Raw genomic sequence first — 1,153,433 nt, forward strand, 5'->3', positions numbered from 1 at the left:
GGGGAAAAGAGACCCCACTGGGGTCACAGCGGGTACGCTCGAGATCTCCCAGCGTCTTTGCCTACGTTTGTTTCATTTGGGCGCTTTTTTGCTCCCGATTTCAGTGTCTTCATCTCCAAAGTAAGTACTGAATTACATTAGGGCTGACCTGAGTATCAAGTGTCCATTTCCCATTCCCATGTCCTTCCTCAGCTCTGCAGGACCGAGTATTTGCTCACTTCCGCTCCCCCATTGCTCCTCATTCTCTCCTTTCCGTGGGAACAGTCATTAAGGATTTGGATGAATTTAATGGATTCGTTTGTTTAGATTAGAAAATGAATGAGAGCTTATTGAGGTTCCTCTGTCTGCTGCCTTAGATTCCTTTTAATACTCAGCCCCAAGCCAAGTGAGCAGCACTTTTGTTCCTTTAGCTTATTTTAACCTTCATACATTTATTTAGTGACTATTACATGCCAAGTGAAGTATTGTCTTTCACCCACTGCCCGACTAATAATCTGGAGGAAATACCCACTTGCATTTTAGTAACTGTAATACAGAATTATATCTTTGCTATATTGCATCTTTGCAAAATTAACGATGTATAAAAACAAGAATTGGAGAGAAATGGAAAATTGTTAAAAAATTAGACAACCATTGATTTGATAGGGTGTTGGGAAGGTGGGAATGGGCAGCTTTTATTGCTATAATGTTGCTTATGTAAACATACATGTGGACTTGCTATGACAAGAATGTATAGCCAGAGTGAACATAACAGACTAGGGCAGGGACCAGAAGACCGGAGGCAGCAAGGAGTCACTTTCATGCCGGCGTTTAGCAAGTCTTGGTACAGGTGTCATTTCAATATCAACATTAAAGGAGGAAGTTCACACACCCTGTGAAGCAGGCCAAGGAATGAAAGAAAGAAAGAAATAGATCCATCCATTCAGTCAGTCAGTCATTCACGGCTGAAAATACACAGATAATTAATACACAGCCCATGCCCTGGAGGAAAACACAGGGAGAACAAACATGAAAGAATCAAGAAATGTTCTTTATCAGGAAAATACAAACCCAAGAGAAGCGTTTTTCTAACTAGCAATTAATGATACCTTCCCATTTTCATAGCTCACTGTTTATAAGCGACCTGTCAGTTGTAAGTATTGTTACTATTGTTAACATTATTATTTGCTCTGTGTCTGTGGGGCTTTCTGGGAGAAGTGGGAGGGAGAAAAGAAAGTGAGAACATCAAAGGAAAGAGTGCATTTCAAATGGAGGTCTGCACTGGAATTATACCAATTAGAAAACACAGCTTTAAAACAGACTTTGTGAAAACTTGAAAAAAAAAATCCTTAACATATGAGTTAATTCTGAAGACACTGATACCTGCAGCCTCCCTCCCTTCTCTCAAACTGACGGTTGTCTAAATAGGATGGTACGTTTTTGTTTGACTGGCCTTCCTTCATCCTAGCAGCATAACTGGATGCTGGTCTTCTCTGCACCTGCAGCTGTGCTGACACCAGGCAGGTACCCAGCAGGCCGGAAATCTCTTCACCTGCCATGTACACTCCCTGTTTGCTTCACAGAAATGAGGCCAACACTGGGAAAGGAGCCGGTTACATGGAGAGCTGGGGACTCCGGCAGTGCTCTCTCCTTGCCAGTTGGTTAAACGTTAGGACAACCCAAGGTGAGACAGATCCCAGCCATTGCCTGCATTACCTACCCTTGACACCAAGGGAAGTTCACGGAAGGAGAGGACCCCAGTGGAGGGAGATCTGCTGACCCAGCAAGTGGCAGCTACATTCAGCCTCGCAGGCAGGTGTTCACGGATGGGGCCACTGACGAGATGAGCTCTGGAGTTGTTGGCCTGCTCCATTCTTGCCTTTCTATTGGCTGACAGAACAAACCCAAATTTGACCCCATCAGCCCCATTCCCAGCCATATTTTTAATCTACAAAGAATTCTAGGCTTAAGTTCATGTAAATAAAATAATCCCTTTGCCCTTACCTTTTCACCCTACTTCGTATAACATTAATCATTCCTATGAAAAAATTATGCCTTTAAAAAACACCATAGAAAGTCCATGGGTTTTGTTTGTTTGTTTATGTGGGTTCTTCAAAAACAAGCTGCCATCTTTAATATTCTTTTTCTTTTTTTTTTAGCTCAATGCAAAGGCAAAGTTTCTGTAATTAAGATGAATTATAATATTTAGTACAGAATATTTGACAAAAAAAAGAAAATACAACCAGACTTTTTCTACTTAAAGAATGTATTAAGGCTAAAAAAGCCTCTGAAGGAGAGTGTACATCGGAAAAGACTCTGCATGTTTCTCCCCATTTTATTTTTTAAACAGTTGTATCTCCCCATGAACATTGAGAATGGGGACGTGGTTGTGGGGCAGACACTTGGCCATGAAGGGTTAAACACTTTTTTCTTCTTCAACAGTGTGCTCTGGGGATGTGAGAACTCTGGTCAATAGACAGATATATTGACTTGTTATTATTTAAAGTTGTTTAACCAGGTAGAGATAAACGAAAGCTTTCAGCAGCTGAACTATCACACAAATCACAATTAAGGTGGCATATGTGTTTGGAAGACGTAAAATCAATTCCCGCGAAGATAATGTTTTAGTCTCTATTTGAACTTGAATACAGAAGTAAATTTTCAACAGCAACAGCTGGGCTTGTTCCATCCAGGAGGCTCTCTATTAACTGTACAAGAAAGCCCTTTATTACCTCTTCTAATGGTTTTCCTCTATGGTTTTGTCTTCATCAAAAAAGCCAAATTGATTGCTGTGGTGCTGTTTACTGATGTGGCTGCTGAGGACAGTGGCAGCTGGGCGCTCACCCAGCCCAGGGATTGGACCTCCCTCTCTTCTCTGAGTGCTGTTTGTAGTCTGTGAGGAGAGAACAATGGACCCCTTGGGGCTCCTGGTTGTACTGGGTCTGGGAGGGAGGGGCATTTGGCCTCTTTCTCAGCTTCACTCCCTCGGGTAGCCTTGCCCGAGCTTGCCTGGGTGGGAGAGCCTGTGTATACATCAGGGAGGCATCTGTGGGCCTAAAGTCACCTCTGTGATTTAGTCACCCTCCCAAGTGTCTGCTAATGGGATGTGACATCTAAGGAGCGCACCTCACCATCTAACATTTTAATCATATAAATATGTGTGTGTGTGTGTGTGTCCTGCACTCCCAGGAGGCAGGGGCCATATTTAATGTCACTCGACTCTTTCTTGGACTTAGTATGGTGCTGGCCCACAGGGGAAGCTCTTACATAGAGGACCATGGGTGCTGGGGATCCACTAGTGCAAAGGCCCAGATCTAATTCAACTCCTCATCGCATCCCGTATCTTCATTCACAATAGTGCCCGGGAAATGAGGCTTGTGTAATGTTTTACCCCTGATAATTCCCCCTGCCCTTCAGTTAAGAGACTAAGGTGTAGGGTAAGCGGGATGAAAAATGAAGGTGGGACAGACATTGCCCTTTCTGAGGTCACTGGGCCTGCCTGTGACAGAAAAAATATTTTGAACACATGGAAGTTTGACTTCCCTAGAGCAGAAGGTGGGGTGCAAGGCCACAGTGGTCCCAGAGTGAGAACAGAAGCAGGTCAGGAAGGAAAGATTACCAGCAAAGGACTAGCAGCCAGGGGCCTGGAGGACATCTGGGTGCTAACTAGTTAGGTGCCGACTAGGCAAAGCCTCTGTTCTGGAGATGCTTTGTCTGAGCTGTAGAGCCCAAGCTTCTTAAAGCATGAACACATAGAAACAAAAGACTAGTATCGCTATCAAAGAAAAGCAAATACACAAATAAAACACGCAAACAAAACATGATTAAAAGAGAATGTCTATTCTATTCAGACCCATTTTGTTTCAGACAAAGAAGGAAGCAAATACCATGGATTCCCTGCTCTCCGTATCTTCCATATCTGTATGACCCTTCCCATGACCATCTCCTACATCAGACATTCATGATCACAAATGTGGACCAACAAAGATCCCTACCTCCCCCTTCCCTGCCTGCTGGTGTTGACATTTCCTTTTCACGCTGTCCAGCTTATCTCTACAAAGCCTCTGCTCAAAAGATGGCCTTAGTCATGTTCTTCAGCTCAAAAGCCATGGATTCGTTCATTTAATAGATACAGTGGTTCGCCATCTGTCAGGCGCCTTGTAGATGTTTAGGAAACAACAAACATCAACTATCTGCTCTCAATGAGTTAGGGTTGTGGCCTATGACAGAGGAAAAATGATAAATGGGTTGGTAAGTAAGCAGGTAGGTACTGAGATAGATTTACATAGACATAAGTTTATATTTATTTAAAGTCAGTAGTTTCCATTTGCCTGAAAAAAAATAAAGTTGTATTTGACTGAATAGTGTCTATATTTCACTGTCCAAATTATCTTCTTAGGCTGCGATTTTTGTTAATCTTTCTTGTTTTGTCCAAACCAGAAAGCAAAGAAAGCTATTTCCTCTTACTCATAAGACACTCTACTGTGTATTCAGAGCCTCAAATTCAAGTATCTCCTCTCCTCACTTCTTTGTAGGATTTGCTCTGCCTTCCTCTCTATTGCTTTCCTGAGGCTCTCAGACTCATGCAGTTTAGGGTCAGATGCAAAAAAACCAATGGTACCAGGGCTTGTTCTTCAAAGGGAGGGTGGAAAGTGTAAGTGCTGAAGAGCCAGCCACTTTCTAGGCCTGATCTTGGAGCCAGATCTCTGGTGCCATTTTCTCCCAAGAGATGGAACTCCCACCCCCACCCCACTGCCTTCCTTTCTGAAAACTCACAAAGACAGACTTACAAAAGACTTACAGGACCTGCTCCTGTGTTCTGCAAGCAGAATCCAGTGTGTTTTGGAACACGGGATCAACCCTGAGGATGGCAGGCGATTTGGTACGGAACTGGACGAAGCATGCAGTATAGAATCAGACCAACTCGTATGTGATTCCCAACCCTGCCAATCTTCTGAGCTCCAGTGAGGATAATCCATCACTTCTGAGGTTATTTTGAATGTTATATGAATTAATACACTTGAATGTTGTTCATGACATGTGTAATTTCAGTAAACATAAGCATGCTAGCTGCCTTGGGCCCTTGTTCAGTTCCCACCCACACTTGCCTCCTCCCCAGCACACATCGCTGTTGCCAGATCCTATTGTGCAAGGACTGGGTCTGCTAAAATGTGTTAGCACGTGGGCTGCACTGTCCTAAAACAAAGAGAATAGTCACAAGACAGTAACTTTATACCTCCCCGCACCACCCAGGACGGCCCCTTCCGCTTCTTGCACTACTCTCTTCCTCAGCAGTTTCAAGATCCTGACGATAAGAATTAAGAGGAGGGAGGGGTGCAGGTTGAAAGGTGCTGACACTGCCCACAGAACAGACATCTGTACAGCGGGAGCAAGACAATAGGGGATTCTGCAAGTAACTCAGTGATGAATGGACATCAAAGGGGACACATTCAAACAAGCACACGGGCTCAGGTTCGGGAGCTACCGTCACACAAGGTGAAAAAGTGAGACAGGACATGGGGTTGTCCATGCTGCCTGTGTAGCATTGAGACGGAGACTCGGGGTTCATCCAAAAAAGATCCGGTGCCTTTGTAGCTGAGGACTGCCAAGGAATCTCTTTACCATCCTAGCTGGGTCAACTGCGCGGTTACTATGTCTCTAATAAGCTCATCTCCCTGAGACCTTTAATGATGGAGAGAGAGAAACTGACTTTGTCTTGTAACCAGAGCAACACTCCCTGCAAATCCACCATGCATGGAATATGAGCAGGAGCAAAAGATGCAGGCTCCATGGGCAGAGCCCAGCTTGCCCTCTTCCTCAGGGATGGCCGACCTCGAAAGCACCTACACACCCTGCAGGGTCTCAGCATTAGGAATTTCGTGGACAGCCACTATGCATTTGTAGTTGGTTTCTTATACTCTAATGACTGCACCGAGAGATAGGGGGAAAGGGAGAAGGACGTGGCTATTATAAAACATTTAAACGCTCGATACTTTGCTGGGCTTTCTACACATTTTTATTTCATGGGATTCCAACAACAAATTTGAGCGAATAGAGCCATCTCTTACATGATGTCTTCTAGATGATCATGTGTGGTAGGTATGGGGTTGGTTTGCAAAAGGGGGAAGACAGAGCAGAGGGTGATGAAAAGGAATTAACTAGTTGGCTGCCTGTGCCGAGCATCTATATTCCAGGAGCTTGCCAGGTACTTTTGTAGTGCACCTTTTATTATACGCCTCACGGCAGCGTCACAGTATAGTTGCTCACACTACTTCGCAAGTGAGTAAGCTGAGGCTGTAAGAGGTTACACTATGGACTCCCAGGCACACCACTAGTATGACAGAATCAGGATTTATGTGCAGTTCTTCTTCACTTGCAGATCCCGCTGCCTCACCTCTGACCAGTGTGCACACATGGGCTCAAATTACACAGCTCTGTGTTGACATACACTGATAGGGCCACCTGGAAAACTGTGTTGCCGTGAGAGGCAGCCACACACCATGGCTTCCTGCTAAGATTCAGGCTTTCCTGGCTTTAGGACAGCTTCTCTGGGATTATTGGAGGAAAAAAATTTGAACAAAGCTAGATGTGGTATGGAAGCTTAGGAAGTTTTCAAAAATTTGTTCACAAGCGAGCATCAAATTATAGGGTTAAGAACACAAAGAGGACTTGCCTTACCGTAACGAAGCAGATGCATTGTAAGAAAGCACAGTCAAATGTTCTTAGAGCCCAGCTATTCTCTCATCACACAGTGAACAGTGGCTTGTCCTTAGTGTTAGACACGAGCAGTGCCAAATTCCGTCTGGCGGTGGGAGAACTGCGCTAATTTCCCCTTCCCCACTCCGGTTATCTGTCACTTCCTGACTGCCCACTGCAGGGACTGCTCTCTACCATCCCATCGCCACAAGCCATAAAAACAGGACCTTTGTAGGACAAGATACAGAGGAAATGGAGGATGAGAAATGAATTGCAAATAACTCAAGGAGCTAGACTTTCTATGGAACTAAAGTGGGAAGTGGAGGAAGGAAATCAGGCACCCCTTGTTGGCGATGATGGATATAATTACATGACTCAGGAAAATGCTGATGGTGTTTACACCCCTCCACCTGGAGGTTCTAAGGATGCTTGAAAAGATGTGTCAGAAACTGATGAAACTTATCATCTTCCTCAGTTTTCAGAATCACAGAATGATACCATCTTTCACCCAGTTGGTGAAACTGGAAACCTGGAATATTTCCCACATCTCCGTCATCCCATACATCTATGCCTTCCCATTTGCTCTACCTTCTAAAAATCATTTCAACTTCCCTGCTGTTTCTTATTACTCTTAATCATTTTTTAACCAAAGTTATTTCAATTTCCTTTAACCTGCTTCTCTCTTGCCAGTTTGACCAATGCTCATTAATCGACCCTCCTGCCACAGTGAGTTTTCACAGTTGCGAACTCCACCTAGCCATTCTTCTGATTAAATCCTTTTGGAGTCTGCTCTATTTTAGGAGAAATCTCAACCTCTCAGTGATCTTGCTCTTGTCTACCCTTTTCCACCTTCTTTCCTGCTACGTGCCTCTGTCCTCGCCCTTCTTGGGATAATCTGTACTTTCAGTTTCTTGACCTTGCTATGCTTCTGCTGTTATTCACTTGATCCTCTTCCCTTCCTTTTCCTGGCTAACTCCTTTGGCTCCTTCAAGATGCAGCTCAGGCATCTCATCTTCTGCAAGCATGCCTTGACCGCTGGTTATGTGCCCTCTCCTGGTTCTTCTAGCCCTTGAACAATATCTACCATGTTCTGCTGTCATTTTATATCCTCCACTGGACTGGGACTTTCTTGAAGTTAGACACTCTTTTGTACTTATTCTCAGTACTGGTCATATATTAGCTACCACATACATGTCTATTAGCTTGAAAGTTCTACTGTATTTTTCATCATTTCTGTGGCGGTCTACCAAAAATCTTTCCAGCTTTTTAAACTTGCTTCTTTGTATAATCCAGAACTCAGAAATGTGTTTCTTCTTTTAAACTTCGATAAAAAAAGAACACATACAAAATAATTTTTGAAAGAGGTAACATCTTTATATCTTAAAGATGCTCGGGAACGTGAGGACTTTGACAGAAGGCTGAGGAAAGAATAGAAAAAAAGGATAATGCCTATTTTGTAACTTATATGTACCAGGCACTATTTTAACTATCCTTAACTCTTTACACCTAATAATTCTCAAACCAGTCTTCTATGGTGCATATTATTACCATTGTACTAACAGAGGTAAGGCTGAACCTCAGAGAGGGTAAGAAATTGGTTGAAGACAACATAGTTTGTAACTTGTTAGATCAGAATTTAGAAATAAATTTCCCCAAGCTACATCATACCATGTCTCTGTAGATAAAATACTTGCTTTGAGGACTTTAGCTAAATAAAATGAAATATATCTTATAGAACATAGCAAATGACAGAGAGCTCAAAACTATAAATATTCTTATTTTTGACATAGGAAATGCTGTTAAACACTTAAATCCAAATAAATCCGAGAATTGTATTCAAATCTTATCTGGGGAGACTCATTTTGGGTGTATGTATTCAGCAAGTACACAATTAACTTCTGCTTCTTCCCCTTTAAATCTCTGCTAAGCCCATGACCTCAATCACCTTTTTCTTTTTTTCCCTCATTAGAAAGGCTCATGGGGCTTTGAGATCCAAGGAATGATAATATGCTCAGTAATCCTGTAAACAATTAACCGTAATAGTCTGACCAGATTTGACTTTCTAAAAGTCATATCTCTCTTTCTCCAGGAGTTCTTGCGTCAGCTTCATCTTCAGTTGCATATCGTGGCCTTCGGATGTCTATACTTGTAACTCCTTTTATGGTACTCATCTATCCAACGTATTTATTCACTACATCAGTAAGTGCTTAGTCCTGGGGCCACAGTTGTTTTTGCAGTAATATATCCGTTCACAATAGCTGTTTCCTGTGTCAGCTGTCTACACCCCAGCTTTTCTTCCCTGGGGGAAAAGTAGAGAAAATAAAGAAGCTTCTAGTGGTTTCCCAACATTTGCTCCCTCCGTGGCCATTTTCTCATAGCTTTACCTCAATACTTGCGATATTGTACTGTAGCGTTTCCTTTTACAGAGCTGTTTTCACATCTTGGATGTGAGCTTCTTAAGGGATATTCCTTGCTAAATATGAAACATAAATAAATGAACAAATGGAAAAATATAAGAAAAAAAATTCCTAATGACCAGATGAACATTGTAAAAGAAAGCAGTATTACTTATAGCACTGGGATTTTAGTTTCCAATAGTGAATTTAGGGTTTGATACCACTTAGTTAATATTCCCTAATTTTCATCAAAATAAACAACTTATTTAACAGAAAATCAAATGGAAAAAAAGAGGTAGTTTCCAGTGACATCTCTCCTGTCTGTCTCTTCAGTCATTTATGTTCATTGCATTCCCGGTATAAGAAGTTGAACATGAACATGTGCTCATTCTCCATCTTCTTCCATCCTCTTCCAACTGTGATACATCTTGAGAGCAACAAGAATGCCTTGAATACATCCACTAAGGAACCCCTTTATGTATATGTTTTTAATAGGGTGTATTTGGGGTAAAAATAACAAAAAACAAATAAACACATTTGAATCAATCCAATTGTTTAGCTGCCATGCTTAAGAATAACTGGATAAAGCCTCCCTTGCAGAATTGAAAGATAACAGCAAAGATTTTTTATTACCTTGAAGTGTCTTGTTAAATAGGTATCGCTGACAAAGGCTGGTTGGAGGATGATTGGTAGATGGATTGACAGGTGAGGAATGGACAGATGGTTTAAATAAATAGATGGGAACAGTCACGTTAGGGTGGTGCATGAGTGTATAGATGGAATAAGGGTTAGACAAATGGGGGACATTAATATGTGAATGAGTAGGTGAGTGGTTAGCTGATGGAGAAATAAATTGGTACATTGATGATGGATGGAGCTGAGTGGTCAGATGGAGTGAAAGACCGATAAACGTCTTTGCCAGCCAGAGAGCAAATGGATGGGTGTGTCAGCCTGCAGGAGCAGGAGCAGGACAGGGTCAAGTATGGATGGGAAGAGGATGGCTAAAAGGATTAATAAAGAGGAGAAGGGGGAATGAGCACTAACGGTATTAAGATGGTTAAAGGACCTGGAAATCTGTTTCCTTGACAAGTCATGATTTTACAATGAGCCTGAGGAAACTGGAAACTCAATCATTGGTACCTACTATTTCCTTCGTATTTTAATTTTCAAAGAACATGATCTAGCTTATCAAGTTATGAATCTGTGTTGTTCCACTCCCTATGAAATAGATGGAATCATAAAAAGTCAGGGATTGGCTCTTGTCTACCTAGAAAGCCAAGAAGAAACAAGCCTCATAAATTGAACTCAGGGTCTGGGCCAGAATATTAACCTGGGAATCTTAACCCCCTTTCTGCCAAATTCCCAAACCATAACCAGCCATGGGTTTTAAACTTTATTTGGGGGAAGTCTTGAGAAACGCAGTGATTGAAAGAGAAACAGAAATTGCCAAGGTAATTGTGAACCGAAACACATTGAGAAGTGCAAATTCACAGATGGTACAGATGAGAAACAAACACCAGAAAGATCCAATGCCCAGACCAAGATCATGTATCTAGTTAATTGCAGAACTAGGAAGGGCTAGTTGATATATAAATGGCTGATGAGAATTTGAGTGTAAAAAGAGGTTAATATCCATTCCTTCAGAAAAACAGAGAAATGCATGAGAAGGGTAGAGGAATCGGGGTCTTAGTTAAAGAGAAAGGCATTTTGAAAACCATAATTATAGAAACGGAGCTTCTTCTCCAGGTCTCTTTTTCATGCTGGTACCCGTAAGTATACTATTGTCAAACCTAAGATGGAGACTATTTTAAAATGGCATATACATCTATGACTAAATGTACATCATAGTCATTATATCTCCTCATACTTACTCTTGTCACGGCCGTGCTTAATTCAGTGGAATCAAGCTGCAGAAATTATTAAGGAACAGAGTTTCAAACTGAGAAGTATCTGGTTCTTATTTTTCTGAAACTGCTCTTCTGAGTCCATTGAGCCTAGGCCAATACATACGTTTTTTAGGCTTTGAGGCTGCAGGTACATTTTATATTATTTGTAAATGGCATAGACATTTGATATACAAATGTAATATAGAAAGTGCTTAAGACTGCCTTCTATGCTGTGTGTATATAAGAGAGATGCACAGGGAGAGATGGAGGGAGAGAGAGAGAGAGAGAGGAAGAGAGAGAGAGAGAGAGGAAGAGAGAGAGAGAGAGAGACTAGCATATATGATTGCATCTACTCCCTAAAGCCTAAAACACACATATCGGAGAAGCATAGTCTGCTTCACTTTTCTCCATTCCTGAATACTCAGGGATATATCCTAATAAAAATTCCCCCCCAAATTACAAATTTATTCAAACTTTATTGATACACTGCACAATCACAACCATCTCGTATTCATCCTGAATTAGAAAAGGTTACAACTACAATGTAACATGCACAAAATTCAGGTAGTATATTCACTCTTAATACAATTATTGACAGAAATCAAGTTTCATTGATTTTTCAGGAAAAAAAATTGGAAAAAATAAAGAAAAAAGAACTCTAGGAGACTGACCAAGTTATACTCTTGTATTGTGTGATAAATTTTTAAAGCATTTGAACATAGATTTGTCTTATGGATAATTGTGAGAATGGCATATACTTCTATGACACCCATTGTCTGACACAGCTATAACGGCACCATTGATAAGTCATTTTTTGTTTGTTTTAATCCAGAGGACTCTGAACTTGACAGATACATTTTCATACACGCACACATTCCTCACAACTGCACTTCACATGTCACAAAAATTTGTGTATGATTTAAAACGCTCCCTCTAACTAATGCAAGGCAGCTATTATTACTTATCACTGATATTATTGATATCCTTATAAATCTGCCAATAGCAGAGAATGTGGTCAAGAAAGAATAGTACAAGGTTCACAATCTTTCTTTCTGTATGCAGTGGTGTGGAACACCTTCAGTAACTCCGTGCCTTTAAAAGGGCACCATTGAAAAAAACAAAAAGGAATCTCTCAAAATTCTGGAAATTAGTTTTAGCTGGCTACCTACTTTCAAGATGAAGACAATTGTGTCTAATTAAGTCCACTCCACATTCCTTTGGACTCCCATCATTCTGCACCTGAAGGCTAAATTGCACTCATTCAGCTCTTTTTGCCACATATTTTAATTGCAAATCTATTACTTCTTCCTTCCATTTACTTCTTTTCCATTAAATAAGAAATGAGGGAAATGAGACTGGCATTTTTATCTGTTTACTTTCAGTGATCATTAGGAATTCTCGTCATATGGTATCTTTTTGAAAATGATGCCTTCCTAGTTACACACCTGTGAACTGTTACTGCAACTGCTCAAACTTATTTGTCTTAAAAGAAAAAAGACAGGGGAACGCTGCATAGTAGGCGAGGAGGCAATTAAGTATAAGCATTTCTTGACATAGATCTTGTGCAAAATTTAAAAAAAGATTCTCTTTGTTGGAGAAAAATATTAAAAAATGGATTTTTCTTAGAAGAAGAATTTTATGTTGCTTCCCCTAATTACAAGGAGATTAAACTTTGCTTTGAGAAAAAAATTAAAATGCGTGGATTGTTTAGGCGTGGGGGTTGGACGGGAGGTATGGAGGGCCGTTGGCAGGTACTGCAAAGCCAGTTTTTCTCTGGTGAAGACACAGTGAAATGGGGAGAGGTAGCCCCACCCCATACCTCTCCTTACCTGGAGCCATGGCTCCCACCCCCCTGCTGATAGGGCTGATGGCATTCACGTACAACTGCAGAGGAGACGACAACCTCAGGGGCACTGGAAGCACTGACCAAAACTAGGTGATTCAATTTATAGCAACTCCTGGTACAGTGACAGTGATAAGCTCTCTTTGGGACCCACTGCCCACCTTGAGGTTCTCTACACTTTCCACGTAAGAGTTCGTTTGACATCGGTGGAACTTATTAATTCCTCCATGTTGAGTGCAAGGTAACTGGATTGATGCAGAAACAGATCCTTAAACTCATCCTTGGCTGTGGAGTTCTGAGAGTCCCAAAGCACACCTTCCACCCAGGTATCATCTAGTATGAGGCACTGGTTTCAGAGGCAAGAGGCCCCAGGCCTCTTTTTGATGCAAAGCCTTCGTTTTTCCTCTAGTCAATTGAGCACAATTGCAGCAGAACAACCTTGCGCAATGCTCTCTGCATAAAATACGTGCATGTTTTCACCCCATTCTCTTGTACCTCCCCTCTCCCCCAGTTAAACCAAGAATGAGGAAGACTACACACACTTGCTTAGACTTTCAGAAGACTATATCAGGCACTTGACATTTCATTTCTGAAAAACGAGCTTAGCCACAGTCTTAACACTAGCACTTGACTTTGCTTTGGGAAGGAGAAGGGTTTTTCAGAGTAACTGCATTGCTGAATTCCTCTCTCCTGATAAGCACTGTTTGGTTTTCCTCCCATGGAAAACCCAGAAAGAGCTATGGGTTGCTCAGGGCCTTGTTTATTTTTTCCTCCTTTATCCTTACCCCCAAGCCTACTATTGACATCTTGAAAAAAATCTATCCATCGGGCCTCACCCACCTACCCTCCATATGCAAAGTCGAAAGAGCATGTGTAAGAGTGGATGTTGTCTTTAGTGAGCACTTACTGTTCTGCATGCTTCAAAACGTTGGGGAGGAGCTATTGTCATTTAGAGCCATCCCCACCAAAGTAACCCAAACAACATAGGAGCTGGGGTACATCTGTTGTGAGGAAGAGCAAGTTTCTTTCCCAGTGCCCAGTTTCCTTGGCTCTTATTTACTTGGTGTTCTTTATCACAGACAGGTAAGGATGAGCTGTAGGTTTTTCCCCCTCTGAAATGTGGCTGGAGTAGGCAGCTCCCATAGGTGCTTCATGATATCCAGTAAAAGAGGGAAGTGCAGAGTTTTGCAGTGACTCTGAGACACAGCCTTGCTGTGTTCAAAAGGTTCTGGTGATCTTCTTGCCAAAGGAGGATGGACCTCTTCCTCCAGAACAAGTCTCAAAGTGAAAGACATGCACAGCTTGTCCATTTCAAGAATGCTATTCTCCAGAAACACCAACACTGCACAGCCTCCACATTTACTTGACTCCAAAGTAATGCGCTTGTTCTCAGTAGAACACTCCAGTGATGCATTTAATTCTCGTACAACGTCTGACACCAACCCGACTGCAGGTGCTTAATGTGGTGACAGATCTGAAACACTGATGTCCGACTTTTAATTATGACTTGATGCCTGCTCATAATTGCCCCTGGAACTTGGAATCAATACACTGCTTTTGGCACATCATTTATGATCCCAGGATCTGGCTCCTGGCAGCTCACTAGGAAATGCAGATGTCTGTTTACAGCTGGCAAATGTAATATTAATTTCACTTGCACCAGCGCTAAATCCTATGAAAGTGTAGCTTTTTGTATGCCAAGACAACATGTCTGTGTGTATGTGTGTGTGTGTACCTATATACACACACACATATATATGTATGTGTGCATATATACATATATATCATCTCTACACACATATTTATTAGTTATGACTTTCCTGAAAGGGTTTTCCAAGGTGGGGGGGTAGGTCTATGAGATAGTCATTGTTGATGCTTCTTTCTTGTCTTCTCAGTAGGTCAGTCCCTGCAGCACAGGGAAGGAGGAGCACAGCCTTGTGTGATTTTCAATGACATTCTACTGGATCCCAGGCATCCTGCTGGTTGAGTCCTTCTTGTCCCAGGAGATAAAGCACAAAGGTCATGTGCTGGGTCTGTTTTGAATGTGGAGAGCTGAAGACATTGTTCCCAGAGCCCGTGGAGAAGAAGCCTGTATCAGAGGAAAGTGTGTGTGTCACTTACGTGTCCCCCCTTCTCTTTGCAGTGTTGTGTTAGTCACGTGCTTGGAAATTAAGTCAGTTGCTCAGGTGCCCTTCTCAGCTCAGAAGAGCTTCCTGAAACAAATACCAGGGTTGTCAACACACCCACTATGTAATTGGCTTCATCAGCCTTTTACTGGATAGTTTTCAGACTGAGTAAATTAAAAGTGAAGCAGAGAGGAGATAATAGCTGAGGTCATCACGCTCAAACAGGTGGACTGCTCTCTTCACATTCCACAGAGTGTGTTTTTTTCCTTTATGTTCTTGCTATAAAGAAAAGCAAGCCATGGGGTAAATCCCGTAGGTTCCTGACATACACTTTCTTGAAAGGCCAAAAGAAGCTTTGGTCCTTCAAGAGTGGAAAAAGGAAAAAACAATACCTATCAAGGTTTCTCCAGGGTCAACCTGCTTCTTGAGAAGATGTTTTTGGAAACACAGTCTCTTCTGGGAATAGCGAGTGACTGATCACTGGAATTCCACTTTGGTCCATCTGTTAACAGCATCTACTTAGAGTGGATGGGGCACCACATTCCAAAGAGTCCATGACATATTGTTTTTCTATGTTGTTAGCCTGTGAGATCATTGGCTTTTGCATGGGAAGTTGACAGATAATTTTGAAGATGCCAATGTCTGTTGAAGGTAGAGGAGAAATGAATACAGTTGAATAGACACAATATGATTATACATTAATATGGTGATGAATTGATAATTGAGTAGTGGGGAAAGAAATAGAAGTGTTAGATAATTACATTGATAGATTGATAAAGAGGGTAAATAGATTGCTGGAGAGGAAGATGAGTGGGTAGATAATTAAATAGAGAGATAAATCAGACAATTGAGTAGAGGGATAATTGTATGATTTCTTTGATAGATAGCTTGATGAAACCTAAATAATCAGCCATCTATGAATCATTTTTTTATAAGTTGGGCAGGGCAGCATTTTTTAGAAGAGATGTGCTGTCCTCAAAGTGCCTTCCCCATTGCTGGTCATTTGACTTCTAATTTTTTAGTGTTGGCTTGAGTGAATAGCCCCAAAACTGTAATAATTCCTGTAGCTGGTGATAAATGCAAATAGGGCAAGATTACTTCCCAGAAAGAAAGGATGTGAACCCTAATGTAATTAGATAATCATAAACATGGATAGAGGGATATATGTACATTATAATCAGGAAAACGGTCCAAAGCTTAAAAGACACAGATAATAATAGGACAGTTGGATATAACTCTTACTGTGCACTACATTATAAGTCAAGTTGTGTCTTCAGGGTGTTTATCATGAGGCACATTTTTTTGCCCAAATGGAGCTCATGTTTTGGTGTCTGGGAGAGGAGAGGTTGGTGGTGATGATGATGATGAGGAAAGCAGGGAAGAAGGAAGGACCAAGCTAGCAGGAACATATTCCACTTTGGGACACACCAATGAATGATTATCCTACACATGGTCGAACCCTACCCACCCCTCCCCCAACCCTACTCATTTAAACTCAAAAAAATCAAATAAACAAAAAAAACCCCCCCCAAAAAAAAAAAACTTTAAAAATCAAGAAGAATATCAGAAACAAAGAAACAAAAAGAAGCCCAAACTGGTTTGCCCTCCGCAGTGTAGATTAAAGTCTGTGACATGGAGAAGCAGGCGTTGCTCAGAGAACCTATGGTTTCTTATCAAAACTTGATGAAGAAGTGGGCAAAGAGGGTCCCTGATAGCCAGAAACAAGCCAGCGCTCTAGAGGCCGAGTTTACACCATCAATGACTGCTCCAGGCCCTGTGTAGGGGAGAGAGAGACAGAGCCATTAGCAAGCACCTGAAGGTACCACACGTATTGATGAGTAAATATATAGACATGCTTCTCTGTAAGCATTCCCCCACTTTTCGCTCCCACCACTGACCCTTCTGAATCTAGACAAATCGAAAGTGCCGTGGGGAGTATTCAGAAACTCAAAGGGGCAAATCAATGGGATGCCTTGATTTGCTATAGTCTGCTCTGAATGATGGAAGTTTAAAAAAAAACATGGGGGTGGGGAAGGTAATGATAGCCCTATGGGCTGCAGGCAGGGCAAAGTGTTACAGCAGAACCAGGTGGCCATTCCGTAAGCAGTGCCTCTAACTGGGTTCTGTCTTTGGAGCTAGCGTCCCGGACAGATGAGAGTGGAAGGAATGGCTGTGGGGGGCAGGATAAGATTCAGAGTGGAGAGCAGCAGGCAAGCCGGGGGAGTAACAGTTTGTGAGCAACAGGAATAGGGACCTTTTGTGAGCAGCAGGAGTGTAGATGTGGATATAAAGACTTGTCATCCTGCGTAGCCTAGGGATCGTGCATGTTCCTCCTGAAGTGGTTGAGGAAGAAAACTCAGGAGTTTTAAAGGTGGTCATTGGGTTTATCCCATCAGTCAGTGCTGCATCTTCAAAAGGAACAAAAAAGACTCAGCCTTTCAAGCCCCAACTGCCATCTAATGATTTGACCTGAAGAAGTTCTTCCTGTATCTCTTTCTTTCTTCTTCCCTCCTTCTGGCCCTTTCCACAGCCCTAGTCAATCATTCACACTCCATTGAATAAGGCCATAGAATCACAAGAGCTATCCCTGTCCTTTCGTCTGCTCTCCTTGAGAGGACAGACCATGTGAAGTCGGATTGTCCAGGGCAGGTGTGTCTGTGTCTAACTCTGCCTCTGTGCTCCTCCATCACCCTTATTTGCAAGCAATAAGAATTTAGGGTCATAGTAAGATCAGTAGCTAGCAAGCAGAGAGTACTCCCGGGAAAGTAAAAGCAACTGCAACCCAAGGGATTAGAAGCCATCAATAGGCAATCCAATAGGGCCTGTGACAAAGGGAAAGAGGAGGAAAGGCAAGTATCTGTCTTCTACCTCTTCACAACTACAACTGCCTTTTTAGAAGTAAATTGCCTTATTGGAAATGAATATGCCTACTTTTGAAAAGCAGACATGGTGCGGGGTCTTCCCAGGCAGTACCCAAACATTTGGCTTGTTTGTCAACCTAATGGTGTGGATCTGTGTCCAGCCTATGAAGAGACTAATGCTAACCTTTGCCTGATAAAGTATAGATCTCTCACTTCAGCAGCAAGATTCAACTGTTCCAACTTCAGGGGTTTCAGAGTGGATAACTTTTCTTCCTTTGATTTATAACGTACATAATTCCTTATTGACAAATAATTCATTTTTACATGGTAGCTTGAGAGTCTGGCTCATGTTTCTCTGCATTTTTTAATAGAGTATTTATAGACGAGGGCAGGATAAAGGCCCTTGCTCAATGCTACAATCCCCATGGAGGCTCCATAAATATTTATGGAAAGTAGCCTGACTCCGGGACTTCCATCAATCCAAACAGATACCCCGAGGAACCACAGAGGCCTACAGAATCGACTGAGTTGGAAAATGCCCAAGTTGAAGTTCAAGGTAATTTTCAATATTACCTTCTGAAAACAATGAGTAATTTATATTTTTAACTAACTTTATAAGAAAATGAGCAATGTAGATTTGTAAAACTCATGTTTCTTTAAATGTTTAACCACTATGCCGTACACCTGAAATGAACATAAAATAATATTGAATGTCAACTAATTAAAAAGAAAACTGCAACACAAAGCCACAATGAGTAACAACCTCATAGCCATTAGGATGGCTACTATTAAACAAACAAACAAAAATAAGATGATAAGTGTTGATGAGGATGTGAAGAAATATGAACCCTTGTACATGACTGGCAGGAATGTAAAATGACACAGCCTGTATAGAAAGCACCATGATGAGTTCTCAAAAGTTTAAAAATAGAATTACCATATGACGCAGCAACCTCACTTCTGGGAATATATCCAAAAGAATTTGGAGCAGGATATCAAAGAGACATTTGCATACTCGTGTTCACATTGGCGTTATTCACAATAGTCAAAAGGTAGGTGGAGAGCAAACCAGATGCCCGTTGACAGATGAGTACATTTTTAAAATGCGGTGCATATATGCCATGAAATATTAAAGAAGGAGGAAATCCTGTCACATGCTACAACATGGACATACCTTGAGGACATTATGCTAAGTAAAATAAGGAGTCACGAAGATGTGGCAGTTGCCATAGCTGGTCACTGCTGATCAGGCAGGGGGTTTACAGTCATAGTGCAGCTTCAGTTGAATGTTCCAAAAAGTGGAAACCATGAAGGTGACTTAGTGAATATAGAGGCTGCTCAGTTTGCTTAGGAGGATAATAACAACGTATATTCATACTGTGCACTTTATGTGAGAAGCATGATTCTAAATGCTAAACATATATTAGCTCATGTCATCTTTACAAAAATGACTGAGCTATGTGCCATTGACATTCCCATATATTAATGGGAAAACTGAAGAACGCAGTGGTTAAGAACTTTGACTAAAGCTATACAACTTATATACCCAGAGTCAGATTAGAATTGAGTCACTCTGTCTAGAGAGTCTGTGCTCTTGATTATTACAACTCTGATTTTCCTCTATGAAAAATAATGCTTTGTGCATGTTTTCCAGGGACCAGAGTGACATGTGGTGAGAAAAACAATGGACCAGGAATCTGGAGATCCAATCTCTCTATGTGACTCTGCTCCTCCAAAGCTGAGTGACATCCTCTCTCTGGTCTCGGTTCTCCCATCTACAAAATGAAACGAGGTTGGGACTGCTGACCTCTTGGACTCTTCTATTTGCATTCTGGGTTATTGTTTAAGTGGAAACCCCACATCTGGTACTGGAAGGGACAGCTGGTGAACAGCCAGATGGCCTTTTCCAGTTGATACAAAAACATCACCACTCTGGCTTTTTGCACCTCTGCATATCACAGTGTCTTGAGATAGCAACAGAGCACCAAACATTCCTAGACCCCAAGGTTCCCTTTCCTGTGGCCTCATTTTCTACACAGCTTTATAGGATGATATAATATGGTGATTTACGGCCAAAGTGCCTTTGGTCAATGAGATATGGCTGAGCTATCCTGGCCAAGGAGTTGATCTCATCCAGTATGATGGAGATTAACTTGAGCATTGCTTTCCTCGTACAGCTCCTGGGCACATTTGAGATTTGGCAGCTGAGCCAAATACCAGTGCAGTGGGGGCTCTTGGGCTCTGTTGAGAGCAAGAAGAGAGTGGTTCACATCTGTGTTCCACTCTCTAGGTTGGATGAGCATGAGACTGAAGCCATCAGCCATGAACTGATTCTTCCATTGCATATTTACAGGAAGTCTGTTGCTACTGGAATTGGAAGAAAGCGTCTGGGTTGTGTCTCTACTATTGGGCTCCTGTGTGCTCCGGCCAGTCACCTGATTAGGCAAATGCTCCCTTGGGCTTTGACAGAGAAGTAATGGGTTGCTGCTGTCTAACTATTTTGTGTGGCCCCACGGCAAGCAGGCTCACTTTTGGTTCCTTAGGCTGGAAGGAGGCTTTTGCAAACATTAGCTCACAGGACATGTTTTAGGGGAGGACGTGGTAATGAAGGAACTCTTCACCCAAACTGGACGCATGTCCTCAGACGTCTTGTTGAGTATTGTTTTCCTATAACATAATTTGTTTAGATACCAGATGCACAAACTTCTTCACGTAGTTGGTAAGCAAGATAGTACTAGTTTTAATTTCAATAAACTGGGTAAGGCATTCAAATGGCATTTTTGTTCTTGTTACTTTATTTATTTATTTTAAATGGAAGTAGGGAGAAAGGTAAAGAAAGGTAGTTCTTATCACAAAACCTAGAATCGGGATTTGAATGTGTGAGGCAGATGCTCAATTTCTGTGTTCTACTAAAGGATGCCAATCCTGAAATACACCTGGATAAAGGACGAAGGCTTGAAGAAAAGGAGAGACTGAGATAAAGACTTCGGAGCAGCGTCCATGGAGGCACAGGTGGGACAGACACCTTCCAGGGCCCCTGAGAAAGGTTTCCTGGGCGTCCGCCCCATCCCCCGCCCTGACCACACGGCCTTGACTTTGTGGCCCTAAAGGTCCTTTGGGATAGTCACTGACCACTGCAAACATGCAACTAGGTCCTGGCAACATTAGAGTCAGAGCAATTTGGGTTTAAAGGCTGATTCTGTGGGTTGCCAGTTACGTGAGCTTAAAGTACTTTTGATTTTGTCGTTGAGAATGTGGGTAAAATACTGAGTTTGCAGGACACATAAAGGATTCGAGGGATTTGTATAGCGCCTGGTACAAAGTCGTCATGTGATCCTGACACCTTCAACCTTCCACTTCTCACTTGAGGCTAACATTGGCTTAGTTTGCTATTTTCCAAATACATTACACCTGAGGTGAGTTTTTGGCAGGTCAGAGAGTGAGGGGGGACTGGCACTGAGAGAGGTCATTATCCATGAGGCCCTAGAAGGGTGTGGGGCACTGAGCAGGGCCAAACCCAAACTCTGGCAGGGACCAAGGATGAATGATCAGTCTGCAAAGGAAATAGAAAGTCACAGCTATTCCCTCAACATGTATTTTCTGAGAGCCTGCCATGTGCCAGGCCCTGTTTTCAGAGAAAGGTAAACACAATCTCTGCCTTCACAAAACTTGTACACCAGTTGGACCTTCACTATTCTCTGTTCTAGTCTAAATCAACACTAAAAACACACACACACACACACACACACAAAAAAAAAAAAAAAAAAAAAAAAACCTAAGTAAACCCATATATATTTAAACCTTCACAGATTCTGAGAAGAAAACATTTGGAACAAATAACCTAATGTCTCTTTTATCTCAGGAATATCCTTCCTAATGGATAATCTTTAAAAGACTGGATCAAGATTTGAGAGAACTGAATTTGAATTCTGATTCTACTAGTCACTACCCAGGTGACTTTGGACAAGACAGTAGACCTCCCTGAAACAGTTATTATTTTTTTAATATATAAAATGGGAAGGGGATAGTTTTTTTCTATCCTTGCAGGTTTACTCTAAGAATTAGTTCAGATAATATATAAGGTCACTGAATGTAAATGAGGAATGGATAAACATTAAGTGTATTAGAACCAGAAGAATAATAATTTCTGATTCCTAAAATAATATATTTTGTGGTGATCATGCCTTCAGTAAAGAGACCCTGTGTGAATACAGGCACCGCTATGTTCATAGCAGCATTATTTACAATCACCAAAAGCTGAAAACAACCCAAGTGCCCAACAGTAGGTGAGTGGACATCAAAGCTGTGGTACATTTATACAACGGAATACTGAGAAGGTATAAAAAAGAAACTTCTACCCAATGCAACAGCATGAATGGACCTGGAGATTATTATTATGCTAAATGAAATAAGCCAGTCAGAGCAAAACGAATACCATATGATCTCACTAATATGTGGAATCTAACAAACAAAGTAAACGGATGAACGAAATAGAACCTGGGACATGGATACATGGAACAGGCCAACAGATCTCAGAAGGGCGGGGTGTGAGGGGGATGGGCAAAAACAGGTGAAGAGATTAGCCAAAGAACATCCATGCATCGCCCATGGACACAGACAATAGTGTGGCGAAGGCCAGGGGAGGAGGGCAGGGGCTGGGTGGAGGTGATCAAAGATGGTAGGGAGCAGAGGACATCCGTAATACTATCAACAATTTGTAAAAAGAGACCCTGTGGAATACTAAGTCCTCAAAGCTAATATCAAACACCAGATGAATGCAAACTTGGCCATGGTCAGCAACAAGTGACCTGGCCTCTCCTGGAAAGACTCACGGTGACAGCCAACCAGAGATAAAATCTTCCCAAGGAAAACCACTTGTCTAGAGGATGTGTATTCAGACGCCCGACTCTGGGCAAATGCCACATGTAAGAAATCTTTATTTATGGTTAACAATGTTTCAATTCAGTCAGAATGGCTATTACATATAGCAGATTTCATTAAATATTTTTCAGGAATAAGTTGAAAGTGAAGACATGTAGTTATGTCCCTTCCCCATATTAGCCCCTCCATCTTTACTCATTTCAATGCTAAATATGAAGTTTCCTTCATGCCTGCAGTTGATCATCTTTGAAAATAAAAGCTTAAATGATGTTGCAAAGCCACAAAACAAACTGTGAATGACAGTAACAAAATACCTCGGGGACAGATATGTGGAGAAAAATAAGTTAGTCTTCAGCATACAGGAAGAAGAGATAGAGAACCTTAGAAGTGATCATGAGATAAGTTTCAGAAGTTGTAAATGATGTAAAAGGCAGCTTGTGCACACGGCCTGGGCCAGAGCGCAGATGTTAGGGCCACAAGGGAAACTCTGCAAAGGTAAGGCAAGTATATTAAGAAATAGTCAAACAAACAAATAAATGAAATGAAGTCCACCTTGAAGAGGCTACTTATTTTGTTAAATTCCATCTGCGGAACATTAGATTTTTAAAAAGCAAATTTGACTGAAGGCTTCACATAGAATTAACCTGCAGGTCTGACAATCTTGAGACTAAAAGTTTGCCGCTATATTCAGGGGGTGGCTGAGCACCCTCTGGAGGAGCAGGTGTTGAAAATCAAAGTACTCCAACTCAGCACAAAGCTCCCAGAAAATTACATAAGCTTTTGATGAGATCCGGCCTTGAGAGAGATTCCGAAGCTTAAAATGTGGTACATTACAAGCGATATAGTTACTGAAATGTGTTACCATTTTTCCTTTCCACGATTGTGATGAAAATATGACATGGTTCTTTAGCAACGGCAGACTGTATAGCTGTGATTCTACTAAAATAGCAGGTGGTAGGGTGATCACATTAAGAAAGAAAATAAAAAAAAATCCCACAGGCAAGTTGAACTTGGTGGTAGCACAGGGAGATCAATGAAGCGTCTGAAGTCTAAGAAGATACAGTTTGGTTTTGAAATTTGGATAGGTTTTACAAGTACGAATATTGAACCATGTGACCTTCCTAATGAGAAACCAAAAGGATAATGATGTTCTTGGTGATTAAAAGAGGAGCAAGGAAATCTAATTAGAGGATGTGAGTGTTACACTTGTTGATGAAACATAAACCTATTTTCAGCAGCGCTGCTGATGAAGGCGCATCTTTCCCCCTCAAAGGGCACTTTCCCTCCATTGTCTGTAATTACAGTGCAGAACACGGCGCTGTGTTGTTCCACAAGGAAGATTAACAGGGCTTTGCCGAGCAAAGGAGACCAGGGCATAACGCAGCACACAAAGGCAGCCATCTTTGTTTTGTTCTCTTCAGCACTCCCCGTTCTGTGCTAACCGCAAAGACAAAAGTTTAACTTAACATCAGTCGTTAATTCAAACCTGTCAGCTCATCACGAACCTGAAAGAGACGAGACTTCAGTCTGTGCCGAACCGTAAGCGCTTGCGCGTGTGCTGACATAGCGCACCCTGCACGCTCCGTGTTAAATTCTAAATGCTCAGGCTAAGAGCCAGATGTCAATGATTCAGACAGAGGAGGGGGCGGGCGGTGAGGGAAGGACAAGGAGCCTCATCAGAAATGAAATGTGAAATGTCTGCATATTTCTGCTAATATGTTGACATTTTGCAGGTTTGGGAAAATACAAATGATTACGCTGCTGTCATCAGCCAAAAGCAATGGTATTTCTCTCTGATTCATCCCCTCCCACCTGGACTTAAATTGTGGATTTGGAAAATAAATATCACATACATTATCAGCAGGAAATGGATAAAATATGTGCAGCTTTTGATGTCTCTGCAAGAAGAAATCATTTGATGACATCTTTTTAAACAGTGAATTGGAATGTCTGATATAGTCTCACTCACAAGAAAGACCCATGGTGGGGAACCCTAAATTTTAAATTGGAACTGGGAGGCAGGAATGCAGGGGCAAGTGTCAGAGAAACAATGATTTGGCTTCCCTGAGGGGAGAAGACTACAAATCCTTTGAGTATTTGGCTTTTCTCTGGTTAGTGAAGAGTTTCATACAGTAGAGAAGCTGTAACTGATGCCCCATTGACTGGAAGATATATTTATTAATTCAGCAAATGTTTACTGGGTAATAACCATTGCAAGATACAGTGCTATATCCTTGAAGTGCAGAGACAAAATACAAACAAAATGTCAGCCTAAGGGTAAGTGAACAGGAGAGATGAGACCAAGAAGTGGGTGAATAATGCTTCAGTGGGGTTCAGAAATATGTTATAAACAGAATAACACTAAGTAGGACCTTAAAAGATAAGTATGAGTTTATTAGGTAGCAAAGAGGGCAAAAGCCTCCCATCTGTGACCCCACAACACACTGAAAAAATAGTACATATGTGGGTTAGAAAGAAACATGGGCTTGAGACCAGACAGACCTGGTATGGCCACTTCCTCTTGTGGTAGAAATCCTATTTGTGGGAATTCAGTCACTTAAATTCTCTAAGCTCCAGACACTTCTGTGACGTGCACATGATAAGGGTACCTACCTCTAAGGGTTGGTCTCAGCTGTCTAAAGCTGTATCTGGCTGGCACTTAATAGCTAGTAGCTTTTTCATGCTTCTGGCACAGGGCTTGTAATATTCTATTACACTATCTGGTTGTCTATTTATTGGTTTGTTTCTCTTTGCACCTCCATCTGAATGGACAGATGGATGAGAAGAGGCCCAGCAGCACGGACAAAGGCATACATGTGCCACAGGATCTGGCGTTTTGAGGCACAGCAGGGGAACTGGAAGCTGTGAGCTTCATTCTGAGTTTTGAAAACTTCACTTGTCCCTGCAGCAGCAGATGGGAGAGGATAACCAAAGATGTGGGACCCAGGAAGAGAAACCACAGTCTTTCAGGGCAGGAACGTGCCACTGTGGGTAGGAACGGATTGGAGGACAGGCCGTCCAGAGAAAGGCTGTGGCTTGCTGCTGGCACTCACTGGCTAACCGGTATCCAGGGTGATGGAGAGGAAGTCACAGCATCTGTTGAGATTCTCGTAAGAGTGCACAGGTAAGAAAACAAAGTGTCCATTCAAGGGAGAGCAGTGCCTAGAAGAGAAAGCTTGAGATTGAGGCCCCCATGGGATGCCTGGTGTGCAGCTCAGACTTAAGCAGAGCACTAGAGACACAGATTTGGGAGGGATCCAACTACTGCACAGAGGCTATCGATCTGCAGTCTGCAAAAGACCCCTTCGGGGAGCTTGCTTAAAGAGCACTTGCTCACAACCTTCCCTGGGGATTTTGGTTAACTAGGTCTTGGCAAGGCCCATGAATCTGCATTTTAAAGCACCCGAAGAGAGTGTAATGCAGGCGAAGATGCAGCTCCGTAAGGTGCTTGAGGACGTGGAAACCCCTTCTCCTCTCACTGTAACGCTAAGCCTGGGCTGACCTGCGGGGCAGGTGGCGAAGGGGCCAGAACCAGACTAAGAGAACGGTAAGAAGCAAGTCAACATCTGGTCATGTCCCGGAAGCCAGAAGTGGGATGCTGGGAGCCAAAGGGAGGTCCGAAGCTGAGGTGGGGCTGGGGGTTCAGAGGGAGCAGAGCATGGTAGGCTGAGGTGTGAAAGCACGGAAACGAAGTAGGGGCTGCCAACTCTGACCCCTGCCCTCTTTTGGAGGCTTGGAGGTAAAGGGAGAAGGCGACAGAGGACGGTTCACAGACAGCGCGCTCAAGAGGACCCTCAGGCTCCTTGGGGCCACTCCTTGGGTATCACCGGAACCCACGCAGGGGGACCTTAATAAAGGAGGGAGGCAGGAGCGCGTCGGGGTGGAGGTGGGAGGTATAAAGGCAGGGGCTTTAAGCGCTTTGACACAAGTACCAGTGGGGTGCACTGGGTGGAGTGGGGGAGAACTCAGCCAAGGGTGGGAGATGAGAGAAGCTGGTTAGGGCTGCTTCTAGTTGAAGAAGATCCGGTTTGAAGAGCCAGACTGACACGGACATTTTTTCTGGAGGAATGGCCATGAGCAAAAGAAAACACAGATTCTATCCTCTCAGTTTCCAGGGACTGCTGAGGTAGGCTGTAGTTTTTCTGCTCGGAGGGGCTGAGGCTTTGCCTGAGGAAAGTGTTCAGAGCCCAGCTGTTGCCTTAAGTAGAGTATTTTGCCATTTTCATTTGCAATGACAAGATTGCTACGAGTTGTTCCTATTCCTGATACTTAACTCTTAATGTAACTAATTTGTATCACTATGATTTCATAGATAAAATGTGAGCAATTCCTTTTTCTCTCTGAAGCATCTCCCTCCTTTCTGGCTGTGTTTATGTCCCCTGTCCCTCTCCCTGCCAGTTCCAGTAATCCAAGCATTTATATGGCTTATTAAGCTCATCACATGCTTCATGGTGCCGGATGGAATCGGTTTATAATCTTCCCTCTTTGCACTCTGAGGATAAGGGTGGGAGTCTCTTGCTCAAGACCCAGTGGAGGCAACATGAGTTGGCCACGTGAGGAAAACTGAATGGCTTGTGAGTGGGGCAGAGCCGTGGCCAGCAACCTGAGCCTGGCCATGCCCCTGCTGCCTGCCCGCTGGCAGACCTCACGGTGCCAAGGCTCCCAGCGGGCCTTCAAATGGCTGCACTCACTCCATAAAACTTACATATACTTAGAGAAAGCCTCTGATAACACCAGGGGCTTACTACCATTTCTAAGGTGAGGGATGATAGGTTTGGAAACCTGTTGCTTACCCAACAGTGCTACTTTTTTTCAATTCCGAACAGAACCTTAGAAAGCTGAAAGTAAGCTGGGAGTCCAATTTGTTCTGTTCTTATGTATATACTTTTTTGTTCTTGATTTTCAGTTGAATTTATTGCTGGGCATTGACCAATATAATTATATAGGTTTCAGGTATACAATTCTACATCATTTGCATATTGCATTGTGTGTTCATCACTCCAAGTCTCCTTCCATCAACATTCATAGAGAAAACCATGAACAGAGGGAGTCATAGTTTGATTATAGCAGAGTGGGGACTAGAACACAGTTTTCCTTACTCCTAGTGCTGGTCTCTTCTCTATATTCTTCGGCCTTTCAAGTTCTTGCAGTTGCCCAGGGTTAAAGAAAGGACACATGCTAAAATGCCACTTTGAGTTGGCACATTGCCTGTGTGACCTATCTGGTCTGAGTGGCTTTTGAAGGGGCGGTAACTGGTGTTCAGGAGACAAATCTTTCATATTGATGCGGAACACTGATTCATCGTGGAGTATCTCCCACCTACCTGTGTTGTTGCTCACAGTTTACCTAATCACGTCCCCGTTTCAACCCACTCACCAGCTCATTGTTTCCATTGTCTTTGTCCCCTTTGTGTTTGAAATTGCTTTTATTCCTTGTTGTTGTTCTTTGCAGGTAGGTAGGAAATATAGGAAAGATATGTTTGTGTAAGTGGTCTATCATGAATGTGGGCTGTTATGGAGTCACAGTGCGGAACAAAAGGGTCTCCAAAAGAGAATCTTACAGTTTTTGAGGGCAAACACCAATGCATGCCTAGGAATGTGTGTGTGTGTGTGTGTGTGAGAGAGAGAGAGAGAGAGAGAGAGAGAGAGAGAGAGAGAGAGAGAGAGGTATGTGTATATGGGTTGCAAATGTAAACATTGTCCTTTAAAATAATGGGTTTAGGTTTGGGAAAAGGAGGAAAGATGGTGTGGGAAAGGGCTCAAGAAAGCTAATTGTTGACATAGGGTTCCATCTGGAAGGTCATTCACCAAGGTCAGGGATGGACTGCCAAGTATTGTGAATTGTAATTCAATAGTAGAATCATCTGAGACCCTGGAACCAGAATGTATTGCCTTAATTCGATTTCAAGCACTTTTAAGGCAGTATGAGTTGAATAATCTGCCTAACTTCTCAAATTAATTCTTCCTCTGTAAAATTGGGATAAATACAGTACTTACTTCCTAGAGTCATTACTTGAGATAAAACATGGAGAACACTTAGTCTAGTGGCCCTGTGGGTAGTAAGGGTTAGTACCATTTAGCCATGCTTATGGGGACATTGTGGACTAGAGAGGACATGCATGGAACTTCGGAAAGTATCATTTTAATCTTGTATTGGAGCTATTGCCACTCAAGCATATACCAGGGAATTAGTCTTTGTGGACCATGGAGAACATCTGATGCAATGCTTTCGCTGACGAAAAACCCAGTGCACACTGAGACTGGCTTTCCCAGAGCCACTCAGTGAGCAGCAGAACCTGGCTTCAAAGAGGCCCCGAGACTCATAGCCCCTACTCCATTCCAGCACATTTTTATTCCTGACAGCTGTATCGCCAATACAACCCCAATCTCTGCATATATTTATTTATTCATCCAAATCTCCTGACCAACTCCTGTGTTAGGTGTTAAGGATCAAACCAGACGTGGTCCCAGGGTTTGTGGAGCACATAAGCTGAAGGGGAAATGGTCTCTGATAAAACAAACTAAATAAATGAAACAAAAATAGCAATGCAACTAGAAAGTGAAGTCTAGAGGCCAGTCATCTACCTGTTGCGTCACTGTTTTATCTTCGTCCCTTGGAATAGCCCCCTCATCACTGGTCCTGATGCACATTTGTTGAATGAATTTGTTGAGTGCAGCATTTGGAAGTGCTGTATGAGAGGGTGTACAGTGGAGGAACTGACCTTTTCTTAGAGGCCAGGGAAGGTTTCCTTCAGGAAGGGATGCTGAACGGTGAGTGGACCCTAAGTAGATGAAGCCAGGTAGGGTGCATTATAGGGATGGAGGGCGCTGTAGTGGAAGTGGACAGGGACTCTGAGGAAAGGCGAGCACAAGTCCAGCTGAGTGACAATTCTGGAAGCCATGGGAGAAACAGTGACAAAAACAAGCTGCTTCACAGAAAGCACTGATGAGTACCAGTGTTAACTACAGTGCCTTCTACGTATTTATGTCTTCAGTCTGTCATACTTCTTTGATGAATACGTATTTATGTCTTCAGTCTGTCATACCTCTTTGATGAATATATTATTGGTAATTCACAATGACAGTTGGCAGGCCAGGAAATAGTATCCGAACTTTCTGAGTAAACTGAGGTCTCTAGTCTTTTTGTGTTGTCAAAGTCACACATCTAAACAGAGCATTTATGGGAGTGGGACTCTCTCCATATATATATGACCTTATTCAGTGTTTAAAGGCAGGTATTAATATCCCAATAGCATACACGGGGAAAGTAAAGCTCACAAGGTTAACTAGTTGGCATATGGCAGCCAAAGTGGAAAACAAAGCTTCGTCTTTCCTATGGACTGAATTGTACTCTCCCACAATTTGTGCATTGAGACCCTAACTCCCCAATGTTCATTTGAAGATGGAGACTAAAGAAAATTATTAGTTAAATGAGGTTATAGGTGTAGGGCCTTGATTCAATGGGACGAGTGTCCTAATAAGACACACCAGAGTAATCACTCTCTTCCTCTCCTCCTTTTACCCTCTCTCTTATTTTCTCTCCCTCTCCCCCTTTCTTCATCTCTTCCTCTGTCTCTCCCTCTCTCCCCATATCCATCTCTAACTTCCTATCTCTCTCTCTCCACAGATGCTCCGAGGAAAGTCACGTGAGAACAAAGTAGCCATCTATAAGCCAGAAAGAGAGCCCTCATCAAAAACAGGTAATAGATCTTCCTGACTTGATCTTGGACTTCTGGACCCCAGAACTCTGAGAAAATAAATTTCTGTTGTTTAAGGCACCAGCCTATGATATTCTGTTATGGCAGCCTTAGCAGACTAATATAGTCTTAACATACGTATCTGCTCAGACACATGTCTTTCTCTTAGTTAATGGTAAAGAGAGACAAGACCCTGGGCCATCAGGTTGTCAGTCTTAGGTTTCTTCAACTGGCCATTTTTCCTGCCACTGACAATCCCACTAACCAACGCCGTGATAGCAGGGTCAGTGGCTGACCCACCCTTTCCTCTTGGGCAGAACTAGTGGCCTGTGATTGTCCTAGATCTGGAGTTGTGAAAAGAGATACTTGCAGAGCTGCTCCTGGGTCTAGGAAATTCAAGAGTTATCACTTTTTGTGTGACGGAAAGTGATCATGAAAAACTAGGGCTGCGAGACTTCTACCGCTGGGAGCAGGGCTGAGCACTGCCTGCTGCCTCCTCTCAGTGTGGGAGTGTGTGCATATGTCTCCCTCTGGTTACCCTCTGGGTAAGCGCTATGACAGCTGTTGAAGGGCCCAGTTCTGAGGGTCATCTAGCACCTGCTTATTAGCCACATGTACTTCAATGTTACTCAACCTCTTTGGTCCCCTTTTATACTCATCTTTAAAATGGGGTTAATAACCTGTCTTGCACCAAAATAACATGATGTCTAGGAATCAATATATATGATTATTACTATTAATGACGCCAAGTGCTTCTACATTAAAATGAAGATTTCAGAATTAAGTCTTTAGCCCTCGTTTCCTTGGGCTGCAAGTATAGAACATTCATACTAAGGTGACTTCCCCATGGAGACAATAATGGGCTCTGGGCTGTGTTCCTCTTGGTGCTACCATGTGCAGAAATAGCAAAATAATCACCCCTTTTAAAGGCCACCAAGTAGAAGTGTATTGTTTTGGGAGGAGAAAAACCCTTCCTCTGAAGCATATAATGGACTTTCATATGTGTGCATGTAAAAGCCATCATATTCTACATGCTCACTACTTAAACTGCACAAACCAAATCCCTGAAGTCTATCTACTAAGGAGAAATCAATCAGGGAGGTGAAGCAGGCAAGCCTATCCTTGAAGTAGGCTTACATTCAAAAGCATAGGCATTCAGGCAGGCAGAGGAAGGAAGGAACATGCTGTACCCACCTGCCACTGCTGATGAGGGGCTTATTTCTAAGACACACACAGCACAATGCACACACAATGCAGAGAGAAAACAAAAGACATAGATCACACATTTCAGATGGTTGGTGGACATAGTTTAGTTCATGTCAATGCCGAAAGCTTGTTCAGAGTCTGATGTGCGTAAGAGAAAATGAATACCTTTTCATTCTACTCACCAGGTGCTTCCCTCTAACCAAATCTCAGCAAATAAACAAATCCATACACACAAAATATCTCACAACAAGCTGGCCCCGGTCCATGGCATAAAATGTCACACAAGGAGATGGACACAGCAGTGTGGGAAGTTTTAGTGAGAGAAGGATAAGGGCTTCCAAGGGAGGGTGCCATGACTCTGGAGACCTCTCCACCCACGTAAGAGAGAAAGACCTCCAGCTGTTGCACCAGCTGTGGACAGAACAGTCCTCTTGGTGGTGACTCAGAGGACTGCTCCAGTCCTTCCAATGAATGAGCATGTGATATGGCATCAACATGAGACTCAGGATGGCAGCAGTTCACTTGGTTTAAAACTAAAAGTACAACCCTCCAGAATCATAGACTCTTACTGTAGAAATGATCTGAAAAGTATGTCTATTTTACCAACCAGATGTTTACATAGCATTATAATTGAACTGTTCCATGATTCTATTTCCTCTTGGCAACCAGCCTTCAATTTGGTTCAGATTTTGGTTTATCCCTTTTGCAAGGTGCAAACCTTCTTTTCAGTAGACCAGGAGATATCAGTTACCTTGTAAACACCACGGTATAACATGCTAGCAGGATGACAGAGAGAAGCATTTTGTGTCAAGGGTGGTGGGCTGAGCAGTATGGATGGACACAGGCCAAGCAGATCATGCCTTCTTCCCTCATGAGTCCCTCGAGCCCCTCACGTGGGTGAGCCCAGTGCATCCAGGCCTCCTGCACTCACCATACAGTGTGATGCTGGCATTGGTGTTCCCAAGCTTGTTTGTGGCCACACAAGTATAGTTCCCATAATCCTTTTCTGAAACATTGAAGAAAGTCAGAGTGGATATGCGCCCTTTATTCTCAATCCTCACGCCATCCAGGCCGGTCGCTAGCCTGCAACAGAGAAAGCAGCGCTGGTCTGGTTCTCCAAACAGAGCAAAAGTGCAGACAGGAGGTGCCGGGAGAACTCCAAGATACCATAGCTTAATATGACAAGGAGGCTTTCCTCCTCACAAAAACCCTATCCTCTCATCAACCCGGTTCCTGTAATTCAAAGCATAAGCACTATAGCTTCCATCAGGAGAGAAAATGGAAGGATATCATGTTCCAAAGGCTAAATTCACTGGCTTCTGCCATGTGTACAACTAATCCCCAATTCTGAAACAAGGTTAATTCAATTTGCCTATTTCCCAGCTTCTTCCATTTTTTTTTTTTTTTTTTTTTTTTTTTTTTTGTTCCTGTTTCTGGTTCTAAGAGACTTCAGTTACAAAGAAGGCTGCAATGCACGTTGGTTCTGCCATATTTTTCTCCTTTGCTTTATCATTCATGTGGGAAATGATCCAGTAATTCTGCTTCAGACATGCCCCATTTTTGTTTTCAAGGTACCTGGTATCTTCCTTGAACCACTGGAATTCAGCTGTAGGCACAGCAGAGGCTTCACAGCTCAAGATGCCCTTCTGGCCAACTGAGACACCGGTGTTCTTGGCTTTTGAGATATAGGGAGGGTCTGGGGGGGAAAGGTAAAATGATTCCATGAAAAGGATGAAGGCACATTCAGTCACCTGCTGTGCAAATGGATTTCTATGACACCCTACTTTCCCAGTAACATAACCATCTATTTTAGAAAAAAAAATTTTTGTTGGAAGATATTGCATTTACCCCAGCATCTTCTTCAAACCAATTCAAAGCTAGCAATCCTCCCCATCAGGTAAAGGGTGTGACAGTCACAGGGACATTCCAGGGCAAACGGCAGTGGAGGTAGTGATGGGGCACAGCCATCTGCTAGTGTCTTCTTATTGGAAACACCTTGGGTCCATCAGAAAATGGCGTTGCCGTGACCAGCTTGCTCCCTTGGTCCCTAGTCTGTGTCTCCCCCAGAACTCCCTGACAATGGGTCAACTCACAGTTTACAGTGATTTTAACTTTCCGCACATCAGGTGCAGCAACATCGTTCAAGGCGCTGCATTCGTACTCCCCAGACTGGTCACGTTTGATGTTGGAGATTTCCAGGTATTCATCCTCGCTCACAAAGCCCTGGCCTTCTGGGAGAAAAGAAACAGACAGAAAACAGCCATGAACCTGAGAAACCAAGGACAAAGCTATGTTCACATCTAGAGTTTGTAGGAGAAGGGGTGTAAAAAGCTGTAGAAATGGGATTTGGACATCAAGATTATAAAACACCATGTTGGCTCAAAAGGCTAGTATTTGAAAAAAAAATTTTTTTGCTTGAATCAGTGTGTTTTTGTCCAACTCATTTTAACTTTTTAGAACATTTTAAAAGAAGATATTATTTTTCTTATATGCTAATTATCAGGACAAACTAAGAGAGTGCATGTGAAATACCACAGCACATTACTAAACTTTGATATTTTAGAGATAACTGTCATGATCAGTAACATAACAAAAACTATAGAAATAACTTTAGGATATGTTAACATGACCATCTTAATTTTCACTATGTAGAAATGCTTTTGAATGCAGAATACAAACTGCTACTAGATATAAAACAAATAACTGACCACTTGGTATTTTAACATAAATAGATGCCAAACAGTTTGGTTTCAAACTGTGCAGGAGACGATAAAGGGAAGAATGAATGAATAAGAAAGGCCTTTTTTACTGCTATGTAGTAAGTGCTCAATAAACTTGCCATCATGATAGCCCCAAAGGATGGATCCATGGTTACTAGAGCAGCCTTACAGATTTAATACCTGACTTTGTGGAGCATTCTGGATGTTTTATTCTTAGGTATTTGTGAAGCTTGCAATTCATGATTCAAAATATTCTGGGACTGCAGAATTTGCATTGCTTGCAGTCTCCATTGCCTGCTCTTTTTACAACCTGGCCCATCTGCCTTATTCCTTGTCCCAAGGCCTGTGTCTTGAAATACAAATGTTCTAAGTTCTGTCAAAGGACCAGGCTCCAGTGAAAACCCAGCTAATGCAAAGGCCAAACAGGAAGTACAGCCATTTGCATGTCTTATAGGCATGCTGCCTGATTTCTTTCCGTGCTCCAGGAGTTAAGAGTAAAATTAGTTTTCAGGACTACTGGAACTCATCATAACTTTCCTCACACCTCTGTAGAAGCATATTCTTACCTGATGGGTGCTCGCTCAGTCAGCTGAGTCTGGGTCCACCATGGGTACAGAACATGATAGGGTATTGCCCAGGGGTGGGCTGATCGGTGGAGGAGGGAAGCAGGTGCTTTGCATCCTGACTTTGCTCCAAGTCTGAGCCTGGTGCAGTTTCCACCCGTGCTTCCCATTTCCCTAGGCTTGTTTGTGAGCCCTCGCTGGCTTCCTTGCCTCCATCCCCCACCCGGGTCATGCCCACCCAGGCTCTGCCATCAGTGTCTGGATGCTGGTTACCAAGGCAATTTGTCGATGGTATGGAGTCCCTCTTGATATAATCATCTGACTCACCTAAAATTAGTACCATTCTGGTACCTCAATCACTAAAGAAATCTTGCATTGGCCAGCAGAAGCCATCCTTTTACCAGTCCACCCTCCTGGAACTTGAACCTGTTGACAGGACCCCAGGACCAGCCCACAGGTGTGAGTTCTGTCACCCTAGGGAATCGGGCTGGATGTGTGTGAGGAGTGGCCGAGGGCGGAAGTTGGAAAGGTGCTCTGAAGGGGAGGATTGGGGTCTGGGGCAGGTCCAAACTCCTAGTCTTGACTGTGAGTGTCTCTCCTGAATGTTGTTGCTGGCCTAGGCTGGTCTCAGGCACAGAGAGAAACTTAGAAAAATTTAAGAAACACACCCCAGAGCATGACGCCTCCTAGGGCTTGGAGATAAGGCCTTTTTGCTGGGATCTCAGAGTGATGGTGCTGGGTACAGCCCTCTACCCAACAGACACTTAATCATCCAGGTTAGTCCACATCACACTTCCTCAAGCTTCTGACATCACGTGTTTCAGGAAATCTAATAAAAATAAATATTTCCTCCCCCGTTGAAGTGATGCTGGTCGGCCAATCTAAGTATTTATAAGAGTTAAACAATGATGAACTCAAGCACACTGAAATGGCTTTCCAGATTTGTTGCACTGACCCTTTTCTGCAATGAATAAATATGGCAGGATAGACAGTCTGGCTTTTTCCTTCAATGACTCCATTATTCTTTCAAAATGCACTACAGTGTCTTTGCCACAGGTAGTTAAACCCCACGGCATTTAACCAGGAAAACAGGCAATGTTCAGTAGGACTGGCAGGTGCTTTGGGCAGGGCCACTGACCCGTTCCCTTGGATAGACTGGGATAGACCATATTGTGCTGTGTGGTGTAGACCAGACAGACATCTCAAAGCCCCTGGTAAAGGTCGATGAATGCTAATCAATGTAGGAGTATTGGCTGAATAAAGGGAAGAGATCACTTCAAAGAAAAGAGAAGCCAGTATGCTGGGACTGTGAGTGATTCTCTGCATTTGCATGAGTAGGACGGTTCCTAGGTCCTTCATGGACGAATTATAGGACAAAACGACCACCATCTGGAATGTGGAAATTTATTTTCACTATCAGTAGTGCTGCTTTTATGGGACAGATATGTGGCAGCAAAAAAGGAAAGAAGGAAGAGAGTGTTTCATGTAAAATGGGGATCATTACAATAGATAATACTACCTCATTAAGGGAGAAAATGGATTTGTCAAGTTTGTCCATAAAGTGTGTGCTTCTCAGATTTTAATTTGCATATAAATTTTTCTAGGAATATATATATATATATATATATATATATATATATGTGTGTGTATGTGTAAATTCAGCAGGCCAAGAGTGAGTCCCATAATTCTGTATCCCTAACAAATGCTGAAGTATTTCCATGCTGTAGGTCTGAAACCCACACTTCAAGCAGCTAAGCTGAAAGGCAACCCCAAGTGCTGCTCTTGGCTCCCTCTCACTCACACATTTATAACTGTCTGGGCCTGTGAAGTGGCCAGTAGGTCAACAAAGGCCACTGAGTGCCTCTCATGCTAAGGTCTCTGTGGAGCAGCGTCTCAAAGGACTCCCTCCCTGCCTTTGGAGTACAGGGCTCTGTAGGGTCCATGAGGGCTGGGCGTCTGGACCCTTACAGCTAACTTTTCCATCAAATCTTTATCCTCCTTCAAAACGCATGTCCTGTCAACACAGTTCCTTTGTTAAAAAACAGGAAGTGGATGTTGACACTCCTCCTCATCTCAAGCCCACTGAAGTTGCTGAGATGTTATTTTCTTAACCACTTGGAATTCCGGGTGAGATCTGTAAACCAGAGCAAGTCTAGGTTGCTAAATGCCTGGCGATCCAGAAACACGCCGGGTTTAATGCTTCCCCTGCCCTCTCCGGTTCTGGTTGCAATATAAAACTCTGCTTCCACGCTGCAGAGAAGGGGGCAGAAGGCAGTGAATGTGTCAGTCCTCTTTTGTAGCTGCCAGGAAGTCAGACTGCTGACTGTGGAGGATGGAGGGGAACAGGAGTATGAGGGAGGAACCGGGAAGGGAGAAGTAGGAGGAAGGGCAGACTGATGTGAGGAAGGAAAGAAAGGCAGGTGCAGGCAAGACGGCCTGCGTGCTGTTGGAAACATTCTGAAGACACATTCAAAGGGGATTTTAGAAGAGATAGGCTATGAGACTACACTGCTTTCCCTGACAAACTATAAGAAACAGGAGCTCCCAGTCAGCCCCATAGATTTGCTTAATGGTGAGACGTCCTATAAGCCAGTAACACAGAGGCATTAGCAACCTGCTTTGTGCATTCTGATGGCCCAATATACTGTGAAAACAAGCAAGGGGAAGGGGATTCTGAAGCAGTGGCAGAAATATATTAAACACACACACACACACACACACACACACACACACACACACACACCGGTTATTTCATTCCATGGAGGAGCTCTTCGAAGAAGATAAGTTCAATTCACTATATTAGTGAGATTAAGATCTGCAAGGATACAAACAAAACCATTTATCAGGGATGTGGGAGGGCCCTGGGCCAGGACCCCTCCAATACAGGACACAGGGCTGGGGATGGAGTAACTAAGCCCCAGGATTCTGTGGGCACCGGGGGGCTTCTTCTTCTGCAGAGACTGTGTTCTGACTTAACACAGTAACACAATGCAAAAAACAAGCTGTGGGTAAGTAGGATCTGCTCCATCTTGGAAATGAAAGAGCAGAGAGTGTGTCTCGGGGGAAGGATCCTGGGGTGGCCGCTGTCCCTGACATCACTTGCGGTATTTACTCATAACGACCAGGACAGAAGAGGTGAGTTAGACGATGCGTGGGGGGTGGAGATGATGCAGAAGACAAGGTCCTGGAGCCTGGACAGTCCACAGTTTCTTGAGCCCCAAACTGGAGCACTTTACATTTTTCTGTCCCAGACCTCAATGTTTTAAATAATTGTTTTTAGCTCCCTCAAGCAAGGTGTGGGGGATCAGAAAGATTATTAGAGCTGAATGGAAGCTAAGCATCTGGGGATGAAGAGATCAATGAAAAATCTAGAGTAAATTCTGGAAGCTTCCTGACCCAGTTCTTTCCCCCTTCCTATCCTGTTCTTCCACATCAGCCATGTCTCAGCCATCACTCTTATGTCTAACTTTTTTCTTCTTTGGTCTTAGCCAATTCCTTAGAATTACAGAGTTGAAAGTGTGATGAGGGTCAAACACTTCCGCCTTCCACTTTTTCAGATTATTGTCCCTCTGTGTGAATATCCCTAGGGATGAATTCGGGGGTGGCCTATTCCTTTGCTAGATTATTCACATAGTTCAAAAAATCATCCTCTTATTGAGGCAAACCTTGCCTGCAAACCATTTGAAGTGATTAAAAGTTGCCTTCTAGAGGCCCCCAGATCACTGTCCCTTCTCATGAGCCATGGACAGCTGCTACTCTACCTACAGAAATCATTTTGTGAGGTTAAATATCAGCACCTGTCACAGATTTAGCCATGAGACCTGTCAGGAGAGGACCACAGTGGCATGTGCCTGGAGGCAGGTTCCACAGAGGGAAGAAGCAGGAGGAGGATGGGAGCAGGGAAAAGAGGCCGAGAGCTCCCAGAGGCATCTACACAGAAAAGCAGGGGTCTGGGGAAGAAAGGTCAGAGGAGGGAGGACCCAGATGAACAAGAAGCCAGAGGAGAAAGCCAGCAGCCAGAAGGAAGCCAGAGGACGTGGGGAGAGGTGGGGACCCAGGAGTCCGTCTGGCTCAAATGGTGGGACTTATGGAAAAGCAAGGAAAGGAGTTTCCCTACTGCCCAGCAAGAGGGCGCTATTATAGATGATCACAGTTAGCACTGAACTTGGAAAGTTGGAGTCAAATGACCAGAAGATCAGGTGCAAGCTAGGCTTTTTGAAAATAGCTTCTTGCCCACTCACCAAAGCTACATAGTTCTTTCAAGCAACAAGGGACTGAGATTTTAGTCCTGCAAGGAGAGTACCATGCTTAGAAAAAGGATGGGTTGGCTGGCCTGTTGTGTATTTGCTGGACACCATGACCTCTAAGATAAGGGCAAGGAAAGGAACTGCCTGAAGCAGTCCCCTCCCCACTGCTTCTGTGCCCTTAAGGTATGGAAGACAAGGTAGATACTGTGAGAAGTTCATGTGAGGAGGTGTGCCAAAATCTTGCTGCTCACTCATCTCTCTCTCTAGGATTCTGGTCAATAGAACATAATCACATAAAATGAGCCACGAAGATCAAGATACCAGCTTTTTTGCTGTCAAGCTGGCCGACAGCTGGCTTGCTTGGTACCTAAGGCAGACACGAGTTCTTGCCTTTCCCCCCATAAACTGAAGATGTCTAGACTTGTGGAGTACGTGTATTTGACTTGGGTGCTCAGTCACAGGCCAAAGGTTGGACCTGAGAGTAAGGCCTGTATTGCCATGGAGAGCTCGGGGTACGGAGGACCTCTCAGCCCCAAGCAGAGGAGGAAGGACCAGGAGGGTGATGGAAACCAGGAGTGCCATCTTCACGTCTAGAAGATGGTCATCCCCCTGCTTACCTGGATCCAAGGGATGCCTGAGAAAATCTTTCCACTTATACCAGTTACCCAGCATGCATGAGACAGACAAAGAGGGGCCTTTTCCTCCGAGGCAGTGCAGGGGAAGCTGCCATCTATAAGGTGCTGTCGTGGGCTGGGGTCTGGTCTCTCCCTCCTCCCGAGGGATCCTCTGGCACTTTCTCAATCACACACCTCCTGACACAGGAGCCTCCTTCTTTTGAAGAAGAGAAACCTCAGAAACATCCCTGAGTTGGATCGGGGGTAAGGTTTCAGCCCTTGGGACGATGTGGCTCCCACGAGCTCAGTCTTGTACCATTGGGGCTTGCTTCCTGTGTGGTGGCCACCCTGGTGCCTGAAGTTCAAGCGCCCTGGGAAGGGATTACGTTCTCCTTCTCTGAGCTCCTTGTGCATCTAGTGTAAACTAAACACACAGCACGCACTCATGCTACCAATGGCTGGACGCTTGGAAACTCTGGACCCCCCCGCCCCGCGGAAACTTTCCCTTTCCACCTATGTACTCTTTCCTCTATCGGCCAGTCTCTGCCCTCCCCCACCCCTTGACCTGCCTTAGAACCCTGCTGGTAGTAAGCAACCCTGGCTCCCCCTCCTTAATTAAACCAGGGGGCCTGGACAGCAGTACATTCCTTCCTTGCCGGCTCCCAGCTCCCCGACGCATCCCTCCACCGCATGGAAGTTAATGAAAAGTGTGATAAACCCACTGTTTCATTTTCCCTTAATTAATGCAAGCAATCGAATTGTGCTGAAGTCGTTCTGGTTTGGCTACCGAGCCTCTGGGTCAACGTCTCATTTGCTGGCGGTGACAGAAGCTCTTTGTCTTGGTCTCTGATAACCTTTCTCAGGCAGAGACCACAAGGACCTTCCCCATGAAAGGGGTGGCTTATCCTTATTCAGGCTGCTTTGCTGGCTTCCTTCCCTGGGGCTGACAGCTAGTTGGCTAATGACAAAATCAATGTGTTACCGTGAAAGTTAACTGAGCTTCTAGCGTGGGGAAGAGTATATTAATGACGCTCCTGGTAGCTGGGGGCTTGGTGAGTTTGCTGTCACTCCCATATTCTGATGGCACTGCTGAGGATGTCCCAAGAAGAGGAAGGCTCCAGTGACTCATCCAGTAGGACTGTCTGGGAAGATCAATTCTGATACATTGGGCTCTTTTCACCAGGAGGAGCAAAGCCGATGATGAAAGGATGTGAAGGGTTCTGTCAGGCAGATGGGAGCAGTGGAAGAGACTGTCAAGGAGCCTGTCCATAGGGGGGGGCTGGGAGAGAGGGCCTGGAGGTCTCTTCCCAGGGGGCACATCAGAATCCCCCAAAGAGCACTTTAAAAATAGACGTTTGTGCCCAGGCTTGGAGATGGATAGAATTGGCCTGGGGTGAAGCCCCAGTATCAGCATTCTCTAAAACCTTCCCAGGGGACACTGCTGTACAAGGATGACTGAACTGACCCCTCCTTTGGCCTTCCCTTTCCAAGTGCCAGCTCCACCTGTAGACTCTCAGGCTTCCTCTGCTGGGAAGGTATGTGGGGCCCCGTGCTACCCAACCTCAGAGTGTGCTCAGGCTCTCTGTCTTCTGTCCATTGGTGAGGGTCATACCATCATGATGTCGGCAGGTGAGACCCAGAAAGGGACCCTGCAGTGTGTAAGGTAAAGGCAGCCAGGGCTGGGCCAGACAGCGTCTACAGCTCTGGTGGGCCCACGGTGGCTAGGAGTGCCCGATCTGCAAGCACAGAGCATGAGGGCCAGGGTTGCTGCTCCTAAAGCACAGTGACAACCAGTGCTTAGGTTGGTTTTGCTGAGGTTTTTCTTTTTTTCTCCCTGAGATGGGCTCACTGCGTGTGGGAAGATTCAGGACGAGAGATTTTTAGAATATAGATGCTGCTGTTAACCCAAAGGGAGTGCTTCTGAGTGAGTGGTCCAGAAGGACCCAGGGGTCCTGCAAGGATGTGCCACAAACCCTTTCAGTGACAGTTTGGAGTACCTGCCAGAGAAAGAACAGAGAGCTTGGACAAAGAGATATGGATGGAAAGACAGAGGGACCCAGATAAGAGATGGGTAGACAGAAACAGAGATAGAGAGACAAAGAGAAACAGAGAAATTCAGGATGCAGAAAAGTGGGGCTTCATATACAGGCAAAAGAATGGCTGAGGATAGAAGCTGAGATCCATTTGAGAAGAGAGTAGCCTGCTTGGATTAAAAAGGTAGCTAATATTTATATTCTAAAAACTGCCTAAATATAAACAGAAACAAATAATCCAGGCCTAAAAGGACATAAATAAAAGTTGGAGGAAAAAAGCATTACTTTTGAAAAGCAGAGAGTTTAAATAGCTAAGTTATTGACAAAACCTTAACGACAGTTGAAAAATTTTTATTTACTATGTATTTTCCTCTTTATTTGCTACTATTTGCCATCTGAACCAAAGGGTTATATTACTATTAAAAACTAAAATGCAAAATGGACTCTAAATGAAGTACTGCTTAAAAAACCCAGCAACTTTTAAAAAAAGTCTTGATCAAGGCATTGAAAGGGATGCTGCTTCTTTCACTTACACGTGCCCCTAGAAAGCCGGACTTGACCTTGTCTGTGTTACTGTAGGCAGGCACGACAGTCATCCAGGCCTGTTTCTCAAGGAAAGGAAAAAGGAGCACTTTGGAGAAATGGAAATGTCCGGTGCCACAGTGTGGTCGGTCCCTGAGTACCCAACACTGGAGTTACCTGAGGGTGCTTTGTAAAATCGGCTTCTTGAGGCCATAGCAAATCTGTAGGGTCAGACTCAGTTAGGAGTAGGTGGTCTCCCAAATCTTCAGATTCCTTTGAATAACAGAGCATTATGCAGTACACCTTGCTTGCTTTAGAGACAATGAAAACTTTCCTTCCAATCGCAACTGCAGCTGGCTCATTTTCCCTGGGGATTCACGTTTTTGTTTTCATAGAGCAATACCAAGTGTGTCCTTGCTGCCTTTACTGATAGAGTGGCCTTGTAGTGAGGTTTGTCTGAGACAATCCCAGTTGACACCTGTTTTCCCAGCATGATTATTAACAGTCCCAACATCCACCCTTTTGAATCTAATGAGAGACAGTGGTTTGGTCCCCACATAAATGGTGGATTCTAGGATTCAGATTCTGCTGGAACAAGGTCAAGAGGACCCTGTGTGCTCTGTTCTCCTGGAAATGAAGCCCATCAGATACACTCTGCTCTGGGAGTGCAGCCTGGCGCAGCTGCGTGGGGCCTAAGGCTCCTGGAACCATGACCGGCACTGCAGCCTCCAGGGTGGAAGCCCAGCCGGGCTTCTCAGACCCAGGCAGGTGAGACAGCAGAATGGCCCCTTGTCATGTGGCTTGGATGGCCCAGAGTGCTCAGCAGCTGCCTTAGGGCCTTCCAGGGTATTGGGGGAATGCTTAGTTTCTGCAGATGGGGCTCTGATGCAGACTGACTCCTCTTGCTTTCTCTCTTTCATTCCTCTTCTTTTCTTCTCTCCCTTTTATCCTCTCCCCATAGTAGTTCCCAACAGCACAGCCATATGACAATGATGCTAATTATTAACACTTGTTAATATTTTTGCAATATGTGTATTAGCTACCAGGCAAAATACCCATTGAGTCCACCAGTGCTGTTGCAAGCGGGCCACAGCCAGAGACACCTGTGCATTTAGCAGAGTGTGCGGGCCTGAGCTCTGATGCCTCAAAGGGAGGTAGCTTGGCTCACACCCTCAGCTGTAGCAGGAACTGAGGGGAAAGGTCTAGGAGCCCTTGGTGTGGTGTTGGGTCCCCTTGGAAACTTTATTGTCAAGGGGTCTCTCTGCACTGCTGCTTCTGCTCCTCTACGCAAGTCTGCCTCCCTCTCACCATCCAACTTAGACTCTTAGTCTGCTGACCTCTCAGCAAAGGCATCTATCTTCCTGGCCCCCCTTCTTAGCCTAGTCACCACAGAAGTCACATTACACATTACCTTCTTGGACTCTGTGCCAACAGCAGGAATAAAGGGAGAAAACCACTGACTGGAGGTCAGAACAGCTGGAATCTAACCTGTTTTGCCACTAGTATGGCAAGTGGTTTTGGGTAAGTGTTTTAGCAATCCAAGCCTCAATTATTTTCTTTCCTACCAAACAAAACATTGTACTAGATGATTTCTAAGGTCATGTGACATTTCATAACTTAGCACCATGATCTATGTTCAGGAATTCTAAATAATTCCTTAGGTTCTGGAACTCTGATGCCCATGGTGCTGATGGGCAGAGTTCCAACCCGTGAGCTCAGGATCACTGAACTATAAAGAAATATTGCAAGGTCCCTGCACTCAGGCCAGCATACTGCTGAACTGACTGAGGCCGCCCAACCTCTCTGTACCTGGGGTCTTGACAATGCAGGCTCAAGAATAGAGGCACCGTGTGGTTTCAAGGTAGCTGTCATTTGTCACGGATCTGTAGCTGCTTGGAGATGGGGGGGAGAGAGGCTTGACAAATATGAAGGAGTGTGTGTGTCTGAGGGTAATGTCTTGCATTAATGGGGGGAATTAATTATTTCCTTCCCCTTCTGAGACTCCTATTCATGCAGATTTTGACAAGGAGCTGCTTTTCCCTCCCCTGGATGGGTGGAGTGGAATGATGTCCTAGAGGTACAACTAATCGTCCACTTAGATGATTTGAGGCCCATTTCCATGGGTCTCAGCGTACACTCCAAATGCAGGAACATGATGCTTCTTTCTGCTTTCTGTCACCCCCTTGCTTTCTCTAAAAGCATCCCTTCTTAGTTGTCTGGCTTACCTCGCTAATCCCCCCAACCAGAGAACAGATGCTAAGGGATGAGGAGAGGGAAGGCGCAGTGCTCCATACTGCCCCCGACCCCTCCCCTGCACCCCCATGGCCAGAACTGATCTGTGGCTTCACCAGAACAAACAACAAGATATGAGGGGCCATGGGATGGCTTAGTGTATGGTCCCTTTGACTAGGCTAAGGGGCAGCTGGTAAGTGTTAATTCCAGGTGTGTCTGTGATGGCGTTTCCAGAAGACATGAGCATTTGAACCTGTAGGCTGAGTAAAGCAAACTGTCCTCCCCAGTAGGGGTGGGCATCATCCAGTCCACGGAGGGCCTGGATAGAACAAAACGTTGGCGGAAGGGCAGATTCCCTTTCTTTTTGAGTTGGGACACCCACCTTCCCCTGCCTTTGGACATCAGAGCTCCTAGTTCCTGGGCCTTCAAACTCTAGGACTTACACAAGTGCTCACACCTCCTCTGAGGCCTTGACTTCAGGACCGAGAGTTACACCATCCACCCCCGTAGCTCTCAGACCTTCAGACTCAGACCAAATTACGCCACTGGCTTTCCTGAGTCTTTTGCTGGCAGATGGCAGATCATGGGACTTCTTAGCCCTCATAACAGCATAAGCCAATCCCTGTAATACATCTTGTCTTATCTGTCTCACTCTTCCCATTGCTCCTGTTTCTCTGGAGAACTCTGATGAATACAGGCTCAGTGGAAGCCTAGGAGGCCCAAGTCCTGGTCTTCCCCCTGCCACTAACTAGCCAATCCTCTTCAGCTCACGCTCAGTTTCCTAATCTGAAAAATGGGTGAATCGGGCCAGCACAGTTCATAGGTTCTCAGCCACTGTTCTTTACCCACCTCAATCCTTGACAGTTTTCCTGGCTCGGTGCATAGTGATCCTGTGCTCTTACCATCAGTCAATGGACAGCACCCAGCCTTTGCCAAGGCCTGAGGTGCGAATCCTGTTGCTTCCCTTGAAGCCTGGGGTTGGTGCAGGTTCCAGAAGATGCGATTGCTCAGCACACTGGGATGGATGTGAGGACCCAGGCAAAGGCTTTCTAGACTCTAAAGCTTCTTCCCCAGGCCCTGCTGGGCCACCATCCCTGCCTGCCTGTGCTGGGTTTCCTAAACTTAGCCATCACGTATACGCCAGCAGGTCTCTATCAAAATTAACACAGCTTACCTGTAAAGGAAAGTCCTGCAATTTTCTAGATTTCTTTTCTCCTACTGGCTCACACTCGTTGGTCAGTTTTGTTTTTGTTACCTTAGGAGGCATGGAACCGCTGCCTTCTTGGCAAACAATGTCATTCTTGGGGAGAAAAGCAAGGATTGTAATGGGGCCTGATTTCCAAACGGGAAAGCCTGGAGTGAAGGATCCTGGATAAGAATGTGGAGGTCGGAGGGGCTATTGTACACTACGCCATACAGGGCAGGTACTGGGACACCGGTCTGCAGACAGGTGGTGCCTGTGGATTTCTGGGACCCACAGAGGGAGCATCCGAAGAAAGTAGCTCAGGATGGAGAGTGTCAGCCGCTTCATAATGTGGACCTGAGCTCACTCTACTTACATGCGACTCTGGAGTTGGGTTTTGTTTTTTAGTTATAAGATATCATACCCTGATAGTAACTCATGAAATTAATGTAAGTAATGGTGCTATTTATTTTGTTCTGCATCATAGACACAGCTACACCTATGATATACAAGCATTACAGTAGAGAAGTAAAATATAGAGCCATTTTTTCAATGTGTGGGCCCCCTCCCCCCAACACACACACAATAAGAAATTTAAGACTGGCTGGAGAGCCAACAATTTAACTCAGTTCTGATGCTTTCTAGCTGCAGAGGGTGTCGGGTCCCACAGGTTAAAGGCTCAGTCCTACGAGACTGCCCCTGCACCCCACCTCAGATGCCAGCGGCAAGTCCAGGCTATTCCCAGTGCTTCTGACCAACTGGTTACAGAGCAGAGGTTCCCAGGATCCCTCCTTGGGTTTCATGAATATGCAAGAGTGGCTCACCAAACTCAGGAAAACATTTCACTTACTAGGTTACTGGTTTATTATAAAAGGATATAAGTCATGAACAACCAGATAGAAAAGAGCCATAGAGTGAGGTGCAGGGAAAGGGCAGGGAGCTGCCATGCCCTCTCCAGGTGCAAGATTCTCCCCAAATAACCATGTCTCCCAAGTCGGAAGTTCTCCTTTTGGGTTTTGTACTACATAGGCCTAATTGATGAAGTCCTTGGCTATTGGAGATTGAACTCAATCATCAGCCCCTCCCCCTCCCCCCAGAAGACAGAAAGTCTCAAGATCTCTAATTACATCATTGGTTCCCCTGGCAACCAGCCTCCAGCCTTAGGTGCTTTCCAAAAGTCACACCATTAACATCAGAAAAGATACCTTTCCCCCCATCACAGGAAATTCCAAGGGTTTTAAGAGCTCTGTGCCAGAAACTGGGTGAAGACCAAACAGCCAGTTCTTACTATAAATCATGATATCACACATTCTTTTCAAACTTAGCTTTTCACAGAAAATAGCCCTCTTCTAGGTTGATGAGCAACGACTAACTATGTACATTCGAGTAAGTTGCTTAACCGCTCTGAGCCTCCTGTTTCAGCACAGGTAAAAATAAATGGATTAGATTAGATTATTTCTAAAATGTGTTAGCTTTAACACTTGATAATCAGGAGCTGGATAAAAATAAAAACTAACATGTCCCTTTCAACCATCGATTCTAAGTGTTCAAAGTGTGTGTGTGCTGTGCATGTACTTAAAGAAAAAATATAGCAAAAAAAAAGAATGCATCTCACATGTGATCTCATGAGAAGAGACAAATATATAAGAAAGCCTGACGATTCTTGAGTTTAAAATCTGAAGGCAACTCATCTTGAGAAGAAAAACAAGTGATATTTACATTATTAAATCAAAATTACAAGACCAATCAGCTGCAGAAAAGAAGAGACCATTTCTATCAGTTATTACTGAACTGAGCGTAATTTTTCAATCACCAGCAGATTATAGATGGGGGACACAGCTCATCCAGGAACTATTCCATCATAGGAGTTATTAATCAGGTATTAACTTTGTCAAATTAGCAAGGACACCACACCGATGAGATGGGGGGCGGGGTGGAGCAGGACTCGGGGAGCACAGGAGGAGGCAGCCAGGTCAATTCCTGAGGGAGGGGCAGAGACCGAAGGAGACCCTCCCAGGCCTATGTACCCAGCACTCCTGCCGAGGAGGAGAAACACTCGGCACTGCTTTCATCCCAAAGAGTAAACAGATACATAGGAAAATAATGCCGCCCTTACTGCCTATTTATTTTCTGCTGCATCAGGGCCTGGCTGTGCGGGAGTTCGGGGTTTGGGTTGCATCTCTGACTGCTGACTTGGTGGGACTCCCCACCTACACCTCTGAACATCTGGATGCTTCAGTCTTTGTGGGAAGAATGCACTGCCTGTCTCATCAGAAGCTCATGTAAGTCTGTGTAGAATGAAAAAGCACAAACAAAAGATACTCTGTGCGCCCCTTTGACAGGCTGGGGTTACAGTATGGATCTCGGTAAAATGTTCTGTCAGTTGAGTGGTGTGCCGAGGTTCTCTGGCCCTCCGTTCTTTATCTTTCTCTGTCGTACAACTGAAAATTTTCTTTTTCAAACACAGTTGTCATACAAAATTCATATTAGTTTCAGATGTACAACAGAGTGATTAGACATGTAACCTACAAAGTGACCACTGACAAGTACAGTCCCCACCTGGAACCATACATACTTATTACAATATTATTGGCAACACTCCCCATGCTGTATTTCATACCTCCATGCCTGTTTTTATAACTCCGCCCCACTGAATTTCTATGCCATAGAGGATACACGTCAAATCCCCCAAACTGTCACAGGTTCAACCCACTGGCCCCTTTGTAACATGGTGGCTAGTCTACTGAGGAACTACGTAAGGTATGTTTTGTTCTCCAAGCTGTAGAAGACAGGGCAGAATGAGAAGGATTCTCTTTTCTCCATTCCCAAAAGGCACAAGGTTTTGTGAATTCTCAGTTCTGAGCTTCTTACCTCCAGTTGTAAATGACTTCTGTGTCATGGGGCCTATAGCAGTTGCTAGGCACCCAGAACAAGATTATCACGGAGGCTTTTGTTTTAAAGAAGCAGGAAAACAAAGAGTTGAGTTTAAACCCCTCCTCGGGACTTACAGGGACTATTAAATACTATTTAGTGTGGGAGAGCAGTCAAGAGACGGACTTGGGATGTGCAGCAGGCGGTGTCTGAAGCGGCTTTGAGGTGGTTTCATTTCAACAGCAGAACGGGGACAGCGTGGAAAGCAGGGGAATAGCATGAATGGGGTGGGGAGGCAGGAACATTCTGGAAAGTACATTGTAAGTTATTTTATCACTCTTACTGCTTTTCTGAGGAAAATTACTTTTGGCTCTTGGTTAGTGGATTCTGGCTCCAGGGGAAAGTTCTGCCCTGTTAATGACCTCAGGGAGGTTGTAACCACTGTAACCGGGAGCCCACAGTTATTCACATGTTTTGCCTTCTCCTCACACTTCCCCACTCTCACATGATTAACAAGAAAAGATGACGACTCTGTGGGAAGCATGTGATAGGCAGCATAGGTTTTTGTTTGTTTGTTCATAGCGGGGGAAGGGGGGGTTAGTTTAAACCACCAGGACTAACAAACAGCAGCGACGCAATGAATATTGAATTGAACCCTCCAAAGTACATTGTTTCATACAATTGTATGGCCTCTAATTTTAGACTCCAAATGACTGGAGAATCATCTTTCACTTCTGCTTCCAGCTTTACAGACACAGCTTCCTCCAGGCCATAGCCTGCTCTTGCAAACTAAGGTCTGAGTGGATCAGCATTTGTGCCCAAGTCCTTAGAGAGGTCAGCAACAGAAGAACTCGTCAAAAAAGTTCAGTCCTGGAAATCTGATTTGGAGGGGTGAGGCCCAGTGCTCAGTGAGCCAGAGGCCACCTTTTCAAGGTCATGCTTCAGTGGCCTAATATCTGACCAGGAACCACCAAGCACCACATAATCCTGCTGAGCGGTCCCTCTATAGCGGGGACGCGCTGCTGCCTCTTTCACTGGCTCTCAGTGACAACCCCTCAGAGGGGCCCTGGAATGGAGACAGAGCACAGACAGGAAGGAGCCAGCACCCAGGGCCTTTGGGGATGTAGTGAGAGTCCCCTCCCTGCTCCCCAAATGAAATGGGGTCTGCAGCTTTATGAAACCAACTGCATGGGGCCTGCTGCAGAGAGGAGAGCGGGCCCGCTTCACATCCAGTCCAGCCTCTGTGGGAAGCCCCACGGACCGACTTGTGGGAAATCCACAGCAGCAAGTAAATTGCTTCATGACTTAAAGAAACATGTGAGGTCCACACACTGTGAATATGCGCACCACCTAGAAACAATGACTTTCAGTCCATTTTTTTTCCCCAGTGGGGTATAATGATCACATTCTGACCGGGGACAGAATAAACATGTCGGGGCAATGCCAGCAAATCCCATCTGATTCATCCTCTTCCTGTGAGATTTATAATTTTTTGAACAGAGAGTAACACCATTATCAAAGAATATATCCCATAAACCTGGATATATTGCAGGTCAGACCCGTCTCCTAAAACATAACAGCGAGCTCTTAAATGGCCTGATTTAAATCCTACACTCCAAACACCAGCACGAGAAGGAGTTTCACCGGGAGCGCTCATCTAATTTCTACTTTAGTGTTAACTCTTTAAACTCAGCACAGGACCACAACACCCCGTTACTCTGCAGATGACCGCATGCTCTGTCATACACTCACCAGGCGGGAGCCTTGCACGTGCTGAGAAGCGAGCCTGCAGTGCCCAGTGCACTGAGACAACTTACATCCTGTGGCTGGCCATGTTCTAACTGAGTCACCGCGTCCCCAGAGGAGTGTCCCCATTAGTCAGTGACGGTTGTCCCCCTACTCTGTGCTTCTCAGTTCTGGCACGGCCCTTAGAATAACAGATATCACCATCATGGGCGGTCCTCCATGGAGGGTTTGGGAGGGGAATAGTAGCAAGAGTGGGATACGAGAGTTATTCTGTCTGCTAGAGGGAAAGCCCATTTCTTCTGCATTCTTCAGGGTCAGAGGGCCAGGAACCCCGTGCCATTGACAGGATATTCCATTGAGGCCTCTAAGGAACCTGATCTTCAGACAACCAGACACTGAGATGTGAGTATTCTGCAACAAGACCAACACTGAATTGTTCTCTGCAAGTGGTGACCACTTTTAACAGAACAAAAGTAAATAAAGCCTAATATGCCCTCTGCCAAGGGGAACAGTTCGCATTGGCCCGCATGAGGGATCCCTGAGAGAAAACACAGGTCCTTCTGTCAGAGGCAGTCATTGTGTACGTCTGTTGAAGAATGTCACACTTCTCCTTTTCCAAAGTGCCTCAGTGCCCACAGTACATCATATGGCCACTCTGCATTTAAGTCACCCCAAAGTCAAAAGGACTTCTCTTGTGTTCACATGCCTTAAGCCTATCAGAGATTAATGAAAACTGTCTTTGTATAACTCCCTCTTTGTCAAATTAATTAATTTATATATCCCATATTTGAAAAATCACCTACTCTTCTCATTATAATCCCTGTCTTCATGAAGCTTACATTTCAGTAAGGAAAGAACCAACGCTAGATGATATAACAGATCAGGTAAGTTAGTGGTTAGTGGCTATCAAACTTATTTTTTTAACTCTGCCAATAAAATTCTATATTGAAAAATTTGCAAGTTATAAAAACTGAGCTGCTCTTTTGGGGTTGGAGTGGGAGAGTGTAGGAACGCAGAGTTCGAGCTCATTTGGATAGCCAGTCATTTTCTCTCCTTCCCTAGCTTCCTCCTTCCTTTCTCTACACTCACAGAGGTACCTGGAGGTTTATAGAAACTCCTGTGCTCTTTATGATTTTTTTAGTTAGAAATAAACAGGTTCCCATTGTTAAGCAGAACACAGTGCAATAAAGAAAACAATACATAAACACACATATTAAATAACAATGAAAGATTTAGGTAGCTTATCAGAACAAAAGAAAAGATGTCCAAGGTTATATGAATTAAACAGCTAAGAATTCTAATAATTGTTAAAGAAATGTTAAGGCAGGGGAGGTCACACTAGGCTGCAAATTTTTAATTTATTTTTAGTCAATTATTTTAGGGTTTATGTACTTTAATTTTTTAAAAATTCCATGTGTCTAGTCTCATAACCTCATGGTGCATCCTGCTTATTTTTAAGGGCATTGTTGTCAGTAGCAATACAAAATAGCTGAAAGGATTCTTGTCTTCCCAGTTACCTCATAACCACAACTGCATTATTCATTCATGTATTCAACAAATGATAAATTATTCTACCCATATTACACATAGAGGGTGGTGAGGTGGAGGCCCAACTTACTTCCATAAAACATAATTCATGTAAGTCATCAAGTGTGGAGGACAGAACAATTGTGAGTACGCAAAGGGCTTTGAACTTGTCAGGGGGAAGTTACCAAGTAAATTTGTGGTATTGTTATTGTACTGTTCAACACAGTCCAGTTAAAGATTTAAGCAATATTTTCCATTTTTTTAAATCCTCACCGAAGGATATGTTTTAGCGAGAGGAGTGGGCAGAGGGGGGAGAGAAAGAGAGAGAGAGAGAGAGACATTGATCAGTTGGCTCCCATACATACCCTGACTGAGAATCAAACTACAACCCAGGCATGTGTCCTGACCAGGATTTGAACCTGCAAACTTTTGGTGTATGGGGTGACCATCCAACCACCTGAACCACCTGGTCAGTGCAGCAGTACTTCTCATAATACTCCTTTTATTTATTTATTTTTCCTCTTTCTTTTATTGATTCCAGAGAGAGAGAAAAGGAGGGAGAAAGAGAAGGAGAGAAACATCGATGTTTGAGAGAGTCATTGATGGGTTGTCTCTTGCACATGCCCCCTAGGGGGACTGAACCTGCAACCTAGGAATGTGCCCTAAACAGGATTTGAACCTGCGACCTTCCAGTTTGTGGGACAACACCCAATCAACTGAGCTACTCCTGCCAGGGATCCTTCAGCAGATATTTATTGAGTGCCCACTATGTTCCAGGGACTGGTTAATTACTGACAATACTGCAGCAAATGATATAAAATTCCTGTCTTCTAATGAAGAACAGTTAGCAAATAGATAACCAATAAATAACAATTATAACACCAGACAGTAATAATGACTGTGAAGAAATGTCAGAACAACAACAATAATAACAATTAAATGTATCAAGTAATTACTGTGTGAAAGGCAACACCTTTAGATTCCATTTCACTTTCTGTGGCGCAGGCTGTGGCATGCCCACCCAGACTCCCTCCTCTGGACTGGCACGCTCATCCCTCCAGCTGTCTGCAGTGCCGTCCGACCGCTGCCCTGCCCAACGGTGTGCCCCGTCCCAGGACAGCACGCATCCAATGACTGGCTGTTGTTCAGTTAAACTTCTCCAGCTATCTGACCTCCTGGTTCGTGCCCTTACACGGTGTTGTTTCTGAAAAAACTCCCAATAGACTTCGCATCTCATGCTCTGACTGGGGTGGCTCAGTGTGATGGGTTTTAGTTCACTAAGTGAAAAGTCGCTAGTTCAATTCTTGGTCGAGGTACATGCCCAGTTGCTCATTGGGCCCCCAATTGAGGTGGTTACGAGAGGCAACCAACTGATGTTTCTCTCTCACATGGATGTTTCTCTCCCTCTTTTATCCCTCTCCCTTTTTTTCTCAAAAAAGAAAAAGAAAGAAAGAAAGAAAGAAAGAAAGAAAGAAAGAAAGAAAGAAAGAAAGAAAGAAAGAAAGAAAGGAAGGAAGAAAGAAAGAAAAGAAAGAAAGAAAGAAAGAAAAGAAAGAGAAAAAGAAAGAAAAAGAAAAAAGAAACCACGTTCTCTCTCCATCTCAGAGACTGCTTCCTACGGAAAGCAGCCAAACAGACTTGCAATAGTTCGAGAACCAGTGCTTGAGAGGGTCACACAGTTAGAAAGCAGTGCAGCTCTGAACCCCACATTCTCCTTGATCCAGAGCCGTAGGGACAATCACTGCTTTGTGGCTTGGAGGAGTATAGTGACACATGCCTAACAGACAATACAGTGTTGTCCAGAATTTCTCTTGAAGGGTACTGATCTGTTAATAACACAGACTCCAAAAAGTATCATAAACATCTCAAGATACCCATCCCTTCATTCCACCGCTATCCTTCATGTCAAGCTCAGCTTTATGCATGTAAGCGGACAAGGAATGGGGCAGATACTTAGGAGTTGAGATTCCACTGAGGAGAACTGGTCAATAAACCAATGAAGCCTAACGGGAGCCAGAAAATGAGACTTGAGGATGTGAGGGTGGTTGTATTGAATAGAAAAAGGTATTTAGGGGGAAAAAGATAGATGACATACAATCTGTACCTCCAAGAGCATGCAAGACTCAGAAAGACTCAGAAAGGACCCCCTCAGCCTGGACATACACTCAGATCAGACCAAAGTTCCCTAGATCTGGTTATAGGCCCCTTCTCAGGGCCAACTCTAGGGTAACACAACCTGACCTAGGGCTAGAACCTGTGGGTTCTAACTGAGATGGACAATAAAATGAGGCCTCAACTTTCCCTGCAGCCAGATGAGGACAGTAATTCCGCATCAGCTTTTCTTGTGTGGTTGTGGTACAGTTCTGAGGCATCAAGGAATGTTACACAGTGAGATGCCCCTTCGCCGTGGGGGTGTTCTGAGAATCGCGATCACAGGCAACCTCATCTTTGCATGAACATCATGGAGTGCACTTATGCAAACCTAGGCAGTTTAACCTACTGTCCACCTAGACTGTATGGTCTAGCTTCTTGCCCCTGGGCTACAGCCTGGACATCATCAGGTCACTGTACAGAATAGCACGAGATTGAATCACGCACAAGAGAACATAATATAATCAAGAGACACAGTCAACACGAGATGATTGGGGCTACTGTCAGCATAACACAACATCCCATTTCACAGCAAACTTTTCTATAAGTAGAAAGAGTATATTCTAAATTTTTTAAAAACTATAGTATAGTAAATGCATAAACCAGTAACATAATCATGTATTTTCATTATCAAGTATTATGTACTCTACAGAATTGAATGGGCTATTCATCTATGTGACTGGCCACAGAGTAGGTTTGTTTACATCAGCATCAACACCATCATGTTAGCAATGCATTGTGCTAAGACATTACCATAACTCTGACATCACTAGGGGATAGGAATGTTCAGCTTCTGATAACCGTATGGTACCACCATCATATATGTAGTGTGTCCTTGACTAAAATGTTGTTAAGGTGTGCATGGCTGTGTGAGGAGAAAGAGTTAATCAATTCCCATAATACAGCACTGTTCAAGTTTTTTGGTTTCAGGATCCACTGACACTGAAAAATATTATTGAAGACCCCAAAGAATTTACTTTTCTATAGTATATGTATTGACATTTACCATGTAGGAAAATAAACAAAATTGTTTTACTATTTAATTATTTATTTTAAAATAATTATAAACTCATTGCATTTTAACGTAAGTAACATATTTCTATGGAAAATAAATATTTCCCCAAAGATAAATTACTGAGAAGAGTTTTTATATTTTGGCAAACATTATCAATGTCTGCCTTAAGAAAAGACAGATTTCCATAGCTGTTTTTGTATTCAATCTGCCGTGATAGTTTGTTGGGATTGAAGCATGTAAAGAATATGTAGCTTCACACAGAGATGCAGCTAGAAAAGAAAATATTTTAGTAGCCTTTTCGGATAATTGCAGATACTCTTATTTGATGTACACCAAAATGTGTTAAGTGGTAGTTTCTTAAGGCTTAATTTCAATGTGGAATCTGAAATCACATTGATAATTGAACATTTGTACTTTAAAATCCACTGCCCTATCTTCCCCTTGGAATGTCTCTTCTATCCATGCATAATTTTGGAAATCATTTTTTATTGAGAAAATTTACATTCACTGATAGATGCAGCTCTTTCAAATGTTGACCTACTTTATTATACAAAATAAATAAAGATACATCTTTTAATATTACCACTCATTTCATCAGAAAAGTCTTCAAGTAATAGGAACCTATCAAACTCATGATAGCAAATACAAGTTCTCCAAAATTCTAATCTCAGTTTGGGAGTTCAAATTCATTTTTCGGTGACAGATTCTGTTAGTTGTTTTTCTCCAAGTGACTGACTCACATTATTCATTTTTAAGAAGATACCTGCTCCTTAACTAAGTGTGAATCATCATAGTTTATCTGCCAACTGTTCTTTCAAGTAAAAGTGGTATTCTCTGGAAAAAAGATGTGGAGCTACACCAGCTCACAACTCAAACAATGTAACAAGCATTGAAAAGTCATGTATGCAAGTGTTGAAATGTAATAAAATTAATGTTTGCTGCCTCAACAAGAACATTCTTAAGGCTCTTGATTCTTGATTAGTTAATGAGTTTGTTTGCATATTAGTTTTTATGGTGAGTGTGTGGTGCTGAAGACTACAGTGAAGATTAGCAGAGTTTGAGGACGGTCACTTGATCAGTAGTAAGATTACAGCATGTATACCCACCTTTGCCTCTGCGCTATTAGAACAAATGGCAGTGTATTGGGAAAAGCAAATAATGCCTTACTATTACTATGAAAATAGTTTTGACCTTACAGCCCCCAGGAAAGGGTCTTGGGGATCAATGTTTCACAGGATCAATAGATCACACTTTGAGGACCATTGCCAAGATAGAAACATGTGCTGAGGTAAAAAGGGCAGAGACTTTGGGAGGAAGGCATTTGTTGACTAAAGATAAATAAAATTTCAGCAGCAAAAAATTGATGACCGGTATCCTGACAGCAAGGAAAAATAACAAAAAACTATACAAAGTAGACACATCAACTCAAAAGCATAGCAACTGGGGGCTATATTTCACAGAAGCAAATAGCCAAGCACTTCAATAATCTCAGAAAATATCATTGAAACTCAGCGCTGTTCCATAAGCACTGTTTACAATAATGACCTTGAGTCATCAAAATGAAGTTAAAAATATGAAATATACCATGCCTAAGAAGCCAAGAAAAGAACAGTTTCCTCTTAGAAAGAATCCTTGAGAAATATCTCCATAACAATAACTGAAACACTAAGAATTGCTTTGGGGCTTTAGTTAGATGTCTATTTGGAGTGGACTAGCTCATTTCAAAAGATGGATAAACAAAGCACCTGAGCAATTGAATGAAAAGCCATGAAATCAGGCAGGCTTACTTGTCGGACTTGGTGGATGGGCAGGCAGTAGGGCTGAGTGAGGTTAATGACAGACAGGGGGACTCTGAGTGGACCAGCGGAGAAGCAAAGGGAGTCACGTCTCTAGCCCACTGACTGTGCTACTCCCACGCCCCCTCTCTTAAGGCTGCCCAGTGGACTGCCCTGAACCACCTGTGCAATAACAAACCGCAGGCTATCTGAGAATTAGAGCCCTACCAGGAGAACCTAGGAAGCAGGGTATTCAGGGACGTTTATGATGATCTTTGCTCCTCAGTCATCCTGAGCTGGCAGCTAGCAGCCCTGGCAGAGAGATGACAATTGATGACATTTAAATAATGCAGTCGTTTTTGCTTCCTGGACACAGCCTCCTTGTTAAGGGCCCTGAGGGCAGGTCCCTCTGCCGTGAGGCCCAGGAGAACACAATTTCAATGACAATGTAGCCTTACCTCTCTGGGAGGGAAGAAAGACTGGGCATCCCACAATCCAGACAATGCATCTTCGTCCACCTGACCCATCTCTTAGGCCAGCCGATGTTTAAGTCATGGCAGTGAAGGGAATTTCCACAGGGAGAGGGAGGTCAGTGACCAGGTCTGGACAAGGACATTCTGCTGGAAAGTAGTGCTCAAATTTGCCACTAGAAATTGTCCCTGAAGGTGGCATAGAGGGAGGGACTGGGGTAGCAATGTTGGTAAAATGCCCAGAACTCTGGAAAGAAGGGCTCAGTTTCAGCAAGACCATAGACACTCTCTGCACCTGCTGAAGCAGTCTGTCCAGTGGGACTAGTGCAGGAGGCAATTGAAGAACTTCCCCCAAAGCAATTATCTGGATTAATCAAGTTAGAAAAATGCCCACTTATCTAGATCAGTGAAGCAAAAACTTTGTGACATTTTCCTTGAGTTACCACCTGTATGGTTGCCTCCAATTTCTCCTCACCATTTCTGTGTAAAATAAAAACCTAGGAGTTGACTTTGGGGATCACATAACATCCGCACCCCACATGAGTTCATCTCCTTCTCTTCCCATTTTCTCTCCTTCACCACCATCTCTTTCTCCAACACAATCACTCTCTCGCACAAACGCTATTTCTATCACTAGGGTTGAGGCCCAGGCAGTTCTAACAAACTCTTAAGGAAACTAGGTTGTTGCTCCGTGAAGTATGGTCCCTGGGCAGCAGCAGTGGCATCCTTACGAAGCTGACGGAAATGCAGAATCACAGGTGTACGGAGCAACCTGTGTAGTTTAACAAGACCCCAGATGATTCTCAGGCACATGGCCCTACTGCACTTCAGAGTCTTAGCAACACCGACGGTCAGGAGATCTGGACGGTGAGCCCTACTCCGCTGCACTGTGGAGTAGCTCCTGAGGATGTCTGTTTGCTCAAGCAAGCTTAGAGCAGCCCCTCAATTTGGATGATCAATCATCTATATAATTTAGGTACACTTTTCAAATACAGGTTATGGGTCTCTGTCCTGCAAACTCTGATTCCACAGTTACTGAAAGGCAGACAGGCCTAGGGGCTACAGTTCTAGATCTGGGTCTACTGCCCAAATGCAAATATAGCTTGACCACTAAAAGCCATGCAGCCTTGGGCAAATAGCTGCTTCGAGATTCCGTTCTTCATCCTGAATGTGGAAATATTATTATCAGCTCCCTGGAGTTTGGAAGATTAAATAATGTATGTAATTAATGTAAATCACTTGGCACATAAACAAAATGCATTTCATTATTCTCTCAATCTCCTCCTCATTTCCCTGAACTCCTCTCCCTCTTTCCTACTTTGCATTCCCACACAAGAAGAAGATGCCCCTTTCAAGGCCTCTGGTATTCCCTATCTGGAAAGTTCCTCTTCTGGAAGGTGCCTGCTTTCTCTGTCAGCTGTCAGTTCTCTATTGAGAAGTGTGGCCTTTGCTCACTCACCACATGAAAGCACAAATCTCTCCCATCATACACTCAGCCTCCTTACCTTACGCATGTTTTGATCAGAGGGTTTCACATCATTTGACATTATTCATGGGTTTGTTTGTTTATTGTCTGATCGACCCTCTGCTCCCCTGCCAACCCCTGGCCATTAGAACTTAAGCTCAATGAGGGCGAGAATGTGGCTTTGCACATTGCTGCATCTCTAGTGCTCACAAAGTTGTCCTGCGCTTATTTGTTGAATTAATAAATTAGTAAATAGCTTTTCCTATCAATCACATATCTGTATTTTCATTAGTTATTTCTTGTTTTGATGGCTCTTGCCTTACCTAACTTTTTGTTTCTGGGAAAATAAACAAATCCCTGATGTTTCCTCAGACTTTCCAAATTAACTTCATAAAGTATACATTCCTCTATACATTAATAATAAGTTAATCTATGACAGGCATTTATATTTTTTCTTTCTTTCCTTTTATACTGTTAATAGATAAGTTGATTTATTAATAAAATATTCAAATAATGAAGAAGTATGTTGTGTAAGGTGTAAAAGGAGACCCTATTCAGGACTACTCTCTCCACATTCCCCTCCCCAGAGGCAAGCAGGGTTCACAATTTCTAGGGCATTCTAACATTACATTTCCGTGCAGTTACACATGTAGAAGCATGCATATACACACACTGGTATTTTTGTTTTATCTTAATGGGATAACAATATGCTTGTTAACTTGCAATTTTTTCATAACATACCTTTCCATGTCTGAATGGCTATTCTTTATTCTTTAACAGTTTTTTTGTTGTTGTTATTCTATTACAGTGTCCCAGTTTTTGCCCCTTTGCCCTCCTCTGCCCATCCCATCCACCACTCCCACAGTCAGTTCCCACACTGTTGTTCGTGTCTGTGGGTCATTCATCCATGTTCTCTGTCTAGGCCCTTCCCTTCTTTCCACTGTTATCCTTCTCCCCGCTCCCTCTGGGCACTTTCAGTCTGATCTGTGTTTCCATATTCTTTTTATTGGCTGTATAAAATATATATACCATAATCTATAAACATTCCCCTCTTAATAAACATTTAGGTTGTTTCCAATTTTTCTAAATTAACTATGTTTCCACACACAGCCTTTTACAACTCTATTTGATCATATTATAAAATTTTCTTTAGAAAAGATTCTTAGAAATGCTCAAAATTTTATCAATGCTGCCAAGTTGGCCTACACTGGGATTATAACTTTTGCTCTCATCTGTGGTTCATGAGGACACCTGTCTCCTTAATCTTTATCACAATCAAATGTCATTTATCACCTTAAATGTGCTAGTCTCATTGTTTTAAAAATATTTCCTTGTCATAATTTGTAATGATTTAATTTTAGTAAAATAAATTACCCTTTATATTTATTATCCATTTACATTGTTTATCATATACTTTCTAATTATTTACCCTTTTTTCTATTGGAATATTTTTTTGTAATATTGGAGTTAGGAGATTTCTGTATATATCCTGTGTATGGTTCATCTTTTTCCTTCTACATATTGAGAATACTTTCTTCTAGATGGCTGTGTATGTTTTGATTTTACTTATGAGTCAGCCTTTCATTGTAATACATTTTAACATTGCCAAGTCTAAGACAAGTGCAAGACGGTTAAGTCGGTGAAATCTGCATTGCCTTTCTCTCCCATGACCACATTAACATTAAAACTACGTTATAGAGCAATCAGCTTGGATAACCATCTCAATGCTAGCCAAATAGCAGTCTTATAATTAAGGATATACAGAAGAAGCAATGTTGGGACTGGTAGGAGGGGCAGAGACCCAAAATGGGCTGACCCTACACCCACATGTGGCATTTGAGTATCTGGAGGAGTATCCCAGCTGCAGAGGTCCCCCCTGAGGAGCAAGAGGTCTCACCCCCCCCCTCACCTCCTGCTGGGCTCCTGAGCCTGGAGCACCCCTGGCTGTGGAAACCCACCATTGATATGGAAAGCTGCTGGGAAACCAGGTACCCTCTTAATGGGCCTACACACAAACTCCACGCACAGACACCCAGGACTCTGGTAGGGGGACAGTGGCTCAGAAAGTGCCAGAGTTAAGTAGGGAGAGACTGAGTTGTGTGGCTTTGGGGAAGGGCCTAGAGAGACAGCTGCCAATGTCCCTGTGCTGAGTCCCTCTCCAACACTGCTCATGACACCATCTTTCCTGGGTCGGGCATTCCCCCAACTTGGCATTCAGCTCTGCAGCTACCCTATCTCCACCCTGATGACTCTCTGAGGCCCCTTCCTACCCAGCTGCACAAGGCTGTAGACCCTGCCAGCAGTAACCAATCTGGGCCCCCATTGCAGTTTTTCTTAAAAAACAAAACAAAACAAAACAAAACAAACAAAAACCTCCTGAGAAATTCTAAGCAAGCTTATGGGAAGCCAGAAACACAGAGATAAACTGAGTTGTATGTCTATAGATTGAGAGTCAACTTCTGACACGCCTGACAGGTACCACTTTCCCGTGTTAATCCCTCCCTTTATACAGTCAAATCTTTATCTGTTTTAGCCCCCTGAGCTCTAATAGCTCTACCCTGATGACTCCCTGCGACTCAGCCCCACACAAAGTTCTCAGTCTCTGGGTGGGTACCCTGAAGCTTTTGCCGAGTGGCCTCACACCTCGCACTGGAGCCAAGTTTGAGTCTATTAATATGGTGAACACCACTCCCTTTTACCTGGTGACTCACTGAGAACCTGCCTCATATAACTCACCGTACCCTCTGAGGCTCTTTCCCTGTCTGAGCCTAAGGGTAAGTTGACAGGTGGCAGTTGGTCTTGAGGTGCCTTGGGCCTTTTGCTGACCTGCCTCAGGCCTGGTACCGGTGGTAGCCAGCCTCAGCACCCAGCTCAGCCCTTCCCACACACACCCATGTTCAGCACAGGCAACTATGAAGCATGGATCACTTTGAAGCTTCTAACAGGTAGCCCAGGGCCAGTCACAGGCAGCATCTGACATTAAACTGCACTAAAGTCCCTCACCAGAAGCCCCAGAAGCAGCTCATTTGGTGGCCAGCTTCAGACCACGACAGAGCATAACCTGATTAGTTCCACAAGTGGCATGCCGAAAGAAAAGTCTTGGTGCGCACCAATCACTGCAGGGGTGAATTATGCTTCATGGGGTCAGCCCCTGCACAGTAGGTGTACATTGCGGTGGTAGTCTATCATATCCAGCCAGCCTGGGAGTCAAACCCACCCATAGATATGTCAACAGTAATCAAGGCTCAACTCTAACAGGAGGGTGCATATAAACCCCCAAAGGGACTATCCTAGAGCTCCTGGCTCAGGGGATCAGAGAGCCTGCTCCACTGGGCCTCAGAGGACACCAAATACATAAGGCCACCCTACTAAGATGGAGAGACTTAGCAGACCTACTAATACACAGAAACAAACAGCATGGCAGCCAAAATAAAGAGATAAACATACTTGTCCCAAGTGGAAGAAAAGGACAAATCTCCAGAAACAGATCTAAAGGAAATGTGGGCAATCAAAGGATCAAACACAGAGTTTAAAACTATGATTACAAGGATGTTTGAGGAACTTAGCGAGAAATTCAACAGCATTAAAAAGGACATCTAAACCAAAAAAATAGCCATAAATTTTTTAAAAATGCAATAACTGAAATAACGACTACACTAAAAGAAACCAACATTAGATTAGATAAAGCAGAAGATCAAAGCAGCAATTTGGAAGACAAGGGGGCAGAACACAAAACCAGAGCAGAAAAAAAATGAGGATCATTTAAGAGAACTCTGGAACAACATCACATATAACAATATCCACATCCTAGGGGTATTGAAAGAAAAAAGAGAGAGAGAGAGAGTGAAGGATTAAGAATTTATTTGAAAAAATAATGACTAAAACTTTTCTAACTTGATGAAGTAAAAGACACAGAAATGCAGTCCCATACAAGATGGACCCATAAAGGCCCACACCAAGACTTATCATCGTAAAAATGGCAAAGTTTACAGAGGAGAGAATTTTAAAAGCAGCAAGAGGACAACAGTTACAAGGGGTCTCCCATAAGACTTCCAGTTAGAGTCTTCATAGAAACATTTCAAGCCAGATATGTTCAGCACAAAATATTCAAAGTGATGAAAAGCAAGGACTTACAACCAAGCTTACTCTATCAAGGCTATCATTTAAATTGAAGGAGAAATAAAGAGCTTCCAAGAAAGCAAAAAATTTAAGAGGTTCATTACTATCAAATCAGTGTTACAAAAAATGTTAAAGGGTCTTCTTTAAAAAAGAAATAAAAGTTGAACGTTGTTATGAAAAATAAAATGGCAATAAATACATGCCTACAAATAATCACTTTAAATGTAAATGGTTTAAATATGTCAATCAAAACACATAGGGTAGCTGAATGAATAAGGAAACAAGACCCTTATATAGGCTATCAACAAGAGACTTACTTCAGACCTAAAGACACACACAAACTGAAAGTAAAGGGGCAGGAAAAGATATTTTATGCAAATGGAAATAAAAATAGCTGGGGTAGCAATACTTACATCAGACAAGATAGACTTTAAAACAAAGGTTATACTAAGAAAAGGGTAATGATAAAGGAATCAATCCAACAGGAGAATATAACCCTTGTAAACATTTATGCACCTACCATAGGAGCATCTAGATATATAAAGCAAATCTTAATGGACATGAAGAGAGAGATCAACAGTAACACAGTCATAGTGGGGAAATTTAACACCCACTGACATCAATGGATAGATATTCCAGGCAGAAAATAAACAAGGAAACAGCAGCCTTAATTGGCCCATGGGACCAGGTAAAATTAATTGTTGTTTTTTGAGTATGTCACCTCAAAGCATCAGAATATATATTATTTTCAAGTGTAAATGATTTCAAGAAAATTGAAACCATATCAAACATCTTCTTGAATGACAATGATATGTAACTAGAAATCAATTACAAGAGAAAAACTGAAAAATGCATAATTACATAGAGGCTTTATAACATTATTAAATCATGAATAAGTCAACAATGAAATAAAAGAAGAAATCAAAAGATACCCTGAGACAAATAAAAATGAACACACAACAACCAAAAATCTGTGGGACACTCTGAAAGCAGCCCTAAAAGAGAGGTACACATAGCAATATAGGCCTACTTCAAAAAACAAAACAAAACAAAAAATCACAATTAAACAATCTAACCTTACACATAAAAGAACTAGAAAACAAACAAATAAACAAGGCAGAAAATGAGTAGAAGGATGGAAATAATAAATACCAGAGAAAAAATAAACAAAATAGACTGTATAAAAATAATACAAAAGATCAATGAAATCTAGAGCTGGTTCCTTGAAAACATAAACAAGATTGATAAAACTTTAACTGGATTCATCAAGCGAAAAAGAGAGAGGACCTTAATAAATGAAATCAACAATGGAAGAGAAGTAACAAATTATACCACAGAAATAAAAATAATTATAAAAATACTATGAATAATTAAATAACAAAAAATTGAACAATCTGCAAGAAATGGATGAATTCCTAGAAACATACAATTTTCCAAGACTGAATCAAAAGGAAACAGAATATCTAAACAGACCGATTACAGCTAACAAAATTGAAGCAGTAATTTAAAAAAAAAAATCCCAACAAATGAAAGTTATGGAGCAGATGTCTTTGGAGGAAAATTTCACCAAACATTCAAAGAAGAATAAAAACAAATCCTTCTCAAACTTTTCCAAAAAATTCAGGTAGAAGAAAGAGTCCCAAGCTCATTTTATGAGGCCTGCAATATCCTAATTCCAAAACCAGATAAAGACACTACGAAGAAAGAAAATTATAGGTTAATATCTCTGATGAACATAGATGCAAAAATCCTCAACAAAATATCAGCAAACTGAATTAAGCAACATATTAAAAAAGTTATATGCAATGATCTAGTGGTGTTTATTCCTGGGATTCAAGTTTGGTTCAATATCCACAAATAAATAAACGTGATACAACACATAAACAAATAAAGAGTAAAAATCATATGATCATATCAATATATACAGAAAAGCATTTGACAAAAATCCAGCACCCATTTATTGTGATTAAAAACAAACAACCAACCAAACTCTCAGCAAAGTGGGAATGGAGGGAACATACCTCAACATAATAAAGGTCATACATGACACACTATCAGTTAAGATCATACTGAAAAGAAAGACTAAAAGTGTTTTCTTTAAGATCAGGAACAAGACAGACATGTCTGCTTTCTCCACTCCTATTCAACATAGTACTGAAAGTTCTAACCACAACAATCAGACAAGAAGAAATAAAGACATCCAAATTAGAAAGGAAGTAAAACAGTCATTATTTACAGATGACATGATAGTGTATATAGAGAACCCTAAAGACTCCATCAAAAAACTACTTGAACTGGTAAGTGAATTCAGTAAAGTAGAAACAAATAAATATCAGAAATTGGTTGCATTTGTATACACCAATAATGAACTATCAGAAATAGAAACTAAGAAAACCATCCCAATTATAATTGCAAAAAATATATACCTAAGAATATATTTAATGAAGGAAGTAAAAGACTCAAGCTCCAAAAATTATAAGGCACTGAAGAAAGAACTTTCAGAAAATACAAACAAATGGATGCATAAACCATTGCCATGGAGAGGGATAATTAACATCATTAAAATGTTCAGCCCTCAGGGCAATCTACAGATTTAATGCAATCCTGTGATCCTTAATAAAACACCATTGACATTTTTTCACAGAACAAGAAAAAATAACCCAAAAATTTATATGGAAGCATAAAAGATCTTGACTAGCCACAATAATTTTGAAAGAGAAGAATAAACTTGGTTTTATCATGTTACCTGATGTCAAACTATACTATAAGGCTATAGTAATCAGAACACTGTAGTACAGGCATAAAAACAGACACAGATCAATGGAACAGAGCAGAGAGCACAAAAATATGACGAAGGAGCCAAGAACATACAATAGAGTAAAGACAGTCTATTTAATAAATGTTAAAAACATTGAAAAGATACATGCAAAAAAAAAAAAAATGAAACTAGACCACCACCTTCTTACACTACATACAAGAATAAAGTCAAAATGGATTAAATACTTAAATGTATGACCAGAAACCATAAAATTCCTGAAATAAAACAGGCATTTCTTTAACATTTGTTTTAGCAAATTTTTTTCCTGATTTATCTCCTTGGGCAAAGAAAACAAAAGAAAAGCTGAACAGATGGGACTACATCAAACTAAAAAGGTTTTGTACAGCAAGGAAATCATCAACAAAATGAAAAGATGACCTCCTGAATGGGAGAAAATAGTCACCAGTGATACATCTGATAGAGGATTGATATCTAAAATATATAAAGAACTCATACAACTCAACAACAAAAGAGAAAACAATCCAGTTAAAAAGCAGGCAGGCAACTTGAACAGACACTTCTCCTAAAAGGACATACAGATGGCCAATAGACATGTGAAAAGATGCTCGAGGTCATCAATCATCAGAGAGATGCAAATTAAAACCACCGTAAAGTATCAGCTCACACCTGTCAGAATGGCCATCAACAATAAGTTAATAAACAACAAGGACTGGGCAGCATGTGGAGAAAAGGGAACCCTTGTACACTACTGGTGGGAATGCAGACTGGTGCAGCCAGTAGGAAAAACAGTGTAGAATTTTCTCACAAATTTAAGAAATGAAATGCCTCATAACTTGGCATTTCCACTTCTGGGTATACATGTGAAAACAGCCAGAACACTAATTTGCAAAGACGCCTGCACCCCGATGCTCACTGCAGCGTTATTTCCTATAGACAAGCGACGGAAGAGCCCGAGTGCCCATCAGTGGATGAGCGGTTAGCAAAAGCAGCGGTGCCCACATACAACGCAAGGTTACTTCAGCATGAAAAAGAATAAAATCTACCATTTATGACGGCATGGCTGGATCTAGAGGGTATTACGCTAAGTGAAATAAGTCGGACAGAGAAAGACAAATATCATATAATTTCACTTCATTTGGGAAATCTTAAAAACATAATAAACAAACAACCAAAACTGAAACAGACTGACAGATACAGAGCATCATGTTTGCCAGAGGGGAAGGAGGTTAGAAGGCTGGGTGACAGGGTGAAGGGATTGAGAAGTAGAGATGGGGAGTCATAAAAGAGTCCCAGGGATTGAGATACAGCATGGGGAAGACAGTCAATAATGTCATCATAACTATGTACGGTGCCAGGAGGGTACTTGAAATATTGGGTGAATCACTTTGCAAATTTTGTAATTTTCTAACCACTAGACTGTAAACCTGAAACTAATATAAAATAATATTGAATGTCAACTGTAATTGAAAAAAAGATTGCCAAATCTATCAACCTTTTTTTTTTGTAACTTCTGCATTTTGAGCCTTGCTTAAGAAGTTACTTCAAAACAGAAGGTTATGAAAGTATCCCATATGATTTAAATTTTTATTTTTATGCTTGGCTCTTTTTGGAATTCATCTTGAACTTTTCTAGACCCTTTTTTAATAAAACAAATTTTTTGGTTTGTCACCACTAACCTATTGATGTCTTTAAAAATAAAAATATAAGGTTGATTGTAGAATAATTTCACATATTCAGGTCACTGTTTCACATTCCTTTTTCTTTGTTGTGAATTAGGAATTTGACTTGACCTCTACCCAAAGCCCACACATCTGATTATCTCAAGTGCATCGCCTTCCCTTTCCATTCGGACCTTCTTTGCTTTCAGACTCATGGACAATGTTTCATAGGATACAACAGCAGAGGGAGATGTCATAGGAGGAAGTCTGAGTAACTCTATGAAAAATAAAACTTTGATTAAGCCTCATTAACTCCTGTTGGAATAAGAAATGGCTTTTAAATGGAATAAACTGAAAGGACTAATCAATTTTTTGAACTGAATCAGCAATGTGAAAACAGTTGGCTTTGGCCAGGGATCTCGTTTTGTACTAGGTGTCTCTGAGCATGTGTCAAAGCCGGTGTAGGAAGTTCCCAGAAGAGAAGCCCTCTGGGGCTTGCCTAGATGTAGATGAATCCCTTTTCTGTGCAAAAGCACCCAGGGCTGGCACCCGGAGTCTGTGTCATTAATATGCAACAGTTATGCATTTGGCAATTTTGGATCAGATATTAAATAAAAGTAACTGAGGCAGGTAATTTTAATTATGCATGCACACATGTGTATTTTTATAGAGGCTTATTATAATGCCATGGCTTCAAATTTGAAAAAGGAAGGAAAGGAGGAAAGGTCACCTAATCTCTTTTCCTTCATGGAGAGAGAGGGGGCTCCCCAGAACAACAAAAAGAGGAAAAGATAAGACTATTCTAGACTGAGAAGTGTAAAACTAGAGGATAACAAAGTCACGTTGATGCAGTTTAAAGACTACTCATTACCTGGCCTGAGATGCTGCGCGCATTGTCGCTAGTGGTTGGAGATTACTGCTCAGCCTGCGGAGGGCTGATAACAGACCCTCCCGTGGCCCGAGGCTCACTGTTCTGCCAGCACGGATGGAGCCTCAGACAGAAGCAATGCTGTCCTCAGCCACAGACGCGGTGCTGCGGCCTTTTCTCTCCCTTCAGTGGGATTACAAAGAAAATCAAGAATTTGTATCACCTGAGACGTGCTCGGGGACTTTTCCAATCCTCCTCCCTACATTCCCGTGACCTAATTTGGAGCAGGGTAATTCTGAAGATAAAATGCTGAAGTTTTCTTTTCCTTGAGCACAGTGTCACATTAGTCAACTTACAAAGATTTGCTCACAGCACAGATTGTCTGTACAATTTATTTTGCCCCTTCATTGTTTCCCACCTTGTTTTATTATTTAAAGGCATCATACAAGTTAAGTGTTTACAGACATATAGGAGGTTGGCATTGGAAGTGACTTGGGAGGTGTAGCTGAACACTCTCATTTAATAGCCTGGCACACCAGAGCCCAGAAAGCCACAGAGAGGATGCTCATCACAGGATATTGAGGGGGGAAATGAACGTTCCCCTTCCTCTCCCAGGGCAACACCATGAGATAGGGGTTTCTGGGTCAGGTAGAAAGGGAGCCAAGTACTACAGACATTGTGGATCACAGTCCTTCTCAAGTCTTATTAATGATGTTCTCTGCAACTAAATGTGAATTAAGGATTCTAAACTCAAAGGTCAGACTCTTCCATTCATTGTTCAACCTGCTTCTAAAGGCAGTGGTGCTGACAACCTCAGGACAAGGTACTTGGCTTCAAGGTGCTTGCCAAGGTTGAGCAATACATTTCAGGGGCCAGGTGACATTTCTGTGTCTGGACAAACTAATCTCCCCATCTGGCCTCTCATTCTTGTCTCCCACTGTCTCAGCTTGTGCCTTGGTCATTCAGTACCTAAACTGATCACTTTTTTCTGGCTCTTTTTATTTAATCTATATAGAGGCCCAAATGCTTTCCGCTCATTAAAACCAACGCCTTAAATGATAACTCTCTCTTTCACCAAAGTACATGCTCTCCTTCCCTCTACGGTCAAACTAATTATAAAGATAAGACATGTTTTCTATCTATACTCCTCTCCCTTCTATTCTTCACATTTTTGCAACAGGCTTCGGGCCTTATCTCTCCATTGAAACTGCCTTTACCAAGGTGGCCAATAGCCTACTACATAAATTCAACGGATTCTTGTCAGCCTTGTCTTCCCTAGGTCTCTCTATGAAAAAGTACAGGACCTCATGGACCACTCCATCAGCATCGGCATCATCATCATCATCATCATCATCTTAAATCCCTTATTTTTGACATGGTCTTTTCTCTTGGGTTCAACATCATTATACTTTCTGAAATTCTTTATACAGACTCCTTTCCCTTTGCCTATCTTTTAGTGTCAGTATCTCCTAAGGTTCTGCCCTCAGCCCTTTTGTTTTCTTCCCCTATAAAATTCTCTTGATCTATTACCGTACACTACAGATCAGATTACAGATAAGTCAACCCTAACTCTAAGACAAGCCTATGTTTTCAAATAGTGAGAATCAAAACAGACTTTCGACACTTTTTAGAAATGTAGATGAAATAATTAAAAGTGTATATACTCATATTTAATTACTTTATTTATGTGCACATACACATTTAAAATAACATAATATATAAACCAATATACTAATTTAGAAATGTTGCTTCCCCTCCACCCCCATGGTCAGTTCACCTCTTCCTATGGATTGCGATACCAGGGTCTTAGATGTCTCTGGAGGTAGTACTGTGTCACCCAACACAGATTTCTAAAGCACAGCATCTTCATTCTGGTGTTTCAGCCAGAGTACATGTTAACCTTTTGAGCCTTCTTCTTCTTCTTCTTCTTTTTTAAATATTTTATTTATTTATTTTTATGTTATTTTATTTTATTTATCTGTTTTTAGAGAGAGGGGTAGGAGAAAGAGAGGGAGAGAAACATCAATGTGTTTTTGCCTCTCATGCACCCCCAACTGGGGACCTGGCGTACAACCTAGTCACGTGCCCCGACTGGGAATCGAACCAGCGACACTTGGTTCACAGGCTGACGCTCAATCCTCTGAGCCACACCAGCCAGGGTCTTGAGCCTTCTTATGATTCCATAAGTAGAAGTTAAACACTGAACCACTGGTACCTGTTTGCAAAAAATGTGGGTTGTTTTGTTATACATAGAGTTGTGTGTATTGTGATTGCCATTTACCATGTTGCTTTTCAGAAACAATTTCTAAAAATCTCTACAATAACATTCAGCATTTGTAATTGTTAGGCCACAGCCACAAAAATAAAAAGCATTTAAATCAGCATTAAGAATCTTTAACTTCTTTTTAAAACTGATTCTATTTGACAACCTCCTAAGTAGCATTGACTGAAGCAGCTTCATGTTACTGTGTCTGCCCAAACATCACTTCACTGTTCTAAATAAGTAATTAAGAGGGTACTTTGGATTAAGGAATGTTCTATACGGACCTTAAGGCAAAGCAACTATCCCTTTTCCTGGGACTAATTTTAGGGAAAATTCTCACACTGAAATAAGTCATTTATGGTAAATACAGATGAATCTCAAAATTTTATATCCCTCCAAGAAATATCCTGCCTTTCAGATCCATAGCACGCTGAACCAGTAATATCAGGTGTCCCAACCTCAAGATGTCTAGAATTATACTTATTACTCTTACTCCAATTAACTTATCTTCTATACCTTATTGAATATAACTACTACCCAAACCTGCTAGCAAGTTAGAATTCTGGAATCATTCCAAGACTACTGCATCTGTCTTATTGAAATTTATTTAGTTTATAAACTTATATTGAGCAACTACTCTATTCTGAACTCTGTTTTGAGCCCTAAGGATACATCAGTTAGACACATAAGTATATATTCCATGTTATTTTGGAATATATAGTCTAGTACGAGGTGTTAGAAACAAAAAAAAAAACAAAACAGAAAATTCCAAGGGGAAAATGTAAGAAAATAAAAATAAATTATATGATGATGAAAATAAAACAAAATGATATATTAGAGAATGATTGAGTGCTATTTCAGATTTTAAAAAATCAGAAAAGTTGAACCCAAATCCCAAGAAAATGTTAAATATGTGCAGTTGCAGGGGACAAACATTGCAGGCTGAGACAACTGATTTGCAAGGGCCCCAGTATGGGCCTGAGTATAACAGACAAAGACCAGGAAGAAGGATGGTGAGACTGGAGCAGAGCAAATAAAAGGCAGGTGCGTGTGTCTGTGTGTGTGCGCGCATGTGTGATGGGGTAGTGGTTACGAGGTGAGGCCAGATGGGTAGTTAAGGCACAACTATAGAGATGTTCGAATTTTATGCTAATTGCTCTTGAATGGCATTTTAGGAGTTTAAACAGGTGGGTGATTTGATGTGATTTATCTTTTTAAAAAGGTAATTCTGCTGAGTGGAGGTTGTATTATGGAGAAAGGGATCTCACAGTGGAAGCATGCGGACCAGGGCAGAGAATGCGACTGGCTAGGATGAAGGTGACAGTGTGACAGATGGAGAGATGGACAGACTAAGGATGTAATCTGGAGGTGGGGGAATGCCAGGGCATCCTGTTAGATTGGGTATTTGAGATGAAGAAAGGGGAAGACTCCTGATTTTCATATGTGTTGACTAGATGGAGAGTTGTGCCATTCACCAAGACAGGGCACACTAGGAGAGATGCTGTTTGGGATCCACGGGAAACAAAGCATTCTGTTAGATGGCCAGTGGAGTGCTCAGTAGTAAAAGCAGTAGCAATAGTAGCAGTAGGAACAGCTCATGTTTGCGTGCTTCCTCAGTGTGATAATAGATACTATAGTTATCTTTACTAAAGAAGTTAAACACTGAGAATAAGTAATTTGCCCATGGTCACCTAGTTACCAAGTGGCAAACTTAGAATTAAAACCCAGGTTGTCTGGTTTCCAAGTTGACGATTTTACCATTTTATACTAAACTCCCTCTGTGAATGTTGAAATCATCATCATATTGTTGGTCTTTATTTATTTAAAGGTATAGAAAGAGAAGAAAAGTTGTCTCAGGACCTAGATCTCCAATAAAACACTTAGCAATGGATCAGAAAAAGAACCTCTCACAGAACTGCAAAAGAGCTTCTGGGAAGCTAGGGAGGAAGCTAAGAGAATTTGGGAATTCTAAAAGTCAAAAGAAAAAAAGAGTGATTCAAAAAAGAAGGTCATGGTCAACAATTTCAAGTAAAATGGGAACTAGAAAGTGATCAATAGAATTGTTAACACGTTCATCAATACTGACTTTGACTCTGAAACACAGCAGAGTGATAACTGACTTGAGGAAATAAAGGAGGAGATGGCCCAGAAACATGAGTTGGGGAAGGTGGCTTTGATAACAGGCATATCACTGCATCTACGTAGCAGGGAAGGCAGTGTGTCTGGGTAGAGGCTAGCTGGATGGTGTGGCCAGCCCTCCTAGCTGTCTGCTCATTAGCTAGTGTTTCTGTTCTCAATATTTGTTTATTTATTGTTGCATAACCCCCAACTCAGTGGCTTAAAAAAACATTTTATTGTGTTTCATCATTTCTGTGGGTCAGGAATTTGAGAGCGTGTTGGCTGAGTGGGGATCTTTCATAGCGTTGTTGGCAAATATTAACCACGGCTGCTGCCAATCCAAAAGTGTGACTGTGGCTGGAAGGTCTATTTCGAAGTGGCTCACCCACATGACGGTAAATTGGTTACTACTCTCTGCATGGGTCTCTCCAAAAGGCTGCTTAAAAGGTCAAGGTAGAAGATGCAGCCTTGAAAGGCATACACCATCCCCCCCACTGTATTGTATTGGTCACATGCTTCATCCTTATTCAGAGTGGGAAAAGATTACACAAGGTCATAAATGGTAGGATTTGAAGATTGTAGGAGCTGTCTTGGTAGCTGTCTGATTACTGTGCCTTGCTAACCAAACCTCAATTTCTTTTAAAATATTCTATTTATTTATTTATAGAGAGAGGAAAAAGGAGGGAGAATGAGAGGGAGAGAAACATGATGTGTGAGGAAAAGAGATTGGTTGCCTGCCTCCCTCACACCCCCAACTGGGGACCTGGCCCACAACCCAGGCATGTGCCCTGACTGGGAATCGAACCAGCAACCCTTTGGTCCATAGGCAGCTCTCAATCCACTGAGCCACACCAGCTGGGTCCAAACCTCAATTTTATTCAGAATATTCATGTACTCAGCTGAAAATATGGAACAATCCAGGCCGTTTCACATATAGTTAGGGATGTCATATCATTGATCTGAAATTCCAGCAAAGCTTGAGAATGGGCTGAGCTGACATATGCTTCTGGCTTTTGCCTTCATCTTTCACCTTTTGCCTGTCTGGGAAATAGACATAAAGTTTGGAGGATCATTAGCTGTATACCACAAGGGCAAAAATGATGTGCCAAAGATGCCTTTGGAATGTCTCCCCCTTTCTGGGGAACAAACATACCACTTTTGAGACTCAGTTTGAGGGTTGCCTCTTCCAGGGTGTCCTCCTAAGAAATTCCCCAGCAAATACGTGTATTTCCACTCCCTTGTTTAGGCCTTGTGGCACTTGGCACAGGACTTTATTGCAAGACATGTTATTTATTTATTTATTTTACATTTATTTGTTCAAAGTTATATCTTCATTTACTAGAATATAAGATCTTTGCAGGTAGAAAAGTATCTTATTTGTCTGTATCCCTAGGGCTTTGCACACAGGAAGCACTACAAAAATCTGTTGAATGTATAAGTAGTTCTAGTCGATCTCTGTCTAGGAGATAGCGGAATCTTAACATAACCCATTCTTGGCAAGTGTATCCATGTCTGTAAAAGTCTACCAAGGGCTCATTATAAAGGACAATGCTCTATCATGAAATCTCCATGCATATCTTTGGTAATAATCATCATAGAGAGAGAAAATGAACATATCTCTGTAATATTTATATTTCCTAGCAGCAAAGACATTCTCTTCTCTAATTTTGCCTGTAAGAGCAGCAAGGAAGCCGAGAATATACATATTCTCCATGGCAACTGGGTCACAGCAGCATGCAGCCTGGGCCAGGGTTTCAGATAAGTGGAGTATGTGCAGGTGAGCTTCCAGCTGTGGGAGCTGTGTCTTGAGGTGGGGCTTGCACCGGTGTCTTTCCTCACTGAGACCCACAGCCCACAGCACCAGGGCTCCCTGAGCCAACACAGCTTGGAAGAGGGGAGGCCTGGCCCCACGGCATCCTTCCCACTACCCGAAAGTGGGGCATTGAGAGCTCAGTCTCAGCAAATCAATAAGCCATGAAGTCAATCAACTGTTTGTTCCCACACCTATTTTTAAAAATGCCTCTATGCTCTGAAAGTTTAACTCAAGAAGGAGATTCTACTACAAGTCACCAGGGAGTTCTTTCCATGTACCCTTAGGTTCTCATATCATTTCTGTCAGCTGTGGGCTAGAGAGCCCCTCCCTTCACTGGCTTGGAAGGGGAACCAGATTAAGCATCTGGTTAGAGGGAGCAGCTGTTTAATGCAGGGCGATGAAAAGCTCCCATTCAAATCAGTCAAAACCTCTCCATCAAGAAAAAGAGGTGCCAAACAGTAGCAGCAAAGCAAGTGACCTTCGGCAAAGCCAGTTTCAGGGACAGGGGCCCCAGCCAAAGCAAGGTATTAGAGAAAATTCACATGGGGTGGGGGGTATCGACTGAAGGATGGAAAAGAGCCCTGGGGCAAGTCTAGACAGAGCCCCGCCCTTCAGGGCCCTCCCTGTAGGAAAGCCCACTGCGTAAGGGAGGTGCCCGCTCAGATTACAGAGCTGTTGCTAACAGACACTAACTGCGTCAACGAGTCAAGTCCCTTCCTATCGGTGTTGCTGGGGAAGACTTGACTTTGGACTCCTGTGTTCAGCACAGAACTATGCTGCTGACACGGAGATTGCATTGACAGGGAGGAGGTTCCCAACGGAAGGTAAGTGCTTCTCTACCATCACTGAAGTCAAGATTCATAATCTATAACTACATTACTGAACAACTTTGCAAGGGGTCCCAAGAGCATGAAAGAGGTGAAAATTCTAACTAGACCCTCTGTTTGGAACAGCACTCTGCAAGCTAAGGCTGATTAATTGGCAGGAGCCATTAACGCGTGTACCAGGCCTTGTACATGCACCGGCTGACTCCTCTCTAGAGTGAGCGGCAGGAAGGATGGGAATGATAGATGACTTAGGAGAGGGAGGGGAACCTGCCTGTGCTGGGAGGTGGGGGGTGATTGAGGTAGCAACTGGCAGACATTTTCCAGCAGGCAGACCAAATGTTTGGCAGCAATCATATTCATAGAATCATAATCACAGAGTCAGAAACATCAACAATGAAAACAGACCAATTGGGTCAGGTAGCCCGCCTTCTGCCTTTGCAGCTTTGATCCCCAGAGTAAATTCTTTGGCCCAGATTTTATCCTGTTTATAATTTGCTGTGAGAAGGCATGAGAATAGAATGCATTCTGGAACTTACGGTCAAGGACAGATCAAAGTAAGAGGAACTGGACCTCTTCACGGAGTAGAGGGACAAACCCAGGGGAATATAGGTAAGCAGCAAGATCAAACACCAACCAAATATCAGTGTCCCTGTGGCCTGCTTTTATCAGTTCTTGCTTGCCCCAGAGGTGCTTCGTAGAAAAAACCTGCACCCTCTGACTTGGCCCACCCTGGCCTCACCCTGTCCCTGGTCAACCATGGCCACGTACTCTAAATCTCAGCCCCTACTAGTGGGCAGAACCAGAAAGTCTTTTGCATTGCCTACAAAATGGCCGACAACATCTATCCTCCATTTCTAAGCTCACTAGTGGTATATTCCGTTTATATGATTAGTCTTCTGTCTCAGTCCTCCAATGATACTCATCTCCTCACCAGGGTTGAGCTCCATTCTGAACGTTAGAAGATTTTATCAGAACCAGGATGCCTACCTCACACCTATGGGTCTCTCCTCCAAAGTCCTCACTCTAGTTACCGTGGGTCAAATGAATGGCTGTGCCTGGCACCCCAACTTTGCATTCCACTAGATTAAGAGGAACATGCCCTTAGGTCCAAGCATGGGTCTGTCTTAGAGCACAGTGTATCAGCATGGTTGGAGGCAGTGTTCTTGCTTGTGGTGCTGCTGGTGTATATGTATTTCACCAGCTCTGGAACATTGGAGCTTTCTTATTCCCTTCTCTCCACATAGCCGTGGGGTCCCTGCTTGAGTCACAGAGAATCCATGGGATAAGAACACAGAGTGGACTTGGAGAGTCTGTGAGAAGGCTCAGAAGATCCTGAGGCTGGCCTAAATTCCAGAGCTGTGAAAGGTTTCTGCTATTTCTCCAGCTGCATTTTTGCTAAGTGGGTCACTAAGTTTATAGAAACAAAGCTGTTACTTGAAGGAATTTTGGTATTTGTTTTATATAGGAAGCTCTAAAGAGTAAATTAGAGACATTTATTATGGGCTCAATTGTAACCTTCTTCTCCCCTTCATATTTTGAAAACCTAACTCCACCAGTGCCTCAGAATGTGACTGTATTCAGATATACATCACTTTAGGTCCCTAAAGGGGACCCTAATCTAATCTAATCTGACTGGTTCCCTTGTAAAAGGAAATTAGGACATACGGACACCTGGAAGGCGGGCAAACACAGAAGACACCAAGCAAAGAGTCAACAAAAGAGTATCCATTCACAAGTAAAGGAAAGAGACCCCAAAGGAAACCAACCCTCACTGAACCTTGATCTTGGACTTCCAGCCTCCAGAACTGTAAGAAAATAAGTTTCTGTTGTTTAAGCCACCCAATCCGTGGCATTTTGTCATAGTAGCCTAAGCACCTCCATTTTGGCACAGAAATTTGGCACCATGCAGCATTTTCCATACATTGCACCGTGTGGATGTTAAACTCATGTAAAACTCTGTTATCTCACATACAGATACCTACGCTAATTCAAATATACATTAGGTAGTTTTATATATATAAAAGGTCTGTCTGGAAAAAAGTCCAGCCACTGTTAATATAACAAGAACAGTTTGTGACATCGATGTAACCTGGCTGCCAAGGAGAGTGGACTGGAATGCACATGCGTGAACAATGACAACTTTACCGTACTAGTCATTGGGGGGCAGTAGACACAGTTGAGTGAGCATGTGTACTGTGTGGCCATCACATTTAAAATGACTGAGCGGCTGTCACATTCAAAATGACTGAGCGAGTAGAGCAATGGATATGTATCAAATTTTGTGTTAAGCTTGAACACTCCTCCACAGAACTATTTGTGTGATTCAGAAGGCCACAGCTATGGGCAACTGATGATTGGCAGCTTCATCACGACAATGTTTCTGCTCATGTATCATGTCTCATGCAGAGATTTTTGGTGAAACATCAAATCACCCAGGTGACTCAGCCACTCTACAGCCCAGATTTGGTGCCCTGAGTTTTCTGGCTTTTCCCATAACTACAATCACCTTTGAAAGGGAAGAGATTTCAGACCATCAATGAGATTCAGGAAAATATGACAAGGCAGCTGACAGTAATCCAAAAAAGGATTTTGCAGTGTTTTGAACGGTGAAAGAGATGCTGGGAGAACTGTGTGCTGTCCCAAGGTGCCTACTTTGAAGGGGACTGAGGCATCATTGTCCTATGTACAATGTTTCTTGTATCTTCTTCAATTAATGTATTTTTCATATATTATTTGGCTGGATACTTTCTGTTCTCATCTATGTAAATTCATGATAGACAGACACATAGAAAAACAGGTCTATACTACTCTGGGCCAGTGTCTTAACCTCTCTCAGCCTACATGTGTCATTTATAAAATGAGTATAATAAGAACGTCTACTTCTACTAAAGATTATAGGACCCTTAGAAGTCTGTGAACCTATGAGCATAATACTAATATAAATAATACATACACTAACACTGATACTTCTACCACATATATTTACATGTGAAATTCAAATCACAGAACCCCATTCTTGATGAAACCTTAGAAATTAAATAGCTTTTCTCTATTTTCTCAGCTCCTTATCCCCTCACCCCCACACATACGCTACTGACTACATACAGTCTTTCTCAGAATGCCTGCACTCCTCAGGGCAGGAATTACAGCCAAAGAGGATCCATTCCTCTGGACAAAGCAATGGCAGACACCCCTTTCCTCTCAGCCTCACTGAGACTTTGTTCCAAAAAGGAATGAGATCATCAGCTTAGCTGAGCTAGAAACTGAAGGCCGGTTTTAGGGAAGGCCTTTTGGGGGCAAAAATGACGTCTGTGTTAGTCTCAGTTTTGATTCTGGAAATCAAAAAGGACCGAGGTGTGTCTTAGGGAAGAGGTCAAGGATGTTCTGTGGTGTTCTAAGTGCAGGTGTAATATTGAGTTGACCAAAAAGTTTGTTTGATTTTTTTCCATAAGATGGCTCTATTAGCATTTAGTTGTCTTTAACTTAATGTGAAACAATGTTATTAGATTGTATTGTGACAGCTGTCATATCAGTGTGCAGTATAAAGGACTTATCAAAATTGGTGGATTTTTGTGTAGCCATTTTAATGTTGAAGATAGAAGAATATATGCAACATTTTTGGCATATTATGCTTTATTATTTCAAGGAAGGTAAAAATGCAACTGAAAAGCAAAAAAATAAAAATAAAAAGAGAGAGAAATAAAGATTCGTGCAGTGTATGGAGAAGGTGCTGTGAATGAGCAAACGTGTCAAAAGTGGTTTGCAAAGTGTCATACTGGATATTTCTCGGTGGATGATGTTCCATGGTCAGGTAGACCAGCTGAAGTTGATAACGATCAAATTTCAGACATTAATTAAGAGCAATCAACATTATACCTTGTGAGAGACAGCCGACATACTCAAAATATCCAAATCAATAAAGTTATTGGTGAAAATAAAAAATGTGTCTTCTATTTAATGGATAAAGCCACATGGACTTTTTGGCCAACCCAATAGAGGGGAGTGCTCTTAACCTCCCACAGGAAACAGGGCAGGGCATTGAGGCCACAGCCAAGCCTGTCTGGGACAGGAAGCACGCATTTACCTGCAGTGTGTTTGTTCTTTCCGCCCAGGGGCTGGGTGCAGTGGGTGGCATGCAGAAGGACAGGCAGCGTGGATTGCTGGATTCAAGCAATCACTAGCTTTAGGAAAGAGGATTCTATTTTTTTCTTTTAATTATGAACTGACTTAGGATAAATAATATAATTCAATTAAAATTTTTAATTAAAAAATGAGGACTCCCCCAAAACATTTTTAAAATGTAAATAATGTATTAAATGGGGACTTCCGGCCAAGATGGAGGCTTAGACGGACACGCTAGGTCTCCCTCTACAACCAGAGAGGAATACAACTACTTCAAAACAAAGGATAACTAGAAATTCCAGAAAATAAAGCTACACGGAAGCCCAACATATGAAGTTATAAACCAGCGGTGCCATTTGGGCAGGTAAGAGTTAAAGAAGGCAAAGCTGTTTGCGGAGCGGCGGGGCGGGGCGGCGAAAAAGCCCGGAGGCAATCAAGCCCCTGGCGCGACTCCAATCAAGCCCCTGGCGTGCGCGACTCCGGGCGCTGGGGAGCAGCCGAAGCATCGCCTTGAACAGTGAGGCCCAGGGGGGCGGGAGGACGGATCCCGGTCTCCTAGCTGAATAACTGTGTGAATCCATCTTGGACCCCCGCCCCCACAGAAAGCACCACAGGGCTGCGAAATAGGTCGCGGACAGGCAGGCTCCGGCAGGTTGCTGATTTGTGACGCTTACACAGGCACCGCCCCCGACAGCCAGCCCAGGAAAACAAAACGCATCTGTCAAAATGTGGCAGACAAATATAGAGATCCCGGTGGTGCAGCTCACCAGGCAGCAGATAGAGAACCTGACAGATGAACAGATAAGAAACCTGTCAGAGGCTCAGTTCTGGGCCATTGTTATCAGGTGGCTTACAGAATTCACAAAAGATCTGGAAAAACATATGAAAGAAGCGAAAAACTTTCATAACGAAAGGAACAAAACCACGTACGAGACAGATGGTGAGGAATCCAGAGTTCATTTCAACAAACTGGAATATGGAGAAGGAACAAGCAGTCAACCAATGCAGCGAGAGGAAATAGGAAGCAACAATGAGAGGATCAGAAACCTCTGGGACAGCTATAAAAGGCCCAACATAAGAATCATTGGTTTGCCAGAGAATGAGGAAGATGAACTAGAACTTGAAAAATTGAGTGAAAATATAATAAAGGAGAACTTCCCAGACTTGGGGAAGGAAATAGACTTACAGATCCAGGAAGCACAGAGAGTTCCAAAAAACTGGACCCAGGGAGAACCACTCCAAGACACATTATAATCAAAATGTCAAAAATTAAAGATAAAGAGAGAATCTTAAAAGCAGCAAGAGAGAAGAAAAGAATTATGTACAAAGGGGTCCCAATTAGACTATCAGCTGACTTCTCAAGGGAAACCCTACAAGCAAGAAGGGACTGGCAAGAAATATTCAAAGTAATGAAAATCCAAAACCTACAACCACGAATACTCTATCCAGCGAAATTGTCATTCAGAATAGAAGGACAGAGAAAGTGTTTCCAGGACAAAATAAAACTGAAAGAGTTCATTAGATCCAAACCACTGTTATATGAGAAGTTAAAGGGACTGGTTTAAAAAACAGAAGCTAGGGAGATGAAACAAAGGCAAACGAAACAGGCAACGAGAGTGGAAAAGGAACTGTGGGTAAGGGAAGCATAGTGGGGGGAGGTCAACAGGGAGGGGGAGTGGGGAGAGGGAGGGAGATGATATAGGAATTGGGGATCATGGTAGGAGGGAATGGAATAGACGGAGAGAGGTTGGGAGGAACTGTATGCACAACTAATGGACATAATCTAAAAGGGGGGGACAACTGGAAGGAGGGGGCCACCGGGTGGAGGGGAGCAGAGGGAAGGGAAAGTGGCACAAATGTAATATTTTAATCAATAAAACACATTAAATCTGGAAAAAAAAATAATGTATTAAATGAAGTACATATTTGTATCTGAAGTGACATCAAATAACATTATTTGCTAAGACATTGTTTTATTCATTTTTATATGTATGGAGAACTTTTAAGTAAAAATAAAACAATAATGACCAAAAAAGGTCATAATGGCAGTTATCTAAAGTTGAGGAATGCTAGCCATCTTAGAATCCAGCAGGTACACAGAGTACACTAACAAAGACAAGCAATACTACCTACACTAAAATGAAGGTCAAGGCATGTAAAGTGATTCATTCTAGTATGTAAGAACTTCAGCTGGAATCAAACTGACCTAGGGGCAAACAATGATCTTCAAGGTCTGTTTTCTTTCATAAGATACATGAATTTTCTAATCCTTAACTTTTCAACTTGTAAAATGGGTAAGTAATAACCTTTGTAATTATAAGTTAAAAAAATAAACGAAATAATACAAATGAAAGTGCCAAGCACCGAGTATCTAGTACACACTAAGTTCTCAGTAAGTGCAGAGCATGATGATAGTGAGAAGGATACGGAAAATAAGCAGAGGAAATATGAACAGGAGGAGAACAAGTGAAGAGACAGGAAAGGGGGACATACAAGCTCTTCATAACATGTGTTCCTCAGAGTCATTTGGATCAAGGATTTTGTTGGTCCAAAAAGGAACCTAAGAGCCACATTGAGGGAATAAAGTTATTTTAAAAAGAAGATATGTAATATTCATCAATCTTGAATGTATTAGTAGACTATCATTGTGCTGATCCTTCTATTTTCAGTTTAATGACTTATTAAATAATGATTGATGACTGTTTTCTTTATCACAAACATGATCCTGGTAGAGCCTAGTAAAGCTATTGATTTTGCTTATGTTCACTTCTTAGTTTTTAACTTAATTGGTACTTCTCTTAAGCATCTAAAGACAGCATCTGCTAGTGAATAAACAAAATGCCATACTGAGATAAAAATATATAATTTGTGCTATGCATAAGAGTCAATGATGATCTTAATTAAAATATAAAGCTGAGCATGCATCAGAAATGTTTTCTTTTACATGGAGACATGTGGGAGCACATGGAGCAATGTACATGGAATTGGTTCTTAATATCACTCCTCAGGAGAGCTGTCCAAGGGATCCAAGTAAGTATTTGGAATTAACCGTTTTTATTCCAAAAGACTAGAATGAACACTGTCCTCTGAATCATGACAAACGGGGCACATTACACTTTATTTTATTTTCATTGGCCAGTATTCATGACAATTCACGACTGTCATGTGCTAACAGATTATCTCACGCAAAGATGCCGTGGGAAGAAAGGATTCCAGTTATTTTACTTTCTTCATTTTTATTGAGGTTTAGTTTACATACAATAAAATCCATGGATTTAAGTATTGTTTTTCATGAGTTTTGACCATTGCAAACACTCACATAAGAAAATAGAGAATTTTCTTTCCAATGTGTGATCTTTTGTACCTGGTTTCTTTGATTCACTTAATATTTTTTGAGATTTAGCTTATGCCATTGCATAGAAAAGTGGATCATGTCCCTTTATTGCTGACTAGTATTCCATATAGTATAATTTGTATGTCAATTGTCTTAGTAATAAACATTTACACTGTTTCCATGTATGGTTACTATAAATAAAATATTCTTGTGTAAGATTTTTTGTGAACTTATCTACTTATATTTGTCTTGAATTAATACCTAAAAGTGGAATTGCTCTATCATAGTACAGGCATGTGCTTAACCTCTTAATAAATGGCAAATCTATTTTGAAAAGCTCTCACCCTGTTTCACAGCCCCCAGCAGTGACCTTTGTAAAAAATTTTATTGTATTTTTTCTCATTATCATTTAGTCCCCTTATGCCCCCAACCCCCCCTCAATTACCACACTGTTGACCTGTCCATGAATCTGTTTTCCTTTTTGCTCAATCCCTCCACCCCCTAACCCCCCACCACCACAGCTGTCATCCCGCTCTCTATGAGTCTATTCCAATTTTCCTTGTTTGTTCAGTTCGTTCATTAGATTCTACATATGAGTGAAATCATATGGCGTTTGTCTTTCTCTCACTGGCTTATTTCACTTAGCATAATGCTCTCCAGGTCCCTCCATACTGTTGTAAAGGGTAAGTTTTCTTTTTTATGGCCAAGTAGTATTCCATTGTGTAAACGTCCCATAGTTGTTGCACCCCTGTGTTTATTTAAGCCTTGTTTATAACCTCTGAGATATGCAAACAGCCCCAGTGTCCATCAGCAGGTGAGTGGATAAAACCAGCAATGACTCAATGGAAGAGGGTGCAAGTCACTCTGCATCCTCACCAACACTGTGTATTGTCAGTCTGGTTTACTTTAGCCAGTGTAGTAGGTGTGTCAAGGACTCATAAAAGCCTGGTCCTTAAATCTTTATATTAAAGTAAGAAAAAAAAAACTGTCATCATTTATCAGACAATTGTCTGGGTGGCTCCAATGCAGTGGGGACCCTGGGAAGGGCTCCTTGGATCAACCACTGAACCACAATGGTTCCTTGACAGCAATAAGAATGTTACCAAGACAGCAAAGGGGCCCTAGAAATGAAAATTTTTGTTGTTAAAAAAAGAAAAGTATTTTGCATTTTAGTACAGATTTTTAAAGTCTCATTTTTATAGTCTTTCAGAGAATGAGTCCATGTTCAAACAGGTTTAGAAAATGCTATGTATTATTTCCCCTTCTTGGTGCTTACAAGGCACATTAGCCCATTTTTATCTCAGCAAAATCCTGCAATAGTAAGCATATTTACTTCGATTCAAGCCATTGTCTTCCAAATCTGTGTGTCTGGACATTTTTTTAAAATAATCTATCAATATCCTTTCTACAAGACATATTTCAAAAAATGTTGATATAAAACATTAGTGGCAATCTTAAAGTCAGCTTTCTTGGTTTCAGTCAGTTTAGCAAAGAGTAACCAAGGAGAGCTTGTAAAAACAAATATGTTTTGAAGAGATTAAAATTTGGACAAAACTTGTCTGTTTTTTCTTATTTACCACAAGCCAACTGGACAGAGGCCAAGTCTAATTCAATGCCCATTGAATCCCATTGCATATTATTGGTACTCAGTAAACATTAATTATTAGTGGTAGTTGAATAAATGATAATGGTAATAATGATCATGATAATGCTGTATATTCAATTTTGCCATCAACCAAAACATCTGAGAGAAATCTTGAGACAGTCTGTAAAACCCAAACACAGCTGGGCTCTCTTGTCTCCAATGAGAGTTTTTCATCCTGCAACAAACAGCAGTTGCTACATAGAGAAGAGCAGGTTGTCTTGGGTCACTGAGAGATTATTGCTCAGGCATCATGTACCCAGAGATGAATCCAGCTGCCAGGATTTTCTAAAGTCACTTGTGATGGTCAGTACCAGGGCTGGGTCTTTAGCAGTGCCCACCCTATGGGTCCTTTACTGATGTCCAGGTCCTCCATCATGAGGTGCTGCCAGGCAGGCAGGCATCATCTGCCTGAGCGTCAAACATTCCCCAGGGCCAACCCCTTTAGTCCTTTCATCCATTCCCATAGCAATTCCACAAGCATGTGCCAGAAACAGTTGTTTATCAGGCCTTGGACTAAGAAGGTGCCCAGCAACTATGAACAAATGGTAAAAGGACTCCTGTCTCCATAGAGCTTACTGTTTTCTGATAGGCCATCCCACAGTAGCTCACCAGAGAGAGCCTCAGAAATGGTTCTGAGTTGGAAAAGATCTCAGAACTTGTCCAGCCTTGGAACTAAGAACACTGAGGGTTAGAGCCAATAAAGGGATGGGCCCGCACATATCACTCATGAATGGTGGTTGTTCTTATCTTAATAGACAGCATCATGCATTACTGTTTTCTAATATGCATTTTAGTTCAGGTTTCTCAATGAGACTACTTTGTTCTTCAAACACTTCTATCATGTCGATGTGTTTATCTTGCTCTGTTCTCTCCTCATTGCTATCCGGATAAAATCCAAGCTTCTCAGTTTGTGCAGGGGCTGACCAAACCGGCTCTCGTCTACTACTCAAGTTTTACCTCCTGTTACATGGCTCTTCACATTTGATGTCTCGGCCACCCTGGACCTTTCCAAACGCTTTCCTTTGTATGCATGCACATTTTTTTCTCTACCCAGAAAAATGTCTGCCCTTCCTGAGAGGGCTTACTAAAATATTACATCTTGTGCAAAACATTCTTGGGCCACTTTCTACCGAATAGACAAAGTTAACCAAAGAACTGACAGGCCACAGTACTTTCTTCTCACCTTGTAGAATTTCTCCAGCTGGACTGTCACCCTTTTGCTAAGTCTGAGGGCATCTTGAGAACAGGAACGGTATCTATTTATCATCACTTCTCTTTCAAATAATTTGTTTCTCATGCCCTGAGAAAAGTTCTCTCTTGGTTTTCCTCTTAACTCACTGGAGCTGCCATGAAGGTGTTTTTGTTTGTTTGTTTGTCTTTGTTTTTCTGATTTACCTACATTCCCAGCTTTGAGATGAATTTCTCTAGGGCTTGGCCATCTTCTCTCTCTGCACACACTGTTTAGGTGACATTAGCAGGTGTCATGGCTTTAAATACACTTCATATACAAATGACTTCCATGCCTGTATCTTCAGCCCTGACTTTTCCCCGGAAGCATAGATTTATATATTCAATCTCTAACTCTACTCCAATCTCCAATAGGTGTCTCATATTGTTTTTGTCCCACCGACCACCTTCTCATAGTTTTCTCCATTTCAGCCAAAGTCACTGAGTAACTCAAGTCAAAAACTTCAGACCCATTCTTATTTCTCTTTCCCTCACTCCCCACATCTACCCACATACAGTCTGTCCTTAACTCTGACTCTCCCAATGTCTCCACGTGCCCCAGTCCATCCCGTGTGCCCCTGAGTACTACGGCATTTCCTTACCAGGGCCCTCGTTCCATTTTGTACCCCTCAGTCTGTCTATTATAGATGCTGTAATCTAGGCCTTTAAAAGGGTAAGTCAGATTATGTCCTTCTGCTCAAAACCCATTGTTACGTATGACGCTTAGATGAAAATCAAATTCCTTACAAGGAGTATAGTCTTACATGATCTCATTCCTCTGTTTCCCTACTGTGGCCTCATTCACTGTCTCTTAGGCATAACAGCCCCCTGCCGTCTGTCAGGCACACTCCTTGCTCAAACATTGCACGGTATGCCCTTTGCTGGGCTCCTCTGCCTTCGGACACCCCCCTGGTGCACCGTCTCAGCCCATTCTGCTCTCTGCTCCAGTATCACTTTCTCACAGAGGCTTTCCCTGAGCACAGTGTCTGAACTGGAACCCCATCTGCTCACTCTAAGGAATGGGCTGCCCCTTCCTAATCTGGACCAGATTTAAGTACAAAAAGCTACAAATATCATGTTTTTGTCTCTATTTTCTTCTTTGAGGCTATGGTGAGTCTGGCGACAGAACCTCTGTGTGAAACTGGGGAGACAAGGAACTGGATGCTGCTGGTCATTACAGCGCTGCTGTAGAACCATGTGAGTTAGGAAAGATGCCACAGCCGGCCCTTGGGGAGGGTGGGCACACAGACAGAGCTGAGACGAGGGAGGGCTCTAAAAAGAAGCAAGTCCCTCTTCCCACGCAGACAACTGCAGAGATGCTCTTCCCTTATGGTCAGACAAGGACGGAACATGCAAATGCGTCCCCAAAGGTAATGCAGTATCTACACTCGTTCCCCAGGGTGCAGGACAAATCTTCTGGAAGCATATCAATATCTTGTCCTATTATCTTTCCCTTCGCCCTAAGTTTTAATGCAACCGCTTCCAAATTCTGCTTCCTTGCCCATGTCCTTTTGCAGCATTCAGGTTTTTCTTCCCTCTCTCTCCTTTCTTGCTGCTTCCTTTTTTCTCTCCTTCCGGGATTCTCACTTCTTTGTTCAAAAAGCTCCCAAAGAAGTAAACGAGGAGAAAAGATGCGTGTAGCGTCCCACTGAGAGAGAACTGAAGAAAAAGAATTGCCAGTTTTGAAGAGCTTTTCCCTTTCTATGGCAATGTTTTGTGCCTGCCCGAATCAAATCTTTAAAAGAAACGCTACCATTAATAATACATAGTTTGCTCTGTTCAATTCAATTTTACCCTGATCCAAAGGGCCTGGACCGCAAGGCACTGGAGCTTGTTTATCCCATGCTTCACAAATAAAAGGATGATTGCTCCTACCCTGTCCCTAGAAGCCTCTTTTCTTATATGTTTTGTTTTCTGGGTGCAAAACAATTTCAGCTGCTTGTGCGAGCACTGGCTGCCTCAGCTTGAGCTTCCTGAAAGCACTGTTCCAGCTGTTGCCAGCTGTGCTCCCTGCTGGGGCGCCCGCCCCACCTAGCAAGGCCTCGGGCTGCCTGCCAGGCGCTCTGACTTGCCAATGCACTTGAACTTCCCCTGCTATGGCCACTTTGGTCCCAAGGAAGTGGCGGCGCCTGTTGCCAGCTTTCTTCCAAATGCAAGAAGTTGCTCTCCATAGTGTTTGTGTAGAAGCAAGAAGGAAATGCCAGTCGATGTGTGTTGGGTTTGCCTTCCCAGGAGCCACGCATCCTGCACACTCCCAGGGGCTGCTGCTTAGAGCAACGCTGTCACAGTGATCTCTCTAAGAAATATATTGCTCCCCTGTCTTCAGTAGTGCTCATGGTATCGGGCGGGGACTTTGCAAAAGTAGGGCATAAACTTTGCTTCTTCACACGGAGTTCAAGTAAAAATTGATCTCGGTGTATTTATTTTTCTTCTATTTTGATAGCAGAAGAAAAACAGGGATCCTCCCTGCCCCCTGCCATCCTATTCCTGTCTCCTTCCAGATCGATGTCAGCAAAACCCTAACGATTCTCTAAGAAGCTGGCTCCGCATGAGGATGGGAGACAAAAAAGCTCAACACCTCTCACATCTTGAGTCAGCAGAAGGTAAGAACGAGAGTCCAGCATTTTCATTTTGGAAGATTTCCACACTTTTCTGACAAGTAATTTAAATCTACTATTGAGGACATGGTTGTTGTATGAGAGAATCCCAACCAAAGTCAAAATAATCTTGTTTCTTGTTTGTTTTTTTTTTTAACAGTGGTTGCACATACATCTCTTCCTCTCCCTCTAGACAAACACCAGACCAGGAGGCATCCCGTCAGAGCAGAGCAAGACGCCTGTGGCTTTCTGAGAGCCTTGGGTAGTTTCCTTCAGGAGAAGCAAGAGGAAGCTCTTAATTGGCTTACGCTCAGTTTTAATCAACATGTGCTTTGAGAATAAAACTCAAACGCTCTCTCAGAAATTGTTGGCTGTTTTTAAAAAATGTATCTAAAGTGCTAGTGTCCCCTCTTTCCAGTTTTCTTTACAGCTTCTCTGGATATTCAATTGCATTTCGGTTATTCTAATCCGCTCCAATTCTTCCATTTTATCCCGTTCTGTCCCATTCTCTGAACAAACGTGTACTGAGTAAGCACTGCTGACGGTGCTCCCAATTAAGGGGGAGTGACAAGGGCAATAACATTGATATGGGTAACTGTCACAAGGCTGCAACGATGTCAAATAGAATATTAATATTTTAAAAGATGTGCACAACAGACTCTGGGGATTAAGAGGAGGAAGTTGAAACCACCGTGGACAGACTGTGCAAGGACCTTAGAACACAGGCTTTTGCTCGCAAGTCAAACCTACCAAGGCAGAGCTTTAATCCAGGAGTTCATCAAATTAGAGTATGTTGATCAAGTCCCTTCAAGGTAGCTCCGGGTGATTTTAGCCTCACACACTCACATTTCACAAGAACACACTCACACCTGATTTTGAAATGATTTGTGGCTCATGTCAGATGGATATTATACAGAGTGGTTTGAAATAAATGTGCTAAGAGACCACGTAAGCCAAGTGGCTCAGTCCATGTCTTCTTTTATTGATTCGTTTCACAGAATTTTACTGATCCCTGATTTTGTGCCAGGTACTGTGACAGACACTGGAGGCAACGTCACAAAGACATGAGGACAGTTCTTGCTCTTAAGGAAGAAATGTCTTTTTCATCAAGACTTATCTGAACACTTCCAAAACCCTGACCCCAGGATAGGGCCCCTTGCTCCCATCAGGGCCCCAGCGGAGCACAAGAGGAGCTGGGCTCCCCTCCCTCACCAGGTTGTGCGAAGGCAGGAACTAATAGAAGCCAAGGTGCCCAAAGGGTGCAAGTTTATTGTAATTAATTCTGGAAGCATTCAGAGCATGTTGGCAATATGCATCACGTATAAAATGTGTGTGTGTATTTTTTTTAGAGTAATATTCTGAGAACAGAGAAGGAAAACTCTGACTCCAAAAAACCTCCGCTGCCTTGCGGCATACCTCTTCAGGGGAAAGGCTAAGGGAGTAAACCCCGACAGAAAATCCGGAGCCGGAGTCCCTAAGGCGGTTCGACGTTGTAGTCAACACCGGCAACTCCTGTGGCGCACCTGAAGCCAAGCTGTATTGACTCCGTCTTTCCCTTGGATCCTTCAGCTGCGAAGAGAGGGGGGGTCTGCTGCATGGGCAACAGCAGACCCTCCATATCACCCTGCCCAGGCTCTGTAGCTTCAGCTTCACTGGAGAGGACACTCCAGCGTCATCACAAGATGTCGATTCAACACGGGAGGAGACAGATACCGTGTCACTCCCGAGTCGGACTGCACAGCCATTCTCGGCGGTGCAGATAGACTCTTAAGAAGCTACACCATCGTCTCTCAAGACGGACGGCTGCCGACGACGAATATTCTGAGAAGTGTCAGAATTATGCTAGATACATATTTTACAGCTTTTTTTTTTTTTTGGAAAGTCTTTCTAATGCTTCTTGGTTCTTATTCTTGGGGAAATAACTGTGCTCTCTTGCAACCTCTGTCTTTTCCTCTTGAGCTTTGAAAAGAGTAAGTTGAGATACAACAGGTTGGCTTAGGAAAACTGTGAATCTGACCAATCAGATATGCTCTCTTTTCAATACAGGCAAAATAGTTCTAATATCAGATTCTAACAGAGCTTCAAATCACATAATGAGTTCAGACTCATAAAAACAAAATCAAGGCAAGAGTTATGAGCTTTTATATACTCAGAATTTGTTAATATATAAAATCAAGTAAAATGAAAATTATAGTTTAAAGCTCTACAATTCTAAGGCTGAGTTTCAGTATAATAACATAAAATGTTACCTTGGTACTCTCAGATAGATATAAAAAATTAAAGTATGTACTATAGGAAAAATCAAAAGGGAGATATGAATAGATTCGATGGTGCCCTACTGAAAGTTCCATAATAATGTTATCATTCCATCAGTGATTACTTTGTACTGGTATCTCATACACCCTGGTTCATTTAAGCCTAACAATGACACTGTATGTGGACTTACTCAATATGCTAATCTTAAATCCCTTCTCATACACTGTCTTCCAAACAAGCTTCCAGCTTTTCTTGCCACTGGGCATGGCCATGTGTGTAGGGAAGTCTTCCCTTCTTGAACAAAACGACATGGTTCCTAGGGAGAAACAGCCTTTCCCTTTTTCCCTCTTGTCTCTTTTTCTTATCTTGAAAGTGGGCATGATGGCTTCAAGGATGTGTAGCAAGCTGCCACCCCATTCCTGGGACTCTCCACTTTTCTTATATGAAGCAAATAATCTCTCTTTTTAAGCCACTGTCTGGTTATCTTTTCCTTGCAGCCAAACACATCCAGGTGCTCATTTATGCATATGGAAAGTATTGACTTTCTACTAGTCGCCTGGTACTATTTCAGATACTAGAGATAGAGCACAGCAAGCAAAACAGACTCTGCTCAATGACTTACATCCTATTGTGGAGTAAACAGACAATATAAAGAAAATGCTCAGAGTGTGTGTGAGTGTGATGGAGAGAATAAAGTAGGGTAAGGGAACAGGGAGTTCTTGGGAGGTGATGGGGGGCTTGCTATTTTATGGATGGCAGACAGAGAAAGTCTCTATTTCAGACTGGAAAGAAGTGTGGGATTGAGCCATGTGGGTTTTGGAGGACACATTTCCTAAGCGAAGGAAAGCCCCAGTACCCATACCCTGTAGAGGTGGCACACTTGGCATGCTTAGGAAACAGAAAGGAGCCCTTTTTTGCTCCAGTGAAATGAGGGAAATAATGATAAAAGATGAGGTCAGGGAACTAACCACCCCAGATGACCCAGGGTGTTTCAGGCCATTGTGAAGCCTATAACTGTTAGCCTGTCTTTCCTTGAAACAACTATGAATATAGGAGAAAATTATAATATTATTCCAAAATGGAAGGTCAAACATTTTGTTGTTTTCTTTTCTTTCTTTCTCTCTTTGTTTCTTTTTTCAAACACCTATGTGTGGTAGTTAAATATCCTTGTTTTTAGTCCACACATATGAATAGATCCCTCTGAAAACTTTGAAAACATATTGACTAGGACTTCTCTAATCAAATGGAAGCTGAAAGTCTGAACAGAAGTTCATGGTTTTAGGGAATATGAGGTATTTTTTTCTAAATATACTATCTGCTTTTTATAGATTTTCCTTTAACCTTCTACCCTAAATAGTTATAAAAGAGATGTAAAAATATTTTTATTTTAATAATTTCATTTCAAATAACAATAAAAATATTGGTAGCATTATTTAAACGGTGCCTTAAAAAATGAATTTACACTCCTTAGTAGTCAAGGAGAGATATGCTAGAAGATCTTTGTACACAGAGTTAACTGTAAAATTCTTGACATCAAGATCAAAGGTCACCCGATCAGCCTGTACTTACTCTCCTGAACCTCACAGCCTAGAATATATCCATACATGTCCATATTTCCCATCGCATTTTAAATGGATACTAACCATGCATTCATTTTATTCAAAGAGTCAGGAATCATAACACAAAATTTTTGTCACATAGCTTCAGGTTCTCCATTTGTCTATTCATTTGAAAACAAAAGAATTTGATGGTTTTTACCTGAGGAAGTACTTAACAATAATGTCTAAGGATGCTGGCACCTATCTGGATCACCTGGCTGTATTTATACTCTACAAAGGAGGTTTGGATTTTCATTCTTAGTACTTTGGAAAGGAATCTGAAGAGGGCCTTGATGTTTTAAAAATTATATGTACCCAGATGCAGTGAATTGCTTTATTGGTAATGGGACTCCCTGCAGATTTGAAGAGGAATGAAAATTCACATTTTGAGATGTGGTTCTTCCAAATCTTAGGGAAAAAAACGAAAGCCAGAAGAAGTGGGTATGTGCTGTGCAAATGGATTTGAATTCAAATATGGTTACAATCCCTATGGAGATACTATTTTGGTCCTTCTGGGGTCTTAAGCAAAAGCCATGCTTTCAGAATTCTGTGAGTCTGTTTCCCTGGTGAGTTGTAAGCACATCTTGACATTCAGCCAGGGACCTAGTGTAGAGCACGTCAAGGAAAGGCAGTACAAGAACCAGACAGAGACAGGCTAAAGGTGGAGAAGGGATGTCCCCAGGTGTAAGGAAATGAGAAAAAGATTCCTCTGCCAGGCATGATGTGGTGCAGGAGTAGAAGCAGCACCCAAGCAGAGAGCAAATAAGCAACCTGCAGAAGCAGTTAAAGTTCCGTTGACAGACTGGATCAACAGTTGGCCAGGACTAGGCATGGCTGCTCATGATGGTCACTGTGGCTCCCCCAGGAAAGTGGACACTGATGGCTTTTCAGGGGCCAGGGTATCCTGCTTCCGTACTATGTCATACTTACCCTTGCTAAGCCTGGCACAATACAGTGATCCGCAAGTATAAAAGCCTACCAGTTGTCTATGGAGGAATTCACCAGCCCAGACTGGAAAGCCATTCTTCCCACACAGGGGGGATGAGCACAGTGAGGAGACATTTCAGGTGAGATACATTCATAAGGGCTCAGACGCTGGAGCGTAAAGGCTTGGGTTTGAATACTGCGTTGCCACGGACTGCCTGGATGCTCTTGGACACCTGGTCTAACTTCCCAGTGAAAGCACAGGGATACCAGCGGTTCCTGCACTCTAAGGTTATCCTGAGGACGAAGTGGGTTCTTGTTCTCAAGGGCATGCTGGCGTGCAGCACTAGCTCAATTCACGTCGGCTTCTATTTTAACTGCCAGCAGTTAGCATCCAGGCAGGTGCTGTCAAGAAGTATCACAATTCAAAGATTAAACCAATATTCGAGGACAGTTTTTTTTTAATTCCTGGGACACCGAATGGACATAAGAAGGCAGGGTCTTAGTGTCAGGAGATGAGGAGAACGACAGCATGTGTCTCCTCCTCCCTTCTTGGGCGTAAAGTCATGTTTGGAGGAGCAGTGTAAATTAAGGTGGTAAGTTGTGAAAGGTAGATCTAGAGTTGCTTAATTACCTCATATACCAAATTAATATGAGTCAGGACACTGATGTGAAAGTAAAGTCTAAACATGGGATAACCAACTGGTTGGGAGTTCAGGGAAATTAAGTTTCCTTATTCAGTGGTACTTTAAAGGTGGCATCCTGTCTTGGTCTTATTATACCTTAACTCTCCCTCACTTGAGATTGTTCAACTCCTGTAAAAACTGGTATTTACCAATCTTGCCTGGTTGTTTACTAAGTATTTCGTCATCAGGGCTCTCTTCAGGAAAATTTCTTTTGATAGGTCTAGAGTGGGGCCTGGCATGTATAATTTTACAAAAACCTGAGAAATCCCTATAATCAGGCAGTTGTGGAAATACTATACAAGGATAGGTAATCCCTGGACTTCCTCATGGCTGTAGGGAATTGCCTCCCAAACCAAACCCCACCAGCGACCAAAAGGTCTTGAAGAAGTTAACCAAGCTTTTCTTTGGTCCTGTTGCCTAGTCCCTTTGCTAACTGTAGAGTCACATGGTTTTCCATATCTAACTGATTCCAGGTCCCTGGTCCCATGGTGCTAAGGCCTGTGCTTCAATGGCTTAGTTTCTTCCTTATCTCTCCCGTTGGGGTCTATTATTTGCCAAATGGTCTTGATTCAGTCAACTCTGGGTTATTCTAATCCGTATCTGCCCAAGAAGCTGGAAAAAGACAGTGGACCGTGGTGCATTTCAAGAAGCATGGCTGTCATGACTAACTCTGGCAGAAATGACCGGCATGGTATAGCTTGCCCTAACTCCTAACATGAGCCAGGCTGCTCACCATGAACCATTATTATGATGAATTTTCTCCATAAACATAATTTTGGAAATAGGTACTCTTGTGTACATGAACAAAGTGGGCAAAGGAAGATATTGGGCAGATTCTTTTAACTAATTTCTGGTTAATTATATCATTATAATTAACCAGAAGGAAAACTCTGACTCCAAAAAACCTCCGCTGCCTTGCGGCATACCTCTTCAGGGGAAAGGCTAAGGGAGTAAACCCCGACAGAAAATCCGGAGCCGGAGTCCCTAAGGCGGTTTGACGTTGTAGTCAACACCGGCAACTCCTGCGGCGCACCTGAACCCAAGCTGTATCGACTCCGTCTTTCCCTTGGACCCTTCAGCTGCGAAGAGAGGGGGGGTCTGCTGCATGGGCAACAGCAGACCCTCCATATCACCCTGCCCAGGCTCTGTAGCTTCAGCTTCACTGGAGAGGACACTCCAGCGTCATCGCAAGATGTCGATTCAACACGGGAAGAGACAGATACCGTGTCACTCCCGAGTCGGACTGCACAGCCATTCTCGGCGGTGCAGATAGACTCTTAAGAAGCTACACCATCGTCTCTCGAGACGGACGGCTGCCGACGACGACGACGATTAAATGATACCACAGAAGTTTATGCAGATGAAAAGACAAATATTCAAATAACACTAACAGACTACCGTCCTATTACAGTCTTTCCATGGTAATGTGTGAGGAACACGCGTCATAGAACGCTACAAGCAATTCCACACCTACCTTTTACCTACTGCTCTTTGCTGGGCAAAACCCAAGTCTTTCTAACCCCCTTAAACTACTTCTCCTTAATAACAATCTCTCCTTCTCATTGAGCTTCGCAGGTTCCTCTCCACTCACCCCACCCCTTTTTTTCTTTCCAGTACGTTTCCATTTTTCAGGCTCTCTCTTTCTCACACTGCCCTCTTGTAAAAAATCAATGGCCTCACCCAGCCACAACCAACGTGCCTTGCCTTCTGCCTGATCTTTCTGCCACAGACCCTTCAGGGTGCCACCGTCTCCTTGGCTGCCACTTCCCGTTTCCTTCCTGCCCTCCTCTTGCTTCTCTCCTGCTCCTGCTCTCCCTGGTCCCCTTCGTGGTTGCTTTCCTCGGAGCACATAAGCCTGACAGAATGGGGGCACTGAATACAGTTAAATAATGTCAGCAGCCCAGGGGAGGTAAATGAAAGGGGGACAATAAAAAATAAAAAAGAGTTTGAATTAGATATCCCTGCCACTGACTCACACTTAATATGCAAATTTTTAGCCCTTTCATTGTTAAGTAAAATGAGGGTTTTATTTAAATGTAAAAACGGCTAGGAGATGAAGAAGGGTAATTAAGTAGCACTGAAATGTAAACCCATGTTTCACAGTGCTTGCCATAACATATGGGAGCAAACGGATCCTGCTACATGTAGGCAGTTGGGAACCTTGGCTTAATGCCACTCTTGGATGATGATGATGATGATGATGATGATGATGATATGATTTTTTATGTGTGTGTGTGGTTCAAAAATACTTCACTCCCCCTATCCTATTAGATGCTCATAGTAATATTCCAAGCAACGCAGGGCCGATTGACTAGCTCGTAGGGATGAGACCTAGAGGCTCAGAAATTGTAGTGGCATGTTCAAGGTCTCTCAGCTGTGAACACAGAATCACCTGCAGCTCTTTCTCCTCTTTCACACAGCCTGCATTAGCATCTCGGCAGCAATGAAAAAGATTTGATTACAGAGGCAATGTGAAGACCCTGAGCTTTGAAAAGTAAGTTTTGTACTTCCATTTGCTGGTGACATTTAATTGTAACTTTGGGAGATAAGCCCGGTGGCAGAAAAATTGCTACCCTACCTCAAAGGTTCTCCTTTGTACCATTATTAGTGCTTTGAACCAATGCAGTACTTGAAAAAACTATAATTCACTGCATTCACTGCAGTAGTAATTACCATTACTGTTACTGGGATGTATCGATCATCTGTGTTTTGTCAGGGAATGTGTATTTTCCTGCCTTCACTACTGCATATAGTGTTTAATTATAAGAATACGATTCTATTAACAAATAGAATCTAACAATGCAATAGACAAATAAAACGTGTTGAAAATAATTCCAAGAATATAAAGATGTGCCACTATTATAAGTGTGAAGTTATAGAAATCCTAAAAATAAATGGAATGAAAATTAAACATTTATTATCCTTCAATAAGTGAGATCTCTTTGAAAACAGAAGCTAGCATCATACTTAATAGCAAAGCTACTAGAGGCAAAATATGAAAGCAGAAATTAGACAAAGAATGTCAGTTATAATTATCACTATTCAACAACATGTTTTAGAAAATTCTAACCAATGCAATGTAATAGAAAAAAAAAGAGGAACACATAGAGAAGACAAAAATCATCTTTTTAAAAAATTCCTATAACTTTCTACCTCAAAATGCAAATATTGTACATATTTTACCTTATTTAGAATAATAAAGGTTGTATAGATGTGCTGGATATCTTTTAAAATAGCCTAGCATATTAAAAATATAAAGGTATATTTTATGTATCCTTGTTAAGAGCAAAGAGAGAGATATGCTTCAAAACAGTATCAATGTTTTAAAAAATTGGAAGGGTCTATAAAGTAGAAGACCCCAATGCATCTTCCCTATCTTCTTATTTAAGTACCTTACAAAAAGCTAAAAAATATAGAGTACTCATAGTTTTAGAAAAGCTACGATTGAGGAATAATATATTTTCTGAAATTAACTGGAAATTATACTACTTACAAGGGAAATGGAGTTGGACTGAGTAGAGACGTTTTAAAATCATGGCTAACGTAGCTCCATGAAACAAAGATTACCAAGGAGGCAAGAAGGACGTGTACAGCCCCTTAGCGTCTTTCTCCTCCCTCAGATAATGTCTTCAACCACAAGAAGACTGAGCAGCCATCAGTCACAAGAGTTAACTCAAGAAATGGGTGTGTTAGCTAGTCATCTATTACTCAATAACAAGTTACCTTAAAAGTTGGTGGCTTATAACAATCAACATGTTGGGTTGGCTAAAAAGTTCATTAAGACTTTTCTGTATGGTGGCTCTAGTAGCACTTAGTTGTCTCTTACTTCAGTCAAAATTAAATTATTTCATTAGACTGTATTGTGACAGCTGTCATATCAGAGTGTCCTTAAAAACAACTTATCAAAATTTGTCAATTTTTGTGCAACCATTTTAATAGTGAAGATGGAAGAAAATAGGCAACATTTTTGGTGTATTATGCTTTGTTATTTCACGAAAGATAAAAATGCAATCGAAACACATACACAAAAAATGATTTGTGCCATGTATGGAGGTGCTGTGTCTGATTAAACATGTCAAAGGTGGTTTGTGAAGTGTCTAGGTACTATTGACATTTTGGCCAAATAATTCTTTGCTGTGGGGCTGTCTTATGCACTGGAAGGTGTTTAGCAGCACCCCTGGCCTCTACCCACTAGAAGCCAATAGCAGAAGATAGCTGACATACTCAAACTATACAAATCAATTAAGTTATTGGTGAAAATGAAAAATGTGTCTTTTATTTTATGGAAAAAAAAATAAACGGAGTTTTTGGCCAACCCAATATATTATCACGCACTGTTTCTGTAAGTCAGGAACTTAAGAAACTGCTTAGCTGGGTGGTTCTAGCTCAAGATTTTTCATGAGGGTACAGCCAAAACATCATTTTGGGCTACAATCTTGTAAGGCTTGACTGGGGCTGGAGGAGTCATTGACCTCCAACTTAGATTCACAATTGTTTATTTTCTGCTAGAGGTGATATTATCGATATTACTGTCCTTTCCACAAACCAGACTATTTGTTGAACTACGAAATTAGTATTAGCCTAGCACACTTTTAAAAATGATGCAAGTTTATCCTAAATTTATTTCTCCATTCTAAACAGCACAAGCACACTTGAATTTGTAATCACAACCATCAGCCAACCCTAAACATGGGTAGTCTTTTCTCTCAGCAAACAAGACCCTATGCAAATCTTATAAGACAAAAATAAAACACGATGCAGGAAGTGTTAATTATATGAGTGCTACTAAGTTTTATTAAACTGTTCATGGAGTCTGAATCCCTCATTTGAAAAATAATGATATTATCTACTTTGCATGTGTGTGGTATAGATTAAAATAAAATAGTAACATACATTTAACTAGCACGGTACGTGACACAGAGGGATACTCAATACATGTTTGCCTTTCCTTTTTGTCACACAGAACTCGTTTAGGTTTGTGAGTATTAAGGAAAATACAGGATTCCGGAAGTTTATTCTGTAAGACAGCCCCCGTTGGAACTGGTTCTGACTCCCATGCAGACCTGAGCTGAGAGACAGGGGCTGGGGCTTTTCTGTCCGTGTGTCTCCTGCCCCACAGAGGCACAGGCCTCTGCACAGTGGAAGCACTCAATCGATATTTATTAGATTCGTGATTTTGGTAATAACGTAGGCGACACTTATGCTAATGACCCAAGAACCAGTCTCTAACTTTTAAGTCTTGTGTCCGATAGAAACAAGAGGGACAAAGAGTGTTCTCTGGATGTGCTAGGCTAGGTTTCCTTCACGTCACCTTCCTTCCTGCATGTTGAAGAAAACACCCACATGGACTCCATGGATTAACTTCATAGATAAATAAAGTGTTATTTTCCATGAGTTTTTAGTAAAGAAAAAACATGCATTTGAGCAAAGATAAGATGAAATATTGTTTCAAGAAAATGCCTAAGATGAGAGCTTGGATGTATATAGTACAGCCCCCCCTTAACCCAGTTTCGCTTGCCATCATTTTAGTTATCTGTAGTTAACTGAGGTCTGAAAATATTAAATGGGAAATTTTCAGAAATCAGCAATTCATAGCTTTAAAGCACATGTTGTTCTGCGTACAGTGATAAAATCTTGTGCTCTCCTACGTTGTCCTGCCCGGGACACGAGCCACCCCTTTGCCCAGGGCACCCACACTGTGTGCATTCCTGCCCGGACATCTCTCAACAGGCATCTCAGGGATGAGATGCACTGTACGTGGAATCACAGTGCTTCTTCATGAGTAATGGTCCCAAAGCACAAGAGTGGAGGTGCTGCCAATTCCAATATGCCAATGAGAAGCCGTAAGTGCTTCCTTTAAGTGAAAAGGAGAATGTTCTGGATTTAATAAGGTGTTGTGTCACTTCATATTATTACCGGGAGAAAGTTCAGAGAGAGAGAGACAGAGACAGAGACAACATTCCCATTACTTTTATTACTGCTGATTGTTATAACTGTTATATTCTATTCTTGTTATTGTTCAACTCTGTGCGTAAATGAAACTTTACCATAGGTATGTATATACAGAAAAAACATAGAATATATAGAGTTCAGTACTGTCCACAGTTTCAAGTGTCCATTGGGGGTCTTGGAATGTATCCCCCATGAATAAGGGGACTACTGTACACAGAAAAAGACAAGTTGAAACATTTGTGAGACAGAGAGAGAAAGAGAGATGACTGATACGAAAGAGCGAGCATGGAAAGCCAACATGCGTATAATTAAGAACAAATTAGACAGAACCAATAATCAAATATTAATAGATACTTCCTTGTGCTGAAGAAAAGCTTGTGTGTGCATAATAATAGGATCACCACACATTGGAACTCAGGTATTAGAGACACTTCCACACACTGGAAAGAGTTGTAAGCAGAAAGATAAAGAAAAGAATTTTTTCATACCTTTAAGAGGTAAAGAATTACTCATAAAGTTATAAATATCAGAAAATAAAGCCCTTGAGTGCTCTGCTTTTCCACTAAATGCCAAATATAAAGGAGTAGTAACTACAGGCATTTAGATGATAAAAATTGTGACCTTTGTATTTTATACTCGGGAAAGATGCCAATTGCATTTGATGGCAACAAAAAGATGTCTCTAGATACACAGTCCTGGAGCAATGCTGCTGTGTTGTTTATTATTATATTTCCAGCACCTTCCACAGCTATTGTTGCAAAACAGGTTTTCGATAAATATTTATCACATGAAAGAAGAAATATCCCAAGAATCAGAAAATATAGCACTCACACATCTCTTTGGTAAATTCTTCAAATGTATTCCAAACAACTTAGAGATGAAACAAAGGGAAAAGCTAATGAATGGCACTTTTACAGAATTCATGAAAGGCCTGGTGGGGAACCGATTCAAAGAGATGAGGCAAAGGCATTGTTATAAATCTGACAATTAAGCTAAATGACTGTACAAATGTATCACTATATAATTTTGGATTGCGAATTCAAATGTGATTTTGATAGGAAACGGGAGTGTTAAGGTAGGAGTGAGGAGGAAGGGAGGCCATTGCAATCCTTGTCTCAAATAAGAGCACATGCCAGCACGTTTTACTCGGCTTGAATAACTAGATCCACATCAGTTAAAAATACTTCTGGGAAACTTAAGTATAAGTGCCAGTATGAATAAAAACTTCATACATTCATTTCAAAAACTATACAGGATGAAAGCAAAGAAAATGAGCTTCAAATAGCACAAGGTATAAAACATGAAGGCTACTAGACAGAACAAAAGCAGAAAACAAAAAGATGACAAGGAACAAACGCATCAGTTTGAATAATACCTTCCAGTGGGTTTAATGCCCCATAAAATAAATAAATAAATAAATAAATAAATAAATAAATAAATAAAAAGCAGCTCAAATCATATTAAAAATAAAAAAATATTTCTGTTCTGCTTACATAAGATACACCTAAATTAGAATAACGCAAGTGTTTTTTAACGTTAGACAAATGCATTTTTTCATTTTTTATTTAATCTGTATTCTATTTTTTTCATCACCATTACATCATTAATCATCAGAGAAATGCAACTTAAAACCACAATGAGATACCACCTCACACCTGTCAGAATGGCCGTCATCAACAAATCAACAAACAAGTGCAGGCGAGGATGTGGAGAAAGGGGAAACCTTTTGTGCTGTTGGTGGGAATGCAGACTGGTGCAGCCACTGTGAAAAGCGGGATGGAGATACCTCAAAATATTAAAAATTGATCTGCCTTTCAACCCAGCAATCTCACTTAAGGAAATATATCCAAAAGAACCCAAACACTAATTCAAAAGAACATAAGCACCCCTTTGTTCACTTCAGCATTATTTACAGTCACCAAGATATGAAAGCAGCCGAGGTGCCCATCAATAGATGAATGGATAACATAGCTGTGGTGCATTTACACAATGGAATACTACGTGGTCATAAAAAAGAAGAAAATTTTACCTTTTGTGGCAGTATGGATGGACCTGGAGAACATTATGATAAGTGAAATAAGTCAGTCAGAGAAAGACAAATAGCATATGATTTCACTCATATGTGGAATCTAATGAACAGACTGAACTAACAAGGAAAATGGGGACAGACCCATAGATGGAGAGCAGGCTGAGGTTACGGGGTGGAGGGATTGAGCAAAAAGGAAAAAGTACTCGTGAACACGGACAACAGTGTGGTGATTTCTGGGGGGAGGGAGGTATAAGGGGGCAAATGCATTTTTAGCATTAACAAAATCCAAGCAAGAAATATAATACTCATGTGAGATAAAGTTAAATACAAGACAAAAAACATTAAATTGTAAAAAAGGAGTAATTTACACTGACAAAGGAAATAATTCATAGTGAAGCTTTATTTTTAAACTTTATGCATGAAATATATAAAACAAAATATATTAGAAATGCATCAAAACACTATAGTAAAAGTGATTATTTTTTACCTTTGGTTTCATAAAGTTTGAGGAAACAAATGATATAAAAATGGCATCACACAGTTTGAATAACATAATTATCTATCTGTGTGGTTATATATGTATACCATTTAACCTATACCATATGTAGTATTTATGAAGTATTTTTACTATGTGTGTGTGTATATATATATATACCAATTATATATGTTGTATATATTTTATATAGTACTTACTATTGTGTCCTCATACATTAACATAAATATTTATAAACTTGACTGCCATGAAATATTTATCAAAATTGATCATATAAATTTCCAAGATTAATTCAAGATGTAAAACTTCTGAATCAACAATAATATGTTAGACAAACTTGCGAAATAACTACTCACAAACTATGCTTGGACCTGAATGAGTTAAAATTCAATATTTTTCAAACTCTTAAGGAACATCAATTTCCTATTTTATTTAAAATAATTGAGATTATAACAGATAGAACTTCTACCAGTTTATTTAGTTATGGTATTATAAACAATACTTAACAATACTTTTTCTTAAAAATGTGATAACCTACATATATTCCTACTTTACTATTAATACTAACAACAATAAAAAGAATAATAACAAATGGAATATTTCAAGATTACAAAGTGTAATATTGTTCACATACACACTGATCAAAGAAAAATATATATAACCATTTCTATAATTTGTCAAAAAAATAATTTGATAAAACCTGTCCTTGTGTGAACTAAACATTTTATTAAAATAGAAAGAATGGCATTCTTTAATGTTCTGAGGGGCTCTCTCAAGCCAACATCATACTTAGTAGGCACTAGAAATATCTCTATTATAAAGATTGTTTAGACCATTTTTTATTATTAAATATTCCTTTGAAATGAGTCAGACTCTTTCTGAAAATAATTTTTGGAGAAACATTTTCCCACTAATTTTATAAGGACAAGATTATCCCGAATACTAAAACCAGACAATACCATTACAGACAATAGTCCTCGTGAACACAGATGCAAAATCCTTAATAAAATATTGCCAAAAATAATCCAGTAATATAAAAAAATATAGTATGTTATGATCCCATGAGATTTATCTTAAGAATGCAATTTCGGCATTACAAATAATTTAGTATAATTCATTAAATGATCATCACAGTGATGCCAAACAAAACATCTGAAAAACTGCAACATCCTCTCACATAGGATAACCAAAAGAAAAAAGAAAAAGAAAAGAAAAGAAACTAAGAAAAGAAGTTCCTCAATCTGATAAAGGCCATCTGTGAAACACCTATAGATACAAATATATATAATGCAGAAAGAGTAAAATGTTCTCCTTATAACCAAGAACAAGACAAAGATGCCAGCTATCATTATTTATATTCAACATTGTATTTGGTGGAGAACTCAGCTAGGACAATAAGGTAGGGGAAAGACATTTGGTGTACTGATTGGTAAAAACAATTAATTAAATTGCTTTGTTCACAGATGATCAATTATGTAAAATCGTAACTAATCAAAAAAATACTAGAATAAATAAATTTAGCACTACAAGGATACAAGGCCAATGTACAGAAATCATTTTATTTCTATATGTTTTCAATGAGCCATTAAAATTTTAAGAATATCCTTAACAATAGCTTCCAAAACAATGAAGGAGTTTGAAACTATACAGTGAACGCTATAAAACATTGTTGAAAAATTAAACAAGATCCAAATAAATGGAAAATTTTATTTTGTGTTAGAAAATCAATACTGTTAAGAAAGATATTGTTCCCAAATTGATATATAATTTCAATGTATTTTCCATCAAAATCCCATTAAGTTTGTTTGTTTGTTTGTTTGTTTGTAGATGTCATCTAACTGATTCTAAAATTATGTAAAAATACAAAGAGCATTGGTCAACATCTTGAAAAAGACAAATTTGGTGACTTACACTGTCTGATTTGAAAACTTATTATGAAGCTACCATGATAAAAATAGTACAGTACGGCATAAAGGTAGACATATAAATTAACAGAAAAATTAGTGAGTCTAGAAAGGGATCCAGTTAATGGCCAATTGATTTTGACAAAGAAACCAATTTATTAGGAAAATAACAATATTTTCAACAGATGGTGTTGGATTAACTGAATAGTCAAATAGAAAAGAAATAAATCTTATTTTTTAAGACTTAACCTCCCACCATGTATATAAATTAAATCATGTGTCTCTTATACCTAAATGAAAAAACTAAAGTTCTAAAACTTCTATAATAAAACATAAGAGACACAATTTGTAACCTTGAGTTACATCGTTTTATTTGAGAAGATCTAAAAAACTGGAACTATAAAATATTAATACATCACACTTTATCAAAAATAAAAACTTTGGCTTTTTGAGAACCCCATTAAGAAAATGAGGACGCAAGACTAGGCTGAGAGAATGCATTCTCAATGCATATACATGACTTAGGATTTGTATCTAGAATATATTAATAACTATTACAGCACAATAATTAGAAGATAACTCAATAGTCAAAAATTGCAACTGACACTTAACAAAAATATATATAAGTGGCCAAACAGCACATGAAAAGATTCTCAATAAAAATGCAATTTAAAATTGGGATGTGTTTTACCCAATATACTGATTAGAGGAGTTGACATTTAAAAGACAGAATCTCATATGTTAGCAAGCATATAACGCTTGCATGATCTATAGGAATGTAATATGTTACAATCACTTTGAAAAACAGCAGTTTCTTATAAAGTTAAGTATAAACTTACTCCATCCTTGTGCATTTACCTGAGAGAAAACTATATGCGCCTGAGAAAATCTGTACATAATTGTTCACAGCAGCTTTATTTATAATAATCAAAATGAAGAAACTGTCAAATGTTCATCTGGCAAATGAGGAAACAAATATTAGTATGTTCCTGTAATGAAATACCACCCAGCAATAAAAGGAAAGAACTATATGCAACAAAATGAATGAAACTCAAAAGCTGAGTGAAAGAAGCCAGAGGAAAAAGAGCACCTATTCTAAGATTACATACATTTTATATTTTTTTCTAGAGTATAATTATGTTATATATATGTGTATATAAAAAGAGTTTAATATATAATAGCAGAAAACAGAGCAGTGTTTCACTCAAATTGGGAGTTAGGATAAGGACTGGATATGTAAACAAGGACAACTTGTTTAATTGATGGTGATGTGCTAATGCACCCTAATTAGGGCGGTGGATTTAGAGATATATAATTTTGTCAAAACTCACCAATAATGAATGGGCCTTGAGGGCATTGTGCTAAGTTGCATTACTCAGAAAGAGAAAGACAAATATTGTGTGATCTCACTTATATTTGGAATCTAAAAAAAAAAAAAAAAAATCAGATTTTTGTTTGCGGGAGACGGAAGGATAAGAGGTGGGGAAATTGAGCAAGGGTACAGGAAGGTGCAAACGTCCAGTTCTGAGGTAAATGGGCACTAGGAATATAATGCACAGCATGATGACTACAGTCAACACTGCTGTAGAGTACATTTGAAAGTTGCTAAGAGAGTAGATACCAAAAGTTTTTATTTCAAGAAAAACGTATTTTTGTAACAATATGAGGTGATGAATGTAACTAAACTTATTGGGGCAATCAGTTCACAACATATGTGTGTCAGGTCATTTTGCTGTACACCTTAAACTTACACCATGCTGTATGTTAATCATATCTTAATAAAACCAGAAGAAAGAAACTCAACAGATTATACTTAAAATGGTATATTTTATATTATATAAATTATGACACAAAAATTGATTTTATAAAAGGCCTCTGTTCTTACCTTCTATTCATTATTTACAGTTCATGATTTGTTTCCCATTTACTACTTCAACCTCATCTCACATCAGTTTCATGGGGATAAAAATATGTATAACAGAGTAGAGATGTTTTTAGGCTTTCTGTTGATCAAGATAACGCATAGAGATGTAGACAGAGATGTTAAGAAGCTAAATTGATTTACTTGGAAAATTAAGAAAGTTACTGCTGAAAGAGACCAGATAGATAGTTAGGTGAGAAAGTAGAGATTCTGGATCACCTGGAGTTTTCATGGAGTGAAATATAGAGAAAAATTGGGTAAAAAGCATCATTCAACTATTTTACTATCTGTTGTGTAATACACGATGGGGCCATTTTAAAAGATTTTGGTAAAGAGTTAGCCTTTGTTAAAATACTTAGGTTTTCTTGATGTGGTCAAACCTGCCCCTCTGGATTACCATGTTAGAGTTGGACCAGCTACAAGTGGTGCAACAGTTCTATGTAGGTTACAACTTCACGCGGCATGTTCCAACAACACTAAACTGCTCACATGGGCCAGTTACACTGTGCTGTTCTTCGTTTCCTTGCCTTTCATCTTCCTCTCTCAGCTGCCTGGGATATTTCTCTTCTCCTCCACCTCACTCATATGGTGGGTGGTTCTTGCTTCTCTAACTTTCAAGAGCTGTATTCATCTCTTTCAGGAAGCCAACTCTGGTTCTCCCATATTTCCCAGTTGGAGTGAAATGATCCTCTCTTACAAATGCACAATGTTTTGAACGTGTTAGTAATACACCTACCACACTGTGTTATAACTATGTGTTACTATGTCTATGTCTCACTAAACGCGAGCTCACTGAGAAGAAATATAATGTTAATTATCTTTTTAACTCCAGTGTCAAACAGCGGCTGCCACATAGTAGAATTCACCAATTATTTCTTGAATGATTGAATGAGTCCATGAATAAATAAATAATTGAGGGAGTGTTGTTTTCAGCTGCAATCAATTTTACCTATCCAGGTCTGTTTCTTTTTATATAAAACGTTTATGCTGGTCCCTGTAGTTTACTTGATTTTATTTGATTTTATATTATTTTATATTATTTATTTGTCTGTCTGCATTTTGACAGAAGACCTTTGTGAAATCAAACGAGAGTAAGTAAAAGTGGCAAGTCAGAAAGTTTGATGGACAATTTTGGTGATAATGATGACAATGTCAATTGCGATATTTTATTAGATTGAAACTTGGCATCAAAGCATGCAAACAATATGAAGTCCAGAGAGTCCAGCAAGAATGAAAGGCTTGGCAGCTACCAACGATCAGAAGTAGCCAAGGGGAACCCCAGGGAGTTAGCCTGAAGGATCAATATGTCTTAAGAATCAAGGTAGTTGAGGTGCAAGTGCTCTGATCAGGTGCCTTGAGGCAGCAACGCCAGGAGACAGGGCTATGCAGGACAGCCAGGTGCCTCACGCAGGTGCTGCCTCTGTCCTCTTTGCTGACTGCTGCTCGGACCTGGGAGGTCTGGGCTCTCAGGAGTGTAGTTTCAGCTCGAGGTGACACCTGAGGCTTCTGGGTACATTACACCTTAGGTGCAGCCAGAGGTGCTAGGAATACAGGATATTCTTAAACGAGACCCAGAGTGCTATGGCCACACCACCTTAGCTCCAGCTGCTTGCGTGCGCTCTGGGGCAGGGGCTGTTGCCAGAAAGGTATCAGCAGCGTGGTGGGAAGTTCGGAACTGAGTCAGGAATGAAACTAGGACAAGGGTGCTGGGAGGGAGGAGAGTAAGGAGTGGGCTGGTTTACAGCCTGGCCCAGGGAAACAGAGCTCCAGACACCTTGCCTTGTGATGCTGCAGAGCTGCCTGCAGCCCATGACACCGTGAAAAAGGGCCCATTTCGTCATTAGCAGTGCTGGCAACATCCTGACTGCCCACAAGGGAGACAAGCCCTCTCACTGCAGATGTGATTACTGCATCCGGCTCTAGCTGCGCAGGGACAAGTAAGCACAGGCTCCGCGGAGCCGGAGGAGGCCCCAGAGATCTGAGAGGAAAGCGTTTATGGATGGCAATGGTGTGGAAGTGGGGGTGAGCTGAGCAAAGCCTGTGAAGGAAGGAAAATAACTAGAAAAGAGGAGTTCTGATTATTTCTGTTACTTTACTAAACATTTCTCTTAGGAGCAGGATATCCAGAGAATCATTAAAAACAAACTATCTCCAGCACTCCAAAGGGTTACTCTTACCAAAGAAAGTGATCCTAGAGTGGGGAAACTATTGAGAGTAAATACAAAATTAAAGAAAAGGGGGAAAAGGGAAATACAAAAAGAAAAGGCAGAAACATCTACAGGGACCACCACCTTGGAATAACAAGGCGTTGTGGGAGGCAAATGGAGTAGGGGTCCTTGGGCTATGCTTCAGGTGCTCCAGGGCTGGTGAAATCCCCTCACCTCCTCACTCCACTCCAGCTCTTGCTTGTGTGTGAGTCAATCAGAGCCACGTGCTGAGAAGCCCAGATTCAAAGTGGCAGTCAACTATTTTCACTTAGGAGACTAGTTCCCCTCGATCCCGCTTACGTCCAGTGGAGGTTACCTCTCTGAAGCTGACACATTCATAAAATGAAGGACCCCACTCCCAGCATACTCTTCCAAGCAACTGCCTGCTTCTTTCTCCTGTCCCTCGCTCCTCTGAATTGCTCATGAAGAGAGTAGCTAACCCAGCATGGCCTCCACTGTTAAACTGAGGATGAAAGAATTTCCCACCACTACCACCATATCTTGAGTCATATCTTTACAGTGGCCATGCTGAAGCTAGAATCCACCCCAGGCAGGTGGTCTGAGGAAGAAGACAGGAAGAAAAGAGCCTGTAGAGACAGACAGAAGTCTGATGTCACACAGACAAATTCATTATTGTAAGAAGCTAAAATCACTTGTTTAATTTGTCCAAATCGAATTGTATGTGTCTAGGCAAGTCTTCCCAACTCTTGGTATGCATCCCCTTTATGGAGTTAATGCGTTTCCCAGCTCAGTCCCAGGTTTTCCATGAGGACATGACTGGCCAAGATATGAAGAGCTCCTTCCAGATGAGGATCACCATCTGGAGCCTGAGGCTGGTGGGGGCCTCACTGTTGGGTTAAAATATGATAGAAGTAAAGCTTTAGCAGCAAGACTACCTAGTGCTTAGTGCAGCATGCAGTTTTTAGGCAGTGATGGACTAGAGGAGATCGTGGTGAAAAGGGAAGAAAAATGCTTTTGACATAAGGCTGCATGGCCTTCCAATCCCCTAATACAGATCAAACTTCAGTGCCTTCCACAAACAGCCTTCAGTATATACATCAAAATTCCTCTTTGCCACCCGGATAGTACACCCTACATCTGGGGACCACTCTGGGAAGATTCTCACTGCCTTCCTCGTTCTTTTTCTCTGGCTTCTGTAAGATAGGTATAGGATTGGCAGACACCCACGCATTCACTCAATGGGTACTTTTTTTTATCAACTCTAAAGTTCAAGGCATTAATTGCACTAGGTGCTAGAGAGCATCACACATGTGTAAGCCCAGTGTCTGCTCTCAAATGGCTGAGGTGCAGGGAGGGAAGAACAGTTACCGCTGGCCAGGGCAGAGCATACCATCTCAAGGATAATTTAGTGAGTTAATGAATCAACTAATTAAGACAAACCACATGTTTGCTCTCGGAGTACGAGAGCTGGAGGTGAGTGGAGGCTGGGTTATGTTACTCATTGAGAAGCACTCTTACCACGACATGTGCTCACCTGAGTGGATGTTGCACACGCGGACGTAAGGAGGCGGTGATGACCTCCTGGTGTTGATTGCTGCATAACCCAGAGCTGCCTGGTATGGCCCGATTCCAGCTGAGTAGATTGGAGTTCCCTCAGCAACCCACCTAGAGGTCCTTAGGCAACATCCAGAATCTTCTCCAATCCATGGTGGAGACAGTAGCCTTGAAAAGGACCCTCAGCAGCCACCCTCCACTGTCTCATTCATATATGAAAGGGGTGGCCACAGCCACACTGCAGCAATGCTATGCTCACAGGCATCTCCCCTTCCCCACTCTGTGTTTAGAGCAAAGACTATGTTCTGTTCACCTTGGGAACATACCACCTTATACATCACATGGTGAGTTGAATCAGAACTACTGTAAGTGACAGCGACCCAATTTAAAATAGCTTGAGCAAGGAAAGGTGATTTATAGGGACGTTTGTCCTAGAAATACAGAGATTTGTTAGAAAGAAATGGAAATGGCTGTGAAAAAAGAAACACCATGAACTCCAGGTGCACACAGCTGGCCCTAAAGGTCTTTCAAATTTACTATCAAGGATGCTCGTCCAGGAGGCAGGAAGGAAGTAAACTTCTCAGGTTCCTTCCATATCTGGCCAGATGAAGGAGCTCAGTCTTCGAATTAAAGTACATTATCTCCAGAGGGGGCTGTAGTCTGTTCTTGTGGATTGAGGCTGCTTATTATTTTCTATAGAAGCCCACGATTTTTGTTCAGCAGCAAGAGTCACTGTGGACCCACTGCTGAGGCCAATTAGATCTACAGTACTTGTAAAGCTGGTCTCAATTTTATCAGTGTCCAACTGATTTCAATAGCATAATTTGATACAGCGATTGCATTGAGAAGTCTTTATGGCAGACGGCAGGCAGTATTGGATGCCTTTCCAATTCTAATTTTACTTTAGAGTTAGTTGGGCTTTTCACTTGCTATGATACATGCTAATATCCATTCTTACATTACAATCTAGAAAGTATTTGGAATAGACACTGTCAAATTCCATTCTCCATTCCTCCATAAGGGAATCGTATTATTAGTAACTCTTTTCTGGTTTATGGATGGAAAAATTGAGACAGAAGCTTAGTGATTTGTCAGATTTACATAGAGAATGAGTAGATCAGAAATGAAATGTCCCTAGTTAAATCCAGAGACATGAACCTCCCATTTCCAAGCTCTTTAATTTGCAATGCTCTTCATATTTTCTGGGGTTCTAAGAATAAAGACCAGCTTCTTTAAAGGGTTTCATGTGATCTGGCCCCTGACTTCCCCATCTCAGCCATTGTCTCTCCTGCTTACCACAAATTCAAATCATAGTTCTTTTGTTTTTGGAGAACTGCACTCCCTCTCATTGTAAAGAATTTGTGCACGCTTTTTTCTTTGCCCTGAAGTTTCCACATAGCCTGTCCTTAACACATGTCCCTAACCCTGCCCCTAGTTAATTTTCTGTCATCTTCCTGTGTCAGTGCAAGCGTCACCATCACAGGAAAGACTGGCCTTGGGCAAGCTCACAGCTCCCTGTTGCCCCTCAGAGCAGTTATTAGACTCAGAAGTTACATAACCTTGATGATCTGAGTAATCACTATCTCCCTGATTAGACTATAGGCTCCATGAGGACAGAAGTTGTTGCTATGGGGCAAACATATATTCTTAAGGCATCAAATAAGTGAATACGTGAATGTAAAAGACACAAATATAGAGATAGCTTTATAACAGACATCAGGCTGTGTATCCAATTCCAATTTTACCATTGAGTTAGTTGAGTTTTTCGCTTGGTATTATACATATTAATATGCATTCTCATTGATACAATCTAAAATGCCCAGGGAAGAAGTTAAGCATAATTCAATGCAAGCCTAATTCCCAGCTGCCCCATTTCTGATTTACATAGTTTCTCAGTGTGAGAAGTGTAAATAGTACTCATCTGGTCACAACCAAGAACCATACCTCCGGATATCATATTTGCTTGCTCTAAGATGAGTTATTTGACCTGGATACTTAGGAAGAGAACCCTAGGGGATTATTATCTAGTTCTTAGCAAGGACTTTCCCTTTAGAAAAGAAGAGAGGAGTACTAGCAAGGCATTATGAGCCCATATTTCCTAGAGTTCCAGGGTTGGAGTCCCACTTTGGAGGCAGGGTCGGGGTTATCAGCTATATCAGCTACACAATGGTGCTGGCTGCTTGTATCCTTCTGCCAGGATAGCTTGTTCTGCCCTTCTGCTGCTCATCCAAAAGAACTTCAGCCTCCCAAGGAAGAGATTCTCAGGAATTTATGACTCAATCAACTCACCCAAAAGGAGCATAAATGGGATTAGTTTTAATATTGTTAAGTTGCAAAAATACAGGCATATGTGCATGCCAAAGCAAAAATGTACGCAAGCAAAGGGGGAAAACATATGGGTACCCATATGGTGAAAAGCGCATTGCTAGACCTTCATACACTTCTCATTTACAATGGGAACCAAAGTTAGTGAACATAAATTTGCTTTGCAAAAATGTGAGAGGAACAGCTTGTTTGCCCATAACTGTTCTACTGAGCAAGATATGTATAACCTTGATTTCTCATCTCAGACACCTCTTTTTCACACTCTGGGGATTAATTAGGTTCTAAACACAACTTCAGATTAGAAACAAGGATGCTGGCTGCCTTGGAAAGAGACAAAGAAGTAGGAACATGACTGGATGATGCAACAGGTCAACTAATGGGCAATTCCTATTAGTGGCGAGGAACTTGTACCTGAGATGGCTGAGAAAAGAAATGAGGTTGGTAGGTGTCAGCGGGTTTATTTTAATTGAAGCAGAGAAACAACAGGGACCCACAGCAGACAATAGCATGAATGTGGTTTTTATTTGGAGGCTTTGCTTTTCTTCGAAAAATTCTGGGTGGTAGCCAGAAAGTCTCTAGACAGAGGAAGGTAAGTGTGGAGTTAGGGGAAATAATATAAGAGCATTGGTGATGCTCAAAGCTAGTGAGCACCCTTGGGTGCCCCAGATAACAAGCAGAATTTGATAAAAACATATCATTTTATATTGTATCTGTTCCAATTTCAAGCCGTGGGAGCCATCTTTGTACAGATAAAGAGCTTTAGACTTGAAAAACAGGAAGTCGGTTCCTTTCATAGATTGACCACATTAGTTAGCTCTGAGTCATTCACCATTAGCTAAGCTTTCCAAGTTTATTTCCTTACATCTGAAACGGGCAGACCATTCCTTCTCTGACCTACTTTAGAGAGCAGCAATAAACTCACTTGAAATGAAGCATGTGAAAATATTTTATAAGTGATAAATTCCTACATAAGTATATTATGAGTGGAAAACTAACGTTCATGTTATTTATCTTTATTTTGTAACTTTTATTTTTGAAAAATTATTGATTCACAAGAAGTTGCAAAAATAGTAGAGGTCCCATGTACTCATGACCAGCTCCCCAGTGGTGGCATCTTACAGAGCTAAAGTCCATTATCAAAACCATGTAATTGATATGAGCACAATGTATTTAATTGCATTATAGAGCTTACTTGGATTTTAACAGTTTTAGCATATACTCTGTGTGTGTGTGTAATTCCATGACATTTCAGCACACATGTAGATTCATATAACTATTAAAACCAACAAAATATGTTATTATTCCATTACTGTAATACTGTAAAGCCACCTCCCTCTTGCTGCCCTTTTTTCTCCCTTTCCTCGTCCCGCGGCACTGATCTGTAGTATATCTTTATCATTTTGCCATAACTGAGAATGTTATAAAAGTAGAATCATATGGTAAGCTACCTTTTGAGACTGAATCTTTTCATTAAGTATAATGCCCTAAAATCCATCTAAGTCTAAGTGTCTTAATAATTCATTCCTTTCTGTCGCTAAATAACATTTCATGATACACCAGTGTGTTTAACCATTCGCCTGTTGAAGGCCATCTTGGTTGTTTCCAAATTTAGCTTTTACAAATAAAAGAGCTACAGTACTCCAAAATTTTTAGGTGGACCAGAAAGACACTAAATCACTAATGAATGACCCAAGACTGCCAAGAAATAAGAAACAAAGATAGAGGTAGGGATATGTATAATAATAGGCATAATAATTAAAGGAGTACAATAATAATCATTTGCACTTCTCTCTCGGACTGCTGAGACATTTAATGAGTTAGAACATGCAAAGTGTATAACAGGGCTTGGCACACAGTAAACACTCATCATAGTACCGTCATAACCAGTTTCCAGGCTAATGCTAAGCTGCAGGATTCTGAGAAGAAATTTAAAAATATAGCACAACAGCAATTTGGAAAGAACCATTTTGCATGTTAAATGTGTCCATCACTTATTCTTTCTTTTCATTCATAAAATAACCTGATGAAATGGACATAAATAGTCCCATTTTGCAGACCACGAAGTTGAGAATCAAGGAGATGAATTGATTTTTCTACTCAGATTGCTAACTGCTAGGGTCAGGTTTTAATCTCAGCTCTCTAAAAATCTGAAGTCCATGTTTTCTCCATGACATGACCCTACCAGCCAAAGGACATTGTAGGTCAGTGGTTCTTATACTTGGAATGTTAAGGACTTGGCAATTGACTTTAAGAATTTCTTCTCAGGAATATCTCACATGAAAAATAAGGGATGTAGTAGAAACTGTCTTGGACCAGTACATGTTGTGACCTAAACATCTAGCACAGTAAATGGAAGACAGAAAGATCTACTCAACCTGGTCAGAGTCATGGATAAGGACTGCCAGTATTTGCTCACTTAGCTTACATGGAATTCACTCACCGTGTAACTACATAATATCTGGGGCAAAGCCAGACCTCATTTTCCCCACCACAGCTGTCATCGGTGCCATTTATCACACTCACAAAGTCTCATGCCCTTTCCTCCGAGAGAGTTCTCTCCTACCACTTGGTCCTTATTTGAGATGAATCAAGCTGGCTATGTAAATTCTTACTCACAACAAATTAGAAGTAAATAATCAGAAGAAATGTGGCTGCTACAGACAGGTACATTCACTTTAGGAATAACTGTCAATTAATAGTCCGATTGGAGAGAAGGAAAGAAGAGAGAAACTATAAACCACCCCTACCCACACACACAAATGTAAAAGGTATTTTAGAGGCGTGTTTCTAGTTACCCCTGTCCCCACACACTGAGAGACAAACAAGTAATATGCATAATGTGTGTATTACATTATAAAGATGAGGCTAACTGGCATTCACTATACTCAAGGAAAAAGAGGAAAATGTAATACATTTTTAAAATACTTCCATTAAAAATAACTCAGGTCAATGCATAAAGGATTTAGCTTTGGTTACTTAGAAAATTTAGTTCTGTGAAATAACTCATTCACTTGCTCCCTCAGGTATTACTGTATATGAGTAGCTTGCAGGAGCAACACACTCACAGGTGAATAGCTGTCATCTTAATATCCCCATGGAGAGGAAACAGAAAAGAAGCATTTTTTAATTTTCCCCAAATATCTGGTCTTCCCAAAAACGTCATTGGAAATGCAGCCACGTGCATAAGGCATTAGAGTGGATTACTGTGGCATTCTGGGCGGGAGAGACAGCCTTCCTTACAACAAAATAGCCCATACTGTCCCCTCTGCCGCACTCATCTTTGCGGCTTTCACATTATTCACGGTCTCCCATTTCTGAGTCTCCCCATAAATGCTGGCCCAGTGCCCTTCAGTGAGGGAAAGAAATTCTTGGAACCCCTCTGTTTCACAGTTGTATTCCAAACACATTGGCCACTTGCCAGTCCACTTTGTCTGCATGTCTGGGGACCTGCCCACTCTTTTCAGTGAACAATTACTTGAGACAGTGGCCTGCCATCCCATCCTAAATCCTAGCTCCTAAACCGTAGGTCGCTGAGAACAGATCTCCCCGTGCGTGAAGGCTGTCAAACAAGTGTCATATTTTCTAGCAAATCTATACAAATGAATGTCACCTTTAAAAAAAAAATGATTATCTGCTACTGAAAATAAACTAAACATAATTTTTTATATCTAAAGCTAAAGAATAAATACATAGTCAAATGCTCAGTGGCTTTCCTGTCAATAGCAAACCCTCTGGATGCGTGTTCACGTGGCACTTTTCTCTGAGATATTTACCACGCTAATAATCAGGCTCCTGGAAGAGGCCCCAGTGCTCCTAGGAATGGAGGCAGATGTCCTCTGGGAACGCCTTGTCTCAGGGAATGCTGGCACACGTGTCAGTGCTGCAAAGGAGACCGGAGGTCGGGAGGCCTCCCGCTGCTTAACCAGCCTGGACCTCAGACACACTGCACACCTTTAGATCCACATCTGGAATCCTGGTGGTCTTTTTCAAACCTTCATCATCCTTTCATAAGAAAGGCTTGTTCTTTGTTTGTTTCCAAGTGAAAATGGGCTTAAAAACTAAAGTTACTTCAAAAGGGCTCCCAGGAAAATTACAATGATGGGACTATTTACAACATGGAAATTGGCAAATGCTACCAGGTTCCCCTCCCCCACCCCAGCCTCCATCAATTTTAAACATTTGCCAGTACACTATAATCTAAAATCTTTTCTTTCTCAATTATTTATCATTTTAGGTATCAATCATATTTCTATATTCTGAGTTGTATTTTTCCCTTTATTATGTTTATTTACCTACTAAACCTGAGAAACTCAGGGGAGGCCGGCATGGCGGCCTCACAAACTCAGAGACTGAAAGTAACCACCTAGGATGGTCTGAAATGAAAACTTCCTGAATAAAAGCGAGTTGTGGTGGGTTGTCCTGTCCTAGGCCAGAATCTTCCCTGACAAAGGCCAGTCTTTTGTAATTGAGCCTATCTATTGTCTTTTTGCATCAAAGACAACAAACTTGGAACATCAGAGTAAGCCCTTTTCCCAGACCCCTCAGGGCTCACCCTCCCACCAGAACCCTCAGGGTTACCTTCTTCTCCACATGGCATCTCTAAGTGCTTTAAAGGTTAGCTGTTAACTCTCCTGTTGCCACCAGTGTAACAGCGGTATGTGTCTCTTCATTTTGCTTTTTATCCAATCTCAGAGGTTTCCCCGCTTCCGCTTCTCCAGCCTCCCTAATCTACCACCAATGGACTTCATGTAGCTCCCTTATGTCTTCCCCTTTGATTCTGATATATAAAATAAGTGGAAAAACTGCCATTTTTTTCCAGAGCATTTTCTCAGGCCATTGAGATTTTGCTTCCTGACAATCGTCTTCAGTTGGGCTCAAATAAACTCATAAATAAAAATTCTCTATATGTTTGGACATTTCTTACATTGACCATCATTAGTCTGCTTTATTTTTTATTTTTTATGTATTTATTTATTTATTTTTTATTTTTTAATTGACATTAGAGCTAGAGGAAGGAAGGGAGAGCGAGTGAGAAAGGGAGAGAAAGAGAGGGAGAGAAAAGTAAAAAGAGAGAGAAAACACTGATGTGAAAGAAAAACATTGATTGGTTGTGAACTCACAACCCAGGGATGTGCCCTGACCAGAAATGGAACTCGCACATTTTGGTTTACAGGAATGGCACTTCAACCATGTGAGCCACCTGGCCAGGGCGACAGGCACTAGCCCTTACCCCTTTCCCATAATTTCTAGGGATTGGAGGCATGTGCTTGGTCTGTCTTTTAAACCGCAGTGTGATGATTATTTTAATATTTAATAATCTGCTCATTAAAATATCCTCTTTTAAAATAAGATTGTTTATTCATTTCTGTTATATAGATCCCCAAATTTAAACAACAGATTTCAAGTATTCCATTAGCATTTTGGGAACACAGATGTCCAGTGAGCTAAATTCTCCAAAGTAATCCTGTTGGGAGTTCAAGGGAAATGTCACTGGAAATTTTTATTTCTTACCCTCGCTTGTTGGACTAACCAGTAAATTGTTCTCAAAATGCGGTTTGTCGTTCAAGTTTTATTGGCTGCCTTTCTGAACGTTTAAAACAACTTCGGAAACCCTACTCACCTCCAAGGGGGAAGTAATAGCCTTCCAAAAATAAATATTGGTAGTCACAAGCAGAAGCAGCTTTTAAATTTGTAAACCCTCCAGGTTCCAATGCTTTTCAAACTTGGGAAACAATGCTTTGAGTTTCCTGTTTAAATGTCGGGGGGGGGGGGGGGAGGAGACAATAGGAGAAAGGAAGGACAGCAAGTGAAGGCCAGGCCTGTGGAAAGACAAAAGGCAACTTGAAAGTAGAACATAGCCTGGGAGATTTAAAGAGAAGAGGGATCATTTAAATTTAGGGTTTTCTGATTTATTTATTTATTTATTTTTGAGGCTGAATTGCAACTATTACATCATATAAATGGTTGGGAATGTGGATGAATCTCCCTTACTTTAAGAGGGAAATCTTACAAGTGTACCACTATAACAATTGTTAAAAAAACACTTCAACACTGTCCAAGTGCTTTTCAAAAGATTTCTAGGCTTAGAAGACTATGTATTTAGGATCAAATAAATGCATTCTGGGATTTTAAGCATTTATAAAAACATCTGACTTCACCAAATATGGACAAATCAGTCTGAAGGTTAGACATATTTTTGTATATAATGTAAATCTGAAATTCCCCTTGACGTTGAGCAAAATTCCCATGGGGCTCCTGTCGTTGGGAACACACACTATTGATGTGTTTATATTCAGGTTGAACTTTGTGATGTTCCTTGTGTACACTTTAATATTCTTGTTAATAATGCTTCTTTATAATATTGACATTTTGAGTTTCAATATATGAGGGCTTTATCGAAAGCACATTTTCTGACTTTATTAGCATTTCTTCCCCTATAACAAGGCAAGGGCTGAAATATGTATCCTCCATGTACATGGAGGAAATGAAGTAGTAAAAGCTTGAACGATAGATACTCTAAGGACAAATCCAGTCTCTCACGCATAAACGCTGCCCACAGAAGTTTTGTTTCAAATTGGGGGGAAATTTCAGGTCATTATTTGTAACATATCCATAGTTATATTTTTCAAATTTTATTGAGATTTAATTAACATACAATAAAATGTTCCTATTTTGATTAGTTTTAACTACCTTAACCACATTTCCGTCACCCCCAGAATTCCCTCCTGCCTCTTTGCAGTCAGTTTTCCAAACACTTCTACCTTAGGGAGCCACTGGCTTGACTGCAGTCAGTATAGACTAGTTTTGCCAGTTCTAGAATTTCATATAAATGAAATTATGCAACATGTATTATTTTCTGTGTGTTTCCCTTCTTTTACTCCACAGTATTTTTGAGGTTTATCAATTGTTGGTTTGTTTCTTTTAATTGCTGAGAAGAACATCAAAATTTATCTAATTACTTGTTGATGGCCATTTGAGTTATTTCTAGTATGAGGCTATTATCAACGAAGCCACTATAATCACTTGTGTAAAATGTATATTTTTTCACATTTGTTTTCAGTTATCTTTGCTAAATATCTAGAAGTGAAATTGCTGGGTCATATGTTAAGTGTATATTTAACTCTATCACAAAGTGGCAAACATTTTTTCACTGGTTTTATGCCATTTTACATCTTAGAGTTAATGTATAAGAGTTTCAGTTGCCCCAGATCCTCACCAGTACTTGATATGGTCAGTCTTTTAAGTTTCTGCCATTCTAGTAGGTATCTCATTAACTGTTTGATTTTCAGTGCTATGATAAAGATGTTGAACACATTTTCATGTGCTTATTTTTCATTCATGTATCACCTTTTGTGAATTGTCTCTTCAAATATTTTGTTCAGTCCAGTGGGTTATTACAATTATGTTGTAAGAACTCTTTATGCTGCCCAGATGTAAACTCTTTTCGTCGGGTATAAGTGCGGCAAATGTTTTCTCCCAGTCTGCGGTCTATCTCTTCATTTATTCTTAACAGTGTTTTTAATTTTGATGAAACCTCTTTTGGGTTGAATTGCATCCCCCTCAAAAAGGTCTCTTAAAGTCCTAATCCCTCATGTCTTAGCATGTGACACTGTTGGGAAATAGAATCTTTAATAGACTGGTAATCAAATTAAGATGAAGTCATCAGGGTGGGCCCTAGTCCATTGTGTTTGGTGTCTTTATGAGAAGAAAAAATTTGACAGAGAGATGCCCATGGGAGAAGGCCGTGATGAGATGGGCAGAGACCAGACTGAGACATCTGCACATCCAGAAACCCCGAAGCTCGCCAGCAAACCCCCAGAGGCTAGGGGAGGGGCGTGGAGCAGACCCTCCCTCACAGCCCTTTGAAGGAACTGGTCCTGACTCCACCTTCATCATGGACATCTAGCCTCCGGAACTATGAGAAGATGCATTTCTGTTGTTTAAGTCATGCAGTTTGTGCTATGTTGTTATGACAGCTGTAGGAAAATAATACCAAGCCAAATTCATCAAATGTTTAGTTCAAGGTTACTTAGACTTATTTACATCTATGTTTTCTCTAGAGTTATGTTATTTTGAAATCTCAAGTAGGCATACTCCACACATTTTCCTTGTCACTGGGTTTTATGTTTAGATTGTGTGATGTCTGAGGGAGCACTTGTTCCTTGGATAATTTCTAGAATTAATCCCAGTTTCGATTAACAGTGTAAATATATCAAGTGGTTCAGTGTCCATCTCTTCAAGTTCAACTTGGAGTAAGTTTTACTTCCAAGGGGATAAGGCCCCTTGTCCTTTTGTTCCCTTCCTGTTAAGTTGAGGGTGATCATAGTTTTAATACCAATCATTTAGAGCCCAGAGCAGACATACACAGGTGCACTTCACCATTTCCTTGATCCCTCTACTCAAGAGGACTATTTATGTACAAGTCAAACACATGTCACTGCAGGTAAATGCCCTGAAAGCACTGAGATCCTTCTTCTCCTGGATATGCAAACACATCAGAGTTTTCAACGGACACTGTAGTGTTCTAGCATTCTACTTCAAGAAAGAACAGCCCACCAACCAACCCATACAACCTTTACCTTGTGAAGTTAGTTTCTCTGCTGGAAGTTATTGTTATGGCACCTCTGTTCGTCATAGTTGAGAAAACAGAAGTCTGCTAAGGTCACAAGAAGGACTAAAATAATAATTAAGTAAAATTTTCTGTAAATCTTTCTTTGGAATGGAATACTCAGCCACTAATGCACGTGGCCTTTGCTTTCACATTACTCTGCCATAACACAGCATTGCTCTCTACTTCCTAAAGTCCTGTTGTACAACAGAATCAAGTCTTCAATATACTAATTCGAAGACCTTTCTACAGGTAAACGTCTTACCCTTGACAGACAGGTGTCTCCAGGTCACAGTCGGCTCTGGTCTGCCTATAGCAAGACACAGCAGGGTCACGCTGCTTCCCTCATTCACAGTGATATCTGAGGAGATATTCATGATTTGCGGAGGAACTGTAAAGAAACAGAGAAGAGAATAAATACACGAAAATTATTTTTCTTACACCCAAAAGAAAGTGTTAGCCTATACATATTCATATAGCATGTTTTTTATAATGAGTATTTTCTCAATAATAATTTTCAGATTTCTTGATCTGCCAAGGATGTGGCCAGTAACACAGCCCTTACAGTGCTCTTCTGGCTTGCGGCAGGAGGCAGGTATGTGTGTGGGGTGGGGAAGAAACACAGGAACTGAAGAGGAGGACATTAATGCTTCTTGATTGAAAGGCAAAACCAAAAGGAAACTATTTATAAAGTTTTCTAAGAGTTCCTGTCTATCCACACACTCATTTATTTTAGTAGAATTGCTGACTTAAGCAAATAGTCATGAGTTGCCCCCAGTTAAGCTCTATTAAAGCTCTATTTTCATTAAAGCCAACCACACTAAGTCAGTTACCATTTCCTGAGCAATCTGGGCACTTTCATATACTTTGATCTTGCACAGATTATTCCATCCTGCAATTCCTTCCTTTCATTTTGCTTTACTTGAAAATTCCTTCTCATTCCTTAAAACATCTCTTTTACAATACAGAAAACTTGTCTCTGACTTGCCCAGTCAGAGTTAGTTGCTTTTCCCCTAGCCCACTGCAATCTGTCGTCCCAGCTGCTATTGCTACTATAAGATGCATTATAACACGTAGTCTTATGGCGTCATATCCTAGGGGTTAGGGGCAGCGCTCTAGAGTTCAACTCATCTACTGAAAAATCGGGGGCAAGGTAAACTGCCTTCCCCTCTTCGAGCTTTGGTATCCTCACCTGCAAAACACAGATGGTAGTAGTAGCTAAACTAATTGTGTTGTGCGGTTTAGATAAAGCAATGGCTCGGCAGAGTGCCTGATGGGAAAGAGCACTCAGTGAAGGTCAGCTACGGAGGAGACAAGGAAGAGAACGGCAAGGGAAGCAATAACGTCTTTGCAAACAAACTGTTGATCTCTCATGGGTTGGATCTATGTCCATTTACCTGTAGCATCGCAAAGGCTGACGAGATCCCTAGTTTTGTTGTCTACCTTGGCCTACCTCCAGGCCTTGTTCTTAATTCACTTCACAACGCAGCACTGGAAAATATCCTGATTCCTCTCAGCTCTTACTCCACATCGCCATTGTCCAGGTTGAGTTTCTCACCGAATTTCACAGGAATAATGGCAATAGCTTCCCACCCGGATCCTCCCACTTGTTCTCTTTCCAATTTTGGATCCCTCCAACCCATCCCCTTCATGTGGCCAGAGGGACCTTCTCAGGCAATTATCTAATCAAAGTGCTCCCCAGCCGACTCCTTTAGCTCACCATTGCCCACCAGGCTTAACACATTCCCTTTTTCCATGACTTACATAAGCCTCCTGAAGTCTACCCCCCAACCCACTGGTAGACCTCACGTCCAAGTACAGTCCTCACTAAGAACACACTACAGGCACTGCACCTGGCATTCCTGGGAACGGGGCCAAAGCACAAGCACTGCCACCATTTTGCTTTTCCTTGTCTTCTCTTCATTTTCTGCCTGAGAAGGTATGACTCAACTATCAAGAGACTTCAAAGGTCACCTCCCTTCAAATCCTGAAAAGAGAGTCATCTACCTCTTCTGCTGCATTTTGTCCAAACCTCCCCACAGGAGGGGACTGGGCATGTTGTGTTACAGTTGACTGTTTAATGCCTGTCTCTTTACCTAGAGAGTGAGGTGCTTGAGGACAAGGATGGGATTTCGTACATCCTTAATTTCCTTAGTCTCTGGCACAAGGCTGACAAGGGTACATGCTTGATTCTTTTTGGAAAGAAAGATCCAAAGAACAGATTGAACACATCCCCAAACTAAGGAGGACAAAGCTTTTAATGGAAGATTTTCAGATACCTAAATCTTTCTTCTCAATTTTCTTTTAGATTGTCAAAATACAAGAAAAAGGCAACAGAGGGGGGAGGCGCCAAGCTTATAGTTATGCTGATTTATTTAAACTGCCAGGTTACTTATGAGTTATTAATTACTATTGTTACAGAGTGGGCGTCTCCAAAAATCCCTAGAGCCTGCAGGTTGGGGGATGAGGAAAAGGGAACAGCTTTTAAGATGCCTTTGCATGAGTATGGCTAATGGCTAGTGTCTTTGTTACGCAAATGGCTTTGGTTCTTCCAAGGCCCCAAGAAGATGGGAGGGGTTTTGACCATGGAGTGGTGCAGAAAGAGCACACAGAGCCTGTGCAAGGTTCTGTGAATGGTCAGAACTGCGTACCACACCCACTGCATCACAGGACACTGTCAGAGATTTAAAGATAGGTGGCAGACATTTTAGTAGGGAAACTCCATTCGGCTTGGAAAGGAAAGGAATATCTCCATGCAGCTTTGAGAGAGGAGGAGAGGAGATCCACATGGTTTGCAAGGAGGGCAGAGGAGAACTCCATGCAGCTTTGAAAGGGCAGAGAGAGAACCATGCGTGATCCAGTGCAACATGGCAAATGCTTTCCTGGACTGTTATACGCAGGCTGATGACACCGTACCCCAGATCCTAAAGGAGACAGCTAACAGATAAGGGGTGGGGAACTTCTGGGCTTGGTTTTGGCTTCTAGCTTTTTGGGGAGCAAAGGAAGTGCTGGGTCCCGTGGGAGAACAGGGCTCTGAGCTGAAGTGCTCACTGCCCTCCCCAGGTTGGAATATTGTAAATAAAGACCTGTTTTCCTCAACACTAGTTGTCGGGTTTTACACCAAGGTGCCATGGGAAAGAACCCCCTTCCACTCTGTAACACCATCCAGTTAGAGTGCTAGTGAATTCCAAACCACCCTGAGTCAGTGGCAAAAGAGAATTATGGCTGAGGCTTGATACAAACGACTATGCAGCTTGTAGTTTTATGCTGCCGAGACCTTCGAGGTAAGTCTTTTCAAGGAGAAGCCGTAAGTAACATGTAGAACATTTGAGTTCCTTAAGGGAATCCACATTAGAAAATAAATAAAAACTACCTAGCTTATAAATCTGCCACATTTTGTATTATTTCCGCATTAGAATTTGCCCTGAAATTTCATTGCTTATATTTTATCCAGATACACACTGGGAAAAAATTGGTGTACATTCTAAATACACTGCATCCTCTTGAGAAAACTGTGCTACTTATTTTTCAGCATTTTCTAGCTTGTTAAAAAAAATACTTCTGAGCTTAGAAATGTCAATGCTTTTTTTCACCTTTACAAAGCAATAGCTTCGGTGCACCTTCCAAAATATCCTCGGAATAATGTCTGCTTTAGCTGGATGTGCCAGGCCATCTGAAGTTTTCTTGTTCTCTTTCTCTAAAACCAAGGGGGAAGGTGGGACTGGGTAACATTCCAGCCAACACGCCCAGGAACAGAACTCTCCACACTGCCCCCAATTCACAGTCTGTCCAGTTACATGTCATCTTGATGGGGGACCCAAATGTTGGAAAATCTTAGTTTCAGGTAACAGCTGATAAGCTTAGTAAGCAATGTATGTAAAAAGCTACTGTTTCAGGAACTGGAGGTATGACCCAACTTGACTCCAGCAGACCATAAGCAGTTCCACCTTTGTGCTTCAGGAGGACTGCAAGCCATCAGGATGGCATCTGGGCCTTTGTGCTCCAGGGTGAGGTGACCACGCCCAGGACACAAAGACCAACCCCTGGGGCACAAGGACCACTGCTCAGGACACAGATGAAAGGATGCTGCAGCTTTTATCTCAGTAATTTTTCCCTGAATTCCCAACCCCTTACCTACACTTTTCTTCTCCTTAAAAAAGGGTCCGTTTATAATGAAATTTAAGGCAGTCCGTTAGGGTACAAATCCACCGTCTTCTTAGATCACCAACCATCTGAATAAAGTGCCCATAAAGATCCAGCCCCTGTCTCTGCTTGTTGGGTCTGGTAGGTGACAGGCAGTATGATCACCAGCTTTTCTGGACTCAATCTGACCATTGGAGGGTCCTGGATTAAAAGGCGTTTGTAAAGTGCCTTGGATATTTAGCATGAGCTCCTCCCTCCCCTTCTCACTCTAATGACACCCATTAGGAGGGAGTGTCCTGCAGTGAAGTTGGGAAGGTTGTTCCAATAACTCCACCAGGCCCCAGGGAGTGCTTTCTGTCACTCGCTGCTCCTCTATTGCGTCCCCTGTCATTTTCTCAAAGGAGAAAAACAAAGGGTGTGGTAGCCAGGAAAAAAAAAGGCACAAGAAATGAATTGAGAAGAAAGTTCTTTCTGTTCGCAATTATGATATTTTAATAATATGTAATACATAACAATCTGTTTTACTTTTAATATGTAACTCGCTTGTTCTAAAATTGCTTACATAAGCCTTATCTCGTGGATTTCTTAAGAATTATAAGATAAATAGAACAAACATTAAACATTCTCGCTATTAAGTACATGATTTTCTAACCACTTTGCTGTACATCCCAAACTAATACAGAATAATATTGAGTGTAACCTGTACTTTTTTTTAAAAATGAAGAAATTGGGGCATCAGGAGGGTTAAGTAAGTAATTTGCCTCAAATTACATGGCTAACCAATGAAAGAATTCCTTCCATTATATCGTGCTTCCTCTTTGTTTAACCTCTATCAACAGCCCCAAACATAGTATTTATGCCTGCATATCTCTTTTCTCTGCTTGGAATGTCCTCCCTGCACATCTTCCCTCATAGCACTTACAGAAATGAACAGAAAATCTCATTCCAGGCGCTTCCCAGAACCCTGCACACCACTGCAGGCAGGGTCGACCTTAGTCATCCCAGTATCTTCTGGGCCACTGTGTTGGCCCACATTGCCTGCCAAAGGAGGCTCTCAACACTTCATTTGATTTTAAATAGCAAGTGAGTTTGGAAATACTACTATGATCTTTCCCTTGTTTTCATGGTAACTTTTTGAAAAAAAGGAGCTTTTGGAAATGAGTTTCCTTTTTAATTTTGTTAAATTTATAGGGGTGACATGGTTAATAAAATTAGATAGGTTTCAAGTGTATGATTTAGTGGTAAGTCAACTGTACATTGCATTGTGTGTTTACCACCCAAAGCCAAGTCTTCTTCCATCGCCTTATATTTGACCTCCTGTGCCCGCTACTAATTCTCCCTCCCCTTTCCCCACAGGTAACAGTTGTCTGTGTTTATGAGTTTTTGTTTGTTTGTTTGTCTTCTTTGTTCATTGGTTGCTTTCAGTTTTATATCCCACATATGAGTGAAATCATATGGTTGCTGACTTTTTAGGTCTGACTTATTTTGCTTAGCATAATACTGTCAAGATGCATCATGTTGTCGCAAATGGCAGCGTTTCACCTTTTTATGGCTGAGTAGTATTCTATTGTATGTGCACCGCATGTCCTTTATCCAATCACCCATCAAAGAACACTTTAGTGGCTTCCATGTTTTGTGAGGTAACAATCAAAACTACAATGAACTATCACCTCACACCTGTTAGAATGGCTAACATAGACCAGACAGCAATAACAACTGTTGAAGAGGCTATAGAGAAAAAGGAAGCCTTCCTCACTGCTGGTGAGAATGGAAACTGGGACAGCCACTATGGAAAATAGTATGGAGGTCCCTCAAAAAACTAACATTAGACCAAGCAACCCCTTTTCTGGGTATCTTCCCCCAAAATTTGAAAACGTCTACTCACAAAGGTATTATGCATCCCTAAGTTAATTTCAGCATTATTCATGCAAATAACTTCAAATGCTTCTACATAGTTTTTTAAAAACTTTTATTTATTTATTTTTAAAGGGAGAGGAAGGGAGAGAGATAGAGAGGGAGAGAAACATCAATGTGTGGTGGCCTCTTGCATGTCCCCAACTGGGGACCTGGCCCACAACACAGGCCTGTGACCTGACTGGGAATCAAACCAATGACCCTTTGGTTCTCAGGTCAGTGCTCAATCCACTGAGGCACACAAACCAGGGCTACATATTTTGAAAGCAGAACTTCATCTAATTTGCAGACACTTACCTGTGGCAAGCAAATAAATAAATATATGTATATTTATATATAATATATTACTAGTGTTTATGAATATACAGATAAAAATGCATAACAACCTTACCTGAAATACCAAAATTACTCAAAGAAAATGATAAGACCCACAAGACTCTAACTGAAGGATTACAAATAGCACATGTGGTTTCCCATCACATCTGCAGACACTAGGGTCCCCTTCCCGGATGGTAGTGCATGCACTTGGTCACCTTTACAGTGGTGATCGTGGGTTATAACTGTAAAGAGTTCAGTGCACAACTGCACCTGCTTCACCTTGTGGTCATGTTAGGTGGATGGACGGGTAGATGTAGACATCTAAGTATAGATATAACCATAGCGTAACATTTTCGGTCTCTCCATTTACATAAATATTTACATAAATACATGTGCAGAAAGTGATACAGACAGTACTTTACCAGATTGCAATGAAGTATTTTGAAGAAGAGGCAGATTTCTGAAGGTATCTTTGGGCTCTGGGTTACCACGAAGTATTTACACATTCTCTCTTGACCCTCAGTGTGGCCAACTACTCTTAAACACCCCGATATGTCTTGAACCTGTCCCTTCTTCCCTAATCTCACAGCCATCGGCTTAGTTGAGGAGCGTATCTTCTCGCGCTTGGAATATTGCAAAAGTCTCTTTATTTGTCAATCTACCACCATTTTATAATTCAAACTCTATACACCTACTACAGTTACCTCTTAAATAGCTTGTTTCTGTGTATACCCCAATATCTGCCCCTTGTTAAAATTCTAATGTCCAAACGTCTTAGTAGAATTCATAAAAACATTCCCCATCTGATCATAGCTTAACTCTTTGCCTCTTCTCTAGAAAGTGGCCCCACATATTTCTGAGGCTACATTCCTCTCTCATCTCTGTGCCTTTACACTATTCCTTCTGCCTGGAAAAAACTTTCCTAGTTTTGTGCCATATACACTCGCCCTGCAACACCCAACTCAAATATGAGCTTCTTTATGATGCCTTAGTTTCTCTCTTTTGTGTTTCCAAAACATTCTTGTTTGTGGCTTCACCACACCATTTCTCTTTGTAACTAAACTAGTCCATGGGAGAGACCTGCTATATTTACCCTTGTACTCCTGCTACGCAACACGAAACCTGACAAGTGGTAAAATTCTCCCCTCCTCTGCAGGTAATGTATGAATGCATTGGTTTTAAACTTGGGTACCTTATAATTTGTCAACTCTTTTCCATCCTAGAAATTTGACATTTTCTCTTTCCTTTCCTTAAAATACTCTCCACCCTATTCTTTACTTATATAACGTTTTTCCTTCTCAGCTTGGTTTTAGTGTTTCTTCTGCTAAGAAGGCTTGGCTAATAACTCTAGTCCTTTCTCCAAACATCTAATTCAGGTCCTCTTGTTAAAACCTCTCCTTACCCTTCAAATTTTCCTCCATAATATTGACATAGTTTTGTGTTTTTATATTTATTTGTATGGTTATTTGTTTAAAGTTTCTCTGTCCCTAAACTATATACTTTATAAACCACTATATTTTCAATACTTAGAATTATGCTTGGTACATAAGTGCTTAATAAAAAAATGTGTTGAATGAATGCATGTCTACGACATACACTTAACATGTTATTATATACAGTACTTGTGAGAGAAGAAAGCTGAGTTAGAAAGGCTTTTTTAAAGGTGAAATGTTTTTTATGCAAAGGTAATGGGGGTTGAAATGTGTGATTCTTGACATGTTAGCACCACGTACATGGTTCAAACGCCATATGAGAGACCATGAACCATAGCTTACACTCTGGAGTCCAGTGACCCCTGCAACCAGGACAGTTTTTCCTTAACCTCTCTGGTCCCCTGATTCTTCATCTGCACAATGAAGACAACAAAGTAGATCTCTCTGGGTTGTCATAACAACTGTTGCTGTACAGTGCCTAGAAATAAATAGGTACTTAATAAATGTTAGTCGTTAGTATTTATTTTTATATGCTTATTATTGATATTCCTATTAGTTAGAATCAGGTGAATAGCTTAATTGTGCATTTTTTAAATCTCAGTTTCTTCAGCTTTAAGACAGGACTTATAGGTGAAGCTGACTTTGGGTAGCTGGCAAGATTTCATATATACTTTCAGAGCAAAAAATAAATATGTGATAAATAATTGGCAGTTTAATCCTTTTAAGATGAACCATTACGCCCATGCAAATACACAGGACACATCATATATTTGTATGAAGAAATTACTTGGCTCTTCCTGCTATATTTTCTTTTAATGGATTTTTTGTTTGTTTCTAGAAGGCTCAAAGCGCACACCCTCAGCACCACGCCCCGTTAGTTCAGGAGCATTGATTCCATCTGTTCCAGTTCTGTCCTGTCCTTGCCCAGTCACAGCCTTTGACAATCATGTTTCAAGTGTTTTATTTAAGACTGAATGGCCACTATATATATTTCATCTAGACTCATAGAGGCTAAAGTTTGATGACTATTTCTTCCCAACTGCATTCTGAGAGTGATTTTTGAAAAAGTTACCTGAGGTCATTAAGTTCCAGCTTTCTCTACCATAAGATGGGCATTAAAATATTTGCGAAACAGGGATGTGGAGATTGTGTTTGTTACGTGCTGTTGACTCAGCTCTGACTCCGGACAACTCTATGAATGAGTGATGCCCACATGTTCTGTTCTCAACAGCCCTTACAGATAATGATTTTAGAGAGACTTAAATAGCTATTATAGTTGTTTTTATTATTGTCATTATTACCCCCAGAGAATAACAAAATATTGAGACCATATGAAAGCTAATGTAAATATGAAATGCTTTCCACTACACTTTTAAACACTCAAGGCTAATTTACAAAAATAATAAGGGTAAAGACTTTTAAAAACTCAAGTGTTTTATTCTTCTAGGGTTACCTTTTAAAATTTATTTTAAAAAGAGAATTTATTTTAAAAAAACTAGAGGTAAGACTAATTTGAGAATTATAATATATATGTTAGGCTAGGTTGTGCTAAATTCTGTATACTTAAATAATATGATATGGTGACAAAGACTACATAAAGCATCCGAATATGTGGATTTTAACCTTGAGTCATCCATAGCTGTGTGTTCTTTTATAAATCACTTAACTAACTTAGCTGAGGGGGGTGTGTGTGTGTGTATGCACACATGTGTGCACATGGTGTTCATTTGTCTGTTTTGGTTAGTTTTGAATTCAAGAGTTGGATTGTGAATTCTCAAATTCCTTCTGGTCTAAAATTCTGAGATTTAGTGATCTCCTAGCAACATTAAAAGTCTAAGGGGGCTACTCTTGAGAACAAGGTGGTAACAGCACCAACATCAATAACAAAATAGGGTTTATTTCTTAGAGTCTCACATTAAGGGCTCGATGTACATTATTTAATTTAATCCTCAACACATCATTAGGAAACACACCTTATTAAAAATTAACATAAGTGTAGAAATATATATCAAAGAAATAGAATTGATTATCCAGAAAAATAATCCATACTTTGATGGTCAACTGATTTTCAACAAGTTTCCAAGAAAATTTAATGAGAAAAAAAAAAAAAAACAAAAAAACTTTTCTTCAATAAATGGTATTAGGACACATGGATATTTACAAGCAAAACAATGAAGTTGGAACCCTATTTCACATCATATACAAAAATTAACTCAAACTGGATCAAATATCTAAATTTTAAGAGACAAAAATTAGAAAAAAAGCATAGGCAGGAATCTTTGTTACTTCGGATCTGGCAATAGTGTCTTAAATATAACACCAAAAACACAGCAGCAAACAAGAAAAATAGATCAATTGGACATCAAAATTAAAAAGAAAAAAATTTTGAAAATTGTGCAATTTGAAGAAAAGTTTGTGTTTCTCAATGAGCTCTATTGAGAAAGTGAAAAAGAAAACCGACAGAACGGCTGAACATATTTGTAAATAATTTATCTGCTAAGGGACTGGTATCAAAAATATTTTTTAAAACTCTTATAACTCAACAATAAAACAATCCCTATTTAAAAAATGGACAAAAGATTGGAAAAGACATTTCTCCAAAGAAGATATATAAATGGCCAGTGTGCACATAAAAAGATATTTAGCATCATTATTCACTAGGAAAATGTAAATCAAAGCTGCAGTGAGATCCTACTTCACTCTTACTAGGACGACTACAACCGAAGAGACAGACAATAACAGGAGTTGGTAAAGACCAAAAAAAAAAAAAAAAAAAAAAATGGAACTCTCACCCATTGCTGGTGGAATTGTAAAATAATGCAGCCAGGAAGAGAGTCTGGTAGTTGCTCAAAAGGTTAAAGATTGGAGTTACCATATGACTCAGCCATTCAACTCCTAAGTATATGCCTATGAGGAACAAAAACACAGGTCCGCATCACAACTTGTACACAAATGTTTATAATAGCATCATTTGTAGTAAACAAACAGCAGAAACAACCCAAATGTTCATCAACAACTGGATGCATATGCAACATGTAGTGTATCCATACAGTAAAACACTATTCATCAATAAAACAAATGAAGCGCCGACACCTGCTCTAACTGGGATGAACCCTGGAAACACTACGCTAAGTGGAAGAAGCCAGACAGAAAAAGCCAGAATACTCTAGGATTCCCCTTTAGATGAAATGCCTAACATAGGTGCATCCATAGAGACAGAAAGTACATTAGTTGCCGGGGGCAAATGGGGATTGGCTGTTAATGGGCAGGGGTTTTTTCGGGGGTTGATGAAAATGCTCTAGAATTGGATAGTGGTGACTATTCCACAACTTTGTGCGTACACTAAAAACCACTGCATTGTACACTTCACAAGAATGAATTTTCTGCTACATGAATTATGTATAAAGATACTTTTAAGAAATCATGGCTGTCAGTTCTTAAAAGGTAGAACTGGGAGTTCTTGCACTATATGGAAAGAAAGCAAGCCAACCCAGGGGTTTCTCAGAAAATACCTTTTTCATTTTATTGACAGTTCATTGCAAATTCATTGCATAATGATGAACTTTCATCTGCTTATCTTTCCATTGCTTGGTCATTACACATCCACTGTTTCCTCTTCTTTTTCAAGATAATTCATGCTGCCCTATCCACACCAACCTGTCTGCAATGACTTAAGCACCCCATGCTCACTCATGGCCCTACCTTTGTATCCTCTTCTCTACTCTGCTGGTTCAAGTCCTACTCGTGCTTGAAAACTGCTATTGAGATATAATACCCTCTCTCCATCAGCTCTCATCAGACCCGAGATGAATGTCATTCTGTGCTCCATGGCCACTTGTTCGTCATGATGCAATATATTTATTCTAAAACATTCATTGAATGCCTACTACGTTCTAGGCATTACCTTGGGGGGTAGAAATGTGGAGAGACAAGATTCCTAGCTTATGTAAATTACATAGTTTTGTCAAGAGAATGACTCTGACATTGACAAATAATCACCGCATCAATGTGTGATGACCACTGTGAACATGCTATACAAGGTACCATGATAGCCCACCATAGGGTGTTCTCCAACATTATTTTGCATATCCATCTCTTCTCCCTGTCCCCAAATTTAAGTGCTTTATTTTGAAAGAGGATGGTGAGGGAAAATAAGCTTTGCTATGACCCTTCTTCATAGTTTGTGCTATAACCAGACTTGACACCCAGTCTCTGCCCCTTTGGAAGGCTACATTAGCAGGGGCTGTTTCACCCAACCTCTCGGGGCCCCCTGACTGGCTCCTGCCCTGCTGTGGCACCCATACCTCAGCTCTGAGCTTTCTGATGATGAGGATGGACTGCAAGCCTCTGCTGTGCTATGCTCACTTGAATAGCAACCTTGGAGCATAGGTGGTATCTCAGTTGAGCTGGCTGCCCCTTTAAACATGGCCTCATCCTCAGGCCCTCCATCAATAGTCAGTATTTGCATTCTCCCCAGTAATTTCCTTGCCTGAAAACTCCATATCTTCCTTCCCCTTCCCTCCTCTTCCCTCCACTTCCCTCCTCTTCTCTCCCGATCCCTCGTCCTCTTCCTGCTCTGTGCTGCCATGAGTAGGTCCTCACACCTCACCCCCGCACTCAATATGTACTCATTGTGTGCCCAGGTCTGAGACAGAATTGTACAAGGTAATTGTCTGGGATCAGACACAGCAACTCTTCATCTTGGGAGAAAGCTAAGTCTTCTAAAATCTTGAGGTAATGGGTACTTGTCCATACTTGTCTGGAGCTACATTCTGCCCTGGAAGGAAGGGGGTGAGACCTGTGGCTCAGTTCACACTCTTCCTCACATCAGCGGTTGTATAAAAATGGCCACAGCCTTACTCTCCCTGGCCCAGTGTTTCAGTATCCTGTGACACGAGGATAAAAAACTTCCCTAAAAAGGGTATTAGTGAGGAATAAATGGGATTATAAAATAAGTATACCTTAAACATTACGGAATGGCATATACCTATAATTCAGCATTTCCACTAAAGAAAGAAAAGATACACTCTTGGTTCTCAGGGATCCCGCTGGTTCTAAGCTCAGTGAGTTTTCCCTCTGAGCTTTGCGGAACAGGGACTGGCTGCAGTCCTCACAGTGATGCGATGCACTTCGTACAGAAAGTACAACGTGTTAGCTTTCCACAGGCCAAGGTTAACCTAATTTATCCCCCAGTTGTAAAATTCACTACCATGCTAGATCCACAGAAGACAAGGTTTCCAATGTCAAAGAACACAGTTTTCGAAGTGTGAGGGAGTCAGCCAGTAGGCCCCTCAATATAATTTTTATGTGAGTCTTTTCACAAATCTCTGAGACCTTTCCCAATTCCAACAATTCTGAAAAATCTGAAAATAAGGATTGCATCTACATTTTTTTTTACATTAGGAAAATGGGGGGGGGGGTGCGGTTCATGACTGAATATTGCTGATAAAAACATGATAACTGAGTCTCATTATAGCCAAAGACAAGTCTCATATTTTAGCATTTTTATTAAAGCTTTTTAAATTACTGAGTGTCTGGTATATTCAATACCAGCCTAAGTGATTTATATTAGTCTATCCCTAGATACTCCATCTAATAAATAACTTGGCAATCTCCTAACCCATAAATATCTCTGGCCCCAGCAAAAAGCAATTAAAGGCTGTTAGAAAAAAATGTGGCTTCCCAGTACTGTAGGCTGCAGTGCCGTGGGATGCGTCCAGTGGCATAATTCAGGCCTTCTACAGGCGGTCAGCTTTCCTGAACTCACCACTCAGCCACCAGGAATTTACGTTCCTGTTCTGTTCACAAACAAAACACACCTGAAACTATCTTTAAATATTTAACATGTCATAATAAGGCAGTTATTTTATCATGGAGAACATAGCCCCAGCAACAAGTGCTCTATAATACTTTAGACAGCTCAGGTTGAAAATATCGTGCAAAAGCTTTTTAGAAAGCAGTTGTGCCAAAAAATGTTTAAAACACATTAAGTACTGGGGCCGCTGACTAAAGGGTTGTTAGAGGCTCCGTGTCACTAGCCCAGGAGAGATTTTAGGTTAATAGGGTTCAACCAGGATGCCAGGTAAAAAGTCATTGATATTTATGAGAGCGGCTTCAAGTTCAGTACTTTCAGCTACAACAGGAGGCCCCCTTTCCTGGCCTTCCCCGGACCGCCAGGGGTATGCGAGGGGGGAAAATCGGAGCCCTTACTTCCTCCTTACATAAATTAGTGTGCTCTGCATCGCATCCAGTGCCCACCCCAGCACCCAGGTAGGAGAGAAAAACATCACGCACCTCATTATTCTCAGGGAAGCTTACAGGAAAAATGGCCTTGGACAGGAAAAGATGGCCCCAGGCCAGGTTTTATAAGGATTCTCCAAATTACAATTCCGACGAGTCCATGGCATACCCATCATAAATTCCAGAGTCTTGCAGGTTTTAAATCGGTTTAATTCGATGCATCTTCTAATGATATTTTCAATCGTTTTATTAGACACTGTCTATTTTTATACACTCCACTTCTCAGATAACGGTTATGTGCATATTGTTGGGGCAGAGAGCACCTGCCTTCCATAATTTCACAGGAGCCTATCGAGGACGTACAGAGATGTTAGGCCATGGTAACGTCACTGCACTTCAACCTGATTATAGCGCAGGGAAGTGGGGAGATGTGAAACGAAAATACTGATTTCCCCCCATTTTTTAATTTATTATGAAAAAGGAAGCTACACTTCCACAGCTTGGTGTCAGAAGAACAGGGTGACATGGTGAGGGGTTTGACCAAGAACGTTCATTTTTGCACAGAGCAGCAGTTTTCAACCTTTTCCACCTCATGGCACATATAAACTAATGACTAAAATTCTGTGGCATCCCAAAACATATTTTTTGCCAATCCGACCAAAAAATAGGTATCATTTTGATTCATTTCCATAGGACAGGTATTGTGCTGGCTGTTGTCATTTTTTATTTGACAGTCTAAGGGAAAAGAAGTTAGTGTCTCAACTAAGTAGTCAGGTATTGCAAGTTTTAAATTCTTCCGTGGCACATCAGTGTGCCTCTTGTGGCAGACCAGCGTGTCATGACACAGTGGTTGAAAAATGCTGGCATAGAGACATGTTCTTCCCTCTTCTTATGAAAAGAGATATGTTACAACCAGATGCTCAGAGCTCCCCCGGATTCTGGGAGCTGCATAATATGTTATTTTCAAATCATTTGATCTAATCTTTTTGAAATGTCAGTACATTTACATGATTCAAACACGAGCCTACTTTAGGGTAGCAGAGTATGTATACTATTTGCATATTTATAAAAATACACATTATACATTTTCCTAGCTGCATTGTATTCCTTTGAATACATGTATTATAGTGTATCTAGGTAGTGCTCTATTCACAGATGTGAGTTGTTTTCTATTAAAACCTTTTGCTACTACAATGTCACAGAATCTATTGTGTGTGTGCCTGTGTGGGTTTAGACTCGTCAAACTGCTTACAGAGGATGAAGCCTCAGAATAGGTACTGGTTTAAAGTATAAATACACCCATAGTTCCAACGGTTGCTGACAGATTTTTTTCTCCGTAGGGGTTTTACCGTTTCACATCCACTAACAACCTGGGAGACCACCTGTTTCCCCAACAGTCTCATCAGTAGCATCTATTACTCAATTTGGATTCTTTTGCCAGTTATAATAAATGAGAAATGGCATTTCTGTGTGGTTTTGATCACATCATTTTACACATGTAAGAAAGATTTGTACTGTTTTCAGTGAACTTTTCTTTTTATGTCCTTTGCCTAGGCTTAACGGGTTTCTCATTAAAAAAAAAAATTAATTATCTTTCTATGTATGTGAAAGAGAGTTGATTTACCCTGTTAGTTAGAGCCCTGCCTCTGGACACAGAGGGCCTGACATTTCCTTGGGAGTTTATTTGTGCCTCAATCTTTATAAATATATAAAGTAGGCATACAATTCATACCTAAAATGCAGAAGCGTCATAAAGATGACTTAAGTCAGTACATATAAAGTACTTAGGACAGGGTGTTGTGCATTCAGACACGAATGGTCTCACACACTGATCATTCCCCATTTCCTAGGTGCTGCCTAGTGGGTGAAGCACGTGGGCAAAGAGACCACTGGGTGGTCCAGCCATCCAGGGCCACAGTGAAAGGAGAGATTGGACTGGGGGTCAGAGGCACTTCCTAAGAGTCAGGCTAATAATGAGCCTCTGCTAACAAACACACCTGTGGACTGGCACCACTGATAAACTTGATTACCGAATGGAAAGGCCATTTTTAATATATGTCAGCAGAGAAAATGTCAAAGGCTTGCAGACACCGAAGGTGAGGATGGGAGAAATCACTGCTGGTGCATGCTCACTAAGGGACTGGGGCCGCATTCATCTGGGTTCAGGCTGATTAAATACCCTATGTCCTCTTTGGAAAATGCCAGAGAACAACGACTAAATTTAGGCAGGGGAGATGTGCTAATTAAGGGCAGGAAAGTGCGGGATGGGAGTGGCACAGTTGATTTTGCCACATTGGCGCTTATTCTGTCCCTAACTATTCATGTGTCCATCTGACAAGACAAAGTGGGGGGATGAGCCAGAGGAAGCAGCCTGCAGGCCTCAGTGGAAGGGAATGAGGGCAGCCCACTGCCTGGCCATCCATATATTCAAGCAGTAGGCAGGGAGCACCACTATGACCAGAGTCTTAGCAACGACAAGCAGGGAAGTTGGCAAAAAGAACAGCTAGGTTCCCAAACCAACAGAAAGGATAATGACATGTTGCCTCTGAAGAAAATAAAAACCTCCCTCCGAGTGTGATGATGAGGCCTTCATCAGATTTAGTCTCTTAGGAAAAAGGTCAGTTTAATAGCTCCTTATCCCTTTTATTGGAAGGTGCTTTTTTAACCCCCAAATTAGGTATCTCCTCATGGTTCCTGAAGTGGGGAAGTAAAAACCTCATGAAGAAAATGTTTTGACACTGACAACACTCCTAATGGTGACACCACGTTTAGACCTTGAACACAGACGGAGGGACCTCGTGGGACAGGTATGGAGGGATAGGTACTGATGGTGGCGGGGGTGGGGGGCAAAGCAGGCCTCCGATGCTGGCTGTCTAATTCCCAGTGGATTTCATTTCTCCCAGGGCTGTAAAAACAAACATGAGAGCTTAGACCTGAAACCAGATGTGCTGCCTCTCAAGTTGATAAAACCTCATTACATTTAGAGACTGTACCACTGAAAGCACCGGAAGCAGGAACAGGGACCATTTGGGAGCATTCAGAGCAGAGAGGGAGAGAGAGTCAGGAGACTCAGAACAGTTGCCCTGCTTTCTCCCTCTACCTCCGACAGACTCGTCAACCTGCCAAGCTTAGAATAGGGAAGGGGGCAGAAGAGTCCACGAATTAAGTGGAAAAACATTGGAAGAGGAAGAGAGGAAGCTTGAAAGGGAATAGGATAAAAAAGAAGGTGGGCATTTTGGAGAACTGGTCCTAGCTTAGAAACAGGTATGGAATTTCTGTCCCCCAAACCCCCAGCCACACACACCTGCTCCCAAACAAAAGGAATGTGGAACAATGGGCTCCAGGTAGTCCTGGGAGGTCATGCTTCAAGTAGATGATCCAGCCCCACCTCCACCCCAAGTCCTTCACACTCATCAGCTCAATTAAGTGACATTTAAAAGCTACATAAGGCAATCAATGGGTATCAATAATCATGTATCAAATAATGATATTTACACAATGGCAACACAGTGGAGCAAAGCAAGTAATAAATACTCTTCTACCCAGTTCCCTAAAAATATTAAAACATCAAGAGCTTTTAAGGGATCTCCTGGTTTAGGAGGATACTTAACTCCCAAAGAATGAAGTGAACTACGAACTACGTTAAGGCTTGAATCATGTTAAATTAAAAACTAACCCCCTCTAATAAGATTTTATTCCCTATCTGTTTTCCAGAATACCTCTGGAGTCATGTCAATCTTCTCTTTTTATTTCATGTTCTCTCTCCTTCTTCAGCCCTCTGTCCTCAGGTAATGGCTAGTTGTTGGAACAGACAAACAAAATGCATATGGACTGGATGTAGAGAGAGACTTTCACACCCTGCCCCATGAACTTGAGTAATAAATGCCATGAACAATGGCTAAAATCCTATACACTCAAACTCACCTTACATACGCAAAGTGGTGCCCAGGCCTGGCAGGATAAGACGTGAAGCCAGCCTGATCTAGGATCTCAGTATCTGTACTCTGAAAGGACAGAGAGGGAGTGTGGGAGGACAGAGGCGTTTTGTTCATGGCTGCCCAAGGGAAGGGAGTGTCCTGACTGGTAGAACCCACCTGCCTGGATTCTGTCAGAAGTGATTCGGGTTGACAAATGGAAAACTAGATGATATAAAAAATTTGAATGGGGGAATTACAACCCCTCTGCCTGATCCTGCCACATTCGAATTTAAGTTTAGTTTCCCATGTAGACTTTTTCCAGGACAAACAAAGGGAGAGATTCTTTGGGCGGGCCAGTGTGGCAGGTTTTGGTCATTTGCAAACCAATAAGTAGCACTTGAGTGTCTCTCTTTGTTTTCTGGAAGTGCTTGACCCTGTGCCTCCTACAGAGCTGGGCCCTTCCCAGTGCATCACAAAACATAGCTCTGAGCCATCGGAATTGAGAGGCGCACAGGCAACAGAAGAACCTGCCTCTGTGCCCCAATGTTGTGGGCGCACTGCAGTCCAAGACAGGGCGCAGGGCAAGAGTCTTGGTCAGAACTTTCCTGAGGGCAGGTCTTGGTTGTGTGGGGTTATTCCCAGAGTCTAGGCTGCTTATTTGTACCCTATGCTCAGAGGGGCATGTGACTCATTCCGCGGGTTTGGGAAAACACAGACTGCAGGGTGCAGGGTCCCTCCCCAGTGTTTCATCCAGCGAGTCTGGGTGGGCTGGGGCTGAGTGCTCCCAGTTCTAACAGGCCCCCGGGGGATGCAGATGCTGTAATAAAACATGTGGAGACCCAGAGCGCACCCTTATTCAAACTGGCTGGTGAGACGCTATAGGAGACCACTCCCCTGTTCACATGAGAGACCTTGCCACTTCCGGAGGAAATGGAAATAGCCCTGCTTTATGGAGTTGGCCCTTCTCTTGTTCCTCAATATCCCCCATATTTATCTGTAAGTCAAACCTGAGGCACAACAATCACTTGGCCTTTTTTTCCCACAAAAAAAGTTTTTTAAACAGCACCCTGAATTCAATAAACAGTGCTCTCTGTAATTCACATACTTAATTTTCTGAGATATATGGAAATAGACTTTAGCATTCTCAAACTTACAGACACAGCTCTTGTTCCCAGATATAGCTATGCAGAACATAAGCATTTGCTATTTCTCCACGTACAATGTCCCTACTCATCCTTTAAAACCTTTTCCAGATATCACCTTCTCCCTAAAGGCTTCCTGGAACCTCTCTCACAAAAATGAATTAAACACTCTATTCTGTTGGGTTGGTGAAAAAACCTGTTATGTTTTTTTCTGTAGAACAAAAGACACATTTTTCACTTTCACCAATAACTACTGATTTGGATATTTTGAGCATGTCGGCACTCTCTCACTATTGGCTTCTAGTGCGTAGAGGCCAGGGGTGCTGCTAAACATCTTCCAATGTGTAAGACAGCCCCACAGCAAGGAATCATTTGGTCAAAATGTCAATAGTACAAGGAAACTTTGCAAGCCACTTTGACACAGTTGATCAGTCACAGCACCTTCTCCATACACTGCACAATTTTATTTTTGCATTTCAGCTGCATTTTTACCTTTCTTCAAATAAGAAACATACTATGCTGCAAATGTTGCATATTTTCTTCCATCTTCAATATTAAAATGACTGCACAAAAATTCACCAATTCTGATAAGTTTTTTAAATGCACGCTGATGTGACAGCTGTTACAATACAACCTAACAAAATCGTTTCCAATGAAGTTAAATATAACTAAGCACTGCTAGAGCCATTGTACGGGGGGAAAAAAAAGAAAAAAGTAACAGACTTTTTGGCCAACCCAATATGTCTCTGCTCTGTGCTTTCTTCTACTGATGTACTTCCCACAATGAGCTGACGTAGGGTCCTTGCCCATTTGACATCACTGATAAACAGGAAGCATCTGCTTGCCTCCCTTAATGAGCAGTCACCACCTCTAGGGCATTCTTTATGATCCCCAGTACCAGACACAGTGTCCTCACTTAATGGACGTCAGACAATTATTGGTTGATCTGATCTGAATGGTAGATGTAGAATCATGCAGAATATAAAGTTGCTGATACAACAGGTTTGGTTATTTGCCTTTCCCTGGAGACGTCCATTTATTCTTAACTGACGGAGGAGGGGAAAGAGTGCTGTGAGCTGGTGCACTGAAAGTGACAGCGCACAGGGAAGAATGCAGCGGAGTCCCCTGTAAAGAGAGCTCACTCTGTGGGCCCGCCGTGCGGTACATTGGGTGACTTCTCTGTGAGGCAGAGAAATACAATTAACTTCTGTTCAAAATATGATGATAAGCACGCCAGATGCTTCTAACACAGTTAAAAGATTATAAAATATTGTCTAAAGTCTAAAGGAAGTTTGAATGTTTAGAAAGGAAGACTCGGTTATCTAGAAGATTCACTCACTTGGAACATCTCATTATCTGATAATGCAGAATGAACCATGCTTTCCTGTACATTTTCCCCGGATCCCCCCATATTCTCTTTCCCAAACTCTCTGCCAATCTGACTTCACAGATGAAAATGCCTGAAGTTGGACTGGATCTACTGTGTTTGGTTTTGAATGATGAATGAGAAGAGAAAGGATATTAATTTGGAAACGAGCATCCACTGCCTCCTTCAATGCTCTCTGCTCCCATCTTTGCTAGTAGTCCTCTTGGCTCAAGGGCTGAGGGCCGCGGAGAGGCAGCCTACAGAAAGCGAGCCTGCAAGGGACCATTGCGGGGATGCTCTGCCCGCTGTAGCTTCCTGGGGCCTGCAGATGTTAGAGTGGAGGAGAGCTGCTGAGGTCTGAGATTTGTGTCATTAAACTGCTCCCCTCTCCAGCTCTGACTGACAAATAGCCACATTCTGCTTCCTTCATCCCAAGTCTGACTGCTTTTCCTCAGCCATCAAACTGTGTTTATAAAGTTTATTTGCTTTTAATTTGAGCAAAAACTCTAAGCCAAAGCTACACAATCTTTGATGGTTTTCACTTCACCCCAAAGGCGGCAGGTCCTGGCCGGAGCCTGATACTCTCCAACACTGTGCCACACCCAAGTCTCTCTGGGACAGAAGGACTCCCAGGACTCCCAGGAAGTAAACCATTTCCAGCAAGTTGTTCCAAAGGAATCAGAAGCCAGCTCACTCCTGAGAACCACAGACACTCTGGTCAAGGAGAAGAGCGAGCACTCGTGGCAAAGTGCTGGCCCAGCGGAGGACAGGTAGGGTCTCTCACTCTGCATGTCTGGGTCCAGGCCCCCCCAGCTTTGAGTGTTTCGCTGACAGTGTCCTTCCTTCACTCTGCCAGACCCACATGGTCAGCCTCACACAGAGCTTTTTCATTCACTAGAAGTTCCATATGTTCTGAGCTTTAGTTATTAGTTTGTTTGATATAAAAAGGGAAGAGTAGAGTCTCTTTTCATGGGCTTATATTATTACTAAGTCGTAAGTCAGAGAGTTTCTCTTTGATTATAAATGGTTCCCACTAGTAATGAACATTTATGAAGGGAGAATATATGTGATTAAAGGTTTAGGGTTTTTTTGTTGTTTGTCTTTATTTTTGCTTTTTACCTCCAACTCTTGGACTAAGATTGTCCTACAGGGGACCATTACTGTTTCTGTCCGTTTGGGAGTTTTCTTTGAACTACTTGGCATGCATCTAATGAGAACACTATTCCTAATCCAGGTCCTTCATGGACACACACTGGTCAGTGCATTAATGTCAACAAATCATGGAAAAATAATAGGATCATTGAGTAATTTAGACCAGTGTGGCCCACTTGAAAAGCTGGGAGATGAATACATTTTATAAACCAGCTAAACTTTGAGAGAGAGAAAAACAAAACATAATTTGTTGATTAGGAGGCACCAGCTAATTAAAATTAACTTAGACTTACGTTGAGTGATGGTTTGATCTCCAGAAAGGCTTGTAAAACTGTCATGACTGACAAACCCACAGGTCAGAGGAAGGGAGAGGATGAAGGTACTAAACTTCTCAGAATAAGACAGTCCTCATGCATCCTAGTCCTTGTTAATCAGAATTCTGGGCCCATCATGCACTGGTCTGAACACAAAACAGTTTCTGTGATCTTCTTCACAAGCACCTTGTAGCTGCTGTGTGTGAGGTTGCATGCCAGCTGCTGAAACCTGAGATACACAAAAGATGCTCTTTTCTCAAAGAAAATATTGAACTTGAAAGGACACCACAAAAATATACCTTCTTCTAATGGAAAGTATAATTATTAATAATAAGGGAACCAGAACATAATAATTCTAAAGTGGAACTAAGATCACTTATAAGGAACACAGATCCAGCTTGATTTTTCTTCTGGCATTGCAACCCTACCCAAAGATCTTCAATAGCATTTAGGACATTCTGGGTCTTAGCTGTGATTTATTGTTTTATAAAATTTTAGAGCTGAAAGCAACATTAGAAATCTCCTAATGATCAAATCTCCTCATCCTACAAATGAGAAAAGCAGGGTCCAAATAGAGGACAACTGCCTGCGTCAGTACGTTCGGGATATTATAACAAAACAGCACAGGCAGGGCAGCTTATAAATAGATGTTTACTTCTCATGGTTCTGGGGGCTGGAAGCCTGAGACCAGGCCTCAGCAGGGCTGGGTGAAGCCCCACCTCTGGGTCTCAGACCCACGTGGTATGAGGGCCCCGCCCTGATGACCTAGTCACCGCCCAGGGGTCTCACCTCCTAACACTATCAGATTTGGGAGTTAGAATTTTAACGTAAGAATTTGGGGGCGGGGTGGGGGGGGTGACACACAAGCATTCAGACCATACCATCATTCAAGGTCATACAGACCGAGAACGTATGGAATTTCACATCAATAACCAGCTTCTGGCAGCAGAAACACACCTTCCTAGGGAAGTAGGAAGGCAAGATGACTGCCAAGTCTCACTAGCAAAACAGAATCAAGCTTCACAAACAGACATGACCCCTGCCAGTAAGACAAAGCCGGGGAGACGGCCCCTTCCTCCGCCCATCTGTCCTTAGCTCTTGTGAGAGTCTCACTGTTGTACCTCCATTTACTCCCCAAAGCTGCTCTTCACACTAGCTCTCCTTGCACAACGCACTGCAGGGAAGGACAGGTGTGCCTTGGGTGGGGCCCAGAACCTCCTGGACAGATATGAGGCTTGACTTGCTCCTCTTTTCTACCCTCACCCTGGACTTTTACCTACTTGAAATCCCATGAGGAGTAGAGTTCTGACTTTTCCTCATAAAAGATGTGTTTACTTAGACCTCAGTATTTTCCTAGCTGAGAATGAGTTCATTATTTTAGGTGGGAAATTGATTTTATGGAAAAGAATACTTTTAAAAAAAACTTAATCTTACCCTACTTGATTGGTATCTATGAAAAGAATAGAGATAAATAATAATAAAATAAATAACATCTTTTATATCTTTTTTATTGTCTTTACAACTGTTGTTATTAAATACAGTGCTCGGGGAAACTGCCAGATGAGACCTGCGGGAGCCAGAAACCAATTTAAATTCTGTGCACAGAGGCCATGGTTGGCAGTGGTGGATCCCAAGGTCTTTTTTCCTTAATCATGGAGAGACAGAAGCGTCACATCCCTTAGACATAAGCTAAAGAAGTATCTATAGAAACGAAGCTAAATAACATCAAGATTATAGGACTCTGGGTTTTCTTTCTTCCTTTATTAGCCTTGCAGACAGAAAAAGCGAAGCCATGCTATTTCCTTGAGGGGCCCGGTCAGAGGAGGTTTTCTCTGGCTCTGAGGAAGGGGATACTCGACAGAACCCAGGTACCTAGCACATCCGTTGGTGGACTGAGCAGTCAGGGAAAAGGCCCCCAATGCCTACTTCGATGCACATCTTCTGTCAAACATCCAATTCAAATTCCAACTCTTCAAGAAAACCTTTATGGGTTAATCTCATTCAATTCAAGATGCTCCTTAATGTGTGTCGATAGGCAACAGTTACTGAGCACCCTCTGTAGTCCAGCGGTGTGCCAGGCCCTGAGGTTATCAAGATAATAAGGTTCAATCCTCACATTGCCATATTTGTAAGAAGAAAATGTGAGAACCATGCACAAGGGGATACACAGAGGTGATACACACCTCGGGAGTCAAGCTAGGCTTCAGAGAAGAGGTGACAATGTGGCTTTTGGGAGGGATTTATAGATAACTAGCTTTGAATTCTCATTTGAAAATCTCCACTCCCTTAATTTTTCTTTTCTTTTTCTCTTCTTTTTCTTTCTTTCTTGTGTGTGTGTGTGCATGTGTGTTTCTGTTCAGTGGAACAAATGAAATGAAAAGAAACACACATGCATGGTGTTATTTAGTCCTACTATGTGCTGGGCGTACAAGCAGCTAAAGGAGTTTCAGGAGGAGAGGCCCACCTGCCTGTCTTCCTCCTCCCCAATAGTTTTGCTCTTTTTTGAGTTCTCTCTGCTCTACCCTGTATTTAAACTCTCTTTATCTTCGCATCCACAGCTTAAATATCACCCTCATCCATGAAGTCTTTGTGACCACTTTTGTTTATCTTTATTTCTCATTTCTCTGTCTTTCCTAGTGGATATTAATCTAGTAACATCAACAAGAACAACATCAAGTTGAAGCCTGTGAGATCCAAGTATGTTTTTATGAATCATCTTGTTCAATTCTCATAAAACCTTTTTTAGAGTATATTCTCCTCCTCTTTTTGATTAAAAATGCAATGCAGCTAATGATGACTAAAAAGCTAACCATATGTGATTCTCATTTACATAGAAGAGGCGCAGCCAGAAGCCAAGGTCTTGACTTTAGAGCCCTATTCTATTTCTTTCCATGATCCTGGTTGATTATTGTCTAATTGTTGAGTGTTCTGTCTCTTCAACTGGAACCTGATTTGCGTATGGATGATACAGGCAAGGACAATGTTTTAAACTCTTCATGTTCTCCCATCCATGCACCACCCCTCATCCCCATCACAGAGGTCAGATCATGGTTGATCACAAACAAGTACTCAGTGAACACTTCCAACTGTTTGAGAATCATTGATTCAGTTTCAATTAGTGATTCGTATGATGGTGACTTCATTTATATTTTGTTTGAAAGATGGGACAGAGAAAATTGGGAACTAAAAACATAAGGGAAAAAAGGGAAGAAGAGAGAAAAAGAGATGGGGAGAAAAGAAGTGAGGAAGTAAGAGAAGCAGAAGGGAGGGAGGAGGAAGAGAAGCATTCGTGTCTCCAGTGTCAAATCCATCTCAGGCCCTTGAGGAAGCAGGTCTGCAAAAAACCAACACAAGTGCCATGAGGTTACGGGTAATAACTGATGTTTTTGTGGGGCAAAAGGGAAAGGAGGGGTTGAAGATGAAAGAAGTCAGAAGAGAGACGGGCAAGTTTTCAGGGTCACAGGATACATTTATCAGAAGCTTTTAAAGAAGTGTTTAAGAGCAGCTAAGCTGTTGCTATGGAAATAGGTAAAAGCTAATCCATTATCTGCAACCTCTGGATGCCACCAACTAGCCGCTGGGGGCTGGGGCATTCTGCTTTTCATTACGACTATTTCTTTTTCTTTTCTCTCTTCTATTTTTTTTTTCTATCTAAACACTTCCCTGGAATTATGAGAAACAAATTAATAAAAGCTGAAAGAAAGGGACTTCAACTCCTTCAGAGATTATATTAACACATGAGGGAACCTTCACCCCACACGTCAACTGCTAAAGCAAGAGGAGATTATTTCAAGAAGATAAGACAGAAAGAAAACAACATACGAACACCTGGAGGGATAAGTGTCCTGCTCCTCCTAGAGCCACTCTCGTCCTTGGCTGCGTCTCCGAGGTTTGTGCTAAAACCTGCAGAAGGCAGCCTGTGCCTCCTGCTTTAAACTCAGACTGTGATCCTTGATTGGAGCCATTTAAGAGGCTTTGAAGCTGGGAGAAAGAAATGATAGAAGCCATATTACAAAGATCCCTCATTTCACAAAAAATGCTGAGATTTAGCTATAGGTAAACTCTAAAACAAATTTATGTAAAGCTAGTGCCATGTCCCACAAATATACATGTGTGAAATAGAGGTTTTAATCAATTGATGTTTTATATGTGCATGGTTGTGGGAAATGTTAAAGATGTTAATAATACCAATACTCTAATTATCACATAATATGCATAATATGCCCTTCCACAGTCTTGCCTCTCTTTCATAGCCTAGTAAATAGAAATCTCTACCACAGTTTGGCATAACTGTGATGCCACACAGACAACTTTCAGAATCTCATTAATATGTTTATTTGCCTATAAAGTTACAGTCTCACAATATTATCAAATCCTTAGTAGTTATTCAAAATCAAAATCTATACCTGTTTCTACCAACCCCAATACCTAATCATTTATTTGTATCCTTAAGTCCTAGAAGCCAGTTTAGTCTTCTGACTTCTTAATTCCAATAGCCAACAGGTCACTATATCTGACAATATTCATTATCCAAAATGACTTGCATTTCTCCATTTTTCTCCAGCTCCACTACCATGACCTTAGTTGGGGCTCTTATCCATTCTTACCAGAACTACCTCAACTAATTCCTAAATGGTTTGCCTGCTTGCCTCAAGATTCCTCTTTTCTAACTTCCATGTTGTTGAGAAAACAGTATTTCTAAAATGCAAATCTGACCACTTGGACCTGATTCTTAAAATCCTTCACTGGTTTCTTCTGTCCTTCAATAAACTCCTTCGGATGATGAGGCTCCTCGGCCTCTCATCCTTGCCTGTGGCTACAGATCCACAGCTGCTTTCCTCCTGCGTGAGCCTGGGGTTTGAGGACAAGATGCATCATCATCCTCACGAGATATGAGTTCCTTGATGGCAAGAACTGGATCTTGTTTCTGCGTCTCTCCAGGACCTGGGACAGTGCCTAAAAAACAAGCCCTCAACAAATGCTTGCTGATTACCCGTGGTGAGGATTCATTACCTCGCTGTGCTAACAGAAGCCATCACATAGCTCGTGCTCCAATCCACTGTGAAAATGATTCAGGTTCAAGGCTTCACTATAAAATGAATTCATGCTTTTCTTAATCAGTGCTATGAATTTAAATCCTGAATCATGAGCTCACTTAGGAAGAGACAAAGCTACTAACTCAATAACCAATGACAGCGTGGGCGAGCAAGGCCACGGGCAAATAAATGGACTGACATTGAAACTTACAACAAATTATGATCCATTTCACAGCAGATTTCCCTAACCGATTGAAACCACTGGCTGGAGAGCTACTAGCCTGGTGCACAGGCAGCCACATCCTGAACAGTTCTCAGGCACAAAGTCAGGAAAGTGGCCACACTTGCACTAGAAAAGCTGAAGGCTTCCAGGGTTAAAGGGAATTCTTGAAAAAGTTTTTAGTAAATCTCTTCTCCCTCCTCATGCATGAACAGAAAGCTCTGTCTAGATAGTCAGAGAGGAATACATTTGGGTTATAATGCGAGCTCTTGTTTGAGAACAGATGATGAGCAATCCAACATGAGGGCCTGGCAACACAGGTCGCTCCGGCTTAAAGAACTGAAGCGCTAGAAACTGATGTTTTTAGGCCAGGGTCCATAATTACTTACAGCTTTACAGAAAAGATGGATTAAGGAAGTAGGGTCACACAGATCTTCTATGAAGCACTGTTTGGGGAAAAAAGAAAGGCTAGTGTGAAAAAAAAAAGAAAATCTGAGATAGAACCCAGGGGAGTGATTTTGCTGGCGTCCGGGGGCTACAAGAGAGTGGCTCTTGACATTTTCATGACTAAGAGACAATCTGTAGGCCAAATTGAAGAACTGTCCTTCCTAACAGTCCACAAAAACCAAAGCAAGCTCTGGTTAGAATTGACAAGTGAAACTGGAATTGATGGTACAAACCAGAAGTACATATCTGTACTTTGTCTAATTTATATACAGATTACTTTCAAGATTCTCTTCTCTGTTTAACAGCCCAGTGAGCTTGGGGACATAATAAGGGAGAAAAAAATGAGGAGATGTGAGGGAGGGAAAACCATGGATACGCTGGAGGAGCCCTGGCAGGAAGGTTTCCACCCAGCTGTTGATGCTGCCTAGAAGACCTTCTGGTCGGGGTCCTCATTTCACATAAGGCTAATAATTTGACTCAGGCTGAGCAAATTTAAATATACTGGCTAACACTAAACCTGGAAACTGGCAAAGCACAAATGCCATTGATGGTGGCCTCAATCACTGGAAATGCCTTCATACATACGCTGAGCTCGGTAAGCAGAGATAGAGGTCAGACCATACATTAATAGGCAAGATCACGCTGTGAATTATGTTTTATGCTATATTCATGCTGTTCAGTTTCATTCGTGTAAAGAAAATGCCTGCCTTTCCTTCTCCGTGGCAAACAGCGCTCTTTTCATTGGGCACAGTTCACTAAGATAAATGACTACATACATTATTACTTTAAAGCATCACACCCCTCTAAGATACATGATTACCAGTCCCATCCTAGAGATGGGGGTTTATGCAGACAGTCAATAGCAAACTTAGGGTTTGAAGCCAGGGCGTCTGACCTCAAAGTGTGTGCCTATCAGCACTGTTATCCGACGGGACGACACCATGAAGCGATGCTTAGAGTTTTAAGACTCTGTGTTCAATTTGTGAGTATAAGTGTGAATGAGGAGAGTGTGTGTGCGTGAGTGTGTCAGGGAAGTGACACACCCATCCCCCGCTGCCTCTGAGTTAGATTTTGGCTGTTTCAAAACCGATTCTTTCCTTGAGAGAAACTGCTTAATGGGTAAGGGAATTTACACAGGAGTGATGGAAAAAATTTAAAACTACACAGAGATGGTAATTGCTCAGCATTGTGAATGTACTAAATGCCACTCAACTGTTCACTTTAAAACGAGTAGTTTTATGTTACACAAATTTCATCTCAACAAATTATTGCTTAAAAAGTTTTCTTTCTCCAAAGTCCTTCCATGATCAAACTCGTTTAATGAAAGACTTTGAATTTTAATGCCCACATATTTGTATACATAAAATCTGTGGAAGCCATTTTTACAAATTGGTTTTAAAGAACTGAAATACTATTGTTAGCTTTTGTACGGTGATACAATTTCACTTATTTGCAGCTTCTGAATAGGTGGAAACTGCTTTTGGTGGGTGCTGGGAAGATGTTGCAGAACTGACCTCCAAGATGCTGATTGCAGCCAAAAACGCTGCCGCTTCCAGACAGCATGGCCTCGGTGGGCAAGTCTGTATGGTCACACTGTGATCAATTACTGCGTCTAGAAAGGGAGATTGACAACACCAAAATCTTGAGGAACATCAACCCAGTGATTTTGTTGTTGTTACAGATGAGGAAACTGAGGCCAAGAATGTGAAGCAACTTGGCCAAAATTATGCAGAAAGTTGATAATGTTTCAGGTTGGTGAAGCCAGGTCACCCGATTGAGTTCTATCTGAGTCTATTTTGACCTGACCACAATACTGTCAGGGCCCTTGGGTGTTGAAGCAATAAAGTATCTAACAGTCACGATGCCCTTCCTGTCTCTCTCGGCTCTCTAACAAATGGCTCTCCTCTAGGATGCAGCCCTCGCTGCCTTGGCCTATGTGAGTGTCCAAAGATTGCCATGCTCTTTTCACAGCACGCAGGGGAGACCCCAGCCCTACAATAGCAGGTGTCCTGAGTTTGCTTCTGTGTAACCTAGTCAGAGTGGACATGTTTCGATGATTCCTCCAAGATTGTCTTTCTGCTTGCAGGCCCTAATAAGCTCTTAGTTCTCCTGAATCTCTCGACATTTCTTTTTTTTTTTCCCCTGTGCAAGGAAGGCTGACTGAGCTTTGCTCTATGCCTGATCAGTGGAGGCTGCCATTTCAGGAGCACAGAAAACTAGGTACACTGAGGCAGTAATCTCACTATAACCCCCACATTTCTCTAATGAGTGTGACAGGCACTTAGAAACTAGGCTCCCTAAATGGTGACATATGAGGAATTCACTTACATTCCTCCTTATGGATTTTTTTTCCCCGTGTGCTTGCTTTTATACTTTGTTTGCTCCATGATCCTGGGCTTTCCTGCTCTGCTTTACATACTATGTGCTGGATTATACATGCTAGACAAGCTCAATAGGCTTTACAGTCCTGGTAAGTGAACAAAGCCAGTGGGATGTAGCTGACAAACAACATATAACCCAGAGGCAAATGACTACTATTGCACTCCTGACTCTGCTGCTCATTAGCAGGGGCCTGGGCATGCCACTCAATGCTGCGGAGCCTCTCTTTTCTCATCTGTGGAAAGGGAATGACGATAGCAAATCTCACCGGGTAATGTCGTGGTGAGACTTCAATGAGAAGATGTAAGTGAGAGTGCTTTGAGAACTGTAAAATTATTTTGTTATTAAATCATCAAACATATCTTCACAATATGTCAAAACTTGAACCATTAAGAATCAGAAATCAAAAGAGTCACTTAAGGCATCTACCAATAATGTTTTCTATCTCACAGAGATCTCTGTAGAGTATTCTCTTTGTTATTTACCAGACCCTGCAATACCATTGTTAACGCATAATGAAATAAATTAGTTGTCTAATGTAGGGCTTGAAATTTGAATTAGTTTGTCTTTGTGAGCACAGCATAGATAAGAAAAGATTCTGCACTCTTATCTGACATAACCTCTATTCCCACAATCTAGCTCTTTTTGTATGTGTTTTGCCCTGAATCACCCTAATAGTATATGAAGAGAGGAAGACAGCTGGAAGATGCTACTCATTAATAGACTAACTTACAGGTTAAAATGTTCCAAATTATCACAGAGATCTAAGACACAGTTCCCTGGAAAGGTGTGAACCATCACAAATGAGTTATTCAATTATGTCAACAATCTTTGCTGATTATTTTTTTTCCCAAGCATTGTAATAAAGTTGGGTGAAACAACGGTGAGAGAGACAATGTGCAAAGAGTTGATGTGCTTTTCTGGGCAACACGTCATGCTGCATATTGTTTCCTGTTTATTGCTGTGTGAGGTGCTCTGATCGAGTTTGGAAACAGGTGCCATGGAAACAGAGTGGAGGAAAACCTGACCAATCCTGGAACATCAGGGAAAGATCTCCTGAAAATAAAATGATGTTTATGTCAAATGCAAAAATAAGTAGTTACTACTGGTGTAAAACGGAGTTTGTGATGAAGGATATTGGATAAGGACAGCATCCCAGGTAGAGACACCAGCATATGCAGAATCCATAGGAAAAGATGAGTGTGCTGCATATGGTAATTTGATCAAGTAAGGTTGTTTTCTCTCCTTCTCTCTTTGTTTTTCTCTTTCTCTCTTTACTTCTTTTTTTGTGTGTGGTGACTACTGGAGCAAGTTCAAACAAAAAGAACATTTAATAATGATATAGGTTAATATAATAAGTCCTAAGAACAGAAAAGAAGTGGCCTCAGGAATTGAATGGGATCAAGGATAAGAATATAGTAGGGACCCAGAAAGTCCTCTCTTTCACCATCTCTTGCCCCGCTCCTCACTGCATGTATCATTATTCTTTAATGACAAAAAAAGCTTTTACCACTGCCCAAGTCTCATGGTAAAAAATTACCACTGACAAGAGCCACTCAGTTGCCATCATCATCATTGAAAATAGCTAAAATAGATTTTAGCTTTGACTTTAAATTATTTGAGAAAAAAGGTCATTGGTTCAACCAGGGTCAGGTGGTGTCTATGGTCCAATAAACCATAATAGAGGGATAGACTTCTATTGAACAAACATTATTTTCCCATTGAATAATATGGAGGAGAAATAATTTTGTTATAAAAGTGAATAACACTGTGAGCTGGAGAGACAACCAGGTGGGTTTCCACCTCAAATGTGGTTCTGATTTGTATCATAAAGCGTATTATATTACTAGAGGGGATTCCAGGCCATAAAAGCACTGACAAAGGAAAAAGGACTCATGCACATGGAAAACAGTGTGGTGATTACAGGAGGGAAGGAGGAGAAGGGGGTTGAATGGTAATGGGAAAATAAAATAACAAATTAAAGTGTTTAAAATAATGGATTTATACCCTTAAGGCAATGAGAAAGTATTCCAGGATGGGAGAGACAGAGAATTAGGGATTTTATTTTTTGAAGTTGGATTCAGAAGCAGATAAGATCTTAGTTGTTCTTTAGAAAGATCCTTCTTGCTGTCGTTCAGGAGATGAATTGGACCCAGTTAAAATGCTTTGGTATAAGGTGATAGTACTGGTAACTACGCTACTGCTAAGTGGGCCTGATGTACATATCAGTAAATATTGTTATATTCCATCATATATGTGTGATCCACAGGCAGAAGCCTGGGCAAATGGTGGTTTAATTAGAAAAGTAACTCAGCAGCTAATGTAACACATGTAAATGGTGCCCTGGATAGAATAAAGGAAAGTTACTGCCTATTTCTCTCTCTCATCCTCTCTCTTTCTCTCTTTCTCTCTCTCTCTCTCTCTCTCTCTCTCTCTCTCTCTCTCTCTCTCTCTCTCTCTCTTCTCTCTCTCTCTCTCTCTCTCTCTCTCCCTCTCTTCCCCTCTTTCTCTCTCCCTCTCTCCCCATTTGATTAGTAGAGGTGTGGACAGTTTTCCATTCAGGAATAAAATGTGCTGCATATGTATACAAATGCCAATAAATATGATTAATAGTAAAGTAAAAAAATTCATTAATTGAGTAATTTTACTGCCAGGAATTGACCTTCAGGATATAATCAGTGGCATGCACAATTTCCTTGTATAAGATTGTTTATTGTCATGTATTAATAAGAGGGAAGAAAAACCTAGAGGCAACTTATATTTCCAATGTTTTGGGATTGGTTAAATAAATTATCTTCATAATACAGAATACTATTTAGCTGTACTGGGTTAAATAGTATTCCCACCCTCCCCGCAATTCATGTTTATCCCAGAACTTCAGTATATTAGCTTATTTGGAAAGAATCTTTGCAGATGTACTTATAATGAATTAGCATGGGTCCTAACTCAATGACTTGGTGGCTTTATAATAAAAGGGAAATTTAAACACAGGGACACACTCAGAGGAAAAAATGCCACATGAAGACAGGAGCCGAGATGGGAGGGATGCCGCTGTAAGCCAGGGGAGTCCGAGGACTGCCAGCAAAGTGAGATCCTTTCCTTGAACCTCTGGAGCGAGCATGGCCCTGCCGGCACCTAGATTGCAGACGTCCAGTCTCCAGAACTGTAAGGACACACTTCCATTATGTAAGCCTTGATGCTGTGTTCTCACACGGCAGAAGGCACAGGTGAGCTATCTGGAGTCTCTTTTATAATGGTACTAATTACTTCCCGAAGTCCCCACTTCTTAATCGTATCACATTGAGGATTAAGTTTCAATATGTGAATTTTGGGAAGACAAAAATATTCAGGCTAGAGAATAAAGATAAATAGAAAATCTTAAAAACTACTTGAGAGAAAAGTTAGATTACCTGCAAAAACATGACAATGAGTAGACTTCTTAGTGGTGGTGCTAAATATCATAAGAAAACGGGCTATTACAATCCAGGTTAAGAAAAAAATGATAGCCAATTCACAATTATATACTCAGTTTTAATATCGTCCAAGAGGGAGGGTGAAATAAAACCATTTTAAGACATATGAGGAATGATAAATTTTAGCACCCAGAGACCTTGGTCCTAAAGGATGCATTCAGTGAAAGAAAGAAAGAAAGTAAGAAATAAATCCAGGACGAATTAATGACATTTAAGCAAAAGTGAGAAAAGCTAATGAACAAAATAGAAACAGAGACATGGATACATTTAAGCAAAAGTGAGAAAAGCTAATGAACAAAATAGAAACAGAGACATGGATACATAGAACAGACTGATGGCCGTCACAGGGAGGGGGTGCCGGATGAAAAAAGGTGAAGGAATTAGCCACAATGCATATATGCAAGAGCCATGGACACAGAAACTGTGGTGATGGCCAGAGGGAAGGGGGAATGGGGCTGGGTGGAGTTGGGCAAAGGGGGTGAAAATGAGGACATCTGTGATAGTGTCAACAATGAAAATTTTTAAGAGAAATCATTAAAATACAGGCAAATCAAAATACTAATTATAAGTATAGTCATAATTTTCATAATTGTCTGAATCTAAACTTCCAGATAAGAGGTCAGCAAATGATAGCTCACAGGCCAAGTCTGGTCTTCTTTTGTTTTCATAAATAAGGTTTTATTGAAAGAGAGCCACACTTATTTCTTTACAGCTGCCTGTTTTCATGCTCTAAGAGCAGAGCTGAATAGTTGTAATGGAAGTCATACAGCCTTCAAAGTCTCAAACAGCAAGTGTGGCCCTTCACAGAAAACATGTATGGGTTCTTGCTCTAGATCACAACGCTGTGGAAACCCTTGAGGGGACAGTGGGTGAGGAGACTGAAGAGAGAGCAGGCACGGGCGTGAGAGTTTATGAAGGGCCTCATCTTTGGAAGGAGGCCTGGCGTGCTTATTTTCTTTAATGTTATTTAAAACTATACATTTAACTATGAATGTATATAAAATCTTAAAGCTAACCATTAAAACAACAGGAATAAAATAATATATCTTTAAAATTGTAACTTCAACAATGTAGAAGAATTAAATTTTTTTAACTTTGTAAATTAGTAGAAAGTCAGAATAAGGAAACTGCAAAAATAATCATAAATAGAAAATAGATAATAATATGTTTCCTGGATGTGTGTGCATTTAAAAATATTATAAAATATATTAAAATGATTGAAATAATGGCATTGGATATGGACTAAGAGGTCAAATGTGATGCCATCTTTTTCTATACAATTTTGGCCATTTATATTAGAAAGAGACTAAATAAAATGTCAACAATTGTCAATTCTAGGTGCGGGAATTAAAGTCCTTGTTTTAAGGTTACCTTTAATTTCATATACTTTTAATTTCTCAAAATAAAATAATAAGACTTCAAGTAAAGCTTATAGAATAGTGTGACTGCAATTCAGCTAGTTCTGTAGGCCTGCATACACATACATGCACACATATATAGCAGATGGAATATATATATGGCGAGAGAGAAAGAGAGAGAGAGAGAGAGAGAGAATCATACTTTAACAGCAATACTTTCATGGCCCTAACATATAAAATACACCCAGAGCAATGAATAGTCTACCAAGAGGGAACAACAGAAGTTCCCAGATTGGTAAATTTGGGGTCATTATATTCCCTTTGAAAAATGGGTGATTATGTCAAGGAGCAAGGCCAGAAATGCATCTTTCTCCCCAGCTAGACAGCCCTGCTGTTTCTTTGGTGATAGTTCAGTCAATACCACTTATGCTGTTGAGATTGCAATTAGTTATGTAAGTGGCCATATTGAGTGCTTAGTAAAGCTGTTCTACAGTCAAACCATGGCAGAGTTCTGTTTCTTTGTAATCCTTCTTATTTCCTAAAGTTTTGAGTTTAAGATTTGACCATTTGGTCCCTATCTTGACACTCAGGAAGGGATGTCCTTCAGGGAGTTAGTCCCGTTCACAGTCATGCTGATCAGGTGGTCAAGCAGGCCATGTCCCCCAACCATCCAACAGATCACTCTGTGCACAGAAGCACATATGCAAGACATATTGAAAAGATGGATATGTACCTTAATGCTGGTATTTTACCCTGTGTAAAGGTGGACTTGACCTTGTATTTATCTTATGCATGGAGAAATGTCTCTTGAGTTTGAATTTGGGGGCTTTCCACAATGAATAAATCACACTGCTTCCAACATATGAATGCCCAGTCCTCTAGCTTGTAGTGTGAGGTCTCCTATGTTCGTTTACAAGTGCAATTAGAGTATCTTATTTTCCAAATTGAGTTTGCTGAGTTAAAAATGTAATTTTCAACCAATTCTTTGAGTTTGCAAATTATATTCCACAAGGAAAAAAAAAGAGAAACCTCATTGTAGCAAAAGCCTGAAAGAAAACAATAGCAGTAAAGCCTACTAGAGGCAGAACAGCATATTCCATATCCACCATCAAGGAAAAAATTTTAAAAAACCCAAACTCCCGACTCATTCTTCAGTCTTCATGGTAACCGGTCTGCATTTGGGGAGTTTTGTAACAAAACACTTTTGTCCAGAACTTGTGTTCGTTTGAGGTGTGACAGTTCCAAAGCCTTAGTCATGTATAAACCGTCCTCACTGAATGCAACACATTAAACAATTCACTAGGTTTACAATGGTTCAGAATGTTAAAAATAACACTGTACCCGGAGCTCTGCCCATCTTTGTGCCAAAGCAATACAGATGATTTGTGAATAAAGAAAACAACAGTGTTCATCTGAGCTTGCTAACAACACCCAATGACACGTGCCGCTGTACAATATTCCAGCTCTATCTCAAACACCCATTAGGGAGCATTATCGCGTGCATAGTGCATATTCAGGAACTGACAATTGATGCGTGGCTGGAAAAAAAAAGCAAGAGAGTGAAGTCACAGTGGTGTTTTACCCTGTGGAAGTCACTGCGAGCTTGATTCCTCCTCCCCTCTGAATTAACAAGTCCACTACCTGACCTGGCTGGAAGGGAAAAAAAGTGAAATTCTAAGAAACGAATGTATCTATTTATTTCTGCAAGAACAGCAACAAAGCTAAAATACACCTTTTCTCTCTGCCATTTTTCCAGGGTTGACAGTGAAGACCAAATGCAGGCCTATATTAAGCAGGCAAATGTGGTAACAAAGTACTGATCACAGTGTTTTGGGTGCCACGAAAGCCCCTAGGTTGAGCTTCTGAGCACTTTCTACAATGTGACAAGGACTTTGGTTTCTCCTAAGAAGAGTGATTGCTTTACAACAATCAACTACAAATTGACAGACCTCTGTGGCAGGCAGGTTGTAATGTGTGTGTATGTGTGCATGGTGTGTGTGTATAAAGGGGGAGGTTAGAAATCGTAAGGTTAACCACAGAGTGGGTGTAAGTCTCAGCTGTGACGGTGATAAATAATTTATGGGCAAGCAGTGATGTAAGTTATATCTGAAAATGCCCAGTAAAACCCTTTACCAAGTGTCCTTAGGAAGCCAGAGGCCTTGCTTGCCAAGGGCCTCAGGGAGAGTGCAGTCGCTTGCCCCCAAAGATTCCCAGGGCCTGAAAAATTCATTTTCACTCCTCCTGTTAAGAGCTTTTGCCCAGTGTGGTGGCACATGAGGACGAGCACTTCTGAGAAAGACGATCAAGCTCTGATAGACTGAGACATGCCGAAGACAGACTTGCATCTCAGCAGTCTAATGGGCCCAGCGAGGCAGTAAATTCTGCAGCAACTTGACACATTAATATAGAAGTACAGTCTGTTATATCAAAGGGAGATTGTCTTAGTCCTTAAGGGAAAGCCAGCAATCCAAAAATGAAAAGTGTGCACTGGCGACTTGTGAAAAATGTAGTTAACACTGAGAGCTGAGGTGCAGAGCTCGACGCCTTCCCAGCGTGGCGCTCTCATCAAGGGCAGACTTCTGCCCCTCCTGGAGACCACTCGTCCCATCGCATCCACGGCTCCTGATCTGGGTCCCTCAGAATCCTGCCACCTGCGCTGCCAGGGAGAAGGCGAGCCAACACAGATGCCCTTCTTTGGTCCTATGGGACCATCAGGCTCTACCTTTCTGAAGCTATGTTTTCCCTTGTGTCTCTGTCCCCCCGTAGTGCTGCGTGACTGCACAGAAAACGAAGTAATGCTCCAATAATAGGGAGATGGTTTGGTAAATTACAGAATGTCCACATAATGAAATACGGGGGCCGCATTTGCTATTACATTGGTCGTTATAAAGATCAAAATAGAAAAAAAAAAAACATACACACACACACAAAAAAAAAACATAGGAAGTATTTGTATTTACTGTTCAATGAAAATGTAAACTATAACACTATCAGAAAAGATGTAAAACCATAGATTTATGTTGCTCAGAACTGGAAAACAATATATAAAGATGAAATCAGTTATGTTAAAAGGTTGCGTTTTACTTTTTCATTTTGCAAATGTGCTTTAACATTGTAGCGTTGTACTCTTAAGGAATATATATTTTACTAAACCACAGACAATTGGAGCTAACTTAATTTATTAACACTTTTAGCTTTTCTTGCTTAGTCATTATCAAACAGTAATATTTTTAGCACACACACTTAGTATTTTCTCCCAAAGCAAAAGCCAAACTACAAAGGGCGAGGGAAGGCTCCTTATTTATTACACCCGCTTTCACCATTAGTCCACTCACTTCTCAGCGCATTTAGAAATAAACCTTATTATTGTGGTACATCAAACTGGTTTGACCAAATCAACACACACAGGTCTGACAGAAGTGTTAGCTCTATAGGGGTCCTTTCCATCATTCTACTATATTCTGCTTTGTTTTTGTTTCAAATAATGCTTTAAAAGATATTTCAGACAAAGTTACGCTTTTACTGATTAATACGAGCAGGTAAGAGTCTAAGGAACCTAGAAATATCAGTCCAGGCAGCTCTGTATGTGCTTTGGAAGAGGGCCTGGATCAACAACACATCGGGGATAATGCCATTTTGAGTCTCCGAAAGAAAATAACTTTTAATGTGACACACTTAGAGAAAGGTTACTAAATGGGACCTGCACAAATTTATAAAAAATGCTGTTCCTCACAGCAAGAGTCATATATTATTCCTATGAATCATTACACAGTGAAAGGAACAATCACTCATTTACGTGGTCGTGGAGTTAATTATTTTATTATCTCTGATGAATGCCCATCTATGTTTGAATATCAAAAATAGTCAAGCTTCAGCAGAACTGAACAAATCAATGGTGTTAACCATATCCTGTCCCTTTTATCTACATATGCTTTCAATCCAGCTAAAGGCAAAGGATCTGGTCAGATTATAAAGACAGCGACTAACCCCCTCCTCTGCTTTGGTTCACTGGTGATTATGTATGACGTTACATCCAACTGGATGAAAATCATCCAGAGGAAAAACTGTATCATACCTACTTTCTTCATAGATAGGTAACAAAAATTATTTTGAAAAGTAGATTATTTTGTTGGCCTCTGATGGCTAAGCAGTGGGGGTGGGGTAGAAAACCAAGGCAGAGAAGAGAAGCTCCAAGTTCTGTTCCTACCAGAACATGACTTGGCACATTTCGGAGATTTTTTTCTTTAATGATAATCCTAACTACAGAGAAAATTGAACTCGATTAGATTATTTCTTTCCCATTTGGATGGAAGCTTAGAGGCACTATCTATAGGCAGAAAATGTAAAACATGGGCCGCCTCTGCTTGACTGAGGTGAGGTCCACAGCTACACTTGGCACTGGGGATGCTCTGAAGACCCGGCATATTGTCTTATGGGAAAAGGCTACACCTCACAACTTTGAAACATGGTGTTGCAGGAGGGTTCTGCAGATACCCGGGGCATCCTGAAAGACGAGGAACAGCTGGGTCCACAGCAAATGAAGCCTGAAACCTCGCTGGTGGTAAAAATGACACAACTGGAGCTGTCCTACTTTGGTCACGTCATGAGAGGACAGGCTTCTTTGGAAATGACAACAATGCTGGGAAAAACAGAGGCAGCAGGAAAAGAGAAAGGCCAACTATGAGGGGCTTGACTCCATCAAAGAGGCCATGGGTAGGAGTCTACAGGAGCTGAGCAGGGCTTTCGAGGACTGGACCCTGTGGACGTCACTCATTCACAGAGTCACCAGGAGTGGGAGCTACTTAATGGCATGGAACAGCAAGGGCCGGGGTCCAATCTTCCCAGAGCAATGCAGATATGGACTAAACATAATTTTCCTAGATGCAAGGTAGATAGGTTTTGCTAAACTTGTACAATCTAAAAAATCAAGTGCAGATGATCAGGAGTCTAAAGATAGTTGTCATACTTTTAAAAAGAAATCAACAATGTTTTGCCTAGTTCCTGAAACTCAAATGGTTTTTAGACTCAGAACCCATAGAAGGAGAGAGGTCTGCCTTTCAGTGCAAAAGGACCCTGAAACATATCATTAAGTATATTCAATTGTAACTCCCTAGTTCTTCCTAAATGGATCTCCAGCCATTTGCTCAGAAATGTAGGCATTTGGAGAAAAGTGAATTGTTGGATACAAGATGTGGATTGACAGTGATATTGAGGATTCGGATCACCATTGTGCCTGCCTCTTGCAATGGAGGCATATGAGGGATGGTCTCCCATCTCATGCCCTGCTCTAAGTGGCTGCAGACAAATGACCACATGACGGTAATTTCATGAGTTCCCAAGTAGACAACAGAATAAACAATTGGTAGTTGGTAGATCCCTCACATTTGTTCCTTTACTTATTAAGAACTACCACAATAGAAAAATCTGAGTAAAAATCTCTGTACCTGCCCCTGCCCCAATTCCAACCAGAATTATAAGCAAAAAATGAAACTCATCGCAGGTGCTATTAAGAGATCCTCCATTTCAGAGACTTAAAGAATAGATGAGTGTCCCTGTCATATCCCCATTTACTTCAGAAGACTTTCCTTACAAAACCCAAATGGATCATGGCAGATTGCAACAGACTGCCACAAACTTCACCTCGTAGTACCTCCCATCCCAGCTGCTGTGCCACATGTGGTACCCTTGCTACAGCAAATTAAAGCAGACTGGGGGGCTTGGTATGTGGCCAGTGATCTGGTGAATGCATTGTTTTCTTTTCTCACTGGAAAGGAGAATCAGAAGCACTTGGTATTATCATGGGATGAACAACATACATGTATGGTCTTCCCCAGGGTTACAATAACTCTCCAGCCCTCTGATGTTTTCTGAAGAGACTTGGACTGCCTGGACATTCTGTAGAATACCACATTCATCCCCTATATTGATGGCATCATAATCATGGATGAGGAGTGGCAAGTATATTGGAGGCCTTAGTAAGATACATTTATTCTATAGAGAAGAAATAAGCCCTGTCAAGACTCAAAGGTCTACATTACATCTCTAAACTTTTTTTAAATTAAAAAAATGTATTGTTGTTCTATTATAGTTGTATCATTTTTCTCCCATTGCTCTCCCCTGTCCCACCCAACCCCCTTCTCCCACAGTCAATCCCCACCACGTTGTCCATGTCCATGGGTCATTTATACCTGTTCCTTGACTAAATCCTTCCCCTTCTTTCCACCCGTCTCCCCTTCCTCCCTCTCCTCTGGTCACTGTCAGTCTGACTGAGTAGTCTGGGAGATGCTGGGACATTCTCTCAAAATTAAGGGGCAAACAATTGCATTTCATACCTCCCGCCACTAATAAAGAAGCACAGGCTTGGGAGCCCTCTGCAGGTTCTGGAAGCTGCATATTCTGCACTTGGGCATTTTGATCTGATTCATTTACTGTGTGACATGGATGGCTGCCAGCTTTGGCTGAGGCCCAGAATAGGAAGGTACTCTGCAGCATCCCCAATGCATTGGCCGAAAGACCAACAGGCCCTCTGACTTGGGAGCTATCTAACATGAGCAAAGACACAATGTGGAGCTTATCACAAGCTGCAGTAGAATTACCACAAAGACACTTAGGAGTTTGGAAAAGGCCATGCCATCTCTTACACAAAACTATAGTCACAAAACAACTTCAGGAATGCTATTTTGCCCTAGACGAGACAGACCACCTGCCAATAGGACATCAAATGACCATGTGGTCATAACCTCCATTATGATGTGGGTTCTTCAGACTCACCAAGTCATAAGATTGGGAGACCCAACAATAATGCATCATAAGACCAGGCAGAGCCAAGGTCACACCTATAATCAGGAGGCTCAGAGTCACAAGTTATCCATCACTGTTGCAATCTTGCCTGTCTCTCAGCTCACACCAGTGATGCAGAGGACAGAGAAGGACAAATGATTTGCTTGGTTCATGGATGAATATGAACATTTGATCCACTGACAGGGACCCTGCACAACACAGACTTGAACCAGAGTTCCCTACTATACAGTAAAGTGGGTGCAGTCATAGGCTTAGGGCCACAGGGACTCTATTATCCTACCTGCACTTTTCTGAAGCTCCCACCTAATGGCATCATGAATGGTTTCTTAAAATTGCAGCTGGGTGAAAATACACCTATGATACTATACGACTTGTAATACTTTATGGGGTTGGCTTCTCAAGTTCACCCCCAATGATCAACTTGGAGAACCCACTTAGGACTTCTCTGTGTGATCAAAAGGGAAGGAGTTAACCAAGGAGGAGAAAATGGGGAGACAGGGGAGAGTGACCAAAGCAGTCAAGAAGAGGAGAAGTAGGACCTGAGGAGGTGCAGTTAAAGGCTTTTTTTTTTTTTTTTTTTTTTGAATAAATTTTTCTTAGGAAAATTTGTCAAGAAAAATTATACTTCTTCCAGACCAGGGATTGGAAAATTTTTCTGTCAAAGCCTGAAAGTAAATAGTGTCATTTTCGGGGACCAGATACGATCTCTGTTACATATTCTTCTTCTGCATTTTTTAAAACAACAAGTAGAAAATGTACAGTGCTTCTTGGCTCATAGGTGGCAGGCTGGATTTGGCCCATTGGGCTTGGATTGCTGACCCCTGTCCTAACAGATTGCTATATGTCTACCAGACCAGAAGATGGGCAATGCACATCTTTTAGCCATTCACTTTTCCTCTTTGCTTTGACAGTCAGGAAGCTCACAGCTAAAGGGAGTCTTACTCTGTCAGTTGTGAAACACTTTATAGTGTGTATTTTCATGTGTGAACTGTAAATATTATTATTATTTAAACTTTACTTATACATAGACCCAGATCACTTCATCTTTTAAAAAATCTAATTTATTTTTTATCTTTCTATAAGCTATTCCAAATTGTCCCTGAATTTAAGTAGACATAGGCAAATAAATCAATAGATGAACAAATGATTCTCAGGCTAAATCAAAGGTACTTCTCTGGAGATGCTACAGCCCCAGGACAGTGGATGCAATGAAGAGAAATGAGCCCCTGAAGCAGACTGCTGAACATGCTATTGTTTCCATTCTGGTGGAAGCCATAACCAGAACCGAGGCAATCATCATGTTTCAGTGCCCACGACTTACCAGGCAATGCGATAAATGTTTTACATGTATTCTCTCGTTGAAACCCTCCCACAACCCCGCAAGGTGGGCAAAATTTATATTTTACAGATGAAGGCAAATGGCTTAGAAGTCTATGTAGTGCTGTGATGAATCCAGGTTTCCGAACTGCACAGCGACTCCACGGGCACGAGCCAGATGGCAGCCGTGTGGCTTCTGCGTTCTTCGCACACGTGACCCCAGAGCAAACAATGGAGCAGTTGAATGATGGCCGGGCCACAGTGTGGTCTCTGTCCAAGAGAGCGTGTTCCTTTGTGTGTTCTGCTTGTGGGGTGCCCTTTCCTTGGGGGGCCTCCCAGAGACTCTGGTTTCCTTGGTAATTTATCTGACAGCTTGCTGAACACTAAACTCAGTTTTTAAAAAGATTTTTATAAAGTTTATAAGGTAAGGTAATTATCTCGGTGCTTTCTGTAATTCTTGGGACGAGCCAATATTTCCCAGAAACCTTTAAAAAACAACCTATTTAAAACCAGTTTCCCTTAGATCACAGATTGCCTGTATTTCTCCTCCCTTCCCTCTTCTCTCCTATTCAGATTTGCACAAAGCGAGACTGTTGTTCAGTAGAAATCCATCTCTTTCTGCTGGTTATCCCTGATCCGAGGTCCTGTAATCTCCTTTCTGCGGCTCCATAATCATTTCCACAGCAGCTCAAAGGGGTGCCTTTGTGAAGCCGGGAGAGCGACGGGGGGAGAGGCACTTTGGAGAAATGCAGGTCCTCGCATCAGGCAGGTGCTCTTAATCCCAACGGGTAGGAGTCCAGGCGCGGAATGGTCTTTCTCTCTTTCCCTATCTCTCTTTTGAGAAATGTATTTCATAGACTGAGTGGTTCTTAAATTAAACATAGAAAAATCTGCTTCATTATGTGTAGAGTGAAGGAAGACCTGCACTTTGTACCTTTTCTGTTTGACCTTTTTATAAACTTGCTTTAGCAATATTAAGCACCTGATTCTCCAAGTTCTGAAAGAGGTTTGATACACGGCCTCATGGTCTGATGACCTAATCACAGGATTCAGGAGCACGCCGTTCTGAATTTTAATCCTCCACGGTATCAAACTGTAAAAACGATCCCTGAAAGGATTTCCTTACAGCCTTGAACAAGTCAGTTTATCTCTCTTGATCTCGGTCTTCTCACATTCCAAATGGGAACAGTGAGGATCAGGTTTCTGTGGTTATCCGTGAGGTTTAATTACTTTAAATATATGGTGCTCTAAATCTACTATTATTTTCCACATTATCAGAAACATAAAATTTGGTTTTTGCATTTCTGAGAAACACTGGCGCATGTACATTTCACTAGGGACGTTTATGTGTTTGCGTGCATATAAAGATAGGAAGGAAGAGAGATGAGCAAACAGATTGGTGCTCTGTCGTGTGGGATAGAGCCGCTCAGAGCTCTGTGTCATAGCAATCAAACATGATATACTCAGGTGGGGGGCAGGCAGCAAGAGGAGATGAACACTTGAAAAAAAAAAATACAGATTCTGTTTCCAGGAAAGTGGCCTTAATAGTAAAAAATTGAGAGAGCAGAAATACGGAAAATGTGTGTTACCTAAGCAGAGTTGTTTCCCAATTGAAAGCTATACAAGGAGCAGTATCAACCCATCAGGCTAAACTAGCAGCGCAGCCTCATGCTACGCTTTGTCTAAGCAACGGGCAGTTTTCCCCTGTGGCAGGGGCCACGGGCTGCTTTTCATATGTGCGTTTTCTTAGGGCACAGTCACACATATGTGGAAGCATCCTGAGAGATGAGACAGTGTGTTGCTGCACAGTGGGGACCGGGGAGGGGGAGAGGTGGCAGGTAGGGGGCGGTGGGGAAAGATCCCACTCCAGGATGAGCCGGGGCCACGATTGCATCTGGAGAGAAAACGGGGTAGGGTGGGGATTCCGGTTACTCGTAACAGCAGAGACATACAGCGCTGGAGCCCACACTGCTGGAGCCCTTGTCACTGCCCCAGGCCTGGGCCTCGCGGAGGCTCTGAGGGACCTGTAGGCAGGCTTCCCTCGAAGGGCGCGTGTCCTCACAGTGCAAGACTTGCAGTGCTGTCCCGGTGTCGCATCTTAGTTTCCTACCCATGGTCTCCTTGGTGTGATCTACTGAAGTTTTCTAATCTTCCTAACACAGCCTGGGTTTGTGGGCCGGAGCTCCTTCTCCATTACATAACCACCTGCAATCATTTCCTGGTTCTCCAAACAAAAGAATGGTCCAAAAGGTTCAAAGACGAAGGAAAGGCTGAAATCTCAAATGCTTTATGATAGTCCTCTAGGTCCAAGACCTAGGAATTGTGACGCGCCTGGCATATGGTAAGCGCACCAAAACTTGGCTCATTTCTATATCTAATTGTTATTGATGACCTGCTCTATTGTAAGTGTCAGGTGTACAGTGATAAATAAAACAATCTTTCCCTTTGTGGAGGTAACTTATTCACGTGGGAGATAAACAAGGAGCACATCAAGAAATATGAAGAGTGACAATAATTTTAGATAGTAACAGGCCAATCAAGCATGATGTGTCTGAAGACTAGGAAGGAGAGCCAGGAAACATCTCTAGAATGAGGTCTGTGTGGGGCAGAGGCCTGTGGGAAGGGCAGATGTTCAGTCCAGGCAGAGTGAAGAGCAGGTTCAATGGACCTGCAGAGGGAAAGAACTTGATGGGTTCAGGGACCAGCAAGACTACCATGTGGCCATGGGAAGTAACCGTGTAGGAGAGAAGACGAGGTGGTGGAGTATGCAGGGCCATGTCGCTCAGTATCGTATGGACCATGGCGGGGAGTTTGCATTTTATTTCAAATGCTATGGGACCACATGCAAGACTTTTATCTGTGAAGTGATGAGGCCTGGTTCATATTTAAAGAAAAGATCTGCTTGCAGAGCTGGGAATGGACTGTTGTGGGGTCTGGCCTGCTGGAGACTGTCTGGGCAGGACAAGGGAAAGATCATTTCAAGAGCAGACATGGAACAGAAGTGGTAGAATTTCAGCTAAAGTTTAGAGGTACAGTCAGCAGGTCCAATGACTGATTGGCCGTTGGTGCTGGGACTCAGAGAAGGGAATCAGATGACTCCTGGGGTTAGCTTAACACAGAATGAGTTACCTATTTAATTATTGAAACGACTAATTGATTTATTAATTTTGCTTGTTCTGGAACCATGAAAAATCAATTCTAGGAGGAAGAAAGCTTTGTTAGATTAATGAAAAAAATATGATCATAATATTAACATTGAAGAGAACATGCCCATGCTGAGCAGTGTGCAGGTGTGGACATATATTGACTCCTCCAGTTTTTTCATTTTCACAGTGAAGAAAGTTGTGTGTTGCTCCACTTGGTCTGTTCTATTAATTCCACACAAGTCTAAATAGGAAAGCAAGCATGGGTGTCTTCAACCTGCATTCTTAACCATGATTCTTCCACCTCTAAGTCTATAAAACTGCTCAATACCCAATGCTGGTTTGATTATATGCATACTTAGCTAGGATTCAATATTGTTTATGGTTACCACAAAAAGACACACTAAAAGAGACAATGCATAGGCCGTAAGAACTCAAATAAATGGAGGTTAAATAATATTGAAGTAGTGTTTTTCACTTACTGATATATCAAATAAGTTGATAATACCATCCCTTGGTGGGACAGCCATGGAAATTTTGAAACTGTCCTATGTTGTTGGTTACCAAAATTCTCAAAGTATATCTGCATAAGAGAAAAGGTTGAGAAAAAATATAATAGAGTAATGAGATGATTGGGCAATGTAATTTGTATTCTTTAAAGATATATTAAGATATATGCTTTTATAATTTTAAAATTACCATTGATATTAATTAAAAATAGCTCTATATGAATGTTTGTATTTATAAATTTTATATGTAAAAGAAGGTATTTGTTAAATCATAAGCATCATTTCTTTATTCAGGAAATCTAACAAACATAGGATATGCAATAGATACCACACAGTTAGGACCAGGGATAAAATGCATGAGCTTCCAAAGGCAGGTTTCACTCGTGAGATTCTGTTGGTTACATGTAAATATCAAATTATATCACCAAGTGCAGAAGAAGAATGAAAGTATAAGCTGGTGAAGCCTGAAGAAAATAATGCACAGTCTGATCTTCATGAACTAACCTTCACTTCAAATGCACATCCACATATTCTCTAAGGAAGTACTCTTTTTAATCAAATAATGGTGTCCTTTAAAAAGAACTGCTTTTTCACGATTGTCACCATGTCATCAAAACCCCCAAGACTGGTTCTGCCACCCTACTGTGGCACAAATCCCATTACAGCAAGTCCCAATGCAGGGAAAGAAAAGCTCTATGAACTTTTGAACCATTCTGCTTTGTGTTCTTTGTACACATTGCAATCACAACAATTATAGGTCATCTTTACAATTGTCTGCTTCTTTCTTTAGTGAGTGAAATCCTTGAGAATGGGACCCAGACCCTTGACCTGTATCAGCTACAACCCAGCAAGGCATGTCACCCTGAGAAGGCAGAGCGTACCTCTGTTTGTTGAATGAATGAGTCCATTAATTCATCAGTTCCAACCAAGGCATTCACTTTACAGATAAACCTAAGTCCCCACTGCTAGATAACCATGATCCAGGGCTGCACGTGATGCTTCTATCTTCAGAATTCGCACCATCTAGGTTATAGCAGCCACTGTGTCTCTTTCCAGGAATGTATGCATAATACACAATTAAATCAAAGTTGAACAAAATCCCCTTGAAATCATTGGGGTACCTTTTGACCTGCACTGGAATATACCATTTTGGATCTATATAATCAGAGTTTTGATTCGAAGTGAACTGAGGGACTGTGCCTGGTGATGGCTCCTATTTGCAGCTTGGGCTGCGGTCTGTAGCAGGGTTGCGGAAGAGGAGCTGCATCGGGAAACAGGAGGAGGAAGTGGGGGAGGAAGGAGAAAAGTATATTGAGAACATAATCCAAAGAGAGGAGGATTTTTAAAAGTAAATTAAAAAATATAGCACGTTGTGCAAGTAAAAATATCTCTACAAAAATTATAGTGAAATGGAATGAAGCCCAGCATCGCATAATAAATGTGTCCCCGTCCTGCTGCATGAAAACCTGTGGGCACGTTATTAACAAGCAGATGGTTCTCTCTAGCACCTGTCTGCAGCACACCCCCTTCCTTTAAAATTCTTTCTTTTATTTTTTTTTTTTTTTGCTGAGTTGCAGATTTCCATTAATGAAAACTCTGAAGATTGTGAAACCTATTTCAGCTCTGGGAGCTGCCTACAGACAAGCAACTATAGTGAAGACATTTGGGGAGGAAGGGCATGAGCTCATTGCATAGACTCCACGGACCTCTCTGAGTCACATAGAATTAGGACCTGCACATCCAGAATAAAATTAAAATGTTCTTCCATGGCACTGGAAGGTCTGGGAGGAAATCAGCACTAGCACCGAGGCTGGGGCAGCCGTGGACGGCGAGAGGACACAGCAGAGGAAGCAGCCACGGAACTGTGGGACTGGCTTGCTTCTCTGAGCTAAGCCCGCCCTGTGCTTCTGCCCTTTCTCCCAGGGAGCGACGAAGGTCGGATCAGCTCAGTGCTATGAACTGCATAAGCATTCTTTGATTTGGCTGTGAATCAAATACAGATTTTCCTAACAAGCACCTGCCCTCTATTGTACTTGGGAACAACTTCAATGAATAGGTGGTGCATTGTGAGGGTGAAGAGAAGTGGCTTCGGAATCTGTTAAATCTGGATGTGGTCCTGACTCAACAACCACTTGGCTGCATGACAAGGAGCGAGTGATGTGCCTCCCTGAAACTGGATTTCCGTACATGTAACATCAGCAGAATAACATTATGCCCACAGAGCGTTGTACAAATTAAACAGAAAAAATGCAAGTGCTTATCACATTGCCTAACACATAAGTGTGTAATCGGTAGAGTTTGGGCATTTTATTATTATTATTATTATTATTATTGTTATTATTGTTGTTATTAAACTTGGACAAAGATCAATTGCAGAAATGCTGAAAGTTTTGAATAGATACATGCTTGCCTCTGTCTATATCTTTATTTTATGTCTCCCTCTTTCTTCTGTTTCTTTTCTAACGGAAACTGCCAGTTTGAATTCTGCTCTACAAGTTTGTTCCTAGACAACAGTTATTCTGTAAAAGCAAAATATCTTTTAACTTTTGTGTTGGGACCAGTAAGAAAGTAACCTAGAAAGAGAGGAAATGACAAAGGAACGGAGTAAATTCCCATCTGCATGCCTCCCGCAGTCCTAAAAGGGCAGAGCCACCCCCTCTAAGGACCTAGGGGTGTGTGCGTGTGAACCGGGTAGTGGGGCGATATATCCAGGAAGTGGGGAAGAAGGATCCTTGCTTCTGTGATCGGCAGACCTGCCACTAGACTGAATAGGGCCCCTACTCTTCCAGAAACTATCGCCTTCACTTGTAGCTCCTAAGGGCCCTATCTGCCTTTCCCAAAGTTTGTAGAAATGACATTTGGTTTCAAAACTGTAACAGAATGAGTCCATAGGAGTTGGCTTCCCATTGAAATAGTTGCACCATAAATGGACGACGTGGCTTAGGGGGAATCCAGAGGCTGCACCCCTCCTCCCAGGTGGCAGACCTGCAAATCGTACCTTTGCTCAACACACGTCTCCAGCAAACCCCCTTGAACTGTTTGACCTTCTAAGAATGGTGTCACATTCCCTCCACACTGCCTCTGCTTCTCTCTGATACAGAATTTGTGTAGAAGCATTTAGTATTTATTGATGCACCATCCTTTTGGCTAAATACAGAACAGAAGAAGTACCTACTCAAAGTGTTAGATAATACATAAAAATCAAAGAAAGAGAAAGAACCAATATTCCATTTAGTCTGTGAAGTCTAACCTATTATTCCTTCTATTCTAGCAACACTTCCCAGCCACCCTAGCTTTAAAACAGCTTGATTTGGACATATTACTATTTCTTTTCACAACATGCCATATGCAAAGATATTTAATAACAGAGACACATTTTCCCATTGTTGCATATGAATAAAGCTCAAATAAAAGAGGGTAACATCAAGGCATTTAGAAGAGACTATATTTAACCTGTCTCTAAGAGCTTTCAAGATATGGCTCATATACATCTGTTTGCCCCACGATGATTTAAGGCCTCCTACTGCCTCTTATTCTTGATTCCTTCCTGCTAACAAACTTTGGAATAGCTCCAAACTTTATCAGAACCGAGACAAAGAAAAGAAAAGATTCCATTTCAATCAGGGATTTGAGCTCCTAAAAGGTTTTGTAGTGAGTATTGAGAGTGACTATTGAAACACATGATTAAAAGTGAGGCCTGAGAGCATAAGGTTTACAGAGAACTTGGTGACAACAGAGAAAGTAAATGCTCTTAAGAGAGAGCACGTGAAACAAGGCCTGGCCTCTATCACTCCCAGTGGAGGAATTGAGAATATAGAATACAGAAAGCATATCTGAATGAAACACACAAAGATAAAACATAAATATACTTTATATCTACACATATGTATGTTGTATGAAACATGTTAAAAATTGGGTTGGCAAAAAAGTGTCTTAGTTTTCTTTTGTAAAATAAGAGACACATTTTTCATTTTCACTAATAACTATATTGATTTGGATATTTTGAGTATGTTGGCTATCTTCCACGTGGTAGAACATTGATTGTTTTCAATTAATGTCTCAATTTGATCACTATCAACTTTAACTGATCTACCGGACCATGGAGCATCATCCAGTGAGAAATCTCCAGCACAAAAATTTGCAAACCACTTTTGACATTTTTGATGAGTCACAGCACCTTCTCCATACACTGCACAAATCTTTTCTTGCATTTCAGTTGCGTTTTCACCTTTCTTGAAATAATAAAGCATAATGTGCCAAAATGTTGTGTATTTTCTTCCATCTCCAATATTAAAATGGCTACACATAAATTCACCAATTCAGATTTTTTTTTAATGCATCTGATGTGACAGCTGTCACAATACAATCTGACAGAACTGTTTCACATGAAGTTAAAAACAACTAAGCACTAGTAGAGCCATCTTACAGAAAAAAACAAACAAACATTTTGGCCAACCCAATATATGCATTTTAGTATTGCATAGTTATCTTTTTTTAAATTTTAAAGTCTTTTTTATTTTTTTTTTCTTTTTAAAATTTTTATTGACATTATTGGGGTGATACTTGCTAATATAATTATATAGGTCATACAATTCTTTTATTCCAAATATTTGGCATGGGCATTTTTTAAAATTTTAGATAAAGGGGAAGGGAGGGAGAAAGAAAGGGAAAGAAACATCAATGAGTGGTTGGTTGCCTCTCGCACACCCCCAACTGGGGACCTGGCCCACAACCCAGGCACGTGCTCTGACTGGGAATCGAACTGGCAACCCTTTGATTCACAGGCCGGCGCTCATTTCACTGAGCCATACCAGCCAGGGCCAGCATGAGCATTTTTAATTTACTCAAGTCTCTACCTGGAATATTTTCTTGTTCCTTTACCACTTTACTCACTTCACTCTCTCTTTTTTTTCAGGAACAAGCTTAAAGGCCATAACTTCCATGAAGCTTGCTCCAACAAGTCTCACTGCATTCACGGTTTCTTTCACTGACTATACAGCAAATATGTTAAACATACACAGGCTTTCAGGCGCAGATACAAGAACACAAAGGTCCCAGCCACGCTCTGCCCACACGGAGCAGCCAGTCTCGCTTTCCTCTCCCCCTTCTCTCTGTGTGCCAGACTCTTTCCCTGTAAGTTTTAGCCTGTGCTCTTTTTACCTACGAGAACAGTCCATATCCTGATACCGAGAACAGCTTTAGCACTGCATTCTAGAGCGTGCATGCTCCAGAGACGTAGAGTCTCAATAAATTTGTTTAAATAGTATAAAATTTTTTAAAAGACAGCCGGGGCATGGGAGACATGAAGCAGCTCAATTTTTCTATTAAAATAATTTCCCAGTACACCCTTTCTATAACCTGAAATTGAATATGCAACAAATAGTCACCATGAAAACAAGTATTAACATATTTTATTTAAGAAAAAAAATCCTCTTATTTTAGCTCTAAGCAGTGCTTAGAAAATTTCATCAACACATTGTAATATTAATCAAGAATACATTGGTACATAATGTTTGGTGTGCCAAAAAATGCATTTGCACTATAATTTGTTTCTTAGAGAAGCCTTGGGAAAGGGTACAATGAGAATGGTCTGCCTCTGGATTTAATATAAGTAACTCCCTGATTGATCGTCCTTTTTAAATTGAAATTTGAGTCACTTAATATTCTTTCTCTCCTAATCCAGTCAATATTGGTCTGCATTTTCTAGTTTGTTTCTTTTTATACTGAAGCCAACCTTTTAAAATATTTTCTTCAATATAAGCTGGCTTATATTTGAGAGGCCGTTCTCTCTCCTTTAGCGCAGAACTGAGTTTTAAGAAAAGGGCTTTACTCGTCCTGTGATCGGTTTTATTGCTCGTCAGCTGATAAAATCCCGAGTCAAGCGCAAACCATAGGTCTCTGACCCAGAACAACAAGACAAACAAACAGACAAAACACAAGGTGACATTCTGTGTTTTACTGTCTCAGGCAATCTTTTACGGGTTCCACTTATCCCATTACGAAAATGTCCACTTGAAAGAAGCCATCCGGTACTTACACCAATTTGTACATAAAGGAGTCTCAAGTCTTGGTTTGTATGTATTTTTACACAAATGGAATTATAGTATAAGTATTGTTTTCAACTTGCCTGATAAAAACTTAACATATCATTATATCTCCTTATACTACGGCACATTGACCTCCTTCTTCCTTTTGTTTATTTGTTTGTTTGTTTGCTTTGATCCTCATCCGAGGACACTTTTCATTGCTTTTTAGAGAATTAGGGAGAAAGGAACATTGATGTGAGAGAGTAGCATTGATTGGTTGCCTCCCATATGCACCCAAACCAGGGATCATATGAGTCCAAACCTGGGACCAAACTGCAACCTAGGAATGTGCCCTGACCAGGAATCAAACCCACAACCTTTGGCTATGGGAAGATGCTCCAACCAACTGAGCCTCACCAGCCAGGGCACAGTTTATCCTCTATGGCTGCTGCATATTATCCCTACTGGTACTGAGCAATGGTATAAACATTCCCCTTTAGGGAAACATTTAGGTTATTCTGAGTGATGTTTATGGACAATCTCAATCAACAGTTTTCTAACTTACATACCTAGATAACTTCTTTTTACCTCCAAATGAAATTTTATAGAGTTCTCCAAAATATAGTATACACTAAATAAAAAACTTTCTCTAGCCAGAGTTAAATTCAAATAAACGTGTGCAGGGTCTGGAGGCTACCAGCTTAGTTTTGGTGTTTTGCCCTGAACTGTTCTGTCCATAATTGTTTTTCAAATGTCAGTATATCATGTATACACATACTTAAAGAATATGAGGAAATTAAATAACATCCAGAAAATTGTTCACAAAAGCTAATTGTGAAATGGCTACTTGGGGTTAAAATTAAAACAAACAAACAAAAAAATTGGTAGCACCAACAACTGTGTAAACCGACCCCGTGTGATTACAACTGCGAACTGCTCTTTCTGCTCAGACCTTCCCCCCACCTCGTCTGTGCCGCTGAGCCTCCTGCCGCTCGCTCCTGCCTCCCAGAGCTCTCCGTACTCTTCTCACCTGCACCCTGCTATGCAGCACCCCTTGCTTTGAGACTCTGCCTACGACTTCGGAACAAGACAATCCCCCATAGTTACACAACCATACGTCTGATTTTCAAGGACTGCCCAGTTTTAAAGTAAGCACTCTGGCTCTCCAGAGGGATTCACTCATTTGTCATAATACGTCTTGATTAGAAACATGACCATGATATCCAGGTTACAAAATTATCCCTTCCTCTTTCACTTCACCTTCCACCCATCAAAACAACCATTCATTCCAAAAAGATAACTGAAAAAAAATTTCTGAGGAAATTAAATCTTACAAAGTAGATATGATAACCTGACCAGTCATGATAGTTGTGCTTTTAAGAAGGCTTAATGCAAATCCATATGTTTCTAATTCCAGCAGATACGTGTCGGTCCATAAAGACTGTTTAATACCATCTAACAACACCTTAATTGACCATGAATACAAACGATTCACTAATATTTCTGTTTTTTAAGTTTCCTTATTTTTTTTTTCCAAATGAGGGGTGTGTGTATGTGTGTGTGTGTGTGTGTGTGTGTGTGTGTGTGTGTTGGGGGGGGTTGTACAGCTGTATACAGGTACCTACAAAAAGAGAAACTACAAAAGGCTACAGTATTTTGGTTGCAATAATAGTTATATAGCAGAATGTTATTGTAGCAATATTTTCCTATCTTTATTAATGCTCTTAATCATAAATATTCTATGCCATCTCTGTTCCCTCCAGGTACTGTGAGGCATGTCTGCTCAGAAAGACTGTTCTCGCAGGCTGCCACTCAGAGCCATTGTGAGAGACAGCACTTCAGCATTCACTGTGCAAGTGTTGACTGAATTCACAAACAGGAGGGCGCTTCACAGAAACACCCATCTCCGTGGCGCCTGCTGCACAGATGTCAGATTTCCATGGAAGCCTCCCGGAGGCACACGAATCCCACAATGGACTATTTTTAGTCCTGATAATTAATATTGGAGGAGAAAGAGAGGAGGGCGAACATGTAGCTCCAGCAAAAAACCAATTACCATCTCTACCATATATCCTCATCTACAAGATGTGTTATTGTCAAAGAAATATAAAGAGAAACCTTCCCCAAACCTATAGATTTTTAGACTACCTGTCCCATGAGTAGAGACAGTTAATTCTTCCCCATCAAAATTCTAGAAATAGCTTGGTCTTATAGGTTAATATATACAGCAAATGTTATAACAACATGGATTTTACTACTACAAAAAATATGTTTCTAAGTCCCGGAAAATAAGAGCTTGCTTCCCTCACACGTACTAAACAATCACCATCGGCACTTGTTACACTAGAGCCTTGGCGAGGTCTTCCCAGTCCCACACGGGGGTCCCCAGTGTCTCATTTTTAAGACATGTTCCAACTCCCTCACAACTTCATTAAAATTGGTGTTGTCTGTGAAGACTTTTGCATTGACTGTGAATTCATCTTTATCTCTTATATAAGGGCATTTTTGTGCCATCTAAATTAAATCCAGTCCACGATGAAAATGAATGTAAGAAGACCTTAGTGTCCCTCAGAGTTCAGAAATACTGGGGAAGGGGTGGTAGGAACTGTATTGTGGCCAGACACCATTGGTCTATGGGGCCTGTCCATTATTCATATAATGAGAATGGTTTGTGTGACATGAATGCAACCTAGCAGCCAATGATAGTGGAATGCACATGTGCAAACAATGGCAACTTCACTGTACTAGTCAGTAGGGGTGGTAGATGCCATTGAATAAGCATTTGTACTGTATGGCTGTTGCATTCAAAATGACTGAACAAGTAGAGCAACAAATCTGCATTAAATTTTGTGTTAAGCTTAAACATTCCTCCACAGAAACTATTCAGATGACCCAGAAGGCCGCAGCTATGGGCAACTGATGATTGGCAGCTTCATCAGGACATGTGCCCTGCTCATGCATCATGTCTTGTGTAGAGTTTTTTTTGTGAAACATCAAATCATCCAGGTGACTCAGCCCCGCCACAGCCCAGATTTGGTGCCATGCGACTTCTGGCTTTTCCCAAAACTAAAATCACCTTTGAAAGGGAAGAGATTTCAGACTATCAATGAGATTCAGGAAATCACGATGGGGCAGCTGATGGTGACTGGGAGAACTGTGTGAGGTCCCAAGGTGCCTACTTTGAAGGGGACTGAGGCATCATTGTCCTATGTACAATGTTTCTTGCATCTTGTATCTTCTTCAATAAATGTCTCTATTTTTCCTATTTTTCATAGTACATGGCTGGATACTTTCTGTACAGATCTCATATGCAAGCATGCTCATGCTCAGTTTCCCTAAACACACAGTGTAGGAATGAGCTCCCAAAGGGAGGGGAGTTCCGTTACAGAGAAACACTAAATATTATTCTATTTTTTTTTAATTCAGTTATCTTTTTAATGGATTTCTCTGTTCTGTTTGGGATCAAAATCCTCTCTTTATTGTAATTCCATGTTCTCCTAACTTCTATGAAATTTGTCCAAAGCTTAGTCTTTTTATAGCAGTTTTTCTTCTATTTTCATCACAGCCTGCTCTTCTTTTTGCTACCACAACCATGTGGCTGTTGTGTGGAAACTGGTGCTCTTCTTCCCACATCTGTATGTCCAGCCTAGACTTGGTCAAGGTCGACATTTGTATATTCACATGTCTGCTAAATATCTTCTACTCATATATCAAAGGAATCTCAAATGCAACATACCCAAAACTGACCTTAGTACCCTTTCCTCTAACCCAAACACCTCTCGGGCACACAGGCTGATCCCTGCTTCCCTCTCTCATTGCATGCATGCCTAAAGACCATGATCCTGTCTAGTACCCCATGTTCCAGCCTGCTGCATTGTTTGAAGTGGGTCTCACGTGTTTTTTGTGTTATCTCTATGATTTGATCATGTCTTCCTAATTAGTTCAATCACATCTTACACCCCCATTTTAGCAGCTGTCTCTTATCCTTTAAGATCCAACTCTAGATCCTGCTTGGTAGAGCTCCCCTCACACCTGTGATGCCTTGTGCTCACTCTCGTATTGAACTGACCAGTGATATAACCCCCTAGAAGGTGCATTGTTTTCCTTTGCACACCCAGTGCCTGGCTTACTGGTTTGTGTCCCATTGTTTTTGTAGCATATGTTTCTAAATATCCACTTGAAAAGGTACACAATATGAAAGTGAGGGAGAGCTCAGATGAAGACAGTTTGATCCACGTCTCTATCCTCAACAGTGAAGGAAAGTCCCTAAGAGCAACAGGGCCAAGTCAGTAGCCTTGGTTTGGGAACCAAAGTCTTGCTTCTTGGGATTTATTTTTCTAGAAACGGTTAAAGAAATCTTATTGCTTTGAGTTTTACTCTCACATTTCCCTACCTGTTTGTTCAACCTTAGCCAAATCCGGCCCTTGGGCTTACCCCGAGATTCAGTCTGGCCTTCCTGGTCTCCGCATTGTACTCACTTCTCCCGGGTCCCGTAATAAATATTTACAGCTGCACTGCCCCGTCCTTGTGGAAGGTTCCAAGCTCACTGACGCTGGCACTGACTGCCCTCCTGAACTGTGGGCCAATTTTCTAACTGCAGGCCAGACTGTGCCCCTCCCGAACATCTTACTGTCAATTCAAACAAGATACTGTAACCAGATTTATCCTTTCCCTCAAACTACCCCTCCTCACGACTCATGTTTTATTTGATAGAACCAACATTCTAAATCACTCAGCCTTGAAAATGCAGAATCAACTTTGTCATCTCCCTTTTCCATGCCTCCCACATTTAATGAGTAACAACAGCCTTTTTAATTAATATCGATGTGGGGGAATTAACAAAGTTCTCAGATATGACAAAGAGTTTGGTTTAAGTGATGTGGAGGCAATATTCAAGCATCGATAGAATGCAAGAACAAAATGCTCCCATAGTACCAGATGCTGCAGAGCCTTACATTCTAATCTAAGCAACTGAGAATTCATTTAAAAGCATTTGGAGGTGGTGAGTATACTATGATAAAAACTGAATTTTAATAAAAATCAATCCAATCTCGTTGTATAGATGGGTTAAAATGATGGTGGGGTGCAGTGTTATTTAAAGTTAAAATACAAATCATCATAGTTGAGCTACTCACTAGTTGTGTGACTTTGTTAAGGTACTGAGCAACTCTGAGTTTAAGCACCCTCTGTAGATAATACGTGTAATAATGCCCATCCCAGGGACAGTTCGTGGGTTAGTGATAACACACAGGAGAGCTATGTCACAGTGCCCCCACACTTGAGGCACTAACTGACTTGCTGCCATGGTTTTAAGAATGATCACTACTAGGCAGGGAAGGTCTTTGATTTCTTAGCTGCTCTGGCCCTCAGCCCTGGCTACAACGCAGCTCGATAACAAAGAATGTTGAGATCGTGCCTGGACACCTCAGACTCAATCAATGCCCTGCAGAAGCCTGTCTCCTACCTTCCACTTAGTCCACAAGCTCCCTCAGGGCACAGCCACAGCCTGTCCATCTCTGTGTACACAAAGCACGGGAAGATCTCATTATGTGTTGAATAAATAAATTAATGGTTGGATAAGCCAAAATACATGTTTTGCCAGTGACTGGCTTCCTCTCAGCTCTAGTTTGGTGTGCAGCTATTTGAACAGAGGACCACTCCAGTTCTATGAACACTTTTGAGTTACCCCTGGCACCTATAAGCAGATATTATCTGGTACTTGGGTCCTTTTTCTCCTTTCCAAGGGCTCTCAAGTACACTTTGAAGCTATTCAAATTGGCAGGAGGAATTTCCCCTTCTATCTTCAAGAAATAAGGTAATAAAAATGCTTCAGTTCTGTTTACATTAAAAGTTAATGTCTTTATTTAGTCATCTACTTTTATGGATCTATTGTGCCTTCCTAAATCCATCTGCTGCTCTCTGGGTTTCTCTCTGCACAGAGTTGCCCTGTTTAAGCCGGATATAGAGAGAGAGAAATGGGCAATTAGCAGCCCGATAAGCTGCCTGCTGGGGAGATGCTCTTCCTGTTCCGCGTGTGGCAGCTGTCCCAGACCTCTCAGACGGGCTCTGACCTCCCTGACCTCCACCTTGCTCTTTTTAGACCTTTGCTGTCTGCTTCCCTGCATTGATCTAAACATCTCCTTTCGCAGGACAGACGGTGGCTGGCAGATTTGGCTGTGCAATTTGGAAGATGAGTCACGAAGTCAGAGGATTTTCCTGGAAGGGCTGATCCCAGGAGGCCTGCCCCCTCCCCAGCACCACTACCCCATCTGTCTCTACATAATGTGAAGCTACCCTTCAAGTACCATCAGCTCAATCTCCAGGACTCTCCCCTCTTACCATTTCTGGAACAATGGGACAATAACTCCAGCCAGCAGCCAAGTAGACAGTCCTGAACTTAGGGGTTGAAGAAAAACACAGAGAGACCTATTCAGGACTGGCATAAAAAGAAACACCTGCAAATGAAATCAGGAACAATGCCTTGGACTTGAGATTGGAATTGACAAGGGAATGTGTGCCCTGCTTTGTATTTAATTATTTCTGTTAATACTTTTAGAACTAATTTGGACAGACAGTACACAAAAACTGCTTCCTAGAAGTTTGCATTTATCGAGTTTTAGTTCTGTATCTAAGTGTGGTGTGACCTGGAAGAAAAGAATTACTTTTTACTTGTGATGGATTTAGTTCTCAAGCAGGTCTGAATGTTAATTCCTTCCCATCAGTAACTACGTAAGTGGTTAAAGTTACAGCAGAAAACCCATTCACCAGTGGTGCCCACAAATGCTAGTTATTATTAATATTGTACTGCTATTATTATTGTTGTTATTATTATTTTTGAAGATTGTAATATAACCAGGACTGGAACAGCATAAAAGTCGATTCAGCCCCTTATCCTCTTCTGTGTTGCAGGGAGGAGGATACTCTCTGAGAAGGAGGGGGGCACCCAGCCACTAAAGGCCTGGAGTTATAAGATTATGGGGTACATTAGAGCTAATTCATCTCTAGATTGTTAGTTTAGGAATCAGAATATTTCCCAATGAATTTCCCTCACTGAAGGGCCAAACGCTTCCTGTACAAAAAATAGGAGGGACTCAATAAACATGAATTAGGTCAAGTACACGGTCTCTGTGTCCTAGTGTTCTGTCTCTACTGCTTATCAGACAAGATGTCACTGTAGGTAAATGCTGTGCTGGCCTCCTCTCACAACCATGTCAAAATTACAACTAAACTGCACAAAAACCATCATTGAGAACTACCTGAAGTCTACCTAGACAGAGGTCCTACAACTGAGGATATAAAGAAAAAGCCACGTCAAGAGTAGTAGGAGGGGAGAAGATATCAAACGAGCTGGTCCCACACCCATGTATGGCAGCTAAAAATCAAGAGGAATATCTTGGCTGTGGAGGTCCCTGCTCAGGAGCGAGGGATCCCAGCCCCAGACCAAGCTCCCTAGACCAGGGTTCCAGTGCTGAGAAGACAAGTCCTCATAACTTCTGGCTGTGGAAACCAGTGGGGATTGTGGCTGAGTCAGAGAGAGGGCTGTTAGAGTCACAGGAGTTCCTCTCAAAGGGCCCATGTATGGACTTACTCAGACTTACTTGCTCTGAGCTCCAGTCCTGGGGAAGCTGCTGGAATGTCTCCAGGGCCCCATGGGGAAGAACTGAACTGTCTGGTATCACAGCAAGAGCAGAAACTCAGGCAGAAGCCATCGTTTCTTCGTGGAGAGCCCTTCCCCTGCAGGCACTCTGCCCAGGTGATTCCCTGAGACCCTACCCCACATAACATTCAGGCCCACCCCGTTGCTTCACATGGCTTTTCAAATAGAAGTAGCCTGTCTTGGTTCATGCTGACTTTCCTAAACTCTCTCCAAGGTTCACAGACACCAAAGATGTAGCATCTGGCCTCCATGTGTCTTGTACCCCAAGCCCAGCACAAATGGCAGCCATATGCATATCACTCGGCAGCTCATACCAGGTGGCCATGGGTAGGGCACAAACAATTACTGGCTTTGACCTGCACTTCCCAAGAGGCCCCAGAAACAACACATTCAGTGGCCAGCTTCAGACCACACCAGAGCACCCACCAACCTTCTCCATAAACAACACACTCAAAAGGCAAACTCAGCAGGCACCAGCTTACATGAATCCTGCTACATAAGGTCTGCTCCTAAACAACAGTTCATCCACTGCAGTCACAGCCAGTCCTTACAGTGAATCAGCCTGAGGGTCAATCTGTGCCATTAACATGCCAACAGCAATCAAAGCTCAACTACAACAGGAGGGCACATACCACCTGCACAGGGGACATACTTGGAGCACCCAGCTCAGGTGATGAGGAAGACTGTGCACAGGGTCCCATAGGATACCTACTACATAAACCACTCCACCAAAGCCAGAAGACATAGTAGCTCTACCTGATACATAGATGTAAACACAAGGCAGCTGCCAAAATGAGGAGACAAAGAAACATGTCCCAAATAAAAGAACAATAAAACTCCTGAAAAGGAACTGAACAAAATGGAGACAAGAAATCTACCAGATACAGAGATCAAAACACTGGTTGTAAGGATGCTCAATGATTACCGTGAGTACTTCAGCAAAGAGAGAGAAAATATAAAAATGGAGGCATTAAAAAAAAAGTCAGCTATGAATACAATAACTAAAATAAAGAATACATCAGAGGGAATCAACAGTAGATTAAATAAAACTGAGTATCAAATGAATGACATGGGAGATAAGGAAGCAGAAATCATCCAATCAGAACAGCAAATAGAAAAAAAAATTTAAATGAGGAGAGTTTAGGGGGCCTCTGGGACAATGTCAAGTGTAATAACATTCACATCACATGGGTACCAGAAGAAGAGAGAGAGCAAGAAATTGAAAATCTATTTGAAGAAATAATGGTGAAAAACTTGCCTAAACTGATGGGGGGAAAAAATGACATACATGTCCAAGAAGTACAGAGACTTCAAACAAGATAAACCCAAAGAGGCCCACACCAAGACACATCATAATTAAAATGCTAAAGGTAAAAGACAAAGAGATAATCTTAAAAGAAGCAAAAGAAAAACAGTTACCTACAAGAGAGCCCCTATAAGTCTGTCAGCTGATTTCTCAACAGAAACTTTGCAGGAAAGAAGGGATTGGTATGAAATATTCAAAGTGATGAAAATCTAGAATCTACAGCCAAGATTACTCTATCCAGCAAAGCTATCATTTAGAATCAAAGGACAGATAAAGAGCTTACTAGACAAGCAAAAGTAAAGAAGTTCATTACCTCCAAATCAGTATTACAAGAAATGTTAAAGGGACTTCTTTTGTTTATAGTTTATTTTTATTGTATTTTATTGTATTTTTCCATTACCATTTTCCCCCCTTATACCCTCTCACCCCTCTACCTGTCCCTCCCCACTGCAGTCACTGCACTGCTGTCCATGAGATGAGTTTTCTATTTCTTTTTGCTCCATCCCTCTAGCATCCAATCCCCCAGAGCTGTCAGCCTGCTCTCTATCTATGAATCTGTCTCTGTTTTGCTTGTTAGTTCAGTTTGTTCCTTAGATTCCACCTATGAGTGAAGTCATATGGTATTTCACTTAGAATAATGTCTTTATGTCCATCCATGCTGTCAAAAAGGGTCATAGTTGTTTTATTCATTTATGTACTGATGGACAGTTGGACTACTTCTGAAGTTTGGTATTGTAAATAACACTGCAATGAACACAGGGGTTTTATATTCTTTTAAATTAGTGTTTTGGGTTTCTTCAGATAAATCCCCAGAAGTGGAATCACTGGGTCATAAGGCAGTTTAATTTATAACTTTTTAATGTAGTTCCATACTGTTTTCCACTGTGGCTGCATTAATCTTCATTCCCACCAATGGTGCAAAACTGTTCCCCTTAATCCACATCCTCACCACCATTTATTACTTATTGATTTATTGATGATAGCCATTCTGACAGGTGTGAGTTGATATCTCATTTTGATTTTAATTAACTAAGGATGCAAAAGGCTTATACTCAGAAAATTATAAGACGCTGAAGAAGGAAATTGAAGAAGATACAAATAAGTGGAAGCACATACTGTGTTCATGGATAGGATGAACTAACATCATTAAAATGTCCATACTACCCAAAGCAATCTATAGATTCAACACAAGTCCTATTAAGATATCAATGACCTATTTCACAGAACTAGAACAAATATTTGAAAAATGCATATGGAACCACAAAAGACCCTGAATAGCAACAGTAATCTTGAGAAAGAAGAACAAAGTTGGAGAGATCATGCTACCTAATATTAAACTATATTGCAATACCATAGTAATCAAAACAGGATGATACTGGCATAAACACAGACACATAGATCAATAGAACAGAATAGAGAGCCCAGAAATAAACCCACACTTTGTAGTCAATTAATTTTTGACAGAGGAATCAAGCACAGACAATGGGCTAAAGATAGTTTATTCAATAAATGGTGTTGGGAAAAATGGACTGATATGTGCAGAAAAATGAAACTATGCAATCTTCTTACACCACACATGAGAATGAATTCAAAATGGATTAAATACTTAAGTGTTAGACCCAAAAACATTAAAAAAAAAATAAACTAGAAAAACAGGCAGTAAAAGCTCAGACATTGCTCACAGCAATATTTATTCTGATACATCTCCTTAGACAAGGGCAACAAGATAAATAAATAAATAAATAAATAAATAAACAAACAAACAAACAAACAAACAAATGGGACTACATCAAACTAAAAACTTTTTGCACAGCAAAGGAAACCATCAACAAAATAAAAAGACAACCAACTGAATGGGAGAACATTTTCACTAATACATCTGAAAAGGGGTTAATATCCAAAATTTATAAAGAAGTTACACAATTCAACACCAAAAAAATGAATAATCCCATTAAAAATGGGCAAAGGACCTGAATAAACACTTCATCAATGAGAAAATACAGACGGCCAATGGACATATGAGAAGATGCTCAATGTCACTAATCATCAGAGGAAGGGACTTCTTTAAGAAGAAGAAAAAATCAAAAACATAAATAATAAAATGGCAAATGGCAATAACTACATATATATCAAGGATCACTTTAAATGTAAATGAACTAAATGCTCCAATGAAAAGACACCCAGTGGCCGAATGGGTAAGAAAACAAGTCCCTTGCATGCACTGTCTATGAGAGACACATGTTAAATAGAAAGACACACCCAGACTGAAAGTAAAGGGACGGAAAAAATATTTTATGCAACTAAAAACAAAACAGGAAGGTGAGATAGCAATACATATGCCATAAAAAAATAGACTTGAAAACAAAGGATATAATAAGAGACAAAGAAGGACCCAGCAATTCCATTTCTGGGTAGTTACCAAGAGAAACCCAAAACACTAATTCAAAAAGATGTATACACCCTATGTTCATTGCAGCATTGTTTACAACAGCCAAGATACGGAAGCAGCCTAAGAGTCCATCAATAGATGAGTGGATAAAAAATAAATGGTGCATATATACAATGAAATATGACTCAACCATGAGAAAAGGTTGAAATCTTGTCATCTGCAACAACATGGATGGAACTAGAGTGAAATATGTCAGACAGTGAAAGACAAATGCCATATGATTGCACTTATAGGTGGAATCTGAAAAACAAAATAAATAACATACAGAAACAAACTCACAGATGCTAAAAACAATTTGATGGCTGCCAAATGGGAGGGGGAGTTGGGAGCTGGATGAAAAAAGGGGAGAAATTAAGAAGTACAAGTTTGTAGTTACAAAATAGTTATGGGGATATAAGTTCAGCCTCGGGAATATAGTGAATAATACTGTAATAACTGTGTACAGTGTCAGAAGGGTACTAGACTTAGTGGGGTGATCACTTTGTAAATCGTATAAATGTCTAATCACTGTGTTGCATATCTGAAACTAATATAACACTGTATGTCAGCTGTAATTAAAACATGAAAAACTATTAAAATAATAAAAAGGCAACCTAATTTAAAGAGAGAGAGAGAACTTCACAGCTATGTACTTAATCCCACAGAGAATAGACACACAACCGTGAACCACTTGCTTTCCTAAACTGCCAATACATTCCACATCTGTAAAGGACATGGGTTCTACAGTCAGACCTGCGTTAAGTCTGTGATCTTGTTATCGTATTTCTCTAAGTTCTGGTTTCCTTTTATGTGAATCAATACTATGGATGACATCAGGATTAAGTAAAAAACTCATTGGAGGGCTTAATAAATCAATTGTATAGAAAACATGGACCACAGTGCCTGGCAGGAAGCATAAGCTCAAACACATTCTCTTTGTTTTACTCTGTACACCACAGTGGATTTACATGTATTTTGAGTAAGTAGTCAGCTCCTTACATCTCCAGATCAGCATTTTTCTCAGAGCTCTAACGCCACATCTCTTTTCTTATAATTCTGCCCAGTTCAGGGATAAGGGACCACTATTCCATTTTTTCCTAACATCAGAGACTGTTCAAACCCTGCCGCTGTAGCTCGTCTTCATGATTTTAATTAAGTAAGGCTTTATGGTACTTGCTTCAGTAAAGTTCAGGGAATAGGGAGGATGTTACCTGGTTGAACTCAGACTCCAGGGTACTAGTCCCTGCTTCGTGGATGCTGCTGCACTACCTAGCTTGGCATCTTGTGGGGAAGAATTACTAAAAAATGATTATGGTGCTGTTTGCAAATATGATTTGTAGCAGAAATGATCAATGATAATAACGTGGGACTAGAGCCCTGGGGGAGTCAACTACTCCTTTCCAAACCCTTCGAAGGGCTCCCTGGTCCCCGCCAGGATCTGCGCATTTCAACTGGTTGTGCACAGACCCTCCGGGAGCTCCTTTGGTCACTGTAGAACAGCCCCGTCAGCTCTGATCCATCATGTTCCATGGATCCACTACAGATCTCTATTGCACCATGAGCTCTCATATGTCATATGTCTGGATTCTTTTTTTTGTCCTTACCACCACTAAGGCCTTGGTTCAAACCCTCATTGCTCTTTTCTGGAATATTGCAAACTTTCAAGTGGATGGTACATGAGAGCAAAGTGCTGAAGAGAACATGTAGGACTGTCTACTTTGTGCCAGGGATTTAACCCAGTGATGTAACATCATACATATTATTAGTCTCATGTCCTTGTCAAAGAAATTGAGCATCAGAGAGAACTTGTGACTTGTCAAAGGTCTTACAGTGACTATATGAACTCATATTGTCTAACTTCCAAGGCCATCCTCTTTCCACTAGACCTTCACAAACTGCTTGTGGTCTCCTGTCACCATTTCTACACTCACTTTTTCCTCTGCCTACTGTCTTATTCCCTAACTGGAGTCAGGCTAAAAACTGCACAATCACCCACCAGGATACAAATATTCAGGTCTCCAAGCCTCTGCTTTGAGTGTTGTATGCCTAGCACACTGTTACCTACCACCTTTCATCGTCATGGCTAAGTTCCTCCCCTTCCTTGACAGGGTAAGTTGGAATGCTGTCTCACCCAGGAAGCCTTTCTTTATGATTTGGGCAGAGTTAACTTTTCCTTCCTTTGTTTTGCTATACAGTAGCAATCATTCAGACTTCTGTGTTAATGCCACATCTTCATTGCATTTATTAAAACACATCCCTCCGCTCATCTAGTCAATGCCTGGAAACTGTCTGGTCCATATCTATATCTCTGGTTCCTGACACAACATGGGGCATATGGGAGGTGATCTAATCTACCTCAAGTGAATGAGAATAAACAAGAAATATAATATCAATATCAGGGATTATTCCTCTCATTGTACTGACATTTGTCCGTCTATGTAATAACCATCACACTCACAAATTATTTCTCTCCTTGTGAATTCATGTTAGACTGAGTTAATATTTTCAAATAAATTTAACAAGGGAAATGCTAAATCAACTCTGTATGAACCAGGCAACCACAAATGTGCATGAAAATTAATCACTTGATATCCCAGTTTCAAAAAAGGATATTTGTACTGGCACCCTGCTAAATTATAAACTAGCGAGGTACATGTATAATCATATCCTCATCCCTCCCAATAATATAACAAAGTTGTAGTATCAAAGAGGATTTCTTAGCTGTCTCTCAAAATCACTTAGGCAACTCTGCCAAGAGTACTGAGAAGTCAAACTTCCATAGAACAGATACCAGCTGGTAACTCACTTATCAGTTACTTTTAACTAAACTTTTCCCAAAACAAGGTAATGGAAGTTCGGTTAGTTTGATCCTTCAGCTACACAGCTCTCTGCATCCCACCTCACTGGTGTCCGCATTTATCAGAAAGCACACGGAAAGTAAATGATCGAAAGCAGGGCACAACGCAGGTGTTCATATCCTGCTCTCCCTGCCAAGGAGCACGGGGGCGAGGTAAACTCAGAGAGAGCGGCGTTGACAGCGGCTGCCATTCAGGATGGCCGTTTGGAAGTGGAGGACTGAGAGCAGAGATGCCCTCTCACCTGTGCCACTTCGTGTAACCAGAGAAACGACATCATTATTTCTGAAGGAGACTCTGGCCAGACATTTCATTTGAAAACTGGCATTGCGCCAATGTTTGATTACTTCTCAAATACAAAGAATGGCTGCAGATTCTTGATCTGTCCTATAGGAAGCTTTCAACTTCAAATTCCTTGAGTCACTGGAAAGAAAAACATTTTACATAGAAAATTAAAGTGTTTTTTTTTTCACTCTGTATTTGAAATTATTTTTCTTTCTTCCCTATGGTTTTGTTGTCTCATCTTGTCCATACCTCAGGGGAGATTTCCCAGTTAAAGACCCATGTCACAGCAAGAGGTGACTTCTCTCTTCCTGCTACTCAGGATAGACTTGAGTCCCAGCTGCATAGCTAATAAATTACCTGAAAATTAGGCTCTGATTTTAATTAGGAGAACTCCATGGTCTGCCTGTGAGCTTCTTTGAAGACCCCGCTCATTTGGTTTTCCTATGTCAAGTTGGAAGCTATTATCATTTTTAATGGTGATCGTTGCAACTTTTAACAATGCCACCTGTTCATTTTAATTTGACAAATATAACTGAGTAAGCTGGTGGGGCCTTGAATTTAGCTGTAGAGAAAACACAAAAGTGAGTATGGGAAAACTTCTGCTGGTCTCTTTACCTGGAGTGGTCCCCCATCTAATCCACTGCAAAGTCAGGTCAGATTCCTTCTCCTCTACACAGTCTCCCATGAAACCTGTAACTGAACATAGTCATGACTTCCATCGAATTCCCTACAGCCCTTTGTCCAGAATGTTCTCCTCACATGGATGGCTAATCACCATGTGTGTGTTTATTGCTTTTTTCTTCTCTCCCCAAATAGACTTGAAGTTACTTAAGGACAAGATTTTTATCTTTTTAAAAAATTATTTATTTATTTACTTGTTTATTTATTTTTAAGGAGAGGGGAAAGGAGAAAGAGGGGGAGAGAAACATTGCTATGTGGTTGGCTCTCACTCACGCCCCCAACTGGGGACCTGACGTGCCACCTAGTCATGTGCCCTGATTGAAGAGTCTTATCTTATGATAAATCATGCAATAGGCACTTGAGTCCCACATATTGTATTAATGAAAAGAAAAACTCCCTCAATGTAACAGAGGTGTATGTAGGACATGGGGGGCTACAATTTGAAGTGGAGAATGATCAGTATTACAAGATAAAAACCAAGTGTTCTGCAGATTCACATGAGAGGAAGATGTAACTTAACTGGAGGAGCCAGTAATGTGTCAAGGCTTGAGTGACCTACTGCTTGAGCTCGAAGGGTGTCCCAAGCTGACGGACTTTTCTACTAAAACTAGGCATGTCTTGGACAAGAATCGATGAGTTGGCCACCTAATCAAGGCTGGGGCTTCCCCATAATAATGATGGGATGAGGCATTCCACCGGAATAACAGCCCACACAGAGCCGGAGAAGGATACCTTCGTGCCCCTTTCATAAGTAGCAGGCGGTACCGGGTCTCATCAGCATAACTTATATTGTAGGATATTGTGGGACCGGAGGCTAAAAGGGAACACAGGTCTACAGGGTATGAATTCAACGTATCTGCTCATCAGAAATGGGAACCAAAACACAGAGGCAGTGCTAAACAAGTTATCTGGATGTGTCTGCAGCCCTTTTTTGACATGTTTCTCCACCACCATCACAACGCCAACCCTGCCCATGAACAGCTCCCAGAGAGAGAAGCAGTTCAGTGTCTATTGGCCATCAAGGAAATTGGCTTCTCTTCCCGATCACAAAAGTTTCCAGCTGCTCAATAGGTAGTCTGTCGTGATGGGCAGGTAAGAGAAATTGAAGGTGACAGCACAAAGCACTTTGTTTGGAAACCTAATGGTTTTGAGGACCGACTGGCATAAATCACTCTTACTCATCCTACTTGGCTGCCCTCCAAAAAGGCACCTCGGAACATCACCACAGATGCTACTGTTTCCCCACTTACTGAAGAGGCCAGCACCCCCAGGTTGGAGGGCCAGCCAGAGTGTTGGGGGCTCGAATGGAAAGAGATGTACTATTTACGTGGAGTGAAGCGTCTCCTTCCATGAAAGCAGAAAAGCTGCAGCCCAGAGTTTCTGACCTTGACATGTGTTTATTTATGCTGTTGAAAAATTGTATAATTAATTATTGCAAGTTTCTCTATGACTGTACACATGTTTATGAGGGAAAAAGAAGAAAGAAATAGATTAAGTTATATTTCATCAGAAAGGATTTAGGCTGCAGTTCAGGGGGAAATTTTTGACACAAAATTACCTAGAACATAAAATATACTGTCCACATCCCAAACTCTTTTTTTCCTGAAATGTCTCAGAGGTGCTAACCTTCAATATAAATTCATTATGCACTCACAAATAAGCATGCACTTATTAAGTAAAAGTCAGTGATATAAATAACTGATATTAGCTGGATACATTTATACTGCTTCCAGTTTTGTGCAAAGGAGAGTCGTAAACTGAGCCAACCTACCTCGTCTTGTTTTTCTCGAGCTTTATGTGAATAGCAGATTCTGAGACCTGATTGATCTTGAGAATTTCCTCAATGTGCTAATTAAGTCATGCTGCATTCATCAGAACTGGGGGATGAGAAAGGGAAGAGTATAATAGAGAGTGGAAGCTGGGAGTTGGTAACAGGCAAGGATGGAAGACAAATGCCCACAAGATAAAGAGTCACATCAGGAATGAGTGGTCACAGTAAAGGCAGAGACTTCAGAAGCCAAATCAGGTGCAACCGAATGCTTCCTGGGAGAGCTGAGGGGTTGTAGCTAAAGGCAGCCCAGACAAGATAACGCTGGCAGATGTGCCTCGCTCACTGCCAAAGCACCCCTGTGTTTGCTTAGGGCCTGCCTCGCACGGTCTTGGTAGGAGGTTGGTTCTGCTGTCTGGTCTCCTATTCTTCCTCATGCCTTGTCTAGGGAATTTTGCCCCTGGAGAGCCGTAAATATTCCACAAGTGGCTTCTCACAGGTTTCAGGGCACCAACAGCCTCAGCTCACTGGAGACAGCCAACCAGAAAAGAGTTGGAAGAAATCTGTGACTAAGCAATGCACTTGGGAGCTTATTTCTGGACACTATCCCATTTCCAAAAGGGTCATTTAAAATTACACGGGGCAGACAGATTTTTAAAAATTGAGAAAAATAACCCCTGTTTCTTGCAGAAGCCACAGCATGTGGTTGGCTACTGTGCAGGGGGGGTTCCACTTTATGCACATCTAGGCCCCCTGAAGAGCCTCAGAAAGCCAGGCTGTTATTTCTGAGAAAAACAAAAGGCATTGCAACCTTGCTCTTTCAGAAAGTAGCACATTGGGTACACCTTTGCCAGTTTACATACAGTAAACACCCCCTTTTACAAATGGAAGAGTCCATTGTTCAAGACTCTAAACCAGGGCATCTTCACTGCACCCTGGATCAATTCCAGCAAATCTCAAAGACAGCTACATTTTCAGGGTGTTGCAAGAACTGCATAAACCCAAAACATGCATACAAAACAAAACGACACATTGATTTTATGTACCCAAGCATTCACCTATAAGAGAACTCCCTTGGGGACATTGCCTGCTGAACTGTTAACACTGTCCCTAAACACTCCAAAATTGTCTCTCCCAGTTTTTTAAATAACATATCTTAGGCATATTTGCTGATGTTGAAAGCTAAAGATGACTAACATCTTAAGGGGCTGAAGAGGGTAACAGTTTTACTTTGGAAAGACAGAAATAGTTAATATTGTCAAGGCATGCAGAATAGCTGGACAAGGAAGAATTCTGGGAAACGACGCTGTGGCTGTTAGTGAGATTTTTGGTGGCGGTCAGCATGTGGGTACGCTTGTATGGGATGTAAGAACCTGCAGGCTCCTGACATCTCTTCCGTGGTGCACTGGTGTGTTTCTTGAGTTCTCATTTGCTTATTTTTAGAAGTGAAGTGTGTTCTTAAGTACATGTTTTCCATCTGCTCTCCAGATCATCAGTCAATAAAGCCAGCGTGCTTTAACTCTAAAGTACACCTGATAAATACAAGGTTGTATTCCATGACTGTGGCCAAGGAGAAGGAAGGCTTCCGAGGCCTTCAGAATATGATGCCAAGCCGCTTTCTCATTCCTAACCTCCGGCTGCATCGTCAAAGGACCCCTCATCCGCGGGCAGAGCTGACCTGCTCGTGCTTCTCAGGTAAGTCCATGTTCTTCTTGCTGCTCGACTTGGTCTCTTTTTTTCCTCTTCTCTGCACACCCATTTTCTTACCACATGCTCATATTTTCCCAACACAAACTTCACTTCCTTGATGAAATGTTGTCATCATCAAAATCCTATTGTTTTTGAGTTAAAATAATTCTGAATAACCCCTAGCTACACCCTTCATTTAATATATTTTAAAATGGAAGCCCAAAGAAATGGGACTTGCTCAGGATTACAGAGCAGGAAGTAGGGGGAAGATTCTTCTGACCTTCCTTGGTCCTATGCACAGATGGGTTTTTAATATTATAGATTTTTGTATCTTTTTCTTATTACCTCACTCATATTCCTTGCTCTCTCACACAAAACATACGCTTCTTTAATGTCTACCTGAAATATTGAATTTTTTTTTTACATCAGTAATATCCTAATAACTATGTACGGTGTCAGATGGGTGTGAGATTTATTGAGATGATTACTTAGTAAGTTATGTAATGTCTAACCACTGGGGTGTACATATGAAACTAATATAATAATGTATGTCAAATGTAGTTAAAAATTTTTAATGATAAAAATTAAATAAAATGGAATACTGAATTTCTGAAAAACATAGAGGAAGGTCCTTACATGTATGAATCTAGTTAAGTGGGCTAACTAGAGAAAAAATTATTTTCCAAAAATTTGATCCATGGTTCAAAGTAAAAATCTTTATAATGTCATTGATAATAAAACAGGGATTTCCCAAATAAAATTTGATTGAAGATCTTAAAGCTAGAGGTTTAGCAAAAAAAAAAAAAGTGGGGGGGGGCATTAGGCATATGGAAAGTATTCATTCATTTTGATGTAGTCACAATAGTTTATTTCTTGTTTCTCTTGCCTGAGATGATATACCAGATACAATGTTGCTGCAAGAAATGACTGAGATTTTATTGCTGATGTTTTGTTCTAGAATTTTTATAGTTTTGTGTTCAATATTTAAGCACATCAAAGGAAACCATCAACAAAGTGAAAAGACAACCCACTGAATGGGAGAACATATCTGCTAATGATACATCTGATAAGGGGTTAATATCCAACTGATATTTAAAAAAAAAAAAACCTTATAAAACTCAATATCAAAAAACAAACAATCTAATTTAAAAAATGGACAAAGGACCTGAATAAACTCTTCTCCAAAGAGGACATATAGTTGACCAATAGATATGAAAAGATGCTCAACATCATTAATCATCAGAGAAATGCAAACTAAGACCACAATGAGATATCATCTTACACCTGTCAGAATGGCCATTATTAACAAATCAACCAACAGCAAGTGCTGGCAAGGATGTAGAGAAAAGGGAACCCTCATGTCCTATTGGTGGGAATGCAGATTGGTGCAGCCACTGTGGAAAGCAGTATGGAGATACCTCAAAAAATTAAAAATGCAACTGCTTTTTGACCCAGCTATTCCACTTCTGGAAATTTATCCAGAGAAACCCAAAACACTAATTAAAAATAATATATGCACACCTATGTTCATTGCAACATTATTTATAATAGTCCAAAAGTTGGAAGCAGCCCAAGTGTCCATCAGCAGATGAGTAGATAAGAAGGCTACGATGCATATATTTACACAATGAAATACTACTTGGCCATAAAAAAAGAAGGAAATCTTACCCTTTGCTACCTCATGGATGGACCTAGACAACATTATGCTAAGTGAAATAAGTCAGTCAGAGAAAGACAAGTACTATATGATTTCATTCAAATGTGGATTCTAATGAACGAAAAGAGACTAACAAACAAAATGGGAGCAGACTCATAGATAAGAGAACAGACTGACAGTTATCAGAGCGGAGGGGCATTGTGGGGCGGGGTGAAAAAGGCAAAAGGATTAAGCAAAACAGAAACAAAACTCAGACACAGACAAGAGCATGGTGATTATCAGAGGGAACGGGGTGGGGGAGGTAGGAGAGGGTAAAAGGGGGATAAATGGTGATGGAAGGAGGCTTGGCTTGGGGTGGTGAACACGCAATACAGTGCACAGATGATGTGTCATAGACTCGTACACCTGAAACCTATGTAATGTTATTAACCAATGTCACCCCAATAAATTCAATATAAAAGTTAAAAAATGCATTTGTTCATTTTCATAAGCTATAAAGTTTAGTGATATACCAAGATCTACATTTTTATTACTGCTTCAAATCTGATTACTTTAATGTTCACCTAATATTCACCACTGTACTGAGTGACAGTTTTTATTGCCAAGGGGCCTGTTTCACTGAAGTGTTCAATTCAAATTAAAAATATGACACATTTATTGCACATGAATAATGCACATACATTTTATTTAAAAACAGCTAGAGTCTACAAAGAATTAAAAACGGGAATGAAACAGTTTGGGGGCTTCAAGGAACTTCCCTTTTTGATTGTGTTTCTAGTGTGGGATGGAGAAAATGAGATAGGGCAAATGCAACAATTTTAAAAGTGTAAGAGGACTACTGGCTTCCGCAAAGGTTTGCAGGAGCTGATAGTTACAGGTCCTCAGTGAGTCATTTAACAGAGGGGGAAAGATCACAAGTTACATGACATGGCCCATTAGAACTTACATAAGTCCTTACTCTGCCACTTTATTAGTGGCAGAATCTTATCTCTCTAAGTCTTGCTTTGTTCATCTACACAATACGGCTAATTATGGTATTGTCCTCAAAGAATTGGAGTAAGAATAAAATGAGGTAATGCATGCAAAGTACTTTATAAAGTTAGTGCAAACACAATAAATGCAAGCAATTATTAGTTTTAAGAACAGAACCTATGGAGAAAAAAGAACCTTAGGCAAAGTCTGCGCTTCAGGAATGAGAAGATGAGCAGCCAGTAAAAAATAAAATAAAGGAAAAGTAGTTGGGTGAGGGTAAAAGCCACACTTGCAAGTGGCATAAAAGCAAAGTGATTTGGGGAAGAAGAGTCAATAACCACATTTGAAGAACTAGGTCCGTTTATGGCTGTGTGGTTCCTGGACGCCTGGCTGCGTAGAAATAGAGAAAGCACTTAGCACATTTTTTTCTAAAGCATTACCAACCCTGAGTTATTCTACCTATGCTTTGTAAAAACGTTCTGTGGCACCTACCACCCCTATCGTTCTACCTTCACTTTGGACACATAACTTCCATATTTTAAAACTGGGTCTGAACCATTCTTATTGGGAGAAGAGTGTGAGCAGTCCCAATCAGTATATAGTTGGCTATAGTTTTATACAGACATACTGACTAAAGGGATGCACCCATATAGAAGAAAATCCATAGCTTGTACTGTACTCCTGAATATAGCTCTCTCTTGACATAAAGCCACAGAACATGACGTCTCTTTCTGTTACCAGCCTTGGTGATTTTTATTTTCTATTACAGGTAGGGGTCTAAACACCAGAGTTGCAAGATCTATATTAATATATGAACTAGAACAACATAGTTAATTTATATTCCTACAATACGTATTTTGTAAAAGGGTGTGACTTATAATTTGCTTGCCCCTGTATTCTCCTCACTTAACGAGGCATCCAGGCGCACCTCAGCCACACGTTCTGTAGGCCTTTGAATGTGGTAGTATAACTAGATGTATCCCTTTCCCTCACTACATTGATAGTGACTCAAATGCAAGGCTTTTTAAAAAAACTTTCACATCCCTAAACACTTAGTTCATGCCTGACCAATGGAAGCCACTGTATAAACATTTGTTGAATGACTGACCATCCCATACCACACTCTGTATTGTATCACTGTTTTGCTTTCTTAACAAAAGTGGTCTCGGTTGATATCTAACTCTGCATTACCCTCTTGGTGCCCTCTGAAGAAAATTAACATAGACATTCATGCTTCTTCATGCCACCATTCACTTTAGGGCTCCACATTATTAGCGTGAAAACCTATGCCCTGGACATCCGACAGCATGTCCAATGAGGTGGGCGGGGCTGAAGGAGCTGCTCCAATAAAGTGAGCTTTTCCAATTCCAAAAACCGGTTTATAAACCCTGGGAATCCATGAACCTTCCCAGACAGGACCCAAATGATGGCTCAGCTGTCAGTCAGGACTAACATCAGCATCCCAGGTGAGCCTGACTGTAAACATAGGTATCCCATCAGTCATCGTGAATGAGGATACAGGTAGTGCCTGTCTGTCCTGTGGACTGCTGGTGCCTCATACTTGCCTGGGACATAAACGGCACTTAACAAATGCTGGTGGGGAGAAATAAGTGGCTTCAGAAGGAAAATGGCAGATGCAACTTATACTATAAACAAAGATCCAAAGAAAAGCCAAAATCTGAAGATGTCCGTCTAGAAGTCATAACAAGCTAAAATGACAAAATACAGTGTCAGGGATGCAAATCTGCTGAACTAAGGCTGAGAGATTATTTTATTTTATTTTATTTTACTTTAATGTATTTTGAAAAAGGTTAAGGGAGGGAGAGAGGGAGAGAAACATTGATAGGTCGTCTCTGGTAGGAGCCCCGACCGGGGATGAATCTGAGACCTTCTGGTGCACGTGACAGCATTCCCACTGACTGAGCCACACAGGCCAGGGCAGCTAATTTATTTATTTTTTTTTAACTGAGGCTTGAGAGTAGTTACTGTAGCAACTGAAAGACTGAAATTTCCGAATCCTGGACAGCCTCATCAGCAGGGCTGACTTGATATTGATTCAGAGGTAAGGCTGGCGTGTGGTGCGATTCCTGGGGTATTTCTCTCAGTTAGGGGTAGAACTGGGCACAAAATATGGAGGTGGACTGTTCTCAATAATGAGGCTGAAGAAGGACTTATCTGCTCAGATTAGAAAAAAAGCAGAAAGAGGAAGGAAGCAGGCACATCATTAAAGTGACTATTTTGTACATCTCGTAGACTGAGATTTCCACCCAGATAGAGTCAAAAGAAGAAATCAGCTTCAAATCTAGTTTTTAAAAATCTGGTTATTTTTCTAGGTTTAACAACTATAGAGATTAGAAATATATAAATCTATAGCATGACCCAGACCTAGTCATCTATCGAGCTGCGGAGATGCGGGGCTAGTTTGTGGTATGTTGATGGAGCCTGGATTACAGAAATGATAAACAGTCTTGTCAAGAAGTCAGATAGTAACTCTGCTACATTTTTCTACGAAGGTATTAGAACCTTTGAAAATTGGTTCTTTTTCTTTTCTTTTTTATTTTTGAGACCGCAAAATTGGATCTTTTCTTAGTTCTCTTCAGGAGAAGGGAGAAATATTTATGAAGCTTATTAGTGAGCAGACAGCACTTTACCTGATAAATATAAACTATCCCAGAGCCTCCCAGTGTCTTCTTTATCAACTCCCAGAGGAACAGAGCTGGGGTTTTACACATTAAAATAAATCTTTACTGCTTTATCACCAAGGGTCCTGAAGGGGTTGAATGCAGTGTCAAGAAAATTATTCAGAGATTTTTCCTCTCCACTCACAGTTTTGTAACCTTAATTTAGTCTATCCTCACAGTCGCTATTTGTTTTCTCCCAAGAAAAGCCAGAATAAGTGCAAGTCAGGATGCCTGATATGGAAAGCTTATTTGCTGCTGGGACAGATGGTCACTGGGGAGGCAATGGATCCACTTCCCTACGCCAGAGCGTGCGCTAAGAAGAGGCTGAGGCGGCTTTGGATCCCAGGCGCTGGTGGCGAGCATGACGGGGCTGGCTGAGGAAGAGCAAAGCTCCATGCTCGCTCTTCTACCTAAAATGCCAGAGGAGTTTGGCAAATACATGCACGGTGGTATGTTTACCTTGAATCACCCAGATAATTGCTTTAATTCTCCATTTCACTTTGCTAACACAGATCTACGCATTGAAAGCTTTTAGAGAGGTTGCTTAAATTTGGATTGTAGGGAAATAACAATTTTCTGAAGCATCATTTATCCACAGACAATTCAGAACAATTTTATTAAAAAAAATAATAAAAGCACTTACATCAATCCTCAAAATATGAATATAGCAAACAGGTAACTGGGTGCGCAAAACACTCGTTTGCATACACAATCAGGCACTTATGGGAGAAAATGCTCAGCCGGGCATGCAAAGACAGGTTTCATTTGCACTTTATTGTCTCAAACAATGGACATCCTATAACCTGGGGGGTCTATTTCCAACATGTAGCTGTATACATTTACCATTTCAGCTTCCTTTTCTTTCATTGTGAACGAGGTCTGAAAGCTGCTAGCTCACATTCGCCCTCCTGCTGCTTGTTTCTGTTCAGGGAGATTCTAAGTTACAACTTCTGATCATAACTGTCTTGCACCTTTTGTTTTGATTTCCAAGGGCAGTGAGGTAGAGTGAATAGAAGTGTTAGGAGTTTTAAGAAAGTGCTGCTTGTCGACAGCAGAGATTATCTTGCTTGATAAAATCAATTTTGAGGCCAGCACAATATGAGATCTTTTTCTGAAGTTGATTTTATCAAGAAAATAGATTAAGTATTGTCGGTCTGGCAGCTAGATTTTGGTCAACAAAAACTTTTGGTGTCGTATTTCTTTGCCAGATAGGACATACATTGTGAATTCTTGGCAATGTTGTTTTTAATAGAATTCCATTTTAGAAAGAAAATCTTCATAACAAAATACACTGGAAGAAAGAAAATGAGTTACTTTTTCTAACTCAGGTGCTTCACAGAGGACTTTTTATATGAGCCATCAATCATTCTTGAGCCTTATCAGCATTTGACTGAAGTTTGTTTCTGTTTGTTTCTTTGTTTTCCCTTCAAGAACAGGGATGGGACAAGGTGAAGGGGACATAAAATGAGTGCTCTCAGGACTTTGCAAATGTATACAAGTTTTCATTTTGCATCGACGGGCGGGGGGGGGGGTATTACATTTAAACCATAAGCCGATCATATGGTTTTAGACAAGGGAATATGGACTTTTATAGTGTTTACAGGTATTTATTTAGAGGAAGGAAGTCTCTAAATAATTGCTCGTAACTATTGTATGCCCCAAGATTGAGCTGAAAGATTGCTCTATTCTATAGTACCCGTGGGCACTGTTTTTCTCTCATAGTTAAAAACTATACTGGGTTGCCATAAATGTATACTGGATTGCCAAACACAACTGTATGGAACTTAAAACCCCTGAGATATCCATAAAAAATGCTTGTCTTTGAACAGGAGATTCTATGCAGGTAATTTTATATAAAAGTAATAGTGTATATTCTTAACTTACATGCAACGCTGAGTTAGAATTTTGTGCTCTGGTCCTCAGTATATAGGCCCAGTTAATTTTCATTAAGCTGGTCATAGTGAGAAAAAGTGATTTGATTCTCTGGAAGCTGGTCTGGACATCTTTTGAGATGGTGATGCAGAAGTAAGTAATCATCTAGAGCCAGATCTAATACTCTATCAATACATTTAATATATAATCCCACTTTTGAAGCCAGCAACAAAGCATCATAGGTCCAGGAATGACAAAAATGTTTAAGTCTAGATCTCCTAATGCGTTTTTTTCTTTTTTTTAAGAAATGCAATGAGAACTCCAAGCTCTATTATTAGGATCTCTATATGTAGTCTGTCATGCAGTGACTTCTCATATTTGCAGAGTTTTTTTACAACTTTTATGTGTAATTAAGGTTGGCACTATTGCTTTGCTACTCAATAGATGCTCCCATCCCCACCACCTTCGCACCTTGTTCAACCACCTTCTTCCTGTGTGACCAGAGCCCACCTTCCTCTAAAGCAGCGGTTCTCAACCTGTGGGTCGCGACCCCTTTGGGGGTTGAACAACCCTTTCACAGGGGTCGCCTAAGACCATCGGAAAACACGTATATATAATTACATATTGTTTTTGTGATTAATCACTATGCTTTAACTATGTTCAACTTGTAACAACGAAAATACATCCTGCATTTCAGATATTTACATTACGATTCATAACCGTAGCAAAATGACAGTTATGAAATAGCAATGAAAATAATTTTGTGGTTGAGGGTCACCACAACATGAGGAACTGTATTAAAGGGTCACGGCATTAGGAAGGCTGAGAACCACTGATCCAAAGAGACTCAGGTACCAGGCACTCACTTTTTGAACCTCCCTTGCAGCTGGCAAGACACAAGCAGGTCACCAAATCGTCATCAGCAGGATCTGAGGGAAGGTTTGAGGGACGACACATAGAGAAACTTTTCTTCCTTTACAAAAAGAGGCTTGAGACCAAACCCCCTTTCTTTCCTGGATATCGTTGTGTTCCCATGTTTGTCTGCAAATGCCGCCACCATGTTTTCAAGGTGGCCCACGCCAAACACTGGGACAGGATGGAAGAGCTGGGGTCTTGAGTCTCCCCTTGCAATCCTGGCTTCCCCTCTCCCTCCGACTTCTTTCATGAGGGAATGGAGGCTCTTATTGTTCAGATCTCTTTTAGCTGGTGTTGGGAAGGAAATGCTCCTTTGTCACTACTGACGTTCCTTGTAGGTGAAACCCTTGTCTTTTCTCAGAGCTCCCATACACACCTGTCACCACCGGGGGAGGAGGACTATCTTAATCTGATGAGAAGTTTGGAAAGGTGAATCAGGAAGGACCAGCCCTTTCCTTCCTCTCAGGGGCTGGTGTTCCCACAGCAGCCCTGCGTCCTCAGTGGAAGAAACCAGGTCCAGCCCAGGCAGCCTCGTTTCCTAGCAGTTCCTGTACCGTAAATGGGCTCACGGGCATCTAATACGTAGGTTCGGTATTAAAGTGGCGCTAAACACATTTCCCACTTTCAGTTTTCATCAGGAATAAAGGTGTTATTTTTATCTCTATCTGTTTTCTCCTTGTCTACCTTTTAAGTTGGCAGTGTTCTGAATTTGGGCAGGGGAAACAGATGTTACCAACAGCCCTCCTCAAACACCAAGAGTTGGGTGGTTTTTTTCTTGCAGCCGAGAACATTTCGTTCTGGTGTTTGCACAGATTTTCTGATTAGATCAAGACCCTTTAAAGCTGACACAAACCTCATTTCCTTAGGTTCCTCTCTCACCTGAGCTCAGAGCTCAGCATTCAGCTCAGAGAGGATTCTGGCTGCTGATGAACTGACCGACTTGTCATGAAGGCACTCGGAATGAATTTGTCAGCCTCAGATTTTTTTCTACATGGTGAGAACATCATTAGTTAGGTATCCGATAGCTGTATGAAAAAGGCTGAATAGTCATGTTTCTTTATATTCTCCAGTGGTGAAACTCCTCCCTGCCCATCTGAGCGGTTGGCAGGAGACCAACCCTGAGCAACAGCTACGCTGAAGGCAAGGACTTACGCGGAGGTGTGGAGATGGTGAAATTTGCATAGTTTGGCTAAGTGACAACTGAGAGGGCGGATGTGACAGGGTAGATACATACTTTACACATGAAGGAGAGTGATGGCCTAGCCTTTCTGCAGGTGGGCAAACAGAAAGAGACAGAAAGAAATGGATATATGCAGGCTGAATATCATGGAATCCTTCAGGAAGAGACTTCTCTGAGGCTCCGATGTGTTGTCCTGGAAGTAGAGGAAAACACTGAAAATAATTTCGCTGAGGAGACAGACGTCAGTTTAAGTCTCAGCTCTGGTTCTTAAAAAGATATCTGACCTTACAAATATTACTTTACCTTTGTGAATATCAATGTTCTCATCTTTACCATGGAAATAGTACTACCTGCTCTTCTAATGTCAGAGAGTTGTGAAGGTCTAATAAGTTAATGAATGCAGAGGAACTTTAAAAATCATAAAGTGTTACATAAATGTCACATATTGCTTTGATGGCAGTTTCACAAATTTATGATCTCTGTCCTTTCCCCACCTTCCCCCCAACCCCCTACTGGCAGGTCTGCAGGAATAGAGGTTCCCCCTGTCCAACTCTGCTTGGCATAATCACGCCCTGACTCTCTTCTGCTCGTCCAGAGTCCCTGTTCTAGGGATGTTTCCAGAAGGGACTCATTTCAACAGCCTGGCCCAGAGGAGCATGGCTGCCAGATGTTCAACTGCAGTGATGTGCTTTGTCACCAAACTGTAAACCTGAATGGAAGTTACAATTCAGTGGCTTTCTATAGACAGATCCTTAGCATCTCCAAGTTGTCTTGGGGGTTAATAGAAAGAAAAAAAAAATTGGTATTGATTTGACCTGTGCTCCTAACAAATAGTCAATGATATGTTTCACTGTGCTATATTATTTATACATATTATCAGTTTATGACTTAAAATATATTTTCTCCTACTTACTTTTTAATAGTACTATTGCAATAAAGTAATTTTTTTCAAAGTAAATAGTCAAATATAAATATGTTTTATTTTTTAAACTAGTTTTGAAGTTTCTTGTTACGCTTCCTAAAACTCAGAGGTTATACCTATACATGAATAAGATATTTGTGTATCTATGTATATTTGTATATGTATATATGTACCATAATTTCTTTTGCGGTTATTTTGTCCTTTTAACATTTAAGTATTTAATCCATTTTAAATTCATCTGGATTTTTTATTTGTAAACTCTACCACACCATAAATCTTAAGTGTAAAATTTGATGAGTTTCAGAAAATGTATATGCTCAGGTAACCCCATCTAAAACAAGTAAGGCATACTGTTTCATTAAAGAGGCTCCTCGTGTCTTCCTTCCAGTGGCAGTCATTCTTTTGATTTCTGTTACCAAAGGTCCGTTTTACCCATTCAGGCATCATATTTATGGCCTCATATAATATAAACCTATGGTACCTGGCTTCTTTCCCTGAACATAATGTTTTTGAAAATGTTGTCTATGTCATATATGCTGGTTGCTCATTCTGTTTTGCGGAACAGTGCTTCATTGTATGAATATACCACCATGCGTTTATCCAGTCTCAAGTAATATATATTTGGGTTGTTTCTAGTTTTTGTTATAAGAAATAAAGCTGTTATAAACATTTTTATACAAGTCTCTTTGTGGATATATGTTTTTATTTCTCTTGGATAAATACCAAAGAGTAGAATTACTGGTTGTGGAAGAGGTGTATGTTGAAGTTTATAAGAAATGTCAAGTGCTTTTAAAATCATTGTACATGTTCTGTTTCCACTAGTGACACATGAGAGTTGCAATTGCTCTATATCCTCACCAACGGCTGGTATTGCCAGTCTTTATTTTTATCCATGCTAGTAGGTATCAAGTAGTATATTCTCTCACTGCTAACACACACACACATGCACGCACGCACACATGCCCATTTTTACTTGTCTTACACATTCTCTCATAAGTACAATGCCGATACATAATCTGTCACGTCTTCACTAACCAGAATAACTTTTTTTACTATCATAAATAACAATGTGATGAACATATTTATACATTGACACTTGATTTTCAGCTATTCCTTTAGTCAAAATTAACAGGCTTGTAATCCTTGGTTTAAGGGGCAAGAATGCTTTTAAAGGCCTTGGTTACATAATGAAAATTGCTTTCTAAGCTAGTTTATGCCTCACCAATAATGCATGACAGTGACCTTTTCACAACTTTCCCAGGACCGAGTGTTCAATTTTTTTTTTAAATGCCAGTATAGTTTAGTTTTTATAAAGTTCATGTTAGGCCACTTAGCTTTTATGGAAGACCTACATTAGCATCTGCCCTAACAGAAAGAAATCCGAAGTGGGGTTTTGGCTTTATGAAAAAGGAGAGAAGCAAAGACAGCATTCTGTGTCTGTCCAGCAGCACGCATTATAAAGGCAGGATGCACACTGAGCAGCGAGAGTGGCCTCACCAAGCTCCTTCCCCAGAAAACGCTCTCAGAATCTCAGCATCCAGCTGCCGTAGCTTCCAACTGCATCTGTGAGCATCTGTGCTTTATCTTGATTTATTTTGTGTGTTCAAGAATAAGATGTGTCTTAAGGTATCAGAAGAACCAAGAGAGTTCTTAAGGGTGTTAGGCTGAATGAGAAACTGGACGTAATTAAGCATCTGCCTCATGATGAACAAAATAAAGACATGGTGCATGCATTGGACTTACCTGTGCCCACCATTCACTGCTTACATGCAGAGAGAAAAAAAAACCTAAAAGCTGCTGAAATTACTATGGGTGCTGCTGCTAGAGGCAAAGTAATCTCTTTTAGTCGGCATCCACTAATGGATAAAATGAAAAGTCTTATTCCTTAAGTGGACTGATGGGCGTACAAAGTCTGGTGTTCTCTGGTCTTATACTCAAGGAAAACTCAGTCAGTCTTTTTAATAAGGGAACTTACACTGTGCATATATTATTTCTAATTTATACAGGTTGTATACTTATTGTATCATCCCTGCTTTTGCTATAATTTAGTGCTTTGTTTTGTTTTATTTTTTTGGTTTTATGTATTCTTTTAATATTTGGTATGATTAGTTTGGTCATTTGGGGAGTCTGGCAATGCTCAAAAATTTTTCCGTGTAAGTTAATGGTAATTGCACTTTACGTCATTCTGGCTTAGGAAAGGTTTCATAAAAACCTCTCTATTGTCAAATAGTGAAGAAAACCTGTAATGTCTTTATAATAAATGAATCTGGTTATTCTTGTGGACATACTTGTGTTAAAAATTGTATGCCTTCTTTTTGAAACATATATTCTTGTTTTTTAATTCTATCAGTGCCTTTTATTTTCCTTAAATCAATTGTTACTACCTATTTATAGAATAACGGTATTAAGCCTCTACTTGACATTTTCAGTCAGTAAATTTTCTAGCTTTCTTAACTGTTTGATTTTGTTTTAAAAGAACAACTTTCCACAGAGCAAAGATGACAAAGCGTAATCAACTGAGGAACACGATTAACTCAATATTGCACCTGGGGCCAACTAAGAAAAAGCAAAATAAAGCAAAAAATCACTTTTAGATGTTTTTGACATTTTAAAAGAGGATTTTATTGGTGTAATAAAAAAGTGTGGTTACGTAGCCATGTTTTGTTACTAATTTTTGAAAATATCTTTAGAGGTACCTCTATTTTTATATACAATCAAAGACATCACTAATGCAGATACAACTACACTGAAGATTATGTATAAATTAGCTGACTATATTTAAGGTCCTGTCTGTATAGTCCCAATGGAAAGTAGAGGCAATTATTTAGATGTATACAATTCTCACAGGCCTTTAAGTTCTGATCAGTTAAGCTAATGGGTACACCCAGAGTTATCCACTGCCTGTGACATGTTGTTTTAACCAGGTACCTGGGATTTGTTTTGGTCAGGTATGGTAAGATATGACTGACTGTCTTGAAGGAAAAAGTTTATTATGCTTACAGATCCCTAGAAACCAGGAGCAGTGTAGAGCGCAGAGGCTACTGGGGGAAGAACCAGGGTCATTGAGGAGGCAGAGAGAACAAGAGAGGAATTTGACCTGTTTTGCTCTGGTCCCCATAGAAGAGATAAGCAAGGCAGGCTTAGGGTTGGCTAGTTGGAATAATTCTATGGGATAGGAGGTGTAGTCACTGTGCTAGTGTCCAGGACTGGGGCCTGAGGCGGTGAGGGCAGGTGGAGAGCGTCCCTGCCCAGGAGAGCTCGACAAAGAGGTGGTGGTAGGTGTAGCTCTGGGTCGGTCGTTTGGCCTCTGAAAGGGGTCCTTACTTACAGGCAAATTGTTTACTATCTCTAGGAATTGGCTAACCCTGGACAGGGCAGTCCCTCCAAACTCAGCAGGGCCCCAGATGGCAAAGACTCCAACTACAGAAAATAAAGACTGAGTTACTATGTTTGTTAACACAAGAACCTTGTCAAATTGCCTTACGTTGCCCGCAGAACTTGAAAAAGCTCTTTTTCGGTTTCCAAATATTACAATCATACTATTCGTCTAAGCTCCTCATCCGACCAATCTTCTACTCCCATCAACTCCCCTTTGGAAGGTGCATTATATCTCTCTCTCCTTTGCCACCTTCTCTGTTCACTTCTCTTTCAACTTCGCATTACTTTGGTCATTTCAATGTCATCCCATGAGACCTACTGACTCCTGTGCTCTCTTCTCCCAGCTCCTCTGCATATCTGGGACAGACCAATCTTTAAACACTGCATTCCTCCAGCCACTCACCTACTTGCAAGTCTAAAATTGGCCCCTTATTTTCTTCCATTAAGGTCAAAGTCTCTAATGTAGATTAAAATATTTTTTTCTCTAATTCCCTTTCTCTTAATTATCATCATCCTTCCACACACTACGCATTGTTTAAGGCCTATGCAAGCCGTACCTCTGTTACCACAGGTAGTTAACTGGCTATTAAAGAGAAAGGGATGAAAAGGGAATTAGACATTGAGTTTCATAAATTTAGGGAGCGTAAGCGCTTGCTTCACCAGGAAGCTGCAGTTTTTCATACTCCAGGGGACCACAGCATCGAGCTCCAAGGGGATTAATACATCTCCCTTCCCCCTCTGGTACCACATTGCTGGAGGGGAGCAGGGGGAAGCAGGCGCAAGCACAATAGAAGTCAAAATGGCACAGAGAGAGATGCTTGACCCAAGAGGCCTGAGAGTCTAGCCTGGACAACAATGGATTGGCTAGAGGGTGGTCCCATCAAAAAGCCCACAAAAACCTGGGAAGTTCATTGGTAATTTTGAAAAAGTTCCCGGTTATCATCCCAGGGGGACAAAAGAGCTCCCTCTCTTTCTCTGTCTCCTGCCCAGTGACGGGCACTCACCCTGTTCATTCACAGTTTCTTGCCCAGAAGCATGTGACCCTGTGGGTTCAGCATCTACGGGGGCCCACCGCAGACCTCATGGGCTCTGGAGGACTAAGCTTTAATGTGAAGCAGAAACTGTGGACACTGGCTTTTGCTCTGGCCTAGCTGAGGACAAGGCTGGACTTTTTCCATGTGGGATAACAGAGATGGGACATTGGATTTCCCAGAGGGCAGCTTCTAATTCTTCCCAAATAAACCCCAACACAGCACAATCTCCTGAGTGCGGATCCTTAAAATGCTTCCCTCACAATCACATGGAAGAGCCTGATTCCTACCTACAACAGCTTCATTTCAAAGCACTACCTCATACTTATCACACTTCTCCTCTCCAGGCAGTTACACAGATGACCTCTGACTGGATTTGCTTTAGTATCATCTATTTTAAATGCATGGGTCTTCTCTTTAAGCTGGATGCTCCTTGAGGACATGCGTTGCCTTCCGCCTGTACTAGGAGGCTCCCGCAGTCCTTACTCAGCGCTGCGATTTTGCACACTGTTCTCTCCACAGAGACTGTTGTTTCTAGAATTTATCCAGCTGCATTCACCCACCTATGAATCTTCGCTCAGTAAAGACCTCCATGACCCCATCAGAGAGGTAGTCACTCGCTCACCTCTATAACACAATAATGTTTTCCTTGAACATAACTGTGTCTCAGCATTTGATCAGTCATCTTGTTCCCATGTCTGTCTCCGCTGCCACGGTGTAAATTAAAGTAGGGGGAGCAGAGACCACGGCTTAGACCCAGCTGCATCTTCATCATCTGACAGGTCGTGAGCATGCGGAAGAGTGTCCAGTATCTGTGGTATAGAAAGTTAAGCCTAGGAACCCTGAATATAACACCTCCCCTCAATATCCCTGCTGTAAAAACTGCTGTAGTCCTTTAGTTGCAATTTTTTTCCCCTTGAAGACACTGTACATTCTACCTGCAGATGAAGTGAATTCAATCAATTCATTTAGGAAGTCAGAAATAGTAGATAATTCATATCACCTCTGTAACAATTCTTTCAAGAGATATCTGATTTTTTTGGTCATTATACCATATATAAGAGATATATAACTGTTCCTAAGTTTTTTAAGCAACTCAATAACCATTTCTCTCTAGTCTGACACCAAAATAATCTCCTAATTGCAACAGAGATATAACGAATCTGCTTATTTTCCTCTCTTGATTTCTACTTCACTCTCTATTTATAGCTTTTCAATGTTGGCAGGTGCAATGTTTCATCATTTGAATGCACCATAAAAAGGTTGTTTTCTAAAACTTTATATGTATATATATACATATGTATGTTTTATATATATATATACATATATGTGTGTATATAGAATGTTCCCTTTAAAATGTTCAATACACCAGAATATGTTTTTAGCAAAAGTACTAATGTGACTGTGAATATAATCCAAAGTCCAGGGGCCTGATTGGTAACTTCATTAAAATATTTTTCCTTATATAGCAATAAACCAGTTTAGTTGAACCCGAGACTCGAGTCCACTTCTTACAGCACAGTCATTTATTTAGGCCCTGTCAACATGGTCTTAGTGGAGTGTTATTTCTGAGAAAGAAAAAAATAAAAGCTATTCCTACAAATAAGCTGATTTTTTGGTTTTTCCCAGCCTTTTCCAATATTTTCTGCATACCTCATCTGCATTCATGATAAGATAAATATAGTTTTAAAATAAAACTCTAGTCACATCAATCATATTTCTCTTTCATCTTGAATCTTTCTGTGGTTTCCAGATTCCTTATCTTTGCATTACGTCTCCCATAGCATCCAGCTTCTGCTTCTTTGTCTGGCTTTATCTTCTCCCAGACGTTCCAGCCATCCAGAGCTTACGAGATCTTGAATAGGCTGTGCTATTTCACAGGTTTGATGCCTGTTCTCCCACCTCAGCTGGGTTTATTCCTGATTGTCCTTTCAGAATCTGTTTATTGTTAACCCTTCAATAAAATGTTTTCAGCTGTCCCTATAAGGAGGTGACCATTTCCTCTTTTAGCCTCAATGTACCTGTTCATACATCTATTACACTGTCTAAGATGTAATGTCTATTAATATCATTGTTTGTGTTACTTATTCCAAAGATTATAAGCTCCTTGAAGAAAGGAATGGCATATGGCCTGGTGTCTATCTTATGGGAGAAGCTCAATGAATATTTCCCCCAAAATAAATCAAAGCATGTATTTAAATATATAAATGAACTACAATATATTGAGTGCTATAACGGAAGTGTGCCTCATAAGCAGGGAGAAGAGAACGAACAGCTCTAGTAGCTCTGTGCTCTGAGGCCTCCTTAGGACTATAGCAGGTAGGAATTGTGAAAGTTATTTGCAGGCACATCCTTTGCGTTTCTTTAGTATTTGTACACAAAAACATGTTGAGAGCTCACGGATGATAAGCACTGTGTTCGGTGCTGGGTATGTGGAGATAAAAGATTCTGCGTCTCTCATGGTCTGATTTTAAAAAGACAATATAATAAGCAGGCAATTATAACACACGCTAAGCCCTGCCACTGTGGTGTACATAGGAGATGTGGCAGCACAGAAGAAAGGCTTGGGTTTAATCCTCACAGCTGAGGAAGGCTTTCTGAAAGAGATGACATCTGATCTGCATTCTAGGGGATGAGCAGAGTGTCCCAGCAACAGGCACAGTGACTGCTGAGGTCCAGGGAGATGAAGGTCATGGTGGTGATTCTGAGACAGCTTTACAAGGGCATGGCTGATTTCAGAGTTGGTAGATGAGGAACTGTTATGAGCTGACAGAAGTCACAAGCCCCCCTCAGATCACAATGACTTTCTAAAATGCACATTTTTTTCATACTACTGCTCTGTGGAAAGGCCCACATTAGTTCTCCTGTGATGGTCACTGTTCATATAACTTAGAGTGACATTAAAAAGTCACCATGCTACTCTTATGGGACACAGAGTGGAAGGGAGGTGAGGCAGGAAGAAAATAAAAAACAGAAATACAGGAGAGTCCAGGTAAGAAATGATAAAACCTTGTATTAAGGCACTGGTCTTGAATATAAAGAAAAGCATCAGGTAATTAAATACAGGGATGTGGCATGTTTTAAAGAGAAGGAGAAGGAGTAGGCAGAGGGACAAGACAATGTGGCGTGAGTGACATCCTAGAAAAAAGAAAAGGGTATGTCTATCAAGAACAAGTGACAAACATCTTCAAAATCTATTGAGGAATGAAGTGTGAGAAGCAAAATCAAGGCCAGCCTCTTAGATGTTAATGATCATCTCGATATGAATGATTTGATAAGATGGGGGCAGAAGCCAATTATACATGCTCCTTCCACCTCCTCAGTTCTCATAAACCCTTGAACCAGGTTGCTGAACTCATTTGCTTGTAGTTGCCTTTATGTAAATCATAACATTATTATTTTCATGAGATGATAGTTTTATTAGTTGATATATTAAGCACTGCAAATAAATAACGAATAATGGCCATGACAATAAATTGCAAGCATCTACTGAGTGCCTGCTATGATCTAGCCAAAAATGTGAGGTGCTACAGATACGCTAAATAATCCTGAAAAAATTACTAGCTTCACAGATTTAAGAGTCTAATGTAGCTGTACCATTATATATTGAATTAAAAAGTCATCTGTCCAACACAACCAATGGTCATCAAATGCAAACTTTTTAGTGTACATAGAAACTCTAAAACTTGTTTTGTTACTGGTCATGGAAGCTTGCAACAAATCCTTCAGTGAAAGTGAAAGCTAATCTTAAATCTTACCTTTTTTAAAAAAAGCAAAACAGTAACCATAGGAAAGTGATTTATTTTTACTGTCACCACCTTAATGTATTCTAACCAGGCATCGCTGTCCGGACTGACCCCCAGGGAGAGAGGTCAGACCCAGGCAGACTTGGGGAGGCAGCAGCCACCCCACATTTTCAGGGCACCTCAGATGATATATGATACCCATCCCTTCCAGATTTTCTTGTGAAAACAGTGTATACAATAAAGGGAAAATAACAATGTTATACCTACTGTGAACCACCTGTCAGTAAATTTATGAACAATTAGAAAACAGAAATACTCTCCAGGGAGCAATTTTTAGCCACAATAAAATGTTCTTTTTTTTCCCCCCAAGAAATATAATAAGACAACAACTTTCCTCTTTTTCCCTCCCCCAAACAGCTTTGGCCATAATTAATCAGTTCCGTTTTGTTGTGGTCACATTTCCATCTCTCAGCGTGCACTAGACAGGAACCCCCGCAGGCGCGGCACAGAGGAGCCACCGAAAGCCCAGGGGAAGCGAGGCGGGGAGGCCCGGCTGGTCAGGACTCACAGGCAGTCACACTTCTCAGAAAACGAGGGTTTATGCTCCTTGTCCTCAGGGTTTTACCACTCACCGGGCTGATGGCGGTATTTTCTCTTGTGGAGCAAACATTGAGCCCAAGATAGCCATTCTAAATAGATGTGTTTGTGTGTTCTTCCTTTTGACTTTATTTGCAATTCCCCTGGAAATCCCCACCTAATCTTCTCCAATCACAAATCTGATAATAACAGCTTCTAACATTTCCCTAGTTCATCTGCTAGATGAAGTCTTCTCGATCATCCCATTTGAAAGATCACCAGGGTGAGCTTTAGCCCCAATTTACGGTCAAGGATCTAAGAGATAAAACAAGTTGCCTGAGGCTCCAAAGGAAGGAGAAGGGCTAGACAGGGATCCAGTCCAGGTTTCTGACTTCTTTATTCTGTATGAAGATCCTTTCCTTACACCAGTGAAATCAGATTATCAGAGTAATGCTTTCAACCTTGATCAACAGGGCCCTAGAGCCTCCAAAACAAAAGGTGATGAGAGAGAGAGAAAGAGAGAGAGAGAGAGAGAGAGCCAGAGCGCTTGCACCAGCACCTCAGAGCTCCATCTCAGAGCTATGAAATCTAAGAAGCTCGTTTCACTCTCCTAGTGTCTGGGATTCTTCGCTGTTGGGGTCGTGTGCGGGAAGTGCCAGGACCGTCCCAGCAGGCGCCCAGCACCGTGGACAGCTCCTGGCCTCTTTCAGCCCTCCTCAGCTCAGCCCCGCTGAAGGGGAAAACACCAATTTTCTAGTATAGCCATGTTTTTCCAAAGAGCAATCGGTTAGCTCCTTTCCGTTTGCTATTTCACCCCTTCCTTTTCATCTTTTTTATTTTTATTTTTTCATCTCAAGTCCTTCTTTTATTTTTTTTCTTTTTTCTTTTTTGTACTTTTTGCTTCTTCAGTGTCCTTGTTATAGGTTTCTGTGCTTTTCTCTCCTCTTTTCATGTTTGGCTCTTTTGTAAGAAGGCCTCTTTCCTGGTCGTCTTTGTTTGTCTGACTCCGTTTCTTGGATGGCTTTCCCCTTTATTCATTGTTATTCTCCCTGAGATTCTTCTCTTGTCACTTTACGAACTTCAATTTTGATCTTTACTGCCGGCCCAAAGCTTTGTCATCCTTCCGCATTTTCTTTGTGAGTCCATTTTTTTTTTTCATCATTTTTCTTGGAGCAAAAAGAAACAATCTTTTAACAGTCTATATGATCCATTTGGTAGCTTATGTTTTGAACGAAATGTTCTCCTTCGATAACTCATTATTTTAATTGTAGCTGTTGGCTCTGGAGGTGGAAGGAGACAATGGTTGGTCCCTTCCCCAGTCATTCAAACCAGTCCTTTTCTTCCAGTGTCTACAGATTCCAGGGAGGACACACATATTACACATCTTCTAAACAAAAGGTTTTAACATATACATCCCAATGCTATTGTTAATGTAGGCAGCTGATTATTAATAAAGGAAGGGAGCAAAGGGGATCCGACACTATTTAACATAGTAAACTAGGGAGTTGAATCCAATATTGGGACTCCTTCACCAGGAAGCTGCAGCTTCACACACTGTCCAGGGAATACTCTGGAATCTGGCATCCAAACCTAATTCCCCTGAAGTGGGTGTACCAGGGAAGGAATAAAAATGGCAGGGAAATTCCTCTGCTGGTCACATGCACAGTAAAAGCCAAGATGGTGACCATAGAGGCCCATCTGTCTAGCCTGGGGAAAGGATCAGATTCAATAAGGAACACAGACCCTGGGAAGATCTAGGAAATGGATTGGTTGGGGGGGGGGCAGTCAGTGAAAGCCTGCAAACACTTGAGAAATTGATTGGTTAGTTTGAAAAGGTCACCTGGTCCTTTCCAAGGCCAAGATAATATAGTTAGCCTAACAAAGAACCTCTCTCTCTTGCTTAGTAACACCTGTTCACCCCCTTTGTTCGCACATTTTTCTCTGCTTAGCAACCATGTGGCCCTGGAAGCCATGTCCATAAGAATATCAAGCAGACTCCAAGCCAAGCCTGGGTACCGGATGGATACAGCAACGCCAGCAGCCCAAGCACAGCTGGGAACTGGACTAAGCTTTGCTGTGGACTAAACTTTGGCATGACACAGGACCTCTGGACATTGGCCCTATTTCTGGGCCTGATGAGAACAAGATTGGACTTTTTCCATGGTGGGATGGATGGAAATGAGACATTGGGGGCGGTCTTTTATTTCCACCTAGGGGCAGTCCTTTGATTTTGCTTCTACAGTGAATCTTACCATGAAGCCTCGGCTACCTTATGTGGGTCCTTGGAATGCTTTCCTGGGATCCCGTGAAACAACACGATTTCCACCAGCAAGACTACAGGTTTTGGTGCTCTGTATCCATATGTTTTCATGGGCAATTTGAGACTATGTTGTTTTAAATAAAATCTCAGGAATGGACAAGTTTGGTGTGGGTGTGTGTTTGTGTATAATATAGGCATAACTTTGATTAATCAAATTATATAGACTCAAATGTATAGCTAGGTGAACTTGAATGTGTGTATTACTTATGTAACCACCGGAGAGAACAAGATATAAAACATTGCCTGGTTTCACAAGGTTCCATCTGCCCTTCCCTATTCAATATTTCCCCAAAGGCTTGCCACTATTATGACTCTCTTGAATTTCATATAAATGAAACACCATAATAGGCACTCTTTTGAGTGTAGCTCTCTTCCTTCTAAATAATATCTGTGATTAGGTGTTTTCCAGTTTGGAGGTATTATGGATAAAGCTATTCTGAACATTCTTATGTACACTTTTAATGTACACATACACACATATCTCCTGGGAAAATATCTAGAAGTTCAATTTTGGGGACATAAAATAGATGTGTGTTTAGATTTAATAGAAACTACCAAGCCATTTTCTAGCATAAGCTGGGCCAACTCACAGTCTCAGTGTTTGGATTTGCAGTTGATACCCACTTCTCGCCAAGACAGGATTGTTAGTCTTTTTAAATTTTCACCATCTGGCCACTGTGAGAGGAGGTTAGAGTTGAAGAGCTAGCTACACCAAATACTTCAGTCTTTCAAAAGCCTGTGTGAAACATCTGACATTGTTCTTCACATGCCCTTGGTCTCCTGGCCTCCCAACCTCTGGCTGCTGGCTTAGCCTCCTGTGCCCCGCGGCTGACCAGCTCCATGTGCTGACTTTACTGAGTGCCCCAAGTCTCTGGTCCTCTGCCACTTTCAACCTCAGATGAAACGCTACCCATTGGGCAGGAGGATCTGGCTTCCCTCGTGGTGGCTGCAGAGGTGATGCAATGCAACCCAGAAGTCTGTGCAGTTCATGTCCTCTGGAGTGAACTTACACCAAAAAAAAGGAAGGCAGGAAATGAAATGAGGATTGAGTCGGGCCAGTGAGTTCCCTCTCACAGTAGATGGGTTCACAGCACCATCTCTCGAGAGCTGGTCTATACACCTCCTGTATGTATGGCTGAGAGGGATCACCTGCCTAGCTGCCAGCTATGTTCACTGCTCATCACTGGTCTGGACCCAGCACTGAGAGGTCATCACCTTGTATCACTTCCTACCCTCCTCTTCCTTACACTCCCTTTGCTTTTAATCACTCTGCCCTGGGATTCCACCCCCAAAATAAAACATCAGCATTTATTCTCTGCCTCAGGATCTGTTTTCTAGGGGTCCAGAACTAAGGTAGTTTGGTTAAAACATTTCTTAAGAAATTAAAAAGGCTTGATTGATACTATAAATTCATCCAGTTTTTTTAATAGAAGAACATGGTGTTAACTAGACAGAAAACTTCCCTGAGAGTCGGAATGACTAAGCTCCAGACTAGAGTTTCCAATGTGTGATTTCAGTGCATTACTATGTAGCTTTGAGATTCCGTTTCATTTCTTTTTAAAGCTCTCAAGGTTGTAGTAGAAATGTCAGAGATACTCTATTAAGGAAACTTCAATATCAAATACAGTATCATACAAAATTACTTGTCCAGTACTTATCATTCATTGATATTATTTTTCTCCTTTGCCTTCAAAGAAAGTCATATTCCAAAAGTTTAAAAAATATTATTTTTTTTTCAATATTATCCTGATCATTATACTATTATCACTAAAATGTAAAAAAGAACTAACATGCTAAAGAAATTTAATGGCAAAGTATAAGTAATAAAACAGTACACTAATTATCCTGTCTCATTACATGGGAGACGTCTTCCTCTTTATCTTAGGCCAATTTTACCAATGTCTTCGTGGTCCTGTCTTCCAAACCTTCTTTAGTGTGACTCTGATTTCAACCCCTCCTGGTGCTGACAGCATCCATCTGCTCATTCATAAACTATTCACCAAGTGGCTATTCTGTGCTGGGCACTACATTGGGTACTAGGAATGAAACGGTGAACATAAATGGTACATTCTCCACCCTTGTGTATCTTAAGGGCCAGTGGAAGAGATACATTTATTATAAATACATAAGTGCAAGAAGTGCTTTTAAAAGAGATGGGAAATGCTATGCAATTCTATAATAGGCAGTTTAGCCTAGTCAGGTGGCTGAGAGAAGATTGTCAAGAAAGCGGCAGGTGAGATGATATGATATCTGAAGGCTCTGGGCATTGACTAAGGGAAGGACCTTTGAGAGAAAGCAGCAAAGGCCAAGACCTTGAGGCAGGAGGGAATCTGAGAAACACGAAGCACTGAGTGAAAAACAATGTGCTGCTCAGAGTACTAGATCTGAAGCAGAGAGTTCCTTCTGTCAGACCAGAGAGGCAGCTATGGATCAGAGTGCCCAGGGAATGGAGACCATTAGAAAGATTTTTATAATGTTGCCACGAGCCACAGGAAGTCATGGAAGGGAATAAACCCTGTGTGTGTGTGTGTGTGTGTGTGTGTGTGTGTGTGTGTGTGTGTGTGATGATTAGACACTTTTCAGAGATAATTTGGCAATAGGGGTCATTGAAGGCCACAGAAGAGAGGTGTAGTTTAGTGTGTCCCAGAGGCTGGAGTCAGGGAAGGAAGGGATAGGGAGTTACTGGTTTATGAGTACAGAGATTGGGGTCATGAAAATGTTCTAGAGATTGATAGTGATGATGGTCGCACAACATTGTGAATGTACTTAATACCACTAAATTATACACTTTAACATGATTAAAGTAGTACTTTTTATGTTATGTATATTTTACCACTTTAAAGAAAATTTAAAAGAGATATGGATAGACAACTTAATGTGATTTTGTAGCAATTCAAGTGGGTGACAATGGTATCCTGATCTACATCGTTGAGTAGTAGAGATTAAAAGAGGTGAAGAGACTAAAAATGTGTTTTTAGAGAGTAGTGAACAGGAGTAGGTATGGCAGAGAGAGGCTAATTATTGATAATTTATGAATGTATCTTGTCTCCCTTCAAGAATGAAACCTTCCTTGGCCTTTTCTCTATTCCTTCCCATAGTTCCTAACACAGCATAGATATAACTGACATTTAATAAATGATTAGGTAGGTTTATTTATTACTTAAGAAGAGATTGTTTGATATCCAGCACACATAGATCTGCCCAGAGTATCTTAGAATGTTTAGGGTAAAATTAAATAGCCAGTCACCTATTACAACATCACCCAAAGTAAACTTTAAATTAATAAAAAAATGTCCATAATTTAATTGTGACTATTCTTTTTCTTATCCATGTTCTAAGACCCTATCACAAATATAAAAATAAGGGCAAACTGTAGAAAAATACTGGGGTTCAATTTAATTCTATCAAATATTATTTAATGCTGTTATTCACATTGCACAATTTCAGGTGTTCATGTTGATACCATCAACCTCTTGTCCCCCAAGGACCAAATGTGAAACCAAGTGGGAAAGGGTATGGAAATAACCCTACAAAAGGCAGATAGAACATTTACATGGTTTTATCCTCAGCAGGTAGCAAAGTGCCTCAGACAAAGATGATCTTCAACAAATTCTCATTTAATATGCTATCACATAGTGTATATTAACTATTTGGTGAATGAACAGAGAAACAACGGATATACTACAATATAGTAAGTAAATCAATCTGTGAAAGAATAAAAAATGTATTATAAAATGTATAATCCCAGGCATAAAAATCTAGAATTCAAGAGCAGGAATGGACCCCAGAGATAATATACTTCTGCTCCTTTTTTTTATGTCACAAGAAACAGATCCAGGGAAGTTAATCCATGTTGCTAAAATAACACAAATAACAGATGCTGGAACAGTCCTCTAGATCTTTTGACTCATCACACCGTGTTCTTATAACCAAGTGATTATTTTCTACAAACGGAGCACTAAACCCTTACGTGCAACATGGTCCCGCCTAGAGACCCAACTTGGCTCAGAAGAAATAAAATGAATCAGGGACCCTGAAAGCTATCAACAAATGAAAAAAGAACAGACTGATGGCCTGAAAACTTATGTCAGCACAAATGTGCCGAATTTACTAATGAGAAAAGCTAAGGCACTGAGAAAAGGCAGCTTGGAGAGGGCATGTTATCAAAATAGAGAAGCAGCCTCTTAGCTCTTTCCTAACTAAGGGCAAGGTGACATCCTGGCAGATGTGGTCACAGGTGAGGCAAGAGCCCAGCTGGATGACTTTCATACTTGGAGCTCTCCCACAGAACAGGGATCCATCATTCATGATCACAAATCACTCTCCTGCACTCTTCCAGGAAAAAGCAACGAGTACAGCCCCTCTTACTTAGATGTGTTCTATGGACCTAGAGTCCCTGAACTCCAATGGAATCCTTTCACTGCTGAGAGAGAACTAATCATATGTGTGCGGGCCAACTAAATGAAAATGTATGCGAACGTCCTGCCAACGCTGGCCTGGCCCACAGCCTCTTTCAAAGAGGCTTTCCCTGCAGCAAAGGGTCCAGGAGCCCTGGCCCCTTAGAGGGAGAGGATTAAGGAAGAGGCAGGAAATTAAGAAATCAATGGAAGAGGAAAGGGAACAAGGGACAACTTTAGAGAGCAGTAAAGTGGGGGAAGGAGACGTAAGCGCAGCCCTCCTGTCCACAGGCAATAAATGACTAAGCCACAAACCCCGCTCAGCTAGCACGGGGATTGCTTTTATTCAAGGTAGCTGCAGCCTGGGGAACATTTACCTGGTCAGAGACAGAAAATCACTGCAAGGTAATAGTTGCTGAGGAAAATGGGCACATGTTCCAAATTGTATTATACCTAAAAATTATTTTCCCCTTCGTAATGTCAGAGAAGTCTATAAACCCCTCTTGCTGCTGTCACAGCGGGCACTTTGTAGCTGATGTTTTTTCCGGCTAGAAACCTGACACCAATCTGCTCACACTAGCAGCCGTCTGTATTCCACTGACGGCTGCAGCAGCAAAGGACAACGGAAAGTAGAGCAGGGTACACAGAACGGGGGACCTCCTGGTTGTGCTGGAGTCTGAGCATGGAACACCTGCTGCAAACCCAGAGCGACTAGCATGCCACCCCCACCAACAGGGAAGGAGCAGCGTGGTGTGGATTGGGACGTGTCTGTGGGCGGCTCGGGCTACGGACAACGAAGAAAGAATTAGGGGACCCAGAATCAGCACAAGGTTAGAGACAGGTCAGGCTGCAGTAGAGATAAATGTTGTGTTACCCACTCCTGACGTAAGTAAGAATTCATTTACAGCTCATTGAGGAAGGAAGCATTGGTAGTTACCACCAGACTCACACATTAGCTATACCTGCATAATATGTACTCCACAATTTGTTTTTGCATGCACACATGCCAAAATCAGTGTGTTTCCATTCTCTGAAGCAAATATTTCCATCCACCTTATCATTAAGTAGTTATTGATTGTTCATTACATGCCAGACACACTTAATAAGCATTTTTGAGCACCTAGTCTATGTTGGGTCCTTGACCATTCATGCGAGGTCGACATTTTGGTCTTTAGGGAGGAGAGAAGTCTGTCCCCATCTTCACGGTGAGAGAATCAGATGTGTAATTCACTCGTTACTGAACAATGTGGAAGAGCAAGGCCCAGGGGTGCACAACTCGGAAGGTCTGAGCTCATCAGGCAGACCTGGGTCCCCATGGCGTTCACTGAACGCAAGGGAGAGAGGCGTGGTCACATCCTCCTGTGCTTTCGCGTGCCCAGCCAGACACACTGCACTCTAACAAAAGCCCTGAACTTCCTTAGACATGCGCCTTGTCTCCGGAGCTTCTAATAAGAAGCCAAGCTCTTTACTGTTAATGCATTCGTTCAGTGCAGCCTGGCCCCTCCCACGGAGCAGGTCGGCGTGTGCACCCCTCAGGGCTCCGTAGGTGCCAGTTCACGGGGAGCAGGTACAGCCTGGACCGGGCCTGCATCTGAGGGGGTGGAAGGGCGACTGAGACCCTACAGTGACACTCAGGTGCCTTTGCATTTGAAATGACATCACCTCATGAATATGTATGAATGTTCCTGTTCCTTAGGGACATAGGAGTCAAAATAGGGGCTGAGGAGACCACTGTGCAAATGAAGATAGAATTAAAAACCTCTGATTAAGGGGAGAACCTGTGTACCTGTGGGAGGCACCGCATCCTTACCTGTACCTTTCCTCCCGCACGCAACTCCACACCTGCATCTCCCTTCGCCTTTAGGGACCAGTGCGAAGCTGTGAGGTCTCACTTCAGGTGCTCCTCCCCCCGTCTGAGGTACTTTCACCCCATGCCTGGCACTTTCTCAAAGTGAGTTTCCTTTGCAAGCTGCCAGGGTGCCTGCTGCTTGCCCCCCTGGTTTTTCTCCGAGTAGTTTTGGGGCATCTTCCTAATGACGTGACCTTAATTGCATTTTCCTGTCTACGCTACCGCAGTCTGGATGCAGTTTTTTAATAAAAGATTTTCAAGCTGCTGGGCCCATTCTTCCCTTCCACCTACATCTTATGTAGTAGATTTTAAGCCTTATTTTAAGGTGATTGATTTGGTGTGTTTTCCACTCTCTTTCCTGCTGTGGAGACGTTTTGCCTCTATGTGTGATAATTTTTTTTAAAGGAACTTTGATTTTCCTGTCCCCTCACTTTCCATCCCCCTGTTGCGGAACCAAGGACTGGGAAGCTTTATTCCTCAAGTAGCTATTTTGCGTTCTCTGATTCTGTTATTAGTTGTTGGTGCCTTGAATTAACCACGACAAGGGCTCAGGGCTTGGCTTCAGGTTCACATCGGCGGGGCGCTGAAAGCGGCCACTGGGGGGTTGTACGCTGCAGCTACAGACATTTTTTTTCTTTTGTAACTGGAGCATAGACTTTAACTGTGTTTTATTTTATTTTATTTTAACTTATTTGGATGTGATAGCAATAAAGACAAGTTATTACAAATGAAGTTACAACAGCCAGTAATAAAGTGTTGGCCTCTTGAAGGTGTGGTCTTAGGTAGGTCTCTAAGTTTTGCAATTCTTTATAGAAGTCATACTTACTCAACAATGGGAGATTCTCAAGAAAAATGAAACCTTCCACCAAAGCTTTCATGATGATTCTGTGCCTGTACCTCTATTGCCTTAAAGTTGTCTAACTCATCTAATTATCTGGCAATAAGAATAATTTATATATATATATATATATATATGTATATATATATATATATATATATATATATGTATGTATATGTTTGCAGAAGTACTTCTTGGACATGAGACTATGAAATTATTAAAACGGTATCAAAAATAATTAGAAAAGAAAATTTTAAAAATACAACAAGAATGACGTAAAACTCCAGGACAGGGGACATCACACACACAACCGTGTCTATTCAGAAGACGGCATCGTTCTTCCCTCACTGTCCACAAAACCAACCTAGTTTATGAGACGGACGGAGCCTGTGGCCACATGTTTATGTGCTAAGACAATGTCTGAATGAGCACATGGATAGTTCGAACTGCAGGACCCCCCCCCCCCTTATGTGTTGCTTTGCTTTCTGAGGTTTCACTTACACAAGGATGACGTGGTCTGAAAATATTAAACAGAAAATTCCAGAATTAAGCAATCCATTAATTCTAAATTGCACACTGTTCTGAGTAGTGTGATGAAATCTCATGCTGTCCCGCTCCATCCCACCTGGGACATAAACGATCTTTGTCCAGCACGTCCAGGCTCTACGTGCTCCCTGTCTGTTACTCACTTAGTAACCCTCTGGGTTATCAGATGGACTGTCCTGGTGTAGCAGTGCTTGACCTCAGGCCACCTTTGTTCCCTTAGTAATGGCCCCAGAGTGCAGTAGTAGTGGCGCTGGCAATTCGGATGTGCCAAAAGAAAGCCGTAAGTGCTCGCTTTAAGTGAAAAGGTGTGTGTAAATAGGGTAATGAAACATATATAGGCTTCAGTACTATCCGCGGTTTCAGGCATCCACTAGGGGTCTTGAAACATATCCCTCCCAGCTAAGGGGGCACTTGTGCATTACTGAGTGAATCACCTTGCATGGTGCCTGCCATGCAACCTCAGAGGCATCTTTAGAAGTTAAACTAACAGCTGAAAACAAATAATTTTAATATCTTTCTTTGTGTAGGACCTAGTATAGAGTGCTGTCCACTTAATGTGCAACAATATTAATAAGGAGGTAAGATAGGCTTTATGACCCTCGATTTATAGATAAGACACTGAATTTTAGCTAGGTCAAGTAACTCATTTAAGGTCACACAGCAAGCAGCCAAACCAGGAGTTAAGTTTTGCCTACTTCTTACCTAGAAGCAGCACAGTGAGGGGGTTTCTTTCCTGTGTATGTTTGATTATCGTTAATACTGCCTTTTCTACAGGGTTCACCTTGATATACAGCACTTGGAAAATGTAAGTTCAACCATCAGTTGTCAGAGATGTGATTCATTTTCACTGCTGGTGTGGGGAGAGCAGGGAGAGAGGAGAGAGGATGTGGGAGCTTTGCCTGGGCCTCCTGCCCCACTTATGTGATGGCACCAGACGGTCTCTTCTGCCTCTGCCAGAGGACACACTGAATGAGCCACAGCAAAGCAGCAGGAGAGCAGGTGTAGGGGGGAGCCATTTTTGGAGAGAAGTACAGGGTGTCCTGGGCACCAGGGTGCAATGTGTGTTGCTCTGGAGGTGCCTATGGGGGAGCATCAAGAGCCAAAGGCATCTGAGCTCAGCCTGTGGTTTCTCCCCATCCATCAAGGAGGAGCCTTCCATTCAAGGAAGGAGCCCGTGGCTGGGCTCCTGCCATCTCCTCTTCCTCTTTCTCTTGACCACCCTCCACCTGTCCCCGCTTCCTTTGTTTTCATTCTCATTCTCCATTCATCTCAGTGGCGCTCTGCAGGCATCTTTCTGCCTTCCATCTCTCCCTCACCACCTTCCTATCTTTGTAAACCATTCTGGCCCTAGCGTGCCCACTCCCTGCCAGCCACCTCCCTGGGCTACTTAAACTCCTATTCAGAGGAACAACAGGTGTCACGCACACCCCTCCACACCCTCTGTTTCAAAAAGCTCAGTTTGACGCGCTTTGAGGGGCTTGGCCAAGGAGACAAGTCATGTGTGTAAGCATTGTTAATAGTAACTTAACTATAGAATCTATATCGTGAAACAAAAACTGACCTAACTCTGTGTCTGAGGAAACCACACTTCTTGTCCTGGAGCAATGTGTGCCTTGCCAATGGCAAACATCCGGGCTGCTGTCACACTCAGGCCCCTGCAGGGGTGTTAGAAACACTCTCGGTCCATGTAGATTTGTCCTACGGCATTTCTGGGGCACAGAAGATCTCTTCTCCCAACTTATAATTTCACTTAAAATTGCTTTCCCCATAAAAAATTCAAAAGACTAAAAGAACGAATAACAATACTACAGATAATGATTACATCTATTCTAAGATAGAACGTATTCTCCTGTTCAGTACTGACTTCAGGTAAGGTAGTATTCTGAGTGCAGTATTTCTGCAGCTCTGTTAATATTCCCACACCAGGCAAAGAGAACACCCCTCTGTTTTCAACTAACGATAATCCAATCATAAAACTCAAACTCCCCGTGGATGCCTATGGCTCACTTATTTGAGGATTTTAGATTATCCAGGTAGCTGTTATGTTGTTTCTGATGGCAAAGGGATCCATCTGAACAGAAATCAAGGAAGAATTAAGAAGAGAAAGAAAAAGTGTGAAGAGAGAAGAATTGAAAGAGAGGGTAAAATCTCCATTCCAACAATATCTACTTCTAAAGCTGTTTATGATAAAAGAGGATTAGGTAGCTCCTATTCCTGCTGTATTAAATTCAATCCCAGGCTCCTTTCCTCAGACACATGCAGGCCTGAGGATATCAATTCCATCATGACAAAGTAGCCCTGGGGAAAAGGAATCCTCCTGGCAGTGTGCCACCCGGCTCTTATAAACTGTTAACTGTGGTAATGAACCAGTCCAAGAGACATATTAATAATGACATGAAGAGACACATTTATTGTTGATTGTTGAGATGGTGGCAGATTTATAGCCAGCTTGCCAGGAGGGAGGGCTTGGCCCAGAAATGGTGCAATTAAAAACAGATTGGATACTGGGACAAAGAATCAATAATCTAACAGGGCAACTTTTAGTTTGTAAAATACAAACACAAATTAATTGACCTGAACACAGTTGCTAACTGGTCATTAATGTCTTCTTGTTGGCCAATCAGAACACTAATCCATCCCATTGTGTTGACCGAGCAGGCTGGGTGAACTTCCAGCGCTGCCTGCCACGGCTGCTTTCTGGGACATCTCATTCAGAGGCGATTTCCAACACCGTTAAAGGGAAGTAGCTGTGTCACATATTTTCCTAGAAGCTCTGAATTATGAAAAAATAAGTTATGGTTTTATAAGAACTTCCTTATTCAATAGAAATGTTTTCCGTGCCAACAGTGTACAGCCACCTATCCTAGGCATGCGGTGACAAATGTCATGTAAACTCAAGGTGGATGCTGCCTTTTGTGGTGTGGTCTCCAATAACAGCCAATTTAGGACACATTACCACTGTTTTTATGGATTTGTAATTTTTAATGTAAGTTTATTAAACAGCTACCTTGATGGTGATGCTAATTTAGATTGCAATCCCTAAACTCTGCCTGTATAAAAATTATGAAGCCAAACTCTGGTTCTTGCCTTCAAGAAAATTATAACCCAAGGAAGAAACAGAGTTAGATCCACCAATAGCTGAAATACGAAATGGAAAGTTATGCATGTCCTAAGGAAGTGCAGGTAAGGAGATGCTGGAATACCAAATAAACCGTTTAGCTTGGGGGGTTTACCAATTTTAAAACTGTGCTATCCAATATGATAGGCACTAGCACGTGAGGCTATTTTTAATTAAGTTAATTATAATTAAATAGTACTAAAATTCAGTTCGTCAGTCAGACTAGACATCCCGCAAGTTCTCAACCATCACTTGTGCCTAAACGCCATGATGCTGGACGGTGGAGACACAGCACATTTAATTATCGGAGAAAGGTCAACTGCACAGAGTGGTCTGGGGGCCTGTGCTGCTCTAAAGGGGGTGCAGAATTTGGGTACCCAAAGAAAAGCATGTTTACAACAGCTGGACTGGGTGAGAAATGGAGAAGAATGCGGGGCACTGGGGGTGGGGCCTTTGCGGGGCATGTCTGGTTAAATCGTGTGTACGATGGAAAAGAGGAACAGGAGAAAGTCCGAGTGGAGAAGCAGGTTTGGCTCTGACTTGTTTAGCACTTGGAAAATGATCTAAGACATGTTGAACTTATTTAATCGTCAATAGGGAGTCATTAAAGTTACGAGTAGGGGAAGTGACATGATCAGATGTGTGCATCAGGAATATTTAGACGACAGTGTTAAATGAATCAGAGGGAGGCAGAGACAGAGGACTGGGTAGCAGTTAGAATGTGATTATGAACAGTCACTGGAGAGGAAGACTCCACGTTTTGTTGGCAGTGGTTGTGGGGACAGAAAGGAAGAGAGTGAACTTATTGGACGTGACATGTGCTTTGATAGAGAAGAAAAGGAGTAAGAAGCATCAAAGCTTAAACCAAGGTTTTATACCAGGATCATAGGTCCATAAATAGAAATGTGAATTAACAGGAAGAGCAGAAAGCAAAGAGATAAGTTTAGTGTGGGACATGTGAAGATATCTATGGGATACCTGACTTGAAGATTCAAGAAAATATTACAAATAAAACCCTGGAATTAAGGAAGAAGTTAGGATTTAGGAGTCAATGACATACACCTGACATTAACTCCAGGAAGGAAGTAATAATTACTGACATAAATAAAACAGAAGAAGAATAACAGGCTTAAGGAGGACAGATTCTGACTGCAGAGATATTAGACTGAAATCATTTTAAGAGATCACATGGCAAAGGGAGCACGTGCGTCGTAAATGACCTGGTGTGTCAGTCTGGCCTGTTTATTAAAAGGGATGAAATCAAGAGGAAGTCCCAAGAAGAGGTTAAGTGCAGGCTTTCACCGCAGACTGAATAGAGCTCAAATCAAATCACCCAGCTTACCAGCTGGCGATCAAGCAGGCCCTTTAGCCTATCTGAGCCTCAATTTCCTCACTGAACAATTAGGAAAACACATCCCACCTTCTGGGGTTCACTGTTAAATAGAATTGTGTTGGTTCTATAAAGAGAGTGCCATAGTGGGTATTCAGTGCATGACAGCTATAGTTCAGAAATATTAAAAAACATATTCTTGCCCTGGCTGGCATGGCTTGGTTTCCAGTCAGGGCACATATCCAGGTTCTAAGTTCATTCTCCAGTTGGGGCACATATAAGAAGGTAACCAATCAATCTCAATCTCAATCTCTCAATCTCTCTCTCTCTCTCTCTCTCTCTCTCTCTGTGCATCTCTCTCTCTCTCTTTCTCTGTCTCTCTCTTGATCTGTCCCTCCCTGAAAGCAATGAAAAACCATTCTGGATTGGTTTTCTCATGATTATTTTACTTCACTTCTATTGGTCTTCAATTTCTCTACCTATGAAGGAGATTTATTGGTGAGAGAAGAGTCTAAGGCTTTTTCATACTTTTATGAGAAGCCAAAACAGAAATAAGTACAAAGGATAATTATCGTTGCCAAGACTCTGTGTTTGAGATAAAACTTGTTAACTAGAGGCTCAGATCAGGTTTGAGGATGCAAGTCAGGCTCCCTAAATATGTGTATACATGCTACACGGAGGAAAACAGCATTACTCCAAATTCACAGATCACACTGATACCAAGCTATGATTAATCTTGTGGGTGGTAAAGTTTGAAGACTTATGTGGGATCCTGACTATACAAGGGTCCTGATGAACTCTGATCTGTTAGAATATGGGAATATTTACTAATTTACCCTTCTTCTAAAGATCGTTTCCCCTGCTTAAAACAAAAGGAAAGCTCTCTCTGCATTTTTTATTTTTATTTTTTTTGTTACTGACAGACTAGACTCTTAGGAAATAAGCTGAGATGATCATACAGATTGAGTAGAACAGCCCTGTCCAGTGTGGCTCAGTGGGATGGGCATTGTCTTGCAAAGCAAAAATTCACCAGTTCAGTTCTCAGTCAGGGCACGTGCCTGGGTCCCGGCCCAGGTCCCTGGTTGTGGGCGTGTGAGAGGCAACCAAGGGATGTTTCTCTCACACATCTATGCTTCTCTCCCCTCTTTCTCTCTTCCCTCCCTTCTTTCTAAAAACAAATATATAAAATTGTTGAAAAAAACAAACAAATTGAGTAACACATTACAGGCATTTCATTTTCTCCTCAATCTCCACAGCCGTGATGATTTTGAGAACAGACTTTCTGCCTGTTCCATTTATTTAATTCTATTGCAAACAAGGCAGATGACAGCTCCAGGCCCTGTCACTTATCTTTCTGGCTGCTGTATATGTCACCAAATCAGAGGCCAGGATGGGCAGTGCCATCTTGGATCACGTGGCAAAGTGCCTCTACCTTTGCTTCAAAACAAGCCTACAGACTTTCAAAGCCAGGACCCTCAAATGGAATCTGCAGCCAGGGTCAAACCATGTTTAGCCCTGACAGTGTTCATCTAATGTCAAGTTTTTCTTTGGTTTCATTTACCTTGGAAAACGGTGACTCTTCCAGTTTCTACAATTAAAAGACAGAAATGTTATAGGAGGAATTAAGCATATGGCCCTCCCTTCTCTAGGGAGGCTGAGCCTACATATTTAATGGAGGTGGGATGAAATTTCATAGACCACAAAAGAAATAGCCATTAAACCTGTGAAAACTGTGTGCATGCATGTGTGACTGTGTGTGAGTGTATGTGTTTGTGTATGTGTGTGCTATGATCTTAGCTTCCAAGTAGAGCAGAGCAAAGCCTCATTTTTCTCCTCACAACAATGGGAATAGGAACTTGATAAAAGGAGAAGTTATAAATAGGTGTGTGTGTGTGTGTGTGTGTGTGTGTGTTTACAAAATGTGGTTTGGATTCTGTTGTCACCAACTACACATGATACAAAGAAAGTGTGGTAGCCCTGGTTGGTGTGGCTCATTTGGTCGGGCATTGTTGCCCAAAGCAAAAGGTCACCAGTTCAATTCCCAGCCAAGGCACATGCCTGGATTGTGGGTTTGGTCCCTGGTCGGGGCAGGTACAAGAGGCAACTGATCAGTGTTTCTCTCCCTCTTTTTCTCCCTCCCTTCCCCTCTTTCTCAAATAAACAAATTAAATCTTTTTTAAAAAAGAAAAGTGTGGTAACCTAGGAGATCGAGTGAAGGTGAAGATCAATTCCGGCTATATGACATGTCAAATTCAAATAACAGCTGAGAAGGGATAGGACCACTGCCAGGAGGAAGTGAGTGAGGCTTCCTCCCGACCCTGATGCAGGAGAACCTGGTCACAGAGGGACCTTGCATGGGAGGCCCTTCTTGTGGAGAGTGACTCTTGAGACCACTTCCTTTGTTGGGTACAGAGGGCACCCTGAGGGAAATGACTTCATCCCTGATCTCTTCTAATCTGCAGTTGCCATGGGTGCTCAGGGTGGAACAGGGAGAGAGAGGGTGTCTTTCTTTCCCACCTGCTCCAACCAAAGGGAGACACTGGCACCCGGGTGGGTGGTGCCCAGACTCACCACTGACAGTGGGGTCAGCCAGAAGCCCGAATCCCGAGGGCTCTGAGGAAAATACGAATAAGGAAGAACAAGAGCAAACCTTCAATTGCCCTGTCAGTGGGCGAAGTTGGAAGAGGCATGGAGTACAGAAAAACTACACTGACAAATCATGAAATATAATAACCAGAAATGACTTCCTTACCATCCACCAAACCCTTCCATGTCAAAACCAAGGACAGGACATGCAGCGAGGTTCTTATACCTACTTCGTCCTGTGGATCCTTTGGCCTGTATGCTTCCTTTGCACACATACCGAGAATGTACAGCTTATAGACCCCTTTTCGGAATCGTACTTTCAAACGCAAAATAATTAGTAATGATAATAAATATAAGAATAAGGTGTGCATGTGTGTACCAAAAAGAAATCAGTGACATTGAACTTTATTCTTCACCCCAGGAAAAGAAACTACAAAGGAAACATCGGGAAGACACAGGCCTGAGTGTCAGGGACAGAGCTCAGGCGGGGCAGTGAGGCTTTTGATGCCCAGCCTAGTTCGTTTCCACTTTTCCACCCTGCCTCTGTGAAGAGCAGGCATGATTATAATTTAAAATAGAGGCCATATGAATTAAATTCATTTCCAGTTGACTGCCTGCTTTTCGTTAAGCCCACAATTATACATGTTAATTTAAATGACTGTAATATTTGGGAGAGGAGGGGAAAGGAGCAGAAAAAAGACGTTCATTACAAAGGAAGAGTTGAAACCAGACAGGTCCTGGGCAAAACGGTGACCTGTCTTGTCTGCGGGAGCCCGTGTGGCAGTGCCCTGCTCCCGGGCGCCCAGCCCCACCCAGCCCGCCGGGCACCCCAGCCACTGTCTGCTCAGCATTCTCCCTTCTCAGCAGCGCCTCCGAACCATTACATTTTTTTCTCACAAATAAGTAACATTACCTGTCTTGTTACTTAGCTTGAGTTACCAATCTGGTATGTGAACAAAATCCTGGGTCCAGAATAAAACCCCTTGGTGGTAAAAGGTGCTTTGGCTCTCACTAGCTACTGTAACTTGGACTGATTTCTTCCACTCTTTGAATCTCAAGTTCGTTTCTTGGAATTAGGTGACTTTCTGTTCTGCTTCCCAGGGCTTTTGTGAAGAAATATCAAGAGAGATAATGCATCTAAAGTGCTTTTACTGTTTTTATTTACATGTTTTCTTTTGTTTCTTTTTTTTTTCCAGAGACAAGTCGGGTAGAGAGAATTTAGAGCGTTTAATAGCTTCATCTTTGGGCAAATTTTTAATCTTTCTAAGCCACGATTTCCTTGTTTGTAAAATTTGACTATGATGTAGGGTTTGCAGGGTTGGTGTGAGAAGCAACAGAGAGGAAGTTTACTTACAGTGTCCAAGGCAGAGTTTGGCTGGCACTCAGCAAAATCCAGGCCTGGGCGAGGTGGCAAACCTGACTTCTCTACCTGCTAAACGAAAATTTGGGTCCTGGCCAGTCTCACCTGAACTGACTCCAGGCTCACAGACCCAAAGTCTTCTGCGGCATAAAAGTGAATACGCTCACTGTGGAGCCTCAGGTGTGAGAAATTAACCTAACTCATCACTTCTAGCTCTTTACCTAAAATTGGGTTTAGCAAGAGGAGTTCATTCCATGGAAGAAAATACCAGGTAGTAAACAGATTTCTGAACTAAGTCAAGAGAGCAAAGAGTGAGAATCAATATTCAAGGAGCAAAGATCCACCAGATCTTCCTGACTACTGACAAAGACAACAATTTGGGGCAACAGAGGGACAGTCCCTAGTTTCAGAATGCTGAAGCACTCACGACAATTAGAATGGTCATTTGATACTGGCTTCTCCAAGGGGCCCCTGGTTTTCATACTTGCATAGGATAAAAAGGTAGCATTTACAATGCATGTCCCTGAACAGATGAGCTCCTGCTAATTTAATTCTCTTCTCTGCTGTTTTCTCTCTCACCCTCTACACTCTTCATTGTGGATTGGCATCCCACCTCCACTGCTAATTTTCTACCTTGAGCTTTGTCCTCAATTTCGTCTTGTACAGTGCAATCTCAGTAGCAAAGAAAAAGGAAGAAAAAAAGAAATGCTAACTGGAAAATTCCCATGGATCTAGATGAGAGAAATAACCTCAGATCTGCTTGGCAGTGGAGGTGGTGGCGTATGCTGCAGGAACACTGATCTTTGGGTCACTTGGCCATGGTTCAAGACCCAGTTCTGCGACTTGCTCACAAGAGACACTGACTGGTCTGTTAATCTCTGTGAACTGCAGTAACTTAATTTGCAAAATGGAGATAACAGTCATTGCCCTAGAGCCTCCCAGGGCTTGTTGTGAAGGTCAAATGAGACAGATTGTGACCGAGACTGTAAAGTCCTAAATAGACGCATGGTATTCGTGTTATCTTTGTTATAACATATCTCTTAGCTTGTCACATGGAGGACCCTCATCCCTCCAGAGAACTAACTATTCCCACACACTGTCCACTCCAAGTCATCTGGACAGCATCTGACACAGTCCTCACTCCCCTCTGCTTGAAGGCGCTTTATGATCACTGCCTTCATATGCCATTTCATCTGCTGCATCAGTCTCTTCTTCTGTGCATTTTATAAACATTTACTGAATGCTTCAGACAGTGTGCTATGTGCTGGGGATGAACATAAATAAGTTATGGTTCCTGCTGTTCTCTGGGAATAGTTCATCTCAGAAAACTCACTCTCGTGCTAGTACGTCATGATGGGTCTCAAAGATGCCCCTTCTGGTTTTGTGTGACACCTGCTCCTTACTCCTGTAATATCAGGGTGCCATCTGGGTTTTCTTTATCCCTGAGCTTAGCAAGCCTAACGCTTTCCTATCCTGGTAGCACAGGATCCTAACTCCACAGAGATGTGTGAAGCCATCAACATTTCCCCATCAAAAATGTAAGTGATAGAACCTCTTAATTTGTCTTCTTTTAAGGCATTAACATTAATTCTCTCAATTATTCTTGGGCAGTAGCTCTTGGAGGAACCTTCTTGGTTCCTGCAGCCCCTTCCTGGCATGCTGATTGGGTGACGGGCATAACTTATTCCTTGCGCCTCCAGTTTCTCTCCACTGCACCCCATCCCAGACAGGGCTGCCAGATGGACTCTCTCACCTGACTAATTTGATGCTACGGTGATACTTTCCCCTTGCTGGGGATTTCCTGAACACCTACGTGTACAGCCTGGCTCACACACACTCACACGGTGCCTTGAAATTGGCCCCTTAGTGGCCAAGATGTAGCTTGGGTATCAATGATAGTATTTTAATGAATGCAGCTTCTCTCCAAAGGAAGGACTTGGGAATTAATTCCATCAGATACGTGGCAAAGGCCACCTTATAAAGCAGTAAGAACGGGCTCTGAGGTGAGTGAGAGAAGCTTTCCGTTGCTCATGTTGCAGAAGGGACAACGAAGCCAGGGACCCATGGGACTGTCCTCCCTTCTCTAATGACACTTGGTTGCCAGCAGTGATGAGATTCTAACATTCTCAAATGGACAGATGATAAATAAACACGTTTCTTTCCTAAACAGACAAGTTGCAGCTCGGAAATTATTCAGTTTTTCTCATTGCAAAATCAATACCCATCAGCAGTTCGAAATTAAAGGCAAGATTAGACCTCAGTTTTATATACATGCCTTATTGTATTCCAGAAGCTTTCTACGCAGTCAGATAAATCTTCTTTAAGAGGATTAGGAAACTTTCATTATCTTTATCTAACCTGAACTAACACTAAGTCTGAAAAATTAATCTATACACTGGGCAAAAGCCGACAGCTGCTGGGAAGAAGGAGGACTCTTGGACATCCTTCCAACTGAGCAGCAGAGTCTCGGCTCCCACCCACTGGAAAATTCAACTGGTCTCCAAGGAAGGAACGGGCCCCCGCCACTCCTAACCAAGACAGCAGAGAATGCAGCTCTCTTGGCTCCTTCTTTTCACCTCTGAGTAAATGTAAAGGCCCGTCTGCTAAATGTTCCAAGAGAAGGCCCTCTCTGCCACCTCTGCCCTCCCCGATCTCTTGCATTGACTGCACAGGCCACCTCTGACTCCCAGAGCTACGAGAGGTGCTTGGCCTGCACGTGGGGACAGTGAGGGACTTGAACACTGAAATCAAAGACTCCGCTGCTCCACACCACACCTTGCCTGTTCACAGCCCCTTCCCGACCCGGAGTTTGACGCCCACAAAGAGACACCACTGGCTTCCACGTCCAGCCCCAGACGCAGCTGCCCCTGCCTTGTGAGGACACTGCTCCCAAAGCTCCGCACTGCTGGCCCTCCACAGCCTGCCTTGAGTGGGGCACGCCTACACGACCTGTCTGTTTCCTGAAAAGCGACAGCCTTGTCCCGGCTGAGTCTATGTCTGTACACTGACTGACAGTTCTTGTTCATTTCAGTGCCTCATTTCCCAAATTCGAAGACAATTTTGCCGTCAAGGCCACGGAGGCAACAACTTCCAATGCCCAGAGTTTTAGCTCTTCTGCCACCAAGGCCAGGTGCCAGGCAGCGGAGAGAGGACGCACGCTCCCTTGTCTTCTGCACCACAGACACGTTGAACAGGCTTCCAGCACACCTCAGATGGCTGATCTCAACGAGCGCCTCCCCAGACTCTGAGAAGGACTCCCCCGCCTGTACCTCCAGATGTCAGACTGTCTGGTAGCATCAAAGCAGTGATCGTGCCCAAGTCATACCCCTGGGTGGGACATGTGTAAAGAATGGAAACAGCAGAACGTGCAGACACCTGTCATGTGGCAGGCCGCTGTGGGCGTATGATGGCAGGTGGGGGGTAGAGAAGGGCTCAGAGGCTGGGCGAGGCGAGGCTTCAAGTAACAGGGCCACAGGGGGCTGCCGCCGGGCACAGGGACCACACAGACACACCTGTGGCCCAGCACAGCCATTAGAAATGGCTCGCAGAGTCAGGGACGTGGGCATTGTGCTAGCAAAGAGCAGCATCCTGAATTGTATGAGTGAGGGAAGCAGGAAGAGACACTAACCCTTCCTTACTCAGACTCTCCATGACACCACATGCAATGAGCAGCATTATACGCTTCAGAAAGGCAGGAGCAAGAGATTCCATATTAACTAACCAAGGACGCCACGCACATCTCATAAACGCACAAATCTCTTGAGTCTACTGCAGATGGACTCTGATAAAAGGCAGTTACTAATGTTAAACAAGACGCAGTGACTCCTTTGAGAGCTCAGTTCATGATCCCAAGACACTAGCACAGGAGACCCTGACAGGTCCACCCAAGCCTCTCCGCTGCGGGAGGAAGGACGTGCCATTGGAGGATGGGAGCTGGCTTCACACTTTGCTGCGACCACGAAGCTGCTTTACACAGTAATGGTGGGGGCTGTGCAGCTAGTTGGAAGCCGTTCAAAATAAGTGCATTCGTATTGCTGTCTTGTTCTAAAATGGTTCTCAGATTCTCCTAACTGCTACCTGAATGTGTTTTTAATATTTAATAGCTGATATCTGAGATTCTAACATTTCTACAGCCCCATTTTTTTCTACAAAGTGAAAATTAAATAAAAAATTATTAAATATTATGCCTGGGTTATACCAATTCAAAATTTTTCAAGGGAGAATAAGAAAGACTATCAGGGATTTAATTCCCCCCTTATTAATTATATATATTCATTTCCACACATGCTTGGAAATATAATTTTGACTAACCTGTCTCTTGACCGCAGCTCTGCTGTGGAGCTGAAAGAGGCATTGGCATGGCAGCAGTGCCAGGAAGACCCTCAGGAGACAGGCTCAGAACCCCTTCCGGAACAGGCACAGCTGTCACTTAGGCAACAGCGGTCCTGCGTCACATGATTTCACATCAATAGTATTGTCTTTTTATTATAAAATAAGCTGATAGAAGATGCTTAAAAGACATCTCCACACGAACATATCATATTTTATTATAGTTATGTTCATACGTATGGAAAGTGGATATTGTGTCTATTTTTTAAACTATATCTGGCCCCAGTTCCAGAGTAGTAACTTAAGAGAGCTCAACCAGCATGTGTCAAACATGTTATTGATAAGAACTGAAGGATCAGAGATAAAATTGAGAAGCTCCATGAAAATATTGAGTACTCAGTCAAGAACCCAGCAGGTGAGGAGGAATCCAGGACTTACACTCAATCTCTGGATTCTATAGAGGAAAAGGACTTTTTTGTGTCTTCCTACAAGAGCAGATGTAAGGGCTGAAATTATGCTTCCCCTCTGTCATTGACCGTAATCCCACCCCACAAATCTAGCTGTAACTCACCTTGTACGATGAGGTGGACCCGAGAAGTCTTGGGATGGTTGTCCGTCTGCACCGAGCAGGTGTATGGGCCCTCGTCATACACGTCCACGTTCTGGATCATGATGCTGTACTGGGTCGGTGTGTTGACCAGGATGATCACACGAGGGTCTATGGACCACTTGTCACTCCCAGCGTAGAGGATGGTGCTGCGATTTAGCCAGGCCACCCGGGTGACCCGGTCATCTATGGTACACCTGTGGGGTGCAGAGGGGGGTAAAGGGGAAGGGAAGAAGAAAGGGGAATATTGAGGAAGGGAAAAAGGAAGGAAGGAGAGGGGAGGATGGGAGAAAGAGTGTCGAAAGATTATATTATAAATATAGTGGTTGTGTTTTTAAAAAGTAAATGAAACAATATAACCTAGTGCTGAAAGAAAACAATTAATTACTGATGAAACTTCCTAAATATAGGTTAAGAGTGGCTTGAACCACCCTGAAGAACCGACGATACAAAATCCTTTGTATTTGATGTAGAAACATAGTCTATGAATATCTTTGCTCTATATTTGCTTCCCATCTGGTTTCTCTCCTCGGCTTATGGGAAACCCTATTTCTTTAGCACACTGAACACCTCGTGGGAGCCGTGAATGGGGAGAGAAAGTGCATCAGTATTCCCAACTGGTCACAGATAACCCACAAAGCAAATACCTAACTTGTTGTTAGTCAAAAATTAAACCTGTTTACATCCAGGCAACCCGGGTGCTGGTAATCCTTGTACCCCTACACTGCTCAACAGCTGCAAACTACTACTGATAACGTGGATTGGCAGCATTTGCCTTCAAAAGCCAACAATTTTGGAGGAAGCCATGGCCACCTCTTAAGATTTCACCAGAGGGAAGAAGAAGGGGCCGGGCAGGGTCTCTGCCCTCCTCCGCTCCTCTCCCAGCGCCCGGAGAGAAAACAACGTGACTGATGTCTCCTACGTTAGCGTCATTCCTCCCACCCACTGTTCCCAACAGCTGTAGGCAAGTGGAATTCGCTTTTTGGTGTGTGTGCCCTGCTGGCTTCCAGGTTTAATGTAGAAACAAATATGTCTGTTGGTCAGGAAGGTAAGTTGCCCATGTTTCCCAGGAGCTTAGAACCTGTCAAGGGAAAATTAAGGAAAAAAGGAATCCTTTATCGGTGTGGGTCTGCAAGGATGGGCCTGATTAAAGGGTTAAAGTTGTGCCCACCTAGAGGGGCATCTGAGCAAACAGAGATACAATCACAGCCCCGCTGCTTCCCCCAGACGTCCGAGCGGAGGGTAGGCGGTGTGCCCCCATGGGACAAGAGTGCGAATCCAGTGCTTCCAGGTGAGGAGACAGAAAAAGCACTGTCATTCCTCACTCCATCTGATCCCATCTGACTGACAACAGGCATCCTTCTGACAGGGCTCCGGAGACGGGCAGCGTGCCAAAGACACGGGCAGTGGGAGAGAGGGCGCACACATTTTGGACATGCTGCTTCCCTGTGGCAAAGTAGCCGGCCTGACAGGGTCAGGGGACCAGAAGGCTCCTGGCACACCACAGTGACAGGCTTCATTGAAAGGGGAAAGCATCAGGTCTAGAGAGGCACTGCCCCCGGTTGGTAAGTGGAATAGAAACAATGCTAGCTTCCAATTGCTGAGGTCTTTTATGTACAGTTCCACCCATCACTCAGCCGGTGTGGGGCAGGGGAGGGGGAGTCCATGAGGTTGGGGTGGGGTTGATAACTAGGTGTTTTCAAATGGTAATAGGAGATCCTTCTCTTCTAAATTGTCTTCATGTGCTGGTTTTTTTTCAAACTACAGAAGTAAAATGTTACACATGTCAACAAATACAATCCAAAAAGGCATAAAGGCCAAGCTAATCATCCCATCCCCACCCAACGCTGGGTTCCCCAAGGTCATTATTTCAGTGACAGTCTATTATTTCTCCTTCCATATCTCACTCTTCAAAAACATATACACACATAGGTAAATTTTGTTTTGATTTGTTTGTACCTGAAATAGAATCATACTCAAACTTTCCTATGAGAACTAATTTTGTAATTGTTTCTAGGTAACATTGGTGAGATGAGTTTTGGGGGCCCAACTGCACTCACCATTAGGTCCTAACAATTCAGGTGCCATTAAATGACTCTGTCCCCTCTTAGCAAGTGTGCTGTTGGTACACAGAAAAAGTGAAGTGATGGGTTTTTGTTTTTCCCAAATCCTGGGAAGTTAGTTTCACTTTCCACAAACTCTTTTTCCTCTTTGGAAACTTTTTCATTTCACTTATGAAGAAGACTAAAACCTCAGAGGACCTTCCCTGCTTTAAACTTTCGGAAGCATTTTTTAAGAAAAAAATGATAAACTCATTCATTCACTCTCAGTTGTAAGTGACTGCTAAGGTCACCCTATCCTGATGGCCACTCTATGTTCATAAAGACCAAATCCCCGTTTGCATAACTCCCAACAATGGGGCTCCAGCTGTGCAGTCCCAGGGCCTTGCACGCCCGCCCCGCCCAGGAGTGAGGGGTGAGAGGAGGCACAGTGCAGAGCTGTCCCCTGTCCCTGGAATCACACAAGCGCAGGTCACGGCAATTAGGCTTGCTTTCATTGTGTCAATTAGGCAAGCCCTTGCACGTTTTTAAGTTGACATAATTTAAAATTTTAAGTTATAGTTGCAAAGAATGTGTTTTTTTGTGTGTCTGTAGAAAAATATTCACATTTTAAAATTAAAACATCACAATGTGTATATATAGTATGTATGTAATGGAATTTAAATATCATAGTAATCTGATATTCATGATTACCTAGTTTCTTTTTTTTTTTTTTTAATATCCTCACCTGATGATATGTTTACTGATTTTTAGAGAGAGAATGGGAGAGAGAGAAACATCGATGCGAGAGAGAATCATTTATCTGTTGCCTCCTGTATGCACCCCGACCATGGATGGAACCCACAACTCTGTGGTGCAAAGGACAATGCTCCAACCAGCTGAGCTACCCAGCCAGGACTTGATTATCCATTTTCAAAATTCATTAACGAGTTCTTCTTTAACAGTTATATAATGCATATCCTTCCTTTTTTAAATGTAACTTTGTGTTTCCATTATATGTACTCTATAAGATTTTATCCTGATATAGTTTATGCTTGAAAACCTTTTATTGATCAGCTATCACATTTACATGTAAATTTAAATTTCTTTTATGTTCTGCAACCACAAAGCTCTGAGTAATAATATTTTCTTTTAAAATGAGTTATCAATACAAGGATAATATTGATTAAACAACATAAATATATTGTCCATGTTGTTAAGTACTAATTAAAGGTAACAAGTAAGATTTTACTGGAAATATAGCTCTTAGTAGAATATATGAGGCTTTTAAAATTATACCCTAGATAAATATCATTACTACTAGAATGAGATAGAGCTAAGGATCAATTCTATTTCTATTCCTATTTTTGCTTTAAGAGAACCCTAGTTCACATTAGCAAGGATATGAAAATGAAAATCTTGTATAGAAATGTCACTCAATTCTTTGAACCCTTTCCAAAATATATGCCAAATTCATAGTAATATAGCTTCAAAAATTATTTTAATGATCGCACAGCTGACAATTCAATTAGTTCCTCCTTCAATTTCTTTTAAAGCAATGAATTGGAAAATACCTGACTTGCAAAGGGCTTTGTAACTCAGTATTAAATTCATTCAATTTCTCAATATCCAGACAGTATACTACTAATATTTTACTAGACTTTATGAAATGACTATTAAAGTAAGAAAGTAAAGAAAAATTCTCTCCTGGACAATTACTAAAGTGGAAGCAGTCAGAAAGGAGAATTATAATTATAATTTAGTCTCAGGCACTTTTCTCAGGCCAATTTTGGGAAATTTGAGATCTTGAAATACATTACCTTAAACTCATTCTGCCTTGTATAAGACATACAACTGCAGAGTGGGGTGTATGCAACCAGTTCAAATTACCAAGTGGCCCAGCAGGGGTTGACTCTGAAACAGGTCAGTCCAAATCCAATGTCCAGGGCCAAAACAGATTCTCATGCCTGGCCACAAAGCCCGTGTAAAGCCGTATGCACCCCTAGGGTAGGGCTAGACATACTCTAGTTAGATGACCAGGGCCCCATTTACCTGCTCTCAGACTTGGGCCTCATTAGTGGGCATGGAGGGTGAATAGAGAGGAATAACTGGATAAAAGTAATACAGTATCTCAAATGGGGCAGAGCTGAATCACCAAGTCTGCACAGTCCTCAAGCCTAGTGAATGATAAAGAAACTTGGTACAATGAGGATGTTGGTTGAGTTATTTTCCTCACAATGTTTCTGCGCTTTAGAAGAAAGAGTAGTGTTAATGTTCCTTGCTTTCTTCCATCATAATAGGGCTTTTTTACTGTCCTCTCAACAGTAGTAAGAAGAGTGCAGGGAAAGACTTAAAAAATATGTTTAAGTTTCTGCCAAATCTGGCTCCTACCCTGACATTTATGGCTATATTCCAGACTCTTATTAACAACAAGCACATGGAAGAGAATTTTTGATATTCAATAAGGAGATCCAAGAGAAAAGTTGAGAAACATTAATGTCAACGATCTGATTTTATTTATTTTTAGAGAGAGGGGAAGGGAGGGAGAAAGAGGGAGCGAAACATTGATGTGAGAGAGAAACATTGATCAGTTGCCTCTTGTACACGCCCTCTCTGGGGACTGGACCCACAACGCAGGCCTGTGCACCGAACCAGGAATCAAACCAGCAACCTTTCCCTTTGTAAGACAATGGCCAATCCACTGAGCCACGCTGGTCAGGAAAACTTTCTGATTTTTTGAAAACCTTTTCAAGCATTTAAAATTTTTACATTCTAAGTTAATCCTTCCTACTGGACCTTGATAACAGAACTCATTATAACTCTTATCACAATAAATGTCTACAATTATATAGTTATTATTCTGGGCCTGGGCCAATTTAAAGACTTCTCTTATATTAATTCTCTTGATCTATGCACATTTTACAGGTAAGAAAACTGAAACACAGAAAGGTTCAGGACTCCTAAAATCCATGCTAATACTATCAGAGCAGGGAATTAAAACTTAGGCAGCCTGGCACTAGAGTTTCTGTACTTGAGGGCTGTGATAGTGTCCTCAAAAAGAAAGTGTTTGCGAGAAACACAAAAGACCCAGAAGAGCCAAAGCAATCTTAAGAAAGAAGAAAAAAATTGAAGGTGCCATGTCAGTTGATACCAAATTATACTACAAAGCTACAGAAATCAAAACAACATGGTACTGGCATAAAAACAGACAAATGGATCAATGGAATGGAATAGAGAGCCCAGAAATAAACTTGTGCCTCTATGCTCAGTTAATTTATGACAAAGGAGGCAAAAATATGCAATGGGGTAAAGACGGTCTCTTCAATAAATGGTGTTGGAAAAATTGGACTGATTCATGCAAAAAAATGAATGTAGACCACATTCATACACCATGTGTAAGATAAACTCAAAATGGAGTAAATACTTCAATGTAAGACACAAAATTATAGAACTCCCACATGAAAAGTAATGAACTCTCTGACATTGCTCTTAGTAATATTTTTTGGTTATCTCTTCTTAGGCAAAGGAAACAAAAGAAAGAATAAACAAATGGGACTAAATCAAACTAAGAAGGTTTTGCACAGCAAAGGAAACTATCAGAAAAGCAAATGAACAACCTACTGAATAGAAGAAGATATCTGCCAATGATATACACCATAATGGGTCAATCTCCACAATGTATTAGGAACTCCTACTACTTAACACCAAAAAAGACAATCTGATTTAAAAAATGGGCAGAGAACCTGAATAGAAAGCTCGCCAAAGAGGACACAGATGGCCAACAGACTCATGAAAAGATGCTCAACATCACTAACCATCAGAGAACTGCAAATTAAAACCACAGTGAGACATTACTTTATACCTGCCAGGATGGCTATTATCAATAAATCAACAAACAACAAGTGTTGGCAAGGACCTGGAGTAAAGGGAACTCTCATGAACTGTTTGTGATATTATAAATTGGTGCCGACACTATGGAAAACACTATGGAGGTTCCTCAAAATTTTAAAAATATCACTACCATGTGACCCAGCAATTCCACTTCTGAGTATTTAGCCAAAGAAATATATTATACTGATTTGAAAAGCTATATGCATTTCTATGTTTACTGCAGCTTTATTCATAATAGCCAAGATATGGAAGCAACCTGAGTGTCCATCAATAAGATGATGGGATAAAGAAAAGGTGGTACATATCGTCGTCGGCAGCTGTCCGTCTCGAGAGACGATGGTGTAGCTTCTTAAGAGTCTATCTGCACCGCCGAGAATGGCTGTGCAGTCCAACTCGGGAGTGACACGGTATCTGTCTCCTCCTGTGTTGAATCGACATCTTGCGATGACGCTGGAGTGTCCTCTCCAGTGAAGCTGAAGCTACAGAGTCTGGGCAGGGTGATATGGAGGGTCTGCTGTTGCCCATGCAGCAGACCCCCCCTCTCTTCGCAGCTGAAGGGTCCAAGGGAAAGACGGAGTCGATACAGCTTGGGTTCAGGTGCGCCGCAGGAGTTGCCGGTGTTGACTACAACGTCAAACCGCCTTAGGGACTCCGGCTCCGGATTTTCTGTCGGGGTTTACTCCCTTAGCCTTTCCCCTGAAGAGGTATGCCGCAAGGCAGCGGAGGTGGTGGTACATATATACAATGGAATATTACTCCACCATTTGTGACAGCACTCCTAGATCTAGACGGTATTATGCTAAGTGAACTAAGTCAGAGAAAGACAAATATTATATTTCACTTACATGCATAATCTAAAGAACAAACTAAATAAACAAAACAGAAACAGAAACAGATTCATAGATACAGAGAACAGACTGATGGTTTCCATAGAGGGGGAGGGGGTTAGGAGCTGGGTGGAAAATGTGGAGGGATTAAGAAGTACAGAATATTAAGAAGTTACAGAATAGTCACTGGGATGTAAAAGTACAGTATAGAGAGCATAATCAATACTATTGGAATAACTATGGATGGTGTCAGGGAGGCATTAAACTTACTGGGGTGGAGGAGTCACTTCATAAGTTATACAAATGTCTAACCACTACGCTGTACACCTAAACTAGCATAATAAAGAATGTCAACTGTAACTGAAAAAATTTTAAAGAAGAGAGAGGGAGAGAGAGAGAGAAAGTGCTTGTGCCTTGAGAATCCATGTAACAAGGGCGGCCCGAGTTAGTTGGCTTTATCCAATCAGTTCCCCTCACATTTATGCTACTAATTTAATTGCCCCAAAAGAGATAAAATGGCTTAGGAGAACAAAATGAGTATTTGAATGTGATTTTGTACATCCCTATACCATTGTTAGCCATGTGTGAGGAGGGGTGATAGAAACGAGAATCAGAAAGAGCAAGGAAATGCCTGAAAGACATCAAAGGAAAAGATCTTGCCGGTAAAGCATCATTTCCAATGCCACTGTGAACGTGGAGCTCGGGGTTAAAATGTAGGGTCAATTTGTTTTGTTTCAGAGGAGGAGGTTCAGTTAGGGGAAATCCATGCCTTGAAGCAGTGCTTTTCAAACTTTAGTGCGCAACAGAATCACCTAAAATGCTTTTTAAAATGCGTATCACTGAGCACCACTCCCAAGAACTTCTGGGCCAGTGGGTCGCGGGTGGGCTGCGGGTCTGCGATGCTAACGAAGTCCCAGCTGAGGCCAGGGCCGCTGGGCTGGAGTCTCCTCTGTGAGAATCACGGCCTTCAAGACACTAGACAAGACACGGGTTGGAATTTAACCAAAATAATAAAATCTTCCTGAAAATTGGCCCGCTTTAATGTTGTGGTTTTGCTGTTACTTTTGTTTTCATTTTTTACATTTTGCCTCTGAAAACACAAAATTAAAGATTTATACAACAGATATGTAATCATTGTCTTCTGTGTGCTCGACAACGTTCTAGAAGCTGAAAAGGCTGGGGAAGGGCAAGGTCATGCCCCTCAAAGCTATGTCCAGGGAGACAACAGAAGTGTATAAATAAGTATATTAGTTTCAGAAAATAAGTCGTGGGAAAAAAACAGACTACCAGACTAATGAATGAAGTGTGCTGTGGGCACCGGGGACATGTTAGAGACAGAGTGGTCTGAAAATACCCCTCTGAGGCCTGCATGCTAGATGTTGAAGGTTTTACAATCTTAAATCTGACACGATACAATGTTCATCCGAAAATCATGTCTAACTCACAAATAAAAGCCACATCTCACTTACACGCACAGATAGCTGCAAAAACCTTTAGATAATCTGGGTAGCTGGAGAACAAGTCTCTGAAATAAGACTCACAAACAGTCTCTTCTGTGCGGATAACATTATAGGTGTTAGTGTGCAAAGAATTGACACCTGGCATTTTGAGACACAAGTTAAGTAGAAAATGCCTTTATATTTCTACCCTCGTTACTGGGATAGCACATAAAATATGCTGCATTGCTCTGTCTTAACAAGTCCACGTTGGTAAACAGAGATCAATCTCTAAAAAGGACTCATCATTCAAAACCTCTACATCTCTTTGTAATCTAATGTTAATATCAAGATCCTGGACTTCAGAGAATTTACAAAACTGGATTTATTTACACAGTTATTTGTTAGACTACAAATATCACATGGATAAGAACCTTGTTAGTGGTCTTCATTTGGTATCATCAGTACCTCCCACAGTTCACCTGGTAGGTAGTAGATGACAAATACCTATTAATAATTATTAAAAGATGTAAGACAGTGTTTTTGTACTGGCATCAGAAGTACCCACATAACTGGCAATTCGTGCATCTTAATCCGTTCCTCTGTTTCATCTATCCCCTCAAACCCTGCTACCTGACAACCGTCAATTTGTTCTCTGTATCTATGAGTTTGTTTGTTCTGTTTGTTCATTTATTTATTTTTATTATACATATAAATAAATCATATTGTATTTATCTTTCTTTGATATTTAACTTAGCATAATACTCTTTGGGTCCATCCATTTTGCCACATATGGCAAGATTTTGTCCTTTTTCACAGCTGAGTAATATTCCATTGTATATACTGGGGTGGGCACAAGTAGGTTTACAGTTGTAACCCCCCAAAATAATACAATGGTTAATAAATAATAATATAAAAACAAATTGTGTTTTGCATACTCACAACTATAAATATATGTTTGCTGCACCCTGTACTCTGGGTGTGCTATGACAACAGTGAGATTCAAATGTTGAGATTTGAATCTGTTATTAAAGTGGCATCAGTGAGTACTTCTTTCATTGTCTCAGCCTAAAGAGAAAAATGCAGGGGTAGACTTATGGTGTCATCAATGAATTCATGTCAAGAAAAGCCAAATGGTGCCAAGGTCTACTATAGTAATGAAGGTCCTGAGGTTGGACTGAACCAATGTGGAAGGAGGGCTTGGTTGTCACTTGGCACATGTTGGAGTGAACAGTGATGCTCTTACCATGTTCATGTTGCCACTCTGAAATTTATTTTAATAAGACACATCTGTTTCATTAAATTGATATTATAGATTTTGACTTTAATGGTTATATAGGTGTATGATTTATTATTTTGGATTTTAGGGTCTACAAAGGTATATGGTTAAGGCATTTATATCTAGTTTTATGATTTAGTATACATAACATTTTTTAAATAATGTTTTCACTGGGAATCCCGAGAGCCTTCTCTGCCCACTTCTGTCCTCTGCCTTTAAAATTAGCTTCTGGAAAGTCCTCAATTTAAGAAATGCTGATAAAGGTGGTAGGGTTGCATGTTAAAACCTGAAAATGTATTTTTTTAATTTTATTTTTAAATGTACCCAGAACGCTAGTTTTTGTTTTTGTTTTGCTTTTGTTTTGTTATTTGCCTTTTTTCATAAATTGAAAGGTAGTTAAAATCTAGTTAAGAACCTTACATGTATTAAAATGTATTAATAATGCTTGTTTGAAAAGTGGGAGGAAGATCTTGCTTTAGATAATTCAAAGAACAGGAGTAAATGGGTTTTTTAAAGAAAGGGAGAAAGGTAAAATTTTTTAAAAAATTAGATCAATTCCCATAATATTTTAAATTTCACAAAGCTGTTCTCCTGGGAGGCTTTAACTACTCAGTGATTTCCTGAGTTACAAATACAGCCAAGTCTAGAGCATTACCAAGGACCCTAAATGACATAACCGGAAACCTTACAATTCAGAGAGCTGAAAATTCAAGAAGGGCAATAACTCTGTGACAGCTAATATTTGCTGATGAGGTATTGGTGGAGAATAGATCTGAGAGTCTCTGTGGAAGAGCAGGAAGAGCTGGAGCTGCTTAGAGAGAGTCCAGGATGGGAAATACTTCAAGGGTGCAAGATGTTGGTTTTGAAGGCTGCTGGGCATAGTACCTATACGTTGTCTCCAACTGGAAGATGGTGCCACACTCACAGCAACTGGAGTGGAGAGTCATAGCAATACACAGAAAGGGTACTGGTGTGTGAGTGTGTATTCACTTGTGTGGGTGTGGGTGTGGGTGTGGGTGTGTGTATGTGTGTGTGAGAGAGAGTATAGGAAGGAGAGGAGTGTTAGCCAGAGAAAAGGAGAAACACATCACATCCATGAGAACCCTGGAAAAAGTAGAGTATTTAAAACAAAACCAAAGAAGATGTGGGTTATCCTGCAAACAGTGTCACTTGAAGCAGAAAATCGTCCGCAGGATGATGATGCGCTGTGGTTTCAGCCATGACCGATGATGGATGAGCCCATCAGGACAGTGCTCACGGTGTCCCGAAGCAGGCCGGGCCACTTCCGGCCCCACAGCCCAGGACGGGCTCTGCCTGCGTAGACTGCAACCTCACACTCCTCGCCACCCACGTGAGGCAGCCGGGCTGAAGGCAGTGCGGAGCCCAGCCTCCGATACGGGAGCGGGAAGGGAAGGCAGTGATTTATGCGGAAAGATGGCTCCACAAAGAGGTGGAACTTGCTCTCAGCCACAAGAGGAGTTAAACTGCATGGCTGTGGGAGGCAAGAAGAGGAGAATCCTTATCAGAAATAGTGTAGCTCAGCATAATTATGAAAGGAAGAGGTAGGTAAAAAAACAAAGGCACACTCTGACGACAATAATGAATGATTGAGCTGGCTTCTTCCCACAATTCACGCCACTCTGTAAATCCACAGGATGTGTGGGAAAGATAAATTCATTAGTTTCCCAAGAAGACACAGGCAAAGCCAAAACAAAAGCAGTAACCAAAACCATTATGAGAGACAGTGCCTGCCTTCTAGACTCTTTTGAACTCAAGCAGATGACAGAATACTAAGAGAATTAAAAATTACCCTATCACCTTCATGAATATATTACAAAGTATACATTCATTCATTCATTTAACAAATATTTATAAGGCACACACCCAGTGCCAGACATGCTATTAGGCCTTTGGGATAAGATGCTAAGCATGGTACTTTCAGATCTGTGGGAGGAGTGTGTAATCGACAAACCTCGACAGTATCCCTATACTACACACTGAGCGGGGCGACCACTAGCACCATCATGGACGGGGGCTGGTGTGGGAAGCCCTGCTCAGATACGCAGTCTAGAGATAGGCTTTCCTGTCTCTGGGAGTGGCAATTAATCCAAGATTGAAAACTAAGAGTACCAGGTACATGGGTTGGTTACAGAGCATTTGCAAGAGAGGACAGGGCAGAGGCACAGGCCCTGGGACAAACGTGGACTTCGGCAAGGAATGGAACGAAAGCCAGAGTGGCCCAGCAAGGCGTGTGAGAAAATGGGTAGATTGCAGGAGGCTTGCGGGGGGGTGCACATCTCTACAGGACAAAGCCTACATTTCACAGGTGTAATGGGGAGTACCTGAATAGGCTGAAATAGAGGCGTGCCATGATCTAAACTATGCTTTTCACACACAAGAATGTGCTGGACTCCTTTTGAAGAAGGAACTGTGGCAGGACAAGCAGCTGAAGAATGAGTGATGGGCTATTGTATCCCTGTCAACATGAGAGAATAGTCAAGTGACAAGAGGGTCTGCAGCTTAAGGAAGGGGTAGGCGCCTGAGGGAAGAAAGGGGGCAAGGAGGGAAAAGAGTGCAGTGCGAGATGACAACCCTTTCAAGAATGTTGGCAGCAAAAGGGAGGAGAGAAATAAAGTTAGAAAGGGCATTAGGCTACTCTGAGCACTTGTGTTTTGTTTTTGCTTCTTGATTTAAGCGTGGAAACAGTTGGGGACTTATTTATTCATTTTATAAATATTTACTGGTGATTTACTGGGTGCTAGGATTTTTTTGAACTTTTTAAAAGACTTTGTTTATTTTTAGAAAGAGGGGAAGAGAAGGAGAAAGAGAGGGAAAGAAACATCAATATGTGGTTGCTTCTTGCACACCCCCAACCAGGGACCTGGCCCGCAACCCAGGCATGTGCCTTCACTGGGAATCGAACTGGTGACCCTTTGGATCACAGGCAGGTACTCAGTCCACTGAGCCACACCAGCCAGGGTGTGAGCTTTTATATTCACAGATATTAGCAGTGCATCTTGTTAATTCACTAGGCCTGGGTGCGGACCAAAATTCTGCACTTCTGATAACCTTTGAACTTGTGTTGATGCAGTGGACACCACACTTTGAGTAGCCCAACTTTATCCACCAGAGACGCAACTGTGAGTAAAACCAGACCCAGCCTTCTCACATCGCAATATATAAATAAATGCTAACGAGATTAGTCTATCAAATGAGAACAACTGATGATGCCGGAGAAGGGTGGTAACTGAGAGAGAAAAATTACAATAAAGCTGAAAAGGGATGGAAGTTAAAGCACATGAAGGAAAAGGTGCTTCATCTGCTCTATTGTAAGAGAAGAAAAAAAATACGAGAAACACAGCTATGTTTGTGGACCTGGCTAGGGCTACTGAGTGACGCTTCCTATTTTCTCCAAAGTAGGGGGCAAAGGTATCAGTTGAAGGTAAATGGGAGAGTAGGAGAAAGGGGAGAGCAGGTGCAAAAAAAAGTGAAATAGCTGTTGCATAAAAATGAGAGCGAAATTACTGGGGAACTGTGCTAGGATGCACAGGCGGTGCTAGGTCCCATTTGTCATTGCTGGGCAAGGATTTAGAGTGACAACGCTCTGCCAGCTTTGAGGATGTTCTCCAGCTTTCCTCAGCTGCTCAGCTGCAGGCAGAGACAATATGGAGGGCCGGGTTCATCTAATGTTGGAGTGTGCCAGACGAGCAAGAGAGAACAAGCCAAGGATCAAAGAAATTAAAAATGATGGAGCAAAAGGATAAGTGAACATAGGAGGGACTGATGGATAGAAAGAAATTGTTGGGTTTGATACACTGGAAGTCTTAATGAGGCCCCTGAGCAAATGAGTCAGAATAAAAGAAACTACATGTGGTGGAAAGTACTAGAAATATGGGGTGATCATGCAGGGATGGCCCTTGTCAATGAGGGCTTTAACTAACTTGGAAGTCAGATGGATCCTCTAGGTGGATCCTCATAATATTGAGAGTGACGGTGTGGGAGAGTTCTTCATGGGTTTTAATGACATGTGAACTGAGGATGAGAGAGACAGTGCATTGTGGTGCCAAGAAGGCGGCCTTGACATCAGACAGATAATGGCTGTATTACATTCAGACCCTAGGACAGGCATTTGGTCTAACCCCTCAGAACCCCTCTTTCTCTGTCTGTGAAGTAGGATGAACATTTTTACCTCCTAATTTTATTAACGTTATTTTGAGGCTGAATGGAATAATGCATGTGAAAGAGTCAGAAATGTACCTGGCAACTAGTAAACATTTTTTTTTTTTTTTAATGGATTGCTCTATTACTATTGTCAAAGAGCTCTGCAGCTTCACCTGGAGAAATGGAAGTCGACTTCTGTTATCTGAGTGTGTATGTTAGTGTAAGCAAGTGAGTCCGTTTGCTTATCATTTCCCAGAGTGCTGAAGCCTTCTCTTTCTGTATTTTCAAATTTATGAAGAGTGAGATTTGATTTAGGGTTGTTTAAGCACATTTCGAGACTGGTTATTCTGCCAGATAATACACTAGATTAGGAATAACATGAGATTTACATTTTTAGCATCAGCTAGCAAATCAAGCCAGTGTTCTCCCAGTCTACCTACAAATGATTTCACTTCTAATGAGATTTTCATTTCTCCCTAAAATTCTCACTCTTCAGAAGTGTTTTGCACTTGACCTATGTAGAGTTCTTCAGTAAGATTTTATTTCCCTCTAAGGTTGATTTTTCTCAGCAAAAGCCATTGAGAGAATTTTAACTTTGTATTTTTATCAGGCCTGGTGCACAGTGTGTTGACACAGTGGTTGATGGGCTGGTTTCTAGATTGATGACCAGTGGTTGGTAAAATGCTGTATTTCTAAAAACACGTAATTGAGAGATCAATCAATACAACTGTGCACACCTGAAAGAGAATCCAGCTGGCCTGCGGGCCCCAGAGCTGAGGCGGGTGGCGTCCTTGCCTGGGTGGCTTCACTGCAGAGACAGGGCAACCCTCAGCCCAGAAGCACCAGGTACCCAGAACATTCCATTGCCAAGCTGATTGAGACATTACTGAAATCCAGTGCAAACTGTGTAAGTGCTGAAGGGGAGGAGAGTCATGGGGTGACCGGGGATAGGCTCACAATGGAATGAATTGCATTAGGTCACAGTTTGGGAGCACTACATTCCATTTCTCTAAGTGACATTTACTGCACATATTCTGCAGGACCCTAAAGAAAAGTGAACATGCTTCCAAGGGCCCCACTCCCATCCCAAGGAGACATCGCTAGCTAATAAGACAGTTTTTCTGAGGCCGTGGTAAGGGTGCATTTTAGGTTAGTTGAAGGACAAGCTCAGATTTTAGCAAAGGGTCTCTCCACAGAGCTGGGCAAGTCATGGCTGAATGGCCCAGGTCATATTTAGAATCTCCACCTGGCTTTGGGATGCCTCCCTTTTCCCCCACCTTTTCCTTTTGTGACTTTGTCCTAAAAGGGAGTCGTACAGCATAAGACAAAGCCGTTCAGAAGCAATGAACACTTGGGTAAAGGAAAAAAGTACTTTTAAGTTAAGAATAATAAGTCTCTCCTTTGCCATCACTCAGCCCCATATTCCTGGCCCCTCGGGTCTTTGCCATTGGTACAGAATTCCATGAGGGGCTGTTAATGGCAAAGAGGGCATCGGCTTTGACACCTGCCTACCTGTCCTAGACAGCTGCTTCGGAATCTGCCCTGTGGCTAGTCAGGGATGCCTTGCAAAGCCACACGGAACAGAATGATTCACAATTCATGTTATTTGTCACCTGGCTCCTACTCTGCTGCCCCTTCCTCTATATTCTGCACAGCTTTAAAACTCAGCCTCCTGATTTGTTCATTATAGTTGGCAAAGAAATGAGCAAGATGAAATTAAAATGTTTCCCAAGCACACACCATTTTAATTTCATTCAATAGATTATCCTGACATATTTACTTGCGACTATGTCTGTCTTGGTATCATCCGTGGCAAAGTATAAATTAAAATTTTAAATTAACAGGGGAGAGTCTGGGGAGCTTGATATCTTTTTGAAGAATGGAGCAAGTCAGCCACAGGCTCCCAGCACGAGTATCGTGGGAGCGAAGGCTGTGGCAGTGCAGAAATTACAGTGCATGGATTTACCTGCAAATAACTTCCCACATATAATGTAAGGGATTGTGGAATCCCAAAGACAGACAAAACCTCAATGGTCATTCTTCTTTCTACCAACCTGAGCATAATCAAAGCCTCCCCTTTGGGGTTCAGGTGAAACTTGTCAGAAACTTCTAATGGACTGATTTATTGCTGAACTAAAAAATATGCTGAAAATTGATTAGCTTTTATACTATTAAAGGAATTTTTTGTAATATATTGGTTAAGAGAATAAATATTTTAGTAAGAGGTATATGAGTTCCAGTCACAGGTCTGTAATTTATACAAATTGTTGATCCTTTGTGTGCATCAGTTTTCTCATTCATAAATGTAAATCATGTTTTAAAAATTATAGATTGTGGTGAGTATCAAAAAATAATCAGTTTAATACTATTATCAAGGTTCTGAAAGCACAGTAGTCAGTTAATGTTTGCTATTATATTTCTGTAATTACTCAAAACTAACAAATAATGAGACCCAAAGCATTACAATAATTTTGATGTTTCCTTAGTGTTAATTTTCCAATCTACACATATATCAGTTATAAATTTGGATAAAAAGTATGAAATCGACCTCTTTGGATTCTAGCCCATAGGCTACATTGTCTCAAGTGTGGGAATAGAGATTGTATGTGTTCAAGTATTGTGACTTTGTGGCCATCTAGGAGACTAATAAGTTTGCTTGATTCATCTTTGTCATCCTGCAGAGACTATACATCTGAATAAAACCTTAATTGAGTTTTGAAAAATAAAACCTCATTAAACAGACAGATGGGCAGGGACAGAGGAGGAATGGGAAGTGGTCCTTTCGCCAGTGCCTGTCTGTTCTCACAGCACTTCTGCTGTGGAATGTCAATTCTGTTTGTTTAAAAATGTATGTTATATATTTTTAATAAGCCAATCATCTTTTCCATCATAGTGGCTTATTTTATATAGATTATGCGAACTAGCTCCCCTTAAAAAAATAAAAGAGAAGGCAGGCAAAAATCTTTCCTTGGGCCATGAGAGGCCCAAAGACAGATTCCCTGGGGATAGTAAAGCCACAGGAAACTTTTGCAAATGTTTCCAGTTGAGGTGCAGAGAGTTGTTGCTTTCAATTTTCGTCACCTAGAGTTCTGTGCCACAAGTTGTCAGTCTGGGAGGAAGAAGGTATTCTTTGCTCCTGGAACACTCTGGCATGCCTAGAGGAAACCACAAGAACATGAAGCCTGACCTGAAAGCAACCTGAATTTCTCTTGCCTACATTTTACTCATGTGTTGAGGAAGGGGCAGAAACATGTATGCAATAACACCTCAAGTGAGTGCAAAACACTCAGGCTGATCTTATCGTGTTCTGTAGAGACGAGGATCTCTCTATAGAAATTTGTTACTGAGAGGGTTTGAGGAGATAGTTCATAAAAACAAACAAAGTTATTCATTATAATGTGGGAAGGCTGAGTTTCCTTACCATGGTTTTTAAATAAATAAATGTATAGAGATAGAAAGGGAAAAACGATAGGGAGGGAGGAAGAAAAGAGGGGAAAACAAAAAATTTTAAAAATAAAAAGTAAATATTTGGTTGGTTGAAAAATGTATAATTTACTTCACACTTTTAAATCCATGAACTCACCTCCTAAATTGTTTTACTCAGGTGAATGTTGAAAATCATTATGCACTTCTTGAGCATACACAAATTATAGGGGATCCCTATTATTCTTTGACAATGGCTTTGTAACACTTTGTTACCTGGCAGCCAACAGATCTGCTACTGGTGCTCTTAAAACTTGACTTTACACTGTCCTTGCCATCAGCAGTCTGGTTCTCCCACTCTCCTATTCCCAGGCTCATATCAACTAGCACAAGCCCTAGTTAGGCCACAAGTCCAGAAAGAAGAGTCTCCTTCCATTCAAATTAACGGAGAAAGCAAGTAAAGTCTGGTTAAGTTAAGCCCTTGGGGATTCCAGCAGAATGGAGAATTACTCATGTCTCAGTTCATTATAATGAATAATAAAGAGATACTTGCATGTGCTTTTTGGTAAATTATTCATCTTGTGCACTGAGGAATCAGGGCAGAAACAGGTAAGGGAGAGGCCTGGTGCATCTTGGTTCCTATAAATACTCAATCTAAAGCATTTCCAAAGCCCCTTCTCCTCCCCTCGTTAAAAACTGAAGCAGCCGGGAATCTTGTAAAGAAATGGCTTAAATCAGGCACTTTACCTCCCTCTTGGCTCTCCGTGTGTAGCTCCCCATAAAGCTAAGGCTGTTTATAACATATTTGTTATTTTATTGTAGCTCCAACATCACTGAAGCCACCTAAGGAGCTCAGCGGGGCCTCCGCTTCGCTTTCTGCAGCCATCCTCAGGAGGTAATTAGGAGAGGAGGATTGTTTCCGGACCAGCAAAGCTCCTCTGGGACCTTCCACTCACCGTGCTCCTCGTAGCCCTCCCTGGTCCGTCCCTAACGGGAGACCCAGTGCCTCCAAGAACAACATGTCTCCCTTAGTTCTTCGCTGCTTCCTACTAGATTTCACTGTCGTTGTTACTGGTTCATGCTTAAAATGACACACGCTGAAACATTTTGAAAATCCTCACCAAGAGTTTCACCATCTCTCACGCATCAGGGTAAATAAACATGAGGACTTAGAGAATCTGGGGCCTTGGATTTCACTCTTCGAAGAAACACGAGATTTTGCTTTTTCTAGGTATTCACTTGTTAAGTTTTAGAAAATAGAAAGGACCTGCTTAACACTTGTCCTGGTGTTACTTCTAATCATTCATACCCAGTAACAATAAGGGTGATGCCATTAACCTTAAACGTTACATTTTGCATTTGGCACAAAGCACTAGCCCTTCTTCCGCTGTGTGTGGGCCCAGCCCTTCCTTAACATGGGCACCGTTCCTTGTAATACACCTTTGGCTTGTTCTTAATGAACATGAGAAGGCTCAGAGTGAGGCTTAGAAAACAAAACATGAGACTGGATGATGATGATGGTGATGGTGGTGGTGATGGGGATGAAATAGTAAAACATATAGGGAGAAATAGACCAAAGAGGGATGGGGGTGGGTGGGACATCAGACATCCCTAAGTATCTATTTGACCGTTTTCAGAAAGAAGGGAAGAAACCAATCAACCGGAACAAAAGGTCTAGGTGCCCTGATGAACGGGAGACCATACTTAGCCAATCAAGCAAACAAGAGTCATGAGCCCCATTCACGCTCCAGGGGAGGCCAAGAACAAAAAGAGGGGCTCTGTTTTAGAGGAGGGCACCCTCAGCGGTTCAGAGGGAAAACATCCTGCTCTGCCTGCTGCGTGTTGGCAACTGCGCTTCAGACAGAAAGGACCATTTGTTTCTATTTATTTAGAACTCTACGGGGAGAATTTTTCCATCCATATTTTTTCACCTTATGATAACTTGTCAAAACAGCAATCTTAAATTTTACCAGAGTGAGAACGTGGGGGTCAAAAACTAAATAGTAAATAGACAAGACTGTAAATAGTAACTAGACAGTAAGAGTGCTGGTCTGCAATTCTGTAAAGCTCCTCTCTCTCTCTCTCCCCCACTAACAATTCATCTGTGCTGCTTATGTTCTACTCCTTGTCAATTGACTGGTATTAGGAAAATCTATATTGTAAGCATACAGGCGGTATATGCGTAGAGACTGCTTCAAAGTGTTCAGATAAAGCAGACAGGCTCTGACAAAGCAAGACAATAAACCAGGCCAGGAGGCTTTTCCCTGGAAGGAACTTAATTACAACAAAGGCAAATGTATATTAACGTTCTCCTAAAGGCATCCCATTCACCTCTGAAGATCTTTTATTGTTGTAAATACAGAAGACAAACCTGAGTGTGAGCGCTGGAGGGGGTGGTGGGCAGAAGCAGAGACAGCTAGAGAGGCTTATAATTTTGCTGTGAGTGGAAAGATCATCAAGGGAATGAAAGGGAATTCAAAAGCATCTGAAACAGGAAGCATTTACATTTGCAGGAAGCTAAGCCAGGCCCAACAGATGGCCTGGGAGGAAACCTGGCATCATCATTCTAGGCTGAACTTTTTGGCAGGGGGATGGCCCCAGGGAATAATCAGATTTATTTTGTTTTGTATATTTTAAGTGGAAAGAGGCCAGTTTAAGTTGCTGATCTCTTGACAAAGAGGAATAGTCTCCCCGAATCTCTGTTTGCATTCCAAGAGGCCCAAGGTGCAGTAGCTCTTATCTTACAAAATCAAATTAATTTTAAAGACATATTTGGGTAACTTTGAGGGGTGGTAAGTGTAAAGTTTATGAAATTCTTAACATCTTGCTACTTCTGAGTAAAAATTTTCACTTTATATAAATGATGGAGAAAGCTGATGAAAACTGTATTAAAACAACAAAGTTCACTCTAACGTGGAAGAGTTGGGTTTTTGGAAGACCTTACACTTGTCTAACTCAACTCTCTAATGCCATAGCTCTTCCTCTTGTCAAACAAATAAATCTAGTTCATACTCCCCATAGTAATTCCTCTTGAAGATGAATAAAATTATATTATTCATTCTAAGTTATCTAATTTTGAGCTTAAGCTTTTCCACTTAGCACCTTTAAATAAGCTACTCTTCATGTGTCAGTTTCTATGTGTGGTTAAAAGCAACACCCTCCCAGAGGAGAGGCCAGACATAAAAGGTGAGTCACATTAGGAAGCAAATAAAGTGGATAGTTGAGTGATGTAATTTTTGTTGTGCATAGAAATTTAACAGCATATATATGTGCTCTACACCAGTGTTCTACATACACATACACACATACATACAAATAACATAAACTTCCTGTTGCAGCTTCACCCCACCTTAATACGAGGTTCAGTTGTGTAGCTAAGTACATTATGATGCTTGAAATTTTCAATTCAACATTGTATTGGAGGTTATAGCCATAGCAATTATACAAGAAAATTAGATATGAGGTATCCAGATTGAAGAGGAAGAAATAAAACTATCTCTCTGCAGATGACTTGATCTTGTATATGGAAAATTGTAAAATGTCCACTAAAAATATTAGAATCAATAAACAAGTTTAGCAGCTTCCAGAATACAACATGAATACAGAAAAATATAGAAAAGAAACAATTGCATTTCTTTAAACTAGCTGTAAAATAACTGAAAATAAAATTAAGAAAACAATTCTATTTACATTAGAATCAAAAAATAAAAAGTGTTAAGCTAAATTTAATAAAAGAAATATAAAACTTACTTTTTATAAACTAAAATGTTGAAAAAAAAGAAAAAGACCTAAATACATAGAAAGACATCTAATCTTCATGAATTGAAAGACTGAATCATGTTAGGGTGTCAATATTCCCAAATCTTATCTAAAGATTCAGTTAAATTCATTTTAAAAGTCCAGCTAACTTATTTGAAGAAATGGGTAAACCAATCCCTAAATTCATGTGGAAATTCAAAGGACCTCAAATAGCCAAATAATCTTGAAAGAGAAAAAAGTTAAAGGATTCACTCTTCTCAATTTCAAAACTTACTACAAAGCTATGGTAATCAAGACAGTATAGTATTGGCATGAAGATAAATATATAGATCAATGAAATAGAATTGAGAATTCAGACAAAAACTTACATTTATAGTCAATTGATTTCTGACAAGAATGCCAAGACAACTCAATGAGAAATCTTTTCAACAATGATTCTGGAACAAATGGATATCTGCACGTAGTTGAATAAAGCTGAGCCTCTACCTCAGGCCATACACAAAAAATTATCTCAAAATGGATCAAAGACCTAATTAAGAGTTAGTTATAAAACTTAAAAAAATAAAGTAGCAAGTGTTGGTAAGGGTGTGGAGAAATTGGAATCCTCACGCACCTCTGGTGGGAACGCACAATGAAGCAGGTGACTGGGAAGCAGTCTGGCCGTGGACCAGAAGGTTAAGCACGAGTTACCATATGACCTAGCAAGTCAAGTGGGTGGATGCCCAAGAGAAATGAAAACATCTGTCCACTCAGAAGCTCGTACACGCTTGTTCACATAGCGCCATTCATCATGGAGGAAAAGTGGAAATGACCTCAACGTCCATTAAATGCAATACCATGTCATATTACCCAGCAATAAAAGAAGAATGAAGTATTGATACATGCTTTTAAATGAACTTTGAAAGCATTATGCTAAATGAAAGAAGCTAGTCTCAAAAGACCGCCTATCGTATTATATGAAATGCCCAGAATAGGTGAATCGATAGACAGAAAACTGTTTGTTAGTTGCCTAGGACTGAGAGAGAATGTCAGGGAAAATGCTTAGACTGACTTCTAACAGATATGCTCTTAATTTGGGGGTGACAAAAGTTTTTTGAAATTGTGTACATAGTTGCACAATTCTGTGAACGTACTAAAAAGCACGAAAGTGTACATTTTAAATGGATGAATTGTATGGTGCATAAACTATATTTCAATAAAACTGTAATTTTAAAAACAGGGAGCATGCTTAAGCCCTGAAGGAGGGCATTATTGAAAGAGGTTTCCTCATTGCCCTTTTAATTTGCTCTTTAGGTCAGCAAAATCCATGCTATGACTGTGAACTTGGGCCTTAGTTGATGTTTATCCCAAGAAACTGTTTGGGGAAGCAGGGTTTGGGGGTGACATGCATCCAAAGAAAGATTTCTTTTAGAAGACAGAACAGGAGAGGAAAATCTATCTCAATTTCCAACTCTTTTCCTCTGTGAATTCAAAATGCTTTATAAAGTCACGTGTATTCAGGAATGTGCTCGAGTCTGCAAGCTGCAATTTCACACGTCGCTCTGGCACGTTTGCAAGGCTGTGGACCACTCTGGTCTATCCCATGGTCAAGCCACTGCACCGGAGACCTGCCTCTCACCCATCTGTGTAGGGCCGGGCTCCAAATGCTCTACTGACCCCAATCCAGGCTCACACCCACTCAAATGTGGGCCTCCCTCTTTAAACCACATCCTCCCGGGTAACCTGTTTATTTTAGAAATGATCTTCTCTGGGCAATCATCACTATTACCGAGTGTACAGGACCGATATCAATGGACAGAATTTCCTTTCATTAAAGGAGGAGAAATGAGCCCCTTGGTGAGGTGCTAAATGATATCCTATCATGTAGGCAGAGGCTCCCTTTGCCTGCACACATACGGCCTGATCCACCTCCCTCAGAGACAAAGAAGAAAAATTTCAGGTTCAGCAACCTCAGCGAGAGAAGGGCCCGGCTCTGAGTGCAGTCAAGTTCGAAGATGCAGAACAGGGACCCGGGCAGCCGCCTGGCCGCCAAGGCTGTAATTGTAACGATTCTTCATTCTTAAATGCTAATTTTGAAGTTTTCCAAGGAATTATTTTACTTAGTGTCAACAATACAGATCGCACTGTGGATGAGCCCTCTGTATTCCAGTAGAGAAGCTGGCCAGTGTTCGCTCTGGGGGCCTATTAGCCAGACCGCGCTTGCATCGCTCCGGCAGTGGGAGCCTGGCTTCATTAACGGTATTGACAAGCTGCCGCCACGCGGAGGCTTCCGCAGCCCAGGCTGCCTGCGGCCCCTCACCTGCTGCTCTGCCTCCCTCCCTGTGCCCAGCGGTGGCCTCTGCTCGCAGGTAAGCACTGGGCCAGACTGACATCCATGGAGCTTCTAAGAATCTCCTCAATGACCAGGTTTCCGTCAGCCAAGACTGTCTGGCAGCCCGAGCGTGGGTCCTTCCCAGGTTGAAGGACGAGGCAACCAGAAGAGAGTGAAGCCCAGTGACTGTCCATGATGCGTTGATGCTGCAGGACTCGCCGCAAAGTCTCGTTTTCTGGTGGTGCCTTCTACCTAAGCTGGCAGAGTCACTAGCAAAAGAGACAGCAAAGCCACAGGGCCTCAGGTCACCCCGAGGAAGGGGCCACCACTCCTTTATGGTTTAAAACATATCCCCATTTTACAACAATATTATTTTTACAACACTTGCTAAAAGAAGGAGAATCTGAGTCAAGAGAAAGCGATCGATCTGGGACACTAATTAAGCACCTGCATATTGAGAGCGTGTGTTCAGAGCCAAGGTCTGCCTAAGTCATTGTGCTCACAGAGCCATGAGGAGGTGCTGAGGAGGTAATTAACCTTTCCCGGGAGAGCGGCCAGGAGAGGAAGGGCCTTTTCTGGGCTAGGACCTATGTAACGGACCTAAATCAGTAAAAGGAAAAGGAAAAGTTGATCGCTCCCCAGTGAGATCTTCCCATTACCAACACAGCAGAGGACAGGCACTAGAGGGGCTGATCTTCTGCATGGAGAGGTCATTGGCTTCCTCGACTTTTCAGGGACTGCAGGATCCTCACAAACATTCACCCTCAAGACACAGGGGGAGCAAAGGCAAAATAGTGTCTTTGAGGTCACTTGGAAGGACTAAGCCTCAAACTCATTTATTCTAAATATGATATTCTTATCTGTTTAATAGACAACTTAAATCTAAGCAGTTGAAGGTGTTTTCATTTACACTATGCTATATTTTAATGGGTATTGAATGACTGGTACAAGAAACTTGATAGATATGATGTTTCCGGAGTCTGTTAGTGTGGTTTTTTAGATCTTGAGATGGTCCATATCTCCCAAAACAGAGCTTTTCTATTGGAAAGAGTAGGCCACTGAGTCACAAAACGTTGTATCAAGTGCAGGACCTGCTTTGTGCCAGATGCTTAACTTAGGTCCAAGTGAATAACTGCTCAGAGCCTCAACTTCCTCATCTGTAAAAGTGCAATGATTTCACGTGAGATGCACTGTGACAATAAAACGAGGAGTTTGTAAAGGGGTTTTGTAAAACATCATTTGTCACCCCCGTCATTCTCACTCCACCTCTAGGAAGGAAAGCACAGTCTCTCACGGTGACACATTGTGCCCAGTCACACATCAGGTTAACCTTTGTGAAAACATGGAGCATATTTCCAAGGGACCTTGGGCCGGTGACCGTGGGCAAATCACACTGTCTGAAAAGATGGTATTATATCATATCTAAGATCTCTCTCAGCTGATAACAGTCTATGATTCCAAGTACTGTTTACAGGTACTTCACAGTTTCCCCCTGATTTGTCCCTTTCTGAAGGTTCTGCTTCAATTTTACACTAGTACTAAACTTTTTTAATATCCCATTATTATATTTTCATCAACTTCAGTTAAATAGCAGATAATATAATGCTGTTTATCTCTATTTTTAAAAATAACTTTTATAAATAAATGTGTTCAGCAGTTATAGAATGCAGGGCAATAATCTATAAACTGAGAGGTTAAAAATAAAGAATTTAGCATATCTATCTTGAGTAAAAACATAAACTAGTAGAAGAGACAAGCTGTTTAATATCGATGATAAAAATAATCAAATTAGCTACTGTCCTTAAGTACATAGTATGTATATGCAGGTTCTTTACATGTGTTCTCTCAATGATTGTGAGATAGGTAGCTTTATTCCCATTTTACGGATTAGTAAATTGAGTCTCAGAAAGGTCAGAGGCGTTACTCCAGGTCATATAGTTAGTAAGTGGTGGAGGCAGTTTGATTATAAAACTGGTTTTATCCCTAATTCATGTTACCTCTCATGTTTTTAATATAAAGCAGAATATATGGACACACAAGAATATAAAGCCATCTCCATAGGGGACAAAGATATTAAACCTAAATTAATTTCTTGGCTTCTAAGGATTTTATATTTTTCTGCTTCAATAGAAAATAAAAGCCCCTAGTTTTTGTTAGGAAAAGAAAGACTACACTTATAAAACCAATGGAGTCATTAATTCAATAAATATTTCTTGACTGCCTCCTGTGTGCTGGACTCCGTCTATGCACAGAGAATCAGCAGTGAATAAAGGGCATCTCTGCTCTTGTGAAGATTTGCTGTTGGTATGTATTTCATCAAAAACCAACTAAGAGACAGACAAATAAATAACTTTATGGTCATTCTTGTAGTATGATGAATATCTCCCTCCCCCGCCCCCCAGCTGATTTTCTTCACTTGAAATTCTCATTTGTCTTAAAGCTATAGGAAAAAAAAAAAACAGTTTGAGCTAAAGACTGATACTACTATTAGATACTCAAGAGTTGCAATCTCCCTGGGACACACTATGGCATTCTCTTATTAATCTATCATAACCTAGTAAAATATAATGAAAGTATGTTCATAATAGCTGTGTTTATATAAGGTTGAATTTTAATTCATATCAGAATTAATGTGCAAACCCAATTAAATTACCTATTGTCAATGGAACTTTTAAATGGATATTTTTGGATTAGACTTGCTCCAAAAATCGCTCATCACGAGGTTCCGTCTTACCGCACCAGCCCCACGCCAGCAGTCTGTCACAGTAGACGAGAACCAGGTTTTCCCTCTCAGTTTCTGTGGTCACAGGAATGGCCCTTAAATGCTTCGGAATGCTGTCAGTCTCAGTTGCGCTCAGAAACACGTATGACATTTCCTCCTTGCTCCTTTGACAGACCTTCAGAATTAGTCAGCTTGGAGATATTTGCCTTGGCTTTCTGAGTTCTTTGAAGATGAGTCAGAAAGCCTCTTTATCAAATTTGAAGTCGAGGCTTCAGTTCTTTCTAACCTACATTTTCTCTAGGTTCTATCATTTTTCATGACACAGCCGGTCATGAAATCCTGGTTTGGAGTCACTGTTCCCTGTGGTGTGAGTTTCCCTGAGACAAGCTGGAAGGAACTACAAAGAAGACAAATGTTTCAGAAATGAAATGTAGCAACCGTCCTCTCTGGGAAGAAAACATTAATTACATTTTGAAGGAGTTAAAATTGGGTTTTATTTCTCTCTTTTGGATAGTTATTCTAGCTATAGAGTTGACATACCCCCGACATCTTTTATTCAGTCAGTTTGAGAAAAGGAAAAAAGATTTATTTGTAATTATCAGAAATAAACACAGTTCCTGCAAAATAAACACAAAGGAGGAACCTGGCTTGGATCCCACCTCGTTAGAGATGCAAATTAGGAACAAACCATTGAAATGGGAAGTTTCACTAATCCTTTCTCAACAATGTAAATCATTAAATTAGCCTGGGGTTCAGTGACATCTGCAGTGTGTAACCGGGTTTTAGACAAGGGATCCCAAAGGGAAGAACAACTTCTTTTGGGTCTCTATCATTGTTCTAATTGGTATTTATTTTGAGTCATGGGCATGAGGCATGTTCACCTAATGCCTATTTCCACCTGTTGTCATTTTATTCTCTATCTAACCTACAGAGCTGGCCGTTCTTTGATTCTGGTCCATCTGTGATCTCTCTCCAAACCTTCTGGTCTATTTCCGGTTGATCAGCATCAGACTGTCCTTCCGGTGCTGGCCCTTGGTTCCCTGAAGCAGGTGCATGCAGATCATCAATTCTAACTCCGACTGTGCAACTTGTCTTTTGGGAACATGACAATTCCAAATAAAACAACACTAAAAATGAAGAGGAAATCACAATGTCTTGCATTGAAAAAACTGAGTTTTAACAATGCTCCTCTAGGCCTCTGAGCCATGACTAGCTGATCTGTCCTCACCAAAGGAACCACTGAGGAAGATGGAGAAGAAGACACTGTGTGGCCTATTGAAACTGACTCCATATTAATTTGCAAATGATGGAAGCTGATGGACTTCACTGAACAAATAAACACATCTCCACCCCTTGAATCCCTACTGCAAATATGAAGTTGTGATTTCAAAACACCAAACTGTTTATGCAAACAATTTCAGTTTGTGGCCAGCACATGAATTCTCTAGAACAGAAGTGTAGATAACGCTTACTATTCCAACTCCTCCGATCCAGAAAACAACTCCGAAGGAGCCTTTCTTGTTCCCAGGAAGGTTCCTTACGTTGTCTATTTACCATAAATTTCTAAGACTGTTCAAAGTTTATATTTGTGCCACTATGTAGTGTATTCTCTCATTGTGATGTTTGAGTGCCTTAGTCTGGACACATCACCCACAAGATGTCAGTAATATTTCTTTCCCATTCAAACCCCATTTTTAGAGAGAAACACTCCTTAAAGGAGAGCAAAGCAAAAAGACTTTGGGCTGATAATCAGGCTTATAAAGCAGATTTGATGAGTGCTTTGCAGAAAAATGGATAGCAATTCTAGATATCAGGGTATTTTTTTAAATCCTCACCTGAGGATATATTCATCAATTACAGAGAGAGAGGGGTGGGGTGGAGAGGGGGGAGAGAGAGAGAGAAATAAGGAGGAGAGAGAGAGAGAGAGAGAGAGAAACAGCTTGCCTCCCATACATGCCCCAACCAGGAATTGAACCCGTGACCTTTCAGTTTATGGAATGACACTCCAACCAACTGAGTCACACCAGCCAGGGTATTTTTTAATTCTATTCAATTATTCCCCAAGATATTTCTCAGTAGTGGAAACCTACATTTTAAACAGTCATACAAATAGTGTAGGTTTGGGGGGGCAGAAACTGTAACTAATTATATTTTAAGTAGCATCGACTGTAAATGTTGCAGGTACTTGATAAACATGAAATAACAGGACGAATGAAAATCCCCTTAGAAAATTATTTTACTGTCTCATATGTATCACTGTTAGGAATTGTCCTTGATTTAGCTTGATCCCATTTAGGCCGGTTTTTCTGCTCCAGATATTATGTTGATCTGAATGCTCTGCTAAAGGCTTAGACCTCATTGCCCAATATATGTAGTTCTTATAAACTGTTCTGACTTAAGCTACATACAGAGATTTTGTTTTTTCATCTAGACAGCAAGAAGTGTTGTAGCATTGATTTGCGATTTGATATTCCTGACACAAATCCTATGTTCTTCCACAAAACTTAAACTACAGCCTTTCTTCAGCATAGAAAACTAATTTTTATTTCTTTATTTTCTATTCTTCCCTTTTTAATCTCTCAAATACCCAGGGAATTAGAAGCTGAACTCATATTTAAATGAGCTTCTCCCAGCTTAATCTCGCCATTTTATGTCATATCATAGTGTTTTCCATCTGAAAGCAACTCTCCTGTTTGTCACAAAATCAACTTCCAAATTGAAGTACTAAGTGCCAAGTATTTAGCAAGTGATTTGGTTCTTGTAATATCTCCAGTCTAATTTACATCAGTCACTTTCTCTTGCATGTAACTGCTCCCATTCTCTTTGAAAAGCAGAGGGCTGGACTTTTTTAAGTTAAATGTTTGATATAAAACAGATATTCTTCTAATTTGCTTTGCAAATTGAGCTTTCTGTGATTTAATGTGCAGCGCATGCTAAGAGATTTTAAAAATCTACAGATAACTTGTCGTGCTATTCACAAAGGTGACTCCACGATGTATTTCTTTAAGAGAAGTGAAGTTTGTGAAGATGCCATAAGAAGGTCTGAATCTGTAACCCTTTGGGGATAAAGAGTATATATAGTAATAATTATTAATGCTTTTCTGTGGAGAAATCATATTTTCCCCCATGATTCTTGTCAAAAAGTAAACTTAAAAATACCCTCCAGGATAGTAAGGTACAACATAACGTTTTCTACAAAGAAAAAACGGGACTGGGTGGGGAGATGTTTTGTTTCTCCTTCTCTTAGCCCGGGGAGTAAATGACAAAATGAGAAGAGAACGGGACCTCTGGGCTGCGGCTGAAATCTGGTCCTGACTCTGCCGCCAACGAGATGTGTGTCTGAGAAATTCAAGAGCTTCCCGGGGCCTCGGCCATCCCATCTGACGTATCAGGCTGTTAGACGTGATGACCACTGAGGCCTTTTACATTAGAGACTTTCATTTCAAATTTGTCTTTCTAACCTCTTTCCAGGAACAATACCACATTGCATGCAGCCTGAAAATAATCACGGTATCACTATTTTTGATGGAGTTGGTACTGGATAACCTTACATTAAGTGAACCAGGCTGCACTCTCAGAAAACAAAAATAAAAACAAAACAAAACATAGTATCTAATATATTTGAAATGTGTAAAAAACAAAAAAAGAAAAGAAAATCCTTCCTTTTTGTCTGCTTGAGAAACAGTGATAGGAGGATGAGTGCCTTGTTAGCTGAGTTGCTGAGCCGTCCCATGGATTACATGCAACATGGAACAAATCCTACCACTGCTGTTTCAATGTGTAAAGTAGGTCTCCACAATTATTTTTAGTATACATTTGTAGGCCTATTTTCAGAACATACAAAGAAAGCACTTGATAAAGTCATTTCAATTGTGAAGCGTTATTTGACTGTTACTTTGGGATTTTCCCTGGAGTAGGTGGAGAGTTTTCCTCACTCAGAAGGAGTCCCCCTCCTTGCTTTCTCATTGATTTGAAATGATGAGTTGATAAAGAGCAAAGATTGTTTGGCTGATTGGCAGCTCAAATTCTACAGTTAGCAGCCATGCTTCTGCTCTGAAGAGTAAGGCACAGACTCTCGGTGTACTAATAAAACTGTGATTCTGGGACCCATTCCTCACCTAGGCATCGAAAGAGAAAATACATGCGACCCTCATATTTGCTGACTCCAAAGTAGATTTAGAATCAGGAATGCTCCAAAGAAAATTTGCTTAGCTATATTTTTGACTGAGATGATTCCATTTGATAAATAATATTTAACCACCCGATTATGCAGGGGAAGAAGGAGGTGTCATGTGTCATGAAAAGCGGAGTTGCAGACCGTGAGGACACAGTCTGAGAAGCCAGAACATCTGCATTCAAACGAGCTCAGCCACTTACCTGTGAGATCTTGTGCTGAACCTTAAAAGCATTCTTTATCTCATGAGATAAGCGAGCTCTGTAAAACCCATCAAGGGATCGGGGCATTTTCCTTTTGCCAAGCTAACTTTATAAAGAAGTTAAAAGGGAATTAACATGGACGGAGTACCTTCAGTTACTATTTGCTGGGAAAAAAGTGACGGGAGTGTGCGTATCTGATGCTGGGGAAAAAATGTCTTGCCTTGTAACATGTGACAGGTACATGAACGGAAGCAGCCCTTTCAGCAAATTTCATGGACCTTACATGCAACAACACTGGATCCCACTGGCCTAGGGCTCAATACGTCCACCAAAATGCAGGGCTGCCGTCACTTGGGCCGGCAGTTCTCATACCTCAGGGGACTCAGGATCATCTGGAGGGCCTGCTGAAGCAAGATCGCTGGGTGCCACTTCCAGAGCTTCTGGATCTGTAGGGCTGGCGTCGGCCAGAGGACAAGCATTTCTCACAAGGCCCCAGGGAGCGCTGAGACTGCTGGCATGACAAGCCCATTCTGAGGGCCAGTGATCTACGCAACGCACTGAAGTCTCCCAGCATCTATTAGTGTAACAACAACGCAATAGGAAGGTGTCAAAGGCAAGTTAAGAGACAGAGTATTGCTTGGAGTGGTTGGTTTATTTCATCCTTTCCAGAAACCAGTGCTGGAGGCTGAGGAGGAGAAATGGTGTGCTTAGCATGTCAAGCCATTCTTTTTTTCCCTTCTACTGCTAACGCACACATCTTTTCAGTCATTTAAATATTATGTGTGCATGGCATGATTAGTTGTGTGTGTGTGCGTGCATACTTGTGTGTGTGTGTGTGTGTGTGTGTGTGTGTGTGTGTGTGTGTGTGTGTGTGTGTGATGTGTAACAGGCATAGTGCTGGACTCTGAGTTAGAGTGCAGAAGAGGAGAAAGCATGATCGTGGCTTTGGGGAGATGACAGTCTAGCTCCACCTCAAGCCTTACTGGAAGGATTCTGAACGGTGAAGGAAGACTTAGCTCTAAAGCAACGGTTGGTTTAAAGGGAAATGGCATATGAGACCTTCATGCAGAAAAGTGCATTTGTGGAAAGACAACATGGGGAACGGGCATTACAGAACCTTTACGATTGATTCGCTCGCTCTCTCTTCAGAGCACGAATAAGATCAAACATTAGCACAAGGCTCACTAGGTGGCAGACACTGATCTACGCACGAGTCAGTTTCGCCCCATAACAACCCTAGGAGGTACACGTTATCAGAATCCCCACTCAAACAGAAAGAAACTGAGGCACAAATACTGTTTTTTTCTTTACAGTTAAGATCATCTTATGCGTTGGACAATATAAATTTAATGAAAAATATTTGAACATATGAAATCTGAATGGATAATTGACAGCCGAGCATGCGTGCAATGGTGAGAAGATACTTCGCTCATGGATTATACCTCCTGGCCCTCCCCGCTGCTCTGGGCGGAAGTGTGGTGAGCACGCTGGGGGCCCTCTGGGCCAATTGAACACTAGGTAAAAGTCCTTGTGAAAATGGTCTGTTGATTTCCACAGGAGTTTTCGAGTCCTCTTCGCAATTGTGTCTACCTCTGTGTTATTTCTCCTAGCAACTAACTCCATTTCCTTTCCCAGCAGGATGGCCTCTAAAGTGTCACAGAGCTTACATAAAGTGCATTTTTAAAATGTAGGATAACAGTTATTGAGAGTCTCCCAACGCATCCGGTGCTGCCCCGGCCACCTCAGTGACAATACCTTCTACACTCCCATGAGGCATTTCAAGTATCCATGCCAATAACTCATATTCTTTCCGTCCTGTTAGCGAGCCGGAGGCTGTTAAATGGAGAATAAAGGCCCATGCCCATCTAATGTCATTACCGAGTCTGATGAACAGCTGATTATTTTCCTGATTTAAATGTTCATCTACTCAGCATGAGAAGGAAAAAAAAAACATGAAACCAATTCTCTTTCTCCCACAGATCCATTTTTTTTTCTTGTGACCAGCCTAGAGTTCTTTTCACAGATTGGACCAAGGAATCTAAGCTCCAATTGATGGTATTGACAGATTTGAGGGTGTCAATTAAGGGACATGATATGGCAAAATACCCTCCTGCTTGCAACCTGGCGTCTGCAGAATCATAAGCTTGCAGAACACGCACTTCAATCAGCTGGCTGTGTAAGAATTCAATCAGCGTTAATCTAACACAATGCAGCACCTGCTCCCCGACTGATTTCTAGTGTTTTTCAATCAAAAGCAGCAGAAGAAAAGCGTCATTTATTGCAAGCAATGTTAGCAGACCTGAAAATTCAAGAACCTGAAGTTCAGTAGGAAGACCAGGTTTGCCTTTCGCTCCTCTTTCTCTTGAGGAGAGGCTACAGAAAGACTAAGCTGTTGTTCACAAAGGAAGTAGAAGGCTGGGTATGTCCAGCACTACGTTTGCTCCCTATAAAATGAGTGCAACAATTAGGGGCTGGTTATTAACATTCATTGCTATGCAGTTCTTGCATGTATAGGATCAGCCACATTTTGGGGGCTGACTGGTTTTCCTCTAAGCTGCAGCATAGAGTAGAGAGGACAGATAGACTAGTAAGCTGCATTAAAAAGGGCCTGACCATGTTAACCCCTATTCAGGCTCAGACCCAGAGCCAGCTGGCCTTTTTTCTGGAAAATTAGTAAACCATTCACCCAAGGGAGTTGCTTTCAGTGCTATGGAAAAGAAACCACAGAAACACAATCCCTCCTACATGCTGAGCTTCCTGCAGGCAGGAACAACCAAGTCTGTTCACAACTTCATTCTAGACACTTAGAATAGCTGCTGGCTCATAATAGGTGCTCCATAAATTTTCTGAATGAATAATTAAACAAATCAGACACCACCAATATTTTTGTAGAAATCCCTTCTATCACTCAAGTTCACACCAAACATTAAAAAAAGATTCCTTAACTTTTGCATTGAAATTGACCATGGACCAACTTTTTGCATCCACTTTAAAGATCCCAGCCAATGGAAAGAATATACTTTTCCTAAAGCAGACATGTATTAACAGTGGCATCTGTGCTTTATAATTCAAACCTATAACTTGAGGGTGCGATTCACCATATTTGACTCGAGACTCTTAAGAGTAACGGAGAATTTGGTATCACTGGGGAATATTTCCTTAGGCCCCGGCTCTTTGCCCAGAAGGATTATTCTACAGCGGGTTGAATTCTCAACTAATTATCTTCAAAACAGCTGGACTACTGGATAAACTTTATCTTAATGCAAAGTACAAGAGCAAATAAGGATAATTAAACTTTGATTTCAGACTAGGCTGGCAGGGGGAGTAGGAAGGGAGACTGTGTTAAAAATAGAAGCCAAAGGGAGACTGCATAAGAGTAAAATCCCTCATCAGGACCAAAAAGTGCAGCATATTGTTAATATTCTGCAACTAATGTTGATAAATTTGTATTTTAATCCAATTATTTATTTTGCTCTGGGGAATACCTAATCGATTCCACTGGATCCCTCAATAATTTAAAACAAATTATTAAAAAAATAATCTGTTGATTTCATCAGAAACATGGCAGCTAACAGAATTATCATCTAAAATTCCTGTGGGCAAAGGTAATAACATCCTTCAAACAAAGAATATTTACCAAAAAAAAAGCAAAATTTTAGCTGAACAATGATGAAACCATACTTCACGGAAAAGTGTTATGAAGCATTCTTGCCAAATGAGAAATCTGTAAATTACCTGGGTAAGTAATCAGCTCCAGATTATAATTGCCAATTTGAGAAAATTTCACCACCAATTAAGCAAAATCAAATAACCCATTTGAAGAACTGTAGTGGTGACAGGCCACCACCTTCTCCTTCTTGCTAAAGTATACTGTAATTTGTTTTTATTTTCCTTTAGAAATTGAAATTGCATTTTCCTTTATTGGGCTAGAAATAATTAAGGACCTGAAGGGAGGGAGACAGACATATCTGAAGAGTACCATCTGAGTGATTTGGTTTCAGCGTGAAATAACAATCATGTGAGTCTGGTTGGAAATTGTTTTGACCCAATAATAGGAATCTTAAACTCAAACAACAAAGTCCACACAGTTCATTATTCTAGCTTAGCATACCAGGTTAGTTTCATAAATTAGCATACAAACTAAATTCAGTGTAGAAAGTTTGCTGGAGTTCTGCGGTTTGATTTTGCTCCTAAAACTTCTCACAGCTCTGCCACATGTCATGATGGGTCTTGGCAAGGTCATTTAAACTCCTTGGAGTTCAATTCCCCTCTCAAATAGAATAAGGTTCCTTTCATGTCTTAAAATCAATATATGTCTATAAATATTTAATAAGTGACTGCTATGTCCCAGATACTATGTTAAGAAGATATAAAAATAAACAAAAACTACACACTAGATACTACTGATAATTTCCTCACACCCTTTCCCCTTCCTTCCTTAGTAAGAGAAGCTTAGTGTTGCACAAGGTGAGAACGCGCCTAGCTAAAATATTCGTCTTCCTACACTTTATTGCATCCAGAGATGATAATGACACTCAATTCTGTCCAATGAGAAGGAGACAGAAGTTAGCCAGAGAATATTGCCATTTTTACAAAATGTATCTAAATTTTGTCTAAATTTTACTTTCCAGATATGAATGCTACCACTCTCCCCTTTCTTTATTATGTTTGTTCTGGTCTAGACTGAAAATAAAGGTTGCATTTGGAGCAGGAATCATGAGACCAGGAAACGATAAGAATTAGAATAAAAACCACAGACTCCAGGTGGCATAACGAACATAAAAACAACATCTGGAACATCGGTGACATAAAACAGGCTCTTCCTAGCTCTGTAAAGCATACCTTCAGCGTTCTTTATTGAAAAGAATCATCTCCTATTTGTTTAAGCCATGTTATACAGGTTTTCTTTTCTTCTTTTTCTTTTAAAGATTTTGTTATAGAGCGAAGTCCCCCCCAAAATCCCCAGAGCCTGTGGTTGGGGGATGGAGGGGAAGGGGGCAGCTTTTAAGATGCCTTTGCATATCTATGGCTGGTAACTAGTGTCTTAGTTATGCAAATAGATTTGGTTCTTCCAAGGCGCCCAGGGGATGGGAGGGGGTATGACTATGGAATAGTGAGGAAAGAGTGTACAGGGCCTGCGCAAGTTTCTGTGAACGGTCAGAACTGGTCACCACAGGCCACAGTCAGGGATTTAAAAATAGGGCGGCAATCATTTTAGGGAGACGAGAGGGGATCTACATGGTCTGGAGAGAGTGTAGGGAGTACCACGCAGTTTGCAAGGAGGGCAGAGAAGAGGTCCATGCAGCTTTGAAAGGGCAGAGAGAGAACCACGCGTGATCCAGTGCAACGTGGCACATGCTTTCCTGGACTGTTATACGGAGGCCAATGACATCATACCCCAGATCCTGAAGGAGACAGCTGACAGATAAGGGACGGGGAACTTCTGGGCTTGGTTTTGGTTTATAGCCTTCTGGGGAGCAATGGAATTGCTGGGCCCTGTGGGAGAACAGGGCTCTGAGCTGCATTGTTCACTGACTTCCCCAGGCTGGAAATATTTTAAATAAAGACCTATTTTCCTCAACACTAGTTGTTGGGTTTTATACCAAGGTACCACGTGAAAAAAAAAAAAAAACCCTTTTTCTCTATAACAATTTTATTTATTTATTTTTAGAGGGAGGGAAAGGGAGAGAGAAAGAGAGGGAGAGAAACATCAAGGTGTGGTCGCCTCTCGCAAGCCCCCAACTGCAAACCCGGCAGCAACCCAGGCACGTGCCCTGACTGGGAATCGAACCTGTGACTCTGTGGTTTGCAGGCTGGTGCTCAACCCACTGAGACACACCAGCCAGAGCAATATACAAGTTTTCTTACTTGCAGCCAAATATAACCTCAACAGGAGCAATTTGTCTATGTCCTGACATGCTGAACAGATTACAGATAACTACATAAATCAACTAAAATAAAATGTGATAAAGTTTATGAAAGATACAGAGAAAAAGAAAGATTGAGAGAGATCAAGGGAGGAAGAGAGAGGAAAACAGATTGTTTTTTGGAAGCACAGCAACTTAGAACTTTTCCTGTCCTTTCTGGGTGCGGTAGTCAAGGAAATCTCTCTGAAATTATAATACACTGCGTGATCCATAAAGGATGAGTAGTTTGTGAAGAAGAGAGGAGTAAAGACATGATCTGTTCTAGGCAAAAGTGTGGAGGTAAGAGTAGCATTATGAAACCATGCACTTCAAAGTGGCCATGGATGATGAGGCTGGGAAAGAAGGAGGTAAGTGGGTTTAAATTGATTAGAGCTTGTATAACAGACTCAGAAGCAAGGGCTTCATTTTGAAGGACATAGTGAAATGTAAAAGGATTTCCATAAAAGGGCTCAGTAACTTCATTAGTCAAATCTAGACTTAATTGATACATGGGAAACGGCACTTGGCAGATCTGTGTGCACAGTGTATTTAATCAGTGACACGCAGAATGAGGGGAATCTATTTTTTGGACAAGCTAGGAGAACCTGACCTAGGCAGGAGCTTCTGGATGGAGGTGACCTCACTAAACACACGCATTGTTATTTCTTCTTTCTGAAACCCCATTAAAATGAGAGTAAAATAATGAATGGAGTGATCACAAAACATCAGAGAGAATAGGAGAGGGATCATAAGCAGATAAGAAATTTCAGTAAGTTCGTGAAAGTATGGAGAAAGATGAACATAAAAACAGAAGTAGCTACACTTCCAGAGAGTCCTCTCGCAGAGGTGTGAGCTGGGGGCAGAATTCCAGAGTGGCCTGGGATTGAAGGTAGGGAGGGCAGGAAGTGGGGCTGAAACAGGAGGAATTGGTTTGCCCACAAAGCAACTGTGCTAATGTGTTTTGCAATCCTTTCCTTTGTAACCCTGCACATACAGAATGGAAGCCACCAGTATTAACCCAGGCAACTGGCCTCCCTCTTAAAGAATTTAAACAAGCTGCCAGGGACTTTGCTATATTCTATCATTTGGGAATATCGAACACTAAAGGTCAGTTTCATTCCTATATTAATGAATGTACAACCAGCTGGTAAATAAATGTAATCACATATAGCACCCCGAACACTGGATTTCATGGGAGAAACCTAATGTGAAAGAGATCTGTATTATCAATAGCAGAGAAAACCCACTAGTTATGTATATTGAAATTTCATATCAGTTTTTCATAAACACATATATCCACTTAAGTATATGTGACACTTATAAAACAAAACCAATACAATGAAAAGTATAAGCCAAAATAAACAAAGAGAACTAGCCTCCGAAGAAGAAGAAACAGAGAACAGATGAGAAAATATGTTTAAATGCCTCTAATTTACATCCTGAGTGATTTAAGATTTAAGATACTGAACTAATGAAATTAAAAAATGCTATTATGGAAAAGTAGTAATCAGAAATAACAAGCCCATGGGAATTAATACTATTATTATTGTATTAAAATAACATGGGCATGAAATAAAATTGATGGAATCTCAGAACACAAAGCGAAGACAACTATGTGAGAAGGCAGTATCCCTGAAGCAGTTAAGAGCAACGGCTGTGGAACCAGATCTCCAGCGAGAACATGGCCCATCACCTAATACCTGGGATCTAGAACATTCTCTTTATCTCTTGTGACTCATTTTTCTTATCTTTGAATTAGGACATTACCAACTACCTCTTAAGACTATTGTAAAAATAAATAAGTTATCGTAAGTGGTTTGGTTAGAACAGTTACTGTTAAAACTTACACACACATGCACACACAGACACAGTCAACTGAAGAAGTCCAACAATGAATGACCCATAAAAGCTGCAGAATTAGAGAGGGGAGAAAGTAGAGTATTAAAGAATTAACAAAAGAAAAACTTCCACAAAATATTAATTGGCTGACTACCAAACAGGATGAATGGAAAGGACGCATATATAGATACATCTTGTATGTGAAAGGTCAAATAAAGTAACATCTTTAAGGCTTTCAAAGAAAACAATAATGATAAATTTGCCTGCCTATATGTATAGTTCCTCTATAAAGGGTTAATCATCAGGGCTGAACAGAATTTTTCTTACATTGAATCCTGGATGAAAGAAGCTAAATGTGGAAAAACAATTTTTATCTAAATTTCTATATGCAATGAAGGGAAAAATCATATGTACATTCAAGGACCCAGAAAATTTATCTCCTACATATATTTACTGGGAAAGTTAATTTGAGTATGTCCTGAAGCCAAATCGGGGTTAAAACAAAGAAAGTCTCACTCTAAGTAAGTAGGAATAAAACCAACAACAATAAAAAAGATGCCATTGGATAGAAGAAACGGTGGGCTTAAACTGGAACTAATGAAAATAAGTCCTAAATTAATAGCAGTATGATTGGCCTTTCCAGTAGTCATCCAAGTAAAAACCAGAAGCCAGTGGGCTCCCCAAAATGCCTTTAAGATGAATAAATGGGTAAAGGGAGGATAAATGGTGATGAAAAGAGACTTGACTTTAAATGGTAATCACACAATACAATATACAGATGATGTGTTACATAACTGTACACTTGAAACATGTATAATTTTATTAACCAATGTCACCCCAATAAATTCAATAAAAAAGAATAAATGGACTCCAAAATTTTAATACAATATTTAAGAAAGTCCTTCAGAAACTCTAAACAAACAAATAAAACTGAAATAGCAAGGTCCAAATATGAAACAAACTGAAATTTGGAATAAATTTTAAAATTGATGAGGACAATCCATTTGACCTAAATGATAAGAACATTTCAATTCAAGCATCCAGAGACTGCCACACTGAAGCTGTTGGAAAAAAAGCCATCCTCAGGAAGCACCATTTAACAAACTATAAGTAAATGGCTTTAAATCCTTAGAATCAACTTAGAGACAAGACACATAAAGTGAAGCGCGCTGACAACACAGAAGGCACGTGTCAGCGAAGGCGGGTGTTCCCAGGCAGCTGTTGGGAGGTGGAAGGTGTGAATGTGCTCCGAGCCCCATCTCACACGTGGCGAATGAACAGTATTGATTTTACCACATGCACACATTGCTTGATGAAAATGAAAAAAAAATTCGATCACACTGTACATATCTTGCTAGAGTCAATCACTCAACTCCATCGAAGTCTTTCTGTCATCCTGTGCAAACGTGGATGAGAAACCAGAAGAGGATAAGAGGAAGAGGCTCGGGACTCTAGTTCACTCCCACTGTGCCAAGCACAGGTGCCCTTCCCCGCTTTTTAGAGAGGTTGTTTTTTTTTTTTTTTTTTTTTTTTTTTTTTTGCTACTCCCCTGCCTTCTCTCTAGATGTTGAAAATGATACCTTTGGTTGAAAAAAAAAACAGATGTTGTAGTTGAGGAGGCCGGCAGAAGTCAACTTGCTGATAGTAAGTTAAAAGATGTAAATATACTAAGAGGTAGATAATAAAATTCCATTATGTAAGCGCCTTGTACCATGTCCTGGATGTGTAATTATGCACAGTTTCAGTGCCCCTCTCTCTCAGAGGAATGAAAGGTGCAGATTCAGGGTGTCTGACCATGGTAAACTGGCAGTGTGTCTATGAAACTGAATGAGTTCATCTAATAAGGGGTATATTTGTTTGAGTTGTACATGAATACACCAAATTACATGATCAGATCATAGTCCTGCTTCTGATTTATTCCTTCTTTGTTCTTCAAGACTTCGTACATCCAAGCAATTAACCTCTCAAAGAGCTGGAGAACACATAATTATCCTCATTTGTCTAAACGTCGCCAAGATGGCCGTCTTTCAATTAACCTTCTGGGAATGGAAGAGAGTTGGAGTGATAGAGTGATCATTTTTAACTTTACTGTATACTTTTTTAATGTAATTTAATTGAAAGAGTCAGATGATAAAATAGTCAGATACTGCTTCCACAGGTAAAGGATCAAGCGGGTTTTGAGGGAGAGACGACTGGAGAATTGGCAGAGGTGATGGAACAGGTGATGCATTGCATGAGAGAACTTAGGCAGAGCAATATACGGAACTGTAGCAGTGAGCTCCAGAGCCAAGGTCCATTGCAATCCCAGAATCAGATGGCAGCAAACATATATGCTCTGGCCTTTCATTAGCTCCGGCAGACTGCAGGAGTCCAAGGAATAAGTGGTACAATAATAAAGGAAGAGAGCTTAAGGAGGGGGAAAGAAGTTAACTGTTATTGAATACCTAGAATGTGACAGCATTCTGCTAGGCACTTTAGGCACAGGGCCTCATTCAACACACCTGTACACGAATACTCCAGAGAATATGTACCTAGTCACCACAACCTGATGTGAACAAAAATATGGCACACTGATGAGGACTTCTTATGTAGCTATTATTATTACATTATCCCATTATTCAGTCATACAGGTAAGAAATGATTCAAAGGGAGATTGTTTCAACCAATCTGCAGAATTACTTAACCACGTGAGATCAAGTGCCACAATAAAGCCATCTGTGTAGCATGCCTTATAGGTCTTTCCCTTTTATATGTTTTGTGTGCATGTGTATTGTTCGATTCCGATATGTACAGACATATTGCATACTAAATGATGATTCAGACTGTGTTCAGTTCTGGGCAGCAGTTTTAAAGAGAGATATTAATAAATACTCATGTTTCTGGAAATCATGTTAGAGAAGGATTCACAAAAAAAGAAAAACAAAACAAAACCTAGAGATGTTGAGCCTGAACTTCAACATAGGGCAGGTATAACAAGTCTCTTCAAATAGAGAAGCTGTCATGTAAAAGAGAAATAAGACTTACTACGAAGAAATAAGCAAAGTCAATAGGTAGAATTTCCAGAATGAGAGAAATTATAAATGTCTATTTAGCCAAAATGCAACTACTAAAATATGCCGTGAAGGAGTGTGCCTCCTATTTTGAGGCATTATTATTTATAGTGTGCTATTGTCACAGTGAATATTGAAATGGGTGCTAAATGAGCATTTGTGCAAGAGATACTGGAAAATAGATTTCTATGCTGAATGGGTAGACTGAAGAACTTTCCCAGTTCCTTCTGACTCTTAGGTTATATGATCTCCAATCCTCACAATCACAAGGTTAACAATTTCACTTAGAGAAATTACCATTCTCGTTTTTCCCAAACACACCATCTTCCTTTCCTTGACAGTTCAAAGTCCCTCAACTGTAGTGGGAGTATCCTGTTTGCATAGGAGTATCATGTAAAATAGGAAAAAAGAACTTTAAAAAGTCAATAGTACTTCCATCTGTGCAGATCTTCCTATTTAGGATATAATTGGGGGTGCTAAAATAATCACTGTGATTTTCTTACACTGAGCTGTGTGATCAAAGGACATCAACTGTTAACTAAAGAATTGAAAATCAGACACAGTAGGCAACAGAGCTAAAAATCACCCAGATCCTTCTTCCTTCTTGCTGTTATTGGGGTACAAGTGATTTACCCAGGCCCATTAGTAAAAAGGTCAGAGAAGATGGATGTATTTTTTGCTCCTTAGGAAACATGAAAGTTCCATTAATTGGAAGATGAAAGGAAACTAGGAAATTTTCTCATTGAGGTAAAATAAAGCTGCCCCAGAGAGCTCTAAAAATTAGATGTAATAGCAATACCTTTTCTTTACACATACAATATGGTCACCAATATTACAAGATACTTCTAAAAGTGAAGACGATAACTCTTTAACATGCTTATATCTTTTCCTGAATGCTCATTTCACACTGAGGGTATTTAAGTGGCATAGCCATCTGCCTCTTGACTTGATCTTGTCTGTAGCCGAATGGGTCATACAGTTTTACTTTCCTTCAAATAAAAGTAGGTCTGTATTTAAGAAACATGAAAGGAACTGCCCAAGCTGCCACTTCCCTCCTTGAGAATTTTCTGACAAGCTGTGCTTTGACCCCCTGCAGTGACGTTCATCAGTAATGCTGATAACCTGGTGTCTGCACCTGCATTTGTGGGGCACCTTTCGCTTTTGCGATGGAAACAGGTCAGCATCCAGTGTGACTTGTGATAAAAGGTGAAGCCTTTAAAGCATGCATTATTTTTTTCATTGTTTTAAAACGTGTTACTTCGCAAAAAATAATTTGATTTCTAGAAGAGTTGCAAAGATAGAGTTCTTATGAACCCTTCACTTAACATCTTATCTAATCTTGGTACAAAAATCAAAACTAAGCATTAACATTGGTACAGTGCTATTAACTAAACTACAGATTGTATTCACATCGCCCCAGGCTTTCCACTGATGGCCAGGACCACATCCACCACCCCTCACCGCATTTAGTCATCATGTGCTCTAAGTCTGCTCCAGTCTGGGGCACTGCCTTGGCTTTTCCTTGTTGCTTATGACTTTAACTTTGGAAAGTAAAGGCTAGGTATTTTGTAGAATGCCTCTGAATTGGCTTTCGTCTCGTGTTTTCTCATGATTTGGATTGAGTAAGAATACCAATGAGCTGATATTTCTTCTCACTGTATCATATCAAAGGGACTATATAATCCACATGAATTATTTGTGTTGTCAGCCTTTGTCTATTGGTAAAATGGTATCTGTCAAATTTCTCCACTATAAAGTAACAATGCTCTCCTTTCCACACTCCATTCATTAGAAGACAGACACTGAGTCCAGCTCACACTCAGAGGAAGGGGATTACACTCTACTTCTTAGAGGAATAACAAAGCATTTCAGTTTGTTAACACACACACACACACACACAATGATTCATGTACATTGGGGGAAGATACATGAGACAATGCAAACATCCTTCATCTTCACTTTTAATTACCATATAATATTATCTTAAGAAATAAATGCTTAGTGTTTACTAAATATCTGTGAAATAATCAGCAATTTCAAAACTATTCCCCACTTGTAACCCAGGACACACTGAAGGTGCTGTCATGGTTCTCCAACTCTAATGTGCCTTGGTGTCATATATGAAGCTTGTAAAAAAAAAAAAAAAAAAAAAGCAGGCCTGGGCCACAAACATTTTTGTAGAACATGTTCCCCATGTAGAGTAAAATAAGTGAACTAGAATCTGATTAGACCGAAAGAGCAAGAAACAGTTGAAACAGTTGTCTCTTAGGAGTCCAGTTTTGTTTTGTTTTTTTCAATGAAAAACACTAATCAAAGATGGGGTATAAAATAATATAGTACTTACAGAATAGGGATTATGGTATTTACTGGGATACAAATTTCCTGAAGGCAGGAGATGAACCATCATTCAAATAATCAATAAGTAAATACCTAAGTATTATCAGTGTAGTGGCATATACTATAAAGGAAATACAAAGGTAAGTAAGACTTGGCTCTGGACAAACTTCTTCACTGATTGAAATGATAAAAGTTAGTTCATTAACTGCTTAACAGTTGTCAAAGGTCGGTGTCAGGACCACATCTAAGAAGAGAGTCAATGAAAGCTCAAGAAAGAAATGATGGGGGGGGGGGGCTAGAGAAATCCAGAGAGGCTTCATGAAGGAGGCACAACTAACGATGGCTTCTGCAGGTTGAAGAGGGTGGGGAGGAGACAAGCTGAGGAGCAGGAAAGGCCCTGAGTGCGAGGTTCAAGGCACAGCCCACACCAGTGATAGAGACTGGTGGATGGAGGGGACCTGTCTGGGAGGACACTGAAGGCCAGACAATAAGATCTGAACCTGATGTGAACATCAGGGGTGTTTGAGGAAAACAAATCTATCGTGTATTGCTTTTATCTCTTGACAAACTCCCAACAACCAAGGGCAACTCAATTAGTATTGATGATGAACATATGTGAAACCTCAAAAGAATCTTAGCAAATGGAAGAAAAAAAAGGAAAGAACTCCAAAAAATGGCATTCAAATAGGACAAACACAAATGAGCTCAATTACAGGTAAATAAAATGGTGCAAAACATATGACTACTAGACAGGATTTTAGAATGACACAAATTTATAAGTCAACTTAAGACAAGTTATCTCATTTTGATTCCCACGCTAGTCCTTTGAACTGGATAGTGTATTAATTTTATATTTTAGGAAATTTAGGCTCAGAGAACATTAGTGATTCACTCTGAAAAACAGAACTAACAATTTCAACAGCCTGTCTTTTGAAGTCACATCCTGTGAGCATCAGTAAACCATCTAACACCACTGTGTGTGTGTGTGTGCATGTGTGTGTGCGTGTGTGTGTGACACATACAGAATGGATGTATATATGTGGACATGTGTATCATGCATATGGTATATACAGTTGACCCTTGAGCAATGCAGGGGCTATGGGCACATATCCTCATGCCGTCAATAATCCACATATAACTTTGACTCCACAAACAACTAATAGCCCACTGTTCACCAAACGCCTTCTCGATAAAAAAAATAACAACACTGATTAACACATTTTTATGTTATGTGTATTACAGTTAGCATTATTCCAATAAAATAAGCTAAAGAAAATGTTCTTTAAGAAAAGTCATATGAAAGAGAAAATATATTTATAATACAAATTGAAAACATCCACATATAATTGGACCCACACAGATCGAACCTGTGTTGTTCAGTGTCAACTGGACACGACCACAAGCTAAGAGATACTCCCTTCTCCTCTGTACTACTTCCGTGTCAATACTCCTCCCTTAAAATAACAAAATACATATACAGTAGGCAATGCTATACATAAGGAATAGCTTACAGAATGAATATGCTACCATTATATCAACAACAATCTGCCTTAAATGCAAAGTTCGCTCTAGCTCTCACAATTGGCAGAGAGGGAGAAAATCTGGAAGGAAATTAGATTTTTTTAAAGGTATGTTCCTTTTGTAGTCCCTCACTCTCAAAGCTCTGGTCCCATAAGGTGTTGGCAGGGAGCTATTCCTGAAGAGGAGGAAGGGTTGGTGGTACAGCTATGACTCGCAGAGATGTACCTTGGAAAAGGAGGCGGGACATTGTTCGCAAGTGATCTTGCAGTGGAGGATGGGAAGATGAACGTCATCAGTGGAATGGCAGGCTACTCAGGACTTCCGGCCAGTTTTCTCAAAACCCATAAATGTTCCACAGGTGCCGCTACCCTTCCCCCGCATCCCCACTCCCCAAGGAGCTTGTCTGTCTCCATGGAGAAAACGAAGGCCACCACTTAACAAAGCCCCCCTTTGGTGGAAGAGCTGTCATAGTGAAATTGTATTTATTTTAATAAAAGGAAGGTCTGGTTACAATAGTGTCTGACACTGGGCACACTCTTTTTCTCTCTTTCAAGCTGTATAGTCTGATAAATATGTATCATTTCAAACAGAAAGTAGTGGGTCAAACTCCCATCCCAAAAACATGGGATTAAGAAGACGCAGCACCAGCTGCTCTTGCCAAGCCCGCTGCCCCATGTCAATAAAACTCTAAGGTTCATCACACTTCCTTCGCTGACAAGCGTGGCCTGCCACTTCATCTCTGAGCTGCTGCTTCCTGCTCAGCATGAAATCGGGTCCACGGAAAAGCAATTTCACCTCCCGCCTCTTGCAGGGTTGCCAGTTTTGATGTGGGCTCTGGCACTGGGCAGCCTGGCAGTCGGGGAATGAGAGGGGAAATAGCATGCAGTTCACAAAAAATATATAGATATAGATAGCTATAGATATATAGATATACAGATATTAAATCCTACTAGCCCAAATCAGCTTAAAGCGCATCTCTCTTCATTAGCGGGGTAGCTGATATTCATCTCTCTCTAAAGGTGTAGCAGTGAAACAAGGTCATTTCTACCTCCCAGGGCCCCGTCTGCCTGTGCTTTTCACACCCCAGCCTGTTTTCATTGAAAAAGGCACGTGGGTGTTTTCCTTTTTTCTTTTCTACATCCCTGTTCCCTTTGTTTTCTCTCTGAAAGAGTGAAAGAGTTTGGGAGTTCCTTCAAGATTTTGAGAGAGCAGTCATTATTTCATTTTGAAAATGTAATGTCACCCAGAACAAGATGCTTTATCATGAAACTGTAATGACACCGTGTGTCGTAATTCATCATGTGCTTTATTTGCCGATTCATTAATGAACCCATCCAAGATTCCGGGATAATGGCCTCTAATTCTACAGGTGCGATCCTTTGCGGTAATTACTCTAAATTACAATTACCTTTTCCCATTTCCAGGAAGGGCTTGGTAAGAAATCACCTCGTTTATCAATAAGGCAAGTACCTTTACACTCCTTTAACCAATATGCAATAAGAAACTCTAAGAACTTAACAAAGTAAGCATGTTTTATCATTTTAAATAGTGACGGCTTTTCTGAAAACGAAAGTGCAGCATTTTCTTTAAACTTTTTTTAAATTATAAAAATGATCTTACATTGTTATAGAAAACTTAAAACACAGAAAGGAAATGATTGCTCCAGATCTCCTATCCTAGTGCAAAGCTATGTTCTTTGATGTATTCAAACCTCAGACTGCAAACCCAAGACGGGCTCAGCCAGAAATCAGGAAGCGGTCAAAACACTGGTTTGCATGTCATTTCTTGCAGCATTCAGGGTCAACAGCTGGATCTGTAAGTCACCAACATGAATACCAGGCAAGAAAAAGAAGTCACCCAGCTGTCATTCTGTTTCTGGGCTCCACCTGTGGAGAGCTGTTTGGCAACCTCCGTGTCTGTTGACCCTGTAATTCCACAGCAGGGAAGATCTCTTGAGCAAATAATCCCTTTTCCTTTCTCCCCTGCAAACGTCTTATAGAAAAAAAAAAATCATTCTTATCATTCAAGTGTTATTTACTGCAATGGAAACATCCTAGGTAAACAGTAATAGGAGGCTGGTTAGATTCACTCAGATTATATCCTCAGGACAGAATATTATTTAGACATATAAAAATGTTTACAAAAACTATGAATTCTATGTGAACATTTAAGTTACAGCATAAAAGCATAGATACAGTATAATTTAGACCCTATAAAAATGCAATACAAGACTGAAAGATTATCCAGCAAAATCTAGCTGGTATGATTAATGATGATATCTCCTTTTTTATGTTTTTTTTCTTTTCTGTTTCATCTTGAAGACATTAAGGAATATCTAATGAAAACATTTCTAATTTTTTTAAAAATCTGAGTTAAAAGTATTACAAAGCTTTCCACCAGGGTGGACACATCTGCCTGAAATAAGTCTACAGGATAATCACACTAAAGACCCAGGAAGATGTTTCAAAACCCCATCTTCTTCTACATCAGCTTCAAGGACAAGGATAAGCAACGTGCAAAAAGCTAGAGAGCTGTGGATCTGCTCGCAATGCAGCGACATAACGAAAGTGTAAAAGTTAAAGTCAAAATATCAATTGATAAATCTTGACTTTGGGCTCTGAAGCCTGACAGGAAGCCTATAGTTGGTGATGTTGGTGCTGAAGTGGAACCAGGCCGAGAGCGTTGGCTTATCCGAGACTGTTTTAATGTTTTATTTGAGTAATGGGCCTTGCAAATTAGCACCCCTGCAGCTTGAAATACATATCTTTTCAAGGACACACCAGTTTTCAATTCGACAGGTGATATGGGAAAAAATCCCCAAGGGGAGCTTTGATTTCTGTACTTTTTAGACACAGTTATATTTTATTCCAGCCAGGATGATGGGGAGGATAACAAAGAGCTCTGAGGGGAGGAAATGGAGCAGAAAACAGCTCAGAGTGCAAGGGAGGGAGGGCTCCGGGGACAGAAAGGCTGCTCCAATCCAAGTGGCATCCAATGGGGTCCATGCCATCTGCCCTCTCAAACGGAGAGAAGGGCAGGCGGCCAGCAAACACATCACCCTGGTCCTCAGAAGGAACTTGTGCTCCCACTAGTCCCCTCTCTTATTGGTCCCCTCCCTCCCTCTTTCCTTGGTTCTCTTGATTACAAAACAGTAAGACAGAATCTAGCTCAACACTGCCTTTTCCTAGAGGACAGTTCAGTCTACTCTCCCACTCATGAATCTATTCAACCAATGCACTCTTCCTGTGCACCTACTATGTGCCAAGCACCATACCAAATGCTACAGACAGGCAAGGGAATAACACACAGTTTTTGTCCATGGTTGTTTACAAAGTGATGGTATGTTTGGGTGTCAAAAACACAGACTTCGGAACTGGGGAGCCTTGGATTTCATTCCAGGCTCTCGCACTGCTAGCTCAGTGGAAAACATTTTCAATTTTTTTTTTCAGTTGAAAATTACCGCCCATTTTCTCATCTATAAAACTAGGATAATGAAACCTGTCTCACAAATTACTGGAAGGAACAGAGGTAAATATATAACAGGTGGATGATGAGACATAGTTGATACTTGATGGAAGGCTTCTTTTTTTTTAATGATGAGCTTATCTGACTTCTCAAATTTACATTTCTTAAAAGACATGTCACTGTCAATTTATTTTTAAATAACTATCTGCTAGGGGATTCAACACAGATGTCACTTATAAAAGCACATATATCTATAGATGACAAGGACGTGGGGTGTGGCTGAGTGCCGGGTGAGAAAGCTGCTCCTGGGGCTAACCGCAGGCCTGCACTGTAGCCCCGACCGGCCCCACGTGCAGGCAGGTGAGGACAGAGCAGCAGGACCTTAAACTCGCTGCAGGCAGCCACACCCCGGCCCTCAGGGCCAATGGCCAGCAGATCCCAGAGTTTTGCAAACCTTGTCCAGGAAATAAACGGGGGGTTTAAAAGTCCTGCGCTGCAGGGAGGGCACTCTGTGCTAGGAGGCTGAGAAAGCAAAATCAATCAATCAGTCTGTCTATCCACCTATCTATCTGCCTATTTATCTATCTATCATATACATCAGTGGTACTTATCACTCTATGATAATTTATCTATCTCCCTATTTATCTATCTGTACTGACCTTAATACCAACTCAGAAAGTCCTAGAAAAGTAGGCCCTATGAAGGGCTGTATATGGAAAAAAAAAAATGATCACCAAGCTTTAATTTAAATAACTTCTCTAGGAAATCCAATTTAATAGACTTCCCCTACAAAATGTGCACTTCTCCTATCTGACATTTAATACCTAGTTTTTACAACACAGACGTAGATATAAGTTCTATTTTTTTTTAAATCAGTACTCTGCAGTTTAATTCTATAACTTCAAATTAATTTTTCAGGGAGATATAAAACTGAATGATCATTTATTAAGTATCTGTTATAGACCTGACATTGGAAATAATAAATTGAGTCCCGTACACAAACAATTTCAAATGCCCTGAAGATATGAGATAAATAGAATTTTCTCCTATAAAGATTTTTAACCCCCCAAAAGAGAATGAGTAAATGACATTTAAAAAACTTCATAGAAAGAGGGACTTACAGCTAGTAAACAGATCTAAACAGGGATATAAAGTAAAGCTTATGGAATGCAGTCAATCACGTTGTAATAACTTGTGTGGTACCAGGTGGGTATTTAAAATATCAGGGGATCACTTTGTAAAATATGTGAATGTCTAACTGCTATGCTATACACCTAAAACTAATACAAAATAATATTGAGTATAAACTGTAATTTTAAAAAAATAAAATAAATTGAAAATCTTATTAATTATCCATTATCAAAACAAGCAACCGAATGTCCAACCTTACTCATGAGCAAATAACTGAAACTAAAACATGAATAAATATTGGTCATCTATTATAAGAATCAATAATAAAAATAAATAATAAAATCAAAAAAATCCAGTAACAAAAACAATAATAATACTGCCACAATATCGAGAAGGGCCCTATCGAGTTGACTAGCATTCACGGTTTACAGACACATAAACTGTTACGACATTTTAAGTTTTATTGGACGCTTTTGATCCAGTGATCTTACATTCTGCCATCTATTTTAAGGAAATGACCAGAGATGAGAATATAGATTTATATTCAATGGTGATACCAGAATACAATTTCTAATTATAAAAAAATCTATTCAACAGTAGGCACTGACGAAAGAAATTATGTCGTTGTCATGGAATATTGTGCAGCTATTACAGTAAGGTTTTAAGAATACGTTATGACCTGAGAAATATTCATAAAATTAAGAGTAAAGAAAAGGATATAAACTACCATACAAATAAAATTAACACTGTGCAAAAGAAATAAACATATATAAAACAAGACTGTCAGGATACATACCAAATTGTTAAGCAGTTTATGTCTGGGTGGTAAAATTACTAAAATTTTTTTCTTTTTTATACTTTCTATTATTTTCTAAATTACCTAAAATTAACATGTATTGTGTTACCATTTTAAAAAGAAAATTATATAATTTTCCCTAATCCAAAACAAACTAACTCAGAAAATAAATAGAAGTGAAAAGCCCTTAGAAAATGTAACTATTTAAAAGAACTCCATAAACGGGAACCTTTCCAATCAAATGTTTGCCTTCTTCTGTGTTACAGAAATCAAATTTGAATTTTGGAGATTTGGAAGATAATAGAAAGCAAAGTCCATGCTCTGCGGCGTGAGGAGCAAGGGAGGGGGCTGTTGGCTGAGAGTATTTAATGGTCAAGTTTACAAAGAGCAGGCTAAGGGCCTGGTCACCAAGGACGCCTCATCTCACAGCCCTCTTGCTTTCAGAACTGCGTGGAGGAGAAAAAAAAGAGAATCTCCCTTTTCATACCTTCCACCAGGTGGAGTGATAGTAAATCTCATCTTCCAGCCTAACTGGTAAGACAAAGAAAGGGACACTAAGATCGTTCCAAGTCTAGAGAATGCTCAGTTTCCGAGGGCATAATGATTCCACTGTCATTTGGTGACAGTCTCACCTGCTGCCTCTCTAATGCCTGAATGTGGCTTGATGCTGAATCTCTCAAAATTAGCTACTCCTTTACTTCAAGGAATAGAGCAGACAAGAGTGTGTTAATTACGATCTCTACTACTGGTGGTGGGTTTAGATTTATATCTGAAGTTTATAAAATTGGGGGGGGGGCTTTTGTAAGAGAAGAAAATGGGGAATTTTGAGTCATAAATAAACTACAAAATGAGTATTGAGAATGACACAATAAATAACAATACTTTACAAATTTTAGAGCATTGTAAGATGCGTTTATGAATGCATGTGCTGTATTACCCGGGAATCCTCCCACTTGTAAGTCTACTGCCATGACGATGGGTGGGTTTCCCACAGACGAGATTGTTTCTCCTCCCCAGCGCCCTTCCCCGTGCACCAGCAGCAGGAGGCACTGGGTGGCATGTTCCCTTCTGGAGCTGTGATGCCGGCAGAGCCACACCAGGAACACTGCTGAGGGCGGGCCCTACACAGGACAGTGATGGCGTGACGGTGCGCGGGAGTGCATGGGGGCCCTGTATTCATGTGCTTATTAAACTGAGCGCCATCTTTCTCCCTCACTGTCCCGCTCTGTGACCCCTCCAACCCCTCTGACCAGAGGACGGGCAGTGTGGGGCTGTGTCTGAAGCACAGGGAGAGGGTGCTCTGCAGAGCCGAGCGTCTTCTCCACCCAGAGTGCAAGGGCAGGCACTGGGTGGGGTGGGCTGTCCGCAGGCAGAGAACCCCAAGGTGGCCCAGCAGAGGGTCAGTGGCCGACAGTGACGGACTGGCTTGCTGGCACGGGGATGTTGTCCTGGAGAGCTTTGGCAGACACTCCATTGGTGCACTTTCTGGGCAGAGGGAGCAGCGTCCTTCCACTGCCTTTTCAGTGAGACAGAGAAGTAGGCCATACTCTATATGCAGTGAGGGTGTAGATCATGTAGCAAAGGGGGTGGGTGGGGTGGGGTGTGTGTGTGTGTGTGTGTGTCAGGGGAGGGTATAAATAATACCTTTCTCTCCTAAGTTTGGAATTAACTGAGAGATGGACATGGGGGCCAGTGATAAATGTCAACTGTATTCCTGATATAAGATAAGATAGTTTGGCTATAGCTACGAGGGACCTTTCCTCACTTTACTATATATATATATAACCCGGAGTGGTTGATTTTTCACACAGAAATATTCCATCTCATAAACCCACCTAAGAAATAAATAGCTCTACCTTCCATGGAGAGAAGTTAAGAAAGGGATAGGGAGAGAGGTAAGGAGTTGTACTTCCTCAAAAATCCTTTTCGTTTGAAATAAAAAGCCATACTCATAGCTGTCTTTTAAGAAAAGCTATGGAGATGCTCATCAAGTGTTAGCAGATGAGACAGAACAGGAGGGCTGAAGTTCTACCAGCTGCTAGAAAAATGAGTCCTCTCTGCAGGTGCGAGTGTTAATCTGGAATTGTCTGCTGTCCTACACGTAGCTCTAAGAAGGCCTGGGTCAGCTCCCACCAATGTCTGAGGTAGTGGACTGGTTGGAAATGATTGAAATTAAGTGAGCATCCACCAAGGACCAGGCCCAGCACAGAGAAGGGATTCCATCGGGGAGAAAACGTCTTCTATGGCAAACGTGCCTGCAGCATAGAGCCCTTGCGCTGGAAAGGGGAAAATACCATGACAAACACACGAATTCACCTTTTATGAGGTTAGCCCATATAAGAGAGACTGATTAGCTCTGGGGGTACTATTAAAATAAGAATTTTGTCTTGATAAAGCCAAAGATCAGACTCTGAACCAAGATCCATGGTCAAAATACAAGCACATTTCTGTGTGCTGGGAACCAGACTGTTAACCAAGCCATGGACACACCCCTTTCTGCAAAGGACTGTCGTCCTGGGAGCAGAACAAGCCTTCTTCTGGCCTGCCCCTTCTTCATCACTTTACCTAGTGCCAGGAAAAGATAAACGGTCACCTGTTTTAAATTCTGAACTGATTTTTCTAACCACCCTGTTTCAAATCTCTAGAAGAAGCTACTTAGAGTTCAAAACTGAATTTGCCAAAAAGAGCTGTCAATTCGAAGTTACTGATGGATTCAGGCATTTAAAAATCGCCACTGGTTCACTGGTATGGCTTTCAAAACCTTATCAGCACACATATATTTCTCTAATTGGCTCACGATTTACCAGGAAATGTATTCTGGGTAGAATTATGGAGATACCATTTCTAAATGTCCATTTTATTGTCAACTTTTTTAGACAGATAAAGACTGACCTAGGATTCAATTATTGAGATAACTGGCAAGAAAATTAGCTGGAGATAGGGCATAGTCAGAGAAAACCTACTTAGAAAAGTCTTCATAAAATGTCACACGATGATATTATTACCTTATGTACATGGACTATTTTTAAAACTACAATTTGACATATCCTTGTATTTTTCCCTAATAGCTTTGTGTACAGTTTTAAAACATAAGGCAGATTTGTTACATCATTCTGGATAAATCAATTAAAATGATCTTCATAGATGATTTAATCAGCAACCATTAAAATTCTAAGTCCTTATGTATAATCCCTATTACTTCTGACACCATCCCACACAGATGAACTCCTTAGGATTTTAATTACAATGCAGTGCTAATTCATTCATTTATCAACTCATTCATTCGCTCGTTCAATATTATATTGTTTAGCCAACAAAACCAGAAACTTTCTTCCGACTGGAGATGCACAACTGAGAAATGAAGCCTGCCCCAAATCTCCAGGGGCCCCCACCTGACTGCAGTGTGTGTGTCTGGCAGGACCCTGAGTGCCATGTGACCCAGATTATCACAGAGGCGGGTATGACCTGCGTGGTGGGAAACTTCCTAACCTTCCTAGAAGAGGTGATAGTTCAGATGGCTAGCATTACCAGCCAACAAGAAGAACAGTGAATCCCACGCAGAATCAGTGGAGTGGGTGACGCCTTGCAGGAGCGCAGAAGAACCACCCGCTGGGGGAGTTACTGCCGCTAAGAAACCAGCGGGCTATGGCAGGGGGTGCTTGCAGAAAGGGCACAGGGCTCTCCAGTGCCACGTGATCTCTGGGTGCCAGGGACCCCAGGCAGACTTCTCAGCAGAGAAGTATTATGATCTAATTCACATTTTGGAGAGATCTCTCTGGTGGTGGAAGGGTGGTTAGCTAATGAGGAAATGTTGGGAAAAAAGAGCAAAGCCCGCCTTTGAGGAAGCAAGGGGTCCTTAGCAAGCAAGCCTGTGTCCGTGCGTTGGTGGGGTGGGGTCAGGATTGCAGTAAATGAAGGCTAATAGGAAATAAGGACGGGAGGCAACAAAAATAGCCCGGGCTTTGAAGACGTGTGGAGGTGAAGGGAAGGAAAGGCATCTGGGACTGAAACAGGGTAACTGTTGGAAGCAATTTGGGGCTTTAATTTTTTTAAGAATGGAGATATTTATGTGAGGAAGCAAAGAGAATGTATTTCCTTTTATATCTTTCTTTCTCACAAGTATCTGAACTCATATCACATCCATTTTATAAAGTTGTTTTTCCAAGGGGGCACCTACTGTTGAAGACACTTCCTGTGTTTTAAAAAGAAGGCTAATCTAAAATGGCTGGTTTTTCTTCTTGTATTAAATAAATCTGAACAGATAAAAACATAAGCATTTCAAGACAGTACTCCGATCACCAAGCATGTGTCTCGAAAGTAGGGAGAGCCACAGAAATGACAGCAGAGCTGGGAAGGGACAAAGATAAACAGTTCTCAGTGAGTCCAGATGCAGAGAAATACAGGGATCCTAGTGAAGAGCTCACCAGTAGCTCACTAGTCTATTGTGGCATCATATTTAATTGATACCCTTGCCTTTTATGGCGGCTACCTATCATGCCATCTGCCTATGCATCCGGAATCATTAGCAGCAGGAGGACTTCTGAGGGAATACTGCCCCTTGCCTCCCTCTCTATCCATTTCTTCTCTCCAGAAGGCTGGAGCAAGAGCAGAAGACAGGGCAAATCTGTGCAGACTTCAAGTCCCTGCCCTTGAATTCAAAGGCAGAGGGTTCTAACTACCACTTTGGTGTCACTAAAATGCCTGATCGCTTTGCTTGTTACCTGTGTCTTTATGCAAATATCACAGCATACTCATGATAGCCTGTAATTAAATGGAAATGCATCAAGAAGACCAGTAGGAATGGTGGCTGATTAGATCAGCCCTCAGGGATGATGCTCTGGAGCTGCCTCCACTAAATTACAGAGAATGGGACATTCTAGACTGAAGGAAGAGCCTGAAAATAGGCCTTGTCTAAAGAAAACCTGGTATACAAAGTCTACTGAACCAACAACAAAACAAACAGCCAGGCAATTAGAAAATGTTTTTTTGCACTTCAAAGGAACTCACCAGAGGATGCTTTCACATATATAAGAATGACTGTAGCACATTTAAAGCATGCATTTATTTAGCAAAAATACGTATTAATGCCAAAGTTCTCAACAACGTTTTGAGAACTTCCATTTGGTTTCTTCTTGCATAATGTCACACTCTGGGTGCGGTGTGGCATTATAACAGCTGGTTAAGAATGTGGGCTTTCAGCCAAAGATCTGGGGTGGGGTCTGGGCTCTGCCACTTCCTGCTGTATAACCTAGGGCAAGGGGATCACTCCTTGCAGCCCCTCAATAATACACCCGCTTCTTACAGTGATTGTAAAAATAGGAGAGTCAGTTACACAAAACTGCACAGACAAGCATTGTATGTAGTTCACATTCAATAAGTTTAGTGACGTTTTTATTATAAAAGGTATGGCAAGATCATGCTTTGGAATATTTACCTATATTTCACTCCGTATTCAATTTAGCTACTTTATCTCTCCTTCTCTTTCCCTCACCCCTCCTTCCTTAAGGCGAAAAGGCATTCCAGAGTATGACTGTCAAGAGCAGAAATGCAAAGAGAAACAAGTTAACTGATGACCTGGGAGTTCTAAAGTGGACACAGTGCATGCAATATTTGTAAGACTACTGTGGGATTAGGATGTCTCCCCAGTCCTTTCCTCCAGCTCCAGAGGAAGGGAAAATTCTGTTGGCTGGAGACTGGCCAGCGGGAAAGCTTCTGAGAATGGAGTAGCTGCTCCCTGGTCCATGGGAAGTGAGCTGGTGCCGCAGTGTGTGATGTTTAGGCAGAAAGGATCTGAGACAGACTCGCTGAACTTCCCAGAACTGCCCTATTATTCTGACCTGTAAGCTCTTGAATGAGGGCCTGCAGAAGTGCTCCAAGGTTTCTTAGGGACACCGTGAGGCAGTGACTGAAGAGTGCAATGTCACAAGGGCATTTCAGGGAATAGTTCCAGGACCTCCCCAACACAGTGTACCGGGTAAGCACTTCAAACTTAAGGGTCAGCTTGAAGAGTGAGGAGAACATCCTGACCTGACACTTGATGCTGAATAACTGATCTTGCTCCTGAGCAAAATAGAGGCATTATGTTCAGTTATTTAAAAAACAAAACAAAACGAAGTGAAGTTACAGTTTTGCAACCTTAGCCAAGGTTTGTGGCCTGTGAGATCTGCCCCAGTTACAAAAGAAATATTGACTTGATTCCTTGTAGAACTAAGGAGGTGATGAGGTAGCCTAAGTATTTGTGTGGACCCAGCAAGATGGTCTGGACAAGTCAGCTCCCATGGCCCCAAAGCAGGACTGTGTAAGAGGACGCAGGAGTTGAGTGCATGGCCAGATAAATGAGGGAATGACTGGGCTGATGTCACCTATTTCTATTCCTTTCAAGTGACAGCTCATTCAACACATATCCAGGTCATGGTCCCAAATCCCTGGCATGCCTTCCATCCTGCACAGCTTGCTGCCCACTTCCCCTCTCCTCCCTAGTTTTTCAGTATAAAAAATTCCAGAGTCAAACTCCCCTTTCATGTCCCTTACATACAGACCTTCCCAAGCCCTTGCAGAACTGGCCTGGCGCCGCCCGTGCTCCTGAGGCAGCTCCGACACACTGCACATTTATCAACACTTATCACTACACTGATCGCAACATTTATTGGGGACTTACTTTGTGCCATTCACTGTCATGAGCACTATATATACACATCAGTCAACTAATTTCTTCATCCTTTTCACGTAGGTGTCATGAAGAGCTCCTTTTACACAGAAGGAAACGAGAAGAGAAGTAGAGTCGCTCTCCTGAGACCAGACAGCGAGGTTAGTGGCTCGTGACCCTGGTAGCCTGCGTCCGGAGCCCACGGAGTCCCACAGTGTCAGCCAGCCTCCCCGCTGCACCTGGAGCTTCATTAGAAGGGAGGCTGGCTTCTCGGTTTCTCCCAGGAACCTGTGAGCTCCCTCATTTATCTGGCCATGCACCCAACAAACAGGTATGGAGTCCTCTCCAGTGTCAGACCCTGTTCTCACCAGAGGAAAGACCGCTCCTGTTCTCCCCATGATGCCCGCGGCCCTGGTATACGCCGTGTAAACGGGAGCCATGTCTGCCCTCCAGGCCAACTGCAGGCCCGAGGGCCCAGGACAGCCATTCTCACCTGGACTGCACGTGTGACTCACCTGCGCATCTAAAAAATACTGACACCGTGTGCCACGTCCAGAAATGATGATTTAATTGGCCTGGTGTGTTTCTGGAATTGGGGTTTATTAAGTCTCCCAGAAGTTCAAATCATTGCTCTAGAGCATCCAATCTGGAAACTACTTCACAGAATGAAAAGCCATCTAGAACCATGTAAAATGATTCATTCCTGAGGAGGATTAGTTCCTCATTTTTAAAGTACTCACACCTTGAAAGAAAGCTAGGCATTGTGTTAAAATTCAGGCGTGCCGAGCCTGGGAGCAGCTGTGGAATCTGCCGGGTAAAGGCAAGCCCAGAGTCAGCTGTCATGAAGGTGACAGGAAGACAGGACAGGGCCTGGGAGCTGAAGGCGGTGGTGGCTTGTTCTGCAGAGGCTCCTACCAGGGCTGAGCAGGTAGGAACACGTTTGCCCCACGGCAACCTGGAATCTTCAAGAACAGCATCAAAGTTTGATTTACAGGGTAAACTGGTAAGAGGCTAAAGCATATGACCTGCCCTTCCCCACCAAGGCTCCTCCAGAGTTCAGAGCAGAAACAGACAGCCTGCAGACTCCTGCATCCCTGGGAGGAAAGGATCTGTGCATGCTTTGAGAATATGTGGAGAGTGACCTGCTTGGGTGACAGAAGTCTCATAAATCATTCCTGGGCCGCTTTCGATCTCTCTTTCAAGCAGAGTAATGCCAACTCACTGGGGCCCCCTGCCCTGGAATCAATGTGAAGGCATGGTTTGGGGGAGCAGAGATGCAGAAGTAGGAAAATAGGAAAGGGCCAACAAGAAGGGAACTTAAAATAACAACAAAAATAAAAATAACTGCTAATTACTCTACTTGCTTGCATTTTCCAACACCTGGTAGCATATGTTTATTTGTTTGCTTTTAAAGTCCTTTTCCATTTAGAGCATAGCATCGATGGTCACATGTTCCTGCTGCAACCCCAGTGTCTGGGTTAGTACCAGACAATGGGTACGTACTAATAAATATTTGCTGAATTAATGAAATGAAATACCCCCATGTGTCATGCATTTAGCCCACATTAATGCATGGCATCCTCATAATAACCCTGAAAGGCAGATATCACTGATGCCATTTAGGGATGAGGAAACCAGCTCAGAGAGCTGTGTACACTTCTCCAAAACACACAGCCGCTGTGCAGCAGAGGAGGGATTCCAGTTCAATGCTGCCAAGCCAGTGCTACTTCTACCACCACAATACTGTGCACCAGTGAATTTACAAAAAAGGAACAAGGAGTCACAGGAGCCAGAGGAGGAGGAGGAGGGAATGAAATAGAAGTGGAAGGAAAGCAGACAATTTCAGAGTGAAAGAACTGCTGGTTAGGGCATTAAAGCAGCCACTCTTCTCCCGGGCCTCTGCTGAAAGACACATGAACAGTCACAGAGCCAAACAAAGACTGGTAAGTGCTCTGCCCACTCCCCTGAACTTATTGTCACCTCACATGGTACCTAGTGAATTTTATATAAGAATACTTCCATACAGTTCAGGTAAAAGCAACCACACCTCGTACATACCCAGGTACTGCATTTCAAGTTTTTGATGTGTTGGCATTTGATAAATCTTAAAATGGCAACAGCGCATTCAGCTGTGGTACCTCCTTAAGTGCCGGAACGGTGATAAACTGAAACCGCACACTCCCACTTTAAAATTAGGCACTCACACACACACCGGACAAATGACTAGGTGAACCTGGGTTGGGAACAGAGTGCCTAGAGATTCTAATGGTTATTCCAGCACACTCTGGATCTCCCTGACAGTTGCAACGTCTCCTTTATTCTTTAAGTCTTATTAGCCAAAGTTTAATCCCACTTTTGTGTTGGGGAAAGATTCTGAAACCCTTACATTTATTTAATCAAAAGGAGTCCAGCTTGAGAAGGATCCAGGCTGGCTCTTAACACTCCTGGGGATTGGACCATGTGGTGTGCATGAACACAGTTCCTAAAGAACAGTCATGGGGTTTGTCAGAAAGTATTAAGACTATCTTTGTTGGTTGATGAGTGAGGGGGGATTTTCAGGAGCCACCTGAAGGAAGAACCCAGGCCCTGATACACTGCAAAGAAGATGAAAAGACTTTTTGAATGAAGGTCAAGTAAAACTTCTCTCATAGGGTATTAAAGGGACGCTTTACCAGAAAGTATGTCCTGAGTCATTGCTGCGAAGACAAAGAAACTGATTGTGAGAACAGGGTACAGGTTTCATTTGCCATTAAGACTTCGTCGATGCACCCCATTGGGGCATATAACAGGTGCCCCATGCAGTGGACTAATTAAATAAATGTTAATAAATAACACAAAGCCATCTATAGAGTACACATAATTTAGTACTTTGTTCTATGCTAATTATCTCAACAGTGGTAGGAAAAATAATAAAACCAAAGCAAATAGTCTCCTCTTAATAAAATGCTCTAAAAGCAAATGAAGTACAGCAGCTCTGGGAAATGGCTCTGATCTTCCCTTTATAGATGGTATTAGTCAATTATTTTCTTCTCTGTGAAATGTCATTTTGATAATATAAAAAGGTGGTGATGGGACTCAGAAAGATCAGTTCCTGAAGAAGAAACTCAGTAGCGAGTTGCTAAAGAGAACCTTCAGAAGAGCTGGTCTGGTAAATTGGACCACGGGAAGGTGGAATGCTTACTGGGATCAAGAGCAGATGTTATTTCTGCTTTGAAAATCAGTTGGGCATTTGATGTCCCTGAGCCCAAATGGTGAGACAGGCATATAGTATGGACAGAAAGTAGCTGACAAGCTGCTTGAGCAACACAGGAGAACTCCGGGAACGAGACACCAAGACTCTCATCAGCACCAGGAAGATGAAAACAAGGCGGCTGACATCATTGCGGGGAGCTCACATGTGCAGAGAGAGAGAACCAGCTGCTGAATAAGAGTCTGGAAAACTCAACGTGCCAAGAAAGAATTTGAAAGGATAAACTCAGAACACTGGGAACTTAGGGACGGAGACTTCCGTGGGAGAAAAAGTTGTGTGTGTGGGTTTCGCATGCTTGTTTGCTTTTTCGTTGTTGCCACAATCTACAGCCTCACTGTCCAGTGGATCTGCCCATCACGATGAAGGGCTCTCCAATCTGCACTATCCAACAGGGCAACCAGCATGTGGTTGTTGGGTACCTGAAATACAAAAGGCCTGTCTAAGGAATTAAAATTTTAATTTGAATTAATTTAAATTAAGTAGTCAACCATATCTAGTATCTACTGTATTAGCACATGTCTAGAGGATCAAGATGCAGCATAGTATCCAAGAAACTCAGGACAACTGGAAGTTTAGAGATGAGCATGGACCAAAAACAAACAGACACAAACAATTACGAAAAGAGTCTAACACTCCTACTACACATGGCGGTGATACCTACCTAAGTAAACCTCAGTCTAAAGATCTAAAAAGACTGGTTCTCTTAGCTGAAACTAAGACAAAGTAATGAACCACAGTGAATTGCTCTACACACTACAAAACACAAGTCGGTCCATTATTCCAAGTTGGGCTGACTTTATAATGTGAACTCACTAAAATCAACATTTGCTGAACTATCTACTATGTGCTAGGCACAATATGAGACCATTATAAGGTTATATGTTTTCATGTTATGTTTGAGATGACCAGAGTATGCTGTGGCACCACATGCATGAGCATTCCTAACTGATGGCAATTAAGAAAAGATCTAGAAGATGTGACTCAGGATGATTCTTGAAGATGAGTAGGCAGCTGAGGGCTTGGGGATACTAAGGAGCGTGTGTTTAGAAGAGGAAACAACTCAAGCAATGGAAAAAAGGAGTTAAAACATCAAGCACATGTAGGACTTGACAACTAGGTGTTATCAGAATTTTTTAGTCCTGCTTGAAGTGGTAGGATAAGAAGGTGGGTTGCAAGGTAAGGCCAGAAAGATCATAGGCAGTAATTAGACTGCACCACTCATACTAAGAAAATTAGTTTTAATTTGCTGGCAACATGGGATGTTATGCATTGTTTTAATAACGGTTATATGAAATGGGTCATTCTGTGCACAAAGAGAATTAGTAGATCAATATTTGTGGAGGAAATAAAGATGCATGATGAGGTATGGCAGGGTTTGGTGAAAGAATGTTTATATGCAGGTATACTAGTTAACAGAATATATATACATGTATATGTGTATATGTGTGTGTGTGTGTGTGTGTGTGTGTGTGTGTGTGTGTATTCAAGTGAGAAGCAATAAGCACCTAAATTAAGTCACTGTCAGGGAACTTGGAGAAAATGGGAGTAATTCAAAAAATATTAAGAACAAAATGTCTACTCTCTTCAATGACTACTCATGTGTGCAGGGGTGCAAAGAAAGAATTATAGACAAATCCCAGGCTCCCGACCAAAGTAACTGAGTGGGATTGTATCGTTATTAAGAAAAATGTGAGTCATAGATGAGGCAGCAAATAGGGAGAGCCTTCCGGAGTTTATTTTCAACATGCTGAGTTTGAGGTTCCTGTCTGAGAAATTTCCATACACCCACACCCCTCGGGTCAGAGGTCTAGGCTGGCGATGTAGACATGGAAATTAGCAGCATAAAGCAGTAATTATAACCATGATGGTGGAGATAAATTCTGAGAACAATGAGGAGGGAAGGGGGGAACCTGGAAAACTCGTGTGTAAGAGGCAGCTCTAGAAGGATGAGTCTAAGACATGAGAGAAATGGCCAAAGTGGAACAAAAACCATGAGATGTGGCCGCGTGGTAAGAAAGGAGGGGCCACGGGACAAGCGAAGGGCTTGAAATTAAGCAGCAGAGTCTTGAATGATAAAGACTAAAATATGTCTATTGAATTCAGTGTTCAGAGGGCAATAATGACCTTTGTGGGAGCAGCTTCAGAGGAATTTACTTGAGGAGCAAGAATTAAATGGCATGGGGCTTACGAGGCAAAGAAAGTAGAAGTGGAGTTGTTACATTCAGCGTGACTAGAGGAGAAATACTAAGTTATGAAAGGTTCTTTCTCTGGAAAATAAGATGAGGCAGTAGAAAGTGGTGGGTAGAAGCCTTTCATTGCTAATAAACTTTTCACTTTCTTCCACATTATCTCAACTATAGGTTTCACTTTATAATTAAAAACACAAATAAAGATAAGAATAAATAAAGATAAAAGTTGCCACAAAGATAAAATGGTTGTGAGACCACACAGTTAGCATGGAGGAAAGACTAAGGAAGAAAACAGCCTCAGATAAAATCTCGGTTAGAGAGAGAATTTAAAGTCATAGGAGGCACATTGCTGTGGTAGAGGAGATGACACAGAATGAGAGGTGAAAAGAGAGATGGGTAAAAGGAGATAATAGATGCAATAGTGATCCATAATATTTGAGCAGGAAGAACTAAAGAAATAAGCAGAAGGGTTGATCCTGAAGGGTAAGATGCACATCAGTTTCAGAGGAACAAAGGGAACTGTAGATAAACTCCTTGGCATGTGTTTGTGGTGAAATCAGAAAACCATTCCACTTGCTGAGATTGAAGGTTCAAGGCGATAAGTGAAGATCTGGAGTAGTAACCTGAAGAATCAGAAAGAGTTCTGGCCAAGGATAAGAGAAAGGCTGGAGCCTAATTCAATGTTATACAATTTTCTTCAGCTGCAATCAGTAACATGAAGGTAAAACCTATGGGTAACACAGAGAAGGCCCTATGTTGAGAAAAGGTTGGGGTGATGAACCTCTGAGTCAGAGCTGAGCAGGAAATGAAATGAGTCTAGGAGAGGGTGATAGATTAGGAGAGAAAGAATTTAGAATCTCTAAAATTGGAGACAGGTACATTACTTGGAAGAAGCCAAAGCAAAGGAGAAAGTGGCAGTATCAAATCAGAGTTAAAATCTCAGGAACTGAACTACAGATACTTGGGACTGAATTCTAATGTTACCATTACTATAGGGAGAGACATGATCCTGAGAAAATTGTTTAAATTCTCTATGCCTCCGTTTTAAAAAAAAAAAATCTGTAACATTGCATTTATCTCAGTGCTTTTATGAAGACTGTATATAATGATCCATCTAAAGCACTTATCACAATTTTGTTACATAGTAAATATGCAAGAATGATAGAAAATGAACATACATACAACAGTTTCATATTTTGATGTAAAGAATCTTTCTGATTGCCAGCTTCAAAAATGCCCTGACAATCCTCACCTCCTTAGGCAGAACCCACCCACACTGAATCATAGCTAGCCTATGTTTCTAATAGGCGCTATCCAAAATGATGGTGTACGACTGGCAAGGCTAGACCATAAAAGACATTGCAGTTTCCACTCTGGTCTCTCTTAGATCACTCACTACTTCCATGTCATAAAATCATTCAAGAAGCACAAGAGGTCCACAAATGAGGAACTGGAGCATCCCACAAAGAGCCAGGACCCATCTGCCAGCCATAGGAGTGAACCAACTTGGAAGTGGATCCTTCAGTACTGGTCCTGCCTTCAGGGGCAGATATCATGACTGAGTCTTCATGAGAAACCAAAGTCTGAACAACCCAGCTAAGTCACTCAAATACCTGATTCACAGAAACTGGGAGAATAAATGTTTATTATTGTTTTAATCCACTGAGTGTTGGGAATCGCTTGCTACATGGCAATAAAAAAATAATACATAATTTGGTACCTAGGAAATAGGTGCTGTCAATAATAAAAAATGCAGGCAATGCAAAAGCTGAAAGGATGTTGAGATCAGTGTTACTAACAGCCTAAAAAGAAACTGTTAGCATAAGCATATATGGTTCTTGAGAAGGCCATTGTGAGAGTTTAAAGAAAAGTCAGGAAAATGTTACTGGAAATGGGAAGATATGCAATTGTTCATATGTTGAATAGAAAGTTTACTAACACGGTCTGCAAAAACAGAGAAAGTAGAAAATGTACTTAATTAACTAGGTGATTTAGGTCTGACTTCAAGGCAGGTTGTCAAAGGTGCCAACTGGTTTTTCATGTGTTAATAGTAAAATTAGAGGGGACCGAGTCCTAAAGGAAGAAGTAGCAAATATAAAGAAGCCAGGGCTTACTGAATTTGAATATTTCCAGAATCTCTAGATGCAAATGATGTCAATTTTTTTTAAATTGTTTCTGGGAATAAACCAAGTCTAAGAAATTCTCAGAGAAACTTAGGATAAAATAAATAAACTTAGGATAAAATAAATAAATAAATAAATAAAATAAAAATGGAAAAAAAACAACTATGGAAAAATTTCAACAACACAAAAATAAAGCCAAATAATAATAATAAAAAAAAATCTTAAACAGGTGTGGTAGTTTGGAAGGAGATCAAGGATCATAAAAATGAGGATAGAAAGCATAGTAAAATGAAATTCAAAAAAGATGGACTTCCCCCCATCTTTTATTTTACCAAGGCAAATGTTTAATTCTTAAAATACAGTTTTGTGTCTCATAATACTTATTCCAAGAATTCTTGTTGTTTCATATAATAACAATTATAAAGACAATAAGGAAGAAAAAGCATACAACCCCAATTTTTTTACACATCATGTATTTTTTAGATCTTACATAAGTTAACATTTATAGATAAGTAAATGTGAATAATCACATAGTTATATCATAAGTAAAAGTTGTGTTTTTATTTTTACTGATTAATCTGCTATAATCACTTACATAATACTAAATGTTCTTTATAATTTTTATTTAAAACAATTCCTTGAATGTATATAGAATGATTTTCTTAACCATCTTTATAGTGCTGACTTTTACTTGTACTTTTTCACCAATTAAAAATCATGCTGTGTAGAGACCTTCCTCCAACTTTTGAATTATTTCTTCATGAATATTATTCTTGGGTGAAATTACTGGGTCAAAGGCCTTTGCCTACTTTAAGCAGTAATAAAGCAAGTCTATTTCTCCTAGTCTAGATTGAGAAGAAACTATGAGATGCTATGGGAATTAACTAAAATGGGAAAGAAGAAGAGAGCTGAGCATCAGAAAGTTACTACCTGCTAAACAGCCATCCCACAGACCAAAGGTAGAAAGTGTGACAATTGTTGAACAGCAGCCATTAGTGTCTCTGTGTTCAGAATGCAGTTGGAAAGCTATTTATATTTTGCTTCTATAAAATATCTTCACTCTTGCCCTGCCCCAGTCCCATCATCTGATTAGTCAATATTAATCAGACGCTCAGCTTACAAGCTGGAGGATACCTGGATGAATGTGCTGTACAAACTTAAGAAGAGAGCATGCACTTAGCATTAGGCAGGTGTTGTGCCGCAATGATAATGTGTTATTGTCCTCACTTTAGAGAAGAGTCACAGGCTGAGAGGTGTAACAGATCGCCTATGTTTAAATAATGAAGAACTAGTGAACTCAAAATCGCAACACGCATGCCCATTCTTTTGTAGCACATCGAGTTGGTGGGGACTTAATGCCTTATAACCAACACCAATCCACATCGCTTGTTAACTCCTTTTTCAACTAAGAAAGAAAAGAAAAGGAAAGTTTGTGTCAAAGTTACTTAGTCTTTCTAGATTTTTTAAATGTTGGGTTTTTTCATCTTTCTAGTGAACATGATTTTAAGTGTAGGAAGGCACCTCTCGACTCATGCTTAGGACAAAAATATTCCCAAGGGTCAGAGAGTTACAGATGTGTAGACCTTCGTTTCGTGTTCTAAGATGATTAAGCACTCTCTTCCCCTCGCACACACACAAGTGCATACACCTCCACACTACTGTAAACTTCTTCTTTTGTTCTTCAGATTTGAGGAGCCCAAAGAGTACATTGGAGTTCTAACTCTGTAGAGGCTGCTCCCTGACTTGTGAAGAAGACTGTAACAGGAAGTGTGGCCCCCAGAGAGAAGCATGCTGCCCGTCCTTCACCTGCCTGCAGGTCCCTCAGTTTGCACTGTGCTTCCCACTGCGGACACTATAAGAAAGCAGGTCTCTTAGGTTTCTACAGATGGCCTGCTAGTTCATCATGGCGCAGTGCTTATTTGTTGCTTCCAGTGTTTTCAAAACACCAGACATGTCCTTCATTTTAAGTGGGTTTCCTCAACATCCCTTAATTATTTTGTAGTCAGATTAGTTGTTCTACATTAATAATAATAATAATAATAATAATAATAATAATAATAATAATAATAAACAGCTATAATGGCATGTGGTGCATTCAACCTTTTATTGTAAACGCTCAGAAAGTGGAAAATGTTGAGAAGGGCTATTGGTATTCTAGAAACAACCTCACAAACAGCTGTGATGGTCTGGAAAATACCTTCCTGCAGACATGGGTCCTCAGCCCCAGCCAAGAAAGGTGCTACTTGCAGGTGCAGAAAATGCCATGGATGGGACATAATGCCAACCCAATAACTGTCTCCTGGAACATCCCACCAGTGTGTGGCCAGATGATAAAGATGTCATGCTTTTGTGTCTGTTGGGCACAGGGGCTAACGATGGAGTATTTCTGAATTCCTGAATGATGTGATCTCTCAGGTGTCCCAGAGCTAGCTCCTCATTGTCATCGATAGCATCCACTGAGTCTCCACGAGCTGTAAAGTACAATCAACAGCACTACTCCTGTCTACCCCACCATCTGTGCTTCTCAGTCCCTTGGTCTTTTTGTAGCTTCGTCAACTTATTCAACAAATACCAATTTAGTTTCTGTTATAGGGGTACAATCATGACAAGTCAGGTATTTATTTTTATTTCATTTGTTCTGCCCTCAAAAAAAAAAAAAAAAAGAAAAGCTTGATCTTGATCAGTGTTTGAATATAACCTTTCACTCCTGCACTTTGATAGAGCTTTAGAAGATGCTGTAAGGAGAAGTTAAAGGATAATTAATCAAAAAAAGATGCTAAGCAGGAGAACAGATGTATATGTAGTACTTGCATTTTAACTGAAGAAGTGAAAAGAGTAATAGCATATTTATTATGTGTCCCTTTATGTCTTCACTTAATTAATGTCTGTTACTCCCCTCCCCCTTCACTATGGGCTCCATGGGAGGAGGATGACCATACAAGCTAGGTTCACTGTGACTTTCCCAAAACCTCACCTCATGTCTGTCACATCATAAATAGATGCATCCCATCAGCATATATTTGTTGAATAAATTGATTTGGTATTACATAAAATCACTTGAATATGGATAGAGAAAGTAGCCCGAGGTGTTAAATTATTTTTGCCCTGAGATATTCCTCAACTTTCTTCAGACTATTTCTGTACCATCTGTACAAGATGGAAAGAAAGGCCTAGGGAACCCTCTCTGTATAATTGACTATATTTATGTAGCACCTATCACCTCAGTACTGTATCTAGGTCAGTGATTTCCCTAAGTTTTTTTCATAATATTCCAGAGTATCTCCACAGGGCCATAATGCCTTAGAATAGTCTCAAAATAAAATTAATTTTTATCTCACTTAATTAAAAAAAAAAATAAACATGGTCCATGAAGGAAAAGCCTTATAACACCAAGAATATAATTTTAAAAGACAGAATTTCCAGGGACATGGGTAACCAGAGCTCTATGTTCATTCTGAAGTAATTATTTTTTATGCTTATTTTTAATCAATATTTATGAGATGATTACTTTGTGTCAGCATTATACCAGATAATTGAGATATAATGATGTAGTTTTTGTTCTAAAGGAGTTTGTTTGAAGGTCAGTCTGATGGGAATAAAATACGATGTAAAATCCAAAGGTCAAATCCAACATTTATTGGGTGTCTACACAAGTTAAACAGAGTGCAGTATCTATATCCCCTACCTTTTCCTAACATCGATATTCCTCACAATTAATACTACCTAAGGGAGCCTCTAACAAGCCATGCATTGTATCCCCAGTCTGAGAGGATGTACCCTGTCTCACGGATGCACTCATGTTGCAAGATTCTGAAATTGAGGTGACCAGGCCCAGTCAACCTTCCGTTCGACATCTGCAGATTCACACACTTCTGACACTTCATCTGTGCCTCAGTCAGGCACCTAAGAGCCAAACTAAAGGCCCTCATCAGTAAACCAATTTCTCCCCCCACATGCTTTTACTTCTTTCAAGCAGAGATAGATCAAACATGCGCAAACATTATTTATGCTTTCTGACATCAGAGAGCATGATCCTTGGAGTTACAAAGATTGGGTTCACACAAAGTCACATGACTAGATATCTCCTTCCAAAAAAGACAGTAGTTCTAACCTCTTAGAAGTGTTAAGATAATTAAATGAGAACACCTACGAGGTTCTTAAAACAGTGCCAAAGACAGTGAAGTTATTCAACAGATTTTTCTCCACTCATATAATAATGTAAGTAATTATTATAAGATTATGATTTTGACTCTATTCACTGTAAGTATGCAAACAATGGCATTGTTCTCAGAACATTTTAAGATTATCATTCATTTTAAAAATTATGCCATTATAAAGTAAATAATGACTTGCTTTAGTAAATGGTGTGAAATAATGGTGTGATCCTCTGGGCTGTGAACATCTGGTGAGTTATATTAGCAGAGTGCCGCCCACAGGTAGAGATCCTAAAAAATCTCACTGCAGCTAAATGATGGTGATTTAACCAGTAGTGCAAATGCTGTCATGATTTTCAGTCATATGTTTTATATAATTACTGCATATGCCTATTACATATGCACAGACACACATTTACACATACATACACACACATATCCAAAGTCTGTCCAGAAAGTATCCAGCCACATACTATGAAAAACAGAGGCATTTAATGAAGAGGACACAAGATACTACAAACATTGTACACAGGACAATGACTCCTCAGTCCTTTTCAGTGTAGGCAACTTGGGACCTCACACAGTTCTCCCAATTGCCATTAGCTGCCCATTGTATTTTCCTGAATTTCACTGATGGTTTGAATACTCTTCCCTTTCAAAGGCAATTTTAGTTTGGGGGGGAAAGTCAGAAGTTGCAGGGCACCAACTCTGGGCTGTATAGACGCTGAGTCACCTGGGTGATGTTTTGCCAAAAAACCCTGCATGAGATGTGATGCCTACAGCATCTACTAACCCCACGAACTAGTACAGTGAAGTCATCATTGTTCACATGTGCACATTCCAGTCCACTCTCCTTGGCTGCCAAGTGACATCAGTGTCACACAAACCATTCGCATTATATTAACAATGGTTGGACTTTTTCTGGACAGACCTCATGTTCATACTTATAAATAGGTAAAGAAAAACAGTACAATAAAATTATTTATTAAGAAACCTATTTTCATCATTAATCCAAAACAATTTAGGTCAGAATTACACATAAATTTTTGAAGTAATATATCACAGTAAGAATTTTCTCTAAATTTGCATTCTGCCCACTACCCTTCTGCTTCCTTCTGAACTCCTTATGAAGCTCCAAGACAAATGGATTCAACAATGTGGCTGATCAGAATGCAAAGCACTGATGAGCCATGTTCCTAATAGGTAGAGTTCCGGTACATTAAAATGTCATGCACGAGCATGGGGCTTTCTTCCACTTCCTGCTCAGGAATTGGGAAGCTGAGCCAAGGCCTTGTGCTTGGTCTCTCTTTCTCCCAGCTTGATAATGCTGGTTATTACTTCCAGTTGCTGAACCATATGGTGAACGGCAGGCAAATACTTAAGATTTAGGATCAAAATGAGGTAGGAGGTTCCATTAAGGACATGTTTATTCCAGCTTACCACTATCAGATTCTGCTTGGCGTTTGTTGAGAATGGAACAACCTATAATAAAGTAAAACTTCGCATACTATCCCCCACTATCAGTCCATGACATCTTCCTTAGAAGCCCTCCAGAAAGAGACCATAGGGAGGGCAAAATTGGGAACGTGGGCTCTTCTTACCTTACCTCACTTTTACTTTTGACATCACTGTAAATCTTATCTGTTGTTCCGACCTTTTAAATAGCAAAACTGGAGCAAAACTTGGCTTTAAACAAGAAGCCGGATCCTGTGATCAGAATACTTACTGTACTAGCAATGAAAGAAAAGGGTTATCAGTCAGGTTGCTATTGAACATCACAACCAGATCTTTCTGCCTGAAATATATGTTCAGAATTGCACAAAAATAATTAGTGAAATAATGAAGGCTTTTTCTTAAAATGTTTTACTAAAAGAAATTGTCCTTCCCATTTTGTTGATCAGGTTGGAAGGATATAAGGACTTCTCTTTCTGAAATCAAAAGGAAAAAATCTAGTTTCTCTGTTAGAACACAGGATATGGCATGAATTGGTCAAGCAAGCTGGACTAACATTTTACTCCATATTGCTCAGAATAGAAGGATGTCTTTCTCAGATTAAATCATAATTTCTTTTCACCAAGGTATCCCTTCATGTTGATATGAAAAGCCACTTTAAAAATGTCCTCTTATGCCACAGGAGCATCTACACCTATTACACACACACACACACACACACACACACACACACACACATATATATATATGAAAAAAACTGTCATTTCTATCTTGCCATAAATTGAGCTCATATTCTAGGAGACGAGATGAGAAGACTATTCTCTTAGGCAAAAGGTCTCTGAGACATAGTACCCTGTATATAATGTTTTGTTTTATGTGTGCCCATTCCAGTCACCTCATGGTAAGTGATCCTTATAATTTATAATATTCTCTGGAATGGGTTCTGAAGCCTCATTTGCTTATTCTGTCCATTGTTAATATTTACTACATCTTAAAATATAATATGGCTTTTGCAGAAGTAGCAGAACACAAGTAAAGAATTTAATGGAAGAGAACATATGCCTCTATTGTATCCCCTCTCCTGATTTGGGGCAGGACAACTTAACCTCTCTGTTCCAAGCCAAAGTGCTCTTGGCCCATCTCTTCTGTGCTCTCTTGTCTGTGAGCACAGCCCATGAATTACAGCTGGAGTTTTCCAGCTGTCACTAGGGAGCCCCAAGTTACTTTTATAGGTGCTTTGTCTCCATCTCTGAACCCTTAGAGCATCATTCCAGTGTCCACCTCCAGTCTCTTTAGCTTGTTCTTTCCAGTAGCTCGCCCCTGAGAATTCGGTCTGTGTCTCCTCCTAGCTGACATCATCTAAGTCACAATAAGCATTGGTGCAATGGGGCTGTGCAGAAGGTTCCAAAGCCAATTGGTTAAGTAGATCTTTCTTTTTCCCCTCACCCGAGGATATATCTATTCATTTCTAGAGAGAGAGGAGAGTGGGGAGAGAGACATATTGACATGAGAAAGAAACATTAATCAGTCGCTTTCTGTATGCACCCCTACCAGATATTTGAACCCACAACCTAGGTATGTGCCCTGACTGGGAATTGAACCCTCAGCCTTTCAGTGTTCAGGATGATGCTCCAACCAACTGAGTCACTCAGCCAAGGCAGTAGACTCTCTTTTGCCTATCACTGATAAAGCAATTAAGCACCAGAGGTATGTAGATAGCATTCAGTAAGCACTGAGTTTCTGTTGTTCATTGACTAAAAGTTAAGCTGTTCAGGCATTGCTGTGGAAAACCACGCATAAGACTCCACTGGGAAATATAGAGAGGTTTGAGAACTAAGACAATAAATAAACATGTGCAAATTAATACAGTACAAATTGAGCAAATAAATGCTGAGGGGACACAGAAAATGTAAAGTGGAACAATACTCTAGAGATCGGGAGTTATAAATGCTCACTAGAGGACACAATGGCAAAAATAAGTTGGAACTAAACTTTATGAACATGCTTACTGAAGTGAACAAGCCCTAATAAATATTCAGTCCATGGAAAAGCAGGCAGTTCCCTGAGGAATCACACCCCCTAGGACAAGTGCTCTTGGGTAGCCTGGCCGGTGTACACACACTGTTTCTTTCCACCAATCGTTTTACATGCTCACACTTCCCTGGCCACACGGTCCTTCTAAGGCTGACCAATGAACACAGACTTTACAGCAATTTGCTATATTTTAGTGACTGCCCACTTGCTTACAGAGAGAAGTCTTTAAGTCAAGACCTGTGGACCTGTGGTCCAATATGCCAGACACTTCATCCCAAGTACCCCGTGAGAGCTGATGCATGAGGCCATGCCCCAGGAAACCCATCAGTGCATATGCCTTTGACGGAGGAGAATTATAGTTAATAATGATTAAAATATTATTAATGATAATATCAAGGAACTTGAGGCTGTAAGGGGAACTCTGAAAATGAGATGTTACCAGAAGCTCCAGTCTTAACCACTTGTCAGTTTGTGTTTTTAAAAAGTGCATTAGCTTTATCCAGTATCCATATAACCTTTCTGCTCTCCTTTGCTCTGTTTCCCTGGCAACCATTTAAAATGCTGTGAAAAGGGACTGCTGCCTTGAAAAGAAAAGGAAAATGATCTTAAACTTTCTCTCTTTTTTTTTTTCTTTAAGGTTGTTCTCTGTCTTCCCAGCCACTTTCCTAGCTCTGGGAGGCTTTGCAGTCTGCGGAGCCTGTGCAGCTGTTGGGTAATTAAGGAGGCGGTGCCGGCCCCAGGGGCAGTAGCTGCTTTGAGAGGATGCTTAGGTGGGCATGGTCCGCTAAGCAGCCCTGCAGCTGGGGGAGAACCGCACCCCAGGCAGACACGGGGCGACAGAAGCCTTCAGGAAGGCTCCCAGCCTGTCTTCAAACCTCTCACCTTAGGAAGAGCCTTTGGTGAAAGGGAGTCATGTCGCCGCCAGCTGTCGCTCTGACGGAACGGGGTCTGGAGGAGCAGGACGAGGAGGCTCTGGCCTGGGCAACAGCTGCAGAGCACCCGTTTGGGGGGACTGGGGAGCCCGCCACCTTCACGTTTGCCAAAGCTTCTGGGAAGTTTGTTGTTCTTTTCTAATGAACAAAATATGTCCTTCTCTCATAACCCCCAGATTTCTGACTCCAGGAAACATCTAAAGAGAGATGTGATGTTATTATAGGATTCTGTCATCCTGGAAACAAAGCCACAGCTAATAAAAGTCAGAACTTGAGGCTTTCATTTACCATTTTTGAACTATTTGTTAAAGATCCCTTTTTATGAAAGGAAGAGCAACTACGGAGCGCCCATGATGTGTCAGGACTCATGTTACGCGGTTTGCACAAGTGATCTCATTTCATCTCCCAAACAACTCTATGAGCAGATACCGTCTCCATTTGCATTTTCCCCTCCTACCCACTTCTGAACTCTCGGGGGTGACGTTGTTTGCCCAAGGTCCAGCCAACCATGTTTCAGAACTGGGATTCAAAGCCTGGTCGCGCTAACTCCAAAAGGGTCATGTTGCTTCCATCAGTCCTTCTGCCTCCCTGGTGTCACCTGCCTAAGGGCTGAAAGGACAGAGACAGCCAGTAGTTGGGACCAGGTCTTTTATATAAATCGGCCTATATTGTGGCCAGGAAGCCCCTCTCCAGACAGAATATGGAGAGACAGAATAGTTTCCCTTAGGCAAAGGTGTCAGACAAGTCTGTATATTATCTCCCTATTTGTTCAATCTGTATGCATATCATACAATAAATCGGGCTAGGCTCAGAGGAAGGAGGAGTAAAACGTAGAAGAAATAGCACTAACTTAAGATATGCAGATGAATACCAACTCCCTGGCAGAAAGGAGCAATAATTTGAAATGATTTTTGATGAAAGTGTAAGAAGAAAATGCCAAAGCAGAACTGCATTAGAACACCAAGAAGGCAAAAACCATGACTGCAGGAGAAATACACTTTAACATAGGTGATGCAGACATCAAAATAATAAAAGATTTTGCTTATTTTGGTTCAGCCATTAATTCAAAAGGAGGTTCCAGCCAAAAAAAAAAAAAAAGGCAAGAAAAGGCCAAGACTCAGATGAGCAGCAATGGAAGAATTAGGAAACATCACCAAGGCTAAGACCATCTACAACGTCATATTCCCAATTACCATGTATGGATATGGAAGTTGGATAGTGAAAGATGACTGGAAAAAAGTAATTTATCTGAAATATGATGTTGAAGGAGAGTTCTATGGCTCTCTTGGACTGCCAGACAAATCAATGGGTTCTACAGAAAATTAAGCCCGAAACATCATTGGAGGCAAAAATGACAGAACCAAAGCTGTCCTGCTTCAGGCACGTCATGAGAAGGCAGGCTTCTTTAGAAGACAATAATGCTGGGAAAAACAGAAAGCAGCAGGTAGGAGAAGAGAAGACCAAATATGTGATGGATTGACTATAAAAGGAGCCATAGGACCTGAGCAGGGCTGTTGAGGACTTGAGGACAGGACAGTGTAGATATCACTCATTCCTAGGGTTGCCAGGAGTCAGATTGACTCAACGGCAGGTAACACACAATCAATCCATGCATCTCAGGAACACTGATCTACAACAGGGATCCTATGGAATCTCCTTCCGATATTATTTCAAGAAAGTAACATCACGGAAGTACAGTTTTAAGCTTTTGATTTATCTGTGTTCATTAAGGTTTTACCATATGCTTGGCACTCTAAGAAATAAAAAGGAAGCATGGTAAAGCCCTGCCTTTCAAGGGCAGGTGTGGCTCAGCCCTGTGGTAAGAACAAGTACCTTGGGAATCTACAGAACTGGCAATGAGTATCTTCTCTCACAGGCTATGTGACCTTGGACACATACTCCAAACTTTAGTTTTCTTAGTTATAAAATGGAAATAACATTAATCCTTCCTCAAATCATCATGAGGATTAAATAAAATAATGTAAGCAAAGAATATATCAGTATATTAGATAATAATGATAGCTGTTATTATTAGCTTATAGCTACTATAATTATTGTGATAGTGATTAAGTAGAAAAGGAAGACATGATAACACGAAGTTCTAAAATAAGAGGCTCATTTTTAAGGACAATCAGTGAAAGAGATGAATGTAGCTGGTGCTCAGGACAAACTCATAAAAAAATTGAGTCTGTTTTGGGATTTTTAGATGCGCGAAAGAAGCTAGGGTGTATTCCATGCAGCTATGAAACTCATAAACCCCAAGTGTAAAGTTGGGAGTAAGTAGGTTTAGAAAGGCCAGTTTAGTCAAAGAAGAGTGACAGGTACTTGTGGGGCAGTGAAAAAAGAAAGAGTTGCACTGTGATGATGGGTCTAGTTATGGAAGATGCTAAAGTTGACCATTGTTCCCATAGACAAGAACAGTCGTTGTAGCTTTTTGTCAAATAGGATACCAAAAGGAAGGATCTTTGGGAACTTGAGCAATCTGAGGAAGTAACTTCCAGTCGCAGTAAACCTTGGGACCAAAGGGCCCCCACTGGGAGATGGACAATCAACTCAGAGCATCTTCTGCCATCAGACTGTCCATGTTTGATGACTTGGTTTACTCAGTGACTTGGGTAAAAGGCCCACAGAACCTCCTAGGACAGCCCTCTCTCTAGAAGGGAGGAGGAATTGTAAACAGATAAAAAGATAACAAGGCCAACTGAGATCATAAAGAGGTGTTAGCCCTGTCAAGGGGAATTTGTTTCCTAAAGTAGATTTCAGACAGTTTATCAAGGGAACAATATGCTGTGCTGATGACTTAGTGATATTTAAATGGGATTAGAAAGCTAGTGCTCATTAGCGTCTGTGTCATCTTACACCAGACTCTTACCTTACTCCAATAGGTTTCATTTAACCACCCCATTACATTATTTTTCCCTACATCTGCCTGCCTTTAAAAAAAAATGAAAGAGATTGAAAGAAAAAGTGAACCTGAGATGACCCAACACTGATTCTTCCAAATACGTTATCATAACAGATTGATGTTAGAATGGGTGCAATGTGTTAGAAAATTTCTGTAACACTAACACAACCTTTTGGAATTATTTTTCATTTCATTAGCCACATTGGTCCTGCTTCATGGAATCCTGTTTGGTTCATTGCAGCTTCCTCTTTTTCTATACCCGGAATCACTTACAAATATTGTAAAATGCCTACTATTTCCAGGGTGCTCTTCTAGGAGTTAAAGATACAACAATGACTACAAAAAAAATTTATGGAGCTCTACTTCTAGTGGGGACTTGGGTTTAAAACATAAATTAAGTAAAACTGTAGTGCTTTGAAAAAATAAAGCAAGGGAACAGAATAGAGTGATGGACAAGCCTGAGTTTGGACTGTGTTTGGGGGAAAGCAGAGACCAGTTTGACTAAAGGGGAGTGAACACCAGAGAGAGGGAGAGGAGACACATCACGGAGGTAAAAGGAAGGATTCTGCGGGGGGCTTGGCAGCCCGCTGTTAAGACTTTGACTTTTCCAATGAGGACAATGGAAAGCCGCTGAGGGATGTGAACAAAGATGAAACCCTGGCTGCTCTCTATTTTGACAGGATTGCTGAAGGCGATTTTTGAGGGGAAGTCAGTAGACTAGATAGGAGATGACCCACATCCCAGGAGAGAGACTGTGGATACCTGTACCAAAGTAGCTGGGATGCAGGAGCTAGGAAGTGTAAAGATTCTGGATGTATTTTGGAGATAGAATTGGTAAGGTTGTTGACAAATTAGATATTGGGTGTAAAATATAAAAGAGGAGTCAAAAATAGAGCTAGGTTTTTAGGCACTAGCAATAGAATGGGATTGCTGTTCAAGGAAATAGAAAACCTTGAAGGAGAATAGGTTGACAGTGTATTTGAGTAGGTGGTGGAGGTATGACACCCAAGAGGTTAGCTCTTGACAAGTTAGATTTGGAAAACCTGTAGACATTTAAACAGAGAAGTTGTGTGGGCAGCTGAATACACGCTGAATTTCAGGAGTACATAATTTAGAACTAAATATGTAAACGTGGATCTCCTCAGCATACAGATGCTCTTTCAAACCAAAAAAACAAAAAAAAAAAAAAAAAGAAAGAAACTGGATGAGGTAACCTAGTTAGCAGAAACAGAGAAGTGAAGAAAATCAGAAATGAGCTCTGAAAATGTCACTGTTTAGAGACCAGGTAATGATAATTCGGTAAAGAAAAGCCAGTAGGAGAAAAACCAGGGGATTGTGGTTGATGTTCCAATGACCAAGCAAATAAATAGTTTTAAATAATAAATAGTGAAATATATGTAAATCAGGACCATGGAATTTGATAGGGCGAAGTCATTAACATCATTGTCAAGTACAATTTTGGTAAAATTATAGGTATGTGTTATGGGCTGAATGTTAGTGTGTTCCCCCCCCTCCCTGATTTATATATTGAAACCCTACCCCTGCCAGTGGGATAGCACTTGAAGATGAGGTTTCTGGAAATGACAGGGTTAGAAGAGATCACAAGGGTGGGGGCCTCATGATCAGACTGGTGCCCCTATAAGACAAAGCAACAAGGATCATGCTCTTCCTCTCTGTGCTATGCCGGGAAGCTGTGACAACATGGCCATCTACAAGCCAGAAAGATCTCCTACCAGGGATCTAATCAGCTGGCACCTTCTCAGGGACTCCCAGCCTCCAGAAGTGTGAAAAAGCGCGTTTCTGCGTGTAAGCCAGCAACTCCATTGTCTTCTGTTATAGCGGCCTAAGCAGACTAACACAGGATGAAACCTTGCTCCAAGTACATTTCATTAAGAGGAAACTGGATGAAAGAAACAGGAAACAATGAATATAGAAAATTTTCTTTAGCAGCTTTTCTGTAACTTGTAGCTGAATATGGGGTGGCAGCAGGAGGACAGTAATAAGGTCAGGAAAGGTTTATAAAGACGGAAAGTACCGGCACTTGCGTATCTGCTGATGGGAACGATCTGCTGGAGAAGGCAGACTGATGGCGCAGGAAGGGGGCAACAGCAGGCGGCAGAGCACAGGTGTGCGGGTGAAGGCTCAGCCTCCGATAACAAGCAAGCAAACAAAACACACAACCTGCGGGCATCCATTCCAAAGTATCTGATTGGTTGTTTTGGTGGCAAGGAAGCGTGCGCACTCTCTTGTGAGGGCAGCCATGTTTCAGCGAAGCAGCAACAAGCCAAGAATGAGGAGGGAAAGGAAAATTAAGAGATTGGAGGAGCATTTTATTGAATTTCACTTATGCATACATATCTATTTGTCTAGAAATTGATTTGAATATGCTATACAAATCCATGTGCAATATTGTAATGAAAACTGGAGATGTTAAGCTGCTGGAAGAATCCTGCAAAATACCTGCTTTGGCAATACAGAATGTTCTTTGCAAGGGAAGTTCTTTCTTGCATCCCACCAATGCCTTATGGGTATTAACACATATCCCCTATGCTTCTGACTGGAGAGTTGACATTTGCTCTGTATCAACATAATCTACCACGATGCTTTAGTGACTCACTAGTTGCTCAGAGAATAGAGTACATATGTTGTGAAGGGCAATCCCGTCCCTGGGGGCCACAACGCAAGACCTAAACCTGAACATGCCTATGCATCGAGTTTGGGCCCAAATTCAATCACCACTGTGCCTGCCTTTAACAAACACAGCTTCTCCACCTCCTTAGTTTGTTCTTTATGGCCTCTGGCTCGGTTTTGAGTTTTCTTTCTGTGTGCCTGGCTACCCAGCCATGGTGTGGTAATAGACACCCTGTTTCCGAGAGGCTCAGGATGGCGCAGACAGCATTCGGACAACCAAACCTCACGTAGGCATCTGGGGAAGGGCACATGGCAGCTGACTGCCCCAAGTATTGGTTGCAAGGATTTAAAGTAAGAGATGATTAGGTATAATAAAATCCACAAACCTTAAGGAGAGTTTAGTCAAATACTAGATTTACTGTCTTGGTATTGTTGGATCGAAGCTGAGAATCTGCTTACAGCAAGAGGCTCCATTAACTGAACATTTTTTATTTTTATATTTTTAGACAGGAAGGCACTTCAAATCCATGATCTCATTAAATTTGCAATCCAAATTCAAGACATCGAAATTATTAACCCCAGTTTCCAAATGAGAAAACTGAAACTTGGAGAGGTACTATCAGTTGGTCAAGGTCAGGCAGGTGTTAAGTGGCAGAGCTGGATGTGGACCAAGTTTTGTCTGCATTGGACACCCCGTGCTCTTAATCACAGCTTATTGTCTGGGTTTGTGTGTCTTCCCTTCCATTGTTGTGTATTGAAGCTCTATGTGTGTAAGAAAAGTATCAGTCAACCCTTGCATTGCTTGAGGTGAAGAGTCCACCACTTCTGTTTCTCAGCATTTGTGCTATTAATGAGAAACCCTTCTTCACAAAAGCAAGGCCCAGTAAATCTATCTCTGCATTTCAGTGGGGAGACTGGGAATTGGCACATGGTCTAATCAACCCACCAGCACGGACTGTATTTAACAGGCACACGATGCTACAGAACAATACTTCTCCAGAGACAGGATGTTGGCAATGAGCAAGAGGCTAACAGCTGAACCAGAGGGCCTGCGTGCTCAGAGGCAGCCCCGATGTGATCAGGCACCATGGGTGCACTGGGGAGGGGTGTTTTTGTGCAGCTAGGGCATTGGATTGGTTGTGTTAATTAATTGTGTATATTGAAGTTTGTTACCACTTCACACCAAGCATCTCCTTAAAAGAGAGAGCGAGAATAAGAGAGAGAAGCAAAACAAAAAACCTAATCTAATATTCCACAAACATTCTGCACCCAAACAGCACATCTTTGTCTGAAACCTTAGTTCCAAGAACCACTTACAGGCTTTCATCAACACATTATAATATTAATCAAGACTCATAATGCCGAGTGATTTGCATGCCAACAAATATATTTACACTGCAAATTGTTTGTTGAGAAGCCTTGGAGAGAGATGCAATTCACTGCCATAGAACTGAAATCCCCCACTAAAATCCAGAGAAAATAAAGAATCTGTAGAACTTGATCCTCCAGAGTTCCAAGTAAGAAATTCATTAGCATTCTAATTCCTTCCAAAGAATTTAGCTCCCAACGTACAGAACCTATTTTAAAAAATCAGTTTCAGGGTACATCTAGATGCACTTTTCTTCTCTTACTAATGTACATTAAATATTTGTGCCATAATTGCAGGTTCACACAGAGCTAGAGATTGGAAAGATGACAGACAGACAGACTAATAATAGATAGAGAATCTCCTTCCTGAGAATTTTGTTTAGGTCTTTCAATTGTGTGTTGTTGAATCGACCTTTCCACATACATCAGATGTGCCTACCTCTCTCCATTTGCATCACCACTTCTGTAATCATAGCTACTAATCATCTCCTCTGAGGACTATTGTCATGGCCACCTTACTGGCTCCCTGTGTCCATTCAACGTGTAGTCCCCATATAATAATTTATGGCATCCAAATTCCATTTACATATGAGACCAATTTGTATGATAAATTGCATGGTCACCCTCCTTACAAGTTTGTACATTGTGTGACCCACCAAACCCTCCACTCCCCACCCTCCCCTCACTCTTGGACCTTCCTACAGCCCCATATGGTGGCCATCCTCTTTCCTTGCCTTCCAGTCTGTCTCCTGGACTCTCTTGGTATGCTCTCCCAGCACTCCGCACTGCTATTTCAAGGCACTTACCACAGTAAGCAATTAAATAATTAATTTTAATTCATTTAATTTAAATTCTATCTTCCTCATTCCCATTCATTTCCATAATGTATTCCTGACTATTATGAGAGATGCAGAACAATATACTAGGAGAGAGCTGTTGAAAATATAATTGTCTCCATTCATTTCCTTACGTGGCCAATATAAATTTAGTATCCACAATATACAAGTACTCTGCAGATTTATAAAGATATAGACAGAGACAGAGACAGAGACACACAGAGAGTTAGGGACAGAGATAGATACATTTAATAAACCTGCCTGGTTTTTAATCCCACCTCTACCTCGTTCTAAGTGAATAATAATTTGAGGCAAGTTACTAAACTTTGTTTCCTCTCTTAATATTTTCATCTGTAAAATGTAGCTCATACTAATGGCTGCCCTATAGGGAATACTACTGGAGGAGGGGCCAACAGGACATGATTGCTGGTTAGCTGGTGATGAACCCGGACAGTCAGAGGCTCCTCATCCCTCTCTTGTTTTTGGAATGCACTTTCCACTTGCCTTTCCCACACTAGAGGGTGACCCAAGGATGAAACCTTGAGAGAGCAATGTGTTGTTGATGTACATTATTTGACCTTGTTAAGGCCTCTGTATGAACTTTAAGATGCTAGCAAGTGAGTGCAGTCTACTTAGTAAGTAAGTTCCCTTGTTTATGAAAACTGCTACTTACCTACTGAGTGTGCTCTGTTTTCTTTCTCTCTTTTCTTGGCCTCTCCTTGCCCTCTGTGCCAGGGGCCAACTTGTGAAAAGATTATATGTATATAAAATCTCCATATGAACAACTGCAAACCTTCTTTTGCCCCATCCTCTATTGTCAAGGGTAGCTGATATATGTAGAAATGTCATGTAAGTATTAGCTGCTATTGTTATCTTCATTTTTATTACTACTCTAGACAAAACTCTATGCTAGGTGCTATGAGAAATAAAATTTAGTAAACTATAAACCCTTCCCTCAAGGAGTCTGCAGTCTGGTAAGTAACAGGAAATGGAGACACCAGTGCTGAGCATGTTCGTAAGTTGAATACTTGGCACGCACACCAGTCTCTGAAAGTAAGTCTGTTTCAGGTGGCGTGACTAGTGAAAACTCCTATAAAGTGGAACTTGAAGCAGAACACAAATGACCTATTGCTTAACCATCAACTCACCAGGGATAACTCCACTGAGTCTCAATATAACACAGACACAATGGGGAGTTATAATCCCTAACTCCTATGTGCTTTTGATAACACATTTACCTCTCTGTCCTCCTGGGCTTTGTCTCCATTATGACCACTGATTGTAATTGTATTTTTTAGCATGAAAAAAATAGAGCCATGTTAACTGTCAAGTGGAAAGGAGACCTAGCTGGAGTCAGACCCCAATCTTTGCATGTTCATTCAACAAGCATCCGTAAGGGTCTAATCCTGTGGCCGGCAATGGATGTCAGGCTCTCTGAGGGCCGGGCAGCCAGGTCTTGTACAGCCGCTGAGCCCAGAGCAGATAGAAAGTCAGCCCTGAACACAAACAGCAAATTACATTCCCGAAGATACAAAGACTAATAAAGTGTTGCACTTGCCTTTGAAGGATTTAGTTACTGGAGAAAAGGCTTGGAAGACATCAAGCAATGATGCATAATGAGCACTGGGGAGTTCTACTAGTATATAGCACAGTAGTTAGACAATCATGTACTTTACAGGGTGATCCCCCCTGATACTTTCAGTATCTACCTGGCCCCACACAATATTACTGACTATCTTCCTCATGCTCTTCTTTATAACCCATGAGTATTCTGTAACTACCAATCCGTACTTCTCAGTCCCTGCACCTCTTTCTCCCAGGCCCCCAACCCCTTCCCTCAGGCAACCACCTGTCTGCTTTCTGTGTCTATGAGTTGGTTTCAAGTTTGTTCTTTACACTGTGTTTGGTACCATACTGAAATATTTATAATTTTTCCTATAGACACATAGAAACTTTTTGTTGTTGTTTTAACAAAAAATTCAAATACACATAAAACTGCAGACAGGTAAAAAGTTGCCTCATGTGAAATTACTGTTTTTAGGTCAATAATGATCTAATCTTGGCAGCTCCATATGGTTCAATCTAAATACAATAAACACTCTTATACCTATCATGTAGGTTTAGAAATTGCTAATATCTTCTACATTTGCTTCATTACCTATCCTGAAATATTTTAAAGTAAATTACAGACATATGGCATGTCTTCCATAAATATTTCATATGCATTACTAAAAAAACAGATATGTTTCTACATAAACACAATATAGTTATGGGCCTAATATAATCAACAAATGCCTATACCACCTAATGAGTAGCCCATATTCATATTTCTCCAATTGCCTCACCCATATAGCTTATACTTGATCTGTTCAAACTTTACAAAGTCCTTTGCATGGTTAAAGTAAAGCCACCACCATCACCAACAAAGCAACAATTGGGATATAAGGTGCTATCAAAACACAGTCATTCATACAGCTCCAGAGCACAGGTCATTCCAATGCAGGTAGCGACCTCTTCAACTAGAGTGGGGCGGCCACACTGGGTGTCAGGCAGCCTACAGAAGGCGGCCTGTCCACTGATAGGCAGATGCAGGGAACACCCTGGCCCCAGGCTAACTAGACAGTGGAGAAACCAACCCCCTGTCTTTGGGATCCTGTAAATGAGGTGCTGGAAGCCCTGCTCAGGCGTTTCCTTTCAGTCAGAGGCTGTGGTCCTCATGCAAGTCATGATCTGGTGCCCATGCTCACAGAGGAGAGGGCTGGATGGGCCAAGAGTGAACTGCACGAGTCGGTTAAAAGAATGCAGGCAATGTCCTAGTATGCTAATTGTATGTCTATATGTGTGCAGGCGGGGGCCGTGGGTGTGGGTATGCATTCCCAGCTAGTTCTTAAAATAATTTGATACTAGAGATGCCCCCGATATTAAAGCACTCTGAGTGAGGTCACTGTAATAAGGACAAAGAAGGAGAACAGGTGATTAGAAGGTAAGAAATAACTGCGGAACTTAAAAGAGTTAGTGTTTTTCAATGAAAAATTAATCTGAGTTTCCTGGCAGCCAAGAAAAAAAAATATGAAAATTAACATATACATTCTGAGGCTTTTATTTCCTTCTATTATAAGTTGTTGCAGTATCATTACCAACATCATCATCATCATCACCAGATGTAAATGTGTTTAACACTCTACGCTAAGGAGGAATACCTACAAGATTATCTTATTCACTTTAAACACCTGTGTTCATTGTGTATCACGCATGTGGCATTGTGCTTGGTAGAATAACAAATTAAATGATGGATGTATCTACAGTTCTTGCGAGGATCAAACCTGTGCCCCTAAAAGGAGATACGTGAGACAATAGCAATCGCATCAATGATTTCTGTGTTAATTAAAATAATGAGAATGTATAGGCTTCCCTACTAAGAATCAGAATCTATTCAAGGTCTTCACATCTATGACCTCATTTACTCTGCCCAGCAGCACTGAAAGGAATGCACTCCCATTTTATAGAAGAAACCTTTGAGATCCTGAGCAGTTAAGATAATTTCCTAGTAAGTGACAGAGTTAGGATTACACCCAAGTCAACCTAACCTGAAAACTGCTGTTCTTTCCACTACATTCTGTGACATTTTATGATAAAAATGACCTTTCAAATGACAAGTCCAGGAAGAGTTAGGTGGAGAAGGGAGCACTTCTAAAAAGATAGCACCGGTTCCACGTACAATGATCCCACCTGGTGTCATGAGTTGTACATGTCTAATTAATACAGGGGAAAAAAGAGACGGGAGAAAGAAAAGCAGACAGAAACCGTGCAGCTTGAATGTCCCAGGTGTCTGTGTGGAACAGCCTTGGAAAGTGTCATCGGGTCATGTTGATACAGCTCTGCCATAGTAAGTAAATGGCCCGTCATCCCTGAGAACACGACCACCCGACCACTGTAAGCTGGTGTCTCCCTGGCTCGTGCGGAGCCATCCCCTCCCCTCTGCCTTCTTTCCTTCTGCCACAAACGGAATTCGTTTTGCCCACTAAGACAGAAACCCAGTGTTAGAGAAATCAGCCTGTAAATATCAAGCAGTCTTGCGGTCTCGGAGGGTTTGCTTCGGCTGGAGGCTACCACGGTTCCGGCTCTCTAGGACTCAAAGAATGAAGGCAGTTGCAGTTGTGAGGAAATTAAAATAAGTATGTTAAAATGCTCTTTAAGCTGCTGGATAGCTGATGAGCAGGAGGCACTGATCTCCCAGCACAGAGGTGCTCAAAGAGGGAGGGGGAAACTCATAGGGAAATAAAAGCAATACCTCCTATTAGCTCCCTTTGGTAGTAAGCTCTGAATGAGCAGTTGTTATGGTAGGCCGGTGGTTCGGGGCCAGCCAGAAGTAACGGTGTATAGGGTTGGTGGAAATCTGTATTTGATCTTCCTTTGCTTTCCTTCTCCACCCCAACATGTGCGTGCTCAGCCGGTGATTTTCTACTCAGTGGGTTACCTCATTCTGCCTTCTGGAGAAATAATCTGCCCTAAAACTGGTGACAAGAGGACTAAACACATGGCTTTGCAGACAGAAGACCTGGATATAGACAGTATTTTCCATGTATGAGCCATGAGGATGTGGCCTAACCTCTAGGGCTGTTTCTACATCTGTAAAATGGGTACACTGATCACTGATTTATAAGCTTATAAAAGGTCATAATTCAACAAAGTAATGCATGTAAATTTTTTATCATAGAACTGGGCGTCTATTAAGTATTTAGGAGAAACACTAATTCTCCCTGCTGTGTTTCCACAGAAGACTTCTTTCCTTTAGCAGAAGAAAACAGGATTGGGCAAATATACAGTATTCCCTCACTTATCGCGAGTATTACGTTCTAGACCCCACTGCGATAGGTGAAAATCCGCAAAGTAGAAACCTTACCTTTATTTTAGTATTTATATATATTTTAAGGCTTTATAAACCCTTCCCACACTCTTATAAACCATTCCCAGTCCCTTATTAATCTTCCCCACTCTATTAACCTTCTCCACACTTTTATAAACACTACTTTAGTTCTTAAACATATTCTACACCCTTAAACCTACATAACTTTAACAACATATGTATACAGTACTGCATAATCCTGTGATATAGTGAAAAATCTACGATAATTAAATGTTTATTTATTTATTTATTTAAATATTATTAAAAAATAATATTTTTTAAAATCCCGCGATACAGTGAGGCCGCAATAAGGGAACCACGGTATAAAGAGGGACTGCTGTGTCTCTTAGCTCTTTCCAGCCTCTCACCATACCTCTCTAATGAATGACTAATTTCACTGATTGGTGGTAAGAGCATGGCGTTCCTTGGGCCCCATTTAAGGGCAATTAAGCTCAAATGTAGTTTGCTCCTTTCCCCCTGCTCGGCCAAGTGCACATCTTAACAAGGCAGAACCTCACTTGCTCCACCAGGCTTCTGTGCAGCCAGCACCGTTTGGGTAGGGCCTGACGCCTGTCTTCCGGCGCTGATCTTGAAGCCTTTTTGGCTTTCGTTCTCCCTCTTCCCCCTTTGTACTTGATGGGATGTGAAGCAAGACACAACCTTCCTTTGAGAAGGCAGGAACAAAGGTGCCTAGTCATTGTTTTACTGACCCAACTTCTACCCAAGGCAGCCAAGGGTCTATACATGATGAAGGTGGTACAAGGCCTGAATACATCTTCCAAGAGTGTATGCCAGGAGCCCTGGGTTTCAGAGTAATAAACCTGTGACTGTACTTAGATCCTAAATCACAGTCTTGTTTCTGTTCTCAGCTGTCACAGGACATCAAGAGGAGGGCTGATGCAATTAATAACTAAAATAGAAAGCAATCCATTAATACAACCTAAGTTATAATTAGTAGTTTCTAATGATTATGTTTTTATTGTCTAGAATATTCTCTAGGAGAGGAGTCCTCCCAGGAACCACAAATGTTAATGCGGAATCTCTATACTTGGGATATTGGACAGACCACAAGGTATGAAAATTAAGGCACCATGGCCAGTTCCTCCTCCTAATTCCTGACATGGGCACACTCTTACCCTGTTTTGAGTTTAGTCCTGGGGGCAGTCCTTACTTCTTAGCTATCAGAAACACCAGAACAATGGACTTGATGTCGTTCTAGGCTTAGATAGAAGCTGAGTCCAGATTTGCCACAATCTTTCCCATCAGGGGGGAAATGAGTGCAAAGGCAGGATTGTGAAAGAAGAAAAAATGCATTCCAGAGATTTTAAAAGATACTTTGTATTTCTCTCTGGTTGCTTTTGTAGCAACGATGATGTACTGGTACCATGGAGCACATCAAGTACACTGATCTCAGCTTCCAAACACCACACTTGGCTCAACTGAACTATGGTTCCTCAGAGATACGCTGACTTCAGGACTGGGGAAGGGGAAGCTGATGAAAAGCCTGACACATCTTGGTGACCAGAAGAAAAGGAAGCATTTAAAGTGTGATGAGGAAACATCCAAAGGACACAGAAGCCAGCTTGATGGGACACAAGATGGCCAAATCTAGAACGATTTGAACATCGAAACAATTTTTCAAAATAATTATAATCTATTGAATAAAATAAAATTTCATAACCGCATATTATTAATTAATAAGCAAACAGCTGAATTATGGAGAAGCTTTTCCTTACAGTAGGATACCAATTAATAAATGTATAAGAGATGGTGGAATAAAGAAAATTACTACTTTGTCACCATAGTAGTAACAGCTAAGGCAGGAATCACTGATGGATGTAAAAAACAGTGGGTAAATATTTGATGAGGGCAAATTATTTACAGTCTCAAAAAATCTTGCCAGAAATTACTTACAAATTTCAATGACAAAAATAATGACATTACAGAGGAAAATGCTTGCAGATACAACCTTAACCAAGTGATTACTGTTATTACCAATGAGACACACCTACATCTCGTGCCTCCTAACATGAAAAGAACACATCATGTATATGATAATCTTACCAAAAAATCACATAACTGAATTTGAGCATGAGGTCATATCAGACAAACTCTAACTGAAGAACATTCTACGAAAAAGGTGAATGCCTTGAAAAGTAAAAAGATAAGCTAAAGGAGACTAAAGACATATGACAACTAAGAGCATAGTGTGATCCTATTCCAGATCCCAGATGGAATCCCATATATATATGACATTACCTGGAAAACTGGAATATTTAAAATAATGTGTGTATTAAATAATAATACTGTACCAAAGTTAAATATTCTATTTTTTATAATTGTATGAAAACAGTTTGTTCTTAAGAAACTGAAGCATTGGGGTATGAGGTTATGATATCTGTGGTTTTCTCTGAAAGGGTCAGAAAAATGTTAAGACACACACATGTGTAATCTATCCATCTATCTATGAATTCATCCATCTACAGAGAAAATGACAAAACAAATATAACAAAATGTTAGAAACAGGTAAATCTTTTGAGGGGTTAGTGTTTTTGTACAATTCTTGCATTTTATATATGTTTGGAATTATTTCAGAGTTAAAAGTTAAAAAGTACATATTTACAGAGTATTTACAGTTACCAGAGCAACCACAAACTAGTTTATCTGACCTTCTCAAAAGAGCCCTTGGCAGTGGTGACGGTAGTGGTGGTGGTTGTGATGGTGCTAGTGATGGTGGTGCTGGTCGTGGTGGTGATGGTGGTAGTGGTGGTGATGGTGCTGGTGGTGGTGGTAGTGGTGGTGGTGGTAATGGTACTGGTGCTGGTGGTGCTGGTGGTGATGGTGGTGGTGGTGATGGTGCTGGTGGTGATGGTGATGGTGCTGGTGGTGGTGGTGGTGGTGATGCTGCTCATGGTGATGGTGCTCGTGGTGATGGTGATAGTGTGTATGTGTGTATATATGCTTATACACTTCAGTTAGCAATATCTTCATTTTACAAATAAATAAGCCAAAGTTCAAATAGGTTATTTGGGTTGTCTGAGGTTAATAACTAATATTAGCACATGACTCCAGAAATCTTGAGTCCAAGTAAAGCATGCACCAAAAGCTCTCCTAACTAATTTCTGCTTAACTTCCACTTAAGCGGCCTGCTGGGTTACCTGCGTTCTCCTCCCACCCTGTCATTCCTGCTCCCTGAAGCCCACAGCATGCTGAGTCCTCTCTTCCTGTGCCATCCTTCCGCTCTGCCATGAATGCATCCACTCCTTGAATCAGTTGTGTCTTCTCCCAGATCTGTTCTTACCAGACGTACTTTTTCATATCATTACAGAATTTACTTAGATTCTCCAGAAATTGATACACTATGAGTGTGAAAAGAGAACTGCTATTTCTATGAAAACTAAGTAGAATATTTTGGAAAGATTCAATAACAGCAAGTGGGAAAAAACAGCAGTTAAATTAGATGTGGGAATAAACTGTAATAGATTAGGGGAAAAAAAACACAAACGTCCAGAAGCGTTTTGTACTCAGATTGCTTCACAACAAGACCCTTCACCCTCATGTCTGACTTTCAAGAAACACAAATTAGAAATCATGAGTGATGACTTATGAATACCGTTGATGCAAAAAGATCCCTATTTTCAGTCAGTCAATTCATTCGCAAAGAAAAGGCTTCAACTCTGTCAAAAGTCAAATGAGTGTACACTTATGTGCTTTGGCATATTTACAACGTTTCTATATTATTTATGAATCACCCCCATAAGGAGCTTTCCCTGATAACAAACCACCTGCTCTTCCTATCTGAGATTACAAAGGGCTGGACTATTCCAGTTCTCTACAGCTCCACTCTCCTAGGTTTAGAGTATACAAGAGAACACCTATGACTCAGAATTTGGGAAAACCTTGCCCTCAGCTCTCTCTCCACATGATGCTATTGACTGATACGTAGTAGAACTTGTGATTCACTCAGCTCCTCCTGCCTCCTATCTATTCTCCATAATATGAGTTCAATTAAATTAAGTAGGAAATATTAAGATCACTACTATTTGGGATTTGTTAATTAAACCTACATAAATTGATACTGGCTTATCTCATTTTTCAACCTGAGAAACAGCTAATATGTGCTGCTATCACTGGCTAACCATCGAAGGGATCAAAATGCTCATCCTAGATTTACTCTAAGTGCTGGTCTAACCTGGCAACCTAGAAAATAGCAGATAAAAGCGGACACACTTCAACGTGCAAAGAGCATCATTATCCGTCATTTCTCTACTAATTGCAGCCCTAATAAAAGGAGGAGAGAGGAGTGCCCATCTTCTGCTCCGGGACCCAGCCTGGTCTTCACCAGGGAGCCACAGGCCCTCCCCTGAGGCTTACGTTGCCGTCCCAGGCAAAGCTCCCAGGCTGGTGGGAGCGGCAAGAGGTGAGGGGCAACCCAGAGGAGAAAGTGGGGCTCTGATGAAAGGAGCACTTTATTTGATAAAATTGTAAAGAGCAGCTTGTACGGTAGAGATGGAATCACCAAGTAATAAATGTCAGGTTTATGAACAATTGAGCCTCTCTATTTCTGACTGAAATTGCCCTTTAAGTTCAGCTCTGTAAGTGCCCCCCGGGGTGGGGAGCTGTTCTGCTGAGTGGGTCTGTGGACGCTGCTGTGCTACTGGGGGTAGGAAGGGGTCTGCTCGTCATGTTATTGGAGTCTGAAGGAAGTAATAGATATGCTGAGTGGTTTTCAGAAAGAAAAACATCCAGGTGTTTACACAAACCAGACTTTGTGAGTGGAGCAACAACAAAGGGTCACCGAGTGCTAAAACTACGTTGTCTCAACAAGAGTACACGCCCTCCTTAGCATCAGCTTGCAGTGCCCTCCCAAGGCATGGGCACACTACCCCTCACCGAGATGGAAGTCTCAGCTGAATGTCTGCCCTGGACCCCCAAGTAGACGTTGTTGGCTTTGCAGGTTCAATAAACTAGTAGGACCCAGCAATACAAACCCTCAACATATAAAGGGGGGAAACATAATGAAGGTACACATCCATGCACATGCCAAATTGCAAGTGCATACTGCAGAACTGACTTGGATAGTTCAAGGACAAAGTGCTGAATCCCCTCTTATCTTGCCCTTATGCCAAGGAAAAACACAACTTTCATCCTAAGGTTTACTGGCTTTTCAAGCACCCAGAAATGGTAAGCTTTGCACTGGTGAACAATTTCACACCAGATGTTCCAGCCTGGGTAGCTGAGACTCCAATATCCAAATCACCTTTAATACTCAGCCTAACAAAAGATCTCGCCCTTGAACCTGGAACCTAGGAGCCCTCTTGGCTGCACTGTACCATTTAACCATGTGGCCCTTTAGAAGCAAGTTTCTGAGGAGCTTGCTGGGAACTGTGGCAGCTAGAATGAAACCAGCTACCACAGAAAAAAAGCCTGTGGCAAAAATCAGAGGAGAAGGAGGGGGGGGGGGGGCTCGGAGGGTACCATGCCGGACCTGATAGGAAACAGAGATGATGAGCAGTTCTGTGAGTTGATTTGTATTTCCTGGGGTTATTGAAGCAGGGCCTTGATAGACCATATGGTCTGGCCTTGACCTTTGCATCTCCGCATGCCCTCAGAGCAGCAGCCCTTGCTGTGGCTGGCTTCCACTTCTTGTTATTCTTGGCACTAGGAGTTCTGATCACAGGGCGGTTCAATATCATAATCCAAAGCATTAGATAGAAACCATCTGGAAGAGCAACCAACTTTAACCTTGAGGGCTACTTGAAAATAACCTTCATCCACTGAGCCCTGCATTCACATGGAAAAATAGGTTATTTAGAGCATATTTCAAAAAGCATCAGGGTCTTGGGAGCCATCCACCTCAGAAGGGACCAACATTTAACCACTAGGCTTTGATATCTATAGAATGCATTTCTTCCCATCTGCTTAGTGCCAAGTTGCCAGTTACGTGCACAGTGGGGATGCAGTAAACAGGACGGAGAAGGTAACAAAATGCCCTGCAGGACGCTAAGGAACAGAGAGCAGAAAGGCCACGCCTGTAATAAATCAATCAGCCGATTATTCAGCAGAAAAAAATAGAGTTACTATACCAGTGGTTCTTACTATGGACTCAGAAGGCAGTTAAAGAAATAAGTGAGAAGTGCGAGATGAGCAATTAACCCCGTTATTATTATTTATTTTTATCTGTAGGCTCCTGCCTCAAATTCCCAGTGAACACATCAATATTTATATAGGTATGTATGCATCTTTCATGCACACAGCACTGTCTGTGTATGTCATATTCTCCAGGAAGTTTGTGAGACTTCATCAGTTAACAATAACAAAGAGGAAATGTAATTCTCCAAAAAGCCACACAATAAGTCAGGCAATGAAAATAGACAAGACTATAAACGCAGACTTCTTTTTTATGGTTCTCTGACTAACTATGCGGACGATGATTCTTCACATGAAACCACGGTGTCTCAAGGTGACTTCTCAGGAAGGTGTTTTGTGCCGTTAGAAAGGAAGGGTCACATCTTGCATCTATTTGACACCCACGGGATGGGTGCTGGCTGCCTCTTCTTGTAAATGAAGCATAGCTCTGCTCACTTAGGCAGGATGTTCAAACAGCTCACGCGTGAGCGAGGAATAGTCCCCCCTCTGTTCTCTGGATTTGAGCCATGAAGCCCAAAGCCTGAAATTCTACCTGGGGTACAGCCACTGTATGGTAAACTCCATTTCCAAAATACTAATCCCCTATTTGCATTACTGGGAGGGGAAATGCTGGAGAAGATAGGTTACTAGGATAAACTCATTGTTTTACACAGCAAGAGGAACAGTTAATAACTAGGAATTATTATGTTCGCCAAAATCTTTATCTCGAATAGTAAGAACCTGGCTGTGGAAGCTCTAGGATTTAAAATTGCACCATGGTTATGCCCTGTCTGGAGCATTTATGTAAAATACACCCACTAAAATGGTGCCTGGCAGGTCATGGTGACTCATGAACATGTAGCATGAGATAGACCAGCTCCTTTGTGGACATCTGGTAGGACCCTGCCTTTGAACATAGCATTGCAAGGGTCCTAGTGGAGCCAATATGTCTTTCAGGGTCCAGACGTGGCCTCTGCTAGCTCACAGGGTACTTCTGTGTGAATGTAAGGAAGGTACCCCTTTCTCTAGGACAAAAATTTTCGACCAGTGTGCCCCAGGAAGTTTTAAAACATGCAAAGAGTCAGGCACACTGACCTCTTTTGCCTTCGATTGTCAAATTTAAAAAAAAAAAAGAAAAGAAACAGGCAACACAATAGTCATCCAGTGTAAACGAATTAAAATTATACCTGTATATTTTGTCAGTTCGGCAAAAAATATATATTTTGGTGTACTGCAGAATGTAACTAGGTTATGTGTGCCACGAGATGACAAAGGTTGACAATCGCTGCTCTGGGACGCCCCAGCCCCGGAAGCAGGGCTTGCCAGCTCACCACCTGCATATGGTATGTGTGTGATGGTCCCGGGGGGTCCTGAAGGTGGAGTGCTCCTTGGACAGACCCCAGGTCTCCCCTGACCCCCTCTCAACACCTCACAATCAGAGCACATCTACTTTGATCTGTTTTATGCATATTTTATTTTCTTTAATGACTCCACCACTTAAATAAGAACGTTGAAGGCCACTGTGAGAGATCTGGTTGTTCTACATTTCAAAAATGACCCCTGGGGGATATTTCCCACAGCACCAGCTAATCTGCAGGGGACACAGGCGCAGCATGGGCAGAGTCTCCGGGCCCAAAGCCACCGTGTGACCAAACCCCAGCTTAGCTCCCCGGTAGCTACTTAGCGTCTGTCTTGAAGGTCTGACCCAACGTGCCTTGGAGAAAGGAAGAGAAGCACCTTTGGGGCCTCTCTTGTCAGAGACTGAAGTCGCCTTGCTCTGATAGGAGATAAGCATTCAGGACAGAGAACCAAATGACAGAGAAGCATTAGGAAGGTGAAGCTGACGGGCAGGGAGGGGCAGAGGCCTCGGGAGCCGGAGAGCGACAGACAGACAGCGGCTGAAGCCCACTGAGAAGTGACATAAGATGACACATTCCCTTTCCTCAGCCCGCAGTTCCCTTCTAGGAAGGAGGCCAACATAAATTCTTCCACCCAGCGGTGCCTAGATGGGCCCGAAAGAAAACAAAAAGGGGATTAATCTCGGCATTGCAGGTGCCCCTCAGCCACTCTGCTAATACCCAGCCTCCACCCGAGGTTTGATTTGAGGAGAGCTTTGCCAGCAGCTGAAATGCCCACCGCAGGCTCCCCCCTGCTCTCTAGCACATTTCATTTTATTTCTATCAAGCAGTGCTTCTGATTGCCTCAGTCTGGAGGGCTGGCAGCGCTACATTAACCTGCCGGATCTCGGGGAGCGACGGGGGCTGCCAACGTGGCTATCAAAGGGCCTCTTCTGTGCTCGCAGGTTCCTGGAGGTGTGGACAAAAAGCAGCAACAGAAAAGCCCCGGCCTCGTGGTGGCATTTTCCTGCCTCACAATGAACCCTCTTATGGGTAAACATGTGGTGAGCTGTGCCTCAGAAACAGCCCCTCGCCCTGGCACTAGAAGTTTCTTCACTTTGGAGAACCAGCACAGCGCACACTGAAAGGACCTGGTTCCACCCTCTCTGACCGTCGTAGGTCACGTGCACCGTTTTCTCAACACCCCTTTCTTCCGGACGCAATCGGCCTCCTCCAGCCTCAGAACTTCCATCACCGCTCTTCCCTTCCCACTTGTGCGCGCCCCACAATGGGTTAAATGACTCCACCGAACCTCAACATACTTAGAAATAACTCTATCAATCAGCCCTGGAGCTGTGCGCAGGGAGGCCGTTGCACACGCACATTTTAATTGAGCTGTGTAAAGCGGAAGAGAGAAAGCCTCTATTCTTAGCACCCACTAGTAAAACAGTAAGGACTTGACTTTCAAAGATTTTTGGTCCGAAACCGTGTCCTACAACACAGCCTGCCTGGATAAATCTTGTGTCATGCTGTCAAATTTACCTATACTGCAGGTCATTCTGAAGAGACTGTACTTCCCATGTTAAGCTTCACCAGGGTCCGTTTTAAATGAGGCACCTTCTAGAAGGTTGTCTGACACACATAAATGCAGTGCTGGTAGGTTCTGAATATGCAGCGGTGTCTATTCTTCCCTTTCATTCTGGTCCGCAGCCTGGAATCATTCCCCACTCCTGTTAATTCAATTTATTACTAATGCACTAAATGCCATCCTAATGACTTAAAAGCACTAAATTACATCCCCAAATACCTTACCTCAACTACAACAGGGTGGCTTATTCATTGTGCAGGCTCTGACCAGGAACAATGGACAATGTGACCAAAGGTGATGACGTGGGACCTTTGTGGTGACAAAGGAAAGGCCTAGCTCCCTCTTTTGCCCCGGATATTCATACACAAGCTTTTCAGGATTCTTATTCTGTTTGAAAAACAAAGCTAAGATTCAACCCCTACAGTTCCGAAGGGCAGGGAGACTACTGATGGAAATGCGTTGCACAAGCGCATTGCACACAAGGTCAGCTCCCTGGAGACTTGGTTCCAGGATTCAGAATTCATTGGTTTCCCCTTCCGTGGACTCACTTATGTTCTCTTCTTTGGAGCCACTCCTGGTTCTCCACTGTCCTGTCTCTCCAGCAGGTGCTGTGCTCCTTCAGGGCAAGGATTTGTTTTCTGCGCCTCTGCACTGTGCACGTCATCAAGGATGAACACACAGGAGGAATCCCCATTGGTCAATACATGCAGTATCACATGCACCACGCTGCATTTTTATTTGCTGTCTGCATGAGGTTTATCTCCATTCTCTTTGGAGGGTAGGAACTACATCACATATTTCTAATGTTTTCCCCAGTCCAGCCCCACTAACATGGTTTCTGGAGGAGATAAGCACCAGGGAAGGATTGTCAGAATTAATACGAGAGCCATTCTCTTTATGCAAACAACTGTTTTAAAAAATAATTCTCAGATGATCTTGGAATATTACTAAATGGTTAATCCGTCAACTTGCTAAGTACAAATAGATAGTTAACAGGGTTTGCGTCTTTCTGGAGGCTAAATTACCCAGGCTGGGAGCGTAAGAGTCAAAGAGCTGATTTAAGGCCATCGGAGCTACTTGTAGTCGAGTTTTGCTTGATGACATTGAGCGTTTGCTTGCTCACTAGGTTTGATTATTTGCATTGCGTGATTATGAGGTATGTCACTTCCAGAATTGATTTGATGTGTTGTGATTGCAACAGTTTTTTGTTATGTGAGCTGGTAACTGATTCAGTCAAGTGAATTTCTCTGCAGAATTATGCAGTCATCTCCTTCGACCATCACCAACCACACACATAAAACTCACCGAGAGGGGCAATGACAAACTTTATGCAAGTGGCATCTGTCACCCAAGTCTCTCTGGCATTCTGAGATGGCATTGCCACGCTCGAGTGCCACTGCAGAAAACCCTCGGGTGTGTGCGGAGGTGTTACCGCTGAGGCTCCTCTCACTGGATTCACGTTGCTGCTTCTCAGTTAGCACTGACTCAAATGCCCCGTGATGCTGGCCCTCTGTATTCTGCAGAGGCTCAGGCACACAGCGGAGCTACTGGTCCCTTTGCAAAGAGTGCTGGGACCCGCTTCCATGAAGAGAGATAGTATGGGGCGCTGGCTGTACCACATGGCAGAAGCATTGCCAGCCACACATATTTAAGCGCAGCATGCTGGCCTTTAAGTACCCAAATTAACTCAAGGCCAAGAGAAGAGGATTATGAAACAGCCAAAGCTAAGACAGTAGAGGCTGTCAGGCGACCTGTTTCTTTCAGGGACATCTCTGGTAGTTCTATTTAATATTTTATGGCACGGCTACTAACATCATGCTTAAGCACTGGATATATACATAGACCATCTACATATAAAACCCTACTGCTGTTATCATCCCATTTCACAGGGACTGTGGCTAGGAAAGATTACATAACTTGACCAAAACCAAATAGCTACCTGCCAGCCCTGGACCCCAGGGATGTGACGGGATAGTTCTTAATCCGCACTGCACTCTGCTGAGTCCTGCAGAACTAACTCTATAAAGCCTCATCATCACCGAAGGAACCCGAGGTCCAGAGAAGGAAAAAAAAGAAAAAAAAAAAAAAAAACTTACCAAGATAGAACAATAACTAGCAAAACTGGAAGTCTTCTCACATTAATTGATACCATGATCCTTTGCTAAATTAAAGCCTTGTTTCCCCAATTAATTTAACAGTTCCCTAAGGACTAGAACCCGCTTTATGCACTTTGGTCTACTCCCTAAGCACCTGGCAGAGCACTATATCTCAAAATATGCACCAATCAATCACAGCTTATTTATAGTCTAAGAAAAGGAGCCCCATTAGTTGAGAACTCATCTAGAAAGGGTCTACTATAGAACCTCAGCTGGTTCTGCTCAATCACACGTGGCCCATTTATTATGGTCGGTTTCAAGGTTGTCTGGCTCAGGTGGTCAGCTCCCAGAGAGAAGAGCTAGAATGTGAACAGAGAAGGCTCACGAACACTACTTTCTGGTGTCCACAGAGGTGGTACACTGAACTGCAAGGAGGGTGAAACAAAGGTTGGGGGTCGTCTTCCTGAGAGGGACTGGGCATGGAGCTGTAGGAGCAGCCAGTCATCCTGGGCACGTGCCAGCCCCCAGTTTAGATATTAATATATGAACCTTGCCACTGCTCACCCACACTGCCTGCTGATTTTTATACTATGTTGCATAATTAATCTGTCAACATTCAGTGACAGGGCATAAATATTAATAATACGATCACACAGTTAGCTGTTCCCTTTAAAATTCAGTGCTGAGGAGATAAACCGACCACTTAATCTTGCTAGATTCAGGAAAGGGGAGGCAAGAGTGGGAGAGGAGGTGAAGACAGGAAGGAGACCGGCAGAGGAAGGTTGCAAGCTAATTGGGAAAAGGGGCTTCTTTATTTGGATCTGGCCTCACACTTGTCGTTTCACATGGGTGTTTAAATGCATAACACTTTGAAGCTAGCTTGGTTCTTTTACTCCCCAAGTAATGAGATAAACCTTTTCTCTCTTTCTCCTTTTGACTCAGGGGACAGAAAGCTCCGTCTCTGCATCCGGCATTCCTCCTCTCTGGACCAGGATGAGCATCAGTAGTAACTTCCAGGACAGACCTAAGCCAGCCATCCCCTTTGTGTCCTGAAAGAAGAGAGAGACTTGTGTTCTCCTGGCAGAGTGAAGGCGGTGATTTATGAGAGTCACAGGACAGGGGTGGCATTGAAATGCAGATGTGATTAGATAAGCCAGGGAGAGAATCCTCTGTGTCATCATAGCTTTACACAGTGTCCTTCTCCGTTCCTCTTACCAAAATGCTCCCTGTTTGCATTCATCCAGCAGCTCCTAAAAACTTAGAACTTCTAAGAAATCTACCAAACTGGCCTTCTGCATCTACAGTGTGCTGGGCCCCTGCGCCCCACACTGCCACAGGAGCTCACTCAACCCTTCCCCACCTTTCACTCCACACAGCCATTATTCACCTGACAAGTATCTCCTGAGCATCTACTTGGTAGTAGACATCATACAAAGAGACAGAAGAGATTAGAATTTAAAAAAAAAAAAAATCAAATGCAAATCATGACCTTAAGAAAATAAAAAGCAGCAGCTATTATATAGATAAGAAAAGCCTTCATACAAAAACAAACAAACAAAAATTAAATGCATTTTACATCCTTGTTTTCCTTTGGAATTGAATGGTCTCATTCTTATTGTGCCTTTTCTTGGTCTGCCTATTTTACCATCACTGAAATTCTCTCTGCACGGAACCACCAGCAAATAATATTGGAATGAAAACTTAAATGGACCTTTGAGATCATCTAGTTCCAAATGATAAAATTTAGGCCCAGAAAAATTAGAGTTGTCCAGAATCATGGTCTCAGTTATTAGAAAAAGTAGGATTAGATGTAGGCTTCCCAGCTCCCAGACTCAATGCTATCATGTCAATGCACTCTCTGATAAAAAACAGAAATGGATTTTAATTGAACCTTTTCTTTTTCCATCTGATTCTGATATCCAATTAGTAGCTCTGTGAGTTGCCCCTGAGTTGTATCTTTCTTTAAGTTAAAATGTGGCACGTCTGGCTCACTGAAAGGATCTGAACATAGTTTTCTTATATATTATTATGGATATGGGGATGACATTGGCTTTTTCCTTACCGTTTACCTCAAAGTCTACGGGTAGGCCTCTGTGGATCCCTGCATCCTCTGAAAGGGGATTCAGAATTGGAATGTACAGGTACTTTTGCAAGGGTGGGAAGCTCCCCAGTGATTTTATCATATTCTTCAAGTCACAGGTAATGACAGAGATAGATAGATAGATGATAGATAGATGAAGAGGAAGGGACCTCTTCACGGTTTACAGCAAGTTGGGAGAGACTTCAGGGTCCCCCAGACTTTTCTCCTCTGGTGTTCAGCCTGAATGTGTGGTCTTCGACTGCTGCAGAATGTTAACAAGGCCAGAACTCCACTCTGTGTAATACAAATTAAGGAGCAATGGTGGATTCTGCCATCCACTCTCCATCACTTTGTTTTACAGGGTTCAGAAATGAAAGGGATACTTTAGATTAAAAGATTTGGTTAATGATCTGATTAATTCATTCCAAACAGACTGAAACTGTTCTATGATTCTCCTTTTGCTCTTAACCTTTTCGGCTTGTTTTTCTGCAGACCGACTTTCCTTTCTTCTTCCTCATTTATTTCTGCGGTTTAACTTAATATTCAGTAACTGTGGCTCTGACTCCTGTGAAGATCTCAGGGGTGCAAGAAAAATGGAGTGTGGGGGGGGGGGTCTCAGGAGAAGGGTCAGAATGCTTCTTCCAAATCTAAACCCATCGTCACAATGCTCACAAAAAACATCATCAGGCATCAGCACTGTGGGGCCCCGTAAATAGTAAAGGAGCGTCACTCTCCTGCCCTTCTGGGCCACGGGCACGGCCCCTTTGCTTGCAGGAGTGGGCCCCACTTATAACTGGGGAAGCGCTCTGCCCCTCAGAGTGAGCATGATGCTAAGAGCATGTGGCGTTTCTAATGGAGGGGGTTTTAAGTAGGATCAGCACGTGCCAGGAGTAGGAAGTTCAAGCACGGAAGATTTTTGATGGGACAGTCAACTGCTTACTTTCATGCCAGTATATTAATAATCGATTGTTTGTTTCCCTTTTAGTTTTTTTTTTTTTTTTTTTTTTTTTGCTAAATATCTCTTTCACACCCCTTCCCAAGATTGATATCTAGAAAAACGGCTGTGACCTGTGCTTGATGCTGTGGGGCTTTTTAAAAGTAAATGACAAAAAATGTGTATTAAAAATCATTTAGTCTCATCCTAGAGATCCATTAGTCCTAGATTTGAATGGACTCTGGTTGAGTCTACAGGTACCAGACTGTGAGCAGGTAAGGATTTTTAAGAAAATCCATAAGCAGTCCAGGTTCTCCTATAAAAGAGGAATTAGGAGTGAGTATCTATGTGCTTAGTCCCATTTTGGTTTTTACTAAATGATTGAAAGTGTGAGAGGGGCTGGACAACCTTAACTATTTAATTTTGGAAACTCTTATTAACTAGCTAACTACAAATAACACTTCCTTAGCTATTAAACAAGAAATGATATATCAAGTCTGTGTGCTTTAAATTCCTGACTAAGGAATTTGTAAACAAAGAGTTGATGGGAAAATTTATATATATATATATATATATATATATTTGTGAAACATATTGGAAGGATAAAATACTTCATATATATTATATTTAATACATATATGTTATATTTTTCCACTCATTTATTTATGTTCTGTCCCTTCCCATAAAGGATTTGAGGCAGTTTACCAGGTACTGTCTACTAGTTAGGATTATTTTAGAAGTTAACATCAAAATAGTACCCCAAAAGAACAGGGACGGTAACCATGGGGTCTTCTCCCCAGATGGGTTTGGGCAAGAATGACAGTGATTTCTTCAGAACATATTACAGGCAGGCTTTACAGAAGAGGAAGCATGTGGGGAACTTTTTTGAAACCAGTAGGAAGATAATTTTTAGGTTAACTTTTAAAACAGACCCCAGTACAAACTGAACACCGCTCAGAGACTACACACAACTAAAGTGTCCGTTTGTTCTGTCACTGATGAGTGACAAAAATAGTCAAGATAGTTTGCTGCTTCTGCTATACTTTTTTTTTTTCCCCAGAGAAGGAGTAGCCAGAAGAATTAAGTTATTCAATTCAGAAAGGGCTGCCTCATCTTAGTTTCATCTGCATCAGCTCTGTACTACTCTGAGTCTTTGCGAAGTTTTAAAAAGAAGTTTAATTCTTCCCATAAATCAGAACCTTGGGCCGCTGTCTGAAAGAGTTGGTGGTGACAAATGGACTGATCTAATAAAAACATGTGAATGAAGTGAGGGGGAGGAAGTAAATGCAGTGAGACTTAGAGCTGCAAGCGTGTCTCCTTATAAAACCATGGTTCATTCTTGCCAACTGGGTTTCCATGGAGACTGCTCTGCACCCTGGTGCCTGGGACAGTCCATCAGCCCCTCTCATGGCATCTCCATACTCACCAGTGGCGATGGATCATGCTAATAAGGGCTGACTTTTCTGCTGTTCCCACAGGTCAATCTTTCTTCTCTTTGCTGCAAGATAGATGTTTCTTAGTAAAGTGGGAGTAGCCTTGCCAAGGAAAATGCTAATTCTAGGAAGGCATTTAATTTTACTAAGATGTAGCATCATTTACACATGGTCTCATGGCTTTGTTTTGGCTACTCATGGTTTAGCCACTTTGTTTGTTTGTCTGTTGGCTACTGGTGAGATTCAGAAGGTAGAAAGATCTAATGGCTTACCAAGTTTCACTCTAACTTCACCTCTCATGAATAAAAGCACTTCCGCTGAAGATTCTTTTCTTTAAAGATAGAAAAAATGCTTCTCTCCTTTTCCTTATAACAATAGGCAGGCTGGAGAAAAGCGTGGGGAATAATTTCATTGTTGAATATGTGTATACATAGTTAATGCATGATACACACGCACACAATCCAGTCATGTGTTCATTAGTTTCACAAAACAACAGATGAGAACAGAAACCTAAATTCTACTTTTAGACTTGCTTTTAGCACACCGTATGAACTTGCAAAGGCCAATACACCTTTTTAGGTTCTGGTGTATTCAAGTCCAGATTCAGAGTTTTGGAACAGTTTATGCCTACAATCTCGTTCAGTTCTAAATGTCTTAAAGCCCCTGCCTTCGTATGTGATAAAGAGTCAGACTGAGGGAGCCAGAGCTTAGTGGATACACTATGAACACAGGCTTTTTTTTAACTTGGGCTTGTTCATTGTCATGATGACCAGAGACACACATTTTCCCTGGGGCATACTTTACTTCTGTGGTAAGTCCAGCCTTCTGCCTTAGTAGAGTTAAGCCATACCCATAACAGACTAATTCCCCAAAGGTAATCAATTACAACACAAGAGGCCAGACTTAAATGTCACATTGTAACAATTTTACAATGGATAATCATATTAAAATAATTAACTATTGATTTTCCTAGGTGGATTACTATTTGCCATATTTTACGCCTACACAAGTTAATCTCTATCAACTAATACATTTTAGAGTTCTCTTTATACCTGAGTTCTCTAGCAGCTCAATTCAACCATAAAATTATCTTAAGTAACAATGTAAATATATCCTAAGTAAAAAATCCAGGTGAAAAAACAAATCAAGTTACAATACTATCGAAAAGCATTAGTAAACTATTTTCTAATAATATATCCTTTTGAATAATCTATTTCCCTTTCCCTATTCTAAGAGTATAGAATTGTTAGATACAATTATTAAAATCTAAGTGAATCTAAGTAAAATTTTAAATCCAGTGGGAAATAGACCACTATGCATTAAAATAAGCTCTGGAATCAATTTGACCCAAAATACTTATTCATTTAGCAATTGCTATGGGAATATTTTTAAAAAATCAATACAACTTTATGACTTTTAAGTGGCTATTTTTATCTTCAAGGGTTCTTAAATAGAAGTTTTAGCCACTCTGATTTAATGATTAGGGAGGCCAGAGAAGTAAAAATTATTTGCATACTAACAATGAAGACAATGTAAAACTGAATGTCAGACCACATATAACAAATGGAACTCTGGCCCAGGAGCTGCAGCGGCCTGCCCAGGACACCAGCCTCTTCTCTACAGCACCCAGGCCAGGGATCCAGGGTTCTGTAAGTCAGACTTGTAGGAAGTCAAACCACTACCTCTACCGACAACCCAAGATGCCAAGTAACAGTCTCCATAGCAATTGGCCGCAGGTAGTCAGGACTAGATTAGTGACAACTTCCCTAACGTTCTCCTATTTCCAAGTGTGGACCAGCCAGAGAAACAACTGTGTATCCTTAACCGATTGCATAGGCTGCCCCACTCCTAGGTAGCCCACCTAAAGCTTCCCCGTGCTAACGGCCTCCAAACAGGGCACACCCGAAGCCTTCCTTTCCCCCTTATAAAGCTTTCCCACTCTTCTGCCTGTTCTGTGTCTCTGCCAAATGCAAGTACTAGTGGTCGAGTCCCTTGCTGTAGAGCAAGCTCTTATTGCTCTCCTTTGGTTGGTCTTTGTTTATTTCTACAATAAAAATTCCTTTAAAATTTCTATTTTCCTTGAAGTGGTTTCACACTATCCTTAGCATCATGTACATGCATTTTCTTTCCTTAGAAGATAATTTCTTATTATATTGTGCCGAAAGAAACTGAAGTTGAATCCGGGTAGCATTTTTCAAAATCCTGATAATGCTGGTGTCATAATGGTGACTACACACAGTAGCAAATGACCCATTTTATCTCACTGTGCCAAGAACCAATCAGAGCGCTTTACATGCATTAATCTATTTACTACTCAGAGTGGCCCAGTACAGGAGCTCTAACTAGCTCCGCTTGCCATAGGAAGAACCTAAGAGATGAAGCACATGTTCAGTCTCACAGGCCAGTAAGTGCAGACCCAGGCTTCTAACAGCAGACTCTGCGAAGCATCCATGCCCCCCACACCCCCAACGCGCGCGCGCGTGCACACACGCGCACACACACACACAGATATGGTCTAAATCCACTGGGCTCATCCTGGCTTTAAATAAGAGGAGAAGCCTAGAAAAAAGAAAACTTTGCAGAAATGTTTCCACAAAACAGCAGCAAATGTACTTTTTTTCTCATTTAAAAGATACAGAGAAACAAAACCCAGACACAATATAATGTTCACTATTAAATATATAACATGCAACCAAAATTATCTACAGAATATACAATTGTTTTTTAATTGAAAGAAATGTTGTGTCGATATTCTAGTCTGACCAACACTGCAGAGCAGAACCCCACTGCTGCCTAGGACTGGCCCCCGACCTCCAGGATGCAGACTCCTCCTGTGAAGTACGAGGCAGACAGACACATCTTACAGAAAAACTCCACAGGTGATTCTGACCTGCACCTACAGATGCGGACCTCAGAGCTACCGCTTCCAATCAGCCAGGTGTCCCTGATCATGTAACGAAGCATACAGCGAAATGACAGAAATGTCAAAAGCTGTTCCATCCAGGGAATTCGCAGTAGGACAAACACAGAGCCTGTGCTCAGACTTCCACATGGGATAGAACTCTGTTTTTAGGGTGGCATGTGCTACTCACATGAACAATGCAAGAGCGTGTAAACACTGGCAATGATATTAAACAAAATTAAATATCCCATCCTCTACAGCACCACAATGTGCCCCGTTCCATCTCCATCTGCTCTCCCCAGAGACCAGCAGGGCCTGAAGAATTGCTCCTTTATTGGATTTTCCTCCAGCTTTGAAAGCTTTCGCTATGTGGTTATCGTGGAAGGGAAGAGTAATGAAAATTGTCATTAATGAAAGTAAATACTGTTCATTAACTTTAGCTGTAACTCATTTAAAAGCTAAAATAACTTCATAATTAAAGTGCTAACCCAAATTAGGCATTGGAGTATAATAATTAATTTAAAACTGCACACAATAGGACAAATCTAAGGTAATAATTAAAATGAAAAGAAATGGGGAATGATATTAAAAGCCATAGATATCTTTTGGATAACTCAAATAAAATAAGTGATTTCACTGTCACTTCTAAAGAAAATGAATAACTTTGATCCTGACATCTGGCTTACCCCATGTGGTTCATTTTCTTACCCACCTGGAAGGCACAGGTAATAAAATTTAACTTTTGTACCTCTCAGAAATATTAATGTTTTAGAAAAAACTTTGAGATCACTGAGAAAGCTACAGTAGGGAGCAGATAATTATTACAACACAGATGTCAGTGCTGTGATTTGTGGACTTAAGGTATAACCTGTAGGTGTTTCTGTATCCAGTCACCAGACATGCATAAAGTAGGCACTCAGCAGTGGCTCCTGAGCAGAATATATTTCACTTCTTATATGTAAACACTGCTTATTTATCCGTTTCCAAAAGCAGCTTTCCACTACTTACATTTACACAGATGAACCTGGCGCCTTTTAAACCCCAGCTCCTCAGAGTGTGTATGGGGGTGTCAGGCATGGGCCAGGAGTGAGCCTGGGAAGGAAGAGGACAGCACAGAGTATGGAGAATGATAGCTCATCTAGTCCAGTCCCTGACATCAGTGAGCTTCAGGATCACCTGCACAGCCTGATGGGTGGGCCTCACCTCAGAACTGCTCACTCAGGAGGTCTGGATTGAAGGCCTGGAATTTGCATTTCCAACAAGTTCCCAGGTGATTCTGTTGCTACCAGTTGGAGAACCAGACTTTGAGGACTTAAACCCCCCAATATTCTTGGATAACTGGGGATATTTATGCTACCACATATTATGCTACCAATAGATCAGACCCAAATTTAACGGGACCATTAGCCATAAACATTCTAATTGTTTTACTGGCTGTGTCCGTCTGAGTGTGAGCAATATCTCTGAGCTTACATTTTCTTTATCTGAAACAAAAACATGTACCTAATTAATGAATGGACACACTGTAGAGTTTGTTGACTTCATAAACAAAGAATTAGAAGCCTTTTGGTTGTAAACAAAGAGCACTTAATGAAGACTTCCTACCAACAACTCAAAGTCTTCACTGAGGGCAAATTACACAGTCAGATTCAATTCCTACATCTGTAAATTGAGAAGAATAGTGTTGACTGTTCTAACCAACACACAACATGGTCACTGTGAGCATCAGGTCAGGTGATGGGAAGAGAGAACTTTGAACACCGCAAACACTGTGTAAGCTGTCTACATCCCTGGTAATAATTTATTAGTGCCTCTTTACAGTAACTAAAGACTGTCCCTAACCTCGTCATTGCAGGCTCTTATGCTCACTCCTGAATGTTAAATAAAGCTCTTCAGAACATACTGCTGGACTCTCTTCTCTTATAGTTATACAACTTTTAGCCTAAGCGAACTTATTCAATGCTGTCTCCTTGCTAAAATCCTAAATGTGTTTCTCCAGCCCAGAACTCTTTTTGTGCTCCTGACCTGTACACCCAACAAGCTCCCTCTCATTCCCACTTAAAGAGTTCAAAGGAATCTGTAACTTAATATAGCCCGGACTGAGCTCTTGTATTTTTCTCGGAAACCTACTCCTCCTTTAAGAGCTGGTGCTTCCATCCATCCAGTTAATCTTGCCAGAGACTAGGGAATCAACCTTGACACCTCCCTCACTCCCACTCTCACATCCAATCCATCATTAAAGCTACTGATTCTGTCTCTCAAATATATTTCTCATCTATGCACTTCTCTCTCCATTCCCATTACTGCCACCCTGATGTCAGATAACATCATCTGTCCCCAGGACTAGTGAAAGAACTTCCCATTAATCAGTCTCTTTACTTCCCCTTCTTCCCCTGACACAACCTGTCCTTACAATCTCACCTCCACACACCAGTTACTGAGGTGTCTTTGAAATGTCATTGCTATCACCATCCTTATCATCATCTAACATTCATACAACACTTTCTACAGGACAGACATTTTAGAAAGAACACTGCATCTAATTCACTGACAAAACTAAAACCTTTGAAATAGTATCACTTCACTTTTTAGAGATGAAAAAACAAAATCACAGAGAGGTTGAGTAATTTGTCCAAGGTTGCACAGCCTAAGAGAGGCAGAGTTGTGATTCCAACACAGGCAGTTGGACAGAATCCACACGATATGACACTACCTCTCAGGAGTTCCTCAATACGCCACTCATTGGCTTATGTAATGGCTCCGCACATTGCCTCTGAGATCAAACAAGCTCTCTTTACTAGGAATTCAGGGCTTTATCCAACCTGGCCTTGGCGATTTTCACTAGCATCACCTTCATACACTGTCCCCTCCATGTGCCATGAGCCAGCCATGCAGGGTTCACTCATCTATGTCTATGTGTCCAGGACTCCGCTGCTTCAGGATATCTAAATATGTCGCTCCCTTCGCTGGGTCTCATTGCTTTGGGGAGGCTTTCTCTTACCCAATAAATCTAAAGTAGGCTTTCCACTTGTTTTGTTTATTATATCCTGTCTTTTCCTTGACAGCATTCAACATAATGTCTAAGTGTTTTCCTGTGCTATGGCTTATTGCATATCTGACTTCAGGGGGTAGGGGCAGGCATTGTCTAACAAACTCAAGTGATAGGAACATAAATGTCCTAACAGAAAACAATAAATATGGAAAGAGAGGGCAGAAAGGCAGGCTGCCAATTTGTTGGAAAGTAAGGAGCTAGAAAAGACAACGGATGCTTAGAAAAAGGGCTGAAAATGAGAAGATGTCGAATTGACAAGAGAATCCAATCAGCTGGTTTGGACAAAAGATCAGTGAGGACAGAATTTGACACCGACTTCAGCTGAGGCCTTAGGAAAAGGGACTAATGTGAGCAATGTATGTGGGAACTGTGAGAAACAGAGATTGTACCTAGATAACCAAACAGAAAGAACAATGTTTTCCATGGGAAGAAAAGATGTGGGGAAAGAGCTGAAAATAGAAGGGATGGAAGTAATGTGAAACATTATACACAGAAGAAACCCACTATAGGAATCAGAAAAATAAAGTGCCTAGGAATATACTTAACCAAGGAAGTAAAAGACTGTACTCAGAAAACTACAGAATGCTGAAGAAAAAAATTAAGGAAGATACAAATATATAGAAGCATATACTCTGTTCATAGATTAGAAGAATTAACATCATTAAAATGTCCATACTACCCAAAGTGATCTATAGATTAAATGCAGTCCCTATTAAAATAATAATGACATATTTCACGGATATAGTACAAATGTTTCAATTTATAAGGAACCATAAATGATCCCAAATAGCCTCAGAAATTTTGAGAAAGAACAAAGTAGGAGGGATCACAATACCTGATATCAAACTATATTATAAGGCCACTATAATTAAGACAGTCTGGTACCGGCATAAGAACAGAAAGATAGACCAATGGAACAGAATACTGAACCCAGAAGTAAAGCCAGGTCCCTATGGTCAATTAATATTTGACAAAGGGGGCAGGAGCATAAAATGGACTAAAAATAGCCTCTTCAACAAATGGTGTTAGGAGATCTGGACAGGTACATGTAAAAAAAAAAAAAAAAAAAAAAAGAAACTAGACCACCAACTTACACCATACACCATAATAAACTCAAGATGGATAAAAGACTAAATTATAAGTTGTGACACCATAAAAGTCCTAGAGGAAAACATAGGCAGTAAAATTTCAGATATCTCACATAGTAATATTTTTGCTGATACACCATCTAGGGCAAGGAAAATAAAGAAAAGAATAAACAAACAGGACTACATCAAATTAAAAAGCTTCTACATGGCTAAAGAAAACATCAGCAAAATGAAAAGGGAACCAACCATATGGGAAAACATATTTGCCAATGATATCTCAGACAAGGGTTTGATCTCCAAAATATATAAAGAACTCATACAACTCAACACTAGGGAAACAAATAACCCAGCTCAAAAATGGGCAAAGGACCTGAACAGACATTTCTCCAAGAAGGACATACGGAGAGTCCATAGGCATATGAAAGGATGCTCAACATCACTAGCCATGAGAGAGGTGCATATTAAAACCACAATAAGATACCACCTCACACCGGTCATCATTAACAAATCAACAAACAACAAGTGCTGGCGAGGATGTGAAGAAAAATGAAACTTAATGGGTTGTTGCTGGGAATGCAGACTAGTGCAGCCACTGTGGAAAACAGTATGGGATTTCCTCAAAAAACTAAAAAGGGAATGCCTTTTGACCCAGAGATTTCACTGCTGGGATTATACCCAAGCATCCTGAAACACCAATCCAAAAGAACCTAGGCACCCTAATGTTCATAGCAGCACTATCGACAATAGCCAAGTGCTGGAAACAGCCTAAGTGCCCATTAGTAAAGAGCAGATCAAAAAACCATGGCACATTTACACAATGGAGTACTACGCAGCAGAAAGAAAGAAGAAATTCCTACCTTTCATGAGAGCATGGATGGAACTGGTATTATGCTAAGTGAAATAAGCCAGGCGGTGAAAGACAAATACCATATGATCTTACCTAATACAGGAACCTAATGAACAAAACAAACAAACAAAATAGAACCAGAGGCATGGAAATAAGAAACAAACTGACAGCACCCAGAGGGGAGTGGGGAGTGAAATAATGAGGGACCGAAAGGGAAGGGTCTAGTCAAAGAACAATGTAAAGGACCCATGGACATGGACCGCAGGGTAGGGTTTGACTTTGGGAGGGGGAGGTAGGAGGGGCAGGGAAGAACAATGGGGGGGGGGGATGGGACAACTGTAATTGAACAACAACAACAAATAAATAAGTAAATAACTTGTTAAAACGTAACCAAAAAAAAAGATAAAAGAAGAAGAAACCCTAACCGCACCCTCTATACTATTCAAAGCAAGGCTATCTGCTGCAGCTGAGCTGCGATTAGCCAGCATCAGCACCAGCCGCTGATCCGGCTGAGGGCTTATAAGGATGCAGGCACATCATTCTCAAAGGGCCCACCTGGACACTGCCCTCAGCACTGCCCTGGGCCACAGCACCTTCATCCCTCTCACCAGGGTATCACCTACACCAGCAAGACACCTCAGAGGGCTTGCAAGGAATCGAGACCACGGGGTTCTCATTCTTCATGAACGTGGAGAATAGGAAAGCAGTCGATCCAAATACCATGGAATAGCAGGCAATGCTCACTGTTGCTGCTGCCCTTCCTGGGCCCTTCTCGACGGAGCAGTGTGGTGAAAGCTCCGAGAGCTGGTCTCTGCCGTGCGAGACACTACACATGGCTTTCCCTGAAATGAATTTGGCATCCATTTGCTGGCACCTCAGTGGAAAAGGCCAGCTGTATGCAGCAGAGGTTAGGAAAGTGCTGTTTCCACCTATTCCTTCCAAGGCTTGTACACACACACCTACCTGCCACCCACAGGACCATCTCAGACTGACAGGAACCGCTCCCTGCCAATATTTTGGTTACACTGGAGGAGCGAGAACAGTGTCATCCACCATAGACATCACACCAAAAACAGGGCCAGGGGAGAAAGAGATTTAGATTCTGGCTCTGTTGAGGACATCGTGAAAATCCTGTGGCCAGAGCCCTACTACAGTCATTTGCATGGATTGTAAATAGTACCAGCAGAGCAACAGCGATATCACCTATACGGCCTCTGTTTACGTGGGGTGTTATAGTTTCAAAGCCCATTGTTTCCCGGGATTGGCTGTGAGGCATGGTAAAGCTCCAGACTATTGGGAAGGATTGGGATTCTCATGGGACCCTATGTGTCCACAGAACTGGTGACAATGACGTTTACAGACAAGAGTGGGACTTGGCTAGAAAGACTTGTCCAAGATCACACCGTTGTAACAGGAAAAGACCAGAGTTGCATGTTCTTTGGGCAGCTCTTGCTTCTTACCTTGCATGCTGTGCTGGGCTGCAGTGTGCACTGAGAGGCCTCCTGTCCCGCTGGGGCCTGAGTCCCCAGGAGCAGACAATGGGTGCCCATGCACAGCACACGGCTATCCCACAACATCACGCGTTTCTGCTAAATGAAAGAATGAGCGAATACGATGAATGGAAGCCAGATCTTTTGATTCTGAGAACAAATGTCTTTCTATAAGAACACGCTGTTTCTCTCTGAATCGTTTGACTTGATTCTAAAAGCTAGATGGTGAAAAGTGTCTTCATTTGCTCTGGTTTTCTTTTTCCATTTTCTTTAAAAAAAAGGCTTTGTGACTTGCATATTCCAGTTTTACAATATAAAAATGAAGGGCATTGTTTTTGGTGATATGAGAGGCAATTACTGCTATTGTAAGTATTGCTGTTTTCTGTACTAAAACAGCTTACTCCTCCACCTTGGTCTTCAATGCCCCTCCCCACTAAAGGGACAGGTGGGAGAGAGGAGAAATCAAAATAAAGTTTGATCTATTTATTGTAAAAATCTTCATTATTCTGAGAACTTTAACCACCTCTTTCAAAGCCTACTCAATTCTGAGAAAAAGCAATGAGTTTAAAGTTTGAAGCAATCAAGGTCTTTAGTGACCCCCACCATGGCTCTCCTTGGAGGAGAGAGATGGTGGATGCCCTCTTCCTTGGCCACCCATTTCCATGAAAAAGGCTTCGGGCATTTGTACAAGTTTTTCTTTTCGCCATTATAGTTCCATAAACATTGCAGACTCCTCTAAAATGCTGGCCACAGGGGTCTAAAAGAAAAGCAGGCCAGGACGGAAGGGTAGAAAGGCTTGGGGGAGGGGTCAGACCCCCACGCCCCTCTGGCTGCACCCTCCCACCAGCCCTGCTGAGTGAAGCGGAAAGCCTTCCAGGAGCTTGGTGTGTCACATTAAACTGAATGAAAGGGTGGCTCCGGCAGCCCCCTGCCTGTCCATTGTGTTTGTCTCCAGTCCGTGGAATTTTCATTATTCATTATTCTCTGGGCACGGACAGCGCAGAACACCAGCCTCTACCTAATCCCCACCTGATAATGTATTTCTGATAAGCATGACGGGAGCCCGGCGCTCCTGACAGCGTTCACACTTCCAGCGGATCAAGTGCTATTTACATGAAGCAGGCTCTGTGAATTTGGATCATGGAGATAAAGGCGGGCAGCTGAGCTGCACCCGGACCATCAGTTGGAGTCTGGGATGTCTCCAGCTCCAGCGACCCGCTGCCCCAGACAGAGGGGCCACCGGCTGCTGCGAGTGTGGGCGTGAGGGGGACCGACAGCAATCAGCTGCTTGCTCTGACCCTGTGCTTTTCACCTGGACCACAATAGGCGAGGCAGCCACACAGATGCCAGAGACTACACTGGTCCTGAATCAAGAGGGCAACAGAGACCTGCCTGAGCCTGTCCCAAGGTCAGGATGCATCCCAAGAAATCATGGGTCCTTTACTCCCAGCTCACAGTATTCTATATGCATATGCTTTATTGCACAAGAAACTATTTGCACAGCTTCTCATTAAATATTCAAGGATGTTCCAGGGCAGGGGCCTCTCTCATTCTGTCCTTCTGTTCCTGTGCCCTCAAAGCCAAAGGGAACGTATCTGACACATTTGTGAATTGGTCAGCATCCTTGGTGAGAGGCACAATTAGCACCAACCAAGAGGTTCAGATCAATTCTGATTAGCGGAGGGTGTTTATCACTCTTTCGGGCTGAAGCCAGCTCTATTTTTCCAAGTAAGATGTAGCCTGAAAGTGACTGCCTTCAGGGCACATGCAGTGGTCAGCCCGATAATGGAAGCACATGCTCATGATGCTAGTGCCATCTTCTTCATTTTCTCGACTCCATCCCCATCTCTCAGTCCTGCCACTGCCCAGGATGGGTCCTCCTCCTCTTCTCGCTAACAACTTCCTATTAAAATGTCCTGATTTCAGATCTTGCCAGTCAACCTCTGCCCCCCTGCCCACCGTCCCTGTGAGCCCTGGCATCCAGGGAACACTGAGGCCTGGCTGTGTCTGCACCTGCTTTCAGCTCTGCGGTAGCCCCCTACGCCCCTGGGTGAAGTCAATTCTGAACCAAGCCCTCCAAAGCCGCTCAGGTGGAAGCGATTGTCACTCAGTTTCAGCTTATGGCTGGCTAATTACAAATATTTATTTATTTATCCATTCTTACCAACGCGATTCCTCTTGAAATCTATTTCAAGCATATGCTGTTGTCTGTGCATCTCAAATACCTACAGTCCCAATTTCCTCATATCTCCAGGCAAACTCCTCCTATGTGGAAGCTACTGCCAAATTAGTGTCCCTGTCTAGATCCCCATAATACTTGGAACATGTTTCTGCATGGCACTTACCACCTTTTACTCTAGTGCTCTCTTAAGAGTCTGGTTCTGATACTAGAACTGAATTCTGTGTCCTCCCAACACCTCCAAGGCCCAGGGAAAGAGTTCAAAGGGAGGCCCACATGTCAGGTATAAACATTTTAAGTTTATAAATCAAGTCATCCAATTCCATATTCTAACCTTGATAAATATTTCTTCACAACGGCCTGCGAGTGCAAACCCAGACCAGGGTTAGGCTCTTTGGACCCCCAGGGCTCTTTGCTGGAATGTGGCAGTACCGGAGGACTGGCCTGGTTCCTGGCCCTCTCCTCATCTCCCCTTTCCCCTGGATCTAGTTGTTCTGAGAAGGACCCACATGCATGAGTGCACAGCCCTGGCCATTCCCGCAGTCTCTGCCCACAACCCGTGCAAGCGTCCACCACCAGAGCCTAGAGGCGCACACGTGGATCCTGCCATATGTCTAGAAAGGACAGCCTTGGGGAGGGGGCTGGCATAATTTGGGCATGGAACTTGTTATGTTAATAGCCAGAGCACGTTACAAAGGGAGACCCCAGGATTGAGGCGGCCATGTCCTCTGGATCCATATAGTCTTCCCTTAACGTGAAGAAGTGCAATCAGAGGGACAGTGTGGGAGGTCTGGCGCTGGAACCCCTCTTTCCTGGGAAAGGGCAGCGCTGTCCTAAATCCTAGCCCACTGTTAGCATCCAAGAGGAGGCTGCAAGATAAATAAACCATTATTTACAGGCACACATAAGTCCTTCCTTGCTAGATACCAACCCACAATGTAAAGCCTACCTGAACCATTTAAGGACAATGAGAACGGAACTCTGAGTTTGGGGAAGAACATGTATCTCAACATTATCCCAGACTTTATCTGCTCAGTTTAGTCAGAGAGTGAAATATTCTATTTAGTTAGCGAGTTTATTTTTTCATTAAAGTGACACAGAATGTCATGTGGACAGATACGGACTCTAAAATCAGGTACAATCTATATGAGCTTTAGTTTCCCTACCTATTTGGTGGGGATATTAATAATATTATACACTAGAAAATATAAGTAGAGCATGTAGCACTAGGCCTGTTAAGTAAATATTGTCTTGTCTTGTTTCCCATTTTTCTGGATCTTAAAGAACAATTCCAGGAGCTGTATAGGCTATGGGGATAGCCGAGTAGGTTCTGCAATTTTGTTGAACCTCAATAATCTGAAGCATAAGAAAGAAGCAATGGAAGACATGGTTCAACAGCCTGGAAAACTCAGGCAATACAGACTTACGTCTTCTCTCAGCAAAGACATAGAAATGTTAGATGCAACGGAATGGAGCATAACAAAAATAATTAAATAGAGGCCTAATTTCAAAGTAGAAAATATTTTCTTCATTCCATGTAAACAAGCAAGAGAGAACTTAAAACTCTAAGACTTCAGTGAGCTGATACTGAGGAGGATTATTAAGCCTAGATATGGACTCTGGGGTGAAAAGATAAGGTTTAAATATCCATACAGAAATAAAAGTGGCCGGTGGTTCATATAATACTGGGAGGTGGAATTCAGAGCCTTAAATGAAGATATTGCTCTCAAAGTCACAGGAAAGAAAAAAAAAAAAAAAGAATTAAAAAACTCTATCTATCATCCCAGAGAACCAGGGAATCTGTCCGCCCTCAATTCTGAGTAAAAGTAATTAAGTAATCAGATCCTAAAAAACTCGTGTCACATGTAGATATACTGTGTAAAATCACACGTTACTGAAGTTTCATATGAATTCTGGTCTAGGAACTTTGAAATACCTGAGGCTTCCATAACATACGGCCCTAGGGAATAGCCACCCCCGAGCTGCATGGGTGGGACTGCAGCCCCAGCAGGAAGCAGGGAACAAGGAAATAAACAATGTGCGTGGAAATGAACATGCCACAGGGACGTATAACCACGGAGACAGTAGCCACCCTGCTGTGAGTCAGTGGAAGAAACAGCCACTGCCAGCCCATTGAAACCAGAGGTAAAAAACATCCCAGCTATTATGTTTAAAGAAGAAATGTAGATAATGGGAGGAGTTTTTAAAAGAATATAGACAGGTTTGTTTTAAAAAAGAAAGCTTAGCATTTACTAAGTGCTATGCACTGTGTGGAGTATTTTATAGGTATTACCTCATCTAATTCTTCTAATACTTAAAACAATCCTTTGAGACCAACATTATTTAGTATTCCATTTTTACAGATGAAAAAACTGAGACACAAGATTAAATATTGATCAAGATCATACAGCTCTTAAGCAGTAAAGTTGGAATTTGAACCAAGGCCATCTTGCTCTAGAGAATGTTTTTTTAGTCACTGCTGGAAATAATAAAATTTCAGAAAATGAAAAGAATAGTCATTAAAATTAAAACAATGGCTAAGCAGGAAATTACATACAGTTGAAGGGTACAATAAAAAAATGAAAAATATATTTGAGCAAGTCATAGAAACCACATCATGGAGAGGTGAAGATATTATAATATAAATAAAGGATGGAGGACACAAAAGACATAAAATGTAAAATAGAAAGGTCTAACATATTAGTAATAGGGAATTTCAGAAGCAAGACATGAAAACCTAGACTCATGAAGAATACTCAATCCTAGGCAGAAAAAATAAAAATAAATCTAAACAGACATATCATAATGGAACTACATGGCACCAAAGACACCGAATTTACCTTAAAAATAACGAGAGAAAATACATAGATTATCTTAAAAAGAATAAAAATTAGATCAATAGCAGATTTTTTACCAGCAAAAAAACAGAGGGCAAAGAAATCAGGTAATATAGCCAAATTAATAAGACAATTTAAAAACAAAGAAAAATGGTCAAGCTACATTTTTATACAGAACTAAACTATAAATATCAGATAAGCCTAAATAAATTCCCTATCACCCAGACAAAAGTTGAATTTGTGCAATTGACAAAATTATTCTAAAAGGCATATGGAATTTTAAAGAGATACAGACAATTTTGAAATCGAAGAACTAAGTAGGATGACTCACACTTCCTGATTATAAAAACTTAGTACAAAGCAACCATAATCAAGAGAGTATAGTACTGCCACAAGGACAAACATATATGTAAATGAAATAGAATTTAGAGCACAGAAATAAACACACACATATATGGTCAGCTAATCTTTGACAAGGGGGCCAAATTGTCACATGGTGGAAAGAACCACCTTTTCAACAAATTGTACTAAGACAAGATAGCTACATGCAAAAGAATGAAGTTGGGTGTGTACCTCATGACATATGTAAAAATTAACTCAAAATGGAGTATAGGCCTAAATGGAAGAGCTACAATTATAAAACTCTTAGAAGAAAAGATAAGGGTGCATTTTTGTGACTATAAATTTGATTAATAATATTTAGACATTACACCAAAAGTATAATCAACAAAAAAAAAGAAAGGCTAACTTAAAATTCATCAAATGTAAAAATTGGGACTTTAAAAACCATCAAAAAATGAGAGAAAAAAAAACCTCACAGAAGGAGAAAACATATTTATATCTGAGAGGATGCTTGTATCTGAAATGTGAAAAGAACATTTAAAACTCAATAATAAAAAGAAACACGATTTAAAATGGGCACAGGATTTTAATAGACATTTCTATAAAGAAGACATACAATTTGCCAACATTAGAGGAAAAGATGTTAAACATTAATTATCAGGGAAATAAAAGTCAAAACTACAATGATCACTTTACAACAACTAGGATGGTTGTAATCAAGATCAAAATCATAATAAGTGTTATTGAGGACCTCGAGCAAGTGAAGCTCCTATACACTGCTAGTGGGAATGTAAACTGATTCAATTGCTTTGGTAAGCATTTTGTCTAAAATATACGGTTATTGGACTTCCGGCCAAGATGGCGGCCTAGACAGACATGCTGCATCTCCTTCCACAACTAAGAAGAAATATGACTACCTCAAAACTAGAGACAACCAGAAGTTCCAGAAAATTAAGCTGCATGGAAGTCCAGCAAACAAAGATATAAAGAAGAAATACTCATCCAGACAGGTAGAAGGTGTGGAGCCAGGGCAGAGAGGACACGGTGTGGTGGCAGCAGCGGTGGTGGCAGCGGCAGTGGTGGCAGCAGCAGGCCACTGGAAAGCGCAGTCACACATTTTAAAAAGTCAGGAGGGACATCTGGGGAGTGTTCCCAGCACCAGACCAGATCACACAGCTCACTGTCCCAGCGTCAGGGAAAATAAAGCCTCATTGTTTCTGACTGTGCAAACCAGGGGGGGTTGGGACAGAGGAAGATATAGCCAGTCTCTCAGCAGAGTCCACTTGTTTAAAGGGCCCCCACAGTCCTAGAACATCTGCAGACCCACCCACTCTGGGAACAACAGCAAGGGTAACAACTAGAGAGGTGCCAGTCCCATACAGAGTGGGAGAAGTGCCTAGAAAGAGGGCAAGTGCTGAGTAAGTGGCATTGTTCCCTCTCAGACCCCTCCCCCACATAAATTGCCACAACTTGGTGAAATGGGTTGCCCTGTACTGACAAATATATAAGACTCCGCCCCTTACAACATAACAGGAGAGACAGCTCTGCCTAAGACACAGAGGCAAACAAACACAGGAGCCTGTCAAGATGAGGAGACAGAGACGTATGGCCCAAAAGGGGGAACAGATCAAGGTTCCAGTGGGAGAACTAAGCGACGAGGAGATACCCAGCCTCACAGATGAGGAGATAGCCAAACAGATGCAGAATTCAAAACACTAGTGATAAAGATGCTCACAGGCTTGACAAATATGCATAACTATGGCAAATGTATAAGGGAAGAAGTGAAGGCTTTGCTAAATGAAATGAAGAAAAATCCACACAAAACCAATGGTGAAGGGAAGGAAACCAAGGTTCAAAACAATGATTTGGAACATAAGGAGGAAAAGAACAGTCAACCAGTACAGAATGAGGAAACAAGAATTGAAGAAAAAAAATGAGGAGAGGCTTAGGAACTTCTGGGACAACTTTAAACATGACAACATCCAAACCATAGGGGTGCCAGAAGGAGAAGAGGAAGTGCAAGAAATTGAAAACTTATGTGATAAAGTAATGAAGGAAAACTCCCCAAATTTGGTGAAGGAAATAGACATACAAGTCCAGGAAGCACTGGGAGTCCCAAACAAGCTAGACCCAAAAAGGACCACAACAAGACACATCATGATTAAAATTCTAAAGGTTCAAGATAAAGAGAGAATCTTAAAAGCAGCAAGAAAAAAGCAGAGAGTTACATACAAAGGAGTGTCTATAAGACCCTCAGCTGATTTCTCAAAAGAAACTGCAGGCAAGAAGGGACTGGCAAGAAGTATTCAAGTTAATAAAAAGAAAGGACCTACAACCAAGATTACTCTATCCAGCAAAGTTATCATTTAGAATGGAAGGGCAGATGAAGTGCTTCCCAGACAAGGTAAAGTTAAAGGAGTTCATCATCACCAAGCTATAATTATATGAAATGTCAAAGGTACTTAAGAAAAAGAAGGTCAAAATTATGAACATTAAAATGACAACAAAGTCACACCTATCAACAACTGAATCTAAAAAATAAGAACAAAATCCAACTAAGCAAACCAGAATGGGAACAGAATCATAGGAATGAGGATTATTTGGAGGGTTATCATTGGGAGGGGGTAGGAGGAGAACTGAGGAAATGATGCAGGGATTAAGAAGTGTAATTGGTAAATACAAAAATAGACAGGGAGAAGTTAAGAATAATATAGGAAAGGGTGAAGCCAAAGAACGTATATGCACGACCCATGGACATGAACTAAGGGGGATAGGATTCCTGGAGAGAAGGGCGGTACTTAGCAGAGGGGAGCAAAAGGGGAAAAAAAAACTGAAACTACTAGAACAACATAATATATAAGATATACTTAAAAAAAAAAAAAAAAAAGAACAGTCATTATATGACCCAGAAATTCAACTAATTATAAATCAAAAAAATATTTGCATAAAAACTTGCCCATGTATGTTCATAGCATCATTATTCATAATACCCAAAATGTGGAAACAACTCAAATGTTCATAAACTGAATGGAGAACAAACTTAAATTCATACAATGGAGTATTATTTAGCTATAAAATGAAATAAAGTATTGAAATATGCTCCAAGAAGCCAGTCTCAAAAGACTACATTACTTATGATTATAGTAATATATAATATAGAAGACTGCATATTGTGTAATTAAAATATTATATACTATATAATCATATTATATGATTCTGTTTATATTCAAATTAGGAACAGGGAAATCTATAGCAACAATAGAAATTAATGGTTATTTAGAGGTAGGGGTGCTGGTAGTGGTGGGGTTGAGGGGAGAGGAGTACAGGGTTTTCTTTATAGATAATAAAAATATTCTAAAGTGAACTCTGGTGATCATTGCACATATCTATGGATATGCTAAAATCATTGAATTGCGCGTTTTAAATGGATACATTGTATGACAGGTAAACTATATCTCAATAAAGCTGTAAAAACGAAAAAAATTGTTAGTTTTAGGTCATTACTAAAGGTTATACTTTAAAAACAACAACAACAACAAAAATTTGAACCCAGAATGAAAGATAGAATGTAGGAAGCAATGGTCAAAGAAGAATTTGTAAATAAACTAATATCTATAAAGATTGATGATCAAAAGTATGATAAGAGTTAAAATATTCTGTGGTAAAACTAGTATTTAGGAAAAGAATAGAGACCAATTAACTTTAAAAAATTAAGTTAAAATTCACATTGTTTAAAATAATTATACATTAATGTAAATATTAGATATTGATTTTACTATTAATGTACAAAATAGAATATATCAGTATAAATTATATATCAATACAAATCTTACGGCTGAGAAGGTAGTTGGTTGTTTTTCATATGTTTTAGATTTATTGACTAGAATATGCATTCTCTAAATTTGGGGTAAAAGATCTTAAATATATTCATGAGAAAAAGATTTTACACACACATACACATACATCCAGCAATATGCTATTTACAAGAGACATATATGAAATAGAGATCTTGAAGTTTACAAAAAGAAGTATGAAAAGAGTCAAATAGTTTTAAAGGGTAATCTGGTATAGCAGTGCTAATATAATTAAAATAACACAAACAGCTCAAGCAACTAACATTTCTGAGTATTGACTATGTGTCAGACTGCATCTCTTGCCCAATAACTAACTCATTAACTTAACACGACCTTTTGAGGCACAGCCTAACAGAATTGCAGGGTGGAAATGAACAAGTTCAAAATTGCACTGTTGGTTTTCAGCACACCTGTCCCAGAAACCATTACAGCAGGCATACAATAGATAACAAATATATCTGACTAAATGAGCATATCTAAAACCCTGCTCCCCAAATTTATAAACTGCATACTTTCTCTAAGCATATCTGACATGATTAAAAAGTATGACCATATTCTAGGACATAAGCTTAATCTCAAAAGCCTACCAAAGAATCACTATCCAGGCCATGTAGTACAAACAAAAGGAAATAAAATTGCTAATCAAGAAGTTAAATTTGGTGAGATAAATCAACCACAAGCTTAGGTTTGAATACTACAAAACATATTTCTAAATAATCCATGGGTCAATGTAATTATGGTTAAAAGCCATAAAATATATATATCCAAATGACAATATAAATTGTACATATAAAACTGCTTGAGCATTATGCAAAAGGAAATGTACAAACTTAAATGTATACATTAAAAATTGATTATCTAAATGTTTAATTCAAGAAATGAGGAAAGTATAATAGTAAACTTAAAGAAAGGAAATAAAGAACATGATTTATTTAAATAAGAAATACATTAAAATGTATTTATATTTATATTACATTTATATAATATGATGTAGTTTACCTATAGAAATGCACCTGGCTGGTTTGGCTCAGTGGATTGAGCATCGGCCTGCGAGCTAAGTGTCGCTGGTTCGATCTTCCAGTCAGGGCACATCAGAGAAGGAAAACTCTGACTCCAAAAAACCTCCGCTGCCTTGCGGCATACCTCTTCAGGGGAAAGGCTAGGGGAGTAAACCCCGACAGAAAATCTGGAGCCGGAGTCCCTAAGGCGGTTTGACGTTGTAGTCAACACCGGCAACTCCTGCGGCGCACCTGAAGCCAAGCTGTATTGACTCCGTCTTTCCCTTGGGCCCTTCAGCTGCGAAGAGAGGGGGGGTCTGCTGCATGGGCAACAGCAGACCCTCCATATCACCCTGCCCAGGCTCTGTAGCTTCAGCTTCACTGGAGAGGACACTCCAGCGTCATCGCAAGATGTCGATTCAACACGGGAGGAGACAGATACTACCATGTCACTCCCGAGTCGGACTGCACAACCATTCTCGGTGGTGCAGATAGACTCTTAAGAAGCTACAACGTCGTCTCTCGAGACGGACGGCTGCCGATACGATACGATACCTATAGAAATATTATAATATCATGGCTTCTGGCATAGTAGGGAATTTAATAAGCAGATTCTAAAATTTGCACGGAGAGCCAATGGACCAAAACAGGTCAAAACAAATTTAAAGAAGAAAAAAGAAAGACTTGGGGGTCATGCCAAAATCAAGAATTTATTTAATCTACAATTATACAAAACAGAAAGATATGAAAGTGTATAAGAAAAATAGAGCAATGAAATACACATATACAGAAATTAATATAGGACAGGTGTGGCATTAAAATTAGGTGGGAGAAGGACTATTCAGTAAATGGTAATAAGAAAATTAATTTTCCATGTTACAAAATACATTAGGTTCATAGCTTAAACCACTCACAGAACATTCATCCCTGGATGACCTGAAGAGTCCTATGAGGAATAGAGGAAAATACAGATGAATGTGTATGGATAGGTAAGTCAAGCAACCAGCCATAAAGTGCAAGAAGATATTAGAATATAGAATAGATATATTCTCCTGAAATATGTATTTTATAACATTCTATATTTGTATTTTGTGTAGGTATGCAAAAACATACAAGCAGACAATAAGCAGAAGAATAAGCTTGAATGGACAAAAATGATATTCAGCTTCACAAGGAAACATGGGGATGCCAAAATTAAATCAAGAATGAATCCACATTTTTCAGATTGAGAAAAAGAAAGAAAGGAAGGGGAGAGGGAGAAAGGGTTGGAGGTTGAAATAAAAAAGCCACTTTAGAGAAGAATTTGTCATGAGCTAGTAGATCTGAAAATGCTCACACCATCTAACAGTCTCCACATCATGGTATGCACCCCCGGGAACCACCCATGACACCGAGGCAGTGATAGCCTGCATATACATATGGTATGTAGGAGGTCTGTACAAAGATGGAAATTGCTGTACTCCTTGTGAGAGCAAAAAATCAGAAGTACTCTAAATGTCCATCAGTAGGAAAAAGGAAAATATTTTTTCATATTTATTCATTGTAGTACTTTATAGGACTGAAAATGAATGAACCAAACTTACCTGTATCAATGCGATTAAATCATAAAAATTAGTATGAGTGATAGAAAACTACAAAAGATATGTACAGTCTAATGCCAACCCAATTCCACATATTATTCATGGCCACCTAAATAGCAAAAGAATAAAAACAAGGATGGATAAGAATAACATACCAAATTCAAGGGAGTGGTAACATGTGGAACAAAATGAGGGAATAAACTACAGAAAGGGCTTCACTGGTAACTTTCCATGTTAATTTGTTTTATATACGAATGTACATAAAAATATCTTTTACCTATAATACATATAAAGACCTAAGGTAGAAAATACCCAAAAGAGTTGACATTTCAAATACCTGATTGATGAGTACATGCATGTTAGCTGCCATTTGTTGCATATATTTGAATTTTCCACATCTTTCAAATATTCCAGAATTTTAATAACTTTGTAATGATTAATTTTAGATTAGCTTCTAAATTAGTATAAATTATGTTTTTATTGGATCAGTTTTATTATAATATCATTCACCCATTTAAAGTGTACAGCTCATTGTTCTTAGTATGCTCAGAGAACTGTACCATCATCACCACAGAGAGTTTTAGAACATTCCCATCTTTCTCAAAGGAAATCCCATGCCATTTCGCAGTCACTTCCTATTGTCTCCCAACCCCTCCCATTCTCTGCTCTACTAAACCATTCGTGTACTTTCTACATAGTCCATATAAATGGAATTATGCAATATATGAGGTTTCTTGACTAGCTTCTTTAACTTAGCATACTGTTTTCAGGAGTCATCTAGGCTGTAGCATGTATCAGTAACCAATTTCTTTTTATGGTTAAATAATATTGAGTTCTTTGAATACACCAAATTTTATTGGCCATTCATCATTCGATGGTCATTTAGGCTGTTCCCACTTTTTGGCTATTCTAAATAATGCTGCAATGAACACTGGCATATACATTTTTGTGTGGATGTATGTTTTCAATTCTCCTGAATGTGTACCTAGAAGTGGAATTGTTAGGTGATATGGTAACTCGATGTTTAACCTTTTGAGAAATGGCCCGATTTTTTTCTAGAGGTTGAAACATTTTACCCAGACATTAGAAATAAATATATGGGGATTCCAGTTTTTCCATATCCTTGTCAACAACTGTTATTTTCTGTCATTTTGAGTATAATCATCTTAGTGGGTGTGAAGTAGCATCTCATTGTCGTTTCAATCTGCATTTCCCTGATGGCTAACTGGAGGGTCTTTTTAAGAGCTTATTGGCCCCGTCTATCTTTAGAGAAATATATATATGTATGTTTTAGTTGTTTACCCATTTTAGTTGTTTATTTGTCTAATTATTATTGAAGAGTTTTTAATATATTCTATATAAAAGTTCATTATCAGCATAATTTGCAAATATTGTTTTTCCATTTTGTGGGTTTCCTTTTTCTATATTTTCTTGGGGATGCCCTTGGAAACCAAAGGTTTATACATTTGACAAAATCCCATTTATTATTTTCTTTTGTCACTTGTGATTTTGGTATTACATTGAGGTGGCCAAACCATTCATTTTATTTCATATGATAGCTCTAATAGTGCTTAGCTGTCTTTAACATCATTTGAAAAAAAAAATGGTTACATTGTATTGTGACAGCAGTCACATCAGGTGCATTTTAAGAAAAACCGCAAAATTGATAAATTTTTGTGTAGCCATTTTAGTATTGAAGATGGAAGAAAATATGCAACATTTTCAGCATAGCATGCTTTATTATTTCAAGAAAGGTAAAAATGCAAGTGAAAGGCAAAAAAGATTTGTGCAGTGTATGGAGAAGGTGCTGTGACTGATCAAACGTGTCAGAAGTGGTTTGTGAAGTTTCATGCTGGAGATTTCTTGCTGGGCCATGCTCCATGGTCGGGGAGACCAGTTGAAGTGGAGAGCTATCAAATTGAGACATTAATCAAGAACAGTTAACATTATACCACGAGGGAAAGAGCCAACATCCTCAAAATATCCAAATCAATAAAGTTATTGGTGAAAATGAAATGTGGGTCTTTTATTTTATGGAAAAAAATAAATGAACTGTTTGGCCAACCCAATATGTAGAAAAGTTTTTTCTACTTATGATATTGTGATATGAGAAATATTTTTTTGTCTCGATACATGGCTGCTCCTGGCACACTCCTGTTAAAACCTTGCAATTTCCTAAGTGATAAGAGCTACAGGAACATCTTGTGTTACAACTTAGTTTTTTGTCCCTAGTTCCTGAAATAACTACAGAGTGATGAAGGTGAAAAGACTATCTATTATTCATAACAATTCCCTTTGAGTAACTCCTAAGTGTATGTTAATGAGGTAATTTTAGGAAAGCCCCAAGAAAACCACTGGGTGGGGGCTGTTTACAAGGGGTACCAAATCTGTGATTAGATGGTTGGAAATTTTAGCCCTCAACCCCCACCTCCAGGGAGGAAGGGGAGACCAGAGGTTGAATTAATTCCCAATGGCTAGTGATTTAATCATTCATACCTATCCATGTAAGGAAGCCTCCATAAGTATCCCAAAAGTACCAGGTTCAGATAGTTTCCAGGTTGGTGAATAGGGACACAATCATGTGCTAGAAGAGTGATACAATCCCCAAAACTCCAGGGTACAGAACTCCTGTTCTTGGGACCCTTCCAGAATCCACCTTTGTATCTCTTCCTCTGGCTATTCATGTGAATCTTTTAATAAATATCTAACTTGTAATAAACTGGTCATCTAGTCAGTAAACTGTCTGCCTGGGTACTGGGAGCAGTTATAGCAAATGACTGAACCAGCAGAGGGGCTCCCGGAAACCTCCGGTTTGTAGTCACGGACAGAAGTTGTGGTTCACTTGCCAGACCGACCCACCGCTTGCAATTGACTTCAAGGCGGGGCGGGGTGTGGAGGGCAGTCCCAATGGGACTAAGCCCTTAATCTGTGGTGCTTGCACTAATTCCAGAAAGTTTCGTGTCAGGACTGAGTTAAATTGTAGGGCACCTGCTGGTCAGGGAGAATTGCTGATATGGGAAATACCACGCATCTAGTATCAGGAACGTCCTGGGACGTGGTTGGTACGAGTAGTGGGGTAAGGAAAGGGAGAACCTGAGTTTTCCTTTTACTATCTACTGACATGAAGATTTACTTTTTAATTTTCATCTACAGTTTTAAAATTTTAGCTACTACACATGGGCTTATTATTCATTTTGAATAAAAGTTTTGTGGGTACTGTGATAAAGGTTCCAGCTTCATTGTTAGCATGCTTACATACAATTGTCCCAGCTCCCTTTGTTGTAGATTGTTGTTTCCCACGTTGAACATTCTTGGCAACCCAAGTCAAAAATCAATCGACTGCAACTATGAGGATTTATTTCTGGACTCAATTCTATTCCTTTGATCTATTGTCTATCCTTAAGCCATAATTGCATTTTCTTTATATTGTCACTTTGTAGTAAGTGTTGAATTTGGGACTTGATTCCTCCAACTCTGTTACTATCAAAGATTGTCTTGGCTATTTTGGGCCCCTTATATTTCTATACAAACTTTACCATCAACTTACCAAATTCAGAAAAGAAGTCTGCTGGGATTTTGATAAAAATTGTGTTGAATCTGATCTTCTACTTTTCTCAAAAATTTCATGAAGAATTGATGCTATTTCTTTTTAAATGTCTGGCAGAATGCACTAGTGAAACCCCCTGGGCCTAAGCTTTTCTCTCCAGATTGTGTTTTGATTACTATTACATGTTATAGATTTACTCCGATTTTCAATTTCTTCTTGAGTCAATGTGCTAAGCAGTGTGTGTCTTTCTAAGAATTTTCCCATTAAATCTAAGTTATAAAATTTGTAGGCTTATAGTTGCTCATCATATTCTTTTACAATCTTTTTTTATTACTTTAGGGTCCATAATGATCCTCTTTCCATTTCTAATTTTAATCATCTGAGTCCTCTCTCTTTTTCTCTACATCAGTCTAGCTAAAGGTTTGTCAATCTTGTTGATCTTTTTAAAGAACCAACTGGCAGTTCTGCTTTAGAAAGATTTTTGACACAAATTTCCATCTGACATTTTTTTTAAGTAGTGGAACAGAGAAAAGTCTTAAATATGCGTGCATATGGAGAACATTAGGTCTTCCAGAATGAGAACCCAAGTCTTCTTTCACTCTTACTATGTAGCAGACAGAGATATAACCAATTCCTAGTATCATCAAAAAGAGCGACAATAATTGTGTCCCTTTCCATAATCCCAAGAAACCTTCTGACCCAAATAAATAAATTGCACTCAATATGAGCATTTAAGAAAGCTCTGAGGTCATGATTTGAAGCTGCATTTTAAAAGAAAGGAAGTGAAACAAATACATAACGTTCTCTTATCTTGAGCTTCCTCTTTCCTGTGTTTAAAATTGATGCTGATGTCACTCACATTTAGGTCCTAGCCTATCCTTTGAGTTCTGGACTCATTAACTTCAGGAATACTTAATGTATGCTATTATGTGCCACACAGTATCGTCTGTGCCTGGTAACAGGACAGATGATGTCCCTGCCCTCAAAGCAATTATACTTCGTACTGCATCAAAATTTTAACTTTAGGAGCTCCACATCAGTATAGCTAAGGCATTTTAAAAGTATCATTTCTCAAATGCTACTCTTGCTTTTTCTCTCCAAACCTATCACTGCCCCACCACCGCCACCCCTGTGGTCCTGAACCAAGCCTTCACCAGCTCCAAGCACCACCAAGCGCCAAAGTCAAACCAAATATCCCAGAATCCATTCTTGGTTACTCTCTTTTCTTCATGACCATCTAAAAACCTTTTTGCTTCTGACTCAAATTTAGATCTGGAATATGTCTACTTTTCTGTACCTTCACTAGTCCAAATCATCACCATTTCTGACTTCTTCTTTCCCCTCCTTTCTCTCTTGGCCACAATCCATTCTCCACCCAGAATATAAAGTGATCTCTTCTAGTTAATATACATAAGATTATGTCACCTTTTAGCTTCCTGTGAAGCCTTTACATGTCTTCCCACTGAATGTTAAATTAAATCTAAAGTCTTACATATGAACTTGGTTACACTGTCCTTTATGCCCCTTCAGCTTCATCAAAAGTCTCCCACTTACTTACTCAGTGTAACCTGTGCCCACTAACCTAGTATGCAGTGAACATTTGTTCAGGGAATAAATGAAGAACCGATTTGCAAGGATTTGTTAGAAACAATTTCTAAAATCTTCCTTAGGATACAGTTACGACATCTTAATTATCTTCTTATTAGAGAGATTTTCTGTACTGTATACCTGGACATAACAAAACCAACCACAGAAAATAAATATGAATTTAGAATATACTCCAAAATTGAATCATTCTCAACATCAAAAGATGTAGTTTCAATGAAGGGTCTACTTTCTTATCGTGAGTACTAGAACAGTATATCAAAGCTAAAGCATTTTAGAGATTAAACTTCTTCCTGATTCCAGAAACATAATAGAACATAAATCCCTCAATACCCTCTAGAAATAAAGGCTGATTTCCACATGTGAATGGGGAAAGGAAGAGAGTGGTCTTTGAAGCAATTCACTGTCCATCTTCCACCCTTTTGATAGTTACATGCTTTTTCCTCCTAGCACTTTGATTTGACTTAGTATTAAAGGTGGAAATACAAGAATAATAACTTCTTCCTTCAAATGATCAAAACGACTTGATAGCAGGTCTTTAACAAGTTCCCACTCTAACAAGCTGCTGTTGTTCCCATGTTTTGGAATGGCTTAATTCTGTACATGATGACATACTCTAACAGCAAGTGCATTAAGCTGTGACAGCTTTCCACTGACCTAAGCAATTGCATTAGGAAAACGCCATTAGCAGCTCTCTCTCTTCATCTGTTCTCCCCTCCTCCTCCCTACCAGTAAAAGCTATGTTCAATACTACTATTAAATTACCCTTAGAAATACGCTTTCCAAAAAAAAAAAAAAAATCAATGCACATGTGTTTTAATACTTGTCATAGATAGATCAAATGACCAATCTAAGATACATTATTCCCGCAAAAGCTTTACAGGTAACCTAACTTCTTTGGGGGGGCACATTTATGAGCTTACACCCAAACTCAGAAAAAGAAAGCGATAGTGTGAGCATGTGGAAGACAGTCTTAGTAAGAACGAATCATACTATTATTCCAGGCACCTTTGCGGCCTTTACGCAGTACTTAGTGGTGAGTACGGAACCGCCCGGTGGGACGGGGTAAAAATGGTGTCCATGGTAGGGAGAAGCCAAAGTCCAAAGCCCAAACCTGCTGTGATTTCACTTACAATACTCATTCTTTTACTAATGAATTGTAAGGCTTTTCTTATTCTGAAAGTTGTCCTTTGTTTAGTTGTGAACTCTTTTTCCCAGAAGGCAACACAGTACCATTTTTAGGGCACCACACTAAAAGCCGTGAGCAACTCGATAGCTTTGTCAATTTATCAATCTCGGAAGGTTATTTAACCTCTCTGCGCTTTAATCTCTTTACTAAGAAATAGGAATAATAGGAGTAGCTTAGTTGTAGAGTTGTTGTAAAGATTAAACTGTTTTAATAAGGCATTAAAAGCAATGTAAGCTATGCTATGAACTATTATTATTTAGCACAATATGCTTATTAAGAAGAGAAATTACGCTTCCTGATAAGGATACATGATACAGATTGTATACTTAATATCCACTTCCAGCCATAATGGGGTGACTGCATTAGACCAGCCCTTGGCTATGAACAGCTATAAAATACATCCCACTGCTGCTTTGCGACAATGAACAACAGGCAGCATGAGGCTGTAGTTGCTGAGAGCAGGTAAGTGTCATAGTTGCCCAGGTCTCTATCTCAAGACAATTTCCAAACCACATTGTGGAAAGCTGCCGTCACAGTGGAGCACTGTGTCCCTGCTGAGCTGAGATAGAAGACATCACAGTTCAGGGCAGCTGGAGATGCTGGGGTCCACAGGTGGGGAATTGGGAAGGAGGAAACTCTACAAAAAGGGAGCTTCTGAATGCTCTCTGGGAGTCCCCTGCATGGCTGTGGCTGAGGGAGTCCCCCACTGGGCAAGACAGTCAGATGGAAGCTGCTATGAAATTAAGAACAGAACACAGGTACCATAGGCGCTATTGCCGGGGAAGCAACGCCCAGAGATGGGGAGTTCAGACCTTGCTAGGTGATTAGCTCTGCTTCTCAACCCGCGTAGCTCCAGCTGAGACACCAAGAAGGTGGCCCTCTGGATTAAGAACCACATATAGAGCAAGACCTACTCTATGTCCTATCAGCAAAACCTAAAAAGAAGCCCTAACAACAAGACCCAAGGTGAATACAGAGTTTGGAGGCTGAATCTTGGTAAATCAAATCACTGTAGTCAGCTAGTGATTAAATGGCCCACTAAAACAAAGATCAATAGTCTTCAGAGTAAGGTAACAGAATCTAGAGAGCCTACAATTTATTATTCATAATCCCAATACTCAATCAAAAATCAATAGTCATAAAAAAAGAGAAAAATGTGATTTATACTTTAGAATAAAAGCAATCAATAAAAACCAAATTCAAGATACACAGATGTTGAGCTTAACAGACATACTTAAACAGCTCTTATATCTATATCTATAACTATATGTAACAAATTCAACAAAAATGTTCACAAAATTATAGAAACTATGATAAATGAGTAAGCAGATAGAAAATCTCAACATAGAAATGAAAACATATAAATAAATTTCCATTTGATACTTTAAAAGAATCAAATGGAAATTCTAAAACAGAAAAGTATATCATTGAAAACTGAAAAAGAAATTTTATTTTTTTTAAAGTTATTGAGTTTAGAGAGAGAAAAAGTGAGGTGGGGGAGGGAGGAAGAGATTTGTTGTTCCATCTATTTATGCATTCATTGGTTGACTCTTGTATGTACCCTGACCAGGAATCAAACCTGCAACCTTGGCACATTGGGCCAATGTTCCAACCAACGAAGCTACCCGGCCAAGGCCTGTAATGAAAATTTCAAAAGATGGACTCAATGGTAGATTCAAGACAATGTTTAAAAAAAAAAAAAAATCAGTGCGTTAACAAATAAATACATTTATCTAATAAAATATTTTTCTAATATAGGCAAACAAAAGTTTAAAGATATAATGACAGCAATCTTCTCAAAATTCATTTTTAAAATACCACCAGTCTATAAATCTGAGAAGTTTAGCGACTGTCGAAGAGAATAAATATAAAAAGACCAAACCTAGGCACATCATAGTCACTCTGCTGAAGGCCGAGGGAAAAGAGCACATTGGATACAAGTTAGAACCATAACAACCCTCTGGCTTCTCATCAGAACAACAGGGTGAGGATGGCAGTGGGACAACTTGTATAAACCGCGGAGAGGAAGGAGTCAGCTCGGATTTCCCGACTAGTGAACATTCCCCAAGCAAGAGTGAAATAAGGACTTTCCTATAAATGAAAGCTTCGGAAATTTGTTTTCAGCAGATTTGCACAGCAGGAAAAGTTAAACATTTTTCAGCTCAAAGGAGAATACCAGATAAGAACTGACATGTATAACTAGAAATGAAGAGCACTAGGAAGGGTAAGTACAAATGACTGTTTACTTTCTTCTCATGATTTATTAAAAAGTAAGAAAAAGAACTACTGACTGTTTAAAGCAAAATAGTAACAGTATCGGGTGGCCTTCAAAACATACGGAGAAGTGAAAGATACGACAATCACATGGGAAGCGGGACAGGAAAAGGAGTAGTCATGAGTCAGAATCAGGAATTGTCAGGCGTGAGGTGTAAAAAACCAAAGACACATGTTGTTAGTTACAGGGAAGCCACTAGAAAAAAAAAAATAAAGTTACAGCTAAGAAGTTAATAGAAGAAATAATTTGAAACTAAAAATGCTGTAAAAGAAAGGTAGAAAAGAAAAAATTTAAAAACACATAGAAATGAAAAACAAATAGCAATATGGTAATTTAAATCAAACCAAAACAATAATTACAGAAAATATAAATGGATTGAAAATCTTAATTAAAATGCAGATATTATCAGAATTAATAAAAAAGTAAAAACCCAACAATAAGCTATCTGCAAAAGATGGCGTTTAATACAAATATCTAGACAAGTTGGAAGCAAGTGAATGAAGATATACCAAGGAAAATGAGTAAGCATAAGAAAGCTGGCATGGCAATATTAATTTCAGACAAATAGACATTATGAAAAAGTATATTACAAGAGACGAGAACTGTCGCGTGATAAAAAGAACATTTATCTGGAGGACATACCAATTGTAAATATCTATTCATCTAATAACAGAGACTCAGAATCCATGAAGTAAAAACTGACATGATAGAAGGGAGAAATAGACAAATTTACAACTGAAGTTGAATATTTTAATTGTACTTAGTAATTGCTACAAAAAAGCAGGGAAAAAATGAGGGAGAAAATGGAAGACCTAAATGCTATCGAGCAATGTGATCTGACATGTTTTACAACCAAAAGTGACATAATACTCGTACACATTCTTTTCAAATATATATGAAATATTTACCAAGATAGACCATATGCCTACCACAAAATAAACCTGAATAAATTTTAATTTCTAAATAAGCCATGGGTCAAATAAAAACCATAGGGAAATCACAAAATAATTCCAACTGAATGATAATTAAACATAATATATCAACATTTGAGATATGCAGCTAAAAATACAGGGAAATTTATAACTTTGAAATACTTGTATCAGAAGATAAGATGAAGTCAATAACCTGTTTCTCCCTCAAAAAGGGAGAATAAGAACAATCTTAAACCTAATTATAAAGACATAAAAATAATACATGTAAGCTCAAAAATCAATGAACTAGGGTACAAACAATAGAGAAAATTAATCCAACATGTGGTAATTTGAAAAGATTAATAAAATTCACAGTAATTCCTAGCAAGAATAATCATGGAGAAAAGAAAGAAGAAAAAATTACCAGCGTCAAAAATGAAACTGGGGTATCACTAGAGATCCCCCAGATATTAATAGGATAATAGAGAAAGCATTAACTTTATGTTCACCAATTTGATGTTTGATAAAATCAACAGATTCCCTGAAAAACACATTTTATAGAAAACATGAAAACCCCATGTCAATTAAAGGGACAGAATACATAAATTAAAAAAAAAAAATTAACTTCCTACAAACAAAACTCCAGCCTTCTTTTCACTGGTAAACTCTACCATTAATTCAAGGGAAAATTAATACTAGTCTTACACAAATTCTTTGGAAAATTCAAAATGGAGAAAAAGGAACTGCTTCCAAAATCATTTGTGAAACAATCAAAACCTGATTCATAAACGTGATGAAGCAATTACAAGACATATCACATGAATAGATGTAGATTTTCATTCATCCCTTTGAGATATTTTTAATGATTTTTATGCCAGCAACGTGTCAGGTTGAACCATATTAATTTTTGTAGGTTTAACAAATTGCCAAATATTATTACTTTCTTTTTATTCAATTTTAGGTGCTGAGAATGAAGCAAATCTAACTCTACCTGAGGAGAGATGTCTGTCTCTCAGGGTAGACAGACATCTACACAGATGATTACAAGGAAGTGTGATAAATGCAATGACTGTAACAGTATGGGGCACTGTAATGGCACCATAAGAGCCTAGATAAGAAATCTCTACCTACTCTATCTTGATATGAAATATGAGGTTCAGCAAGCAAAACAACAGGAAATAAATTCCTGGCAGTGGGGACAGAATGAGCAAATGAACAGAGCTACAAGAAAGCATAGCAGGTCAGCGGCGGGTGCTGGAGAATGGATCCTGAACGTCATCATGTGTTTTTCAAAGAAATGTGATGTCTGCGATCAAATCTTCCGGACTGGGGTATAACCTAAGCATGTATGCACTTCACTATTGAGAGCCAAACAGGATTGTGAGCAGGCATGATGGTCTTCTTTCCTTACTTTATTTTCTCCTGCAACATGCGTGCTGCTGACTCATTAATAAAACAGATATGAAGCAATCTGGGATTGCTCAGAGCATCTCTTGTGAAAGTACGCAGAAACACAAGGTGAAAAGAAACCCTCCTGACACGGTCACACATGGTTGATTGTCCTGTTAGTCTGCTTTTGAGCCTGCTTTGAGAAGGGCTCTTAGTGATAACCAGGGCCTCTGGCCAAACCGCTATCCTCAGCTGCTGAAAGCGCCAACTTTCAGTTATGAATATAATGCAGATGTCAATACCTCGTTATTCTAAAAGCCAAAAAGAAAAGTGTTGCTCTGTCTGTGGGCCACGGCTCTGCCCTGAAACTGGTAGCCTCCAGAAAGCCATGCAAGAATTAAAGCTGTCTAGAGAGCCTTAAGAGGAAGTGCTGCTTACTCTTGGGATTTTTTTAGTTATTTTTTTAGTTCGCACCCCAAAAAGTACGTTAAATGATTTTAGAGAGAGAGAGACATAGATCAGTTGCCTCCCAGATGCACACTGACTGAGCACTGAACCTAAAACCTAGGTATGTCTCAGACTGGGAACCAAACCTGTACCCTTTTGGTCTAAGAGATGATTCTCCAACCAAGTGAGCCATCCAGCCAGAGTACGCTTGGGATCGAGAAGGAAACACAGAAGCAGCAAATAATTAATACTAAAATGACTTTAGTCAATAATACCAACCATCTTCCTTAGTAAACCATTCACTGACTAAGAATCAGCACAAATGACTAATGAAAGACTAGTTTTCCTTGCCCACTGTGACTGTGGTGTTTACAGGCAGTAGAATCGCCAAATGGAGTGGGAAGAGGGAAGAAAGCAGTGAGCTGAGTTGTAAGAGGACTGACATCCCCTATGCTCCCCACCCCAACCCCATGATCGAGGACTGACTCAGGAACCTCAAGTGGACAGAGCAACTACCTGCCATAATTAACACGTGTGGTATCCTTGCGATGCCCCAGGCACTGGGCTGAGTGCTTTATCGGGATCGTTTCATTTAAGTCCACATGGACTTATGGAGGTTACTTTTTATGTTTCTTGCTAATAGATCGTAAAATTTAACAATATTTTTAATACTATATCTCTAGAAGTTCCCTAGGGTAAACAAGAGACTGGATTATCCAATAAGTACAATACAGTGGTAGTCCATTTATTTAAAATGTCATCTTAAAAAATAAAAACGTTAGTTAAAAACGCCATCTCTAAGTATCTGTTCATGATTTATAGTTAACTTCTATGAGACTGGTCTCTGAATGGTGCTTCTTCACCCCAATTTAATGCACACTGATTCTGAATGGGGCCGGCGAACACGGCAGAACTTAAAACACTGAGGCCCTTTGCCTGTGGGAATAGGTACACAGGCTTCTCTCTGTCTTCTCACATGGGCTTCTGAAGGCCACTTCCTTGTGTAGGCTGCCAGACCTGAGTGGAGTTAAATCCATAAAACATGGACATATAACTGCAGGTCAGACCTCCGGTAAAGTTTTGTCTTGGGAACCCTTTCTGTTAGTTATTCAGAATTCCCACTCGCAGGTAAGCTTTGCTTACCTTCATACAGGTGTGGAAAGAAAGGGAGGACTGTAGTAACGAAGAGGCCCAAGCACCAGCAGGTCTAGACAGAGCTCTGAAGAAAACACCAAAGGGCGTGCTGAATGTGGGATTTGGCGGCTGTACAGTGTTCCTTCACTTACCGCGGGTATTACGTTCTAGACCCGCCCCCCCCCCACAGGTGGAAATCCACGAAGTAGGAACCTTACATTTATTTTACTATTTATATATATTTTAAGGCTTTATAAACCCTTCCCACACATTAATAAACTGTTCCCAGTCCCTTATTAACCTTTCCCACTCTCTTATTAACCTTTTCCACACTTTTATATACACTACTTATGTTCTTAAACATATTCTACACTCTTAAACCTACGTAGCTTTAACAACATATGTATACAGTACCACAAAATCCCGCGATACAGCAAAAAATCTGCGATAAATAATTAAATACAATATTTTTTAAAACCCCGCGATACAGTGAGGCCGCGATAAGTGAAGTGTGATACAGAGAGGGACTGCTGTGTCTTCAGACTGTCTGCTCTCGTTAGCACAATTGCATAACACCTGATGGTGGAGGAGGGTCCCCTGTCACCTATGATGCAGGATGGCTCTTAAGGAAGTTATGTAAATTTCCACCCCCACGTCAGGCCAGCTCCTTAACCTGACTTGGATAGATTTCCATCCTGTTTATAAAGACCTCCGGAGGGAGGGATCTAATGCAGCATACTTAAAAATTTATTCCAGCATTTAATAGTCTTCAGAGCACTTCCTGGAAATGCAACTGATGGCTTCACTGTCAGTGGGAGGGGATGCTAATGGACACAGTTTTAGGTACTCAAGGAGTTGCACACTACCTACCTGCCAGATCTTTGCACAGGAGCAGAATCTTATAAAGAACCCCAAAATATTAATTAGTCACTCAAATGATTCTCAGATGCAACCTAAACATATTTCCTCTCTTGTTTGGGACATGGAGAATGTGGTCATTATTCTCATTATTAAAATCCTGCCCAGACGTAATAATTACTATTGCATTTTTCTTTCTTCTCTTTTCAACCTCAAGGAATTTTAGTTCTTTTCACCCTTCCTTAGACTTGCTGCTTATAGAATCACAGGCTCAGGAGGGACTTGATGGTATTGCCCAGTCGGTAATTATTTGCAGGACTGACTTAGACGCCCCCCACCCCCCAGTGTTTGTTCTCCCAGATAGTGCCCTCTCGTTCATATGCAGTTTTCCAGAGGAGCCAGATTAGGCCCCGGGAGGGTGAGAGGGAGGAAAGCAGAGTGGTTGTTTTGGTTTCAAGATATTTCCTGGACATGTCAACAGCTCTTTCTTTCACTTACGGTTTTATAGGTTTTTTTTTTTTTTTTCTTATACGTCTATATGTATAGTTTTGTTAGATATCAGAATGGGGACAGAAGCAAATCCTTTGCTGTCTAATTAGAGCCCCACATGTTAATGAACTCCCGCCATTCTACTGCCTTGGGGTGCCAGCATCCCTCCAGGAAATTAATAAGAGGCTTAATCACTCAGAGACTGGAAAGGTCAGTGCCCACTAAGGGTTCAAATGCAGAGACTGCAGCACAATTTTACAAGAATAATGACAACCCAGGAGTTTTTGAGAGTATTACAGTCCGTCAACAGTCAGATGGATAAAAAAACATCAGCCTAGGCAAAGGACTAAAGGAATACGAGCACAGAAGAATTAGCTGCTTAGGCTCATATTATACATGCAGATTTTGCCATTCTTTCTATATCTTAGTTTATTTCTCCAACTTAGTAGCAGTGGCATACAGCATAAAATACCTGAACTAGAATGGATCCCCCAAATTTAGCCTAAGATTTATCACTGCTCTCCAGTGGCCCCTTTAACCCAATCTTGAGAATTCAGAACCTTAAGGAGTGAAAGGGATTAGGAAGAAGCATATTCAGATTTAGGTCATTTCCCTGAACAGCCAAGATTGAAGATCACTAATCTACCCCCTCCTCCAGCAGCCTAGCAAGGCAACCCTTACGCCAGTCATTGTAAAGGGCAGATCAATTTCCTTAATTCTACTACCTGTGTCTGAGGGGTAAACCTCAACAACGGGAGGCGATAAAAGGTAGAAAGAGGCATAATATAATCTATAACACTAAATGTTCCTGACCTACACTACAGCAGGAAGAAAATCCAATCAAAGAAATAGCATGTTGTTGGCACTTAAAAATTAACATTACCGAAATGAGGGGAGGAAAAAGTTTTAAAGTCAAATTCCACAAAGAGGATATAAATGGAACACTAAGGAAAGACTATTAGAGATAGCAATTAGGAGGTTATTGGAAATGTTTTACAGTATAGTTTCAATAGCATGATAAGTAGAAAACCAGATGGTCTTCTCCCTCTTTTCTGCTTATTAAAAGTGGATCAAAGATTTAGAACTCAACTAATATTCTACTTCCAGCTAAATTTAATTGCTCAGTTCTCAGAACCACAATGATCTTGACTATCTTATCACTAATTCATTTCCTACTCTGTTATTACAAAGATTGTGTTGTTAATTATCTCCTGTACATCTTCCTCACTAACTTAAAACTTTCCTTGTGGGCGCCAGTCTGTTTTCACTAGTAATTTTCTGTTTCCCTAGCACTTAATATAGAGATCCGCATATAGTATGTGCTCCAAAAATATTTGTTGAAAGCAGGACAGATTCGATCTTCGTGGAAGTCCTACAATTATGGGTTTGTTCCTCTGTGATTTGGTAAATGAGACCTCCCTGAAAATACTAAGCTGCCCCATATAAGATGTAAACTCTCAAATAAAGCTCTCATGAATAGCAATAAAATAGTCCCCTGTTGAGTCATATTGGTTCTATTTTTTTATAATTTGATTTTTTAAAATTTCTGTGGATTTGGTACAAGATTCTCTTTAGATATCTTTACATTTTGACGTCTTAATTAAGGAAATCTTGGTTCTGACTTTACATAAGTCAAAAATGATGTTCACCTGTATACATTTTTAAAAGTGTTTAAACCTATAACAAACCTAGAAATAATTTCTGAATTACAGTTAGTTAGCATTTCTGAAATCAATCTTTAAGGAGGTAATTAGTACTCTAAACGTATTTCCCATAGAAAGAATATTAAGAAACTAGATTGCTTTAACAGGTGACCCTACAAAAGCCTCTTTAATTCTACATTACCAGTACAATGATAGATAGTAATCACTTATCATAATCATTTCATTGTACAACAGTCACTAAAAGCTCAACCATTATCATTAGAAATTCACGTCATCAGTATGCAGTATCACTGCCTGCGTGCAGTAGGAGCTCTCTCTTCTCTTCTGTATTCTTATTTTAAATCTCACTTTTATCTAAATCCTATCTTAATTGGAGGGAACTTTAAAGGTTCGCTACTTTCAGTCCTCAATATCAAGTCCAAACTCCTCCGTACAGAAACTGTTCATGATCTGTTTTGTCTCCAGCTTCATCTCTCCCCATTGACGCTTTAAACTCTTCCTTCCGGCAACCATGAACTACTTCAATTGGCTAAATTCCTTTCTTCTCTCTCCCCGCTGCTGCCTTGCCCACCGTACCTTCTCATTTCTGATTATTATTTGTCCCCAGCCTTAGCTTAAACATAGTCTCGTTGGGAAACCCAGCATTTCTGTCCCTTCTCTGCAGGCACTCATTTTAGGCACATAAATATAACCCTTTCGAAGAATATGGCCACTGTACTGATATTATCTCTTTGGTAGTTTATCTTCAAAAACTAGATCTTCAACTTAAGCAAGCTTGTCATCGCACTCAAGCCCCAGCATCTAGAATAGGTCTGAGTACAAAGCATGTGTTTAATAGATAATTAATGAATGTTGCATGGATGGCAGTAATCATTTCCAAGCTCACAGCTTCCTTCATGCATTCTTTCCTTCAAAATATCTGTGAACGTTTACTGTGAACAAAGTGATAGTAGGCACTGGAGTGATGTGTAGTAGGCACTGGAGAGTGAGGAGTTGGATTCGTTGCTTGTGCTAAAGGAGTTCCTATCATGGGAAACAGGATTTTGGACTTCAGACTTCAATGGAGTGGAGGATCCTTGTGGCAACAGCTCCAGAAGAAGCAGGAATTCTCACCGATGTGATGGGATAGGTCCTAAAGACACTGCTTCCAATAGCATACAGTTACTCATAAATGCTCTGAATTAAATGGAATCTGACGGTTTTAGAAGCGAAGCGGTTATACTTAATCATTGTGAACCCTTTACTGTGAACTTATAAAAGCATCTTTCCTCAAAGTGCTCAGTTTCATGTCTTACCTGATTTTAGTGACCCTCGTAAAACCCTCTGCTATAAGTTAAGTCTTTGGCCCAAGCTATCATTATTACCCACCTGGACTATATTAATAAATTTCTAACTTATCTCTTTGCTTTCAGGATTATTAAATTAAATTCACTCCTCATTCCTTGTGAGTCATTTTTATAAAACATTTATCAGATTACGTCTTCCCTTTTGATGACCGACCAGGATTTTCAAGTCTTTCTAGAATACATGGCTCATTATCTTGGCCTACTGGTTCACTAAGTATTTGCAGAATCCTCTATTATAATTCATATGTTAGGGGCTTCTTATGAAGCATGTGATGATGTAAGGGGACACAAACATTAATGCATTAGGAAAAAAATAATCGTCAGCAGCCGTCCGTCTTGAGAGACGATGGTGTAGCTTCTTAAGAGTCTATCTGCACCGCCGAGAATGGTTGTGCAGTCCGACTCGGGAGTGACACGGTATCTGTCTCCTCCCGTGTTGAATCGACATCTTGCGATGACGCTGGAGTGTCCTCTCCAGTGGAGCTGAAGCTACAGAGCCTGGGCAGGGTGATATGGAGGGTCTGCTGTAGCCCATGCAGCAGACCCCCCCTCTCTTCGCAGCTGAAGGGTCCAAGGGAAAGACGGAGTCAATACAACTTGGCTTCAGGTGCGCCGCAGGAGTTGCCGGTGTTGACTACAACGTCAAACCGCCTTAGGGACTCCGGCTCCGGATTTTCTGTCGGGGTTTACTCCCTTAGCCTTTCCCCTGAAGAGGTATGCCGCAAGGCAGCGGAGGTTTTTTGGAGTCAGAGTTTTCCTTCTCTGATGTGAAAAAAATAATAGATAAGAGATAAAGGTTAAAATGTTTCGATGACTGCCTTCACTCTTAGGATCAAGTTCAAAGTCCTTAGCAATGGAATTTAAAACACTTTTGGACCTGGCTCCTCATTGCTACCTTGGATTCTTTTCCCCCAAACATTTTATGCTTTATGCCTTTCTATGGTTTCTGTGGGTTGAAAGTGGAAGGGATGGTTAAGAACCGTGAATAAAGAGCACTCTCCCAAGTAGGTTGGCTGTGAGGAGAAAGATGGGTAGGATGGTGTTTAAAATAGATAATTTTAAGATATTTTATTCTTCAAATTTTTTCTCAAAAATCACTTTTATATGTTATGACATAAATAATAGTTGAGAGAGGCTATAGAGAGGAGGAAAAGGATTTTTGATGGAATAAAATTCTGGAAGAGAAAACAAGTAAAGAAATGTAGAGAAATGTGTCTTAAATGCTAACCTGAGAACTACAGAAGAGAGATCAGGTGGGTACTAAATGCAAAGAAAAGAATGAGAGAAAGAAGCACTTTGAGGTTGTTCATACCCAATGGTCTAATTTGTTTCTGTGAAAGTAGAAAATGAGGTCAGCTGGTGAGAGGGAGAGGGCAGGAAGGGCAGGCGGGCCCTGCAGCGGGTGAGTGGGGTGGGCCTAGCTGCCCTGTCAAATGAGGGAGAAACTGCACTAAGCACCCAGAGGGTTCTAAGTGTCCTGAGAAATCACATGGGGTGCTCTCTATTTCAATTTGCATGGGATTGTGATTTGAAAAGCAGTTTCTCCTAGGTCAGGACTGATATAGAGCAGGGCTTGGCAAACAGCTTATGTAAAAAGCCGGAGAGTAAATCTTCAGGCTTCACGGGCCATGTGACCCCTGTTGCAAATACTCCACTCTGTCATTTGCTAGCATCCATAGACAATATGTAAATGAGTATGTACCAATAAAACTTTACTTACAGGCAATGATACTTCATACAATTTTCATGTATTACAAAATGTTATTATTTTTTATTTTTCAATCATTCTAAAATGTGAAACCATTTTTAACTCAAGAGATGATGCAAAAACAGGAAGTGGACTGCATCTGTCCCAGAGGGCCATTGTGTGCTGACCTTTCTCTAGCATACCACAAATGCCTCTCTTATATTACCATGTGCAATACTTCTACCTTCACATCTGTTTAATAACTGTGCTTTCTAGTTGTTTTTCATTCAGTTCTTATGGATGAACTTTCAAACAAAAGATATATTCATTTACCTCCTACTGCAGGTAGGATTTCTTGTTTATAGCAGAAAGGGATACCTGATTCCTAGGTAGTCAGGAAGCAAGGAAATGGAGAAAACCGGGGCTCACAAAGCAAGTTCAAGAGCCTTGAATGAGTTGTTGGTCTATGGTGGATTGCATTATAATATTTCTATGACCTAGATATAACACAGATATGCAATCTGCCTGTTCCTTCATCCTAGGCTATAGATAAAAATCTCTTCTATCTGTAGGCATATTTATCTTTTGTGTAATCAGGGGGACAATGGAAAGAGAAGTATAGGGAATCAACAAATACACAAGGGGAGATTCAGTTCTTTATCAATCTCATAAAAACCACAAATGAGTAGGAAACTGGCATCAAGAAACTCCAAGATTGGAAAGAAACAGTTTCCCCTCAAAAAATATTTCTGCGCGTCTACCCTTTCCCAATAAATGGAATAAGACCCTTTGGTTGACGTTCAGACTCACTGAAGAGCGAGCAGCAGCAGCGGATGCTGGCTCAGGTGGTATTGATGTGGGTAGCACTTGCAAAGATGATGGATGTTGCCAAATGATAATTTTCTCTGTGTGGTGGCTGTGATTGATCTGTGGCTTGATGTGATGGTTGAGGTTTTCACATTCAATCTTAAAGAAAAAATATCATGTCATCATATAACGGGAGTTTCAAATGACTGGGGTGGGGGACAGGGCTGGGATATTGCTTTGCTTTTAAAAAAAGATCACTATGAAAAGGTAATATTTATTTAAAACAATTCCACCAAGCCAGTTATGGCCAGTATATATAATTGTATTAAGGTAGAGTTCCAAAGCAATTTGCTTTGCCAAGCTTTTGACCCTGTAGTCCTAGATAGGAAACTGAAGGATCTGGGGACACAGGTAGCATTTTCATCTCCTCTTTTTGTCTTTGAAAAAGACAACAGGATTTGTGAAGCAAACAAATGTCTATGTAGATGATACTAAAGAAAAATAAGGCTTGCTTCTCTGGAAAGATGTCTGTTCTATCACACAGGTGACAAGGGCAGAAAACATCCCATAATTCCTAAAAATAGAATAAGGAGTTTGCCAGGAGCCAACTCAGCTTTACAAAGAGGGCTGTGAATTTAAATTTCAAGGACAAAACCGAGTAAATTAGATAAAACTATATTTTAGAAGATAATAAGTACAGTATAACAAAAAAATGAAGGAAGTGCCAAGTACTTATCAGGAGAAACTACTTGCGGTGACAGAAGTCTATATTAACCAATGCAAGGAGTACTTGTAATACACAAAATGAACTCTAAACTTAAGTGTAAAGAGGGAAACTAAAATAATTTAAGTATCACCAGGACATGATAAAACAGCGAACATAATATAGCAGTACAAGTGTAGAAGTCATTCTAAGGTAACATGAGATTGAAGAGGAGGTGGAAAGAGGCATTTTGTTTTAAGAAACTATAAGCCTGAAAATAGATATTTCATGATGGCTGGAGCCCCCCTAAGAGTATTCGCTCTTGCTGAGAACTAGGACAAGAGGATTCAGGACCCAACTATTAACAGATGAAACAATGGTAGAAACTGTGAGCCTGGAAAAGAGAACTCTAAAATAAATGGAAAGACTTCCATTTTCTGCAAAACTTTCTTGTAGTTCCCCATCCTCCCCCCCAGTTAGATTCATCATGCTCTCCAGCGTGCCTTGTTCTATCTTATACATCCAACTAATAGTTTTTAGCACTTTATTTTGTGATCACTTCTTAAACAGCCATCACGTAGCTAGACGGAGTTACATGTCTTATTATTGTTTTATTCTCTTAAACCTATTGTCAAGGACATTTGTAAAAATATTCAATAAATGCTTGTTAGGTAAATGAACAAGGCAAAGGAAGGGATCGGAAAATCAAGGCAAGTTGGGAATAAGACAGCATTGATTTGTGCATGACAATTGTGGGTGACATAAAGCATATGTGAAATCTAACAATAAATAAATTCTGGCTCCCTCCTTTGTTGATCCATAAAATGGATGTACATAGAGAAAAGAAGTTAGTAATTGTAAGTCATTGGTCAGATAACCTGGGGATTCGAATTTGAGTAGATCTGGTATGTGACCTGGACTTTGCATTTTTTCTATTTCTTATGAAGTTTTTTAAAATTTAATCTTTATTGTATTCTTTCTACACCCTTTAGTCCTTTTATGCCCACCTTCCTCCAGCAACCGACCACACTTTTGTCCGTGGCCACGAGTCCTTTTCCCTTTTTGCTCAATCCCTTTTTCACGTTTCATATACATGGTTTTTATGAGCAGTCATAGTCAAGATCAATGAATTAGATGAATAAAAAAATACATAAAACTTATTTTTCTAGGTACAATATAATAGTCATAACAGACTAATGTTTTTCCTAATGCATTTTTAAAGCTGTATAAAGTACATTAAATTATATTTTTAAAGGTAACTAGTGAGCTGCAGACATAAAGGTTAGATAACCTGAATTCCAGAGAGGAAAGAATCATTCAGAGGATCATCAGCTTCTCTCTTCTCACTACCTCCAACTTGGAACTTGGGCAGGAAGCTGAGCTTGGTCCATGCTGAAGAACTCCATGGGGATAAAGAGAAGCAACAAAGTTTTGTTTCTGTTTTTTTGTTTTTTACCAGTAGTAGAAGGCTGGAGGGACAAACAGGCGCCTCAGATGCAGGGCTAGTTCACGCAGCGCAGTGTCCTCTCTGCCCTGGGGCTGCACAGGAAGCTGGGGAGCTAGGTCAAAAGCTTCTGTAAGGCCAAGTGAAATGACTTGCAGTTCTGTGGTGTCAACAAAGAAAAGATGACTCTTGGGGCCCTTGATTCATCATATAGCTTTTAGTTTTTCCATTAAAATTCTCCATATTTTCATCTATTTTGTTTACTTCTCTCTTTCTTAAATATATTTTACAGGTTAATTTTATGTGTCAACCTGGCTAGACCATACTGTCTTCATATTTGTTCAAACATTCTGGATGTTCCTATGAGGGTGTTTTTTGGGTAGGATTAACATTAAATCAGTGGACCCTGAGTAGAGCCTATTGCTCTCCATCATATAGGTGGGCCTCATATAATCAGGTGAAAGCCTGAACAGAGCACCATGGCACTTGAACTTTAACAGTGGCCCTTCCCTGTCCCGCTCACTCTGCAGATTTTGGACTGTCCAGGCTTCATAACTGTGTGAGCCAATTTTCTTAATGTCTCTCTATGTCTCTCTCTCTCTTTCTCTCTCTCTCCCCCCATTCTCCCTCTTTATATATAATATATATTCTGTTTCTCTAGAGAATACTAATATACGTGTTAATCACAAATATAGGAAGCATATGTGGGTCTATTTTTATTACCTTTCTTTCTCTAGATTATCAGTCATATTTTTTGCCTTTTCACACATCTAGCATTTTTCTTAATGTGAGATATTTTGTTCATAACCAAAGGAGTAAGAAACTTCTCTTGAAGAAAATAACATCTGCAGCCTCTATGGTTCCTTTATGCATCATGTCTGATATCCAATATAAAACAGCTAGAGGCAAAAAAATAAAACTGATAATTAGTAGAGAAAAAAGAAGACACAGAAGCAGACCCACAGATGATACTCACTGAAATTGCAAACAAAGACTTTAAATGACTATGCTTAGTAAAGAAGTTAAAGGAAAAAATGAACAAAATGAATAGAAAAATTGAGAACTGTAATAAAGTATTTAAATCTATTAGAAAAGAATCACATGGAAATTCTAGAACTGAAAGATACAATCTATGAAATAATTAATACAACAGATGGATTTAATATGTGGTTGCACATGAAACTGGCAACCTGGAAGTTAAGCCAATAAAATAATATTCAAATTGGAGAACTGATAAACAAGAATAATGTACTATAATATGCTACCATTTGGATAAAGAGAAAGATACATATTTTTTATGACTAAAATATCTATGGAAGTGTGCACCAGACTAAAAAGTGGTAACACAGATGGTCTCTAGGAACTGGGTTGTTGAAAGACAGGGATAGCAGAGAGTCTTTTCACTATTTTCATTGTGTTCCTTTTGACTTTTTACCCTACTAATAAAGTAAAATGAAACAAGACAAAACTAATAAAAAATGTTTTGATATGATTTTTTAGAGGAGCAAAACTGTCCTTAAGGTGATTAAGGAGGTGAAAAAATGAAAATGTTAGGAAAAAAAAGGGATAGCTTCACGGAAGGACCCTAATATCACCCACATGGGCACACGATGTATATGATGTATTGCTGCAGCAAACTGGCAAACTAACAGCCATTCATTCATTCATATTCAACAAATATTTATTAGGTGCCTATCCTGTGCCAGACACTATATGAAGCACTAAGAAGACAACGGTGAAAAAAATATGCAGGTCCCTGACCTCAAGTCAGGAAACAGATATTTAAAAAGCAATTATAAGGATTTCTTGAGAGAGGGAGGGAGGGAGGGAGAGAGAGAATTGTGTGTGTGTTCTGGAGTGACAAAAACAATCAAGACATTTTACTGGAAGCTTCATTGTACTAAAAGAAGCCCAATAATATTATAAATTAATCTTGAAAAAATTTTGTCTCTGAAGAAAGTAAAAATAATGAGACAGTTATATTTGGACAAAATTAAGGTATTAATTATTTAGATAACTGTAAGCTACAAGAGAACAGGGACTTTGTCACTCTACTTCTGAATCATATTCCCAAAACAATGGGGAACTGGTAGGCACACAATCATATTTGTAGAATAATTTAATCAACAAGAAAGCCTTAAATTATGGAGTGCAAAAGTGAAAACTCTAAAATTTTCATTACAAATGTACATTTCAGCTATTTATGTGTGGAGCAGGCTTTTGAATGGGGGAAATGTGATTTGATATTATAAGGATATTTCTTGTTGTTTATAACAGTAAAACTATTACTCAGGAATTAAATGAAATATAGCATAGCCACCTGATGAACTACTGTGCAACCACTGCAAATTATGTGATAGAAGAATATTTAAATGACACAAAAACATGCATGTTCTATAAAGCAAAAAAGCATGTTATAAACAGGTATGTCATATTTTTCTCATTTTTTAACACAAAATATGTGTATGTTTATGCTTATGATACCAGGGTTTACACTGAGTCGTAGGATTAGTGAGTTTTACTTTTCTTTTAATAATCTATACCTTATTCAAGAAATATAGAAAGGAATATCATCAATAAGTTATGTTAAGCATATTTTTATTTCCAAGAAACCTCCCCAACAACTTACAGAACACAGCGTGTTTGTAACTGGGGGGTGCCATACTGCTCCTCGTGCTCCAGAGGAGTGACACGTGTTAACTTACAATCTTCAGAGTCTGGAGGGTGTTCTGCATGCTTACATCCCTGCACTTGTTCCATTTCCTCCCCTCGGGAAATGTCAGAGAATCTCAGACATAGCCTGCACATGGTAAAATTTGAAAACGAATCACACAAAGGAAAACATAAGGAAATGTGAGGTAGAAATTTCCTTCCTGCCATCTTGAGTTCTCGGGGGCCCAAGACAGGCAGGAACTCTAGATAGAGAGGGTTGTGAAACACGAGAAAAAAAAAAGACACCTGGTGGCTAACTGGGCTCAAATAAAATAAAAATTTTTAAGAAAAGGAGCCTACCAGCTGCTTCTGCACAGGGTCCGCTCACACAAACTGCACTGCACGGAGAAGCCAGCACTGAACTGCCTACTTCTGCTCTGAAACGCCTGCCTGCGCTGTGTTTCTGCCATCAGAGCGGCCCTCATAAAGGAGTTCTTGGTGTCCTATTGAATTCAACCAGTAAGGCCAAGGCTTTCCCCATCCAATCAGAGCTGCACAGCTCTAGCGAATCAAAGCAGCTCTATTCTGACCAACCAGGCCCCATGCGCCTGAGGATATCGATCAAGGACCAGGGGCAGGGGCACCTGTCTATATAAACCAACTCCCATCTGGCTCGGAGAATGTACTTTCTTTTTCCATCAAAGACCAGAGGCTGAGTCTCCTTGGCTGAGCTGACACACAGATGTCTACCAGAGCAAAGCAGAGCAGACCAGCACAGCCCAAAGCAGACCAGTGAGGGGCCCTGGTGCTGTCCTACAGGAGTGCTTTTTCACAGCCATGCTGGATCGCAACAGAGCTGTTTCACCACTGGTTGACAGGGCACTACTTTGACATGCAAATCCTGATAACCCTACTAATGTAAGTTACCCTGTCATTCTGCTGAAACCACAAAAGTAGGAAAAGAAGCATAGTGTTTCTTATTCCACACAGACATTTGAGGATGAATCTAATTAGGTCACCCAGTGTCTTACAAATACCTAGGGAGACATGCAATCTCCCAGTTTAAGAAAGCAAAAGATATAAATTTTTAAAAAATAGATAGATGATAGATAGTCTTCTTTTGAAAATATATTGTCCAGTGCTACTCCCTGCTCTAATTCATTAAGAAGATGTGTACAACTGGGAACTAGGGAGTTTAATGGAAGATAGGGAGCAGGGTTTCCAGAAACTATGCTGAATTCACTCTACACATCAACACAGTTACAGTTTTATCTCAGGCAGCTTGGTGACCGCAGAAAACACCAGCAATAGAACAATTAAAGCTTTTGCAAACATAGAATGTAAGATATCATACTTAGCTTGTCCTTGCCTTACGGGGACATTCATAATATGTAGCTGATACTTATTTTTCCCTTAGCACCTCCCGGACTCCATCCTCCTGAGGGGCCCCATGACAGATTCCTAGCAGGTAAGTTTAGCCCAGCCATTTTAGGCTTCTGGATCAAATAGCAATGCATGTTGAACAAAATGCCTACCCTTACCAAATCAATCTAATTGCACGTCACTTAAATTTATTATCAACAGTGAGTCCCTGGATGCTGCCCGCCCCCACCCCCAAATGCCCAGGTTAGAAGCAGTGTCAGAGCTTGGACTGATTGTTCACCTGGGGCAAGATGCAAATGTGTCATGGTCACAGATAAGTGCTTCAGGTACATTTTTCAGTCTAAGCTTCATGTTCAAATGATTTCCACTGGCACAAGGATTATTAGCATAACATAGGCAAGAGGGGCTAAGCTTCTCCTGCCAGCTGAGACAGCATGGGGCTGACAATGTCTCTGGAATCCTTTCTTTCTCATTGCTAGTGAGGAGATCTAGATGTCCCTTAGGCACCAGGAAAGACAAAGGGAGGCCCTTGGGACCAGCCAAAGGTCTCCCTGAATGTCAGTCCTTCCCATGTACTCCCCGTCTGCCTCTGAAAGGAGAGATGGGAGAGTAGAGAGACCCATACTGGAAGCCAATCAACTCCCATGTGCCAGACGGAGCAAGAACATTGGACAGCGACATGCAGGAGGAACAGCCCATTTAATGCGCTCTGATTCCCTCCTGTAAAGACGGGGAGATTATCTGCTTGCCTCGAATATCTTCATTAAAAATGCATTTAAGCTGTGAAGCTCTATGAAGGAGAGACCTGTAATACATGAAAGATTAGCCCCAGATTGCTGATTGGGCTATTTTATATCATTATGGTAATTAAGCCAGCAAGGCTGTTGTGCTGACTTCAACACTTTCCTCCATTTGCCTTTGTCTCCAATTCAAGGTATTTTTTTCCTCTCTTCCCATCGTTCAGCCTTCTTCCTGCCCTCCCCTCGCCACCCCGCCCCACCAAACAACTCCTCAGAGCCTCTGCTGGTCCTGTCTCATGCATATGCATCTGACTTCAGTCTGATTCAGCCTCCCATGGCTTCTCTGCAAACTTCATCCTGACTGCGCAGAGAAAAGGGAAGAAATTAATGGTAATTACAAGGTGTCAGTTGATATTACAACTCTCTATCTGATTGCCAGTAAAACCAAATAAAAATGAAATATAATCACCCAATTATTACAACACAGAGTAAACAAATGGAGACTTGTCTCTTATTCACCTTTTCTTGCTTCCTTTCCACCCTCAGGCCAGCATGCCTAGGCTCAGGGCGTGGTCAGACACCCCACTAACATATCCTCTGTAGGTCGCTGGGCCTGCACTAGAGTTAATGCTACTCAGATGATGTGCAGAGCTGCCTCCTGCAGCCTGGGAGATCAGAGAGCCTGTTCCAAGCTGCACTGCAGCCAGGGACCCCTCAGCCCTCTGTGATCTCAAGGATCACCCCCACCCCTCCCTCTGACAGCCCCCTGTCAGAGTCGATAGTCCTGAATTTTCCCACCTCAGGAAGCGGTTCCATATTTCTTCCTACCACTTGGAAATACCGCAACAACTTCTAGTAATGGATGTAAAACCCTGCTTTTGGAGACACCTGGCAGATTTGTGGCATTCCCTTGAGGAATAAGGACTCTCGCTGCAATGAACAGAGTATAAGGAGAAACATAACAGAAAGGTTTTTTTTCTCTGTAACAGATGATGAGAGAGCAGGCTGTGTATACATGTGTTATCTTGTGCAAAAGCAGTTCCCATAGCCCAGCTGGCTTCTTCCTCTTTGCTAGTGACCCCAAGTCCCAGAGCACTGACCGCGGAGGGAGACAGACGAAACCCAAAACCACGTCTTTCTCTTTCCCTGATGCCGCTGTTGGCTCATTGCTGAGATTTTAAGGTCTGTATGTCTATGATCCCAGCTGCATGCGGCCCTCGCCCAGGGACAGCCCTTCTATGTCCTAAGGGGGCAGCTTGGCATGGGGGTGTGAGGACACAGTGTTGGTGCACCCTGCCTGTCTCCATTCCCAGCTGCGGGACCTTCTGCAGTCCCCCTCGCTCCTCCAATCTCAATCACCCCATTTATAAATGAAGGTTCTGACATTGTCCCTTCCAAGAAGTCGTAGGATTCAAAAAATAACACACGCCACGTGCACTTAGTAACAGTCATTGCTATTATTAGACAGTGTATGCAAGTTGTCAGTTTTTAATCTCTGTATGCATTTCTTTGTAAACTATAAGCTTTGCCAATCATCTCAAGAAAATACTGGGCCTTATTTTTAGGACTTTTGACGGGCACCCACCTTTGCCTGGTCGTCCTGCTATGTGTCCTCAGGACGTCTGCTCCTTTGCTCATGCCTCCCACCACTCATTTCCCTAGTTTCCTCAGACCCTCGCACCCCCTGCTAGCACAACCTCATGTCACAAGCTGCTGAGAACACAGACACCCTCACCGGGGGGCCAAACTTCTCCTCCCCTCAGCAGATCTACAAAACGATGAGCACTCGACCCGGCCCCCTCTTCCCCTCACCTGTTAAGAGTGATGATGTGTCTCAGCCATGATCAGTGACCGCCACCTCCCCACTCCTGGTCCCTAGATTCCAACCCTCCCGCCTGCCTGCTCAAAGACTTCGTGGCTGTGGTCCCCACCTCTCATGTGCATCATGAACAAGTGCTTCCTGCTAATCATTCCCATGAGCACCCACACATCATTTAGGGGCTCTCACCTTACAAAGAAACCAACAGAACAAACCAAGCTTTCCCTGTAACTCGCCGCTCTCCCCATTACCGTCTCAGTCCTTCGTTCTGGCTCACAGCACAACAGCACAAATAATTTCATGCACTCTTTGTCTCCGCTTACTCTCAACCCATTTTCTCTTGAACACACCCCATCAGGCCTCCTTCTCTTCCACGCCTCTGAAATTGCTCCTGAAAGTCACCAACTACTTTCCTATTGTTGAAACTATGTGTTCCATGGCAGGCTAACCGCATTCCATGCAACCACTCTCTTCTTTTAAAAAGCACCCTGTGCTTCCTGTGATGCACTGTCTTCTGGGTGGCCTGAGGCCTCGCTGACCCTCCTTCTCTGTGTCTTCTGTTCACCCTCCCCTTCTGTTGGACGACGAGTTGTTGGAGTGCCTTAGAACTAAGTCCTGAAGCTCTTCTCTGCTACATCCCTCCCTTGTTGGTCTCATTGGTGGTGTCAGCAAAAATTCTGTATGCCTGGGACTCCCCAACTTAAATCTCCGCCCTGAAGGCTTACTGCTTACTGGACTGCTCCATTTGCATGTCTAAGAGGAACTTCCAAGTTTACCTAAAATCGTGATTTCTGCACTATTCCCCCAACCCCTGCTCCTCCAAAAACAACTAGCCCCCCTTCTCTGGCGTTCATTGTCTCACTTGGCGCAACTCCCCACCATGCAGCTACTCCAGATGAAATCCCAATCGTCACCCTGGATTTTCTTTTTTTCCACACCCAATCCATCAGGGACCTGTGTGCGTTCCAGCCCCTACACTTAACTAGAATCTGCCCACTCCTCTGCAGCCCCTCTGGTGCTCTTCCCAGGCCAGGCCAATCTCAGCCCCACTTGGGCACAGCAACGTTATCATCAGTCATACTGCTTTCACTCGGTCCTGGGCCTAATTTCCTACCTAGAAGCAACCTGTCCAATCTGAAACTCAGGGAACATTTCCCTCCAAAAAATCTCCCAATGGCTTTAAAATTTTGTTAAGAGAAAAAAACAGACCAAACACCATCCTGTGTTTGTGAAGCCTCCCTCTCGTATCACATTGCTCCTGGGGCTGCCCCCGCACCAGCCTTCAGTGGACTCCACTTGCCTAGAGCTGGTGAACTTCCTCCTCCCTGTGTCTGAAAGGCTCTTCCTGTAAACCTACGATAGAAATATGCTCCTGTCTTCCGTGTCTCAGCTCAAAGAGGCTCTTTCAAATCATAATCTGAAGGAGCAATTCATCGCACCTCCATCGGTCTTTACTACATCACTGGTTTTCCCATTCTTCACTGCCTTTATCATTACTCGATACTACCTTTTAAGTTATTTATATACTTGATTATTACCTGGCTCCCCTTATTAGATCATGAGCCTTATGCCAGTAGTGGCCTGCTTATTCTATTCGTTGCTATATCCCCAACAATTTTAAAAATACCTGGTGTATAGTCTAACTTAAAAATTATTGACTTAGTAAATGAATGTGTAAATTATGTAGTGTCGAACACTGACAATATTTGGCTCTCCAGATACTGAGCAATCTAAGGATCCCCACAGCCCAGAGTTCAACTCTGCCCCCTAATCTCTCCATCAAATTCCCACTCCTAACTAGGGGGACCACCTGGGTTTAAATGTCACCTCCTCCATTTGGCAAGTGTCACTGGACAAGTCATTAAATCTGGCTTCTGTTTTCTCAACAGTAAAGTGAGATAATCATATGTACTTTGAAAAATAATTATGAAGGTTAATGAGATAAAGTTTATAATGTAACCAGGTCTGGCATATATTATGCTCTCAATAAATGGTAGTTCCTTTCTTCTTCCACAGTGTAGATGATTTCAGCTTGTCATTTGGAAAGGGGGGTTGGAGAAAACCACTCTAATTAAACAAATTGATACCACTGGGTGAATCACTCTCAGCCCTTTAGCCATCCCAGAGGAAGCTTATTAACCTAAATGCATTACTAATTGGTAGAATTTCTGTTAGTTTAACAGAGTGAAGAGAGAAGTTCAGGCAGAGAAGGGCTAGGACAGAGGGCCAAGGGGAAGGACAGTGCCTACGGGCAAGTGGGTCACCGCCCATGACTCGCTCTTGCTCTTTTTCTTGCCTAGGTTATTTTTTCCCTTTGTCCATATCTGAACCTATTACCTCCTAAAGCCTTCGGGTTTTCTGTTTGTTTTCGATTTTTAAGTTTTTTCATGCTCCCTCGCGAAGTCAGTCTCCACAAATATCCAGGCCCAGAGACACAGCAGCTGTGTGTCTGCAGCACTTCTATTCAGTGCAAGCCTGTCTGTCTCTGGAAACAGGATACATTTGTGGAGATCATGTGCAGAGGTAATTAGATGCACAGGTGCACTTCCCTGTGTGTTTGCCCATACGTCTCTATGCTTGCTTGTCGGTCACACAGTCAGCCAACCATCTGGAATTTCAATGCACAACACGCTCTTTTTGGCCTGGAAACTGAAAAATGCATTTGAAAGAGCAAGTTTCTGATGACAGTTGTCATTAACAACTTTATTTTCAAATACATTTCATAGTGCATTTCATGCCGGGAAGGGTTTCTTGTCTTCTGAACTTTCCATCAGGCTGAGTGCAATGGTGACAGATTCCTTTGAGCACAGGTCATGAAAGAACCCCCAGTGAGTGGCAACAGCAAAGAGAAAATGCAAAACGGGGGAGGATGCAGAAGGCATCTGCCTTTGCCTTTACAGACACATCCAATGTTCAACAGCCACGTGATCCATCCTTCTCCCTTGCCCTTTGTCCCGACAAGACTCCACAGAACAGAAAAGACTAGATAATAAAGCATGGCAAGAGCACTTCCAAAAATGATCACAGTCATTTTCATTATCTGGTAAGAAGATAATTCTCGCCCTAGCTAGTGTGTCTCAGTTGATTATAGTGTCATCTGGTAAACTAAAAGGTCACAGGTTCAATTCCCAGTCAGGGCACATGCCTAGGTTGTGGTTCTGTCCCTGATCGGGGCACATACAGGAGGCAACCAATGGATATTTCTCTCCTCCCCTCTCTCTGTCCCTTCCCTCTTCTCTAAAATCAATAAGCATGTCCTTGGGTAAGGATTTTTTTTTAAATACAATTTTCTTAACTTGCCTCTTACTACATTATTTCACAGAATTTATTTTATTCAGTCCCAATTTTTCCCAGTCTTGGTAATAGGTAAGGAGGTATGCAGTCATAGGAAAGGTGGTATTTGTTGTTACTCTTTCTCTAATATGTCATATAGTGGGACAGGGTTCCCTTGTAGAAATACATATAAAGAGAACTTATCTGGATACTCTTAGTGGCTATAAGTAGTGTTTATCAGGAATACCTAGGATGAAATGTTGATAAAAAGACAGAAGAATTAAGAAAAGAAAGAGGAATAGGCCAGTAAGTCTTCAAATAGTGGCCTGTTTGGCATTGGTTTGTGTGTGTGTGTGTGTGTGTGTGTGTGCACAATTTAAGGTAACTTACGACAAAGATTTAAAATAAGATAGGACTTCTGGCCAAGATGGAGGCCTAGACACAAACACTGCATCTCCCTCCACAACTAAGAAGGAATACAACTACCTCAAAACTAGAGACAACTAGAAGTTCCAAAAAACTGAGCTGCATGGAAGGCCAACAAACAAAGATATAAAGAAGAAATACTCATCCAGACAGGTAGGAGGGGTGGAGCTGGGGAAGAGAGGACGCACTGTGGTGGCAGAAGCAGCGGCGGTGGCAGCAGGCTGGTAGAAAGCACAGTCACATGTTTTAAAAAGTCAGGAGGAACACCTGGGGGGTGCTCCTGGCAACAGACCAGACCCCACAGCTCACAGTCCCAGAGCTGAGGAAAATAAAGCCTCATTGTTTTTGACTGTGCAAACCACTGTGGGTCGGGAAGAAGAAAGAAACTGCTGGTCTCTCAGCAGAGTCTGCTTGTTTAAAGGGCCCCAAGGTCCTAGAAGGCCCTCAGACCCACCCACTCTGGGAACAATAGCCAGGGCAACAGCTAGAGAGGTGCCAGTCCCTATGAAGTGGGAGAGGTGCCTGGAAAAGGGGGAAGTACTGAGCAAGTGGCATTGTTCCCTCTCAGACCCCTCCCCCATACACAGCACCACAACGTGGTGAAACGGGTTACCCTGCACTAATGAATACCTAAGGCTCCACTCCTTACAACATAACAGGAGAGACAGCTCTGCCTAAGACAGAGAGGCAAACAAACACAGGAGCCTGTCAAGATGAGAAGACAGAAAAGTATGACCCAAAAGGGGGAGCGAATCAAGGTTCCAGTGGGAGAACTAAGTGATGAGGAGAGAGTCAACCTAACAGGCGCAGAGTTCAGAACACTGGTGATAAAGATGCTCACAGGCTTGACAGATATGCTTAAGTATGGCAAATGTATAAGGGAAGAAGTGAACGCTATGCTAAATGAAACAAAGGAAAATCCACACAAAACCAATGGTGAAGAGAAGGAAACCAGGGTTCAAATCAATGATTTGGAACATAAGAAAAAAAAAAAAAAAAACAGTACAGAATGAGGAAACAAAAATTGAAAAAAATGTGGAGAGGCTTCGGAACCTCTGGGACAACTTTAAACATACCAACATCCAAATCATAGGGGTGCCAGAAGAAGAGGAAGAACAAGAAATTGAAAACTTGTGTGAGAAAATAATGAAGGAGAACTCCCAAACTTGGAAAAGGAAATAGACATACAAGTCCAGGAAGCACAGGGAATCCCAAACAAGCTAGACTAAAAGAGGACCACACCAAGATACATCATCATTAAAATGCCAAAGGTGAAAGATAAAGAGAGAATGTTAAAAGCATCAAGAGAAAAGCAGAGAGTTACCTACAAAGGGGTGCCTATAAGACTATTAGCTGATTTCTCAAAAGAAATTTTGTAGGCAAGAAGGGGCTGGAAAGAAGTATTCAAGATTATGAAAAGCAAGGACTTACAACCAAGATTATTCTATCCAGCAAAGCTATCATTTAGATTGGAAGAGCAGATAAAGTGCTTCCCAGACAAGGTAAGGCTAAAGGAGTTCATCATCACCAAGCTATTATTATATGAAATGCGAAAGAACTTACTTAAGAAAAAGAAGATCAAAATTATGAACATTAAAATGACAACAAAGTCACACCTATCAACAACTGAATCTAAAAAATAAGAACAAAATCCAACTAAGCAAACCAGAATGGAACAGAATCATAGGTATGGGGATCATTTGGAGGGTTATCAGCTGGGAGGGGAAGGGGGAGAAATAGGGAAATGGTTCAGGGATTAAGGAGCATAATTGGTTGGTACAAAATAGACAGGGGTAAGTTAAGAATAATAAAGGAAAGGGTGAAGCCAAAGAACTTACATGCATGACCCATGGACATGAACTAAGGGGGGTGGGATTGCTGGAGGGAAGGCGGGTACTAGGCAGAGGGGAGCAAAGGGAAAAAATTGGGACTACTATAACAACATAATCAATGAAATATACTTTTTAAAAAAGGACTGGAAATGTCAGAACATGGAGGCAGCTAGAATGCACACCTGGACTTTTGGTACATGCTAATCAACCTGGCCCTGGACTCCGCCGTTCCCAAAGGATATGTTGATGGACTGAACCAGTTCCCAGGGGAAATGGTAATGGACCTAGCCCGATATGTTAACTAACCTGGTGTGTGTGGGGGAAGCAATGAGATGTAAATGACCTACTGAATATGTTGATAAGCAAACTCACCCTCACTGAAATGTGTGGTTGACGAGTATAGAAAAGGTGCCTGCAGAAGTGAGGATGGGACTCCTATGTGCCCACAAGGAGGACAGGAGTTCCCATTCTCCATTCCCCGGTAACTAGCTCTTCCCATTCCCCTTGCTCCTGTGGGCCCTTGGGTTGGTCGAGGAGTTGCCTCTTGCCTCCACTCCTTTCCCCCCTTTTTCCCCTCAATAAACTCATTGCCTAATCCTCCCCAAAAAGTAAAATAAAATAAGATAAAAAGTTATATTTCTCCACTTTTGTTCCTTTTTTTAAGAACATAAAACCACCCTTTTTTTTAATATACAGAGGATCTTTTATTATCCAAAGTAGGATAATAGGAATCTAATGAACAAAGTAAACTAACAAAAATAGAAGCAGAAAATTACTTTCAAAAATTCTATAACCCATTAAGAGAATGAATAGACAAGCCATGGGGGGGGGGGGGACATTTGCAAAAATCATATCTTACAAAGAATTACTTTCCAAAATATAGAAAGAACCCCTAAAACTAAACAATTAGAAATAAACAACCCAATTTAAAAACTGGCAAAAGATCAGACATCTCACCAAATATGATATACAGATGGCAAATAACAATATGAATAGATATGCAACAACATTCTTTATTAGGGATGCAACTGCAAATCAAGACAACTAAATACCACTATAGAGCTATTACGATGGCTAAAATCCAGAACACTGACAACACCGAATTCTGATGAGAATGTGGAGCAACAAGACCTCTTATTTATTGCCGGGGGCAATGCAAAATAATACAGCCATTTTGAAGGACAGTTTGGCAGTCTCTTACAGAACCAAGCTTATTCTTATTATAAGATCCAGTTATTTCACTCCTTGGCATCTTACCTGAATGAGTTGAAAAAATATGTCCACACAAAAACCTGCACACAAATGTTTATAGCAGCTTTATTCATAATTGCCAAAACTTGGGAGCAGTCAATATTCTTCTATAGGTGAATGGATAAACTGGTATATCCGTAAGTATGGAATATTATTCAGTAAAATGAAGTAAACTATGAAGCCTCATCTGAGAAGGCTACACACTGTGCAGTTTCAAATATAAGATATTATTGAAAAGGAGCAATTAAGGAGACAGGAAAACAACCCAGTGGCTGCTAGGGGTGAAGGGAATGGCAGATTAATGGGTGGAACAGAGGATTTTTAGGGCAGGAAAAATATTCCGTATGATACGTAATGGTAGATACATGTCATTCATTATACATTTGTGAGAACCCATGGAATGAAGTGAACCCCAACATAAACTCTGAACTTGGGTTGATAAGGATGTGTCAGTGTTGGTTCATCAATTGTAACAAATGTCCCACACAGATGCGAAATGTTAAATAATAAAGAACGCTGGGAGGGGACATGGGGGAACTCTCTGCACTTTCTCCTTCCTCCTTCTATGAGCCCAAAAGAGCTCTAAAAGTAAATCTATTAATTAATAACAACAAAATTTCCCTAGACAAGAAAACAAAATGATCCTATTGTTTATCAGTAGAAAGAAAATATTTATTTCTATCATTTACTATTATTTTTTCCTTGTGTTTTATACAAATGGTAAGTACTGGACCTAAAATTTTGGCTAGAAAAATTCTGTACTCCCTCAAAGAAAGCTAGTAATCACTTTAAAGTTATCTGGAGTATCTGGCTACTATTATTTGGAAATGACAGAATGATTGGTAAATTTCCTAACAAATAACTAAGAAGACAGGCAGCACTGGGCAGAGAACTGGACTTCAGCGGCCGACTGCAAGCCGGAACACCAGGCCAACTGTTGGACAGAACAGGCAGCCTCATTTCTATAAAGCAGCCCTCTGGAGAGGACTCTCCTTTGAAAGAAAGGAAAACAGGGCATAGGAAGTTTAAATAACAGTGCCAACAGCATAGCAAGAAACTGGAATAAGTGACATTAAAAATACAGATTACTCCAACTGCAAAACTCGCCTCCTTTCATCAAAAGTTTTATTTATTCTGGATTTAGAAGAATTAGGTCAAACTATACCTGACCTGTTAGTCAAAGCACTAGCCCCCAAGGATGATTATCCTGAGCCAATTCCTATGAAAATTTGACCTAGAATTATAGCAGCTAAGATATGCCATGTGCTTAATGGGCTAAGTGCATCCTGTGGATCAACTCATTTAATCCTTCCTGCAACCTTCTGAGATAGATGCTGCGACCTCTCTATTTGACAGGTGAGGAAACTGAAGCAAAGAGAGAGAGTAATTTAACCAAAGTTTTCTAGTAAGGATTAGAAATAGTAGACATGAAGTCCAAGTACACAGGGTAGATAGAGAGTAAATAATATTGTTACCATGAAAAAATGAGTGAATATTACTGATTTAGTCTGTAAGACTGTGTACCTGGTGTATACTTGCAATCTATATATCATGAAACCCTGGCTGGTTTGGCTCAGTGGATTGAGCGTCGGCCTGCGAGCTAAGTGTCGCTGGTTCGATCTTCCAGTCAGGGCACATCAGAGAAGGAAAACTCTGATTTCAAAAAACCTCTGCTGCCTTGCGGCATACCTCTTCAGGGGAAAGGCTAAGGGAGTAAACCCCGACAGAAAATCCGGAGCCGGAGTCCCTAAGGCGGTTTGACGTTGTAGTCAACACCGGCAACTCCTGCGGCGCACCTGAAGCCAAGCTGTATTGACTCCGTCTTTCCCTTGGACCCTTCAGCTGCGAAGAGAGGGGGTGTCTGCTGCATGGGCAACAGCAGACCCTCCATATCACCCTGCCCAGGCTCTGTAGCTTCAGCTTCACTGGAGAGGACACTCCAGCGTCATCGCAAGATGTCGATTCAACACGGGAGGAGACAGATACCGTGTCACTCCCGAGTCGGACTGCACAGCCATTCTCGGCGGTGCAGATAGACTCTTAAGAAGCTACACCATCGTCTCTCGAGACGGACGGCTGCCGACGACGGAGTCTGTAAGAGAGTGATGGAAAAGCCAGATAGGCCTAGAAAATGCACAAGACTGGAAACTTACATACAAATAAGCAACCCTGTTCACAGAGTATTTGAGAAAGGCCTCTGGTCTCCCATAGGGATTCGTCTCCTAAGGTGGAGTACAGAGGTCAGAGAGCTAAAGGAACAAGACCAGGCCTCTACACCTGCTGCCCCACATCAGCCAACACTGACACTCACAGCTCAGTCCTGGTGACCTCCTTCATGTTGTCCCGTTGAGAACCTGTCTGTGCTAGGAGTGGAGTCCACAGTTGTATTTTTCTCCTGTCTTTCTCATAAGCAGTCTCATTCTCTGCATTTTTGGTGCCTGTCTATACACCTGTTAATGTTAACTGTATATTGTTATGTGCCTTTTGATATTAACTCTAATATTAATCACTTATTGATACCCAAATTTTAGTCCAGGCAATGTAAGTAGAGAAATAAAATATCCTTCATTAACATTTACAAGAGCTCAGTGAGTCTGGATATCAGGGTGTGTATGACCTCTGGTTTTCAGTCGCCAAATGGAATCTGTACTGAATCACCTCCCCCCCTCCAATCTGTATCATTTTCATATGCATATGTTGCCTTTATACTGGCAAAAGAACTCCTCTCCTCTGTTCATCAATTTAGCTGGTGTAATGGTTTTCATTAATTGCCCATAAGGTTACTGCACACCTGGTGTTCCTTCCAATTACTATAGAGATTAAACCTGAACTAGGGAAACCTCTCTGAGCTTTCAGACTTCCCTAAATGGTAAGCACATGGTTTGTAATGTCATCACATCATAGGCATAAATCTGTGTTGGACTCTGCCTTCTAGTTAAATAAAATCACTGCTATCTCAACATGTAAGACGAGGAACCGAAGAGCCCGTGAAATACCGAAGAGTTGCCTTGATTTGCTTGACCAGCTCCCAGCTCCAGCCTTTCCCTACACTCCCACGTTTTATCCAGGATCCCTTCTGCAATTACCACTTCAGCACCAGCTCCTGTACCTATGCTCCTCCCTCAAAGAATACCAGAATCCCAAATCATAATGCCCGATCCCAGGCATTACCAGGAGGTGCTGGCTCACGGATAGGGCCCAGAGAGAACTTCCAAGAAGATTCATTTCTGGATCTTAACTCACAATAAGCAAAAGGCAGGGAGCTATGTTTCTCTAAGGAATTGTGCCTCTCCACTTTTGCCCTTAAACTGTACATGTGTCTTACCTTTCTCGGGACAAGAAACATACAGGGGTGTTATCCTCTAAGTAAAAAGTGGAAATATGTTTTAATTTAAAACTACAAGGGAATGTATTTCTTTACACCCAGCAATCCTGGTATTCAGCAGTATTGGTGAAAGAAAGTGCAGAGGAAGCATAACTCAACTCAATAGTTTTGATGCAATAGGATATATTTAGAATATGTCTGTGTGAGGCAAGGTCTCTTAAGTTCAGAGTCAAATTTTTCCCACCTGCAACTTTTTCTTCTAATACCTGAGCTACAGTCACAGACTCAGATCATGAAGGCTTAATTCTGCTCACTGACTCGTATATCCCAGTATCATACACCTGTCTCACTGCATGTGCACGAAAGCACTTGGGCAAATCACAGCAATTACACTTGGTATTTAAAACACACACACACACACAAAATGGCAGAAGGACACTTCCAAAACATAAGGTTAATATACCTCACTTTCACCCCATGAGCAGAGGCCCAAGCTCCAAACAACAAATCAGTGGTTAAATGTTCGTTTAGCAGACAATAGAAGGCAGTGATTCAAGAGCCTTGGAAGAAACCAGATAGAAATGACTTTCAGCTCAAAGAAATCATCTGCGCCCGAAAGCCCACAGGTGAGGCAGCACACGCCCCACCTCCGCTCCGTCCGGGCAACGAGAACTGCTATTTTCAGCCGCATTAATGCAGCTGTGTCAGTTTGTCGGCGAATCAGTCCTGCTTCATCAGACACATCAACAACCAGAATCGGAACTGCCTTCTTCCCTCCACTTAGACATATTTTCTTAATTGCCATCTTTAAATAGATGCCATTCCTCCTGCCTCCCCCAAAGCATCCATCATAACTGGTAAGAGGGCCAGGAATGGCCACTGCAGTTACTTTCTCCTGACCCGCCCTCCTGACTCCCCCGCCCGACTGCAGCCCGACTGCAACATCCCATACACAGCGGCTCCCTCTCTGCTTTCCTTCCTTCAAGTTTTAAACACTTCAGAGTTAGCCTGTCACATCTGAGTGGGCACGGGAGCCCTGTACCAACCTTGTAGCGATGAGGACCCTGATTGCCATTTGAAGGGTTTCCTTTTTTGTTCTGTCCTACAAAATATGGTCATTGAAGAGCAATAGTTTTGTCTTTCCACATGCACTTCCTGTCTGTCCCCATCATTTTCCTTTCCCGTTTCTGCCATCTCTTCACCTCCACCTGCAGCAGCCGCTTACCTGCCTTTCTAGGAGAAGCAGGCATGCCTCGGGTCCTTCCCACAGCGCCGACCTCTCCTGTGGGGCCCTGACAGCCGAATGACAGTGGATCTGGTGGTCCTGCTGAACCACAGCTGTCTTCCGTGAGGCTTTAAGTAGCTAAAGAAGCCCCAGTCACATGCCCTAACTCTACAACCTTCAGCCTCATCAAAAGGCAATTAAGCCTCTAATTGGATGTTCATTCCCAACCTCTTTTTTTCTCTTGTGATAATATGTACTTCATATATATATCTTAATGTTCAAGAATGAGCAATCCCAAATAAAAGATGGGAATATCAAACCAATATTCTTTAACACTGGAAGTCCAAACTTCAAACTATTAGTGAAAGAGAGACAGCCTATATTAAAGTTTAATGTGTGAGTTCTCACGGACTTCCTTATCCCAAACAAAGGATAGATACTCTCTATTTTTGGACAATTATTCAGCCCATATAGGCCATGAGCAGGCTCAGGCAATATTTGGTGGCTTCCTGGAATGGTATGCAACTTATACGCATGTAACACACACACACACACACACACACACACACACACACACACACAAAACCACATATATATCAGCACTAATGGGATCCTCAAAGGAGTCAATTCTTTAAAACAAAATCTCAAATGAAAGTCCTGAAATTAGTGATCTATACCCATTCCTAGCATGTATGGTTTTAACAGTTTGGAGTGAGCAGGACGGTTCAAATATTTGAAGGCAACTGTATCAGAGTATTTAAAATGAACTATACTTTGGGGAAGAGGGATCTAATCAGAAAAATAAATAAAGTGTGTAAAAAGGAAAAACTCCTGTCTGTCCTGCACAATCAACGACATGGAACAACAATGACACGAAGTTGACAACTCTTGACCTACTCGTGCTCTGTGTCCATATAATTTTTTGAGTGAAGCTTCTGAGATTTAGTGAATTATAATTTTACATTCCTAGGTCATCAAACCCCAGATCATAGCCCCCTTTTCTGAGTTGTCTCATGTTGGATTACATTCCTCTCTATAAGGAGTAGACCTTCATAACTAGACAAAGGAAGAGAAGAATATATTCAAAGTCACAGGAGATAGTCTTTAGGAGTCAACCTTAACTTCTTACTTCCTAAGAAGACATGTGTGGAGAAAACAAAACAAAACAAAAAATCCTAAGTCCAGCTTGAACTCTAAATGACCTCTAACTCCAATGTGAAAGCTAACCATAACTTTTTGGATTTGTTTTCTACAAAAGCTGCTGTAAAAAGAACCATAAAATGGAGGGGAGGGGGTTCTTCTAGAGGAAGGTCCTTCCTTGCCCCTACCAGTTTCTGGGAGCCCTGTGCTTTCTTTGGCTTGTGGCAAAAAACCTCCAGTTTCTTCATCTTCACAGAGCTGTCTTCCCTCTCTCTCTGTATCTTCACATGATGTTCCCTTTCTGTGTGATTGTGTTCAAATTCCTCTCTTCTTATCAGTCATTTTGGATTAATATGCACCCTAATGACTTCATCTTAACTTGATTACTTCTGCAAGGACCCTATTTCCAAATTAAGTTACCTTCACAGGCAACAGGAGTTAGGACTTCAACATATTCAGGGAAGGGGATAAAATTCAACCTGTGACACCTTATTAGCTTAAAATTTTTACCAGTGCAAATACATTAATATTAAAAAGACAATTTGGAGTTTGAGATGTTCTGCAGTGAAGTTTATAATTACTAGAGGTCAACTATCCATTTTAGGCAGAGTCCCCCAGCTGGAAACCCTTGGAACGGGGCAAGCAGGGGGCCACCGCTTTTACAGAGCCAGGGGCTTCACTCTGCAAGATCATAAAATCAATTTCATCAGCTCTACCAAAGGTCTCAGGCTGTGAAGAAGTGATTCATGCCTTCCTACCCGACAGAACGCTGATTTATAAACGTTCATGACAGTGTACTCATCATGAAGCCTGGCACAAAGGAGAGGCATTCATTCACACAGCCACTGTCCTCCCAGGCAAACCCATCTGTGAGAACAACTTGCAGACGGAAAGACTATTAGTTAAGTGCAGAATCAGTACAAAAGGAGGTAGAACTGTCTTTAAAGAATAAAGTTGAGTGATTAAGACTCATGAGTTGCCATTCTCCATTTCAGGAATGTTATAACTAAATAAAGAATTGAGTACTGTGTATACAAGAAGTGCTTAATAATGACTACTTAATGGATTAATGGACTGAGACCAGAGATCTAGAACCAGAGTCTCTTTCTCCCTAAACAGTTCTAGGGACTTCATGACAGGTTCCTATTCTGAGTTTACTTTTTCTAGATTCCAAGCACACTTTCTATTCCTATTGTAGCTGGATGTTTATATATCTATGTCCCCTGAGAGATTATAAGCCCCTCTCCTCTAAGATCCCCATGTGTTGTCCCATTTGTCAATCCTGAGGCCCTAGAAGAGATCAGACACACCCAGAACATCTTTTTCCATCTTGCCTTTGATGGCCACATACAACTCAAACGCAATATGTCAGCACTCAAGTGAATTACCGTCTGCCTTACATTTCTTTCTCTCTACTCACTCTCTTTGATGGGCACACCACTTATAGACTAAAACACCCATCCTAAAAAAATCCAAACATTATTGTTTAAATCAGGTAGGCTTTGGCATGCACTGTCTATATCCTGTGGACCCCAAGAAAGAAGATACCTACTAAAAGGGCTCCTGCTGGCTAACAGTGTTCAAAGGAAAAAAAAAAGAAGTTACAAATTCGCTCAGAGAGAAACTTGCACGGAACTGACGACATGCACTGTATTTAACCTACCATCTGGACCAGCCCTCATAAGGGAGCTCTTGGAATCCCATTGCAACCAACAGGACTGAGGCTTTCCCCATCCAGCCAGTGCTGCGTAGTTATATCCCTCATCAGCTTCTTCACCGACCAACCAGAGCAACTCCGTTCTAATCAATCAAGACAGTGCCTTTTGAACTGATCAAGCTGGCAGGATTTCGAATCCTTATTTGTATGAGAACAGACTATTCATGGACTAGGGGCGGGGCCTTCTGTCTATGTAAGTCAGCTCCCCTCTAGCTCTGGGAGTGAACATTCCCTTTCCACCAAAGACTGTGCTTCTCTGGCTGGAGCTAAAGCACCAAAGGTGTCTTGCAGGAGCAGTGTGGAGCAGAAAAGGGTGAACCAGAGCAGACTAGCACCCAATAAAGCAGACCACTGCAGGGCAAAGCAGGCCGGCATGAAGCAGAGCAGAGCTGTCTAGCTGAGACAGGGGCCCCGCCCCAGGGCCATCTCGCCCCCCCGGGCGCTACCACGCTGTTCTCACAGCTGTGCTATATCACAATCGAGCTGTTTGCACTGAGTACATTTTCCTTCTTCAATGCACCCCTAGTTGGGGGTTCCTGTTGGCATTGAACTGGTGCCAACCATCACTGGCTGACAATACGAATGCTCATCTTTCTATTACATTGGCTCTGTTCTCTTTGGTTGGAAAGTAGAAGGCCAAAGGAATTTATTCTCTACAATTCTGTCCTAACATGCCCACGTATGAATCTACATGCTGGCTCACCACCTACCAGGGTGAAGGGTATATTTCAAAATGCAAAATTAAGAAGTAAGAGCACTAACCACCTACATTCTGTCAATAGGGAACTTAGACAGACATAGCTAAAATGCTTAACTCCATGGTGTCTGATCCACAGACAAATATTATGTTGGCCTTTCTCAAACAATAAGAAATACACAAAGGAAAACACTGTATATAATCTCATCAGTGTTAGAACTAATACTCTGCCTGCTCAGCATTATCTGTTAAGTTAGATTGAGTGTTCTGCCAAGAATCATTTGTGCAGTGTGAGCAGGTTTTAGTAGCACCTGCGACTTCTGTCCCCTTAGGATTCTCTGAGAAATAACATCTCTCTTCCAAGACTCTTAAGTTCGAGATGTATATGATGTATGCATATGAGATTTTAATGGCAGTAATTATAATATTATAACTTCTGGGGGAAACTCTGGTGTTATTTCATCTGTTTGAGGATAAATTTAACCTCGCTGGATTATGACAGTTCAAATCAAGAGTTTTATGAATATTACAGTAGCATGAGTCCTCTTTTCATCTTATGGCCACCAGTATATTATCTGCTAATATTTGTTCTATATTAATGCACACATCAAAAGACAGACTTGACCACTGAGAACCGGAAGCAGGAATGTGAGTGACACTGACTGAATAAGAGTTGAACTTTATTTAAGCACTAGCGAAAAAATCAATGAGTAAGGCAAATCTAGACCAAATTAAAGGACAGTGTTGCATATGTGTGGGGATTAGCAGGTGGGGAAGCTCTGGAATAATAGAAGGCAGAAATAGATTCAAGGTAACTTCAGAACTGATTTGATGGCAGAAACTGTGGACCAGTCATTACACATACAAATACAGAAAGAGCCACAAGAAAGAATTAATGGTTGTGGGAGAAGAGTTTGTGAGCTCAGGAAAGAGATGTGGATGTTTTTAATATAGGAATGATGATATCCTAGGGAGAGAAGGGGCTCACATTGGCTTTCTATTTTCTTTATTTATATATGTATCCATTATTACACATACCAACCTAGCCGTTAATCTAACAAATAATTAGCAAGAACCTAAACCTCTTAATAAAGCCTGTGCTGAACTCTAGGTATAAGGGGAAAAAAATTATAGTACCTACTTTCAAACAACTTACTGTCCAACAAGAGATAAGACAAATATGTGAACAAATGAGAGAAAAAAGGTTCGTTGACAGATACTAATGGAAATGTGTGCCTGTGACAGTGTGTATCTGACAGAGGGACAGTGGACGGTTCTCCTTGGGGAGAGAGAATGAGAAGGACTTCACAGAAGAGATGGCAGCTGAGGACAAATACGAATGCACGAGGCAGACCAGATGGACAGTGCATTCCTGGGAGCGGGCCCGTGGGTGAAGCGTCAGGGGTTGCTGGTGTCTTTGTGCCGCACAGGCCTCTTCTGCATGCCCCCTGCACTGGAGTCTTCTGTGCAGGCTCCACCTGGTCTTGCATTTGAAGCTGGAACACCTCCAGTTCAGTCTGAGGCCACTGTCACATTGCCCTGTTTTATTCTTTCCTGAAAAATCATGTTGTTCTTTGTTATGTCTCTGATTTACTTCTTATTTCTGTATTTACCTGATTGCAAATTATCCACCTTGCCCTGCTAATTTGCATACTTGATGAGAGAAGGGACCTTGTCATTATGTTCACACTTGTATTTTCCTGACTAAATAGTCTTGCTAAATGGGAGGTCTCTAGAAATACTCATTGAAAAATGGAAGAACGATTTACTAAATGCCTACTACGACCAGGCACTAGGGATAAGTTTCCTACCCTCAGGGTATTAACATTCAAGAGAAGCAGGCAGTTAATAAACAAAATACAAGGTTATTTTAAACAGTAATCAATTCTATTAAGAAAATAAAATTAATGGGATAGAGTACTTGGTACTGCTAAATTATATAAGGTTGTTAGGCCATCAGCTCTAAAAGAATTTTTATCGTATTGACACTTGTCTTGAGTAAATGACACGGGTCCTACTTACAAGTACTTTATAGGATTATAGAAGAACCACCTGCATAATGCCAATGCTGAAGACAGAGTAACTATTGTAATAATGGACTAATAAGTATATTATATAAGACTTTTGAAATTATTATTAGCATAACTTTATTTCTGATTGCATGTAACACAATCACAATCTGCTATATTAAATTTATTTTCAAATAACAGTTCCCAAAATTTATTTTTGCATTATGCAAGTACTACATTAAAGCCTTCCCCCTCCAAAGACCCAGACACCATGAGGGTACACAGAGCAAGAGCAGAGGTTTGGAGACTAGAAGCATCAGCTCCCTGACCTCCCTGCGGGGGCCTGCGGTGGCTGCCTACCTGTCAAGACCATCTGAAGAGCTGACTCAGCACCAGGGTTCAGCAATCATTTTTCAGCATCCTCTGAGAAGGGGGAAGAAGTATAGTCAAGTACACAGTTGTTAATTTGTGGCAGGAAGAGGCTCCTTCAGAATTTATGCAAAGACATTAGCAACCGCATACCAACAGAGGAAAATGTTGCTGAAAGCCTTTTCTGCAATACGCTATTCTGTGAACAGGAAAACTGGTCTCTGGAGGAAACAAGGGGCATGAGCTGCTTAGCCTTCCAAACACTGGATTTTCCTCCAGAGAAAATTCACAGAGACATCCACTTGTATTGTCCCAGGGGGAAAGCATTTTCATCAACTCATAGCCTCAGAAAAGCTGTTTGTCATGTCAAAAAAAAATGAGAGAGAGAGAGAGGGAGAGATCTTGCAAAGTTATGATCAGAATCTTTGATGGCCTTGGGAAATCAGGAGGGACACGGGTCTGAGCCCTGCTCTCTGTCTGCAGGACATGCTATCACGACGCAGATCATAGGAAAGACACCACGGAGGAATGCCCCTCGCTAGATGGAAACAGTGAAGCCGGAACCTGCAACTCTCAGTGCAGAGCCCCAGGACCCAATGACACATCCCTGAGTCCTCCCTAGGACACCTCCCTTGGCCCTCCCATGCACTCTGCCCTTGGCCGCCACGACTGTGTTCCCTCATTTCCCCGCATGCTTGCATTACAGCTGCTAGAGCACTATGATAAGTTTGTGCAGGCTGCTCATTAAATGCTCTTGCCGCCTATAGGACATCAATTCCATGTGAAATGAGGGCAAGGCTGCAGTCTCCTGAGCTGACCCACCACACTGCTTTCGTTGACACTGATTATTTAATCTGAAGCCCTTCCCCCACCAAGCATCCCCCCTCCCTCTCACCCTCTGAATAGACTATGGATCAGATGCTACACAATTACTATTCTTAGGAGCAACAGATGCAAATATGGTTGCTTTTTCAATTATTTGGCCACCGATCCAATGGTTCCAAGACAGAAGCTAATTAAAATCTAATTGAAATAAAATCATTTCCAATTCTGTTTCCCCTTGTCAGCTGCCTGAGTGGAGGGTTTCGTGCTTTGTGGACAAATGCTCTTCCACCCTACGACTTCCTTCTGCTCTGTAAGTAGCCACCGCTGCTTCCACCACAGAGCATCCAGGCTGCTGGGAGGAGACACGGGCAGGAATGGGGAAGCACCCGAGAGAAGCAGAGGGAGATGCTCACCATGAAAGTGGCTGGCGAAGAGAAGGAATGAGGATGGGAAAAGAAAGGGAAATGAAGGCAGTGGTCAGAGCAGTAAGCAGATCATTTAGGAAGAAAAGGGACAGGAGGAGGGGAAGTCGCAGAGCCTTGGTGAGCTGGGGACACGGTATTCATCTTGCACAAGTCGTATGTTGGCTTCTTCGGGGGCCTTGTTCAGACTTGGGAAGAGGTAACTAACATTTAAAGATCAGGACATTTTACTTAAATATTCAGATTTCTGGACTCTCTTGTGTGATACAAAGGAACAGGGCTGAAAAGCTGTTGCTCTCCTGTTGAGGGGAAGGTGTGAGTCCCCAAATTTTCCAGTCCCCATTGGGCCCCTTTGCTCATTCTCATTAATGTTGTCACCGGTGGGATCTGAGTTTGGAATTTCGCTGGTTAGTGGAAAGCCTCTCAGAGTCCAAAGATTCATGTTTGAGTCTGACCTGTACTACTGAGAATGGCCACACTGGGACAAGCGTTTTTATGTTCCCAAATCTCATCTCCCTAATCTTTAATAAAAGATGTGATAAAATCATCATATGCAGTTGCTCAAACGTACTAATCTGTTTTTAAATGCTCAGAAAATTGTAAAATGCTATTCACATTTGTGTCTATAATTTTATCTCCTTTTCTAATAAACGTATTCTTTTTTTAGAAGGACAGCAGAATGTATAAAGAACAAAGTGCTTTAGAAATCTGATCAGAGAAATGCTGATAAGGGAGGTGCAAGAAGATGACACAGTGGCAAAGAAGAAAGGAGGGTGACAGAGAGGGGAGAATGGACACACGGCACGAAAGGAGAGGGGCGGGCCCCAGAGGAGCGCGGCCCCATGACGCACGGGCCGTGACACACAGCAGGACGGCCTCGGCAGCAGAGGTGTGGTCTCAGGCACATTCTCCAACTTCTACTCTCCTACCTCAGACTCTTAATCTTTAAAGAGGGGGAAAATCATACCTTGCCCATAGGGTTGTTTGAAAACGGAGAGAGAAAAATGCCTCTAAATTACCTGGCATGAGAAAGGGCTTCCTAAGCATGAGCCATTAAATTAGTCATTAAGGAATGCTGCAAGTAATTATCCAAGACTTCACGCTGTGTTAAGGGAATGGGTTTTTGTTTGTTTGTTTGTTTGTTGCAAGTTAAATGCCACATTCATGTTTCTTTTTAAATATAATACAGAAGCTTAGAATTCATCTACCTTACCTAGCACCTGACCCACTGGCCATCCCCAATGGCACCATTAATTAATCATTCCCTCCACTGAAGAGAATGGAAAGGGAGGGTCCTGGGACCAGCAGTGCAAAGAAATGTGTATTTAACAGCGGGCGCCCTGGGCTCGGACTTCCGAAGGGCCCCGCAAAAACCCCAAATGTACGCTTTTTTCTAATGACACCAAGTTTGGTTTCATTACTACACTGTATAAAATATGGTTAACATGTATTTTTATTTTTATTGTCTCTTTTTTTTAAGGGCCCAATATTTTCTTCTGCGCCTGGGGTCTCAACTGACCTTAATCCACCTCTGGTGGAACTCAAAGGATTTGGTAAGGATGGGTCTGGCTGGATAGGTCACTGTTAACGTGGCTGTGTGAGGTAGCCACCTGTCCCAGAAGCATCTGAAGTGTGGATGAAGTTTTCTTTGGAACTGTCTGCTGAAAACACTCTAAAATTTCCCCAGGCTGGGAGAGGGGATTCAGTCCATTAGGAAAAGAGTGTCTCAACAATGCAATATGCCTTAAGATGAGAAAGAGCTATCTACATTAACAAGTAGTAATAAAATTTTTAAAATATAATAGGACACAACAAAGAACAAGATATTGTCTTAGCTAATTCCAGGTCAGCCTCTCTGCATGGTATAGAAAGAGAACATTTACAATTACATCATAAGGGAAAAGTTTAAGGAGGCAGCCTCTACCAATACATGAGGAATTCAGAAGCGGTGGAAACCGGGTGGAACTACAAGGATTAAAGCAACTAGCAACATCTGCTTTCCTGTTCACGGAGTCTGCTGGGTTCCCTCAACCAACGTGCAGATAACAAGTTTTTCTGTAACCATCTTTGCTATTTCCCCTTCATTTGCCCTCTCCAGCATCCCAGTGCAGTCCTCTACAGCTCCCGTGAGGAGCCGGCAGCGAGGCTCCCTCTCACACCACTCAGTGTTTCCCTCAAGTGGATTATTCCCCATTAATAATCCCCGCAAGAGGCCGTGCAGTATCCCACTGATGCAACGATGCCTGTATTAGCAGGAGCTCGGGGAAGCTGTCATCGCATCACTCAGCAGTTCTGACCACAGCTCTCCTTCCTCCCAGCCACGGTCCCAGCAGCTTAAAGGCTAAACAAGATTTGAGCCCCAAAGAACGGGAGCACTTTGCCTTTGCCTTGTTAACAGCCGAATTCAGGACGACAGCCCTATGGGGGAAAACCTGCTGGCCCCAGCAGCCATTTAACGTTTGCTTGTCAGAATGTTCCCACCTCAAGGCACTGTCTCCAACACCTAGTCCCATAAATGGAAAAGTCTCCCCCACCGCACCCATGCAAGGGTTTATGCAAATCCTGGCCGCAGCATCTACCTGGGTTCACTGGCCAGACTTCCGGTGCAAATGCAGGTGTGCTTAACGCAGAACTCCATCTTAGACATCAGCTCCTGCCATTCTTGCATCCGACACATGAGACATGGTCCCCCTAAAATGGTAAGTGCTGTGAACGCACTGAGGGTTAGAAAGGTTACATGATCTGCTTATGTTCATCAGCCTAAGGTGTCAGTTTATGGATTTGTGCACCTACTCATGACTGGGTGGTTCTCGGCCTTTAACATTTTGTTAATCAGTGCATCTAAAACATTACAATTATTTGTAGATATAAGTTGCCAGGGACCAAGTCCATTCTTTTATACTTCTTAATGCTTTTCACTAGGGTTTTTAATCAGGGGTGAGCATCAAATTCACCCAGAATAAATAAGTTCTGCCATAAGAGTCTGATACAAACTATTAGAGGATATTTTGATAAAGCTGATGCACACCCCAGAAGGAGAACCTCTCTTTAAATCACAGCACTGACATTATTTTAAATGCCTGTGTGTATGTGTGTGCATGCAGAACATATATATATATATATCCTTGGCACTCAGAACCAAGCCAGGAAAAAAATAAAAGAGCACCACCAAACACAACAAAAACCTAGGTACTCAAATGATATTAAGAACAGAATGAATAATGACTTAAAAATACTTCAGTCTATAAAGTTTTTAGCAACTATTTTGATTGTAATGGAATGTTTACATGTTTCAGAAAAATCTATCATGTATGTGAAGGATGAAGGTGTTGCTCCAGATCATGTTGTACCTGACCACACCTGTTCAGGCTTTGCAGAATTTGGGTGATAATTTTAGAAGAACACATATAGTGAAGGATTAAAGGAGGGCTGCTCAGGTATCTTAAAACTAAACCTTGTATGTAAATCTAACTGTATGATTTAACTAGTTGGCAGAGGTCTCCCAACTACACGCACCTGGTATATTGGGAAGAGAAATCATTAACTGAATCATCTCATACATATTTCTCCAGTCTGTGGCAGGAACTCTGGTGGCCAAATATGCAAAGATCCAGCCTTCAAGAACATACCTTGTACTGGTGGACAAAAGAAGTAAGAAGACAAATGACAAGACAGGTCCTAAATGATGAAAGCTACCATGGAGAGAGGCACAGGTGCCACGGGAACTGAGCGAGCGAACAGTGTGATTAGACAGTGTCCCCAGTGCAGCTGTCCCTGGACTGGGTTTCACTAAGGGGTGATCCAGGAAAAGAAAAAGGAAAGCATTCTAAGCAACTGTCGGTGTTTGTGAAAACCCAGGCTTCAGAAAAGGGGAGAGAACTGACTAGACAAGAAGCAAGGAGTAATGACTTTGGAAAAGCTACCCCATGACGGGGCTAGATTTTTGTTATGTAAATAATGGGAAGAGGAGTGTCATAATCATATTTAAGTTTTAAGAAGATTCTGCAAAAAATATATTGTAGGTGAAAAGGATGAAAGACAAGGCCAAGTTTGAAATTTTTGTAACAGATCCAGGTGAAAAATAATGGTGATCTAGAGTCTGAATCTGGGTCAGATATGAACAGATGTTTCCTATGGAGTCAGATGGTAAATATTTTAGGCTTTTCAGGACACTAGTACAACCATTAAATTTTGCTGTTGTAGCTAGAGAACACCCATAATGAACATGCAAAAATATTGAGCAAGATGTGTTCCTATTAAACAGTACTTACACGAACATGGCTAAGCCAGGTTTAGGCTGTGGGCTTCTGTTAGCCCTCCGTGATCTGGACCAGGGGAAGCATCCCTTCTGAGTCACTGTGTACTTACCACATTCCTCACAAGGAGGCCTATGAACTTGATTAATTGCTACCCACATAAAGAGATGTAAGGAACATATGTAGTTTTGGAATAAAATCAAAAAGCCTTACACCTGTACAGATAACAAGCATGTGCTCACTTCTGCGTCCTCCCTAATTCCTTCACTCAGTGGCATAGGACCAGGGCCTGCAGAGAGCCCTAGAGACACCATCGCTGAGAAACCACAAAGTACAACAGGTCATCGTTTCTGACTCGAAAATCATTACGTGGTCTGATTCCTACTGGTTTTCTTTCAGTCATCAGTACCTCACACATGCTAAATTTAATTGTGTTTTCTTTTCTCCTAATAAAGTTAACTTGAATTTCTGCAAGTAGAATAATAGTCCTTCACTGCAACTGGCCATGAGCTTGGACCACCTCACTTATTTGTAGCTGATAAAGACAAACTTCTTTTAACAACTTTTAAAAAAGCATATTTAGGGGGAAAATACGGAGCAAAACATCCTATTTCAAAGTCAAATACCCTCTACTGATGTGTGGAATGCTACACACAGTGTCAATGAACTGCCTGCTCTCCTACCAAGGGGCATTAGGTAGGGAGTAGCTTCCAAGTCCCCAAATGCTCTCTGAGCCCCCAGGGTAGGAACCTTCAGTGGAGTAAAGCTCCAGAATTATGCTAATTTTTACATTATTATTAGGATTACAAACAGCAAAAACAACCCAGCTCACATTTGTTAACTTGGACCTTATGGAATACACAGGCCCTATCTTTCTTAGTTTATAATAAATGTTAGTAATTTGTAATACTTATTTTTTATTCTATATGCATCAGTTTTTCTGGGTAAGTATCTGTCTTAATTCCTAGAGGGAGATGGGAGAGTAAGTAGGGAATTCATAATTTATCCCTTAAGCTCAGATACCACTAAATCCTCATAACTCCAATATACTCTTTTCAGGAATCTCAGATACTACTAAAAATACTGACTTGGGGTCAAGTATTTGAGGCTGAAATTAAACATTTGAAGTTTAGTCTTTGGAGAATTCTGTTTCTTTCCTTCTTCCCTTTTAGTATTGATTTTTCTCTATTCATTTGTTGGTGCTACTTTTTCTCGTTGCTGGGAATTTGTCAGAGCCACATCTGTACATGATTTCCTACTTATGTTTGTTTTGTACATAAGCACCAGATGCTTCAACTTTCGGCTCCCCAATCAGTCAGAAAGAGCTCCGTACCAGTGAGAGTTCTCACTCAGGCAGAATGACGAAGCCCCCACCCCTAGTCCCAACACAGATGCATAAGGGAAACAGGTCAGGCTGCCCTGCACAGGGGTCAATCAAGCAGGTATTGTATCAGGAAGTAAAATGCTATAAGCATACAGAATTAGTGAAATTTTATTAGTTGGCAATAAGAAACTTTTTAAAAGTTTGTAAATATTCCCAGGTGAGATTGTCTTTCAATGAAAAACGCCTACTCCAGGTCTTCCACCGAGTTTGTTCTTATTTCTGTAACAAATCATGCTGCTATTTTACAGGTACGACGCCACCTTCAAGGAATACCCTCCCTGTTGTGAACAAGTTTTATACAATTCTGCAAAGGTGATGGATGACACGTTCCACTGTGGCATATTATATATTCACATGCCTTTCCTCTCACCTTGGAAAATGGCAAAGTCCTTTAAGACATTCCAAGCAAGCTTATCATTCGAGATTCTCTGTGGAGTGTGTGTCAGGGGTGTGTGTGTAATACTTGGCATTTCCCGTGTCATAAAATCACTTTGACAGCAGCATCTCTGAGGAGATGATACCAGAGCTGCAGGTATTTCCCCACCTGTCCTGTGATTTGCATGAAGACCAGAGGAGGAGGACATTCTGACTAGACCAGATTTGAAAGAAGCATTGAGTTTTGTGAGTATGTTACAGAAATGACCCCAGCACAAGACCTTTCCTGATTCAAGGCCATAAGATGCAGGAAATAAAATATTGGAATGGACACGGGATATCCAACTTATTGTCCCTATCGGCTATGTGATCAGAAAATTACTTATTTCCCATTTTCTAAAACATGATAATGATACTTTTTGTGCTGATTAATTGCATAAAACAGCAATTTTCAATGGTGTGCTACAAGAATTTTTAAAACATGCACTACCTGACTATTTAGTCAGGGGCACTGACCTCTCTGCCCTTAGATTTTCAAATTAAAAAAATAAAATAAAAAGTTAACAACAGCCCACTCAACAAGAGCCTTTTGGTATGAATGCTCTGCCCTGTCTTGATCCATAAATATATAGGCCATATGGTAGATTCGCATCTTATTAGTGACTTCACATAATAAGGTTGCATCTGATTGGTTAATTCTTGGTACCAGAAATCCTTATATACAAATGTAGGCACCTGGTATTTTTAAAAGTCACTTTAGAGCAAATAAGGTAGGTAATACTATTAGTATTTTTTGTAAATCAAAATTTTACTTCTTTTTTGTCAGATCAGCAAATATATACTTTGGGGGTGCTTTAAAATTTTAGTAATTTTAGTAATTTAGTAATTAGTTTATGTGTACCATGAGATGCAAAATGGCCAGTGTAAATCAAATGAGATCATGCCAACACAAAAACTTCATAATTTCCTCTGTAAATGTAAGGCTGCACTGTCGCCTGGCAAAGTTGTAGAAGGAAAATGATGTGCCTCCCTTCTTCTATCCTCGCCTTGTCCTCACGTACAGTCCAACACTGGGCAACAGGCACTACTCAATGGGACCACAGAATGATGGCAAAAGCAAATAAGACTCAGCCTTTCTTGGGCTTTGGTTCTTGTCTGTTAAGATACAGTTTGTATAGTACTAAATGGTTTGCAATGCCCTTTCGCCTGCATGTTTTATCTCATCAACCTCAAGACATAAATACAGTGTTCCCTCACTTATAGAGGGTATTACGTTCTAGACCCCCTCACGATAGGTGAAAATCTGCGAAGTAGGAACCTTACATTTATTTTAGTATTTATATATACTTTAAGGCTTTATAAACCCTTCCCACACACTTATAAACCGTTCCCACTCCCTTATTAACCTTTTCCACACTTTTATATACACTACTTATGTCCTTAAACATATTCTATGCTCTTAAACCTACGTAACTTTAACAACATACGTATACAGTATCACAAAATCCCACGACATAGCGAAAAATCCGTGATAAATAATTAAATATAATATTTTTAAAAATCCTGTGATACAGTGAGGCTGCGATGAGTGAACTGCGATATAGAGAGGGACTGCTGTACTGCTTTCTCCGTTTTATAGACAAACAATGAAACCGATGGTGAGAGAGGTTAACCAACTTGCTCAGTTACACTGATGGTTATTAGAAGAACTTAGGGTAGTGTCTAGCATTATCCTGTAAAGACACCAACCATCTATGCAGTTCACCAATTTATTCAACATGTATTTATTAAGCACCCACTTCTAGGCATTGAATATTACACCAGCGACTAAAACAGGCAATGCCTTTGCCTTCCTGAGCTACCTTCTAGAGAAACATGGCTGACCATGCAATGCTTCAAGCACTGGTATGTGCTATGGAGAAACACAAAGTAGGGTAGGGGCATTGAGAGGGTCAGGATGGATGAAGATGCTATTTTATTCAATACATCAGGGTTATTGTATATACTGACGAGTCCCATGGGAGAAAGTGGCCTGTGTGAAGCAACCTGAGTGAGGTCAGGGATTGAATGATGCAAATAGCTCAGGAAGGCTGTCCTCAGCAGAGGAACCAGCAAGTACACAGCAAATGCCAGCCCTTAAGTGGAACTCAGCAGGCCTGTTCCGGGAACTGTAAGAGGGGCAGGTGGCCAAAGTGGGTCAGCTGCCCAAACGGGAGTATTGCAGGTACAAAGGAGGCCATGCCGAGTGGAGAGATGGATTGCAGAGGCCCTTGTGGGTCTAAGATTTTATTGTGAATGAGTGAAAAGCTGCCTCATAAATTTCTAGAGTGATTTGCTATTTTCACTTGAGCAGGTAAGATATTCCCTTCCATGTTAAAAGCTTTAAATTGTGTATATTGATAATTTCCTTAACTACTTTCATCTTTAATTTTAAAGTGAGGATGAAAAGGAAAAAATGTTCTTTTCCAACTAGGAGGTTCAAACAGAATTGTGTTCATTTCACCTAGAATATTTTATTTAGTCCTCCCTCTTAGTAAAATAATCCTCTAAAGAGGCATCCTCACTAATAAAAATGTCTCAGGTCCCTGTATAGGAAAACTCCTCTAACCATCAAGAGTTGCTTCTCATGGAATGAAAATAAACCCCTGTGACTCCCAATGGTTATGGATGACTGTTCTTACCTCATCCCAGTACACCCATCAGGTGCCACTTAACATATTCCCCAGATATCTTGAGAAATTAGATCAATCCCCTCTTTGCCCATTAAAAGGCTCATAAACATTTGCAGCATCAAATTAGTGCTGGTAGATTTCTCCAACTTGGAACATGTTAAAATGCTCAGTTGGGTAAGGAAAATCAATTAGGGCCAGACAGGGTGTTGGAAGTTAAATAATTTGTCTGTCTTATGACAACACTGTGGAAAGTATGTGCATGTGTGTATGTGTATGTGTGTGTGTGTGTTTACATTTTAGCTCAGATTTAAAATCACTCAGGTGTATAGTTTGTATATTCAATGCATGACTGAAGGGGGACCCACCCAGAGTTGGGGAGGTTACTGTTTGAAGACTCAGACAGACTCAAAGTTACATGTACTTGTAACTTTGTAGCTTGTAAGTAAGCATATTGTAGTTTTCCTGCCTCCTAAAGCTCTGTCAACTAAATTTAAACTTATATGGGAGATGAGTAATTATTCAGGAAATAGACTGTGCATGCAAATAATTATAATCCAGGTAAACACACCAGACCTGGCTAGATACCTCTTCTTCCAAATCCATCAGTTAACAATTCCTCGGGATTTTTGTTTGTTTTCTGCTTTTTCGGTTTTTTGCCTTTAACATCCGTTTTTCACTACAGGCAAAAAAAAAAAAAAAAGTGCTGAAGGAGATAATATGGAGTATAGTACTAACCTAGGGTCCATGGCAGACAGAATTTAGGGAGATATCTCAATTTTCATGGAGAACAAATATACCTTCTTATTTCCATTGCTCCCTAATTGCAATGCAGCACAGCCTTTATTTGTGAAAAGCGGGAACCTATCACAAGAGTGTCAGCAGTTCCTATGACTTTATCACTGACAGAAATCACAGTTATTTTCATATCATATTATACTCGCTGCCAATATCTTGAACTATCCTTTTTCACATGACACTTCCTGAAATTTATGGTAGGTGTTGGACTCACTGCTAGATTTTATTTCATGCCATAATCATGAAGCTCATGCTACACCACACTTTGAATACTTTAATAACTGCATGCTAACAATAGGTTCCCCTTGTAATTCTATGTATATGTTGAAGGTTGCCTAGAGGTTACGACCAACCAAGACCTGGGGCTGCCATTCCGAGTGGCCTGTTGAAGCATCAGCGTAGGTAGATGCCACACCAAGTCACACTTTGAAAGTTCTAGTTCTTTTATGCACATAATTAAAACTACAGAGGAAATTAATTCATAATGTAATAAGAATACAGTGTAATTTTCAATAAAAGTCACTATTCCCAGCCCTCTGCTCTGTATTTTACTTAAAATCTCATTTAATCTTAAGAACCCCATGAGTGAGTACTATTTTCCCCACTTGATGGATGAAGAAACTGAGATTCAGAAAGGGACCTTGCTCAAGAACACAGAACTAAAGTCAGCTGGATGCTGGGAGTGATTTTTGTGTGATATTCTTTCTCCTGAGACCAGAGACCTCTAGATCAGCAGTTTTCCTGGTGTGGTCTGCAGACCCCTGGAGGTCCCTGAGACTTCAGAGGGGTCTGTTAGGTCAAAACTGTTCTCAAAATAATTCCATGACATTAATTGCCTTCTTCATTGTGTGCATGTGCCTTAGTCTGAATCAAGGCAGTGGCACCAAAGTATGTTGGCCATCGCTGCGACTTCCTCACCAGGTCAAACCGTAAAGAAGGGCCTTCTCGCTGAAGAATGTCCTTGAGGAAGCAAGGAACACTAATAATTCCAGTATATCTTATAATACATCTTGACCCTCAACTGCACATATTTTTAATATTCTGTATGACAAAAAAAGCAGCATATATACCACACGTCTGCATAAAAGCCTAAAATATTTATTCTCTGGCCCCCAACCAAAAAATATCCCACAGAGAAAAGCAATTGCGTGATCGCTTGAATCATGAGTCTAACCAGATACGTTTTTAAAAACACACTGTTTTCCCTTGAGTGAACCACAGACAAACTATGGTTCTTCAGAATTGGTGTCTCACAGACATTTTCTCAGAGAGGAATGAAGTGTCACTTTAAAACAATTGGCACTATTTATTGCCAGTGATACAATTTGAGCTTTCGTGGGGAAAATAAGGAATTTGTAAAACTTGAATTTATCACCATGAACTTGACAGCTTCCAAATATTTAAAGATTTTTCAGATGAGATTGGTGTTGATATTAATGAATGTTATATTTTAAATTGTATAATGAAATGTGTCAGTACTTGGAAGATCTGCATAACTCTTTAGACCAATATTTTCCAAATGTCCAATGTGTGATTTTACAAAATCGGAATGGTAAACTATCCAAGTGCAAGACTGACCAGTGGATGGAGATTAAGATAACATTTATATATCATAAAATATCCTTTTCTAAGTATACAATTCAATGCATTTAAGGATATAAGCAGGCTTACACAATTATGACAAGAACCTAATTTTAGAACACTTCTGTCACCCCCCTAATAAACCCCTGTCCCATTTACAGTGACTCCCCACCCACACGCCCAGTGCGAAGCAGCCAATACGTAACCTACTTTCTGTCTCTATAGCATTGCCGTCTCTGGATAGCTCATATAAATACATCAAGTATGTGTTCTTTTGTGACTAATTTCTTTCACTTATTAAAATGTTTTCAATGTTTATACATAGTATAGCATGTATCACTACTCTGTTTCTTTGTATTGTCAAATAGTATTCCATTACAAGAATATCCTATATATACTTTTCATCCATTCACTAGTTAATGGACATTTGGGTTGTTTCCACTTTGAGACTATTGTGAATAATGCTGTCATCAACATTTGCAGGCAAGTCTTTGCATGGACATATGCTTTCATTTCTCCTGAATGAATAAACACGAGTAGAATTGCTGGGTCACGTGGCATATCCATGTTTAACATTCTGAGAAACAGCCAGACTGAATCAGTTGACATTCCCATCAGAAATAAATGCAGATTTCACCGTTTTCACATCCTCCCCAACACATGCAATTGTCCATCTAATTATAGTTATACAAGTGGGTGTAAAGTTGTATCTCATGGTGACTTTAATTTATATTTCCCTAGTGACTAATGCTGTTGATTTTTCATGTGCTTATTCACCATTCATATATTTTCTATATTCAAATTCTTTGCCTACTTTTTAAAACTATTTGAACATTTGTTTTGAAGTACTTATATATTCATATGAAGTTGCAAGGAGTACAGAGAAGAGCAGCTGATTTTAATGTAACAGATACAATTTAGTTAATATAGTTTCAGATTTCACATTGCAATTACTCTTTCAAAAATGACCACGTGTTGAGTTTTGGTATAGTATCAAAGAAGAAAATCCACAATTACCTCACATCTATTAAAACAAATTTTCCCAATACAGTCTGTGTGAAGGCAGATTTTCATTCCTTTAAGTATATTTTATTGATTATGCTATTACAGTTGTCCTGATTTTTCTCCCTTTGCCCCCCTCCACCACCACCCCTCCCTCCCTCAGGCAATCCTCCCCATTGTTCATGTCCATGGTCATGGGCATAAGTTCTTTGGCTGCTCCACTTCCTGTACAATACTTTACATCCCCATGGCTGTTCTGTAACTACCTGTTTGTACTTCTTAATCCCCTCACCTCTTCACCCATTCCCCCATACACCCCTCCCATCTGGCAACCATCAAAACCTCTCCGTATCCATGATTCTGTCTCTTCTTATCATTTGCTTAGTTTGTCTTTTAGATTCAATTGTTGATAGATATCTATTTTTGCCATTTTATTTGTCATAGTTTTGATCTTCTTTTTCTTAAATAACTCCCTTTAACATTTCATATAATGAGGGCTTGGTGATGATGAACTCCTTTAGCTTTACCTTGTCAGGGAAGCGCTTTATCTGCCCTCTGATTCTAAATGATAGCTTTGCTAGGTAAAGTAATCTTGGTTGTAGGTCCTTGCTTTTCATTGCTTTGAATAATTTTTGCCAACCCCTTTTAGCCTGCAAAGTTTCTTTTCAGAAATCAGCTGACAGTCGTACAGGAATTCCCTTGTAGGTAACTAACTTATTTTATCTTGCTGCTTTTAAGATTCTCTCTTTATCTTTAACCTTTGGCATTTTAATTATGATGTGTCTTGGAGTGGGCCTCTTTGCATCCATCTTTTTGGGATTCCATGCTTCCTAGACTTGCATGTCTATTACCTTCATCAAATCGAAGAAGTTTTCTTTCATTATTTTTTCAAATAGATTTCCAATTTCTTGTTCTTTCTCTTCACCTTTAGGCACCCCTATAATGTGAATATTGGTCTTCCTGAAGTTGTCCCAGAGGCTGCTTATACTACCCTCATTTTCTTGGATTCTTTTTTCTTCTTGTTCTGACTGCTTGTTTTTGCTTCCTTATGTTCCAAATCATTGATGTGATTCTAGGTTTCATCCACGCTACTATTGTTTCCCTGTAAATTGTTCTTCATTTTAATTAGTGTATCCTTCATTTCTGATTGGACCTTTTTTATGCTGCTGAGGTCCTCAGTAAGGTCCTTGAGCATCCTTACACCCAGTGTTTTGAACTCTGCAACTGATAGATTGCTTCTCTCCATTTCATTTAGCTCTTTTTCTGGAGTTTTGACCTGTTTGATTTGGGCCATATTTCTTTGTCTCCTTGTTTTGGCAGCCTCTCTGTGTTTGATTCTATGTATTAGGTAGAGCTGCTTTGACTCTGTATCTTGGTAGTGTGGCCTAATGTAGTAGGTGTCCTGTAGGGACCAGTGGCATAGCTTCCCCTATCACCCAACCTGGGTACTTGAGGTGTGCCCTTTGTATGGATGTGTACACTCTCCTTTTGCTGTTGAGCCTTACTTAATGTTGTCAGGTCAATGGGAGGGATTTACCTAGGCCAGTCAGCTCCAGGGATTGCTGTGACCACTTACCACCCACCTCTGCCCTCTGTGGAGGTCCAGCTGTGCAGGGACAGGGTCATGGTGTTCTGAGGAGGTCTGTAGCTGTCCACTGAGTACGCTAGCCTTGATGTTTCCCAGGTGGTGCAGGCCCAGGTCAGCCCCCACCTGTAAGTTGCCTGGGGCCACCCTACTTGAACTAAAAAGCAATCTGAGATGACTACTACTTGTGCTGGGCTTGAAGATTCTCAGGCAAAGCTAAGCTGTGAATCTAGGCTGGCTGCTGCTAGTGCCAGGCCTGGGGCTCACTGAGGCCAGCTGTTGCTTGTTTGAGAGGACTTAGGAAGTTGTGAATCACGAGCCAAAACCGGGCATTCATATGGAAACACAGCTAGGGTGGGACCATAAACTGGGTGGAGGGGGGGGGGCAGAGTCTCTGGGAATTTCAAGGCAGATCAAATAGTGTTAGCCAGGCTGATGGAGTCTCAGATATGGCATCAGCTTGCCAGCTCTGTGGAGGGAGGGGGAGGGTTTAGAAAAGGGACAATGACCTCTCCTGGGCTTGATGCCAGAAACTTCAGTTTCTTCTTGTATATCACTGGTGCCTTTCAAGCTGCTAGCCTGGTGCTGGAGCTCAGAGGGAGTGAGTGTGAATAGGTGAGTCTGTGTGTGGGTTCTTTAAGAGGAACTGCTTGGGGCTCCAGAAGTTTCCACTGACTCAATCCCATTGTTTTTTGCAACCAGAAGTGGTGGGGGCTTATCTTCCTGGCACTGGAACCCTGGGCTGGAGGGCTGTGGGTCTAGGACTCCTTGCTCCCAAGATATCCCTCCTGAATTTTTATTTACCACACTTGAGTGAGAGACCAGCTGGTTCCATGCCTGTGCCCCTCCTACCCATCTTGATTGATGTGGTTTCTTTAATTGCGTACTTGTCGGACTTCCATTCAACTCGATTTCTGACAGTTCCAAGTGATAGTTGTTCTATATTTTAGTTGTAATTTTGATTGGTTGTGGGAAGAGGCGAGCCATGTCTGCCTACACCACCATCTTGACCAGAAGTAGCTTATTTTCCAGATGTTATTTATTTACTTCAAGCAAAATGATACATTGCAGCAGACTGAATGTAAAAGCAGATTAAGTGAAGATAGCTGTTTGCTAAGAGATTTTCGAAAGTGTAATGTCACTCTTCTCATTAATTTTTTTGAGAAAGATATAACTAGTCTTTTTATAAAAATGTATTATTTTAACATATAAGGGACTCTTATTACTCATTTAAAAATTAATTAACATGACTTTTCTCAGTTTTAATGTTCAATATGGACATTGCTAGCTATAACCCACATGAACAAAATCTCTTTGGGTTTCTCAGGCATTTTTAATATGTAAAGGGGTCCTGAGACCAAAAACAGTGAGAGTTGCTGTTGTGAGCTCTGTGAGAACTGTGGATCCAGCCCCAGAGAAGACAAGACAGGTGGGCACAGGACCCTGAGGCAATGAAGACGGTACTGGCTTCCTCAGGTGGGTTTATTTGAAGGGGGTGGGAGGAAGGACCCACAGCTTTCCTGATGTGTGTATATATCCATGTATGGAAGCAGCCATTCACTGTATTAAATGCAGGGCTGTACAGATCATGAAAATTCACATCTGCAACTTACTCCATACCCTCCCAGCTCGGTCAGCATCCCCAGGCTCCCGTCTCTTTTACAGCGGTCCTGGCCATTGGGCCTTCTTCTTCCTCCCTTGACCTTCCTGCACCCGCCCCCTCCCATCTGGCTGCAGGTGCATGCATCCTCTTTAGCTATTCCTCCCTTGTTCTGCCTAATAGGAGACACAGGTGCCAAACCCTGCCGGGGGGTAGGGAAGGGCAGCGTGAGGGACCCACGTGGCAAGGCTGTAAGTCTTCGCATAGGGCTGGTGAGGCCCCACCAACCACACAGGGTTTCCTGTAGGGTCTTTCTTCACCATGAGAGAAAAAATATTGGCTTTGGCATGAGAAATGTAAATCCACATCCTTGATTCTGTCAGCTTCATTGAGTCTTTTGGAATCTCATGTTTCTCATCTATAAAATGGCTGTTATAAATTTTTAGATTAATTGAAAAAATATATATGCAAATGTTTTTAAATTTTAAATAAATCTCTTATCAGGGTAAGGTATTGTTATTAAATCCCAAAGCACTTTTTCATACCTAACTCAGTGGGTTACTGAGAGTATTTCACAAACTAACATAAATGTATTTGACTGCAAAGTAACAGCAGAGGAATGCAAACCATACTAAATAGCAATGTCAATATCTATACTTGCAACTCAAAAAGGAGCAATCTGTATCCTCTTCATTTTAGGGGCTAACAATGCTTGACTTGATTAATTTAAATGTTGAATATGTTCATTTTTTCCTCTAATAGTTGGATTTCTCTCTGAAATATGAATATTTACTTTATTTAATTTCATAATTTGCTTAGAACCACAATGGAAAAATCAATTAAATATAGCAGCTATAATTCTTGTGATTTAAAATAACAGTGATGATTGATGATGATGATGGTGATGACATGAGGACAATGATGAATGAAAGCTCATATTCCTTTTGGGGGAAAAGCAACGTGACGGGAGTAGAGGAAGGAAGAAACACCCAAATGCAGCCACAAACAATAAGCAAACCTGTATGCAATGCTGAGCCTCTTCACATGCCCCTCAAACAAGCAAGAAGGACTAAAGGCAACAGATTTTCATAGACCTGACTTTCTCAAGGGACCACTGGAGGTCACCATGCCTTAAATGTGGGCGACTATATTGGAAGAAAACATTCAAGTTATTTCAGTTGCCTGGACTGTGCAGAGGAAGAGAATCCATTTCTACGTTAATGGGGTCCCAAACCATATGCAGGTATGTAGATTCGGTTTTATATGCTGAAATGCATTCTCCAGTAATGAAGAAACTCATTTGGACTTAGAAAATAAGTGAAATCTTCTCCATCCAAGAAAGCTCCCGGAGTGGCCTCGTGTTCTGTGCACGAGCTCAAATGGAGCCAGCTCGCTGCTGCAGACCGCACCCTGCTGCGACAGAGCTCACCGGGTGCTCGCGCAAAACGCTAACGCTAGGGTCAGAAACAGGCAATTATGAAAGAAAACCACAATATATTATTGTGTTCCTACATACACTTTACATGTATTCAGAGACAAGTTTCAACAGATATTTCCAGTATTTCACATGTTCTTAATTTTGTAAAGGTTTGCTGTTTTTGCCATGCCTGCTCATTTCCCCCATTCTTTCAGAAATCTGATGAGCTCAGCTTCCTAACCCAAACACTAACCCTTTTATTTTCTGCTTTCCATTCATTAAAAAAAATAAGGGGAAAAATGCAATAGAATACTCAAATAATTGCACCAACAAACACTGCTGTCTAAAGACAGAAAGACTACTAAAAGTAGACTATGGGCCCCTTGACAATACTTCATAAGACTCCATGAAAGCTTAATTCATCATTTGCATTAATTCAGAAGAAGCAGTTCAGGAGAGTCCAACATAATTATATAAATATATTCTTTAAGCTGAATGTATGGAAGTTGGAGGTGCTTTGCTGGGATTGTCTATTGATGTCATTCTATTTCTAAGACCTTAATAACTTGTGGACAGCCCCAAGATTCCATACATTTCTGAACCTGAGGCAGAACAAAGGCCTGTGGGACCAGTTTTCACTTTGAAACTTGAGTTATATTAAATGTCCATGGATTCGTATCCCACTTGCCTTAGTAACTGATTTTTAAATGAAACACTATTTGACATAACTTTTTTAGAAAGGGTGTTCTTGAGTCATTTTATAGAGGCAAAGTATGATAACCTTATTAAATCGCCTGCCCTTGCAGACTGGGTAATGCAGCAGGCCTGTCCCCCGAAGGCCTGAGCTGAGACAAGATGCATGGGGAAAGCAACTGCAATCTATTGTGTCCGCTTCAAGGTGAGTCTGACAAGAGGAGAACTTTCCCTTTCAAAGCTCCTAAAGGAGAACAAACTCGTAAACTAGAGGGTTTGAGGCAGCAGGAAAGGCAGAGTTAGGGATATTTTTAGTATCCCAGAATTAATTTTAACCAAAAAAAAAAAAAAAAGTAGTTTGAACTCTTGGGGACATTGAAAGACTTGGAATTCATATACGTGAACTCAGCAGTTAACTATCATTGTCTCATGCAAAACAGTTCATTATTATTACCTCAACCAACTCTGAAATCTGACACATTAAAAAGTTATAACCTAGCCCTGGCTGGTGTAGCTCAGTTCATTGAAGCATCATTCCATAAACCAAAAGGTCATGGTTTTGATTCCTGGTCAGGACACATACCTAAATTATTGGTCTGAGTCCCAGTCAGGGCACATATCGGAGGCAACTGACATTTCTCTCTCACATCGATTTTTCTCTCCTTCTCTATCTCCCTCCCCTTTCCCATCTCCCTAAAAATCAACCAGCCTCTCCTCAAGTGAGGATAATAAAGAAAATAAAAACAAATAAAGCTATAACTAATATTGTAGAAGGCATCTAGTAAGTATTTTCTTACTTCTTTGAGGCCATAAGTAATTTTTTCTTTTTTTCTAACATAAAAACAAAAAGACCTAGGCCCCCCTCTTATTCCTCTCACACACTATGTTGTTGATAGTGCTGTGGTGGATCTATTTCTCTAATTTGGTTCCTATGTGTTTTCTTTCTCTCACTATATATATTTTTTAATTTCTGTTTAAACTTAATACTATATGCTTCACTTCTCTTACTCCATTCTGCCTTCTTCCCTCCATTTTATATTTACAATGTAAATTTTATTTTCCTTTTCTCTGTCTTGTCTCTATTTCCTACTTTTATGATTGCTCCTCCCTCTACCCTCCCAAATTAAATTTCTTTCACTTAATCATCTCATAGTCATTTTGCCTTTCTTATAATAGTTTCAATCTCTTTACACCTTTATTAATACTGGATTATTTGCTATTCATAGTGTGATTGTGAGTGGGGGTTACTTTTGTGAGTGTGGGCTTGTTTCCTGGCCTGTTGTTGTTGCTGTCCTGGCAGCATCTTACAACAGCATGCAGAATGTGGTGGGAAAAGTGACTCTCAGCCAGCCAACCAGAAGGAAAGACCCACCAAAGAACAAGTCAACAATGACCAAAACCTAATTATAACCAGAGATCCCACATAAATGGCATAAAGGGCAGCCCAGAGCATCAAATTCAGGAGATCAAGGAGACTGCACCACTGAATCCCACAGGTCTCCTACCACAGAAGGCCACACCACAAAGACAAGGAGTCAAAGCAGATCAATCTAATATACAGAAACAAACAAGAGGAGTCACCTAAAATGGAGAGAAAGAGAAACATCCCCAATCAAAAGGAAAGGAAGAATCCCCAGAAAGAGTGCTAAATGAAATAGAGACAAGCAAACTATCAGATATTGAGTTCAAAATATGGTTAAAAGGATTCTCACTGAGCTCAGTGAGAACTACAAAGAACTCCAGGGAAACTACAATGAACTTACTGTGAACTATACAGCATGAAAAAGGACATAGGAGCTATCAATAAGAGCCAGGAGGAAATGAAGAATACATTAGAAGGAATTAAAAGCAGGCTAGATGAAGCAAAGGATCAAATCAATGAGCTGGAGGACATGATAGGGAAAAAAGCTCCCTGACAGAGCAACAAAATGAAGAAAGACTCAAAAGTAACTGAGGGTTTAAGGGAGCTTCAAGACAACATAAAACATACCAGAAAGAGAAGAAGAGGAGCAAGGAATAGAAAACCTATTTGAAAAAGTAATGAAAGAAAACTTCCCTAACTTGATAAGAGAAAAAGTCATGCAAGTCCAGGGATCACAGAGAGCCCCAATCAAGATGAACCCAAAGAGGTTCACTCCAAGACACATCATAATTAAAATGGCTACACTTAAAGACAAAGAGGGAATCTTAAAGGCAACAAGGGAGAAACAGCCAGTAGCATACAAGGGAACGCTTATAAGACTATCAGCTGATTATTCAACAGAAACACTACAAGCCTGAAGGAAATGGCAAGAAATATTTCAAGTAATGAAAAGCAAAGGCCTGCCAAGACTACTCTATCCAGCAAGGCTCTCATTCAAAATGGAAGGTGAAATAAGGAGTTACCCAGACCAAAAAAAAAAAAAAAAAAAAGGCTAAAAGAATATATCTCCACTAAACCAGCATTGCAAGAGACATTAAAGGACCTGCTGTAAGAAGATTAATAAAAAGAGAGAGAAAGAGAAGAATACAGGTACAAAGGGGAAAAATGGCAAAGAATAAGTATCTATCAATAATAACCTGAAATGCAAATGGGTTAAATGCTCCAGTCAAAAGACACAGAATAGCTGAATGGATAAGAAAACATGACCCACATAGATACTGTCTACAAGAGACCCACCTCCGAACAAAAGATCTACACAAACTGAAAGTGAAGGGATGGAGAAAAATATTCCAAGCAAATAGACATGAAGAAAAAGCTGAGGTAGCAATACTTATATCAGACAAAATAGAGTTCAGAACAAAGGCCATAAAAAGAGACAAAGAAGAACACTTCATAATACAAAAGGGAATAATCCATCAAGAAGATATAACCCTTATAAACATATATGCATCCAAATAGATAGAAAAAATCTTGGAGGACTTTAAGAAAGATATATACAGCAAAACAAACATTTTAAAAATGGATTTTAACACCCCACTGTCAACAATGGATAGATCTTCCAAGCAAAGAATCAACAAAGATATTGTGGCACTGAACAACACTCTATATCACATGGAGTTATTTGATATATACAGAACTATTTACACCAAGAAGAAAAATATACATTCTTTTCAAGTGCACATGGAATATTTTCAAAGATGGACCACATGGCAGGACACAAAACAAGCCTCAGCAAATTCAAGAAAACTGAAATCATATCAAGCAGGTTCTCAGATCACAATGTCTTGAAACTAGAAACCAACCTCAAAGAAGAATCTCAAAAACATTTAAATTCATGGAGAATGAGTAACATGCTATTAAACAATGAATGAGTTAACAATGAGATTAAGGAAGAAATAAAAATGTTGCTGAAAACAAACAAAAATGAACACACAACAGCCCAAAATCTATGTAACACAGCAAAGTCAGTCCTGAGAGGGAAATTCATAGCAATGCAGGCCTACCTAAAAAAGATAGAAAATTTTCAAATAATCAACCTAACCCTACATCTACAAGAATTAGAGGAACAACAACAAATAAAGCCCAGAGCGAGTAGAATGAAGGAAATAATCAAGATCAGGGCAGAATTAAATGACATAGAGACTAAAAAAACAAAGGATGAATAAATCCAGGAGCTGGTTCTTTGAAAAGATAAACAAAATAGACAAGCCTTAACTAGATTCATCAAGGAAAAAAGAGAGAGGACTCAAATAAATAAAATCAGAAACAAAAGAAGAGAAATCACAACCAGTGCCACAGAAATATAAAGGATTGTAAGGGATTGCTATAAACAATTATATATCAAGAAATTTGACAACCTGGATGAAATAGACAAATTTCTAGAAACATATAATCCTCCAAAACTCATTGAGGAAGAAGCAGAAAGCCTGAATAGACCAATAACAACTACTGAAATTGAAACAGTAATTAAAACTCCTGACACACAAAAGCCCTGGACTGGACAGCTTCACAGGAGAATTTTACCAAACATTTAGGAAAGTGGTAACTCTTATCCTTCTCAAGTTATTCCAAAAAATTCAAGAAGTGAGAAGACCCCCTAACTCTTTTTATGAGGACATAATTATCTTAATTCCAAAACCAGATAAAAACACAACAAAGAAAGTAAAATACAGGCTAATTTTGCTGATGCACATAGATGCTAAAATCCTCAACAAAATATTGGCTGACCGGATCCAGCAATACATTAAAAAGATCATACACCATGGTCAAGTGGGATTCATCCCAGGGATGCAAGGATGGTATAATATTTGCAAATCAATAAATGTAATACACCACATAAAATGAAAGACCAAAATCACATGATCATATCAATAGATGATGAAAAAGCATTTGATAAGTATGGCACCGATTTATGATAAAAACACTCAGAAAAGTGAGAATAGAGAGAGCATACCTTAACATAATAAAGGCCATATACACAACATCATATTCAATGGGCAAAAACTAAAAGTTTCCCCCTCTAAGATCAGGATCAAGACAAGGGTGCCCGCTTTCATCACTTTTATTCAACATAGTTTGGAAGTTCTAGCCACACTGATGATACAAGAAAAAAATAAACGAAATGCATCCAAAATGAAAAAGAGGAAATAAAACTGTCATTATTTGCAGATGCTATTGTAGTATACATGGAAAACTCTATAGGCTCCACCAAGAACATAATCGACCTAATAAGAGAATTTGGCAAAATAGCGGGGTACAAAATCAATATTCAGAAATCAAAGGCATTTTTGTACACCAATAATAAATTATCAGAAACAAAATCTAGGGGGAAAAAATCTCATTTACTATAGCAACAAGTAAAATAAAGTGCCTAGGAATAAACTTAAACAACGAGGTAAAAGACCTGTACTTGGAAAACTAAAGAACACTGAAAAAAGAAATTAAGGAAGATACAAATAAATGGAAGTATATACTATGTTCATGGATTGGAAGAACTAACATAATTAAAATATCCATACTACCCAAAGTAATCTATATATTCAACAGAATACCTATTAAAATACCAATGACATATTTCAGAGAATCAGAACAAATATTTCAAGAATTTATATGGAACCAAAAAAACCCCAAATAGCCTTAGCAATCTTGAGAAGAACAAAGTAGGAGGGATCACAATACCTGATATCAAACTATGTTACAAGGCCACTGTAATAAAAAGTCTAGCACTGGCCAAAGAACAGACATAAGTCAATGGAACAAAATAGAAAGCCCAGAAATAAACCAATATCTCCTATGGTCAATTAACATTTGACAAAGAGGGCAGGAGAATAAAATGGAGTAAAAAATAGTGTTTTCAACAAATGGTATTGGGAAAACTGGAATAGTATATACAAAAAAAAAAAAAGAAGAAGAAGTAAAAGAAAAGAGAAGAAAAAGAAACTAGACCACCAACTTACACCATACACCAGAATAAACCCAAAATGGGTAAAAGTCTTAAATGTAAGCTCTGACACCATAACAGTTCTAAAGGAAAACATAGGCAATAAAACTGCAGATAGCCCATGCAGCAATATTTTCACCAATATATCTCCTAGGGCAAGGGAGATAAAAAGAATAAACAAATGGGACTGCATCAAACTAAAAGGCTTCTACACGGCTAAAGAAAACATCATCAAAATGGAAAGGGAACCAACCATAAGGGGAAAAAAATATTTGCCAAGGATTTGATCTCCAAAATTATATATAAAGAACTTGTATGACTAAACACAAGGCAGAAAAACAATCCAATTAAAAAATGAGCAAAGGACCTGAACGGACACTTCTCCAAGGAATACATACATAGGATCCATAGGCACATGAAAGAATGCTCAACATCACTAGCCATCAGAGAAATGCAAATTAAAACCACAATGAGATACCACCTCACGCTGATTAGAATGGCCATCATAAACAAATCAACAAACAAGTGCTGGCGTGGATGTGAAGAAAAGGGAACCCTAGTGCACTGTTGGTGGGAATGCAGACTGGTGCAGCCACTATAGAAAACAGTATGGGACTTCCTCAAAAAAAACTAAAAGAGAACTGTCTTTTGATCCAGAGATTCCACTGCTGGTATTAACACCTGAAGAATCCTGAAACACCAATTCAAAAGAACCTAGGCGCCCCTATGTTCATAGCAGCATTATTTACAATAGCCAAGTGCTGGAAATAGCCTAAGTGCCCATCAGTAAATGACAGGATCAAAAAATTGCGGTACATTTACACAATGGAGTACTATGCAGCAGGAAGAAAGAAGGAGCTTCTACCTTTTGTGAGAGTGTGGATGGAACTGGAGAGTATTATGCTTAGTGAAATCAGCCAGGAGGTAAAAGACAAATACCATATGATCTCACCTAAATCTCACCTAATACAGGAACCTAATGAACAAAATAAACAAATGAGGAAAATGAAACCAGAGGAATGTAAACAAGGAAGAGACTGACAGTGACCCGAGGGGAGGGGGAAATGAGGGGGGGGAAGGGTCTAGTCAAAGAACATGTATAAATGATCCATGGACATGGACAACAGGGTGGGGATTGACTTTGGGAGCAAGGGGGTGGGCGGGGCAAGTGGGAGCACAGGGGAGATATTGGGACAACTGTAACAGAACAACAATAAAAAGAAAAAAGACCCAGGTCCAAATGGAGTTGGAGAAAATGTAACTAATACAGTATACTAAACAAGCTGATGATTTGCCAGAACTTTGGTAGACATTTTCAATAACTGTATCTCATTTAATACTGAAAATGGTCCCCTGGGGTAGATATATGTCTTCCTCCTTCCACAGATAAAGAAATCCATGGTCAAAATGTTAAATAACTGGTGTAACTCATTTAAATTAAATGTAGCAGTCTGTAAGCAGCAGGCCCCAGGATGTTCTATAACAAAGCCCTTATTTAAGCAAATAGGGTATAATGTGAGAATAATTATCCTTAGGGCCAGGCATGTGCTTTCCATTCTGGGCTTCTTCATTTACTAGGACCACCAGGTGAGTCACTTTGGAATCTCAGTTTCCTTAATTGAAAAATAAGGTTATAACTCCTGTAAGGTAAGGTTGTATTAAGTATTTGAGATAACTGTATTGCTGCTATACATATACAGATGGATATAAACACAACAAATATATATTCTCACACACAAAGACATATACATGTTTGTACATATGTGTATCACAGAATATGACACAGACCAGGAGATCCACTAACTGAACTGACTTTATTACTCTCTCCCTAAGCTAGCTAAATTAGTTTCCTACTAGAATGCTGATATGTGTTTAGCCTTTATTTTTGTCTTTAATCAAGTTCTTCAAGTTAAGTCATATTAATCTGAGTATGCTGTAAATGTGGGTTAGTAATCTTATATACTTACAAACATTTTATCTTAGAATCAGAAGCAAAGGCAGCAAAGAAACCAAACGATCCAATTTTTAAGTAGCTGGCAAGGGGGCATTGTGATTTCAGAAAAGAATATGATGCATCTCAGAGATAACTTTCCTATGTACTAATTATTAAAATTAATAATTTAAAACACCCAACTATCACACTTATCCATTTAAGTCATCTGTTTGTTTATATTTTCACCACAGATAGAAACTGAGGTTTGGAAAATCCTGGCTTTCAAACTTGGCTTCACTTTGAAACATCCCAAGCTGCCTGGGTTTCCTGTCACTGCTCATAGTGCAGTAGATTCCTCATAGATTCACGTAGGGCAGGGCTGGAGAGGATCTTAAAGCCCACCACATTTACCTTTTATTTATGCGCAGAGAAACTGAGAGCAAAACACAATGGCTTCTCATAAGTCACATGGCTAGTAGGGCTACATTCAGGACCAAACAAGTGCCAAGTTCAGGGCTCTTTTCATTGCTGGTGGTCAAGCATCCTGGCTAGGACAGAGGCGGCTAAAGAAGACCATTGGCTGGCAGACTATCTCAGACATGCCATACTGTAACTTCAAAGCATGTTAATAAGATTCTGATGGGGCCCATCTCCTGAACTATGCCAACATTCCTTGCCTCATCCCTGGCACGCACACACACAATCCCCTGCCAGCTTAACTCTCCCTGAAAGCTTTTCTCTTTGCATTAAGTATTTCAAATCCTTAGCTGCAAGTGTGACCTAAAGTTTCCAGGCTATTCTTTCATAAAAGAAGATCATAAATCATAAAGCTAACCCTTTATGAAAAACCTTACCTTGTATGGTTACATTAAAATATTTCTTTGACGTTAAGAACATAAGTTGTCTAGAGAAAGCATTCCTTTTACTACTCTTAGGATGGCTCCCAGCAAACGACGTCTGCACTTTGCTGGGGACAGGATTAATAGCTGCTTCACGAGGTAGTCGGTATAGGTCAGACGCTTGCTACACGCTGTTAGTCTGCAAGGGGCATTATTTGGCCTTCAATGTGTCTGCAGCAGGGAACCCTGAACCCGCGGAGCCTACTCTGGAATGCAGTCCTGCTGTCTGCAGTGACGAGGAATACAGTTGCTTGCGCTGATATACATGGGAGCTTTCAACAGAGGAACAGACGAACACATTCAGAAGGAAACAGAGGTGGAAGGAGAGGACAGGGCACAGTGTGAGTATGTTCACATGCCCCTGATGAAGTGCTTTTAAATCCCTGCAGAGACAAGAGTTAGGTCTGAACGAGTCATTTTTATAAGAAAAACTTGATGATATTCTGACATAAGCAGTGTGTTCTGGGACCCAGGTGATAAACGGGGACAAAAGGTCCTTCTTTCCCTTCTCCCCCCATTTCGCATTTGGTCCTGTGTCTCAGTCAACCACCAGTGGAAAACGGCCGTGGCATAGGAACTGGCCACTGAAGAGTTAACAAGATGGGCCTGCAGCAGCACTGGGACAGACCCCAGCAGAGCTGAGTGCTGGGCTCCCCAGGGGAGCCCCCCTGGGCCTGTGAGGACTATGTTGGGCTCCAGCAGAATGTGGGCTCATTTGTCCAGAGGCTGGCGGCCTGGAGACATCTGGACTGCACGCCCAAACACAAAGGAAGGCAGCAAACGCGATTCCGAACAGCCCCCACACATCAGAAACAACCTCAGTTAACGAACATGCTTGAGCTGTTCCCACCTTGTAAGCACCACACGGCTTTTGACTACACTTTCTCTTGAGCAGACCTGGTTCCCGTGTCCTTGTTTTATACTTGTGCCAACACGAACTTGAACGCCTCCGCTCCTCTCAGGTTGTGTTCGTCCATCTCAGGCCTCCATGTCCCCATCTGGCCCCCACTTCCTCGCAGGTGGCCTCCGAGTCCTCGCACCTGGCTTCACTTGCCTTGCGTCCATTCCCCTCCCACTTCGGTCTGGCTGTTTCCTGTGTCCCTCTCCTTCTCCCATCTTCCCTTACGCCGGTCCCTTCTGCGCCTCTGGTCTCTCCTTCTCAGTATTCAGAGAAGACAGCTTTTAGGGCTTTGAGATTTAAGCCTGCTGACCGATACAGGCGTTCCTGATATCAGACGGTATTCACTGAGGAGAGGATAAAAAATGTTCAACAGCATTTTTGAATTGTTTGGCTGACTGCAAGTTAACGTCACACACTTTGAGCTGAGGAAATTTCTCGGTCAGAGCAGCCCAAGGTGGCAGGGTCATCAGGAGGTGGCGAGTCTCTGCCAGTCGGACCTGGGCAGGTTGATGCCTCAGGTACAAACACTGTAAATAACCTCAAAGAGGCAGGAACTGCGTGGCAGCAGGTGCGGGTCACAGATTTGTCCTCTGGGTTTGGAGTCAGAAGATGTGTTTAAAACTCAGATCTGCCACCAGCTTACCGCGTCACTTCGCTCAAATCACTTAAGGTTCCTGAGCCTGCTTCCCCACGTACAACATAAAGGCTGCGACACCTGCGCTCCCGCATCTCACGGTCTGAGTCACACTTTGGATTAGGCGAGGAAAGGCATTCTAACTGCAAAGTATTATGTAAAGATTGAGTCTAAATTTTTTTGCCATCAGATGTCTCTAAATTGTAGAATCGAATAGAAATTGTCAACAGGAATTCAATCATTTTGAGTGGAATTGTGAGCACAATGCATGAGAGGAAAATATACTTCAGATTAAAAGGAAAAAATAAGATGCATAAAACCTTGAGTCAAAAGATCAGGATGAACCAAAGGTTTTCACCTCTCAATTCAAGATGCGTCTCCAATAAAAAAAAAAATTAAAAGAAATAATTTTTTCTATCTAAGGTTCTTTGAGACTCTTTCCTAGAATGGTTTAAGAAAAGCAGCAACATGGTTGGAAAAGCCCTCAGAGCTTATTACTTTAATAGACAATTAGTCAACATCTACTGTGTGCCGGACTATGCTAAGAGCCGGAAATACCAGGATGAAGAAGCCAGGCCCCGTGGGGGAGGGGCAGCATGCTGGCTCCCGGGAAGGTGGGGCCAAGCAGGAAGGAGCACCAGCCCAGCCAGTGGCTTACCTCGTCTTTCTCAGGAGGCATCGTTTTAGCTTTGATTTACTAAAACAGGAATAGTTCCTCTTTTTAAAAAATATATTATTATTTGTAATTCTGAGAATTAGATATTTTTGGCAAGTAAATGGAGGAAGTAAAATTCTAAACATGGCATTTATAAAAATATATCTGTGGGGGAGTTTCTAACATCATCCAGAGCCCAGCCTGAAATTTGTGTGTGTGTGTGTGTGTGTGTGTGTGTGTGTGTCTATCTTCATACAGTCTTCTTACAAACTAAATTAAATAACAAATAACAATTTGTAAATATCAAACATGGTTTGTTTTAAGAAAAGTTCATCATTCTTCCATAAGCATTTTTTCAATTCAGAAAGTGTATTTTTGAAAACTATACAAAGAAGAAAGTGTATTTTTCTATTTTTGCTTAGAAGGCACTTTTGCAAACACTGCAAAAAGTCCATGAAAAATGTTTACTACACTTGAACAAATAGGAGAAACTGAATAATACCCTTAACTCAGCGAGGAAGTGTGGTTTCCGGTCTAGTTCCATCCTTTCTCAGCCTCTGCATTAGGATATAAGCAGCATAACACCCTCACGGTGTATCTGACGATGCCTGAGTCCAGCTCACTGTTTAGAAAGCAGCAATTCAACTCTGCGAAATGCGTGTAGTGCTAGAATAGATACTAATATAGCCTTCTGTAGATGCAGACGTAGCAACAAATAGACTGGAGGAGTAGCCAAGATCAAGACCAAATGCAGAGGCATTAGCTCAGAACATGGGCAACCGTGATTACGATGCAGCTAGAAACCTGTAGGTGAGTGATTATAGCACTGTAGCCAATTTCAGTCATTTTATTATTATTAGAAAAAACTCATAGATAATGTAGAAGGAAATGGCAGGTCATCTGGCCCCTGAGAGTACTTCATCTAGTTGAGCAGTAAATGTTTCTACCACTTCCCGAGAGAGGCAATTCCATGATGTGATAATGGCTATTGCCAGGAATCTGTTTATTCCTGGTGGTCAGCTGATATTTGTCACATTTTACTTCCTCCTGGTACTCTCAGGAAGTTCATCTCCTTGGTACACTCTTTAGTTCAGCCCTAGCCATCCTTCTGTCTGCCCTGCAGGAAGAAAAGGTAGCCTAAAACTGATGGCACATAAAAAGCAAGAAGCAACCTTAATGAGATCCTAACATACAGTGAGCACTTCTGCATGCTCGCCCCTATCATTGATTTTACAACATCTGTGGTAACGATGCCAAAGGGTATAAATTGTTTTATTCATGAAGAAACTGAGGCAGAAAAAGGTTAAGTCATTTGTCCAAGAAAAGTCATTGGGAGGCAGGAAGTCTGCAAAACCAAGGGGATGCTAGAAAGTTCATCACTAAATCGCCCGGTGCTAACTATGAGGCTGTGAAGTCCGGGTGCCGCTTTTCTGTTACCCAGGCAGTGTTTTCTAAGCACTGCAGGCCTCTCTCTCATCGCTCCATGCTCAGAAAAGAATCCCAATTGGTCACCTAGAGGTCTCGTTGCTTTTCTTGCCAAATTTGAATTTTTTCATCTCAAATTGCACTAAGAGAAGGGACCCATCATAATAGACAAGGGACAATTGTGGATTGTGAAATGATCTTTTCTGTTTGTGTTTTGGATGCATTACAAATTTTCCACTGTAGATTGTCCTTTGTAATTAAGTTTAGTTTTGGCTCCCGTTAATGGCCATTTTCATCACATTTTAGAATATACAAAGGACTTTGAAATGTTCTCGTTCAAGTTATCACTTCCACACTGTGAGGCGGATGAACTTGATTTCATTATCCTCCACTCAAAGAGGAGTGAAAGAAGCTTTGGGGACTTCAGGCAACTTTCTTCAGATTATACAAATCTGAACGCAAATCCATGAGTTTCGACTTCAACTCCCTTGTTCTTACCGCCATATTCTTCAACTGCTCGTTTGTCTTCAACGATCAATTCTAAAGGTGTGAAATAGCATCCAAACGCTGGATGTAGAAAGAACCAAGCCCAGGCTTCTATATTTTCGTAACAATGTCTCACACATCTCATTTACCTCCGCTTGGTTAGGCCGTTTGAGGTTTTTAAAGCTCTCTTGTAATTGGTGATAATTTTGTTCCAATTAGAGGAAAATCTTAAAAGAGTCAGAGATGAGCAAAGAGATGTCTCAACATCCTTTCAGCCACATAAGTCAGCAGTAATCAGAACTGCCTTCTGCAGAGTGCTATGTTGCAACTGGCTTTGTTTTGCATCGGACACCTTGAAGGTTGTGGAAATGGACTGCTGGGCCCAGTGGCGCTGGAAAAGAACTCCATTCATTAAAGTGACAACACGCTTCCTCTGTCAGGGACTCTGAGTCCCGTGCACTGAGGCACGGTGGCCAGCGAGTGCTGGGAACAAAGGCACTCCGACTGGAGACTGTAGATTAGCCAGCACAGGCACCTCACCAAGATAAATAGAAGTTACTTTCATTGAGGATGAAATAAAATGGTTGTTTTGTTTTGGGGCTGTGGAAGATGATATAAAGTTAAACTCTCTGCCAGCAGAGCTTCAGGAAAAGTAGACTGTCAGACAAATTTAACTGATTTCTTTGTGAAAGGAACTGAAAAGAAAGCATTGCAGTCAAGCCACTGCAATTTTCTTACGGTTCAGATGGGGCTTTTGAGAAGGGAGGGGGAGACCCACAGAACTGAGGGGTGTTCATTTCTGGGGCAGGCTCAGAAACCCAGTTCATGGGGCTGGCTTAAGAAATCAGACCTGCCCTGGCTGGTGTGACTCAGTGGAACGAGTGCTGGCCTGATAATCGAAAGGTCACTGGTTCAATTCCCGGTCAGGGTACATGCCTGGGTTTCGGGCCAGGTCCCCAGTTGGAGACGTGGCAGAGGTAACCAGTCCGGTCAATGTTTCTCTCCCTTTCTTTCTCCCTCCATTCTCCTCTCTAATGAATAAATAAATAAATAAAGTATTGAAAGAAAGAAATCAGATCTACTTCCTGCCTCTGCCTTTCCGTTTCTCTGGTCACTCTACCCTACCACCTGCGAAGTTTAATGGTACTTGTAACACCTTACCGAAGCATAAGGATGCTTGATTTGATAATGCTAGCAAGGCATTTGGAGTTCCCTGAATGAAAGGCAGTGGGAAAGTACAAAATAGTGTTATTATCCAGGTTAACGAGCAAGTTGGAGGCAGGCAAAGTGAAGAGGGTCATAGAAAATGACACCCAATCTGCACGCCGAGAAGGGACAAGAGAGTTGCCTTGGGCTCTGCGCTCAGGCCAACCCCTCTTATTAATAACAGGCCCTGTAAGACCTGGACATTCGCCAGGAAGGGTGGTCTGAGAGGGCAGTGCGCTTTACTAGCTTTATTAGCCTCCCTGCTTCTGTGGGAAGAAGGAAAGTGCAAAGTGTTATTTTCTGTGTCACAGATGGGGAAACCGAGGCACCAACGTTGTCTTTTCTCAGTTTCTACAACCTAGCGATGAGGCCAAGGATAACACAGTGGAGGGAAGGATCATTTTATCAACAAGATCAAGGTTGTTTTCTAAAATCTTTCACCGCTGCTTTGATTTAACAACAACAACAGTGTATATGCTTATGGCCTTGGATGCATCATATTCAGTTAAAAAAAAAAAAAAAAACTATGTAAATAATCAGATGATCTGGATCATAAACTGTCTCGGAGGCACCATGTGGTTTTAGGTAAGTTACTTAACTTCTTTTCTATATCAGTGTACATACCTTTTAAATAATTGGGATAAACTTAGTTTTCTCCCTTGAGTCTCAAATGCTCTAAGATAGCAGTCAGATTGAGCTCTGGCCTGCGAGAAAGAGAACTTTCAAGCTGAATTTCTGTTGGGGAAAATCCTCTAAAGGGCCTTTGTTTCTAACAGCATCAAGGACTGTGGGCTTGAAAACCAGGGATGAAAAGAGAAGCCACGGGCCACAGCGAGCAGGGAGCGGTGCAGCTGGTCAGCATAGGTCTCTGTTACCCCATGTGGATTTAGGCTGCAACATCTTGCAGAACTCTTGTTTGACTTTGAGAGTCAGGCATTCAGGTGGGTGCATGCACAGGTGTGTGGGCCTATGCACACACGTGAACTTGATCTCCAATTTACTCTCAGTGCAGGCAGGAAGGCCAGGGGCACGGCGTCACCCCGCAGTGCACCCAGAGGGCAGCTCTGGCAGGTGCGCTGCCAGGATCACATGACTGATAAGGGCTCTCGTGTCTGCGAGGCCAGCGGGGAGCTTTCCTAATGCTAATGTGGTCGCTTTGTGAACACATGAAGTAAAGGCTCCTTCTAAGAGAGAGAACACTGGGGCACAGAATGGGGAAAAGATTGGAAGCTGGAGCACAAGGGGATGCTGCCCCTCCGAGAGGTTAAACTTTTTTTGCTACAGACTCAGGGATCCTACTATTTATCATCACATTGTTGTTTTCTTGGGCCTTCGTCATGGGAGTTAAATCTGGCATGTCTATCCAGCCTTGTGTTGGAAATGCCGAGGACACTTAGGGGTTGTGTTTGGCTGGGAAGCAGCCGTTGCTTGGTGGGACAAAGGCGTATGTGACTAGGGCAAAGGCATATGTGACTAGTCTTCCCCTCCCCTGGCAGACCCCGCTGTTCCATGGAGGAAGACCCAGCACCGGGCTCACAGCTGCCCGAGGAGGAGGAAGCACTAAAAGCACAGACCAGGTGAGGGCCGCACCAGCAGAGTCGAAGCTCCTGTCTCCCACTACCCATCAAGTACTCAAGGCGAGGACCACAGTTACATAGTAGGGGCCTCAGAGCAGGATGCAAACTTCTTCGAACAGTATGTGTATACATAGGTACATACATAGATGCATTTGAAAAAGAAATACCCACAACCTGGGAGAATGACCCAGAAATGATAACAATGGGGTCGTGCAAGAACAGGTCTTTTTCTTCAAGCAAAACTTAGTACTTTTTCTAGTACTATTACCTTTATGATTACATACACAGGAAATTCCATGGCATTGTCTGTACCCCTTGTGGGTACAACTTACTGCCTTGTATTAGCAGCCTTCTGTGGACAGCCATTTCCTCAGCTAAATCCTTAGGGCAGAAGGGCTTCGGCCAATCACCTCTGCATGTGTCCCAAGCGCACTTTGCATGAAGTAGGCCGCTGTGCATATGGGCTCCCTGACTGCCCCAGAGATTCGGAAAAACACCAGGCGGCATTGGCACGTCTGAGCACAGATGTACTTCTCATGCTTCTTATGGCCATTTACAAAGTGTGACAAGAAGTAATGACCAATGCCTGATGGAAACCAATCATCTATTAGATATTTAAATTAGTTTAGAAGTAATAATTACTACTGTGTTCTATACCATTTAGTCAAATGACAACATCTTCGTCTCTTCTCTACTGTACTCTACTTTCCTTCCACTGCACACGACACTCGTCAAGCACATGGCAACATTCCCGCCACTACATAGGAGAGATGTTATGAACGCTGATGTCAGGGGAACTTAAGTACTGGTTCCGGGGTGGAGGACTAGTTAGTAACAACCAGAAAGTCAGTCTAATGCCCTTTCCACCAACCGTGACATTACTGCCTCAATATGGCCACGTTTCTCGAGGGCAATAACATGAAGCCAGTAGACACGAAGCCATTCACTCATTCGCCGTGTCCTCTGTGATCTGTGTCCCCCCATGGGAATGAGCACCCCGAATGCAGGGTGCCCAGCACAGGGTCCGCACTCAGCAGCCGCTATTGCGGGAGTCCGTTACCTTCAGCTTTGCAGGACACCCCAGAGGAGCGAGGACTCCCCTTACTTTGTGGCCACATCTCATTACCATACGTGCGTCTTGTTGTTAAACCAGACCTGCTCTTTGCCAAATTTGGTTCTGGCTGACTTATTTCTGTATCCAAATTCATTCTCATCCATAATCACATGTCATCTTTCCAGAACTTCCTAGGCCCACCTGCAACACTTTATTTTTACTTTCTAACATATAATAAGGTTTCAAAGTATGTGTCTGTCTCTTTCCAGGGCTGAGTTTTATTGGTGCATTTGCTCTCCATTTCTGAGATCCTAGAAGAGCGCCTGGCATATAGCTTGTGCTAAAAAAGCATTTGTTGAGAGAATGAACAAAATGAAAATTTATTTTCATCTTGAAAGATATTCAAACCAATACCATCTCTACTCTAAAAGCATTTAAGAGTGGCGTTGTTGTGCTGTTGTTTTTTATTTAATATTCTGCTATGCCTTTAACTCAGCCTTCCGAACACGACCACGTTCTGGGAGACCAGACACAGCGGGCTGTCTCGGATCTAGCATGTGGGCAAACTCGTCACAGGTTTGAAAGGCTGACAGGCACATAATCTTCTTATGATCTCCTGCTGGCAAGCTGTACAGACGAGGGCAGGGCACAAAGTCACCTCACTCTAAAGGTGAGGAACTAGAGACTGGGCAGGTACCTCCGGCTCAGTTTGCAGAGCTGGTAACTAGCAGGGCAAAAATCTGCATTCTAAACATTCTGTGCCTTAATAAACCCAGAAAGGGCACTGCACTCAGTCCCAGTTCATAGGCAGGAACCTGAAACTCAGAATGGTTAGGTAACTTGTCACGGGTCAGATGCATTGATATGAGACCCCCAGATCGTCAGACTCCAGAAAATTATCGACGGAGCTATTCTTACGTACTAATTTATATGTGTAAGGTGATGATGAGTGAATAAAGGGATGTACAGAGGGCTCTGCATTCCTGACTTTGCCACCTCCCTACATGACTCTGTGTCTCTTCTTGCCACACCTCCCTGCCCCCTGGCTATCTATCTGCTCAGTATCACAAGTTGCACCAAAAGATGAGAGCTTCCTTTTAGCAGGAAGAGCTTCTATGTCTGTGAAGTTCTGTGGCCGGCAGGGCAGGGCCAATTAATGCTCACACGTCTTCCTGCGAGGAAATGCAAGTCCTGCTGGTCTTCCTCAAAACCAAACCCGCATGCACAGGGATGCACTTCATAACCCTCTGCCTCATTGTCTTGTGAAAGCTCGGACTGCCCTTCAGGCTGGGGGATGGGGGGTGGGGGAGCCTCTTATTTTGTCAAGAAAGACACACTTTTCTTTCCAGGAGTGGACAAGAGCCCATCAATAATAGTTCCCTGTGCTCATTGTGCAATCAGGGCTGAAGTTAGATTTCGTGAAAATTTTATTTAAACCACTTTATGATTCTTCTCATTAATTTCTGTTCTCTTTTTGATGAATGCTTCTGTACATTTAGATTAAAATTAAACATCCTAGTGTTACAGAAACAGGGGTGTTCCAAAAAACCCCAGAGTTTGCAGCTGGGGGATGGGGAGAAGGAAGCAGCTTTTCAGAATGCCTCCACATGCCTGAGGCCAGTGGCTAGTGTCTTTTTTATGCAAAATGGCTTTAATGCATCCAAAGCCTCAGGTAGATGGGAGGAGTCTTGAACCGGGGGACGGTATGGAAAGCACACAGAGCCTACGTAAGGGTCTGTGAATGGTCGGAACGGTTTGCAACGCCCACTGCGTCAGATGACGCAGTCAGGGATATATAAGCAGCTGTGGACATTTTATCTCGCTCTTTCACGCTCACGCGCTCGGTCTGGGGCTCTCGCTCTCTCGCTCTCTTGTGTGCTCCCTCCACGTGGCTTGGTAAAGAGGCCTTCTCCATGTGACTCGGAGAAGGGGTCTCCAGGCTGCTTTAAGAGGCTCTTGCCATGCGGTTTTGAGGAGAGGAGATCCATGCGATTTGCAGGAAGAAGGCAGTTTGCAAGGAGGCTGAGAATCCAGGCGGTCCTGCATTGAGAGCTGGAGGGCACCACAGCACAGAAAGGACCTCCCCAATCAGAATTGAGTGATTGGCAGCTGCTGGTAAAGCTGAACTGTGTTTGGAAAGTAGGGAAGCGGTTTCTCTAACTTTTCTAAAACTAGCCTGGTTTGGAAGTGGGGGAGGCAAGGATATGTGTTTGTGGGTATTTTAAAGAGCATAAGACTTAACAACAGAAATCTGCAAATAACTAAATCTATATAACTGTTAAATAAACAATTCTTTTTCTTTTCACCAAACTCTGGTATTGAGAGTTATAATTTTGGCGGCGGGCAATCGGGCCCCTAACTAAAGAGCCCGTGGGTTTGTTTTCAACTGGAGCAGCCCAGGGGTTCTGTAACAATTTGGCGACGCAGACGGGACGTTAATAATTGCCCGTGGCAGGTCGACCCCCTTGAGAGACACCCTCTGAGGACGCCGACCGCCTAAGCACGCCAGTGTGGTGAAAAGAAAATAGAACTGAGAAGGGATTAGAGAAGTAAGATTGTTTGCTAAAACTTATTTCTGAAGTATTTCTGAAATAATGGCATTGTGGATACTAGATTTGTTTGTCCGATTAGGAGAATTCCTGGAAGTAATAGAACTATGGATGCCGGAGTGGTATATATGTTTTCTAGTCCTCGGGATTATTTTGGTTATAGCCATTGTCATGTATGTCTGGGTCAATAAAAGCAGTTCTTGGCAAGCCCCTGAGTGCAGTCCACTGAAAAGAATTTTGGAAAATTGGGATATGTACTGTCGTTATCCTATGACTAAGAAAATGTTAATTTATTATTGTAACACTGTTTGGCCTGAGTACATTCTGGATGGTAAGAAAAGGTGGCCTGTGAATGGTTCTCTGAATTACCATGTGATTAATCAATTAAAGAGGTACTGTTTGCAATCGGGAAATTGGGAAGATGTTTATTATCTAGATGCATTTGTAGAGTTGCATAATAAGACCTTAGCAAAAATAGAGGGCCAAATAATGGTGCAGAGGGAAGAAGAGGCCAAAAAGCCTTTTCCTGAGAGTCAAACGCCGGAAGAAAGGGAGAATGAGGAAGTAGCCCTCTTTAATTCTCTAAATCCGGGAGACAAAGGCCCTAATTTGGCGCCAAGCCAGGCACAGGTGGGGGCGGTTCAGGAGGCCGGAGCTTCCGCAGCAGTGGCTCCACCCCCTCTGCAGGGGGCCCAGGCTTCCGCGACTGTGGCGCCAGCGGCAGCTCCCGGGGTTTCAGAGACGGTGGCTACCGAGGCTCAGCGCCTTTTGCAGGTGGCCGCAGCTCTTGCTGTACCACCTTCACAGGTGGAAATGCCTTCCGGGGCGCCCGCCCCTTTGCAAGCTCAAGGGACTTCTCTTGCACCACCCTTTTTGGTGCCAGCCTCTGAAGTGACTGCAAGGTCAATAACTCCATCCTTACAGGAGAAGGAGTGGGTCTCCCCTGCCAGAACCCGCCAAGGAACTCAGTATAGTCAGGGGACCTCCCAATTCGGAGCAGGCCAATTCCCTCTACGGCAGTACCCAATAGGTGGAATAAATCAGCAAGGCCAGCCCTCTGGCTACTATTGGGCCCATACTCCGTTTTCCACTTCAGATTTGCTAAATTGGAAAAATTCTAACCCCTCATATAGGGAAGATCCTCAAAAAAATGGCAGAGCTTGTTGCCTCCATTTTTGCCACTCATAACCCGAACTGGGCAGATGTACAGGCTCTCCTAAATATTCTTCTAACTGGGGATGAGAGGCGACTGGTTACAAATAAGGCTAATGAAGAGGCTCAGCGTCTCCATGGAGAGGATCCCCATGGGACCCCCGACCCAACTGTGGCAATTCCTTGGACAGAGCCTAACTGGGACCCAAATGGTGGAGGCCTAGTTCCTTTGAAACACTACAGGAAGTGTATATTGGAAGGACTTAGAAAAGGGGTACCCAAGCCAAAAAGCCTGAATATGGTACAGACTATTCAGCAAAAAGCAGATGAGGATCCTTCTGAGTTCTTAGAGAGGATCTATCAAGCCTATAGAAAGTACACTGATGTTGATCCACAGGCACAAGAGAACTTACGAATGGTGAACATGACATTTATTGGGCAGAGTGCCCCAGATATTAGACGGAAACTCCAGCGTATAGATGGAGTATTAGGAATGAGCCCCTCTCAGTTAGTGGACATCGCATTTAGAGTTTACCATGCAAGGGGAGTAGAAAAGAGAAGACAGAACTTAATGTTCGTTAAAACAGGCTGGAGAGGCCAAAGGAAGAGACAGGACCCTAAAGAGAGGAGGAAAGAGCCATTGGGCAAGGACCAGTGTGCCTATTGCAGAAAGAAGGGCCATTGGAAAAATGAGTGTCCAAATCGTAAGAAGGGAAGTAGAAATGAAAACCCTTGCACCCATTCGGACCTGGGGACAGAGTCTTACTGAAGACCTGGAAGACGCAAGGTCCTGAGCAGCAACTGGCTGAACAATGGACTGGTCCCTATGATGTTTTGCTAACAACACACGCTTCGTTGAAGCTGGTAGGAATCAAGTCCTGGATACACCACACACGGGTAAAACGAGCACCGCCTGAGGAGGACACAGACCCTGCTGCTGTGACTGACACCAAAAGGGAAAGCTGGACCTGCACTCCAGAAGAAGATTTGAAATTACTCTTTCGAAAAAAAAGGACAGTGAACTGAAACACAGATTAAAAGTGTTTCTTTTGCTTTAGGCATGTGCTTGCAAATCTAGAGAAATTTTAGCTGCCAAATACTGAGTTTGGGTAGAGTCCTTTACAGTGTGGAAAAGAATTGGAAATGGGTTATGGTTAAATCTGAATGGGTAAATATATGGAAAGTTTGTGAATGTTGCAGAAGGTCTGTGGAAAGTCATAAAAAATGTAGAAAGGTTGTGAAAGTTTTTTAAACCTGGGAAAAGGGAAACCTCAACTACTTGTGGTCTAATTGTATGGTTACTGTACCTCTGTATTGGCATGTAGCCATTGGTGACCTAGGAAAGGTCGTCTGGAATTCCCTGGATTGGCATTTAGCCTTTGGGGACCTATGAAAGGTCATTTGGAATTCCCTGTGTTGGTTTGGCATTAGCCATTGGGGACCTATGTAAGGTCTAGAATTCTCTGAGACCTAGGAAGGTCTGGAATTCTCTGGTTTGGCATTAGCCATTGGAGACCTATGTAAGGTCTAGAATTCTTGGGGACCTAAGGAAGGTCTGGAATTCTCTGTATTGGTACTGGCCATGTAATCTGAAAGGAAAATTGAGGTTTCCCAGAGAAAGTTAAAACTTCACATGTAGGAAAATGAACAAAAGAAAGTATAAGGCATGGAAATGCAATTTTAGGGAATATTAGAAGGACAAGGATTTTCCTTCACACTGTGTATTTTTCTCTCTACCTGACCCCTCCAGAATTTGGCAATTTAAAGGAGTAAGTAATTACATTAGGTTTCTTTGCATAAAACTAAAAAGACCAGTTGTTAATAAAGGTATTGTTAACCAAGACTTTTGACTGGAGTGACATGCCTGAAGGAGGCATGCTTGGGCTCTGGTTGTCACCAGAAAGCCCTGAGGAACTGGACTTGACTTTTGAAGCTAAGGAAAGCCCAGAAGGAAAAAGGCCTGACACCTTGGTTGGTTGTGCGGTTCATGGCAGTCTTTCCAGGGAAGGAACGAAGGTTGCTTTCCTGAAGGATGGCTAGAAAGAACCTAAGACACAATGGAAAACCCAAAGGACTTGGGAAAACAGGTGTTTGCAGGCAAGGCTGAATGGCAGGTATGTGGCTCAGCTTCTGTGCCCTGATGGGCAGACTAAAGTCAACATGAAGGTTCCTTGCGTAAGTTCCAGCATAGTAGACTTAAAGATCATATGTGATCAATCACTGCTGCTCTTGTTGTTTTTATGCAAATGAACAGGCTAAAATTAAAACTGGACTTAATGCAGTCCCTTTACTGGCAAGGAGGGTGATCTTAAGGAGAAAAATCGTGACTCAAGGAAAATCACAATGCTCAGTGCAGCTGTCTATAAAGTTTGTTTTTCATTTGAAAGTTAAACCAAGTCTGTGACATTATCAAGGATGCTTAATTTACAGGCAAGAAGAATGTCAAGTGCCTTGCAACTGGATGTCTTCCCAATAAGACAGTCTCTCAAGTTTGAAGACTGGTTTGTCAATTGTGTTGTGTAATTTAACATGCATGTTCTTTCTGTTTTCATAGGGCGTAAGCCTATGATCTCTACCTGAGTAATTATCTGTACATATAGGCCTCACCTAAGAAGCCCATCTGCATCGCCACCTCCTGAGACTCAACGGTTTGGCTGAACTAAGTGGTTGAGTTGGTGAAGTATGGGGTGGTCTGCGGGCTTCACTTTAAAACTGGTCTTTCTTTTCTGTCCTAATGGCTTGGACAGAAAGGGCCCAGAGGTCTGAGAGGGGGGAAATCCAAAATTTATACCCCTCAGCCCAAGCTAAGTATAGTGGGCAAAAGGGCTTTGGACAGGTGTGACATGCCCTGCACACCTTCCTCCAAAGAAGCCATTTCTTTTTTTCTAATGTGGGGCATTGAAAAATTAACTCCTGTCTTTTGTATATAGTGGTTGTAGGTTGAATTGTGTTTTTTTTTAACCCTGTTGCCAAATCTGTTGCCTCAGAATACGACAAGGATGCCAGCTTGTCCAGCAGTGCCAGCCCTTGGAAACTGAGCATGCTGCTACCCAGGAACAGCCAACTGACCTGGAATCTGCAAGATCCTTCCCCATGTGGGAAGGCCACCCTCCCCTACATCCCCACTCTTATTAGGGATTTCTAGACCCTAGGGTAGGCAGGACAACGACCACGTCCAGCAGGAAGCAGTTAGAGGAGCATGAGACCTTCGCCCATTGTCCTTTATAAGATTATAAAGGGTCTAAGTCTGAGAGGGGGGAAACTGTTACAGAAACAGGGGTGTTCCAAAAAACCCCAGAGTTTGCAGCTGGGGGATGGGGAGAAGGAAGCAGCTTTTCAGAATGCCTCCACATGCCTGAGGCCAGTGGCTAGTGTCTTTTTTATGCAAAATGGCTTTAATGCATCCAAAGCCTCAGGTAGATGGGAGGAGTCTTGAACCGGGGGACGGTATGGAAAGCACACAGAGCCTACGTAAGGGTCTGTGAATGGTCGGAACGGTTTGCAACGCCCACTGCGTCAGATGACGCAGTCAGGGATATATAAGCAGCTGTGGACATTTTATCTCGCTCTTTCACGCTCACGCGCTCGGTCTGGGGCTCTCGCTCTCTCGCTCTCTTGTGTGCTCCCTCCACGTGGCTTGGTAAAGAGGCCTTCTCCATGTGACTCGGAGAAGGGGTCTCCAGGCTGCTTTAAGAGGCTCTTGCCATGCGGTTTTGAGGAGAGGAGATCCATGCGATTTGCAGGAAGAAGGCAGTTTGCAAGGAGGTTGAGAATCCAGGCGGTCCTGCATTGAGAGCTGGAGGGCACCACAGCACAGAAAGGACCTCCCCAATCAGAATTGAGTGATTGGCAGCTGCTGGTAAAGCTGAACTGTGTTTGGAAAGTAGGGAAGCGGTTTCTCTAACTTTTCTAAAACTAGCCTGGTTTGGAAGTGGGGGAGGCAAGGATATGTGTTTGTGGGTATTTTAAAGAGCATAAGACTTAACAACAGAAATCTGCAAATAACTAAATCTATATAACTGTTAAATAAACAATTCTTTTTCTTTTCACCAAACTCTGGTATTGAGAGTTATAATTTTGGCGGCGGGCAATCGGGCCCCTAACTAAAGAGCCCGTGGGTTTGTTTTCAACTGGAGCAGCCCAGGGGTTCTGTAACACTAGTAGGTTTAAATAATACTTTGATGATGTATCTGGAACCAAGTCAGAGGGCATACTTTTGCTCGAATAAATCACTTTTGTTTCTTTCCAAGTTCGAAAGTCCTTGCAGATAGAATTGCAAACATGCTACAGGGCCTCCTGCTCCACGAGCAATCCTCCCCGTGGAGACAGCGAAGGATTAGAAGTCCACGCTTAGTTCCTGGGATGAAGACCAGGAGACAAGGCGCCCTCAGCTCCCAGAGGATGGTGGAGGGGTGTGGCGCTGGGAAAAGAAAAGGGATAGAGGAGCAAGGCCAAGGCAAAGGGGAAGAGGAAAGAAAACAGTATAGGAACAAAGATCTGTGAAGATAAAAGATGGAAGATAAGAAATTAACCTGGAGGCTGGGGTGAACATTTATAAGAGGAAAAAAGAAAAGAAATAGCAAAGGTAATGTATTTTTTTTCCCCAAAGCCAGTGAAAAGTAACAAAGAAATTTGAAAAAGATGAAAAGGGACTAAAACAAGTCACAACTTTCTTAGGTAACGGGAGAAGCTGATAGATTAAAATGTAATCAAAGCATTAGTAACTCAGTTCCGTATTTTTGCTTAAAAAAAAAAGCAAAATACTGCTCAGGTACAACAAATTTACTTCTCTTTCTTGTCCCTGTGGCATTTCAAAAATCGGTAGCTGAAGAAGTAAGTAATTACCCTGTCACTCTCTGAATCAAGCCTTCCCTGCCACCGTAGCCCAGGGTCAGGTTTCCTGTTATTCTCCATTAAAAGTGGGATGTGTCCTTTCAGGGGTACAGGCCCCCTCCTGATGACAATCAATTATATCCTTCTTTTCTCCCCATGACATTTTGTCAATCATAATTGAGGTGGATATCTTTGGTATTATTATTAGTATCATTATTTTCAGTGATAAACTATTAGAGGCTGGCTAGGTTGATAGAAAATCTATCTACATCCTGGATATCAGGATGGGATATACTGCCAATTACTTTGAAGAAACCTGTAGCAGTGTTGAGAGAAAAGAACCATTGAAATGATCCGAAGGAAAAGAAACTAAGAAACAATCTTTTTTTCCCTTTAATTTTCCTGAAGGTCAAACTATCTTCATTGGCAAGATGTATTTCGATCACAAGCTGTTTCAGAAGAGCCCCAGAGGGATTGTCAGATTGTTCTTAGGAAATACAGGAGCCTCTCTACCTGCTTGTGTCTCTGGTTCTGAGGAGGAAACAAAGTTGTTACCAGTGCTCAGAACAGACAGGATCAAACCCCCAATACGGGGGCCTTGGCTAAGAAACAGGGAACTGAAGATGCATCAATGAAGCCCCAAAGTGGGTTAGCAAAAAAAACTGCTTTGATCATCTGTTTCCTGGCGAAGTACCCGGTACGATGCAGATCTGGAGAGCTGGGAAGGAGAGAGATCCGAGAATGCTCAACAGTGAGTCAAAGTGGCAACAAACGTTGAAAAATCCGGGTTCATCTCTTGGCACAACTAAAAATGCCTCTCTTAGTCAACATAGAACAAACCGCCCCCCTCACCAACTACCAGACAAAGATTTAAGATAAATACCAGCCCAAGTAAATATTTAAGGAAGAGTCTCAGGTCCTAATGGAATGTTAGGATTGTCTGACGTATAATCTAGATAAGCTTTTAAGCATGCTGAGTATTATAATTTGAATATTTCCAAAGAAAAAGGGATATGCACTTTGAAATCTATAAAACTTTCCACTTTTGCAAAGTATATAATTATTTGCATTATATAAAATGGAAACCATAATGTACTGTGTGACATACTCACAATCCCATCTCTTTTTATTCTAGATTGAAAAGTGAAATAGTCTTGCATTTAAGCCCTATCTCCATCACCTTGATCAAGTCACTCTGAGTCTTGATTTTTTCTGTGTACAATGGGAATAATAACATCAAACTTGTATCTTGTTATATATATATATATATATATATATATATATATATATGCAACATTATAGGTATTAAAAATGATAGCTTCAGTTCATTCATCCATTAATCCATCCATATGTCCACTGATTCATTTATCTAATAAATATTTATTGAAGTATCCATGGCAAACACTATTCCACGTGGTGGAAAGTCATCATTTATCAAGACAGTCTGGGCCCCGCTGGAGGGACTGGTTAGTCTTCCAAGCACCAAAAAGGATACCAACATACGTACCACATTATTGCAGCCTAGGTGACAATGAATAATTTTTGGAATTTGCACTCATGAACACAGAGGGGATTAATTTTAACAAAACAAACAAAACTTGAGAAATAATAGAGATTTTGAAGTGCTTTGTGTAAGATTCTGGAAAACAAAAACAAAAAAACAACTATAGTTCTCGCAGGCCCCGGCAGGGCATTGTTCTCAGGGTGCTTACCGCCACCCCAGTTCAGACAGTCTAAGACAAGGAAGGAAAACAGTCGCAATGGCTTCACAAAAGTTGGGAATCGATAGTTCTTGCCACTAACTTCTTCTTTATAAGCATAAGTCCAGCAGGTCCACATGAAGAGGAGACTCCAGACTCACAGAGGGGAGGGGGCAGCGTTTTGAGGACAAACATGATGTCCTTCACAGCACAGCCTCTGAGGTATCCTAGCAACTCCTTGGCACAAACCCTTTAAGATCTGAGTTCAGGGCCCTCCAGTTCTGTCTTTTTAACACTGCCCATCAGGTCTACACGGGAAACATCATCACTCAGAATTTCACCTTGCAAATAAATAGCTCTGCACTGCAGCCAGAAGCAATGGAATCTCTCAAAGACATTATCTGGAAATAGTCGGTGGGCAGCGCCTCAAGTCCCATTAATCATTCTCATGCTTCCAGTACCTCTTAATGGCTTTTATGGTTTATCCTTTGAACGCCAACAAAGAGTGCGATTTTTCCTGGCTTATTCTATTAAACAGAAATCAATATCAAATATAAATGTGCCGACGGTAGGATATTTGGAAAGGCTAGAAATGAGCTAGTGACCCCGTTTTATCTTGCCCTGCCCTGAATAAAAGGTGGATATAGAGGGTTAAAAGAAAGGGTAATTATGCCTGGTGTTTTCTAAGGAACCAGAACATGACAGCTTCAGGGAGGGAGTGTGTGCCTACCACCAGTATGGATCTTTGGGGGTAAAGGATGTGGTTTTGGCTTTTCAAGACAGGTGAGGCTACGGAGGGGCCTAAAACCACAGGCTGTTAAAGAAAGTAAACCCCCACCCCCAAAAAAATGCTTAATTTTCTCCAGGGAGTAATTTTAAATAAGGAATCATGACTGGTAGCGGCTGTTCTCGTGGGAGTAAAGAAGCAGAGTTTTGCCTCAGATTTCCCTGTCACACGCTCTGGAAAGCTCGTGAAGCTACCCAATAACTTTTCAGTGTGCCAAGAGGCAGCAGTAGCCTTTTAAAAGTGATATATGTCCCACAGAGTGAGAGGCAGCAGCCACATTCTGCAGAGATGGATGTGCAAAATGTGAAATCTGTCTTTTGAACCTGCAGAGAAGGTTTGAACCATTGATTTCTGAAATCCATGGCCAGCATTTTTTGATGGGAACTAAGCTGACCAGTTTTTTTAAAAAAAAAAAAAAAAAAAAAAAGCCTTTTTATTAGAAAGACTTCACTAAAAAGGTGGTTTTCTTAAATGTTGATGTCTCCAGATAAAGAAGAATTCAAGCACAGCATCCAATCATGATCTTAGCACAGAGCAGCACCCAGCATCAGGCACATTGAAGTCTGCACTCAGCAGGCCTAACAATTTATTTCAACCTCAGGAGTTCATTTGACTGCTTAGTTCTTAACTTCTTATTTCTACAAAAGAGCAGCAATAGTTGTTCTACTTTCCTCATGCACTTGTTCCAGAGTCCTAATGGATAATACGTAAAAAGTTGCAAGCAAAGACCCTTAGCTCTCAAAGCCGCCAGAGAGCATCCTCAGAGGCAGCACTGTAAGGTCCGGTGGGAGGTTGCCGGGCTGGAGCCGGAGTCGGCTTCCTTCACCACACTCAGCGCAGGTCTTATCAGCATCTTAGCTCATGCTCTCCCCTAGCCCAGCCTCAAGTCTGGGGTCATGGAAAGCAGCTTTTCCTCAAAAACACTGAGTATCTAAACACTAGTGACTAGACTAATGTGAATTATTATCAAGTGTGGACATATCGTCACATAGAAGCTTCTGTTTCTAATTGTTTGCATTTTATTTTATTCTTTTTTTTTTTTTCCTCTGAGAATGTAAATAATGACACTAATGTATGCACCATTCTGGTAGATTTTTTTTTAATTGGCTGGTGCTATTTCTCTGATGACAACTGGCATCGAAAATACTGACCATCACCTTCAGACCTGGAATACTCAAGCATTCTCTATAGAAATCAGGCTGAGTACAGCATGGGGCATGACTGAAATTCAAGGACGGGAGCCTCACGTGCTTCCCATTCCATTTGGCATACTCTGGTTAAAAGGTTAGCTCATCAAAGACTCAGAGGTCTTTGAGTTGCTCAGGCATAGGCTGAAATAGTTATTTAATATAGTTGACAAAGAGGTATCAGAATGACATTTTTTCAACACACTTCACCTCATACGACTCAGCGGTAGAAACTATATACATGCCATTAGAATAAGTAAATTATTATTAGAGCCATAAGTCTAAAACAAAGCAAAATAGGAATTGCCGATTCTGTTTTTATTGTTGCTCTAAAGATATTTATGAAGCTTCTACTGTATGTCAGACATTGGTACTAGGCAGCTAGAAAACATATATGAAATACTGGTAGTAAAAGTATCGAAATCACACAGCCAGTGCTACAAGACCTAGATGAACCTAAAGACAAACAAGGTAGAGGATGAAATCACTAAAAGCCATTCTAACCTTCTCTACCTCTTAGGTTTTCAGAAAGTAACAAATTAAAGACAGGCAAAAACCACGAAACTCCTGTATATTTCAAAAACAAAATGAGGTGCTATTACAAAGGAAGATTTAAAATAGTAGTCCCACTTTGCAAGTTGTTAGTCGCAGCCCATGAACCAAATTACATTTTGCAAGAATTCAAGTGGGAAAGTGATAACCTGCTGTCGGAGTGACATTTTTGTGGTAAAAATATGATGGGTGAGAATAACCAGCATCAGTGTGAAGTTATACTGAACATCCATCTCATCCTGAGGAACTACAAAGGGACCCCCAGGTAACAGCTATCCTCCGGAAAAGCAGAGTGAATTAACTGTAAGAGTAGGTCAGGATTAGAAAATAGGTTTTTCTTCTTTTTGTATTTCATAATAACAATGAGCTATATTCTACGAGCCTATATCATACCTGGATCATTTGGAGAAAACCAACAAACAAAGCCAGCTTGTTCTATCACACCTTCTTTATGGCGACTCTCACATCCCAGGGGCTATTTCACAGAAGGCAAAGTAGAACTTCAGAGACATGCTAACTGTATGCCTTCTTCTCTCCAGAATCTACCTGCAATGTACCCTTAGTCTGCAGAGTTATAATCCAGCTCAATCCCGGATGGACATTAAATACTTCCGACTTTCCCTTACTCCCCTTGCTTCCAAATCCTAGGACTCCTCATTTCTTTATATGCCTTCTTCTTTTAATTGTTTCTTAACTTCTCTCTTTCAGGCACCCAGGCGTTCTCTAATCAACTTGTAAAGTCACTAATCAATCTGTAAAGGCACTAAGAATATGAAATTAAATCACTGAAACCTGTGTATACACATACACGGGCAGACCACACGCATCTTTAGAGTGTCTGTAGCCTATTGTTAAAACTCCTACACATCTTAGAGTGTCTGCGCCTGTATATCTCTTCTGATTGCAAACCCAGTAGACCTTATCTTTTGATTAACCTGGTGTCTTATTTCCCCCATTATACTATCACAAAGATATTTGGTGTTTAAAAAAAAAAGCCTTAGTTGATTATAACCATAATTGAGACACCAGGAATTGCTTTGAATTGAACAGCTACTATACAGAAGCACAAAATAAAGCACCGGCTTGCCTTTTTGACTCTCGGCCCCAGGTAAGGCTATGGAATATAAAATATTGTTAGCACGTCTTACAAAAAGTCAATTAAAATGCACAAAATAAAGTGAACACCCAGAAGGAAATATGATTCAGGAAATGAACTGGTTAGCATTTACAGTAATTACTAGAGATTACTACCAAATTACTGGTAGAATGGTCATATTTTCCTACTCCCTATAATAACGTTGCATACCAATTTCAAGTAATTATACAAATTTCTAGACAGCAATTTGAAACTGATAGCCATTCAGAGTCTCCATAGTTCATCCCCTACCTCAAAATGGAGTGGCTAGTGCTTTAACCTGCAGACCACCCTCCCCACCCCTACTATCGATTTCCCGATTCTTGCCACTTTGGCCAGAGTAATAGCAGAGTGGACTAAAAAGGCTAAAAACAGCGCTGTTGTAAGTCTGATCTTACAATTGTGTGGTCATTCACATGACATAATTTGAAAGGGGCTTAGATAAACTGTCCTTTCCCCTCTGGGGTCATGACTGACTGAAATGCTACCATTTAAACTTTAGTTCGGAAGAAGCACTGGGAGGTAATTTACTAGATCCATTTTCAGGGATATTGGGAGAGGAGGAGATCTCTAGCTCTAGTAAATGTTTTTTAAAATTCTGGGTATGGTAGTAAATGTCTGGGAAATGGATTTGGTTTCTGGCAGCAGACGCTGATTTGAAACCTGGAATTCAAGATGTTTATTAGAAATTCTCACCTAAGAAAGGAGGCAGGACGCAGGATCAGGGAGAGAAAAAAGTTCGACCTGCCACACAGGCCTCGCGCAACTCTGGCCAACCCTGCGGGAGCTCTAAGGCAATAATGCACCCCCAGAGCTGTCTCGCCGTGTGCCAAAATGACCGAGGTTTGTACCCCCACCTGGCTTGGTCACAGGATGTCAGCTGGCCTGGGAAGTGGGCAGGAAGCGACATAGAGGAGTCCGATGGAGGTGACAGCTGCAGGCTGTCTTCTGGCCGCCATCCCTGTAGCAGGGCAGGAATCCAGGCAAGGGCTCCTCTCTGCAAACCACAGTCCGGTCAAGGGTATTCCCAATGCACTTCCACTCTGCAGTGTTACTTAGGCACAGACCTCATACTACAGAGTGGGGCAAGAACCCAGCTTGAAGAAAGAAAAAGAAGTCTATCTGCAGAAAACAAGAAATGGCACAACAGGCTCTATCATAAAGGATACACCAGTGATTGCAAAAATGTTGTCTTTTCAAATCAGCCTGAACTGGATTTCTAAATTAGCAGCCCCGACTGTGAGGGTGCGGTTGCTCTCATTTGCAGCGCGGAAAAGTTGTGCCACAGACAGGGGAGAGCCATCTAACATAAGGCTACCACATTTCCTCTCCTCCAAAGCTGGGAAATGTGGCTGATTTGCATATTTAGAATACATTTGCATTCTGTGTTCAATAGCCCCTAACTCTAATTATGTAAAATAAGATAAATTAGTACATTTTACTGTCATTTTATTCTAGCCCAGTGGTTAAGGGCTAAGAAGGCTTAGAATTTTTTTTCCCCTCCTTCTGGCGTATTCCCTTCAGGCCTGGAAAGCATTTGATGTGCACGCTGGAGACAGTTCAAGGAAAACCCCCAACGATGGCGGGAGGAAGAGGGCACGAAAAGGAGGTGTCCAATAATAGCCAACAACAAGGTTGCGCATTTCCTAAACTAATGAGTGAATTAAAAATGTCAACTTGAAAAAAAAACTGTAAATGAAAAAGGAACCATGTAAATATTTTTATAAGTAAATATAAGGCAAGTCATTTTCGAACAAAACAAAAAGTAGTACAAAACCAAAATTGACGCATGTTTTCAGTGACATACAAACCCCCATCAGGATGGAATGAATGGGCTCACAGACAGGAAGTGGGCCTCGGTAGGAAGAAAAACACTGGAGGAAGGCAGCAAATGACCGAGTGAAGGTTATCTTTGCTTTTCAGTCTTTCATTTTCATCCCATGCTCTCTTATTTTGAGTGGTCTTCATATCCCGGTAGACATACTTGATATCCTAGATCACTCTGGAATCTCGACAATCATGAATATGCTCTTGCCCATCATACTTCACTAACACCCCCCTACCCCACTCCTTTACCTCACCTACCATATATTTAGGAAGCACATGCTATGTGCTAGGAAGCCCACTCGGGGGGAGGGTATGAAGATGAACAAGAAATATAGACCCAGATTGCTGAGAAGTCATGTGGAAAACTGACAGAGTCATTACAATGTAAGTTCTATAAGACAGGCGTGTGAAAAATGTAATGAATGCACACAAGCCCAACGCAGAGATCTGCCTGAGGAGCGAAAAGGCCATTAGAGCTTTTCAAAAGGAGAAAATGTTTTATTTTCCTCAAATCAGAAGAATACGAAATTCACTAGCTCTATCGATGAGGGGAAGGCGTTCTAGTTGGAATTATGCATATAAAGGCATTTACATCCATGAGTTTGAGTGCCCAGTGAATGGATCCAAAAATATATCATGTGTTTATGGGAATAAAGAGAAAAGAGCTCCAGCTGTGACGGTTGGAAAAGAGTTCACAGAGGAGGTGAGCCTTTCCTGTTAAAGTCAGAATGATCAGACTGGAGGACAAGGCACTCCCCGGAGGGGCAGCCTACACAGAGGCATGACCATGGATTATGCGAAAAAGGACAAAGCTTTCACTGAAGCAATGGATGGGCAGAAGAAATACATGTTATACATGATGCAGGCTGTTTAAGGTCCTTTATCTTTTTGTGAGGTCAGGCACTGTGCTTGGCACCCATGTTTGGTGGTACTTTCTGGAATATGCAGACAGGGAGTGCAGGATTAATTAGCCCTGCACACAAGAAGGCTGCTGCAGAAGGCATTTAGGGAGCCGATGGATTATTCCAGGTGTGAAGGGATGAAGCGCTCAGCTAGGCTGATCCCAGGGGGGATAAATATAAAGGACAGGTATAAACAGCATCTTTAGGAGGCACTTATATGAATATAATATGATTTAGGTTGGGGTGATATGCCAGAATGTTGCTAAAGTTTAGAGTCTGGGTAACTGGAAGACAGACAAGAGCATGTATAATAGATCAGCAAGATGGTGGAAGACAAGGGAAAGGAACCCAATATTTATTGTGTGCTAACTTGTATTTCTAGTATTTACCAATCAAGTTTTACATGCCTTAGCTCATCAATCATTATAAAACTGGTATAAAATAAAAATCATTCTCCCATATGAAGACACTGCAAATCAGGGAGGCTGTGCAAATTCCCCAAGTAAACTGGAGAGCCCAAACTGAGTCCTGGGTCCACTGCACCTCAAATTCTGTCTCGGCTGTTTTCAACATGCCACACATGTTCTCAAAAGAAACAGGATGTGTTTACTCTTAGTGGAACATCCAAGAGCGAATATCTAAGTGAGCAGTTAGACATAATAGGATCATAGGTTTACAGGGCTAGAAGGGAACTTAAAAATTGTATAGTCATAGAACCAAAGTTCCAGAAAGAAATTATAGCTGGAGTTATCCATTTGGAAGAATTAACACACTAGCGCATGAATGAAATTATCATATGAGACAAAGTATATTTTAGAAGCCTGATGATTGTTCTTTGTGTGTGCCCTGCTTTCCAGAAGAGGGGAAGAAATGAGGCTCACTAATAAGACAGGATGCTTAAAAAGAGGAGGAGATATTGATGTAGCTCTCAGGTCAGGGCAGGCAAATCGTTAAAAAGTGGATAGTCAGAAATGTTGAATGGCTTTGAGAAAAAGAAAAAAAATTAGGTTATTTTCTATGCCTGTTAGTAGATTGTCAGTCGCCTTAGAGAGAACTTGAAAAAGAAGCTAGGAAAATATTATGAGATAAATACCAAGGGTGAGAAAGATTTTCTGGGGTTTCTTTATTTGACTAGATCTTGGAAAAGAAAAGAAAATGTATGTGGAGACACATAAGCGGGAATTCTGTGAAGATATATCTTGGTCTGCAGTGGTTTAAAGAAAGGATATCACAAGTTACAAAAATTTCAGAGGGTTTTGATTTGTTGAGATGAAAACTGTTGACAGTTGCATGCAAATTTAGAGCAATCTTCATATTTTTATGCAAGACTTCAACAGTGGCTACAACTAAAGATCTACACTATTTGCCACACACATACACACAACGCACACACAAGGAAGTGAAAAACATTACAAAACTGTTTCTACTAAATATATAGATCAATGTCCCCAATGGTGCTTTCTCACAGAACTAAGAAATGGTTGCTCAAATCAGTGACACATCAGTTTAAAAACTATACTTCCTCATAGGAGAATGTTTCCAAAGGGAAAAGCAGAGTTACATAAATCATACCCAACTAAGCATTGGTCAAAGGACACAGATCTGAGCCTAATCTGAGCGGTACAACTCTAGCTGGGACGGCCATCATGGGCAGTCAATGGTGACCACCAGGATCACATTTAGTCCCTTTTCTTCCACTGCCCTCTTCCACCAGGTAAATCAACTTATCGGTCAGCCACAAGTGCACCCCACTGCCAAAGGCCATAAGATCACTTCCCAAATGAACTGTGACATTATCCGCAGAGCACTATCATGGATGCCACTTGAAAAAAAGGTCTAAAATATGAGGAACTGATAAGGTCTGAATTTCAATGACTGCAAAACACAATGTGGATCTACGAGAGAGACCTTGATGTATCCAATAACCTAACACCAAATCTTGTTAATTACCATTGTCTTTGGATGACGGAGTGGATTTCTGCCTCTGGTTAAAGATGCTGTTTTTACTGCTTTCATTGGAGGACAGGAGATGGAGAAAGAAAATACAAGGGTTTTCTCAGATTAAAAATAGTAATAATAAATTTTTTAATTGCCTTTGTGCCACAGTTGAAAACACATAATTTTAGCTGGCATCTGTAATAGAGAAAAAAATATTTCCTCTTTGGAACTTTCATTGCCTTACATTTTTTGGAAGTGTTAACTTCAGAATAGTACAAACTCATGGTAGAAAATCAAAGAGTAGAGAAAGGGGTACCATGAAAGGAAATTCCACCTTGGTGCTTAACACTTCTGTTCTGACTCTTCATTTCCACTATCCAGAATTAACAACTTAAAGAGTTTCTTGTGTATCCTTCCAGAATTTTCTAGTGTGTATATAAGCTTCATACAGAAGTACACACACACACACACAAAAAAAATTTTTTTCCTTTTCCTTCTTTATATGAACAATTTCATAGGACACACACTGCTTTGCAACTATTTTTTCACCCTGAAATGTGTCTTTGACATTTTTTCATAACAGGTATAAATTTATTACATTCCTTCAGAGTATTCCAGTCTGTAAATTTCTGTAATTTATATAACTAACCAGTCCCATATTGGTGGTGGAACTTTTAAAAATTATTTTTTATTTATAAACACTTATTTTTGACAGTTTTATCACACACATTTACTACTGCCCAGCTCTATCTATTGCTGCATAACAAACCCCCTCAACTTCAGTAAACTTAAATAACCACCACGCCCTTACATTCAGGAGCACCGTGGATCGGGAATTTGGAGAGAACAGGAATGCTGTCTCTGCTGCATGGTCTCTGAGGAGCCTCAAATGACTGGCGACTCCAACAACAGGGCCTGACCTATCCGAGAAGGCCTCTTCACTTGCCTCTCTGACCCCTTGGCAGGAATGGCTGGATGGATGGGCTCCTTCTGAGAGCCTCTCCTGCATGGGCTCTGGTGGCTCCTCCAGCTGGGCAGACACAGACAGGCTTTTCTGACCTAGCCTCAGAGTCAGGCATATTACTTCCTCCATGTTCTGTTAATTACGTACAAGTCACAGGGCCGGACCATGTTCATGAAAGGTGGAAGCAGACCCCTGTGCTTTGCTGGAGAATAGCAGCAGGGTCAGCTTGTACAGAAGTGTATACGATGGAAGGTGTCATAGGGTATCTGCCCTTTGCCTCTGTCCTCTGCAAACCTTCTTGCCATCACAAATAACTTCCTCTTGAGAATGTTTCCTGATTTTCCAGGTATGCATTCCAGGTTGTTGCCATGCTCTGCTCAGCGAACACAGACAGGGCAACATAATGGAGAGAACACTAGCCTCTTGGAGAGGAGACATGGATAAATGAGGTTCAAGCCCCCGCCCTGTATAGAATTCTATTATTCTAAGACCCTGTCTGTATATTCCCTTGCTTTGTGAAGGAGCAACAAAGGAGGGGATGAATAGAAGGCAGCTCCGGTCCCCCAATCTTTGTTGCATTCATTCACCCCAAAGAGGAGGCCTAACCAAGCTGAATGAACTGCAAAGCACATCACAAGCTGCAGGTGACCCCAACCCTTCCACTGAGCAGCCATGTGGGATGCAAAAAATACAGTGATGTTTCTACACTTGTAAATGAGGATGATGATGCTGAGGTTGAGAAGAGCCAACAGAGATGTCGGGGGTACTAAAACTTTACCATAGAGAGTTCTAATTCCCCCATCCTTTTTTAGAGCAAGGCTTTGTAATATGAGAGAAATGGGTAGGCCTGGTGTGATAAAAAATGCTTTCTACCTGCAAAAGACTGTCACAAACCTGAGGGACTGCTATGTCAAAGGCCCCTGCCCACACTTCAGCACCTCAGCCTTATTTTCTACAATTTAGCTTTGTGCTGACTCTGCCTAAGCTGTGCCACCTAAGATATATTTCCAGTCCCAGAAAGAATTTCTCTCAGGGATTTATACTTAGTGTATGGAAGATCAACAGGCCAGGGCCCAAGTCCTGTTGCTCCTAAGACCAAAGGTGGAAAATCCTCTTGCCATGTAGAATAGCATTTGGGTGTTTAGAGCAAAATGTGCCCTTGCATGGCACCACTGAAAAAAATTACTGGCAAAGATGAAAGGAAAGGGGGGAGGGAAGAAGAAAAGCAGGTGCAGGAGCTGCTGAGTATGGGTACAGGCAGTGTGGTCTGGCTCTCTTTCTGTCGCTGAGAAAAGGTTACGAGATCCGCACTGTAAAGCCCACGCTGCAGAGAGGAGGCAGCTGGGCCAGCCCAGGGGCCGCTGGGCCGGATAAAAAATATTCCAGGTTTCTCCTTATTTTCCTAGCCCAGGATAAATGTATTATTTAGGTCAAACTAACTGGAATGGATAGTATTGTCTGGCGATCAGAGGCTACACACCCTCCCTGACGTGTGACAAAGGAAGGAAGCCCAGCCATGCCTTCAACCTGCTCTGTGATTCATGGACGGTGAGAAGGCATGAGAAGGGGTCCGGGAATGCCTTCCTTTTTATTTATTTCCCTTTCTCCCTCACCCATCTGCCGTCCTTGCAGAGCAGGAGAAGGGGAAGGAAATGTCACTTCTCTAGAGATGTGACAAAAGGTTATTTGCTTCAGAAAAGGCTCTGTCTTAAATAAATGAAAGTTGTCTGTATTGTTCTTTTGTTTGTTTGGTGCTTTTTTTTTTTCTTTTTTTTTTGGCTCCTTCTTAGCCACCCCATAAATCACTGAAAATCACCTTCCCTTCCCCCTGAATTTGTAGGAGTTTCTTGCTGCTGCACGCACCGTAAGGATGGGCCAAGGCAAACATCTCTAATGTCTCCTTTCGAAACCAAAATGCATTTTAATAATTTAAAGCTGGAGCTCTTTCAGTCACTTGATAAATTATTCACAAATTTTACAACAAGAAAGAGGAAAAAAATCTGTTCCCTTTACAAGTTCTGGAACATTAAATCATGTCAGAATAGATGAAGAGGACAAATCAGTCCTAAACTCTCAGAAATCATATATTTTACTCCTTCAGCTGAGCACTGCCATAGTCTGGAGAGCATCTGGGAGCTGGGGATGGTTTTTCAGAACTTCTGTCCTGGCACAAAGGGAGGGTGACAGTGTACTCATGAAAAAAAAGGGGGGGTTGTTTATAGGGAATATCTACCTGTTGGCCTCAGGGCTTCAGCTTTAAACACCATTTCAAAAAAAAAATCCTCCAATGTAGAGAAATGAAGCAAGGTGATTCGCTGAGGGCAGCTCCCAACAAGTTCTGAGCAAAGGAGGAAGTTACAACGATGCAGGGTCTTATTGCTCTCGAGTTCAAACACCTCTTACATCCTCCTTCGAAGAAGTAGGGAATTACAGACTGTTCAAATGGCCGTCAGGCACACACCCTTTAGATGCTTAGCAAGCGGGTGCTTCTGCCTGCATGGAATGAGATACTTCACTTTTCAGAAGGGACCTCGAAACCTGTATATAGCAGGGTAACAATTCAGTCACCTTCCAGCGGAAACCTTGGAGGCTTTGCAAGTACGTTCCACCTCATTAGAAAAACACTGTCACTGAATGATTCAAGTGACCTATAGCAAAGAGCAGAGCGGGATTGGTAGGCTTTCCTTCCAGATGTTTCCTACCAAAGATGTTTTCATGTTTTCTTCCTGTCAGTGGCCAGGATGTACTGGCATTAATACATCGTGCCGTCAATATGTTTGTCCTCCAACTTTATGATTTCTTTTTATTAATTGATTTTTTTTTTCACAAAGAAAGAGAGACAGAGAGAAAGAGAGAGAGACTACTTTGTTGTTCTACTTATTTATGCATTCATTAGTTGCCTTGAATTCTCAACCTTGGCATATCAGGATGGTGTTCTAACCAACTGGGATGCCCAGGCAGGGAATCCAAGATTTCTTTTTTGTTCTGCTGGAGCTTAGTGGGGTGACAGTCTTGTAGGAGACATCATACTTCAACTGGGATGGGGTTGAGGTTCATCTTGGCCTAATATAATGCTGTTAGAAATTCCAGACATAAGTCAACCCTAATGTCATGGGTACAAAATGGGAGTAGAAATTATTAACTATGTAGAATTTTAGTAGGCAATGATTGGCTACTATGTTTTTTTCTTAATTTGATAGTGTTGAAACCTAAAACTTCATATTTTAAGCAAGTGGTTCTGGATAAAACTTCTATCCTTATTAACAAAGCAACTTTTTTTTATTTTTGAGAGACTTCTGTAATGTGTTTCTATTTTCCGCCCCCTCTTCCTTTTATAACCTAAATTTGTTTTAATACACCAATGTCTACTTTAAGGAAATTTTGTTGTCATGGGTATTCCTGCAGGCATCTGAGTTTTTATTAAAGTATCTTATTTTGCACTTCAAAGAAGTCCTATAACACAAGAACCATCCCTACTGACAATACCTTTCTACATCCTTCAAACCTGGTGCTCAGTGTCTTGGGGAGTCAAGTTACAGGAGACTCTTCCTTTAGAAATTCATGGTTCTTTAATTTTAATTCAGTGAAATGGATGCAGACCCCCCACATCAGTATTTGAAGCTCAAAGAAGTAAAGAAGCTAAAGAGAAAATCAATTGAGCTTCTAGAGTACGTAACTTATTTATTTATACATACAAGTTTTTACTTTAAGGAATGTAAGGGAGTTGTTAGAGAAGATGCATACAAAAGACCAAGATAAAATACATTAAAAATGAAAAAGAACAAAGACACAGGAAAAACAGGGTCAGAACTTGGCAATCGCTGCAGAACATTCTTTACTTCTCCACCCCTTCCTTATCTTCTCCCCTAAAGTATATCAGCATAATCTTACCTTGTTTTTATCTTAAATTGGTAGGATTATGTAATTAATAAGCAAGACCCAAAGCTATCTGCCTTAAAGAGAAGTTGGTGAACATAATTTAGAATATTTAAATAAATTAGTTAAAGTAGTTCTAGGTGTCTGTTGGTTACATTTTTGGAAATCTATGTTACAAAAAAAGTTGTTTTAGTTTTCTAAAAGTGTCTAGCTCTGTCGGTTTAGCTGTCAACTTCATTGACAACTATCTTTACGTTTTAGGAGCATAGCATTGTGAATACTCCTTTCTACTTCAGATCTGAGCTCATGTATCATCTCAGGGAGATATTTTCTGACACTCTAGTTAAAATAACTGCTTTTACTCCCATCTTAACCTCTCTTTTCCCATTACTTTGTATTATTTTCCTTAAAACACTTACCAACATTAAAACTGAGTTTGTTTATGGGTAAATGATCTCCTGCTACCCCACCCACCCTCACTAAAACATAAGATCTGAGAGTACGGAGTTTTTCTCTTCTATTCCTCTTATGCCTCCAGTGTCTATAATATGGCCTGGGATCGAGTTGGTGCTCAACAAAAGTCTGCTGAATGAATGATACTTACAGTGAAATCTTGTCTCCACTACTGTAATTCAAACACTGTCCTCACTACTTTTATAAGCTAAGTCAGCTGCAAGAAAAAAAAAAAAAAAAAATTCCCTTAACATCCAGAACTCTTAACTTCAACTTTCACCCACCAAGATCTTTTTTCTCGACCTCCTCGCCCCCTCCAGTCCACATTCTTGCTGCAATAAAGCGAGTGTTCTTCCTTCCTACACCTGTGCTCTGGCCTCCTTCCTTCTCCCTCTCAAGGACCTGCTCTAGGAGCTCTGCCAGCTCCCCTTCTTCTGGCTCTTTTACTGCAACATTTAAGAATACATATGTCAAAGCAAATCTAAAATATTAAAACATAGATGTTCAAGGGCTTCTCTTCCATCTCTCCTAAGAGGTAGTAGTTCTGTCCCGATATCACATAGAAAAGGCCTGCCATTCTCTTGAGTAGGACTGAGATGAACAAAAGTTGAGGTGATGGAGAGGCCAGAAGTAGCTAACTTTATAGTGACAAGACAGAGTTCCCCTTGTAGAAAAACAAGCAAGATCCTACAGTGCACTGGGAGAATCAAGATCTTTGACTGGATGAAGAAGAGAGTATGGAGGGGTTGAGAAGAAACAGAGGCTTTTTAAAAGTAGAGATTAATTTGCTTCCTGATAACATTTGTTATTGCTATGGCAGGACTACTATTTAGCTGAATAAGGAGATTACCCAGATGCAGGGCCTAAGCCGGACGCAGGACAGCCACGTTTAACTAGTCGTCATTCTACTGCCATAATTCTTGAAAACAAAAAAAGCAAGACGAAAGAAAACAAACAAACAAAAAAAACCTTCCTATTGGTGACGTCATGTCCTCTTCTTTTCCCAACTTCCATAAAGGGTTGTCCTCACCCACTGAATATAATTTCTCAGTCGTGCTTATTTTACCCTTCCACCATCAACAAGCCACCCCCACAAATCCACCCTCTTAAGATCACCAATCATCTCAGTTAATTCAACTGGGTGCGTTTGGACTTATATTATTTTTTTAGTACTGAATCATGTGGCCATTCCCATGGGCAGGATCTAGGAAAACCCCAGACCTCAGCTTTCTAGTATGGCCCATATCTCATCCAGGGGAACACAGATGTTTCGACCACCATTGCTTGGGTGCTGTTACTCCCCTAGAACAGCCCCATTCTTCTGCTGCTCAGGGCACTCTGCCTGCTCGGTCCCTGCATTCTTGTTTAGTCAGCTGGGAGCATCAAGCTCTGCGTGTGCCCTTCTTGCAGGTTCTTCGTCCAGCCTTGCAGTGGGACAGAAGTACTTTCCACAACACCTCCCTGGGACAGGTGCAGCTCAAATCATCATAGCTCCCTGGGAAAGAAGCCATACCCCATTTCTCAAATTCCCAACTCTCTTTTTGCCAAACTCTAGACTCAAAGGCTAGACTGGAGCAATTAGAAAGATTGTATAAAAGAGTTTCACAGTGGTTTAGTCAACTCTTCTGAAAGCCATGCCACTGGTCCAGCGTCTTGCTTTGCAACATGAACACAGCTGGCATCCATTGATCTGGGCCCCCAGTCAAAGCTGAAAGAGACTACATACCAAGCCACAGTCTCCAGGGATGATGCTCCCTGTCTCTGGCCTCCTGGTTTCACACATTTAAGGATGTGGAGGCTTGCCTCCCATACTCCCATTCATTAGGAGGCCATTAGAGAGCCATATACTTGTTTCTGGGTCTGGCCTTCTCTATTAGGTTAAGTGTTTAGAAGGTAAAGTCTTTGACTTCATAACACACAACAGCAGCGGCAGCGGCAGTTTATTCCACTACTCATATTGGTTCTGTCAGAATTCTGTTCTTTTCTCATCTAAAGAGCCAAACACTTTACAAGAATGATCTGTTTACTCTTACTCAATAGCTTTACCTACCTTAAATTACTCACTTTACTCAAATCTAAGTTCTGGTGTCATCTTTGAAATAATTTTTATTAATGCCACCAATTAGCGTGTTCTTAAAGCCAATAGATTTTCATACTCTCCTTATCAGCAATTTTTTGGTTCTTTGAACAGCTCTACTTCCTGATAGTCTTCCTTAGGCTTCTCATACTTAGAGAGTCTTACGTTCCTGTTAACTTTCCAGCTAATTTTTGTGTTTCTTTCATCCAAGCTCAATCTACTACCTACTGAAACTTTTCAAGGCTCAATTCTAGGAACTCTCCTGTCCTTAAGTTCTTCTTTCTCCAACCAGCTACTCCCAGCCCACATCTCTCACCACTTAACAGCCCACAACCCTCCTGAACAGCACACCATAAACTTTGCATTCTTTTTAGCAATAATCCAAAACGGCCATGTCCAAAGCAGTCCATGATGGGTTCATGATGCACTCTCCTGACTGGCTCCTTTTCAGTGAATGGCCCACTAGCCATTCGTTTAGGCAAAATGAGAAACTGGGTGGTCACTCTTGACATCTCTTTTCTTTCTCTCCAATATACAGTCTACCACAAAGTCTTAATGATTTTCTCTCTAAAGTACTCAAATCTATTCACTTTTCTCCAGTTCCACCTATCACTCTAGTCTACACCACCATCAACTCTCAACTAAACTATTGGCATTGCACTCCAAATGTGTTCCCAAGTGCACTCAGACCTCATGTTCATTCTCCATAGTGCACCTGAATGATCTTTAAACAAACCCAAAAAGGTCTTTCATGTCAACATTCTCCCCCTTCCTCACAGCTGCTCATATTTTCTATTGGGTTAGTAAAAGATGAAGCTCCAAGGTGTGCCTTCCCAGGCTTGGCAATGTCTCCCTATCCCTGCTCCAGCTATACTGGTCTGCCTTATGCCTTCCTGCCTCAGGGCCTTTGCACATTCTATTCCTTCTGTAGGAAACCCTCCTAACCAAATTAACTTTAACATGTTTAGCTCTGTGTTGAGAGAAGTTGGTCCTGCTTCTAGCTAGGCCAAATCCTCTTTTCAAATCCTTCTCCCCTCGCACCAGGCACCTCTCCATTAAATACACCTGCACTGCTGTGATTCCACCTGGGTTTGTGATTACTTAAAGTCCATCCCCAGTTTTTGCTCCTCATTGCAGGCCCAGTGGACTACACAGTGCTTGACACACAGGGGAAGCTAAATAAACCTCAGTTAAATAATTAAAATCTCACCAAAACAGGTGTTGTTAAACTAAGTAAGTGATTGAATAAAATCTTCTTGCTTCTCTGAGCCTCAGTTTCCTAAAGCATACACTGGGAAAATTTTATAGAACTGTTTTAAAGACTAAATAATGGAACATGTTCAAATAGGTCAGCTTCCTTTATTTCTCTGCAAATTACACACAAAAATGACATGATCCAGATGGTGAAGTAGAACTAGCCATGGCTTAAAATAAGGGCAACACACTAGGGCTGCAGATCCCGCAAGTCTGTGCGCACCTGAGTGTGCAGTGCATTTCCCCAGGAAAAGCTTTGTCAGTGATGGGCACTGGGCATCCTAAGTTTTTACCTCCCCTTTCTTGTTCTCTGTGACAGAAGAAGAGTCAACAGGAGCAAAGAGAAAAGGTAAAGAGACATAAAAGAAAAAGAACAATCATTTTTAGCACGGCAAGGAGATTATTCAACTGCATCTTGATATACACGACAGATATATTCTGGAAAAATATCTGTAGGCTGAATCACACTTTGAATTCTCAAGCGACTCTTGGTGTCTAAAGGAATCCTTCATGGAACCCTTTTAGGAAAAGAATCACCGACAGACAAACTAACCTCTCCCCACTGTGTATGTATCATGGGCATTATGTAATCCTTCCTTACTCCAGTCTGGGGCAAATATATGTATGGTTGATGCAAATGAAAATACTTTTAAATGAAGGAAAGCCATCAACTGGGAGGCGAGCTCAGAGGACGCAAAGCTGCAGACCCAAGCATCTGTGAATTATGGCGCGTGGAGCTTCTCTGCCCTTTCCGTAGAGACCTGAGAATGGAACATTCTTCGTCTGCAATCTGAGACTGACTGAGCTGAGGGGACTTGCTCTGAAGTCATACAAGAAGTTGTTATCCTGGCAAGAATCAGGCTTAGGAATGGGTAAATAGCTCAACTAGGTTGGAGAGAGTAAAAATAAAGGACTTCTTCATGAGAGCTGGTGTGAGCAGGGGGCTCAGTGAGTTGTGCTTAGTAGAGGTCTGGCACGTGGTGGGTGGGCATCCAGGCTATTTCTGAGATGCAGCTGCTCAGCTGCCTATGTTGCAGTTTACCCAGGGGAAAAAAAAAACAAAACAAAACAAAAAACCAGAGACCAGAGGACCAGGCAAGAGCTCTCACTTATGGCAAGCAGAAGACGGGCGGAATTTAGAAAGAGATAATAGACATTCTATTGGGCTACAAATAAAGACTAGTGCAGTCAAAGGCTGCCCACATGTGACTAGAGAATAGATCTGTAGATAATATTTAGGCTACAAACTAGATCATGTTATGACTACACTGAGTAGCTATCATTCCCCTGTTCCTATTTATAGAATATCCTGTGAAACTTGACATTGTAGTTAAATGGTATGTGGTTTCTGAAAGTCAGTGTCAGCCCTGATTGGGTGGCTCAGTTGGTTGTAACATTGTCCTGAACACCAAAATGTTGTGGATTTGATTCCTGGTCAGGGCACATACCTAGGCTTCGGGTTCCATCCCCTGTTGGGTCATGAACGGGAGGCAACTTCGATGCTCTTTTCTCACATCTATGTTTCTTTCTTTCTCCCTCCCTCCCTCTCTCTCTCCTCTAATTCTGTTCCTCTCACTCTAATCCTCAGGTGAGGATTAAAAAATAATAAGTAAGTAAATAAATAAATAAGTGTCAGTGTCGGTGGTGGACAGAGGAAGAGGCTAAGAAACGGACCACAGGTCCTAAGGTGTAACCTGCCACCAATATCAGAGTGCCCTCAGCAAATCCCAGCCTCTGGGAACCACAGTTCTCTCCACCCAGATGAGCAGAGTACAAGGCAGTGCAAATGGATGAGCTTCAGTGCATCTTCCAGCTCTGAGGATTTTTGGCCCCCGACACAGTGCTCAACACCAGGGATATTCCTCAAAAATGAATTATACTTTTTCACTGCTGACAAAAATAAGAGGGATGATCAGGGATAAACCTGACCATCACAGGGCTCACAGCCAAGATTAAAAGAATGAAACACTACCACTGTAAAGCCAGAAACATCTTCGGCAACACTCTCCCTTCCCCTCTCCACTTACTCCCGCCCCCTCTCTTCCTCCTGCCGTGGCGCAGTGTGGGAGTAGTTAGTTGCCACCGGCAGTGGGTGAGGGAAATGGTGTTACCTTGCGGCTCACAGATTTGTCTTTGATAGATGGTATGCTCTATCTGAAATCAGAAATCGGCTATGCAGCTTCAGGAGACACATTATTGTATAAATTTTAAGGTCAGTTATATACTCTTAGGTGACTGGGTCAGGGGCCAGCCTGGCCTGGTGAGTCTTAGCATGTTGGCCTTGGGCTGGCAAACACAGACTGGGCCCCCCTTCCAGGGCAGGGAGGAAGGAGGGAGGAGAAGAGGTGGACTGACACACAGCTGGAAAAAAATCTTGGATGCCTCACTTGGCAGTTATCTATGTACCTATTTAGAAAACACTTTGCACCCATTTGTCCATTAATACAGCACAAGCACCGTACAGAGGAGGATGCATTTCTATCTGATCGAGTGACAAATGCCTTGAACTGCCAAGCACTCATCACGGCCAGCTTCTTTACCCCAACAAATTGCAAAATAATAATTAAAAAAACCTAAATAAAACCAGCAGCAGCCAGATTATTTCTCCTTTCCAATTGATTCTTCAGATGGAATGTCATCTTGACAGATCTCTTTTGATTGAGGTGTCTAATTGAATAGCGTTCTCACTGCTATTCAATTTGTGACCTCAGACCGCTGTGAAATAAATGCAATTTGGAGAATTATTTCCAAACAACAACTGCTACTCCTCTGGCAACTTACTATTGCTTCTCGTTTTTGAAATTGTTGGTGAACCACCTACTGACTAAGCTATTAAAACTAGGTGTTTTGTTTGGAAGCCAGGGTAATGTTTCTATAAATTTGAAAGCAAGAAAAAGGACAAAAGCCTGAAGAAGGCCATGCACTTAGGAGCGGGAGACACACACCCTGGAGGCTGCTGTGGGCACACAGCTGGTCGACTCCCTGCATCCTGACCTCGTTAGCAGGCTGCTTCCCTGAGCAGTCTGAGCGGTGCTAATTAGCGTGTGTGGGGGAGACCTGTATAATGAAGCTCCTTCAGAGGTGGCGAATTTGTTTGCATGAGGATTTTTCACTGGACCTAAAACTCCAGACTTCGTTTGCCAAAACATTCAACAATAAGACAAACTTTTTGGAGACCCAACAGAGTTTTCGGTGCTTTCAGAAACACAGCAAATGTACTTTATAAAGGGGGTTTCCTTTCTCTTTAGAACTTCAGCTACTTCTTAGCTGTGTAAGTACTAAGCTATGATGCTTGGAACTGGGTTAAGTCCGAGACGAAGCATCTCCCATAGTTTTAACAACACTGCTGTAGAGCTGATAGTAATGCAATGTCAGCTCTATAATCCCTGAGGCTCAGAGACAACACAGAGCTTGCCCAGTGTCTCAGAGATCAGAGGCAGAGCTGGGGTACGAAAGCAGTTCTGACTCCAGAGCCCCGAGTTTAACCACCATGCTATGTATATAATTTCCAAAGATGGAGGCTTGAGGATTAATAAAACATATTGACCTTCATAATGCAAAGTCAGGGGATTGACTTTGCTTTAGGAAGACATTAAGAACCTATTTAATAACCTAAAGGTTTTTAAAGATAACCTGGAGTTTTGGGGTTTTTTTTATAATGGGCACTTGGGTCAGACTGGATTTATAAATCATAGCTCCAGCTCTTTCTTGCAATATAAGCTTGGATAAGCTATCAAATGTTTCTAAGACTTGTTTTTATATCTGCATAATGAGAATATCATGGTTATTTTGAGAATTAAATGAAGTAATGTATGTAAAAGCAGGGAGTATGCCTGGTCCATAGCCAATGCTCAATAAATGGGAACTGTAATCTGATTAATGATGCATGCCTTAGCATTCATAACCATCAACAATTCAAATATGCATGTCTTCCAAACTACAAGAAACATTTAAGAATGTGAGCATGAAGCCTTTGCGTTTTGGAAGGGTTTCTTGAAATGCAGCCTAAAAACGTGACTTTCATATACCATGATGCTCTTCTTTCTTCTTCTTGCTGCCTTTCGACACTCTCTCTCCCTCTGCCCTACCACAACAGGGGCGCCTTTCATCAGTGTATTAGTCCACAGCTAAAATATGACTCATGGTAGGAATAAAAAGGAATATTCCGTCTGCTCAGGCAGTAAAGGCCCGCGGGGAAGATTCTCATTAGAATGCTTTACACTAATATCAATCAGTATTAAAAATGTATGCCCTACTCAATTTTCGAAACATCTTAAATAAATCTTTAAATAAAGCTATTTTGTTTTATCTTCAGGGCTCTGTGAACAGCCAGCCCTAAGGGGCCCTTGTTTCCCTAAGTACAGCCCCTAAGTGTTTTCTACAAAAGCCTGACTCTGTGCTTGGCTTTCTGGGGGGTCTCTGTGCCCATGGAGTCAAGTCTTTTGGGTGATGTTAATTCTTTGTTTGGTGGCAGCACAGTATCAGGGAAAAGAAATATTATTCCATTAGACTCATTCACCATTTGTAACTGCTTTACAGGAAACAGCAGGTTCAACCAGACGGAGGACGGTGACGTCCATTAAGTATGACCTGCCTAGTAACCCGGTGATGGACATTAGGGCTGAGATGCTATTAAAAATTTAAAATTAAAAAAATAATAATAACCCTCTCCCCAGAAAAATACGGTGACAGAAGCAAACACATACACACACATACCCCTTGAAGCCAGAAGCTGCATATTTGGGTGTCCCCTGCCACTAATTAACTGTTTAACTACATTATTTTAACATCTAAAGACGTAGAGAGACTCTAAGTTTCATTCTTGTTCTAAAAGCCTATGCTTACACACCCCTTCTTGCCAAATTTTCCATCAGGTGTCTGGACTTCTCAATAAAGGAAGCGTTTGTTCAGGGGGCGGAGCCTAAGGGGCCCCAATAAACAGAGCGTGCGTTCTGCGCCTTGTTTGACCACGGGCCCGTCAAGTTTCTCACCAGCCAGTTTTCTCTTTTACTACAAACACAGAGGCAGATGCTACTTTTTAAAGACTTAACTAATCAATTTCTATGTACAATAAAATTGCATCTAACTTTGCATATTTGTATTACTAAATGGAGGTAGAGGAGTCCCTGAGAGCAGAATCTATTTGGACTCCCTGGACATTGTATTTGGGGGTCACAGCGATAAATGCTCAGCCTCAGAATATGAAAGACTTGATGCCTGAGGCCCACAGTGGGAGCCAGTGGGAAGAATCTACACCACATGAATCACAGGTTTCCAAGCCCAGTCAACTCCAGTTAGAATACCACTCTGGTGTACTGCTCCGTCGCTCTTATTCAAAAGGGTAAAGGTCCCTCAGAGATAGGAATGCCAGGGCAGGACACCTACAGCCACACGTGGCAGAGCTGCAGGCAAGAAGGAGCACTTGTACCAGCAAACTTCTGCTGCCGGTGTGAACAGTCATGAGCAGGGAGGTCTGCACTGAGGGGCACAGCTTTCCAGACCTCGCACGTGCATGCTTTTAACAAAGAGCCAGCCTAACGGACTGTTAATGACCCCAGATGTAGCCCTGGACCTCACGTGTCCAGTGTCACAGAAATTTCATGTAGGTCAGAACACTTTTTATGTGTTCTTTAGGTCCAAAATTAGAAATGAAGTTCTCTTTTAGTTAAAAACCTAGGAGACTTATTTATTTATTTATTTAAGATTTGTTTATTTTTAGAGAGAGGGGAAAGGAAGGAGAAAGAGGAGAGAAACATCAATCAGTTGCCTCTTGTATGCGTCCTGACCAGGGACTGAACCCACAGCCCAGGTATGTGCCCTGACCTGGAATCAAACCGGTGACCTGTCGCTTTGCGGGATGATGTGATGCCCAACCCACTGAGCCACACTGGCCAGAGCGTGAGGCATTGCTTATGAAAGAAATGCGTTAGACTGGGAAAGCTTCTGTAGCCCGGGCACCCAAGGCTGCTGTGAGATGGCAGCACACCTGCAGCCCAGTGAGATGTTAAAGGACGATGTTCCTAGCCCTTCCATTGCTGACTCTGTAGGGGGGCCACAGATGGTGCAGGAAGTGCCTCCCTGCTGACCACGAAGTCAGATTCCAACCCCTTGAGGAAGCGTGAAAGGGTGACCTCAGCAGGGGAAATGCTTCACAGGGCATTTGTTTCAACTGTCGGCCTGTCACTTCAGCGCTGACCACTGTCACTGGAAGCAGGAAATCTTTGAGGGCCCCCAAATGCCAAGAAAATGGCAGCCAGTGGACAGGGCCCTCGCCAGCCTTCGCTCATTAATATATGCAGCGGACGTGGCATTTCTGACAATATTGCTTCTGCCTCACTTGCCATTTAATGTTAAGAGGCTTCTAGAGTCTACTGCATTTAAAGAGTAATGACTGTTTTCAGGGTAAATGCTCTGTTAAATAACCCTGGATTATTGTGTCGTGTTATTACATTTATAAAATGGCATTTCAAAAAATAATAATTGTTTTAGAGTTAATTGATGTTTTTAACCATCACTGTGTGGAGAATTTTTTATTCAGCAGACAGGGAGTGAGCAAGGGAGAAAGAGATTTCCACCAAGAGAGTCAGTACTGAAAATAGAAATCACTCCTGCCTGCAAAATCCTGGCAGAGAAGGCCCTCCTCCTCCCAGCACTGCCTTCAATAAGCTCTTTGCACTGCAATTAAAGCAGCCGCAGGACAAAGGTAAGCCTCAGCCGCATTCCCGATGCCGTCCGCCGGGCGCTGGGCCTGGCAGCGGTCCAAGGGGTCAGCAGGGGCCGTGGCAGAGAGCCCTGGTCATTATGCCACCGCGTGGGCAAGCCAGGCCCCCGAGCAGCCTGAAGCAATGGCGGGGACCTGCAGCTCTGCAGAACAGTGACTTTTCAGATGTGAAGTTAATTACACGGACGAGAGTATCGGAATTTCACACGGCCAGAGGCAGACTGCAGTGCAGGGATATTATAGAATCAAACTCGGAAATTCCAAAATCTCCACTTTGGGAGAGGAGAAAACGCGGGTAGCCCTGAACACATCCATGGCGTGTGGAGGGTGGCACCACTTCCTTCTTTTTCATCAAAATTCTTCCATCCCCGACTCCTCAAGCACATAAGGGACTAAGTCTTACCATGTGAGTGAAAGATTCTCTCCCACTCATATGATTTCCTCTTACAAGCCTTTCTGTGGAGGAATTGGATATTATCGTAATGATAGCTTTAAATATAAATATATGCATATCCAGAGAGCATGAAGTGTATGTTCTCTATGATGGAGCTTAATAGAGAACCAAAATCTTTATATTTGCTGTTTCCACTATATGTTCTATCACCCTATATCTTCATACAGGACTATTGCAGCTGCATGCCTGTAGCTAGATAATGGTAGCAAATGAACTAAATTAATTAATTAGTTAATTAATTACTGGAACAGGATAAACTGGAGAAAAATAGAAGGATGCTGGGATGTAAAGGTGAAGAGAATGATGACGAGCATCTACTGCAACTGTCTTATTTTAAAGATGAGATTGAAACCAATAACGTTAAGCAACTATCTAAGATTATACTTATATATCTGGATATTAATCCTTCCATAGGGACTCACATCTTGGACATCAGAAATCCTACAGTTCTCCCTAACACTGTTCTACCACTTCTTACAAAAGTCTGCCTGTAAACAATGTCGTCACTTCTATCCTCATTCCCACCCACCACCAATGATAATGAGCAGCATCGACCTTGGTGAAAAATTACAAGGGGATTCTGACTCCTCAACAGCTGGAAGCCAGTCATTTCAGCAACAAATGTGTATCCCCAGTCTCTTGGGTTGCCAAATGACCAGGAGACGAGGCACCGATTCTGTGAAGCCAGAATGAGCCCATAAATAACCAGTCCATGGTGCATGAAGAGGCTCGAAAGAAGGAAGTTAAAGTTCATGACCTTTTAATAAAAGGACAGTTGGCAAAATACCCTGACTTTTCACACATTCTTCAAGACATCGCAAAGAAAGTTGTCCTCGAAGTTTTGATAACTCTCCTAAGATAGACCATCATGATAGGCAAAGAAAGTCCAACCCAGGCAGCATCATGCATCACCTAACAGCAAAGACACCAGGTCACTGTACCAAGAGCCTTGGAGCAATATGCGTGGCAGTGGGACCTTTCCCTTCTGTCTTGACTCCACAGCACATTCAAGGGGCAGAAATATGGCTGAAAAACTCTTCGCTGAATGTCCTTCCCTGTCTTTACTTAGTATCTAAAAATGATAATATTAGCAGTCTTCTCTGTTTATTTAAATGTAAAGCATATTTATTATGTCCATATTTGTTAAGAAGGTAAAGAGTCTTCCCTTTTCACCGCACAGGACCTTACATTCAAAAGGTACAGAGCTAAAGTTATCTGGTGAACCTTCCTTTGTCCTCTGCAGGACAGAGTAAATGGGGGAGGTAGAGCTTAATCAGCTTAAAAAATGGGAGTAAACTGAAACACACCAGTTAGATACTGTGCTTTAGGCTCTGATGAGCATTAGAACATTTGAAATCTCCACCATCCCGTACAAAGTCATGAGACAACACAGGATCTATTTCACATATGGAAGAACTAAAGTCCCCCAAAACTAATAAAAAGAAGGAATAACAAATAAATGGTGAGACTGCAGGGATCTCATCTATAACTTTAAAATTCTGACCTTATATTTCATAAAGCTAGAACTTACAATGGTAAAATATCATAAGGAAAATGTTTATATAATATAGTAAGCTATGAACTCAGTAGAAGAGCAAGATAGTTTTGAATAGTAATGAAATAGTTATATTTGGACCAATGCTCATAAGTCACCAGGATGTGAGCAACTCTGGCCGCCTCTCAGTTATGGGACCAATGAAGCACAATTAGTAATTAATTTCATTTCATCTTCAATATCATCATCAGTGTCCTTATTATTAAAAGGTACATTTTTAAAAAGCACACAAACAAGTTAAATAAATCATTGGGAACCAGTAACTAACATACTTATAAAGTTTTTTAAAATTATTTTAAAATGTCATTTCAAAGATAATGAGTTGGCAAAATTAGTATTTTCAGGTACTGTCAAGAAAAAGAAGAAAAAAAAAACAAACCAGGTTTCATCGCTCTTTAAATATTGAGTTTGGATCATTCAAAATCCAGTGAAGCCGATATTTTTTCATCATAATCTTATCCAGAATGCTAAATTGTCTCCATAATCTCCTTTCCTTCCTCTTTCCCTTTTGCCTCCTCTACCTCTCTTCATCTCTGTTTACTATTTTAATAATTTTGATTATGTATATCATTCCAAAAGCTGAAATATAGAAAGAAATATCTGGAGATGGTGAGGGAGACGGAGAGAAGAAAAGTCGAGAGGAGAAGAGGTCATATTGAATTATATTATGAATACCTGCAGAGTTAAGTATCAGAACCAGTATCAAGACCAGTTTCTGGCCACAGGGGAGCTGGCTTCTCTCTAGCTGTAAAGCTAATCTGGTAACCAAGGCCTGATGCATCACCCCTAGGAAAGCTTTCGAAACAGTCCTCTTTTACTTATGCACGCTAACAAGCTTATCAAAGGTAGGCTTGTATCTCTTATATCAACTACGTGGAATAGCATCTTAACTAGGGATGTCTGCTTTTGTTCTCAACTCTCAACTCAGCCCACACCACTCCATCTCCCACCTGCCGTTGCCAGGATGACCTGGGAATAGCATCATGGCTTCACTAATAACCTCTCAGTGACTCCCCATAGGATGAAACCCGTGTGACCCCTGCCTAGGGCCTTCTGAAAACGAACAAATCGGCAAACAACTTTTCACTGCATACCAAACATATGTCAGAGACTGTCTGATGTTTCTGTATTTATAATCTTAACTGATCCTTAGAATAATCCTTTAGAAGAGGTATTGATGCAGTTAGAGTTGACTAAAGACATCATCTGTAAAATGCCAGATAGGTAATTTGGAAAATATTTTACTTATTACCATAGTCTTTTTTTTAATTTCTTCTTTTACTACTTAAAAGTAAAACATAAACAAGTCGCAAGTTGTCACAGCTACATTGATTGAAATTGAGACATGGCAACATTATGAGATTTTATGCACTTGTGTTAGCAAAAGTAACTTAAAATCAATGATTTAGAGAGAAATTATTCAGGAAATCTTAATGACTTATTATAGCAAAATCATTTAAAAGAACGCATCCATTAATGGAGGACAATTACTGGAAAATAAATTTATTATTCAGGAAATCAATTAACTAGTATTTAATTACTTAAAATTATGATCCCTTCATAAACATTGGTACACTTTGCTTATAAATATCACTTCTGATTATGGTTCATCAGGAAACAAAATGGCTAAGTTATGTCATTGAAAGTAATTTGACTCACTTCACATTTCCATTATCTGTCTTCCCCTGTGAATTGCCGCTGTAAAGAACCAGAGGCCAAGAGAGCCAAAAATGGGGTGAGGTTATGAGATTTCCCCACCTCGTTTTACGAGGCAGGCTTTCGGGCTCAGCATGCTGCAGTGGGCTGCCGCAGGCTGCACAGTACATTGCCGCTGGCCCTGGCGTTAGTTAGTGGACCGAACTTGGGTTAGATTCTTGGGGAGCAAATCACAGCTGACACACCAGGAATAGTTATCTCACAAAGCAGGATTTATTTGCAGCAAAGAGGAGACCATGAGGAATAATTTCTGAAGTTGTGGCCCCCCAATTTGGGGAGCCTCTGTTTCTACAAAATCGATACATACCCATGATGGAGTGTTTTGTCACAATATGCAACAGGTGGTGGCAGGCTGGCACACGCATGGTAGCAGGCCATGCTTCTTCATGCATTGCATGTCCAAATTCCTCCCCGAGAGGGAGTTTTTACTATTATCATGACTCTTGGTCACCTTAAGTTCATAATGGGCGCCATAACCAGCCTGAGCTGGCTCTTTTTTGGCTTCTTTCAGGGCATCTTTGCAAGTGCTTGTGTGCAGGCCCAGCTACTCCCTGGAAAATATGCTAACAGCACATTCTGTTGTTTTCTCAAACTAATCTGAGGTATCCCCTGGATGGGATCCCCAAATCCCAGCTTCCAGGAAGTCCCTTCTCTGACCACGGCTCCCTCACAGCCCAGAAGACCAACAGCTGTGCACTGCCACCCTTTTTCTTTCTTGGACACAATAAAAATGCATCACTGCTTCAGAAAGCCAGGGGACCCAAGTCCTTCTCTGAGCCACTCAGGAGAGGGTGAGTCCCTGGCACACTAGGCTAACTGCTCCCTCCCCCGCACCCCCCAATTTCCGCTCTTCTTCATTTCACCAGGTATCCTTCTGACTCATTTTCCAGTGTTTTCTGCTTTACTATTGGCATAACATCCTATCAGTACAGTTAATTACATCCACTTGGAGTGTGAAGGACAACTTGATTGTCTCAAAGAGCCAGAGGCCATATAATCCACCTCCCTGCTCTCACAAAGCAAGTTCCCAATGGTCTCTGCCGCAAAGCGGCGTGAGGGGCAACCCTGAGCACCGCACTGGCCCCTGGCCCCCGCTCCAGGTCTACACCGAGGCTCTTCAATACCTCCGCAGCGCTACTGCCCTCCCACTTGTAAAAAAGCATTTTTTTTATCAATTCTGAACTCGTTAGCAGTCAAGGTTTGCACGTCTGATTGCACATTCTCATTATTTTTACAACTCTTCTGGAAAAAAAAAACAATAAATAATACGGTTGTTTATCTTACTATGTAATATGGTTAATCCATTGTGACCATAAGTTTCCTGTTCCAGTATAACGTTCATGTAATTGTTTAAATTTACCTAATGCTATGCAATTTCTTCCTTCTGCGTGTGGAAGAATGAACTGAAATTGAACTTAGTTACTACTGTGGATTTAATGTCTTTATTCCTTTTTCCTTTGAATTTGAGAGCAAGCTGAGAAACCAAAGGCCTCACAGAGCAGGTGCGGGGGCTGCTGTTCCAGAAGGCAGGCTCCCCAGCCGCTCGGTCTCAGTCTCGGAAGCTGCCCGCCAGGTTTCGCCTCACTCAGACCCCTTCAAGACCAGGACGCCCAATGGTGTGTGGCTTGGCCGATGATTCCTGTGCACAGCCAGGGCAGCCCCTGAGTTGTGGGCAAAGTGGGCACAGGGGCTGGGATCCCCTTGGAAGCAGGACAGCAAGCCCCTAAAGCACAGGCTAAGCGCAGCAGCAATGGAGACGATACATTAGTACGTGGCACACGGTCTGCGTGAGGCCTGGAGAAAATCTGCTCCAATTTTAGCTTGAGAAACAGTGATGCTTTCTCCCTAGCTCCTGATCTGTCTTCATGGGACAGACACTGTGAATGATATAACTGGTCACATCGCCCTCTGGGCTTTGACAGCGATGTGAGCCTTGTATCAGCTTTGCTCTTAATTTCTCTTTATGTTACTACCCATTTTCCTTTATTTCTAAAAAAGTTTTAAATGGCATCAATTCAATACACCTAAGAGATCCATATTAAAAAAAGACTACACAGAACGTGTGGGCCCGCCTTTCGCTAACCACCTACCTGTTTGCAGACATTACATATGTGAATGTATGCACATGTATCTGCTTTATAAACACGTGATGTACATTGTTATACAATCTGCTTTTCACTCCCAGTAAGACTTGAACCTTCCCGATGTCCACATGTGCTGCAATACCTCATCCTTTGCCCACAACGCACACCACAGAAAGGCTGGCATGGTATCAGGCTCCTTAGCCCTTGAGGTTGTGTCTACATTTCTTCCCAGACACCGTTCTGCATGGGGTTGATACCAGGAGTACCTCTGGAAGACTATTCTAAAAGCCCCCTCTAGTCTTTATATTAATAGGTATCACAAACGGCTTTGTTCAGGAGATTCACAAATCTATATTCTCACCAAAAATGTTAAAGAAGTACCTTTTCCCCGAGACCTCACTGACATAAACTGATGTTTTTCAATTAGTTTTTGCAAGATACTTTGCATTTTCTGTTTTAATTTTTATTTCCCTAATGACTCATGACGGTCAGAATCTTCTCACACATAGATGCAGTGTTTTATCTGAAGGAGTTGCTGATTCACATCACTAACCAATGTCTATTTTTCATTATGTTATCATTTTTGTTGGTGATTTGTAGTTGTTCTTTGTATAATCCAGATATTAATGTTGTAAATATTGCTAATCTTTCTTCCCCAGGCTACCACTTGCCTTGTAACTGCTTATGTTATCTTTTTCTTCTTAGATTTTTTTTTTTTTTTTTGTATTTAATAAGGCCAGTCTATCAATACATCAATTTTCCCTTCATTGCTTTTGGGTTTCCTGTTTCATTACAAAAAGCTTCCTTACTCCCAAGATTATATATATGTATATGTGCAAAATTCTTTATCTTCCTGATGTTATGAGAATTTTTACCTTTCTATTAATGCTCAGCTCTCTGATCAATTTGTTTTTTATTGCAGTATGGGGTATAGTCTTACCAACTTTTAATTTATGATAGCATACAACATTTTTGTATTTCCATAAGACTCCTTATACTCCTTTTTGTAAAAGAACACTATAAATAGATCATTAAAATCAACTTTACAGTGTCATCACTACCAAGAGAGACAGCCTCTTAACAGGGGTTCGAGCCCACAACCACCTCCAGAACCCTGTTCTCCATCACTTAGGTCCCCTGGCATAGCCCAGCCCTGCCAGCGTGGAAGATGAGAGCCATGTCACATGACTACACTTCCGCTGCCCCTGCACTGGCATTCTGGATACCCACAGTCACCATTCATGAATTCCAATACAGAGTTGTCAAGACAGAGAAAGGAAGTAAAATTCATGGTCTCTAAACTTGAACACATGATCTAAATACCCAAAACAATAAATCACCGAAAAAGGCAGGAAAAAGAAGCACCATGAGGATATGAAAATGTGTCCAAAGTGAGGAGCATACCTAGGATGTCAGGTATGAATTGGAGGAGGAGGGGCAACTGCTGTGGGAGGAATAATGAGAAGGCCATGGGCAGCGGTCCAAGGCTGGGCAGGGGGCACTTGAGCAGAACAAGTAGAAAGGGAAGAGTGAGGCTCCCTTCCACCTGCCTCTGCAGTAGGAGTTTCAAGAGGTCATCCTGGGGGGCAGGGTGAGATGGTTAGTAAGGCGAACGGGAGACTAGATCCTTCCCGTAAGCGGGGAATCAAACTGTATCTAAGGCTGCATTATTCTTCTCATTCATATTTTATTGTAACTACTGATGTGAGCTGCACATCAGGCCCGGAGCTGGTTTTGCTGACCCTGGACTCTGGATATTAGTCCCCAGTGTATAGAGAATATACCACCCCCCATCCCTGTAATCAGCTCCAAGCTACTGTAACTAATCCATCATCCGTGACCAACAAGGCTGGCTCCTGAGCATCGACATGAAGTTAATTAGACAAATATCGCATGCTAAAGTCCAATTGATTATTAAGACACCATAAAGAGGATTAAACATCACAGCATGTACTGGAAATGCTATGTTATACCTTGAACGTGCCTGCTCACCCTCACAAACTGTGTGGAGTCATCAGCTGACAATTAGCATTCAATAGCAGCTATGGCCTATTTTTATCACTGCTGACTTAATAAGACAGTTATTGTTCTCTCTGTTAATATCTATCGATTAAAGTTTAAGGCTGGGCATCAAGCATATATGCGCTCAGTTAAGTGCAGGGTAGTTGGCATGTTTCCCTGTTGAGCCTGGCTCACTCTTTCCTGCTCAAGCCGGAAAGGAGGGTCTTCCTGTGCCCTGAAGCTGAGACGGGTCTGAGAGAGAGCCTAACAAGTGAGGGGGTGCAGAGCGAGGTGCTGCTTGCTGGGAATTTGGGGAAGAAGAGACCCACAAAGCAGTGTTCTGAGGTGCCTGGTTTCCCCTAAAGAAATTCTACGCCTAGAAACTGTAGATGGTTCGCTTCCCGTAGTATCTGGGATGGGGTCAGCCATCATCCCCGGAGTCTGAATGAAGTGCCTACCCATTTGCCCGGCAACGAGTCTCATACCTTCTCCGAGTTGTGGGACAATGGCTGCACTCAGCCATCTCCCCCACTCTGGGCAAGGTTTGGTGGTGGCGGTGGCAGTGGTTAATGTCATTCAGAGGCCTGCTTGAATTTCTCCAAACTCCTGCACCTTTCCTCTGGAGTGGACTAAATGAAACTTTAGATCCACAGGTTCTTTATATGTAATGCAAACCTTTAAACTGTGGTACACCATGATTTCCTTTTTTTAATTTATTTTTGAAGGGAGGAGAAGGGAGGGAGAAAGAAAAGGAGAGAAATATTGATCGGTTGCCTCCTGTACTTGCTTGACCGGGGACCAAACCTGCAACCCAGGTGTGTGCCCTGACAGAGAATCAAAGCAGGATGACCTTTTGCTTTGCCGGACAATGCCCAACCAATCAAGCCACACCGGTCAGGGCAGTGGACCCTGGTCTCTGTGCCAAGCATCTCTGCTTCCACAGCTGTCCTGTGTGGAGAGAACATTTTTGTTCTTGCTATTTCAATGTTTTCCCATGTTATGAGGGTTAGTTTTATGTTGTTGGCCTTAAAAATAATCTGGCAATAAGGTAAAAGTTTACAATATAATCTTTATTTGCTGATTTAATTAAGTAAATAGTGTTTTTTACCTTTCTTATAATGCTATTTTAATATTCACTTTTTAAACTGTTTTGCATCACTTTTTAGTATTATGTATGAGGTACACATTCAAAAAGTGCATAAAGGACACTGACCTTAAGAGAACAGTATAGCTCAATGATCTTTGAACATATACACTTGTGTAATAACGCCCAGATCAAAATACAGGGCAATGTCACTATGCTACAGGTCTTCCTCATGCCAATATTTAGGCATTAACCCTTAAAAGTCTTCCCATCACCACTGAAGTAACTATTAATTTTACCACCATTTATTTGTTTTGCCTGTTCCTGAGTTTCATAACATTGGAGTCATACAGTGTATATATTTTGATGTCTGAAAAAATTATAAATATAAAAATGAGTATATCAAAGTCACAGGGTTTAGATTTATTTTGTTTAAGTCAGCTAGTTCTACTTTACATCATCTCCAAGAGGCAAGTCCTGTTTTCTGACATGTTTAGCTATAGTTTTGGTCTTCTTTAAATTCTTAAGAACCTAGACATTCTTTATTATGACTAAAATCATCTCCAATCTTACAACTAGACTAATAGGAAAATATTTAGACTATAAGACTAAAGAAGTATTTATTGCACATCCTCCTTCTCATGTTAGACATGCCAACTAAGTGTCAAAGGCTTTTTAAAAACATCAGTTTTGTCAATCTTATGAAATAGGAAAGCTGGGCAGAGGAAATATGACAATGACATCTTGACTTGACTGGTGTCTTGTCTTTGGACATTGTTGCATATGACGACTCAACTTACTGCAGGAGCAAAAAATCAAGCTGGGTTAGTCCTAAGGGCTCACTCTAGATTTTGGTAAGATGCACGATAAACAGAAATCAATATACATAATAACTGGCGATTTTCACTACATCAGAGTCAATGTAGTTGGCATCAGAGAAAAGACTATCAAAGCCAGAAATAGGCAATGTTGGGGACAGTGCAGGTAGGTAGCTATCTCAACCTTAACTCTTGAACCTGGACTTAACTGAAAGGCTTAGGTCCTTGATAGAGACTAGCAAGAGAAAAGAAGGGCCTCAGTTTTTGAAGGATTAATTTACTAGGCAGGTTATCAGGACAGAGACCAACAAAGTGTGGTCCTGGGACAAGCAGCATTAGTATCACCAGGAAACTTGTAAGGAATTCCCCTCCCCAGGCCATCCAAATCAGACACTCTGGCTTAAGGCCCAGAAATCTGTTCTAACAAACCCTCTGGATGATTCCAATGGTGGCTAAAGTTTGGGGACATGCGAGCCAAGAGGTGGGAATCGGGTGCTCTATAGAACCTGCTTCTCAAGAGTCAGGGAGCAATGACAGAGCTGGGCTACAATTTTGAAAAGCAGTGCCCAGTCCCAGGGCAATAGGCTGCAGCAACCTAAGCCTCTCCAGTGTAAGGGCTGGTCCTCGGCATGAAGACACTGCTCAGGCAGAAGGGACAGGATCAAGGAAAGCTCGACAATACACGTGCACCTCGTCAGAGTGTAACAGAACCCCTGGGCTGCTCCGATTGAAACAGAACCCACGGGCTGTTTAGTTAGGGGCCCGATTGCCCGCCGCCAGAATCATAACTCTGAATACCAGAGTTTGGTGAAAAGAAAAAGAATTGTTTATTTACACAAAGTCCTGCCTCCCCCTCCCAGACCTGGCCAGTCTTAGGAAAGTCAGAAACACTGTTTCCCTACTTCCTAGGCACAGTTCAGCTTTACCAGTAGCTGCCAATCATTCAGTTCTGATTGGGGAGGTCCTTTCTGTGCTGTGGTGCCCTCCAGCTCTCAATGCAGGACCGCCTGGATTCTCAGCCTCCTTGTAAACTGCCTTCTTCCTGCAAACCGCATGGATCTCCTCTCCTTCTCAAAGCAGCCTGGCAACAGCCTCTTCTTAAAGCAGCCTGGAGATCCCTTCTCCAAGGCACATGGAGGGAGCCCACAAGAGCCAGAGAGTGAGGGCGTGAGGGCCAGAGAGAGCCTGAGAGAGAGAGCCTCCTAGAGCCAGAGCCAGCCCAAAATATCCACAGCTGCTTCTCTCTTCCTCCCTGCCTCCTCTCTCCCCCTGCGTCCTCTCACGCAGTGGGTGTTGCAAACAGTTCTGACCATTCACAGAACCCTACGTAGGCTCTTGTCTGCTTCTTCCGTACCAGCCCACAGTCCAAGATCCCTCCCATCTTCCTGAGTCTTGGAAGTAAATCGGATCTTTGCAACAATGTATCCAGCCACTAGCTCCAGGCATGCAAGGGCATCCTGAAAGCTGCTTCCTGCTGCCTATCTCCCAGCCGCAAACTCTGGGGTTTGTTTTTGGACTCCCCTGTTTCTGTAACAAGAGGACATAGAGACTCACCTTAACTTCCTGAATTGCTTCTATTTTCCCCGTACCCTAACATTAGGGACTTTTGAAAGGCAGAGCCCATGCTTGTTCATCTTCACCCACAGTGACTAAAAAATGCTGGAACCATAATAGGAACTCAAAAAGTGTTTGTGAAACGGATGAGAGAGGGAGGGAGGGAGTGAGTGAGAGTGAAGAATATATAAACAAAGGAGAAGTTAAAGCAGAGCAAATGTATTGTATAACTCCATGCATACAGCCCTGGCCAGGTGGCTCAATTGGTTGGAGCATCGTCCCATACACCAGGTTACAGGTTCGATCCCCAGTCAGGACACATACTTAGGGTGCAGGTTTGATTCCCAGTCTGGGTATGTACGAGCTGATCGATGTTTCTCCCGCACATCTGTCTGTCTTTATCTCTAAAATCAATGAACATATTGGGTGCAGATTTAAAAAACAGACCCATGCATATGAAGTGTTTAGAATGGACACATTCTAAACACTTCATTGAGACAGAGACTGGTAGCTGCCTGGGGCAAAGCGAAAACAGAAAGTGACTGCTAATGGACACAAGGTTTCTATTGGGGGAAAAATGTTCTGGAATTAGACAGCGGCAATAGTTGCACAACCTTCTGAATATACTGAAAACTACTGAATTGTACATTTTTAAAGGGTGAATTTTATGGTATGTGAATTATATCTCAATAAAAATAATTACATTTTTGCAAAAGCTGAATGCATGAATATCAAGCAAGGCACTTTGAAATAAACATTTCGTCAACCAAAAGCTGTTCTGAGAAGACATCCAGAGCCTTATACAATGAATCTTATCGAGACACAATAAGACTAGAGCAGTCCAACTGCCCCTCCCAACCTTACCCAGGTTCACTACACCAATACATCAGTGGCAACCCGGCTGCAGGGCGGTTTGTAGCAAGCTGACCCAGATTCCTCATTGTCTCTCAGTTAATGTTTCCAAACACCGGGGATGCTGGTGGAGCACAGGCAGCACAGGGAAGAAACTAAGACCAAAGACAGTATTGGGGGAAGTAGGTTCTAGGCTCACTCGGGCTCCGTATCTGTAAACTGAAGAAAAGCATCACTGTCAAACCTCGCCCGGAGGAGTGCTGCGAAGATTAACGGGGATAGCTCCTGGGAAAACGCTTTGTCAGTTCTGAAATATAAGAAACCAAAGTTGTTGCTGGTAGATGAAGAAAAGGCCCGAAAAAGAGCGTCGCTCAAGAAAGCTGACGTACTCCTGCTCAGCTCTCTGGACCCCAGAACTGAGATGGGGAAGGAGGAGGGTCCCCCCCAGGGCCACTCCCAGTCCCTCCAAAGGGAACTGCGCAAATAGGGTCCCGAGGGCGCCAGGCCGCCAGCGCCCCCCGCCAGAGAGCCGCGGCCAGCCTTCCGGGCCTTTCCGGGAGGTGAGCTCCTTTTCCGAACGCTCCTTGTTATTACCACCCATTTCTTTTTATGCTACTTCCAAAATACCACCATTAATCTTTTGCACTCCCTGAAGGCAAAACACAGGTAATTGGATTTATCTGGTTTTAGAATTTGTTAGGTTCCGTTACAAAATAAATAAATAACTGACCCCGAAAGAGAGGCGAGCCTTCCCGGGGCTGCGGCGTCCGGCCGCGCGGCCTCATTAATCTCCGCTATCTCCTCCCCGCACCTTTCCCTCCTGTCTCCTCGCGAGCCCCTCGGCTCCCCAAGGCCTGATTTAAGCAGCTTTACCGCTCCGACCCACTCGGCCCCGGGAGCTCCTCCCCGGGCATCATCGCCCCTGAGGTTTGCCCCTCACTACGACGTGGTTGTCTCTGTGCGTCGCTGTTGTCTCTCTCCCGTCTCCTTCTACCGCGGCCGCTTTCTTTCCCGCTGTCAGTGTGGGGCTGTTTAAAACGTCATCGCATCTTCCTGTTTCTTCTCCCATTTCTCTTCGGCTTTTGTAACTGTAGACGTGTAGTGATGCAGAAATCATGGACGACGTATAAAGTGAGCTGCCCCCAGAGTTTCCTTTTTTATCACGGTTGGGCTACCACAGTGAGCAAGTTAGCCACGCATTTCTGGGTTTGTTCCTTCAACCCACATGTGCTAAATTCTGTAGGAAGCACCTACTTGGAGATCTGCTCAGGATACCCCTACTGTTCTCTGATAAATCTGACCCCCTCCACCTCCACCACCCTTCCATCCACATCAGTAAACAACAGTTATATCAAGGGGCCTGTGTCTATTCAATTTGTAAATCCCATAGCAGCTACCCACCTTGCTGACGGAGACCACCTCCTCCCACTACAAGGGCCGAAAATGCCAGAAACCCACTTTTCCAGCCCACTTTTCCGGCCCACTTTTCCAGCTAAGGCTTAAATACATAAACAGAATCCTGTCCAAGGAAACCACAAGGCAATCTACTGGGAGGGAACTTCTAGAAAATATTTTCAAAAGAGAAACCCAGAAACCAATCATGATGGGCCTTAGAACTTGGTTCTGTGAGAATGTGATGGCTGGAGCTGCTGCAGCCCTGTTGTAACCACAAAAGACAAGGTCTCAGCACTTTAGGTCATGGAGACCAACCCTGAAACTGTATCCTTCTAGCATCCTTATTGAGATTCTAAATATCACCATATTTACATCACTTCAGTGTTATGTTTTATTACTTGAAGCTGAAAGCATCCTGATACACGATCCCCACCCACCAACCATGGCTTGAGTGCACTAGGGGTAGACACTCAACCCAAGCTGGGACAGTCAGATTTTATTTCCTCCGAGTTTGGAAATGGGAAAAAAGAGATGTTAGACAATCGGCGGAAGCTAGCTTGAAGTGGGATGAGAAACCATGAACTCAGAATATGTAGAATAACATCTTACTCCTTGTGGAAATGGAAAACTGGTAGGGAAAGAGACAAAGAAAGAATGCATTCAGGGTAAGTAGGGCTAAGAGACTGTGTGGCCACACAGAAGGAGACAGGTGACAGAGTGGCTGCCTGGTTCTTCTGCTTTCAGAAGCCAACGTTCTTCATGCCTCTTGAGTTCCATGGTGCTTAACTATACCGCAGCATAGCTGTTGGTTTAAATAGTTCGAATAGATGTTTGAGGTTTTTGTAAGATTTTTTTAAAAGACCAAGACAAAAAGTTACATTGTACTCAGAAATATAGATACAGAGATGAATGAGATATTTTAGTTGGCTTCTAGGAACTCAAGTCCTGCAAAAGCTCTTGAAGAAACTGACAGACTGTGTTACAGTTAGCAACACAGAAGTGACGAGGGAGTGAGAATGGGGCCAGGTTACTCCCTCTGTGAGCGCCGCAGGAAACACTAAGGAGGTCAGATGCAATGTTTCCAAAGAATGGTACACAGAACTAGTCTTGGTTGCATGTAAAACAGATTCGTGGTCTCAACATACCTATTTTTGTATGTCTGTGGCTGGATAGACATTTTTATTCTAAGAACAAAATCTTCCTGGGTCACTGTGAGGCCCATTAGGATTGGAAAGCTTGGAGATCACTGAGATAAAGGAGACAAAGAAAAATCAGAAAACATTAACAAAGGAAGTAACATCTGAGAGGGGCCTGGGAGATGAGTAAGACCTGCCATGCATGCAAAGAGGTTGGAAAAGAACTTTTCAGGGAAAGAGTCAACTGCAAATCACTGTTGAAATAAAAGTTGCTTACATTCTTGCCGCCTTTGTTATGATCACAAATATGTAAAAGTCTTATTGTATCTAGTTACGCAATCAGGAAAAAGATAAGGAGAGAGAGATGGATGAACTCCACCTGCCTCTTGTCAGGCAGACACTGATAACATGCATTGTTTGCAGGGCATCTTAAGAGGTACTTGAGACAATTAAATTGAAATCCTATTCCTGCCCTCAAGAAACCAACATCCAATTGAAGAATAAAGAAAGAAAATGTGTGCGTGTGCATATGCATGTGTGTGTGTGTCTGTGATAGAGAGAGAGAGACAGAGACAGAGAGGATAGACAATAAACAAATACTTTGATTACCAAAGAGCAAGCTATACCTATAAATTCTGACAAATGGAGTGACATGCAGGAAGATCAAAACCAACCTGCATTACACAAAGCTTCCCATGAGTTCTGGTTCATGATTTGACTGAAGACCTTTCAATGCTTTTTGTAGTCAGATCAACTGAAGACAAATACCCACAATATTTGAAAAACTCTTAATCTAGGCTAGTGATTCTTTTAACACTTTAAATATTTTATTACAATTTTTTTGCTTGGATAGTTTCTGAAGAGAAGTCTGATATCATTTTTATGCTTGCTACTCTATAAGTAAATTTTCCTCCACCTCTGGCTCCTTTAAGGTTTTTTTTATTTGTCTTTGAATTTCTTCAGTGTGACTATCATATGCCTAAGGTTTTTTCTGTTTACTTTTCCTGTGTTCCATAAGCTTCCTGGATTTGTGGTTTGGTGTCTTGACATTAATCTTGAAAAATTACCAGCCTTTATTGTTTCAACTAATTCTTCTATTCTTTTTTCTAACTTCTGGTATTCCCATGACATGCATGTTATATCTTTGAAATCACTCCACAGTTATTGAATGTTATTTCTGGTTTGTTTGTTTTCTTCCTAGTCTTTTCCTTTTTGTTTCATTTCCTTTCTTTTTCAGTTTGGGAAATTTCTATTGACATATCCTCAAGCTCATTGATACTTTCCTCAGTCTATGAATAAACCCATCCATCAAAGGTATTCTTTGTTTCTACAATGATTTCTTATAGCATTTCTTTTATATTCTCTCTTAGAATTTCCATTTGTCTGCTTACGCTACCCACTGGTTCTTCCATGTTGTCCATTTTTTCCCCATTAGAGCTCTTAGCATATCCATCATAGTTATTTGAACTTTCTGGTTGGATAATTTTAACATTGCTAAGTCAGGTTCTGATGCTTGCCCTTTCTCTTAATGCTGGTGGATTGTTTGCTTGTTTATTTGTTTGTTTTTGCCGTTTGGCTAGAGGGAGCTCTCGTTGGATATTCTCTTTCTGCTACATAAAAAGGTGGTAGGTTGGAGTTAGGTATTTCCCTTCCCCTAGAAGTGTAAGCTCTAGTGAAACCCAATGGCAGTTCAGCTCTGGTAAAATAGTTTCCATCGAGAGCAGGCTTTTGTCAAGGAGAACAGGAGGCTCTGGGTGTATTTCTCAGAGGTTACCCTCCTCCTGCTTCATTTCCCATTTTCTCTGAGAACCTGCTGTAGCTCCTGGTGGTAACTTACAACAGGGTGAGGGTTCCACTACAGCTCTGCTGCCTGGAGTTAATTCTCAAGTTAATTGACACTCAGATTCTAGCAATCAATCAATTAATTGCCCTTTAAATGTTCCTAGAAGAACCTAACTACAGTGACAGTTTCTCCGCAGTGACTTTCTGTGTTCACCGGTCTCTAGTTTTCAGGTCAGTGGCTTATCCTGAGGATTCAATTCTCTGATGGATCATCAGTTTTCAGCTCAGATGCCACAGAATCCTGGCCATGGTGGTGAGAACAGAGCCAACTGTCTTCCTCGATCCATTTACTTTATTATTCTTCAGAGCACACACATCACTGTGTAATGTTATATGCTATTTTAATGAGTTAATGAGTTTATCATGTTTAATAGTTGCCTCTCTGCCCTAGAACATAAGTTCTATGATGTCAAAAGCTTGGTCTCTTTTGTTCATGTAACTCTCAGCTCCTATATCACTGCCTAGAAAATAGTACATAACATATAGTATTCAATAGATATTTGTTGAATGAATGAATAAATAAACACATAAATCATTCATGGTCTATGAGAAGATAGACGGATAGACAATGTGAAAAACACGTAAAACACTTGAAAGACATTTAATATCATTAATCCTCAAGAAAATGCAAATTAAAAGTTTACAATGGTACACTATTTCATATATTCACTAAAAGAGCTAAAATTAACTACAAAAAATACACGCCAAAGTTGGGTAAATGGAGCAAGTGAAGCTCTCATACATCACTGGTGGGAATTTAATCTGGTGTTAAAACAGCCTGGCTATTTCCTTAAAAGTTAAACTTATACTGTGTCTCAACAATTCTATTCTCAGGTACTTTCTAAGAAATAATAAAAAGAAAATTTACTCATAGGCTTATACTAAAATATTAACTATATGTTTACTTATAAAAGCCCAAAATTAGAAACAATCTTAATGCCAATAAGCAAGGAAATGGACAGTACCGTAGATACACACAATGGAATACTATCGAGCAGTTGAAAGGGAATGGACTACAAGGAATAACTTGCATGGATATCAAAAAAAAAATACGCTGAAGAATAGAAGTCAGATGTAAAATAGTACTGTGTGATATAGCATCATTCCATTTATATGAAATTCCAGAACATACTAAACTAATCTATGGTGTCAAACAGAAGATTGATATCTGCCTATGGCTAGGAGACTGAGAGAAGGAAAGGACTAATGAAGATTAGAGCATGGATCAAAGAAATGCAGAACAGAAAGCATAATAGACAGAATCAATAAAACCAATAGTTAGTTCTTTGAAAAAAAATAACAAAATTAACAAACATTTAGCCAGATGGACTAAGAAAAAGAAAGATTCAAATAAAAGACATTACATCCCATTTTACAGAAATTAAAAGAATTATAACAGAGCTATAAACAATTGTATGTCAACAAATTAGATGTACTAGATAAAACTAACAAATTCCTTTAAAAAAAAAAGACAACCTATGGAACTGAATCATGAAGACATAGAAAATGTGAACAGATATAAAACTAGTAAAGTGATTGAATCAGTAATAAAAAATCCCCTAGCAAAGAAAAGTCCAAGAATAGATGGTTTTACCAGTGAACTCTACCAAGCATTTAAAGAACTATTAACAACAACCCTCCTCAAACTCTTCCAAAAAACTGATGAGGAGGGAACACTTTCAAACTAATTCTGTGAGAAGAGAATTACCCTGATACCAAAGACAAAGACACTACAAGACAAGAAATCTATATAGCAATATTATCTGTGACCACTGATGCAAAAATCCTCAACTATTTACAGCAAACTGAACTCAACAGGATATTAAAAGATTATATATCATAATGAAGTGGAATTATTTCTGGAATGCAAGTATAATTCAACATGCAAGTCAATCAATGTAATATACCATGTCAGCAGAATAAAGAAAAAAATCATCTAATTGATGTAGAAAAAGCATTTGACAAAATTTGCTACCCTTTTTATAATAAAAATACTCACAAACTAGAAATAGAAGAAAACTACATTAACATAATAAAAGGCATATATAAAATATCCACAGTTAATATCATACTCAATGATGAAAGAATAAATCTTTTCCTCTAACATCAGGAACAAAGTAAGAATGCCTGTTTTCATCACTTCTATTCAACATACTACTGGCAGTTCTAGTCAGAGCAATTAGGCAAGGAAAAGCTCTAAAATGCATCAAAATTGTAAAGGAAGAAGAGGAATTATATCTTTTTGCAGAAAACATAAACTTATATGCAAAAAATCCTAAAGATTCCACAAAACAATTGTCAGAACTAATAAATTAATTCAGCAAAGATACAGGATACAAAATTAACACACAAAAACCAGTTGTGTTTTTATGCACTAACAATGAACAATCCAAAAAGGAAACGTACACACACACACACAGAGAAAACAAATACTTAGTAATAAACTTAACCAAGGAGGTGAAAGTTCTGTATACTGAAAACTACATAATGTTGCTGTAAAATATTAAAGACAAAATATTAATTAAAAGGCCTCCATTTTATAGATTTTAATATTTAATACTGTTAAGATACTACTTGAAGTGACCTACAGAATCAATGCAATCTCCATCAGCACCCCAATGGTATTTTTCTTCAGAAATAAAAAATCCACCTTAAAATTTATATGGAATCTCACGTGATACTGAGTAGCTAAAATAATCTTGAAAAATAACAATGGTGAAGGTCTCACATTTCCTGATTTCAAAACCAACTACAAAGCTATAGTAGTCAAAGCAGTGTGGTATTGATAACAAAGACAGATATCTAGACCAACGAAATAAAATAGAGTCTAAAAACAAACCCTCACATATGTGTTCAATAAATTTCAACAGGGTGTGGAGACAATTCAATGGGGAAAGGATAGTATTTCCAACAATTGGTGGTAAAAACTACATATCCACATGCAAAAAAAAAAAAAATGAAGATGCATTTTTACCTTATACCATATACAAAAATTAACGCAAAATGGATCAAAGAACTAAACCTAAGAGCTAAAATTATTAAAAGAAAACATAGAGGAAATTATCATGACATTAGATTTGGCAGTGATTTCTTGGATATGACATCAAAAACATAAACTACAACTTTTTAGAAGGAAAGCCAAGGTGGGACAGAGACTCAGTAGGGCTCCCTGGTCTTGCAGGGCTGTGTGTGGGCAAAACAGCTATGCTAAACAAAAACTCAGACCAGAGCTGCAGAGAGAGGCCCACACAGAGGAAAGTTGAGGCAGAACTGAGCCTCAGTAGGGACCCCGGGGCTTGCAGTCCTGTGCGCAGCACAACAAAATTGCTAAACAAAAATGCAGACCAATGCTACAGTTTGGAAGCCAACCAGAGACTTTTTGGGAAGAAGAGCTGAAACAAGACCCAAGATTGGCAAGGACTCTGGGCATGCACGACAGTTCTCCGGCATAGCAGTGCTGCTAAACAAAACCAAAGAGGGCTAGAGGACACCACAGGACCAGTATGGGAATCCAACTCAGTTTGGCTCACAGCAGAGAGCTGTGGTAAGGGCAAAGGTTGGCAGACCCACGAGCAAGAGAACAGCAGGCTCAGCATTCAGCTAGATCTCCTTACAGATAGTCAGGCAGAAAGGACGATAAGAAACCCATGGAACTTTGACCGGGGGGAGGGGGAGGATCCAGAAAGAGTAGAAAGTGCACCTCCACAAAAGAATTCAAGATGTGGTGGGTGGAGTGACTCTCAATCAGCTAGCCAGAGGGAAGGTCCCACCAAAGAGCAACACAACAACAACCAAAACTGAAATACAACCAGGCAGCCTAAACAAATGGCATAAAGGGCATCCCAAGAGCATCAAGCTCAGGAGACCAAAGAGACTGCACCAGTGTATTCCACAAGTCTCCTATTACAGAAGGTCACACCGTGAAGGCAGAAAATCAAAGCAGACCAATCTAAGAAACAAAAACAGATAAGAAGAGTCACCTAAAATGGGGAAACGAGAAAAATCCCCCAATCAAAAGGAAAGGAGAATCCTCAGAAAGAGCACTAAATGAAACAGATGCAAGCAAACTATCAGACATGAAATTCAGAAGAATTCTTATAAGGAAGCTCAATGAACTCAACAAACTCAGAGAAAACTACAACAAACTCCAAGGGAATTACAGAGAACTCCAGGGAAATGACAAGAAATTTACTTTGAACTACACCAGCATTAATAAAGGACATAGGAACTATCAATGAGAGCCAGAAGGAAATGAAGAATACAATTTCTGAACTGAAAAATACAGTAGACAGCATAAAAATCAGGTTAGAGGAGACAGGGGATAGGATCAGTGAGCTGGAGGACAACATAGAAAAAAATTCCCAGACAGTGCAACGAAATGAAAAAAATGCAAAAAAAGAATGAAGATGGTTTAAGAGAGCTGTAGTACAACATGAAACATAATAATATTCATACCATAGGGCTACCAGAAAGAGAAGAAGGAGAGTCAAGGGATAGAAAACCTGTTTAAAAAAGTAATGACAGAAAACTTCTCTAACTTGAGGAAAGAAAACGTCATGCAAGTCCAAGAAGCAAGAGGGTCCCAATGAAGATAAACCCCAACAGGCCCACTCCAAGACACATCATAATTAAAATGCCAACATTCAAAGACAAAGAGAATCCTAAAGGCAGCAAGAGAGAAACAGCAAATAACATACAAGGGAGTTCCAATAAGGCTATCAGCAGATTTCTCAACAGAAACATTACAGGCCAAAAGGGAATGGCAAAAAATATTTAAAGCAATGAAAAACAAAGGCACACGACCAAGAGTACTCTACCCAGCAAGGCTCTCATTCAAAGTGGAAGGTTAATAAGGAGTTTCCCAGAGGAAAAAAAAAAAAGGCTAAAAGAACACATTTCCACCAAATCACCATTGCAAGGAACACTAAAGAGACTGATTTAAGAAGATGAAGAAAGAGAGAGAGAGAGAAAAGAACACAGGTACAAAGGGAAAAAAATCACAATGAATTAGTACCTATCAATATAACCTTAAATGTAAATGGATTAAATGCTCCAATAAAAAGGTATGGAGTAGCTGAATGGATAAGAAAATATGACCCACATAGATGCTGTCTACAAGAGACCCACCTCAGAACAAAAGATCTACACAGACTAAAAGTGAAAGGGATGAAAAAAAGTATTTCAAGCAAATGGACATGAAAAAAAAAAAAAAGAGCTGAGGTAGCAATACTTGTATCAGACAAAACAGATTTCACAACAAAGACCATAAAAAAGACAAAGAAGGACACTTCATAATACTTAAGGGAACAATCCATCAAGAAGATATAACATATTTACACCCAACATAGCAGCACCCAAATAAATAAGGAAAATCTTGGAGGACTTCAAAAAGAATATCGACAGCAAAACACTCATAGTAGGGGACTTTAACACCACATTGTCAACAATGGACAGATCTTCCAAGAAAAGAAACACCAAGGATATTGAGGCATTAAAACAACACTCCTGATCAAATGGAGTTAATTGATATACAAAATACAGAAATTTTCACTCCAAAAAAGCAAAATACACATTATTTTCAAGTGCATATGGAACATTTTCAAAGATAGACCATATGGTAGGACACAAAACAAGCCTCAACAAATTCAAGAAAATGGAAATTATATCAAGCATCTTCTCAGATCATAATGGCTTGAAACTGTAAACCAACCTCAAGGAAAAAACTCAAAAACATTCAAATTCATGGAGAATGAGTAATATGCTATTAAATAATGAATGGGTTAACAAAGATATCAGGAAGAAATCAAAAATTTCTGGAAACAAATGATAATGAACACACAGCATCCCAAAACTATGGGATACAGCGAAAGCAGTTCTGAGAGGGAAGTTCATAGCAATGCAGGCCTACCTAAAAAGCATAAAAGAATCTCAGATAAAGAACCTAACCCTACAGCTATAGGAACTAGAGGAACAACAACAAACAAAGCCCAGAGTGAGTAGAAGGAAGGAAATCTTCAAAATCACAGAAGAATTAAATGACAGACACTAAACAAACAATTCAAAAGGTCAATAAAACCAATAGCTGGTTCTTTGAAAAGATAAACAAAATTGACAAGCCTTTAATGAGCTTCATCAAGAAAAAAGAGAGAACTCAAATAAATAAAATCAGAAACAAAAGAGGAGAAATCACAACTGATACCACAGAAATACAAAGGAGTGTAAGAAATTACTATGGCCAACTGTATAACAAAAAATTTCACAACCTGGTTGAAATGAACAAATTTTTGGAAACATATAATCGTTCAAAACTGAATCAAGAAGAAGCAGAAAACCTGAATAAACTGATAACTAGTGAAATTGAAGCAGTATCAAAAACTCCTGACACACAAAAGCCCTGGACCAGATGGCTTCATAGGTGAATTTTACAAAATATTTAGGGGAGAACTAACTCCTATCCTTCTCACACAATTCTAAAAAACCCTAGAAGAGGGACGACTCCCAAACTCTTTCTACGAGGTTAGTGTTATCCTGATCCTAAAACCAGGTCAAGACACACAAAGAAAGAAAACTACACGCCAATATCACTGATGACATAGATGCTAAAGTCCTCAACAAAATATTGGCAAACTGGATCCAGCAACATATTAAAAAGATCATACACCACGATCAAGTGGGATTCATCCCAGGGATGCAGGGATGGTTTAACATTCACAAATCAATAAACATGATACACCACATAAATGAAAGACAAAATCACATGATCATATCAATAGATGCTGAAAAAGCATTTGATAAAGTACAACACCCATTTATGATAAAAACACTCATTTAAGTGGGAATAGAGGGAGCATACCTCAACATAAAAAAGGTCATATATGAGAAACCTGCCATCAACATCATACTCAGTGGGCAAAAATTAAAGCTTTCCCCCTAAGATCAGGAACAAGACAAAGATGTTCACTCTCTCCACATCTATTCAATATAGTTTTGGAAGTCCTAGCCACAGCAATAAGACAGGAAAAACAGGCATCAAAATTGGAAAAGAGGAAATAAAACTGTCAGTATTTGCAGATGATATGATAGTGTACATAGAAAACCATATAGACTCCACCAAAAAAGTACTCAACCTATTAAGTGAATTTGGTAAAATAGCAGGGTACAAAGTCAATATTCAGAAATCAAAGGTATTTATGTACACCAACAATAAAATATCAGAGATAGAGATTAGAAAACAAATCTCATTCACTATAGCAACAAGAAAAATAAAGTACTTAGGAATAAACCAAGGAGGCAAAAGACCTGTACTCGAAAAACTACAGAACACTGAAGAAATTAAGGAAGATAAAAATAAATGGAAGCATGTACCATGTTTATGGATTGGAAGAATTAACATTAAAATGTCCATACTACCCAAAGCAATTTATAGATCCAATGCAATCCCTAATAAAATAACCAATGGCATATATCACAAATCTAGAATAAATATTTCAAAAATTCATATGGAACCAAAAAATACCCCAAATAGCCTCAGTAATCTTGAAAAAGAAGAATACAGCAGGAGGAATCACAACACCTGATATCAAACTATACTACAAGGCCACTATAATAAAACAGCCTGATACTGGCAAAAGAATAGACATATAGATCAATGAAACAGAATAAAGAGCCCAGAAAAAAAAAACACCAGTCTCTATGATCAATTGATATTTGACCAAGGGGGAAAGAGTGTAAAATGGAGTGAAAATAGCCTCTTCAACAAATGGTGCTGGGAGAACTGGACAGTGACTTGCAAAAATATGAAACTAGACCACCAACTTACACAATACACAAGAATAAACTCAAGATGGATCAAAGACTTAAATGTAAGCCATGACATGATAAAAGTCCTAGAGGAAAACATAGGCAGGAAAATTTCAGATATCCCATGTAGCAACATTTTCACTGATATATCTCCTAGGGCAAAGGAAATAAAAGGAAGAATAAACAAATAAGACTACATCAAACTAGAGTCTCTGCTCAGTGAAAGGAAACATCAGCAAGGTGAAAAGGGAACCAACCTCATGGGAGAACATATTTGCCAATGATACCTCAGACAAGGGATTGATCTCCAAAATATAAAGAGAACTTATACCACTCAACATCAAAAAGGCAGATAATCCAATTAAAAATGGGCAAAGGACCTGAACAGACACTTCTCCAAGGAGGACATACAGAGGACCCTTAGGCATATGAAAGAATGCTCAACATCACTAGCCATCAGAGAGATGTGAATTAAAACCACAATGAGATACCACCTCACACTGGTCAGAATGGCCATCATCAACAAATCAACAAACATGTGCTGGTGAGGATGTGGAGAAAAGGGAACCCTAGTGCACTGTTGGTGGGAACGCAGACTGGTGCAGCCACTGTGGAAAATAGTATGGAATTTCTTCAAAAAACTAAAAATGGGAATGCCTTTGATCCAGTGATTCCATTGCTAAGATTATACCCAAAGAATCCTGAAACACCAGTTCAGAAGTACCTATGCACCCGTGTGTTCATAGCAGCACTATTTACAATAGCCAAGTTCTGGAAACAGCCTAAGTGCCCATCAGTAGATGAGTGGATCAAAAAACTGGTATGTTTACACAGTGGAATACTATGCAGCAGAAAGAAAGAAAGAATTCCTACCTTTGGCTACAGCATGGACAGAATTTGAGAGCATTATGCTAAGTGAAATAAGCCAGGCAGTGAAAGACAAATATACGATCTCACCTAACACAGGAAACTAATAAACAAAACAAACAAACGATCAAAATAGAACTAGAGGCATGTAACGAAGGAACAGACTGATAGTGACCAGAGGGGAGGGGATGGGGGAAAAGGGGGAAAAGAAGGGGAAGGGTCTAGTCAAGGAAGTAGTATTAATAACCCATGGACACGGACAACTAAATGGGGATTGACTCTGGGAGAGGGGGGAGGTGGGTGGTGCAGGGGAGAGCAAAAGGGGGAAAATGGGACAACTGTAATAGAGAAACAATAAATAAACTACAGAAGAAGAAAAAAAAGACATAAACTGGAACACCTCAAATTAAAAACTTCTGTGTCTCAACAGAGTAAAAAGGCAATACACAGATGAAAGAAAACATGTGCAAATTATATATTTCATAAAGGATTAAGATCCAGAATATACAAAGCATTCCTACAAGTAACAACAAAAAAACTAATAACCTGATTTTAAAATGTGCAATTAACTTGAATAGGCATTTCTCCAATGAATGTGTATGTGTATGCATGCACGCGCATGTGTGTGTGTGTTTGTATGGCCAAAAAGCACATCAACATCACTAATTGTTAGGAAAATGCAAATAAAAACCACAACATGACACTACTTCACACCCATTAAAATGGCTATTATCAGAACAAAAAATAAAAGAGAGAGAGAGAGAGAGAGAAAGAGTGACAGCAGCATCATGACAGCATGAGAAAACCTCCAGGCTTCTCCCTTTGAAGTCACAAGTTGGACAGCTATAATTCAACAAAGGGCTTCCTGTTCAACACACAGAAATGGCTAAGAGATCCATGCATCGAGACATCCAAAGTTGGGCACATTGGAGTGAACAGGGTGTAGTGGACAGGGGAAGAACAAAGGTGAGAACTACATAAACAGGCTGGCACTTACCATGGCCCCACCTGATAGAGGGTAGGGTGCAACCCCAACTAGGCTGACCTAAGGGATGGAGGTAGCAATCTGCCCTTAGTGACTAGTATACACTGAGGCTGAACCAAGAAGCAGAGACATGGAGTGGGCAGAGGGTGGCAGCCATCACCAGCCACCATCACCAGGCAGGCCAAGCTACAGAGGCAGGAATCTGCTCCCCTGACCCACCCTGCCCACCACTGTAACCCTCACTTCATGGATCGCAACAGGGCAGAAGCAACATTTCATCCTGAGTGGTCTGTGCTCACTGCAGTTAAACCCAGGGAAAGAAACGGAGCTGTAGATGCAAGAGCCCTTCTCCCTCACCCAAACTTCAGCCACTCATCATGGCAGAGCCTAGCAGAGGCAGCTGTAACAGTGCAGAAAGCACAGCTGGGCTGGTGGCTACTGGTTACAGGAGAGGCACCAGGAACACACAGGCACAAAGTTAATCTCTGGCCTCAACACACCATGAAGTCAGTGCCCTGAAAATGAGGCAACTGCATAGGAAAGGAGACATGGCCCTCCTGTGCAATGCCGGGCATTTCCCACAGCGAAGGCAACACCAACCTACACACATCTGAAGCCCTAGCAGTACGGGAAACAGAAAACAAAATCCTGCACTACATCAGCACCTTCAGGAAGACAAAGGCCTTTACTTATCAAGCTACTAAACATGTAAAAAAATCAAGTACTCAAATCAAGTTTTATTTCCTCAAAGGCATAGGCAGAGAACTAATCCATCAAACACCATGAATAACCAAGGTAACAAGAAGGTAAAAGAATAAAATAAAAAATCTTCAGAAAATAAACTTAAAGACATGGAAGACTATGATTTAATGACAGATAATTCAAAATTGTAGTTCTGAAAAAATTCAATGAGACACACACACACATACACTCAAAACCTCAGAAAAGCAGAAGCAGTTCAATGAACTCAGTAATAAAGTCAACAAACAAAAACATACTTTACCAAGAGGTTAAAACTATAAAAAGGACCAAACGAAAATTCTGGGCTGAAGAACTCAATAAATGGGATGAAAATGAACAAGTAACCTTAGGAAATAGAGCAGACCAGAAGGAAGAAAGAATTAATGATAGTGAAAATAGAACTATAGAAAGAAGTTGAAAGAAGAGAGAAAATTAAGAGTAAAAATAAAATGAAAAACTCTATGAGAATTAGCTGACTCTATTAGAAATAGCAACATAAGAATAATGTTATGGAAAGAATAAAGGGTATAACAAAAGGAGCAGAGAGGAAGAAAGGAACACAAAGCTATTTAAAATAATCAAAGAGAGCTTCCCAAAACTATGGAAGGAACTAGAACTTTAAGTCCGAAAAGCTAATAGAACACATAATTACCTCCATCCAAAAAAGGCCTTATCCAGGGCACCGTATATTAAAGCTGTAAGAAATTAATGACAAGGAAAGAATTCTTAAGGCAGGCAGAGAAAGAAGACTGTAACCTATAAAGGAAACTCCATTAGACTAACATTGAATTTTTCAGCAGAAACCCTATAAGCTAGAAGAGAGTGGGATCAAATATTCAAAATATTGAAAGAGAGAAATCACCAGCCAATGATAATATATCTAGCAAAGTTATCCTTTAGATATGAAGGAGGAACAAAGACATTTTCAGAGAAAAAGAAGCTGAGGGAATTTACCACCACGAGACCTGCATTACAAGAAATGATGAAAGGTATTCTGCCTTAAAAAAATATATAACAGACAAAGGGATAAAAAAGTAGAAAATGATTAAAAGACAGACAAATCAGGGAACTGCAACTCTTATTCAGAATAGCATATTAAATATTTAAATACAAAGTTAAAGGAGATAAAAACTTTTAAACAAAGAAGACAATAGCTACTGCAATTTGGAAATGAACACACAGCATAAAAAGGGATAATCTGTGACAACAAAAATATAAAAGGGGATGGGGAAAAAATTGAATTTTCACAGGGAATGAAGATAAGATGCAATCAGAAGAAAAAGGATTATCTTACATATGAAATTTTTGTTGCAAAATCTCATTGTAAGCAAAACCAAAAATCTAGAACTGAGAAAACATAACATAAAAGAGGAAGAGGAATATACAAATCATATGATATCACGAACCTAAATTAACAGAAACACAAGAGAAACAAACAAACAAAAAACAATGAAGACAGACCCACCAGAAAACAAAAGATAAGATAGCTATAGATAGTTCTCATATGTCAATAATCTCCCAAGATATAAATGGACTGAACTCATAGATTAAGAGGCATGGAGTAGTGGGATGGATAAGAAAACAAAACACAGCTACTTGGTGCGTTCAGGAAACCTATCTCAACTGTGAAGGCAAACATAGATTCAAAGTGAAGGTGTGGAAGATGATACTCCAAGCAAATGGCACCCAGAAAAAAGATGGGTGTAGTCATATTTATACCAGACAAAATAAATTTTAAGATAAAAAAGAAACAAGAGACAAAGATGGACAATTTAAAATCATAAGGAGGAATGACATAAAGAAGATATAATACTTATTAATATATATGAAAATCATAAGGAGGAATGACATAAAGAAGATATAATACTTATTAATATATATGCACCCAAACAGGAAACATCAAAATAATATAAAAAGCAATTACTAACAGAAAAAAAAGGAAAAATGAACAAAAAAAATGCAATTACAATATGGGACCTAAATACTGCCATTGACAGCAATAGATAGATAATTCAAACAGAAAATCAGTAAGGAAAGATTAGCTTTAAATGACACATTTGTCTAAATGGACATAACTGATATTTACAGAGATTTTCACTCCAGAACACCAGCATATACATTCTCTCTAGTGCACAGGGACATTCTCAAGGACAGACCATACATTCAGGTGCAAAACTAACTTAAGAAGATTGAAATCATACAAACATACTCTCTGACCACAATGCTTTGAAACCAAAAATTAACTGCAAAGAAAAAGCTGGGAAAACCACAAATATGTGCAGTTTAAACAACATGCTACTGAACAGCAACTAAATCCAAGAAGAAATAAAAGAAGAGATCAAAAGATAAAGGAGACAAATGAAAATTACAATATAACATAAAAACTGTGGGATGCAGCAAAAACTTATAACAAGAAGGAATTTTGTAGCATTACAGGCTCACCTCAAGAGACAAAAAGAATCTGAAATAAACAATCAAACAATTCACCCTAAAGAATTAGAAGAAAAGAAGAACAAAGTCTAATATCAGTAGAAGAAATGAGATTAAAAAAATTAGAGCTCAATTCAAGAAAGTAGTGAACAGAAAAACAATAAAAAAAAATTAATGCAACAAAAATCTGGTTCTTTGAAAAGATAAATAAAATTGATAATCCTCTGGCTAGACTCACTAAGGAAAAAAAGAGAAAAGGCTTTTAAATAAACAAAATCAGAAATAAAAGAGAAGTTACAACAGACATTACAGAAATACAAAGTACTATACAAGAATATTACAAAGATTATAAGCCACCACATGTGATATCCAAGAAGAAATGAACAAGTTTTTAGAAATATATGACCTTCCTAGACTGAATCATAAATTGGAAAAACCAAATAGACACATCAGCAGAAAGGAGTCATGTAAAACCTCACAAAAAAAGAAAATCCAGCATAAAACTCATATGATAATATATACATGGAAAAAAGGCATTTGACAAGATACAACATCCCTTTGTAATTAAAACATTCAATGAAATGGGTATATAAAGAAAACTCATAATAACATTCATATATGACAAACCCTCAGCTGTAATTATAACGAATGGTAAGAAACTGAAGGCTTTTCCTCTAAGATTAGGAACAAGAGAACAATGCCCACTCTCTCCACTGTTATTCAACAAAGTACTGGAGGTCCTAGCCAGAGCAATAAGACAAGAGAAAGAAATAAATGGTATCCAAATTGGGAACAAAGTAAAATTGTCACTGTTTTCAGGTAACATAATTCTATACATAGAAAACCCTAAAAACTCCACTGAAAAACCATCAGAAACAGTAAACAAATATAGTAAATTTACAGAATAAAAAACTAATGTGCAAAAATTTGTTAAATTCTTACATACTAACAATAAAATATAAAAAGAAATTAAAAGGAGAAACAATTCTATTTGCAATTACAAAAAAACAAAATGCCTATGAGTATACTCAGCAAAGAAAGTCAAGGAACTATACACTGAAAACTACAGGGTGGAGCAAAAGTAGGTTCACAGATATGAGTATGCAAAACACAGTTTATTCTTGTAATATTATTATTAATTATTGTATAATTTTCTACACAATCTATGTTTGCCCCACCCTGTATAACACATTGTTGAAACAAATTGAAGGTAACACAGAGAAATGGAAATCTTTTCATGTTCATACGTTAGAAGAATTAATAGTTAAAATGGTCATGTTATCTAAAGCAATATACATATTTAATATAGTCTCCATCAAAATCCCAATGGCATTTTTCAAAGGAATAGAACAACCACCAAAAAGGCCCAAACATCAAATTTGTATGGAACCACAAAATTTCCTGAATAGCTAAAGCAATCCTGAGAACAAAGAACAAAGCCAAGACTTCTGGCCAAGATGGAGGCATAGGTAGACACATTTTGCCTCCTTCCACAACCATAAGAAGGATTACATCTACCTCAAAACAAAAACCAACCAGAACTACCAGAAAACCAAACTGCATGGAAGTCCAACAATCAAAGATATAAAGAAGTAATACTCATCCAGACAGGTAGGAGGGGCAGAGACGGGGCAGAGAGGACATGGTGTGGCGGCAGCAGCAGCAATGGCAAGGCAGTGGCTTCAGCCAGTCAGCGGAAAGAGCAGTCACACATTATGAAAGTCAGGAGGGACACCTGGGGAGTGATCCTAGCCCCAGGCCAGACCTTGCAGTTCATGGTTCCAGTGCTGGGAAAATAACACCTCATTGCTTCTGGCTCTGAGAACCAGTGGGGGTTGAGGCAGCTGAAGAAACTGCCAGTCTTTCAGCAGAGTCCATTTAGAGGCCCCCACAGTCTTATAACTTACACAAACATACCGACTCTGGGAACCATCAGCAGGACAACAACTAGAGGGGTGCCAGTTGCATACAGGAAGTAGGTGAAGTGACTGGAAAAGCGGTGAGTGCTGAACAAGTGGCATTGTTCCCTCTCTGGCCCCTCCCCCACATACAGCACCACAAGGTGTTGAAAGCGGTCTCCTAGCACTAATACCTAAGGCTCTGCCCCTACAACGTAACAGATGTGACAGCTCTACCTGATACATAGAGCCAAACATAGGCGGCTGTCTAGTTGAGGAGGCATAGAAGTATGATCCAAAAGAGGGAGCAGATCAAGTCTTCAGTGGGAGAACTAAGCAATGAAAAGATAGCCAACCTAAGAGATGCAGAGTTCAAAACACTGATGATAACAATGCTCACATATGTGAGTGAGTGTGGCAAATGCATAAGGGAAGAAGTGAAGGAGACTATACTAAGGAAAATGAAAAAAAAAATCCTCATGAAACCAACAGCGAAGGGAAGGAAGCTAGGGTTCAAATCAACGATTTGGAACATAAGGAAGAAATAAACCATCACCCAGTACAGAATGAAGAAACAAGAATTGAAAAAATGAGGAGAGGCTTAGGAACTTCTGGGACAACTTTAAAAGTACAAACATTCAAATCATAGGGGTGTCAGAAGGAGAGGAGGAAGAGCAAGAAACGGAAAATTTAGTTTGAAAAATAATGAAGGAAAACTTCCCTAATTTGGTATAAGAACTAGACATACAAGTCCAGGAAGCACAGAGAGTCCCAAACAAGCTAGACCAAAGAGAACCACACCAAGACACATCATAATTAAAATGCCAAAGGTTCAAGATAAAGAGAGAATCTTAAAAGGAGCAAGAGAAAAGAAGAGTTAACTACAAACAAGTTCCCATAAGACTACCAGCTGATTTTTCAAAAGAAACTTTGCAGGCAAGAAGGGGCTGGCAAGAAGTATTTAGAGTGATGAAAAAGCAAGGACCTACACCAAGATTACTCTATCCAGCAAAGCTATCATTTAGAATGGAAGGGCAGATAAAGTGCTTCCCAGACAAGGTAAAGCTAAAGGAGTCCATCATCACCAAGCCCTTATTATATGAAATGTTAAAGTGACACATTTAAGAAGAAAAAAAAAGAATATTAAAACTATGAACAGTAAAATGACAACAAACCAACAACTATCAACAAATGAATCTAAAAAAAAAAAAAAAAAAAAAAAAAACAAGGAAACAACCAGAACAGGAACAGAATCATAGGTATGGAGATCATATGCAGGAGTATCAGCTGGGAGGGGGAAGGGGGAGATTGGAGGAAAAGGTGCAGGAATCAAGAAGCATAACTGGTAGGTACAAAATAGACAGGGAGACATTAAGAACAATAAAGTAAATGGAGAAGGCAAAGAATCCATATGCATGATGAATGGACATGAACTAAGGGAGGGAGGGGATTGCTGGAGAGAAGGGAGATACTGGGCAGAAGAGGGCAAAGAAGAAAAAACTGGGACAATTGCAATAACATAATCAATAAAGTATACTTTAAAAAATAGAAAAAATCCAGATCACACTCTCTGACTTCAGTTCATATTACAAAGGTACAATAATCAAAACAGTCTGCTATTGGTGGTAAAACAGGTATACGGAAAAATGAAACAGAATTGAGATCCCACAAATAAAGGCACATGTATATTAGCAATTCATTTTCTACAACAACAACAAAAAAGCCAAAATAATACAATGGAGAAAGAAAAGACTCTTCAATAAATAGTGTTGAGAAAATTGAAAAGCCACATTAACAGAATAAAGCTAGACTGTTATTTGGCACCATACACAAAAATTTACTCAAAATAGATTAAAGGCTTAATATAAGAGCTGAAACAATAAATTATACAGAGGAAAACATAGGTACTAAACTTACAGACCTTGGTCTTAGAGAGGATGTTATAAAGTTGACCCCAACAGCAAGAGAAGTAAAAGCAAAAATAAATGAATGGGACAATACCAAACTAAAAAACTTCTCCACAGCAAAAGCTTCTTCACTAGCTAATAACAGAAATACAAATCAAGCCCTGGCTGGTGTGGCTCAGTGGATTGAGCACTGGCCTGCGAACCAAAGGGGTGCCCAGTTCGATTCCCAGTCAGGGCACATGCCTGGGTTGCAGGCCAGGTCCCCAGTTGGGGGACTGTAAGAGGCAACCTCGCATTGATGTTTCTCTCCCTGTCTTTCTCTCTCCCTCCCCCTCTCTCTAAAAATAAATAAATAAAATCTTTAAAAAAAATGCAAATCAAAACCACAGTGAGATACCATATCACCATGTTAGAAAGGCTATTATCAATAATGCAAGTCAAAACCACAATGAGATAACACATCACACATGTTAGAATGGTTATTATCAATAAGACAAGAAATTACAAGTTTTAGAGAGGATGTGGAGAAAAAGGAACGCTCACAGACTGCTGGTGGAATTGTATTACAGCCACTACAGAAAACAGTATGGATGTTTCTCAAAAAAATTAAAAACTAAGCTATCATATGACCCAGCAATTCCCCTTTGGATATCTACTGGAAATACTTGAGAACACACTCATATATTTTTAAAGATATAGGTATCCCTATGTCCATATCAGCATTATTCACAGTAACCAAGACATGAGAACAACCTAAGTGTCCTCCAGTGGACGACTGGATAAAGAAGATGTGGCACATGTATACAATGGAATACTATTCAGCCATGAGAAAGGATGAAACACTGCCATTGTAACAACACAGAAGGATTCTGAGAGTGTCCTGCTAAGTGAAGTAAGTCAGATGGAAAAGGACAAGAACTGTATGGCTTCTTTCATAAGTGTGATACAGGACAGAAAGCAGCAAATGAACAAACAGAACTATCAAACGCGTAGACACAGACAACAGAATAACGGTTACTGGAGGGGAGGAAGGGTGGGGGAATGATGAAGAGAGTAAAGGGGTCAAGTATACAGTGGCAGAGAAAGACTAAACTTTAAGTGGTGAGCACACGATGCAACTTACAGGGGATGTATTATAGAACTGTGCGTTTCAAACATATAATCGTATTAACCAATGTCACCCCAATAAATTTAGTTAAGTAAAAGTAACTGTGGGCAAGGATGTGAAGAAATTATAACCTTTATGCATTGCTGGAGCAAATATAAAATGGTGCAGCCACTATGAAAAATAATATGATGGTTACTCAAAAAATTATACAGAATTAGCATGCGATCCACTGCTGAGCATACAAAAGAACTGAAAGCAAGAACTTGAATAAATATCTGAACACCCATGTTCATAGCAGCATGATTCCCAGTGGCCAAAAGGTGAAAGCAACACAAGTTTTAATCAACAAACGACTGGATAAACAAAATGTGTCATGCACATACACAGGAACATTATTCAGTCTTAAGAAGGAAAGAAAGCCTGGCCCATGCTACATATAACACCGATGAACTTTGAAGACATTACGTTAAGTAAAACAAGCCAGCCACGAAAGGACACATGCTGTACAGTAGCCTTGGGTGAGGTTCTTGAAATAGTGAAATTCACCAAGACAAGAAATAGAATGGTGTTTGCCAGAGGCTGTGAGGACTAGAGATGAGGAGTTAGTGCTAATGAGGACAGAGTTTCAGTTTGGAAAGATGAAGAGAGTTCTGAAGATGAATGGCAGTGGTTGCTTCACGTAATGCGAACGTATTTAATGCCACAGAACTGCACACTTAAAAATGGTTAAGATGATAAATTTCATGTTATGTATACTTTACCACAATAAAGAAAGGGCATGGAGGAACTCTTTGAGGGTGATAAAAAATGTTCTGTGCCTTGTGGTGTGGTGGTAACATGGGTGAATACAAATGTCCGAGTTTGTCAAAGTGAACACTTAATAAGATGCATTTTAATTTAGGTTAATGCTCTCCCCCCTCCTCCCTCATTCTCTCTCCTTTCCTCCTCCACTTCCTGATCTCTGGGCCATTTATTATGCTAATACATTCACTAGCTGTGACTGTTTAAAAAGGACAGTCTAAGATTAATTGAACTTTATAATTTCCACACTGCCTAGAACAGTGCTGGGCACATAGTGGTCAGTCAAAAGCTGCTTGTTTAAATTGTAAACTCAATAACTTGTAGTTAAAACAAAGATTACTACTGTTTATTGTGAGCTTGTTACAAGTCAGAATTTAATACTAGCTCTTAGAAACTTAATGTCACGTATCCTTTTCCAAGACTCCACTGAAGTATGTATTAATGTCATGTATTCCTCTCCAAGAATCCAGTGAAGTGGGTATATCGTTCCTACTCTTTAAAATCAGAATATTGAGACAGAGAAATATAGCCACTTGTCCAACCTCATACTACCAATATATACTACAGTTAGGATTTGAAGTGAGCTGTTTTGACTGCAAAGTCTTAGCCTGTTAGCCTCTTGATAGAGGTTATATTTTATCTCATATATCTCTAAGCATCCATAGAGTAGGCAATTATAAAATAGAGCATGTAATCAAAAATATCCTATAACCGTTCCTACTGCCCAGGTACATCAGGACACAAGCTGCTGAGACATATTCTGGGACTCACGTGAGAGCTTATCACAGAAGCAGCTGCATTTCTGATGGCCAAGGAAATGGGACCATGAATCCCTTCCTTCTGACATGCCCTGTGCAAGGTTAGGAGTCATCACGTTTGCTTCTCCATCCTCTGCAGTTTGTAGATAAACTCACAGAACATGCCATCCTCCTCCACTGTGTAACCTGATAACGAGTGGGAGGCAGGCATAGCCCCCTTGCAGCTGCTCAGAACCTCCTGGCTTTAAGAATACTGTAAAAGTCGCAAATACTGCATTATAAGACGCAAGAGAAGACAGAACACATTAAATACCAACTACCTAGGGAAAGATCATTATCTCAACTAAGACTGAAATGCCAGAATCTCTGGTTGAAATTTCACAGACCACCCAATTGCTTCCAAATGGGGAAACTATCTTCATTAGAAAAAGTATGTAAGTGTGTATATGGGGTTGGGGAGGCAGAGCTAGAGATGAGAGGTACGCATGTCAACAAACTTGGAGTACCTACTACATGTTAGTTATTGTACTGGGCACTGGTGACACACACAGGAACAGAGAATATTACTATAGTTAGCAAAAGACATGAAAGAAATAAAAATAACAATGGGAAGAAGAGTTGTAGAGATGGCAGAGACAGCATAGGACAACACAAAGCTGAACACTGTTATTTCCTCTTACACAAGACACCTGATGGTCAAGTGTCTCGACGTGAGCATGGCCCCTCCAATGGAACACCTGGCTGGTTCAGTTCCCTGTGTAACAGTTGCTGGCTCCTCCTCTTATCCATTACAGGAAGTTCCAAACAGCGAGCAAGAGACCCTGTGATGTGATGGCATGAATCCCAGTCAAGGGGGATGGATGTCTGGCTTGGCAATTCATGTATCTGAGAATGACTGAGAACACACTGTTTTGTTGCAGAAAAGCAAGTGTGATTTGGGTTAGACCTCACATGATGTGGTCTCCAAAAAAGGACATTTGGGTGGGCAGGCAAACAGTAAGCACTGGAAAGTCAATGAACCACTAGGCCAGAAGGAGTGGTGTTAAGGGTGGACCAACTCTGTTGGAGAAGAAGTCTTGGTAGTACAAGGCAGTATTCCCAGTCACGCAGGGCTCATGGTAGATCCCACAGAGAATAGTCATAATTGGTCTAGAACTCAGTGACAAGAAGGGAATTTCTAGCTGTGAGATAAGTGGGAACCAAGGGTCAGAAAGGGCCACATCCTAGTGACAAGTGAGTAGCTGAGCCTTTACTTGCCCTTTGCCTTGTCTTAACCTTGTCTTAAGGTGGGCGCCAAACACTTGTGCATGTGGGTTCCTGCGACCTGGATAGTTAAGGATGGAGCCATCCACACACCAGAAACTGAGCAGGTAGGACATTGTCATCTTATCTACCACTTCCTTCCTTCCTTCCTTCCTTCCTTTTGACTATTCAGTAATTCCATTTTAGGTTATTGTTTTTCTCACATGTACACATTTTTCTCATCTCTTTAGTTCCTTTGCTTTCCTTCAACTCTTAGCTGACACCTCGAGAAAATCTCTCTTCTACTCACATCTTTCCATTTTTGTCTTTCATTTCCTTTAACGATCTTCCTTTCTTCATTAGTATTTATGAAAGTAACCCCAAACACCTGAGAAGTGGAAACTGTATGCTTGAATCAAATAAAATGAGAGCTAAGCATCTTAAAATTAAATTTGGCATGACAAAAATACAAACTCCAAAACTTTAAAAAATATTCAAAAATATCTTTGACAAAATGTTTCCATATTATATTCCTCTAATTAGGCCCACTTTTCTTCAGCATTCATGATAAATAGAAAATTATCACATTCATTTTTGTCTCTCTTGCATAATTACTTATTCTACAACAATGTTGTTTTCCAGCATTCTTCATTGCTGGTATATAGCATTTTGGATAATTAGGAGTTAAATTACCTTCTGTGGGCTAGCCAGAAAACTTAACAACCACTTAAAACATTCTTTATTCTTATTATGTGATGAAAAGTTAATCAAGATACCATAATTCCTCAGACTCACTGAAAATATTTGATATTCCAAACTAATTTTTAAACGTGTACTTGATTAGCACTTTTATGGGAAGCCAGGTCAAGTCCTTCAGCATCTCTTTGATTTAAGCCAAACGTACCATGTGCGGGAAAGAGGAGGCCAGAAAGGGTCACACGGTTCCCTCTAGGGGACGCGTCAACACAAGGGGAGTAGAAGATCTGTTTGCACAGCCTCGTTGGTTTGCATTAAACTCTGGCTATAAGGATGGGGAGAGGGGATTATAAAGTGACATATATTTTAGGATTTAAAAAAGTACTTCTCCCTTCATTCCATACTGTCATAGTGACCACCCACGTCCTCGCGGCTCTCTCGGGAACGCGATAGCATTGGTGTCCTTGTCAACAAATTGCTCGCTTGCTTGCTGGCCCCGTCCTGGTTTGCTTGATTCTTGGAGATGCTGTGTGGGCTGTGGAGGGTCATGTAACAGGAGAGGACAGCCTTTAGCACAGGAGCAAAGCTAAGAGCGCTGCTGACTGTCCCGAAGCCCACAGGACGCTCGAGCGGCTGTCACTTTGTGCGCTGTCTGCAGCATGCATCTCTCCTGGCCCCAGGAGACACCGCGTCATTGACTCCTGTGCAGGTGAGCGGAATTAAACACCAGGAGACAAAGGACGCTGCCAGAGGCAGGGCAGTAAACAGCTACAGTCCTCAACTAACGTGTGGGTCTCCTGACCTTTGGTCAAACATGGGTCCTGAGAATAAACAGGAGGCTTTTGGACTTTTCTGCTTGCAGCACATGGAGACTTCCTCTGTTCTCCAGATCTGGGAGGGGGTACTATAAAACTGAAAAGAAGTAAAAAGGTCTTCCAGGAGCAAATCCAGACCCTGACACAAAATAACTGTGTGATCAAAGGCAAGAGGCTTAACTCTTCTAAACCTCCCTCTCCTGGGCTGTTATGTGGGGGTCCTAATATTCTGAAAATGACATAAAGCAGTAGGTAGTTGGTCTGTCATCTGACACACAGTAAACCATAGATAACAGAGTTTGTTTGCTTTAAAAGGGGCCCTCCCTTGCATACTTGGTTAAAGGGTCTGTGGTAAGACCCTACAGGGAGAGCAACCCAGACTCACCCCTTCCCTCCTTCAACCCTCTCTACCAAGGAAATGCCACACAGATTGAGGCAGGTCACATGCTGGGCGACAGAGACATCACAACTTCCATCTTCACTTTTTACAGCAAGACACACCAGGGTACCAGAAGCTCCAGGAAGACATCATTCCCCTGGAGGGGGGAGGGGACTGAGAAAGCAGCCTCGGCCCTCAACGCCCTCTCCATGCAAACTCTCTTGCTCAACTAAAGCCCACGTTGGCAAATGCAGACTCCTGCAGGGAAAGTCATCACGAATAAACCAATGTGAAATAATGCGGTGTTGTCCAGATTTTTAAACAATCAAAAAAGTTTAACACTTAGTTCCTAACTTAACAGGCAATGCAGTTCTCGCCCGCCCTAAAGATGTCTTGAACCATAATTCCCCCTCTTATCTCATCACTGTGAACACAGCTTCCGGTTAATAAGTAATTTAAAATGTCCTCCCTTGGGAAGATCAAAGAAGACCTATTTGTCTCCTCCTCCCTGCGGCTCACCCGCCGGCCCCATCAGATCTGTACCCCATGCCGGCTCCTCGCTGCCTCCCTCAGAGCCAGCCACACAGGAAGCGCAGGAAGCAGGCCAAGGGCACAGTCCCTTTGTAGATGCTGAATGGACAGGAAATGAGAACGATAACTAAACTGAACCCAAGGGCCAAATTTAGTTAAAAGGCCAAAGAAATGAACAAAAAGGCTTAGGTAAGAGCTGCTGAGTTTTCCAGAGCAATCAGAAAGCCAGGGAGCATGTATCTTGAAAGCTTTAAAGCTTCACCTCCCATCCTCTGCCTTGGCTTGGGGGGAGCAGCACATGGCATGTGTGTTGGGGGAGGCAGATGCGTACCTACCCATCGGCGACAACGTGAGAGCCAGTCAGGGCCCACCTGGCCTGCCAACTGCTTCAGCCACAGCCACACCCACACCTGCCCCTTACAGGCCAGGCACCGCGGCTGGGCAGCCTGTCTGCTCCTACGGCCTTCCTGCCCTGGGTACCTCCACACGTCCACAGCAAGACAAACCACCGCAGAGAGAGCTTCGCTTCCAAATACATTACTCTCCTGCACCAGGAAGACTCCTCTCAACTCTGCTGCCCTGCTCGATGTCTGGCCTTCAGGGATAGTGATGCCTTTTGCCTGGTTTCAGATCAGATTGAACCAGTGGTGGCTTCAACTGTCCCCTCTGGCAAATGATTTAAGCAGAATCCAGAAATCCCTCAGGCCTCCAAGATGTCCAACCGGCTGCTCTGCTTGAACGTCCCCGCATCATATTTTGAGGAGAATAAAACCCTTCCTATATAAGCACTTCATTGCTGCAGAGGTAATTCATTGTAAGAGATTGAGTCCGGTTAAAATGGATTAAAGCACTCAACCAATACTTACTTTCTTAATCCTTAGTATCCGCCACAGCATCTGTACTCTGCACAGAAAACATGGCCCCTAACCGCCAGGAGCTCACCGTCTAACCCTAACCACACACGGATGGCAGGTCCACAGTGTGTAACTGTTAGAACAGACATCTGTAGTAAGTGTCACTGGAATTCAGATAAAGCAGGATGCTGAGCGGAACTGGGAAGAGACAAGCATTACATTGGAAAGGTGTGGGGGTGGGTAGAAAAAGCAGATGAAACTGGAAAGGACTGAGCGTACCAGAGGGGGTTATCGACGGGTCTCATGGAGCACCAAGAACAGCCTGCACGTATATGCTGCTTTAGAGCTAACAGAAGAAAATACCATATACTTCGTCTCAGCTAATGTCACAGACGGCGCAGCTATTCTTCCCACATGTAGGCAATTGAACTGAAGTCTCAAAATCATGTCGTAAGTGGGAAAGTGTGATCAAACCCAGGTATTCAGGGCTCTTTCTGGAGCGCCCAGGCGGGCCATGGATGGTAAGGCACGTACAGGCATGGAGGAGACACTTACATGGGGGTAGGAACACTGGAGACCAGCCTTGTTTGGATGATCTGGGGCAGGAAAGGGCTTTAGAGCAGCGGGTCTCATCTCAGGTTCCACATTAAAAATACTGGAAGGGAGTTCTTAAATGCCCACACCTCTGGCCCTCTCCAAAGATTTTGATTCTGCTGGCTGAGAACCTGACAGTGAAATTTTTTAAAGCATCCCAGCTAATGCCACTGTACAGCCAGGCCAGCACTGTGCCTGAAGAGCCCCCATGGCCCTGTCCTGCCTCGTGTTTTTGTGTCTTCATCTTCCCAGGCCAAGGGCAAAGCCTTGGCACCTCCCCATGTCCTACTTCAGCTTCGGCAACTTAAACACTAAAATGCAAAATCACGCACTTGTTTGGAATGACCTGTTGGCTACTCTAAATTTTCTAATTTACACAAAAACAAAAGCTGCTGGTGATGAGTGCAAACGGCAGAGAAACACCCAGGTAACCCACAGAAAGTTTTTCTCAGGAGCTTGACTGCACAGGCAAGATCCTGCTGCTCAGATTATTCCTCCACCGTAGGTAACCCTCAAATACTTGGTTCCAAAAGGATTAGCTCAGAACTCCCAGTGAAAATTCAGGGACATTTTAGGAAAGAGTTATTAAGCCTAATGCCAGATCAGTAAGCATGGAACAGCAAAACTGATTATCCTGCCGTGTAAGAAATTAAAAAAATAAATAAACAGCTATGTTTGTGGGGACTGTGCCCATTTATTGAAACAGTTATAGCAACAGCTCCTATCTCTTTCCTACCTCACCCCCTCAAATGTTCATGATGTGATCCCAACAAGGAACTAAAGGAAACTGAGAGGACATTGAGGCCAGTAAAGAAAGCACATCTGGCCACCATCCATGCAGCTGCAATGGCTTTGTAGACACCAGCTGACCACACTAAGCAACCTGGGCTCCCTTCCTGATGTGGGCACTGATTCAGACACAGGATTCCACAGACTTGTCATATCTAATCTACTGGAAAGGCACGGAACATTTTTAACCCAACAGCAGATAATTGAAATGAAATCACTCTGGCCAAAAGGGCCCATTTGTAATAATGAATTCAAATCAGATTCATAGAAGCTATAATTCAGGCACAATGAATACTACCATCATTTCCATATCCTCTCTCTTCCAAGAAGGCAAAATAACTCAATATTCAAATAATTACTTTTACTTTTCAAGTAGCCCTTTGAAGTAATGATGGGAAAGATAATATTGCCTCACTTATATAAAATGAGTTTCATCCACGTTCAAAACTTCAGTCATCTTTGCCACATCACTTCCTCACATCCTTCAATGCAACCAAAGACTCATCACATGAAAACTGATGTTCCCAGGGAAGAAAATGATCCTTCTGTAAGCCAAGCAGTTTCTTACTAGGGAAGTCGAAGAAGGACCCAGCTCTCCCCATTCCTTTGCTTGTCCTACTCAGTCTTTGGCCTCCAATGTGACTTCCTTCAAGATTTAGACACAGGCTTAGAATACTTTGACCCATAGCAGTCACATTTGAGACTTTTTGTGGCTGATGGGCATGAGGATCATTCAATTTCTTGTAACACATTCTGAGCACTTGATGCATTTGGAACACTAAGCTCCCAAACACTGAATTCCCAGGGGGACATTTGTAAAGGAGCCAAACAGTGACCATACTTAAGAATTACAGTTTTTTTTTTAATGTGGCATGTTTACTTGAGGTTGAAGCTATGGACTTCCAGAGACTGGAAGCATGGATTCTCCTTACTTTTTCTCAAAGTTTTTCTTTGAGATGGGAACACATCTGTTCACCAATAAACGAAAGGAGCACTGAAAACAAAAGGAGAGAGATGAAGACCCCCAGAAATCTGCAGGAGGTAATTACTGGTCTGTTGTTTTAAGAAACATTGTGTGGTAGTGAAATCGAAATGTAAAATAACAGGGAATAATAAAAATTAAGTGACGAAGGCAAAAAAGAAGAAAATAAATTCTTATTCTTTATTATTTTGACGATTAGCAAAAGCACTTAAAATGGAGGTATATGATAAAAATGAAGAAGGTACTAAAAGAACCCAAGAAGTAAAAAGGGGGATATAAAGAGATTAAAATGTGGATAATGTGCGGAATTTCTCTATTTCAGGGCAAATTATACAGACAGGAGAAGCAAAATCAACGTAAGACATGTGCTTACTTGTTAAAAAAAAATAAAGCATGCAATCAGGTAACAGATAAGTTATACTTAAGCATGTAAGTTTTTTTTTCTCTCTAAACAAAGCACAAAAAGCAACTATTCAGCTTTTCCTTTTTTTCACTCCCATTCCCATTACTAAGCCCAGCTGCTAAACATTAGCTTGAAGATCATGAAAACAAGCCAACAGCTCATTAAAAATAAATAAATAAATAAATATAAATAAAGTAGATTGAAGTTAGCCCTCTGCTGGTGGAGAAGCCTTATTACACCCTGGAAAGCAGAAAGCTCACGTTTTTCTTTTTGCTTTAACTTTTAGGGGCAGAAAGAGGACAGAGAGTTTTGGAATGTTCAGCACTGTCAAAGAGACAACGCTGGGTCTCTTTGCCCCCAACAGTAGATTAAAAGATAAAGAAAGATGTGTGACAGCGTCCACACCCCTTTACACCTAGTAACATTTGCCAGCATTTCCTTGTGCACTGCTGCTACTCCTAGCCTCAGTGCTACTCCTAGCCTCAGTGCTACTCCTAGCCTCAGTGCTACTTCCATCTTTGAGCCAACTCCTCTGCTGCAAATGTGCACCAAGCAAGTAATGTCATGGAAGAGGACTCCAAAACTTCTTTGAGGCAATGATTTCTTTGAGGCACATGACACTCTACTCTGAGACAGGCTGAAGGATCACACGTGACCAGGAGTGTTTCCCTTCTGCCTATCAGGGAAGGAGGCCTGGCTCTATCCTTTTTTTCCCTTTCTCTATCTGGAGCCCCTGAGCACCAGCAGCCAAGGTTCTGGAACCTGATCTCTAGCTCAGAAGAATATTTAGCTGAGAACCACCCCAAGTGACAAAAATCCAACCTTAACCCGTGGGCTTAGGAGAAAAATAGCTGGCATCCCAAGAAGCCTTTCTTCCTTTCTTTCCCCAGGGAGAGGCTTGTCTAGATGTAGAGAGAGTTTAACAGGGGAGCTATGGGGAAGAACAGAAAGGATACCCCAGCTTTCTCCATTCCTTGGAGAAGCCAGTCTTTTTGGCTGCAGAATCTGGGACAGAATGCTTTATTTTCACTATAACCATCAAAGTCATAGACGGGGCAAACACATTCACCCTGTGTACATTGTGAGCCAGAGTTAAGCTGGGACGACTCTGAATCTGTCTCCTAGGACCAGAACTGCCTCATTAAACGGATAAAAGATGAGATCTGCTGAGCTGGTGGAAAGTTGTGGCTGCATTTTTATTAAAGTCTCTGCTGCAGCAGGTCCAGTCCCCAAAGGTTCATATTCTGAGATTCTCCACCCCTCTGCCTAGTGCATGTAAGTGATTCTCTGTAACTCATTAAGGTAAAACAAAAAGTGCTCCTATTGTGCTTTTTGCACAGGACTGATGTCCTTGCATAAAAGCTACATATTCCCTCCCTTTGGCCTGAACCTGCAAAGAGAAAACTGCTCTCATAATTTACAGTCGGGGCCCCAGGAGCACCAGGCAGGGTTGACATGGATGGCTGTGTCTTGAGCAGACTCATAAAGGGCCATGGCCCAGCACTGGCAATCCCAGAGCCTGGAATTCTAGGCATCTCTCTGAGAGGGTCAAGTAAGCCCATCCGGAGCACTCCCCTGCCTCATCACATACCTTCCGGCATGTGAGATAGCCACCAAGGCACCCAGCCATCTTAGACTAACCCCCAGTGTCTCAGTTCCGGGGTTCTCGAGCTCTCTCCTTGGTGCCACAGCAAAAGTGCACCCAGCCATGTCAGGGCCTCAGCTACAACGGAGTCCCAAGCACGGACCTCAGTATTCACTTGTAAGAACCTCGACCCCAGAAGCTGGAGCAACTGACAAACCCGTCCAGGAGAATGGGTATCAGCAGCCACGGTACGCAAAAGCGAACCTCTGGAGCCTGCAAAGGCCGTCCCGCTGCCCACCCCCCACCCTCAGCCTTCTGTCCCTTCTCTCACTTCCTCTTACCCACAGAATCACATTCCAGGGGCTCAGTCCCCCGCTGAAGTACAGCTCCCTACCTGAGGGTGGCGCTCTCCCCCTGCCGGACCGTCACGTTGTCCATCGCTTTGGGGAAGGTGGCATCTCCGCTGCGCACGGGCACTCCTGTGGGTACAAGGAACAGCAGCCTGAGAGACACGACCACGAGGCACTTCCAGGGCAGGAACAGGTACCCACAGACCCCCATCCTCGACAGCCACAACTTCCCAGAACGCTGGCAGTAGCACGGTCCTTGTCCCCGCCCCGGACACCGCGGGTGGGTCTCAGGAAGTGGTTTGGGGAGAGGAAGGGATGGAGCAAGCCAGAAGCAGAGAGGAGAAGGAGTAGAAACGAGTCCAGGATCTCCGAAGCCTAATGAGTCTTCCTCAAATCTTGCCTCAGCTTTCCAGCCTGGCAGAACCAGATGCCCCTCCTGCATCCAAAAAAGAGCTTTCTTGACGCTCCCTGGGGAGGAGGGAGGCAGCGGGAAGGGAGAAAGAAGGAAGGTGCAGGATGAAGGTCACAGATTGCTCTTTCTCTGCCTCTCTCTTCGAGATGCTACTTTAGAATTCAGTTGGGCACGTTCTGCAGAGGTCTGACACCAAAAGTTTATAACCCAAAGAAGCCAGGCAAGTGTCTCTGGCATAAAGGAGATGGCATCAAAAGCTGCTGCCTCAGAGAGAGGAGAACCAGTTTTATTAGATCACACATGTGTATAGATATATTTATATACAGCCAAAGTCTCGAATCTGGAGCCCAAAGGCGGTAAAAAGTTCCACCGTGGGTGCAGGAGGCCGGCGCAGGGCTAGGATCCTCCGGCGCTGTGGATGTTCGCCACCGCAGCCCGGGCGGCGACTGGCGGGCACCGGGCCCGCGCTGCCAGCCCGCCCAGCGCCACCCGGCGCAGACTCTGGGCGCAGAGAAGCGGGGCCGACGGCGTCCCCGCCTCCTCCTCCTCCGGGGACGCGGCGCGGGACGCGGGGACGCGCAGGGACGCGCGACGCCACGCTCAGCGGCAGCCCCGGGCCTCCGCGTTGCCTTCCTCCCGGGAGCATCCCCAACGCACACAGGCTCCGATCGCCAGGGTTGTCATGGCAGCAGCTCCATCACTGACCGCCACTTTCTCCAGTGCCGCGCAGCGCTGGCTGCTGGCAGGGGCGGGGGCGCTGGCGGGAGGCCACCTTAACCCCCGCGGCGCCGCGCCCACCCGGGCTGGGAGCCAAACAGGCCACCTCACCTGACTCAGCTCTTCCGGACCCCAGAGCCAGCGATAAAAGGCTGCCCCCTCCCGGTGTCTCCCCTGCTGGCCAGCGGGTGGGGAGAGGGGCAGGGGGTGCTGGGGAGTGAGTGGAGAGAGGGGGAGAGGGACTTCTGGGGAAAGCAGCACATTAAGAACCGGTGCTCGCACCTTCCCTCCCCGGATGCCCAAGAGGAAGTTGCCAAACTCCGAGCTGAAGAGCTGACCACGTTTCCCAGGACGGTAGGCTGAACCGGTGTGCAAGCCCAGCCCTCGGGCCGCCCCTTCTCTACCTGGCCGAGCACAGCCCCACAGCAGAGCTCTCACGGGCTTTTGGAAAGAGATGGAACACCTTCTGCCCTGATGACGCGCTTCGGAAATGCTCAAGGCCCTTAACTTGCTGCTCTCTCTCAAACTGGCAACTCTGAATTTCTTACTACTGCACAACACGCAAAATAGCCCTTATCTTATTCCATGTTTGTTACTCCAGTATCTCATAAAAAAAATTTTTTTTTTAATCAAGAGCTAGAGAAAACACAAAGATCCTAAGAAGTGTTCTTAGAACTGATTTCCTATGGCATGATGATCACAGCATGATGTGGCACCATAGTAGCATTGGGAGGGGACTTGGTGATAGGACATTTCTATAGACCAGCCTATCAGTTTGTTTGGGGCTCAGGTTAATTTCTTTACGGCTTTAACTGGAGAGCCCAGGCTTCCTTTAGGCCTCTCAAAAGGTTTCTTTTTGCTCCCTCTGGCAGAAGCCACCCCTGACTGCATCTCTTAGTGGTCGTATCGTAATTGAATGGCTGCGATGTGCATTTACTTTACTGTATTTTTTCTCAAATACTTTTGTTAAATTTAAATTGTTCCACTGAAATTTAATTCAGAAATAAGTTTTGATCTTTTATCCTTTATGACTTCACTTGCTGAATGACACAATGGTGTGCTACCTGCCCTCAGTTATGAGGGGCCAAGCACAGGTAAATATCATCCATTCTCCCTTGCAAAATGGTAGCCTGCATACGGTTTTCGGTCTAAAGTGTTTCGTTAGAGCATCATACCTCAGGAAGAAAGAACACTTGTCACTAGTCCTGCCATCTACGTTTCATATGTTTAATTATAGTGAAGACGCAATCAGCTCCTTCCCAGAAAGCAGATACTGATGCAGCAGGAGTGGTGTAGGGCACTCTTTCCTGGACTTCTGGGCTCCAGGGCTGAGAGGAGAAATGATGCTGAGAGGAGAGGCTGAGCCTCACAGAGCAGCCAAACCACTTATTTGGGGTTTTAATGACACACATCTCTCCCTATTATTTAAGTGGCCGTGGGTTTCCTGTACACACATTGCAACTAATCCTCTAAATTCTGAGATGCGTTTGTCAATTATCAGCAGACTGGAAAGGCTTTTCCAGTGCTTTAACCTGCGTAAAGCTGAGAATGTGAGACTGTGCTGATGATTTTCTTCAATTACAGAGTTTGCATCTTGAACACTGGGGGAGAGGGGCAGGGTGGCTGTGGGGTTGGGCCAGGCTGCCGTACAAGTCACATGGCTCCTGCCACTTGCTTGTGCAGTGCTCAGAAGACATTCTCTACTTGTGTACCTGTTGTCTCTAGTGTTTCTCAGGAAATGCAAATGGGCGCAGTTGCTAAATACTAAGTCAGCTCGTAAAGCACGTAAAGCATCGCTTGAGATGGGAAGGGTCGTTGGGAACTAAATCAAAGGACAGAGCATGAGACTCCAGGTGGAAAAAGCAGAGCTGGGCAGGAAGAGAACAGAGACAGAGATAGGTTAAAGGGAGGCAGTATATAGCCCTATTCATATGTAATAAACCCTACTCTTAAAGAAGGAATTAACCTAGTACCTTTTTTTTTTTCAGGGCTGGCTCCTCATACTATGCATATCTGGAATCCTAGACAACAGGGCTCTATCTATTCTCTCCGGTAAGTAGGGTTACCAGTTCTACACTTGTGAGTGAATAACTGGGCTGAACCCAAAAGCTAGTAAATTAGAGAAATAACTGCAGAAATCTCATGTTTCTGTTAATCTATGTCAGTCTACAGATCTGTGGGGGAGATTTTGTTCATCTGTAAGACATTGCAAGGGACCAAAACATTCATTTATTGACCAGAAAGCCAAACCAATTGAAATGGAAAAGAGAAAAGAAGGAGAGGATCACAATGAACAAAGTAGTTTGTATTAGGAGTTTTTTATGAATGCTTAGCTGAGTCCTACAATAGGGAGACCCCAAGTTAAACCCTTCTTGGACATATGACAACATATATGAAGAAAGTCACGTGAGGACAAATTACAGTATTGACTAAGAGTGTGGTTCTGACGTTAGATCATCTCTTCAGACTGACCGCTCAACCCCTCAGCTGTGAGAGTGATGCGTTAGACTCTCTATCCCACCTGTCTTATAGGGCAGAAGAGTGTCTTGTAATGTCTTCAAGTTTTCATTTTAAGGTATGGTAAGATGACAGACATGGGCACAATGTCTTGGAAAAAGAGTTTATTACTTATCATTGACACGGGAAGGGGCACTGCATGTTAGGCAGGGCCACCTGGGGAAGTGCCAAGGAAAAGTCAGGAAACAGAAGGAGCAGGAGGAAGCAAGGCTTAGAGTCTGTACTGTGGTTTCCACAAGAAAGAATGAATGGGTGAGGCAGGGTAGACAAGCTTTAGCAAGTTTGGGACTGAAGTGCTGAAATAATTGTGGCTTCCCTGGGGGTTCGGGGTGGTCTCAAGTTGTCCAGTTCCTGGCCCTGGGGTGAGTTAGGGCAGGGGACATATTGGCGTGGCATGTGATAGTTGGATAAAAAAAGGGGTTGGGAATATTGGTTGCTTTGCATATGAAAGGGATGCTATCTCTAGGAATTAACTAGCCCTGAGAGGGGCAGTCCCTCCAGAATTTGGAGAGATCTCCAGGTGTCCAAGCATCATGAAATACAGAAAATAAAACACATGGTGAATACAGGGTGATAATTAATGAGGTAATATATGCAGCACATCATCAAAGAACTTGACACATTGGATGATCTTAGTAATCAGAAATTAGGATTATATAGCATGACTCCTACTTTCCTTTGGTAAGAAATTGTGATATGTAAAAACATATCAGTAAAAGGATGTAAGTGCTCTATCTGATTCAAACTAGAGCTTTAATTCAGGCCTACAGACATCTTGATATTTAGGGCAATTTGTAATAGAAAATGCTGAGTTGAATTTGGGCCAATAACTTTGGGAAACTTAAAGCAGGGAGGTGACATAACCTAACTGGTAACATTTTGAACTATCATTCTTGCTGTTGTGTGGAGTATGTATTGCAGGTGCACAGAGTGGGACGGGGGAGTGCAAGAGGGGATAGATCACGGTGGGGGCAATGGTGATGGAGAAAAACGGAGATGTTTGGTGCCGTGATTTGGAAATACCATCACGGTTAGGACTTACTGAGCGCTTGGATGTGGGGTAAAGGAAAAGGAAGGGATTGAGGATGATTCCTAAATTCAGTAGGTAGCTGGGTGGCCCAATTTCCTGTGATAGAGATGACTCCAGAAGGAATCTGCTTAGAAAGGCAGGGGGTAACAGAGTGAATGCAAAGCTCTATGGGACAGTGAGGTGGGGATCCCGAGTCTGGCGGTGGGAGAAAGGGGCCTGACGCTTGAGTGAGGGCTGAGGATAACACTGATGGCTCATCTAAAACTCGGTTTCAAGCTCGCCATTAAAAAAAGTGTAAAATTCTTCCTGCACTCTGTGTGTGTGTGTGTGTGTGTGTGTGTGTGTGTGTTGTTGGGGGCCATGATGTCTGTGGAAACTGCATTCCAGATCTAGAGACCCCACTGCCTTTGTAAGTTAAAATAGATCACCCTCATCTTAAACCTCAGAACCTAAGCTCTTCAATTGCTTTCAGCTGTCTCTCAATATATTTTCTTGGCTTAGTCCCATCTCAGCTTTCTAGAGTAGATTCTAAGGTTGTTTGCAGATGATGTGAAGAAGTTATCAGTATGTTTTATGCGGTGCACTTACCCTTACTGTGAGTCAAGTGACCCAGGTGTGAGTCTGGTGTTTGCTGTCACTTACCGCTAGGGTCTACCTCAATCGAAAGCCTCTCCCTTTTTTATGATATAATTGGTAAGACTAAAAATGGGCACTGAATGCAGGTTTGAATCCCACCTCTAAAATGTACTTGTGTGTGACTGTCCAATTTCCTTCACTTTGCTCATCCTCAGTTTTCCTGTCTGTAAACACAGGCAACTACAGGCAACTACAGTAATGAATATGTATGTATGTCACATGTGACTGTTAAGTGAAAACTGCATGTAGAGCAGTCAGCATCCTGCCTGGCACTCCGTAAGCTCTCGGTAAATGTTAGTTCTCGTTACCTGGAGAAGGCAGCCTGATTCCCCAAAGTCACAGGTGTTTTTTCTCTGGGCTTCTATGGGCACGTAAGCGCTACATCGCCAGACAGGCGAATTCCCAAGCTGTCTGAAAGTTCTGTGTGTATGTGATATGAGGAACAGGACAGGTCTTTCTCTGAATTCAGAGAAGAACCAATTTTAGAATTATAGATCACCTAAGGCTCAAAAGTGGTTACTAATAAGGTTTCATTTTACCATGGAGGGGCTGCCTAGATGAGGGTGGCCATTAGGGAATTCCAGACCCAACAGAAATATCTGAATTTATCTAATGAAATTTGTATCCATTTGTAAAAGCAATTTCAAACTGTGTGTTATTCATAAACAAGGAACACTTACAGCTTGTGTTTATCTGAGAGAAGATTGTCCCCAGCTGTTCTGTGTGTGCAGTAGGAAGAAACATAAAGTGAAAATTCTGTGTATGATGCATATGGATACTCCAGAAGCCTGCCTGACTCAGTCAGGACGCAGTGGGCGAAGGGACTGAGGAAGCTCTGTGGCCTGAAGAGGTCGTCTCCCTTGGGGCCTCAGGACACGGAGGTGTTGCAAACTAGGAAGGTTTGCTAGTGAACAGAGGAGCAAGGACTGACTGGGCTCAAGGAAGTTCCAAGGATGGAAACACATACCACAACGCAGTACTTTGGGTGAGACACAGTGGCATCCATTTAAGACCCAGAGCAGTCCCAAAGACAATAGCTGCTCCCACGATCGCTGCTGGGGAAGGACGAGGGGCCTTGCTGCGCCTTGCCCTTTTGCACCCTTGCCAACCGAGGCCAGTACGTGTGAAGTGGTTTTCCTAGTCAGCTGCTGAGGTGAGGCCACACTTAGTGTAACTTCAGCCCGTTCCTCTTTCCGTCACAGACCACACCACCTCCTTCCTAACACAGGACTCATCTTTTTGGGGTAGGGAAAAGAACTGGTATTGGCAGGAATTAAACATCCTGCTTCATACCCCCAGCTCTGCCTTTATAAGATCTGTGATCTTGGATGCATTCGTTAACCTGTCTGAGTCTGTATCTTCCCATCTATAAACGAGGTCAATAAGAGCTTCCCAAGGTTGCTGTAAGAATTATATACACGTGAAAGCTCCTCTTGCAGTGCCTGGCACAATGGCCACTATCGTCGATGCTGAACATTCCATTTCTCTTTTCTATGTAAAATAACTGAAATTGACCAAAACAAGGAAAGTGACAAAAATAACCCAATGGACAAACAATACCAACAATAAGAACAAGAAACATAAGGCACACAAGATTTGCATTAAAGAAAAGGTCTGTGTGAGGTATTTCCTGGTGCAGAGAGAGTGACCCATGGACAGCCATAGAATCCAGTTGGTAAGATGTCAGCCCCTTACCTTCCTCTTTTAAGTGCCTGTGTACCTGTGCATGTGTGTAACCGTCTCCTCCCGTTAGAATTGCAAGGTCCCTGAAAGCTGGGGGTTTGCTTTGCTCATCCCTGATTCCTCTACTAGGGACTGGAGCCTGGTGCAGAGTAAGTACCAGCAGACATTTGCTGCATGAGAAACCTCCTGCCTCTTCTCTATCTGCAGAAGGTCAGTGAAGCTGACAGCAGAGGTTCCAACTCCATCCCCACTAGGAATTCTTCTTAATACGTGTTCATTTCCTGCATGGACCCCAAACTCCTCGGCAGTGTGACATCACAAGGCATCAGTTGTGTTAAAGCATCTCCTTCTAGAAAGACAGGAGACTCCTGTAAAGGGACCCATTCCCACAAGCCATACAATAAAGTCAGCCTCATTACTTTATAGTTGCACTCCATATACTTCTACAAATCAAATAACAAAAAAAAACATTGTATTGAGAACTACAAGCCATAAAATGTGCTTTTTAAACGCTCAGAAGGAGTTATTCCAGTCCAACCCTTCCTGAGTGCCACTATGGCTTCCACTGTGACAGGTGGAAAATGGATCGTTCCACCCAGAGAACCAGAGTGTGGAGGAGAGAAGCCCTGTCAGGGGTCAGCTTTCCTGGGTCTTACTCTGGACCTGCCACTTAGGAGCTGGGGACCTTAGGAAATGGACCAGACTTTTCTGAGCCCAAATTTTCTTGTTGGTTAGTTGGGAAACATTATACTTTTTCTCTCTTTGAAGAATTAAACAAGTTGTAAGTAAGGTACCTAGCAGAGAGCTTGGCAGATAGTAAATGCTCAATAAATAGTTGCTTCGATGCTATTTTTCCTGGTCTCTCCCCACTTCCTGCTAAAATGGATCCAATCTCTCTTCATGTTAGAGAGGAACTAGAACTTGAGTTTTATTCGTTGGTTACTTGAAATCTTATTTCATTTGCCAAACTTTTTATTATTATTCATTTATTTTGTTAACTAATCCATTCAATCTTTTTTTTTTTTTTTTTGACCAGGATTGATTGAATATCTTGAGAGTTTTCTGGGCCTGGAGATGCAAAGAATATAATATATTGCCTACCCACGAGGAGTTAATAGTTTAGTAGGGAAAATAAATCAGTAGTATCATATGATAACATTTAAAATATAAATATGCAAAGACATACAACATCTCAGAGTTGGACCATCTGAATTAAGTTAGAGTTCTTGGAAAGCTCCACAAAGAAAATGATTCCTAAGTTCACTTTTAAAGAGTAGGTAGAATTAGCTGCCATGTGGTTTCTGAGGTTGCCAAGTGAGCGGATGATATTACTAATCACAGAGAAATATTAAGAATAGTTGATACTGACTGGAAGGGATTAATTGAGAAATGTTGAACATAAGGTGATAGTAAAAAAATCTAAGTAAAGATGTCTGTTGACATTTGTATATTTAGGCTTTGAGCCTGAGAAAGAGACGATGTTCAGAATTACAGGTTTTGAATCATCTTTGGATAAGGGGGAACCGAAGCCCTGGGTACTGATGCAGTCACCCAGTAAGAGAAGTAAGGTGAGAAGGATTAAAGCATTACGTGTGCATTCTGGGCAACACCAACCCTTAGGGGGTGAGTGGGAGAGCTCAGGAAGGTTTGAGTGGCCAGAATAGAAGGAAGATCAGGGGTCAATCACCACACAGAAATCAGGGGGCAGACGAGGAAGCATGGTCACCAGTGTCAAGCACTGGGGAATTCAGGTAAGTGGATGATGGACATCATGCTTTCGGTCTGGCTCAGAAAGGGACACGGTGACCCCGGCAGATGGGCAGCAGCTCACCTAGGCGGCAGTGAGCTAAGGGTTGATGGCCCGAGGAGTGGGAAGCCAATGTGGCACAGAAGTTCCACAGTGTGAATGAGGAAGGACAGATATGAGTCTGAGGGAGGCTACTGTTGTGCTTTGTTTTATTTCACCTGCAGCATGAAAGACCTGGATACTGATATATGGTGCCTGAAACTAAGAATTCCTTGGAGCTATTGTAGACCTGCCTATTCTAAGCACAGTATTTTGTACATGGCTAATTACGAACAAATAATGTGTAGGATGAATTATTTCAAGTCAGAAGTTTCATCTTTGGACCCATTCAGGGACAGACTCATCAACCAACATTTAAAAAATAACAGTGATCATCATGTTCATTGTCAGACTGCTATGGCCAGACACTTAGAGACATACTTCATAGATACTATCTAATGTTACCCTTTTAGCACTTCTCTGAGGAAGGTGTCATTGTCGTTAGATTAAGGGAACCCTTTGGCACTGTTGGTGGGAATGCAGACTGGTGCAACTACTGTGGAAAGCAGTATGGAGGGAACTCAAAAAATTAAAAATGGATCTGACTTTTGACCCAGCGATCTCAGTTCTGGGAATACATCCAAAGGAACCCAAAACACTCATTTGAAAGAACATAAGCACCCCTCTGTTCACTGCAGTGTTATTTACAACCATAAAGGTATGAAAGCAGCCCAAGTGTCCATTAACAGAGGAGTGGATAAAACAGCTGTGGGACATTTACACAATGGAATACTACTTGGCTGTAAAAAAGAAGAAAAAAATTTCCCTTTGTGACAGCGTGAATGGACCTGGAGAACATTATGCTAAGTGAAATGAGCCAGTCAGAGAAGGAAAAATACCATATGATTTCACTCATATGTAGAGTCTAATGAATGAACTGAACTAACAAGGAAAACAGAGACAGACTCATAGATGGCAAGCAGGACGACAGCTATAGTGGGGGAAGGGGAGGGGGTGGAGGGCCTGAGCAAAAAGGAGAAAGGACTCATGGACATGAACAACGGTGTGGTGACTGCAGGGGGAGGGGGCAGAAGGGGACTAAATGGTAATGGAAAAAATACAATAAAAATTTTTAAAGAAAGAAACCAGTGCATAGAGAAGAAACTATTCTTACTCATTTCTAGGAATTCAAAATAAAAAACGCAAAATCTTCGCTTGCCTCCCTCACAATTCATTGCTGTATCACCAGCACCCACAACAGTTCCAGGCATGTAGTAGATTTTCCATAAATATTTAATTAGTAATAAAAATATTTATGTATCTCCAACCCATACCCTGCGATTTCACAGGCGTTATAACTACGTAAGATTCACATGCCAAATATTAGAAAATCAAAGTTGTTTGTCCTCACTTGGACATTGGTTAAGATTTTGTTGCTGGCAATTCAGCTTGAGGTGAATAAGAAGAACTAGAGCAGGTCAGTTTCTGTCCCTAAAATTTCTGTGCTCATATATTAACGGTGCTGATGTTGGGGCGCACTTGTGTTTATATTGTAGCAAGTTCACCATGGGAGGAAAGCAGGTGTCTGTGCCACGTGGCTAACAGACAGTGTGGATGGGCTTCAGATATTAGTGTTCTAATTAATAAAACATAACCATATTAACCAGAAACACAGCTTCTGATTTACATAATCATTGTAGTGCATTGGTAGCTCAGGACAAAGAGGAAGTCTCTCATGAAGCATTACACGGAGACCAGCCTTTATTCATTTATTTGTACACATTCTTCAGCTCTCACACATGCACTTGTGTTCTGGCCACATTTTAAAATATATATTTTATTGTGGATTTTGGTCAAAAAATTGTGGGTACCTTGAACTGGACAATTCCTGAAATCCTGCTGGCCTGGAAGCACATCCCAGCCACCATAGCTGCCTGGGATGGGTCTCTGAACAGCTTCTTTTCATCCCTGCCAATGCCCCTCCCACCTCTTATCGCCAAAGTTTCTCTCTCGTCTTCTGTCAGCTGTTCTAGCTCCTGATCACCTTGCTGGGTAGATTGGGGATGGCAAAGACTGAGACAGAAAATACATAAATAACAACAACAGAAAACATCGCTCTGGTCATGAGGTTCTAAATTGCCCGTGGTGGCAAGAAATGCAGTCCGGAGAACTAAATGGAGAAAACAGAATCAACTCTTGATCCTCCCTCCTAGAGGCATCAGGAAGACTTGGGAAAGAGAAAGGGAAAGGATGTGGGAAAGAGAAAGCAGGAAAAAAGAAAGAAGGGATCATTACAGCAGAGAGAAGGAGGCTGCACACAAGCATTTTGAACTATTAGAGTTCTCCAGAGAAAGTTTATAGGATTTTATAGCCTCCTCTCAGTCTCTCCCTCCCTCTCTACATTTTTCTCTATATATGTATATACATACTTGTTTATATATATATATATATATATATATATATATATATATATATATATATTCTATACATATCCTCTATATATTTTATAGATAGACATATGTTCTCTATATACCCTCTATATATTTGTAGAGATATATTCTATATATACACACAGTCAAACCTCAGTTCTCCAAGGTCTTGGTTCTCAAACAATTCACTTCTTGACCAAGTAGTTCACGGAAAAAATATCTTAGTTGTCTAACAAAAGTCCGGGTCTCAATTCTCTATCCAACAGCCCTTTCGTGCTGATACCTGTATGATCAGTCATGTGTCTCTCAGGCGACAAAGGAGATTTGGTTTTTGAACAAATCATTTCTTGAGCAGTTTTTCAGAATGAATTAAGTTCGAGAACCAAGGTTCCATTGTATATGGAATTGGCTGATGTGACTGCGGAGGCTGGCAAGTTCAAAATACGCAGGCAGACTAGCAGACTAGAGACCCAGGGAAAAGTTAACACTGCTGTTCAAGTCTGAAGACTTTCTTTTGCCCTAATCCTTTCTTTATTAGGGGAGGTCAGTATTTTGCTATTAAAGCCTTCAGCTGATCTAAGAGGCCACCCACATTATGGCTGGTCATTAGCTCTACTCAAAACATACTAATTTAAATGTTAATCTCTTTTAAAAATACCTTCACAGAAACATCTAGAATAATGTTTGACCGCATAGCTGGGTACAGTGGCCTACCCAAGTTGCCACACAAAAGTAACTCTCACACATTTCAGTTTCCCTTTGCAGCAACCCTCCTAAAAGGATTAAACAAGTATTCCTTTGGGAACATCATAGAAAAGGAAAGGGAGGAAGAAGCCCTTGTACCTCCTCCCCAAACAGTTTTACCATGGGCGAGCTAATGCCTAACTTTTAGAGTTTAAAGAATTAAAACTGCAAAACAGTTGGGAAGAGTTAGTGCTTTCGTGTGGATGGATTTTATGTGAAGGGCAATTTGTTGTTCTCTCACACGAGTGGGGGGAAGAGGCTCTAAAGCGGGGTGGTACCGGAACATGGGATTAGGTGCCTCAGAGAATGAGGGGGGAAAACAGAGTTCAGAGAGGCCAAAATAACTTTGTAAGACTCACAAGCGTGCGCACAGCTTCAGTTTACCTAGCTCTACGTTGGGCAAAAAAATCAGAATCTAAGTACAATAAGATCACATGGAAGTGCCCCGTGGAAACTGGGAAGGTGGAAGGGAAATTGGGAGAAGATACCGCAGGACAAACCCTTGTGATAAAGGGAAAAAATGAACGCAGCCCTGTCTTGTCTCACACGTACTGAGCTCAGTTGTTCTCCCGAAATGAAATTGGGTGACTGCCTGTATTGTGTTGCTGAATGGAGCACCATCCAACAGACTCACTGTTATGTGGCAAATCTCCAACCCTCAATTAAGGAATGGAAATATGGACACGTGTCCTATCTCTCTAAAACTGAACTTAAACACCCTGTTTGGACCTCTTGCCCCTTCATCAGAAAGATTGAACTGCTACATACAGAACACCAGAGAAAAGGTTTAGACTCTTAGACTCTACTGCTGCCAATAATAATCATACTGACTGAAAGCTTACAACATACCAGATTCTGAGATAGCTGACTTCCATTGGTAATCTCTTTTCGCCTGCCTAGCAATCCTAAATTTACAGGTGGAAAAGTGAGGCTCAGAGAGGGTGACTTGTGCAAGATCAGTGTCAGGGGGCAAGATCACTCCCTAAGGCCTTTCCTCCTTACCGTGGGAATATCAGAAGTTCAGTGCTTCTTGTATGAAGAAAGTCCCCTGATTAAGACACTGGGGACCCCAGGGGTGTGAGAAGCAGAACTGGGGTGGTGGACGTGGGCAGCTGGGGTGAGGCCAGGAGCAGGGGATGCAGATGGCAGAGGCAGGAGCGGAACGGAGACCGAAGGAGGGCCAGGTGGAATCCCTGTGAAAGCCCAGGCTGCTTCAGCTGGGATAAGCAAGCCCGCGGAACAGAGCTGTGTCTTCTGCTCTATTTCCCACCATCTCCCTCCCCCTCTCCATCTGTCTGTCTCTTCCCTTTTCCCTCTCTCTCTCTCTCTCTGTCTGTTCTCCCCTTGCAAATCTTCATCTGCTAATTTCCATCCAACACGTTTGTGAATTAATTCCAACACTTCTCTCTCTCTGTCAAGACATCCCGCTTCCTACCCTCCCCCACCCTTTGGCAATGTGTGCCTTTTCTTCCACAGACTTTTTCTGACAACTTGCAGACGAGGTTATTTGCTCTGACATCTTTGTGTATGCAGTCAATCCATGTCCCGGAGGGTCTAAGAGAAGGGAGACCAGGGTGCAGCTGGGCAACCTTGTAAGCAGCCGCGCTGTGGGCTGAGGGCGGGAGAGGCTCCCACACAGGCCTGTGGGATGTGGAACGGGAGGCAGGGGAAGCACATCGGGGAGGGACCCCCAGATTCCAAAGCAGGGCAGATGCAACTTTCTCCTACGAGTGGCAAGGGTTTGTCAGAAGTGTATCCTCATCATTCTTATCTTAATTAACATAAACTAATGATGCTGGGCAGGGGGTTCTAAAAATAGTTGTCTTGAAGGTATATAAACTGAGACAAACGCACACACAGCACAAGCTATGTCCCAATCGTTTTGGTTCCAAAATGCCTATGCTTCTAGACACATTGAAACAATGAGGAATGGGCGCTGAGATTTTCACACCTGAAATCAATCAAGAATAAGTGCATTTTAAGGACGAGCAACACAAAGAAATGGGTAGTTCTAAAGATCCAAAGAAATAAACAAATAGTGTAGAGAGTGCTAGGCATGGTAGTTTTCTATATACATGTTTGATAGATAAATGGCCTGATGGGCGGATTAATGGATACGTTTAAGGTGGAAGAGCCGACAAATGCTCTATGTGGACGTGGCGAGGGGAGGAAGCCGAGCACACTGATATGAGACGCAGGTAACTTTATCATGGAATTATGTCCAAAGCGTGACATCTACAAATCTGCACTGAGCGCTGGTGTAAAGGGAAGGAGCGGATCAGAGTTTCAGACTCTTGAAAAACCAGTTTGGCTCTCCTGCTTTTGGTTCCCTCAACTGTAAACTAAGTCATTGGACTAGATGATCTATAAATCCCCTTTAAGGTGGAGTAGCTGTAAATCCACGGTCAGCAGTGAACCACCGGCCTTTCCAGGGAAACGTTCACACGTGCATCTCTAATCTGAACCACCCTCCTCTGCAGATCGAATTCCAAAGCTCAACTTCAAGGCCCAGCTCTAATGTCACTTTCCCAGCAGCTTCCCTTTCCTGGGCATAAGTACTTCCTCCCTCCTCTGCACCTCCTCAGAATTTTATCTTCCCTACTATCATTTTACTACAACACGTTTGACCCAGTTGAGTACAGGACACTTTCACTTTGCTAATTTATTGAGAATCAGGCCTCTCTCCATTCTCAGCACGGAGCACAATGCTAAGCAAGAGTATGTGCTCACTAAAGGTTGCTAAGTGAATGACTGCGACCCTTCTCTGCAGGAGGTTCGAGTTCCTAGCGGCATTTGGTTTCAGCCGTATAAAACTGCACAATAGAGGGCAGAGGAGGCTTCTTGATGAATCATCTCAGAAAGAAACCTGAACAAGAGGAAAACAGAGCTCAGAAATTACTATACCCCCTTTTCAGCTCGGCTCTCCCTGCTTGGTACACCCTCCCCCCACCACGGGGAAGACAGATTTCACAGACAAAGGAAAGTGTGCCTGGGAACTCACATTTCTTTGCCATTAGCAAACTCCCACATGGTAAACAGACTAAGTTTGCTCCTACATCAGCAGTTTTCCTAATCAGTGATTTCCACTCAGAGCTTGAGGAAACGGTTTTAGGTCTAGACATTAGTGAGAGAATGGAAACTTGTGGTCCAAAGGAAAACCCTGGCCGTTATTGTTATATCTGACATTGAGGGAGCACCAAATGAAAGACATGACCATTTGTTTTTAGCAGATACTTCTTCAATGTGCAAATCCATGTTTAAAACCGACCCTAGCTTTCTTTGCCATGGTACCTGTATTGATTCAACCTTAAAGACAGCCTATGCTCCATAGAAAGCTCGAAAGACATGACCATTTGTTTTTAGCAGATACTTCTTCAATGTGCAAATCCATGTTTAAAACCGACCCTAGCTTTCTTTGCCATGGTACCTGTATTGATTCAACCTTAAAGACAGCCTATGCTCCATAGAAAGCTCCACCAAAGTTGGGGAGAACCATTATTTGGATGTATTCACTCGCAGGTACTTAATTGCATTCAACTTTTTTATCTTTCCTTTATTTTGTACAATTTTTAATTCAATAATTACTCAAATGGTACAATATTTAAATCAAGAGCCCTTTACCAACTTGGTAGTTTGCTTCAGCACCTCTAACCTCGGGAGCATCCCATCGCCACCGATCTGCCTTCCACAGGTGGATGAGAAACAGACGGAGATAGTTTCACCTGCCAGACAGAACAGCTGCCCGGCTTGATAAAGTACCAAGGGGTCTGCAAATGTGAAACTACAGCTGTGACACCTGACACTGCCCCTGTGCCCCAAGACAGAGGACACTGACATGACATTAGCCACTCCACACTTCAGACCTCAAAGGCATGGCAGGGTGGCTTCAGGCTACTTGGGTAAGCATTGTGTCGTACAGCTTTGGATTGGGAAGGGCCTGGGACACCCTCTTTGCTCTCCTGAAGTTAATGCTAAAAGCTCTTGTGTCTATGCCTAACCTGTGGTCATGAAGTTTCGTTTGGAAAACTTCATGGGCAAGGGAATCACTGCACCACAGTTGGTCTTACAATATGGACAGGGAGTCCCTGCTGCCAGGGTGTTCCTCTTATTTCCATTTACTCCACTATCCTGACCTAGCAGAACAGGAACACAAGGCAGGCAAGGATGCCAAGCTCTGGGTTGTCAAGTGAATATTAATATCTTTGATTATAATTGCAATATTATTATTACTAATTGTGGTTGCAATTTTTTAAAAATTATTTTACACTTGAACATTGTCCCTGCCCTAACTACACCTTAGAGTTGGGCACCTGAGAATTTAGGGTCACTAGCTGTGTCTTAACCCCTATGGACACTCTTGGAGTTGAGTTTAGTTATTTCCCATCGAGTGTCAGTGCAGGTCGGTGAATACATGCTGCAGCCTTCAGACTGTGCCCGTTCTGCAAGCAGCAGGTGTGTGGGCCAGGGAAGTCTTCAGGGGCTGGTGGATAAATCTTTCCATGCTATACCCGAAGGGCAAACCCAGAGGGTGGAGAAGCAAATGACAAGTGAAGTTGGAGAAGAAGAAAACATGGGTAAAAGAAAAGACTCCTTTCTGCACAGGCCTTGTCTGAATAATGCTGATTCCCAAGATGCATGATATGCTGCTTGAAGAAGAGAGAACCTGCCCACTAAAAGCTGGACTCTCCAACTCCTTCAACAGCACTGCTTTTCATGAGAGACATGTTATGGACAGAATGTAACAGATATTAGCATGACATTATGGTAAATGTATGGACTCTGGAATCCTTCAGATTTGGATTTAAATCCTGGTTCCACCACTGAGTATATCAACTGAAGGCATTTCTCATAACATCTCAGAGCCTTAGACTTCTCATCTGAAAATTGATAGCAGTAACAGCATCTATATATTTGGCTGTAAGGAGATTTCATGAGATACACTGAGGAACGTGTCAGAACATGGAGGCAGCTGGACCACCTACCCAGACTTCTGACATAAGCAAATGAACCATATGCAAATTAACCTGGTCCTGACTTCTCCCATAAGAAATAAAAATGGACTTTGCTCATTCCCAGAAGAAATGTTGATGGACCTAGCATGACATTTCAATGGGGAAAAGCGTGGAGATGTAAATAACATGTTAAATGTGTTGACGGGTAAACTCACCCTAACTGACATGTGTGCTCAGAAAGGGGTGGAGTCAGTGCCTACAGGCACATAGGCAGGCAATTTCTATGGGCTCTTCTGGGTGACCAAGAGTCTCCACTTCCCCCTTCCTTTTTTCCCCTTTCTCCTCTTGCTCCTTCCCTTGCTCATTCCCTTGCTCCTATGGGCCTTTGAGTTGGTAATTAGGAGTTTCTTCTTTCCTCCAATCCCCCTTCCCCACTTCTCTCAATAAACACGGTATAAAATCCTAGCTGTATTGACTCCGTCTTTCCCTTGGACCCTTCAGCTGCGAAGAGAGGGGGGTCTGCTGCATTGGCAACAGCAGACCCTCCATATCACCCTGCCCAGGCTCTGTAGCTTCAGCTTCACTGGAGAGGACACTCCAGCGTCATCGCAAGATGTCGATTCAACACGGGAGGAGACAGATACCGTGTCACTCCCGAGTCGGACTGCACAACCATTCTCGGCGGTGCAGATAGACTCTTAAGAAGCTACACCATCATCTCTCGAGACGGACAGCTGCCGACGACGACGACGAAAATCCTAGACTGTTCTCCGGGTGATTTCTCAGAGCGAAGACAGCCTGACAGGATGCTTAGAGCTTTTGGGAAGAGGATCATTGTCCCGCCTCAGCTGCAGCCTTCGTACCAGTCCTGGCACCCGCTCTCCTCCTCCGTGTTCCCCCTCACTGCTTTCAAAGCTCAGCTGAGTTCCCATTCTTTCATGGGCTTAAAGTCCTCATTGGGGTGCTCTGAACCCCTCAGCAGGTAACACTGGTGACACAATTTATCACATAAAAGTGTGTTACATTCCTACTTGCTATGCAGATTCTATCACCCCTGTTTGAAAGCCAGAGAGGAAGGTATTCTTATAACCATTTAAAAATTTTAAAACTGAGACTCAGCAAGTTAGTGTGACTTGCTCAGTGCCACACGGCCAGACAGAAAGTGGTAGGTCCAAACTCAGGTCATTTGATTTGCAATTCCTGCTTCTTTTCTATTAAAATATACTATATTTCACTGTCTTGTTTCTTAAAATCTTATTCATGTCTTTCTAATTAGATGCTTCATTTTTTCAGGACATAAGCCATTTTCTACTTTTCTTTATCTCTTACTGCTCACTGTATAGGTGCCTTACTGTAGGAAAATAAGCTTAGATAACTAGAGTTTAAACCTGGATCCAACCACCTCTGAGTTGTGCAGCCTAGGGCAAGTTACTTATTCTCACCAGCCTCATTTTCCTCACTTAGAAAAACAACAACCACAAAGGAGCAGTCCTACTTTATACGGTTGCTGTTAGGATTAAATTGGTTAATTCTTGTTAATACGATAATGGTGGACATAGAGATGAGCTACTTGTGCACTTCTTCAAGGAAACACTGGCCCAGCCACTGGCAGTGCTATCAGCGGTGTCTTCATGTGCAAGGCAATCCCTCCCCAAAGCCACACCTTTCCCAGGTGGCCCACTTCCAATGGTTGATCCTGGCAGAGGCTAAAATTTCTACTGAACCTGAGACAACCCCGATCGTATTGAGTCACGCCTTGGCTTCCGCTCATCTTGCTTCTGCCAGCCCCTTCGTAATTGTTGACACCAAGGAAATTTTCTAGTGAGCATCTTGTGTACTAAACACCACCTCAGAGAACCCAGCTTGGAAAAGCCATGTTTATTATCACCATCAAGGTCAATTTAAGCCTCTGATTACATGCATGTATATTTACGTTACGGAGTTGTTGAGAATTAATTAACACACCATGTGCTCACACCTTGAAGAGCACCCTACATCTAGTGTACTTCAGCCATGGACACCGAATACAGTATTCCCTCACTTATCGTGGGTATTACGTTCCAGAACCCCCTGCAAAGTAGGAACCTTACATTTATTCTACACTCTTAAACCTACGTAACTTTAACAACATATGTATACAGTACCGCAAAATCCCACAATATAGCGAAAGATCCGCGATAATTAAATATAGTATTTTTAAAAATCCTGCAATACGGTGAGGCCACAATAATGCACAGAGTTCTTTGGATACTTGAGAGTCAATTGACCCTTGAGTGACATGGGCCAGAGATAGCAAAGCCCAGCTGCAATGCTCTGTGAGGAAGGAGCCACGTGATGGCCAGGTTTTCTCACTACCAGAACAGAGGCATCGTCATCTCAGGTGTCGCTGCCTCTTGAACCCCATTCCACAGCAGCCCCTTTGTTATCACTAAAGCACCAGAGTGATTCATAGATATTTGTAAAGGTCCCGAAATTTTTTGTACATCATGGCTGAAATTTTTACTTTTTAAATTATTAATATTATATCCTCATACCAATAGGAATGTTTTAAATACTTGCTTAAAATCTTTTGTGAAAAGAGGAAACATACAAGTAAATAAATAAATATGAATAATTTGGCCATAATAGGTCCTCAGTTTGGATTAGAGATGTCATATGTGTCTATTTAATTTTATCATTGCGAGGACTCTCCTGCTAGTCACATGCTCAATGGGAAAGCTATCATTCAAAAAATGCATTCCCCAGGGTGCATACCTACCCCACATCCATCCCACTGTACTTGACAGTTTTTCACAATTTGTCTCAACCCTCCTTCCTCTCCTTGGTAGAAATATAGAATCTTTAAGGTCTCCTCACTTTCACTATGAAAGGGAAAGTCAACAAAACTCTGCCAGGCTCCGCAAAGCCTGAGCTGACCCTGAGCTCTGCCTGACAGAAACAAGTCCCGGAGCCCCTGCAGAAGACTGAGCAGGCCAGACGTCAACCCATTCAGCTCCAACCACATTTGTGCAGTCAGAACATATTGAGGCCTGATCAAGAGCCATGGGAACTGACAGAAAGAAATGAGTCAAAACCAATGAACCTATAGTCACCAAGGGTAAGAAAAAGAGACAAGTTAGTATGATTCATCCATTCCTTCAATACCTGAGGCTATTTGTGTTAAGTTAAGGGACGCAGCCTGGGGAAATATCTAGGATTACCGTTGGTTGTTAGTGAATGGCACAATTGCTAATAAGAAAATGCAGGGAGAGTGAAGGCAGAAGACAAAACCTTGGAGAGAGCAGCATCCAGGAGTAAGGCAAATAGTATGAACCAGTGAAGAAGATGAAGAAAGGAGCTTCAGAGATTCAGCTTGAGAACCAAGAAAGTGTCAAAGAAACTGAGAGGGAGAGAAAGTCAAAAACATGTGAGCAAGTCTGCCCTATGGTGCCAAATCAAATCTGAGAAACAAACATTAGCCACTACTGTTGGCAATTAGCAGGCAATGTTTTTGACCTTGGACTGAGGAGATAACAGTGTTGGAGTGAGAAGCCAGTTAAAAAGTCAACTGGAGAAGGAGTATACAAAAAAAAAATATATATATATATATATATATGTATATATATATATATATATATATACATATATATATAGACTATTATTTCAAGAGGTTTTATTAAAGAGAAAGGTAGAAATAGAACAACTTGAAGGTGAGGAAGTACTGAGAAAAGAGTGTGATTGTCATTCCTGTTGCCTGTTTGCATTTTAATTCATTTTGGAACTTGAGTGTGTTTGTAAATGACGTAGGAAGGACACGCAGCAAATAAGTTATATTTTTAAAGAGGAAATAATAATACTGTGGCACACGGAACAGGCAGAAATGTATATGAAATTCAGGCAATGGGCTTGGATACCTTTTAGTACTCCCTTGCCCAATGTGATTAATGAGTGGACAGATGCAGCAGCCCTCACCTGAAAAACATTCTCAGAAATGAGTCTTTGAGTCACAACTACCAGATAAGTCATGGACAGCAGCAGAGATACTAGCTGAGGGTGAGAGTATCTAGAATAGAGTGTGGAGGATAAAGATGACTCTCTGTTGTAATCCCAAGACCAGCTGCACAGGTGGGAGCTGTAGTTTATCCCATTAACAGTCATCTTCTAAATTTCCTCCAGGAAGAGAGTCCTACCAGAATCCTGGAGACACTGATCTCTCAAGATACGTGAAGAAGTAGACCTGACAGTTTTGCAACAAACACCACAATCAATTTTAGAATATTTTCATTCCCCAGAAAGAAAGGCCATATCATTTAGCTGTCATACTTAAGAAGGCTTTACCCAAATCAGCATCACAAAGATTTACTCCTATATTTTCTTCTAAGAGTTTCATAGTTTTAGCTCCATATTTAGGTCTCTGACAAATTGGGGATAATTTTGTGTATGGTGTGAGTAAGGGAACCAAATTCATTCTTTTTCATATAGATATCCAGTTTCCTAGCACCATTTCTTGTAAAGAATACTTTTGTACCTTTTTCAATCAGGTGACTACAAATTGCAGGGGTTATTATTGGATACCTAATTGTATTCTATTGATCTATATGTCTATCCTTATGCCAGTACCATACTATTTTTATTACTGTAGCTTTGTAGTAAACTTTGAAATTGGAAGTGTGAGTCTCCAACTTTGTTCTTAAAGATTATTTTGGATATTCTGGATCCCTTGAATTTCCCCATAAACTTTAGGATCAGCTAGTCAATTTAAGCAGAAAGAAGCCAGGTGAGATTTTTATATGGGTTGCACTGGTTTTGCAGATCAATTTTGGGACTATTGCCATTTTAACAATTTTAAGTATTTCAATCCATGAACATGGGATATCTTATCATGTATATAGATCTTTCATTTCTTTCAACACTGTTTTGTAGTTTTGAAAATGAAATTTTTGTACTTAATTTGTTAAATTTATTTCTAATTATTTTATTATTTTGCTTTTATAAATGATGTTGTTTTCTTAATTTTATTTTTGGATTGTTAATTTGTAGTACATAGAAATACAACTGATTTTGTATACCAATTATGCATTCTACAACTTTGCTAAAAGTTTGTATTAGTTTTATTCATTTTTTTAAGTAATTTTGAAAGAATTTTCTTTATATAAAATGATGTCTCTGCAAATAGAGATAGCCTTACTACTTTCATTCCATTATCGGTGGCTTTTATTTATTTTTGTTGACTAATGGCCCTGGTAGAACCTCCAGCACATGTTGAGTAAAAGTGTTCTGAGCAGATATCCTTGTCTTAGTACTAACCTTAGTGACAAGGCAGTCAGTCATTTACCATTAATTATGATGTTAGACCTAGTTTTTGTAACGTCCTTTAACAGGATGAGGAATTTTTCTATTTTTAATGTATTGATTATTTTATCATGAAGAGTTTGAATTTTGTCGAATCATTTTTCTGCCTGTATTGAGGTAATTCTATGTCATATGTATTTTAATCTACTGATATGGTGCATAGCATTAATTAATTTGGGGATGTTAAACCATCACTGCATTCCTGGGATATATTCCACTTGTTTATAGCATGTAATCCATTATAAATAATGCTTAATTCAATTTGCTAGTATTTTTAAATAGTTTTAATTCATACTCATAACAGATGTTGGTCCATAGTTTTCTTTTCTGTGTTGTCATTGTCTTCTTTTGGAATCAGAATAATACCAGCTTAATGGAATGAGATAAGAAGTCCTCCCTCTTCTATTTTTTGGAAAAGCATATTAAGAAGTGGTATTAATTCTCCTTTAAAAGTTTGGTAGAATTTGCCCATGAAGTCATTTACTCTTAGGCTTTTTTGTGTGTGTAAAGATTTGAAATTACTAATTCAGTCTTTTTACTTGTCTTTTTAGTTGTCTGTTTCCTCTTGAGTCAATGTCAATAGTTTGTGGCTCGATGGGATTTGGCTATTTTATCTGTGTTATCTAAGTTATTATCACACAATCGTTAGTAACAGTATTCTCTTAGGAATCTTTTTTTTTTTTTATGTGAGATTGTTAGTAATGTCCTATTTTACTTCTGATTTTAGTAATTGAGGCCTCTCTATTTTTTCTTGTTCAGTCTAGCTAAACATTTGTCAACTTTGTTGGGTTTTCAAAGAAACATATTTTAGTTTCCCTGATAGTTTCCTGTTATATTATTTTCTTTAGTTTACTAACTTTGCATGTAAACTGATATTATTTCCTTTCTCTTATTGCTTGATATTTAGTTGGTCGTTTTTATATTTTTAAAATGGAAGACTATAAATTGATTTAAACTCTTTCCTCTTCTTAAATATAGCTTTTTATACCTATAAATTTATCTCTAAATGTTAGCTGCATCCCACATTTTTCCTATATTGTGTCTTCATTTCCATTCATCTCAAAATATTTTTTTATACCTCCTTTTCCCTCCACAATCACCACTATGCCCTTGCGTCATATTTTTCCATTTTGCTCCATCCCTCCACCCCCTAACACCTCCCCCTAGAGCTGTCAGCCTGCTCTCTATCTATGAGTCTGTCTCTATTTTGCTTGCTTGTTACTTCAGTTTCTTCATTAAATTCCACATACGAGTGAAATCATGATACTTGTCTTTCTCTCACTAGCTTATTTCATTTAGCATAATGCTCTCCAGGTCCATCCATGCTGTCACAAAGGTAAAGTTTTCTTCCCTTTTACTGCCAATTAGTATTCCATTATGTAAATGTCGCATAGTTGTTTTATTTACTCATCTACTTATGGACAGACACTTGGGCTGCTTCCATACCTTGGCAACTATAAATAACTATAAATAATGCTGCAATAAACACAGGGGTGCTTATGTTCTTTCAAATTAGTGTTTTGGGCTTCTTCGGATATATCCTAATTTCCCTTTCCAATTATAAACCTCTTGAAATAATAGTTTATATATTCTTCTATACTGCATCTCCAATTGCTTTTTTAACCCATTTCTAATTTTCTTTGATACACTGGTTTTTATGAGTGTGTATATTTCCACATATTTGTGAGTTTCTTAAATGTATATATGTTATTGATTTTTATTTTTATTTTATTAAAGTGATATCACACTTTGTATGACTCAAATTCTTAAATTTCTGGAGGCCTGTTTTATAACTTAGCATGTGATCTATTCTGGAGAATGTTCCATGCATACTTGAGAATAATCTGTATCCTGCTGTGGTTGTGTGGAGCATTCCATAGTCCGTTGGTTCTAGTCACTTTATAGTGTTGTTCATGACTTCCCTTTCTGTGCTGATTTGTCAAGTTTTACATCCATTATTGAGAGTGGGTTATTGAAATCTCCAACTATTATTGATGACCTTTATTTCTCCACTCAGTCATGTCAGTTTTTGCTTCATGTTCTATGGCTCTGTTGTTAGGGACACATATGTTTATAATTTTTTACATTTCCCTGATTGATTGAACTTTTTATTATTTAAAAATGTCCCTCAATCTGTAGTATGTATTTTTGTTGGTTTTAATGTATATTTTGTGGTGTAGCCACTGCAGATTTTATATATCTGTTTGCAGTACATATATTTTCCATCTTTTCCCCTTCTACACACTTTTATCTCATGTGTGTCTCCCATGCTTAGTTTATAGTTGGATCTTATTTTTTTATCTGCATAATAGTCTCTGCTTTTAGATTGCATTGTTTAATTTAATCACATTTAATGCTATTATCGATACAATTAGATTTACATTTTTGTTTTTATGTCATCCCTCTTTTGTTCTATTACTTCTCTACTGCTCTTTTGCATTGACTTAATGTTTTTAGTGTAAGATTTTAACCCTTTAATGTTTTCATTCTACTTTTGCAATATTTTATTAGTTGTTCTAGGGCTTACATATACACCTTAATTTATGAGAATCTACTTTAAATGTCTACTGTTAATTCCAAGGCAATTTAGGAATAGTACTCCTATATAACCCTATTCTCTCTTCTCACTTTTTGTACTAATATTCTTAATTATATTACATGTCTATATGTTATAACCCAACAATAACTTACTATAAATGTTCTTAATTTTATGAGTTTATAGAAGTTGAGAGAAGAAAGGAAAGCATGTATATACGTTTGTTGTATTAGCCATATTATTTACTATTTCTGGTTCTCTTGATTTGTTCTTGTGGATTTGAGTTGCTATTTGGTGTAATTTTCATACTCCCATATGGCTTTGCTCTCACCCACCTCTTATACTGTTACTGTCAAATATATTGCACTCTTATATGTTATAAGCACATAAGAAGATAGAGATTGTCTTATAAAACTGCTTTGATTTTTTAATAATTTAATACAAAGAAGAAGAAATAGACATTTATACTGTCTTCTTTATTTACATAATTGTCTTTATCAATGATGTTTGTTTTTTGTGTGAATTTGCCTTGCTGTCTAGAGTAACCTACTTTCAGTCTGAAGAACAACTTCCAATATTTCTTGTAAGGCAATCTACAAGAAATGGATTGTCTCAAAAAAAGTTTTTTTAGATGCCCTTATTTCATATATAGAGCTTTTTTGCTTAATCCTTTCACCTTACTAATCCAGTCCCCTCCACATCTCTGACAGTTGCCCACCTTTTCTATGTATGTATGGGTTTGTTTCTATTTTGTTTGTTAATTTGTTTGCTCATTAAATTCCACATATAGGTGAAATCCCGTGGTATTTTTCTTTCTCTGATGGGCTTATTTCACTTAGGATAATTCTCTCCAGATCCAGCCATGCTGTCACAGAAAGTAAGAGTTCCTTCTTGTTTATGGCAGAGTAGAGTTCCATTGTGTAACTGCACCACAGCTTTTTTATCCACTCATCTACTGATGGGCACTTGGGCTACTTTCAAATCCTGGCAATTGTAAATAACACTGAAATGAACATAGAGATGCGTATAATCTTTTGAATTAGTGTTTCAGATTTCTTCAGATATATTCCCAGAAGCGGAATAACTGGGTCATAAGGCAGTTCCATTTTAATTTTTTTGAGGTAACTCCATACTGCTTTCCACACTGATGACGCTGGAAATCAAGACTTCTGATTTGAGGTATGTTTACATGCCTCTCGGTCCAGGTGTTTAATGATCCGAGCAGCGAGCTGGACTCGCTGGTGCCAAGAGTCTCTGACTGCTCAGGCCTCAGGATCTTAAAGACATCTTGTGACTTAAAAAGAATCTTGCTGAGTACTCCATCTTCCCTGATGTTGATAAGGAAATCATACAAAACTAAGTACAAATGGTGTTTAACCTTGATTGCTTTCTGAACAGTGCATCCGTTCCTGCTCAGTGCTGATCCTGCCTGACTGAGCAAGCGGCAGTCCTCCGACCGTCCCACGTTCTGTCTGCTGGAATTGCCTCCGCGCCCTCGACCACAAAGTACTACAACACACTGACTGCACCAAACTGTCTTCACAAGGGTTTCCTTTTATCCACAACCTTGCCAACATTTGTTGTTTGTTCATTTATTGATGATAGTCATTCTGACAAGTATGACATGATAACTCATTGTGGTTTTAATTTGTATTTCTCTTATGATTAGTGACATTGAGCACATTTTCAGGTGTCTATTGGACATCTATATGTCCTCTTTGGAGGAATGTCTATTCAGGTCCTTTGCTCATATTTTAATTGAATTGTTTGATTTGTTTTTTTTTTGGGGGGGGGTTGAGTTTTATGAGATTTTTATAAATTGTGTATATTAGCTCCTTATCAGCTGTATCATTGGTGAGTATGTTCTCTTATTCAGAGTGTTGTCTTTTTATTTTTAATGCTTGATTGTTTCCTTTGCTGTGCAAAAGCTTTTCGGGTTACTATAGTTCCCTATGTTTATTTATTTATTTTTGTTTCTCTTGTTTGAGGAAATATACCAGAAAAATATATAGCTATGAGAGACGTCTGAGATTTTACTGCCAATGTTTTCTTCTAGGATTTGTATGGTTTTGAGTCTTAACATTTAAGTATTTAATCCATTAAAAATTTGTTCTTGTGTGTGGCATAAGAAAGCGGTCTAGTTTCTTTCTCTCTCTCTCTCTCTCTTTCTCTCTCTCTCTCTCTCTCTCTCTCTCTTTTTTTTTTTTTTTTGCATGTACCTGTTCAATTTTTTCAACATTTATTGAATAAAATGTCATTGCATGTTCTTGCCTCCTTTTTCAAATATTAATTCCCTCATAAAGCCATGGTTCTATTTTTGTGCTTTCTATTCTGTTCCATTGATCTTTAAATTTGTTTTTATGCCAGTACCATGCTGTTTTAATTATGATGGCTTTGTACTGTAGTTTAATATTAGGTAGTGTAATTTGTCCAGCTTTGTTCTTATTTCTCAAGATTGCTGTGGCTTTTCTGGTCTGTGTGGTTCCATATAAATTTTTGGAATATTTGTTATAGTTCTGTGAAATATGTCATTGATATTTTGATAGGAATTGCATTGAATCTATAGATTGCTCTGGGTAGTATGGACATTTTAATGAAGTTAATTTTCCCTATCCACAAACATGGTATATGCCTTGACTTATGTGTATATTTTTCAATTTCTTTCTTTAATATTTTATAATTGTTTGAGTACAGGTATTTTTACGTCATTGGTTAAATTTATTAATAAGTATTTTTGATGCAATTGTAAATGGAACTATTTTTAGTTTCCCTTTCTGGTATTTCATTATTGGTGTATAAAAATGCAACTGGTTTCTGGATATTTATTTTGTATCCTGCTACTTTACTGAATTTATTTATCAGTCCTAGTAGTTTTTTGGTGGAACCTTTAGGATTTTACATATACAGAGTCATGTCATCTGTAAATAATGAAAGATTTACTCCTTGCTTTTCAATTTGTGTGCCTTTTATTTCTTCTTGTTGTACGATTGCTGTGCCTAGGACTACCAGAACTATGTTGAATAAAAGAATGGTGAAAGCAGAATCCCTATCTTATTGCTGATATTAAGGGAAAGGCTCTTAATTTTTGCCCATTGAGTATGACTTTAGATGTGGGCTTGCTATATATGGCCTTCTATGTTAAGGTATGTTCCCTCTATTCTCACTTTGCTGAGAGCTTTTATCATAAGCAGGTGCTGGATTTTTGTCAAAAACTTTTTCTGAATCTATTGATACAATCATATGATTTTTATCCTTCATTTTGTTTGTGGAGTGTATCACATTTATTGATTTGCATATATTGTACCAACCATGCTTCCCCAGAGTAAATCACACTTGATTATGGTGATTTGTTGGCATATTATTGTTCATAGTATTTTCTTACAATTCTTGGTATTTCTGTGGTGTTGGTTGTTACTTCTCTTTCATATCTGATTTTATTTATTTGGATCAGTTCTCTGTTTCTCTTGATGAGTCAGTCTGTTTAAAGATTTGTCCATCTTGTTTATCCTTTCAAAGAACCAGATCTTGGCGTCATTGATCTTTTATATTGTTTTTTGAGAAATTATTTTGTTTACTTCTGCTGTGAGTTTTATTATTCCCTTTCTTCTGCTCACTTTAGGGTGTGTTTGTTGTTCTTTTTCTAGTACCTTTAACTGTAAAGTTAGATTGTTTATTTGAGATTTTTCTTGTCTCTTAAAGTAGGCCTATAATGCTATGAACTCCTATTAAGACTGTTTCCACTGTATCCCACAGATTTTAGGTCATCGTGTTCTCATTTTCATTTGTTTCCAGGTATCTGTTGATTTCTTCCTTGATCTCAGTATTAACTCATCACTGTTTAGTGCCATGTTATTTAGCCTCTATGTAGTTGTGTGTTTTTTAGCTTTTTCTTGTGATTGATTTCTAGTTTCTTGCCACTATAGTCAGAGAAGATGCTTGATATGTTTCCATTCTTCATAAAATCATTGAAATTTCTTTTATATTCTAACATATGATTTACCATAGAAAATGTTCTATGTGACTTGAAAAGAATGTACATTCTGCTGTTTAGGGGTGAAATACTCTGAAGATATCTATTAAATCCAACTGATCTAGTGTGTCATTTGAGGTCACTGTTTTCATGTTGATTTTCTGTTTGGAAGATTTGTCTTTTGATGCCAATGGCGTGTTAAAATTCCCTGCTATTATCATATTGCTATCAGTCTCTCCCTCCATGTCTGTCAAGATTCGCTTTACATATTTAGGTACTCTATGTTGACTTTATAAATGTTAATTTATGAGTATCTAAATATTTATTGTCTTTCTTTGTCTCTGATTATGATCTTTGTTTTAAGTCTATCTAGTCTGATATAAATATTGCTACCCCAGCTTTTTTAAAATTTTCATTTTCATAAAATATCTTCTTCCATCCCTTTACTTTTGGTCTATGTGTATCTTTTATTCTGAGATCAGTCTCTTGTAGAAAGCATATATATGTTTCCTATTTTCTTTTCCATTCAGCTACCATATTTCTTTTGATTGGAGCATGTAAGCCATTTACATTTAAAGTGATTATTTATAGGTACATATTTATCGCCATTTTATTCTTTATAGCCTTATTGTTATTATTATTATTCAGGAATACTCTTTAACCTTCCTTGTAATACTTATTTGCTTTTATAGAACTCCTTTAGTTTTTCGTTGTTGGGGAGATCTTTATTTTTCCTTTCATTTTAAATGATAACCTTGCTGGGTAAAACATTCTTGGTTGTAAGTTCTTGTTTTTCATCACTTTGAATATTCTATGCCAGTTTCTCTTGGCCTAAAATGTCTCCATTAAGCAATCATCCGACAATCTTAAAGGAGCTCCCTTGTGGGTAACTAATTGTCATTCTCTTGCTGTTCTTAAGAATCTCTCTTTGTCTTTAACTTCTGCCATTTTAATTATGATGTGTCTTGGTATAGGCCTCTTTGGGTTTACCTTTTGCGGGCTCTCTAAACTTCCTGGACTTGTGCATCATTTTCTTTCACCAGGTTAGGAAAGTTTTCAGTCATTAGTTCTTCAAATAAGTTCTTGATATCTTGCTCCCTCTCTCCTCCTTCTGGCACCCCTATGATGCAAATGTTGTTATGCTTCATGTTGTCCCAAAAGTCCCTTAAACTAGCTTCATTTTGTAATTCTTTTTTCTTTTTTACTACTCTGATTGGGAGTTTTCTGCTCCCTTGTCTTCGAAATTGCTGATTCAGTCCTCTGCTTCATCCAGCCTACTGTTTATTCTATCTGGTGTCTTCTGTATTTCAGATGTTGAATTCTCTTCTGACTGCTTATTTTTTTTATTGTTTCTATGTTGTTTCTATGCTCTTTCAAACTGTTCAAGTTTCGACAAAGTTCCTTGAGCATTCTTATAAACATTTTTTTAAAACCCTCTGTCTGGTAAATCGCTTACTTCCATTTTATTTAACTCTTTTTCTGGTGGACATTTTATGTATTATTTTATTCGAGGCATGTTTCTTTTTCACCCCATTTTGGCTGCTTCTTTGTGTTTATTTCTGTGTACCCCATAGATCTGTTATGTCTCCCAGTCTTGGTAGAGTGGTCTTATGTAGTAAGGTGTTCCTTGGATCCAGTGTCAGTCTCCTTGAGCACCTGAGCTAGTGCTTCCGGAATTTCCCTTGTGTTGGTTATGTGAGCCCTCCTTTTATAATTGAGTTTTGCTTTCTCTTGGCCCATTTGTTCCTGGGATTGACCTTCAAGCTGACTGACTGCAAGGATTGACCCTAACCACTGTTTATGAGCTGCTATCCAGGCTCTGACACTTAAAGTAGAATTCAGCTCAGTAGGGTCTGGTGATTGCTACCTTTAGATATGCCACATATGAAGGTAACTCCGATGCTGTCTGAAACTGGTCACATGGTTTATCTCTTCTGGGCCTTTTGGGAGGGTTCTGGTATAGTCAATGTCAGATGCTGCCTCTCACTGGCCCTGTGCAACCTGCTTGGAGCTACAGAGTGATCCAGTTTGTCTTGGTGTGGTGAGGAGGACCAAGCTTCATACCTAGACCAGCTTCCACCAGCACTGGGCTTGGGGGTGGGTCAGAAAGAAGCCCAAGGCACCCTGAGATCTGCCAGTCTGCCTTCACCTGCCCATTGCCTGTTAGGCTCAGTCATTGAAATAGCTTCTTGTGCTATTTGAGTTGCATGAGGTTGGTTCTCGGTGACTCACCAGATAGAGGTGAATGGTACTCACCTGACTGACACAGGTTCAAATGTGGTGCCAGGTCTGGGTCTGATGGCGCTCAGAAAAATTCCAGTGCACAACAAGTCTAGCTTCCCTATGACAGGTGTCTTGCAGACCTTTCTGGTGGAGTAGTATTTCAGGGAGACGTCAGGGGAAGGTCAGCAGAGTTTATCAGACCAAAACAGACCTCAACTAGGCCATGGAAAGGGAAAGCTCTGCACCAGTCAGGAGTGTGAGAGGAAAGTGACCCCCATCCTAGAGCCACACAAATAAATGTATCCCAGATTCTCTCAAGCTACTGAGCTCAGTAGATCAGGGCCACCAGGTGTCAGGAGTGTGAGACAGATGGATATCCTGTGAGGTGAGGCACTCTTCAGGCTTGGGAGAATCTAAGGAGTGGCTCCCACCTCGGAGCCACAGACTCAGTCTTTTCTGGCTTCTGTCTAGAACTTCACAGGAGAATGAGGCTACTAGGAGCACAGAGGGCGGGCTTAGCATGTCCCATGTTAGGGGGAGGAACTCATCAGGTTCATGGGAATGGCCCTCTGCCCCAAAGCCACACAACTCAGTCACTGACACCCCCTGTGTCTGCTTGGACATCTACGCCTAGACCCAGGCAGCTAACTATTCAGTGGGGTTCCAGTTCCAGAAAATGGGATGACAAGGAGTCCAGAGGGTGAGGCTATTGCGTTTCCCCTGACTGATACCATAAGGAAGCGAGTGCTCCACCTAGGAAAGACGGTGTCCACTGTATGAGAGACACGCTCCGTGCAGGGATCCTGATAGCTGTTTTTTCAGCTCTTTCCCCAGAGCCACAAAACACAGTCTCTCTTCATACCCCTCTAGTCTGTTTTGCCTTCTCTCCATCAGAGCCAATGGTGAGTGGCTGTGGATGATATTTGGGATTTTGGTTCTTTAAGAGGGCTCTTGTATCTCCAGCAAACTCTTGTCTCTCCCTGGCAGACAGAATTCCCAATGATTTTTACAACCAGATGTTATTTGGGCACTTCTTCCTGGCTCTGGTACTCTGGGCTGGAGAGCCTGGCATGGGGTAGAAACCCCACATTTTTCAGAGAGAACCTTTGCAGCTGAGAAATACCTCCTGGATATCAGGCACTGCCCGTGTCTTTGCCCTTCCCACCACTCTGTATGGGGCTTATTCTGTAAATCCTTGGTTGTAAAGACTTCTGTTCAGCTAGTCTTCTGTTGGTCATTCAGATTGATTGTTCTATATTTCAACTGTAATTTCAGCTTGGTCCTGGGAATGTACCTTCCACCTAATCTGTTGCCATCTTGGATCTCTCACCGTTATTTTTTAATGTTAATTTTGCTGGGTATAATTTTTTGATTGACTTATTTTAAGCATTTTGAATACACACATATCATCCTAATGTTTTCTGGCCTTCATTATATTAATGGAAAGTCATCTATTAATCTTATTTGGGTTTCTTGTATGTGATAAGTCATTTTTCTCATGCTGCTTTCAAGATTTTCTTTGTTTTTCAATACTTTCATCATAATTTGTACATATTATAGTAAAATATATTTGAATATATTTGGATTTATGTACTTGGGATTTGTTGAGCTTATGAGATATGTAAAATAATATTTTTCATCAAATTTAAAAGATTTCAGTCACTATTTTTCTAATATTTTTTATTTTCTTTCTCTTTTTCTTCTGGGACTCCTACTTCATGTATGTTGAAGTACATAATGACTTAAAGGCTTTTTTCATGTTTATTTATTCCCATTCTTTTTCCTGTTTTCCATGTTATGTAATTTTATCCATCTATATTCAAGTTCAGTTATATTTTTCTAGCTGAAATCTACTATTGATCCTTTTTAGTGAATTTTTAATTCCAGTTATAATAGTTTTTAATTACAGAATTACCACTTGGATCACTATTTTTAAATAAATTTTATGTCTTTATTTATATTCTTTATTGTGGAGACTGTCATAACTTCTTTGTTTACTTCTTTTAGCACAGTTTTCTTTAATTCTTTGGATAAATTTATAAAGGTTGTTTCAAGGTTTTTTTGTTAAATATAACATGTTGGCCATCTCAGAAGCAGTTATTATTGCCTGCATTTTTTCCTTGTATAGACCACACTTCACTGATTTTTTTTCATGTCTTATAATTTTTTGTTCAGAATTGGATATTGTGGCTACTTTACATACTGCTGCCCCACCTCCTCTCTGCTACTTGTTTTGTTTTCTTATTTATTTCTTTAGTGAGTTGACATTTTACTCTTTATGGTTTCCAGTTTATGTTCCTTCACCTTCCATCTTAAGACCCAGATACATCAAGGCACATTCTTTTTACACATCCATTTTGTGGCTTTAAAACACATTTTTTCTCTTTCAAAATTATTTTATCTTTGAAAATTGTCAGATACTTATACAGACACATACAAAATATTCTAGTCATATTTGTAGATGATTTTCCTAAAATATACGCACTCCTATGTGGAGGGTGTGTTTTAATTCAGAGGATTATACAGATAAAAATAAAAGAGGAAGAAAGGTTTTAAAAATCTAGCTCTTACTTCACTTTAAAAAGTGATCAATCTGTTATCAATGTTCTGAAAAGTCTATAATTATATGCACTTGATTCTAGACAATATTAAACTGATTTCATTTGGAATGTCAATATTCCCAGTGCCTATAGAACATATTTCAAATTAATTCTCTTGGCATTCATGGCCTTTTATAATAAGATCCTTACTTTTTCAGCTTTTTGAAGTTTTGTTTTTAATAAATTGATTTTCTATGAGTATCCTATAAGCCTTATTCTTTTCAAACATGACACGCAACTTCCCATATATGTTTTCCCTTCATTGTTTCCTTTACTCAAAATAATCTTCTTTTTTTCTATCAGAGTCAGTTCTGCTCTTCCTTCAGGATTTAGCTTAAATCTTAACTGCACTTCAAAACTTCCTCCAGGTCTCCTAACTGAGGTAATCTTTCATTTCTCTTAGGTACAGTATCAATTTTTTTGTATATTTCTCTTTGCAGTTAGAAATGGACTACTTTGTGCCCTCTATTCTACTATGTCTTTGCCAATTCAAATGTGTATTACTAATTCTCTGGTGTGTTCTTGTATTTAATTTATTCTTTCAAGTCTTACATTTAGGTCTGTAATTAATTTTAAGTTAATTGTCTTTTTATATATGGGGACAAATAGCAGTCTAGTTTCATGCCCAACTTTACAAGCTAATCAAAAATCCAATGATACCTCTTCATATCTATTAGAATGGCTATTATTAGCAAGGCAAGTAAATAATAAGTGTTGGAGAAGTTGTGGAGAAAATGGAATCTTCATTCACTGCTGGAGGAATGCTATACTGATAAATGAAAGAAATTATATCTAACTATAAAGCTTCTGCACAGCAAAAGATATCATTAACAAAACAAAAAAGCAATGAACCAAATAGGAGAAGACATTTGCCAGAGAAACCTCTGATAAGAGGTTAACATCAAAAATGTATAAAGAATTCATATAACTCAGCAATACAAAAAATTTCAATTTAAAAATGGTGAGAGAACCTGGACATTTCTCCCAAGACAACTTTAAATGGCCAGTAGATATATGAAAAGATGCTCAACTTCATTAGCTGTCTAGGAAGTGCCTATCAAAACTACAGTGAGATACCACCTCACACCTGTTAGAAGGGCTATTAACCAGAAGACAAGTAATAACAAGTGTTGGAGAGATTGTGGAGAAAAAGGAACCCTCATTCACTGCCCATGGGAATGTAAACTGGTGCAGCCACTATGGAAAAAAGTATGGAGGCTCCTCTAAAAATTAAGAATAGACACATCAACCCCTCTTCTGGATGTCTGCCCAAAAGTTTGAAAACATTTATCTGTAAAAATATACACACCCCTATGTTCATTGCAGCATTATTTACAGTGGCCAAGACATGAAAACAACCAAAGTGTTTTTTGACAGATGATTGGCTAAAGAAGATGCAGTTCACGTACAGAGTGGAACACTACTCGGCCGTAAGAAAAGATGAAATACTGCCATGTGCAACAACATGGATGGATCTTGAGGATATCGCGCTAAGCACAATAAGCCAGGCAGAATGTCTCAAGGGCCATATGATTTCACTTATATATGGGGTAGAAAACCAAAAGCAACAAATTAATAAGCAAGAGAAAAAGTAAAAACTACAGACAACAGCATGATGCTTACCAGAGAGAAGGGGGGTGGGGGGAAGGGAGGTAGTAAAAAGTAAAGGTAATCAAATATATGACGATGAAAGGAGACTTGACATTGGGTGGGAAACACATAATGCAATATACAAATAATGCATTATAGACTTGTACACTGAAAACCTATATACCTATTCATTGATAACACCCCAATAAATGTAATAAAAAATCTTAAATACATAAAAATGAAACATGAGACAATAAGTCTTTTCTTCTAAATAGGGGGGAATAAGAATACTTAAAATGATGTCTTTTAAATTCATTCTGCAAATGGCTATGATAAGATCGATGAATATCTTCATTTCTTGAGGACACAGTGGAATATTTTATTTTGCTTATTATAATAACTTGCACAAAGTAGGTGGCTGGTACATACTGAGTTAAATTCCCAGTGGCTGAAATACAATTTGCTGCATTATTTTCCACTTATTATGTCCCTTTCTACTATTGCTTATAATTCTCATGTGGTAAAATAAACAAGAGCAGGCCTTCATGACTTTATCAGTGGTGTCATGAACAAGGGCTGAAGCCCTCTGCAAAGCCCACCTTCCCTTGCATGACCTTAACTAGGCCTGTATGTGCAACCCCACTCCATTCCTGATTCTTCTGCAGTGTTCCTCTGCGTTGTCCTCGGGCTTTTTCTGATTTTCCACAACTAACTGTAAATTGTAGACCTTTCAATGCTGAGAGCTTTCCCCTGCCCAACTTGACCATACAGATGTGAGATGTGACAAGGCAGTAAGTGAAGTGTGAAGACACATGGTTATCAAAATTCCAGGGCTGAGAACAGCCTGCTTTGTCACCTTTCCTCCTCTCTTCCTGACTCCATGTCTCCCTCCTGTAGCCCAGACCAGTACTGGACTTATCATCTATTCACAGCGTTGGATCTGTGGGATCTGAAAATCACCAAACCCTGCCAGGCCCAACCTAGGTCCTACACATTGTGTGTAACTTACATATATTACTTAATTTAAGGAACTGCAGCTGTTTCTATTATTCCTCTTGATAAACATCATCATAAAGGCACTTGAGTTTCTTCTGGAGCAACATTATCAGTCATTCAAGGGCAAGAGTATTTGTTGTCTCAGGTACCCAGAGACAGGAAAAGTGTCACCTATGTTAGTGCTAGTCACCTAGGCAAGCATGGTGTGGCTTCCTGGTCAGGGCAGCTTCCCAGAAGTAGCAGTTTTCTGATAGTAGTGGCTTCCTGATTTTGGTGGCTTTGGCTGAGAGTGGTGGCAGCTTCTGCTGTAAAACAAGGTCTATTGGTGGTCTCAGTTCCATGGTGTGGCTTTCAGAAAGTTCAGCCTGTTTCATCTCCTCTCTCAATGAATGGGTGAGCAATCCATTGAATGACATACACGAAATACCTGTGTGCTAAAGTCAGCTGCAACGTATTCTGCTTTCTGTAACTGGAACTTGATGGAAACAAGGAGCACACCACCACCAGGGGTTGTCTGAAATCTCCTGGCAACAAACAGATCCCAGGGCCCTATTCACTGCTGAGTGAGTATGCTCCACAACACGCCAGGGCAGAAAATTGTTTATTTTCCAGTGTTGCATCTTCTTATGTCCATATTTATTAGAGCTGGTGTTTGCCATATAAAGCAGCTGCTGCAACATGAAGAGAAACTGTCAGATTATGTGGCCTTTGGAAGTGGGGACATTTTCCTTTTAAAGCCTTTTTCCTCTATTTCCAGCTACCCTCTTTCAAACTCTCTGTTGCTGCAGTGGCAACGGGCAAGGGCCATCAGCCTGACAAGGGGCTCTGCTTGCTGCTGAGCAGAAACAGAACTTGGAACAGGCCATTCCTTGTTCTTCATGAGCCCTGCGGTCTTCACGAGAAACTGGAGCTCTCTGCTGCCTCTGTTTGCGGCACCAAGTCCTCATAAACAGACCCGAGGTCTGATGATTTGGCACATAATTTTGTTGATGGTAAAGAACAGCATTCACCCCCTTGGAGCTGCCTGCCACTTGGAACCACCGGGCAGGAAGCACAGGTGTGCCCGAGGCTACGAAGAGCCTCACATGACCCACACCTGGCACTCAACCTCCAGCTGCCTCTCTGCCCCAAGCAGTGCCAGCGAATATGACAGTTTTGTGCCTGTTGCTTATTCCTTTTTAATCAACTCGTCCACCTGTGCCAAGCTGACCTCAGCGACTATGTTCTACTCATGGGTGAAGCCTTCATCCTCACTTCAGACTCACTCCTAGCCTCGATTTTACTACGAATGTCCTCATCCTGGGGCATGATGCCCACCTGGCTCTGAGCATGCTGGCTATATTAGAAACAGAACTGCCCACTTCACCACAAATCATTAATTCAAAGATCCCACACTTACAAAAATAACCTCCTTTTCTTCCAAGTATTTGCCCAGCTATTTCCACTACCACGTATCTTTGACCTCTTTGGAACTGCCTGACCACTGACTCCTCTATTTTTCTATTCATTCCTGAGACCTCTACCCTCTTCACTTCCTTCCCAAATCAGCTTGGATTTCACAGTCCTTTACTGCAATTGTCCCAACACCTTAAACTCCCCGGCTCATTCCTCTTTTCGTCACAAGCTTTTCGCCAAAGTCCAGCTCTGGATGAATCCAGTTTTCTTCTCTGAGCCCGTTGCTGAGGCGTTGGGCAAAGTTCATGATGCAACAGGGCAGAATGATTTCTTTATAAGCTCAGGCACACCGAAGTCAAGTGGCTTCCCACCTTTATTCTACAATTCTTCTACTATTCATTGGTCAGCTTCCACCACTACTTTCCACAATGGCCTTTTCACCTTTTCCACCCATCTCTATCCTTTCAGTTCCCACTTACATCATTTTGCTCTCAGCCAATAATTTCTTTTACTTTAGAGCAAAAGAGAAACCCCTAAATGAAAATACCCTAGTCTTCTTTTACCAAGAACGCAAACTTATCTGCATTTGGATTCTTCTTCCCTCTGGTGAATGTAGGATGCTGTCTGTCCTCATATTTGACTAATAACCCTAGATTTATTCCTTTGGGATTTACATTTCATCATTTTTGATATCTCAGGAAACTCATTCTAATAACTACTTTATCAATGTATATTGTGACTCAGACTTTCCATCTCAAGTTTATACTTCCCATTGGCATTTATATAGATGAAAAATTAAACTAAAGTTAAAAAATGTACCTGGACCTTCCTCTTCCATCATCACCTTCTTCAGTCAAGTATCTCAAAGAGTTTTACAGACATGCTTTTTTCCATTTTTTTGTCTCCCAGTTATACTTTCACACACACACCAATCTATCCTTTAAGTTGTCACTCCTGCAGAGCAGCTTTTCCTATGGTCACCAGTGACCTCAATACCACTCTTTCCAATGGACACACCTAACTCTTTATCTTCTTGATCTCTCTGTATCTTACAGCACCTTCCTTTCTTGCATGCCCCGCATTCTCTTATCTCCTACATTTAAGTCCACTTCTTCTTTGTTTTCATTGCAAGCTTATCTTCTCCCACATGGCTTTTGAATGTTCCACTCTTCCAAGCTTTGATCCAAATTCCTCTTATCTTTATTCTCTATACTTTCTCCAGAGCTTATGGCTTAAATTATTACTTATATGATAATAATTCACTAATTGGTCTCTTAAGCGTACAGCCTTCTACAGATATCTGTTTATAACTGCCATTTTAACATTACTTCTGGGACTCAGTTGTTCATTTTCTCAACAGTTACTGAGCCACTACCATGAGGCAGGTACTGTTCTAGGTATTGGAAATGCAGAAGTAAACAAAATACACATTGTCATTACGACATCAAACATTACCTACTGCTGTGGCAGCAGTAGGATGATAAACTGTTAATAAATAAAATACAATAATAAGTGATAAGTGCTCTAAAGAAAAATAGAGCAGGGTGAGTTTTATTTTAAAATGTGTGGTTATAAAAGTCCTCTCTGATATGTGACATTTTCTCATAAAATTGAAGTACGGGAGTAAACCATGTTAAGTTTAAAAGAAAATAATTGCAGGCAGAGAAATTAACAGTCACAAAGACAATTGGGTTGGGAACATATAAGGTAAGTATATAAGCATATACATTCATCATAAAATATAACTTTTAATATTCTCTTGATTTATCCAACTCTTCCAGACAGAATGTCCATCCAAGCTTTCAAGTAAGACACCATACTACCCATATTCAATCCATTACTAAGTCCTATAAAATTTATTTCTCCGACAAATCTGCTTTGTTTTACCTAGTTAGACATTTCCTGGTACCAGCAGCTCTCTCCCTTCCTCTCACTCTGCCTCTCCTACTCTGGGATTTGCCCAAATACAGTCTCTCCTTGCTTCCTGCATCGGATTGCACTTAACTCATACCTGCCTGGCCATCTCCCAAAATATAAAACCAAAGTTGTATTCCAAGATTTAGTGATCTCTGCCTTTGACTTGCTACTTGCCCACACATGGTGTTCCTTACCTGCTTATGAGAGAGTGAGTACTCGGAGATATATTCTATTGTGAAAATTAGAATAAACGGAAGAGGGATCAGCAATTTACAGCTCATTTATTTGTAGTTGGTTATCTGTACTGTTCTTATGGGGGTGGACAGCTGCTGAACTTGGATGTAATGGAGCTGGGGAAGGGGTCTCAATTCAGAACACAGAATTTGATTCTGTCTCAGTTTCTGTTCTTTTAATGAAATGGTGTTTGCTGAAGAAAACTATTACTTCAATCAGGAATATATCTTATAATAAGTAGATAGGCAGCTATGAATCCCAAACAGTTGATGTGACCAATATCATGCCACTTGACTTGTGCTTATTTATTTGTTTTTAGAGGCCAGGCATGAGGTTTGCACATATAGTAACAAACAGCTCCAAATTCCCATCAGGTGTTCACGTTGACTTGCAGAAAAGTGGGATGATGATTTTATAATAGCTAATAGAGATTTTTATTTAATGCAGCTGCTAGAAATTATCAAGGACTCCATTGAAAGCTTCTCAGTCGCTTATAGTAACAAGATAATAAATCATTCCCAGCACATTCTGGCATTTATGATTCTATTAGAAACATAAGACCTGGTTCAACTACTCTTCTCAGTTTTTATTTATTTATTAAATTACCTTTTAAAGTTCAAGAAAAGAACCGGGGCCCTTCCTTTGCTGCCAAGTACATTATTAAGTAATAGGATCTCCATAAAATGTCTTATTTCAGAAGGGAGTAGGAAGACAAGAGGCAGGATCTTTAGATGAAGCCATCTAAACTTTTTTGAAAAGCCCCATGGTTTGGGGAGCAATGTAGTTTTGACACATTGCAGAAAGCACTCGATATTGACTCTGAAGAAGCTTTCCTGTATACTTGCTCTTCTACTCCCTTCCTGACTGACACTGCACCAGGCTCTCAGCATCTAAGGCTTTAATTCTCGTATTTATAGAAGTGGGATTATCATCTCTCATCATTATGTATTTCCAAGGCAGTTGGTCTGTCTAATAAAATAATAAATGTGAAAGTATTTTTAAATTGTCAGGCTCAATGGATGTTAGTTATTTTTGTTTATGAGGGCTTGGTTTCATCCCTTGCTGGAAACACTTATTGAAAATAGGAAGTACTGATTGCTAAACTATTTACAGCTGCTTTGTTCCCTTGCCTTAGGCTCCTAAGTAAGATCTATTTCTCTCTGTTGGATCTCTGAGCCAAATCCTCAACTGTGTCAATAACAATAATAACTGAAAATATCCAGAATTTGGAACTAAGCCAACTTCCTTCTAGATTTAGCTCATAGATAACTATCTCTACTGCATTTACCAAATCACAAGAAAACATGTATCACACTCACTATACATGAAATCCCATATTCATGCTCATGTGGCCATATATTTTTAAACTCTTATAATACACTTGGGTAGAACCTATGTCATCTAGCCTTGAACTGTAGATATAAAGAGGGGATATTTAGGAGCAGTGGGAGCTGCTATACCCAACTACAGCAGACATAATTATAAAGAGTGTGTGTAAGAGTCTTTGGTGATCCACCTAATCTATAAACTTGTTAAAAGAGGAAGCAAGTTCAATATTTTTTAATTCAATTCAAAAAAATATTTTCTAAAAATGCTTCTGTACTTCTTAGTGCTACAATGAATAGAAATAAATATAGCACCATTTTTTGCCCTAAAGAAGCTTATAATATCATTGGAGAGATAAGATATGCACACAAGAAATCACTGGAGGACATCATAAGATGATACCTGATGGATTAAGAGCCAAAACTGGTCAGAGCACACATGGAGGTCCCAGTGGAAACTGTAAGAGCTGAGCTGAGCTGAGAATGTTTTGTAGACTTGGCGAGACTCAGGAAACAGCAGGCATGGAGAAATGGCATTGGCAGACTGGTGAAGGCAGAAATGAATGCTGGATGCAGGAGAGATAGCCAGGACTCTTGTCTGACCTTGGAAGATAAGGGCATAACATTCTGAGCAGGACTGATACAAATAAATGTTGGTAGTTGACAACCATGAGTTGTGAGGTAGGAGATAAAGGTTAGGCAATAGTTTGGGCCAAGCTTGTAAAGGCTTTAAAAGAACTTGAACATTAACCACTAATAAGCAAAAAGTGATCATATTTTGATTAAGAGTTACAGTCTCATCGTCGTCGGCAGCCGTCCGTCTCGAGAGACGATGGTGTAGCTTCTTAAGAGTCTATCTGCACCGCCGAGAATGGCTGTGCAGTCCGACTCGGGAGTGACACGGTATCTGTCTCCTCCCGTGTTGAATCGACATCTTGCGATGATGCTGGAGTGTCCTCTCCAGTGAAGCTGAAGCTACAGAGCCTCGAGAGACGATGGTGTAGCTTAAGAGTCTGTCTGCACCGCCGAGAATGGCTGTGCAGTCCGACTCGGGAGTGACACGGTATCTGTCTCCTCCCGTGTTAAATCGACATCTTGCGATGACGCTGGAGTGTCCTCTCCAGTGAAGCTGAAGCTACAGAGCCTGGGCAGGGTGATATGGAGGGTCTGCTATTGCCCATGCAGCAGACCCCCCCTCTCTTCGCAGCTGAAGGGTCCAAGGGAAAGACGGAGTCAATACAGCTTGGCTTCAGGTGCGCCGCAGGAGTTGCCGGTGTTGACTACAATGTCAAACCGCCTTAGGGACTCCGGCTCCGGATTTTCTGTCAGGGTTTACTCCCTTAGCCTTTCCCCTGAAGAGGTATGCCGCAAGGCAGCGGAGGTTTTTTGGAATCAGAGTTTTCCTTCTCTGAAGAGTTACAGTATTCCCTCACTTATTGCAGGTATTATATTCTAGACCCCCCTACGAAGTAGGAACCTTACATTTATTCTACACTCTTAAACCTACATAACTTCAACAACAGTGCTGCAAAATCCCACGATACAGCGAAAAATCCATGATAAATAATTAAATATAATATTTTTTTAAAAACTCACAATACAGTGAGGCTGCAATAAGTAAACCAGGATATAGAGAGGGACTACTGTTGATGTCACACCAGAGAAAGGAGTCTAGTAGCAAGGAGACCAAAGAGGAAGGCTTTGCCATTGAGAAGGTTTAAAAGGACCAGAGCTTGAAACAAACTGGCTGTAAAGCAGAGACAATGTTGTTGCAAAATAGATACTCATCCTATTGTGGTCTTCCAAGAGGTTCTCTTTGAATAGGTTATATTATAATATGAGTAGTGCCCTCTAGAGGTGTGTAGCTTATGGCTCTGAAGAAGCTATTAATAAAAGATATTTCTGGGATTAAATTGTTAAGGCTTTGTAGCTAAGGAGATATTTAGTGTGAGGAACAGGAAGTCAGGACTTAAATCTCTGTTGTTTAACTATATGATCTCCTTGGAGACCTCATCTAGTCCTATAGTTGTAAGTATTATATGACTCAAATTTTATATATATGATTATATTTATCTATTTTAATCTATCTATATTTTTATCTTTATCTGGATTTCAGAACTGAATATGTTTCTGCTTAACGTACACTCATCATTTGGATTTCAAGTAGAGAACTAAAATTTGTTGTGTCCAAACCCAAACTTATTATTTTTTCTCCTTTCAAACTCATGCCTTCCACATGTTACACATCTAAGTAAATGTCAACGTAATCTCTTCCATTGTTTGGAATCCCAACTTTGGAATTATCCTTAACTTATCTCCATGCTTCTTCACTGGATGGCATATGAGAGAGTCTCAGAACAGCAGTAGGAATAATCTATCTGAAACAAGACAGACCATGTCACTTTTCTGCCCCAAACCCTCCACTGACTCCATCTCACTCCAAGTGCAGAGCATCGCATGATCTGGTCATTCATTCCCTCTGACACAACCCCATTTAGCCTCACTTTCCCTCGCCAGACACACTCCTTCCTCCAGGCGTTTGAGGTTGTAGCTGCATCTTTGTGAGAAGCTCTTCCTCCAGACATGCACATGACCCATTCTCTCACCAGGTTTCCTTTCCCATATCGGCTTCTCTATGCCATCTTCACTGACCATGAAACCCACCTCTTATATTTACCTTTCCCAGCCGTATTGTCCTAGTGCATCTAGAACACTGAATTTTTCTTTGTGGATTTATGAAATAATGCATTTATTATCTTTTCTACTAGAACAAAAGCTTGCTTAGTATCACTGCCATTCAGACAAAAAGGGGGTAGTTGGATAGTTAGACTTGATAGATATCAGAATGTAAGTGATATTTGAGGCCATGGAGGGGATCTGTTTAATCAAGAAAAAGTAATATTTAAGAGAAATGGGGAGGAAAGGAAGCTGATAAAGAAGGAGACAGGAGGATTATAAAGATAGGAAGAGAACTGGTTATTCAAGATGAAAGAGTGAAGAGTTTTGAAACACAAGATCTAGCCATTTTGTCAAATGTCTGGAGGCTAAAACTAAACACTGCCCCATCAGTCTGGATTTTGGGAAGATGTTGCTGACCGTAAGGAAACTTGTTTCAGCTCTGCAGTGAGGGCAGCAGCCTCGTGATGCAGCCGTGAAAGGGCGCAAGAGATAAAGAAATATGGGTGATAAATGTAACCCTTCTCTTTCATGAACTCTGCCAAGGGACAAAAGAAAACAGGCTGGATGCTGAGCACAGAATAGATATATTATCAAACAGGATATTTCTTGAGGTCTCACCAACCTCCAGCTATGATCCAAAAGTAGGGAAAAAAAGCCAGAGATAGATCTTAACAGTATAATAAAAATTGACATATAATGTCAGTAAGAAACTACCTTTACTTTCTTAATTATCAGTTTATATTAAATTCTGGCAGGAGAAATTAAATAAAACTTTGCATTTAATAGAATTATTACAAATAATATATTAATAATAGCTTCATCTCTTTAATTCACTCAACTAGAAATTACTTGTTTCCCCTAAAATGAAATTAGTTCTAGGAATGAGAACAAAGCAAGGCGTTTTTATCAGTTCTAAGTATTTCTTAGTTTCTTAAAGAATCATAGACCCTGTGTATTTATTACTGATAAGTACCTTATAATAAAGTGTTAGCAAGAAATGAACTTAAAGTTTCTTTAGCAAATTTAATTTTTAAGTGCATAATATAGCCAGACAATTGACTCTAAAAACAAGCATGTTTGTTTCCATCTCTACTCTCCCTTCGTTCTGTCTGGGCCAACTCTGTTCAGTTCACAGGCAAGAGATAATTTGGTGAATGACACATCCTCAAACTTCACCTGTAACTGAAAAGAAAAAAAAAAAAGAGGATCAAAGTTTTGTCTTCAATTTCCCTAAAATTTCCTTATCTCTGGAGCAAAAGAGAAAAGCCTGCTGTAAATTCTGAGATATACACTGGTGTTATTATTTACAAGCATATATCAGGCACTTACTTTTTGCCTTCCATGATGCTAGGCACAGGGAGGATACATAAGAAATTGAAAATGTATTAGTCTTTAAAGTACATTCAGTCTGTGACAGTCATAAGATAGATATGATGTAATAGAATGATTAGGAAACACTTTGTTATACCTAATAGTGTAAAGCAGTGGTGCATGCAGGCCACAATGTGGTTATGGCAAAGTCAAAGATGACAAGATGACAGGGATGGGCCCTGTGTGTCTGAGTCCTATATGGATTAGCAGATGAAGGAAGGAAGCTGCAGAGGATTTTATAATTATAAGTATATAATTACATATATATATATATATAGTTTGTTTGGCTGGTTTGGCTCAGTGGATTGAGCGTCGGCCTGAGAGCTAAGTGTCGCTGGTTCGATCTTCCAGTCAGGGCACATCAGAGAAGGAAAACTCTGACTCCAAAAAACCTCTGCTGCCTTGCGGCATACCTCTTCAGGGGAAAGGCTAAGGGAGTAAACCCCGACAGAAAATCCGGAGCCGGAGTCCCTAAGGCGGTTTGACGTTGTAGTCAACACCGGCAACTCCTGCGGCGCACCTGAAGCCAAGCTGTATTGACTCCGTCTTTCCCTTGGATCCTTCAGCTGCGAAGAGAGGGGGGGTCTGCTGCATGGGCAACAGCAGACCCTCCATATCACCCTGCCCAGGCTCTGTAGCTTCAGCTTCACTGGAGAGGACACTCCAGCGTCATCGTAAGATGTCGATTCAACACGGGAGGAGACAGATACCGTGTCACTCCCGAATCGGACTGCACAGCCATTCTCGGCGGTGCAGATAGACTCTTAAGAAGCTACACCATCGTCTCTCGAGACGGACGGCTGCCGACGACGACGAGTTTGTTTGGAAAAAATTCAACCATTGTTAATACAACAAGAGCAGTTTGCATAACATGGATGTGACCTAGCAGCCAAGGGGAATGGACCAGAATGCACATGAGTGAACAATGGCGACTTTACTGTACTAGTCAGTGGTGGCAGTAGACACCATTGAGTGAGCATATGTACTGTGTGGCTGTCACATTCAAAATGACTGAGTGAGCAGAGCAACAAATCTGCATCAAATTTTGCGTTATACTTGAACATCCATCCAACGGAAACTCTTCGGATAATTCAGAAGACCGCAGCTATGGGCAACTGGTGATGGCAGCTTCATCACAACAACATGCCCACTCATGTATCATGTCTCATGCAGAGGTTTTTGGCAAAACATCAAATCACGCAGTGACTCAGCCACCCTACAGCTCAGATTTGGCACCCTGCAATTTCTGGCTTTCCCAAAACAAAAATCACTTTTGAAAGGGAAGAGATTTGAAACCATTGATGAGACTCAGGAAAATATGATAGGTCAATTGATGGAGACTGGGAAAACTGTGTGAGGTCCCAAGGTGCCTACCTTGAAGGGAACTGAGGTGTCATTGTCCTATGTCCAATGTTTCCTGTATCTTGTGTCTTCTTCAACAAGTGTCTCTACTTTTCATATTACATGTCTGGATACATTATGGACAGACCTAGTAGATATATATTCACTATATCTGAGGAAAAACTGAACATGACCTGACATAATTATAGAGGAAACTTTGGGGGAACAAGGAGGGGATAAGGTGAACTGGTGGATAAGGACCTTGATAGCCTGAGGTAAGAATGCGGATTTGATACAATGAGCACAAACAGGAACCTCTCTGCACATTTATAAACTGTTAACAATTGACTATGGGGTAAAGAGGTGTTTAATTACAATTAATCTGAGTTACATATAAGAACAATTGGAGAAGAGAGATTTTTTAAAAATGAAAACAAAAAGACAGCAGTTATTATAGTTTTGGCTTATGAAGTGAGATTGGATTTGGCTAATTCTTGAAAAGGAATTATAGGTAAAAATAAGTGACATCAACAAATAAGAACTGACAGAAAACCACAGCATGTAAGTCAGGTTTCAATGATAATTCTAAGTTTCTAAAGCAAGGTAATGAAGAAACAAATGGAAACTCATTGTTATTTAGCACATATCAAGTGCTAGGTACTATTGGGTATTTCACATTGTTATCATCTTTGATCTTGGCAACAGTCTTGTAAAGAGAAAAGCAGTCAAGATTCAGGCTTTATTTACTCCCAAATATACACCTTTAAACTTGTCCACTTCCCTTACTCCAAGCAAATCCAGCTGCTGTTGTTCCTCATGGTAGCCCTGGTTTCCGGCGCCCCCGTTGCTACTATTCCTACCATCTCTGGGTCTTTCTGCTCTCCTTTCTGTGCCATCGTTAATATTGAAAGGCACATTTTTAATAGCATCTTCTTTTAAAGTTATTTCATGTCTTTCAGATATATGGGATCACTTTCTTTCTGAGCCCCCTCAACCTTCCTCCACCTCCTTGTTCTACTTACATTGCAGAATTTGGGTCTTTTTCTCATCTACAATATTGTATGCAGCTTCTTGAGGATAAATAAGATTTGTTATCTGTCCAGTGATTCCCACTATTCCTTTATGGGCTTTAGGAATGTGTTGGGAAAGAGAGAAGATGAGAGGGGGTCAAGATGGCAGGGTAGGGAGATCCTGAGCTCACCTCCTGCCCCAGACACACCAAAGCTGTAACTACACAGAATAATTAGCACACCTGGGTGGGGAGGGGCCTGGTCAGTGGCAGCGCTCCTCCAGAGCAGCCCCACCTCTGAGGAGTGAGCCCCCGCACACCCGCGTGCCCACAACAGACAAGACTCGGGCTGTAGCCAGCCATGCCGGGGTCTGCGCTGCACACTCAGGCCTTGCGGCCAGACAGCCGGGGCCTGTCCCACCCACCGGCACACTGGCAACAATCAGGGCCCACGCACAGCAGGAGGGTATGTGCACCCACACAGGGGACACTTCTGAAGCATCTGGCTGTAGTGACCATGGAAATGTCAACATTAGGCTTCACAGTACACACATGGGCCACTTTTTTAAGACTGGGAGACATAATACATAGAAACACACACAGAGTTAGGCAAAATAAGAAGACAAAGGAATATGTCCAAATAAAAAATCAACACAAACCCCTAGGAAAAGAACTAAAATAAACATAGGTAAGCAGTCTACCAAACAAAGTTCAAAGCAATGGGCATAAGGTTGCTAACAGAACTTAAGAAAAGAATGGACGAACGCAATGAAACCTTCAACAAAGAGAAAATATTTTTTGATCAAATTGAAGAATACAATGACTGGAATTAAAAAATACAACCCTGGCTGGTGTGGCTCATATAGGAAATTTAAAAAAGAATCTCACTCTGCACTCTTGACTTATTTGGCTAGCAATTACATACATTAAGAAGGCTACTGATTAAAGCACTCTTTGCCAAATTATGCTAACGTTTTTGAATGAAGCAGCCTTTTTTTGGTCTCAGAACAGCTGTTGGTGGTGTGCAAAGTTTTCAATAAACACAGGGAAGAGGGCACCCACTCCCCTCCAGCTTTGAAAGTTCCTTTTCCAGAAAGAGAGACATGCTCGCATTTCTCTCTGTCAAACTCTCTATGAAGACATTGCCAAGTGACCTTCCCCAAGCAGGTCAGCAAAGACTCAGAGCAACACAGTTTTGAAGAATAAGCAGAGCCAGAGCTGGCACCCAGAAGCAGTGCTGGGGTTGGTCCGGGAGTGGTATAGGCTTAACCAAGTTTTCATTTTAAAAATAGTCAGTTAGTTACTTTAGAAGCCTCCCAGGATGAGAAGGGCACAACATGACCCATGCAATGCAGCTTGGTGAGTGCTGAGGACAAGGACGAACTCTCTAATGGGTGTTGTTCATGCCCCTGATGCTGCCTGTACTGCAATTGTTTATTATTTCACCTTAGTCACCACGTAAACCACTGGGGAGCAGAGGTCAGGTCTTATTTTTCTATCACCTCATCCCTGAACAATAGCTGAAGAGCTCAAGCCCTTTGAGAGCGAGGGTTATGTCTTGTATTTCTTCTTTCTGGGTTTCCATATAACTAAGCAAAGTTCTATATTTATATCATGTTTCATAAAGCACTATAAATTATCTACATATATTTTTATTAAATCTATTGGGGTGACATTGGTTAATAAAATTATACAGATGTCAAGTGTACAAGTCTATAATACACCTGTATTCTGCATTGTGTGTTTACCACCCAGAGTCAAATCTCCTTCCTTCACCATATATTTGATTCCTTTTCATCTCTACCACTTCCCCCATTTCCCTTTCCCTCCAGAAATCATCATATTGTTGTCTGTGTCTATGAGTTTTGTTTGTCTGAATTGCTTATTTGTTGCTTTCAGTTTTATACCACACATAGGAGTGAAATCATACGGCCCTTGAGACATTCTGCCTGATGTATTGTGCTTAGCACGATATCCTCAAGATCCATGCATGTTGTTGCACATGGCAGTATTTCATCTCTTCTTCTGGCTGCGTAGTGTTCCATAGTATGAATGCACCACATCTCCTTTATCCAGTCATCTATCAAACGACACTTTGATTGTTTTCATGTGTCGGTCACTGGGAATAATGCTGCAATGGACATAGGGGTACATATATCTTTACAAATAAATGTTTTCAAATTTTTCGGGTGGCTACACAGAAGAGGGAATGCTGGGTCCTATGGTAACTCTACTCTTTAACTTTTTGTGGAACCTTTATACTGTTTTCCATAGTGGCTGCACCAGTTTACATTCCTACCAGCAGTGAATGAGGGTTCCTTTTTCTTTACAGTCTCTCCAACACCTCTTATTACGGCCATTCTAACAGGTGTGAGGTTGCATCTCATTGTAGTTTTGATTTACATTTCCTCTAATAACTAATGAAGTTGAGCATCTTTTCATATACCTGTTGGCCTTTTGTATGTATGTGTTCTAGGGAGAACTGTCAGTTTAGGTCCTTTGCCCATTTTTAATGGGATTATTGTTGTTGTTGAGTTATGCGAGTTCTTTACATAGTTTGGATATTAACTCCTTATTAGAGGTGTCACTTGCAAATATCTTTTCCCATTTGGTTCATTGCCTTTTTGTTTTGTTAACAGTTTCTTTTGCTGTGCAGAAGACTTTTAGTTTGATGTAGTCTCATTCATTTATTTATTTTCTTACTTCCCTTGCCTTTGAGGTCAAATGTACAAAATCCTCTCTAAGACCAAGGTCCTTAAGTTTAGTGCCTAAGTGTCTTGCTTGCGTATGGCTATGGGTCCTAAGTAATCACCGTCTTAATAAGTACTCCTGTATACCAGTCATTTCCTGAGATTCTGGCCCACCAAATTTAGAATTGTCTGGATTCCTCAGAAATTTCCTAGAGGACCATGACATTATACTGTGAAAGAAGCCTCCCCTAGGACTAAGTTTTGCAGAGGCCTAGAATTTAGGAAAGTGCAACCCTTCCAGTGGGGCTTACCGTTACCTGCCCAGTGATCCGTGGCAAGGAGGGAAAACTGAGTGTCTGTTGCACATGCCCAGATCTGGCAAAATGTGCCACCATCTCCCCTAGAGCTTAGACATAAAATAACTGGAGATAAAAGCTATTTTATTGAACACTTACTATTTTTCAGAAATGGAGCCTTTAGAGTCTTTATAGCTATTCTATTATTATTTTTAATACTCACCCAAGGAAAATTATTTATTCTTTTGTTTATAAAGAGAAGAAGTGGGGGAGAGAGAGAAAGAAAGAGGGAAAGAGAGAGAGAGAGAGAGAGAGAGAGAGAGAGAGAGAGAGAGAGAGAGAGAGAGAGAGAGAGAGACGGTCATTGATTGGTTGCCTCTCATCAGCTTCCCAACCAGGGATGGAACCTGCAACTTAGGCATGTGCCCTGACCAGGAATTGAACCTAAGACCTTTCTGTATACAGAACAATGCTCCAACCAACTGAGCCACACTGGCCAATGCACATCTACTCTTATTATTTATTAAAGATGTATTTCACAAGTATTTATTAAGACTTATGATGTAATCTCATCCTAGGAAAACAAAGATGTAACACCTATTATTTGACACACTAAATAAGATATACTCAATTGCATTACAAGTGCACATCTTATTTCATTTAAAATTCTTAACAATAGGCATCGTTAGCCATTATTTTCTTCTTTCATAAACAGATAAGGGAAACATGGTTTCAAAATGTTAAGTGACTCCTCCAAGGTAAAGGAACCAACGGGTAGAGCCAGAGTAGGATCTCTGGTCCCCTAAGGGCATTGCTGCAGGCTCTTCATCACTATATACACTCTCTTCCAACCTAAATAAGTGACCTTCTTAGATTTCAACCAAATGCCAACAATTGCTGATCGGATCCTAAACAGTGAATATTAGCCAGCTTCAAATACCATATATTGTCTCTGCTTACATTGGCTTGAAAACATTTTATGATATTTATGCTAAGAATCTTGAGAGTCTAGTTAATAGCCTCAAATATCTAATCCTTGTCACGTTGTGTAATTACCTAATTTGAAAACAACTTCAGTGATCTATACTTTCTTACATTCATAACCCACTAATGTTCCATACATCCTGCCACCCACTTCCTCTACTGCTCTTGTTAGCATAGGTAGCTAGATATTAATAAAGAAAGAGTGCAAAAGAATCAGACATTATTAAGCACAATAAACTAGGGAGAAGAAGCCTGCTTTGCTAGGATGTTTCAGCATTCATAGGCATTCCAAAGGATCATAGCATTGCCCCACCAAGGGGATTAATGTTCCTCAGCCCTCCCACATAGAAAGGAAGAACCAGCTTTCCAATCTCCCCAGGGGACAACCAGTCCATCCCCCCAGACCATGGGTAGAGGTAAGCACATGCACAGTAGAAGCCAAGATGGCAACCATAGAGGACTGTCTGTCTAGCCTGGGAAAAGGATCAGATTGGATAAGGGACACAAGACCCTGGAAAATCTAGGAACTAGATTGGTTAAGGGGAGGGCCCAGGAAAGCCCACAGAGAATTGGAAGTTAATTGGTTGGTTTAAACAAGCACCTGGTTCTTCCCAAGCCCGAGATAATACTACCTGAGCCTAACCAAGACAAAGGCCCTTTTTCTCTCTCTCACTTGGTAGCACAAGCTCATGCCATTTGCTCACATGTGCTCTCTGTAGCAGCCAGTGGCCCCAGCAGCCACATGACCAGCAGCCAGGCAGATGTCAAGCAGGCTCCAAGCCAAGCCTGGGTACCGGATGGATACAGCAGCACCAGCTGGCCGGAGCTCGGCTGGGAACTGGACAAAGATTTGATGTGGACTAAACTTTGGCATGGCGCAGAATCTCTGAACATTAGTCCTTTTTTGGGACCCGATGGAAACAATGTTGAACTTTCTCCATAGTGGGACAGGTTGAGATCAGACACTGGGAACCCAGGGGCAGTCCTCTGATTTTGTTTCTACAATAAATCTTACCAGGAAGCCTCAACCTCCCCTACGTGGGTCTCTGAGGATGCTTTCATTGCAATCTCCTTTTAGAACACAATTTCCATGGGCAAGACCCTTTCCATTATTCCCTTACACTGTGCATGATGCATCTTTTATGAACAAATTTTCCCATAGGCTCAACCTTATTACAAGTATTTCTCCACCTCTTGTCTCTTGTTCTTCCAATAAGACACTTGCTTCTTCCATCACCACAAGAGAAAGCTGTTTATTTTTCTCTACACACTATAATTTCATTATCTTCCATTTACTCCTCAACACACATAATTTGACTTTAATTTTCATCATTTCACTAAAACTTTCCTGGCACAGGACAGCCATGACCTCCTACATTAGATTTATATTTTACTACATAACAAATGACCAGAATTTAAGTGACTTGAAACAGCACCAAGTTGTTTTCTCACGGTTCCTATGAATCAGGAGTTCTGTTAGAGGTTAGTTGGGTTCTATGTTGTGGCCACACCGGACTGAAACCAAGGTAGGGGATGGCTAGGGCTGTGGTATTATTTGTGTCTTACAGTGGTTTTACAAGCTCACTGGTGGTAGGAAGGATCAGTTCCTTGTCGTTGTGGGGTTGCAGTACCCGGTTTCTTGCCGGCTGTTAGCAAGGCGCCACTCTCAGCACTAGACAGAGGTCACTCTGAGGTCCTCACCATGTGGAAGCTGACTATGAGAGAAACCTCTGCAGGCAGTTCACAGCATAGCTCTTTGCTTCTTTAAGGCAAGCAGGAGAAATCTCTCCTTTGAACCTTCTTGTAAAGGTCTCACTTGAATAGGTCAGGCCCATCCAGGATAATCTCCCTTTGATTAAATCAAAATCATCTGATTAAGAACCCTGATTAGATATGCAAATAGTGTTCAAACAAATAAATAATAAGTTGGGAAAGTCATGTATGGAATTAAGCTTATAATGGGTATGTATCTGTATAGTTTAGGGAGATTTTCTCCTATTTAATGGAAATTGAATCTTCGTTAAGAATTTTGAATACTAAAACAAGAGTGGGTGGGAGGGAGTTAATTATGATCAGGGAAAAATAAAAGTCCAGTGAACTAAAGTAGTAAGTTCCCTATAGATTCCATGACCCTCTGGAGGCAAATTAAGCAAATCTACTGAAGATATAGGAAGAACTCCAATAATGAGTCTTATAAAATTTGAAGCTCTTAAGCTCCATCTAATGAAAAGCCTTACAGTTTATCCAATCCAGCACCCTAAAACTAATGAACCAAAAGCGAGCCAAGGAAACTATGTGAATATTAAATAGAGCACAGTATACTCATTTGTTCTTTTGACAACGTTTTATGCCAACTAAAGTTCTAGGCAGTGGCCAACATGACGATGAACAAGAACTGACCCCTGTCCCGAGGATTTACTTTTCTGTGTAGAAGACTGGTTAGTAAATAAGGAATGATAGCATGCTGAGAGGCCTACAAGAAGAAGATGGGGGAGTTCTTTGAACACACTGCCTTTGTAGGGGAGAGGTGCAAAGGCAGACGTTCTGGAAAGAATGACCTCTACACTGATATCCTGAGGAGCCAGGTGATGGAACAGGAGGGAAGACAGCTTTCAAGGTAGAGATGAAAACATAAACCAGGTCCCAGAGCTTCGTTCGTGCATCTGGAAAAACAAGCAGTTCCATGTGGCTGGAATATAGAGTAAGAGGAGGTGAAAGTGGGGCTGGCCCAAGATAAGGATGCAGAGACATGCAGGGCTGGTTTGGGAAAGAATCTCATGTGCTGGAAAATTTGGGTCAATTCTGCAAACTATGTTTATACCTGGGATGAGAGTAACACAATCAGATGAGTGATTTCAAATGATTGTCCTAGACTTGGTTTGAAGAATGAATTTTATGGGGAAGACGTCAAGACCAGGATGGTAGCTAGAGGTAAGGCAGTGGTCATGGAATATATGGAGAACAGTAAATGATTGGAAGACATGTAGACAGATTATTAAATTAAGAATGGGATTATGCTAACAATTTTACCATATAAGTTTGTTGTAAAACTTAAGATAACAGATTTAAAACTGCTGTACAAATAATAACATGCTGCTAGTTGTTATGGTCAACAAAGAGGGAAATGGGATTTTTGTTTCAAGGACCCCAAATGGTAAAGCATACCCATACCTTTGAAAAAGTTCTCTTTTTTATTAGAAAAATGTTGATAAAGAAACCAGATTCTCCAGGGTGGTGAGGGTGGTCAGTGTCCTAGCCAGCAATCACGTTCATAGTCCACTAGCTGGTCAGGTCTGTGCTCGCCTTCTCTGGTTTTAACCTCAGGGTAAAATGGCAATTTTATTAATATTAATATACTTGCATAAAGTGCTAATTTACTCCATCATTTTCCTAATTAGCTCTATTGAATTGTGAGACTCATCTGCATGAATAATGGATCTCTATATGCCTTTTCCAAAGTCTGTCTCGTTGCTGCAAAGTGAAGTGCAGAAAAGAAGAAATACCCATCTGTAATTCTCTGATGATTTTGGAGAAAGATAGGTCACTTTCTGAGAAGACAGTAAAGGCATCAAGGAGGCCCATTAATTAAACCTGGACAGAAAGTGGAAGGACTATTCTACCTTTCTTTTAGAATAAATGAAATAAAGATTTTGCTTTAGATTTTACCCACTCTGTCACTTCCTCTTGGAATGTACTAAAGAATATAGGCTACTCTCTTGTTTGACACAATTTCATCTGCTAGTGTCACTGGATAGAAGACTAAAGGTAATAAGGGAAAGTCAAGAATAGTAGGTTTATTTGATCAAAGATTAAAATAAATCCATGTTTCTTTTATTCTCAGGACTAATTATCTCAACTGGATTGAAAATAGAACTATTCATCAAGTTGAGAAAAGTTATTATCAAAAATATTTAAGGTGCTCCTAACAATAAGTCAGTGAGAAGAGCATAGCAAGTCAATAGAGAAATGGGCAAATAAATGAACAGGCATCCCAGAGAGTAGGCAACACATGGAAAGACATGTTCTACAGATCCTAAATCAAGACTGCAATTACCCAGCATTTTACACTGAATCAATTGGCAAAAGTTAAGATGTTTGATACTACTGAGAACTGAAGGAGTTCTGACCCTTCAGGGTCTTTAGACGCTGTGAGTGAGAGCATAACATGCTTTGTGAAGCAGGGTGGCAACACGTTCTATATTTAAATATCCCAAACTCCATGACCCAGAAATTTCAGTCCTTGGTATCTGTGCTTTTAGCCACATTGTTTATAATGAAAAAACTTAATGGATTCAATTTAAATACCCATCCACATAAAAATGCCCAAATCAATTGAGATATATTCACTAACTGGAATCATAGATAGAATTAAAGCAAGTAAGCTACAGCAAACACAAAAATAGGAGTGATATTAAAAGTACAAGTGAAAAAGTTCATAAAATTACATATATGAGAAGTCATGCCCTTTTTATGAAGATAAAAATCAACAAAACAAAACAATTTTAAAGACTCCTATAAGTGTCATGAAATTGTATAAAAATGAAAGTGTGACATGAACATATGATGGCGTCCTTGGGGTATGAGGGAGTCAGGAAGAGGTATTGGTGGTGGAATCACATGGTCAGGGTGTGGGTTGATGCCCAGTCTTTGTTTTTATGATTTTTGGAGATTTTTGTATTTGTTTGCTTAAAATAAAATAAGAGGTAGGTCACACATTGAATACTGATTAGCTTGTGTCCTGGACCAGTGGATGTAAATAATCAGTCTGTGCATCTGAGGTTAATTTAGAAAAATAAATAAGGAAATAAAAATAAATAATTAATAGCACAGTCATCATATATGTCTTTTACCCTTATATGGTTGGTGTTTAAAGAAAAGAAGTCCTCCTGTTCTATTATCAATTTTGGTGGTTCTTTATCAAAAACGTTTATTTTATCATCCTTGGATAATTTTCCTTAAGTACCAAGGCTGTAGCAAGTAAAGAAAGGCAGAAAGAGCAAGAATATGAAAGGATATATGTAGATCAGCACGGCTGAGGTTAGCTGGATCTTGAGGAATGGGCCAAAGGGCCTGGCACCTTCTCATGGTAGTGTAGGAGGTGGTGAAGAAGGAAACTTAGGACAGCTTGATCTCCATGCCAGCTACAGAGCCACAGCGGTTAGGTAATACAGGTCAGGTAATCCCAGAACGATGTTGTCCAGAGGGACAGAAGAATCTCAGGCACAGCAAGCTGGGGTAGATGGTTAAAGGGGTGCAGAGTGTCCACATTTACTTTTAAGTCCTAACTCACTGCAAATAAATGCTCTCATGGCATCTACCTCAGGCATCGCCTTTCCCAACATCTCTGCCAGGGCACCTTGGCTTGCCGATGACAACACGTTATATTTGTACAGCACACTCCTCTATGCAGGCCAATTAATTCTCACCTTCAATAGGAAAGGTAGGCGTTCTCTTTGCTCATTGTCACAGGGAAGAGCTGAGGTCTGGAGACACTTTATATTGGCCACTTAGAAATGAGAGTTCTGGTCACAGGCCTGTCACATCCTTTCCAGGAAGCCATCCCCAGAGGAAGGGGCTGGTTGCAAACAGGGAATTCTGACTAATATTTAGTGAATATCCATGTCAGTGCATTGCAATCTTTATCTCATTTAATATTTACAATTCCCTCGGAGGCAGGAACTGTCTTTATCTCTCTGGTAAGGATAAAGAAATAGAAAATTCAGAGAATTCAAGTTATCAGCTGTGTGACCTAGAGCAAGTAGCTCAAGCCCTCTAAAGCTCCACGTTCTTATCTAACAAATGAAGATTATAATAACAACCTCATGGAGTTATTGAGAGGATTAATGAGATAAGGTAGCTAATGTGTTTACTTAAAAAAATAAATTTCACAAAGCTTATATATGGCGAAAGTAGTATTGAACACACAGGACTATGATCCCAAGTCCTGCCCTTTCTACTAAAGACATGTTGCTGGGTAGGGGAATCCAAACAGATAATGCAGGCAAGTTAGACTTGACCAACTTAGCAAAGCAGAACAGCACACCAGTTCTGAGACCCACCACCTAAAAGAGTGCCATAAGGAAAACATCCACAATTGCTTTTCACCAAGTCCCCTTCTTTACACCTGCCAGAGTTCCACATCAAGGTATCTCTCCACTCCTTGGCTATCACTAGAACCACAAACTAGAGAATCCTTTGACTGGCAGGAAACCAGGACATCCATTTTTATCCTGCCTCTGCTTTTAGGAGGAGTGAGATTAGATTATCGGTGACATTTCCTCAGTGGAAAGATTGTCTGGCTCATATTTGTATTCATTTTCCTACATGCAATACACAGGCCACTAATAGAACAAAATCTACTAATTAAATTTCATTCAATAATGCATTTTTCACCTTAGCTTACAGTGCCCTTGCTCGTTTCTGCTGGTATAGAGCTAATAATGTCTTATTTAGCTTATGAACGGTGCTTATCATTAAATCGGAAACATTAACAAGCATCAATGAGTCCAAAGTGACAGCACAGTAAATAATTTGAAAAGGCTCTACACTGTAGACCTATTTTTGCTTAATTTAATTTAACTTATTTATTAACAATTAAGTACATGGATTTGGCAGGATGCTAACTCAGTGGCCGTGGCAGCCCAATTTTATGACATGTGCCTGAAGTAGGAGCTACAGAGACAGCAGCAAACCCCTGGCTCATGCCTCTGCACACAAGGCCTTTTAAAAATCTCTTCATATCGTGGTGGGCAAAGCTGTTTACTGTCTCCCCCGAGACTGCCTTCTGGTGACCCTTTTCTTTGTAGTTTACACTGAGAGCTAAGACCTCTGGGTTAAGTGAATTATTTGGAAAATGTTTATACGTTTCACATTCACATTTGGAAAAGGATGCTAACGCTTCCACCGGCAATACTGTGTGTGTAGGGCTTCAGTGTTTCCAGCATGCCTACGGGAGTTGGGGTGAAAATGGCGCATAGCAGTGAAGGGAAAACATTCTGAACTGCACTGTGACAACTGACGTCATAACGAGCTTAAAGGGTAGGTGAGGTCATATATTATCATAGGTAGCCCATCATATTGACATGGAAAGTAAAGCTCAAGGGGACTTTGCTCTCCTCCCAAGTTGAAACAAGGTAGTGAAGAGCTATGATTAAACTCCTATTAACCTCAAAGGCTGGCCTTGAACTCTCTTCCAAATCTGCTATCTCCAGAGTTTAGGCATGTGCCTCCTGTCTCTTTCTCTAACCATCTAAACAACTTCAGAGAAGAAAAGAGGACTTCCATTACAGGTGGAATAATGCCTCTGTCTTCATTTGTTTTTAATTAGCCAAATTTTATTAATTTGGGTACTTATTCATTTATTTAGTCCAGAGAAATATTTATCGAACACCTATTTATGCCCAGCAGTGTTTTAAGCCTCAGGGGTACAGTACAGAGCAAAGAAAAAAAACTCCCTGTCCTCATGGGGTTTATGTTCTGGTGGGGGAGGAGGGCGGTAAGCAGAATAAATGGGTATATTTGGCATACTGGGAAGTACTAATTGAGGGGGAGTAGTGCGTGGGGAAAGAGAATAGGAAGTGCGGGGAAGTGCGGTGGTTTTCGATGAAAGGGAAACGTGACAGATTTAAAGTTTGATACTTTTCCCTTCTGGGTTGTCTCAGAGGATCGGTGTCTACCCCACTCCCTGCCCCAGTGCACTCATCCCACCAACACTCTGCTGCCTGCAGCTCCCACTTCCCTTTTTCCTTTCAGGAGACAGGTTATTGGGATTTCTATTTGTTCTCGAATTGGCTGGAGCAATGTTGACATCCAGTGGTGAATTAGATTAATCACAGGAGCCCATGCTCTTGTTTTTTAACCTCCTGCAGGGAAGGGTGGAGGTAGGGGTGAGTACTCGTTAATAGTTTGTTAGCCACAGGTGGGGGTGGGGGTTCTCTGCAGACCCATCACCCTGCTGCACGGTGAGGTCCCGGGGTCACTTGGCTTCAACAGCATGCATGTTACTGTATGCATGTGTGCATATGTACTCACTCACCTGACGTTCAGACATACTTCCATGTGTTATTAGGCATGCATGGAAATCTGTGCATCACGTTACCTACACATAATGAGTCTGACAGTGTGCTGTTCTTCCCTTCGTGGTACACTTACGTCCTCAGGAGCACGTTGTTAGGAATGTGGAAAGGAGGGACCCTGAATCCTGATTTTGTCTGTCCTTCTCCACCTAGCTGATGTTACTATTTTCTGCTTCTAATGCAGCAGAAATAAGCACGCTGCCTTGGGCTTCCTTCCTTCCCTCCCGGTTAGCGGTCGGCTAGCAGAGCTTAGACATCAGCAGAAGCCTGCTGCCCTCCATGAAGACAGCAGGCAGGAAGCTGCTCTTTCTTGTTCTTCATTCACTGGGGATCACGCGTCATACACCACACTGAGCCCCTTCCCTGAGAAACCAGAGTTTAGAAACCTGGTAGACCTGGCAGAAAATGATACTGGATACAGACCTTACACCCACCTTTATTTTTAAATTAAGTACCTATCAATATTACATGCCACTGCTTATTAATTCATAATTTATATGTGTTCAGATAACTTGTATTCAATATTGACAACCCACAGACAATTTTCCCACTGGACTCTGAGGCTGAGGCCACCCCACAAAGCTGCATTTTGAAATTCTTTTTACCTCTGGGTATGGGGAATGGGAAGGAAAAAAGAGGCCCTCTAACGAGTTTAACACTCTCCACAATTAAATATTGATTGGAAATTCTCCCTGAGTCTTTTTCCCTCCATCTCTCTGCCTCCACAGGGAGATGTCTGGATGTGATTCCTAAGCTGTCTCCATCCAGTGATTACGTTCATTAGGACACCAGCCTTGTGGTTAAAGCACTTTTCTTACTGCTGCACGTTTAATTAGACAACTCTTCCCCAGAAATTATTTATAGCCGGGCTCCAGAGCTATTGTTAGTCCGAATGTAAATAAGACTCAGCGCGGGAGTCCCAGCGCGCTGCAGTGGCTGGCGCGCTCGGGCCATTAACCGCATCGGCCTGCGCGCGCGCGGGACTAAGGCCAGGGCTGGACAGCCAGAACTCAAGCTATTAAAAAGCCCAGGCGCGATTTTCTAATTAAACTTTTGATACAGAACCATACAAAGGGCTAAATCTACCAGGTCAGCGTGAGCACAGGGAGGAGGTGCAAAGGAGAGAAGAGGGAAGGACTAGGGAGAAGAAACTGGTAGGCAGAGCAATCCCGGAGGGGGAGAAGGGGCGGGGCCCGAGGCAAGGGGCTGGCGGTACAAAGTAGTCCCGCAGTTGGTAAAAGTCCAGGGCAGGGTTTTTTCCCCGTGTCAACAGGCATTGGCAATCCCTGAGGGGCCAAACTGATGAAAGGTGACCTGATGTCAACTTCTGTACTTGGTTCTGGAATTATACCAGCTGAATCGAACACGGTCCCTGTGCTCGAGATACTTATATTATTATAAATGATACAGACATGTAATCAAACTAAGGCAAATACTAAGAAACCATTGCAACATCAACAGCCACGATTTATTGAGCACTTTATAGACACAGACACTTTCCAGGCCTTGTTTCATTTGATGTGCACAGCCCTCAGAGCTGAATACTACTGCCGTGACACCCGGTTTTCAGCTGAGAAAACTGAGTTTAAAAAGACAAGTGACTCTTTACTGACCACACACTTAATAAGCAGCTGACTATGAAACCCAAGCACCTAAGTAACCGTCACTGTACTGTCTACTAATGCACCGTGGTAAGGGCTTCACAGCCATAGCATAAAAGAGAGAGCGTTATATTATGGAGGGAAATGGGATCTGAGAGAGCTTTTCCAGGGAGAACAGGATGTGAAGAGTGAATAGAAGTTTGCTAGACAGACGGGAGGGAGAGGGAAGGCATTACCGTTATATTGCATGACACTCTAAATAGCTGTGACCATCTACTTACAAAGAGAGAACTTGGACCTAGGGACTAAGGCTCTTGCTAGACAGTAGTAATAGTAATAATAACAGATTAGTAGATACTAACAATAGTATGTAGAAAGTTGGAGTTGAAATCCAAAGTTCTAAGAAGCTGTAAACTCAATTTTTCTTTATTTGTATTTATTTATTTATTTTAATGGTAGCTGTGTTCATATAGCTAAGCAAGGGGGCAGGCGACCAGAGTGGAGAATACTGAGGAACAGAATTAGATCCTCAACAACCATCCCAAATTTACCTTCAGTATACATATTCACTCTGGGTAAGGATTCTACATAGAATGCCACATAGACTTTAGCATGTTTTTAACAGAGGTTAATCCTCACCATGGATTCAGTTATTAAGCATGTTGTATACCTGGGGAAAAAAATTAAGGTGCAGAGAAAATGCCTTGTTTGAGACCTTGTTACTCCTATCGCTCATCCAATGGTTGGGTCCCAGCACACAAGATATGAAGGAAAATACAGCAATGGGGTGGGGGGTAGAGATGAAAATTCGGTTCACAACTTTCTCTGTTTTTCTTTCCTTTAACTACAAAACAGACCAGCTGGCCAGAAAGATCTGTTGAGGTAGTACTTTTTGTCCACCCAATACCGACAGCATCATGGGGCATCATCCTTTAGTTACTTCCTCTGAGGCCAGGCCAAACCATCACATTTCCAATAGGGAAGCCGGGAATGTCTATTATTTTAAACATATAATTGATTCTAATTCATTGCTTATCTCTGGGTGACAGATTTTTATATAGTTTATTATCTCTGTAGCAGCGTGGGGCCCTGAGGGGCTGCCTCCTATTGTTCTGCGTTTCCTGGGAGGGGGCCCAGCCACAGCTGCTCCCCTTATCTGTCTGATTAAGTTAGGGAATCTGGTATCTCAGGGTCCCCAGGTAACTGTCAGCACTGCACATCCTCCAACTGCAGGATTAAAGGAGACTTTTACCCTTCTCCTCCTTGACCTGTCTGTCACAGTTCGTCTTCTTGTTTGCTGATTAATTTGGGACTCTGGGTCCCCAGGACCTGGGAGATAGCTATCAGTCCTGTCCCCTCACCCTCACACATATTCTCGCATGGATGCCCCCAAGACACTGGGAAGGAAGCAGAGTCCCCAGATTAGATGGGCCAGCCTTCTGCTACCACTGCTTCCCGGTCTTTCTGTGGCTCTGCTATCAGCCCAAGCCACCCAGCATCCCAGGCCATCTTCCCTTCCATGGGAAGCTTTTCGTTCAGGCTTGGCGAATCAAATGCATTCCCCTCTAACAAGAACAGTAGTGAGCTGCTGACCCGCCGTTGTTTCTCCTGGGAATGCTGTTCCTTTCATCAGCCTCTGCTTTGCACAGCCCAGCCCTGCCTGGGGACTCAGTGCTGTGTTCACGCACGCGGCACAGGCGCTGTTCCAGACGCCGGCTCCTCCCAGCAGGGAGCTGAGCAGGACAGGGGACGGCAGATGGTGGGGTGCGGGGAGCCTCACCATCCTTTCACCATCATCCTGTCTCTCTTTGTTTGCTTCGAAGGGCCTGTTTCCCACAAATTTCAGTTTGTTCCATGCAAAGTTACTTGTCTCTCTCACTGCTGAAATCGTGGTCTATAGCAGCCACATCTCAGAGCTGCTGTTACTTCTGCTTGCTTGTCCCTGGACACAGATTTTGTGTCGTCGGAGTCACAAAAGCCAGCTTTCCTCTCCATGACCCCTTGGGAACCTAGCTGGGTCTAGCCCACTGCAGAGGTTCATGTCCTGTTCACATTAGGGCCAAGAACTTGCCTGACCCCTTGGAAGACCTTTCCTTCCTCTTTCCTGTTAGAGGCCACACAGTGCGTTTGGGCATCCATCCACTCTCTGATCTGAATGCCCCATGGTGCCTCTTATCCACCCTTTAGGACCCAGATAAAATGTTCTTTCTCCTTTGTGATCCTCCCTGAGCTCCCCAAGAAGCCAGTCTGTGCTCTGCCACATCCTTTCCCTCTGAATGTATTATGTCACTGTGCAATAACCGTGGATGTATCTCGGCCAGTAGAGTGTGAGTTTGGTCATGTTTGCTGAATCCAGCTGAGTGATTTGAAAGCACTCACCCAATGGCTTGGTGGGACACAGGTTGGTCATTCTCTCCCTCTCATCCCTGGGAAGGAGCCTGTGTTTTTTGTTACTATGGCTACCGTGGGCCTGTGACAGCCCCTACTGAGAAGCTTTCCTGCCGACCCCAAAGGCCTATCCTTCACTGTAGTGGCTGCAAGGCTTCTCAGTCTTTATCAGTTTCCACAGTATTAATAACCAAGGGGGTGAAACAACAGCCCCCCAAACAATTCATATTATGCTTAGGAATGAATAGAACATTTTCTGGAAAGTGTCTCAAACCTCAAATGTATTTACATGCTTTCTATACGCAAAGACTTCTGAAGTCATCCAGCCAACCCCTTGGAAGGTCAGATGATTAAAAATTAAAATTATCCCAAGTCAGCTCATTACCAGGGGTTGCAAAGGAGTCCATCTTTCCCTGCAACACAACTGAGAGAGCTCCTTGCCTTCTGCAGCCCTGCCCATCGGTAGTCGCTCTTCTCAGCTCTTTATGGGGATGAGCTTTGCCTCTGAAGAAGGATCCCTGTCTCTAAACCTACTGTTATTTCTCTTCCAGATCACACCCTCCCCAGGTGGGTGACCCCTCTTGTCCCAGGCCCCCTCCCTAGTAGTGACACTGCTGTTTTCTGCAGCAAGTGTAAAGCACACACAGACTCAGTTTAGGGACAGTTAATTTCCAATTCTTTCCAGATGGGTTGGAATAATATCCCCAGGTGGTAAATACATTATTAAGAAGGCAGTTTGGTGTGAAATTGGCTATTAAAATATAGATAAAGTTTAATATATTGAGCTCCTTGTCAGAAAAATCACTTTAGAGGGAGCTTATTATTTGTTTGATATTAAAAGAGTCACAGCTCTGCTCCAAGTGACAAATGGAGGGGGGAGAAATGCCAGGAGTAATGAACAAAAGCTTTTTAACATTTAAATTTAGGTTTTTCTTGTAGCTCTGCCTGCCGTCATGAACAAGCCCCCATGCTGCAGCCAGAGGCGGGCGTTAGAAATGTCAGGACCTCAGGAGCCAAGGAGGCTGCCAACCTGGCTTTCAACAGCTTGAGTCTCCCCAAAAGAAAGAGCTACCAGATAGCAAAAGTGAAGTTTTGGGGTGGTTCCCTTGGCAACACAGTGGAAAGGAGATAGGAGTCTATCTCAGGGCAGAAAGCCTAAGCCCCTCCCTCCTTCTTTCAAAGTATCCCCACCTCCTACAACAGAACGCTTCAGATGCAGCCCATTTCAGGAAGTCCACTGGGCTCAGCCACCAGACTTGGGAAGCCATCTTCCCTGTACGGATGCTTCACCAAGCTGACAAGAGAGAAAGGTGTGTTAGAACCTCCGCGTACAAACTGGAAGCTCTGGAGGTGCACAGAATACCCGTGACCAAGCTGAGCACTTAACAGGCAGCAACCCATGTTTAACAGTGTCAGCTCAAGGTCTCTACTGGAGAGATCCTTGATCTTGAATGAAAGCTGGCTTTCTCATTCCTCATACTAGCAAAATCCTTCAGAAAACAGGTACAACTTCAGAGTGGAGGAGCAGGAGTGATAAAGGATACATGAAAACGACAAATCCCATTTTATTAAAAAAAAAAGAAAGAAAGAATAAAATGACTCATAATTTAAAAAAATATTCTTGAGGAAAAAAGGTGAAATGGTTAGACAAGTGTCTTTAAAAAAAAAAACTAATGACTATACTCAACGGAATGGAAATCCTTATTTCAATATTTAGCACAGTCAGGCCTCCATGTTTGCTCTCGATCTCTCTCTCACACACATACATACACATACATGTGTGGTCTTGAGATGGCATGTCTGCTTTCTCTCTCAAGAGTAGACCTTTAACAGAGGAAAAGTAGTCCCTGATTTTGAGGCTGAATGGATAGAAGGTGAAGACAAAGGCTGCGTGTTTCACCGAGACTCTCCTGTTGCGTGGATTAATCATCAGCCCTTCCCTGACACATGACTCATCAGGTGTAATGAAACAGTCCACACCACACTTTCCCTGCTGGCCAAACCCAGCCCATGTCAGACTGCATCACCCCTACCTGCCTAGAGGGTGGGAGAGTGATCCTGTCACAGACTTAGTGTGATTCACGGATGAGACGTGGTTGGGGGCCACACTGAGTATCAGCCTCCCAGGTGACTGTCAACCAAACTGCCCAGATTAGAGATCCTGTGGGGACTGGTTTCAGATCCCGGATGTCTGTGGGTTTCTTCTGCATCAGGGCACTTAACTACTGACCGCAGTCTCAGCTACACTCCAGGGGGACACCCGTGCAGCTGTGACATAAAATGGACACGCGCAAAGAGACTCTCACTATCTGCCAGTGGGGTTTCTGCAACCCTGGCTTCGTTGTCGTGGAATGACTGCAACAGGGGCCTCTTTAGTTATAAGTAATACATTGTATCTTTTAAGGGACAGGTAGCTGGCATTGGGACTTTCAACAAACAGAAAACTTGAACACAAATGGTTTCCAGGGGGTGAAATAAATAAATCAGATACTAACAGTGGGCTTGAAACACAGGAGTTTAAAAATGGGGGATGGGGGGATCCAGAGTTTGCCCCTGAACTTATTCTATTGAATAATTCACTCCACATGATGAACTGTGTACTATTATCCTAGTTTGATAGATGAAAATGTCCCAAAGCTTAAATAACTGGCCAGTGTTATGGAACTTCTAAGGGGCAGGGCCAAGATTCAATTCTAGGTCTGCATGAATGTCAAGTGTCTGCCCAATTGCCACTGCATTGGGCAGACAAGGTGCCTTTTCAGTACTTCATTCATGAATCCGTAAAGGTCTGTGTTTGAATCCTGGTTCGCCTCTCATCTCCATGTTACCCTGAGTAAGTCTTGTAACACTTTCTACTGGGGGAGGTTTCCGCTTTCTTCATCTAAAAAGTGAGGATGATGATAATGCCAGTTCTGTGAGCCCATAGGAGCACAGTGAGGATTAATAAGATGGTGGATATAGAAGTGCTCAGTAAACTCTAAACCGTTATTTAAATACAAGACAATTATAATGCTGTTGCACACCTTTATATGTAATTATTTTCCATAGGTTGTGTGTGTGTGTGTGTGTGTGTGCACGCACATGCATATGTGCTCATGGGTAGGGGCAGAGAAAGCAAGAGAAGAAATTAATTTGTTGATTGTAGGCTATAAAGGAAATTTGCCACTCTGTTAAGACCTTACACTGAAATTTTGCATAGTGCTGGTCAGTTTCGAGACTACGCGCGAATACTTCATCTCATTTGAACTGAAACAACCCATGAACTGGGGCCATTGTCTTCCTTAGAGCAATGGGAGAAAATGAGACCTGAATGCCACAGTGCCTTTTCTGATGTACTGTAAAACACTGAGTACACTTTCTTCACTGATCTGTGAATGTTAGCATGTGCCAAAGATTGGAGAAGACAAATGTGATGGGAAACTTAAGAAGAATTGTATCCACTAATTTATTTGTTTTTAACTGGGAAAATGTCACAGTTGGTACTTGTATTAATTTCCTGTGACTACTGTCACAAATCACCATACACTTGGTGATTTAAAACAACAGAAATATATTTTCTTACAATTCTAAGGCCAGAAGTCTAAAATTAGCATCACTGGGCCAATATCAAGTAATTCTCTGCTCCTTCTTGTCCCTCTGGGGAATAATCCTTTGCCTCTTCCAGCGTTTTCTGCTGGCTGCTGATAGGTCTTGACTTGTGACCACATCACTCAATCTCCAAGGCCAGAACTTTCAATTTTCTGTCTTCACAACCTCTTCTCCTCTGCGTCATCAAAACCTTTTCTGCCTTCGTCTTCTAAGGAAGGATGCAAGTGATTTCGGTTAGGGCCCACCCACACAATCCAGGATAAACTAAACTCCCCATCTGAAGATCATTAACCTCATCACATTTGTGAAATCATTTTTTACCATATTAACTAATGTTCACAGGTTTCAGGGGTTAGGACGTGAATATTTTTGTGGGAACATTTTCCAGCCTACCACAATATGCTGTTGTTTTGCAGGAGCATGCTTAGAAATCATTGCACACTATTGCTTCTTATAATGAATTAAGACCCATAACTCTTGACTACCTAACTTTCTGGAGGCCATGGAATAGACTAAAGTCCAAGTAGGGGATCAATGGAAAGCGCCCTTTGTACTGCTTACAAAGCAAACTTCTCCAAGAGATGGATAAGTCAACAAAACAGATCTTTGCATACAACTTGCACTCCTACCTCCCTGTGACAGGTGTCGGAATTTCCACACACTTCCCCTGGGAATTCTGGATGCACAGGTGAGTGATACCCATCACCCTGCCCCATATGAAGATGATCACTCCAAGTCTCTTGACCTACTGATGAAGCTGGCACACACTTCTCACCCCGTTAAAGTTGGTTGGAAAAGTCAGGTGGAAAGGATGAGGCAAAGAGGCAAAAGAGCAGGAACACTGGCATCTGTGTTTAGTTTGTAAGGAAGTTGGGCACCAATGCATTTCTGCTGAGGAGCAGGCATCCCAGAGAGCAGGTCTCACTCTTCCTCTGCTTCATAATCTGTGGCTTCCTCCATCTGCCTTGCCTGAAAGTCATTTCCTATAGTCAACATCCCTTGGGTCATACTGTCTCCTTAGACAGTCCAGGGAGGAAAGAACGTTTGATTTGCTGTGGCTCTAACTTATTATTTACTTTTTATTTTGTTGGCTCCTGTGGATTCCTGCGGTGTTGATGTTTTATTAATAGTGCTGTGTTCTCCGTGGAGGCAGTTAGAATCCTGTCTCTCATCTGCAACTGACAGCTGAGCACCAGCAAGTCAGAGAAAGGAGTGCTGTCATATGTTTGGTTGGGGGAAGCAGCAACCAGTTTGAAAATGCCCTCTGCAGGCCACTGAGTCCTCACCTTGTCGTTCTGCCTTCACTTCATCGTTCTTCTAATGCCTTCCTTGGAAAGCCTACACAGGCTTTCAGAGGAAGAACTCAATTCTGCTCCCTTCCATCCATCAGCAAGTGAGGGGACCACTTTGCTTCAAGGTCCCCTTGATGTTAGTTGACATTGGCCTTCTGCGCATTCAGTCTACACCAGAACTTCAGGTGGACAGGGACTTGGAACCTAGACCATATCTCCTTCCTTCCTCTGCACCTCTCTTGGCTCTACTTCTCCCTTGTATCTGAGGGAAGCTGGATCAAATGCCATTTCCCAAAAAGAAACTCAGAAACTGATGGGTTGTGATGTTTTTGTCTGTATCCCTTTGCAGCCTTTTGTAGAGTCTCCAATGCCTGTCCCTTCCAGTTGCATGCTCAGCACTCAGCTCCTCTAACACCACCTGGACTGCTGCATGCTCCTGCTTCATCCCTCCCTCCTTCCAACTTTCTTCCTTTCTAATCCATTCGCTGCAGCAGGCAGAGCCACATTTCACATATGGGGCTCCTTTGCTTATCATCCATAATGGCTTCCCATGAAGCTCAGAATGAAATTCAAGCCTCGAATCGAATTTCTGCCCACTCTGGCACCTACCTCTCCAAGCACTATCTCTGAGCCTCGTTTTCTACCATAACTCTGTTGCCAACCACAGTCCCTAGAAAAGAGGAGACTCTAAAAGATCAACTGCAGAATGAATGAAAGAACCGAGTGAATAAATGAATAAATGAATGAATGGCTAGAGTCTTCCCTCCAGATTGCTTGAGAGTAACATGATAGCAATATGATGTGGTTACTTGCAACAAGTGAGGCTTCTGCCTAAATCAGTGCTTTTCGCCCCAACTTTTGTGTTCTCCATTTCCACCCCTACTACCTCCATAACACGTGGGTATTTGACTTTTTCTGTAGGAACATGTGACAAATCATATTGGGTAAGACAGGGCATCTGGTCTCCTTGCATTTCTAGGGATGAGACATACTTTTTCAACAATTTTTGGGGGTGTGTGACCCTTTTCTCAGGGACTACAGGTGTATTCTAAACCTTCACATCATACATTTCTGGTGGCTCTGTGATCCAAGAGGAAAGCGTTTGTCATGCATAGATACTTATCAATATATTAAGCATATCTGATTTGGATTTTCCTTATGGATTTCTTCTGTGAACCCCATCTTTTTCTAATCTTTATTTGTTTCAAGTCCCATTATTTTATAAACTCTTCATTTCAGGAGCTGGGCATTCCCATCTACAGAGCTCTGTCTGGCTCTGGAAACAGAGGCCGCTCATTGCTACTCAGTATCCACATTTATCTTTGCCGTTAATCACGGAACCCTGGAAATTCTAGGCATCCATTGGGTTAGCTTTGGCCCTGTGACTAAATTCTGGCTAATGGAATGTGTGCAGCTTCCAGGACAGGTTCTTAAAGTGAGAGTACCCCTTTTCCTTGTACTTCTTCCTTCCTTCCGTCTCAAATGTGGACTTCATGGGCAGAGTGGTATTCACCATTTGGGCCCTAAAGTTACACAGGGAATGCGGAGGGCACAGCAGCACCACGAGAGCTGGTTCTCTGGCCCTACATCCACCACAAAACCTTGGAAGTGCTGCTTCTGTATTTTTAAATGACTAAAAACGTTCTATGTTGCTTAATCATAACTCTTTTGTCACAGCTTAACCATGTTTGAATTAAACTCTGAGACTTTGCCCAAGTTTTGGTTCAGAGTGCCATTGAAGTAGCTGGCTAATTGCCCTGCTTTGCTGGACAGAACTGCGAGAAGCAAACACACTGTCTGGAAGGCAGGCAGTGCCCTTCCCCCGTCCCTCGTGTCTCCTGTTCTCACTTTTCTCTCCTGGAATTGTGCCGACACCTCTTTGCATTGTGAGATATGAACTCCTATGCATTGGCCTGACAACAGGGGCCCCATATGGTCACGGGTCCTTTCCTCCGCCTGCGTACGGACAGTGCCCTGGGGGTGGCCAGGCACCAACGGTGGGACAAGATAGCCATGTCCAAACGCAGCACACATGCCTCGACAGAGGTGGAGGACCCCGCGCCCGAGCACGTCTCTGCCAAGGGGCTCAGACAGAGCGGTGCTTGCAGCAGGGACAGTCCGGGGAAGAAACATCCTTCTCTTTTTCAACTTTCAAATGAGATGTCAAACCAGTTCAAGAGCAGACATAACCCAAAAGCAACCTCCCCCCCCCCTCAACATTTGTCAGGTGCCTCTACAGGGGCAGCCCCACAGAGGGTGGCCTTGGAAATTCTGCCTTGCACAGCCCAGGGTAATGTCTCTCAGAGCTTGGGTTTGCCTGCCCCACCCCTTCCTTTTTTTATGCGGTTCCCTGTATCATATTAAAAAATGCGTAAGCTCTTGTGCCTGCTGCAGAGTACAGCTCCTTCTATAAATGACCTCAGCAGAAATCTGCATTGATTTCACCTCTGTTATCTGTGTGATTAGCTCAGCCACAGAACAGTTATGGGCCCATTAAAGAGTCAACAAATGCGGTTACCAGTTTTTTATCTCTAAAATGCACACAAAGCCCTGCTGATTATTCTATTAATTTGTTAATGAATTTGTCCAGTAGACAGAGTCTCTTTCCTTTGGAAGGCAGGGTGGGAAATTGAGCTTTTAAAGGGGTTGGAGGCCCTACAGCTCAAGCTTCAAACTTTGGAAGTGCTTGTAGAAGTTTAGAGACACGTACTGGTTTTCATTTTTAAACCTTTTATTGAAATAGCAGGTACCTAGAGAGATGAAGAAATTAGGCTGGAAAAAAACAGTGTCTAATAGAAACTGCCCATTTAGACAGGGCAGAGAGGGCAGGCATAGAAGTTTTGAATAGTTTAGCACAAGTATCAGGTCTTCTTGGGGTCAGATTTTCTCTCAGCTTTTTTCAGTTTGTATATAGGTGGTGATTCTATCCAAGAACAAAGGATTCTGAAGAAAATGGATTATATTTTTACATCATCAAGTACTTGGGAGCTATTGCAATGGTTTGTTTTTTATCTTCCTATAAATGCAGAAAATTCCTTGAGAGCAGACACATGTCTACAGATAGTTCAGGAGCATAGGGGTGCTGATCACATTACTGGGGCCCTGTAGTATGGCTAACGCTCTCGGGTTCTCGAAGGACTACCCCACCTACCGAAGCTCTTCAGTTTTCCAAGTCTCTTGGACAGAAAGATAGCGAATGGTAGCATCGGTGACCAAAGAATCCCTGGGCCATTCTACTGACCACAGGATTAATGTCAGCTCATAGACTTGTCATTTGTGACTTACGGTAAGAGAGTTGACAGTAGATCACCATACATCCCTGCTGATGGATAAACAATTAAACTAAAAATGGGAAGTACGTGGTGAAAAAAAAGATTCTCATCCAGATCATAACAAAATTTCAGAAGAGATCCAAGATTGTGCTGAATATATTTCTTTCCTAATTTTTTTTTCCGGTTGACCTACAAGACCGAGGCGCTGATTTCTCGAGACGCCAGAAGTATTGTCTGTAGAAGGTTCCCATTAGCTGACCCCCTTCTGGGAAGCGCCCTCAGAGGACAGGAACTGCCTCATAGCAGGTCACTCACAGTCACCTCGGTTTACCTGAGGTCACCCTGTCTCATCCAAGACCACCTCACTGCTGGGGCCTGGGTTGTGTGGAAATACAAAGATTTGTCACCCGCCCCTCCTCCCAAGGCTACTTAAAGAGCCCTTTCCATTCCAGAATTGTTCGTAGAATTGATTACAGACTCTGGTAACAGAATGCACCTGTTCCTTTGACCCGTCTAGACTGCCTCCCTTATTCCAGGCAGTGTTTCCAAGAGCACTCCTGAGTGCCTTTCTGCACAGAATTCTCCAGCTGAGAGCCCATTTTCATGGAGCCCACCAGAAGGCATCTGATAATGGGGATGGCCTGTCTGACTTCTTCATAAACATACCTGATTAAGGAATACCAGCAAGAAGGAAAGGTAAATTTTCCACATTGCTAAGGACATTAGTATGAATTATGTTCTGACATGGATTGATCATTACTTGGACATCTATATCAAAATTTGATTACTCAATCAGAGTCTGCACGTATGGAAGTTTCCATTGGGATTAAAAGCATTCTTTGATAATCTTATTTAATCTTTATCTTTCCATAAAAAGTGCACATTGTATCTACCATATAGAGATACAATCTCTGGCTTTATGAAACTTCAAATTTTGTAAGTAAACAGACATAAAAGACTTGCTTGTCAAAAATGAAAAGGTACAACTTCGGCAGAGATGGCTAATGTGAGAGACTATAGACTAGAATTACATAAATCCTCACAGTCTGTCCAAATGTAACAAGCTGATATCACTAGGAGCACATTAAGGAAGTCTAGTACTTTAGTTCCTAAAATCAGCAGTACAAATCTGAGATTGGTGAATCTGGTCCAACAAAGTGTAAAAAAAAAACATAAAAAACCCTGGTGAGTCAATTCAGCTAAGTATTAACCAGTCCAAGGGAGGTGGAAGTCTGCTCATTTCTGCTCCAGCAGGATGGTACCAAGTACTGTGTTCATGTTGGATACCAGCATTAGAGGCCAGTCAGGGAAGATGCCCAGAAAGTAAAAGATTTGGAAATTCTATTATCCGAGGATAGTTCCTTTTCATATGCTGCTAACCACACCTATTCACACAGCCATGTTTCTGTTCCAGTGCCTTTGCATGTTAATCCCCATTGTCCTTCCCAGCATTTCCAACTGGAACAGAGCGAGCTTTTTACTCTTTAAGAAACAGTTTGAAAGTTACCCCCTCAGTGGAATTAGCTCCTCTACATGGGGGGGTGTAGCAACTCCCTTCTCCATGTGGCCAATGAACAGTGTGTCCATATGTCTATCACAGCGATCGTCGGGGCTCTGCTCCCTCCTGTTATGGAAATATACATGAGGGCCGCCAGTGTATCAGCTCACTGTGGTTCTAGCATCCAGGGAGGTGTCTGATATATGGGAAGTATTCATCACTATTTGATCAATGAATTAGATGTGTGAATAAATGGAGCAACAAATCAAGAGCTAATTCTAAATGCAAGAGGGGACAGCTTGGGAGTAAGAAGACTTGTAAGAAGTGGATGTCTTCAAATGTTTGAAGAGTTAAGGGTATCCTTGTAACACAACAAAGAAATATAGACTAGATCATAATTAAATGGAGTGGATCTATAATTAATTTAATAACTATGACCAAAAGTTTCTGATTAAGGAATTACTGGTATTTCTGGAAGGTGGTCTCTAGTGATAATGTCTCTAAGAGGCCTTATCCTATTCAATATTTTTTGTCAATGTCTCAAATAAAGATACGAAAAGCAGACTTGTCAAAATTTATGGATGGCATGAAGCCAGGTGGAATAGTAAATAAATTGGAAGACAGAAACAGGATCCAAAAATCCCTCAAGAGGCTAGAATTTTGCGCTGAGTTTACCAAGTTGACATTAAAGAGAGGGAAATAGAAAGCCGTGCCATCAGATACAGACACAACTGTAAATCAGACGACGAGAGGTATGTAGCTAAGCTGCAGTACTTGTAGTTATCCACAGGGAGTTCAGCTGAGTGTAAGTTCATAATGAGTCCACATTATGAATCAACTTTTTAAAAAAAGTTAATGCAAACTCAGGAAACACGACCTGTACTGCAATATCTGAAAATTGTTTAGGTGGATGTAGATAAACTGTTGCAGTTACGTTCAGAGCAGAGGAGCCAAACACGGCAAGAGTTCTTGAAACCACGGTGCTTAAGGAAATAAGAAGCTGTCAGGGGAAATAGGGCAACAAGGATACTTCATAGAGCTGTAGAGATCCCATTGCTAAATTAAATTAATAAGAGCTGAACTATTTGCATTTAGCAAGTAGAATTGGACTCTGTTGATTTTGGGGGGTAGAATGATGTTGAATGGCAGTAGGAATGAGGAAACTGATTTCAACTTAATAGAAAGGGGAAGAATCCTGAACGTCACAACTGTGTGACAGCAGTGATGGCCGTTGAGGGAGAAGCGGGCTCCGGTGTTGCTGGCGACTAGAGGTGCAGAGGCTGCAGCTTGACTAAGACCCTGTGGGAACCCTTTGGTGTAGATTTATGTGTTGCATGGATACTTGGGGTCCATGGTCTATCTGAATGAGACATGCTATAAAACTCCAGAAGTCATGAGTAGGATTAATTTAAGGAAAAACCTTCTAAAAATTAAAAGTTATTTTAAAATTGAATGAACAGTGATTTCTCTTTCCCTCCAGGGATATTGTTATAACAGGGGCCCTTGTATTTGATAAGAAGCTGGAATGGGTGATTTTTTTTTTAATAAAGTACCTTACTTAATAAAATTTAGAAATGTATTTGAATTCATAAATTGAAAAGTGAACATGAACAATTTCCAGAAGTTAGCTGTTTAATGACTGTTAAATCTAATACATCTCAAACATTGTTTTCTTTTTTATTGAATTTATTGGGGTAACATTGGTTAATAAAATTATATAGGTTTCAGGTGTATCCCCTCCCCCAACTTCCTCTCTGGTGATCACCACACTGTTAGCTGTGTCTATAAATTTGTTGTTGTTCTTGTTTTTTGTGCTTAATCCCTTCGCCTTTTTCAAGAAATGGGTGATCTTTAAAGTCCCTCCAACATCCAGGACTCTGAGGTAAAGTGAAAAGACTTGGACAATTAGAAGACATTGGTTAATTGTCCTAGCTCGGACAAGTGGCAAGCCATCTTGCCACTCAGCCCATTGTGCTCCCCTGCAGAATGGGGCTGTATTACTTCTGCGTATCTTGCGAGGTGAATAAAAAGTCAAATAAAATAGCATGTACGGAAAGCATCCAGGAAAGTTGATAAAGTGAAGTATGAGACCAGCGTGTTCTTGGCATCATTGTTCGTGCGAGTGTTATTTGGACCTTTGCGCTCCTTCATTCACCTACACCCCCTCCCCTGCATCACTCTAAAGAGCTGAAATGTATTCCTGCCAGGTAGGGAGAGCTGTTGCTTCCCTGTATTGGTCTGGGGCGGGGACTCACAAGCTTTTCTAGTTAGGGCTGCCTAGTAGATATTTTAGGCTGAGTGTGTGATAAAGTCTGTTACAACTACTCAGCTATGCTGTCGTACCATAAAAAAAAGCCATAGACAATATGTAATCAAATGGGCATTGACTATGTTTCAATATAGTTTTATTTAAAAAAAAAGGCATCTGGCCAGATTTGGACACAGGCTACAGTTTGCTAACCAGTGGTCTAGACCAATGGTTCTCTACTAGGGGCAATTCTGCCCTACATGGGGGCATCGGGCAATGTCTGGAGACGTTTTTGGTTATCACAAATGGGAGCATCATTCTTCTGGCATTTAGGGTATAGAGATTAGGTACGCTGTTAAACATCCCACCATACACAGGACAGCCCTCCACAACCAAAATTATCCAAATCAAAATGTTAGCAGTGTCAATTTTGAGAAATGTTGGTTTAGACAAAAGAAATCATTCTCTGTGTTTATTCAAGATCCTCAGCATCACCTGGCTGCTGTGACTCAGTGGAATGAGTGTCAGCCTGTGAACCAAGTGTCGCTGGTTCAATTCCCAGTCAGGGCACATGACTAGGTTGCACGTCAGGTCCCCAGTTGGGGGCGCGAGTGAGAGGCAACCACACAGTGATGTTTCTCTCTCTTTCTCCTTTCCCCTCTCTAAAACAAACAAATAAATAAATAATTAAAAAAAAAATCCTCAGCATCGAACTCAACCTCCTACTTGACTTCTGGAGCCCAAATTCCTACAGAACCCTATTAGAATCAGGTTGGAAGTATGGGGTACTTGGAAAACGAGGAGGGGAAATGTGAATCTTTTGGTTAATGCAAGTCAACTGTAAAACAATTTAATATAAACATTCCTCAAAGAGTTCTCTTTTCTTTACTAATGGCGGATGTTGCACAAAGCAGAGTTTAAATTAGTTAGATTAAATTCAAAAGTGGAATCAAGAGATCCTCTAATGCTGAAAAGAACAGGTTTGCATTTGGACTTTCCCATAGGGTAGGATATTTTTAGAAACCTGACCAGAACTCCCAGATGGCTCACTTCGTGTAGGCTTGGGCTTTATCTGCGTCTGAATTGGGTTGGCTTGCTCATGGGAATTAGCACTAGTGTTATTTAATCCACCCTCTCACTCTACAAAGAAGAAAATAGGCCAGGGGGAGGTCAGGTACCTGACTCCTAGTAACTATTTAGTGGTAGAATGATACAAGGACCATTTTTCAGGCAAGCTCGCTTTGCTTCTCCATATCATGTGGGCTCTGTATACAATGAAAAAGGCAGGTTACTATTGCAGGATAAAGCCTTTTTTGGACTTAAAAATACAAGAACCTTTCCTTTTTTCATGACCTAAATTGCTTTTTTGGTTAGTGTACATTATCTCAAAAGTGAACTGTTCAAAATAATGAAATAAGTTAGAAAACCTAGTTTAAATGATGTATACGTACATCCCACTTATGCCAGCCTCACGAGAAGGCCAAATTCCATTAATATAAAGCTCAGTACAGCATACTGTATTGAAGTATTCTAACAAAGGTGTATTTAAACACTTTCTTTAAAGATGAAGTATTTTAGGATGATAAAGACACTCAAAATAAGCATAATGGTCCACTTGACAGAAGGAAACAGAATGTAAGGATGATTTCTAATAAAAAATTAAAAATTAAAAACCTCACTTCTACCACGCTGCTTTATAACATATTTTTAAAGAGAGGTGGGGAGGGGGGAAAAAGCCCCTTGTTCATCCTCTTCATGAATCCACCTAAAATGTATAGCCACGCAGCTCAGTATTGCCTAGCTAGTCAGTGACGAAGAACCCTGTGTCCTACTAACACGGCAGGGTGGTATTCTTACTGTTCCTGTAGGTAGTTAGCTAATTATTCATGAGAAAGGGAAGCAAAGGGAATGAGACACTGAACTGAATAAACAGGACAGCATAAGCCTGTTCGCTCCACCAGGAGGCCACAGCTCCACCCCCAGGGGATCACAGCATTGCTCCAGCGAGGGGATTAGCACTCCTCCCTGCCCCCTCTGATACCAGGTTTTTGGGGGACTCAGAGGGTGGTGCTTAACCGAAGGAGCCTGTCTGTCTAACTAGGGGGCATGAACTCACCCAAGGCCCACAGAAGCCTGGGAAGTTGGTTGGTTCTTTTGAAAAAGCTCCTATTCTATCCCAAACCCAAGCTAATATAATCCCAGGGGAACAAAGAAGGAAGAAGCTTTCTCTCTCTCCACAGCACGACCCCCTCCCCCCCTCCACCACAACACACTTGCCCTGTTCATGTGCTCTCTCATCCGGGATCACGTGACCATATAGGTCTAGTAGCTACCGGGCCCTCAGCACACCACGTGGGCTCCAAAATACTAAGGTTTAACATGAAGCAGAAGCTCTAGACACTGGCCTTTGTTCTGGGCTTGCCGAAGACATCGCTGGACTTTTTCCATGGAAGGAGGTGGGACATTGGAAACCCAGGGGGCAGCTTCGATTTCTACCCGAATAAACCATTTTGTCACAACACAGTCTCCTGTGTGTGGGTCCTTAGATGGCTTTCCTCGTGATCCTGTGGAAGAGCCTACAGATAACAATACCTGTAGCAGATGATGGAAGGGTCTAGGACATATGTCAGGAAAACAACACAATGTTCAGTTCTGATTCTGGCCTATGAGGCTGCAAGGTTCTCTGTGCTTCTCCATCTCAAGGAGGTCAATCCTTCCCAAGCCCCTTTCCCATGAAAGAAGAGGGACACAGCTCTAAGGGCCTCACCGCCCAGGCCAGTCTCACCACCACCCCCATCTGCTGCCCCCATGTAAATCTCCCTGCAGGTAAAGGTTCAGTGCTATTCTTCTGTGATGCCCACGACTATTGATACTTTGAGATGGCTACTTTAAGATTCATAATCTGCTCAGTTCTTTGGACCACAGGGCTCAGCCAGATGAGGCTTCCTTTTGCATGGACATGTGAGGTCCTGTGGGAGCGTGGGAAGAAGCATATGCTTTTTATCTCAGTAAAATGAAAATATTTCCTATGTTAGCTATTTTGATCATTGATTATGGCCAGCTTATTTATAAGTTTCTCTTCTCCAACCCACATCTATTGCCCTAGTTCTGGTGCCATATTTTCTATTAAGAGAATTCTGCCATAAACCTCCCAAATTCCCAAAGCTAGAAGAATTGAAAAATGGATCAATTCATCTCAGCGTATGCACTCAATGGAATATATACAGCAATCAAAATGAATGAAGTATAGCTGCAGGCAACATATAGAATGAAACTTAAAAACGCAATTACAAATACAAAAGCTCACAAACAGCATGACACCCTCTTCTGAATTAAGAAGAAAAAACTAAACAACATACAGCTCAGAAATGTGCAGAGATAGGACATACCAGATAGACAAGTAGGTTGGATGACAGGTCTGTTGATAGGTTGATAGAGTGATCAATGAATCGATCAATAGATAAGATCGGGGAGGGAACACATTAGTAGACAGCAGTTGTCAATGTTCTGGCTTCTGTGTCTAGTTGGGTGTTTAGACATATCCATTATACTTGGAAGAACAGAAGGCGGGAGGGTGGTAGGAAGCAAGAAGGAGAAAATGGCCACCACTGTGGGAGTGTGGCATAAACACACAATTAAAATTAATCTAATTTCGTGTGTCTGGGTTCCAAGTAGAAACAACAATCTGACTGCTCCCTTCTTTGCTTACCATCTTCAGCGGGTCCCACCCCAATCACAAGATATTGTGCAGTCTCCTCAGCGTGATATGAAAACATCGTCCACGCCTCCTGCCTAACTTGCAGCATCCTCTGTGGTCATCGTTTATGTATCATCGGCTCCAGCTGCCGCTGACTCTGCTCTTTCCCACTCCTGACAAGTATGTGCAGACGGCTCTGCCTTCGGTCCTGCTCTTTCCTCCATGTTATCCCACCTCCACTTCTCTACCTAACAAAACCCTTTGCATCTTCCAGGCCCCAGCCACATGTCACCCTCTCTGTGAACACGTTGCTCACCTCCCTTCACCCCTAGGACACCTAGCAAGAATGATCCCAACCGCAGTTTCTAGTTATTCCTGCTCATCTCTTCCACAAATGCTTAGTACATGCTGTTTTACTAGGCTGTGCGTCAATGGCCTCTCTTGTGTTATGAGATCCTGAAGGAAAAGACTATATTTTCTTCATTTGGTATTCCCTGAGTGTGGTCATTTTTCATGGCTGTGGAACAAGTCACCGAAAATTTAGTGGCTTAACGCTGTTTCTGAGAGCCCTGGCCGCTGTGGCTCAGTGGATTGAGTGTCGGCCTGCGAGCCAAGTGTCGCTGGTTCAATTCCCAGTCAGGGCACATGACTAGGTTGCACATCAGGTCCCCAGTTGGGGGCGCGAGTGAGAGGCAACCACACAGTGATGTTTCTCTCCCTCTCTTTCTCCTTTCCCCTCTCTCTAAAAATAAATACACAAACAAATAAATTACTTTTTTTAAAAAAGCTGTTTGTGATCTTGCAGTTGTGTAGGTCAGAGGTCCAGGTGGGCTTTGCTAAGTTCTCAGTATAGTGTTTCCCAGTTTAACATCAGGCACTAGCCAGCCTAGGCTCTATCTGGAGACTCACCTGCTCCCAAGCTCAGGCAAGCTGTTGCCTGAATTCAATTCTTTGCAGTTGTGGGACAGAAGACCCTGATTCCTTGCTGGCTCCGGGCTCCCAAGGCTCATCTGCATTTCTTGGCACGTGGGACCCTCTCTCTTCAAAGTCAGTCATTTCCTCTGGTGCCTCAAATGTCTCTTTTTCTGTCAGTAGCTGAAGGAAGTTAATCTGCTTTAAAGGCATCCCATGATTACATTGGGCCCACCTGGATCATCTAGGATACTCTTTCTACCTTAAAGTCAACAGTGCCACTGAACATAACACAATCACAGGAGGGACATCTCATCATAGTTATAGGTACTTGGAATTGGATGAAACAACCTTAGAAGGACATTTTAGAATGTATCCCATCCACACTCAGTACTGGGTTGACCAAAAAGTTCCTTTGCTTTTTTTCCTATAAGATGGCACTAGTAGCACTCAGTTGTCTTTAACTTCATTAGAAACAATTTTGTTAGATTGTATTGTGACAGCTGTCATATCAGCATGCATTAAAAAAAAAAAAAAAACTTACCAAAATTGGTGAATTTTTGTGTAGCCATTTTAATATTGAAGACAGAAGAAAATAAGCAACATTTTTGGCATATTATGCTTTATGATTTCAAAAACCAGTAAAAATGCAACTGAAATGCAAAACAAGATTTTTGTGTTGTATGGAGAAGGTTTTGTGACTGATTAAATGTGTCAAAAACAGTTTGAAAAGTTTTGTGCTGGAGATTTCTTGCTGGATGATGCTCCATGGTCAGGTAGACCAGTTGAAGTTGATAGCAATCAACTTGAGACATTAATTGAGAACAATCAACGTTATACCACGTGGGAGATAGCTGACATATTCAAATATCCAAATCAATAAAGTTATTGGTGAAAATGGACAATGTGCCTTTTATTTTACAAAAAGAAAAAAGAAAAATAGGGACTTTTTGGCCAACCCAATATCTACCCGAGTAGTACAAAGAAGAGAGAGGAGAGAAAAAGGAAGTCTCTAATGCTTATTCCAGCATGTGGCATTGCCCCACACAAGTACATGCAAATGTTCTCACATGTTCCTTTTTAACTGGGCCTATCTTCTTGGTCCAAAGAAATGTTAAGGCAATGTCCCCAGAGAAAACAGAGTAAGGATGCATCGTTAACTGTCACTAATATCTGTCCAAGTGAGACGTGGCAATGACTTTAAAAAATCACCCCAGTGTACTTGTTAAAATGCTGAGGTCTGGGCCCCACTCCAGGTGTAATGGATCAGAACCTCTGTGGGTGATACTTGCAAAATACATTTCTAACAAGCTCCCTAGGTGAGTCCTAAGTAATTTAGTATTTGAGAACCAGCACTCCGGATCTTTCTCTTCTTTAGATAATATTTTCTAACTTTAATGCTTACGTATAACACTGGCCCACGTTCAGTCGGACACTTGATGCCCAGCTTATTCTTATTCCTGAATTTCGGCACAGAAATGACTCTACCACAGCCTCACCACTTGCTGGCCCTCAGGGGAATAATAATATACATATTCTTGGGGTGATCAATGAATAACTGAGCAGGAGTCATTTTGAATGACAGTCTTCGGTTTTCCAGAAACTATAAAACTGATTCAAAGGAAATGGGATGAGGGCACCAAACCCATACAACCGTAGCCATGACCAAAGGCAGTCCCTGGGAGGGAGCTGGCTGTCTGCTGAAGAGTCAGCGTGTCCCTTTGTTGCAACAGTGTTCCTGCTATAACTGTCCTTTGGTTAAAAGTAGCTACTCTGTTATTTAAGAGTCTAGCAGCTAAGGTTGTTATTGTTGCTTTTGAAAAAAAAAGAAAAAGAAAGTCATATATATCCCTAAGGGAATAAGAAACTCACTTGCTCTGCAGGGAAAGAAACAGGTTCACTATTAAGACGTGGACCAAATAGAGAAACTTCTGGGATCAAAAATGGGTGCAGGAAGTGACAGAAAAAAACTGTATGCTTTTTCTCTCTTCATTCCTCTTTTCTTGCCTTTCTTGCCTTTCTTCTTCCTCTTTTTTCCTATTTCTCTCCCTCTTTCCTTTTCTTCTGGACACGTGGTCGGCCAGCACAGGCAAAGCGCAGCCAGATAACATTCCCGCCAACCTCTAAAATGTATGTCAATTCAGATGTGTCTTTTTGCAGGTCAAAAAAGTCTGCCTCTCTTTTGAAGCCAGATTAGCAGTGAGACAGAAGGGAAGAGACAGGAGCTGCGCGCTGAGCTGTATTTGGAGGTCAGAGAGTCCATTGTGCTGTGGCTCTGTCCCCCCTGCCCTACAGCAGCTGCGCAGGAAAGAGCTCCAGCTGCGCCGGGTCCCAGAGGGCTGCGAGTCCGGGACAGGCGCAGCGCTTCTCCGGCCCGGCTGCCCGGGGCGCACTTCGGGGCAGCCCCTAGCAACAGGCCTCAGAGACCGGCGCGGCGGATGCGGCTTCGCCAGGGTCAGCTCTCCATGAGGACTAACGAAATCAAAGCTGGGTCCAGCTCCCATGAGCCACACGGGTGACCCCAGAAACGGCTACCCCTGCTTTTCCAGCTGGTTGAGCGGAGTCCCGAAGCCCCCGAGTCCCCCGCAGCTCTCACGCTCGCCGGCCTTTGCTCTCCAAGGCGGTGCGCTGGCGAGATGAAAAGGGCCAGAACAGCACTGCCGCGCTTTTGTTTCCTGTGCACTTGACATCCGGCCTGTGGGCGGTGGCAGTGGCGGCGGCCCTGGCTGTCTTTGGAAAGGCCCGTTTGTAGGCGTTCTGACTCAAAGCTGCAGACCAGACTGGGACTACACCACCCAAATTCGATGTCATCGTGCCCCTGAAGGTTTGAGAAGAACCTCTAGGTATCTGAGTGATGTTTGGGTGAGTGGGGGGTTAGACAGCTAAGATTTGGCCCAGCTCCGAGGTGACCTCTGCACCAGCGCATCTGCGCGGAGCTCCGTGTGGCCCGAGGCTCCTTCCCCAGCTCCCCAAGCCTCTCCATGCTGACACCACTTGATATTTGAATCTAAAGGTTAATTAAGTGCAGCTGCCAGGCAAAAGGCCACAATCAATTATCATGTCTTCTTGTCCATTTCAGCCTATTCTTAATTATGTACATTGGGTTTGGGAAGGAGGTCTTCCAGCCAAGGGTTGGACAGAGGGAGCTACTTTGGTTTAAACAGAAATATCTGTCCCCCAAGACCAAGCATTGCTCTTCACTCTGCCGCGAGGTCCCACGCCGTCTGCCACCGCAAAGAGGCACTGAACAGGCTTTGGATAGATTGGCCCGGAGAGCAGCCCTGGGCTGCCGCCCTATGAGCACAGAGTGAAGGGCGCATCCTCCAGCGCCTCCCTTTAGGGGTTTTCCTGATGGCAGGACCCCTGCTGTTCCGACCACCTGTGCTCAGCGCTGCTGCTGTTGGGCCCGGACTTACGGCAAGGTTCCAGGCCAGGCGCTGGCTGGGGCCCACTGGCCACCCTTGGGCCCGCTTCTCACCCACACTCAGGCTCCCCAGGACACACATGTGCGCATGCTAAACTCTCTGTCATAATTAACTATTTAAGATCCCACTGCTGCTGATCGAAGCGGCTCGGGCTGTGTTCTCATTAAGGAGATGGATGCCTGTTGAATATTCACGGCCAGGGGCAGATGTGGTCAGAGGGAGGCAGTGGTGTCTGTCTGCCCTGCCGGAGCTAACGAGCGGCTGCTGCCACTGCAACAGTCACCTGCCTGCAATCCATCCGAGCCACAAGCAGAAGCTCCTTGCAGGGGTGCTGGGTATTCCACATAAATACACATCGACAGTTCCAAACCCGGCCTGCCTGTCTCAGTGAGCCAGGCCTGAGGGGCGGCTGTCTGGGTGGAAAATGCATCGCCAGTCCCCCACGGTGGGGCATCTCAGCCACATGTCCCTTCCTTCTCCGCCTGCCAGCACAGCCCTTGCCATGAATGGCTGTCTGGGAAAGCCCACCTGAAGCCCTTTGCCTGCTTCTGAGTCAGATGATTCCTACGGTGTAGTGACTAGTCCGAGGCCTGCCCCATGGGCAGGCTCCTGAGAAGAAGCTGGGGTGCATGCTAAGGCGAGTGGGGTGTCCTTGGCCCTGGGAGTTGTAGGCGGTTGCCTCATCTGCACTGCAGAGCCAACAGCTGCAATTCCACCGTATCCTTTCCTTTTCCGGGAGCTCGGGGTTAAAGAAATGGGCAAAGGTGGGCACCCAAGACCAAAAAAATAAGCCAACTTCTGATGCCCTTGGCAATTATTTTCAGTTGAGAGGGTGGTGAGATCAAACAACCTTCAGGGTCAAGAAAAATTACTAAATGGTATGGAGAAGCAAGGCTTTTCTTTGATGATTTGGGTCCACGCACACCAATTTCAACAAATGCCATAAACATTCTCCCCCCCCCCCACACACACAAGTCTTGAGGGAAATCTTAGTGACCTGAGCAAGGAATGGGTTTTAAACTTTTTCTCCTAATTCCCTCCTCCTCACCTTGGCATACATTGCCTCTTGTATAGATCGTTCTAACTGATTGATGGATATGACCTCACAGGACATGTAGCCTAAGATACAAACACACTCTTGCTCATTTATTCATCCCTAGGCCTATTGTAGAACTCACCTCTTCACTCCCCTACTCGTTCAACATTTATCAAGCCCTGGCCATGGACCAGACATTAGGAGCTGAGATTGCATGGTCCTCATGCAGTTTCCAGTCACTAGAAGACACGTTGTGTAAATGAATGAACATAAAAGGAACTGTCGTTGCTCACCACCTCAAGAGGCGAATGGAGACTCCAAGAGACAGCTCTCAATGTAAGTCTTTATTTGAGAAGACCTGTTGCCTAGTCCAGCATTCCTCTAATGCACCCTGTTTCACATGCTGGGACTTGGTGGTCTAATGTGGTCAGCTCTGTTGCAGGTAAGATTTACTCAGCAGCAGTTAGGTTTCTGCATCTCAGCTGGAGAACAGATGATCAAGCAAGCGAGAGTACACAGCTTCCTCCCTTTGCTGCCTGCAGCAGGGAGAGGACCTTGCTCATTCAAAGGTATGAGCCACATGTCATTGGAGAAAAAGTGGTAATGAGTGCATGTCACTTCTAATCTTGCCTCTCGGGGACAAGGCTCAGGACAGTGAGGAAATGGAAGACGGCAGCTGGTGCCAGTCAGCATCCAGCTCACCCTTGCTTTGCTTCCCATCAGCCGTTGAAAGAGGTGATTTAGCCAGTGTCTTGCTCACCGCCACTGAGCTGGTGAGAAATAATCTGCACCCCGTGTATACAGCAAAATAGCACCCGGTCACTGGCATCGGGGGACATTTCAGCATCCACTTGCATGACACAGCAGGGTGCCGGGCCTTGTGCTGCAGAACAAAGCAGACCAAATGCTGACTCGTAAAGAATCTGCTTTCTAAAGCATATGCAGTGATCTGCATACACATGGGCCAGTCAGACTGCAGTGAAGTAAAACCGTTAAACTAAGCTGTAAAAGAGAGAAAGGCATGGACATCCCACCCCGGAGTCAGAGGACAGATCGCTTGGGGGTGAGGGACGTCGGGGTTGCTAATGAGCAGAAGGAGCTGAGATGATCACCATCATGTGATCTCCTGATAAGCAATTTCCTTGCTGACCCCGATGGCAAGTTTCCTGGAGAGGGGGGATTTCAGGAGACATCCAAATGCTGAGAAAAATGACTCCGTGCACGCAATGCTTGCGAGAAATCACCTATAACCTGATGGCAAACTCCTGTGAAGGGAACCTTAATGGATGAACATATCTTTCTTCCCTACTCACGCCTTTCCTTTGTTTATGTATTTCGCTTTTTGACCAACTAATGTACTGTTAACTTTCATAATGTGTTACCCACCAGGATGGAGAAAAAGATCCAGATAAAAAATGAATCACAAAGGATTCAAAGCTCCAGTTTCTGGACAAGGTTTTGACTTTATCTGTGGAATGATAACAGTAACACCAACTACCTGGCATTCAGCGCCCACTGCGTGGCAGGCACTGCAATAGCCCTGCACACAGACTGTCACGCTCAGTCTCCCAGCAGCCCTGTGCCATCGGATCCACTGCTGCTCTCATTTCATAGAGGAGGAAAGTGAGGCACAGAGGTCAAGCCACAGTAACTCAGTGACAAAGTGACGTCCTCTGACCCTCAACCTCCTCTTTGAGGTTCAGCCACTAAGCCCAACCAATCGTTCTGCCATATGTACCTTGCTGCAATTAACAGAGACAGAAACAAGAGCTGTAAAGAGGCCATGCCTACAAGGGGACATGCTTTGACCATCATAGCTCCGCCTAACCTGCTGTGGCTCTTCCTCTTGCCCTGGGGAGGAAGGATGGGCGCACATCTGTACACACGTCACATCCCATCACACTTGTCTAGTTCATCCTGCCCTTCTGGTTTTGGAGTGGGGAAACTCAACATCGTTACCTGTTTAATAACCCTGACCGTTGTCACCCTGACCTGGCACAGTGGTTGGGGTTGCACTGCCATTGTGGGATGCAGCTCCCGTCATCACGCTGGTGCCTGTAGGGTCAGAAAGCTTAGCCTGACTCTGATCAAGGTACCTGTAACTGTCTTCCTAACATCGCTGTGGCTGGCTGCTGGCTCCCCCCCCCCCCCCCCCGGGGCCCCGAGCTGTGGTTCAGCTCAGCGGGGTAGCTAGGCGAGGGCTGCCTTTGGCCGGCAGTTGATGGATTTCTCCAGACAGCGTTATTACGTCTGCAAAGCACTCACAATGCTCGGGGATGAAAGGAATTAAAATGAAAGATATTATTATTAATAAGAATGTAGATGAACAAAGGGAAAATATACTTGCCCTCACTATCCATCACCTTACCACACTTCACCTAAAGACCATGATCTGCTGGAGCCTCAAGGAAAGCCTATTTGCAGAAATCAATAACTGGTTTTAAAAAATAGATCTGGGCTCCACTGGAGCTGACTATTCAGGGGTTTCTCATAATTCTATGCAACAGTCAATATTAGCCATTACAGCCTCAAATAAAGGTTGAATTCAAATTTAGTTAAGACTGGGTTTGTATGCTAATCTACCAACTGATTTTTAAATGTATTTAGTGAGGGCTTTGAAAAATAGGCTGTGAGAAGGAAAAAAAGAAAAAGAAAAAGAGAAGCCCGTGTGAGTCTACTTCGTTGGACCTATGGGGCTAATGCGTAGCGATGGACTCACGTTAGCCTGGTTCCTCTGGTTCTATAAAATTAACACTTGGGGAAATCAAGTTCCATTCCACAGGTGGCAGGAAGTACTTCCCTCCTCTGTATCATAAGTGAAGGAAGAGTGACAGTCACTGAGTCAGTCCATTGACCACATTGATGGCGATCTGCCTTGTGCAGAGGCCCAGAGCTAACTGTGCAGTGCTGACTTGGGTATCGTTGGGTACTATTATGATAAAGGAAGTAGTAGACACCTCCCTCCCTTGGGAGCATTACGGTCCACAGGGAAACCGAGACCAATGCCAATTCCCATGAGCATATGTTACAGAAACCTGTGTATATAAGCCACGAACACCCCATGCTGATTTACAGGGGATGGAAAGTGGAATGTATGAAAAGCTTTACCAGAACTTTCACCCATATTGGTGGGGAGGAGTAGAAAATAAGAGAAAGCTACTGGGGCAAGTGTGTTGAGGAGGTCTGACAGAAGCCAGGAGAGTGTTTCGGGAGAGAAGTGTGTTCTTGGTGCATGAAACTGTACATATCCACCAGCCTCAACCATCACAAAGCGAGCCTAACCAAGAGGAGGAAGGGTGGAGGAATTGCAGGGCAAGAGTGAGCTGGATCGCATGGTCAACAAAATGTACAGTCTAAGAAATGTTATTTGCCTGCTATTAACATACCCTTTGCATGAGATTCAGGTACAACAAAGAACTACGCATTATGAGTGTTTGGCCTATGAATATTTAATTGCCACTTGCAAAGCATGTCAAGCAAGTCCCATTCTTTCCCCCAGACAATTCTGATAGCAGTAAAGACATTCTCTCAATAAAAAGTTTGGGGGAAAGTTCTTATACTCTGCCTTTTTGCCAGCCCTCATGTATTTGAACCTGGGTTAGTAAGGCCATTTTGACAAATATCTGAAGTGTGAAATCACTCTTCTAAGACTCAGTTCTACTTAATGCCATGGGCAACCTGGTGAGAAAAAAGGCCTGCTTTCATTTACCTTCTATGCTGATGAGTCTCCAGACTGAAGTCTGTAAAGTTTGCTCAGAGAACAGATTCTGTGTGTTTGAATTCCTGAACCTATGCTTTGTGCAGGGCCTGGGGATCTGCATTTTAACACCGCACTGATGATTTGGAGGTGGGAACTCTCCAACTGTACTTTAGGACACACTTGTCAAGATGCGCTGAGGCATCTCTGCAGAATATACCCAGATGAGTCTCTAGCTCATTTTTTTCCACAGAGAGGGAAATGGAATTGATTTGGGGAATAATCAGAATATTATATTGTGACATACAAGACAGTGGTATGCATAAGTATGTAAATATGGGGTGACTCATTCTATAGTTCACAGAAGTGTGAATTATTTTTCTTTGTGCAAATATATTCAGTTTCTTCTTGTGAATTACACCTCAAGTATCATCGGGACTGACAGTTTTTAGTGTTGGCATTTCTGTGGGTGATCATGGCTATTATTAAGCTCTTGATGATACAGCTGGGTGTCTGCCGGTTTGAAACCATTGCTGAGCAAAAGTACTCCTAAAGTTTGTGGCTGCGGTGGGGTCTGATACCTGTGTTTGAGAAACACAAATGCAATAGGACTTCACGATTTGGGAAGTCCATCAGTAGGGTCTCTCAGGAACAACAGATCTTCCCTTTGAAAGCAAGCCTGGAAATTGAAAAAGAGTGGTTTGTGTGGGTAGTTTTATGCTATTTTAATTTTTTAAATGTACTATTGTTTATCTCATCACAAGCTGTGTCATTTCGGCAGATGTCTTGAAGCTTTGTTGCACAAAATAACTCACAAGAAACACCACTTCTCTATGGTTGTTTGTTTGTTTGTTTGCTTTAATAGCCTCAAAATGGTAAAAACTTGTAGTCTATAAAGTTTATGAACCAGATTATTGAAGTGAATTATAGGACTCCCCTCCCCACACTCCCATACATTCATGTAATAAAGAAATCAGAGTGGATCTGGAGTTTTGGCTTGTTCAAGGGGCAAAAATACTGCACCAGCACTTTTGTAGAGGAGCCCAAATATCCTATAACATACTGACTTGTGGTCGTCTGACTGACAAGTGAGCACAGGTGCACTGCCTCTTCTTTAGCCAAGACCGCCCGTATCCTTTTTTACCACCCCTGTTCTCTACTACTTCCCAGCTTTCTTCTGAACATCCCCCACGCTGTAGGTCTTGTCCTGCCGGCACGCTTTTTTTCTTCTTGTTAATGTCCCGCCTAGAAATCACTCCTTTCCAAATATCTACATCTGATCTAGGTTGAACCGATATTTCTTCCACTCCTGCCCCACATTTCCACCAACCTCCTCGCATCACATGCCCCTCAGGGCTTGACCTGTTCCCTGGAATAGCAGTAATTAATTTTAAATAGTTTAATCAGTATCTGTGCTTTGTATTTTTTTAAAAATGTTATTAGATTTGTAATGCTTTGTTTTTCCTATTCTTAATTGATGTGTAGTTTAGACATATGTATCAGTGTCCTGGTGTACATGATAATGCCTTGATAATTTTTAAAATTTTTATTCTAATATAATTAACCTTGAAAAATGTCCATGGTAGGGCATCGATGAGGCAGTGACTGGAGCACAAGTGGGAAATGAAGACTGAGGGATTGAGAGCTGAAGTCCTCAGGTGGCCTCAAATCCCAGCTTCACCACTTACTGGCTGTGTGATACTGGGGAAGTGACATAGCCTCTCTGTGCTTCAGTTTTATGGTGACCTACCAGTCACAATTTGCCTGGGGCTTCCACAGTTGTAAAACTGAAAGGCTCCTTCAGTCCCAACAAATGGGGCTGCTTGGTCTCCCCAGCCATTTTCTCCCCTGATTTTAACATGGGAGATAATAGTAATGATCTGTACAGCACGAGGTTGTCATGAAATAATTCATGGTAAGTGCTGAGAAGGTGCTGGGTAAAATGTATCTACTCTATGACTTAGGTTCAGTACAGATTAAAGGAAGGTATTTGTCATAGGTTTGCTGGTCAAAGCAGAAGCTGGTGTCATTAGTGCAAAGACATACTTCCCTGACAACAGCGGAGTTTCTCTGTGCAGCCAGGGCAGTGCTGGCCCAAGGCCCTGGGGGGTCTGTGGCGACCCAGACCATGCCACCATGAGGGCTGGGAGGGACTGGCAGTCTGAGGGATCCTTTCTGGGGGATGATGGCCTCACCCAGAGAGGACTGACGCTGACTGAGCTCTGCCTTGTCACAAAGCACTGCTCCACACGGCACCCCTGTCCTCACGCGAATTCTGTGAGGGAGGCAGGGAGGACATGAGTTGTCCTAACTCTTCCAGGAGGAAACTGAGGCTCAGAAGATCCCATGACTTGTGCAGTGTCACACAGCAAGAAGTGATAGGGTGGGGGTCAGGGTCTATAGATTCTGGGTTCTTTTTCTTGCATTGTGGTGTTTGTAGTGTGAGTGTGTGTTGTGTACGTGAGTGGTGTATCATGCATGGGGTATGTGTATTTGTGTGTGTGTGGTGTATGGTGTGTGTATATGGTGTGTATGTGTGTGTTTGGTGTATGATGTGGGTTTTGTGTGTGGTATGTGTGGTGTATGATAGATGGGCATAGTTCATGTGTGGGCTGTGTATATGTGCTGTGTGTAGTGGGTGTAATGTACTGATGTGTGCAGTGTGTGGTTTGTGTGTATGCAGTGTATAGTTTGTGTGTGTATGCGTGGTGTAGAAAGAAAGGCTGATGGGAGATGGATAAAGCCTGAGTCAGAACTCAACAACATGCCAGACTGCTCTTCCAACTTCCACATGTAGTGAATGAATTTGGAAAGAAGGAAGGAAAGAAGAGAGGGAGGGAGGGAAGGAAAGAAGGAAGGAAGGAAGAGAAAGAGGGAGGGAGGGAGGGAAGCTACTTTCTAACCACTTGAGAATTTAACCCCTCTTTGGGGCCAAAAGTGAAGTTTGAAGAGTTTATCTTTGAGTTATACAACCTCCACACCTCCTCTCAACAAGGGATTTTTTGCTACTTGTGTCTCTTCAAAGTTAGGCACCCTTTGTTATGCTCCTGGAGAATCTGATTTCTTAGGAGTGTTGCACTTCAAGTGTCCTTTTGAAAAAATATTTCTAAGACCCAAGAAATAATTTACTAATGGTGAAATTTCAGGCACGGACAGGCTGGGAAAGACACCTTTGGAAAGGATGTATTTCTGTGTCTCTCTCTCCTCAAGATAGTTACCAAAGTCTAGCTTTTGGCTCATCTGCTCACAGGAGACTTGAGATAACAATCCCACCCACATCCCACCCCTCCATTTTTCCTGACAGGTGCACACATAATTTCTTCCGAGGGGCCAAGTGTCTAACCTCAGTGTAACACTCACACAGATGTGAGTTATTTCATTAGGGGTAAGTGTGCTTGTGTGTGAGAGAGACAGAGAGAGAGAGTGAGGAAGAGAGATTCTTGAGTGACTACTTTTGAGTACCTAGTGCCTCATACAGTTGATAAAGCTGATTTCATATCCACAGCAATCTAAGTAGCGAATGCTATTGTTTTCATATTAGAGAGCATGGAGATGACATGCACAGAAGTGACGTAACTTGATCACGTTCCGCGTGACCTTAAGAGCAGGTACCAGAATTCGGCCCTGTAGCTGACACCTGCTACACCATCCATGCAGATCTGCAGGGCGGTGCTTCTTAGTTCCTCCCAGGGTTGGCGAATTTTCCGGTTAAAACAACAGTGCAATAGCAGGTCCTGCCCTCATCAAGTTCTCACACCAAAGAAGTCCCGGACACGAGCGACAAGGTGCGAAGGAGCTAGAAACACCAGGTTCGAGCAATGCCATCCCAAGGTCTGCAAAGTGTGTGAAATCGTGTGCCCCACATCGCATCTTGCCATCCCTTGTTCAGACTCCCAGGTGCAGTGACAGATTGAAAATAGTGTGGAATTTAAACCCAAAAGGGGTGTATCACATCCTTGCTCTGCCGCTCCTAATTTTAAATCTGAACTAGATATGCATCGTTTCTGGGCTTTATTTCCTAATTCTTAGTAACCTAAGAATAGGTCTGCTCTGTTTACTTAACAAAATAATCATGAGGCTACAGGAAAAGAGCCCACACTGAAACCACAACAGTAAAATCTAAGGTACTATTAATATTCACAACAGGCATAAAATAATGTAGCATTTAAATGACAGCACACTGAGTCATAAATTTTACCTTAAATTGGTGTTAGCTATATAATATGCATGAAACATTTAATTAACAAGACTGTTCTTTTTACATTTTAAAGGGTTATTGGGAGATGTTTCTGATGGTCCAGACCTCTTTAAAAGCTGCCTAGGAAAGTTTGAACTCCTGCCTCTTTTTTTCCCTAATGAATTTCTCTCTACTAAGTAGAGGTAATAAAAATCATTCCACTAACCTTTGTACTCTCCTCAAAGCTTGAAGTTGTCTTTTTTCTTCCAAAAAAAGCCACTATGATAATTATACACTTTAAAGTTTTAGTAACTTTTATTCGGGAAAGTCATTTGCCTGCTTCACTCCCTCCCCTCCCCCCCCCCCCAAGTCTACAAGACTGCTTGAGTACGGTATAAATTATGAAAGGCGACCTTACAGTCTAGCTCCGTAAGGCATGGACTTTATTGCAAGCAAGACTATATAGTCAGGACTTAACAGAGTGTCTGATATGTAATAGGTGTCCAAAAATGCCTCATGAAGGAGTGGTTTGGTGGATGGACAGATAGATAGATGGATGGATGGGTGAATAGACGGAGGGTTGGATGAGAAGCTGCCAGAAAACAGGTATGATAATGGAAGAGGTAGCCATGGCTTTTGCTTTAGCAGTGGCTGCTGAGACAGAATTTCTGGAGTCATTGGGACTTATATAGGTTCGTATATAAGAAAAACTTTTTTCTCCTAGTGATTGCCTCCTTGAATCATAACCTAGTCAGAAACATCAGAACCAAGCTTTCAAATGAGCACTTCAAGACCTTTTGAAAATCATTAAAATATAGGTATCCGTTTAGTACCAAATGAATTAACATCTATTGAGTACCTACTCAATGGCAACTGTGGTATTTTGTTTTTTACATATGTTAACTCATTTCGTTTTCAACCTTATGAGGGAGAAATTATGTTTGTCATTTATCTCGAGCTAAAAGAGATTGCATTCTGTGCCCAACACCACACAGTGAAAGATGGCGAGGAGAGATATTGAGTAGTTTTATTGGCCCCACATTCCTTCTTTCAATCTGCTCTAAAAACAGAGAGTTCCTCTCGTCCTTTCCCACTCCTTGCATTCTGGAGGGATTCTCACCTAGACATAATGGAGGGCATGTGAACTAGACTTAGTTAATAACACTACCAGTCTCTCTGGCCCAAAAGACTTACCCAAAGTTGAGGCATATGCCCCGTGTCTCACCAATCAGGCAAACTTCCTCACTTTTCTCCTTTCCTAAAGCTCTAGTTTGGCAGCTCCCCCTGCACGGGATGGCAAGGTCCAGATCAGTGGCCCTGGACCGGGACACTGCTCACTGATGGGCTCAGTCATCATTCCAAGTACATACTTGAGCCCAACTCAGCACAAGCATCCCCCTTGCAAATCAACAGGAGACTCGGGAAAGAAGTCATTACATACTCCCATTGGCCTCGGTTGTAAAAGCTTGGGGACGTCACTTGCTGGCTGAATCCTCAAATCTGTGTGAGAATCTGAAGCCATGAGTATAGAACGTATCCAATAAATGGCCAAGATTTTATCTTAGCATCTTCTTCCAGCAATAACCTCATACAGATCTAAGGTGGATATTAGAACTCTGCTTTTAAAACAAGAATCTAATGCAAGATATGATTTTAAAATGGCTCCCCTTGGACTCTCATAGCAACTGGTATCTCACAGTTATCACCTGGTGTGGGCTGCTTAGCAACGGTCACATGATTCTGGCTGGCGTTTGGTATAAGTCAAAAGCTCAAATGCAGCTATTTCTTCAACTTCAAGGCAGCAGGAATTTCCCAAACATCTTCCCAGTCCCCTACTGCTTCTCTGTCTTCACCCATTCTCTCCTGAAGAGAATTTTACCCCAGAACTGCAGTGAAGATCCTGAACATAAATATATATAATTAATCTGCATTAATGTAATTAGTTTGTCTCCCGGTTCAGAAATGGTTGTCCACTTTGAGCTGCTTATAGTTGACATTATTTATGTCCTTTTGTTCCAGGACTAAAAATAAATTCATAAGAAAAGGAATGCAGAGACATCACCACAGAAAGGTCCCTTTCATCTTTTCCAATCATGGTTCCGGTCTGGCTTCCATCTCCCACCTTCCTGGGAACTGAGTCTGGTAGGTTTGGAGAGATTGGATTCACACAGGTGCTCTCTCCATTTATTCTCTTTGATGAATTACCAGCAAGCTGACAAGACAAAGTACTTTGGCTGTCCCAAAGCCGATAGTTCCATCCCCACAGCAGCACCTGATGTACCCCTCCTTCTGGACAAGGGTGAGGCCGTATTCGAGAAGAAATGAATGCTCACTTAGAACTGTGTGTTCATTAGGTCTTCTCTACCAGTCTAGCTCCTTTGGCTACTTTGAAATCACAGATTCCCCCCAAAGTACAAATATAATTCATATTCATACAGTCTGAAATCAAAAAGTATATGTATACCCATATCAAAATTAAAAAAAAGTAAATGTTAGGAAATAAGTCTACACAAATATATTCTTTTTTTAATCCTCATCCAAGAACAAGCTTATTGGTTTTAGAGAGAGGAGGAGGGAGGGAGAGAGAGAGGGAAAGAAACATCGATGTGAGAGAGAAACATCAATCGGTTGCCTCTCATGCCTGTCTCGACTGGGACCAAACCTGCAACCCAGGCATGTGTCCTGACTGGAATCGAACCAGCAACCTTTTTCCTTTACAGGATGCTGCCCAGCCCACTGCACCACACCAGGGCATCACAGTCACAGTTTTAAATGTTTTTTACTTCTCACTTAATTCTCACAACCCCTTAGTATGGCAGCACTTGGGAAATATTGAGGCAAAGTAAGGTGAAGCAATTTGCTCAAGATCCCAGAGTTAGAAGGAGACAAATCTGGCAATCAGTCCTAAGGAATTTAACTCCAGATCCTATGCACTTAAAATACTAGATCCTTACGAATGAAACTTGGCATTCATGAAGTACTGGATATGTGTCAGGCACTGGACTAAGGTCGCGTGACCAGTGACGGGCTTTTCAGTGTCATATACGTGCTTCTCGCTCTCTTGCTCTCCCACAAGTACCCGGCTCCACTCATCGTGGGGTAGCTGCTTGGTATCGACCCCTCCAAAGAGAACCGCAGGTGGCGTTAGTGAGGACTGAGACGTTCTAGGCCCTCAGGACTGACCCAAAACAGGCTTATCTCCCAGGAGAGTATCCATCCCCATTCTTTCTCTTCCTCCTTCCTCCTTTCTCTAAAAATAAATAAATAAAATCTTTAAGAAAAAAACTGTAACCGTGATATAACAAGTGCTTAATAAAATTAGTTGTTTTTATTGTTCCTAAGGGATAAAAGAGAGCCTGTGAAAGAGATATAGCCTGAATGTTAACTTGGAAAAACTCTCCCTTCTGGCCCTTGGATCTTCTTTACCCTCGTACTCGTCACCTGCGCTCTGGCAGTGCCAGACCTCACAGGCACCGACAAAGGCAGGTTCTCAACCCTGGTAGGATGAAGAGGACTGCTGGTCAATGGTGATCATCCTCCCCGTCCTCTCTGGCATGCTCTGACCCTACCCCTGTCCGGCTGATGTGGCCTTCAACACCGGACGGGCAATGCCCCAGAGGGGAGGCAGGGGTTGGTTGGGAAAACAGCTTCCATAAGCATCATGCCCCTTCTGACTGACACAGAGGGAGGGCTGTGTCGATGTGCACTCCTGCTCCTCAATTGCCTTTTTCCTGGCTGCAGGCAGCGCCAAGGAGAGAAGTGCGCAGGCCGCCGGCGCCCTGGCTCTCATGTTCCTGGATGGGGCAGCAAAGCTTTCTCTTTCTAGAGAAACTTTCTACTGCATAAACCACAGAAATCATAGTGCAGGTACATGTTCATGGATCTCACCAGTAAACCCCATTTTCAGTCTCAGTCTCTGGGTCAAGGGTACAAAAAGAAAAAAGAAAAAGAAGAAGAAGAAGAAAGAAAAGAACAGGAGATAGGACCTAAAGGCGCAGGCAGCACTTCCCAGGTCACACTGGTAAGAGGGAAATGAATACCAGGGCCCCTTAAACAAAACAAGGCCCGTGGTGAGGAGTCAGGAGGGGGCCAGAGCACGTCTTGACTAGACATCAGCTACGCCCATGTCATTTCTCCATCACTGACTTAGCACCATCTCCGACCTCTCGGCCCATGAATGCTGCTTCTCTTGCATGACTTACTGTTATGGCTGAATGGCCCCCAAACTTATATGTTGAAGTCTCAGCCCTCAGTATCTCAGAATGGGACTTTATTTGGAGATAAAGTCTTTAAAGAGGTGATTGAGTTAAAACAAGTTCGTTGGAACAGGTTCTATTGGAATCTGACTGGTGTTCTTATAAGAAGAAGAGATTAGGATACACAGAGTGACGCCATGGTGGCTCACACACAGAAGCAAGGCCATGTGAGGCCGCAGAGGAAAGATGGCGGTGTGCAAGCTGGCAGAGGAGCCTTAAGAGAAACCAAACCTTCCAGCACCTGGATCTTGAACTTCCAGTCTTCAGAACTGTGAGGAAATTAATTTCTGTCATTTAAACCACCCATTTTCGTTGTGTTATGGAATCCTGAACTAAGACACTAAGACACCTATCATGAAGAACAGATTTTCCCAAGGTAGCTGACATGTTGATGAAATTAAAATCCAAAATCTGTCTGCAAGCTGAGCGGGGGGGAAGGGGAGAGGCCGATCACCAAGAACAGGGAAAAGAGAATGCGTTGTGGTGTCTGTGCTGGGCCCTGCCCAGGTGCCAGAAAATGGAACTGGGAACTTTTCTCACTTCCATTCTTTCCCAGGATGATGTGCAGCATAGATGTTCACCTTTTTACAGAATAAACATGGAGTAATTTTTTTTTTTTTATGTTCCAGGCACTACTTAGCCTGCATTGCCAAGATTGCAATGATCAATAAAATACTCTTCATGGTCTAGTGAGAGAAATGTTAGATTTTACTGTACATACTTGTTTACATGCCCACATGTTGTAATTAGATGATCTGATATTTCTTTTACATTGTTATCGTCTCCTTAACACATATCTACTCACAGAATATTACAGTAGGTATATTTCAGCATGTCTAATTCATGACAAATGCAGGAATGTGTTTCTGGATTCTGTGCATGGCCCTGTCTTAACTGTCTTAATAGATATTTAATTTAAGCGTTGACCTGAGACAAGACATGGAATACAACCAAATGTCTCTGTGGACCATACTGAGCTGAGAAAAGTAGTTAACTAACATGCAGGGAGGCAGATGAGGATTCAAAATGATCTTGATCTCTGAGAAAAATGGTCCAAGATTAATTTGGTGAAATTGATTCATGACAATGCCTTGTATTTAGATCAAGAAACAGTAGCTTAATCCTATGCAGAGGTGGGGGGCCTAGTTTATCAGCATGAGAGCAAACCTAAATCTTTTAGTTGTCCATTTGCTCCACCTTCTCCTTCCTATATCTTTCCTCTTAGCCTGTGCAGTGGTGTTCATACTCTGGGTGATCTTCCTGCCCACCACCTTGGCTCTCTCTTTCCACAGGTGAGCTTCTGCATGGCTCCAATGGAAGGCATTCATACAAGGTTTAGGCAGCACCCAAGAAGAGGGCATTGAGAACCATGAAAAGCTAAAAACCGTAAGGAATGGCAAATAAATGAAAAATGAACAAAAGTGAAAAGACAAGACTTCATTGGGTCAACAGAGCTGTCTTCAAAATAACTTGGAGTGCCACTGTGAAGATGCAGCCTGTAACATTCTGGGAAGGAACACAACAGGTAAGAGTTATAGAAAACCAAAGATGAGATTCAATTTAAGCAAAGGAAAAAAAAAAGAAAAAGAGGTTTACAATCGAATTTGATTAGCCTACCAAGTACTGAGCTCTCTGTTTTTGGAAGTGCACAAGTTCAGGATGTGGGACCACCTGCAGGGTCTTGCCAAAAAGGATCCTTGCGTTGTGTGGGAGGTATGTCTGAATGGCTTCTAATGTTGCCTCTCAATTTTATATTCTCTTCTAACCCAGTTAGACTCTGTCATGTTTGGAGCGAAGCCGGAGTGGAAAGTGCAAGCTCCTATATATGGGCTCACATTGTCACCTTCTTAGAGAGCAAGTGAAATTTATACTTAGCTCAAATGTCAGTTCCAGGCACCCACAGCTGCTGGGTAGGAAATTAAGAGAAAAGGAGCCCAGCTGTGTTTGACTCATCAGCCTCTGGCATTGCCAAGGTCCCTGTCATCCCTGTCACCTTGCAATTAGCACTGACCTTCAAAGAAAAGCAAGCTCATCATCTCCGCTATGCTGGCTAGAACCCTCAGTGGCCAGGAAAAGGGCCAGGACTTTGAAATGGTTGGAATTTGTGTGAATTAAGATAACCTTTGATCTTAATCCAGAGTCTAAGTGTCTATCATGCCCGGGCCTATTTGAGCTGCTTGGCGACAAACCTTTGAGAACAGTCCCCACTTAACCTGTAGTGTGCTGGTCCCCTTCAGCACCAAAGGGTGAGGATGAGAAATCTTTCTCCATGTCATTTCATATTTTAGCAGAAAGGTTTTACAGACCTTTAACTACCGACCTACATCCCTGAAAATAGGGGTGGTGGACGCCTGTCAGTCTCGTCTCTGAGGCTTTGCTTTATTACCTATAAATTGTGGGGAACATAAAACTTCTCTTTCTCAGGGTTGTTGTTTAACCCACATGGGCTATTATTAAAACACCATGGTTATCACCATCTGCAATTGTACCTAAGTAAAAGTGTTTAAGGTATAAAATTGATCTATTCTATATTGCCAGGCATTAAGCTAAAGGTATCACATGTTGTCTCAGTCAACTTTCTCGAAAAATCCCTGTGTGTAAGGTATTACTATTGTCCCTCTGTATGGATGAAGCAACTGCAGCCTAGAGAAGTTAAGCAGGTTCCCAAGGTCACACAGCAAATGTCAGAGCTAAGATAGGATCTGACAACCTTCCACTGTCTAAAGAAGTGAGCACAGGCCAAGTTCTTAAAAAAAAAAAAAAAAAAAGCTAGTTGTAATATTCAGGGTTGGCCCCCTTCTTATTCTGACCCTCTGCTGTCTCTAAGTTATATTAAAAAAAAAAAAAAAAATCACTGCTGTATTTGATAGAAAAAGTTCCTCCCCCAAGTCCCTGGCTCTTGGCAAGGGTGCCAGACTGAGATCTACAAAGCCGTCCTGCCACTTCATGCTGCTTCTCATCTGTGACATTTTCCGGAACCAGCAGGACCCACACCTGTCTGTTTCCTTTCAAAGCAGTCAGCAGGAGGGTGGCAAATGCCCCCAGCCCACTTCTCCTGCTGGAGGGGGCTTGTTCTCTCACCCACGCATTTGGAGATTTCAGAACTCTAAGGCCTTTTCAGTGCCTTCGGGACCAATTCCACAGGCAGAGAGTGAGAAGCGGCGGTACCAGGGAGAGGGGGAAGGAAACAGACTTCATTCCCAGCGCAGCCTCTGGCTGGTACCTGTGTCCCTGAGTGCGTGAGCTGAGAGCTGGGAGCAGCAGCTGCCCTGGCCGGGGCTGCCAGCTTCTACGCTGTGGGATCTGCCGCGTTCAGGGCAACCTCAACGGGTCTTGGGAGGGGGATCCTTCTTATGGTCACTAAATCTCTCCTCTCCGTTCTCCTACTCATGCTTTCCAAAGCCCAGCAACACTCCTCAGAGGCTTCAGTTTAGGTGAGTTCTGAGCATCCGAGAGAGAGAGGCGTCTGCACTCACCGTCCTCTCACTGGGGTCATTTTTAAAGTGGGGCTCCGTGGCCCAGGCGGGGGCAGGCCGGGAGCAGGGAGGGAGGGGAATGGTGCCGAGTTTCGGCACACGGCAGAGCTCAGGGCCCCCTGAGCGGGAGCCAGAGGACTGAGGCTGGCATTGCCCGGGGCAGAAGGCGCCCACCCTCGGCTCTCTGGCCCTCTGGACGGAAGAGTGTGAACGACAATCAGAGAGATGTCACCGCCTGGAAGGAAAGCTCCTCATTCCCGGTAGGCTCCCGAGGAGGAGCCTGCCTTTCCTCGCTGCCTCAACCACCAAAGGAAACATCCAAAATCACTGGTATCCCCAAATCAACTTCTTCGTCTTAAATGGTAGGTAGGTGCAAAGGTGCTGAGTTTCCCCGTGTCTTCTTACCCGTGCTATTTGACCCCCATGAATAAGAAGATTCCCCTCTCTGACGATGCCTCCCGTCACCTCCTCACACTGCACCCCTGGCCTGCTCTGGTTCTTCCAAAACTCCTTCCCAACAGTCGCCCCACCTGCCCACGAGCCTGCAGCCCAAACCCTCGGCCCTAGAGGGCTCTGACCGCCTACATTTGAAGGTCAAACCTTTTTGCCTATCCATTGAGTCCCTTCCCTCCTTGGCCCCACCCATCTTTTCAGATTGATCTTCTACTACTTCCCTATAGGAATGTTTTGTTTCAGTTGCTGTGTGTTTGTGCGGAGGGGAGGGTGGGGTGTCTGGAAAAGGCTTCCCAGAGGAGCTGGCTTGGAAGGGAACGTGGAAGGATGCGAAGCATCCGTCTGCACAGTGGCGGGAGGATACAAGCCTGCCCCCGCCGCGAGCCAGGTCCTGCAGCGGGAACGAGGTCCCTTGCCTGCTTGGGGGCAGCAAGACATCCAGTGTATCACTTAAATGATTATCTCTCCCTGTAGGCACGCAACAGATTCGCTCATGGTCCAGAGAGTGGTGTTCTAATGTATGTGAATAAATAGTACAGGGAGAGGAGAAAGAAAGGGGGAGGGGAGGGAGGCACTCTGGGAAGCCATTTGCGCAGTCTAAAACACAATACCTGTAGACTTCCTAACACAAAGAGCAGGATGTGCAGCCAGACAGAATATCTTCTTACTTGGTAGAGGCCAGCAGGGAAGGAATCAGAAAGCTTTATGGCGGTTTGCATTATAAAAGGCTGAGAAATACTGCAAGTGAGCCGGAAAAAGGGCAGATGAAAGGATTAACTACTGGGACAGTTTGAGTTCAAATCCCAGCTTCTTACTTAAAGTTCCTTAGACTGTCTTCTTTTCAGTGACAAATTCATGCATGTTTTGGTTTTTTAACAATAGTGCCTACTTCTTTGAGTAATTATAAGGATAAAATCAGGTAATGCAGATAAAGCACTTGGTATGGGATTTGGGGCACATGGTTAAGTGTTCGATACACTAATAAACCTTAGGTGATGGTGTGTTGTTATTGTCGGTTGAACCAAACTTCAAAGACAAGTAAAGCCTTATGGTTTGGATTTGCCTCCGAGGTTTCCCTTCTCTTCCCTCCATATTTGCCACTTTCTCCAAGGTTCCAGCCTCCTCTTCCAGCCTCTGTAGGTTCTTTCTGTGCTTGTTCATGGCCTTCAAACCATTTTGTCCAGAGGTGGAACCGGAACAACTTCCAAGAAAGAGGAATAACTTCACCTCCTGTGTCTTCAACTACCCAGACTGCCCTCTTGCAGCCAATGGGTCACATACACCCTCTGTTCTCAACTCTAGGCTGATGCTAGAATGTCATGGAAAGGACATGTCACGCACCCCTTGTATTGCTCCATGAACATGCTCTCCCGTCAGCAAGTGGAAGGGCATCTTCTGGGAATGAGACTGTATGAATGCAAAGTAAAAAAAGATGGGGAAATGTATTAAAACCACAGAACACCCTTGACTTCAAAGGCATCTCCGACATCGCTCTGTGTGATCAGGCTGTGTTCGGGTTTGGCAGAGGAGTTCTCTTTGTGCTCCTACGTTCCCAAAGGGCCATCATTTTTCTGGCCCTCTGGGTGCTAAGGGCCCTCTGAGAAGAACTGCTCGTCTCCCACAAGAAGGAGCTGTGACTTGCCTCCAAATCCCGGGACCTCGCTCCTTGGATCAATATCCTGTCCTGTTGGCTAATGACCTTTCCATCCCCTCATCGAATGCATCACTCAGCATTCTGTGCAGAAGTGGGGAGCAGTGGGGGCCCACTCATTTCCTCGTTGGACACTGACAAATCACCACCATTAGCCCCACATTCACACGTGACAGGGCGATGCAGAAAGGCCCTGGCTCCTGTCTAACGAAGGCAGGCTCCCGCGGCCTGGTGGCTGCGGTGCTCGAGGAACGCCGAGGACCGCACCAGCTCAGCCGTCCTTCTGCCCTTCACTGCTCACCCAGCACCAAGGACCTTTTTCCAGTATTAATTAGCAAGGTCCCTGGGAGCCTAAGAGATAGAAATGGCCCATGTGTACGAAATAGAGAAAGAGTCGGTAAAGATGCTGCCCCCGTGTATCAAGCATGGAACAGTTCACGAACCCTTGACACGTTCTCAGTCTTTTCAACAACTGTGCATCACGTTTGCCCCTTTATTGATGGGGTGCTAAGGCAGGGAGGGGCCAAACTTACATGATTAGGAAATGTGAGTGCCTGTGTTCCACGCTCGGAGATCTGCTGCTGTCCCCTCCCAACCCCCCGCCACCCTGATGGCCAATTTCAGGGCTCCCTTCCCACATGCTGTCCCCACATTGGCTTCATGAAGCTCAGAAGAACACGATTAGTGAGTCGTCCCCTTAGCGTAATGCTGCCCTGTCCTGTGTGTGTTAGGTCTAAAGGCTACCTTGGCGGTTCATTCTTCAGGGGAACCAAATGGTTAGACCTTGGCTAGTTTCCAAATGAAGCAGAGGGCACCTTTAACAGCTGAGGTTAACGCTGAGCCCTCAGCTACGCGCTGAGGCAGAAAACCTCGGTGCCGCCAAATCATATTTCTGTCACAGAACGAATTTAATTTTGAACACATTCAGGCCGCCCCCTCTATTTTTGGTGTCAACCTGTTACTGTAATTTAATTATCAAGAGAAAAAAAATGGGGGATGAGATTCAGAGAGAAAAGAAGCGCCTCCCATCTGCAGTTCTGCACGGAAAAGGCTTCCTGCGAATCAGGTGCGCACAGACGCTTGCCTTCCCCCCACTAAGGGCGCTGCCACGGGTCCGCAGCCCGCTCCTCCAGCTCGCCCAACACAAGCACGTCCGGGCCACTCACCGCACTGCCCGCATTCCTCCGACAAACCCCCGGTGGATTCCCTTTTATCTTCCACTTCATCAGTTCCCTTCTTATTTCAGAATATTTATGACCAGGGGAGAACACAAGAGGCAGAGAGAGCCCAGCTGGAACTCTGGGTGCAGGTGCAGGTCTCTGTGCTGGCTGCTGGAGAAACCCCATTTTGACTTGAAACCTGCCTAAGCTGCTCCTGAAATTGATCGTGAGAGAACACATATGAACTCCCACGAAGCGTCCGCAAAGAGCCATTCTTCTCATTACCTCCTTCTCCGAGGAAGCTGGCTGGCCACGGGGCTCCACCTCGCCAGGCCTCTCTCTGCTCCTCAGCCCCTAAATTAACCAGCCTTGTTTTCTGCCTTCTTCATGAGCCCCCTGCTGTCCCGCGAAGTGTTAGGTGGCATCTGTGCACACCCAGAAAAATAGATTCCTGGCTTCACCGTGATATTGATTTAGAAGGGTGTGTGTGCCAGGCCACAGCGCTGGTGTGGGAGGGAGGTGGCCGTATGCATTCTGACAGACTGAACCAGTCCTCAGACCTGTGGCGCCTCTTTCTCATGGGCTCTTGTCCCTCCACTGATGCTCCCAATTGTGAATGATTGTGTGTGGTTGTTTGTAGTGCACATTTTAAAAGGAACAGAGAAATAATGGAAGGAATCCAGACAAATTGTTCATAGCAGATAGAGCTCAAATTATTGCATGACAATATCATTTACAACAAAAGGAGTATATCTAAGAATGAGTTCATCTGTTGATATCATTATTCAAGCATTTAATAAATTAATAAATACTTATGGGACACCAATCAGATGTGAGATCCTGTAGTTGATGGGGCTTTAGAATGGGAAGGAGGGAGGGGAGTTAGGCAAGCTCAGTTCAGGGGACTGAGTCACACTAATCGGAAGGCCACCAAGGGGGAGGAGGAGGAGGAGGAGCCTGCAAAGGCGACTGAGACTGAGCACTTAAAGGTAGTAAGAAGTCATAATTACTGAGCATTTCTTCTCTGCCAAGTATCTATGTGTAACATCCTTTAAGCCACACTCAATTCTAGGAAGTAGGTGCTGTTGTCCTCCTTGTTTGACAGATGAGTAACTGAGATACAGAAAGGGTAAGTAACTTGCACAAGGTCACTGTGAGCAGTTGGCAGAGCCAGGCTTTGAACTCGGGCAGACTGAATTTGAGCCTGCCCTCTTGAAGTCCATTTTTTACTGGAGGAGTATGGAATGCAACTGTAAAGTTCGAGGGAATAGTCACAAAATCATGAAGCACCAGTGAAAGAAGGGCCTGAGGAATTACTCTCTCACTCAAAATGAGGACACTGAAGACCAACACTGGATCTCAGGAAATGATATGATAAGGCATTTCTCCTATCTCAGTGCTTCCCCACGTACTGTTGTAAACAAAATTATTATCAAATTTTAAAGAATTCACATAAATTGTCTTTAAGGGAAAAATTCACTACTACTGCTCAAGAGCTGGTTCAAACCCCTGGTCCTGGAAGCCAGATAGCAGATCTGATCCCCGCTCCTCACACCTCCCCCCTCATTCAGCTGGTAGACTGAGGTCCCTCAAGAAATGGCGCCATCAGTTCTGTGCTCTGTGATTCTACATCTGCTTACTGGTTGGACTCTGCTTCATTTCACAACATTCCCAGGTGCGCATTTTGTCTACTACCTCCGTGCCAGCTCTTCTGTGCCAGGGCAGCAGTTTCAACTCCCCTTTGTCTATGGCCTTGTATTTCAGTAGGCACTTAATGTTTGTTCAATCAACAAAGGACTCACCCACCTCTGAGGGACAGTCACAGATGGCTTCATCTCCTTCCTTCCTAAAATACAGCAGCTGCTGGACTGGATCCTGAGATGGAGTGGCAGCTGCTCAGTGGAGCAGCACTGTCACAACTGCGTGGAGGAGAAATGGGAAACTCAGTCCCGGTAAAATCCGTGCTGGGAGATAAGGGACAGGGTCCCACTGCTTGGCCTTGCTGCCTGAGGGCTATGCCCTGTGTTGGTCCCTGTCATTTTGTCTGTCTCCCCCAGCAGAATCCTTACCCATCATTGGCACCACATCTACTGACTAAGGTTCCTTCAGTGACGTGTGCATCCTCTAGAATGTTAAGACACATGACTCTGGACTTTTCTAAATTAGCTGAGAGCACACACAGGACTGCCTGCTGGTAGACAGCTTCATAAGAGTTGGACAGTCTGCCAAGGGGAAGGCTTCTTTGCAGAGTAACTTGCAAATTAGGGCACAGTAACGGCTCAATAGTCACCTGCTTCAGATGGCCCCTGTAGCCAAGTGGGAGTTGAGCCAAATACCTGACAGTCAGTGGGAGTGACTCCTTTAACACGCGCGGCGGGAAGATGCTCGCCGGAAAGGGGTTATGTAAAGGGAAGAGAGCCTCTGCTCTCCCGTGGATGTGGCTCCGAGAGCCAAGGTTTTGTATCTGTCACACTATGGAGATGCCAGCCCGCGGGCTGGCCTGAAGATGACGGGGGATCAGTAAGCCCTTTGGTTCTCAACTTGCTGCGTGTTCTCAAGTCACTCACTTGGATTCTGCAGGAAAACTAAGAGGAGAGCATCATACCTACTCCATGCCAGGTCAGTACCTTTGAAATTTTTCCAAAGATGCAAATACATGTTCAAGTTCCTTAGAAAGAGACAGTCTATGTGGAGACAAGTAGGAAGCAGTAGTTCAGATTTGACAGCCTGAAAATGACTGATCATTGCATTTCCAAGGAGCTCATCCACGAAAGAACATCAAATCCTAACGCCCTTTCTCCTCAACCCTCAGAGAGCTGCCTTCCTGCCTCTTACACTCTGCACTTGGTCAAGTGAGCTATGGCCCCCTCCTCTTGTCCTCCGTTAATAGACTTCAATGCCTGGAACTCTTTATCAAACATCAGAAAGCTTCAGAGGCATCATATGAAGGCAAGCCGAGGGAATGCAACATGAGTCCAGGGGTCCACTGGCTAACACCTCGCCCACATTCTCCTCCCTCTTACCCACTGGCCTTCAGGGGGTCTGTGCACTGTAGGCTTTGGGGTGACCCCGAGTGGTCCATTCTTTCTTTTTCCTTTTCATTCTGTCCTCTGCCTATCTATGGCCCATCTCATTTTAATGTCATGGAAGAGGGTTAAAAGAATTAAAAAGTAAATTCTACTTAACAGCTGTCTCCTCTTGGAGATGTAAATATTCATAAACATATCAACTCTTTTAGTCCTATCACAAATAGAGCTGCCAACAACACCCCTGCTGCCTTAGGCATTGTTCTAATAAGTCGGGAGCAGGGGAGTGGAAGGGGATATTTTTAACTTGAGAACTTTTTTTCCAAAAGCCATTTTGCAACGTCCTGCTGGGAACAGAGCTGGAAAGAAGCTGTTTTCTAGAAACTGAGGATGCTCCAGACAGAGTGGCAGGTTAGACCTGAAATGGTGAGAGAGTCAAGGCAATCAGAGCCCACATTTCCATAACTTGGGCCTCGAAGACGATGCTCAGGAAGACAAAACCTGACCACAGCTTCAGTGGCCCAGGGTAAGGGCATGTGTCCACCTTCTCAGCAAAAGGGGCTCCCGCCACCTGAGCAAGGCATGCCACGTTTCAGAGACCTCCAGAGGGATGACAAGACAAGATGAAACCCTGCATTTTCCTCTGGGTTTAATCTCATTATCAGTGGGGAATCTTTTTACAGAGAAGCAGCTATTATAAATATTATGGCTTCTCAACTGGTTTAGCCACAATTACATTATCTGCACATAAGTCCTTGATAAATATGTTTCCTTGATTTGGTTCTTATTTATTATTCAATAACTGTCCTATTAAACTTAAATTAATGAGTATTTGGGAGACATCCCTGGATGCTGCTTCCACTGGTTTCTGTCGAGGGAATTCTGCCAGATCTTTAATAACACCCAGCTCATGGGCCACACGGCAGCCGCGGGCCTCACTGGGGTCTCGGCGGTGAGTCCCGAGCGGCTGTAAACAGAGGTGGCCGACTGCTGGCCACTGATCTCAAGCCGTCCATCACTGGCTATGCTCAATGCTCCACAGCCCACGCTCTGCTCCTCCCTCCTGCGCCCACGCCTCAGGGAGCACCTTGAGAGATTACAGCTCAGATGCAGACAGGGTGGGAGAACAAGAAGGGATTAGAGAGAAAATAGATTCACGAGAAGACAGATAACAGAGTTGTTGGGGCTCGGTTAATTAAAAAGCAGCAATTTGTCTGAATTCTGAATGTGAAGAACCCCCTGGGAGATATTAGCCAGGCCTCCTATGAGAATTGAACGTGCTCAGTTTCCAAGTGGTAACACGTGAGGGCCAGAGACTGTGGGAGGGTCCCCGCCTCCTTTGTCCTTGTTCAGAAACCTGAACACTTTGACGGACCGAGACCACAAGGTTGGTTGCGCCCCCTCCCTCCAGCCCCTCCCCAGCCCCTCTCTTACAAGACTTGAGGACCAAGCTGCTGAAAGAAGTTAAGACTCACATCTTCCCCAAATACAATGTCCTGCTAATTCAAGAAGGGATATCGGCTACTGTGCTGATACTAATAATACTACTGAGGACTTATTCCAGGTCAGGCACAGTTCTGGGCACTTTACATAACTAGCTCATTTTAATTCTCACAATTTAATTCTATGAAGCAAATACTCTTCTTATCCCCATTCATTAGAGAAGAAACAAAGATACAGACCAATGTACTAAAACCCCATCAGCTAATAAAAGGTGAAATTAAGTTTCAAACACAGCAGAGGGATGGCAGAGACGCGCTTATGAAGCACTACACTCTATTACCTATCATAAAGCCTATTTACCACTTTTGAGAGATTTCTAAAATCCCAAAAAAGAAGGCAGCCATCGCAGACCACTCGGAGCCTGAACCCAAACACCCTGAATGGACAGAAAATGCCTGCTGGATAGAGGGCAGTGCTGTTTGGTGCAGGTTAATTGACCTTGTGACTTGGTGTTGCCTTTAGACCAAGTGAAAAGTCCCTCTTTGACTGTGACATTTACTTATTTGGAAACAGAAATATCATTTTTCTACAGGCTCATGGCTCCTACCAACAGGCTCTCCCAGAACAAAAAGGTATACACCACTAGGAGCTCCAGCTGGTGCTGAGAAGCTGGGCTGTGGTGTCCAGAAGGGCACTGTCATTCAAGGTTAAGAGAGGAAACTCTGTCTTCTCCTGGGTTCACCTACTCCCCGGCTTTTTGGAATTGTTTAGAACACGTTTCCCAGGATGCTTAGCACACACTGGGTGGGCTTGAATCATGAAGTGGCCAGTAAGCTAGTACTGTTCATAAACCGGTATGTTTAAAAGTCTAGATGGTCTTACTTTACAAAAACTCATTAACAGATGCAGTACATGTTCCCCATTGATTCAGTATGCAGAGCTCCATTAAACATTAATCTTTATACAAAAAGTGTTTCTTGGAAGCCTGCTATGTGATGCACTTTACTGTGAGCACAAGCGATACAACTGTGTGTGATACAGGGAGAAAGTGGCTCCCCTCATGGGGCCGGCAAGCCCATGGCTGTCCTTTGAATGTGGCCCTTCCCTTGAGTATGACATTGGATTCCATGTGGTTTCCACACCTCCCAGACTGTCAGCTATACAGAGTAGAACTTACCCCAGGCAAGGGTAGGCCAGGGCCACAATTTAAACACAACCACCCCAGATCACCTTCTATTGTTTTAGAAGACTTGGCAATGAGGGAAAGTGTTATTGGGGAGAGTGTAGGAGACGCGGAGAATGCTGGGAAGTGGTGTTAACCCTGGCCTTGGAGTCAGAAGATTTGGACAACACATCTGGCCTACCACGATGCCAGCTGGACCATCAGCAAGCCACTTAACTCCTTAGGCCCTCAGTGCCTTTGCCTGTAGATTGAGGAAGAATAACATCTTCAGCATCTATTTGAAAGGGCTACATAAGCAGAAACAAGCCCCGGCTAGTGTGGCTCAGTGGGTTGGGCATCATCTCACAAACCAAAAGGTGGCAGGTTCGATTCCCAGTCAGGGCACATGTCTGGATTGCCAGTTCAGTCCCAGTTGGGGAGCATGCAAGAGGCAACGGATCGACATTTCTCTCTTTCATTGATGTTTCTCTCCCTCTCTTTTTCCCTCCCTTCCCCTCTCTCTCTAACCAATACATTTTTTTAAGCAAAACAAAATAAAATGAAGATGGACTGCACATGTGCTCAGAACTATGAACCAGTATGTAAATGTGAGGTGTTTTGTAGCACACGTACATCTTCTGCCCCAGTCATTCAGTCACACACTAATCTAGGAGAGATTTTACAGATGTGTTTGAAGTCCCCAGTCAGCGACTTTAAGTTAATCATGAAGAAGATGGCCTGTGTGGGCTTGCCTTCACCTGTCAGGAGGCTTCAGAAGAAGGCGTGGGCCTTCCCTGGGGGAGACTCCACACCTGCATCAGCCCCTGCTCTCCCTCCATCCTCGACCTTGCCTTCTGATTGCCATTGTTGGACACAAGCCTTGGCTGATGCCAGTGGGGATCTCGCCTCCTCACGCCTTCCCTTCCACAGCTGCCTACCCCACCACATGGTAAGCCATTTCTTGCAAAAATTATACACACACACACATATCCTCCTGCTCCTGCTGCTCTGGCGAATCCTAATGGAGACACCGTCCGTGTCTGCTTGCCCAGTAGTTTGCCTGTAATGGTAACATTATTCCCAGCCACGTGTGTTCTTATATGTACAGGAAAGTTGGCATCAGTGACCTTGGGAGGCACAAGCCTCTAGCCTGTCACATGCGGGAGGAATGGGTTTAGCAACTATGCCCATCTTCACATAAAAATTAATAAAGCATAACAAGGCAAAGCAGCCCAGCGATGACTTGCTGAGAAATCAAGGCCCACTCAGAACCACTCACTGGGTGTAGTGTCCCCTTCTTACCTTCTTGGGGTTTTCAGTATGAAATGAGGCGGTCTGCTGGCACTTCTTTTTGCCAGTGCAGTTTGTCCCGAGCAGTCAAGATAGATGGCCAGCTCGGGTGAGTTTGTGCAACAATCCCAGCAAGAGAGATGCTAAATCAATCTATTGGGGAAATATTAATGTTCTCATTAGGAGCTTAATTATTCATATCAGCCTCTGGTACTTTCTATGACATTAATTCCGCTTCGGACTTCAGAGCAATTGCTCTTCTCAAACTTGCAAGACACCCAACAGGTGTTCTCTGTTCCCAGAATGTTGAAATATTTTGTACACAGCCAGAAGAGATCAGTCTCAGAACCAGCCTTTCCTCCTCCTCTCCTCCTGTTATAGTAGAATGAGCAGCAGAGGGGAAATAAAGGCAGGGCCCTCACCACTGCAATCTAACAGAGAACTTAATAGAGGAGCTAGAAGCAGAAAGAGACACGTCTCACTGGCTACAGGTCCCAGGCCTCATCTGATAATAGTGCCAGGTGTTCCAACATCACAGAAGATGCCATGGTAATGCGGGAGGAGGGCAGTCCTTGAAATTCTATGTATCGTTTCCACTATCTGGGAAGGAAAGCCTTTGAAACTGTGCTTTCGTCCCGAATCCAGAAAGGCGGGAAAAGGTCCACAGAGCCCAAAGGGAAGAGACCCATAAAACAGCTTTGGTTAATTGCCTATCTCAGGTCACTATCTGTTTTAGGAAGGAATCCCTAATGCCTACAGAAAGAGCCCATAAATAACTTTGGGTAACTGCTCCAACTTTAATTAGCCACCTCCCTTCACGTATGTGTTTTACAAGATGGACAAGTAGAGTCTGGAGCAAGGTAAGGATTCAGGCTAACAGACCCCCACACATACCTAAGTTTGGGTAGTCCCGTTCCCCCCGGGGAAAAGCTGGCACCACCGTTATCCACCAATCATACATAACTGTTTCACCCCCATCCAGCTAACTATGCAAGTCCTCAGAACAAAAGACTCGCGCTCTGGCCATACTAGGCGAGCTTACACCCCAGCATTGGGCCACGCTTGCTTTTGTCAGCCTCATTTATGCTCTCCCATTCACTAATAAACTATGCTTGTACACTAAAAGATTTGCTGATCTGTAATTCTTTACATGCATTGGCGAGAAGAACCAGGCTTCTCCCGTTGACACTCCTACATGCACATACACACCCACATGCACACACACACACACACACACACACACTCACACACACTTTAGACTAAAGCATGTAATTTCTTCCATGGTCATTCAAAAGTACATTCCCCTCTTTTCCCATTCACAACAATAGTAATGGTAACACATCCATACATATTGATTTCTATGTACCAAGCACTATTTTAAATGCTCAAATGTATCAACTGATATTCAGCGTCTATGAGAAAGTACTGTTTTATTATCTATATATTACCAATAACGGAACTGAGACCCAGACAATTAGCATCTTGCTTGTAGTCACATCACATAACTAAGGAAAAGGGAGTTAGGGTTGAACCCAGCCAGTCCAGCTCTGGAGTCCATGCTCTTCATCTGTGCGGCCAAGTGTTGCTTCCCATCCAGGACACTTACTCTACGAGGCTTCTCTCCCATACACCTAACCATAACTTAGTCATTTTTTTTCCTTAAGCCTCTGAATGACTGGGGAAAAAGCATTTAATTTGATGTAGGACAAGATCTACCTTCCCAACTGTTTATTATAAGCCTCCCTGCACAATCATTACACAAAACTGAAGTTTATTTCTATGCAATTAAAGGCCTTCAGCATCCTCACATTAACACACTACACAAAGCGAAATTTCAAATTATCTATAGGAGTAGTGCTTTGTTCACCTCTCCACCCACCCAAGAGCTTCCCAGATGGCTAGTTTTGCCATAGGCACTCCAGCGTCAGAAGCAAATACACCCTAAGAGTGTTTTTGTCCATACCTGTCTTTCCCCAGAGCGCTGCCTCACCTTGCAGTCAGTGGGAGGGAAAGAAGAAAAAAAAAAAAAAAAACCCAAGGGAGAAAAAGCTGAGCTTCATTAGAATTTGTGGGGATTTCCATTCTGGCTAAACCTCCAGGTTCTTACCCTCAGGGGACATCACAGAGAGAACTGAGGTTTTTGTACCAAGGCAGTTTTTCCCCTTTGAATAAAATAACATCAAAAACACGTTCTGAAAAGCAGGACATAAATCGAATACAGTATTTCCAAATAAACTAAGAGTTCCAGAGAGTTGCAAAGCTACACATAGGAAAAATAATAATGAATTTCAAATACATGAAGAGCTCTTCAATGAAAATTAAAATATAGTAAATAAATCAAGTGAAACAAGGCATGGTTATAGAAGACTCACTTGAGGTCACTCATTCATTCCATAAATATGTTTTAAAACTGAACACTGCACTAGGAGCTATATTTGATGAACAAGACTGGAAGGGTCTCTTTATTGAATTTATATTCCAGCAGAAGAATCCTAGGAAGCAAACCTCTAATTGTCCACAATAAACTAAAGGTCTGAGTGCATCCCTAGTTCAGTGGTCTTCTGCCTGCTTTTGCCTGCCCAGTATCCCTTGTATGTTAACAGCACCTGAGTATTTCCTTTGGAGAGCAACCTCTACACCCACCTCAGCCCTTGTGGTCCTGGAGTCCAGCATGTGGCCCAGGCCCATTCCATGAGATTATCTTGTGCCCCTGGGATAGCAAGTCTTCGGAGATAATAAGAACCACCCCCACCTGCAACGTTGACCCCTGGGTTTTCCAAGCTGTCCGAAGTAAACCATGAGCTGCTGGAGACCACCACCCGCGGAAACCTGCCCAGCAGCACAGAGATAAACGGAATCTAATCACCCTGTGTGAGCCTTGGAATCCTGTTACACCTGAACTCAGAACGACTGCTGGATTTCTGAGATACTGTACACTTTTTTATTTCTTAAACCAATTTGAGTTGGAACTCTATGCCTTGCAACCAAAACAGGTCTGACTAAAGACTGTTCATTTTCAGCTGGACTTTTAAAGGGAATATGATGGTCAGCTGTGTTTACGAGACTTGGATATAAACTCAGACACACAGAGGGAGGGATCCCAGTTCTCAATGAGCATGGATCTAGGACCCTGGTTCTTCCGTTCTCACACCTCGAAGTTAATATCAGAGCCTTCTTATAGGTTTGCTGAGCCATCCAAAGAGGTCACGGATGGGAAATATGTGGCCCAGCGCCTGGCACATGGCAAGCACTCAGCTAATGGTGGTCATTACGATTATAATGATAATGGTTATTATCATAATTGTCATCATAAATGTTAAAACCCTCTCCTTGGCTCCACGCCTTCCCCTCCGGCAACGGCCCCATTACCCTGCTCTGCTTTCAATAAAAATCTTTTTAAAGAATCACGTATGCTCTCTGTTTGGCACTTTTCACTTCCTATCCCTTGATTTCCATTCACTTCAAACAGGCTTTGTTCCCATTATGCTACTGAAATTGCTATTGTGAAGGTCACCTATGAACTCCATCTTGCCAAAAATAATGATTCAAACTTCTCTCATTTTACTCAGCCCTTAGTCGCATTTATCACCGGGGACACATTCTTCCTCCTGCCGCGTTTTCCCGCCTTGGCTTCCGGGAAGCTTCTGGGGGGCTCTCCGTCAGCGCCCCCCGCGGTCTTGGCTGGCTCTCCCTCCTTCTCCCGCTCCGGTCTCCGGCGCTCATGCCTGGGCACCCCCCATCCCCCGCCCCAGCCCCCCGCGAGGCAACGCTCTCTCCTGTCGGCGGCTCTGACCACGGGCCTCGCGCCCAGGCCGCTCCCCACGCCCAGCCGGTCGCCTGGCCACGGCACCCACGGGTGCAGCCGGGCTCCGGAACGAACGTCGGGTGAGCAAGAGGGACCTGCTCGCCGCACGCCGTCGCCTTCCCGGGTCCGCCGTGCGCGCGGGGCCCCCATCTCCGGAGACGTCCCCGCCACCCCTGCTCTGTCGGGCTGAGACGACGCGCCGCCCGTGGTCGCCAGTCTTCCTCGTCGCCGCCCGCTGTCACCCGCGGGTGGGGCCCTGACGGACGTGGGTTCTGAGCCCTGCCGAGCTCCCCGGTGCGTCCGGTCGCGCCTCGGCTGCCCCGACCGTCCAGGGGCTTCCCATCTGCTTCCCGGGAAATCTGAACCTCTTGAGAATGTCCCCTGAGACACTGTTGAGTGTGGCGTTTCTGCGCCGCTCTGATGTCGCCTCCCATCCGCGTTCACTCTCTCTCCGGCGTTCTGCCGTATTTTCTCCAGATTGCTTACTCACGCCCAGGCAATCGTCGGTAAAAGATGGGCAGAAAAGTAGACGCACCAGGTTAAAGACCACTCTGCCCACAGCCGAACGCCTGAGTCTTCTTCACTCCTAGCGCCTGGGAGGGTCCAACGGTCTCCTTTCAATCTGCTCTGGAAACTTAAGAGTTGAGAAAGATTCTTCCTAGTGGTAACTTAACACCTGAGTAAGCTGCCTGTATTGTAAAAGAAATAATAACTTTTCCCTGGCTGGTGTGGCTCAGTGGATTGAGGGCCAGCCTGGGAACCGAAAGGTCTCTGGTTCGATTCCTGGTCAGGGCACAGGGTTGCCACCAGGGCCCCGGTTGTGGGCGTGTGGGAGGCAACCGATTGTTCCTCTAGCACATTGATGTTTCTCTCCCTCTCCCTTCCCCTCTTTCTAAAAATAAATAACTAAAATCTTTAAAAAATAAAGAATAACTTAAAATTTCAGCATTCAAACTAGTCAATAATCCCAGCTATCATGGATTAGGCGGGGAAATGTTGGGAGAAACAGAGAATGACTTATTTTCATGCTATACTTGATATCTAATAAAAAAGTCATCTGTGGTCATTTCTAAACATACGATATAAAATTGGTTGTAATCTTATAAACTACCTCATGCCCTAATAGGAAAAAGTCAGGCATACTAAGCTTGAGTACAGAATGATTAGTTGCATAAACGTCTAAATCAATTCCTATTTCGAGTCTCTGGGGAACTGGAAATCAATCAAGTAAATCCAGATCAATGTAAAGTTTCTCCCAAGATTTAGTAAATCTCTAATAGTAGAGAGAATGTCTCTCTGTGAAAATGGAAATAAACCAAGGCACATTAAGGAATAAATCTGCTATAAAATTAACTACTAATTTTAGTAAATTAAACATGCCCCAAATATTAAATGTCTGGGGAGCATATCTGTTCTTATAGTTGGGGCAACATCTCTTTAAACTCAGCTTAACTGGACTTTATCCTACATCTAAGATGTTATTACCCGATTAATTCAGCCTGATTCTGATCATGCCTACTCTCTGCCAAGCCCTCAAACATGTGCAGTACTCAGATGATTCTATATTAATTTTTAATTGTTATATGTGGCTTAGTAAGTGTGCAGTCTCATCCATGGACATTGTTTTCTTCATAAAACAGATTCACAATTTCTCTAGGGGAGTGACATTCGGTCTCTCGCTCTTTAGGCTCTGTCTTTAACTTTACAAGGGTCTGTATCCTATACAGGTAACCAGGATTGGGTGTCAAGTACTTGGCTCCAGAACCTAAGAGAATGCCCCTCATGTAAACTCTGTCAGCAGGAGGGGCAGTGTAGGTCATAGGGTGGCATGGTGTTTGATTCAGAAAGTTTGTTTACATTCGTGAATGTTTTAGAAGAGTTTTCAGCTGAGTGGTAAGGCTGGGTAAATAATCAACTATAATATAAGTGTTTAAATGTAGCATAATTGAAGTTATCAAAACGTGCGGGAGGGAGGTCAGGTAGAATGAGGACATAAGAAAAGAGACTTTTGATAGGTGGTGGGTGACATATGGCAGGAGATTGAGAGGGTGAGTAGAAGCTTCTCAGAAAGAAGTGAGGCAAAGGGAGAACATTCCAGATAGAGGGCAGCTCAAACAGGAGCATCAGGGATGTGAAGACTGTGATGGGTTGGGTTGGGTTAGGTTGGGTTGGGGGGTGAGCATCCTGATACGGCTGATGTACTGAAACACGGAGATTCCTAGGGAGAGCAGACGCGAGTGAGATAAGGAAGCTACGCAACATTGAGAATACAGTACCCCAGGGAATAAATTTGGGAACCTCCCTGGTCTCAATTTCTATCTTACGGTAAAATTCCTAGAGCCTTCCCATTTCAGTAGAAACGAGCTGATCCCCGGTGCACCACAGCAGCCTCTTAAGCTGATATTCGACCTCAGAGGTGAGCAGCGTTACCTGGTGACAGCACCCCCGCCACCTCTACTGCCTTTGTGCTTCTCTTCTGTGCCCTCATGGTCTCCCAGCAGGGGGCAATATAATGCTCGTGTCTACTTTTTGCCTCAGTTTATGCTGACTGCCGAGTCTACAGTTTTTAAAGATTAAAAAACTAAAAATAAAATGGCACCATGTCTTTACACTTAACAAAAAGAAGTAACAATTATACGTTAGGAGGCAGAGAAAGACTGGGTATTTAAAGATACAAACAGGGTGGGTTCCCGAGTGGTTGCTGTTTCGTTGACCTAGATCACCTCCTCTGGGGCCATGGCTAAACCAGGAATGAGAATGACAGAGAAAAGCCCATTTGATGTAAACTTCATGCCTGCAGTCCTTTCGCAAAGGACCACATTTTACTCCACAAGTGACGTGTGAATTTCTAGACCAATAACTTAATAGTAGGAAGAATGGATTCTATGTTTTATCATTCATATCAATGTAGTAATATCATAGATTAATATTATGGACCTGTCTGGAATTTGTGTTGCCACATTGATACCTGTTACCTTAGAAGTAAAAAACACCCCCAAAGTTTCTGGGCCCAGAGCCTTGGTACTCAAAGGATTCATTGACTCTTTAATGGAGTGGCTCTCAGAGTGTGATCCATAGACTTTTGAGGGTCTCCAAGGCCTTTCAGGGTGTCTGTAAGGTCAGAACTACTTTCACAACAATATTAAGACATTATTTACTTTTTCACTCTGTTGCTATTTGCACAGAAGATGCAAAACCAATAGCGGGTGAAACTGTCAGAGCCTCAGCATAAATCAAAGTATTGGCAGCAAATTGCCCTAGTCTTCATTGTGTCCTTAGAGTCAGCCCACGCAGCCAGTGTCACTTAAGACTGTCTCTCATTAAACAGTAAAAATAATAATAATTCTATTAAATCTCAACTCTCGTTGGCAGTGTTCTGTGTGAGGAGCTGGGAAGCAATGCCCACTGAGGGAGGAAGCGCGTTTGCCTCCAGGAAATGCGTGCGCCTGCACTCGCATCGCAAGCTGAACTAACTGCTGTTTTCATGGCGCACGGTGTTCACTTGGGAGAACGACAGACCATCTATGGTTGTTTAGACTTGGGCACTTGACAGTCATTGTCTTCGAAGTGAATGAGGTCAGCTAGTCACTTCATGGAAAGCTGACAGTGTCAGTTGTCAATGGTAATGTTTGCACTTTCAGGTGAAAAATTAAAATTCTGGAAAACTTTTATTCATCACCATTGCCTGTGCAGCTTCTAAGATTTGGGATTTTTTAATGAGATCTGTGGTAATATTCATGGTGACAAGACATAATTCTGAATCCTAGATTCACCACCAACTCTCTGTAAAACCTCCATTAAGTCGTTTTTCTTTCTCTGGGTCTCGTTCTAATTCTCAAAAAAAAAAAAAAAAAAAAAACCCGAATTAGAATAAAGGATTTCTGAGGTCACTTCCAACTCTTACATTTATATTCTTCCCCCTCCTCCTGTCCTTTTTTCTGTCTTCTCTCCTGCTCAAGATCCCCAGCTTCTAAGCAAGAAGAAAGGATACTTACTGCTGGGGTAAAGAGAGAGACCACAGAGCTGTGGGAAGGGAATCATCTCTCTCCCTCATTATCACCAGGCGTTTTGTCAACACTGAAAACAAAGGACTCTGACATGTCACAACAGCCGCAGGGGGCACATGCAGAACCTCAGTTCTCCTCCATGCCTGAAATATAACTTAGCACCTCTGAGCAGGTTTGTGCTGAGACCCATCTTCTCCATGCTCAGGCAAAGGCTCCCTGAGAGATGGAGGGAGATGCTAGCTGGGAGCCAGGTATGGAAGGGAGGGTACAGCCATTGTGCCTGGGCTTTGCCAGTCCCTCCAAGCCAGGCACCTGCAGCCATCCAACGGTGCGGCTTGCCAGGAATGGCCAGGTGAGAAGAACAGGCATCCTGCTGGAGAGGAAGCCTCCCCATTCAGGAAGCAGAGTTTACCTGAAGGGTGCTGCTAAAGCCTTGCAACATTTTAAAAGCACCATCTAAAAGGCCCCACATGGAGGCCAGAAAACCTGCACACAGCAGCCCATCGCTAAATGCTCTTGACTGGGGGAACCAGCCACCTGCAGAAATGATGGTCACGGCACTCTGTCCGTGTCCCAGTTTGCATTAGCCGGTGGGGCCACTGCCTTCAGGAGCTGTGGAAGCTGCTTTTACCAAGCTGGCCCTGACAACAGGGTCAGTTTTGCTACTGAGGCAGGTTAGTAAGAAGCTAGAAAAATCCCTTGGCAAGTGGAATAGGGAAACTGAGACAGACAGCTAAACAAACTGGCTGAGCAATTTGCAGACAGGTACAGAAGGTCACCAGAGCAGAAAGCCCTAGGTGCTGAACAACAAGCAAAACTGGGATGGGACCTCACCCCCAGAGTGGCCTTCCTCCCCTGGTATACCCCTCGTCATGCAGTTCAGACCCCCTGCACTGATGCTGACCAGTCAGAGGAGACCACGATCCTGAAAGAGCTCTCCTAGAAAAAGCTGATGAGTATTCCATTGAGTTCTGCCCTAAGACCTCTCCTAAGTCCCCAGCCTTTAAAACCCTCAAGACAAGGACCCAGAGCAGGGTGCCCGCTCCCTCCCAGGAGCACGCCCACACCTTTCCCTTCCTCCCCTTCTTTCCCTACAAGTGTGCATCTCCTAAACTCTAAGGGACCCCACAAAAATTTCAGCCAGGGGAGCAGTGAGCAGCAGCAGCTAACCTTGCCCCCCTCCCCCAAACCTGTCCCGAAGGCCCTGGTTCTCTGACCGCCCAGTGAGCTGACAGCAGCCATGCCCAGTCTCTCTCCTGCTGTGTCTTCTGTCTTAGGCCCCTCCTCGTTCCACTGTCCCCAGCTTTAATAAACATACTGTCAACGTTACCTGGACTTGTGAAGTCTTTCCTGCACTAAGTCACGAGCCCACACACTACCGGCCGGCCCCAGGCAGGCCCAGCCCTTGCCCTGTTCCCTTCCCTTTACCGCTTGTCTTTGCTGCAGTAGCATTTCCTTCAAGTGTAAGTAAGAGGGCTGGGGTAAGAGAGGAGGGAGATATTCTTACTTGGAGCCAGCTTCTTTGGGTGATTCGCTACAAGGAACTCATCCTCTTTGTATTAATTTCTTCTCCATTTAAAATGGTCTAAGTCTCCAAAAAGCTAGGGAATCATTGGCAGGGTCCTCTTCCTGCCCCTCCACAGCCTGCAAAACCTAGAGCCACAAGGAACAAATCCCAAGGTGGATGTGCTCTGCTTCCTTGTGTCTAGATACGGGGTAAGGAGGGACATGGGGATGGGCGGGGGCAGGGAACGAAACAGTCTGAGAGACGTAAAGAAACATCCCTGTGGGACCACGTTGCGTTCAACATAACAGAATATCATCTCAAAAGGAGTGTTCCAACTGAGTTCTTCTGCAAGCACTCATATTTCCTCCACTCCACTGTTCTCTTGTTAGGCGATCTCATGTATATTTCACATGTGTCCTACCTGCTATTACACTCATACATCAAAGGGTCTGAGGACAAGGAACCTGCTTTTGAAAACGTTATTCTTTTAAAGATTTATCCTCTCCTCTTGACCACCTCCTTAGCTGGAAAAGAGAGATTCTCCATAAATTATTTTAATGTGCTGTGCAAAAGGAATCTTCTCACCTCCTCTTCCAAAAACTTTTCTGCAAGTATAATTCGGCAGGGCCCTTGCTTCTCTTTCTTTTCTTTCTTCCGTGCATGCACATTAAAGCACGCTCACAAATGGTACACAACAGGAAAATCAAGAACGGAGGCAGTGATGAAAATTTTTGAGAATTTTAACGAAACCTTTCAGGAAGCCCAGTGGGAGGGGGCATGGAGTCTTATTGAGCTGCAAGAAGGGACACTAACTACAGTTTTAGAGTAAATATCTCAGAAATAGATGTAAAGACACCTTTTCAGAGGCAGCCCTTCAGTCTGACCTGTACTTAGTGTCAATTCCAGGGTGTAAATTATGCTAATTTCAACAATGCCGAAGCCCCAGCTATGAGCCAGGAGGGCCCTCTGTCACCGGAGGAACCAGCGAAGCCTCGGGCCTGGGCCCCTCCCGCCCTTTCCCTCTACAAGCCCGCTGCTCAGCATCTGCCCTGAGTGCATCCCCCCCCACACTGCCGGCCTGCTCTTGGAACTCCCTGAGAGAAAGGGGGTTCCGATGGCTTGCTGAACCCTCATTGTTTTAAACTTCACAGATCCTTACTCTTTACACATAGGCAAAGTCAACATCGACCTTCTAGTCCTTTCTCTCTTAGACCTGAATAAAACCACCAACGTCACAAGCAGGCCTAAGAAGCTTTCCCAGAACATTTTAACTTGGAAATACCAAAGTCTAACAAAATGGGGACTCAGAGTCTTCCTTTCCTGTGACATGTTAGTTTCCAGGTTAGGGTCTCTATGTCAAGGATTTGCGTGCAGCTCTCGGCCCAGCCTGGGTCTCTGCTTTTCCGCTTTTCCTGTAGATGAGGTCTCCTGACTCCTGACCCCATGTCAACATCTAAGGTGTCACTAAGACCAGGACTGACTGACTTCGCTGCATCCCAGGTGGCAGCACCCCAATGCCCTTGATTTCTTGCCCCTATTCAATTTGGGGCTGTCTCAGCAACCGTATCATTGCCAGCAGTTCTGAGAACTGCACCCCACGTTGCTCCCGCGCCGGAGAGGTCACCTGCACGGGCCGGGGGCCTCCCAGTCTCTGGGAACGGACCTGTGCCTGTGCTTATCACCACCGCATGGGGCCAGCCGGCCGCTGCAGTGTGGGTGGGCTCCCCTGGTGGGGCCACTCGGGACACCCCGCAGGACCTCACTGTCTGCAGAGACAACTGCACTGTCCTTGCACCCGCCTGTGCCCATCACTGCAGCAGACCTGCCGGGGTTGGTAGAGATGATGCCGTATTCCTGGCTGATTCTAGTCCGTAACTCGGCGCCTGCTGCGGCATCGGTCTGTGCAGAGACCAGGCAGCCACCCCAGCCGTGGGGCCGGTACTTCCTATTCCTCACTCTCTGGCGGCTCTGGTCTGTAAGGGTCAACCAGAACGGCAAAGGCTCTGAGCCAGGACAGACAGCACGTGTCACTCAGAGGGAGAACGAAGTAACCAAGTGGCTGGTCCTCTCGGGCTCCAGCAACCCCCAGGGCCCCCTTTCCACCGTCTTCGTCTCCTTGCTTAAGCCCCGGGGACTAGACGACGTCCCATAGTGACAAAAGGAGGAAACGTCCTGCAAAACTCTGTTCCGTGGTCTCCGAGGGATTTTCTGTGATGGTCATGCTCTTCAGACTGTGAAGCATAACCGCATTAGCCTCATCTTAGTGGGATTTGAACGATGACTTTGGGTCCTATTTATATGCTGCAAGGTTTTCATCGGCCTCATTCTCAAAAGAGGTCATTTGCCGAGCAGTTTGTGGGCATTCATACGAGGCAGGTCTTCAAAGAAGTTTCTGAACTGAGAAAAATTTCCCCAATGTTTTTTGTCAAACTGGCTACCTGCAAGCAGGACTTGATCACTTGAATGTGTCAGTTGTAAATAGCGATGGGAAGAAAGAGGACTGGGAAGATTTTATATATGTATATAATTTTAAAGCAGTATTAGTTTGTCCAATAGCTATCCAGCCATGTAATAGAGACAGTTATGGAAGAAGATACAAGATACAGGAAACATTGTACATAGGACAAGGACACCTCAGTCCCCTTCAAAGTAGGCACCTTAGGACCTCACACAGTTCTCCCAATCGCCATCAGCTTCCCTGTTGTATTTTCCTGAATCTTATCAACAGTCTGAAATCTATTCCCTTTCAAAGGTGATTTTAGTTTGGGGAAAATCCAGAAGTCACAGGGCAGCAAATCTGGGCTATAGCGGGGCTGAGTCACCTGGGTGATCTGATGTTTCACCAAAAATTCTGCACAAGACACGATGCATGAGTGGGTGTGTTGTCATGATGAAGATTCCAGTCACCAGCTGCCCATAGCTGTGGCCTTTGAATCATCTGAATAGTTCCACTGACTAGTACAGTGAAGTCATCATCGTTCACACACACACACATTCCAGTCCACTCTCCTTGGCCGCCAGGTTACATTCATGTGCAAACCATTCTCATTGTATGAACAATGACTGGATTTCTTCTGGACAGACCTCTAGTATATATACGGTTTTCTAAACCCCTCGTGTTCGGGCCGATTGTAGAGAAGAAATGGCCCTGAAGCAAAGGAAGAAAGAGATAAGGGGTAGATCGAAGCGTAAGACCCTGGGTCAGGGACGGGAAAGCAGGGGACTCCTATCCTGAGGCTTGTGAGCCAGTTTCTTAACTCATTTCTGGAGGTTTGTCTCCACCTGGTGGGAAATCTCTAGCACTGCAGCTCACAGGCCCGGCTTCCTCCCGTCTGAGGCCCAGTGGTGGGTGGCCCTCCGCCCCAGGACAAGAAATCACTACCATTAACCAAGCAGCAGGAGGGCGGGCTCGCCACATGCCACCTAGAAGGGTACAAGTCCCTTTCCTTCTGCAGCCGTCCGGCAGTCAGCAACGCTGCCGATGTCAGCTGAACAGCGTGGAGACACAAAGGGAAAGAGCTGCAAGCTGGATTCGTCCAGAGCCTGTGCCCCGGGGAAGTCCCACGTGGCCGTCCGAGGCTGCCTTTCTTTGTGCCCCACGCGCAGCCAGTTCCAGACCAGCCACGGGGGTGCGGGTGGGAAGTGCACGGTGCTGTGGACCTGTTTCCTGCTGTCTTTCTCCTGGGGGAACCGGCACCCACGCTGGCCCTTTGTTAAAGACAGATGAATGGGCCTTGGTGGGGGTGGGGGTGGGGGTCCAGACACGTGTTCCGAGAACGCCCCACAAATTGCAGGCCCCCATGTAGGCAGGGCCAGAATCTTATTTGCTGGACAAGGAGTAAGGTAGTCAGTGAGTGTAAGAGAAGTTCTATTCATTTACTCAAAAAACATTCCCGGGAAGCCTATTATGCTAAAGACAGAACGCTGAACGAAGAAGCAGACACCGTTCTCCGCCGCGGAGCCTAGGTTCTGTCACCAAGATAAACCATCACCGAGATCCATACCTAAAGTATGTCATATGCTCGTGGTGGCAAGAACGAGGAGAAACATAAAATCAGGGAGGGCTGCAGAGCGGAGTGAGGTGCAGACGTGCCTGCTGCTGCTGCTGTGAGGCCCCGGGGGGTGGCTCCAGCCTGGTGCTCAGAAGAGCAGGACCCGCGTTCCAGGGGGCGTGAGTGGACGTGGGGTCACCATGGGGGCAGGGCTGCTGCTGTGCAGAGAGCGGGTCCCTGGGCTGAGCCCTGGACCGGGCCGCTGAGCCTGAGCCTCAAGGTGCAGAGCACAGTGGGAAGGTCGGCAGCCGTCCGTCTCGAGAGATGATGGTGTAGCTTCTTAAGAGTCTATCTGCACCGCCGAGAATGGCTGTGCAGTCCGACTCGGGAGTGACACGGTATCTGTCTCCTCCCGTGTTGAGTTGACATCTTGCGATGACTCTGGAGTGTCCTCTCCAGTGAAGCTGAAGCTACAGAGCCTGGGCAGGGTGATATGGAGGGTCTGCTGTTGCCCATGCAGCAGACCCCCCCTCTCTTCGCAGCTGAAGGGTCCAAGGGAAAGACGGAGTCAATACAGCTTGGCTTCAGGTGCGCCGCAGGAGTTGCCAGTGTTGACTACAACGTCAAACCGCCTTAGGGACTCCGGCTCCGGATTTTCTGTCAGGGTTTACTCCCTTAGCCTTTCCCCTGAAGAGGTATGCCGCAAGGCAGCGGAGGTTTTTTGGAGTCAGAGTTTTCCTTCTCTGAGTAGGAAGGTACACTTCTTAATAATGCGTACAAGTGGCCCCAAAGTTAACAAGGTCAAAAACGAGGTGGCATAGGAAGCGGTGCTGCCAATATGGTCAATAGAGTTTGAGAATGTACCCCCAACCCTGCTGCCTGAGCTCCCAGGGAGCACGCACTTGCCATCCAGCCAGACCTCCGCCCTGATGTGGGCACCCCCGGGCACTGCCCGCAGCCCAGCGATGACCAGGGCACAGGGCAGAGTGAGAACAGGGCATCGCCTCTTTGGTATGTCCGCTGTGTAGATGGGGTGTCATGGTCTTTTTTTCCCTCTCAGGACAGCGGTCACACCTGGTGCACAGGATGGACCCACCGTGCGGTCGTGTGGGCCAGGGGTCTGTCACTTGTTGCATGTCTGCAGATGAGGAGTGGGCGTCTCCCAGGCCATCTGCAGCCTCTCCCGGGTGTCTGCTCAGTGTGGACAGGGTGCTTCACGTGGAGTCGCAAGGATGAGATATGAATGATCAGAGAGTTCAAGTTCAGACCCTGCCTTGGTCTTCCAGGTCCGGTGGGCAGGAGCGCCCAGGCAGGGCCACACAGTGCCCAGAGTGCCCTCCTTTCCCCCCGTACCCCTCTGATTGCTTCATCCTCAAACCCTTGATGAAACTGTCCCCAACCTTTTCTTAATGTTAATGCTCAGAGGCTGAATCCCACACAGCTTGGCACTTGCTCTTGTCCAGAATACTCTTTTCTTGTGGCTGTACCCCCTCTCCCTAACAGTGTGTGCCGCTTTGTGGGTTTTTATCTCTTGACCAGAGAAAGCCACCCCCTCTGGGCTTCAGGACGAGAGATCAAACATCTATCTTCCCCAGAATGCAGGAAAAGAGCTGCACTTTCTGAAGCTTGCACCAGCAGCTTCCTGTCTCTGATGCTGCTCACCAGGGAGGGGACCACACAGCGGGAAGGAGACAGTGAGGGGGACCCCTGGCTTAGCTCACCTCCAGTCACGCAGGTGGTCGTTCACCTCGGAGGGGAAACCAATCCTATAACCAGAGAGCACGCTGGGACTGTAAACCACAGCAACTCCCGAAGTAGCCGAAGTGTTCTGTGAACACTCAAAATAATGGGCTAACAGTGCTGAAAAGAGCCTTTTACAAAATGCCAGTCTCTTAGAGTTCATAACATTGCAATAACTCGGTGCGGTGACAGATGGCTACTAGACTTATCACAGTGACCACTTGGGAAGGTGTATAAATGTTGGGAAAAAATGTCAGTCTCAGCCCTACCCTCTCTCAGAAGAGGTCACCAAGGCCAGACAGGGTATGAGACTTGATTATCTGCGTTAATTCAAGAAACCAAATTCAGAGGGTCTGACTTAAATCTTGCAATCTTTTCATTATGTCAGGTTAAATCCAATTTGGGGTTCTGACTAAGGTCCCAGCAAAAAGGAAGTCGCCGTATGTCTTTGTGTAAGCCGTGGGAATGCCTGGGGCTCCATTTGTCCCTCAGATGAGGGTGCCACCTCATCTCACGCCCCGTATAACCCCAGGTCATTGTAATGTTGTATGAAGGTAATACAGGGGAAAGGATCTGAAAAGTAAAACCGATAAACAAATGAAATAGAAAATGGTCAATAATAAGCTGTAACCTTGGATCTAAGGAAGCCCCCAGTTCTTATGCTTAACCTGACTTCTCACTTCCTGTGTACAGTGCTTTGGGGATTGCAGAGCACGGCCACGTGGTGACACATCCTCCCAACGGCCTTTTGAAGCACGGGTCCCATTGGTGTCATTCACCGGATTAGGAAGCTGAGACTCAAAGAGGTTAAGTCGTTGCCCTTTGCACCAAGATCTGCAGCCAGTAAAGAGTGCCTGCAGCTTGAACTTGAATAGGGGAGTCTGAATCTAGGTTCCAGGCTCTTCCTACTGCAAAGCCCTGCTCGATGTTTCTCCCACCACCACAGACTCTAATCTACTTTGGGGGCTTCATCGTGGGGGGTGGCAAGGAACTTTTGAATCTGGGAGCTCTCACATCTGACTCTGGCTGAACCCCTGAAAGAACTCAGGGCCAGCAGAATTGCAATTTCTTTGTCAAGTGGAACAAACCCACAGACTTGAAGGAAACCATGAAGATGTACTAGTGTGACCTTCTTATCGCACCAAGAAGTAAACAAAGACCCAGAGAGGCAAAGGGACTTGAAACAGTTGTAAAAAGCGCTCTTCTAGGCCCAGGGGCACCTTTCCCAATGGCCGGGGTGGAGAAGCAGTGTCTTTCGTAGGCACCCATCACCTCTTTCACTGTGTCCTCTTGTTGCCCTGTTCCCTTCTTGCCCTAGGGATCAGCTTGGTCTCCTCTAACCCCCCGTTCAGTTCATGTCCATCCTCAGAGTAAGGTGCCGGTCACCCTGCCTTTCAACATCTGCTCTCCCTTGGGGAAATAGTAACGCTGTTTTTGTACAAAACCGTATCTACCCTGTCCCAGAGTAAAGAGCGTTGAAGGATGTTATCAGCGAGGGCGGAGTTACAGTCGTTCTTACTCTATTCTAGTATTTTCACATTTCTTTTTAACAGCTTAATAATTTCCTCTGCATGCTGCCACAACCAATATTGATCTGATAAATGTATTTCTATGGAAATATCAGAGATTGATGCTGACAGACTGTTTTGATTCCAGGCTCAGAACTGTAACCCAGTGTAGTTCCTTAAAGCAAAGTTCCCCCAACTCAGAAGGAGAATGGAGGCGCTCGGCTGATGGGGAACAAAACTTAGAGTAGGGTGGGCATGGTGTGGGGAGATGAAGAGGGCATTGAGCTCTGCTTGGGCAACGTGCCCCTAAATTTCCACAAAATGACTTTTTTCCTTAACAGCTCTGAACAAAAACATTCTTCTCAGCTGGATTTTCATTTACACATGGGAGATTTACAGCACCACTCTTGTCCTATCTCCAAATGGAAAAAAAAAAAAGTTCTCAGCCTGTTTCTTAATCAAAATTCATGTCTCTGATCTTTCAATGCCTTCTGATTTAAGTTTGATATTTGATAAATACATGCTAGCGAATTACCTGGCACCAACAGTGGATATGTCGCCTCCTGTCATGTGAATTTACATGTGCACAGAAGGGCCTGTCAGGATAACTTGATTCAAAGTAGTTATGCTAATGAAAAAAATTTAGGTACCTGACAAGTAAATGCTGGAGACATTTTTTTAGCAGATGGATGCTTTGGCATTTCCAGAATACATGCATATATGAGTTAGCGCCTCTGGTTGACATCTTCCTGGGTTCAGTGAGCCCAGAACCTTTATAGACTCTATTTCCCATGCTGGTGTCAGACGGAACAACTGAGGGTCAAGGTGGCTTCTACAAAACCCACAGGTAACTGAAGAGGGTAGTAGCGTCAGTTGAGATTCTTTAAGCGAGTCATCAGCTTGAACTTAGTTCACAATGAAAGATGGAAAGAGATGATCAGAAGCAGGAGCTAATTACCTACATTATCATAGAATAATATAATTTGGAGCTAGGGGGATCAAAGAGTTTTTCAATCATTAAATCCAACATCTTCAATTACAGAAGAAACTAAAACTCCAATTTACTAAGATATCAGCTAGGAAGCAGAATGGTGCAGTGAAATGCTAAAAAACAAAAAACATGAGCTTTGGACCTTGATAAATATATATTTGAATTTTATTTACCATGTATAATACATAGATAACCTCATGCAGCTTATTTAAACCCACAAAGCCTCAGAGTCTCCATCTCCAAAATAGGCATAATAATAATAATACCTCCATTAAAAGTCACTATAAGGGAAAATGCAATTAACATGCTTGACCTATGCCTGAAACTAATAGACACTTCATTTTTCAGAAAGTGACAGAACCAGAAGTAGAGGACTGCCCAGAGTTCAGTGCCGCCCCTCACTTGGAAGTGGAAGGCTTCTATCAGCACTGCAGGTGTGCCATCACCTCCTGTCCACGACAGAGCTGAGTGGTCTACGCATGACCACCGCTGGGGTTCACAGGAAGGGGAGGCTTGTGTGTGTTTGGACCCAAGTGGAAACACCAAGCAAGGGTGTGTGCAAGACTAGCAGACTACAGCTTATCACAAGAGAGGGTGCTGAGTCCACACAGGTTTGAGTGAGCATGCAGGAGGCCCAAGACTATGTGTGAGCCCCAATATTTAGACAGGGGTGTGTGAGACTACATGTGCCTGAATGCATGGGCTTGTGCTTGAGCACACACATGTGTGTACATTTCTGAAGGGGACAGATATCCTTGCCTCACCTGCACGCCCCTCCCACTTGTGGGCAGGAGGGAGCTCAGGTAGCTTTGGGTGTGTGGAGAGAAGGACCAATAAAATAGCATTGGTCGGGTCAAGATCACGTAAAGTATATGAAACAAAGTGGAGTCACTCATGTCAACCAAGATGGCTGTCAGTCAGCTGTGACACTTTGATTCAAGAGGGAAACTACCTAAGTCATGCTAGACACATACGCCAAGGAGACACACCCAAGATATCTGCACACATGATCAGAACAGCTGTCTGGTGTCTGAAGAGTGGGGCCACCCATAGATAGGCTCCTGGGCATATTTCCTCCTTGGCATCTGGGGTACCAAGCTATTTATCAAAAAGGTCCAGAAGGGTGGAATACACCACTTTCCAGGTATAACCGAGGCAGGCTCCAGACCACTGCTGAGACAGCCGAGCTCTGCACACCAGAGTACTGCTGCACGCCACACTGATCTCCCTCAGAATCAGCCCTCGAGGGCCCTACCCTGCTGGACAGAGGAATTCGTCTGCCTTGCTGCCCATCTGGCTCCGGAGACCCTTCCTTTCAAGATGCTGACAACTCCTCTGCCCACTTTGCTGTCTCCTGGACATGCAGATTGAGACTCTGGGACTCGGGTTCATTATCCCCCACTGATTGCTCTGCATGTGTGTTATAATTCTCTTAGATTGTTAGAGTGTGAGTAGGATATTAATGCATGTTGATGTTCTGCTTTGAGTGAACCTGCATCAATAAAAGCTGAGTGAACAGCACAGTTACTGCGTGTGACTCTTGCCTATTCCTCGGTGCCGGACTGCCCAGCAGGCAGCGAGCTGAGCAGATGCCCACCTGACTTACAGGAAAGACTATCACGAACAGACGCTCATGACAGGATGGTATCCCACACACAAAGGCAGAGGTGACTCCTAACTCTTAGAAACGCCCATAGTAATGACCATAAGAGAACTGCTCTCACGGAAGAGCCCCATTTGATAGCAAGCTCAGAGGGAAAGGAAGACTCTGGAGCATTCTGGCACCATCCAAGCTGAAGGTTTGGCTTTAGCTAGGAGAAGAAAAAATTCTACCATCTCTTGATAAACAAACGCCAATCCCCAACTCTGCTAAACTCCACTTCTAACAAGTCATGGGGGCTGTTTAGCTGGGTGTCCTTAGTACATGTTAACAATAAATAAAGCTTCAATAAATATGCAAAGCAAAACCTAATTTAAATTGACATTTGTATGGGTGGGGTGAGAGAGAGTCTGTTACACCATAAAGTGATTTAGGATATATTACCTCGGGCATCTGCATTACAAATTTACCTCTCATTACAGTTATGTTAACAGGAAAAGGCAGCTTCTCAACAACATTCAAGGCAGAGTTTATTAGCATAAATTTGCATAATAATTAGCTCTGCAGCAGGCAAAGGCTGTCCTGTCTTTCAAACAGGCAACTTTCAATGTCAATTTTCTGTGTTTGGATGCTTGTCCCTGTTCTGTCTAAAGCTTCTGGACCTCCTGTCCTTGCTTTTGCCACCTGCTAAATTCTCTTCTGGTGCATTTAGTCTCAAGATTTTAAGATCTCTGTGGAACACCCCTTGAGAAAAAATAAATGCAGGTATCTCCCCAACTGGGGATGTGGGTGACCAGAAGCCCAGCCCAGAGTTTCATGGCATGTGGACAAAGGAACAGGCTTATTACACACACTTTCCACTATCACACAGTAAAACACTAGCACTGTGGTTAATTTCTAACAGGACACAATTCAAAGTCATGTTCAGTTGGTTTTTCTAATGCATAAACCCATGTTGTTTATAGGCGGCATTTAAAGTAATCATGTCATACCTAAGGTAGTATTTAGCTCTCATTGCCTGGGCTCATGATGGCTCCATTGTCAGGGCAGGCAGCTGAAAGTGCAAGGACAACACCGTGACCAGGATCATGCTGAGGGCCCTGGGCTGAGGGTTGATGGATGCTGGTTCCCTGAAGTGTCAGAACCACAAGGTGGGCAGCTGAGGCCATATCCTGAGGTTTTAGGGGCAGCCTCCACCCTCCTGATGAGGCAGGAGGGTAAGACGCTAGGGAAACTCCTTGGCACGTGCAGTGGGGAAACTGGCGCAGCTAAACAAGGCTGAGCAGTTTGCAGCCAGATAATAAATCACAAGGTTGTGTCTTCCCTAACCAAGGACAGTTAGAAGGACTTACACGTTCCAGCCCTTGCTGGAGCACCACCGCCCCGGTCCGGTCCCTCTGCAGTGACACCCTGGAACCAGAGAATGGCCCAGACCCCTGTCTATGCTCATTTTGATGAATTAGCATGTTAAAGGACACTCCTGAAAAGCCAATGAATATTCTATTGAGATTCTCCCCTGAGACCTCCCCTAAAATTCCTGCTTTTAGAAAACAAATAAAAACCCTTAAGACAAAGGACCCAGTGCTTACATTCTCCCTTGAGCACACCTCCGCCTCCCCTCCTTCCTTCCTCAGGTGTGTACCTTTGCTCTCTTTCTCCTGAGCTCTAAGGATCTCAATGAGGCTTGCAACCAGGGGAGCAGCAGGCAGAGGCAGCTTGTCCCAGACCAACGCCTTGAATCTCCAAGGGCCCTCCTTTTGCATAACCTTTCACTGAGTCATAAAACAGCTCTGCCTTGGTTCACTCCTGTTGCTGTGATCTTGCCTCTTCTATCTTAACCCCCCCCCCTTTTTTTAAAGTCTCCAGCTTTAATAGATGCATTCTCAAAAATCACATGGACTCATGTCCTGGAATCCTTCCTGCATGAAATCGAGAGCCGGCACATTCCAGAGCGCACCAGGGCAGACCTGCTTCAGTCCAAGCCCCTTTCTGGTGACCCTGAGATGCACTCCATGCCCCTCCCCAGCAAAGCAGCCCCCTTCCCACTGGATGAGATGGATGCAGATGTCCCCCTGCAGAGGGAGCTGAGGAGAGAGAAGTGTTATCCCTGCCATTCCCATCCTCAAAGGGCCAAATGAAAGCGTGTTTCTGAACATACCCCAGGTGTTTCATCTGCAAAAAGAAAATACTCCATGTTGGCGTGTGTGCTGCAATCTGTCAGGCAGGAAGCATGTTCACAGCCCCTCAGATCTCACTAACGATGATGGAGTTGTCCCACTCAAGCACAATGAGATGGGTCAGGAGAGCCAAAGCCTGCCCTGGGCTCAAGGAAGCTGTAGTAGAACTCAGACTTCCCAGCAATGTCACAACTCAGCCAGAAAATAATAAACCTATTAGGTTTTCACTTGGTCAGAAAAGGATTCTGCAATATGTGTGTGGGGGGGTCGGGGGTGGGAAGGGAGTATTATGTAAAACACATAGTCATGATTCTGCCTCATAAGTTCAGTGAGGACAAAATAGTAATTTTTTGAGTGTTTACTATATCTGAGACCTCGTTTTAAAATCCTCATAATTCTTCTTAAGCAATAAGTAGTCTTTTTTAAATTAATTAATTAGTTTATTTATTTTAATTTTAGAGAGAGGGGAAAAGAGAAAAAGAGGGAGAGAACATCACTGTGTGGTTGCCTCTCACTCGTGCCCCCAGCTGGGGACCTGACGTGCAACCTAGTCATGTGCCCTGACTTGGAATTGAACCAGCGACTCTTGGCTCGCAGGCCAACGCTCAATCCACTGAGCCACAGCAGTCAGGCATCATAAGTAGTCTTAGTTGCATATTTAGGTGTATAAAATGAGACTTGAGGATCTTTCTGGTTTTAAAGCACAAATTATTTCAAAGCTACAGGAGAGACTTAGAGAAATCACTGGCCCAGAATCAGACATGTGCCTGTGTGCTATGTTACCTGTCATGGGATGTAGGCAGGTCACACCCAAAACTCAATTTTCTCATATGTGAAATGTAGACAATAATGAAATTTTAAACTTGAAAGGTGTTCTAGTATCAAGTCTGTTAGTTATTCATTTTTAAGTGATGGGGAGGGTACTAGACTCTTATAGTTTTGCTAAATGTTTACCCTCTTCTCTAGAAAAATGCACCTATCAACATTCACTCAAAGTTTTGAAGACTTAGCCTTTTGGGGCCTCCTTTAAAACCCTTTCTTCCTAAGATCCTACAAATCCAAGAGTCAATCTTCATGATACAGCCCAATCCTCTCATTTTATAAATGGGAAACAGGCTCAGAAAGGATAAAATTCTGGTCCAAAATCACTGTGTCAGTAAGTAGTTAAGTCAGTTCATATTTCTAAAAGAGTATTGCGCACCGATTCACAATGCTCAGACCGGAACAGGCAAAATAAAGTCATGGAAAGGAAAGATAGAGACCTCCTGGTAGGGGGTGACTACTAATGTGTTTCTTAAATGGTGACAAAAAATGTTCTAGACTTAACTAAGGGTGACGGGTGTACTTCCTTGTGAATATGCTAAAAACCACTGAATTATACACATCAAAATGGTACATTTTATGGTTTGTGAATTATGTCCTAATTTTAGAAAACCTAATATGATAGTCATTCAAAATGCTACTAAAGAACTTGGTACTTAAGGACATAAATGAAAGACTAAACATTTAAAATAATTCAAAGGTAATAGCAGCATAATCCTCCTGTGAGTTTTCCGTAGGGGTAAAAACCTTCAAAAGAGAAAACAGAAAACGTGGATATGGTTAACCACATCAAAAGGAATTTTTCATGACTTATACCTGTGGGGTGTTCTCACACCCACCCTGCTTACTTCTTGGGATTGCCTGATGATCAAATGTGGAGGAAGTCTTTAAGGCATAAACCACATTTTAGAACTGATACAGTATTACTGATTAGAAAAGCACAATTCACTGTGTGTCAGAAAAGAGTTAGGTGCTAAGGGAGTGAGCTGCCTCTGAGCACAAGACGGGTCTGCACTGAGGACAGAGCGGTGTGTGCGGGAACAAGCGGAGGGGCCTCCTCGCGGGCCTGGCATGTACCCCTGATGCATCCTCTCCCTCAACAAACAGTGGGGTTCTAAGTACCAGAGAGTGACGTGCAGTACGAAGACACATTTGAGACCTTGAATGTTGCGACACTGATGTGACGGGTGAAGTACGTCTCAGCCAGGAAGGCAGAGCTGAGCTGAGGGTTTGTATAAAGACAGATTATTTCTGGAAGTGACCTCAGGTGGTGGAGACTGGAGAGGGTGAAACATGAAAGGAGGAAAGGCCGATACAATAGAGAGATCTTGAGTTCATCTCCAGGTCTAAGCTGAGGTGCAGGTGAGCTTCAGTCCTCCAGAGTCCTTCTAAGGAGCCACTTAAATGTCCTTCAGAATCACCTGCGGGGGGTGGGGTGGGGGCAGGATGGAGCGGGAAGAGCGCCCCCCCACCTCCTCAGGTATTACGGGTGGCAGTGGCTTGCTAACTCCGCACCCAGGTTAACATCTGAGTGCCAGAAGCTTCCTGCAGGCCACAGCCAAGCCCTGGGGCCACAGAGAAGGTGCAGCCGAGGTGAGCTGCTTTCTGCTTGTGCCCCGGAGAAGCTCCTCACTGTGGCCTCCGCTGAAATAAAAGATGGGCACAAAGGATGTGCACAGGGGCACAGCAGGTTGTAAACACCACGCATCCTTGTCGGCCTCTGGGGTCAAGGAGAAGCAACGCCAGCGTCCTCACTAACAAGAATCCAACCACAGGGACCCATGACCTCCTGGGAAAGGTATGAGATGAGGGGGATTCCTGGCGCTATTCCAATGATTTGCCACTAGAACTGAAGCCAGAACTTCTCCTGCCATTCCCACGCTCACTGTAAAATCTAGGCCCCATGACCGCAAGAGTGAGGACTATGTCCACTCACTTACCCCGTGTACTCAGGGCCGGCTGGCTACATGGCAGCGGCTCACTAAACAGCTAGTGAGTGTGGGGTCACAGCACTGGGGGGAAAGGAAATATCTCCTGGCCCTGGCACCCTAACCCTCAACATGCTTTTGTGAACCAATAGAGATGAAAATAACCCCTTATTGACCCAAGAACACCTGTGTATTATAGATACATTGTCTCACTGAAAATCCACAAACTCCCTTAAAAGAAGAGCAATGAATTACCATAACCATTTTATGAATAAGGAACCAGGCTTATTGTCAGACTGGCTGTGATCACCAAACAACACGTCCTGGCGAGGATGTGGAGAAAAGGGAACCCTCATGCACTGTGGGTGGGAATGCAGACTGGTGCAGTCACTAGGGAAAGCAGTCGGGGATTTCCTCAAAAAACTAAAAATGGAACTGTCATATGACTCAGTGATCTCAATTCTGGGGGGATATCTGAAGGAACCCAAAACACTAACTTGAAAGAATAGGTGCACCCCTGTGTCCATTGCAGCTTTGTTTGCAGTGGCCAGGATATGGAAGCAGCCCAAGTGCCCATCAATGGGCAAGTGAATAAAAAATGCAAAAAAAAAGGCTGTTGTTCATTTAAACAATAGGATACTACTCGACTGAAAAAGAGAGAGAGAGAGAGAGAGAGAGAGAGAGAGAGAGAGAGAGAGAGAGAGAGAGAGAGAGGAAGGAAGGAAGGAAGGAAGGAAGGAAGGAAGGAAGGAAGGAAGGAAGAAATCTTACCTTTTGCAACAGCATGAATGGACCTGGAGAATATTATGCTAGGTGAAATAAGCCAGTCAGAGAAAGACAAATACCATACAATCACACTTATATGTGGAATCTAATGAACAAAATAATTTAACAAACAAAATAAAAACAGAAGCATAGATACATAGAACAGACTGACAGCTGTCAGAAGGGAGGGGTGCTGGAGGGCTGGGTGAAGAAAAGGGTGAAGGAATTAAGCAAAAAATAATATAAACATATATGAGGTCTGTCCAAAAAATCTCTAACCATTGTTAGTATAATGAAAAGTCTGTGCAACATCAATGTAACCTGGCAGCCAAGGAGCGTGAACTGGAATGCACATGCATGAATAATGATGGCTTCACTGTACTAGTCAGTGGGGGCGGTAGACACTGCTGAGTGAACATGTGTACTGTGTGGCTGTCACATTCACAATGACTGAGCAAGTAGAGCAACGAATCTGTATCACATTTTTGCATTAAGCTTGAACATTGCTCTGCAGAAACTATTTGGATGATTCAGAAGCCTGCAGCTCTGGGCAACTGGTGATTGGCAGCTTCATCACGACAATGCTTCTGCTCATGCATCACATCTTGTGCAGAGTTTTTTGGTGAAACATCAAATCCCTCAGCTGACTCAGCCCCCTGTAGCCCAAATTTGGTGCCCTGCAACTTCTGGCTTTTCCCAAAGCTAAAATCACCTTTGAAAGGGAAAAGATTTCAGACCATTGATGAGATTCACAAAAATACAATGGGGCAGCTGATGGCGACTGGGAGAACTGTGTGGATCCCAAGGTGCTGACTTTGAAGGGGCTGAGGCATCATTATCTTATGTACAATGTTTCTTGTATTTTCTTCTATACATGTCTATTTTTCATATTAGGTGGTTGGATACTTTCTGGACAAACAACAGGTGATAGCCAGAGGGAGAGAGCGGATAAAGGGGGATAGAAAGGGACTTCAGGCGATGGAAGCACGATGAAGCAGGCAGATGCTGTTTTGTTGAGGTGCACACTTGAAACCTGTATGGTTTTGTTAAGCAACGTCACCCAAAAAAACTCAATAAAAAAGGAACCAGGCTTAAAATAGTGACCCAAGGCCACACTGGTGGTATATAGCACAGTCAGAATTTAAAAGCAGCTTGACTTATTCCAGAGCATATATTCTTAAATATTAATTTATCTTCCATATCGTGCCATCGATTCTCTACACGAATAACTCCAGTAATGGGAATCTCATTCATTATTTGCCAGGAGAGCTTGTTCAATCTTCAGAGAGCCCATGGGGCCCTGCGGAATAAGTCAATCACATTCCTTTCTCTCAATATGCAAATCTCCTTGATACATCTATATCCTTCTAGAACTCATTTCAAATGATAATCTTCCATTTTTCAAAGAGCAACGTTGCTTCCCTGACATCTGGCCTGAGATGTTAAATGAAGAATTTGTGCATCGTGTTAGCGTAAGAAGAAGATCTATGGAGTCCTTTCCTGTTCATATTTTTGCTTTTCTGGTGCCCCCACTCTTCACTTTGGCTCCTAGGAGCCTCAAAGTTCCAGTAACCATACTTTAAGTATATGTATGGTGTTCATTTGTTAAACTTCTCTGTGCTTCAGTTCCCCTTTAGGTGGAGAAGAAAGTCAGTGCCCTCACCCACAGGGGAAGGTTACACAGACTCTCGCCACCAGGCCAGAGATCCTTCAGTGCAGGTGCTGGGAACAGGACGCTGAGTGGCGGGAAAGGAGAGGGTCCCACCAGCTAGTCAGGACTCTCAAACCCAGGATCCCGAGGAAGCCGGCAAGATTAGCTCGGTTCGGGAATAGGACACTCTTTCTGTTTATCTAATTCGTTTATTGCCTCCTGCAAAAACGGGAGACATAATCAACCTGGACCTACTCATGATCATTTCTTATTATCCAATCCTTTTGCAATACAAGCTTTTAAGCACTTTTCAATGCTGGTATAGTGAGAAACACAGCTGAAGCCCCATCTTCTAGCCCCATTCCCAAAACTGTCAACAGCGCCGCACGGAGACGAGGAACCAAGCTGCACTGAACCCGCCCGCGGCTGCACACCTTCGCTGTCCTTTCAGACCCCCTCAGCTCCTGTCCCGACGGTCCCTCCGAGAAATACTTCAGCACAGGGATGTCGAGAGCACAGAGGAAGAAGCAGTGAGTGGACATCACCCGTGAGCCTCTCAAGTGCCCCCGCCCCCTCCTGCCAGCCTGAGCTGCATTTTGTCAGAACGGCGGAATCCGGCAGGCATGTCTCCTCTCTCTCTCTCTCTCAAAGTAGCTGCAAGGATGAAAAACGTTGACGCGGACAGATATCAGAGATGACCGCAGGATCAATATTCCCATGACTTTGTTGGGATCGGTTTGGCAGTCTGCTACATGCTCACCGCCTTTTATTGCCAGGTCATACAGGAGCCGAGTTTCTCCGAAGACTTGGCCCGGGCAGAGCTTCCTTGGGTCTCAGAGCCTTCGCCTTAATAAAGACACAGCGCGGGCAAGGTTGTGGAACAGATGAGTCCTTTATTGTTCTTACACCTCTATAAAGAAGAGATGGCAGCTGTAAAAGGCGCTGGGAGGATGGAATGGTGCTGTGCAGGGTTGTGCAGGGGTGCAGAGCCACACGGAGGGCCCTGGCTTACTGCTCTCTGCTGCAGGCGGTTCTGCTCTGAAGCTGGACACCCTGTGAGCTCACACAGACTGCTTAATGGGCCGTACTGCCTCGCACACCTGAGACCCAGAAAAATCATGACCCCCTGCCCCGGGACTCTAAGCACTTCATGAAGAGGAGATCCTTTAGGGCAAGTCCAGGACACCTGGGTCTGCCCATTTCCCTGCGGCTGAGGCACTTTTTGCCTTAAAGAACTGTTGAGGGCAGGAAGCCAAGGCCTGGGAGGACTGGGCTCCCAAAAAGCAGGGATGCCTCTGGGATTCCTAAATCCATGTGAGAACTGGAAAAAGCTGGCAACCATTAAATCTGCCTCCAAAACCCCAATCCTCCTGTTGTCACTTTGTCTACTTCTTCAGTGATTTAAATTATGAACCTAATGCATATTCATTAAAATATCTTGAAAAATATGTTAAAATATCTAATGTAGTCCTGGCTGGGTGGGTCAGTTGGTTGGAGCATCATTCTTTACACCAGAAGGCTGATGGATCAATTCCCCGTCAGGGCACCTACCTAGGTTGTGGGTTCGATCTCCGGTCTGGGTGCGTAAGGCAGGCAATTGATCAATATTTTGTTCCCACATTGATGCTTCTCTCTCTCTTTCTCTGTCCTTCTATCTCAAATCAATAAACAAATCCTTGGGTGAGAATTAAGAAAAAAATCTAATGTAAAATGCATAGTCTCTGTAGTCTCTGCCTCTCCCATCTACAATGACATAATTACTTTTTAGAATTTTAAAAATATACTGTATAGTCTTCCATAATTTATTCTTTGTGTGTGTAAGTGTATATAAAATCTGTGCACATTTCTAGGTTTTTAAATTTATTGACAGGTCGATGAAATATATAATATTTTCTACTTTATTTACTTACTATTTTGTAGACATCCTTTCAAGTCAATACTTGTATACCTTTGGTGATTAAATTGTCTAATTTTGTCTAATTATACAACTTTTCCAAGTAATTTGCACCCTTTTCCTTATACCAAAAGTCTTTCTATCTAATGACTCAAATTTTTGATGAAAGGGTCATTTCTGGGACAAATAATTTTATCTCTCTACTTCTCTGTGCTACATAGACCTTCAAAGCTCTTGTGTTCACTGGCTCACCTTTCTAAAACCACGTGCAATTGCCAGCTATCATCATCATCATCATCTTCATCATTATTGCCATCATGAAGATATTGAGGTTCAGATACACTAAATGACTCTCAAATCAGCCTTCAGGTAGACATGCATTAAAAAAACTGACTCTCATAATCTTTCGCATCTGGACACATAAACTTTACCTCATTCTCTTCCTTCAAGAAGGTGCAAATCTAAAGAAAGTGGATTTCAAGTTTTATGTCAGTTCTGATTGATTACTAGTGGCACAATGTTTAAAAGATAGTGAAGGCAAAGAATTCATGATGAAGTAGAGATGGTTGCTTTGGGGCTGGAGGTGACTTACTCTGCTCTCCCCTATTAGACCTCCTACAACAGGTGGCTTATGTCTTCTTTCCGAGAGAACCCTGCAAAACCACTGGTTTCTGGTCACCCAGAGCCAGTCTCTATCTGTGTCCTGGATTCACAAGTTTGACACTAAGGAGACGGGTCAAGGTCAACTTCCCAGCCTGCTATATAGCTACAGGAGCCTTTTTCAGGTTGCCCTCTGTCTGGGCATCAGCAACGCTGAGAATGCTCTGGGTATGTGGAAGAGATTCTGTATTTTGTCATTCCCAAGAAAAAATTTCTGGAATCATTCCTGCCACTCAGGGAGCTGGGCACAGGGAGTCAAGCTCAAGCCTTACAAATCTGCCCTCAGTTTCCCTGAAGTGAGAGCTTGTGTTGGGGCAAAGTAGACAGTAGTCTGAAATTGAGCATAAAATAAGGAAGAGCCTACCTAAGGCCACTTGCAAAGCTGGATTCTGAATGATTTAAAAACTGAAATATAAAAAGTGAAATTATATGATCAATAGAGGGAAATGTCAGAGAATGTCTTTGTAAACTAAAACTGGGGGGCAATTTCCTAATTTTTTTGTAAATAAGTTCAAAAGCAAAAAAAAAAAAAAAAAGGAAAAATGATGACTTTGAGTATGTCAGAATTAAGAATCTTTTCAATGAAGAAAACATGAGAGATGTTTTAAAAACAGTTGACTTATTGAAAGGTGAGATTTGCAATGCATTAAAAAATCCAATGAATTAATACTTTGTTTCTACAAATAAATTCTCAGCATGTCAGAACTAAGGATTTCTTTTTAAAATATATTTTATTGATTATGCTATTAGAGTTGTCCTAATCTTTCCCCTTTGCCCCCATCTTCCCAGTATGCCCCTTCCCTCCAGCAATCACCCCTTAATTCATGTCCATGGGTCGTGCATATAAGTTCTTTGGCTTCTCCAACTAATCCTGTCTATTCTGTACCTACCAATTTGTACTTCTTAATCCCTGTACCCTTTCCCCCATTTTCTCCCTTTCCCCTCCCAGCTGATAACCTCCCAAATAATCTCCATATGTATGATTCTGTTCCTGTCCTGGTTGTTTGCTTAGTTTGTTTTTTGTGAGTTCAGTTGTTGATAGTTGTGAGTTTGTTGTCATTTTGATGTTCATAGTTTTTGATCTTCTTTCTCTTAAATAAGTCAGTTTAACACTTCATGTAATAATGGCTTGGTGATGAGGAATTCCTTTAGCTTTACCTTGTCTGGAGAGCACTTTATCTGCCTTTCCATTCTAAATGATAGCTTTGCTGGGTAGAGTAAACTAGGTTATAGGTCCTTGGTTTTCATTACTTTGAATTCTCACCAGTGCCTTCTTACCTGCAAAGTTTCTTTCACGAAATTGGGTGACAGTCTTATGGGAACTCCTTTGTAGGTAACTCTCTGCTTTTCTCTTGCTGCTTTTAAAATTCTCTCTTTATCTTTAACCTTTGGCATTTTAATTATTATGTGACATTGTGTGGTCCTCTTTGGGTCTAGCTTGTTTGGGACTCTGTGCTTCCTGGACTAGTATGTCTATTTCCTTCACCACTTTAGGGAAGTTTTCTTTCATTTTTTTCAAATAAGTTATCAATTTCATGCTCTTTATCTTTTCCTTCTGTCATCCCTATGAGTCCAATGTTGGTACATTTGGAGATGTCCCAGAGGTTTCTTATACTACCTTCATTTTTAAAAATTCTAGTTTCTTCCTGCTGTTCTGGTCAAATGTTTATTTATTCCTTATGTTCCAAATAATTGATTTGAATCCAAGTTTCCTCCCCTTCACTGTTGGTTCCCTGTAAATGTTTCTTTGTCTAACTTAGTATAGCCTTCATTTCTTCCTTTACATTGTTGCTGTACTCATTGAGTTCTTTAAGCATCCTGATCATGAGTGTTTTGAACTCTGCATCTGAAAGATTGGTTATCTCCATTACATTTAGTTCTTTTTCTGGTGTTTTCTTCTGTTCTTTCACTTGGGCCATATTTCTTTGTCTCCTTAATTTGGCAGCCCCCGTGTGCTTGTTTCTCTGTATTGGGTAGAGCTGCTTTGACTCCCTGTCTTGCTAGCGCAGCCTATTGTAGAAAAGGCACCTGTTAAATGTGTGGGGCAGAGCCCTAGGTAAGTTCCAGGGTGGAGCAACCCACTTCATTGCTGTGTGGCTCTGTGTGTGGAAAGTGCTCAGAGAGGGGACAGTGCCATTGACTGGTTTATGGAGGTTTGCCCAGCACTTGCCCCATTTCCAGTCACTTCACTCACTCCTCATGTGTGACTGGTGCCCTTCCAGCTGTTGCCCTAGTGCTGAATCCCAGAGTGGGTGGGTTTTGTATATTCTAAGACCATGTGGGCCCTTTAAGTGGGGTATCCTGAAAATCTGGCAGTTTCTTCCACTGCCCCAACCCCCTCTAGTTTTTATAGCCAGAAGTTATGGGGATTTATCCTCCAGTGCAGCAATCCTGGGCTATGCGGTCTGGCCTAGGGCTAGGATTGCTCCTTACCAAGGTGATCCTCCCAGTTTTTATCCATCACACCTGACTGTGGTATCACCTGTTCCGCCACTGCTGCTGAGTCTCCTGCCTCTCCACCCATCTCCATGTTTCTGCCCCGCCTGTGCATCTGGATGAATGTGGCTTCTTTAAATCCTTGGTTGTTGGATTTCCATACAGTTCGATTTTCTGACAGTTCTGGGTGTTATTTGTTTTGAGCTTTAGTTGTAATTCTGTGGTTGTGCGAGGAGGTGAAGCATGTCCACCTACACCTGTCTTGACCAGAGTTAGGATTTCTTTCCAATGAAGAAGACATGGGACATGTTTTAATTTTTTTGACTTATTGGGAAAAGATATTTGCAATGCCTAAAAAGACCCAAGGAATTGATACTTTGTTTCTACAAATAAATTTTTCAAATCATTAAGAAAAAGAAAAGAATCATAATGGAGTATAGGTCAAATATATGAACAGATAATTTACAGATGAAATTCAAATGGCCATCCACCACAGGAAGAGATCCTCAGCTCATGAGCAATCAGATAATGATAAGAAAAGGAAATAACACCATTTCACACAACCTTTGACTGGCAAAGATTGGAAAACTGGATATTGTCAAGCGGTGTCGGGGATACAGGACATATGAGAAAATATGTAGCAGCAGTTATTGAAGGGAGCAATCTGGCAACATTTTCATGAAGTAAATTCACCCAGCAATTTCACTTCTGAGTGTATATCAGCCCGGCCCACTGGTTAGCACAGGTTTTTTTGAGCTGACACTTGGAACAGTGTCTACTTCAGTGTTGTAGGGAAGGGACCTGGAAACGTCACGGGGCACGCCCATAGGGTGGCGGAGAGGCAACCAGCGTGGACACACACAGCACAGTGCAGCTGTGAGAAGCAATGAACTTGATCCCCATAGGGCTACATGCATGATCTCAACAACATGGTGCTGGCTGCCACACATAGCAACAACAAAACATCAGAGAGCATCACTTACCTAACTGGACAACAGCTAAAGCCCTATGTACCCTTCACACTAGATCATCCAGAGAAGTGGAGAAGACACACTGCCTGTGTGCCGTGATTGGAGCACAGAACGAGGACCCGATGAAATGAACGCAGGGGTGAAGGAATGAGAGGGTCTTTGTGCAAACCAGCCATGACAACCTACCACTAAGGCACATGATTCACTCATTAGCCAGTGCCTGAATATACCAAGAAATGAAATTATAGGCAACAGGATTTGGAAGTTCAGAAATGTACATTTTACCTCTGCTCCCCCGTTCCTCCTGTTCAGGTCCCTCGTTCCTTTTCTATGCAGCGAAGGAAGTAGGTAACCCTTGAAATCACCTCTAATCCAACATCCATGATCCATCAAGGGCAGTTTCTTAGCTCGATTCTTTCACAGAGCCGTTTGCTCCAGTGAGACACAAGAGGGCGCTCTGTGCCCGTGGATTGTAATAGCCCTGGCCCACTCCAAACTTCATGCAGGAAACCAGAAATCTCTCAGCAGATGGCCCCCACAACAACCACACACACATCCTTCATTCCATGTTCTTCGTTCCCTGCTTGGGATTACAAAGCACACACTTTTCGCAGAGTTACGAATGATAGATTTCAGAGAAGCCCCGAGTCAAATAAAGCCTCTTAACTGGGGAGTGGTCTCCCTGCGTTTCCCTGAAAATTCATGCTTGTTCCCCCTCTTATTCCTTCCTCCTTGCTCACCTGGTCTCACCTAATGTTCCACATGCATGTCGCCTGCCTGAAACGCTCTCCTGCCCCTGCCTCTGAATGGAGACATTTGCTGTCAGCAAGAGTATTTCCTATGTCATAGCAGATACTTCTGACACACATTTGTGCTAGTGCAAGTCAGGGGAGAATAATTCAGCCCAACAGAAGGAAAAAAATGACCACGTGACCCAACAGAGCTCACGGTCGAGCTATGCCATTACAGAGTGTTCCAGGTCACACATCGGCAATGGGGGGGATGCTGTAGAGAGGGCCCCCCTTTCTGACAGACAACTGAGGTAAGTGGTATTTAAGATGATTTCTAAGCCTTAATTTAATCTTTGAATTAGTAAATTTAACTCCAATCTCCAGTCTGATTTCTTTTCAAATTCCCCTTGTGAATAGGAGAAAGTAAAATAATCTAACTGACATACTCTGAACATGTCCTCGGGTGAAGAGGAAGGGACTGCTGAGAAGGACAGTCCAGCCACGTGTCACGACAGCTGCAGCTGGAAGCCCTGGGCAGGCAGACCTGGCTCAGGTCTGATCCCTCACACGGGCATCATCCTGGGATTTCATCAGCTCAATAGCCCCTCCCTTTGGAAATGAACTGGAAGGTCTCTGGGGCCCCACCCCCTCCTGCATGCTGACCTGCCCCAGCCTGCTGCAAGGTCTGCCTTGGCTCTGGGAAAACGTGGAGACACACTGGCATGCCCTCTGGGAGGACAGAAAGGGAGCCTCTACTCTTCCCTCTTAATGAAGCAGCTCATTGGGAATGCCTTTTGAACTTCAACCATGTTAGCAAAACAGTGTTACAGAATTAATTTGAGAGGAAGGCGAACATCTCACTGGAAGTGTCAGAGAGCACAGCTGCCAGTGAGTGTGAGCAGAAGAATGGCAAGGAGGGGAAACCCATCTTGGATCTTAAATAGGGTCCTCACCCACCCTGCCCACCCCACCCACCTGCACCTAGAGCCACTGACCATGCGCAGGTGCCGCTACAGCACCCCAGCCAGACACACAGCCGGACACCTACAGTTGACCTTGAATCACCTCCAACCAGACCACAGGGAAATGCCTCTCTAAGTGCCCACCTTGCAGGCTTTTGTCTAAATGCAGCCTTTGCTTCCGTAGGTCTTGGCTGGGGCCTGCGGCCCTTTATCTCTAACAAGTTCCTAAAGAATGCCCCCGAGGCTGCTGTGCGGGCGGGGGTGGGGGGGGTGGGGGGGTAGATGCCACAGAATGCCGACAACTTTATACGCACAAGAAGCCCTTTCCATGTTCTTGTGAAAAGGTCTTATTTGAGCACAGGCCCTCCACTACCCTGTGGAATGTGTTAGGGCTAATACTGCCTGAGACCGGAGGATTGGTTGATAAGACACCCACAGGCCTGGAATTGCATATTCACATATTTCACTAAACAGCCCCTCCCTGCCCTGCAAAGCACCTGCCCCACTGTGCTCCTGTCTGCTCCCAGAGGCTACTGTGGGCCTTTGAGCCCCTTGAAGATGGAGAGCCGTGACTATGAAGCCCATGAAAACGTCACTGCTTCCGTCCTTCGGACACCTTGCAGGGGTCCATCCCTTCAGGTATTTGGTCATTTATTATCACTCACTGAGGGCTTTGAGTACCTGCCAAGCTCTGGTCTAGCAGCTGGGGCCTCAGCATGGAGCCAAACTCATGCTGCTCCTCACTTGAGACAGAGGCAGGAGGGCGGGAGTCAGGGCAGGGTGTGTCGTGGAGACCAGAGTGTGCACCTCGGGGCCTCACCTGGCTTTTGGTGGAAACTGCTCGCAACAGTGTATTAGAAAACACAAGTCAGCAGTTTTAGAGTCGGAGAGGCTGCTGGGTATGCGTCTTTCCCCAATGCCTATGTTTTCCATGAATTTGGGAGGCACCATCATAGGGGTGGTATGTGGACCTGGGGCCTTTGAGAGGTGACTGGGTTTATATGAGGGAGTGAGGGGAGGGCCTCATGATGGAAGTAGCGCTCTTATAGGAGGAGATCAGAGAGCTCCCCCCACCCCCCGCCTCTCCCTCCTTGTCAGGTGAGGACACAGGGAGAGGCCGCCCTGTGCATGCTGGGAAGGGAGCCCTCCCCCAAACCTGACCACGCTGTCACCTTTGTCTTTGAGCTCCTCAGCCTCTACAACTGTGAGAAACAGCATCTGCTGTTGCGGCTGCCCTGTGTTGTAGCAGCCCAGCAGCCCCCCAGAGACGTGAGGCCCAGGTGTCCAGTGTGGCGGCCAGACCTTGCACCCTCCTCCAGCCGGTGCTCAAGGTTGCAGGGCTACAGGCCCTTCTGATATCACTGGTGGGGAAGGAAAACTATATGGAGGTGGGATGGGAATTTCAAAAACTGTATATATATACCGATCCTGATCGGTGTGGCTCAGTGGGTTGGGCATCCGCTCACAAAGCAAAAGGTCACTGGTTTGATTCCATGTCAGGGTACGTGTCTGGGCTGCGGGTTCAGTCCCCAGAAATGGTGTGTATGAGAGGCAACCAATCAATGTTTCTCTCTCATATTGAAGTTTCTCTCCCTCCCTTTCTTCCTGCCTTCCTCACTATCTAAAATAAATCAATAAAATATTTAAAAAAAAAACATATACATATAAAAGCTTTCCTCTGACACTCCCTGGCTTTCCCTGAAGGTCTAATACTCCTTTTTTTCCCGGGGTCCTGTCATACTGAGCAGACAGCTAACAGAAGCCTCTCAGATACTGCATCCTGGTTATTCTGAAGCTGAGTGACTCCCTGAGAGATCGCAAGTTCTGTGATTTAGAAACTGAATCCGATTTTCTTCTAATTCTCAGCACCTAGCGAGAAAATGTTGCAAGGTGTGGGCTTAATAGAGGCTTGTTAAATTCATAAGTGGGTGAGGGAATAAATAAGTGTATTTACACATAGTCCCATATTTGATGTTCAGACACCAACGTTTGACTTACACATGTAAGATGCCAAATAGACAGAAAAGATCAGCGACGTAAGCCCAACATCCCTGCCTCGGGGCCCCGACCGGGGGACTTCTCTAAGCAACCCTCTCAGCCCCAAAGGGAGGCCGAGGAGCATGGAGAACACAGATCCTGGAAACACACATCAAATGCTGCTGATCACCCAGCCAAAAATCTTATTCCTAGAAGCAGAAACTGAGGCTGGAGGAAGCCCTGGGCCCGGCCAGTAAGGCGAGTGACGCTCTGGGCAGCCTCCCCCAGCGCTCCACATGCCGGTTCCTCCGCGCACGAACAGCCTGCAATCTGAGAGCACCTCTCGCTTCTTGCAAAGCGCTGTATTCGCTCTAGTGAGACACAAGGGGGCGCTCCGCTCTCTTGGGCCGAATGTTCTGCTCTGTCAAGGAAGTCTGTCCTTCCTTCAGCCTTGACTGGAGTGCCCTGTCTTCTGGGAAGCCTCCCCCAGGATCCCCAAGGAGGGGCTTCTCCAGAGTGCAAAAGCCTTCTATTTCACTCCTGTCTCTACCCGTTGTTTCTTGGCCCCCTTCCTCTGCTGAGAGTGCCTTGGAATCAAAGGGTCATGTCTTGGTTGGCCCTGGACCGCCCGGGTCCCCCACAGTGCCTCCTGGGCAGGCCAGGGAAGGGACAAGCCTGCCCGCAGCTCAGCCGTTCTGCTCCCACAACAGCCTCTAGAGGGAGGCCTGCACCTCGGCTCTGGCAGGACCTGCCTGTAAGGCTGGACCACAGAAAGTAGAATTCTCCCAGACAAAACAGTGCACTGGGCGTCCCCGGAGGGAGCTGGCCCTTTGCTCCGCAGTGTCTGCCAGAAGGAACAGGTGCCCTCACAAGACCCCTGTGATGCGGCCTTCCACGAAGGCCCTCCCCTCTCCCTCAGCTCCAGCTATTCCCCCAGATGCACTTCATGGTGCTCACGCCTAGCGCCTCCTGCCAGGCCCTTCCCCTGGTTTGGAGGACCCCTGCCCTCTGGCCCTAGGTGGTCCGCACCCCTGTAAAAAGTACATCCCCTCTCCCACAGTATCAGTTATGGCATCTCCAGCCAGGAGGGCGGGAGCAGGACAAGCTGTCTTCCAGCTGCAGGGCCTCTCCAGGTGCCAGGTCCCAGTGCTCCTGCCAGCCCGCACGTGGGCACTGAGACGCCTCGCAGCTGCATCGGGCCCTGCCCTGCCTGCCTGCGGGCCTTTCTGCTGATCGTGGGCAGTCCCCCGGGCTTCTGAGGCCCCTCACTTCTGAGACTTGTTCTGCCTCACTGACCCAGAAAGACTTTGAGCCCACCTTGAACTCTGTGGTTCACTATGGACTAGGCATCCATTTTTAAAATCATACCTTGGGCCAAAAGCAAAATAGTATTTTGGCCAAGAAATTGAACAGCAGCACAATCCTAGACAGGCCCCAGCATGTCTGTCAAGCAGATGCCAGGATCGGGGTGCAGCTCTGGGTGGGCGGGGGGCATGGCTGGCATCCTGCGCTTCCCTCCCCATGGCCCAGGTCTGCTTCATGTGTCCTTGGGAGCTTAATGGCCAGGCTGTGGTGATGGACACATGGAAATACACAGAGATTTCTCACAGTCCTGGCAAAATTCAAGCCTCAAATTTCTTTATCATATGGCAGGAGATTAGAGAAACAATAAAAAAACACTGTGATGTGTTTATCACATCGTTTCCCCAGTAGAAGGACTTTGAAGCTTGAGATGAGTCTTCTGTCAGGGGGATAGTTGCACACCAAACCTGGTGCTCTCCATCAGCCACACACACACACAGCCACACACACACACACGCTCTCACACACATGCTCACATGTGCACATGCTCTCACACACACACACACATGAGCTGGTATGCAGAGTCACTAAAGCACATCTTTCTTTGTATGTTTTCTTCTACCTCTATCAGGATAGAAAATATTAATGTGCTCAGAATTAACCATGAAGTGGACATGCTCCACAGTTTTCTCAGTCCTGAATCTTTTCCCTTGGGAAATGCCTCTCCCCATGATCTGAAGAAATGGTCATTTGCATGTTCCCACTCCCCCAGCCATGCTGTCCTGGAAGGGACTGGGCCTGATCCTGGGGAAATGGCTGGTGCTGTTTCTCTGGGGTCGCTGGCTGTTGTGATGCTTGGAACCATGGTGTGCCAGGCCTTATAGAGAGAGCAAGCCTGGGGAAAACCACCACCACCTGCCCCACAGCAGCGACAAAGCAGATCAAAGGGATGGAGAGACAGTCCTGACGCACTCACTCGGCCCCAAGCACGCAGTGGGACCTGGAGGCAGGCACACCACCTCTGGGTTTTTTTCAGTCATTGAGCTAATACATTCAATTTAAAAATGCTGGAATGAGTTCAGTTGCATTTTTGCCATTTGCAATAAAATAAGGCCTGTTATGTAATATTAATGGAACAAAATTTTATGTTCTAGGTATTCTGGGGGGATACTAGCATGAACATGGCTTTGGTATCAGGGGAAATGAGATAATGTACCCACCTAGGGGAAAGGTCAGGTAGAATGCCAGCTGTTCTCAAGATGAGGCTGGAATCCTACATGGGCTACGAGCATCCCGGGGAGCCCCTCTGGGTGCAGGAGGGGTTCCTACGTGTAAGGGTGTTAAAAAGGGGGGTTGATGAATTTGGAAGACTGCCCAATCTTAAATGATTTCTCCTTTCTTTGAAATCTTACTGTGTAAAGAATTCATGGGGCAATTCATCTTATACAGCCTTGTGACACCCTTTCTATTGTGGCCTGAAATTGTTATGTTAATCTTTTGTTACTAATTAACTTTTTGCATGCTCCAGCCATGTCTCCCTAACTAGGTGGCAAATTCTTTGAGAGCACAGACCTGTCTTGACTACTTTTAACTGGCAAGGAAACCCAGCTTCTATACTGGAGAGTAGGTTTTATTATTGTCATTTTATAGACAAGGAAAGCGATTAATGGAGGGAAATAGCTCCTTCAAGAACAAATGGACCTGAAGCAGCAGAGTCGTGTTCATGCCTGGACAATTCTACTTCAAAGCTTCTCCACTGACCCCAGCGCACTGCCTCGCAGATGCGTGACATGCAATAAACATCCTTTGATTCTCATCATTCTTAACCACTGATGTTTTAAAGATGTATAATTAAAATTTGATGAAGGTCAATTTTCAAATTCAAGTTTTAGTTTCTCATCAAATGGTCTTAAGCTTCATCTGAGAGATTCAGCTTAAACACAGAGAACTTGATACCTGAGATGTAAATATTGACCCAGGCTTCTCTTGAGGGTTGTCTAAATTTGAAAACTGGAAGCACTCCATCCTTTCAAATGAAATAAGAGATTCTCCTTGCCTGGAAGCCTGTGTGGGGGCAGAGCCCATCATCATGGAAGGACACTAGGGTGCCTAATGCACTCAGGGGGTAGTGCTGGGTCTGAGCAAGAGACCTGGGTTCTGGTCCCAGCTCTTGCTGAACCTCACTGGGCTTCCATAGCCTTCCATACAGCGTGAGATTGCTCTTATATCAGTGTTATAAATAGTGTGATTTTTGTATTTTCTATTGAAAACATTGTCCTTTCTTTTTATTAGATCTCAAAGAGCAATTCAGGCATTAGTGAGCAGCTACTATATAATTACATGTATTATAAGGCTCATGATATAAAAATACTGACACTAAGAATCTTGATTATATTGTTTCTCTACTCAAAGTTTACCTTGCTTTCACTGTTTACAGAATAAAGGTTACACCACATATTATGCTATTTAAGGGCTCAACTATCTTGTTTCTACCTACTTTTCCAAAATTAGCTTCTTTATGTTCCCTTTGCATAAAACCTCATTAAATAGACACCTTGTTACTTAATGCTCATGTTCATCCTTCCTTTTAAAATTCACTTCCTTTACGTCTTTGTCAAAATATATTTATATCTGCATTTGTTCATGCAACCAAATATATGCTATGAGTGCCCACTGTGTTCCATGCCTTGTAGGGCTTTTAATCAGTCTGCATGAAGCTTTCCCTCACCCACAGAAATTACCTTCCTTCCTTTCTTCTCTACGCATGTCCCAGGCTGCTTTGTGTTCCAATCAGGTACATGAATGCCACTCCCCACGTGCCACTAAGCTCCTTGAGATCCACGGTGGCATTTTCTTTAGCATTATGATCCCTTCAGTATGCAGCATGTAGAGCAGATGCATTCTTTGTTGAATTAATTTGAAAGAGATTTCATACATTTGGCAAGACAAATCATACCTAGCAATTAACTAATAAGGCAGTGCTGTAGCCTTTTACACATTATTTACATATTCATACAATAAAGTACCAAAGCATATATTATTGATGAGTAGACGAAAGTGAAATATATAATAAAGTGCTACATGATGCAAAGAATCATATATATATATATATATATATATATATATATGCACACGTGTCTGTGTGTGTGTGTGTGTGTGCGTGTGTGTGTATGAAAGATCTGTGTGCACCTCAAAGAATTGCTGGGATTTGGGCAAAGACCTAAATAGGCATTTCATGTTGAAAAGAAAACTAAAGGAAAAAGAAAGAGACTTTCTGGGTCCTATTGTAAACTCAGTCTAAAAATGAATTATAAAAATAGAAGACATCTAGGAGATCATGTGTATGTTAAATCTGCAGTAGTCAAGGCATCCTTGGAAACCGGTTGCATAACTTAATTAACATGTCAGTTCATTTAATATCTAACTTCGTTCCTTCCTGCTGCTGTTGACATCTCTCTTCCCTTTATTCAGTCCTCAGAGAAAATCAAGGACAGTTAATAATCCCCTGTGTTCTTTCAGAAGGTGGTATAAAACAGTGCTAGAGAAAGGCTTTTAATAATATGTGTCAAATATGTAGAACTGAAGATGACAATTCAAATGTAGCTTTAAGATTTTTCAAATACCTTATTCCATCTGTCCTGCTCTGATGATTTCTATGAACACATTTTCATTTTCTAAATCTAGAATTAGTAGAACCTATTTGAAAAGAGATATTACAGTCAAACAATGTTCTCAATTTGAGGTGTAATTATTTTCCCCATTTTAAAAGCCTAACATAAAATGTGATGTGATTTTTCTTAGCTTTACAATGGACATCAACATTTTTATGTCTTATATGTTTTTTCCTATGAGCTTTCTATACCTGGAGAATATTATAAATAGGAAACGAAAGAAATGTAGATAACTTTAATTTCCAGTCTTCAATAAAAAGTCAGTTTATTGTCTGATAAATATCCTCCTTTTTATCTCCTGTTTGAAGCTGAAAGTTCTGCCCAAGGACCTGTGCTTGCTTTTTCATTTGAAAGAAGGAGGATTCTATGCTGCTTCTTATATTCCTTCTTCCGTACTCCTGACTCCCCATTCCTGTAATTAGACTATGATATCCTTCTTTTTTTATGCTGTTGAAGTGCTACCCTAATATATATTGAGGAACTAAATCTTCAGTGGTTTTGAGCTTACTCTCAAATCAAAACACTTCTGGAGGCTATGTTAACCCTCAAACCTAAGTATATACTTGAGCCTTCCTCAAATGAGATTGCACTTAAGAGTCAGACATCAAAAATGTTATCACTGAGAGGAGCATTCAAGAGCATCTAGTTCAAAACTATAATTTAACACAGGATGAACTTATGACCTAAATAGGTTAAGTGACTGGATGAAGGTCACGCTGCTGTTAGCAGAGAGCTCAGATGAGCATTTAGTTGTGGCTCACATTTATTTTGACATTTTTATTCCATTTACCAACATGTTCCAAGCTGTGCTTTTTAAAATAGCAATTTCCAGAAAGATGTTAATAGGTATTTTAAATGAAAAGGAAAAAAAATGTGTTCTGGGCCAAATAAACTATAAAATACCATTTTAATCCAGAGTTTTGTAAATTTATTTAATAGGTTTATTTACTGCTGGGATTCACGGAGAGTTTAAAATATTAATTTGTTGAGACTCCCCAAGAGTGAGATATGTTATTCACAATTTGGCCAACATATTTAACTACAGACCACTTAAAAAATTACTTTTTATGAGCATCTATTACATCTCAGGCCCTAGTGTACTAGATAACAGTGTTTAGAAAACACTGCCTGCCACAGGAATGCTACAGAGGTAGGCTGCGCTCTGCCAGGCAACAACTGATGTCACAGACTCTTCCCGTTCCTTACTGGCTGGGTAACTTGCATATGTAGATTACACTCTATAAACCAGAGCTCTCATCTACAAGATAGACGCTGGTACAGGGGAGTAAATGTGTAAACTATAATTATCAAACTGGATTTGTGACAATATACAGAAGTATATACTCTACAGCATAATAAAATCAATATACAAGAAAATATGTGTGAAGAAAAACTAAGGGTGAGAAGTAAAATAAAACTACCTACAAACATGAATGTGAACAGTGGGTGGCACATTTGGCTCTGTATTATTAGTCTAAGGAAATAAAGAAGTGCTTTTATTACAGGTGAGTAGTTGGCAAAGAAAAAGTGAGCCCATTTCTCAGAGGAAACACAGCTTTTCTCAGCAGTGAAGTCTATTGGAAAACTCGGCAGTTTCTCACCAGCTCCTCAGGGCACAGACTCTAAAGTCAGAGAGACCTGAGATTGAGATCCACCTGGTTACTTGAGCTAATTACATAGTTTCTATAAGTCGTAATTACCTCTCCCATACAATGGGCAACATACAAGTGCCCGTGAATGGAATGCGGTGCCCACAAAGTGGGAGAATGAGTGCCAGTCCCTGGAAAACAGGGAGCTCAGAGTGAGTCAGAATTTCAGTGGGCACTTTCCTTAAGAGTGCCTTCCATAGGAAACAACTTTTCTATCTGTTTCTTTTGCTGATAGCTTACAATGACTTAGGTAATAATACCAAAGAGAATTACAATAAGAATAACTTGATCGCAAGTCAAAACATGCAGTTGTCTTAGTTTATCTCTAACAGTAGATTAATTATATGATCAGTATAAATAACTCTTCCTGCAAATGAACCTTAAATGAGAGTGGAACAGAGGAAAAAAATATGTGTCTGGCAATGCCTGGAATGCAGGTGGTTTATGTTACCACCCCAGAATGATCCAGAACTTTGACCATCATTTGAGGGAAGGGTACAGTGGCAGTTCTTATAAATGACAGGGAGAACAGGCGAGCAAGTCCTCATGTCCTACTATAGAAAGCAGAATACTATAATTTTATATCAGAAAAAAATTCAAAGCAAGTGGTATCAATCATCCATCAGAGCAATAAAAATATCTCCAAAAGTTCCATAGGAAGGCTAATATTAAGTAATGTGGTTTCTGCGGGAACCTGCTGATATGCACTGATTGCCAAATATATCACAATGTAATGGAATGATCTGACGCACTATAAAGAATTGTTGGACCTAAGCCAATTAAATTTTGAAGGACGAGTGCCATAAGAAGGAAAAAAGAAATGGACAGCTTATCTGGAGCCATTTTTGTCTGATAATGTAAGGAAAGAGGACCAATTGTGTATTGAGATCATTGCTGCTGTGTGACAAGCATAGGTCCACAGATAGCATCTGGAAATATGTCAAACAGGCACACAAGATGCAAAAAGAGGAATTCTGGGTACAGATGAGTAATGAATGTATTTTAACAACAGTGGTAGTGTCTCTCTTAAAGTAATTTATTGAAGGAAATTATACTTACCTAGATAGATAAGTTATATTATTTTTATAAGTAAAATGATAAGTATTTATTCCATGCTTCTTAATAATTATAAAGTTCTTTAAATCTAAGCATCAATTGTATGGATTAATGAATTCATTTGCTTGCTTGGAGATATTGACAGAGCACTGCCAGGCAATGGCAGCATTCTCTGTGCTAACGACAAAACAAAGAGCTTCTGACAAGTCTCTTATTCTCTAAGGGCACATGACCTAGTTGTTGTGGAAAGCACATAGATGAGTTTATTTTAAAAATAAAGAAAAAGAGTATCAAGTGCCTAACAAATGAAATAGACAATATCTACTTATTGAAGTTCAAAAACATGGAACCAAATCATTCAGAGAAGTCTTTGCTGAGAAGGGGCACTTCAGTCAACCCTATAAAAGGCCCTGCAGCTTGAGGATGAATAGAGACCGTGAGGAAGGAAATTAAAGCAAAAGGAATAGTGTAATAGACAGTTTTTTTTCAAGACCCGGTATCTGACATCACTTTCCACGATTTAATAAACAGATATCTATTGAGCATATGTCATCTGCCAGGCATTGTTCTAGGTGTTGGGAATAAAATGATGAGGAAAAGTTGACAGGTCTCTATCCTTAGAAGAACACATTTCAGTGAAAGATTCAACAATTATCAAAATTCATCTATATAAATTGGGGAGAACTCCCTTCTTAACCAAACTTTAGTCCTCTGAGCCATTGTTTTGACAAAACCTCATCTATGGTCCCTGTACTTGATCTGTTGAAGCCAATTTTAGCAAAGAGCCCTGCTAAGCCAGTTTGTCAAGAATCTCCCCATCTTGATATCTCCTTCTCCTCTAACCTTGACACCTAACCAAGTCTGTCTTAGAAATGCTCCTTTCACTCCCTTGCCTGCTCATTGGCTGCAATCCCCACTTGGCCCTATTGTATACAGAGTTGAGTTCAGTCTAATTCTCCTATTCCAGTAGTCTTTACCCCAGTTGCAATCAACTTTAATAAAGTCTTCCTTGCTGTTTTTAATAAGCATTTGATGTAATTTTTCTCTTTAGCAAAATCTAATGTAATGACTGTGCTAATTGTGTCAAGGAGACATATCTGGGGCTGTAACACCATACGGTAAGAAGAAACAGAAAAAAAGAATTTCCAGAGAAAATGATTATTGAGTTGCAGTTCAGGGATGAGTTGCATTTCACCTGATAAAAAATGGGAAGTGGTGTGTGTACTGGTCCCGTAATGAAAATGTGAAAAACTACACAAGTAGCCTCGTCTAACAGGGAAGCAAAGAGAAGTGAGGGTGGGTTCAAGTCATGCCGCACACCTCCTGCTGAGCTACCTTGGGTTTCTTACTTCCCCCTGAAATCTGGTCGGTCAATAGGCCTTATCACGTCTGCCTCATCAGTATCACTGGAGTCACTTTTCATTGTTCAGTGTCTCACTGTCTTTCACCCGCATTATTGAGATTATCCCCATTCACTCTGCCTGCCCCCTCCAGCCTACTCTCCACACTATCAAAATGACCTTTGTAGAAAGTACATAAGATTATATCATTCTTGAAACTGAAACCCTTGAATGGATCCCCCACCTATAATCCATCATCCATGCCCATCGTGTCTTATAAAGGCATTCAAGGTGTGCATCACCCTGTGCAGCCTTTCGTGACCACAGGGCTCAACAGATCTTGTAAACAGCCATAGGAAACTGCTGGAAGCTTCTGAATAGAGTAGCCCAGCCTTTCCCAAGTTTCTGTACTTGGGTAAGCAAGTCTTTTTGCCTGGAAAATCTCCACTCTCAATACCTCTGTCCCGCATAGTTGTGTGTGCTCACATGTGCACAAATACATATACATACCATGTTTTCAACATTCATCTCACTTCCTTGCCCCCCTCCCCCACTCCCCACACAGTTAGGGTCTTCCTTGTTTATATGTTCACCTTCTCACCTAACTCCCAGCATATGACGTTAAGTAAATGGAGGACAGGAATTAATTCTGCTATTTTTTTATACTCAGATTCTAAAATAATTATAATAGGTAATCCTTGACATTTTCCATCTGACAGCAATCTTCTATTTGGGGTGAACTTCCAATATACAGTTGTATGGTCTTAATGTCCATGTGTACGCTATTGGCCTCCGCTGCCTGCGCTTGTTTAATCGGTATAGGGGTGGGCCTAAGACAAGGCAGATAAAATGGAAATCTTCCTTGAAACTGTTAGACTGAGAGCCACAGAGAATATGAGTCATTTACAATGTAAGGCTCAAGGGCTGTCAGGTATCTTGTTCTTTTCTTGTAGAGGAGGTTGGTTTACAATACAAGATTTAAAATTATCCAACATACAGGAAGGAGCAAAGAAGAGAGACAGAGAGAGGTTCCTAACACCAGCTATTTCTGAGGCCTAGCTGCACACTTTCCCACCCCATTGTTTGGTTATAAGAGATACCTAGTGTCCTTCTAATAAGCCCCTCTATTTTTTTAAGCTAGATTGGCTTGGATTCTGTAACTTGCAACAAATATCTTTGATGAATACATAATGACTGTATGACTATAATTTATCACCTATTAGGTATCCATCATATTAGGCAATATATGGTTAGGACTTTACTCCTCACACTAATCTATAAGATTATTATTATTCTCAGAAAATGATGGAGCCTGAATTCAAATCCAATTCTATCTGTCTCAAATGCTGGTAGCTGTTGAGTACCAAAGTCAAGCGAGTAGTATGCTTGCATTAATTACAGCTTAAAAAAATATATAGATTGACTGAAGTAGAGGGCTTATTTCCAGGGAAAGTGGCAGATTGATGTGGAATAGGGTCTATTATGCCAAAGTTAGGAATTTGCCCTTAACTTTCTTAATAACAGCCATTTAAGTTTTCGACTGCACTGGTAAAAGATGGACATATTGCAAATGTCATCTCTGCACTAACTCCAGTCAATTCAATCACTTGAAACAACAGGATAGACAAATACCATTTTTTTTTCTTACAGGAAATATAAAATTAAGTCAAAGTCAAGAATATAAGTGGAGAAATTCAGTGATGTATTCACCATGTAGTCTTCATTTCTACTAGTTGTGATATGAGTGGTAAAAATCAGGAGACTTGGTATGTCTAAATATTAGCATTATTTTTATGACATTATTCTACTTACCTGGATCTGAGGTAAACTGTTTCTGAATACATACAGGTGTAGCTATAATTACCTACTTGTACTGGGTGAAGTGAGGATAGCTGTTAATTGCTTTGTCTTTCAGGCTTTCCAACCAAAGTTTTTTTTTAAATGGAGGATTAATACTTGTTTTAGTCAAGAAGGCTGGTCACAGGAAAACATTTAACACACACCATCCAGACAACAATGAGTGTATTTATCTAAAGTCAGTTTCCTTACAAGCCAAATTTACCGGACAAGGTTTAGGTTGATGAAAACCCCAGAATACAAATGCACCAAATTAGGGACAAATGTTCAGATTTTATTTTCAAATCTACAGTTCATGATGATTCCACTGAAAAGCCCAAGGCAACCTTCCAGTCCCTTTATAAATCACTCCCATTGGTTAGCCACATGCCATTGTAGATGTGACTACAAATGCAAGTTTCTGGGAAAGATTTTTTGAGTTGTTTCTCTTGTTACTAGTCAATATTCTGCTACTTCTACCTTGAAGCCAGGGTCTGGATAAATGCTCAGCTCATCAGAACTAAGAATGAGTCCTTGATTATTCAAATAGCAGGAGAGAGCAACACAGTATCAAATGACAACTTATTAGGGAGTCAACATCTGGAATGAACTATATACTTACACATTCAAACACCTGCCTCAAAGTTCTCCTGAGATTCTGGAAATGAGTTAGCCACAGTGGGTCTTGAAGCATGTATTTAGCAGATGTTTGAGTTGGGGATTTTTTTTTTTCATAAAACATGAATATAAAGAGAGTACAGGAATAAAACATTAACAATTTTAATTAGTGATGCTGGTTTGGGCAAATATTTCTTCATCTGGTTGCTGGTATTTAGTACAAAGCTCAATTCTGTATGCATAGATACCAAAGTATTCTATCATATAATTCATTATGTTCCCAGGGGGAAATTACTGTGTCATTAAATATTGAAGATCCACATGGTTGTGTCAAGGTTCAACACCGGACACTGTTCACCTAGCTGTGCTACTGGTGCCAGACAGCATCTCACTGAATCAATACAGAATGAAGTATATGCACTTCCTCATCTAATGAATGAGATGTTTTCTAGGCACACAGTCCAATAAAACAGCCCTCTTGGCCCCATTTACTGAGGCTAGGATGATATTAATGCAAATTTTTTTGCAACTGCAAATCTGTTTCAGTCTGGGTAAAACAGAAGAGAAGAAAGACCTTAGTATCTAAGAAGACAAAGAGAAGGAGTGAGATCGTTTCAGGATTAAGTTATCAAAAAGAATTAGGGGAAACTCAAGATATTTAGATAATCAATGCCTTGCAAGTACCTAATAATTTGTATGATTTTTTTTTTTAGGGAGAAAGTAAGTGAACACAATTGTGTGGGGAAAGGAAGGGCTTAATAGCTTCAAAGGAAAATTCAGAGAGTTCATCTATTTTTGGATCTGACCTTACTCTGAGTTTCTAAGGTGCAGACAAGTTCAAAATTTACTTCCAAGATCCAAAGGAGGAGAGAAAAGCTATCTGTCATGTGAATTAAAAAAGATTTAATTTGTAACTACTGATGTAGTGGCCTTAAGTTATAATTTTAAAAAGGCTAAACCATATTATCAAAGCTACAAAAATGGCTTGGAGCATGAGAAAGACTCTTAAATATAGACCAGGTTGAGAAATGCATGTTCAATGACTAAGTAAACTTTGATTTTGACTATTCAAGGTTATGTGTGTGTACAGATGGAAACTCTGAAATCTCTCTAAATGAAATAGGTTTATGACCCATGCACTGCTGTACAGAACTGAATCCCTAAGTATCATATCAAGTTCTTAATGGAGAGCCAGCATCTCCTTTCTGGGGAGCAAAAGAAAGAATGATCAATGGCTCCTGGGGATAATGTGCCTTACTTGTCATAAACTTCTCAACTTGGGTACAAAAATAAGGCTACAATGTAAATTATTGCCACATCTAAAATTAATATTAAATAACAACACTACTTTAATCTCATGGTAATTTAGGGATCCCTATTTTGAAGTAGACATTTTAAGTTAAGTATTTGTTTAAGCTTATCTTAGAGAATTGTGAAATTATAGTTTTACTACTTGTTCCTCTTTGATTAAACTTTATACATCTCTTAATTTTCACACAGAGTTCTTAAAAAAATGTAAAGCATAATCTTCTGTACAAGAAAAAATTGAGCCACCAAACTCCACATTATATCTTGAGATTTAGTCAAGAACAAAATCTAAGATACAAGGTCTGTCCAGAAAACATCCAGCCATTATTAATATAATGAGAACCGTTTGCATGATATTGCTGTAACCTGGCAGCCAAAGAGATTGGACTGGAATGTGAGTGCATGAATAATGACAAATTTACCGCACTAGTCAGTGGGGGTGGAAGATGCTATTGAGTGAGCATGTGTACTGTGTGGCCGTTCCATTCAAAAAGACTGAGTGAGTAGACTAATGAATCTGCACCGGATTTTACATTAAGCTTGCACATTACTTTGCAGAAACTATTCAGATGACTCAGAGACCACAGCTGTGGGCAACTGGTGATTGGCAGCTTCATCATGACAACTCACCTGCTCATGCATCATGTCTCATGCAGATTTTTTTGGGCAAAACATCAAATCACCCAGGTGACTCAGCCCCCCCTACAGCCCAGCTTTGGTGCCCTGCGACTTCTGGTTTTTCCCAAAACTAAAATCACCTTTGAAAGTGAAGAGATTTCAGACTGTTGATGAGATTCATAAAATATGATGGGAAAGCTGATGGTGATTGGGAGACCTGTGTGAGGTCCCAAGGTGCCTACTTTGAAGGGACTGAGGTGTCATTATCTTGTGTACAATATTCTTGTATCTTTGTACCTTCTTCAATAAGTGACTCTATTTTTCATATTACATGGCTGGATCCCTTTGGGACAACCTTGTAGCTTGTCATCTAAAACATTGCCCTCTCTATGCCAAAAAACCTAAAGACTAATAGCTTTAACAATACTTTACACTCAACTTCTAAATTTGCAACATACTTTGAATGGAGATCAAAAAATGAGATCCAGGTAGGGGGGGTATGAATTAGAATAAAACAAAATATGACAGGAAAAAATTACAAGGCGAAAAGGCCTTTTCATACAGCAGAACATAATTTTTAAAGCTTGTATTGTATCACATAGTGTTCCTTTGCAAGATTTCATGTGTTGTGTTAAAATGAATTACACTCATACATTTTGTCTCAATCAATGAATCCCCTCACTTGCTATTACCTACGGCCCTTCCCAGCAGCCAGGATTCTGGCTACACTCCAGCACCAGGCTGGCATTAAAGTAAATAAAGTTGCTGGTGCCTGTCCAAATGTTCAATCGAGGTAACTGGAAAATGTTACCTACACCCAGATAATTTTAAAATTCTTTTTTCTTTCTTTCTTTTTTTTTTCTCACTTCTCTCCCCCTGCTATAAAATTACCTCCAACTTATTTGTCTGGCTAGAGGTTAATGGAACACTAATGATGTTAATGAGCCTTTTGTAGTGGAAGTTTTTTCAAGAAAGATATAATAGCTGTTTCCCTTTTAATCTTTTTCATCATTCAAGAGTTACAGGCTGAAACAATTAACAACTTGTGCAGCTCTGTCTCCCTGGTCAGTCACAGCCCAGTGGGGCAAAAAGCAGAAGCCCATTAGACAGTTTCACATGTCCACAGGTGAGATCCTGTGGATGAAGGCAACACATTGCTTCTCGCCAGAAGGCATAATGCTATTCAGGGAGAGAGAAAGGGGATTAGCAATCTGTTGATGAAGCTTTTCTGTGGCAGGCAGGCAGCGGGAGCTGTCCAAGGTACTGAAAAATCAGCATCGATTCCTTCCCTTTTCCTTTATTACAATGAGAGCCCTGCCTGCCGGAGAGCCACAGACCTCGAGGAGCTCACCGTCCAGCTCATTTAAGCATCCGAATGCTTTGTTGCTTGTAGTAAACTTGCCCTGACCTTATTGGGTCCTGACAAAAGAAGTGCATTTTCATAAAACAAGTTCTTTAGCAATACTTTGCAATTTCTTGGGCATTTGTCCATTTGGTGGTGGTTTGGCATGCTGTCTCCCTATGCTTTGTAAAGTATACACCCTAGATGCATATGATAATTAAAACATTCACTTATAGTTCTGCTAGGATGAAAAAACATTTAAATTAAAACATGTCCAAGATCTGAATTAATCCTGATTCTGACTCAGCTGGTGTTAGATTTTATTTCTAGTAAAAAGAGCCTGTAAATGCCTTCAGCAATTGCTTCAAGAAGAAATTCAGAGAACTCAGAAAGGATTGAAGAATGTGACATTTCACTTTTCTTTAGATTGTTGATTTCTTTTGTATGTAAAAGTGGATTTTAATTAAATGGATCATGGTTCACAACCAAGCTACAGAAAAAAAAAATTAAAGGCCCAAATCACTCAGAAACTTCTAGGCATTATTTTCCTAGAAAGGTCACTCTCAGTCAGAATTCAACCCTTAATGCCAGCTAACACAAAATGCAATGTAAAGTGTAATATTAATTGTCTAAAAGAATTTTGAATAAATTATGGTTATTAGGCACATTAATAATTTTCTATATATACTTAAACTTTATGGTTTAGGGGTTCCTAAGAAAACAATCAAAGTTTCATTATCCACCTGCTATGTGTGTTTAATCAACTTTATGCTTAGTGAGGTGGTACTAAAAAATAACATATAAAACCTGGAGCTAAAATATAGGAGAAAACACATATCTGAAATAATGAAAAAATAATTATCTAACTGTGGTGCTGACTAGAATCACAACTCTGCAGTTCAGAAAAGTTTTATTCAGATGAAGTGTAAATAAGATTTATTAAATCAAATAGTACATAGAAGGGATTTCTGGGTTCAGAAAACATTAAAAGTGTGAGAATACACATAATCATTGATGACACATTCATGTCAGAATTAGTGTTTAGTGTCAGTAGACAGATGGATTGAAATGAACAGAAATCAAAGGTAAGGAAATTTCCTAAGAGATCACTGTCAAAATTTAGAAATTGGTATAAATTGGAAAAAACTTCAACAGTAAGACATACTCTGAATAAAAATATTAAGATTTGATGACATATTTGATTTTTTGGAAGAAAAAGAAGATTTGGATTTTTTTTAGCCAGCAGAACTGGAATAGGGGACCATAAATAGAAAAGGAATAATTTTATAGAAAAAACATGTTCAATGGTGTTATTTTCAAATAACATAGTATTTTATCTAGCTCCAAAATGAGTCTGGCCTACTAAACTATTTTTAATATTTTTAACTCCTCATTCCCATTCAAACAATTACTCCAATAGCTAAATATATACTCTCACACCAATATAACAATAATTTCTACAAATTTGCTTCAGACAATAAAAATCACTGGAAAAAAAAGATGTTTTGTGCGTTGTGAAATTGGATATTTTTATATTACCAATGTATGCTCATTCCATCTATTTGGCAAGCTTTGCACTGATCTAGCAAACTGTCACAGCCTGTAGAGTTCCATGCAGATCCATAACATAGACTGTCTATAGGAAATGATGATGACTACTAGAAATAGTCTCAAAGAATCTATCAAATTCCTTAGATGGTAAAACCGGAGCTAAAGCTTTTATGCACATCACATCCTTGTTTTCTAAAGAAATAATGAACTTCCCCCCAAGCAGTGTAAGGAACTACATAATTCCGTGTATGGGGATGCTGTGCTTATAGAAATGTGCTCCATCCAGATGGCAAATGGGATGATGGTAAAGCCAGGATGAGGAAGCAACTAATGATACTCCAAATAGCAAACTGCAAAGCAAATGTAAGCACAAATGACATATCCAAAACCAGACAATGGAGCACATGTCAAAGTCAGCTGCTTGGGATGGGGAAGGAGGAGGCAAAAATAAAAATAAATATACAAGACATAAACATAAATACAAATGCATGACACTACTTCAGAAGCACTCAGTGCTACCCAGATCAGTCGTGGTTGCCCTCTCTTGCCCCCAAGCCTCCCTTTACCTAATCTCACTCACCATAAGAGAGACCAAAGACCACCCACTGCACTAGAGGAAGAGATGGGCTCTATATTGATTGTCCTGAAGAGAAAACAAAGAAGGCAGTGAACTCCATGTAATACATTAGCCTCAGACACCTTCATGTGTAAATGGGTGGAAACAGGGTTGAGGCTCTCTAAATGAGTTGTGCCTGGTTCAAGACTGAGAACTCTCTCTGACTTCGAGCCAGGCTTCTCTTCTCCAGCTTATCCCACGGTAGAACTATGACCACTTTGGGATGTTAGTGGTACACACATGGCTGTATATTTAGACAGGAAGGCCAAGGTGCATACAAGTAAATCATTAACCAGAACTCACAAGGATGAAAGACTTCTGCTTGCACTTTTATTAGAGAGGATTTATCTGCATTTTAAAGCTGTTGCTTTCTGATAAAAGGGAGAAAGAAAACCCTTTAAAAGTGCCTGAACCAACCTGAGATAATGCTTTTCAAACAGACAAAATGCCCTCACTGATTTATAGAGCCATTGCTGTCCTCGTCAGTGCCTCCAGAACTCCTGATACAGGCTGAAAGAAGAAATGTTTCATCAAAACATCTGGCCCTGCCGTATTGTACAGACAACCTGTCAGCCTATCGGAGCCAGGTTTTCTGTTGACATGGCCAAGACAGCAATGCAGTATGGGAACTTATTTCCCTCATTGTTATTGTTTACCTTTCCTTCTTCACAGTCACAGATGCTTTGTCTAACTGATAATAAAGATCCTTGGTGACTCAGTTTCTGTTTTCATCTTACCATTTCCTTCCCTGGCTGCTTATTTATGACTGCCAAGAAGTGCTGTTCAGGAAAACATGCCATTATAACAGAATGATGCTCTCTTGACATTGAAGATTGGAATCTATAAAAATGTTCTGTAACAACTCATTTTAATGTTTGCCTACTTGTCTTAATTTATTTTTTTTATTCTTATTCTCAATGTACTCGAGACAGAGGGAGGTTTGCCTCAGCTCAGGGAGACATGCTGCAAATTTAACTGCGACCACAGATGGTGTGGGTTGGGTTGACTACCTCTCTTTCAGCTTGGAGTAGCTATTGGTATGCAGCACACACCCATGTTCTCATCAAGACCATTAAAGGAAAGGGGTGCAGGATTCAGAAAAGCACAGCAGCCAAATTATTCTTGTTTATGGCAGGAAAGGGTTCACTTTAGATCAAGAGAGAAGTGTATTCACAAAGAAATAAGACTTGAAAAAAACTTTTTTTCTTTTAATTTCAGAGAAAAGACTGGCATATATTTGCTGGTCAGTGTCAAGGTATATTTTCAGTTTGAGCTAAGAGGTACATTTTCTGTGAATTAATGTGCAACTCTATTTCTAGTCTTTGTCCTTATAAGGTTGTTATTCTTCTGGGTGGCCATATATTATGCAGTGGTAGAATTAAAGGTACACAGATACTTAGTGGATTATTGTCAGATACTTTTGTCTAAAAATACATAATGAAAATTCAGTTATTCCTTCTAATATCACAGACAACAATTTGTCATATCTCAAGGAGGAAAGAACCCTTTAGTCTACTGCTTTGAGTCTATGTTAGAATGATCTGTGTTAGAGCTTTCCAGTGGGATAAAATGAAAACATTGGTGTTCTAACGAAAAAAAAAAAAATCACTTTACACATATGACTGACTCTTCCATAATGAGCCTACACTAAGTATCTGTCAGCCCTTTCTCAGGTTTCTATTTACTCTCTTTAGGGACTGAATACAAATATATTGCCTTTACTAGATTTTAAGTTCTTTTGAGATAAAAACTATGTTTATTTAATCTCTATATCTCTCATGTTATCAAAGACAGCGCTCTGTGAGCTATAGGAGATCAAAAATATCTGTTAAATACACAATGAAACACATGCTACTAATCACATGGGGGGTATACATTTTACTGAGTATTTTTGGCATACATATCTCTGTATGCAGGAAGCCTTGTGGTCTTATTGCTCTAGGCCTTTTGCCAGCCTTGAGGCCCCATGAAGACTTACACCCGAGATGACTGCTCCCTAACCAGCCTTTGACTTGCCTGCTCTTTTCCCCAACTTTCTGGTTGCTCTTCCTATCTTTGCATGAGTTAATTGGTCTCTGTAGCTCACGATATTCCCTTGCTGTGTTCTCCAGTCAGCTCCTTATTTGTTTACATTCTTAGTTCAAAAAGAGTGGATTTTTTGTTTGTTTGTTAGTTTAGTACACCTGGTAAAATAATCTCCCTGGAATCACTCCAGGACCTCCCAATGAGGTTGCCCCATCAGAAGGCGCTGTTGAGGGCTGAAAACTCATACCCAGGAAGGGAGACGGGTCATTGTATCTGAGAGCAGGAAGGAAAATTAGAATTTATGTCAATCAGCCCTTCTATTTTATAACTAAAGAAAGTGAGGCAGGAACAGAAAGCAAATAGAGTGTATATTACTTAACAGGAATCCTCCAGCCAATCTCAACAAAGATTTTTTTACCCTCCATGGATTGCTCAGAAACGTCTGGACACAATTTTGATTCACAATACTTGGGGGGGGGGGTTGGGTATTATTGGCATCTAATGAGCAGAGTCCAGGTAGGCTACACACCTACAACACACAGGACAACCCATGCCTCAAAAGTTACTCAGTCCAAAAAGTCAATGGTACTGAGGTTGAAAAAGCCTTATTCTAATCCATTAAGGCCACGTAAAGCCAACAGGCAAGGATGGAATGAAAAGAGTAAATTTTTCATTTTCGGGTTCTAGAGTATGTATTATCTCCTTTCTACAGAGCAGAAACCTTAAGAAAATGGGCATTCTTAATAGCAAATCTTAATGTGACTAGACTTAAACATTGATAAGCAAATGTGATACCAAGAAAACCTAATATTCATCAGGTACGAAACAAATCAGGATGCACTGTGTCTTGCATAAGCCTGGTGTGTCCACAGAATGAGCTTCGTGTATTGTTAGGTCATTGAGGTTTTGAGTTTGTGGAAGAGGTGACGGGCCCTTATGGGTGAGCCTACATTTATTTTAGGACCATAAACTGAGCTGCCATATAAGTGAAGGAAGTGAAGTGTTTTGAGAAGGTTATTGACCTAAAAGTCAGAAAGGTCTGGTCTGGCTCTTATCTCCAGCTTAGCTGCAGGTTTTTTACATGACGTGGAGCAACCCATGTCTTCTCCATTCCAGGGCTCGGATTTCTCTTTATCAAATAAATGTGACAGTTACCATTGACTTCAAAGGTCACAGCTTCCAGCTCTGAAAATCTGTTAGATTTATTTTTCTTCCCTGTCACCTCTCACCTAGTTCTAAGAGTCAGGTGGGAATAAAGTTATGTCAGCATTTCCTTTATGAATTGGGGTACCAGTGTGACTAAGGAGGAAGGACAGAAGTGGTGTGGAACACAGACAATTGGGGGAAATCTGGTGCAGTGTTTAAGACCATGGACTCCTGAGTCACACTGGGGTAGAATCTTGACTCTTGCCACTTGTTAACTCCATGTGATTGGGCAGTTATCTAACTGTTCTAGTCCTCAGTTTGCTCACCTGTGTTATGGGAATCATAATAATAATATCTACCCATGCAATTATTGGCAGGAAACATTGAGATAATATGAAAAGTATTTAGAAGTATTTAGGACAGCCCCAAAGCAAAAAATTAAGTAAATGGGATCAGCCAATGTGATTTGGTTTCTGGGTCAAAGTTAAGAAATATTATTTTCCTCCTCTAAGCCAGTCTGATCTTTACAGAAAAGAGAATGTTGAACACTGTTTTGGGTAATACATTTAATTCAATGTAAGAAAAACCACACAAATATGCTATAACCCCAGCAGAACACTCTTGTGCCACTTGCAATATATTAGTATATCAAGTCATTTACCCACTGGCACTGTATCTGGTTTCTCGGTCTGTTCTAGTTTCATGTGTGCCTTCACTGGGCTTAGGTAAAAACTCAATTGACCCTGAGCAAATATCGCTTCCTTTTGTTTGCTTATGGCTGGGGAGAGAGATTTTCCAAGATGATACTCCCTGTGTCTCCAACCTCCAAGAGGTCACTTGACATGCTTCCTCAATGTTAGTGCAAGGCTTTCTGGGATATAAGCTCTGTCATTAATCCTATTGGTTTCAATAGTTTCATGATACAGTCAATGCACTATTTAACACCCAGGAGGGAAGTGTTTCACGTGGATGATTCTTTCATCATCTCTGTCCATCTGGAGCTCCTTTTAAACTCATGCAGCACCACCTGCCTAGGAAAACAATGAACTTAGGTGACTTTTATTTCCTATGCAGACAGGGTTCCTATTAAAGAGCAGCAGAAAAGGGTTTGGAATTTATTTCTGCTATTTTGCAGGGAAGGGGTGATCCTTCATAGATATTAGTCCTATCATTTCTTAGGTATTACACTGATATTTTATTAGATTTACAACTATGATTGACACCTGTTAATAACCTGCAAGATGGGTAGAGGATGCTTATATTGTCAGCCAGAGTTATCTATGACTTCATTTTTCATCAACTTTGTCATTCAAGGGCAGCAGTGAAGGACATAATTTTTTCCTTAAGAGTTTGTTATAGATTTGGATACTGGACTGGGGAAATTTTTCTGTGCATCCACCTTCATGCTGATTCTTAGGAAATATAGTTTCAACATTGCATGTAATATTCACATAATACATTTATACACTTTTATACCCTAGTGTTGAAATGTTAATAAGCCGCTTGGTGACAAAGCTAGTTATTCCTTATATTAATCCTGAAAGTATGGTATTATCCAGGTCTTTTATTAGACTTTGTACTTTTAAACAATTCTGACTAAGAATAAGACCTTTTGAAGTTCAAGTTCATTGACTCTTGGCCAAAAATAAGAGATGGTAAAGAAACAAAGTATCTCACATCACCTGGAAGACCTAGTCAAATGTAAATACATAAAAATGAATGGTGACCTTAAAAATCAGTTACTATAATACTGGGTCAAAGCTCAAAGATAGCTAAGTTTAGAAAAAAATATATAAAATTACAGCTGATAACTTTTTAATTTTCCCAAATCAAAAAACGTCTTTGGTTTTCTACACATAGGCAAAAAGAACTAATTTTTTGATATTTTATTTTTTCAAAGAAAAAAATGAAATTGGATGTTTTCAAAATAAATGTTTTCCCTATAGCAGGCCTGAGATAAGGGGTTAGTGCCCCATATTTTTTGATAGCTCCATGTCCCCTGGTTCAGTGAGTCCTGGCTAAGGAAAAATTACATCTTCCTTTCATGCTGTAGTTTGTGACACATCCTGTCCCCTTCTGTAAGCACACTGTCCTAACACTGGCACTTCAGGAGGAGTGCAAGCATCTAGGAGAGCCGAGGGCAAGCCAGTAGAAGAACATTAAGGGACTCAAAGACAAAGAACTGCCAGCCTCAGGTCCACTGGAAGGTTGCACAGTGCCTGCCTCAGCCAGCAGCCCCTGAGGAAAGATGCATGACATTTGTCTTCCCTTGCTCCATGCCAGACTTGGGCAGGTCCTGGTGTTTACAAATCCCAACTGCAATTTATCTGCATTTATAGAATATATGTGTCTCTCTCATTTTCCAGATCTCTGGATAAAACTGAAACTACACCAAAATTTTTTAATGGTTCACTTAAAGCACAAGGGCAATGCCAAGCCTGATCTTAGTCACCATGCAAAAGAGGACTTATTATGCTGTCTTCCCAGAGCTAAACTGGATGGGTATAAAAAATTTTTCTAGCAAGGATCCAAGACGGTGGTAAGTAGGTCAAAGCTTCACTAGCTTTTTCCCAGGACCAAACTGGAATTATAGCTATATTATAGAACAATTACCTTGAATAACCACTGACAACTAGCTCAAGAGAAGTCTTATAACCAAGGATTTACAAAAGAAGTCATATCAAGACTGGTAGGAAGGGCTGAGATTTTTTTAAAAAGGGTTGGCCCTGCTTTCCTGGGTGGTGGTTGAGGTTTCAGAAGGATATCTCAGCTGTAGAGGGCTCTCCTGAGAAGCATAGGATTGAAACTCCAAGCTAGGCTCCCCAGCCCAGAGGATCTGGGCTAAAAAGAGGCACCCACATAACAATCTGGCTGTGAAAAGCAGCCTGTACACCAGGGAGAGACAGGAATCTATTAGAGACACAGAATTCCTTTTAAAGGGCCAATGCACAAAATCTGATCTGCAGCCATTCGTCCTGAGCTCTGCTGGAGGCAGGGCAAAGTGGACTAGACTCATGTGAAGAAAATCTGGGCTTTGTGACTCTGAGGAGGGAGCTGAAGGGATAGCTGCCAGGATCCCCATGCTGAGTCATTCTCCCACTGCAAATGCTCTCTCTTGGGTGGAGCACTCTCGTCCATACAGCATTCGTCTGAGGGAAAGCAATAGCCTCACCCTCTGGACTCCCTCTTTCCCCACTCTGTGGAGCTTAGGCCCTGCTGAGGAGTTCAGCCAGAGACTCTTTCAGCAGCTGAGCTTAACAGATAGCTGGCAGGTAGAGGCAAGAGGAGGTGGATCTAGAGTGTCTTGGGACTTTTGCTGACTTGCCCTCAGAACTAGTACTGGTAAAATCTGGCCTTTATGCACAGCTTGGTCCTTCCCATGCACACCCAGACCCAGCAGAAGCAACCATGAACTGTAGATTACTTGTAGCCTTAAAATGTTGCCAAGGGCCAGTCAGAGGCAGCATCTTACATTGGTCTGCACTAAAGTTTTTTCCCAAGAGGCCCAGAGCCGACACACCTAGTGGCCAGGCCAGCTATGGACAATATCAGAGCTAGATTCAACTACCTTTACAAGCAGCATATCCAAAGGGAGATCTCAAGAGACATCAAACCCTGCTGAGGCACATTCCACTTCCTGTGGTTAGCAAGTGCACAGCAGCTCTCAAAGTATGGTCAGGATTGAATCTCAGTCAGCCAGCCCGAGGGACATCACACACACAAACAGGTCAATAGTAAGCAAAACTCAGTTATAACAGGAGGTGCCACATAAACACAAGGACATTCCTGGAGAACACAGGTCATATGGTCAAGAAGACTGCACCCCTGAACCCCACAGGGCACCTACTACATAAGGATACTGCCTGAAGACTGGGAGTCAGAGCAGACCTATCTAATACATTGAAACAAATACAATGCGGCAGCCAAAATGGGGAGACAAAGAAACAGGACCCAAATAAAAGAGCCAGAGAAATCTCCAGAAAAAGAGCTAAAGAAAATAGAGACAAATAATTCACCAGATATAGAGTTCAAAAGAACAGTTATAAGGATGCTCAAGAAACTTAGTGAGAATTACAACAGGCATGAAAAAGAACATAGAAACCATAAAAAAAAACTTCTCAGAAATGAAGAACACAATATCTGAAACGAAGAATACACTAGAAAGAATAAACAACAGGTTGAATGAAGTAGAGGATCAAATCAGCAATTTGGATGACAAATTAGTAGAATACACTCAGTCAGAAAAGCAAAAATAAAACAAATTTTTAAAAAAATAAGAGCATTTAAGAGATCTTTGGGACAACATGAAGAGTAACAACATCTGTATCACACAGGTATCAGAAGGAGAAGAGAGAGAGCAATAGATTGAGAATGTATTTAAAGAAATAATAACCAAAAAAATAAAAAATAAAATAATGACCAAACACTTCCTTAACCTAGTAGAAAAAGAAAGACACAAGTCTAGTAAACACAGCAAGTCCCAAACAAGAAGGACCCAAAGAGACTCACACCAAGATACTCATAATTGAAATGTCAAAGGTTAAAGGCAAAAAGAGAATCTCAAAAGATGCAAGATAAGGGTAGTTAGTTCCCTACAAGGGAGTTATCATGAAACTGTCAGATGATTTCGGAACAGAAACCTTTTAGGTCAGAAGGAATTGGCATGAAATATTCAAAGTGATGAAAAGCAAGGACCTACAACCAAGACTAATTTACCCAAAACAATTATCATTTAAAACTGAAGGAGAAATAAAGAGCTTTTCAGGCAAGTAAAAGCTAAAGAAGTTTGTTATCACCAAGTTAGTATTACAGAAAATGTTAAAAGGACAGCCTGAAAAAGAAGGAGGAGGAGGAGGAGGGATAGAGGAATATAGTTAAAAGAATAAAACAGCAATAAGTATGTACCTATCAGTAGTCACTTTAAATGTAAATGGCTTAAATGCTCCAATCAAAAGATACAGGGTAGCTGAATAGATAAAAAACAAGACTCACATATATGTTGTCTACAAGAGACCCACATTAGAACAAAAGATACACACAGACTAAAAGTAAAGGAATGTAAAAAGATATTTCATGCACATGCAAAGAGGAAAAAAGCTTGGGTAGCTATACTTATATCTGACAAAATAGATTTTAAAACCAAGAGTATAGTAAGAGACAAAGAGGGACATTATGATAAAGAAATCAATTCAACAAGAGGATATAAACCTTTTAAACATTTATATACTCAACATAGGAACACTTAAATATGTAAAGGAAATCTTGATAGACATAAAGGGAGAGACTGACAAGATTGCAGTCATAATAGGGGATTTTTAACTTTCCATTTTCCTCAATGGATACATCCTCCAGACAGAAAATCAACAAGGGAACAGTGGCCTTAAATGACACAGTACATAAGATAGATTTAACTTATATCTACAAAGCATTTCATCCTAAAGCAGCAGAATTTACATTCTTTTCAAGTGTATGTGGAACATTTTCTAAGATAGATCACATTTTAGTATACAAAAAGTCTCAACTAATTTAAGAAAATTGCAATTTTATCAAACATCTTTTCTGACCATAGTTATAAAACTAGAAATAAATCACAAGGAAAAAAAAAAAAACCTGAAAAACACACAAAGACATGGAGACTAAATAACCTATTATTACACAATGACTGGATTAACAATGAGATCAAGGAAGATATCAAAAGATACCTTGAAGCAAATAAAAATAAGAACACAATAAAAAACTTATGGGACACAGAGAAAGTACTCCTAAAAAGGAAAATCATAGCATTATAGGCCTACCTCAGGAAACAAGAAAAATCTCAAATAAACAATCTAACTTTATACTTAAAGGAATTTTAAAAACAACAACAAGCAAAGTTCTAAGTGAGTAGAAGATAGGAAATAATAAAAATCAGAGTAGAAATAAACAAAATAAAATATAAAAAAAAAAAATACAAAAGATCAATGAAACCAAGATCTGGTTCTTTGAAAGGATAAACACAGTTGACAAACCTTTAATAAGACCCATCAAGAAAAAAGAGAGGGGACTGAAATAAAACTAGAAATGAAAGAGGGGAAATAACAGCTGAAATCACAGAAATACAAAGGACTGTAACAAAGTACTATAAACACTATATGCCAACAAATTGGACAATCTGGAAGAAGTGGATAAATACCTAGAGGCATACAAATTGCCAAAACTGAATCAGGAAGAATTAGAGGATCTGAATAGACAAATTACAACTAGTAAATTAAGAAGTAATCGAAAAGTTCCCAACAAACAAATCTTGGACTGGATGGATTCCCAGGTAAATTTTACCAAACATACAAATAACTTAGACCTATCTTCTCAAACTGTTCCAAAATATTCAAGAGGAAGGAAGGAGCCCAAGTTCATTTTATGAGGTCAGCATTATTTTAATTCCAAAACTAGATAAAGACACTAAAAAGAAAGAAACTCATAGGCCAATATCCCTAACATAGATGCTGAAATCCTCAATAAATTATTAGGACACCAATCTAGTGATCACAGCGTATATCATACACCATGATCAAGTGTGATTTATTCAAGGGATGCAAGGTTGGCACAGTAGCTGCAAATCAATAAACATGATATACTACACTTTCAAAAATGAAGGATAAAAACCATATGATCATATCAATAGAGGGAGAAAAAGCATTTGATAAAATTCAGCACATATTTATGGTAAAAACTCTCAGTGATGTGAGAACAGGGGAAACACACCTCAACATAATAAAGGCCATATATGACAAACCCACAGCCATCATACTCAATGGGCAAAATGGATCAAGACAGGGATGTCCACTTTTGCCACTCTTATTCAACATAGTAATAGAAGTCCTAGCAACAGCAATCAGACAAGAAGAAGTAATAAAAGGTATTCAAATTGGAAAGAAAGAAGTAAAACTATCATTATTTGTAGATGACATGATACTGTACACAGGGAACTTTAAAGATTCCACCAAAAAACTACTCAAAGTGATAAATGAATTCAGTAAAGTACTAGAATAAAAAAAAAAATCCAGAAATCAGTTGCATGTTTATGCACCAATAATGAACTACCAGAGAGGGAAACTAAGAAAACAGTCTATTCACAATTGCTTCAAAATAAATAAACTATCTAGGAATAAATTTAACCCAGAATATAAAATGCCTGCACTTGATAATTATAAGACACTGATGAAGTTAAAAGATACAAATGAGTGGTAGCATATATTGTATTCATGGTTAGGAAGAATGACATCATTAAAATGTCCATACTACCTAAAGAAATGTAATTCTTATCAAGATACCATATTTCACAGAAGTAGAACTAGAACAAATGTTCCAAAAATTTATATAGTACCACAAAAGACCTGGAATAGCAACAGCAATCTTGAGAAAGAACAAGTTGGAGAAATCACTCTACTTAGTATCAAACTATACTTACTACAAAGCCATAATAATAAAAACAGCATAGTACTGACAGAAAAACAGACATAGACCAATAAAACAGAACAGAGAGCCCAGAAATAAACCATGCCTTCATGGTCAATCAGTATTTGACAAAGGAAGCAAAAACATACAATGGAATAAAGATAGTCTATTTAATAAATGGTGGTGTAAATACTAGACAGATACTTACCAAAAAGTGAAACTAGACCACCTTCTTAGATCTTACATAAGAATAAACTCAAAATGAATTAAAGACTGAAATGTTAGACTCAAAACCATAAAAATCCTAGAAGAAAACATAGGCTGTAAAATCTTGCACATTTTTCACAGCAATATTTTTTTCTGATATATCTCCTGAGCATGAGAAACAGAAGAAAAAAATAAACAAATGGGACTACTTCAATCTAAAAAGTTTTTGTGCAGCAAAGGAAACCATAAAAAAAAAAATGAAAAGACAAGCCACCAAGTAGGAGAACATATTCACTGATACATCTGATATGGGGTTAATATGAAACATTTATAAAGAACTTATACAATTGAACATCAAAAAAACAAACAACCCAAATAAAAAATGGACAAAGACCCTGAATAGGCACTTCTCTAAAGAGGACAAACAGAAGACCAGTAGGCATAAGAAAAGATGCTCAAAATGAGAAATCATCAGAGTAATGCAAATTAAAACCAAAATGAAATATCACCTCACACCTGTCAGAATGGCTACCATCAATAAATCAACAAACAACAAGTGCTGGTGAGGATGTGAAGAAAGGGGAGCCCTCATATGTTGTAGGTGGGAATGCAGATTGGTGCAGCCACTGTGCAAAGTAGTATGGAATTACCCCCCCCAAATTAAGAAATAGAACCACCTTTGATTTCATTTCTGAGAATTTATTTGAAGAAACCTAAAACACTAACCCAAAAGAATATATACACCCCTACGTTCACTGCAGCATTATTGACGATAGCCAAGATTTGGAAGCAGCCCAAGTATCCATTAGTAGGTAAGTGTATACAAAAGCTGCTGTACATCTACACAATGGAGTACTGCTCAGCCATGAAAAAGAAGGAAATCTCACCCTTTGCATCAGCATGGATGGATCTCGAGAGCATTATGCTAAGTAAAGTAAGCCAGTCAGATAAAAACAAGTGCCATATGATTTCAATCATATGTGGACTCTAATGAACCAAATGAACTAACAAATAAAATAGAGACAGACTCATAGACACAGAGCAGGCCTGTCAGGGTGGGTGCGTTGGTGACGGGATTGAGCAAAAAGAAAAAAAGGAGAAAAAACTCATAGATACAAATGACAGTGTGACGACTGCTGGGGTTGAGGGGGAGGACGGTATAATGGGGATAAACGGTGATGGAAGGAGGTAGTAAATGTACAATCCAGTGTAGGGATGATGTGTTGTAGGTCTGTGCACCTGAATCCTGTATTATCTTGTCAACCAGTGTCGCTCCAATAACAAAAAAAGAAGAAAGAAAGAAAGAAAGTAGTTCTAGCACTTTTCCTCTGTCTTATTTTGGATCTGTTTTGCCATAATGCCACGTTTGTTTGTTTGTTTACTCAAAATTATTTTTTAAGTAAAGTGGAGCTATTTTTTCAGAAAATACAATTTATTAAAATAATTGTTAATTGAACCAACTGACCACTCACTCTCCCTTCCGTTTACCTAAAGCAGAATTTTACTTGCGCACTAGCGGGAAGAACAAAGAAGGAGGAGAGAAAAACAATAGAACAACTTTTGTTTTTATAATAGTCTTATGCGTGTATTTCATTACTTAATTCTTTCTAAACCGCTAAGGGAGAGGTACACCCAATTTTATCAGACCCAAGAAACTGGCACTGAAAGGTCACACAGGACCAGGACAGAAAGCCAGATTTCCTGGCTCCTAGCTTATTGCTTTTCACAACACTGTAGAAACATAATTCAACAATGAAAGCAGAAACCGGAACCCAGGCTAACTCCAAACACTGTCACTAACCGATTTCCCACTCTGTCAAAGGATAGAGGATAAGGCCATGTCAATGGTGAGTAAGGCCCAAAGAGTAAAGCAATGCTAATGAAATTTTCAAATTTTTTTTAGTTGTTCCACCGCAGATAGGACAGTGTGACCCCAGAGTGAGAATAAAAATGCTCATTTTCATTGATCAGCCCAGTGTTCTGAATTTTGAGCTTCAGATATGTATTGAATTATTTCTTCATTAGCATAAAATAAAATGCATTGTCCCTTACTGAAAGACCTAATTTTATAAAAACGAGGGAGAGCATTGTAGACTAAGTTGTGATTTTTGTGGCAATTTGGACCTATCCTTGGGAAGAGGCCTTGAATGCACATTACTGTCTGTATATAAACCACGCTGTTTGCATCAGAAATGGAGCAGAACCGCACAGTAAAAGAATATTAATTCTTGATATTTGTAGTTGTTGAAGAGTATCCACATGCTCTATCTGATCTTGTTGTTCACAGAAAATGTACATGACAGACCTACACCCATCACGCCCACAGTGACAATGCCAGCATGGACCTCTGCCCTCAACTGCTCCCTCTACTTGCACATCTAATTGGTGTCCAAGCTGGACTCCTGGCCTCCCCAGGCACCATCCTCTGATCATCTTCCCAACCTCAGTAAGTGGCAATAAAATCTTTCTGGTTGATTCTGCCAAAATATGGGGTTGTTTGATGTCTTTTACTTATTTTTCTCACATTTCATTCATTATCCATAGGGAATTCTGCCAGCACTACTTTCAAGATATATCCAGAATCTTATTATTACTCATTACTTTTATTGCTCACAGCCTGGATCAAACCATAATCCCAACTGTCTTCCTTTATTGCCTCCAATTCTAGTCTTAACCTATATCCAGAGCAATCTTTTCCAGATATAAGTCAGACCATGTTCACACTTATATCCTCAGATCAACACAGAATGGTACTGGCATAAAAAGACATATAGATCAGTGGAGTAGAAGAGAGAGCCCAGAAACAAGCCCATACCTATATGGTCAAGTAGTATTTGACACAGGAAGCCAAAATATAAACTGGGGTAAAGTCGGTCTATTTAATAAATGGTGCTGGAAAAATTGAACAGGTACTTGCAAAAATATATACAAAGATCACCTTCTTATACCATATACAAGAATAAATTTAAAATGCATTAAAAACTTAAATGTAAGGCTCAAAACCATAAATCTCAGAGTAGAAAATATAGACAATAAAATTTCTGACATTTCTCTTAGCAATATTTTTTCTGATCTATCTCCTCAGACAAAGGAAACAAACTAAAAAACAAATGGGAGTACATAAAACTAAAAAGTTCTTGCACAGCAAAGGAAACCATCAACAAAGAGAAAAGACAATTTAATAAATGAGAGAACATATTTGCCAATTATATATCTAAGGGGTTAATATCCAAAATTTATAAAAAATTAATCTTACTCAACACCAAAGAAACAAACAATTCAATTTAAAAAATAGGCAGAGGACCTGAATAAACACTTCTCCGAAGAAAACATAATGAAGGCCAACAGATATAAGAAAAGATGTTCAATGTCACTAATTGTCAGAGAAATGAAAATTAAAACCACAATGAGATACCACCTCATGCCTATCAGAATGGCCATCATCAATAAATCAGCAAACAACAAGCATTGGTGAGGATGTGTAGAAAAGGGAACCACTGTGCACTGTTGGTGGGAATGGACATTGGGGCAGTCACTATGGAAAACACTAATTTGAAAGAACATAGGCAGCCCTATGTTTATTGAGGTGTTATTTACAGTACCTGAGATATGAAAACAACACAAGTGCCCATCAATAAACAAGTGGATAAAAAATAACAGTTATACATATGCATATGAACAGGGACCCAAAGGAAAAACAAAATTATCTTCTCCAAGATGGGCCCCTTGTAGTACAGGCTTCCCCCTCTAGGTAAGAGTTCTAGGAACCCATCTATATCAGTGTACCAACTGGTGTTGTTGTGAGAGGCTGCATTAGGCTTCAGTGAAATGTTTTTGAAGACTCTTTCAACGCATTTGCCCATTTCATGATGGGTGATTTATGAGCACACGTGCCCACACTGCACAGAGTGTTCAGCAAGTTTTGACCAAAAATGCCTCACCCTCCCTATTCACTCGATCTCACCCAGAGTGACTTTTTTGTTTGTTTCCCAGGATGAAAAAAGTCCTCAAAAGAAAATATTTTGCTGATGTGGAAGAGGTGAAACAAAAAACAGCAGAAACCCTGAAAGTCATCAAAATCAACAAGTTCAAAAACTCTTTTGAGCAGTGGGGAAAAATGTCTCGCTAGGTGTATTGCATCAGATGAAGAGTACTTTGAAGGTGACTGAAGTTTAAACATGTAAGAATAAATATACAATTTTTATAAATAAATTCCATTATTGGGGGGTTCCCACATGTGCAGTGGAATATTTCTCAGTCAGCATTAAGTGGACCTAGAGGGTATTATGTCCAATGAAATAATTCAGTCAGAGAAAGACAAATACCACATAATTTCACTAATATGTGAACTCTAAGGAACAAAAATAAACAAACAAAACTGAAACAGACACATAGACACAGAGAGGGCACTGATGGTTGCCAAAGGGGAGGGGGTTGGGGCACTGGGTGACAGAGGTGAAGGAATTAAGAAGTACAAATGGTAGTTACAGAATAGTCAGAGGGATATAAGTAAAACATAGGGAATATAGCCAACAGTATTGTGATATTATTGGTGCCAGTTAAATACTGGAAATATTGAGAACAGTATGTAAAGTATATGGTAGTCTAACCACTAAGCTGTACTTCTGAAACCAATACAAAAAAAAAAAAAAAAAACGGAGAGAAAAAACTTACATTCACAGTAATACATGGTCTGCCTCCTTCCAACTCCCAAAGTGGCCTTCTTTTTACAAGACATATTCCACAAGGACAGAAGGTCGTAGCTATTTCTTTCACCATTGTATCCCCAGGGGAAAGAATTGTACTTGGCATAAAGTCTGTGCTAAGTGAATGCTCATTGGATGGATGAATAAGGAGGAGGAGTTAAGAGCCTTGAAGACTAGATCTGGAGTTTTAGAAAGAGTGATCGTGAGGGATACATAATATTTAAGATGTTTTGTTGTATTTTAAAAAAGACTCCTTCCCCTCCCAACTTTGAATAAAACTTGAAATTGCTTCATATATATATATATATATGTGTATGTATCGTCGTCGTCGGCAGCCATCCGTCTCGAGAGACGATGGTATAGCTTCTTAAGAGTCTATCTGCACCGCTGAGAATGGCTGTGCAGTCCGACTCCGGAGTGACACGGTATCTGTCTCCTCCCGTGTTGAATCGACATCTTGCGATGACGCTGGAGTGTCCTCTCCAGTGAAGCTGAAGCTACAGAGCCTAGGCAGAGTGATATGGAGGGTCTGCTGTTGCCCATGCAGCAGACCCCCCATCTCTTCGCAGCTGAAGGGTCCAAGGGAAAGACGGAGTCAATACAGCTTGGGTTCAGGTGCGCCGCAGGAGTTGCCGGTGTTGACTACAACGTCAAACCGCCTTAGGGACTCCGGCTCCGGATTTTCTGTCGGGGTTTACTCCCTTAGCCTTTCCCCTGAAGAGGTATGCCGCAAGGCAGCGGAGGTTTTTTGGAGTCAGAGTTTTCCTTCTCTGATGTGCCCTGACTGGAAGATCGAACCAGCGACACTTAGCTCGCAGGCCGACGCTCAATCCACTGAGCTAAACCAGCCAGGGCTATGTGTATGTATATATATATATATATGAAATGTATATATTATATCCTTTCTGTCACTATACTGTGCCTTTGACTTGACACTCTTCAAAGGTTGAATCAGGTGGAGTCCCAGTTATGAATAAGTTCTGGTTGCAAATTATTTGTAAATCACTGAGTGGGAATTCAAAGAACATATCAAAAACCGATGGGATATTTACCTATATATCTGCCTGTTTGCAGCTCTGGGGCCTCCGACAAGGTTACACACTGTCCTGACGCTTTTGGCAAAGGGGACTCGCTGTCCTGCTCTAAGTGCCTGCTGGTGCTTTCCTTAAGTCCTCTGCAGCTCCACGGCGTGGGATCAGGCAGCCCACGGAGCCCGGCAGGGGGTGTGAAGCAAGTGAGGGTGACTGAGGAGCTGATCTCCCCTGGAACAGGTTTGAATGCCTAGAATTTCTGCTCTGCAGCCGTAGTGAAAAGAGAAAACAGACTTATCTGACATCTAAAGCAGTAAAAAACAGGCAGGGTTAGGTAAATGCCCACATGCCTCTCAGAGACATGAGTCATTCCTCTGCATTACTTTTAGAAATACTCCATTACCCACTAAAAATCAGTGATGAAACCAGGCCTCTAAGGCGGCTCCACAGTTAGCTCCATCATTACAGTTTTCAGGTCTGTTTTGAAATGTTCAATATGGTTTTGTAAGTATGCTAATATAATTTCAAATTTGAGAAAAAAATTACAAAGCTGTCCATATACATTTACCCAGAATCATCAATTGTTAACATTTTTGCCTATTTTTTTTTACCATTGGTGCTGATGTGCTTACTTCCTTATATTTTTATTAGTAATTGAGAGTGAATTTGAGCTATAATGCCCATTTACCCCTCAAATACTGTGTTTAGTTCTTAAAATTAAGCCTATCCTTTAGATAACCCCAGTACAATTTTTAAACTCTGTAATCTAGCATTAACATAGTGCAACTACCTAATTCATAATTTATACACAAACTGAATTGGCTTTGTCAATAATATCTTTTAAGTCTTCTTATCTTCCTGGTTCAGGAGCTGATCTAAAGTGTTCATTACATTTAATTGTCGTGTGCCTTCCGTCTGCTGTCATCTGGAACCATTCCCCAAACTTTCTTTGAAACCTTAATGATTATGAAGATGAGGGCCATTGAAGTTGAAGACTGGTTCTGAATTTAGGTTTGCTGGGTGTTTTCTTGTTTTAGATTCAGGTTATTCATTTTTGGTAAGAAAACATAGCAGTGATCCTATTATATATTCCTCATTATGAGGGTACGTTAAGTCAATTTGCCCCCTGCCTGGTGATGTTAACTTGTTGATTACTTGGGTAAAGTTGTGTGGCAGGTTTCAATGATGTCAAGTTATGATTCCTTTGTAATTTAGAAGTGATTTGTGAGAATATACTTTAAAACTATGAACATATCTTGTTCCTCATCAAAACTTCATCTGAAGTTTTAGTACTTACTAAGATTATCACCTGCATCAATTATTACCAGAGTGGTTGCAAAATAGGAATGTTAGTTTTTTTCTTTTATTTTACTTTGTTAGTTGGAATTACACTGTAAAGATTTTCCCATTCATTCATTTATTCAGCTATATATTTAATTCCATAAAGACCTGCTGATGTTATTTTATTTTATTCAGTGGATTATAATCTATTATTTCTGTTATAATTTTGTAAGTACCACTTTTTTATTTTGATGCTCAAATTGTTCCACATTTGTCCACTGGAAGCCCCTTCAATCTGGTTCTTACATCATTTTAAGTGTCAGTTGTTTTTTAAACATTTCTTTATTTTGTGGCCAATAAAAGTGTCCTAGACTTACTTTGTAGACCTTTACCTTAGCCCTGAATTCATCCACATAAGGATTTTGGGCTGCTTTTCAGTAGCTTGTATATCTCTTTTATACCTCATACATTCAATTAACTTGAAATTCTGGGCTTGAGCACTTTTAAAAAGAGCCTGGGATCTATCAGAGCTTATACTCATCTTTGTCATAATGAGGGTCCTACAGGACTCCTACAACCTTTGAGGGGAGAACAATGTCAAGTTATCAAGGCACCAAAGAGAACTATACCCCATCACAGATGAGTCTTTTGCTTTCTTTTCCTTCCTTCCTTGCTTCCTTCCTTCCTTCCTTCCTTTCTTCCTCTCTGAGTTAGAGCACAATCTTCTTATAATCTAAGCAATTTCTTTAGTATTCCATGCAGTTGTTCATTACTTCCATTTTTATATTTTTTCCTTTCCTCCCTCCTCCCCTTCCTTCCTTCCTGTCTCCCTCCTTCCCTCCCCCTTTTCCTCCCTTCCCATAAGCTTATTTCTAGCACAGATTGCTTTTGATGTTATACTCACATGAGAAGTAGTTTAACCAACTAATTGCTTAGGTGAAAACCTGATTTTAAACCTAATATATGGGCACATCACACTAAAAAAGTTACCTAATCATTGGGCTCAAAGTGATCAGTCTGATGATCATTTTTAAAGTAAAATGTGGCTGTTATCAGCTGCAGGATATATTGGATTGGCCAAAACAGTTTGTTTTCATTTTTCAATAAAATGACTCTAGTAGCACTTAGTTGTCTCTAACTTCATTCAAAACAATTACATTAGATCGTATTGTGACAGCTGTCATATCAGCGTGCACTTAAAAAAACCTTGTCAAAATTGGTGAATTTTTGTGTAGCCATTTTAATATGGAAGATGAAATAAAATATACAACATTTTTGGCATATTATGCTATAATTTCAAGAAAGGTAAAAACAACTGAAATGCAAAAAAAAAAAAAAAATGTGTGCAATGTATGGAGAATGTGCTGAGAACTGATCCAATCGGTCAAAAGTGGTCTGTGAAGTTTTGTGCTGGACAATGCTCCATGCTCAGGGAGTCCAGTTGAATTTGATAGTGATCAAATGGAAACATTAATTGAGAACAATCAACATTATATCACATAGATGATAGCCAACATACTCAAAATATCCAAATCAATAAAGTTATTGGGGAAAATGAAAACTGTTTCTTTTATTTTAAGGAAAAAACTGCATGGACTTTTTGTCCAACCCATAAAAATAGAACTAATGTACAACTGCATTAAAATACTAAACTGGAGAAATTGCTTAGCTCAGAAGCAGACTGTGTTCTAACTCTGGAAAACTTACACTAACAGCAATAATTATGTATTGTAAAAGCACCGCTGCAAAGTTTCCCAGGACCAGTCCACCTCAAGTCTCCAAACACTATACAACCTGTGTTTCCAGTGGGAAATTGGTGCTGTGCAAGTTCCCCTCTCCTGGGAGAGCTGGAGGCAGAGGAAATATCAAAGAGTAGCTTTTGTTTTCGATCTAAGCCTATAAGGTGGATCTGCTGCTCAGAAAGAAACATGTCACAGTCTGAGTCCCAGGCCCTTGTTCGCTGACTGAGACTCAGCAGAAACCCTGGCCATGTCTCTAAAAGTGGTGATGTGGCATCTGTTTTCATATTTAATATACCTGTTCTTTCTGGAGGCTTGTCTGGCATGTCTAGTATATGCCTGTGTGCTGAGCTTCATTCGCATCATCTTGGCTATAGAAAGGTCCTTCTGAAGAAATGTCTATCCTTTTAGGTTCAGGGCTGAGGGTTAAAGTAATAGCATTTATTTGCTTAATAGCGAGAGAAGTAAACTAGAGTCTTAATCAGAGGCAAGGGTCACTTTCCTTTTACAGCACTTACCTTGATTAAAATGGACAGGGAACTAGAAAAAAGATTGGAATAACCTTGCCCTCATGTGTCCTTTTGGTGAAAAAGACAATGGAGAGAGACAAGCTTAGTAGAAATAATCCTAAAGGAATGAAAAGCAAGGGGGGCGTAAGGTGAAGGAGCTTCCAGGAGACCACCATGAACATCTGTGTTCACAAGACAGTCTCTTCTTCCATGGAATGCAACTTTTACTATATCACCCCCTGTGCGCGCGCGCACACACACACACACGCACACACACACACACACACACAACTCTTTATCTGCAGTCCTCTCACACTTTCTGAGCTCAGGATTCCTTCACACTGCAGGCATCTCTAAGCTGGAGGAGGGGGCGGGGGGGGCGGGAAACTGTCTGACAGCTACTTCTCCCTGGCCTTGCCTCTTTTCTCCACAGAGAGCTCGCTGGCACGGGGAACAGAGCAGACCCCGGCGTGGCTGTGGGTCAGTAAGGGCCCTCCATTGAGCAAATGGCTGGTCTAGTTTTTTTTTCAAGTATTAAAATGGCAGTAATTTGGCACCGATTAGCAGTGTGAGTCCTGAAAGCAAAAGAAAGACTGGAATTTAATGTGAGGTGCTAGACAAGTGCTTCCTTTAGATAATCACTTTTTTTAGAGGCCAACTGTGCATATAAATAACACATTGTGCCAAGGCTCAGCAAGTTTTTATCAGCACCAGCTCAGGCAGCTTCTAAACAGCCATCGTGCCCCAAGCTCTGCAACCAGCTGGTCAGCCACTGTGCCTGGGACAGACATGCTGGACAGAGAGCCCCAGGGAAGAGGCCCAGGTGACGCAGCACCGCCCTCCTGGTTGGGGGTGGGGGCATGTGTGCTCACTCAGCTACCAGGGGTGCAAGCTCAATATTAGATCTCCTGAAAGATAGAGTTGGAACTACCCTATCCCAGAAGGGCCCTTTGACCCTGATGTGTAGGAAGCTAGGTTAGAGGTCATCCCTCCACCCCCCTGCTTCCTCTGCGAGTCTGCACCAAGCGCTTCTAGGCACCCAGCCCAGCTCCAGCCAGTGGGGGTACCCAGGCCAGCCACACCCTGGAACGTATACGAGAAACTCATCTAAACCCAGAGACAAACTGGTTCAAAAAAACATGGGGGGAGGAGCTAAATTATTTCCAGTTAGTGTTTTGGGTTTCTTCCGATACAGTTCCAGAGCTGAAATAAGCCAGTCAGAGAAAGGCAAGTGCCATCTGATCTCACTCATATGTGGAATCTAACGAACAAAATAAACATAGAAACAGCCTCATGGATAGAGTGAACCGACTGGTAGCTGTCAGAGGGAAGGGAAGGAAAGGGCTGGGTGAAAAAAGGGGATGAGATTAAGCAAATAAAAAAAAATCTTCATAGACCGCAGTATGGTGATTACTAGGGGGAAAGGCGCGGGGGCAGTAGGGGAGGGTAAAGGGGAGGTAAAGCTGATGGAAGGAGACTGGACTGGGGGCGCTGGGCATCAATGCAGTGTACAGTTGATGTAGAACTGCACTTCTGAAACCTATATAATTTTATTAACAATATCACTCTAAATGTTCAATTAAAAAAAGAAATAGTTCAGAAGAACATGGCATATTAAAGGTATAGGCAGAGTCTTACAGGAAAAGGGTAACATTCGTACCGATGAGGGGAGAGGAAGGAAAGTTCACAAAGGAGTTGATTGAACTGAATCGAAAGTGAGCACTCTGCCCATCAGAAAAGCGAAGGGCAAAGGAACCGCGAGCAGAGGGCTTGGAGTCCAGCCAGGGAAGCTGAGTTACATATTCATGTGCAGAGGACTGGCCGGGGCAGTGGGGAAAGGTGAGCTGGGGCAGGCAGGTGAGGCTGGAGGGGACGGGGTGGGGTGGTTGCTCTCCAGGCAGATGCAGCCTCCTGGAGAGAACCAGGAGACCAGCAGCAGTTTGTAAATAGAGGTCAAGAATAATGAGGAATTCTAGGAAATGAGAGCTTTTGGCCCAGCTTCTTCTCTTTGTTCTCAGCCTTGAACCTGACGTGAATGTCTAGAACTCAGACACAGCAGAACTGCCCCCCCCCCCCCATATTCCATGGTTGCTGATCAAAGCTCTTGATCCCTGGGCTCAGAACTCAGTTCCCAGCCCTGTCTCTGGGGCTCTTCTGAGCTGTCTCATTTCCCCACGACATAGCTGTTTAGCTATTGAAATACATTTACATATGAAATATACATAAAATTAACCGACCAAAGTGTTTTTGAATCTAGATATGTGCAGGTATCCTGTCCATTTTAAAGATGAGTTCAACTAATAAATATTGGTTCAGCACCCACGATGGGTCAGGCACACTATTATAGGCACTGGGGATACTGTTAGTTTCATACCCTTGTGGGGTTTTAAATTTCATTAAAAAGTGCAAGAGCTAAGCCCTACTGAGCAGTTTCCACATTCCCTGCCCCCAGCAGCGTTCTAAGCATTTCATGTGAATCAACTGACCTGCCCCTCACAATTCTAGAAAGCAGATATTACTGCCTCCATACTAGATAAGCTGAAGTACAGACAGGGTAAAGGAAGTCACTGAAGGCCACCCACCTGGTAAATTTCAAGCATGAAGAGATCATGTCTTTCCAAGGATGAAATTGAAGTTCAGAGAGGTTAAATAATTCTGTGAACATCACTAAGTCTGATCTGTCTCAGAAGCAACGCTCTGACCCCTGTAATCACAGACGAGCACACCCTAGTTTCCTCAGGAGGTGAGAGGCAGTTTATTCTCAGCAACGGAGCTCCCAGATGCCAGAAGGATGCTAAGCACCATCAATTATTCTGATAATGCCCCCCAATTCTACTTATTTACTATAATTCACCAGACACCCTGTTATATTAATTTATGTATGGAAGTTGTGGACAAATCTGCAGCATTTCAATTAGTCTGTAACCACACAATACTCATTTTCTCTGGCTGGAAGGAACTTTCCAGAAAGTTTTGATAATTTTGTTAAATTGGAGACATCTGGGATATTCACTCATCTGATCCTTTGGTGAGGGCCTGGCAGGGACAAATAGTTATTGGGTTGCCCTGAAATAACTGGGTGAGGAGAAGGCTATGATGATGGTCCTGGGCCAAGAATCAGCAAAAAGTATGTAAAGACTGTTGTATTTATTACCATTCACACAATCCAATATTTATCCCCAGGCCAGTGAGAGCTGGGGAAACAGTTCACATATATTAGATTGCATTCCCTTAAATGTATTAATTTGCACTTTATCACACTAAAGTTTGTTTTTTGCCTACCAATTTAAGGTTCTTGAAATCTGCCAGCATATCTTTTAGATGAATACTATTTTATTTTATGACAATCTTTAAAATGTTCTAAAATTTTGGGGATACAAAAATGTATGTGAATACACGTATCTAATAAAACTGGTCTCAAGAAAGTGCTGCAAGGAACCTCAAATGCTAACATCTCCAATCCCAGAAAGTAACCACGTGTAATTACATTTTGTTTTGACCCTTAGAAAGTACAAAATACTTGTGCCATTTCTTATGATTATTTTAAGGCTGTGTTTTTTTATATAGAGCCTGTTCAAATGCTTATTTGAAAATCCATACTTTCAAGGCTCCCCATATCCTCATATTTATCCTCATAACATTTGTGAAAGCCTTGACAATAATATAGGTATTATTCCTGGTAATAATACAGATAATCCTAGGGCAGCTATTTTCAACCTTTTTCATCTCATGGCACACATAAACTAATTACAAAAATTCTGCAGCATACCACAAAATATATTTTTTGCCGATCTGACAAAAATATAGGTATCATTTTGATTCATGCACACCAGACAGCTATCGTTGTATTGTCTGTTATTATTATATTTTTAATTTGACAATCTAAGGGAAAAGAGGTCAGCACCCTGACTAAATAGTCAGGTATTGCATGTTTTAAAAATTCTTGTGGCACCGGTTGAAAATTGCTGTCCTAGCGAATTAGAGAGACTTGCCCTTGTTCACTGTGATGTGTTTTTGAAAGGAGCATGTAAGGTGGTAATCATATAAGCATGAATACAGCTGCAGATACCCAGATTCAAGTCCCAGCTGTGTGGCTAACTGGTTGCCTGCACCTGAAGGGAGGTGAGAGGAGAGGTGGAAATCCTCCTGGGATTTCAGTTTACTTACTCAGCTTAGGAGTGGTAGGGCAATTTCATCTCTGTGTCAAGATGGTTTTGCGATGCCCTCCTGTTGGTTAGTAACAGTCTGGTGCTAGAGGACAGGCATCCTGACTTCTGATTCAGTTCTTCAGCTTAAATGTTAGCATTGGGTTCATCCTATATTTCTGGGCAGGAGGCCTCTTCTTTTTGGTTGACACATTCCTGTGCATTTAGCATAATTTGGTGACAGTTCTTCATGGATTGGTGGTGGGGAGAGCATATCAGAATCACTTGGGGATCTTCTTAGTCAACATATACTTGCCCTTCTCCTACCTTTCCTCTTCTCTCCAGCATGACTCAGCCTTGATTTACCCAACCAATCACCTCTTAATGTCTAGATAATTCTACATGCACCTCTCAACCACACCCGAAAGAAGTCCAACTGGAATATCCAACATGCCTGCTTCCAAAGGTAAATTGGAAATCCAATGTCTTTCTCAATAATGACTTGGCAAAAGGCCCATTGGCACTGCTGTGGCACTTTACCCAGTGACCAGCAAGTGATTTCTTTATTCTCAATCTGCTTTGTCCCCCATAAGGTATGTGAATTGTCTTTTCATCTGGAAATCACTGGCAAAGTGTATCTGCAATACTGTGAAGATGCTCTACAACTTTCTTAGAAGCTTCTTAAATCAAAGATTGTTTCTCCATGACTTCTTCCTAAGAAGTGATCTGTAAAACATATTTCCACTGGCAGAATCAATTTCCTCTCAGACCAACGTGCACATCTTGAGGAACCTTCTCCTATGACATCATTCAGTAAGAAATCCCCTTAATTCTGGACACTCTGTTGATTACACAGTTTAAGATCAGACAGCTCATGTGGGTGACAGATGATTCTTGCTCTTGTATCACCCTTGTATTTTACAGACTTTAAAAGATTTTGGAGAGATCATGAATATTAAACAGACACAGACCTTGGGGGGAGAAATTCTCATGCTAGAGACCATATCCTTAATTATTAAGGTCTGTTTGCGTTTTACTCAGACATGAATTTGATTGGCAGTCTTGTTCTTATGTGCCCTGATGTAAATGGCAATGCATACAGCCGAAACAAAACAAAACAACAGAACAAACAAATAAACCAAAAAAAAAAAAAAAAAAAAAAAAAAAAAACCCAAAGCAAAAAACACCTTTGCTTTTAAGATTTAAACAAGGGACGTACCCAAACCCAGGGCAGCATGCTTCCAAGAGTGATAGGTTATTCTGCATAGTTTCTATGCCTCCCTCCTCTGAAGCTGTGTGTCCAAGGCCATCTGGTCATCTCGGCATGCTTGGAGGACCAACACCGGGGTCAAGATGGATGGGATCCTGGAGAGTCATTTAAAAACCGATGAACCCAACCCCTTAGCCGCCATATGCCAAAAGGTCACCTCGAGGTCAGCGGCATCCTTCCTGGCTCTCTCTGTGGTTTTTCGTGTGGTTTGAGCACCCTGGTGCCTTCATGGGTTGTGGGCCTTCCATTAATGCATTATTGTAAGTATTTTAAGTACTAATATCATTGAGATCGACCTTGCCATCCCATCTGAGGTCGAAGAAAACAGAGCTGAGAGGAGGAGCTGGAGGATGCTGAGTGGCGTCGTGGCCTGATGAAGGCAGACTGAGCTTCTGGGGGGAGCTCACATGGTTCAGGTTGCAGGTTCGCAGTTCGGTCACTGTCCCTCAACAGTGATGTCAGCACTGGCTGCACACCTTTCAGGCACAGAAAGTGGTCTAATCTCTGCCCCTGCAGGCGGATCACCCAAAGGCTTAAAGAAGGATGGGGGGTGGGGGGTGGATGTAAAAGAAGAGGGCAAATGAGAGGCAGAGGTAATCCATTTCCCTTGTGGCCTCAAGAAGGAAAGAAGACATTTTACTCTCTGATTGTCTTAAGGCGCAGCACTTCCCGAAGGCAGAAGGTTAAGCAGCGCGGAGTTTACGGTTCTCTCTCAGCCCCCGCGGTTCCCATCCTCGGCTCCTTGCAAAGCGCTCAGAAAATCTGAGGGACAGACTAACATGGAAGTCTGAAGTCCCGAACACCTCTGCTCTGGGGGGCCCTAGCCCCTCTCTAGGGCTTTTTTTTTTTTTCCTCATCACATGTTAAGGGGACCTTCCCCAGAGTGGCAGGTTGATGTAACAGCCAGCTGGTGACGTACTGTGTATGCACATGCTTCACAAGAGCCCTCGACTTAGTGGGAAATCTCATTAAAGCCTGACATTTGCTGAGCATCCCCAGAGGGCAAAGGTTACAGGTCGATCACAGAGCCCCACTGGGGGGCCCAGCAGGCAGCATGGTAGCTCTGAGACTGAGCTGTCGTCTTCACCACCCCCTGCAGCCTGGAAGGGCTCTCTGGCTCTGGAACCCTTCCCACCGGGGAGCCTGGAGAAGCTCTCTCTGCCTCTGTCTTCCCCTCCAGCTTCCTCTTCTGCACGTCTCCTTGTGGAACAGCCACGTTGCCTGCAGTCTGTTCAAAACCACCATGGGAGCCTGAAAAGTCCCCTGCTCAATTCCTTTTGACCTGGCCTTCTGTCCAAGGCAGGAGAGACCTGAGGACGCAAGGTCTTCCCTGCAGACAGCCAATGGCAGCCATTTCATACCTGTGCTCACCGTGAGCCGGGCAGTACACTCTGATGCAAATGAGAACAAAGACCCAGGGGTCTGAGTCCTGTGTTGTCTAAGCAGCAATTCCTAGAGGAATTGGGAGATTGTGGCCATTGAGGATACGCTGATTGGATACATCCCTGGTTGCCTGCAGCACAGTAAGGGGAGCCCTGCTTTCTTCACATCCAGGATGTGCATAGAGAATATCCAGGCCCAGGGAGTCAAAGGGCTCGCCTCTGCACAAGGCTTTATGTAAACATTGTAAAAATCCATACTATATCTACTTTCCATAAGTGAAGTTATGTGTAGTTAATGGATCAAAGGCATTTCCGGCATCCGCATTTGAGTTTTAACTGCCTGTACTGTCTGTCACGCAGTCTGTTCTCTTTCTCCCCCACTTCCCGGGGGCTGCAGAAATACTGGCACCTACTGCGCCCACTACGGATTCATTTTACATACAAACTGGACTCTGTTAGAGATTGGTAGGAGCATCCCATTACCTCTCCCTTAATGACTTTTGTGTAAACTCTATACAGAAATGTGGAGGGCAACCACAACAACAAAACACCCCTGTCCCCATCACGGAGAACAACTAAATCAATGCTGCATTGGCCACTTTTACTTCCGTATAGATAAGAGTGGAAGTCGACTTTGAGTTTCATCCCATAATCCTATAGAAGTAGCCACTGTTCTATAGTGTGTATCCTTTCTATCATGTATGTATATATAATATGTATGTAAAATTAGGAAATTGAGATGCTGAGTAACTTGCTCAAGGTGACCTAGGGACACGGAGGGGCTGGGCCTGGAATGCCAGCTCCCTCTTACGTTTCTGAGCCACCAGTGGACACAGGCAGGACATTGACAGAGAGGAGGAATAAAAATGATTACCCAAAAATGTGCCTCAAAAAACGGCAGGCAAGGACAGCGCGGTCCTTTGGAAGTGAGTGCTGTGCAAGAGAAGTGATTGGATATTGCTTTGGGGTGGCTGCTCTGTTTTTACTGGACTCCTACCCCTATTGGTACCTTTTTCCCCATCTCCAAACTTTCAAAAAAAATAAATAAATAAATAGTATTTGTGAAACTATAAAAATGGGCAACCTAGACCTGTCCTTAAATGTGACTCCTTTCTCCCTTTTGGTCCATCACCTCGTACTTCTAAGTTCAAAGGAGTCTTGCCATATTCTGTAGTGAACATTCCTCAGCATCACAGGTAACTGAAAAGTCTGTTACTCTGAAGTTTTAAGAGCCAACCATTTTGAGTTGCCCTTGTATATCTGTCAAATGGCGAGAGGTACAGGTCCTCTGCCTGTCTCATGGTCATTTGAAGGAGAAGAAAAAGCAAGTCAAAATGGACTTGTTTAATGACTGCTCACCGAGTGTCTGCCATGTGCCCTGACTTGTGCTAATAGCTGGAACACAACCACGAACAAGACAAATCGCTGTCCTTGTAATGTCCATCATCTCTTTGAGAAGAAGCAAACCATAGCAAAACATTAAAAGGTGCTTTACTTGGGGGAAGTATATGGGTCTCTGTACGCATCAAAAAGAAACACCTGATTAGACAGCGAGACCAAGAGGCCCCCAAAGCCCTCGAAGCCCTTGGGGGCAAGGGGACAAGGGGAGTGGGCCAGGACGAGAGGGGCGGACCCTGTGCTTAGTGCCTCGTTTGGAGACTGTGTGAACTTTAGCACGTGCTGGCTCTGCAGTGTAACCATCAGTCCAGATCAGCACAGAATTCCCTTTGAATTTTTCCAGAAACCCCTTGAACTTGTCTCATTTGTACTAACTCCTGATATTTTCCTTTTCACCACGTTTTCTCATTCATTTATCTCCAGCATCTCCCATGACAGTGGGAGGTGAAGGCACAGTGACAACTGACGGGATGAAGGAATGAATGAAGAATGCCAAGTGGCCTTCCTCTCTGCTCTGCTGCCTGGCAGCTGCGGGACTCATCAGACACCCCTATGGAGGTGGGGTCAGATTCACTGTGGCTTGCATTCTCCTTATAATTCTGGCCTTGCAGAATTGGCCTAAAAAATCTGACATATATTTTCCTCAGCTTCTCCATCCTTTCAAAAGTAAAAAGTGGAAGGGAGGAAAAAGCAGGGAAATAATCCCCAGGGAATGGTTTATTTCTCTCCTTTGGAATTGAATTTTTCTGTATAGCTGTTAAAACTAAGCTCTCCACTCCACTGAAATGAGCCTCTCCTTCCTGCGGAGGGGGTGGCTCAGATGGTGCAATTCTTGGTAGTGAAAAAACGTCCCCCGGAGGTATCTAAGAAGATTAAGTCAGGTTGAACCTCAGAACAACTCTGACTTCAAAGCAGGCTTCCCCTGGGTGGGAACTTCAGGGAGGGAAAGATGCAAATTTCCAGGTGTATCAGCATTGCTCCAGGTAGAACCTGCATCTTTGGAAACAGCTTTCATGGATGCTAGGAGATGGGGAGCTACCAGGAAGGATGAGAGAAGAAGAAGCAGTGCCAAAAACATAAATCATCTCAGCCGACCTTTTTCCTGAGGTCCCTGGGGATTTATTCTGTCACAGAACCTCTGCTTCTGGTCCCAATGAAGTAACAGGGACCAGTTTGCGCTCCTGCCTGAAACAACCTGAAAACAGACAGGATCTATGAGGCCATAATTTCCAAGGTCTTAAACTCAGACAGAGAGAGAGTGATCCATGAGAGGTGGAAAATGAATAAAGGAACCCCTGCAGTTGCTGAAGTTCATGCCTGAAAAGAGTTTCCAGGCGGTGGAAACAGATGGAGCCTTGAGGGCTTTTTGAGTTGAAGGTAGAAAGTTGAGAGTCTTGGGAGACCAGAGCAGCTACAGTTTTCAGGGCAGAGTACCAGAAAGGAGAGAGCTAGCCACACAGAAAGAGAATTCTAGAGCTCTGCTGACAGTTTTCCTCAAGTTCTCAGCTGAGGGATGATGAGATCATGCAGGCAAGGTACCCAAGGCTGGGAAAAGAGTCACTCACAGAGATTAGCAGTAACAACACACAGACCTGGAAAAGTGCCCATTCTTCCTGCTATTTTGGAAAACCACACAATTCACAGAAGACTGGGCAGGGTATACAGAAAGGTGTTTAGTGGTAAGTACCTAGCCCTAGAGTGACCATGACTCCAATTCAGTCCAGTAATTTTTAAAAGCAAGATCCAAAGAGTCTAATTCTAATACACTACAGAACAAAGTTTAAGAATATTTATAAGAAAACAAAAATACCCAGTGCACAAAAGGTAAAATTCACAATGTCTAGCATTCAATAAAAAGTTACCAGAAATGTAAAGAAGCAAAAAGTATGACTCATATTGTGGAGAAAGTAAAATCAATCAATTAGCAATCAAGGATATTGAAAATACACTAATTGTATTCTATATGTTCAAAAAGTTAAGCAGAGACATGAAAAAAAAAAAAAAAAAAGAACCAAGTCAAACGTCTAGAAATTAAATACCACAATGTTTGAGATGAAAAAATGCTGGATGGAAATAATGACAGATGAGACAATAAATAAGAAAAAAGTAGTGAAGTTGAAGATGGAGCAGTAGAAGCTATTGGAAATAAAACATACATAAAAATAAAAAAGGATGTGTGGAACACCGGCAAGCTGTGGAACAACTTCAAGCCACTAAATATACTTTGCCCATGTAAGTGAAGCCTCTCAAGGAGAAGAGGGAGGAGACCAAGACATTTTTAGAAATGTTGGCACAAGGTTTTCTTTTTTCACTTAATTAGCACCCCAAAATAAAGTAATTGTATATAAATCTAATAAAATGTGTACACAATTTAGATGAGGAAAACTATGAAATGCTAATAAAAGAAATCAAGGAAGACCTAAATGAATAGAGAGCTATTCCTTCTTCATGGGTAAGATGTTACCGAGGAAACCAGGACTTGTTCACAGGGCGCCTTGAAGACCCAACAATAGTGGTGAGAGTAACAGGTCTTTATTTAAAATATTCCAGCCTTGAGGAGGCTGGGAGCACTTCAGCTCAGAGCCCTGTTCTCCCATGACACCCATCACTTCCCTTGCTCCCCAAAAGGCTATAAATTAAAACCAAGCCCAATAGTTCCCCATCCCCTATCTGTCAGCTCTCCCTCAGGGTCTGGGGTATGTTGTCTTCAGCCTCTGTGTTCTAGTCCAGGAAAGCATGTGTTGTGTTATCCTGGATCATGGTGACGTCCAGGAAAGGCACCAGTCCCAAGAGAGTGTCCTCTCCATATGTGCCAAGTTCTAAGAGTCCAGATAAGAGTCCAAATAAGAGTCCGGGTCTGCAAGGCAGAGTCTTGGTGGCTTTGGAGGCAGCTGGAACAAGCACCGTTAAAGCAGCAGCCTGCCTGCTTTCTTACTAGCCCAGGCTGCATGGCTGAATCCTGACTCCAAACTGCCTCGCTGTTTGCTGCTTCTCACAGGGCTGCTACAGCCTGCTCCTGCACAGGGGCACTTGCCTCGGGCTCCTTTCTTTTCAGTTCTGAAAGTCCTGTATACCTATTGCCCTGGGGCAGTAGCACGGCTATTATCTAGCTATCAGTTTACCATAGATATGCAAAGTACCTTAAAAGCTGTATTATTTCCTTCTCCCATCCCCCAATCTATGGGCTAGGGGGAAGATCTGTACCCATTTCAAGGAGACAATATTATTAATGTCACTTCTTCCCAACTTGATCTATGATTCAACACAATGCCAATCAAAATTCTAACAAGTTAATTTGTGGTTATTTATCAATTGATTGCAATGTTTTTTGTGGAAATACAAAAGACTCAAATAGCCAACATACTGTCAAAAAAGAACAAAGTTGGAGGACTGACACTACCCAACTTCAAGACTTGCTACAAATATAAAGCTATAGTGATTAAGAAAGTGTAGTGTTGGTAAAAGAATAGACGGGTGGACCAGTGCAGCAGTATAGAGCACTCAGAAATATACCCACACAAACTTAGCCAACCAATATTTGATTTGAAAAAAAGCAAAGCAACTTTAATGAGAAAAAAATGGTCTTTTCAACCAGCAGTGCTAAAATATATGCAAAAATAATAATAATGTAGACACACACCTTACTTCTTTTACAAAAATTAACTCAAATGGGAACATAAATCTAAATGTAAAATGCAGAACTATAAATTTTTAGAGACTAACTTAGGAGAAAATTATGAAGACGTTTAACATCATATGTCATTTTAGGGAATTACAGGTAAAAAACTACTATGACATCCTACTATATATCTGTTAGAGTGGCTAAAATCCAGAATAATGACAAGATCAAATGTTGGTGAGTGCGTAATGCAATAGAAGCTCTTACTCATTGTGAAAACACACAAGGTTACAGACACTTAGGGCAGTTTGGAGTTTCTAACAAAATTGAATATAGACTTACATTCAATTCAGGAGTTTACCCAAACGAAATGAATACTTACCTTCACACGTGAAGAACTAAAACCTCAGGTACTCCCTGGATGTCGCTGAACCTCACAAGGCCCTGAAGGCCCAATCAGGAGTTTCTCTGCTTCCCCAGATATGCTCTCCCAGCCCCACTCAGTGGGAAATGCTCCTCACCTGGCTACTTCCCTCATCAGCCCATCAGCTGAACTACCCCCGGTCTGCAACCTAATGCTTGCACCTCCCAGAGAGCCTGCAAAATCACTCAGTCCCATTCACTGTGGGAACCAAATGTCCAAGTGTCACCTTTCTCTCTGGTTACTACAAGCCCCCCCCCCCCCACAGTTCCCAATGGTGGTCCACTCTGCTCCCAAGTGCCACCTCCTGTCTCCTGCAAGGTGTGAGGAATGCTCCTCCCCCAGATGGTGAGTGAGGGTTGGTGCTTAATAACCTGCTGCCGATTGTAGCCATCCAGTGACAGGTGTCGTGGGCTCAGCTGTCTCATACCATTTAGGGTGGGGCTCACTCCTTCACCAATGAGGTAAATAGGAGGTGGTCAGAACATAGCAGGTTTATTGATAATTGCCAAAAATTTAAAGCAAACAAGCTGTCCTTCAGTAGGTAAATGAACAAACACACCGTACATTCATACTGATAGAATATTCAGTAATAAGCACAGCTGAGCGATGCCCTGCCTAGTGGGGCTCAGTGGATTGAGCATTGTCCAGCAAAGCGAAAGGTCAGTGGTATGATTCCCAGTCAGGGCACATACTTGGGTTGGGGGACAGGTCCCGGTTGGGGGCGTGTGAGAGGCAACTGATCGATGTTTCTCTCCCTCTCTTCCACCCTCCCTCCCCTTCTCTAAACATAAATATATATAAAAAAATTTTTAAAGGAATATCTGAGCTATCAAGCCAAGAAAAGACATGGAGGAACCTTAAATGCATGTTGCTAAGTAGGAGATTCCAACTATATAACATTATAAAAGGGCAAAACTTTAGAGACGGTAAAAAGATCTGTGGACCCCAGGGGTTAGGGGCAAGGGAGGATACAAGTGATAGGGAGGTGAAGCACAGAGAGCTTAGGGGCAGGAAACAGCTGGGTGTGATACCGTGATGGTGGGTATATAACAGTTTACATTTGTCTAAATCCATAGAATGTACAACAGAAAGAGGGAACCCTAATGTAAACTGTAAAACATAGTTAATAATATTAGACCAATACTGATTCATGAATTGTAATAAGTGGATCACACTAGTAGTGGAAACTATGGGGAGGAGGGAAGAGGGAGGAAAAGTGAACTTCTTTCATAATGTTCCTTTCTCCTTTTTAAAGGTTTTTATTTATTTATTTTTAGGAAGAGGGGAATGGAGGGAGAAAGAGAGGGAGGCTGAACCGGCGGCTCAGGCATGTGCCCTGACTGGGAATCGAACCAGCAACCTTTTGGTTTGCAAGAGGACACCCAGCCAAGGCACACTGGTCAGAACAACCATGCTTCAATTAACTTAAAGCTGTTCTAAAAATGAAGTCTATTAACAAAACAAGACAAAGACATTTTCACACATACAAAAGTGAAAATATTCATTACAAAGTCCTCACTACAAAAGAAAGTTCAGATCTTCAGGCGAAAAGCAAGTGATGCCACAAGGAAATATAGATCTTCACAAAGGGAGAATAGCTACAGGAAGTGGTAACTACATAGATGAATCTGTATTTCTTCTTAGGATTTAAATCTTTCATTAAGATAATTAACTGTTTAAACAGTACTACTACTAGCAATCTCATATGGAATTATAACATGTAAAATAATGTGTATGGCAGCACCAAAAAGAGTTACAGCCAATAAGCCAACAGGGAAGAAAACAAAGGGAATCACAAAAAGATTCAGTTGATCCAAAAGTGGGCAGAAAAAAGAGAACAAAGGAACAAATAGGAAAAAATACAATAAAATTTCAAACTTAATATTAAAAATTATGTTAAATACATATGGTCTAAATAACTCAAAAGGCTGATATCATCCAATTGGGCAAAACGAAATACCTGATTATATGCTGGCACGGAAGACACATTCAGTTTGAAAGTAAGAGAAACAGAAAACGATAAACTGTGCTAACATTAATCCAAAGAAAGCCGGAGTGGCTGTCTAATGTCAGGCAAAAGAGACACACTGATGGCTAGTAAGCACGTGGACAGGTGCCTAACATCATTAATCATGAACAAAAACGCAAACTCACCCCACTGAGAAATCACTGTAACACATGCTCAGATGGTGAAAGTTAGACAGCCCGACTACAAGAGTGTGGAGGACTAGAGCCGCTGGTAGAGGTGTAAAATGACAGAAGCACCCTGGAATATCTTGGGCATTCTCTTAAAAGGTTAAACATATGTCCACCAAATGATCCACCCATTCTTCCTCTAGCTATTTACACAAGATAAATCAAGGTATGTGTTCATAAAGACCTATAAACAAATGTTCATTTCAACCTTATTTATAATAGCCCAAACTGGAGAAAACCTGACTATTTGTCAGCAAGTGAATGGATAACCAGTGTGCAGTATATTCCTGTAATAGGACACTACAGAGCGATGCAAAGGAATGTCATATTGATATATACATTTGGCTGAATCTCAAAAAATAATTGCAATGAGTGAAAAAAGCCAGAACAAAAAGCAAAACATGCCCATCATTCCATTTATAAAAAAATGTTATTGAAAATGTAAATTAATCTGCCTGTGAGCCAAGTGTCACTGGTTCAATCCCAGTCAGGGCACATGACTAGGTTGCACGTCAGGTCCCCATTTGGGGATGTGAGTGAGAGGCAACCACACAGTGATGTTTCTCTCCCTCCCTTTCTCCTTTCCCCTCTCTCTAAAAATAAATAAATAAACTAAATAACAAATAAATAATTTAAAAAAATAAATTAATCCACTCTGCTGGAAAGCAGATTAGTGGTTATCTAAGGTTGAGAATGGGATTATAAAATGAAGTGACAGGTGACACAGCTTGTGGGGATAATAGATGTGTCCTATGGCCATTATCTTTTTTTAAGTGTATTTTATTGATTATGCTGTTACAGTTGTCCCAATTTCTTTTCTGCTTGTTCCCCTCCACCCAGTACTCCCCTTCCCTCCAGCAGTCCCACCCCCCTTAGTTCACATCCACGGGCTGTGCATATAAGTTCTTTGGCTTCGCCCTTTCATGGTGATGGTTTCATGGGTCTATATATTCACCGTAACTCTTCAAATTGTACCCTTTGAATATGTGAGCTTTCTTGTATATCAATTATATCTCAATAAAACTGACCCTTCCAAAAAAAGAACCCAGCCAAAAAAAAAAAAAACCTAACATAAACCATGAAGCAACTCCATGGGTTTTGCACTAGGTTACCTACGGGGCGGCAGGAAGGACAAAGCTGGCCTAATAAATTCTAGACAGGGGCCAGAGGTATGGGTATGGGGCAGAGGGGCCCGAGGCTTTAGGGTTAGCATGAAACACTTACACTTTTAAGGAAGCTCTGTGAGGTCTCAGCACCAAAGCCAGGGAAATCAGAAAGTTTATTTCCATTTGTTTCATGGCTAATGACTCAGAAATTGAAATTTCGCCAGCGAAGTGGGTCCAAAATGACAGGAAATTTTCTGCTTTGTTGCAGCTTGGAAAACATGGCCCCCAAATGTCGCCTAATGAGAATCAGGGCTCCAGTCAAATTGAATGTACCAGTTCCTCGGCTCTGACATCATTCTCAGGTGGCCCCACGCCCCGGCGGTGGTGGGGCTGGAGCCTGGTTCGGAAGCGGGGTCCTGATTGTGCAATCAGAGATAATTGGTTTCTAACTCTGATGCCATCGCTTCTGCCCATCCCCAGCCGGGAAAAGCTGCCTTTGCTTCTTTGTTTTTAGCCTTCGATTTTCTTCCTGTCAGCTACTGAACGTTCCGGGCTCTTCCTCCCGTCCTCTCGCACCTCGTCTCCCCACTGCTTAGGCCTTCGCTTACCTTAGGGCCGCTGAGCATTCAGTTTCCCGTGGGCCCCCTGTCTTACCAGGACAGCAAGTTCTCACAGTGCCCTTTCCAGAAGGCCTCAAGGTCATCCTCAGAAACAGCCTCCCCTTCCTGCTGCCCCCTGGGCAAGGCACCGGGGCCCCCTCTGCTTCTCCTGAGGGGCAGCTACACAGCGTCTCCTGCCCCATGCCCCGTGAGCTTTCTTTAAAAACCTACTCTGCCATCTCTTCAAGAAGACTGTCAGCTTCCTGTGGGCTTGCCTACCAGCCGTCCCTTTCTGACCCACAAGGTCCCTGAATCACTGAAAATGCCACTATGTTCTCAGCAGAATCCCCGTAAAGCAGAACTCACTCTTTCAGAAAAGGAGGAGAAGGAGGAGAAGATCAACATCCTGGCTTTCAATGACTTTACACATCAATAAGACACATGTATAAAGCTGCGCAAGTTGTTAATGATTCACCACGAAATGTCCAATACCACGGGGACAGAGCACCTTACTCGCCGCTAATGAATATGCAGACACAGAATGTGAGATAGCTCCCGAGCGCCTTTCAGCCGCCTTTGATAATGCAGGCTCTTGTATCTTCCCTGCCATATAATAAAACCCTCAGCCTGAATTGTATCGATGCAAATCAAGGGAGCTGCCTGCAGCCTGTGTATTAGAACTTATCTGGTGGGCCAAGAAAAAGATATCCCATTATCAGCCTTGTCCACTTAAGTATTAATAAGGGTCCCCCGGGCCACTCGTCCCCCCTCCTGCAGCGCCCCCACACCTCTCTCCTGTTCACACAGCCAGCACCTCCACGCCTGCTTAACTTCCCTGCTTACAGACTTAACTAGGGAAAGGCGCCCAGTTTAAGTGTCTGTAAAATCAAATCCACATAAAATAATACAAGGAGGCCGTGGAGTGGTGGAGTGGTGAGTGCCCGTCCTTCCCTCCCCTTGGGGCCTGGGCCAGATGGCTGGGAGAGGCCTCTCCTGCAGGTCTGGGGCAGCTGGGTGGCCATTCCTTGGCCTCCTGTGCTCTTGTTTCTCAGGGCGGTGCAGGCAGAAGAAGAAGCATGCTGAGGTCAATTCTGGGGACTCACCTTTGCCTTCTCTTCTTGCTCTGTTCCCAGGACGCATTAGCTCCTCTGCAGATACCTGCTCCACACGGTGCTCCTGCCCTGCTCCTCTGCCGTCTGCGCACGGCTGAGAACTCTGGGGAGCACCTCACCAAGGCCAAGGGGCTGAGCCTGGAGCAAAGGGAGCCAGGAAGCCATCCACCCATCCTGCTACTGGTGCCAGGTGGGGTGTTGTCCCTAAACCCAGTCTCTGGCTGGGTGAGGCAAAGAGCCCCGCCGCTGCACTAGTAGGGGTGGAGAACACCGATGAGAGTCTCAGAGCTACTGCACTTAATTATAGTCACCTTCCTTTACCTGCCTTTTCTGGAGTATTTTTTTCCTGTTTCCAGACCCACCTTCTCTTTATTTCTTGCCTATTATTCTCCCTCACATTTTACCCAAATTTACTGGTTCCCTTTCTTTATTGAGTAACAGCCTTGCATTCTTTTAGAAGCAAGTGAAGTGCACTGAATCATATGATTACTGAAAGGAAACTTCTGGAAGAAATGCTCTGAAAGGACCATTCTTACTGGTTAGCCTAAATTGTTATGGCTGGTATTCCGCTCTGGTTGATGAATGGCACATGGGACTCATATCTGATAGCTATTCACACACCTATATCATCTCTTTTGACCTTCACAACAACATTGATAATAATAAGTCCCAGCTGAAGTGCTGTCCGTCCCTGCTTGTTCTGAGGAATTGGGGGCGGGCACAGAGGCCTGATGCTCACGGAGTGCTGAGCTGGTTTCCAGTGCTTCCACCCCTTCTGCGAGCTCTGGGCAGGCCAGGGAGATTGCTCTCTGGATCCCTGCATGGTATTGAACTTTTCTTAACAGCTGGCGTAGACTGGACTCAGGTTTCCACAGAAGGGGGATTTCCTCTCTTGTACGAAATGCTCTGACAAACTGGTCCTTGCTCAGACAACTTTTCCATGTAATTGATTACCTGTATTACCCCTGCAACAATTCAGGGTAGAGAATAAGATTCCCAAAATGCAGATGCAAAGGCTGAGGCCCAGCTGGCATGCACGGCAGGGCCTCTCCATGCTGCTACCTCCCCCACCCCTGGTGCCTCTGCAAACAGCAGTGCCACAAGTAGGCACCATGATTTTGTTTAGGAAAGGACATGGAGAATAAGTTATCTTCGAACCACAAGAGAACAGAGGTAAGCAGGATGTAATTACATGCATTGGAAGGCTGCCATATACAGCAGCTGCAGAATAGCATGGTGGGACAGAAAGCAGTATTGACCAAGAATATCATATTACCCCTCTCAGACCCATTCTGAGAGTTGGATCCTCACCCATATTTATTCAAAAGTTCTGAGAATCTATCTTTTTAATATGAGAAAAATCATTACTGGCATTTGCGGATGCTCAGGGATGTAGTGTCTGAGATTGAGAGTAACAGACAGGTAAGAAAAGTTAATAATTCACACAGCAACACCCATTCAGTTTTCTGCATGTGAAGAGGGGCTCTTGTGAAGCAAGGTCCGGTGGTCAGAGTCCGGGACGGCATAGCATGGAGAGAAGGCAATAAAACATTTGATTGTGAAGGTCAAGCCTCCCCTGCCGAACCCCAGCCCACTCCCAAACAAGGCAGAATGAGCTGGCGGCCAGGGCAAGCCCAGGGCTCTTTCTCACTACCTTGAAGAATCGGAGTTAATGAGCATTGCTGAGGAAGACTGGGATAAAGACCCCACACACCAGGCCTCCACCTGGAAGCCTGTGCAGCTCCCCAGGGGGTGAGGGCAGCTGGGAGTCTTCCAACACCAACCAGAGATCAGCTTTCTCGTGGCCTGGAGAGCTCCCCAGAGGCAGAGTGGGGGGAAGGGCAGTCAGCAGGAAGTGGGCAGGCTGGCCCGCTGAGGACCGTAGGAGCTCTTAGGGAAGAGGGGCGAGAAGAATGGGAAAGACTGACAGCTGTAAGAGGAAGGGGGACTGGTTGACAGAAGGTGAAGGGATCAATCAGTCAAAGAACATACTCATGACCCATGAACATGGACAACAGGTGTGGGGATGGCCTGAGGGAGCGGGGGCTGGGTGGAAGGGGGCAAAGGGGGAAAACTAGGACAACTGTAATAACATAAAGAATAAAATATTTTTTTAAATTAAAAAAATTAAAGTAAAAAACAGACTAAAGGATGGGGAGCATTGAGAGGGGTCCATGCTACACTGGAAATAAACTGGAAATATAGGCTGTGACGGGGTTTTGCGTGGGCTTCATTTGTTAGTTAAGGAAAGCCTCTGCAGTGCGTATGCATGTGTGCGTGTGCGTGTGTGCGTGTGTGCGTGTGTGCGTGTGTTTCAGGCAGAGGTTGATATCTCTTGGCGGGTGTTATAGTGAATATTATTTTTTAACAAAAAAGAATGGTCATTAGACATCTGCCTTTAAAAAGGTACTCTATTTTGGGGAAATAGTTATGAACTATCCTCTCAAAAGAATTTACATAATTTCAGGACCAAAAAGGCCAAGCGTACCATTAACGTGAAAGATGATTTCATCATCACTAGTTTAGGGACCATTTACCAGCAAGAATCTTTAAGTACTTGTGGGAATGTTCCCCCCCCCCAAAAAAAAAATGAGAGAGAAAGAAAGAAAGAGAGAAGTCTTTTTATAGAATATTTTATAAGTTGGGCTTCTCTTGGAAAACTTTTCTAATTCTTGATTTTTCCTACAGAGTTCAAGCTTGTTCAACTACTCTGCCTGGTAAAAACATTCCCTGTTTTGGGAATGTATTGAACCACCCTTGAGATGTAGAAATGGTGTTCTTATATTATTTATTTATTTATTTTAAAAATCTGCTTAAAATTAAGGTTTACATTATTTTGGAACTTAGGCACAGAGAAGAATACAGATTGAATACTTTTAAACCTGAAGAATATGTCGACCTTGCTTGCTTGCTTGTTTGTTTTACTTAAGAAAGGCTGACTGATGAATAAAAGCGATGCCGCGGAGTTCTAGCAGACTTTGACCCATTAGGAAGTTCATAAGTGTCGATGTGATGCTGGCCACAAGAATCTGTGGGGTTTCTAATACTGAGTTTGGTGTATATTCATGCTATCATATCATGTTACTCCTGTAAACCTCCTCTGAATGCCCAGGGTGCATTCAGTGGGCCAACATCCTGGTCTGTAGTGAGGTTCCCTACAACTTAACCTAAGTGTTGTAATCATTTCATATTTCTCTCCTTTCCAATAAGGGCAAAGTTTCATGCTCCAGCAGCAAATGATTTTCTTTCAACATCGGCAGCTCTTAAGCATACCAGGAAAATTGAACGCCAGATAAAATGGGAACAGTCCAGCAAGTTACAAACAGCAAGATGCTAAAACACAGGTTGTATCTATTTGGGCTCTGTTGGTTTGAAATAGGGATGATTTTAATCAGAATTGAGGCAGATTAGACTGATATTCTTTAATGGGAGCTTCTCCTATTTTAGAGGCTGTGGGAACTGGGACCACTACCTCTGTTAAGTCTAATTTTCCATATGAATGTAAGGCTGAGGGTTTCTTGGAGCAGGTGAATCACTGAGACTCTTCTCACTTGGATTACTCATTATTAGTCTTTTACATTTCCCCCTCACAGATGAAAATGAAAAAGATCAAGCACGGGTCTGGCCAGGTAGCTCAGTTGGTTAGAACATCATCCCACTACACCAACGTTGTGGGTTCAATCCCCAGTCAGGGCAAATACAAGAATCAACCAATGAAAGCATCAATAAGGAGAACAACAAATCAATGTCTCTCTCTCTCTCCTTTTCTTTCTCTAAAATCAATAAATAAAGTCTCAAAAAGAAAAGACAAAAAATGGGACAACTGTGATAGAACTATTAAAAAAATGGGAGAAAAAAAAGAGATTAAGTGTGATTATCCTGAGATGACTGAGAGTCTTTAGCAAGAAGAAGAAAAGGAGAAAAAATGAGTTTAGAGTGGAAATGAGTGAACATAGGAGGGACTGCCAAGGAGTGACGTCACCATGACTGCAGTGCATGCAGGGAAAGGACGGGGGTGGAGACGGAGTGCATGGAGAATGGACATGTGCCGGGCTCCATTCCAGGTAGGATTTTTCTGAGCTCCTACCCATCCACAGCACATTTCTCAATGGGCAACATTTACTCCTGCCTCCAGACCCATCCTCATGACAGGCACACTTTCTTTGCTCTCTCTTTCTCTTGCTCTCCGATGCCCTTTGGCTGAGATCCTCTCTGTGTGTACAGAACTGGTTTTGTTACAGTTGAATGAGTACCAGAAGGGTAATAAAGGCAGGACCCTCACCACTGAAGCAAAGGAAGACATGTCCCACCCGTTGACCCAGCAGTCCTGAGCCTCGTCTGATAAGGCTGCCAGGCATGCTGAACAACACAAGTAAACGATGACAGCAGAGGAGCGGGGGAGCCCTTGGAAGTGGGTCTGTGTCATCTCCACTGGCTGGGAAAGGAAAACCCTGACACTGTGTGTTCATCCCAAGGCCCGGAAGGGAAGAGGACTACAGTGCCCAGAGAAAAGCCCTAAATCAGCTTTGGTTACCTGCCTGCCTCCCGTCACATATGCAAAATGAACAAACAGTCTGGAGCAAGGTAAGGACTTGGGCAAACAGACCCCCACCCTATGCCTATGTTTGGGGAGTCATGTCTCCCGGGGAAAGCTGGCACCACCTTTACCCACCAATCAATCTGTCACTCTCTCACCCCCATCCTACCAACATGTAAGTTCTCAGAACAAAGAACTTGCCCTCCTGGCCTCCTGGCATCTAGCCATTCTCTCTTTTTTCTGGCCATCTGGGCTCTGGCCACGTGGGTGTTGGTCAGGCTTTGGCCACCCGTGCGTTTGCTACCCTTGCTCTCCCATTCATTAATAGATTTTATGTGCACACTAACAGGCTCGCTGATCTGTGATTCTTTACTGCCTCGGGAGGAAGAACCAGGGTTTTCTCCAGTTCACAGTTTCAGCAAGTATCCAAAGGTTACTGAACAAAAGGGTCTTCAGCTCTTCAGGTTCTTGGGTCCTCCCTGGACAAGGACTCCCCTAGCTTTTCTCCGCCCTGTACAGCCCTATTCCTCTACCTTCTTCCTCCTTGCCTGTGCATAAATGATTCCCATACCTTTTACTGAACCCACATTTCCAGTGCCTCCTGGGTGCTGTTCCTGAGTGTTTTTCTGAAATCTGCTTTCTCTTCTGGAAGAGAATAAATTACTTCCCAGAACCACCAACATAGATACTATCTTCATTCACTCTCATCTGAAATTCAAATATCTGAAACTTAAATTACCTTCTCATTCCCTCTCGTATGGGTTCCTCTCAATTTTCTTAACAATATTTTTTTTTCCTAGAATTACCCAGGACAAAAATATGGGTAAATATTTTACCTTCCCTTTATCCCCTACATACAGCCTATCAACAAATCTGATCCATTTTTTCTTTACAATCTCTGCTCATTCAACTTTCCTTGTATTCTCATAAGCAACAAATGACTTTCAGGCTGTCCTTATTACTATGCCAAGTCCCTAGTATTTAAGGGCATGGACTTGCTAAGCTAGAGTCCAAACTCTGACTTTTATTAGATCAATTAAATAAAATAATAATGGTACATGACACATAAAGTGGTTGATAAGGTTTGATGGTCACTGTTAAAGAAATCCTCAGTTAGTAGTTATTAATATTATTTACTTTTTTTTGTTTTTCCTTTATTCTAATCCATCATGTCTTTTACCAAAATAATAATAATATTTTTTTAACATATTGTTCTGAGAATACAAACAACTTCACTACTCCAAAACCACACAAAGTTCCCAAATGCTTAATAAATAAAATCAAAACTCTGTGGCCTGGTCCTCAGTGTCTTCTGCAGCATGATCCCTACTATTTCATCTTTATTTTGCTCTGTTCAGAATGATCAGTTCCCTGCTGCCCAGACCCATCCTTCTGCCATTGTTACTGTTTGGAAGTCCACACAGCTTTAGATTGGAGCTGAAACCCCATTCAAAATATTGTGCTGATATCCCCAGTTGTAATTTCTTCAAATTCCTCTGACTTCCTTTTGCATTTTTGTTGGTATTGCTGACTGAATGCTAATTATTTCCTATCTTTTGTTTATTGCTTTCCTTCCTAGACCATAAGTCTGAGATTTGATTTTATTCATATCTGTGGCCATGACAGTACAAGGCTCATAATAGGTTCTCAATAATATTTGTTAAATAAAAATGAACAAGATACCTATCTCTGTGGAAACATGAAGGGTTTAAAAAGTAAGGCAAAGATGTAAAGGGGACACAAAGAAGAGAAAGCAGGACAGTATGTGTCAGTGGGTGAATACGGCGTAGAGACAGCAGTTGATAGCCGACAGGCATTCTGGTAGTTTCTGGACAAGGTCCAGGCCCTTTTCTTCACTGCTGTCTATGATACAGAGTCTGGGCACGGACCACAGAGGCTTTTTCCCATTCCTGAATGGTACGCCCTTTGATGTGAAAGTAATTACGCATCTCAGCCACAGTCCATGTTGCTGGTATTACCCTCAGATGTGGTCAGAGACCACATGCCTCAAGAAGAGCCAGCCACAGTGTGTACTGAATATCTACATGCTCCACGTAGGGGCCGCCATCAGTCAGCCTGATTGCAGAGCACAGCTGATCTGGGACAAATGCCATCCTATGTGGTAGAGAGAATGACAAATGACATTGGAGTAATCACCTACAGTGACTGGGCCAGGGACCGGCCAGCTGGTCACCAGGCCCGTTGAGCCTTCTGGGCTCACATGCACTACATTTCGTAGCACATTTGTGTTTAATAGGGCACAGTCATTAGTTCTCCAAACTGCAATGTGAGAGGGGGGTGGTGGTGCCTGGCCACCCCTCTCCTGCTTCCTGTGGTTGGGAGGTCAGCCCCGTGTTGCAGCGGACTCTTTGAAGACGGCAGAGCCACAGCATGAGGGAGTCTTGAGTTCCAGAATGACCGCATGGAGCAGAGACAACTTTCTGACCCGCAAAGGGTAGTGACATGTGAGAAAGAAAAGACAACTATTTTTATATTAAGTACTAAGATCTGTGTGTTGTTTACTGTTACACTTAGAATTATTTATATTAATACACTCTTCAAAGTAGTCCCCATATCTTATCTCAGTGAACCCCACAGCAAACCTAGGGTAAAAAATAGTAATTCTGATTATGTCATTTTTTTTTTTTTAATGAGGAAAGGAATATTTTTTGGCCTGTTCTAAATCCTTCCATTAGAAGCTCAGACTTCTGGATACATTGTCTTTTTATCCTTCTACTTGACTACATTATCTCTCATAAGTATAAAAACTATTGTTCAGGACCATTGTTATAAATTTTTTTCCACAGACCAACACATTTCATTTCTGTGGTTCCCACAGAAAACAAGGGTTACGAACCACCCCACTCTTTCTGAGAGGCAGGAAGAGGGAGGCGAGGAAGGCAGAGGGCTCTTGAGGCTCCGCTACGCGGACGTGGAAGAGAGTCTACGCCGGCCCTTGAGCACATGCAGTTTTGTCTGACTCTCGTTTTTATCTGGAAATGAAGAGATGCCCCCTAGTCAGGGTCGGCTTGCCTCTTCGGGTCCTGTCTTGCTCTCTCTTCTGAGGAGAGGACTTCGAGGGGAGTTTCAGGATGGGAAAGTAAGGAGGGCTAACTTCGTGCCCTTGAAGGACGGGTATTTTAATCACTGGAAGAAAAGGGAAGAAACAGCAGCCCGTCTCTGCTTCACTGTACTCTTGTCCTTGGCTGGTGGTCAGGAACTAACAAGGATACACCCCCGCCCCTGGCCATTCCTCTGCCTCCCCACTTCCTGCCACGAGTCCCGGGTAGAGCCTGGTTCATGCCCAGAGGGAGAAACGTGGCCATGCTGCCGAGCAACATGGAACCCATTTTTCCTGGAATGTTACCTTTTTACCTTTCTCAGCAGCTCTGAGTTTTATTCTTTCAGGTGTCTGGTGTATCAGTTTCAAATACCTCCAAATTCAGGAGTGATGGCAAGTGGAAACGGATTTGATGTGACCGGGCCTACCTAGAGTACCCTACCTGTGAGCCCGGGAAGCTCTTAGCTGTGCTTCCTACACGCCCACAGCAGCCCACACAGTACTGGCACACAGCTGCGGCTTGACCGATGTCCAGTGGGGGGAAAGTCGATTGGATGATTTGACGGTGGTCTTACTTTTGATAAATGTGTATGTATCCAATGATATCATATCTTATTTTGAATGGAGTGAGACAAACAATTAAGTATATATATTCTAACAACTACAGCTTATTTTTACTTGTAATGCCTTAATTGTAAACCAGAGAAAGGCAACTATTACCTAACAGGCAGGTGAGGGATGCTTCTATTATTTTCTAGTAAAAATAATAGCTCTGAGTTCAAATTCAAGCAATAAATCAAAAACAATACTAAGAGATCTAGGTGAGAGACAAAGGGAAGTTAGCAAAACAAAGTAGTGAATTCATTCAAGTTCCTGGCAAGCAGGAAATAGCTACTTCTTGGGTATCTAGGTAAGAAAAATCCCGGGCTGTTAGCAACAATCGGGAACCAGATGAGAAAGGAGTTTTGGGGTCGCCTATGGGAATCAGCAGGAAATGAAGGTAAGATCAAGTGAGGATTCATTTTAACAAATGTATTTGGGGATCCTGAAATATGCTTGCCCAATTCTTTAAGGAAAACAAAGAGTGATCAGAACTTTGTTCATCACTATCTATGAAAGAAACAAGAGAGACAAATGTATCTACTACTTAGTAATCTAAGGCTATGATTAGTGATGAGTGGAATGCAAGGGAAAGACATACTTTGTCGGGTTGGGGTTGGTATATATAATATTATAGGACATTTAAGAGAGATGGGATGTACTTAAGCTGTGTGAGTGAGTGACGATGTCAACTAGTGATATGGAAGAAGCTAGGGAAAGAGTTTATAGTAAAATGTAATGTCTTAATTGTAAGCCAGAGGAAGGTAACTATTAAACTGATCAGCAGAAGAAGTAGGTATAGAAGTGGAGAAAAGTTTCTGCTGAAAAGAAGACCGAATAGTTTGGTGGGGTCACGTTGTTGAGGGTTTTAAATGTGAGGCTTAAGTGCTTATGCTTTGTTGTGAAGGCAGTAAGGTGCCATTGGGAGCTGCTGAGTATAGGAGGGTCTGGGGAAAAACAGAAACAGAAATGAAAACAAAACCCACAACCCTGTATTTTAAAAAGCTAACTCTGAAGCTGATGCACAAGATCCATTGCATAAAGAAGGGCCTAGAGGCAGGAAGACTGATTTAAAGATGAGGCAGGGCTGCGAGGCTGAGCTGGTGCAGTGCTCTTGTTACAGAAACAGGGGAGTCCAAAAAACCCCAGAGTTTGTGGCTGGGGGATGGGGAGAAGGAAGCAGCTTGCAGAATGCTTCCACACGCCTGAGGCTGGTGGCTGGTGTCTTTCTTATGCAAGATGGCTGTAATGCATCCAAGGCCTCAGGTAGATGGGAAGGGTCTTGGCCCAGGGGATGGTATGGAAAAAAGCACACAGAGCCTGTGTGAAGTTCTGTGAATGGTCAGAACTGGTTACCACACCCACTGCATCAGAGGACGTAGTCAGGGATTTAAAAATAAGCGGCAGACATTTTGCCAGGTGGACCATGTGAATTTAACTGGGGACAGGCTGACCATGCGGATTTAATGGGGTCTGACGATGCAGTTTTAAGGAAGGGACGTACCTTGCTGCTAAAAGGAACAGACTGACCATGTGGATTAAAAAGGACTAACCATGTAGTTTACAAGGAGGTTGAGAATCCACGAGGTTCTGGATTAAAAGTAGGTGGACCCCATAACACAGAACTGAATGATTGGCAGCTGCTGGTAAAGTTGAACTGTGTTTGGAAAGTAGGGAAACGGTATCTCCAACTTTTCAAAAACTAGCCTGGTTTGGTAGGGGGAGGCAAGGATATGTGTTTATGGCTGTTTTAAAGAACATAAGACTTGACAGCAGAAATCCACAAATAATTAGATCTATATAACTGTTAAATAAACAATTCTTTTTCTTTTCACTAAACTCTGGGATTGAGAGTTATAATTCTGGCGGCGGGCAATCGGGCCCATGACTAAAGAGCCTGTTTCAATTGGAGCAGCCCAGGGGTTCTGTTACACCCTTGACCGGGTGCTGAGAGGGGTCGGAGCTGAGAGGCAGCACAAGACGGGCGGCTGTGTCACTGATCGATAATGGGGGTGAAAGACAGAACGTGCATAAAAATTCCCGGAGCTGGAACCCAAGTGACAAAGAGGAGAAACATACCATTAAGGAACTGGGGGGAACAAGGAGAGTAAATTCATACTAGTCGGGGTTAATTTTTTTCCTGCAAGAGTTTTGAGCTGAAAATAGAGGTACAGAGGTAGATTTGGGAGTTTTAATAAAAGGCAAAACTTTGAAGGAGCTGTTAGATAAGAAAAAACAACAGAGGTTTTTTGTTTTGTTTTTGGTTGGTTGGTTGGTTTGTTTCCCTAAAGACCAGGTTACATTTGAATGCTACTAACTGGTCGTGATGTACACCTGTTGCTGGCCCTTCCCTCCAATGGCTGGCTGGTACTCTACCAAGAGAAGGCTGTTCCTCCATGGAGAATGTTGATTCCAGGCAATATGCTGTCTCCTCTAGCATCCCTGCACATCATAGCTTATCTCTGATAGCCCCACCAACTGGAACAAGATAGAGTCATACTGGGCAGAGCCTCCTCAGAATTAACAGCTTCTCCTATAACTTATTGACATTTATAAAGCACTAGGTTTAGAATACAGGTGATTGAAAAGAATGAAAGGAGTCAATACTGAGTTCAACACCTTAATTTTCTGACCATTAAAATATCAATGTATTGGTTCTCCCAGACCCCAAGAAGTTATAGGCTTCTGCAAAAAGAAGAACAAGACCACATAACATTAGCAAATACTTCACAGATTATTAAGGATGTGCACGTACAATTCTAATGATGGCCACACTGTGAGGCTGTTTTGTTCATCCCATTAAAAACTGCTAGTGTGGAGCCATGATTGAGGCAGCGGACTCACGTTCTCTGAGCTGAGAGTCTCACTACAGGCTGACCATTCACAGGCTGTACACGGCCAGATCCATCACTCAGCTTTCCTGAGGCTCTGGCTGCATGACAGAAATGGGGCAATGATGCCCAATAATGGCTGCTTGATAAGGCCACAGGGATGACGAATGAGCTGACCTCTAGATAAGATGCCGTGAGCTCCAAGAAGGAGAAGCCATGGTCAATTAGAGCAAAGAGATTTTCACCCCATTGCTTTATCTCATTCCCTTGTCTGTCTCCTGAAAAACCAGAGGACTCCCTAGTAACATGACTGGGCTAGAGCCAGAATTCAGTATAGACAAGAGGGAGAAAAAAAAAATCGCATTCGAGATTAAATTTCTAAAAAGAGCTGTCCAATCTGTCAGCCATTCGCCTCCTGACCCCGGCTGAGCGCTGAGAGGCGGCATTGCCTCCCCCAGCACGTTTCTCCTCGGTGGGAGCTCAGTGAATGGAGCGTACTTAAGTCAACGTCTCCAAGGCAGCCCCATCAAATATTAAAAGAACGGAACTCTCTCAGTGAGCAATAGGGCACGAGTCCCAAACCCCAGTGTCGAGGCCTCCCAGCTCCCCTCGCACTTGAACTTCAAATAGCTTGTTAGAGGGATGTTTTTGCGTCTGAGGTTACAACCCTATGGCTGACTTGCTGTGCCATTTACATAGGCGGCTTCTGGCTTCCAAGCCTCTGACAAAACACGGAGGGAAAGAGCCTGAAACTATTGAGCGGGGGAGGGAGGCGGGTGGCAGAAGACCAGAGCAGCAGTAGTTGGTCTTAGAACGTCCAAGGAGTTATCAGACTGTTATCAGTTGTCCACCTTGGCCAGAGGACAGGGGTTAGATGAGACTAAAGCTAGGCTGAGCAATAACTGGCCAAATTAGTGCCTGGAAAAAGGGAGGTGACTTTGAGCACACAGATAGATGAGAAATGCCCTCCTGCTTTAAAAGATGAAGAGCCCATCACTTGAGCAGGATAAAGGTCAATTGGGATTGTAAAAAGCATTTACTTGGATGTTAGCTATTAAGTGTGAGTTTGTAAAACAGGGATGATAATGCTCATGTGGCATGGATTTATGGGAGTTAAATACTGTAACGTGTTAGCTGATCAGGCGGTTTGCCTGACACTTCCTAGGGGTTCAACAAATGCTGATATAACGAACCTAATACCAGCTCACTATTTTCTTCTTTCTTTTTCTTCCTTTCATCCTTCCTTCATTTTCTCTTTCTTTCTTTCTTTCTTTCTTTCTCTTTTTCCTTCTTTCTTCTTTCCTTCCTTCTTCTCTTCTTTATTTCTTTTTAAATCAGTGAGTGCCTACAAGTGCCAGGCTTCAGAGCAGGCAGGTCCTGCTTTACAAAACGGTATCAGTTCCCTTCTCTTGAGGAATTCACAGTCTAACATCCCATTATTTACCAGTCGTGCCTTCTCAGCTAGTTTATAGCCTCTACTCTTTCATCTGGAAAAATGGAATGATGGTCACATTTAACTCTGAATCAGCCAGCTCCCTACCTGCCCCACAGCAGACACTCAGCAAATGCTTTCTTCTTGCCTATCCCTGTGCCCCCTCTTGAGTTACCTGTCTGATGGGGGTACAGCAGGGAGGGAGAACAGGTAGTGTTAGAGCTGAGAACTCCACCCTGTGGGCATCAGAGAGCCAACTTGGCCACAGTCCATCTCCAAAGCAACTGTCTTTTAGAAGTAAATTTAGGCCCTGGCTCCTGTGGCTCAGTGGATTGAGCGTCGGCCTGTGAGCCAAGTGTCGCTGGTTCGATTCCCAGTCAGGGCACATGACTAGGTTGCACATCAGATCCCCAGCTGGGGGCACGAGTGAGAGGCAACCACACAGTGATGTTTCCCTCCCTCTCTTTCTCCTTTCCCCTCTCTCTAAAAATAAATAAACAAACAAGTAAATAATTTAAAAAAAAAGAAGTAAATTTAGTAGACTCCTCAAAATGTTAAGAACCAGGGGTCCCATTTTCCTCTTTTCTTCAGGAGATTCACTGGGAGTTTCAATTCCATCTCCTGCTCAGCCAGCTAAGAGCCCCTCTCCCCAACGGTGACCACATAACCAACGAGACGGAGAGAATGTTCAGCTGGAGGCAAGGAGCTGGGAGTGAAGCTCCGAGGAACCCCCTCACCTCGGGTCCTCCGCTCCTGCTACTGCGGTCAATAGGAAGGGTGGCCTCGCGCCACCTACCCAGCCAGTGAGGAGGGAGAATCACCGCAGGGTGTTGTTTTTGTAGCTCTGGGCACAGGTTTGGAAGCTCTGACTGTCTCTCAGGAGATCTGGTCCCCAGACCTAGAGGAGAGAGAGGTGGTGAGGCAAAGACTGAAACAGCCGGGGACAAGAAGACCATCAGTCCTCATCCTGTCCCCACGACACTTCAGAGGTGGACAGGGGAGGCAGGTCTGGTGTCCCAAACCCACAGATGGCAGAGCCGATGCCCAGCGTTCAAGGATGTGTCCAAGGCCAGACAGGCGGTAAGCACTGGCTTTGACGAGGACAGAACTCAGACTCGGATTGGAAGTGTGGGAGCAGCCCAGCACCCGGGGGACTGCGGAGAATGGCAGGGGGCGGGAAGGGGGAAGCTTTGCAGGGTGACACAGCAGAGGCAGCTGCCGAGATGCAGGAGTTCGGGTGCTGACTAGCCCAGCAGCCTGGTGCCTTCAGTCCTGAGTCTAAGGGAGAGAATACGAAGGCGGTGGGGAGGGAAGAAGAGAAAACCCCTCACCCACCACCAGCCCTGTTATTCTCCTCTTTCCTTGGTGACCACAATTCAACTGCTCTCTGAACTAGGAGAAGCAGTGTGACCGAAGCCACTAAATTCTATTTAGCATTTGAAGCATCTAAATGGATGACTCCTCTTCTCTGAAGATCTGCTATGTAGGCTTTGTGGTTTGTTCATCTGAACCTTGCTCTGCATTATGGTCCTTGCAAATGGGGCAACATGACTTAAGGGTTGATAATGATCACATTTGGAGCAGATGCTACAGGAAGCTCAGAGGAACCCCGATTTGCATATATTAAAAAATCTCCCATTTTGACATTGCAAAATAAAACTAATATTTCCCCTTACAAATTCCATTTTCTGTCTTTCCTAATCTACCTCTTTGAGCCAAGGTGAAGGCTGGCCCCAGGCCACTCCTGTCTTTCCCACTTCAAGGACAGTGATGTTAATTTACTTGCAAAAATGACATAAAACATGTCTCCTCTCTTTCACTCCCTCTGCTATTCAGTCTTTCCCGAAAGGCCAATTGCCCATCCAAATTCTGAGTCCCCATCCCCACTTTTGCTGCTCTCACTGAGGGACTAAATATCAGTTTCCAGTTTAATAATCAGCTGTGGGTACATCGTTCATTTAGTTATTAGAGCATCTTGCAGGTGTGGGTGCTGATATTTGTTCACCAAAGGCCCTGCCTGCTTCTCATGTGACTGTACAGGTGATCTTTGAGGCGGCCATGGGCACATCCCCTCCTCTAGGTAATCCTTGGGTCTGAATGGCAGACGTGCAATTTGGATTACAAGCCAGACTGATCAGAGGAGGTCTGTCTGGGGAGATCAAAGCAGACCCATCTTGGGAGCAGCGAGGGTGGTTATGCCCGGAGAGAGGACACCATTGAGCGTGTGTAACTGTAGAGCTTACGGAGACTCTAGCCCTTCTATGCGGTGCTGGGAACAATTGCCATCTAGAACCTGTAGTTGAAGAGAACTCCATCCCTGCCCGTGGCAGAGCCTCAGGCTGTGGGGCCAAAGCCGGTCCCTCTAGGAAGTACGCGCTCCAGCGTTAATGCATCATTTCTTCTCAGGGCCAGGCTCGGTGGAGAGAGGAGCCGTCTCCTTCTGCAATCTCATTTAAGCTTTAAACCATGGCCTTGGGAAAAGGATCTTAGGTGTTTCTACCGCCCTCCTTCCTACTTTACAATTAAGGGAACACAAGCTAGCAGATATATCAAGTAATATGTGGGAGGCACATGCCAGTAGTAACAACCGCTGCAGTGGGTGGGGCCCTCTGCATGTGTGGATCGTCTCGCTGGGTCTCCTTACAGCATGAAGGGGCCCATCGCCCTCTTCAGAGCACAAAGGAGGAAGCCCACACTCACACGGGTTATGCATGCCACTTGCCCAAGCTGACAGAGCTACTAAGTGTTGCTGAGGTTTAAACCCAGGACTCCAGCCCTGGCTGGTGTGGCTCAGTGGACTGAGTGCTGGCCGGCAAGCCAAAGAAAGGGTCATCGGTTTGATTCCCAGTCAGGGCACATGCCTGGGTTGTGGGCCAGGTCCCCAGCTGTGGATGCGTGAAACACATGACTGTTTCTCTGCCTCTCTTTCTCCCTCCCTTCCCCTCTCTCTGAAAAATAAATAAATAAAAATCTTAATAAATAAATAAATAAATAAGTAAACCCAGGACTCCAGAACCTATGGGGTTTGTTACCACATCAGTTAACATCAGGGCTGCAGGAATTTGAACCCAGGTCTGCAGTGTTCAAATTCCTTGCTCTTCAATCTCAGTCCCTTGATGTGCTTTGCACGGCTTTGTTGTATTGCCCTTCAAAGTAAAACCATCTGATGTCCTGCACCCGGCTCTCACACACGGTCTCAGCAGCTCTCTAGCTCAGGATCCACGCTGGTTATTACGCTATCCCGTCCCTACCCTCTCCCAGCATCCATTTCACAAGTCTCTGCAAAGAGTTACAGGCATCTTATAAAGCCTTCGTCCTCCCTCCTGTCTCTCCCCAGTTCTTCCATGGCCGCAGGATCTTCTTACGGGCCTGAGGTCCCAGTTGTGAAGATGAAGATGGCAGGCTCATGCGGAGCGTGGCAGCAGCCACCAGGCCGTGTGCAGTGGCTATGGGGCCAGGCATGGGGGAGAAGGTGCTGGGCTGTGGGGCCATGGAGTGGGGTGGCTCATCAGGAAGCCCCATGGTCCCCTCTTCGGAGAGAGTGGCTTCTGAAACTATTTCAAAGATATTAATAATTCACCAGCCCCAGAAAGGAAAGAAAAAATTAAAAAGGGGACAACAAAGATCTAATGGGCCTCAGAGATGCCCACAGAATTGGCAATTATGAATATGTTTTCATATTCAGCTGCTGAAGTATAGGAAGATGTGGAGGAGACAAGCAGAGGAAAAAGAATATATTTGCTTCAAAAAAGCATACGTTTTGAAGTGAAAGCAGACTATAGCAATGAGACCTTAAATCTACAACTTTTTAGAGTTTATCAGAAGCTTTCATAGGTAAATTTTGATCCTTAAAAACACATTGAGTGAAGATGGCGCAGTTACAATTAATCTAATATTTCAGATGAGGAACTGAGTCTTTAGCTTAAGGGGCTGCCGACCACCCAGCTGCTGGCGTTCTGAGCCCCTGTCCAGCAGGCCTCTCCACAACAACGTTCTGGCCTTTGTTCCATCCCAGGAGATGCTAGGGCTTCTAGAGAGAACAACTAGGAGGCCAAGGTGGGAACCCTGGTCTAGAGTTCTCTGGATTTCAGCACAAATCTCAACTGAGATTCCCAGAGGTGAAAACAAACCCCAAAGCCATGGAAACCACCCACCTTTCATGCCAGCCCCCAGAGACAGAACTTTCTTACCAGGCCTTGGCATGGCCCCCAGGGAAGAGCTTGTTTCTAGGTTGTGAGCTTCCAGCAAGCTTCAGTGATTTAGTATGAATAAAAAGGCGTCCTTATTCATGAGTAAGAGAAACGCAGGGAAAGATTTAAAGTATAAGCTGCTAACTAATTAATTTTTTTTTTTTTATGAGCTATTTCTACCCTGGCATTCAGGGGTCCAAAGCTATCTGAGTTTCAAACTTCCTTCAGAATCTAATGCCATTCCAAAAATGGAAGAACTACCTGAATAAAGGGTCAGACACCTGTTCTAGTACCCTTCTCTACCTTCTCTGCTCCCACTAAGATTTCCTTCCATGTCAGTGCCCTGAACCAAGAGAGAAAGAATGCATGCCTTTTGTTTTGTGATTCTCGAAAACAAGAAAGATTCTATCGTTATCTGAAGCTTGGTGGTTTACTGCATGTGAGTGCCCCCTCCATTATTTCACAGTGCAAAGGTTCTTTTCCAGGTTGCTTCACCAAAATATGTCATTCATTAGAGGCTTCTGCATCAGCAAGATGGGGAAAAGGCCATCTAATTGCCATTTCCAGCAACCCTCACTTCTGACAACTCTCCCCACTCCCACTTTGGACTCAAGGTAACCTTTTCTCTCCCAATACCCACACAAAGTGGTCTGTTTTGACTGCTTTTCTGTTACAGAGACATTTCTTCAGTAATCTGGGAGTGTTAATGTGCTAATGCAGGTAAATTGTAATTAATTTCTCTCTAATTGATGCGTGGGACTACCTAGGCCCCTCATTTTCCTCCCTTCATTCCTTTATAAATATATGATTTGACAGGTTAATTTGAAAGCAAAAGTTAGATTCTTTACAGCCATCTAAGCAGAAACCCCAGAATGCAATTTGCTATCTAGTTGTGTGAAGCATAATAAAAGGGTTGAAGTCAGGTTATCCCTTTTTATCGTCATTTTGCTAATGTAATCTTTTCCCCCTTCGCTAGGTAATATAATATGCATTTCACAGCCTGAAAGCCTCAGCAACGATTGACAAGGGGTAAGTCTCCAGGGCGCTGTGACACCGCAGGATGACCTTTCCAAGGTGAGGCCCCGCAGCTGGACCGGAGGGGGGACAGGGGGTGCTCTGGGGGTGGCGCGGGGGGAGTTATGCTTTGGCATTTGAATCAGGACTGAGTCAAGCCTCCTACATTGTATTGAAAGTTGGAGAAAAGCAGTGGCAATTTCTGGAATTTCTGGGACTGTGAAAGAGAGGAAGTCAGCCCTGCTGCTGTTAGCGTGGGTAGCTAGATATTAATAACAGAAGGGAGCAAAGGGGATCCGATATTATTGTTTCATGAGGACGTTGCAGCTTCCCACACTCCCCAGGGAACCACCGCTCTGTTCCCCACAGATCACTGGGGGAGAAAGTAGAACAATAAAGAGGGAGGTGAGCACATGTGCAGGAGGAGCCAAGATGGCGACCACGGAGGCCCGTCCATCTAGCCTGGGGAAGGGATGGATTGGATGGGAGACACAACCTCAGAAGATCTTGGGAATGGATGGTTAGAAGGTGGACCTAGCACAGGCCCACAAACCATGGGAAGTTAATCGGCTATTTTGAAAAAAGTGCCTGGTCCTTCCCGAGCCCCAGATAATATAATCCCAGCTAACACAGACTTCTCTCTCTCTCTCTCTCTCTCTTTCTCTCTCTTCCTCTGTAACATGTGCTCACCCCACTGGTTCACACTTTCTCTCTCCATAGTAACCATGTGGCCCTAGCAGCCCTATGGCTATCAGCATGTGGACTCCAAATGCGGATTCCAGGTGGGAGCCTGGGTACAGCAGCACAGCAATGCACAGCTGGGCACGATGCTCAGCTACCTGGACGGGGACTGAGACTGCTGATGCTGGACCAACGACACAGAACTTCTGGATACTGGCCTTTGATTTGGCCTTAAAGAAGATGAGGCTGAACTTTTTCTATGGCAGGGTGGACGGGAGGAGCCACTGGGCACCCAGGGGCAGTCATCTAACCTCACCATGCCACAAACCCCAATACGTGGTCTCTCAGAATGCATTCCTTAAAATCCACCGAAAGAACACAATGACAAGGATCACCAGGCACCTAGAGCCATTTTCTGAGGGGGGGGGTTGGTGAAAGGCCACATCCATCAGCTCCAGCATGATCCACAACGAGGGTTTATGGCTGGAAGGAGACTTCTCCACAGGGCAACTAATCTCCAGAGCAGGAAAAGGGAGCCCAGCTGCCTAAATGGCACCCAGCTCTTTGCAATTACACTTGCAGAAGGGTTGGAGACTCTGAGGGCATTTAGCCTTCCCACAGTAAGCCAGTGTCCCGGGGAGCTTAGATGAAGCTCGGAACCATCTGTGGCATTGTTCCCTGCTGGCTTGCTAAAACACTTCTGCATCTACCTGCTGGGTTGAGAGGTCTCCTCCTCCCTAGAGAACTGGCCCTTCTGCCACTAACCCATCTATTTGAAGCATCCAAGACTACCTGGCTCAATTCTTTCCCCCAAAGAGTTGATCTAACAGCAATGGGGCTGATGTGTAATGGAAAAATTTCTAGTTTCCACCCCAGATACCTTTCTCTTTCGGCCTCTGTTTCTTCCTCTCTTTATCCTCCAGGCTAAAATCAGGAAGAAAAAGGGAACGATTCTGGTTTCCCCTGCATGGCATAGTAAGATGACTGCCCATTGGATGTCCAATATCACCCACATAAGTTCCATCTAGGTGTTAAAGTTAGTCTCTTTCATTAGATGGACATGCAGGTAAGCCAAGGAGACACATTTTCATCAGCTGACACTTTTTACTGCTCTTTGTAGAGAACATGGAAGTGTTTACTTATTGGCTGGAGGAAACCAAAAAGAAGAAGCAAGTCTTAGGAGGCAGGGGGTTGATGAAGGCCTAGTAGTCACCCATGGTTGCCCTGCAGAGCTAATGCCCAGAAGCATCTTGTTGAGAGACCGTCAACCAGAGGTCCAATGCTCAGCCAAATGCTTCAGGTGCCATCTGTTGGCTCCCTGAAGGCAGCTGTGGAGCTCACTGAGACCAGAAAGGGGATGGGCACACGGTCGCCATCTTCACAGATGTGTTCATGCCTCATATAGTTCATTTCAATTTTTTAAAAGAAGATGTTGCCATAAATAGGTTGAGCTGGCAAAACAGGTATCAAAATAAGTGGTATTTACCTCCTGATCATTCTTTCTTTTTTTTCTTTTAATTTCATAAATGTGTGCATTTTGTGGTTTTAGCCCTCTACTTTCTCATGTCATTGGGAATTTTATTTTTATAACAGATGATGCAATATGACTATTCCTCCACATAAAATTTTATTTTTTTCTGTCCAAATATTTGGGAAATGTTATTCATTAGGGGGGGAAAGGTATCTTTCACCCTCTGTTATTTTTAATCATTAAAATATGTTAAAAGGTTGCTTGAAAATTGAAGAGAAACCATTTATCAGGGAAACAACTCCAGAACATCAGAGGAAAAATATTATTTAAAATGTAATTAGCAGATTGAAAAGACATTAATAATTGAGAATGAATCTAAAGTGAAAGGTGGACAATGGAAAGAAAACAAAAAGGAAAGAGCAGGTAGGCATGAAGCTGAGAAAGTAGGAACAGTGAGAACATAGTAAAATGCTGAACTTTGCAAATGAAAGATGCTGGCTTTCCAGGAATGGGAGACGCAGGCCTTGCAATGCCTGAATTGCAACTTTCTTATCTCAGAGAACTTCGAACCAGTATTGCTTCTTGTCTCTTTGGAGAAAGTGGTACAAGAATGGATCAGATCTTACTTTATCTGTCTTATTATATGGTTAATAGAGGTTGCTAAGGGTTTCTAAAAAAAAAAAAAAAAGAAAGAAACACTTGAGGGGACATTTGCCTCTTGTCCTACCAGAGCAGAGAACAGGAGGAGAATGGGGAGACCTCTTTAGAGTGAAGACCGAGAGAGACTGTGAGGGTCAGGACTCTTCGTTGTCTCCGTCTGTGCTTCTGTTTGTTTTATGGTCTGAACCACACCACCCTCTCTCCATCCCTCAGCAAAGACACTTCATGGAAGTGGTCTACATTCAGTGCTATCTTCTCTTACTTCCCTGACACTTCATTCCACCTCATTGTCCTCTGGTTCCCGCTCCAACCACAATATTGACCTCTGAGGAGCTCCAGTTTATGTAGTTTAAAAGATAAATAAATGTTTACTACCTGTCTTCTTAGTGAGAATGTTGACTACTCTATTATTGGTTTCCATGAAATTATCTCCTAAAATTTCTCCCAATTCTTTCGCCATATCCTTCCTTTGGTCTTTCCAGGCCTCCCACAATTTCTTGTATGGAAGTGCTTCCCCGTGTGCCTTCCTTTACCCTCAACTCTTCTTCCTTTGCACACCACTGTTCATTATCCATCCCACACCCTTGGCATCAACTGCATGTCTTCAGTCCTCTATATATAATCTATACATCTAATATCTACATCCAAGAAAAAATACTTTTTTGAACTCAAATTTATTCAACTGCCTACAGACATCTTTACAGATCCAAATTTAAACCTACATTCCCCCCAACGCCTGCTCTGAGCTTTTCCTCCAACTCCACTCCCCTTTTTGGACATGGCTTCTTATCTACCCAGTTTTTAGAACCTGAATCTCAGGGACCATCTCTGCCTGCATTTTCTCTAGTGGCCGATATCCAAACTATTAACCGATTCTGATCTTTCTTCTTGCCAAGTGTCTCTTAAATCTTCCTCTTCTCTAGTCCTGTCCACCTTTGTCCAAGGTCAGGCCCTCATCTCTTCTTATTTACCCTATCAAAATGTGTGGTAAGTAGGCTCTCTGCCACCAGTATTAAGTTCTCTCCAGTCCATTTCTTGCCTGTCAAAACATTTTTACAAAATACAAATCTGATCATATTAATCACACGCTTAATTTTTCACAATCTTTGATCTTTTTTTCAAGCACAGTTGACATACAATATTAGTTTCAGATGTACAACATAATGATTAGATATTGATATAATCTACAAAAGTGACCACCCTACAAGTATAGTACCCACCTGTAACCACACATTGTTATTACAGTATTGATTATATTCTCTATATTGTCATTTACATCCCCATGACTATTTTTATAACTGGCAAGTTGTACCTCTGAGTCCCTCTTCCTTTTTCTCCCCTTAATCTTGAAGATACAATCCCAGTTGCTTAGCCTAGTAGACAGAGTTTCCATTTCCTTAAGATCTCCCCCTAATGCCCATTTTCATCCCTTAGCTCTTCTCTTGCCTAGATTCTTCACTCTATCCATCCTAACCTATAGGCATATATTCCTATGACAACTCCCTTCTCTATTTAGGAAACCATTTCTCAGCCTGGACAAGACAGCTCTCCGGTCACTGTCTTCAGGCAGGATAGTCCCTTCAGTGCTCCTTTTCAATGTTCCTAGAATGCCCAGAACCTATTTCTATGTGAGTATTTAGCATGCGCATTTTAGGCATTTCTGTTTGCTCACTGCGTTACCCCATTAGGCTAAAAGCTTCTTAGGAGCAAGAAATACATTTCTGTATCATCCTTTAGTAGGCTGCCTTTCACATAATAGGAGCTAATAAGAAGTTAGAACTACCTACAAAGAATTGTGAAGAAAAGCCAATGTTTATTTATTTTATTGTTAACTTTTTTTGTCTTCCAAATGAGGTTTTCTTGGGTAACTAATTATTTTAATCGCCCAAACAGGGAAAAAAAAATCTTCTAATTCATGCACACACACACCCCAAAACCAAAACTATAATTTTGCTAAAAACACTGACTTAGACACCCAAAATCATATATCATGCCACAGCCCAGACTAAAAAACAAAACACAGGAGATCCCGTGTTTCTCAATCCCTGCCAGCAGTGCTCAGTCAGCCTGATCCCTTTCACCCTGAAATCTCTGTCTGTGAAACCACTTGGAAGAACGCATCCTCTCAGCCACCAGAGGTACCAGAGGCGGAGCTGCAGGTACATCTGCATATTTGCATTCTGCTTCTCAGGCTGCCCAATGGCAGGATCTTCAGAGGGAGCCAGCAGTTCCTCCCTCCTACCGAAGCTCATGAGCAAAAGAGCTCTCCCTGAAGGACAAGGGAAAGACGGAGCGTGCACTGTGTACTGCAGGCGCCAAGGGCAGGCTGCCCAGTTAGGAAAACCCATCACGAGGCCGCACAGATGAGAAGCTGGAGTGAAAACTCCTGCCCTGTCGAGTCTGTAAGGGAGCATCTCGCTGTTCATCGCGACCAGACGGCTGCCTGGCAACCCTGCCGGAATGGAGGGGCCTCCCCCTCCTGCCTGCTCCCAGAGGGGACCCGGCATCAGCGATGAATTTCTGAGCAAAGGGAGGTTGTTTCGGATCCACTTTGGGCTCTCTTTGCATTTCCAAGGCATGCCTCACAGAGCTGACTTTCATACTGCTTTACTCGCTCTCAGGTTTACCTGGGCAGTAGTAAGAAGTACCCCAACCTTCCCACTTTTTCTTACTCTCTCCCCCTCCTGCCTCCTCCCCCGCCTCCCCGCGTGGCCCCCCCTTCAGTCTGCAGGCTTCCTTTGGTTGCTGCTAGACGCGTCTTCTCAGCCAGCTCTGGAAGGAGCGAAGGAAGTTCATTTCAGAGCCAGTGATCAACTCCCTCTTTGGATCAAACTACAAACTCAAATCGTAACAATCTGCTAACTAAGCCAAGGAAAATGGGACCTAAATTGTCCTATGTTGCTATGTCCACCTAGCTTGCTAATTTAATTTTACTTTCTAAAATCCCAAGACCTGGTATGGCCTCCTCCTATGTGCTGATGCAGGAAAATGAGAAAAGGAAAAAAGCACATCTCCTAAAACAAGTCATTCTGCTCCGCCAGCCCCACTGGGCACTGGGGAGGCCAGAGCAACATCTCCAGGATCCGTGTTCAGGTCGCCGGGGAGGGCCGGCAGGAAGTGCAGAGCCGTGGGAGATTAAAAAATAATAGAGGAAAGGCCAAACAAACATTTCAGCTTGGTCTTAACTTTGCTTTTGGAACTTGCCTCTGGAGAGAGACGAAGGTAGAGACAAGCCTGTCCGAGCAGGGGCGGGGTGCGTGGCCTTCCCTGGGGACCTAGCAAGGGGAGCAGGACAGCCAGACCTTGTCATCCTGTTCAGAAAGGTGGGGCAGGTCTCTGCGTGCATTTCAGTTTCCCGGTTCCTGAAATGAGGGCCTTCCCTGGTACTTCAGGATGCTTTGTGTTTCTGAGCAAAATAGAAACGAGAGGCTAAGATGAAAAACCCAAACCTCATCAGCAAACGATAATTATGTGGAAAGTATCAAGAATACAAATACTGTACTGCTATGTGTCCAAAATTTATTTCTAAGGGGTGTGAAAGCCCTTGCTTAGAAAGGGGAAGGAAGTCCTAAGAACAGCAGGGGCAGGGGTTGCTGGCGGGGTCCTGCCCAGTAGGTGGGCCTTTCCCAGGCCCCGGAGAGCTGGGAATGCTGTGCACACTCCGTTTCCTGTTGCTGATTTGCACCAGGCCGCGTGGAGGCATCAGGGCCGCACACTCAGTTGTCATGTTCCATTCAGCACAGATGTGTCGATAAGAAGAGTTTTGTATTTTCTTGTCTCTGCAATGATTCAGGAAGCCCTCCTCACCTTTTCTTCCTTCTCTTCTGCAGAACACCCCTGAGCTCTCCGAAAGCAAACCAAGGTATATTCCTGGGCTGAGGGAGACTGATGCCACAGGGGATATTTAAAAAAAAAAACAAAACTCTTCACACATCTCAGCACCTGAGAATAAAAGCAGGACATTCTCCATGTGCCAGCAAGCACCCTGCATGTGATACTTCATTCCCATAACTACTCTGCACTGCGTGCTGGCTCTGGGGCGGGGGGTCAGCGGTCCTTGGTGTTCAGTGTACGCATCAGTCAGGACAGGCCATGGTATCCTGTGATGACAGATGACCCCGCATCTTACTTACATCTTCCGCCAGCACCTGCTCCCGGCTGTTCCTCTACCTCCACTCTTCCATGCCACAAGCAACTCTCTGTTTTTTGCTCATGAGTAGAGGTCTTCCATTTATAGGACATTCACTCTGGACCAAGACTGGCAAAGCAGCCTCTTACATGAAGCACGGCAAGTTAAAATGCCTGCTTGGAACTGACACTATCATTTCTTTCTTTATTGCATTCGCTGAGGCTAAGCATGTGGTCACTCCTGAATTAAACAGGGAAATGATCATTTATTTTTTTAAGATTTTATTTATTTTTAGATGAAGGAGAGAGAAAGGGAGTGCAATATCGACCCATTGCCTCTCTCTTGGGCCCCAGCTGGGGACCTGGCCTGCAACCTAGGCATGTGCCCTGATGGGGAATCGAACTGGCGACCTTTCGCTTTGCTGGCTGACGCTAAACCCACTGATCCACACCAGTCAGGGCAATAATTCATTCTTTCATAGAGAAGGAAAGCAAATATTTGCCAACGATGTTGCAATCTCCTATAATCACAGTCGGTACTCTGTCAATTTTGGAATTTGCAGTGGCCCCGTCATTGTGGAATCTCTCACAAGAGCACCGTCTTCCAGCCCAGGCACAAAACAAGGTCATGACCATGTCCCATCCTGACCTGCTCCAACATTCCAGCCCAGTACCCCACAGCACCCAAGCCATGATCAGCAGGACTTCACTCATCTTTGAAACGTATGTTACCTGGCCTACTTCTCTGTATGCTGTGGTTTCAGCCCCATCTTTGGAGCAGAGAATCAAAGGCAGAAAAGGCACAAACCATGGAGAAAGAACCAGCTACCAGAAGCTCGTGTCGCCTGAGGAGTAAAGGCTCAAAGAAAACAAAAACAAAAACAAAACAAAAAGAACAGGCATTGGTGGACTGACACTTGATCTGTTATACAAACCTGATAGAAGAGATTGTGTGCTCTACTATGTTTTATTTACTTCAAGAATTCATGAAAGAAATCATAGGAAACTTTACCATAAAATGTATAGCCACAAAGTATACCTTGCCCCAGATCTCTCAATTTATGGTAAACTGAGCCTCCCCAGGCAAATGCAGTGGAAGGAGCTAAGTGGATTCGCCCACAGCAACCACAGCTGTGAAGGCCCTGGGGCAGGATGAGCAGGAGCAGAATGTAACACGGGAGTGCGTGCTACGTGCTGGTCTTAGATGTTCAGCCCCCATGCCTTCCCCAGGAGCAGGCAGCTCCCAGCCCACAGCACGATTCCGCCACAGACTGGCGCCCTGGCACGGTGGCCCGAACCTCCCTTGCAGCTAAGCATTCCGGGTCTCATCTCCTTCTGCCGTGTCCTGATCCTTGTTTTGAACCCAGGCTTCATGCTTCGTTGGCTCATGAACTCAATGGGCCGTTTTACCCTCTATCTTGCCTCCTGCTCTCCCCTGACTCCCAGCCCTCCAGGTCCCTGTCCTGTCACAGTGTCCGCGGACCAATAGCTCGGCCTGGGCCCCTGCGAGCCTGAGTCAGCTTGACTGGGCTTAGTCTCCTGCTGACAGGGTGTGCTCAGGGCCTGAGAAATGGGCCTTGCATCCCCTCCTGGAAGAGATCTGGAAAGTCTGAGGAGGCGCTGGAGGTAGATGAGTTTGGGGAGCACCTGAAATGCTGGAGCGCCCCATGGCTCCCTTCCCAAGCAGGCAGATGCCGCATTCTGCACAGCATGGGGCCTGCCCTGGAAACAGCCCCCGCCCAGGGCCAGGGAGCTGGATGGAAATCAGGCAGCAGGCAGACCGAGGAGCAGGTAGGGAGCCTAACGAAAATATCATAGCCTTACACTTCCCTTAGTTTTCCACTTTAACTACAGGGAATCCACAGGAGGAAGTCCAGGCAAACTGGGGCCCACCTTCACTGTGTTTTCTCACTGTGTGTCCTCTGTGGCGTCTGGGCAGAGGGGACATTGGAAACAGAAATCCCGGCCGATGGCAAAGACAAGAAATAAAACAAAAATTAAAAATAAATAGTGCATTTTAAGTTCAAGAATTCGGTAAAAAAAAATTGTCAAATGACGGGCCTGTTATTGGCATTTGGAGGAGAGGCAGAGTTTTTTGCATTGAAATGATGACAGAATAAAATTCCCAATGAAGGTACGATGAAGCTCTGGAAGAGGAGAATCCCAGCGGACGGCGAAGAGTGAGGAAGGCACTCCCAGCGCTGGGGGGTGGGCCGTGCAGACGGGAACGAGCTGATGGTCAGCACAGTGGGTAGACTGAGAACTTAGGCTGCTAAGGCAGTTCAGGAATTTCCTTGAGAAAAGTTTTCTAAGCTGCCCAATATTGAGGCGTCTCCATGTAATAGGAACAGCTTTGCACATAAGTTGTATAAACTAAGAAGCTTGATATGTGTGCTGTATTGTAATTTGATTCTTATTAACTTAACAGATGGTCTTCAAGGCATGAGTCTTAACACTTCTCCGTACTTCCTACCTTCGATAAGCACAGTTCCGTGTACCTCATGAGATTTCAATACAGACATGGCAAATACCGAATGCATAAATAAATAATGCTTCAACACAAAAGGAAATAAAGCTAAAAAATCGTATAATCAAAATTCAAAAACCATTTCAATACCCAGCATGGGGGCTTGCCGTCCGCAGTCATTTTTCCTAGCCAGATAAGGGGAAACATAAAAAAAAAAGACAAGCCTGACTATTTTTAGCCCCAGGAGAGGAAGTCTCTGATTTTTGCATAGAATGGTGCTACATGCATTTTCTACCTGTCCATGGATTTATCTCTTCCTAAAATATTTAGGGGCACGGTAAGATCTCCTGCCAAAGCCCTTTGGGACCGTTCACATTTACCAGCCTCTTTTCTCTTTTCTTCCCATTTGTCCTGCAGTCAGGTTATGCTCAACCATTGCAAGATTCTGGCAGGGCAGGGAGAAGGGGAAGTGCCTGCCAAACACCTCAGTTGAAGGAAAAAGAAAGGAGAGCAAGAGAGAACTCTCGCTGCAGAGTGGAACCTGTGAGACGTGCCCCTGACCCTGCGGCCGGTGAAACCAGGCAATATCCCTGAGAACCGTTATTTTATGTATGGATGGATGTATTTATGTATTTATTTATTTTCCCATTATTTTAGAGCATGAGCAGCCACTGGGGCTGGGCAGGCAAGACCCCTAAGGAAGCACCCCATGGGTGATGAGCTGGCGGGTGACAGCCCTCCTCCTACTCCAGCGTTTTCCTGCCGGATTTCATTGCTCTGAAGACAAAATGGAACACTACCAACATGCAGCATCTCTGGTTCCTGGTGACGTAAAGGAAAACATCCCATGTCTCAACCCGTTTTGTCTTAGCTGAGGGACCGGCAAGCCTCCCCATGTTAGTCAGTGCTGGCAGTGCCGTGAGAGAGGATGCAGATCTGGGACGGACACTCCCGGCTTATGTGGGGACTCACTCACTACTGGCTGCACCACACAAGAGCTGATGGTAAGTAATTTGCTGTGACATGTATCTCAACAGCCAAAAGGGAGCAAAGGGAAAGGGCCGGTGATCAGGTGAGCTGGAACCTGATCCCAGAGCTTGGCATAGCTCTCCTGTTCCACCCTGGACTTAGTCTGCATAATGCATATGTGCTGTTTCCCCTACCAAAAATCAGGAATTAATCTATTTTAATGAGCTATATATGAAAAACCAGGAAGCATCTCACAGTAGTGAAGCATTTTAGATTCAGAATGTAGTAATTACCTTTGTGATCTCCCCTCTGCTACCCCGAACCTCTGTTTACAGGCCTATAAAATGGGCTTGTGGACGACAAAGCCTCTCCTAACTCACGAGGTTGTTACAGAAATAAAATGATAACATTAACTATGTACCTGAAAACTTTCTGAAAAGTGCCCTTCGCATGTGGATTATATTGTTGCGGTAATTATATTTATCTGAATGCTGGTTTTTAGCATGATTCTTGTGTTTTTTTTTTCTTTTACATGTCTTGCTACTCTCATTACTTTAGGTGGAAAGCAACCTGACCCAAGGTCACACATGTTCTTTAATTTGGGGTCATCATTGTACCCCACAGTACAAATGCCAGAAGGTACTCAGTACATGTTCCTGGGAGACCAGTTTATAAAATATTCTGGAACCACTGCGTTATGACAGTGGTTAAGTTTGTACTGTGACGAATATAGGATAAAATTTGGGTAGAGAGAAAAATGTAATAAACCCACAAGTTATTGATCCTGGAGCACATGCTAACGAAATATGATGTTGTGCTCAGGAGTGAAAAATTTTCTCCTTTATGAAGAAACAAAAGGCTCGTTCTTATCAGAGCTGAAGGTGCTTGTCAGCGAAGGTTTACAAGGCAGGCATGCCTCCTGAGCAATAGTTCGTTTGAAGGTTACAGATGATTGCAGTCCCTCTTGAATAAATTTCTCCCTGCCTATTTCAATAGACTGTGGGCACTACTTCCTCCCCATCTCTTTGACTGTTTGGACAGCACCCTCTAGTGTTTCTTTTTCCAAACATTTAGGCATGGGCGTTGAAGACTCAATTTAATTTGCTGTCTCACCCATTTTTTTTATCCTTGGTAGTACAGAGGAGTGCCCCTGTTTCCTTCAGCTCTGCTATAATTATGTTATAGAAATCACAACTCCAGTTCAAATGAGTAGGCGCCACCCGCAGCCAGACTTTCATTAAAAACCGGTCACATGGCTTTCAATAGAGCATCTGTGTAATACAGATAAACTCTCTCTTGTTAATGAACTACGTCAGGCTGCCCCTCCTCTTCTGTAAATAAAGGGGCTGGTGCTTTCTCCCCACCATTTCTCTTGAAAGCCCAGCAACAAGCATTCTGCCAGTTCCAGGAAGGGCAAGGCTTGGAAGCCATGGCGATGTATCAGCTGGAATGCCCCTTTATTAAGGGCTTTTATATCAGCTTGCTAATAAAAAAATGGTCCAAATCAGAGCAGCCACAGTGTGGGGTAAGCCATAGCCTGAGACACGTCTTACTTAGAAAGGCAATGGCACAGAGTGACAAAAGATTTTCAGGTTAGACAGGTGGCTCTGGGCAAGTCACTGAACCCCTAGGCCTCGTTTCCCATGCTTCCTACCCCCAACCCCATTTGGAAAATGAAAACTATAATGTCTTTTTTGCAGAGGTATTTAAAGTGTTAATTTAGTGTCTGAGACCGAGTCCTGTAACAAAATTTCTCAAATGAATGAATAAATACTGAACGGACAATTTGGTGTCTGGGCACATTGTGAGTGCTTTTGGAATGGTGGACCCTTGGGTAATGGAATCGGCTTTTCTAAGCCTCATTCAAATAAGGGGGGGCGCCTTCTTCCTTGCAGTGCGGTAGGGGTGAGGGACACTGAGGCACAGAACCAGGGGCTGGTATGTACGCAGTGTCCTGTAAATGTCACCTCCTGTTCCATTTATGCCTTCAGAATGCCAGGAGGCAAGTGAAAGACCCTCTCTGAGACTCAGTTGGGAGAAGGACTGTTATGCCCTCTCTGTATGGAGAGGAGTGCTGTGCACTTCGCCACGCGGAGGGCCCCTTGCCTAACAGGAAACACTGATTCAGAGTCCCGAGCCAGCGTGCCGCCCGTGGACCTCCATGTCCATTTGCTCCAGATGAAATCATTGCTAAGAGAAGAAAACACTCAAATGCTTATTAGAATGGCTCACAAACTCCTCTGATGCCTAATGTTCTTAAACAGCATCTTAATAATTTAAGGATAAATGAACTAGAAATCTATGGATTTAATTTCCCTTGAAATACATACACATTTAAAAATTAAGGGGACCGCACTCTGAGCAAAACGTATTTGCGGTTGGGTCACGGCCATCACACGAGCAGGGTGCGCCGGGCGGCCGTCCAGCCTGCGGACGCCTGGGCCACGAAGCTGTGTTCTCCAGTGGCCGGAGGTGAGTGGCCTTCCCAGCCCGAGGCGGTGGCACTGAGGTCTGGCTGGCTATTCTCTTTACTCGAACTACAAGGACACAAACGTACTGGATGCAGGAAAGGCCCCTGCCTTCCGCCCAGAAGCCCGAGCATCCAAGGCGGTGGCCAGGACCCTGGAGGACATTCCCTGTGTGCAGAGTCTTGTTTCACCAAACGTGGGCAAACACAACTCCTCACGGTCACCTGGGGTCTGAGAGGTACTCATTCTCTCTTTGTCTCTGAAACTAGAGCGTCCTACTTCCCAAGTCTTAAAATGTTCTTTCTGTCATTTTTTAAAGGGTCAGTTGAGACAAGCTGCCTCCAGGTTTCCCTCTAATGGATGCAATGACCTTTCCCCAGAGGGTGGAGGTCATGCTCTCAGGTTTTTGTTTCTTGGCTTGGCTTGTTTTACCACATGGCACCACGCAAGGAACACGGGAACTGCATAACCAGGCAGACCCACCCTGCCCTGCTCTCTGACACCTGTCTCTCTTTCAAGGTTCACCCTAAGACTTTTCTCCATGATACTTCCTTGACAGTGTTGCCTGTACTGTTCCCTGGGCTCTGAAATCCAGCACTAGACCTTCTGACCAGGGACACGCCCACTGGACTTTGACTCTCTAACTAAAAGCAATTGGATGACATAATGGAACCCATCTAAAAGGCCAGCAGATGCCTTGATGATGGAGAAGAGGCATCATGAAGATGCATAGAATCCCCACTCTGCATTGTCTTCTCTCCACAAAGTGTATATTCACTCACGCACTCACTCACGCACTCACTCATGCACTCACTCACTCCATTAATTACAAGCCACCGCATTAGTCTTTTTAAAGAGGTCATCATTCTCTTCTTTCAGCCAGCAGTAGCTGGACATCTCCTCTATTTCAGATAGTGCTCTTGGGGAAGAATACGAAATAATTAAGAAACGACTACTGACCGTAAGATCCTTACAGTTCGGTGCAATAAGCAGTGTTCTAAATAAGTTAATGATGACAACTAACATTTAGGTAGTAATCCTTAGGTACTAGGAGCTGCTGTACATTGTTTACATGCGTCAACTTATTCAATCTACATAAGAACCAGATGGGGTAGGTGCTGTTAATATCCCATATTATAAATGATGGGGCTGGAACATAGCGAATAAACAACCTGCCTAGGTAATCTATGTGTGATATAGTTAATGTTATAATATTGGGACATGCAGTGGAAATACAGTGAGAGGAGGAGGATTTCTGCTGGGAGTAGAGATGGGGCTATTTGCAGAGAGAAGTCGTATCGGAGTTACGTGGATGGGCGTGCCGTACACGCCAGCTTGAGAAGCAGACTGAATCCGAACCATGCCTGTTCTTCATCAGCCCTTCTCTTCATCAGCCCTTCTCCCTCGACAAGGGAGGGTGTGCAGGGGACTCCAGAAACAAGCGAATCTGGATACTAAGCCCAAGATAACTCAGATGTTGAACAGATTAATCTCATCTGTAATTACCAGACCTGTGCTCTTTGGCGGGGGGTAGGGGGGGGATTCAGATTTCTTAGCAATTTCATTCAATGAATCTTGGCATTGTTTTGGATCACTGCCATTGCATTGGTTGGCATGTTACCTAAAAAGTGTGTGATTAATGGCAAACAGGCTTGCATTTTTCTCTCCAGTGTATTATTGTCCTCGTCCTCTCATTGTCAGTCTAGGGAGCTCCTCAAAACAGTAAAATATCAGCACGTGACGCAAGAGGTAAAAGGAGACTGGGCAGCTGCAGAATTATTTAGGAGAGCAGGTACTGAAACAAGATAAAAGCATACAGCGTTTTACCTAAAAGTGAAAGGATCTGGAGTTGAGCGGTCCGGGCTGCAAGCCTGCATTGGCATTACCCAGGTGTGTCACTTATGGGTCTTTGTGTATTTGTTAGTTTTCTTCCTCCTCAATAATGTATTAATTATACCTAAATTGTAGAATTGTTGAGAAACACAAAATATGTGATATAAGTGAAGCCACTAGACCTGTCCAGGTATTATTGGTAAACACAACCTTGCCTAACTCCGTTGAATTCCAAGTATATCTAAAAGCTGGGGACCTTCTAATTTAGATCAAAAAATCTGACTGTAGTGGACTTTGGAGGGCCTACCCACAGGCTATCGATGTCTTTGAGAATGTCTTACACAAACTTTCTTTTTCTGCCTAAGGTTATAATTATGCTCACATTTTTCATTCCTAAAGAAATCCCAGTTCACGTTAGCATTTTTCTAGATTTCACCTTCGAGTTCTCTGTCTCCTTCTGCATAACCTCTAGGGTGACGGCTTCTCCTCTTAGGGTTATCACACCTGTTTCAGTGCCGACCTTTCTGCAGCCACCCATTATTTAAGGCAATGTGTCTGTCATCTAACTTCTCATACCCTGACGTCCAGATGCACCATCTCAGTTGGCACGCACACCATCCAACAGAGGCTGGCATCCTTTCCTTCACATCTGTTCATTCACTCATTGACTCGCGTCACTTTTGCTCTTTTCCTCAAAGAAACTGCAGAAAACAGTTTTCCCTTTGGGATAGCATGTTCACTTATTTTTTTTTCCTGCATTTTTAAAAGAATATATGAAAACTAGAAGACATGTCAACAAATTTCCATGGAAAAAGTAAGAAGTGATTCAGCTATGTTGCCTGCCCCAGTTTAAAAAATAATAGGAAGAGATTTCGTTTGACTCTGGGTGAGAGCTAGAACATGCTATGCCACTCTTCCTGTTGTTGGGGCCAGCCAGGTAAAATGCTGCCCTGACTGTGCAGTCGTTACGGTGGTCTCCGGGGGAAGTTCCAGAAGCATCTGTCCTCCCAGAATGAGAAGGCTGTACTGCTGGAGCAAGAGCTGTTAGAAAAAGTCTCTGAAGGGTCAGGCTCAGGGGAATTAAAAATGGGAAAAGAGTCATTGAAAAGGAAAGTAGGGAAGATGATTCTGACAGCAGGGCATTGTTTTTTCTGACTGGCTGGTCAGGAAGAGCCAGGAAAGAAGATTTTAATGGGTCCAACGTGCAAGGAAACAGTCGGTGTGTGGGAGAAGCAGCGGTCAACAGTGAGCGAGCAGAGATCACGTCCTGGGGACAAGGAGAGCTACAAGTCTGAGGACAAGGCTGAGAGCAAGCAGACAGAGCACTTTAAATAATAAAATAAGGAGATATAAAACATGGCACGATTAGGAAATTTATGGTGGCTCTCTTGATAGCAAGTTTTGGCTCCCTCCGTCTTGCACAAGATCAGGTGGGCCGCATCTTCCCAGAGGCTGTCAGAAACTGACAGCTCTTCCAAAAGTAAAAGTAAATGCTACACAAAAACTTTGGACCATCATTAGTTACCTTAATCATGTACATCATCCTATTCGTTATAGGTTCTAATAACAGTAGTAAATTTCTTATACATATTAATTCACCTATTTATTACCAGAAACCAATGAGAAACTACTTATTATTCCTTCATCTGTACAGAAAAGAAACTGAGGCACAGAGAAATCAAGCAATTTTCCTAAACCATCCAGCTAGAAAATGATCATTTGGATTTGAAACTAAGTAGGCTGGATCCAGAGGCTAATTTCTTACTCATTTTGTTGCATTCGAGTAAATGTTCCTTTCCCAAGTTTAAAACTCAAAGAAAAAAATGTATATATAACAAGCACAGATGAGAGAAACCAAATTAAGCGACTACCTGGGACTAATTTCTGGCAACTTTCCGTCAAAACTCTAACTTTGGAGAAGCAGTTGTTTCTTGCTCTGATCCAAGTCTTGCTGCTGTAATATCTCCCTCCTTTTTTCTTGTAATCATTTGTTAGTAAGGCTGTCAAACACATATTTATTAGATTCACAAAGGACTGGGAATATCGAAGTGAAAACACACACACAAAAGTCAGACATTAGCCTCTCAGTATTCAAGTGGTTCATAACTACACAGGCAACGTACTTCAGTGGGGATTGCGAGGTCGGTCAGAAAATGTACTGTGGCACCGAGGGGGAGCGATGAACACTCTCTGCGAGAACCCGGGAAGGTTTCCTGGAGAAAGTGCAGTTAAGATTCAGTTTAAAGAAAAGGTTTGGAACTCATCTTGTTAAAAGAGAAGACATATAATTTGAAGAAAAATATGTCTTATCATAATTTTATATTTGGAAAGAAAAAGACATTATTTTTACATTAGCACCAAACATTAAAACTAAAATCATTTTTGCTGTTGGAATATAAAGAAGATCAAGAAATATTTTATGAGGTTTTTCTGTTTACGAAGGAGATAAAGACATAAAATGTTAATAAATATAATTTTTTGAAAATGAATTAGACTTCTAATCAAAATGGTACAATGAATGCACACTGTGACCTCTACCCTCCATTCTAAAAACCCATCAAAATAGGCACACCACACACACACACACACAATTCAGTACTCAGAACTGGAAGGTGAGGTGGAAAAAAGATATGGAAACATATTTTTTCTCAGAATAAAACAATATAACCACTCTTGAAAGCCAGCCAGATATTTTATGAATCAGAAAAGGAACATATAAATATTCCAGTGACTAGGGGGTAGGGACCCCCAATTTAGGAAATGAAAATACAGGGTGTACAGTTAAATTTCAGTTTAAACGCATGAGACATTCTGACACTAAAAACGCAGTCCATTGACTATCTGACATTCAAACTTAACAGGGTGTTGTGTATTTTATTTTGCAGCTCTAGCATAGATGGAAGCTACAGTCCTATAAAACTCTTAAGAGTGGAAACAGGCAGGGCCAACCTTGGGGATGTAAGTGGTGAAGGGAAAAGTTGAGTCAAAGTTGACTCCCAAGTTTCTGGCTTGAACTAAGTAGTCAGATGGCGACTTTATAAACCAAAAGGGGTCAGAAGAGGAAAAGCAGATTTTGAAGGAAAGTGATACATTCAGTCTGACAAACACAGTTAGTATTGCCTATAATAAGTTCAGGTAGAGATGTTCAGTGGACAGTTTAAAATATAGGTAAGAAGATAATGTCGTAACTTTTGTGCAACTCCACCGAACGATCAGTTTAATTACAGTGAGAGGGAGAATTAAATCCAGTATTAAATCCTTCCACTGAAGTGACCAAGCACTGGTTGGAAGTCTGGTATGACCTAAAGAGAAAATGTCTAAGGACTAAAACAGCAAACAAGTAGTTGTTTTAGGGTTGTGGGAAGTGTGGTTGAGGGAAATAACACCACAAGAAGTAATACATAAACTTCAACCCGTAGAAAGGATGCACCATACAGAAGGACTATAAAATCTAGGAGGGAGCTGAGTATGAGGAAAGTGGTCCATATAGGGATTCACTTGTGAAAGTAAGACTGATTCAGTACTCGGAACTGAAGGGAAGCGATACATTCAGGCTTACAAACAGATATCTGAAATAAGAATTTTCTTTGTTAATTATAAGTGGGTGCTAAATTAAAGTCAGTTAGCCAGTGAACAAACTGAAAATAGAGTTCCTGAGCATTAGGCAAGAATGCCTCAGATCTTCCATTCTGTGGGATAATCTTTAACACAGACTATGGAAATGAGGCTGATCTCTGGGTACAGTCAATTAGCCTACTGGAGCTGTCACCAGGAGGAGAGCTGGAGCTAAACTGATAAGGAGATTTTCAGGGCACAAAGTTGCCCATCTGTCTCATTGTTTTACTTAAGAACCTGTCATCCAAACTCACATTTTCCACCTGTCTACAGTCACCTGCTCTGTTGCTATAAGAGAAACTCAGGAAGGTATTTCCCGTTTGCTTTGTGGGGCCATTTTCTCTGCCTTCCATTATCTCACCAGATTTGTTTCTTGATGTTCTTCTTGCCCACTTTTCCAAAAGGCTTTTATCTTGTGGTCCCTAATGCCTATCATTGAACCTCAATCTTCTCCACGGTCTACAAGTCCACTCAGTGATCCCTGAAGGGCAATAGTGCGTTACATCAGTCTGCTCTCAGCTGGAACTCTCACATAACCCATAATGCCAGAATAACCTGTCACTTCCAGTATTTTTAGATTCTCTAACCTCATGTTTCATTTTTACAGAGGATGCCAAAGAGGGCGAGGAAAATGCTGTAGCAGAGAGGGAAAATCAATATCCCACAGGAAACCAAAAACTCTGCTTTCTCTTGTGTCTCATGTCAGGCTGTGTAGGAAAATTTTTGCAAAGTCTAAGATTATTTACCTTTTCCCACAGGTGTACTGAAACATCCTTCTGAATTTTTGGTCTTCAAGAAGAAGAGGTCAAAACTTTTTAAGTTCTCTTTAACAATGAAAGTCTTGAAAAAAAGTCAAATAAATAGCAAAGTGTGGGAGACTACAAGAATCTTTGCTTTTTTTCCAAGAGAGAGAAGAGAGGAAGGAGGTGTAATGCCGAGAAGAAGACCAGGAGCTAGAATCTAGTTACTACTAATGTAATTGGTTTGGCTCAGTGGATTGAGCGTCGGCCTGCGAGCTAAGTGTCGCTGGTTCGATCTTCCAGTCAGGGCACATCAGAGAAGGAAAACTCTGATTCCAAAAAACCTCCGCTGCCTTGCGGCATACCTCTTCAGGGGAAAGGCTAAGGGAGTAAACCCCGACAGAAAATCCGGAGCCGGAGTCCCTAAGGCGGTTTGACGTTGTAGTCAACACCGGCAACTCCTGCGGCGCACCTGAAGCCAAGCTGTATTGACTCCGTCTTTCCCTTGGATCCTTCAGCTGCGAAGAGAGGGGGGGTCTGCTGCATGGGCAACACCAGACCCTCCATATCACCCTGCCCAGGCTCTGTAGCTTCAGCTCCACTGGAGAGGACACTCCAGCGTCATCACAAGATGTCGATTCAACATGCGAGGAGACAGATACCGTGTCACTCCCGAGTCGGACTGCACAACCATTCTCGGCGGTGCAGATAGACTCTTAAGAAGCTACACCATCGTCTCTCGAGACGGACGGCTGCCGACGAATTGGCTCATTCTATTGTTATTGAAAAATTTATGGACATTGATTTAATGTTGCTCTGCTCCTTCTGTGAAATTGTGAATTATGGTACTTATACGAATGCATGACATAAGCCCCTTGTATGGAAAAACACATGTATACGTAGGTAGTTTGAAGTCAATTAGAAGATTACTCCCTTTTAGTTAAAATATCCTTTAAATTATTTTTGAAACCCCTCTCAATTGGAATTAACTTTGAAGATAGACTCATTCATTCAACAGTGCAGTACCAAGCACCTACTTTTCAATCTATAAAAGGCAGTGGGAATAAAGTGTGATATATATGACAGTTACTGAATCACAGAGATCACAGATCAGTACAAAAATAGTTATTTGCTCTATAATATGCTACATGATATGTTAAGAACAGGATAAGAAATATGGAGTGCTTAGAAGGAGCACATCAGCTAGTTATGGAGGGTCAAGAAAGCTTTTTGGACAAAGGGACTGCCACTTGAGATCTGAAGGATGCACTGGAGATAAATAGTTGAAATGAAGAAAGAGCTTTCAGGGAGAGGACACCACATTGGTAAAGACTCTAAGGGAGGAAGTGCATGGCCAGGCAGAGAAAGTTAAAGAGCTCAGTACAACTAAACCTACTTGCATGGGCTGGAGTGGCTGGGAGACCGTCCCAGACTCCTGACAGGGATCTCTGTAGGTGGTAATGGCTATTTATTGATCTAGAGCAAGCAGTAGCAGTAGCAGATTTGAGTGGGAAGACAATCAGTGCATTTTTTATATTCTGATTTTGGAGTTTTTGTAGGATATGCCATTGGTGATGTCTAATAAACAATGTGTGATTCTAAAACGGGGGAGAAATATTTGTGCTAGAAATAAATAAACCAATACAATAATAACAGAGATTTGTCAAATACTCATACCTACTAAATGTCAGATATTATGCTAAATATATTAAATACAATATCTCTTTTCACTTTAGTAACAACTTTATAAGGTAGATACTATTTAGAAATTAGAAAAAATGTGTTTTAGAGATGTTGACTATTTTGCCTGAGATAAAGATTAGGAAATTATAATTATGATTTAGAGGCTAATAAAAAGAGTTCTATGCCTTGATAATTAGACATTATTTAGATAATTCTAAACCAAACATATTTTTACTGAACTTGATTTTTCATATTACCATAAGGCTTTCCAAATAACATTAACTATTTTCAAGCCAGATCTATGCTTAAAAAGGAACTCTGCACTTAATACATTTAAATGAATCTTTCATATTAAGTCCCCAAATATTACTCTATATAACTTTGAATTTACTTATAATTATTGTCATTTGTCATTATACATATATAGTTCTATGATTACTTATTTGATTGTTTTATATCTGCCTCCCACTACAGAACAGAAATTCCTTAAAGACTAGTACTTAGAGAATATAGACAGAAGCCCAGGAATTGGCACACGGAACATAGTGTAAACCTGAAAGAAAACGAAAATGAATGAGCGAATGAATGAACACCCACTAGCCACATGCAGATTTCTAGAATGAGCAGTAAGGTGTTGCTAACAATCTTTTTCCTATAAAGAAATGTTGCAGTCATGAATAGTGTCCCATAAGGAGGAAGCCAACCACATTCAAACCACATGATATTACAAATCACCCCCCACACCCGGGTGCCTCTCATGACAAAAATTAGCAGGGACTTGAGGAGGCTAACACAAAGGTAGGCAACTCCCTGCAGGTAATAGCATGAAACACCAGCACTGACTTTGTTTTAATCCTGTCCAGGTTTAAAATTCTCTAAAAATGTATAAGTCAAAAACATTTTTTTTTCTTTGTCATGGTCCTAACTTCTATGGCAATATAACAAGAGCCTAAAGATGCAAACATCGAGTTTATGAGGCAAATAATGAAGTTGACAGATGGGTCTGCATCTGAGGGTGGAAGGAAGATGGGCCCAGGATGGCCAGTGTCTGAGCAGCCCTCTCCCTTCCGTCTGCCCTGCAGGGATCCCTAGTCAGCCAGCGCACGGAGGCGCTGACATAAATCAGGGGCAGCAACGGACGAGCGTGAGGAAACGGCCTGGCAGCCATGGCTCTGCAATCATAAATCAGGAATTAATTCAATCCTGTGAGATGCCTCGTTTGATTAATTTATGTCAGCATTTTCCGTGCTGTCAGGCTCAGTCCCTGCGCCTCCCCTCACCCTCAATTTCCACTATCTCTGGCACAAAGAAGAGACCCCCCCCCCCAGCTCCAGCACCACAAAGGGAAGAGGAAATGAAACACCAAAGTAGATTCTGGAAGGCTGAGCAAGGTTAACACCATTTTCTCCCAAACTTAGACAAAGAAAGGGGACAGGCCTTCACAATAAACCAGGCTACACATTGGATGAAATAATCACTTTCTAATTTCCCCAAAGCAGCATTTCCTGTATTTTATATTGAAAGAAGGTAATGAAGCCCTCAACCTCAACTTCTAATAGAAGACAGAACAGCTTTCTTATGGAGTTAGAAAAAGATACCAGTATTTAATTCTCAAGATGCAAAGGCATCCACGAACATTACCATGAATAACAGTGAAGAACTAGAAACTACCAAGATACCCAACAATAGTAAAAGTAATTATGCTATATCTATATAGTAAATATAAGTATTTTTTGTATAGAACATAATTTCTTTGTAAGGAAAAATACTCGTAGAATGCTGTTTAGTGAGAAAATGAATATCAAACAACTGAATGTTAGTGTGTTTCTGTTGTTTTCTGGGCACAAAATGTATTCGTGTCTATATTTTCATTACTCTATTAGTTTAGTCTATTAAACTCAATGCTCTAATTATCTGTGATGAATATCTTCTTTTGTGCACTAGAGAAAAAAAGTACTTTAAAAATATTTCTAAATACTAGAGAGTAGAATTGCAAAATCCTGGAAGTTGAATTTAGATCTGTTTGTCATGGGCTTGCTAACATTATAAAAGATTTACTTGGTGCTATAGGATTAGTCTGAGCAGAGGTAAAAAGGAGGCCATGTTGTATATGAGAGGACCCTGATCTTTGTGGGCAGACAGAAAAGCCCACAGCTCGATTCAAATGGAAGAGGCGACGGGCAGAAAGGATGTGGCTGAGAGGAAGGATGCGTACCTGCTAAGCGCCCACTGGAGTCCTGAGCGATAACAGTGCATTCTATTTTCGGGCTGATGGTGATAAAGTTCTCTCAAAGCCAGTGCGTCATCTCCTCTATTGCTTATTTATTCTTGTTAAAAATGTTTATACCTTACTTACTTTGGTATATGCTTACCAGTATAACGGAAGGAAAAAAAAAGAAAACAGAACAACTAGGTTTTCCATTATGGACTACTACCCCTGACAGGTAACATCTATCAAGAGCACAGTTTCTCTGTTCACACATTTAATTAAGAAGCTTGAAATTGAAAGGAAAGGACAAGAAAGGATGATGAGCCCTAAAAGAAAATTCTGTGATTCATTGACTCTGTGTGTGTGTGTGTGTGTGTGTGTGTGTTTGTGTGTGTGTGTGTGTGTTAAAAGAGTCTGGATTTAAAGTGTCCCTAGATGATCAGCAGCAGGTATGAACAGCCCACTCAGGACAGGATGCACAACATAAGTGGATGTGCTCAGAATCTAAATTCTGCCTTCCTTTTAGATGAGAGCTGTGAACCTACGTGAAAGGTAAGTCAGAATGTGCAATGAGTGAGATCTGTATGTATATTGAGAGCCTGGTCCTCAGCTTATCAAAAAATGTTTAATTAACCTAAAAGGTAGGAACCAGGTGAAGATTATGAGAGCAATATTTCTCAAAGGTGGCTGTCCATCAACAGTATCTATGGAGCTTTATAAAAATATAGATTTCTAAGAACTTGTATAAATGACTCATGGACATGGACAACGGGGGGGGTATGATTGTGGGAGAAGGGGTGGGCTGGGTGGTGGGGAGCAATGGGGGAAAAATGGGACAACTGTAATTGAAAAACAAAATAAAAATTCTATATAGAAAAAAAAAATAGATTTCTTAGGCTACCATTAAACAGACATCCCGCGGGTGGGATCTCTGAGTCCACACGTCAAAATGGGTTCCCACATGATTCAGGGTATAGCCAGGTTCCATAAACATCATGTTTGATGTCTGTGATACGATTTCAAACACAAAACACACACTCTTGGGTGGAAGTTGTAGAGGGACAGGGTTTGGGTCGTCATTACAAGCATTTTTAATATATCCTGTACAAAGCCGAAGCTGTGCAAGCTGAAACATGCTGCTTTCTGAAGCAATGAGACCCCATCAGGAAAAGGTAGCGACGCAGTAACCCCGAGTTATTTTGTATTCGCGGCACTGTTTGCACACCCAGTCTTCACAACAGCATCAGTCGGGTGAGCAATAATTACCATATAATCCTTTCTGCAGTCTGAAGATAAGTTGCCCCTTCCACAGGAGCCTCCACAGTTGCTCCACAAACCCCTCGGCCGCCTGGCAGCACCATCCTGCAGGAGGAACAGAGCTGTCTCTGCAGGTTGGCTGCGCTCCTGCCTCCCCGTCTTCCCGAGGTCAAGGCCGCGGGGCACGGGCGTGGGCGTGGGCGTGCAATTGGAGCTCTGCGCTGCCCGCAGGCTCTCCTGTGCGTTACTCCTCACACGCTGCCATCCTCTCGGCAACAGGCCTCATGACACCTTCCAGCGTCCGGTAGCGCCATTACCTTGCATGTGTTAAGATTTTGTAAACATAAAGTTTGTCCCCTCGTTAGTGTTTAGGAGCCCACCTAAAGGGCTCAGGGAACACGGGGCGCACCTCTGTGCGCCCCTGGGGGGCCGCTGATCAGCAGGGCCGAGAGGCTCGCCCAAAGGAGCGCTCAGGAGGCGCGGGGAAGGAGGCTGTGCCCGCTAGGGCGCCTTTTCAAGATTCCAAATTAGAAGAAGGGAAGTGAAGATGCCTGTCAGTTCCTCCAGGACCCCGAGGAAATGAGTACTCTTCAGTCACTAAGGCCGATTTATGATTTTGGACAAGTTGCTTGAGCTTGATTACGCTAGTGTAGTCCACTGAAACGAGCGAGCAAATAAATAAACAAGTCAAAATCCTGCTACTTCCCGGACATGGAAGATTGCTCCAGAGCCAAGTGTTCCCTGGGAAAGAATCTCCAGAACCTAATTATTGAAGTAGCAAAAGAAAATGTGAATGAAACTGGTTCTTTCACTGGCCCTGCCCGGCCCTTCTCAGGATGCGATTCCCGAGGAGAACACGACCTCGCAGAACTGTCCACTGAAATGGCAACAATGGTGGGTGCCGCGCTAACACCCACAGATATTTCCAGCTCTTCTACCAAATTTGAAATTTCTACCTGGACACCAAACATGCACAGAAATGGCTTCAAAATTTGATACCAAAGTATCAAATACATCAGACTTACAGTTAGTTTGTGAGGAAGAAAGAGGAAGAAAGACCGTAGTTGGGGCCATCTGGCCATTTTCAAGATGCCTGTCTTCTTCTGGGCCACATCAAATACATGAAGGCTTCCAGGAGGCAACTCCAAGCTTTAAGTCTGACTTAAGATAGCTTTGTTAATACGTACATATATTTTAGGACTCACTTTGATCAGGTAGGTGACATTATTTTCCAAGGCAAATAATAAACAAATTCATTAGTACTTTAAAGTCAGATATGAGTTATACATCCTGATGTTAACACACACTAAGGCTATCAAGTATCCGTGGGCCTCGCGGGCCTCAGATCATAGCCTGCCCTGTGCAGGCAGCCATGAGAAACGGCCCCCTGGAAGCACAGCCTCTCTGCCCTTGGCTCAGGCTCAGCCCTGAGAGTGTGAACACAAGCGTGTTGTGCCCTTTTCTCAGCTGGGAAGATGGCCCCGTGGCTCACCATCCAAGGGCCGCCTGCTCTGAGTCACCTGGCACATAGTGACCTCCCCCAATTGCTTGACCCAGCCTCTGGGACCTTCTGCACTTCAGAAGGCTGTTCTTTTAATATGAATACATATTTATTAGCTACTTGTTAGGTGCAAAGCCCATAGAAGACCATGTTTTCTATCTCCCAGAGACTATATACTAGAAAGGGGAAATAAGGCATACTCATTGGAAAGCAAGGAAAGGATCAAAGAAACAATATTTTGGAATGGAGGCAGCCGCAATGCAGCATGATTTTATGAACATAAGCCAGCGTGTACTCTGAACAAAAGCCTGAGTGTACAAGTGAGCAAGGCGCGTGAAGAGGCCAAGTGTTTCAGAGAGAGACCACATAAGAACATTCAACCAAGGTGGACTTTTTTTCCACAGAGATGTTAATTAATAGTTTGGGGGAGTTTAATAAGCATAATTGATATAATTACTCCTCAAATTCTAGGACAAGGAGACTAATTTAAGCATGCAGGGCTTCCACAAACACATGTACAGTGACACAGATGTTTCCAAGGAAAAGCATTTCCATTTGGGATTTTTAAATTGGTTCTGAAGAGAGGGGGAGGGGGGACCTCTGACTTAATTCCTCTTAAGTAAGAAAAGGTGTTTTTCTAAATGACTGTCCAATTTAGTTCTGCCTCTTTTCCTCTGCGCACAACCATTTCATTTAATATCCTGTAGGTGATTAGGCTTAAGCCGCCTCTGTCTCTCACATAACCAGAAACCTTGGAGGAAATGTCTAATTTTTGGTCATGTGGTGTTGGCTTGGAATGTGCTTGGGAAATAATACATAGGCACCTGAAGGATACAAATCGAGGTTAAGATAATTAACAAATAAGATAATTTGCTAATTAATAAGGGAGAAGAAGGCAGAGTCACTCTCCATAAGGGCATTCTTCACAAGGGAAATCACTGCACGAATAATAATAATGATAATAAAAACTCCAGGGTTTGGGTGGCATTTCAGGGGCTTGGCAGGCACCAGTGAACTGAGCCTGCCCCGTAGGTGGGGCAAACCCTCTTCTCTGTGCTTATGCCCAAGGACATGACCTGTAACTTTTGGGGAAGGGGACTCCCTGCTGCGGTATGGAGGAAGGGAAATGGAGAGCAAAGGGGGCTGGTGAGCCCAGGGAGAGTCACCAGGTAGGTCATCTCGCTTTCTTCTAGTCCTTCATGCACCAGACATGTACTAGGTGTCTACAGAATACTGCGTACTGCCTGGTCAAAGAAGACTATGATTTCCCTGTGAAAGACCTCACAGTCCATGGGGACTTAGACCCACAGGGAGACCGTGACCACTGGTGCACACCAGAAGTGAAGTGTGTAGGCAGGTCAGGAAACGGGATGCTGGGACTTTGCCTGAAAGGTAAACTAGACATTTGCTAGGAAGAACAGAGGAAAGGACATTCCAAGCAGAGGAAGAGCAAGATGAGGGAAGGTAACCATGGGGAGTTTGGCCGCAGGAGAGCAGGGGCCTGATGGTGGCAGCCGAGAGGAGGCAATGAGAAGGGGTGGAAGGTCAACGTGATGGAGGGCCTTGAGCAAGACAGCATTTGTCTTAGGCAACGAGAAGCCCATAGAAAGTACCCAGAAGACCAAAACGTGATCTCTGTGCCAGCTTAGGAATGGCAGCAAGAATAGAAGGGACTAGAAGATTGGGTCAGCAGTGATGAGAACCTAACTCCATGCCCATCAAAGAAGTGCACTAAGCCTGCCCTCCACACACAATCCCCTTACCTGCCTGCCACCTTTTGTGAGAAGGGGTCAGATGAACCAGGGAGCCAGTGCCAGGGTCATTGTATCCCCTGCCCAGGTGGGTCTTCATGGGGTTTGTTCAGATCTTCCCAGCACTTGGGCTACCCATTAGTGAGTGAGTAAACTGCTTCTTGGCCATGGATGTGAGTGAGAAATGACAGTTCTTGTCTTGTGAAGGTGAGCCTCTAGTCTCAGAAGCTGATTACAAATTCACAGCCATCAAAGAACTGCTCTTGCTTCTTCCCAGAGCCTCCCTCCCTTTCACCACCCCACGTCCCTGCTCAGTGTCAATTTAATTAAAATCAGAACAGATGTGGACATCATGTAAATTGCCCGCAAGAGGGGCAAGGTCATTACAAGGACATGAGAACCTCATTCCCTCTGTGCTCTCAGCTGGGCAGGGAAATGAGAGGAACCCTGAAAGGAGGGGCCGGGGTCCCCTGAGGACGATGAAGTTGAGGCTAGATGAGAGGACACCAGGTGCAGAGGAGAGTCTTTGAGCACAATGCACTCCCTGCTTCAGTTTTCTACTTATGACATAAAAATGACCTCACTCACCCTCATTACTATAGGAAAGTTATGAAGACTCCATTGTTAACAAATGGACCGTAATCTGGGAAGACGTGCATACTGTGTCCATAAGCTATGATTGTGGAGACAGGGAGTATTCAGAGAAGTAAAATATGTGAGGGAAAGTAGAATTTAAAAACCTTTTTCCTCAGAGGTTATAATGTCTATACAACCTGTGCACAAAAGTTTATAAGAGCTTTATGCATAATTTCCCCAAACTGGAACAATGTAGGTGTTTTCAGTAGGTGATTAAACAAACTGATACATCCATACTTAGTAACAGAACAGGAGAAACTATTAACACAACAACAACTTAGATGAATTTCTAAAAAATGATGCTGTCGAAAAAAAGCCAGTTCCAAGTTTATATGCTGTATGATTTTATTTATGTAACATTTTAAAATGACAAACTTATGGAAGCGGAGAACACAGTAAAGGCTACCAGGGGTTGGGCCGGGGGTGGGGTGGGTTCGGGAATGGGAAGCAGCTGCCTGTGATTAGGAAAGGGTAATATGAGGGGTCCTTAGGGGACTGGAACTAGTCAGGATCTTGGTGATGGTGGTGGAACCGCATAGAACTAAATACACACACCCACACACACACACAAAGTGCGTGCAAGTGAAACTGGGAGATCTGAATAAGATTAGTGGATTGCAGGGATGTCGATCCCCTGGCTGTGATACTGTACTGGAGTTTTACAGGATGTTACCACTAGGGGAAACTGACTAAAGGGTATGTGGAACCTTTCTTACAACTTCATGTACATCTCTAGTTAATTCAAAACTAATTTAAAAACTTAATAAAAATGATATAGGAGGAAAAAACAATGTAAACTTTCCCATCAATTATGCAATTGTTCTGGAGACGCAATGTTCGTTTGTGCCCTAAATCATGAGTCACAAAACTAAACTCTTAGGTGATCCTTCTGCACCAGAAAGAACTCCTTGTTCTGGATAGCATGTTAGTTACAGACACTCACGTGGACCCATCCGTTTGGAGTTGGTAAGTGTGCCAGAGTCCTCAGTCTGCCGGAAAGATAAGATTAGCAAAGGCTGCCTTCAGACAAATTACTGATCCACGTGCTCACATGTATGATGAGGATTTACATAAATTAGACATATTTCACACTGCCTTTCTGGCCACATTCTCAAAGCCTCATCTTCAAAGGGCAGCAGCTTCATACTGATCCCTCAGCAAAGTAATCGGAGGACAGCCCTGATGCCAAGTGTCCCCTTCATCACTGTCACTACTTTCTCTCTTACTATATCCTCCTCGTTGGCTTGGATTCTCTTTCAATCTACCCTCAGTAGGACCTGGCACAAAGAAACAAGTTTTCGCAGTGGAGAAGCCCCGAATTACACCTTCTGTTATTGCTCTTCTGTTTCTTCCCTTCAGGTGTTTAACACTGTGAGATTTTCAAGACAAAATTGATGCCACTCCTACTTCTAAATAATTTCATTGCTCTCAGCTGATGGCACTTCTTTGGTGTCTCACAAAGGAAAAGCCATGTAGCAGGAAAAAAAGAAGGCTTCCTTTGCAAGATGTTAATCTCCTGAGAAATGGCTAATCTCCTGTAGCTGAAATCCATGCAAAGCGAGACCAAAAGATTAGCCATTCCCTTGAGTTCTCATTCTTTCAATGCTAGAAAACCACCGTAACCTTTTTAAAATGTAAAGAAAAGATGCAGCAATGCAATTTGTGTGGTTATCTAAGCTGAACAGATCTCTCATTCTTTCTTCCTAATACCGACCGGCACCATTGCCGGCTGACTGCCAGTCATGGCCTCCAAGGATGACATTGCAGAAAGGAACGGAAGAGGCAATCCTCCTCCTGCTGAGGAAGACCGCTGACTGAACGCTCAGCTCAGAAGACTGCTGCTTCCTTCTGTCTACAAGGGTATCATAAACCTCCAGCAGTAAGCGCCAGGAGCGGGGAGCATCCCAGGACTGCCAAGAGTGTCAAGGTCACCTGTCAGGAGGTGAGAAAGCCAGAGCTAAGATACTCAAGGTGGGTTCATGGTCAGAAAAAGCTAGAAACACATTTGTAACTAGGTGGGTGTAAACTAAGTGGCTGGTAGGGTTTGAATAACAAGAATGTCAAGAAATTCAGTGGAACTGAAGCAAAAGATTGGGTGTATGGTCCATATTGAGAGCTGTCATAGAGCCCTGTTTTTCTCAAAGGAATGAAGCTCTTTTTCTCTCAAGTGTCATGAAGAAGCATGCCCCAGTCAATTTGCTGCTTGCAGCTGTAGACCATAAACAGCCAAGGTGAGGACCCAAATGTGTCAGAAAAATTAAAAAGGTCCTAATTTTGTCAACACCATGGGAGATGGGGAAAGAGACCATATGGTGCCATTTTAACTCAAAATAAAATCTCATTACTATAACTATCTTTGGGTTCATATTGCTGATGCTAAGTATGTATTAAAAAGAAAGCTTCATGAATCCCAATCTCATGGGCATTCTAGGTAGACATGAAACTTCAAGAAATAAAATTTATTTGAGCTGAAACATTTTGGAGGCTGACAAAAGTAAGCAGAAAATATGCACCGCTCGTATGTTTTCTGTTGGGTAAAGCAAAGAGAGGGAATATTTTAAATAATCTCTAACTGTGTCCTAAATCTAATCTCATTCTGCAAAGCCACGTCTCACCATCGAGGACAACTTTCACTCCACACAGGGGGTCAGTGAACCTGTAGAATTTCCTAAAGAAACAAAATTCTGGTGGTGGCAGTGTTCCGAGCCGAGACATATGGCTGTGTTAGAATTACAGTCCCATGACTGTGAAATACTTTTTTGTAACCACTGTGAAATAACTATCATCTTCATTTTTTAAAAAAAATCACTTCACAACCTGAATCTGCCACTCGCTTATTATTGGCAAAATCCTATCTCAACTTATGAGAATATATTATATATGAGACCATGGCCATGGTTTTTAAAGACATACCAAGAAATTACAAGGCTTGAATTTTTGCCGTTAAGGTGCTCATATATATGTGGAGAAAATCATTCCAAGTGCACAAGTGAAAGTCAAAGGCAGTACGTGAATTAGTGTCATGAGCCCTTCTGCTCATGAACTGAAAGAAACCCATACCTTGCGAGAAAATAGACTCTTAAAGATCCCCCAAGAGCTGCACCATACTTCCCGCACATCCACGTGCTAAGCAAATACCTTGGTTTTCAATTCTGCTTGAGTCTACGTCTCATTCACATTGAGAAATAAGTGATCAAAGGCCCACTGACTTATGTGGCACAAACCCACGGCCATAGTTGATAAAGTTTAATCAGTTATCTAGCTCAGCAAAGATAATCTGAGCTTGAGCAAATATCGAGAGACAGTAGGGCCTCAGCTACTGACCCTAATCCTGACGCAGAAAAAGGAAGGTGACAAAGACAGATGCCTCAAGTCAAGAACAGCCAGAATCTAGCATCTGAGATTTGTGCATTAAGCTATATGCTCTCTCATTGAGTGCCCACTTTGTAATAAGACACAACTAAATTTGGGGGGAGATACAATGATGAATATGATACAAAATGGGGGAAAGTGATGATGACTGTAACAGGGAGAGAAAATGTGACGTGCAAGAGTTGGCCTCCTATGGAGACTAGATGAGGCTTCCTGGATGAGGTGGCCTTCGAGTTTTCGGCCTTAAAGGAAGAGGGGGTTGTGGAAGAGATACAGTCTGGAAGGGATGGGGGAGGGTATACCGAAAGAGGAGAGAGGGCTTTCCATGAGGAGGGAAGAAAGTGAGGAAAGGCATGATGGGCATGGCAGCAACATCTGTCTCTTAGACAGAAGGGTGCTCTGCTGGCCCTCCATTATATACACATAAATGTCACCATTGGCATCTCTGTAAAACTCAGGTCCATTAAATTAACTGTCTAGTTAAAGTAATTAAGACAGGGAACTTCAGTTCAGTAGGACAGTAGATCTTTGTTGCCAAGTAGGCAGCTATTCACAGAAGACATTGATTTCAGGGTTATTAAGTCTCAACAAATATGTTTTTAACCATATGTTATTTAACATAGAGCAATGACCTTTTTCAGGATAAATGGAAATCTTTTCCCAGGCAGGTAAATTATTGCCAATTGACAAATAGAGAATTGTTTCCCTCAGGACATTTCTGTCTGGTTCTAAATCTTTCCTTGCAAATGTGGTTTTCTTCATTTATTTTGGGAGCCTGCGTGAATGACATACATACCTTTCATATAAAAATGTTGTCTGATGACTGACTTGTTTTTCTTTTCCCCCAATCATGACCCTATTACATTTTATTGCAGAAAATTTCTGGAAACTTCAACAAAACCAATACTGGAAAGCTTCCAAACATCATCTCTCAAGGAACTCTTGAGGAGAGAAAAGCGAAGTGTAAGAAATGCAGCATATTCACAAGGCACGACACACCTTACAAAGAGTGTGTCTATCAGGCGCTAGATTAGCCCTACAATACCTTAAGAAAAGCCAGAACTGACACCCATAATCAGAGTTTACTCTCCAATTACATTAGGATAATCATTGTCCAGACTCATTTATGTTTGTATGAGATGATTTGATCCCTCACACTAAAAGGTCTTTTATTACCAACCATCAACACCATCATAGCAGCGCTAAGTGTGAAGAAAAGGCACTTAAATTAATGCAGCTTTCTGACTTCATCTCACTGTGTCAGCAGGGCCCCTCCGAGAGCTGCTGCAGGCTTTTCAGCCCGCTGCAGGGAGGGCAGACAGCTGCGCACAATGGGTCCAACAGGAAGGACAGAAGGGTAGCACAGTGGAGACAAGAGAGGGTAAAAGGCATTAGAGAACAGTTTTCCCTAAAGAATAACTCAGAAGGTTACACCTACTAAGAAAACTCAGTGAGAAAGGGGGAGGGGGAGGATGGTCAAGGGGAATCAAAGGCAAGAAAAGTCATGCATTTTGGTTTTCTGGCTCTGATCACTATTTTATTTCAGGGTAAAAAACACCAGTTCAAGGTTGATGGGATGCATTTCCTTGTGGGAGCTCTGATGAGTTCATGCCTTCCCTTTCTGTACCCTGCTTCCCCGGCATGACCTGGAAAGAACACAATCTTTACTCCCATTCCACAGGGGCAAGACTTAAATACAGATGGCTTGTGAATGCTAGAAAATGAATGAGGAGGCCTGATGATGGAATAAAGATACACTGTTCCCTCACTTATTGTGGGTATTATATTCTAGACCGCCCGCGATAGGGGAAAATCTGCGAAGTAGGCACCTTACATTTATTTTAGTATTTATATATATTTTAAGGCTTTATAAACCTTTCCCACACACTTATAAACCATTCCCAGTCCCTTATTCACCATACAGCAAAAAATCCACGATAAATAATTAAATATAATATTTTTAAAAATCCCGTGATACAGTGAGGCCGCGATAAGTGAACCGCGATATAGAGAGGGACTGCTGTACTTTAAGTCAAATTTTCAGAAGACTCACATGAGTACCATTAGCCAAAGTCATTACTTGAGCGTATATGTACTTATTCCAAGATGGCATGACCACAGTTCTGGGCATTTATAGTGTATCTTTGAGTATTGCCATTTTAGGTTTAAATCCATAAATCAAGCCTTTCCAGTTATGTTGGTTCTGATCCAAACACATATTATCAAGTTTGCTCATTTAGCCAGATCATCAAACTTGACCTTCTATATCATTTTATTGTTTCTCACAAGTGCTTCCACTCTGAGGGAAACCAGATTCATTACCTCTGAGAACAGGCACAAGAATGGGCTTCAGGCTCGGTATGTAATTCCCAAAAAGCAGTTTTCTCAGTGTGGTGCAATAGGGAGGAACAGACATAATGGAGAGGAAGCATTTGTTCCCCTCTTGCAGATTTTAAAGCCGCTCATTTACTTGTATTAGTTTGGGATGTTTCTCTTTGTGTAAGTATCATTTCTGTGACCTAAGAGTGAATAGTTTTTTAAGTTCAAGCCCAAGGCCTACCTGAACTAGTCTCTGAAGTGGTTGCTCACACCAGATGCGGTGAAGTAGGACATAGGAGAGGCCAGCAAGAGCAGAAAAAAGGAAGAAGAGGAAATAGAGAAACGGCGGTTGGGGAGGGCGGAGGGATAAAAGAGAAGGGCCTTGTCTTTTATGAGCTTCCTGGTTATCTTATCTCACTCCCAGTTTACCCAGTGTCTTTGTGACCTCTGGTCTTAGGAACTTCACACCTGTGTATTGGGTCTACAACATCCAGGTGTTCTAGAAGCTGGAAGCTGGGATACATATGTGAACAGATGAATAAAGATACTTTCCTCATATATTTTATTTTAGATGGTGCTAAATGTTGTAGAAAATGTTTCAAATAGAGAAGAATAAGGGAACTAGAGCTGAAAGGAGATCTACAATTTTCAATATGGTTATCAGGGTAGGCTTCATTAAGGTGACAGGCAAAGATCTGAAGCAGAGCCACCTGTGCAAATATCTAGGGGAAGATATCCTAGAACAATCATACCAAATGCCCTGAAGCCAGAGTATGACTGAAGTGTCCACAGAATAGCAAGGCAACCTATGCCTGAAACAGTGAAGAAGGGGGTAGAATAGTGAAGAAAGACAAAAGGAATTGGTGGTAGTGGTGGTGGCGGTGGTATTGATGGTTATAGTGGTGATGGCATTGCTGATAGTGGTGTCGGTGATGGTGGTGGCAGCAGCAGTGTTGATGGTGTTGGTGTTGTTGTTGGTGGTAGTGGTGGTGATGGTGATGGTGTGGTGGCGGTGGTGGTGTGGTGGTGGTGGTTCAGGTGTTGATGTGGTGAGGGAAGGTGTCTGTGTGATGGGGGAAGGCAGATTCCAGATAATGTGGACCCCATTAAGATCTGAGTATCTACTCTTAATGGAATCAAGGGTCACTGCAGCACTCCAAGCAGAGGAGTGACACGATCTGATCTAAATCACAAAGGGTACTGTCTTGGAAACAGACAGCAGGGAGCACAGTAGCAACAGGGAGGCCAGTCGGGACATCCCGCACTGACACGTGCTCGCCTGCCGGTCCTGGAGGTGGGGAGTGGCGGCTGGATGCTGCACCCTGACCTGTGCCTAAACCCACTGGCACTCATGTTGTCCCCTAAAGGCATTCCCTCATCTTTCCACTTGGGAGTAGGTTTCCTTAAGGTTGTTTCTTCTTGGATACAGGACTGTATTATGATATTTGCTGGAACCAAGCTTCTGAACCAGCTCTGCAGCCTATTGGCTTCAGCCTTGATGATTCCTACTGAGGGTTCTAGCTGTCAGATGCTGAACCAGTTAGCTGTCTGCCCTAAGCTTAGATATCCACACAGTCTCTTATTTTTGCCTGGTGTGTCTCTTTATGCCTACCCAGCTTCTTCCCCAAACCACTACTCCTGCTCTACCAAGAGAGGGGTATGGGCAGATGTCAAAAACAGCAAAGAGCCTTGAGGGAAGTTGGGACTTTTAGCTCTTTCAAACAGCAGGCCAGTGGCAGCTGTGCAATGCCGTCTACGAGAGCTCCTGTGTTTACAGTGTTAAATATAATATTATGACCATATTATGTACAACAGTTTCTAAGGACAGTTATATCCTTTACTTCACCTGATAATACACATGGGACCATCATGGGGTTTTTAAAAAATATTTTCCAAATATATAAAGAGAAGGAAGAATAAACTGTCCAGAACCACACAGCCGACAAGTGATGAAGTCAAGACATCGGTCCAAGCCATTTTACACCTGGGGCACGACGCTCTGGAACACCACATCAGCTCTGGATTTCAACTGAAAAGAAATGTAAGGCCTTCTGTTTCTACTGGAGTTCCAACAATATCTTACTTAGATTCTAACCTCTAAATCCTATGACTCTTTTGTTTGCAAGAGGAAATGACACCAGCCAACAAAGGGAAGGTTCATTTCTGGTCAGAATTAACTGAATGCTGAAGAATAAAATCATCTCCCCAGCAACTGTTTTCTCAATTATCGTTAATAATTTATTGAGTTCTGGTCTGGGTACTGTCACACACTAGCGGAATTATATGGGCCTTTCCTACATCCAGGAATAAACATGTGAACTTGTCTTTGGGCACATCTCTCTTCACTTATGTCTTTACCAGTCACGCATACTATTCAGGACAAAATAACGATATGTTACTGACACTTAGAAACAGTGGGAAAAGAGGTTCAAGTTTGCCTTCCTGTTACCCTGTCTGTGGCTGTCCGTATTACCATGAGGTTAATTCAAAAGGGAGACAAATAAGGGGGAAAATCTTTATTTCTTTGTCCATAAACAATAAAAGATGAAATTTAAAAAGATAGTTTGAGTTTTGACCTAACTGGAAGATAAGAGAAAAATGTCTCAGAGGCAGGGGATAGAAAAAATGTTCATTGTTTTAAAATGTGCCTATATGAAAAGTTGTTAGATATAGAAGAACTAGCATCCAGCGATTGAAAAAGAAGTTTCGTAAGTGGGAAGCAATAAAAATCTCCCTATCCACTTTCTGTTTTTAACTATAGGTGCTTTGCTTTCCTCAAAATTATAAGTCTCTAAATTATCCCCATTAGTGAGGTTCTGCTGCATTTGCATATGACATAGTAAATTTACCCTGAATACCTTACCACTTCCCCTCACACTCCTTATGCAGGCCTGATTTCTATACCTTGACATTAGGAGAAAGCCATTTTAGCAATGGGATATATATAGATAGAACTACGCATGCAAGAGCTCCACTTACATGCCTAATTGTAGCCCAGCACGAACTTAGAACATCCAAAACAGTTTTAGGCATTGGTTCTGCACCACTTACCACCCCTCAGACAGGCTTCTCCCTATTCACTTCCATCTGGTTAAATGGCACTGCCGTCCACCCAGTTGCCCAAGTCACGTGTTCATCCTTGTCTCCTTCTTCTCCTTCACCCCTGACTTTCCATCCATCACCATGTCCTATTTGTTCTTGTTTCAATATGCATTTTAAACCTGCCTTCTCCTCTTCAGTTTTGCTGACACCACCATCATCCAAGCCACCATCCTCTCTCACCTTGACTGATGCAAGTCTCCTGGCTGGTCTCTCTGCCTCCAGGTCTACCTCCAAATTCATTTTCCATAAGATAGCTAAAATGATTATTCTTAAGTGTAAGTCTGTTTAAGCTACTGTCCTGGAAGAAAAGTCAATCTGCCTACCATGGTTTCCAAGGCCTTCCATAAACGTAACTACTGCTTGCATCCTCAGTTTCTGCTCACTCCTCTCTGACTCGGTGACTAGACTCTCGCCATATGTCTTTCTGTTCCTTGAACTTCACTTCCACCTCAGGGTCTGTAAACCTGCTTTCCTCCTGCATTTTGTGACCCTCAAAGCTTTGACTGGCTTGAACAACTTTCTTCTATGTTGAATCAGATACCCTCTCCAGAGAGGCCTTCCCTTATGACCCTGTCCTGAAGTAAAGCTTAATCTGTACCTCAACTCCATGCTATCACACCATTCTGTTTATTCCTTTTGGTATAATCATCACATTTCATAAACAGCTTGTGTATTTGTTTGCTTGCTTATTTCTTAGAGTCTATTCCACGAGGGCAATATAAACTCCATGAGGGCAGGGACTTTGTCTATCATTTTTACTTCTGCATTCCCTGTTCTTGACAATGTGAGCAACGTACATTAAGTGCTTATTATGTATTGCTAAATGAATAAATGGATCAAGACCTAGATAAACAAGTAGAAACTACTATGGTTTTTCATAGACGTGTAACTTCTGAATATTAGGTACATAACTGACCTTAAAGATTATCTGGCTTACATTCTTACTCTTTAATAGGTAAGAAAACTGAAGGTCAAGGAAGAAAGCTCCATGCTATCTATAAGCCACCAACCTCTGTCATGGAATGTTCTTCTAAATATTCATCTTTTACATTTTAACACTTAACTGAAAAATGGCTTCTTAATTAAGAAGTACTATATACATAATTCTAGCTAAAGCTTATCTCATAGCTAAATACAGTAGCCATCATTATAAATATTGGAATGTTAAAAAGTTATGTGGTACTTTTCTCTTCTTGCCTATAAATAAGACTCTTTCAGAATATCCCAGCATTTCAGTGGTCTGGTCTACCCTGGGTTTGTGCTGGGTTTAAAAATTCCATGTTTCACTCCCTTTCCTCACCCATTATATTCTTTTTCCAGTTAACTAAATAACATATTATCAACTTTTTGATATAAATTAGGTGACTTTCACCTGGTAGGACTACAGTCAACTTATGGTTGATTCCAAAATGAACCAGTTGTCCATGTAATTGAGAAAATGTCATAGTTACTTTACATCTCTCCTTGGGGGCTGCTTGCAGCTAGGGCAATTGAACCTCCTTCTAACTGAATAGGGAAAACAAGGAGAGGTTGCTGTCTTGTATTGAACAGACTCCACAAGAAATGCTTCATCCTTCCCTGATGGAACCTGTTCATGTTTTCACCAGGTTCTTAATTTTCATTCCAAAGAGCTTCATTATTTCCATACAGCTCCCATTGGTCACAGACAGACAGGGGCAATAAAGATAATCCTACAGACAGTAGTAAACACCAAAGTTCCTGCTGAATTCCAGTCCTGAGGGCCAGAGTCCAAACATGCTGTGACCAGCTGGGAATTTGCTCTAAGCTATCATGACTCCCCAATATCTGTAATTTCCCTGTGGAGACAAGAGATGTAAAAACTGTATGCAAGGTTGGTTCCATCTTGCAAGGCAGTGTGTACAAACATAATTGCTGTTTTCTTCACAGTCATTCTAAGGGATTAAAGAACAGGCAGGAAACAGGGAATCAATGTGCACCATGGAAGTTTTGGTGATATTTTGGAATGACCGTTGCCCATGGATTCCTGTGCCTTTCTTCTTCTTTTTTTGTTACCCCTTTATTGAGATACAAATCACATAATATATTCATCCATTTAAAGTGTATGATTCAATGAATTTTAGTATGTTCACCAAGTTGTAAAACCATCACCACAATCAACTTTAGAACATTTTAATCACTTCCCCCCCAAAAACATGTACCCTTTAGCAGTCATACCCCAGTATCCCCCATTCCCTCCCTCCCCTACTCTAGGTAATCACTAATCTACTTCTTTCTAGATATGCTTATTCTGGACACTTTATACAAATGAAATCGTACAACATGTGTTCTTTTATAACTAGCTTCTTCTATTTAGCATAAGATTTTTAAAGTTTTTTCACATTATAGCATGTATCAGTACCTCATTTCTTTTTATTGCTGAATAATATTCCATTGCAGGGATACAACATTATTGACCCATCCATATAAGTCTGGATTGATTTATCAGGTGTACATTCATGAATATGTTTTTGTGGGGAGATATGTTTTAAATTCTCTTGGGTGTATGCATAAAGAGTAGAATTGCTGGGTTATATGGTAACTATGTCTAAACTTCTGAGAAACTGCCAGATTTTTCTGAAAGCAGCTGCTCTATTTTACATTCCCATTTATATGAGGGTTTCAATTTTTCTACTTCCTTTCCAACATGTTATCATCTTTCTCTCTCTCTCTCTCTTTTATTATAGCCACCCTTTTGGGTGTTAAATAATATCTTACATGGTTTTGGTTTGTATTTCCCTAGTGATTAGTGATGTTGAGCATCTTTTCATGTGCTTATTGGCCATTTGTACATCTTTGAAGCAACGTCTATTCAGAAGCTTTGGTTCTTTTAAAATTAGCTTACGTGTCTTTTTATTAGTGAGTTGTAAGAGTTATTTCTTTATTGCTTTCTTGTACGACTTTAGATGGCAATTCAGAAAGTTAAATTATATTTTACAACATAGAAATAAATTCTAATTTATACCAAATAATAAAATTATCTTTGTATAACTCTTCTGATCTTCTACAATCTCACAGATTTTCATTGACATGCCCATTTGTGTATCGCACATTGAAACCTGTGTGGTCATTGCTTGTATTAGTAAATAGGCAAGGCTTTGGGCGAATTGTCCACTTGCCTTTAATTCAAAGTGTAGAAAACCTTAGAGAAAAATTTATGTGAACACCTTAATTGTCCACTACTTAGTCCAGAGGCATTTTTGAAGCCATACTTACTTGAGATTGGTACAGTATAAAAGGACAACGGAACATCATTGCACATAGCAAGGGCCCGTCAACTGTTGGTTGAAGAAATACAATGGATGGGAGGCCTTTGCGAGGCACTGGGTTTTAAGTGCTTGGCCTTAGTTCATTTAGAAAAGCAGATGAAGGGGTAGAATTATTTCCTTCTTGGTCAGAGAGTTGCTGATCTTCTGAAGCCAGAGTCAATAATACTAATGCCTAATAGTCGCAAATGTTTTTCTGAATTTGGACAGGGAGAGATACACATTTGCAGATTGATAGCCTTATCTACAGATGGGCCCATCTCCCAGTGTAGGTCATAATAAATACATGAGGTGGTTTATCTAGTTCTGGGAAGATAAACAGATCTAAGCCAGATGTTACTATTAGCTAGAGAAGGTTGTTTAAATTCACTCATTCAGCAATTTCATTGCCTTTGCTGTTCGCATTTACGATCTAACAATTAAGTATATTCCACACATTGTCTTTGTTTCTCTTGCTGATTGCCTGTTCATTGGTCCTCTTTTGGCCATATTCAATAGTAAGTAATAAAAAGGGACAGGACCTTAATTTCTACAACATATTAGCTGTTTACTCGTGGGCAAGTCACTTAACCTCTCTAAGTCTCAGTTTCTTCTTCCACGGATTTGAGAGGCTAAACGTGCTTCATTCCTTCTTTTCAGGATTGTTGTGAATATCAGTTGAGATCATAAGAAAGAGCACTTTGCAAAATGATAAACTTAAAAGAAATATTAGTTGTGGTTGCTGTGTTTTTTGGTAACTTCCAATCAACCCATTAGTTTCTTCTTCTTATTTCTTCCTCTTCTCCTTGTTTCTTCTCCTTCTCCTTATTCTTATTCTTACTCTTATTCTTTTCCTTTATAGGTCTTATTATCATGACATTTGGAAGGAGTTTGTAACAAATGACTGAAATAAAAGTTGGCGATACATGCTGATTCTTTGGCCTCATGTTTCTTTTCTGCTAACACAAATATAGGAGAATTTGAAGGGAAATTGGCTCTGTGGGTACACAGATATTGCTTAAACATGACCTGAGAGAATGAAGAAGAATGGTTTTGGTGATGGTGGCAACATACAGCATTCCTCTAGATTGTACATGATAGAACTTCTCTTTTTCTAACTCATAGCTGGTGAGACCAGAAAATTCTGGTCCTGTACTTCCCAGGCTACAATAATTCCTCTACTCAACTGCTACACATGGCAAAAGAGAAACCAGCTCCTGAATGGGCTGCCTTATTTTTAGTTGACCAAGGACAGAAATCCAAGAGATAAATGAAAACTTCTCCCTTGATAAACTGTTTTTTTTTTTTTTTTAAGTCACTAATGAGGAGAATATCTTAGAAGACACCAAGCCAAAACTGATCCAATTAAATCAAGAATAAATTTCAAAAAGCAAGAGGTCATTCCCAACCTGGAAACAAGCCAGGAATAAGAGGTTGCCTTTTTGTTCACCTGAAATGCCACAGGAGTTGAATGAGCACAGAGACAATACTTTCCAGGAAATGCAAACCACTAATGGGCATTATTTTAGTAATTCAAATATTTTCATGATAAACACCAGCTCTTTTTGGGAACAGATTAAAGGTTGATGTTTATTGATTTATATTTGTATACAGCTGAGCCAACTGACAGCACTCAATAAATAATAAATAATGATAATAATAATCCTGATCAAAAAGTCTTCAGGAGGAAAAAATAAAGTTTTCAGTGGCATATCCTATAAAAACTGATCTGGCTCTTAAAATTAAAGACATGCCTTGAGTGAAGATAATTTGTAATTCAACAAAAATGTAATTTTAAGAATAACAATAATAATAACAATAGTCAACATCTATATGGCCCACAATAAAAATAGAGAAAGAAAGAAAAAGAAAGAAAGAAAGAGAGAGAGAGAGAGAAAGAAAAGAAAGAGAGAAAAGGAAAGAGGTGATACCAAGAATAATACAAGTTATTACTTTAGAAAAAAAGGAAGATTTCATGATTACTTTTCAATGACTGGGTTCTGCCATGACTAGTGTGGTTCAGTGGGTTGAGCATAGTCCTCCAAATCAAAAGGTTGCTGTTTGATTTTTGTTCTGGGCACATGCCTGAGTTTGGGGCCAGGTCTTTGGTTGGAGGCATGCAAGAGGCAACTGATGGATGTTTTTCTCATACATTGATGTTTCTCTCGTCTTCTTTCTCCTCCCTTTCTCTCTCTCTAAAAATAAATAAATAAAATCTAAAAAATTACTGGGTTCATAAACAAGACCCATCCCAGATATAAACGCCTACATTTGTTTTCTGCTTGAGGCAGTAGCTTGCCTTGCTCGGGTCAGGAAAGATGCCAATGTATCTCTATCCACCTCTCACTGTCCATCCAAACCTCTAACTTCCTAAACCAGTGGGAACTATGTCCATTGCTTCAGTTATCAATAATGACCACCTAGCTTTACTTCAGGCCACCTTTTCTCAGAATTAGGAGGTTATAGTGAGTTAAAATAACCTGGCAAACACCTCGTACACCCAGACACTTCTACATCCAACTTATCCTTCATTTTGCTCCATGAGGTATTCATAAAACCGAAAGATCTCCTTGCTGAGATTCTTTAATGATTGCATATTACCTATGAAATGAAATTCAAAATCTGTACTGATGCTCTGTTTCCACCTTAGCTTTTCCACTTTGCGTTCCAGTACGTTTTCTCTTCTAAGTCTTGTTCCACCGATAAACTCACAATGGCCCTCACACTCCGTGCACTTATCTAGTGTCTGTGGCTTTGCTCAGGCTACCTGGTGAGATTCTTTATTTTATTTTATTGTGCAGCTATCTGATGAGATTCACTTCACTACCTGGTGAGATTTTTTTTATTATGCAGCTCAAACATCAACTCTTTCAAGTAGCTTTCATAGCTTCTTTATTTAATGGTGACCCTTGATTTCCTTGTACTCCAGTAGAATCATAATTGTAGCATTTCTATAACATGCATTTCATTCTTCCTTGCATCAAATTAAATGTATACACAATTTCCACTAGTAGATTATAAGATTCTACAGTATATACGTTTTACATGTAGTGGGTATTTTATATGTATTGAATCTATTGCTACAGCTGGAAGAAAACCAATGAGGAAAAACACTAATATCTTGAAGTTTTATAATTTATGCCTTTTAGTAAAATCCAGATCATGCCCTTATTGAATTTCATCCTAACATTGACAACCATTTCTCTAATATGTAAGAGTCTCCTCATGTCTTGTGCATGGCATGTAATAGGTGTTCAATAAATGCTCATTGAGAGTTCATTGCTAACATAGGATTAGCACCCAGCAGAAAATATCTTGGTATCATCAGTATATACAAGCTGTGCCTTTCTGTGAAATCCCAGCCTTTCCTTTCTAAACCACGTCCTCACTTTCACAAACATTTATTTAATATAATGATTTTTTAAAAATTTTATTTCCAGTATTCATTATGGCACCCAATCAGGTGCTATTGAAAAAAAAAATCAATGATTATATTTTGTCATCAGTCACACAGTTAATTAAACATCTTCATTGCATCTAAGTAGGGTTTAATTAGTATGGAAGACAGACATATGGGGTTTAAAGTTCTCATGAAAATGGTCTTTATTATCAAAAGGATCACAATTACTATCACATATGAAGATGACTTCTTATGTGTTTTTATTCCTGACATTAGGTTATAAATTCTATGAGGACAGGGGCCACATCTGTCTTCAACAGTCATTTCTTCAGCACCAAGTGGAGTCTTTACACATAGTATATGGTCATTAAACATTTGTTATGTGAATGAAGTATATTGCCATACTAAATCAGCAATGGTCCCAAGCGGTAGCATAATAATAGACCAGCATACATCTCCCTTTACTCTATCTCTAAGTTGAAGCAATCCTGAAGTCTTCGTTAAGTTTAACTGATCAGACAATACAAACTTAAGGCAGTGATTTCGGAGTTTAAATGTCTTTGAAAGAAAGTTTAGTTTTCAAATATTCATGGGCTGCTGAGATTAGTGTACACCTGTGTCTTAGCAAACTGAAGAGAAAGCTAAATAGGATCAAGGAAAATAAATGTATGAAGAATAAGGGGGCTTAACTACTTCTTTATAATGACTTTAGAGTTTACTACATCAAGCCAGGTGCAGAATTTCCTGGACTCCCTAAATTAATTCTGCCCCTGAGCCTTGCAAGGTGCTATTAGTGGATTTCTTAGCCACCTTGGTGATTTTAATATCAGCTAATGCATCCATTTCAGCAGCTTTTCATTCTGACTCCTTATTTTTTTTTCTCCACGGGGACTCTGATAGCTGGGCTTCTCCCTTCTACCCATAAGTTCTTCCTGAGGCTCTTGTGAGAGGCATATTAATCTTGGCAAAGATGGCAAAGCTAAATCCAAGCTCTTTCATGAAGGCTCTTTTCTAACTTCCTTACCAAGCACACTGCTTCTTGACACCAGAGGGTTATGTTGGCAGTCTAAGTACCAACTCTTAAATGTCTCCATTCCCTGGATCAAGACTTCCGTGTTAAGATTCTTTGTCCCTTAATAGCACTGCCCACTAAAAGATTTATTGACAATCAAGGCTTATTCCTTCCCTTTTATGCAAAGACCAGAATAGAGTAATGAGAGAAAAAGGCAATTTTAGTGAGGAAATAAAGAAACAACTGGGGCCCTCCTAGGGCTAGAGTAAATAAAAGAAAAAAACAAGTTGTGAGCCAAGATGCATCATCAGTGGCCCAGTTGCACCGGGTGGAGCACTTGTAATGAATGAGACTCTGAAATACTAAAGGGCTATTCGCTTATGTAACTGAGACAAAAGGACCTATTCCTGGGACTGCTGTGACCCCAAAGCCTTCCTGGAAACAGGCGTGACTCTGGATACAACCTGACATTTGATGATACTCGAAGATGAGGCATCTTACCCTTTCCAATGAAGACAGGATGCAGGGATCACACAGCTGGGGAAGCCAGTCAGCTGGCAATGACTTGCCTTAAGTGTGTCATCTTGATCCAAATCACCAGGCTGCTAGAAATGTGCTGTCTTAATTAAATTGAGTTAGGCTTGTCCCACACTCAAAGATGGTATCCATCATCAACACAATATTTTATACTCATTACAAATAATAAAGCATTATTGTGGAAGGATTTTACCCCACCAGAGTTCCTCTTTTCTTATTAGCATCCTAAGTGATCCCATCAGGGTATAACGGATCCTTTGAATCTTGCTGTATGAAATCAGAAAGGGTCAGAGAGGTGTAAATAAAGTATAATTTACATCTAGAGTAACACATTGTCCTTTAGCTAGGGAAGAATCAGCTCTTTGGTAAAAGATTATTAAACCCTAATGTGTTCACTTATTAAGGGCAGAAACCATGCCATTTTAAAGTTCTGCACCAAATTCAGCACATGGCACCTGCCTAATAAATGTGGCAATAAAAGAGCTATCATAATACGAAGCCTGCTAGTGTGGCCTCGTTTCCACACCTCACTGCTTCTCAGGAGAGACTAAGGTCTGGGAAGGCCAAGATAATGAGCCATTTACTGCGATTAACTGGGAATGACTAATTGCAGAAGTGAGCCAGCCTTTAGGTGGGTTATGGAACTCTTCTCTCTGGAAGGATGACAAACAGTGTTTATGACAATGAACTTGAGTCAATAGCCACACTGCCGCAGAGGGTATTGATTTAGCAGGGGCTTGAGATCCAGTGTCTGAGCCATCAGCTCTTTCTCAAGTGCCTGTGTGTGATCGACTTTACCGATCCCTTGTATAATGGGCAGGCGTGATCTGAGTGAGACGGCTCCCAAATCAGCTTTTAGTCAAAGAGCAGGTATGAAAGGGAGAAAACAGGTATCTTTTCTGGGAAGTGTGGGCTGTGGCATAGCCTGGGAAACAGAGGGGTACCAGTCACTAAAATTTCCTTCACTGCATAGCTGCCAGGCCCACCTCAAACACATCAGTATCAATCCAGACAAATGTCCCATTTTTAAGTGGCTTCTTCTCCCATATAGCTATGCATTTTATACTAGCATAAAAATAAATGAAATCAGCATTTTTCAACTTTCTTGGAATGGACAAAAAAAAAAATCACTTGCGTACCCTCCCAAAATGCGTTTAAAAGATTTTTGTTTCATTCAGTGATTTATGTATTGATGGATAGAATGCACTGTTCCATTGTGTTATAGGCTCTTGGATACTAACTTAAAAACTCTGGGAAGGTGTATGTTAATAGCAATATGTGAGAAAATCACCAATAGTTTCATAGTATTCTCAAAGCTCTCAGTTTAAAAAGTAAAATAACTGTCTAAAGTGTAAGCTTGATTATAGATTTCATTTTGTTTGCCAGCAGGTATGTAAACAAGGAAATAAGGAAAACAAAAGAAATGAGACTCCCATTCCACTCTGGTCAAACTCTAGCTGTGAGGAACAAGTGCTAGAGACCTATTCACACCAGGATATGGGGCAAGAACAACCAGATGGAGCAGGGCCTCACCGTCGGGTATGCAGAAGAGTGGTGCCAACAGAGACAACATAGTTGCCTTTGAATAAGTGAAGAGCTGTTGTATTGAAGTAAAAGTATGATTGTGTTTATTCTAGATGGCCCCTGCGGGAGAACTAACACTAGTGGGTGGCCCTTCCTAGGAGGCCATAGAATTACAGTGGAAAGAGGTTCGTTCCAAAAGCCATAGCTTTGTAGTGCAGCATGAATGGTAAGTAACATGGACTCTTCAGGGATGTTTTGAGGCCATTTGAGCTCTTGGTGAGAGGCCATAGAGGATGTGTGTGTCAGATTGGGAGCCCATTGAAGGTGAGCTCTAAGTTTTATTCTGATAATGACAGTATATGAATCTCTGAAATCCATCTCTTTGTATCTTAAAATAGTTTATATGGAAAGATAGATAACTCAAGACATTTAAATAAAGAACTTACTCCCCCACATGCAATAAACAACATGATGAATAAGAGAACAGCAAGATTTCTTTTTTGAAGAAAAAATAATAATGCATGTAAAAAAAGAGAGGAGGAAAATTCTTACTCAAGCAGGCGAATTGAAAAGAACAAGAGGTTCTAGTTAATAGGATTTGGGGCACACACAAGTCCTTCAGGGCCGAAGAAATGCAGGAAAATTATCAGAAAAGTCTGACCTTATGAAGGAAGTGGGGGAGAGGGTGAGTAACAGAGAAATTTAGGCAGAGATCTTTAGAGGATCCGAGAATAGTTTCTTATTTAAAATTAGCTCTGGGAGAAAAAAAAGAGAAAAGTATCATATTTCTATTTGTTGCCTTTGGAAATTATCTTTGCTTCTATTATTGCTTCACAAGATATAAATATAAATTATTTATATTTTAGTTTTAAGAGAATTCTTTAAAAAAAAAAAAAAGAAAGAAAGTTCCCTCTTCATTACGTTAACACAGGCCCATGACTCTCCAGTCACCTGGTGATGAAAACCCAATAATGCAGAGGAGCGGAAGGTGGCTAGCGAGGCAGGTGAGCTCAGCAAATGAGCTCTCTGCCTCTCAGGACAAGTGAGACAAGAAAAAAGGCCACAACTATCTCAATGTTGATTCCAAGAAACTTCGGGCTCTACCTACACATTTTCATTTTCCCAAGTATTCACAAAGTATAAAAGGTCCCGGCTGCTCTTCATTATCAATTTGAATCTTTAGTGCTTTAGCAACACCTTGACTTCTCCTAAAAACTCTAATTTTTAATTAATGCTAACTACCAAAAATATCATACGGTACTTTATCTCTTGTCTTTTTTGAGATAAAAGTATCTCCAAGTCTACTAGAGGAGTCCCCAAGACACCAAAGTTCATGTATTTCTTGCTTATCATTAAATCTCCACATTAGTAAACTACCTAACACCCAGGAGACACCCCAAACATACTTCTGAAATGAAAGAATAAAGGGAATCCATCTCTGTACTGACTCCGGAGAGCTATCTGAAAGGACACGTCTTTAACAGCCAGGACCCAGCTTACCTTTTCAGCCTCTCTCATGCTTTGATCCCGCACATGCCCAGCTCTCCATCCATTATTGCTCAGACAAGCTCCTCTTGCCCCCCTGCCTGGCCACATGCTCCCACCTGTGTGGAAAACCCTATGTGCCTGCTCAGCTCCTACTGACTTTTCAAGAAGCAGCTCAAGGATCATCTCTCAGAAATCAGCTGCGCCTGCTGTAAGAAGAGGCCCTCCCTCCTCCGTGATTCCATACGGCCCCGGGCCTGTCCCAGGTGCAGTGGTTTGCGGACTTCATTGATGCATGCCTGTCTCCCTTGGGAAGAGGGCCGTGGCTTATTTGAAGGGACAAGAAGAGCAATTTTATAGACACTCATTGTACAATCTTTTGTTGTTGTTGTTGCTGTTATATCTTGCTTTTAAGTATAAATGTTTTTCTCATTACACAGAAATATTGTGACAATGCCAAAGCACATAAAGCGAAATCTCTCCCCTCACCAATTTCATTCCTTTAGAGGAGACCACTTATACCTAATTGTTGTGTTCTTTCAGAGGTATTTTTCTGTATATTCAATTACTCAAAAAATCTCTGGGCTGTGGACATGCACAAAGACATGCAGATATAGATATAGATACATTGTGACATTTTAAAAACCAGTTTTTAATATATGTATACCCAATTGCAATTTATTTTTTATGCTTAACAATATGTCCTGGGTAGCTCAGTGTCAGTATGTACAGAAAGCAACACAGGCTTTCCACAGTTGAGGAGTTCATGGCATGGAAGTATTCTTCATGCAACTGAATCTACCCTGCATTCCTAAGACTTAGCACAATGCTTTACACCTAATAAATGATCAGGTCCTACCTATAATTCAAGGTAGTCGAACACTTTGATTAATATTTTCTCTCCATGTACTCCGAGCTTTTCCTGAGTTAACTCAGGAAAGCATATTCTTAATCCAGTTTATCACAGGTAAGTGGATAAGCAGCATGTGAGCTGAATGTTGATCACCAAGGGGACACATTATTCAGAAGATGTGCAGTCCTAAACCAAGAGCAAAGTGCAGGAATGGCAAAAGGAGAGGAACTGGATGGAGGGAAGCAGGGAACGGGGGCTTTCTGGATTTCCAGGAAGCTGGGACTGCAGAGCAGGGGAGAGGAATGACTTGGAAGACTCGATGCCTGTGCTGCGCTTACTGCTCAGAAAGGCCCGTCGCTCTCTAAAGCCATTATACCGGGGGACAAGGACGGAAGTCTCTGCCCGCTTCTCACTGCCTCTTCAAACCCACCTCCTGGCATTTACTGATGACACTCTCAAGCTGACATTTCATATCATTTATTGATTCAAGAGACATTGTTGACTGTTCGTTAATTACTGTGTGACTGATAATATTCTATGTTTTGGGAATAATAGCTGTTGTCAAAACAAAGCCCCTATCTAAATGAATTTTAAACCCAATGGGATAGGCAGACAATATATTCATAATACAATATATAATCCACTGTCTCCTATTGGTAACTGCTATAAAAACATAAAGCATTATAAAGAAATAGAAAACAATGAGAATAATTGAGAAAGAATAATGAAGGAAGCATTGTCTGAGGAAGTGACATTTGCCCAGAGATCTGAATGCGGTGTCAAGGTCAGCCATGCTAGTATCTGGCAGAAGCCACTGTTACTTTATCTAGTAGAAGGAGTGCAGAGATGGCTGGGATTTCGTGTGCCCTCAACAGATCTGCCCTCTCTGCCACCAATGAGCTGTATATGCTTGGGGGTTTATTTATACTCTTGTTGTCTTGTTTTCATCCTCTGTTATAATAAGAACTTGAATTAGTGGCTACTTCAGTCCTTCCAGCACTAACAGTAATCCAAGGTGTCATATTTTTTTCAAAATGAGTGTATTTGCCAGAGCTTGTACTGTCTTTACAATATATTCCTCCACATATCCCTTCCTAACATAAAAAGAACCATGTGGACCACGCGGCAGCAGCAGAAGGTCTGAGATCTCTGTCATCCCTCATCTTGCCCATGTGCCTGGGACAGAGAACAATGGTCCAGCAGCCCCACCCTCTTTGATTATCTCGAGGGAATGCTCCTAACAGAGAAACTTCTTCCAGTAACAACCTGCCAACTCCCCTGAGTCCAAGTGCTATAATCCATGCGGAAGCCCTGACAAGAGATCCTGTCAGGACCCATCATTGCTGCCCAGTACTTCATTTCACCAGAAAATCTCAGACACTGGGAGCGAGTGTGAAGAAGGGAGGGGAGGTAAGAAAGATACAGTCTTTGGAGTTTCCCTCCTGGACTCCCACCCTGTTTCTTCTCTTACTAGCAGTGTGATCTTGAACAATAATTAAAAACAGCTACCATTGTTTTGTACTCCCTACACATCAATGCTGAGCACATGACCTGCATTTACTTATGTTTTATGACAGGAACGTCATGAGGTTCTACTATTACCTGTGAGGTGCTATTGTGTCACCATTTTGCAAATGCAGAAACTGAGGCTAGAGAAAAATAATAAATAACTTGCTCAGTACCACAAAGCCAGGTGGTAACTGAGAGTGGACCTAGAATGCTAGAATTCAAGCTCAGGTCTAACACCAAACCTATGCCTTCAAGTATACACTTTCTGAGCAAGTTACTCAATCTCTTTGGACCTCAAGTTTGTTCATCTATAAAACAGGATAATGATATCTTGCAGTGCTGTGAGGACAAAATGCACAGAGCGCTAGCACAGATCTCCAACAGATCTTAAACTTGTTCTGAACACCCTTTGCTGCTGTCTCCTCCGTCAGTCACTGCCTCAGAGTGTCTACTTGGCTGAGGGTGAGTATCCTTGCCTTCCAAGTGGAAGCCACAAGGGCCCTGCACAGCTGGGAGGGAAGAGGGACATCAGTGCTCAGCTCAGGGACTCTCTATACAGGACTTTCCTATCTTAAAATTCAGCCAATGGGGATTTGTAAATTATTTGTATAAAGATGCAGAACTAGGAGATGAATGATCAGGAAGGGTAAATAATTTGCAATCTCTGCCCAGATCTGTCTGTGAATTATAAAATTCTAAATTTGCGGAGGCCAAGTTAATGAGACATTACTATAGCTATCTTTCAGATTATGCTAAGTGTTTTTAAATAACATAATTTCTCTTCTTTTCAGGATAGTTTTTAAAGATGCAATGGAAAAAGGAACTTCTTTCATCTTTCCAGAGAGCTGGCATCCTCAATTAGGAAGTACTTAAACTGTGCAAAAAAGAAAAAAAAAAAAATATATATATATATATATATATATTCTGAAAACAAAAGAACAAGACAGAATTAAGGCAAGGCTATTATCTGAATGTCTGATTAAAATAAAAATAATAAACTGGTTATTTGACTTACCCTGAAAGTTGTTTGTAAACCCAAGTTTGAAATGTTTATTTTGATACTCACCTGAGAGGGTAGTTTGTCCCTATCCTCACTTCTCTGTTATTTTTCATATACAAAAAACTAAAGTAAATGGCTTTTAAGTTATATGATTCACAGCAAATGCTGATATAGGATATTAGGATATATGGGCACAAAGAAAGATGTGCAGACTGTCAATTGTCTGACACTTTATCATTCCCCTATAGCATGATCTGGACCATAGAGTAGGGCCCTTACTATCTACAAAAACACACCACACAACAGAACTAAAAACAGTAAGTTTCTTACGCATACATTTTTGGTAGGAGTGATGGTGGCTGGTTTGGGAATACAATAGTATACGATTGACCCTTGAACAATCTGGCACCGGGCACGCCAACTTCCTAACCCCCAAATCGTAAAAAATCTGTATAGAACATTTGACTCATCAAAAGCTTAAGTACTAATGGCCACAGTTGACTGGAAGTTTTACCAATAACATAAACAATTGATTAACACATGCTTTGTATATCATCTGTATTATATACTGTAGTCATACAATGAAGGAAGGTGGAACAAATGTTATTAAGAAAATAATAAAGAAGAGAAAATACAGTTACAGTATTCATTTAAAAAATCTATGCATACTTGGGCAGTTATAACAAACCCATGTGTTTCAAGAGTCAAGTGTAATTAGTTGCCTGATTCTTCAGGATTTCAGACACCTCCTAAAGAACAACAGCAATCTGAGTTTCCCAAAAGGCAGGAGAGTAACAGGTTAGGTGCCAGAGAGAATGCTTGATTCCCTTTAGTTCTTGTTTCTCAGAAGTGTGAAAGTCAGAGTTCACCAGTTGATGTTGACCTTAAATCAGTTTAGGAGAGAGAAATATCACTCTTTGTATTTTCCATTGTGATTAGGAACCCCAAGAAGATGCATTTTGTGTAAGTTATATTCTGCGTGTATAGACTTAGCAAGAGTAAACCACAGTGAGAGAGAGAGAGCAAGGCTTCTGGACTCAGACAGACCTGAATTCAAATCCTGACTCACAAAGATGTAATGGTGTCAAACGAGATGAAGTGAACACTCTAATACAAGCCTGCCTCCTACTTACTGGCTTTAAAACCTTGGACGAACTGTACACATTTGCTTTGCTTCAGCTCCCTGTCTGTGAAATGGAGATTGTAGTAGCGTCATGAGGGACATAAGAGTTAACGCACCTGAAGGGTTTCAAATGCTACCTAATGCCTGCGGTAAGCATTTAATAATTGTTAACTGACTCTGTGAAACAGGGATGGTGATAACGCCAGCTACACTTCATCAGGTTGATTTAAGGCTTAAAGGAGACAGTTCCCAAAAGATGCTTCACATAGTGCCTGGCACAACGTAAAGGATCAATGGATGGGGAGTTGTTGCTTTTAAAGATCAGAGGAATGAAAGGCAGTGAGTAAAACTTGTCAGACTTATGAGTCTATCTGTGTGCCACCCTTTCTTTGATACATTGATACACTCAGTTCTAGATCTACTGCTAAGAAGCTGTGGAACTTTTAAGAAATTGCATAACTTTTAAAGTCCTCAGTTTCTTAAGCTATAAAATATAAAAATTAGATGATCAAAGGCACTTTTTTAAATCTGAGGAACTGTCGGGTTCTAATTCTTTAAAGTATAAAGAAGAAGAAGTAAAGAACAGGTCTAGTCAAGGAACAAGTACAAAGGACCCATGGTCTAGTCAAGGTCTAGTCAAGGAACAAGTACAAAGGACATGAACTACAGGGTGGGGATTGACTATGTGACCAGGAGTGGGCGGGGCAGGGGAGTGCAATGGGGGAAAATCAGGACGCCTGTAACTGAACAACAATAAAGTCTTCAAAGAAGTATGAAGGGTGTGTTCAATGAGGAAGGGAACCAAGAGTTGATTTCTCTATCATTTGTTCTGGAACATCCTGTGCTCCTGGAAACATTTGCAATCTTAGGCTGTTAATTAAAGAAAGGCTAGTGGGTTTGGAAGGCCATTTATAGGCTAGTCCAATAAACAAGTATCAGTATTCCCCTGAGCGATCCCTGGGGCTGACCAAGGATTGTAGTCTGTTCATGCACCTTCTGTTATAGGTCCTCTCATTTACCAGCTGTTCTCCCCAGGCAAAATGGGAAGAAGACATGCACGAACTCAGAATATTCTTCTGGTCAGCAAAGCTACAAATGACCCGAGCACACGCATTTGCCCCTCCCTGCTCCCAGTTACGTGCATGTGGCTGCAGTGAGCTGTTGGCAGTGTGTAGGCCTGGAGGGAGTACAGGAGTGCTGAGTGAAGCCTCAGACTAATTGGCAAGATGTCCCAGGTAGAATGTTCACCTGAGCTTCCAGAGGAAAGCCACACAAAAATTTCTGTTGAAATCGATGGCTTTAATACTGAAGAAATTAACAGACTTTAAGTCAGACCATTAGCCATAGAATGTCAGACAGAGTTTTAGATGCTTCTCCTAATAATAATCATCCTGTTTAAAGGCTTTGGACTGTGTGGTCTTGATTCCAACTTTAGATCCGCCTGTTATTTCTGTGACCTTGAGCAATTCACTGTCTCTCAAGAGACCTAAGTTCTTTCATCTGCAAAATGGCAGAGGTTGGGTAGGGTCAGCAAAACTCAATGACTTCTGAGATTCCTTCAAGTTCTGATTCTAATCGTATGCTCATTCAAAGCAAACGATTTCTTTGAGAGCTATTGACTGTCAGGGGAAGAGGCGCGTTGCGCTCTGGTGTAGAAGGTGGGTCCTCAGAAGGCAATCTCTGCAGAGAAAGGCAGGCTGTCAAAGGCAATTTTCAGGCCCAGGCTTCGGGACGCAGTGCTGTCACTACAATTACCTTTTAATGTGAGAAAACCAGATATTCCTTATGATGTCCTCATCTATCGTCACTCTCCTCCTTCCACTCTGCTACAACTGCCGCCGCAGTACAGCACCGCGCAACGCGCTCCGTTCTACCGGCCGTGGGTCTGCACTCACGCTGTTCCCCGCCTTGGAAACTATCTCCTTCCCTTCTGCGCCCATCTGCTCAGCACCTCTTAGCCACGCAGCTAATGCCTCAAACCGCGTCCCTACTATGGGCAAGGCGAAGTGTGCCCCGCGCTGAGCTCCCGCGGCATCTTGTACTTTCTTTATTCAGAGCACTGACCACCCTGTCCTGCAGGGCGCACTTAGTTGTCGCTCTTCCTAACTATGATAAACTTTACTGGGAAAGGGGCCCTGTCCGTCTCACTCACCCTTGTATCCCAAGGATGCACAGCACATTGCTTGGCACGCCGGAGGGGCTCAGTGAGCCCGGCGGGGTTGCACTGCGTTATGTCGCATCGTGCAGTGTGGCGCTGCTTTGCTCTGTGTTGTGCTGCGTGTCATATAGAATACAAATATCGGAGTAGGTGACTTACTGCGATTAAGACAGCTGTACAGTGTAGAGGGGCAACTGGGCCCCGGGAGAAAAAGAAATAAGAACTGTGACCCTCTTTGGAGGTGGCCTGGCGCAGGATGTGGCCCCGAGGGACTCGTTAACCCCCCGTCACCGCGCCGTGTTTGCACGAACAGACGGGGATGAGGAAGGTAGAAGACGGGTGCGGGTAGAGCGTCGTAAACGGAACACCAGCGCTGGCTCTCCGGACGTCTGTGCCAATGAACATGAATAGGACAAGGTGGACGTGACACACGTTTGCCACAGCTCTCACCCTCTGTTTACCCTTCCTTTCCCTGCTGTGAAGCCCCATGTACCGTTTCGTGTTCCTTTACAGCAGGACTCTGCAGTGCTCCTTCTCCCAGGAGAAGGCCCGTGAGAATAAAGGATGCTGTAAGATGGAAGAAACGTTATGGATAGCAATGCCTTCCTCCAGAGTCAAAGGAATATACGGAGGGCTGGATCAGGTGGTAGCTCAGGGTTTGGGGCTCCGCAGCTACCTGTTCTCCCTGCTCACACAGCTGCCCTTCTTTAACATCTCCCATTGGTGTCTAAGGACCAAACCTACCCACTCTTGGACGATGACACACTTCTGTGGGAACAAAAACGATAAATAAAAGTTTATCTGAGAACCTATATTCCATGTCCCCTCCATCTGACCACCTCGTATCATAAATATCATTTATCAAGAACAGCTTTCTTAAATCCTCCCTGTCTTCCCCCAGTCGATGCCACATCCTTATTATGCATTCCTAAAGCATGGTGCTCTTTCCTTTATCATATCACTTAATTACAACTGTAATTAAATACTTATTGATGATGATTATTTTTAATGTCTATTTCTCTTGAGACATTGAAAACTATATGAGGGTAAGGGCTGTGGGAGTCCCATTTACCCCTAGAATCCCAGCATCTGGTATACCTAGCATAGAAGAGGTGCCCAGCAATGATCTGTTGAGAGAATGATTGTGAAATAATACAATTTTTTTAGTATTGAGAGGTTTAAGAATGAAAGGTTCACATCACATGAAAGAAAAAGTACACTTGTTAGCTGCCCTAATGCAATATTTTAGGTTTGAACATAGAAATGCAGTTGTGTATACTCTGAGATAGATTTTGATAAATAGCACACTTATCAGAATAAATGTACAAGGGCCAATACCATCAATTTGAATTTGAAAGACATGTTATCATTCTTTAAACAGAATGTGCTAGGAGAATATATACCATTATATTCTAGGTATTTTGCTTTTGATATGTCTCTCTTCCCCACCAGATAAAGAGTTTTTGTAGCAGAATATTGCTCGCCAGCTTTGCGTCTACCCTGCACCCATTATAGTGCATGGCAGAGAATAATAGACGTCAGGGAGGTCTTTGTTGAATGAATGAATGAATGAACCTAAGATACCTAAAGAGAAAACTAGAAAAAAAAAAAAAAAAAAAAAAAAAGAGCCCAGACTGTAAGGCAGAAGTAAGTTACCCATTAATGCCTTCATATTAAGTTTGGGGAAACAAAATATGTCTGTTTCTAACTGAATTTCACCTCTATTTATGATTAATAAATGACTTCCATAATAAACATGACTTTTCTCAGAAACCTACTAGATTTTTAAGAGGAAGCAACTGCTGTGATAAATTGGGAAGGAAAAAAACAGCAGCTCTCCCGGGAACAGGTGCCTTTCCATTTAGTTTAAGTATGCACGGCCATACCCACCCACCCACACACTCTCACCTGCTGCAGTGACAATCCATAAAGCCTCTCTCTTTCCTCATGTGCCTGACAGACGAAGCCAGAGCTGGAACGCGCCTCATTCAGCCACGCTGTCACTCACCATTTTGTTCATTACAGGGAAATGAAGTCCATTTCCAAGCAACGGGGGAGCACAGAGTAATTGGGCTCTCCAGAATCTTTTCACTTAAATTTCTCAAGTTGTACTTATTTTTTAAAGAATTAGGTGTTAGCAATTGATGGACAGAACAGCAGAAAAACGAGGGCAAATGGACAGGATAATAAAGGAAATGATGATGTGACTCTCCCTTGCTCTCCTCCCCTGTCTTCCTTCTCCCACCAGGCCCTCTTACTCTCTGCCTCTTTCCGGAGTGGTCCCATTGTGGGGGTCTTGCAGTTCCCCTGTCACTGGCACAACAGACATCCATGGACAAGAGTCCCTCTGCTACCCATGTTCCCTCTCTGATGGACTTCCTGCTGAGCTTTGTGTTCTGGAAGCTCCTATTGACATGGGCTCCTTTGACTGAACCTGTTTTCTTTTTAACTAGCAGAGCCATGGAGACTGAGCTTGAAGGGACGTTTCTTTTTTGTTGCCTTCTTAGTCCCCAGTTCCACCAGAGTGGAAGCGATCAAGGAACTGGATTTACAGGGGTTGGGGGTTCCCTACATGGATCACTATTTCTTTTCCTTTGGCAGCAATTATGAGGGTAAAATAAAACTGTTTTCTCATGAAAATAAACCTGGACCCTACCTCAGAAAGACCAGGATTCAAATTCCATTTATATTTCCCAATAGGTGAATGACCTTAGGAAGTTCAGTTGATGTCTCTGAACTTGCTTTCCTGAACACACAGCTTCTATGAGACTGTTGAGGGTTGAATGGCGCATCTGGTGCTCAGCAAGCAGGATTTGATCTCTTTATACCTGTGACTGCCCCCTGGCAACATGTCCTTTTCCCAAACTTCTAATCATTGCCAGAATTTTCTTATCCTCGTAAGAGGAGAGATCTAGTTTAAAACAAAAGTAAACCAGACATACAGAATACTCTATGCACTATAATGATCTAGCAACAGAGATGAAATGAAGTATCATCCCTTGTGGAGGCGTGCCCACTGCAACCTCAGCTTTCTGATCGTCATCTGGCCGAGAAGCCTCTCAGAAGGGGTCACATCTTTCTGTGAGTTCTTAAAGTTCAGTGAATGATTCCTTCAGGTTCTGCTTTTTGGTGATGGTTTTCTGGAGCCTGGGGTGGTTATATATTGTTTCTAGGACTTCTAAGTGAGATCACAACTCCCTTTGTCCAAAAATTCACTCTCCAAACATAGTTCAGCTGATTTCTTCAGAGACCGAACCCTTGAAAGTCTTGAGTCCTCTCTCACACACACCTGGAACAATGGACTTCAAAGCTTTACACCTTTGATAGGCATGTTCCTTACACGACAACAAAACGTTGTCGATAATCAGGTAATTAGGCTTGAACTTTCAGAGGTAGTTTTTTCAAATACAGGATGAACATAAGCCAGAAGAGATGTGAGTGCACATGTGTGTTGGGAGCTGTGAAAACCTTGAACCCTCAAACATCCTGTTTCCATGCTCTGATTTTGCATTGATAGATGGGAAGAAGCTTCTTAGAAAGAAGCTGAGAGGCTCAGAGGCCAAGCCCTGTAGCTGAAACTGTGACTCTTGCCCCAGAAACCAACCCAAAACAGGAAATTTTCAATTGTGGCAAAATATGTGGATTAAATCAGCATCATCACATCATATTTTCTAAACAATATCTCTTTTAATTCTCACACACACACACACAAAAAAATCCCTACGAAGCAGACAAAGTGAAGGCTTAAAGAGTGTAAGGATTTCACTCAACTCACTTACTTAGGGGGTAAAAGAATGGAGAATAGAAGCCTATCTGATTTTAAGAAATGTGATCACAAATAGCAGCAAGGATAACAACAGTAAAACAGATCTTTTCCACCCTCGAATCAGATAGCTGTGCAAAATTCTTCCAACAGTCTATAAGGCTGGATAGAATCTGCCTCCTTTCTTCCTCATTGCCTCTCAGAGCATACTTCCTTCTGGTGCCCCCCTCACGCTGCATTGCTCCTGCATCCCAGCCACACTGATTGCTCTGATGCTCATCAAGTGTTCCAGATGCATTTATGCATCAGGACCTTCACAGCCTCATAGTTTTCTTCCTCCAAAGCTCTTTCCCCAGGCTTGGCCAAGCCCTCACCTTCTTCCAATATTTGCTCAGCTGTCTCCTTTCCCAGGAAGCCTGAGCATCCTATTGGAATTGCAACCCATCTTCCCCATCCCACTGTGCTCTGGATCCCTTGTGCTCTGTTATCCTTGTTTAGTTTTTCCAGACACTTGTCTTCTTCTAACAATCTCTATGATTTACTTCCCAAATATCCGTGTTGTTATCGTCTGTCTCCTGCTAGTCCGTAACCATATGGCTCTGTGTCTATTTCATTCATGTGTCTAGAATACTGTTGGAGTAAATGATTGAACTAAAAATCTTGTTTAAACTATTTTTGAAACAATCAGGGATCTAAACGATAAAAATTTTAAAAATGCAGCTGCAACTTGAAATGAGTATGAAGTTGTGGCTAAGGGGGCATTTTAATGTTTTGATAAATGCAAATTGATGACTACAAGGAGCTTGGAAAATTCAGGTCTGAGAATTTATAGTTTAGAGCATAACTAGAAAAAGAAAAGCAAGTTTAATGTTCACAATTAATTTGCAAAGGATAACTTGGAAAAATTAAAAACACCTTAGAAAATAGACAAAGTTACATTACAAAAAACATTTCGTTTTTATGTGGTTGAGAGAAAATCTAAAATTAAAAAAGTAACCCTATAATAATAAAATTAGTAGGAATAAGAACAATCCAGTATTCTCTGTGTAATACCAGGATCATGAGTTCAGCCCAGCCTTATCCTCTAACAAGAGCAGCCAAGTCTGATTATTCCTCTGCTCTGTGCACTCTCCCTGCCTCTGCATCTGTCCTTCCTGGCTCCGGTTCTTCTAATCACATTTCTTAAAATAAAAAATAAAAAACTTCCATTTACCCTCCAAAATCTTATGCTCAGGTCATCTACTCTACAAAGTCTTCCTTAATATGTCAAGTATGACTCCTTTTTTAGTTCCTTGTACAAATTTCTTCTCTGGTGTGTTAAAAGTTATATTATATAGTAATATAAAAATTAGCTACAAATGCCTCACATCCTTATACTTAAGCAATTCGGCAATGTGACTTTGCTGTCACTCCCAACAAGTGGTGGAGTCTATTTCCTCATTTGTAGAAGCTGGGCTTGCCCACACGACTTGCTGTTGCCAATGAAACATTAGCAAACTTGTGGCTAGGAGATGCTCCATAATATCTGCTCATTGGGACTTGTCCTCTTAATGCTCTTGGGACAGTGGTGACTACCCTCATGGGAATGAGCCCCTGCTACCCAATGGGTTGAAGAGAGGTATAGGACCAAGTCTCCCCATTACCCCAGCAGATCTCAAGCCCATGGCCAGACATAAGTGAGAGCGTGCAGCCTAGCTGCAATTTCAGTCAGCCGCAGAGATCAGATAGGCTAGCCCCGACTAGAAACACTACTCAGCTCAATCATAGAATCCTTGAGAAATGATACAGCGGTCCCTCTCTATATCGCGGTTCACTTATCGTGGCCTCACTGCATCGCGGGATTTTTAAAATATTATATTTAATTATTTATCATGGATTTTTTGCTTTATGGCAGGATTTTGTGGTACTGTATACGTATGTTGTTAAAGTTACGTAGGTTTAAGAGTGTAGAAAATGTTTAAGAACCTAAGTAGTGTTTATTAAAGTGTGGAAAAGGTTAATAAGGGGCTGGGAACAGTTTATAAGTGTGTGGGAAGGGTTTATAAAGCCTTAATATATATATAAATACTGAAATGAATGCAAGCTTCCTTACTTCATGGATTTTCACCTATAGGGGTGGGGGGAGCATCTAGAATCTAATACCTGTGATAAGTGAGAGAATACTGTAAACACTTGCTGTTCACAACCACTAAGCTTAAGGGTACGTACAGCGAAGTCTCAGTGATACACAAGACGTAGGTTACTACCAGAATTGTAAGGAATCAATGAGCACATCAAATAAAGAAAATGAGTATTTTTCAGTTCTAATGAAAACCATATTAAAATCAAGCAAAAGTATGGCCTTAACAGAGCAATACTGATTATAATAACAATGAATGACTTAAAGGGTGCTTTGTCATGTGTAACCTTGTTGCATAATCAACACAATACAGAAAGCAGTTCTGCAGGTCAAAATTAAAGTTGAAAACCAAGTATTTTAAAGTCAAGTTATTTAGAACGTGACTCTTCAGAAGGAAGCACAGACATTAAATCAATCAGTAAATAAGGAACTTTATAATAATTTGGGAGTAAAATGTACTATAAGAATATTATATTCCATTTTTAATAATAATAAAAATAAAAGACGACACCCAAAAGGACCAAAGATTGTAATGTTTTTCTAATTCACATTTGTAGATTCACAGGCTGTGTGTGTGTGTGTGTGTGTGTGTGTACATTTATGATAGAAAAAGATTTTAAAAGCCTAGGCTAAATCTGTATACTTTATATGGTAAGTGTATAAACACATGTACTTATTTTAATGTGGGTATAATTATTACTGAATTGTAGCTTTTAATGGGAAGATCATTAGAGACATTTGAATCTGACTGCATTTAGCTTTCATTGAGACTCTGAAATTATTTTTTCCGAACGTTTGGGTTTTGAAAAATGTCAAACTGTGTTTGTCTCCAATAGTCTTCCTTGATTTTTCAGACTGGTATTTTAAGGCAAATTTAATCCATATAGTACATACTCATTTACACTTAAATTATACAACCAGAGCTTTTAACAGCTATTTAATGTCCCAGACACCTTTTGAGCTTTTAAAGTGAGCTCCTAAAAGCCTTTTCCGTCTCTTCCACCCTCTTCTCATCAGCTTAAGAGGTTGCATTTTGCTCAGAGTAAACAAATTGAATACTGGAACTTTTGGTTATTTTCCCCCTCGGTTTATGACCTATGAATGTAAAGCGGCTTTCAGATGTGACATAACTAATCTTCCCATCCCTGTGAACCAATCTAGGCTGCGTGTCACATTACGCTTACTTATGAACAGCTCTGCAGCCAGCAAATGAGGCAATCTGTGGGCTCCTCATTGGGAATCCAGAGCATATAAATAGACAATTACAAAACCTCAAACTTCTATGACATTTTTCATCTGAAAATTGCAAGGCTTCTTTTAGAATGGCATAAGCATTTATCTTTACGCCTGCCGTAGACACAAAAAATACCTAGTTATATCTCTACGTGTTTCTACCTTTTCGCAGATGGGAAAGGCTGAAGCCGCTATAAACCAGGGAACCAAAGGTCATTCCTCCAGGCTTCTGGTCCTCTGCAGCACACAGGGGTTTAGGAAAAGGTCCTACTTTGAGCACGAGTGTGTGTGAGTGTGTGTGTGTGTCTGTGTGACAAGAGATAAAGAGACAGAAAAACAGGGACAGAAAGACAGTGCCAGAGAGGTAACGTGAGAGAGGAAGAGCTGCACAAACGCCGTCTCTTTGGAATTGCGAGGTTACTAAACCCTGGGGTTGGAATCTCAGGAATTCTCGTCACTATTTTTAGCAAGATGGACCAACCGCTGCTGCCCGTGCTGTTACCGCCATCCTTATTTATTCCCTGTCTGTCCTCACAGGCAGCAGTTCCTGTCTTCGTGGCCGATTCCCTAATTCCCTTTATGACTATTAGTTCTAATCTCTATCCTCAGCGTGCTCCGTGTATCAGTCCCAGGGTCCGCTGCGACATGTTTTCCTATCTCCGGACTGGTGCAGAGAAATATCAGAAGTGTGCTGGGGACCACAGTGAGGCCCGGGGAGCCATTCATCTGCAGGGAAGCTGGAGGAGAGCAGGCCTGGCGGACAGGCTGGGCCGCGTCAGGACGTCTGCTTTGATGGCTGGAGGGAGCAGCGCCCAGCGTGCGCCCCCACCCGTGCGCCCCCCGAGAGCATCGGGAGCCAGTGTTCTGGACCGCTGCGTTTTCCTAATAAGACTCCGAACGCGCTGCCAAACGAAGCTGGCTGCCCGGTTGAGTGCAATCCCAGTCCCATTTCCTCAGAATGCAATCGCACCTCCTCACTATTGGATTTCTTCAGGGCCGTGTAGCTGAGGAACAGCGGCCACGCGGAGGGAGGAGGGGCGCCAGGGGTGCGGGTAATAGAGGAGCCACGCGCGCCGCATTCGGAAGGCGCGCTCCGAGAAAGTCTCGGAATCTGAAATCGCCTGTTGCAAGGGGACATGAGAAAATATGTAGCACGGCCCTCACCTGACATTTCCGTTCCCCATGTGATCATCCTGCCTCTGCTGAAGCGTTTTATGTGACAAGGAATTCACTGCCTCCAGAGACAACTTTCTCACCAGATTCTCTTTGCTGCGGTTGACATTTACTTCACGGAAACTGGTTCTACACGCCGTCACCTGCACCCTCGTCTTTAAAAAACCCCAATGGGGAATTTCTCCAATAAATCCCCCAGTTATAAAATATAAATGAGTCATTCTTACCATAGGAGCAACTTGTTTTATTTTTTATTTTTGAAAGAAATCCCTTATGAGCCCTTTGGATGCTACATAATGGATGAATTTGTTTGGAAAACCTTGAACAGAAAAGCCACTGTCTCTGCTCTGATTTCCAACACCCGCCCAAGAGGAGGAGAGGCTCACTTCTCAACCAGTCGTAGCAGCAGGAATGGTCGTAACATAAATAGCTATGTCTACCACTTATTGCTTACTCTATGTATTATATTCATCATCTTATTCCTCATTACATCTGTGTGAAATTTATACACATCATTATGCCTGCTTTCAGAAAAGGAAATTAAGGCTCAATTAAATGATCCACCAAAGGGAACACCTTCTCTTAGTGACAGAACTGGGACAGAAACTTGAAACTATGGGAATGCAAAGATATGCCTCTTTGATTATCCTTTAATAATGTGTACATATTTTCATTTATATGTACAAATAGGTATATACATTTTATAGTTAAACTTTTTTTTAGAGTGCATATATATGTATTTATACACAAATAATATGTTTATATATGTATGTATATATAGAAGGAAAACTCTGACTCCAAAAAACCTCCGCTGCCTTGCGGCATACCTCTTCAGGGGAAAGGCTAAGGGAGTAAACCCCGACAGAAAATCTGGAGCCGGAGTCCCTAAGGCGGTTTGACGTTGTAGTCAACACCGGCAACTCCTGCGGCGCACCTGAAGCCAAGCTGTATTGACTCCGTCTTTCCCTTGGACCCTTCAGCTGCGAAGAGAGGGGGGGTCTGCTGCTTGGGCAACAGCAGACCCTCCATATCACCCTGCCCAGGCTCTGTAGCTTCAGCTTCACTGGAGAGGACACTCCAGCGTCATCACAAGATGTCGATTCAACACGGGAGGAGACAGATACCGTGTCACTCCCGAGTCAGACTGCACAGCCATTCTCGGCGGTGCAGATAGACTCTTAAGAAGCTACACCATCGTCTCTCGAGACGGACGGCTGCCGACGACGATATAGATAATCTATACACTAACACATGTAATCTATGTATAAATATACACTATACAAATAAATACTTGTATAAATATATATAGCCATGAGTAAATACTGCGTGTGTAGGTCTTAGAGCGAATCAAGGCCTGACTCTGGCTTCCTTTAATCTAGATTGCTGCTGAAGCCTAAGTGTTTCATTCAAGTCAACTACTACACACATCTCTCGTAGGAACTCGGTCATTTTCTCAGAGAACAGGGACAGTCTCTTACCTTCAGGTCTGTAGCTCACTCTCAGCAAGCCCACCTGTCCCTCTGGTTTCTAGGGTACTGTGGCATTCCAGTCTATTGCTCCTGGCTCCTCGGCTGCCCCCCCCCCACCTCCCCCCGCGTGGAAGTCTCTCATGAAGAAATCATCTGCTGGTGAAGACTCATTGTTTTATTTAATCAGCATTCTCTCTACTTTCCATGGGTAGAGTCGGGGGCCCACTGTCTTATGCCTAGGCTGTGGACCCATGAGACCCCCTAAAAATGAGGACACCAGATGTTCACTGCCTGTTCCTGTGCTTTAAAATACTCCTAATTGAAGCACAATATGGGCACCCAGGGTGGTCAAGGGAAGGACGCTTTCACAGGAGTGAGGAACAAAGGCACGAGTCTGTTGGGTCCCCTCCCCCAGCCCAGCTTGAGAGCTGACATCAGCCTGGGTGGTGGACGCTCTGGCCAGCTGGCCGCTGTGGTCAGAATGAGAGGATCGGTGCCCTTTACATTTTCCTGCTCAGTGAAGCCCTCTCCCAGCCTCCCTCAAGAGATGAGCGAGGCCAGAGACAAATCACACTGAGCCTGCTGGCCCTCCCGGCGGAGCTTTCAGAGGTCCCCTTCACCCGGCTGATTTCAGTCAGGACTGGGTTCCTGCAGAGGAGGTCTTGCTGAAACCGCTGCAGGCTGGGCTGGGAAGGTCCTGTGCATTTTTTATGTTTTATTTCACTTTATTTTCAGTTGAGAAGAAATTGTAGAGAATTCCAGGCTGGGTAAATCCAAACTGGAATCAAGTGAAGAAGGAGCAGGTGAAAACTACTCCAGCGTACTTCTGATGTTGAACTGTGTCTGGGTAACTCCCCAAACCCCGCAACTCATTGTGGGAGCGTGAATCACAGCCTGTGTTGAAGTATGGGGTTTGCAGATAGAAAGAATGAGGACCGTAAACATGAAGTGATCCCCTTGTGGGAGCCAAAAATAAATACCTTTAGTTCACTATGGGAGAAATGATGTATAGCATCTTCTTGTATAGAAAAGTTGTATTTGGATTTTCCAGAAAGAAACTGAGGCAAGTAGGGGACTCTCAGTCTAAAGACAAAGGCAGTGAGCTGGTGTCCTGTGCACGTGAACTTGGACGGACTGATACTGGCTGCATCTGGGGTCCAAGGGAAATAGCAGAATGATTAGCTGGTGCTGTCTGCAGCTGGTGTGGCATGGACGATGGTGGTGTGCGCTCAGTGGCCTGTCCTGCTCCGGGGACTGCTGGCAGGCTGGTGCTATCAGGGTTGCTATATGTTACTCTAGAGCTGCTATCTTGTTGCTCGTGGGTTTGACAGAGTAAGAACCTTAGAGAGAGTTCTCAGAGGTCTTAGGGACTGGCCCTCCTCTGAGTTCGTTGCTTTTACCTGAGACCTTCGTAGTGGCATTAGAACCGGCTGGTCCCCACGATCCCACCCAAAAGCCCAGCGCCTTGCGAAGGACCCAACACCACGGGCTCACACCCGTTCGTTATTTGTACAGGAGCGGTCGATTTTGTGATTGCTTTTACTTCGTTACCTAAGAGTATTACTCTAAACTAGAATTTCAGCTTGTTCTATATTATGTATTTTGCCCCAAACTTTGTTTTTCTGTCCAGTTGCCTTGACTGTTGTCATGTCGAAATGATATAAACGGAGCCACTTTAAAATAGCACCAGAGCTGCCATCCGAGAGGAAGTGCCTTTAGAATATTAAAACAGGACAATGTAACCTTTGGACAGAGCCCAAAGCTACACTGTGTCTCAAAGAACTGTTTGCAAGGATAACAAGAAAGCGGTTATTATGACAACTACTATACCGATGATGACCAGACTAAAAATTAACAGAAAAAAAAATCGAAATTAACATCACTGTGTTATGTTATCTGCACCGGTAGAAATGCCTTCCGTCTATCGATATAATTCCCCCCCCCCTTTTTCATAAATACCTATTGCATTTGTTTTCTAATCGAAAGGCTCTTTGGGCTTTTGCCTGAATCACTGTCCCAAACAGTTATTCCTTTTTTTTTTTTTTCTTATTGATCTCAAATAAATGCTTGTTGCCTCTTACTTTGAAAGGCCTTTTTATTTTTAGGTTAACACCATACGTAGGGTCTGGGAAGGTAAGTGCTATTATAATTCATCTTATAAGCAATTATAATAGAGGAAGAAATGTGGCTTCTCTCAATGTGCTCTATAGCTGTCCACATAATACCGCAAGGCAGCCAGCGTGTACTCCCTAAGGCTCGGCTGACAGCCAAGGCGATCGTCATGGTTCTTGGAGGCGTCCACGTTTTGGCAATAGCATGTTGTGGTAAAAGCAGACAGTGCAAGAGAACTGTCTGCAGTGATAAAATGGTCTCCAACTATTCGGCCCAGTGTCGGTAGCCACCGGTTACATGTGGCTACTAGCACTTGAAATGTGGCTAGAGCAACTGAGAAGCTGAAGTTTGAGTTTGGGTTAACTTCGTTATGAAGTTTAGATAGCCACCTGTGACAAATGGCTACCATGTGGCAGCGCTTCTCCATTGTTCGCATGGGTAAGAATCACCCGGAGGCCTCCCACAGCCAGGAGTTCTGACTCAGAAGGTCTGGGTGCGATATAGAAATTTGCATTTCTGACTGGCCCCCAGATAACATGCAGCTGCAAGTTCAAGGGACTCAGTCTGAGTAGCTGCTGGGGAGGCTGAGATGACTTGACTCAGTGGCTAGCAACTAGGGACAGCTTTGCCTCCTGCAGGACATTTGGTAACGTCTGGGGGCATTCTTGGCTGTAAAAATTAGGGGGTACAGGGTTGTTACTGACACCTAACTATTTGACATATGGGACGGCCCCCACAACAAGGAATCATACAGCTTCAAATGTCAATAGTGCTTGCTAACTGCTAACTGCTCATGCCAATCAGATTCTGGCTGCAGAAGGGGTTATCGGGACATCATTTCTATTCAGTGTCACCCTGTGTCCTTGACAGGCTGTGTCATTATTTCTTTTATGTTATAGTCACATTATAATTCATATTACAATACCAATCCACTTCTTTGAACCTCAGACTGCCCCAAACGAAGAAGCGGAATGCCGACCTTGCAGTCTGGCAGATGGGGCACTTTTCCTCCCTTGGTTTCCACAGGGGGAAGCGGGGTGACTGTGCTCTAGGCCCCACCACATCCCAGCGGAAGAACTCATGAGACAAATGAAAGGCAAGGCAGGCAAGAGAGGCAAACGGCTTCTGCAAGGGTGTGCTATTGTTTCTCCAAGAGGAGCAGCACCCTGGCCTCTAACTTTTGTGTGTGAATCACGTGAGTTAGTCAATCATCAGAAGCTGTTGGAAGCATTAACCTAAGAAGTGCATTAAGAACTAAATAGAGGGTAATGGCACAGAAATGCCAGGGTTCCTGCTCTTCCTCTCAAGAACAGTTTCTTCAGCCTTGTCTGGCGTACCCCACAGTGGCCTGTGTTCTCCTAGGACCCTCTGGAAGACGTGGTGAAGCTTCCTAGCGACCCGAGGAGTCAGAGCTCAGCACAGTGAGGCTGTCCTTGAACCTCCCTGTGACTCCCAGACAGGGAGTGGGCACAAGATGTCAGCCCCTGTTACGGTGTTTCGGCGGGGCAGACTCTCGGTGTTTTCTGTCTGCCGGGGGCTCTTCTGATTCCAGGTCTTAAAATCACTCAGATAGTCCACCTCAACCACCACCATATTCTTGCTCCAAAGTCTCAGACAGCAAAGCCTCACTCCCAAATCGCCTTCTTCGTTTTTCAGCCCCGATCCCAAGGTGCCTCCGGAGGCCCCCTCCTCCTGTTGGGGTCTGCTAGAAAACTGTTTGCATCTGATTTCTCTGCTTCACAGAGCGAGGTCCCCTAGGCCTCCCTGGTGAGTCACAGATGTGAAAGTGGACAGAACTAACCTCAGGGTTCTATTGCCCTTCCATTTTGTTGTGTTGTTGTTGGTCGGAAAGTGGACAGAACTAACCTCAGGGTTCTATTGCCCTTCCATTTTGTTGTGTTGTTGTTGGTCGGAACTGAGAATCTGAAATCATCCAGCGACTGTCATTATGGCCTGAACCCACTTTCCTTCTTCAGACGCCCCACATGCTTTGTAATGCTCAGAATGCCTTCTCAGGGGCAGCCGCTGTCCTGGTCACACGGGCCTGTGCGACACAGTGTGGGTTTGCCTTTTTGCTGCCTGTAAGCCTTTGATCGGTGACACTCCATCCGCAGCTGCATAGGCTCAGGACGGATGGGGTCACAGCACGGAGGGCACGGGATGAAGTGACAAGCTCTCAGGAGGAAACGAAGTCCTGTCTGCAGAACGCTGAGCTGGGGCCGGCTGATACCGGTAAGGAAAGCCACGTCCCGGAAGATAACTGAGCCTCAGGCTGGCTAATCCTTCCTGCAGCAGCCAAAACCCTCCCTCTCCGCCACGTGCCCGCCGTGTGAGCTGCGCGAAGTTGTCAGGCCTGAGACTCCATTTCTTTTCTGGGGCACAGAGTAACACCAGCTCCCAGAGTTTAAGGTGTCAAGGAGGTGACATTAATGTAGCAGCACCGTACCTCGTCCACAGTGGGCCTTCAGGCAGCTGAATCCCTTAGGATGGTGTCCGCACCCCTGGGGCACAGCTGCCCGATCTGAGACCTGCACCCAGCCGAGGTACAAGGCCACGCCCCTCTGAGTGGCCCTGAGGCCCCTGTGTGGGGAGGGGGCACGCCTGCCTCCGGGCTACTCTGGGGCGTGACTACGTGGAAAATGCTGCATTATCACAGGGCACTGTTTCTACAGTTTGGCTAATGGGTTTTGACCTGTGTGAATTTGGTCTCATGATTACACAACTCAAATTTCCTGTGAGCCAATCAGGCAGATGCTGCGATCTCAGCCATTTCTTGATTCTAGGTTATCAGAACAGACACCGCGGACCGAGAAAAGTTAACTCACGTTCTCTTCTGAACGTGCCTTCTGTGGGCAGAGCTGGTTTCAGAGGCCCGTTTGTCAACACCAGCTCTGTTTACTTCTTCCCTACCTGCAGCTCCCCAAGGTCAGGGCCTCTTCAACGAGACGTCAGAGTCACCCGTAGGTGGCCCGCACTCATTCCAGGCCCAGCAGTGCCAGGATGTCAGGGTGGTTCCTGGGTTGTGGGTGAGCAGGGCCGAAGTGCCCGGACAGGGAGGGGTGGTGCCTGTGCTAATTCAGAGGCCTGAATGGGCACAGAGACCAGGAGTCCAAGAGAAAAGGGAAAGGACCTCAGAGGTGTGGGTGGTGGTTGGGGCACAGGGTAGGGCTCGTGGATAGAAGGCAGGGGTGTTGGAAGAGCCAGGTTGTGGGTACCTCTGGGCAGGTGGTGACTGTTTCTGTGTCATTGCTGGGCTGCCTCTTGGGGTCCACTCTAGGGGCAGACACACACCTCAAGGAAGACCATCTGAACCACAGACATGGGGCTCTCTTGGTCTCAGGCACGAAGGCTGTAAATACCAGCAGGCAGGAAGTGGAGGAGGGGCCATGGGTTTGAACACATCCTGTGCAGCTCTGGCTGGCCTCTAGTATTATAAATTATGTAGCTGTCTTCATCTATTATTCAGCATAATTTATTTTGGACATTTGCATCAGCAGTTTATATACAAAATAAACCAGATGCCAAAAGGAGGAGGAGAGAATTAAAATGGACATGCGTGAACGCGCGGAGAGGTGAGGAAGGGAGGGACGGCATTAGGAATTGGAGGTCCCATCATTTATCAAACGTGGCTGAGCAGTGACAGGAGGAGCCAAAAGGGCAGGTTGGGAAGCACTTGGAATTTTAAGAGCACCTGATTACCCTCCCCAGGGCTCAGCCTCACGTACTTTGGGTGTGTGGATTTTGCTTGTGGAATGCCAAACCTTCCACTTCCTTTGAGATCATAAGCATCGGCGCAAAGGGCGGCATCCTGCCAAGAGGTAGGCAGCCGGGCCAGGCCCAGCTCAGGCAGGAGCAGCGGCGCCTCCCTGGGAGCATGGGGGCAGAATCTCAGCTCCTGTCCTCGTCCAGCGCCACACCAGGCCCTCCCTCTGGTGGGAAGTTCTCAATACTCCAGGGCCTGCTGAGCAGTTGAGCGGCTTAACCATTCTTTTTCTTCACCACCCGGTGCAACAGTTTCAGGTGTGGAAATGTCTCCAGGTGTAAGTCTGGTTTGTGCAGAAGAGTCTTTGTAACTAGTCTGGGGAGCTGATGAGGAGGAGCTGAAAGGGACAGGGCTGGGAGTAGGGAAGGGGGAGCAACGCGTGCTTTCTGAGCCCCGAGCACTTGTAGTACTCAGCCGCCATGATCAAGCAGGCACAGTGTTTTACTGTTTTTTCTTAGTTGTTTCCTTTTTCTATTCAAAGCTTCTAACCCCCCACCATTCATATCTTATAGTAGGGTTGGAGGGATGCAGAGGCAAGAAAACTCTGGAGACAGGGGTCATGTGGAAGAAACAGAACCTGGGGAGCACTTAGAGAAAGAAACGATGGTTATTTTTCAGCAGAATCAATAAAAGGTTTTGTTTTGTGTTTCTGAAACCTTCAGGGTATGATTGCAGACAGTTATTAAGTACAAGTTATTCTATAGCAGAGAGAAAGCTGTTTCCATTGTTTAAAAAAAAAAAAAAAGCACACCCCCCTCCCCGTATCTTTCTTATGGATCCATGAACTAGCCTAAAACGGAAGCTCTGTGATGCTCGCTCTTGCCATTTCGATTCTGAACGCTGTCCCTCTGCCACATCGGACCCACCAGCTCCTGTCATTAGCATCTGAGTGTGAAGCCAGAGGCGCTCAGCCTGGGAACCGCAGCAACGTGGCCAGTAAGCTGCGCCTTCGTTAATGTGCACCGCTTGTCGGCCCCGGTTCTGGCCTGAGCACGTTCGGGCTGAGTGCAGGGGTGGCAGTGAGCGAAACTGGGGGGAAGGGGAGGGCGAAGAGCTCATTTGCAAGAACTGGCCAGCTGAGATAACATTTAGAATTAAAGTGAGAAGGTCCAATGCTTTGTAATCCTCTAGCAGCTGCTCACTTTGGGTCAAGATCGGAAAGCAGCACTTCGCCATTAGTCCCTGAGCCAAGAGTGGCCGGCGGTGGTGTCTCGCCTCCCTAAGCCACCTCCGAGGGGCCGCTCAGCTGTGTCCTGGGGAAGCTGAACAAGAGAGGAAGAACAAGATCGTTTGGAGGTTCCATCCATGCGCATGGCCCCGGGATGCCCCACAGATGGGCCTGGTTGGAGACAACGATACCTTGGACCGGCTCACCGTAGCGCCGTGCCCGGAAAGGGCATCTGGTGGGCTTGTTCCGCTGTTCTTCAACCTGTCACTGCACAGATCTTAACAAGTTATCTACACCCCAGAAATGCAGATTATCCCTCAGTCAGGGCCTAGCCTTCCTCTAAATGGCTCAGCCTGCCAAAACGCTGCCAAACCGCCAGGAGCCTGCCAGGATTCCACCTGCATGGAGCCCAAGGAGCGGATCTACTGGTCAGTGTTCCAGTTGGGCACACCTGCGCTGGCCACCTCCTCCCTCAGGCCCATGGTTTCTCCTGGGTGAGAAAGAAGCAGCTTTTTCTGTTGCTGTAAAAGTATAAATAAAACTAAACTGACTTTGAGCATATTAATGATACCAGATGGTTGCATAAAATGTAAATAGAGCAATGAAAATACAAATGGGGTCCTCCCAGTAATTAACTTTTGATTTACACAGTCCAAAGAGAATGGAGTCACAGATTGTATTTCTGACATATTAGGAGCCAATCCCTTTTCAGTGATTCCTCTAGGCTCAGCCTTGTTGGCTTCCCCATGTCTCCTCCCTGACCCTCCATCCCAGACCAAGAGGTACTTTTGAGTTCCATGGCGCTGAAGCATCGGGACAAATGTTTGCAGTCATTACTCAGGAATGTGTCAACAGGCTGCCTAATTAGGGAGGCCATGCAGTACTCAGGGGACATAAAGCATTCCATAAATGCACATTATTCTTGTTATAATCATGGTGCGGTAATAATAACTCAGCTGGTTGGGGCATTTTCACAGTAGCAGATATGCCTGCATTTATTTGGCAATCATGAGCTTTGCTATTTATGGAAGAAAAATACTCTTGGATGCCAAGGTCAGGTCACTGTATAAAGCCAACAGAGTAGAGATATTCTGATTTCTAGATTCACCCTGAGTTCAGGAAGATTTACAAAACCATAGGAACAGAAAACCAGAGCACCACTGACTCTCCTCCCCAGGCTCATGGACGCTCTTATAGACCCACATATTGGCTCCTTCAGTTACTGGCTGGGTGTGCCTCAGTTTCCTCAACTTTAGGATGAAGATATTATCGTTAATTTCCCCAATGGGATCATTGTATGAACTAAATGAGTCAACATAAGCAAAGAACAGCACTTAAAACAGTGTCTAGCAACAGAAACGTTCGGTAAGTTCTGTAAGTGTACCTGCGGCTGCTGCCCCACAGTGGAGCTGAAAGAGATTCCTAGAGATTGTCTAGCTTGGTCTCCACCCAAACTGAGGCCCACCAAGAATGTGGAACCATCCACAGGCACCTGGTAGTTTTGACAGAGAATTTTACTTTAAGTCTGTAAGTACAATGTAAGAAAAAGAGCCTTAAGTTATAATAAGATAGATGAAAATTCTTTCAAGGTGGAGTTCCCATCTTAATTAGGCATAAGAACAGATTAATGAATAGCAAGATGGAAGCACCATTTAATAAAAATAGCAATGAACACTTAAGCATTTATAATAGATGCTAAATGTTCTTCAAAGAGCTTTTCATGATGTAAGTTATTTAATCCACAAACAGCCCTATGAAATATGTGTTATTAGGATTGACCTTTTCCAGTTGAGGAAACTGCACTGAGAAGTTAAGTTACTTGCACCAGATTGCACAGCAAGTGGCAAAGTGACAAAGGTGGCATGTGAAGCTTTCTGGGCAGCAGCAGAGCCCTCCATGACTAGGAGAATTAACCAGAGTAATATAAGTGGGACCCAAAAACACAAAATTTATTTATAAAAAATTGTGTATTTGTTCTTAGATGTTTAAAGTTCAGTCACCTCCAAAGTCCTCTCCATTTGATGCAATGCACCCACTGAGACAGTTTTTCCACTGCTCAGAACAGTTTTTGAACTCATCAATTTTGATGCCTTTTAGTGCTTCTGCCATTTTTGTTTCACCTCTTCCACATCAGCAAAACAATTCCCTTAAAGGTTTTTTTTCATCCAGGGAAACAATAACAATAAAAAAAAGTCACTCAGGGTGAGATCAGGTGAATAGGGAGAGTGGGGCATGGGGTTCATGCTGTTCCTGGTCAGAAACTGCTGACCCTTCAGGCGGTGTGGACAGGTGCCCTTGTAAATCAACCATCATGGAATGGGCAAATGCATTGATGGAGGCTTCAAAAAAAATTCACTGAGGCCAAATGCAGCCTCTCACAACAACGCCAGCTGGTACACTTATACAAATGGGTTCCTAGCACACTCACCTAGTAGGGGAAGCCTGTATTAAAGGATTATGTCCTCCAGAAGATAATTCCAATTGTTGAATCCCCCTCATAGATAGATTAGATGTACCCCTAATTCTCTTCCAACTCTGTGACCCCTTTAACAAATACTTCCCAAATCTCACCCTACACTCCCTTCAGCCCAAACCCATGCCCACACCCAGCAGGCACTGAGACAGACCCTGAGGGGCTGGCAATGAACCTGGAAAGCGTGGTTCATCCCCTCATGGCGTTGTGACCTGTGGTTCCAAAATGCTACAATGTGAGTGTGTGTGTGCATGTCCACAGAGGGTCAGTTAGCTCTGTTCTAGCCAGGACAAACTTCCTTCTTTTCACACACTCAAATGTGACAGTTGAGGTAAAGAAAAAAAAGCCACCTATGGCAAACCCTCTTCCTGCCCTCCTCATATCCCCAGGGGAACTTCATCTGGATTTTGTGTCCATCTTCCCATAATTAACATGTTATTTCACAAGCGGGGCCCTTGGCGACCTGCAGTGTCAGCCAGGAACCCCCCCTGTAAACCCCCAGCTCTCTGTGGCAGTGCCTGTGGTGTATCAGGGTCAGCCACACAATATTTTAGCATCTAAATTAAATGGCAAGCAGGTCTGGAATCCATTGCCTTCTCCACAGCTACTAAAATTAACCAAATGGGACCAGTTCAACTTTTCTCTTATGAGTGGAGCTTGAGAGGGCATAAAAGCCAATAAAGATCCAGATCTGCTGGGGAGAAAGAGAGGAAGAGGAACAGGGGTTGGGTAAACAGTCAACACAGCTCCAAGGAGCCCAAATCAGGCAATTAACAATAACAGGGCCCAAGCCTGGAGGGCACCCCAAGAGAGACCCTCGGCGACTCAATATATTCTAGTCATGATCCCATTTCATTGGCATGAATAGTGGTTCCAAATATATTTCAAGTTATCAATTCAAGTTAAATGATGACATCTGAGGACAAGAATGGTGTGTTGGCTGGTCTGCCTGTGCAGGCTCAAACCTGTTTCCAGAAGACGGGGGTACGTGATGAATGCTGTCCTCACGAGCCCGCCCCACCCAGAACCTGCACCCCCTCTGTGCCATTGGGTCCCCGTGAACTTGGAGGCAGCCTGGGTCATACAGATGGGATCTGAGTCACCCTGTAGTCATGTCCTCCTGGGATGTTTGGAGACACAGTCTCCATCTTCATGACATCCCAGCACACAACTCGTCTGTCAGCTGTACACCCAACATCTCCGTTCCCATGATTTTGTCAGATCATTGCCACTAATAGGAAGTTCAAACTCATAAATGTGTCTATTTCCAGGAACAGGCCTATGGACTGCCACCTCCTGGTTTGAAAAGAGAGCAGTCTTTGCTGGGGACAGGAATCCCACATATCTCAAGAGGGCACCTGGCTTCACTGAATTGGGGAGGTAATTTTTCCTGCGAGAGACTGCTGAGATCTTAATACCAAAAGTTGAAATATATCAGTGGCTGTGAAGCTTTGCCAGCAAGCTATGAATTGCTCTGAAAATCTGAGGGTTTTAAAGCAAGGGGAGAAAAAAGGCAGCACCCCACCCCAACCCTCATCGACCTCTACCCCGACCTTGGCCTGGGTTCCCTGTGGCTTTGTCTGGAAATACTGGGGCCCACCCGCATGAAGGACATCTGGAGGACAAAGACAGGCAGTAGCCCAGAAGCCACCTGCCTCTCCTAGACAGCTTTCTTCTCACCACAAGGAGCAGTGGGTACAGTTTAGTCGAGATCCAGGCAGAGGAAGACGGCTTACTCTCTCCACCTAAGACACTCCGAGGTGCAGGAGCTGGGTCTGTGGCCACAGGCACGGGGAAGGCGGGTCAGGCTCTGACACAGACAGACGTGCCCTGTGTCCATTTCCTGCCCTGAGGACAGCGGCAGGGCAGCGGCCAGGGCCAGGACCCTGGGGACTTGCCTAGAGAGCTGGGGTTACTCAGCTTCTGAGCTGAGCTCTCGTCTTTATTGGGAGAACTTGTCCTTGGGACGGGAGATGTTCCATTTATTAATTAGCATGATGGCTCTGAATGAGCGCTAAGGAGAGACTGGTGTTCGCCCTTATGTTGTCCAAGCAGCAAGTTCGGTGGCTACTCCCCAGCCACTGGCTTCCAGTTCTCAGCCATGGTGGTGATGATGCTAAATGCCACTCACTTGTATAGCACTGCATTGTACAGAATACTCTCAGGCTGACTGCTCAGCTGTTCCTCCCAGGGACACCGGGAGGGGAGCCTGGCAGGAATCATCACCTGGGGTGAAGCGGCGCCCTGCTGGGGATCTGGAAGCTGAGGTCTGGGAAGGTTAACCTTGGTGAGGATCACACAGAATAGGACTAGGTCCCGAGTTGCCTGCTTCTTTCCACCAAAGACCTATTCAAATCTTTTCACTATACCTCACAGAAATAGAATTTCAGACATGACTTTCAAAATCACTCACAGAGTCCACTCTGCACCTGCAATAGACCTGCTCTGAGCTGCTGGCCGGTGCCCTAGGGTGCCAGCAAGGTGCACGTGCACAGAGGTCCTGGGGGCAGCGCCCTGGGAGCCCCCCTTTCTTCGGCCCTGACACTCGCTCCCTTTCCCTGCTTGAAGCATCCCTCCCGCCAGGGCCTGCTGCCAGACAGCGTGGGGCTCCCCACAAATTTATGGAGGGAGATTGGATCCTGCAGGGCCCCTAAGCACGAGCCCAAGAGGCTTCACATGAAAAATGATTGCACCACACACAGAGGATGTTTAAACCTGTCACTTTAAAATACCCCTTCTCCTCTGCCTTAGGCTGCGACCGGGAGAGCAGAGCCAGGGAGAGGAGATCAGTTTAAAGTGACAGCCTTTAATTTCTGGAGCCAAACCTTGGTGTTGGTGGCAGACTTTTTATGTTCTGAGGTCTCAATTTAAAACTAAAGTGCCCGATGGCACCCCATAATTCTCAGCAAGTTTTTGCACATCATCCCCAGATTTCTTCTTATGGGAAAAAATAATCCAGAAAGCTAGGAAGAGTCTTCCTGCAGGGGCTGAGCTAGGAGCAGGTCAGCACAGAAGCATGCCCAGGGCATTAAAGGCACAGCAAAGGATACCCCAGGGAAGCCAACTGGGCCTTTAATTGCTTTTCTTTTGTTAAAAGTTGCTGTTACCAGGTTGCCTAGAGCAAGAACAGGATGCTCCACACTCAATTAAAATATATTTCATTATTAGAGGACAGTTATAAACCTAAAGCCTAAAAGATGTTGAATACAAGTTTTCATCCCACCTCCAGGCTCTACCTTGTTCTCACTTCTTCCATGAAGCCTTCCTAGACCAGCCTATGTAGGGCACTTAATCTTCTTAATAAGTCCCAGAAGCCCTTTCCCCACTGCAGTTAATCTACGCTGCTGCTTTGTCGGTTTTATTGTGTGAATATATAAATTGCTCACCTAATAAGCCCTCCTATATCATGTATTCTCATCTGAGTGTCTAAGGCGGTACCTTGACTATATTAGCTATTTCATAACAACGTCCTGCTAAAATTTTTGTCTAGAATGGGAAAACAATGACCCATTCACTGGATCACAAGAATAATGTCTCCCAGGGCACCCGACATGCAATGCCGCTCACCGTGCCCCTGGGGTCTAGCACGGTGCTCAGCACAACCAGCTACCTGGAGAGATGTGCTGAATGAATGAAGAAGGGGATGCATTTCAGCAGAAGTCTGGAGACCCCACCTTCCAAACTAAGTGGAAAGGAAAGCACTCCATTCATCTTGGCGCAGTGGGGGGACTCGTGTGGCAGATGTATGAGTGCTAAGGGGCGCCCTCCCAAGAGGTACGCTGCAGGAAAGGCACTCCCACTGCCACTCTGGTGGTGCTGGACCCAGCAGCTGCCACCCCCGAATCCTGGTCCCTTCCTCTCCCTCCCTCAACCTCTCTGCAGCCCCAGAGGGACAGGTGCTCACCTATGGAACAAAACGGGCTTTGAAGCGTAACTGGAACCAGAGGCTTTCCCAGAGACCACACTCAAACCTGCTTCCTTTATGATCATTACTTTGTAACGAGCTCTTACCCAGCACTCGGCGTTTCTAGAATGTTGGTCAGTCTACCCCAGTTCCTTAATTCCACACCAGTAAGGGCATCGTGAAGGTCGGTGGGCGCACACAGCCAGGCACTTGGGTGAGGCGGAGCCTGTCTCACAGAAGGGTGAGCCTACTTCAGTGAGCTGCCAGCTCCTTCAGAGCGGTGCATCCCCAGGGGGCAGGACACTGCTCAGGGCCTGGATGGCCTCGCCTCGTTACTGTTACTGTTTCCCCAATGCTGACAATCTGTGTTCAGAAAAAACAGCCTGGGCTGCGTGTTCACAATCCGCCCCCACCCGTAACGAGGGTGTGTGTGTGGGGCACTGGTCCACACACTTGCAAACAGATTTAGCCATCAGCGGCTGCCGGCCTCCATGGATCAAACTCCCTGCTGGCTGCACAGGTGCCCGTGAGGGAGGCAACAGAGTACAGAGCAAGGCAAGGCCATGGGCACTGCTCCCCGCTGTTCTAAAACACGGTGCACTTATCCTTCAAATGGAGATTTCATCGCAGAAGCCACGAGCTAAAGAGCATCTAGGAATGAAACATTTGAGAGTAATAATAAATCTCCAAGGAGACAGATACAGCCCGGTATCCTCTTTTGCCCCTGATGAACACAGACAAGAGATGTAGTCAGGTGAAGAGGATTGACCCCTGGACCCCAAAACCTAGGATGAAATGCCCCATTGGCACCAATCAAACTGCACAAATCAAAGCCGCTTAACCTTTCTGACCTTCATTAAAAAAGAGAGCGTTAGAGTCGGCAGCATGGAACACTCCACCGTCAGGCCAGAGTGTTCTGAGATTTCTGGGTGAAAACAAGTTGTATCTTGACACACAAGTGTTGAATTGTCATTTAGAGAAGGGCCCTCCTTCTGGGACCCCCCAGCTAAAAACTGCTAGCATCTTTTATTTCTCCCCTGGCACCTCGCACGGCACCTAGCTCAATGTTAAGCAAGCAGGTACCTACTAGCGATGGGCTGATCAACACAGGCAGCGAGGAGACTGCAGCTCTGAAGCCAGACTCGCTGCCACCTCCAGCGAGGCGCCCAGCTGGCTGGGACCGCAGTTCCCTTCAGGAGCAACACTGTGCCTACATTACGTGTAGATTAAATGAGACGGTACCTGTCAGAAATGTGAGGAATAAGCCCTTAATGAGGATTAGCTACTATGATCATTCAAGGGAGAGAAGGAGGAGCAAGCTAAGGAGAAGGGAGTGGAATCAATAAGTGAAAAAGGACAGAAAAGGCCAGAGGCTCCAGGTCGTATGTGGAGACCTTCCCGCACCAGCATGAAGAGGGAAGAAAGAGGGAGAGGAGTGAATTGCTCTCATGTGGTACCTGGGTTTACTCAGAAGTCTCAACTTCCTGTTACCTTGAACACCACCTCATATTTCTACCACAAAAGAGGTGACCCAGGGGTCCAGAAACTTGACTGCTCCCCTGCTGCGGCTGTCCCCTGATGTCCTCTAGCAAGGACAGATTACCAGGGCCCACCAGCCCCGTGCTCGGTTTTTAAAGAGAAAAGATAAAACTACTTTTTTAAGGGAAGCATATGGTGTGGTAGAGAAAGCTCAGAATATAGTTAAGTTTTGAATTTCTGCTTTACCAACTGGGTCCCTAGAACGGGTGGTGTACTCTCTGCATTTCTGTTTCTTCATCCTGAGTATCTCACAGGTTTATTGTGGGACAGAAATGAAATAAAAGACATGGGATTGATCTGCAAGATGGGACGCAGTACAAAGTCAGTCAATTATTAGGATGTGGATTACATGCGTACTAGGTTGTGAAAGAAAAGACTCCAGATGTAGTTCCCCGTGAAAAATTAGAAAAACTCCACTCTTCACTTTATTCCATGACAGAGAGAGCAGGACTGAGAGAGAGAGAGAGAGAGAGAGAGAGAGAGAGAGAGAGAGAGGGAGGTGTGGAGAGGCTGGTGTTGAGGAGAAACCATGACATTGCTTTGTAGATTTAAGTATTTACTTATTAGACAGTCTGGGGCATCACAATGTTTTAAGTGTTTTCAAAAGGAAAGAAAAGTGGGGAAGGAGAAAGGGGAGGGGAAAGAGCCTTACCAAACAAGCCTGCCGCTACCAAGTGAATAAAATTACCTCCTAATCAAATGCATTATTAAACAGACATTAGAGTCCAGTGCTGACAGCTTTATGGGCAAGGCATTTGCAGGTAATTAGGATATACTGCCTTTGTCATTGGGACGGCACCGGGGGGCTGTTGACTCCTGCTAAGTAACACCTGCTTCCACTGTCACAACACCTGGGTGTTTGGGCCATTCTACAGGTCTCCCCCTGTCCTGGTCTATGGGCAACCCCAGGCAATGCCACCTTGGACTGCATAGTAGCTGAGATTCTTCTACAAAGACCAACAGCAACAATTGTGGGGATCTACCCAGAGAAATTGTGGACCAAAAGAGGTGCTGAAATTCCCTTTGGACATGGAGAAAGGGTCAGGCAGAGGGGAAGGGGCAGCTGCGTTTCTCAGCTGCTGTACCATCCTTTTCAGGAAGAATGTGAAGGGGATCAGAAACTGCCACCGCAAATGTGCCACTTTGACAAAATGTTGATTTTTTTTAGCCGAAGGCCGTGAAAACCAGGGGGCACAGAAAGCGTTCTCTGCCCTCCCACTTTCTATCTAAAAGCAGGACATGAAATTTTCCTAAGAAAGTTTCCCGCCCTGCACCAGGAAGAGAAGAACATTCTTATCACCAGACTGGGAGTCAGCACTGAAATGGACCTATGTGAAGAGATGTACTAAGATCCATTAGTTTCCCCCATGTAATTTCTAGTCATTGTCCCATAATTTACTGTCTTGGTCTCAAGCCACCGTTTTTTACTTTGTCTTATCAGGTCTCCACAGTTTATCACTCTTTGTTAAAATAGTATATAAGCCCCCAAATCAACCATGTCTTTGGGGGTTTCACTTCTTTCTGTGAAGTCCCCCATGCCACCTAAAAATGTTAGCATTAAACAAAATATATATGCTTTTCCCCTGTTAATCTGTCTCTTGTCGGCTTAATTTCTAGGCCCTAGTAACAGAATTTGAGAGGGTGGAGGAATAATCTTTCCTCCCCTGAAGAGAGGAACTGGAGTGCCTGAGGCATGTCACCCCCTGGACCATCCCCGACTCACTTCAGACACGTCTGGAGCATCCCAGCAGCTGGTCTGTGCTGCTCTGCAGTTCCAACCACGCACTAGAAAATTTAGAGGATTACAGAGATGAACCGGCATCAGCATTAACCCAGAGAGGGGTGAAGTCCCCAGATAGACACTCCCTGGCTACAAGAACACCATGGGAATACAGTCATGAGGGACAATGTTGGAATTGTTGGCATTTTGCTCATCTTTGTCCAAATCTTTTTTGAAAGAGTTCACTTAGTTTCCTCAAAAAAATTCAATATTTCACGTTTCTTGAAATTGGTTAAAGAACCTTTGGGAGGATTATTTAGCAGACTCTGCTGTGTCTAGGCAAAGCCACACCAGCCAGTGGAAACTCGCCATTTTTCAGTCTAATCACCATTTTAACCCAGTGATGCATAGCATCATAAAACATGCAGACAGTAAAGCGGGACATCTAGTGTAAAGCCCAGAAAGCTGAGAGACACACCCAAGGTCACACACAGAACTTTTAATGGAAGGGCCAAGAATGGGGCTAGGTCTCCTGACTGTCCAGCCCAGCACTGTCTGCTGCACTCTGTGAAGGTTAAACAGCTCCTCTTGTTTAGACTTCAGGGTACAGTCAGAGCAGCTGACTATCTTCTGCCTCATAAGCCTTTCTGCACATTTGAAAATAGTAATTAAAGCACCCTCCACTTCCCTCCTTCAACTTTATGCCAGTTCTTTAGCCTATCTTTGAAGGCTTTATTCGCCAACCTCCTTGGAATCTCCCCAAGCCATTCTTAAATATCTGATCTGAGGAGGGAATCAACAAAAGTTTAGGAGTAGAAAGAAGCATTCAGTTCTTTGCTAGAAATGCTTAGGAGTAATGATCAAAGCTCCGAATCATCCCTGCTGGCCAAGCCCATTTCCACCACATGGATGGTCGGCTGCCATTTCAGGGATGCACACAGGGAGGTGCGCTCTCACACCCCAATGCAGCGCATTAACGGCTGCTGTCCACATCTGTAGAGGTTGCTGGGTAATTGAATGACCCACAGCAGTTATCAGGAGCTGTGTACCAAGATAAGGGTAATCAAATTTCATGCTTCAGGGGCTCTGCAGCTTTGGCTGCCACCTCAGGGGTCACAAAGAATTCCTTTCTCCACCCAGCCACGCTATCTTTCCCTACCAATAGCTCTGCACATTGGGCAGTTGCATTTCAGGCTTTTGTGTTTTTCTCTGAAGAGTCCCCCTAAGGAAATTCCTGGAGGCAAGGAACCTTCAGAAAGAGACCTACGTGGGCCAATTGGTCTCATGAAATTTAATTCCTATTTTTTGTTCACTTCCTCCTCCTAAAAGGCAGTTGATTTTCACCGGACATTTACATGAGGGGAGGAAAAATAACAAAGGCAGGGAAATAAAATGCAAGAATTGAAAAGGAGAAAAGGGGGGAAGAAAAAACAACTAGGAAGGAATCAAACATATTTAACTCCGAGAGAACAAGAAATGCCTGCATCAGCACCAGCACCCAAGCTGCTGTACAAGATGTGGCAAACGTCAGAGCACATTGCGCACAGCTGTCCTCGGTGCTGGAAGACATCATGTTGTCATGAAACTGACCTGGCGCAGCAGCCCCCTGCAATATCACGCCTTGTGGCCCCAAACAAATAAAGACATGCACGACGGATCCAGGAAGAACTTCCTCCTGCGTTGATGATTGGATTTTCTGACCATGGTCATTTCTTATATATCAATTCAGAGAGCTTCTACAAATGGGTGATGAGTCAGGAATCAGATCTAAAATCAGTTACCATCTCTCATTTGTAAACAGGGAGGATTGAACAAAACTTAAGGCACCTTCTATATTAGAATACATAAGGTTACAAGTAAGAAGTCTACTTTTTAAGTTGAGAAACTTTAATAATACTCTATAGCATGTCTGAAGGGAAGCTTCTTGCCAAAAATAATATATGTCTCCAGAAGTGATATAGTTAAATATAGAACTTCTTATATTTCCATTGTCTCTTCTTGTTTTAAGATAATTTAAAGTGAAGGAAGTATTGGTATCAATAACATTTGGAAATGAGCTTCAGGACGAGAGAGTTCCCAGCACCTAGGACATGCACACCGAGGGCTGGGTTTGGTGCTCATGCCTCTGGTAGTTAGCATAGGTAGGTGGCTAGTTATTAATAAAAGAAGGAAGCAAAGGGAATCAGACATTAAGCCAGATAAACTAGGGAGCTGAATCAGATATTAAAATCAGACATTACACCTCATTTACTAGGAAGCCACTGCATTCATAGGCTCCCCAGGAAACTATTTCATCCTCTGCATTTGGAACTTAATTCCCAAAGTGGGCAGGAAAAAAAATCTCCCTGGGGAACAGCCAGCTTGGTATCAAGCTTGTCAAGGGGAGAAGGGGAGAGCTTTCCCTGTTGGGTTCATGCACGGTAGAAACCAAGATGGCCCAGGAAGAGCTTCTTCTATGATGAGGTATATGCAGTAGGAGCCAAAATAGTGACCACAAAAGCTTGTCAGTCTAGCCTGGGGAACAGATTGAATTGGATAAGGGACACAGAACCCCAGGAGATCTAGGAAGCGAATTGGTCGGGGGAGGGCCCAGCACAAGCTTGAGAAGGATTGGGACAGAGATTGGTTAGTTTCAAAGAGCACCTGGTCCTTCTCAAGCTGAGGTGATATAATCGAAGCTTAACAAAGGCCTCTCCAAGTAGCACATGTTCATTCGCCCGTTCATTCACGTATTCTCTCTTTGCGGGAGCCACACAGACCCGGCAACCATGTGGGCTGGCAGCTGCACGAACTCTAAGCACACGTCCAAGCATTGACCTGGGTCTGGCAACACAGCACCAGCCAGAGTGCAACCAAGAACAGAGACTACTCTAGCTGGACTGGGGCAGGGGCTGGGCGGTACTGAACTCACAGCACAGAATCTCTGGACTCTGCTCCTTCTTCTGGGTTTGATGAAGACAAGGCTGGACTTCTTCCACAGCAGGACAGATGGAGATGAGGCACCAGGAACCAGGGGACAGTCTTTTATTTCTACTCCAATAAATCTTACCACTACATCTTATCCTCTTATGCATGGGTCAGAAATGCTCTTCTTGTGACTATGTGGAAGAGTTCTACTTCCACCAGCAACACTGGCAGCTCTCTGCCTGTCCCTTTCTGTGACTTGGCAAAGATTCAGTAAGCATTTGTTGAGAAGTTAGTTTTTTTCAGCTGCTCTTCCATGAATGATTGAGTGCAATGAGATGTTACAAGGGCCAAGATTAAAGTAACACAGGATCTGGGGATTGCGGTCGTAGTACAGTGTCCTAGGTAGAGGGAATGAAGTGAACAAAGCATGGAGATGCAAGACACTCAGACATGTTTTGGGGATGGCATCATTGGAGGGAGAAGATCAGGCTAAAGGTGGGCAAGAGTAATGGAGGCTCTAGTATTTGTTTTTAAATAATAGACAATATAAAGGATTCGAAGGGGCCAAGACACTTGTAGAAATAGCTGTCATATTCCAGATCCCCCTCATTTTCCCTCTCTTCAAACCATGTGACCGTACTAAGGTTCTTTGCTCTGGCCATGTAGAACTGTGTGTACATACCCATGTGGAGAACACAGATCATACATGGGTTGAGGCTGAGGGAGTGCATTTATGAATCCTACTGCCAAAACCCAACCAGAACTAGGATGTGGCTGATGCTAGGGGAGAATGGGACAGAGCCAGAGCCCTTCAATAGCAACTCACCCTATTTTTATAGTAATAACTACTCCCTGTTGCTTTATTATTACATGCTAGGCACTCCATTAAGTGCTTTATAAAAATAATCTCACTTAATCCTTATAAAAACTGTGATGATGAATCTAGCAGCATTCCTACATCCTAGATGAGGAAACTGGAGCACAAATAGATCAAATAACAGGTCCAGTGTTGTACTGTTATTAAATTTCTGAATCAGGACTCGATTTTAGGTCTACAGACTACGGACCCCACTTGACCACTGCCCATTCTGCCGTGTGAGCAATGGGCCTGGATGACACCGCTAGGCATTCTGGGCTTTCCTTCTCAAAAACTGTCTAGATATGAGCTCTTCTGTACAGCAGTGACTAACCCACCTGTGGCGACTGAGTGCCTGAATCGTGGCACAGGAAGATGTGTTCTCCGTGTAAAATAGATAGTGATTTCGGAGGCTTTACAAAACCAGTAAAATACCTCAGTAAACTTATGTTGATTACTTGTTGAAATTATAATATCTAGAATATATTGGGTTATTATTAAAACTAATTTTGCCTATTCACTTTCTTAAAAACGTGGCTCTGTGGACGTTGGGATTACGTTTGTGGCTTCCCTTGTACTTCTGTTGGGCAGCTGTGGTCTAACAGGTTCTCTGATTTCCTCTTCATCCCTCAGGAAAGTCTGGGCTGTGGCTTCTTTCCATGGCTGGTCAGAGCAGCCCTCCTTAAGGGGCCTAAAGACGGTCACTGAGAGGAAGTGCTCACCCCAGCCTCCACGTCGTGGATCAATGTTTTCATTTAAGTGGAGACTGATCAGGGACAACCCCTCCCAGGCCTGCAGGGGAAAAAAAATACAGTATTCTGTGTCCATTAATTAATATCTGCAAAGTGCTTTGAAGATAAAATGTGCTACATAAATGCTAGTAAGAGCAGGCTGTGCTTCTGTGGGCCTTTCATCTGGAGATATTAAAGTTTTCATCATAGGCAGGAATTATTGTCTGTTACTTTAACATTAATTGTGCCTCATTACAGTGCTGAGCCATTATGTTTCTTGCTACCAGGCTGAGGAGTGAGAGTTGCAGGTAGCCTCTGGTCAGAGAAGAACAACGCTCTGCACTACGCCCCGGTTCCAGGTAAAATTAACTCAGAGGCTGGGCTCACGTATATCCATGAAAGGGCCATCCTACCAGAGCACCTCTGAAAATCCCACTAAACAATACCTTCCTTGGGGTTCCCTTGCTCTCCCGGTGGGGTTTTCTTAGAGCTGAGTGCATACTAATCACGCAGTGAACCCTAACTGGTTGGCTGAGCTGTCTGGTGGAGGAGGTGTCTGTCACTAATTGTCAGCCTTGGTGGCAGACAGGCCAGTCTGAGCAAGGAATGGTCACAGAGCTTGGGCCCCTGACATTTTCTGCATTCTGCAGCAGGAGCTGTCATCTGACACTGTGCTCAATCAAGCGGAGGAAGAAAGCCTGCAAAAATAGAAAGGGACATATACGCGGCGCTGTGCTTTCTGCAGCCTGGCCTCAGCCCCAGCCTCAGAGGCAAAGGACTCGGGGCTGTGGGGAATGTCACAGCCAAGGCCCTCTCAGGAAGCCCCCTTTTGCAGAGGCTCCACCTCCTGCCTGCCGAGTGTGAAAGACCAGAAAGTAGGGTTGCCCACCAGGTGCAAAGCCACAGTGTGACATCCCCTCTGAGCAGAAATTCCTTTATGCTAATTAAATCCACCAGGAAGTCAGACAGTGTGAGATGACACAGCTGGATTCCCCACTGCTCAGGAAGAGCTGCTGGAGATGCCTAATCTCTCACCAAGTGAGAAAGAGAGAGAAGGGGGAGGGCAGAGAGGGCTCAGGAACACAAAAGAGCACAGGAGTGGCACCCTCCCACCACCAGGCAGGGGCCGGGTGTGTGTGCGCACACGCTTTTATAAAAAGAAATAAAACGTGTCATTTCAGACGGGATAAGTTGAACATTACTAATTAAGAAATTACTTAATTATGGAGAAGAAAATAAAATGAAGGTATCTGGGCCTTGAGGGGAAAAATATCTTTGATTTGCTAAATCAAGGAAATGATTAGATTCAAACATTAAATAGTTGGAAAAGGCTCCAACAAAAGCATTAGAATGAGCACACTGCAAGGCGCCCTGAGGACCCTGCCTTTTTCTCCAAAGCCTCTGTCTTATGTGCTTCCTTCCTTCCTGTGAGTTTTTTCTAGAGTGGATTGAATACTCACACCCTTTGACTTAGGGAGATGCATAACCCAGACTTTCATGCACCTCTGTCTCACGCTAAGGATGTCTATTCATCATGTTTTATTCATCATCCCTCAACTATTTTTAATTCCTGCTCACCAAGGCTCAATCAATTGCTTTCTTCTTCTCTTGCCGACTTCTTCAGCTAGTAGATTACAAATCCTTATCTGCTGGCTCACTAAGCCAGGCGCTAGTGTTATGGTCGCTCTGTTTCCCACCTGGGCTTCATTCTATAGCTTAGAAGTACCCCCATCATAGACCAAAAGAGCCGGCAGGCGGCCCACCAGGACTGGAATTGGAAATATAAAACTTCAGCATTTTGACATTCTTTTTAAAAAATGAGATAAGGAAAGCTCATTTGCATGTCTTTATCTACACACTAATGTTGCTCTAAGCTTCACCTTTATACTGATCATTCCTCTTTCTCTACCTTTTAGGGCTATAATTCCAATTGCCTCCATCATATATTCACAGATCACCTCAAAAGTTAACACACCCAACGTCACTCGTCCCGTGGTGCCTTTCTCCTCACCCAACCAACTATTAGACTTAATTACAAAGAATTTGAAAGTATCCCTTGTCTTTCACGTGCCCAGGTTGAAAACTAAAGACTGTTCTTACTTATCTCTTTATCAACCTTCCATATCCAATTGGTCACTAAGGTCTATTAAAGTATAATATTTTATATTTAGAACTTTCAAACATTTCCCATATGTTTATCTTATGCATACTCATGGGACACTGATGAAGCAGGCAGGTAAAATGCACTCCCTCCTTTCCTGTTCAGTCGCTGGAGAGACAAGGGCTCATGCATAGGTGCACATTGGACATCTTTTATTCTGGAAAGCCTTGATATTACTGCCCAAGGAAGCCTTTCCTGAACCCCAGAGACTAGTGTTGTGCCTCCTTTAGCTTCTGCATTACTCACTAATTTCTCCGTCATTAACGCCAGGCTGTTAGGTACGTGAAATCACAAACTATTCACCACCAGCTTCACATCACTCTAGTGTGCCTGGAAGGTAGAAAGCACACACTAACTCATTCTCCAATGAAGGAATCCATGCATAAAGATAAATGGAATCGTGTAAGACCGCACAACTAGTAAGTGATAGAGCCAGAGACAAGACCTAAACTCCTCTTCCTAACTAGTCCCCTTCACAGATGTTTTCAATATACTGTCAGATTAATCATTTTTGAGCAGGTTTTATCATCATATATCATATCATAAACAAATACTGTTTTTACTTGTCCCCAATTACACAATGGATAAAGTCTAAACATTTTCACATGCCAAACAAGCCCTCACTCTCTTTTCGATCATGTCAGGGAATCTTAGAGTTGAAAGAGGTCACAGGTAACGTAGGACAACTTCCTTCTCAGTGTAGGAATCTCTTCCTGGGCACACCTTTCTCAGACTCCAAAGAGCAGAGCTTGGCACTGCCCACTGGCCTGCAGACACACACCTGCGCAACCAACGAGGTCATCCTCTGAGCTGCAGAACTCCTTACCGGCACCGACTCAAGTGGTTCCATGCACGCCCTCCCAGGTCTGCCCCCTCTTCTTCTAATCCCACCTCCCCTACAGGGTCGGTATTAAGGGTTGACTTTGGAGGGTGTTTCCCTGGCCCCTCCAAGACCATGACCCGCTAGCATCCTTTCCTGCAACCTTGCAAGTGCTATTTGTCACCACTTTCACGTGTAGGGTCATATATTTTTAATTAGCTCTCATAAATGTTTGAGACTTCTCTGGCAGCTCACTTGTATAAAAAAAAAAGTTTGGATCCTATCTTCTCCTCTCATGTCCAGAAAATAAATCGCCAAATATGTATTAAGCACCCACGTGAAAACCCTGTGTGCTGAGCAGCTTCAGGCACATTTTGCAAATATGTCCTTTCAACAGGGTTTAGAGAATGATATCATCACCAGGCAGGAAAACTGAGCTTCTGAGAGACAAAGTGATACTCTAAAGATCAAAGAATAAATTAAATGACACAGCTGTGATTCTAAACCAGGTATTTACATTAGTTTGCTGGGATGCCATAACAAAATACAACAGACTGAGTGGATTAAACAACAAAGGTTTAGTTCTCACAGTCGTGGGGGCTAGAAGTCCAAGTTCAGGGCATCGGCAGGTTTGGTTTCTCCCGAGGCCTCTGCCCTGGGCTCATGGACGTCCGTCTTCTCATGTCCTCACATGGTCTCTGCCTCCCTGGTGTTTCTCCTCCTTGTATAAGGACATCAGTCCAATTGGATGAGGGTTCACCCTAAAGTTACTCTCTTTGTACCTTATTTACCTCTTTAAAGTCTCTCTAACCAAATAAGCCACATTCTGAAGTGCTGGGGGCTAGGGTTTCAACATTCGACTTTTGGGGGGAATATGATTTAGCCCATAACAGCATTCTTCCTGCAATGTGTGTGTGACTGCCTTGTATACATAAGAAATACCAGCTGAGTGTGGTTGAGAAGCTGATCTATTAATTTGGAGAGGGAACATTACATGTTTTTATGATTGTTTTAATTATTTTTATTCTGTGTTTAATGTTCTTACCCAATTTTAAAGTGACGGCAAATATTTGAACCCTTTCCAAGTTCCAGACTCAAAAGAAATAAGAATACATTAAAATAAAGTGGATAAAAAAAAAAAAAGTCGAAATCTGTCAATACAATCAAAATAAATTTGGCACCATGGCCTTTGCTTTCTTTCTTTCTTTTTTTCTGGTGTCTTTTTTTTCCCCGGACTTCTGGGCTGTGGAGTGGGGCGTTCATCATGTGTTTGCTGCAGGGCTGCTTGGAAGAGGGGCATTTGTATGTCCCTTGGGAACCTATGAGACAGGAGTCCACGGCTCGGAGCAAACGCACGTTCCTGAGGGGAACTGCTTCCCAGCACTAGCCGCAAGGTGCGGAGAGCACCTAGTACAGGCCCCAAAACCCAGAGGGTGCTCAGGAATATGCTAACTGAGCCCAACTGAGCAGGGTTTTTGCTGTGGGGCTGGAGAGAGCCTTTCCTGGAAATGAGTGGGCTGGGCTCTGAACAGAGCCAGGCTGACCTGCCACCTTCACCTGCCATTATTTCTGTTGCAATAACCAAGTAACCAGTCAACAAATAACTTGATCCTGGGGAGGAGAGGTGAGAACAGTTTATCCTTCCACGTGCAATGGAGCGAGATGTGGTGGCTTATTGCAAATGTGTTCACAGCACGGTGAGAAGGCCCTGCAGAGGGACCAGACATCTGCTTTGAAAAACGCGGAAGAGCAGGTGATGTGGAGAGGCAGAGGAAGGCGGGGCCAGGACCTGGAGTAGAAGCGAAGCCAGACGTTCCCAAAAGGCTTCAGAGGCCCCTGTCAGCCTCTGCTTGCTCTATTTAGGGCACTGAAAGTCCTTGGAGGGGACCTGGGAGTGGCAACACACCAGTCATTTGCTTTAGTTTGGATTTTCACCAAAGGAGACACTGAGATGAGGATTCAGGGCAAGTCATTTGTTTGCAAGGCAAAGAAAAGCACCTGTCGGGGAGCGGGGCTCTGGACAAGGAAAGGAGGGCAGCTGCTGGAGGCCGACGGGTCTTCCCTCCACTTGGGGACCTGGTGGACCCAGTGGAAAACCCACCCCTCCATTGTCCCACTGCGGACAGGACAGAGCTCCAGTGGTGTGTGCCCATCAGCTCCTGTAGTCATCTGTGGGGGCTGCTCTGGCAGACCAGCAGGGGGGTCCCCTCTAACCTGCCCCCTGGGGACAGAGTGGGCTCCAGCGGTAAAAGGGTAGCCTCCACCTTTGGACAGTCACCAAGGTGCTGGCAATCAGGATTTGGAGGACATGGGTGGGGCATGCAGAGCAGCTTGCTGTCCTGTATAACCTAGAGGCTACTGAAAGGCTTTGGAATCAGCCTGCTGCCTTGAAACTCCAGCGTTGCCATTTAGGAGAGGAATGCCCTTAGCCAAGTGACCTAATCTTTTCTATCTCAATTTCTTCATTTGAAAAGACAGAAATAACAATGCATGGCTGTGCCTGAAAGGGCTGAGGTAATGCCTGCGAGAACTGAATGAGATCATGCAGCAATGCTCTGACTATTTGCCAAATGCTCAATAAACGTTCGTTATTAGTATTGTTAACCGCTAACATTCAAGGCCAATAAGTGAACGTAATAAGGCGGCAAAGAGTGTGTTTCTGAATGCATGGGGCTAGAACAGATCAGTTCGGAGGTAAATCTAGTCTGCAAGGATCTGAGGGGGTTGAAAGCTGCCCAGAGGCCGCGCAGCCTGTCAGGCAATGGGCAGGCAGGGTCCCGGGACCAGGGGCTCTGTGTGTTTGCTGTAATCCATAAGGACTTGAGGATCTTCCTCAGATGCCTCTCTTCTTCATGATTTTATTTGGCTGCTCCCAAAGTGAGTCTACTGTTGCCTGAAGAGTGACTACTGAAAAGCAATAGTCGGAACCTCTAAATGAGTATGTGGCTCGATAAAACGATGTGTCCCTCTCATCTTAGCCAATTCTCAACTATCTGCACCACTGGGCAAGATCAGAGATAAAGTCGTACAAATATTTGGAAAATTCAAAATTCTTTAGTTAGTTTTCAGGTACTTTTAGGCCCAGCAGATTGTCTCAGGGAAGTGTTAAAGTGAGTCTCTATTTTCTAAGTACTCGGCAACGGACCGTGGGAGAAGACATGTCAAAGCCTTCCCTCTGGTGGTAAAGGAAGCGTCTGGGAATTACAGCTCTGCCACCTCTGTCGGATAAAACCGCACAAGCGTCAAATGAAGCGTGTGGGTCCCAGGGAAGAATGAGTCCTGGAGACCTTCCCGAGGCTGCTACGGTGGCATTTCCAGCTTACCCTTCCCACAACTCAACAGCAGTCAACCGCGCATTCATTTTTTACCCCAAACAGCTGCAATTTTAAAAAATTATCTTGTGCACAGTCAAGGGGCTTGATGAGAAAATGGTCCAGTTATTTCATACTGGAAACAGTCACATGAAAAGTTCAAAATCCATTTACTGTCCATTTATTAAGTTCATATCACACAATAAATGTCATGGATATTCGGCATTAGGGATATGCAACCTTTGTCTTTAAATTGTTCATAGTCTAGCCGAAGGGCAGAGAAGTAAACATAGTTAGACACATGCAGAGAAGGGCACTTAACACATGGTAGTTTAGAAAAGCCCTTCCTAAGTTGAAGATGCATGAACCAAATTATGAAGCAAGAAAAATTGTTTCAGGAGAAGAGGTGAGTGCGGGCTACAGTGGGCACATTTTAGGCTAAAGAAACTGCAAAGAAGGGAAGCATGAGAACACTTGAGGGCCTAAGGCTAGCCGTCCCGGGCACGGTGAGGACAGAGTCCAGGGACAGGCTGGGGCTAATGTCGGCTGGACTTTAATGCCACAAAGTGTTTTCTATGTCTTACAGAAAGCACTTGGAAACCTTTCAATGTGTTTTTTCTTTTCAAGGTTTCAAAGTAATATATAATTATAATTTTGTTACAGAAGAAAAAAAGACATTTGACGGCATTAAAGGAAATAAATTGGAGACAGGGAGAACAATTGAAAACTCTTTTTCAAGCTAGAGATTATACGGATAGTACCACTGGGATGGTCAGGAGAGGGCAAATGAAAAACCTGTCATGCAGGAGAAATCGCCAGGGTGCAGCAGCAGCGGCAGCAATGCGGAGGACGAGAAGAGGCAGTAACCGAAAGTGACAGAGAGGCCGCTGGGGCTCTGGCGTTGTGCATTATGCCAACAGCCATGATCTGGACTCTAAGACAGGGCTAGAATGAAAATAGAGAGAGATAATAGCATCGGCTTTTGTAGAGATGAATTTACGATTTCTATGGAAACTCAAAAGAAAACATGTGTAAAGCTGGTTAAATAAGTCTGAAGCTTAGGAGCGCGTCAGCACCTAAAACGACAGCCGCAGGACAGATTATCTAACCACACCATTAAGAATAAGGAAAGAGGCTAAATGTTGCCTTGAAAAACAACAATGTATAATGGGTGAGCTCCGAGGGAAATTGAAAAGGCGATCCCAGAAAAGTAAAAGGAACCCGAGGAGAGGTAACTAGGAGAAAGAATGGTGCTACATTTCCCATGAAAGCATCCATTTATTCAGTGAAATATGCAGTGTCCTCAACGGGCTCCAGGCACAGGGTTAAAATGTTTAGTAAAAATATGTGATTTCTTCCTCTATTGCATATACAGTACAATGGGGGAGATGAATATTTATCAAATAATTACATAAATGCTTTTTTTCTTTTTGCAAACAATGTTATGGAGACTTGGGCATCTGGAAGCAAAAAGATAAGGATAGCTGAGGCCATGCATTCCAGAGGGAGTCCCGTGGGTTAAGTGCTGGACTGGGCCCTGGAAGACCATTGTGACTTTAGTGAAGGGAATGTGAGCAGACAGGACATGAAGAAGTTAACTGCTGTGGCTTGAGGAGAGCCTGAGAAATGCGAGTGTAAAATATTATTTTATTCAGTTGAGGGAACAGATGTTTGCAAAGATGGGAGAGACTTGAGCATATTCTTTTTTTTTTCTTTTTAAGAAAATGACCAAAGACATGATTTTGAAAATCAAACAGAGCGTGTGGGTTCGTTAATGGAGTGAAGTTCACATGGAACAGCAGAATAAGGAACGCCTGTTTGGCTCAAGAAGAAAGGAAAGAAGGAAGCAAGGCAGGTAAGAATGCAGTACATTTGTAAGTGGGAGAGAAATACAGAATTTAAGAGACTCTATACCTATTTCATCTGTGAACTTGGGACAAGGCCATCTGTTGAGATGAAAAAAGATATGCAGAAACCTTGAAGGAAGTGATAAGAAGTCAAAAGAGTCCCAGTGGAGAAATACCAAGAAGCACTAAAGGACTTTAGCCTGAAGTCATAACTTTAGAAAACTATCAGTCTAAATAGTTAAGTAATTTGCCTGCAGCAGTGCTCAGAGTCTCAAACAGAAATAAGATATGATGAGGTGGGAGCTCGGTGGTGAGGTTTCCCAAGGCACTTGCAGCAGAAGACAAGGGCTCAGGTAAGCTGTGTGGGTTCTAAGACAAACGAAGAAGGGAAGCCAAGAGGACACTGACAGAGAAAATAACCAGAGGACTGGAAATTTAAGTATTATAGTATATCAAGGACTATCAAAAGAAGGGATGATAGTATCAGAAAGTGGAGTTTAAGGTTACAGAAATTTCAAGTAATTTCAAATCCCAAGATGTGGCCAGGAGAATGGACGACTGAAGCTGAGTGAAGATAAAGACGTTTGGCCTCAGGAGAAATTATTCAAGTGTTTTTTGTGTCATCTACATGGATGTGGATGTGTCTTTCTTTTTTAGTTAGCATTTACATTCAATATTGTTTTCTATTAGTTTCAGGCGCACAGCACAGGGGCTAGACAATGATATACGTTACCAAGTGTTCCCCGGATATCTCCAGCACCCACCTGGCAGCATACGTAGTTATTACAGTATTACTGACTGTGTTCCCTGTGCTGTGCTTTACATCCCTGTGACTATTTTGTAATGACCAATCCGTACTTCTTCATTTCTTCACCTTTTTTACCCAGTTTATGTATCTTAGAAAATGACAGGATCTCATCAACAAATACTATAGAGGTGTTTGGTCATATAAATTACCTGTTTCTTCTACTTCCTTTAGTAGAAGCACCTGGAGTCTGTGCAGTCAGAACCAAGACAGGAACAGCATTGGCCGCCCTCACCCAACCCTGAGCAAGCAGAACGCTTTGACGCACGCCCTGCTCTAGGAGAGAGACTTTACAACGTGCTTAGGCAGCCCAGACAAAGGCAATGATGGAAACGCTGACAATGTCATCACCCATTTCGGATCTTTTTGACAGTTCATGTATTTTAAATTTCACCTACCAGAGCTGTCAACTCCATCTAGACTCCCCCTGTAGATCTGATTGGAACCAGACAGCCCCACCATAATTCTATCATCATTAAGCCGTTCTATAGCACTTAGAATGTCAAAGCACTTTATGACTGTGCTTATTAATTTTTCCACATAATAATGCCAGGAAGCAGTCCAGCAGTCTGAGCAGTGCTTGTCAGAAGTGTTATGAAGAAAAAATGGGCTATGGGGAGAAGCTAGATCAGGGCTTATCCAAGAAGAAGTAACATGTTTTGGGCTGCTGACCCTGAACTTGGGAGATGCATTAAACCACCTACAGGGGCACAACTGCCCTGGTGAGAGGTAATGAGAGAATTAACTGAGTCACCAGACTCAGCCTAAACAGCATCCTCATGTTGCCCAACCTTTTTTTGTCTATAAAAGGCTCCAAAATGTAATAAACACATCCATGGAACCTCAAGCTGCTCTTTGGGTATATAAGTGAATTTCTCTTTTAAAAAATTCTTTAAGCTTTACACTTATAATTTGTGCCCTCTTCTACATTTATGTTATAATTCACTTTAAAAAGTTTACAAGAGTATAATGTTTTCAATATTTTAGATAATAACCTATAATTCTGTATCATCCAAATTATCAATCTAGGGTTTGGGTGAAATAAACAAAGCTTTAATCAATGGAAGTAGAAAAATAATAAAAGGAGAAAAGGGAGGAAAGAAGAAAGAAAAAAATAAGAAAATCAAAAAGTCTTTTGAAAAATGCAATTTTTAACATAGTTTATTATAGCAGTAAAGAGGCTGAGAAAAAAACAGTTTATTATCCTAACCTTAGTTCTGTAAGACTGAAAACAAAAAACAAAAAACCACACAGTGTTTACTCAGGACAAAATTCAGGAGAGATTTTCTTAATTAGAACTTTATCACCCTCACACAAAGGGCACCTGAAAGGATAGAAAACTTTTTTTTTTTTTAAGAGCAAAGATAGAACTGCATTTGACAGCTCTTCTTTAATTTAATTACTGTGACTCTCATTAGCAATAAACCTCTAGAATTCAAAACGATGGGCAGTCCTGCAGCCACTGCCTTTCCCCTTCTCCTGTGTGATGCACCTGCCAACGCAATCCGGCATGGAGCAGGAGGGGCACCAGCTTCCCGCCTGCAGCACGCCTACCAGAGCTGAAGGGCCCTAGTATGCTTCTGGGGGAAAAGATGTTTGTTGGGAATAACAGAAGCCTTTGTCCTTGGAACTCTAGTCACTGTATCAGATTTATATGGGCAATTCTATATTCAAATGTTTATTGTTGAAAAGATGATTCAAAAGGAAATTTCTCATAAAAAGGAAGGAACCCTCAAGTTGGCCCAATAAAACATGTTTCTAGAGAGTGGGGTTATAACAAAAGACTCTTGGTAGAGACCGTTTAAGACACTCTGCATTTACAAAACAGGATAAAAGGGTTGCAAGGCAGAACCTGGATAGAGCAGAAGCCTCAGCGTCCTAAACAGACTAGGGTCCACTGGTACAGAAGTAGAACCAAAAGTGTGAGCACCCTCAGCATTAGATGACACGAAATTCTGGCCATCCATTTTCTCCTGGCGTGTGTTAGAAGGACTATGGCCTTTCAGAATCAGTTAGCAAACACTAGGATAATCCACATGAGATCAAAGGAACCACATCCCCCTCTGCCAGAGAGTGAGTGACAGATCCAGAAGAGCTTCCAGCCTTGCGCACTCCACCCACCAAGTGCCCACAAGAACCAGACCCAGTTTTGTATTTTTGGAAACCACGGCTGAGTTTCCGTAGAAGGTTTGTGCAATGGAGGCAATGCAATTGCTGGAACCACAATTTCTCAGAAAAGTCAATATGAAAGAGTTTGCCGCTATTATCTCTCAGAGAACCTAATGCACTGTGCGTTATGTGGCACAAAATTCCTGGTCCTTTGAACCATCCCCAGCATGGGGACTGCTGTTAGTCTGTCTTCCTAAAATAGTAAAATTCCTCTTGGTTGCCCAGGGAAGATGGGTAGAAAAGGTATAAAAAGGCTGATGATATTGAAAGACTAAGTTAATTCATACCGTGCAAAATGCTCAGTCTGAGGCAAGTCTCATTCTTTGTCTAAGAGAGATTCTACTGAAATGTACAGTTGACCTTGAACGACATGGGGGTTAGAGGGGTGTCGACCCCACACAGTCAAAAATTCGCATATAACTCTGACTCTTCCAAAATGTAGCTGTAGTCCCTCAGTATTCAAGGACGATAGTTTCCAGGACTGCATGCAGATCTCAAAGCCCATGGATCCTTACCTCCCCCGCCTTAGATAGCATGGCATGGAATGATGCCTACAGCTGGTCCTCTGCATCTGAGGATGGTTGAAACTGTGGATGCAAAACCTGAGGATACGGAGGATTTAGTGTATATTTATTGAAAAAAAAAGGTTGTGTTTAAGTGGACCATTGCGATTCAAACCCATGCTGTTCAAGCGTCAACTTTACTGGTCTGATTCTGCAGCTGTTATGCAGGCAAACTTTCTCCCCAAATCTGCAGAGAGCGGGCCTTTAGGAAAACTGCCGTCTCAGGGACAGGTATTTCTAGAGTAATACCAAGAAAGCCTACTCATTAACATCTTTGCAGCAGTAGAAGTTTCATTTTTTAAAATAAATTATATTAAGTGCCAGCAAGGTTAATCTATTAAGACATCAAAATTAATTCCTAACGAAACTTTCTACAGTACATATACAGAAACATACATACATACATATTCTTTCTTACAATAAAAGAGACAAGTTAGATCAGAACTCTAGATAGGAGCTATGGCACAATCTCCGGTAAATTCCTCATAATACTTACTATTAACGCTTCATCCAGTTGAGGTGTCATCTAATTACGGGGCTGGTGAAGCTTCAGGGAAACTTTGCAATGGAGTTCAAAATCACATTTCCTTTTCCGTAGAAAGGGTATATTTGATTTATTTTCAAATGTGCTGTTTCTCAGCATTCTTGTAAATTAAGCTGTCACTCATCACCAACCAAAGTCACCTGCTCAGGTGCTGTAATGCTTTACGCAGGATGGGCAAACCACTGGAGGCCCTGTTTCTGATGAACTCTCCTAGTTCGATTGGTTCTCAGCATGGCACTGAATATTTTCGGTCCTGATTATCTTCTTCTAGGACTCTCATTAATATTATACATTAACATTAACGTATAATAGGTATTTACAATTACATGTTAAAATATATATGATATATTATTGTTATCTGGCTGGTTTGGCTCAGTGGATTGAGCGTCGGCCTGCGAGCTAAGTGTCGCTGGTTCGATCTTCCAGTCAGGGCACATCAGAGAAGGAAAACTCTGACTCCAAAAAACCTCCACTGCCTTGCGGCATACCTCTTCAGGGGAAAGGCTAAGGGAGTAAACCCCGACAGAAAATCCGGAGCCGGAGTCCCTAAGGCGGTTTGACGTTGTAGTCAACACCAGCAACTCCTGCGGCGCACCTGAAGCCAAGCTGTATTGACTCCGTCTTTCCCTTGGACCCTTCAGCTGCGAAGAGAGGGGGGGTCTGCTGCATGGGCAACAACAGACCCTCCATATCACCCTGCCCAGGCCCTGTAGCTTCAGCTTCACTGGAGAGGACACTCCAGCGTCATCGCAAGATGTCGATTCAACACGGGAGGAGACAGATACCGTGTCACTCCCGAGTCGGACTGCACAACCATTCTCGGCGGTGCAGATGGACTCTTAAGAAGCTACACCATCGTCTCTCGAGACGGACGGCTGACGACGATTATTGTTATATGGGGGGCTTTGCTCCATAAAACCTCCATTCTGGTTTCTGCCATTCCCCTGTGCTCCTAGTTTAAGCTTGCCAGTGTCTCAGCCTTGTCATCTTTCCTTTGACCCTCTTTCTGTCACCTGAGTCAGGGAGCAGGTAGGAGGGTAGGAGGTGTATGATCAACCCCATAATGAAACGCAGCAAGAGTAACATAGACTACATATGTTAACCTTAGGCTTCAAGAAAGAGTTCATCTTTTCTCTTGTACTTAGTATGCGTTATAATTAGAACCAGAATTAATAAAAATAAAAATGAGATTAAGATGAAAATTATAAGATGTGATCTTTTGGGATATCTACTCTGAGACAATGCAAGTCACTATTAAATTCTTATGGTAAGCAAAACGTGTAAGCTAAGTTCCTCAATTAGTTTAAAAGTGCTTATTCTATCATTTTAAATTAGTAAGAAAATAAACAAGTAAGACAAAGCAAGAAGCAAAAAAACAGGTGTGTAGCCCACGGAGGTGCTTGTTTAAGGTTATAACGTATTTTCTCCCCCCTCTCACCTCTCTCCCTTCTCTCTCCTTTCCGTCCTTCCCTCTTCCTACAAAATTGTGTTGAGCGACACCCACATTCAACGCACTATGGGCAAAAGTTACGAAGGTGACAGTGATGTTGGCTCTGCCTTCAAAGACATGTTGTCAATCAGGGGAAAGCAAAACATGAGTTCACTAACATACAATGCAAATGCTTGAACTGGGGAATTACAAATTGCTAAGGAGCTTCAAAGAAGGGAAATTAATTTTCACCAACACTAAGAAAGCTTCAGAGAGGAGGCGACACAAATTGTTCTTTAACTGTGATATTTGCATTTAGCTCCAGAGACTGGCAAAGGACACTTCAGGCAGCAAGAAGGGCAAGTATAGTCCTGTTTCAGAAAGTCTTGATGGCTGGGGATCAGTGCATAAGTTTCCTTTATTTCACACCTTGACCAACACTCGTCACACTTGGCTATTTCTAGTTGTTAACAGAATACTCAATGAGGATAAAACCGCATAGGTAAATTGGGATCAGAAAACAAAGGCCTTTGGGTGCCACACTAAGGAATTTGGATTTTATCCTCCAAGCACTGGAGAGTCTTCCAAAGGTCATGACAAAAGATGTGTTCTCTAAAACACCGGCTTTGGCAGCAGAGAGAGACTGAAATGGAGACCCCGCTGAGTACTGATACTGTTGGGAGAGCACAGCCAAGCCAAAGAAGAAGGAGGAGACCAGAAAACCTGAAGACAGCAGATGGGGAGAGGAGACAGCTGGCAGGTGCCTCCTCAGACTGGATTTGGTGCTGAAGTTGCGTTGGGGTGAGGAGAGAGCAGGTGAAAATGAATTGGTAGCTTTAAGCTTGGGCACCCGGGGGTCTGGGGACAACGGGAGAGAGGCACGTGTGCACGTGGTGTACTAGAGATGGGCGTCGGCAGAGGGGAGCCAGGGAACCAGATTTCTCTCACTTCTCCCTGAGGCCCCAGGGGATCTTTATGAGAAGCTATACATTAACTATACTTTTGACAAGCCCACTACATACAGCACTGCATTAAAAAAAAAAAAGGAAGATTCTGGCAAACAGACAAAATAATAGGCAGAAAGTTGAATTAAAAATCTACCTCGATTCACACACATTCAGATCTTTAAAAATCCATCGTAGTAATAGGATATAATGAAGATTTAAGCTTTAAATATAACCTAATACCCATCTAATTAGGATAATAAAATACAAGGAGCTGCTGTGCCATCAGTATGCTAATGTAACTCAACTCTGCCACCTTCTTTTCTCACGCTCCGCTGGAAGCTGGTCCCGTGGTGGCCGCAGAGGCAGGCGGCGGGCTGGGATGGAAGTGTGAGCACACAGCTGGAGCCCCGCCGCCTGGACGCAGGGCCCTCAGCCGCTGCTGGCTGGGAGGGGCTTTCACGGGGCTGTGCAGAGAGAGTCAGGCCTTGGCTCCAAGGGGAAATTATTTTAGGTTCTGAGTCTCATCAGGAAGAAAAGGCTCCTTTTGGCCAGTGTTTTCTTTGGATCAATTTGGTTTTTATTTTCCTCACTTTTGACCTGAATCTGAAAAAAACAGAAGCTTTTACAAAAGAAGGTACCCCTGTTCGGCTACACAACAATCTGAAACTTTCATAACGAACCCAAAAGACAAATAGATTTGCGAAGCAAAAATGTAAAAGGGGCTCTTTTATTAAATTAAATTTTATTTTTAAGTATATTTTATGTATTATGCTGCACAGTTGTCCCATTTTTTTCACTTTGCTCCTTTCCACCCAGTACGACCCTTCCCTCCAGCAGTCCTATCCCGCTTAGTTCATGTCCGTGGGTCGTGCATATAAGTTCTTCGGCTTCACCCTTTCCTATATTATTCTTAACTTCCCCCTGTCTATTTTGTTCCTACCAATTATGCTTCTTGATCCCGGCACCATATTCCCACTTCTCCCCCTTTCCCATCTCACCTGATAACCCTCCAAATGATCCCCATACCTATGATTCTGTTCCCATTCTGGTTTGCTTAGTTGGATTTTGTTCTTATTTTTTAGATTCAGTTGTTGATAGGTGTGACTTTGTTGTCATTTTAATGTTCGTAGTTTTGATCTTCCTTTTCTTAAGTAAGTCCCTTTGACATTTCATATGATAAGGGCTTGGTGATGATGAACTCCATTAGCTTTACCTTGTCTGGGCAGCACTTTATCTGCCCTTCCATTCTGAATGATAGCTTTGCTGGATAGAATAATCTTGGTTGTAGATCCTTGCTCTTCATCACTTTGAATACTTCTTGCCAGTCCCTTCTTGCCTGCAAAGTTATAGGCCCACCTAAGCTGCTTCACCATATGGATGGCTGGTCTTGGCTAATGCTTCAGAACTTCCTAGGTCCTAGCCATAAGGAACAGCTGGCCTCAGTGCTCTCCAGGCCCAGCACTAGCAGCAGACAGCTTAAATTCACAGCTTGGCCTCACATTAGAATCTCCAAGCCCAGCACAAGTAGCAGCTATTTTAGGTTGCTTTATAGCTCAGGGAAGTTGCCCTGGGAAAAACTCAGGAAAGAGCTGACCTTGGCCTGCACCACCCAGGAAACCCCGGGGCCAGTGTTTCCAGTGGAAAGCTACAGACCACATCAGAGCACCACTACCCTGCCCCTGCAGAGCCGATCCTCCACAGAGGGTGGAGATTTGTGGTCAGTGGTCATATCCAGTTTTTGCAGCTGACTGGCCTGGGTAAATCCCAGGCCAATAGCAACCAAGGCTAAACTACCAGAGGAGGGTGTACTAGGCCCACATGAAGGGTGTACCTCAAATACTCAACTTCGGTGATAGGGGAGGCTATGCCACTGGAACCTACAGGACACCACCTAATACATTAGGCCATTCTACAAAGACACAGAGTCAAAGCAAGTATACTCAAAACACAGAAACAAACACAGGGAGGCTGCCAATTGAGGAAGCAAAGAAATATGAGCCAAAAATGAAAGAACAAAACAAAATCCCAGAGAAAGAACTAAATGAAATGCAGATAGTCAACCTATCAGATGCAGCATTCAAAATACTGGTGATCAGGATGCTCAGAGAAATGACTGAGTACAGGCACGAAATAAAGGAATACATGAAGGTTATACAAAGTGAAATAAAGAAAAGTATACAGGGAACCAACTTTGATGGGAAGGAAGCTGGGATTCAAATAAATGATTTGGAACAAAAGGAAGAAATTAACATTCACCCAGGACAGAAAGAAGAAACAAAAATTGAAAACAACAAGGAGAGGATTAGGAACCTCTGGGACAAATTTAACCAACATCCAAATCATAAGGATGCTAAAAGGAGAAGAGGGAGAGCAAGAAATTGAAAACCTATTTGAAAAAATAATGAAAGAAAACTTTCGTAATTTGGCAAAGAAAATAGACATACAAGTCCAGTAAGCTCAGAGAGTCTCAAACAAGTTGGACCCAAAGAGAACCACACCAAGACACATCATAATTAAAATGCCAAATGTTAAACATAAAAGGGACTCTTGCACATTGAAAAGGGGTGATTAATAAACAAATGAACATTTGCAAAGGATTATTTGAACAAATGCAAATGGCAAGCTGACATGAAACAGTGTTCACACTCAGCAGTAGTGGCAGGGGCAGACCCTCTCAAGGCTGCTGTCCCCAGGGCTGGTAGATGAAAGGATGCTCTCAATGTGTGCTTTACAACTGGGATGACTGCACATGCTTTTTATCTGCATCTTTCTTTCCTTTTCCATGAATACCTCATGGAAATCCTCCAGATTATCTTTTCTAATTTGAATTTATTCTTTTAGAAGACTACATAAATTCCATGGTGTAAGTATATCCTAATTTATTCTACCAATATTAGCGGACATTCACTATTTTTTGTGATCAAATGTGTCATCACGTAACCAGAAATATAGACTCTTAATTATATGGCTTTTATTTTGGTGGGGTCACTTTCAAGGTCTCCCAAGGTTGAGGATTACTGAAGCAACCCTAGTATCATGTGCATGTACTTTTAGCTCAACAGACATGGCCAAGGGTAGCTGGGAAGTGTAGTGTCGTAAAGGGCACACGCTCAAGAGCTCTGTTGCCTGGACTTCATCCTTGCTTTGCCACAAGCCGTGGGCAAGGTATTTTAACTCTCTTTTCTTCAGGTTCTTTCTTCGTAAAAATGGAATATGATAACATGTTCCTCATAAGATTGTACAATGATTAAATGTTACTATATGTACTTAATAAACTTGTATATGCAATTATACCCCTGGCTGGTTTGGCTCAGTGGATTGAGCGTCGGCCTGCGAGCTAAGTGTCGCTGGTTCGATCTTCCAGTCAGGGCACATCAGAGAAGGAAAACTCTGACTCCAAAAAACCTCCGCTGCCTTGCGGCATACCTCTTCAGGGGAAAGGCTAAGGGAGTAAACCCCGACAGAAAATCCGGAGCCGGAGTCCCTAAGGCGGTTTGACGTTGTAGTCAACACCAGCAACTCCTGCGGCGCACCTGAAGCCAAGCTGTATTGACTCCGTCTTTCCCTTGGACCCTTCAGCTGCGAAGAGAGGGGGGTCTGCTGCATGGGCAACAGCAGACCCTCCATATCACCCTGCCCAGGCTCTGTAGCTTCAGCTTCACTGGAGAGGACACTCCAGCGTCATCGCAAGATGTCGATTCAACACGGGAGGAGACAGATACCGTGTCACTCCCGAGTCAGACTGCACAGCCATTCTCGGCGGTGCAGATAGACTCTTAAGAAGCTACACCATCGTCTCTCGAGACGGACGGCTGCCGACGACGATATGCAATTATATATACAAAATGTGTATGCAATATACAACTCCTTCTAGCAAAGGTACCGTACTCCTGTGATTATTATTCCTTAGAGAGAAGCCGCTGAAGATTATTATAAGAACTCATTTCAGCATCTTTAGTGCGCATTGGATATAGCGTGTGGGATGATTTTAGATGGTATGTGAATGAGATTATTTTTATGTTATTCATATATTACTATTTATTACATCAAAAGGAACTGTTTCTTCCATTTGCAGTAGTCATAAGTTCCTTTAAAATACATTTAAATAAAAGCATGAATAGCTTTAAACTAGAAGGAAGTATATTGATATCATTATACACAGATATGGCAAAAATTATAAAGTTTGGAAATGCTTACAGTTCAGAAATGACTGGTATTCTGTATGTCCTAACATATATTTTTTTAGTTTTATTGAGATATAATTGACAGAGAGCACTGCATAAGTTTAAGGTGTACAACCTAAGGATTAAATTTAAATATATTGTGAAATGATGACTACAATAAGTTTAGCCAATGTTCATCGTCTCATATAGATACAAAAAGGAAAAAGAAAAAAAAGAATTGCTTTCCTTGTGATGAGACTTCTTAGGGCCTGCTCTCTAAACAGCTTTCAGTTATTCTGCACACCAACGCTAACTGTAATCCTCCTGTGGTACATTCCATCCCTCAAGCTTACTTGTCTCATAACTGGCGTTTATACCCTTCATCCATTCACCCTCCCCTCACTCCCCACCTCTGGCAATCACAAACCTAGTATCTTTTTCTTTCACTTTATTATTTTTTTCCCCCATAAAAGTAAAATGATACAGTATCAGTCTTTGTCTGGCTTACTTCATTTAGCATAATGCTCTCAAGTTCTATCCATGTCATTGCAAATGGCAGGGTTTTTTATGGCTGGTGACCCTGGAGTGAAGATGAAAGGAGCAGGATTCAAAGTCAGAAAGGTCATGGGGAAGTAGATCAAGTAGGGTTCTGGAGGCAGTTCCCAAGATTCTGGCTTTTCCTCTGAGTGAGATGGGAAACTGAGAGAGCATGGGCTCAGAGTGGCCTGGTTTGCATTCGAAAGAGCTCCCTCTGGCTGCAGGACGAAGACCAGACTAGAGTGGAGACTGGGCTGAGACTGGGGGCTCGGAGGGGTGGTTGTCGTCACCCAGGTAGAGGAGGTTTGAACCACAGTGGGAACAGCTTGGGCAGTTAGAAGGGATTATGTGCTGAAAAGGTTTTCAAAGCAGAACCACTTGAATTTGCTGTTGGGTTGTGGGCAAGGATGGACGGGAGTCTTCGAGAGCGAGTGAGGAGTCCCGGGTAATCGAGCCTGTGGCTGCAGCCCAGATTTCAGTTGCATGACCATGTCTAGGAAGGGCATACTCGGCTCTCCCCAGCTAACCTGACCTGGAAGTGGGAACGTTTACTTTATTCTTCTATGCTTCAGTGCAGATTCTTTTCCAAAACAGACTAAGGAGAGAAACAAAAAAGATGGAGCTCAGAGGCCAGAGGACTTCCTGAAACACTAATTTCTTATTTTTATACAACTGGGGTCCAGCCACAGCTGGCCTGGCTGCCCAGCTTCACTTGGCTTATGAATTCAATTCTTTTGTTTCTCTTACTTGCTTTGGGTACTAAAACAAGGGCTGAAACAAGTCACTTCAGATTGGAGCTATTGCTAAATGTGCAGCAATCCGTAGGGTGTGGGACGGAGGCCCAGGGCTGTGTAAATCCAAATCTGACCATGTTTTAGCCCTCCAGATGAAAATTATCTTTTCCTACTCCTAAAATACTCTCTCTGGGACATTGGATACCTGACCTTTCCCATAATCTCTCTTGCTGTAAGGTTTGGGAGGTCTGATGCTCTCCTATCTCTTCAGTCTTGTGAGTTAAGTCATTGTGCCTAAGTTTTTCATCCTTTCAGTGACTGGATATTAAACAGAACCATGGGCTCATCGCTATGCTCAGGCTGCCATTCCAGCAAAGAGCCATGGGCTCTATAGCATGGCCACATCGGGCTTTATGTCTTTGGAGGTTCTGGTACCAGTCCTGCCTCCCAAGGGTGACCTCTGGGACAGCTGAGCTCGCACTGTTCTGTTCAGTCTTCTTCTCCTCGTCTACAGGAACAGAATGCTCCCTTGATGTCCTGCCAGTGGAGAATGACATCAGGACATTTTGACTTCAGAGCAGCAGGGGGTCATTGCAGAGAAGGGACACCAGTGGTGGAGTCCCTGAGAAGAGCATGGCAGGCTTGTAAGAGGATTTGCCACAAAGGAAAAAGTCTAGCAGCAGAAAATGACCTGGACATATGCTACCCCAGGTGAGTGTTCTTCAATCAGTCGGGCCTAGGAGAAATGACTGAGAGAACGCTGGAGTGGATTTATCCCTGAGACTTTTAGGGATAAAAGAGAGGGTGCCCATTTTTAAGCTACCCCCAAACCAATAATCAATCAGAGAAGTGGTCCTATAGCAGAAAATGTGTGGGATCTGAAACAGAGAGAACATTGTTGGCTCTTAGCTCAGAAACTCACCACAGAGGTCACTCCATACAAATTACTGCAATTCTTTGAGTCTCATCTTTTTCTTTTTCAAAATGTAGATGATATAAGATAATATCACTACTTGACAGAGTTTTCTGCAGGAGTAAAGTAAACTCTTTATTTAAATCAAGCCACTGACACTCCAGTAGTTACTGGTGCACTGGGTTGGTCATCACTATTTGGAGGGCAGATGGATGGGGTAGGTGTGCTTAATCACCTATGAGAGTTCCATTGCTGACGGGCAACTAGCCAAGGACATAGCTGGATGGCAGAATATGGGCTTTTAGATCTTCCTCAGGTATAAGAGAAAGATCTCCCCAGGAAGAGAAACCAGAAATCAGAAGTACATAACAGCATGCATTTCCTTTCATTTCTCACACAGAAACCAAAAAGCTGACATACACTTCAGACCTGGTGTTTTCCCAGCTGCATTTGGGGTCATTCTGTAAAAGTTCTACATGATTCAGTTTGGGAGGATGGGGCAACAATTCCATTGCACAGGCTTATCCTTAAGACTCCCAGCATCACTTTCAAAATGAAACAGAGAAGAGATACTGTTTCATCTTGGTTTCCCTCCTAAACCCTGGAAGATAACAACAACAAAAAATTCCACCAAAAATTAATGTTTTCCTACTGAGAAATAGAAATAAAAGCCCACCACTTGAGTTGTTAAGAATGAAAGGTAGAGGTAATGGAAAGTCAGAGAACTAAGAGAAATGAGAATAAAGGTAAAGACCAAGGTAAATCAATACCTGAAAGAAAAGGAGACCCAAAGTAATCACTGATGCTGGGGAACAATGACTCCTTTCAAGTGATGGAAACACGGAGTTGCAAATTATCACACCCACTATGGGATATTACCGTTTCAAGGGCAAAAAACATGTTCTCATCTCCTGGACTTGATGAAGCTGACAAACACAATCAAAGCCATTCTTAGTGACTTCTCAAGAGGGGATTGTTCAAAAGATTTTGTTCTGTCTAATAAGTGAGGCTAACCTGAGAACTTCCACCTATCCCTGTGCATCCAGTACAGACTTGTGGACTCCTGGGTGGGATGCCCTTCTCTTGGGCCTTGTCTGATCTAACCAGGGAAGCGCCACGTGGTTGCTGCATACACAACCCCCTGGGCACCACGGGTGAACTAAAACACTGGAGCTAACCACAAACTAAAGCACAAATAGCAAGCATTAATGGGCTCTTAGAAACAAGTACAGGCCTCAGATTCCTCAACTTTAAAATCGGGATGATACTAATACCTTCTTTACCTAATTCACAGGGCTTCTTGTAAATCAACAGAAAAAGATTATGCAATATCTCTGTATAAAAATGTGCATGGTTACACAACCATCGTTGCTATATCATAGTTAATTATAAATAGTGCATAAAACATTCAGTAAACTAAGAACTTTAAGGGGGGAGATTCTAATATTTGCTGCATATAATAGACCCTTGAAGTTAAATGTATATTAGAATTCTGTAGGTTTAGTGCTCTTATCTGCATTTTACACAGGAGTGAAGTAAAGCTCGGAGATTTTCATCTGGCCAGGGTCTAGAGAAAGCCATCGGGCAATCTGAGGTTCGAGTCAGGTCTGTCCTTGCAATCCACCCGTTGTTTGAAGTAAACTATTGGAGTTGGAGAGTGGCAGTTGAATGATATGACTCAAGAGAACTTTCTGGGAGAGATGGGGAACACAGGGCAATTCTGTGACCAGCTGACAGAGGTGGGCCTTAAGTGGAAGAAAAGAGGCTTCCTTTCCCCTCAGCCCTATTCCTCAAGCACCTGCTCTCTCTGCCATTTGCATTGGAATTTCCCATCCTACACCACTGGGTGAAATTTGTCTGGAAAGTCTGATGGGCATTTACTATATCTGATACTGCCATTTTTTGTTTTCTGTCTTTTTAGAAAATGCAACATCAGGAGAGAGGTCTGAATATTTACTTTTGATTTCTCTTCTGAAAACAGGTAGGGGGAAAAAACTCACCAGTAATTGTTTCTGACATGTGTTGAAGGATGGAATATCCCAGAGAGCAAGAGAAAGCAAGCGTTTATTACTTTGAAACAAGACAGGCAAGCCAGAGATGAGGAGTAGAGAAGTTAATTTTGTTCTTACATGAGAACCCAAATGTGGGACTGTATCCCCTTCATGGTGGAATTGGGTCAGCGTCCCTCCTCCCACCTGTGGTGAAGATCTGTCGGAAGGAAGAATCGGCTGAATACCAGATGTTGCCAGTGCTCCTGCCTCCCAGGTGTCAGGTCACTCCTGAGGAAGAGGCTGGGAAAACAGACACTGGGATAAATTACTGCAGCAGCACCAGAAAAACAGAAAGAGGAAAATGTGTCGGAACCAATCAGGGCTTGTGAGAAGCAATGAGACCTCGTGGCATAGCTCTCAGCCAGCCATCTGACAGGGCTCTGTGGGTATCAGGTAATTAGTCCCATTGACTTAACTGTGAATAAAGTATTCGTGGACCCCCATTTACAAAACTGTAGAGAGGCAACCTGGCCAAGGATCAAAATAGCAATTTGATAACATCGCTAGAAAAAAAAAAGCCAAGAAAGTAGATAGGAAGTCCCAAGTTGGAGTAACGAATGCCAAGCCTTTTTTAAAAAAATAAAATAAACGTACAAATACATATCTTCACATTATGCAAGTCCTATGGGACTCGGAAGGGTACCACATACCAAGTTGGCTCCCAGCCTACCCCTCCTTCATCCCTGCTCTGCCACCATGCACTCCGGGATTCACAAACTGAGCTTTCCATTATTGGAATACCTCATTCTCTTACTCATTTCTACTCCTTCAAACATACTGTTTCTTCAGTCTATGCCTTTGCCAACCTCCATGACTCCCAAATATTCATGAATAATATGAGCCTATCCTTGTGGGTTTTTCCTAGACATTTCCTCAAGAATCTTCCCCTGGCCTGTGAGTCTAAATGATACGTGTTCCCACAACGTACTGTTCTTTCCCATCAGAGTCTTTATTGCACCATGTCGTTGCCATGACCTGTGGGGCATCTCCCACTGAAATAAGCAAGAAGGAACCAATGTCTATTTGCTTCAACAGATTATCCACAGGACTCTGTACAATATCTGGCACATATCAGGATCTCAATAAATACTGTACTGGAGATACACTCCTTGCCTTAAGGAAGCTTTTAATTTAGTGGGTAAGACAGATATACAACAGTCTAAAGGGTATGAGGAAACATTGAAAACAGAGTAAGAATAGAATGAGAAAGCTTTAGCATCCCTACCCAGAACATTATAGTTAATGCCACGGCATATGCTGTTGCTTTCCATTAGAATCCCATCCCAATAGATTTTTTTTTTATGCTGGAAAGCTTCTCCAGGTTTCAGGGCAAAACGGAGAGTCCCTTTTTAAACTCCATCTGAAACTCGGTTGTCAATTTTGGACAGAGACAGACCTTCAAGATCCATCTACTGTGCTGTCTATTCTAAAGGCAGAGCTGTAGTTTCATACCTTGGGCAAACAAGTAATTGTTTGTTTCCCTATAGAAGCCCTTAGGTTTAACAAAAAGGACAATAGAATGAGATGTGTTGGAAAGAGCATAAGTTTTGGAATTAAAATGACCTTGGCTCCTGTCCCAGCTCTGTAATTTACTAGCAGTGCCAGTTGGACAGTTTCCCTGAGCCCCACTCTTAGCATTGCTATAGAGTTGTAGAGGTTAATGTCATATTGCAGACTTGAGCCTCAATAATTTTCATCAATGGAATAAAAAGATTCCATGTACTATTTCTACCACTTTCCAGCTGTGTGCTGCGGAGCAAGTTTTCTAATCACGCTAAGCCTCAGTTTTCTCATCTATAAAATCCTCTTCATATACATAATGTAAGGATTAAACAAGGTATGTATATAAAGTTCTTAATTTGGTATCAGAACAGACATTCAACAAAGAGAAATCTTTATCATTTATTTTTGTATTGATTGCTATAAGATTTTGTGAATGTCTTTTGCTCTGATCCATGGCAGAATGTGGCTGTTTTCTGTCTCTTAATTTGTATCACCCTGTGTAGTCTATCCAATAAATATCCTTCCTTTTGTATGATCTGTAGCTTCTTCACCCATTGATATGGTAATGAGTGATCCTGCCATTTCCTTTGATTCCATCCCCTTCTCTCTCTGTTCTCTAGCCCCGCCAAAGATTTCCAGCAACCTTTTTTAAAAAAATTATTTACGTATTTGTTTGTTTATTTATTTATTTTTAGAGAGAGGGGAAAGGAGAAAGAGAGGGAAAGAAATATCACTGTGTAGTTGCCTCTCACTCACGCCCCCAACTGGGGACCTGACGTGCAACCTAGTCATGTGCCCTAACTGGAAATCGAACCAGCGACACTTGGTTTGCAGGCCAATGCTCAATCCACTGAGCCACATTAGCCAGGGCTCTCCATCAGCCTCTTTAAGGCACACTAGAGAACCCTGGATATTTAGTTCATATTTAAGGGAACTGCTTATATTCCACTGACTTTGCAGTCTTGAAATTAAGTTGGAAATACAATTACCAAACAGTTGAATAAAATACTTCTCTCCCCACTCAACTGATAGAATAGTGCCACAATTTAGAAGCTCTTATAAACTGAAAGGGGCCTCTCCCTCAACATTCAGATTCTGTTCCTAACTATAAGAGGATATGAGGTTGTTAACATAAGATTGGTCTCTTCAGCTTTCTGAACCTTTTTTATGGAGGAGACAGCTGATTTCCTTTTTAGATACAAGTATATTAAAGTTTACAATTAATTTAGATAACACCATGTGAGCTGATAGTAAAATGTCTCGCAATTAAATAATAAATACGAGGGAGTCAGGGTCATCGGAGATATCAGAATACACCTTTATTATGTTGATATAAAATCAGTGTGTTTTCATATGATTTAATTATAGATTGACATGAAAAAGTGCAAACTGATAGGTTAACAATTTTTAGGTAATGCATATATTAAAAACTCTGTTTCTAAAACTATGATTAGTATTGAGCAGGTTGAATTTGCCATTTTATAAAAGAATTTATATATTCCAAATATAATATCTTAGCATGAACAGAGGTAGAGAGCTCTGTGTCTGATATGGGTAGATAACATCTCTCATGACATGGACTGGAATAAAACTGCTAAGTAACACAGCATCTCTCTATAGGCATGTTGTGCCCACCATGCTGTTTAGAATTCATATCAGAATATTTTGGTCCCAATGGCGTGCATTCAATGTAAAATGCAGAACCAATAAATTTCTGCACAGCCTAGAGGGCACCATATACACTATCATATGTAAATGTCACCCCTTGGTGTGCGCTCTAGGGCAGCTGGTGGCCCTGGAGCCAACAGTAGTCTGTCTGCTCATAAAGACAGTAGGATGTATGGATTCAGATGCAAGCCTGAGCCCAATGAAGACCTATGGTTCTTTAGTTTGGCAACCCTCTCTGTGTCTAAGAATATGGCTCACTTATCTGGGAAGAAAGACATCCCCAGCAATAGACACTCCATGTACATAGATAGCATTTTCAATGATTCACCAGACATGGGAGTTGATCAGATCCAAATAAAAAGTTCCCTGGAGGTGAAAAAAGAGTAAATGCAACTTGCAAAGAGCAGTTGCATATGATGCCCAAGAGGGAGGAGGGACTTTGCTCAGAGAAACGGAAAGCAGTCAGGCACTTCCTCCCACAGAAGACAGAGCAGGTGGTTTGGGGGTTCCACCGCCTTCCTGCTCGCTGACCTGCTGAGGCTCACTCCCCAACAGCCAGCCCAGGTTTTAGATTGCTATGGACTGGATTATCTTTACTATTTTTTTTTCTTCTAATGGTGGAAACAAAATGATTAAAGAACACTGTGCGTTTCATCTAAAGCCACCTGCTACCTGTTTAAGGCAGCGACAAAACCTAACATTACAGGCTGAACAAAGGAGCACACTGGGGCCACATTCCATGTCAGAAGTGGACGATGTTATTCGCATGCACTAAGAGCCAAAAGCCATCTCTCCAGAGAATTATAAAATTACTTTTTTTGTAAGAGCAAGAATATCCTATCATGTACCAAAGAAGAGAGTGTTGTACAGCGTTTGGGCAAAGCTTTGCAACCTGCGGAAAAGTTCTTCATGAAAAATGAAAGGAAAGAATAAAAGGAAAATACCTCCAACAGGAGTGGTTTTATCCATTTTATTTTTATAGCTTGACAACTACAAGGTATAACTTAATTAAAAAGGGAAGCTTAAATAAGAGACGATACTTAGGAGCTCCTGGAGGCAGAGGTTTTAGCCCATGGTCCTTTCATTGCAGAAGTGCTAAGAATTACAGCAAAGACACCAAGAACAGACTACATTTTACTCCATTAATGTTTCCAAATAGTTTAACATTTTATTAATTTGTTTATTGGTTTATTTACTTTGTTGTTGTTGGTGGTGGATTGACTGATTGATTGAAGGAAAATAAAGAGCAAACCTAATGTTTAGACTTATTCAGAATACTGTGAAATGGAAGATATTCTCAATGTTTATTTCCATGTAGCCCCACACCACGAGCATTAGCTAGAAGAGTAATTATGCCACTAGGGAATTTAAAAATATTACATAGTTTGGGTGTTGGGGGGAAAGGGGAGGACCTCTTTGCTTATCTGAAAACTGAAAGGGTCTGAAATTGTATTCTCTGATTCTTGGAGGCCTGGTTTAGGGAGAATTTTCGGAGAGAAATACTAAGTACCAGTGACATAATTTTGGCTTCCTTTTAAAATACATATCCAGATATCTGCTTATTCTTTCAGACATTTGCATTCCCATAGTGATTCCTTGTCTAATTCAAAATGGAATTTCACTGGCTGAAAGATTGAAAACACTCTAAACAGCTGGTTTTAGTCACTTATATGTGGACCACGCAGTGGCTCAGAGAGTCTCAGGTGACCAGGAAAAGAAACGAGAAAATTTCCCCCAAGTTAAATGTTGGCATTTACTTAATCTTCTTGCCACAGGTGTGACCCATTCCAAGTCAGGAGTCGTAGGTATGACATGGTGCAAAGGACTTCCTGAGCCCACTGGATACTGTCCTTATTATGCAACCAATTTTACAGAAAAAGCACAGCAGGCCCAGAGAGATGACCAGAAACTTTACTCCTTAGTCCAGTGGTTCTCAACCTTCCTAATGCCGTGACCCTTTAATACAGTTCCTCATGTTGTGGTGACCCCCAACCATAACTAAAGCATAGTGATTAATCACAAAAACAATATGTAATTATATATGTGTTTTCCGATGGTCTTAGGCGACCCATGTGAAAGGGTCGTTCAACCCCCAAAGGGGTCATGACCCACAGATTGAGAACCACTGGCTTAGTCCAACAGTAAGAATCAGGTCTAAGAATCTGTCCTGCTGTATTGTAGTTAAGATGTGCATTCGATTCTGAACTGCCTCTTGATGTAGATGTACCAATCTGAGATTTTTAATGTAAGACTTTAAAGGAGTTGTATATACTTTCTGGGCCTAAATTTTCTAATCTACAAAAGAAGAGAATACTATTAACTATATCAAATATTTTATAGTGATTAAAGAGAATAACCTCTTTAAAGTACCTTGCTGTCCCAGAGCCTAACATAAAGTAAGCATCTAATAAATAGTCCTCTAGACATTCTCAAAGTTTTAAGGAATAATGCAGACACACACACACAAGTCTCTTCCATTGTTACAACCTATATCTTTATCTGACATTGATAGATATTGCCTGAATGTAAACCAAAATATGAAGATAAATGGGCCCTAAACATATTAGAAGAACTTTAGGAGAATCAAATGGCAATAACAATTATGGCACCATTAATAACAATTATGACACCAATTAGCTTCCATCTGAGCAGCACTTAACGGTTGAGGTAGCTCTGTCCTAAATACTCATGTGCATTATTTCATTGAATCGTCGGCAGCCATCCGTCTCGAGAGACGATGGTGTAGCTTCTTAAGAGAGTCTATCTGCACCGCCGAGAATGGCTGTGCAGTCCGACTCGGGAGTGACACGGTATCTGTCTCCTCCCGTGTTGAATCGACATCTTGCGATGACGCTGGAGTGTCCTCTCCAGTGAAGCTGAAGCTACAGAGCCTGGGCAGGGTGATATGGAGGGTCTGCTGTTGCCCATGCAGCAGACCCCCCCTCTCTTCGCAGCTGAAGGGTCCAAGGGAAAGACGGAGTCAATACAGCTTGGCTTCAGGTGCGCCGCAGGAGTTGCCGGTGTTGACTACAACGTCAAACCACCTTAGGGACTCCGGCTCTGGATTTTCTGTCGGGGTTTACTCCCTTAGCCTTTCCCCTGAAGAGGTATGCCGCAAGGCAGCGGAGGTTTTTTGGAGTCAGAGTTTTCCTTCTCTGATGTGCCCTGACTGGAAGATCGAACCAGCGACACTTAGCTCGCGGGCCGACGCTCAATCCACTGAGCCAAACCAGCCAGGGCATTTCATTGAATACATGCAACATTATGGAAGAGTCGCATTACTGCTTCCATTTTACAGAGGAAGAAACTGAGGCTTGGAAATTATAATCTCTAGAACTGATATTATTACTCCTGTGCAACATTACCACTCTATGCCAATGCCCCAGGAATTAGCACAGATAAAAATTGCTCCCAGAATTGAAGCTTATACCCGAGTCAATTAGGCATTGGTAAGCTGTACTGAATCAAGAATGACTCCCTCATTCATTCAGTCTTTTGTGCACAGATAAATTCTACAAGATCAGGTAAGCACTCATTATGCACCAGGCAGTACGCTAAATGCCAGGGTTATGAAGAGGAAAACATACAGTCCCTGCACTTAAGTTGCTCACGTAAACTCAGAGAGGCAGGCCTGGTAAAATAATGCAATACGTTTGGGCTGGACACCCATTCACTGCAGGTGCCCATCTTGGCGCGAGCTCTCTGAGCTCAGGGTCCATTCAATCTAGTCACTGCCTGCATCACAACAAGACCTAGTTCGTAGATTAGGCTCTTATTAGAGGTTCCTGTCTCTTAGTTCTCGTACTGCTTGCTGGGATATTTAGGATTAGTGGTAAATATCAAGTTGAAATGTCTATATTAGGCAGTTGTAGGATATTTGAACTGGAAAAAAAAGGTGAAAGATAAATGCAATTTGCTATTAGTAAAACAAGAAAAAAAAATCTAATAGTCCAGAACATCATACAAATTGCAGTTACTTATTATCAGATACTGTTGTATAGTATTATTGACTAAATATTGTAAAATGTGTTGAAACTAGACTGACAAAGCAGTATATTTATGGGGCATACACCAGGATGTCGATTTTCTATATACAGAGTGCTACTTTTAAACAGTATTCCTTTCCCCAGGGAAGCATTCCGATTAGCCCCTTCAAGGGTGCTCCATGCACGGTGTGAATCAAGAGAAAGGGAGATGAGGGGTGGGAGTGGCTGGGGGGGGGCACAGGTGAGCCAGGTCTGAACATGTGTGATCACATGCTGAGAACACATCTTTCTTATTTTATAAAAGTGACAAATATAAGCCAATTTGTTCCCTTCCACAGATTAAGTGTAGTTCTTGCTAAAAAGCATCTCTTTGTGAAAGCCTTTGACAAAATGCCCAAGCACAAAGAAATGAACAGGGCACGGAAAAGCCAAGTTTCTATGACGTGGTGAGTCAGCAGGAGGTGGAAGAAATGTCATCGCTTCCATTCCTTGTTGGAACACTAAGGGCCTTCCTTAAAATCAAAATTTCCCTTTGCTCTTAATAAGACGACAGTCTAGAACACTTGGCCAACTGCTGTGATAGTGATTCTTGCTGGGTTTAGATTATTCAAGAGCTCTGCATTCACTCTCAGAAGGTTTCCAGGGACTATACGGAGAGATGGGCAAAGCAAGAAACAGAATGGACCACTGGAAGCACGTGATGCCGCCCCAGGAAACTGAAAGCTTGCTGATATGTGAGGCCACATATCAGCACCTTCTCTCAGGCTCCTCAGAAAGCAAGGAGAACAAGGAGGGGTTAAAATGGAAGCAAGAAGCACCTAAAAGCAAGCTACAAAGAGTAACAAACTTCTAGATCTGGGAAGCTTGGAAAGTGACATATACATAATGGGAACAAGTGTGCACACCCTAGTGAGTGAACAAGGCTGGGGGTGTCCAGAATGAGCAACCCACAGGCAAAAACAAAAACAAAAACAAAAACACACCACTCTGCAGTCCTGCAGCGTCCTGAGGAGCTGAGAACTGCACCCTTCACCCTGACACACACCCCTCTCAACAGGTTTTCTGTCTCATTAAGCCTCTCCGTGAAAGGTCAAGATTGTTAAAATGTGAGGACTTTATGTTCTTTCTCTTGCAGAAATGGAGTTCAGGAGAGAGAAGATTTTTTTTTTGCCAAGACTTTTTAAAAAACTTATACAGTAAAATTTTTTTTTTTTTTTTTTTTTTTTTTTTTTTTGTCTTTAACTACTCTCTCAAGGGAGCTGCTGAGACAGAAGTCAAAGAGAGATGGTCTTCCTTTTGGAGGAAGAATAATCCCTGTTTCCTAAAAAAGACTCGCTTCGCTATCTGGAGGCCCTCTCCGCCTCAGAGATCCTTGATTGTTTTAAGAGGAAATGGCCCCATGCAGGCTGAGTTCCCTCAGTATAAATGGGATTTTTTATTAAGGAAAAATCTCATGAGTATGAGAAATAGTAAGATCATGGGCAAAATCTGCAGTATCTGCAAGTTTAACTATTACTACTTTGAAATCGACATGTTAGAGCTTTCAGAAGCATGCCCTTTAAAATTTAATATAATTTTAACTGTTATACATATGTGATACATAAATGTATAAAAACATATTTATCACCTACACGCATCTGCATTCAGTGCTAAGGGAAGTACACACTTCTTTGTTCACTCTGTTGTGTTCACAGCCAAAATCCTAACTGGTGGTAGCTCAAAAAATCATTTCTTCCTATGTTCATTATGGGGTACTTTTTACGGCTTGAGTTATGTCCACCAAACAGATAGTTTTGAAATCCTAACTCCCAGCCATACGTTTGTGGCTATTGTAATCAGTACTTAGTTAAAATGAGGTTACACTGGAGTAAGGTGGCTTCTTAATTTAATATGCCTGGTGCCCTTTTGAAGAAGAGAAGGGACAAAGACAGAGTTACAGGAGGGAAGAAGGCCATGTGACAAAGGAGGCAGTGATCAAAGGGCTGTACCTGCAAGCCAAGGACACCCAGGATTTTAGAGAAAATGACAGAAGCTGGGAAAGAGCAAGCAAAGAACCTCCTCCTGCATAGGTTTTAGCAGCATCACAGGGCCTGCTGGCAACTTGAGTTTGAAACAGAGTGCAAGAGAATGTCCCCTGAAACCCTCCACAACCCATGGTTGGGGGCTGGGGGAAGAGGATGATAAAGCATTTAAGATATTTTGCATAACAATGGCAAGGTGATCACCCTGTCTTTCCTGAAGAGAAGCAGGCTACCACTCTGGGACAAAGGCTTACAGGACTTTCAGAATGTATCCTGACTCAGGCAAAGCCAAGGGAGGTGGAGGCCCCTGTGTTACCGAGTCACTCTTGCCCTGACTAAAGATGGCAGCTGCAAGAGTATAAATGATACAAGGCAACTGGCAAATGTAGCATATTGTGGGCGGAGCCAGAGATGAAGTCCCATAGGAAGCTCGGGGTCAGGATTTAAAACAAGGGTGGTCTGAAAGAGATGGGACTTGGCCGTGCCGTGCCAATCGTTAGAGAGGAGCTACATCTGCTCCTCTGAGGATTCAGCTGTGTGGCCTGGGCTCTTGTCCGCCATGGGAGACAGAGGGAGAGGTAGCAGCCTTGATGAGTTGTATGAGGCAGGGGCAGCCACGAGGGAGAGAACGGCTTGCTGCTGCTCCGATCGTGCCCACTCTAGCTCACTCCAAAACCACCAGGACTCTGCCTTGCAAGATGCTGACCTGTTGCCTCACAGACCCAGACTCTATCTAGACTCTTGGGAACTCAGACGTACAGAGAAGTCACTCTTTTGGGACATGTGCCTTCCCGGGACTCCACCATGATCCAGTGCAACACAGCACATGTTTTCCCGGACTACTACATGGAGGCTGAGGACCATGTACCCCAGATCTTGAAGGGGAGAGCTGCTGTGACAGGATGGAAGCTTTGAAACCCATGAGTGTACCTTCCAGAGGGACTGGAGAACTGTTTGCACAGCTGGCTGAAGAACAGATAAGGATATGGGGAACTATTTAGTTTGGTTTTGGCTTATAGCCTGGTGGGGAGCATGGGAAGTACTGGGTCTCATAGGAGAACAAAGCTCCAAGCAGGAGTGCTCCCAGCCCTGCTACAAGATTGGAATCCAGTAAATAGAAACCTCTTTCCCTCAACACTGATTGCTGGGTTATGCACCAAGGTGCCCTGGGCACAGGCCCTGTTTGCTTGGCTACAGTTTTGGACTTCTAGCCTCCAGAAATGTAAGGTGACCAATTCCCATTTTTAAGCCACCAAGTCTGTGGCACTTTGTTACAGCAGCCCTAGAAAACCAACTCGGCACTGAACTGTGAGGTTTGAGGACGCTGCATGACGAAAACGAATGACTCTCAGCTTCCAGAAGCTCATCATCCCATTAACAGTGACCCCACATCGACTTTCCATTTGAAGTCATAAAGCTTTTTAAAAATATTAATTAGTCAAGTTTAACCACCATTCTCAGTTACCCCTTAGAATTTCTACTTCAAATACCACAGAAGGCAAAGTGCCAGGGAGATAAAGGGAGAGCACGAACCATAGCTCGAGACCTTCCCTTTCGCAGAAACCCTGGGTGTCGTTCATTTTCATTTGCCTTGGGACACTTAACTTAGATTTTGTCTTTCTAACTTATGTCTCTTGCCCTTAGGGTCAGAGAGCCAGCTTTGATTTTAGACACCTCAAGAACATTTCTGGGTCTGGCCACAATTAGCAATTAAATTGATTTACTGACAAGGCACCCGTCAGCTCCCTGGTAAGCCTGCTTGGCAGAATCCGCAATCTGTCCAGGCAAGCAGCAGTAAGAGGCTGGAGAATAAAGGCAAAATTGGATCAATTGTCAATACCCTACCTGGATTTTGCCAACTGGGGACTTTCTTTTTTTCTAAAAAAATATGTATTTCTTGCATAACTGAATCATTCTGAATGAAACTTCCTAGAGTTTGGTTTTTATAGACCAGTAAAATGGAAAAAAAAAAAAAAGAAAAAGATAGAAATTAGGTGGCAAACCTTTACTTTGCCAAATAAAATGTCTATTTTCTCTCATTGTTAAGCCTAAAAATAAAAGGACATTTTTACTTCACAAAAAAGTGGAACTATGTAATCTCAGCTTGAAAGATAGTTGTTGACATGACAGGATGTTGATGGCACTCCCCTGACTTTGATCTCCTTATTTTTCTTTTCTTCTGCAGGCTGGGATCTTCATCATAGACCAGCAACAGTTCATGGATCAGCATTTAGAAACCACCGACCTCGAGAATGTATCACTATCCATCTTGCTTTGTCTCCACAAACACAGATACGAGCTCCAGCCCCCACCAGGAGAATCAGCAGCCGTCCATCTCTAGAGACGATGGTGTAGCTTCTTAAGTGTCTATCTGCACCGCTGAGAATGGTTGTGCAGTCCGACTCGGGAGTGACACGGTATCTGTCTCCTCCCGTGTTGAATCGACATCTTACGATGACGCTGGAGTGTCCTCTCCAGTGAAGCTGAAGCTACAGAGCCTCGAGAGACGATGGTGTAGCTTCTTAAGAGTCTATCTGCACCGCCGAGAATGGCTGTGCAGTCTGACTCGGGAGTGACACGGTATCTGTCTCCTCCCGTGTTGAATCGACATCTTGCGATGACGCTGGGGTGTCCTCTCCAGTGAAGCTGAAGCTACAGAGCCTGGGCAGGGTGATATGGAGGGTCTGCTGTTGCCCATGCAGCAGACCCCCCCTCTCTTCGCAGCTGAGGGATCCAAGGGAAAGACGGAGTCAATACAGCTTGGCTTCAGGTGCGCCGCAGGAGTTGCCGGTGTTGACTACAACGTCAAACCGCCTTAGAGACTCCGGCTCTGGATTTTCTGTCGGGGTTTACTCCCTTAGCCTTTCCCCTGAAGAGGTATGCCGCAAGGCAGTGGAGGTTTTTTGGAATCAGAGTTTTCCTTCTCTGATGTGCCCTGACTGGAAGATCGACCAGGAGAATGACACTTTGATATTAATACACCACGGCTGAAAATATTTTCTCTCTCTATGAACACTAAGAGTGTTGGGCTCTAAAGATCCGTTTATTCACCAAGTACTCCTTGGACCAAGCAAAGTGCCAACCAGCACAAGCCTTCGTTAGCATTGGTGTTTAGCTAGCTATTCATGAAGGAAAGAGCAAAGGGAACTAGACATCAAGTTTAACAACCTGGGAAGCAAAATCCTGCTTGCTCAGCTGGGAAACTACAACTTCACACTCCAGGGGACCACAACACTGTACTCCAGCAGGGGAATTAACACTCCTTCCTTCCTTGCCTCTGGTGCTGGATTGTTGGGGGCCGGTGTGGGGCAGGGGGAGGTGCTGGACCATAGAGGCTATCAGTCTAACTACTGGGTTTGGACTTATCCAAAGCCCACGGAAGTGTGGGAAGTTGACTGGTTCTGAGAAAACACCTAGTCCACCCCAAACCCAAGCTCCTAGTTACAACCCCACAACCCCAGGAAAACAAGCTCCCTCTCCCTTGCCTGTGACCTGCACTCCCATAGTGCATTTGCCTGTCCTCTCCATCTGGCCCTAGCAGCCACATGGCCCATGGGCCCCAGGAGGGAGCCTGAATACCACAGCCCAGCAACGGACTGCAGCTGGAAACACACACTAAGCTCGCCGGATGCTGGACTGGACTGGACCTTGAGATGGAGCATCAGCTCTAGGCAGTGGCCTTCATCCTGGCCCCACTGAAGATAAGATTGGACTTTTCATGGCAAGATGGATGAATGTGGGACATTAGAATGTCAAGAGGGGAACCTCCTTAATTGTACATCATCAACAAACCATACCACTGAGCGCCTTCCTCCTGTGCAGGTCTCAGGAAAATTTTTTCCTTTAGATACTGCAAGGGTCCCACTTCCACCAGTAACACTGATAACACCTTTAATAAATATTTGTATAAATAATTCTTGACTCTATTATCATATCTTTTCTTGACATCCATGTCATTCAACTACTGAAACTATTTTTTTTATCCCTCAGATACATATATATTTTTATTTCAGAGATGTTTATGTTGTTACATCCCCACTAAAGGATGACCAAGTAGAAAACAAATAAGAATAGGGATAAAGAATAAAGAGTGGCCCAAGCTTCAAAAATAAAATTAATTTCAACATTCAGTACAAGAAATGATGCCTCAAAAATCAGAAATCATGGCGCAGAGAATATGTCTCTTTGTTACAGATATCTTTAAGAATGTTTTATGAATGACAATTATTACTACATTAGAAAACTCACCCAGAAATCTCAACATGATTAAGAACTTACTTAGGTAATAACTTATACTTGGCTCCTTATATATCCCAAAGTAAACACTGAAAAACAAATTCTGATCTCAGCAAGTCTAACATGGTATACAAATAAAATTTTTAAAAAAGAGTAAAATGAGAAGAGAACTAACTGGTGGTGATGTTGACTGTGTTCTGGTGTCAGCTGTGCCCTCACTGCTTGAATTCCCTTTACTGTTCTTAGAAACGTCCTACTGTGCTCCCCCTCATGACTGTTAAAAACCTCACCTTGCATCCTTTCCTCATCTGAGGCAGCTCCTTTTATTCTTGCCCCTCTTTGTCCCTCCTTGTTTCCTCCCTTGCTTTTGGCCCAACCTTTCAGATCCTGCATGTCCTTTCCCACTTGTAGATCTTCAATATCTTCCATTCTTCTTTACTTTTACCTGTAAATATGCTCCAGTCTAAGGTGTATATATATATTTATACACACACAGAAGTCCACAGCCTCCGTCTTTCCTCGTGTTTTGCCTGTCTTCTCAGCCTGTCCACTTGCTAATCTTTAGCACATTGGCATATAAAAATATTCTAACTCCATGAGGATTTCCTAGTTATCAAACCTAGACACCGTCTATTACTCCCATTTTTCTTAATATTAACAGTGTCTAACACTGTAGATCATTCCATTCTTTTTGAAATGCTCTTCTGCTATGATATCAAAACATTTGACCACCCAAAGTATTTTTAAATTTATTTTTATCTTCTCCAAAAGGTTTCTCTTGTATCCATCTCTACCCTCCTTTAGCAATTTTAGCTATTATCCAGGATCTTTGAATAACCTCACCCATCTCAATGGCTTCATTTAGTTCCTGCAGAAGACTTACAAATCTCTCTCAGGCTTCAGACATATTTCCAATAGTTTATGTCTCTCTATCTATTAATCATCTATTGATGTCCTATAAGTATTTTAAATTATTTACTCTTACTTTAGCAACAAATCCTATTTCCTGACATCCTTAGTTTTATTGTACTATATTTGAGAGCCCTCCTCTCCCCCAGTAAACCAAGCCACACAGGCTCAAAAACTTAGTACTTAAGTTATCTGTGACTCCTCCCTATACCTGACTGACTTCTCACCTTCAAAACTTGTCAAGTCCAGTCATCAACTTTAACCTATTACTAACTCCTCAACCAGGCCTGCTCAGATGTAATCAATTTGATCCTCCATTCAAAAATTCCTGTTTTCTTAACAGTTTGTTTTCCTGGAAGAAATAAAACGTACTGATTGGTCCACATGAGGACTTGAGTGTCATACATTTTATAGCAAACACATCATCAGTCTTTTGTTCTGATATAAAAAGAGAAAACAGCTCTTTTATGTAGTCATTACTTTTTGCATTAATTTAGGCATTTAGCTCACTTCTGGAAAATGTCATAATAGCATACAAAAAGATACTACAGCATAAATGTTGCTGACTAGACATATAAGCTTGGAAAAGGACCTATTTTATATTTCCCTCAGATCCCTCTCATTCAGGTTATGTGGGGTCAGAGAATGGTGGTGTGTGGGACACAGTGGTGGGGGGGAAGGTGGGGAGCAAATCGGGTGGTTCCTTGCTATATGTGTTCCTTTCAGGTTCAGCATATAGGCATCTGAGAAACTACTGTTGTCGAGACTTTTAATATAATTACTTTATTTGATTTTATCAAGAATCCCGTGTGATAGGTCACCATTTTGTAGGTGGGAAAATAAGCCTAAGAGAGATGAAGTGACTAAGTTCACTTAGCTAGTACACTGTAGAGATGGGATTCAATCATGTAACTTAACAATAGATTTAAGGTTATTTTTGGAATGCCACCGCAGCCATTTAAAATTCCGTGGTCTGTAAGTGTGATTTTATGGGTCAGAGAGTGAGCCCACAAGATCTTAGCCTTCCTAGTCATTGTTCCACGGAAGTCAATACCCGCCTTCCACCGTGATCGGCTCCTTGAAGCCTGCGTAAGTACCAGTCCTAGGTCTCTTGGTATGGAAAGCGCCCAGATGCCGGCGCTGAAGAGACTGGAACTGTTGACACCCATTTCTGCTTTCGGTCCCTATGAAAACCCACACAAAGGCAGGAGAAGTGAAGAAAATGTTCGGTAATTAGTTTTTGTTTTTATTGTTTTGCTTTGTTTCATTCCATCGATTTCACATTTAGTGTTGCGGAACGAAGGGGCGCGTTCACGCTAATGGCCCCAAAGCCATACTCACAGGAATTGCATTCAGTCCATGTTATCTTCATTTTACTGCTGGTGCCGAACCCAGGTGATTTCACAGTACCAAGGTTTTGCTTTTCTCACGTTGCCACTGGTAGCCCAGGGTTGGTAGGAGGAACTGAAGCGAGAACCCCAGCAATCCCAAACCTGAGCCTGAACCACGTGGCAACAAATAGCTAAACAGTCTCCCCCCTTAAATCCATTCGCATGGAGACTTTTACGTGTCACGGATCTCTCCACGTCTAAAGGAGGCATCGTGTGGTGTTTGAAAATTTCCGATGCTCTGACCCACGCAGAACAGTACATTTCTTTTTCGGATCTAAATTCTTGCTACAAAACGCCAGGCACAGAGGTGTGGCCAAGCTCAGCCCGCGTGAGCGCTCCCCGGCAACGGCGGGCAGCTTAGCGCCACGGGCGCGGCAATCCAGCATCAATTTCCTGCCTCCCGGTCTGGGGGCTCCCGATAAGCGGCGGTCTGGCTGAGCCGCGGGAGGAGAATCGGGCTCCGGGCCTAGCAAACACTACTTTGTTTCTCCCTGCCAGAGTTCTTCCCTCCAGCTGCCGTTGCCCAGAAAGAAGGGCAACTCCTGGAGCAGTTTTGCAACGCAGCCCCTCCTTCTCTCCCCTTCACCCCCATTTCTGTTCCAACTGCAGCGCTTTCTGCTGCTGCCTCTGCCAGCCTCGCCGCGCACTTCAGAGAAGCTCAATCATTATTGAAAAACGCCTTTCCACAGCAGGCAGAAATATAATACTCTCTCCCATTTCAATTATTTCCCTTTCTCATGCAAAGAAATGAAAAACAACTCTGCTCATAAAGACCTTTTTTTAATGTGTTTTTCTCTTATTTAATTTCTCTCAAAACTTAGCAGAGAAGCTGAGGTATTTGTGTAAATACTGGTGCGCCGTGAGTTAATTGCTTATTTTAGAGAAAACTGTCATGTGGGCATTATCTTTGCCTCTCTCCTCCAGCCTCTCTGGCTATCCCTCAATCCAGATAAAAAATAAAGGAGCAGAAGTAGCAGGGAGAGACTAGAATAAGAAGTGGGTCCTGAGAGGGTATAAATATTTATTGAAGCTTAACAACTGAGTTGCGTATCGATATGGGGAGTGCAGGTGAGAGACAAATACGGGCTCTGTGGTCAGAGTTTATGCTCATTGGACAAAGCAGTTACAGCTCCCGAATCTGCGAGTGAAACCACCGTATGTGTTTCAATGTATCTTTCCCTGTCTTTAATTAGCTTTGGGAATAAACCTCGTTTTTTTTTTTTTTTTTTTAACCAGCCTGCCCTTTTCTCTCCTTCAAAATAGCCTGTTTGGAACATTGCATAATCTTAGAAGTATTCATGTCAGTGATTTAAGAATTATAAACATCATGTGATGTTGGAGTAGGAGAAAATATTGAGCAGGAACTAGTCTGAATATTATTCATTGGGGGAAAGGAGAAAGTGTTTTGAGTGCACTCACAGACCTTCTGTCACCTGAGCTAAAATGTCAATCACCAGGTGGCTTTGGAGGAGCACTGCATTGAAGAAGCCAACGCCCCCCCCCCCACTACATTCAAGACAAAATTAAATCTGCTAGCATTTTGGCATATAGAGAGGGCAACTTGTCCTGTTGACCAACAATTGTCTGAGGTTCCAGGTTTGAAAAATTACATTCTTTGTATTTTGTATTTAGTAGGTGACCCATGGTATTTTGGGAAGTAGGGAGGGCTGCAGTAAGGATTGCACTGCACAAGGGAGACTAGTTTGTTGGCCTGAGCTGTTTATGCATGAAAACAGTAAGGCCTCTCAGACCACCTGTGACTCACTCTCTCTGCCAGGGACGTGCTGATGAGAGTGATAAATATTTCAGGAAAGTAAGGACTTCTTGCGACTCTGGATAAGCTAGTAAGTAGTCAGAGCGGCAATTGGTGAGAAGGCAGGTTGTCACCATGAGCAAGGAGGGAGCAATGGTCAGGCGCTGCCCCTGGGAAATTCCACTCAGTCCCTAGACTTCTTGGGGACTGTGTTGATCTGTTGCTCAATCCAGCCCCACAGCTGCAGAGTTTCTGCAGGTGCGCTAGAGCAATTGTCTAACAAGAAATGCCGACTGTGGGCCAATCTGACCTGTGACTGTCCTTTGCTGGTCTCACTCCTAGACCTGGAGGCACCTTGCAGAGAGCCTGGAGTATGTGGAGCCCTGCGTGAAAAGACAGCCACAGATGCATTTCATGTGGGCACCATCACAGCCAGCATCCCCACTGTTCTCGGACCAGATGGCTTTGTCCTTTAGCATAGGTCAAAGGAGAGTTCTGAGTGCCAGACCCAAAGGTCACTTCACCCAATAAATTCTAAAGTACAGGTTGGGAGAATAAATTCTCCTATATACGAGGTACATTTTTCTGTGGTCAGTGTTTTGGGAGAGTATGTGAGCATTGCTGCATACCTTAAGGTGTCCATTTTCTGATCTGAGCTCAGCTCTAAATACCTGTGTGCCTTGGAAAAACTTGCCAGCTCTGCAGAGATATTTTAAAAAATTTATCTCTAAAATGAGAGCTTGGGCCTGAGACTCTCACAGAACTCTTCTACATCTAACATCCGAACGTTGACTCCAAAGAACATTCTCACTTCTTCACCTTCTTCTCTCAGTAATCAGCAGAGTTCTTTTATCAAAATGGAGAATCACTGGAAATATTAGCAAAAGTGGTCAATATATTGAGCTGCGTGGCCTTTTCCTGTTCTGAGAATATTCATGTCTGTATGTTCTTACACTGAGAAAAAACACATTCTGTGCCAATCTGCATCAAATGGCGAGGGGAGGCAAAGAGGGAGGAGGAACCCAAACAAACCTGTAACCCAGGTCTTTCAAATGGCAAACTCATTATGCCCCGGTGTCCTGACAGGCTTCATGATAGTGTGTCTTATCAGAAGCCCTTCTGGCTGTCTCAAGCTCACATACAGAGCTATGTGTCACAAGGATCACAGCAGGTCTTGGCAACAGACGCTGAAAATGTCAGAAAGCAAAAGGGGTGTTTGGGAGATGTCGTTGAGGCTAGGGGAGCACTTGTGATGTTTGCAGTATAAACAAAACAATAAACTGACAAGAAAATTGGCCCACGTGATTATCAAGATGGAAATGGTTTGAAGGAGGAAAAAGAAGAGTGCTAAGACAAGAAAAATGTCAGACCTCTTTTCATTCAAGAGACACTGGGACACTAGAAATCTGGTTTCATTCATTTCACTATGTTTTATTTACTACCGGTTCTGCACTAGGAATGGTGCAGGCATAGAAGACATAAATTTGAATCAGGAAGGTAACGTATTGCAGGGAAAGGCCACCAGCTTTAGAACAGAATGAAACTGGATTCAAATTGTGGTTTTCCTCGTTAGTTTGTGAAGTGACAAAAATCTCAGCTCTTCAGTTTCAGCAGATCGAAAATAAAAATAATTTGGCCAAGTAAAACAGTTTAAAGGCTTAAATGAGATTTTTCAAGTAAAATGCCTGCCACAAGCAGGCAGTCACCAAAGTAAAGCTAATAGACAAAGTTCCTGCTTGAGGAGAGCTTGGGGACTGTGGGGAGAGAAGGGAGAACAATCCCTTTCAGTTCAAGGTGTTCATAGATCCCTAACAAAGTGGATTAGAACACAGGGGGCGGGGTCACTAACTCTGCCCAGAGGAATGAGAAATTTCATGAGTTCCAGAGGGGGACCCATGAGCTGGACAGGTATGTTTGACATGAGAGAGGCAAGTCAAACAAGAGTGTTTGTCCAACTGAGATGTTTATGGCTGAGCAGAGGGTACGTGGAGAGGAGGGACAAGAGTGAGGCAGACAAAGGCCAAGGCTTGAGGACCGTGCATGCCAACTTAAGTGATCTGGGTGTTCTCTCACACAGGGCATGAGGGTCCACGACTCGGGAGTGACTTCAGAAATATCATTCAGCTGGAGTTTGGAGAATAAATTTAAAGGAGGCCCAGGCTGGAGGAAGAGCTTGGAGACTCATATTCATAGAATCTTTGTCACACAGGTATGTTTTATTTGCTCTAATCTACTACAGTGCTTCACTCAGAATAGTGCAAGAATTAAGGAAGGAACAATGTGAGAATAGAGAGGAATGGTCATATCAAAGGAACAGTCATTAGCTGATAAAGGGAGCCAGCTACAGGAAAAGGGGCTGTTTTCACTCAAATCAGATCCAGTTGTAGTATCATTTTTACTAACATAACTATATTTGCCTCATTATTTTGAAGAACTTTATGAACTTTATAAAACAACCCTTGAATGATATGCTAAGACTTCTTAGAGGAGGTATATGAAGGCCCTGACCAGGTAGCTTGGTTGTTAGAGCATCTTCCCTGTACACCAAGGTTACAGGTTCAATCTCCTGTCAGGGTGCACACAATAATAAACCAATGAGTGCATAAATAAGTGGAACAACAAATTCATATTTCTCTCTCTCTCTCCCTCTCCCTCTATGTCTTTCTCTCTTTCTCTTTCTGAAAATCATTCTAAAATTTTTAAAAAAGATATATGAAATTTTGCTATTTTCTGAAATCTCTCTTAATGAATTTAAGTGCATGGCCATGTTGAGTTTTAACTTCACTATATAAGTGTACTGTACAAAGCAATGTCTAGTATACTGAATAGTCGTACAGTGTAGGGGTCGACCGACTCACGGAGGCGTCCTGTGTGAAGCAGTTCAAAGGATAATTGACAACTCAAAACAGTACAAATGGCACACAAAACACATATGAGCCCAATAAATGTACTACAACGCTCCATGAGGACTTATATTTGAGGGGAGAGAAGGGAATAAGAGAAACAGAAAGAGTAATCTTTCTTGAGAGGGAGACCATGGAAAAAGGCAGGTAGATTCAGCGACTTGGAGAGCAGAGCCTCCCTCTGACCAACCCCCCCCCCACACCCTGTTTCCTAAATTCATTTCCCCAAATACACTTGAAAAAGTATAACAGCTGAAAATGGACCAGATCTGATACTCGAGACAAACTCAATTTCATTTGACTTTTTCTTATTAGTTTCTGAATATTGCCTATTTTCTCCACAAACTGAATGAGGAAGTATGTTTTAATGGGAGGATCTGTGGCTGATCCTAGCTTTGTTGCTAATTTATTCTTGGTATGATTCAATTGCCCATCAATAAAATTGGAGCCTGACTATCTACCCTTTCACTAACCTCAAGAGTATTGAGGTGATAAATGCATTTATAAATGAAATGAACATGAAGTGCTCTAAACACCATTAAAGGAAGGGACCATTTTAATTTTAAACGAGGTACATAAAACCATGCTGGATGATTCTAGATTAATAATAACTATGAATGAACCAAGCAATGATTATTTATTGAACACCTACTTTACTTTAGGCACTATGCAGAGGAAGTTTAGAGGATTCACAAAAAGTAAAATATATCTTAATGATAACTAAAAGATAAGGGCAGTGCCTTATTCACCTTTTTAACCTATAAACCTCTGTCTGGAAGGAGGAGATCGGCGATGAGAATAAGAGAAGGAAGCATGTAAAGAGAAACAACGTGAAGAGCAACATCTAACCCTGTATTTCATGCCATAGACCAGGGCTGTAATAGTGATGTAATTTGAGCCACAAATATACATTTTTGACCACAAATGTAATTTTAAACAAAGCCACATTATAAAAAGTAAAAAAAGATGAACAGTAAAATTATTTTAATATAGTTAACTCAATCTATTTAAAATATTGTTATTTCAACCCATGTATACTAGTTGCATTCTGAGTGTTCAAGAGCCATGTGAGGCTGGTGACCATCATACTTGATAGAACAGCTATAAATATGGACTAGTTTCTTTTGTCAGAATGTTGAGTAAAAATACCTACAAATAAAGGAACAAAACTGAGTGTGGACTGTCCTAGGGAGGAGGTATGCAGAGCATGCTATGGGAACAGAGAAAAGGAACTTTTAGGACTGGTGGTGTTAGGAAAGGTTTTTCCAAGAAAGAGACACATGAGACAGGCATTTGGAGGATGGCAGGAAGGAGCCACGGGCAGCAAGGAGAAGGCAGAGGATCAGCACCAGACACACGTAGGAAATCACAGAGCAGAGAACTATTCAGGTATGTAAGGGAGGTGGCCAGAGGGAGATGAAAGAAACTTTCAGATTCTGAAGGGCTCTTCTGTCAGGCTCTGCATGGGAAGCAAATGGGGAGCAGGAAGCCCATGATCCTGCTAGCTCTGGACCCCATTGTGCAGTTACTGTCTCCTTAAGGACAGACATAGTTTATAATCTTTACATCCTGGCTGACTTCTGGGGAAAGAAAGCCACATGCTCTTTCCCAGCTTAGTTCTCTCTCTTGGGTAAATTCTAAGCATTTTATTGGGCATCACAATAAAAGTGCAGCTTCTTATTATTGTAAGTGGAGGGGTTAAAGATGTGAATCCCTTGAAGGTTCTTCTCTCTTTAAACTCCATTCTTTCACAGGCTAAGTTTGGCGTCCAGAGAAGAGCTCAGAAAAGGTGTCAGGCAGGCTCCTAGCCTATCACCTTGTTCTCTGTCCCTCTGTAGACTCTTGCTTCCTAGAGACTGGAGGGGCTCCACTGATCTGAAAATAGTCCTGCTGGGAACTGTCCCACCATGACAGGTCCAAGGTCAAGTGGACTGAGCCAACTCCCATGCAGGCAATCAGACTGAAAGCTTCTCAGCATTTATTTTACCTAAGTGGTTATTCCCTCTCAGGGGTGAAAGAGAAAGGGAGAGGGATAAGAGAAGAGGGCAGACTCAACTGTGAAACAAGAGAGGTGGTTGTGGACTCGGCTGTGGGCCTGAGAGAAAGGAAATAAAGGCTGTGTGGGGTCTAACTAGGCAAAGGAAGCCCCTAAATCCATGGTTTTCAACCCTGGCAGCATATTAAAACCCTCTGGGAATTTTTAAAACCTATGGAAGCCTAGGCTCTATGCTAGACTAATTGAATTAGAATCCTTTCATAAAGAGCCCGAAGAGCCACTGTTTTTGTTTGTTTTTGATTTTTCAAATCTCCCAGGGGATTTTTCTAAACAGTCAGGGTTGAGACCTCTGCTGTAGACCATCAGCTGCGCTCCCAGGAGACAGACGGCATCGGGGTTTGGGGCAAAGAATCATGGAAATAAAGAGTGTACAGTTGCCTGCCTTGCTCCTTAGGCTATTTCTCTTGGGAATTTTGAGGTGGATAAAAGGTAAGATAAGATAGCCTTTGGACGCCCTGAACTTTAGAGGACTCAGCTAAGTGCCATCCCATAACTAACACAGCATTGGGTCCATAACGGCTCACTTTGCTTCTGCTGAACTCTTAAAAAGAAAATTATCACAGGCATGTGGGGAATGCATTGAGAGCACCAGGGATGGGGTAGGACGCCAGAGCAGTAATTTGGATAAGAAAAAAAAAAAATGAGAACCAGGATTATTTTAGGTGAGGTTGTTTGCTGTTGTTGAAATGAAGTATGACAAATAGTGGATGAGGTTAATATTGTTTGTTTGTTTGGATGATGAACACTGACTTAGAAAGTTTTCACATGAGACATGAGATAGCTACTTATAGTTCCTGATTTTTTATTCTTCATATTTTGATGGCAGCTTAATTTAATTTTAAATGGTAATATTTTTTTACATATTTTACCATCAGCTCAATTTTAGAGAGTAGGGTCAGTATTGCTTTTCTTTAGTCACAGTTTAAAAAGGTGACCCTGAGATAGTTTTGCTGAGCTGACTTGACTGAGGTCACACGGTTCCATATAAGCCTGAACAAGACTTTATATTCTTATTTCCTGTTTCTTAGTCATTCCCAATTTCTAGGGTCCGCAGAAGCCTGCTAATAATTCTCCCCCATTAAAGACAACTGTACAGAATGCCGGGTCTCACAGACTCTGGGGGCCATCCCCCCGCTCACTCTCTGCCGCTCTGAGCAGGCATCCCAGTCACTGTGGAGGTGCGTGAGGCACCCAGAGGCAAACACAGAGGGCCTCTTCCCCAGGCCTCCAGCTTCTGCAGCCTTCCCCTCCTAACCCACTGAGACAGCCTGCTCTCGGTGTCCCCACTCATTCCTCAGTGACAAGGGGTGCACTGAGAGCGGGCCCTGCCCATAAGAGCACTCAGGAAAACCTGGTGGCCACAGCATGGGACAGGCCTACCTGCGCAGCTGCTCCGACCCAACACTCAGCGTCCACCGAGGGATGCTGAGTCACACAGCTGAGTTTGGTGAGGGTGGGCAAGGGCAGATTAGAATGGTGACCTTGACTGAGAGCTTTGCAGGCCCACCTGAACCTGAGTCCTACAGTGATTTTGACTGCAATAAATGAACAAATAAAAACTGAAGGTCTAGTTCACACTGCCTTATATGGACCGCCAGGAAGAAAGAAGCGAGCACCCTGTTAGCTGTTTGCAGGGGACGACTGGGGGTTGTGTGATGGGAGGTAAGCATGAGGCAGGAAGGAAATTCAGCCCCCTGGGTGCACTCAGGACCCCATCCACGGCAGCTCCCCCGGCTCTGCCAGGGGGCGGCAGATACCAGCACAGACCACCATGCATGGGCACCAGGGGCGGGTTTCGGATTAGGGGTGTCAGGAGGTATAACCACACAAAACAGAAGGAGCGCCTGAAACAAGGGTGAACCACAGGAAGCCCGAAAGCTGACCCCATGGGTAGCCCGCAGTGTCTCGGGTTCCCAGAGTATCTGGAAGAGCTTTCAGAGGAGCATCCATTCCCATGGAGCGGGTAAAGGCAGAGCTTGAGGAAGACTTGTTTGGACAACTGTTGTGACTACATTAAGCCTTGCGCTGGCGAGGCCAGAGGAATGGAACTTTCAAAACAAGTAGCAGCTTCCATTGCTGAGTGTCACATCCTCATGCCAGAGCTGTGTTTCTAGACCATCGGCCTGAAATGCTCAGGAATTTGGAGCAGTGGGAATTTCTGGGCAAGGGCGTTTCCCCAAGTTATTAAAACCACACCTCATAAATAGTTGCCTACTTAGCTTGTATATAACATATACATTGCTTGTTCCACATTTATTCAATGTACAAGGCTGTGTAACCAAACAAAACTGTGGGTTCACATTCTGGGTCTGCCACGTACTAGGTGAACCACCATCAGGCAAGTGTTTTTGGTGTTGTCATTGCTGTTCTTTTTGGTTTTGTTTGCTCTATAAAGCTCTGTGAAGCTACTTCTTTATCTACAAAATTATGATAATATGTGATCACTGAACCACCTGGATGATGCACGTAGAGCTGTTGGCATGATATCCTAGTGCAGATGCTTATTAATGTCAGGGCGAGCTGTGTTCAGTCCAGATCAGCCCACCTCCTCCTTCCCAGCAAGTCTACCCTGCCCTGTTTCCTGGTGACAGGGTGGGACTCCAGGGTGTCCCTAATGGGCACGGCCCCCGACCTTTTCCAGAAACCTGGCAGCTACTGTTCTTTGCGAAATGGCACCTGAAAGGAGCCGCAGGTCCCACCTGCTGAGTGAACAGGGCTGAGCTTTTTGTCACCTCTTACCACCTCTGCCCTGAGGTGGAAGCAGGCGCAATTCACCCCCTTTCCACCATGTTTAGCTCCCTCTTCGTTTTCTGGAATATGGTGAGATCACAGGGGCTTAAAGCTGCTTTGGGAGGGTTTGCCACAGCTCTTCCGAGACCCAGTTCTCCCGGCAGCCGCAACCTCAGGCTGAGCAACGTTAATGAAATACCAGATCTCAACATGGTCCTCTCCACTGCTCTTCTCAAAGGTCCCTAGGAAAGTTCAGGCAGGTATTTTGAAGGCGCACACACACATGCATGCAGACACACACACACATGCACGCACACACACACACGCACTGCCTGTGGCCAGCTGTGTGAGAGGAGCTGGCTCGTTCTGGATGTGTGCTTTCACGGTCTGGGAAGGCACGGTGGTGGATTACCCAAGAGAAGGGCCTTGCAGTTTTTTAAACTATTTATTAGGCCCGTCCTGGAGAGCTACATCAATATGGCCATCACTGAAGCAAAGCAGGAGCTATAAAAATACCATCTATCCCAAACAAGCTTCATAATCAAACAAAGCCCCCTGCTGGCTGCGACAGGCTTGTGTTCTGACACATAGGGCCCTTTCCATCTTTAAAACTGACCATTAAAACACTGGGACACTTTGGCTCACAAGAGTCTAAATCAAAAGGACAGAGAAAAAGGAGAGAGCTCTTTCTCTAAAGTAATAATGTCATTTTCAGCTTCTAGAAAAGCTCGTTGTGATATAGATGCAATATTGCTTTTTTCATCATGGTTTCTCAGTTTCTCTTTCTGACACCCAGAAAAATCTGTTAGAGGTTCAAAATCACCCCTTCCCCAAGAATCCCTTTCTTTTCACTCCACACATAACGCAGTGACTGTACTGTGATCCCTTCAATATTATTTTGTTGTTTTTCCAATAAATAAAAAGATACACTTTGATACATATACCAGATGGGAAATAATAATCATAACCATAATCATAACCTGAATTGGAATAACAGCAACCCGATCCATCTGCCAATTCCCCAAGGCAGAGGAAGAGGAAGCAGGTCAATGTATTGCTGGTTCCTGTGATTAACTTTTCCAGCCAGTGCCCCTCCAATTGCTCAGAAACATGACTTAATAAACTGCATTTCAAATACTCCGTATTTCTACCTTATTGCATCTGCTCGACAGAGATAATATGTGGACTCCGGGGAAAGTGACAGTCAGTGAATGAGCCGCAGAGGGTTACACAAGGAAGCTAAATTACACTTCCCACCGCCTGACACTCGGCTTGTGGTTTCTCACGATTCTAGAAATCAATCTGCAACCTAAATTTGCACATGGAGATGTTCTTCTCTGGACTGTGGGCTAGGCAAAAAGAAATGGGGCGTGCTGCTGAGAGGGCAGCAGAAGGTCAGAGACGCAACGGGCAGCAAGGGGAGGGAGGGGCTGGCCCACTCAGATGTTTACTTCAATGAGTATTTGCTTCCTAAGGAAGTCTGAGAACATAGACAAACACAGCTTAATCGACCACAGCCACCTGATATCATGCATCTCACTATGGGAGAAGTCCGTATGAAATCTTGGTTGTGATTAGATCTGGGCAGAATTCATAGATGGGTAAGGAAAGACACAGCATGAACTCAGAAGGCCCAGCAAACATGCACAAGGGACCAGCACAATTCCTCTTTCTCCTTCACCCCCCGTTTTCAACCGCTATCTCTTTCCCATCCTTCGGGAGATACACATAGCCTCTCTGACCTAAGTAGGTGTTTAGGGGGAGAGAGAACGGTAGCATCTTAGTCATATTTTCATTTACAAAACACATATTTTTAGAATTTTAAGTCAAAAAGTTGATCATCTCAGAAATGCATGAACCCTTAGAAAAAGTGAATAGATTTTAGGCTGAGGAGTATTCATCCTTAGGCTGTGTCAAGTTGGTATAATAATTATCAGAAACCTGTGTGCCCTTCTTGCGACTGGCAGCAAAAATCAGCTGCTAAACAATGAATAACTACATGTTTAGGATCCATCCTTTATATCACATATGTCATGAATAATCAAACAAAGAAATAAAGAGTAAACAGATCTGCGTTCTGGACTCAGTCACACCAATGATCATCTTATAGTCTTAGTAAAGTCATCTGAATCCTTCTGGTTTCAGTTTACCTTGAAGACGAAAAGCTCAGGTTGAGATATGTTTCTTGACACTGAACTTGAAAACTCTAATAGAAACCTCCATACCAGGCTACACAGGAACCCAGCAGAGTCTGGTCAAGTCAGTAAGAAGTCTTGTCTGAGGAGTCTGCTGCATTCTTTGGAAGCTTCTTCCTTATACTTAAAAAAAAAATATCTTAGAAAGAAATAAAAGCATCCAGATGGTTTATGAGGAAGAAAAATATTGGAATGACTCTTTCATTTTTAAACTTCTCTCAGCAGCACAGCTGGATCTTCTATGTGAGAGGAGTTAGGGAAATCTCAGTGAGAGCTGCTAACAGTGAAAATAATATGATTTTCTGGGAAGTTGTACAAAGAAGCCCTGTCTCTCTCGAAAAAGTCATCCTGTGGGTCCATGTGGTACCACAGCGTTAGACCACCGAGAGGGATTTTCATCAGTGACAACAGCAGGAAGCAGAGTTCTGCAGAGGCAAATGAGCACACAGAGAAATAATTCTAACACGTCTGCTGGGGACAATCACACCACACACTAGAACAGACCAGCGGACGTCCTGATGCTTGTGACCGGGGCTGCAGTCATCATCCTCCATCAAGGTGGCATCCTACCACACCTGGGTGATGCCTGTCTTCTCCTTTCTTTCAGCTGAAGCCACCTCTTTTCCCTCTGGTCCCTACTTATTTCAGGAGGTGACCCTAAATTGGTGAATAAGACACCTTGATGCACATCCACATTTGGAAAAACCATCAAAGAGCTAAGACATCATGCTATGGCCATAGCACGTGCCCACTGACAGGAACCAGACAGTTTTGTGGAATGCCACTCTGCTTAGGAAGATGAATTAAAATGTACAAAATGTGTTTCAAGGACAAAGGCACTGCAAACAGAAAATTTCTAATTCAACTTCTCTCCCTGGAGGGGTACTTCAACAATGTTACTTAATAAATAACCCAAAAATGAAGAACATCTAGTTAGTGCATAGCTTTAAAGAACTCATTCGTTGAACAAATATTCCGTATGGATCTATACTTTTCAGAGACATACTAAAACCTTCTGTTATATCAGTTGTAAAACCAAGGACTCCAGGGAAGTCACAGAAAACTAAGGGAGGCATGTTTCCAAAACCAAAGGAAGATGGCACCTCCTGAATTTCCAGACTTTGCACCAATCTGAACTATAATAAATACAAACATAGATAGTTAGAATATGTGATGCACACTGACTTCTATGTTAAAATCTATACTCTTGCGTATGTCAGAGAACTAGAAATAAGAAAAAAGATTACTGGCTGCCTCTGATGAAAAGCAATGCATTTTTTTAAAGCACACCTACTAGGTTATCTCATTCTAGACTTTTATTGCCTTTTACAACTCTGTAAAGTATTGATAATTGATAGCAATGCAAAAATAATTCTTTCTATGAACATGGAATTAAATTCTGTCCAGTGCAGGTTCAGTTGACTTCTCCTTCTCCTTTGGGAAATCCACATTTGTGTTCATCTGCAAATTGATTTTAATATTCCTCTATTCTAAATACATTCTTACTTCCCTTACTTCTTCTTTGAAATATATATATATATATATATAGATAGATAGATAGATAGATATTCTCATTAATGATGAGTTAAGTAAAATATTGTTCATTTCTATCTCTATGTAAATCATCATTTTACCTTTTCTGAAAATTATCTTTAACAAAGATGCTCCATGTATTCCACCTAATAAAGGAAATAACATACCCTATTATGGAATGTAAAAAAAAAAAGTAATGAATATAGAGAACCATGGTGATGAAGGAAGAGTAAGTCTTCTACTTGAATCAGGGTGAGAAATTTCCTTTAGCCACACCTGGTTAAAGTTTCCATCTTTTTAGCAGATGATGGAAATTTCTAGTAGAAATACTCAAAAGACACTCTGATCATATCTGCATTTTATACAAACAGGCCTGCGGGTAACTTTATTACACAGGTTATTATATAGTTTGCTCCTGGTATAGTCATCAGCAGCGAGCTCATGTTTGACCTTCACAAGTACCTGAATTGGAAGACCCCTGCAGGAGCTGTAGGGGAGAGCTTACAAATCCGATGGCCCACTTCACAATTCCATTACATATTCTGATCCTAAAGCTGATAGTACAATTTTGCAGTGAATTTTATGGAACAATGATTCAATGTGCCAAAAGTTACAGATGCAAGAAATATGTATACGTAACTTTAGTCCTCAGAATTTGATTATCCATTCCTCCTCCAGGGAGGGACAAAAGTTGGTTTACAGTTATGAGAGAGTACAAGAAACACAGCTTATTCTTGTATTATTGTTTATTAATTATTGTATTATTTTCCATCTGAATGGCTGTAAACCTAATTTTGCCCCGTGCAGTATTTTTATCTTCCTAAAGTTTTATAAAATGTTTTCAACTGTATGTTCGAGCATGTTATCTGGGAATAAGGCACTAATTGATTTTTCTCAGGCCCATTTATTTACCCAACTCATTTATAAACAAAATATATTTAAACCTGGTTTTTATTTTTTTAAGCCAAAAATCATTTATGAAGTCACCAGTAAAGATGAAATGATTATAATTCATTTAGATATTTTATGAACTCCATTTTTAGTAAATAGATTAACATAGAATTAATGAGAACCCATACAACGAGTTGATGCACAGAGGTAAAATGATTGTCGTTTGGCATCCAGTTCCCAGTAATTTCTTTTAATTTTATCATTGACACTGGTCCAACACTCACATTCCTTTTACTACCACCAGATGCAAACCATTAACAGTGAACAGCCATACCTCCATGTGCCCCTGCCACGCTGCAGGAGCCAAGAGATCAGATGAAACCACGTGAGCAGCATGACTAATAACTGGCCAAAGTCTTCCTTCCAAAGAGATCGAGTCCTGGGTAGGCCTCAGAACTGTTTCTTGAAGAAGCTCAAAACAACAATCAAATATCACTTACCTAGGGAAAGACAAAAGGGAGAAGCAATAAAGGAAAAAAAGGAGTTAGAGTTGATTACAATGACATTAGGTTTCATAAAGATGATCTATTTTAAGCAAAAGAATATTTAATGCAATTTAAGTTCTCCACCAGCTCCAAGCAAAATTCAAGTTTTGAATATACCCAGGTAAAGGTCAGTGAGGAAGACGGCATATTGTTGCAAAGGGCCCTGCAGCTCCCTGTTTTGTTTCCTTTTCTGAGCCGGCATTCTTCTGCAGGTGCGTTTAGCAACCAGAACATGGGCCTTGTAACAAGAGACTAGCTGTGGACTCTGTTTTGTGCCAAAAAGTGGGGGAAATGCACATGACCCAGCTTGACTTAATGATTATGGAGGTTCTGTAGCTGTGTGATTCAGATGCTGAGAAGATTGTACTAATAAAAAAGAAATGAGAGAACTGTCATCACAGATTACATGGTATTTATTCCAAAATCTGTTCATTATAGAAATTTACAAGACAAATGGGTTTTTAGCAAGGACTGGCAGCACTTTCCTCCTGATAAGTGCGTAACAAGGCGCCCAATTTGTCTGGAGGATGGTTTCTTTGTTTCCTTCGAGTATGTCTGGCTCTAAGTCCTAGTAAAATCTCTGAAAATATGTATTTGGAAGTTAACAAAAACAAGTGCCATTTGTAGAGTTCTATAAAATTTGCACAGGGCTTTCATAGAAACTGTCTCTTTTGATCCTCATGGTAACATTTTACTGTAGCTAGAACACGTGTTTTTATTACCTCCTCTCCTCCCCTCTCCTGCCCCTCTTCCTCCTTCCCATCTTGCCCCATCTCCTTCCGTTTCTTCTTCTTCTCCCTCTCTTCCTCCTCCTCCTTTTTCTTTCTCTTTTAAAGAAATAAGTAACACGAGGTTCAATTTAACTAACCAACTTGCCCAAAAATAGTCTCATGGAGAATGACAGTTCCAGGACTTGAACTCAATTGTCCTGTTTCTTCATCATTCGAACCTGATCAAATCTCAGACATACTATAATGGTCTCTAAGGAGAAATATAGAGAAGGGAAGCAAGAGAAGAGAGAATGGAAGAAATGAGCAAATTGAGGAGGAGAGAGGTGATAATAGGAATAAGGAAGTAGAAAGACAGAAAGAAAAAGCTAACCAAATGCTCTGCTGCAAGTTCTTCATGAAACATTGTTGTACACGTGTGGAGCACAAAAAGTTAGGTGACGCAGAGCAATGGGTACTGTTATTCATTTCTCTGTGCCTATAGAGCCAAGGGAAACTTGACTAGAATGAAGGATTTCATCCTTATGTTGTCTTCTGTTGATTCATCTGCCTTAATAGCTAAATAATGTTGGTTACATGGAGTAATTGTGTCAGAGAAATGTCATTTTACAAAAGAAAAAAAAAAAACACTTTAAAAATACATTTCCTGGTCACGTTTTACTCCCTCGGCATTGACGAATGGCCGACTCCTGGCCTGCTCACCACCAACAGAGGGCTCAGCATTGTCGCATCCCAGCACCACTGATGACATCTTGGCCTCCTTCCCAGGTAGTTCCCAGAGCCTGAAGCTTACTGGACACCTGCATTGTGTGCTGGACCACTTGTATGATAACAAATGAGTCATAATAAATCGTACAAAGCAAGCTATGCTTTGGAGGTTCAGAAAGACCATGACATATTAGAAAGAGGGTGTCAATATTCATGCATATCTAAAATTTTTTCAGTGCCATAGAAGTTATTTGAGTAGGGAAGGGAGTTCTGAGACCCACAGCAGCAGAAAAATATAAAAGGAGAGTTTGGGGTGGTATCATGCGATCATCATATTTGTTGCTTTTTATTGAAAGGTAATTATAGGCTTATTCAATTACGGCCCAGAATGCATCTAATCCCCTTGTAAATGCTTTCTGTTCACCACCCAGTACTTTCTGACGCTGCTGGCCAAATACATGGTGGCTGATTCTACCTGGCTGGTGGCAAGGCTGTTAATTGTCACACTCCATAAAACTTAATTATGCAAAGCAGAGAGGCAACTCTGAACTATTAATCAGAGGGTTTGATTCAGAAGTAATTTGTTGTTGGGAACCAAGGAGCTGCCCCTCCATCCCTTTCCACTGCACTGCAGCAGGAGCTAATCCCCTGCGGTAACGGGAAGCTGTTGTGGTTGGATGCGGGAGGTTGATGGTCGGAAAGCAGCTTATACACATCACCTAGCTTATTAATGGGCAGGTGCCTAATTTCTTCTACTTAAGTCACCTTTAATTACAGCAACCAGAAACCAATATCATTTGTGGGTCATAAAGAGCAAGTAGCCAATCTCCTAGTCCCCAGCTGCCTGAAGGCAGAGCAAGAGGAAAGGAGTAGATCATGAAAGTGGTTAATATAAAGGAGGAAGTGAGATGAAACATGCTGGAAATTGGCAGAGGAGAACCATATATACCGCCTCTGAATATCTTTAGAAAGGATATACTGCATATATAGCTTCTAATGAGAATGACTTCAGTATTTGCTCCGAAATAGATAAAGGGGTAAAATTATTAGGCTCACCCTGATTGTGTCTAAGGAATTCCAAAATTTTTTTTTGATTAAAAAGAAGGGATCACTGCCTGACAAAAACAAATACCACCACTACCACTAGAGTTACTAAGGGCGTTCAGTGGGATCTCAGTGTCCTTAGTATAAATCTATACATCCAGTCACTCAAAAAGCATTTATTGAGTACCTCTTTTAAATGGCTACCTGTGCTAATTAAAAACTGGAGAGACTTATACACACACATGCCATGGTTCTTTCTCTCAAAGAGCTCATAGTCTAATACAAAAGATTTGCAAAGCGAAGTAGTAAGAACAGTAGGGCAGACGTATAGAGATCATCCTGGCAGGACGGGGTAATAAATGAGACTCAGAAAGGATGCAGAAACACATTGAGAAAAATGAACAAGTGAAGAAAGACAAAGCATACAGATTTAAAGAGAGAAACTGATGGAGAGACTGAAGAGGAAGAGCTTTAAAATAAATAAAGCAGGCGAATGTGGAAAGGCTGGCAGTAGAAGAGATGGGAGCCTACCTTTCAAAGTTATCCTTGCTGCTCCCATTGCGAACTCTGTTTTTAGGGGTGAGTGGTCTCCTTTATGTCTCCCAACATCTTTCTTCATCCCTCCTCCAAACTTTTCCTCAGCCTGTATCTGTGTGGGATATATTCTCCCACATCTTTCCAAGTTATGTCTATTGTTTAAGAGTAAGGCTGCCCCAGTTCAATTGATTTCTGTTTCTTGTACACAGCAGTATTGTCGTGCGTACGTCCGGATATGACCTCTAATTTCTTACGTGTGTACTTTAATACCATAAAAATGTTAAGGATGGTGCGGTGGGCAGAATAATGGCCTCAGAGACATCAGGTCCTCTTCCCTGGAATTTGTAAATATCACATTATGTAAGAGTCGACTAAGTTCAAGATTCTGAGATGGAACAATGATCTTGGATAATGCTGGTGGGCTCTAACAGTCCTCACAGGTTTCCATGTAAGAGAAAAGCAGGGGACTTTTCATAAAGATGAAGGAAAAGGAAGTTGTGAGACCACAGAGGCAGAGATGGGCTGCGGCCGTCACAAGCCCAGAAGTTCCGGCAGTCACCAAAGCTGGGAGAGGCCCGAAACAGGGCCTTCCCTGTCGTCTCTGGGAGTACAGTCCTGCCAGCACATTGATCTTGGCCCACTCGTGCTGACCTTGGAATTCTAACCTCTGGAACTGTAAGGGAATATATTTCTACTATTCCAAGCTTGGAATAGTTTAATATTTAATATTTTAAGATTGAAAGACTTTATCCAATCAAAAGATAATGCAAGTCTTCATTGCATTAAATGACGTGATACAGATTATCAGCACCAGAAGCATTAAGAGAAGGGACAGTCCATTGTGAGCTAAGATGATTATTAATAGCTCCATAAAGGGATGTGATCTGAGCTGCAGAATGAACATAGTATGGGAGTCACATCTGAATTAAAAGGTGCAGGATGGGAGAAAGTGCAAGGCTAATCCAGGTGGACAGTATACAACAGGAATACTCATGTCACATGAAAGGACATTCCAGGTCACCTTTGCCTCACTAAATATTAACCGCTAAATTTGGTTTAAATCCCATGGAACTTAAAACTCCTTACTCTCTATTCCTTGGGCTCATATGAAAATTTCAACCTGAATGTAAATATTTGTGAACCAAGATGACTAGAAGAGATTCACACAAGTTAAAAGGAGGTAATGTTACACTTTGGGGTAGAACAATGAAAATTCATTTAAATGCATTTAATTAGGAAAGAGCACCCAAAGCTCTTCCTCTCACTAGTACTACTGAACTATAAGCAGCTTAAAAATGATTAGATAATTTGCCATTGTACTAGAAGTTTCAGCTCTTCCTTTGAATGAAAGAAGTGTTTGGATATTAATTACTGTTCAAGAAACCTAAACATTGGATGACCTGCTCTGATCTTGGTTTAACGAATTCACAAATAAATAAATATTTGAAAGTAAGAAAGGAAAGACAGAGAGAGAAAGAGAAACAAACAAAGAAACAAAGTAAAAAGGTAACCCAAATGTAAGTACACTGATGTCTGTTTTTGGATAATGAAGTTGGAAGAAAACGGGGAAAATGCAAGGCCCTCTGGTGCACAGGAAAGACAATTAAGAAACAGAAATGGAAGTTGGCATAAGGGGAAAACAGCACTTGGAAAGTATTTAAGCATGTAGAACCTATTTTGTTACCAGGAGGCAATCATACATATGGCACCAGAAGAGAAAACTAACAGAAATGTGCCTCATCACATAGTCTTCACCTACAACTACCTACTGTATAGCAGAATGCAAATAACAAGCTGGATGGTTTCACGACTGCTGATTGCTGAGTCTGTTATTCATGCAGTTGGCCTGTTTGTTCTTCAGTGGTTCAGTGTATAATAGCTAGTGTTTCACTACATAATAGCTATAAAGTCTAACAAGAAAACAGTGAACACCTGGATCCTATTAATGACTTGCACCACAATGGGTATTTAAATCCTGTGTTGTGTTGAATGAGACTTGTAGAAGATATGCTACCATTTCTGTTCTATGATCGACCTTGACCTGTTATCGATGGCATATTATCCATAAGCTGATATCAGTCATTTAAAATTTAGCATACATTTATTGGTCAGAGAGCAGCTGATACATGGGGAAGAGGAGAACTCTAGAAAGCATGCAGAATCTAAAATAGAAAGAGGACACTGTTGAATAGAAGTTATAAAATAGAGTCACCAAAGGACAAACTGCTTATAGCAACTGTCTTTGTGCTACCCCTGTAGTCAAAATGAACAACTGAAGACTGAAAACTGTTGTTATTATCCTATGTTCTTGGATGTAGATGTAAACTTTAATAACTATCAGAACAACTTAGTGTAAAGGTGACTCTTTTTCAGTCAGGTTTATGTGTAAAATTTTTAATTGATATATAAGATAAATTCGAGTACTCTCTGTTTTTAATTTTACAAAGTTCTTTGAAAATTAGAGATGTTCACATGAGGAAACACAAATGAGATATAATTCTGCAGCCTATAGATAAACATGGATAGGCTCGCAAGAGCAGCAGATGTCTGTTGTGAAATGAAGCTTGTATTTGCTCTAATATAACCCCTTCATCATGAAGCTAACAAGTAGAGGGGGACAAAGTACCTGAATAATAATGTGATATTTATGGAACTCATGGAACTCAGATTTCTGCCCTTTTCTTTGGAAGAATACCAATGATCTGAGGGGCTACAAAATTAATGGAATAAAGTCAGCGACCAGGAGATACTATGTTAAACACTTCACAACAGACCATAAACTGGGAAATGGCATGTTTCCACTTTCCAGATGTAGAAGCAATGCCCAGAGAGAATATACACTTCTGGTTCCAAACTTGCACTTGGATTACAGAACCATTCACTTAGCCATTGAATGCCAAGGCTTTCTTGAGAGCAAAACTGTGAAAACAGGGACTCTTCAAGCATTTAGGCTAAGGCGAGGAAAGGTTGCATAAAGTCTCTGAATATGACAGTAGGATGGATTGAGGGCCACAAACGTTGCCATGGCAAGAAGGCATCTAACTTCCTGGAGCAGATACCTTTACCATTGCTTAACTCCCTCCACAACAAAAATAGCTTTGAAAACGTTTTCTTACTAAACATGATTCTCAATTTATATAATGGGAATTGATAGGACAATGGGATTTATTTATGGCAATTTTCTTTATAACCAAATTTTGTGAACTCTGTCTTACCTGTAAAGAAACCCACCTGAACCAAGATGTGCACTATTAATTGCCAAAGGAATGCCCCCTCAAGGCCCTGGGGCGCAGACAGAGCAGTGGGCTCTGCACCCTGCAGCTTTTCATGCAGAGCGTGATAAGCAGAGTCTGCTTTCTAACTCAGTTCTCCTTTATCACCATTATTCTCTTTCCCCTGTTCCCATGGAAAGAGAATAATCTCCCCTTCTTGGTACATAGCTCACAGAAATATCGTGAGGATTAAATAAGGGAAGAGGCAAGAAGCAGAAAGCACAGTGACCATCCTAGGAGGATACCTATTATTATACTGTTCCCCAGACCTATGGCCTTTCCCCACACCCCTCCAAGGACGACCACAACAACATGAATGAAGATGCCAACTTTGAAAAAGTATAACGGGCTCGGAAGTATTTTCATTGGATGTGGAAAAACAAAGCCCATGTGGGTGGAAGAGCCTTCCCTCCTGCTAGAAAGCAGAGGACTCAGAAAGATCATTAAGTAGAGGGGGTCTGACTGTGAGAATCATTTTATTGTCCTGCCTATGGATATGCAATTATCTTTAATTAAATCAATAGTTTTAAGTTGCTGTTTGTTAAAGTCATGCTTATTATTCTTCCTAATCTCCCGTCTAAGGCCAAATTTCACTACTCTGGGCATTGGATTTCCTGATGTATAGATTCACCTCACAGTCTTCCTCCACGCCACATATGGATACAGGTGTCTGACTCTCCTGTTCCCTGAATAATTAATACTCATGCATATTTCCAGGCCCTTCTGGGAACTCCTTTACAGGCATCCTCTTCAGAGGAGCATCTTTTCCTGCTGGTCATAAGCAGTTCATCTTAGAATTACATGAACTGGAGCCAAGATCAATGGCAACCTGATTTACAGCCACTCTTACCAACAGCTTGTGGAAATTAGAAATAAATACAGGGTCAAGCAACTCACCAGTAATTTGACATTGGTAAATATGGCTTATTTAGGAGTCTTAAATAATAAGGACCTCCACATCTCCATTTCAACTGAAAGAACATCAGGGCATTGCCTGAAGAGCCTTTTACAGCTGAAAAGGTGCTTTAAAGTATATCATCATTATAAGTATTTTCCTACTCTCTTAAATATTGCAATATAATGGGACTGGCAGCACAATACTGCAGCCATTCACAGCCTTAACTGGCACAGAGCAAAGGAATGACCCATCGGGGGCTGCTCTTGATCCTGAAATCACGCCTGCATGGGTTTTGCAGGGTGTGTTACAAGTCAGTCAAACAGATATCTATATATCTGAGTACACTAGGAAAGCTATAAACACCTCAAGAAAGTAATTCAGAAGGTTCATGGATCTAAGTGGAATAGAAACAATGCCAGATATCAAAAACAATGCTGATTTCAGAACCAAACACACTTATTTTAAGAAAATGACAATGTTGCTTCAGTTTGAATGGTGATTTGATTCCATTAGTCCAAAGCTGATTTTGACTTTATTTCAAAAGGGAACATTTTCTGTCATGGATTGTTATACGATATGAGTTTCAAATATACAGAACAGCTTAATGGAGGCAGTAGTGAGCTGTGGTCCCCATTTTCTCTGAAAGTTATACAATAGTTTTTATTAACACACAATGGCAAAATGCAAATGTTACATAATTGCAGAAAAATGTGATATAATGAAATGTGATAACAGGCCTTCAGGGAGTGATCTAGTCCATTTTACCTCCTACCAGTTCAATTAAATGAAGAAAGGGGAAGACATTCTACAATTTGATGCAGGCTCATGATTTGCATGACATCAGTTTCTCCTGATGGGCACCACAAATTGTTTGTGCCACAATTTGATTCCATTTCTTCATGTTTTATCTTTAATAGCAACACGTACCACTGCACACATACAACTGGTTTTCCTATAATTGAAAATTGTCTGACCAACTCCAGGGCAGTATTTGCATGGATAGTGGATAACCCTTCAGCACTCGCACAGGGGGTAACTGTGATATCTTTAACAACAGTTGATAACTTGGGAACGATACAGACTTGAAGCTGGAGGCCGTTGGTCAGGGTCCCCAGTGGCCACAGCTCTGTTCTCCTCGATCTCACACCACCATCCTTTCCCTCCTTCAGGTTTGAGTTTCAGAAGTGCAACATCTCACAGCATTTATAAGTTTATTTTGAAGGTAAAAATAAATGAGTGCCAGAGGAAGAACAGTAAGATAAGTAGTGGTAGTTCATGCTTGGAAACATTAGTAATATCCGAAAACCGAGAGAAGAAAGGGGCATAAGAGATCTTCACACTCAACTTCTAGGTTTTAGATTGGACAAATCTGAGATTCAAGGAAATGACATGGCATGATCAAGATTAGACAGCCAGGACTAGACTGAAACTTTCCATTTTGATTTCTATATCCTTTCTGCTACAGTATATTGTAAAGTCTCTTTCCACACTATATATATATATATATATATATATATGTCGTGTGTGTCGTCGTGTGTGTGTGTATGTGTGTATCTATATTTATATCTATATTTGTATTTATATTATCGTCGTCGGCAGCCGTCCGTCTCGAGAGACGATGGTGTAGCTTCTTAAGAGTCTATCTGCACCGCCGAGAATGGCTGTGCAGTCCGACTCGGGAGTGACACGGTATATGTCTCCTCCCGTGTTGAATCGACATCTTGTGATGACACTGGAGTGTCCTCTCCAGTGAAGCTGAAGCTACAGAGCCTGGGCAGGGTGATATGGAGGATCTGCTGTTGCCCATGCAGCAGACCCCCCCTCTCTTCGCAGCTGAAGGATCCAAGGGAAAGACGGAGTCAATACAGCTTGGCTTCAGGTGCGCCGCAGGAGTTGCCGGTGTTGACTACAACGTCAAACCGCCTTAGGGACTCCGGCTCCGGATTTTCTGTCAGGGTTTACTCCCTTAGCCTTTCCCCTGAAGAGGTATGCCGCAAGGCAGCGGAGGTTTTTTGAAATCAGAGTTTTCCTTCTCTGATGTGCCCTGACTGGAAGATCGAACCAGCGACACTTAGCTCGCAGGCCGACGCTCAATCCACTGAGCCAAACCAGCCAGGGTTTGTATTTATATTATATACATATATAATGCATATATAAATGCACAGCCAGGACAAAGACTACCACAGGCAGTTTGTTTGTCAGGGAATCACTTGCCCATTCCCAAGCACTGCTTTTGGCTACCTGCATGCCTATGGTGAATGCTTTGTTATCCTTCCTGACTCAGGTCACACGTCGCTTTCTCTGACCCTCCATCCGAGCCCCGTCTGAGGAAAGGAGCATGGTGTATGGTCTGCAGCACCCACTTTGGTTTCAAGTGTAGTTAGCAAGTGGCAAACTGGGACTGAACTCAGGTCTGTTTTGGTTCCAAAACCTGTACCGCTGCCTGCCACGTTCAGAGTGACTGGGAGGCAGGAGGCAGCCTTCATCAAGAGCTGGGCCTTGGCCCTGGCTGCTGTGGCTCAGTGGATTGAGTGTTGGCCTGCGAGCCAAGTGTCGCTGGTTCGATTCCCAGTCAGGGCACATTACTAGGTTGCATGTCAGGTCCCCAGTTGGGGGCATGAGTGAGAGGCAACCACACAGCAAAAAAAAAAAAAAAAAGAGCTGGGCCTTGAGGAGACACTCAGCCAGTCATAGTTCTTATTTTTCTTGTGTCTAAGCTCCATTTTCTAGATTACCTTCTAGGCAAAATATCAAGGCCATATTATTCTCAGAGCATTTTTATTAATCAAAAGATTTTATACTTTTTTTTTCAATCAATGAACACATGTGCAGTCCTGAATCAGGTTCCATACAAGAAGCTAGAGAACTAATAACCGATGATGAGGTAAGAGTCATGTTGGGAAGGACTTTATATGCAATACCAAAAATCTGAGCTTTAAACTTATGGGCTAAAAAGAGATATTGGAGAATTTTAAGCAGCAGAGTAATATAATCTGATTTTTATTTTAGGTGAATCAATCTGACTGGCATGTGAAAAATGGATCAGGTAGAAAACAGCCACTAGAAATTCCAGTTTCAGATGTCTAGCCACGGAAAAATGAGGAAGGCCTAATTTAGACAATAGGCTACTGAATGAGCAAAAACAAAGAAACTATGCTCAAACATTGTACTCTAGTTGTTTTTGTTTTTGTTTTTACTTCAAAGGGGAATGAATTAGAAATTCTGAAAACATGTATTTACATGCTAGGGTTAGAGAGGGAGACTAGAACAAACCATGTACTGCTAACTAAAGTCAGAGGTATCAACTTGAACTCATGGATTTTTAAATATATGTGCAGATATATGTGTCTCTGTTGCTATCCTAGGTCTGTCCAGAAATTATCCAGCCATGCCACATGAAAAATAGAGACATTTACTGAAGAAGAGGTAAGGGACAAGAGACATTGCACATAGGACAATGATGCCTTCATTGTCCCCTTCAAAGTAGGCACCTTGGGACCTCACACAGTTCTCCCAGTTGCCATCAACTGCCCTGTTGTATTTTCCTGAATCTCATCAACAGTCTGAAATCTCTTCCCTTTCAAAGGTGATTGTAGTTTTGGGAAAAGCCAGAAGTCACAGGGCACCAAATCTGGGCTATAGGGGGGCTGAGTCACCTGGGTGATTCGATGTTTCACAAAAAACTTTGCACAAGACCTGACGCAAGAGCAGGTGTGTTGTTGTGATGAAGCTGCCAATCACCAGCTTCCCATGGCTGCAGCTGTTCTCATTGGGCTGCATCTCTCAGCTGATGAAGAACAGTGAGGTAGAGCTCCTCAGTAACCATTTGGCCTGGAGGATCACACTTGTGATGGACATCACCTTCTCAATCAAAAAACATGTTTAACATGATCTTGACCTTGCTGCAACTTTGCTGCACCTTCTTCAGGCATGGAGAACCAGGCAACTTCCACTGCGTTGTCCCTGAAAGCCTCCTGAATCATTCAAATAGCTTCTGAGGAAGGATGTTCAAGCTTAATGCAAAATTTGATTCAGATTCATTGCTCTGCTTGCTCAGTCATTTTGAGTGTGACAGCTGCATAGTACTATGCTCACTCAGTGGCGTCTCCTGCCCCCACTGACTCATACAGTGAAGTGATCATTGTTTACACATGTACACATGTGCATTCCAGTCCACTCTCCTTGGCTGCCAGGTTACATTGATACAGCGCAAACCTTTCTCGTTATATTAACAATGGCTGAACTTTTTCCGGACAGACCTCATCTGTCTCTATCTTTCAATGTCTCTGGATAGAAAGATGACAGATAGATAAATAAATAGATAGACAGACAGATGATAGAGCTCTACTTACGCATAAGTTAGTATACATCCCTGTATTTCCTAGCCCTGACTGCTGGGAGGGACTAGATACAGTCACCCAACAGCAGCAATGAGCACACCTAGTACTGAGACCTTAGTTTTATAAATACCTTTTACCAATTAAAAAAAAAAAATACAGAGCTCCTTAGAAGAGTGGTAGAATCCAGAGAGGGGGAAAGAAAAATATAAAATGAGTCTAGCATTTTCTGGCACCAGAAAGTAAGAAAGTGCTTAAAAAGAGACAGGAGTATTGAACATTATAGGGACTAATGTGAAAGAGCTCCTAATGGCTAAGGTTGGAGCAACCTGAGGAATAAAATAAATAACAAAGATTAAAATAAATAGTCACAAGTACAGGTTGATATGAATAAATAACAAAATGCAAGCCTATGTGGAGGAGGAGACCACTCTTCCTTGCAAAAGAATTCCAGTTTTTAAAAATGCAAACAAAAATGAGGAAAACAGAAAGTCATCACTAGAAGCCTATAGTAACCATTTCCTCCACAGGAACCATCAATTGATGCTAAATTTAATAGACAAAATTTTAAGGAGAAAGGGGATATGTTTCTCCCTCAAAATATTTACAAAGGGAAAACAATTAACTTGACAATGGAGATCTCTGGCAGGTACTACCTTCACATCTCCAGGGATAATGTCATCAGAATGTGACACATACAAATATCATGTACCTGCTGATACCATAAACTCTGAGCAGCAGATACCTTCTGTGGTATCTTTCCAAGTACTACATAATTGTATACTAATCATGAGAAAGCAGCAGTAAAACCTAATTTGTGGGATATTGTATAAAATAATGAAGAGTGCTTTTTGAAAGTGTCAAGTTTACAAAAAAACAAAGAAATACTGAGAAACTGTCACAGATTGCACGATACTAAGAAAAATATGACAGCCAAAGGCAACGTAGGAACAGAAAAATGACATTGCTGGAAAAAAATGGTAAAAATCTGAATATGTTTTGTGTATTAGTTAATAAGATTGCACCAAAATTAATGTCTTAGGTTTGATAGTGGCCCAGTGATTTTGCAGGATGTTTACATAAGGGAAAACTGGGTGAAGGGTGTTTGGGAACCTTTTGTAACTTTTCTCTAAGTCTAAATTTAATTCAAAAAGTAAAGTTAAGCAAAACTGCAGACTGTAGAACAGGAAATGGATAGAAGAAGGGCAGTAGGATCTACGAGACCGTTAATAAAGGAGGTGAAGAGTGTCAGGGAGAGCGCTGACTCGAGGGGGCGTGGCATCTCCCACTATAGGAAGTCAGGTGAGCCGCAGGCGTGGGAAGGGAGGCGGGCAGCGAGGGTTTCATTTTAACAGACGCTGAATCCGAGGTGATTCCGGGACATCCAGATGGACACGCAAATTACGCAGTTTGATGACTGTGTCTCGAGTCTAAGAGAAAGAGATGAATTGGAAATATAAATGCTGAAGTAGTCAGCATCCGGAAGTTTGTAAGAGGCATGAGAATGGATAGACGCATAGAGAAAAAGCATGAATGGTAAAAAGGAAGGAGAATGAAATTCAAATTTAACTCTTGTTCACATCAACCTTATTTTACAAATTTTTGTGGAACAGGGGATATGGCTTATTCATTTCTGGGTTCTCCCCACTTAGTAGTGTGTCTGGCAAATAATGTGAGCCTGCAAATGTGTATTTAACATATGTTTGCATAAATGAATGGAGGAAAAAATGAATCCCTCTCCCGAAGACCAGGATTACATAGACATTTAAATCTCACATTAAACATATTTCATTCTGTGATTTCATCACCCTTGTAACTCAGGTTTTATTTGAAACACATTTTCCCCTAGGTTAAACTCTTATGTAATAGGATTGATACCTGAAGACAAATAATACATTATGGTATAATATCAAGTTATATCTAATCTTTTTCTTCCCCTAACACTTCTAAGGGAATGGTAAAATAGTCAAATAAACACCTTTAGAATTTTTTTTAAATGTAGAAAATGTTTTGCTTAGAGTCCCGTACTCTGCTACCCAGCCTTGTCTAGAAAAAAACAGGAGCTCACTTCATTCCTACCATTCTTGCTGAATGTTCAAGAGTCATGCTTCCCTGAGGAGGCTGTTTCCAGCCAGGATTCAGGTGGAATGAATCAATGCACATCAAATGAGAATCCTCCGCCTGAACTCCAAGCTCACGTAGGAAGCAAAAAACCTCACTCTTATCCTCAAGACCTGTCGGTGCCAAGTGCCTGCTCTGCACTGCCCACTACGTTCACTGTGTGCTATGCAAATATCCTGCTAACAGAGTTTGTTTTGTTCTAGGAAACAGCAAAATATAATGATATTTAAAAGACAAGTGGCTGCTGGAATCCCCACAGCATTGCATTATTTGAAAGAATAGAGCTTACCTGAATATTTTAGGCCTCACAATTGCCAGGCAGATGGCAGGCAGCAGTATAAAAGGTATTACAAAGCTCCAACTCCTTCTGTGTGTCATTTGGTGGAATATTGCGCTTAAAATGCTGTTCTGCCATTTCCTTCCCCCTTTCAGTTTTATTTTCTCATACTAACTTCTTCAAGGAAAAGAACTATTTTGAAGTATTGCTGGTGATTACTAACTTAGAATCTTTGCACTTACGGGAATTTTCCTCAAAGCTCCTTCAGGGGAAGACGTGGGAAGAAAGTGTGGTCCCCTGGAAGGGGGCAGACGCAATACCAGAGGAAAGGTTATAGGGCACAATTTGGTTCTTCTGTTACATAACATGCTGCTTTTCCTTCTGCGTGTTGGAAGCCTGGAGAATTTGGCCCAGACTTTCCAGAGGTTTAAGCAAGAACACTGCCTCATTGGTGGTGGAGTCTTAGGATTCTGAAAGCCACAGGCCCAGCTGGTCTTTGAAAGGAAGCTCAGGGACTGTGCATGAAGTGTTTGGGCCAGTTTCAGCTAAAAAAGATGCAAAAAGGGCATGATGTTTTTTTGTTTGTCTGTCTGTTTGTTTGTTTTAAAGTATGATTCAGAGGTGTCCAGAAAGAGACATTTCAAGTGGCTAAGATGAAATTTGGAATGTGGCCTGGCAGCAGGTAGGAGGGTCAAAACCACAGTGGTCCAGTACGTGGGATCAGTCAAAGCAACGGCCCAGTTTTGGAGCAACTGGAACATTAGAGAAATTATTAAAGCTGGCGTTCAGGCATAGAAACAGGGCAGTGGCAGAAGCCAGGGTGGTAATATAGCCGGACAGTTGTGATGGGAGCATCCCAGTGCTTCTCCACCAAGAGCTGGGCAACAGTTAGAGGGGCACTGGCCCAGGAGTAGCTTGATGTGACACCTGTCCTTCACTGTGGTGGGTTCCTTAAAGTCCTGCCACAGAATCCGCCCTATGCTCAGGACCTGACCTGGCAAAGTGACTGCTGTCCAAGACAATAAAGACAAGGCACAATAGTATACATATATTATGTTACATTATATTAAAACATATCATATATATTTAGATTATAGGAAGGAGATATCTCAAAGCAGGAAGCCAACTGGAGACTCATATGCTAAACACCTTTCCTCTATAAAATAGAGATTGAGAATGTATTTATATCCAAATTATTTCCAAAACATTTTATGGCAAATATGTTTAAGTAATAAATATATGGAGCTACTGAGGTGCACCTAATTAACCATGATGGAAACATCCCCCCAAGGTACACCCACCACCACCACCACCAATGACAGAAATAACAAAACACCTCACAGAGATACTCTGATCTCTCTCTTCTCCCTCCTTCTACTCAAGCTGCACACACTCACCAGCTGTATCTGAGCAGAGAGAATGAAATAATAGAAAATGAGCTGGAGCCCTGAATAGGCTGTTTAAATTAGTTCTCAGGCACGGGTAATTGTCTAACTCTTCCCTTTGCTTAGCCTATGTAAACACAGATTTAAATGATTGATCAAAGATAGAATAGTTTCATAATGATCAAAGAAAATTAGAGGAAGCTCAAAGAAATTATATTATCTCAGATTTGGAGAAAAATAAAGCATTTTAAACCCCAGCCCAGGCTTTTTTCCCCCCTTTACAATCTACAAACAGGTCACTAGAGAATAAAGAAACAAAAAAACGAAAACAAAAACAAACAAAAAATGATGACATTGTAAAACCCTAAATGCATTTTATTGCTTTACTACATAATAAAAAGTCACATTAAAAGTCATCAGAATTTTTTGAGACTCAATTTCTCGTCAACAAAGTCAGAAAACACCTAGTGTCTCCTAGGTCTATGGTGATGATAAAAGAGTAAGATGTGTATTAAGTGTCCCAATGACAAGTCTGATGGTGACATAAATGAGTAAAATAATGAATGAAGGAATGAATGGACATATGACTACAGCTACTGAGCGGTTTCTATGCATGGATAGCGTAAGCCTATACTACCATTTACCTTGATAATATTTATTTCTATCTGACATTACATGATATATTTCTTTATTTGTCTACTAATATGCATCACCTACTAAAATATGTCTCCTGGACAGCAAATTCATTTTATTAATTTCCATATACCCCCAGTAACAATAAAACAATGTTATCACTTAACAGAAATTCAGTAACTATGTGTTATATGAATGAATGAACAAGGCAGCCAGGTTTTGAACCTACATCTTCCTCACTCCAAAGCCTGTGTCCATGATGACTAAGGGCTGCTAACTCTTCATGAATGAATAAACTCTAAAATTAATGGGAATCACTTTTCACTCAACACCATATGGGTCTTATATAACTTTGGTGGACAGAATATGTTCACAAACATGTCTACATCCTAATTACCAGAACATGTGCATGTGTTTACATGGCAAAACTGATTTTGTAGACATGGGAAGTTAAGGATGGAAATATGGGGAGATTATCCTGGATTCCCCATTGGGCCCAGTTTACTCATATGTGGAGAATCATTTTAGGCTGTGGTCAAAGAAAGCCATATAAGACTGAGATGGGGTCAGAGAGATGCTATGATGTTGCTGTGAAGGTAGAGGAAGGGACCATGAGCCAAGGCATGCAAGGTGGCCTCTAGAAGTTGGAAAAGCCTACGAGATGGATTCTCTTCTAGAACTCCAGCAAGGAATGCAGTCCTGCCAACTCCCTGATTTTAGCCATGTGAGACCCGAGTAAGATTCTTGACCTCCAGAACTGTAAGATAACATGTGTGTGTTGTTTTAAGCCAATGAATTTGTAGTGCTGTTACAACAGTGATAGAAAACTAACTTCATTTTGAAGTCTATTGCTTACCTGCTACCAGTATGTGATTTTAGCAATCATAAGAAATTTTCACTTAGATTTAAAAAATAATAATAATTGCATTCAATAGACCATCTTCTAAACAGCTGTCTGCCCTCCAACTTTGGACCAAAATTAGGCCATTTGAAATTGGAGGCTAACCATGAATTTCTTTTCCATGTGCTTATAAGAAATTTGGTTTTGTACATATGCTTAGAAGAGAACCATGGAACCTCAATTGATTTTTTTTGTTCCAGGAATGTGCACTGGCTTCCATGTACTCTTCATTAAGCAGCGAATAGCACTATGTATCTGGAGAAAAACCTTCCTCTGCTACTGCTTTGCACGCTGCCTTTCACAGGAAGAAAGTATAAATCTTCATATTGCTACCATTTCACCTGATACCCGAATCTTCCCTCACATGCGAATTGTTGCAGCCTTCTTAGCCAAAGGCGCTGAGGGTCTGTGGCTTTTCCAGTAGCCACTGGCTTGGCTCTTCTACCATGGACCCCCCTCCACCTGCCCCAGGGCTGGGGGCTGCGATGCTAATTCCCTCAGAGTCCCCTGCCCCAAGTAATGGGCATCAGCCGCAGAAATTCACAGGCGTTCGTTCATCGCTGCAGACCGCAGAGTGGACTGTAATTTTAGCTTCTACTTCGCAAATAATGTTGGTCGTCATGCTGTAATCTCGACAATCAGTGTAACAGATGAACATATCGTTTCATCTGAAACACTTGCTAAACATGAGAGAACCTCGGAAACCACACCTCAGCATGTGTATCTGGGCGTGTGCGTGTTTGAAGAGACTCTTTGTGTGCAGGGTAGTCTGTAGAATTAAAAACTAAACCAAATAAAAACCAGCTGAGTAAGGTAAAATGAGAAAACTTGCAAGTTCATTAAGAATAAATTAGATGCCTTTCTCCACTTTCTAGCACTGCTTTACTTAGTAATTTTTAACCTTAAAAAATGAAGGTTTCAAACAGGTCCAGAAAAGTCATGCCTCTACCTTTCCTCTTTCAAAATATGAAGTTTAATGTCTGTGCAATTTCTAAAGTGGAATCTAATGATAATAAAAGTCAATTGGCCCAGTCAGCATTGGACATATTCCTCTTACGATATTATATTAACTTGAACGCTGTTAAACTCATTAGCTTGTAAAATAGCTGAGACCACTAAAAGGACTCTTCATTTTTGGAATGGACATACAGGCCCATATGGCACTGATGCTTGGGCAAACCTCCACCGACACTGAACTAGGAAACCTTTCTTTCCAAAGTCACCACAAAGTGGAGTTCGTATCTGAAGCCATTGCTAGTGCAGAAATTTTCAAACCATTTCATATATCTCCTTTCCTTTCTCTACATTATAAACAGCCACAGAATCAATGTCTTCATCATCAGTGAACTAATGCAACAAATATTTATTGAACTTCCACTATGTGGTAGGTACTGTCCCAGGTTTCACGGATACAGCAAGAACAAAATATTCAAAATTTCTCCCTTTTGTTTGAGCCCCCACCTCGTAGGGGCTACTGACAAGCACAGTAATACTGTGTTCCAGAAGCAACTGATTCAGCAATGGAGGGAGGGGCGGTGGGAGGAAGTATAGGGAGTGAGAACTGAGTATATGGGGAGGAGCACTTTAGGCAAAGTTTGTGGGGCAGGGACAGGTTTCATGTTCTGTGCACGTGGAGATGGGCAAGGAAGCCAAGGAGGCTGGAGCTGGGAGAAAGGACAGAGGGAAGAGATGCAGTCAGAAAGGCAACAAGAGCCTAAGTGTCTAGTCAGGATCTCAAGGAGGGACAATGTAGAGTCACAGAAAGAATACAGAGGTCAGCCCTTCTTATTTTGATCAGGGGATAACTGAATAACAATTAGAAACTGTGTTTTAGGATATTTAACCATTGATCCTAGATAGCTAGCTTTCTGTTTTCGTTTATATTAATGTGAGGGTATGTAATATAGTTAATAGATGCATATGTGTCGCCTATGTGAGAATATTCAGTATTGGTAAAACAGAAAGTATTAACTAAATTATTATTTCATCACCAAGCACTATGTAAACATTTTTGCAATATTCAATGACTATTTAGTTCATTATTATATTTAATTACAACTAAAATGTCATTGTTTATAATACACTATTAGTTTATGATCCTCTAAGAAAGAAAAAATGCTTTCAACTAATCTACAGCATGCCAAGATATCACAATTTCAGAAGTGTTTTAAAACTTGAAATCTTGCATATTATAAAATATGATGAAATGTACATTCACCCGCTTGTGACCTACAAAATGCACAAATTTTGACTTATTTTGATGTACTATTTTTGCAAACTTCGTTTGTTAACCTTGACTCAAGCAAGAAATTGTGTGTTCTTTTCTTTGGATCTGCTCGCTGAGACACAAAAAGCTTTTATTCCGGGGCCCTGTGTCATCTCAGTTGTCTTTGTTATTATCAGCAGAAGTAGCGATTGTCGTCGCGGATCTAGAAACGAGTGTCATAGCGACAGCATCTGGAGTATCTGTTGAGTGTAGGCTGCTGGGTCGCTGCCTTTTGCCTCTACCTGACCGCGCTTCACGGTGGCAACAGTCAGGATGCTCCTGGTGCCCGCACTTCGGTCGTTACTATATGCACACATTAGTGGCTTCTAGCAGGACACCCACATTCTGTTTTATAATCTTCTCTTGTGTGTGCTGTGCACAAGTATGTCAGTGCTGGTTGTTAGCTTAAAATTGTAAGCTTATGATGATGATATCAGACAATTCTGTGACTTTCTGTTATAATAACAATTGCTAATGTTTATTGCATGTCTATTACCAGCTTACTTCTAAGCACTTCACATCCGTTTAAGCTTCGGAACTACCCTATAAAGTAGATTTTATTATTGTTACTGTTCCCATTTACAGATGAGGAAACGGAAGCCCAGACAGGCAGGGTTACTTCTCACTGGACAAGATCTCAGAAACAGCGCACGTGTATGGGGGTCGTTGGTTTCACATTTTCCGTCAGGCTCTTCACCCCAGCTGTCTCAGGAGAGCCACTGTCGCAGCAGAGCATACATGCATCCTCCCTGTCCCGCCGCCCTAGTGCAGTCAGGGACACAATTGCATTTGTTACGCCAGCTGCATCCCATAAGCCTCACAGCTCGCAAGGCTAGGCATCCAGCTCCGTCTGATGTAGATATTCAAACTCGCTTTGCGCCCAGCCTAAGATGTTTGAGATTTCTTTACTTCAACCCTAAGCATTTTAACCTGGAACTGTAATCAGAGTCCATCCTTTTGGGTGCCTTCACTTTAAAATTCATGTTATATGATGTTGACAAGTCAAGACACTCAAGCAGCACAGCCTCATTATGCACCCAGGTGAGAGGCACGCTAACGGAAAATCAGAGCCTCCTTTTTCACCAGCAAACACCAGAACTGACCTCACAAATCACCGCACACAGGTCGCCCAGCTGTTCCGACCCCGCCCTTACAACAGTAAGAGGATTCTTTTGAGCTCCTGACAGAGCTCAAATTCTTTCTTTGCTCAGAAGCACTTGAAATTTATTGCACTTAGTGGCAACCCCACTGTGTTCTCCCCAAAAAGGAAGATTACCCATGAATTAAAACATCACCAGCCCTTGCTAGATAGCTTGGTTAGAGTGTCATCCTCACAGGCCAAGGTTGCAGGTTCGATCCTGGTCAGGGCACATAGCACATACAGGAATCAACCAATGAACGCATAAATAAGTGGAACAACAAATGGACCTCCCCCGCCCCTCTCTCTCTCCCTTTCTCTCTTCCCCTCTCTCCCTCTTCTTCTCTCTAAAATCAATAAATAATATTTAAAATACATATATTTTTAAAAAATCACCAGCAACCAGCTTCACTCCAATACTTTTCTGGATCCTCTAATCACCTAGAGAAAAGGAAGGAAGGAAGGGAGGGAGGAAGGAAGGGAGGAACTCAGTTTTGTTTTTCCTGCTGACTCTGGTCTGTCACATTTCTTATTGGTCTGAGTTGGAGCTTCCCTGGTGTTAATTCCATCATCCAGCAAGTTCAAAATAAAGGTGCACACAAGAAGCATGGAAATGGCAGCCTCACAAGGGGCCCCTGCCTAGGACCTCAAGCATCCCCATGAGCATCCAGCTAGATGTTCATGGGGACACTGCTGGAGGAAGAACTAAGACCCAAGGGCCTTTTGACTTCTCTGTGCCAACAAAAGTCTTCTGCCAAATGTATTTCATTCAGTAGTTCAGAGGAAACTTCGTTTTCTGAAATTTCTAAAATGTTTGCATTAGGCTGGAGTGGAAACACGTTCTTTTACATTCCCAGCTTTCCAGGAAATGCCTGGGAGAAACTGGTTTTGACCCAGCTTTGTCCCAGACACTGAATGAATGCCAGGGTGGGCAGCTTCTGTCCCTGTCATCGAGCACCGTGAAGGGACACATGGCTCACTACCTGTGTTCACATTCTGTCTGGTTATTTTAGCTGTGTTTAGTACTATACAAATTTACTTTCCCCTAAGATGTACCGAGACTCATTGAATGACACACTTAATTTTTAACGACTTGACAAATTATGCGGTGAATTTGATCAATAGAGATAACCTACTTAAAAAGAGAATTTAGGCTTTCTTTTATTCTCCTCCCTCCTTTTTCTATTCCCCCTCCCCATCCTATTCCTGCCCCCAACTCCTTCCCTCCACTTTCTTTGTACTAATAGCTGAATAGCTGTCTTTTCTAATCCCTTGGACCTGAAGTTAGGTTGATGGAATTGGGTTAAAGTCCTAATTTTGCCACTCATCCTATGTGAGATTTTTTTCAGACATTCTCTAATGATCTATTCCTTACACATACACTGGGAATAATAACCCTACCTAACAAAGAATTTCTTGTTGTAATTAAATAATTTGCAGGAAGCAAGTATCAGAGTGCCAACAGCATATAATAAACATCTAGTAAATGTTCATTCTTGTCATCATCTTCCTCCTTCATAAATTAAAGTGATGTAGTTTTATCAATTCCAGATGCTAACACTATATATATGTATGTATATATATATATCTTTTTGTTTGTTTATAAAATATTTCTTGAATATTTTTAATAAAAACTCTTAAAAGTAGCTCTTCTCTGGAAAATATGCAGCTACCTTGGCCAGTGTGTAAATAAGTGGCAGCGGTCACCCCACAGTTTAGAATTGGATGCCGTCTCTGGTCCTGGACCATCTCTTCTTTCTCCCAGTGTTTCTGCTAGATGAAAAGTCTGCCAAAGAAACTGTTTTATAAGACCCATCAGACTGCCCAAATATACAGAATACAGGGACAACCACACCAGGCTAGTTCAGGACTGGGGAGGAGGAAATACATGTAAAAACCGAAATACATAATTTATTCATTTTTCTGCCCATTCCCTAGTGACTCTCCAGCTCCTGGAATAAAGGTGCAGTGCTGCTGGACATGGAAGCTGCCACTGGCCCCTGCGACCATCAGACATTCAGTAAGTGCTGCATTTACTGAGGAAAAGCAGCTTCAAAGCCTTCCCTTCCCCTGATACTTTGAGAAGCTCTACAAAAGAGCATTGACGTGGTTATTCATCATTTGTTTGGGTGGCGTATTCAAAAGGTAGATTGTATCAGACTGTCCACACCTATGAGGCTGGAGAGCAAATGCCCATGTGTGTGTGTATGTGTGTGTGTGCATGTGCGTGTGTGTACGTAAGTGCATGTGTTTGGACATGTGGTCTTAAATATTTCTTCTATTTATAGTTTGCTAGGATTTGGCCTTTGAGAAGACTGAAAAGGCATTTTCACAGTAAGAGCCACTCTGGATGGACTATTACACTGCAGTTTTGGTTATGTCAAAAGCATAAAATCAGGCTTCTCCACGCTGTTTCTTGGACAGCAAATACCTGTTAGTCTTATTACTCTATATTATTGAAGATTAACAATTGACTCTAATTTAGTTAAAATATATATTAATAGATATGTGTACGAAGTACCAGCCAGTTAATAGAAACTCCGATTTCTGCCCATGTATTCAGGGTGGTGGCTACTGTGGAAAATACTTGCATGACTATTTCAAACATGAGAGTAGGTGTGAGTGTTTCTGATCACTGCATCTGAGCACAAAATGCAAGGAGGATGGCATTTATAAACCATGCAGTCTTATAAACTGTCGCACCAAAGAGAAAGCTTCTCATGAAGAAATATTCAAAATTATACGTTTGATTTTATATTAACACATACCATCAATTTTTATTTATGTGCATGAAAGGGAGCTGGTAGTTTTAAACAATAAAAGATAAAGGGACAATATTTCAAAGTTATTTAAAGAGGGATGTAGTCTATGATCTTTCTCACTTTGTCTATTTGTCCATGTATGTATGTTCTGTTCAGGCCAATATTAGAATCAACTTTCACTTTCTAAACAGCAACTGAATAATGGTAATTGGATTGGGCAGGGAATAAAGGCAAGTATTGGAGAACTCAGTTTGAGATTTAAACTATGTTGTAGTTGGATTACAGAGATAAACATTCACATAAACACACAAACAATAGCCACTTGTGTATATCATGATGCTTTTTGGCAGTATTTTTTTTCAATCAGGGATATGCAAAAAGTCAGCTGGGTATCATTTTCAAACACAGATGCTTCGGTCTCAACACCCAGACAACCAGATTCAATGAGACTGCATTAGGTCCCATGGAATCATATTGTTTTGAATGTAAATCATACCAGTTAATTCTGATATGCACTGATTAAGCTGCCACATCAATAATCAGATTTGCTTTTTTCATGTCAGCCATTTAAGCACTTAAGAAGAGTCCTCATTCAGCCTTTCACAAGACCTACTGGGAATGTCACATCAGTAGGTACCACCTGTGACCCAACTGCTAACACTAGCAGTACAGGAGTAATCTGTACCTACCCACTTCCCTCACCCTACCTGTCAACCAGTGCTCCTGGCTCTATGTCCAAGACACTTCTGAGACACGACCAAATTTTCTTTCCTTTACTACCACCAACTGAGTCCAAGCCCTTACCTCCCCACCTGCCTTCTGCTTTGTTACTGGAGATGAGCACAAAGACAAACGTGTAATACCTACTCAGCAAATATTTGTTGAAAGAATAAATAATTGAGCAATTATAAATGGTGGATTGCACAAGACCTGGTATGTACAAATTAAGTTAATATTAATAGATATTGAATTACATAGAAGGTTGCTAATAGGCCTAATTTCAGAGCAGACAGCCTGGGTTGAGTGCAACAGCAGGGATGAGCAATCCCCATTGCACATTGGATACCACGAGCACACAGAGACATGTGGTTCAAGGCTGCCCAATCACTCGTGTCGCTCCTACTCACACCCGAGCAGCTGGGGAAATGCATGTGCCAGAGCTACACCAGTTTCACGGTTCACACAGGAGTATCCGGTGGCAAAATATCAATTATCGCTTCCTCATCTGAAAAACAGAATATTGGATTTCCAGAGGGTCCCTGTGGCCCACATGTGTTCTATTCAAATTGAATGCTCGCGCAAAACGCCCTTGCTCCTTGGAAAGGACAAAGGTGATGAAATCACTGCTTGAAATAAAACAAATCTGAATTTTAGTAAATGGGAAGATAATATGATTTGAACTGGAAAGTCAGACACTGCACTAATAGGGGTCTTAAAATTGCATACACCCAAAAGGCACCCTGAGAAAAGTTACCGTTAACAACCAATAACAAGAAAAATGCTCTCCCATGCAAATCCCAATCCTGGGTACTTGAGGAGACAAACCCCAAAGAATTGAGTAGCCCCCGAGGGGTGGCCCTGGAGTGGTAGACAGTGCTCCCACCTTCCAGCTTCCCTCAACTTCACTTCCTCCCCCCACCCCAACAGGGACACAAACTTGAAGCCAAACTGGCTTGGATCGCTCCAATTCAGTTAAAATGTTTATTGTTTGTTGTCCAAGATTCTAAATCACTCAGAAGGGAGCTTATTTGTTCTCTCAAGTTCTTCATTGCCCCGGCGGGGGCTTGGGAGAGCGCTTTGAACGGAGAGAGAGCCCTGGCAGTAATTAAACACGAAAGGCCTCCCCGCACCTGCCGGCGCCTTCGCTTGGCAGCCGCTCAGGCCGAGCAGAAGGGGGAAGATTTGATTTTAATCACACAGATTTCATATTTTATTTTGCTCATTAAAATTCCTGATAAGGATTTACTTCAGCATTTTGTGACTCTCCCTGAATATTTGAAAAGGGTGCTTTTTGTCTTTTTTTTTCCCCCCTGCAAATGTTGTCTGATCCCTGCCTGTTCCACAGTCTAAAGAGACTGCCTCCATATTGCTCCAATCCAAGGTGTGAGCCATTTCTGGGAAAGTTAAGAAGAAAATAAAATGAAGTTAAGAAGTTAGGGATGGCATGACACCACTATAATTACTGTCATGCTGCCTCTGCTCAGCCAAAGTGGAAAAAAATAATTATCTAAGAATAAAGGGCTGGAATCAAGATGAAGACAAACTTTTCTGTGTAAAGTTATCCAGAACATCTCAGACAATGAGGAGTTTGGGGCCTGTACAAAACACTACTGCATGGGAAGGGGGGAATCATTTTCAGAAGGAACTGCTCAGAAGCCCTCCCAATCAGCCTGCGCCCAGCCAGCTTGCCTTTCCGTGGGCTGTCTGAGCTGCTGGGGGCTCAGGTCCCTGCTGCTGGCCTTATTCCTCTGCGATTTGTAGTGTTAACATGTCACCAACCAGGCTCAAAACAGAACAAGCTGGTATGACTTAATTTCCCAACAGGGCAATAAATGCTAACTTTATCAGGCCCACAAAGAAATCAAATTATAGTTCAGATATATATTTAGAAATATGTATATTTATAGATGTGTTTATATACATGTTCAATATATATAGAATTACATCTGTAGTGTTACAGATATATAGGGAAGTATGTAGTATTATAGATGCAAATATATATATGTATATATTCTACATAGAGTATTACATATACTCTCCATCTATACCTCAGCATACTCTAGAATTTCTTTTGCTGGATCTATATTAACATTTGCAAGTAGTATATTCTACTTCTCCAGTACTTGAAACTTTGCGTGTGTCTCTTCATGACAACTGCCCCCCAGGAGAGCTGGGACAGTCCAGGCGGCAGGCAGAGTGCTGGGAGTGCTGAGTCGAGGTCTCCAGACTCTCTTGCTGGATCAGCCTCTGGTATGAAAAGCCTCATGTGCTTACACTCTCTATGGCTTCACACGCACTGTGTCCTGATAGGAAATGCTAAACGTTCTGAGTTGGCATAAATATATACCAAAGCACATTTTTTTTTGCTCTCTGTGTTCACCCATCAAAACATTAGATGGCTAAGTTACATTATTTTGGACTGATCCTTCCCAATCCAACCTAATTTTTAAATAGCCAATTCTGCTAAAACACATAGAAATGTAATTACTGCAGGCCCTTGCATAACGTGGTTTTGTTCAGTGTTGTTTCATTATAACATTGATGAGAAAAATAGTGATGATCCCAGGTTGGGGCCACTGTCTCGGTGGATTTTTCATGTCCTCTCTCTGCCTCCGTGGGTTTTCTCTGGGTACTCAGCTTCCTCCCACATGGCGGAGATATGAATGAGAGGAGAGCTGGAGTGTCTACATCACTCCCCCCATCTGAGTGAGTGTGTGTGTGTGTGTGTGTGTGTGTGTGTGGTCCTTTGATAGAAGGGTGCCCTGTCAAGGCTGGGTCCACCCTTGCACCCTGAGAGCCAGGACAGGCTTTGCCATCTGTGACCCTAAACTGGAATAAGCTTGTTGGAAGAAAATTATCCTACTTGTTTTTAGTAATCTTTCTTAAATATAGCTGTACCTCACATTTATTTCAATGTTGAATATTAGAAGTGTTTTGGATCTTTATTTAGAAGTTTGGGATGTTTATGACTGACAAAAAAAAAAAAAAAAAAAAACTGGCAGTTTCCAAGAGCCTATCAATGACTTTAAGTGAGGACTTACTGTATTCTGATGTTTGTTAACTTGTTAACTTGAACTAGCAAGCAAAGACAATTTTCCTTTTGTTTTTTACTCCAAGGAAAGTCCATTCCCACTGAAGTAATTTTAACATCAATCAAAATGCAGAAAAAAAATCATACATACACACACACATACACGTATACATGTGTATATGTATTTTGTATGCATATTTTACATCACCACTTTTAGTATACTAGAATATATATGTATTTATATATAATTTTTAATTATATTAATCGGTAATAAATGGTAGTGAGACTTTTCATATGTCCCAGAAACCCGTGACCCAAGACTGGGAAATGGACCGAGTTACCATAAGGAAGAGAGATGATCCCTCGCCACAATGCAGCGTATTTTGCATGTTCAAAGTGCTCATGTGGAAGAAAAAGAGGAATTACACAGAGAAAGGCATGTCCTTAAGCGACCTCCACAGCACTCATCAGGGAGGAAAGCGGGTCTCTTCTTGTCTGCATGAACTGCAGACATCTGGTTCATACTCTATATTTTTCTGTTTTTTAGTCTTTTGTGTGATTAGGCTGTTTCTTAAAGAGCAAAATCTTGTCCATCACAATAGAATGCAAGACCCATGCACTCCCACTTCCTGCAATCACTCAGGAGCAAATTTCCCTTCATTAAAATTAAGCGTCATTTCTTGTTCATCTTTTCCTGTTTTCCTCAGCAGAACTCATTGTAATCTGAACCTACATTTCTTGATGTTTTATTTTCTTGTCACTTCATAAATAAATCTTTTTTTCCTCTCCAGAAACAATAAAGATAGAGTATTCTACCTGATTTTGCCCCACCTTTGTGTGTTAAACAGGAGGAGAAGATGGTGGGGTGTGTGCGCACAGGCGTGTGCGTGTGTGTGTGTGTGTGTGTGTGTGTGTGTTGGCAAAAGGAAGGATAGAAATTCTCTTGTGTTACTAATACCCAGATATGTACTAGAATGGTCCATTTGGTATATTTTGAATGAGGTTTTTGCCTGGACTCTGGAATTAGTGGTTATGCTTTAAATTATCCTAACTACAGGTATATGATAAATGGCCTTATAGTTCCATCTGGATTCATATCACCTCAGTTCTCCTTTAGGGCCAAGTGGGGAATTCTATAGACCTGGATTTCAGAGGTCTCTGAGAAGCATGGATGCTCCCATCCCCTTGATCAGCAGAATGTGAATGGTCATCCAATACTGACCAGCAGAATAGGGGACAGGAGAGAGAACAAGACCCCCCCACAGGCACAGCCCCCACTTTGAGGCCAAATAAAGTTGAGTCTGCCTAAGGCAGGGAATGACATGCATCTGGATGCTGATCAAACTAGCACAGGGCTCACCCTGGCATGCTCATTTTTCGAGGGACATTAACCATGAGCGCTCGGGAGACACGCTGAGGCATTGGTGACAGAGCCTCAGAGAACGCCGTGCAGGTCAGGGTGTGCTCACTGTTCGAGCTTCCCTTCAGCTCCCGCCTAACCTGTCCTCACTCTCACGCTTGCTACACCCGGACGCGTCAAGTGATGGCTTACAACTCAAAACTAGCGAAAATGACCTTAGGCAAGTTACTTAATTTCTAAGTCTCATCTATAGAATGAGTTAATGATACTGCACACATCATGTGTGTGCGTGTGTGTATTTTTATAAAGATTAATTGATACAATCAAAGTAAAATGTACAGCATAATTCCTGGCATACAGTACAGTAAACCCTCACTTAGTATGGTAGACAGGTTCTGCAACTTAAAGCAAAACAACATACAACAGAACCAATTTTACCATGAGCTAATTAATATAATCCAGATTTATGTTCCTATGGCATCACGTCAAGTTGATAGAGAAACAAAGTTGAACAAACCACATTAATTGAGCACCCACTGCAGTGCATTGCTTAAAATATCAGCTTTTATCATTAGACAGTCATTGAGCACTTAACACATACCTGGGCAGTTTACCAAATATTGAGGATAAAAAGGCAAATAAAAAATAGATCATGGCTTTAACTAATTCACAATCTAGAAAATATCTTATTTGAATAATTGAGAGGTAGATTTATTTTATTCCCTTTTTTAAAAAATGAGATAACTGAAGTTCAAAGACCTTAATACAATTGTTTAAAAGTTACACAGCTAGTAACAGACAAAGCTGGGGTTTAAACCCAAGTCCATATTATTACAAAGGCTTTTTCTCAGTCTGCTTTTCATAGCAATTAGTGCAGATAAAGTGAGGATCTGGGAATAAAAAAGAAAGAAAAAAGGGATCCGGTCACTCCAGAGCCCTTATGTTGTCTTCGTGCAGTTTCAAGAATGAGCGAGAAAGGAAAGTGGAGCAGACCTGGTGAGATCTGGTGCTGGGGGATCCGAACTCCTGACTCCCCATGGACCTCACCGTAGATTCCCCGCAGGAAAACAGGCTGTGGGCTCTGGCTTGGCCCACCCGCCCAGGGTCCCCACATCTCAGATCCTATCGTTATAGAGCTGCTGAAGGGAACTGGCATTGAGCACACACCACTGTGGATGCGTGTGTGGGAGACCAGGGCCACTGCTTCCCCTCTGTCCCCACCATGAGTGACGCTGCCATTCCTGCAGGGACGCACAGAGCGCCAGCGACACCCGGCACTGCGTGCCTGCTTCCAGCCGGGGTTCGCTCGTTTCCCCTTTTCTTTCTAATGTTCAAGTACCTCAAGCTGACTTCCTTCTGAAGAAAAACCAGAAATGAAAGAAAACCCAAAACTACTGGTTTTTTTAAAAGTACTACAATAATTTGTTTTTTTACTTTTACTTTTTTCCTTAGTTATTTCTTCTTTATTCTATATACTTCTTTGTTTTGAACATTTTATGTTATGAATTTATCCTTTTGTTTTAATCTTTTAAATATTGTACTTAATTGGCTTTTTAAATTGTATATTATGATTTTGCAACTCTTAACCTTTTATCTCTATTGTAATTTGAGATCTGTTAGTTTCAAATTTTACTTCATTATTTTCACAATGTTGGCAGTTGTAAAAAATTCCCACTTCTCTTTCTACTTTTTATATAGATAAATATAAATTCTTCCCTTTGTTTTCTTGTTTCCTGGATTTTTCCTATATTTAATTTATATTTATAATAACCAACAAAAAGCATGGCTATAGAGGTGATTTCTTAAAATTATTTTTCCATTTTTAATGCTTTTTTCTGTATTAATTTTTGCATGGTTTTTATTGTATTTTTTCCATTATTTAAAGAGTTCCATCAGGCTATTTTCCGGTGTCAGGATTCAGAACGAACAGAGCGAGACCTATTCTCACGGCACCTGCTGGAGGGAAGTGCAGAGAGCCGACCATGGAAGTGGTGACCCTGGCCCTCCGAAGTCCTCTCAGCCTCAGCCACCCAAAGGCCACCCAGCCACCTGAGGAGTGACTTCCACAAACACTCTGCCATGAAGACTTGGAGGCTCACAGTCTTTTGGAGGGTGCTTATCTTTTAAATTTCAAAAGACAGCTTTATTCAGATAGGACCCTCTCAAACAACAGAAAAGAGTTAGGCAGCAATGATTAAAATGCACTCTTTGCCAAATGACTTAATAAAATATGACGGGAGCAGAGAAGAAGCCTGCACAGGGCCTCAGCCAGCCCTACCCACCATCAGATCCTTCCTCCTCCCAACCCACACTTCCTGCCCCCTTCCTCCGTCTACCCCCCAAGTTCCTCCCCATCATGCCCCAAAGCAGGAGATCTGTCAGACAGGACCCAGTCTTGCCTGACCTGGGGCCACAGCCACCTCAGGCTCCAGTCAGCAGGCTGGGTCTCTGTCTTCCAGAAGCATCTGTGGCAATAGGAAAACCACACGGGAGGGCTACTTTAGGGGTAGGCCAAAGCACTTCAGCCAGCAGAGTGCCCAGAGAAAAAGGGCCACAGTCAGGTCAACTGTCAGGGGTGGGGTCCTCGGAAGCCACGCGGATCCCACCTTCTGGTCCAAGCACAGAATTCAGGACTGGACCTTAGGTAGGGCGAGAAACAACATGTTTGGGAAAGCACTGCCAAGGACAAGACCACACAGGTTGATGCCACCCCACCAGGGGCTTCCATGAGGACCGGTCCCAATGGCACATCTTGGGCTCATGTCCTCAGGCAACACAGCAGAGCACAAGGAGGCGGTGTGGAACATGTCAGGAGGACAGACCCAGAGGGGCTCAGCACCTCCCGGGCCATTGCTGGGCTGCTCTGCAGGTAGTTTCCAGGGCTGGGCCTTCTGCTGCGAGGGCAGCTAGGGGTAGGACTCAGCAGGGCCGCTGCTGTGGGCCAGAGGGGTGCGACAGAGGGTGCAGGCGTGGGCAAAGCTGTCTCAGACCACAGGTAGGGTGTTGGGAGTCTTAGGTGCCCAGGAACAGTGTGGCCACAAGAAAGGTCACTTGCTAAGACATGCAGGTCACAGATGGTTGCCAAGACAGTCCTGTTGCCAGAGATCAACAGCTGTGATCCAGATGTCCAAGGCCAAACTGCAAGCCAGGGCAGTGTCCCTACCACTCTGTAGAGGGTACTTTTAATCTACTGGAACATGAAACTTCGGACCACCGTTAAATGAAAGAAACTGATATTCATGAAATAATTTAATCTATAAAGTCCTGTCCACAGGAAATTTCTTGTTAGTACACATGGTAATCACCACCAACAAAGATGGACTTAAGCTTACAAAGGAGAAATGATGAGGGCCACTTCTCCTACTCTGACCTGTTCATACTTTACTAATAAGGAGAGGGGCCAAGAGGAGCTCGCATAGAATACTGTGAGTTTTCTGAGGGAGGAGGCAACAATCCTAGCTGTCTATTAAAGGCAATGATAGAGAGGCTCCAGAGCTGGTAACAGACCCTCTACGTTGCTACTTTCCATGTGTCTATCAGAATATTTCACACCATCTGGGTGCTCAGTCAGGTTAGGCCAGGGGTATTGCACTTTTCATCCTTGTTTCTTATTAGAATTACAGGGAAAGCTTTAGAAAAAAAAGCCAGTGCCTTGGTCTGGCCTTTAGACAAGTAAATTAAATGGGCATGGGATGGGGCCCAAACATTAATATTTTTAAGAAGATTTTCAATTGACTCTATCAGATATCAAGGGTTGAGAATCACTGGGATCTAAGATCTCCCTTTTAACAGATAAAAAAATGTCAGTTCATGGCATGGTGACAAAAATAATAATATCAGCATTACTAATAATACTACCAATAAAACCAATTACAACTATAATAACAACCACAATTACTACTACTACCATCCAGCTCTTATAGAGGTCATGAACTATGCAAAACAATTTATCTTCGAACTTACAGATCAAAAATCTGAGTCTCAAACTAGTCAACAACTTGTCCATGTTCAGATAGTTCATAAGTGGCTCAGCTGGGGTTCAGGCTCAAGTCAAAGGGTTTTCCAATCTAACTTCCTAACCACCTACAGTAGCATTTGCCCGATCCAATGGGTAATGAGGTCAGAGACCAGGGGCGTCCTATAGTGACGCATTGCAGTAAACCCAAAATGCCCACTGTACAGGGACTTGGCACTTTGGAAAGGATTAACCTGTAGCCTCCAACTCTCTCTGGGAATGGGTTAGTGGAGACCACCCTTCATCCAGTTTGGGGTGGAGCCTAAGGGAAGCAGTAGGACCACATTATATGGCTTATGGGGTTTTCTGGTCTTACCTCCTTGTAGGCTCAGTGAGAGTAAGGTGTAGTCTGCTTGTTGCTAGACAGTAACATCTAAAACAGATTAAATGAATTCAATTCTTAACTTGAACTCTTGCCATGTTGGGCTAATACGTCTTTGCAGTGGAAGGCTATCTCCTAACTGTGCTCAGCACACCTCCTGACCTCTGGTAGCCGTTATTACTCCTCATTTTATTTAAAAAAAAAAAAAAAGAAAGAAAGATGCTCAGACTAACAGGCTGTGGTCTGCCCAAAGCCACACGAAGTGGCAGAGGGGACCAGGTACCCAGATATCTGACTCAAATTCCAGTGCTGTCTCACTCCCTTATGTCAGCACTTCACACCTGACAAGTAGCCAGGACGTTGCCCTCAGAGCGAGAGCAGGTGGTCCTTTCCTTGCAACAGTAGCTCCGGGCTGCCTCACGTGCTGGGGACTTCCCAGTGAAATCAGCCTGTGCCGGGTGTAGACAGACTCTGAGGACCATGGTATTACAGCCGTCCCTCTCTATATCACGGTTCACTTATTGCGGCCTCACTGTATCATGGTATTTTTAAAAGTAGTATATTTAATTATTTATCGTGGATTTTTCACTACATCGTGGGATTTTGCGGTACTGTATATGTATGTTGTTAAATTATGTAGGTTTAAGAGCGTAGAATAAATGTAAGGTTCCTACTTCGCAGGGGGGTCTGGAACATAATACCCGTGATAAGTGAGGGAATACTGAAGAGGTCAAGGGTCCACAGCCTCCCTAACATCTAGTTTTCATTGAAGGCCTCCGGACTAGAGGGCAAGTTGACTTGCAATTAAAAAAGCAATTAATTCAGCCATTGAAAAGCACCCTCTAAATTTCAGCATCATCTCATCCTCTTTTCTGAACCCCCTTAAGACAGAGAACCCTGGACACTTCCCTGGCCCAGGATGAAGAAAACCTGACCCAACTGTACAAACTAACAGCAGAGGTTTGTGCGAATAGCCAGAGCAGCCCCCAAGAATTAACACAATGTCCTGCTGATGCTCAAGCAGGCAATTGGTGGCAGGAGTTGCTCAATAAAGGTTCAAGTCAAGGGGACAATTATGGGGCCCTGAAAAAGGAGTCTCCATCTAGGGGCTCTGTTTGCAAGCAGGACCCAGCCAGGGAGAAATTTCACCTGCTGGAGGGCGACTGGTAAGAGCCAGCCGGGATGCCTACCCCAGGGTGAAGCTAGGGGATTTCCCCAGGTAATGCAATAACTGCTGCTGTAGAAATGAACTCCAGAACGGAGGGGAGGCCTGTGACCAGGACCCAAGTTAGAGGGAAAGCAGAACCATGGATGGGGAGGATGGGGAGCTAACACAGCATGGCCCACCTCAGAGTGGGGCTGACTGTGGGGCAAGGGGGGGAGCGAAGGAACCCCACTGCGCTTGCGATCCAGAGGCCAAGAGCCAAGGAGACTTGGAAAAGCCCTTTAGCCTCTTTAGGTCTCACAGAATTTTAACATTTTTCCTAATGTAGAAAAAAATGACAAATTCAAATAGCAAGATCCAGTGGCTAAGAGCATAGGCTATGAGATCAGGCAAATTTAGGTTAAACTTTGTGCACCAAGTAACCGTGTGGTCCTGGAAAGGTACCCAAGGTCCCGAAGATGTGGTACCATTGTTCTTAAGACGGGAGTTGATATAGAAGCTCTTTCATAGGATTCAGTAATTTCAGTGAAACAACAGAAATAAAAAACCCCCAGTACCTGAAATGTAGTAACAGTTCAGCAAATAGTCACTTAAAAGAAAAGAATGTGTTTCCCAGCCTGAATTTAGCATTTCACTTCGAGGGAGAGGAAAGAGATGGAGGGAAGGTAGTTTGTTATTGTGAATATCCTTGCTTTTATCATTTCTTCTTCCTCACACCTCCATATGTTATTAAAAGAAATGGAGACTCCCCACCCACGCCCCTTTTGTTATATCTAAGGGTTTCCTATAGCCAGAAATATTTAACATTCCTCTGATGTTCAGGGCCAGGCTTCAAATTAGCATAGCTACACCTGGCTTTGGATCTGGAGACAAATTGCTACTTCATTATAGAACCAGTGAGAAGCATCCAATTTTTAAGGTTGTTAAACTTGCAAGGGCAACAGAGAACCAAATGAATGTATAATGAAGAATTACCTAACATGAGGCAAAGCATTGCAGAGTAAAAAGAAACAGACACACACACACACACACACACACACACACACACACACACACCCTTTCTCATACCCTGGAAAGACATTTGATGACAGTAGAAATAGTTTGATAAGATTATCCCACCTAGATAGAATAAGCGAGACATAAAATGTTAGTAGCTCCTGTCCTTTTCCCAAGGCAAGGGGTGCCAAGGAGTCAGCCACACTGCAGGGGCTTTTCTGTACACCTGTCACCTGTGCAGGCCTCTCCAGACATCTATGAGATACAAAGACTCCCTTAGTTTCTGAATACAACCCACCTTGTTGTTACCGATAAACATCTGCTCAAATGATGTCTGGTCTCAGAAGGCACCAGAAACAATAACCCAGTTGCCCGGGGAACCAGGGGTTCACGTTGGAGGCTCACGGGATCCACCTCTGTGGCCACAGTGACAACAGGGATAGAAAGCCTAGTGGCCCTAAGTTTGTGACACACGTGGATTCCTGAGCTACTCAGGGACATCCGAAGCCACTTCTGCGCTTTTATCTGCTGCACAAAGAAGGTTTCCATATCTGCAGTCAATTGACTTCTGAGTAAAAGAATCCAGGTTTCATTTCAGTCCATTCTCACTCTCGACCCTACCAGGCCACTGCTGCAGCCGGCCTTCATCAAAAATTCCATGTAAAAGGGACCTCCAAGTGGAACTCAAAGGACACTTGGGTTAGGTTTCAACCCAGAGATCCCCAAAGTTGCTTTAGAATTTTGCAAACGTCGAGCTTAAACAGAGGAAAATGTTAAATCAACATAAGAGGCTTTCTTCTGAAAAAGCAGGTTCCCACACACTCTTCCACACTAGGCATTTCTAAACACACAGACGTCTGGAGCATCGTCTGTCTCCCTCGCTCTTTTGCCGACCCTGCTGCCCGCCTGTGCTGGGCAGGAGAATAAGGGTTGTCTGGGCTCTTAAACTGCTGGCTCACCAGTTAAGAGGGAGACGGTCTGCTTGGCTTTCTCCCCTTTCCACGGGCCTAGCTACTGCTTCCCCAGAATCCAAAAATGACCACCAGTGGACAGGGAGTTTACTTTCTTTCACGGAATGTGAGGGTTTAGATGGCAGCCTGTGAGTGCTGCAGTTTTGCGTGTCTTCGGACACTTAATGCGTCTCGGAGGTGATATCACAAACAGTAGAGCAGGCACTCACTCACCAACAGCTCCCTGGCTGGTCACCCTGGCCCTGGTGACCCACCCAGGGATGATGCCCGCTGGGGCAGAGCTGGTGCTGTGATTGCCTGGGGTACTGAGACAAGAGGGATCTGGGCTGAGGGGGTGCTGGCCAGCGTGAGGGCTCCTCTGTTGCCCCGGCTCGTGAACTGTGCTTCATCACTCTTCCATAAAGAGAGCCAACCATGGCTCCTGCCTTCCTCCAGCCCCGCAGGCCAGCCAACAGGCCAAGAGAACCTTCTGTGCGGGACTTCAGCAAAAAAAAATCACAAGTAATATTTGCCACTTTGGTTAGGACTAAAGCCAGTAAGAGGGGTCAGAACAATGACTAGAAGCGCCAGAATGTCCCCCTTCTGGCCTGTGGGAAGGGAAAACTGGATCTCCTCATCCCTCGCCATCCCTATAACCTTTGGATTGACAGAAACAGCTCTGGAATGAAGTTTTCCAGCTGGGAAAGGCTCCGTTCCTGCATGGAAACTGGGCTGGCCAGTGGTGTGAGGGATGTTTGTATCCTTGCCTGCCCCCCCAACCTCCGCCCAGCATCTGTCTCCTCCTTGACTTTCTCTATGTGAGTCTTAAAGCTGCGATGTTTAAGGAGGTGACTTTTTTCCCAAATCAATCCGAGATTTTACCCTTCCTCCCTGTTCTTGTGGTCCCTGCCTAGCTACAAGGCTCCCCACATTTCTCCCCTGGCGATGTCTCCCTTTTGCACCAGCACTGCACCGTGTCAGATCGTTCCTTCCATAGCAAGGTTTTCCTCTGCTTCTCCTCTCTTAATGTTCAACTTTCCCCACCTGTCTGTGGGGCCCTGCGTCTTCTTTCTAAGCGAAATGTGATCTTATTATTAATATAAATGACTTTACATACATTAATTTATTTAATTCTCACAGCAGCCTTCTACATTAGGCATCATTCCCTTCTTTTTAATTTTAAAAACAATTTAAAATAAAAATGGATTCTCATAGAAGTTACAGAGAATGACAGGTCAGGCAGCCAATCAGTGTTGAAGCCAGGACTTCAGACCAAGTGATCGGTTCCAGAGCCCATGCTCTTCACCACTCAACTCTGCTGGGCATGGAAGCCTGGCCACGGGTTCTCCCAGACCACCAAAGCCTTTATCCAACGCTCCCTCTCTGCAGAAGAGAGCCCCACCCATGGAAGCCAGCCTCTTCACTGTCTCATAAAACAAGTCCTACTCAAATTCCCCTTTTTCTACCTGGCCTGCTTTGTCTTGCCTTTATTTGATTCTTCCCCATTCCTCAAAGACTAGCTCAAGTCCAGCCTGTTCTGAAATGTTCTCTGGAAGATCCAAGTCCACCCTCATGTCCTTGAACCCTGTGTCATGCCATCCCAGTCCCTGTGTGCCTGGTGCTGTTCTGTTTGTCTGTGCCCTGTCGTGTTACAAGCCACTTCAGGGAATGGAAATTGTCACATCATTCTGTACCCAGCGCAGAATCTTTCCACTACAAGGAACATAACAGAAGCCAGTTGAATTAGAGCATCATGGGACGAGGCTGCCGAGAGCACCCCAACCCCAAGTCTCGCAAAAACTCTATCCCCAGGTTTGCCTTCAAATGCTGCCTTGCGTGGCAGTGAGAACCCTGTGCTCTGCAATAGGACATTATTCCCCTCATCTGCTGGCACTGGTCTCTGGACATACAAGAAGCAGGAACTGGAAACCAACTTTCAGGCCCCAAAGAGTACCATTGCACTCCTCAGGTAATCCAGATGCACACGGTGAGATGCTCTTCTTAGTTTCCTTACCAGCCTGCGGGGGAACAAGACTGGGTGACGGCGTGATGAATGCTAGAATTGCTTCCAACTTGGGTCAGTCAAGTCTGCAATCCTGCACATTTCTACCCACCCCCTCTTGTTTTCTTTTTTAACAATTGTTCCCTGTTTAATCGCTGTAGGACACTAAATAAGGGTCTGTGTGTATTTGGGGGTGTGGTGGAAGGGGAGGTTTAAATACATGCGTAAGAAAATATATAAGTTCTAAGTACCTGTTTCTGTGATGAAAAATAAAGAGCAATTCATGAGTTTAGCACCTTTGCAACTGCTGTTTCCTCTGTCTAGAATGGCCCCCTTCCAAGGGCCATGTGACTGCTCCCTCACTGTTTAATGTCTCTCCTGAATGTAGTGTCAAAGAGATATTTTCCTAACACCTCCTATAAAAGGGCACGCCATCACTTCCGACCCCTCGCTCTATTTCCATCATACAATATGTGTGAATTTGCTTACCTATTTATGTACCCTCATATGCACTCCTGAGTGGAAGCCCCATGAGAGCAGAAATGCTTTCTATATAAATTGTTTCTCAATTCACAGGACCTAGAACTCTGTCTGCCTGGAACATCATGGGTGCCTAATAAATAGTCAATCAAAAATCATTAAATAAACACATGAGTGAGTTCTAATACCTAAATAAAAACAGACGCTGAATCTCATTCTAAGTCAATACTAAAAAAAATCTGGTACCTCAAAGAACGACTTCATCTCTGTGGGTCTCAGCCTCCTCATTTGGAAAAGAACGCACCCAGACAACATAAGCAATGCTCTTTCCCTTCTGTTAGAATGTACTGGGACTTGGAGGGCCTGAGCCACCTCCTGTGCTGAAACAAAGAGGGTTATGCCTCCATTTTCCCTTCCTCTCTGCCGTGGGCATTTCGCAGAAACAAGGACCATAAATCTCCAGGCAGCCATTCCCAATGAGAGGGCATTGTTGTTTTGCAAACACCTACACCCAGAATGTCTGGAATGGACCAGCAGGGTGACTCATGCTCCCTGGGGGCCCACTCCATACCCTTACAAACCCCTCTACCCCTTCCCTTGACATTGCAGTCTGTTTGGACTCAGCCTGCCTGACCACAGTGTCTCCCTTCTAATGAAAACCCTTAATGGGACTTTTCTGGCTCTGGGTCCTTTTTTAGCCACCTTGGCTACCTAACACCTCCCCATGGAGTCAGGGTGAAAACACAACATTCAATGGCGTGTTCCATGAGGAGCCTTGCCTGGATGCCTGCTTGTAGACAAACTCAGATTGTTTCCTTCGGTTTTGTAGGAGGAAGAGGAATTAGCCCCCTTTAAAATGCCTTTGTAAAGTTATTGTTATGAATCAAACCCAGGACTTCATTTCATCAAGCCTGAAGTAGTGGTAATCTTTATTGGGTCCCACAGAGGAGACCTTATAAGTTGTCTGAAATATGTTTAAGGAGAGTGAAAACATGTTTCCAGGGGAGGCAGGAAGACAACTCTGAGGCTCCGTGCAATATCTGTTGGCTAGGCATTAGCTTTCTCAGGCATCAGAACTAATCACAGCAGTTTTACAACACCCCTTTGAACCATCCCTGGGGGCCTTCCGTATTTCACAGACCCCCAGAGGGTAAAGGAGGACTAACGCACTAGAAATAGCTGTGCTTTTGACGTGAAGCACACCAGCAAACAAGGCGAAGATAGATCACACAGTCAAGCATTGCCATCCCTCCACGTGTACTTGAAACGCTGTGCCCCGCGCTCATGGTTATGCAATGCCACAACTTGATAGAGCGCCGCTGTCGCTGTGCTAGAAATTGAAAGTGTTCTATTCCTACCTGTATATACAGCAGGGAAAATCACTTTCAACTCATTGAGAGGCCTCAGCAGCAGGAGGATTGATCAAATCGATGAGGAGCCAATCTCCCTGCTGCCTACTGACACCAGACATGAAAACAAGGATGGCTGCCAGTCACCCTGCAGGAGGACCTGGTGCTGAGGTTGGGGAAGATGCAGGGCTTAGGGAGCTGTGAAGAGGGAGGGACAACGAGTGGCAGTTTAGAGGCAGTGGGCACCTCGGGGCCTCTGCGCTGTGTTTGCAGAGACAAAAGCCTCAGGTTGAGCCTCCTGCCATGGAGCTTGCCTTGCTCAGGACCACACTAGCTTAGGAGAAAGCATTTTAGTATCAAGAGGGAGCCAGAACCTGGAGCTCCAGTTGAAAAAGCTTGGAGGGGCTCAAGGAACTTATACTGAGACTCATTAGTCTTGGGGACTTGGGAAGAGAAAGTGCTGGAGTTCTGAAATTCATCGTTACAAAGGATGAACAAATTCCAAGTCATCTCCAATGAGGGTTGGAAAAAGTCCTAATGGAGGGAGGAGCAACATGCTCACTGGTATAGTCACCTGCCCCTAATGACTCTGGCTCAAGAGTCCTTTGTGTTGCTACTGTTGCCTCCTATCAGGGCCCAGGGCATCTTCACTCTCCCGTTAACTATGAGGCCACCATTTGTCATCTTGCCATCTACCCATGTCACACCTAAGTGTCCTCATTAGATAAAAAATTAAATTTTGTTAATTAAAGTAATGGAAATCAATTACCCTTATCAGGCCACATGGCCTACTGAACCAGAGCCAAGCCAGAGAGCACAGCTTGCTTCTGCCTGGGACTGGAGAGCGTGCCGCAGGGCTGGGCTCTCTGAGGGGCTTCGTGTCCTGGTCGCGGCGGGATTGTTCTCCCCTGGAGTCAGAGCATCTTCAGAACTGTTAACAAGCAGGATATTTACATCAAAATAATGAGGAGTAGAATTAAATTTCACTAACATTGAAAGATTCCATTATTTCTTTTTAGCTCTCTACCTAATACTGTAATAAATTTAATAGAAATCATGCATGTTTAAAATAAAACTCAGTAACTTTCTAAATGGAATAAAGAGGAGCTGGTGCAGCGGGGTTGGGAAAGATTTTTGCTCCCGTTCTCCTGTACTACATCTCCCCAGAACAGCTTGAAAATTCATCACTTTTATAAATATCTCTGTACAATTTAAACACAGTCATTATTTTACTTTAAAAAAAAAGTGCTATAAATGCAAAGGCTAAAGTCTCCTCAACAAAGTCCCTGCAGTTTTCCCAGTTTATTCTAACTAATTGCCAAGCAGCATGCGATAAAATCCCTAATAGCCTTTGTGATAAAAGATTAAATCTTGTAAGAAAACACATTTAAAAGGTGAGCTGCACACTCTGAAATTCCACCTACTTGAGCAATGTATCGTGAATGCCCTCTCTGTTAGTCAGGATCCCCGGGGTCACCAGCACATCGTCTCCCGAACTCGGTTTAGTCACCCTTACCCAATGGCAGCCCAGGCTCAGAGCTGGCATCAGGGACAGGATCTGGCAGCCCAGGTTATATTTCTCCTGCTGTGTAACTACTGAAAAGAAATAAACCCACTGATCTCTCTCCAAGCTTTGTCCCCAAAGCCATTTTCTATCTGTGAGAAAGGGTGCATGACTTAAGGGTACAGTCTGGCACACCACTCTTTCCTAATCGGATCTTAGTCAACTTACTGTCCGGCACAACCTTCCTCAGCCCGCTGTGAACGTTTTATCCCCCTACCCTTTCCTGACACAGTGGGGCGAATCCTAGTTCATTCTGATAGTCAAGACCTTCCTTCCCTCCCACCTCACGCTGTCACTACCCACACTTCCCGCTACGCTTTAGAAAATGCACTGTTCCCATTGAGCAAACTCACCCTTTGCCCTCAAATATAGCATGCTAGCCATCACTTTAGGCTGAAACAACTCAAAAATCCCGAGCTTCTACTTCTTTCTGTTTGAAAACTCTGTCCTAGCTCTGAATGTACTGACAGGCAGACCTCTGCATATCAGAATTCACTGTAAAAGAGGAATTTCTGTTGTCGTTTTGCTTTAGTAAAATATGGAAGACCTAGCTAAGAGAAAACCACAAAATGATGCGACCTTCATTGGCAAGAGTCGTGTGAAAGTCTGGTGGCGAACCTCAGCACCTGGAGACTGGCACTGTGTGCTCTCGGGTGGCCTCTTGGGAACTGTGAGGCCTCTTGGCAGCGGTCAAAGAGACGCTAAGTACCCGGACTTTCCTGGCCACATGCCCTCCAGACATTTTCTCAAACAGATCAATTCTTACGACCTCATGTTTTTCCTTGCCATCACAATCAGCACGGCTTCCGTTATCCCTCTTAAAATTAATCTAGGCAATTACATTTATCTCAGAAAAGGTAAACAAGCCGGTTCTGTATCGGTCGCAGAGCCCTGGAGTAGCGCCCTCGTTCCTGGAAGTAGCACAATGCGTAGAAGGGCTGCCCTCACATCAAAGTTACAGCCGTTTTAAAGAATCTGGGATTTCTTGATATATAAGATCTCAGGGAGGAAGAGAACTTACAGGAAAGTATTTCCCAGTGTTCAAAGGGTATACATAGGAATTACTTCAAAAGCAGCAGCCACAGGAGCCAAATGGTTTGGAAGAATCTAGATTAAGCTATTTTAATCAAATTTATTTACTGATTTTAATATTAATTATGTATCTCCAGGAACAAATACAGTATGTTTTTCCCCCCAAACATATTTATCTTGTCAACCATTCTTGGGAGTGAATAATTTCATTGTAGTAGTGCTCTTGAATTCTCCAGCGCAGCCTTTCATTGAATGCTTTATCCCTTCCACAACATCGCTTTTCCCTTGCTTACTCCCACTGATAGAAAACTTACTGCCTGTGTCGTTTTCCTACTAGAGCACTCTTTGTTGCTCTGAACCAAAATGTTCTTTGTGACATTCTTCTTGTACTTTCAGGTTTGTCCTCTAGGGCCACAGGGAGCAAACCTAATCAATCAAACCTAATCAAAGTTCTTGTGGTTCCTCTAATTATGCACTACTGGCTAAAACCCTGTCAAGGCTTCAATGATTACTCTGATGACAGTTCACATTCTAGAATCAGCCTGGACTCCTCTGTTTATTTCTCTTCAATTATCAATATAGAACATTTCATAAAGCATGGTAGCTGCCGTGAATATGGAGACTCAGGATCTGGTCAAACTAGTATAAACTATCATAAACCAAGACTAATACTTTTGTTAACTTTGGACACCAGTGTAACAATAAAAAAAATCAGGTTTATTTTTATATTTTTATATTTTTAGAGTAACCTAGAATTTTATCTACTTTAATATAGTTCTTGTCTCAAAATTAAGATTATTTAAGCTCATCCAGATTAATACAATTTAGTTATTTCTATGACAATAATGGCCTAAGCATTAAGACCCTGGATAATTTGGTACAGACCCTGATAGAGGAATAGACTGATTTAGATCCCCTGGTTCTAACAGACTTTCGTTGTCAGCATTACCACTGTCATTAGCAAAAAGTCAGAGTCCCTAATGGGAGTTAGCAGGACTGGCTCAGGTTGACCCCTCCTCCACCCCTCGGCAGGTACAGCATCCCTGAATGCCAAACAGGATGCTAGAGAGTCAGCCAAATTCCCACTGAAAAATAAGCCTCAGCATGTGCGAGGCAATTCCTATTATTTTGCTGGGTACTTCTTGCTTCCAAAAGCAGAAAAGAGAACAGAGGCTGATATTTAGAGATGTGAATGGCCGTAGAGGACTGCAGAAGAATAGAAATGCAAATGCAATTTTTCAAATGTACCCTACTGAATAATTTACTGAAAATATGAAGGCATATAAGAGGAAATGTAGCCACCAAGGTATCTAGTATCTGCAGGACCACGTCAGCTCTTAGAATGCCAGCATAGACTAGATCGGTACTTTAGCTATATCCATTTGCAAGGAGGTTTAAAGAAAATTGAAAACAAAATGGTGGCCATGGAAAGAGTACAGATTGTACATCAGAAAACCTGGATTCACGGGGGTATTTTGTTACCTACCAGCTAGATGAGCATTGGTAATTCACTTAACTTCTTTAAAAACTCATTTATAAAATCCAAGTTCTGAGCTAGATACTAGTAGTGGCCTTTACAGTACCGATCTTCTATAATTTATTATAATATATCCTATAGAAGCCCACCTTCCCTGACATTCTGGTAGCCCTCCAGAAGGAATGGCTTCACATTATTTTAAAATAGTGATGTGCATAATACCTGAAGGTGGGGGTGATTGGGAAGATAAACTTAAAGTCCTGCATTAGATTGATCACAAAAGTTGTGTTTTTGTTTATTTATTTTGTGGTGTTGTAGCCAGAGAACTAATTGCTTATACCATTTTGTTAGCTTGTTTTTCAGAACCTAGTGGTTGATTTGTGTGCCTTGGCTCCAGTTTAAGCCACTTGGATGTCCCTGTGCCCAGAGAATAGCACGCTGCTGCTATAGCTCTCCATGGCTGCTGCAGTATTCCCTTTCTCTGACACAACTGCCATAATTCTCCGGGAGCTGCACCTAATTTGCTCTGACGTGCAAGAATTGTGAAGATAGTTTTTTGAAGGCCATTAAAACTGGTAACATTTCTTTGGACACAGCCTCTGAAGATCACAGGACCAACAAAATTGAAATTATGGTCAAGATTATGGCCATTGAAAACCAAATGTAGGCTTAGATAAAAAGCAGCAAAACAATATGAAGATATCCAAATGCTTTTAGGAAAATTTTCTTCTATATCAAATATGTGACTCATTTATCTACTGAGGCTGCATGTAGGTTGGCCTCTGAAATTAAGGCTAAAGATGGAAACCAGGGGCATCTAGCAGACGAAGAGCCTGTCTAAATATGGACACAGAAACAAGCTATTGATTTCATTTCCAAATAAGCAGAGGGATTATCTTGACGAGGAAAAAAAAGCTCCTGCTGGCCCGATTTGTCTTTGCCTGATGGAGCTGGAGCTGCATGTCATTCTCGCCAACAGTAAATGCACTTAGGGGTGAAATCCAGGGTATGACAAGAGGGACTGATCCACAAATCGCCTGAATGAGTGGGTATCCATAAAAGACAATGGTGAGCTGAAATAAAAGGCATAAAAAGAAGAACCCTGGAAGACAGAGTAATCTATATTAAAAGCCAAAAAGGTAGAGCTTGATAATATACAACAAGTAATTGTAACCCTATCACATTTGACCCAATAACCACTTAGTCATATATACGCTCTTTTGCTCACTTGACAGAAGCGGTTTGTTTTTTTCCCTCAGGGAGGGACAAAAGGGCTCAGGGCATGGAGAACTATAAAATTGTCTTCTTTGATTAGCCACTTTGTCTAAAGGCTCTGTTACTGAAATGCATGTGCTCAGTGACCGTTCACTAAATGTTCCCCAATTGTGATGAATAAGATCCACTGCAAATGAGAATCATTGATGTACCAGAGCCAAGATGCCAGGTGAACCTCCCCTAGCATATCATCTGGAGCTGTTCACAGGCAAGGGCTAATCCCCCACAGCACCTCATAGTGTGACACTTTGCATAGAGCAGGTGCTGCGTAACTGTTTGATAGGAGACTGCTTTTGTAAATGAACGGAGATGTTTGATGATATAACCTATCAAATAACTATACAGAAACATTGAGAAGGGTGTGTGCAGGAGGTGCTCAATCTCCTACAGAGGGTCTACTTCCCCAGTTCCCTCACTGCTGCTACTGAGAGAACCATTCACAAACAGGTGAGCACCAGCTTCTGAGAGCACTTCAGTATCAAATTCTGAGATGTCTTGAGTTGATGCAGCATTAATAGTAATAAAAATCAACAGAAAATCTTATCTGTGTGTGTTTTTTAAAGTGTATTTTATTGATTATGTTGTTACAGTAGTTCCAGTTTTATCCCTTTTGCTCCCCTCTGCCTAGTACCCCCCTTCCCCCAGCAATCCCACCCCCCTTAGTTCATGTCCATGGGTCGTGCATATAAGCTCTTTGGCTTCACCCTTTCCTATATTATTCTTAACCCCCCCCATCTATTTTGTACCAAACAATTATGTTTCTTAATTGCTGCACTATTTCCTCATTGCTCCCCGTTCCCCCTCCCAGCTGATAACCCTCCAAATGATCCCCATACCTATGATTCTGTTCCTATTCTGGTTTGCTTAGTTGGATTTGTTTTTACTTTTTAGATTCAGTTTTTGATAGTTGTGAATTTGTTGTCATTTTAGTGTTCATAGTTTTGATATTCTTTTTCTTTAAAAAAGTCCCCTTAACATTTCATACAATAAGGGCTTGGTGATGATGAACTTCTTTAGCTTTACCTTGTCTGGGAAACACTTCATCTGCCCTTCCATTCTAAATGATAGCTTTGCTGGGTAGAGTAATCTTGGTTGTAGGTCCTTGCTTTTTATTACATTGAATACTTTTTGCCAGTCCTTTCTTGTTTGCAGTTTCTTTTGAGAAATCAGCTGATAGTCTTATAGGCACTTCTTTGTAGGTAACTCTCTGCTTTTCTCTTGCTGCTTTTAAGATTCTCTCTTTACCTTGAACCTTTGCATTTTCATTATGATGTGTCTTGGTGTGGTCCTCTTTGGGTCTAGCTTGTTTGGGACTCTCTGTGCTTCTTGGACTTGTATGTCTATTTCCTTTACCAAATTTGGGAGGTTTTCCTTCATTATTTTTTCACATAAGTTTTCAATTTCTTGCTCTCCTCTTCTCCTTCTGGCACCCCTATGATTCACATGTTGACATGTTTAAAGTTGTCCCAGAGGTTCTCAAGCCTCTCCTCATTTTTTTAAGTTCTTGTTTCCTCATTCGGTACTGGCTGACTGTTTTTCTTTTTTATGTCCCAAATCATTGATTGGAACCCCAGTTTCCTTCCCTTCACCATTGGTTTTGTATGGGTTTCCCTTTGTTTCATTTAGCACAGTCTTCACTTCTTTCTTTATGCATTTGTCGTACTCAGACATATCTGTCAAGCCTGTGAGCATCTTTTTAAAAAAATATGCCTTATTGATTATGCTGTTACAGTTGTCCCAATTTCTTTTCCCTTTGTTTTCCTTCACCCAGTGAACCCTCTCCCTCCAACTGTCCCCCCCTTAGTCCATGCCCATTGGTTGTACATATAGTTCTTCTAAACATCTTCCTGTGTACTTCACTCCCTCCTACTATGCTTCTTAATTCCTGTACCATCCCCCTCCCTTCCCCCTACCCCCTCCCCGCTTATCTCCCCTCAAAATGTTCCTCATGCCTATAATTCCTTTCCCGCTCTTGTTGCCTACTTAGTTTACCTTTGTTTTGATTCCCTAGCTTCTGTTGTTGGTTGTTGTGATACAGTTTTCATTTTAATGTTCATAGTTTTGATCCTCTTTCTCCTAAACAAGTCCCTTTAACATCTCATATAACAGTGGTTTGAATCTGATGAACTCTTTCAGTTTTACTTTATCCTGGAAGCACTTTCTCTGCCCTTCTATTCTGAATGACAGCTTCACTAGAAAGAGTAATCATGGTTGTAGGTTTTTGCTTTCAATTACTTTGAATATTTCTTGCCAGTCCCTTCTTGCTTGCAGAGTTTCTTTGGAGAAATCAGCTGATAGTCTTATTGGGACACCTTTGTATGTAATTCTCTTCTTTTCTCTTATTGCTTTTAAGATTCTCTCTTTATCCTTAATTTTTGACATTTTGATTATAATGTGTCTTGGTGTGGTTCTCCCTGAGTCCAGTTCTTTTGGAACTCTCTGTGCTTTCTGGACCTGTAAGTCTATTTCCTTCCCCAAGTTAGGGAAGTTATGCTTCATTATTTTTTCACATAATTTTTCCATTTCTAGTTCTTTTTCTTCACCTTCTGGCCACCCTGTTATTCAGATGTTGGCCAGCTTATAGCTGCCCCATAGGTTTCTGAGCCTCTTCTCATTTTCCTCACTTTTCGTTTCCTCTTTCTGCACTGGTTGACTGTTTGTTCCTTCCTTATGTTCCGATTTGTTGATTTGATCCCTGGTTTTCTTTTCCTCATCACTAGTTTTGTATGTGTTTTCATTCATTTCAGCAGGACTGGTCTTCATTCCTTCCCTGTCTTGTTTAAGATCTGCTGTTAGGTCTGTAAGCATTCCTATAACCAAAGCTCCGAACTGTGCCTCAGAAAGATTTCCTATCTGCTGAGACGTTAATTAGATATTTGCTCTCTGATCAGTTGCGTCACCGGGATCTCTATCGTGATCTGTGCCACCCTGACACTTTTGTGTTTACCTTTGCTTCCTGGGCAGGGCTGTCACACCTCCTACTTTATACGGGGCAGAGCCTCGTGCACTCATCACTAGTGGGTGACCCTTCTCACTACACTGTGGCACTTTTTTGGGGAGTGGGGGTCCAAGATGGATTCCTGCCATTCATTCTCTGCTGAGACACTGGGAGCCTCCTCTTCCTTCCCCATGTCCTCCGGGCCTCACAGTCCAAGGCAATTGGAGTCTGCTTCCCTGGCATTGGAATCACGAGCTGATGGGTTTAGTCTGCAACCAGGGGTGCTCCCCAGGCACCTCTCACCTCCCCTTAAATACAGGCATCTGTGCTTACCGCTGTCCTGCCCCCATCACCACAGCCACCACCGCCAGCACAGCTTGACCTCCCCGCCCCGGTTTTGCCCCTCCTACCCGTCCAGATGAGCACCACTTCTTTATAACTTCACATGTTGGATTTCCATGTAGATTTATTTTCTGGAACTTCTGGTTATTTCTGGTTTTGTGGTAGTTGTTTTCCTTCTTAGTTGTGGGGGGAGACAGAGCGTGTCAGTCTAGGCCTCCATCTTGGCCAGAAGTCCCTGTGAGCATCTTTATCACCAGTGTTTTTGAGTTCTGTGTCTGTTAGGTTGGCTATCTCCTTGTCGCTTAATTCTCCCACTGGAACCTTGATCCGTTCCCTTTTGGGCCATACTTCTCTGTCTCCGCATTTTGGCAGGCTACTGTGTTTGTTTGCCTCTGTGTCTTAGGTAGAGCTGTCACTCCTGTTACATTGTAAGGGGTGGAGTCTTAGGTATTCATCAGTATTTCACCATGTTGTGGCTCTGTGTGGGGGGGAGGGGTCAGAGAGGGAACAATGCTGCTTGCTCAGCACTTGCCTTTTCTCCCGCTTTCGTATGGGACTGACACCTCTCTAGCTGTTGCTCTGGCCATTGTTCCCAGAGTGGGTGGGTCTGCAGACGTTATAGGTCCATGGGGACCCTTTGAGAAAGCAGACTCAGCTGAGAGACTGGCAGTTTTTTCCTCCGCCCCAACCCCCACTGGTTTGCACAGCCAGAAGCAATGAGGCTTGATTTTCCCTGGCACTGGGACTGAGCTGTGAGGTCTGGTCAGGAGCTGGGAATTCTCCCCAGGTGTTCCTCCCCACTTTTTAAAATATGTGACTGCGCTTTCCACCGGCCTGCTGCTGCTGCTGCCACCACACCACATCCTCTCTGCCCCAGCTCCGCCCCTCCTACCTGTCTGGCTGAGTATTTCTTCTTTATATCTTTGTTTGCTAGACTTCCATGCAGCTTGGTTTTCTGGAACTTCTGGTTGTCTCTAGTTTTGAGGTAGTTGTATTTCTTCTTAGTTGTGGAGGGTGACCCAGCGTGTCTGCCTAGGCTTCCATCTTGGCCAGAACTCTCTCTGTGTGTGCTTTCAGATAAAGAAGTCACAGCTTCATTTCAGTTAGTATAAAAGTCCTAATACAAGGGGATGATAAGTCAAACCATGGCGAGGAGAAGTAGACCATGTGGGACAAATTTATTCCACACTAAACCACAATTTCTAAGCACCTGCCATAAGCTGGATGCAAAAATGAAGAAGATGTAGCCTTGACACTTAAATAATTCACAGTCTAATGGGACAGAATCATCACCAAGAGCTGAGATACAGGGAAGCAGAGAAGATTTAACAGGTAGAACTCGAAGGCAAAGGGATGAGGTTTGCATCCCAAGCTGTGCATATTGGTGACCCAAACACTGCCAAGTAACCTTCCTAAGTCTGACTTTCTGACACCTCGTGTAGCTGTATCCACTTCATACCTGATGCATGATGAGCCTTTCAGCAGTGCCTGTGCATCGTAACTGCTAAATAACTCTAAGCTCTTACTTTTATGAGAAGATAAGAAGGTTAACAGACAGGCAAAATGGAGTGAGCATTTTCTTAGCCAAAACTGACTAAACATTTTGCAGTTTCTTCTTGAGTATGGATCATAAGTTAACCCCATTATATCTGTAAATGATGTTATAAGTGTATGATTATTAACTGTTTACTTGGCTGTCTTCAGTTTTGAGGAAAATTTTAACTTAAATGTGCTTATGTAGCATTAAGAAGTGTAAGCAAAGAGAACTTATCACAGGATGAACTCTGAGCTAGGTCTAGCTTGTGTGAGAATATCCTATATTATTAGTGGACCATGGTGCCAGCCAGAAATACACCAGTAATCCCTTCTTATTCAGGGCTACTGACGCTTACATGTACGAGCTCCAAAGAATCTATGTAAGATGCTTGGATAACCACAAAAATGGTGACTTTCTCTCCTAAACATTTGTGCAGTCTGTGGCCACATTTCATTCGGAGGATTTTCTTCCTGAAGGTAAGGTCTGAGACAGGAAGAACACAGCTGTGCCTTCAGATCCCAGATGGAAATAATGGAACATGCTAAGCGGTCAGAAAAACATATGTTGACTTATGTTCAGAGCACACTTTCTCTAGAAGCTATCAAAGAGATAGAACTGTGTTTCTGCATAAAATCCATGTCTTTCCTATACACTAGTCTTCTTTTAAGAAGCAACCTTTTTAAAAAAATTTTCAATTACAGTTGGCATTTAAAATTATTTTATATTAGTTTCAGGTGTTCAGTAGAGTTGGTAGAAATTTATATAATTTACAAAGTGACCACCTCCCCAATTTTATTGAAACATTACTGATGCCCAAGGGTGGGTTAGATAAACGTGGACTGACTGGTCTGCTTGGTTCTGGAGCAGAAGTGAAGCAGTTAATGCTATTTCAGGAGCACAGAAGAGCCCACAGCATCTTGCTATCTTTTTAATTCTATGATGATTTGGCTGGAATAGCCCACCCCGCTGTTTTGGTGGCTTAATTTCTTTTCCTCAGTCACTGCAGCAATGGCACTGTCTTCTAAAAGAGACAGCCTCCTCCTCTATGGAACCAACGGCATTGGAATTCTACCAAATGGCACTAAATGTCTTAAAATCAAAGGGAGAATGTAATTTAAGTGCCACTCCGATCTTCCCACTGCTTCACTGTACCCACATGGTACACCACTGCTTGGTGACAGGTCTATAGTTTAGGGTAACATACAGTGGGGGGAAGGTGATGGTTTTTAACTATGTATTTCAGGAAATTGACAAATTTTTACAGCACACTATTAATAGAGAATCATCCAGATTCCCTCTTCCCAAGTTGAAAACACCAGTAGAATGTGAGAAAGGAAGGTGTTTATCAGGAAATTAGCATCTATCTTCTCTCCAGTTATAGAAACTCCCAACATAAAGGTAGAACAAGTAATAGCACAGCAGTACTGCCCCACTAGAAGAGCTGAGTTAAGAAAGGTTGTATAGGAGTGAGGTGAAAATCATAAACTTCTCCCAAAATTACTGTTCTTACATGAAATGTTGTGTACTTCATAGGTAGTCGATGGCCTAGAGTGCCATTATTCCAACTTAAGAAGAACCGAGCAAATGAATCTAGCTTAAAAGAGAACTACCAAAAATCATAACATTCTGTAAGCACCTATTACATACCAGGCACACCCACTTGATAGCAGTATTTCTCCTCTCTGGGAACCCACATGTTAGAGAAAAAGTCCAATATACAAATGAATACACACAGCCCAATCCAGAACCAGCACAGGAAGTGACATAAAGGTATCAGTCATGAAGAGCTGGGTGTAGACCGATGAAGGAAGGTGAAAAATTACAAAAACATATGGGTAAGAATTTTTTTTATTAATGTACTCAGTAATGTCTTCATCTCCATAAACTTGAAATGGATAAAAGTCTCTCAGGTTAACAGATGAAATAACTTTCTGATAGTGAAAGTCTTTTAAACATGAAATGAGTTGCCAAGAGTTACCACAAAATTGGCTTTCCCCCTTTAGTCATGGTTATTTTAGGAACAGCAAATGGCCTTTCAAAGTTTTGTCAATATCTAGCTTTTGTGGTATGGGACTAAGTGTAATTAGAAGTGGATTGAGGACAGTGTTGTCTATATTCCCCATCTCTCTCTTTTCTCACCTCCCATTCCCTTCTTGACCCACTACAACTGAGCTTTCAAATCCATCCATTCCAACAAAACAGCTGCCATCAAGGTCATCTTACCGAATTGCTAAAAGTCAGTTCACTTTACCCATTGTATTCCTCTCTTCTCAGCAGCATTTAAAAGAAAAACTTTCCTCTTTAAGCTTCTATGACAGTATACTTTCTTGTTTGCTTGTTCATTTACTTTTTATCTCCTGGTTGCTCCCTTTTGACCACCTCTTACTGTCTTTGTCTTCCTGACCTCTAAAGAAGCACCCAGGGCTTCATCTCCATTCCTCAACTCTGCTGTCTTCACACTCTCCTAGGACAGCCTCATGCAAACTCGTGGTTTTGAATACCATCTGTAGCCTAGTGATTTCCAAACCTATGTTCTCAGGTGAGTCCATTTTCCAGAAAATAAAATTCACACATCTAACTGCCCACTTAAATCCACAGGCCCCTCAAATTTAACAGACCCACAATGGAATTTCACACCATGCCATCCCCCATCACGCATAATTCCCTTCCCTGAGATGCTTCCACCTTAGCAAATGGCACCACCATCCACCAATTTCTTGAGCCTAAACCTAGGAATTATCTTTAATTGCTCTCTTTTCCTTCTATATTTAATCCATTGGTTGGCTGCAATTGTTCTAGAATGTCTCGACTCTTCATTTCCTTCTATTTCCATTGCTACCACCCTCGTTTATGCAACTCTCACCTGGGTTATTGAAATTGTCTTTAGTCCAACCCCTCACCTTCTTTTTCTCTTGAAATCCATCCCCCACCTATTAGGGTAATTTTAACATTAAATAACATCACTTTACTCCAATGGTTGAAACTTCTGATGAATTCAAAAGAAGCTTCCAATCTCTTACCATGCCTATCAGGTCTCAGGTGATCTGATTTAATGTCAATTTTGGGACCATCATCTCCTGAAACTTTCCCATTGTCACTGTTTCCACTTCACAGATTTTCTTTTTCTTCCTCCAAAACAAGCAATGCTGATTGCTTTCCCTGCCTTTTGTCCCTTCCTTCCTTCTTGTCTATCAAGATTGCTTGTCCCTGAGAGCAGGAAATAGCTGTCTTCTTATAGCCGCCTTCACTGAGCCCCTACTGACTGACCCTTCACCAGTGACTTTTTCTACTACTGTCTATATCATAGAAGAAACCTACTTATCTATTTTGCATGTTTATTATACTTTAACATCAGTAGAAATTGGGAATTGCTGTAAAAATAAAGTTTTTTGTTATATTTGCATTCTTCATATTCCCATGGACTAGTAAATGATCAAAAATTATTGAATGAATAAATTAGTAAATGTGTGAGTAAATGAATGAATGGGGTTTCTCTGGACACTAGAGTAGCGAGAGCTGGAGAACTGGAAAAAACCAATTTCCTTTTCTGTCCCCTAGAGTGACATTTCTGAGGACTTAGACAGTTATCACAGAAGCGATGCGTTGGAATCAATGAATATAGATTCACATCAAATTGTTTGATTTTGGCAAGTACAGCTTCAGTTTCCTCATTTATTAATGAGACTAATAATCTCTACAATTATCATGAAGATTAATTAAATAATCATTGCCACAGTTTCTAAGTTACAATAGGCATTCAATTTTTTTTTTTTTTTGGTGTAATTTAGGGACTGTATGTCTTCATAGCTATTCCTATATTAAAACATTGTTAAAGACAAGGTTTTATCCTCTTCCCTAGACTCCACCTCAGAGTCATCATTATACAGAGATTCTGCTTCTTTACTGTTAGCTCCATTCTGGCCAGTTCTCATTAGGGATGGAAGGGAGCATCTGGCTTGATGGCATATTTTAAGTGCTTAGTCTCTATGATGATGGGGGCTGCAAAAACAGATGATGGGGAAGATATCAGTCTGTGCAAATCCTCTAGTCCCTTCTCTCCAAGGAAATCAGTGAGCTCACTGTCATCTGCTCTGCCACCATCGTCTAACTGGTAAGATCCTCACTTGGCAGCCCAAGGCTGTTTTCTGCTTCCAGCCACTCTGCCACTGAGCCAGATTCTCCCTACGCTGACTCTATCTCAGGACATAACAGGGATACAAACTTTTGGGTGATGTAGCTACAACAAAATTAGGAGCTTTATACTAGTTGTTCTCTCAACATTCCAGGATGGAACCTAGGGAAACCTCAAGCTATTCTTTCAGGTGGGCATGGTAACTTAGATGACATCCCCACCTTCTCACCTCCCTAAAACCATACCTTTAGTTACATTACTGTGCATTTTCTATAGGCTATGGAAGTAGATCATCTCCCCTTTTCCTCTTCCATACAGAGTAAAAGCAAAGACTCTCTCTATTGCAGCCCCAAGTGCATTTGCACAGCCTGTGGCTGCTGCTTCTTTCAGTGCTTACCATTCAGCCTGGTAGGACTCACAGGCCACTGCTCCAAGGTTTGAGCAGCTATACATGTCCTGTTTGTGCTGCTGTCACTCGTGGACTAGATGACAATGGTATTGATGATAATGTGGTGGTGGCAGCAGCAGTATTGATGATAGAGGGGAGAAGGAAAAAGAATGCATACTCTAAAATGTTATTCTTACAACAATCATGTGAGGAAGGTATTGCTATTCCCATTTTACAAACACAATGGAGAGGCACAGAGATGTTCTATGACTTGCTTGGCTAGCAAGCAGCAGGACTGAATTCCACTTCTACTGGATTCTAATGCATACAGTCTAACTCCAGAATACCCGCTCCTGACTAACAGCCAATTTTAACTTTGGGCAATTTTAAAAGTACCCCTATTTTCCCACTGGTTAACTAGGAGTATTAATAATTTCCATGACCAATTTACAATACTTTTCTGTGTATTGGATATTTTGAGAGCTATGGAAGAATGCTGCATAGTAAGTAGTGGAATGCTATTAGAGTTCAACCCAACCAACTAAATCTAGGATCAGTGGTTGTGGAGTAATCCAACATGCTTATTTATAGAAGGAAATGTACTCAATTCAACTTGGCATTGGGGCTTCCAGTCAAGATGGCAGCATAGGTAAAAGCAGTACTCATCTGCTCTCACAACCACATCAAAATTAAAACTAAAGTACAGAACAACCATCATTAAAAACCACCTGAAATCTAGCTGAACAGAAATTTTACAACTACGGATATGAAGAAGAAGCCAGACCAAGACCGGTAGCAGCGATGGAGACACAGAATGGGCTGCTCCCCCATCCACGTGTGGTAGATAAAAGTCAGGAGAGAGGTCTTGGTTACAGAGGTCCCTGGTAAGGAGCTAGGCGTCCAAGCCCCACACAAGGATCACCAGCCCAGGATTCCAGGGCCAGGAAGAGAAGTCCCCATAACTTCCGGCTGTAAAAACTGGTGGGGATTGTGGCTGAGTGAGATGGGGGGTGTCTGGAGTCCCAGGCATTCCTCTTAAAGGGCTCACACGTGAACTTACTTGGATTCGCTGGCTCTGAGCTCCAGAGCTGGAGTAGCAGCTTAAAAGACATCAATGACATCCAGGATGGGGGTGGGGGTGGAAGGGGTACTGAACTGTATAGCATCGGGAAAAAGATGGAGCGGCATCTTTCTCCCAAACAGAAGGGCTGGCAGAGGCTATTGTTCCTTTCTGAGCCCTTACCCTGCCACAGAGACTGCAGGAGGGTGACATATCTTAGCCTCCATCAGCCTGACTCACACTGTTTGCCCTGCTCTGGTGCTTCCCTGAGACCCAGCCCCATCCAACCTGTGCCCCGCCGCACAACCCCCGAAGCTGTTTCCAGTGGCTTCTCTATGTGACTGGCCTGTCTTGGCTCATGCTTTTCAAACAAGCAGCGCATGGCCTCAGAGTGTTTGGTGTGCCCGTGCCTCTTACTAAGCGGCTGCAGGCCTGGCACTAGCAGCAGCTAGCCTTGGTCTGCATTGTGGCCTCTCCTGGGAACCCACAAGCCCAACATCAGTGGCAGCCATCTGCAAATCGCTTTGTAGCTGATGCCAGCTGGCCCAGGAGAGAAAATATTCAGTGGTTGACCCTGGCCTGCACCTCCCAGGAGGCCCCAGAACAAGCCTACCTGATGGACAACTTCAGACCATGGCAAAGCATCACCTAACCACATTCACAAGTGACACACTCATGGGGCCAAGCCGGCAGGCACCAGAGCCCAGCTGAAGTATGTCCTGCTCCATAGGGTGGGCCCTTGCACAGCGGACCCTCCACAGTGGTTATAGCCAGTACCTGCAGCAAATCAGCCTGGGAATAAACCCACCCCACTGATGTGCCAACAGCAATCGAGGCTCAACTACAATGGGAGGGTGTGCACAGCACACACATTGGTAGGGGGCACACCTGTAGTGCTCAGCTTGGGCAATAGGAAAGACTGTGTCACTGAACCCTATGGGACACCTACTACATTAAGCCACTCTACCAAGCCTCAGAGACATAGCGGCTCTACCTATTACATAAAAACAAACGCAGGAAGACTGCAAAAACGAGGAAGCAAATAAACACGTCCAAAATGAAAGAACAGAAAAAACTCCAAATCGGAACTAAGCAAAATGGAGGTAAGCAATCTACTATAGAATAGATGCAGAGTTCACTGAGAATAAAGATGCTCGATGAACTTCGGGGAAGAGTAAATGAACTTAGAAAGAATTTTAACAGCATAAAAAAGGACATGGAAACCATAAAAAAAGAAGCAGTTGCTAATCAAAATGAAGAATAATTTACAGGGAATCAATGGTAGAATTGACAGAACAGAGAGTCAAAAATTGAAACAGTGATTTGGAGTATAAGGAAGTAAAAAACACCCAAATAGAACAGGAAAAAAAAAGATTCCAAAAAATGAGGATATTATAAGGAGCCTCTGGGGCAAAGTCAATGATACTGACTTTGGCATCATGGGGTGCTGGAAGGAGAAAAGAGAAAGCAGGAAATTTAAAACCCCCTTTGAAAAAATTAATAGTACAGTATTCCCTCACTTATCATGGGTATTACATTCTAGACAGCCCCCCCCCCATCCCTGCGATAGGTGAAAATCTGCGAAGTAGGAACCTTACATTTATTTCAGTATTTATATATATTTTAAGGCTTTATAAACCCTTCCCACACACTTATAAACCGTTCCCAGTCCCTTATTAACCTTTTCCACACTTTTATAGACACTACTTTTCTTAAACATATTCTACACTCTTAAACCTACATAACTTTAACAACATACATATACAGTACCGCAAAATCCCGCGACATAGTAAAAAATCCGCGATAAATAATTAAATATAATATTTTAAAAGTCCTGCAATACGGTGAGGCCACGATAAGTGAACCGAGATACAGAGAGGGATGACTGTAACAGAAAACTTCCCTAACCTGGTGAAGGAAATAGACATAAAAGTGGAGGAAGTACTGAGCCCCAAACAAGAGGAACCTAAAGAAGCCCACACCAAGACACATTGTAACTAAAATGCCTAAGGTTAAGAACAAAGAGAGAATCTTACAAGCAGCAAACAAAAGTGGTTAATTACCTACAAGGGAGCTGGTTTTTCAACAGAAACTTTGCAGGGCAGAACGGATTAGCTAGAAGTATGTAAAGTGATAAAAAGCAAGGCCCTATAACCAAGACTTCTCTACCCAGCAAAGCTTTCATTTAGAATCAAAGGACAAATAAGGAACTTCCCCAACAACAAAAACCTAAAGGAGTTCATCACCACCAAACCAGTATGGCATGAAATGTTAAAGGGACTTCTTTAAGAAGAAAATAAAAGGTAGAAAGATTGAATAATAAAACAGAAGAAAAGATAAAAAATATGAACAATAAAATAGTAATGCAAACATATCTATCAACAATTGAATCTAAAAAACAAAATAACTGAGCAAGCAGAAGAGAAAGAGACTCAAAGATACAAAGAATATTTTGATGGTTTCCAGATGGGAATGGTTTTCAGAGATGAGTGGGAAAGGGTGAAGGGATTAAGAAGCACAAACTGGTCGTTACAGAACAGCCACAGTGATGTAGATAGAGAACAGCACACATCACTAGGAACGCAGTCAATACTATTCTAATAACTATGTATAGTGTCAGATGGGCACTTAACAAGTTATACAATGTCTAATCACTATGGAGTACACCTGAAACTAACATAATATTGTATTGTCACTGTAATTAACAAATTTAAAAACTACTTTACAAATTTTAAAAGATTTGAAAAGTTGGCATTGCAAATGCCTTAGCTATAAAAATGACATGACATGCATGCACAATGTGGAACTATAGAAAGAAAATTTCTCAAATTAAGTTGTTAAAAATAAACTTCTAGGCATCCTTGAAGAGAATTAAAAACAATTTTGAGTTAGAGAAGGACAGGGTGATGTAGAATTGAGAAAAAATGACTAGCTACCAAATTGCACAAATACCTTACCGGCATCTTGATTCCATTTACCAATAAAGGAAAGGTTGTAAAGTTTACCCTGCCTACCAAAGGTAATGAATGCTTAACACAAGGTTCAGGAAGCTGACTAACTGAGAGGAGCTCTACAAATTTAAAGTCAATGCCAATGACTTTTCAAATTATGTCTGATAGCAGCTGCCCACATGGAATATATTTGGAAGCCTCAGTCCATTTTCTAATTGACCAAACAAAATGAGGTCTCTCTCTGTTGCAGCTCGTCCTAGCATTTCCTGTTTCTCTGTTCCACAGTAACTGATAATGGAGCTAGCCAATTTTAACACCATGTACTGAGCCATAATTCAGCTCTCATCAGACAGAATGTACTCAGATAGGAGCAAGAAATCCAGGATTTTAAATTCAAGTCATCCGTGAACTAAATTTGTGATCATGAGCTAAACTTCTAGAAACATAGAGTTGGAGAGAAACCTCTAGGCCAATGATTTTCAACCCTTTTTATCTCATGGCACACATAAACTAATCACTAAAGGTCTGCAGCACACCAAAAACTGCATTATGTTTTTTGCCGATATGGAAAAAAAGGTATAATTTTGATTCATTCACACCAGAAGCCTACTGTTGTATTGGCTGTTGTCATTTTTTAATTTGACAATCTAAGGGAAAAGACATCAGTGCCCCTGACTAAAGACTCAAGTAGTGCCTGCTTTATAATTCTTGCATCACACCAGTTGAAAATCTCTGTTATAGACCCTCTAGAGCACAGTGAGCACTTAGACAAAGGGCTGGGATTCTGGGGAGGTGTTTAGCCTAAGGACTCCTAGCTAAGTAAGAGGTACATCAGCCCTGACTCTCAGTCCAGTGCTCTTTCTGCCACATCATATAATTTCAATAGTTACTCTCAGCTCTAGGACTCTGAGGAATATTTGAAGTGGTTCAATATGCCTTCTATAAAGAACATGGCACTGATGAATAAAAATCTTAAGTGGCCACCTTTTCTGCCATTTAAAATAGATTTCAGTCTGATTTAGTACAGGTCCCTAAGAGTTACAGAAATAAGCAGTTCCAGTTAGTGAGGTCTACAATGCATGGAAGCCCTGGTTGTGCAGGTGGGGCCTACTTCCTGGTGGTCACGTTAATCAGCTTTCTTTTTCTCTCAGCACAGGTGTCCCCCATATAACACGGTACTTCTATAACATGGTTTCTCTCTAACACGGTTAGAGAATTGGGGAAAACTCCCATATAACACGAAATTAGGGAAATCCCCATACAATGCTGAACGTGATAAAGCTTTAAAGAGGAAAAGATAAGTCATTTAAAATTTTTCATTTGAGCGTGTACGTCATATGACTGCAGACGATACCCAAGAATTGCTGGTAGAAGAAGAAACTGTTGAAACAATTTTGGTGGAAATGACATCTGGAATGTGCCAAGATAACTTAGGGGACGATAGCACTGATGAAAATGGAGAAGTTAAACAGTTTATTCTAAAAAGTGTAAAGAAAGGCCTAGACTTAGCTGAACAGTTAGTCATATTTCTTACACGAAGATCCCTTCGCTGAAAGGAGCACAAAGTTTAAGAGAGAACTTCAAAAGTGCTTAGCGTCGTATAACGAAACTTATAAAGAGCTCTCAGCTAAAAGCAAACAATCTAAAATAACAGATTTTTTGCAAAAAAGTGGAGCATAGAAATCAAGATAATGCTGAAGGAAGTTCAGAGGATGAGGATATCTCGTCAAAAAGAAAATGCATTCAGTTAATGGAGCTTAGTAGTGATGATGAAGAAAACATTACTTAATTCATATTACTATGTAATACTTTTGATGAAACTTGCTTTAATAAAGATACTTCTCTTAATTATAAAATATAATGTATTATTTTTTTAATTTTGGGAACCTAACCCCCCTTTATGCATTAGTTTTTTGTTTTGTGTAACATAAATTCGCATAACACGGCATTTGTTAGGAACCTAATAACCGTGTTACATGGCAGTTACCTGTATTAGAAAAGCCAAAGGGAATTAAATTAAATGGGGATTCATCAGAACCTGTTTGATTTTGCTAGTAAGAAAAGAAAATCCTGAAGGCTTCCAAAATATGGCGGGGGTAGGGGGAGAGTTCAGTTATAGAGCTAGACAAAAAAAAAAAAAAAAAAAATGCCATTAATAATGACAGAAATGATTAACAGCAAACTAGAATTTCTCCTCTCACCAGTATTTTTAAAATATGTTATAGCATGGTTCTATGGAGAGCTGTCTCCTCTCTAACATCCCCATTAAGTTTATTTTATTCCAAAATATAATTGGACACCTCTTAAATGCTACAGTTGGGGCATAGAACTAATGCTCCATGACATGCTCAACAGTTTATAATCTAAGCCACCGAGTTTGCAGATCTTAATAAAAAGTTGTGCTGCAATGGGTTTCATCACACATTTAAACAAAAGAAATGGACTGAAATGACTACACTGTCACCTGTCCACATCCAGGCTTAGTTCTGCCTCTCTGTTCCTCTGATAAAGTGAGGGAGGAGATGTCAGTGGGTTTTCGGGTGACTTGTCACCCTATGAGCACAGGGTCCCATCAGCTTGTGTTTCTCCATAGCTTTTTTCTTGTTCAACTTGAGCCAATTAAGTTTTGCACTATCACTAATTGTCAGACTAGCACTTCTAGACTTGAGAGAACCCATCTGGCAATCACCTCTAAATTGGCCTTCAGCCCCTCCGAAGAGCTTTAATTAAAGTCACAACTGGCATGGAATCTGTCCAGGTTTTGTTTGTGGTTACAAATTTGCAGTGTCACAGGTATGGCAGGAACAGGACATGTATTAATTCCAGAACATCAAGGTCTAATTTAGGTCATGTTCAGGTTTAAAAAAAAAACAAAAACCCATGCAGTCTGCTGGCCAGGCTTGGCAGAGAGCTCATCTCAAAGGGTCTTGTAGAAGGAATCCACGAGCTTCCTTGTACTCTTAGGAGTGGTTCTATCAGAACTGGAGCACTAGCTAATCACACTGAAGACAAAGGGCACCAGAAGGCCATACAGAGATATGCTGAGAAACTCAGGCTATACGCTTGAGTCGTCACATGACAGTTCACTCTAGGAAATGTTATATGCTTGGCCATGCCTTGCAGGGCTGCTAGAACCAGCTCAGACTCACAGACCCTAAATAATAACTACTCTATATGCCATGCACTACTCCAGGAAAGGTCACTGGTAGGAAAAGAACCATCTCGCATAGGTCCCTTGGGAGAGAGAGTAACCTACTAAGTAAGATGCACAGACATGGGATTTGATCTGAATTCAAAATTGGTTTTTCTTCTCATCAGTTTTCTACCTCTGGTAAAGTTACCTAATGTCTCTCAGACTTCTTTGCCCATCTATAGTGTCTAGATAGCCACCCTGTCTCCATAGGGCAGTGGTGAGAACTAACGGGAATAATATGTAGAGAGTTCATGGTAGATGCCTGGCATAAGTAAGTGAATGATAAACTGCAACTTTTTAAGGAAACCTGTGTGGTAGTTGGGGGAGCCTCCCTGTCATGTCAGCTCATGGCAGCCACTGACCCCTGGATCTGCCACCCAGTTCTTATAGTACCATCTCTTCATTTCACCTCAAATCCAATCTCAAGTCTTAGCTTTTATTTTTTGACGAGAAGAAGATTGAAAAGAATTTAAAAGGGCCTGTAACTTTTCTGCAAACCAAAATGTATCCACCACTTAATCCTCTTCTGTGTTAATTATGAGAAAAAAAAAAAAAAAAAAAAATCCTCATTAAAAAAAAAAAATCTGCATTAATGAACTTTAACAAACATTAAATCCACACTCTCCTCCATGATCTTCTTCCATCAAATATAGTGACTTTTTGGAATCTTTTTTTCACTTCTTTCCTTCTGAATTACAAACATGCTTACATCCCTGCAAAACAAGAAGCAATCCAAAGCAAAACTCAACTAAAATATCCTCTCCAAACTGCGTCCTCTTCATTTGCCATCCCTTCTCTGCCAACCTCCTGGAAAAGGAATCTGCACTCACACTATTTCCAGCTGAGATGGCAGGACTAGGTAAATGCTCACTCCTCCCGTGACTACATATGTCAAAATTACAACTAAACCACAGAGCAACCCTTCTCCAGAATGCATGAAGTCTGGCTAAACGGAAGTCCTAGAACTGAGGACATGCAGAAGAAGCCACAACAAAACTGGTAAAAGGCACGGAGATAAGCAACGGGCTGGTTTCACCCCACACATTACAGTTAAAAATCAGGAGGGATATCTCAGCTGCAGAGGTCCCCCCTCAGGAGTGAGGAGTCCCAGCCCCACACCAGGCCCCCCAGTCCAGGGTTGTAGTGTGGGACAAAGAAAGGTCCGCATAATTTCTGGCTGTAAAAACCAGAAGGGCCCTGGACGAGTAGGGCCCTTGGTTAGAGCATCCCAATATGCTGAAGTTGCGGGTTCAATCCCCAGTCAGGGCACATACCAGAATCAACCAATGAATTAATGAATGCATAAATAAGTGGAAAGCAAATCGATGTCTTTCTCTCTCTCTCTGTTAAAAAAAAAAAAAAAAAAAAAAAAGCAGGGATTACGGCTCAGTGCATCTGAAGGTTGCTGGAGAGCCAGGTGTTACTCTTAAATGGCCCTCACATGGACTTACTCACTAACAGACTAGAGCTCAAGCACCAAGACAGCAGGTCGGAATGCTCCAGGGATGTACAGGGAGAAACTGAATTGTCTGGCTTCAGGGTGAGGGCTGCAGGGGCGGCTCTCTCTCAGATGAAAGCGCTGATACGTGCATTGTTTCTTTGCTGAGCCCTCCTTCCCACTCAGCCTGCAGGCACAGGCTGGTTCCAAAACGGATGGGGTGACACCCTTCACCCTGCCCTGGTGATTTTTCTGAGAGCCCAACACCTCAACTTTTGGGCCCACCCAAGCTACTTCCACTGGGTTTTTCGTACCAGTGACCTGTCTCAGATTGTACTGGGGACTTTCCTAAAATCTCTCAAAAGTTCAGACACCCCAAACAAGCAGTGGCTGGCCTCAGCATGCCCTGTACCTCTTGCTAAGTGGCCCAGCACTAGTGGCAACTGGCCTTGGTTTGCAGTTTAGCCTTTTGTAGGCACCTCCAGGCCCAGCATTAAGGGCAACCATCTGCAGATAACTTTGTAGCTCTTATCAGGTGGTCCCAGATTAGGTACAAGCAGTGACTGCCCTTGGCCTGCACCAAGTCCCTCCCAAGAGTGCCCAGAACCAACATTTTTAATGGCCAGCTTCATACTACACTAGACCACCACGCAACCACCTCCATAAATGACACACCCCAAAGGCAGATGCCCCAGGGACTAGAATTCTGCTAAAGTGTGTCCTGCTCCATGGGGTCGGCCTTTGTACAATAGGTTCTCAGTCATCACAGCCATGTCACACAGCCGATCAACCCGAGGGGCACTCTCTCCAACTCCAGTGCCCATAGCAATCAAATCTAACTATAATAGAAAGGCACACACTTCTCACACAAGGGACACACCTGGAGCACCCAGCTCAGGTGACCAGGGAGTCTGCACTGCCACATCACACAGGACACCTACTACATAAGGCCACACTACCAGGACCAGAAATACAGCAGATCTACCTAAGGCATAAAAGCAAACATGGGCCAGGTCGGGGGGCAGCCAAAAAAGAGAAGACAAAGAAACATGCCCCAAATGAAAGAACAGAACAAAACATCAGAAAAAGAACATAAAATAATGGAGACAAGCAATCTACCAGATGCAGAGTTGAAAACACTGGTTATAATGGTTTTCAATGAACTTAGGAAAAGAGGGTATCAGGGAGAACTTTTACAAAGATGTAGGGAACATAAAAATGGAGATAGAAAACAAAGTCAGATGAAGAATACAACTGAAATAATACATACAATAGCCAACACAGGAAAGCAACCTCAGTGTCCATAGATAGGTGAATGGATAAAGAACTGATACATACATACAATGGAGTATTGCTCAACCATAAAATAAGAATTAAATCTTGACATTTTTGACAATATAGATGGACTGAGGGGGTATTATGCTAAGTGAAATTAGTTAGAGAAAGACACATACTACATGATTTCATGTTTATGTGGAATCTAAAAAACAAAATAAATTAACTAAACAGAAACAAACTCACAGGTACAGAACATTTTTATTGTTGCCAGATGAGGAGGGGGGGGTTTAGAGGTGGAAAATGGGAAGAAATTAAGATGTGCTCATTTCCAGTTATTAAAATAATCATGGGGATATAAATACAGAGAGGGAATATAATATAGTCAATAATATTGTAATAATTTTGTATGATGTCACATGGTACTAGACTTATAGAGGTGGTCATCTTATAGGTTACATAAATATCTAATCTCCTGAAACTAATATAGTATTGTATGTCAACTATAATGGAAAACATTTCAAATATATATTAAAAAAAATAAATCTCTACCCATTACTTTTTCTTCCCCTCGCCTAGCCCACTGCACACTACAGACACTTGAATGCCAGGTCCCTTTCCCTTTCCCCCCAGCTTTTCCTTGGATCAATCTTACCGCAGATGACAGCACTATCATCTTTGTAGTTACCTCAAATAGAAACAAATTTTACTTTCCCTTCCTCTTCATTTCCCAGATGATGAATTGAATGATTGATGAATGAATTAGAGAAGAGAGTTTCTGTGTTAATCTATGTCTGTATTATACACACACTAAATTCTCTGGATCTCTGAGCACATTGTCTTGTGATCCCCTGGCCCATGGGCTTGGTCTCGCCTAGAGAGCTGCAAGTCCTGAGAAGGCAGGGATCTGGTCTCTCCTAGGTTCCCAGCACCTACCACGGAGCTTCAACTACAAATTGGAATACACAAATTTAGTGTCTGAGCAACAAAAACATTTGTTGCTATTTATTCCCATTATTCCCTTGGTTTAAGGCCTCATCATTCCTCATCTGTGCTTTTGGGTGAGCTTCTTATTTATTTAACATTATTTAGATGATTTATTCATTCAACAAATATTTATCAAGCATCTTTATATGCTGGGCCCTGTTCTGGCTACTAGAGAAATACAAGGAGAAACTCTCTCTTTAAATAAGGCATATAGTTTAGTTGAGGGAAGTAAAAAGCAAATAAGATACAAGTATATACATTAGTGCTCTGGGGGTGGGCAGTGCTGTTTAGAAGGTGACCAGGAAAGGCCTTTCTGGTTGTTTAGCACTTGGGTCAGGGACCTGAACAGAGGGAAGAATGTACCATCTAGAAACCTGCTAGGAAAGCAACCCATGTGCAGGGAACAGCAGGGACAAAGGCCCTGAGACTGGTGCTTGATGGGCTTCCAAACAGCAAGAGGAGCCCTGTGGCTGGGGCGTGGGGTGTCTGGGAGACTAGGGAGTGATGGGAGATGGGGGATGACATGAGGAGGGGAGACCCAGTAGGCCACTGCAGAACATCGGAGTTCTTCTGAATTATATCGGAGGAATTTGAAAAGGGACCTTAACTCACTATTCCCAAACACAGTCCAAATAACATTTCCGCTATTTTATTTTTTACTTGCTTACTATTGTCTATCAAATAAATTCCTAATGCCTTTGCCTGACATTTAAATCACTCTGTGGTGTAGACTTCTGTGCCCCTCCCCCACTTTCTCATGTCACTTTCTTCTCAGGCTGGACTTGGTACCTACGCTTATGGCTGCTGAACTCATGCGTGATTTCCCTGCTGTCAGGAATATCTGCTCATTCCCTTTCCTAATTGTCCACATTTGTTAGGATTCCAAAAACAAGTGATATTTGCTAGGAAGTTAAGCCCTCACAGGATGGTACTGATGACTATATCCGGTTAATCATGTATTGGCTACTGTTTACTTAGTGTCTGCTATGAGTCAGACACTCTGCTGGGCACTTCTCACTTAATACTTGCAAACATCCCATGAGGTAGGGTTATTAAAGTCCCCACCTCATCCTGCAGAGGAGCCTAAAAGGCTCAAAGGTGTTAAGTAAGGTTCAGAGATTGCATTGCCAGTAACGAAAGCAGCAAAAACGAGCCCGGGCCCTCAGATGCCCAAGCTCTTTCCTACATTCATATTGTAGACAGTTGTTCATGAGTGTCTCCTCCTATTACCTGTAAGCTCCTTCTTCATAGGGAGATGATTTAATTTCTCTTGTTATCCTCAATAATTACTTGTCAACAATTACTTGCCAATAGAAATGAAACTTGGAGAATGATAACCAGGGGAAGGTATCAGAATCTTTTTCCATGAAGAACTTTTATCTGCTCATTTTCTATTTAGTTACTCATTTCTGTATGTGTTTGTTCCACAAAGTTAGGGGAACCCAGAATGCAAAGCTGGGTGATCATACAATGGAAAATGCAAAGATAAACGCAATGAGAACTTATCTCAAGAAGCTTAAAGTCCAATTGGAGGAGAAGAAAGATGGAATTAACATTTATTAAACACCCATAATGTGCCAAGTACTGTGCTAGAAACTTAACATCTACTTTCTAGGTTAATTACCCATCAGGAGGGATTATCAACCAGTAAACTGAATCTCAAATAAGTTAACTAAAGCTTTAACAACTCATGGTGAGTAAGTAGCAGAGTTGAGATTTTATATACAGCCAACTCTATAACCTCCTTTTTCCCCACTCCATAAAACTAGACCTAATATTGTAATTATACCTGTACAATTATAACAGAAGTCACGGTGAAGTGCTTGCACAAGGGTCTGTGCAACTCCTCTCCCTGTAAGGCATGCAAATGCTTTACAAAAAACATGCAAATTAAGGACTTAGGAATGGAGACAATTCTAGTGTGGAGCATAGGTGCAGAGAGAAGGCTGAGGCAGCTTTGATGCTGTGAGTGGAGAAATGAGCCTCCAAACCTGGGAGCCTATGATTGAGACAGTAATTGTGGGGAGTACAAAGATAGAAGTATTGTAATAAATGCTGGTAGAAAGGAAGGTAGGAAAAAAAGAAGAAAGGGAGAGAAGGAGGAAGGAAGGGAGGAAGGCAGACAGCCCATGATGCTTAGTTCTGATTAATAACGTCTGTCGTGCCAATGTGTCTTTGTTCCCATCATTCATTACGTTTGCTTCAGCCACTATCCATATGGGGGTATATTGAGGGACACAAACATCTGAGTCACCCAGGTTCAAATATCAGCTCCAGCTCTAACCTAACTTGGCTGAGGGACTAGACATCTTTACTCCTATTTCCTCCTCTACAGAATAGGCATCATAATAGTCCTAACTATAAGGTGCTCCAACAGCATTGACTTTAATATCCTACACCTCTGTCTGCAGGGCTGGTGCTCCATTGTCTTTCCTGTGCTCTCCTGATTCATTGGATTCTGTTCACACTGCTACCTTGGATCCCAAGACCCAAAGGATATTTTTATGGCCTCTGTTTATTGTAAGGGCTAGAGCCTGCAGCCTATAACCATTGTCCCAACAAGCCATCAGTGCCCGTGAGTTGCCCTAGACAGATGGTCTTATCTCAGTCTGGAAACACTGGGGAGTTTCCTAAGCCAAAGAGAATGTAATATTCCCTGGGTGATGGTTACTCAGAAAAGAAGCCTTTACTGGGAGAAGCCTAAGGATGGAGGTAGCTTTGGTTTATTGGCTCGTTAGAACCAAGGGTGCGAGGATGATGTGGCCCAGCTTCTATATAAACCAGGAGGAAGAAAGAGCTTGGAGGGCGTCCTGAGGCCAGAGTCATCATGTTGGGCACAGACAGGACCCGGAGTAAGGCCCTGTGGACCTGGGGACAGAGGGATGAAGTAGCTAAGACTAAGCCACCCATCCTCCCATTGCTTGTGACTAGAAGAGAGAGAACTGATATACAAGAGGTTGAAGACTTTGTAAGTCAATATACACACGAGTGTGATCCTATGAAAACAACACACATGTGCTATACATGGGAAGGGGGTCTCAGACTTGGATTGGAACAAGCAGGTCCATCATGTTGCTCTCTGACCCCTTGTGCCTCTGGTTCCAAGTACACATTCCGTTGTCTTGCGATGACGCCATTCCCACTCAAGTCCAGCTGTCTCACCCAGCTAAACCCCTGGAGAGCCGTGGCCAGTCTCGTTCCCCTTTGCAGCCCCACAGCGCACCACACAGTCCGCTGTAGCTGCAGCTCAGCAGAAGGCACAGGTACATCTCATTCCTTCGGCAAACCTCTCACAGCGGCTGCAATGAATTCAACACCATAAGAACAGCATGTTCAACGCGGGAGATGGCAAAGCAGTAGGGGCTCGACCTTGACTCTTGAGGGAAACGTTTAGCTTCATAAAATAACCCAAAAGGCCCTGACAAAGCAGTAATGTCGCTAAGGGGTAAGGTCCTGTCACTTCAGTGTTCATCTGAGCAGTGTACAAAGGCACTTCCACGTGTAACCTAAACAGGATGGCGTCATTACTGTGGTGGTTTTAGGAATTAAACAAGGCATAGTTGGGGGACCTGAGTCTTGAACTTGGACCCTTTAATTACTTCTAAGTGCATTATCCTCCCACTGTTCCACAGCTATCTACCTCATAGGTAGAATCGATGTAACAGCCTTTCTAGAAGAGACAGAATTAGTTGGGATTTTGAAAAAGATATTCATTCGGAAAGGGCATTTCGTGTGAAGAACAACCAGGAAATGTGCTAGGCTCAGTAAACCAATCAGCTACTTCGAAATGAGACTGTACTGCACACAGCCAACCGCCCCAGTGGAAGGGCTCCGTCTCCTTCTGGGCTGTGTTTCTCTCCTCTCCCCCTCCCCTCCGAGGCTGCCTGCCATCAGACAGGACCGGGGCCTATACAGACATGCAGAGGGAGGTTCAGGCTTGTGGGCTTGGCTGTTCTGGGGATATGAACTGTTTCCTTGATGTCACAAACAGGCTTATTCACGCGGGAAAACAGAAGCCTGTCCCCCTGCCGCAATCACAAGGAAAGAGTCTGTCTCTCTCTGATGGAGATAGATGTAACAGGGGCTGAAAAGACAGGGCTGTCTGGATGGAATGAGGTGAGAAACCTCTTGGGTTGATATGATATTAGTCACACAAGTTAACTCCGCTTTAGGCTAGGAATCCAGAAATGAGAAATGAAGTAGCCAAGATGGAAGGATAACAAGAACACAGTTCTCTCTCACAGGACCCAAGAGCAGGAAAACGAGGACCTGAGGGGAAACCGTTCACACTTGATCCCACCCCCTAATTTCTAAGCTTACTTTCCTCCTCACATGGGGCTGTCCACACTTCAGTTATTTCTCCTGAAAAGGGGAGTAAGACGTTCCACAGCAATAGCCCTGTGCTCCCAGGTTGCTCAAAGGATGCAGAGAAAGCGGGCACACACTCCTGCATTGGCATGGGACTGAATGATCACGTGGTAGCTTAATTACTTAGGGAAACTTCCGAGGACACTGCACGAAGCCAGCTGGCCACCTCGAAGTGGGCAAAGCCTGCCCCATGAAGGACCGACCACTCAGGAGAGAAATTAGGTTGGTCAAGTGACTTGTGGCAAAAGCTGCCAATTGTGAATTTTTCTATGGCTGAGAGAGAACAGAGAAGGACCCGAGAGCCACTGAAGACTGTCATGAGCATGGGGTTCTACTTTGCTTTTCACGGATAGGGCAAGATAGCTCTTCCACACATACTTTAGGAGGCCTCCTGGGATGCACAAAATATGATAATGGAAGAGAGACGTCCCCCAAACAGCAGGAAGGGGCAAGGGCTGGGGCGGAATTACGGCATACTGGTGAGTTCTCTCATTAAATGTTGCCAAATGTGCCAGGCTTAACTGGTTTAGGATAAATTCTCCTTATATGAGAAGATAGCACCCCCCCACCCCCTGCCGCAATATGAGTTATTGGCTCATCTTCTCTGCTTCTTTAATACTACTTGAAAGCAATGCTCTGGCTATTACTGTAATGGAGACACCCGTTAGGGCTATTTCCTTCTTAGGAGATGCTGTTGTGATAGGGAAATGCAGAGGCACATCTTCCTCACTCAGGGCATTCTCACACTTGCTTGGAAAAGCAGCCTTTCCATCAGATGAGCCGTGAAGGGAGGTGTGGCAGGTGGAAGGACAGAAAGACAAAAGAATCACCCTCACCCCACTGAATGGCTACATCACAGGTTCTGGTCTTGGAAGCTGTGTCTGAGCCAAGAGGAAGGCCGTTTTCCCCTAAGACAGAGTTGACGGCCAGGCTCACTGCCTCTTGGTTTGCATGATGCCCAAGAATTTCATAGACCAACCCCAGACACACATTTCTAATGTCACTCCTTCTCCTTCCCATTCCTGGAGCCACGTCAAGTTCTCACTGTGCCCTTTGACTCTAACGCAAGGCTGTTCCAAATCTCCATCTCTGTACACAAACTCTCTGCCCAGAGGGCCACTCCTCCCAATCCCTTCTGTGTCCTTGACTGGTGAAAGCTGTCCCTCTTAAAGTCCCAGCTCAAATGTTCCCTTTTCCTGCTGTTATTATGGATTGCCCTCAGTTACTCAGGGCCGACTTTTATGTGTAAATAGCAGTACTTCACAAGTGCAAATACTATGGCTATCACATTTTATTTCAGTAATTTAAAGGTCTGCCTCACACACCCTCTACTACCAACTATTCCATTAAGCATTTACTAAATCCTAGCCAGTAAAGTAGGTATTATTTCCACTTTCCAAATCAAGAAGCTAAAGCTAAGCTATGCTCACACACAAAACTAACTAGTAGTGGAGTTGGGAACCCAGCTCTGGTTCCTTTGACTCCAGAGCTCTGTTTTCCATTAGTATATTTCCTATTGTCTTCACGCTACTAGACTGGCAGCACCTAGAAGGCAGACAGTAATAGCTCAGTCAGCAGACAGCAAGCAGCCTCTGAACTTAGATGGGGTGCCAAAATGCTGGCTCCAGCAGTTGTGATTTTAGGGAAGATACTTAAGCTCAAACTAAGCCTCAGTTTTCCCATCCGTAAAACGATGTTTCAGAAAAATAACTTATTTTACAATATTATGTTAAACATTAAATAGACTTCTGTATGTTCATTATTGCAAAATAAATCAGCATGGTCAAGTATGGGACTTCTAGCCCTGTTTATATCTTTGTTCTCTCAATCCTTAGAGCAATGCCTGGTGCTGAGTGAGGACTCTGAATTTTTATGAAATGAATAGTTTATTTAAAAGTGAATTAAGCCCCCTGAATGGTGAAAGTAGCTGGTAGAGAGCCGGGATGTAGATGATGAGAGGAGACTTGTGAGTCTTAAACATAATGAACAGGATTGACTATTCTTAAGCTACATCTTTTCCAAGTACTTGATTTTGGTAGATACTCCCAGAACTTAAATCTTGCTCCTTTGTCTTCATCATCACGCTCTTTTCCACCACCTCTAGTCTCTCTCTCTCTCTCTCTCTCTCTCTCTCTCTCTCTCTCTCTCTCTCTCTCTCTCTCTCTCTCTGTCTGTCTCTCTCTCCCTTTCTCTGCCCCCATTTCTCTCTCCCCTCCACTGTCTCTCTCATACATACACACCCATACAAACACTCTCAGCCCCCAGGAACCACTTCTGTGCATCAGCTGGACATGTCCAGGTGCAAAGTCAGCAGAACGTGCCTGGGCCTCAGCAGCCTCTCAGATACTGTCACACAGTTGTTCCAACAACAGCCATAAGGAGTGCTTCTGACTGGAAGTAGCAGACTCACGCAGAGTTGGTTAGACAAAGACTCTGTCTGCTCATAAAACATGAAGTCTGGGAGGAGAAACTCGCTGGCGTTTAGGTACTCCGGGAGGCCATTCGTGGTCCAGGATCTACCTCCCAGCTTGCTACACTCAGCAGGTGCACTTTGTGTTCTGCTGACATTCAAGGCAAGAAGAAGGGAGGAGTCATACCAGTGGTAACTGGGCTTTGCACTGGGTATGTAAGAGCTTTCTCCATTGGAAACTAGCTTTCACTTGTATTCCTCTGCCCAGAACTAGGTCATGTGAGCGTTCACAGCTGCAGACAAGGCTGGGAAATCAGGGAACATGGTCAATCCTTTGGGAGCAGCATCTGCCCCGAACTAGAGGTTCTATTAGCAAAAACAGCATATAGATACTATAGGCCACCAGCAGTGCCTTCCATATCCCACAATTTCTCTTCCTGTCATTTTACCTTGAATTTAGAAGTGGGCTGATCTCTGAAACAGACTAACTGCCAGAGAAATGAGTTACTGCCTCACCTCCTTTCACTTTGCAACAAAGGCTTCACAAATTATTGGCAGAAAGGAAAAAAAAAAAAAAAACCCACAGTTTAACGCAGGCTAGATATACAAACCCTTCTGAGAAAGTCTGGAGATGCTGGGAGACCAACTCACCATTGTTTATTGAAGGCATGAGAGGTGAGCAGGTTGTGAGCATGAGCCTGCATGACTAAGTGCCATCAGCTGTGAGTGTCAGCCATTCTTTTCAGGGGATCAGGGAAAAGGAGGGCAGCATGACCCAAGCCAAAGCTGAACTTTTCACCACTTCCCTATGGGGAAGAACAGAACTCAACATGTCTGAAGAACATGACAAAGTGTCAAGACGAAGGTTGAAATTATACTGAGCCAGGGCTTGAAGTCAGGAAGAAAAACGGTGGTTCCCCTTCTCCTCCCTTGATCTCCAGAACTATACCTGCATGATAAGGAGAAGTTGGGGAGGCATCAGGGTCAAGTGATGCAGAAATATCTTTAGCATAGTTATCACATCTCTCAACTCAAGTGTGGAATAAAATTCTTCCTCTCAGAAAGACCCATATCACTCCTTAGGTCAGCAATAACACATTTTGCTATCATATTTGTAATAGTGTATCCAGAGCAATTTAATATTGAGATTGCTTCCTTCCCCACCATTCACATGTAAGAGCCACACATTTAAGAGATGAATATGATGTGGGCCACGAATCCACCCACCACACTTTCATAAAACAGCTTACACAAGGAGCGCCAACTATAGGCACAGAGGAGCAGAGAACCCCCGATGTCAACACCCGAGTCTTCATTCACCCACCTTGTGTCTCTCCCTCACCCACACTATGAAAGTCCTTTCTAATACAGGAGTGAACTCCTCCAGTAGACAGAGACACAAAGATCATGTCTGTTACTCTGTACTGTGACTCTACACTTCACTGCCCACCCCTTCACACACACACACACACACACACACACACACACACACACACACACACACACACACCACTATCAGCTCATCTTTGGGCTCTTGAGGACGGCATCTCTTTTAGCAGCTGACAATTTTTTTAAAAGAGAGAGAAAGAATTAAAATCTGACATCTTTTCTCATTCATTTTACCTTTGCCAAAACCACAGAAACACAGCCAGGGCTTTGTGAGTAAATTGGTACTTTTGGAGGAAGGTGGCACAGTTAAGAGTGGTTTAAATTTAGTATCTAATAACAGCTAAATGAAGGCACAGATCCCAACTGTTTCTACTTGAGGAATTTTGCAAAACCCTCAAATTAATTTCCTTTTCTTTTAACTTGTATACACAGATCCTTCTTCCAACATCCTCATGAAAACCCACAGAGGACTGTTGTTCTCCTCTGGGGGGACAATCTCTGCTTCCTGATTTAGCACCCCACGAGCCACTTCTCTGGCAGAGAGCAGCCCAGCATAGGAGCACAAACGTGGAGATATTTTGGTGCAAACTGGACTTGTTTCCTGACTCAGCATGAGTCTCAGCAGAACCTGTGACATGTTTTCTTACAAAGATGGGAAATCAAATTCTCTGTCCCTCATGCCCTCCCCCAAATTAGGTGAAAATTAAGGCAAAGTACCTAGGCAGTTATTGGAGAAAGGCACCTCCCAAGGCTAGCCACTATAATTTCTGTGATGTAATTGCAGGAAAAATTGTCATCCGTTTACTTCATTAGGTTGTTATCAGTCCAATACAAAAACAGGAGAAAGGGGAGGAGGGAAACTGTGAGAGAGAGAGAGAGAGAGAGAGAGAGAGAGAGAGAGAGAGAGAGAGAGAGAGAGAGAGAATATTTGTGTGTTAGTCATGCAGTGTATTGGCGAATGGTCCCAGGGAGACTGGGTGAGTGTTCAGGATCAACCATTAAGGCCAAAGGGCAGTCAGCATTATTATAGTGTAAAAGGATCTGCTACTTGGCCACTTGGGTTCCAAGTGTACCTCTGTCTCCCCAAGTCTTCAACAGAATGGAAACAGAAACAATTCTTGGAGTTTCCCAACCATGGAAAACACTTTGTGGCAAACTGTGAAGGGCAATATATGTTTATTCTCCTTACACAACACCAGGAAGCTTCTTGCTGGACTTTCTCTTCTTTACCTACTTGTTCCAAATAACAGGCCATGTTCATCAAAACAGATTATTTTCTTGCCATGTTCCTATGATGCAGCCTCCAGATGCTAGGATTTTGCTTTGGTAGTCATGCTCGTACTCAGTCTTAGGGTCATAAGATCAGCAGAGGGGCTCTAAAAATAGATTTTATCTTCTGGAATCCAAGCCATTGTTCTCTAGCTTCAAAGGAGAAAGGTGAGTGGAACCTGAAAAATGGAGATCTGACAATTGAACCCATTTATTGTCTCACTGAAGGGTATTCAGATAAGCACAGAGGAAGAAGGATGAAAGAGAGTCAAATAATGTCTATAATTTTGAAAATTACAGAACTCTGTGGATATTCATTAAGAAAATTCAATGTGCAGATACAGAAACAGTAATGAGGCACCTACTTTGGATATGACCCAGCTTCCAAAAGGAGGCTCTCACTCTCCAGCATATTATTCAGCTTGGCAGAGTAAAGGACTGTAGTTGAAGACTCAAGATTTTGTCCTAGATATTTGAGTCCTCCCTTGACTTCTCTATGTCACATAAACATAGCTACACAATTAAATAAGTTTAAAACTTCTGGAAGAATCTCTTCTAGATTTCCAAAAGTAGGGTGATGCTAAAAGTCAAAGGCATTCTGTATCATGGTCAGAAGGTCAGAAGTCCCACCTGAAATCACACTAATCATAATCAGATCTGGTGCAACCAAGTCTCAAATGAGTGAAAATGCTAACTCAACTAGCCAAGGGCACTAGTTTGTTCTCTTGCTTCCAAGAAAAAGTAAAATCATGGGCCCCAGCTTAGCTTGTTACAAAAGTCATGATTTGTTATGCAATAACTTAAATGTAGTTCCATGTCACCCCTGGCTGGTTTGGCTCAGTGGATTGAGCGTCGGCCTGCGAGCTAAGTGTTGCTGGTTCGATCTTCCAGTCAGGGCACATCAGAGAAGGAAAACTCTGACTCCAAAAAACCTCCACTGCCTTGCGGCATACCTCTTCAGGGGAAAGGCTAAGGGAGTAAACCCCGACAGAAAATCCGGAGCCGGAGTCCCTAAGGCGGTTTGACGTTGTAGTCAACACCGGCAACTCCTGCGGCGCACCTGAAGCCAAGCTGTATTGACTCCGTCTTTCCCTTGGACCCTTCAGCTGCGAAGAGAGGGGGGGTCTGCTGCATGGGCAACAGCAGACCCTCCATATCACCCTGCCCAGACTCTGTAGCTTCAGCTTCACTGGAGAGGACACTCCAGCGTCATCGCAAGATGTCGATTCAACACGGGAGGAGACAGATACCGTGTCACTCCCGAGTCAGACTGCACAGCCATTCTCGGCGGTGCAGATAGACTCTTAAGAAGCTACACCATCGTCTCTCGAGACGGACGGCTGCCGACGAGTTCCATGTCAGCACAGACTTTACTTGTCCTTAGGAAAAAAAATCTACTCAGGATAAATAAAAATGAGAAAAGTATCCCTAAACACATGATGTTAAGCCAATCATTTCCCTCTCAGTAGGCAATACTACAATGGACATTATCCTCAAACTTGTCAATGTGGAGGAGCTCTCCAAAAGGGATTTTCAACAGAAGGAAGAGGCCAAGCCATTAGTGGTGCTGAGACCTGCCATAGGAAAGGAAAGCTTTTCAGCATGATAAGAGCAGTACCAGTAAATAATTGAATCAAAGCACAATGGGTTCAGGGCCAGCTGGCATATCTGCACTTTTCTAACCACACACACCATATTTCATCATGACATAAGATATTGTCACAAAGTAGAGGAAGTCATGAGCTGTAATGAAACAATACATCATTCCACGATTCCATGCCATGCACTCCAAATTCCATGGGTTTTAAAAGAATCCCCAATTCTGTACCATTCAACACACACACACACACACACACACACACACACACACACACACACAAACTATAAGCTTCTTCAGCTTTCTACTATAGTAAATAGAACACTCATGTATTAACACTTCCCTAACTATGTGGGATCAGGTAAGGAGCATTAAATTCAGTCAGAAGACTGATGTTAAGCACTGGCCTCAATAATCACTAGCAAGTGATTTCATGTACATCATGATTGTGGGGTAAATTAAACAATCTAAGTCTAGGCTTAAATCTTATATCAACCAGTTAATTATGTGTGACTTTGTTCAAGTTAAACTCAATGTCTTCATCTGCAAACTGGGTAGAAAGGAAGAAAATTATATCTTTACCTCTTTACTTCTTAGGTTTTTGGACAATTAAATGAGAAAATGTACATGAAAGTGCTTGATAAATCTTTAAGAAGCTATACTATTAGGTAGAGCTGCTCTGACTGCATGTCTTGGTCATGTGGCCTACCTAATGTAGTAGGTGTCCTGTAGGGTCCAGTGGCACGGTCTCCCCTATCACCCAAGCTGGGTACTCAATGTGTGTCTTTTGTGTAGGATGAGTACACCCTCCTCTTGTAGTTAAGACTTGGTGGCTGTTGGCAGGTCAATGGGAGAAAATTACCCAGGCCAGTCAGCTGCAAGGACTGGCTGTGACCACTGACCACCAACCTCTCCTCTCTGTGGATGATCAGCTGTGCAGGGGCAGGGTGGTGGTGCTCTGACACGGTGTGTAGCTGTCCACTGGGTACACTGGCCCTGGGGTTTCCTGGGTAGAGCAGGCCCCACCTGTGCTTTTCCTGGGGCCTCCCTGCCTGAGCTATAAAGCAATCTGAGATGCTGCTACTTGTGCTGGGCTTGGAAATTCCCAGGTGAAGCCAAGCTGTGAATCTAGGCTGGCTGCTGCTAGTGCCAGGCTTGGGGCTCACTGAGGCCAGCTGTGGCTTGTTAAGAGAATTTAGGAAGTTATGCAAAGAAGCTCTACCTAATACATGGAAACAAACATAGGGAGGCTGACAAAATGAAGACACAAAGAAATATGGCCCAAATGAAAGAACAGATCAAAACCCCAGAAAAAGGGTTAACCAAAATAGAGATAAGTAATCTATTAGATACTGAGTTCAAAATGCTGGTTATAGGGATGCTCGAGGAGCTTAGTGAGGACCTCAGCAGCATAAAAAAGATCCAGTCAGAAATGAAGGACACATTAATTGAAATAAAGAACAATTTATAGGGAAACGACATTAAGGTAGATGCAGCCAAGAATCAAATCAATATCTGGAGCAGAAACAACCAATCAGAATAACAAGAAGAAAAAAGAATTAAAAAAAAATGAGGATATAGTATAAGCAGCCTCTGCAACAAGTTCAAGAGGTCCAACATTCACATAATAGAGGTGTCAGAAAGAGAAGAGAATGAGCAGGAAATTGGAAATCTATTTGAAAGAAAACTTCCCTAATTTGGTGAAGGGAATAGACATACAAGTCCAGGAAGCAGAGTTCCAAAAAAGATGGATGCAAAGAGGCCCACTCCAAGACACATCATAATTAAAATGCCAGCGGTTAAAGATAAAGAGAGAATCTTAAAAGAAGTTAGTTACCTACATGAGAGTTTCCATAAGACTGTCAGCTGACTTCTCAAAGAAAAACTTTGCAGGCTATAAGGGACTGGCAAGAAATATTCAAAGTCATGAAAAGCAGGGACCCACAGCCAAGATTGCTCTACCCAGAAATACTATTATTTAAGAATCAAAGGACAGTTAAAGAGCTTCCCAGACAAGAAAATCTAAAGAATTCCATCATCACCAAACCATTATTATATGAAATGTTAAAGAGACTTAAGAAAAAGAAGATCAAAAGTATGAACAATAAAATGGCAAAAATACACATGAACAATTGAATCTAAAAACAAACTAAGCAAACAAGAAGAACAGAGATAGAATCGTGGATACAGAGAGCATTTTGATGGTTGCCAGATGGGAGAGGGGTGGGGGGGAGAGGGTGAAAAGGTAAAGAGATTAAGAAATACAAATAGGTAGACTAGCCATGGGTATGTAAGGTACAATACAGGAAATAGAGTAGCCAAAGAACTTATATGCAAGACCCATGGACATGAACAATGGTGGGGGAATTGCCTGAGCGAGTGGGCAGAGCTGGGTGGAAGGGCTTAAAGGGGGAAAAAATCAGGACAATTGTAATAGCATAATCAATAAAATATAATTTAAAAAAACAGAAGAAGCTATACTAATAGTGGTTAATTTATTTAACTGCCATGAACCTGACTTCTCCTTTATAAATTGGGGATGAGATAAAACCCCTCTCCTGCCTCCTCACATAGTTTCACAGGACTAAGCAAGCTAATATATATGAATGTGTTTATGAAAACTATAAAGCATTTCATAAATGATTGCCACTACATTAACTTAACCTTAAAATTCCCAATATCAACCTACCTAGACTAGCTGGGTTCTCTCAAAGCTAAATGTCCTTCATTCATTATTTTAGTGGCATTGTACCAAAGAGCCTGCCTGACACATTAGCAATCCAGCAAATATTGCCATTCTGGAGTATTCCATCCTTCTTCTTTTACTTTAAATAATTGTTTGCATAGATCTGCATAAGTTATACATCAGTTGTTACTTAGGCATTTCAGTTTAAAATATTCAAGCTATTATTAACACTTACTCCTTTTCTTCTTCCTATATACCAAAAGATAAAAATAAAATGTCCTTCTGTTTTAGGGGACAGTATACACAGACAGTAGTTTATTTAAAAAGTCAAAGCACAAATAACACCATGTGGTTATGGTTTCCAAAAACTGCCTCTACTACCTATGATCACTTCATTAGTTGAACCAATCTAGATTTTTTTTCCAATTCCAAATATTGGATAGCCTTATTAGTTGGGGAAGGGGTGCTTTTGCATATTATGAAAACAAGTTAAATAATACTGAAAAGTATACCCAAACATCTCATCAAAAACAAAATAAAACAAGTGTTATTTATATTTTGGTGAATATGTAAATAAAAATCTGTAACCTGCCTTTTCTCTGATGTTGTGGTCGTATTTCTGTCAAATATAAATTCATGATCGCTTTTAAATGGCTCCAGAGTTTTTCATCATATGTATGTATTATATTATATTTAACCATCTAATTTAAATTACTTCTGATTTTTCATTAATATAAAAATGCTGTGCAAGTTACTTAAAAATTTAAATGTATGCCTACTCTTTGATGGAGCCATTCTGTTCCTTGGTATTTACTGAAGAGAAATGAAAGCATATATCTATAAAAAGACTGTACACAGATGTTCATAGCAACTGTGTTTGTAATACCCCAAACTGTAAGCAACAACACTCCATCAACAGGTAAATGGATAAACCAATTGTGATACATCAATATAATGGAATAGAAAGGAATGGACACAATAACATGAATGAATCTCAAAGTAATTATGCTTGGCCAAAAAGAGAGAGAGAGAAAGAAAGAAGAATACATACTATATAATTTCATTTATATAAAATCCTAAAAAAAATGCAATCTGATTTATAATAAGAGAAAGCAGATTAGTAGTTGCCTGGAGGTGAGTGGTTAGCAAGGGCTAGAAAGGAGGGATTACCAAGGGGGAGGGGGAAACAGCTGGCGATGGATATTTTTGCTATATTGACTGTGAAGATCATATACATATGTGAAAACTTATAAAATTATACAGTTGAAATATGTGTAATTTATTGTGTGTCAATTATATCACAATAAAGTCATTTTTTAAATGGGGAGGAATATTATGTGGAAGATGCTGTGCATACACCTCCATGAACTGGTAAATTCCCTCTTAAGAGTATTCTTGCCTTGAACACTGACTATTGAATAACTTCTTAACAAATTCCCCTGCTACCGATCTGACCTTCCTACAAACTTGTTTTCTTTTTGCTGGATTAATCTTTGTAAAGCACACTGCTGACCCAAATTTCTCATTCCCTCCTCCTTTTTTATATAGTGAATTGTCCATACAAACTGCTAATCTTGGCATCCAAAACCCACCATTATTTGGCCCAGGCTTCCCTCTAGGCTCTTCCTCTCACTGCCCACTGTCCACGTGGAGCCGTGCACCAGTGTGAGCTGGGTCATGAGCTGGGAGTGGCACTGAACCAAGGCACTTCATGTGTAAGACTGAGTTTCCTCATCAGTAAAATGGAATAATAAACACAAACTGAGTAAAACTTGTTACAAAATAAAATATCTTCAGAGGAGAATTTTCAACCATCAATTAACACCATATGGCTCTGTCTAGCCATTCATGTTCTCCCATTCCTTCCCCTTTGCTCATTCTCCTCCCCATCTTTACGTACCCCAAGTCTGCCCACCCTTCAGAACCATTTACTCGAGTCTGCTCTGAATCGTTGTGTTCTGTTAGGTGCACTCATCTGTGACGCCTAACAGTCAGCCTGTATGCCTGTCACATTCATGAGTTTGTATGCTTGCCACATAAAGTACGCACCTTTTCTAACCCCAGACCTATTTTTAGTGATGACCTGAAAACTGAACATGAAAACCTGACCTCAAAGGGCAGTGTCCGGGGCCTGGGCCCTGCCCTGATGTGCCCCCTTACGTGACCTGGCTAATGGGACCGACCCTGGACTCTCCTGAGTCACACCTGTGAAATCTACCTCATCCTTATCTAAGCTGCGGGCTGTGGCTTCTGCTTCTACTAAATTCAAAACAATTTTCTGATCGCATCTGGTCTCATTTTCTATCTGCGGAGCTAACAGCTCTTTTAGGGAGGTAGTGCGTCTCTGTGTTCCCACAGCAACCAGCACTGTGCTGGGCATGCAGTGGTCATTAAATAACGTGCCTCAGGGGTCTCAAGAGAAAATGATCATTCCTTGCTGTTCTTTATCTGCAGGCCCTTCAGAGCTTTGAAAATAATATTTTGGTTCAGGGACGTGAGTGAGGGAAGGGAAAGTATATTGATAGGTAGGTCCACTGAAACATTGCTAAGTGGAGAGTTTGTTAAGGTGAGTGAGAAGGAAGTGGACAACCAGTTGTATTTATTTTATATTGCATGGCAAGGTCAGGAGAGAAAGGTGTCAGACTGGGTTTCAGGTTAAAGAGTCGGATTCAGTAAAAGACCAGATTTATATAAGACTTAAAAATGGCACTTATTGTTCTAATGTGCCTTTTGGAATAATATGTAATATATGTGTACATATATATGCATACATATATACATATATATTTATATATATACACATATATGTATATATATAAATATTTTGAGCATTAAAGCAAAAGGCAATAAAAATTTATTTTATGATGATAATTGAGAATATTCACAAATATTTATGATAGCAACAAAGTCTAAGCAACTAAACTTCAGTGATAGAGAATAGGTCAAATAAATTAGGATACAGCCATATACTGCAGTACTGTACAACATGAAAAGTGGTATGTGGATAATTTGTGTTTTTTTAAAAATATACTCAGATATATTAAAGATTACCTAAAAGATTTTAAGTAGTGAATGATACCAATCTCTCTCTATATATATATAATTTATAAATTTACAAAAATGACTAGGAAAATATTGACTAACATTAGGACAGTGATGATAGCTTGGAGTTGAGATTTTATTATGAACTGCTTTCAGTATTTTTGTTTACCTCCACTTTCTAAAGTTTCTCCATTAAATATAAACTATTTGATAAAGAGAGTAACTGGGAATAGATACACATTGTAAGTCAGTAAACCCAGCTGTAAGATATCCTGGGCGCAAAGAAACTCCGTCGGCAGCCATCCGTCTCGAGAGACGATGGTGTAGCTTCTTAAGAGTCCATCTGCACCGCCGAGAATGGCTGTGCAGTCCGACTTGGGAGTGACACGGTATCTGTCTCCTCCCGTGTTGAATCGACATCTTGCGATGACGCTGGAGTGTCCTCTCCAGTGAAGCTGAAGCTACAGAGTCTGGGCAGGGTGATATGGAGGGTCTGCTGTTGCCCATGCAGCAGACCCCCCCTCTCTTCGCAGCTGAAGGGTCCAAGGGAAAGACGGAGTCAATGCAGCTTGGCTTCAGGTGCGCCGCAGGAGTTGCCGGTGTTAACTACATCGTCAAACCGCCTTAGGGACTCCGGCTCCGGATTTTCTGTCGGGGTTTACTCCCTTAGCCTTTCCCCTGAAGAGGTATGCCGCAAGGCAGCGGAGGTTTTTTGGAGTCACAGTTTTCCTTCTCTGATGTGCCCTGACTGGAAGATCGAACCAGCGACACTTAGCTCGCAGGCCGACGCTCAATCCACTGAGCCAAACCAGCCAGGGCTGCAAAGAAACTAATGCAATGAAAATAGGTAAGGCAAAACGTCAATACAACAATACAAATTTGCATATATTTAAAACTTGGATCGTTTTGCATTGAAAAAGCATGAAAACTATTTTGGTCTAACCTGTTATTCTCTACAGGAATCCCTTCTACAACAACCCTTGGGGTGTTCAATGAAATAATGGGAATAGAAGGAGGAAGCTCAAACATAAAGGAAGAAAATAAAAGAAGAGAGATGATGTAAGAGAGGGAAGGGGGGGAATGGCTGCTGGGGTTTCTCCATGCCCAACAGTAAGTGTGGGCAGAAAACTAAATCAAGTCCACAAACACAGGACACACGCTCAGAATGAAGATTCGATCACACCAGGTGAAAAATCCTACGAGGCTGAGGTACTGCCTGAGGGCAAAGGACTCCTGACAATGGTGGTAATTGAAGAAGCAAAGCCCAGCAGAAGCTACACCTGCTGTAGGACATTCCCATGCACACGGAAGAGTGTGTGGTCAACTGTGTGGCTCTAAGCTCCGGGCTCCGGGCTCCAAACTTCTCCTTCCAGATTCGTCCTGGAGTTCTGAGGCTGGAATGCTGAGAACCCTTCTCCAGACATTTTGTCAGTCAGCTACTTCTTGAGTTCTGCCCATAAGAGACCAGATTGCAAGTGAAAGGTGGAGAGAGGGGAAGGATGCTGTCCTCTTCTTGTCTACAGGAGACCAGCGGTAGCAGCTGCAGCAGAATGGAACTTCTAGCTTCCTTCTGGAGATCCTAGAACTGCTCTCATTATGCTCTCTCAGAGGTGCCTGCTAGCTCTGCAGGTGTCGGGGTCCCCCTGGGAAAGTGTTGAGACTTGGAGCCCCGCGCAGGCCAGGTGAAGAAAACGAAGCCTGTAAGACGTGACCAGAAAACTAGGCAAGCTGGGTGCATATGTGCCTCAGTGCTATAGCCAGTGGGCCCCTCTGGGAAAGCTTGCCCTGTTCTTTTGTCTTGCTTTATCACTTTATTATACCAGCAGCAGAGGTTTTAACTTTAACTCAAAATGAACTCACCCTCCCTATTTTATAGCCATCTGAAGTCTTTGTGTCCAGTACTCCCTGACCTGAGGGAGAGCTCAATGTTCCTTCAATTGTTATCCCTGTTATGTGCATGCTCTATGCCCTTAAGCTGACTGCACTCAACAGAAGACCTTGGAGGAAGTCAATCGAGGCATCCGTCTCTCAGACATTTCCCGGCCTTCCCTCTCCTAGCTCAAGCTGCCTGGGAAGTCTTCATTTCATCCACGACACCAGGGGATCTCTGCGGGTCAGGGAATCTGCAACATGCAGGGTCTGTCCTCTGAGCTCCTATGGCTGAAGAATCGCCTCCTTCCCTTGTGTCCTCCATCTCCACGAATGGGAGCTACTTGCTACAGTCACCTCTGTGCACTTAGTGGTTTCTTTGGGCTCTTTTAGTCCCCAACCCCTGTGTAACTAATTATCTTTATTAAATTCTCTCTGTTTGAAATACCGATTTCTCAATGGGATACAGATTAATACAGAGAGAGAGAGAGAGAGAGAGAGAGAGAGAGAGAGAGAGAGAGATGACCAAGCAGGTGCGTCCTCCATGTCAGGAACTGTGCTAAATGCTGCAAACATACTACTTCATTTTAATGACAGGCAGTTGATTCAGGGCCTTCAGGGGGAATCAGCTGTTTGCTGGACATTACCAGTTGTTAAAGAGTTTAATATAGCGCATTAAGATGAAATCTGTCTCTCTATAATCCTAGGCATTTACTCCTTATTCTGAATCCAGAAGCCATCAGTTTATCTAATTTTTCTTCTTAAGCTTTAGAAGTTTGGAAGAAGTTATGTCTCCCCCAAATCTTTCCTTTTTTTTTTTTATCATATCCAGTCCTTCCAGCCATTTTTCTTCAGATAGATATTTTTCTTTTTCTATTAAAAACTTTCTAATCAAAAGTTTCTGTTGAGCCCTGGCCAATGTGGCTCAGTTGGTTGGAGCATTGCCCATGACCAAAAATTGTGAGTTTGATTCCCATCAGGGCACACACCTAGGTTTTGGATTCAGTCCCTGGTCACTGCTTCTATGACTCCCTGTCCGATAGCATACGGGAGGCAACTAATCAATGCTTCTATCTCACATTCATGTTTCTCTCTCTCCCCTCCTCTTTCCTTCCTCTCTCTCTAAAAGCAATGAAGAAAAAGTGTGTATGGAGCCCTGGCTGACTAGGTCAGTTGGCTGGGGCATTGTCACTATATATAGGTTAAGGTTGCAGGTTCCGTCCTCAGGGCACATACAGGAGATGGCCAATGAATGCACAAATAGGCGAAACAACAGGGCAATCTCTCTCTCTCTCTCAAATCAATAAATTAAAAATTATTTTTTAAGTTTGTGTTGATATAACTCTCTAATCATGCCCAAGAAAGAATAAAATATTCCACATTTTGTATGGCCTTTTAAAAGGACAGTCAAATTACTACCTCCTTTTTCCAAACATTATACTTGTATTAAATTTAATATTTTTACTTATCTTACTGGTGGTGGGCAGGGAAAATTCTACTTTTTTGTCAGATTATGCTGCCAATACACTCGTACTTTTCTCCTCTTCACGTGCAATATAATCAGATCCCATAACCCAGCAAATTTTAAATTAATTTTAAATATTCACCTTTACTTCTGTTTATTTTCATTTTTAATTATTTTGATCCATTATTCTTCAAAGTTGAAATATTTTAATCCCAACTTCCTTTTCTAATGTGTTGACTTTACAGATTCTTACTCAGCGCAAATTTGATAAACATGTCTTTTAGTTCACCATTTAAGTCTTTGAAAAAGGCAAAACCAAAAACAGAGGCCTACATCAAAACCTAGGAGAGATGATGTCCCAAACTAGTCATCCAAAACAGGTTGCTCTCTGTGTTCATTTAGGATCCCATGTGTCTTCTAACTAGTTCACACCCTAATGGTCCCTTCTGAACTTGCCTCTCTTGGCCATGGGCTACCCCCGTCTTGCATGCCAGTGCTCTGCTCTTCTCCATTCCTGTGTGCCCTGTCCCGTATTTCTATCTCTCCTGCCTCCTCTGAGCCAAGCTCCCCAGTGAACCCTCTTCGTGACCACACAAGTTTCTTTAGCAGCTTCACTGATTTTTCTCCATATCAGGAAATTATGTGGTTCTGAGTGTTCCCATCTTTGTAAGTTATCATCATGGCTGACTTTTAGGTCAACTTTTAAGTATATATATTTTCTGAAGTCTGGAGTGTGTATCTGTCTAGTATCTCTCTCCTTTGCCTTAGAAGTCATGTTTCCAAGTTCTTGTCCTTTTCACTTGAATTTCGGACACTTCTTGTACAGGTTATGTGACATTTCTCTAGAGGCAGACTTAGTACCAGCATTTTTCATTCTGTGTTCCACAAAACGTTAGAGGTTGCTACATGAAAACTGTGTTCTATAGACAAATGATTTGGGTAGAGCCTATACATTATAGCCATCTTTTGGTGATTAACAGGGTACATTAACACATTAAAGTCTTGAAAATACCCTGTAGTAAGGAAACCAGCTTTACCTTATTTTACCCAACACCTCCCAACTTTATTAACCATAGCCCTTTTTCTAGAATATGTATTAATGGTTTTGAGGCTAGGTTTCTCTTCAAACTTTCAGAACACAGGTAGAATAGTTTGGGGTAATTCTGGTTTTCAGAATAATTTTGTTTCTGTATATGAATTTGTTTAACAGTAACTAGTCATGTGCTAGTTTCTGAAATACACAGATGAGTACAACACAATTCTGGCCTTGACGTTGTCATGATTAAAATCTCGTGGCACTGCACTGTAATATAAATGACTTGCCAGAATGTAAGTATCAGGCAAAATTTAATGGGATCATGAGAAAGGATGCAGTGACTTCACACGAAATGTACCGGGGTGGGTTTAAAGATGTGAGGGTTCATCAAGGTCCAAAAGAATAAAGAAAACCCCAAAGGGCCTCAAGGGGGCTGTAGGGAATCATTTATACATTTTTAGTTTGGGGAGGAATATTGAGGCAAATAATTTCTTCAATAATTCACATATATTATTTTTTTAACTTTTCCCAATTAATATTCATTAAACATGCCTTTTTGTCTAATTTCTTTGTAAAGTTATTACTCTGAATATAATACATATTCCAGATATAGCATGCCTAAAATAGAATAACTGAAGAGTCTTGCTATCCCTCTGGTATTGTCTAAAATTATTTTCTTTTTTTATCTTTATACTATTGTCTTAAATTATGCTTACTGTAAGTAGATTCTTTTTAGTTGATTCCTTTCTTATTCTGTATCTTTTAAAATATTCTTTTTAATCTCCAAACGTGACTTTCTATTTATCCCTGTTAAATTCAGTATGGTTACATTCAGTTTTGGTTCGGATTTTGTCATGCAACATATTATGCTCTCCCCCGGCTTCCTGTCCTTCCTGACCTTGTAGGTATGCTCTCTGTATCATTGCATACATCCTCATTTGATTCACCTATAAAATCATTTTCCAGGAGAGGGCCCAGGGCAGAAACCCGAAGCCCTGCAGACTCTCAGCAAAACACCATGAACATGGAGATATGAACGTGAACTTCCTCCTGCAGACAGGCAATCAGCACGGCACTCAAAGGGAAGAGGAGAAAGGGGAGAAGGGGAGGAAATGGGTGTGAATGCTAAACACAGTCTGGAGAGTCTGTAATGATGTTAGGGAGCTGGAAGTGGGGAAGTGCTGGCAGGCTCAGAGTAGGGCGCTCAGGAGCACATCAGCCGAGACAGAGGAGCACAGTCACTGGACAAGCGGTTCTGGGCTGTCAGGCTTTGCGACCACGTAAAAGAGGGGGTGTGAGCCTGGCGGTGGTCAGTGGCAGACGCTGAGCAGATGGAAACAGCAGAGGAAGATGGCATGGGTTTTGTAAGAATCAAGGGAAGTGAGCCCAAACTGAAGCTTTCCATTCTGTATCAGGGGAACAAGCAAATGTGTATAGTGACAGATACAAAATAGAAAGAAAAATTCAGCTTGGTGCATAGTGATCTAGCGCGTTCAAAGGATTTGCACACAGAGGTACGACCTGGAGCTCAGGAGAAAGGTGGTACCTGGACCATTTGCGGGGGGTCGTCTCTGATCACTAATGTTATAGAAAGGAGAAAGCATAAAGCAGGAAAGAGGAAGAAGAAAGAACTTCAGGGAATTTCTGAATTTAAAGCAGAAGGAAGGAGGAGGAACCAGAGACACAGGCTACAGAACAGGCAGGCCCGCAAAGCCAGGCCACGCCGGGAGCGGCCAAGGTGTCCGGGACTGATTCAGTGCTGTGCGTCCGAGTTCCTTGCCGCGTTCGGACAGCCGCACTTTTATGTGGACATGTTCGTACCGGTGCTTCTGAGCACTCGTCTGTAAAGTGTTAATAGACCCTGAAATTGACACTATAGTCTGGAAAACGTTACACCCACAAACTCCGGCTGCCGGCACCTCCCCAGGTGAGCTCCGATCCGGAGGCCGTTCTCCCGGCCGGATGCGGTTCCTCCTTGGAGGGCCGATCCCGCAGACAACGTGAGCCGGGGCCAGGGCCGGGCTGGGAGGTGCCCTCTCATCGATACGCCTTTTCTCCCCTTGCTTCCAGGTGCTGACAGATGTGGGGAAGCACAGGGCTGGAAGGCGGCTTTATTGCTTTTGACTTGGCTTACTGTTCTGGCCTTTTACACATCATCTGCCCCCTGACCTAACATTAGCATAACGCTCATTAATCAAGCTCCGGCTGCCAATTAATGGCCAGCTGTGTGGATGCCGTACATTTAATAGCTTCTGAATCAGTCAGGCAAAAGGTGAGGCAAATGATTTTGGCAGGAGGGGTGGGGGGCATTCTAATTTCGAGAGAGCCAGAAGCACCGACCCGTACAGTAAGCACGCCTGATCTAATTTGTGAATGCTCGGTAAAGGGGGCCAGGAGGTGGCATGGGGACCAGTCACCCTCTCCCTACTTCTCTTCCTGCCCCTCCCCCACCGCAGGTAGACTGGAGACAACACTCTCTTCCATGCTCCTGGCCCAGGGTTACACACCCCCACATCCCCGCCCAGGCCACCAGCTGAAGAAGAAAGCCCTGATTTATTGCATTTGGTGCTGTCTAGGCTGGGCATTTCTATAAACCCAACACAGGGGCTGACTCATAAAACATACGCTCAGATTCGCCCCTCAGTAAATGCCTTTCAAGCTTTAATCCTGTTTGTTGCAGTCTTTAAGGGAGCATTGATTCAGCGGGCAATGAGGGCTTTTCCTCCCATCTATCTCCTTGCGATCGATGTTCCGTCACCCCGCTCCATCCAGCCCGACAAAGGAGAGGTCTCGGAGGGGAGGAGGGCATCTCTCCAGATTTATGTCCCTGCTTATGGAAGGGGCTTCTAAACCTACCACCAGAATTCTGCTCCGGGACAGTTTTCCTGACCCTCAGCTGTTCTAGGTGACCACCCTGAGTTTGGAGCATGGAACCCAGGTTCCAGAGTAACACCATGGATGCCAAGGAGCCCTCAGTACAGCTAATTCAACATGCAAATTATAAATTTCTTCTCTTTGCCATCTTCCCCTTCTTTCTCCTCCTTTTCTCGCCTTAATTAATGCCACCGTAATCCGCCTGGTCACCCAAGAGTTGAACGTGTACTGTCTCCAGCACTCCCCCTTCTTCCTTCCTGTGCATCCAAGCAGGAAACAAGGCTTCCCTTCGCCACGTCTTGCATCCATCCCTCACCTGCATTGCATTGCGATCTCAGCTCAGACCTCTGATTCCTGAGCTCACGAATAGACCACCATTGTTCCAGCTGTTCCCCAGCAAACGCAGTGCTGGATTGCTGTGGCGACACTCTTCTAAAGCATGAATCTGATGACACAGTTCACCTGATTATTAAAAGTTGGGTAACTTACCCCAGGACACATCACTGGTCAGTGCCTGAGTGAAGGGGAGAGCCCAGTGGAGCCATCTGTAACCCACTGCTCCGCCACCTGGCACATGGACTCCTCCCCTCTCAGTGTGAACTGCACAAGGGCAGAGATCAGATCGGATCTGTTTCTGTCTCCACCACTCATTTCCCAGTATCAAATACTGTGTCCAGTGTACTAGGCAATATTCTGTAAATATTTGCTCATGAACATGCCACAAACTCCGTCCTGAGGTCGTGTGAAGTGTGAATGATGATATTTATCTTCAGAGGTTTGCGGGGGTTAGGGGGGGCATTTCTTTAGGAGCCAGCATCAGAACACTGAACAGCGATTACAGCTCTTAGAAGGTGATCTGTAAACTGTAACAGGGGCAGAATCACAGCTCTCCATTGTGGAGACATAAATAAGCTTGTGGGTCCCGAGCTCCTGCTGTGTTTCTAAGTCCCTCAGCTCAGACAGCAGCGGGCAGGGAGGAAGTCCACACCTGCACTGCATGCCCTGGGCAAACGAGGTCTACATCACAGCGGGTGCAGGGAAGGGAGTGCAGATGCACCAGGGCAAACTGACCACTCTCCCAGGCACAGAAGGGACACAGGCGGTGCCCCAGAAGACTGCCATTCCCATTCCTGCTCACCTGTCACCAAAGCCACTTTCCTCCCCACCTGACCTCAGCGTCTTTAGCGGTAAAGACAGGCATATACGTCTGTGGTCCGCCTGGGTAAATGCTGGACTGCCCTGGCTGCCTGATGAATTACCAACAATGTACCCAGTTTCTGGGAAGACTTTCAATAGTTTTTCCAACAGCCTTAGATTAATGCACCTGCTGAAGGGCATTCTGCAGAGGAAGCCAGCACCCTCTGCTCCTGGCAGGTACGCCCGTCTCCTTCCTCTCCCTTCCAAGCCACAGCCAGAGGAAAGCAGGGATTGTCAGGGTTAGCTTACACAGTGGCATTGGGTCTGCAATGTTAAACTGACATCCCACTCAACAGCTGGCAAAGAAAGACACTAATAAAAAAAAGGGCCCAACCCAACAGGTGAGAAATAAGAACAGAACTTGTGGTGCTGCTTTGCTTCTCCTTTCGGACATTGAAAATCAAACTGAGATTAACTTGTGTTTGTTAGCTTCCCTTTCTAGCAATCCAATCTCTGGCGCCTTACCCCAAAAGGAAACACCCCTGCCCCTCATGCTGAGTTCCAACCACCTCTCCGAAGTGTCCCATGCTGGCAGGCAGGGAGCACAGCCAGACTCAAACTGGACTTCATATGTAGTGTCTCAGGAGACAGCTCCTCATTGCACCCAACATGCCACAGCCCTCTTCCGGGGCCCTCTGTAATAGAATGTGACATTGCCCGGATGGCGGGGTCTGCACAAGGCTGTGAAATGCTCCATCCCAGGCTGCCCACGCTGGACAACAGGTAGACAACGGGATGATAGCTTTAGTCACAGAAGGTCTGAAGACCTAGACTCTGAGAAGGACAGGGGGAGCCAGAGCCAAGCACTTTGTCTGAAGGGAAAGTAAACCAAAAAGGCAGGCCAGCCTCCAACCAGGCCCTGGTGTTTGCCTCCTGGTGTTCACATCCTGGGTAACCCCCTCCTTGTTATTAAGGGCAGGACTACAGACTGGTAATGAGTGGAAGAAAAAGGAAAGGAGAGTGTTTGAAGGAGAGACTGGCCACAAAAGGCAATGTGATGCGCACTCTCCCCTCTCGGGTCACTTCGTGGGGGAAGCTAGCTGTCTGGTGCAGAGGCCCCTGTGATGAGGAATGAGGACTCCCACAGCCCGCGGGTGAGTCTGGACTTGATCCTCAGGCCTGGTCAGGCTGAAACAGCTGCAGCCGGGGCTGGCATTGGGGGGGGGGGGGTGGTGGTGCATGGGGCGGGCTCGGTCTCCTAAAGGACTCAGCTGGAAACAACCAGAGAAGGCTTCTCTGAGATTCCTGACCCACAGAATCTCTGAGATAATAAGTGTTTGTACTTTAATCCAGTTTGGGGGCAATTTGTCATGCAACACAAACACACTAATGCATTTGGCTACATGTGTTTTGCCCTAATGGGGGCAGAAACAAAGTGTTCTCTCCTTGGACCCCCCGGCAGGCCAAAGAGGACGCTGAGCAAGGAACTGCTGAGCCCACTTCTGCAGTCTGGCGCTGAAGCCTCAGAATGAGTAGAGGAAGAGAGAGGCCCCTGAGGTGGCAGCCGGCTGTGCTGCAGTTACCAGGCTGGGTGCTTTCTAAGAGGGAGTACTTGTAATCAACCACCTCCACTGACTGATGAGGAGGCTGAGGTTTGGGACAAGGTGCCTGGTTTAGCCTATGCCATGAACATCTATCCACAGAGGCCACCAGACTCCCATCCCTGAGCTCCTCCCAGAAGCACCAGGCACAGACTTGGCCAAGAAAAGTCATCCTCTTTCTGGTAAAATATTATAACCTGTCACCTGCAAAACACCTGGCTTCTGGAGAGGATGGAGGAAAAGCTAGAGTAGCAGCAACTTGGCTTTAAACATTGGTTACAAGATAGAAATTTATATTTTTGTTTGCTTGCTTTTTATTTTTATTTCTTTGGTCTCTCTAAGCATCAAATCAGGCAGCAGTTTGCAACACTGGGTGTGGCCCAGCTGAAGAAATTCTGAACATTGCTTCAAGGCTCTAACTCACAACTCAGGGTAAACCCTCACAAGAAAACTCCCATCAGAGAGGGAGAGGGGAAGTGCGTGCTAATGAGCTGCGGTGTGAGGACCGGTGTGACTGAGCAGAAGCCCAAACACAGCATGTGAAGTGAAAGAAATAATCACTCAGCTTCCCATTGTTGCAAGGCAATAAATTTCATGTAATTCCTAAAGGCCGGTCCAGTTTTTTCTTTCTTTTTTTTAAACTCCTTTTACGTTTTTGGAATTATACTTTAATTAGCATAACATTTAAATTAGCGAATGGGATCTTAATTAGCAGAAGAAATAGACTTTTGTTAGAGTGGTAACTAAAACAAATAAATCCCCTTCCTCTTTCAAGAGCGGTTTGCTTATGGCGCATTTAATAGCCCAGTGTACCATAAACAATTTCAGGGAAAGATAAGTAATTAAATTAGAAGATAAACTGGCCAGCTCCCAGTTTCAAGGAACTATTTTTTTCTCTTTCTCCCTCAGAAGGGCTCCCTCCCCTCTCCTCTTATCCTGCACTGCAAGAATAAACCCAGGATCCCTCTAGACTTTATTGGGTGTTTCCCATGATTATAATCTCTTGATAATTGTCAGGATAAAAATCTTGCTTCAACTTCCCCTGCTTTTGTTTTCCCCCTGAGATGTCCTTTTTTAATTCACCAGGTCAAGAAGAGGGCCAAGCAAATCAAAGGTCAACAGTGACTGGTTCATGGGCGCGGCTTCTTTCTCCTTTGCTCTCCCCCAGCCCGGTGACCCTTTGCAGAAGGACCATGCTTCACGCCATGCCGGGGCCCCGGGCACGGGAAGGGCCAGTGGGGCTGCCACACAGTTTCAAGAGCGAACAAGGTGCACGTGCCAGTGCTCCTCAGGCTGACAGTCTGGGAATCCACAGTGGGCCCCACCTGCCCATCCTGTCTCAGATGTGGAGACTGAGGTGCAGAAAGATGAAGAGACTTGTCCTATGTTAGCCAGGGAGGCACCATCCCTCAGTTCAAAATTTCTGCCCTCAATGCATGCTCTCTGCAGCACATTCTACACAAATGTCCCTCCAACACATGGTTGGGATTTCTGAGATGATTCCTAAGAAGAGACTAATCTTGGCTTAAATTTGAGGAAAGGTCCAGGCTCAGGGCTCAACGTGGCCCTGATTTTTTGGAGGGTGCCGGGGTGGCAGGGGGGAGGTGTAGGGGGGAGGCTGCCTCGCCATTCTGTACTCATTCTCTATGCAGGAAGCGACAATTACTGGTAAAGAGCGCAGCCCCGATAAAGAAGCAAGATGCCAGCTGATCGTGTGTGATGGGACCCGCATTCCGCCACTGCACAAAGACCCCTCAGGAATGAGAGGGAGCAATGGCAGGCTAGGCATGGGGCGACCTGTGTCCCAGTCCTGACTACTCATTGCCGGCCCAGACCTGCCTTTCTTCACCTCTTTCCTATGAAGACTGGGGGAGATGGCCTCTCTGTGCCCCAGAGGTAAAGCTGCGGCTGACTTCTCCCGTAAGGAGTGATGCGCACCAGAGGTGTGACCGTGGGAAGACCATCCACCTCACCAAGCCACCACTTAGCTTATTAATTCCTTCATACAGTAGTTGTGTTTATTCAAGAAATGTTTACTCAGCACTTAACTATATTACAAGCATTTCTCTAGATAGAAATTCAGGGTGAATAAGACAGACAAAATCCCTGTCTGCAAGGGCTTGAGATTCTAATGAAGAAGTTAAACTGTAAGACAAATACATGGCAGGATACTATAGAGTGAAAAGTGCTGTGAATAAAACTAAAGATTGGGGGATTAACTCAAAAAGTGTGCTCAAGAGGTAACTTGAACAAGGCTTCGGGCCATGAATCAACCTGCTTTGCACTATGGCCCATTAGCAAATGCCCAACAAAATTATTATTATAACTATGATAATTATATTTATAACTAAAATGATTATATTGTAACAATGGCTAAAAGGAAAGTGGGTTTGTTTAGCACCAAGAACCACACATGGTATAACTACTACATATTTTGAATCTCCCCCACTTGTTTCATTTTTTCCAGTTTAAAATCCTCATAAGTAAATATATAAAGGTTTGAGAACTATTAAGAAAGACTTGGGACTCCATTCTTGTTCTTGGCCTTTGGGATGTGAGGGGAAGGACCCAGGGGTTAGGATAAGCAGGGCTCGGGAGATCTGCAGGAGCTCTGAGTGGGTTACGTCATGGAGATGATACTGGGGGGCCACTGGGTGACTAGGAAAGCAAGTATCTCTTTCAAGAGAATTGGTGACATAACCAAAGGTCACATTTCAATTCCATCTCAACGTTTTAAGAGCTGCTCAGGCAGAAACACTGACCACAGTCCACCTGCAGTAATGAGATGACTAATTTATCCTAGAGACACCTCTTTCAAGGAATTTGAAATTCTCTGTTCTGCCTTGGGTTTATTTCAGTGAATTCCAGTGCCTAGGAAGATGCCCTGTCTAAGAATGCCTCCTTCACTAAGTGACAGGATAATGACAGCTTTTATTCCAGATTATGTGGTAAATGTGACAATAAGTGGAAATAACTTTAGACACTTGGGAAAAAAGATATTAAAAATTAAATTTAATTGAGAATTTATTATGTGCCAGGTATCGTCGTGTTTTAGATGTATTCGCTTTCATTGGGCCCTCATATTAAGCATGCACAGTAGACTCTTCTATTATCCCCATGGTACAGATAAAGAAACTGAGGCCCACAGAACATTAAAATCACTCTGACCTCAGCACGTGGCTCTCAATTACTTTGTGCTATTGTTGTCACTCCCCAGTAAAAGTAAACCGTCCTTGCTGCCAAAGAGTACCGGGTGATAGCTGATAGAGCAGGCCTCTCAGAAGGTGCCCTCATGCAAGGCACTCATGTCAAAATTCCTCCCCTGATGGTAAAATCTTATATCAAAAACATTCACTCATAAAATGCAAATACGCAAGGGAGAGAGAACAGCAGCTCGGCATCCCATGGAGGGAGCAGATGACCAGGAACATTCCGGAGGCCGATAGGCTCCCGATGAGATGGGGACAGAGAGAGTGCAGATCCTGCGGGGCTTCGGCCTGATTTCCCGCCCAGATTGAAAAGTTGTTGGGTCAGTCAGCACTCCCTCCTTCAGCTCTGGTTTCCTTACAGAGAGCCTGCAGCTAAAATCTACCTTGGGAGACCTTGATCAGAACACAGGTAAATGATTTTTGTAGTTAGTGCAGCACCTGAATAAAATGGCCACCATCACCTGTTCCCATATTTTGCTTGAGGCATGGCCCTCACAGCTGAAGAAATCATCACAAAACCATTCCAGGTGCTGTTCAGAGGACACTATTCAAGGTGCCTCTGTGGCAGGGCTCCTGCACCTGCCGTGTCAGGGCCTTCCAGGGTAGCTAGCACCTGGGAAACACGCAATAGCTATTACTCACTGGCAGCGAATGACAATGGCTTCCTTGAATGGAGGCGGAGCCATGTCTACATAGTTCGGCTAAAGGCCCAGGGAGGGTGGGAGATAGCTGAAGTCATCACTGGGATACTTTTTCCTTTAATCTGGCAAAAGAACATGCATTGCCAAGACCCTCCTTCGAGTACAGGCATGAGAACACCTCAATCACTCTATGGATCTGAGTAAATTGATTCACTGCTTCGGTTGAACTAAAAAATAAAATAATAATAATAATCTTTTTTCTTAGATGTAAGATTTGGCAATGTTAGGATTCATGACCAGAACATCTGTACATTTATCCAACAATACAAGGCAGCTGCAAGTCTGAAGGAAAATAAGTTTCAAAATCCAGGACAAAGACACCTGAAATGAAAAAGAGATGGGGTCCAGCCACTAGAGGTAAGGGGAGTTTCAGGGAAACTCTTGTTGTCATTTGACCAATACAAGAGGACTTCCTGGAAGAAGTGGGACCTTGGAGAGTTTTTGATACAGTGGGGAAACTTAGCATGCAGTGCATATTGTATGGGGAATCATCCCAAAAGTTCAGGGCAGTTTGGAAAAGGACTGGGGCCAAAATGAGGAGACTGAAGAAGAAAAGCGTTGGTTTCATTCCCTCCCACCCACTACTCCCTGTGAACAAACCAATAGAAGAAAAAGCTTTTCCAACTGCAGACCCCCTCAATCCCACTCTGGCCAGGCAACTGCAGAGAGCAATAAAACTTTAATGGCTCCCAGTGGGTCGATTCAGCAGGAAGGAAAGTGCTATAAATCTCACCCAATGCTTATGTGAAGCTTAACAACAAACGGCTCCAATCACACTTAGCAGAGCCAGCCAATTTCCCCAGCATGGGTATGTAGCAAAGGAAGATTTACCCACCTCCAGAACTCATGGAAGGAGAGGTTTGGGGGAAAGAGAGGGAAAAAGAAAGGTCAGCTGCAGAAGGAATATCAACGATTTTGCAATAGATGGCTTCATATGAAGATAAGGAATATACGTGGCCATCCTTCTGAGCAGCAGGGGGAAGAAAGCCTGGATGAATCGTACCCATAGTGAGATGTGCTGGGGAGATACAATTCAGGCTGCCAAGTGACCCCCTGGCTCTCTGACATCACTTCTCCAAGCCCCTGTCCCTGCATGAGCTCTTGTCCTTACGGGTGGTCTCCCAGCATCCCTGGGCTCCGTACTAACCAGTGCAGGCCCATGATGAACAAACACGAATCCTTGTCAGTGGCCGTGCTCCTCCATGTGCCCCAGACACATGCCGATTGGGAGTGTAAGACAGCAAAGGCCACTTTTCAGCAGGACCTGTGCCATCTCACCGCAGTTCCCCACTCCAGTTTCCCCACCCTTCCCTGCGGGAGACTCAGCCGCATCCATCCTGAGCACTCGGCAGGACCACACAGCGCCTCCCCCATCACCACGCAGGACGCATTCCAGCGGGCACTTTGTTGGAAGAACGTGTGTTGATGACGGTAAGAAATAAGTTGTGAATCTATGGCATACATTGTGATACACTCTCAGAAATGTAGTTACCATAGTATTATTGTTAACATTCATAATTACAATAATAGCGAGGTTTATTGGGGCCTACCATACGTCAGACCAGGTGCTAATGTTCTCTTAAATGTGTTGGAATATTTAATATTAAAAACAATGTGAGAACTAGACTTTTCCCCTCTTTAACATATTAGGAAGCTGAGATTCAAGCAAGTTCCGTAATTTACCCAAAGTTCTTCTGATCAGGAAAGAAGATAGCAAGTACTCTAAGTCCAAAGCCCATTTTTAATTATCAGATTGTATAAGAAAAAAAAATTAGAGGCTAATTTTTGAATTACATATAAAATTTGGAAAAACTAATAAAATTTGGAAAGTTCATGCTTACTGAATGTTTAGAATATTCACACACACCATGAAAAGCACTTTGCATGAATTAATGAATTTTATTTTCACAAAAAATCTAAGAGATAGAAATAGCTATTACCCTTTTCACAGATGAGAAAACAGAATTAAATAAATTAAGGTATTTATATAAGGTCACATAGTGGGTTAAGAGTCAGAACCGGAAGTGAAGTTGTATCTCTCCCTGATTCTAGAAGCTTCAGCTTAACTTGCCATGTTCTGTAACATACTAAAAATTATAAGTAGTCACATGAACATGAATTTTGGCAGGAAAGCACTGGCTCTAACGCTCACTGCTGTCAAGCCCAAATGAGAAATCAGGACAGGCACATAAGGACTCAGAATCTGCTGGAGGGAGGCTTGAGGCTGCCAGGGCCCACCAGTCCTACAGTACCTACCAGGTCACCCTGCCCTTCACTTGGGGACCTTCAGGAGGACTTGGGTCCCAGCCCAACAGCTCTGCTGAGGCCCACAAGTGTTCACTCTGCTGCTCACTTCAGGGCTTGCAACTTGCCACCAAGGAGGCTGCTTTTTGCATGGGGGTGGCAGAGAAATGCTGACTCCAAGGTTGAAGGGGAAAACCAGAAAGTAAGCAGGATACATCACGGGCACTTCTCCTTAGGCTTCTCTCCAAATTGCATAAGTTGCAAGAAATGTGCCCATGGCCTGTAGTATAGTTGGTCCTCATTATTTTCAGATTCCATATTTGTGAATTTGCCTACTTGTCAAAATTTATTTGTGACTCCAAAATCAATACCCGCAGTAATTTCATAGACATTCACAGACTTTCATAGACATGAGCAGGGTGGCAAAGAATTGAAGTCATCAATGTGCGTATTCCCAGCGGAGGAAGAGCAAGGTGACACTCTGCCTTCTCGTTTCAGCTCTCATACTATAAATAAGTGCCCCTTTCCAGGTCTATTCAACACTGCATTTAAAAAATAAAAAATGTGCTTTTTACTGGTGGTTTCCCTTTTTAAAGTGCCCCGCCCCTGCAAGTGCTGTGCTGAAGTCTATCTGGTGTTCCTGAGTGCAGAAGAGTGGTGATGTGCCTTACAAAGAAAACACACGTGTGGGAGGGGAGAAGGGAGGAAAGAGGGAAGGGTCTAGTCAAGGAACTAGTGTGAATGACCCATGGACATGGGCAGCGGGGTGGGGATTGACTGTGGAAGAAGGGGTGGGGGGGAAAAGTGGAAGAACTGTAATAGAAAAACAATAAATTAATTTAAGAAAAAAAAAACATGCGTTAGATCAGCTTCATTTAGGTATGAGTTACAATGCTGTTGACTGGGAGCTCAATGTTACTGAATGAACAATACCTATTAAACATGGTTTCTTTAAACAGAAATAGATATAAAACAAGATTACATATTGACTGGTTGACAGAAATGTGACCAGAGGCTTGCAGGAACCTAACTCTCTTTTCCCTTGGGAGCAAGGCTTCAGTATTTGCTAATTCAGTGTTTTTAGATGACGTAATAGAGCATAGCAACCACAAACAATGAGACCTGACTGTGCTGTCTGCTCCCCACCCCACCCCCAGGAAGGTCTGGCTTTTTCATATTTGCTTTGGTCACTGTCTGGCCTTGAGACATCCACTTAAGCCTCATTTTTCTCATTTATAAAGTGACAATAATTATAGTATCCACCTCACAAATAGTTGTAACTCTTTAGGAGGTAAAGTGTGTGGTATGAGAGTTGGCCCATAGTAGGTAAGAAGCTCAGTGGATCACTGATGCTGTAGTTATTGTCACCAGTATCATTCTTAGGGGAGGGAGGACAGTCTCCAGCAAGTCGGACACCAACCTCCTTTATCTTCTTCAGGCTCTGTGTACTTCTGGGCACAATACCAGGCACATTCCAGGAGCTGTTCAAGCTCTGGAGGATTGTCCCATGCTGGTTCATCCAGAAGACGAATGACTGCTGCTTCGTCACGTCCTCTCCCCTGACGTCTAGCTCAGGTGCCCTGAAGAGCTTTTAATTACCTACCTGAGAAGGATCGACACCTCGTCCATTCCATCCCCACAGCACCCCTTCCCACAGCGCCTCCCCACTGCACTGTGTCTTATGACAACTCTCACCAGTTCCTCACCTGCAACATGTCCTGTGAGCTTCCCTCTGCCCTTCACCTCACATCCACATCCATTCCTGGACCCCCATCGCTACCCATGGATGACATCCTTAGGCTTCCGATGACCCGTGTTCACAATCAGGGTCACCTCAGGCTGCAGCCTGTGCTTGTACATCACTTTATACATTATCAGTTGCCAAATTAGGTTGTCAACAATATTTCCCACATCTACATTCTTATCTCTCCTCATTTCCATGAACACATCACGATTAAGAGTAGTATTTATCCTCTGTGTTATTATAACAAACTTGTGTAAGCTCTTAATTGCTGGTATTTCTCTACTGCAGGACTCAACTCATTTTGTAAATTTCCTGCAGCCTGGGTCTTGTGGTACCACTCCTGCTCAAAACCCTTCAGTAGTTCCCCTTTGCTGAAAACACTAAAGGGACATGGTGGTATCTTCCTGACCCACCCTTCATTTCTCTAACTCTGCTCCCATAGAGATAACCACTAAGCAATAACACCTGCACATTCCTTGGACATACTCAGCCCATGTGCTTCTTTACAGCTTCATCTGCTCAACCTAGAACGTTCTTCTGACCCATGTCACCTCCTCTAGAAAGCCTTCCCTGACTTCCAAACAACAACCAACAACAAAGATTCCTTGCTCTTCTGAGTCACTATAGAACTCTGTTCCTACTTCTACGAGGGGAAGTTACATTCTGCCGTGCTACAGAAATGTACCGGGTTGTTTTAATGCCTACGGGGACTACAGATCCTGAGAGCAAGAACTGAGTGTTCTTCCTCATCTTTACCCTTCAGTTGTGTGCACAGAGTGGGGCTCAATGCCCACGTAGTTCAAGAAGTGTGCAGAGGATGTTTTTTGTACCTAGTGCTTATTCTCAGACAGCTGGTGAATGTTTCTGGGTCACTTTCAAGTGAATGTGAGTAGAGAGAGGGTGACAATGTAGGTGGTCCTCCTCAGCTTGGCTGACATTTCCAAATGTAAAGTTATTGTTCCTTGCCCCTTCCTCTCTCTATACTCCCCTTCAATACCTAGTCTAAAGGTTTGGAGTTATCAATACTCAGTGCATGTTTCATTTATCTGTAATGTTTGTTCTCAGGCACCAGTAAGATGCCACCCTATTGCAAAAACACTCAAGAAGGACCAACCAACAGAGAGATGAACAGGAAGATATAGAGGTAAACATAGCAAGAAAAACCACTGTTAGATGTGCGTCTTACCTGCTGAGTGGACTTCAGGTGGCCAAGTAAAACAAATCTTTTAAAAGTAAGTCAAAGCAGAGACTATCTACAGGGAATAAAAGGAGGGGTGCCCCAGGTGTCTGAGTTTACCAGATAACACTTGAGCGATGCATTTGTCTGTGAGTTTGTGCCAGCTAAGGCAAATGGAAAGGACATTGGCTCATCTCATTTGTTCTCTGAAAGGAGAAAGCATATAAATTCACAGTGGAGACAGCGTTTTCCTTGGAACCAAACTTAAGCAGAAATTTCCTGTGAGAGAGAGTATGGAGTTCCATTAGACAAGATTAATAAAAAGAACTTCGAGTGACACAGTAGAAAAATACCTTCAACCTAACTTGTATGAGATAGAGAGACGCTGTTTATTTGCCAGGTCTCATATTGATTCTACATAAAGGTAGAGGACATTACATTAAATCCTGGCCTAGGAAAGGAACTTCTTCAAGGAAGATGATGCCATTTACACAGCATTAGTTTGGCATATTTTCTGAAATGTTCTTAGAGGCCATGATGGGTCCAACCCCCCACTCGTAGCTAGTCCCTTTGGTAGCTTATGGCAAGCTCCTGCAACAGCCTGTGTGTGATGCGAGACCCCGGCTGCTTCCACAAAACAAAGGGAGCTTGACCTGCTGATGCAGGGACCAAGCCTAAGACACACAGATCCCTAACAAAGTTACACTGGTCAGCATTAAAACTCAGACCTCCATCAGGGCGAGTAAGATTTACTCAACTGACATTTTATTTAATTAATTTATTTATATTAAAGATTTTTTTATTGACTTATTTTTAGAGAGAGGGGAAGGGAGGGAGAAAGAGAGGAAGAGAAACATCATGTGGTTTACCTCTCTCACACCCCCAGCTGGGGACCTGGCCCATGACCCAGGCATGTGTCCTGACTGGGAATTGAACCAGTGACCCTTTCGTTCACAGACTGACACTCTATTCACTGAGCCATACCAGCCAGGGCTATTTTATTTATTTTTATATGCTTACTGATTTTAGAGAGAGAGGAAGGAGGAGACAGAGTGAGAGAGGGAGAGACATCAGTTGGTTACCTCCCATATGCGCCCTAACCGGGGATTGAACCCGCAACCTAGGTAAGTGCCCGGACTGGGAAGTGAATCCCCAACATTTTGGTGTGCAGAATGATACTTCAACTAACTGAGCCACACCAGCCCGGGCTCAACTGACATTTTAAAGCTTTGTCTCTGATCTTCAGCTTTGAAGGAGTGTCTCAGATGTCCTTGTACTGTCCGGTGTGGCACTTTCAGAAAGCAGCTCTTTTGCCAGGTCCATGTTAACCATTTCTTGTGGGGCTTAAGACCGTGTGCTATTTCTCAAAGGACCATGTGACTGTGTACTGCTCATGGGCAGTGAGAATATCTGTTTTCTTGATACCCTGTACCTATCACAACGTCTGGACCATAATAATGACTCAGCTAGTGTTTATGAATGAATGAATAAAATGCCTCTTTCTGTTCCTCCAGGTGGAACTATAAAGACCATTTACTAATGCAGCAGCTAAAGACACACAAATTCCTTCTTTTTATCTAAGGGGAAGGACAAGAATACGAACATCTTTGAAATAAAACGATCTAAAGAGATGAAAACAGAAAAGATGCAATGTGTAAAGAGTAGTTTTAAACAACCCAAATATCTTTGTTATCCCATTGTAAGACATACTAGGGCCCCAGAGTGTATGAACCTTTCCTCAGGCCCCTACCTAATATTTCTCAATCCAGGCCCCCTCTACTCACTTTTCGATCACATGAAATGTAAACACCAACGGATTCTTTCGTGTCTCCTTACCATGATCCCCACCCTTCACCAAACCTCAATTTCTATCAGCCCTATTTCTTCTGTGTGAGTTGGGAGTCACTGTTCTGAAAATTCCCAAAGAGTATAGAGCTAAGTGCATTGTGCAAGACCTGATTATAATGAAGGCCTTACTGCTGCCAGAGAACAACCCTTCTCAAGCAAAGAAATACCTGATTCATTATCTGCATTACCCTGGGGACGGGGATATACCTGGAACTGAAATTGTGTTGGCATATTTTTTCTTAAGCTGGAATCTTGATATTTATTATGTAATTTTCTGCTTCTTGTTGACATCTGAAGTAATTTCAGATCAGTTTTTTCTATCCCTCCTCCTAGTAGAAAGAGGGTTAGGAAAAGGATTAACATAAAAGAGGAAAAGAGTAGGAAATGTGCCTGCCCTGTTCTTCGAACTGGGGAACTTTTCTCAGTTGCCATCTTCAGTTGATGACATATGGTGGCGCTTGGGCTTAGGAGTAGGTTCTATGACCTTGGGCAGTGAACTGAACCTCTTTAAGCTTCAGTGAACTCAACAATTACATGACAAAAACGGCTAACAAGATTAGAAAAGCAGTAGGTATACAGTAAGCTCTTAACAGCTCCCAGTGCCATGCGGTGAGTTTGCAGACCAGCCTCACCACCGTAACACGACTGTGCTCCAGGTCTTCAGGACAACGGGAGTCTAGTGAACAGCACCAATGCACACATTGTCCCTCCACTCCACTCCTCTAGATGAGTAAGAGAAAGAGCAGATACAAATGGCTCTAGCCCCTGCACATTTAATTTAACAAGAGAATAGCAGTTCCCAAAACAACCCGAGCAGTGCATCCCCAGAGACCCTTGCCACTGGATTTCCACCACCTTAAGGAGCATGTTATTTCCAGATTTGTCTTCTCTTTGATCCTGCCCCCGCCCCCCTGCTTTCCTATTGAAAAACATTCAGAATCTGGAGAAAAGGCGATCTCAAAAATCTATTTGCTCTGAGAAGTAATAATTCAACTTTCCTTTCTAACAATTTTTCCAAGTTCACATCAAAAAAGGTAACTGAAAAAGATAAATACCCAGAAGCCTAAAAGTCAGAGCCCAACTTATTTTAAATATTAGACAACTCAATCAAACTCTGTTATTTTGTAAGTAAAATAAATGAAATGAATGAAAGTAAAATGAAATAATCCATGCGAAAGTATATAGAGTTTCAAGAAAGTAAGATAAAAATCAAATACTTAATTTTTCAGACTACTGGAAAGAGATAGAAAATGAATAATTCAAAAGGGCAGAAAATCCATATGTATTTTCTGTAAAAAAAGAAAGTAACTAAGCTTTGTACAATATTTTACAATTTGCAAAACACTCTCACATGCATTATCTCATTTGAGCTTTTCAAAAATGCTGTGAAATAAACTATTATAAACATTATTATCCTTTCATAATGGAAGACACTAAAGCATAGAGAGTCTGCTTTTTTTCCCCCCAGGGTCACAGAGTGTCTAAGAGGCAGAACCAAGTCCTGCCCCAGGCCTTCATTTCTAAATGTCTGTGTTGATGTGGTTTAGCACTCTTGATGCAAGTTGGGTTTTGATGGGATTGGTTTAAATAAGACTGAGGTTTGGGGGATTCACTCTGAACAACGATAGACTACAAAAAATAAAAACAAAGACTCAAGGCCAGCTAGGAAGATGCTGGTTTCCCTCAGGTTGTCTGTCCCACTCATAATCTCTCTACAACTGACTTCATACCAAAAATAGCCATTCTCTTTCAGATTCCTCCCCTTTTCAACCTCCAAGGAGTGGGAAATAGTTGAGTGTGAAATTTTCAAAGGCCACCTCTAGGAAGTCCACTGAGGTCGGAGACAATACTCACAGCAGTGAGTTCTCAGTGCTGCAGCCAACCACATTCTGTAGAGTTAATGCTGATTGTCAATCTCTAAATCAGTTTGGCCACCACCGAGTCAAATGCATAGACTCCATGAGAATTGAAAACATTCCTGAAACAGTGTATTGTAAGGGTTTTAGCAACCCGAGAGCTGCAATCTATAGAAAGAAGACAGCTACACCAATCAGCCTCAATGCATAGCACCCACAGTTTCTCATTTTGGATCACTACCTCTTAGCAAGAACAACAGATATTTTCTCATTTACCATGAAAAGCAGGTCTTGCCTGGAGTTACGTCAGTATTGTATCTCCTGGGACTGACAAGACCATATCTGAGAGTTGCTGGTGTCATGCAGGTCGGTTCCCTACTCCTCCTCTGGCTCTTAAATGAAAACTGCTGAAAAGTCTGTCCTTGTGGTTTCTGCCTTGCAGGCATCTGCAGAAATCACAAAAGCCCCTCTCCATCAGCCACAGTGATGGCTCCCCTTTCACCCCTCTGCCCAGGCTGGTAGGTAGCTTGAATCCAGGGAAATAGTAAGTTAGGGTAACTGCTGCAACTATTCTTACCCATGTGCTTACCCATGATCCTAACACTTCTTTGCTTGTCTTCTTTACTGCTACAGTCTATGCTGTATGAGGAAAAGAGGTACCTAATTTCTGTGCAGTGACTGAAGAGCTCTGGAGACAGACCACATAGATACACACCGGATCTCTGTTTACTGGGTTACTATAGGCGAGTGTTTAAATCTCACTAAGCATGTTTTATCATCTATGAAATGGACTAAGCTCACTCAGACAGTCATTGAAAGGACCAAGTAAGATAGTGCACTTGGTATGCTGCCTGGCACATAACATAAACCTCATAAAATGTTCATCATTTCTGTTCTTATTCTCTCCTGTTATCCATTATATCCTACTTCTAGCACAGTGTCAAGCACACATTAGGCTGTTTGATAAATGTTCATGAATGAAGTCCTGTTCAAGTCCAGCATAATTCTACACATCTGTCATATCTTGATTCATCTGTTAAATTTTTTCTACTTGGAGTCATCAATTAATCATTTAAGGAGTTCCTAGGGTCATGGGAAAGGTCAGACTTTGCAGTATGCAGAATGGATGCAATGAAGCAAGGACAAGCCCCCATAGATTTCCCTCTGTGGCAAACTCCTTTCTTTCTTTTTTTTAAATTAAATTTATTGGAGTGATATTGGTTAATCACATTATATAGGTTTCAGGAATACAATTCTATAATACGTCGTCTGTATATTGTATTGTGTGTTCACCACCCAAAGTCAAGTCAAGTCTCCTTCCATCACATGTACCCTCTTCTACTTCCCCTCAGTCCCGCTTTCCCTCTGGTAGTCACCATATTGTTGCCTGTGTCTCTGAGGGTTTTTTTTTGGGGGGGGGGGCTTAATTTCTTTTTTTTTAAATTATTATATCTTAAAGGTAATTTTCTGTATAATGTCATCACACCAATTACAAGCTGTATTGGACAAATATGCACCTTTAATTTAATTTAATTTAATTTCAAGTAGGCGATACATAGAATATGACCGGTAAACCCTACTTCCACTCAAGCTATCCTGTAATTTTGAACTCACTGATGGCTGATTCCATCAACTTCAGTAAACACTCACTGGCCAAGATCGTCTACCTCCCAAGCGTTCTACTAGTGCTGTGTTGGATGAACACACAGAACACGAAGCCTACTCAGTCTATAATCTGCTCAGGACTTAATAATAGCAAAGCTAGCACTTATGTAAGGCTTGTCACTGACCATCTCTAGGCGAGTTTAGTGATGCCTGTGATGTTACACTCAGGGGCACGGTGTCCTGGCCCACCTGCTTCCTCAAAGGGGTGTGGGCCGCCGGGGCCTGTGAAACGCCAGGCTGACTGGGAGCCACGGGAGTGGGTTTACAGCTTCCTGTCCCTTGCTGATGCCTGTTTCTCTTGCTTTGCTTCTCCCTACTGACTGGGTTTTAAGCGGATTTGGTTTTTTTTTTAAGATATTTAAGTTTGCTTTTCATTCCCATTTGCAGCTTTATCTTCCTTCTCAACAATAAGGACATAGGACAAATCCAGTCAACATAAGGGAAAAGATACCCTCAGCTACAAGACTTGGGGATTCTTGACTTCATGCAAATCCATGAACTCTTTTCAGCCGCTGTCCTCCAGTGAGCCTCCTTTGCGTGCTTTGGCCCTCGTGCTGAGGAAGCCACGATCATGCTGACCACTGGCTGCCTTGGGCTATGGATGGGGCCAATGGTGTCTATTCTGTAGCCAAATTCAGAAAAGTTCCTGAGCCTTTCCTAAATCAGTTGATGTTAATCCCTACAGGGGGTAAAAAGATCCAATTTCCTGCCTATGAACATAATGTTCTTCTTACAAACCCTCCAGTCCAAGTCCTATCCTGCCACTAAACTCAAGTTTCATACTTAAAAGGAAAACCTTGAAGAAAATACAGCCTAAGCAATGTAGTCCAGGCAAAATACAGAGGTGACCTCCGCTAATCAAAACAAATTGTGTTTCCTCCCTTCCCAGCTCAACCTTAAGCTTATTTCTTTCACGCCCTTTGTTGGGTCTTGCCTTGCTTTCTATTTATATAATAGGTCCACTGGGTAAGGACTATGTCTAATTGTGTGCTGTGTTCAATAAGTGCATATTATGATTATTGTTATGAGAAGTCATAACAATAATCTCAATTCAGTGCACATTTCTCTAAATTTGGGGCAGCATGGAGAGCCAGGAACATATGCAGAGTCCCCTGCATATCTTTAAAAGGTTAGGGTAAGTATCTAAATTTAAGGGGTGCATCTGAGCTATGCCTCCGAACCTAAGGGTAATTATCTTCTCTTCTCAGAAGGAGCAGAACCTGAGCCCATTCTCTTCCCATGCAGAGAGTGTGTAAGAGCCAGGTAGAGATTAGAAAAGATCGGGAAAAGAGAAATTATGTTAAACTACAGTTTTTTCAGAGACAACAAACCCACAGCTAGGGCTGACCCAAAGGCAAAAAATCCTGTACTAGCGATGATAAGAAAAATCATTTACTGGGCACATTAATTTCAGTTGTGGGAGCTGAGTCCTCCCTGGGTTGCCCATTGGAAAAATGTTGTCAGGATACGCTGTAAGCTGTTCCAAGGAGATGTAATAATTGAATTTGTTTTCATTTAATTTGGAGGGCCTTTAATTAAAAGGCAGACTTGTGTGGGCAGAGAGATAAAGCGGGCACATGGAGACTGGGGCTAATTTGGGTGCTGAATGCACTCACCTGTTGAAAATTCAGAGGTCACGAGACTAGCACTATCTTTGTGGAATCGGCACAGTTAGCCCAACTTAAATATACACAGGAGCGGTGAAATATACACTTAAGAAATTTTTTGAAACCTTAATTACAATTACAGATTAACATGAAGGTTAATCTGCAAACTGCATTGGTCAGAAAAATAAATACCTCAGGTATCAGCCGATAGAAGATATCCTGGAGAAGACTGGGTTTCCAGCCACAATTTCCCAAACCATACACTCAATTTTGCAAAGGTGTGACGTCCACCTTGTGGTGAGTCTTGCTGACCTTTCTTCATCTTTGGATTGCTAAGCAATCTGTCTCTCCAATTTAGGTCTGAGGTTAAAACCATCCACCTGACCACTTTAAGATAATGCAAACCTGTCTTGAAATGATGGGTCTAAAATTGAGAGTAAGCCACAGGATAAATTCTGGGATGTAAAGTTCCTATTAACATTCGAGAAATCAACACCTAGAATTAGAATCAGAAGTTAGAATTTGAAGGAATGCCTAATATTAATCTAAGGAATTTGAGTTGAGAGTTAACTAGAGTCATCAATCTTCAGATATAGTTGTATTTCATGATATAAGGCAATAAAGTAAAGATTTTATGTTAACATATGAATTTGCTGCCCAGAAAATGACATTCGGTTAGATGTACATTTTGTGCTTGAGAAGGCTTCCTTTTGGAAATGTATCCCAGTGTCTAATGGTAGAGTCGCTAGAAGGTTGCTTCGTTCTGATTCTCAGTGCAGGGTACCGGGATGGGGTCCACATTCACTTCCTTTTACCATCGTGCCCAAGAATTCACAAGCTGGTGAGCTCATTGCAAAAGGTGGGTTGTCATCTACTACAAATGTGGACAGGCGTCTGTGCCCAGACAGACTCCAGCCGTTTGTCATTTTTCAGCTTCTTTTTCTCTGGGTGATAATTGCTCCCTAGGGAAAAGGAAGTGCTACAGGTTGGAAGCTTTCCTCAGAGAGAGAGAAAGTACACCACATAAGAAGGTGTCTAACAGAACTGCCTGGAGCACCTTTTTATAAAATCTGTGAGCTTTATCCTTTCCCAGACCTCCTGAACCAGAATCTCAATAGACCGAGGCCCTTGGTAATTCTAAATTTCCCTCAGGTAGGAACCATTAAACTAAATAAATGCCAGCATCTCTTCCACTTATAAAGTTCTGTGATTCTGGGCCCGATTTCCAGGCACCGTGCACTTGCTGTATGCCTAGCAATTTGCTCTCTGAGGGCATAATCAGGGTCTGAGGACTGGAAACCTGAGTTAAACATCTCTCTGAAGATTGAATGACCTCTATTATGTCTCTACCAGCCACTGTTCATTCTCTGGCGATGCCCTGGTTTTTCACCAAATGTAGCTCCCTGGCCTCCCGGGTGTTTCTGGAACACCTGGGGTAGAGAAGCAACCAGTTACATTTTTCTGAGCAAAGAACAAGTACCTCTGAGAAGGGCAAACGTGGGATGTCAAACGAAGGGAGTAATAGCTCTCTAAAGCAGGGGGTTCTTCCTCGGAGAACCAATAAATACGTCATGATATCCACGTCATAGAGGAAGAAACTGAGGGACAGAGAAATAGGATTACTTATCAGATTCAATTCCAGGCAGTGTGATTCCAGGGCTCATACCTTAGATCACAGTTTCACTCCAGGGCTATTCTGTGGTGAAATAGTGAGTTTATAAAACTTGATAGAGGAAATAATGGTGATTTGAGGAGAACTGAGAAAAATATTTGGGGTGAGGTGGTAAGAGGCTAGCATGGAAACTAAAAATCACCTCCTTTCCCAGTGGGAATAAAGAATTCAAACAAAATCAACAACAACAATAAAAGTAACACTAGCTCTAAACACCATAATAAATACTACCATTCGATTCCTATTATGCACCAGATACTCGGTGTCTTATATACATTTTTACCCTTATATTTTTTCTACCGATTCTAAAAGATATTACTATCCCTAATTTATAGTTGATAAAGCTGAGATTTGGACAGTTGTCCAAGGTCCCCGAGACAGTAGTAGGTCAGATTAACTCCTCAGCATGTTCAGAACAAGAAACTTAATTTCTGGAGTTAACCTCTTAATCAAGCCGTAATCAAGAAGTCATCGAGGGCCTAGTAGGCAGCACTAGGCACTGTGCTAGGCACTGCTGACCATGGATGGAAAAACTAATGAAGTGTGTGCCCTCGTGGATCTTCCATTCAGCAGGGGAGAGACAGAAAACTCAATACCGTATCATTAAGACCCACAAAAAGATGTATTGTGCTCTATGACAACACAAAAGTAAGACATATATCTACCTTCACCGTGGGGCCAGGTAATAGAAAAGATGCACCAGACGGCAGAGAAGGAGAGGAGAATATATCAGGTTGAGGGGACAGTATATACAAAGCCTCAAAAGCAAAATGAGAGCCTTGGAGCTCAAAAAATTAAATAGTCTAATCTGCCTGGGGCTTGGGTCTCCTACAACACAGAGGAAAATGACAAAAGATAAGATGGCAGCACTTATTAAACGACTGAGAACTACTTTCAGTTATATCACCAGTTCTTAGCACACTGCCTGCACCTAGTGCGTTCTCAGTGTCTCACTGGGTCAATTTATGAATGAATGAGTGTCAGGCTACCTCAGGATTCCACCTGTATCTCTAGGTGGCCTGGCTTAATGATCGTCCAGAATTCTTCCAACAGTTCTGATACTTCAGTCTCCTTAGGGCCCTGACAAAGTTAATTTCTGAGCAAGCATATCTTTTGAATTGATGTGCATCTACAGTGGGTGGGAGGCAGGAGGGGGAGGTGCCTCTGCTCTAGGACCTGTTTCAAGCAGCCACGTGCTCACTGCATCTTTTTCTCTAGGTTATAATTGCTCCCTCGAGAAGGGCTGCATAGCATGCTTTGGTTTCTTTTTCTTTCCGGATCTATTTTGGGAACTGGTTTAGAAGTTGCAGGGGTTTTGTTGCCTTTTATTTCTTTCTTGAGTGAAAGCACACATTAAGAAAAAAAAATAAAACTGTTATTCCCACTGGCTCTTTTGACGTTGCTGAGAGACAAAGCAAGCAGTAGCAAGTCTCCAAATGGGTTTTAAAGAAGAAATATATTTTAAATAAACACTTAGAGCAGAAAGCATCACTTGGTGATATGTTGTATATTTTGATCCTTTTTCTCCTGCAAGGGAAGGATGTTGCTGAGCCTGTACACAAGTAATTTCAGAGTCACCTTTAACTCTTAGAAACTATAGGACCACCCATGCAATGACCTATACTGAAAGGAGAGGCACCAAAACCAGGCATGGTCCCCAAAAGTTATCCCAGCACTTACCATTCTTTCCCCAAGTATCTTTGCATTTTGACCTTCCTTAGCTTAAGACGAGCTGCATCCGGAACACCACCATGACAGGATGTTCTGCAATAATACTATTTGGAATGTATTCTCTCTCTTCTTTTTCTACCTGTATTCCAAGAAGACAATCAAACCTTTGCTTCCTTGCCTAAGGAGGAGACTTGTGCATTGGGCCAAAAAAATATCTAAGGACAACCTTTTGTCTTGCCCTTTTGAAGGCCCACGCTCATGAAGCATCAAGGAGAGAGGCTGCCTTGGAAAAGAGAGAAATGGCAGCAGGAAATGAGGTGAGCTATCTCCCCAAGCCATTGAGAAAACATGTCTTTGAATTTCCCAAGTAGTTAGAGCCATGGCTGGAAGGAAGCCCTTCACAAAAACCTGCAGCATTAATTGAAGACCAGAGATGTAGTGGATGGAGGCAGGACAAGCCAAGGGGCCTAAGCAAAGCCTCATTTCCCAAGCTCAGCCTGGAAACAACAGTCACTGGACTTCAAAGACCAGAGAGAATGTGGCTAACGGGTGCCTCAGTGGTACCAAGTGGGAAGTACACACTAAAAAGGTGTTGCCCTGCATGAGACTTCAAAGGTCTTGGCACAACTGGGGAGTCAAGGGGCAAATGGGAAGCGGGTAGGATGAAAAGGATGGTGATTGAATTTCCTGCCAGCTTGGGAGGGTACAGGCTTAAACTTGGACTTAGGTGATTTATTTTTTTAAATAGCGTTTATGATATTTATTCCATAGCTGAGTTTGTGGAGCAAGACTCATACCCTCTTCTTAGCCCTGACCACTGTTTTAAGAAATGGTTGTTGAAAAGTGGTTTATTGAAAGAACCATAATCACTGTTCTCTGAGCTTTCCCTCAAAAGCTTCCTCAGTCATGACAGCACCATCCTGGAATGCGTCCCCCGAGACACAGGGTCCAGGCCAAAGAGGAAGGTGCTGGCCAAGGTGAAGGGAAAGGAGCCCTTGGGACAGAATGCGGCTCGCCAGGTGCAGCTCCTGTCACTTGAGGGAAAAGCTCCCTTGCATCTCACCATTCCTTTATTCTGACCTTGTCACCTTTCCATCTTAGAAGCACCCGGGCGGCTTTTTCAACAACTTTGAAGGCTCACAGGTATTATTTCATGCACAAAAAAACCTAAGAGATGGATGAGTATTATCATTCCAATTTATCACTGAGGAAGTGCCAGGCTCATCCAAAGGAGCACAGCACACAGCTCAAAGTCTCCCGGTCCCCAGATTTTTCTATGCTTCTGCTGGTGGTAGAAAATAATAGAAAGGTATGTCTCCACCTTCACTGCCACCTTCTCGTGTTGTCTTTAAGTGGACATCATCGATGCTTATGTAAAATAAAAAGTAGGGAAGGGGCCCTGGCTGCTGTGGCTCAGTGGATTGAGTGGTAGCCTGCGAACCAAAGGGTCACTGGTTTGATTCCCAGTCAGGGCACTTGCCTGGGTTGTGGGCCAGGTCCCCAGTTGGGGGTGCACAAGAGGCAACCACACATTGATATTTCTCTCCCTCTCTTTCTCCCCCTCTTCCCCCCTCTCTAAAGATAAATAAAAATCTTTTTAAAATTTTAGGAAAGGGGAAGTGGCTTTTTCTCACACAATGACAACCAAGGAATGCCTTGAGCTTAACTGAAGCAGCTACTTCCTGACCAGCCCCTCCAGGTCCATTCTTCCATCACTGTATCCTTCAGGGTCCCGGGAGAAAACAAATAGTACATTCAAAGGCGCTAATGTAAGGAGAACACAATGAAGGTAGAAAAGCAAGAGCAGGTTGTGAGGAAACCCTGACGTGTCATAAACATAGTTCCCTAGAACTAGTAACTCAAAAGCATTCTTGCTACTCCTAGACCTGAATAGAAACACTTACTGAGAGAGTGACCAAGAAGAAAAGAACTATTATTGGAAAAACCCACCCAAAAAGAGCTGTGATCTTTAATTGAATGACATGGGTATCTCACCGTGGGTCCAGAGAGAGAGAGCTGGAGAATCAATTTCCGGAGCTTACTCTCGTCCTCCTAACGCCTGCTGTGGCTCTCCAGTGGTCAGACCCATTGGAAAGCAGAGGGCCAGGGAGCATCCTGAAGTGGCTCCTGTGTGGTGAGCCAGCCATTCAGGTCACAGAACACTTGAGAGATGGCTGTGGAAGATTTATCGGGCAAGACCTTTAACTCTGTCTTTAATGTCTTCTTGTTGGTTCATTATACAGTGGGACCCTCTTGTTGTTGAGGTTTTGCTTGAGACCTGTTTCCTAGAAAGAAGAACCCGTCCCATGACTACCAGCTTATTAAGACAAGGAGCGAAAACAAAGGGAGTGCATGTACAGCCTGATCTGCTCTTCAGGGCTACGAAGTTCCCTGGCTTTGTTCACTGTGTGTGCTTTGTGGTTGTCTCAGCCTCGATTCTGAAGGAGGTAAATGAGATTTAGGCCAAGTAGCAGGGATGGTGTGTCTGGGAGGGTGCAGGGTCTGAGACGCCTTGTTATTGGGTGACCACTGTGTACCAGACAACACATTCTGAAACCAGTATACTTGATTTGAGGAATGCCAAAAGGCTATTTTTGATTAGAAAAATAAAAATACCTCCCCTGAAGGTGGGAAAGTCCTTCCTTTATCTTGAAGAATCTGTTGGTCTTCTTTTAGAAGAGTTGTTTCTCAGTAACATGGAAGAATGGCTTAGAAGTACCACCACGCAGGCTCGTGAACTTGGTCGAGCCAGTGACCTTCATCAGAGGCAGGGGTCTGAGAGGAAAGGACATAGGATGGCCGAGTTTTCAGGAGGAGGACTGTAGAAATGGGGAGAGCAATGATGAGCAGGGAAAATGAAAGAATATGGAACATTGTACAGAATTGATAAGCTATTGTATGAGGTTCTGGAGAGCCACAGAAAGCCTGGACACCTATCCAGAGGTGTAAAGAGTTATAAACAGTAGAAACAGAGGAATACTGAAGCCAAAACTCATGTCTTCCTAGTTTGTCCCAGAGCCAGTCTCAAGTGAAAGGAAAACTAAGTGTCTCTTCTCACTTCATCCCAGCACATCCTGTAGCTGATGGAAAACTACAAAGGTTTCCCCTGCACCTCTCTCTCATTCTCCTCCTTCAGCTCCTAGCCTGGGGACTTAGCCAGGATGAGAGCTAACTTTCTGCTACTAGAACTGTGCTTCATTAAATAATTTAAATAAAACCTACAGGAGTGATTGTGCCTGTCAGGGTGTGAAAGGAAAGCTAATAGATTAACTTTCATCAGCCCAGTGAGCAGCCCAAGGACATGCTGCTGGAGGGAAGCTGAGAGCCTCAGAAAGAGTGAGCTGAGCCCAGGAGCCAGGCTGTGGTCCCTGGTGGTGCCTCCTCCCCAGCGCGGGATGGATGAGCAAGGGAAGTGTTCTTGCTCCTCCTATGCCCTGAGGCTACTTAAATGCAGGTACACCTGTGCACAAGCTCCTGTGCTTAGAATCGTGGCAGAAGTAATTCACACTCACTCAATAGAGCAAAAATACTTCTTCAACAGTTCCTTTCCTAGAGCCTACTCTATACCTACTCTGTTTCGTCCTGTGGGTGTGGACACTGGGATGAGTGGGTCAGAAAATTAGCATTCTGAATTATTAAGGCAAGAGGATCAGGCCTTGAAAACATCCCTGACTCACAGTGGGACCACTCACCTCCAAACGTCAGTTTAAAACATTCTTGGCAAGCATGACCTTCCAAGGGATTTATCAAAATCATTTTAATGGCATTTTTTGAATTATGCCCCAGGTTCTCAAAAAAACTTGCTATGCCATGCTGTGCTTGGCAGAATTCGGGGTGGAGGACAAAATGCCGAGGGGGGAAATCCCCACGTCACCACCATCACCTTGAATTTAGTCATTCTTCAGTCCACACACCAAACTGAGACCTAGTGGGCTATTGGTTACAGACATGTGTCTGGGTCCTTAAGTGTGGTAGTGACAAAAATAAACCAAAATCACTGCCCTAAAATAAAGTTTGCTTTACACGAAACCTTCAACAAGTCAATCTGGCCCTGTGCATTTAGGAATGCATCTTACCCCAGACTTTCAGATGAAGACTATTCTCTAGGCTTTGACAACTCCCCATGACACCTAGTTAACAGCTTGGATTCACAAATCCCTAGTTTCCAGCTTTTTCCTGCCTCATCAGCATAGTGATTTGAACAGACTGTGTCATTTAAAAGCACTTTCCTTTCTTCCTCCCCACCCCAGGATTCTCTGCATTGTCTACCCCTTGCTGGCAATGACATCTTGACCTTGGAGATTGCATGATTCTAGAAATGCAGACAGAAGTACAAGGCCAACGTGTGGCATCAGTTGTTGGGAGTGATCAGAAGTCGAAAAAGAATATTTGGTGTCCAATATAGGAGATTTGTTTGGTCAGCCCCCCTCTCACCAACTTGATTCAGTAAGACAACAAGAACTTGAATGTCCTAAGCACAGAGGGAGATGAAAACATGAGTTATTTAGAGCCGTGCTTCACGAACTTTGAAATCCATGTGAATAATCTAGAAATCTTGTTAAAATGCAGGTTTTCATTCTCTAGGTGTATAGTGGAATCAAAAGTTCCACATTTCTAAGGACGCTTTGAATGGCAAGAATTTAGAGAGCAAGCAAGATGTAAGCACCAAGAGCCAAAATCATGTCACAGAAAATGAGGGTCAAACAGGAGGATGAGACACAATGCTACTAACTGTGATAGATGGAACAATGGCCCATCAGAAATGTCCACACGCCAACCCCAGCAATCTGCAAATATGGCAAAAGGGACTTTGCTGGTATGATTTAGTTAAGGATTTTGAGAGGGGGAGATTATCCTGGATTATTCAAGTGGGTCTAAATAACCTAAATCCTTAAAATCAAGCCCCTGTCCTGGTTGAGTTGGAGAGGTGGCATGGCGAGGAGAATCTGATGGTCCTTTGCTGCTCTGAGGTATGGAGGTCGATATACAAAGACAGGAGAGAGACCTCTGGGAGCTAATGGTGGTCCCCGACTAACAGCCTGCAAGGAATAGAAGCCTTGATATTGAAACCACATGGTCAGTGCTTGAAAGGCTAATCCAGCCAATGTCTGAATGAGCAAAGGAAGTGATCTCTCTCAAAGCCTCTAGAAAGGAAGAGTCTGTGCCTGTCTATACTTCAATTTTAGCACAATGAGACCCATACCGGGTGTCTGACCTACACAAATGTAAGCTAATAAATTTCTGTTAATTTAAATAACTAAGTTTGCAGCAGTAGAAAAATTATATACCACCCATCTCACTGCTATGCAAATATAAGAAAGCCCTCCTTTATCTTCAAGATAAAATAAAAACTAATATTTATGCTTTTAGTCTCTGTCCATAATTAACTATACACATCTGCTAGAGAGAGCTCTATAAAATTTCATTATCAATATAATTGTCCCTTAACTTCCTTTAAAAAAATTTATTGTTTTAAACTTCTTGACAGGGATAAATGCTTCTTTATAACCCACCCCTGTTTATTTACCCACTTGGTCTCTACCAGTACAAACTTCTTTGTAGTCAAACAAAAATTGGCAAACTCTGACTTATTGCTCAAGACTGTCCTGTTCAGACCACACCTCCTCTGGACAGCCTCTTCTAATAAATTCAAAGTGCCTGACAAACAGTTCTTAATATTTATTTTTAGCACCTGTCACTCTATCATCTATGTCTCCTTGACCTTGAGATCCTCAAGAACAGGCTGCTTTCCCCCCCACCCCCCGCCCTGTATCTCCAGCTCCTATACTATAACAGGTGTCCAGAAAATATTGATTGAGTAATCACCCATTTTTCAGTGTGGCTGAATTTCAAATTGAGTTCTGTTTTCCAAAGTTAACAAAAAGAGACCCCAAGGAAAACTCTCAAAGTCCAGCCCTTATGAATTTCTTTTACATTTGTCCCCTGTATCAACCGCAGCCAACCTTAGGACAGAATGCTGGATTCAGAGAGATGGCAGAAAACAACAGGAAGGGCAGAGATAGAGAAAAAACAAACTCTACCATCAGTGGTGAAACAGCCTGACTTCTCTGGTGGGGAGTGTGGGGGAGGAGGAAGAACATAAAGGAACAACAATAGGAAGAAATAAATCAGCCAAATATGTTGATATGCATTTTCATTAAAGAGCATATAAAATATTAAGAGCCTATGTGAAGGCATAATCCATTATCATGTAAGATTAATTGTTTCTGGAGAGTGAGGCTTGTCCCAGATGTAGTCTTAGCCAGAAAGTGTGTATTAAGCACAAGCTGCATGTCAAATGTTGTGTTTGGCTCTAGATCTATAAATACATCTAGAAGTAACCCCTCTCCATCTGGAGCTCACTGACTGATTAGGGCACAGACAGATCTGTGGACTAAGAACTGTGGAGAAATGGGTTTTCTCAGAACAGTGTCTATGTTGAATTTACAATAAAGAGTATTGGTAAATACTATTATTTGTTAATAGTGTGCTACACATCTTTTATGTCAGTAAATTTTATCATAATCATGTGTGTATACACACACTCACATATTTTTTTTTGTCAGAGATTCACTTGTTAAACATTTATCAGCATAACACTGGTCACCAATCTAAAGATACTTTCGGAAGTCTATGGAATAAAGTCCTTGAAATTAATTCAAGCTGCAGATAAAATTCCCTTTAAGTAGTCTTTGCTGTCCCTTTCTCTTTTGAGGTCTCCAGGACAGTAGTTGGTTATTTTTAATTAGTAATTTGTTCATGACAATACTATATATCAGTTGAATCTCAGTTTGTTTTCAGTTTGTTTTTTTTTTTCCTCGTATGGTTCTACTTCTTTAGAACTTTTAGTATTTTCTTTCTAGCCTCATTGATGTTAACTTCTCCTAATTTAGATCCATCTGCAAACGTCATTAACATGCTATTTACTCCCTCATTAACACCAAAACATTCTCATTCATCATTATTTTTGGTAATGATCATGGGATTAAGAGTTTAGGAGCCTTATAAAGTTTTGGTTCTAATCAGCAAGTTGGAAAAGAATAAATGTAGGCAGAGCATGAATTGTTTACAGGCATGCCATGAGGGCTAGACAACTAGGTTTATTTATAGTTGAATTCAGAATTCAAGCTGAAATTCAGTATTCCTCAATATGGTCTTAGTTGAAAACCAGAGGAAGTAGGGCGATTTCACACCAAGATAATATTGTTAGGTTCTGATAGCCACAGGTTCTATCCCTATGAATATCTCATGATCCCTCAAGCAAAACAGTAAAAAAAAAAAAATCACAGTGGCTGATAAATGGTCTTGAAAATGACACCTTTGAACCAGGTGAGTGCATGAATGGGACAACAAATGCATGAGCCTAGACTCCAACTAAAGTAGGACAAAACTGTGTTGTTTGAATTTTGTCTCAAAACCTGACAGTAAGCACATTTTCAGTATAGAAATGTTACACAAACATTCTCCAGTCCAACTCTGAGTTTCTTCAACACCCTGACGGGGTACCAACCATTGGAAAAACATGTGACAGCCTTTAGTTCCAAGGAGAAGGGCAGTATGCTCCAAGCAGCAAGCTCAGAGTCCCACTGTACAAGGTCAGCCCACATTGCTGAGCCTGTGTGGAGAAACGTCATTTTGCAGACTGTGACCAGCCCAAAGGGCTGAATTTAAAGCTACATGGGAAAAGATCACAAGCAACAAGGTGGAGAATCAGATGCACCCCTCCCCCCACCAGGGACCATAAGAAGGAAAAGCAGGGGCTTGATTGTGTCTGTTTCCCACCAGTTTTTCTTGTTGGGAAAACAACAAGAAAAACTAGCTACACACTTGGCTTTTTCTTCTCTTCAGCCTTTTCACAAACTGTTGCAAACTAGTAAGAGTTCAGGATTGTTCAGGATTGTTGGTTCTTATACTTTATGTTAGATAGAAAGATAATTTGAGAATTGGGATTTTCAGCATCAATAGCCATTAAATATTAGGGCCCAAACGTTCACTCTTATTTTGTTTCTCTGAAATTTAAATGAAGCCTTTATTTTTTGAAACTTGCCTTCTATTTTGTGTAGTAAAGAGAGAGGAAGATAAGCATCCCAGCAAACAGACCGCAACAGAGACCACAGTCCTTAATACTCGGGGTATCAACAGCTTTGGAGTCTTTCAGCTGAGTTCCAAAGCACCAGAGTCCTCCTCACTAGAACCCACCTAAACTTCTGACCCACATAAACTGTGAGAAGTAATAATTATTAATGGTTTAATCCTCAAATTGTGAAGGCAATTTGTTATGCAGCGATGGATACCTAATACAGCCCTTGCTAATGGAAAAGACACTATGTCTACAGCAGAATTGACTGGAGAAGAGCTACGCAGGACTGAATTGTCATGATTGATGAAGAACAGAAAGTCTTATTATTTGTAATATAGTAATGACACATGAAAAGATAGGGCCTTTACAATAATCTATACTGTCCCCATCCTTTACCACTCATTACCCAAGAAAACCACATCTCAAATTTCATAATTAGTATTTAATTACTCTCCTTTTTAGTTTTGACTATAGGACATATCATGCTATGTGCTATAATTTGGAACTTTTTCCCCTTGATATTATATTGTTCAAATTTATCCACATTCTCTACTACATTTGTTCTGACTGTTGTGTGACATTCTATTGTGTGAATGAACCATAGTTATTTAGCCATTCTCCTGATGCTGGGCATCTGAGTTGTTTTCAAACTTTGCCACTGTGAATACTGCTATTCTAAACACTTTTGAAGATTTCCTTTATTGTGCACCTGTGTGAGTTTTGCTTGAAAACAGATCTAAGGAGTAGAATTACTGAGTCAACTTAAAATGTTTTATAGAAATGTTTTCTATATCTTAAAAAATGCTATGCTATGGTCCAAAACATATTTTTCCACATTTTCTATGAATGGTTTCAGAGTTTTATTATTTTATATTGACATACTTCATCCTTTTGAGGTGAACTTCTGCTCATTATATGAGGTAGGGATCTAATTTTATATTTTTATCAATACTCAGTATTTTCACTAAAGATTTTTGAACATGACACATCTATCTTATATCAAAGTTCCATATATATACATATATATATATTCCTGGACTTTCTGTTCAATTTTATTTGTCAGACTGACTATCAGCACACCAATACTAACACATTTAATTATCATACCTTTTTAATAAATCCTGATATGATATTAGGTAGGCCAGATCTCTCATTATACTTCATCTCTTTCAATTGTGTCCTTTACTCAGACATATGGGTTTTTCGAGAAATCTTATCAAGGCCCATTAAATGCCCTGCTGACATTTTAAGTCAATTATACCGAGTCAATAGAAGAGTTTGAGTAGAATTGGGATCTATCTAGTACATACTGCCTTTTTATACATGCGCATGGTATATTTTCCAATTACTAAGGTCTCCTTCAATATTTCTAAATAAAGCTTATAATTTTTATAGAGATCTTGTAGGTAGTTGGTATTCTCTTATACTATTTTAAATGATATCTTTTAAATTATTTTTCTAGATTTTAGCCATTGATGTATAAAGGAGCAACTGACCTATTGTATTTTCTTTTTATATTCAGTTGCTTTTCTAATCCCTTTGCTCACATTTATAGTAGTTTGCTCATCATTATTTGGTTTTTCTACATTAATTATATCATCTGCAAGTAATGACACTTTTATTTCTTCATTTCTAATTTATATGCCTCTAATATTTTATTCGTGTTTCATTGTACTGACAAGGATTGTCAGTACAATTTTGAATATGTGTGTTGATAGCTTCTTGATCTCAGCTAAATTTTAAACCAATGCTTCTAATCTTTTGAATTTAGTATGCTATTTATTCTGCCTGTGTTATTGTTGTTTGCTTCTGTCTTTGTTTTATGTTTTAGATACTCTTTGTGATCATTAATTCTATGATTCAACTTGCCTGGGCCAAAGGGTTTCCAGATATTCAGTCAAACATTATTCTGGATGTTACTCTGAATATTTAGATGAGATTAAAAATTCAATCAGTGAACTCTGAGTAAAGCAGATTAAACTCCATAACCCAGTCAGTTGAAGGCCTGAGTGAAAGAAGGCCAGCCTGCCCTGATCAGGAGAGACTTTTCCAGCAGACTGCCTGCCAATTTCTCTGAAACACCAGCTCTTTCTGGTTCTCCGGTGGACAGCTCACCCTGCGGATTTGGGATTTTTTATCCTCCATAATCTCATGAGCCAATGCTTTAAAATAAATATTTTTTTTTCCTATATGTAGCCATTTCATTGTACTGTTTCTCTGGAGAGCTCTTACTATTTACACTTTATCAGGTTTTGGAAGTTTTCAAATACTCTTAATTTCTCAATAGTTATTTTTACTTAATTAACAAAGAATATTGAATTGTATTAAACACTTATTTATCTCTATTAAGATGGTCGTATGACTTTTTGCCTTTTAATTGGTTAATGTAGTAAATTACAATATAGATTTTCTAAAAACATGTAGTTTTTAATATATAGTATAAATTCCATTTGATTATGAAATATATGATTTTTAATACATTGTAAGGTTCAATTTGCTAATATATTGTTTTGAAATTCTGCTTCTATAGTCAAGAGTAAAATGACTCATAGTTTTCTTTTCTGGGTTATCTTTCCTTTTTTGTCCAGTTTTAGTGACAGAGTGATGGTGTCCTTTTAAAATGAGTTGAAGTGTATTTTACCTAGTTTTTAAATTCCTGGTAAACTTGTCTACAAATCCATACAAGCATACTGTTTTCCTTCTGGAAAGATTCTTAACTTTCCTCAATTTCTTTCCTAGTTATAAGACTATTAGATTATTTCTTTATAATAAATTCTAGTAAGGTACATTTTTTAAGGATTTGTTCATTTTTCTTACATTTTTAAAATGTCCGGCATATTATGGCTAAGATTCTCTCATTTTTTACATTTCAACTTTTTTGTATAGTTATTCCCTCTTCATTCATATTAATATATATTTGTATCATGTCTTCTTATCTTTTAATTTGGCAAAAGTTTATCTATTTTAACTATATTTTTATTTCAAAGAATAACTTTTGACTGTTGGTCTCAATTATAGCATATTTTTCTATTCAATGTATTTCTACCCTTATATTTATTATCTTTTTCTCTTTTGTTTAGGTTTATTCTATTACTCTTTTTCTAATTTCTAAGCTGTAAAATTTGTTCATTATTTTTGAAGGGTTTCTCTTTTCTATTATAAATATTAAAGACTATAATTTTTTTGAAAAACCACTTTCACTAATTCAACAAGTTTTGATATGGAGCATATTTATTATTCATTTTTCTAGATTATATTAAATATTCATTATTTTTTATAATCCATATGTTGTATGTTTTTGATTTCTGCATGTGCATAAATTTAACTTTATCTTTTTTTATTAATTTCTAAATTAATCACATTGCAGTGAAAGGTCATGGTCTGCATGATACCCATCACTGAAATGTTAGGGTTATTTTATGGCCAAATTTACATGATTTTTGAAAATTATATGTGTGCTTGAGAAAAATTTGGCCCTTTCTAATTTTTTAATGTAGAACTCTATATGAGACAACTAGATCAAACTTCTTAATTGTATTGATTTACTTACTTTTCTAAACTGGCTGTTCGACCTTTCATTTATCAAGAGATATATGTTAATATCTCTCACTATGGGATTGAATTTCTCCTGTAGTTCTATAAGGGTTTTCTTCACATACTTGAATTTATTCTACTAAACTTACATTGCTATATATAGACTTAAAATTGTTATACCATCTGAGTACATTGAATCATTTATCATTGTATAATGTCTCATTACATTTTTACTTTTGAGTTTTCTTGAGTCAATTTCATCTGATATTTATCTAGACATGTCAGCTTTATTTCATTAGTATGTGCCTAGAATGTTCTTCACCATTTACTTTTAACTTTTTTATGTCTTTATGATTTGAGTGTATCACTTAGAGCTTATATATTTTTAATCCAATTGATCAATGTGTATCTTTAAACATGAAATTAATTCATTTATATTTATTGTAATTTCTGATTTTTTTCTATCATTATAATTTATAATTAAAAAAAACTTTTTAATGTTATTTTATTTTATCCTTACTTATTTTTATTTTGAGACCTGAAAGACTAGACCTGATAGGACTGGAACTTTAGTTCACCTTTGTTCTCAACTCATATAATGTTAACATTATCTATATCAATGTAGTCAAATTAAAATATAATTTAAGTTACAAATGCAAGACACATGGAATTTGAAATTTTCTAGTGGACACATAAAAGAAAAAACAATTCAAATACATTTTAATTACATATTTTTATTTAGCTTAATATGTTGGAAATAGTATTTAATATAAAAATATTGATATAGTTAACTTTTTTCATATCTAGTTTTTAAAATTTTATGTGTCACAATTTTATTTTATTTATTGTTTATTTTTATGATGATAGCAATTTTAATTCAGAATAACTACATTTTAAATAGCTAGTGGCTATTGTAATTAGTACAGATCTAGACTTTTAATATCTTTTATATTTTATCTCTGTTATTTTAAAATAAAATACAAAACCTTAGCAAGGCATTTAATCACCTTTATTTAACATAGCTCTTGTGAAAACTCCTAGATTTGGCTTACCTTTTACTTGAATATTTTTAAAAATCTATTTTAATCCAAATGATTGTAAAATTCTCATAAAATTTCTGAGATCTTATAATTGTAAGAATGTATTTATCATACCCTTATATTTGAGTAAGTATTTGGCTATATATAAGCCTCTAGGTTTTAAATGTGTTTTCTTACATCCGAAGTTGCTATTGGAGAATCTATTGTTAATTTAGTTCTTATTCTTTTTTCTCTGTATTTAGAATTTTCCCTGATTTTAAGGTTCTTAAACTTAACTATATGTCTAGGAGTGGTATTTTCTCTTTTCCATTTGACATTCCTTGAGCCCTTTCCATATATATTTTTTTAATTTTAAATTTATTTAAAATATTTTCTCATATCTATTAAAAACATCTTCTCTTTCTACTTTCTGTTAGTACTATGGCTATCTCTATCCTTCATATTTTTTAGTTCTTTTATATAGTTCATTATTTGTCTTTTTCCAATCTGAAGATTTGCTCAATATGGTCTTCCAAAAGCTTACATGATTTCTCAGCTGTGTATTTATTATGCTATTTATCTATATACTGTTTTTTAAATTTTAATTTAGCTATTATATTTTATATTTAATATTCTTCTTGGTTATTTTTTATGTTTTCTTGTTCTTGATTCAAATCAATACTCTCTTATCATTTTTGTTTTTTATCAAACTTATTTTAATTTTTTAGTTCAGTTAGTCTAGTGTTTTCGCCTCTGATGAAACCTATAATCTGGGTATTTTATATACTTTTTGAAATAGTCATGCTTCTCAAATATCTTGCAAGATCTTTTCTTGGTAATTGATTACCCTGACAGGCAAATCCCCTTCTGGAATGCCACACTCTAGTCTTCAGCCTCAAAGGCTTGGGGACAAGAGGAGGTGAAAACTATAAACCAGAAAAATATGCAGTTACTCAGCACAGAAAAAGCCAACTCTTGAGTCAAGACCTTATTTTTTGGCCCCAGAAGGGAAGCATCATTAAGTGTAGATACTGCTTACATTGTAATTCATAGCCTTGGGGTGTGGTTGGGGGTTATGTAGCTCCCTACACATAAAAGCATGTGGTTCTTCACTGATTTTATATCTGTGCCAGGAACCCAATTTGTTCCAAGTGTGTTGTGGGAATCAGTTAGGTACAAAGAAATAGGGTAAGAAGAGTAAGAGCAGAATTCCATAATTGCTTTGACATTTTATCCTTCCAAAACCATACTAGTTTGTGCTTTCTCTCATTCTAAATATATTATACATATAAGCATGAATTCAAACCTCTGACCCATCTAGCTATCATTACATGGGGACTGATCTTGAGAAACCAAGCCTTAGCCAAGTTATTTCAGTGTCTTATTAGGAACCACTAATTTTCTTTTAATAATTATGTCCTTGACAACCTCAAGTACATACAAATACCTCCCAATCTCTTGTATTTGCAGTCTGTGTAAAATTTTGAGAATATCAAATTAATAACAAAATATTTATAATTTTTTGCATTACAAAATAAAACAAACTCTTTTGAACTGAGAAAGTATCTTCAAGCCCAATTAATTCTATTCCTGATTCTACACATAAGAAGTGAAGATCATGTGAATAGCTGATGGCAGATCTGGGACTAGAACAAAATGCTCTTGACTGCTTGTTATATAATGAGATAATGTGCATAAAATACCTTCCTTTTTACTTCCTTCTCCATTACTTCATCCAAAGATACCCTACTTTTCCTCCCTTTGATTTCAAGTTATACACTCAAATATGTATCCAGAATTTTTTTAAAAAGATTTATATTTGCATTTCTTAATGTTATAAACAATCATCTTCTCTTAGCATTTATCTTACCATTCTGAAAGAAATTTATTATCTTTTCTTTAGTACCCAATCATCCCCTTGATCACTTTAATTGCTTCATTCTGGAGTTTTTCTACCTCATTATTTCTCTCCTTCATTGCAGCAATTGGAATAGTTGGTAGAAAAAAATGTAGTTCTGATGGACTTTCAGCTAACATTCAGCATCTGTTGGCCATTTGGGCTGCAGCTGCATATAAGTTATAGTGGATAGTAACTCCCAAATTAATTCCCTGTGTGGCAGCTGACCCAGAGAATTCAACTTCCATTGCATCTGTAGGCAAGTCATTTTAAATTTCCTAGACCCTACTACCCTCTTGGCAACAAGGAGTCATAGAAGTTCCTAATGTGGAGAACATAATTAATAATAAGAATTCGTTCAGGGATTTTGTTCAAAAAACCTGATAAGAATGATAAAGGACAAGCGAGCGAAGAGGAATAAGCACATTTGCTGGGTGCTGTGTGGAATTTTCAGTTATTTGTAACTGAAGGGCACTCAGAGACATTCAGAACTTCCGATGGCAAGAGTTATTTTCTATTTTCTAATATGCTAATTCATAGTAGCACAGGTTACAATCCATTGCTTAGAATCAGTTTGAACCCCCAACTAACTCTTCTTTTCTAGAATGTTCTTTACTTTGCCTTCCCTGCCTCTATTGCCGCATTTGCTTATATGAATGAAGAGAAACAAGCTTCTTTTCTCTTTAGAAACCACCTAGACTACCGCTTCAATCATTTTATTATTATTTTTAAATAGTGCTTATTTTCTTATAAGAATAATGTTTATTTTAAATACTTGTGAAGCCCTGGCAGGGTAGCTCAGTTGGTTAGAACATTGTCCTGATATGCCAAGATTGTGGGTTCGATCCCCAGTCAGGGCACATACAAAAATCAACTAAAAAATGCATACATTAGCAGAACAGTACATCAGTGTTTCTCTCTCCCTCCTTTTTGATCTCTAAAATCAATCAACAATAAAGAAACAAATAGATAAACACTTGCGAAAAATACAGAAAAGTATAAACAAAAAGTCAAATATCTCTCAGCTCGTAACTCTGAGATAAACACTGTTAAAATGTTGGTTTATTTTCATTCAGTTACAGATGGTATAATGTTCTACAGTTTTATATGCTGATTTTGTTTAGTTTGAAGAGAACTTTTCTACACCATGAACCATTACTGAAAAATATAATATGTCTTAGTTTTACAGTGCCCCATCCTATGGCCTAGTCATAATTATTTTTTGTCTGCCCATTTAAGATTGCTTTGTTTGTTTACTTTATATTTTTTATTTTAAAAGTGTTATGCTAAACATCTTTGTTAGCAACTTGTGTCGGTCTTTGGTGATTCTGAATATCTGACTCCTAAGAGAAAAATTACTAGTTCAAAGATCATCTTAAGGCCTTTGTTACATATTGCCAAATGAATTATAAGTGTCATTAAACTTTACTAAACAATTCAGTGTCTGCTGTGAAGGGAGCAGTATGCCACAAATACTAAACTCAAATAGAAACAATCCATACCATAATATCCACTGTGAACTTAAATTGGCTACATCCACACAGCTAACAGTTGGCAAAACATGACTTAATCACTTGATGCTCTTCATTAACATAACTTGGCTATTTCTGATCATTTTTGACCCATAAGATGAAGTTGAAAATAATTTTATTGTTTCAGAAATATCTTGAAAGTTTATTGAACTTAATAATAGACTACTTGCCTCTATCAGAGTAAATAACCTCCTTTTTAGAAAAATAAATTGCTTAGCTGGGATCATCCATTTGTTTACTTTTTGAGGTTTGCTTCAAATTCTCACCTCTAAACCCACCAATCTGATGGTAATATAATCCTAATATAAACTATAGTGCAAACTTGGCCCAGTTTCAATCCAGCCTCATCATAGAAACACCTACCTTAAACCAGACGTGCCCTCAAAATCACATAAATATTTCCTTTTTGTCCTTCCTGTTTAGAGACACTGCTAAAAAGTTAGCTGTCTCTCCTGCTACAGTAAGCAATCAAATTGCCTAGCTGGACCCACGAATTATTTTGACGGTCTCTTTGGGAGTGGTGGTCCAGTCCCCTTCTGCAGTTATAAAAAATGGAGATCCAGGCAAGGGCGCCAGCAAACCTACGAGAGGAAATTGGAAGTTAAGCTCCCGCCACTGCCCCCAGGACTCAAGGCCACCACAACCTGAGAACCATGCAAAGCAGGGTTCCTACCACAGATGTGTTCAGAAAGTGCTCTTATCAGGAAAGAAACAGTGATGGAAACACAGCTGCCAACAATGACTTCCTCTCTTAGATGTGGACGGTGGACGCTCTCTGGTCTATCCCTTTATACGTTGTAGAAAGAAGAAGGGTCCCACAGTCAGTAAATGCTGGAGGCTAATTTTCACATCTTCCCAAAAAGCAAAAGCAGAAAGCAAGATTAAAAATATTAATATTAGTCAAAGAAGAACTTCATATGAGCCAAACAGTACAGTGAAAACAAATATATTTCCAAACAAATAGGTGATTAATTAATGTTTATGCAAAAATACAAGAATCATTATATAAAGGAAAACCGATAAACTGTTAGCAATATGAGGCAAAATTAGCAGAAGTGCTATTTCAGGAGGCTGTAACACATTAAATCATAAAATTGATCTCCCAAAATTAAAAGATAAAGAGAATGTTATACGATTTAAGATGTTGATTAATAAAATTTTCTTTCCTACAACTAGGGAAGCACCTTATTTTAACTGACCAAGGACCATTAACAACTTAATCTACTGACTCATGAAAAGAGAACCAATAAATTTTCAGTAGCAGAAATTACACAGGTTTCATTCTCTGACCACACTGTGATACAAAGAGAAAATAAGAACAATAATTTAACAAATGAACAAAAACTTAATCAGTGGAAAATTAAAAATCACTCTCTTAAACGAATATAGAATCAAAGACAAACTAAAGCAGAAGCCAGTTTGGGGGAAACAAAATGAACTAAAGTCAAAATTTATAAAAATGTTGGGATACAAGTCTCAAATGATTTTAATTAGGCTAGGCTCTTAAAAAAACTAATGATAGATGAAGAAAATAAAAGTAAGCAGAACTAAAAATGAGAATGCTATGCATACAATTCCATAGTTTTCATTTGAATATTGAACTAAAATAGGCTATTTATTAAAAAACCGAAAAGCTATCAGGAATCCCATAAAAAGGAGTAGAACATGGGATATACCAACAAATGTGGTAATAATCAATATGTTATCAAAAGTGCTTTGGAGCTTTGATACTAAGTAATTTTTCATAATAAATTCTGTCAAAATTCTTAGAAGCACTCTCCTTACAAATATGTATATATATATATATATATATATATATATATATGGACACACACATACACACACACACACATTCTGCTTTCTATCCTAAGTATGGCACAAAATAAATTGCTTCTCAATTTATTTTATTAAAATACCATAACACAGATTCCAACAACTGATAAAAGATAGCACTAAAATGAAAACTATAGACCAGTGACACTTATAAATGTAGATGCAAAATTCTCATTTAAAAAATAATTAAATTCAACAATATGTTTTAAATAGCCATTCAGGACAACCATTTCTGTGGTTTAATATTGAGAGATCTGGTAATCAAAGCAATATGTAATATTAACTCAACTGATGTAAACAAAAGCAGAAATCAACCTTCTCAACTCTTCCTTATTTTCTTCAAAAATGCTTTTAATAAAACATGAATGTAAAGATAATTCTGTAATATGACAAGAGATACCCATCGTAAACCAACAGCCACCACCAGACTCAAGAATGAATAGGAAGGAGAAAAGAACAAACAGCCCAGTTATTACTGTGATTATTCAACAGCCTTGTGGAAATCTAGTCAAAGCATTACAGCATGAGACAAAATATAAGGAAGAGAAGAGACAAAATTATCATTAGAAAGCTACTTAGAAAACCCAGAGAATAAATGGGAAATCTACTGCAACTAATGAGATAGTTGAAGGATGTTGTTGGATACAAATTTGAAAAAAGAAAAGCATGTATCTGGAAATAACCTTTTGAAATCATATAATGGAAAAAAAGTAGCACCAGTAGAAACACAGCAGGGAGAAAACATAAAATAAAACAAATAGAAATAAATAAGAAATATGTGAAAAATATACAAAATACAGAATTACAAAACTTAATAACAAAAAGAAAACAAATATTATGAAATGGAGGAGCACATTTCATTCCAGGAAAGGATGCATGAATAATGTAAAGATATTCTTTCTAAATAAATGCACATGAATTATGAAATTTCTGTTAAAAACTCAACTTGATTTCTTTTCATTTAGAACATGACAAAGTACTTTTTAAGTAAAGCTGCCATAAAACTAAGAATAACCTAGAGAACTATGTAAAATAATAAGAAATAGAAGACTTGCCTCAACGATATGAAATGTTTGACAAAATTATGATTAAGTCAGATACTACTGTTTCAATAATTAACAGAAAAATCAGTAAAAATGTTTTGCTTAGAATCAGATGAATATATATGCATTCGATGATAAGGATAACATAGTGGGTAGAGAAGGGGGAATGATGGTGTGAATGAAGATTGAAATTTTAAACAGGATAGTGAGAAAGGGCTCACCCAGCAGGTAAATTATAGGCAAGGATTTGAAGCTGAAGGTGTGAGGAGTGACCCCCCGATATATTGTGAAAGAGAGCCGCCCAAGAGGGAACAGTAATTAAATAGCTTCTGAGGTGGAACAAGCCTCATGTGTCCAAGGAGGAGCCAGAGACTAAGACATCTCTCCCGGCGTTAGCAGGGCAGGGAAGGAGGAGGAAACCGGGCCAGAGTGGCGCTGCGGGCCTACAGCGTCTTTTAAGCCATTATAAGTATTTTAACTTTTACTCCAAATGAGATGGCAAACCACTGCAAGGTGCAGGGCAGTGGCGTGCCAGGATTTGATTTTCATTTTTAAATGATCACAGCTTGCTTTGCTAAAAATAGACCACAAAGAAGCAAAGCTGAACAGGGCATGGCTGGCTGAAGACTATTGTAATGATCCAGTTCAAAATATGAGCAAAAGGGCAGTGAAGATGGTGAGGCCTATTTTGAAGAAGGCAGATTCAACAGTATTTACCAAAAGAGTGAAAGTGAGGTTTCAGATAAAAGGTGAAAGGTGACTCCAAATGTCTGGCCTGAGCCCTTGAAAGATGTTTCCAGAGAGAAGTTGGGATGACCCCCAAAGAGCAGTTTTGGGAGAGAAGATCAGGAATTTAGTTTCAGGTAGAAATGTTGAGAAACCTATTGTATACGTACCAGAGTTCACAGAAGAGATCCAGGCAGCAGACAGGTATTTGGGAGTCAGAAGAGTACACAGATTTTATTTAACACCATGAGTCTGGATGAAATCATGATGGAAGTAAGCCTAGAGAGCCAAGTTTGTGAACTGAGTGAGACCTAGGGCCTGCCCGCACCAGGCGTCCGGATCGTGAGGAGGAACACGCAGAGGAGACAGCGGAGAAATGGCCAGTGAGGTAGGAGGTTGTGGTGACAGGTCTGTTGCCAGAAGGAGTCAGGCACCAGCTGTGCCAACGCTGCTGATCCATCAGATTGTGCAAAGGCTGAAAACTGACCAATGGATTTTAATTACATGGATCTCATTCATGACTCTAATAACAGGCGTTTGGGCCAAAAAGAGGAATCTAAAGGCTGACTACAATGGGCTTCAGAAAAAACTAAAGAGAAATTAGTCTCTCCATAGCGACAACAGTCTTTGTAAGAGTTTTGATTTAAAGAGGAACAGAAATACAGGAGAAAAGCTGGAGCTGTCAGCAGGATAAGCCATTTGGAAAATAGAATTAAAGTGGATCTTCACATTAGCACATATTGCAAAGAATATTGCAGATGGCTTAATGAATGAAATGAAGTAAAATTAAAAATAATAAAGCACTATAAGAAAAAATGGCTGAATCATTGTCTAACCTTGAAGTGAGAATGGATAATCTAAGCACAACAACAGAAGAAGATATAAACACACACACAGACACACAATTTATTTGTTTGTAAAAATGCTGGAAAACCATAAAATAAATATAAGTCAAAGTATTTAGGTTAAACATGACACAAACATATTATGTCAAACTTCCAGTCTTATTATATGTTAGGAAGATATTTCTATAAATGCCTTTAGAGAAAAACACTAAAACACCAAGAGAAAACACTAAGAGCAAAGATCACAGACAAGAAAAAAATACAACTAGCTTATATGTATTACATGTAAGAAACATTTCAAACTGTTTGTAAATCAGGAAAGTAGAATCATGGTAAAATTAGATACATTTTTTAACCTTCTTAAAGTATTATCAGACAGGCGATTTCTAGGGCCTTTGTGGGTGACCAGGAGTCTCCACTCACCCTTCCCTTGCTCCTACGGGCCCTTGAGTTGGCCTGGGAGTTTTCCTCTTACCTCTAATCCCTTTCCCTCCCTTCCTTCAATAAAAAAAAAATATTATCAGAAGTAATTAATCTCTAGAATAGTTCTTATACTAGATATTAGCAAGATGCTACTGAGGGCATAGTTACAGTGTTAAAGATAAAATCGCACCAGAAAGTAGACGGGCTTTATAAGTATTTGCCTTTAGGAAGTTCATGAGTTTTAAACATAAGTTTAGCTTCTAGAAATTTATCTCAAGAAACTAATAGGTCAGACAAATATGTAGGCGAGAGGAAAATTAGCAAGTATCACTTATAATTCTTAAAACTAGCAAAAACTGTCTACATACAAAGGGGCCAAAAAGAATTTACTTGTAAAAAATTGTATTTATACTCACATGTTTAAATTTCAGTCACCTTCAGAGTACTCTCTATTTGATGCAATATACCTATGAAGACATTTTTTCCATTGCTCAAAATAGTTTTTGAACCCTTTGATTTTGGTGCCTTTTAGTGCTTCTGACTTTTGTTTCACCTCTTCCACACTGGCAAAACGTTTTCCTTTGATGACTTTTTTTATCCAGGGAAACAAGCAAACAAAAAAGTATCTCGGGGCAAGATTGAGTGACTAGGGAGGGTGGGCATGAGGATCATGCTGTTTTTGGTCACAAACTGCTGAACCCTCAGCATGGTATGGACAGGTGCACTCATAAATCGCCCATGTTGAAATGGGCAAACATGTTGAGTCTTCAAAAAAAAATTCACTGAAGCCGAACACAGCCTCCCACAACAATACCAGCTGGTACATTCATACAAATGTGGTTCTAACACTTACCTAGTCTGGGAAGCCTGTGCTACAAGGGACCCACTCTCCAGAAGACAATTCTGGGTTATTTGGGGCCCCTTCATATACAAAACTCCTTAATTTATTATTATATGCCAAAAGTGACAGAGATATTAAAACTCATGTTTTCTAGAATTGCTTAACATAGTAGTAAAAAATTTAATGTAACATAGTGTGGGGTTAAGAACACAGAATCTGGAGCCAGATTGCCTAGATTCAAATCCTGACTCTGCTTACTAACAGAAGTTATTTAACCTCTTTGAACTGTTTTTTGTTCATCTGCAAAATGGGAAAAATACCTCATGAAGTTGTTATTAAGATTAAGTAAATTATTATCTATGAAGTGTTTACAACAGTGTCTAGCACACTAATTATTTATTTAAAAATCAAATTATGTTAAATAAAATATTCATGTATTAATTGAAAAAATAGGTTATAAAACTATGTGTTGTATGAATTTTTTTATTTTTATTGATTTTAGAGGGGGGAAGGGAAGAAGGGAAAGTGAGAGAAAAGAGAGAAAGGGCAAGAGACAGACAGACAGAGAGAGAGAGAGACATTGATTTGTTGTCCCACTTATTTATGCACTCACTGGTTGATTCTTGTATGTGCCCTGACTGGGGATCGAATCTGCAACTTTGGTGATAAGGATGATGCTCTAACCAACCAAGCTACCCATCCAGTGCTGAGTTGTATGAATTTTAACTTGAAAATAATTTATATATACATACATACATATGCAGGAAGAGTGAAGACAAATATTTGTGATTCTCTCTAGATGGGAGTTCACTGCTACTCTTGAGAAGATGTCAAATCTGTCTTTACAGTTCAGGTTGGTTATTTATTTATTTATTTATTTATTTATTTATTTATGTATGTATGTATGGTTGGTATTCTGGAATCTGCGCAATGTGTCTAGATAAGTATTTTGTTTTATTTATCTTGCTTACACAGACCTTGTCTTCTTAATTATTTAAATTTTAATATATTTTTTTAGTTTTTAAAAATTCTATTTGGTTGTTAGAAAAATATCGCTGGTGAATTATTACGTCCCGTGTTCCTTTGTATTCTTTTAGCATAATTATACATATACTCATATATTTTATATTCTGCATTTGAAAAGCACCATCTGCAGTTTTTGCACTTATGTTCTACAACTTATGAGTACTGATTTGTTGATAGGGTTTGTTTCCTAAGGTATAGAATGAACTAAACTTCTTATAATCTTGTGGAAATGCTAGCGGTAACTGGGTTTAAAGTACATTTCTTTAATGAGAATTTGCATTTGCTTATTTAGAGTCTTACTAATCTGGATTCAATTAAAAAATTTATCTTACAATTTATGAGAGTCAACAGAGATTGTGAATTGCACTTAAACTTATGTGAGGTAGTCTTGTGGTTAAGGATTATCAGAGAAGCATTTCTTTCTCTTTCCATCCAGAAGTATCTTCAAAACAGACAAATATTCTCACCCTCTCTACCTGCAAGGTAGGTTTTCTCCTTTGAGCATCTTGCCCCCAGAGCCCATGGTTCTAGAACACATCTGAGCAGGATCTGAGTTTCATCTCCCTTTATGCATTTAAAGATATTTGTTTGAATATATCTTTCCAGTATTTAAAAATATTATATACTAGGAATGTTTCTACAATACTGCTAAGAAAAGGGAAGTAGTTTCTATATTTTCTGTATTGAGGTTAGATTATAATTAAGTGGGAATCGTCGTCGGCAGCCGTCCGTCTCGAGAGACGATGGTGTAGCTTCTTAAGAGTCTATCTGCACCACCGAGAATGGCTGTGCAGTCCAACTCGGGAGTGACACGGTATCTGTCTCCTCCCGTGTTGAATCGACATCTTGCGATGATGCTGGAGTGTCCTCTCCAGTGAAGCTGAAGCTACAGAGCCTGGGCAGGGTGATATGGAGGGTCTGCTGTTGCCCATGCAGCAGACCCCCCCGCTCTTCGCAGCTGAAGGGTCCAAGGGAAAGACGGAGTCAATACAGCTTGGCTTCAGGTGCGCCGCAGGAGTTGCCGGTGTTGACTACAACGTCAAATCGCCTTAGGGACTCCGGCTCCGGATTTTCTGTCGGGGTTTACTCCCTTAGCCTTTCCCCTGAAGAGGTATGCCGCAGGCAGCGGAGGTTTTTTGGAGTCAGAGTTTTCCTTCTCTGATGTGCCCTGACTGGAAGATCGAACCAGCGACACTTAGCTCGCAGGCCGACGCTCAATCCACTGAGCCAAACCAGCCATGTTGGCTCCCTATCTATCCTCACCTACATTCTATTCTGTCTACTTAAAATGTCTTTGTCCTGACATATTTTTATGTTTTATCTGTGCTCAAAGTCCAGGGAAAAATGCTGCTTCCTCCATGGAGCCTTCCCCAGTCTCTCCAATAGCTTCTGAACTTCCTATGCAGATTGATCCTTTTCTGGCCTCTATTGATTACCTCAATAGAGTAGACATGGCTTAATTGTGATCACAGAAGCAGGGCTTTGACTATTTAAAAGTACTGAAAAGTTTTATCATGGATAGTATGCTTTAACTTTGCTAAGGCCCAAATTTGAATCCAGTACTCCAGGGCTAGTTTAAGCAGTGACTCCGGTAGTTTCTGAGCGTAGCTGGGGAGGCCCTGGGTAGCTATCTCCAAGCTAATCTGTGCTTGTCCCCATATACTAATGCTTAAATGGTGGTTAGGTTCCTCTTTGATTCTCTCAAGGGGAAAAAATGTTTCTAATAAAAAAATTGGCTCCTACTATTCAATAATACAATGAGAAAATGAGGAGATCCAATCAAATGTCCACTTTGACCAGGATGTACTATAGATTTTAATTTTTAAATAAATTGAAGAGCAAAGATTCAGATTTTACAGTTTCTCAAACATGAGTGATTTCACAAGAGGTTCTGTATGGAAACTGGGAAAAGCAATTTTTGAAACTATTTTAGCAAGTGCTCTGGATAAGGTAAAAATTGCTTAATTGAGGAAGCAGAGTATAGAGTTTATGTTAGTTGCAAAACTTGTTTTAATGGCTTTATAAATTATTTGAGTCCTTTATTTGTAGAATCATTAAAGGCTCAAAGGGGTCACAACTGTTTTAGTTATATTTCACTGAATATTATGTGGAAAATTATATGCTTTAGTAAGGCAGTACTAAGTGGTTTTGGGTATTTTAAAGGAAGTAGTACATAATTGGCCCTTGGCTGGTTTGGCTCAGTGGATTGAGCGTCCGCCTGCGAGCTAAGTGTCGCTGGTTCGATCTTCCAGTCAGGGCACATCAGAGAAGGAAAACTCTGACTCCAAAAAACCTCCGCTGCCTTGCGGCATACCTCTTCAGGGGAAAGGCTAAGGGAGTAAACCCCGACAGAAAATCCGGAGCCGGAGTCCCTAAGGCGGTTTGACGTTGTAGTCAACACCGGCAACTCCTGCGGCGCACCTGAAGCCAAGCTGTATTGACTCCGTCTTTCCCTTGGACCCTTCAGCTGCGAAGAGCGGGGGGGTCTGCTGCATGGGCAACAGCAGACCCTCCATATCACCCTGCCCAGGCTCTGTAGCTTCAGCTTCACTGGAGAGGACACTCCAGCGTCATCGCAAGATGTCGATTCAACACGGGAGGAGACAGATACCGTGTCACTCCCGAGTCGGACTGCACAGCCATTCTCGGCGGTGCAGATAGACTCTTAAGAAGCTACACCATCGTCTCTCAAGACGGACGGCTGCTGCTGCCGAGTAAGATTTACAAATATATGGAATTTTCAATGTATCAGGGTGTATCCCTTGCAAATGTCAATGATTTTATGAAAAATTATGATGTCCTGAAAGGCATTTAACTTCTCTCCTTCATTTTATGCAAAAGTACTTTTCCCAACCTAACTACTCATCAGTATTTGTTGAAAGAAAGAAGGAAGAGAAAAAGGGAAGAAAAACAGAAATTTTTCTCATTATGTTGCTTTTCTTGTATTTCTCCTGAGGTGAATTTAAATAATGTCAGAAGAAATAAGTGAAGAATATAGATTCTTTCTTGAGTTTCCATTTGTGTAATTGTAACAAATAAATAACATTATTATTCTTTATTTATGAGCTTTCTATAGATCAAAAAAGTGGATTCCAATTTCCAATGAATAATGCTTCTGGCAATTATTTGCAGTTTAAATGAAAGAAAAAGCATTCTATATGGATGATTACAGTGGGTAATTAAAATAAAGTAACTGATTTCCATAAATAATGAAGATGGGAAATTATCTCTGACTTTATTTGCAAAGCTCAACTTCCAATCTGTCCCCTGCTGAGAGGATTAACCATTTCTATTCTAGTCCTCACCTCTCCATGGGTCGGGGGAAGAGAGCCATCAGGCAGACTGCACAGACGCACGAGGTAAGGGGGAGCAAATTTCAGTTCTGCACATTGGAAAACAAAGTACTGACCCTGTTTAGTTCTTTAAAAAATTCTAGTTAAGAGCTATAAGTAACATTTTCCAAAATACACACGCAACTCTCTAACTTGTGCAGGCACATACAAACACACTCCTACACAGAGCACCATCACAAAACACCCAATTAAGAACTGGGTAGTAGAATTTTAGAACAAGCAATGCATTTTCCATTTCTTAAAATTAATAAAAAAAAAAAAAAACTAACATCTATTGCTTATACTGTCATTTTCAAAAGAAAAAAAGAAAAAGAAAACAAGGAAGGAAGACCTAGCACTAGTTAGTGAATTTAAATGGATGCTAAAAAATGATATGCTTTAGAACCATTTTTTAATTTATTTCTGAGTTGGCACAAAAATGATGAACTAAGTAAGACAATGGGTGTGGGATTGTGTGTTCATCTTTTGTCTTTGGACCCTCTATCTCCAAGGCCTCGGTTTTCATAGAATTTCTCTGCTCTGAATTGTATTGTAGTTAAAGTCAGAATTCCCATATTGGGTGAATTAGCAGTTTTACTCTCTTCAGCTTCAGCTTCCCCTTAAAGATAACACTCCTAAGAATCTGGAGGGTCCTAGGCTATCAAGCTTACAATGCGGTCAATCATATTTATGTATTACACATGACAGATACTAACATATCATTTCCTACTAAGAGATCCCATAGTCATGCATGTTGAGTGTCAGGGTATAATATATCTGGCAGCAAGGAACACTTGTGGAAATAAAAGGGCATACATTAAAGAAATGTGGGTTTATGGCCCCGTTCCACCATTTACCAGCTGTGTGACCTTGGATGAGTTACTAAAGTTGTGCAAGTTTCATCGGGTATGAACTAGGGATAACAAAGGAACCTAAATCATACAGTCTTCTGAGGAGCACGTGTAAGTACTTCATGTGAAACCCCTTGAATAACCAAATAATCCTAAGCCCTTTCCATTATTATCACCCAGCAGTGCGTTGGAATTCTTTTCTATTTTGGTTTATTCATACATACTCATGGCTTTATGTATTTTTACCTATATCTAATAATTGTTCAAGTTTCCTAGAACACCTATCTAATTTATATAATATTATATTTTTCTGACAGTAAATTAGCATTTATTTACTGTCAACTGATAATGTTGCTTAATGGCCAGGGGCTAGCATAGGATTTTATGCATCATACAAGCCTTACACTGTTGTTAGATAGATAGGCCGAATGAGGGAGCCTGCGCCATCTGCCACAGACAGGCGCCATGACCAATAGCATCCGCAGGGCCTTTCTAGGGAATCAAGAGGCATTGGAGTCCACAGTGTAAATGACTTAATATAATATGCACTTGAAAAATTGTGGCTGTATCCATACATAAATTTCATGGGAGGCAATTAGTGCCTCGTATACTTTTCCTTCAGAGACCTATCACACATCAGCCAAGTGGCTTCTCTCTTATGTTTGCAAATATCCAAGATACAGAGCACACATCACTTTTAAATATATCATGCACTTTAATACCTCTGAAATGTTGCTCAGCTATTCGCTCTCACCTGGAATGTCTTCACACTTTCCACTTCTAATACCCAGCCACAATCCCTGACTGCAAACTTCTAATTATCCTTGAAGAAACAACTCAAAATTCTCTATGAAGTAGATCACCATGCCTTTCCAAATGGAAGATTTAGTAACTCTATCACCTTTTTACCCATCACTCTTCTCATATTATAAAATACTTTTTTTATTTTTGAAATTATATTTTATTGATTGTGCTATTACAATTGTCCCAAGTTTTCCCTCTTTGTCCCCCTCCACCCAGCATCTCCTACTCCCTCAGGCAATCCTCCGAACATTGTTCATGTCCATGGGTCATGCATAGGTTCTTTGGCTACTCCATTTCCTATACTGTATTTTACATTCCTGTGGCTATTCTGTAACTACCTATTTATACTTCTTAGTCCTCTCAGCTCTTCATTTTTTAAAGGATACACCAAGTGAGCTTGAGTATAGGGAAAAGGGATCTAAATCTTGTACATTGCTATAGTTCCATACTCCTACCCAAGAAGGTGTCAGTCCCATAACAGGTACTGGGTGAATGTCAATGAATGGATAAATGAAAGATCCTTTATCTTGAAAGAGTTAGAATACCTCAGCCCTCGGCCCTTAAGAAAGACTATCTCAAACAGATGAAACTAAGACTTCATCAGGACCATAAGCCGGAGCCATGTGTGTTCACTCTTTAATCCATCCCAAGTGCAATGAAGTGACAAGAAAAATAAGTGAGAGGGAAAAAGCAAGCTCCTAAGGACACTGGAAAACAAGATGTATAGCCACAGACCAGAAAGTCCAATGATTCTCTAAGCAAAGGGAATCAGACAGAATCAGACTTATGAAAAAATGTGAAACCCGAGAAGCAAGTCTAAAACACATGACTGTTGAAGAGAAGGCTTGTGGAAGAAACATCTGAAGAAGTTCAAGTGTATAGTTTATCGACAAAAATGTGCAGCGTGTGGTTTGCGACATGTGGTTAGAGTCACTCAGGGTGTCGACCCCTCTGTCACCCTCTTACGCCTCCACCGACAAAGTCAGTAGGTTCCCTAGTATTTGTACCACTGACAACTAGTTTGTGTGGGCATTTAGCCACAGAGGCACTGAGACCTAGTAGATGGGTTCTCCCAGGCTGGGAGATACTAACACCCAAATTCAAATTGTACCTGGCATATCACACCCAACAGCACAACATGAGGCCTCCCCCACAGTCATGAACAAGAACACAGTGAAGAAAACATAGTACCAGAAAAAAGAGAAGAAACCTCAAAAAAAAAAAGAGAGAAACATACAAAATCAGGACTCATGGACAATTTGAATAAAACCTACACAAATTTTTAAAATACAAGCACATAACTATTTAATAGAAAAAAGATGAATGCTTTAAATTATATTAATGTCCTTAGAGTTATTTTAGAATATACTAAATCTTTAAACAGAAACAACTAGATCTTGGAGCAAAAAATCACATTCTTCAAAGTAAAATAAATATGAAGACCACATCAAAATGGATATAGATAAAATATTTAGTAAGCTGGGATAATCAAGCTATAAATTTATCTTAGAAAATATCATAAATAAGAAAATACAGGCATGGAGAAGATCTGTGGAAAATAAAAATAAAAAGATAAAAAATGATTGAAGAAGTTTAGTTAAATCTGAATAAATATACTGTTATTCAGATTGAAAAAATTTACATTGTGCCAAAAGGATGAGTTTTAAAAGGTCCACAACTTTAAACATCCTGGTAAAATGTGAAAACATTTTATATAAAGAGAAATCCTAAATTGTTTCCAAAAGAAATATTAAATTACTTACAAATATATGAGGATTAAATTTACATGTTATTTCTCAATAACAACACTAGGACATAGAAGAAAATGCAACAATGCTGTTATCTTGAACCAGGATTCAATACCCTGTCAAACCTGTGTTCAAATATACAGAACAAAATATAGACTTCTGGGTCTGCCAAACTTGGAAATTTTGCCTCCTGAAAATATTTCTGGAAAAAAAATTATAAAAGGATAATTCAATAAAATAAATAACAAAACCCAGGGGAAAAGACACAAGAAAATAATTAAAGAAATCTCTAAAAGTTATAGTAAGTTTAAATAATTGTTGACACATGATGTTTTAAAATGTATAAAAGAATCATTTGCAACTAAAATCTCAGATGTTCTCAAAAGTGGAGTCTGCCAGTGAGTAGTGGGAAGTATGAAGCTACTACAAATTTATTCTTATATAGGAGGAAGATCTAGATACTGTAGCTATTGACAGAATTGTTAAAATTTAAAAAATATATAATTATAACCACAAGAAAAATAGAAATATTCATAAATTCCAAATTACTAGGAAGAAAATTTTAACAGAACAAAATATATGTAAAATCAGTTCAGTAAAGGGCAAGACAGAAACAAACAATAAAATAGTAAAATCAACATATATCAGAAATCACCAAAAATACCTACTTTAAACTCCCTGAAAAAATATTTAGCTATATGTAGATTACAAAAGTAGTCTTAATTAAAAGATAAAATGGATTTTTTAATGATGTAAAAATACATACTAGGCAAATGGTAATATAATAAAATTATTCTAACACAACATAGCAGAGCAAAATTAATAGAAAAAATGGAATAATTGAGGAAGAAAGCATAACATTGAATAAAGTGGATATATGAAATTAATAAAACATGATCCAATCAGAAGTTGAAAGAGTTATGAGCTCTTATGGCTGGAGCTATGAAGCTAAATGTATACAAATATATGTCTGTGTGTATGTGTATATACAGCAAAATCTAATGAAAATATAAGGAGAAACTGAAAAATTCACAAACATAGAAAGACCTTTAGCCATACCCCTTTCAACTGTTGATAGATCAATAAGAAAAGAGACAGTGGACTAAAGAAAGGAATAGCAAAACAATAATAATAATAAGATATTGATGACCAGAGAGTGAGAGAAAAAATATGTTCTAGAAAACTAAGTATTCAAGTCACTCAAGAAAACCTGGGAAAACAAAATAAACAAATAATAATAGAAAAAAATTTTTCATGACTTTCACAAAAGTTTCCAAATTTTTTCTTTAAAACAGCTACCCTCGAGGACTTACGGCCAAGATGGAGGCTTAGACGGACACGCTAGGTCTCCCTCTACAACTATAGAGGAATACAACTACTTCAAAACAAAGGATAACTAGAAATTCCAGAAAATAAAACTACACGGAAGTCCAACATATGAAGTTATAAACCAGCGGTGCCATTTGGGCAGGTAAGAGTTAAAGTGGGCAGTGCTGTTTGCGGAGCGGCGGCGGCGAGGAATCCGGGCTGCGCAAGCCCCTGGCGGTGCGCGACTCCGGAGCTGGGGAGAGCGGCCGCCGCATCGCCTTGAACAGTGAGGCCCAGGGGGGCGGGAGGACGGATCCCGGTCTCCTAGCTGAATAACTGTGTGAATCCATCTTGGACCCCCGCCCCCAAAGAAAGCACCACAGGGCTGCGAAATAGGTCGCGGACAGGCAGGCGCCGGCCGGTCGCTGATTTGTGACGCGTACACAGGCACTGCCCCCGACAGCCAGCCCAAGAAAACAAAACGCATCTGTCAAAATGAGGCAGACAACTTTAGAAATACCGGTAACACAACTCACCAGGCAGCAGATAGAGAACCTGACAGATGAACAGATAAGAAACCTGTCAGAGGCTCAGTTCTGGGCCATTGTTATCAGGTGGCTTACAGAATTCACAAAAGAGCAGGAAAAAGATATGAAAGAAGCGAAAAACTTTCATAACGAAAGGAACAAAACAGCATATGAGACAGAAGGAAAGGAAATAAAATCCAGAGTTCATTTCAACAAACTGGAATATGGAGAAGGAACAAGCAGTCAACCAATGCAGCGAGAGGAAATGGGAAGCAACAATGAAAGGATCAGAAACCTCTGGGACAGCTATAAAAGGCCCAACATAAGAATCATTGGTTTGCCAGAGAATGAGGAAGATGAACTAGAACTTGAAAAATTGAGTGAAAATATAATAAAGGAGAACTTCCCAGACTTGGGGAAGGGAATAGACCTGCAGGTCCAGGAAGCAAGGAGAGTTCCCAAGAGACTGGACCCAGGGAGAACCACTCCAAGACACATTATAATCAAAATGTCAAAAATTAAAGATAAAGAGAGAATCTTAAAAGCAGCAAGAGAGAAGAAAAGAATTATCTACAAAGGGGTCCCAATTAGACTATCAGCTGACTTCTCAAGGGAAACCCTACAGGCAAGAAGAGACTGGCAAGAAATATTCAAAGTAATGAAAATCCAAAACCTACAACCACGAATACTCTATCCAGCGAAATTGTCATTCAGAATAGAAGGACAGAGAAAGTGTTTCCAGGACAAAATAAAACTGAAAGAGTTCATTAGATCCAAACCACTGTTATATGAGATGTTAAAGGGACTGGTTTAAAAAAAAAAACAGAAGCTAGGGAGATGAAACAAAGGCAAACTAAATAGGCAACGAGAGTGGAAGAGGAACTGTGGGTACGGGAAGCATATTGGGGGGAGGTCAACAGGGAGGGGGAATGGGGAAAGGGAGGGAGATGATATAGGAATTGGGGATCAAGGTAGGAGGGAATGGAATAGACGGAGAGAGGTTGGGAGGAACTGTATGCACAACTAATGGACATAATCTAAAAGGGGGGGACAACTGGAGGGAGGGGGGCCACCGGGTGGAGGGGAGCAGAGGGAAGGGAAATTGGCACAAATGTAATAATTTAATCAATAAAACACATTAAAAAAAAAAAGTAAAAAAAAAAAAAAAAGTAAAAAAAAAAAAACAGCTACCCTCTAACAAAAATAAACAAACAACCACAAGGAAAAAACATAGCATGCCACACTCAGATGACTTTGTAAGAAAAACTACCACCGTTTCTGAGATTAGGAAACAACTGTAAGGCTAGCTCGCCTAACTCTGATATCAAAATGAGCAAAAACTACAAAGAAGAAATCAAAGAAGCAATTTCATTTTTGTAAGAATCCTAAATAAAATATGAACAAGTCAAATTCAGCTATGAATTAATAAAATCCTATATTATGAAAGCCAAGTTTAAATCAAGAATACCAAAATCATTTAACACCAGGAAAGCTATTTCTATAATTAGAGATGATAATAAATTTAAAAAGATATCCAATATGATCATCTTTGTAAAGGCCGACACGAATGATAAAATCTGACCATGTTGTCTGAGTAAACGAACAACGTTTCTGGGAAGATGGAAGCAGAGTTAGATAACAGGAAAAAATCTTTTTCAACATTATACTACAGGCCGATCTGATAAAATGTCAAAGTAAATATGGAAATAGTATAACAAGTGTAAAGGCATTTACAAAACTGTCACAATTTTCTATAGTATGGTTTTTAACTTCTAAAAGAGTACGTGAACTCTACAATCTGTTAGAATAAGGAAGTCCCTAAGGCCACAGACACATCATCATATACAAAAATTCATAATTATCTTATGTGTTAGCATATATTATAAATTAGATCACATCACAAAAAAGAATCCTGAAGAGGGGTCCAGGAAGACTCCCAACTCCCCTCTTGCCATGCACATGCTAACTATACACCTACATGTGGAGCAACACCTTCTGAGGAGTAACTGAGGGTTGATTGAAAGCCTTTGCACAACAAACCAGATAGGGCTCACATAGAGGAGGGTGGGAGAGATGGAGACTCAGTAACCACAGGAACTCTACCTGTTCTAGACAACCTGCAGAAGGGAGAGGTATCACAGAGAGGCCAATGCAAGCAGATTTGCCAGCCCTGAGGCACAGAGATGAAAGAGTAATTTATAAGGTTCCTAGATCATATGTGAAAAAGAATCCATTTACTAACCTCAAGATACCTCCAAATTGGTGGGAATTACAAGAGCGCTCCAGGATTAAAGGTATTGGTGAGCATGATTGTTTTTGCCCCCCCCCCCCTTAACTTGTTCCGAGCCCTCTAGCTGGCCTGCAAGGCCTCCACAGTGCGCCCTAGACCACCTTGGCCAACACCCGCGGCAGCCCCAGCCAGCATGCAGGGAATCAGTCCCAGGTGCCAGACACACGCACCTTGTCTCCAGGTGGACTGCTAAAAGCCCCGGCACGTTCAGTCTACATAGAGGTCACTCCTACTTAATGTCATTCCTTCAAGATCAGGAGAGATAGCTGTCTCCTCTACTGGGCTGGCCAAAAAGTCCATTACATTTTTTCCATACGATGGCTCTCCTAGTGCTTAGTTGTTTTTTACTTCATTTGAAACAGTTTTGTTAGATTGTATTGTGATAGCTGTCATATCAACATGCATTTTTAAAAAGACTTATCAAAATTGGTGAATTTTTGTGCAGCCATTTTAATACTGAAGATGGAAGAAGATATGCGACATTTTCGGCACATTATGCTTTATTTTTCAAGGAAGGTAAAAACGCAGCTGAAATGAAGAAAAAAGATTTGTGCAGTGTATGGAAAAAGTGCTGTGACTGATGAAATGTGTCAAAAGTGGTTTGCGAAGTTTCTTGGTACCACTGACATTTTGACCAAATAATTCTTTGCTGTGGGGCTGTCTTATGCACTGGAAGATGATTAGCAGCTCCCCTGACCTCTACCCACTTGAAGCCAATAGTGGGAGATAGGCAACATACTCAAAATATACAAATCAATGAAATTATTGGTGAAAATGTGTCTTTTATTTTATGGAAAAAATGTAATGCACTTTTTGGCAACTTAATAATTTACAAAAATGTAGAAAGTCAAACATAACGTAAAGACAAAAAAATATACCCCAAATGAATAAATGAGAAGAAATAAAATGAAGATAAATAATTTGCTGAATAAAAACTTTCAAGTAATGGTCCTAAGGATGCTTATTGAACTTGAAATAAAAATAGAGAAACTCAGTGAGTACTTCAAAAAAGTGTTAGAAAATACAATAAAGAACCAATCACAGCTGAAGAATAACTGAAATTAAAACACACACACACACACACACACTAGGGGGAATTAACTGCAGATTACATAATACAAAAGAACAGATTGGCAAAGACAGAATAATAGAAATCACCCAGGAAGAGCAGCTAAAATTTTTTTAAAAGAATTATTTTTTTAAGAAGGAGGGTAGTTTAAGGGACCTCTCAGACAGCATCAAGTGCACTGATATTTGCATTACAGGGATCCCAGAAGGAGAATAGAGAGAGAAAGTGGCAAAAATCTTATTTGAAGAAATGTCTGGAATTTTTTTTAATCTGAAAAAGAAATTTTAAAAGCCCAGTTTCAGAAAACACAGAGAGTTCCAAATAAGATAAACTCAGTAAGAACCTAACCAAGACACAGTATAATTAAAATGGCAATACTTAGAAAGAGAATCTTGAAGGCAACAAGAAGAAACAACTAGACATGTACCCAGGAGGAAACCTACAATCAAAGAATGCTCTACCTGGAAAAGTAATCATTCACAATTGAATGAGAGATAAAAAGTTTCCCAGACAAGCAAAAACTGAAGAAGTTCATCACCACTAAACAGGCTTTACAAAAAAATGTTAATGTCTTCTTCAAGTGAAAATAAAAAAAGGTTCTATATGTGTGTGTGTGTGTGTGTGTATAGATGTATATATGAAAGGAAAGAACTTATGTTTAAAAGTAAACATATAGCAAAGGTAGTGAATAATCCACATAAAAATCTAGTATAAAGGTTAAAAGATAAAAGTAACAAAATCAAGCAGTTAGAGAATACACAAAACAAAAAGATTTAAAATATGATGTGAAAAACATAAAATGTAGAGCAGGGAGTAAAAATGTAATATTTTTAGAATGTATTCAAACTTAAATGCTTATTAGCTAAAGGTAGACATATAAGTATATATGTTTATATATATATATATAAATTCATGGTAACCAAAGCATGGTAACCAAAAGCAAAAATAAACAAATAAATAAATAATAAACTATGAAAGATACTCAAAAATGAAGACAAATGAACAAACAAAGCGCTAAAGAAAACAAGCAAACCACAAGAGAAGAAATTAAGATAAAAATTAAAAAAATACAAAACAACCAGAAAACAATTAACATAATGGCAATAATTACTTTAAATATAAATAGACCGATCCAATCAAAAGATATACAGTGACTGAATGGATTAAAAAATAAAAGACCTACCTACATGCTGCTTACAAGAAACTCATTTGAGATCAAAATACGCACACAAAGTAAAGGAATGGAAAACAATGTTTAATACAAATAAAAGTATTTTAAAAAGCAGGAGTAGTAATAATCACAAAAAATAAACTTTAACAAAGACTTTAAAAAGAGACAGAAAGGCATTATGTAGTAACAAAGAGGTCACTCCAAGAAGAGGATATAACGTTCATAAATATTTATGCACCCAACATAGGAACACCTAAATCCATATATTAAGCAATACTAACAGACATAGAGTGAAATTGACAGCATAATAATAGATTTTAACTTCCCAATTACATCAATGAAAGGATAACACAGACAGAAAATTAAAAGAGGAACAGCTTTAAATAATATTTTATATCAAATAGAATTAATAAATATTTCCAAAACATCTCATCCAAAAACTTCAGAATACACATTCTTTTCAAATTCACATGGAAAATTCTCCAGGACAAATTACATGTTGGGCCACAGAACAACACTTAATAAATTCAAGAAAACTGAAACTACATCAAGTATCTTTTTCTGACCACAGCTGTATAAAACTAGAAGTCTATTATAAAAAGAAAACTGGGAATAAAACACAAATACATGGAGACTAAATATGTGACTAAACAACTAAATCAGAAACGGAATTAAAAAGAAAAAAATTTTTAAATCTTGATACAAATGAAAATACAAACATAGATGTCCAAAATCTATGGGAAGCAACAAAAGCAGTTTTAAGAGAAAAATTCAGGACTTCCGACCAAGATGGAGGCGTAGACAGACACGCTGCATCTCCCTCCACCACACTAAGAAGGAACACAACTACCTCAAACCTAGAAACAACCAGAAGTTCCAGAAAGTCAAACTGCATGGAAGTCCAGCAAACAAAGATATAAAGAAGAAATACTCATCCAGACAGGTAGGAGGGGTGGAGCTGGGGTGGAGAGGACACAGTGTGGTGGCAGCAGCAGAGGTAGCAGCGGTGGCATCAGCGGGCCAACAGAAAGCACAGCCACACATTTTAAAAAGTCAGGAGGGACACCTGGGGAGCATTCCCAGCTCCTCACTGGACCTCGAAGCTCACGGTCCCAGCACCGGGAAAATCAAGCCTCATTGCTTCGGACTGTGCAGACCAGTGGGGGTTGGGGTGGAGGCAGAAACTGCCAGTCTCTCAGCAGAGTTCACTTGTTTCAAGGGCCCCCATGGTCCTAGAATATCCACAGACTAACCCACTCTAGGAACGATGGCAAGGGCAGCAGCTAGAGGGGCGCCAGTTAGGTGTGGAAGTGGGAGAAGTGCCTGGAAAAGGAGCGAGTGCTGGGCAGGCGGCATTGTTCCCCCTTGGACGCCTCCCCCACATTCAGCACCACAACGTGGTGAAACAAGTCGCCCTGCACTGACGAATCCCTAAGGCTCTGCCCCTTACAATGTAACAGGATCAACAGCTCTACCTGGGATGTGGAGGCAAACAAACACAGGAGCCTGTCAGAATGAGGAGACAGAGAAGTATGGCCCAAAAGGGGGAACAAATCAAGGTTCCAGTGGGAGAACTAAGCATCGAGGAGATAGCCAGCCTCACAGATGAGGAGACAGACAACCTAATAGATGAAGAATTCAAAACACTGGTGATAAAGATGCTCACAGGCTTGACAGATATACTTGAGTACGGCAAACACATAAGAGAAGAAGTGAAGGCTATGCTAAGTGAAATGAAGGTAAACCCACACAAAACCAATGGTGAAGAGAAGGAAACCGGGGCTCAAATCAATGATTCGGAACATAAGGAAGAAAAAAGCAGTCAACCAGTGCAGAATGAGGAAGCAAGAATTGAAAAAATGAGGAAAACTTCCCAAATTTTGTGAAGTAAATGGACATACAGGTCCGGGAAGCACTGATGGTCCTGGGCGAGCTGAATCCAGAGGAGACCACACCAGGATGCATCATGATTGAGATGCCAAAGGTGAAAGATAAAGAGAGAGTTGGGGGCAGCAAGAAAGAGGTGGAGAGTTGCCTACAGGGGGGTGCCTATAGGACTACCAGCTGATTTCTCAGAGGACACTTTGCAGGCAGGAAGGGACTGGCAAGCAGTATTCAATGTGATGAAAGGCAACCTGCAACCAGGATTACTCTATCCAGCAAAGCCATCATTTAGAATGGAAGGGCAGATGAAGTTCTTCCCAGACAAGGTGAAGCTAAAGGAGTTCAACATCACCAAGCCATTATTATATGAAATGTCAAATGGGCTTACTTAAAAAAAAAGAAGATCAAAACTATGAACACTAAAATGACAACAAACTCACAACTATCAACAACAGAATCTAAAAAATAAAAACAAAATCCAACTAAGCAAACCAGAATAGGAACAGAATCATAAGTATGGAGATCATTTGGAGGATTATCAGCTGGGAGGGGGAGGGGGAGAAATGGGGATATGGTGCAGGGATTAAGAAGCATAATTGGTTGGTACAAAATAGACAGGGGGAAGTTAAGAATAATATAGGAAAGGGCGAAGCCAAAGAGCTTATATGCACGACCCATGGGCATGAACTAAGGAGGGTGGGATTGCTGGAGGGAAGTGGGGTACTGGGCGGAGGGGAGCAAAGGGGAAAAAGTTGGAACTACTGTAACAACATAATCAATAAAATATACTTTTTTAAAAAAAGACAAAAAAAAAAAAAAAGAGGTAAGTTCATAGCAATACTGGCCTGCCTCAAAAAACAACAACAAAAATATTCCCAAATACTCACACTTTACAACTAAAGAAACTAGAAAAAGAAGAATAAGCAAAACTCGGAGGAAAAATAAAAAAGGGGAACAAAAATAAAGACAATAAGACCTAGAGCTAGTTGTTTGAAAATAATAAACAAAATTGATAGATCTTTAGCCAATCTCATCGAGAAAAAAATTGAGAAACATAGCAATAAATAAAATCAGAAATAAAAAAGAAGTTACAACTGACACCACAGGAATATAAAGGATCACAAAATAATACTAGAAACAATTATAATTATATGCTAACAAATTAAACAACCTAGAGAAAATAGATACATTTTTGGAAACACGTAACCTTCTAAGGCTGAACCAGGAAGAAATGGAAAATCTGAACATGCCAATTATTAATAACAAAATTGAGTTAGTAATCAAAATTCTCCCAACAAAAAAAAATATTCAGGATCAGATGGCTTTATGGGTAAATTTTACCAAATATTTCAAAAGTAATTAATTTCCATCTTTCTCAAAATATTCCAAAAAATCAAAGAGGAAGGAACATGTTCCAACTTATCCTACAAAGGCAACATTACTCTGATAACAAAGCCAGACAGAGAAATCAGAAAATAAAATTTAAAATAAAAAGTAAATTGCAGGTAATATCCTGGATGAACATAGATGCAAAAATTCTAAACAAAGTATTAGCAAACTGAATTCAACAATACATTAAAAGGATTATACAACATGATCAAGTAGAATTTAATTCAGGAATGCAAGGATGGTTCAAAATTTGCAAATTAATTAATATGATATAGCACATTAACAAAAGAAAGAATAAAATTGTATGATCTTCTCAATAGATGAAGAAAAAGCATTTGACAAAAAATAACATTCATTATAATAAATAAAAACCTCTCAACTAAGTGGGTAAAGAGAGAACATACCCCAATATTAAAAGGCTATATATGACAAACCCACAGCTAGTATCATACTCAATGAAGAAAAGCTGAAAGCTTTCCCTCTAAAATCAGGAGCAAAACAAGAATGCCCACTCTCACCACTTTTATTCAAAATAAAAATGAAAGTCTTAGCCACAGCAATTAGACAAGAGAAAGAAATAAAAGATGCAAATTGGAAAAGAAGTAAAACTGTCACTATTTGCAGATGGCATGATACTATACAGAGAAACCACAAAAACTTCACCAAAAAATATTAGAACTAATTAATACATTTAGTAAATTTGCAGGTTACCAAATTAATATTCAGAAGTCTGTTTTATGTTACACACTAATAATAAGCTATCAAAAAGAGAAATTGAGAAAACAGTTTTATTTGCAATTGCATCAAAAATAATAAAACACCTAGAAATAAATTTAAACAAGAAGCCAAAGACTTATACTCAGAAAACTGTAAGACATCAATAAAAGAAATTAAATATACTACAAAAATAAATGGAAGAATATGTCATGCTCATGAGTTGGAATGATTAATATTACTAAAACATCTCTAATACCCAAAGCAATCTACAAATTTATTACAATTTCTATCAACAGGCCAATGGCAATTTTCACAGTACTAAATTAAATAATCCTAACATTTATATGAAGTCACAAAAGACCCTAAATTGCCAAAGAAATCTTGAGACAGAAAATAATTGAAGGTATCATTCTTCCTGATTTCAAACTGTAATACAAACTATAGTGATCAAAACAGTATGGTACTGGCACAAAAACAGACAGATCAATGGAACAGACTACAGAGCCCCAAAATAACCCACACTTATATTGTCAATTAATCTATCACAAAGGAAGCAGGATATACAATAGAAAAAATAATAGTCTTTTTAATAAATAGTGCTGGTAAAACTGGATAGAAACATGCAAAAAAATGAATCTGGATTGCTTTCTTACACTACATACAAAAACAAACTCAAAATGAATCAAATAATTAAATGTAAGACCTGAAACCATAAAACTCCCAAAAGAGCATATAGATAGTAGGTGGCCTTAGATATTTTTTTGGATGTGTCCTCGGCAAGGGTAACAAAAGCAAAAATAAATAAATGAGATGACATCAAACATAAAAGTCTTTTTTTTTTTCCTGGCAAGGAAAACCATCAACAAAATGAAAAGACAACATACTGAATGAGAGGAGATATTTACAAATGACATATCTGATAAGAAATTAATGTCCAAGGTACATAAAAATCTCATACAACTCAACATCAAAAAAACTAAACAATTTAAAAATAGGCAGATGATCTGAATAGACAATTCTTCAAAGACATACAGATGGCCCACAGACGAGTGAAAAGATGTTCAACATCACTAATTATCATTGAAATGCAGATTAAAACCACAGTGAGATACCACCTCACACCTGTCAGAATGGCCATCATCAATAAACCAACAAACAACACGTGCTGGTGAGGATGTGGAGAAAGGGGAACCCTGGTGCATTCCTGGTGGGAATGCAGACTGGTGCAGCCACTGTGGGAAGTGGTAGGGAGGTTTCCCAAAAGATTAAGAATAGACCTACCATACAAACCATCAATTTCATTTCTGGGCCTTTATCTGAATAAACCGAAAACATTAATTTAAAAAGGTGAAGGGGGATAAGACGTACAAACTTCCAGTTAAAAAATGAATGTCACAGGAATGTAATAATATATAGCACAGAGAATATAGTCAATAATATAATGTCTTTGTACAGTAACAGATGGTTACTGGACATATCATGGTGATTACATCATAAGATACATAAATCATAATGTATAAAATGTAGAATCATCTTCTTGTATAACTGAAACTAATATAATACTGCATGTGAACCACAATGTAATAAAAAATAAAATAAATGATAAAATAATTAATCTTAATTGTACACACACACATAAACACCCACATACACACCAGTACTATAAAATGCATTTGGGGAACAACTGCTTAAGAAAAGTGTGATAGTTTTGAAAAAGAAAGAAAAAAGTCAATTTGTCTGTCACTTCACTCCCCATCAAATTTTAAAAAACTGATTGTAATAAAAACAATTGGGGTATTAATTTTTAAACGTGGGACAGAATTTGAGAACTGAAAAATAGATCCATGGATCTAAAAGCATTAAAATAATGATCAAGTGCAGAAGTGGTATTTCAAAAAAGTACAGAAGAGCTGTGATATCCATATAAGAGCTTCGATAATAAATAAAAGGAGATCTGTCTGACACTATATGTAAGCAATACACTTTAGAATTTCAAAAAGGTTACAAGGCTAAACATTTTCAAAACAATAGATAAAAAAATAAATGCCTTTATGATTTTTTTTCCCAAAAAATCTTGGCTGGGGCCGTGTCCCTGAATAAGCATTCACAGTATAAGTCACAGTGGAAAAGGCAATTTTTTTTTAAAGAAAAAATTTAAACTTCTGTGACTGTACTAAATAGTATCTGTAACACTACAGGACGTATGACTATTTCTGACAAATATTTTTGACATAAAATTAGACTAAAGTTTATAATATTTAATACCACACACAGACATATCTATAAAGCATTTCCAATTTTTCAAGAAAAATTAAAGAGCCTACCAAATCATAACTTATGTCGGAAAGTATTTCTTAATAGGATCCCCAGTGGTGAACAAATATGTGAAAGTGTATAATCCTCACCAGAAGCAATAAGATGCCGCTACAATAATAAATATACCTAATACCTGCTGAGTCCTCGCCACAGGCCAGCCCCTCTTTAAGAATTCACCCTGCCCTAACGATCTAAGCCTTACACTGGACTTTGGTGGGTACTTGCCCAGTGGAAATAAAAAATTAACATATATGTCAGTAAATATGCTTCAGGTTATACAACGCGGGGAGTATATACACAAAATATCATTCGGCCTTTAATAAAAATGAAGTGGTTTTATATGTATTTACATAGAATGATTGCGAAACTTATTGACATACTGTTTCCTGAGAAAAGCAAGCTGCAGAAACTAACTGATTTATTTATTTTTAATGAAGATTCTTATGTTTGAACATGTGTATAATTGCTCAGAAAAATAACTTGGAAGATACACATCAAGCTGTTCCCACTATTACCAGCAGTTTCTGCCAGGAAGGGGGACAGATGTGTGTTGGGTTGGAAAGCAGGGAAAGGAAGAGATCAACTTTATTTTATTGAATACCAATAGCTATTCCTTGAGTCTTACAATAAGAAAATGCTTATGTAATCAAAACAATAATAATAAAGAGAAAAGTGAATAACGGTAGTGATACAATTGAAACTGAATTCACAGAAATCACAGACAATAAGATAAAAACTTTGGGAAGCGTATTATTGCAATGGTTGCATGCATCACCCCAGCTCAGGGTCTGGCAGGGATATACAACATCTGGAATATAAATATGATCAACCACTCTAGAGATCCAAGGTTTGTTTTGTTTGTTTGTTTGTTTGTTTGTTTGAGAGCCCAAAATAATCTTTTGTACAAACTTTACGTTCTCCTATTTAGGGAAGGAGTTGGGTTCTAGGCTGGTTTTCAGATCTATTTATCATCTATCTCTTTATCATCTATCTACCACCAAATCACTTTGGTAATATCTCTTGGCAATTCAGCCTGGAATTTTCAGATTTCCTCTCATTTTGTCAACATAAAGCTGCATCCTTAACACAGGACTGACCCTGAATTAATTGTACAGACAGATTCAGACCAGGGGTAGCTGTGGCAGAAATAACTTTAGGTTCCTATTCTCTTTTGCTCGTTAAAACATTCACAGCGTAGCTCATTACAGTCAATCAGACTCACAACATTTCATCCTGGGTGAAAATAATAGGTCCCACTGTCCATTAGTAACCAGGTCACATTGTCCTTCCACTGCCGCAGTTAACACCTATCGTTTCCTCTGGCACCAGTGTTCTGAATCAGGATCATTTAGCTCTGAACTGGGTTAAGCACTGTATGAGGACCATTTCTTTTGCTGGACGCAAGAGTTCAAGGTTGCTGAGCCTCTATCCCAGGCACTGAGAGTCAGTGTGGACAACCACAGTGGGCACCCTGTATTCAGCATGGGAGCCTTGGATGCCTTGTTAACATGGTGTCACTGTGCAGCATGCGTGAGATTCAGGAACACAAATTATAGCATCTAGAGACCAGCTTTTCTCTCCGCTTGCAGCGGGGACCTCTGGGAACAAGGAAGACACCAAGCCTCTCGGAAGCGCCCCCCATTCTCCAAGTAGAGGCAGCAGAGAGGAGAAGAGCAAGCAGGCCGCAGCCCCCCTCCTGCTCTCTCCCAGCGCACACAAGCAGGAGAGAAGTGGGGAGTAAAGAGTGCAGTATTTAACGTGTTTTTTAGAGAGAGAGAGCAATGTATTAGTCACTTCGTGACAAAAAGAAAAACTAGTTTTCCTGCTGCCAACAAATTTAAAACTATCCGAGCGTACTTTTCAAAAAAGTAAAACATACCTCCATACAAATATTAGTTGAGCATGTGTGAAAGATTTAATTACTCATTAATGACTGAGTCGAAAGAATGTAAAGCTAGTTCAAGGAGGATTTGAGAAGATTGAGTTAGTTATATAGAGGCTCTAAAATAAATGCTAGAATAGGATTGGTAAATTAAATACAAAATTGGTTCAAGTCCTATAGGGCAATAAAACTGTAACCTTGAGAGTTATTTCTTCTGGCTTTGGACAAGAATATTTCACATTAAGTTTTATAAAAGTTAGTACATATTCACTCTTAAAGAGTGATAAAATATCTTAATCAATAATAAATAATAAGTGAAAAGAAATCATACCCCTAGACAACTAGATAAACCTTGGGGAGCCTAATACACAATGTTCAATCATGTCATTAAAAAAACATACAGTCATCCTTTCGCTTATTTCAAACTTTGGGAATTTTTTTTTCCCTTTACACAGATGTGTCCGTGGTAGTCTTTGGGTGATGGAGAGAAATTACTATACCTAACCACAGAATTATAAAATGCTATGTCCTAAATGTTTGCATCCCCCCCCCCCAAAATTTATATACTGCTGTCCTTATTCACAATGAAGGTGGGGCCTTTGGGAGGTGATCAGGTTTAGATGAGGTTGTGAGGGTGGAGCCCCCATGGTAGGATTAGGGCTCTTATAAGATGATCCTTGGGTTCTGTGCTGAATCTCTCTCTCTCTCTCCCTCTCCCCCTCTGCCATGTAAACATACAGCAAGAAGGTAGCTATCTGCAAAACAGAAAGAACACCTCATTGAACACACAACCTACTGGCACGTTGACCTGGCTTTCCAGCCTCCCAAACAGTGAGAAATACATGTTTGTTGCTTAGGCCATTTGATTCAGTCTATGTTTGTCATAGCAGCCTGAATGGACAAGACCACAGAACAAGGGACATCAAGAGATCATGGTGTTCATTTCCTTATCTCTGTACACGTAGGTCAAATGACAAGAAGTCAATATTGTTTAAGGGTTAAGAACAATTGTCTTAAGGACAATTTGAATAATGCTCCTATGAGTTTTGGGGTACAATTCTTTTTATGAACATATATTTTCATTTCTTTTTGGTAGATACCCAGTAGTAGAGTCGGTGAATCATATGGTAAGTTCAGGTCAAAGTTTTTATTAAACTGTCAAATTCTTTTTCAAAGTATCCATGCCAGCAATATATGAAAGTTCCAGTCTTTTCACATCCTTGCCAACTGTTGTCATGGTCTGTCTTTTTTTTTTTTAGTTGACATTGGATCTCACTATGGTTTTTATATGCATTTTTCTAATGAGGAATAATGTTAAGCATCTTTGCATGTACCTCTCAGCTATTCATACATTTTCTTTGGAGAAATGTCTGTTTAGATCATTTGTCTATTTTTCTTTAAATCCTCACCCAAGGATATGTTTATTGATGGGAGAGAGAGAAACATCAATCAGTTGCCTCCCATACACACCCCACCTGGGGACTGAACCCACAACCTAGGCAGGAACTCACAACCATTTATCGTATGGGATGACCCTCCAAACAGCTGAGTGACCCAGCCAAGACATGAAGGTTTTTTTTAATGTTTTATTCTACTTTTGTTGTTTTAATTCTTACACTTAGGTCTACAATCCATTAGTAACTATTTTTTTGGTTTTTTTTGTTTTTTGTAATGTGAGGCAAAGGTCCAAATTAATCATTTTGCACATGAATAGCCAGTCATCTCAGCAGCACATGCTGAAAAGATTATTCTTTGCCCATTACATTACCTTGGCATCTTTGTCGAAAAACAATAAATAACATAAGGATTTTTTTTCAAGACTTCATATTCTAGTCCATGTATAAGGGGGTACAAGTGTTATACTTTCCTGATTATTGTAGAAATTTCCAGGTTCTTTAACCCCACATCTTGGATATCATCATTTAGAAATACAGAAATACGAAAAAGAAAATTCGTAACCTGTATCTTGTATATACAACTTATAAAATCAAGTTGATCACTATAAATATTATTTATTCATACTGCCACATTGATAATATATTAACACAAAATATAGTATTACTGACAACTGTATTAATAACAAAAACCAGTTGGAAGCCTACAGACTGATACATTTCTTATGTTAAAGCTACAAGTGTGGACAGTTAACAAGTATTAGCTTATCCTCATTTAGAATGCATGTTTCGTGGTCACATGCACATGAACTAATCAAAGTATGACATTTATTTTTGGTTGCCTAACCATAAATTATTGCCCTGCCCTCTTTGCTAACAGAACTTCATTTTGTTCACATGCTGAGAAGCAATGTTCTCACAGAACATGGGTCTCTCTCTGTCACCTAAAAGTTGGACCACTATTGGTCTAGGCCAAAGGTCCGCAAGCATTTTCTGCATGCCTTTGCTGGCCATAAGGTTTCTGTAATAACTACTCAACTCTACCACCAGAGCTGAAAAGCATCCATTGGCAAATCATAAATAAACGAGTAAAGCCAACTGTCAATAAAATTTTATTTGTACCAGTAGTTAACAGGCAGGAATTGGTCTATAGGCTTTAGTTTCCCAACCTCTGGTGTGTTAGGTTCTTTGGACTGTCATGACAAAGTACTGTAAATGGGTTGATTTAAAACAGAAATGTATTCTCTCACTGCTCTGGAGGCCAGAAGTTTAGAATGAAGGTGGTCAAATGGCTATGTTCTCCCCAAAGCTCTAGAGAAGAATTGCTTCTTGCCTCCTCCAGTTTCTGACCCTTCCTTGGCATTCCTGACTTGTGGCTGCATCCCTCCAATATCTACCTCTGTCTTCACGTGGTCTTCCACTCAATGTCCCTCTGTATACTCTCCTCCTCTTGCTATAAGAACAGGTATTACTGTATTTAGGACTCACCTTCAAGCTAGGATGATGTCATATCAATATCCTTAACTAATTACGTCTGGTCATATTCTGAGATTCCCGGTGGACATGAACGATTTGGGGAGATGGGGCGTGTGAGAGCTCTATTCAACCCAATATACCTAGTCTCAGCCAGTGATGATAATCCTGTTCTCCATTGCCATTAATGTCTAACAGAGAGCACATGGCTCGCTTGTAGCCAGTGAGATTAAAAAGGCTATGTAAGGCGTGATGTGGGAAAAATGTGTCCCTATTCAATTTTTTTAAAGTATAGGCACAACTCCTATATTTCCTTGTCTCTGGATGTTAACACACAGAGACATGATGCCAAGAGTTTAGACAATCATCTGTGCCCATAAGGGGAGGGCCAGGGGAAATGCAGGAAAGCTCATACAAAGTCTTCACATCATTGAGATGCTGCATTACCCAGCTTTGCAGTTTCCTAACTCTGGACTTCTTGTTATGACAGATACTAAAGTTGTTATTGGTTAAGCCATTGAATTCAGGTTTGCTATTATTTGCAGTCAAATCATTCTAATTATTCCACAAGGTATTTTCAGAAGACAACCCTAGAAGCTACGATAGTTTAGAAAGTTGTTGATCTGCCCTCCAGCAATAGAAGACACACCAGTACAAACTCATTTTTTTTCTCAAATGTTTTCACTTTGACTCGCTGAGCAAAAAGACTATAAACCAATCTCTCCAATTTAATTCTAGTTTATAGTATGGAGACTGGGCCAAAAGAGCCTAGGAACCCTGTGGGAATGGCAACAATTCTCTGAGAAAAATGGGACTTTCCAGAAAAAAAAAAAGAAGGAAAAGGAAAGTGTAATGAAAATTAATAAAAAAAATAGATTGATTCTTCCTATCTGATAACTCTGAAGATTAGCCTGTGTAGGTAGCAATTCCTGTGTAAGGTAAAAAGAAAAAGAGATCATCATTTTAAGCAGAGGTGAAGACAGTGCAGGCAGAAAAGAGAGTTGGTAGTTAAGCTGGAACTAAAATCATTGTCCTGGATGACGCAGGTGTTACAGTGCGTTTCCAGGTATGCTGGTCAAGGGGCGTGCAGATCCAAGGGCTGGTATGTCTGCCCAGGTAAGAAACTAATAATTACTAAACATGGGTATGTAACATATATTCTTAACCTATGTTATATAAATATGTGTTCTATAAATGTAATGAAAATATTAAATATACCATATATATTAATGCAATCTATACAATAAAATGTATGTTATATTAAATTTTCCACCATCTTTATAGAAGTGTTTGTTTTGTATGTAGTGGGGTAGGGAGAGGATAATAGAACTCAAAGGTGATTCATAAAATTTACACCTGAGAGAATGTTTTTCAATCTGTTTCTTCTTTTTGGTAATGGAGAAGTACATAATTATATATCAACTTTTACACACATAATAGCTATAAAATGTGAACATGCAAACACACACACACACACACACACAATTAAATTAAGTAAGTGGAGGAAACACTACCTGAAGGCATTGGCAAGCAAACAAAAATCAGGGAAATTTCAGGGAATTTATACTTAAATGTACTGTTGCCTGAAGGGAGTCCTAGTCAGCACCAAGTCATGAGAACTTAAAAAGAATACCCTGACTGGTGTAGATCAGTGGGTTGGGCATCATTCTGCAAAGCAAAAGGTCGCTAATTCAATTCCTGGTCAGGGCACATGCCTGGGTTGTGGGCCAGGCCCTGGTTGGGAGGATGCTAGAGGCAACCTATGGATGTTTCTCTCTCACATCAATGTTTCCTTCCCTCTCTATCTCCTTCCCTTCTCCTCTCTCTAAAAATAAATAAATAAAATCTTTAAAAAATAAAAGAAAAAGAATGCCTATCATTTTACTGTCTTGTGGAACCAGAAGATATAAAGTGACCACAGCAACTACAAGTTGAGGGAGAAATTTCAGAAAACAGACATCATCAGAGGGAGGGTGCTAAATTCTGAATTAAAAGAAGAATCTCTTTTAATGTCTGGCTGATTCCTGAACATCTTAGGTGCAAAAAATATATGGGGATAGCCACTTAGCTAAGACTAAAAGAAATAAAAAATAATTTTTATCGCTGCTCACCACAGTGCAGTTTGAACCTTGCCAAATGGACTACCAACTAAAAAAAAAAATTAATACATTCAGAGGAGTATAATAGAATGCAAAGTTTTGTACCAACCACAATGTCCAGAATATAATCAAAATGACTACACTACAAAGAAACAGGAAAATATGACCCATAATCAAGAAAAAGGTAATCAATGAAGGCCCAACCCAATACAACCTAGATGATGGATTTAGTAGAAAAGAATTTTAGAAGAAGCTATTATAACTATGCTCAAGAATAAAAAAGAAAAGTCACCGTTAATAGGAAATCTCAGGTGAAAAATAAAAACTATAAAAAATGCACGAATAATGGCAGCACTTTTTAAAATCTTCACTTGAGGATATGTTTACTGATTTTAGAGAAAAAGAAAGGAGTGTGGGGTTGGGGAAAGAAACATCAATGTAACAGAGAAGCTTTTATCAATTGCCCCCCGTATGTACCCCAACCGGGGATCAAACCAGCCACCTACCTGCCAGGCAGCCTTGTCCTGAGAAGTCACCCGGAGACCACTCTAGGACTAAACTATGGGCTTATTGAAGGAAAAAGGGGGAAGGGTAGTGGAGGGGAGAGGAAACTCCTGGTCTATCTCGAGGGCCCATAGGAGAAAGGGAAGAGGGGAAGGGGAAATAGGAAATGGGGAGTGGAGACTCCAGGTCCACCATGCGGGACCCATAACAATCTCCTGCCTGAGTCTCTGCAGGCACCATCTCCACACTTTGCCAAACACACATTGCCGTTAGGGTGAGCCATCCCACCAGCACATCCACTAGGTCATTTACATCTCCCTGCTTTTCCCCCACCAGGCCAGTCAACATATTGGGCTAGGTCTCTCGACATTTCCTCTGCCAACAAGTGAAGTCCATTATCACTTCCTGTGGAATGGGCTAGGACCAGGTTGATTTGCATATGGTTCATCTGCACACGTCAAAAGTCCAGGTGGGCATTCCAGCTGCCTTCATGTTCTGACACTACCTAAGTGCCCTGACTGGGAATCGAACCCACAAACTTTTGGTGTACAGAATGATGCTCCAACCAACTGAACCACCCAGCCAGAGCAATAATGGTAGCTTTTTAATAACTTACTTTATACCTATGAAATAATTCCACATGTATTTTCTTCTTAATAAAAGAAATATAAATTTGGTCACCTTAGTGCCGTTATCTAGCAGCTTAAATATTAAAGCCTAAATAGTATGATAGCAGGTAGACTGATAAAAAAGAAAGAGTAATTGCACACTAAGTGAAGAGGACCAAATCTTAACTACAAGAATATCTATGTGACGTCAAGTGAAACATTTAACCTCAATGGACCTTACTGTGTCCCTCTATTAAATATGAAGTTAGATCTAAATAATCTCCAAACCTTTTGCTAAAGATCATGATTTGTTTATAGTCCGAAACCAGTTAGTGTAAAGGTAAGACCAACATACAGGTTTTCTAGTTATCACTAATACCTGAACTACAAAAACAAAACAAAACAAAAAAACCTGAAAATCTTAACTAAATATCTGTCAGTATATAATCTTCAGTCATTCCTCTGTGAATTAATGTAATATAGTTTTAGTCTCAGATCCAAGTTTACCCCATAAAACCTTATAATGTGCCCAATAAAAAGGGCATAGAGGACCATTGAACTGGATGCTCTAGTTGAGAGTAAACAGAAGTATCACTTGTCTCTCAATCTAGATCTAACAGAATTGCATTTAGCAAGCAAAACAATTCATATTACACCAAGTTTCAGCAATGTTTGAGCATCAAAAAAAAATTTAATCTCTCTTTTATGAAACCCATCAAAAATAAAGTGGGTGGTAACTGAATTGGAAATTTAATCAGAATGAGGTTCTGTTGCATGTGTATTTAAAAACCCATTTATTTAATATACTATAAGCCTAGAAAAGTCATTTTTTAAACTTTTTATTAGATACTTGAATGTTAAACTCTGACAGGGGCAAGAAAGGTGTTTATAATTTATTGCTTTGCCTTTCTCTTTTATAGAGAATATTATTTATTTAATTTCCCTGGAAGTTTGTTTGTTTGTTTTTTTCCTCCTCTGACAAACAAGTGCCAAAAATGAAGACGAGCCAAATACAAAGGTTGCTTTAAAAATGGATGTGTATCTTAAAACTTCACTGTGCTAAGCTGATAGCCCTGGCGATCCTCAGGGAATCTGTGGGCTGGTGGTGTTGGGTGTACCAGTTTTCCAAACACAGCTCAGCCACAATTTCTCACTTTAGTCCAGGGCACTACTCACCAGCCCTGAATTCTCAAAATATTTTTTTTGATGACTGTGTTCTCACATGGCATAAGCTCTGCCATAGATAACAGACCTGTATGTCCACAAGCAACACAGAAATATATCGCACAGATGGAGATGAAGTAAAGTCAAAATAAATATGAGTGTGTGGGGACAGAACGTACATGTGAATTCAAGAACAGTTTGTCTGAAATGATTACATTAATGAGATATTTTGATGTAGATAAAAGGAAACCCATCCACACAGGAATCTAGTGGGAGGAAAAGAGAACTTAAGTCCACTGGGGTTTTACAGAACATTATATTATGTAGGGAAGGAACGTTATGGGCTTTCTAGTCCAACTATATTCCCAAAGCAGGAACCCTGAGAGTTGGCAATTCTCCTTAGAACTTTAGGAATTGATGTCAGAAGATCCAAATTAAGGCGTACTGGACATCAAGGTAATTAAAGTAAAGCGCCTTAGAAATCAAGTTTAATTTAGTTTATAATCTAATTGCCTCAGGGTTCTGAATTCTGGTTCTAAAATAAGTGTTTTTGAACCTATTTTTTGATATCATGTCTCAGATATGAGTTTTAAAGAAGTATTAATCCATTAGGTCCATTTATGGCAGGATATCGTAGGCCAGTGTGTTCCTAGCCCTGTGCTGTGAGAGATTTTAAAAAGCATGAATGGTTTCCACCCTAAAGTGATTCATAATTTTAGCACAGCTACACACACACACACACACACACACACACACACACACACACACACACACACACACACACATATATATATATATATATATATATATATATATATATATAGTCTAACACAGGCACACAGGCATGCTGTTTTCTCCCAGTCTTATAATATTGGAAAATGTAATTGAGTATTGACTGTATGCTGGAAAAGGTTAAAGAGTTTTGGAATAGAAGCCTGGGATAGAATTAAAGTATTTTATAATGTATTTAAATAATTGTAAAAAAGATGCTGATTGTCATTATTTTGGATGCTAAATAAAAATAAAGGGTAAAGAAAAAGAAATCCAAACATTAGCATTCTGACTATAAATATGATGAAACAGATTATTTATTTTAGGGAGGCTATATCATGATTTCTTTGGAGAATTTGAAGAATAAGTCAAATATTCATTTATCTTGACCACACTGAGAAAAACACATCTTAATGACAAAGATGTCATCTGTCAGTTATCAATGTCTCATTTGATATTATAAAAGGAGACACAGAGTGGTCCAGAGCCAAAGAAAATGAATGGATGGCCCTTGAGAGTTTCAATTTTTTTCATCACTTGTTTAGAGAGAGGGAGTAAACAACTATGAGATCTACTTTCCCCCCTCACCAGGATTATTTCTTTTCACTGTTGGAACTCTGCATTACTAACAATATATCTCATATGACTTAAAAGACACAGTCCTAAATCCAAAGCTCATTAATCAAAACCCAAAGTTTGTTTTGCCTTCTTTGCTAAACTGAAAAACACTCCTTTCTCGCAAGTTGAAAAAGAAGCTGACTACTGCCCTTGCCAGGTAGCTCAGGTGGGTAGTGTTGTCACAATACACCTAGGTTGCAGATTTGATCCTCGGTCAGGGCACATACAAGAATCAACCAATGAATGTATAAATAAGTGGAAGAACAAATCAATTTCTCTCTCTCTCTCTCCCTCCCTCTCCCTCTCTCTCTCTAAAATCAATAAATAAATTTTTAAAAAGAAAGGGTCAAGATCTCTTTTAAAAAGTTGACTACTGATTCTTGAAAATTTGGAATAAAACATTCTTGTCAATGCAGATATTAAAATACAACATCTCAAACTGCTGCTAGACCACCCTGAATAGAAAATACCAAAGGAGGGCAGTATGCATTTCCTGATCCTTTATTTAAACCCCTATCTAGTTTCCAAAAGCTCCAAAATCAGCCACATGATTACTGCATATTCCACTTGTGGGTGATATACTACTAGATTGAATTTGTGGGCTTCCTACACAACTAGTGAATGTTCTCACTTGGCAAAATTAAACTCTAACAAGGTTTTTGGCAGGCATACACATGGAACAGTTTAAAGGTGTCACTGACCTATTTCCTCTCTCTGCATTTGCTTAAAATAATTCTCCAGTTTGCTCGTTAGTGCTGCTTCCCCTTCTAACTGCCCCAGAAAACGACTGGGAATGTGCACACAATTAGAAAAAAATAATTAATAACAACGCTTTTTCTATGCCAGATACTGCGCAAAAGTGCCTTATAGGAGTAATGCCAGCAAAACGGTAACCTAGGAAGCTTTGCACCTTCATTCTCTCACTAAAAAGTCATAGAAACAACTACAGCCTAATTAAAATAAGTTTAACTGAGCTCTGGAAACTAGTCAAAGATCTACAGCAACCAAGTGAATACCTCAAGAAAATGCCACGAATGTTGAGAAATTTTAAGGTGCTTTTACCCACCTTTGCTTCACCCCCCTTTCTGGGATGGTACAGTTGGGAACAAGTGGCCCGACTCCTGGTTTTCTCCCTGGGTCTGGAAGGAGCAGACTAAAAGATGTTTATAATGTCCTCCCCTGTCAGTGGGCAGTCCATGGGAACTCAGATGAGAAACGGCGACCCAGTCTGAACTTCAGGCTGGTGGGAGCCATGGGAGGTAGTGGCAAGCACTGCAATAGGTAGAAATGACAGGGAGCTAGAGACTTGCAACGCTGGGACAAGAGATTAGAGGCAGAGCAATATAATAGAACATCTAAGGGCCCAGAAGAAAATGATGTGATAATATTTGAGAAATTAAGACAATTAAAAGTAGCTATTTATTTGGGGGAAATCTGAAAACAAACAAACAAACACCTCCAACAGGCTCAGAAGACCTAAGCCTTTACCACAGGCCAGTCCCAATGCTCAGAAGCTCACTAATTAGTGATAATCTCCCAGCCAGTCTGCAAAGATTAAGAAGGTAGCTGTGTTTCCAAATGCTCAGTTTTCAAGAAAAGATGACAAGGTATACAAAGACACAGGAAAACCTAGCCTAGAAGAAGAAACAAAAAATCTCCAAAAACAGCCATGCCCTGACTGATGTGGCTCATTGGATGGGCAACATCACGCGAAGTGGAAGGTCCCCAGTTGATTCTCTCTGTCAGGGCACAAGCTTGGGGTGCAGGTTTGGTTCTATCGGGGAGTGCGGGAAGGCAACCAATTAACGTTTCAGACTCACATTGATGTTTTTGTCCCTTTCTTTCTCCCTCCCTCCCCTTCTCTCTAAAAATTAATAAATATAATCTTTTAGAAAAGAATCACAGGCACTAAACTTAGTACATAAAGATTTTTAAAAACCGCCTTGCATATGCTCAAAGATCTAAAGGTGAATATGAAGAAAAATACTAAAAGATACCAGGAAAATAATATGCAAGCAAAATGAGAATATCAACTGTCAGGCTGTCTTTGCTCTGAGCAGTCACCCAGAGAACAGTCCAGGATTTTATACCAGGCTTATTGAAGGAAGAGAGAGAAAAGGGTTACAGATAAGAGGGAAACTCCCGGTCTAACTTGAGGGCCTGTAGGAGCAAGGGGAGGTGGAAGGGGGAAGAGGGAAGGGGGAGTGGAGACTCTCACCCACAAGAGCCCATAGGAATCCCCTGCCTATGTGCCTGCAGGTGCTGACTCCACCCCTTTCTGAACATACATTCGGTTAGGGTGAGTTTACCCATCAAAACATTCAACAGGTTATTTACATCTCCCTGCTTTTCCCTGGTCGATATGTTGTGCTAGGTCCATCAACATTTCTTCTGGGAACAAGCAAAGTCCATTTTTATTTCTTATGGGAGAAGCATTTGCATATGTCACAAGTCCAGGCGGGGAGGTCCAACTGCAGCCATGTTTTGACAGTGAAAGAACAGAAAGTGTAGGCAGCACAGATACCCTGAAGGAACTAGGCTGGAGGGAGGAGCCTCTGGGACGAGACGAGCCACCAGATGCAGAGCTTGCACAGCCGCAGTAGAAGCCACAGTAGAAGCCGCACTCCCCACCACCCATTGTGCCAGCCAGACCACCATGTTCTGACATCAACAAATAGAAATCAGAGCAAAAAATACTGAAGTTCTAGAGCTTAAAAATGCAATTTAAAAATTCAAGTATTTACTAGTGAGGTTCAACATCAGGCTTAAACAGGTATAATAAGGAATCAGTAAACTTGAAAACCAGTAAATTCAAATTATTGAATCTTCAGAACAAAAAGGGAGGAAAATAAAGAAAAGTGAAAAGAAACTAAGAAATTTATGATACAAAAATAAATAGATCACTATACATATTATGGGAGTTCCAGAAAGAAAAGAGAAAGACAGAGAAATTATTTAAGGAAATAATGATTGAAAAATTTCTGAATATGGGGAAATATATGGATATACCGCTAAAGAAGAAATTCAAGTAGAATAGTCTCAAAGAGACCCACACCAAAACATACTGTAATCAAACTGTCAAAGGACAATGAACGACACAGAGACAATCTTGAAAAAAATCAAAAGTGACTCGTGAAAACAAATGATCCACAATAGGCTACTGTAACAGAACACTTGGGCCGCTTCGATTGAAACAGAACCCACGGGCTGTTTAGTTAGGGGCCCGATTGCCCGCCGCCAGAATTATAACTCTCAATACCAGAGTTTTGTGGAAAGAAAAAGAATTGTTTATTTACACAAAGTCCTGCCTCCCCCTCCCAGACCTGGCCAGTCTTAGGAAAGTCAGAAGCACCCTTTCCCTACTTCCTAGGCACAGTTCAGCTTTACCAGTAGCTGCCAATCACTCAGTTCTGATTGGGGAGGTCCTTTCTGTGCTGTGGTGCCCTCCAGCTCTCAATGCAGGACCGCCTGGATGCTCAGCCTCCTTGTAAACTGCCTTCTTCCTGCAAACCGCATGGATCTCCTCTCCTTCTCAAAGCAGCCGGGCAAGAGCCTCTTCTTAAAGCAGCCTGGAGATCCCTTCTCCAAGCCACATGGAGGGAGCCCACAAGAGCCAGAGAGTGAGGGTGTGAGGGCCAGAGAGAGCCTGAGAGAGAGAGCCTCCTAGAGCCAGAGCCAGCCCAAAATGTCTATAGCTGCTTTTCTTCCTCCCTGCCTCCTCTCTCCCGCTGCGTCCTCTCACGCCGTGGGTGTTGCAAACCATCCTGACCATTCACAGAACCCTACGTAGGCTCTGTATGCTTCTTCCGTACCAGCCCACAGTCCAAGATCCCTCCCATCTTCCTGAGTCTTGGAAGTAAGCAGATCTTTGCAACAATGTTTCCAGCCACTAGCTCGAGGCATGCAAGGGCATCCTGAAAGCTGCTTCCTGCTGCCTATCTCCCAGCCGCAAACTCTGGGGCTTGTTTTTGGACTCCCCTGTTTCTGTAACACTACTAGTGGATTTCTCAACGGAAACCTCACAGGCCAAAGAAAGCGGGATGATATATTTAATGACCTGAAAGAAAAATAAGTAAAATTATCACCTGAGAATTCTATATCTAGAAAAAGTATTTCAAACATGAGAGAGAAATTAAGACACTATCAGATGAACAATAGAATTACCACTACACTTTCCCCGGAAAAAAATGCTAAAGGGAGTTCTTTTAAGTTGAAATAAAAGGACACTAGACAGTCACTCAAAACCATATGAAAATATTATATTCTCCAGTAAAGAAAAATACATGAAAAAAATTTAAAAACAGTATCTTGTAACTTTGGTTTATAATTCCACTTTTAATTATTATATAAGATTTAAAAGGCAAAAGCATAAAAAAGCTATAAATCTCTTTTAATGTGTACACAATATATAAAAATATCACTTATTAATAACATAAAGTGCGAGGAGGAGGAGCTATAAAATAGTTTCTATATATGATTAAATTTAAGTTGTCTTTTTAAGAATAATTGTCATGACTTTAGGGTGCTATATGTAATTCTTACAGTGACAACAAGGAACAAATATGTAGAATAAATACAAAATGAAATAAGAAAGGAATCAAAATATGTCATTATTAAAACAACTAAACACAATGGAAAATAGTAATGAATGACATGAGGGATAAAAAACAATTTTAAACATACAGAAAAAAATTAAAAATTGCAAAACTTTTTTCCTATTAGCAATTATTTTAAGTGTAAATGAATTAAACTTCCCAATAAAACACATAGACTGAAAAACAGTATTCAAGTTTATTCTGCCTACAAAAAACGATGTAAAAACATGCATAAGTTAAAAGTAAAAGAATATCAAAAGATATTTCATGCAAATAGTAACCAAAAAAGTAGAGGTGGCTACACTAAAATCAGACAAAATTAACTTTAAGTTAAAATATTTACAAAAGACAAATAAAGATGTTAGGGTAAGTTCATCAGATAGATAAAACAAGAGGGTGGATCTTGTGTTGTATTTTTACCACTATAAAATAATAAAGTATATAGAATATATAACTATTATAAATATATATGCACCAGACATTATCAGATCTCCAAAATATATGAAGCAACCACTAATGGAAATGAAGAGAGAAATATCTTTACAATAATAGGGAGAGATTCCAATACCTCATTTTCAGTAATAAGTAGAGAGAGAAAAAAGACAGAAGGTCAATTCATACTTGAACAACACAATATACTGGTTGTACCTAGCACACATACACAGAATGCAGCAACAGCAGAAAACAGATTTTTTTTCAAGTGCACGTGGAACATTCTCTATGATAAACCATATGTTAAGCCACAAAACAAATTGAAATCATACAAACTGTCTTTTTCAATTACAATGTAGTAAAACTAGAAATCAACAGCACAACAAAAAGAAATTGCACAAATATGTGGAAATTAAACAATAGACTCTTAATGAAAGAAAAAATTACCAGAAAAAAATTAAATATCATGAGACAAAATGATGCACAACAAACAAAATGTTTGGTTGGGATGCCATGAAAGCAGTGCTAAGAGGGACATGTGTTGCTGCAAAAGCTACATTAAAAAAGTAGAAAGTTCTCAAATCAACAACCGAACTTAGACCTTGAAAACTAGGAAAAGAAGAACAAACTCATCCCAATGAGAACACGAAAAGACATTCAACATCACTAATCACTAGGAAAATGCAAATCAGAACTAAAGGAGATCGCACTCCACACCCACTAAAACAGCTATTAAAATAAAAAATAAAAAAAACCCTGAAATAACAGGTGGTGACCACACAATACAGTGTACAGATGATACGTTGTAGAATTGTGCACCTGGAACCTGTATAATTTTGTTAACCAGCGTTGCCCCAATAACAAAAAGAAAAGAAAGAAAAAGTTCGGAAGCTAGGTGGTACTGGTATTTGCATAACAACTGTGAGTGTATTTAACGCCACAGATCTATACAGTTAAAATGGTTAAAATGATGCATTTTGTTATGTACATTTTACCACAATAAAAATGTACTAAATTTTTTTTTAAGTAAAAGAAAAGAACAAGTGGTAGTGAGGATATACAGAAACGGGAACCTTTGTGCCATGCTGGAATATTAAATGGTACATCTCCTGTGGAAAACAGTATGGTGATTCCTCAAACAGTTAAATAGAATTGCCATGTGATATAGCAATTTCACTCCTGGGTACATCCCCCAAAGAATTTATAGCAGGGACATAAACAGATATTTATACCCCTGTCTATAGCAGCATTATTCACAGCAGCCAAAATGTGGGAGCAATTCAAATGTTCATTAACAGATAAATGGATTAACAAAATGTTGTATATTCACAAAATGAAATACCATTCATCTTTAAGAGGGAAGAAAATTCTTCCACATGCTATAGCATAGATAAACCTTGAAGACATTCTGCTGAGTTAAAGAAACTAGTCACAAAAAGACAAATGCTTTATAATTCTACTTATACGTGATACCTAAAGGAGCCAAATGCACAGACAGAAAGTAAAACGGTGACTTCCAGGGATGAGGGGAAATGGGAAACTATGGTTTAATGGGTACAGAGCTTCAGTTTGGGAAGGTAATAAAAATTCTGGAGATGAACGGTGGTAATGGTTGCACAACAAGGTGAATGTTACAGAGGTATGCACTTAAAAATGGTTAAAATATTGAATTTTCTATTACGTATATTTTCCACAATGAAAATGGTTAAAATTGTTTAGAGCACTACTGTAAAGCTTTTTGACACATATTACACTTCCAAAAGGATTGACTGTTTATAATCCTATCAACCGTGTAAAAGTTCCACCTCATCAGACTAAATATTATTATTAAAAATAACATTTAAATTATTTTAAAGTAAAGCCTTATAAATGTTATCCCTGGAGAGAGCACATGTGCCTATGTTGAATTCTACCTCCCTCAATGAACATGTGAACAAACAAATATGTATTGAATATCTTACTATGTGTCAAACAGAGTACTTAGAATTTAGCAGATGGGTCAGTTAGGCAAAAATAGTATTATAGACCTTGATTCTATCCTCTCCAGAAAAAAGTTTAAAAAATTAAATCATTAGCTATATGATTTGAACTATAAAAATTATACAAATTATATGAAAAGATGCAGAAGGACTCAAACATCCAAAGAAGGCGTCTACAACATGCCTTCACTCCTCTACATTCTACATGTCTCTAAGTTCTATTATTTTTTCCCTGAAATTATATCTATCCTGTTTTCAACACCATACAGAAGATTTTCATCTTTACGTGGCATGGCCTTCCAGCTAGATTATCTGCTAAGACGAATTTCCAATTCCAATCCTTCCTATACTAAACTGCACATTCACTTACCTGAGTCATCCACTTAGTCATTTCCCTCACTTTAAACACCTGAAACTGTCTTCGATTATTCCTAAAATAAAGTAAAACCCAACATTCAAACTACTCAAAAACATCCCTCCAAAGCCTCAAACTTCCCAGGTTTTAATTTTTGTCTTGAAGTAGTCCATAACTATTTTTATATGTACTCATCCATGCATTTATTTATTCTTTCTTTTAACAAATATTTAGTGAATGTCAGACAATGTTCTGATCTGTAGAATACAATGCTAAGCAAGAGAGAGCTTACCAACGAGCAAGAAATATAGACAAGACACAACCAATTATAAGAAAACATTATAGATGTGAAAGGAGAAATAAAAGGTATGATGGGACCACATGGTAGCAAGCCCTGATTTGATGGAGAGGGATTTTGAAAGGTGTCCTTTTAAAGGTGACACAGAAGCTGAAGCATGGGGGCAGAGTTAGAATCTTTGCAAATGGATGAGGATGAGTCAAGACGTTTATGTCAGGAAGGGTGGCATATGCAAAGAAATGCCCAACTGGGGCAGGAGATCCGTGTGAGACTGAGGAAAAGTCAGTGGTGATGTAAGTAGAGAACAGACCTTCCCATGAAGACTGGGGACAGGGAGGTCTGTTAAGATGTTTTCAGGAATCTAAACAATATAAGACTAAAGGAACATAAACTAAGATGATGAAATGGAAACAGAGATAACTGGATGAGAAAGACGTTCTGGAGGACTTGGCATTCGGTTGGGTGAGAGGAATGAGGGGTAGATCCAGCAAGCCTTGACCTCAGACTGGGGGTTCAGCCTGACTCACCCCTCACAGGTGCTGCAGGTGTATGTGCTGCTGCTCCTACGGTGAGGCACGCGTGAGCTTCGAGGTAAAGACCGGAATGAGCAGGACATGTGTATCAGATTCCATTTGCCAATATAATGAATTACAACAAATGTGTTGGCTTAAACAACACAAATTAATTTTTTTACAATTCAAGACAAGCATCTAAAATCAAGGTGTCAGCAGCACTTAATTCCTTCTGGAATCTACCAAGAGAGATAATCTGTTTCCTTGCCTTTTCCAGTTTGTAGAGGCTGCTTACATTGCTGGGCTCATGGGCTGTTTCCCATGTCACTCCAGCTTTCTGCTTCTGTCTTCGTGTCTCCTGTGACTGACCTGGAACTTCCTGCACCCCTCTCATAAGGACTTTTATAATTACGTTGTGCCTACCCAAGTAATCCAGGATCATCTCTCTATCTCAAGATCATTAACGTAATCACATCTGCAAGTTTCCTTCTATCATATAAGGTACCTTATTCACAGGATCTGGGGATTAGGACATGAATATCTTTGGCAAACTATTTTGCCACTCTGTATGTAGATTTTTAGTTCATTTGTCCAACCAATTGCTGAGCATCTGAACATCAACTCTATATTGGGCATTATTCCAGAAGCTGGTGTTCCTGCCTTTGTGGGGCTCACATTGTTCTAAGTCAGTATGCCTATACACTTTACAATATCTTAATTTCTATGATGGAATATCAGAGAAGGAGTAAACTTAGTAGTTCAGAATCTGGGCTCTGGAGTCAGATGAAAGGCCAAATAGCAGTTCTTCCATTTATTGGCTGACCTTGAAAAGTTTACAGTGTCTCTTGGAGCTTTAGTTTCCCCTAGTGTAAAATGGAGATAATAATATCACCCACCTCATAGGGGTACTGGGAAGATTAAGGCAATAATCCATGAAAAATATGTAATTGAACCCAACACATGGCAATTATCACATGGTCATGTTTACTTTTGGTATCTTATTTTTTTGTTATAAATATGCGTGTTTATTTCCTGAGTTCAAGTATAAGCATTTCCACCAGTTAAAAATACGTCTTAGTCAATTGTTTACCTGAAATGACTTGAAAAATAAAATATTTTAAGTAAATTTGATTAGTAAATTTAACTTAAAACTTGGTATGTGTTAATCATAACTTTATATATTATTTGGTTCAACCAAACACTACATATCAGAGGAAAAGGTTAGGCAACCCTATCTCTTCCTCTTCACCTGTCAATGATGTCACCACTATAAAGTATCAAAAAGTATATAACATAAACTTTTCAACAGGTAAAGTATTCCACATTGTGTGCTAGAGAGAAAGAAGAGGGAGAAAAAGAGTTCTATGAGAGAAATATGCCAGAAGACAAGGCAAATACTTCAAAGTTTAAGCAACAATGTAATCTAAGCCCAAAATAAAAGAGACGTCACAAAACTATTTGGGCTAAGTAATGGGTACCGGCTGTTTGCATTCAAGGAAGGCGAGATTATTGTGATCTTGTTGATCTCTTCCGGAAGAGGTAGCACCTGAACCATGACCTTAGAAATGGGGTGGATTCACAAGCAGAAGGTCAATGGAGGCACAAGAAGGAAATAAGGAAACCAGGATTTTTTTAGGCAAAAGGTCATTCTGGGAAAGAGTAAGAAATAAAGCCGTCAAGACAGTTTGGGATTAAAGTGTGAGAACATTCAACATCAGACCAAGAAATTTTAACTCATCTTTGCCTATAAATAAATACTAGCCACATTTTTTTCTCACTTCAAAAAATGCATAAAAGCACACATATTTTATCCATTATAGTGAATGGCAATGAATTCCAATTGTACTATACTAATGGTTCAAATTAACTGACTTGGGTGACAAGAAGATGGGAATGGGAAGCGGAAAGAAGATGAGGTATTCTAGGTGACGGCTAACAACTAAGGCAGATGGCATCGATACTCCCAAAGGAGCACTTCCCCTCATCTAGCCCAAGGAAGAAAATAGAAACCCACTGCTTCATACACTCTGTTGTTGTTTTGAAAACAGGCATTTATATTTAATTTGGTGTTTTAAAAGGTCAACTACTGCAACTTTACCCTGCTCCCAACATTCATTTGAGGAATCTGTTGCTTCTTGCACCTGCTGTGTGACCTGTGAACTGCCCCACCGCTGTTCCCAGCCAAGCTAGAGGACTGGAGAAACCACCAGGCCATCCTCAGCGCACCTGAGACAGCGGTGTCCTACCACTGCACCGCCAGGCCCGAGATTGTGCCAAATGCACATTGGGTCCCTGGCCTTAAAGAGCTTCCGGTCTTTCTTCTTGCTCTTCCTTTTCAAGTGCAAAATACGGTAGAATTCCTAATACGGTTGGGAGTTTTTATCGATTTTCTAGGCCCCATCAGGCTATTTAGATCTGGTTTTATAAACCACTTTCCCTACCCCTGTTTACATTCTCAGATCTCTGAGCATGCCACCAAAGTCTAAAAAAAAGTTACAAAACAGGCTTAATAAAGTTACCTATTTATGTATAGTTATAGTTATTCATTATTTTGGCAGATATATATCAACCACCTACAATGACCCAAGCACTGAATTAATAATACTTTTAAAGAGGGAAAGAGAATTCAGAAATCAAAGCAAAAGACCAGAGAAGGAATGAAGAATATTGAGTATTCCCTCTTTCCCCCATGGCAAGTACTTCAGACAGCTTATTTAGTCAATTTCTACAGCACACCTGTGGGCCATGTGGTTGTTTTCATTTCACCAAGCTGAGGAACAGGTAAGTGCTCTGTCTCGTGCCTGTGTCCTAACTGGCAGGATGTGGGTGAGCCCAATTTTCTGACTTGACAGCCTTTTCCTGCTACATCATCAGTCCATGACGCCCTACCTCACTGGCCAATTACCAGCTCTTTCCCTCACTCTCCGATCTGAAAACAGACAGCAGCAAATTTGATGTAATAAATCAATCTGGTGTCCAAACCAGTGTGGTGAGAGGGAAAGAGTGGAAGCTTTGTGTATAGAATAACAGGTTAGTTGTATAATAACAGATGGATAATCACCTCCTCCTAGGCCACTTCCTACCTCCGACCTTGGCAACTTGACCTGGCAGTGCTCCCATTCTCCCATCTCCGCAGTAGGGATGGCAGCCAGTGTCTCACGCCTGGGACCCAGCCCTCGGTCAGTGCTCTCAATCAATGGCACCTCAGGGGATAATGCAGGCTGCACATTTGGGAGTTGTAGTTTGAAAGGAAGAAAGGGTTTTAAAAGAAAAGACAACCTTCAAGGGGTTTTCCCTTGCCTTTCACTGAGGGCAATGCTTAATTAAGACTTCACGTGACCCTCACCGCCAGCCACCCCCTCCACAGTCCCACACGAGAGTCAAAGCACGGGCCTGGGCTTGCTGAGCCTCCCCAGAGGCTAAATCTACATGGTCGCCAGACCTCTGCCAATATGGCTTCTTTCTTACAGGATTGAAAAAGAATTCTGCTTGGAGACAGCGGAGGCTGAGCACTGTGAGGAGCCCCACGGTTCCCAGTACACGCAAACATTCCAAGGCATCTGCTGTTGGAGCTCTGCCCCCCTGGAACTGGAGACCTTGACTCCTCTGTTGCTAGGAAGCATGAGCAGAGTCTCCCAGACCTTCTTAGGATTTAGTCTGTGGTGCCACTGGCTACAGGGCCCCCGCGTCCATTCAGAGCTGGATGACTGACCCCAGTGGGCTCCCTGAACACGATGTAAATGTGACAGGGGAGCCCGAGGGAAATGTCCAAAGCAAATGGGGTTAGAATACAAAACCGTGTTTGGCTGAGAGCCTTTCCAGGTGCTCTGGTCCCGGGGGACAATGAGTGCCACTGAGATATCCAAGAGGAAATGGTTTCTTGACAAGCATTCATGAGAACACTTCACAGGTGCTCCTTTCACCACCACCCCACCGCCAACAGCCCCTTTCTCTGCATTTTGAAATCATCTGCAGTCCCTCCTTGTTCGGATGGAAGTGAGGGTGTAGGTAATCAGTATAATATGTCCAGCAACTGTGCTGTCTGGGTGAAGGCACAGAACATTATGGGAAAACAATAATAACTGGTGATGTTCGTCAGGAATGTGCATCATTAAATGTAAGCATCCTCTATGGGGCAAGAGGCGGAGTGCGCAGACCAGAGCAGAAGGCTCACTCTGACCGGGTATGGGAGCTGGCCGTGCGCATCTTCTCCCAGTACAGACTCTGATTAGCCCACTCTCACTCAGGTGTGGATCACAGGAGATGTGCCATTTCTCTCTGAAGCATCTGTATCTTACCGCCTCTCCTGGCTTGTTGATAAACCCCCTGAAATAACTCCTGCAGATGCCTCTTAACTGATTTCTTTTCTCTCCTCTTTTACCCTCCTCTGGCCTCTTCAATTCATCCTACCAATTGCCACCTCTTTGCTTTTTCTTTACAATTGCTTCACACATTTTACCTCTTCACAGCAAACCCTTCAGGTGTTCTTTATTGCTTTCAGGAAGAAACCACAATTCTGAATTTGACCTTGACTCTCCTCAGCCTTTACCCAATTGCCTTTTGAAGGCAGGCAGTCAATACCCTGACCCCCATACAGAGGTTCCACTACAGCCAAACTGTCCCCTTGCTGTTGTAGGATAAAGACCTCAGACTTCCGTGGACCTTGCCTTCCACCTGTGTCCCTTCTGCTCCTCCCTCCTTTCTTCTTTGTTCATAAAACCCCACTCATTTTTAAAGGGTCTTTCAGATCCAACACCTCAGTAAAACTTTTCCTGAACCTTCTCAGTCCACAGTAATCTTTCCCATCTAAATGATTAAAAACATTTACTGCTGTGACATCTGTATAGTATGACCTTGTAATAGTCATCTTTTTATTTGTTTATATTTGTTCTTCTATATTACACTATACCAAGCCATTTGAAGTTGCAAACTGGTTTACTCTATTGTCCTGCAATCCCAGAGCGACAAGCCAGCCTTCATTAAAGAATATAGACTCTATGCATCTGGACCGAGACTCATAAAACTCCAAGAAACCTTGAATTTTTTTTAAGTTCCTGAAGCCAAGTTTGGATTCCCAGATTGAAAAAAAACAATATGATTTACACACACACACACACACACACACGTCACAGCTTTTGACCATCACTCCCTTGAGAATGAGCTCTAAGACTGAACTAATGAGTCTATTAGAATTAATTAGACCAATGTGAAACTATTTACTTAATCCAGGGACACACACAGTGGAGAAAATCCCCAGGGAGGAGCTGGCCAGCGTGTGAAAAAGCAACATAGCTTCACGCAGGCACACACAGCCCATCCCAGACAGTCAGGCTCAAGTCACCTGGAATCAGGGCAGGTGAGAAAATAGGCAAAGTGTGATAGCCCTCCCTGTCCCTGTCTCTGTGGTGCCGACCAGCATGAGGATTTCTAGGGACTGAACAGGGTGCTGTGAGTCTGCCAGTAACCTTGATATGCACCTGACCCTGAGCACATCTGATCAACAGAGCTCATCTTTCTGTTCTGAACTTTGTGCTTTGGCAGACCAACCCACTGGCTGACTTTTGGAGGAAAAAAAATGAAAAGAGCACCTAACTGTTGAAGGAAAGAAGCATGGAGAGGTCTCTCAGGACAAGCACACATTTGCATTCAGAGACACTTGAGCGGGATGGTTGGTTGGAAAGGTCATTCAGGGCCAAGGCAGACAAACCTGGTCCTTGACACAGACTCTCTGACAAGGCAGAGAGCTGGCAATTCCATTCCTTGAGCTGTCTATCAAATCAACAAACTAACTACATTGCTACCATGGACAAGGCCATCTGTTAAAGGTTATCATGTTTAGGAGTTAACAGCAGAATAAGACTTGGATTGTTCTTAAAGACATTGCAGTCTATCTGGGAAGCTATGACCCAAGAACATTAAAAACAGCAATACAAAAACAAACACACAAAAATCTATAGCTCAGTATTAACAGAGATCATTGGAGGTCAGAATGGCTACAGGAAGACCTTGGATACGATATAAAGCATGAAGAAGCTCTGTATATACTATAGATATGGAATGTACTTCAAGAAGTATTGTTAGGTAAAGGTCAAGATACAGAATAACTGTATTATATGCTAACATTTGTGTGTGTGTTGTGTGTGTGTTGTGTGTGTGCGAAAGAGAGAAAGAGAATGAAAACATTTCCACAGGAGGTTATTTTTGGAAAGATGCTGAAGAACTGATGATACTGATTGTCTTGAAAGAGGGAGCATAGGGATGGAAGGACATTTCACAGATATTTCATATCCTTGTCTGCTTTTTAAGTTGTGATTTTCCAAAGAGAAAGAGTAAAATGAAATGAGCAAAAGAATACACAAGATGTATTTTAGATACAACTCAAGCAGAGAGAGAGAAAGTTTACCCTGGAAAGACCTGGGAAACAGATTGAGAGGAGTAAAATGAAAAGAGGCCATGGGTAGCCTAAAGGTGACCTAGGATAAGTGAGTTAGGCTAGGAATTTCAATCTTGATGAGAAAAACATGCTGGAGTTGGGAGACGTGAGCAGAAGGCCCAGCAGCCGATCAAGCACATTGCTCCAGGCTCTGGTTTGGGAATGAAAGGGAGAAGGCAAAGTGGAGTTTCAGCTTTTTGCTACTAGCAAAAAGGACAAGTGGAACCTTTTAACAGACTTTCTTTCAGAGTTGAGGTTCTGTAAGTTGCTTTTCTTTTCTGCACACAACACTTAAGACTAATCCTCAAATCCTCTGCAAATGCTAGAATCCAGGCTAAACCTTCGCTTGGTGAAACTTTTAAGGGCATGATGTGGCGTTTTTAATGGAAACCTATTTCTCTGCATAATCTTCTCATGATTACAATGAAGTAGAGGCAACGGGCCATGCTTTCTGGAGAAAGCAACAGTACTGACTTGGCACATGGCAAGCACAAGACAGCCCTGACGGAACGTAGGAAATGACATTTTAGAGAGTAATTGCCACCTGAGCAAAGGTAAGAACCAGGCTTTCTATCGTGAACCACATCACTCTTCCTGACATAATGATGTGACCAGGTCAGCCAAATCCCAGGGTTAGACCTGTAGCCACAGACTACTCTGCTGCTCTGCCTCGCACTATTTTTGGAAGGTGGGAAGTGGTCTCCAAGATGCATCACCATGGATCAGTGGGTATCTAGCTGAGTATTAATGCTGAGACTGCCATCAAAGCCCCCAATCGTCCTCATGTCCATTCAGAAACAGCCTGTGGAAATTATATTTGTCTTCCTATTGCAAGGAATATGTTTATTTTTCTCACCCATGAAGACAAATCCTCCAACACCTGACAAATGAAAGACCAAGATTGACGGAAAATATCAGAGCAGACCCTGCAGCAACTGGCAGTATCCTAGGCTGGGTGTGGGGATATGGACCTGATCCTACTAACCTGGGCCAAGAACACTGTCCGCAGCCACCCTTCTTGCTCACCTTCAGCCCCCTAGTCCACCTTCCCACATACAAATGGCCCACAGTTAACCAAGGGTCGAAGAACCATAAAGGTGGTGCTTTCTCCTTGCCTGGGATTGTCTCTCCCTTGGGCTCATTCTGGGAGCTCACAGAGGCTGGGGAATCTTTAGGGGAGATGAGTGTTACCTCGACTAAATCTGGATCTTGACTTTGGCCTTCTCTTAATAGATAACCTCTCACCCCAGTAGGACTGACAGCAGAGAACAAAGAACAGAAGCCTAATCCAGTCTCAAACTTTAAGTAAAGCCAGATTTTCAGGACTGAGGACTAGAAGGCATCCACCCTGGAAAACAATGCCAATTATGTCTGTTTAATAAAAGGACACAGGCTATCTTCGCCAGCATCATAGTTTCTGTGAAAATGTTGGTTGATTCTTATTTTAAAATTGTGATTCTAATTAGGTTTGCTGACTTTAGAGCTGTCTGTGGTGTTAAATTATTTGAACCCTTTTAAAGGCTGAATTGCTCAGTTGTGTACATAGAAGGAGACAAGGAAATAGGAGCTTGCTGATGAACAAGGAGACTTCATATTAATCTTCTCAACCGTCACACAAATTATTGAATTATCTCAGAACTGGTTTGGGTCCAAGCTCATTTCTTTTCTATTCTTTCTTTTTTTCCCCCTCAACTTTTTCTTTTGAAAAAAGTCTAAACCTATAAAATGACTGAAAGAATATTACAATGAAGGTTTACTTACTTTTCACTCAGATTCTCCAACTTAACATTTTGGCACATACATTTGTGTGCTCCACACCCCCATCCTCCCTCTCTGTCCCCCACAAACCATTAGAAAGTACATTTCTACCATGATTAGGGGTGACCCCCCCAAATACTACTGCAAGTGTCTAAGAAAATTATGATAATTCTCCAGAAATCTAACATTGATACAAGAATATTTTCTGATCTACAGCTATTTAATGTTTTACTTCCCCCAATAATGCCATAGCTTTTTTTCTTAACTTGATTCAGAATACAATGAAAGGTCATGCATTATACAGTTATTTGATATATTTCTATAACCTCTATTAATCAGAAGAGCCCGTTGCTTTAAATTTTTCACAATATTGACATTTTAAAGAGTTCAGGCCAGTTATTGTATAGCTTGCCACATAACTTAGATTTATACAATTGCTTTCTCACAATTAGCTTCAGGTTAAACATTTTTAAATAAAAATAGCACATATGTGATGCAGTTACCTCTCAGGACATCAAATCAGGAGACACAGGTGTTGTAGTTTGGAATACTCAGGCTGTCAATCAAGACGGTGCGTAGGTAACAGGGGTGCTGGCATCCTCTGATGACCATGTCAAAATTATAACTAAACTACAGAACAACCATCAGTGAGAACCGCCTGAAATCTAGCTGAACAGAAGTCCTATAAATACAGATATAAGAGGAACCCACAATGAGAATGACAGGAGGGGGAGGGACTCCGAATGGGCTGGTCGTATATCCACCTGTGGCAGATAACTATCAGGGGAGATGTCTCAGCTGTGGAGGTCCCCCCTGAGGAGTGAGGGGTCCCAGACCTACAGTAGGCTCCCCAGCCTGGCATTCCTGTGCCAGGGAGAGAGGTCCTCATAACTTCTGGTTGTAAACATCTGCAGAGATTGAGGCTGAGGGAGAGGAAGGGCTTCTGGAGCAGTTCCTCCTAAAGGGCCCTCATGCATGGATTTGCTCGTACTCACTCACTGAGATCCAGAGAAGGGACAGCAGCTCAAAAGGCACGAGAGGAGGAACTGAATTGTCTGGCTTTGGGGCAAGGGCTGGAGAGGCAGCTTTCTCCCAAACAGAAGTGTTGGCAGAGGCCATTGTTCTTTTGCTGATCCCTCTCCCCACAGAGCCAGCAGGCAGATTCCATCAACCTGGTTATCACTGTTCCCCCTACCCTGGTGATTCCTTAAGACCCCACCCCATGCAACCTGTGGGCCCACATAACCAACTTCCAGTGGTTATTCCATTCAAATGGCCTGTCTTGGGGCATGCTATGACTTTTCCAAAATCTCGCAAAGGTTCACGAACTCCAAACAAGCACCATCTGGCCTCAGGGTGGCCCATACCTCTCAGTAAGTGGCCCCAGCCCTGGAAGCAGTGGCATCTAGATTCCGTTCACAGCATAGCCTCTTCCAGGCACATCCAAGCCCAACACAAGTAGCAGACATATGCAGATCACTTTGTCGCTCACATCAGGTGGCCCTGGACAGGACACAGGTGGCAGCTTACTTTTGCCTGCACCTCCTTGGAGGCCCCAGAGACAGTACACCCATGCCTGAGCACAACCCAATTACTTCCATAAGTGACACACTCAAGGAGCAGACACCAGAGCTCTGCTAAAGCAGTGTTTTGCTTAATGAGCTGGCCCCTGTACAACAGTTCCTCTGCTCTGTTGCCACTATTCCTTGTAGACCATTATTCTTGGCGTCGATCCCTCCCAATGATGTGCCAAAACCAATCAAGGCTCAACAACAACAGGAGGGTGCACATCGCCCACACAAGGGTACACCTGGAGCAACTAGTTCAGGTGACCAGAAGATCTGTGCCACTGGGCTCTTTAGGACACCTACTATATAAGGTCATGATACTAAGACTCAGGGACAGAGAAGATGTACCTAATACGTAGAAAAAAGAAAAAAAAAAAAAAACACAGGGAGGCAGCCAAAATGGGGAGAAAAAAAAGTATGTCCCAAATGAAATAATAGTAGAAATCTCCATCTAAAAAACAAAATGAAATGAACACAAGCAAACTATCAGATAAAGAGTTTAAAACAATGGTTATAAGGATACTCAAAAAACCTAGTAATAACCTTAACAGGGTAAAAAAGGGTAAAGAAACCACAGAAAAAAGAACCAGTCAGACATGAAGGATACAATCACTAAAATAACAAATCCAACAGTAGAGTAGATGAAGCAGAGTACTGAATCAGCAAAGCAAAGAAGGGGTAGCAGAAAACATCCAATCAGAGCAGCAAAAAAAAAAAAAAGGATATTTTAAGGGGCCTCTGGGACAATATCAAGCATAATAACATTCACATCATAGGGGCACCAGAAGGAGAAGAGAGAGAGGAAGGGATTGAGGACCTATTTGCAAAAAGTGACAGAAAACTTCCCTAAGCTCATAAAGAAAAAACACACACTAGTCCAGGAAGCACAGAGAGTCCCAAACAATATGAACCAAAGAGGCCCACATCAAGACATAAAATAATTAAAATGGCAAAGGTTAAAAAGACAAAAAGAGACTCTTAAAAGCAGCAAGAGAAAAGCAGTTAGTTACTTACATGGATGCTCCCATAAGACTTCCAGCTGGTTTCTCAACAGAAACATTTCAGGCCAAAAGAGATTGGCACCAAATATTCAAAGTGATAAAAAGCAAGGCCTACAACCAAAACTATTCCACCCAGCAAGACTCTCAGTTAGAACTGGAGGACAGGTAAAGAGCTTCCCAGACAAGGAAAAGCTAAAGAAGTTCATCACCACCAAACCAGTATTACAAGAAATGCTAAAGGGTCTGAAGAAGAAGGAAGAGAGAAGGAGGAGGAGAGGGAGGAGGAGGAGGAGGAGGGGGAGGGGAGGGAAGGAGGAGGGGGAGGGGAGGGGGAGGAGGGGAGGGAGAGGAGGAGGGGGAGGGAAGGGAGAGGAGGAGGGGGAGGGGAGGGAGAGGAGGAGGGGGAGGGGAAGGAGGAGGGGAGGGGGAGAAAGATATAAATAATAAATTGACAACAAACACATGTGTATCAACAACTACTTTAAATGCAAATGGATTAAATGTTCCAATCAGAAGACAGCGGGTAACTGAATGGATAAGAAAACAAGACCCATACATATGATGTCAACAAGAGACTCACTTTAGATCAAAAGACACAAGCTAAAAATAAAATGATGGAAAAGATATTTCATGAACATGAAAACAAAAAGTAATAGCTGGGATAATAATAATTATACCAGACAAACTAGACTTTGAAACAAAATCTAAAATAAGAGAAAAGGATGGATCCACAATTTCACTTCTGGATATTTAACCAAAGGAACACAAAACACTAATTCGAAAGACATATGCATCCATATGTTCACTGCAGCATTATTTACAACATGCAAGAAATGGAAGCAACTTAAGTGTCTATCAGTAGATGAATGGGTAAAAAGAAGTAGTGTATATATATGCACAATGTAATATGATTCAGCCATAAAAATGATTGAAATATTGCCATCTACAAAAACATAGATGGACCTGGGGCTATTGTATTGAGTAAAATAAGAAATAGAGAAAGACAAATGCCATATGTTTTCATTTATATGTGAAATTTAAAAAACAAAATGACGAGCAAGTGGAATACAAACAGACTCATAGATACAAAGAACATTTTGATGGTTGCCAGATGGGAGGGCAGTTAGGGGTCTGGGTATAAAAACTGAGGGGATGAAGAAGTCCAAATCGTTAGTTGCAGAATAGTCATGGGGCTGTAAAGCATACCATAGGGAATATGGTCAATAATATTGTAATAACTGTGTATAGTATCAGAGAGCACTAGATTTATCAAGGTGACCACTTGGTAAGTATACAAATGTTTAATCACTAGGTTGTACACCTAAAACTAATATGATACAGTATTATGTGTCAACTGTAATGAAAAATAAAATAAGAATATAGTTGTTTCATCACTGATGATGCAAATGTGTTCTTTTGGTGAAGAGGTGACTTCCAGATTTTTCCATTACATAGTGCCACATGTTTTGTTTTTATTTAATATATAATTAGAGAGGTGATACTTTGAGAATATGTGAATATCATGTTCGAATAAAATTCATCCAGTAGTTTTATCATTCATTGATGATACTTGCCTAAATTATTTTGGTGATTATAAAATGGTCACATTATAATGCTATCATTTCTTCTATATCTATTGGCTGGCATTCTTCTGTAAGAAAAGCCCATTTCTATTTTATAAAGTAATAAAAGAGACTTGGTAATTCTTTGTTTTCTTAGGCATATTATTATAAGATGTTGCTATTATTTTTATGCTCAAATTTTACCAAATTTGGGGCATTGTGATCCTCTTCCGGTTGCTTCCTCTGTACTTGTAGCACATTCTTATCAGTGTTTGATCAGTTCCTTGCTTTGGTACAAGATATTCCAGGATCACCTTGAACTTTCTATGTCCCAGTCCTGAGATCAATCATTCATCCATGGTGGCCTGACTCCTTTTAGTGGCAAGTAGTTAATCTTACAAGTACTCGAGACAAATGAATCAACATTTATACATACATATGCCACTAGGTTAGATTAACCTAATGCCACTTTAAATATAATTAGAATGTACTTTTGAGGTCATAACGTTTTGGAGAGTTGAACTTCACATTGGGGAGCTTCCCAGTGTTCCTTGGATGCCATTTTTGGCTTGGCAGAATGTATCTGAGATAAGGAGCAAGGAGCCCTGGCTTATTTCTGAGTGGGTCATGGCAGAGAATGGATTATTTGGCTGTGTAGGTTCCCCGACACATCTCTGGGGCTAGCCTTGCAGCCAGTGCATTTAAGCTACACAGACGGAACTGGTGGGAGGACTGGCTTCCCAAGATATCTGAATACTGATAGCCTAAAAGAGAGGGAAGAGATGCTGTGCAAATTCACAAAGTAAATATCCACTCTACTTAGCAAAATATTTTAGAAAGTAATGCTTTAATAATATTATCTTTGTAACTGGAATGGATTAAAATAGTTGAGAATGGGCTGAGCTATAAATGGTTAAGGCAAGCTGTTATTGACTAGCTAAATAAAGAGGATTGCTCATTGGTACATAGAAGATCGCCCTCTTTTTTTTACATTCTGTTTACTCTGTACTACTTGCCCTCATTTTATCCATTTTTGTTGAAAACTAAATTACTTTATGTCTTGTCATTATAAATAGTTACATTCTATATGTAAATGTTAATTTAATAATCCTTGGGAGCACTTAGTTTGCCAGCTCCTACCCGAACCACAGTGCATGGTGTGTGGTTCAAGCCAAGGGTGTCTCAGTCTCCTGGAAAAGAGCAGCACCCAGATAAGAACATAGATTCTTAGCACAGATTGTAAAATTGCAGGCTGCCATTCTTTTCTCTAATTCTACCAGATTGCCACACATTTCTAAAGTGAGCAACTAAAGATGCCATTTATTTATAAATTCTTGAATGCTTATTAATTAACTTGTTTATCTGTAACTGTTTCAGGTAAGCATGGTTATCCTCAAAGAGAATAGAATCTAATATAAAAGAAAATAATAAATAGACAAGTATACCACATTGTAGTAAGTTTAAAGACATGTAAAATCATAGGTGTGCCCTGGCTGGTGTGGCTCAGTGGGTTGAGCACCAGCCTGTGAACAGAAAGGTCATTGGTTTGATGCCCAGTCAGGACACATGCCTGGGTGGTGGGCCAGTCCCTGATTGGGGACCTGCAGAGGCAGCCAATTGATGTTTCTCTCTCACATCAATGTTTCGCTCCCTCTTTTCCTCCCTCCCTTCCCCTCTCTCTGAAAATAAATAAAATCTTTTATTTAAATTATAATAAAAATTATAGGGTACTACAGAGCACAGAAAAGTCATTTCAAATACTGACTGGGGCTCGGGGCATGGGGGATTCCTGGAGAGGCAGGACCCTGAAGAAGAGAAGGTTCAGTAGAAGGACACCAGGACAACCCAAAGGGAAAGAGAAGAACATTAACATGCAGGTGAACTATGAGGAGTCCGATCTGTTTACAGCGATGGTGGGTAAGCAAAGGGACTGGTGCTACCTGAGTCTGGGAAGGTTGGTAGGGGCCAGATCTCAAATGCCATGCTTCGGAGTTCAGTTATTTTTCTTCCATGCAGCTAAGAGTCCTTGAAGGATGACGATCAGGGGAGAGACACACTGGCTCTGCATGACAGGCAAGCCTCTCCCAACTGGTGATGGGCGCCCAGGTTAGGTCTATGTTGACCTGAACAAGGCAAGGACGAGGAGGAGCTGGGCTGGAATATTGGCAGCGAGTAAGAACGGAAGTGGAGAAATTCTGGGACTATTTGAGAGACTGAATTAATAGTAACTGATAACAAAGTGGGGATGGGTAGTGAGAGGAAATGGTTTTTATGTTCAGTTTTTAACCTTTATTTCCCATCAGCACTACTGAGGTTCTCCAGCTGTACATCCTAACTACCGCACAAGCATGATGGAGCCACACAACCGTGAATCCCTTTCAGGGCATCAAAGTCCAAAAGCCAATAGACTGTAAACACCCTGGGACCCAGTCCACTTTGGCTGCCCCCTAAGGTTTGGCTTGAACCTACGCATGTCACACTCTTTCTCTAGGTAAAAGGACAGATGGCAGAAGAGTGGAGTGAGAGAGTGTCATGGAGGGAGGCGGGGGATCTCAGACGTGCTGGGGCGCCGGCCTTTGAGAGTGCACAGCAAGCCCCGACGTCCTCCTGAGGCTGCATCAAGTAGAAAGGATGCTGAGAAATCGTGGAAGGACTTGTGAGCATAGGAAAGGGCACGCTCCCACCCAGGGACCACAGCCTGCCAGGTCACATGGGTCTCTGCTGAGGCTGCCGACAAAGTTTCTGACGATGCCTGGGACCCACCACCTTCACTTCCAGCCCTGAAACAAGCTATGCCCTGACACTGCTACAGGACTATGTTGACCGACACCAGTTATTAAGATGTGCATGTCCCTTCTTTTTTTTTTTTTTTTTTGCCCCTTAGTTCCACATCTAGGAGAATGCACTGAATTCCAGCCACCTATGATGCAAATGCACCAGAAAGCTGCTCCGCGAACACTGCAGACCACAGGAGAAACCGTTGCTGTTTTCTCTTGCTCTTCCGTCAACTTTCTCCCCCTAGTACCATTCTTCATCTTCTCTTTTGATACATTTTTTTTTCTCTTTCATTAAATGATGCAGAAAGCCAAGTCCACAGCAGCCATCCTGATCTCATGGGCTTTCCAAACCAGAAGTCCCAGGCAGGAAGAGTCCACTCTGTCCCTTTGCAGTAACATGGAGGAGAAGAGAGGATTCAAGTTTTTGCAAAAGAATTAATAACGCGTTCGCAGTAATGGCATTGGGAAAGAGATCTCTTGTCTTCACAAACCCACCACTTCCCCTCTTTTTCTCAGCTTCTGGAAATAACAGAGACATCAGCAGGAGGGTTGACTGCTGAAATCCAGTCTTAACCTTTGAAAAAATAATTTATTCAAACTCAGTATATTACAGAAAGCCCAGCGTGAATGGGGATTAGGTGCCAAGGCAGCTTCAGTCAAAGGAGCAGGCTAAACAGAGTATCTCCCCAGAGATTATTCCTGCAGAATAAAAATGCTTTCAGTCAAGAAATTGAAAATTTTAAAAAGCCCTTGCTGGGTGGGGGATGGGGTGAGAGAGACGAGAGGGCAGCCCGGCCCTCCCAGGGGCAGTGGGTGGTGAGTAGCCAGCTGTGTTCATTCAGAGCATCCCTGGGGGTGGAAAGAAGATGAAAGACAACAGGGCTTCAAAAGCTTCTGTGGGCCCGTCAGCAAATCTATGGCTGAGGAGGAAGTATCCCTTTATTCACACAGCTGTCCCCACCCAACTGACCTGGCAAAGTAAGCAGGAACCCAAGATACAAGGAGGAGAGTGGCATTTGGGCCGAATATTCATTAAGGTATTTTCAACATACAGGATCATCCCCCAAGGCATTTATAGCTACTCCCTCCGATGGCTATAGAGGATGGACTGGTTAACAGCTAATGATTTTGCCAAAGCTGGTTTAAGTTGCTGAAGAGTGACCCACTGGCCCAATAGTTTGGTTGGGGTGCAAAGAAAGAACTAGGCAGGTAGATAGAAGAAATACCAAGACAAATTAGAAGTAAACTTTTCCCCCTCTGGTTGTGGTTGGATGGTTAGATTTGATTCGTTTTCCTGATCTAAAATGGACTTCCCAGGAGAGATTTAGTAGCAATGAAAATGTGATCAATCTCACAGTTCAGGTTTCAATTATTTCCCCCATGCAGCAATAATTGATAATGAATTTGATTTTTTTCAGTAGGAAAGAACTCACACAACATTCATTCATTTATTCATTAACGGGAATATGTTGGACATTTATCACATGTTAGACTCTAAGGAGAGAGTAGGGAATAAAGCAGTGAACAAAGCTACCCCAGGTCTTGCCGCTGTGAGAGAGATATTCTAGCAGGGAGGACAGACTTGGCACTAATGAGAGCTAATAATGTGAGTGTCATAGAGAAGAGTGAGCAGAGAAAAGTCCCCAGATGGATAGCTGTTTCTGTTTCTTCTATTGTACAATGGCCACCCCTCAGCCAACTTTCCAAGGCATTGCTTGATATTCTGAAAAGTGAGCATTGAACCACCTGCTACCTAGGTATTAACACAGAAACTATTTGTTGTTTCTTTTCCATGTTTTGACACAAGACTAGGCACAAAGGAAATGAGATAAATAAGATCAATTTGCAGAAAGCTCTGAATTCTACAAAGCAGGGCCCTTGGCAAATACAAAGCGTTATGCACACATCTCCTTATGGTTTGCAAGTGACAAGTCAGTTATAAGCTCTGCCACAGAGCCAGTGAAAGGGTTGCTTACACTTGGCAGAGTTTTGCCCCCTTTCTCTTACAGTTCCTCCCCTTTCCCTCGTCTGCCTTCAGGACATGAGGAGTGGCCATAGCGCCTTGCCTTCTGGTAAGAATAGCATTAGCTCGTAAAGGACATGAAATAACAAGTCTCCTTGGTCCTCTTTAACCTGTTATCTGAACTTATCTGTGAGTAATGGCTGGCCAGCAATCTCATAAAGAACAGTCTTTTCACTTTCAAGGTGTTGAATACTCTGCCTTCCAATCCCAGCTAGCATCCCCACAGGAAGGTAACATCAGACACCTGTCATCAGAGATACAAGTGGGTGAAAAATACATATTACGACCATTTGGAACTTCAAAAAAGCTTTGAATTCCGTTCAGTTTTTAAAGATTTTGCAAGGGTTTTTGGTGGAAGTTTAATAGAATTTTTTTTTTTTAAGTTTCAAGGTGAGCAAGACCTTTCTGACAATGTCCATAGTGAGACAAACGGAGGGAAATCCAAAATGGGAGCTGAAATTTCTCTGGCATGAAGCACAAGCCAGTAGTGTGGCCACTGTGTGGACCAGGTGTGACTTACTTTGGGGAAGAAACTTCAAAAATGAAGAGAGATTTCCTTCTAGCCCTGAGGAAAAAGTATATAACTTTCTGAAAGAATAAGTCAACAAAAGTATCTGCAACTTACCCTCAGTATTCTCTGGGGTCTGAAGGAAAAGGTGGGTATTTGAAATCCTATGGAAGGGTAACCAAAGAATTTTTATCTGCTGCTGTTATGAACTCAATTAGACATATTTTGAGGAAAGGGTGTATGTATATTAGATTTTAATTAAGTAGTGTTAATTATAATCTATGAGATGTGCTTACAGCTTATCAGATAATTATGAGAAAGTCAATTTGGCTGCTGGCTTGTGACTAATTAAGTGGAATTAGTAATGATAATTATAGATTTAATTTGGTTTTCCTTTATTGGAAAAGGGGCAAATCTGCTTAGGAAGGGGTGGGTCAAGGTAAAAGGGCAGAATCCACCATCCACCCAGAGAGCACCCTGGACTCTGAGAAGCAGGAAAAACTGGAGGGCGGAGGGAACACCCTTCTGACGGAGGCTCCTCCCTACATTCACCATATTGCTGGACTAACTCTTCCCCTGCTTTGCCCCCAGAGCCTCATCCCTTCTTCTTCCACAGGCAAGTTTCAGGGTTCATGTTAGTGAGGAAGAAGTTGACTGAGTGAGGTACTGCAATGATCTGGCCAAGAGGGTCTCCAGTAAATTTGGGAGAACAGGGGGCGTCTTTTCTCAGGATGCAGACCTTGTCCTTTGTCTGTGATGCACATGGGGAAGGAACACGTGAAGCTCCAGCAGCCTCAATATCCCAACCCCAAGCATGCTGTCTGTTATGCTTAAGGGATCACTGGATATTGTAAATTGATATTGATTTCTTTCAAGCCACATTTCTCCCAGAAGTTAAGTAGGATAGATGTATAATTGGAGCACAGGATCTACCTCCTTCAAAAGCCATCAGGACTAACTTAAACTATAGATGAAAAAAAATGGCCTATGTGTCTGTTTAATATACTATTTTGACATTTCAATTACATGTTTTTTTATTTAACATTTTCTTCTGCCTGGTTTCCAATATGAGACTTTGGATTCCTTGAGAGCTTACACTATCTGTTTCTCATATTTTTACTCTGTTCCCTGAGCTCTAAGAAACCCCCTCAGGGGCTATGGCATCTGAGGGCATCATATTAAGTGGAAAAAAAGTCCCACCTTCCTAAACTGACCCCAGGCCATTAGCTTGTAGTATTGTTAACTTGGCCAAATTGCTTAAGCTACCTAAGCCTCAGGGCAATTTTGTTGCTTTTTTTTTTTTTTTTTTTTAATCAATATGCAAAAGAGATATAACAACAGTGCTCACCTTAAAGCATGCATAGGATTAAATAACATAACTTAGAGATTAGCACAGTGCTTGGCCCATCACAAGTGCTCAGCTAATCACTCTTCCTCGGGAGAGCCATGACGGCCTGCAGCTCAACCACTTCGGGGTGAATGGAAGAGGTGCACATGCCTGAGTCCACCTCAGGCCCACATGACCAGAAACTTGGACCATGTCCAGGTGTCACATTGCCAACAAGCATCCCCCAGGTGATTCTCGTGTACAGTGACTATTCAGGCCATTGCACAGAACGTCAGTCCCCTTCAGAGCATCAGGATTGGTCAGCTCTCCGCACCAACCATGATGAGCATTCTTGGGTGGGCTCACTCCTTGCCCCAGTCTGATCGCCACCACAGCCGGTTAAAGGAGTTAAGCCAGCTGTATGGACAACCTGAAATCCGCAGCCCCAGCTCAGAGCCCTACTATGCAGACCTTGGTGTGTGCAGAGATGTCCCTGCACAATAGGCCCTGACGTGCATCACAGGGTGTTCAGAAGTAATGAGGCAGCACTCTAAAAATACCCTACGGTTACTCCAATTAAGTGTAGGAGGATTCACCCGGCCAGAGCTCAAGCTGCTGAGTGTGGAATTTGCCCATTTGCACACACTCCCAGTGAGCTATGTGCTGGGAACCACAGTGGCTTTCACGTGCCCATCAGTGAATGTCACCCCGCAGCTGATTTATATCCCTCACCCTTCACCACTGCCACGCCGCATCCCTGCTCAGAGACCTTACTGCCAGCCCTTCCACCCGCAGGGCTATGGCCTGCACTGGCCTGGCCTCAGAAGAGCCGTGAATTCTGCATCTTGCACAAGGATCCAGCCCGAGGTTCCTGTCACTTCATAATCGGGAAAAGTGGGAAAAGTTTCCAAAGTTCCTGACTTCGCTGATGTCTGTATCCTTGCTCTATAAACCCTGACCGGGCACCCCACCTGACTTTTAGCTTCCCAGTCAGTTTCCTTCTTAAGGCAGGTAAGCGAGTACACACCCCTTTCCCTTCTCTCCATCCGGCCACCCGATCTCAATCTTAGCTGCCTATGTGACTAGCTAGCCAAAGCTAGTTTACTCATTCACCAGAGCCAGGCAGTAATGCCCTGATTGGGTTAGCACCCTTATGCTTCCCGCGTCCTGTGAAATCGGCACTATTATCACTTATCTTTATTTTACCGAAGAGAAGATGAAGTTCCATGTATTGACCAAGCTTGTTCACACACGTAGGACCTGGGGTTTGAACCCTGGTAGCAGCCTCCCAAACACTCACTCAGAGCCATGGCTTTCTGTCTTCTGCGTTTTCTGAGGTCTGGGTCACCACGCGCTCAGGCCCATCCTCACCTGACTGGCATTGTGGCCAAGAGGTCTTCAATGACCTGCTGACTGGCTAGTCTCACTTGCCAGGTGTCCCCACATCTGTACTGCACCTCCCCTGAGACTTGTAGCTGTGTTCTCAGGTAGCACTTCTCAGTCTCCCTTTCTGACTGTAACATCCTAACCACTTCCCCAAGGTCTAAATTAGACCCCACATTGCCCGTGACGCTCTTGCTGACGAGGTTTCCCTCAAAGCTCTATCTCCTTCGTCGAAACCACTTTGTACTAACCTATCACCCGCTCTGTCAGTGCCATCTGTAGCTGACTTTTCCCTAAACTGATTACAGATACTTACAGGGGATCATGTTCTCCTTGTCTTTTTAAGCTCAATGGTATCTCCAGTAGAGCTATACCTATAGCTGGTGAAATATGAATGAGATGATTGAATAATTTTCATCTAAATGACATGCATTACCTAAGGGTATGAACAAAAGTCTTACCACCTTGTCTTATTTGGATGATCAAGAATGCAAAGGTATATGCTCACACTAGGAGGTGGACAGGCATGTATGCAATTCCAGCCAGGCCTCTGACAAAGAGAACTGAGGTTATTGGTAAGATAGTCTAGCCCACTGATACTAAACAACTTTATTAAAATTAGGCGTATATGGATGTGAAACTATAGTGCAGATTTGAGGCCAGGATTCCATCATGAAGCCAATTTAATTCGAGACATTTATTAGACAGTTTCTATACATAAAAATGCACAAGACTGCCTCTGTCCCAAAAGGGCTTATACTAATCAAATATAACATCAGAGCTTAACGAGTCCTTAGAGAATAGGAATCTAATTACCTCATTTGAAATAGAGAATGGAGAAGTTCAGAGGAAGGTAGCTACTGACCAAAGCCCACACAGCTCTCTAGGGGCAGATTCAGTGTTAGAACCCAAGCCTGTTTCATTGTACCACCAACCTTCTTCCCAGAATTATAAAAAGATAATGTCACAGTGGCTACAATTTAGTTAGTAGAAGGAAAAGCATTCAGGCCATCTAGGGGAGTTTATTTTGTAGCAAAATTTCACACACACAAAAAAACTATGCTTCTTAAGTCCCTGACAAAACCCATTATTTATTTTAAAAAATCATTCCAATATGAAGAATAAGCTAGGACTAGAGTAAAAGCTTTATTAGAGGTGCATCTGAGTTAACCCTTAGAAAAAATTTGAAATTTCAATAGACAGAAATAGGAAACAAAAAAAGGCAGGGAAGGAGAGCTAAATGAAATAATATACAGGATGGTGATCCTAAACTTTCAACAAATATAAGGTATTAACAATCTCAAGGTCAGGAAGAGCACAAAGGAACAAGTTTGAGATATTCAGGGCCTTCTACTCAGAGGTTGGCAAGTTAAATAAATGGACTAGAATTAGAATTTTTGAAAGGAGCTGGGAGAGGAGGCTGAGGTCAGAACATAACAGGCTTAGAGTACCATGTGAAGCTGTCAGTCCAAAAGGAACTCCATATAGTCTTGTCTGTGCAGTAGTTTCTAAATTAAAGACTTGGGAGCTCACAGGTACCATGATCATAGCAGAGCAGCTAACTTGGTCCTTAAAATAACAGGCTAAGGAGCAGAGTCAGTGAAGCTGAGAAAGTGCCAAATAACAGGAGAATCTGCAGGACACAGCGAAGAGGAATTGGCAGGTCCTTGCAACCAAACGAATCTATATGAATGGCGGGGAGAAGAGAGGAGTGACATATCTTTGGGATGATGACAATGCCAACAATGGCATCAGTGACATGGGAGGAGAACATCAGAGAAGAAATGTGAATTTGAATCCAGACCTACTGTGTCTGAGGTGGCAGATGACATGTAGTTAAGGGTGTCCAGCAGTTTGCTCCTTGTCAAAATATCAGGCTCACGTGGGCTTCTGCTGCCTCTCCTAAAATCAACCATGGGGAAGCTAGAACATGGTGGACAGAATGGGTTTTACAAAGTTACAACAAAAATTCAACACCGTCCATGAGAAACCCCTAAGAGTCTGAACACTGTCTTTAGAATTGTTTTGTTTTGGAATATAAACCTCTTTTTAATTAAAGTATACTTGACATACAACATTATATTAGTTTCAGGTGTACAGCATGTGATTTGACACTTATATACCTTAGGAAGTAATCGCCTCAATAAGTCTAGTAACCATCTGTCACCATACAAAGTTAATGTGCTAACTTGACTGTGTTCCCTAGACTGTATATTACAATACAGCCTTGTGACTTATTTATAGCTGTAAGTTTGTACCTCTGGATCCCTTTACCTTTTTGCCCATCTGCCATTGTCCAACCCTTTGGTAACTGTCAGTCTGTAATCTGTGTGAATCTGTTTGTTTTGTTGTTTGTTCATTTGTTTAGTGTTTTTAGATGCCACATATAAGTAAAATGACAGTATTTGTATTTCTCTGATTTTTTCCACTTAGCATAACGCTCTCTAGGTTCAGCCATATTGTCACAAGTAGCAAGATTTCATTCTTTCTTAATGGCTGGGTATTATTGCATCATATTTTGTATATATCTTCATATACACCTCTTTATCCATTCATTATGGATTAATACTTAGGTTGCTTCCATATCATGGCTACTGTACTGGCCATAAAGTCCAGTAGTGCTTAGTTGTCTTTAACTTCATTCAGAACAATTTTGTTAGATTGTATTGTGACAGCTGTCATATCAGTATGTATTAAAAAAATACTTATCAAAATTGGTGAATTTTTGTGTATCCATTTTAATATTGAAGATGGAAGAAAATGTGCAACATTTTTGGCATGTTATGCTTTATTATTTCAAGAAGAGAAAAACACAACTGAAACACACACACACACACGAAAAGATTTGTGCAGTGGATGGAGAAGGTTCTGTGACTGATTCAATGTGTCATAAGCGGCTTGCAAAATTTTGTGCTGAAGATTTCTCACTGGAAAATGCTCCACAGTTGGGTAGACCAGTTGAAGTTGATAGAGACCAAATCGAGACTTTAATTGAAAATCAAATGTGGGAGATAGCTGACATACTCAAAATATCCAAAATATCCAAAAAATCAATAAAGTTATTGATGAAAATGAAAAATGTGTCTTTTATGAAAAAATGAAATAATGCTGCAGTAAATATTGGGTTTATCTTTCCAAATTAGTGTCTTTTTTTTTTCAAATGAATGCCTGAGATTGAAATTGCTGAACCATATGCTAGTTCTGTTGTTACTTCTGCGGGTCTTCCATACTGTCTCCCATAGGGGCTGCATCAATTTACAATCCCACCAATGGTGCCCAAGGGTTCCCTTTTCTCCACATCTTCATCAACACTTGTTGTTTTCTTGTCTTTTATATGGCAGCCATCCTGACAGGTGGGAGATGCTATTTCATTGTAGTTTTTACTTCCATTTCCCTGATGATTAGTGATGTTGACCATCTTTGCATGTTTCTTTTTACCAGCTGAATGTCTTCTCTGGAGAAATGCCTATGCAGGTCTTCTGCCCATTTTTAATTGGATTATTTGTTTGTTTGTTTGTTTTGTTTGTTTCTGATGCTGAGTTTTACAAGTTTTTTATATATTTTGAATTCAACCCCCTATCAGATATATCGCTTGCAAATATCTTCTCCCATTCAGTAGATTGCCGTTTTGTTTTGTTGATGGGTTTCTTTTGCTGTGCAAAGTTTTTTGGTTTAATGTACTCCCATTTGCTTATTTCTTTATTTTGTTGCCCTTGCCTGAGGACACATATCCAAAAATATATTTCTAAGATTGATGTCAAAGAGTTTACTGCCTGTGTTATTTTCTAAGAGCTTTGCAACTTCAGGTTTTAAATTTAAGTCTTCAATCCACTCTAAGTTTACTTTTATATATGAAAGTGGCCCACTTTTTTTTTTCGCAATCACTTCTCACTTTTAATTGTTCTTGAAACTGTGTATAATAAGTTTTATAAAACTATTTATTGTAAGGATATTGGATTATATTGGACTAGCATTAGTTTTTCACTGCAACAAGTTTTTATATGTAGTTTCTAACTATATAAAATTACATTCTAATTATGAAATAATTGCAACTACATAAAAGTAAAAAGAAGGAAGGAAAAATTAATTGAAATCATTCAAATCCCAACCCACTGAGGAGACAGCCACAGGCATTTTGCGGACTGGACTTCAGGCCTCTCTTTACACACATGCTCACGTTCCTTTTTACAATGAAATGATCCTGTCTTTTATGCTTTGCCTGGTGGAACCTTGTCGAGGGCCAGGCACTTGGAAGTGCAGCCTCAGTCTCCACTGTCTCACTCACTTCACTTGGGCCTGGGAAAGTGTCTCAGTTCTAACATTGCACACAGCTCCATAGTCACACTCTCCATGTGAGTTTTCTCCATCAGACTTGGTAGAGAGTCCCTTCAGTCCGTAATCTCATTTTCTACAGGAGGCATTCAGTTCCACTGATGTTCTGATGTGTTCCTTCTAAGGTATTTGCTTTCCTGGCTCCTTCAGTTACAGTGTCAATGGACTATGGTGGGAATCCCAGCATGGGAACCATCACTTGACGGAGAACAATTGAAAGCATATTCTTTAAAAGGCAGATGATTTCCCAGAGAGCCACAACCAAGTTTGTTCAGTTCCTCAACCCAAGCAAGCTGATAAGCTAGGCAACTCCTCCTTCCTGAATAAAAATAATTAGTGGAGCCAAGTAAGGCCACTAGTTTATACTAATAAAGTTATATTCATAGAGAAGAAAACTTCAGGAGTGGAGCAAAAAAATTTGCCAATATAATTCTATATAATGTATTGCAGTTATATAACAATAATTTCAAATTATTTTTACAGAAATTGATTTAGTGCCAATAACATCTCTGTAAAGAATATAAGAAATTTATTTGAAAATAAGTAGTAGGAGTCAATCTATACAGGGCTCTTCGGGACAGTGAAGGGGTGGATGGGCCCATTAAGTCTTCTTTTTTAAAATAATTTATTTGTTTGTTTATTTATTTATTTTTAGAGAGAGGGGAAAGGAGAAAGAGAGGGAGAGAAACATCACTGTGTGGTTGCCTCTCACTCGCACCCCCAACTGGGGACCTGACGTGCAACCTAGTTATATGCCCTGACTGGGAATCGAACCAGCGACACTTGGCTCGCAGGCCGACGCTCAATCCACTGAGCCACAGGAGCCAGGGCCTCCATTAAGTATTCTTGAGGAAAACAATACCAATAGAATTTCTGGTTATTGGGCATTTGAATGTAATTAAGGACTAAAATATTGATTTCATTAGTTTTAATTAATTTTTCCATTACCATATGTCCCCCCCAAACCCTCTTCCTCCTCCATGTAGCTGTCCATTTTTCCCCAACACCATTTATTGAAGACCTTCCCCTATTATATATTCTTGTCTCCTTTACTGTGAATTTGATTGATTCTATAAACATGGGTTTATTTCTGTATTCTTTATTCTGTTCCATTGACACCTGTGTTTGTGTGCCAGCACCACACTGTTTTAATTACTATCGCTTTGCAGTATCCAGGGTGGGACAGAAGGAGGTTTACAGTTGTGAGTTACTGAAGCAATTTATTCTCGTTTTATTATTTATTAATTGTTGCACTGTTTTTCATACGAATAACTGTAAACCTACTTTTGCCATACCCTGTAGTTTGAAGTTAGGGAGACTGGGGTCTCTGAATTCAGTTTCATTTAATTCTACTCTGGTCTTTATTACTTATTTTTTTCTACTAACTTTGGACTTTGTTTATTCTTCTGTTTCTATTTCCTTTATGTGTAAGATTATACTATTAGAGATTTTTTTGTTTCTTGAGGTAGGCCTGTATTGCTAATGAGCTTCCCCCTTAGAATGGATTTTGCTGCATCCCATAGATTCTGTAACAATGTTTCCATTTTTATTTGTCTCAAGGTATTTTTTTCTTTTTCTGATTTCTTCATTGACCTATTGAATGTTCAGTAGCATGTTGTTCAGCCTCCATGGATGCTCTTTCCAATTTTCTTCTTATATTTAATTTCTACTATTTTGGTCAGAAAAGATGCTTGACATGATTTCAATCTTCTTAAACTTAATGAAACTTATTTTGTGGGCTAACATGTGATCTATCCTGGAGAATGTACAAGTCTACTTAAAAGGAGTGTGTATTCTAAGGTTTGGGGATGGAATGCTCTGTACATATCTGTAGTTTATCTAGCTTTATGTGTCATTTAAGGCCAATATTTCCTTGCTGATTTTGTCTAGATGATCTATTCATTGATGTAGATGAGATGCTGAAGTTCCCTGCTATTATTGATCATTGTCAATCTCTCCCTTTATTTCTGTTAATCTTTGCTCTATGTATTTAGGTGGTTCTATGTTGGGTGTATAGATGTTTACAAGTGTCATATAATCTTGCTGGATTGATCACTTTATTTTTATGTAACACCCTTGTGTCTGGTTAGTCTTTCTTTTAAAGTCTATTTTACCTAATTATTACTATCCCAGACTTTTTTTTCAGTTTTAATTTGTTTGTTTTTGTGCCAGTTCCATACTGTTTTGATTACTACTATAGCTTTGTAGTATAAGCTTAAACCAGGGAGACTGGGGTCTCCAACTTATTATGTTATACACTTGTGTCTTGTTACAGTCTTTGTCTTAAAGCCTTTTTTGGTCGAAGTACACCTTTTTCCTAGTCTAATATTTTTTCATCCACTCACATTCAGTCTCTGTGTGTCTCTAGATCTGAAATGAGTTTCTTATAGGCAGCATATGTGTGCATATTTTTAATCCATTCAGCCACATTATGTCTCTTGAAAAAAGCACTTAGTCCACTTACATTTACAGTAATTACTGTTAGGTATGCACTTATTACCATTTTAATTGTTTTTATACTAGCTTTGTGAAGGATTGATCTATTACCATTATTATATGTCTGCCTTCACTAGTGAGATTTTTTTCTTTCATATATTTTCTTATTTCTTGTTTTGGCCTTTTCTTTTTTGCTTAAAGAACTCTCTTTAACATTTCTTGTAATGCCAGTTTAGTGGTGATGACCTCCTTTAGCTTTTGCTTCTCTGGGAAACTCTTTATCTTCCATTCAATTCTAAATAACCTTGCTGAGTAGCTTTCTTGGTTGTATATTTTCTCCTTTCATAACATTGACTATATTGTGCCATTCCCTCTGGCCTGCAAACTTTCTGTTGAAAAATCAACTGATAGTCTACGGTCATTCCTTTGTATGTAAATAGTGGGGGTTTTCTCTTGCTGCTTTTTAAGATTCTCTCTTTATCCTTAACTACCAGCATTTTAATTATGATGTGTCTTGGTGTGGGTCTCTTGGGGTTCCTCTGGTTTGGGACTCTCTGTACTTCCTGGAGTCTCTGTTTCCTTTGCTAGTTTTGAATGATTGAAGTTTTCAGTCATTACTTTTTCAAATAAGTTTTCTGTCCCTTGTTCTTGTTCTTCACCTTCTGAAACCCTATGATGTGAATGTTAGTATACTTGATGTTGTCCCAGAGGTCCCTTATGCTATCCTCATTATTTTTTAATTTATTTCTTTGTTTTAATCTACCAGTGGGGTTATTTCCACCATGCTGCCTTTCAACTTGCTGATCTATTTTTCTGTGTCATCCAATTTTCTGTTGACTCCCTCTAGTGTATTTTTATTTCAGTTTTTATATTCTTCAGTTCTGAGAGTTTTTTATTTTACAGCTTTTATTTCTTTGTTGAAGTTTTCCACTTGTGTTCAGAGTTTCATGATCACCTTTATAACTATCACTTTGAACACTTAAGCTAGTAGACAGCTTACCTATGTTTTGTTTAGTTTTCCGGCGGGGGGGGGGGGTGTCTTTGTTGCTGCTGCTGCTGCTGTTGTCATTACTGTTGTTTGGAACATATTCTTTTGTCTCCTCATTTTTGATGTTTGCTTATACGTAATAAATAGATCAGGTACACCTCCTGGTCTTGAAAAGGGGGCCTTATTTAGAGGTTGTCCTTTGGGCCCAGTGGTGGAATTCCCCATTTGTTACCAGTTGTGTCCCTCCTGTTGTGGTTGGGCCACAACTGCCAAGGACACACTGGCAAGCAGGACTGGTGGCTGGCCCAGCTGCCTGTGAGGGCTGGCCATGACTGCTGTACCTGTGCTGGTGTGCAGGGCAGACCTTTGGCATAGCTGGTTGCAAGGCCCCACCTCAACAGCTGCGGACACAGAGTTGCGTATTGGTGCCGACTGAGGCTGCCCATTGAGAGTAGCGGGGCAGGAACCATTTTAGAGGGTGCCAAACAAGTGGGTCCGCAGGAAAACGCCAGGGCAGAATAGGCAGTTTTAGCAAAGTTCATGCAGATAGTCAGAAATGGTGCCCGTCAGCATCAGACCAGCTAGATCAAAGAAGAGTTAAGAAAGAGAAAAAAATGGCACCTACCAGCACTTCGGATTCTGCAGAAAGTTGTAAGAGATCCCTGTCCCTCTAGCACACACCCTAAAACTTGTAAATGCATCAGCTTCACGTATGGCCCAGGTGCTTTTCATACTGCTGCCTCTGTGCTGGAACTCAGAAAGAGTGCAGCCTTGGTTTCCTGCAGCCCTCTGATTCTCCTGTATGTAATTCCTGCTCATTTTCAAAACCAGACATTATGGGGATTTCTCTTCTTTGTGCCTGTTGCCAGGCTGGAGCTAAGAATCCTCAGCGTTTGCAATTGTAATATCCTTCCCACTTTTGGGTCACCACAGGAGTGAGGGGTAGGAAGAGTACTGACTACACTCAGTCTCTGCCCCTCCTACCCACCTCAGTATGGATTTGTCTTTACATCCATAGTTGTAGGAAATCTGTCCTGCTGGTCTTCAGGCCATTCGCAGAGACAGCTGCTCTATATGAAGCTGTAGTTTGTTGTCAATGAGATGAAGATCTCCTCAGGATCTTCCTACTCTGCCAGCTTAGACCCAAAGCCAGGAGCCTTGCTCTTGAATGCCAAGTTAGCTTGCCTGTGAAATATCATGCCTTGAAGTCGGTACATTGTCCCCATAACAAATGCATCTGGATTGTCAAGTCACTGCTCCCAGAACACTGCCTTGACCTTGAGTGGCTGTGTGGCTTGAGTGCCTGGGATTGAGGATGGCAGGGAGGGGGACAGAGTGGGTAAGCTGGGGGAAGTTTACAAATTCTCCTATTACCTCTGTTCCATGTTGCCTCTAGGTAAAATTTGCCTGTCCCAGCACCATTGACCCCAACTGCTAGAACATTAATGTACAATGAAGATGGTAACATAATTAATTGGGTAAAGAAAAAATTATATTATAAAACCCAATTTATTATATGGAAAAAATAAAAACATCTATTTAAACCCCATATTCAAAGATAGATACAAGTACATTAAAGCTTGAAATGAGAAGGTAAAACTGAAAATTTAATGGGAGAAAATATGGGAGAATATATTTGTAACCTAGGGGTAAAGAACAATGCTTAAACAAAAGGCCAAAATGCTATATAAAAGCTTATAAATTTTTTCACATCAAAATTAAGAATTTACTTCAGTGGAGGAAATGACAAATAGAATTAACATGCAATCATTCATTAAGAAAAAAAAATACCACAACTGTTTGAAACTACCTAAAGACTAGTTTTTAGAATATATAAGGGACTCATACAAGGAAAAGAAAAATTCTAATAGAAAGTATGCATGAGGAATTAAGGAAGGAGAAATACAAAAGGCTTACAAATATATGAAGAAATACTCAAATTAGTTTATAATCAGAACACTTTCAAAGTAAAACAAGAATAAACTATTAATTTATGCCTGCTTGGCTGGAAAGATTTAGAAAATTGCATAAAGCCAAGTACAGAAGGACTGGAGAGAAGGACAGCCCACAGCACAGCAGATGGGAGTGCAGACCAGAGCTACCCCTGTGGAGGGCATCAGATTAAGTGACATACACCTGCAACCATCCATTCCACTTCTGCGTATGTAGACCAACGAAATTCTTGTGTAGGTCTCTATGGAAACATGTCCAAAGATGCTCATCTTGGCACTTATATTAGAGGTAATCTAGTTTCAGTCATTGGAGTAGTAGACAAGTAAACTTCAATAGATATGTCCAACCGAGAGTTAAGTATAGTTAGAAGCTACATAAATACATAGAAATATTATTGGGCTTTAAAAGAGTACTTGGGGAAAAAAAGAAAGAGTATAAATATGTAATTCAATGCTCTTTATGCTAAGTAAAAATATATGTACATACATAAGAGCCTAAAAGAATACTCATTAAATGCATTTGATACTCATTGATGATACTCATTAATGCGGAGATGGCTGTGGGAAATGGGATAACAGGGGATAACTACATTACTAAAACAAGAAAAGGGGCCTTAATGCATGGTACAAAGGTGAAAATGTCTCACACGTGAGAGAACAAATCATCTATACCTAAGATTCTAAATTCAAAGGAAAAAAATCCAACCAGCAGTCGAAAATATTCAGAGAACTGGGACAGAGAGGAGGATGGCAAATGCATACTTACAAGCGATAGCTACATCTGTGCTTAGACAGTGGATATGTTGCCAGAAAAACAGAGCCAAGAAAAGCAAGCAAGATGGGCTGAGGATGCAGAAGATGTAGTGGAAACCACAGAAATTAACAATTAGAAACTTTCTAAATTGATTTAATAAGGCTATCTCCATATTGATACAAAAACCAGCTGGAGAAAACAAACAAAATAATTTTAGATAAATGTTACTAAATAATATGATGTAAAACAATAAAATAAAGTCCAGAAGCACTTTAAAAACTGCACCAAATGCAAGTAGGATTCATGCCAGGCACACCAGATTTCAACTATAGAAGACATATCAACAATAAGCCATCACATTAAAGTGCAGAGGGAGAAATCATGTAATAATATTGATAGATGCCAAGTGACCTTTGGTTAAAACTAACAACCATTCGAAATGGGGAAAAATAAAAACTTCAGGCAAAAAATCCTAAATCCTAAAGCTCATAAAGGTTTATGGCAAAAACCAGCAGCAAACCTCATATTAAATTTTGAAACACAGAATTTAATTCTATAAAATTATGGACAATAAAAGAGTATCCATCTAGAAATTTTTAATTTTAAAACACTGAGAGGGTGTGAGAAGAAGAAAACACAAATTTATTATTATCTAAGAGCATTGTAACTGTGAAAAAACCTCACTTAAAAATTATTACAACTTGTTAAAATTTCAATAAAGCAACTAGATATTAAAGAAATATACAAAAATCAATAGATTTTCTTTATATTAGCAATTATAAAGTACAATTATAAGAAACATCCAAAACAACATTTAAAAATTTAACATGTCTAGGAATTAACTTAATAAGAAATTTACAAAAACTATATAAATAAAACTATAAATATTAGGAAGACATTAAAAAAAATAGCCCCAAATGATATGGAAGTCACCAGTAATGAACTGTTACTGCCCTGATTGGAACCTCTTTTTATATTTTATATTGATTATTTGAATTCCACCCCTTCCTATCTTATTAGAGCCTTTACTTGGTCAATGATTCTCCTCCCTTCTGCATCATAAAATTTCACTCTGTGTTGGCTCAGTCCTCTCATACTGAAAGCACATGGTAGTATCACCCATATCATTAAAAGCAAAATAAAATAAGACCTCCATTATCAATCCAAACCAAAGTATTTCTTATAGTTAGTGTGAATCCCAGGAAAGAAAATATCTACTGAGAAGGGCTCCGGGTCTCTAAGTGGGCTCGAATTTGTGTGTGTGTGTGTGTGTGTGTGTGTGTGTGTGTGAGAGAGAGAGAGAGAGAGAGAGACAGACAGACAGACAGAGAGAGAACCCACCTCCTCCCAGGAGCAAACTGAAATTACATCTAAAATATAGAATAATCAACCTATATAAGCAACTAAAGACTAGCTGGACAGAAGTCTTATAACCAAGGTTTTCAGAAGAAGCCACGTTGAGACTGGTAGAAAGGTCAGAGACAATAAAAGGGCTGGCCCTGCACCCACAGGCAGTGGCTGAGAATTTGGAGGGATATTTCAGATATAAAAATTCCTATTATGAAGCATAGGGACCCAACCCCACACTAGGGTCCCCAGCCCAGAGCACTACAGCCAGGAAGAGGCTCCCAAATAATACCTGGCTGTGAAAATCTGCAGGTATACTGTCCACCAGGGTGAGATGCGAGTCTGCTAGAAACTCAGACACCCTCTATAAGGAGGGCTGGTGCTCAAAACCTCATTGGCAGACACTCACCATGGGCCCAGAAGAGGGAGAACAGAGTGGACTACAGTTGTATTAAGGAGAGACTGAGGTTTGTGGCTTGGAGGAAAGAGCTGAAGGAACAGCCACCAGGACCCTTGTGCTGAGTCCCACTCCTAAACCACAGATGCTATCTTTCTTAAGTTGAGCACTTCCCTCCATATGGCATCATACTGAGAGAACACAATAGCCTCAACTTCCAGACTCCCTGTCACTTTGCCCTGCAGAGCTCACACTCTGCAGAGGAGTGAGCTGCCTGGACACTGGGTGTAGCAATCTGGGAAAACTCAGGGGGGTGTTAATGACTGAGTTGTGTGGCTCTGGGGTGGGGGCCACTACCCCCACCTTCCCACAAGCTTGACTGGCACCTCCCACTCATGGGAGACCGCTAGCTCCACCATCCTGACTCCAAGCAGCCCTGCTCTGTTGAGCTCAGACTCTCCAGAAGGTCTGGGAAGAATCTAGGACAAACTAAGTTCTGTGGCTCTAGGACAGGGGCCATTTTTCCCTCACACACCCAACTGATGAAGAGTCGTCCCTTCACACAACTGAATCTTGGTCAGTTCGAACCTGATTAACTCTGTTGGCCTCCCCCTGATGACTCCATGAGACCCCACCCCACCACTAAGGTCTGCAGGTACCTGGCAGGTGGCAGCTAGCATTGGTATACCTTGAGACTCTTGATGAGTGAGCTCAGATGCAGCACAGGCATAGAGTATAAATTGGTACCAGTCTGGTGAACATCCCTTGCCTCCATCTTGTGACTCACTGAGAATCTACCACAGGAAACTCACAAACCACCAGAGGCTCTTTCAGTGACTGAGTCTAGCAGGCAGCCAGCAGGCAGAGGAAGGTGAAAATGGACTTCAGGGTACTTTGAACATTTTGCTGACCTGCCACTGGGTTCGATGCTTGAAAAAGCTGGCCATGTGCATAGCTTGGCCTTTCCCATACATACTCAGACCCAGCAACAGCAGCCACACAGTGACTTGCTTTGTAGCTCCAGACAGATTGCTCGGGGCCAGTCACAGGCAGTATCTGACATTCATACCCACTGGAGTCTCTCCCAAGATGCCCCAGAACCAACACACCCAACGGCTAGCTTCAGACAACTTCAGAGTAGGATTCAATTAGCTCCAGAAGGGGTACAACCAAAGGGAGATCTCAGCAGGCCCCCGACCCAACTGAGGCAAATTCTGCTTTCTATGGTCAACTTGCCTAGCAGCTCATACAGACTCAAGGACGATCCTCACAGTCAACTAGCCTGAATGTCAACCACAGACACCTATGGGCTAAGAACAATAAAGACTCAAAACAGAAGGGCTCACATAATGCAGACAAGAGACATACTTGGACAGTCAAGTTCAGATAATCAAGGAGACTGTGTCTCTGGGTACCACAGAACGCCTACTGCATAAGACCACTCTACCGAATCAGAGAGACATAGCAGATCTACCTAATACACAGACATAAACACAGAGAGGCAATCAAAATAAGAAGACAAAAATATATTTTCTAAATGAAAGAATAGGAAAAAATCTATGGGCAAAATCTAAATAAAATAGAGTCAAGCAATCCACCAGACCATAAAAAAAATATGTCAAAAATGAAGAATACACTATCTAAAGTGAAGAATATACTTGAATGAAGTATATACTTGAAGGAAGGACATCTCTAAAATCAGAGAAGGAAAACTCTGACTCCAAAAAACCTCCGCTGCCTTGCGGCATACCTCTTCAGGGGAAAGGCTAAGGGAGTAAACCCCGACAGAAAATCCGGAGCCGGAGTCCCTAAGGCGGTTTGACATTGTAGTCAACACCGGCAACTCCTGCGGCGCACCTGAAGCCAAGCTGTATTGACTTTGTCTTTCCCTTGGACCCTTCAGCTGCGAAGAGAGGGGGGGTCTGCTGCATGGGCAACAGCAGACCCTCCATATCACCCTGCCCAGGCTCTGTAGCTTCAGTTTCACTTGAGAGGACACTCCAGCGTCATCGCAAGATGTCGACTCAACACGGGAGGAGACAGATACCGGTTATAAGCTCATCCGATTGGCGAAGGAAACGAGCGCCAGGGGTCTCCTCTGACGGTGGGAGAGGTCATCGCACCTCACTGGACAGCTACCGTCTCGCCATGGCTCACCTGCCCCACTGGGTGCGTGGGGATCAGAGAGGCGCCTCTCGAAAAGTGGGCCACAAAACACCCGCACCAGTTAATTCCAAACAAACAACAAGAAAGAAGCCTCCGGCTCTTCGCCTCGCTAGCTGGAACATCAGGACCATGTGCCCCGGACTTACTGCAGACCTTCCGTGGATCAAGGGTGCCAGGAAAACCGCTGTCATCGATAGGGAACTGGCACGACTAAACATCGACATTGCGGCTCTACAGGAGACCCGGTTGGCCGACAACGGAACTATCAGAAAAACCAACTACACCTTCTACTGGCAAGGGAAGTCTCCGGACCAACCAAGACAGCACGGTGTTGGGTTCGCTGTGAAGAACACGCTTATTAACTCCATAGAGCCACCCACAGGAGGCACAGAGAGATTACTTACCCTCCGATTGTCAACAACTTTCGGCCCAGTCAGCATTCTTAGCGCGTATGCCCCAACCCTCTGCGCCACCACCGAAGAGAAAGAACAGTTCTACCATGCACTGGACGAAGCGTTATCCAAGATTCCCAGAAGTAACGCTCTCTATCTCCTTGGAGACTTCAACGCAAGAGTAGGAGCCGACCACACGGCCTGGCCCACCTGCCTTGGAAACTTTGGGAGAGGAAAGATCAATGAGAATGGTCAGCGTCTGCTTGAGCTTTTGTGTCACCACGGCCTGTGCGTGACAAACACATTCTTCAAGTGCAAAGAGATCCACCAGGTGTCATGGAGGCACCCCCGCTCCCGCCATTGGCACCAGCTTGACCTCGTCATCACCAGAAGAACGGATATTGGCAGCACCCTCCTCACCCGCAGCTACCACAGTGCAGACTGCGACACGGACCATGCCCTCGTGGTAAGCAAGGTGCGCATAATGCCGAAGAGGTTGCACCACTCCAAGATGAAGGGTCGCCCACGCATCAACACCAGTTGTGCCAGCAACCCAGTTAAGACCCAGCAATTCATCAACAAGATGGAAGATGCACTCGGCGAGGGAGTGGCGGCAGATGACATTATCGAATTCAATTGGCCACGTCTCCGCGACGCCATATACAACTCCGCCATTATTGCTTACGGGAAGAAAGAGCGGAAGAACGCTGACTGGTACGAGGCTCACTGGGAAGAAATGGAACCCGTGATCGAGGCTAAGAGGAAGGCCCTACTGGCTTACAAGGTCACGCCCACTCCCAGTACACTTCAAGCTCTACGGGCTGCCAGGAACAAAGTCCAGAAGACCGCCCGCCACTGTGCCAACACCTATTGGCTAAACCTGTGCAGAAGCATTCAGGAAGCCGCCGATATAGGCAACGCACGAGGAATGTATGAGGGTATCAAGAAGGCAACAGGCCCAATCCCCTCCAAGATCGCCCCCCCTTAAGTCCAAGACAGGTGAGGTCATCACTGACCAGGAACAGCAAATGCGGCGGTGGACCGAGCACTACCTCGAGCTGTACGCAACGAAGAACACCGTAACAGACACTGCTCTTAAAGCCATCCCAGACCTACCAGTCATGGAGGAGCTAGACACCCCACCTACTGCGGCAGAGCTCGGCTAAGCCATCGACCGCCTTGCTTGCGGGAAAGCACCAGGAAGCGACGGAATCCCTCCAGAAATCCTAAAGAGCGGGAAACCAGTCCTGCTACAGCCGCTCCACCATCTACTCTGTCTCTGCTGGAAGGAGGGTTACATCCCCCAGGATATGAGAGACGCCAACATTATCACCATGTACAAGAACAAAGGAGACCGCAGCGACTGCAACAACTACCGGGGCATCTCTCTCCTCAGCGTCGTCGGCAAAGTATTCGCCCGGGTCGCTCTTGCCCGCCTGCAGACCCTTGCTTCCCGCGTCTACCCAGAGTCCCAGTGTGGCTTCAGAGCTGGCCGTTCAACAGTGGACATGATCTTCTCCCTACGCCAGCTGCAGGAGAAGTGTCACGAGCAGCATAAACCACTCTACCTCGCCTTTATTGACCTCACGAAGGCGTTTGATCTGGTCAGTCGAAGCGGACTCTTCAGCTTGCTACGGAAGATTGGCTGTCCACCACATCTGCTTGCTGTGGTCATGTCCTTTCACGACAACATGCACAGCACGGTGTCCTACAACGGCGCAACCTCTGAGGCCTTCCCAGTCAGCAGCGGAGTAAAGCAGGGCTGCGTCCTCGCGCCTACGCTGTTCGGAATCTTCTTCTCCATGCTCCTCCAATACGCCTTTAAGGACTGCAGCGAGGGTGTCTTCATTCACACCAGATCCGATGGCAAGCTCTACAACCTGGCCCATCTACGAGCCAAGACCAAAGTCAAAGAGGTGCTCATCCGTGAGATGCTCTTCGCCGACGACGCAGCTTTGACATCACACTCCGAAGAGGGACTCCAGCAGCTAGTCACTTGCCTTTCCCATGCATGCAAGGAGTTCGGACTAGCCATCAGCCTGACGAAGACGAATGTTATGGCTCAAGGCGCGGGGACTCCCCCATGCATCACCATCGACGGATACACCCTGGAGGTTGTCAACGACTTCACTTACCTCGGGTCCACCATCTCGAGCTCTCTGTCAGTTGACTTGGAGGTCAACCGGAGAATCGCCAGGGCAGCCACAGTTATGGCCAAACTGAACCGGCGAGCGTGGAACAATTCCAGCCTCACTGAGAAAACCAGACTGTGCATCTACCAAGCCTGCGTACTCAGCACTCTCCTCTATGGCAGCGAGACGTGGACCACCTACGCAAGGCACGAAAGGAAACTCAACAGCTTCCACATGAGGTGCCTGCGACGCGTCCTGCATGTCGCCTGGCAGGATAAGGTCCCCAACACCGAGGTGCTGAAGCGAGCCAATATGAGCAGTTTGCATGCAGTTCTTAGCGAGAGACGCCTCAGGTGGCTCGGCCATGTCAAAAGAATGGATGCAGGCCGTATCCTCAAAGACCTCCTCTACGGCGAGCTAGCAGAAGGCAAGAGGATGACAGGGCACCCAAAACTGTGGTTCAAAGACATCTGCAAAAAGGACATGACACAATGCTCCATCAATCTCAACACATGGGAAGTTCAAGCAGAAGACCGCCTAGCCTGGAGGCTCGCGGTCAGGCAAGGTACGTCACGTGCAGAGGCTGCGCGCAACGAGGAGGCGGTCCAGAAAAGATCGAGGCGGAAGCAGCGTCAACAGCAGCAACAACGGCCATCTGCCTTCACCTGTACCAAGTGCGGCAGGGATTGTCACTCCCGAATCGGACTGCACAGCCATTCTCGGCGGTGCAGATAGACTCTCGGGAAGCTACGCCATCGTCTCTCGAGACGGACGGCTGCCGACGACGACGATACTTGAATGAATAAACAGTAGGTTAAATGAAGAAGAGAATCAAATTAGTGATTTGGAAGATAAGATAGCAGAAAACACCCAATCAGAGCAGCAAAAAGAAAGAAACATTAATAAATGAGGAAAGTTTAAGGAACCTGTGGGACAACATGAAGCATAAAAACATCCACATCATAGGACTACCAGAAGGAGAAGAAACAGTAATGGATTGAGAATCTATTTGAAGAAGTAATTACAGAAAATTTCCAAACCTGGTGAAAAATAAAAAAAAGTCCAAGAAGTGCCAAACTAAATAAATCCAAAAACTTCCACAATAAGACACAACACTCAGGTGGGAGGAACACATCATAATTAAAATGTCAACCATTAAAGACAAAGAGAAAATCTTATAAGCAGCAAGAGAAAAGCAGTTATTTACCTACATAGGAGTTCCTATAAGAATTTCAGCTGATTTCTCAATAGAAACTTTGCAGGTCAGAAGGGATTGGCACAAAATATGCAAAATGATGAAATGCAAGGGGCTACAACCAAGACTACTTTACCCAGGAAGACTATCATTTAAAATTGAAGGAGAAATAGAGCTTCCCAAACAAGAACAAGCTAAAGGAGTTTATTACCACAAACCAGTATTACAAGAAATGTTAAAGTTTCTTATTTAAGAAAAAGAGGGAGAGAGAAAAAAAATAAAACTAGTTATAAAGAACAATATGACAATAAATATGTAACTGTCAAAAATCACTTTAAATGTAAATGGCTTGACTGTTCCAGTCAAAAGATATAGAGTATCTGAATGCATAATAAGAAAATAAGACCCATATATATGCTCTCTACAAGAGACCCATCACAGAATGAGAAACACACAGAGACTAGAACTAAAGGGATAGAAAAAGATATTTCATGCAAATTGAAATTTAAAAAAAAGCTGGTGTAGCAATACTTATATCAGACAAGAGACTTTAAAACAAGGCTATAATAAGAGACAAAGAAGGACACTATGTATGATAAAGGAATCAATCAAACAAAAGGATATAAACCATGTGAAGATGTATGCACCCAACATAGGAGCACCTAACTATGTAAAGCAAATCTTGATGGACATAAAGGGAGAGACTGACAGAAATACATTCATAGTAGGGGATTTTTAACACCCCATTGACTTTAATGGATAGATCTTCCAGGCAGAAAATCAACAGGGAGACAGCAGCCTTAAATGACACACTAAATCTGATAAATTTAATTGATATTTTCAGAGCATTTCACCCCAAAGCAGAACAGTATACAATATTTTCAAGTGCACAACTAACATTTTCTATCACATTCCACATTTAAGACACAAAACAAGTATCAATAAAGTTAAGAAGATTGAAATCATATCAAGCATCTTCTCTGACCACAATGGTATGAAACTAAAAATCTTGCATACACACACACACACACACACCCTGAAATCATACATATAAATGGAGGCTGAATAATGTGTTATTAAACATTGAGTGAGTTAACAATAAGAACAAGAAAGAAATCAAAAGATACTTGAAATGAATGAAAATGAAAACAGAATAACACAATACTCAATAAGGGCAGTTTTAAGAGGGAAACTGATAGCATTACAGGCCTGCCTCAAGAAGCAAATAAACAAAAATCTAAATTAAATAATGGAACTTTACAGTTAAAAGAACTATAAAAAAGAGCAACAACAAAGCTCAGAGTGAGTAGAATAAAGAAATAATAAATATCTAAGTAGAAGTAAACAAAGGTCTAAAAAATACAAAAGATCAATAAAACCAAAAGCTGCTTCTTTCAAAAGATAAAAAGATTGATAAATTTATAGCCAGACTCATCAAGAAAAGTAGAGAACCCATATGAAGAAAATCAGAAATGAAGGAAGAGAAGTAACAATTGACACCACAAAAATACAAAGGATTAAAAGAAAATATTAAGAACAATTAAATGCTAACAAACGGCACAATCTGGACTAAATAAATAAACTCCTAAAGACATAAAATCTCCAAAAACTGATTCAGAAATAAACAGAAAGTATGAATAAAAATCAAAAGCATTTTAAAAATGAAATCAAAGCATTAAAAAATACTCAAACAAACAAAAATCCTGGACCAGGTAGTTTCATGGGTGAATTTTGCCATTCAAGGAACTAGCACCTATCCTGCTAAAACTATTCCAAAAATATTCAAGAGGAGGAAAGACTTCCAGGCTCATTTTATGATGCCAGCATTATTATAAATCCAAAACCAGATAAAGACACTACATATAAAAAATTATAGGCCAATATCCCTGATAAACATAAATGTAAAATTCTTAACAAAATCCAGCAATACATTAAAAAAAGATCATACAAGTAGGACTTATTCCTGGGATACAAGGTTGATACAATATCCCCAAACCAATTAATGTGCTACACAACATAAACAAAATGAAGGATAAAATTTTTATAATTATATCATTAAATGCAGAAAACACATTGGACAAAAATCTAACACCACTTATGACAAAAATTCTCATCAAAGCGGATACAGAGAGAACATATCTTAACATAATAAAGGCCATAGATGACAAACACACAACTAACATCATACTCGATGGGGAAAAAATTAAAAGCATCTTTCTTAAGGTCACATTTACCATACTTATTCAACATAGCACTGGAAGTCCTAACTACAGCAATCAGATTAAAAGAAAAAAAAAGGCATTCATATTGGAAAGGAAAAAGTAAAACTGTCATTATTTGCAGATAACATGATACTGTATATAAAGGAACCCTAAAGATTCCAGCAAAAAATCCCTACAAGAACTGATAAATAAATTCAGTAAATTTGCAGGATACAAAATAAAAGTCCAGAAACCAATTGCATTTATACACATCAATAATAAACTATCATAAAGGAAACAATACCATTTCCAATTGCATTTTTTAAATGCCTAGGAATAAATTTAATCTAGGAGGTAAAAGACCTGTACTTAAAAAACTATAAAACACTGAAAAGAAAAAAAAACTGAAGATACAAAACAAATACATGAAAGCATATACTGTGCTCATAGAGAGGAAGAATTAACATTCTTAAAATGTCCATACTATCCAAAGAAATCCATAGATACATCGGATAAGGGGTTAATATCCAAAAATTTATAAAGAACTCGTACAACTCAATAGCAATAAAAACAAACAATCCAATTAAAAAATGGGCAGAGGACCTGAATTGGCATTTCTCCAAAGAGGACATACAGATGGCCAAAAGATATATGAAAAGATGCTCAATGCCACTAATCATCAGAGAAATGCAAATTAAAGCCACAATCAGATATCAGCTAACACCTGTTAGAATGGCTACTTTAAATAAATCAGCAAATAACAAGTGTTGACAAGGATGTGGATAAAAAAGAAACCTAGTGCGCTGTTGGTGGGAATGCAGACTTGTGCAGCCACTGTGGAAAACAGTATAGAGGTTCCTCAAAAAATTAAAAATAAAACTGCTTCATGACCCAGAGATTTCACTTCTGGATATATATACAAAGAAACCCCAAAACTCTAGCTCAAAAGAATATATGCACTCCTATGTTCATAGCAGTGTTATTTACAATAGCCAAGCTACGGAAATAACCCAAGTGACTATCAATACATGAGCGAATAAAAATAAATAAATAAATAAATAAAAAGCAGTGGTACATATATACAATGAAATCTTAGCCATAGAAAAGAATAACTTTTTACCATTTGTGACAGCATAGTTAGACATAGAGGGTTTTATGCAAAGTGAAATAAGTCAGTCAGAGAAAGACAAGTGCCATATGATTTCACTTACATGTGAAATATAAAGAACAATATAAACAAACAAACAAAAACAGAAGTAGACTCGTAGACACAGAGAATAGACTGATGGTTAGCAGAGGGGAGGGGATTAGTGGGACCGAATGAGAAAGGTGAAGGGATCGAGAAGGACAGTTGGGTAGTTCAGAGTAGTCACAGGGGGGTAAAGCACAGCATAAGGAACACAGTCAATAATGTTGTAATAACTATGGACGGTGCCAGGTGGGTGCTGGAAATATCAGAGGGCACACTTTGTAACGTATACGATTGTCTAACCACTGTGCTGTACACCTGAATGTGATATAAAGCAGTATTGAATGTAAGCTGTAGTTGAAAAAAATAAAAATAAGTTTAAAGTATAAAACTGCACCTAAATGCCATTTCTGTATAGGGGCCTTTTACTCAAACTGCACTTCTGGGAGAAGCCTGCACTGAACTGCCTGCCTGCGCTGTGTTTCTGCCACCTGAACCAGCCCTTATAAAGGGGTTCCTGGACTCCTGTTTCAGCCAGTAAGACCGAAGCTTTCCCCATCCAATCAAAGCTGCACAGCTCTGGCCAATCAAAGCAGATCTATTATGAACAATCAGGGCAGTGCCTTCTGTACCAATGAAACTGCAAGCATTTGGACAGACCCATCAGGTACAGGAGCAGGGACTTCTGTCCATAAAAGCCAGCTCCCCTCCTTTCTGAGGGCACACATTCCCTTTCCACTGAAGCCCGAAAATCGAGCCTTCCTGGCTGAGCTGAAACACGAAGACGTCTGGCCAGAGCAGAGACGACCCGACTGATGGAGAATGAGGCACAGCAGGGCAGGGCAGGCCACTGAGGAGCAGAACAGAGCAGAGCTGTCTAGCCAGAGAGGGGCCTGCCACCAGAGCTGGCTCACGGCTGTGCTGTATCACAGTTGAGCTCTTCTGCACTGAATAACGTTTCCTTCTTCACTGTACCCCAAATGGGGGATTCCTGTTGGGGTTAAACTGGTGACAGTGATCATTGTTACCATTAGTATAGTCAATCCTCCTTATTCACAGACTCTATATATGCAAATCTGCCTACTTGCAAATTTTGTAACCCCAAAATCAATTCTGATGGCACTTTTGCAGTCATTCATGTACATATGCACAGCAGCAAAATAATTTACTCATCTGACATACATGTGCTTCTAGGTGAGGATGAACAAGATGGACATCCTTGGTGCCTTGCTTCAGCTCTCATACTTATTTGGTATATTTAGTACCACATTTTTTTTCCCATTTCTGTGCTTTTCGTTGGTCATTTTCCTGTTCAAATAGCCCCCAGGAGTAGTGCTGCGATGCTTTCCAGTGCCCCTAAGAACAAGAAAGTTATGATGTGCTTTATGGAGAAAATATATATGTTCAATAATTTTGTTTGGCTGTGAGTTATAGAGCTGTTGGCTCTAAGTTCAATGTTAATGAATCAACAATATACGTTAAATAAGGTGTCTTGAAATGGAAACACACATAAGTTTATATATTGATTAGTTGATGGAAATGTCATAAACAGGGGCTCACAGAAATGTAATCCTGTGTTCCATAATCACTAATACAGCGTTTGTGGTGATTTTGTAAAACATAACTATTGTTAACAAAAATTGACTCTTTTAATTTCCTCAGATCCCATTCTTTTCTCAACTTCAGTCAAGCTTCTGAGCTCATCATTTCATTGTAATTACTCTGGTTAAGGCGGCCAGTTACTGATTCCAAGGGTCTGAAGCATCTCTTCTCTGCCCTTATCAAACGTGACTATTAACATTGTATACAATAATTACACTTTTGAAACATTTTTATTTGTCTTCTTAGAGCCTCACTAGCAGGTTTTTTTTCCTATTCAATGTTGCTTCATTACTGAATCTCCCTTCCCTCAACCTCAATGTGATCATTTTTCAAGCTCTTTTACTCAGTTTCTCTTACTATTCTCTTACCAATGGTTTTAACAGACAACAATTTGTAAATGTCTCACATACTTATAACTAGCAGAACTCTCCCCAGAACTCAGGACTCATAACTTCAACTTCCTTCCTGACGTCTCTCCTTGGATAATAGTTTAGAGTAAGCAGAGTCCATGAAAAGTTAGAGAGATGCATATGCTCTGCCTCTCTACAACCTTCTCATTTGTAATTTCTCAAACCTGAAGTCTTTGGAGCCACTTCTTCACTGTCTCCACTGCACACAACCAATGCATCAGAAAACTCTCTGCTCTTCAAAAAGATATACCAAATCCATTAGCCGCTCTCAACTACACTGTTACGGCCATAATCCAGAGACCCATCTCCTCTCATCCTGATTGCGGTGACTATTTTTTAAACAGTCGCCTACTTCCTCTCCTCTTCCAGCACACACATACTCTATTCTTGTCACAGAAACGAGAATGGGCTGGTAAATTGTAAATCAAGCATTCCCTTTTACTCAAAACTCTCCAAGTTGTGGTTATTCTAGTAGTATGGTTCAGTCACGGGGATAGGCAAACAGATTCATGGTATCAAAGTGAAAGTCTAGAAACAAGCATGTGTATATTGGAACTTAGCAGAGAGTAAAAGCAGTATTTCCTATTAGTGGGGATTTAGGTACCTCATACCACATACCTTGGTAGCTTGAAGTCATCCATGGTTGTAATATTTATACCCTGAAATTAGCAAATTCTAAAACTCTGAGCTTTATTGTTTATTAAGAGTTTATTGTTTTAGAGTAGTTTTAGCTTCACAGCTAAATTGAGAGAAAGATACAAAGATTTCTGATAGATCCCCTCCCCCGCACATGCACAGTCTCTGGCATTATCAATATCCCTCATCAGAGTAGTACATTTTTTACAACTAAACCTACATTGATACATCATGATCACCCCAAGCCCATAGTTTACATTAGGGTTCACTGCTGGTGTTGTACATTCAGTGACTTCGGACAAATGTGCAATGATGTGTACCCATCATTGTAGTATAATACCGAGTATTTTCACTGTATTAAAAGATGCTCTGTGCTTGGCTATTTCTCTCTCCTGCCAACTGCTGGCAGCCACTGATCTTTTTAATGTCTTCACAGTTTTGCCTTTTCTAGAATGTCATATAGTTAAAATCAAACAGAATGCAGCCTTCTCAGATTGTCTTCTGTCACTTAGTAACATGCATTTAAGATTCTCCCATGGCTTTTCATGGCTTGATAGCTCATTCCTTTAGCACCGCATGATATTTCGTTGTCTGAATGTACTGCAGTTTGCTTATCCTTTCACCTCCTGAAGGGCAGCTGGGTTGCTTCCAAGTTTTGGCAATTATGAATAAGGGCATTTTTAGTCTTCTTCAGAAAGCTGGTTGCTACCAGCACTTTAGTGTGCCAAGAAGCCATGCAAGACAAAAGTTCTAAGGGTGAGGATGGAAATTATGTGATAGGAGGTTGCCACTCTCAGTAGGCACATGCCGTCCTGAGGTTTTCATCCAGACCTACATAAGAATGTTGAGAAAATGCCAAAAGATCTGCCATTATGTTATAGTTCAGTATTCTACTCATGTTGTCAGTCCTTTGTGTTTATATTCTGCTAATTTTGAATATTAAGATATTTTAATTTTTCATCATCTGCATCTCATATTCTGTAAGAAATACATTTAGAAAGTAATCAGTGAAATAGGGCAGGGGGACTGGATGACAGGCAGGGTCAGTAAAGTAAACTGGGACCGAAGAGAGCAATCGCTGAAGCCATTAGAAAGTTCTGAAAAGATAAAGGGGCTTCCCGATTTGCCATCTCTTATCATCATCGTGGAGTCCTGGGCCAGCCTGTGTCACGTCTCCAAGTAAAAGATCCCAATGGCCTCCCATCTCCGTTGTTTCCCATCTCAACCAGAATAAATGCCAACATCTGTGCAGTCTTGCTCCCTCGCTTGCTCCTTTTCAGTCATCCAGTCCTCCTCCAAATACTCCAGACGTGTTCCTCCATGCAGCGGATGCACTGCTTCCCAGCTGTCTTCATGGCTTACTATCCCAGCTCCTGTAATTCTGTTAAAACACTACATTTACTTATTTATCGCGGATATTTTGCTATATCGCTGGATTTTACGGTACTGTATACGTATGTTGTTAAAGTTACATAGGTTTAAGAGGGTAGAATAAATGTAAGGTTCTTATTTCGCAAGGGGCTCTGGAACGTAATACCCGTGATAACTGAGAGAATACTGTATCTTCATTCATCCCAGGCCCATGTTAACTTTATTTTTTTCCATGGCCCTTACCTTCTTATAGCATACATTATTATTTACTTTTCTATTGTCTGGCTCTTGTAACTTAGAATGTAAGCTCCATGAAGTTCTATCTGCTGGATCCCCAGTGTCCAGAGCCTGACACAGAGCAAGTGGGGGTTTGGTCAATGTTTGACTGAATGAATGAATGGATAAAAGAGAGTCAGCAGTGTGAAGTTTTGTAAGAAATTTGAGCAAAGACAGTTGAGTGCAGTGAGCAAGTGGGCAGTGACTGCTATGTTCAGGCAGGTGACTCTGAGGATAGAGATGGAGGGGAGCAGTGTAGGTGCAGAAGGTGGTCTGGATGCTAGACTAGTCCATGGTTAAGTTACCACTTGTGTGGACGCAGCTGGGGTCTGCCCCGCCTCGCCCTCAGAATCACTCAGCCTTGAAAAGTGCCTCTTTCCACTCATTTTGGGAAGACGTCACTACACACTCAAGTGAGGAGAGAAAAACACTTTATTTGATCGATTTTACTGCAATGAGCCTCTTGGGAAGAGAACAGGCTGGGAAAATATCAACTATCTGGTTATAGCTTAATTCCTTCTCTTAAACAAAATTTTTCCTTTCATGTCTATATATCCTTATCCCAGAAATCCTTACTCTCCATTTTCATTAAGGACATGAGAGAAGACTGCAAGAGAGGGATCACAGACAAGAAGCATGCATAAGCTATGTGAAGAATCCCAGGAAACCGCCTAGAGACAGAATGTGGCCAGAGTAGATTGTGGCAGCTCAGGGAGTCTGGAAATATTCTCGTCAATCCCCTTCTATAAGCTGGTACTGCTGTCTGGCCACAGTGCCACGGAGAGGGGATTGCTTCCAGTACACCAAGAAATGGGTGAGGTATTTTTTAAAACTTCTATTTATTAATTTGAAAGAGATAGAGAGAGAGAGAGAGAGACATCGATTTGTTGTTCCACTTACCCATACACTCATTGATTGCCTCCAATATGTGCCCTGACCAAGGATCAAACCTGCAACCGTGGTGCATTGGGATGACACTATAAACAACTGAGCTACCCAGCCAGGGAGGGTGATGTACTTCTTAAAACAGGGAAGCTTTGAGCATTTACAATCCAATTAGCAGAGCAGACATGCCAGAGAGAAAACGGAGCCAGAAAAGTAAACGAATCAGGAACTAAAATCAGGGACAACCCAGAAATAGCACGACTATTTTACTTGTCGCATAGCACCTTTTTCTCTGGGATCTCACAATGAGTTTTATATGGGGATTAAAACTCCTTACAAGCCTGGGCAGGAAGGGCAGGAGGTAAGCACATTTGAAATAAGGCACTAGAATCACCCACAGGATTTAATCCACAGAAAGAAGACCTGAAAACCCATGTCATTTCTGGATACACTGGTTTTACATCAGGTGGATGCTAGGAGCACTCTGCCCCCCTCTAAGCCAAACCCCACCTTGGCCAAGGGAGCAGGGGGGCTCTGGGGACCCAGAGTGGAGGCAGAGAGCACAGCTGGCACGGCCCCCTAGGAGAGGTTCCGTTTCACAGATGGGCGCTAAGGACTGGAGGCCGGCCTTCTACGGGTGCGTTCTGCCTTTTAGAAATTTGCTTTTAGTACTCAGCCCCTTAGGAGGCAAACTCTCACTCCAAGTCAGTTTTTACCCTTTTTCTCCCCTTGACAGCAGCTAGCATATAAAAGCAAAGGGAGGAGCAACTTGAACATTGTAAAGATTTAAGGCTAAAACCTTTGGTAAAGAGCTGAGCTGCTCAGTATATATATATATATATATATATATATATATATATATATATATATATATATATATATATACACACACACACACACACATATATATTATATATAATTATTATATATATATATATATATATATTAATAGCAAACTAAGACGTGGCCATATGGATAGAGCAATAAGTCATTAGAGACTAAAACACACCCCAGGGTTGCAGAAAAATTAGGTTCAAAACAATGATGCGAGCTATGAAAGGGGAAAATAAAAAGCAATCATGATGTTAACACCAGAGAGAGAAGAGCTAAGCAGGCAATTACTGTTGGAAAAGTCTAAATTCAGTGCCCGCTAAAAATTGTAAGTGAGTATTAAAAGGAAAATAAATAAGCACTTAGTGGCTAATGGAAACTCAAGGGAAAGTGTCCTTATGGTGAGGCCTCTCAAAGGGCAGAATGGTTTGTTAGAACAGACTCCTTGGGGATTGGGGGCATCACCCTTGGGAAGTTGTTTAAAACAGAGTAGGAAAGGCACCCTTGAGAGTGTGGCACAGGAAGTGACCAGGCACTGTCCAGAGACAAGCAACCCCCTGTGATTGAGACTGTACTCCCTGGAAGGGATACCCTGTCCCCTGGGCCCCAGCACCCATGTGTCAGGCCGGGGGCCGTTCTCTCTTAGACACTCTCAGAAGTGCCACCTAGGACCAATTATGACAAGTGTGACTTTGAGCAGCTCCTGCTCCAGAGGGCCGCCTCCCACCTGTCAGGAGCCTGTGATCTATATACTTTTTGGTGAGAAGAAAGTTGAAAGCACAGGAAGTGGCCCTGCCCAGGGGCAGACCCACTTGTGCTGCTTGCTGCCATCATCACACAGAGACATACAGTCGTGGAAACAATTAGAAAATGAGGATCAATAAAATCAGACACCAAAGTAAAAATGCTCTGCATTTCATCATTCAGTCGTTTTAGTGCACATCGCTCCCCTATAAGCACATGTATAATACATTTTTTATCAAAATAAATTTCACATGGTGTATTAGAATTCATGCACATATTTCAAATCAATAGAATACTCCTATAACATCTTTTCTTAGTAACCATCACTACACTGCATAAATATAGTATAATTTTTCATTGAACTAAGTCCCTATTGGACATCTCTCTGTTCCTATTCTTTTATATATATATATATATATATCTTTGGTAGAAATCTTTGCAGACACCCTTAATATTCCATAAGATAAAAGTCACACACAAAGAACTGCTGTGTGAAAGGGCATACATGATATTGTTAAGAGTTTTAATTCTTGTTGCCAAATGCTTTTTAGCAAGGTGGGGACTCTCACCAGAGGAATGAAAATGCCCTTTGTTGTTGTTGCTGCTGTTCTTCAACAGGAAGCATCCTCGTGTGTTTGGATTTGAGTATGAGCGAAGGACAGACGCACGGACCCCTGGCCCAGTTAGCATAAAGAATGAAGGGAATGGAAGAAGGATGCCCCCTTTAAACCAGCAGCTTGAGCTATTCCTCCAAAGAAAAGGCACTGAACAAGAGCCTGCAAACTGTCTTGGAAGGAAGAGGCTATCTGCTTGAAACAGCCAGGACCTTTAGCTCAAATCCATTAATCCTCTTTATTAAACCTGGGTCACCTCCAAGGCCTGAGAAATTAACCAGCATCTCCCCACTGCAAGTACATCAAGAGACAGTGCAGTGCACAGCGCCTGTAATTTTCACGGACAAGGGCTCTGGGGTCAGAGGGCTTCCCAGGCTCCGTCCTCTGCTTTTGTCACCTTAAAAGGGAACATCCGCCTCAAGTGTATAAATTTCAGGCCAGGCCTGGGCTGTGCAACATCTCTGCATGAGAGGAGAGGGGAGGGGAGATGTGAGGGGCAGGCAACGCGGCTGCTCACATTTTGAAAGCCTGCGTGGCCCAGGAGCTCAAGGGTGGGCCAGTTCAGAGTCAAAGGACTTGGGTCTCTGCTCAGGGCAACTCACCCCACTACCCTGCCTTCTCAGCCTCCATCCCAAAGCCTGAAAGGAAAAACCAAAATTCTTCCTATGCTGAAGTAGACAATGTTGGAGCCCAGGGACGAAGGGCTGGAGACAGAGACAGAGAAGGAGAGACAGAGCGAGAGGAGAATACAGAGGCAGAGGCTGTGAGAAGCATAGAGAGACCAAGGGAACCAGCATAAGAGTGAAAATCAGAACCAGGGCAACACCAAGAACAAAATCTCCAAACCATGTAGGTCCTCTTCTGGCAGCCCTCCTTGCGTGATCTGAGCCCCCCGAACTTAACACAACTTTACTTTGAAAACCGAGTGAGTCCTCCCCTCACCCACCTACAAAAAGCTAATACTTAACAGTTGGTCAAAGACCAGGCGAAGCAAATCTCAGATGCCAGACGGACATTGGATTAGGGGTTCAAGCTCTATTAGAATCAGAATCCCACAGAGTCATGCATTCAGCTTTTTATATAATACTACTTGATATGAAGGAGATGGGAAGTGACTAGTAAGGACCCAAAGGAGAAATGGAAAATGGAGGTGTTAGAAATAACACCTATAAGAAAGGGCAGGATGGAGGAGTGACCTCACGGTATTATGAAGTGTAAGAGTGGCAACCTTGGATGGCATGATGGAGCCTGGCTTGTCTGCGATGGAGTGATGTTTTTCTTTCACGAGAACTCCACGTGGTAAGTAGTAGGGTTACTGCCATTTACAGGTAAAGAAACTGAGGCACAGGGAGATTCTGTTACTTGCTCACGTCTATAATTCCCAAGCCAGAAAGTGCAAGGCCCGGCGTCTGATCTCAGACATCTGACCACCCTATTTACTATGAAAGGGAGGGCAGTCACAATTGCCATCTTCACTAAGGACACATTGAAGAGCAATCCTGCTTCCTCTGGGCACCAGTCTTTTATGCTAGACTGGAACCAATCAGCCTTTATAGAGGGTGGAGAGGGAGGAGAAATTCTCATGAACCACCACCACCATGTTCAAGGGCAGGAAGGGGATAGATAGCAGGAACAGTAGCAGCATCAAAGCAAGTTTCCGTCCATAAAATCTCAACCAGCATTCCAAACAGCAAAGAAGAAAATACTTTTATTTTCTACTACTATCCAGTTGTTCTACCATTAACATGTGATACAGTTGTAATTAGGAAAAAACATATATGTGTGTGTATATTTAAATGATCCTCTTCCTCTCCTTCATATGTAGGGAACTGGATTGGTAACCCCTTTGGGAATGAGGGAAGCTCGTTTTCAGTTTTGAGATTCTGAGATTCTTTGTGACCCACACACAGAGACCATCCCTATCCTCAAGGCAGATACACTGATGGATTTGGGTGAGAATAATATCTCACAGCCTTGAAGAAGAGCCACACACCTACTGTCTGGAAGTAGGTTTTTTTCCCTACTAATTGAAAAGTCTTCCAGGAGATCAAAAATAAATGATCAACAGTACCAGCAAAAATATACTTTTTTAATCTCACCATTAATTCAACTCTTAACATTAAAGGAAAAACAGCAAGAGACACTGTTTCTCCTCATCTCGGCCGCAGCAGACAGCGTCTGTGAGCATGGAGCAGGAGGCAGAACTGCCTCACTGTGACCCAGGCCAGTGGGACTGGATCTGCCACGCTGGCATGAATTGCGGATGGATTAGCTGTTGTGACCAAGAGACTTCTGGCTCCTGTCAGCTTCTCTCCCAGCCATTATGTTATTAAAACAGGGGGTGTTTTGCATATTTAATCCCTCAATGTCATTCCACTGACATAATGTTTTTTCCTGGCATGGATTTCCTGGGTCCCCAGTGTCATTGCCTGAGCTGATGGGAGAGTCAGGCCCAGAGTCTCACACCCTCTCCTCTGCCACCTTCCCCGGAAGGGTGCCCATCGTGGCAGGGGAACAAAGCCAGAGCCCAGCAGCCGGCTCCCAGGCAGACTCCTGCTCAGAGGCGGAGGGCCACCTGGAGGAGAGAAATCACACTGCTCAAGTCCTCCTCCTGCTTCTAGCCAATTTCTACTGCCTTTAATTCAATTCAGCTCTTCCTGACCCCAGCAGGCTGGAGTGGCAGAGTTACTTTCAACAGATAGCACCAATTACCGAGGTGTGAAAATAGAAACCTTCGAATTTGGAGAACAAACCCAGAGACGGAGACTTAAGTGAACTGAGAAAGAAGGCTGGAGAGAAGAGAGAAGTCTGGACGGGGAGGGAGGCAACTCCCGGGCAATTATGAGGCCTGCAAAGGATGAGCGCACAGCCAGGGTCTCCCAGAACGAACACACGGGATCTGGGTGAAGGCCCGATGCACAGGGTGCATGGCAGCAGCACCAGGGGCCGGGACAGCCTTAGCAGGCAAAGACAAACAGACAGAAACCTGTAAGAACTCCAGCACCAAGGCCCACTGGACATTACATCGGACAGAAACCTGGGAGCCTAATTCTTGCCACTGAGCAGAACACGGAGAAGGAAGAGCACCAGGTTCACAGTCTGGCTTTGATCGGCTGCCCACAGTCAATGCAAACTCCATGCTAACTCAGAGGAGGCCTTTGACCGTCACTGCAGATTTCCTAGGGGCTCCACCTGCTGTGCAGTGCTGTGTGTGAAATCCAAACATACACAGAGATCTAGTAACACACAATGAAGGGTAGCGCTGTTTTATATTTTTGTGATCAAAATTAATTAATTTCATGACTTTTTAAACATTTGGTATATTGTCTCCTATAAAACTTAAATGAAGTAGCTCCCCAGCAAATATTTGAAATAATGTTTTTAAATAAGGTGTTCCGACTTCCTTAAAGCCAGTCTTGTTATCCAAGGAAAAGGAAGACATTTTCCCATGGGATTAACTCAATATAAATTCAATGAGACTAAGCTTCCCCCACTGGCTAGACAAGGAACTGCTTCGAGAATTACTCTATATTTCCCCAAAATTACTGTAAGAGGAACTTACTTCTCAGGGAGCAGAAGAAGGGCTTTGACCCACCCAAGCCAGGTGGAGGCTAAGGTGTTTCCAGAAGCATAGGAATAATGTTCATTGTGATCACGTAACTTCCTCTGCCAGGCATTCCAGGCCTCCATGAGGCCAGCTGCCCTTCCTCGCCGGCCCAGATTCTTTGCATTTGCCCACCACAGCCCACATCCTCTTCTCATGCCCTGCCCTGTGCTGTGCTCACTCCTGCCTTCTCTGCACCGGAGTCTTCCTGGCTCCTCTCAGCCATCGGCACAGCCACCAGCCTCCATAACCAGTTGCTGTCTCTCCTCCTCACCAACCTAGCCATTCTTTCCCGACCAGCCCCTCCTCAGATGACTCACCCCTTCTACACCCCTCCCATCCTCAAAGCCTGTATCTGCTCTTGAGGACAACTCTACTTTTGGCAGAAGTGTGGCATAAAGGAAAAGGCAGAAAGAAACTTTGCCGTATCCAGACAAGACCCAGGTTTGAACCCTGGCTCAAGAGATGATGGAACTTTCTTTAACTCTCTTTCAGTCTGTTTTCTAATCTGTAACATGAAGGAAATTATGCCACAGAGTGAAAGTTTAGAGTTCACTCCCCTTTCTGGCTCCTGCCCTGCAAATACAGGACACAGGGTGGGTGGCCAGCTGCTTATCCAAAGATGTGCTCCCTGCTGTTTGTCTTCAAAACAAGAGGACAAGCTCCCTGGGTGAGAAGAAGGGATCACCTGTTCCCACCTGGAACGGTGCTGGAGGCATGACCCAAGTGCACCCACCTTGAGTTATACTGAAGAGTTCTCTGGGCATGATTCAGAGAAGCAGCGCCTCAGGTGTGGTGTGAATCCATGGGCACACCCTCAAAATATGTAAGCAGATAGGAGAAAAGAAACTCAAATGCTTCTCCCTTCCAAGGGTCATCAAGCAAAGTAACATCTTCATGGAAGAAATGAATTGAAGAAGCTTCTAGCCAGACCACCTGACTCTCAGTCTGGACTCTCACATACTTTGCTTCTGGACCAATTGTCCCCCAGGTTGTCAAAGGTCTCCATCACTGTCTTTCAGAGACTTTGTGCCACCCTGTGTTTTATGCACAGTGAAGCACAAGGCCAGAACTCCAGGGGTGCATGCTGCACCAACACCTGAGCCCATCATCGGGGAGAGGAGAAATACTTCTGGACTAGGTGCCGGGTGGTGAGACATCCTGATCTGCCTGAGACTGAGGCTTCCCAGAGTGCAAGGCTTTCCGCTTTAAAATCAGAACAATTCTGGGCAAACTGAGACAAGTCGAATAATGTAGGCTTGACTCAATTTCTGCAAAGGCTCCCGACCTTATCAGCATGGATGGGGCAAGAAGGACACCATTTGAAAGGATGCACCCTGATGTGGGGGCTCTATATTCAGCTGCTGATTTTCTCACCTGGTTTTTATAGATGGGAAATGAGTTTCAAAACAATGTGTTTGCCTAGGAATCATCTGTAAGAAGCAGAGCTGAGTTTAAAACTCAGATCTATGTGATTCCTGACCTTTGTTTAGAGCTCTGGGAGGACCATCTCTAGCCCTCAACCCCAGGAATGAGCATCATATATAATGCAAAGGCCTGCCTTTGAGAAGTTTCGGAAACATGTCAGTTCAGTGGACTTGAACTCAGCAGGTCAGAATCTCCTCCCCAAGCCTCCACCTTGTGACCATAACGCCTCCAAACCCAGCTGTAAATCCTTCAGTCTGTGAACACTCACACGCAGTTCCCTCCATTGCTTAGCAGCTTTTGACACTAATTGCTCTACAGAGTGTGCGCGACTGGCAACACCTTATTAAAAGTGAAATATATTACACTGTCCACTTATGGCTGCTTTATAGAGATAAAGCATCCTTACTGCATGGAAAAGCTGGCAAAGAAATCAACAAAGTGGCTCCCACGTAGAAGCCTGTACGAAGCCATTTCTGGATCACAGACTCTCTCTGGGTTATGCTGTGGGATGGGGCGGTGGGGAGGGGGTCCCCGATTTGACTCCAAGTTTTCACACACCCAGACTCGCTCCCTTTCTCTGTTCTGATTTCTGTCTCAAAGATTAGCTTCCAAGACGCAAGCCTTGGTGCTGAAGAGAAGGCAAATGTGGTTGCTCTCAGAGCTGAAGAGGCAGCACTGGCCCCGTGTACAGAGACAATCCACCTCCTTCCTTCCAAGGACAAAGCGGGGTGCAGAGGAGGCTCCTAAGTACAAGGAAGGGCTGGGCAGGGGCAAGAACGGCCAGAGGAGGAGGCCAGGCAGGATGGGAGTGAGTGAGCTCCAAATTCAGACCCAATACTGCTTTGGTTTTTCAGACAAACATGGGGCAATAAAAACTTCCTGAAGAAAACCCATCAAGCCCCAAATTCTACATTTAAAATAAAGCTAAAATCAGTAATCACTAGGGAGACTTACTACATACTTCCATCGTCAGAGAATTTACCTACCACCCAATGCCTTCAAAGCCAACTATGTGACGCTCTTTTATACGCGATAGAGACCTTAATAACTTCCACGCTGGAAAGAAACTAGATGAAACTCTTCAATCCAAATACCTCTAAACACTTTTACTAAACACCCCCCAAATCCAAGATTGTCTGACAATCCATATGGCTTGCAGAGAATGGCATTTACATTTTTTTTTTTTTTTTTTTTTTTTTTTTTTATTTTGGTTTTTCAATTACAGTTATCCCCTTTTCCCCCAATTTCTCTCCCCCACCCAGCCCACCCCCTCTCCCGCAATCATATCCCTCCCCGTTGTCTATGTCCATGAGTCTTTTATACAGGCTCTTTAATTAAACCCTTCCCTTACTTATCCCCCTTCTCTCCCTCTCCCCTCCCCCCTATTGACTTCTATTCTGCTCTTTGTTCTATTTAGTTCCTTTGTTTGTGTTGTTCTTTAGTTTCCTGTATTAGGTGATATCATATGGTATTTTTCTTTCTTTGCCTGGCTTATTTCACTAAGCATAATTCTCTCTAGTTCCATCCATATTGTTGCAAATGGTAGGAGTTCCTTCTTTCTTTCTGCTACATAGTATTCCATTGTGTAAATGTACCACAGTTTTTTGATCCACTCATCTACAGATGGGCACTTAGGTTGTTTCCAGCACTTAGCTATTGTAAACAGTGCTGCTATGAACATAGGAGTGCATAAGTTCTTTTGAATTGGTGTTTCAAGATTCTTCGGGTATAATCCTAGTAGTGGAGTCGCTGGTTCAAAAGGCAGTTCCATTTTTAATCTTTTGAGGTAATTCCATACTGTTCTCCATAGTGGCTGCACCAGTCTGCATTCCCACCAACAGTGCAGTAGGGTTCCCGTTTCTCCACATCCTCGCCAGCACTTGTTGCTTGTTGATTTGTTGATGATGGCCATTCTGACTGGTGTAAGGTGGTATCTCATTGTGGTTTTTATTTGCATCTCCCTGATGGCTAATGATGTTGAGCATTTTTTCATGTGTCTATGGACCTTCTGTATGTCCTCTTCGGAGAAGTGTTTGTTCAGGTCCCTTGCCCATTTTTTAATTGGGTTGTTTGTTTTCTTGATGTTGAGTCGTATCAGCTCTTTATATATTTTGGAAATCAGTCCCCTGTCTGTGATGTCATTGGCAAATATGTTTTCCCATATGGTTGGTTTCCTTTTCATTTTGCTGATGTTTTCTTTTGCTGAGCAGAAACTCTTCAGTTTGATGTAATCCCATTTATTTATTTTTTCCTTTATTTCTCTTGCTTTAGGAGATGTATCCGTGAAGAGATTGTTACGTGAGATATCTGATATTTTCTTGCCTATGTTTTCCTCTAGGACTTTTATGGTGTCACGGCTTACATTTAAGTCTTTGATCCATCTTGAGTTTATTCTCGTGTGTGGTGTAAGTTGGTGGTCTAGTTTCATTTTTTTGCAGGTCCCTATCCAGTTCTCCCAGCACCATTTGTTAAAGAGGCTCTTCTCACTCCATTTTATGTTCTTTCCTCCTTTATCAAAGATTAGTTGACCATAGAGGCCTGGGTTTATTTCTGGACTCTCTATTCTGTTCCACTGATCTATATGTCTGTTCTTATGCCAGTACCATACTGTTTTGATTACAGTGGCTTTGTAGTATTGTTTGATATCTGGTGTTGTGATTCCTCCTGCTGTGTTCTTCTGTCTCAAGATTGCTTTTGCTATTCGGGGTCTTTTTTGGTTCCATATGAATTTATGGAGTATTTGTTCTAGGTCTGTGAAATATGTCATTGGTATTTTAATAGGGATTGCATTGAATTTGTAAATTGCTTTGGGTAGTATGGCCATTTTGATGATGTTGATTCTTCCCATCCAAGAACATGGTATTTGCTTCCATTTATTTGTTTCTTCCTTAATTTCTTTCTTCAATGTTATGTAATTTTCAGAGTACAGGTCTTTTATCTCTTTGGTTAAGTTTACTCCTAGGTACTTTATTTTTCTTGTTGCTATAGTAAATGGTATTTTCTTTTTTGTCTCTGTCTCTGCTATTTTATTGTTGGTGTACAGAAATGCCTTGGATTTCTGTATATTTATTTTGTACCCTGCGATTTTGCCAAATTCACTTATTATATTGAGTAGTCTTTTAGTGGAGTTTATAGGATTTTCTAGGTATACTATCATATCATCTGCATATAATGAAAGTTTCACTTCCTCTTTCCCAATTTGGATTCCTTTTATTTCTTTTTCTTGTCTGATTGCTGTGGCTAGGACTTCCAACACTATGTTGAAAAGGAGTGGAGAGAGTGGACAACCTTGTCTCGTTCCTGAGTTCAGGGGGAATGCTTTCAGTTTTTGTCCATTGAGTATGATGTTGGCCTCAGGCTTCTCATATATAGCCTTAATTATGTTAAGATATGCTCCCTTTATTCCCATTTTGCTGAGTGTTTTCATCATAAATGGGTGTTGAACTTTATCAAATGCTTTTTCTGCATCTATTGATATGATCATGTGATTTTTGTCTTTCATTCTGTTTAGGTGATGTATTATATTTATTGATTTGCGAATATTAAACCATCCTTGCATCCCTGGAATGAAGCCCACTTGATCATGATGTATGATCTTTTTGATGTGTTGCTGGATCCTGTTTGCCAATATTTTATTGAGGATTTTAGCATCGATGTTCATCAGTGATATTGGCCTGTAGTTTTCTTTCTTTGTTGTGTCTTGACCTGGTTTGGGGATTAGGATAATACTGGCTTCATAGAAAGAGTTTGGGATTTTCCCTTCTTCTTGGATTTTTTGGAACAGTTTGAGGAGGATAGGAGTTAGTTCTTCCCTGAATGTTTTGTAGAATTCGCCTGTGAAGCCATCCGGTCCAGGGCTTTTGTGTGCCGGGAGATTTTGGATTACTGTTTCAATTTCCTTCTTTGTTATTGGTCTGTTGAGACTTTCCACCTCTTCTTGATTCAGTTTTGGAAGGTTGTATGTTTCTAGAAATTTGTCCATTTCTTCTAGATTGTCAAATTTCTTGTCATACAGTTGTCTGAAGTAATTTCTAACTATCATTTGTATTTCTGAGGTATCAGTCGTGATTTCTCCTCTTTCATTTCTGATTTTGTTTATTTGTGTCTTCTCTCTTTTTTTCTTGATTAGACTGGCTAGAGGCTTGTCGATTTTGTTGATTTTTTCGAAGAACCAGCTCCTAGTTTCGTTGATCTTTTGGATTGTTTGTTTAGTCTCTATGTCATTTAGTTCTGCTCTGATCTTGATGATTTCATTCCTTCTTCTTGCCCTAGGCTTTGTTTGTTGTTGTTGTTCTAGTTCTTGTAGCATTGTGGTTAGGTTTTTTATTTGAGATTCTTCTAGCCTTTTCAGATATGCCTGTATTGCTATAAACTTCCCTCTCAGGACTGCTTTTGCTGTGTCCCACAGGTTTTGGGTTGTTGTGTGCTCATTATCATTAGTTTCTAGAAATTTCTTGATTGCTTCTTTGATGTCATTGTTAACCCATTCATTATTTAATAGCATGTTATTCAATCTCCATGAGTTTGGGTGTCTTTGATTTTTTCCTCTGAGGTTGATTTCTAGTTTCAAGGCATTGTGATCTGAAAAGATGCTTGATATGATTTCAATTTTCTTGAATTTGTTGAGGCTTGTTTTGTGACCTATCATGTGGTCTATCTTTGAAAATGTCCCATGTGCACTTGAAAAGAATGTATATTTTGCTTCTTTGGGGTGAAAAGTTCTATATATATCAGTTAGATCCATGTGGTTTAGTGTGTTGTTCAATGCCTGTATATCCTTGGTGTTTCTTTGCTTTGATGATCTGTCTATTGTTGATAATGGAGTGTTGAAGTCCCCTACTATGAGTGTGTTGTTGTTGATATCCTTTTTGTGGTCTTCTAGTATTTGCTTTATGTATTTGGGTGCTCCTATGTTGGGTGCATATATGTTTATCAAAGTCATATCTTCTTGATGGATTGTTCCTTTAAGTATTATGAAATGTCCTTCTTTGTCTCTTTTTATTGTCCTTGCTTTAAAATCCATTTTGTCTGATATGAGAACTGCTACCCCGGCTTTTTTTTCCGGTCCGTTTGCTTGGAATATTTTTTTATATCCCTTTACTTTCAGTCTGTGTAAATCTTTTGTTTTGAGGTGTGTTTCTTGTAGACAGCAAATATGTGGGTCCTGTTTTCTGATCCATTCCGTTACCCTATGTCTTTTAATTGGAGCATTTAATCCATTTACATTTAAGGTTATTATTGACGTGTATTTATTCATTTCCCTTTGTACCTCTGTTCCTCTCCTCTCTTGTTTTTTCCTTCTTTTTTCTTAGAACAGTCCCTTTAGCATCTCTTGCAATGCTGGTTTGGTGGAGATGTATTCTTTCAGTCTTCCTTTGTCTGAGAAACTCCTTATTTCTCCTTCTATTTTGAATGAGAGCCTTGCTGGGTAGAGTATTCTTGGTTGTAGGCCTTTGTTTTTCATTGCTTGAAATATTTTTGACCATTCCCTTCTGGCTTGTAATGTTTCTGTTGAGAAATCAGTTGATAGCCTTATCGGAGCTCCCTTATATGTTATTTGCTGCTTTTCTCTTGCTGCTTTTAGGATTCTCTCTTTGTCTTGGAATGTTGCCATTTTAACTATGATGTGCCTTGGAGTGGGTTTTTGGGGGTTCCTCTTGATTGGAACTTTCAGTGCTTCTTGGACTTGCATAGCTTTTCCTCTCATCAGGTTCGGAAAATTTTCTGTCACTATTTCTCCTATCAGATTTTCAATTCCATGTTCCTTTTCTTCTTCCTCTCGTATTCCGATGATCCTTAAATTATTTTTCCTAATGCTATCCTGTAATTCCCTTACATCTTGTTCATATTTTTTCAATCGTTTTTCATTTTGCTGTATTGTCTGGGAGTTTTTCTCTACATTATCTTCTAACTCACTAATCCGATCTTCTGCTTCGTTTAGTCTGCTTTTGACTGATTCTACTGTGTTTTTCAGTTCAGAGATTGTATTCTTAAGTTCTTCCTGGTTCTTGTTAACGATTTCTATGTCTTTTTTTATGCTGGTGTAGTTCTCTGCAAGTTCCCTGTAATTTTCTTGGAGCTGCTGGTAACTTCCTTGAAGGTTGTCATAGTTGATTTTAAGGATGTCGAGTATATTGAGCTTCTTTACCACCATTGTTTTGAATTCCATGTCTGACATTTGGGCTATGTCTATTTCGTCTATCTCTCTTTCTGAGGATTCCTCTTTTCTTTTCATTGAGGGGTTATTTTTGCGTCTTACCATGTTGGATTCTTTTTGTTATTATTTATTTATTTATTTATTTATTTATTTATTTATTTATTTATTGGGGGGGTAGTCTGCTTTGACTTCCCTCCTTTGTGGTGTAATATTCTTTATCGAAGGTCTGGGAGTTTCAGTGGTGCAGTCTCTTTGATATCCTGAGCCTGATGGTCTTGAGTTACCCTTTATGTCGTTTGTTTATGCTGTTCGGTTATATTTCAGATGTTCTTTGATAGGATCTTCCTTCTGGCTACTTGGTTGAGAGTCACTCTATCTGCTTTGTCTTGAGTTCTTTTGTGGATATGCTGTTAAAGACATAAACACACAGCCCAGGCAGGAGACCCACACCCTCAGAAAGTATCCCCCACTCTATCCTGCTATCGTTAGCCAACTAGCCCGTATTAATATAAATGTAAAGAGATTTGAGCTTTTATACTATAAGAAGAATAGATACGAGTTGTTTTTGGGGAGGAAAAATATAATTTTTGATAGAGGGGTTGATAGATTAATAATAGTTGAGACTGTGCAAGCCAGTTAGTAATATTTACATTGTATGTTAAGAAAAATAGAAGAAAAGGATAGAAAAATACTTAGTATAGTAAGAAAGTGGGATTGTATTGTATTTGGGTTTATATAGTAATTATATTGTATTATTTAAAGTAATAGGGGGGCTAAGCTAGACACACAAACGAATAAACCACTATTAAAGAGAAAGGATGAGAAGGAGAGGTTATATGCAACACGTTAGAGATAAAGTTTGTTATTATTGGAAGAGGTGGAGGAAAAACACCCCCCCAAAAAATCCCCAAGAAAATAGAAGAAAGAAAAGAAGAAAGAGAGAAAGAGAAGAAAATAAAAAATTTACCACAACCCCCCCAAAAAAAACCCCAAAGGTAAGCAAGAAAGGAACAAAGAAAGATAGAAAAGAAAGAATACAGAAGAAAGAAAGAAAAAAGAGAGAGAGAAAAAAAATTGAACCAAAAAAAAAATATATATATATATATATATATACCCCCCAAAACCCCCCCAAAAAAACCCCCAAAGGTAACCAAGAAAGGAACAAAGAAAGATAGAAAAGAAAGAATACAGAAGAAAGAAAGAAAAAAGAGAGAGAAAAAAAAAATTGAACCAAAAAAAAAAAATATATATATATATATATATATATATATATATACACCCCAAAACCCCCCCAAAAAAAACCCCAGGAAAAGAATAAAGAAAGAAGGAAAGAAAAGAAATTATTAAGAAGAAAGAAAGAACAAGGGAGAAAAAATTTGGAAAGAAAAAAAAAAAAAAAACGATGTTTTTACTCCGTTTTAGCCTTGGTGTGTTGCCTTCTTTTTCTGGGTCCGCAGCTGGTCTAGTGTGGGAGGTCAGAGGTTCTTGTTCTTTTGCCGGACTGGTGTGCGCACCCGGTTGCCGGCACTGCGCGCTACCTTGCTGCCCGCTGTAGCCAGTTGAGGTGCCCTTGCGCGCAAGCCCCTGCGCGCTCGGACGGCCCGAGAGTTTGCCCCGCGGTTGGAGCCCACTGCTGCCGGGCCGCGGTGGTTCCCCGTTCGTGCCAAGGTGTCTCTGTCCGCGCGGGCGGCCCGAGCGCTTTCCTCGGGATTGGCTCCCGCCTTCGCTGGGCCGCGGCGGTTCCCCGTTCGCGCCGAGGTGTCCCTGCCCGCGCGGGCGGCCCGAGCGCTTTCCCCGGGATTGGCTCCCGCCTTCGCTGGGCCGCGGCGGTTCCCCGTTTGCGCCGAGGTGACCCTGCCCGCACAGGCGGCCCGAGAGCTCCCACTGACCCCAGGCTGAGGTGTTTTCGCGCTCGCGCGCTGCCCCGTGCCCTCAGTCCCGCTGAGCCGAGCTCCGGGAGTTGGTCTCTCGCCTCTTAGGGCAGGGCCAGGGACACTTGCGCTCAGTGGAATCGAGCGTCCGTGGGTCGCCGCCTCTCGCTGTTCCCGTGCTGCAGCCGCCCCGTTCCCTCACCCGTCTGGGTGGGCACAAACAGAGCCTGCGCTAGTGGTCTGCTTTCCGGCCTAGGGCCCTGCGCCCACGGGAGCTGTCTAGGGGTGTCTGTGCACAGTCCTCTGCGTGTTCAGTGGGCCCTCCCTGTGCCCGTTGGGGCACTGATCTTATGTCCGTTGGGGAGTGTCCGAGGGACGCCTGGACTCACGGCCCCGCGCGCCTGGGCCAGTGAATGAGAGCACTTCCCTATGTGCGCCCCCGCGACCCAAGGGTAGGGTTGAGGAGTGGATTAGCGCGCCCCTGCGCCTGGGCTCCTCCAGAACGGCCTACCACACCCAAACTTTCCTCCCCTCTCCACCGTCCACTAGAGAAAAATATAAAGGAGAATTATGTTCTCACTTGCCCGGCAGCACGCTGTCTCCTGTCCTTCAGCGCCAATGCCACTTGGTCGAGTCCCGTCTCTGCCAGCGGGCAGAGATCCGCTCTCCGCCTGACTCCTCTCTGGGGTAGCCTGTGGTCGCCAAAAATGGCATTTACATTTTTTAAAGCGTTGTACAAAGAAAAGTATGAAACAGAGACCTTATGAGGCCTGCAAAGCCTAAAATGTTTACTTCTCAAAAAACAAGTGCTGGTCATGTCTTAAAGGAAAGCATCGGGGAGCTGAGAATGATGGCTTCAGGCAGGCTCAGAAGAAAACACGGGATAGATGGGAGGATGAGGATTGATCCAAAAACGCCACCAGGAAAATAATGCTCCGCTTCTATCACAACAAACTTCGCTGGAGTGCTGTGGGCTGATTAATTGTGTTAACCACACTCGCTGGAAAGAGGCTGTCTGTGCGAGCCCCGGTCTTTTGTCTTGGCAATGTTGTACCGCCGGCCTCCATCCATGCCAGCGTTGAGAAGCAGCCAGATGGGACAGGGTGGCCCCAGAAGCCAGCAGATAACAAGGGAGATGAAACGATGGAGAGAGCCATCTATTGTCTCTGCCACGTGTTGTGTTTCCGAGACACCAAATTGCCTGATCGCTTTGACATTTCCGAGACCAAATTAAAATGCGCCACCATGGAGACAAAATGTCATTAGCCTCATTATAACTGATTGTGTTAAAATAAATACAAAAATAAAGTGGAAATTAGTTCAAACCATTAAAATACAGAAGCGAAAATAGCCAACAGGGACCTTACAAGAAACTGACTAAGAAAGGGTGAGACACACCCCAGGGAGACAGGGAAGATGCATGTAGCAGAACAGGGGCAGAGGAACAGGCTTCTGCTGGTCATGAGAGAGCAGTGGCACTAAGGATATTGCAGAACTGTTCATTGCCCTGTGACCTCAGAGGTGGCATTGAACCTCTCCAGTCCCCCGAATTCCTTCTCTAGGAGAACAGGAAAGTAACATCAACCTTGTCATGTATCTGTTGAAAGTTTCACTTGCAGGTAGGAAGGAGTAAAGCCATGGTGTTCAGAGGCAGGCGGTGGCAGCAGCATAGGGGTGCGCGGAACCGCCCCTCCCACGAGCAGAATCAAATATACGTGTATATAGGTAGCAATAAGCCCCAAGAGGCAACTCACAGTGAATGAGCAAATGGAGAAGGCTGGGATGCAGAGGGAGTCCTCTGGGCCACGGCAGCCAGGAAGCACGACCATTTAGGTTCCCTTCCACTTGGACAGGGTGGGCAGGGGCTCTGCTGAGGGGCTTAGGCCTACCTGCAAGATCACGGCAGCCTGTTCTCAGCCTCCTGCCTGAGCCTCCTGCTTCCTAACAAAGGGAGCAAGCAGGAACAACAGAGCATTACTACCTGCAGCTGGACTCCCTGCCTAGAGCAGCTCCGGCGCAGTAGCCCAGTGCCCCGGATGCCTTAGGCAGCCACTTAGCTTCTGCAGGCCTGCCCAACATATCCGGTACACACGGTCTACACAGAGCCCACTTCTATATAAGGCCTCTTTTCCAAGACTAAATCAGACAGCTTTTTTTCTATAATTCATATAAACATAGAAAATCAAACGAAATACAAAGACAGAAGAATATTTCTCAGATGAAGAAATAAGAAGAACCCCCAGAAAAAAAAAACCCTAAGGAAATGAAAATAACTAATATGCCTGATAAAGATTCAAAGACATGGTCATGAGGATGGTTACCAAACCTGAGAGTAGAATAGAGGAACTTAGGGAGAACTTCAACAAAGAGCTAATATAAAAACCAAGTAGACCTTAATAATACAATAACTGAAATGAAAAGCATTAGAAGACATCAACAGCAGATTAGCTAATACAGAAGGACTTTTCAGAGACCTAGCAGTCAGCTAGTGGAAATCAACCAATCAGAACAGCACAAAGAAACAAACTGAAAAAAATGAGGACAGTTTAAGGGACCTCTGGAATAACATCAAGTGCTCAAACATTCACATTGTAAGGATTCCAGAAGGAGAAGAGAGAGAAAACAACAGAAATTTTATTTAAAGAAATAATGGCTGAAAACCATATGATCTCACTTACATATGAAGTCTAAAAAAATAAGTAAAACAAAATAGAAACAGACCTATAAATATAGAGAACAAGCTGACGGTTGCTGAAGGGGAGGAAGGTGTGGGAAATTTATATATATGTATATACACATTAAGATAGATATTATCTTAAAAATGGCCCCTGGGAAGAATGGAGCAGGAAGCCTCTTTGGGCAGAAAAATAACTACACCTAATCAAGGACAATTATATCCTCACACAGTCCACTCCTGGTTTTCTCAAGAGGGTGAACCATGCACACAAAGCAGATCTTCTACAAGGAGAGAATCCAGGTTTGGATATAGCAGAGACAAGGCTTCTACTTACTAGCAAGTCTGGCTTAAGCTCAGTGCTACCCCTGGAATATCCTACCATCTACATGGGCTCATTCTTCCCCATCTTTCCAATCCACTTACTCTTTGCCACTTTGCGCACCTGACCTTGACCCTTCGCCCTTCACTGCTTCTCTCATCCTCACCCATTTTACATTGGCACCTTATACCCCACCGCAGGGACCTGGTCATGGCCACATACCGTCTACCGTCTGAGTTCCTTCTTATGGGCATTGCCTTTAATGCCCCAATCTCACAGACATTAACCACGACAAGCAATGATGTGAACTGATGAAAGAAGAAAACCTAATCCTTCCCCTGCCTACTTAGAAAAAGGACATGAATTCTAACCACCACCAGTTCCCCTGTCCCATCCCACTGCGCCCTGCCCAGGCTTCACCGCTAAGCCCGAATAGTCCAGGCGAGACTGCCTGTTGACTGGAAGCCGGTGCTATTTTCCTCCCTTAAGATTAAGTACTGTTGTTTCCACCAAATATAAAGTAATCCTTTGTAATAAGTATGACCAACTCAACTGCAAGCATAATGATAGGATAATAATATCTTATATTAGCATGGTATTTTTTCCTATTTTCTAAATTATCTCTCCATCAATAGCACTCTGGACCCACATACAAAGTCTGTGGTGTGATGAAGGCAAATATCCTTCCCTTCTTATCTGAACAAACTGAGGCTCCAGCACAGAAAAATGCCTTGTCTAATTTACGTCCCTTTGAGAAGGACTAAAAGCCACATGCGTTAACTCTGAGTTCTGTCCAAGTTCTTGAATTACTTTGTCTGACTTTTAAAGAGTGAAAGAAAGCCACTCGAGCTGGGAGAGGGGTAGTTCCCCGCACCTGCAGATAACCTGGCGCATAAGGAGAGACTGCAAAATGCTCGGCAGTACTGGGAAAGGGGCTCAGAGGACTTTTCCGGCATGAGCTCCCTCGTCCCCAGAGCTTCCATCACAATCTGTGGCAGGAGCTGGTCTTTCTATCTTTGCCTCTCTGTTCCTCTACCTTTTCTGTCATCAGGATCCCCCAGGAAATGCATAGAGGGTCAGCAACGTTTTTCTTAAAGATTTCAGATGAGAGTCAGATGAAGATCCTGGCAGGACTGCATGGGACAGCAGGAATGGGAGGGCCACACTGCCGGCAGAAGACACACGAGGTGGGCCAGGCCACCACTGATGAAATTAGGGACAGCAGTTGCCGCAAGAGACAACAGATGGCCTTGCCCTAACCACATCGGCAGAAAACCTTCACTCCGTACCAACAAAACAGAATGGTCACTATTTAAGAGGTGCGTGCAAATGCCTGTGTGCTCCGTGAGGGGCAGGGCAAGAGCATGTACTTTGCGCACGCCTCCAAAGGCGATGTCTGTGGAGGCTTGGGAGTGGCTGCCTTCTGGACTGGCTCATGCTTCTCCATCTGAATGTGGAGTTTCCACAGTGTCCCCATTAGCCCACCTCCTTCCCCTCAAACCCAGCGGGCATTTGACTTCTCTGAGTTTCTTTGCTGTTGTTGCTTCTGTTTTTGTCCCTGCACTATAATTCCTTCTGCCACTTCCCTTCTTTAACCCATCAATTTAAAAATCTGTGCCGGCTTTCTCCTTTGCTCCATGGGGTGAAAACCAAGACAAAGAAGACCTTTCTCTGCGGCCTCGCTAGCCCACCCTGAGGGCCCAGTTCTTTGCTGCAGTGCGACTGAGCGACACCATGGACTGGGATAAGCTCTGGTAGAAATGACTCCATGAAAGGCCTGACATCCAGCTGAGCAGACATATCTTCAGAGGTGAAAAATGCCAGCATCTTACTCCCAGGGAGCAGGAGGATGGCGACAAAATGCTAAAATGGGTCAAACACCAGGCCTCAAGGCAGTGGGCTGGCTGCAATCAATCCTCCTTTTTTCTGAGTGCTCATTAGAATTACAAAGCATCGGCACTGGCAGGCACCTTAAGGGATTATCTAGTGCAATTATTTTTTTGTAGAAAAAGAATTTGAGGCTGAGGAAAGTCCAGTGACCCACCCAGGATCCCTTAGCCAGGCGAAGCCGGGAAAGAACCGAGTCTGGGGTCTTGATCCACGCAGCTGCTGCTCCCATGGTGCCACTCATGCTCACTCTCGGGGAACAGGAGGATAGAATTCCTGTTCCCAATAGTTTGCTCTCGAAATATAGAGAGCAGGGAAAGCCATTTTTAGAAGTAATTGACAAGAAACTAAATCAAAATCCCAAATGAATCAGGGCCAATAATGCATGCTCTGAGGCAGTGTTTCCCAGCACTGGGTATTAGGATCACCAGAGGACCTTTGAAAAAAAATACTAATATCTAATGCCTTATGTTGACCAATTGCATTAGAATCTCAGGGAGTAGGACCCGTGTAGGCCTCTAGGTTGTTTTAAGCTCCCCCAAGTAGTTCTGATGTGCAGCCAAGGTTGAGAACCATTTCTCTGGGCTGTCAGAGGGAAAGAGGCTTCTATGGGGTGACATGGCCCAAAAACGTTTCTTGAAAAGGAATGTATTTAAGCTGGGCGTGGGGCTGAAACCAGAACGGTGAGCTAGGCCTGAGGTAGTCCTGCGAGTCTTCCTTTCTATGCTGCTGGTCCAGGCAGAGCAGCTTGAGTAGCAAAGCTAGTAAGAGCCTTTCTCCCTGGCATCATCTTCCTCTGAGCTGGAGTGTCCACATTCTGCATATCAATCTAGGGTGACATCTGCCACCAGTTTCCCATGTGGAGTGGGTGAGGCGATTTTAGAGAGGGTCCCACCCACTGAGAGGGAGCCGCTGAGACCCTGGCTGACCTGCCTCCATGCTGCAAGCTCAACGGGAACCAACTGGGAGGGGCAAAGGTGGGGCAGCTGCAGGAGATGCTCTCTGGGGCCCGGTAAGGAACTGGCTCCAGCCTCCTATTCACACAGAGGAGTGGGAGGGAGGGAAGTCATTGTGAAGACATCTGTCAAATGTCATCTCTTGCAGGGATTTGCACTGCATTTTCCTGCGTCAGCAGCCTCATTTCTCCATGCTGATGCAACTGGGCACATGCCCAGCAGCAAGGGAAGAGCTGAGAGGTACTACCGTGAGGAGTGGAGCCTTACTGGGCTTCCAACCTCTTGCTTGCCATCACCCCAGCACCACTTTGTCAGGGGGACAGGACAGACAGAGTGGGGCTGGTACTCTCAACACGCTCCTCCTGACTTATCCAAGGCCCCACTCTGAAATCTGGCAGTGGTGAGAATGTCATACAATATTTATAATGAGATTGCCTTGAAATCCTCTAATGCTTTCTACAACTACTCTCAATTAACCTTTTCTCATTGATCTAAGTTCGCAGTTCCCATCTTATTTCTGGGTAGAAAAACTAAGTCACAGAGAGTTCAAGAAGGTATCCAAGGACATACAGGTAGTTAGCAACACCATGAATTCTCTCCTCTCCAGCCAACCTGCTTACATGAGATATTTGCACTAGGTGGAGTCACCCATTAAAATATGCATTTAATAAGCCTTGTCTGTATGAGGCACCTCATCTTGAAGGCTATTGGGCTTGACCTCATGTCCACATTCACTCTCCAAAGCAGGCACATTAGTCAAACTACAGGAGAAACTCTCAAGTGGAGAATTCTGCTAAAAGTTTGCTTATAATGTTACACGCCTAAACACACAAGTATGCACCTGCACAGTCATTCAATCTGCTCTAAGGTGGTCACTGAACAGGAAGTGCACATCTTCCACAGACACATTTGGTTAGCCAAGGACCAGTGCCCTGACAGACACATGGTTTTGTGTGTGGCTCCAAGTCTTGCCATTCCAGGCTGGGAAGGAAGATTTTCAGATTCTCACAGTATTATTTCTTTGGTATGATCTACAGTAAACATCAACAAGAAGGGGGGTGGTAGAGAAGAAAGTGCCCGGAAGTGGGAACAACTGGATTTCATTTCTGCACCTGATTGTCTCACAAGTTGCTGTGTGACCCTGGTTAGATCAGTGAACTTTTGATACATGTGTCTCCTCCTTTGTAAATCAAGCTGTTTGGCTTACATGGTTTTAATGTCCCTTAAGGTGCTAATCATTGTGGGCATAGACTTAGCCTCTCCCAGTCATGGCCTGGACTTCTCTTCATGTTTTCGCATTAAATAATTAAGAGAGCATCATGAATGGGGCTTGTGCTTTAATAACACCATCTGGGTCCCCTTAGTTGTAGACTGCAGTGATTTGGGATGACATGTGATCAGAGACTTTGTGCCTAACAAGACCTACATGTCATTTACCTGCTGGTTGCTGCCTTGAGCTATGGACAAGCCTACCTACATTATCATTGAGAAACTCTTCATGCTTTTATGTTGTCATTTTCTTGACCTCTTTCAGAGAGCTCTGGACTTGGTCTCCTCTTTTGTTTCTGTATTCCCTCCATTTATGATCTCATCCAGCCTTGTGGCTTTAAATATTATCTAGAGGCCAACAGCTCCAATTCTGGATCTCTGGCTCAGATAACACCCCCCCCCACACACACACACATATCCAACGGCTTACTCTACATGCCTGATAGACATATCAGATTCAACATGTTCCAAATAAACCCCTGGTCCCTCGTCCCCAAAATATTTCCCACCCAGAGATTTCTATTGCAGTTAATGTCCACTTTATCCTTCTAAATGTTCCTGTCAAAAAATTTGAATTTGTGTTTGAATCCATTCTCTCTCATCCATATATAGTCTGCCATCATTGTAGCTCTGCCTTGATCATACAGCCATCAACTACTTCTGTCATTTCTTCTGTTGCTACCCTCATCTTCATCGTCTTTCACTTGGATTATGACAATAGCCCCCTAACTGTTCTCCCTGCTTCCACCCTTCAACACCAGAATGAGCCTTTCAAACAAAGGTCAGAAATATGAAAAAAAATTTGGGAGAAATTCGACAAAGCTCCTCAACGAACTCAGAGTAAAAGCCAAACTTCTTACAGAAGACTCTAAGCTAACTTAACCGAGTTCTCTTTACCTCTCTGACTGTACTTCCTACACCACTTCCCATGCGCTTACTTCCCTGGGTCACACCTACCTCTTTGGTGTTCCTTGAATAAACCAGGTAGATTCTACTCATGCCATCGGGTCTTTGAATTAGTCAGTCCTTCTGCATGGAATGTTTCTTTCCTTTAGTATCCTCATGGCAAGTTCCCTCACCCCCTCACATCTCTGCTTAGTTGTGCCAATTTCAACAAGGCCCACCCAGACTGCCCTGTTTAAATCACAATTCTCATTCCCAGAATTCTCAGTCAGTCTCCATGCTCTGCTGAACTTCCATCTTTTTTTTCCATATTACTTCCAATCTTCTAACATGCTATAAAATGGACCTATGCACTTTATTCATTGTTCATTATTGGATTCCCCCACTGGTATACAAGCTTCCTAGGGGCAGGGATTTGAGTTTGTTTTAGTTGATTTGATGATGAGTCCTAAGGTCTTAGAACAGTGCTTGACCCGTGCTCGATCCTCACTACATATGTGTTGAACGAATAAAGTTAAACAGCAAGAGTCATATCAACCCATTCTCAAGAACTCCGTAAGCAATTAAATGAGTATATCCTACAATTAGAACAAACCTTTCAAGGCATAACTAAGACTTTAATATTTTTGTCCTGCTTTCTGGAATTCACAGACCTAGAGATTCCAAGTCTATCTTGAAGGAAAAGAAAAGAATAATCTGAGGAGAAATGCACCATATGTGTGAAACCTCAAAACAAAACAATTAAACAAGCCAACCAAGTTTCTCATACTTTTACTCCATTCCCGACATAGACATTTAGAAACCTGTGGGGTTATTAAAAGTTCAGGTTTCACCAGCACCATCATTCATTTTCTCTGACATTTAAATTACACAAACCCAATTCACAAGATGGTAAGACGCTGCTGCTTGGATTCCAAAGCACCGCCATTTTCTCAACACTGCAGTTGGGGGGAGGTCTTAGCTTATTCCCCCACCTGTCCTTCACCACTGTACCTCCATCTCCTACTTCCCATTCAACCCCCAATCACCAACACGTGTGGTTAATGCAATTCTTGGTCGACTTCTTCATGAGGTGATCTTCCACACCTCAAAAAGCCCAGCTTAAATGTTCTCTCCTCTGGGAAGCCCCCCTGATGAAATCTAAACAGCTAGTTTCTTACTTCTTTGTGGTTTTGTAAGATCATCCATTAAAAAGCTGCAGAGATATTGCATTGTGATGTGTTTGTGTGCTTCCAGGACTGAGTCTTCCTGAGTGAAGCACTTAAGAACAGGGACGTTGGCTTAGTCATCTTGCTATCCTGAGCTACTGGTGCCTGGTAGAAAGACAGTGCTCAGCTTATACCTGTTGCACAAATGACCTTGTATAATTAATTATTGTATGTGGAGTTTCACAGTGAAGTAGCTTTTACCTAAACTGAATTTGACATTTATAATGGTTCGTGAAAAGATCTAATCGGTGAGCTAGATCACAGAAATGAACAGTTTAGCCTCTAAAATCATTGTAGTCAACAACACAGAAGCAGAGAAATGAGGCCAACAGGGTCAGCTGAATATAGAAAAATATACATATGATTCAGAATCCCAAAGGGTCAGTCCTTACATATCAAGCCCCTTTAGGGCTGTGAAGGATTCTGTAGTAATCAGAGAATTGGAGAACACATTCTGCAAGATAAAGAGATGCCTCAAAACTGGTCAAGACCATAAGAAAGATACCCCTGAACTACGGTAATGGATCATGTCATCTGTAAGGCCTTAGAGCCCCAACATTGTCAATGTTTGCAGTAGGGGTCACAGGGGCATGCATGCAAATGAGAAGCTGATACAGGGAGGTCAAATAATTGTCAGATCCCTGTTTTGTAATAGTTACTCACAGGGATGTATTTTGGCTGCTCCCCAGGCTTGGAGCCCTAAGACATCGACCTCTTGTGTATGAGCTTGATGGTTTGGCCTGCAGGTCGTCCCCAAAAGGGACTGAAAAGAGACGATCAATCAAACACTCCCATGTTGTTTTCACCAGCTCTGCTCTAGCTTTCCTGTGTCTGCTTCCTTTATCCTCACCTGGAGTTCATGGCATTCCCTGTTACTCGAATTATTATGGGTAGATACAGGATACTCTGAATGTCCTGCCAAAGGTTCCTCCTTTTCATTAAGAAGAAACCCAAGGACTTTAGTTGAGAGTTCTTTCTAATATTTAGGACCATTTTCATTTCTTGCTTGTAGGAGACTCGTTTCTTTTCAAATTGGCTCAGTGCTTTTAATTGATCTCAAAACTCCCCTGCCACAATTGTAGGCAGGTCTTTTTAGAAATTGAATTTTAATTTAGTTTTAGGTGTTTATAGGAATCTGACCTGGGTTGTCACTCCCATGCCTAATGACCCTCAAGCTAATAAGACTAAAATCTATGACTTCTCTAAAGGAAAGTTGCTGAACCATTTGTATGCTTGATGAGAGAGTCAGTCCAGCTAAATAAATAATGTGGTTAAGGTTTAAGAGTTTTCATATCTGTTTTGTTCCAAACATATCATTCCAGAGAACAACCTTACTATTATGTCTAACATTGTTGTTACTAACTATGTTCCTCTTGTCAGCCATTCCTAAAGTACTCATCAGAGAGCACTTGGCAAAGGTGAAGATGATGATCTGATTCACAGGTTCTGGATAAACCAAATTTTCAGTGAAACAAATAAACTGAGAACCAATTGCTTCTCACAGATTTGAAACCAGAACAGATTGGAAGTGCAGGCCCATGAAATACAAAGGGGAGGCCATCTTTCACTAGCTGGAAGAAAGATAACTGAGATAAATTGTAGGGGTTGCTAGGATACCATAGTGACCATTTGAAACAATGGAATAGTGATTCACAACTTGGAGCAATCCTGTCCCCCTAGGAACAGTTGGCTATGTCCAGAGTCATTTCTGGTTGTCACAACTCAAAGGATGCTAGTGGCATCTGATGGGTAGAGGCCAGGGATGCTGCTAAAGACCCTACAGTGCCCTGGACAGCCCCGCAATAAAGAAGTATCCTGTCCAAACTGTCAATAGTACCAACGTTAAGACAACCAGTCATAGGGACATTAGAAAAATCAAGTTCGAGAAAATAATGCAAAACCATAACAATTAAAAACTGAAGATCACTGAAAAGTAGAACCAGTTTTAAGAGCTATATAGTGAATATGCTCCAGATAACAAACCAGGAAAATGGAAAATAAATATAAGGGGTGGGGAGAATTTCTAAATGACCTTCGGTCATGTCAAGGGAGAAAGGACACACCTCAATGATCAATCCACAAAACCCAGAAGCCCAGGTGATAAATTTTGAAGGACATGTTTTAAAAACCATTTCATTTACACAAGGGTCAGACAGAGTAGGGCTTCCAGGGGGCAGGAGTCCTGGATTCTGCCTAAGAGTCTAAAAAACTAAGTTATTTCTGGTTTTGAAAACTGCACAGATCTCAAAGTGCTGCTTAAAGCCCTAGCTCAACTTGGAAAATTTGGTACTATAACATTAAACTAGAAAGGGTTAAACTGTTGGGTAAAACATTGGTTTCCATGCCTACTGTTAGCCCGGCAACCCTGAGTTATCCTGGGCCCTCTAAGAATCAGACATGAAGACAGGACTAAATATGAAAGCCACGTATTAGGGGAAACATTAGTGAGAGAAAGTCAGGAAGGAACTGGAAAGGTCTAGGAAACCCAATCGAGGGCTATGCCAGTCTGAACCCCAGTAAGGATGAGAGGGAAGCCGACAGGAAGGTTGGCTAGAAGCAGAGAATGTAGCACAGTTCTAAGGAAAGTCTGACAAGGCCCTTGGGGGGCCTCAAGTCAAAGCTGTTCATCAGAGGAGACCACGTCTCCAAGAACAAACCTGACCTAGTACCTCTTCCCCACTCAGTGACGAGCTGAGAGCGCCTGTGTGAAATGGGGCCTCAAAGGCAGCTCAGCAATGGACTTCAGGGGTCACAGGCTAGGGCACTTGGTCAAGTTGTATTTCCTGCAGCCAAAAATTCGAGAGACACATTTTCACGGGCCCAGTTTTGGGACAAGACTTTAGTCACCTCTAAAATAAAAAATAAATAAAACTATGCTCAGGAAAATGTATCTGTTTTTTTCTTTTCTTTCTTTTTTTTTTTTACTCTTTTCTGTGTATGTCCATTTGTATGGCCTAATACTATCTCTTTTGAAAAATTATAACTCTACCTCACCTGGACTTTTCCTCATTCAGGAGAGAGAGGACATTGGTGTCTCTATGGTGGGAACCGCCTGAAGAAGATCTGAGACAGAGGGTGAGAATTCTGAATTTGAAGGATCATGAGCAGTTGGGATGTATGGTCCCCATCCCTAGCGTTTTCTTCTTCCAAAGACTGTTTTGCTTTTATTTCTCTACAAATGTTTTAATAAACAAAAGAATGTTCTGGATGCTGGTCTGTATCCACTGACCTGTTACTCATTTTTAACACACACACACACACACACACACACACACACACACACACACACACACACACATTGTTGAAGGGCATTGCAGCTGCTCCAAGACAGAGTCTGTCATAGCAACTACATTGTACCAATAGCCAGAGTGGTTGTGGCCAAGGTCACATCCCCATGCTAAGTTCCAGAGAGAAGCAGCCAGGGCTGATGCATTAGAAGGATTTTGCCAGGGCCGATTTGACTTCTCTGTCTTGACTCTAGTCCCAAGGACATGGTATGACTGAGTGCAGTGGTCTTCAACATGCTTGCCCCCAGGGACACTCTAAGTATAGTGATGTGAACAAAAGAAATCTTGTCATTCCTATTTTTACTGATTTATATTTTATCCTTTTTGTTATCATATATGTGTAGTGACACCATTTCTACATAAATAAATATATTATGCTTTAAAACAAAACATATTTGCAGACCACTGGTAGTGCAGTGGGTCTTAATTTATTACTAGTGAAACATAATTATATAAAACAAGTGAAGATGGAATTACCCTGGCTGCCAGAGTGTAGTTAGGTGAGGGAGACGGGATAGGCACGCTCCCGCTTAGCTGCCACAGAACCTCTGGGAATCCAAGCAACGCAAACAGAAAACTATAGGCAGCTGCAGAAAGGGACCTGAGAGGCATATCTTTGGGGGAAGAAAACAAATTACAGGTGGGCTAACTCCTGAGCAAAGCCATCAGTGTAAGAGAACAAATAGAGGAACCATCCAGGCAAGAGTGAGGTACTCGTGAAGAAGGGCGACTAGGAATTGGACCATTGTCCTAGCCAAACTGAGTAAGTGAAGAACTACGGTAGCTTTTTAAATGGGCCTCTGAGGCCACAGGGAGGGAAAAATCAAGAATACCTGGCTGGCTGAGCACCATCTACCAGACTGGCAATGAAGACTAAAAAATTATTAAGTCCCCTTCCATTTCTGACATCCTATGATTGGAAGACCACAAGATCCAGGAAGCAGTACTTTTCTTATCATTCCAAAGTGGCATCCTGTGACATTTTTGCTCCTGATGTTACAAAAACAACCTTCAAAAGCAAAAAATATTACTTTTTCAAAGGAGTGAGGGAGAGAGTCCCTCCCACTTAACTACAAACAAACTCGCAGAGCTCTGGACAAAAATCAAAAAGTAATTAATGAAGAAGAGGGATGGTAAGCTTACTAGCAAAAATGGTTGAGCAAGAAAAGGGGCAGAGAGTGATGTGTGGCTGGGGGGGGGGGGCGGTAAACAGGGGCAGGCAATGAGTGGTTATGCAGAGCAGGTGCTCTGTGCTTGCTCTTAGGGATTTTGATGTTTCTGAGTTGCATGCCTTGCCCTCTGGTGCCTTGGGCAGGGGTCTACCAACAGAGGTTTTTGCCCCAGTGAGTGACAATCCTTGAAAGCCTCTATACACCACCTGTGGGCGTAGGTGCTCTGCTCTAAGGCAAGAACATGGCCATGACTCAGACTTCCTTCTCTCCCGTACTTTATCAGTTCTACTAACTGAGTGGCTGCCTCATCCTCTGCCTCTGTCTCTGTCCCTGCACCCTCTTGCCTGGAGGCCTGATGCTTCACCTTTATCCTTGTTTGTCTTTGGCCTTTGGTTATTCCCAGCTTCACTTCCTTCCATCTTCAATCTTTGTTTTCTGGTTTCACACTGACTCTACTGTTCAGTGCCATACAAAGGATAAAGTATCAAGGAATTTTGAGAGTCCTTGAGATATTTTTTTATGTATCTATTTCATTGAGCAAAATAAAGTTCAATCATAGGCCTATGTGAGAGATCTGTCAATGGAGAACTGAGCCCTACCGCCAATATCTGGGAGCCATAACAGGAGGACAAGCTAGACTGAAGAGCTTTGTCTTTACTGAAAAATCAATCACAACTGCTCTCTTACCAGATATCACCACCAAAAAGCAGCAGAAAAATACAGTCATTAGCAATGGAAAATAAACAGGAATGGAGAGAATGTAGGATGCATTTACGAGGGGCTAAGGGAGGCTATAATGTAATTGATTTTTCTCCCACCCTCTTGAAATCTCTTTCATTGCTTCTGTTCTTCAACCACAGCATAAAATGATTTTGCTACCAAAGAAACCTCTCTGTGGCTTCCCAGGCACATAGATTTCAATGGGGTGTCTAGAAGACTAATCTGGCGAAATTGCCAATGGTTTCTCTGCATCTCTAATCTTCAAGCAAATGCACCTGCCAGGCAAACCTGAATTTCATGCTCTGTCCTGGATTCCAAAGAAGCAGCCACTGTTTTTATGGAACATCAACACAGCTTCTGATGCATACGAGTGAGAACTGGGGTTGGGAGTGGGAAGCCGAGCACTTCAAGATCAAAGATAGATGTTGAAGCCCCACCTCTCTGAGAGTCTGCCCATCTAAATCTAGGCCCATAAACTTTTATAAATATTAAAATCTTATTTCAAAAATATTAGTGTTCTAATTCCAAAGAGAAGCTACAGCAGTGCCCCACCCCACCTTAGACAAGACAAAGACTCAGTATGTAGCTAAGCTGTAAGCAAGCTCTACTCTACCCCCAAAACCCAATTTACAGTCAATACCCACAGGCTTTAGCTACTCAAAAGACAGCCCAGAAAGGCTCTTAACCAGTGCAGTGTGTTTGGGGGGTTCTTGGTCTCAAGGGCCCCTTTGAGAACTGGGGGCTGGCTCACCATTTCCATGCAGGCTGGGTCTTTCTCTGAGGCTACTAAGAAGCTGAGCAGGTGGGATTAGGGCAGGGTACAAGACAGGTGTGTGACCCTGCAAATTACTCTCTTTGTACCACTCAAGCACACCACTCAATCAATGATCTTATTCTGGATTCAGCCTTCATAAGCTGTAGAGGTTTGCAGTGACCTAAGGGTTATATATAGTTTCCCCTTGGGCCTGGGCAAATAATATAATCTCTAGGAACTCACTAATCAGTTCATATGGAAATAAGTTAGCTAGTCCCCTCTCTTGTATGTGCTCTGGAGAGCCAAAGATACTTTCCACAGAAGTATCTTCTCCTCATACACATTGCTCCCTAAAATTCTACTTTTTGTAGTGAGAATAAGCCCGGCACTCTTAGAGATGAAGAGCACTTTCGCTTGACTTTTGGCTCCACACTGGAGCTCTTCCCTAACCCATGAGTCTCTTTCATCCTAACTCAAAATGCAGAGTCTGTGCTCTTGTCCAGGCCAATGTAGCTCAGCTGGGGACACACGAATCACTTACCAGTACCCTCCATGGAAAAAAACAGAGGCCAAAAAAATATTGCTTCAAGCTTAGGGGAATGAGAGCAGTAGTTACCTGAAATAGATCTTCTACTCCAAAACAGATGTCACAGGTACTTTGTTATATGTTCCACTGCCAATTATAACCATAACCCAGGATAGTCAGAGCAAGCGAGAAAATCAGGAGTGAGGAGGTTGACACAGAAAAAGAAGAGAGAAATATCTGGAGAGAAGTGCCCCACCCACGAGGTGCAATAAGACCTGGCCCCTGGGACTATAGAACACTCAGATAGGGTATATCTATCATGCATCTCTCATGACCTTTATGGCTGCCCTGGGAAGTAGGTAAAACAGTTCTTTTTCCATATTTTACAAAGAAGATTAAGTGTGTTGGAGAGGTTGCACCATTTGCCAGTTGCCAAGTACAGAGGCAAAGCCAGAGGTCATGTCTTTGGCTTACTAGGTCTGTACTCTTTACTCTCCCACAGCGATGGCAGAAGAGCTAATTGTCTGCTTTTAAAATAAATAATTTAAATAACAGGAGTAACAAAATAGTTATCTACATCATAATAAAGTAGTCGTCCAATCTTCATGGACATTGTGGGGGCTAAATTGTGGCAGTTGTACAGCAGGGTCCTTTTACTCCCAATATTGTACCACCACCCCCAAAAAAAGGTTGAGGCCCATCAGAAAAGATGCAAACTCCTGATAGCTTTCATCATTCTTCCCAGCTGGGACTCACCCAAAGAGGCATACACCCCAGTGCCAAGTAAGACTGGGCATTCACTTCTCAATGGGATAAAGCCAGGGGACTCCCAAGGAAACTCCAGCTTCTCTTGGAGTCTGTAGGCTGATGGGCTATTTCTATCTTCCACATTCTCTCTTCCAACATACTCCTCCCTTTGAGGAATGTAGGAAATCCCTTGGCACCAGGCTTTCCAGAAGAACTACAGTGGCTTATTCAGAGAAGCCAAGGGCTTTCGTAGGTCTGTCTTCCTAGGAACAGAAATATCTGTAGGTACGTGGCCCCATCACTGTCAGTTTCAGCAATTCTACCATCATATATATGATTGCATTCACCCTTGATCATACCCAGCAGGTCTGAATCCGAACTATTACATAACATTCTGAAATTTTCTGGCCGGTTTGGACCTGTTGTTTTGATTGTGCCCATGTCCGTGTTGTCAATTGCAAAGGCAGTAGGTGGTGGTGGTAGGGCTGGGGAGGTAAGAAGACCTTTTTTGGCCCCTTCACGCACTAATATACAGACAGTTATGATGTACGTGGACGTACTTTGTACACTGTAAGTCACCGTTTCATCATGAATCATCAATATAGAGATTGTGGCATTCTCAGTGTGGATTTTTCTCTTGGCTTAGTGCAGAGCCAAGATCAGGAAGATTTAAAAGAGATGCTTTGATGATGCCTTTCACGGTGTATAGACTAAACAAGTCAGGTTGACACATATCCAGAATTTGATATTGTAATACCCTGAGCATTCCTTCTGCATATCAAGAGACAATGGTTCTCTAGAAGTGTCCCAGTTCAAGTACAAAGGTCCTTCAGAGTATGAGAATGCCTCTGAAAAAAATTGGCCTGTCTTTTGTTTCTCAACTGGTTACCTTAAAGCTCAGGTAAGAGATACCATGGAGTTACCCTGTTCCATGATGCCCTTTGTCCACTAATGTAGGAAAGCTTCAGGGTAACAGAGTAGTGGCCAAGATTACAAATTCATTTCCCAATAGGATTTCAGTCTAGTGGATAAATTTAGCTCAGCCTTTCACTATCATGCTGAAATTACACCAGTTAGGCTATGAACCCAGGTTATTGAACACTCTATTCAAAAGTTGTCTTGGCCACTCTCTATGTGACCTTGGCTAAGATTCTTGGCCTCCTTTTGCCTCAGTGTCCTCATCTATTAGATGAAAAAAATGGACTAGACTATCTTTATGGTCCTTTCAGTTTCAGGGACCTCTACTTTTCTAAATAAATTAGTGTAATTTATCTATGCAGTAGATATTGAGGAGAGGTCATGCATGTTTACATACCATCATGATAATGTTGGCTACATCTTGATATCCACAAATTACTCTAGAGTCCAATCAAAGCATCTTTAAAATGCCTGTTTTCTTCCATGAAGAAACAGTCATGGGCGGGATCCAGGAGAAAACACAACTTGAGCCCTTTGCAATCTTTTTGATGGATTGGAAAGTTGAGTGATGCGATTTTAAGCTCCTATGTTAGACCCTGAGAGGACACCAGTTAAGGATCAGAGATTATTAGACTTCAAAACACTCTGGAATTTCTAAAAGTAACCTATTATTCCTTGTTTCAGGGCAAGATTACACCTAAACTGAAAATAATGAAGATTTCTTTTTTGAAGACAGATAGTCTTCTCAATGCTTTCTAAATGGCTGTAAGTGCTAATTCTGGGTTTACTTTTAGAATCAGATTCTCCAGACAAGTGTGGTGCACCTATGGCATCCTTGTGAAGGCTCTCAAGTGACTCTTGTTCCATCCACCGCCATTTGTTTCCTGTCTGACTGGCCCCCAACCGGCCTATCCCTTCCAGGTTTGCTTACCTCTGATTCATTCTGCAAACTATAAGAATAAGATTTAAAAATTGAACTCAGGATCCTCGTCCCACCACATGTATATCTTCAAGATGTTAGTGTGGTAGCTAGATATTAATAAAGGAAGGGAGCAAAGGGAATCAGATCTCAGTGAGCCTAACGGTCTGGGTAGCTGAATCAGACACTGGGCCTGCTTTGCTGGGAAGTTGCGGTATTCATGGGCTCCCCAGAGGATCACAGCATTGCCCTGTCAAAGGGATTAGTGCCCTTCCCTCCCTGATGCAGGGGAAAAGGACCAGATTTCCAATCTCCCCAGGGTACAGCCAATCCATCTGCCCAGACTATGGGGAGAAGAAATAAACAATGAAGGGGGAGGTGCTTCAACTATGAGGCATGCATGGTAGGAGTCAAGATGGAGACCATAGAGGCCTGTCAGCCTAGTCTGTGAAAAGGACCTGATTAGATAAGGGACACAGAGCCCTGGAAGATCTAGGAAAGGGATCGGTTGGGGGAGGACTAATCAGAAGCCCTCAAAAGATTAGGAAGTTGATTGGTTAATTTGAAAAGGTGCCTGGTCCTTCCTAAACCTTAGATAACATAATCCAAGCTTAATGAGACTGTATCTCACCTGGTAACACACACTTGCCTGTGTGTTTGTCAATTCTCTCTCCATAGCAGCCATGAGAGCCTAGCAGCTGCCAGGGGCCCAGGCTCCAAGCATGAATCTGGGGTACAGCAAGGCAGCACCAACGAGAGTGCAATCAGGAACAGACTATGCTAGCCAGATGGGGACAGACATGAACTAAACTGGACTAAGCTTTGGAGTGGCAAAGAACTTTTGGACCTTGACCTTTGTACTGGGCTTGCTGAAGACAAGACTGGAATTTTTTTTTCACAGCAAGATGAACAGAGGTGAGACAATAGAAACCTGGGTGCAGTCTTTCATTTCAACCACAATAAATCTTACCATACGCACACGTGGCTCCCTGGAATGCTTTCCTGTGACCCCATGAAAGAGCCCCATTTCCACTGGTAACAAATGGTGTTCTGTCAGTTACAAAATCAAAACCAAAATGATAACAAGCTTTAAGAGCTGTTTGCATCTTTTGACTCCTTCCCAGCCCTCCAGCTTCGTTTTGCACCATGTTCCCTTCCTCTGTGCTCCAGCCAAATAGGATACTATCTTCTGATCCTTTCTGCTACATGGCCTCTGAATGTCCTATTCACTCTGCCTTCCCCTTGTCTTCCCCCTTGTGTCTGAATAATTCCCACTCTTCATCCTTCAGATTTCAGCTCAATTTTCACATTCACAGGAAAGATATTTCCAGTCTCTCTGGTGAGATCAAGCCCTCCTTATAAGCAATCACTGCAGCACAGACCTCTCTTTCCAGAGCCTTATCTTAGTTGTCATTTTGTAATTACATTGGTATTTATTTAAGGCCTGTCTGTCTCTCCCACTAGACTGTAAACTTCAAGAGAGTAGGGACCATAAAGACTTTGTTCAAGCATTGCATCTCTAGCACCTAGAAATAGTGCCTGTCACATAGTAATCACTCAATAAATAACATGTCTAATACCTGGATGCACTTGGTACCTAAAGCCTTCACAGATGAATAAGGCAGGATTCCTGCTGTCTGGAATCCCACAGGCATGAAATAGTGACTCTGAAATAAGCTGCCATGAAAAGCAACTAGGTACAAAAAATGAGAAAAAAAAATTATTTTTCTATTTATCCTGATGTGCTGAGTCCTCTTTTACCTTTTCCATGTGAACATCAACCCATCTAAGGATCAGTTGCTCAAGCATGACTCATGCCTATGCTATTAGCATTTCCCTATCCCTAACCCAACATTTTATTTACCCCTTGTCAACAGCACAATTCTACCTTGTAATGGTACAGTGTGTACTTGCTGGCACCACAGGGGTAACACTGAATTTCAAATAATGGGGGCCACTTCAACAGACACCCTGATTAAGTCTGCTGAGTAACGTGGGGTTGTAGGAAGCCAACAGCCCACGTCAGGACCTACATCTGTATTTACTGAGTGACTCTCACTCTCAGGCGTGTCTGTTGCAGCCTCTGATGTGAAATCCGAAAGCATGAGCTCCCGCTCGGAATTGCTGTGGGTGCGTTTGGTTGGTAGCGTGGGGCTGGTGTTTACTGACAATCATGAACACTGGAATGAGTAATCATTATAAGCATTCTTTGCACGTTTTATGTCCCGTTGGCAAAGCCCATCCCCAAGCCTCTCTGTCCCCACTCTGCAGTTGGGGAATCTGAAGGGCAGGACAAGACCTAGGGTCCCAGAGGCCTCTGAGGATTCAATGAGATGGAACAGAATGATAGACTAGACAAGCTGACACACAGCACTTGTGTGACCTTGGCTGGTTATTCATTCATGTGTCCACTCATTCACGCACTCACTCATTCATTCAACAAACACATTTTGAGTCCTTGTTCTCTGTCACTGTGCCATGCCCTAAGAATTGGTTGGGGGAAAAAACAGATGTGTTCCCTGCCTTTTTAAACCACAGTCTAAGGAGGAAAGAGAGATATAAAACAAAGAATTCCTTTAGAATATAAGGACTCACCGTGTTAGAAAGGAAAATCTGTTATTGTGAACTTGTGCAATAAAGATGGAGACCTAACCTACTTTAGAAAATTGAGAATGCTCTTCTGGAAAAGCAAACTTTAAGCTAAACCCTGAAGGATGGAAAAGACCTTTAGGCAGAAACAACAGAAAGAGAATCACAACTTTCCAAGCTCAGAGAGGCTCACACGTGAAACCTGGAGGAACGGAGACAGCCCAGAGTGACTAGAACCAACCCGGGAAAGGAGAGAAGTGAGAGACGAAGTTAAATGAGAGCAGGGGTCAGGTCATGACCTGTGGACCCCGCTGAGCACTGTGGGCTCTATCCTACAGGTAACTGGAACTCTGCATAGGGTTTTAAACACAGACATTGTCACAACGTGTCAGGTCAGATCAGACCTGGGCAACCCTGCCTATCTCACAGTTTCTGGATGGGGAACAAATGAGACCAAAGATAATCCTCCAGGTAAACGACAAAGCAAGACACTAATGTAACCACTATGTGAACTCCCAAGGGTCATAAAACAGCATTGGTAAATTCCCTAGGCTTAGGTAATAAGGTTCAAGAATGTTCATCTAGACCATTTCAAAGAGTCTGTCCCTTGAAAGGGCAAATCTGCTGGTTTTCTCCATGTTGCAGCTTGGTGTGCCATCTGAGGCTCAGTCATTTCCCAAGAACATGCAGGCAACATCCTAATCAATGGCCTGCACTGATTCATCCTGGCTCTTCTAAGGGTCTCTCAGTGTAGTATCTCTGCTCATCAAAGGAAATGCGACTTCATCATAATGATAATGCTCTGCATTTACCCGGCACATTGCCCGTGGGGGCAGGGGGGGGGGGTTGCGTCTCAGAGCATTTTGTAACAGTCTAGAGACTGCAGGGGAGTCTCCAGCCTCTCAGCACCAAGGGGTCTGGGTGGGAGGGGGTGAAGGGACTGAAGTGCTAGGCCTACCCCCAGCCCGGCTCTGAGACACAGGGGCTGCTGTGGGATGTGCAGGAGGGTGAGGTCTCTGTGTCCGTGGGGGGAAGCCCTCACGTACACATGGTTATGGCTGTGTGTGGTGCAGGCCTCTGCTGAAGATGCCCACAGAGAAAGCACCGTGGCGCGGAGGCTACAGCAGGGAGCTCTGACAGGGCAGAGATGGAAGTCATGGGGAAGTGGCTTGCTTTCCTTAAGAAGCTGTGGATGTGACTTTGAGAGCAGCTAAACTCTGACTTGGAAATGAGAGTGCGTGTGTGTTGACATGAGTCGGGGGAGGGGGAAGAGAGGAGGGAATGTATATTCACACACCTACAGGAAGGTTAATAGTAAGCCCATTTGTCTTCAGGTTTATCTCTGCTACGGAATTTATTTCTGCTCCAGCCTCAGAGTAACCTTCACTCCTACCTCCAGCCCTGCAGACACCACCCTCGCAGGGCACAGAGTTGAGTGATGTAGAAAGCTAGCAAATGGAACTGCATCCATGCCCCACTGTGTAACCGCCTCCTTGCCCTTCAGGGCAAAGCAGAGACAACCAAGGCCTCCCAGATTAAGAATCAAAGTCTAGTTCCTAGTCTCCTCTCAATAGCATAAAAAGGCTAGAGGGGCAAATGTCTGCAGGGCCCAGACTGGCGTCTTTAGCAGGATCAAAAGGAGTGGAAGAGCCGAACTTCCCCAAGGCGATACCAGACTGTCTTCTTCCTCCAGTGCACGCCAAGCCCCTCATGTCTGGAAGGTGTCACTCAGCATCCAGAAATGCAAAGCCACCGCTGCTGACAGCCTAGCTTGTCAGCAGCCATGGGCCATCTGGGGGCTGACACTTGAGTTCATTGACAAGAATAGCTAGGCTTTGCTTTCCATCTCTCCTTTCTCCCCAGCTCAGGCAGCTGCAGGCCATGGCAGCAGTCCACAGGCTTCTATCCTGTGAACTGGGGACAGGAGAGCCATAGCCCATAGGCCAAAGGTGACAGGGCTCCTAGAGTACCAACTGTCCAAGGCTGATGCAAAAGTTTGCGTGCATAGCACCCCACCAAAAATACTGCAAAGCAATATTTTGGGAGACCAAAGGGGTCATGTCTCCTGCCCTTGTTTTCCACACAGAGAAACCAAGGCTCAAGAAGCTCAAAGTTAGCGTGCGTATTTCACTGGGGTCCAAAAAGAAAAGGAAAAACACTGAATAACTTTCTGTTTTCCTGGGCCTGGGTTTCCTGAGACAAGATAACATCTCACTTAATGTATTTTCTTTAATCAGAACCTATACAGTCTCGCTGAGTAAATAAATGGTGGGCGGTATTCAGCTAGATTTCATCCCCGTGACAGATTCATGAGTCGGGATGGTCCTGCCTTGTCTCTCTCCTTCTCCAACAATAAAAAATACCATGTCCCTTCTTCATCTCTTTTTGCCCTATTAGTAGGAGATCCAGATGAGTTTTTATGTTAAAAACTCAAAAATGTTTATCTTGTTATCCTCTCACCTACACTTTTGGCTCTCATGTCCAACCTGAAACAAGGAGAATACATCACCGGAACCCATCCTGCAGAACAGTGACTGAGACCCAGAGGATGCTCGAGCTAACCAAACACACCTCACAGAGCTCCCACGCAGTCTCAGTTCTCTGTTGTCAGCACTCGGAGGCTTGGGAGGGTCCCCCCTCGTGGGAAGGTCACTCTGCCCCATGAAGCTGTGACGCAACTTCGAGGCACAGTTCTCAGCAGCGGCCGTGAGAGGCCCAGAGCTGCTGCCTAATCAATGCAGGCGGGTGCTAACTATCAACACGTAAGGAATCTCCTGCCATTTCCCGGGTGACAGGACATGACGGAGGGTGCTAAGAATGAGAAAGCGCAGAGACAGACAGGACTGAAGCAATAGCGGGGAACTTCAAGCCATCGGGATCTCTGATTAATCTCAGGTTAAGCAACGCTGCCCAGCTCCAGGCTACAGGAGAAGCGTCTCTACGAGGCTGCGACACCTGTCTCCTTCTCAGTCTGCCGTTGTGCTGGGCCAATGCCAAGTAGTGACAGGAGCTGCTCTGACCTTATTAACATGTCTGTCATTTTTAAGGGACTGAGAGCCACAGGGTAGCTTGCATACTGGGGGTGGGCGCCACAAATCTATGATGGGCAGAGGGATGATGAAGTCTTGACCATAACTGGACTCTCAGTGTGTGTTCATATCTCTTTGACAGCAAGTCCAGGGCTAGCATTTTCCCAAGAGAGAATGATTCTCCTACTTGATCCCTCATGCAAACCAGGCAATTTTAGCAGGTTCCTCAGCAGTATGTTGGGAGGAGGAAGGGGTGGGAAAGGAATTCATGGAAACTTGGCTGTGGAGCCCTCCCCCAGGTCCCACCCCAAAGCCAAACATCCAGCCTAAAGACCCCACAGCCCAGGGTACTTCGCTGAAGGGAAGCTGTGGGCAGGTGTGTACTGAGAAAGAAAAAATTCTGCACCTCCCAGAATTGTCTCTCCAAGTCCAGGGCTTCCTCATGCAAAGCTGGGGTAAGAAATGGGAGACCTGACTGTGACTGTGGATGCAGACTCACAGGCCTATGCCGGGACAGGTAGATGGAGACGCTTCACAGTTAACTCCCTGGTTAGAGTCACAGACAGAAGGAGACAGAGAAGGAAGAGCTGAGGAGAAAGGTAATGACCTAGACTAGAGAAAAGAAGCCCTCCAGGTGGAAGATCCAACCCTGCTGTCGGTGAGCTGGCGGATGGTGGTGGTAGGGCTGTGCTATGCTTCAGAAACTGAGACTTGTCTGTCAAAGATTAACAACACTCCTTCGCCCCACCCCCATGCCATGGCTCTCCCATTTCTCAGAGCTAAAGGAGAAAAGGCAGGCAAAAGGTGGGTCTCCGTGTGAATGCTGTAGGCCAGGGACAGAAGGACCTGGGGTGCTTGATTAAAACACCTGTCTGTGACGTGGGTAGGAGTCTGTGATTTAATCTGCCCCCTTGCCCAGGGATTCTGACGCAAATATCCAGCAGCCTTCACTTCCTGCCTCTGCAGGCTTGTTTCACCACCTACTCATCTTCCCCAAAAGCCCCCAGACCCAAGGTCAGAAAGGCTCCTCCCACCTAGGACAACAGAAGCACCGTCACTCCTGGTGATGAGGGCTTCAGGAGCATCTTAAGCCCTGGCATGGCAATTAAGTTGTCAAGGGAGGTCTCTCCCCATCTTGGGTGTGGGCTCATCACAGTTTTCACTTGTCATTGTCTTTCTGATCCCAGAGATTCTGTGTGTAAAAGCAGTTGATGACCATCGGTCTCCCCCTGGATGGCACCAAGCAACAACAACATTAGCCTTAAAATCATTCTTGGATGAAAACGTGTTTTACCAAGAAATGGAAAGCTGCAGAATAAAATGGCATCGAGACCTAACCAGGTCAGGGTTTCATTATTACATTAGCCTCTGTCTTCAGATTCAGGGAAAGCAAAGGACTAATGAGCTGGTACCGAGATGGGAGAAAAAGCATCATTTGAAGGATAGGGGGGAAAAGTCTAAAAACAGTAAAGTAAAATAGGTGAGGAAGGAGTAGTCAGAAGTAAGCCCTTGCACCTCCTGAGAACTTTGGATTTAGCTAGGTGCCCTTTCTCATTGGAACCCTTCGTGAGGAGATGTTTTCCTTCTCCCCAGGCACACCTCTCAAAGCCAGCTCTTTCTCCTCCCTGCTCTGGATCTCTGAGGCCAGACTCCTGGCCCCTGAGCACAGAGAGCGGTCCTCAGAGCAGGTCATACTAGGGCACATGAAATGCTTTATCCTGGTGAGGGCTGACTGGCTCCCCAGCCAAAGTCATTCCCTGGGGACTAACTGGCTTTAGGAATGGATGCTTCCCTCACAAGCAAAGCCAGTGCTCCTCCCCAAGGAGTGTGTTTTGGGGATGCCATGGGAACTCTACCGGGAGGTAGCATTCCAGAGGTTTTCTAGCTTCAGGGTGCACTGCAATGCAGCTCCATCTGCCTGGGGCTCATGCCCCTTCTCTTTGGAAGTGTAATCTGATTCCTGCTATGGGGAGAGCAAACACACAGCCAGCATCCCTTGTGGTGGGGTTCTGATCTCCACTGTCCTACTCACCTGTGCCCAGAACAGTGGTAGCAGGGAAATGAGAGGCTAGGAGGCCCCAGGGGGCTGTCTCCCATGCTGGGGACTCTTACACACAGGAAAGTTTGTCTTCTCACACTGGGGAACCCAAAGCGCCTACCTGGCTCCCTCTACAGGCTGGAGCAGGAAATGAGCGTTCGAATCCCGCCCTGCCTTCCCTACCGAGCACTGTCAGGCTGAAACACCTCCCAGGCTGGAATCTGAAGGAACAGCAGCAGCAGCCCCCACTCTGAACTTCTCAGCCTAAAACAAACAGCTGGGAGCGTCGTTATGCAAAGCTCATCTCTGCTAGAAAAAGTACGATTTTTTAAAAGCATTACAAAACATTATACAATCGATTTCTTCTTTTTACATTTTTTCCTCCCCAGTAAACTCCCATTTGTCTGATTTCACTTTGGCAGCTTACAAATATGTTCCTAAAAACAAAACAAAACAAAAAACAACGTGACTTGAATATAAAAATGTAAATTTTATGTTTTACCTATACCAGGACACATAAGATTTCAGAATCTTAGTAATTATGTCATACATATATATGTAGATATAGATACAGATAAATAACTTCAGGTATAAGCTAATGTTTCAGCAAATTCATGCATCTCGGTTTGGGGGAGGAAAGATTTTTCCTGGGCTGGGTTTAGTATGGAAACCTCACAGACCCTTGGCAGGCATACCCCGGCCCCTTCCGCACCGTTTGGAGGATGCCTGGCGGCATTCCGTGGACGCTTGAGAATGACAGGCATGCAATTAAATCTATTGAAACGTGTTGGGTTTTGCAACACTTTCACTAAGCTTACTCTGGTACAGTGATACAGGATGGCAGCATCTTACCTGTATCACTGCAGAATCGTATTCCCCAAACAAGTAACTGCTGTGATAGGTAAGATCACAGTGAAATCATTAGCTAAGGTAGGAGAGGTACAGAACAGAATCAGGTGAAGCCAGATCCCCAGCCTCTCTTCTGACTGAACATTTCAGATCCTGTCAAGGGAAAATCCTGTTTCCCATGTGAGAAGCAAGAGAGAAACGGAGAGGCTTCTGACTTTCAAAGGCATAATATGCCCATTTGGTGGACTGATAAAGAAAGGATGAGAGGTGGACCAAGGACTGTGTTAAAACCAGAAATTCGGGAGCAGAGGAGAAGGAAGGCGAGAGAAAGGAGCTGAAGTGAGAGTAGAGCAGAGGGGGTGTGAAGGAACAGAAGAAGAGGGGAGAGGAGAGAGGGAGAGAGAAAGAGACTGGAAGAGAGACCAAAAAATAGAGACATCGGAAGACGCAGAGGGAGAAACTGGAACGGAGAGACTAGGACTGAGAAATCAGGGTGCCCCATCTCTCCTGCGGGTCTCAACGTAAGTGGGGAGCAGGATTTCTGATGGGGAGCTGACACCCCTCTTCTCCCACCCCTGGGACCACAGCTGGCTAGTGCCCGCCAGTCCCCCGCACAGGAACAGCTGCGCCTCACAGCGCGGTGCAGACTCGAACCCAGCGCGCCGGGTCGCATCGCCGGACCCGGCACATTCCGTGCTGCCAGCCTCTGCGCGCGTGCACACGGCAAGCCCGAGCCCGCTCTGCCCCTCGCGGGCAGCTCATGCTCCCTCTCTGCCCTCCAGCTCCCCTTCTTCCCCTTCCTCTTCTGCTCGAACATCTCAAAATCGGCCCGGGAGCAGAGCAGCCCTCGGCCAGTACCTGGGATGAAGAGCAGGGCGCTCGTCGCGGAGAAGACGATCCAGCAGGCGGGGTGGTACATCTTGAGGCTGCGGAGTCTCGGCCGCTGGGCTCGCTGCTGCTTCTGCCGCTGCGACGGCTGCTGCCTTCCTCTGTGCTGAATTCTGAGCAGGTTTAAATCCAATGTTTGCAAAGGGAGGGAGCGAGCAAAAGAGAGAGGGAGCAGGAGAGAGCGCGCCCGAGACGGAAGCAGGCAGGCAGCGTCTCTGATTTTTTTTTTCTTTCTTTCACATACACACAACTGGTAAGAATCATCAGCACCAATCTGTACAGGGCTCGGAGCAGCCCTCCTCCGAGGCACGCATTGGCTCCACTCTCCTGAGCGTCACCCGGAGACTTTCCTATTTGGGAGGCTCCACTCGCAGGGTAGTTGAAGCTTATCCCTTCCTCGCCACTCAGCCTGAGCGCGGCGGTGTGCACTGGTGCCTCTGTACGTGTGCCGGTGTGTGGCTTCTGTGGGCAGTGGGGAGGGGGCTGGAAGTGTGGGTACAGACCTCCCCCAGGCAAGCAGGGCGCAGGGCGCATACAAGAAGGCAAATGCGATTGAAGTTCATGAAAATGCCTTATATGGGCTCTTTCTTCCTGGTCCAGGCAGGGAGGTAGTAGGAGCCTAACCTACAAGGACACTCAGACATTTAAATCTGCACCCCGATCTCCCCTCCCCCTGCCATTCAGAGTACTTGGAGGAAATTTAGTTTTCTTAGCAGGGAGATGGGTGTATTAGCTTAGTTTTTGTGGGTTTGTTTGTTTTTTTTTTCCACCAAGGATGCAAAGAAAATGGAGCAGCTTCCCACATCTATAGCAGTCTGAAACTTCAGAAAGGCAAGATACTGTAGAGGCCCAACCAACTGCGAGGACGACGACAGCAGAGGCAGGGATATGTTCGGATTAGCTCTCCACGACGAGGACACTTGCTGAAATCCTGGGAAATCTTTGAGAGAGAAGGCCGCGGAAGGATACCTACCTGTGGCTTTCTGCGTCCTGCTTTTCCTTCGGCACAGTCCCGTCTGCCCCTTCCTCTGGAGTAGCAGTTTATATGAGCAGTATTTCTGAGTGTGACGCAGCTCAGAACTTTCTTTGGCTCGACACCTGTTCTACACACGGCCTGCACCCCGCCTGTAAGCATGCTTGTGAGTGGTACACTTGGCTGGGTGAATAAAGGCTTTCCCTGATGCATCTGCCGAACTTAGAGGTTCCGTGATAAGAACAGCATTAGCAGTTATAGCAGGGACTGGACATATGTATTAAAACACTGTTTGTCCCAGGGTATCCTCCGAAGGCCCCATAATGGCCTGGATTCCTTACCAGCTCCATGTGTGTTCCGCTCAAGATCTGTGACTATCCCCGTGTGAGAGAGAGACTTCTTCCCTCCTCTGATGCAGTTGTTAATGTTTTCTCAAGTGCCTCCTGTGGACAGATATTCACGTGCATTATTTTAGTTAGTCCTCACCATAGTCCAGCCACATAGGCATTATTACCTCTGGATTTTAATAGGCTGAAATGAGAGTTCAGAGATGTTTAACAACTTGCTAAAGGTCACACAGCTAATCAGAGGCAGGATTCAAACCCAGGTCTGTCCTACAGCAAAATCCAGAGTTTCCAAGAAGATATACCTTCAACCAATTGCCAACAAGTTTTTTCAGTCTAACAGAGCTCCCTTTCTACAAAATTAAGCCTATTTGCTTTTAAAGAAGTAAAACAATTCATTTCTTCTATCCTTAAAACCAAGTCTGAAAACCTGATAAGTCAAGTAGAAAAATATATGATAGTATCTCACCTGGCACTTAAGAAGTACTTACTTAATATAAAGTTTTTGTTTGTTTAAGACTGGGAATATAAAGAATAAAATTTATTCTTGTCTAAAAAGAGCATACAATATGTTTGAAGAGACCATTCAAAAATGAACATCTTTTTGACCATGCATTAAAGATAATAGGACATATATGTACTAACTATTAAAGTCAAATTCTCTAGAGCCAATAGTTGCAAACATGTCATTCACAAACAAATTGATCTGTGAATCCTTTGAACAAACACACAATGATCACTGGTAGCAGAATCTGCTGGAGAACAGAACTGGGTAGGAGGAATCAGAAAGGCCACAGAAATCAAAGGGACATTCTGAAATGGAGGAATGGAGCAGACACACGCAGAAATCCTTTAGGAAAAAAAAAAAACAAAAAATCTCGGAAAGGATTTGGGGAAGAAAAGACAGAGTGTAAAAAGACCTTAAATTCTAAACCAATGATATTTAGAAATTTTCTATTGCTGTTAGGAAAAGTTAATTCCTTTCTGAATAGGGGAGTGCTTTGGATAAGGGGAAATTCATTTGCGGAACTTAATGTGGATAAAGTGCATGGGTAGACTGAGGCAGGTGTACTTGTCAGAGGCCTTGCCTAGATTCAGTACATTCTGGAATTGGGTGGTAGCACTGGAAGAGGAAAAGCAGGGGCTGGTTGAAACAGAAGAATTTGTAGGACTTGGTGACTGACGGCATGGTACACACAACAGACAGCATTTCTGCACCCTCTGTGGACCAAGAGTTTTTAAAATATCATCACAGTTTATCCCTAGCTTTTTCTTTCGAGAAAGTGTTGCAATTTTACCTTTTTGAGAGATGAGAAAACTGAGATTCAAAGAGGTTAGGTAATTTATTCAAGATCACACAGCTAGTTAGAAACACAGCCAAAATTCAAACCCAGGATTTTCTGTTACCAAAAAGAATACCTCACTAAAAATAAATGGTAACATTGAGCCCTATCATTTTATTAAATATCCATGTGCCAACTCTTCTGTTATTGGCTTTATAAGTCCCCCCTTTATCTTCTCAACAAGCCAGTGAAGTAGGCATTGTTATCTACACAGTATTCAAAGAATTGAAATAACTTCAGTTGAAATAACTGCAGAGTGGTCCAGGCTTGAAGCCAGGGTTTCGAACCAGGCCTGCCTTCCCCCACCCCCAGCCCCCACCTCCCTGGCCTTAACCACAAAGGGGAGAGGAGAATCAGCCCTAGCCTCCACTCTACATGGGTGCATTTTTATGCACTCACAGGCACTCCCAGAGCACCAACTGTGTGCTGTGCCCCCTGATGGGCTCTGGGGCACGGAGTGCACATGGTACCACCTCTAACCCCACTCTAGGGGAAAAAAAGGGCACGCACCCACTACCCTGAGTGTGCTAATGGGTGAATAGGAATTAAACTGCATCAGCCTTTATTGAACCAGATCCAGTGCTCAGAACTTCATGACTGTTTTCTGTTCATTCTCACTGCATCTTACTGCTATTCCCCCTCCACAGATGAAGAAATAAACCAGGTTATAGAAATTCCTAAGTTCCTTCTCCAAGACTATAAAGTGGCAGATAAATCTAGGTCTTTCTTACTCCAAAGTTGATGTTCTTTCTCTATTGCCTGTAAATTACATTTTTGTTTTAAAAAAATCCAATATATTCAACCAAACTATTTCCAAATAACACACACACAACACACACACACACACACAACACCTTTAATTAAATTCACGTTTAACAAATATCAATATATATATCAAGAAATACTTTAGTTTTTAAAATTTGTATGCCTAATAAACTCTTTTTTTAAGGAAACAGAAATATGTATTTTTAGTGATCAATTTTTCTAAGTCTATTATATGATTAAAATACATGTCTATTTTATTTTTTAGAAGTAGGAGAATAAATGTATAAATACATATTTAATCAATAGATGGCACTAACTCTGAAAAGAGATCTTATAGTTGTCTAGGTCTATTTAAACACCTTAAAAATACAAATACAAATAAAAATGCTTCAGTGCATATTTACTAGGAGAACTGTTCTCTTCTCTGTGGTAAATAATATGCAATTTCATATCTTTTATGAATCTTTTTTTATCTTCCTCTAAAGCCAACAAAATCATCAAAACTGTATTTAAATAGCAATAAGGTAGGGGAACAAACCAACCGAAATCAGACAATTGCACCGTGAAGCTGATGGTCACACTTTACTTCTGCCTATGCGTCTTTCCTCTGGACCAGTGATGGTTGCTAGGCAAACCTCTCCAAATGAAGTCTGACTTCTTAGAGGTCAATGGAAAATGGGAAGTGCTGAGTCAGGGCTGGGTTCTCACCTGGGTTCCAGTCCTGCCTCTTTCCCTATGAGCTGCATGACCTTGGGTTAGGAATACAAGCACTCCCTCTATTCCACATTTAATGTTTTTGTTTGTTTGTTTATGACTTTCTGAGTGTGAGTTCAAGACTCTGGAAGGCACATTAACTTTAAACCACAAAGGTGCATTTTGCTCAAAAAAGCAAGAATTTACTGAGTGACTGAGTTATGACTGGAAGAATCAATCCTTTTTCTGATGTCCCAGGGACTTACAGTGGTTGTCTTACTTCTGGTCTCAAGCCTTAATCTATTCACAATATTTCCCCAAAATTTTAAGATGTTCAATAAATATCTTGGCCATGGCCATGATAGCTTTAACAATAAATATCATGTTTGAAACACCTACTGTGTGTCCATTTCCATGCTAAATGACTAATATGCATGATAATACTTTCATACCAATCCCTCCCACAAAGTCAACCTATGACACTTTTGACAAACATGTCACCTAGTACTTCCCCAAGGCCCCGCAGAGAATTGACAGAGGTGAGACTCCCACTCAGAGCTGTTGACTCCAGAGACTCTCTGAGGCACTTACATGAAGCCATTATAAAGATTCACTGCCAGCATCACACAGGTTTTTTCATTTAAAATACTTTAATCAAAACAATACATTACTTGGATTGTCAAGTTACTACTACTTCAGCCTGATAAGGAAAGTGGCATTTTATATCCCACTCCTCAAAACCGGCCACTTCCATTCCTTTTAGCTGTTCTATCTGTTATTTTGCTCCCTTATTTCTTTTAAAAAATGTACTTATTCTGTTATTTCTTGATTTAACAATATTTAAAATTACCTATTGGCTTCCTACTATAGAATATGAAGATTTAGCCCTGTTAAGCACCAACCCCTACAGCTCTCCTCTTTCCATCAACCCAATGTAAATGTCAGTTTTTAATTACATCAATACTGAGTATCGACATTGTTATGATTAATTATTGTCTTTCTTTTACACCTTTTTGCTTTCCCCAGAGATAATATTTGCTTTTTTGTTTTATTAACTTCATTTTCTATAGCCCTATTATTAAATCTCCCCAAACTTGCTGTAGAAGTTTAAGATTTCTCTGAGTATAGTTAAATAAACCTAGTAATCCATAGACATCATGTTTTATGGCACTTTTTTCTAGAAGCTTCCATCCCCTGGTCCTGGGCTGTCCTCTGGGACTTTCTTTTACTAAGAGCACACAATGCCCTGTGTCTTTCACTTGTTTTCTGAATCTAAGTTTTCTTCTTTCTTGGTGTTCGTTGTTTTAATATAACATATCTTTTAATAATTTGCTGAGAAAGCACGTGTAGATGCTCTGTTTGGAGGGGGCGGCAGACTTGCATATTTAAAATCACTTTAATTTCACTCAATTTATATGACATTAATTCAACTGCAAATAGAATTCTAGGTTGAAATTAATATCCTCTCCAAATTTTGAAACCATTCCTTCATTTTCTTCTAAGTTTAAACATTGTTATTAGGAAGTCTAATGAATGTCAATTTGTGTTTCTTTTTATGTGAAATGACACTATATTCTCTCAGTAAACATTTATTCTCTTTATCTGTGGGTTCCCAAAATTTCACAAAGTTGATGTTTTTTTAATATGCTTTATTGATTTTGCTGTTATAGTTGTCCCAATTTCTTTTCCCTTTGTTCCCCTCCACCCACTGACCCCCTTCCCTCCAGTTGTCCCCCACCCTTAGTCCATGCCCATTGGTTGTGCATATAGTTCTTCTCAACCTCTTCCTGTCTACTCCACTCCCTCCTATTATGCTTCTTAATTCCTGTACCATCTCCCTCCCTTTCCCCCTCCCTCCTCCCTGCTGACCTCCCCCCAAAATGTTCCCCATACCTATAATTCTTTTCCCACTCTCATTGCCTACTTAGTTTGCCTTGTTTAGGTTCCCTAGCTTCTGTTGTTGGTTGTTGTGATACAGTTTTCATTTAATGTTCATAGTTCTGATCCTCTTTCTCCTAAACAAGTCCCTTTAATGTTTCATATAACAGTGGTTTGGATCTGATAAACCCCTTCAGTTTTACTTTGTCCTGGAAGCACTTTCTCTGCCCTTCTATTCTGAATGACAGCTTCGCTGGAGAGAGTAATCGTGGTTGTAGGTTTTTGCTTTTCATTCCTTTGAATATTTCTTGCCAGTCCCTTCTTGCCTGCAGAGTTTCTTTTGAGAAATCAACTGATAGTCCTTTTGGGACCCCTTTGTACATAATTCTCTTCTTCTCTCTTGCTGCATTTAAGATTCTCTCTTTATCCTTAATTTTTGACATTTTTATTATAATGTGTCTTGGTGTGGCTCTCCCTGGGTCCAGTTTTTTTGGAACTCTCTGTGCTTCCTGGATGTATAAGTCTATTTCCTTCCCCAACTTAGGGAAGTTATGCTTCATTATATTTTTCACATAATTTTTCCGTTTCTAGTTCTTCTTCTTCACCTTCTGGCAACCCTATGATTTGTATGTTGGACTGCTTATAGCTGTCCCATAGGTTTCTGATCCTTTCCTCATTTTCCTCACTTTTTGTTTCCTATTTCTGCATTGGTTGACTGTTTGTTCCTTCCCTATGTTCCAATTTGTTGATTTGATCCCTGGTTTTCTTTTCCTCACCACTAGTTTTGTATATGTTTTTGTTCATTTCAGCAGGACTAGCCTTCATTTCTTCCCCGTCTTGTTTAAGATCTGCTGTTAGGTCTGTAAGCATTCGTATAACCAAAGCTCCAAACTGTGCCTCAGAAAGATTTCCTATCTGCTGCTTCATTAGATTAGATATTTGCTGTCTGGTCAGCTGCATCACCAGGATCTCTATCATGATCTGTGCCATCCTGACAGTTTTGTGTATACCTTTGCTTCGTGGATGGGGCTGTCAGACCTCCTATGCTACAGGGGGCGGAGCCCTGTGTACTCGTCACTACCAGGTGACCCTTCTCACCACACTGTGGCATTTTGTGTGGGGGTGGGGGTCCAAGATAGATTCCTGCCACTCACTCTCCTCTGAGAGACCGGGAGCCTCCTCCTTTGTCCCCACCCACTCCAGGCCTCACAGTCCAAGGCAATGGGGGTCTGCCTTCCCCGGCATTGGAACCACAAGCTAACGGGTCTGGTCTGCAGCCAAGGGTGCTCCCCAGGGACTTCTCACCTCCCCTTAAATACGGGTGTCTGTGCTTACCGCCATCCTGCTGCTATCGCTGCTGCTGCCGCTGCCAGCACAGCTTGGCCTCCTGCCCCAGCTTCGCCCCTCCTACCAGTCTGGATGAGCACCACTTCTTTATAACTTCATACGTTGGACTTCCATTTATTTTCTGGAACTTCTGGTTATTTCTGGTTTTGCAGTAGTTATGTTCCTTCTTAGTTGTGGAGGGAGATAAAGCATGTCAGTCTAGGCCTCCATCTTGGCCAGAAGTCTCTCCTATGTGTGTTTGCCTCTATGTCTTAGGTAGAGCTGTCGCTCCTGTTACATTGTAAGGGGCGGAGCCTTAGGGATTCATCAGTACAGGGTGACTTGTTTCACCATGTTGTGGTGCTGTATGTGGGGAAGGGTCTGAAAAGGGACAATGCCGCTTGCCCAGCACTTGTCCCTTTTCCAGGCACTTCTCCCACTTCCGTATGGGACTGGTGCCTCTCTATCTGTTGCCTTGGTCATCGTTCCCAGAGTGGATGGGTCTGCGGATGTTCTAGGACTGTGGGGGCCCTTTAAATAAGCGGACTCTGTTGAGAGACCGGCATTTTCTGCCTCTGCCACAACTCCCACTGGTTTCCACAGTCAGAAGCAATGAGGCTTGATTTTCCCCAGTGCGGGAACCGTTAGCTGTATAGTCCAGTGAGGAGCTGGGAACGCTCCCCAGGTGTCCCTTCTGACTTTTTAAAATGTGTAACTGTGCTTTCCACTAGCCTGCCACTGCCGCTGCTGCTGCCACCACCACACCATGTCCTCTCTGCCCCGGCTCTGCCCCTCCTGCCTGTCTGGATGAATATTTCTTCTTTACATCTTTGTCTGTTGGACTTCCATGCAGTTTGATTCTCTGGAACTTATGGTTGTTTCTAGTTTTGAGGTAGTTGTATTCCTTCGTAGTTGTGGAGAAAGACTCAGCATGTCTGTCTATACCTCTATCTTGGCCAGAAGTCCAAAGTTATTTTTTTTTTAGTGTGGATCTCTCTCTCTCTCTCTCTCTCTCTCTCTCTCTCTCTCTCTCTCTTTCTCTCTCTGTGTCTATGTTGTCTGTCTGTGTGGCTCTCAGTATACTCTTTCCACATAGAAAAATTCATGCTCTTCAACTCTGGGAATTTTTAATATTTTTAATATTATGTCTTTGAAAATTTTCTCTCTGTATTATTCAGTTTTGTGAAATTCCCATTAAATGGATGTTGGACTTCTGGATGAGTTCTCTGATTTTCTTATATATTCTCTTCTCTTTTTCATTAAGATGTCCTTGATTTTAATTTCCAATTCTTCTACTAATTTTTAAAATTATACTGCAGATTATTAATTTCTGTCTTCCTGTGGTCTTATTTTTTTTATGGTGCCTATTCTTGTTCCATGGTTACAACATCTTCCCATATCTTTTGAGGATATTAAACCTTTCTGAAGCTTCAGCTAGAAGTGCTGTCTACATTTCCTCAGAGTCATTTTATTCTGCTCATTTGCTTTCATCCTTGACTTTCACGTAGGAAAACTTTTTCAACTGTCTGATGATCTTTAGTTTTCATTTTGTATCTGAGTAAAACTTAAAAACTGACTGGAATCTCCTCTGTTTATCAATGGAGTTTATATTTTGGGGGGCCTTTATCAGGCAAGTTACCTGCCTTGGGACTATTTTCCTCAAATATCAATTATGATAGACATTTTGTCTTGAGCCCCTTAAGTTTCTCCAGAGGAGCCCTCCATTCTCCTGCCAGGGGGGTAAAAGCTTGGCTCCCAGCATTCTGAAGAAGGCCTGGTGGGTTTTGCCTTTGAAGATGAAGATACACTCAACCTCTTTGTTTTCAACAATGTGCCTTAACTCTGTCCTGTAACTAAGCCTGGAGCCTCCCTTCTTTATTTCCTTCAAAAAATAAACTTCTCATTCATGTTAATGTAGAAGAAGCAGAGACCTTCAGGAGTGGAGGGGTGTCTAATGCAGACTTTCAGCCAGTGCTTTGTTTCTGCCTCCTCCCCTGCCCAATCCTGGGTTCAGGGGTATGAGCCTGCGTGGTCCTGTCTATCCGATCCCTCTGCAGACACTTACATCTCAGTTGTTTTTTCACTAAAACAGTCACCGCTGGTTCTTTTTCTTTTTCCAAAAAAAATTTTATTTTCTACCCACTTTTATTTTCTTTGCCAATTTTTTTGTCCTTGGGGTTTATACCTTTTTAACACTTCACTATCATTTCTGTGGGATTTAAGAAACCATGGAGGCCAAAATGGAGGTCAGCCCTTCATGATTCGCTGCACACTGGTGCATGAACTGAAAGCTATAGAGCAGAAAAGATTACAAACCTAATTCTCCAAACACAGAAAGAGACGAAGTTTCCAATATAAAGCTGAAGTCCTGTGCAAACTGGGGTAACTGAAATATAAGCTGTTGCTGCTGATAGGCGCATTGAAGACTTGGACATATATAAACTCATTTATTTGCTCCATCCCCATGTAAAGTGTCACAGAGGAGGGATTAATTAGCCTCACTTTCCATATAGAGAGATGAAGAAGAATTGCAATTAAAATATATGTCTCGAAACATCAACAAGTCAAGGAAGAAGCCAGGACTAGAGTCTATATATGCTAACTCTCAAGTCTTTTTGATCAGTGAATCCCAACAATGAATAATTTTTACAATTACTATTATGGTTCTTGTTGTTGTTACTAATTACATAAGCATAACCCTAGTTGATATACAGCCCAGAATCTAGCTAGATTTGCTCAAGACAATATATTACCCAATATCATATTATCATAAAACTCAAGATACACCTGGTCAGAATTTAGCAAAGTACTGAAGAAAATGGCATCTGATTTTCACCTGTGTATAAATCCCCCCCCCCCATAACAGTTTCCAAGCAACAGCTGGAATATTCTAGCTAGTAGGAAGAAAGTCATTAGCCTTTTTCAAGGTAAAGCGCAGGACGATGAAAGGATGCTCACACCTGTGTGAGTCAGTAGGCGTGGCCAAACATCCATCTCCAGGTGACTGGCTGCCCAGAGTCTATTCGTCCTCTTCTCCACAGATCTGTGCCCCCCTTTCTCTCTCCGCCCTTTTTCTTTCCCCCTCCCATTTCCTGTCTTCCTTCCCTCCCTGTGTGGAGGCGTTGCTCCCTGTACTCTTCTCTGGATGAAAAGGCTACTCTTCTCCCCTTGACATCTTGCTAGGCTGTGAATACACATCTACTAATTTGCATTTGGTGGAGGAAAAAGAGAAAGGGGGGTGAAGGAAAAGAAACACACACAGTTACACATTCCCTGACTTCATGGCTACCAAGGGGACACATTCAGTCAATGACAGAGAATTTTAACTTTGTCTCTTTCTGCCTCCCAGCCCCTCCGGCCTCTCCATCACACCAGCTGCTGCTTAGGCCCCACCCAGCCCAGGCCCACGTGCTCTGCTCTGAGGCACCCAGCACAGAGACAGCGTCTCAGTCCTCACCCCTCCTCCACTCACGTGCTCAGACACTGCTGACACTGACCCTTTGTGTGAGGCTCCAGACCCAGAGAAGTTTTCTTGCAGGATACAACCTCGGGAGGGTGGAGAGGTCCTGTTAGCAAAGGCTGGCCCCAGAGGCTGCATGACGATGACTTCAGGGGCTGTGCCTATCGCTCTTCCTAATTTTCATAGAAAGCTCAAGTAATTAAAAAGCATATGCCTAGGAATTATACACCTAGGTCACAGTCTATGTTCTGACATTTACTAGCCATGAGGCACTTAATTCCACATTCATCTCTTCCCAGCGACCAACACCCAGTGCCCAGGAAATGCATGTGTTCTTGAAAGGATTATTCCCAAAATCTACCCCAAAGCTGCACAGACGTGCAGAACAGGCTGTGCGTGTCCTTGTCATTTCTGGGGTCTGGGAGCTCATCATCTGTGTGGTCAAGTAGCTGAGGAACCTCAGAGGTATGATTTCAACTCCATATGTGTCTCTCTGTGTAGAAAATTAAGTCAGCATCTTATTGTGGGCCATGTTCGCTCATTTTTAAGTAATATCTACTGAGCTTTTAATTTGCAACCACTGCTGAGAGCCCACAGAGCACAACAAGGAGCTGGGTCCAGCCAGAAGGCCCAGCCGCTACAGGAGGCAGCATGGCCCTGACACCCTGCTGTGCAGTCCCAGGGAAGAAAGGGAGGAAGTCAGAGAACAAACGGGAAAACCCTTGGATAATGCTAACCAGGCATACACATGCCCCGTGTTATTGTTGTTGCCACAGACATTAAATTCTCTAGGCCCGGCCAAATCTGTCTGTTTACTAAGAATGCACTTACTATTAGCTAAAGATGTTGGGACCATTTAAATGAAATCAGCAGGCATGGTATTTTAAATAATCCCTGCTTTGGTTCAGTCCACATGCAAACCTTTTAAAATGGAAACACTGGACCGTGCAGTGATGATAGGGAAAACCACACTCGAGCTCCATCTATTTGGACTGGAAATTGCGGATGGCTCCAGACTGAAATGAAACTGATTTGCCTCTTAGGTAGAGGGTTGGCTTATTCTACAGCAGCACTGCAGCACTTGTGTGAAGATGCCCTCCTGCAAAATTAGATTCTTCAAGCTCCACTAGGTACCTGTGTTGGATACACTTGCTTTTACTTTCATTATTTCCTTGAAGGATGTAAGAGCCCATGAGGCCTCCAAAGTTCAGTTAAACTAAAGACTCTCAAGCTAGGATGCTAACTTACAGACGCCCTGCTCCGAGGCTATGTCACTGAACTGTGTCCTCACAAGGGAAGTCTCGGAGTAAAACTTGCCTGCTTTCTATGCTTAGGGGCATCATGGCTACTCCCTGGAATGAACAATTCTTCCCCAAATCTTTGTCATGCCTGGAACACAGAAGCTGATACAAAATGAGAGATCAGAGCCTGAGGAGGAGGTTATGGGGACTTTGTTTTGGTAACCCTTGGAGCAGAACGTCCAGCGGACTCTAGCTCCTTGTGTGATCCTTAAGCACCAGCCCCATGAGTCTTTCATTATTTCCATCACCAACAAAGGTTTTGAATTCCCCAGAAAATCAGGCCTCTGGCCCTAATAGCCCTGGAGCAAGGATGATGGTTAAGTCAACAAGTTTCGATGACCCCTGGCCTCCTGTCCAGTTGAATCTCTTATCATCTGATGTTATTATTTTTAGAGTCTCCTTAAATGCATGTATTACCAGAAATGTATGGCTAGAGAAAATAACTTCATTAACGTTGAGGCAAAATACCAAAATGGAAGGTCAGGGGGTCTGCTGTTGCAGCCAAATCTGCACACACAGAATGACCTCTGCACAGTGTCTCCAGGTCTCCCAAAACTGTGCTTCACACCCCTCTGTCACTTAGAAAGTTGCCAACTGTCCCTTTGGGAGCCACCTGCCATTACAGCTTGGCCCTGTGAGGTTCCAAAGTGCCCACAAGAGAGGTCCCAACGACCAACATGACAGATTTTGATGGAACTCAGCAGGTGGAGCCTTATGCCAGGAACTGCCAATGCCGGGGTTTGGAGCTGAGATGCAGAGCCGAGCAGCGCAGGCAGCACAGGGTCCGGCTGGCCCCGCATCTCCCAGCCGTGACTTTCTGGCCACTACCTCAGGCCACAGGCCATTGTGACGCTAGCACCCTGCTCTCTGACAGCAAAGAGGAACCGTTCCTTTGACTGCACTTTCCCTAGGAGTCTTGGAACCTCTGCAGCTGCCTCCCAGGAAAGAAGGCCGGGTACCTGGCCCACAGCTTCCCACGGCTTTCCTTCAGAATAGCACAGGCCACGGTGGCAGACTGGCTGCCTGAGGTCCAGATCTGGTCCTCGGACATGTTTTCTAGGCCCAGTAGTATTTTTTCATGGAATATCTGGCGAGCAATTCGACATCTTGCTCACCCACATTCCTAGTCATTCTTGAAAAAGTCAGCAGAAGCTCTAACCCTGCTTTCAGAGAGGGAAGTGTTCTCCATTCCCTGCAGGCCCTGTAGGCCCCCCTCACTCATCACTATGACCTTCCTGGGCCTCAGGCCTCGGCCTCCCCTTCTCCCGTGGGGTAGATTCTCTCTCTCTCACTCCCCAACGGTAATTAGCACAGGCTAGAAAAGAGAATGCCTTTATCCTGACCCAAGGAAACACCACCAGGGGCTTAGAAATCATCAAACGCCCCCCTTCACCCCCCAATGTAAAGAGCTCATTTTGCGAGGGCTCCACATTACCCATCTGGATATCTCAGTATGCTGATCATGAAGCTTTCATTACATTTCTGCAATAAGTTGCAGATAACACTGCCCTCCCAAGAGGGATGTTCATGTTCCAGGAAACTTGGAAAATGAGACAGGAAGGTGAAAAGTCGTGTGTGACCTTCATGAGCACATGCAGACAGAAGGACCAGCGAAAAATAAAAAGAGCAGCTTCCATTGCCCATTCGGTGCAGGTCAGCTGGGCTTTAACAATAGCCAGGGGAAGGAAGGAGCCTCTAGGAGGGTCTGCTGAGTGACAGTGACATCACTTTCCAGGACACTGATGCAAAAATGAAAGAGTAAAATTCTTCAATATTATATTCAAGTAGGAGAGAAACATGTTTAAAATACAATGACCACTTAATTAAAAAAATACAATATACAGGTGATCTATTATAGAATTGTATGCCTGAAACCTATATCATTTTAACCAATGTCACTCCAATAAGTTCAATAAAAATTTTTAAAAAAATAAAAGCAAAGCCAGCTCTTCAAAATATAAATAAAATAAAACAGCTTAGCTTATTTTCCATAATGCTTTATCTCATTTCTTCAGTAGAAATTTTGTCAAAGGGACTCTCAAATTTGAATGATGGCATAAAGGAAAGTCCCTGTGGTCCCCAAGGACTGAAAGAGATGAGAACGGGAGGGAGTAGCAGCGTAATGAAGCATTTGGTTCCGCAGAATGGAAGCCAACAAGACTGGGTATCGCTTTTGGCTTTGGGAGAACAAGGCTTTCAGAAGCAAGCAGCGTGCTGGGAGAGCACTGCCCTGCTGCCAGCAGAGGCCAGAGACGTAGTGGGAAAGCAACTAATTTGAGTCAAGAGTCCTTGAGAGTTTCTACACAGCACAGATGTGGAAATATTCTCTGGTCATGGCGAACACAGCATCCCAGGTTTTCTGATTGTCTGAAGGTGAAAAGGGGCCACAGGTAGGTTTCTTGCCCTGGGCAGGCTCCTTGCTTTGTGACGATTTTTTTTTGGGGGGGGTGGTGGCAGGGGGGAGTATCATAACACAGCCTATGATGTCACCAAGAAAACAGAAACCCTGTGTTTGGTTCTGTGACCCCATTTTTGCTTTTCTTGAGTCTCTGGAGCCAAGACCTCCTCAGTCCCACTGTCTGAGCCCCAGCCTGAGCCTTCGGGAAGCATTCAGTAGATTTGGATGGAATGAAAGAACATGCTAGTCTCCGTACTAAATCACTGTTGCAGCACAGACCACGAACCATACTCAGAGGCAAAAGGCAGACAGCAAAGAGACTTAGGGATCAGACAGGCCTGGTTGGAATCTAGCTGTGTGACCTTAGGCAAATTCCTACCCCTCTCTGAGACTCACTTCCTTAACGGATTAATTAAGATAAGGATGTACATCTGGCAGGGTGGCCATGAGGACTAAGTGAGAGAAACTCTGTAGAGCCCTCAGCCTACTGCTTAAGAACTCAGTAAAGAGCAGCTGTTGTCACTACCAGTCCTGCGACAACCTGGCTTATTGATTTCTAGCAGGCCTCCATCTCAGGCTGACCCTGCAGATTCCCAATTGGAAATTTCCTGGCTTATGTTCCAGGTGGAAAATACTCCTCTGCATTCCACAGTGACCTTGAACAGATTTCCTCCCAGGACCTCACCTCCAGAAGCTTCATCAAACTTTCTCCAACTGCCGTGTTGATGAGAGTTTCTGCTCCAGGGTCTGGGCTTGAGTAAAACTACAAAGTGATTGTCTCAGCTCCCTTGACTAAATCTGAGGTCCTTCCCTCTTTAATGTCTAGATCTGTCTTCGGTCTGACTCTTCCCTGCCTACCTGAGCACCACCCTCTTGTCCTGGGTGCTCCCTGTCGCTCTTGTCCTGGGTGCTCCCTGTCACTCTTGCCCTGGGTGCTCCCTGTCGCTCTTGTCCTGGGTGCTCCCTGTCGCTCTTGTCCTGGGTGCTCCCTGTCGCTCTTTCCCTAGGTGCTCCCTGTCATTCTTGCCCTGGGTGCTCCCTGGCACTCATGTCCTGGGTGTTTCCCTTTGCTCTTACCCTGGGTGCCCCCCGTTGCTCTTGCCCTGGGTGCCCCCCATCGCTCTTGCCCCAGAGGACTTAACACTTGGCTCTGTGCTGTCTCATTGTCCTATTCCAGTCACTGAAAAATCACAAATACAGAATTATACATTTAACACTATCACAAATAACTTTTGTCTTAGTCAAGTGAAATTATAGTTAAAATATATACGTAATAGACAGTTAAGCCACTTTTTGAATAGCTAAATGTTTTATCTATTTTCAAGCTCTTAACGAGATAGACAGGCAATCACTATGGCAGAGGCAGCACGCCATCATATAAAACACCAGCGAGACCAGGAGAATAGGTCAGGGTGCAGGGTCTGGGCTCCGGCAGGGGGCCGAGCCTCTGCCATCTTCAGTTTTCCCATCTATAAAATGGAGATAAACGAAGTAACCATATCTCCATCCCACTATGAGAAATGAATGGTCGCACACGTACAGCACTGAAAATAGTGTCTGGCATGGAGAAAGTGCCCGAGCTGATGTTAGCTACTGCTATCATCATAAATAAATCCAACCAGAATTTCCTGAGTGACTATCTTGTGCTAAGCCCTATACCAGGCACTTGAAATACAATGGGCTGCAACACCAGACAGGGTAGGCAGAGTCTTTTGGTAAATAATCATAGGTAGATGTCATTGTAATTGTGATGATTGCCTTGGAATGGAAGTGCATTGTATTGAAGAAGAGAAATAGGAGGTGTAACTGGTCAGGGAATGTTACCCTGGGGAGAAGGTGTTTCTTCTGAGATCTAAAGGAGGGGAAGGTAATTAGATTAGGGAAGAGAGGGGGTGACTGTGCATATTTAGGACCCTGAAAGACCCAGGTGGCAAGAGCATAGAGAATGAGTGGGACAGTAGCACAGATGTGTCTGAAGGAGGAGGGGAGGCCAGGCAGGGTCTGAAAAGCAGTTTTGTCTTCATCCCAAGAATAATGGGTGCTGTGGAAGGTTTCTGATTTGGGGGAAGGGAGGCGCATGATCACTCTACGTGCAGCATGCAGAGGGGGTTGGAAGGGAGAAAACATGGATGTGGCCGGTTAGAAGTTCGCTGCAGTAGTCCAGACATAGATGAGAGGACAATTATCTAAGGCGCTGGATGGTGGGATGGGTGTGAATGCCCCAGAATGGACTGCAGAGATCCTTAGCACACAGGATCCGCAGGATTGGGTGGAGATGGCCATTAGCTAAGGGGAATTGTCAAGACCTGTTTCTCGGTTCCTGGTTGTTTCTGGATGGACCCAACGTCCATGACTGAGAAAGGAGTCACTGAATTTAGACCCAGAGTAAGAGAACAGTTATGGCCTTGGTTGGTAAAAAGTATGGAGTGGCAGCTAATAGTTCTAGAGGCAGGCCAGCAGGTTCTAATCCCATGTTCACTGTTCACAGGTAGTATGACCTGAAACTCTCCAACCTACTTCACAGGGCTGATATAAAGACCACAGGAGATCACCAGCACAAAGCTATTAGCACAGCGCCTGGCACACAGTCACAGCTCAAGGATGGCCGCTGGTCTGCTTCTCTGAGTGCACGTTGATCTGCAACAGCCTTTGAGACAGACAAGTGGAGGCGTCAACTCAGAAATTAAACCTACAAATCCACAGCCTAGAGGAAACTTTTTGACTAAGAATAAGGATTCATGAATTATCTTAGTGTAGGTGGTGATTAGTAGAGGTATCTTTCCTCTCTGGGTTTCTTCAGGTTCGTGTAATAGAAACTTCAGCTTCCTCGGGAAAAGTACTGGGGAAAAAACTGCTGGCTTTCCTTTACCTCTCACTGCCCCACCACCACTGCCAATAATAAGATTGATTTATCTGATTAGAGATGACAAAGGTCTGACAAGTCTGTGTCCTTGTTCCTTTACTGGGCAGGGTTAATGCATTACCAGCCTCTGTGCATATACATTCTCTCTCTGTCTCTCTGTCTCTCTCTCCCTCACTCCCTTCTCCCCTAAAAGGACTGCCCATAGTTCATGTGTGTTCATCTTTCTGTTCCTTCCTCTTCTATATGGTAACCCCCACCACCGGCAGGTCCTGTCTTTACAGCTACACTTGACAAATTATTCTGCCTGTGGCTGAGTGAATAAAACCAATTGGGAGAAAGAAGGGCATTAAGTGAGAAGCTCTATTTGGAGTTGAATCAAGACTGCATTCTGCAGTTCAGCCCTTTCCCCATAATAAAACAGATAGTTTGATGCCTCTTTGACTTTGTATTTCTCAGTTGGTTCAGACCTTAGTGGGAGAGAGAAATTATAAACTGTGCCTTTTAACCCCAACAGTAATTGAAGCAATCACTGAGATAATCTTGGGGAAATTATACAAGGATAAGAGGACCTAGAACTGAGTCTTAAAAAATGCTTTTTAATGCCCTGGCTAAAGAAGGACTAGCCAAGGACAAGGGGTGGGGGAGGCAGGTTAGGATATGCATGTGTTACGCAGTCCAAAAGGAGAAAGGGTCTGAAGGAGGAGGAAGTGACGAACAATGTAGACGCTTACGCAGAAATTGAGTAAGATGATTATTACATTTTTCGATGAGGTTATTATCAGGAAGGTCATTAATTGCTTTGGTAAATATTCTTTTGTAGGAAAAGGGGTGGGGTGGGGAGCAGAAGCCAAACTGCTGTAGGTTGAGGAATGAGTGGAAGTGAGGAAAAGGAGAAAGCACAAAAAGGCAACTTTTCAAGAAATTTGCTAGGGAAAGGCAGAGAAAGATAGAGTGCAATTTATCTCTCTGGGCTCCAAGGTAGCTCTCTCTTGGCCAAGGGAACCCCAACACTGCATCTCACGGCTGGTGTGGAAAGGCTTGGCTCTGGGCATCTCGTCCCCTGCAACTCCACCCTGGCTCTCTCTTTAGAAGCATTGATTCACAGGAACAAACCATGCTCACTTTTTTTTTTCTTTTAGAACTGTGCTGCAACACAATCTCTTACATAAATGAGCATTTCAAGTTAATTCGTTCATTTGATGATGATGTCCATCCCTACAAGCCCTCTACCAGAAAATACAAATTGGGTCACTGTGTTTGCCTGGCAAGGATCTTCAAGAGCCATCCCTTCTCTTCAGGGATATTGTGGCACATGGTGTATTTTCTGTTACAGTGCACAGCACAAGGTACAGGAATTATTTCCTTACTTATCTGTAACCACCCGCAGCTAGTAAACATTAATTTTTACTCATCTCACATAGTAGGAACTCAATAAGTGGTTGTAAAATAACTGCCAAGCAGGCAGCGCTTCCTC

The 1,153,433-nt window shown here is 41.9% G+C and overlaps 1 protein-coding gene across 2 annotated transcripts; it reads right to left on the bottom strand.

Moving 5' to 3' along the window:
• Positions 1–633: 633 nt before the first annotated feature.
• Positions 634–515,729, bottom strand: OPCML (opioid binding protein/cell adhesion molecule like). 2 transcript variants are annotated; one of them, XM_090291429.1, is made up of 7 exons: positions 515,532–515,727; positions 233,984–234,216; positions 120,758–120,883; positions 33,664–33,801; positions 33,146–33,266; positions 32,502–32,653; positions 634–872 (listed from the first exon to the last, which is right to left on the bottom strand). In XM_090291429.1, exons 1-7 carry the CDS (start codon positions 515,696–515,698, stop codon positions 850–852), a joined length of 960 nt encoding a protein of 319 aa, XP_090147555.1. In that variant the 5' UTR covers positions 515,699–515,727; the 3' UTR covers positions 634–849. The 2 variants fall into 2 exon arrangements, with proteins under 2 accessions (XP_090147555.1, XP_090147554.1); XM_090291428.1 differs by lacking the exon at positions 634–872 and adding an exon at positions 16,465–16,700 and having other exon boundaries at positions 515,532–515,729.
• Between the last annotated feature and the right edge of the window lie 637,704 nt (positions 515,730–1,153,433).

Source organism: Furipterus horrens, unplaced genomic scaffold (assembly GCF_987537825.1).
Source record: "Furipterus horrens unplaced genomic scaffold, mFurHor1.1.pri manual_scaffold_11, whole genome shotgun sequence".
Classification (NCBI taxonomy): Eukaryota; Metazoa; Chordata; class Mammalia; order Chiroptera; family Furipteridae; genus Furipterus; species Furipterus horrens.

Bases quoted from the DNA above. Each gene is read 5' to 3' on its own strand.
- OPCML (XM_090291428.1), bottom strand. From the start codon at position 515,698: ATGGGGGTCTGTGGGTACCTGTTCCTGCCCTGGAAGTGCCTCGTGGTC. The intron at 234,217-515,531 runs GTAGGGAGCTGT...TGCACCCCACAG, and splicing joins GGGGAGAGCGCCACCCTCAG to GTGTACCATAGATGACCGGG. The intron at 33,802-120,757 runs GTAAGACGTTTA...CTTTTCTCCCAG, and splicing joins GAGACACCTGTCTGTCAAGG to AAGGCCAGGGCTTTGTGAGC.